This window comes from Penicillium maclennaniae (genome assembly GCF_028827695.1).
Source record: "Penicillium maclennaniae strain IBT 15551 chromosome Unknown utg000003l:1.0-5670915.0:1.0-5674809.0, whole genome shotgun sequence".
Classification (NCBI taxonomy): Eukaryota; Fungi; Ascomycota; class Eurotiomycetes; order Eurotiales; family Aspergillaceae; genus Penicillium; species Penicillium maclennaniae.
In genome coordinates, this window is record NW_026623215.1 from 3,828,478 (window position 1) to 4,889,910 (window position 1,061,433).

At 50.3% G+C, this 1,061,433-nt stretch overlaps 408 protein-coding genes across 408 annotated transcripts in view; 203 read left to right on the forward strand and 205 right to left on the reverse strand.

Moving 5' to 3' along the window:
- Positions 1 to 552: 552 nt before the first annotated feature.
- N7477_003549 (uncharacterized protein) lies at positions 553 to 2,049 on the forward strand (the record flags this gene model as incomplete). Its single annotated transcript, XM_056965212.1, has 2 exons — positions 553 to 1,276; positions 1,358 to 2,049. The coding sequence occupies 2 exons, from the start codon at positions 553 to 555 to the stop codon at positions 2,047 to 2,049; spliced, it is 1,416 nt and encodes a 471-aa protein (XP_056825165.1).
- A 344-nt stretch (positions 2,050 to 2,393) lies between these two features.
- On the reverse strand, positions 2,394 to 4,831 carry N7477_003550 (LysM peptidoglycan-binding domain-containing protein; the record flags this gene model as incomplete). The annotated part of the gene is made up of 11 exons (XM_056965213.1): positions 2,394 to 2,436; positions 2,510 to 2,546; positions 2,606 to 2,839; positions 2,905 to 3,127; positions 3,181 to 3,215; positions 3,271 to 3,507; positions 3,581 to 3,715; positions 3,769 to 3,966; positions 4,030 to 4,128; positions 4,181 to 4,659; positions 4,722 to 4,831. 11 exons carry the CDS (start codon positions 4,829 to 4,831, stop codon positions 2,394 to 2,396), a joined length of 1,830 nt encoding a protein of 609 aa, XP_056825166.1.
- Positions 4,832 to 18,042: 13,211 nt separating this feature from the next.
- N7477_003551 (uncharacterized protein) lies at positions 18,043 to 18,592 on the reverse strand (the record flags this gene model as incomplete). The annotated part of the gene is made up of 2 exons (XM_056965214.1): positions 18,043 to 18,074; positions 18,121 to 18,592. 2 exons carry the CDS (start codon positions 18,590 to 18,592, stop codon positions 18,043 to 18,045), a joined length of 504 nt encoding a protein of 167 aa, XP_056825167.1.
- Positions 18,593 to 20,096: 1,504 nt separating this feature from the next.
- On the reverse strand, positions 20,097 to 21,146 carry N7477_003552 (uncharacterized protein; the record flags this gene model as incomplete). Its single annotated transcript, XM_056965215.1, has 4 exons — positions 20,097 to 20,105; positions 20,709 to 20,866; positions 20,957 to 21,080; positions 21,135 to 21,146. The coding sequence occupies 4 exons, from the start codon at positions 21,144 to 21,146 to the stop codon at positions 20,097 to 20,099; spliced, it is 303 nt and encodes a 100-aa protein (XP_056825168.1).
- A 6,108-nt stretch (positions 21,147 to 27,254) lies between these two features.
- Positions 27,255 to 27,656, forward strand: N7477_003553 (uncharacterized protein; the record flags this gene model as incomplete). The annotated part of the gene is made up of 1 exon (XM_056965216.1): positions 27,255 to 27,656. The coding sequence occupies one exon, from the start codon at positions 27,255 to 27,257 to the stop codon at positions 27,654 to 27,656; it is 402 nt and encodes a 133-aa protein (XP_056825169.1).
- Positions 27,657 to 30,645: 2,989 nt separating this feature from the next.
- N7477_003554 (uncharacterized protein) lies at positions 30,646 to 30,948 on the reverse strand (the record flags this gene model as incomplete). The annotated part of the gene is made up of 1 exon (XM_056965217.1): positions 30,646 to 30,948. The coding sequence occupies one exon, from the start codon at positions 30,946 to 30,948 to the stop codon at positions 30,646 to 30,648; it is 303 nt and encodes a 100-aa protein (XP_056825170.1).
- Positions 30,949 to 32,473: 1,525 nt separating this feature from the next.
- On the reverse strand, positions 32,474 to 33,243 carry N7477_003555 (uncharacterized protein; the record flags this gene model as incomplete). The annotated part of the gene is made up of 4 exons (XM_056965218.1): positions 32,474 to 32,605; positions 32,658 to 33,045; positions 33,100 to 33,117; positions 33,179 to 33,243. The coding sequence occupies 4 exons, from the start codon at positions 33,241 to 33,243 to the stop codon at positions 32,474 to 32,476; spliced, it is 603 nt and encodes a 200-aa protein (XP_056825171.1).
- Positions 33,244 to 36,791: 3,548 nt separating this feature from the next.
- N7477_003556 (uncharacterized protein) lies at positions 36,792 to 37,243 on the forward strand (the record flags this gene model as incomplete). Its single annotated transcript, XM_056965219.1, has 2 exons — positions 36,792 to 36,855; positions 36,909 to 37,243. 2 exons carry the CDS (start codon positions 36,792 to 36,794, stop codon positions 37,241 to 37,243), a joined length of 399 nt encoding a protein of 132 aa, XP_056825172.1.
- Positions 37,244 to 37,654: 411 nt separating this feature from the next.
- N7477_003557 (uncharacterized protein) lies at positions 37,655 to 38,825 on the reverse strand (the record flags this gene model as incomplete). The annotated part of the gene is made up of 3 exons (XM_056965220.1): positions 37,655 to 38,411; positions 38,481 to 38,483; positions 38,539 to 38,825. The coding sequence occupies 3 exons, from the start codon at positions 38,823 to 38,825 to the stop codon at positions 37,655 to 37,657; spliced, it is 1,047 nt and encodes a 348-aa protein (XP_056825173.1).
- A 2,073-nt stretch (positions 38,826 to 40,898) lies between these two features.
- On the forward strand, positions 40,899 to 41,708 carry N7477_003558 (uncharacterized protein; the record flags this gene model as incomplete). Its single annotated transcript, XM_056965221.1, has 1 exon — positions 40,899 to 41,708. One exon carries the CDS (start codon positions 40,899 to 40,901, stop codon positions 41,706 to 41,708), a length of 810 nt encoding a protein of 269 aa, XP_056825174.1.
- A 253-nt stretch (positions 41,709 to 41,961) lies between these two features.
- On the reverse strand, positions 41,962 to 45,859 carry pld2 (putative phospholipase D (PLD); the record flags this gene model as incomplete). The annotated part of the gene is made up of 3 exons (XM_056965222.1): positions 41,962 to 42,648; positions 42,702 to 45,626; positions 45,680 to 45,859. The coding sequence occupies 3 exons, from the start codon at positions 45,857 to 45,859 to the stop codon at positions 41,962 to 41,964; spliced, it is 3,792 nt and encodes a 1,263-aa protein (XP_056825175.1).
- Positions 45,860 to 47,480: 1,621 nt separating this feature from the next.
- On the forward strand, positions 47,481 to 49,939 carry N7477_003560 (uncharacterized protein; the record flags this gene model as incomplete). Its single annotated transcript, XM_056965223.1, has 7 exons — positions 47,481 to 47,587; positions 47,679 to 47,904; positions 47,946 to 48,193; positions 48,518 to 48,740; positions 49,229 to 49,462; positions 49,523 to 49,830; positions 49,882 to 49,939. The coding sequence occupies 7 exons, from the start codon at positions 47,481 to 47,483 to the stop codon at positions 49,937 to 49,939; spliced, it is 1,404 nt and encodes a 467-aa protein (XP_056825176.1).
- Positions 49,940 to 51,486: 1,547 nt separating this feature from the next.
- On the reverse strand, positions 51,487 to 53,778 carry N7477_003561 (uncharacterized protein; the record flags this gene model as incomplete). The annotated part of the gene is made up of 1 exon (XM_056965224.1): positions 51,487 to 53,778. The coding sequence occupies one exon, from the start codon at positions 53,776 to 53,778 to the stop codon at positions 51,487 to 51,489; it is 2,292 nt and encodes a 763-aa protein (XP_056825177.1).
- Positions 53,779 to 54,271: 493 nt separating this feature from the next.
- On the reverse strand, positions 54,272 to 54,943 carry N7477_003562 (uncharacterized protein; the record flags this gene model as incomplete). The annotated part of the gene is made up of 1 exon (XM_056965225.1): positions 54,272 to 54,943. One exon carries the CDS (start codon positions 54,941 to 54,943, stop codon positions 54,272 to 54,274), a length of 672 nt encoding a protein of 223 aa, XP_056825178.1.
- An 884-nt stretch (positions 54,944 to 55,827) lies between these two features.
- On the forward strand, positions 55,828 to 58,528 carry N7477_003563 (uncharacterized protein; the record flags this gene model as incomplete). The annotated part of the gene is made up of 8 exons (XM_056965226.1): positions 55,828 to 56,199; positions 56,386 to 56,694; positions 57,051 to 57,163; positions 57,227 to 57,370; positions 57,743 to 57,875; positions 58,021 to 58,042; positions 58,095 to 58,212; positions 58,381 to 58,528. 8 exons carry the CDS (start codon positions 55,828 to 55,830, stop codon positions 58,526 to 58,528), a joined length of 1,359 nt encoding a protein of 452 aa, XP_056825179.1.
- Positions 58,529 to 58,748: 220 nt separating this feature from the next.
- N7477_003564 (uncharacterized protein) lies at positions 58,749 to 60,369 on the reverse strand (the record flags this gene model as incomplete). The annotated part of the gene is made up of 2 exons (XM_056965227.1): positions 58,749 to 60,020; positions 60,082 to 60,369. 2 exons carry the CDS (start codon positions 60,367 to 60,369, stop codon positions 58,749 to 58,751), a joined length of 1,560 nt encoding a protein of 519 aa, XP_056825180.1.
- A 1,076-nt stretch (positions 60,370 to 61,445) lies between these two features.
- N7477_003565 (uncharacterized protein) lies at positions 61,446 to 62,726 on the forward strand (the record flags this gene model as incomplete). Its single annotated transcript, XM_056965228.1, has 1 exon — positions 61,446 to 62,726. The coding sequence occupies one exon, from the start codon at positions 61,446 to 61,448 to the stop codon at positions 62,724 to 62,726; it is 1,281 nt and encodes a 426-aa protein (XP_056825181.1).
- Positions 62,727 to 62,833: 107 nt separating this feature from the next.
- On the forward strand, positions 62,834 to 63,376 carry N7477_003566 (uncharacterized protein; the record flags this gene model as incomplete). The annotated part of the gene is made up of 1 exon (XM_056965229.1): positions 62,834 to 63,376. The coding sequence occupies one exon, from the start codon at positions 62,834 to 62,836 to the stop codon at positions 63,374 to 63,376; it is 543 nt and encodes a 180-aa protein (XP_056825182.1).
- Positions 63,377 to 65,078: 1,702 nt separating this feature from the next.
- Positions 65,079 to 65,577, reverse strand: N7477_003567 (uncharacterized protein; the record flags this gene model as incomplete). The annotated part of the gene is made up of 3 exons (XM_056965230.1): positions 65,079 to 65,127; positions 65,188 to 65,348; positions 65,401 to 65,577. The coding sequence occupies 3 exons, from the start codon at positions 65,575 to 65,577 to the stop codon at positions 65,079 to 65,081; spliced, it is 387 nt and encodes a 128-aa protein (XP_056825183.1).
- A 1,983-nt stretch (positions 65,578 to 67,560) lies between these two features.
- On the forward strand, positions 67,561 to 68,150 carry cyn1 (putative cyanate hydratase; the record flags this gene model as incomplete). Its single annotated transcript, XM_056965231.1, has 3 exons — positions 67,561 to 67,581; positions 67,632 to 68,071; positions 68,129 to 68,150. The coding sequence occupies 3 exons, from the start codon at positions 67,561 to 67,563 to the stop codon at positions 68,148 to 68,150; spliced, it is 483 nt and encodes a 160-aa protein (XP_056825184.1).
- Positions 68,151 to 68,847: 697 nt separating this feature from the next.
- Positions 68,848 to 69,223, reverse strand: N7477_003569 (uncharacterized protein; the record flags this gene model as incomplete). The annotated part of the gene is made up of 3 exons (XM_056965232.1): positions 68,848 to 68,893; positions 68,952 to 69,013; positions 69,083 to 69,223. The coding sequence occupies 3 exons, from the start codon at positions 69,221 to 69,223 to the stop codon at positions 68,848 to 68,850; spliced, it is 249 nt and encodes an 82-aa protein (XP_056825185.1).
- Positions 69,224 to 70,070: 847 nt separating this feature from the next.
- Positions 70,071 to 70,625, forward strand: N7477_003570 (uncharacterized protein; the record flags this gene model as incomplete). The annotated part of the gene is made up of 1 exon (XM_056965233.1): positions 70,071 to 70,625. One exon carries the CDS (start codon positions 70,071 to 70,073, stop codon positions 70,623 to 70,625), a length of 555 nt encoding a protein of 184 aa, XP_056825186.1.
- Positions 70,626 to 71,837: 1,212 nt separating this feature from the next.
- Positions 71,838 to 72,618, reverse strand: N7477_003571 (uncharacterized protein; the record flags this gene model as incomplete). The annotated part of the gene is made up of 2 exons (XM_056965234.1): positions 71,838 to 72,147; positions 72,389 to 72,618. The coding sequence occupies 2 exons, from the start codon at positions 72,616 to 72,618 to the stop codon at positions 71,838 to 71,840; spliced, it is 540 nt and encodes a 179-aa protein (XP_056825187.1).
- Positions 72,619 to 73,980: 1,362 nt separating this feature from the next.
- N7477_003572 (uncharacterized protein) lies at positions 73,981 to 75,025 on the reverse strand (the record flags this gene model as incomplete). Its single annotated transcript, XM_056965235.1, has 4 exons — positions 73,981 to 74,486; positions 74,564 to 74,570; positions 74,632 to 74,793; positions 74,927 to 75,025. The coding sequence occupies 4 exons, from the start codon at positions 75,023 to 75,025 to the stop codon at positions 73,981 to 73,983; spliced, it is 774 nt and encodes a 257-aa protein (XP_056825188.1).
- Positions 75,026 to 75,305: 280 nt separating this feature from the next.
- On the reverse strand, positions 75,306 to 78,731 carry N7477_003573 (DNA-directed DNA polymerase delta POL3; the record flags this gene model as incomplete). The annotated part of the gene is made up of 3 exons (XM_056965236.1): positions 75,306 to 76,044; positions 76,098 to 78,280; positions 78,342 to 78,731. 3 exons carry the CDS (start codon positions 78,729 to 78,731, stop codon positions 75,306 to 75,308), a joined length of 3,312 nt encoding a protein of 1,103 aa, XP_056825189.1.
- Positions 78,732 to 79,659: 928 nt separating this feature from the next.
- On the forward strand, positions 79,660 to 81,975 carry N7477_003574 (putative protein kinase; the record flags this gene model as incomplete). The annotated part of the gene is made up of 1 exon (XM_056965237.1): positions 79,660 to 81,975. One exon carries the CDS (start codon positions 79,660 to 79,662, stop codon positions 81,973 to 81,975), a length of 2,316 nt encoding a protein of 771 aa, XP_056825190.1.
- A 412-nt stretch (positions 81,976 to 82,387) lies between these two features.
- On the forward strand, positions 82,388 to 83,868 carry N7477_003575 (acyl-CoA dehydrogenase family protein; the record flags this gene model as incomplete). The annotated part of the gene is made up of 4 exons (XM_056965238.1): positions 82,388 to 82,880; positions 82,942 to 83,169; positions 83,221 to 83,310; positions 83,363 to 83,868. The coding sequence occupies 4 exons, from the start codon at positions 82,388 to 82,390 to the stop codon at positions 83,866 to 83,868; spliced, it is 1,317 nt and encodes a 438-aa protein (XP_056825191.1).
- Positions 83,869 to 84,376: 508 nt separating this feature from the next.
- N7477_003576 (histidine phosphatase family protein) lies at positions 84,377 to 85,468 on the forward strand (the record flags this gene model as incomplete). Its single annotated transcript, XM_056965239.1, has 4 exons — positions 84,377 to 84,741; positions 84,894 to 85,195; positions 85,247 to 85,363; positions 85,413 to 85,468. 4 exons carry the CDS (start codon positions 84,377 to 84,379, stop codon positions 85,466 to 85,468), a joined length of 840 nt encoding a protein of 279 aa, XP_056825192.1.
- A 789-nt stretch (positions 85,469 to 86,257) lies between these two features.
- Positions 86,258 to 89,212, forward strand: N7477_003577 (phosphatidylinositol-3,5-bisphosphate 5-phosphatase; the record flags this gene model as incomplete). The annotated part of the gene is made up of 1 exon (XM_056965240.1): positions 86,258 to 89,212. The coding sequence occupies one exon, from the start codon at positions 86,258 to 86,260 to the stop codon at positions 89,210 to 89,212; it is 2,955 nt and encodes a 984-aa protein (XP_056825193.1).
- Positions 89,213 to 89,350: 138 nt separating this feature from the next.
- Positions 89,351 to 91,234, reverse strand: N7477_003578 (Tti2 family protein; the record flags this gene model as incomplete). Its single annotated transcript, XM_056965241.1, has 5 exons — positions 89,351 to 90,292; positions 90,342 to 90,500; positions 90,575 to 90,780; positions 90,837 to 91,032; positions 91,082 to 91,234. The coding sequence occupies 5 exons, from the start codon at positions 91,232 to 91,234 to the stop codon at positions 89,351 to 89,353; spliced, it is 1,656 nt and encodes a 551-aa protein (XP_056825194.1).
- Positions 91,235 to 91,355: 121 nt separating this feature from the next.
- N7477_003579 (tRNA adenylyltransferase) lies at positions 91,356 to 93,280 on the reverse strand (the record flags this gene model as incomplete). Its single annotated transcript, XM_056965242.1, has 3 exons — positions 91,356 to 91,594; positions 91,643 to 92,203; positions 92,263 to 93,280. The coding sequence occupies 3 exons, from the start codon at positions 93,278 to 93,280 to the stop codon at positions 91,356 to 91,358; spliced, it is 1,818 nt and encodes a 605-aa protein (XP_056825195.1).
- A 431-nt stretch (positions 93,281 to 93,711) lies between these two features.
- On the forward strand, positions 93,712 to 96,004 carry N7477_003580 (TRAPP III-specific subunit 85 family protein; the record flags this gene model as incomplete). Its single annotated transcript, XM_056965243.1, has 4 exons — positions 93,712 to 93,857; positions 93,913 to 94,781; positions 94,832 to 94,920; positions 94,979 to 96,004. 4 exons carry the CDS (start codon positions 93,712 to 93,714, stop codon positions 96,002 to 96,004), a joined length of 2,130 nt encoding a protein of 709 aa, XP_056825196.1.
- A 1,000-nt stretch (positions 96,005 to 97,004) lies between these two features.
- N7477_003581 (putative vacuolar sorting protein SNF7 family protein) lies at positions 97,005 to 98,673 on the forward strand (the record flags this gene model as incomplete). The annotated part of the gene is made up of 5 exons (XM_056965244.1): positions 97,005 to 97,054; positions 97,135 to 97,423; positions 97,482 to 97,703; positions 97,765 to 97,959; positions 98,014 to 98,673. 5 exons carry the CDS (start codon positions 97,005 to 97,007, stop codon positions 98,671 to 98,673), a joined length of 1,416 nt encoding a protein of 471 aa, XP_056825197.1.
- A 93-nt stretch (positions 98,674 to 98,766) lies between these two features.
- On the reverse strand, positions 98,767 to 99,768 carry rad18 (E3 ubiquitin-protein ligase RAD18; the record flags this gene model as incomplete). Its single annotated transcript, XM_056965245.1, has 3 exons — positions 98,767 to 99,289; positions 99,351 to 99,477; positions 99,525 to 99,768. The coding sequence occupies 3 exons, from the start codon at positions 99,766 to 99,768 to the stop codon at positions 98,767 to 98,769; spliced, it is 894 nt and encodes a 297-aa protein (XP_056825198.1).
- Positions 99,769 to 100,221: 453 nt separating this feature from the next.
- N7477_003583 (uncharacterized protein) lies at positions 100,222 to 101,975 on the forward strand (the record flags this gene model as incomplete). The annotated part of the gene is made up of 9 exons (XM_056965246.1): positions 100,222 to 100,272; positions 100,332 to 100,387; positions 100,442 to 100,686; positions 100,803 to 100,927; positions 100,988 to 101,269; positions 101,328 to 101,352; positions 101,401 to 101,550; positions 101,607 to 101,783; positions 101,833 to 101,975. The coding sequence occupies 9 exons, from the start codon at positions 100,222 to 100,224 to the stop codon at positions 101,973 to 101,975; spliced, it is 1,254 nt and encodes a 417-aa protein (XP_056825199.1).
- Positions 101,976 to 102,343: 368 nt separating this feature from the next.
- Positions 102,344 to 104,045, forward strand: N7477_003584 (glycoside hydrolase family 125 protein; the record flags this gene model as incomplete). The annotated part of the gene is made up of 3 exons (XM_056965247.1): positions 102,344 to 102,471; positions 102,574 to 103,727; positions 103,777 to 104,045. 3 exons carry the CDS (start codon positions 102,344 to 102,346, stop codon positions 104,043 to 104,045), a joined length of 1,551 nt encoding a protein of 516 aa, XP_056825200.1.
- A 4,286-nt stretch (positions 104,046 to 108,331) lies between these two features.
- On the reverse strand, positions 108,332 to 110,474 carry N7477_003585 (monooxygenase; the record flags this gene model as incomplete). The annotated part of the gene is made up of 5 exons (XM_056965248.1): positions 108,332 to 109,162; positions 109,227 to 109,561; positions 109,623 to 109,771; positions 109,830 to 110,083; positions 110,145 to 110,474. 5 exons carry the CDS (start codon positions 110,472 to 110,474, stop codon positions 108,332 to 108,334), a joined length of 1,899 nt encoding a protein of 632 aa, XP_056825201.1.
- Positions 110,475 to 111,692: 1,218 nt separating this feature from the next.
- On the forward strand, positions 111,693 to 112,986 carry N7477_003586 (uncharacterized protein; the record flags this gene model as incomplete). The annotated part of the gene is given in 4 exon segments (XM_056965249.1): positions 111,693 to 111,897; positions 111,967 to 112,040; positions 112,060 to 112,167; positions 112,231 to 112,986. The coding sequence occupies 4 exon segments, from the start codon at positions 111,693 to 111,695 to the stop codon at positions 112,984 to 112,986; spliced, it is 1,143 nt and encodes a 380-aa protein (XP_056825202.1).
- Positions 112,987 to 114,288: 1,302 nt separating this feature from the next.
- pex12 (ubiquitin-protein ligase peroxin 12) lies at positions 114,289 to 115,732 on the reverse strand (the record flags this gene model as incomplete). Its single annotated transcript, XM_056965250.1, has 2 exons — positions 114,289 to 115,589; positions 115,675 to 115,732. 2 exons carry the CDS (start codon positions 115,730 to 115,732, stop codon positions 114,289 to 114,291), a joined length of 1,359 nt encoding a protein of 452 aa, XP_056825203.1.
- Positions 115,733 to 115,977: 245 nt separating this feature from the next.
- Positions 115,978 to 118,025, reverse strand: N7477_003588 (ATPase synthesis protein 25; the record flags this gene model as incomplete). The annotated part of the gene is given in 4 exon segments (XM_056965251.1): positions 115,978 to 116,282; positions 116,297 to 116,510; positions 116,554 to 117,180; positions 117,207 to 118,025. 4 exon segments carry the CDS (start codon positions 118,023 to 118,025, stop codon positions 115,978 to 115,980), a joined length of 1,965 nt encoding a protein of 654 aa, XP_056825204.1.
- A 204-nt stretch (positions 118,026 to 118,229) lies between these two features.
- On the forward strand, positions 118,230 to 120,025 carry N7477_003589 (ribosome-binding protein NMD3; the record flags this gene model as incomplete). Its single annotated transcript, XM_056965252.1, has 4 exons — positions 118,230 to 118,297; positions 118,363 to 118,751; positions 118,840 to 119,112; positions 119,169 to 120,025. 4 exons carry the CDS (start codon positions 118,230 to 118,232, stop codon positions 120,023 to 120,025), a joined length of 1,587 nt encoding a protein of 528 aa, XP_056825205.1.
- Positions 120,026 to 120,231: 206 nt separating this feature from the next.
- On the reverse strand, positions 120,232 to 121,319 carry N7477_003590 (RNA-binding ATPase activator ESF2; the record flags this gene model as incomplete). The annotated part of the gene is made up of 2 exons (XM_056965253.1): positions 120,232 to 120,687; positions 120,741 to 121,319. 2 exons carry the CDS (start codon positions 121,317 to 121,319, stop codon positions 120,232 to 120,234), a joined length of 1,035 nt encoding a protein of 344 aa, XP_056825206.1.
- Positions 121,320 to 122,238: 919 nt separating this feature from the next.
- Positions 122,239 to 123,447, reverse strand: N7477_003591 (coenzyme A transporter; the record flags this gene model as incomplete). The annotated part of the gene is made up of 3 exons (XM_056965254.1): positions 122,239 to 122,538; positions 122,612 to 123,208; positions 123,268 to 123,447. The coding sequence occupies 3 exons, from the start codon at positions 123,445 to 123,447 to the stop codon at positions 122,239 to 122,241; spliced, it is 1,077 nt and encodes a 358-aa protein (XP_056825207.1).
- Positions 123,448 to 124,159: 712 nt separating this feature from the next.
- On the reverse strand, positions 124,160 to 127,559 carry N7477_003592 (uncharacterized protein; the record flags this gene model as incomplete). Its single annotated transcript, XM_056965255.1, has 7 exons — positions 124,160 to 125,255; positions 125,313 to 126,898; positions 126,954 to 126,970; positions 127,032 to 127,134; positions 127,188 to 127,331; positions 127,390 to 127,455; positions 127,557 to 127,559. 7 exons carry the CDS (start codon positions 127,557 to 127,559, stop codon positions 124,160 to 124,162), a joined length of 3,015 nt encoding a protein of 1,004 aa, XP_056825208.1.
- Positions 127,560 to 129,877: 2,318 nt separating this feature from the next.
- On the reverse strand, positions 129,878 to 131,996 carry N7477_003593 (dolichyl-P-Glc:Glc1Man(9)GlcNAc(2)-PP-dolichol alpha-1,3-glucosyltransferase ALG8; the record flags this gene model as incomplete). The annotated part of the gene is made up of 6 exons (XM_056965256.1): positions 129,878 to 130,402; positions 130,452 to 130,591; positions 130,644 to 131,137; positions 131,193 to 131,386; positions 131,438 to 131,516; positions 131,572 to 131,996. 6 exons carry the CDS (start codon positions 131,994 to 131,996, stop codon positions 129,878 to 129,880), a joined length of 1,857 nt encoding a protein of 618 aa, XP_056825209.1.
- Positions 131,997 to 132,132: 136 nt separating this feature from the next.
- N7477_003594 (uncharacterized protein) lies at positions 132,133 to 133,672 on the forward strand (the record flags this gene model as incomplete). The annotated part of the gene is made up of 4 exons (XM_056965257.1): positions 132,133 to 132,218; positions 132,525 to 132,900; positions 132,955 to 133,483; positions 133,545 to 133,672. The coding sequence occupies 4 exons, from the start codon at positions 132,133 to 132,135 to the stop codon at positions 133,670 to 133,672; spliced, it is 1,119 nt and encodes a 372-aa protein (XP_056825210.1).
- A 1,007-nt stretch (positions 133,673 to 134,679) lies between these two features.
- On the reverse strand, positions 134,680 to 137,853 carry N7477_003595 (putative PHD finger domain protein; the record flags this gene model as incomplete). The annotated part of the gene is made up of 3 exons (XM_056965258.1): positions 134,680 to 136,039; positions 136,099 to 137,507; positions 137,554 to 137,853. The coding sequence occupies 3 exons, from the start codon at positions 137,851 to 137,853 to the stop codon at positions 134,680 to 134,682; spliced, it is 3,069 nt and encodes a 1,022-aa protein (XP_056825211.1).
- A 932-nt stretch (positions 137,854 to 138,785) lies between these two features.
- On the reverse strand, positions 138,786 to 140,301 carry N7477_003596 (curved DNA-binding protein (42 kDa protein); the record flags this gene model as incomplete). The annotated part of the gene is made up of 5 exons (XM_056965259.1): positions 138,786 to 138,967; positions 139,020 to 139,832; positions 139,891 to 139,995; positions 140,051 to 140,134; positions 140,274 to 140,301. 5 exons carry the CDS (start codon positions 140,299 to 140,301, stop codon positions 138,786 to 138,788), a joined length of 1,212 nt encoding a protein of 403 aa, XP_056825212.1.
- A 616-nt stretch (positions 140,302 to 140,917) lies between these two features.
- N7477_003597 (endonuclease/exonuclease/phosphatase family protein) lies at positions 140,918 to 141,679 on the forward strand (the record flags this gene model as incomplete). Its single annotated transcript, XM_056965260.1, has 1 exon — positions 140,918 to 141,679. The coding sequence occupies one exon, from the start codon at positions 140,918 to 140,920 to the stop codon at positions 141,677 to 141,679; it is 762 nt and encodes a 253-aa protein (XP_056825213.1).
- A 1,188-nt stretch (positions 141,680 to 142,867) lies between these two features.
- On the forward strand, positions 142,868 to 145,320 carry N7477_003598 (SWI/SNF chromatin-remodeling complex subunit SNF5; the record flags this gene model as incomplete). Its single annotated transcript, XM_056965261.1, has 2 exons — positions 142,868 to 144,820; positions 144,889 to 145,320. The coding sequence occupies 2 exons, from the start codon at positions 142,868 to 142,870 to the stop codon at positions 145,318 to 145,320; spliced, it is 2,385 nt and encodes a 794-aa protein (XP_056825214.1).
- A 387-nt stretch (positions 145,321 to 145,707) lies between these two features.
- Positions 145,708 to 146,190, forward strand: N7477_003599 (uncharacterized protein; the record flags this gene model as incomplete). The annotated part of the gene is made up of 1 exon (XM_056965262.1): positions 145,708 to 146,190. One exon carries the CDS (start codon positions 145,708 to 145,710, stop codon positions 146,188 to 146,190), a length of 483 nt encoding a protein of 160 aa, XP_056825215.1.
- A 1,130-nt stretch (positions 146,191 to 147,320) lies between these two features.
- N7477_003600 (survival factor 1 family protein) lies at positions 147,321 to 148,720 on the reverse strand (the record flags this gene model as incomplete). The annotated part of the gene is made up of 5 exons (XM_056965263.1): positions 147,321 to 147,419; positions 147,475 to 147,850; positions 147,946 to 148,329; positions 148,431 to 148,646; positions 148,701 to 148,720. The coding sequence occupies 5 exons, from the start codon at positions 148,718 to 148,720 to the stop codon at positions 147,321 to 147,323; spliced, it is 1,095 nt and encodes a 364-aa protein (XP_056825216.1).
- Positions 148,721 to 149,075: 355 nt separating this feature from the next.
- On the forward strand, positions 149,076 to 149,589 carry N7477_003601 (mitochondrial 54S ribosomal protein uL11m; the record flags this gene model as incomplete). The annotated part of the gene is made up of 2 exons (XM_056965264.1): positions 149,076 to 149,204; positions 149,257 to 149,589. 2 exons carry the CDS (start codon positions 149,076 to 149,078, stop codon positions 149,587 to 149,589), a joined length of 462 nt encoding a protein of 153 aa, XP_056825217.1.
- Positions 149,590 to 151,188: 1,599 nt separating this feature from the next.
- On the forward strand, positions 151,189 to 153,779 carry N7477_003602 (uncharacterized protein; the record flags this gene model as incomplete). The annotated part of the gene is made up of 3 exons (XM_056965265.1): positions 151,189 to 151,455; positions 151,660 to 152,974; positions 153,031 to 153,779. 3 exons carry the CDS (start codon positions 151,189 to 151,191, stop codon positions 153,777 to 153,779), a joined length of 2,331 nt encoding a protein of 776 aa, XP_056825218.1.
- Positions 153,780 to 154,409: 630 nt separating this feature from the next.
- On the forward strand, positions 154,410 to 155,495 carry N7477_003603 (putative mitochondrial carrier protein (Pet8); the record flags this gene model as incomplete). The annotated part of the gene is made up of 3 exons (XM_056965266.1): positions 154,410 to 154,469; positions 154,528 to 155,040; positions 155,109 to 155,495. 3 exons carry the CDS (start codon positions 154,410 to 154,412, stop codon positions 155,493 to 155,495), a joined length of 960 nt encoding a protein of 319 aa, XP_056825219.1.
- A 1,250-nt stretch (positions 155,496 to 156,745) lies between these two features.
- Positions 156,746 to 160,282, forward strand: N7477_003604 (WD repeat protein; the record flags this gene model as incomplete). Its single annotated transcript, XM_056965267.1, has 9 exons — positions 156,746 to 156,782; positions 156,837 to 156,915; positions 157,039 to 158,278; positions 158,334 to 158,550; positions 158,613 to 159,440; positions 159,478 to 159,575; positions 159,633 to 159,721; positions 159,786 to 159,981; positions 160,043 to 160,282. The coding sequence occupies 9 exons, from the start codon at positions 156,746 to 156,748 to the stop codon at positions 160,280 to 160,282; spliced, it is 3,024 nt and encodes a 1,007-aa protein (XP_056825220.1).
- Positions 160,283 to 161,053: 771 nt separating this feature from the next.
- On the forward strand, positions 161,054 to 162,769 carry N7477_003605 (tetratricopeptide repeat protein; the record flags this gene model as incomplete). Its single annotated transcript, XM_056965268.1, has 1 exon — positions 161,054 to 162,769. The coding sequence occupies one exon, from the start codon at positions 161,054 to 161,056 to the stop codon at positions 162,767 to 162,769; it is 1,716 nt and encodes a 571-aa protein (XP_056825221.1).
- A 638-nt stretch (positions 162,770 to 163,407) lies between these two features.
- Positions 163,408 to 165,686, forward strand: N7477_003606 (fungal specific transcription factor domain-containing protein; the record flags this gene model as incomplete). Its single annotated transcript, XM_056965269.1, has 9 exons — positions 163,408 to 163,444; positions 163,507 to 163,552; positions 163,614 to 163,764; positions 163,811 to 164,022; positions 164,080 to 164,650; positions 164,707 to 164,745; positions 164,805 to 164,873; positions 164,929 to 165,170; positions 165,221 to 165,686. 9 exons carry the CDS (start codon positions 163,408 to 163,410, stop codon positions 165,684 to 165,686), a joined length of 1,833 nt encoding a protein of 610 aa, XP_056825222.1.
- A 571-nt stretch (positions 165,687 to 166,257) lies between these two features.
- On the reverse strand, positions 166,258 to 166,660 carry N7477_003607 (uncharacterized protein; the record flags this gene model as incomplete). Its single annotated transcript, XM_056965270.1, has 2 exons — positions 166,258 to 166,308; positions 166,373 to 166,660. The coding sequence occupies 2 exons, from the start codon at positions 166,658 to 166,660 to the stop codon at positions 166,258 to 166,260; spliced, it is 339 nt and encodes a 112-aa protein (XP_056825223.1).
- A 655-nt stretch (positions 166,661 to 167,315) lies between these two features.
- N7477_003608 (tRNA lysidine(34) synthetase) lies at positions 167,316 to 169,449 on the forward strand (the record flags this gene model as incomplete). The annotated part of the gene is made up of 3 exons (XM_056965271.1): positions 167,316 to 167,454; positions 167,500 to 167,673; positions 167,726 to 169,449. 3 exons carry the CDS (start codon positions 167,316 to 167,318, stop codon positions 169,447 to 169,449), a joined length of 2,037 nt encoding a protein of 678 aa, XP_056825224.1.
- A 255-nt stretch (positions 169,450 to 169,704) lies between these two features.
- Positions 169,705 to 174,495, reverse strand: N7477_003609 (putative Rho guanyl nucleotide exchange factor; the record flags this gene model as incomplete). The annotated part of the gene is given in 3 exon segments (XM_056965272.1): positions 169,705 to 170,265; positions 170,321 to 172,036; positions 172,054 to 174,495. Coding segments are annotated over 3 exon segments (4,719 nt in total), but the record flags the coding sequence as incomplete, so codon positions are not given.
- A 1,055-nt stretch (positions 174,496 to 175,550) lies between these two features.
- On the forward strand, positions 175,551 to 180,504 carry N7477_003610 (uncharacterized protein; the record flags this gene model as incomplete). Its single annotated transcript, XM_056965273.1, has 6 exons — positions 175,551 to 177,794; positions 177,845 to 177,985; positions 178,040 to 178,655; positions 178,714 to 178,825; positions 178,879 to 179,224; positions 179,281 to 180,504. The coding sequence occupies 6 exons, from the start codon at positions 175,551 to 175,553 to the stop codon at positions 180,502 to 180,504; spliced, it is 4,683 nt and encodes a 1,560-aa protein (XP_056825226.1).
- A 404-nt stretch (positions 180,505 to 180,908) lies between these two features.
- Positions 180,909 to 181,679, reverse strand: N7477_003611 (uncharacterized protein; the record flags this gene model as incomplete). Its single annotated transcript, XM_056965274.1, has 1 exon — positions 180,909 to 181,679. The coding sequence occupies one exon, from the start codon at positions 181,677 to 181,679 to the stop codon at positions 180,909 to 180,911; it is 771 nt and encodes a 256-aa protein (XP_056825227.1).
- Positions 181,680 to 182,385: 706 nt separating this feature from the next.
- On the reverse strand, positions 182,386 to 185,160 carry N7477_003612 (mRNA splicing protein SYF1; the record flags this gene model as incomplete). The annotated part of the gene is made up of 5 exons (XM_056965275.1): positions 182,386 to 182,650; positions 182,702 to 184,713; positions 184,778 to 184,831; positions 184,898 to 185,014; positions 185,071 to 185,160. 5 exons carry the CDS (start codon positions 185,158 to 185,160, stop codon positions 182,386 to 182,388), a joined length of 2,538 nt encoding a protein of 845 aa, XP_056825228.1.
- Positions 185,161 to 185,388: 228 nt separating this feature from the next.
- N7477_003613 (H(+)-transporting V1 sector ATPase subunit D) lies at positions 185,389 to 186,604 on the forward strand (the record flags this gene model as incomplete). The annotated part of the gene is made up of 6 exons (XM_056965276.1): positions 185,389 to 185,403; positions 185,457 to 185,573; positions 185,701 to 186,033; positions 186,090 to 186,138; positions 186,197 to 186,206; positions 186,262 to 186,604. The coding sequence occupies 6 exons, from the start codon at positions 185,389 to 185,391 to the stop codon at positions 186,602 to 186,604; spliced, it is 867 nt and encodes a 288-aa protein (XP_056825229.1).
- Positions 186,605 to 186,932: 328 nt separating this feature from the next.
- On the reverse strand, positions 186,933 to 187,906 carry N7477_003614 (U1A/U2B'/SNF family RNA-binding protein; the record flags this gene model as incomplete). Its single annotated transcript, XM_056965277.1, has 3 exons — positions 186,933 to 187,330; positions 187,414 to 187,720; positions 187,880 to 187,906. 3 exons carry the CDS (start codon positions 187,904 to 187,906, stop codon positions 186,933 to 186,935), a joined length of 732 nt encoding a protein of 243 aa, XP_056825230.1.
- Positions 187,907 to 188,992: 1,086 nt separating this feature from the next.
- On the reverse strand, positions 188,993 to 192,112 carry N7477_003615 (uncharacterized protein; the record flags this gene model as incomplete). Its single annotated transcript, XM_056965278.1, has 2 exons — positions 188,993 to 191,872; positions 191,942 to 192,112. 2 exons carry the CDS (start codon positions 192,110 to 192,112, stop codon positions 188,993 to 188,995), a joined length of 3,051 nt encoding a protein of 1,016 aa, XP_056825231.1.
- A 453-nt stretch (positions 192,113 to 192,565) lies between these two features.
- On the reverse strand, positions 192,566 to 194,077 carry N7477_003616 (uncharacterized protein; the record flags this gene model as incomplete). Its single annotated transcript, XM_056965279.1, has 1 exon — positions 192,566 to 194,077. The coding sequence occupies one exon, from the start codon at positions 194,075 to 194,077 to the stop codon at positions 192,566 to 192,568; it is 1,512 nt and encodes a 503-aa protein (XP_056825232.1).
- Positions 194,078 to 196,987: 2,910 nt separating this feature from the next.
- Positions 196,988 to 199,405, reverse strand: pkcA (protein kinase c; the record flags this gene model as incomplete). The annotated part of the gene is made up of 5 exons (XM_056965280.1): positions 196,988 to 197,466; positions 197,535 to 197,990; positions 198,050 to 198,559; positions 198,625 to 198,891; positions 198,943 to 199,405. The coding sequence occupies 5 exons, from the start codon at positions 199,403 to 199,405 to the stop codon at positions 196,988 to 196,990; spliced, it is 2,175 nt and encodes a 724-aa protein (XP_056825233.1).
- Positions 199,406 to 200,243: 838 nt separating this feature from the next.
- N7477_003618 (putative MFS efflux transporter) lies at positions 200,244 to 201,740 on the reverse strand (the record flags this gene model as incomplete). Its single annotated transcript, XM_056965281.1, has 1 exon — positions 200,244 to 201,740. The coding sequence occupies one exon, from the start codon at positions 201,738 to 201,740 to the stop codon at positions 200,244 to 200,246; it is 1,497 nt and encodes a 498-aa protein (XP_056825234.1).
- Positions 201,741 to 202,146: 406 nt separating this feature from the next.
- On the forward strand, positions 202,147 to 202,634 carry N7477_003619 (putative eukaryotic translation initiation factor eIF1a-like protein; the record flags this gene model as incomplete). Its single annotated transcript, XM_056965282.1, has 2 exons — positions 202,147 to 202,457; positions 202,526 to 202,634. The coding sequence occupies 2 exons, from the start codon at positions 202,147 to 202,149 to the stop codon at positions 202,632 to 202,634; spliced, it is 420 nt and encodes a 139-aa protein (XP_056825235.1).
- A 45-nt stretch (positions 202,635 to 202,679) lies between these two features.
- alg3 (dolichyl-P-Man:Man(5)GlcNAc(2)-PP-dolichol alpha-1,3-mannosyltransferase) lies at positions 202,680 to 204,031 on the reverse strand (the record flags this gene model as incomplete). The annotated part of the gene is given in 5 exon segments (XM_056965283.1): positions 202,680 to 202,925; positions 202,965 to 203,165; positions 203,185 to 203,277; positions 203,334 to 203,857; positions 203,911 to 204,031. 5 exon segments carry the CDS (start codon positions 204,029 to 204,031, stop codon positions 202,680 to 202,682), a joined length of 1,185 nt encoding a protein of 394 aa, XP_056825236.1.
- Positions 204,032 to 204,398: 367 nt separating this feature from the next.
- Positions 204,399 to 204,827, reverse strand: N7477_003621 (uncharacterized protein; the record flags this gene model as incomplete). The annotated part of the gene is made up of 1 exon (XM_056965284.1): positions 204,399 to 204,827. The coding sequence occupies one exon, from the start codon at positions 204,825 to 204,827 to the stop codon at positions 204,399 to 204,401; it is 429 nt and encodes a 142-aa protein (XP_056825237.1).
- Positions 204,828 to 205,372: 545 nt separating this feature from the next.
- On the forward strand, positions 205,373 to 206,784 carry N7477_003622 (serine/threonine-protein phosphatase; the record flags this gene model as incomplete). Its single annotated transcript, XM_056965285.1, has 3 exons — positions 205,373 to 205,389; positions 205,447 to 206,722; positions 206,782 to 206,784. 3 exons carry the CDS (start codon positions 205,373 to 205,375, stop codon positions 206,782 to 206,784), a joined length of 1,296 nt encoding a protein of 431 aa, XP_056825238.1.
- Positions 206,785 to 207,531: 747 nt separating this feature from the next.
- Positions 207,532 to 210,354, reverse strand: N7477_003623 (putative C6 transcription factor (NirA); the record flags this gene model as incomplete). Its single annotated transcript, XM_056965286.1, has 6 exons — positions 207,532 to 208,118; positions 208,171 to 208,667; positions 208,721 to 209,089; positions 209,141 to 210,104; positions 210,159 to 210,213; positions 210,271 to 210,354. 6 exons carry the CDS (start codon positions 210,352 to 210,354, stop codon positions 207,532 to 207,534), a joined length of 2,556 nt encoding a protein of 851 aa, XP_056825239.1.
- A 2,378-nt stretch (positions 210,355 to 212,732) lies between these two features.
- N7477_003624 (uncharacterized protein) lies at positions 212,733 to 213,773 on the forward strand (the record flags this gene model as incomplete). The annotated part of the gene is made up of 1 exon (XM_056965287.1): positions 212,733 to 213,773. The coding sequence occupies one exon, from the start codon at positions 212,733 to 212,735 to the stop codon at positions 213,771 to 213,773; it is 1,041 nt and encodes a 346-aa protein (XP_056825240.1).
- A 907-nt stretch (positions 213,774 to 214,680) lies between these two features.
- N7477_003625 (DNA ligase (ATP) DNL4) lies at positions 214,681 to 218,086 on the reverse strand (the record flags this gene model as incomplete). The annotated part of the gene is made up of 8 exons (XM_056965288.1): positions 214,681 to 214,700; positions 214,779 to 215,225; positions 215,273 to 215,382; positions 215,449 to 215,581; positions 215,633 to 215,764; positions 215,815 to 217,440; positions 217,553 to 217,908; positions 217,959 to 218,086. The coding sequence occupies 8 exons, from the start codon at positions 218,084 to 218,086 to the stop codon at positions 214,681 to 214,683; spliced, it is 2,952 nt and encodes a 983-aa protein (XP_056825241.1).
- Positions 218,087 to 218,298: 212 nt separating this feature from the next.
- N7477_003626 (uncharacterized protein) lies at positions 218,299 to 221,408 on the reverse strand (the record flags this gene model as incomplete). The annotated part of the gene is given in 5 exon segments (XM_056965289.1): positions 218,299 to 219,257; positions 219,308 to 219,452; positions 219,510 to 219,767; positions 219,827 to 220,488; positions 220,508 to 221,408. The coding sequence occupies 5 exon segments, from the start codon at positions 221,406 to 221,408 to the stop codon at positions 218,299 to 218,301; spliced, it is 2,925 nt and encodes a 974-aa protein (XP_056825242.1).
- Positions 221,409 to 222,201: 793 nt separating this feature from the next.
- On the forward strand, positions 222,202 to 223,701 carry irs4 (the record flags this gene model as incomplete). The annotated part of the gene is made up of 1 exon (XM_056965290.1): positions 222,202 to 223,701. The coding sequence occupies one exon, from the start codon at positions 222,202 to 222,204 to the stop codon at positions 223,699 to 223,701; it is 1,500 nt and encodes a 499-aa protein (XP_056825243.1).
- An 852-nt stretch (positions 223,702 to 224,553) lies between these two features.
- N7477_003628 (uncharacterized protein) lies at positions 224,554 to 227,170 on the forward strand (the record flags this gene model as incomplete). Its single annotated transcript, XM_056965291.1, has 10 exons — positions 224,554 to 224,642; positions 224,696 to 224,741; positions 224,807 to 224,945; positions 224,995 to 225,190; positions 225,247 to 225,817; positions 225,869 to 225,907; positions 225,961 to 226,029; positions 226,100 to 226,359; positions 226,412 to 227,064; positions 227,124 to 227,170. 10 exons carry the CDS (start codon positions 224,554 to 224,556, stop codon positions 227,168 to 227,170), a joined length of 2,109 nt encoding a protein of 702 aa, XP_056825244.1.
- A 143-nt stretch (positions 227,171 to 227,313) lies between these two features.
- Positions 227,314 to 230,236, reverse strand: N7477_003629 (uncharacterized protein; the record flags this gene model as incomplete). Its single annotated transcript, XM_056965292.1, has 6 exons — positions 227,314 to 227,755; positions 227,817 to 227,966; positions 228,023 to 228,102; positions 228,160 to 229,734; positions 229,812 to 230,051; positions 230,117 to 230,236. The coding sequence occupies 6 exons, from the start codon at positions 230,234 to 230,236 to the stop codon at positions 227,314 to 227,316; spliced, it is 2,607 nt and encodes an 868-aa protein (XP_056825245.1).
- A 298-nt stretch (positions 230,237 to 230,534) lies between these two features.
- On the forward strand, positions 230,535 to 233,126 carry spb1 (rRNA methyltransferase spb1; the record flags this gene model as incomplete). The annotated part of the gene is made up of 4 exons (XM_056965293.1): positions 230,535 to 230,552; positions 230,602 to 230,751; positions 230,814 to 232,509; positions 232,570 to 233,126. The coding sequence occupies 4 exons, from the start codon at positions 230,535 to 230,537 to the stop codon at positions 233,124 to 233,126; spliced, it is 2,421 nt and encodes an 806-aa protein (XP_056825246.1).
- A 362-nt stretch (positions 233,127 to 233,488) lies between these two features.
- Positions 233,489 to 235,060, forward strand: dot1 (histone methyltransferase DOT1; the record flags this gene model as incomplete). Its single annotated transcript, XM_056965294.1, has 2 exons — positions 233,489 to 234,033; positions 234,127 to 235,060. The coding sequence occupies 2 exons, from the start codon at positions 233,489 to 233,491 to the stop codon at positions 235,058 to 235,060; spliced, it is 1,479 nt and encodes a 492-aa protein (XP_056825247.1).
- Positions 235,061 to 235,290: 230 nt separating this feature from the next.
- On the reverse strand, positions 235,291 to 236,249 carry N7477_003632 (ATG16 family protein; the record flags this gene model as incomplete). Its single annotated transcript, XM_056965295.1, has 3 exons — positions 235,291 to 235,449; positions 235,547 to 235,923; positions 235,976 to 236,249. 3 exons carry the CDS (start codon positions 236,247 to 236,249, stop codon positions 235,291 to 235,293), a joined length of 810 nt encoding a protein of 269 aa, XP_056825248.1.
- A 59-nt stretch (positions 236,250 to 236,308) lies between these two features.
- rab7 (Rab family GTPase YPT7) lies at positions 236,309 to 237,271 on the forward strand (the record flags this gene model as incomplete). Its single annotated transcript, XM_056965296.1, has 6 exons — positions 236,309 to 236,338; positions 236,415 to 236,468; positions 236,562 to 236,657; positions 236,717 to 236,896; positions 236,959 to 237,106; positions 237,162 to 237,271. The coding sequence occupies 6 exons, from the start codon at positions 236,309 to 236,311 to the stop codon at positions 237,269 to 237,271; spliced, it is 618 nt and encodes a 205-aa protein (XP_056825249.1).
- A 636-nt stretch (positions 237,272 to 237,907) lies between these two features.
- On the forward strand, positions 237,908 to 239,364 carry N7477_003634 (DMT family transporter; the record flags this gene model as incomplete). The annotated part of the gene is made up of 4 exons (XM_056965297.1): positions 237,908 to 238,036; positions 238,106 to 238,462; positions 238,556 to 238,628; positions 238,685 to 239,364. 4 exons carry the CDS (start codon positions 237,908 to 237,910, stop codon positions 239,362 to 239,364), a joined length of 1,239 nt encoding a protein of 412 aa, XP_056825250.1.
- Positions 239,365 to 240,032: 668 nt separating this feature from the next.
- On the reverse strand, positions 240,033 to 241,256 carry N7477_003635 (PH domain-containing protein; the record flags this gene model as incomplete). The annotated part of the gene is made up of 1 exon (XM_056965298.1): positions 240,033 to 241,256. The coding sequence occupies one exon, from the start codon at positions 241,254 to 241,256 to the stop codon at positions 240,033 to 240,035; it is 1,224 nt and encodes a 407-aa protein (XP_056825251.1).
- A 1,754-nt stretch (positions 241,257 to 243,010) lies between these two features.
- On the forward strand, positions 243,011 to 244,696 carry N7477_003636 (glycosyltransferase family 15 protein; the record flags this gene model as incomplete). Its single annotated transcript, XM_056965299.1, has 4 exons — positions 243,011 to 243,105; positions 243,346 to 243,756; positions 243,809 to 243,895; positions 243,949 to 244,696. The coding sequence occupies 4 exons, from the start codon at positions 243,011 to 243,013 to the stop codon at positions 244,694 to 244,696; spliced, it is 1,341 nt and encodes a 446-aa protein (XP_056825252.1).
- A 1,620-nt stretch (positions 244,697 to 246,316) lies between these two features.
- Positions 246,317 to 247,117, forward strand: N7477_003637 (uncharacterized protein; the record flags this gene model as incomplete). The annotated part of the gene is made up of 1 exon (XM_056965300.1): positions 246,317 to 247,117. The coding sequence occupies one exon, from the start codon at positions 246,317 to 246,319 to the stop codon at positions 247,115 to 247,117; it is 801 nt and encodes a 266-aa protein (XP_056825253.1).
- Positions 247,118 to 249,053: 1,936 nt separating this feature from the next.
- On the forward strand, positions 249,054 to 249,334 carry N7477_003638 (uncharacterized protein; the record flags this gene model as incomplete). Its single annotated transcript, XM_056965301.1, has 2 exons — positions 249,054 to 249,068; positions 249,107 to 249,334. 2 exons carry the CDS (start codon positions 249,054 to 249,056, stop codon positions 249,332 to 249,334), a joined length of 243 nt encoding a protein of 80 aa, XP_056825254.1.
- A 1,018-nt stretch (positions 249,335 to 250,352) lies between these two features.
- On the forward strand, positions 250,353 to 252,977 carry N7477_003639 (uncharacterized protein; the record flags this gene model as incomplete). The annotated part of the gene is made up of 1 exon (XM_056965302.1): positions 250,353 to 252,977. One exon carries the CDS (start codon positions 250,353 to 250,355, stop codon positions 252,975 to 252,977), a length of 2,625 nt encoding a protein of 874 aa, XP_056825255.1.
- A 456-nt stretch (positions 252,978 to 253,433) lies between these two features.
- Positions 253,434 to 254,514, forward strand: N7477_003640 (Ran GTPase-binding protein YRB1; the record flags this gene model as incomplete). The annotated part of the gene is made up of 4 exons (XM_056965303.1): positions 253,434 to 253,712; positions 253,928 to 254,195; positions 254,250 to 254,378; positions 254,435 to 254,514. The coding sequence occupies 4 exons, from the start codon at positions 253,434 to 253,436 to the stop codon at positions 254,512 to 254,514; spliced, it is 756 nt and encodes a 251-aa protein (XP_056825256.1).
- Positions 254,515 to 255,819: 1,305 nt separating this feature from the next.
- On the forward strand, positions 255,820 to 256,738 carry N7477_003641 (putative transcription initiation factor subunit (TAF30); the record flags this gene model as incomplete). The annotated part of the gene is given in 6 exon segments (XM_056965304.1): positions 255,820 to 255,824; positions 255,842 to 255,997; positions 256,085 to 256,217; positions 256,278 to 256,418; positions 256,470 to 256,590; positions 256,650 to 256,738. The coding sequence occupies 6 exon segments, from the start codon at positions 255,820 to 255,822 to the stop codon at positions 256,736 to 256,738; spliced, it is 645 nt and encodes a 214-aa protein (XP_056825257.1).
- Positions 256,739 to 257,695: 957 nt separating this feature from the next.
- N7477_003642 (phosducin family protein) lies at positions 257,696 to 258,664 on the reverse strand (the record flags this gene model as incomplete). Its single annotated transcript, XM_056965305.1, has 3 exons — positions 257,696 to 257,711; positions 257,765 to 257,994; positions 258,062 to 258,664. 3 exons carry the CDS (start codon positions 258,662 to 258,664, stop codon positions 257,696 to 257,698), a joined length of 849 nt encoding a protein of 282 aa, XP_056825258.1.
- A 2,024-nt stretch (positions 258,665 to 260,688) lies between these two features.
- N7477_003643 (WD40 repeat domain-containing protein) lies at positions 260,689 to 262,019 on the reverse strand (the record flags this gene model as incomplete). The annotated part of the gene is made up of 6 exons (XM_056965306.1): positions 260,689 to 260,709; positions 260,769 to 260,888; positions 260,941 to 261,030; positions 261,083 to 261,466; positions 261,549 to 261,796; positions 261,905 to 262,019. The coding sequence occupies 6 exons, from the start codon at positions 262,017 to 262,019 to the stop codon at positions 260,689 to 260,691; spliced, it is 978 nt and encodes a 325-aa protein (XP_056825259.1).
- A 3,587-nt stretch (positions 262,020 to 265,606) lies between these two features.
- Positions 265,607 to 267,454, forward strand: samB (MYND-type zinc finger protein MUB1; the record flags this gene model as incomplete). Its single annotated transcript, XM_056965307.1, has 1 exon — positions 265,607 to 267,454. One exon carries the CDS (start codon positions 265,607 to 265,609, stop codon positions 267,452 to 267,454), a length of 1,848 nt encoding a protein of 615 aa, XP_056825260.1.
- Positions 267,455 to 268,117: 663 nt separating this feature from the next.
- On the reverse strand, positions 268,118 to 269,403 carry N7477_003645 (uncharacterized protein; the record flags this gene model as incomplete). The annotated part of the gene is made up of 4 exons (XM_056965308.1): positions 268,118 to 268,957; positions 269,011 to 269,064; positions 269,118 to 269,177; positions 269,233 to 269,403. 4 exons carry the CDS (start codon positions 269,401 to 269,403, stop codon positions 268,118 to 268,120), a joined length of 1,125 nt encoding a protein of 374 aa, XP_056825261.1.
- Positions 269,404 to 270,188: 785 nt separating this feature from the next.
- On the forward strand, positions 270,189 to 272,816 carry N7477_003646 (MKT1 family protein; the record flags this gene model as incomplete). The annotated part of the gene is made up of 7 exons (XM_056965309.1): positions 270,189 to 270,195; positions 270,248 to 270,837; positions 270,904 to 271,833; positions 271,887 to 272,133; positions 272,191 to 272,422; positions 272,475 to 272,667; positions 272,727 to 272,816. The coding sequence occupies 7 exons, from the start codon at positions 270,189 to 270,191 to the stop codon at positions 272,814 to 272,816; spliced, it is 2,289 nt and encodes a 762-aa protein (XP_056825262.1).
- Positions 272,817 to 273,162: 346 nt separating this feature from the next.
- N7477_003647 (protein disulfide isomerase family protein) lies at positions 273,163 to 274,330 on the forward strand (the record flags this gene model as incomplete). Its single annotated transcript, XM_056965310.1, has 2 exons — positions 273,163 to 273,685; positions 273,747 to 274,330. The coding sequence occupies 2 exons, from the start codon at positions 273,163 to 273,165 to the stop codon at positions 274,328 to 274,330; spliced, it is 1,107 nt and encodes a 368-aa protein (XP_056825263.1).
- Positions 274,331 to 274,751: 421 nt separating this feature from the next.
- N7477_003648 (heat shock factor-binding 1 family protein) lies at positions 274,752 to 275,129 on the reverse strand (the record flags this gene model as incomplete). Its single annotated transcript, XM_056965311.1, has 3 exons — positions 274,752 to 274,837; positions 274,917 to 275,016; positions 275,070 to 275,129. The coding sequence occupies 3 exons, from the start codon at positions 275,127 to 275,129 to the stop codon at positions 274,752 to 274,754; spliced, it is 246 nt and encodes an 81-aa protein (XP_056825264.1).
- Positions 275,130 to 275,363: 234 nt separating this feature from the next.
- N7477_003649 (EBP2 family rRNA-processing protein) lies at positions 275,364 to 276,491 on the forward strand (the record flags this gene model as incomplete). Its single annotated transcript, XM_056965312.1, has 2 exons — positions 275,364 to 276,141; positions 276,199 to 276,491. The coding sequence occupies 2 exons, from the start codon at positions 275,364 to 275,366 to the stop codon at positions 276,489 to 276,491; spliced, it is 1,071 nt and encodes a 356-aa protein (XP_056825265.1).
- Positions 276,492 to 276,893: 402 nt separating this feature from the next.
- N7477_003650 (pseudouridine synthase PUS4) lies at positions 276,894 to 278,112 on the reverse strand (the record flags this gene model as incomplete). Its single annotated transcript, XM_056965313.1, has 3 exons — positions 276,894 to 277,620; positions 277,679 to 278,030; positions 278,079 to 278,112. 3 exons carry the CDS (start codon positions 278,110 to 278,112, stop codon positions 276,894 to 276,896), a joined length of 1,113 nt encoding a protein of 370 aa, XP_056825266.1.
- A 282-nt stretch (positions 278,113 to 278,394) lies between these two features.
- N7477_003651 (uncharacterized protein) lies at positions 278,395 to 280,288 on the forward strand (the record flags this gene model as incomplete). The annotated part of the gene is made up of 4 exons (XM_056965314.1): positions 278,395 to 278,632; positions 278,674 to 278,930; positions 278,987 to 279,148; positions 279,212 to 280,288. The coding sequence occupies 4 exons, from the start codon at positions 278,395 to 278,397 to the stop codon at positions 280,286 to 280,288; spliced, it is 1,734 nt and encodes a 577-aa protein (XP_056825267.1).
- Positions 280,289 to 280,848: 560 nt separating this feature from the next.
- N7477_003652 (uncharacterized protein) lies at positions 280,849 to 281,351 on the reverse strand (the record flags this gene model as incomplete). Its single annotated transcript, XM_056965315.1, has 2 exons — positions 280,849 to 281,107; positions 281,164 to 281,351. The coding sequence occupies 2 exons, from the start codon at positions 281,349 to 281,351 to the stop codon at positions 280,849 to 280,851; spliced, it is 447 nt and encodes a 148-aa protein (XP_056825268.1).
- Positions 281,352 to 282,957: 1,606 nt separating this feature from the next.
- On the forward strand, positions 282,958 to 283,761 carry N7477_003653 (uncharacterized protein; the record flags this gene model as incomplete). The annotated part of the gene is made up of 1 exon (XM_056965316.1): positions 282,958 to 283,761. One exon carries the CDS (start codon positions 282,958 to 282,960, stop codon positions 283,759 to 283,761), a length of 804 nt encoding a protein of 267 aa, XP_056825269.1.
- A 307-nt stretch (positions 283,762 to 284,068) lies between these two features.
- N7477_003654 (uncharacterized protein) lies at positions 284,069 to 284,588 on the reverse strand (the record flags this gene model as incomplete). Its single annotated transcript, XM_056965317.1, has 2 exons — positions 284,069 to 284,395; positions 284,445 to 284,588. The coding sequence occupies 2 exons, from the start codon at positions 284,586 to 284,588 to the stop codon at positions 284,069 to 284,071; spliced, it is 471 nt and encodes a 156-aa protein (XP_056825270.1).
- Positions 284,589 to 285,586: 998 nt separating this feature from the next.
- N7477_003655 (uncharacterized protein) lies at positions 285,587 to 288,228 on the reverse strand (the record flags this gene model as incomplete). Its single annotated transcript, XM_056965318.1, has 3 exons — positions 285,587 to 285,621; positions 285,677 to 286,740; positions 286,826 to 288,228. 3 exons carry the CDS (start codon positions 288,226 to 288,228, stop codon positions 285,587 to 285,589), a joined length of 2,502 nt encoding a protein of 833 aa, XP_056825271.1.
- Positions 288,229 to 288,418: 190 nt separating this feature from the next.
- Positions 288,419 to 289,326, reverse strand: N7477_003656 (uncharacterized protein; the record flags this gene model as incomplete). The annotated part of the gene is made up of 4 exons (XM_056965319.1): positions 288,419 to 288,720; positions 288,788 to 288,975; positions 289,035 to 289,174; positions 289,300 to 289,326. The coding sequence occupies 4 exons, from the start codon at positions 289,324 to 289,326 to the stop codon at positions 288,419 to 288,421; spliced, it is 657 nt and encodes a 218-aa protein (XP_056825272.1).
- Positions 289,327 to 289,843: 517 nt separating this feature from the next.
- Positions 289,844 to 293,828, forward strand: N7477_003657 (Oxo-4-hydroxy-4-carboxy-5-ureidoimidazoline decarboxylase; the record flags this gene model as incomplete). Its single annotated transcript, XM_056965320.1, has 8 exons — positions 289,844 to 290,241; positions 290,294 to 290,393; positions 290,455 to 290,481; positions 290,721 to 290,916; positions 290,983 to 291,131; positions 291,213 to 291,367; positions 291,472 to 292,021; positions 292,074 to 293,828. 8 exons carry the CDS (start codon positions 289,844 to 289,846, stop codon positions 293,826 to 293,828), a joined length of 3,330 nt encoding a protein of 1,109 aa, XP_056825273.1.
- Positions 293,829 to 294,545: 717 nt separating this feature from the next.
- On the forward strand, positions 294,546 to 295,101 carry N7477_003658 (SRP9/SRP21 family protein; the record flags this gene model as incomplete). Its single annotated transcript, XM_056965321.1, has 2 exons — positions 294,546 to 294,617; positions 294,724 to 295,101. The coding sequence occupies 2 exons, from the start codon at positions 294,546 to 294,548 to the stop codon at positions 295,099 to 295,101; spliced, it is 450 nt and encodes a 149-aa protein (XP_056825274.1).
- A 485-nt stretch (positions 295,102 to 295,586) lies between these two features.
- Positions 295,587 to 297,050, reverse strand: N7477_003659 (ribonucleotide-diphosphate reductase subunit RNR2; the record flags this gene model as incomplete). The annotated part of the gene is made up of 4 exons (XM_056965322.1): positions 295,587 to 296,197; positions 296,253 to 296,586; positions 296,701 to 296,943; positions 297,021 to 297,050. 4 exons carry the CDS (start codon positions 297,048 to 297,050, stop codon positions 295,587 to 295,589), a joined length of 1,218 nt encoding a protein of 405 aa, XP_056825275.1.
- Positions 297,051 to 299,255: 2,205 nt separating this feature from the next.
- Positions 299,256 to 300,617, reverse strand: N7477_003660 (uncharacterized protein; the record flags this gene model as incomplete). Its single annotated transcript, XM_056965323.1, has 1 exon — positions 299,256 to 300,617. One exon carries the CDS (start codon positions 300,615 to 300,617, stop codon positions 299,256 to 299,258), a length of 1,362 nt encoding a protein of 453 aa, XP_056825276.1.
- Positions 300,618 to 301,891: 1,274 nt separating this feature from the next.
- On the reverse strand, positions 301,892 to 303,860 carry N7477_003661 (uncharacterized protein; the record flags this gene model as incomplete). Its single annotated transcript, XM_056965324.1, has 3 exons — positions 301,892 to 302,823; positions 302,890 to 303,503; positions 303,562 to 303,860. 3 exons carry the CDS (start codon positions 303,858 to 303,860, stop codon positions 301,892 to 301,894), a joined length of 1,845 nt encoding a protein of 614 aa, XP_056825277.1.
- A 1,394-nt stretch (positions 303,861 to 305,254) lies between these two features.
- sidH (enoyl-CoA hydratase/isomerase family protein) lies at positions 305,255 to 306,129 on the reverse strand (the record flags this gene model as incomplete). The annotated part of the gene is made up of 2 exons (XM_056965325.1): positions 305,255 to 305,844; positions 305,901 to 306,129. 2 exons carry the CDS (start codon positions 306,127 to 306,129, stop codon positions 305,255 to 305,257), a joined length of 819 nt encoding a protein of 272 aa, XP_056825278.1.
- Positions 306,130 to 306,687: 558 nt separating this feature from the next.
- N7477_003663 (GNAT family N-acetyltransferase) lies at positions 306,688 to 308,080 on the forward strand (the record flags this gene model as incomplete). Its single annotated transcript, XM_056965326.1, has 2 exons — positions 306,688 to 307,647; positions 307,709 to 308,080. The coding sequence occupies 2 exons, from the start codon at positions 306,688 to 306,690 to the stop codon at positions 308,078 to 308,080; spliced, it is 1,332 nt and encodes a 443-aa protein (XP_056825279.1).
- Positions 308,081 to 309,321: 1,241 nt separating this feature from the next.
- On the forward strand, positions 309,322 to 313,357 carry N7477_003664 (ABC transporter ATP-binding protein; the record flags this gene model as incomplete). The annotated part of the gene is made up of 2 exons (XM_056965327.1): positions 309,322 to 310,261; positions 310,314 to 313,357. 2 exons carry the CDS (start codon positions 309,322 to 309,324, stop codon positions 313,355 to 313,357), a joined length of 3,984 nt encoding a protein of 1,327 aa, XP_056825280.1.
- Positions 313,358 to 314,184: 827 nt separating this feature from the next.
- On the reverse strand, positions 314,185 to 320,476 carry sidD (nonribosomal peptide synthase SidD; the record flags this gene model as incomplete). The annotated part of the gene is made up of 2 exons (XM_056965328.1): positions 314,185 to 319,983; positions 320,042 to 320,476. The coding sequence occupies 2 exons, from the start codon at positions 320,474 to 320,476 to the stop codon at positions 314,185 to 314,187; spliced, it is 6,234 nt and encodes a 2,077-aa protein (XP_056825281.1).
- Positions 320,477 to 323,117: 2,641 nt separating this feature from the next.
- On the forward strand, positions 323,118 to 324,235 carry sidJ (putative siderophore biosynthesis lipase/esterase; the record flags this gene model as incomplete). The annotated part of the gene is made up of 2 exons (XM_056965329.1): positions 323,118 to 323,171; positions 323,231 to 324,235. 2 exons carry the CDS (start codon positions 323,118 to 323,120, stop codon positions 324,233 to 324,235), a joined length of 1,059 nt encoding a protein of 352 aa, XP_056825282.1.
- A 369-nt stretch (positions 324,236 to 324,604) lies between these two features.
- Positions 324,605 to 325,831, reverse strand: N7477_003667 (putative mitochondrial oxaloacetate transporter (Oac); the record flags this gene model as incomplete). The annotated part of the gene is made up of 6 exons (XM_056965330.1): positions 324,605 to 324,697; positions 324,751 to 324,896; positions 324,954 to 325,425; positions 325,489 to 325,618; positions 325,675 to 325,749; positions 325,815 to 325,831. 6 exons carry the CDS (start codon positions 325,829 to 325,831, stop codon positions 324,605 to 324,607), a joined length of 933 nt encoding a protein of 310 aa, XP_056825283.1.
- A 489-nt stretch (positions 325,832 to 326,320) lies between these two features.
- N7477_003668 (WD-repeat containing protein SWD2) lies at positions 326,321 to 327,535 on the forward strand (the record flags this gene model as incomplete). Its single annotated transcript, XM_056965331.1, has 3 exons — positions 326,321 to 326,425; positions 326,482 to 326,707; positions 326,757 to 327,535. The coding sequence occupies 3 exons, from the start codon at positions 326,321 to 326,323 to the stop codon at positions 327,533 to 327,535; spliced, it is 1,110 nt and encodes a 369-aa protein (XP_056825284.1).
- A 100-nt stretch (positions 327,536 to 327,635) lies between these two features.
- Positions 327,636 to 329,252, reverse strand: N7477_003669 (uncharacterized protein; the record flags this gene model as incomplete). The annotated part of the gene is made up of 1 exon (XM_056965332.1): positions 327,636 to 329,252. One exon carries the CDS (start codon positions 329,250 to 329,252, stop codon positions 327,636 to 327,638), a length of 1,617 nt encoding a protein of 538 aa, XP_056825285.1.
- Positions 329,253 to 329,988: 736 nt separating this feature from the next.
- On the reverse strand, positions 329,989 to 331,944 carry N7477_003670 (uncharacterized protein; the record flags this gene model as incomplete). Its single annotated transcript, XM_056965333.1, has 7 exons — positions 329,989 to 330,258; positions 330,315 to 330,925; positions 330,981 to 331,055; positions 331,104 to 331,144; positions 331,211 to 331,536; positions 331,596 to 331,790; positions 331,870 to 331,944. The coding sequence occupies 7 exons, from the start codon at positions 331,942 to 331,944 to the stop codon at positions 329,989 to 329,991; spliced, it is 1,593 nt and encodes a 530-aa protein (XP_056825286.1).
- Positions 331,945 to 332,676: 732 nt separating this feature from the next.
- N7477_003671 (uncharacterized protein) lies at positions 332,677 to 333,363 on the forward strand (the record flags this gene model as incomplete). Its single annotated transcript, XM_056965334.1, has 1 exon — positions 332,677 to 333,363. One exon carries the CDS (start codon positions 332,677 to 332,679, stop codon positions 333,361 to 333,363), a length of 687 nt encoding a protein of 228 aa, XP_056825287.1.
- Positions 333,364 to 333,494: 131 nt separating this feature from the next.
- On the reverse strand, positions 333,495 to 334,411 carry N7477_003672 (DUF4112 domain-containing protein; the record flags this gene model as incomplete). Its single annotated transcript, XM_056965335.1, has 2 exons — positions 333,495 to 334,178; positions 334,337 to 334,411. 2 exons carry the CDS (start codon positions 334,409 to 334,411, stop codon positions 333,495 to 333,497), a joined length of 759 nt encoding a protein of 252 aa, XP_056825288.1.
- Positions 334,412 to 335,094: 683 nt separating this feature from the next.
- N7477_003673 (decapping enzyme complex catalytic subunit DCP2) lies at positions 335,095 to 337,551 on the forward strand (the record flags this gene model as incomplete). The annotated part of the gene is made up of 1 exon (XM_056965336.1): positions 335,095 to 337,551. The coding sequence occupies one exon, from the start codon at positions 335,095 to 335,097 to the stop codon at positions 337,549 to 337,551; it is 2,457 nt and encodes an 818-aa protein (XP_056825289.1).
- Positions 337,552 to 337,950: 399 nt separating this feature from the next.
- On the forward strand, positions 337,951 to 339,243 carry N7477_003674 (YgfZ/GcvT domain-containing protein; the record flags this gene model as incomplete). The annotated part of the gene is made up of 1 exon (XM_056965337.1): positions 337,951 to 339,243. The coding sequence occupies one exon, from the start codon at positions 337,951 to 337,953 to the stop codon at positions 339,241 to 339,243; it is 1,293 nt and encodes a 430-aa protein (XP_056825290.1).
- Positions 339,244 to 339,522: 279 nt separating this feature from the next.
- On the reverse strand, positions 339,523 to 340,788 carry N7477_003675 (putative cell cycle control protein (Cwf23); the record flags this gene model as incomplete). Its single annotated transcript, XM_056965338.1, has 1 exon — positions 339,523 to 340,788. The coding sequence occupies one exon, from the start codon at positions 340,786 to 340,788 to the stop codon at positions 339,523 to 339,525; it is 1,266 nt and encodes a 421-aa protein (XP_056825291.1).
- A 655-nt stretch (positions 340,789 to 341,443) lies between these two features.
- Positions 341,444 to 342,856, forward strand: N7477_003676 (uncharacterized protein; the record flags this gene model as incomplete). Its single annotated transcript, XM_056965339.1, has 2 exons — positions 341,444 to 341,831; positions 341,886 to 342,856. The coding sequence occupies 2 exons, from the start codon at positions 341,444 to 341,446 to the stop codon at positions 342,854 to 342,856; spliced, it is 1,359 nt and encodes a 452-aa protein (XP_056825292.1).
- A 172-nt stretch (positions 342,857 to 343,028) lies between these two features.
- N7477_003677 (amidohydrolase family protein) lies at positions 343,029 to 344,228 on the reverse strand (the record flags this gene model as incomplete). Its single annotated transcript, XM_056965340.1, has 3 exons — positions 343,029 to 343,189; positions 343,252 to 343,873; positions 343,977 to 344,228. The coding sequence occupies 3 exons, from the start codon at positions 344,226 to 344,228 to the stop codon at positions 343,029 to 343,031; spliced, it is 1,035 nt and encodes a 344-aa protein (XP_056825293.1).
- Positions 344,229 to 344,588: 360 nt separating this feature from the next.
- Positions 344,589 to 344,903, reverse strand: N7477_003678 (uncharacterized protein; the record flags this gene model as incomplete). Its single annotated transcript, XM_056965341.1, has 1 exon — positions 344,589 to 344,903. The coding sequence occupies one exon, from the start codon at positions 344,901 to 344,903 to the stop codon at positions 344,589 to 344,591; it is 315 nt and encodes a 104-aa protein (XP_056825294.1).
- A 427-nt stretch (positions 344,904 to 345,330) lies between these two features.
- On the reverse strand, positions 345,331 to 346,522 carry N7477_003679 (RHO alpha subunit C-terminal catalytic domain-containing protein; the record flags this gene model as incomplete). The annotated part of the gene is made up of 2 exons (XM_056965342.1): positions 345,331 to 345,784; positions 345,843 to 346,522. 2 exons carry the CDS (start codon positions 346,520 to 346,522, stop codon positions 345,331 to 345,333), a joined length of 1,134 nt encoding a protein of 377 aa, XP_056825295.1.
- A 1,829-nt stretch (positions 346,523 to 348,351) lies between these two features.
- Positions 348,352 to 349,170, reverse strand: N7477_003680 (sulfotransferase family protein; the record flags this gene model as incomplete). The annotated part of the gene is made up of 1 exon (XM_056965343.1): positions 348,352 to 349,170. One exon carries the CDS (start codon positions 349,168 to 349,170, stop codon positions 348,352 to 348,354), a length of 819 nt encoding a protein of 272 aa, XP_056825296.1.
- A 670-nt stretch (positions 349,171 to 349,840) lies between these two features.
- Positions 349,841 to 350,496, reverse strand: N7477_003681 (putative isopropanol dehydrogenase; the record flags this gene model as incomplete). The annotated part of the gene is made up of 2 exons (XM_056965344.1): positions 349,841 to 350,122; positions 350,179 to 350,496. The coding sequence occupies 2 exons, from the start codon at positions 350,494 to 350,496 to the stop codon at positions 349,841 to 349,843; spliced, it is 600 nt and encodes a 199-aa protein (XP_056825297.1).
- A 1,861-nt stretch (positions 350,497 to 352,357) lies between these two features.
- N7477_003682 (isopenicillin N synthase family dioxygenase) lies at positions 352,358 to 353,493 on the forward strand (the record flags this gene model as incomplete). Its single annotated transcript, XM_056965345.1, has 3 exons — positions 352,358 to 352,430; positions 352,483 to 353,235; positions 353,300 to 353,493. The coding sequence occupies 3 exons, from the start codon at positions 352,358 to 352,360 to the stop codon at positions 353,491 to 353,493; spliced, it is 1,020 nt and encodes a 339-aa protein (XP_056825298.1).
- Positions 353,494 to 353,711: 218 nt separating this feature from the next.
- On the reverse strand, positions 353,712 to 354,676 carry N7477_003683 (SDR family NAD(P)-dependent oxidoreductase; the record flags this gene model as incomplete). The annotated part of the gene is made up of 2 exons (XM_056965346.1): positions 353,712 to 354,550; positions 354,604 to 354,676. The coding sequence occupies 2 exons, from the start codon at positions 354,674 to 354,676 to the stop codon at positions 353,712 to 353,714; spliced, it is 912 nt and encodes a 303-aa protein (XP_056825299.1).
- A 1,429-nt stretch (positions 354,677 to 356,105) lies between these two features.
- Positions 356,106 to 357,582, forward strand: N7477_003684 (ferritin-like domain-containing protein; the record flags this gene model as incomplete). The annotated part of the gene is made up of 2 exons (XM_056965347.1): positions 356,106 to 356,486; positions 356,545 to 357,582. The coding sequence occupies 2 exons, from the start codon at positions 356,106 to 356,108 to the stop codon at positions 357,580 to 357,582; spliced, it is 1,419 nt and encodes a 472-aa protein (XP_056825300.1).
- Positions 357,583 to 357,871: 289 nt separating this feature from the next.
- N7477_003685 (uncharacterized protein) lies at positions 357,872 to 358,762 on the forward strand (the record flags this gene model as incomplete). Its single annotated transcript, XM_056965348.1, has 1 exon — positions 357,872 to 358,762. The coding sequence occupies one exon, from the start codon at positions 357,872 to 357,874 to the stop codon at positions 358,760 to 358,762; it is 891 nt and encodes a 296-aa protein (XP_056825301.1).
- A 270-nt stretch (positions 358,763 to 359,032) lies between these two features.
- Positions 359,033 to 359,572, reverse strand: N7477_003686 (class I SAM-dependent methyltransferase; the record flags this gene model as incomplete). The annotated part of the gene is made up of 1 exon (XM_056965349.1): positions 359,033 to 359,572. The coding sequence occupies one exon, from the start codon at positions 359,570 to 359,572 to the stop codon at positions 359,033 to 359,035; it is 540 nt and encodes a 179-aa protein (XP_056825302.1).
- Positions 359,573 to 360,057: 485 nt separating this feature from the next.
- Positions 360,058 to 360,879, reverse strand: N7477_003687 (uncharacterized protein; the record flags this gene model as incomplete). The annotated part of the gene is made up of 2 exons (XM_056965350.1): positions 360,058 to 360,560; positions 360,618 to 360,879. 2 exons carry the CDS (start codon positions 360,877 to 360,879, stop codon positions 360,058 to 360,060), a joined length of 765 nt encoding a protein of 254 aa, XP_056825303.1.
- An 89-nt stretch (positions 360,880 to 360,968) lies between these two features.
- On the reverse strand, positions 360,969 to 362,425 carry N7477_003688 (Zn(II)2Cys6 transcription factor domain-containing protein; the record flags this gene model as incomplete). Its single annotated transcript, XM_056965351.1, has 2 exons — positions 360,969 to 361,428; positions 361,482 to 362,425. 2 exons carry the CDS (start codon positions 362,423 to 362,425, stop codon positions 360,969 to 360,971), a joined length of 1,404 nt encoding a protein of 467 aa, XP_056825304.1.
- Positions 362,426 to 364,070: 1,645 nt separating this feature from the next.
- N7477_003689 (PAF acetylhydrolase) lies at positions 364,071 to 365,201 on the reverse strand (the record flags this gene model as incomplete). Its single annotated transcript, XM_056965352.1, has 1 exon — positions 364,071 to 365,201. One exon carries the CDS (start codon positions 365,199 to 365,201, stop codon positions 364,071 to 364,073), a length of 1,131 nt encoding a protein of 376 aa, XP_056825305.1.
- Positions 365,202 to 366,574: 1,373 nt separating this feature from the next.
- N7477_003690 (alpha/beta hydrolase) lies at positions 366,575 to 367,443 on the reverse strand (the record flags this gene model as incomplete). Its single annotated transcript, XM_056965353.1, has 2 exons — positions 366,575 to 366,910; positions 366,985 to 367,443. 2 exons carry the CDS (start codon positions 367,441 to 367,443, stop codon positions 366,575 to 366,577), a joined length of 795 nt encoding a protein of 264 aa, XP_056825306.1.
- A 798-nt stretch (positions 367,444 to 368,241) lies between these two features.
- N7477_003691 (Nitrilase) lies at positions 368,242 to 368,553 on the reverse strand (the record flags this gene model as incomplete). The annotated part of the gene is made up of 1 exon (XM_056965354.1): positions 368,242 to 368,553. The coding sequence occupies one exon, from the start codon at positions 368,551 to 368,553 to the stop codon at positions 368,242 to 368,244; it is 312 nt and encodes a 103-aa protein (XP_056825307.1).
- Positions 368,554 to 368,572: 19 nt separating this feature from the next.
- N7477_003692 (Carbon-nitrogen hydrolase) lies at positions 368,573 to 369,469 on the reverse strand (the record flags this gene model as incomplete). Its single annotated transcript, XM_056965355.1, has 2 exons — positions 368,573 to 368,923; positions 369,095 to 369,469. The coding sequence occupies 2 exons, from the start codon at positions 369,467 to 369,469 to the stop codon at positions 368,573 to 368,575; spliced, it is 726 nt and encodes a 241-aa protein (XP_056825308.1).
- Positions 369,470 to 369,721: 252 nt separating this feature from the next.
- N7477_003693 (fungal specific transcription factor domain-containing protein) lies at positions 369,722 to 372,039 on the reverse strand (the record flags this gene model as incomplete). Its single annotated transcript, XM_056965356.1, has 7 exons — positions 369,722 to 370,156; positions 370,220 to 370,312; positions 370,372 to 370,699; positions 370,944 to 371,200; positions 371,251 to 371,313; positions 371,373 to 371,982; positions 372,029 to 372,039. 7 exons carry the CDS (start codon positions 372,037 to 372,039, stop codon positions 369,722 to 369,724), a joined length of 1,797 nt encoding a protein of 598 aa, XP_056825309.1.
- A 2,211-nt stretch (positions 372,040 to 374,250) lies between these two features.
- Positions 374,251 to 376,201, reverse strand: afeA (adenylate-forming enzyme AfeA; the record flags this gene model as incomplete). Its single annotated transcript, XM_056965357.1, has 3 exons — positions 374,251 to 374,668; positions 374,733 to 375,850; positions 375,938 to 376,201. 3 exons carry the CDS (start codon positions 376,199 to 376,201, stop codon positions 374,251 to 374,253), a joined length of 1,800 nt encoding a protein of 599 aa, XP_056825310.1.
- A 2,488-nt stretch (positions 376,202 to 378,689) lies between these two features.
- On the forward strand, positions 378,690 to 380,336 carry N7477_003695 (integral membrane protein TmpA; the record flags this gene model as incomplete). The annotated part of the gene is made up of 1 exon (XM_056965358.1): positions 378,690 to 380,336. One exon carries the CDS (start codon positions 378,690 to 378,692, stop codon positions 380,334 to 380,336), a length of 1,647 nt encoding a protein of 548 aa, XP_056825311.1.
- Positions 380,337 to 391,623: 11,287 nt separating this feature from the next.
- Positions 391,624 to 392,943, forward strand: N7477_003696 (FAD-dependent oxidoreductase; the record flags this gene model as incomplete). The annotated part of the gene is made up of 2 exons (XM_056965359.1): positions 391,624 to 391,641; positions 391,696 to 392,943. 2 exons carry the CDS (start codon positions 391,624 to 391,626, stop codon positions 392,941 to 392,943), a joined length of 1,266 nt encoding a protein of 421 aa, XP_056825312.1.
- A 1,498-nt stretch (positions 392,944 to 394,441) lies between these two features.
- N7477_003697 (alpha-arrestin) lies at positions 394,442 to 396,068 on the reverse strand (the record flags this gene model as incomplete). Its single annotated transcript, XM_056965360.1, is given in 2 exon segments — positions 394,442 to 395,251; positions 395,265 to 396,068. The coding sequence occupies 2 exon segments, from the start codon at positions 396,066 to 396,068 to the stop codon at positions 394,442 to 394,444; spliced, it is 1,614 nt and encodes a 537-aa protein (XP_056825313.1).
- Positions 396,069 to 399,958: 3,890 nt separating this feature from the next.
- On the forward strand, positions 399,959 to 400,984 carry N7477_003698 (PIG-L family deacetylase; the record flags this gene model as incomplete). Its single annotated transcript, XM_056965361.1, has 2 exons — positions 399,959 to 400,193; positions 400,320 to 400,984. 2 exons carry the CDS (start codon positions 399,959 to 399,961, stop codon positions 400,982 to 400,984), a joined length of 900 nt encoding a protein of 299 aa, XP_056825314.1.
- Positions 400,985 to 401,333: 349 nt separating this feature from the next.
- Positions 401,334 to 403,595, reverse strand: N7477_003699 (uncharacterized protein; the record flags this gene model as incomplete). Its single annotated transcript, XM_056965362.1, has 1 exon — positions 401,334 to 403,595. The coding sequence occupies one exon, from the start codon at positions 403,593 to 403,595 to the stop codon at positions 401,334 to 401,336; it is 2,262 nt and encodes a 753-aa protein (XP_056825315.1).
- Positions 403,596 to 404,104: 509 nt separating this feature from the next.
- N7477_003700 (U4/U6-U5 snRNP complex subunit LSM3) lies at positions 404,105 to 404,565 on the forward strand (the record flags this gene model as incomplete). Its single annotated transcript, XM_056965363.1, has 4 exons — positions 404,105 to 404,227; positions 404,287 to 404,379; positions 404,440 to 404,476; positions 404,531 to 404,565. The coding sequence occupies 4 exons, from the start codon at positions 404,105 to 404,107 to the stop codon at positions 404,563 to 404,565; spliced, it is 288 nt and encodes a 95-aa protein (XP_056825316.1).
- A 583-nt stretch (positions 404,566 to 405,148) lies between these two features.
- Positions 405,149 to 407,108, forward strand: N7477_003701 (putative GTP binding protein (GTPBP1); the record flags this gene model as incomplete). Its single annotated transcript, XM_056965364.1, has 2 exons — positions 405,149 to 405,199; positions 405,249 to 407,108. The coding sequence occupies 2 exons, from the start codon at positions 405,149 to 405,151 to the stop codon at positions 407,106 to 407,108; spliced, it is 1,911 nt and encodes a 636-aa protein (XP_056825317.1).
- A 417-nt stretch (positions 407,109 to 407,525) lies between these two features.
- On the forward strand, positions 407,526 to 408,599 carry N7477_003702 (uncharacterized protein; the record flags this gene model as incomplete). The annotated part of the gene is made up of 3 exons (XM_056965365.1): positions 407,526 to 407,685; positions 407,761 to 408,393; positions 408,460 to 408,599. 3 exons carry the CDS (start codon positions 407,526 to 407,528, stop codon positions 408,597 to 408,599), a joined length of 933 nt encoding a protein of 310 aa, XP_056825318.1.
- Positions 408,600 to 409,098: 499 nt separating this feature from the next.
- Positions 409,099 to 412,768, reverse strand: N7477_003703 (DEAD/DEAH box helicase; the record flags this gene model as incomplete). The annotated part of the gene is made up of 2 exons (XM_056965366.1): positions 409,099 to 412,119; positions 412,223 to 412,768. 2 exons carry the CDS (start codon positions 412,766 to 412,768, stop codon positions 409,099 to 409,101), a joined length of 3,567 nt encoding a protein of 1,188 aa, XP_056825319.1.
- Positions 412,769 to 413,096: 328 nt separating this feature from the next.
- N7477_003704 (uncharacterized protein) lies at positions 413,097 to 414,363 on the forward strand (the record flags this gene model as incomplete). The annotated part of the gene is made up of 2 exons (XM_056965367.1): positions 413,097 to 413,281; positions 413,370 to 414,363. The coding sequence occupies 2 exons, from the start codon at positions 413,097 to 413,099 to the stop codon at positions 414,361 to 414,363; spliced, it is 1,179 nt and encodes a 392-aa protein (XP_056825320.1).
- A 146-nt stretch (positions 414,364 to 414,509) lies between these two features.
- Positions 414,510 to 416,588, reverse strand: N7477_003705 (putative CorA family metal ion transporter; the record flags this gene model as incomplete). Its single annotated transcript, XM_056965368.1, has 4 exons — positions 414,510 to 414,603; positions 414,661 to 414,767; positions 414,821 to 414,894; positions 414,941 to 416,588. 4 exons carry the CDS (start codon positions 416,586 to 416,588, stop codon positions 414,510 to 414,512), a joined length of 1,923 nt encoding a protein of 640 aa, XP_056825321.1.
- Positions 416,589 to 417,296: 708 nt separating this feature from the next.
- Positions 417,297 to 417,869, reverse strand: N7477_003706 (Gfo/Idh/MocA family protein; the record flags this gene model as incomplete). Its single annotated transcript, XM_056965369.1, has 1 exon — positions 417,297 to 417,869. One exon carries the CDS (start codon positions 417,867 to 417,869, stop codon positions 417,297 to 417,299), a length of 573 nt encoding a protein of 190 aa, XP_056825322.1.
- A 620-nt stretch (positions 417,870 to 418,489) lies between these two features.
- On the reverse strand, positions 418,490 to 421,157 carry N7477_003707 (polysaccharide lyase family 26 protein; the record flags this gene model as incomplete). The annotated part of the gene is made up of 5 exons (XM_056965370.1): positions 418,490 to 418,604; positions 418,659 to 418,961; positions 419,003 to 419,954; positions 420,116 to 420,472; positions 420,842 to 421,157. The coding sequence occupies 5 exons, from the start codon at positions 421,155 to 421,157 to the stop codon at positions 418,490 to 418,492; spliced, it is 2,043 nt and encodes a 680-aa protein (XP_056825323.1).
- Positions 421,158 to 421,768: 611 nt separating this feature from the next.
- On the forward strand, positions 421,769 to 423,388 carry N7477_003708 (putative MFS alpha-glucoside transporter; the record flags this gene model as incomplete). The annotated part of the gene is made up of 2 exons (XM_056965371.1): positions 421,769 to 421,999; positions 422,516 to 423,388. The coding sequence occupies 2 exons, from the start codon at positions 421,769 to 421,771 to the stop codon at positions 423,386 to 423,388; spliced, it is 1,104 nt and encodes a 367-aa protein (XP_056825324.1).
- A 125-nt stretch (positions 423,389 to 423,513) lies between these two features.
- N7477_003709 (S-adenosyl-L-methionine-dependent methyltransferase) lies at positions 423,514 to 425,265 on the reverse strand (the record flags this gene model as incomplete). The annotated part of the gene is given in 5 exon segments (XM_056965372.1): positions 423,514 to 423,708; positions 423,758 to 423,937; positions 423,948 to 424,510; positions 424,594 to 425,083; positions 425,161 to 425,265. 5 exon segments carry the CDS (start codon positions 425,263 to 425,265, stop codon positions 423,514 to 423,516), a joined length of 1,533 nt encoding a protein of 510 aa, XP_056825325.1.
- A 344-nt stretch (positions 425,266 to 425,609) lies between these two features.
- N7477_003710 (Zn(II)2Cys6 transcription factor) lies at positions 425,610 to 427,222 on the forward strand (the record flags this gene model as incomplete). The annotated part of the gene is made up of 2 exons (XM_056965373.1): positions 425,610 to 426,338; positions 426,401 to 427,222. 2 exons carry the CDS (start codon positions 425,610 to 425,612, stop codon positions 427,220 to 427,222), a joined length of 1,551 nt encoding a protein of 516 aa, XP_056825326.1.
- A 1,045-nt stretch (positions 427,223 to 428,267) lies between these two features.
- Positions 428,268 to 431,672, reverse strand: N7477_003711 (DNA-directed DNA polymerase gamma MIP1; the record flags this gene model as incomplete). Its single annotated transcript, XM_056965374.1, has 3 exons — positions 428,268 to 429,505; positions 429,558 to 431,525; positions 431,630 to 431,672. The coding sequence occupies 3 exons, from the start codon at positions 431,670 to 431,672 to the stop codon at positions 428,268 to 428,270; spliced, it is 3,249 nt and encodes a 1,082-aa protein (XP_056825327.1).
- Positions 431,673 to 432,246: 574 nt separating this feature from the next.
- N7477_003712 (uncharacterized protein) lies at positions 432,247 to 432,783 on the forward strand (the record flags this gene model as incomplete). Its single annotated transcript, XM_056965375.1, has 3 exons — positions 432,247 to 432,260; positions 432,295 to 432,607; positions 432,724 to 432,783. 3 exons carry the CDS (start codon positions 432,247 to 432,249, stop codon positions 432,781 to 432,783), a joined length of 387 nt encoding a protein of 128 aa, XP_056825328.1.
- Positions 432,784 to 433,152: 369 nt separating this feature from the next.
- Positions 433,153 to 434,762, reverse strand: N7477_003713 (uncharacterized protein; the record flags this gene model as incomplete). Its single annotated transcript, XM_056965376.1, has 4 exons — positions 433,153 to 434,081; positions 434,152 to 434,418; positions 434,469 to 434,513; positions 434,567 to 434,762. 4 exons carry the CDS (start codon positions 434,760 to 434,762, stop codon positions 433,153 to 433,155), a joined length of 1,437 nt encoding a protein of 478 aa, XP_056825329.1.
- A 484-nt stretch (positions 434,763 to 435,246) lies between these two features.
- N7477_003714 (uncharacterized protein) lies at positions 435,247 to 436,341 on the reverse strand (the record flags this gene model as incomplete). Its single annotated transcript, XM_056965377.1, has 4 exons — positions 435,247 to 435,252; positions 435,306 to 435,898; positions 435,971 to 436,214; positions 436,276 to 436,341. 4 exons carry the CDS (start codon positions 436,339 to 436,341, stop codon positions 435,247 to 435,249), a joined length of 909 nt encoding a protein of 302 aa, XP_056825330.1.
- A 723-nt stretch (positions 436,342 to 437,064) lies between these two features.
- On the reverse strand, positions 437,065 to 446,193 carry atmA (DNA-binding protein kinase TEL1; the record flags this gene model as incomplete). The annotated part of the gene is made up of 11 exons (XM_056965378.1): positions 437,065 to 437,084; positions 437,138 to 437,345; positions 437,399 to 438,094; positions 438,148 to 438,260; positions 438,340 to 439,210; positions 439,266 to 439,656; positions 439,710 to 444,156; positions 444,216 to 444,556; positions 444,619 to 445,959; positions 446,021 to 446,063; positions 446,115 to 446,193. The coding sequence occupies 11 exons, from the start codon at positions 446,191 to 446,193 to the stop codon at positions 437,065 to 437,067; spliced, it is 8,550 nt and encodes a 2,849-aa protein (XP_056825331.1).
- Positions 446,194 to 446,272: 79 nt separating this feature from the next.
- On the forward strand, positions 446,273 to 451,686 carry N7477_003716 (nuclear pore complex Nup192/Nup205 family protein; the record flags this gene model as incomplete). The annotated part of the gene is made up of 5 exons (XM_056965379.1): positions 446,273 to 446,626; positions 446,709 to 451,041; positions 451,100 to 451,255; positions 451,311 to 451,582; positions 451,636 to 451,686. 5 exons carry the CDS (start codon positions 446,273 to 446,275, stop codon positions 451,684 to 451,686), a joined length of 5,166 nt encoding a protein of 1,721 aa, XP_056825332.1.
- Positions 451,687 to 452,287: 601 nt separating this feature from the next.
- N7477_003717 (cullin family protein) lies at positions 452,288 to 455,165 on the forward strand (the record flags this gene model as incomplete). Its single annotated transcript, XM_056965380.1, has 5 exons — positions 452,288 to 452,998; positions 453,059 to 454,145; positions 454,197 to 454,622; positions 454,682 to 455,045; positions 455,105 to 455,165. 5 exons carry the CDS (start codon positions 452,288 to 452,290, stop codon positions 455,163 to 455,165), a joined length of 2,649 nt encoding a protein of 882 aa, XP_056825333.1.
- A 1,407-nt stretch (positions 455,166 to 456,572) lies between these two features.
- On the forward strand, positions 456,573 to 458,496 carry N7477_003718 (uncharacterized protein; the record flags this gene model as incomplete). The annotated part of the gene is made up of 4 exons (XM_056965381.1): positions 456,573 to 456,579; positions 456,627 to 457,137; positions 457,197 to 457,822; positions 457,877 to 458,496. 4 exons carry the CDS (start codon positions 456,573 to 456,575, stop codon positions 458,494 to 458,496), a joined length of 1,764 nt encoding a protein of 587 aa, XP_056825334.1.
- A 743-nt stretch (positions 458,497 to 459,239) lies between these two features.
- On the reverse strand, positions 459,240 to 459,965 carry N7477_003719 (mRNA splicing protein SMD2; the record flags this gene model as incomplete). The annotated part of the gene is made up of 4 exons (XM_056965382.1): positions 459,240 to 459,282; positions 459,310 to 459,630; positions 459,844 to 459,876; positions 459,937 to 459,965. 4 exons carry the CDS (start codon positions 459,963 to 459,965, stop codon positions 459,240 to 459,242), a joined length of 426 nt encoding a protein of 141 aa, XP_056825335.1.
- A 666-nt stretch (positions 459,966 to 460,631) lies between these two features.
- Positions 460,632 to 464,279, forward strand: N7477_003720 (putative GATA transcription factor (Ams2); the record flags this gene model as incomplete). The annotated part of the gene is made up of 3 exons (XM_056965383.1): positions 460,632 to 460,671; positions 460,730 to 460,883; positions 460,946 to 464,279. The coding sequence occupies 3 exons, from the start codon at positions 460,632 to 460,634 to the stop codon at positions 464,277 to 464,279; spliced, it is 3,528 nt and encodes a 1,175-aa protein (XP_056825336.1).
- Positions 464,280 to 465,218: 939 nt separating this feature from the next.
- On the reverse strand, positions 465,219 to 466,244 carry N7477_003721 (putative ssDNA binding protein Ssb3; the record flags this gene model as incomplete). The annotated part of the gene is made up of 4 exons (XM_056965384.1): positions 465,219 to 465,289; positions 465,353 to 465,407; positions 465,528 to 465,809; positions 466,146 to 466,244. The coding sequence occupies 4 exons, from the start codon at positions 466,242 to 466,244 to the stop codon at positions 465,219 to 465,221; spliced, it is 507 nt and encodes a 168-aa protein (XP_056825337.1).
- Positions 466,245 to 466,288: 44 nt separating this feature from the next.
- Positions 466,289 to 467,671, forward strand: N7477_003722 (microfibrillar-associated 1 family protein; the record flags this gene model as incomplete). Its single annotated transcript, XM_056965385.1, has 1 exon — positions 466,289 to 467,671. The coding sequence occupies one exon, from the start codon at positions 466,289 to 466,291 to the stop codon at positions 467,669 to 467,671; it is 1,383 nt and encodes a 460-aa protein (XP_056825338.1).
- A 479-nt stretch (positions 467,672 to 468,150) lies between these two features.
- Positions 468,151 to 468,970, reverse strand: N7477_003723 (uncharacterized protein; the record flags this gene model as incomplete). Its single annotated transcript, XM_056965386.1, has 3 exons — positions 468,151 to 468,374; positions 468,428 to 468,612; positions 468,693 to 468,970. 3 exons carry the CDS (start codon positions 468,968 to 468,970, stop codon positions 468,151 to 468,153), a joined length of 687 nt encoding a protein of 228 aa, XP_056825339.1.
- A 1,268-nt stretch (positions 468,971 to 470,238) lies between these two features.
- N7477_003724 (putative NAD+ kinase) lies at positions 470,239 to 472,001 on the reverse strand (the record flags this gene model as incomplete). The annotated part of the gene is made up of 5 exons (XM_056965387.1): positions 470,239 to 470,398; positions 470,466 to 470,742; positions 470,796 to 471,801; positions 471,862 to 471,906; positions 471,957 to 472,001. 5 exons carry the CDS (start codon positions 471,999 to 472,001, stop codon positions 470,239 to 470,241), a joined length of 1,533 nt encoding a protein of 510 aa, XP_056825340.1.
- A 351-nt stretch (positions 472,002 to 472,352) lies between these two features.
- N7477_003725 (hydroxyacylglutathione hydrolase) lies at positions 472,353 to 473,771 on the reverse strand (the record flags this gene model as incomplete). The annotated part of the gene is made up of 8 exons (XM_056965388.1): positions 472,353 to 472,436; positions 472,492 to 472,518; positions 472,572 to 472,706; positions 472,756 to 472,847; positions 472,921 to 473,131; positions 473,181 to 473,214; positions 473,312 to 473,525; positions 473,591 to 473,771. The coding sequence occupies 8 exons, from the start codon at positions 473,769 to 473,771 to the stop codon at positions 472,353 to 472,355; spliced, it is 978 nt and encodes a 325-aa protein (XP_056825341.1).
- A 128-nt stretch (positions 473,772 to 473,899) lies between these two features.
- Positions 473,900 to 475,314, reverse strand: N7477_003726 (rRNA-processing protein LAS1; the record flags this gene model as incomplete). The annotated part of the gene is made up of 4 exons (XM_056965389.1): positions 473,900 to 474,380; positions 474,435 to 474,884; positions 475,003 to 475,142; positions 475,195 to 475,314. 4 exons carry the CDS (start codon positions 475,312 to 475,314, stop codon positions 473,900 to 473,902), a joined length of 1,191 nt encoding a protein of 396 aa, XP_056825342.1.
- Positions 475,315 to 475,733: 419 nt separating this feature from the next.
- Positions 475,734 to 476,816, reverse strand: N7477_003727 (uncharacterized protein; the record flags this gene model as incomplete). The annotated part of the gene is made up of 1 exon (XM_056965390.1): positions 475,734 to 476,816. The coding sequence occupies one exon, from the start codon at positions 476,814 to 476,816 to the stop codon at positions 475,734 to 475,736; it is 1,083 nt and encodes a 360-aa protein (XP_056825343.1).
- Positions 476,817 to 483,387: 6,571 nt separating this feature from the next.
- Positions 483,388 to 484,133, reverse strand: N7477_003728 (uncharacterized protein; the record flags this gene model as incomplete). Its single annotated transcript, XM_056965391.1, has 4 exons — positions 483,388 to 483,518; positions 483,567 to 483,745; positions 483,854 to 483,952; positions 484,009 to 484,133. 4 exons carry the CDS (start codon positions 484,131 to 484,133, stop codon positions 483,388 to 483,390), a joined length of 534 nt encoding a protein of 177 aa, XP_056825344.1.
- Positions 484,134 to 485,219: 1,086 nt separating this feature from the next.
- On the forward strand, positions 485,220 to 487,298 carry N7477_003729 (uncharacterized protein; the record flags this gene model as incomplete). The annotated part of the gene is made up of 5 exons (XM_056965392.1): positions 485,220 to 485,439; positions 485,510 to 485,965; positions 486,331 to 486,371; positions 486,672 to 487,073; positions 487,131 to 487,298. 5 exons carry the CDS (start codon positions 485,220 to 485,222, stop codon positions 487,296 to 487,298), a joined length of 1,287 nt encoding a protein of 428 aa, XP_056825345.1.
- Positions 487,299 to 487,461: 163 nt separating this feature from the next.
- N7477_003730 (mitochondrial 54S ribosomal protein mL38) lies at positions 487,462 to 488,768 on the reverse strand (the record flags this gene model as incomplete). Its single annotated transcript, XM_056965393.1, has 2 exons — positions 487,462 to 488,186; positions 488,243 to 488,768. The coding sequence occupies 2 exons, from the start codon at positions 488,766 to 488,768 to the stop codon at positions 487,462 to 487,464; spliced, it is 1,251 nt and encodes a 416-aa protein (XP_056825346.1).
- Positions 488,769 to 489,163: 395 nt separating this feature from the next.
- N7477_003731 (mitochondrial 54S ribosomal protein uL4m) lies at positions 489,164 to 489,916 on the forward strand (the record flags this gene model as incomplete). Its single annotated transcript, XM_056965394.1, has 1 exon — positions 489,164 to 489,916. One exon carries the CDS (start codon positions 489,164 to 489,166, stop codon positions 489,914 to 489,916), a length of 753 nt encoding a protein of 250 aa, XP_056825347.1.
- A 482-nt stretch (positions 489,917 to 490,398) lies between these two features.
- N7477_003732 (mitochondrial 37S ribosomal protein mS47) lies at positions 490,399 to 491,939 on the forward strand (the record flags this gene model as incomplete). Its single annotated transcript, XM_056965395.1, has 3 exons — positions 490,399 to 490,449; positions 490,504 to 490,665; positions 490,722 to 491,939. The coding sequence occupies 3 exons, from the start codon at positions 490,399 to 490,401 to the stop codon at positions 491,937 to 491,939; spliced, it is 1,431 nt and encodes a 476-aa protein (XP_056825348.1).
- Positions 491,940 to 492,289: 350 nt separating this feature from the next.
- N7477_003733 (uncharacterized protein) lies at positions 492,290 to 496,450 on the forward strand (the record flags this gene model as incomplete). Its single annotated transcript, XM_056965396.1, has 11 exons — positions 492,290 to 492,641; positions 492,697 to 492,863; positions 492,919 to 492,958; positions 493,015 to 493,697; positions 493,752 to 493,988; positions 494,189 to 494,315; positions 494,382 to 494,403; positions 494,447 to 494,726; positions 494,797 to 495,403; positions 495,454 to 495,535; positions 495,679 to 496,450. 11 exons carry the CDS (start codon positions 492,290 to 492,292, stop codon positions 496,448 to 496,450), a joined length of 3,369 nt encoding a protein of 1,122 aa, XP_056825349.1.
- A 265-nt stretch (positions 496,451 to 496,715) lies between these two features.
- N7477_003734 (arylsulfatase) lies at positions 496,716 to 498,636 on the reverse strand (the record flags this gene model as incomplete). The annotated part of the gene is made up of 2 exons (XM_056965397.1): positions 496,716 to 498,417; positions 498,482 to 498,636. 2 exons carry the CDS (start codon positions 498,634 to 498,636, stop codon positions 496,716 to 496,718), a joined length of 1,857 nt encoding a protein of 618 aa, XP_056825350.1.
- A 684-nt stretch (positions 498,637 to 499,320) lies between these two features.
- On the forward strand, positions 499,321 to 501,123 carry N7477_003735 (sugar porter family MFS transporter; the record flags this gene model as incomplete). Its single annotated transcript, XM_056965398.1, has 2 exons — positions 499,321 to 499,609; positions 499,658 to 501,123. The coding sequence occupies 2 exons, from the start codon at positions 499,321 to 499,323 to the stop codon at positions 501,121 to 501,123; spliced, it is 1,755 nt and encodes a 584-aa protein (XP_056825351.1).
- Positions 501,124 to 501,678: 555 nt separating this feature from the next.
- atfB (bZIP transcription factor atfB) lies at positions 501,679 to 502,662 on the reverse strand (the record flags this gene model as incomplete). Its single annotated transcript, XM_056965399.1, has 1 exon — positions 501,679 to 502,662. The coding sequence occupies one exon, from the start codon at positions 502,660 to 502,662 to the stop codon at positions 501,679 to 501,681; it is 984 nt and encodes a 327-aa protein (XP_056825352.1).
- Positions 502,663 to 503,438: 776 nt separating this feature from the next.
- N7477_003737 (uncharacterized protein) lies at positions 503,439 to 505,649 on the reverse strand (the record flags this gene model as incomplete). Its single annotated transcript, XM_056965400.1, has 3 exons — positions 503,439 to 504,088; positions 504,146 to 504,466; positions 504,518 to 505,649. The coding sequence occupies 3 exons, from the start codon at positions 505,647 to 505,649 to the stop codon at positions 503,439 to 503,441; spliced, it is 2,103 nt and encodes a 700-aa protein (XP_056825353.1).
- Positions 505,650 to 506,131: 482 nt separating this feature from the next.
- On the reverse strand, positions 506,132 to 507,566 carry snf4 (AMP-activated serine/threonine-protein kinase regulatory subunit SNF4; the record flags this gene model as incomplete). The annotated part of the gene is made up of 6 exons (XM_056965401.1): positions 506,132 to 506,311; positions 506,368 to 506,477; positions 506,542 to 506,898; positions 506,965 to 507,114; positions 507,174 to 507,297; positions 507,423 to 507,566. The coding sequence occupies 6 exons, from the start codon at positions 507,564 to 507,566 to the stop codon at positions 506,132 to 506,134; spliced, it is 1,065 nt and encodes a 354-aa protein (XP_056825354.1).
- Positions 507,567 to 508,028: 462 nt separating this feature from the next.
- N7477_003739 (uncharacterized protein) lies at positions 508,029 to 510,144 on the reverse strand (the record flags this gene model as incomplete). Its single annotated transcript, XM_056965402.1, has 2 exons — positions 508,029 to 509,631; positions 509,687 to 510,144. 2 exons carry the CDS (start codon positions 510,142 to 510,144, stop codon positions 508,029 to 508,031), a joined length of 2,061 nt encoding a protein of 686 aa, XP_056825355.1.
- Positions 510,145 to 511,435: 1,291 nt separating this feature from the next.
- Positions 511,436 to 513,601, reverse strand: mdv1 (uncharacterized protein; the record flags this gene model as incomplete). Its single annotated transcript, XM_056965403.1, has 4 exons — positions 511,436 to 512,526; positions 512,614 to 512,790; positions 512,854 to 513,454; positions 513,518 to 513,601. 4 exons carry the CDS (start codon positions 513,599 to 513,601, stop codon positions 511,436 to 511,438), a joined length of 1,953 nt encoding a protein of 650 aa, XP_056825356.1.
- Positions 513,602 to 514,133: 532 nt separating this feature from the next.
- On the forward strand, positions 514,134 to 515,166 carry N7477_003741 (chorismate mutase ARO7; the record flags this gene model as incomplete). The annotated part of the gene is made up of 3 exons (XM_056965404.1): positions 514,134 to 514,204; positions 514,373 to 515,024; positions 515,089 to 515,166. The coding sequence occupies 3 exons, from the start codon at positions 514,134 to 514,136 to the stop codon at positions 515,164 to 515,166; spliced, it is 801 nt and encodes a 266-aa protein (XP_056825357.1).
- A 160-nt stretch (positions 515,167 to 515,326) lies between these two features.
- Positions 515,327 to 516,289, reverse strand: N7477_003742 (protein-transporting protein BCP1; the record flags this gene model as incomplete). The annotated part of the gene is made up of 4 exons (XM_056965405.1): positions 515,327 to 515,581; positions 515,614 to 515,877; positions 515,932 to 516,168; positions 516,218 to 516,289. The coding sequence occupies 4 exons, from the start codon at positions 516,287 to 516,289 to the stop codon at positions 515,327 to 515,329; spliced, it is 828 nt and encodes a 275-aa protein (XP_056825358.1).
- Positions 516,290 to 516,747: 458 nt separating this feature from the next.
- On the reverse strand, positions 516,748 to 517,665 carry N7477_003743 (uncharacterized protein; the record flags this gene model as incomplete). Its single annotated transcript, XM_056965406.1, has 1 exon — positions 516,748 to 517,665. One exon carries the CDS (start codon positions 517,663 to 517,665, stop codon positions 516,748 to 516,750), a length of 918 nt encoding a protein of 305 aa, XP_056825359.1.
- Positions 517,666 to 518,352: 687 nt separating this feature from the next.
- On the forward strand, positions 518,353 to 518,779 carry N7477_003744 (uncharacterized protein; the record flags this gene model as incomplete). The annotated part of the gene is made up of 2 exons (XM_056965407.1): positions 518,353 to 518,616; positions 518,678 to 518,779. 2 exons carry the CDS (start codon positions 518,353 to 518,355, stop codon positions 518,777 to 518,779), a joined length of 366 nt encoding a protein of 121 aa, XP_056825360.1.
- A 557-nt stretch (positions 518,780 to 519,336) lies between these two features.
- Positions 519,337 to 520,833, reverse strand: N7477_003745 (alpha-mannosyltransferase; the record flags this gene model as incomplete). Its single annotated transcript, XM_056965408.1, has 1 exon — positions 519,337 to 520,833. The coding sequence occupies one exon, from the start codon at positions 520,831 to 520,833 to the stop codon at positions 519,337 to 519,339; it is 1,497 nt and encodes a 498-aa protein (XP_056825361.1).
- Positions 520,834 to 521,867: 1,034 nt separating this feature from the next.
- Positions 521,868 to 524,305, forward strand: N7477_003746 (Zn(II)2Cys6 transcription factor; the record flags this gene model as incomplete). Its single annotated transcript, XM_056965409.1, has 2 exons — positions 521,868 to 523,758; positions 523,830 to 524,305. The coding sequence occupies 2 exons, from the start codon at positions 521,868 to 521,870 to the stop codon at positions 524,303 to 524,305; spliced, it is 2,367 nt and encodes a 788-aa protein (XP_056825362.1).
- Positions 524,306 to 528,153: 3,848 nt separating this feature from the next.
- On the forward strand, positions 528,154 to 529,137 carry N7477_003747 (uncharacterized protein; the record flags this gene model as incomplete). The annotated part of the gene is made up of 1 exon (XM_056965410.1): positions 528,154 to 529,137. The coding sequence occupies one exon, from the start codon at positions 528,154 to 528,156 to the stop codon at positions 529,135 to 529,137; it is 984 nt and encodes a 327-aa protein (XP_056825363.1).
- A 2,403-nt stretch (positions 529,138 to 531,540) lies between these two features.
- Positions 531,541 to 533,786, forward strand: N7477_003748 (potassium channel family protein; the record flags this gene model as incomplete). Its single annotated transcript, XM_056965411.1, has 4 exons — positions 531,541 to 531,830; positions 531,881 to 532,019; positions 532,072 to 532,717; positions 532,774 to 533,786. The coding sequence occupies 4 exons, from the start codon at positions 531,541 to 531,543 to the stop codon at positions 533,784 to 533,786; spliced, it is 2,088 nt and encodes a 695-aa protein (XP_056825364.1).
- Positions 533,787 to 534,276: 490 nt separating this feature from the next.
- Positions 534,277 to 534,990, forward strand: N7477_003749 (uncharacterized protein; the record flags this gene model as incomplete). The annotated part of the gene is made up of 1 exon (XM_056965412.1): positions 534,277 to 534,990. The coding sequence occupies one exon, from the start codon at positions 534,277 to 534,279 to the stop codon at positions 534,988 to 534,990; it is 714 nt and encodes a 237-aa protein (XP_056825365.1).
- A 1,913-nt stretch (positions 534,991 to 536,903) lies between these two features.
- Positions 536,904 to 537,584, reverse strand: N7477_003750 (dienelactone hydrolase family protein; the record flags this gene model as incomplete). The annotated part of the gene is made up of 2 exons (XM_056965413.1): positions 536,904 to 537,432; positions 537,472 to 537,584. The coding sequence occupies 2 exons, from the start codon at positions 537,582 to 537,584 to the stop codon at positions 536,904 to 536,906; spliced, it is 642 nt and encodes a 213-aa protein (XP_056825366.1).
- Positions 537,585 to 539,702: 2,118 nt separating this feature from the next.
- On the forward strand, positions 539,703 to 539,957 carry N7477_003751 (uncharacterized protein; the record flags this gene model as incomplete). The annotated part of the gene is made up of 1 exon (XM_056965414.1): positions 539,703 to 539,957. One exon carries the CDS (start codon positions 539,703 to 539,705, stop codon positions 539,955 to 539,957), a length of 255 nt encoding a protein of 84 aa, XP_056825367.1.
- A 620-nt stretch (positions 539,958 to 540,577) lies between these two features.
- On the forward strand, positions 540,578 to 542,617 carry N7477_003752 (kinesin-3 family protein uncB; the record flags this gene model as incomplete). Its single annotated transcript, XM_056965415.1, has 2 exons — positions 540,578 to 540,866; positions 540,933 to 542,617. The coding sequence occupies 2 exons, from the start codon at positions 540,578 to 540,580 to the stop codon at positions 542,615 to 542,617; spliced, it is 1,974 nt and encodes a 657-aa protein (XP_056825368.1).
- Positions 542,618 to 543,158: 541 nt separating this feature from the next.
- Positions 543,159 to 544,881, forward strand: N7477_003753 (translation initiation factor eIF2B subunit delta; the record flags this gene model as incomplete). The annotated part of the gene is made up of 2 exons (XM_056965416.1): positions 543,159 to 543,815; positions 543,877 to 544,881. 2 exons carry the CDS (start codon positions 543,159 to 543,161, stop codon positions 544,879 to 544,881), a joined length of 1,662 nt encoding a protein of 553 aa, XP_056825369.1.
- A 2,678-nt stretch (positions 544,882 to 547,559) lies between these two features.
- On the forward strand, positions 547,560 to 548,090 carry N7477_003754 (uncharacterized protein; the record flags this gene model as incomplete). Its single annotated transcript, XM_056965417.1, has 1 exon — positions 547,560 to 548,090. The coding sequence occupies one exon, from the start codon at positions 547,560 to 547,562 to the stop codon at positions 548,088 to 548,090; it is 531 nt and encodes a 176-aa protein (XP_056825370.1).
- A 238-nt stretch (positions 548,091 to 548,328) lies between these two features.
- On the reverse strand, positions 548,329 to 550,538 carry N7477_003755 (DNA-directed DNA polymerase alpha subunit POL12; the record flags this gene model as incomplete). The annotated part of the gene is made up of 4 exons (XM_056965418.1): positions 548,329 to 548,502; positions 548,597 to 549,899; positions 549,970 to 550,158; positions 550,219 to 550,538. 4 exons carry the CDS (start codon positions 550,536 to 550,538, stop codon positions 548,329 to 548,331), a joined length of 1,986 nt encoding a protein of 661 aa, XP_056825371.1.
- Positions 550,539 to 550,750: 212 nt separating this feature from the next.
- Positions 550,751 to 551,895, forward strand: N7477_003756 (CRAL/TRIO domain protein; the record flags this gene model as incomplete). The annotated part of the gene is made up of 2 exons (XM_056965419.1): positions 550,751 to 551,510; positions 551,570 to 551,895. The coding sequence occupies 2 exons, from the start codon at positions 550,751 to 550,753 to the stop codon at positions 551,893 to 551,895; spliced, it is 1,086 nt and encodes a 361-aa protein (XP_056825372.1).
- A 606-nt stretch (positions 551,896 to 552,501) lies between these two features.
- On the reverse strand, positions 552,502 to 554,137 carry N7477_003757 (MATE family efflux transporter; the record flags this gene model as incomplete). Its single annotated transcript, XM_056965420.1, has 2 exons — positions 552,502 to 553,448; positions 553,711 to 554,137. 2 exons carry the CDS (start codon positions 554,135 to 554,137, stop codon positions 552,502 to 552,504), a joined length of 1,374 nt encoding a protein of 457 aa, XP_056825373.1.
- Positions 554,138 to 556,045: 1,908 nt separating this feature from the next.
- On the forward strand, positions 556,046 to 558,038 carry N7477_003758 (uncharacterized protein; the record flags this gene model as incomplete). Its single annotated transcript, XM_056965421.1, has 7 exons — positions 556,046 to 556,266; positions 556,331 to 556,644; positions 556,700 to 556,789; positions 556,848 to 557,477; positions 557,534 to 557,608; positions 557,665 to 557,792; positions 557,859 to 558,038. 7 exons carry the CDS (start codon positions 556,046 to 556,048, stop codon positions 558,036 to 558,038), a joined length of 1,638 nt encoding a protein of 545 aa, XP_056825374.1.
- Positions 558,039 to 560,746: 2,708 nt separating this feature from the next.
- On the forward strand, positions 560,747 to 562,348 carry N7477_003759 (agmatinase; the record flags this gene model as incomplete). The annotated part of the gene is made up of 8 exons (XM_056965422.1): positions 560,747 to 560,881; positions 560,943 to 561,039; positions 561,096 to 561,186; positions 561,264 to 561,569; positions 561,627 to 561,844; positions 561,894 to 561,986; positions 562,044 to 562,194; positions 562,264 to 562,348. The coding sequence occupies 8 exons, from the start codon at positions 560,747 to 560,749 to the stop codon at positions 562,346 to 562,348; spliced, it is 1,176 nt and encodes a 391-aa protein (XP_056825375.1).
- Positions 562,349 to 564,453: 2,105 nt separating this feature from the next.
- N7477_003760 (uncharacterized protein) lies at positions 564,454 to 569,890 on the forward strand (the record flags this gene model as incomplete). The annotated part of the gene is made up of 6 exons (XM_056965423.1): positions 564,454 to 564,610; positions 564,743 to 565,066; positions 565,171 to 565,307; positions 565,360 to 565,612; positions 565,763 to 566,492; positions 566,542 to 569,890. The coding sequence occupies 6 exons, from the start codon at positions 564,454 to 564,456 to the stop codon at positions 569,888 to 569,890; spliced, it is 4,950 nt and encodes a 1,649-aa protein (XP_056825376.1).
- A 622-nt stretch (positions 569,891 to 570,512) lies between these two features.
- N7477_003761 (uncharacterized protein) lies at positions 570,513 to 571,976 on the reverse strand (the record flags this gene model as incomplete). The annotated part of the gene is made up of 2 exons (XM_056965424.1): positions 570,513 to 571,806; positions 571,876 to 571,976. 2 exons carry the CDS (start codon positions 571,974 to 571,976, stop codon positions 570,513 to 570,515), a joined length of 1,395 nt encoding a protein of 464 aa, XP_056825377.1.
- Positions 571,977 to 572,563: 587 nt separating this feature from the next.
- Positions 572,564 to 574,065, forward strand: N7477_003762 (GDP-Man:Man(1)GlcNAc(2)-PP-dolichol alpha-1,3-mannosyltransferase; the record flags this gene model as incomplete). The annotated part of the gene is made up of 2 exons (XM_056965425.1): positions 572,564 to 573,404; positions 573,458 to 574,065. 2 exons carry the CDS (start codon positions 572,564 to 572,566, stop codon positions 574,063 to 574,065), a joined length of 1,449 nt encoding a protein of 482 aa, XP_056825378.1.
- A 160-nt stretch (positions 574,066 to 574,225) lies between these two features.
- On the forward strand, positions 574,226 to 576,319 carry N7477_003763 (uncharacterized protein; the record flags this gene model as incomplete). The annotated part of the gene is made up of 3 exons (XM_056965426.1): positions 574,226 to 575,652; positions 575,693 to 576,119; positions 576,209 to 576,319. The coding sequence occupies 3 exons, from the start codon at positions 574,226 to 574,228 to the stop codon at positions 576,317 to 576,319; spliced, it is 1,965 nt and encodes a 654-aa protein (XP_056825379.1).
- A 1,634-nt stretch (positions 576,320 to 577,953) lies between these two features.
- N7477_003764 (general substrate transporter) lies at positions 577,954 to 578,479 on the forward strand (the record flags this gene model as incomplete). Its single annotated transcript, XM_056965427.1, has 3 exons — positions 577,954 to 578,031; positions 578,065 to 578,166; positions 578,231 to 578,479. 3 exons carry the CDS (start codon positions 577,954 to 577,956, stop codon positions 578,477 to 578,479), a joined length of 429 nt encoding a protein of 142 aa, XP_056825380.1.
- A 925-nt stretch (positions 578,480 to 579,404) lies between these two features.
- N7477_003765 (putative serine/threonine protein kinase) lies at positions 579,405 to 583,631 on the reverse strand (the record flags this gene model as incomplete). The annotated part of the gene is made up of 5 exons (XM_056965428.1): positions 579,405 to 581,429; positions 581,485 to 581,582; positions 581,641 to 582,097; positions 582,162 to 582,506; positions 583,614 to 583,631. The coding sequence occupies 5 exons, from the start codon at positions 583,629 to 583,631 to the stop codon at positions 579,405 to 579,407; spliced, it is 2,943 nt and encodes a 980-aa protein (XP_056825381.1).
- A 746-nt stretch (positions 583,632 to 584,377) lies between these two features.
- Positions 584,378 to 586,468, forward strand: N7477_003766 (uncharacterized protein; the record flags this gene model as incomplete). Its single annotated transcript, XM_056965429.1, has 3 exons — positions 584,378 to 584,887; positions 584,950 to 585,702; positions 585,764 to 586,468. The coding sequence occupies 3 exons, from the start codon at positions 584,378 to 584,380 to the stop codon at positions 586,466 to 586,468; spliced, it is 1,968 nt and encodes a 655-aa protein (XP_056825382.1).
- A 1,431-nt stretch (positions 586,469 to 587,899) lies between these two features.
- N7477_003767 (DnaJ and TPR domain protein) lies at positions 587,900 to 590,169 on the reverse strand (the record flags this gene model as incomplete). Its single annotated transcript, XM_056965430.1, has 3 exons — positions 587,900 to 588,302; positions 588,362 to 589,523; positions 589,602 to 590,169. 3 exons carry the CDS (start codon positions 590,167 to 590,169, stop codon positions 587,900 to 587,902), a joined length of 2,133 nt encoding a protein of 710 aa, XP_056825383.1.
- A 4,675-nt stretch (positions 590,170 to 594,844) lies between these two features.
- On the reverse strand, positions 594,845 to 595,551 carry N7477_003768 (GPI anchored serine-rich protein; the record flags this gene model as incomplete). Its single annotated transcript, XM_056965431.1, has 2 exons — positions 594,845 to 594,962; positions 595,019 to 595,551. The coding sequence occupies 2 exons, from the start codon at positions 595,549 to 595,551 to the stop codon at positions 594,845 to 594,847; spliced, it is 651 nt and encodes a 216-aa protein (XP_056825384.1).
- Positions 595,552 to 599,660: 4,109 nt separating this feature from the next.
- On the forward strand, positions 599,661 to 601,347 carry N7477_003769 (dual-specificity mitogen-activated protein kinase kinase; the record flags this gene model as incomplete). Its single annotated transcript, XM_056965432.1, has 4 exons — positions 599,661 to 600,374; positions 600,449 to 600,740; positions 600,794 to 601,163; positions 601,218 to 601,347. The coding sequence occupies 4 exons, from the start codon at positions 599,661 to 599,663 to the stop codon at positions 601,345 to 601,347; spliced, it is 1,506 nt and encodes a 501-aa protein (XP_056825385.1).
- An 813-nt stretch (positions 601,348 to 602,160) lies between these two features.
- Positions 602,161 to 604,984, reverse strand: N7477_003770 (secretory pathway Sec39 family protein; the record flags this gene model as incomplete). The annotated part of the gene is made up of 3 exons (XM_056965433.1): positions 602,161 to 603,187; positions 603,239 to 603,395; positions 603,445 to 604,984. The coding sequence occupies 3 exons, from the start codon at positions 604,982 to 604,984 to the stop codon at positions 602,161 to 602,163; spliced, it is 2,724 nt and encodes a 907-aa protein (XP_056825386.1).
- Positions 604,985 to 605,176: 192 nt separating this feature from the next.
- N7477_003771 (uncharacterized protein) lies at positions 605,177 to 605,732 on the forward strand (the record flags this gene model as incomplete). The annotated part of the gene is made up of 3 exons (XM_056965434.1): positions 605,177 to 605,204; positions 605,348 to 605,484; positions 605,577 to 605,732. 3 exons carry the CDS (start codon positions 605,177 to 605,179, stop codon positions 605,730 to 605,732), a joined length of 321 nt encoding a protein of 106 aa, XP_056825387.1.
- Positions 605,733 to 607,023: 1,291 nt separating this feature from the next.
- Positions 607,024 to 612,913, forward strand: N7477_003772 (DNA-binding ATPase; the record flags this gene model as incomplete). The annotated part of the gene is made up of 6 exons (XM_056965435.1): positions 607,024 to 607,034; positions 607,092 to 607,109; positions 607,164 to 609,416; positions 609,463 to 610,888; positions 610,947 to 612,556; positions 612,619 to 612,913. The coding sequence occupies 6 exons, from the start codon at positions 607,024 to 607,026 to the stop codon at positions 612,911 to 612,913; spliced, it is 5,613 nt and encodes a 1,870-aa protein (XP_056825388.1).
- A 1,117-nt stretch (positions 612,914 to 614,030) lies between these two features.
- Positions 614,031 to 615,990, reverse strand: N7477_003773 (uncharacterized protein; the record flags this gene model as incomplete). The annotated part of the gene is made up of 2 exons (XM_056965436.1): positions 614,031 to 615,800; positions 615,940 to 615,990. The coding sequence occupies 2 exons, from the start codon at positions 615,988 to 615,990 to the stop codon at positions 614,031 to 614,033; spliced, it is 1,821 nt and encodes a 606-aa protein (XP_056825389.1).
- Positions 615,991 to 616,455: 465 nt separating this feature from the next.
- N7477_003774 (uncharacterized protein) lies at positions 616,456 to 617,337 on the forward strand (the record flags this gene model as incomplete). Its single annotated transcript, XM_056965437.1, has 1 exon — positions 616,456 to 617,337. The coding sequence occupies one exon, from the start codon at positions 616,456 to 616,458 to the stop codon at positions 617,335 to 617,337; it is 882 nt and encodes a 293-aa protein (XP_056825390.1).
- A 1,292-nt stretch (positions 617,338 to 618,629) lies between these two features.
- On the forward strand, positions 618,630 to 619,395 carry N7477_003775 (uncharacterized protein; the record flags this gene model as incomplete). The annotated part of the gene is made up of 4 exons (XM_056965438.1): positions 618,630 to 618,655; positions 618,743 to 618,869; positions 619,022 to 619,249; positions 619,303 to 619,395. The coding sequence occupies 4 exons, from the start codon at positions 618,630 to 618,632 to the stop codon at positions 619,393 to 619,395; spliced, it is 474 nt and encodes a 157-aa protein (XP_056825391.1).
- A 2-nt stretch (positions 619,396 to 619,397) lies between these two features.
- N7477_003776 (uncharacterized protein) lies at positions 619,398 to 620,450 on the forward strand (the record flags this gene model as incomplete). The annotated part of the gene is given in 4 exon segments (XM_056965439.1): positions 619,398 to 619,463; positions 619,566 to 619,787; positions 619,806 to 619,982; positions 620,160 to 620,450. The coding sequence occupies 4 exon segments, from the start codon at positions 619,398 to 619,400 to the stop codon at positions 620,448 to 620,450; spliced, it is 756 nt and encodes a 251-aa protein (XP_056825392.1).
- Positions 620,451 to 620,579: 129 nt separating this feature from the next.
- Positions 620,580 to 620,838, forward strand: N7477_003777 (uncharacterized protein; the record flags this gene model as incomplete). Its single annotated transcript, XM_056965440.1, has 2 exons — positions 620,580 to 620,618; positions 620,698 to 620,838. The coding sequence occupies 2 exons, from the start codon at positions 620,580 to 620,582 to the stop codon at positions 620,836 to 620,838; spliced, it is 180 nt and encodes a 59-aa protein (XP_056825393.1).
- A 740-nt stretch (positions 620,839 to 621,578) lies between these two features.
- On the forward strand, positions 621,579 to 622,616 carry N7477_003778 (proline racemase family protein; the record flags this gene model as incomplete). Its single annotated transcript, XM_056965441.1, has 1 exon — positions 621,579 to 622,616. The coding sequence occupies one exon, from the start codon at positions 621,579 to 621,581 to the stop codon at positions 622,614 to 622,616; it is 1,038 nt and encodes a 345-aa protein (XP_056825394.1).
- Positions 622,617 to 623,207: 591 nt separating this feature from the next.
- Positions 623,208 to 624,566, reverse strand: N7477_003779 (putative erythromycin esterase; the record flags this gene model as incomplete). Its single annotated transcript, XM_056965442.1, has 1 exon — positions 623,208 to 624,566. The coding sequence occupies one exon, from the start codon at positions 624,564 to 624,566 to the stop codon at positions 623,208 to 623,210; it is 1,359 nt and encodes a 452-aa protein (XP_056825395.1).
- A 371-nt stretch (positions 624,567 to 624,937) lies between these two features.
- Positions 624,938 to 626,215, forward strand: N7477_003780 (uncharacterized protein; the record flags this gene model as incomplete). Its single annotated transcript, XM_056965443.1, has 3 exons — positions 624,938 to 625,775; positions 625,833 to 626,096; positions 626,166 to 626,215. The coding sequence occupies 3 exons, from the start codon at positions 624,938 to 624,940 to the stop codon at positions 626,213 to 626,215; spliced, it is 1,152 nt and encodes a 383-aa protein (XP_056825396.1).
- A 183-nt stretch (positions 626,216 to 626,398) lies between these two features.
- Positions 626,399 to 627,436, reverse strand: N7477_003781 (putative inositol phospholipid biosynthesis protein Scs3; the record flags this gene model as incomplete). Its single annotated transcript, XM_056965444.1, has 2 exons — positions 626,399 to 626,500; positions 626,579 to 627,436. 2 exons carry the CDS (start codon positions 627,434 to 627,436, stop codon positions 626,399 to 626,401), a joined length of 960 nt encoding a protein of 319 aa, XP_056825397.1.
- A 1,801-nt stretch (positions 627,437 to 629,237) lies between these two features.
- N7477_003782 (class I SAM-dependent methyltransferase) lies at positions 629,238 to 630,809 on the forward strand (the record flags this gene model as incomplete). Its single annotated transcript, XM_056965445.1, has 11 exons — positions 629,238 to 629,270; positions 629,324 to 629,355; positions 629,410 to 629,463; positions 629,535 to 629,541; positions 629,603 to 629,647; positions 629,731 to 629,766; positions 629,818 to 629,936; positions 629,988 to 630,013; positions 630,073 to 630,103; positions 630,156 to 630,501; positions 630,576 to 630,809. The coding sequence occupies 11 exons, from the start codon at positions 629,238 to 629,240 to the stop codon at positions 630,807 to 630,809; spliced, it is 963 nt and encodes a 320-aa protein (XP_056825398.1).
- A 410-nt stretch (positions 630,810 to 631,219) lies between these two features.
- Positions 631,220 to 632,518, reverse strand: N7477_003783 (uncharacterized protein; the record flags this gene model as incomplete). The annotated part of the gene is made up of 1 exon (XM_056965446.1): positions 631,220 to 632,518. The coding sequence occupies one exon, from the start codon at positions 632,516 to 632,518 to the stop codon at positions 631,220 to 631,222; it is 1,299 nt and encodes a 432-aa protein (XP_056825399.1).
- A 1,733-nt stretch (positions 632,519 to 634,251) lies between these two features.
- Positions 634,252 to 635,503, forward strand: N7477_003784 (Zn(II)2Cys6 transcription factor domain-containing protein; the record flags this gene model as incomplete). The annotated part of the gene is made up of 2 exons (XM_056965447.1): positions 634,252 to 634,320; positions 634,376 to 635,503. 2 exons carry the CDS (start codon positions 634,252 to 634,254, stop codon positions 635,501 to 635,503), a joined length of 1,197 nt encoding a protein of 398 aa, XP_056825400.1.
- Positions 635,504 to 636,487: 984 nt separating this feature from the next.
- On the forward strand, positions 636,488 to 636,837 carry N7477_003785 (uncharacterized protein; the record flags this gene model as incomplete). The annotated part of the gene is made up of 2 exons (XM_056965448.1): positions 636,488 to 636,670; positions 636,727 to 636,837. 2 exons carry the CDS (start codon positions 636,488 to 636,490, stop codon positions 636,835 to 636,837), a joined length of 294 nt encoding a protein of 97 aa, XP_056825401.1.
- Positions 636,838 to 637,730: 893 nt separating this feature from the next.
- On the forward strand, positions 637,731 to 639,494 carry N7477_003786 (uncharacterized protein; the record flags this gene model as incomplete). Its single annotated transcript, XM_056965449.1, has 5 exons — positions 637,731 to 637,961; positions 638,019 to 638,547; positions 638,599 to 638,825; positions 638,892 to 639,171; positions 639,223 to 639,494. The coding sequence occupies 5 exons, from the start codon at positions 637,731 to 637,733 to the stop codon at positions 639,492 to 639,494; spliced, it is 1,539 nt and encodes a 512-aa protein (XP_056825402.1).
- A 446-nt stretch (positions 639,495 to 639,940) lies between these two features.
- On the forward strand, positions 639,941 to 640,339 carry N7477_003787 (uncharacterized protein; the record flags this gene model as incomplete). Its single annotated transcript, XM_056965450.1, has 1 exon — positions 639,941 to 640,339. One exon carries the CDS (start codon positions 639,941 to 639,943, stop codon positions 640,337 to 640,339), a length of 399 nt encoding a protein of 132 aa, XP_056825403.1.
- A 268-nt stretch (positions 640,340 to 640,607) lies between these two features.
- Positions 640,608 to 641,567, reverse strand: N7477_003788 (uncharacterized protein; the record flags this gene model as incomplete). The annotated part of the gene is made up of 1 exon (XM_056965451.1): positions 640,608 to 641,567. The coding sequence occupies one exon, from the start codon at positions 641,565 to 641,567 to the stop codon at positions 640,608 to 640,610; it is 960 nt and encodes a 319-aa protein (XP_056825404.1).
- Positions 641,568 to 642,851: 1,284 nt separating this feature from the next.
- N7477_003789 (sugar porter family MFS transporter) lies at positions 642,852 to 644,777 on the reverse strand (the record flags this gene model as incomplete). The annotated part of the gene is made up of 6 exons (XM_056965452.1): positions 642,852 to 643,131; positions 643,188 to 643,492; positions 643,557 to 643,706; positions 643,763 to 644,124; positions 644,178 to 644,635; positions 644,695 to 644,777. 6 exons carry the CDS (start codon positions 644,775 to 644,777, stop codon positions 642,852 to 642,854), a joined length of 1,638 nt encoding a protein of 545 aa, XP_056825405.1.
- Positions 644,778 to 646,541: 1,764 nt separating this feature from the next.
- On the reverse strand, positions 646,542 to 649,358 carry N7477_003790 (beta-glucosidase; the record flags this gene model as incomplete). The annotated part of the gene is made up of 5 exons (XM_056965453.1): positions 646,542 to 648,832; positions 648,885 to 648,937; positions 649,005 to 649,049; positions 649,100 to 649,262; positions 649,310 to 649,358. 5 exons carry the CDS (start codon positions 649,356 to 649,358, stop codon positions 646,542 to 646,544), a joined length of 2,601 nt encoding a protein of 866 aa, XP_056825406.1.
- Positions 649,359 to 650,649: 1,291 nt separating this feature from the next.
- On the forward strand, positions 650,650 to 651,066 carry N7477_003791 (uncharacterized protein; the record flags this gene model as incomplete). The annotated part of the gene is made up of 1 exon (XM_056965454.1): positions 650,650 to 651,066. One exon carries the CDS (start codon positions 650,650 to 650,652, stop codon positions 651,064 to 651,066), a length of 417 nt encoding a protein of 138 aa, XP_056825407.1.
- An 806-nt stretch (positions 651,067 to 651,872) lies between these two features.
- On the forward strand, positions 651,873 to 653,184 carry N7477_003792 (arsenic resistance protein; the record flags this gene model as incomplete). Its single annotated transcript, XM_056965455.1, has 5 exons — positions 651,873 to 652,140; positions 652,209 to 652,351; positions 652,403 to 652,489; positions 652,538 to 652,747; positions 652,771 to 653,184. 5 exons carry the CDS (start codon positions 651,873 to 651,875, stop codon positions 653,182 to 653,184), a joined length of 1,122 nt encoding a protein of 373 aa, XP_056825408.1.
- Positions 653,185 to 653,214: 30 nt separating this feature from the next.
- N7477_003793 (bZIP transcription factor) lies at positions 653,215 to 654,015 on the reverse strand (the record flags this gene model as incomplete). Its single annotated transcript, XM_056965456.1, has 2 exons — positions 653,215 to 653,931; positions 653,995 to 654,015. 2 exons carry the CDS (start codon positions 654,013 to 654,015, stop codon positions 653,215 to 653,217), a joined length of 738 nt encoding a protein of 245 aa, XP_056825409.1.
- A 695-nt stretch (positions 654,016 to 654,710) lies between these two features.
- Positions 654,711 to 655,580, forward strand: N7477_003794 (uncharacterized protein; the record flags this gene model as incomplete). The annotated part of the gene is made up of 4 exons (XM_056965457.1): positions 654,711 to 654,866; positions 654,928 to 655,258; positions 655,311 to 655,392; positions 655,466 to 655,580. The coding sequence occupies 4 exons, from the start codon at positions 654,711 to 654,713 to the stop codon at positions 655,578 to 655,580; spliced, it is 684 nt and encodes a 227-aa protein (XP_056825410.1).
- A 384-nt stretch (positions 655,581 to 655,964) lies between these two features.
- N7477_003795 (putative C6 transcription factor) lies at positions 655,965 to 659,314 on the forward strand (the record flags this gene model as incomplete). The annotated part of the gene is made up of 2 exons (XM_056965458.1): positions 655,965 to 655,973; positions 656,516 to 659,314. 2 exons carry the CDS (start codon positions 655,965 to 655,967, stop codon positions 659,312 to 659,314), a joined length of 2,808 nt encoding a protein of 935 aa, XP_056825411.1.
- A 1,512-nt stretch (positions 659,315 to 660,826) lies between these two features.
- N7477_003796 (uncharacterized protein) lies at positions 660,827 to 662,434 on the reverse strand (the record flags this gene model as incomplete). Its single annotated transcript, XM_056965459.1, has 4 exons — positions 660,827 to 661,030; positions 661,532 to 661,658; positions 661,715 to 662,014; positions 662,073 to 662,434. 4 exons carry the CDS (start codon positions 662,432 to 662,434, stop codon positions 660,827 to 660,829), a joined length of 993 nt encoding a protein of 330 aa, XP_056825412.1.
- Positions 662,435 to 662,630: 196 nt separating this feature from the next.
- Positions 662,631 to 664,274, forward strand: erg24B (uncharacterized protein; the record flags this gene model as incomplete). The annotated part of the gene is made up of 3 exons (XM_056965460.1): positions 662,631 to 662,728; positions 662,788 to 663,092; positions 663,166 to 664,274. The coding sequence occupies 3 exons, from the start codon at positions 662,631 to 662,633 to the stop codon at positions 664,272 to 664,274; spliced, it is 1,512 nt and encodes a 503-aa protein (XP_056825413.1).
- Positions 664,275 to 664,543: 269 nt separating this feature from the next.
- Positions 664,544 to 666,255, reverse strand: N7477_003798 (tRNA-specific adenosine deaminase; the record flags this gene model as incomplete). Its single annotated transcript, XM_056965461.1, has 3 exons — positions 664,544 to 665,918; positions 666,020 to 666,062; positions 666,120 to 666,255. The coding sequence occupies 3 exons, from the start codon at positions 666,253 to 666,255 to the stop codon at positions 664,544 to 664,546; spliced, it is 1,554 nt and encodes a 517-aa protein (XP_056825414.1).
- Positions 666,256 to 666,474: 219 nt separating this feature from the next.
- On the forward strand, positions 666,475 to 666,837 carry N7477_003799 (splicing factor 3B subunit 5 family protein; the record flags this gene model as incomplete). Its single annotated transcript, XM_056965462.1, has 1 exon — positions 666,475 to 666,837. The coding sequence occupies one exon, from the start codon at positions 666,475 to 666,477 to the stop codon at positions 666,835 to 666,837; it is 363 nt and encodes a 120-aa protein (XP_056825415.1).
- Positions 666,838 to 667,490: 653 nt separating this feature from the next.
- N7477_003800 (uncharacterized protein) lies at positions 667,491 to 669,593 on the reverse strand (the record flags this gene model as incomplete). The annotated part of the gene is made up of 1 exon (XM_056965463.1): positions 667,491 to 669,593. One exon carries the CDS (start codon positions 669,591 to 669,593, stop codon positions 667,491 to 667,493), a length of 2,103 nt encoding a protein of 700 aa, XP_056825416.1.
- Positions 669,594 to 671,604: 2,011 nt separating this feature from the next.
- N7477_003801 (uncharacterized protein) lies at positions 671,605 to 672,651 on the reverse strand (the record flags this gene model as incomplete). The annotated part of the gene is made up of 1 exon (XM_056965464.1): positions 671,605 to 672,651. One exon carries the CDS (start codon positions 672,649 to 672,651, stop codon positions 671,605 to 671,607), a length of 1,047 nt encoding a protein of 348 aa, XP_056825417.1.
- Positions 672,652 to 678,524: 5,873 nt separating this feature from the next.
- On the forward strand, positions 678,525 to 679,162 carry N7477_003802 (uncharacterized protein; the record flags this gene model as incomplete). Its single annotated transcript, XM_056965465.1, has 2 exons — positions 678,525 to 679,013; positions 679,070 to 679,162. 2 exons carry the CDS (start codon positions 678,525 to 678,527, stop codon positions 679,160 to 679,162), a joined length of 582 nt encoding a protein of 193 aa, XP_056825418.1.
- Positions 679,163 to 679,458: 296 nt separating this feature from the next.
- Positions 679,459 to 679,686, forward strand: N7477_003803 (uncharacterized protein; the record flags this gene model as incomplete). The annotated part of the gene is made up of 1 exon (XM_056965466.1): positions 679,459 to 679,686. The coding sequence occupies one exon, from the start codon at positions 679,459 to 679,461 to the stop codon at positions 679,684 to 679,686; it is 228 nt and encodes a 75-aa protein (XP_056825419.1).
- A 972-nt stretch (positions 679,687 to 680,658) lies between these two features.
- On the reverse strand, positions 680,659 to 681,066 carry N7477_003804 (uncharacterized protein; the record flags this gene model as incomplete). Its single annotated transcript, XM_056965467.1, has 1 exon — positions 680,659 to 681,066. One exon carries the CDS (start codon positions 681,064 to 681,066, stop codon positions 680,659 to 680,661), a length of 408 nt encoding a protein of 135 aa, XP_056825420.1.
- Positions 681,067 to 681,723: 657 nt separating this feature from the next.
- On the reverse strand, positions 681,724 to 683,364 carry N7477_003805 (uncharacterized protein; the record flags this gene model as incomplete). The annotated part of the gene is made up of 1 exon (XM_056965468.1): positions 681,724 to 683,364. One exon carries the CDS (start codon positions 683,362 to 683,364, stop codon positions 681,724 to 681,726), a length of 1,641 nt encoding a protein of 546 aa, XP_056825421.1.
- A 373-nt stretch (positions 683,365 to 683,737) lies between these two features.
- Positions 683,738 to 685,033, reverse strand: N7477_003806 (non-ribosomal peptide synthetase; the record flags this gene model as incomplete). Its single annotated transcript, XM_056965469.1, has 1 exon — positions 683,738 to 685,033. The coding sequence occupies one exon, from the start codon at positions 685,031 to 685,033 to the stop codon at positions 683,738 to 683,740; it is 1,296 nt and encodes a 431-aa protein (XP_056825422.1).
- A 728-nt stretch (positions 685,034 to 685,761) lies between these two features.
- On the reverse strand, positions 685,762 to 686,993 carry N7477_003807 (uncharacterized protein; the record flags this gene model as incomplete). Its single annotated transcript, XM_056965470.1, has 2 exons — positions 685,762 to 686,898; positions 686,949 to 686,993. 2 exons carry the CDS (start codon positions 686,991 to 686,993, stop codon positions 685,762 to 685,764), a joined length of 1,182 nt encoding a protein of 393 aa, XP_056825423.1.
- Positions 686,994 to 687,938: 945 nt separating this feature from the next.
- N7477_003808 (S-adenosyl-L-methionine-dependent methyltransferase) lies at positions 687,939 to 688,633 on the forward strand (the record flags this gene model as incomplete). Its single annotated transcript, XM_056965471.1, has 2 exons — positions 687,939 to 688,006; positions 688,072 to 688,633. 2 exons carry the CDS (start codon positions 687,939 to 687,941, stop codon positions 688,631 to 688,633), a joined length of 630 nt encoding a protein of 209 aa, XP_056825424.1.
- A 458-nt stretch (positions 688,634 to 689,091) lies between these two features.
- Positions 689,092 to 692,280, reverse strand: N7477_003809 (non-ribosomal peptide synthetase; the record flags this gene model as incomplete). Its single annotated transcript, XM_056965472.1, has 1 exon — positions 689,092 to 692,280. One exon carries the CDS (start codon positions 692,278 to 692,280, stop codon positions 689,092 to 689,094), a length of 3,189 nt encoding a protein of 1,062 aa, XP_056825425.1.
- Positions 692,281 to 692,712: 432 nt separating this feature from the next.
- N7477_003810 (NmrA/HSCARG family protein) lies at positions 692,713 to 693,829 on the forward strand (the record flags this gene model as incomplete). Its single annotated transcript, XM_056965473.1, has 3 exons — positions 692,713 to 693,109; positions 693,169 to 693,501; positions 693,564 to 693,829. 3 exons carry the CDS (start codon positions 692,713 to 692,715, stop codon positions 693,827 to 693,829), a joined length of 996 nt encoding a protein of 331 aa, XP_056825426.1.
- Positions 693,830 to 694,009: 180 nt separating this feature from the next.
- Positions 694,010 to 694,982, reverse strand: N7477_003811 (SDR family NAD(P)-dependent oxidoreductase; the record flags this gene model as incomplete). Its single annotated transcript, XM_056965474.1, has 3 exons — positions 694,010 to 694,167; positions 694,221 to 694,443; positions 694,506 to 694,982. 3 exons carry the CDS (start codon positions 694,980 to 694,982, stop codon positions 694,010 to 694,012), a joined length of 858 nt encoding a protein of 285 aa, XP_056825427.1.
- Positions 694,983 to 695,783: 801 nt separating this feature from the next.
- N7477_003812 (aromatic amino acid ammonia-lyase) lies at positions 695,784 to 698,038 on the forward strand (the record flags this gene model as incomplete). Its single annotated transcript, XM_056965475.1, has 3 exons — positions 695,784 to 695,932; positions 695,990 to 696,096; positions 696,156 to 698,038. The coding sequence occupies 3 exons, from the start codon at positions 695,784 to 695,786 to the stop codon at positions 698,036 to 698,038; spliced, it is 2,139 nt and encodes a 712-aa protein (XP_056825428.1).
- A 91-nt stretch (positions 698,039 to 698,129) lies between these two features.
- Positions 698,130 to 699,161, reverse strand: N7477_003813 (SDR family oxidoreductase; the record flags this gene model as incomplete). Its single annotated transcript, XM_056965476.1, has 2 exons — positions 698,130 to 698,597; positions 698,655 to 699,161. 2 exons carry the CDS (start codon positions 699,159 to 699,161, stop codon positions 698,130 to 698,132), a joined length of 975 nt encoding a protein of 324 aa, XP_056825429.1.
- Positions 699,162 to 699,356: 195 nt separating this feature from the next.
- Positions 699,357 to 700,755, forward strand: N7477_003814 (wax synthase family protein; the record flags this gene model as incomplete). Its single annotated transcript, XM_056965477.1, has 3 exons — positions 699,357 to 700,099; positions 700,161 to 700,659; positions 700,708 to 700,755. The coding sequence occupies 3 exons, from the start codon at positions 699,357 to 699,359 to the stop codon at positions 700,753 to 700,755; spliced, it is 1,290 nt and encodes a 429-aa protein (XP_056825430.1).
- A 63-nt stretch (positions 700,756 to 700,818) lies between these two features.
- On the reverse strand, positions 700,819 to 702,770 carry N7477_003815 (cytochrome P450; the record flags this gene model as incomplete). The annotated part of the gene is made up of 4 exons (XM_056965478.1): positions 700,819 to 701,284; positions 701,350 to 702,182; positions 702,268 to 702,302; positions 702,377 to 702,770. 4 exons carry the CDS (start codon positions 702,768 to 702,770, stop codon positions 700,819 to 700,821), a joined length of 1,728 nt encoding a protein of 575 aa, XP_056825431.1.
- A 491-nt stretch (positions 702,771 to 703,261) lies between these two features.
- N7477_003816 (cytochrome P450) lies at positions 703,262 to 704,922 on the reverse strand (the record flags this gene model as incomplete). Its single annotated transcript, XM_056965479.1, has 4 exons — positions 703,262 to 703,415; positions 703,476 to 703,642; positions 703,707 to 704,819; positions 704,878 to 704,922. 4 exons carry the CDS (start codon positions 704,920 to 704,922, stop codon positions 703,262 to 703,264), a joined length of 1,479 nt encoding a protein of 492 aa, XP_056825432.1.
- A 432-nt stretch (positions 704,923 to 705,354) lies between these two features.
- Positions 705,355 to 708,576, forward strand: N7477_003817 (uncharacterized protein; the record flags this gene model as incomplete). Its single annotated transcript, XM_056965480.1, has 1 exon — positions 705,355 to 708,576. The coding sequence occupies one exon, from the start codon at positions 705,355 to 705,357 to the stop codon at positions 708,574 to 708,576; it is 3,222 nt and encodes a 1,073-aa protein (XP_056825433.1).
- Positions 708,577 to 709,251: 675 nt separating this feature from the next.
- On the forward strand, positions 709,252 to 709,556 carry N7477_003818 (uncharacterized protein; the record flags this gene model as incomplete). Its single annotated transcript, XM_056965481.1, has 2 exons — positions 709,252 to 709,255; positions 709,333 to 709,556. 2 exons carry the CDS (start codon positions 709,252 to 709,254, stop codon positions 709,554 to 709,556), a joined length of 228 nt encoding a protein of 75 aa, XP_056825434.1.
- Positions 709,557 to 710,592: 1,036 nt separating this feature from the next.
- Positions 710,593 to 712,511, forward strand: N7477_003819 (MFS transporter; the record flags this gene model as incomplete). The annotated part of the gene is made up of 9 exons (XM_056965482.1): positions 710,593 to 710,685; positions 710,754 to 710,774; positions 710,832 to 710,889; positions 710,973 to 711,032; positions 711,098 to 711,383; positions 711,454 to 711,548; positions 711,608 to 711,861; positions 711,938 to 712,243; positions 712,299 to 712,511. The coding sequence occupies 9 exons, from the start codon at positions 710,593 to 710,595 to the stop codon at positions 712,509 to 712,511; spliced, it is 1,386 nt and encodes a 461-aa protein (XP_056825435.1).
- A 264-nt stretch (positions 712,512 to 712,775) lies between these two features.
- On the reverse strand, positions 712,776 to 714,068 carry N7477_003820 (alpha/beta hydrolase; the record flags this gene model as incomplete). The annotated part of the gene is made up of 3 exons (XM_056965483.1): positions 712,776 to 712,934; positions 713,025 to 713,937; positions 714,013 to 714,068. The coding sequence occupies 3 exons, from the start codon at positions 714,066 to 714,068 to the stop codon at positions 712,776 to 712,778; spliced, it is 1,128 nt and encodes a 375-aa protein (XP_056825436.1).
- A 1,701-nt stretch (positions 714,069 to 715,769) lies between these two features.
- On the forward strand, positions 715,770 to 717,071 carry N7477_003821 (N-terminal C2 domain-containing protein; the record flags this gene model as incomplete). Its single annotated transcript, XM_056965484.1, has 5 exons — positions 715,770 to 715,782; positions 715,867 to 715,883; positions 715,939 to 715,962; positions 716,017 to 716,432; positions 716,492 to 717,071. The coding sequence occupies 5 exons, from the start codon at positions 715,770 to 715,772 to the stop codon at positions 717,069 to 717,071; spliced, it is 1,050 nt and encodes a 349-aa protein (XP_056825437.1).
- Positions 717,072 to 722,166: 5,095 nt separating this feature from the next.
- Positions 722,167 to 724,566, forward strand: N7477_003822 (phosphatidylinositol-3-phosphatase YMR1; the record flags this gene model as incomplete). Its single annotated transcript, XM_056965485.1, has 3 exons — positions 722,167 to 722,190; positions 722,250 to 722,732; positions 722,800 to 724,566. The coding sequence occupies 3 exons, from the start codon at positions 722,167 to 722,169 to the stop codon at positions 724,564 to 724,566; spliced, it is 2,274 nt and encodes a 757-aa protein (XP_056825438.1).
- Positions 724,567 to 725,024: 458 nt separating this feature from the next.
- N7477_003823 (40S ribosomal protein uS3) lies at positions 725,025 to 726,125 on the forward strand (the record flags this gene model as incomplete). The annotated part of the gene is made up of 3 exons (XM_056965486.1): positions 725,025 to 725,178; positions 725,336 to 725,649; positions 725,799 to 726,125. 3 exons carry the CDS (start codon positions 725,025 to 725,027, stop codon positions 726,123 to 726,125), a joined length of 795 nt encoding a protein of 264 aa, XP_056825439.1.
- A 696-nt stretch (positions 726,126 to 726,821) lies between these two features.
- On the reverse strand, positions 726,822 to 729,064 carry N7477_003824 (phenylalanine--tRNA ligase subunit beta; the record flags this gene model as incomplete). The annotated part of the gene is made up of 9 exons (XM_056965487.1): positions 726,822 to 726,985; positions 727,046 to 727,854; positions 727,904 to 728,145; positions 728,202 to 728,468; positions 728,522 to 728,645; positions 728,702 to 728,778; positions 728,832 to 728,851; positions 728,907 to 728,947; positions 729,012 to 729,064. The coding sequence occupies 9 exons, from the start codon at positions 729,062 to 729,064 to the stop codon at positions 726,822 to 726,824; spliced, it is 1,797 nt and encodes a 598-aa protein (XP_056825440.1).
- Positions 729,065 to 729,806: 742 nt separating this feature from the next.
- Positions 729,807 to 732,124, forward strand: N7477_003825 (protein phosphatase 2A structural subunit TPD3; the record flags this gene model as incomplete). Its single annotated transcript, XM_056965488.1, has 9 exons — positions 729,807 to 729,869; positions 729,938 to 730,043; positions 730,112 to 730,263; positions 730,319 to 730,810; positions 730,874 to 730,988; positions 731,040 to 731,184; positions 731,238 to 731,338; positions 731,395 to 731,732; positions 731,786 to 732,124. 9 exons carry the CDS (start codon positions 729,807 to 729,809, stop codon positions 732,122 to 732,124), a joined length of 1,851 nt encoding a protein of 616 aa, XP_056825441.1.
- A 619-nt stretch (positions 732,125 to 732,743) lies between these two features.
- Positions 732,744 to 733,700, forward strand: N7477_003826 (ferric reductase-like transmembrane domain-containing protein; the record flags this gene model as incomplete). Its single annotated transcript, XM_056965489.1, has 1 exon — positions 732,744 to 733,700. One exon carries the CDS (start codon positions 732,744 to 732,746, stop codon positions 733,698 to 733,700), a length of 957 nt encoding a protein of 318 aa, XP_056825442.1.
- A 573-nt stretch (positions 733,701 to 734,273) lies between these two features.
- Positions 734,274 to 736,028, forward strand: N7477_003827 (putative capsule-associated protein CAP1; the record flags this gene model as incomplete). The annotated part of the gene is made up of 1 exon (XM_056965490.1): positions 734,274 to 736,028. The coding sequence occupies one exon, from the start codon at positions 734,274 to 734,276 to the stop codon at positions 736,026 to 736,028; it is 1,755 nt and encodes a 584-aa protein (XP_056825443.1).
- Positions 736,029 to 736,738: 710 nt separating this feature from the next.
- Positions 736,739 to 738,334, forward strand: N7477_003828 (alpha/beta fold hydrolase; the record flags this gene model as incomplete). The annotated part of the gene is made up of 3 exons (XM_056965491.1): positions 736,739 to 736,883; positions 736,992 to 737,470; positions 737,522 to 738,334. The coding sequence occupies 3 exons, from the start codon at positions 736,739 to 736,741 to the stop codon at positions 738,332 to 738,334; spliced, it is 1,437 nt and encodes a 478-aa protein (XP_056825444.1).
- Positions 738,335 to 739,118: 784 nt separating this feature from the next.
- Positions 739,119 to 741,726, forward strand: N7477_003829 (uncharacterized protein; the record flags this gene model as incomplete). Its single annotated transcript, XM_056965492.1, has 6 exons — positions 739,119 to 739,151; positions 739,214 to 739,241; positions 739,294 to 739,400; positions 739,466 to 740,050; positions 740,098 to 740,834; positions 740,889 to 741,726. 6 exons carry the CDS (start codon positions 739,119 to 739,121, stop codon positions 741,724 to 741,726), a joined length of 2,328 nt encoding a protein of 775 aa, XP_056825445.1.
- Positions 741,727 to 743,282: 1,556 nt separating this feature from the next.
- N7477_003830 (neutral amino acid permease) lies at positions 743,283 to 745,024 on the forward strand (the record flags this gene model as incomplete). The annotated part of the gene is made up of 3 exons (XM_056965493.1): positions 743,283 to 743,359; positions 743,573 to 743,755; positions 743,821 to 745,024. 3 exons carry the CDS (start codon positions 743,283 to 743,285, stop codon positions 745,022 to 745,024), a joined length of 1,464 nt encoding a protein of 487 aa, XP_056825446.1.
- A 1,062-nt stretch (positions 745,025 to 746,086) lies between these two features.
- On the reverse strand, positions 746,087 to 749,519 carry N7477_003831 (uncharacterized protein; the record flags this gene model as incomplete). The annotated part of the gene is made up of 4 exons (XM_056965494.1): positions 746,087 to 747,670; positions 747,730 to 747,894; positions 747,956 to 747,983; positions 749,425 to 749,519. The coding sequence occupies 4 exons, from the start codon at positions 749,517 to 749,519 to the stop codon at positions 746,087 to 746,089; spliced, it is 1,872 nt and encodes a 623-aa protein (XP_056825447.1).
- Positions 749,520 to 749,760: 241 nt separating this feature from the next.
- N7477_003832 (uncharacterized protein) lies at positions 749,761 to 750,003 on the forward strand (the record flags this gene model as incomplete). The annotated part of the gene is made up of 1 exon (XM_056965495.1): positions 749,761 to 750,003. The coding sequence occupies one exon, from the start codon at positions 749,761 to 749,763 to the stop codon at positions 750,001 to 750,003; it is 243 nt and encodes an 80-aa protein (XP_056825448.1).
- Positions 750,004 to 750,655: 652 nt separating this feature from the next.
- Positions 750,656 to 751,635, reverse strand: N7477_003833 (putative cysteine dioxygenase Cdo1; the record flags this gene model as incomplete). The annotated part of the gene is made up of 5 exons (XM_056965496.1): positions 750,656 to 750,822; positions 750,907 to 750,964; positions 751,023 to 751,163; positions 751,218 to 751,289; positions 751,372 to 751,635. 5 exons carry the CDS (start codon positions 751,633 to 751,635, stop codon positions 750,656 to 750,658), a joined length of 702 nt encoding a protein of 233 aa, XP_056825449.1.
- Positions 751,636 to 752,165: 530 nt separating this feature from the next.
- On the forward strand, positions 752,166 to 753,753 carry N7477_003834 (GTP-binding protein RBG1; the record flags this gene model as incomplete). The annotated part of the gene is made up of 9 exons (XM_056965497.1): positions 752,166 to 752,186; positions 752,255 to 752,318; positions 752,381 to 752,458; positions 752,519 to 752,555; positions 752,625 to 752,695; positions 752,751 to 753,088; positions 753,141 to 753,497; positions 753,546 to 753,666; positions 753,734 to 753,753. 9 exons carry the CDS (start codon positions 752,166 to 752,168, stop codon positions 753,751 to 753,753), a joined length of 1,107 nt encoding a protein of 368 aa, XP_056825450.1.
- Positions 753,754 to 759,222: 5,469 nt separating this feature from the next.
- Positions 759,223 to 760,947, forward strand: N7477_003835 (DNA-binding domain-containing protein; the record flags this gene model as incomplete). The annotated part of the gene is made up of 4 exons (XM_056965498.1): positions 759,223 to 759,544; positions 759,600 to 759,662; positions 759,727 to 759,748; positions 759,804 to 760,947. 4 exons carry the CDS (start codon positions 759,223 to 759,225, stop codon positions 760,945 to 760,947), a joined length of 1,551 nt encoding a protein of 516 aa, XP_056825451.1.
- A 1,058-nt stretch (positions 760,948 to 762,005) lies between these two features.
- On the reverse strand, positions 762,006 to 765,409 carry N7477_003836 (PXA domain-containing protein; the record flags this gene model as incomplete). The annotated part of the gene is given in 5 exon segments (XM_056965499.1): positions 762,006 to 762,103; positions 762,148 to 762,868; positions 764,004 to 764,048; positions 764,063 to 764,811; positions 764,899 to 765,409. 5 exon segments carry the CDS (start codon positions 765,407 to 765,409, stop codon positions 762,006 to 762,008), a joined length of 2,124 nt encoding a protein of 707 aa, XP_056825452.1.
- A 254-nt stretch (positions 765,410 to 765,663) lies between these two features.
- On the forward strand, positions 765,664 to 767,029 carry N7477_003837 (uridine-cytidine N-ribohydrolase; the record flags this gene model as incomplete). Its single annotated transcript, XM_056965500.1, has 5 exons — positions 765,664 to 765,715; positions 765,772 to 765,779; positions 765,833 to 766,037; positions 766,105 to 766,421; positions 766,478 to 767,029. 5 exons carry the CDS (start codon positions 765,664 to 765,666, stop codon positions 767,027 to 767,029), a joined length of 1,134 nt encoding a protein of 377 aa, XP_056825453.1.
- A 287-nt stretch (positions 767,030 to 767,316) lies between these two features.
- Positions 767,317 to 767,676, reverse strand: N7477_003838 (mandelate racemase/muconate lactonizing enzyme family protein; the record flags this gene model as incomplete). The annotated part of the gene is made up of 1 exon (XM_056965501.1): positions 767,317 to 767,676. The coding sequence occupies one exon, from the start codon at positions 767,674 to 767,676 to the stop codon at positions 767,317 to 767,319; it is 360 nt and encodes a 119-aa protein (XP_056825454.1).
- A 728-nt stretch (positions 767,677 to 768,404) lies between these two features.
- Positions 768,405 to 770,328, forward strand: N7477_003839 (GID4/VID24 family protein; the record flags this gene model as incomplete). The annotated part of the gene is made up of 5 exons (XM_056965502.1): positions 768,405 to 768,428; positions 768,543 to 768,812; positions 768,865 to 769,501; positions 769,527 to 770,072; positions 770,138 to 770,328. The coding sequence occupies 5 exons, from the start codon at positions 768,405 to 768,407 to the stop codon at positions 770,326 to 770,328; spliced, it is 1,668 nt and encodes a 555-aa protein (XP_056825455.1).
- Positions 770,329 to 771,106: 778 nt separating this feature from the next.
- On the forward strand, positions 771,107 to 772,944 carry N7477_003840 (uncharacterized protein; the record flags this gene model as incomplete). The annotated part of the gene is made up of 5 exons (XM_056965503.1): positions 771,107 to 771,228; positions 771,287 to 771,317; positions 771,376 to 771,564; positions 771,624 to 771,876; positions 771,932 to 772,944. The coding sequence occupies 5 exons, from the start codon at positions 771,107 to 771,109 to the stop codon at positions 772,942 to 772,944; spliced, it is 1,608 nt and encodes a 535-aa protein (XP_056825456.1).
- Positions 772,945 to 773,399: 455 nt separating this feature from the next.
- On the forward strand, positions 773,400 to 773,723 carry N7477_003841 (uncharacterized protein; the record flags this gene model as incomplete). Its single annotated transcript, XM_056965504.1, has 1 exon — positions 773,400 to 773,723. One exon carries the CDS (start codon positions 773,400 to 773,402, stop codon positions 773,721 to 773,723), a length of 324 nt encoding a protein of 107 aa, XP_056825457.1.
- A 45-nt stretch (positions 773,724 to 773,768) lies between these two features.
- On the forward strand, positions 773,769 to 774,656 carry N7477_003842 (efflux pump antibiotic resistance protein; the record flags this gene model as incomplete). The annotated part of the gene is given in 4 exon segments (XM_056965505.1): positions 773,769 to 773,784; positions 773,829 to 773,981; positions 774,056 to 774,252; positions 774,270 to 774,656. 4 exon segments carry the CDS (start codon positions 773,769 to 773,771, stop codon positions 774,654 to 774,656), a joined length of 753 nt encoding a protein of 250 aa, XP_056825458.1.
- A 1,166-nt stretch (positions 774,657 to 775,822) lies between these two features.
- N7477_003843 (N-acyl-phosphatidylethanolamine-hydrolyzing phospholipase D) lies at positions 775,823 to 777,121 on the forward strand (the record flags this gene model as incomplete). Its single annotated transcript, XM_056965506.1, has 3 exons — positions 775,823 to 776,013; positions 776,083 to 776,356; positions 776,414 to 777,121. The coding sequence occupies 3 exons, from the start codon at positions 775,823 to 775,825 to the stop codon at positions 777,119 to 777,121; spliced, it is 1,173 nt and encodes a 390-aa protein (XP_056825459.1).
- Positions 777,122 to 778,233: 1,112 nt separating this feature from the next.
- On the reverse strand, positions 778,234 to 780,229 carry N7477_003844 (fungal specific transcription factor domain-containing protein; the record flags this gene model as incomplete). The annotated part of the gene is made up of 3 exons (XM_056965507.1): positions 778,234 to 779,123; positions 779,180 to 779,326; positions 779,680 to 780,229. The coding sequence occupies 3 exons, from the start codon at positions 780,227 to 780,229 to the stop codon at positions 778,234 to 778,236; spliced, it is 1,587 nt and encodes a 528-aa protein (XP_056825460.1).
- Positions 780,230 to 781,384: 1,155 nt separating this feature from the next.
- N7477_003845 (cytochrome P450) lies at positions 781,385 to 783,196 on the reverse strand (the record flags this gene model as incomplete). Its single annotated transcript, XM_056965508.1, has 6 exons — positions 781,385 to 781,541; positions 781,598 to 781,881; positions 781,938 to 782,222; positions 782,282 to 782,513; positions 782,568 to 782,880; positions 782,938 to 783,196. The coding sequence occupies 6 exons, from the start codon at positions 783,194 to 783,196 to the stop codon at positions 781,385 to 781,387; spliced, it is 1,530 nt and encodes a 509-aa protein (XP_056825461.1).
- A 1,085-nt stretch (positions 783,197 to 784,281) lies between these two features.
- Positions 784,282 to 785,962, reverse strand: N7477_003846 (uncharacterized protein; the record flags this gene model as incomplete). The annotated part of the gene is made up of 5 exons (XM_056965509.1): positions 784,282 to 784,284; positions 784,352 to 784,980; positions 785,065 to 785,144; positions 785,209 to 785,565; positions 785,625 to 785,962. The coding sequence occupies 5 exons, from the start codon at positions 785,960 to 785,962 to the stop codon at positions 784,282 to 784,284; spliced, it is 1,407 nt and encodes a 468-aa protein (XP_056825462.1).
- Positions 785,963 to 787,243: 1,281 nt separating this feature from the next.
- Positions 787,244 to 787,545, forward strand: N7477_003847 (uncharacterized protein; the record flags this gene model as incomplete). The annotated part of the gene is made up of 2 exons (XM_056965510.1): positions 787,244 to 787,310; positions 787,364 to 787,545. 2 exons carry the CDS (start codon positions 787,244 to 787,246, stop codon positions 787,543 to 787,545), a joined length of 249 nt encoding a protein of 82 aa, XP_056825463.1.
- Positions 787,546 to 787,694: 149 nt separating this feature from the next.
- On the reverse strand, positions 787,695 to 789,320 carry N7477_003848 (MFS transporter; the record flags this gene model as incomplete). Its single annotated transcript, XM_056965511.1, has 4 exons — positions 787,695 to 787,902; positions 787,959 to 788,090; positions 788,146 to 789,090; positions 789,187 to 789,320. 4 exons carry the CDS (start codon positions 789,318 to 789,320, stop codon positions 787,695 to 787,697), a joined length of 1,419 nt encoding a protein of 472 aa, XP_056825464.1.
- A 509-nt stretch (positions 789,321 to 789,829) lies between these two features.
- Positions 789,830 to 791,527, reverse strand: N7477_003849 (uncharacterized protein; the record flags this gene model as incomplete). Its single annotated transcript, XM_056965512.1, has 1 exon — positions 789,830 to 791,527. The coding sequence occupies one exon, from the start codon at positions 791,525 to 791,527 to the stop codon at positions 789,830 to 789,832; it is 1,698 nt and encodes a 565-aa protein (XP_056825465.1).
- A 287-nt stretch (positions 791,528 to 791,814) lies between these two features.
- On the forward strand, positions 791,815 to 792,798 carry N7477_003850 (nitronate monooxygenase; the record flags this gene model as incomplete). The annotated part of the gene is made up of 1 exon (XM_056965513.1): positions 791,815 to 792,798. The coding sequence occupies one exon, from the start codon at positions 791,815 to 791,817 to the stop codon at positions 792,796 to 792,798; it is 984 nt and encodes a 327-aa protein (XP_056825466.1).
- A 981-nt stretch (positions 792,799 to 793,779) lies between these two features.
- Positions 793,780 to 795,784, reverse strand: N7477_003851 (fungal specific transcription factor domain-containing protein; the record flags this gene model as incomplete). The annotated part of the gene is made up of 5 exons (XM_056965514.1): positions 793,780 to 794,348; positions 794,403 to 794,673; positions 794,712 to 794,925; positions 794,995 to 795,099; positions 795,648 to 795,784. The coding sequence occupies 5 exons, from the start codon at positions 795,782 to 795,784 to the stop codon at positions 793,780 to 793,782; spliced, it is 1,296 nt and encodes a 431-aa protein (XP_056825467.1).
- Positions 795,785 to 796,481: 697 nt separating this feature from the next.
- On the forward strand, positions 796,482 to 798,612 carry N7477_003852 (MDR family MFS transporter; the record flags this gene model as incomplete). Its single annotated transcript, XM_056965515.1, has 9 exons — positions 796,482 to 796,748; positions 796,798 to 796,874; positions 796,926 to 796,977; positions 797,037 to 797,211; positions 797,264 to 797,287; positions 797,342 to 797,413; positions 797,470 to 797,973; positions 798,027 to 798,187; positions 798,241 to 798,612. The coding sequence occupies 9 exons, from the start codon at positions 796,482 to 796,484 to the stop codon at positions 798,610 to 798,612; spliced, it is 1,704 nt and encodes a 567-aa protein (XP_056825468.1).
- Positions 798,613 to 799,360: 748 nt separating this feature from the next.
- Positions 799,361 to 801,022, forward strand: N7477_003853 (uncharacterized protein; the record flags this gene model as incomplete). The annotated part of the gene is made up of 6 exons (XM_056965516.1): positions 799,361 to 799,463; positions 799,528 to 799,636; positions 799,691 to 799,806; positions 799,870 to 800,112; positions 800,182 to 800,667; positions 800,748 to 801,022. 6 exons carry the CDS (start codon positions 799,361 to 799,363, stop codon positions 801,020 to 801,022), a joined length of 1,332 nt encoding a protein of 443 aa, XP_056825469.1.
- An 866-nt stretch (positions 801,023 to 801,888) lies between these two features.
- On the reverse strand, positions 801,889 to 802,632 carry N7477_003854 (40S ribosomal protein eS12; the record flags this gene model as incomplete). Its single annotated transcript, XM_056965517.1, has 3 exons — positions 801,889 to 802,013; positions 802,072 to 802,462; positions 802,630 to 802,632. The coding sequence occupies 3 exons, from the start codon at positions 802,630 to 802,632 to the stop codon at positions 801,889 to 801,891; spliced, it is 519 nt and encodes a 172-aa protein (XP_056825470.1).
- Positions 802,633 to 803,016: 384 nt separating this feature from the next.
- Positions 803,017 to 806,697, reverse strand: N7477_003855 (putative histone deacetylase complex subunit (Hos4); the record flags this gene model as incomplete). The annotated part of the gene is given in 3 exon segments (XM_056965518.1): positions 803,017 to 803,220; positions 803,280 to 806,530; positions 806,541 to 806,697. 3 exon segments carry the CDS (start codon positions 806,695 to 806,697, stop codon positions 803,017 to 803,019), a joined length of 3,612 nt encoding a protein of 1,203 aa, XP_056825471.1.
- Positions 806,698 to 807,544: 847 nt separating this feature from the next.
- N7477_003856 (putative 3-oxo-5-alpha-steroid 4-dehydrogenase) lies at positions 807,545 to 808,626 on the forward strand (the record flags this gene model as incomplete). Its single annotated transcript, XM_056965519.1, has 2 exons — positions 807,545 to 807,637; positions 807,718 to 808,626. 2 exons carry the CDS (start codon positions 807,545 to 807,547, stop codon positions 808,624 to 808,626), a joined length of 1,002 nt encoding a protein of 333 aa, XP_056825472.1.
- Positions 808,627 to 808,697: 71 nt separating this feature from the next.
- On the reverse strand, positions 808,698 to 809,582 carry N7477_003857 (uncharacterized protein; the record flags this gene model as incomplete). The annotated part of the gene is made up of 2 exons (XM_056965520.1): positions 808,698 to 809,327; positions 809,466 to 809,582. The coding sequence occupies 2 exons, from the start codon at positions 809,580 to 809,582 to the stop codon at positions 808,698 to 808,700; spliced, it is 747 nt and encodes a 248-aa protein (XP_056825473.1).
- Positions 809,583 to 809,791: 209 nt separating this feature from the next.
- Positions 809,792 to 810,342, forward strand: N7477_003858 (peptidylprolyl isomerase; the record flags this gene model as incomplete). The annotated part of the gene is made up of 3 exons (XM_056965521.1): positions 809,792 to 809,914; positions 810,026 to 810,128; positions 810,188 to 810,342. 3 exons carry the CDS (start codon positions 809,792 to 809,794, stop codon positions 810,340 to 810,342), a joined length of 381 nt encoding a protein of 126 aa, XP_056825474.1.
- A 180-nt stretch (positions 810,343 to 810,522) lies between these two features.
- On the reverse strand, positions 810,523 to 811,876 carry N7477_003859 (UDP-galactose transporter HUT1; the record flags this gene model as incomplete). The annotated part of the gene is made up of 2 exons (XM_056965522.1): positions 810,523 to 811,594; positions 811,644 to 811,876. 2 exons carry the CDS (start codon positions 811,874 to 811,876, stop codon positions 810,523 to 810,525), a joined length of 1,305 nt encoding a protein of 434 aa, XP_056825475.1.
- Positions 811,877 to 812,352: 476 nt separating this feature from the next.
- Positions 812,353 to 812,982, forward strand: N7477_003860 (uncharacterized protein; the record flags this gene model as incomplete). Its single annotated transcript, XM_056965523.1, has 1 exon — positions 812,353 to 812,982. One exon carries the CDS (start codon positions 812,353 to 812,355, stop codon positions 812,980 to 812,982), a length of 630 nt encoding a protein of 209 aa, XP_056825476.1.
- A 264-nt stretch (positions 812,983 to 813,246) lies between these two features.
- N7477_003861 (uncharacterized protein) lies at positions 813,247 to 817,725 on the reverse strand (the record flags this gene model as incomplete). The annotated part of the gene is made up of 6 exons (XM_056965524.1): positions 813,247 to 814,229; positions 814,291 to 814,512; positions 814,568 to 814,654; positions 814,709 to 817,187; positions 817,250 to 817,613; positions 817,670 to 817,725. Coding segments are annotated over 6 exons (4,191 nt in total), but the record flags the coding sequence as incomplete, so codon positions are not given.
- A 346-nt stretch (positions 817,726 to 818,071) lies between these two features.
- Positions 818,072 to 819,947, forward strand: N7477_003862 (KRI1 family protein; the record flags this gene model as incomplete). Its single annotated transcript, XM_056965525.1, is given in 3 exon segments — positions 818,072 to 818,146; positions 818,163 to 818,244; positions 818,317 to 819,947. The coding sequence occupies 3 exon segments, from the start codon at positions 818,072 to 818,074 to the stop codon at positions 819,945 to 819,947; spliced, it is 1,788 nt and encodes a 595-aa protein (XP_056825478.1).
- A 1,643-nt stretch (positions 819,948 to 821,590) lies between these two features.
- Positions 821,591 to 823,033, forward strand: N7477_003863 (putative mitochondrial ADP,ATP carrier protein (Ant); the record flags this gene model as incomplete). The annotated part of the gene is made up of 4 exons (XM_056965526.1): positions 821,591 to 821,641; positions 821,835 to 821,856; positions 821,940 to 822,016; positions 822,236 to 823,033. The coding sequence occupies 4 exons, from the start codon at positions 821,591 to 821,593 to the stop codon at positions 823,031 to 823,033; spliced, it is 948 nt and encodes a 315-aa protein (XP_056825479.1).
- A 767-nt stretch (positions 823,034 to 823,800) lies between these two features.
- N7477_003864 (uncharacterized protein) lies at positions 823,801 to 824,535 on the forward strand (the record flags this gene model as incomplete). The annotated part of the gene is made up of 1 exon (XM_056965527.1): positions 823,801 to 824,535. The coding sequence occupies one exon, from the start codon at positions 823,801 to 823,803 to the stop codon at positions 824,533 to 824,535; it is 735 nt and encodes a 244-aa protein (XP_056825480.1).
- A 1,395-nt stretch (positions 824,536 to 825,930) lies between these two features.
- On the reverse strand, positions 825,931 to 827,025 carry N7477_003865 (uncharacterized protein; the record flags this gene model as incomplete). Its single annotated transcript, XM_056965528.1, has 1 exon — positions 825,931 to 827,025. One exon carries the CDS (start codon positions 827,023 to 827,025, stop codon positions 825,931 to 825,933), a length of 1,095 nt encoding a protein of 364 aa, XP_056825481.1.
- Positions 827,026 to 830,033: 3,008 nt separating this feature from the next.
- On the forward strand, positions 830,034 to 832,173 carry N7477_003866 (Carboxylesterase type B; the record flags this gene model as incomplete). The annotated part of the gene is made up of 3 exons (XM_056965529.1): positions 830,034 to 830,148; positions 830,213 to 830,582; positions 830,631 to 832,173. The coding sequence occupies 3 exons, from the start codon at positions 830,034 to 830,036 to the stop codon at positions 832,171 to 832,173; spliced, it is 2,028 nt and encodes a 675-aa protein (XP_056825482.1).
- Positions 832,174 to 833,057: 884 nt separating this feature from the next.
- Positions 833,058 to 834,971, forward strand: N7477_003867 (CAIB/BAIF family enzyme; the record flags this gene model as incomplete). Its single annotated transcript, XM_056965530.1, has 4 exons — positions 833,058 to 833,442; positions 833,495 to 833,793; positions 833,849 to 834,349; positions 834,411 to 834,971. The coding sequence occupies 4 exons, from the start codon at positions 833,058 to 833,060 to the stop codon at positions 834,969 to 834,971; spliced, it is 1,746 nt and encodes a 581-aa protein (XP_056825483.1).
- A 542-nt stretch (positions 834,972 to 835,513) lies between these two features.
- N7477_003868 (uncharacterized protein) lies at positions 835,514 to 836,204 on the forward strand (the record flags this gene model as incomplete). Its single annotated transcript, XM_056965531.1, has 4 exons — positions 835,514 to 835,694; positions 835,801 to 836,030; positions 836,104 to 836,122; positions 836,167 to 836,204. 4 exons carry the CDS (start codon positions 835,514 to 835,516, stop codon positions 836,202 to 836,204), a joined length of 468 nt encoding a protein of 155 aa, XP_056825484.1.
- Positions 836,205 to 837,516: 1,312 nt separating this feature from the next.
- N7477_003869 (40S ribosomal protein eS19) lies at positions 837,517 to 838,450 on the reverse strand (the record flags this gene model as incomplete). Its single annotated transcript, XM_056965532.1, has 3 exons — positions 837,517 to 837,811; positions 837,871 to 837,995; positions 838,421 to 838,450. The coding sequence occupies 3 exons, from the start codon at positions 838,448 to 838,450 to the stop codon at positions 837,517 to 837,519; spliced, it is 450 nt and encodes a 149-aa protein (XP_056825485.1).
- A 749-nt stretch (positions 838,451 to 839,199) lies between these two features.
- N7477_003870 (RING finger protein) lies at positions 839,200 to 839,883 on the reverse strand (the record flags this gene model as incomplete). Its single annotated transcript, XM_056965533.1, has 2 exons — positions 839,200 to 839,537; positions 839,640 to 839,883. 2 exons carry the CDS (start codon positions 839,881 to 839,883, stop codon positions 839,200 to 839,202), a joined length of 582 nt encoding a protein of 193 aa, XP_056825486.1.
- A 699-nt stretch (positions 839,884 to 840,582) lies between these two features.
- On the reverse strand, positions 840,583 to 842,876 carry N7477_003871 (uncharacterized protein; the record flags this gene model as incomplete). Its single annotated transcript, XM_056965534.1, has 2 exons — positions 840,583 to 842,354; positions 842,408 to 842,876. The coding sequence occupies 2 exons, from the start codon at positions 842,874 to 842,876 to the stop codon at positions 840,583 to 840,585; spliced, it is 2,241 nt and encodes a 746-aa protein (XP_056825487.1).
- Positions 842,877 to 843,326: 450 nt separating this feature from the next.
- On the reverse strand, positions 843,327 to 845,198 carry ilv3B (putative mitochondrial dihydroxy acid dehydratase; the record flags this gene model as incomplete). The annotated part of the gene is made up of 2 exons (XM_056965535.1): positions 843,327 to 844,994; positions 845,046 to 845,198. 2 exons carry the CDS (start codon positions 845,196 to 845,198, stop codon positions 843,327 to 843,329), a joined length of 1,821 nt encoding a protein of 606 aa, XP_056825488.1.
- A 501-nt stretch (positions 845,199 to 845,699) lies between these two features.
- On the forward strand, positions 845,700 to 846,354 carry N7477_003873 (anthrone oxygenase family protein; the record flags this gene model as incomplete). The annotated part of the gene is made up of 2 exons (XM_056965536.1): positions 845,700 to 845,757; positions 845,813 to 846,354. The coding sequence occupies 2 exons, from the start codon at positions 845,700 to 845,702 to the stop codon at positions 846,352 to 846,354; spliced, it is 600 nt and encodes a 199-aa protein (XP_056825489.1).
- Positions 846,355 to 846,536: 182 nt separating this feature from the next.
- On the reverse strand, positions 846,537 to 848,096 carry N7477_003874 (pex2/pex10/pex12 family protein; the record flags this gene model as incomplete). Its single annotated transcript, XM_056965537.1, has 3 exons — positions 846,537 to 847,415; positions 847,468 to 847,731; positions 847,788 to 848,096. The coding sequence occupies 3 exons, from the start codon at positions 848,094 to 848,096 to the stop codon at positions 846,537 to 846,539; spliced, it is 1,452 nt and encodes a 483-aa protein (XP_056825490.1).
- A 1,217-nt stretch (positions 848,097 to 849,313) lies between these two features.
- N7477_003875 (acid phosphatase PHOa) lies at positions 849,314 to 850,819 on the forward strand (the record flags this gene model as incomplete). The annotated part of the gene is made up of 4 exons (XM_056965538.1): positions 849,314 to 849,499; positions 849,553 to 849,614; positions 849,671 to 850,331; positions 850,388 to 850,819. 4 exons carry the CDS (start codon positions 849,314 to 849,316, stop codon positions 850,817 to 850,819), a joined length of 1,341 nt encoding a protein of 446 aa, XP_056825491.1.
- Positions 850,820 to 851,986: 1,167 nt separating this feature from the next.
- On the reverse strand, positions 851,987 to 852,475 carry N7477_003876 (uncharacterized protein; the record flags this gene model as incomplete). Its single annotated transcript, XM_056965539.1, has 3 exons — positions 851,987 to 852,119; positions 852,183 to 852,327; positions 852,376 to 852,475. The coding sequence occupies 3 exons, from the start codon at positions 852,473 to 852,475 to the stop codon at positions 851,987 to 851,989; spliced, it is 378 nt and encodes a 125-aa protein (XP_056825492.1).
- Positions 852,476 to 853,109: 634 nt separating this feature from the next.
- On the forward strand, positions 853,110 to 856,626 carry N7477_003877 (putative importin 11; the record flags this gene model as incomplete). Its single annotated transcript, XM_056965540.1, has 7 exons — positions 853,110 to 853,274; positions 853,336 to 853,436; positions 853,498 to 853,635; positions 853,690 to 854,702; positions 854,764 to 855,236; positions 855,287 to 855,475; positions 855,541 to 856,626. 7 exons carry the CDS (start codon positions 853,110 to 853,112, stop codon positions 856,624 to 856,626), a joined length of 3,165 nt encoding a protein of 1,054 aa, XP_056825493.1.
- A 904-nt stretch (positions 856,627 to 857,530) lies between these two features.
- On the reverse strand, positions 857,531 to 858,901 carry exg1 (glucan 1,3-beta-glucosidase; the record flags this gene model as incomplete). Its single annotated transcript, XM_056965541.1, has 3 exons — positions 857,531 to 858,324; positions 858,383 to 858,762; positions 858,825 to 858,901. 3 exons carry the CDS (start codon positions 858,899 to 858,901, stop codon positions 857,531 to 857,533), a joined length of 1,251 nt encoding a protein of 416 aa, XP_056825494.1.
- A 2,196-nt stretch (positions 858,902 to 861,097) lies between these two features.
- Positions 861,098 to 862,838, forward strand: N7477_003879 (histidine phosphatase family protein; the record flags this gene model as incomplete). Its single annotated transcript, XM_056965542.1, has 4 exons — positions 861,098 to 861,224; positions 861,291 to 861,444; positions 861,495 to 862,255; positions 862,348 to 862,838. The coding sequence occupies 4 exons, from the start codon at positions 861,098 to 861,100 to the stop codon at positions 862,836 to 862,838; spliced, it is 1,533 nt and encodes a 510-aa protein (XP_056825495.1).
- A 1,455-nt stretch (positions 862,839 to 864,293) lies between these two features.
- On the forward strand, positions 864,294 to 866,601 carry N7477_003880 (putative hydrolase; the record flags this gene model as incomplete). Its single annotated transcript, XM_056965543.1, has 8 exons — positions 864,294 to 864,630; positions 864,691 to 864,907; positions 864,953 to 865,137; positions 865,189 to 865,595; positions 865,645 to 865,860; positions 865,912 to 866,052; positions 866,107 to 866,237; positions 866,286 to 866,601. The coding sequence occupies 8 exons, from the start codon at positions 864,294 to 864,296 to the stop codon at positions 866,599 to 866,601; spliced, it is 1,950 nt and encodes a 649-aa protein (XP_056825496.1).
- A 2,000-nt stretch (positions 866,602 to 868,601) lies between these two features.
- Positions 868,602 to 869,676, forward strand: N7477_003881 (protoglobin family protein; the record flags this gene model as incomplete). Its single annotated transcript, XM_056965544.1, has 3 exons — positions 868,602 to 868,719; positions 868,784 to 869,057; positions 869,160 to 869,676. The coding sequence occupies 3 exons, from the start codon at positions 868,602 to 868,604 to the stop codon at positions 869,674 to 869,676; spliced, it is 909 nt and encodes a 302-aa protein (XP_056825497.1).
- Positions 869,677 to 870,233: 557 nt separating this feature from the next.
- N7477_003882 (aldehyde dehydrogenase) lies at positions 870,234 to 871,877 on the forward strand (the record flags this gene model as incomplete). Its single annotated transcript, XM_056965545.1, has 4 exons — positions 870,234 to 870,691; positions 870,775 to 871,168; positions 871,248 to 871,690; positions 871,748 to 871,877. The coding sequence occupies 4 exons, from the start codon at positions 870,234 to 870,236 to the stop codon at positions 871,875 to 871,877; spliced, it is 1,425 nt and encodes a 474-aa protein (XP_056825498.1).
- A 2,898-nt stretch (positions 871,878 to 874,775) lies between these two features.
- Positions 874,776 to 875,718, forward strand: N7477_003883 (GPI anchored serine-threonine rich protein; the record flags this gene model as incomplete). Its single annotated transcript, XM_056965546.1, has 2 exons — positions 874,776 to 875,135; positions 875,416 to 875,718. 2 exons carry the CDS (start codon positions 874,776 to 874,778, stop codon positions 875,716 to 875,718), a joined length of 663 nt encoding a protein of 220 aa, XP_056825499.1.
- A 1,323-nt stretch (positions 875,719 to 877,041) lies between these two features.
- Positions 877,042 to 877,446, forward strand: N7477_003884 (DUF2462 domain-containing protein; the record flags this gene model as incomplete). The annotated part of the gene is made up of 3 exons (XM_056965547.1): positions 877,042 to 877,094; positions 877,166 to 877,256; positions 877,336 to 877,446. 3 exons carry the CDS (start codon positions 877,042 to 877,044, stop codon positions 877,444 to 877,446), a joined length of 255 nt encoding a protein of 84 aa, XP_056825500.1.
- Positions 877,447 to 877,869: 423 nt separating this feature from the next.
- Positions 877,870 to 880,478, reverse strand: N7477_003885 (uncharacterized protein; the record flags this gene model as incomplete). The annotated part of the gene is made up of 3 exons (XM_056965548.1): positions 877,870 to 878,547; positions 878,607 to 880,188; positions 880,246 to 880,478. The coding sequence occupies 3 exons, from the start codon at positions 880,476 to 880,478 to the stop codon at positions 877,870 to 877,872; spliced, it is 2,493 nt and encodes an 830-aa protein (XP_056825501.1).
- Positions 880,479 to 881,696: 1,218 nt separating this feature from the next.
- Positions 881,697 to 882,945, forward strand: N7477_003886 (5'/3'-nucleotidase SurE; the record flags this gene model as incomplete). Its single annotated transcript, XM_056965549.1, has 3 exons — positions 881,697 to 881,708; positions 881,944 to 882,827; positions 882,876 to 882,945. 3 exons carry the CDS (start codon positions 881,697 to 881,699, stop codon positions 882,943 to 882,945), a joined length of 966 nt encoding a protein of 321 aa, XP_056825502.1.
- A 284-nt stretch (positions 882,946 to 883,229) lies between these two features.
- Positions 883,230 to 884,783, reverse strand: N7477_003887 (DUF5427 domain-containing protein MTC1; the record flags this gene model as incomplete). Its single annotated transcript, XM_056965550.1, has 3 exons — positions 883,230 to 884,203; positions 884,260 to 884,543; positions 884,602 to 884,783. The coding sequence occupies 3 exons, from the start codon at positions 884,781 to 884,783 to the stop codon at positions 883,230 to 883,232; spliced, it is 1,440 nt and encodes a 479-aa protein (XP_056825503.1).
- A 716-nt stretch (positions 884,784 to 885,499) lies between these two features.
- On the forward strand, positions 885,500 to 886,057 carry N7477_003888 (carboxymuconolactone decarboxylase family protein; the record flags this gene model as incomplete). Its single annotated transcript, XM_056965551.1, has 1 exon — positions 885,500 to 886,057. The coding sequence occupies one exon, from the start codon at positions 885,500 to 885,502 to the stop codon at positions 886,055 to 886,057; it is 558 nt and encodes a 185-aa protein (XP_056825504.1).
- Positions 886,058 to 888,027: 1,970 nt separating this feature from the next.
- Positions 888,028 to 890,382, forward strand: N7477_003889 (uncharacterized protein; the record flags this gene model as incomplete). The annotated part of the gene is made up of 1 exon (XM_056965552.1): positions 888,028 to 890,382. One exon carries the CDS (start codon positions 888,028 to 888,030, stop codon positions 890,380 to 890,382), a length of 2,355 nt encoding a protein of 784 aa, XP_056825505.1.
- Positions 890,383 to 891,576: 1,194 nt separating this feature from the next.
- On the forward strand, positions 891,577 to 892,973 carry N7477_003890 (putative C2H2 finger domain protein; the record flags this gene model as incomplete). The annotated part of the gene is made up of 4 exons (XM_056965553.1): positions 891,577 to 891,739; positions 891,813 to 892,201; positions 892,268 to 892,342; positions 892,422 to 892,973. 4 exons carry the CDS (start codon positions 891,577 to 891,579, stop codon positions 892,971 to 892,973), a joined length of 1,179 nt encoding a protein of 392 aa, XP_056825506.1.
- Positions 892,974 to 893,781: 808 nt separating this feature from the next.
- On the reverse strand, positions 893,782 to 894,186 carry N7477_003891 (TMEM14 family protein; the record flags this gene model as incomplete). Its single annotated transcript, XM_056965554.1, has 3 exons — positions 893,782 to 893,934; positions 893,994 to 894,113; positions 894,184 to 894,186. The coding sequence occupies 3 exons, from the start codon at positions 894,184 to 894,186 to the stop codon at positions 893,782 to 893,784; spliced, it is 276 nt and encodes a 91-aa protein (XP_056825507.1).
- Positions 894,187 to 894,965: 779 nt separating this feature from the next.
- On the reverse strand, positions 894,966 to 895,514 carry N7477_003892 (glutamate carboxypeptidase; the record flags this gene model as incomplete). Its single annotated transcript, XM_056965555.1, has 1 exon — positions 894,966 to 895,514. The coding sequence occupies one exon, from the start codon at positions 895,512 to 895,514 to the stop codon at positions 894,966 to 894,968; it is 549 nt and encodes a 182-aa protein (XP_056825508.1).
- A 58-nt stretch (positions 895,515 to 895,572) lies between these two features.
- On the reverse strand, positions 895,573 to 896,400 carry N7477_003893 (glutamate carboxypeptidase; the record flags this gene model as incomplete). The annotated part of the gene is made up of 1 exon (XM_056965556.1): positions 895,573 to 896,400. One exon carries the CDS (start codon positions 896,398 to 896,400, stop codon positions 895,573 to 895,575), a length of 828 nt encoding a protein of 275 aa, XP_056825509.1.
- Positions 896,401 to 897,215: 815 nt separating this feature from the next.
- N7477_003894 (M28 family metallopeptidase) lies at positions 897,216 to 899,581 on the reverse strand (the record flags this gene model as incomplete). Its single annotated transcript, XM_056965557.1, has 2 exons — positions 897,216 to 898,648; positions 898,705 to 899,581. The coding sequence occupies 2 exons, from the start codon at positions 899,579 to 899,581 to the stop codon at positions 897,216 to 897,218; spliced, it is 2,310 nt and encodes a 769-aa protein (XP_056825510.1).
- A 527-nt stretch (positions 899,582 to 900,108) lies between these two features.
- N7477_003895 (RTC4 family protein) lies at positions 900,109 to 901,760 on the reverse strand (the record flags this gene model as incomplete). Its single annotated transcript, XM_056965558.1, has 3 exons — positions 900,109 to 900,373; positions 900,429 to 901,626; positions 901,718 to 901,760. The coding sequence occupies 3 exons, from the start codon at positions 901,758 to 901,760 to the stop codon at positions 900,109 to 900,111; spliced, it is 1,506 nt and encodes a 501-aa protein (XP_056825511.1).
- Positions 901,761 to 902,161: 401 nt separating this feature from the next.
- On the reverse strand, positions 902,162 to 905,576 carry N7477_003896 (TMCO4 family protein; the record flags this gene model as incomplete). Its single annotated transcript, XM_056965559.1, has 2 exons — positions 902,162 to 903,445; positions 903,498 to 905,576. The coding sequence occupies 2 exons, from the start codon at positions 905,574 to 905,576 to the stop codon at positions 902,162 to 902,164; spliced, it is 3,363 nt and encodes a 1,120-aa protein (XP_056825512.1).
- Positions 905,577 to 906,676: 1,100 nt separating this feature from the next.
- Positions 906,677 to 908,429, forward strand: N7477_003897 (uncharacterized protein; the record flags this gene model as incomplete). The annotated part of the gene is given in 3 exon segments (XM_056965560.1): positions 906,677 to 906,692; positions 906,923 to 907,350; positions 907,368 to 908,429. The coding sequence occupies 3 exon segments, from the start codon at positions 906,677 to 906,679 to the stop codon at positions 908,427 to 908,429; spliced, it is 1,506 nt and encodes a 501-aa protein (XP_056825513.1).
- Positions 908,430 to 909,495: 1,066 nt separating this feature from the next.
- N7477_003898 (uncharacterized protein) lies at positions 909,496 to 911,858 on the reverse strand (the record flags this gene model as incomplete). The annotated part of the gene is made up of 3 exons (XM_056965561.1): positions 909,496 to 910,427; positions 910,484 to 910,761; positions 910,819 to 911,858. 3 exons carry the CDS (start codon positions 911,856 to 911,858, stop codon positions 909,496 to 909,498), a joined length of 2,250 nt encoding a protein of 749 aa, XP_056825514.1.
- A 1,341-nt stretch (positions 911,859 to 913,199) lies between these two features.
- Positions 913,200 to 914,344, forward strand: N7477_003899 (uncharacterized protein; the record flags this gene model as incomplete). The annotated part of the gene is given in 4 exon segments (XM_056965562.1): positions 913,200 to 913,291; positions 913,332 to 913,505; positions 913,565 to 913,970; positions 913,988 to 914,344. The coding sequence occupies 4 exon segments, from the start codon at positions 913,200 to 913,202 to the stop codon at positions 914,342 to 914,344; spliced, it is 1,029 nt and encodes a 342-aa protein (XP_056825515.1).
- An 840-nt stretch (positions 914,345 to 915,184) lies between these two features.
- Positions 915,185 to 919,536, forward strand: N7477_003900 (putative C6 transcription factor; the record flags this gene model as incomplete). The annotated part of the gene is made up of 10 exons (XM_056965563.1): positions 915,185 to 915,347; positions 915,433 to 915,442; positions 915,499 to 915,522; positions 915,586 to 915,730; positions 915,785 to 916,224; positions 916,280 to 916,321; positions 916,384 to 916,448; positions 917,227 to 917,615; positions 917,688 to 919,295; positions 919,402 to 919,536. 10 exons carry the CDS (start codon positions 915,185 to 915,187, stop codon positions 919,534 to 919,536), a joined length of 3,021 nt encoding a protein of 1,006 aa, XP_056825516.1.
- A 734-nt stretch (positions 919,537 to 920,270) lies between these two features.
- On the forward strand, positions 920,271 to 920,941 carry N7477_003901 (putative oligosaccharyl transferase subunit Dad1; the record flags this gene model as incomplete). The annotated part of the gene is made up of 3 exons (XM_056965564.1): positions 920,271 to 920,513; positions 920,607 to 920,791; positions 920,875 to 920,941. 3 exons carry the CDS (start codon positions 920,271 to 920,273, stop codon positions 920,939 to 920,941), a joined length of 495 nt encoding a protein of 164 aa, XP_056825517.1.
- Positions 920,942 to 921,401: 460 nt separating this feature from the next.
- Positions 921,402 to 924,263, reverse strand: N7477_003902 (putative mRNA splicing factor RNA helicase (Prp16); the record flags this gene model as incomplete). The annotated part of the gene is made up of 3 exons (XM_056965565.1): positions 921,402 to 921,755; positions 921,809 to 923,349; positions 923,408 to 924,263. 3 exons carry the CDS (start codon positions 924,261 to 924,263, stop codon positions 921,402 to 921,404), a joined length of 2,751 nt encoding a protein of 916 aa, XP_056825518.1.
- Positions 924,264 to 924,673: 410 nt separating this feature from the next.
- Positions 924,674 to 925,285, forward strand: N7477_003903 (putative prefoldin subunit 2; the record flags this gene model as incomplete). The annotated part of the gene is made up of 3 exons (XM_056965566.1): positions 924,674 to 924,713; positions 924,776 to 924,866; positions 925,003 to 925,285. 3 exons carry the CDS (start codon positions 924,674 to 924,676, stop codon positions 925,283 to 925,285), a joined length of 414 nt encoding a protein of 137 aa, XP_056825519.1.
- Positions 925,286 to 926,804: 1,519 nt separating this feature from the next.
- N7477_003904 (transcriptional regulator family TF) lies at positions 926,805 to 930,959 on the forward strand (the record flags this gene model as incomplete). Its single annotated transcript, XM_056965567.1, has 7 exons — positions 926,805 to 926,961; positions 927,288 to 927,398; positions 927,447 to 927,574; positions 927,628 to 927,788; positions 928,417 to 928,607; positions 928,740 to 929,570; positions 929,629 to 930,959. 7 exons carry the CDS (start codon positions 926,805 to 926,807, stop codon positions 930,957 to 930,959), a joined length of 2,910 nt encoding a protein of 969 aa, XP_056825520.1.
- A 426-nt stretch (positions 930,960 to 931,385) lies between these two features.
- Positions 931,386 to 932,501, reverse strand: N7477_003905 (TatD family hydrolase; the record flags this gene model as incomplete). Its single annotated transcript, XM_056965568.1, has 1 exon — positions 931,386 to 932,501. The coding sequence occupies one exon, from the start codon at positions 932,499 to 932,501 to the stop codon at positions 931,386 to 931,388; it is 1,116 nt and encodes a 371-aa protein (XP_056825521.1).
- A 155-nt stretch (positions 932,502 to 932,656) lies between these two features.
- Positions 932,657 to 933,877, forward strand: N7477_003906 (uncharacterized protein; the record flags this gene model as incomplete). The annotated part of the gene is made up of 1 exon (XM_056965569.1): positions 932,657 to 933,877. One exon carries the CDS (start codon positions 932,657 to 932,659, stop codon positions 933,875 to 933,877), a length of 1,221 nt encoding a protein of 406 aa, XP_056825522.1.
- A 280-nt stretch (positions 933,878 to 934,157) lies between these two features.
- N7477_003907 (putative alpha/beta hydrolase) lies at positions 934,158 to 936,154 on the reverse strand (the record flags this gene model as incomplete). Its single annotated transcript, XM_056965570.1, has 3 exons — positions 934,158 to 935,702; positions 935,753 to 936,098; positions 936,150 to 936,154. The coding sequence occupies 3 exons, from the start codon at positions 936,152 to 936,154 to the stop codon at positions 934,158 to 934,160; spliced, it is 1,896 nt and encodes a 631-aa protein (XP_056825523.1).
- A 268-nt stretch (positions 936,155 to 936,422) lies between these two features.
- Positions 936,423 to 937,793, forward strand: N7477_003908 (Spo7-like protein; the record flags this gene model as incomplete). The annotated part of the gene is made up of 1 exon (XM_056965571.1): positions 936,423 to 937,793. The coding sequence occupies one exon, from the start codon at positions 936,423 to 936,425 to the stop codon at positions 937,791 to 937,793; it is 1,371 nt and encodes a 456-aa protein (XP_056825524.1).
- A 493-nt stretch (positions 937,794 to 938,286) lies between these two features.
- Positions 938,287 to 941,316, reverse strand: N7477_003909 (MCM DNA helicase complex subunit MCM3; the record flags this gene model as incomplete). The annotated part of the gene is made up of 8 exons (XM_056965572.1): positions 938,287 to 938,326; positions 938,386 to 940,418; positions 940,476 to 940,739; positions 940,798 to 940,903; positions 940,966 to 941,012; positions 941,065 to 941,116; positions 941,170 to 941,188; positions 941,247 to 941,316. 8 exons carry the CDS (start codon positions 941,314 to 941,316, stop codon positions 938,287 to 938,289), a joined length of 2,631 nt encoding a protein of 876 aa, XP_056825525.1.
- A 356-nt stretch (positions 941,317 to 941,672) lies between these two features.
- Positions 941,673 to 945,521, reverse strand: N7477_003910 (putative translation regulator (Cya5); the record flags this gene model as incomplete). The annotated part of the gene is made up of 1 exon (XM_056965573.1): positions 941,673 to 945,521. The coding sequence occupies one exon, from the start codon at positions 945,519 to 945,521 to the stop codon at positions 941,673 to 941,675; it is 3,849 nt and encodes a 1,282-aa protein (XP_056825526.1).
- A 453-nt stretch (positions 945,522 to 945,974) lies between these two features.
- Positions 945,975 to 947,892, forward strand: N7477_003911 (signal recognition particle subunit SRP68; the record flags this gene model as incomplete). Its single annotated transcript, XM_056965574.1, has 4 exons — positions 945,975 to 946,165; positions 946,222 to 947,019; positions 947,040 to 947,348; positions 947,409 to 947,892. 4 exons carry the CDS (start codon positions 945,975 to 945,977, stop codon positions 947,890 to 947,892), a joined length of 1,782 nt encoding a protein of 593 aa, XP_056825527.1.
- A 648-nt stretch (positions 947,893 to 948,540) lies between these two features.
- erg5 (C-22 sterol desaturase erg5) lies at positions 948,541 to 950,381 on the forward strand (the record flags this gene model as incomplete). Its single annotated transcript, XM_056965575.1, has 4 exons — positions 948,541 to 948,700; positions 948,791 to 948,941; positions 949,042 to 950,290; positions 950,346 to 950,381. 4 exons carry the CDS (start codon positions 948,541 to 948,543, stop codon positions 950,379 to 950,381), a joined length of 1,596 nt encoding a protein of 531 aa, XP_056825528.1.
- A 1,842-nt stretch (positions 950,382 to 952,223) lies between these two features.
- Positions 952,224 to 952,935, forward strand: N7477_003913 (rhodanese-like domain-containing protein; the record flags this gene model as incomplete). The annotated part of the gene is made up of 2 exons (XM_056965576.1): positions 952,224 to 952,499; positions 952,558 to 952,935. The coding sequence occupies 2 exons, from the start codon at positions 952,224 to 952,226 to the stop codon at positions 952,933 to 952,935; spliced, it is 654 nt and encodes a 217-aa protein (XP_056825529.1).
- A 469-nt stretch (positions 952,936 to 953,404) lies between these two features.
- On the reverse strand, positions 953,405 to 956,669 carry N7477_003914 (putative mitochondrial translation initiation factor IF-2; the record flags this gene model as incomplete). The annotated part of the gene is made up of 3 exons (XM_056965577.1): positions 953,405 to 953,648; positions 953,709 to 956,182; positions 956,247 to 956,669. 3 exons carry the CDS (start codon positions 956,667 to 956,669, stop codon positions 953,405 to 953,407), a joined length of 3,141 nt encoding a protein of 1,046 aa, XP_056825530.1.
- A 525-nt stretch (positions 956,670 to 957,194) lies between these two features.
- On the reverse strand, positions 957,195 to 961,194 carry thtA (the record flags this gene model as incomplete). The annotated part of the gene is made up of 6 exons (XM_056965578.1): positions 957,195 to 958,619; positions 958,673 to 958,845; positions 958,901 to 959,615; positions 959,710 to 960,441; positions 960,496 to 960,610; positions 960,665 to 961,194. The coding sequence occupies 6 exons, from the start codon at positions 961,192 to 961,194 to the stop codon at positions 957,195 to 957,197; spliced, it is 3,690 nt and encodes a 1,229-aa protein (XP_056825531.1).
- A 1,271-nt stretch (positions 961,195 to 962,465) lies between these two features.
- Positions 962,466 to 963,835, forward strand: N7477_003916 (TBC domain-containing protein; the record flags this gene model as incomplete). The annotated part of the gene is made up of 3 exons (XM_056965579.1): positions 962,466 to 962,718; positions 962,773 to 962,904; positions 962,961 to 963,835. The coding sequence occupies 3 exons, from the start codon at positions 962,466 to 962,468 to the stop codon at positions 963,833 to 963,835; spliced, it is 1,260 nt and encodes a 419-aa protein (XP_056825532.1).
- Positions 963,836 to 964,099: 264 nt separating this feature from the next.
- N7477_003917 (Yip1 family protein) lies at positions 964,100 to 965,156 on the forward strand (the record flags this gene model as incomplete). The annotated part of the gene is made up of 5 exons (XM_056965580.1): positions 964,100 to 964,144; positions 964,198 to 964,249; positions 964,323 to 964,734; positions 964,763 to 965,029; positions 965,081 to 965,156. The coding sequence occupies 5 exons, from the start codon at positions 964,100 to 964,102 to the stop codon at positions 965,154 to 965,156; spliced, it is 852 nt and encodes a 283-aa protein (XP_056825533.1).
- Positions 965,157 to 966,620: 1,464 nt separating this feature from the next.
- N7477_003918 (uncharacterized protein) lies at positions 966,621 to 966,837 on the reverse strand (the record flags this gene model as incomplete). Its single annotated transcript, XM_056965581.1, has 2 exons — positions 966,621 to 966,630; positions 966,668 to 966,837. The coding sequence occupies 2 exons, from the start codon at positions 966,835 to 966,837 to the stop codon at positions 966,621 to 966,623; spliced, it is 180 nt and encodes a 59-aa protein (XP_056825534.1).
- A 245-nt stretch (positions 966,838 to 967,082) lies between these two features.
- N7477_003919 (TFIIB-type zinc finger domain-containing protein) lies at positions 967,083 to 969,159 on the reverse strand (the record flags this gene model as incomplete). The annotated part of the gene is made up of 7 exons (XM_056965582.1): positions 967,083 to 967,927; positions 967,982 to 968,120; positions 968,179 to 968,215; positions 968,379 to 968,635; positions 968,698 to 968,807; positions 968,855 to 968,945; positions 969,055 to 969,159. The coding sequence occupies 7 exons, from the start codon at positions 969,157 to 969,159 to the stop codon at positions 967,083 to 967,085; spliced, it is 1,584 nt and encodes a 527-aa protein (XP_056825535.1).
- Positions 969,160 to 969,624: 465 nt separating this feature from the next.
- On the forward strand, positions 969,625 to 973,098 carry N7477_003920 (putative GARP complex subunit (Sac2); the record flags this gene model as incomplete). Its single annotated transcript, XM_056965583.1, has 8 exons — positions 969,625 to 969,659; positions 969,963 to 970,142; positions 970,202 to 970,406; positions 971,022 to 971,726; positions 971,785 to 972,076; positions 972,129 to 972,913; positions 972,972 to 973,007; positions 973,060 to 973,098. 8 exons carry the CDS (start codon positions 969,625 to 969,627, stop codon positions 973,096 to 973,098), a joined length of 2,277 nt encoding a protein of 758 aa, XP_056825536.1.
- A 260-nt stretch (positions 973,099 to 973,358) lies between these two features.
- Positions 973,359 to 974,746, forward strand: N7477_003921 (NAD(P)/FAD-dependent oxidoreductase; the record flags this gene model as incomplete). The annotated part of the gene is made up of 3 exons (XM_056965584.1): positions 973,359 to 973,454; positions 973,510 to 973,668; positions 973,760 to 974,746. The coding sequence occupies 3 exons, from the start codon at positions 973,359 to 973,361 to the stop codon at positions 974,744 to 974,746; spliced, it is 1,242 nt and encodes a 413-aa protein (XP_056825537.1).
- A 405-nt stretch (positions 974,747 to 975,151) lies between these two features.
- Positions 975,152 to 978,014, reverse strand: N7477_003922 (FTFMHR domain-containing protein; the record flags this gene model as incomplete). The annotated part of the gene is made up of 7 exons (XM_056965585.1): positions 975,152 to 975,618; positions 975,678 to 976,317; positions 976,377 to 976,427; positions 976,480 to 976,602; positions 976,656 to 977,739; positions 977,830 to 977,884; positions 977,939 to 978,014. 7 exons carry the CDS (start codon positions 978,012 to 978,014, stop codon positions 975,152 to 975,154), a joined length of 2,496 nt encoding a protein of 831 aa, XP_056825538.1.
- Positions 978,015 to 978,621: 607 nt separating this feature from the next.
- N7477_003923 (Homogentisate 1-2-dioxygenase) lies at positions 978,622 to 978,963 on the reverse strand (the record flags this gene model as incomplete). The annotated part of the gene is made up of 2 exons (XM_056965586.1): positions 978,622 to 978,720; positions 978,802 to 978,963. 2 exons carry the CDS (start codon positions 978,961 to 978,963, stop codon positions 978,622 to 978,624), a joined length of 261 nt encoding a protein of 86 aa, XP_056825539.1.
- Positions 978,964 to 978,966: 3 nt separating this feature from the next.
- Positions 978,967 to 980,384, reverse strand: N7477_003924 (uncharacterized protein; the record flags this gene model as incomplete). The annotated part of the gene is made up of 3 exons (XM_056965587.1): positions 978,967 to 979,326; positions 979,386 to 980,023; positions 980,084 to 980,384. 3 exons carry the CDS (start codon positions 980,382 to 980,384, stop codon positions 978,967 to 978,969), a joined length of 1,299 nt encoding a protein of 432 aa, XP_056825540.1.
- A 452-nt stretch (positions 980,385 to 980,836) lies between these two features.
- N7477_003925 (class-II fumarase/aspartase family protein) lies at positions 980,837 to 982,315 on the reverse strand (the record flags this gene model as incomplete). The annotated part of the gene is made up of 2 exons (XM_056965588.1): positions 980,837 to 982,120; positions 982,169 to 982,315. 2 exons carry the CDS (start codon positions 982,313 to 982,315, stop codon positions 980,837 to 980,839), a joined length of 1,431 nt encoding a protein of 476 aa, XP_056825541.1.
- Positions 982,316 to 982,671: 356 nt separating this feature from the next.
- On the reverse strand, positions 982,672 to 984,040 carry N7477_003926 (thiolase family protein; the record flags this gene model as incomplete). The annotated part of the gene is made up of 4 exons (XM_056965589.1): positions 982,672 to 982,711; positions 982,762 to 983,163; positions 983,223 to 983,857; positions 983,903 to 984,040. 4 exons carry the CDS (start codon positions 984,038 to 984,040, stop codon positions 982,672 to 982,674), a joined length of 1,215 nt encoding a protein of 404 aa, XP_056825542.1.
- Positions 984,041 to 984,528: 488 nt separating this feature from the next.
- On the reverse strand, positions 984,529 to 986,328 carry N7477_003927 (FAD-binding oxidoreductase; the record flags this gene model as incomplete). The annotated part of the gene is made up of 5 exons (XM_056965590.1): positions 984,529 to 985,407; positions 985,465 to 985,503; positions 985,554 to 985,622; positions 985,690 to 986,078; positions 986,130 to 986,328. The coding sequence occupies 5 exons, from the start codon at positions 986,326 to 986,328 to the stop codon at positions 984,529 to 984,531; spliced, it is 1,575 nt and encodes a 524-aa protein (XP_056825543.1).
- A 76-nt stretch (positions 986,329 to 986,404) lies between these two features.
- Positions 986,405 to 986,665, reverse strand: N7477_003928 (vanillyl-alcohol oxidase; the record flags this gene model as incomplete). Its single annotated transcript, XM_056965591.1, has 1 exon — positions 986,405 to 986,665. The coding sequence occupies one exon, from the start codon at positions 986,663 to 986,665 to the stop codon at positions 986,405 to 986,407; it is 261 nt and encodes an 86-aa protein (XP_056825544.1).
- A 914-nt stretch (positions 986,666 to 987,579) lies between these two features.
- N7477_003929 (3-oxoacid CoA-transferase) lies at positions 987,580 to 989,284 on the forward strand (the record flags this gene model as incomplete). The annotated part of the gene is made up of 5 exons (XM_056965592.1): positions 987,580 to 987,847; positions 987,921 to 988,115; positions 988,172 to 988,903; positions 988,957 to 989,095; positions 989,167 to 989,284. The coding sequence occupies 5 exons, from the start codon at positions 987,580 to 987,582 to the stop codon at positions 989,282 to 989,284; spliced, it is 1,452 nt and encodes a 483-aa protein (XP_056825545.1).
- A 128-nt stretch (positions 989,285 to 989,412) lies between these two features.
- On the forward strand, positions 989,413 to 991,203 carry N7477_003930 (CaiB/BaiF CoA transferase family protein; the record flags this gene model as incomplete). Its single annotated transcript, XM_056965593.1, has 3 exons — positions 989,413 to 989,437; positions 989,970 to 990,647; positions 990,701 to 991,203. 3 exons carry the CDS (start codon positions 989,413 to 989,415, stop codon positions 991,201 to 991,203), a joined length of 1,206 nt encoding a protein of 401 aa, XP_056825546.1.
- Positions 991,204 to 991,539: 336 nt separating this feature from the next.
- Positions 991,540 to 992,121, reverse strand: N7477_003931 (membrane copper amine oxidase; the record flags this gene model as incomplete). Its single annotated transcript, XM_056965594.1, has 1 exon — positions 991,540 to 992,121. The coding sequence occupies one exon, from the start codon at positions 992,119 to 992,121 to the stop codon at positions 991,540 to 991,542; it is 582 nt and encodes a 193-aa protein (XP_056825547.1).
- Positions 992,122 to 993,168: 1,047 nt separating this feature from the next.
- N7477_003932 (uncharacterized protein) lies at positions 993,169 to 994,444 on the reverse strand (the record flags this gene model as incomplete). The annotated part of the gene is made up of 2 exons (XM_056965595.1): positions 993,169 to 993,914; positions 993,943 to 994,444. 2 exons carry the CDS (start codon positions 994,442 to 994,444, stop codon positions 993,169 to 993,171), a joined length of 1,248 nt encoding a protein of 415 aa, XP_056825548.1.
- A 604-nt stretch (positions 994,445 to 995,048) lies between these two features.
- Positions 995,049 to 997,564, reverse strand: N7477_003933 (GMC family oxidoreductase; the record flags this gene model as incomplete). The annotated part of the gene is made up of 12 exons (XM_056965596.1): positions 995,049 to 995,180; positions 995,237 to 995,421; positions 995,479 to 995,604; positions 995,669 to 995,954; positions 996,020 to 996,080; positions 996,136 to 996,247; positions 996,301 to 996,618; positions 996,668 to 996,751; positions 996,803 to 996,846; positions 996,905 to 997,158; positions 997,213 to 997,366; positions 997,422 to 997,564. 12 exons carry the CDS (start codon positions 997,562 to 997,564, stop codon positions 995,049 to 995,051), a joined length of 1,899 nt encoding a protein of 632 aa, XP_056825549.1.
- A 2,118-nt stretch (positions 997,565 to 999,682) lies between these two features.
- N7477_003934 (FAD-binding oxidoreductase) lies at positions 999,683 to 1,001,215 on the forward strand (the record flags this gene model as incomplete). The annotated part of the gene is made up of 3 exons (XM_056965597.1): positions 999,683 to 1,000,162; positions 1,000,235 to 1,000,480; positions 1,000,535 to 1,001,215. The coding sequence occupies 3 exons, from the start codon at positions 999,683 to 999,685 to the stop codon at positions 1,001,213 to 1,001,215; spliced, it is 1,407 nt and encodes a 468-aa protein (XP_056825550.1).
- Positions 1,001,216 to 1,001,627: 412 nt separating this feature from the next.
- Positions 1,001,628 to 1,002,626, forward strand: N7477_003935 (zinc-binding alcohol dehydrogenase family protein; the record flags this gene model as incomplete). Its single annotated transcript, XM_056965598.1, has 1 exon — positions 1,001,628 to 1,002,626. One exon carries the CDS (start codon positions 1,001,628 to 1,001,630, stop codon positions 1,002,624 to 1,002,626), a length of 999 nt encoding a protein of 332 aa, XP_056825551.1.
- Positions 1,002,627 to 1,007,115: 4,489 nt separating this feature from the next.
- N7477_003936 (uncharacterized protein) lies at positions 1,007,116 to 1,008,201 on the forward strand (the record flags this gene model as incomplete). The annotated part of the gene is made up of 1 exon (XM_056965599.1): positions 1,007,116 to 1,008,201. The coding sequence occupies one exon, from the start codon at positions 1,007,116 to 1,007,118 to the stop codon at positions 1,008,199 to 1,008,201; it is 1,086 nt and encodes a 361-aa protein (XP_056825552.1).
- A 2,566-nt stretch (positions 1,008,202 to 1,010,767) lies between these two features.
- Positions 1,010,768 to 1,014,888, reverse strand: N7477_003937 (hybrid sensor histidine kinase/response regulator; the record flags this gene model as incomplete). The annotated part of the gene is made up of 5 exons (XM_056965600.1): positions 1,010,768 to 1,011,009; positions 1,011,074 to 1,012,791; positions 1,012,871 to 1,014,267; positions 1,014,387 to 1,014,528; positions 1,014,665 to 1,014,888. 5 exons carry the CDS (start codon positions 1,014,886 to 1,014,888, stop codon positions 1,010,768 to 1,010,770), a joined length of 3,723 nt encoding a protein of 1,240 aa, XP_056825553.1.
- Positions 1,014,889 to 1,016,047: 1,159 nt separating this feature from the next.
- Positions 1,016,048 to 1,016,521, reverse strand: N7477_003938 (chitin binding peritrophin-A domain-containing protein; the record flags this gene model as incomplete). Its single annotated transcript, XM_056965601.1, has 2 exons — positions 1,016,048 to 1,016,316; positions 1,016,368 to 1,016,521. 2 exons carry the CDS (start codon positions 1,016,519 to 1,016,521, stop codon positions 1,016,048 to 1,016,050), a joined length of 423 nt encoding a protein of 140 aa, XP_056825554.1.
- A 2,298-nt stretch (positions 1,016,522 to 1,018,819) lies between these two features.
- N7477_003939 (NAD(P)-binding oxidoreductase) lies at positions 1,018,820 to 1,019,596 on the forward strand (the record flags this gene model as incomplete). The annotated part of the gene is made up of 4 exons (XM_056965602.1): positions 1,018,820 to 1,018,889; positions 1,018,953 to 1,019,024; positions 1,019,080 to 1,019,093; positions 1,019,156 to 1,019,596. The coding sequence occupies 4 exons, from the start codon at positions 1,018,820 to 1,018,822 to the stop codon at positions 1,019,594 to 1,019,596; spliced, it is 597 nt and encodes a 198-aa protein (XP_056825555.1).
- Positions 1,019,597 to 1,019,795: 199 nt separating this feature from the next.
- N7477_003940 (tartrate dehydrogenase) lies at positions 1,019,796 to 1,020,918 on the reverse strand (the record flags this gene model as incomplete). The annotated part of the gene is made up of 3 exons (XM_056965603.1): positions 1,019,796 to 1,019,864; positions 1,019,899 to 1,020,629; positions 1,020,678 to 1,020,918. The coding sequence occupies 3 exons, from the start codon at positions 1,020,916 to 1,020,918 to the stop codon at positions 1,019,796 to 1,019,798; spliced, it is 1,041 nt and encodes a 346-aa protein (XP_056825556.1).
- A 1,373-nt stretch (positions 1,020,919 to 1,022,291) lies between these two features.
- N7477_003941 (FAD-dependent oxidoreductase) lies at positions 1,022,292 to 1,023,725 on the forward strand (the record flags this gene model as incomplete). Its single annotated transcript, XM_056965604.1, has 5 exons — positions 1,022,292 to 1,022,306; positions 1,022,358 to 1,022,912; positions 1,022,967 to 1,023,283; positions 1,023,339 to 1,023,612; positions 1,023,669 to 1,023,725. 5 exons carry the CDS (start codon positions 1,022,292 to 1,022,294, stop codon positions 1,023,723 to 1,023,725), a joined length of 1,218 nt encoding a protein of 405 aa, XP_056825557.1.
- Positions 1,023,726 to 1,027,266: 3,541 nt separating this feature from the next.
- On the reverse strand, positions 1,027,267 to 1,028,805 carry N7477_003942 (transcription factor domain-containing protein; the record flags this gene model as incomplete). Its single annotated transcript, XM_056965605.1, has 1 exon — positions 1,027,267 to 1,028,805. The coding sequence occupies one exon, from the start codon at positions 1,028,803 to 1,028,805 to the stop codon at positions 1,027,267 to 1,027,269; it is 1,539 nt and encodes a 512-aa protein (XP_056825558.1).
- An 880-nt stretch (positions 1,028,806 to 1,029,685) lies between these two features.
- Positions 1,029,686 to 1,032,008, reverse strand: pab1 (polyadenylate-binding protein; the record flags this gene model as incomplete). The annotated part of the gene is made up of 2 exons (XM_056965606.1): positions 1,029,686 to 1,029,842; positions 1,029,910 to 1,032,008. 2 exons carry the CDS (start codon positions 1,032,006 to 1,032,008, stop codon positions 1,029,686 to 1,029,688), a joined length of 2,256 nt encoding a protein of 751 aa, XP_056825559.1.
- A 1,011-nt stretch (positions 1,032,009 to 1,033,019) lies between these two features.
- Positions 1,033,020 to 1,033,592, reverse strand: N7477_003944 (IQ and HECT domain protein; the record flags this gene model as incomplete). Its single annotated transcript, XM_056965607.1, has 1 exon — positions 1,033,020 to 1,033,592. The coding sequence occupies one exon, from the start codon at positions 1,033,590 to 1,033,592 to the stop codon at positions 1,033,020 to 1,033,022; it is 573 nt and encodes a 190-aa protein (XP_056825560.1).
- A 159-nt stretch (positions 1,033,593 to 1,033,751) lies between these two features.
- Positions 1,033,752 to 1,035,188, reverse strand: N7477_003945 (uncharacterized protein; the record flags this gene model as incomplete). Its single annotated transcript, XM_056965608.1, has 2 exons — positions 1,033,752 to 1,034,772; positions 1,034,827 to 1,035,188. 2 exons carry the CDS (start codon positions 1,035,186 to 1,035,188, stop codon positions 1,033,752 to 1,033,754), a joined length of 1,383 nt encoding a protein of 460 aa, XP_056825561.1.
- A 176-nt stretch (positions 1,035,189 to 1,035,364) lies between these two features.
- On the reverse strand, positions 1,035,365 to 1,036,840 carry N7477_003946 (IQ calmodulin-binding motif-containing protein; the record flags this gene model as incomplete). The annotated part of the gene is made up of 1 exon (XM_056965609.1): positions 1,035,365 to 1,036,840. One exon carries the CDS (start codon positions 1,036,838 to 1,036,840, stop codon positions 1,035,365 to 1,035,367), a length of 1,476 nt encoding a protein of 491 aa, XP_056825562.1.
- A 678-nt stretch (positions 1,036,841 to 1,037,518) lies between these two features.
- On the reverse strand, positions 1,037,519 to 1,038,008 carry N7477_003947 (mitochondrial 54S ribosomal protein mL41; the record flags this gene model as incomplete). Its single annotated transcript, XM_056965610.1, has 2 exons — positions 1,037,519 to 1,037,764; positions 1,037,826 to 1,038,008. 2 exons carry the CDS (start codon positions 1,038,006 to 1,038,008, stop codon positions 1,037,519 to 1,037,521), a joined length of 429 nt encoding a protein of 142 aa, XP_056825563.1.
- Positions 1,038,009 to 1,038,241: 233 nt separating this feature from the next.
- Positions 1,038,242 to 1,041,173, forward strand: N7477_003948 (UTP14 family protein; the record flags this gene model as incomplete). The annotated part of the gene is given in 3 exon segments (XM_056965611.1): positions 1,038,242 to 1,040,110; positions 1,040,121 to 1,040,933; positions 1,040,991 to 1,041,173. The coding sequence occupies 3 exon segments, from the start codon at positions 1,038,242 to 1,038,244 to the stop codon at positions 1,041,171 to 1,041,173; spliced, it is 2,865 nt and encodes a 954-aa protein (XP_056825564.1).
- Positions 1,041,174 to 1,041,524: 351 nt separating this feature from the next.
- On the reverse strand, positions 1,041,525 to 1,045,248 carry N7477_003949 (uncharacterized protein; the record flags this gene model as incomplete). The annotated part of the gene is made up of 7 exons (XM_056965612.1): positions 1,041,525 to 1,041,816; positions 1,041,879 to 1,041,940; positions 1,041,999 to 1,043,086; positions 1,043,139 to 1,043,724; positions 1,043,776 to 1,043,915; positions 1,043,971 to 1,045,000; positions 1,045,060 to 1,045,248. The coding sequence occupies 7 exons, from the start codon at positions 1,045,246 to 1,045,248 to the stop codon at positions 1,041,525 to 1,041,527; spliced, it is 3,387 nt and encodes a 1,128-aa protein (XP_056825565.1).
- Positions 1,045,249 to 1,046,959: 1,711 nt separating this feature from the next.
- N7477_003950 (uncharacterized protein) lies at positions 1,046,960 to 1,048,000 on the reverse strand (the record flags this gene model as incomplete). Its single annotated transcript, XM_056965613.1, has 1 exon — positions 1,046,960 to 1,048,000. One exon carries the CDS (start codon positions 1,047,998 to 1,048,000, stop codon positions 1,046,960 to 1,046,962), a length of 1,041 nt encoding a protein of 346 aa, XP_056825566.1.
- A 392-nt stretch (positions 1,048,001 to 1,048,392) lies between these two features.
- N7477_003951 (40S ribosomal protein eS8) lies at positions 1,048,393 to 1,049,166 on the reverse strand (the record flags this gene model as incomplete). Its single annotated transcript, XM_056965614.1, has 2 exons — positions 1,048,393 to 1,048,924; positions 1,049,093 to 1,049,166. 2 exons carry the CDS (start codon positions 1,049,164 to 1,049,166, stop codon positions 1,048,393 to 1,048,395), a joined length of 606 nt encoding a protein of 201 aa, XP_056825567.1.
- A 621-nt stretch (positions 1,049,167 to 1,049,787) lies between these two features.
- Positions 1,049,788 to 1,050,441, reverse strand: N7477_003952 (DUF2470 domain-containing protein; the record flags this gene model as incomplete). Its single annotated transcript, XM_056965615.1, has 1 exon — positions 1,049,788 to 1,050,441. The coding sequence occupies one exon, from the start codon at positions 1,050,439 to 1,050,441 to the stop codon at positions 1,049,788 to 1,049,790; it is 654 nt and encodes a 217-aa protein (XP_056825568.1).
- Positions 1,050,442 to 1,051,241: 800 nt separating this feature from the next.
- On the reverse strand, positions 1,051,242 to 1,051,550 carry N7477_003953 (uncharacterized protein; the record flags this gene model as incomplete). The annotated part of the gene is made up of 1 exon (XM_056965616.1): positions 1,051,242 to 1,051,550. The coding sequence occupies one exon, from the start codon at positions 1,051,548 to 1,051,550 to the stop codon at positions 1,051,242 to 1,051,244; it is 309 nt and encodes a 102-aa protein (XP_056825569.1).
- Positions 1,051,551 to 1,052,809: 1,259 nt separating this feature from the next.
- Positions 1,052,810 to 1,053,562, forward strand: N7477_003954 (uncharacterized protein; the record flags this gene model as incomplete). Its single annotated transcript, XM_056965617.1, has 1 exon — positions 1,052,810 to 1,053,562. The coding sequence occupies one exon, from the start codon at positions 1,052,810 to 1,052,812 to the stop codon at positions 1,053,560 to 1,053,562; it is 753 nt and encodes a 250-aa protein (XP_056825570.1).
- Positions 1,053,563 to 1,054,420: 858 nt separating this feature from the next.
- On the reverse strand, positions 1,054,421 to 1,059,379 carry N7477_003955 (putative plasma membrane phosphate transporter Pho87; the record flags this gene model as incomplete). Its single annotated transcript, XM_056965618.1, has 9 exons — positions 1,054,421 to 1,054,566; positions 1,054,623 to 1,056,009; positions 1,056,069 to 1,056,648; positions 1,056,689 to 1,057,006; positions 1,057,204 to 1,057,471; positions 1,057,521 to 1,057,679; positions 1,058,221 to 1,058,596; positions 1,058,661 to 1,058,993; positions 1,059,065 to 1,059,379. 9 exons carry the CDS (start codon positions 1,059,377 to 1,059,379, stop codon positions 1,054,421 to 1,054,423), a joined length of 3,882 nt encoding a protein of 1,293 aa, XP_056825571.1.
- Positions 1,059,380 to 1,059,739: 360 nt separating this feature from the next.
- The window catches only part of N7477_003956 (F-box protein), a gene marked incomplete at both ends in the record, with an annotated part of 1,877 nt that continues 183 nt past the window's right edge, over positions 1,059,740 to 1,061,433 (forward strand). The window contains 2 exons of the mRNA XM_056965619.1: positions 1,059,740 to 1,060,848; positions 1,060,902 to 1,061,433. The exon at positions 1,060,902 to 1,061,433 is cut by the window's right edge and continues 183 nt beyond it. Of these exons, the coding sequence (XP_056825572.1) occupies positions 1,059,740 to 1,060,848; positions 1,060,902 to 1,061,433 (1,641 nt within the window). The remainder of the gene's footprint in view (positions 1,060,849 to 1,060,901) is intronic.

Below are 1,061,433 nucleotides of genomic sequence, written 5' to 3' on the forward strand. Positions count from 1 at the left end.
AATAACTCCCTATTACCCTTATATAAATAGAAAGATAGAAAATTTAAATAGAATTCTTAGATAGATACTTACTGAGTATCTAATAAATAAGCTTATAAAAGCTTAGGATCTTTATTTATATTAAGTATTTTTTGCTACGCGAGTATATAAATATTTAGTTATAGGATTTAGTCTATTTTATTTAGTATATAGTATTTATTTATAAATCCCTAGTAATTTATTTAATAGCCTAAAAATAGAAACCTTACACACTAATACTATCCAAAATCTAAGTAATACGCGTACGAAAGCGAACGAACTACTTCTTATATAGGCTATTGAGATTCTGGAGGTGGGAAAGTGTGTTCCATTCAGTAAGTGTACGAAGGAGTAGATATATGGTAGCCGTGCGGACTAATACGGGTCCGTACGGCAGAAAAAGTTAGGTAACGTAACCGTTTCCCCGTAATAAGAAGGCCCTATTATTATATCCCCGCCCGACCCCACATCATCTCAACTTCCAAGTTCCAAGGTTCCAAGGTTTATCTTCTGATTCCTAGCAACTCACGGAAAATGGCGTGGCCACTTCCCCCAGAGATAACTGGCCGTATTGTGTCACTCCTCGAAAACCCATTGACTCGTATAGACACCAAGCTCGGATTGGCTCAATATGCTTCAGTGAATCGCGACTGGCAGCCTATTATCGAGGAGCGAAGCTGGGCGAAAATCCAAGTCAAGACAGGAACCCCGTTGAATCTAGACGTATTTGAAAGATTGACAACGGATCCACGACGCCAATCATATATTCGGGATATCGAATTGATCGTGGAGCTCGAGCCTTATGATGAAGCTGCCAGAGCTCATTTCGAGACAGAATCTGAGCATGAGCGCAATAATCAGATCTTCTCCGAAGCAATCCGCTCAGTCCTTCAAATCGTTGCGAAATGGAGACCATCGCAAGGTATCTCGCTCTCCATCAAAGTTCAGTCCCCTAGTGATCTGGTTGCTACTCCAAATAGACTGAGGCGAATAAAGGCCGCCCGTGGCGAGCGGACTGCAGATATTTTGAACCGCAGATTTGAGAGAAACTACCTTCGACTTAATGCATTCGAGAGCCAGACAGCACCAATCAGCATTGTGCATAATCTCAAAATAGAGGCTTTAGCTGACAGACGACAAATCGAGGCGGTTTCGTGCGCGCGTCTGGTCTCGAGATTTCCTAACCTCCATACACTGAAGTTGCTGTTGAATGACACTTGCAAACGCGATAAGGGTCTAAGAAAACGCAACCGCGACGGTATGTTCTATCTACAGCTAAATAATCTATTCTTCACTGCATAGCATGTTCATTCTCCCAGTTTACTAATGGTGTGTTTAGAATTGGCTGCTCATTTTCACCTTTTACCGCCCAGCATAAAGAATTTACACTTTCATTTTAATTATGGGCCACCTATGAATCACAACTTCTCCCCAGATGAGATCACAGACGAAGGCGTGGATCCTCTCAGCTTGAAACTACATGAGTTCTCTCAGCAATTAGAGACACTCAGTATCGACGGAATGACATTTGGAAATGAGCTTTTCTGGCCACCGGAATCAAACGATAACCCGCCATCATGGCCTGATCTGAAAACCATTAGCATTGATTACATACCCACAACCCCGTCCGGGGAATGGCTCTTTGTTGACCGTTCTGATCGCGATGAGGACGATCAATATGAGTCCATGGATTCAGATCCACATGATGAATGGCCGGATTACGTGAGAACACCACTCGAAGATCGCAGCAGCGGGCCCTTCCGAGAAGTCAGTGTGCCAGGTCTCTTCAATGAGCTATATATGGCTGTGGGCCGGGCAGCATTGTGTATGCCCAAATTGGAGGACCTGCGTATGGATACAGAATCGGGAAGAGCCCATCATCGGTTCAGATATTCCACCGAAGGCGAGATATGCGCAACATGGTCTGACCGTCTCGGATTCCAGCCCGAGGAAAGGGTTTTGGACCTGTGGAAGCAAGTGGCTTCTGAACATACCGGTCAATCCCTCACAGTCAAATTGACCGATAATTAAGAAGGGACGAACCAGAATATCACCGGTTGCCTTTTGGGAATGTTTGAAGGTTGATGATATTGTATTTCAGCTGTTCTCATTCTAGGCTTTTGTTTTTAATTTCGAGCGGCGATGTGGATCGACGGGATCATGCGATTCTCATTTCGACACCAATTAGATTTTCCAGGAAATAGAACACTAAGATGTCTCTTCCTTTTCGACCTTTCCCTGAAGCGTACTATATATGACCGATTACCATATTATATAGGCTAGGCCTGACTGAAAGCTCTCCCGAGTAGAACTTTCGCCATATCACACTCAGGTGATCCTATGAATGAGATTATAGAACCCCATTTGACCAGAAACTAAGACGAGACACCAATACAGTAGGCCTCCTTTGCCCAAAAGCTTTGTGCGGAAGAAAATGATCAGTGACAACTTGAAGAGGTGGAGCAAAGATTAGCGGAAGGGGGAGACTCACTTCTCACAGGCATTGTTGAGGGCAGGATTCCACTTGTCTGCAACAAATTATGAAGTTAGCGGCTATCTAAACCGTGTATCCTGGACTAGAACTGACATAGATTCGCAAGTGTGATTTTGTTGCGGTCGGCGAATGTTTGGCACCCATCATCGGTCTGGGCTAAGGCATATGCATCGCAGTTTGATGGGATATCTGCCTGTGTAGGACCTGGTGGAGTGATGCTTGTCCCGGTGGATGTCTGGCTGGCGACTGAAAAAGTTGTTGTTGTGCTGATGGTCGTCGGGGCCTTCACACAATAGGCATCATCAATTTCAAGATCAGTGCAATCCTCTGTATGAGCATATTGATTAGTCTATTTTCCTTGGTTGCCTCTCTCGTGAAATCGTAGAACATACCTCCAATTGCTGGATTCCAGGCGTAGAATTGGGCCTGAGAGATGGAATACTCCTTTGCAATGCCCGGGCATGTGTCATTTGCCTTGACAACGTACCACTCTTCACAGCCTGAGACTATTCCGGTCTGTGTAGGCCCTGGGGCACCACCAGTGGCTGTTGTAGAGGTAACGCTGGAAGTTTGGTTGTAGGCCACATCTTCCCATCCAGGCCCTTGGACACAATACTAGTAGATTAAATTAGCAGTCGCAAACCTTTCACGGATAACAATCAACTAACCGAAGCCTGAATCCATAGGTTGGTGCAATCGGGACCTAGAAATTCTGATGAGAAATCTGTTATAACAGATCGAAATGATAATACACGCACCGACTGCAGGGTTCCACTCATAGAGAGCAGAAACCGGTATTATTGTTGGCACGGCAAATAAAGTCACAAGTGTCGCCTGAGAACACGAAAACTTAGTTTGCGTTTGATATAACGGTTTGGTTGGATGAAAGTCTAGCTCACCATCTTCAGTGTCATACCAGTCATAGCACTCAGTTGTAGCATTGGCGGTCGAATTAATCGGAGCGGGTACGTATGGCAAGGTGGTGGCGGGAACAGCTGTATGGTAGTTTCAAAGTTAGCTCCTGCTGGGCAGCAATATTCTGCATGGGCTCTTGAACACATTACTCACACGACTGGTTGTAGAATGAGCCACAGTACTCAGTCTCATTTGTGAGTTTGCATCCTGTCATGGTATAGTTCTGCCCATTAAGAACACTCGGGTTCCAGCGCACCCAATTGGTTGTGTCAACGCCAAACAAAGACGCTGCCTGGTAGCAGGGAATAGGCCCAAAGTCGTTCTCGAACATTTCGAAGCACCCGTCAACGAGCCACTAGCTAAGGGATAGGAAGCGGTCGTCGTGGTAATATTCTTATATGAAGGTTTCGTGGCTGAAGGAAGACTATCCCAAGTCATTGAGGGGTCTGCAGTGAATGTGGCCATGCTAGTTGTTGTCGTTCCGCCGTATCCAGAATAAGTGGAAATGTCACCCACAGCCTGTACACAGTAGGAGGAGTCTGCAATAACGGTTAGTCGTGTCCTGCTTAGGGTTGCTCAGTGGCGAAGGAGTCGATATTCACCTAGCCAGAGATTTGTGCAGTTCGCATCGATTTCAGGATTCAAAAAGTTGAAATCGCTTAGTGTGATGCCAAATTGCATTGATATCTGTGCGCAACTGGCTAAAAGATGTCAGCGCAGGATTCAAGAGAAGTACAGGCAGTCGTCACTTACTATCTGCCTCGGTGACATTAAACCACTGTGCACAGTTGGTGTTTGACCCCGGGCCAATATTGGTCGGAACAGAAGCAGCTGTATCCACCGTAGTGGTGCTGCCGATGTCAGCTTCAACATATCCGACAGGGTTGCTGACACAAATAATGTGACCCTTCTCGTTATCCCAATTGGCACAGACGGGATCAATCGCCGAATTCCAGGAGAGGAGCTGAGTCAGAGTTAAGTTGAAGGAAGAAGCAACTCCCAGAGATGTATCATTCTGTTGTACAAAGTATGGCTCGCATGTGTTCTGGACACAGAGCTCAGTGAAATCCGCAGGCCAGTTCGCACACCCGCCAGCCAAGCCATTGACGCTCAAAAGCTGATCTGTGGCCACGGAGTTGCTTTCAGCAAAATCATCGCAGGTACTACCAGTTGGAATTGGAACATATGATCCAGTGCATGTCTGTGTTTTCGAATAATTGGCAATAATAGTACTGAATAATCACAGAAGAACGTTAGTTGGGAAAACGCAGCTAACACAAATCCATATTCTCACTTTTGATCGCTCATGAACACTGGCGTTGGAGTTGGAATCGGGGCCACTGTGACACCACACGAAGATGCAGAAGAAGAATATTGGCTGGCAAGCTCATCAATATAACCCATAGGGTTCTGCAATTGCATACGTATGATTCCGAGGCCGCAGTCTCCACATTCATCTACTTCAGCGCCGTTTGAAGTTCCATTTGTGCGCAAAGTATAGCAAAAAGTGGAAGGATTGGCTCTAGTTCAAAGGTTAGGCAATATCCATACTGTAGTGGGAGAATTGGTGACATAATGAGCCTATGTGTGGCCTCAGGCATGATTTAATGTCTGCAGTGCATAGTATATCTCCAGACACACTTTGTCACAAGCCAGTACGAAAGAAGTCGTGTGCTATTCGAAAAGTTCTAAACTAGAGAAAGAAAGGGAAGAGAGAAAGAGAAAGAGAATAACTATAAATAATACCCCCCCCCTTGTGTCCTATTCGGGGCTAGCTCACTATATATAACCTCTCCTCGAACTCTCCCTAAACTATATATTATATTACCCCCCTTTTTAATAGGCTTAGCCCCTAGGCCGGGGAACTCTGTCTTCGCGATAATCCTTAATAAATTAGTCTTCCTTAGCCGCCTTGTATCGATAATAATATATCGACGCTGCTAGGCCTCTAAAAGCGAGGGAAAGAGAAAAAGACGAGTTTAGAACTATATTATAAGCTAGTACAAAAGAAGTCGTATGCTATTCGAAAAGTTCTAAACTGGAGAAAGAAAGGGAAGAGAGAAAGAGAAAGAGAACAACTACAAACAATACCCTCTCCCCCGTGTCCCATTTGGGGCTAGCTCACCACATGTGACCTCTCCTCGAACTCTCCCTGAACCATGCGTCACACTTAGAGGGAGACAAGTCATCTACCTAATTCATTCAGGATTCACCCAATTTCTTCTACCCATAATACAGTATTAAGATTATCCCGCACGGCCGCAATAGGGCATCAGTACGGCCTCATCCAGCATCCTCTACACCAGACAGGCAGTGTGTGTGTGTGTGTTGTCTAGTCTGTATCGCCAGATAGCTATCGAGCCGTTCCTATTTTATATTGGCGTCCCCGGGAAGGCTCTTTTATTAAGGTATATCACTATACGAAGAAATATATACCTAAAGGGTAGAGATCGCCTTTGACCCTGAAGGCTATAAGACTATCTGAGACCCTAAGCGGGAGACTATATTTACTAGTGATTGCGACGGTATATAGTCGGTGCGGACAAACGAGAGTAACTAGCCGAGATATAGTGTTCTCCTAAATATACCTAGTTCCTACGAGGAATACTATCGGACTAATATACGGGAGATACGGCGGTGCTTTAGATACTACTAAAGATATAGCCTATCTAATTAAATACGGTAGCTAAGTAGGGGTACCCGGGTATCCGATAGCTATAGCACTCTATTATATAGATAATATTAATATAAATAATTCTATATTATAAATTATAAGAAGAGGAAGCGGCCTTAATAAGAAAAAAGGAGGAAAAAAATAATTATTAAAGAGATATAATTAAAAGTAAAGCGTATAGAGTTAGTATTTCTTTTCGGCCAAAAAGCTATCTCTTTTCTATAAGTAAGTAATAGCGTATAGTATATAAGGTATAATAGTTCCTAAGCTATTAGACCCTAAGGGTATTCTAACCTTTATAGATTACTATAAATCTATACTAAAAAGATCCGAATTAACCCTAAGTAGTAATAATTATATAGATAATATAGATTATAAGTATTAGTCACTATTATCCTAAGCCGAACCGCCTAATAGGGTATAGGCTATACCTTATCCTTATATAGTTTAAGTGCCTTATTTCTCCGTATTACTAGCTTTAGGACCCTTAGGAGCACTATACTTTAATAAGACTAATATCTCTGAGTTCCTAGAGAAGCTATAGGATATATATTTTAGATATAGCGTTAAAAGCGATAAAGATATTATAGGTATATTACCTTAGTACTACGCGAAGGTCGCTAAGTCTTAGGTAAAGAGATAAGACTCCTAGCTAAGAAAGGACTAAGATATCTTTAAGGAAGCTTTCTTAGAGTATTTCTATAATAATAATAGCGAGTAGTAAAGGTATATAAAGATATACCTTTAATCCCTTATATAGGTTAAGCGAATAATATAGGATAATATCCGCTTATATCTTAATAAGTTCGATAATATCTCTGACTATATTTATTTAAAAGGCGAGGTTAGTAATATAAATAAAGTCAGCCTCCTTATCTAAGGACTTCTGTAGTAGCTTAAGGAGAAGATTATTAAAAGATATTCTTGTAAGTAGTTACTAAGAGGGACACTAATTACTTATTCGGAGATATATATAGTAATTAGGTTATATATTAGAGAGGAAACCGATATTTAGAGAATTCTTTTAACTATTAAATCTTCTCTGAGTAACCCTAAGCGTAACTAATAACTTTATCCCCTATAGTAATTGCCTACTACTATTATAAAGTCTTAGGAAAATCGTTAACTAACCGCTAGTTAGGTCTAGCGTTAAGATAAATAGGATAGGAAGCTCAGAGAAATATAATTATAGATAGAGGCACTTACTCTTAAGCTATAGGCTAGCTAAAATATAAGAAATAATATTTAGTACGAGCCTAATAGAAGAAACCCTTCGAATAGGAATTAGATAATTTTAGGCACTATTAAATAACTAGGCCCGAGACTACGCGTGATCCTAGGATAATTAAACTAAGAAGCCTTCTAAGCGTAATATAATAACTAAAAGAAATAGGAGTTATATAGAGTATTCGTATAGCTAAGTAGTAATATCGCTTATGTTACTCTTCTTGCTCCCACTTATCTTACGAACCTAAATATATCTGTTTACTCTATTATTATTATTATGCTTCTTAGTACCGCGCCTATATAGGAGAAGCTTAAGGAAAGCGAGGATAAGGAAGTAATTATCCTATTCGGTACTATTAACGTTATTAAAGGTCGTCCTATAAAGCGCCGCAGAGACCATAATATTACTAGAATAAGAAACTCCTAGACTAATAGATTCTAACTATATATTACTAATACTAATAATAATAATATAATATAAGATAGATAGCCTAAAGAGACTTAAATTATATAGCCTTAGTAAGAAGTTACTCCGCTATATAGCTAGGTTCCGAGAAGAGTTTATGGCCTTATTAACTTAGATATTATATAGCGAAGATCTTAGCTTTTAGATATTATAATATAAAAGATATAGGAAACCGAGATCACCCTTACGATTAGTGAGCTCGCTAGGTCTACTCTAAAGATACGCGCTAAAATAGGTAAAGATATTAGTATAGATATTATTAATTAGTATATTAATAAGGTACTCTCGTAAATATATATTTAGTCGAACTTCGTAGATATCTCTCTCTTAAAGGAAGTATTGGAATATAGACCAATGCTACATAGAAAGATCTATTCTTATATTCAACATATAAGACCAGCATTGCATTGATCACGTGACCAATTTGGGGCCTTCTATCAAAATGATATTAATCATGTGACCAGATTTTTCCTTCTATCAAAATGATATTTTGACCACTTCTGATTCTGGTCCGAGGCCCTCTCCCAAATGATAGCCAGGACCATTTTCCTTCAGAGGTAAATAGTCCGCCTTCAGGCATGAATGGTCCGTTCCTTCGGAGGTGCCTTCGGGCATATCTTGCCTGCGGACTTCGACCATAGTCTTCGGACCTCGGTGAACAGACTTCGACCCTCGGTCCCCTTAAGGATAGGCGGACCACTTTCCCCGGTATGCATAGCTTGATACTGCGGGGAAGCTTTCGGGGTGGCTGAAACCATCGATCCTTGACATTATTCTTTTGGCTTTTCTTCGGTTCCCTTCTTTGCCACCTTTATTATGTTGCTGCCTAGTATTTGTATAATATTCTAGACATCATTTCTAGGCTATTCTAGCCTATAAATATGTCCTTCTTTTCTAGCAGAAAGAATGAAGTCAGTTCTACTTTCCTGAAGTCATTTTCCACTTTCCAAAAGTCATCTCTACCTTCTTCCTTTAATCCTCAGGACTGTGGTTCTGCCTTCGTTTAGGCTATATCTGCTTATGGTCTATCCTACGACCTTTGACCTTCTACCTTTGTCTGGCACCGACTGACCCAGCCGGACTGAGGTTGATCCCACGGACTTAAGGGGCCACGATCTGCTTCGTGGTAGCTTTCCCCTTATATCCCAACAGGAAGTAAAAGGTAAGATTAACTAAATTATAAGAAATATTACTAAGTATTATCGGGAGATAGGTAGTCCTATTAATATAAAAGATCTAGCCGCGAAAGTAAGCTACTAAAATACCTAGATAATACATATCTCGCCTATATCTTCTCCTTATAAATACTTTAGAGACCTCCTATTTATAATAGTTTCTATTAGCGGATAAGTAGTTAAGATATATATCGATATTAGTTCGTTAGTTAATATTATCCGCAGAGATATCGCCTAATCTATATAGGCGTAGATATAGCTAAAGCTAAGGCTAAAGCTTGTTCCTATTAATAGCGGTAAGTTCGTAGTTAGTGCTTATATTAAGAATCTGCTAATTAATATTAATAATATTATAACTAAGTTATATATTATAGTTAGGGATAGTTATACGAACGATCTCCTACTTAGTAGGATATAGGCGAAAGACGTATTACTATAAATCTCTAAGAAAGGTAATAGGAGGGTTATCTATATAATATCGAGCTAAGATAAAAGGAAGTGTGTTAGCTTTAAAGTATATTATCTACGGAATAAAGAATCCTTCTATAAAGACTAACTCTAGCCTAAAGAATATAAGACTTTTAGTTTAAAAGCCTAAGTAAGTATTTAATAGCTACCTTAATACCTATCTCTATCCTAGCGGCTAAGTCTACTAAGACTATTTACTTAATAGTACTATCGAATATTATAAATATAATAATTACTAAAGAAGAAATAATAAAAATATAGCGATAAGAGAAAAAAAAATTATATAGAGGAGTTAAATTATAGGATAGATATATTTTTGGCTAAAAAGATCTCTTCTTATCTTAGTGCCTTATAGATCTAATATCTAACGGATCCTTATTATCGCTAGAAGACTATAGCTAATATTACCTATTTTAATAAAGTTAAGTACTATATATCCTTTTCGGACTTTATTATATTAGAGCTAGGATTCCCTAAGATAAGATTATTTAATACCCTTTAATTAAGGAATTATATTACCTACCGCGTATAAGTTAATACCCTTTATAAGAGGAAGGCAGATAAGATATACCTAATTAATTTATCTAATTCTAATAAGTTAATTCTCGCTAATAACCCTAATTAATAAAGAATTTATCTCGAAAAGTACTATATAAAGTACCGCGCCGCTAATACTTCCTCCGAATTCGATAACTTATTATAACCTTATATAGTAACTATTATAAGAGGGGCTAGGCTTACGCTTAAGAGAGAGGAAGCACTACTTATTAGTATAGCTTTTCTCTCTAAAGAGAGACTATTATTATATAAGCTATTATTTAAGAGAGAAAGGGTACTTATATAGTCTTAGGAATATATAAGTTATATTTATAAAGAAGTTATACTAGCCTAATATATTAAGACTATACCCTATAAAGCTTAGTAATATCCTAGCTTTAAGATTCCCTATACTCTTACGCCTATTATTAATAAGATACTCTAAGAAAGACTATAAAAAAGTATCCTTAAGCTATATAATAGTCTATATAGAAACCTATAGTTCCTAATAAAGAAGAAAGGCGTAAGTAAGTATCGGTTAATTAATACTACGATACTAATTAATAAGGTTATAAAGCGAGATATAAATATACCCCTAAATATCGATAAGTTCGCTAAAGAATTTATAGGACTTATATTAGCCTCTTTAGTTAACCTCTATTCCGGATATAATTAGATTACCCTCGCAGAAGAAAATAGGGACCTTACTACTATTTAAACCTTATTAGGCCTTCTATAATAGACCACTATCTTATAAGGCGCGGCTAATTTAGTGCTATAATTCTAAAGAGTAATATTATAGATCTTATATTTAATTTTTAGTATTATTACTAGGTTATTTCTGGATAATATTATAGTTAAAGGGCCGCGGTCCTAATATAATAATAAGTTCGTATTACTAAGTGTCAGCATATTCAAGGACTGTCAGCATTACCTTTGTCAGCATTATCAAGGACTGTCAGTATTACCTTTAGTCATCCAAGAAGACTATGATCTTTATAATTGGTCAGGTAAATACGAAAAGCCACCTAATTATAATAGGTCTATTAAAAGGTGTTCTATGGATAGACTATTAATGATGCCTTGATATAGGTCTAGACTATTGATGATACCTTGACATAGGTCTAGACTATTAATGATGCCTTGACAATAGGTCTAGACTATTAATGATGCCTTGACAACTAAAAATGATGCCTAGACTATGATTGATTTCAAAGCAAGACAGGCCTAGACTTAAAACAATGCAAGTCCAATATAGGCCTAGAATATTGTTGATTGGATATAAATATGTCCGCAATTCTCTACAAGAAAAATAATTCTTCTTCAATCATCATATCATACCCTAAGGTTTCCTATTAGGGAAATATTCTTTTATTCATCGAAGGATAAAAGACTTGATCTCCCATTAGATCTCCCACTGGATCTCCCACACTAAGAATACGTAGGTTTATCCTTAAGTACCTCTAAAATCTTAATAAGACTTTATATTTTCTTAAGCTAGCTAGTGCTACTATCTTAGCGAAAAAATCTTAATTCGCTATATTAGGTATTAAAGTTATTAGCTAGGTCTGCGATATTAATAGGCGCCGCGTTATAGAGAGTAAGGTAGTAAAGCTTATTAATTAGCTAACCCTATTAACTAAAGATAAATTACGCTCTTTTATTAGATTAGCTATTTATTTCTATATTTTAGTGGCTAAGTTTTAGATTATTATAGATAGCCTATACGCCTACTTAAAGAAGAATACCCTATTCTAATAAGGGGCGAAGTAGTAATCCGCTTTCGATTAAGTTAAAGAAGTGCTCTCTATATTCCCTACTATATTATCTATTAACTATAACTTTAAGCCTTTAGTAATTATTATCGCGATAAATATATCTAGGAAGGGTTAGGGCGCTATCCTAATATAAAAATAAGATAGTATTAGGAAACCCGCGCGATATAAATTAGATATATAGACAGAGATATAGCTTACTTACGATATAGGCAAACTAGAATATCGCGCTATATTAATAATATTAAAGAACTTCCGATATTAGCTATATAATATTTACTTTATATTAGAAATAGATATAAAAATATTAGTGTCCTAACTAAATTACCTTATGGCCGACTTACTTAGTATACTAATAATTTAGTAAATAGTATAGATCTAACTCTTTAACTTCGATATTAAGTATATATTAGGGAGGAAGAATAGCGCGGTAAATAGGCTTTTAAGGTGTCTTACTACTAAAAAAGAAATTAGATAATAATAGTAGGAGGTTAATATTAATAACTTTATTAATATAGAAATATCCTACTTATAGGCGAGCTATTTCCTAGTGTATACTACTATTATAATAGATAAGAATAATAACGAGGATAAGGATAATAATCTTATCGCTAACGCTATAGTCCTGCCTCTTAAAGAGGGTTATTTAACTAAATTATAAGATATCGCGCGGTACCTAATTACACTAAGAAGACCGCTAGAAATATCTTGTAGTTAATTTTACCACTTTAAGAAATATTATATAAAGTTCGTTTACTAAGATAGCCACCTCTTCTATTAATAGAAGGGAAGAATAGAGATCTTATAATATATTCTTAATAATAAGGAAAACTAATAAAATACACTATATAGTATATATATAGATTTATCTTATAAAGGTTAAGAAGCCACTTATATATTATTAAAGCACTAATACTATTAGCTACGAATATTTAAAGATACCGCTATATTTATTAGAACCTATATTAAATACTAAGTATAAGACCTAATATAAATATATAAGCCCGCTATTACCCTAAAGAACCTAAGACTATTTAATAAGTAATTTATTAAAATTATCTATATACTAAATAAGGATAGCTTTAAATCTATTATCTAAGGGCGAGAGTTAGTTAGTGGCTAAGTAGAAGTATAAGTCCTTATTAGCGTAGATTCTAAAGTAATCTAGAGTTTTATCTATAAAGATATTATCTGCCGCTATAGGTATCTAAGAGAGATTATTATAGATAATAGACCTAAAAATTATAGTAAGACACTAAAATTCCTTAAAGACTATAATATTAAGAAGGTCACTATTTTAATATATTATCTTAGCTCAAATAGCCCGGTTAAGCGTTCTATAAGAATATTAAAGGACGCACTCTCTAAGATAACTAATAGATATCTAATAGGAGACACTTCTACCTAAATAAATTAATAGAGACCTTATTTCTATATTATATTAATAGTAGACTAAGTAACTATTAATATTACTATTAGAATTAGCCTATACTATTTCCTAATTAGGGTATATATAGTCTTATTAATTAAACTAAAGATATCTATATAGAGTATACTACTATAGGAGACTATCTAGGATAGACAAAGTCTTATTATAATATATATATAATAGATTAAAAGATAAGAGAAGGATATTAAGGAAGCTATCCTACGAATAAATCGCCTTAAGGAGAATAATATAGAATACTTTAATACTCACTATCGCACTTATAATACTCCCCTTAAGAAAGATAACTATATCTTACTATATAATAGTTAAAGGTTTTTAGATATAATATCTATTCAGAAGCTCCGCTTTTAATAGCTTAGACTATATTAGATTAAGTCTATTAAAGAAAATAGATCTTACTCTATTAGGGAACTTAATAGTACTATCCTATACTATATCGGAGATAAGAATACGGATATAATTAATAGCGACAGACTTAAAAAATTCTACCCTCGTAGAATAGGAGATTCTGATAGGATATAGGATATTATATAGATTGGCAACCTTCGGAAGCGAAGACTAATTAGTCGACTAAGAGTAGTATAATAACTCTTTTATCCTACTATTTAAACGATTATTTTACCGATACTGCGAGATACTTTTTTGGCCGAAAAGATCCTTCGCCTAAGATACTAAAATACCTTATACCTTACACTTATTTATATCGCTAAGGGATAGCTCTCCTATTATAATAAGGAGGGGAAGGATACTTATTATTAGTTATTATTAATTAAACGCTTATTACTACGATTTTCCTTTATTTATTATGTTGGGATATAAGGGGAAAGCTACCACGAAGCAGATCGTGGCCCCTTAAGTCCGTAGGATCAACCTTAGTCCGGCTGGGTCAGTCGGTGCTAGACAAAGGTAGAAGGTCAAAGGTCATAGGATAGACTATAAGCAGATATAGCCTAAACGAAGGCAGAACCACAGTCCTAAGGATCAAAGGAAGAAGGTAGAGATGACTTTTGGAAAGTGGAAAATGACTTTAGGAAAGTAGAACTGACTTCATTCTTTCTGCTAGAAAAAGAAGGACATATTTATAGGCTAGAATAGCCTAGAAATGATGTCTAGAATGTCATACAAATACTAGGCAGCAACATACTAAAGGTGGCAAAGAAGGGAACCGAAGAAAAGCCAAAAGAATAATATTAAGGATCGATGGTTTCAGCCACCCCGAAAGCTTCCCCGCAGTATTAAGCTATGCATGCCAGGGAAAGTGGTCCGCCTATCCTTAAGGGGACCGAGGGTCGAAGTCTGTTCACCGAGGTTCGAAGACTATGGTCGAAGTCCGCAGGCAAGATATGCCCGAAGGCACCTCCGAAGGAACAGACTATTCATGCCTGAAGGCGGACCATTTACCTCTGAAGGAAAATGGTCCTGGCTATCATTTGGGAGAGGGCCGCGGACCAGAATCAGAAGTGGTCAAAATATCATTTTGATAGAAAGCCCCAAATTGGTCACGTGATCAATGCAATGCTGATCTTATATGTTGAATATAAGAATAGATCTTTCTATGTAGCATTGGTCTATATTCCAATATATTATAATTTTATTATTAGTTTAAAAAGACTATACAGTAAATCCCCTATAAAGTATTAGAATATAAAATGCTAAAAACCTTAAACTTCACTTTAAAAATCTCACTTTATAAAATCTCTCTTTCTAACCCCTTACTATACCCTTATATACCTCCGTATACCTTCGTATACAAATTTTAATCGATATAGATAATAATAACCTCCTAAGAGATATTAAGGTATATAGATAGCCTATTAATAGTATTAAGAATACCCTCTAGCTTCTTCGAAGCTATAAGTAGCTTTAGGCGTACGAGCTCGTATCTTAACTATTCGATAGGCTACTTATAAACTATAGTTATACGGAGCGTGCTATTAATTTACTATATTAGTACGTTAATAAGGAAGAACTATAGAGAGACTCAGAAGAGTATTAGGAGTTCCAGAGAAGGTAGTCTAAAGGCCAGAGGATATAAGCACGACACACTTAGAATAAGTAATATCTTATTATAAATAAGCTAAAAGCTATCGAAGTATAGGGAGAATAGTAAGCGAATACCTTCTTTAGTTACTTAATTACTTATTTAATAATAGAGCTAGCGAGTAGGTTTATTACTACCGGCCTTAGCTACGATTACGTCCGCCTCGCTATTAATAATAAAGTTCTCTCTCGCTTATTATCGCTAAGCAGAGGTATCCAAAATACTAAAGGAGTTAACTAAGGGGATCTTTTAAAGGCCCTCCTCCGGAAGTATACCTTAGCCCTTAGATAAGAGGATCTTATTTAGTATAGACTATAACTGAGACTAAGATAGGTATTATTATAAAGTAGGCTTTAGCTAAGATTTACTCACTATCGAACCGGGAGGCTAGATTACTCTTTTAGGATAGTTTATTTCTATTATTATAGTTAAGATAGAGGATAAGGCCGATACCGATACTAAAGCGATAGATAACTATAATCCTAAGAGTATTATACCTAATAATATATAGGATATAGCGATATAGCTTAAAAAGTTAGATAAGGAATATATAGCTAACCTAATATCTATTAGTGACTTATCTAATATAGTCTCTAATCTTTTTATAGCTTAGTTACTTCCTAATAATTACTTATTAGAAAATAATAAGGAATAAAACCCCTTATAAAAAAGAAAGGAGACTACTAAATATAATTATACCGCCTAAAGAGTAGCTATAAATAAGACTCTGGCCCTTCTTACGGACGCTATAAATAGATAAAAGTTAGTAGTATTTAGATATATTAGAAAGCTATCCCTTCCGGAGCTAGATTTAACCTTTACTAAGGATATAATTTATCTATCTTATATAAAGAGAGTATTTAAATTATTTAATATATATAATACTAATAAGAACTACGCGGCACTAACGGTATAAATTAATTTTATTTACTAATATACTAAGGACTAAGATATTATAGTAAAGGAGAACCGGACATAATTTCTATTAGATATCGATAAGTTATAGTTAGATTTCTATCGCTTTAAGTATTAGGCTAATCCTCCTATTATTGCCGACTATTATAGGGTAACCTAGTTATTCTTCGAAAGCCTCTACTATAGGGTATCTCTTACTCCCGACCCTACGACGCCTATATCTATTATATTAAAGTTATAAATATAAGAGTAAGGGAGTATAGTTATTCCGTAGTTATTTAGCTAGTTAAAGGAGGACTTTAATAGATATTACTTAGGTAGCCTTCTTACTCTTATATATAAGGAGATAGATATATATAATTATTACTATCTACCTTATATAGATAAGCCTCGCCTTAGGTAGTTAAGGAATATATAGTATAGTATTATTTAATAGCTTATCTATTAGGATCTAGCGTACTATATATACTATATTTTCTTTTAGCCAGATTACGCTTACCGACTGATCTCCTTCCTATATTATATAAAGAGTACTATACCTAAGGAATAGACTTATTTTAGGTATATTAATATAAATCTAAATAACCTAGTATAGACTAAACGAGGTAGTATAATCCTATAGGGTAGTCTAATATTAAATAATAAAGATAAACAGAACTATATTAAGATTTTACCTAATATATATCGCTATATTCAGAAGTGATAAGCTCTTATATAGGATAGGATAAATATTATAGATAGCTTTATATAAAAAATTAATAATTAGCTTTAGACCCTAAAAGATATTAAGCGATATAGTACTAACTAAGTAAAGAAGATCTATATAATTAGTAATATCCGAGTTAGTTTACCTAATATCCCCTATATATTAATAGGCCCCGTAACTAAGAGGCAAAGAAATATTTTACTATAATTTATATATATTAGAGATAATCACTTAACTCTAGATACTCTAGAGTCTAATATATAAAAAGAAGTATCTACGGCACACTAAGACCTTATATAAGCTCTAAGAACTCTATTAAGGCTTATAAATAATATATATAGCTATCTATAATATATATTCCTTATAGCGCCACGATTCCGCGGGGAAGGTTTAATCTCTAAATACTTAGTTAGTTATAGCCACTAGATAGACCCTAATATATTAGCTAAGTTAGATATTCTCTCTCGGACCGAATAAAGCTATAGTAACCGCCTATATTATTTTATAGAGGAGGAAGGCATAATAAATATACGCCTAATTATTTAGAGATATAATTAAGGCGGAGAAGTTAGTATTCGGGAAAGATTCCTTCTTCTACTATAAGGTATTAGGGCTATATATTAGTCCCCCCTAATCCAGAAGTTATACCTCCGGAGGATAATAATAATAAGAAAGAGATATAATATCCGCGGCGATAGGGAATAGGTATTCTAGTCCTATCTTTCTTTACTTTTATTAAAGTAGCTTAGGCATTCTAAATTAACTGCGCTTAATCACAGGACGGTTAATTTTGTAGGGAGAGGTAATATATAGTAAGAGAATTAGTAACATAATAAGCCTATATATAGCCTTAGGCATAATTTAATATCTGCAGTGTATAGTATATCTCTAGACACACTTAGAGGGAGATAAGTTATCTACCTAATTCATTTAGGATTCACCCAATTTCTTCTATCTATAATACAGTATTAAGATTATCCCGCACGGCCGCAACAGGGTATCAGTACGGCCTCATCCAGCATCCTCTACACCAGACAGGCAGTGTGTGTGTGTGTGTGTGTTGTCCAGTCTGCATCGCCAGACAGCCATCGAGCCGTTCCCATTTCAATACGTATTACTTGCAGGGCTAGAATCCTCACCCATTGGTCATGCAAGTAACATTGTAGTTGAGAAAGAATGAGTCAACGATGGCAATGGGTTTGGCTGACACCCCCTCGACATTATAGATATCGTCCGAGATACCAGTGCCGTAGACATACCTGTAGCATTCGCTGGGGCGTCAGTGTAAATATCATTAGCACAATTTGAAATGACGGAATCTCGAATTGTCGCAATCGAGCCCGAGCAGCCGGATGTGCCTAGTTCATCGAGGTCATTTTCTGTAAGACCGTACTCCAGGCTCTGTGCTCTGATTCCACTCGAGCACTCCAGCGTCGCAGCTAACTCATTGGCACAGTCGGTTGAAAACATCGTAAGATCAGAAATATTAAACAGTTGGGTCGTTCCAGTTACTTCCATAGTTGTCTCCACGAGGGATTCAGCATACCCAGTGGCCTTTGGCAGCCCTGTACCGGGCGAAGACGCAGGAGAAGCAAGAGCATTTCGGCGAGCATGAATGTGTTCATGAGCACTTGCCTTGTGATGAGAACTAGCAGTGACAAGGAGCGGCTCAAGGGCAAAGACGAAGAGAAGCGCCCGAATATAGTGAATGAGAGCCAAAGAATTGGCCATGTTGTAAAGAACGAATGAAAGATATAGAGATCGAATGGGCTTCACTCCGTCATCACCACAGAAGAAAAAGTGGGAGGGTCTTGAGAAGTTGACTGGACTATGCTTGACAACTAGCGTAAGAGACCAACTCCCTTCGCACGCATTCAGTCTTGAACTTCTCCTCAATTGGGACAATTAGCTAGACCCTGAACAGGGAACGGTATGCGTTCTCGGATTTCGCGGAAACTAAAGCGCGGAAATTAAAGATGAAACGATCTAAATGCGTTGGGGCAAGAGAATACGATGGTGATCTAGTAGATGCGGTAATTGACCGAGAGACTGAAGCAGCATAAAGTATGAAACAAGTGTCGGAAAACCCACCGACTAGTTCCACGACCTAGAGTAGATGTAGCGAACTAGATCGTTAGTCGATCTTGGCGTTAGAGCTGGCCCACGGTCATTAAAGGGCCTGAGCAAAACGTGAGAAGCTTGTAATGAACAATTGATTACATGGAAAACGGGCGCCACCCAAGCCATTATATTGGTTAGCTTCAGAATTCACCATAGGTTGACCAGACAAAGGATTAAATAGAATTCATTGAGTTATTGAGGCAACCGGTGGAGACCGGATCTTGTGGTTTCTTCATCAAGAGCATCCGAACTCCCGAGGATTCAGGGCACAATCGGCTCCACAACTCGCCTGTTGGAGCCCTAATCCCCTAGTGAATACGACCTTAAATGTGGGTCTTGGCCCCAAAAATATGCGTTGTGTACGGAATGTATCTTTGGAGCGGAAATTATACCTCAAGTGCTTCTACACTGCATTTCCGGTGTACTCCGCAGTCATTAGTCTGTGATGAGTAGTTAGTAAATAGTAAAGAACTAGTTCCTAAATAGCGAAACACTTACTTAGCTTGATGTCCGGGTCTAGATTTTTATATATTAGATTAAGGATCTCGCTAGCGATTATCCATAGAGCTTTCGTAGGTGGCGGTGGCGGATAAGAATGCGTTCCACGAGAGTAGAAGATTATATATAGGTATCTCTCAGGTATAAGCGGGATAAAGGTCTGGAATATCACGTTATAAGTGCCATAGCTCTGTATTTTACCCTAACCCTAAGGATAGATAACGCCTAGAACTAGTTAGTATCTAGATAATAACTAATTTAGAACTATTTCTTACCGTATAATAGCCTTCTTATACCGCCGGTTTAATCACTCCGTATATTAGTGGTCTAGACTAATAAGTAGAGGCTAGAAGCTTCTGTAGAAGTTCTATATTAAGGGATCTCTCTTTCGGAATAAGAGAAGTATAGAAGTATTCTTAATAGTTCTCTTATATTAAATTCGCGCAGCCTATATAATAGCTAGGCACTCTAGCTATATTTTAATAGCTAGTTAGTAACTAATTAGAAACTAATAGAAATAAGACTTACTTTATAGTTATACTAGCGAAATATAGGTCGATAACCTTAGCGAGCGGATTTATAAGCGATACCCCGAATAAATTTTTTTTTAATTACGTTATATAACCTATATAGAGATTATTTTATTAGTTTTAAATTAGTTTAGAATTAATTAGCTTACCTAATATTAGTACGTTATAGGTCTCTATAGCCCTCTATAAGCGAGGACTCCACTATCTCTCTACGTATATTTGTGATCAGAGTCTATAGATCTTTATTAGCCTTTATATAGACTAGATATAAGAGTCTAGGATTAAGAAACTCGTAGCACTTAACGCTATTACACTTAAAGCGTTTTCGCTCCGTTTAGCAGCCAAGGAATACGGAATATATAAAGTCTCTTAGCCTATACCTACCTATAGCGTACTGTGTCTAATAACTAGTTAGTAAGTAGTTTATTAATAGTTAATAACTACTTATTCACTTATAGATTTTATTATAGCTCGTAGCTTATTCGGTCTAGATTTCTCGATATTCACGATATAGGCAAACCCTTCCTTATGAGTTTCTGGATACTCTGGGAGTAAAAGCACGTATTCAATCACCGCAGCTAACACAGCGTAGGTTAGATAAAGGTTAATAGAGTTAGAATATAAATTGGCTATAAATAAATTAGTTAGTAATTAATTAGGAATTAGTTTGAAATTATTTATAGCAATTATATATTTACCTTATCTAGGTCGGGAATTACAGCTTGGAATTCTTGCCAGTCATCAAATTCATCGACATACTCGCCTACCTTATCCGTATCGGTTTCAGTATCAATCTGTAGAAGCTTAGAGAAGGTACGATCCTCAAAGGCCCTCCAGGTAGGATCCGTAGCGCGTTCTATGGTAATTGGGATGATGATTGAAAGAGACTAATAATTTGTGTGGGTAAATTACCGGTTACCAGGGCATACCCTACAATATTACATACTTGCGATGAGCACGGGCCAGAAGTGGAGCAAAATATCACGTGACCCTTGCAGCGACCTCTGCACGCACTTGCGATCACCTGGTTCCTCGTCACCGGTTCTCCCACTACAGTATCTATCATACAGCTAGGTGACTATATAATGAGGGCCAGATAATGAGCCTGACCTGGCGAAGCTCACCGCTTCCGTCATTGTTCATGAGACTCCTGATACAGTAAGTCGTAGCAAAGTGGTTGTGAGTAGGTACATTTATTAAGATGAACTAGCCGCAAAATGAGCAAGAAGACTTGGAGGGTAGAGATAGATCCGTGATTTGGGGGAAGTTCAGCCCTATTATGACTATGGAAAAGCCCTCTTTTGAGTGTCTCTCGATCTCTCTTGGCGCAAAACGAGAATATACAAGATGAAGGATGAAAGTCCCACTCCAAGTAGGCACCACTAAGAGCAAGTGTCAGTGTATGTTGGCGGTCTCCACAAGGTGTTTTCACCTGAATCATGACCCCACTGGCACGATTTATCCCTTTCAAGGCTTGTCCTATCAACCCTAACGCGGCTCCCTGTAAAGCCAGAGCAATCCAACTACCAATCCCTACAATCAATCTGGGACCATTGTGCCAAAGTACCCCTTTCTTTTTCGTCAAATGGCGTACAAAAAACTCGTCTGTTAGGAGAAGCTGTAGAACAAGCGTAATCATGAGCGAGAGCGAAGATACCGCTGCAGACCATGAAAGCCAGGTGGCAGAATCTACCGTTTGTTGGATAGCTGTCATCGTTGCCGTACCATTGTCGGTATTTAAAGCGATGCCGAAGAAATTTCCTCCCGTAGCAAAGCCTTGGCTGGCAGAGATGGACACTGAAACTGTGACCGTTGCAGTAAACGATACTATCTGGAGATATGCAGAGAACGGAGGAACATTCGAACTCGGGGCAACAGACGATGTAGTGCTATTTGGTGCTAGTTTGTCCTTCTCCTCCACCGCCTGCTGCTGTGTGGAAATGGTGGGCTGATCTTTCTGGGTAGTTGAGCCCGAAGGCCCAACTAAGATTTGTTTTGCGCACATTTTTGAATCTAAGTTATTGGAGCAAAACAAAAGCGAAGGGAAATAAAAGAAAGGTGCTGTTCGCGGAGATGCGGAAATTCTAGGTTAGGGGGGACATAATATAAAAGTTGACAAGCGGGTAATATACAAAGAAAGTACAGAGTAGTGCGCACCTCAGCTCTCGCTTATTTCCCAGACCTCAGGCCCTCGTCAATTCTTTCCTAATCAGGAATAGCTACGGGGAAAGCTGAGAAGGCTACAACACCATTGGCAGTGCGTTTTTCTTGAGAAATGGAAATATCCCAACGAATAGTTCCACAAGGTATCCCTATAACAGCCTTTGTGGTTTCGGTTTCGGCCAATCTGGCTCTTGATATTAAGGAAAGTCCCCGTGGTCTTTCAACAAATAGAGTATCGAGTTTACGTAATGCGATTGCCGGCCTTGGATGGGGCATCCAGACTTCAAGGTCCGAAGATGCCTGGGGTTGTCCCAGGTAAACTTGCAAGGCACCAAGCATCTGGATACTTTCAAGTTGAGATAATTCATTGGCTATGTGCTGCAAACCAGTTGGAATGTGATGGCACATGTTTCGACGATGGCCTGATTGATCATATCATCGATCCCGAACCGTCAGGATATATCACCGACCTAATCTGGCGATGTGAGCCTAGCACATTACAGCACGATTACATCTTGGGCTCTCTCGCCCTTCTAAGGGAGAGTCGTCATTCCTGGGTCCGACCTGAGCGAATGCGTGATATCTGCGACATCAAAAATGATGCAGAAAGAAATATCGTCGGCTTTCTAGTCACTCTTGCGTCTTACGAAGAGAGCCTCAGTAACTCAACGAATATGAATTTCAAGCGCGTGGAATTTGAGTCGATCGCCCCGAGGCTAGTCCATTAGCCTATTTCATCGTTATAATTCACGACGAGGTGTATGACAACACGCTCCTGACCCGCAACTGTTGGTGGTTCTCTCGGCAGCCTTTTAAGATTCTCGTATCGAAGTTAGAGCTAGCCAACAAGCAAAAGAAGAGCTTATCAACCTTTGCGCTGTACATGAGTTTCACCAAACTTCAGCGCCAGTAAAAGGAAGCTTGAATTATTCTAATCTCTGATGGAATACAGGACACTATAAGTCTAAGTGGAAACTAACTTGGTCTTTGTATATATGGGCAGAGAATAATTTCCGATGTTGCGGCTTCGTTCCTGAGCAGCAATTGCCTCATATCGCAACAGTAGCGCTTGTTGTTACATTCCTAGCCCTTCCTTTTGCCTGGTCAGTCATCATTGGAGCAATCGCAATTATTCCCTTTAGCGTGATGTATATTTTGGAAAAGACTGGGAAACGCGTAAATGCACGGGTCAAGAAGTATATGGGGAAAAAGGTCCGCCGTTCAGGTGAATTGCCGAACAAACAAAGCAGCATGCCGAGTAACGCGTCAAGCATTAGGGGATTGAGCAATTTATGTGCCTATAGGGGTCTGACGTCCTATATCCCACCCTTGATCTAGTACGTCAAAATGAACGGAGGAAAATATTCAGGAATTGATAGGTTAGAACATGGGCTTCCCATCCGCTTAACTATCCGTGGCTTACTTTCCACCCACACCGCTTCCCGCAAAGCAGTGTGGGTGGGCTGCCGAGGGTCGGATTTTTAAGCATTGAATATCGACCGAGTCAGCCATCGATATGTTCCAGTTTCCAAATCCAATGCACTTCAGTTAAGGGCTGTGTTGAGACCAAACAAAATTATGCAGCCCAGCTGGAAATATCAAGCTGAACTGGACCTGGAAAAGAAATTCCAGAACCTGTCCTAATGGAGATCGATCACAATGCCCAACGCTCAACGTCATATGTGTGGTGCGAATGAATAGGGTGGCCCCGAGTATTAGAACGCCGGCTCGTCCAAAGCAAAATGGGAGTCCATAAGCAGTTGAAGTGGCCCAAACTATTCTCCTGATTAAGTGGTTGATCTGGACGATACCCAGTACGGAACTTGACAGTCGAGATATCGTAGGAAAGCCTTTCGGACCACAGTCGTGGTAAATCCAGATAATTAGAGCTAAGCCATAAAAAATAGAGCGGTTGGGGTTTAGATAATCTCTGTTGAGTCGTATTTCGACTTCTCGATTAAGCTTTATTTGGCGGAAGAGGTTATATCGCATGGCTTGACAATTGTATACGATCGCATCGTATCCAGGTGACATCTCGATTAAATCCTTCGCTGTTCAACTAATCAGCCAATGCAAACAATTTTCCTGGAGTATATCTACCTTTTTGGCGAATCTCATCCGGCATGAAAAGGGTCATCCCTGCGTATGTGCGATGTAAAACCTTTCTTTGGTCGTCCGCTTTTGAGAGTACCGCAAGATCGATGGAGTCCACCAAAAATCCTGTCCTTTTGAGTTCGTATAACTCACCACCAACTTCAAGAGCCTGATGGCAGAAAAGGTCCCATGAAAACCATGTAATCGGCTTCCCCATGTCCCCAAGGAACAGGAGATACAAATTAAAAAGGATAACATTATTTACACTAACTTCTTTGTTGTTTGCTGATGCAGAGCCAGAGAATTCCCGCAGTTTTAGGCTCAGTTGCCAGACCTGAATGATCAGTTGGGTCGTTGTGTTTTGAATTTTGGAAATGTTGTCAGGCTGTGAGAGTAGGATGTCTATTTCACAGTCATCCATTTGCTTTCCAAACCACTGAGGGACAATTTGGACGGCTCTTTTGGCAACAACCATTGTAACTTGATCCATGAAACGTTGGAAGCTGACGATTAACCAGGGCGGTCCAAACGCTGGTGATGAAACAAAATATATGGGTCTGGCTTTCCTTTGATTTGAAGGTTGAGCCGGCATATTGTACTTTTGTCGATTTTTCCATTTCAAGCATCTCGAACACGAAGCATTCTCTATGAAGATGCCAATCCAAACGATCAGGCAAATTTGACCCAAGGCGAGATAGAACCAATAGCAGCGAAGCAATGCGAACAGCGAAAGATTGTGACATTGTACCGCCAACCAGTTAGCCTCGATTGTCATGGACACAAGCCATACTATGAAAGACAAGTCACGTCTTTTTCTCCTCAAAACAATATTCGTCATGATTATCGAGAAAATAATATTGCTTTCGATGAAATCGAGGGGCCGCAAAATGCTTTCGAGTAGCCTTTGTAGGAGAACTTCGCCTGGCGCTGTTTTGACGAACAAGAAAATTGAAAGCCATATCGTGACCTTGCCGTTTGGTAGATACGCCCGAATAGAGTGCCACCTAGGTACAAATAGGTGAGGCGACATAGTGACTTCGAAATGTGAGACTTAGTAGCCTAGCGACTAGGATTAGGACATTCTGGGCCGAGTTATGACGGGCATATCCTGGACATTTATTACTCCTTGGGAAGTTGGGCCGCTCGCGAGGCTGAGTGGGCTGACAGAGAAGCTAAAAATGCCCAGAAACCCCGCATTCCCTGCAAGAAACAGTAAAATTTCAATTTTTCTTAGTGGAAGCAGTCCCATAATTTGTTCCGACCATATGATGACAGATCTTACGCTGGTGAACTTTGGGTGCTTGGGCATAGCATTTCTATGCTGTTGTTTTCTGGCTGTGGGTCGCAAATTATATTTACTCCTTTCAAGCATGTCATCAATCTGGAACCTGGACGAGCGGCTGAAAGGTTGGTGTGACTCAAAACTCCGTAGAGTTGTCAAATACAGTGACACATCATAAATTTTAATAGTAAAAGCTGCTGTGTGTGTAACAATTCCCATATAATGCGAGCTGAACCCAGCTGAGGGCAGAAACAGACTTGTGTAATATGAGAGAGGGGTAACACGAGAGTGTGCATTCGGCCCGGCTTCCTACGGAAGCCCTGCGAGGGATCGCTGATCCGGCCCCGATAATCGTTTTATCACATCCAGACTCATCCACCTAGACTAGCCGATAAGACTAGAAGTCTAAGATATAGTGAAAGTATTCATCACAGAGCTTTGGGTTGCGCTCTCGGGCCTTGACGCAGGTAGTATTTTTCGCCCAACCTTCGGACCTAATGGCACGACTGGCTCCAAATTCCGCTGTGACGATGATTAGACAAAACCTCCCGTATGAAAAGCCTTTGTAATTATTTTACCGACAGATTCCCTCTCGGTGGGAAGCTTGCTAAGTGTTTGATCTGGGCCCGAGGACTGTGCAAAAGATGGATTTTTGACGGTAAAATCCCCAGCAAATATTTGCGTGATGCTGGGCTCGGATGGTAAGTGCCATTCGTTAGTCAGCCCTATACTGTTACTGAACATTTCCAAGCTTTCCAGAAACAGCGAATCTTGGGCATTGGGCCAGTGGTTTCCTGCATTGTATTAGCATGCGCATTAGACATTAGGAATAGAAAGACTAAGGTTTGAAGGTAAGAAAGCTCGAGGCTTTGACTATCGCATACCAAATTGATCATCAGTAGGTGGGTTGAGCTGATTAATCGATATGGTTGATGTATCCCCAAAGGCCGGAGGCTCCCAGGGGAATGTGCGCGGATCCGAATGAATCTGGCTGCTCTGTAAATGAGCATCATCACCACCGTCACCAATTACAGGCGAGGGCTGCTGCGTTGGCGAGCTAATTGGGGCATGGCCAATTTTTTTCGTGACGCTTAAGGAGATCACGTCGGCTAAAGAAAGAACCGCACGCGCACTTGTATGGTTTTTCTTTAGTGTCTACACAATTTTAGCTGTAATCCGCAATCTCCATTGTATGTCTGTAAGAGAGAACTGTAATAGGACGCTATACTCACGGATTCGAAGATGCCTTTCTAGGTGCTCGTATCGCCGGAAGAGGCGCTTGCAATACTGGCACACTCGCGGTTTTCTTTTGCTCATCTGAGAGACTTCGGGGGGCTCAGCGGCTGAATTTTCCTCCATCTCAAATCTATGTATGATGCGCTGATCTTGCTGTGCTAGTCTTGGAGAGGGCTGGCGGAGGTGGATGAAAAGCGATGTGTGGATGTGGAGGTGATTATTCATCGATACTTCACGTCAAAAGCAATTTCGTCATCGCCGCAGCGAATGTAGCAAAGGCGTGGAGACTGTGGAGAACCACCCCCAAATACCTCCAAACATGGACCTCTGCCATGGTATATTAAAGAACGTTTCTATCAAGCTGGGTCCCAATTTTTTGAACTATTTTGATCTTTCACTTCATTGACGTTTTAGTTGATCAACCGGTTTGATTATCGTCCGCAACAAAACATTCCGCCCCGCGATCACAATGTCTTCTCTGACTTACATCAACGAAGAGGGCGCCGGCCAGAAACACAGCGACCTTTGCCATTATTCCCAGGCAGTCATTTTGGGTGACGTTGTCAAATGTTCTGGACAAGGAGGCTGGGAGCAGACCGGCGCCTTGGATGCCGAAAATATTCCACGCCAGGTGGATCTAGCTTTCAGGAATGTAGACAGGGTGCTGCAAGCCTCGGGTCTCCGCGGCTGGGAAGACGTTTATTCAATCAGCTATCATGTCGATATTGGCTCCTCATATGATCTCACCGTCAAGAAGCTCAAGGAGCGCATTCCGGCTCATCGACCTATTTGGACCGCTATTGCTGTACCCCAGCTTGCATTCCCAGCGATGAAAATTGAAATTGAAGTGGAAGCGATCAAACAAGCCTGAGGAAACACCATGAAACGAAAGAGGTATTCGCTTACAGCCCCTACTAACTATGGTGTGAATAGTTCCTGCTGATGATTATGTTATGAATTAGCGCGTGCTTTGAGGCCGATGCACGACATGGGGTGTCATCCTAGGGTGACCAAATACTTTTGCTTATCCGGAGAAGAAACGACAGTCTTAAAGTTGGGGACATCGAGGTGTCCGGTATATCAATGGAATAAATAATATATGACCGGTTAGAAATTGGCTTACCATTTGCAATGCCCTAAAATGAACATAGTGCCAGAAATGGAAGTGATAAATTCGCAACGTGCACGTTCCATGAAACCTTTCGGATGATAAACTATGGATGGGATGTCCTGCCGCGTGGGCCGCTCATCCGTCCAGTAGTATTTGAAATCAGATTTACCTCTACATTCTTAGACTTCCATTTCTGAATCATGATTTGGAAAACACTAGTCCAGAATCGTTATTACGGGCGAATCTCTTATTGTTATATGCCTAGGAGACATCTTCCTCAAAGGTGCATCTTAAATGCGTTATGATAAAGTCAGAAACTCAACACCTCAGATGGCCGGCTTCAAATTCAATCTGCAGAGGCTCGTGGCAGTTCGGAGGCACAACCTCACATGGCGCCGATTGCCATCTAAAGATCTCGCCTATGCATTACGAACCATCCAACGCTCTGGGAAAGAAAAGATGGCTAAAATATTTGTTAGTCTACGAGAATATCTTAAGGCGCGCTACCTTAACATTCGTAAATCTTCACGTGCAGCCGTAGCTTCTTTTTGATCCACTTCTTTTTTATTATTGTACCGTAGGATGCTAACAAGTCTGTTCTCTTTTCAATCTGGTGTCATGCTTCTGACAAGATTTCTCAATATTGAGAGTCACCAAAGGTACGTTGCACAATATCGATATCTCAAGACCAAATGGCATGCCGAAACATGGAAAAGCCAGACCTACGATGTCTTTCTTGAACCCAGATATTTCTAGAAAATTATTTTGCCTTTGCGGATCTGGAAGGAATTGGGACTTCCTGTAGACAGAACTCGTCTCATGCTTAAATCTTAAGCCTGTGAATTTGTTCTCGGAGATGCAGGCAAGTCTACCCCGCTTCAGGCATCAGAATGTGGACCTGATACTCTACTCAATGCTCTTTGCCGATCTTCAGCGAACGTCGCAACAATCAAAGTGACCTTGCGAGGTTGAGGATTCGCTGACCCTCTCCACCCGTTATCAATATGGTACCCCTAACTTGCCCCTGGAACCTCGGGAAAGGGCCACTCAAAGAGGCCCAGATTTCTCGCTCAGGCGTGAAAACTTGGGTTGAACAAAAGTTAGAAGAAACGGACGTTGTTATTATCACGGTATGTGAAATTGACCCAAGATACGCGTGATAGTTTCACTATTAATGTGGTTCAGGGCGCTATCATAGCAGCCGTTGCAAGCGCAGCTCTCTCTTGGAACACTTTCCCCACTTGGCCATGGACTGCGACTGCAACAGTTTACTCAGCTTTGCTGCTTTCCCTTGTCTCAGTCTACACTGGATGCCAGCAGCACATTGCAATTCTGAGATACGGCAAATATGAAATAGGCGAGGCACGAATGCACCAATTTCTTAGCAACCATTCAATACAAGATATCGTCTGGTCGGTGCCGCTGATACTCCTCAATCTCAGCATTCTCCTCTTGATTGTCTCAATCTTAATAATTATCTTGGCGAGGGCCACACGAACTGCAGTATTTGATCAAGACGCAAAGGTTGGCGTTCGAGTGGCTCGAGTAAAGACTAAGATTCTAACGGCTAGACTGCAGATTGCGATTGTTTCTGGCATCGCAGGCTTATTCGGGATGGCCTGTGTGTTGACAAGCATGTTTCAGGGTGTTTATAGACTGCCGCAAGAGCCAGTCCCCGTCGAAACCCCATAGGAGGTTCAAGTCACCTAGCAAAGATAAGCTTGGGCCACGGGCTGTTCTGCTGGGATACCTACTGGATGTTGAAAGTTTGAACTGTGTGAACTTTTCGCAAGACCTCGTTCTCTTTGCGGTCCAAGGCTCCAAAAAGATTCACAATGCCTTTGTCCACCCACGTAATATTCACCCAAAGAACATGTTTTTGTCTTGTGGCAAGACGATATGGTTTGATTTTGATGTTGCGATAATGAGCTCGCAATATAATTCATCATGAGAAGGCTTATTGCGAATATGAGATCGAACTCGTGAAGAGTTTGGAAAACTTCTGATTTGTCCAATTTCATATTGTCTTATCATTTACTAAGAACAGAGACAAAGACTTACCCGTGATACCAAGTATTACTGATTCGGGAGCTTTCAAAACAACGTAATTTGGCATAGCTGAACTCATCAACGTATTGCATGCGCAATCCGGCAATCACTGCTTGTCACACATATGCTTTTTTTATGAGGTGATCACTAATGTTCTTCTACCGTTATATCGGTATCTCGGAAACGGCCTTCGCACTTTCCCCTTTCGCACCAACACGTTGAATACAGCGACGAAGGAAGTTCTGAAACCCCTGATCGAGATTCTCTTCGTATGCTAACCAAGCTTCCTTGATAAGCCTTAAGTTCGGCAAAGAACTCCTCGATAGGGTTAAGATTCGGCGAATGAGGCGGCAGATTTAATAATTTAACACCTGTTTAGGAACATAATTGCCTGATTCGGTCGGACCGATGAAAATGATACGTTATCCATCACGAGTACGGATCCACAGCAGCTTTCTCCCATTGCTCAAAATAAGTCCCTTTCCAGGCTAGCTACAATCCTCACTGCATTGAAATTCTGGCCTCACTATGCTCTGCATCAAAATTACAAACATTAGTTCCTCCATTTCTCTCATGCTTCTTAGACCCAGTTTTCTTACCGCGAAGTAAATCTGCCCAGACAAGCTGATTGATCGCTACAAATCCCGCACCTAGCAGTGAAGTCAGTATCATTCCCATTATATGTAAAGTATTTTTACTATCACATACCACCCAGCACTAGCTTATACGAGTCCCCTTCTGGCTCGGCGAGGGTGGGCTGAATAATCCCAGGATCCTGTTCTCCCACTTTAAACCAAAGAATTCGTTTCGGCATCAAAGATCTGTCTTCAATGACGTGCCGGCCAAGATACCAGCCGTCGCATTCTAGGACACTGTTTTTCAAGGTGAAAACAGCTGGTTCGGAGCCAACTGATGCGTGGGTTGGATACTCACTATCGTCCTCAACACGTGTCACATATTCATCGTCAATCTGGATTGTGAAGGGACGGTCGAGACTCTCCATTATGAATGATATCTGGAACAGAAAGGGAAAGTAAAATCGTTGTTGGTATGTGATGAGAGGGCACTGGCGACTAGTATTTATGTCCACTGAAAGTGGATAGGACCACGACTCAGCTAGCCACAGAAAATATCGGAGCTGAAACAGTCGACCTAGGTTTCTAGCTAGCTGCAGCATCACAAAAACGGAAGCCCCTGTTTCTCGCAGCGGGTTGCTGAAGCCTATGACATATCGAAAACATATTCTACCTAAACGCCTTTCTATGCTATCTGATGCACCTACCGACTTCTTTCCCCTTAAAGTAGAACCGATAAAGTAACCAAGATAGAAACTCGCGATACATTCGTTTTTCGTTGTATGCTGTGCTTTAATTCGGACGTAGTTATTATGGCATGGGTAGATGACGCAATTTATTCTAACCCCTCATATTTGAATAAATTAGAAACTAGGATTGACTTGACTCTAGTCTCCGCAACGGCAAGCAACGATACGAAACCCGGAGCGCTCCCCGATCTCGACAGTATTCTTATGAGAATTAGTAAATTATATTATATATGCTGAGCAACTGTATGTACACCCTCCATTTCCGGAGATCGGGTGCAACAAACCAGCGGGCCCTCAAATGTACGGTCGGCGGTTCATCCAAACCTCGAAGCGAATAATGTTCCATTTTTATGTCACTACAGCTTCAAAATGCATTGAGGGAAAGATGTACAAAGAGTCTTGAAAATTCGCCGCTCTCTCTGCTTGGCTAGCTGAAGCGTCGCACACCGCTTATCTTGAAACTGTTATGGGTAGTTTAGGCGTGGGTCAAGCCAGATCGTTAATCTCCTCTTCCCCCCTCCTTTCTAGATCCTGCCGAGAAAATTACAGGATAGTCTGCCCAACAGAAAGTCTTATTCGCCTAGGCGGAGGCGCAACGGATAGGTTCAGGAGTGACGACACATCAGCATCCCGTGCTTATGCCAGCTTTGTGTTTTGCAGCCCAGCAGTCTGTTCCCAGTCTAGGAAACTGAGACGTTCCAGTAGAATTGGGACTTCTCCCTACGACTTGATCATGAGAAGTGAAAATTGTTCTTGATAATGCGTAATGATAACCTCCGACGCGGGGGTACGGCTTCCATCTGAAGAAACACGAGATTGATCTTCAAATTAAGTGGGCCCGAACAGAATGCTCATCCGACTTGTACTTCAACCTATGGAACTACCCGCTTCACTTTCCCTTTCAGGATTCAACTATCTCGATTGCCCTTTTTGTGAAATTTCTCATCGAGACCTTGAACTTCTCCCGAACCTCTGTACTTCCTCGAGACATCAGTTTCACAATTGCTTCCTCAGCAAATTGCTGACAATTGTTTGTCTTATAGTCGTATAAGTTCTTCTCCTTTGATTTCATAACCTGGGCAGCTTCGACGGGTCAGTATCACCAAGCGAGAATGGTCAACTTGTGAGCACTTGCCTGCTTCCTTGAATCCTGAGACGCTTTGTGTGGATCGGGTAACCGTCTTGGCTCTATCGAATTGCATTTTCATATCGCCAACAACTTCTCGGAGAGAGACAGATCCATCGTCGCGATTTTTGTGCAAGTCAAGGAACACTCCTCCATATTCAATCGCCCAATGTCGGTAAGGAGTGCTTGGGCAGTTGAGTATTTTGCAAGCTATGGAAATTGCTTTTCCGTAGGTTCGAAGCCTCTTCGTCCATATACGTACCTTGATCTCGTGTCTGACAGCGAGAGGAGCGGCAGTTGTGGAACCGCCAACGTCTTTCGTCAAAGTTCCTGTATCGTCCGTGACTTCATCTGGATTGTCCTCCTTGAAACGTTCTTGATCCAGTTTCACTGCATCTAGCTCTCCAATATTAGCTAATGTCTCCTTTATCGTAGCAGTGTCATGCGTAGTCATATGCTCCGCAACAGCAGTGTTGTTCACGCCTGCGACGAGCGCTCCGATCAAAGTGGCATGGTCACCGCGGAGAAGTTTATTAGCAATATCTTTGTCGAAGTTCTTGTCTTTGATGTCAGAGGCGATTGCAAGAATGCCTTGCGCTATGACTTTCGTCTCCTCTGCGGATATGGATCTGTCTTCATAAACTCGATTGCTCCATGAGCATCAGCATTGCAGCAGGGCGAGCATTGGACAATTTGGTTCATACTTGAGAGACGATACAGAACTGGAATATATGTCGGTCAGGTCATTTCTTGACGAGCCTTCTCTTTCCGTCTTGACCTTACGGGATTTCAGCCTCCTCGATTGCCGGCTGTTCACGTAGCATCAACTCAGCGTCTATTGGGCCCATTTTTCCGGCGACGCTCTTCCGTACTGTACTTCTCGGGCCAACTCGTACGGTTTGTGCGTGTGGCTCCCGCCCTTCGTTCTGGCGGGGTATGCGCCGAGCGTTGTGCCTGCGTGGCCTATGTCCCATGCTTTCGTCAAGTTCGGGGCTCGATATGTCCAAGAGAAGAGATTGAAGATGGTCAAGAGATAGAAAAGTAACTTTGAGATAGAGATTCCTGGGCACGAGCTTGTAAGAAGACATACAAGTTTCCGAAGATTGTCTGGCGGGGTAGATGGTGAAATGTAAGCGCTAGGCTAATTACGTTGAAATACAAATGCAGGATACAGTAATGTAAGAGCTCTCGAGTCACGTATAGAAAAACTGAGTAGACCACTGGGCAGAGAGCTTGAAGGTCTGGTCACAACTGGCACCTCACGTACCCTACCACCTTCGCTCTACCGCTCCTGCTCCCTAGTGCTGGATGATACGACCGAGCGGAGGTTATATATATCTCAAAAACTGGTGGGATGGAAGTTTCTCCTTCGATGCCTTTATGGCGAGTAATGCACATGTTTTATCGCATTGGTAGAGTAGGCTGATGTTGTGCAACCGTATAGTCCCGCCACTAGCAGTCCGCCACGCATTGGTGCCCGCAACTGTCCAGCGGCCGCCAAACACTCACATTCCCGGATGATTTAGCATCTAATAGAGCTGAATAAATTTAGCCAGCATCCAATCAGGGCCCTAAAGACTTGACTGCTTTCTGCCTCGTCTCGATACGAAATCCGAAGTGCTAAATATTGTAGGTCGTGTCTACAAACATAGCCCATGTAGCTTCAAGAAAGATAATTCGGCCTCTCTGTTCGTAAAAAGAAAATGAATTAATTTGGTCAAAGATATGTAGCAAGGTCGTGGACATTCTTTTTATCTCTAATTGAGTCGATCTGAGGAATTTGAATCCGAGATAAATTAATTTAGAGAATGTATCCCATGGTTATGTCTGCGTTTTAGATTCGCTTTCCTATGAACTTGCCACGGACCCAGCAGAGAACCGAGAGAAGTGACTGTCCAGTGAATTTAAATCTTTCATTGTACCAGTCCATGCCACGTGTTGATCAGGTCGACAAAGAATCAGACACCCGCTGTGTTGATTTATCCCATAACATTTGTAAGCTCCGCCTGTGTCCCCACCGGAGGCACTGTCGTCCGCAAATATATTCGGTACCTGACAAGACGCACTGTCTGGTGTACGGAAAAGGCATGGGAGATCCACGCACTTGACCGAGCACCTTCGGGCTGAATGAATGAGCATCAACTCAAGAGCGGGTAGTCCTTTTCCAAAGTGAGCTGTTTTGTATAAAAGGTTTGATTGTCCCGCAAAAGTGTGAATGAACTGAGAAAGTTCGTCCATCTTGTTCGGTGTAGAAATATCTCCTGGGAAGACCAAAAGTTTCCAGGAACCGTCGCTAGTCAACAAATCTCCGAGGTGTACACAGGATTCGTCTCGTTGACTCATCACAGGAAACGAGGGAAGACGCATACCTAGCCGGACATGCTCTGCACAGGGATTGTTGCCGCCATTATCATCCCTTTGAATCAAGACGTTGGGATGGTATGTAATGTCGACACCGGTCATGAAACCAGCGAACTCACTGCGGACCTGTTCCACCAAATTTTGATTCTTGCTTCCTGCAACATACGCTTGAACCAGCTGTTGGTCCAGCTTCATGAGCTTCTCCGCCACTGGTCGTCGTTCTGATTCGTATGTATCGAGTATACAGGGGTGCGCGAATCCAGTAATTACAGAGCCCAACTTCCATGTCAGGTTGTATGTGTCTTGGATGGATACATTCATGCCCTGCCCTCCTTTGGGAGAATGTGTATGCGCTGCATCCCCAGCAAGAAATACTCTGCACTTTATCAGCACAAAGCTCACAACCAGTGTATCTCTCTTACCGCTCATGAGGCCGAAAACTTTTGACGAGACGTTGGCCTATCTTTTTCTGGTCAGCCACCAGAGGTGTAAGGATAGTGTAGCTTGACTTGCCGGATATATTGACCACCAGTCGCAATAGTTGCTGCTCAATTTGTATGGCTTCATGATCTTCTCCGCTATTTTGAAGAGGTCCTCGAGTGAGTATTTTGAGGATTTTCTAATCGTTTCCGTGTCTGCCCTATCGTGGAGCTCAATATAAAGGCGCACTAGTTTCCTTTCTCTCGGGACGGTCATGATGCTGCCATATCTGCCTGATCGGATCATACACGACTTGCGGATATTTGCTGTAACATTGGGTAAAATAAGGCTCCTCAAGGCGACAGATTGCTAGCTTACGAAAATCCGTGATCGGTTCAAAGTCGATGACCCCCCAAGTGGAACCACTTGATGTTGCCTCGCTTGGGACACCCAGTTGCTCTCGTGTCCAGCTATGGGCTCCGTCGCAGCCCACGAGATAGCGTGCACATATAGTCTCATCATGTATCGGTGAGTCTTCTGCGTGGCCTGAGCTGGTATCAAATCCGGCCACAACATGACATCAAAGGCGAGCATCAGGGCTCCCGTAACAGGTAGTAAGACTCACTGTGCTTTGTACAAGTGCCCGCCTTCACAGCAATTGGAAAATCTGGGACCTGCCCATTAACTGAAGGAAGTATCTCCAGTGCTATGGCCGCCTTGCTTCTCTCGATTTCAACCCGCCTGCCGCGACGCAGATGATCGATAAAGACTTGCTCAATCAGTCCTTGGCCGAGTAGAATCTGACCGTATCTAGAAAGATCTTTGCTTTGCATTTTTTTGGTATCCTGGAGCTCAATGTTCCCAGTGTGTTCGTTTACTCCCTTTTTGAGAGGTCAGCGCCGCTGAATACAATGCTTTGACTTGTGCTCCATACCCAGTAGCAAACGTCAGCAGCAGTCACGCCTTGTTGCAGAATTGGATCAACAAGACCAAAACTCTGAAGAATTTCAAGCGTACGACTTTGCAATCCATCTGCATGCCCTGCCTGGGTACGCTCTGGGTTTCTGTCGATAATTCTTGTTGACATATTATACTGTGATGCCCAGCAGGCAGCCATAAGACCAGCTGGTCCGGCGCCGACAATTAAGAGATCAGTATACGATAATTGCGGGGCCATGTCTATGGTAACATCTTCAGGATCTCGAGATAAGCAATGCTAAATCATGCAGTAAGGGTATCTGGGTCATATAATGGTATCACGAGTAGCGGGAATCCCAGCGCCTCGCCTTTCTTGTCGGCCATCAACTACTCCGGTATTTAATAACGTCATGATGATCTATCCTATCTACAAATCTTGAATTCGTCGCAAGAACTTCAGCCTTGATTTTATGAGTTGGGGACTGAGTTTGGAGTCTTCACCAAAACTTGACATCATAGTGAGCGACCATTCCGATCCTGAAACAAGCCGGGTCAGCGGTCGACAAGTACGTGGCAGTTAAAAGAACCCCACCGCGCACGGAAGCATTTAAGTAGTCCCAACTACATTTTAGAGCTAAGACTCTCTTTCTAACTCATACGACTTTTTCAAACTATTTTGATCCCGGCGATCAACACAATGATGAGCAAAGCGTTTTCATCTCTTCGCGCTGTGCAGCGCATGCAACTTCCAAATGCACCAAGTAAGTTACTTTGGTCATTAATCAATAAAAATCCCTGGTACTAACTTACATAGGAGTGGCTACCATGACGAGGGCTTATGGCAGTTCCGCTACGCCTGGGCAGTCATCTAACGTGAAGAACCCGATTTCCAGCTCACCTGAATCAAAAGACGTAAATGTGGGCCGTGGGTTGGAAGATCGGAGTTCCGACACAGCGGATACACGGTCCACACAGTCCCCAATTTCTGGGCGCAATCGATTGGAGAAAGGCAGCGAAGCCCACGAGGGGGAGGAACAAACATCGACAGATGCACAGATCAAGAACGACCCCAATATGTCCGCGGAAGCCAAACGAGAGAATGTTGAGAAGGCCGGTCAGAAGCCTTTGGGACCTGAGGACCATCAATAAATCATTTGGTCTTTTATCATGAGTCGTATTACTCATCTGATGTTGGTCTGAAGCCTTTCAATGTTGTGTATTATACTATGCGGAATACAAACCGGGTCACTTCAACACTTAAGACCTCAAAAATGTATCAAATATCAGGATGCTGTCCAATGAACCATAATTTATACGGTTTAGTTTGCAGTGCGTCGTTTCGGTCTTGTATCTTTCCAGTCCTCGTACGCATCAAGCCGACCTCGCATCTAGCGAACTGTTGCAAGGTAACGATTTTGAACAGCGCAAGTGTTCATTCAATCAAATTACAAAAATTGTTCATGCGAAAAGCATTCAAAATACAGACCTCAATCATAACGGGAGATCGTCTCAAATCCCGTCAATTTTCCTGCAATTGTAATCCTCAAAGGCATCAGTTATTCAAACATGCCCCAAACCTACATCCTCTCTGTCCGTATCTTCTTCAGTTGGACACAGATAGCACACAGAATACTGCTCTGCAGAAGACCACTTGTTGACGACTTGGAGCCCCGCGTCTCGGCACAACGCGGCAAGATCATCCCCATCGTATTTGTGGCTCCAAGTAGCGCGCAAGGTCTGATTCGCGACGATGGGAATACCATTCAGCTCGACTGTCGTGAGTGCGATATAGTTCTGTTCATGACGGCCTTTGTGCTCGTCCCAATAGCCAGCAACATCCCATTTGCTAAGGTCGAAGGCATTGGACCCGAGAAGCTCATTTGCTCTCTCTAGCCCATGTTTGATGAATTTTCGATTCAGGCCTTGAGGGTCATTGTAAGCTTCGTATACCTTCCTAGCGTCTTTACAACCATCCAAGCCAACAAGAAATGAAGGTTGTGTATGCTTGCCAGATGAGTGCGGCTGAAGGAAGCTTGATAGGAACTCCGCGCACCCACGTCTCGAAAAGCTACCAAGAGTGGAACCCAGGCTCAAGATTGTTTTCTGGCGTTCAAGAATGGCCGGCTGTTGTAGCCATCTGCGGCCATCGTCATACGTTCCCAAAAGACCGAAACATCGAACATGTTTGAATGACACAGTTGGTAACTGTCGCAGCGTACGCCGGAGCTCGGGAAGCGACACGTCGAGAGCAAAATAGCCGACTTCATATCCCAATTCATCAAGAGCTTGGAGAATGATGTTTGTCTTGCGAAGATTGCTGGAGTATGGTATCAGAATCAAATCTCACATGTGCCCCATGAATCTGGTGCAGAAAAGAACCACCTACCCGCTGCCAAGTTCAACAAGAAGCCCCCCCGGATCCAATTTGTTTCGCAATCTGATACCCGTTTTCGTTCAGAATGTGAATTTCTGCATTGGTCAAATAATAATTAGTCGAGCGTGTGATGTCCTCAAAGCGGCGCAGGCCTTCTTCGTCCCACAGAAGAAGGTCGGGCATGGCGGTTTTCATTGAGCACGCGGACTGTATGCTCTCCTTTAACTCCTGACACAAGCCAGAGTCCTCTTTATCTTGACGTATATCAAAAATGAAGTCCACGGCGCCATCCAAAGTCGCATTGAGTGGGCGATCATGTACCAGAGATACTTTAGGGTGCTCGGCGATTTCAAGCATGTTGACAGACACAAATAAGTTGCAAGACAAGTTTGAGGGTGATTCTAGCTGTGCGTCATAGGAGAACACTATTTAGGAGACAGCTTATACTCACTACTTCGTCTGTTCCTATCTGGCCTACTCGGTATCTTTAAGTTGCTTTCTTGCGCTGAATGACGAAACATCACTGAAATGATGATTTCGTATGATGCAAGAAGGTTCAACCATATTCATTAAACAACATACGCGGTTTTGATTCTTGTAGCATCGGTGGCGAATGCAAGTTTCAATTGCGGTTCCTGATTATGTGTGGGATCCCCTGTATTGCCGTGCGCTGGCCCGCATCCTGCTTATGCAGGCCTTACGTTCTACGCAGACTGTGATGGCACACCTTGATCTGCTTCCGCTGTTGGCTTCAATGCCAAAATTGACTTATCGAAGGCCCTGATTCAAAGCTCTCGAAGGGAAATGAACAGGGTAAAGACATTGAGAGTCGCTCGTCATTGGTGGAACTGCCTAAATAGCTCCATTTCAGGTTTCAATCACCGCAATTGAAAGACAAGATCCCGCGGAGTTTTCTGTACCCTTACAACTGTAGTGTTCGCCATTATGCCTGCACCATGGAGAATGCGCTAATTTCGCGACCATATTCAAGTAGCGGCACGACTGGTTGTGGGTCTGTGATCGCCGAGGTTCAGGCTTTATGCAGCGGGAAGAAAACCGATAGTGAGGTGGTGACTTCACTTCCTCTCATTTATCTTGGACTGCACTTGTTAAACTCAATGATATATGTCGACAACAGCCATTTTCTAGCCAAGCCGAAAAGACTTGAGTTTGTAAATATGGACTCTCTCCATCAAGATTGTGAATGCTTTCATCCGCCACAATTGGCGGAAAGTGTTCTAGATCACCGATGTCAGAGAAAGGGAACTGGTCCCTTCGTCCGTCTTGGCATTTAACAGGGTCTGGTCTCGGACGGTCTTCACCCAATACTCCTTTCCCGATGACTCACAAATCCTGCGCTCGTGGCTATCCTCGAATCTTGCCGTTTCAACCCTTTCTATTGACGGAGGGAAAACCCGGCCATATGCCACAAAGACGCTGTCTGCATCTCATGAAACTATGGACAACTCAAGCATGAAAATGGTCATCCAGTTGGATTAATACTCATTATTCTGGTGGCTATCGTTGAAATCACAATGTCTTTCCTCATACAAAAGGGGCAGAAGAAGCCCGAACGATGGAAAAGTGCAAAATACAAGCATAAGTGCAAGGGAACAGAAGCGTCATGGCTTCTGTCGATGGAGATTCCGGTAGCCAGATCAAACTTCAAGATGTACAAATCTCTTCGCCAGGTCGGTCTATAGCAGTCGCAGGCCCTCCCAAGCCGAAATCCCTCCATCCTTCATCCATCCTCGGACTGGCAATAGCCGCCAGAGGGGAAGTCGGATATTTCATTACTTCACTTGCGCAAAGGGCATTTTCGCACATGGCTCCTCAGGTGAGATATCTGAGATTCTTCCAGTCGTGTTTTGGGCGATCTCCGTTTGTACCCTCGTTGGGCCGATTTGCCTTGGTACCCTTGTCAAACGGGTGAAGAAGCTTCAGATGATGAGGACGACCAACAACTCAAATCCATTCAGGGTGTGGGGAATCTCTTAGCATTGCTTATCTGATAAGCACAGACTGAATCAAAGATCCCAGGCATAACTATGATGGCCAATTCAGGCGCATCGGAAATCGCTTGTGCCTCATTACGAACGCATTTTGTACTTCCAAATCCTCATCAAAAAAAATTAAATAGCGCGCGGTATTGAACTTGATAATTGAGTGAAATATCCTGAAAAAAAAATAAACTCCTTTAGCTAAGCTCCCTGGCGGAGATCCCAATAGCTGTGCTTTGACTTTAATGCTCAGGTTGTGGCGTTGCAGTTTGGGGGCCAAATTTTCCACTGGTAGGAACCTCAGCTCCCGTAATCACGACATTTTCAAGACTTGTTCCCATTACATATACTAGCTGAGCGACAGCGAAGCTATAAGTCAAAATAGCAGACTTTCATCATCAGACAAACATATTCTATCGCTGCTTCCAACATGGCCACCCTCGTTCAAACATTCGAGTCCCCCTCAAACCCAAATCGAAGCATCACCTACGCCCATCTGAACTCAGGAGCTCAACACACGCTTTTATTCTGTTACGGAGCAGCCAGCAACTCTTTAACAACAACTCTATATGAGACCTTTCTGGAGTCCCATGCAGACCTCTCATTACTATGTGTTGACCGATGGACCCAAGGCAAGGATGCCGCCCGCACCGGGCCAGCCCTGCTATCCGAGCTTACGTCCATCACCCTAGAGCTCCTGGACTCGCTGAAAATTGACCATTTCAGTATTGCATCCCACTCAGCGGGCGTCTACCAACAACTCCACCTCGCGCAAAGTGCATCAGAGCGCGTGGAGCACGTCTTCCCCATATCATCGCACATTCCAGGACCCTACACCGACTCCAAAATCATGAATGCCATGTGCTCGATGCCAGATTTTCTATTCAAGCCCATCACAAATCTAGACTCTACCATGTCCAACACGTTTATTGGAAAGACGTTTGTCAACATGATGGCGAAGAAGCGGGGCAAAGATAATGATAGACTCTATGTTTCTTCTTCGGAAAATATGAGGCTTGTTCATGAGCGAATTATAGCTGAGCGTGCGATTAACCCGGTGCGCGCTGAAGCGTCGGATGTTGATTATCGCTTTGTGTATGGGCGCATCGAGGGGATTAATGCTGATTACCTGGCAGGACTTTATCGGGACTGTCCTGTTCGCATCACCTGGTATACGTCGGATGGAGATGTTTTTTTTCGGACCAAAGTGTGTAGAACGGATCTCCAAGGATATGACTAGGGTGCAGGTAGAAATTGTGAATGTTTCTGGGGCGACTCACGCGGATATTTACACAAGAAAAGACGTTTGGGAGGGGATGTATGCTAGGATGACAAAGGAGCGCGATGCGTGATGACGAGAAGAGCGATGGAACTGTCTACTGGGAAGTGAGGAAAACATAAGAGCTGCTTGATTTCAAACTGGATACTGAATACACGATCATCAATTGATAGGACGCAAAAGATCAGTCGTATCGTCATCGTGCCTTACCCATTTAGGTGTAGATAGGCTCAGTCAGGTCATTCAGTGTCAACCCCTCCTTAGCAATATCCTCCTCAATCAAGAACATCAGCGGCATCTCGACCAGTGTACCCTTAATCTGGCTCAGCAGTTCCTTGACTTGCTTCGCGCCTTCGGCACCAGGAGCGAAATCATCGCGGACCACATGGCCCCACTGGAAGCGAGCAGGTCGACGCAGCCCATCCTTGCCTTCAGCCTCCTTATCTGCCCCGTGGAAGTAATACTCGAAAAACTCCTTGTAAGTGGCCCAATTACGCACACAGTCGTCAGGGACGGCATGGAACACCTTGCGGAAGACCTCGGTGTTGGTGTGTGCGCGCGAGTTCCACAGGCTCTGCATGGTGTCTGAGAGAGGGTCGGAGACAATCTTGCTCTCAGGGCAGTCGAAGTCAAACTGGTTGGGGACTCCGACAGGCTCAGAGTTCGCGTTGGGATGCTGGTAGTCCTGTGGGGGCAGAAGGCCCAAGTGCTTTCGGAACAACTCGCGACGGAGGGAGCTGGCGAAGCGACTGGCGGTCCACGGCTGACCGTTCATGGTTGATTGCACTGGCGTGAAGTCTTCGATAACGACTGCAATCTCGGAGTCGTGGTCGCCGAGTTGTGAGCGGTCGTTCAAGTTTGCAGAACCGCAAATGACAATGCGGTCGTCGGCGATCATAACCTAGGCTTGTTAGAAAAGAAGAAGACTCATGGTACTTTGTAAGCAATACAAACCTTCGAGTGTACATAGAGTTCTTCGCTCACGAAAGCGTCAATCTCAGCATCAGGGTGCCCATCCCACGGCACAGTGCGAATATCTTCCCCACCCAACATGTAACATGAGCTGACAGTGTCCCAACGGCCCGCGGACTTACCACCTTGGGCGCCTTGGACATTGTGGGCAGCCTGCTGATATTGCTGGAATGGAGCAGATGTATCAAAAGCGCTGCGAGAAGTGCTTTGAGGATAGCCACCGGCGCCAACTGTGTTATAGTCATACTGCTTGCGAGCATCCTCATAGTTGACTCCGCTCTGTTGCTCAATTGCAGCCATGAGGCCGGCGTTGTTGATCCGATCATAGTTGCGGAGGTTGTAGAAACGAATATAGTCCATCGGATTGAAGCCCTCCTTGGCAATCAGCTCCATAATACTGTTTCCGCCACGGTTGATCGAGTTGTATTGGAACTCCATGATCGCACGAGTGCCCAGCATCTCGTCATCCCTCAAATCTCCAGCGAAGCAAGGAACAGAGGGAATGACCACAATGATCTTGTACTTTTGACCTGCACGGGCGGCCCGCAAAATGCGCTCCACAATAGCGGCACCGATCTTGTTCTTCACAGGGTGCTGGGATTCACCGGTGGAAGTGATGAAGAACTGGTTCTCAATGTACACAAAGTGCTGGCTGTTCTTAATCACAGCACAGTATGCATCAGCAATAGAGTGCTCCAGAGGGCTTCCGTTGCTCCATTTGGCACAGCTGCGCACGATCTGGCATGACATATTGCCGCGGCTCTGGGATGTGGGGCGTCCGTATGCTGTCAATTTATCCTGATATTGATGTATTTGACCGGCCAACTGACCGCGGATTTGATTTCCGTACTGCGAGAACTCCTCACGGAATCGGCGAGGAGCAAATCCACGCTCGCCTTCATACTGATGATCGTCCATTCCGCGAGTGCTGGAGTGAGACGTTTCCTGGCCTGGCGGAGGTGGGTAATAAGGCGCTTGACCTTGAGACTGGCCCTGATGCGCAGAGTCGGTCGAATGGGTTGGTGGTGGCGCATAATAAGGCGTCTGGCCCTGTGTCTGCGATTGGTAAGTACTTGCAGGCGACTGGCTCGAGGGAGGTCCAGATGGAGGCGGCGGGAAAGAGTTGCCGGTGTAAGTATACTGCTGGTGCTGCGAGCTTTGGTCTGCCGATGATTGACTGACAGGCGGCGTGTAGGTCTGACTACTGCCTGCTTGGTAGGGCTGGTATGACGCAGCAGGCTGCTGCTGCTGCTGGTACTGCTGCGGGTGCGGACTAGTAGAGGCCTGGCTAGGAGGCGGTGCGTAGCTTTGCGTACCCTCTGATGGATAGGCTTGATAAGATAGATTGGATTGTGTTTGCTGTTGCTGTGGGCTGGCAGAGCCCTGCGCCGGAGGAGGAGGAGGATATTGTGAAACGCCTCCGTGATGATAAGTTTGCGACTGGGGTTGCGGGCTCACAGATGTTTGGCTTGGAGTCAGTGTGTGGGCGGAGGCGCTACCAAGCGGCTCCGGGTGATATTGCGAGGTCGGTGTCTGCTGTTGTGAGGTCGCAGAGCCGTGACTTGGAGGTGGTGGATATGTGGAAGTATTGCCTTGCTGCTGCGGTTTTTGCCAGGCAGGAGTCTGCTGTTGCTGGGGGCTTGCAGTTCCAGAGGGATATGGGCTAGGCTGCTGCTGCTGCTGCTGCTGTTGGTTTCCCTGCTGATTACCCTGCTGCTGGCTGCCAAACGAATTCGGTCTTCCGTAGAGTGCGAGCCTGGCGTACCTCGACTCATTGCGGACCTTGTACTTAGAATCGTAGATGAAGTTCCATCGCTCAACAAAGTGTCGCCGCAGATCCTCTACTACAGCCCCGTGCAGACTGACTGAGATATCAGACCAACCCATTCTGGAACTAGTCTTCCTGTCCAGCTGGTTCTGTTCCCAGTGGGAAACGTCATGGAAATCGAGGACCCGCGAGTTGTTATAGTCCTGACCGGGGAAGACAGTTTCATTGATATCCTCGGGGTGGGCATCAGCAATGGAGTGCTGGTGGGTGTCCCAGCGACCAAAGCAAAGATCCAAACCACCCATGAAAGCAATTTGACCATCAATGAGGCACAATTTTTCGTGATGGGCCCAGTACAAGATCACATCCTCGTTCATTCCATAGAGCCCTTTCAAGGCATCTTTGGACATCTTGGTAAGGCTAGCGGAGTCGAGTGACATGTGCTGAAGAGATGTGGTGATATCCGAAGCCAGCTCTTGGCGATCAGGCAAGTGGTCGGGGTGGCGGAAGACCGCAATATTGGGGTGGAGATTCTCAAGTGCATGTTTGGTATGGGGGAAGAGAGAGTCAAGGCTTGCGTAACTTCCTTGTAGACGATGATATTGACACGCACGCCACGCTGGGCTGCCGCCTGCAGCATTCGATCGAGTCGGTACTGCTCGTTCTTGGTTGGGGGTCTTCTTAGATAGAGCTCCGGTGAGAGCCACCCTGCGGAAAGTAAGGATCAGATAAACATTTTGCGGTTCGGTACGAAGGAGTACAAACTTACAGTCCAGAATCCAGATAGATTCGCGCGCATTCTCCAGAGCTCTGGAGACGGCCCAGAAATAGCTGCAGCCATCCACGTACCACTTTACATCATTGTGTTCACGGGAAGGAGCAAAGCTACCGAAGCGGTGCTCGGTGGTGGGCTTGGTGGCACCATACTGGGCGTAAGCCTGCGGGTCAATGGCGGTACCAACCTTCTGAGCGAACTCGTTACCGAATTCGGCAACAGTACCTTGGATCTTATCGAGCAAACCGCCTAGCTTATCCTTCTTCGGTGGATGTTCTTGGTACTGAGGTTGTTGTTGATAAGGCTGGTGCTGTTGCGTGGTCGCACCGGGGTTTTGGCTACTGTATCCATAAGGGTTCTGGTTCTGTTTTTGTTAGTTTGAGCGGGGGAAGGGTCTTTAAAGAGCGGAAGTCGTACCCCTTGTCCCTGATAGCCGGGCTGGGTCGGAGCTTGGTCGGAGGGCCGCGAGGAGCCATGAGTCTTGTAGGTGTCGCGAAGCTTGTTGAATGTATCGCCGAATCCTCTGCTTCCGTCACCAGAGCCACGTTCAGGCTCATAATAACGGCCATAGGCCAGGTCGTCTTCTTGTCGAGACATTGTATGAGGAACAAATGGGTGAAGAGGGAGGAAGCTGGCCACCCGATGGATGCCTAGGTGAGAGTGGGGAGATGTTTTAATAGCTCCGATGCCCGCTACCCAGCCACGATGGAGACGTACGTGGCTGTGTTTCTGACATGCTCTATTTAGCCTAGCTCTGCACGTTATGGAGCATATTCTAAATTTGTCTTTTAATGCGCAACTGAAGTCTCAAGTCAGTATGCATAAATTCGGGGAATTGTTTGCAAAAGCCGTGAGTATCCGTAGATCGGCGCTCCACGTCTGCGCGTGTGCATCCGCTGACAGGCGATAGATCATTCAAATGAGTTTGCTAGTCATAAGGCTATTTCGAAATTATCAGGTAGAGAAGAGAAATCTGTAAAGCTACCTTAAAATCTCACCATAATCCTCGGCCAATCTAGATAAATCTTGGCTTTAGATTACTAATGACGCAAGTAAACAGTCCACATTATCGATAGCGGGGAAACGGGCCATGTATTGCACAACCCACATCTGCGACATGGCACCTCATCACCTTCCATGCTGCGTCATGTCATTGTCACTGGGACACCACACTGCAAGCTGGCATTGTAAAACAATCCAAACTGGTTGTGTAAAATGCTTTCTCTCATCAGAGAATTTTTTTTCCCAGCCTACCTTGTGGCACACTGATCTTCATATGGGAAATATTTTTGCGATTGTTCAAAAATAGTTTCGCGCATTGATTTCCAGTCAACGTCTGTGCTTCCTGCATTTCTCCAGGCCCAGTGGCCGATATTTCTACGGCCTCCGCAGAATTACGATTACGTGATGGGAATATTCCAACCACAGCTGCCGAAAGATTTTGACAAGCTTGATGAAGAGAACAGGATCTTCGCTTTGCATGAATGGTCCCTGGTAAGGCTTACGAAGTGTCAACATATCTTGAAGACAGGGCAGCGTATGATGCTATGAAGGTACCTCGTGTCTTCCGAGAACTGTTCATCCGATGCGGGGAAGTTACTGAAGTTAGCATTGTTCCACTTCGTGCATGCTTGATAGAAATATGTCAAAATTGGGCAAACCTTGGTTTCTCTGGGAGTGCCCTTATACATTTAGCGAAGCAGAACTGAACGAGCATGAACGACAGTTCGCTGAATATCAGGCTTGGTAGAAGGTTCGAATGCTTGCTGAAGAGTGCCTTAATACTGATGCAGAAGGTTGGATTGCACCGTAATTGGATATCAACGAGAAGAGAAGGCAGAACAAGGAGCTTATGGCCCTGTATATTGAAAAGGTGACCGGAGAGAGATCTGCGAAGGAGGCGAAGGCGATGTGGTCTTTTCCTACTGAGACTTGAAATGGTATCGCACTCCAACTTGTGCTCATAAGGCATGGTCTCCACAAGAAAGCGGATTCACGTATCCTTCAAAGTTCCCGCGCTTGAGGCTGGTTTTGCAGTGCAAGTCATTCATGGACTTTACGTTGCTGGGTTTGACCAACAAGTGCCACTGATCGTCACGATACCATGGGCCTCTCCAATGCAAAACAGGGTGAAAACTTGGCTGATACATCCCCTGGATAACAACCAAGGAGCGGTATTTAGAAGCAATTCGTCACGGAAATTCTACTATATCCGGAGATGTTTGAGAACCGAGATGGGTACGGGTTGAAACGTATCAAGATCACAGCAACCGTGACTTCGTTCAAAAACTGGATCTGGCCGGCATACAAGTCAGAAGTCAAAAAGTAACCGAATTAAGCCTCAATTAATTTCGAACTATCTTAATCCATATCATCCAACCGTGATGAGCGGCGGAGCAAGATAGAATTGATCCAGACTCTCCACCAAATTCCTCGGCGCCGTCGCCGGAATCGACGCCACCTTTGACAGAATCTTCGCATGCACGCTCTTCGACACCGATGCACTCGTCTTTGCAGCCGGCGGCGGCGGCGGCTTGTTCGACTTCTTGGGCGCCCAGCCATATGTCTGCGCCCAGAGATCCGCCGCCCTTTGGGGCGCGTCGGCGCCGAGATCCGGAGCCATCCACGCGCTCTCCACGGCGGTGTACTGTTCCTCGATTGTTCGTGTTTTTCCATCGGGGAGCCAGTTGCCTTGCGCGGCGTTGTCGGTTTTGGGGAAGGGCTGGGGATCGAGTGGTTCCCTGTTACGGTCGTTTACGTTGAAGTTGAGCAGCTTGTCCTTGGAGATGGTTGGTGGTGGAGCGGTGAGCGTCAGGCCCATGACGGCGGGCATGAGGGTTTGTTTCGTGCCGTCCAGGAGGTCGCCGATTTGGTTTGGGTTCTTGAGGCCCTGATTCGATGGATCATGTTGGTCATTGTCTGTCGAGAAACGTCAGTGCGGCTTGGCGATATATGCGGATGGCTACTTACATTGAGCCCATACAGCCATTGGCACTTGTTTAACGCGCTGAATAACGCCAAATAATTTTGGTTTCTCGGGCTCGGCGTCTTCAGTGATTGTTATTGACAGAGTAGAGACTAATGGGAGAGCCAGTTGCATCGGAAGCCCGTACACCAGAGGTAGGTTTGAGGTGTTAGGCTCCCCAGCGACCTCAATCTCTGAAATCGCCGCAACACAGCCGATGCTGAAGGAGAATGTGTTTGCATGGACCAGCCACTCGTGGGTTTCTGGCACTGTGATGGTTGTATCTGTAGGATCAGTATACATCCCCGTTTCGACATTGAGCACATGATCATTGTTTGGAGGCTTCGAATCCTGGTGCAGCAAGTTGTAGAACGTCTCCATTGTGACTGGCAAAGTTGGATGTGGGTTGGATCCTTCGCGGAGGTTAGTTGGCGATTGAATCTGTGGGGCTGCGCATTACTTACCAAAGTAAATATCGAAGCCAAACACCCAGAAATCGACGTGTACATAACCGTGAGTTGGTGGGCCTTCAATGTGCAAATACGCGTTGATATCACATGATATGTGAATGGTGACAATCCACCTGTTTCTTGGTCAGCAACAATCGTCACGGTGTGGTGTTATACTCACAGATCCAAAGTGAAACGAACTCCGACATCCACTCCAATATCTCCCATGTAGTAGAACGGCTTGAAATTGATGAGTAGATCAGCCCATGCGTCAAAGTACGCAGACAGCGGCCCACAACTCATAGTGTAGTTGAGGGAGCCGCCCACCATGCACGCACGCGGGGTGATTGCGAAGTATGCAGTTCCAGTGATGCTGCTGCCATCATCCATGTTCCATGAAATGGAGAGCCGCGGTGGATTTGGGTAATACGGCTCCGGGGTGTACGCCGGGTGATAGCCACCAATGGTAAATACGAAATCTCCCGCGTGCAAGTTGCTGCCGAACCAGTAGTAGAGACCAAATCCGCCTCCAAGGTGGCAGTCAGGATCTAGGATGAAAGACTGCGGAGAGAGAACGCCGTCTATGGCCATGGTACCCGCACCGAAGTCAACCACGGCGGCGATAAGCATCTGCACCCACATGAGCTTGAAGTCTCCCTCGGTCGGCACCTGGGATATGCAGTCGGCGAAGAGACCGAGCTTGACGGATGGATCGAACTCGATAACGACGACCGCTTCCATCAACATCAGCTGCAACGCATTGACGGTCAGGCCGGCCGCAAGCCAGTATTCGCCCTTTTTAGGGGCAATCCAAGGTGATGCGCTGAGCTTCTCCATCGTCTGCAGCGGATCGCCGCCAAGGACGTTTGGGTCGAAGAACGGGAAATTGGGGACTGTGGCCGCAGTCGGGAACGCCAGCGCGGAATTGTATCCGAAGCCGCCGACGATGGTGGTGACCTCTGCAAACTCGAGCTCGATGAGCGGACCGACAAGATCGGCGAACAAGCTGACCGTTTCGAACGACGAGAGGTTGCCTACGCTGATCACTCCGTACTCCCCGCATGCCTTGAAAACGTATGGATCGATGGTGACCGCAATACCGCCAATATACATCGGATCTCGGTACTCGAACATTCCTGCCATGACCACTGGCGGTTTGTTGAACGCGACACCCACTCCGTCGATTTTCACCGTGAATGATCCAGGGAGATTCGCCAGGGTGACATCACTGGTCAAGTCGATTCCGAGCGTGAGCCCGAGTAATGCCAGCTCGATTGGACCGAGCATCACGCTAACATCTAGCATTATGCCGAGGCATCCTGCGGTGAACTGCAGACCGATACTTGATATTGTGATCGGGCCGAGATGGACCTCCATTGGAGCTTTCGCTGGTGGGTTGTCCTCCGAATCATCATTACCGACTCGGCGGAGGACGACATCGGTAGATGTAGACCCAATGGCATCTTGAGCAGTCGGTGGGTTTGGTTGGGGATTATTCTCGGGGTGGTTGAAAATGTAGTCAATTATCGCTGTCGGTTTGTTGTTTTCATTCACAATAACGGTGAAGTGGTAGCCTTCTTGGATGACAATATCACTCTTCTGTTTCAGTGGCTTCGGGACGAGTACCGTCTTATCCACGTTGGCGTTGAACATGTCCACTTGGTCTTGCGTGAGGCCCCCAGCAGCCGAATCAACGTACAGGAAGTAAAGCTCGTCGAAAGGTTTCTCAAGGGCTCCAACAACTGGGACATCGGCTCCAGGAAGTGCGGAAAGCGATGCAACCACTAGCCTGGTCACATCTTGGGAATTTGAAGTATCCGTGAATTGCACGAATGATAAGGAAAACTCATCGATCTCAAGTTCGAAAACACTGAAAATCACCGGCTTTTGATCCTTGTTGAGCGTTCTCTGCAGTTTCAGGGTTAAGATCGCTTTCGAGAAAGGAACGACGATATTTCCCACCAGATCCGGGAGGCTGAGCGTAGAATCTGTCAAATCTCCAAGGATGGCGTTCAAAGTAGGATCAGAGCCCGGATCGTTGTCGGAAAGCGTAGCCTCGAACGTCCAGGTATACTTTCCATCGCCACCCTTGAAATAGTGATAGTCAAAGTCGAGTTCAAAGATGTCGATCATGATGCTTCCTGTGAAATGGAACTCGCTGCCAGCGCCTTCAGAGTAGATGTATTCTAGGCTCAAGCTGGGAATGAAGATCTGCTTCAGCACACTCATGACGGAGTCCGAAATGTCTGAGTCAAAGAAGCTGTACAGCGTCACTATCCAGATGTTATCGGCAGAGCCCGTGATAGTCCAAGTAGAAGAATTCGTGATTCCAGGCTTGTCGTTGTACCCAATTCCGCCGTAAAGATACCCCGGAAGGAAGCCATCCGCGAGCAGCTGCGCACTCGGGTTCAGAGTTAGTTGGAAAGCCAGAGAGAGATCCACATTTCCTCCCGTTCCACCAGAGGCGAACGTGTAGTCTGCGTTGAGGTATAGCATGTCAAACGTGACAGGAGGAACGGAGCTTCCCGTATCTTGCATCGCTTTCAAAACTCGTTCTTTTTGTGTGGTATCATTTCGCGCGAATGCGATAGCACCTTCGAATGAAAACGATGTCGAGTCGATCTCAAAAGCAGCCGAGAGGATCCTTGCATTTGCAATAGCCGCTGGCATACTAGGGAGACCGGATGCGCTGCCGGGTAAAAGGTACTTCAAGGACATGTCGGTTGCCGCATGCTGATCCAATACTCGGAGATCTTCATAAGACTCGTATGATGAGACCATGGCGGGAGTCATGCCGGGCGACAACATACTTAGTGGCTGCGTCGCTGAAGGAATTCTTCGTCAGTGATGGGTCCACACTGGGTATTGAGAGTAACGCGAAAGACCTCTCTATGTGGGTTCACCAAAGAGGAGAAGAGAGAATAGTTGGAAAACTTACGATACCACAGCGCCGCCCTCAGCGAGTTCGAAGACTGTTTTGCGCTCAACCTCGTCCACTTATACGTAAGCAGCACCGAAACCGTCGGATCATCATCGCTGCTTCCAAAATCTAACTGCCAATCTAGATCGAGCTCCACAGACTGCACAACATCATGGGCAGAATCCAAAACAAGCTTTACGCGTCTGAAGCCCGGAATGGCCCTCGACCGTAGAAGATCCGCGAACACCGGTGTCGTGAACAAACCGCCGCTGACAATCGTGACCAGCCAGTCCAGTATATAACCTGGATCCAAGCGCTGAGTGCCCGGATACGTCAGCATGATCTCGTATTTGTCCTGGTTGACATCCATCACAAGTGTGAGCGCCGAGTCAGGTGGTGCGCCGGCGATAGCGACGGAGTTGGACACAAATGCGAGCGATCGCTTGATGGTGGCACTGCCGTTGGTGATATTGTCATCCCCATTTGTGAGGTACTCGAACTCCTTCTTGGTGATGACAATCATGGACCCGTCCGCAACTTTGACCTGTAGGACGCCGGCGAGCTTGCTTGGGAAGGAGGACTTCACGACGAACTGTGATCGGTGCACTGTATTGTACTGCGAGACGGGTGAGAACCAGATGGCGTTGCGTGAGCCTTCGCTGACGTCGATCTCAAGCTCGAGGCCTTCGAGGAGAACCATACCGGCGGGCATGTCGTTTGGGCTTTCGCGGTATAGCTCGCCGATGAGGTTCAGGAATTTCAAGGTGAAGGGCGACTTTCCATCCTGTGCTGTTGCGGATGACAGCCCCATGATGAGGTTGTTTGTTACAATGCCTTGCATGGGCTGTGGAGGAACGGGGAGAATCGGCGCGCTTCCTTCGCCCATAGCGACTGGGAAGTAGTTGGTGCTGTACTGCAACAGTCCTGTAGCGAAGGCCATCTGAGTTGAAATTTGATCCAAGACGGAGCTGCTCCCATATCCCTTGAGAGAACAACTAGAGAACAGTTGGGAGAACCAAGAAGTCATCTCATCATCTTGAGCGAAAGCGACTCCAGCGGTTGTAGGTGCGGAAGCCAGGCTTATCATTCCCGAATCCAGACCAGACACAATGGAATCAAGGCTTGAATCGCTGATGAGTATACCGACTGTTCCTGATGGAGGGTTTGTCACAGAGCTCCAGAAACTGAAATCTCCGCTAGCAGGCATTGGAGCTATCCGGCCGGCAATCCCACTTTGCAGCGGCGCGGGGTTGACATCGCTATGAAGCGGCAAACTCTGCCCAACTGCGATGGAGTCGTTGTCGTCGTCATCGTCGTCTTGAGCATCATCGTTTCCCCCATCCCCGAATGCCGTCCCCGTTTCGAACAACGGCTGGACTTCAGCCGCACGGCGATGTGCAGCCCACGGATTCAACCAGAATGAGCGGTAGATTCTACCACCAGCGCGTGTTTTCACCTCCAATGGCGACAGAGGCCGATCGTTCTGGAGATCTTCCAGATTGATAGCAAATCCCGATGATGAACTGGATGAACTGGATGAACTAGATGAACTGCTCAGTGGGACCCACATCTGGGTCAGAACAGGAATAGGTTTATCAGCATCAGCAGTTGGCGATTGCTCTACTCGGTGATAAAGGATGCCAACCCTATCGGTAACGTCGGTGGGCCAGGTTATAGTACCGCCTCGAAGACAGTAAGTCGGCCAAGTCGACGGCCTCGAAGCCAAGTCTAAGGGCGAAATATTATTCCAGAATCCGATGCATATGATTGTGGCGAACCTTTGAGCGGCTCGTCTCTTCTCAAGGTCACTGCCAGCCTTCTGCCAGTCGACAAACTCATTTATGTAAGTATTGGGCGGCCAGTACTTGATCTCGCGGAATACATTTGCTAGTTCTTGCCGGAATTGACCGCTGGGAGAATGGTCGGGACCATTGAATAGAACGTCAGTCATGGATCCGATTTCCAACAGCGGAAACGGAGTCTCGGGCACGGGCGCGGTGGAATTGAGCGCAAAGTAGTACGGGTAATTGGTTGGATAGAAAGGTCGAATGGGTGTGGTTGTGCCAGGGAAATTTCGTATGTCTGCGTAGAAGGCCGAAAGCCATAGAAGGAGTGGATAGCCTGCAATTAAACGTGAGTGGGATGCGGTCGATAGCTCAATAGACCTTACTGGGGTGGCCATAGCTAAAACCAGCAGAAGCGACAATTCTCATAGGACGGAGTACACTGAAAAGGTTTGCGGGCGATGAAGTCTGTGATCCATGATGAGAAAGCTTGACTGCATCGATCCGAGCAACTGAGGCGCTGGCCCAGCCGACCAAAGCGGCCTCGATTCTCCAGTCAGCATCTCCGCCTAAGAAGTGGGAGATCCTGATGTTGTCGGAGCCAGTATTCCACATCACCATCGCAACAATGGAGTCGTGGTTTGTCTTGGAGTTTCCTGTTGAATCAATGATCTCAGGAGCACCCACGGCGGGCTTAATCTCGTGTTCAATCACGTTTGGGATGATGGTGGTTGTACCCATCACCAGGCCTCGACTTGCTACACACATAAGTCGGGGAACGCCTTGCGGAACTGAGGCCATCAGAACTGCCGGGTTCGGTACTGTCCCCCAGTTTGGAACGGTTGATCCCGTAGGCGCAGTTGCAACCACGCTATAGTCAAAAGGATGATATCAGCGGAATTTCCAAACATGCAAGGCCGCCACGAAGGACGAAAAAGACAGGAAGACTAACCCCGTGAAGAAATCAATACCCCGCAAATCGCCAAACTTGCAGAGCAGGATATTCTTGTACTTTACCTCACCATTTAGAGAGAAATGCAACGTCCCGGAGTTGCTACGCTTGTCTGGTGTCCTGGGCAGCCAAGACGGACGGCCGTTGATGACTGTTCTCTTCTTCTTCGGCTCTCCGTCTATAGGCAACTTCTCGGCATACCATCTCGGGGCATACAGAACTGTCTTTGGTTCGCCGCTGTCTAGGTCATAGTGAAAGAAAGGATAGGCATCACGGGCAGCATCCGCTTTGAGATTTGATGAGAGCAAGGTATATAAGCCTTTGTAGTGATCTTGATGCCAGTGGGTTATGACAACGGCGTCGAATTTCAGTGGTTTGCCAGTGGCCGCTAAGTTGAGATCGGGATCGTTCTGTATGTGGACAATGGTATCCCATAGCGTGGACTTGTGATATTGATAGATGGTATGGCCGGCATCTATCAGCACGGCATTCAACACCGTGTACCTTCCTCCAGTCGCGCCATCACCGTTATCCTGAACGCGTAGATGGATCGAAGCATCCCCAGCCATCACGTTGACGTGATAGCTGAAGACTTTATTCGGAGTACTCATGGCGAGATATCGGGCCGCTTCCGAGCTCTTTCAATATTTGATATATTGAACGGGCCCTCGAAGAAGAATACTTCATTTGAAGCTCAACTTTATCATAAGTCACGATCCCGGGCGAGATTGAATCTGGTCTGCAACAATCCGCAGAGGTTGCCAACACAGAATTGACATGAGTTGAGCGAGCTGCCTTCCCAATGGCAGGCCACGACAGAGCCAGTCTTGGGGAAAGACACCATCCTGGGGTACGCTCACTCCCCCGCATCCTCTGATTCCTCTCCTTTGCATTCCGAGGTGGAACTGCACTAACGCATCTCCATGGTTTGGGGTGAGGAGTAAGACGCCGCTCCCTTTGCAGTCTTTCCAGCTCGCTTGATACGCGGCAACTTTGGCCGAGGAGGCTTGAACCTTCATTTTCGTCCGCTAATGCAGCCAGGTTCCCGAAAGGGTCCATCACTGTGCACTAGGACAATCGTCAAAATGAGCTGAAAAAGGAGTGGCGTTCCAATCGACACGCCGAGACCAGAGAAAACCTTCCGTGCGGCAGTTGTCGTTCATCAACAAAGAGCTGCATCGCTTCTGCACGCCCGGTGGGATCAAGAGACACATGTGACATGCACCGTGAGTTGATGCCACGGGAGCGACTGGATGTGCTGTTGTTATTCAGGCCATAGCGAGAAGTAAACAATGCCGACCACCAGGGCCATCTACTCCGAACCTGACGGGGTTTCCGGGACTCCCAGATAAGGGATCGACATTTCAGAGGAAGGCAGCATTGCATTCATTCCCTTTGAGCCTGGAATTTCGGGACAAAGCCAAACCTCCAAACTCGACACCAAAGAAATCCATCACCGCACCCCAAGACCCTACACTCACACTACTATACTATCATGTACCAAACCCTCCAATCCCGCCACCCCTTCACCACGCTCCCCCTTCTCCTGATCCTCCTCGCCCTCGCCTTCTCCTTCTCCATCGTCTCGATCACCAACACCAAATGGGTGCAGAGCCCCTACTTATCCGGCGGCCCCATCGTCCATCCGGCCGCCTGGTACTCGCGCGGGCCTTTCGGCCAATGCATCGTCATCCATACAGGCGGCGAACACCCGACCTCAACGTGCGAGGCGCGCCGCACGTGCGACCAGGGGGGCGTGTTCATTGACCCGGCGTACGTGTGCCAGCAGGTCGACTTCTGGGCGGGGTGGTTGGTGACGGGGGCGGTGTTCGCGGGGTTGAGCATGCTTTGTGGATGGGGGCTGGGGGTTTGGCTGGTGCTGAGGAGGGTGTGGAGGGAAGAGTGGGAGGGGAGAGGAGACTGTGATCGTGGAGGAGGAGAGAGAGAGGAGGAGGGGAGCTGGAGAGGGAAGCCGATCAGGTGGAGAGAGAGCAGGCAGAGGAAGGGGGAGATGCGGAAAGGAGCCAGCAGGCTGATGATGCTGCATTGAAAGAGGGCAGACATCGGCATAATCACCAGCGGCAAGAGCACGAACGCCGCGAGACTTCCTTTCCGTCGGTTGGAAAAGGGCATCTCGTTCTGGACCGCAACCTTCGCTTTCTTCTCAGTACTCTTCCTGGCCGTGGGAACATTGTTCCTACTCCAACTTCTCACCAACGACGTGCGCTGGGATGGAGATTCAATCGCTCACGGGACCGCCGACCCCGAAAGCACCAGATACGCCCACTGGACATGGAAGACGCCCGGAGTAGCATACGCGTTCTTGTCTTGGCTTTTCGGCGTTGTAGCGCTGGTGATGCTGGTACCATTTGCTTTTCTCGATTGGGGATATCATCATGACTACCGCAGACTGCGAGAGGAGCAAGAATAGGATTGAGCGCTGCATGGAATATTGGCAGAAGCAAAACCGCGATATGGTGACTCGGATAAAAGTGAATTCCAACCTAAAATGGATAAACATTCTCCAACCCCCCAGCTTGTACCAGTGCTAAGGCCTTGGGCCCTTGGATCCCTTCACAGTCACCGTGATTGGGCCCTGCAAACTCCCTTCCGGCGGCGGATCCCCCGCAGCTAGCATAAGCTTCGCTCTGTCTGCACTGCTCATATTGTTCGGGTCATAGTAAATTTCCCAGAAATTATACGTGAACGTCGTATCAGTACTCAAACTTCGTGATCCTCGCCTCACTCAGCACGAAGCCCAACTCCTGGCTCTTCCCGATTGCGCTCCAACCCGCCGAGCTGCGCGGGTACAGCGACAAAACCAGCGTGCTGTAGGTCTTGTTCATCTGTTGCTTATACTGTACGACAAGCGGGTTGTACCGCATGTTGGACAGCATGCGTCCGCCGAAGCCGCCGTACGAGGACATCAGTCGCGGCTCGTCGTCCGTGGACGGACCGACTTCGATCTCGATTCTGATGTGGTCCAGAGGCCAGGCATCGGTGGCGGGATCTGAGGGCCGGACCACGGAGAAGAGAAGGTCCGAAGCGTAGTCAGCTTGCGCGATGATGTTGGCTTGCAGTTGGTCGCGCGAGCGGACGTGGATGGCGTATTGCGCTTGGCCGCTCCCGCCGTCATTTAGAGAGCGGGAGGGTTTGGGTGGAGGGGGGTGATTGTGCATGTGGACGCCGCGGGAGTTAGGAGACGGGCTATCGAGGGAATGATGCAGCGCGATCTGATTTTCCGAGGCATGCGTGTCGTGTTGAGGACGTGCATGTCCACGCCCATGGTGAGTCGATGCAACATGATGAGAAATCTTGTGTCGATTCTTCAGCATCGCAGCACGATGCGCTCTCCACGCCTCCACCTTCTCCCCCGTGTGAAATCTATTCCTGCACTTCGTCATCGTGAGCGTGCGATGCCTCTTTGAATCCGATGACGCATTCGCAAACGCCTTCTTCACCGGATTATCCGACAACAGGGTCCCCACGGTCAACACAATTACCGGGTCGCTCAACTGGAACGCCATCAACGCCGAGCTCGGGGTAAGCTCGCTATAACCCGGGGCCGGGGCGTGGGTAGCGGTGGTGTAGATTTGGTTCGAGAAGTTGTCGAAGATAAGCGTGCGGTTCTGCCAGTCGAACCAGGGACACACGCCGGTCTTCATGAACTTCAGGTCACCCGTGGCAGGTTGGAGAGGAGGCCATTGGGAGTACGCCGCCGTGTAGACTTGGTGGTAGCTCAGCTCGAAGACCACGTCATAGTTCTGATTGGCGTCGGGACCAACTTTGTCGGCGGCGGCGAAGCGCTGCTGGTGTGGGGGTTCGGAGAACACCAAAGACGTGAGGGGATCGGTTGCGGAAGAAGGGGTGCGGTCGAAGAGTAAGATCATGGTATCATCTGCAATGATTTCGTGCCTCAAAATCTCTGGCCTTACATCGTTCTTGTTGGCCCGCGGAGCTTGAATTCTTAGATCGGGGAATTTCTTGACCATTTCGGATCGCAGCAGACATCCGAATATTGGGACAAGTGGCTGATAACCTAGGATAGGATCCATTTCCTTCAGGAAGCCGTTGTAAAATGCATCCTTAATGGCAGCCCGCACGAAATCTTCGTCTCCCTCGCTATGATTAGCTACGGAGAGCGCACCATCAACGAAAGCCTCGGTCCAATTGCCGTCGATGGCGAAGAATCTTAGGCTCTCTCGGGGCAGATACGAAGTGTCCGGCAAGATGTAACTGGCAGGCACACCAATAAAGAATAGGCCATTCATGATCCACTGTACCACAATCGCCCAGTCGCTCGACACGGCGGTGTTGTGTTCGTTGTATAACATTTGCTCGCCCGGTCGGTCTGGATGGTCCGTGGTGCTCAAGCTTAGCTGCCTCGCCACACGAATGGAATGTTCTGCAAATTGTTCACGGATTTCTTTGCTCCAGAAGTTCATGTTCGGTGTATGGCTCTTTTTTGAACTCCCATCTGAGCTTTGGATCCATTGGTTTCGATTTATCTGCCATGTCGGGAAGGTTCCGCAAGACATCCATTGATTTCCCAATGGAAGAAATCAGTTCTTCAGCCGTCGTCCCGTACTTTCCGTTTGACCTCGAAAGCACGTCTTTCATCGATGCTTTGAAACTGCCATTCAAGACCGCGGCCCTCAGTCGTGTAAGAGCGGCGCAGAAGGCCATGTCCGCGATCGCCATGGATTTCCCTAGCTGCCAAGCCAAACTGTAGGAAATGTCCATGATGCCAAGCTCTCTATCCAGAACTTGTAGATCCGTAGCAAAAGTACTCTGATGTGATCCTAAGTTTTCGCCGTTCTGGACGGTGGGCGTGAAAGGCCCGCGAACTAGAGCTACCGTCGACTCGCCCGTTTGAACGCGATGGCTGGCAAGGGTGTACCCATCCTGCATGCGGTAACCGACTCGTTGTTGTACTTTATCCTGCGAGCCTATCAAGGCGGCGCTCGCACTTGGATCGATACTCAGAACATTCATGGTGGTGCGGAGATGTTCCATTGCGTCCTTAACGTTCAATGAAAGTGGGGGAAGTACAGTGTAAGTCCATGAGAAGAGCGAGCAAAGTGCAACACGCGGTGCAGTTGTAGCAAAATTGGGGTTTTCCGTTGGATCTAGGCGCTCTATGGACACGAGGTGTGCGGCCATATGGGTTGTGTTGGGGTTATCCCATGGGCCAGTCTGGTGAGCCACGACAACAGAGAACATCCCGATATCGTCATCTCCGCCGGTGGAGGAGGCCATGCCTTTCATGTTGACGTGTTTGACATGAGTGAGATATTTGTATCTTTCAAGTATTGGTTGTTTATAAGGCTGGATATTTCCGGCAGAATCATAAGCACTCAGCAAGTTCTGCAGTTTTGTCGTGTCGATGAAGACAAAGTCTGCTACCTGGGTAGGGGCCGATGCCAGATCGACTGGTGTAGTGGCGAGATGGTTCATTTTGGCCAGTGTCTGAAAGTCCATTCGAACAATACCCGTCTGCTCTTGCTTGAGTCCATTGAGGTCCGCGTTCGTCAGCTTGAGCTCATCGGCTGGGAAGACAAGGAGTGCCACCCAGGGAAGTTCATTCAAGGCATCTGGATCCTCTTTTGAGGGTCCCCTTTCGTTCCCATGGAAGAAGTGGGTCATGGAGGACGACGTGTGGCAGAATACGATTCTCATCTGCATGGCCTTCCGGGGGGTAGAATGAGTGGATGGCATCTTTCGAGAGACTGTATTCCGGCTGAATCACATTGAAATGCTGTGTGGAGTTGAGCGTCTTCGTCCCAATGGCAGCACGATTGATTTCTTTCGAATCCGTATCGAGGACTTGCTGGATCTTAATTGTATGCAAGCCTGCCTCCAAACCTGGAACATAGGATGAGAAGAGTTGCACTTGGCCTGGATCCAAAGCAGCAACTGGCGGGAGAGGCGGGTCATCGTTGCCGTTGCCGGTTGCAGCATTCCAGAGTCGTCGCCCAGAGCGTAGGGTTAGACGACGCGGATGTGTCGTAAACTCATCAGGTCTTCTGAGCCGCATCGCAGCAACTTGTCACGGCCAGGCCTCTTTACAAGTTCCCAGGCTCTTCAGTAGCGAGCTTCCAAAACGTTGTGTCGACCCAAATTCAATGTTAGTTCTCTACCACAGTACTTCTGTTGAAGTCCGGCATGAGAATGACCAGATTCTAAGGCTCCAGAAGAGGAGACCCGAGGCACAAATCACTAGCCCAGATCAGCTACCTTCTTTCAAATGAAGCTGCAGACGCGCAAGCCATGTTCGGTTCGCTAAGGCATAGTGGATTCAGACCATGTCCCGCCCAAGACCGCGCAGGAAGATTTCAAGAAACATGGCGCCGTTCCATGTCCATTTCAAGCGACGAGCAACGAGCAGCATCTAGATGACGGCACAGACGATTTCAGGACCTCGGTGGAACGGGTAGACGGATGCAGCTCCCCGACGCTACAATCCAAAGAAGACAAATTGTCGACAGGAGGTGCATTGAAACCGCAGTAGTCGTACGAAGGTTGGATGCAAGAACCTGGCGGGGGCGGCAACACCTGCGAACTCTCCAGAAGACCCTCACTAGCTCCTGCAGCCCGGCTGAGGGGCATGGCTCCTAGCTTTAGGGGATTTAGGGGAGAGGGCAACTGTAGCCGGAGCCACTAGCCAACCGGCGGGCTGCTATTTGAAAACAACCCTGTGCCAAAACTCTCAGCTCGTCAACCCTCAGCCGGAAAGACTAATTCATGCACATGAGTGTTTCCAGGGTTGCCCAGACCCGTCGTATCTGCAAGCTGTATGTCCACTATCTAGCCAAAAGCGTGGCCCAGTTAGCTTTGCGTGATACTGGGAATATTCGTGGAGCAAGTTGGCGACGCTAGAGAAATCTTTTCACATGGAGAGGTAAGTGGCAGTTCCGGTTCCAAGATGGAAGATTCCGCTTGGACCAGCTTCCTTATGGGATGGATCGTCGTTGCTCATCAGTTCCTCCCGCAATGAGCTTTGCCTCGATGTAATCCTTGAGTGTGGATGGATAGATACTCCATAATCTCGATTAAGGCAACCTCCCGCGGTTTCATCGATCCATCCATCTCAGAGTTGGAAATTGACCCAGCATGACGAACCCATACGCTCCTCAAAATCCGTGCTTGCCCATGGTGGTATCGGCCTTCGTGCTCAACGAAGCCGTTGCAAGTGATCCTGATGCAAGAATTGCACCCATCACCCAGCCAAATTATTCATTCCTTCGATTGGCGGAAGACATCATCCAGAACGACGCTCAGGATCCCACTGACTTGCACTACACCTATCCTGCTACGAATAATCCTCGTCTCTACGACATTGGAAGGAATGTCCGCCTGGACAGGAGCATCGGCACGTACGTCAGCTGGACTTTACCAAAACTGTACCGGTCCGGAGTGGCCGCAACACCAAACTCACAAGGCGATACTGATGCCGACAAGGACCAGGCTCGCCAGGAAAAAGGCCTTCCACCAGTTTCAAGTCAGCGAGCAAGTGGAGGTGGTACTTTGCAAGGTGACTACTCATCTCCCGATTTCCGGTTTGCTCCGACGAGATGGCTTGTTGTCCGATTAATCGACAAGAGCTCGATTGCAAATCTCCCGGCGACGACTGCTGACAAGCTCGAGTTCACTGCGTGGATTGTGGACAGCGACTTGGTCACGAATCTTGAGGATATCAAACTGGGCCTAGATCTACAAGTCGACTTCTCACCGTTTATTAATACGACCACTCAGAACGACAATTTGGCGTTGTTGAAGCAAGCTGAAATCTTCCTGGGCCGCTGTATTGACTACGAATCATGGAACGAAGTGTCCGCGGCCGATATGCGAAGCCGGCCCCAGCTGTCTGTTTTGAATGCTGCGAATCCAATTTTTGCGGACTTCCAGCCTCATAATTCCAATGTCTTCAGCATCGTTGACAACTTCAATTACACTGATGAGAATGGCAACAACGCGATCCTTCAAAGCGCCACCGCTTCATACTATGTGATCGGATGGCACAGCAAAGAGGAGGAAGATCCCTTCTTTATGACGGCCGCTGCAATTCAAGCCAAGCAGACTCTTCAAACTAGGCTGAACAATCTTTCAATCGACCTCCCAAATCCAAACAAGGACAAATCAATTTCGGATTGGCTCTCATTCATCGGATCAGCTCGATCTGTATGCCATGGCGCCATCTACAATGTGCAGTGGACGTATGACAAGATGCCTCCGAGTCCTGCTCAACTGACTGGGCAATATTTGAGCAAAACGACCAACGAGCCCGTGGCCATTGGGACCACTCCCACAGGTTTGTCTCTGGTCCTTGCCGATTTGCTTTTGGTGCTAATTCCGGTTCAGACACGGTTCTCTCATATGTACATGCGCATATGAATCTGGATTCCAAGGACTTGGTCAGGCTAGAAACGGACGTCTGGAACCTCGGGACTCTGCTGCTTGCCCAAGACGATGGCGTTGACAAAAAGGCCGAAGCCGAAGATATGCTCTACTCGTACAATTTCGAGCGTGTCTACAGCGGCAAGAAATGGCATCTGACCGGGTCAGACTCGCATCCGGGGCAAATGCCGAACACTGATCAAGTTGAGACGTTGCGGAGACTGAATTATACACAAGAAGTATTGGACAAAGCTCTGCGCACCGAGAAGCAGCTCAAGTGGACGCTGTTTAGCGAATGGTATGATGAATATGTACTTGATTTTTTCGTCGCACCTACTGAAATTGTGACCAGGTGGAAGTATGTGAGCTCGCAAGAAAAGCTGTATGACCCGGATGGGGTAGGAAAAGCTTCACAGGACAATCTGACAGACATCATCACGCGGCTGAACAAACTTCGAGGGCCTACAGATGCCAAATATCCCGACACCGTTTGCATCAACTCTCTACAGGCGGAGGTCAATACGCTCAAGACCCAAATTCCGACTAAGACAAAAGGCCAAGAGGCATCGGCGGAGCCCTTCTACTCAAGGAAGGATCCAACTCTACTCCTCGGCGGTGTTGCGGCTGGTTGGCGGGAGACTATTTAAACAAGCTCAAGATCCGTCTCAGTTCGCAGGTCACTTTTAAAATTGATGCGAAATGCCAGCCTTTTCAGGCAGCGGTTGCTGCAATTGTCACCAAATTGCCGGGAAATACTTCTGGGATTTCAGCTGTAGTTCCGTCCCTTCTCAACGAATTCTTCTCATTGAGTGGAGCTACGCCGCCAGACCCAGGTCCGTCTGACGTTGTTCCTCTTTACCACGATCACGGCCCACTTGCAACCTCAACAGGTCCATGGAGAGATCAATGGAATGGCACACAGCCGTGGTGGCCGCTTTTTCTGGAGTGGCAAGCGGAATACTTCCATGTCCCCTACGCGGATTGGGAGCTGGCTCCGACAGATGCTTCGACATGGGAGTACCAAGTCAAAGGCGCGCCCAATCCGCCGCTTTGGCTACAGTCTGGCATCGACAAGAGGACCATCTCGGGCCGCATGCTTATGCTGCCCCAACCGTCTTTCTCCCTTGGCACTGCAATTCAGAGACTGGAAAATAACTTGGGACCAAAGCTTCCAGTGGCTCCGGATGAAATCGACTTCCTGCTCGCCCATCTCCCGTCAATACCGTATCTCTCGTCTCCAATGTCTGGGCTGACCGATCACCTCGTCACGCTCTGTCGCGGAACACACATCAAGCCATCGCAGAGGCCAGCTGGTACGCAGGCGACCACAATGACCGCCGCGCTCACTTCAGTCCAGGACCTTAAGAATCAGCAGACAAAGCAACCCTTTACCTCAGATCAGCTCGCACTGATCGGCCAGGAATCTCAGCAAACGCCGTATGGTGATTTGGTTCGTCTGAGCGACAATAGCACTGCGTCACCTTTCAAGCCGGCCACTCATGGTCAGATGCGCTTCACGCAGATCAATGTGATTGATAAATTCGGGCAGTCGGTCTGCGTACTGAATCCCGATCCCGTTCCCGACGACAAGAAGCCTCACATCAAGCCAATTGTCAGCGATGTGTATGCCCCGCAGCAATACGTCGATGCAAACTCCGGCATCCCAGCCCAGCCAAACGTTGTTGATCGAAAGATGCCAAATCTCGGCGATAACGAATTCGTTCAGCTGCCTCCGGGGATAAACCAAGACAGCAGGTTGAATTTTGACTTCATGTTCCACAACATTCATTCACCAGAAGAGCAGGTTCCAAATAGTTATTGGGAGCCTTGTGGTGACTACGACACCCCGATCTGGGGCTGGGTCCTTCTGAACTACGTGGACTATGGTCTGCAATTCTTCGATGCCGATGGTAACTTCTATCGCGAAGTCCGCCTCGGCGGCCTGAACGGCGATGTGATTTCTTCGCCTTGGAAGCCATTCGGTCCTCCAAAGACTCGTACTGTCGACACTAAGAGACTCGACGATCTGCTGGCGGTTTTCACTACCCAAGACACTGGCCCGCCGTTCCTTGCGCAATTCTTCCACATGATCGAGTTGGCACTTAGCAAGCCCAATCCGACGCCGAGTGCGTTCGCGTCATATCTGCAGAATGTTATCGGGAAGCCATTTGCTCTGACGACGTTTGGCATGAGCCTGGAGTTGTCAACGGACGCGCTTGTCAATCAAGCTTCGGCGCCATTCGCCATACCGCCCATGACTTTACTGCCTCCTACAAATGCATCGCAGACGCAGTATCAATTCCCAATCAAGATCGGCGATGCAGAGCGCGCATACGACGGCTTGGTCGGCTACTGGAACACTGGTCTCGACTCGCCCGGTGACACGGACTTCTCGAACCTGTACACCTACTTTACCCAGCAATTCAATTCTCCGTCCACCAAAATTCTCGCTACTCACACAGCCCCCACCGCGCCCACAACTGTCGAAATCGCCCCCGGAAACCTCCCGCGACTCTCCCCGTTCTTCACCTCTCCGGATGTGACCACCATCACGACGCCCGGCTCCCAAATCTTCGCGCCCCAACTCGTCGAAACCGTAATCGGATCCAATCTCTCGCACTACTCCGTCTTCGCAGGCATCATCGACCCGTTCGTCGCGCTACACGCGTACCCAGGTATCCTCCCCGTCGGCAGTCTGCAGCTGCCGCACTGGACGATTGCGCAGGCCATGGAGAACATGACGGCCTTCTTCCACTACGGGCCGCTGCTGGTGACGCAGGACGTGCCGCAGTTGTTTGATCCGCAGTACTCGCCCACGAACGGGACAGAGAAGGTGGATGAGACGCATTCGGTGGCGATTCCGACGCTTAAGAGCGCGAAGTGGGCGTGGTTGCAGCCGTTTGAGGTGCAGCCGACGGAGGAGGGTGGGGAGGAGGAGGCAGCGGTGAAGAAGGAAGCGTTGGGCGGAACGGATCCGGTGGCGGATAAGTTCACGCAATATATGGCGCTCGGGGTCACACCGTCGGATCAGAAGCCAAGATATGAGGCCGGTCCGTACACGGCAATTGAGGGCTATTTGCAGCTGTTGGAGCCGCTTATGAAGGCGGAGACGACCGGGTCGTGAAATATTCATTGTAGTCGATAATATCGCTGTTTCGATACTCTCTATCCGCACCTTTGAACATGTTCCTCATCCATGTCACCATTCAAGGGTTGCATGATCCAGTATTTTGCTCTCTATACAATGTGCAATTAATAATGATACCCTATGATAATCGACAATTTCTTTCTCTGTGATACATGTGAAGTCATGATTGTTGATTTGGAGCAGGTCAGGTTCCCGCTTGATCTTGAAAGATCGTAAGGATAGTGTCAATTATGGGGTTGTGGGCTCTTTTTTTATATCCATTTAATGATATAAGAAAAAGAAACAGAAAAAGAAACAGTCGAATCACACGGGACATTTTCCTGCTTGGAGAATCCTAGACTTTGAGTGGCTCGCTTTATTGAAACCTGCAAATGCGGAACTTGGCCATTATACAGATAGCGTGTAATTGATCCATTTTGAAGTAAAAAGGTAATATAAAGTACCACTTGTCCTAGACAATCAGCATCTACCGTTCGACATGGCGCCGACAAGCGGCTGTCAATCCGGGAGAAAGCCAAACAGATTTATCTTGTAGACCTGGAAAAAATAGCACAAAGATTTTATTTTCAAATTTATCACTCCGTCATCGCTCGCTCTTCATGTACATCGGAAGAGTTCTCGCACTTGCAAAGTGACAATGCGTGAAGCCGACCGCCTATACTATCAAGAAGAGCGAGATTCGGTCACGCCAAGCATCAAGTCTTCCGTTTATCATATGGCTAGCTATACGTCGTCGCACGTAATTTAAATAAATTACTGTGCAAATGCTTGCAAGGTCAAATCTAATTCGACCATAAATGTAACGAATAAAGAACTGTTCAAACTCCATCAAAATTGGACAATCGAGCAATACTCCTCTACACTCCTTAACGGTTCCTAGTGACGGTTTCCCTCTGTATGAGGCACAGTGTGACTTTTACACTCATTGAAGCTGATTCCTTTCTTCTCTTTGCCTTCTCGAGCGGTTTCTTTTTCTTCACGCTTCCTTTTTTGCCACAACAATATCCTCAAATGTCATAATCTTAGCCTTCTCCACCGCCGCTGACCTTTGTACGCTGACGACCTTTCTTCTCGTTGTTCTGCTGAATCAAGACTTGAATCAGCTGCAAAAGAAGTGAACGCTCCGCAAATGCTCTTGCCGTCGCATTCAGTATCTTCTGAAGTCGAAACTTAAAGCCTTTGTCCAGTTGAGTAGTCATCTTTTCTTAGTATTTCGTAAGTTTAGCGGTATCGGATTAGAAGCTTTTTATGTATGAAGGGCTAAAGTAAGACCTAAATTCAATCTAAGTAGCCTAAGAACTATATATAAAAAGCCTTTAGAAGAGATATCCTCCATATACGCTTTTTATATCAATATTCAGGTCACGTAATTCTCGTGACCTATAGTGGCATCGGCCCGCAACAGATAGAGCCGTAGTAAAGAGTAGATAGCAAAACAGATATCTAAGGAGTTTAATAAATTAAGTGCAAAGGGTAATAGATATTCTTTAGTCATGAAGGGAAGTACCTCTGCAATATTTCGCTACGGTTCCTCCGCTCGCCACGGCATATATACGTTACCGGACTCTCCCCGCACCTTAGGTAAGAGTGATATCAGCCCCGCAGGTATATAAAGCGGTCCCGACATCACCTTGTCAACGTATTCCACAACCTGATCTGACCCTGATTATTTCTACCGTCACCATGTCTCTCGCCACTCTCGATGTACACTATCCAAAGGGGACCCTTCCTGATCCAGTGCTGACTTTCCCCAGATTTCCCAACACCCCAATCTCCCCGCAACATCGCAGACGCTGTTTCACGCCAAGGCCCGCCAGCGACTGAGCTTCGAGAAGATCGCCCAACACATCGGTCGCAATGAGGTCGCTACTGCAGCTATCTTCTACGGCCAGGCCAAGGCCTCTGCAGAGGATATTCACAGGCTGGCTGATTTGCTCATGATTGACCACTCGCAATTGGAAATGCAGCTCAATGGCTTCCCCGATCGCGGCAAGTCGGTCGAGATGCCGCCCAAGGAGCCTTTGATCTATCGTCTTTATGAGATTGTGCAGAATTATGGATATGCTTACAAGGCCATTCTCAATGAGAAGTTTGGAGATGGTATCATGAGCGCTATCTCGTTCTCGACGAGTGTCGAGAAGGAAACAGATGCTGATGGGAATAATTGGGCTGTTATTACGCTGCGTGGCAAATGGTGAGTTGAAACCTCCGCAGAAGGACAAGCTACAAGCCTTCGAACTGACATTGGCAGGCTGCCCTTCTCTCGGTTCTAGAGCGAACGGCATTTGACATGCTTTTCTTATGTACTTTGACTGCTGTCATAATTTGATTAGTTTTCAATACGAGTTCGCTATTCTCCAAGTTCTCTCCAAGTTCTCTCTTCGAGTATCTACCCTTGGTACGGATACCAAAGCTTCTTTGGATTCTATCGTTCTTTGATACTCAGAGAGCTGGGTGGGTCCCCATATCACATGTGACCTTGAAGGTCACTGTAAGAAATCGAAACGGCCAGTCCATATCAGATCTCTAAAAGCAACACAAGATGCATTCAACAAGTTATCGTCAAAAGACTGACAAGCAGTTCAGTGGTCTCACATGTACATCTCACCTCGATATCAGCTTGTACTATCTACGATAGCTCTCGATGCCCACAGGAAAGACTGATATTTGCTCAGCTAAAAGAAAAGGGTATGGATTCGACGGGCCCCCGACTCCAAAAATGAGAGGGAAGACGCCCGCAAGCAAACGGCCGAAAAAGGCATAATCATAACAGGAGGCATCTCGAATAGAAATAGAAACGTAAAGAAAAGAAAAGAGCACCAGGACTAGTCCCACCGCATTCCCCACATGCCGCTACATCCGAGCCAGGTATTTCGGTCTAGATGTGTGTCAAGGAAACCAGTAGTGAGAGGGTATCATATGGCTAGCGGCGCTTGTGCATGGGACATTATGGGGGGATGGGCGAGCTGCTTAGCAGCAGTCCTCACAGCACTCGAAGCACATAAGACCAGCACAGCTACAGCCATGTCAGTTTGGGTTTGTTCAAAGGATGTAAAACTTTGGATATAACTTACACGCCGCAGCAGACGTCGCCGGCACCACCACCGCGAAGCTTCATCATGTTCTCCTGGGAGTTCTGAAAGGAAGCATGTCAGTCCAGAAGTTCCTAGGAATCGGGTTTTCACATAAGAGATAAGGGACATACGGGCTGCTCGGTGACAACGCGCTCAGTGGAGGGAGCGTCGGGGCTGCTGGGCTGCTGGGTCTGGACCGAGGCAGTGGCGCCATCCCAGGCAGGAGCAGACTCCTGCTTGGAGGAGAACCAAGAAGAGATGTTGCCGAACATTGTGGAAGTGGATAGAGATTTGGGAAGATGAAAGCTTGAAAACCAGGGGATAAAAGTGAAGTGGAAGGAAAGGAGGGAGGCCAGAGTTTCCTTTAATACCCCGACTACAAGTCTCACTTACAGACCCTTGTCCCTGATACAGTACAAGTGCTGAGCCACTCTCGGTTAAGCCGCGGGGCCCTGGCGTCGTCACCCTCGTCACGAATGACCGTAATCGGGGCCGATGGGCCTCCCTAAAAGGTCCACTCGTCACCCTAAGCCCTGCCACGTTGGCGCCCGGCCATTCACGTTGGGCCTAGCAGCGTCACTGTGGCTACCTGAGGATGCTAATGATCTCATTTCAATAAGACGGGTTTGTTTTCGAAGATGTGTATCGGCAACTTACGAAAGCAAAAAAATGAAGGCCAACCTTGGGGCAGGAGATGGCGCCCCCTGAGAATGGCGGGTGCCTAGGAACACTCTAAAATGCGACATAGAATCCGCGGATTACACCCCCACATGTGCACTTGGCCCAGGAGCGCTAAGCTTCGACAAGCTTCATTATTCGCGCACATCCCACTTATTTTTAGGCACCCGCACCGTGGCTCAGCACCTTTCACACATACCCCATTCAAGGTCCAAGAAATGGACACCGAGACAATTACGATCAAACCATTCAATTAGGCTATCACTCCATTCTTCTCTCTAGCCTCAAGTACCAGATTCATGTTGAGACCCCACAATTTCTTTTGAAACCCTGGGTTGAGTCACATGACTTGCACCCCTGGCAGGTCCAGTCCCCCGTAAATTTCACTTTCGTGTAGAAGTCGCGCATCAAGACGATCAATAGCCGGAGACCTCAGCAGCCATGGCCAACCCCACAGAAACCCAGATCCAGCGCGAACGCGACTACGAGCGCTTCAAAAATTACACCGCTTACGGTTTTCTTGTCGCGGCACCTATCATCATCGCCCTCCCACCACGCAGACTTGACCTGAACACCGTCGCACTCGCCAGCGCCTTCGCTTTCTCCGCCAATCATGTCACACGCGAACGTACAGGACGCAGCATCGTCGAGCGAATTGAGGCCCGAATCTCCACACGCCCTGGTATCATGCGCGACCTGCCGAGCGGTCGTGCCGAAGAAATTCAGTCCAAATTGCGGGCGGCGCGGGATGCGCAAATGCAAAACGCCGCAGGTGAGGAGTTGGAAAAACTCAAGGCTCGCCAGAATCAGGAACAGGGTGTTGTTGATCGAGTGTGGATGGGCGGGGAGTCGGTTGGCTGGAAGGAGCGCCGGCTAAGAGAGGAACAGAAGGCCATTGAGGAGGGGAAGGGGTATGGTGATTTGATCATGGATCATATCTGGGACGTATGGAACTGGGGCCGCAAGACTGAGGAGGATGACGATGACGATGAGTGAGCGCCTGCATTGTGAGACTGCATATTCGCTAGCAACCGCTATCGTCTCCGGTGGATCGGCTTGTTATCCTGATCTTCACTTCCGATTACCGTCGCCATCTGCTTCGCTGCACATTCTTGTCATTACTACGGCTCCATATATGTACCATCACTTCGTTCGGATTAGCATCAGGATCAGGCGTTTTCATGTGACTAAATCTTTTATCAATACATCTCTACTCTTGGAGCACCTGGGAATCTCAACTGTTCCGAGTGTGTAAACTCTGATCCTACGTGTTCATTACAGAACGTTGATTTAAATATATGGGGAGTATTTTTGCTTATTTCTAGCTCAAATTGTGCTGAGGGTGGCCAACAAGATATTAGTTGGAAGGAAAAGAATAAGAAGTTGTGGCTGGTTTCGAACGCGCACCATTAAGAAAACACGAGCATACTCTGATACGGACTCACACCTCAACGAAGCAAAGGGAAGCAAAAAAAAACTGGTAGCTTCTCTTTGATTGAGCGTGTCATCCTTAGTGCAGGGGCCATGCTAATCTTCTCTGTATATTTTCATTTGACCAAATGTCCCGAAGGACATGAGTCTGGCCTCGAAAGTGAGATATGACCAGCGTCGGGAGGCAGTATCTCACCGCTTTCTAAGGATATTGCTGGTACACATATGCGGGCGGTGAGTGGTGGGAGTTGGATACAACAGATTTCTGTGGGAGAATTTTCGCTACTCAGCTCGCCATATAGCCTAGTAATCAGGCATGGAAGAGAAATGTCCAGACTGAGAAGGTGAGATAAAGGAAAATCAAATTAACAGGAATTGAAATGACGGGAATGAGGGGTCGTTTCGCTTAGCGCATGTGTGGGAGCGCCCAAAATGCCCCACGCAGAACCTTGGGAAGGTCCGGGGGCGTCCCGCTTACTTGGAGTATCTTGATGTACCATCTTGACTGAAAGTATGTGCGAGTGTCAGACATTTACATTATGCATCAGGTTGGGACGTGAATAAGTAGCTTCGAATATGTGCACGGTGATACTATATAATCGACGCTGAGGCCAAGCAAAGGTTCAACTATAACGGGGTTCTACAAACAGGCGCAGCTAACAAGGATGTGTTTACACAAAATGCCCAGTCTCAGTTGTTTGATGGAATATATACTAATAGATGCAAAGACATGTGTGAAGGTGAGAAACATGATTGGTGGATAGATTTGGGAACGCTTCAACTGAAGGTAGCAATTTGCTCGAGGAGGCGTTGAGTGATCTTGGCCATCTCGATAGTGCCTTGAGTCACAATGGTCGCGATGTCGACATTGGGTGCGTCCTCGATGATGAGGTCACCATCAGCATCGTAGTACATGCCATCACAGCCCAAAGTAGGAGCAACGGGCTCCATAGATTCGTCGAAAAGATCAGAACCGTCGACTGAGCAGTATAGCGAGGTCACTGGGACTGGCGGTTGCTGTTGCGGCGACAGGGATTGATTGTTGTCGCGGGAACGGCCACCGCGAAATCGGCCGTTGGAGTCTTGGCTGAAAGAATCAAGCTGATGATATTGAGAATTGGAGACTTGATAACCATTTTGACGATGTTGTTGCTTTGGAAAGTACTCCGGGGACCATTATTTACACCAGGGCGATGGATGGAGTTGTAGCCCTGGGTCTGGCTCTGGGAACGGGGTCCGGAGGGAGGAACTCGCCCGTAATTGTTTCCAGGTCGGTAATTCTTTGAAATCGTCAGCTTGAAGATGTCTTAAGAAGATGGTCAAATTACCTCGTGATTGGAATATCGGGCACCCTGATAAGGGCCGCTGCGGTAATTGAACTTGCGGGTATCATGGTATCTTTGATGACTCCCGTAGTTGTTTCTTTGATCTTGACTTTGAGATTTGTATGTGTAGTTTTGGTGATAGTGAGAATTCGACCGCGAGCCTCGCTCATCTCCAGAGATCCGGGGTCCTGAGCCGTTTGTGGAATGTGGAAGGAAATCGGCTCGAGGCCCATCCCGGGGGTGGTATTGACCCAGGCGGCGCCCGTTGAAAGAGGAATATCCCATCTTTCTTGGATATCGGACGAAGTGTATGATTTTGTCAACCCTGTCTCAGTACTCAGAATTGAACAAGAGAAGCTCTAAACCTGGGATCCAGGACTGGTTTTCCAACTTCAGGGGCTCCCACGATCTTGTGAATCCGCACGATTAAAAAGAATTAAACGATTTTTTGAAGTTTGGAGTTTCAAATTTGAACGATTTGCGGGCAAGAAGGAATTCACAAGATAATGACCCCCTACAAGTCCAGTTACTGGAAGCAGGCTAAGATACTTGGGCACACTGGATCAAAACTGAATATGAGGCTCAGGGAAATGGTTCCTTCAGATGTTTGGACGCGGAGAGAGAGAGAAAGAAGAGCTGCGCGGTGAAATATAGGACTCAAAGATATTATCAGAGAGTATGCAAGATGACCCAGTCTATGTGGGAGGGTGAAGAAGAAAGAGAAAAGAACCCAAAGAGACGCGAGAAATAAAGGTGATCTGAGGACAGGCCTTCTCCGATATGAATGAGGAATCGGGATGCAATGTCCAAGTCCGATGCCCTGAAGAGGACTAGCTACTTTTGCGCCGGCGACATGGCTGTGGATGATGTGTGTCGAACCACGGATTCGCAACGGGTTCCTAGACCGTGTCAAGTATTGGCCCGAACAATAAGAGGAAGTAGTTCTAGCTCAGTCCCGAAGAAGGCATATCAATCCGAGCTTAGCCCTAAGTGGACGACCGCAATTCAATTTGGATAATGCTCGTGTACTCAATAGATCTCGGGGTATAATTTTCGAAGGGCCCGTTCAAGATCAAAAGCATGGGCTCGCTCACAACCCAAAGAGACGGCGCAGTAGAACAATCCGGTTCCGTCTTGCTCAGAGAAGGCTGATGCCGACTCGCGATGTCTCGTGGACCAAGAGTCTATCTCTCGAGGCGGGGATTCAAGTACGTTGTGGAAGAAAGGACCATGCCAGCGCGTTAATGCTATCTTACCCCACATGTACAGTGGAGCCGCAGTCCGATACGGCTGTTGTCCAAGGTGATCGTCATCAAAGAAAGGCTAGTCCTTAAACGCCTGTGGTGCACCCGCGGAAGCTCTTCTCTGGGCCTCGATTAGACCCGCGTTGAATGAAGCTTCTTCAAATGAAGGCACACCAGGATAAATAGAACCCGAGCCGATCTCAGAATAAGCCTGTGAACAAATCAGGTATAGCGGCGTAGAGCACGATAGGTGCTGTGTGCACCAACTGTCATCTGCGGAAGTGGCCCGATGAATAAAGCCACAGAAAAAGGCAAGGGGGATAATGATAGGGTATTGTGTGCTTTTGTCATTCAGCGGGTTTTCATATATCTTCTTGTCTTCAATTCCGCCTTCGTCTCTGTCGCGGTCTCGCCGTCTCGTGTCGAGTCGTGCCTCGTCCTGGCGCGCTTCTTCCGGTGCTTGGAGTTGCCCGGGGATGTGCTCTCGTTGGAAACCATACTTTCTCGTTTGCGTTTTTCGGGCTTGACCTCATCTTTTCGTCGTCGGCATTCATCCTTGATTCGTAGTCGACGCTGGACTTCTGCCGAGATATCTTCCGTCTCGAAGGAGCCAGAGGTATCGAGTTCCTCAGCGACTGGGCGGGAAACGATATTGCGCTTTCGTTTCAAGACCGGAATTTCGGGTTGTGAAGTTGTTTCTGACTCCGTACTCGTGGTTTCTTTCTCTTCCTCGGTCCTTGGTCGCTTCCTCCGGCCCGTAAACTCAACATCTGTAGACTGTGGGGTGGGTGTTTGCCGAGCATGTGTCTTGGAACTCGATGAAGAGACGGAGGAGAAGGGGTTCTCGAGCGGTTTCTCTGAAAGAGCATTTGTTAGATTCCATGAGCAGTAGAGATCGGCGTGGGTGTTTCGAGAGGAATGACGATGAACGTACTGGCCAACTAGTAGGCAAGTGTTAGTTGCAGCCACAAAACTCGGAAGAAACGCAGCAGAGTGACAAACCATGTGTTTCCTAACTACTTTGAATTGGTTCATCGCCTGGATTGTCTTGTTCACCATCGAGGAGACAGCGCGAAATGCCTCGCCGTCCTGTGCGACATGTCCTTTTACCGATTCTAGCATTCCCAGATGGGCTGAGAGGACGTCTTCGTGGCGTGAGAAGATCTGAACAACGAGGAAAAATGTCAGCAAAGCTCCTTTTCTGTTAGGAGAGACAAGTGCTGGCCCTCGCTAGCATTTTCGCATTGTTTGCGGTGCTGTTTGCCCACGCGACGGAAATTTGGCTATGACGACATACCTCTGCCCAGGGGATTGAAGCAGTGTTGGTTTTAAGATTATTGAAAGGTGAGTTCGGTTGACCATGACTGGTCCCATTCGAGTAGAGGTTTGCGCCCATACTGTGAGGCCTCGAAGACTGCAAAGGATGTAAAGAAGCTCGCGAGGATCGGCGGAGAAAACGGAGCTTCTCCGCGCCAAGAGTTCGGCGGTCAATTCAAAGCAAGTGCGACTTGAAAAGTGAGACTACAGGTGGTTCGGACAGAGAACAAATGACTATCTCCATTTCGCTCCCTGGGGTGAATGGTTCTGAATTATTGTGTACAGCCCGAATCTTGAACGCCTTCCATGCCCCCAAGGCGCAGTTAAACCCCGCCGCCAGAATCATACAATTACTTCAATTACCATGCGCCAGCATCATTGTCAAACCGACCTAGCTCTTTCTGTGAATCCTCAACATCCTTCTTAGCCTTCATCCGCATGTAGAAGATGGGACAGTCGCGTGATGAGCAGATGACCTCGCAGTGAAGACTGCCCTGGCAGCGCTGACATTGTGTCCAGAGTCGACCGAATCGAACTTCAAGGTCGGATGTTTTGGTTAAGGCCTTGGTGTAAAGCTCGCCGAGACGTGGCCGGCAGTTCTGACATACGGCACCATCCTGCTCCTCCTTGCCTGAGAGCGGCTTCTTGCAGCCCATGCAGGTCTGGGTCTTCTTGGTGAATTTCATCAAGCCACCCAAGCTGGGTGCAGCAACGGAGATGGATCGAGTATGTTCACCCGTCAGCAGTTGATTGGCCTTCTTCTCGCCCAGAATGGGCTCGAAGATACGACCAAGCGGATTGGCAAGCTGGTTGTCCAAGTAGTACTTGGTATCGACGGGGATGTTGTTTTCCAAGACGTAAATGGGATCTTCGGCCCGCTCGTAACCTTTGGAGTTGGCTGCACCCTTGATCATGACATAGGCCACACGGTCACCCAAAGCAGGTGCAGAGCCAGCGTCACGTTTGGTCATGCGCTTGGCCAGCTCGACGTGGGCCTGCTTGCCAGCGTACTCCTTCTGTGAGAGGGCCTTGGTGATGACCAGCTTTGACATATCGACCTTGTTCTGGAGGAGGTCGGAAATGGTCGATTTGACATAACTATTTGGAAATGTCAGCTGGTGAACTACGGGGTTGAACAATAACTTGCTTACTCTTGCGCGCCATCGACGTCTCTTTCAATGAGAATCTTGTTTAAAACCGTCTCGATGACGTTTTGGACAAGCAGACAATTATCACGGCGCACGGTCTCAATACCCTTGGTGTCCATCTTGTCGTGCTTTGTGGTGTTGGTCCAGTAAAGACCAGCATACCGCTTCTTGTTGATCAACAAATAAGGGAAGTACACCTTTTCGAACTCAAGCTTGATGGGTTTGACGAACTTGGATGATACGAAGTCGGCGGCTTCCTCGCCGAGTTTCATCGCGTCTGCCAATTCAGTCACCCCGAACTTGACCATGACTGAATCAGTATCACCGTAGATGACTTGGGCGTCGTGAGAGTAGCCATTGGCGATGGTATAGCGAGCCTCCACTTCCTGCTTGGTCTTTTCAATCATCTGACGACCATAACTAGTTGTACTACTGGCAATGGGCAAACAGGGCAGCTTCCCAACAGTAGCACCTGTTAGACCATACACACTGTTTGCGCTGATCTTCAAAGCAAGCTGACGACCGTTCAGCACAGCCTTTTTGAAGGGATCTTTCTCAGTGGCCAGCTCCTTCTTCGCGCGTTTTCGCGCTCCCAGAAGTTCCTCGAGAATTTGAGACAGAAGACCCTTTCGGACTTTGGCGGTGCAGAACATGTCTCCGTTTGGCGTCACGATATAATCCTCGTCTTTCTTGAGACCGAGTTTTTCCACACTGTTTTTGTTGAGAAGGGTTGTATAGCAGAGGTTGTGCGCTTGAATGATAGAAGGGTACAGAGATGCGAAATCGAGGGTCGCGATTGGTACACCGTAGTATCCTCGCTTCGGTTCGATAACGGTCGCACCCTCATAGTCCTGCTCGTCCTGGGATTTGGAATTGGGAATGACAAGCTGTTCCTCCCGAGCCTTTCGGAATAGTTGACTGATGAACTTGACTTGTTGGCCGCGAGAGAGCAGGTACATGAATGGAACACCCGTGACTCTTGCCATCTCGGTGTAGTTGACAAGACACATCAGTTTGTCCATTAATCGTTGTGGCAGATAAGCATCTTTCAGGCAGTATACCGCCAAACGACGACGGGAATCTGGAGTACCATTGAACAATTCCGTAATCATTGTGTGGTGGACGTCTTCCTTTTGCTCGCCGAGGAACTCGTACGACACGGAATTGAGGGTGTAACTTCGAAGTTGATGATCGCGTTGCACCAATTGGAGAAGATCAAGCTGGATTCGGCCGTTGGTATTCGTAGATTTTGTCTCTCGGTTGCCCATCTGCTTGCTAGAGAAACTGGACTCCTTAGCTTCCGTTTTCATCTTCTGCAATCGTGTCCAGTAAGGGAAGTTGGTGCATTTTAGATGTTTCGCCCGATCCAGAAGGTAGGGAAAATCGAAATTCGCAATGTTGTACCCGATGATCACATCAGGATCGACCTTCTGCACGAACTCTTTCCAGGCCATGAGCATCCTCTCCTCCTTGTCAAATTCCAAGATCTGGGTGTTCACAATGAGACTGGTAGTATCAAGGCAAAAAACGTTTCGAACGAAGGGCTTGCTGTCACCGTATCGAGAGACAACATTGGCGATCTGAATGACCGGGTCGACGTTAGGCTCAGGGAAGATTCCTTGCCGACCAGCACACTCAATGTCGAAAGACAGGACGCGAAGGGGGGCCATCTTGGCCCATTCACCATTAGGTGCATGGGCGATCATGTCGCGATAATCAATGATAGCCTCCAATTGGCAAGTTGACTGCTTCTCGTCTTCTGCGATAAGCTGGTATTTCCCGGCCGGCGCTTCGACCCATGACATGCCGTGCAGACCAGTATCGATCATGAACCTCAATAGATATTGAATATTGTCAAAAGTGAGGATTCCACTATCAGAGCTGCTCCACAAGCCCTTATAGTTCATGGTACCACTGCCAGTTTCCAGAGCGCTACGCAGTCTGGCAATGAACCTCGGGTCCGTAACGGTAATTTTGAGGTACCAGCTCTTCTGGTTACCCTGAAACCCATAGATATTCTCTCGTAAGGTGACCTCCACGCGTTGGATGGCTGGGGAGTTCTGTGCCAGTTTGGTCTCAAGGAAAGCTTTGTAGGGCTGGCAATCTTCCTTGGTGAAGCCGACCGGGGCAGCGATGTAGAGGTAGTGTTGAAACCCGGTGACGTGGAGCAAAACTGATTGGCCTGCCTGCGAATGCTGTTAGATACAATCTGACTCGACATGAACATCAATAGAGAGATGAACTTACCTCGGTAACACCAAAGAGTCGGACAGCCATCTTATCTCCAGCCATCCGCCCTTCTTCCGCATCAATCTGCTGAAAAGAAATGTTGTCTGTTGCTGGATCGAACGCTCCAACAGGAGGGCGTTCCCATTGCTGGTCCTTCTCGGCATTGCTTTCTTTAAGATCGTTGATATCCTGGGTCATCTTCTCCAGAACCTCTTCCTCGAAAGTGCTCTTTTGGGGCTGCGTTGAGCCGAATCCTTTTCGGAAGGGTCTTTGTGTAGATGGCTTGAGCCCACCGGACTCGTTGTCAATCTTGCGCTTCTTCATCGCGTTGGAAGATGCGAGGATGTTGCGTTCCTTGTTGGTAGCGTCGGCTAGAGCCCGCTTCTGGGGCATGATAGCTTCAGGCATTATGACAACTCAAGGTGTATGGGTACACCCTCGAGAAGCCGTGGGAAGATGAAGCAAATGTGAAGAGAATGTGTTGGGCGGGCAAATAATCATCGTGTCGCACTTCGCGCCTTTGACGTGACGCTCTTAACGCGTGTAGTATCACGTGCCGATAATGAATAGGCTTATCGTGCGTATCAAGCGGCGGTACTTTGAAGTAGTAGCTAGCAACTATTCTAGTACTAGTACTAATACTGGTATGAGGCAGACTTGGATTTTCTCACTTCTTACTGTTCTCATCTGATAGCATTATGTCCTTGCTACCTTCCTCCTTTTAATCAATGTCTCGATGTCAATGCCACTGCGGCAACGACCGGGAAGCCCTGTTCTGCCGGCAGAAACGAATGATTCGTCGCTTTGCCCCTTCGCCTTGGCATCACCATCTGTGATCTCGATTGTCTTCTGATTTCCTTGTGTCTATGTTTCCAGACCTGCCTCCTTGCTGGTTACATCTGGTCTCAGGAGGACATCGTTGCCTGTGTCCAGTGGGCTCAAACGCAGCCCGCCTATGCCCTGTTGGAGACACTTGGAATCCCATGGAAACTTGAGTCAATCATCGCCTGTCTTGGCCCCGGGCATGTTCACAGCTGACTTGATTGGACATTTACCTACCGTGTCCTCTTGAACCTTCAAGGCAGTCATATTTGATCGTCCTATATTTCCTTGATACTTCGGTGCTGGCTTCGCTACTAATCTTCGCGCCCGCCATATCTATATACCCCACCACGATTGGGTGGAACCATTTCTGATCTTCCCAATCACCACTGCAGTGTTTCTGAGGGGACGTCTCAATCACTCGACCTCTCTGCATTTTTTGTTCATGGCGTAGTCGTGGTTTCAATCTGAGTATCCTTCTCTCTTTGGCTTGCCAACATCAATACCTAGCAGCATGTCAATGTTCAGGTCAGCCGCCGACATATCTTCGTCTGATCCAGATTCGGAATCCGACTCAAGTGACTATCATGGGGCCCCATCGCCAATTCCAAGGAGTGCTCCTAGCTCTGAGTCTCGCCGTGCTAGCAAGGACCGATCCGCCGACAAATTGGCATCTAGCAGCAGTGTGGATGCTTCAATCTCGCTAGACGATTTGTCTATATCACAGGATGCGCTGGATATCAATGTTGAGCATCATGGGAACATGGTGACCGCTGCCCTGTTAGAGTTTTACTGCCAGACCCGAGCCGCGGAGATTCTCAATGCCCAAGCAGGGTCTAACAGAAGATTTACCCGGCAGTGTCCCGAGGCCCAGTACCTGGGCAAAAAATTGTACAAGTATAAGTCCCAATTTCTGTCATCTCATGGTGTCCTGGCAGAGGGCATCGACAGTGAAGAGCTTGACGCTACAAGACAGAGCTACCGCGATAACCTCGACTTCCTCGGCCGCTCTGCACTTGAAGAATTCAATTTGCATGAATCTCAACCGCGATCTCCAATTGAGGGCGGTGAAGAGATGGCATTGGTAACAAGGCACCAGAACGGAATCAATCTCACAGAGAATGGTGCCCAGTTCTGGGGTTCCGGAAGGACTCATCTTCCTTCGATTGGCAAAGTTGATGTGCTGGATGGAATTCCCACTGCTGCAAGGGCACCGCCGCAAGCTTCCAGGCCCCTCTTCGGCAGTTCACCGGTGAGCATGCCATTATTCAATCAGCCTTCCGCCCCATCTTTGAACCTTATGTCGCGCTATGCGGTCGAATTCAGTGAGCGCAAAGTTCTCGGGCGAGGATCGTTTGGCGAGGTATACCACGTCACGAATCACATCGATGGGCAAGACTATGCCGTCAAGAAAATTCCTGTCAGCCAACGACGCCTTGATCAATTACAATATGGCGGACAAAATCAGCTAGAGACTATCATGAAAGAGATTCGGACCCTTGCCCGCCTCGAGCATACCAATATTGTGCGGTATTACGGCGCATGGGTGGAGCAGGCACATGTTGATCTCTCGAAGTACCCAGTGGAAGGTATTCATAAGGGACTCAAGAGTGATACTCGAGTACCCTTCGAGCAGCAGACGCAGAGCTACAATTACTCGCACAGTGAACAACATAGCCAAGGCTCGAATGAACCTAGTTTGGGTGTTGTGTTTGAACGCTCTGAGAGCTCAGCTATGGAATCGCCCATGAGTTCCGTGCCCGGCTCAGTCCCTGATGAGTTCGGTTTCCACAACAGGATACACCGTTTGGACAGTCACGCCACTTCGTCTTCTCGCCGCTCGAAGAAAAGCTATGCGCAGGATCTTGAGGACGATGATGACATCGAGTCCATTCCGCGGAACTTTCGCGACCCCTCATGTGGCCAAACATCCACATTCGGGGAAACGGACGACATTTTCACCGACGGATTCAGCCAGGATCAGTCGAAGCTACAGGTACAATGCCGCTACAAACCGAATAATCAACCACCCCCAGCTGTCATTCTTCACATCCAAATGTCGCTTCATCCGATCTCTCTCAACTCTTACCTCAACCCTCAAGCTGCAGCCAGTCCCGTCGGTGATGCTCCTCCTCGACGACATTGCTTCCACATGATGGCTTCATTGAGACTCATGCTTGATATCGTTTCTGGCGTTGAGTATCTCCATACCAAAGGGATCGCTCACCGGGATCTGAAGCCGGCGAACATCTTCCTATCCCTGCCTGAGAGCAACGATCGGAATATTTGCGATATCTGTGCTCGTCAGAATTCTCCAACGCAATTTTGTCGACCACGGATCGGAGACTTTGGCCTTGTTGCTGATATCTCTCACCTGAATGGGGTCAATAGTGCTGTCACACCGTATCACAATGGTCCTAAGATCCAACGCGTCGTGGGAACCGAATTTTATCGCCCACCAGCCGTTGGTGATCCATCCAGTCCGGCTTCAGACTACTTCGAAGATTACAAGGTCGATGAAAAACTTGACGTCTATTCCCTGGGGGTGATCTTGTTCGAGCTTGTGTATCGATTGAACACAAAGATGGAGCGTCAATTGGTTCTGAACGAACTGACTCGCGGTTCTATATCTTTCCCTAACGATTTCGCAGCCAAGATAGACTATGGTGAGACGCAGTTGGAGGGGGGTGATACAGTAGCCGACACGTTGATGACCTGCATCCGAGGAATGTTGACGCCTCAGTCGCGAAGACGGTGGAGCTGTCAGGATGTCAAAGAGCACCTGCGCAAGACTCAAAAGGCCGTCAAGCGATTGCAGCCGCGGAACTGATCTCATCGAAGGACCATATTTCACAATTTAGTTCTCGTAAATACCCTGCATAAATAAAATGCATATTCTTCTCTCACACTAAGTGTACCGCCGTGCGTATCGGGCTCATCTTCCCTGAAAATTCCTCCTTTACCGATTATTATGTTCTAGCCTCTCTCAATATTATTGTTTCATCGCTCAGTCCCTTCAATATGAGACTTAGAAGTCGCCTATATGGATCACATCTCCATATGGCGCGTGTGCAACTGATCGACATCTTCGGGCCTCGGTCTGGTGGAGCTTCTTCACACGCACCTGGGCCGAGCCTCTCTTCCCCGCATTCAACTACCACCTTTCCCAAACAGAAGAACAGAAGATGTTAAGTCATCTGAAGCCTTCTCAAGCTTAATTTCTAGAATCCAAATATTCCATAATGGCACATTCTCTCCGTGCCCCGACGGCGCCCTACAGTGAGCCTCTTCTACCCCAGCTCGACGTACGCAACCCCTACTACACCGACCTACACCATAACCTCCGCGCCTGGGTTCGGAATTATGTCGAGACATCCATTGCGCCCTATGCCCAGGAGTGGGAAGCTGCTGGACAAGTCCCCGAGTCTGTAAGACGACGCCATTGCGAGCTCGGCTTTAGTATTGTTCATCCTCTCACTACCCATGAGAATGCCGCTGGATTAGCACTTCCTGGTAATGTGCCTCACGAGAAATGGGACACATGGTGTGGGCTTATTGTGAGTGATGAGCTCACGCGTGTCGGATTTGTCGGTGTAGTTTGGGGTCTGGGTGGTGGAAATGGAATCGGATGCCCGCCTATCGCTAAATTTGGTACGCCGGAGCAGCAGAAGCGGTGGTTACCGGGGGTTGCAAAGGGTGACATTAGGTTCTGCCTAGGCATTACGGAGCCGGATGGTAAGATTACTGCTGAGAGAGTCAAGGTATGATGAGCTGATGTGTCTCTATTTCACTATAGCTGGCTCCGATGTTGCCAATATCAAGACTACTGCCAAGCGTGAGGGTGATCATTACATTGTCAATGGCGCGAAGAAGTGGATAACAAATGGTCTCTGGGCGGATTATTGTACAGCTGCAGTGCGTACGGGTGGACCGGGAAGGTCAGGCATTAGCTTGCTTGTCATTCCTTTGGCGACGGACGGCGTTACTCGCCGGCGGATGTTCAACTCTGGTGTCAATGCTAGTGGTATGTATATAGTGTGGGAGCTGCAAAAGTCTTTTATTAACATAATGAAAGGTTCAACATTCATTGAACTGGATGATGTCCGCGTTCCAGTCGAGAACCGCATCGGAGAGGAAAATAAGGGATTCCCATTGATCATGTCTAGTGAGTCTTGATGCGTCTGAAGATAGTAGAGAATGCTAACTATATTACCAAGACTTCAACCCGGAGCGTTTGGCCCTAGCATGTGCCTCCCTGCGGCTGGCGCGCGTCTGCGCTGAAGATGCGTTCAACTACGCAATCCAGCGCGAGACCTTCGGCTCTCCTTTAATTCAAAAGCAGGCAATTCAATCCAAAATCTTCAAGTTTGGCTTAATGATTGAGCCAGCCTATGCATTCATGGAACAACTAGTCAACATTCTCGAGCTCACCAAAGACCAACCCGTTGATGATGTCAAAATCGGCGGTATGACTGCACTGTTGAAGGTGATGTCCACCAGAGCCTTAGAGAAGAGTGTCCGAGAGGCCCAGCAGATTTTCGGAGGTGCGGGATACAACAAGGCCGGCAAAGGAGCACGCGTCGAGCAGATCAGCCGTGATGCTCGTGTCCATGTTGTTGGTGGTGGAAGTGAAGAGATAATGATGGGTCTTGCACTCCAAGAAGAGACCAAGGCACTTAAGACGCGACGACAGGCACTTGAGAAGCGACGGTCGAAGGTTTGAAGGCGCACAACTCAGCGCGCTATGGGAGCTTTCAATTCTAATTGTAATATGTCTTCAATGTTGATTACCCAAGGGCACATTCCTGTATGTGAAAAGTACAAGCATCAGATGCAATAAACGCGCTTTATCCAATGTTTACACAACATCTAAGATGACAAGACGCCGCCGCGTGTGGGGAACAGAATTAGCTCCGCCGCGGTGCCTCTTAGAATCGACTAATGTGGCCGAGCCATACTTGATTGGGGTATTCATGACGACGATCCCCGAAAGAAATATTCAGCACCAGCGGGCAATTTTTTCGGATGCTCCATTTTTCATCCGGCCTATGCGACGTCGCAATCCTCAATGCGGGGAATGTGGGACCTTGCTCTCCCACCAAGGAAGTTGGTCTCGTGCCGTACGGAAATGAATAAGAGGCCGGCAGCTGGCTTCCCAAGCATCTAAAGCCTCCGAAGTCAAGGATCTACTGGGGGGCTTGGGGGGGAACGATCTTGTTCGTATCTTTGACATGGGACTCAGAAGGATTGCGACACTCGTCTGTACGGCCGCGGTCGTCACGGCTTCTTACAGCAATCGGCCTGACGATGCCGGACGCTTTACGTTCGCCGCCCTATATGACCAGTCATTCCTGGAGGGCTGCTTAATCCTGAAGCATGTTGGCGGACTTGGATCATGTAGCAATCGCATGTCATATGGCATTGGACGAGATCCTCCGGAGTCCTGCACCGTAGATCAAGTGAACATGATCAGACGCCACGGCGAGCGGTACCCACAAGAAAGTGGTGGCGAAGACATTGAAGCTGTTCTCAAGAAGCTGTATGCTTTTGACGTGGAGAACTGGAAGGGTGACCTTACCTTCCTGAACTGGTGGCAGTACTAGACAGTGAGGGTCTTTACGGGCTAGAGACAGACAGCGGTCCTTACAATGGGCTTTTGACAACATATAAGCATGGTGCAGAGTATCGTGTTCTCTATGGCCACTTATGGGATCAGGATCCAGCCAAGACTGTTCCAATGTGAACCAGTGGATTTGAGCGCGTCGTACAGACTGCCCGAACATTTGGCGAAGGTTTCTTTGGATGGAACTACACCAACTCAGTCGCTCTGAACATCATCTCAGAGAGCGATGCGATGGGTGCTAACAGTCTCACGTCCGAATGTCCTGGAAACACCGATGCCCAAAATTGCCACAGCCTTAGCCATGACATGCGGGAATTCCGCGTCGCTGCTGAGCGGTTCAACAAGCAAAACCCGGGTCTTATTGAATATATTTTAAATAAAAATAAAAATAAAAGGTTGAACTCGACAGATGTTTACCAGCTTATATGTATGATAATCAAAGGTCTCGTATCTAGTAAGCTAAGCTAACAAGTCCTAGTCATGTCGGTCTTTGAGCTCAATGTCCGAGGCTACTCTGACTGGACTAATGCCTTGACACTCGATGAATGGAAATGGTTTGGCTATACCCAAAATTTGAACTTCTACTATTGTGCCGGTAAGAAATTTGTATTCAGAATTTTTGATTGAAATTCTCACTTTCCTAGCCCCGGAGATCCTTACTACAAGGCTGTTGGATCAGTATTCGCAAATGCTTCTTTGACCTTGCTATATCAGGGACCGCAGAAAGCTGGCGCCATTTCTTTCAGCTTGTGAGTATCTTCTCCTAAGGTTGTTCCTTCGACGATTGTTTAACTCCTTGAGAATTATCAAGTGCTCATGATACCAACATCACGCCAATCTTGGATCGCAACACCAAGTGAAGAGCTGCCCCTTGACAAGGATTCCTTTCCGTCGACCTTCGAGATTGGCAACATCATGCCCATGGGTGGCCATTTGACACTGGAAAGAATGAGCTGCAATGCAACAGCCGCTACAGAGAAGGGAACCTAAGTTCGTGTCGTGCTCAATGAGGCTGTCGTCTCCTTCACGTCGTGCCAGGAAGGTCCTGGCTTTTCATGTTCGCTGGCGAATTACACAGATATGGTCGGCAGGATGCTATCTGACTTTATATCAGAGTGCAAAATAAACAGCACCGTGCCGCAGCATCTTTCGTTCTGGTGGGATTACAACACCTCGACAATTTACAACCACTAGACTGCGACTTATATACCTTACCAAGGTGATACCTTTGTATAGATTGAGAACCGTGCAGGGGGGCTTTGATTCCTTTTTGATCAAGTCAGACAAAGCAAACGAGTACCTAGAAGCCAAAATAAATAATTGTCCCGGCAAAATGACACGAATGATGTAGTTACTTGAGCATGGGAAGCTGATTCCTGAGGCAGAAACACAAGAGTGGGGGCAGCGTCACGGATGTGGGGAGAGCTATCACCGCTTCTCGTCAACGCCCACGCCAAAGCTGACGCGCCTCAGGGTCTCATCGCCCTCCATGGAGAGCTTTGACGACGTGACCCTGATCGGAACGGTGGTATCCGACCCATCTCTCTACGATGAACCTCCCCCATCGAATAGCGAGGCCAAGCATTCAAGAAAGCCCTCCGACACACAGTCTATCGATTCAAGCACCCAGACCTCGAATCCCTTAGACGCAGGCCGTTCGTCTCAGGGCAGCACGGAGATAGCTCATGATACTGCACTGGCTTCGGTATTCTCACCAGAAGATGACGACGAAGAGCCACACATCGCGACGTCCTTTGAGCGGGAATCATCGCCCGTCTCTGCACAGAAACACCGCTCTGGGCTGGACATAGAGGAGGAAGGTATTGACCGGATACACAAATTCACGCTGTATGAGACTGCCACTCGATTCTACATGGTTGGCATCAACCTTGCCGAGACCCGCTTCCGGATTCTCAAAATCGACCGCACCTCGGAGTCGGGCGAGCTGAGCATCACAGAAGATGACATGATTTATTCCAAAAGAGAGATGGTACAATTGCTCGACGCTATTGACGATGGCAATAAAAGTACCGGTGGATTGAAATTGAAGTGCAGTGCGTGGGCATTACTAGGCTTCATTCGATTCACGGGAGCGTACTACATGCTATTGGTTACAAAGAGGAGTCAAGTGGCTATGCTCGGTGGTCACAACGTTTATCAAATTGATGGAACAGAGCTTATCCCACTGACAACGGCGGAATCCACGCGGCTGAAGTCAGAAAAGCAATCAGAGGAGGAGAGGTACAGAGCGATTCTGAACAACCTAGACTTGACCAGGTCCTTCTACTTCTGTTATTCCTACGATATTACTCGGACACTCCAGCATAATATCTGCCGGGAGCGAAAAGCACGTCGGGATGGAGCTCAACGGAGTCAGCACGACGATTACAACACCATGTTTGTGTGGAATCATCATCTGCTTGCTCCGGTGTTCGGCGCTCTCAAAAACCCCTTCGAGTGGTGTCTTCCTATAATTCATGGATATGTGGACCAGTCGAAGGTGAGTGTGTTCGGTCGCCCGGTCTATATCTCCATATTCGCGCGACGGTCTAGATTTTTCGCGGGGGCACGCTTTCTCAAGCGGGGTGCGAATGATTTGGGATTTGTGGCGAACGATGTGGAGACGGAGCAAATAGTTTGTGACCAGACAACGACTTCGTTCCACTCTGCTGGGCCAACAATGTATGCGAATCCAAACTACACTTCATATGTGCAACACCGGGGCAGCATCCCTCTGTACTGGACTCAAGAAAGCACTGGCGTGTCACCCAAGCCAAGCATCGAGCTCAACCTCGTCGACCCGTTCTACTCTGCCGCAGCCCTGCATTTCGACAATCTTTTCGAGCGATATGGGACGCCAATTTACATTCTGAACCTCGTCAAGCAACGCGAGAGAACGCCACGTGAATCGAAGCTTTTGCATGAATTTACCAACGCCATCAATTATCTGAATCAGTTCCTTCCCGAGGACAAAAAGCTCATATACAAGGCCTGGGATATGAGCCGAGCTTCGAAGAATCGGGAGCACGACGAGGTCATTGTGACATTAGAGGGCATCGCTGGTGATATCATACCGAAGACCGGGTTCTTCAAGAATGGGCAAGATGCGGAGTCCGGTCTGCGGCTTCAGAATGGCGTCGCGCGGACCAATTGCATTGACTGCCTTGATCGAACAAACGCAGCACAATTTATCATTGGCAAACGAGCACTGGGTCACCAGCTTCATGCCCTTGGTGTCATCGAAGGGACGACTGTTGAATACGATACAGATGCGGTCAATCTGTTTAACGACATGTGGCAGGACCATGGAGACACCATTGCCATCCAGTATGGAGGCTCCCACCTAGTCAACACTATGGCTACCTACCGCAAGATCAACCAGTGGAGCAGTCAATCGCGCGACATGGTCGAAAGCTTTAAGCGATACTACAATAATTCCTTCCTTGATGCCCAACGCCAGGAGGCATACAACCTCTTCCTTGGAAACTACATCTTCACACAAGGTGCTCCCATGCTTTGGGATCTTTCGACTGACTACTACCTGCATCATACCAATCCTAGAACCCACCTGCAGAAGAAAAAGCCACATTACATCAATTGGTACACGCCTGAGAATTTGAAAGAGCGAGAAGCGCCCCCTCTTCCAATTAGCCCAAAGGAGCCACTCTCTCATTTTGACGACTACTGGCTGGACTACCTACCCCTTGCCCTATCCACTCTCTCAAAAGTCTTCTCTTATAAGATGAAGTCCACTATCCCCTATGCTCCATTCCGACCGGGACAAGTTCCTCCAGATCTCAGTCCGTTCGTTCGCCGCATCTCACATGATCAAATTCAGCGTCACCACCCACCTCAGCGGAGTGTGAAGATCCAGGAACCTTCGGACAACCGCGTGCGCTATACTCCATCCACCCCTACGATTCCAGAAATTCCTCTTGACTGGTCTCGCCAGCCACCATCATCCTCGAAACAAGCTCCTGCCGCTGGTATCATCAAAGAACCAACATTTGAGTTGTACCAAGGATCCCATATTCCTCCAATTAACGCACCGCCTTCTTCGTCTACCCCGAGCAAAGCACTTATCGCCCAATGGACTCTCGGACAGCTTGTGACCGACTCACTGAGCCCCTCAGTCACCGCAAATGAGGCTGATGAATATGAAATGTACATCAATCACCCCCTCAAAGTCCCACTCGTCGTCTCATCAGAAAATACGGACCACGGCCTCAGCGAGGATATGGTTATTTACGCCAACAACTGCAATGTGGAAGAGGCGGTTCTTGAAGCTAGAGCCGGAGGAAACATTGATGATTACGCCGAGTTCCTAAATGTCTCTGAGGAAGGACTCACGGTCGTGAGTGAGGATTACGAGAAGAAGAGATATAAACGCTACCGCCAGTGGCTCAGGGGGAAAAGTCTGTTCAAGCAACGCGTTGACGTGTAATGACCATGGTATTTCGAGATTTTGATCTAGAATCCAGTTTGAGATTGATACCCAGATGCATTCTTCATCTTTGGAATTTGATTCCTTTCTATTCTTGTTCATTTGGAGCGAATCTCAGAATTTCAAGCTATACAATGCTCAAGCTTTCGCATCAGCCAGTAAGAGATCCTTTAATTCCGCATCAGCAACAACAAGCTCATTTAGCTCCCTGTCCATATTATCTTTCGCCGCCAGCTGATCAGCGTCCTGAACACCTTCAATCACAACTGGATTCTGCAAAGCATGTTTCAACAAATACACAGTAGCTTGCAGCTCGCGCTTCAATTTAGAAAGCTCGTTGATTGGCACGGGGCTTGTCATAACCCTAGTTTCGGTCCCAACGTGTAGCCAGCACGCTGTCAGCCCAGCTAAGATCTCACCACGCCATTTCCAGATTCTGGGATGGGCGTTCAGGACCACGGCTTTGGTGGCTGATACCGAGGAAAGAAGAAGTTCGGGGCGAGCTGCGCCGAAAGGATTCGTAAGTGTCGGGTATAGCAGAGGGACGATTTCCTGGAGGTATTTGATTGTGTGGATTCCGAGCTCCTGGACGAAGATGCATATCCAGTTGAGAAGGAAGGTGGATAGGCGAGGGTGTGGGAATGAGGCCGAGGTAGCCACGGAGATAGGGGATGAAGAGCTGATGTGGTGAAAAGAGGAGATGAGGTTCGATCGGAGGATGGTCGAGAGGCTGGTGGTGTATTCGTCTTCCTTGGATTGAAGTTGTTTCCTGGAAGCTTTGTACGCTGTCTTGAAGAGGGCGAGAAGTGCTGGATAAGCTGCTCCCAGAATCCTCAAGGAGCTCTCTTCCGGAGTGATGGATGGGAGAGAGAGGAGACATGGTGTAATGGCGTCTCGGAAAACCGAGGCAAGGTTCGTGCGCAGGAGAATGTCAGAGCCGCTTTCTTGAATTGGCTTCAAAATTTGAGCAAATAGTTTCAAGCCAGTCGTCTTGAAGTGGATGCTGCTGTCATCTATCATAGCCAGGATGGCTGGCACAAGGAGAGGGAAGTGTGCCTCGAGCTCTGCCTTGCCAGTGGGCTATGAGGCTGTTAGTATCTTCATCAGATGGAATAGTCTTGAGACATACCTCGTATTGTGAGATAATCCACGACAACACAGATGCCGCATATATGTCGGTGTTCTTCCAAGGCCGGGTGCTGTCGTCCAGACTGCTTCCGTCAAAGCGTGTCGGCGGCACAGGATGAAGATTCTTTCGGCCCTCACTCGTGATAGCAGGGTTCTTCGTCTGGCAAAGAGAGGCCTAATCTTTTCTTTGAGAAGACGTTCGATGATGGACCACCGCTTAGATTGGTAGGTCACACTAAGATGCATGTCGGCTTCCATGAAGGAGTCTTCCGTGGTCCATGGATCTTCCCTTGAGGTAAAGCTAGCCACTGCCAGAATGACATCTGGCGAGCTGGCCACCGAGCGGTCTCGTAGACCTGGCAATGGTTTGTTGAGCGAGAGAATCAGCGTGATGGCCAGTTCTGATCTCCGGCGGGATTCTTCTTGGGCTGTTTTAAGTTCTGTAACAATAGTCAGAAGAGCTTTGCGAATTCCCTACGTGACTGAGAGATCTTACCGTCGGTAATCTCTGCATTGTCACCGTAGTTGACTGCGAATGCTGGTGTCGGCAGAGCAAGGCTACTGGCCCATCTGAACAAGTTGGACACAGCCTCGACTTCGTTTCCTTCCAGCGGCTTGGGACCTCCGTCATTCGGCAATAACTGATCCCAAGCTGAGAGGAATTCAATTGCCGTAAGAAGAGACTCGCATATCTAGGTTGCTAGTTAGTGTTGTATCAATCTAGCATGTCCATGAACTTACATTCAGATGGGTGCTGCTATCGTGGGCCGAGACGTTCTGCCACAGGTGGTAAAGATCTTTTTTTGCGGCCGCACCCGCTGCGGGAAGGTAAGATGGAAGATTCCCCGGATCGCGCAGCAGGGCATCGCGGGCCTGTTTTCGTAATTTCTCCATGGTTGGGATGCTTTTCAGTGCGGAAGGTGTGGGACAGGGAAAAGGCACGGTGGAGTTTCTGCTCAAGCTACGGTTTGATTTTTCTTAGTTACAGGTTGCTGATTCAGTTCCCCTCATTTCTTCACAACCCCAACTCTGCGCGACGTTCCGCAAGCTGCGCCAACACCGTTTCTGGTGTTGTGTCCGGGTCTAACAGCTGCCATTCAAGCACCATGGTGGTCGCTTTGCTCATCCAGGGCCCATTCTTGGCGCCCAGGCTCTTCATGATTTCACCTCCATTTACAACGGGCTTCAACTCGCAGACGCCTTCTAAGTCCTGATCGATGATATATGCCAGGAATTGGTCGTACTCTCGGATCACTAGGAACGGTCAGGATTGATCAGTTTGACTGAACGAGATAGTCTTACCTTCAGCGAAGTCGCGCCCTTGCATGACTTCTTGAAGCATGGCCAGAACAACACACAGCTTCCAATCCTTACTCCAGGTCCGAATCTGCAGTCCAACCTTCTGTCGGATTTCAGCGGGCGTGCCTTTGATATTATTTGCAAGCAGGTCAGATTTCCACTGGATGATGTCCTTGTAGTGAGCGGCTCCATCGCGAAGTAGGGTGAGGGTTTTATTATCGGACCGGAGGCTTTCTCGGGCAACCTCGACTGCACGTTCAGGGAAGGACCGATTCTTACGGTCGAGCCCTTCTCGCTTGGGCACTGAGCACCAGGGAGCAAAGGTCGCGATAATCCAAGCATAATAGGTGCTAGTCGCGTCGCGCAAGAGAATCTGGCGGAGTCGGTCTGTCTCGAGTTGGGCCTCTTCCCCGCCCTCGGTCGAATGCAAGAACCGCGCCAGCGCGTTGTAGCCAATAGACCAGGTTGAGGTGTCGGCAAGGACGTCGTCTTGGTGATTTGCGAAAATGGTAGGGTAAAGGCCAAGGCGATCGATAAATTGCAAAGCGCTGCGGGGATCGGGGCCTGAAAGGAAGCTTGTCAGCAATTGAGTACGTGCAGTCGAGGTTTCGTATAATACTCACCACGTAGCATCTTGTCCAGTTCAGACCATACACGCTCTTTGCTGATCTTAAGCTTCAATGCGATGCCGATATCCTCATTTTGCATTGCGGTCTCCGTTTCCGACTCGATTTGGTATCCAAGCCTGCTTGCGAATCGAATCAAGCGAAGCACCCGAAGAGGATCGTCTTTGAAGGTCTGGTATGGGTCCATCGGTGTGCGAATAATGCGCTTCTTCATATCTTCCAGACCGCGCTTCGTAAGATCCTCCAGTCGGGACTCGTTCAGGTTATAGAACAGCGCATTGATTGTAGCATCTCGCCGCAGCGCATCCTCTACTGCTGTTCCAAATTTCATCTGCGGGTTTCGGCTATCTTCTGTATACGTCTCTTTGCGCAAATTGACCAAATCGATATCCATGCCGAAAATTTTCGTTGTCACCGTCTCCAGATGCTTAGACTTTTCCGGGTTCGCCTCAATTTTGTGCAAGCTTACAATGGCGTCACGTTGTCCATCGGGAAGCGCTTGTCTGTACTTATCGAGATTCTTTGATTGATCAAGGTACTCCTTCAGCAAATTGCCAAATTGGTATCCTGTCATGTTGCTGATCCCCACATCGATGTCGTGGCTGTCAATTCCGAGAAGCTTGTCGCGAACCCAGCCCCCAGTGAATCGCAAAACGGTCTTGGAGCGATCGGAGGCATTGTTCTCTTGGTCCTTCTCGTATATGTATTGCGCAACATCAAGAAGGAGCGTTCGAAGCGTGCTCTCAATTGGGGTAAGGTGGATGGCGGGGTGAGTTTGATCCATTGCTTTTTTGGACCTACCCCGTTCCGGGGAGGTAGAAAGTCGTCGCCTTTTAGTCGCTCGTTCTAAGAAGTCTGGATCAGACTCAGGGCCACGCATGGAAAAGCACCAGGTAGCTTGGAGAGTATAGAGGGGAGGGTTGGATCGTGGTTGAAGGTTTCTCGCTCGGGCAGGAAAGGTGGAGTAAGGGCGACAAGCCTCAAGTACAGACTTAAGAGTGCGCAATCTGGGCATTGATAACAGCCCCAAAAGAACCCCGTAGAGTCATCAAGGAAGGTGTGAGTCAAGTACAAAAAGCCGAAAAGTGAGTAATCGATAAGCCTCACGTGGTTGCATGATCGCGTCCTAAGAATGCGCCCGAGGTAAAGTATGATCTCTGATCTACTGTCTTCACGACCGGCTCCAGCTTGCTTTGTGTCTGCATAAACACCCCACCACAGATTCCTGCAACTAGCTCTCCTAGCGCGGTGTGCCTTCTCAGCTCCCAGCTCCCAGCTCCTAGCTTATCGGCCCGAATCGAACGACTTAGCTTTCTTTACCCAACATTCTCCGAACCGCGCCCAGAACTGTCCGATTCAGCCTTCGAGTCCCTCTTGTCTCGCACCCAGTCGATGGGGCCTGGCATTTTATTTTACCACTAGGTCCGCAGCAAACAGTTGGTGTCCATGACATCGCCCGGAGATGGGACTCCGGTGAAACCTCCGCCGTCTTTCTCCCCTGGCGCAGCGCGAGCCTCACCCAAGTCTCGCTACCCGGATGGACAAGAGGTACCACACTCCATAGACACTGAGTTGGCGGAGGCTCGATCAGTGTCGTCTCCGACCCCCCTTTGTCGGCCACAACTGCAGAGCTTCCAATCCGATCAGCGTCACCGCAGCGGTCAGTCAGGTCATCCACCCGCAATTAGCTCGATCGTCACTTGGATCGCCATTTGACGGACGGTTCGATGGCTCTGAAGATATCAGGTCATTAATAATTCGCGCTTTCTCGCCTACTGTCGCCGTTCATGCTTCCGATGACACCGAAGAATTGATTAGGAATAAGGGGTTCAAAGGGGGGTTTTGCGAGTTGGTCCGGCCGTTTGGGGAGACAGTGCAAGGAAAAGTCGTCATTCGAGATAGTGTGGGATCAAGTCGTGCCTGGGAGGACTTTGGAGTGCGCTTTGTGGACCTCAAAAAATTTGAGAGGAATCCTGTTAGTCGAGACTCAGGCCGAGGGTTGCCCTTGACACAGATCGAGGAGGTGCTGGAGAAGCACTTGGACTCTGCAGAAGGACCGGGCGGGGTTGTGTCAACGAAAGATGTGTTGGGCTTCTCTGCTACGACTCCCTTGTTTAAGCTGTTCCTGCGACAGCTTCTGGCGTCTACTCCTGTTGGACCACACGAGACATTTGGTCACCCCGTGGCCAGTGTGATCACAATAAGCTCGCGCAATCCTGCACCGTTGGAAACACTTAGACAGCTTTACGCTGAGAGCAGTACGGGGAACAAACGCTTGCCCGAGTGGGTCAACCAGGAGTATCTCCGATACTACGTCTTGATACACGATGAAGAGCGTGATGATATTACCGAGTCCACAAAGCTATACGATCAGATGAAACGACATTTCGGCTTACATTGTCATCTTTTGAGGCTTCGAAGCAGCCAGTGTGTCGTGACAGATGATGACAGTGTCCAAGTGCCGCAATGCGAATGGTTGTCCCCGCACGAACGGCTATCCGGGGCAGGCGAAGCAGGTATGTCCAGCCATCCAAAGTTTTTGTAAGTGAGCTTAACACCCAGACAGAGACATTAGTGGATCTTGGTACAGATGGGACTCCATACCTCTTTGATTCCGATGTTACGGCGATCAAAACCTTCATTCGTGAACTCATCGTACAATCTGTGATTCCTTTCATGGAGAACCGAGTGGCCGTCTGGAATGACCAAGTAGCATCCCGAAGGCGAGGCATCAGTGGCCGGTTCATGTCTATGTCTCGAAGATGGGCCGGCTTTGGGCTCTAGCTCGCGCTCCGGAATTGGAGGGTCGTCAGGCGGGGGAAGCGGAAACTATGACCCGAATCAGAGTTTCTACGGCCCAGATGCCCCAGAGGCCATCTTGCGAAAGATGGCCGATTTTGCAGTTATGCTCCGCGATTGGAAGCTGTCCGGCTCGACCTATGAAATGATTCGATCTGACTTTGGCAACGACAAGGCCTGGAAGTACCACGCCGCAGCTCATGAGATGTGTGCCGTGAGCACACTTCTGAATCCCATGGCGATGTCAGCCAAGATCAAGCTCGAGAGTGTTGATCAAATGTTCGAAACTGCCTGCTATTCCTATCTCACACGATGCTCGGACTCAACTCACGCTCTTCGATGTCTCGCCCTAGCTGTCGAGCTTCTCAAGTCTCGGGGTGGATCTGCTACCGAGAGTGCCGCCAGGTGGGCCATGCGGGTCATGGACTTTGGCCTGGTCGGCTCAGTCGGCCAGGTCGTCTTCATGGAGCGCGTCGCAGCTTGCTATGCATCCAAAACTCCCGTCAGTGGCGCCAAATGGGGATCCCGCCGCCGCAAAGCCGGCATGTGGAGTATATTTGCTGCCGATCAATGGCTCAAGCTCGGGAAACCCAACCTGGCATCGACGTGCGTCGAGGAAGCCGAGCGTCTGTATGCCGAAGTTCTAGAAACTGATGGAGTCTTCCCAATGCCAGAGATGCAAACCTTTGTCGACAATTTGAGGCATGCAGTGAAGGTCGAGTATCTTGAGGCAAGAGGATTCGATGCACGCGATGACCCAGCTACGCAAGACCCCCTTGACACCGAGGAGACCAGCGAGAAGCTCGAGAAAATCGATAAGCGCAATCATCGGCGCTCGCTTATCGGACTTCCTGGGCAACTCGATGCAGGGAACCTCAAAATGACCACGACAGCGAGGGAATCTGAGACCTCGCCGAACGATGACTTTGAACGAGCTTAGGCATGATATTAATACTCCATAGCATATAAGAATAGAGCTTCAATTCCTTGCTGTACGTTTAACTAAAAAGAAGTTTGGTCTTTTTTGAGGGGATTTTACATGACAGGTACGGTCTTGATTCGAGGGTCACCCTTTTCTGGTAATCTCGAGGGAGCTTTTTAATGACTCCGAGTCCATTTGGTCATTCGTTGCCATTTGCTGTCCGTCTGGATGACTGCCTTCAAGTTCTCACTCATTGTGCGCAACCGCTCGTGTGTGTATTAATCATTACTTTTGATCTTCCCGCCTAGAACTTTGTGACTCGCGTTTTCCCTTTCTTCTCTCTCCTCGAATTCGCTTCATTGCTTTCCTCGGGTTTCACCCTTCCATCACCACCAATCCTTATGGACCTCGACCATCATCTATCATGGCGATCATGACCTTCATACCTCCCTGCTTCATGATTGCGACATTGATTGAGTCTTCTCATCAGAAACCAGCCGTTCAGTAGTCTGAAAAATCAGAGTCATTGCCGGGGACTCATTCAGATTTTAATACAGAGATATACAGAGATCATGATGTGAATGCAAATTATTGCATCTGCCTTCTTCCTTCATCTTGTAGCGTTGTAGATTATACGGTCGTAACCTCGTGCATTGTCCTTTTAAAGTGATTTAATGCATAAAAAGATTGGATGTTCGAGTTTGGTAAAATCCGGTTACTCCATGCACTTAGCATTGCTTATTCTAGACTAAGCCCGGCGCTTCTGTAGGCACAAAGGTCTGGGTGTCCTTTGGTCAATGGTGGGAAGAAAAACCGCCTAGAACTAAGCCCAGAAGCTACTGGAGATATTCCAAAATAGTTTCCAGCAATTTCTAAAACAATAGCATCATGAAGTCCTGAGTAGTTCGGGTTCGGGTTCACCGAGCAACCCGTTATCGGTCACCTGCGCTTATCGATAAAGCTCCCATGTGGTGTTGACTCCGGCGACATCCCTCTTCCTCTAGACACCAAGCCAGCCATGAGTGAACTTCTCACCTACATCCTCAACAATGAGGATGCCTTCCGAAGGTACGCGGTCCTCGACAAATCAAGCGGACAACTTGTCCTCCGCAAATTGAGCGAAGCTAACCGATCGATAACCCTGATAGGAACCGCCTTCCCTCTCTCTATTCCGATTTCGCCATCCAGAAGAAGACAAATCCAGATGGCTACGCAGTCAACATCGCTGCCTGGGAGCAAGCCTTGAATCGTGCCGCCAAACGCGGATATACCTCGTCCCGCGGTGTGCGCGTACGCTCTGGGCCTTCAACGTCGCAAAAGAACGCGGGTTCAGGTCGAAAGAAGACCGATCACCTCATTCTCCGTACCGATGAGTCCTTACTGCGTGATCTGGAGATTCCAGAGTGGGGTAGGCCGGTGGCAATTGGTGCTGTCTTTGTATGTGCTAAGTGAGGCGTTTATCGAGGCTCGAGATCATGGCTAATGTGATTTGTAGGAGGAAGCGATGGGCAAGCGGACCATGGTCCCGTTACCGGTCTACAAAACTGACCCGGGATGTCTGCGCAAAAGTCAATGGAAACTTATTGATCCCAGCGCGTTAAGTCCGTGGAATGTTATGAGTTGGGGCGCGCGGCAATTGAAGGGCATGGTGGTGGGGTCTAATGACTCGGCACCGAAGATCCAGGTCCAGGAATTGGTGCTGATCGAGAATCTGAAGGTTTGTGACAATTCTTCCATCGCTGGCAAATCTTATCTAATTCGCTTTTTTTTTTTGATAGGAGGCAGCCGCTTTAGCTATCAAGAAGGCCACTGGTGGCACTTCGTCCAAGCTAGATCTAATCTACTCAAAAGAGAGCTTTGTCGAGGCATTCGCAACAATATTAAACGATTCGACAGAATTGTCTGACTCGGATTTTGATGTTCTTTTGGTCTATCTATCCCGCGACTGCGGCGCCATTGCTTATGATGGCAAGGTAATGTGATCTCTATATGCAGGGCCTATATTGGTACTGACCATGGATGACCAGACGATCAAGTTCAAATCTGCGAATGAGCCTCCGCACATCACGCAGCAGGACACGACCATAGCATCTATCAAAACCCTTGTGACGACAATCTCGAAGCAGGTTTCGGATCTGGAAGAGAAGATTGAGAGATTGAATGCATCTGCGAAGGCCGCACTCGCCAACAAAAACCGTGTCTCGGCGCTGGCTGCGATTAAGTCTAAGAAGATGGTCGAGCATAACCTCCAGCAGCGACTGAACACTTTGACACAGCTTGAGGAGGTCTATTCGAAGATCGAACAGGCTGCCGGTCAGATAGAGATCGTACAAGTCATGGAAGCGAGCACGGGTGTTCTTCGCGGGCTACATTCGCAGATTGGCGGTGTCGAAAGAGTCGAAGACGTGGTAGAAGGACTGCGGGAGGAAATGTCCAAGGTCGACGAGATTGGCGGCATCATGAACGAAGCCGCGCCTGTTATTGATGAGGGCGAAATCGACGATGAGCTCGACGCTCTGGAGAAAAGCGACCAGAAGGCGAAGGAGGATGCGGAAGCGGAGGAAACGAGGAAGAAGCTTGCGGAGCTCAACAGTATCAAACAGGCCCAGGCGGGAAAGGACCCCGACGAGGCGTTGGCAGACAGGCTCTCCAACATGTCGGTTGAGGATCCGATCCCGGAGAAGTAGAGTTTCGTCCCCAGAGCTTCTTTTTGAGAGCTCGTACTATCATGTTGCCTTCAAGGTGCAAGGCAATGGAGTTTCATAGCGCTGGCGTCAAGTTCAATGACCATCCGAGTCAACCACAACAGGATCACTTTTCTCTAGCGGAGGTTCGATGGGTCCTGCCGGCGATGGTACATGCTGCTTGAAATTCTGCGAAGCCCCAGGGATTGTGGATCTTATTTGAGCATCACTCTTCTTCCGCGCATTCGCGATCAGACGTTTGAAATCATCATCATGGCTAGAAGACCATCTCTCTCTGTCAAAATCCTTGCGTGTGATCTCATCCGCATTCGATGCGATTGCTGTTTGTGCCCCTCCCTGTGTCTTCTCCCAGATAGTGAGCTCCTTGAGGAGTTCCTTCTTTGATTTGGGATTCCGAGAGTCGCAATTAGCGTTCCATAGGTTCATCCACTCGGTATGACGTCTCTGTAATAACGACCTGTTCCCCCATTCCGGGATGCCAAGCTCTCGAAACTTTTTCTTTAATTGTCCATCTTTCAATAATGAATAATTTATGGCGGGGAGTCTGTCGGGCGGGTCAACGAAATTTTGCGTAGCTCGTTGTTGGGATGGTAAAGATCTATAATAGTGTTCCATGAGACTTGAATCATTTGAACCTCTATCCAGCTGGATCCACGTACCGTAGGGTTATCTGCGGTCTAGCGGGACTCGGAAGTTTTTGGCCAGTACAGACACCAACATGGGAGAACATCGCCGCCTCCTTCATCCTCATGCCGCATTCGAGAGGACAAGGGTATAGTCCGTCCTCTGCGACAAAGTTAGAGGTGCCAAACGAGACGGAGAACGGGACCTACCTGGAACAAAGTCTTCGTCGTCATCCTGGCTATCCTCTACAATTTGCGGTTCCTCGACCTGGGTTGGCATGTCCACTCTTACGCCGCGTGATCTCGTGCGCATGCGCTGCGAACCTGACTCCGCTACTAGAGCCTCTTCATCTTGCTCTGGGTGGTCGACCTTCCGTTTCTTGGCCGAAGGCTGCTGGGAATCATCTCCTCCGTTTGCGAGTCGTGCCGCTTCCTTCTGCGCAAGAGAGAGCATGGGCTCACGCGCATTCTGAAACTGCTCTACCAATTCCTGCACAATCCAGTTTCTCCTCAGCTTCAGCTCTTGATCTTGAAGACGACATGTAGGGCATCTTCCCTCATTGCTCAGACAGCGACGGATGCACAGTGAGCAGAATGTATGCGAGCAGGAAGTGAGAACGGGATTGGCAAAAAAAGTCCTTGCAGATCTGACATCGTAGAGAGTTCTCCAGTGGCGCGAGTAATGAAAGCGGCGTGTTGAGCCAGTCCGTGGAGTCGGGGATATCGAAGGACTGCGCCATAAGTAGAGCCGAAGAATGACGCGGGCGCAGGCACAGGCTGGATGCGATAATGACAGAGGTTCAGTCGCGTGAAGCAGAGGATCAGTGGAGGCGCCGTGCCAAGACCCGCTGACTGATACGCGTTAAGTGGTTTGGCACGCGTCGATCAACTTGTTGCTTCAGGCATCATGGACTCCAAATTATATCTCGCGGAGCAAGTGCTCAACGAGCAACGTACAGTATGTGCCATGTTGAGATTTGTGCTCTGTGCTCTGTGGTAGCAACTGATCGATTTCAGGTCACCTACCGGTCTTTGAGCCGCGTCTTGAAGGTTCATGCCAACCGCGCTAAACAGTATGTCGTTCGCATGCTTCTGGGCAGACGAATAGCTTATTCAATTGACTACAGGATCCTCTTCGAGTTTCACAACAAAGAAAACGCGAAGAAGCCCCAGAGTGTCCACGCTACCTACATCATCTCCGGAATTCAGAAGGCGCCAGAGCCGCCAGCGACGAATGGCCATGCGAAGAACGACGAAGATGAGATAATGCAGAGCAGTCCCTATTTGCCTAGCTCACAGCCAAAGCAGGATGACGCATCCGAGTCCCTGCGCATCGCCTCGATCATACTAGCTCGGGAGGAAGATCTGGAAGGTAGGCGTTGTCTCTCGCGGTTATGCTCAGGTGGTTTCGCTGATACCAGATGGACCTTTGAAGATGCGAAAGCTACCTTTCAGTCAATTTCTGCCATTCACGTCTACAGCGTTCAGCCGACAGCTCTCCAAGATTTCAACATGTTGACGGGGTGTGTCGGGAAATCGCCACAGCACATGCGCCAGATGACCCGTTGGAGTGCGGAAAGGAGTGGGGGATGATCCAAAATCGCAATGTCAAGGTAACTTCCATTGGCTTTCTTTTGTTTCTTTCAAACTATCAGGTTCTCATAACATTATAGCGAAGAACGGGAGCTCGTCCACCGCCACCCGCAGCTGCTCCAGCACCCAAAACCAAAACCGAATCCACAATTCCTGCTAAACGACCTCTCGAGAAATCCGCTCCCGTCGCGAAAGCTGAAGTTAAAACCGAGGAGACGAAATCTCAGCCATCATCAGCGAGCAACTCTCAAACGTCTTCCAAGGCTGCTGCAAAGCCAGCACTCAAGCGCGAGAAGAGCAATTTGTTCAGCTCGTTTGCCAAAGCTAAGTCCAAGCCGAAGACAGCAACTCCTGTAGACTCGGTAAGTGTGGAAGATACGCAAATGTATACGTTGAGGTCAACAATTAACCGTCATACAGGCAACACCAAGCGGCGCAGAAGATGGTAAGTTATCTTAATTGGAACCCCAAATTTATGGCTGACGATCAGTAGTTGCACTGGATGATGCTTCAGAGGAGGAAGAAGAGGCCGAAGAGCTCTTCCCTACTAGCAACGACAAAACGGCGGTGGCAGGCGGCCGCGAAAGTAAAAAAGAGCGAGCGGAGAAGCTCAAGGCCATGATGGAAGATGACGATGCAGACGGTAAGACCCTTTGATCTTGCTTGAAGGCTCAGGACCCTCCACTGACGGCGTGACAGACGAGGACATGCCTGATGCTGATGAAGAGCCGGCGCGCGAGCCGACTCCCGTCGAGCAACCACCGCCTTCCAAGCCAGTAGAGCTGAAGGAAGAGGTGACTGTACAAGGTGGTCGCCGACGAGGCAAGCGTCAAGTCATGAAGAAGAAGACAGTCAAGGACGAGGAAGGCTATTTGGGTAAGTACTCCATGGCTTTGAAGTACTCAACTATGCTGATCACGTACAGTTACTCGGGAAGAAGCGACCTGGGAATCTTTCTCCGAAGATGAGCCGATTCCCAAGAAGAAGCCAGCAGTTAACGTCGCTAAGGGCAAGGGAGCCAAACCTGGCCAGGGAAACATCATGTCGTTCTTCGGCAAGAAACAGTAAACTCAACCCTAGGGGTAAATTAATATGACTTCGCATTGAATTAGCCCGATCTTAAATCTACAAGTTGTTCCTGAATCGCGGCGAAGTAAACAACGCCGATCTTTTCTCCGCAATGGCGGAGTCGAGTGCAACACTGTGCAACACAGGCCTTGGCCGATGTCACCTCGCGTCCGCTATTTCCCCGATCGCGAATCGTGATAGTTCCAGCAACTGGATGTCGTGGAGTCGTGGAGTCGTGCATCCTGCGGCGCCGTCTGCAGTTGAGGAATGTGCGCCCCTGGGCCGTGGACTGAGGGATCGACATTAGCTATGTCCTTCTTATTTACCCCGACTTTCCCCTCGGACTTGCCTCAATCAACTCGCCAGTTATGCGTCTATCTACACTGCTGGTGGGATCCCTGCTAGCCCTCCAGGCTGGTGCTATTCCCGGACGCGACAATGCCGCCATCTTACGCCGGGCCTGCCCTGACTACACATCGTATTCTCAGACCCAGCAGTAAGTGTTCCCCCACTATACCGCGAATTGCTCCACTCACATCCTCTAGTGGTCCTTATAGCGGCGGTCCCTTAAACCTTCCCTTCCAGCGTCCTGCGCCAGCTTGCCGAACATTCTCGTCCCCTCCGTTGAAAAAGTCATCGACGATGTGGCATCCCGGCTTGTTGATAAGGACCTTGCGCAATTATTCCGTAATGCCTTCCCAAACACTCTGGACACCACAATTCGCTGGCACCAGAATGACACAAGTCCTTCGCCCAAGAAGCAGAGGAAACGAGACACCTCGGTGTGGACTGGCTTGCAGACATTCATTGTAACTGGCGACATCAACGCCGAGTGGTTGCGAGACTCGACAAATCAGCTCACCAACTACCAGAAGCTGGCATCCAGTGACAAGAGTCTGTACAACCTCATTCTTGGAGCAATTGCGACTCAGTCTGAGTATGTTATCCAATCGCCTTACTGCAACGCTTTCCAGCCACCGTCTGTCAGTGGTGTCCAGCCTGAGAACAACACTCAGCTCGATACTGTTCACCCAGCTTATGAGAAGTCCTTTGTTTACGAGTGCAAGTATGAGCTTGACTCTCTTGCCCATTTCCTGAAGCTGGGTGCCGCGTTCCATGAAAATACTGGCTCTACCGAGTTCCTGACCGACCGATGGTTCAAGGCCCTCCAAACGCTCCTTGATACTATTGACGCCCAGTCGCAGCCCACTTTCAACTCCGACAACCAATTTGTCACTAACCAGTATACCTTCCAGCGTGAGACTACCACCGGTACCGAGACTTTGAACCTGCAAGGTATTGGCAACCCGCTCAACAGTGGCACTGGTCTCATCCGCAGCGCCTTCCGCCCTAGCGATGACGCTACCATCCTTGGATACTTCATTCCACCCAATGCCATGATGTCCGTTGAGCTTCAGAACATTGCCAGGGTGCTGAAAAAGGCCGGTAATCATGACGACTTGGCCGACGAGCTGGAGCAGCGTGGCACAAAACTCGCCGCAGCTGTCCGCGAGAACGGCATCTTCAACCACGCCAAGTACGGCGATGTCTATGCCTTCGAGGTTGACGGCTATGGCTCACGTATCTTCATGGATGATGCCAACATCCCTTCTCTCCTGTCTCTGCCTGATCTTGGCTTCCTCGACGCGAGCGACCAGACCTACCAAAACACCCGCAAGATGATTACCAACAAGTCCGGTAACCCATACTTCCTCGAGGGTCCTGCTTTCCACGGTATCGGTGGTCCTCATGGTAAGTGATATGCTTCATACTGACACGCAAAACACACTAACGTCAACAGTCGGTCTCGAAAATGCCTGGCCCATGTCCCTCCTGGTGCAAGCCCAGACTTCCGATAATGATACCGAGATTATGGAGTGTATCAACTTAGTCCGCGACTCGAGTCTACTCGGACTCGTGCACGAGTCTATCAACGTCACCAACATCAAGTCTTATACTCGCTCTTGGTTCTCCTGGGCTAACTCCGTATTCGCCGAGACCATCCTGAAGGTTGCCGAAGAGCGCCCGCATCTGATCTTTGGCAAGGATGCGAAGCCGTATAGTCTTTAATAGGGGGACGTTGACTGATCATTAGTACATGAATAGCATTATCAACGAGGTTAATTTCATTTGCTTCTGTCAGATAAGAATCTGGACCTGTAGGATGTTAGGGGTGTTTTGGAGCAATAAGCGGTCTTCTGCCACTCGCCGTGCAAGGCGTTAAACACTTTGTTGAAACCACTTCCTGCCCTGTCCTGGCTATATGCCTAGAAAGAAATGCATGGACGGCCATAGATAATGTCCACAGTCGGTTAACCCATCAGATTTAGGGATAGTTGTGATAACAAGAGAGAAAAGTCCGCAGGTAGATACAATGCATCGTAAACGTGGAGATATCCAATTGAAAGGACGAACTCCCATCTTCATCAATCCCGTGAACCCCTTTTCGAACCCAGAATGAAGACACCAAGTCACTTGTGGTCATGAATCTACCGAGGCAAGCTTTTCGCAAGTTTCTCAGGAGCGGGAAGCCTTCCTCGGAGTTGAAGACACAGCTCGGATCCACTTTCCATCTTTCATCTCCCAAGATTTCCTGTTGACGCACCAGTTACACGGGAACCCTAGCCTGTTCTTGCTCATTGTAATGGTCGCTTTGATGTTGCCACAGTTATTGCAGCCGTCGAGCTCCATCAGTTGTCCCGGAGTTTCGAAAAGGTGATGGCATAGAAACTCAGTCGGGTGGATGACCAGCTGGCACATGGTATTTCTAGTCCTCGTCAATGAAGCAACCGGGTAAAGACGAGGTATGGCAACCATTCACTTACATGTAGCCTTGCGGTCGCTCGAAGACTAGATGTGGTATGATTTGGGAGTTTGTGCGTCTCCGTGGAGAGGACGAGGGGTCTGAAAGCAGAGTTGAACTCGGCAATGATCAAAAAATTCGATCTAATGATTGTCTGCTACTCTGAGGAACGGGGACTGCGTGCTGTGTGAGTGGGTTGTGTGGTTGTGAATTGAGATGCCTGACGAGCCTGAGCTCAAAGTGAGGTTGACATTTACTTCGGTCGAGCAAGCCTTGGTTCCTAGGAGTCTGGCAAGCCATCGATCTTCTCCAAGAATATTATCTTGAAAGGCTCAAGGCATACACCCGACATTGCAACAAATGGCCCCTTCATGTACAAACTAGCAACCACTTCGAATTGTCAGATCATTTTCATAGATCATGATTGAAGATCTGCACATCCTTGGCAGCCATCGAGTCGGACCACGGGGTTCTGATCAAGTGAGTCAGTAGCTGTGGGTTGTCTTCTCAATCGGCTACTGACATCTTAACACGCTATTATACCTGTTAGCCCAAGCATTTTGAATCTGGGAGTTCGCTTACAAGTAGAACTTGACGAGTTTCCGTCGTCAGGTCGAATTCCCATGGTATGTCTTGGAAGTAAGTATTCAATCAAATCATTTGCACGCTTCTAGGGTAGCTTCCTCTTTATGGCACTCTCCAAAGCAGCGTTACCAAATTTCTTGCATCTACCTGACTGTGTGATGCTATGTACCCTTCATGACACAAAATATGCACGCAATGTTCGACTAAGCCGATAATAGCCATAGATCCAAGCGTGAAGCACGCCGATCAAGGGGACTCAAGCGAGTGTGACCAGCAACATAGGGGAAGGAGAGGATCCTCCTCTCACACCATGATTGGAGCAGTCTCAATTAAGGGTGCGGGCGCTCCGCTTTTGCCGTTCGGGACCTGTTCAAGCTTCGATGCGCTAAACTAGGATCTGGAGATCTGTTGTCCGAACAACCTAAAGTGGCCAGCCTCTCGTGATGGTCCATTTCCGGGCAACGATCTCTCTCCTGCCTCGCATCTGCATCTGAGTGGTTGGCTACTGTCGGCTGTGCTATCGTGCAGCCCCTTCTACCAGGTGCGTGGTATGCCTGCAAGGTCTAGAACATGTCGATTTCACTTTTCATTTCAGATGCACTGCATCATTGATATGGATATTCCCCAAATCCTCCAGGCTTAACACGTCCCTGAAAGAAAAGTATCGGATGATTTTAATCGACACCTAAACACGTGGTAAGTCAGCCTGGGAGTCCGCCTGGGCCAAGACCGAAGTGCGCAACCAGGAATCCATGAGAATGCTTTATACGACTGAATGAGTATTATGGGGGGGCCCCGCCAACCGCGTGGCTCCAAGAAATAAGGGATCGCCGATGCTTTGCCCCTGGCCGCGGATTCTCCCACCCGTTTGCCCAAGGCTATCATCTCGCATGCATATGCATGAGCTTTTGCCTAGCGATGTGCAACCATCGTGATCTAGTCCAAAGTACCATCTCTACCGAAGCAACAAGAATGCATCCAACCAGGGGGCCATGACGTCGCGGCGACCGAGGTAACGCTGAGGCTCCTACGGCATAAACCACATTCCTCTTGACTCAGGGCTTTCCCGGATCGGGAAACTCAATGCTGCAAGGCAAGTCTACTATCTGAATGAGAGTCATATTAAAGGGCTCCGTATTCTGTCCTGAAAGGGCCCAGATTTTGTGTTCTTAGATCTTGCTGGTTGACAAGCTCAGCTCAAAGGTATCAAGAGCCTATTTGCTAGCATCTCAGTCTTGTTCACTCATCCATCATGACTTCTTCAACTCATCTCATCATGACCGATGATACCGACTCAGCATCCAGTCAAACAAGATGGGGCACAGATCGTGCACTTGATTCCTGGATATCTACCCCATACCCACCTGCCGCTTCAATCGCAGCACCAAGTAGGGCCTCCCTCCATTTGCCGTATTCCGCTACCGTGCAATTTTCTCCACAGCTTGGATCAAGCACCTTGATAGAACCTCCGTCCACACAACAAGACCATCAAAGTCTCCCGTGGAAGTGCAGTCCACGCTCCAGTCAGTGCTCTTCAAGCAACAACAATGGCACCGATGACTTTCACTGGATGAACCTCATGAGCGGTCCTGAGTTTGACTCTCCCACGTGTGCTGGGATTACTCTTCCGCCACAGACTGCAGACACTACGCCTTGCCGACACCACGTTTGTAGTCGAGAGCGGTCGTCTGATCATGGAATACCCGTTAGTCCAGAGTATGTTTCTCATCAATGAGTTCCATTGAGATACGATGCTTGTCTAATTTGACCTGAGTCCCACTTCAGACTAAAGCACTATGGTCGCTTCAAGTGCCACTGGATAGGCTGCACGTATCCTGGCACTTTCTCGCGGGAAACTTGTCTGTGGCGGCATATCAAGTCGACACATGTATCCCCGGACGAGTTCAAATGTCCCGACTCCCAGTGCAACAAAACATTTGGCCGCAAGGATCGATTCCAGAATCACATGCGGTTAGCTCACACGAGCCATGGAAAGGGAGAATGTTGCCCTTCCTGTCGTCCTCGAGGCACTTGAATTGTCAAGTTTTCCCTTGGCCCTATCATGGTTGCATCTCGTTATAGTTTGAATCGTCTTGGAAATTGTCCGGCCAGAATGACATTTGCTACATGAGATCCATAGGGAAGTGCTTAGCTGGAGATATAATCTCTCATCTCTCTCAAATATCTTTCGTTCCAGGACCCTGGCCAATTCCAAAGAGTATCGCGACTTCAGCGTCTCGGAGTTGCTGTCGTGCTTTCCACTAACGCAATCTTGATACAATAGCTATCCATATAGACCAGGAAAGACCCGCAGGGACGATATACCGACTATGTTTGCAGGGGTTGCGTGCATCGAAAAGAGTTATATACCTGCCAACCTCAACGGCCCGTTCTAATTCCTCTCCGCTGGGCTGTACGACGCTCAAGAATATAGCCTTGTTTGTCTCAAAAGATAACCGCCTGTCAGTCTGGCAATATTTACCTCGGCCTTGAATCTCCTTGCAGAGATGCGTTCCATGCTTGGAGATAGTCATGCTGAAGACCGCAGGCCACCATGAATAAGTTCTCAGTGGGTTCCACACTTGTAGAGTATTTCCGCCGAATTACTTTTTATTCCGGATCAACAGTTTAAATCGATCTAAGCACCACCTTTCATGCAAGTGTGGTAAGCAGGGCTGTAAATACCATGGAAGCTTCCCGCGCGAAGCATGTCTTGAGCGACATGGTAGGTTCACACATGTCTCTCCGGCAAGTATTCAAGTGCTCATAGTGTACAACTACATTTGCACTCGGTCGTAAGGACTCAAGTCAAAGCGCACATACGAGTGGCGCACATATGACTCAGGAGGCGAAACTCATATAGATATTTGGACCGACATTGTTACGATTTACAAATGCTAGCAACAGACAACATTGGAAACAGGTAAGGCAAAAATTCATCAGACATATACAGACATAAATGGACAGACTATTTGACCCTGGTTAAAGGAGTATCGCGATAGGCAGGCGGCAAAATTCCCGCGAGTGCAGCCTTAATTTGCAGCGCTAGGGTGCGTGAGTGCCAGCGGTGCTGTTGAGTATATCCACCCATCACCCAGAAGTTGTCAAGACGCGAGTGACGCTTCCACATACCGCGAATCTCGCCCTCGGAATCAACGCCCCAGGTCGAGTCAACGCGCTTTGCGATTTCCTGCGGACCGAGAAGGTGCTTGCCATCGCCGTTCACAGTCCCATCCAGCTCGGGCCCACCACCGAGAATCTCGGCCGCAGTGCTGCTCAAATTCCCATCAGAGAAGCCAGTGCACCACACAATGGCATCCGCGTCAACGGTGCTTCCATCTGAGAATCGGAGACCAGTCGCAGTGTACGCGACAGGTTCGACACCCGCCTTGATCCCGACCTTACCTTCCTCGATCAATTTGGTACCGCCCACATCGACGTAGTGACCGCCCGCCTTCTCAATCAAGTTGTGCATCAGGGCTGAGGTGGGGTGGCTACTGTCAAGAACGGGGAAGCCGGCTGCCTCAAGGGCGGCATATCGCTTCGGCTCCTGGGAGGCGAACACCGCGAACAGCCCACGAGCCAACTGGCCATCTACGGTTGAGGGAAGGGACAAGAAGAGCTTGTCAGCAGCCTCGACGCCAAAGTCGTATGCACCGAGACTCATCTTGTGGCAGACATAGTCAACAGGGATGATGTACGTCGGAGAGCGGACATTCATTGTCGACTTGAGACCGGCAGAGTAACAATCCTCGAGCACATCGAATGCAGTGTTGGCGGATCCTATCACGAGGACAGACTATGTTTTTGGTGAGCTTTTTTTTCTCCAGATACGTTACCATTCAACGACATGATCGGCTTACCTTGGTTCCCTTCTCAGCCAGCACTTTCGCATTCTGGTACTGTGTGGAGTGCACACTGATTCCCTGGTAGAGATGCCTGTCTGCGATCTGTGGCATGTTGGGCTTTTGCGACCCGATACCAGTCGCCAGGACAAGATGCTTGGAGACCGCCGAACGCTCGCCAGTAGGCGTCTGGAACTTGATCTGCCAGCGCTCAGTGGACGGGTCATAGTGCGTGGATTGGATCTTCGCCGAGTTTATGATGTTGAGGTTGAAGGTCTCGATATATCGTGAGACCTGTGACGCCAGATCTTTTCGAGAAAGAAGATAAGGTGTCTGAAGCTCCTTGTCGTAGCCTGATTTCACTCGCGGTTAGTCAACAGTACCCCTCACTGAGTATGCTTATTTTCTACTTACACATATACGGCAGGTCACAGAAAGAAGTCGGGATATGGAATCGCATGCAGTCGTAGCGAAGCGCCCAGTTGTCGCCCGGCTTGGGGTTTCGCTCGGCCATGACACAATCCACCCCCAAGGCCTTCAGTCGAGCCGAGAGAGCAGCAGCGCTATTTGATACAGAGTATTAGCAAGCCATTTGGGAAGCATTTTAGTTGCTCGACTTACGCATTTCCGCCTCCGATGATGAAGACATCAGTCTCCAGGTTCAGACCATCAAATTGTCTCGGAGCAGCCTGAAGTAGGCTCTTTTCCTCGGTCTGAATATCCAGGTCCTCCAGCCTAGTGCTCAGGATCCAGATCTTCCACTCAAGTGCCTCGTTTCCATTGTGCTCGTTCTTGACCGGCAAAAAGAGAATCTTGCCGCGGCAGATAGCGCCAGGGGACTCGGTTCGGAACACAATTGGACAGTCGATGAATTGCTATATGAGATACATTATAAGCCCGAGCTTCATTGCATCGCCCCTGCAGGCATGTACTTACAAGGACTGGGGTGGCTGGCAGGAATAGCGCTGCGCCGTCCATGGCAATCCCTTTCGAGACATTTCTGAGCTTCGTGGTCTCCAAGAGACTCTCGGTAATGACGGCCGAGTCCTTGAAAGTGCGCAAATGATAGGTCAATGCAAGCTGGTCTTTCCAGAAGGCCTGGTCAGCATAGAAGCAGCTGTCGAGAGCAGCGGCATCGTTATTAGCTAGCGCGGCATTGAGGCGACTCAATACCACATTTGCCTGCTTGGTGGCTGCATCACCGGCCATTAGTTCAGGGTCAACCAGCCCTGGGGCAAGCGTTGGGAGTGGCGATTCATCCATCATCGATCGCAGGTCAGCCCGCGGGGGGTACTCCTGCAAAGGTGCATTGCCGTCTGGTATCCTTGTCAATCTCCACTCCACTGAAACAGATTTCCAAAGCTACCGGTTTTCTTACTGATAGTCATGATTCACTTGCTGAGGTTCAAGGGCACTCGATCTAGCAGGGTGAGGTATGAAAAGAGAAAAAAGGAAAAGAACAGGAGCTCGCTCGCTATCTTCAGTCAGCATGGTCAAAACGCGGTAGATCTAGACTACGACCTATAGAGACTAGTTTGCCTTCTGAAGAGGGGGTTCGAAGGGCCTCTACCACTCATGTTCAGTTTGCGAACCAGCGTGGTTTTTCCCAACTGGTGGGGGGACGAAGGCGATCGGCGCCTCGACAAGCCTGCGATCTTACGAACCGTGCAAAAGTACTGCGAGGGCCTCTTCGTGATGGATGTACGCGGTTCTAATTCATCCAATTGAAGTGTCGCCTCCTTGATCTGGGAATCGATCTTCCGACCCTATAGAGGGATCACAAAGCCGGGGTGGAAACTCCCGAGCACTAGCCCCAGGGAGATCGGTGGTACTTGACAGATCACAAAAACGGGGATGTTTCAACCACTTCCAAAGTTGACGCTATTGACATTCGAAGCTGTCCGCTGTCAAGCGCGGGTACCAGACGCCTCTCAAATACGTGATCCATGGTTTGAGCTGTCGTAGGTTAAGTTGACTCGACGCCCGCACGGCCATTTCCCCGGCGTTGAGACAGCCACACTATCGGAGGCTTGGAGGGCCTCCTTGCCACGCCAGCTTGACTTCCCCACTGAGGGTGGAGGGGACCCACGGCGGGAAAGCCCTCCCGATTCCTTCTATTGATGCTAATGGACAATGGTCTTGTTGATATGTCCACTCGTACCGCATCCCCGATGCCTCTTCCGGTCCCCGCGATCATCTATCATTTAAAAGAAAATGAAGGATTTCATGCTATGCAGAAAACGGCTAAACCAATCCCACCACCCGCACACTTGGTGCGAGGCGTGCACGGAAGTCGATTAAGGGTCTTGATCGTCGCTTCAGGCTTTTTGAGCGGTCATACTATGTCGATCATCCCAATGCTACTATTGATACGGCACATATGAGTTGACAACTTAGCTTCCTACCGTGGCGATTTTTTTTCTTGCTCTTAAAGCGCCGGATTCCCTTGGGAAGTGTTCATTTAGTTCGATCTCAGCCATCAAGATGTCGCCCGAAGCTCTTGCTGCACTGCTCAATGCGCCGGCTCTTCCTGCGCCGGAGGGTGTCACCCCGAACTTCGACAATCCATCCAATGCCAATGGGTTGGCTTGGTTTGTGACAACCTTTTGTATGGTCGTGGCGACTATGTGCCTTCTCCTCCGCCTATACGTGCGTCTCTACCTGGAGAAGAAGTTCCGTGCGGAAGAGAGTAAGTCAATCGCTACCCGCAACATTTTTTTGATCACCTCAGGCATTTTGACTAATTTTTCTTCTCTAGTGTTGGTCATTCTGGCATATGTGCGTCCTCTTACCTTTGATATTCATGTTACCTTCGTACACGCCAAGAAGAAAGTATCCTAACAAGTTTCAGGGCGCCTACTGGGGCACAGCTTATGCAGGCTACTCGTTGATTTTCACACCCGGCTATTATGTGCACACCTGGAACCTCCGCAATGGAGACCTGGTCAAGCCACTCTATGTGGGTTCCATCTATTCCATCGGTCTTGGGTGCATTGTAACCGGTAGCTGACCTTCCCTTTAGTACATCCTCGTTTACGGTTGCTGCTATTCCGCAACACTGCCGTTGATCAAGTCAGCTATCCTGATGGACTGGTGTCGAGTGTTCGTTCCCGTGGAGAAATCCAGAAACTCTTTCTGGTGGGGCTGCTCGGCCATCATAACCCTTCAGTGTCTCTGGGGTCTTCTCTGTGTCATCCTTCTGAACATGCAGTGTCACCCGCATGAAGCCATCTGGAAATTCTACCTCCCGAGCAAATGCTACAGCCTACCTGATGTGATGCTCACCTCGGCAAGCGTCCAGGTCGTGTCGGACATTGCTATGTTCCTGCTTCCCCAGCGAATTATCTGGGGTTTAGGTATGAACTGGCAAAAGAAGCTCGGTGTCTCCGTCCTCTTCGGTGTTGGTATTCTGTACGTCATCCTCCTCTCTCCACTACATCATCGATCCAAAGCTAACACCTTCAACAGGGCCTGCATTGCAGCTATCTTGCGACTTGTGAAAACAATTGCCTTTGCCAGCGAGTCCGACACCATGTACCTTATCGGCCCTCTTCTTTTCTGGGCCTGCGCTGAAATGACCTGTGGTTTCTTCATTTTCAGCGTTCCCTGCCTCTCCAAGCTCATCATTGAATCTGGGCTTCCGGGTAGAGTGAAGCACTCTCTCGGCTTCAGTGCCAGATCCAGTGAGCCCTCGAATGCGGACTCGGGTTGTGATTCGCAGTACGACCCCCCCTTCCAAGCCTTGGGTTACTGGCGACACTACCTGGTCCAAACTTGAGGAGGGCCATATCGCCCTGCAGGAGACTAGGTCGGAGTCACAGACACGTCTGCATGATGGTGTCCAGTCGAATGATCCCATGCCTACTGTGCAGGTGACGCGCACCACGGATGTCGCCGTCTCCAATGATTCCCACTAGTAGGACTCATCTCACGGGTGACAAATTTCCCGGTCGTGATAAGTTTCACAAGGGATATAACAAAACCAGATAATCTCAAACTATGTTCTCGGTAAAATTTTGAGTGTTTCATGTGGTTACGTCAAAGTCCCGTGTACTCAGTGGACTTTTTCCTTTTTTTATTATGAATAACTCAGCCTTAATTAATATTTTGTATATCTGTTCCAGTGTCTGAGGGTATTTCAATACTAAGACAAATATACGCCCCCAAACTTTGCACTTTATCTCACACCAGGAAGGCAAACGTTAATTCTGAGGCGCTGTCTAACCCCCAACGCCCTAATGGAAATGTCGATCAGCGGAGACAAGACAGATCCGAAAAGTGGATAGTAAACCTTACATCGTATGTGGAACCCGTAATCTCTCGAATGCTGCAATACTACTTCGTACTCTCTAGTCTATCTGGCTGGTCACAAGTTGGCATTTTCGTGGTATTGATTTTTCATTCTTGCCGATGTATCACTTTTTTCCTCCTTTTCTTACTCTCGTCGAGGGTTGACGAGCAACCAATTACAAGTCTATGATACCACCCGGCCCAGTCGCCAATTAGGGCACACTTGAACATGTAGTGAGCAGCCACCCACGACCTAGAAAGCCACCGGATTATCATACATGAGCTCAGCAGCGGCCTCTGGTGGGATTGCGAAATTGAAGTGTGTTGGATTCTGCGATAAGCTCAACGGAGCATAAATAATTTTCTAGTTACCTCAAACGTGCCCAAGCCGGGAAAAGAAGAAATCGAATTTTACGGACTTCTTTGAAGTAATTTGTTTTTCAGGTCAGTTCTCTTGCTGGCGCAATATTTTTATGGAATCTCGAAGTCTGTATCACACGAACAAAGCTGTCTAGGGAGGGCTTCATTAGCCATAGGTGATGGTCTACTAGTCATGGCAAAAATTAGGAGCTAATTACTCAGGATCGGAAGATCTCGTCGACATGATGAATTTCGCCCACTCTGGGGTTAGATATATGTATAGGTATAAAGGTACAGTATTTAGATGCACGATCAAATCAAGACTCGTCGCAAGCCCTCGGTTCCTCCAAGGACTCTGCGACCAGTAACAGGACATCGTCCCTTTCCACTCTCCCACTTCCCGCCTCGCTTGCGAGTGCCCTTCTCTTCGTTATCGTTCGGGGGGCTTTGTCATGGTTTCATCATCATCACCGGTGATCTCATCTTCCCAAGCTGCACCCGCTCCTTCGCCATTCATGAAATCCAATTGCCGCTGGTGTTCGCCGTTCAGCCAGTGGAAAATGCATACATAGCAGAAGACATATCCTGTCTGGCAGGCTGTCGGGTTGGTGAGCGCGTTCAAGCAGACAGGGCAGGTGTTTGCGCTAGAGGTATCGCCCGGTGGTAAGGGGACGGTGAAGATAGGGAGATATGAGGTCGCGGAAATGGGTGATTGGTGTCGGCGAGGTGATTTGAGGGCTGATTTGAGGTCGCCAGATTTCTTCTCTTGCTCTGCTTGCTTCTTTTCCATCTCTTCTTGGCCAGACTTCTTGCGCTCCGCGGGGTTGGTAAGTCCCGAGACGACCGGGGCAGGCAAGTCGAGGACTTCTGTTGCTTTGCGAGCCAACTGCCGCGAGAAGTCACTTGCATGCCACCACTCCAGGAACTTCAGCGCGAAGATTGAGGCGGGAAGGAAGTAGCGCAAGGAAGTCAATAGCTGTGTGTGCATGTTTTGCGGGCTAAAAAGACCCAACAGGCCCGATCCAGGGCGCTGAGACCGGCCACCGCCAGGTGAAGGCTTCGGATCTAGCACTTCGGCAATGGCACGATGGTCTGCGGCTCCGAGGCGACGGATCCGCGAGCCAATGAGCCAGAGGAATGGAGAGGAGTATTTGGTATTATCGAAAAGGTACGCAAGATTGAATGCCAGAATAGAGAAGTAGTACGCCGCATTCACGGACGGGTACACGTTTCGCAAGAACCACTTGTAGTAGTGGAAGATGCGCTGACGCACGGTGGGGTTGTGTGGTAGGTCGTCACTAGGATTGTATCGCGGCCCGCCACCCAGTGCTAAGGCCGCCTGCGGCGCAGCATGAATGTCGTATCCCTCGTCGAGCTTGCGCTTCAGGTACGGAATGCCGACCATGATGAGCAAGTTCTTCCACACGTCTGCTGAGTGCAGTTTCAGGGCCTCGCGTACGGGGGCACCGGCGCCAACCTGGGCGCGCGGAATCTCGCCATTCTTGGTGCGAAGGACACGCTCGCGCTTCAGGGAATAGAAGTTTTCTGTGAAAGATCCACCAAAAGTCCGTAGGTAGTATCGCTCGACGAGTAGGGAGAGGAGCGCGTAGACCTCGTCGTATGAATTGAGGATCCGGAGGAGGTACCGTGGGTGGCGGTGTGTCGCAACCGCAAGCAGATACCTCAAGGACGGAGGAAGTAGATCAGATAGTTGTTGTTCAGCGAGGAGTTCTGAAATCCGTTGATGGCTTTGTTAGCAACTCCGCACATGCGCAAGTTCTCCGTGTCCGGGGGTTGTTCCCGCGATGGGACTTACCGAAGAGTGATGGCTTGAATTCGTCGAACTCCTGTTGAAGACTAGGAAGGTATTCCATGGTGAGGAACACCGGTCATCGTCGACCAAATGATGGATGAAGGTCGGAGAGCTGGGGAGTCGGGGAGTCCACTAGGCGGAGAGTGTGGAGTGAGTCGCCGGATCCAGGGACCATCAGCCGAGGCCCAAAGTCTGGCGCCGAGCGCTTTACCTTGGGACATTTGATACAACGATTTATACAGTATAAAAGCTCTTCCTTTTGGTACACGCTATGTGCTAGATTATTATACAGCATTGAAATTCCATTTACCAAGCGTCATCATGCGCTGCAGCCTGGGCCAATGCGCTCTGGCATCGAGTCCAAACCTCCCCGAAATAGCTGGGAGAGGCATCCTCTGAGCGATTGTGAATATTCGGATCTGCCACCAACAGGCAGTGCATCAACGAATTAACAAGGGGCCCCTGAAGCACAATTGGATTTTGTTCCCGGGCCATCATGGGCACCCACGCCGAGAGACAGTCTCGTGCCCGAAGTTCGTCCCCCAGATCTGCGTGGAGCTGAAACAGTTGGGCGTAGTCCTCTCGCGTGCGCCGAGCCCCTTTCAGGGTAGCTGGCGCCACAGACGCCAAAATCCATCATAATCCTCGCATCGAAACAGGGTCACCATAAGTTTGCGAGCCTCCGGCGCGTCGAAGGGAACCTCTGCGGCCGCCACTATCTTCGATAGCCGGGCCAGCTTCTGTCGCTGGGAGTCAGTCCATCGTTTGCTGTTCGTGGATCGTAACGCTGACTTATGGGGGGGGCTGCCCAGAAGAAGGGGTTGTAGGGATATCAACGACTTGATAAAGCATGTTGAACAATTTGTAATTGAGAATCGGGACGCCACGAAGGCTCAGACGATCAAGGACCTGCAAGGCTAGTTCAATGTCCGATTCCGGGAGATACGGTGACGGTTGCTGAAAGTTCTCTACCCTCGGGGTAAGAAGGGCGGCAAGAACCTCAAATGCGAGGTCGTCTGAAAGGTCATGACCATCGTTGAGAAGACCGGAGAACGTGCTGAACAGCTCCTCCTTGCTATACGCCGGGTGTTGCCGAGATACGGCGATCGAGAACAGATTCAGCCGTAGATGGGTGACCTCCGATTCCGCCATGCTCGGTGGCAAACTAGCATACAGGAGCTGAAGAAAAAGTGTAGACTCTCGATCTTCAGGACCGGTCCCCAATTCATTCCGGGCACTCTCATGAGGGAGATTCACCAACATTTTGAGCAAGGACTCCGTGCTCATGTCTTTTCCTCGTATCATCTGCGACCCGGAGGTGGCAGCCAAAACATCAGACAGACTTGATCCGTCAGTATTAGTGTTAGGCGACAAATCTTGAGCAGAATGAAGGTACCGCTTCTGACCGCTAGGCCCGAAAGGAGAACTGCCGGTAGCCGAAGATTGAGAAGCAGCTGGAGGATTATTCTGTGCATCTTGGAGTCGCTTCTTTTCAGCCCGTTCGAAAGTCTTCTCCAAAGACCATCGAGATCGACCTCGGCTCGCTTCTCTTCCGTGAAGATCTGGACTACGACACTGGTGCCCGTGTCGACTTGACCGAATCCCTCAAAGCCTATATCACTGAGCTCCGCCCTTGGTGCATTCTTGTCAATCACGCCAGCATTGACACAAATCCAGCCGGTGGTAATCCCATCGTCCTTCTCGTCAATGAATGCGCCGGCAGCACTGGCAGCACGCGCACGCTTGGCCTTGCGACGAAGCTTGATCTTGAGCTCGTTGCGTCCCAACAAGCCGTCCGCATACGGACTTAGCTTGTACGTGCTCCGCAACCAGCGGCAGAGACGATCAGCAGAAACATTCAAATGTTTCACACTGCGCGCTGTGCCGATGATCATGATAACATTGGCTCCCAGAGCGGCGGGGATTTCGAGGCCTCGCAGGTCATGAAGCTTCAAACTATCCAGACCAAGATCCTTGTATGTATATTCGAGGAGGGTGGGCAGGATTTCGGGCGAATTTTCTGGTATCTCAGGGATGTGATCTCCAGATACTGGACGAGTTTCGGTGGGAGGTGATTCTTCCTGGAGATACCATGGAATGTGGGACGATGCCGAGGAATCACTCTGCAATTCATTAGGTTTTTCTTCCACCGGTGACTCGTTGATCTCAGGGTGTTGTGAGACAGGGGGGCGATCAGACCGCAACGAGCCTATCGCAGAGAAAGTTCTCGAGTTGAAAACGGGTCGAAGAGCAGAGGAATATCGCGGCATAGGTACACCTGATACGGCAATGAAAGACCTAAGTACCTCATGGCGACATGAATGGCACACGGCCCCTCGTAATAAAGCTCTCATGGCGGCGCGATGATGTTAAAGCCCAAAAAACCGGCGGAGCGCGATAATGATATCGGTGGTGCAAACGGTGCAAACTCATGAGTCAGCCAAAAAAAAGATTAGCGGGGCAAAAAAGTTACAAATCGAGGAGTTTCCTGTCTCTCACAGACTCTTGAAGTCTTCTGGTTTTTCTTGAAGTCTTGTCATTTGGCTTCACGCTTCAAGATGTCGATGGATCTGGATGCCCCCGTCTACATGACGGGCATGCAGCAGGACGAGCCCACCATCGCAACGTGAGTCCTTATCGCAGCGGGGATTTTTTAATTGAGATTTTGATTTGATACTAACTTGGGAACAGTATTTTGTGCTGCAACTGCGGTGCCCCCATCGATGGAACCACCTCTGCCGGTGCACTTTGCAACGACTGCGTGAGGCTCACAGTCGACGTTTCTCAAGGAATTCAGCGCGAAGCCGTCATCCACTCTTGCAGAGACTGCGAAAGATGGCTGCAACCCCCCAATAGCTGGGTCGTCGCCAATCTCGAATCGAAAGAACTTCTGGCTATCTGTCTGCGCAAACTCACCGGTCTCAACAAAGTTCGCATTATCGACGCCAGTTTCATCTGGACCGAACCCCACTCTCGCCGTATCAAGGTCAAGATCACAATTCAACAAGAGGCCTTCGAGGGCACCATCGTCCAACAAGCGTTCGAGGTTGAATATACAGTGCACAACCAGCAGTGTAATGGTAAGATATCCTTCTGAACAACTTGGAGTTCTCCTTGATTGTCGCCGCCTACCCACTTATTTGATGCATGTCTAACAAATATTCGCAGATTGCGCGAAAAGCTTCACACACCATGCCTTCCGTGCAAGTGTTCAGGTTCGACAGAAGGTGCCTCATAAGCGGACATTCTTGTACCTTGAACAGCTCATCCTGAAAGCTGGCGCCCACAAAGACACCCTTAACATCAAAGAAGCGAAAAATGGACTCGATTTTTACTATGCTCATCGCAACCAGGCCGAGAAGATGATTGACTTCTTGTGCAGCGTTGCTCCCTGCCGTTATACTAAGAGTTCGACGCTTATTTCGAGTGACACCCACTCAGGTAAGATTTTCATCTACAGTTGTTTACATGAACACCGAAACTAACTAAGTACAAAGGTACATCGTCATACAAGTTCAGCTTCAGTGTTGAGATTATTCCTATATGCCGTGATGATCTCTGTGCAATTCCGATCAAGTTGGCTCGTCAGATCGGCAATATCTCTCCACTGGCTATTTGCCACCGTGTCGGCACCGCGGTGAACATTATGGACCCGCAGACCCTTCAGACGGCTGAGATTCCCACCGGTGTTTACTGGCGCTCTCCGTTCAATTCTCTGGCCAATGTGACTGAACTCAAAGAATTCATTGTCATGGATATCGAGCCCCTCGGCAAGTCTAACGGTCGATACCATCTGGCTGAAGCTACTGTTGCTCGTGCCTCCGACCTTGGCTCTAATGACACTACATATTTCACGCGCACTCACCTCGGCGCTATTCTGCACGTCGGTGACTCTGTTCTTGGCTACCACCTGACAGACACCAACTTCAACGACCCCAACTTCGATGCCATCGAAGCCAGCTCCCAATATCGAGATACGATTCCGGACGTAATTTTGATTAAGAAGCACTATGCGCGCAAGAAGAAGCCCAAGAACCGTGCCTGGCGCCTTCGCCGCATGGCTCGCGAGCACGAGGAAGAGGCAATGGCTGCTGCCTCTGCCCCTGCCCAGAGCCGCAAGCAGGATCAGGAGCAGCAGCGCCTCGAAGCCGACTTTGAGATGTTCTTGCGCGATGTCGAGGAGGACCAGGAGCTGCGGAGCACGCTGGATCTGTATAAGAACCGGAACAAGGTGCAACAGCCCGGCGGTGATGATATGATGGACGAGGGCAGTGACAGTGACGACGAGGTGCCGAAGATCAACGTGGATGAGTTGCTCGATGACTTTGATGAGCTAAACATGAACGACCAATGAGCTTTCCGCAATTGAAGTTGATATCAATATCTTTGACGATCATGGCTGGCGTTTCATTTACTCTGTTTTTTGTGGGATCTACAAAAAAAAAAGTTTTGGAAATAGATACATGTTCATTGCATGAATTGGATGCAAATATCTTCATTATGGTTATCAAAAGTAAATGGTTCGAGGTAATTCATACAACCATCACCTGGCGTAAATGATCAGAAAATCTTCCCAAGCACGCGGCGTGTATCAGCATCATCTGCAATCCCACTCTCGTCTTTCCGCTTGACGACATCGTTCTGCACAAAACGTCTGCGCACCGGCGCAGGCTTCTCCGAAGCCTTCTTTGCCTTTGCATCCTCCGCTCCGGCACGATCAGCCTCAGCCAACTTCCTCTTCCTCTTTTCCTCGTTCTTCCTAGCCATCCCATCCGCAACTCTCCCAGCTTCGACACCAGCCAGGAAGACCTTCTCCTCCTTCTTGGCACGGGCATCTTCAATCCGCTGTTTGGCCTCTCGTTCTGATCTCTCACGCTGCACCTGTTCCATCAGGTCGGCCCATTTGAAACCCTTGAGATATTTCATATTCCAGACATCATCATGGTACCATCCACCCTTGCGACCCCCAACAATATGCGCATTCAGAGTCTCGGCGCAGATCTTCGCGGTTTTTTTCTAGAATGCGATGTCAGTCTACTTCATTCAGGACAGTTATTGTCGGGTCTCACCGATTGAAATTCCAGCCAGCCATCATTGTAGAGTTGACGAGAGTTGGAGCGTCGGGTAGGGCCGGAGTTATTTGGCATGCGCGGGCTGAGGAACACCTTCGTAATCGGACCGAAATTCCTTTTCTCTATCATATTTTTTAAAGCGAAGGGCTTCAGGTACGGCGGCAGCGAGGATAGATAGACGACACCGGTCTTGTTCTTCTTAGACTCCTTCAGTGGCTTGGTGCTGAGTGGTTTGACGGGCTTGGAAGGTTTTGTAGGTTCCAAGAGTGCACCACCGTCTTCGTCCTCATTCTCAATCTCGTCGTCAGAGGCAGGCTGCGAGGCCTTTGATCGCTTGCTTTTCTTGCCTTTCACTTCTGCGCGATCATCACCCTCCTCCACATCGTCTTCATCAGCTGAATCGGCGTTGTCTGACTCAACACCGAAAAAGTCCTGGGTAGTTGTGGTCCGCCTGCGCTTCACGGCGCGAGCTTTGCTCTTCGCGACATCCTCCTCGGAATCGTAGCCACGATCGCTGGCTGACTCTTCGTCGCTCGGTACGATATCGAGGAATTCGTTGTGCTTGCGAGTCGTCATTTCGTGTTGTGGTGAGCGAGAAGTGCAATGAGGATGTCAAAAAGTCTCCAACTTTTTTTTTGCGGCGAAATTAGTGGTCCGTGCGTATCTCCGAGCCCAAATTACATTCATATAAATTCATTCAATTCATTCAATTCATTCAATCCATCAAGTCTTCAAATGCATTGAGTAATTTGGAAAAAGAGAGTATATCAAAAGTCTAAGTCAGTCTGGTATTTAAATCTGTTCTATGTGTCCGAGTGGTCATTCTACGGACGGACAGTCCTTCTTTTGCTGGTACCATGCCATTTATAGAACAGCCTTTAATCAGGTATTTCCAAAAGGTCGAGTATGTAAGAATGATCCCACAGTTGAGGTCGACGAGCTCTAATCACAACTAGTCAAGACTGATCGCGTTTAGCGTTGATTTCTATGGCGCACGTTTGATCTCCGACCTTACATATTTGTCCCGATACCAGCAAGTGTTGGGCTCTCTCTGTAGATTTAATTGCACAAGAGCCCAAAGTGTGGCGCCCGCTGATAGCAGCGAATTACATTTGACAATGGGCTGGTGCCCTCGATTATGAAATTCTCTGACGAACCAGCGATCATTCAAATGTGTGTTCATCCAATCCTAGGTGTAATCAAGCCCACAAAGCATTCAAGGGAGAAATACGAAGTGATAGTGACAGTGATGCAGGAAACAAGTATATGTTCGTCTTCGGTATCTCAACAAAGTCATGGTGGTCCATCTAGCGCTGGAAATATGGAGGAGAAAAAAAAAAAGCCCAGGTAGCTATCCACACAACGCCAAGGGGAATCAAATGATGCCGAGACGCATCGGCCAACCAAAATGGTCTATCGCCATATGCAGCGATCACAAACAAAGGGCAAAGACAATGGAAATGCGATTAAATGTCAGAGGTTCCGAGGTTCGGGTCTAAATGCCCAAGGACCACTTCAATCGCTCATAGACAAAGAAACTGGTGGCCACCATCGGCACAACCTTCATGTAGCCAATAGTCAACCCGACCCAGAAGCCGCGGAATCCTCGCTCCAAGTAAATCTTCCTGCCAATTTCAACTAAGCCGAGACGACGGCCGTCACCAACTGCACCGCCGACTTGCATTCGTCGTCGGATCACTTCAAGTGGATATGAGGATGATTGGGAGACCAGACCAGCGAGGGCACCGGAAGAGAGCTCGGCTGCGGCGGTGAGTTGAGGATGTCGGGAGCCCTTCTTTGGTTTGGATTCCGAGTCGGGGATGGTAGTGTATTTTGCGACGGAGGGGGTGGCGAAGCCAGTCGCCTACGGTGTCGTGGGTGAGGAAAGACATGCCGGCGTAGGGAAGCATGCCGAGAATGGTTGGGCCAAAGCCGCGATAGAAGTTGGCGAAGCCAGATCGGGGCACTGCCTTGTTGACAGTGGAAGACACGGATTCGGCTGCGGCCACAGTGGTTGAGGCGTGTGCTGCGGCGCCTGTTGAGGCAGGGGTGATGCGTTCGTTATAGATCTGGCGGCAAATATCCGTCAAGGAGGACCGCGAGGATTTTTTGGTCTCAAAGGCCAATCGCACTCGGACGAGCTCGAGTGGATATGTAAAAAATACGGAGGTGATGCCGGCCATGCTGCCGGATACTAAGCGACGAACGGAAGTTTCGTGGTCAGGGGACGGAATAACGACTGCACGAATTTGCTCGTAGGCGAGGAACTTGATAGCGGCGTAGGGGAAGATACGAAGGAGAGTTGCGGAGTGGCCCTTAAATAGGCCTCGAGAACCTTCAAAGCGCTTGATGTCGCGAATGGCCGCCACGAGACCTGCCCAGCTGCCGGTGTACTTGGCAAATTGGGGATTGGATGCCTGGAAAAGAATCTTGACGCGATCTAGAGGCGCAACGACCGTTTTGGCCTGTATTCCCTTGTGATTAGCATAGGTCCAGGAATCTCTCATGATTTCCGCGCACTTACCGCACATCCGGCCAACCCACCGGCTAGACCACTGCGTAATACATAGTCTAAACTGCGAGTCTTGACTACTATGCTTGTTCCGCTGCCTTTTTGCTTCTCTGTATTGCTACTGGTAGCAAGTTGTGCGCCCGCGCCGGTGGCAATGGGCCCGGAGGACCGCGATTCCGCGAGGTCACTCATCAGAGTGATCGATCGCCGAGGGACTCAGGTGTATCTGAAATGAATAGTAAAGTTATGACTGAACCCTGCGCATGCTCTGAGAGACTGATCGACAGAGAAGTGGGAGTTGTGTGGCCGAGGGGCACCGGGGAAAGGGTCTGGGGAAGAACGGTATTCCCCTCGTGATCACTCGGCGATTATCTGGAAGAAAAGTTTCGGGCTACCGGAGTTTCGTCGGCACCCTGGACAGGCTGCGTAAGGGTGGCTGAGGTTGGAATATACAGATTCTCGAAGGAGTCTACGAGAGCTTCTGTACAGCTATGTCAAAGCGAGGCAAGTAAAAAAACAAGAAAAAGGTAAGAGAATGTCTTTTGTGTAAGTCGCAGCTCGACTCTGACGTCGATTCGACTAATGTTCGGCGTAAGAGCTGACATGCCGATACCAGCCGCACCCCGCATGTAACCGCGAGATTACCGTACGGATACGATGCGGGCCGGAATGGCGGGTAATCTCGTTGACTGAGTCCCGAGATGCCGATTTGTCAGCCTTGGGTCGGCTCTGTTCACTTGCGGTAATGTCTATGTGCCATTTCTATTCAAATGTAATAAAGAAAAACAAATGTAGCCCCGACTCCTCTCGTGCAAATGAACAGTATACAGAAAGAATTGCCGCGTAACGATGAGATAGGAAAATAGTACAATTAGATTCGTGGTCGCGTGATGGCCCCGTTAGGTTATCCCCGTCCGCGCCGCGATCCACGGCGGGTCAACGGCTTACCCCGGGTTGCCTTGGTCTCGCGCAAATCAGCGGCAGAGGACGCTCGCTTGCGTCTGAGGGGTCGGTCAGGATCCACGTGAAGGTGGCCAAGTTCGGTCAAAGCAGTGGTGTTTCGCCAGCGCAGACAGCGAAGACGGTGCGCATTGGTGTCCACGTAGGTCTTAGTGCGGGTAGTGACACGCTTGGTCGGCATCTCCTCGGATTCGGCCCTGTCGCGAGTCTCGTTCAAGTATTCCTGGCGATTCTGCATGTACTTGGTGATGACCTCGCGTTGGCTCATGAGTTCCTTAAGCAACTTGCATTCGCGGTTACCACGCGGGTCGAGCCAGTCTATGAGCTGCTCGATCATCTCGGCATCTTCGTAGTAGGCCCACTCTCGTGCATTGGTGACATGCGTAGGGCCTTCTTCAAGGCTCCTGCGCTCTGCGGGCGTAGTCTGGAAGTGCTTGTAGTACTGTTTGCGTTGCTCGTCGGTCAAGTTGATGAAGCCCGAGACTTCCATTTCATCTGGACCCTGAACCCAGACCCGGCCGTTGGCGTACTTTGCCTCGGCGGTAGAGCTAGTGGGCATACCTTCGTAGGGCATAGCGTTGCGCTCAAACCACCAGTAGCGGTTGCAGAAACGATCGAGGCCTAGACATTTCGTTCGTGGGCAGTCCGCCTCACGCAGGTCATTCTCACATACTTCAATCTTCGCTTCGAACTCTTTGATCAAGGTCTTTTGTTCCTCAATCTTTTTCAGGACTTTCTGGTATGCCTTGGAGCCTTTAGGCTGCTTGGCCAGTTGTTCCTTGCGTTCACGCTCCACCTCCTGTTTGCGTTTCCGCTCCAGAGCACGATCAACTCCGCCACGTAGAGCTCGCGGCCGAGGAGTATCCTCGTCCTCGGTATCCAGAGGCATTTCCGAGTCACCGTCGAGGCCGGTCATCTTGGAGTCATCCATACCATCCTCGAGCTCGGGGATAGGTGTGGGCGACTTTGCAACAGCGCCCTTTTCGGGCTCTGGGGCGAGCGCCTTCCGGTCTTGATGCAACAGGCGGAGTTCAGCGAGGCTGTTGATGAAGATTTTAGTATGTGGGGGTTCTCATATTCAGAATAGATCAACTTACGCGGCCTTGCGTCCCTTCTGGTGCTCGATCTTCTCTTTGCGGACCTCCGTCATCTGATTACTGCATTCCTCCAGGTAGTTTTTGATAGCCTTGGTCTCCAAGCTCAGCATGCAGATCATCTGAAGAGCCTTGATCCGCAGGTTAATACCAAGAGTGCGGTACTGCTCGCGCGCAGTCTTCTGAGTGGCAGGCATGTCAAGAGGGGCAAGATGCTGCAAAATCTCGTTGCAAATCTTCTCCGACCGGGGAAGAACAGACAGCTGGTGCAAGAGACCAACCATGACCATTTCCCAGCCCCCATTGCGGAAGTCTCGCCGGCGAAGACGCTCAATCCAGCCGATTTTCTCGAGCATCTCCTCCGCGCGATGGATACGCTCATCTTCGGGCTCGTCCTCTTCAATGTTTGATTTGATCTCATTCGCTTCTTTTTTGGCCAGACTGCCTCGGGTGGTCATTCTCGTAGCCCGGGGCGCCGGCTCTTCCTCTCCCTCATCTTCCTCCTGCTCGTCCTCCTCTTCCTCTTCAGAACCGTCCGAGTCGTCTGCAGGGAAATCAGGAAGGGAGACTTGGATCGCACCCCCATCTTTGCCCTCCGCATTCACAAGCTTCTTCAAAATGGCACAGTGCATTTCCACGAATAGCTCGCAGTCCATCTCTTCTGATGAAAAGCGCATAGCCTGGAGGAAATCGTCAAAAGTGAACGAATCTAGCTTATAGACCTCGCAGTAGACATTAAGAGTGGTCCATATTTCCAAGAGCAATCCGACAGAGTCAGGCTCCAGGTCGTCTGGTAGGAGATCTTCGGTATCGTCGTCATCCGACTCGCCTAACTTCACGAACTTCAAAGCGGGTCGCGGCTTTCTTTCATGAATAGGAGCCAGCTCCAGATCCTCCATAGGGTACCGAATCGGAGGAGGCGAAGATGGCCGTGACTCGTTCTTGATAACAACCGATGGCGGATGCATCTTCTTGTCGCCAAGCATCGGTGACTTGGACGGACGGAGAGGATTATGGGGCGGCAGGAACGAAGGGTTGCCGTTGAGGGATCGCTGGTACTCCTGATATTGCGCTTCACGGGACTTGGCCATTTCCTGCGCGGACATCTTGGACTTTTGACCCTTCACGGCGGGCTTCAGTTCAGGCAATTGTTGCGAAGAGAAAATTCCGAAGAAACCGTCTTCACCCGCTTTCTTCATTGCCTTCTTCTCAGCAATCTTGGCACCGTACTGCAAGTGCTTCGGGACCTCGGTGGAGATCTTGTACTCCTCCGCGATCGACGGCTTTACCAGCCAGGGTGCGCCAGTCCAGGCCTCTCGAGTAACGTTATTTTTGATGAAGCCGCGAAGCATCAACTTGGTGAAAGCTTTTCGGTCCCGCGTGATGTGGTTTTGGTCCAGCAGGGCCTCTTCGTTTGGTCGGTCTGAAACCTTCACAAGGTACCGGGCGAAGGCCGGAGTCTTGATGGTACCATCAGCATATAGTTGTTCAGCAAAATTAGCCTTGTCCCTGATGGTCCCGTGGAGTCTACTGTTATCTTCCAGCAGGATAAGAACAGCTTCTCCGGGATAGAAGTCCGACTTGAATTCCTTATTTGGGTCAGTATTGATTAGAAATTCGTAAATGCGCATGCAGGCGACTCACTTCATAAATTTCGTCCACTGTCATTATCATGATTTGTTAGCTCGGTGTAATTGACCATCTCGCGCAGAGCGAACATACCCAAGTTATCAACCCGAGAAACCGTCGAGAACTGGATTCGGCGCAATATTGGCTCCTTCAAAGCCTCAGGGAAGCTATTATTGACCTCGCGTGATTCTTCTGTCTATTTGATTGATAAGCTCAAGTCGAAACCCCGATACCGCAATCGCTACATACCTCACTCCGAAGTGCCTCAAAGAAGTTCATGCCCGAATGGCCCGTGATCTCACAAATGAATCGGCGTTGCTTGTAAAAGTCCATTCGCTGGAGATACGGATCATAGCTGGTGAAGACCTCGTTGGTTTCTGGGATAACCCAAACCTAGGACGAGATTTAACTAAGGATACGTTCCTGGCGCGCATTGTAGCTATCAACGTACCTCGGAGCTCTCATCTTCGATGACCGGCTGCGGGAGGTATGTAACGGGCTTTCGTTTGAACAGGACCTGGATTGAAGAGATGTCAGCCACGTTTCTTCAGCAACACGTAGGGTTTCAGCTCCGGTGGCCTCCGCGGCCAAATCTCCGCCAGGATGGGTGTCGCATACCATTATCCTCTATAGATCGCGGGCACGCACCAGTCTACAAGAGACTACCGCGGACAAGATCAGACATGAAACGACTAGAGCACACGCGGATTCAGTTAGCAAAAGTAAGTCATCATGTGGGAAATGATCAGGCCATGGCCACGTCGAGCTAACAATGATCGGAGATGGGGGCAATCCAGGTAAGAGATGCTCTAGAGGTGACCGAGCATGGTTCTCGCACGGTCATTCGAGAGGGTTGTGGTCGAAGCGACCCGAACCGGATAAGGTGCGGAGGAAGCAGGAGTGGCCTGGAGTCGGCGTCGCGGACTTACTGGGCTAAACGCGTGCCAAATAGTATTGCGACAGTCGCAAACGATTTCAGGATTTGAAGAGGAGAGATAGGTAGTGGATGGTGGATGGTGGACGCGCAAGTCGCGTTTGAAGGGAACAGAAGGACAGGGGAGAAACAGAGATCAAAGTCCAAAAGTCAGAAAGCAGAAGCGGTAGATCAACCGCGAATCGGGCGAGGGCTGTGATTGGCGGAGAGGAGGAGCAGCGGGAGTCAGTGCCAGCGAACTTTTGGATTGGGAAACTCGAGCGCCTTTTTCTCCCCCCGGGACCCTCCTTGTCCTGCCCGGAGCTGCCAACGCCCGCCCTTTCGCTCCTAGCCCACCAACGCCAGGAGTTTTTGCACTCATTCGATTCCTCCGAATGCGGAGAATCTGCTGGCGTTAGTTTTGTGCTCTCGAATTTCAATTACCCACCTATTTCCTCCGACTATCAATTACGTTACCCCGAGTGGAGTGCACTCACCTGGTGTCGACTTACAAGAACAATCGCTAAGTGCATCGGGCATCGTATAGATTTCCACCACCATCTCTGTGACTGTCAAAAGAATGCATCAGTACCTCGTCTCTCCTGTTTACTGTCATCTGGTCAATTTATGGAGAACACTGTGTCTTGAGAATGTCGCGAGTGGGAAAGGAGCCACTTCTTCTTCTTCTTCTTCTTCCCACCATCGCTGATTCTTTTCCACTATACTCATCTTAAATCAACAGAAACTTTCCAAACAGTATATAGTACTCAAAACAGTTTGGCATTTCACCTTGATAGAGATTCAATATAAATTAGATGGCGCATCAGTGGCACGCGGTCAGGTCCGAGGGTATGAAAATTTCTTGCTATGCATTACACCGACCTTATCTATTCACAGAAACTGTGACAATGTATTCGAAATAATCTACCTAAATACCCTTTCACTCGATGTACGAACCCCTTTATAACCAATCCAAATCTTGTCATCCCTTTTCGCATCCGGCCACCCGAAGTCAAGCCCCACCTATGACACGAATTGACACGCAACTTCTTAGCCTGCCAATGTAATACCTTCATCTATCAGACTTTTGTCATCTGTAAGTTGAAGAGCCCTTTGGTCACTTTTATAGGAGTGTAGTCAGCTTGATCAGTTTCGACTCACTCTCGTGGCGTCCCAAATTGAAGGCTCTTCTGGCCTTTGGTGCAGAAACGACCGCAAGTAAGTGATTTCGCAATTATACTACAAATACGCGGCTTTTTTTGCACGCGGTTAAACAGCCAGCTGGCTGGAGCTATTCATGAGGAGAGCTGATTAGGCATATGACTATGTCACCTCTCGCGTGGGGTTGGAAAAAAACCCCCCCCGAACATGCATTCAATGATGAGAGGTGCAAAAAAGGGCTCCACTTTATGAATTTAACCATGTTGCAGAGCCTTTGGAGACGAGGTCTCTAGCAACCGAGGACGTTCTATCCCTGTAGAATACTGTATATAAGTAGTAAGCTAGCTCCATTCAGCATTCGAGTTATATTTATATTAACACTGAATTGGAGGCAAGACGGCTGCGTGGGCTAGCTAAAGGATATGTCTTAATCCAGATGGATGACCTTGTTCAACTCTTACACTTTGAGTACGCCACCTCGGGCAAAAATATAGTCTACGGGCGGAGCTACATTCCGTTGCCAGAGTTGAGCCCCCCCCAGCAAACAGAACCAAAGATCCAATATCTCTAAAACCTACTATCTTACCAGAAATCACCACACCCATCCAAATCAGTATCACTCCCGCGATTCGTACCGAGCCCGCATCTCGCAGACGGCAAGCTGCATGGAATCACGGGTAGCGCTAACCGTGTTTGGAGCATGCCGCAATAGACTTTTATGGTTTGGTGGGTCTGACCCACGTGGTGTGCTAAACGGTGCAAACAGATTACGTCACCATAGTAGGTCGAACGAGTTTACTTAATGGGAAACTGAAACAAGTTTGGCTTTGAATTATTAGCTGATTCATGGGCTGAGACAAATTATCTATGCAGTAAAGTATACCACCATAAATCCGATCCAGCTGCCGACTACCCCGAGGGCTGAGTAGCTGCTCATGAACATCAAGGGCAGGAACTGGAGCCTTTCCCATCCGAAAATCAGATAGTGCCCCAATGAGCAATAGATAATCAGCGGAAGGGAAATGGTCAGATATAGCAAGGAAAGTCGGTCAAATACGAAAATGCGCGGCCGTTCTGGGACCGGCGCGACCCGGTCGAAGACGAAGAGGAACAGAACCAGCCAGGAGATGGTGTACACGGTCTTGAGCGGGAATTCGGCTGCTGTGAACAGGAGCGGGAAAAGAGAAACATGGCCTGCTACTGCGAGCGGTCGGAATGCGCTGAAGTAGCGGCGGTCTTTGAGTGCAATCAGACTGAATGGAATGATGATCAGGAGCACGGCCTTCTCATGAACATGCCAGCCGAAGAGGAAAGATGCGTATCCACAGAGAGTGATGGCGCCCACGAAGGTGTCCCAGTCGGGACGGAACCATAGCTTTACCAAGGGAACCTGAAAAGCGTAAGAAAGGGGCATGGAAAATTGTGAGATGGGTGCATACCAGCTGGAAGACGAAGGTCAGCAGAAACGTATGCTCCTTGGTCACTTCGGGGAGAATAGCAAATGATGTGTCTCCCACGAGGCCACGAGTAACACTAGTTAGCGCTTCTCGGTTCATTGGCAGCCCTAAGCGAGGAGCGACTTCAAAGCGGATCAGCAACACTTCGAGACCCTTCTTGGAATTAGTACTCACGTGGGATCAAAGCACGATCAGTGAATGAGTACATAGCCCAAATGTTAGGCGCCCAGTACGCGTGGCATAGCCCTCTCGAGAAGGGGAATAGACGATCCTTGAGTTGAAAAATCTGGCCCCACTGCACGAAAGGTCCGAAAGCAATGACAAAGATGCCAAGCACACACACTCCAAGCTTGATGGTATTTCCAAAACGCGGCCGGAGGACATTCTTGGGGTCGAGACAGTAGGCGCGCAACAGATAAACGAACCAAGCAAGGGAGAGGTAGAGGTATATATGCTTGAAGCAAAGGAGTGCGGCGAATGTAATCCCACTGTATAGGAGGGTCGATTGCTTGCGCGCCAGGACAATAGACAGGATCATGATTCCGTACATGAATCCATTGTATTGGAAGTGGATGTGGTCGATGATGAATAGACCCGGTGAGAGGAGAATTGAGAGGCTGGCAACATGCGCAGCCTGCTTGTTTGCAAGGGGAACCGACTTAACGAATCTACGGCAATTAGTGAGCAGCGCTGTTCATACAGTCCATAGGGAAGTTGTCGTACCGGCTGAGCGCGAAGACCAGAACTAGCTCGGTGAAGATGACAGTGCCTCTTTGGAAGTAGATTGTTTGCCAAGAATCATAGTTCAGGTTCTTCACAGCCAGCATCGCAGGGTCAATATACGCAGCCGCTTGCGACATGAGCCATTCAAAGGCCGCGAAGAATGGCGGGTAATCGAGGGTCCATTCCGAGGTTTTCTAAACGGCTGTTAGAGCCTACTAGATAGGCCAGAATCCCAGTAGACCAACCTCATAATACCATTCTTGAACCGGGAGCGAATTGGTAATGGCCAGCCAGTTGCGATGGACCTCAAAATCGGTGGATTTGCTGTAAAGGCGGGAGGATCAGCACTCAGCAAGTGTGCGGGACAATGGAAACTCACTATGCGGGGAATAACAAGACCTTGAGCGCACCTGCAAAAATGGCGCACTGCGCCAATGACGGGTAGAGCTCAGCCATTAGAGCAGAGGGGCATTCCTGAGTCCCGAAGCAAGTCGAGCCAGAAAGTTGAAGCTCCTCCGCATATCGGTCACGTGGATGCGGAGAATATAACAAATCAGGAGAAGGCCAGGTATCAACAGCACCACCTTCCGCATGGACTTCTCGGACGTCGGCGTCCGACACACCATTCTCAACAGTGTCCAGTTGCACCACTTCATTGACATCTCTCCTTCTGCAGCTGCCATCGCCAAGGAGGCCCGCCTGTGTGTCATTGCCATTGTCGTCGGGTGGATCACTACTCGCGTTGTCGCTAGCCTTTGCGAAACCTCTCGGACATCCTGCGATTGCAAATCCCATTCCTAGCATAAGGACTTGAACGCTGATTGATCGATACTGCGCTGTGTCTGACTAATATATCGGGGGCCTCTATTGCACAAGGATTTTTTGAGGTCTTTCCATTACTAGTTCTATTGACTACGAAGCTTTTACTCGATCTGCCACAATGAGGACCTTCTCTTCCCTGGCCCTACTTGCCATTGGTGCTGTGGCCCAGGTTATTGAGAGCCAGAGCTTTGGTTATGGTGAAAGGTACCCAACAAGCCCGGTTGCATGCCCTCTTTTCCGTGCCAGATTTAATTAACATCTACGCTAGGATATCTCCAACACGTCACAATCTCCCAGGATGGAATATCGGCGGTGAGGGCCATGACCCTTCCCTCGTATGTTGCCTGGTTTTTTTCATGTGCCAATTCTGACCCCCAAGCTAGCTCTCCGACAAGCTCATTTTAACGCCCCCCTACCCCGGAAACACACGAGGATCCGCCTGGTTACAAAGCCCGTACGTTACCCTTGATGTTCGAGCTGACAAAGAAACGAAGACTGAAAGATATACAGTTCTTTGCAACAAGAATGGTCCGCGGAGTTCCAATTCCGAGCAAGTGGTCCCGAAAGAGGGGGTGGCATTCTCCAATTATGGTATACCAAGGATGGCCAGGCCCGAGTTGGGACCTCGAGCATCTACACTGTCGGCCAATTCGACGGCCTTGCCGTGGTGATAGATACGCATGGTGGACGCGGTGGAAGCATCCGCGGCTTCTTGAACGACGGAACGACTGATTACAAGAGCCACCGTAGTGTCGACAGCCTCGCTTTCGGACACTGTGACTATGCCTACCGTAATTTGGGCCGGCCCTCCGTGTTGAAGCTGAAATACACCAGCTCGATCCTTGAGGTCACTGTGGACGATAAGGTCTGCTTCTCAACCGACAAGGTACGCCATGATCTTCCAAGTCGCACCGCGAACAGCCTTACTAACCCTAACCAGGTCGCTCTACCTGCTGGCAACACTTTCGGTATCACTGCTGCCACCCCAGAGAATCCTGACTCCTTCGAGATCTTCAAGTTCATCTTGGAATCCGCCTCTGGCCAGAGTGCCCCCGTGTATCAGAATAACGCTCCCCAGCAGCCTATACAGAACCAGGCACCCCCTGCCAACCCTCCTCCCGTTGCCTCTTCCGGCCAAAAGGGTCTCGATGCCAGTATTGCCGCTCAATTTGTCGACCTGGGCGGCCGCCTCCAGCTTGCCAACAAGGCCACCAACACCATCATCCAGGACATGAAAAGCCAGGCCGCCAAGAGTGAGTCTCGCCACGCGGAGCTGCAGCAGAAACTGGCCACGAAGAGCGACCTTGCAGCCCTTGACGTTCGCCTTCAGCGTATCGAAACCCTTCTCCAAAGCGTTCAACGTGACATCCAAGGACGGGACTATAGTGGCAGCTTCAGCCAGCTTCACGATACCCTACGCTCATCGCACCTCAGCTTGACTGAGAGCCTGCAGGGTCACCTGCTGAGTGGTACGTCTACCTTTCATCTGCCAAAGTAAGAAGTATACAAATGAACTGACATCATATACAGCCATCACTGCCTCAACTCCTCGCATGGGCTTCTTCATCTTCCTGGTCATCGCCTTCCAGCTTCTCCTTGCCGCCTCGTACATCGTCTACAAGAAGCGCCGCGCCAACATGCCAAAGAAATTTCTCTAAATTCTAGATACGCCGTTGACTGGTCACACCAAAGCGTGATACTTCTGTTCTTGGGTGTCGTTAATTACTTTGATTTGTCCTAGCCATTTGACCCTTGTTTCGGGTCTTGATGTAGAGTACGAAACGGATTTCGTTCTTACGGTCTCATTATTGCCTTTCACATGAGTATGGTACGGACTAGCCAAGAAGATAACGCAAATAAGCCCGGACGCTCTGTTCTCTCGGGCTCTCTCCACATCTTCCCGAGCATGTATGTGCTCGTCTTTCGGTGAAGCCCTTTATCAAGACACCTTGTGAAATGTCTTATAATTTTAGCAGACTGAAATGATAGTAAGCACCGTCAATTCATTGACAGACATAATATCCCCGTACTTCAGCGGCACGGTATATTTAAATAACAAGATGGAAATAACCCATTGACGGCCTATGCAAAATAATCGTACAAAACAAGATTCTTCGAGTCTCGAATGCGCCGTCCCATGCTCGTGTCAATTTCGCAGAGTCCAGAACCAGGAAAATGCAGAACAAGAAAAAAAATACCCGGGCCATCGCAAATAAAAGAATTCCTAGTCAGAAAACTCGAAGAATCCGAAAAGGACAAGTTGGGAATCGACGAAGGTTTGCGGTCGCAAAACAGAAAGCCTGAAACTAGGTTCGAGTATCATCCCTCTCCCTAGATAAAAAGAAGAAAAAAAACGCCTCTGTCCATTGCGAATTGCAAGTTCTTTATAGGGTGCTGATGCAAATGGTATGCTGAAGATGATGAAAAAATTGAGGAATTATGTTGCGTATTGGTGTGCGTGCGGGAAGGTTGCACCCCTATGATCGCGTCCGACTTTTCCTAGGCAAGGCCACGAATAACCTCATGGAGCCAGACAAACTCGTAATGCAGGCGAGTTAATCGGAACTGATGTGCTGGCGCTTCTGCGCCGGCTCCTGGTCATCTTTGGTCGCTTCTTCGGCATCAGCCCGAGATCGCTTTTTCTTGAAGTTGAGGGCCGTCTGCTTCAGCGTAGACGACCGGGCCCGAGGAAGAAGTTCTCCATCGGAAAGGCCAGACTTGGAAGCTCGAGGTGTCCGAGGAGCGGCCTTGGGGGTGACCGACTTGCGTGAGGATCGAGGAAGAGATTTATGGCGAGGAGCCACGGAAGGGGTTTCATCCGGGCGAGATCCAGTCTCGGCATCGGGAGTGGTGGAGGCGGTGATTTCGTCACCGACCGGAAGATCAGAAGCAACATTTGGGAGAGTAGCCTGAGCTTCTTCTTGGGCAGTAGGCTCATCATGCTTGGTGGCGGTGAATGTTTCCTCAGACGAAACAGTAGCGGACTCGCCGACCGGGGGAATAGAAGTCGGGCCTCCATTATGGAGGCCGAGAAGGTGGCCGCAGCATCAAACTGCTCTTCGGGCACAGTACCAGTTCGCATGCTTTCGATGGCATTTTTGATCTGATGCTCGAGTTCAACAGGCAATTCGCCCGCATCGCTTGAGGCACTCATAGAGGACAGATGCTCCTTGGTGAGCTGTCTGGCGATGGTGATTGCAGTTTTGGCCACATTATCGAAATACTCGCGTTCGCGCTGCTGCTTCTTCTCGCGCACAACGCCAACAAAGTCAAGGACAATGTCGCCAGCAGGGAGGCGCGCTCGCTTCTCGCGCCAGTCCTCATCGAAAGTGGTCTCCCGTGGATCATCAGTAGTAAGAATGTCGACATCAACAGCAACGCAATTCTTGGGGCGGCGCACACGACGCTCTTGCAGACGACCTTCAACCATCTTGGAAACAATCATTTCGTCCGATCGAACGTGATTAGGGCACATCCAACCCTTGGAAGGGTCAGGGGGATTAGCACGGGGCGGGTCCAAGCAGTCTAGATGGAAACGGCTTGGGCAGTAATCACATCTTATGATAGGACGCACATTCTCGCTAGACAGACCACAACGAGTGCAAAGAATGACTTGGCCGTTTTCCATCAGCCGCAGCAGGTTGGGATCGTTGTACGCCGGCACACCCGCCTGCTTCGGTGCCTTAGTCAGCCGGGGCAGGTGGGGGACAGTTTCGTAGTATCGTTGTTCTCCCAAGTGACCCGAGTCGTACTGAACCCTCTCACCCACTCCGGCAAAGTAGTCCTTGATGTCCGTGGGCGGGCGGAATTCGGTTTTCGTCTCGTCGTGAGCCCGCCGGATCATTTCTGTGGCGCAGTTGCGGACTACGCAGCTCATGCAGTGCCACTCACCCTTAGGCGGATTTTTGGGGTCCATGGCGGGTCTGACACATCGGAAATGGAATGCGTTCGAACATGTGTCACAGCAAAGCAAGTTTCCACCTCGATCGCACTTGTAGCAGTTGTCGCTATTCTCAGGAGGCTCACTGTGGGCTGCCATTAGCATGGAAACACCAGTAGCCGGCAAAACCAAGATTTCACTTACACCTGATCAGGCATGAGCCGAGGAGGATAATCGGCAGTCCAGTCGTTCACGCAAACTGAGTAAACAGAGTTCGAGACGTCGGAATCAACGGCTTGATTGGGGTCTACACCAAGTTCCTCATTGGCTCTCTGGGGCCTTTTGGCCGGTTGGTGGCGCTTCTGCCTCTCATTAATAACTCCTCGTACATCAGGTGTCGAGGATGAGTCTTCGGCCGCATCAGTAGCACTGCTTCTTGAAGCAAGAGAGTTGCGTCGATTCCGCGCTCTTCCCCCCATGGTATAAGGCTGCATGATGTTAATCTCTTCACCGCGCTTGGGACGAAGAGAGCTGCTTTTAGGAGCGGCCTCATCATTTTCAGCCGGCATGGTCTGGGAAAATCGAGCGCGCTTCTTCTGTAGATTCTCGCCAAGAGTAGGATCTGCTTCCCACTCGCGACGACGCTTGAAAGAAGTTTCATTAATGGGGCACGGCTTTTTGGGCCGCTTGAGAGGAGCAGTGTTGGTCTTTCCGCTGACAAAGGCCTCTTCGAGCTTTGGCCCACTGGTGTCACGGTAAATGTCCGCGGTCTTGAATGGTGTCCGGCCGGTGGGCTCAGCTTCGAAAGATTGCGCGGATGAAAGCTCCGACTCACTGTTCTCATGGGTCAGAGCCCGGGCGCGATCTGCAGAGAGTGATCCATACCACTTGCTCGCATCATCGATGGAGTGACGCAGCATGGTTTTCAGTGCGAGTTGTAAAGAATGATCAGCGTCGTCTCGGCCGATGTTGTGAATCAGCGACAACTTGAAGTCGTCATTGGAGATACCGGACCAGTAGTAAACAAGACTCAACGCAACTTCATCCTCGCCACGCTTGGCAGAGTGGGAGATCGCAAGCTCCACAACTCGCTTGAGCTGTTGGACATCATATCTGCGGGACTTCGGATCGGGGAGAGATTTCAGCATAGCGACAAAGTCGCGGGTGACAGCCGTCCTCTTCTTGGGAGCCCTACCGTCTGTGACTGCTGTAGCAGGAGGAGACTGAGGCTGGTGCAAGGGGGTATCGGCTCCGGGTGCGTTAAGATGAGTAATGACAGAGTCAGTCAAGAGTTCATCTACAGGAGTATCGAGTGGACTTTCTGCAGGAGAGAAAGATGGGTGGACAGTAGATTTTTCAAGAGTTTCAGAAACGGGGGTCGCAAGATTGGTGGTGAGAGCGTCCCCGTCGATGTCCTCACTGAGTATTGTGTCTTCAATAGGAGCTCCGATCGTCTCCCCAACAATGCATTCAATGGAGCCATTCAAGACACCCATTTTCTCGATGCGAGTCATAAGTTGGCCGTTTGCCGGAGCTCCCGTCGCTGCCTCCTCTGCCACCGGCGTGATAGGCATCCCCGTAATGGGATCGTCGAGCACTTCGCGCGTCGCCAACTTGGCGCGTTTAAGGACATGTTTTGGAGGTGGCGTTTAGACCAACGCTCTTGTACTCCGCAGGCGACGGATACTGTCCGATAGGCTTCATGGTCCAGAGGTATTTGTTCTCTTTTAAGCGAATGGGATCGGCATCTGCCCAAGATGGGCGCGCGCGTTCCGCGATAGATTCTTCCCATTCACTGATGTCGTTCAGCTGCGGTAGATATCTGGTCACGTGCGCATCGCCTGGATCAGACGAAACGCGTATTTGACGCGGATTATGCTCGTGAAGCGTTCGACGCTGCGCGGGTTCTTCTGCGGGTTGGAAAATGGCCCGGCGCTGCTGGGATCGGAGACAAGGCATGCTGACCGCCCTCGGGCGTAGGGTTAGCGCCACGCGGATCTCTGCCTGAACGTGATCTATACAAAGCTAATGGTTGGCGATCTTTCACATTCATTCTGTAAGTTATAGGCTGAAATGTAATTCTGAGAAGAATGAGGGATCTTGTGTGATGATAGAGTGAAAGGAAACAGCGTAACACTGTCTTCATATGGCTGATCTCAGATCGATGGTACTCAGAGAGGCTAAGAACTTCTAGATTTGGAAGGCAATGTTCTTTATGCATAACCTGATTGAGCACAAGAAACTTTCTTAGATACAGCGACTTGGCATCGTATTTAACTGTTGCTAGTGTGTAGATAGTGTGATAGGCAGAGGGAACAGGAGGATGTTAGATCGATGAAAGTAATCGTTAATTCAGCAGGCCCGCTAGAGGTTGACGACTTACCATCCTGATCAAGAACCAGTGGGCATGACATTCAACTATATCATCTCAGATCGATGCTTTGTCTATACTCAGCATTGAGAGGAAGTATACTTCGCCTAAGATTTATTAGGTCATCAAGCACTGGGATGCAAGTGATATACAATTTTACTCTCGATCACTGTCGCATGGTGATAATCTAGCTTTTGGCTGACAATGTCTCCATTTGGCTCATGACTTCTGCTGCGCTGCTAAATACATGAAAGGCATACCAGAAAGCCCACATGCCCCGGCTTACACTTCAACATTGACTCCGCCAACAAATACCGGAATCTTCATTGAGTGCCATTGCCGCCTCTGCTCATACTTACCACTCATTCAACACCTATTTCCCTTTTCATTGCTGGTAAAATCGTAGGTTGATGGGGGGGATTCGTCATTGGATATCTTTTTTTTGTTGATTGAAAAATCGAGAAAGGGTTCCAAGACCGGAGTATATTGCACAGGGAAGACAACGCTAGTGTCAATGCATTTACTCCTTGGCGGTGACCTTCTTCTTGTTGCTCTTGCTCTTCTTGTTACCAGTCGAGCGAGCGAGAGGCTGCTCAAGGATCTTGAGAATTTCCTCATCCTCAATCTTCTTGTCGGACTTGTACTGGGTGAGATCGAGCTCGGCGGGGGCAGCAAGCTTGGTGATACCATTCTTGGTAATAGCTATCACTGGAATTAGCAGTGCATCTGGCCGCTTGATGAAGTCTGAACTTACCAATGGTAGTGAGCAGGCGGGAAACCGGGGTGTTGTCAGCAGAACCGCTGGGCTCGTAGGCGCGCAAGACACCGTTGCGAACACACTCGACAACACCGACCTTAGCGGCCTTCTCATCCTCGAGCTGACGCAAGCTGAAGGGGAATGTACCGAACTTCTTGACGACTTCGGAGAGGGTCTGGCGAGAGCTGGGACGCTTGAGGTGGTAGGTGGTAGTGGTGCGGCGGTGCAGAGTAGTACGGTGGTCAAGAGACTTGACCTTGCCGTTGCCCAAGCTGAGACCAACCTCAATACCCCAAACCTCACCAACCTCGGGGACACCCTCACCACGGGTGCCGTCACCGGGGTTCACGATGATCTTCTTGGTGCCCTCAATCTCGTTGCGGTCAAACAGCCAGCTGGTGGTGTTCTCAATGACGGTGCAGTCGTAGGCCTTAGCGATCTTCTCCAGGTAGGAGGAGAGCTGAGCCTGAGTAGGAGCCTTCTGAGCGGCGGCCTTCTTCTTTTCCTCGTCAGTGCCCTGGGCCAGCAGACCCTGGGGAACCATGAGACGCAACATGACCTCGTTGGCGTAGTGGGTAGCAAGGATCAGGTCGGCCTCGCGGCCGGTGACAGGCTCCTTGGCGGCGTCCTTCTTGGGGACAACAACCATATCACAGACGATTGTTCCGAAACCATCGATCTGAGCACCAAGCTGGATCTTGGCGATCTCGCCGGCCTTCAAGGTAATCTCGGCCTCGGCGGCATCGGACACCAGAGGGGTGTAGGGAGTGACATAGGAGCTAGGAGAGACGGTAGTGGGGTTGGAGATACCTTTGAGTCGCAAAATTAGTTTTGCACTGTATCATCTTGTGGATAGAAGTAGACCAACCCTTGGCAATCTTCTTGCCCTTGTAGACCTTGGCAATTTCCTCCTCGAGGAGCTTGTCACCCTTCTGGCAAATCTCGACAATCTTCTCGCCCTCGACGCACAAAGCTATCATAAGACATTAGAATGCATGACGTCGAGTACAGAGAGGAGCGCAACATACCAGAGACGGCCTCGAGCACTTTGTGCGAAATTTGGGCAGCGGTCTTGTACTTGGTCAGGGTGTCGGGGTTGTTGAGGGTGTAGTCTAAACAGAGCCAAGGAAGTCAGTTCCAAATTCGAATCGGGTGGTTTGTCTGCGTAGGCCTCCCAAGGAAGCTCATGCCATTGACCGACAACACCCACAAACGTCAGAGCTTTCGCGGGAGCACAGTATGTCTACATACCAACCTCGGGCACTTGGGTCTCCGCCATTGTGATTTGAATTGAACTCGCGGTTCTGCGAGAATAAGATAATGTAGGTGGTTCTCAGAAGTAGATCTTTAGGGAAAGAAGAATGGATCGAGAGCAGGTCGTGTGCAGCGAACGAGAGAGCGTTTAGCGGTGGTGGGGGGAGTTCCCACTGTGGCCTGACAATTCAGGCGGAGCACGGCTAGGGTTACGAGCGGAATAGACGTCATTCGTTGACCTCATTCTTGATCGTTACAGACCTGAGACACGCCCCAGAAACATAGCTGTGGCTAAAGTTCTCAGGGTGACCCCGCATATAATCCTCGTCCAAGCCTTCAATTCGTGATCCTCGTGCCGCTGAGGGTCCCGTGAGCCTGCAAGGATCGGGGCTTCTCCATCCGCTTCCCCTCCCCCAGTCTCTTCTCTGGCTTAGATCTCCCTCCGTTCAATGTCGTCTTGAGATACGTTTCTTCAAATAGTCTATCTTCCATCCTAGTTCTATCTTATCTGGGCTCGTGGCTTAAAATGAGATCAACGTCAGAGCTCCCGATTCGTGTACTTACTCATAACATTCGGTATGCGACTACATCTCCCTTCAAAGGAGAACGGCTGTGGGCTGAGCGCAGGCAGTTAATGCTGAATGAACTCGAATATCATACTCGCTACTGTAGGGGAGTCATTCATTTGTCTGCAAGAGGTTCTCCACAATCAGCTTGAGGATATTCGAGCGGGGTTGAATCCCACTCAAGGTTCTGAATCTCAGAAATGGGCATATATCGGGGTCGGTCGAGACAATGGCCATGAAGCTGGGGAATATTCCCCGATATTCTATCGCCCTGCAGTCTGGGAATTACTGCATTGGGAGACAGTCTGGCTGTCCGAGACACCTTCCAAGCCGTCGAAGAGCTGGGATGCGGCCTCTATTCGCATTGTCACCATCGGCGTATTCACCCACCGAGCCAGTGGAAATACCGTCCTCGCCTTGAACACTCACTTGGATGATCAGGGGCCTCGCTCACGGCTCGAAGCTGCCCGCATCATTCGCTCCAGGATCCAGGGATACCAGCGGGGACAATATGGAGGCTTCATCTCGGGCACCTTCTTGGCTGGTGATCTCAACAGCCAAGAGAACCAGGAGGCATATGTTGATCTCACAGGGTCTGGAGATTTGCGTGATACATTCAAGCTGGTCGATGCCTCGCGACGATATGGCAACATCGTTACCGCGACTGGATTTGGTTATGGAGGCCATCCAGAGCGCATTGACTACATTCTACTGGGGTCCGAGGGCAACCAGACATGGCGAGTAGACGGGTACTCTGTAATGCCAAATCGGTTCGATGATGGAGTGTTCAATTCGGATCATCGGGCTGTTGTTGCAGACCTTACTCTCATGGGCTAGCATGGGATCCTAGCATTCTAGAGATCTGCTTCAATGGCATTGCGTACCTAGACATTCGACAGAGACGACATTGTTGCTCCTGTGTTCAATATTAGTGGCTGTTGTCTTTCTTCAATCTGTCTATCTTTCGGGGACTCTTCAAGTCCTTGAGGTCCGTTTCTGGAGAGTGGTGAGAGGTCAATTCGTCGCCACGGTGGCTATTGGGCCATTGGAAGCTCCACGGCAATAGCTTGCAACGTGACCTGTATTGAAATAAAAAAGCCTCATTGAACGCAGTGACCTCAATCGCCGGTGCGTGTGTTTGGTGCAACGTCTAAGGTGTTGAATGACACCGAGTGTTGCCGGATTCTGCCTTTATGCCTTAACAACAAGGCATACAACAAGGCATACAACAAGCCACAGATATTACGATCACATGATTTCTAGCATGCCGTCGAATCGGCCCTGGCGCAGTGTCCTTGCTGGGAGAGAATAGGAAAGTAGCGATGACAACTTTACGATTAATAACCAAGTAGCCTCCTCCCTCAATTTGTAGAACTAAACGGGCATAGGTAGGCATGGAAAGGGCGCCGAGGCTGTCCTTGCTTTGCTCGGGAGCGGACATCTCGTAATCCTCCCAATCTCCTCTGAACTTCTCACACACACCCGCGCGCCCTGAGGAACCGCCACCAGCCTCACCTTTGCGCAAGCTTGACTCTCAGGACCACCCAAACATTGTCTCCCATCCCTGCCAATTTTACGCAGGTGACAACGTGATCTCCCAAGAGTCATCGGGATCTGTTACCGGTCTGCCTAGCCGACAGCGCGATCCACCTCCTTCCCCCTTCGACCTTGGTATGTTATCACTTCCCCATCATTACACTATATTCGCTGCTTTGCCATTCCACCCTCGTTTGGCTTGAGACTATCGCGCAGCTGCTCTTGATGTCCCTGGCGCGTCTGGTACATGCGCCCGTCGCGACCCGTGCAATAACTAGTCCGCACCTGACGCCTGACGCCGCGCGGTCGCGACGTGATCGGGGAGCTATGCATATGTACTATGAATCTCTCACTAATATTGATTAAATTGCGCTCCAGATTACACACAACGATGCTCTTCTAAACGCATTAGGTTTATCTCGATCGCGTTGAGCACCACTCCCTCTCGACTATCACGCTTACTGCGCCATATCACAAATTCAATCGATCATGCCATCCCCTGAATCGTTACATGGCTTCCTACCATCGGAACAGTTTTCAGTAGATTCCCAGTCAGGCGAACAGAACGGCTCGAGCGCGTCCAACACCGCCCGAGGTTCAGACTCCTTTGACACCGCCACAACTGCCGATACCATCTCAGAAGACAAGCAGAACGCAAAAGCCAAGATGGCAGCCACAGGGATGGCGGAAACCAATGAGATCAATGGCACGCCCCATTCAAACGGCACGAGTGGCTCTGCGCAAAGTAGAAAGCGATCCCGCGACGGGTCAGTCATTCAGGCCTCCGACGTGTCCGGAGTCCTGGCTGTACGTACACGCGAAACACCAGTCGAAAAAATTTTGTTGGAGCAGTATGTGAACCGCGAATTTGAATACGCAGCTGCGGCTGCCTGGCAAAATCCAAGCCAGGAGATTCAACGACAGAAACAGTCAGAACGTGATTTCTACTTGCGATTACGGCGCGAGTATCAAGCGAACCCGGCAGTCTTGTACGGAATGGGATATGAGGGATTCGGGAACCCACGGACGGATAGGGGAAGTCAAATTCCTCAGCTCTTGTACCCATCCAACCGACGTCGGCCTGGAAACCGAAAGACACGGGAATTGCGAGTCTCCCGCCGGGATCTGAAGGTGCAGAGTGAGCAGATTGAGGACCTTGTTCCTATTCGGCTCGACATCGATTACGAGAAGATCAAGATTCGCGATACCTTCACCTGGAACCTTCATGATCGGGTTGTGTCTCCGGATCTATTCGCCGAGAAGCTTGTTGAGGATCTAGGTCTCCCTTTGGAGACATCGGGCCATCTCATTCGTGAGATTACCAAGAGCATTCAAGACCAGATTGTGGATTATTATCCTCAGATCTATATGCATGAGGAACCCCTGGACTCGCATCTGCCGTTCACTGCATATAGAAACGAAGAGATGCGCATACTAGTCAAGTTGAACATCACGATCGGGCAACACACCCTCATCGATCAGTTTGAATGGGACATCAATGACCCTCAGAATTCACCTGAGGAGTTCGCTCTGCGCATGACGAACGATCTCTCCCTCTCAGGTGAATTTACGACCGCCATCGCTCATTCTATCCGTGAACAGTCTCAAATGTTTACCAAGTCTCTTTACATTGTCGCACATCCCTTCGATGGTCGCCCCATTGAAGATCCCGATCTCAGCGCCTCTTTCCTTCCCACTCCCGTTTCATCTGCCTTCCGACCTTACCAATCAGCCAAGGAGCACACGCCATATCTTTACGAATTGAACGAAACAGACCTTGAGCGAACTGAGATCTCAATCTCTCGAGATCTACGTCGCCAGAAGCGGTCGATCAACCGTCGCGGTGGCCCTGCTCTCCCCGATCTCAAGGACCGTCAACGTACGATCCGGACCTTGGCTTTATCGTCTGTCATTCCAAATTCTGCTGCCACTATCGAGGAGAGCAACGTGATCAAACGTTCGGGCTCCGGCCGGCGTCGTGGAGTGACAACACGTGGTGACGATGAATCAGACGAATTTGATAGTGACGATTCTTCTGTTGGTTCCCCCGCGATTGGCCCGCATCTTGCCCAGGGAACCGCCCGAACAAGAGGCATGCGAGGCGCTGCCACGGCTGCTCATGCAGCTCTGCGTGCTAGTTTGGGTCAATCAGCCACCCCCGAGCCGGTCCTTCATGAGCCTCGAATGTCTTCTCGGCGGCAAACGTACAGGGAGGAAAGTGTTGAAGAGCCCGAAAGGTTGATCGTGAGGTTCAAGCTTTCTCGAGACAGACTTGTTGCTCTGAGAAATGGACAGCGCATCGCTGGCCACCCATCCTCCGCCCATGCAGCGAACGCCATGGCACCACCGTCTGCCCAGTCTCGACAAGCTGCGCACCACCCCCGACTTCAACAAACCGGAGCCGTGGACGCACCGAACCCGCCCCAGGCTGGGGTACCAGGTGTGAGTAGATATTGAGAAAGATAATCCTCAGATTATTGGTCCCTGGCTGACCCATGTGCGCATTCCAGCCCCCACCACCAAGCTGGCTCCAGGCTGGCCTCAATAAGTTGAAACAGTCCCATCCCAATGACTCGTTTGAGGGCGTGATGCGCTATTCCGCCGTGGATATCGAAACTCTTGCCCCCGTGGCCAATCCCAACACCCTATCTTCCGGCCAGAAGATCAAATATCAATATCTTCCTCGCATCCGCTGTCATGATTGCCCCGGCAAACTTTACACACCTGGACCGGGCATGACAGTTGATAACTTTGAAGTCCACCTTCGCAACCGACAGCATAAGGAGCGCGTTGAGGAGCGCATCGTGAAGACTGGTGGTGTTCCCCTCTCCTCCAGCGGTCACAGTGCTAGCGCCAGTCCGGCACCTGGTGCGAGGGCATCGGCGAGTGCGAGTCCTGCTCTAGGCGCAGCCCAATCTCCTGCCATGGGATCGCAGTCATAGCCGGATGACGAAGGCGTTTGTCGTGTGCGATGTTCTGACTCGCCTTCTTTCCAATGGCCTGTGTTTCTCTATTTTTGTTTTACAGCATTTGACCATCCCTCCATTTCTAGTTCTAGGAACCCATTTCTGAGCCCTTTCTCGGTGTTGGTGTATAGGATTTCCTCAATTCTACAGCGGCAGAGCGAAATGATTGGTGAATTCTTGTGCGACAATGTCGTGGATGCTTCCGCATAACGATGTTTATGTGATTTTGCTTGGCATGTAATAATCTGTGACAGTAGGATTTATGGTAGATATTGAGCGCTTTCGTATGGAAACATCTGCCTATTGTATGGAAGTTAATGAGGTAGAAGTGTTCAAGAGTGTGACTGATCCTATGTGACTGCAATGGGTCATTTGGTTGCTCAGCGGGATGGCGAGTTAAAGCTCCTCCTGTCCTTTTCTCTGTCCCGCGAAGTCATCGCAGGAGAAGCCTTCGATGATCTACAGGTCCATGCTGCTACCAAAATAGCATCTTCACGCCTTCAGAAGGAGCACTTACTGATTCAAAGGACCAAAACAATGACCTCTGTACCACGGATCGACGTGAATGTTCGGGCAAGGCGTGGGCAGACTCCGCTTATGTATGCGAGTGCGCTAGCATATCATGCTGCCGTGGAGAAGTTGTTGATGCGTGATGATATTGATGGTTATAGTCAAGGTCGTGGTGGGCAGACGGCGAGTCTCTATCCTGTGCATGCTGGGCATGAGGATGCCGTGCAGACGCTTGTGAATACTAGAAAGCTGAAGGAAAATCTTCAACGCCAGACTGTGCCGGATGTTGCGCGAGAAGGATCATACCCGAACGTAATATTCGTGCTGGATTATTAGGTAGGTTACCTTCCAAAAAATATATGCGGTGTTAATTGCAATAGAATTACATTGGTCATACAACGACCTCCATTTTTCAATACAATTGAGCAAAGTCGTCTCGGCCCACAGAAATTGGCCGCAAAAAAAAAAAGGATACCACAGGAGAAGCGGATCAGTCGATCGTTGGCCTTAATCTTTTTAGGTCAAGCATCGTGTGTTGGTTCACTTCCACCACATAATATATAGTTTAGTTTGAAGATTCTGTGCTTAGAATTTCAGAGCATCCTGAGCTCTTGCTTTTCCGCCCGCGCAAAATACACATACTAGAATACACGGCCCTAGCTATAGCTCTTAAGCGATCGAATGTCTCTTCCAAAGAAAACATTTCCACCATGAAACATCCCAGAGGAGTGGCCATTATGAATCTTGAATCGCACTGTTGATTATATCATCAGGTCGCGTGGTCTAATGGTTATGATTTCTCGCTCACACTTCATCCTGTGATGGCTTCGGCGCTCCGAGAAGGTTCCCGGTTCGATCCCGGGCGCGACCACTTTTTGCTTGTCCATAAATCTCGATCTTGGTGCACTGTATTTTGCGGTTCGTGAATTGCATTTGTCTTTTACTAATTTTCAGGAGAGACCTGTGGTCTTTGGAACTATAGGACGCAGAAGTCATCTGTCAGGGGTCATATTGGCTCGAATAAATTTGGCAAAAAGGGTCATTGATATGATTGTACACCATCAAAGAGTTATCATTATGCCGAAATCGCACATGGAATCACTTCGCTTGACTCACGCGGGGATCTGGTATTTTTCGGTAGTTTTCTCTTTCTTACTGATGATGTATGTCCAGTTGCGAAGCACGTAAGATGATCTTATGCAACTCAATTCCAGAAAAAGAACGCAGATCTCTGCCACGAGATCACGCTTCGAATAAGCACTGAACATATATATTCAAAGAATCGATCAGATGGGATCATGGTCAATAGCATTAAGTATCCAGTAAACAGTCTGTAGAATATCTGGTACATAAGAGGTCGTCAATCTCAATTGCCCTCGGCTCATATTGTAAAATGACTCAATATTGAAACGCCAACGGGGCCCCGCACGGGAAAAATGTCCTATGTACGTTTATAAGAACCGAGTCTACGAGATGAAAGTTGACTCAGAGAACATGGTGCCCTCCTCAATAGTCTCAGTCTCACCAATCTTGACCTTCAGCTTCAGCTTCTCCTGGGGAGAGAACTATCGAGAGATGTCAGTGCCTGGCATAGAACGTAGAGTGCGGAGAAGAACATACCTGGAAGATATAGGGCCTAGTACCGGCAACACTGCCAGCAATGGTCTTAATGAAGCCAGGGACCTCGCCCATCACGTCGACACGATCAAGGCGCTTGCCGAGAGGACCATCGACCTCGGCGGTGACATCCTGGCCGTCGGCGGTCTTGCCGGTCCAGGTCCACTTGATGGACGTGGGCTCGGGCCACTGACTCTCGATATCCTGCTCCGAGGCAGTGTGGGTGCAGGTGTTCTCAGAACCGGCATAGATGATCTCGCCGTCCCTCAGAATACCACCAACGTTGACCTTGGTGGAACCGTAGGAGGGGGAGTGGTGAACTCCATCATGATGGCGGAGAAGGTGGGGGTCTGGAAGTTGATGAAGTTCCAACGAGCAGCTATTACGTTATTAGCGTTTAGCTTCTATATGCATCTGGGAAAGTGGTGATTACCGGCATGGTGGGGTTTCATGCCCTGCAAAGCGGGGATAAACACTCCGCGGCCGTCCAGTTTGTAGGTCTTCTCCTTGGTGACAATAGAACCCTCTACGGCGCAGCGGGGCCAGAAGCCGTGGAACATGGATCCCCAGGGATTCTTGGGGTCGGTACCAAAGTAGGTGGTACCGTTCTTTCCGACGACGAAGCCGGGAGCCTTGCGAGTGAACTTGAGGTCCACGATGCTGTTGGGGTTGACGGTAGACTTGATGTGGTATGTGTCACCTTCCTCGTTGAGAGTGATGGTCAAGTTATCGGCGCCGAAGGAGTGCATGCCCTCATCGAACATGAAGTTAGACAGGGGGTTGGTGTTCCAAACGTGAGGGCCATCGCCCTTGAGATTGAAGATCTTTGTATTGAAGTGCGCAGTGGTATGGATACCACTGTCATTTGAGGAGAATGCCATGTCAGCGCAATTTATATGGTGATTATCCCTTCCCGTCCTAGGAAGCGGGATATAGAGTGCGATCAGAGGAATGCTCACGCAATGTTGCTGTAGATAACCTGGACCATAACCAAATCGCCACTGTCGGCCATGATGTAGAAGGTCGCAGTCTCGACATTGGTGTACTGGTACGCCTTCCATTTCAAGGCGTCCTTGGTCAGAACAGTGTAGGGAGTCTCGCTGGCCTGCTGGGCGACGGACTGAATGGCTTCGGGGCCATAGATGGGTTCTTGCGTGCCCACGGCCGCGGACAGGCTGTGGAAGAGTTAGCTACCACCGCACACACATCAGTGGAGGAATGGAGCATACGTCGACTTGAGCCAGTTCATGGTGTTGTCAAATTGGAGAGATTCAGAAAAATAGAAAAGGGAGGTGAGGGAGGGAGATCGACGCGGGGCCAGAGTTAGTTCGGATGCGAATGGGAACCCGCCGGGTGAGCTAATCCACGAAGCAGAACAGCCTCAAATAATGAACAGAGCGGAGACGTCAAGGAAGTCTTGATAAATAGTCTATAGTCAAGTCCGACGAAATGCTTCCAGTGGAAAGACCTGATGACGTTGAGTTACTCTCCTACAGCTCGCTTCGGTCTCGGGCCAATCAGCGGCCGATCCCGAGATCCTGAAAAACTTCCGTCTTCAGTTCGTTTCTTCCCGCTGCGTCCACCATCAACAATCTACATTCATTATGGCTAAGAACCTCCTGGCCAAGGACCAGTTTGTCAAGCTGATTGTCGGCGCCGGCCAGGCCTCGCCCAGCCCGCCCGTCGGTCCTGCTCTGGGTAGTAAGGGTGTCAAGAGCATGGACTTCTGCAAGGTGAGCGCTTTTCAGCCCTTTGGAGCATCGAGTCGCATCTAAATTGCCGAAGGAATTCAACGCACGTACTGCCCACATCAACCCTGGAGTCCCCATCCCGGCGCGCGTCACTGTTCGTCCCGATCGGTCCTTCACCTTTGATCTCCGCACCCCGACCACCACCTATCTCTTGCTCAATGCCGCCAATGTAGAGCCCCGGAAGAACCGTCTGCGCGGCGCCATGAATCCCGGCCACGAAACTTGCGGCAAGATCTCGCTCAAGCACGTCTACGAAATCGCCCAGATCAAGCACAGCGAGACGCGGTTATCGGGATTGAGCCTGCAGGGGTTGTGCAAGAGTGTCATCTCGCAGGCCAAGTCCATTGGCATCCAGGTTGTTCCATGATGGAGCTAAAGAAATGTGGAGATCTCCTGTATCACTACGGTCATCTGGGCCTCTCGAGGAGGACGAATGTTTGAATGTGTTTCGATATTGAATTTTGCCGGCGTTCCTGGGAGGCAATTGGTATTACCTTCCCACTGTACAATATATACCCGATTATCTCATGCATGCCGTACGAGCGATGTGTGCATAGCAATTTTAGGGGCAATTTCTTTTCCTTCATGACTTTGATTTCAACGCAACCTTCAACGCAACCTTTGGATGAGGTGAATTGAAGGAGGCATCGGATATTATGGAACAGAGAGCCTGGGCCTGCTGATCGAGAAATCGCCTGTGCGTGCCAGAAATCTCCCACACTGCGTTAAGCCTTAAGCCTGTGTTACCATGCAGGCAATGTAAATGTCCGACGGGGGTCGTATACAATTCCATGGCGGGGAAAGCACCTCTGCGAGCCCCGAGCCCCGAGTAGGAAGGTATAGCGCCAAGGAGATAGAACTAGGTGTCTATGTCAACCCGTACAACGTGGCTTGTCAGATGCCCGCTGGCTTGGCAGTAGAGCCACGATCATGATGATACACGAGAGATGAACCCCTTGGCAAGTATGATACGTCTAGATATGTACCTTTGGAAGGACGATCAGAGTGAAAATCCGGACTCGGTGAGAGGTAAAGAGGGAAAGAGGGGTGAGTTGGGGGCATCATGCAGGCATGATCTTGCGAATCATGCATGAGATAGTCCGCTAGGCCTGAAGGGGCAAAATTCCAGATTCTCAGCGAAGATGGCGAGGTTTAGATGGACAGGTTTAGAGGCCGGGAAGTCGGCACGAGCTGATACGCGGGTAATCGATATCGACATCATAGGCCTTTTCCCCTCCGACTTCTTCCCCCTCCGCGCTCTTCCGACAGAGTCACGTCTATGGGCAGTCATGAGGGCATCAGCATGTCCAGGAGAGTTCATAATCGAGAAAAGTACCTAGAGCCGCAAAAACCGCTAGAAATAGACCAGAAAAGAGTAGAAAGGAAGCCCAGAGGCAAGCACGGGGAGGCCCCCCCACTCGCAACTGGTTTTGCCTTCAGGCCCAGACCCCCAAACTCTCCCCTCCTTTGCCTTGATCTTAACCTCGCCTTTCCTACCTTACGTTCTACCTCAACTCTAACTCTTACCTCTTCTCTTTCCCTCCCCGATTCCTTGTTGGGTCGGCTTGCTTCATTCTTGACGTTTCCACTCGCCCGTTGCGGACGTTCGGCTTTATCCGCACGGATTCGGCACTGAAAAGTTAAAGGAAAAGATTTGCCTCACCCACGTAATTGATACGCTTTTCAACATTCTGTTCTTGAACGCCTCAAAACGCAGAGCGAGGTTGACGATCCCATCGAATTCAACGTTCAGATTGTGCAAGGCATGCGCTCCACCCGGCCGTGAGTTGGTGTCGAATGAGTATGACGTCTAAACCGGCCGATTCGACCCCAACTGCCCACTCTATGGATTCAGGTATGTCTTGGCTAGCCTGTCACTTCCCTTTGAAGTTGAAGTCGGAAAGCCCTTGCCTGACCCTGCATTTTCCACGCAACAGCTACCCAGGCACTTCAAAACCCCGCCAAGATGTCCGCCCAGGCGTCGGGGGCCGATGACCCCGATGCCAAGTCAAGATCTCAGCCTGGTCAGGTCCGGTTCTCCGCCGTCACCCAGGAGATCGAACCCGCCTCATTGCAGTCGCCCACCCTGGAGCACACTCAAGACGAGCTCCGCAAGAAGCCAACCTCCGAGGAGGAATTGCGTTCCTTGGCTAAGAGCCTGCAGAATACGGACCTTCAGGAATCTCGTCTGCGCAACTTCTCCTTCGACCCAATGTCTCTCCCCGCATCACGAGTAAGTCTCTGCTGCTTCAGTTTTTGTCAATTCCAAATATGCCGGCAAGCGTCAGCGGGCGAGGACTTCGTGATGGTTGCTCAGTGACTTCGCGATTTTCTCCACGCCCCGGTGGTGGAGAAAATGGTCATGCCGATTGAAACTCACCATTTTGCAGGTCGGATCTCGAGAATCGAGTGACCGTAGTCAACGCGATGGGAGCAGCTCCTATGTGACCTCCCCCCACGCATCTCCCCCGTCTCCGCCACACAGTCTCCCCTCCTGACCCCCGCCGTCACCCACTCCCGCGAAGATCGATCCAGCGATAGCTTGGCTTCACTCAACGCCGTGGGCCGAGCAAATGCTCAAGCATCGGCTATTACTCCTGAAACATCGCCTCCGGTCACATCCGGCGACAAGAATGGCACTCAGAGAAGCGCCCCGACTTCGCGCCCCTCATCCACTGATCGATTGTCCGCAAAACAAAGCGGTGCATCCGAACCCTCTTCGCATGCTTCCCATGTACCAAGACACCGAGCTCAATTCTTTATCGGGACTGACGCCACCAGCTCTCAAGAAGAGAGCCCTCCTGCCACCCCGAGGGAATCCTACACGCCACCGAGTACTATCACACCAATTGGCGAACCCAACGACCCGTACGCCCGCAGCAAGCGGCAGCCACAATCCAAAAATCTGGCGCAACTAGATGCACGATTTATCTTTGGAAGCCGTGACTCAAAGCGTTCATTCCGTCCTGGAACCCCTCGGTCGGCTAGTGCAAGTGATGTCACCAAAGCAGGCGACAGGAAGAGCATCTTTGGAAATAACAAAAAGGAACATAATGAGGCAAAAACTGGAGGCCATCATCATCATCATCATCATGGCTCCATGTCCGAGCTGAAGCGGTTCTTCAAGATGGGTCACCGGAGCAAGCGACCCGACTCACCAACTACAGCTGGTAAACGATCGAGCCGAACATCGGGCAAGAACTCACCGTACCAGATGGCGACTGATAGTGTACCTTTCGCTGATGATCATGGGCTGAACTCCAAATACGGCAAGCTGGGGCGGGTCCTCGGATCTGGAGCAGGCGGCTCGGTTCGACTACTGAAGCGAAACAGCGACGGAGTTACCTTTGCAGTGAAGCAGTTCCGTGATCGTCATAGCTGGGAAAGTTTGAAAGAATATTCCAAGAAGGTGACGGCCGAGTTCTGTATTGGTTCCACCTTGCACCATGGCAACATTATCGAGACCCTGGACATCATTCAAGAAGGTAGCCACTGGTATGAGGTGATGGAATATGCGCCATTTGATCTGTTTGCGATTGTCATGACCGGCAAGATGAGCAAGGAGGAGATTGCCTGTTCGTTTAAGCAGATTCTCAGTGGTGTGGCATATCTCCACGGCATGGGTTTGGCCCACCGAGATTTGAAATTGGACAATGTCGTGGTAAATGACCGCGGCATCATGAAACTGATTGACTTTGGAAGTGCGGTTGTGTTCCGCTATCCATTTGAGAATGATATTGTTCCTGCTTCAGGTATGTACTTGTGCAGTCTGCAGGCATATTTGAAACCTTCCTGACCATATCAATAGGTATCGTGGGCTCCGATCCATACCTTGCCCCTGAGGTTTACGACGAGAAGAAATACGACCCTCGCCCCACGGATGTTTGGTCGCTGGCGATCATCTTCTGCTGCATGACTCTGCGCCGTTTCCCATGGAAGCAACCGCGCACCACAGACAACTCTTATCGTCTGTTTGTTGCTAATCCGACCCCCGGCACTCCGGTGCCGGATAGCAACCCCCGCGGTCATATTCGACCCAAGTCTAGCTCCGATCTTCCATCCATTACCCATGAACAGAAGCATCTTCCTCCCACTTCCGCCCCGAGCCTTCCTGATGGGGCTGACGCTGGATCGGACCAGAACGGGAAAGCTGACTCCGACTCCCAATTTCCATCATCACCCACTGAATCTGCAAAGCAGTCCAACACCCGGACCAGCAACCACGAAAAGCCTTCTCGGACCACTAGCAAAGAGGCACCACCCCTTCCACCGGGCTCAGCGCCCCAGCCTCCCAAACAGGAAGTCATCAAGGGTCCTTGGCGACTTCTCCGCATCCTGCCGCGGGAAAGTCGGTATATCATTGGCCGCATGCTGAAGGTCAATCCGAAGGAGCGCGCGACCCTCGACGAGGTCATGTCCGATGAATGGGTGCGCAACATCCATGCATGTGAGCAGCTGGGCACTGGCGAGATCATACCCGCAGAAGGCCACACTCACGTTCTCGAGCCTCCGTCGCACAGTCCTCCCGTTGCCAGCAAAGGTAACAAGGGCAAATGATTCCTCTTCTGTGTATCAATCTTTATTTCTTGTGTGCATAATTCCCTCTGTGGTCCAGTGAATCCGCACCCCTTTTTTCCTTTTTTTCCCTCTTTTCCCTTCTTTTTTCTCTTCCTTCCTACTCGCGCCTGTCAACCGGTTTAGATGATTTGTGTCTTCTCCTGTGATTTCTTTATTGCGGTTTTCCCGGCGTTGTGGAGTACCTCGAGTCGAGAAGGAAATTCCCAGGCCTTTTTGTTCAGTGTCAGATGTCTTTGCTAGAAGTGGAACGGCTAGGTGGTATTTAGTTCTCGAGCGGAGCGATCTTTCTTCTCCCTTGGGCAATTGCGTCTACATAGGGGCATCGCAGTAGATACTTCTAAATACATATAAGTTTTGTTGTCTTCCTTTTTCATATAGATCGTTCTATCATGTTCACCGGGGATCTGACGTAGGGCTCAGCGACATCGGAATGGCCTGACCGCGGAGCAAAACTTCGGAACTTTGATCTGCGGAGCTCGGTCTATCGCGGCGCTTCCCCTCTAGTCTTTCACCAGTCCCAAGACCACTGCAATTGCCAATTTCTCTTCTCCGTCATTGAAGACACAGCATGCTCTCGCGGTAGATCACTAATATCTTTCACCTTTCAACATGACCCAGCAACCCGACGGGGAACCGTTGGTCTCCTCACTCTGGTCGAGGTCCCTCCTGGTACGAAAACCACAGTGACCTTCCCAAGCCTCATTCTGACCAATATAAAACCATTCAGTCCGGCGCTGTCGCTGGCCTTACCGTTGACTGCTCCCTCTACCCCCTCGACACGATCAAAACTCGCCTTCAAAAGGCACGCGACACCACCGCACCTCAACCCAAGCTCTCCCTCCGCCAAACAGTCCGCGGAATCTACGCCGGTCTCCCCTCTGTGCTCTTCGGCTCCGCCCCCTCTGCCGCGTCTTTCTTCATTGTCTACGATGGCGTCAAACGCCAGCTCCTTCCCCCAACAACCGGCTCCGCACCCTCCGAACCTCCCACCCGCGCCCATGTCTTCTTCACACACTCCATTGCCTCCTCGCTAGGTGAAATCGCCGCATGCGCTGTGCGCGTGCCAACAGAAGTCGTCAAGCAACGTGCCCAGGCAGGCCTTTTCGGCGGATCGACTCTGCTCGCACTGAAGGATATCCTAGCCTTGCGCCATGCCGCGCCTCCTCCCTCTCCAGCCGCCAGAACAAATGCCACCGGCGCCGCTACCGCGACTGTATCAGTGAAGCGAGGATACGGACAAGTCCTTCGCGAATTGTATCGTGGGCGGGAATCACCATCGCACGCGAGATTCCTTTCACTGTCCTACAGTTCACCATGTGGGAGTCTATGAAGGAGGGCTATGCGCAGCGGTATCTCCGCAAGACAGAGGCTGGATCTGGTATCATTACGCAGGATCAGATCCCTGCGTCGACGAGTGCCATGTTTGGTAGTGTTGCAGGTGCCATTGCGGCTGGGTTGACTACTCCTCTGGATGTCATCAAGACTCGGGTTATGTTAGCTCGTCGGAGTGATGGTTCGTCCCCGATTCGAGTTAAAGAGATCGTGAGGGGGATTGCGCAGGAGGGCTTCAGTGCTTTCTGGCGTGGTATTGGGCCGCGTGTGGCGTGGATTGGCATTGGTGGTGCTGTTTTCTTGGGCAGTTATCAATGGGCGTGGAATACGTTGGAGAATAAGAAGAGGGTACAGGATGAGTAAACCCAAACGCTCCTTTTCTGTGAGATATATTACTGTACAATATCCTGTTTGCTATATAGAGAACCCTGGTATCGTGATATATGAATCTATCCTCTGTCCATTATTCTTTGGCTGTAGTCTCGGTCTTGAGCATCCAGCTTCTTGTCCCTGCTCCGTCGCGCAAAGCTTCCGCATTTCTTCTCTTTGATCTTGAACCCAGGCATGACTACCTCACTCATGAACAATCCGACTGTTGGGTAGTCATTCGCGACACCGGCGTTGTCAAAAGTCCGGCGAATTTTGGCAACTAGAGGCTCGCCACGTATTTTTCTCCCCAACGACCCATGGCATTCTTTCTCCGCATTGGTAAATTGCTTCAACGCGAAGATTTGACTTCATGTAAATGGTCGTTTCTTGCTGTTCTGCTCTTCATTCGCTTGGATAATGGAGTTTTGTGCTTATCCGTGATGCCTTGCGTGAATTCTTCGGCCCTGGCCCCGGCCGAGAACACTAAGCAGGGGCCTGGGCGTTGTGACATATCAATTCGTGATGGATGTAAAGCGAGAGGACTCTCCGCCGTTTCATGATCCGTATGAGGCCGTATCTTGCTCTGATGCGCGATGGATCTTGATGTTGAAAACCACGTCGGGATGGGATTGATTGCCGAACGTGTTTCGAGAAGGGTGAGATTGATGGATCTTCTTGGCCGTGCTTGGAAGGTATAGAGATGGGAGATATACCATTCCTCGAAATGTGCATGCTTGCCAGTTTGATCATGTCTTTTCTCTCATTTGATAATAATCGAGGTGAACTGATAACGTTCACTGTCCTTAAGCGGCACAGGGACGTTGGGAAAGGCTTCTGCCTGCTACTGATCTTACACCGGGTCCTATGAGGCGCTTAGAAGTCTTCAAATACAGTCTGAGAAGTATGCTCAAACCACAAGGAGAGACCAAAGAAAGGAGTTGGCGAAGGGAAGAACAAGGCTCATATCCGCGGACCAAGGCCGATGTTGCGGCATGGCGCCAAAACCCTATGGAAAAGGTGCCCCTGGCGCGTTCCCCATCTTCCCCTCATCTAGAACCTTCCCCTCTCTTGCTTCTGTTCGTCTGACTTGCGCCATTTCCAATTCCATGCTTCTCTGTATGGTGTGTTATGTGCCTGGTGACGTCGTCCTCCCCACCGAAAACGTGTGATCGGCCCTCGATTGAGGCAGATAAGCTCCGCATCTCCTCCGCAATTCAACCTTCCACACTCCCCGACCTGCATGTATGGCACGGAAACTTAGCCACCAGAGGGTCACCTATGGTTTGGTTCCCCATTGAGATCTCGACCGCATCCTCCCATGCTCACCTTTTCCAGTACTCCCTCTGCCTGATGCCCCAGGCGGGCACCGGCTGGGGGTCAATGGCCTGACTGTTGACCGTCAAAACTCCATTTTGTGAGTCTCCTCACGGCACTACAAAGATGTCTGCTTTCAAAACTCAGACGATCCGTTAATTCCCCAAACGCCGTCTCTCTTCGCGTCGGTTACACGGCAGCTAATGTGACGTCTGATCATCAGGTATTCCGCAGGCCGCGATGGTGTCATCTGCTCGTGGGATCTCGACTGCCCTCTGGCATCGCTCCAATCCGAGAATCCGTTTTCTCCTTCTAATCGGAAGCCGGGCCCGACACAATTTAAAACCCAGGTCCAGGCTCACAGCCACTGGATTAACGACATCGTATTGACCCAGGGTAACTCCGCCCTCGTATCCGCATCGTCCGACACAACCGTGCGACTCTGGCGTCCGCACTCGGAGTCTACCGAGGTCCCCGAGCGTATCGGCAAGCATGCCGACTATGTCAAAGCACTGGCTAGTCCGGACGGCCAAGCTAGCTGGGTTGCGTCGGGTGGCCTCGACCATAAGCTCTATCTGTGGGATCTGAATGGAGGCGGCGAAATCTTGAGCATCGATGCAAGTGGCGATGACACGGCCGAGAAAGGCTCCGTCTATGCGCTGGACGCGACATCTTCGGTGCTTGCAAGCGGTGGACCGGAGAATGTCGTGCGCGTATGGGACCCCAGGTCTGGGAAGCTGGTCACCAAGTTCGTGGGCCACACTGATAACGTTCGCGATATTCTGATCAATCAGTCTGGAGATACAATTATGAGCGCCTCTTCCGACCAGACCATTAAGATCTGGTCGTTGACTGCAGGCCGTTGTATGAACACACTGACAATGCACAACGACAGCGTGTGGTCTCTATATTCCGACCATCCGGATCTTGCCGTCTTCTACTCAAGCGACCGATCTGGTTTGGTTGCGAAGACTGACACACGAGGCTCGCCCGATCTTGAACAGGGCAAATGTGTCGCAGCGTTACAAGAACATGAAGGTGTCATGAAGGTGGTTGCTACCGATGACTTTATTTGGACAGCTACACCTAAGTCTAGTATTAACCGATGGAGAAATGTTGACACGACGTTGGACTTTGACTCGCCGCCCAAATCGGGGCGGACTATCGAAGCCACTGCCGCGCCAGAGAAATCCTCCGATCAAGTACCCAAGAAGATTCCACTCAATGCCGCCTTGCAGTTGTCTACTGCATCTATAATATTGGGCAACTCGTCGCCTTCGAGCATGCAACCACCTGAGCCGGACATGGAGAATGGTCTTGGTCTCACAGTACCCGTTCACTCGCTGCCAGAAGAAACTATCGAGGGTCAGCATGGTCTTATCAAATGCTTGATGCTAAACGACCGGAAGCGAACCCTCACTCAAGATTCGGCCGGAGAAGTGGTCTTGTGGGATCTGCTCAAGGTAAGCTACAAGAACGTCATAAACTCTCGAAAGGCAAGACCTAACATAAATACAGTGTGTACCTGTACAAAACTTTGGCAAGCGTCATATTGATGATGTCGCGGATGAACTGAATACCATGGAAAGCATTGCTCACTGGTGCACAATTGATGTTAGAACGGGTAGACTTTCCGTTATTTTGGAGCCCAATCGCTGCTTCGATGCTGAGGTCTACGCTGATGAAGCCGGTCTATCAGAGACTGATCTCTCGCAATTCCGAGAAGACCAACGAAGTATGTCTCCTTATTCGTATCCATCAAAGCCCTCTGTTGTTCATACCACTCACAATTCTTAGTCAATCTCGGCAAATGGATCTTGCGTTGGCTTTTCGCCCCCATGGTGGACGAGCAGATTCGGCGAGACAACGATTATCGCGAGTCTGCTATCACTAAAGCGGAAGAGCTCGCTAGGCTCAACCCTACATTGGGTACATCTGCTCCTACAGATGATATTCCTCGCAGCGTGGGTATACCCATAGCTCGTGGTATGCACAGTATGGATTTCCCTGGCAGCCCAAATATGTCGGGTTTTGGTATCCATGTCAGTACACCATCCTCCGCCAACTATCTCAGCACCTCCATGCAAAGTACCTCTCCATTCCCAGCATTTGATGCTGAAACCCCTGGCTCAATTGGGGGCCGCAACCTGGATGCCGTGCCCGGGTCATTCTCCGACAAAAGCGATTATTTCTCGTCAGCTCCTCCACCCCAGGGACTTTCTCAGCTTTCTCAGCTTGACACAGACAAGACTCCCATGTCACCTTCTGACCTGAACTCTCCTTCAGGGCTGCCACAATCACCAGCAGAGCCTGATAAAGAGGAACGCAAGAAGGGCAGTTCCCTGTTTGGAAAGAAGTTCCGCATGGAGTTCCCGAAAGTACGGGGATCACGTACTTCTACGGACACGAAGCCCCAGATCCAAGAAGAGAAGATCGAAGAATCGGAGATCTCCTCCATCAAGGAAGAAAAGACGTACGCGGCAAATATCAGTGGTGTTATTGATCGGATTCGCGATGATTACGAGGAGTTCCTTTCTTCAAATCCCAGTCGTGACTTGGTAACGGCCATCATTCCCAGCGCAGAGAGCGAGACCCCCCCGGCTTCATATCCCTCCGCGGACAGCGGTTTTCATCCAAGAAGAAACGGGTGACACTGCCGTAGCCTCAGATCTATACCGTGGCAGCGTTGGAAGCATCGGTCAAGAAATTGAGCGACTTGAGAAGGCCATCCCACATTGGCTAGGCGAATTGCTACTCAAGGTTAGTTTACAGTCATACTTCTTAACCTCCAGAAGCCCACGCTGACCATCTTGCCAGAACCAAATTCCGTTTAAGGAGCAAGTGAAGATTGCTTTCATCTTGAAGCCCTTTGATGACTCTTTGCCACCAGTTGTGAAGCCTGAACTGTAAGACCCATGCCACCTTGCGTTTAGAACAGTCTAGCACCATTCGGAAGCTAATTTGATACAGACCGACTATCAATGGTGTCCCTCCGACCAATATGAATGGCAATAACAATAGCTCCCGACTAAATGCTAATCGTATGCTTCGGGTCAAGAAGGTCCTGGCTTACGTGGCTGAACGCATCGATCCCAGCAATCCTGATGAGCCCGAGGCAGACGCGATGCAACCGGAGGAATATCTTGAGCTCTATTGTCAGAAACAGGTAATATGCCTCTCTTAGTTAGTGGCTCTTTGCTTTTGCTAACCCTCTTGTCCTGTCTTAGCTGTGCCCTCCGAACATGACTTTGGCTACGATTCGGACGTGTCTCTGGCGTACTTCGGGTGACATGATGCTCTATTACAAGGCGAACGGAAAGAAAGAAATCCGGCCGCCTCCGTCGTTGACCAGTACCCACGAGCATCATCTCAATGTCGGTGAACCAGGCTCCCTCAACGGCGCTTTTAACGGCGAAAACACGGCTCCCCTGGCAGCATCCATTCCATGGCCAACTCTGGCTCGGTAACCGGCTCAGTCGCTACCTAGAGAGTTTCCAGTGCTCTCTTTCCTGTGATTCTATTTGAAACTTGTCTTCTTACTGCGTGCGGCTTTTTGATTGCTAGCGACGATCTGTATGATCATTTTCTTTGGGACTGAATACTTGAGGCATGGACCTGGGTATATATGGAGACGTTCATGATCTTCTTTGGCTGATACCTACGATGCTTCATCCTTCACTTCCTTGAGTGTCAGCGCAGACAGTGCGTTGGCTAACGCTTCTAGCCCTATGAGCAAAGCGTACATTTGAATGTAGAACCGAGATACCTTTGGCATATCTATTTGCTGCATCATCGTTCCAGTATTCCAGAGCTTGGTCCCAATCAAACACCGCAGCTGGAGGTAAGTCTCAGCGCCGTGTAAACTCTGAATCTCAATCAATGGGACACGCCCCACGCATTGCCGATCACCTCACCTAAGAAAAGTACCTTTATGCATACACGGGTTTCAGTATTCCTCGCCACACTTCCATTGTAGGAATGCGGTAGGAATGCAGTACACAATGTAAACCAATACGAGAAAAAGAGAAAATAAAAATAGACAGGGGTAGCCCAAATGCTGGGGTCGGTAAACGCAGCCCTGAACCAGGTGCAAAGCGTTGGAGCCCAAGCTTACGAAAGGTTGTACGTACCGCAGTTGATCGATGTGACCAAAAAGGCACCGTATAAAGATCGGGCATCCCCTCGTACATGACCCCTCATTTCATCATTTCATCCATCTTTAATAATTTTCCCCCAACATGACAGTTGCTAACCAAATTGTGAAACGGACAGATTATCCATTCGACCTCGGCAAGTTCGGACGGCCTATAACTACAACAAGCACCCAGGCCCAGATCTGGTTCAATCGCGGTTTGACCTGGGCCTTTACCTTCAACCACACGGAAGCCGCAGCCTGCTTTGAGCAAGCTATTGCTCACGATGAGTCCTGCGCTATAGCTTATTGGGGCTTGGCTTATGCCCTCGGTCCTAACTACAATCATCCGTGGGAGTTTTTCGGCGACAATTTGCAAGATGTCGCACGACGCACTTATGATGCCGTTCAGAAGGCCAAGGCTCTCGCCTCCAAGGCGACAACAGCGGAGCAGGCTCTGATTGCGGCTATCCAAGCTCGCTTCCAAGGCGACAAACCTGCCACTATGGAAGTTTACAAAGCCCACAATCGAGCCTATGCCGACGCCATGAAGGTAGCCTATCGTGACTTTGGCGATGATCTAGATGTTGCAGCTCTTTACGCAGACTCGATGATGAGTCTCTCCGCATGGAAACTATGGAATTTAGTAACAGGAGATCCCATGCCCGGAACACGGACCTTGGAAGCCAAGACAGTCCTAGAGGAAGCTCTTCGCCAGAAAGAGGCCTACCAACATCCCGGCATTCTGCACATGTATATCCACCTTATCGAGATGTCACCTACGCCTGAATTAGGCCTGGTCCCCGCAGACAACCTGCGTCATTTGGTTCCGGATTCTGGGCATGCATGTCATATGCCCGCGCATCTGGATGTTCAGGTGGGAGACTACCGCGCCGCCATCGGCGCCAATCAACTTGCGACCATCGCAGACGAAAAGTTCTTGAATTATCAAGGGCCCTTCAATTTCTACACTAATTACCGAATGCACAACTATCACACCCTTATCTACGCAGCCATGTTCGCGGGCCAGAAAGCCGTCGCCCTCGACGCCGTCGATCGCATGGAAGCTACTCTACCGAAGGAGTTCCTCGCGCAGATTCCAGACTTCCTCGAAGTTTATATGTCTGTCCGCTCCCACGTCATGGTCCGCTTCGGCATGTGGGACGAAATCATCGCAAGCCCGCTGCCCAACGATCCCGTTCTGTATTGTGTTACGACCGCAATGGCGTATTACTCCAAAGGTGTCGCGTATGCGGCAACTGGAAACGTTGCTGAGGCTGAGCGCCAGCGAGAAATGTACCAAGAGGCTACGAAGTGTGTCCCTGACTCACGCCTCGATTTTCCCAATAAATGCGTGGATTCTCTAGGCGTGGCTTCTGCCATGTTAGACGGCGAGATCGAGTACCGCCGTGGAAACTACGAGAAGGCATTCGCGCATCTCCGCCGATCAATTGAGCTGGATGATGGCCTGGGATATTCTGAGCCGTGGAATTGGATGCAGCCTGCTCGCCATGCGTATGCTGCACTTTTGCTCGAGCAAAACCGCGTTGAGGAAGCGGCTGCTGTTTATCGCGCGGATCTTGGACTTGATGATTCTGTTATTCGTGCACGCCATCATCCGAACAATGTGTGGGCTTTGCAAGGTTATCATGAATGTCTCGTGCGCCTGGGTCGTGTGGACGAGGCAAAGATTCTCGAGGGGCAACTAAAGGTTGCTGTTGCAGTGGCTGATGTGCCAGTCAAGTCGTCTTGTTTCTGTCGGACTGACACTTCGCAAGCTCCGGAGTTGGAGAATGCTTGCTCGAAGGGAACTTGTCACTAGTCCCAAGTGTTTGATACAAAAGTGGTTTCAGAGATACACATCCAGATTGGGCGTACAACTGAAAGCTGTTATTGAATACTGACAGAATCATGTAGAGGTCTAGTCTAGTGTCGCGTACTTGTGCGCGGAGATCTAGCTGTAACTCGACATGAGCATAAGGAATGTTGAGCGCTATTGAATAATCGATTGTGCTTCTCAAGTCTTCGATTACGCCTGAAGGAATAAGCCTTGGTCGCTTTTAAAAGATCAACTCATCATATTGCGTTCCATTCTTGGTCACATGTACATTCGATCTGCCCAAGCTCCCCAGTTTCCTCCTCTGTTCACGGCCAATTGTTTGTATCAACCCCGAATGACCGTGAATAGCTTCCCTCAAACCATACGATAATGGGTGGCGATAATTAGGCCGAGATCGGCGTTTGGTCCGATCAAATGCCGAAAGCGGGAACTTCATGATCTTTCAGACACGCACTGTGAATTCAAATTCTCGACCCCTGTTGTATAATTCTGAGTTGTTCTTGATTGTGCTTGAACTAATCAAAGATCTCTAGCTAACATTCAGCCTCATGTTGGTTTAGCCCTTCAAGTGGCTGGTAAGACTTTGATCAAGAAGTTTACCAATAGACCGAGAGCAAACAATGGCACGAGTATCCAAGCCTCCCGTCAAAGCCGCTTGTCTTGCATGGTGAATAAGCTATAACCAGAGAATGTATGGCACATGCTGACTATGTTCTCAGTCGATCTACAAAGACTCGGTGTGATGGACAACAGCCCTGCAGACCCGTAAGCAAAAATTGCCTCCCCAAGTATGAAATATCACGCTGATCAAAAATCCGCGTTGTAGTGCTCCAGTAAGGACCGAGATTGTTCTTATCGGCCTAGTCGCCGGGGTGGTCCCCGAAGAGGCGTTCGATATGCCGAAGCACAGCGATCCCATTCTGATCATCATGGCCCTCCCGCTACATGTTCCCCGTCAGACTATACGGACGCCATCGGTGAGACCCAGTATATGATAACTTTGCACGGCAGGTCTGACTATAGAAAGATCCTTTTTTGGATGATATGATCGGCCTGGTCTCTCCTTTTGCGGGCGTCCACAATCTTGATCTCACACCGGAGTCTCCATCAGACGCAACTGGATCTGGTCAGACCTGGGGTCAACTTACGCCCAGTACAGATGGGCCGTTTACGTCTGCATCCGTTTCGAATTCGGATAGCTCTGCTGTTCGAGCCTATCTATGTGAAGACGACATGTAAGGGAACGAAACTGCTGAAATTCGAGCCTGAGCGCCTGCTTATGCCCATATTAGTATCAATGCCTACTATATCTACATTCACCCATATATACCCTTACTTCCAGCTCCAGATATGCCACTGCGTGAAGATTGTCGTTGCCTGACTCGACTTTCAAATGGCGCTATGGAACCAACGAGAGCCGATGTGCCCTACTGGCCAAAGTCATCTCTAGGTCTCGCGTTGTCAGCATTACTTGTCATGATACCCCTTTCACAAGATCCTTCACCCATGTCAGATATGGGCATTTTAGTCCGACGCTCTTATGCACAGCTTTTTGCGCAGGCCGCGCTAGAATGCGTGGAAAGAGATACCGATGACCTGGGTCCAGGATTGAATTTTGCTACACCCGGTGCTCAAATGTCCCAGGCAAAATCGTCACTGCATTCACAATTACCCTCTCACCTCGAACCAACACTAGCTCTTGTCGTGCTTTCTATATATGAGTACTGCCAGCGAGGTAATGTGTCACGAATGCGTGCTCGGATCAATCAAGCCATCACTACAGCCATGGACATTTCTCTTCATAATCTAGGAACTTCAAACACAGCGCACTCAGAAGCACAAAGACGGACGTGGTGGATTACGGTGCGAAATACGTATATCTATATATCAGAAGTCGTTCTTGCTAACCTGAAAACCAGATGTTTGTGGCTTACCTCTCATCAAATCTCCATCTTGCAGTATGGCTATCAATCCAAAACTCCAATAGAATACTCCCCACTGACGATTGGACCAAAAGCCACCCGTCGTTACGCTAGATGATCTACGAATTACGACCCCTTTCCCACAATTCAATGTGGAGTTGGAGGTATCGTGCAATCCTCCAATCAAATCAAATCCTAGATGTTCTAACGCCTCTCAAGCCTTGGGAATTTTTAATGCAAGCCCAGAAGAATCTCTTTGCGTCAAACCAGATGATCAACAGCATCGAGCGTATGGATGATACAGCTCAACCGGGTCGTAGCGATCAAATCAAGAGCCTTGACTTCCAGATTGTGTCCCTGATGACCGAATCAGATCGCAGTCTCCGAGTAACATTTGGCCAACAAGCCGAAGCATCAACCGCGGAAAATATGTGGAGAATTGGTAGAATTCTTATATTTACGTGAGTCCTCCTCATGGACAAACAAGCATTGCATACTGATGGCTTTGCAGCGCTCGAACCCGCCTGCACCGTTTCAGAGCATTTATGAATGTCCCCCTATTCTTGGACAAATATTGTCACCTTCCGTCCATAAACAGCAACGGTCTCTCCGAGCCTTCGCCGACGTGGGTTGCAGATCGGGAATCCTCGTTCCCATTCACTGAACAAGAATCCTCCAACATCTGCCTCAAAGCGTCTCTGGTGGTTGCCACAGCTTTTCGTAACCTGCCATACCCCAATTTACAGGGCGAATCTCGCGAAGAAGTGAGAACGATACGCAGAACTCCGCATACTATACCATTCTTTGCTTGTTGCGCGATGCAAAGTTGTTATACTCTCTTGATGCTTTTGCATCAAGTGCGCGCGTGTCTAGCGACGGATCGTCTGGCAACTTGCTATCACCTCTTCAACAAACCCAAACCTGCGACCGAAGTTTCTGATGCAGAGCGATTGACCGAGGAGCTTCGGCACGGGTAGAACTTCTCGGGGCGTCGATGAAAGCAGATATTATCTTCGAAGGTGTCGGAAGTATGGGGCGGGAGATTGAGCACGCCTACCTGGCTGCTTTCCCAGACGGTACGGGTTTCTGAGGGGAAAAGTCATCGTCATACGACTCATATTGCGTATTGAGGGGAATCACTATTTGACCCGTCATGAGCTTGTTCGAAAATGGTTGGAAAGGATACTTGATCTTCATTGTCTTCAATTCCTACTCTATTTCCTTTCGATCTACGTGTTCCACCCCAAGACTACAGGTCAACGACTAGAAGAGATTGATGTGATTATTTAACAAGGCCAGTCCTCCTTTTTTCCAGGTAAAGAGTTGGCAAAGAAGGGCAGGTTTGAGACTGATCATTTGGATCGGATAGTGGATAATATCGAGAATATACAGGCGGAGGCGAGCCATGTGGAGTATGCTTCTTCAATTTGACCAAGTTAGGTATTCTTGGAAGACTATTCGAGCTTTCAAAAAAAATATCATATGTTAGGTTTGAGATTCTCTTCCACTTTGTACATGGCTCCTTTGAATTCAGTAGGGCAATTCTTCTCAAACAATCGCCTCCTTTCTTCCAATGTTTCCCCAGTGCATTTCTAGTTGCTGCTAAAACATTACATTAGTATTTCTATTGCAAGAATCCAGTAGATACTTACGCTGGATTCACCTGAACAGATTGGAATCCCTGTGACTGGGTGTAGCAGCCATTGCCACCCGACTGATGGAAAGTATCACAGGCGTATCCGCTCGAGCCAATGAACCGGAACTCATCGGACATTTCCTCGACCAGAATCGAACTCACTGTCTCGGGCAGCGAGATACAGCCAATGCCGCCGGCCAGACTGAGCTTCCAGCCGGTCGATTGGGTACACTTGTCGTCGGTAAAAGTAGTAAGATTCCAGGCAGCGGCTGAGGAGACCGACGCAACCAGGAGAACGGCTAAAGAGAATTGCATGATGAAGAAGTTGAACTGATATTCACGAGTAGAAGGTTGAGTTGTTGTGTATTGTGTTTTGTGTGATGTCTGATCTGGGTAGGGTAGTTCACCCCTTCTTATACTTCGTCTTCATTCCGACTTGGATCTATGTTAAGTTGAACTTGCCTATTAGGCGTCCAATATTTCCAAGGTCTACGCTAAAACCCATCACGAATGTACCATCCTAAGAAGCTGTAATGCTCCGAAGGTCACAAGGAGACTCCGCAGGTCATGGCGGAGTTGTTTCAGGGCCTGGCTGGCCTGAAACCCAGAGTCTCCTCATCTCACACAGCACAGCAAGATCAAGCGCAGATCATAGGGGGGGGCCTTGCATCTTGACCAAGACGTGGAGCCACACAGCCTGAATCGTGCGTTGCAGTCATACATACTGAGCCCGTTGATCAGAAGACTGTAAATTCTTTGCATTTACTATGTGCTATTTTCATCTCCCAATCAAACGATACCGTTTGTGCCCCGTAGAGGGACGATTCCAAAAAAAAAAAAGAAAAAAAAGAAAGGAATGCGCCCACCTGGAGTCGAACCACGAACCACGAACCATGATCCGCGGATTTTCGGGTCAGTGCGCGCAAGTCGACACATGCCCCCGGATCCTCTCCTCTAAGTATCAACCTCCATGGCTTCACGGACTGGCGTGTCCGTGTCGCAGTTCGCCGAGCGGTTCTATCAATCATGGATGAACCCCCGGGGGATCACAAAAGTCGGGGAACCGAAGTCGTTAAGCCTTGCCTCAATTAAGCTGCCATGGAAAATCGGTATGGCGAGGCTCCATCTGGACCGATCACAGCTAATCTGAGCAGGTCTCGCAATTAGCGGCGGTGCCGATTCCATGGCCCTCGCATTTCTGTGCAAACAGATGGAAAGAATGTCTGATCCCGGAACGGTCTCCTTTACGGCCTTTTTGGTGGATCATCGAGCCCGCCCGGAAAGCAGCCAGGAGGCCAACATGGTGGCTGGTTGGCTACGTGACATAGGTATGTCGCTGTTCGCATATTCAGATCGTCTTCTCCTAAAAATAAGAGTTAGGTATCAAAACCAAGGTTCTCAAGCTAGACTGGCGTTTAACTGCAAAAGCGGCAACTGCCGATCCAACGCAGAAGCAGTCTGCGTTTGAGACCAATGCTCGTATGCTGCGGTATCAAGCTCTCGGCAAAGCTTGCCTCCGCGCTGACATCAACACTATCCTCCTTGGCCATCATCAGGATGACAACGTTGAAACGGCCATCGCGAGACTATGTACAGGAGCTCGGGGCGCTGCTCTTGGGGGAATCTCCGAAATGGCGAGAATTCCCGAATGTCACGGGCTCTGGGGCATATCTGAAGGCGCTTCATGTGCAAAGCTGCTTGGCACACGAAAAAGCGATGCTTTTCCTGTCAAGGCTCGCATCCTAGACAACAATAGAGGTACAATCAGTTTCTATTCCACAGGAGAAATCCCGATCTATGCAAAGAAAAAACCGCAGTCTGAAAATGACCAACCACCATGGTTGTCATTACAACCTCCATTCAGTTCTTCACCACTTCTGACTGCAACCGGAGGCATTTTTCTCTGTCGGCCTCTTCTTTCTTTCCCTAAGGCTCGGCTGGTCCAAACCTGCAGAGAAAACAAGATTCCCTTTGTCTCCGATCCCACTAATTTCGACCCTACCCTCACTACCCGCAATACTATCCGGCACCTCCTCTCTAAGAACGCCCCCCCCCGCGCATTGCAATCTGCATCGATTCTTTCTCTCATTGAGACCGGCCAGGAAATCCTCCAGAAAACGAATGATCTTTCTGATGAAATGCTCGCATCCCGATGCCGTATCCTCGACTTTAATCCCAGAGCGGGAAATCTCGCCATCGAAATCAAGGACGCAGCTGCGCAAGATAGGAAATCCCGCGCCCTTGATCTCAAGATGCTATCAAGTGTCGTACGTCGCGTCACAGACTTGATATCGGCTGCACCTGCACACAATTATGCTCTGAACCGTTATGACCCATTTGTGCCCAACCTATTCCCCAATGCTAGGGACATCGACACTTGGAATAAGTACCTCAGGGACAGAAAACCTTTTACTGTTGGAGGTGTATTGTTCAGCCCTCTCAAACCGAAATCCAAGATGAACCCTGCAACCGCCACGCCCGAATTATTGGCTTCCCTACCCAGCATGAATATCTGGGGACTCTCTCGCGCGCCATATATGAGAAACCGGAAGCCAATCATTGAATTCAAAGAAGATACATGGACACTGTGGGACTATCGACATTGGCTTCGATTTACCTTGAAACCCGAATTGACATCCAACCTCCAAACAACTGCTGGTTTGAAGCCGCCCATCCTTGTCGTTCGCCCATTTGAAAAATCCGATCTTGATAGGATTCTTCACGAGGACGGAACGTTAGCGGGAGAGAGACACGGAAGGGTAGCTCCTGCTGCCGCAGATGTCTGGAAATATATCAATGACATACTCGCACTGGAGGCTGACGGTCCAGCTCGGTTCACCATTCCCGTCTTGACATTGGAGGAATCTAGTCTCTCTGAACCGACAGAGACTCCTGAGCGCTTACTTTTGATGCCTACTTATGGCATGTGTCTCTCCGGTCTGAAGAGGGGCCCGGCCTTCAATGAGATGAGTTTCTTCTGGAACGGAGTTTGGTGGAATTTGACCTGGGATTGGAGGTACAAAATGATTGACACCGAGGCAGTGCGCCTAATGAATGGGCCAAGTGTAAGTGATCAGCCTACTGAGTATGGTACAGAATTCTAGACCACATAAGAAACGCTGCAAAGTCGATCTCCGGAGCTATGCATAACCCAAATCCATCTTTCCGCGGGCTTAGAAAAGTAACAAGAAAAGGGTCTCAATTATTACAATGTGAAAAGACCCCTCGTACATGCAAATGAAAGATAAAACAAAGGAAAAGGAAATATGTGGTATCACAGAAGAAGAAAGTGACAAGTGATGTCGGTGGGGTGAAAGGCGAAAAAGGGAATGTAGCCGCTACGGCTGTTGACATGCTGATCATTGTTCACTCGCCTTCAGGAGAGCAACAGCGGCCTGTTGGGCCCGAAGGCCTCCGGCCTCTCTCTTCAGTCGGAAGTTTTCTTTCTTGAGACGGCCGACTTCTTCCAATGCCTTGGACAATTGGGCTTGCAAAGCGACTTCTGCACTTCCAGATCGAACGTCTCTGGAAATCTTACTCAACTCGGCATTGAATCGATCGTAGAGAGCCTCATTTTCGGCACTGGCTTCTCGGTACAACTCGTCCAGCTTCTTGACGCGCTTCTCGCTAACCACCAGAGACGACTCCAAGTCTCTCTCCAATGCTGATGTGCGCCCGTTACATTCTCCAGAGAGCTGATCGAAACGAGCCTCGAGGCTCCGCATACGAGCTTCAAAGGAAGCACTAGCAGCTGAAGAGATATGAGTATCTAGGGGGCCCATGGTCGGCTCCGCACTAGATTGTTTGCTTGGTGTGAGTCTCAGAGCATTCAATTCGTCGCCAAGTGCCCTAAGCTCGTCGCGCAGACCAATCTGGGCAGTGGCTTGAGATCTCTTCTCGTGGTAGACACGCTCACGAAGCTACAGGAAAAATTTAGCTCATATTCCAACTGATCTGAACCGCGAACTGATTTACCTTTTGAGGACTTTGCATCCGCAGTTTCTGCGGCTTTTGAGATGACGAGGAAGACTGAGGTCGCTTGACTTCCGTGCTGTTGGCTATTGATCGATCTCGGAGGCCGGGGGTCCGCTGGGGAATGCTGGTGGCGCGAGATCTTCTCTTGTTTTCCTGGCTGGGCGATTCTGGAATGTCTGGCTTGTTCTGTGCTGCACGGTCCGTCTTTGAAATCTTGGGATCAATGTTCTCCTTTCTACTCGGGGTGGAAGGCCGCGGGGGTGACATTCGTCGAATGGGAGACCCCAGACGAACGGAAGAGTACCCCTTCGCGGGCGATGTACTTCTGCTAGGTGAAGTCGCTAGGTAACTGCTCCGCGGTCTTTGCTGGCTGTTCGGCGTCGTCATTTCCGGGCGTGGGAGATTAGATGGGGTCACCGGACGCAATGGGTGGGTTGGGGAAATTTGTGATGTATCAGATGAGGCTGTTAGGGGGCGTAGATCTGATAGCGAGCTTCTGCGCTTCCTGCGAATCCTGACTACCCCGTCTTGTGCGATCTCACGAACTGACGACAAGGACTGCGGCTGGTCATAACCAGTGCCTGGTCGCGAGATCTGTTCCTCGGATGAGAATCCGTTGGGGCGATCGCGTGAACCAGGCCGGAGAAATCCAAGGCGAGAGTCCACATCGGTGGATTTCGAACGAACCAACGTACCTCTAGGAGTAGTAGGTTCTGAATCCGTAGGACTCTGTCGTTTGCTGAGAGTTCGGAGGATTGAAGCGACCTTACTCTCCCCCTCGTTCTTCTGATTCTCCCTGGTTAGACCAAATCCAAAGCGCTTTCTGAATGAAGAACTATTTGAGCCGACAGATCCGGTATTTGTTTGGGAAGTCTTTCCCTGGTCATAGCCCAATGTCCCTTCGACAGAGGCGCCACCAGGGATGAAGTCTTCGAAAAGATTGTCAAAGTCCTCAACTAGTCGGTCCAAGAGCGACACATGTTGAACAGGGTCTCCTTCCTCAGTGAGAACTTCGGCAAAAGCCATAGTCAAAGCTCCTCGATCTCCATCGTTGCCGGAGGCATCAAGCAGCTCAGCAAGGAGACGAATGATGGCGGCCAGGGCACGGCGATTCTGTGGACTAATATCCACCAGGAATTTCTTGAACTGATCATCAAAGTCTCGAGGAAACATGGTATCAAACTGGCTTTGAAGGGACTTCAATGCTGACACTGATAGGACTGGGCCCATACTCATCTTCCAGGCGTATTTCATGAATGTCTCGAAAGCGACAAATAAAGTGTCAACGGGCACTTCTGCTGCAGATTGCAGCTTGCTTGGGTTTTCCAAGAGGACATTGTAAAGCTCGTTGACCGGGGCACGGTCCGCATGGTCTCGAGCTCGGAGCATACGGCCGAGTATGTTTCCACTTCGAGATTGGAGGGAAAGCACGTACGCTGCGAAAGTTTGCTCAAGAGATCCAAGCTGGCTTTCAGGTCCTTTGAGAGCAGTCGCTCCAGCTCCTGGTGATTTACTCGGGCTCTCTTCTCTTTCTTTGTCTTTGATAGGGAAAGTAGATGGTACAGTATTTGACCTGGAATGTTGAGGCCTGGGAGGTGGCATCTTTGGGTACTCACCCAGCAGAGACGCCGAATTCGGAGTCTTTAAGGTGGGGACATTGTCACGACTACTTCCCAGAAGGTTCGATATCAATTTGGTAGGCGAGGCGGGCGGAAGCTTCGTGATGATTTGACTTGCGTGATCAAGTTGCTTGCAATGTAACGAAGGATCTCGAAATTCGAATGAATAAGAGGCTTCATTACTTTGGAATTGCGAGGACTATGCAAAATTGAGAGAAGAGTGTGCAGACGACGTGACAGGGTCGAGATGAAATTGTCCACCGTGACAATATCCGTGGACGGAGCGCCGACAACAGAGTCAATGTCCATTCTAAACTGGTCACCATTAGGTGGAGAGATTGAAATTATCATCTCCAAGTTGGTGCCTTGGAGCATCTGTGTGCACTTTGCCCTGGGAGTGTCGAAAATCAAGCGAATTGGGGAAGCCTGAGCTTCGCTGAGTGCGACACTTTCACCGTCCTCGCATACACAGGCTAAAATAGTTGTATTTCCTGTGACTGCGGGCGGACTTCGGAGGGTCCATTTGCCTCCTTCCCGCTCTTGCTCAGGAAACCTGCCCTCAATCTTGGCTTTGGTGACTTCTTCAATAAGACGGCTGGCCTTTCCTTCGTACATGGCAGTCAGCTCCAACGCAATGAGATCGTTCTCGCCATCCATGGAGTTAGTGTTGGGTTTGTAAGATGCGGGCAAAATAAATAAGAGCCTGCCACAGGCTGACTGCATGCACCGAACAGCACGAAGCTCCATGACCTGCACAACCTTGAGCTCTGATGCTGGTAGGGACAAGGATGTATCGATTGTTGGGGAACCCGCATTGTCAATGTCGGCCAATACTGAACGCGCAGTAGCTCGACTCTCGGCAGGCTTCGCAAGTAGCACCAGACAGTCCCTGTAAAGAAGCATGATACCCGCGGCCGAGCTCGGTGCCTGCGCATCTAGCTGATAGGGAGGTGCAATCTCGTTAACATCAACAGCTGTGATCAAACGACCATCCGGGAACTGATTGGCTGGCCACCCATCCACGAGCTCTCTCAATCGCTTGAGACTTTGTGCATGTGAAGACGGCGATGAATTGTCTAGGGCACAGATGTCCTTGACAATGTCCCGGGCTTTGAGAAGTGGCCGCACGGCAGGATGCACCAGTGGCAAGTTGCCAGTCATGGTATCGATCAACAAACTGTAACGAGGAAGTCTTTGAACAGGTTCCATCAGCAGAGATCTCAATCTCTGCTCTCCAGTCTCATACACTCTCTTCGAGAAGCTGGAGGTCTTATCTTTCATGAACGAATTGAGCGTTTGCGTGAAGCCATTGTGGGCCCGCATATAGTCCGCATAGGGCTGCGAGAATTGGGGCAGCCATTCGAGCAGTGTTCTCGCAAACGTCACAGCACCAAGTGCATCCCGATTCTCCCTCCGATGATGAATTGTACCTTGGAGCTCGGTATCTTGGCTGATGTCTTCAATTGCGTCCTTTTCGGTCTCGTCAAGCACTTGCCGAATAACATCTAGAAAACCCAAGTTGACTTCCAGGATTTCATTCAGACACGGTGGGAAAAGAGCAGCCAGTGATTCCTCATCGGGGCTGGTGCTTGAGGGGCCCCGAGTTTGAGCTTTTGTTCGGAACTCGTCTGCCACTTCGTGTACAAGAGAATACAGTTTGGCAACGTATCTCTCTTCTGTATCCACAAGCTCGCACATAGTGAGACGAAGAGCTTCTTTTTGAGCCCGGGTGAAAATTCTCGATTTACTGACGTTGGTCGGTTGTGAAGGGGCACGCTTGAGGCGTGAGGTTGGCAAAAACATCGGATCTCCCAATGCCGATATGAGGGGGGTGTACGGACCATATTCAAAAGCTTGGGCATCCTCGATATCCGAGCTGGTGCTGTTGCGTCGCTCGGACTTTTTAATTGTGCCTGCGGGTAAGACGACGTCGATGTCAGTCCAGGAAATCTTGCGATTCTGGTACGCAGTGCGAATGTCGCGAACAATCTCCGATGAATCATCGACCTTTGTCATGCGATTGGCCAAATCTGCGGCATGGACCGCTTCGAATGGCTTCAGAACCTTGCCGCCTTGTCTGGTCGTAAGGGCTGTCTCCGTTAGGTAATCTTTGAGCGGGTCTGACAGCTCAGTGAAGTATTTCAACATGCTGACAGCGAGACCACGGGCCACTTCGTTGCCTTGTTTATCACGGGGTAGGTGATTGACTGCGGTATACACTGAAGCGGCGGGGGATATGGTGAAGCGCGGATAGCTCTGAAACCCAGCAGGAGTAAAGATGTGCGCCTGAATGCGTGAGCTGCTTATGGTGGCATTTGCAGTCGCAACAGGGCCGTAGAAGACGAGAACAGAGGAGAGATATGGATCGACCGTATGGTAGAGGCTGAGGTATTCCAACGGCAGGTCCGACAGTGCGGTGCCCGCAGGCGCTGCTGCGTTCACTGCCATGGCGCAACCACGCTTGCCGCAACAGTGGGTTTCGTTTGTAGGGAAATGGCGCAAATAGAATGCGCCGGGGTCCACAGACGGAAGAATCGATTTGGCGACGGCGAAGGACCTAGTTTAAGAAGGTTCGGGTCGTGGTGAGGGTGTCAACAACCCATGTGAGGGGAGATTGTGGTGGACTGATAAAGAGCGTGACGGTCGTAGGCCCCCTCCATGAAACAGTCTCGTTGGCAGCGCTCAATCGAAGGGCAGATACATGGAGCGGGAAATACGAAGACAACAAAAATCGGGGAAGTCGTAGGATAGAATGTTTTGGCGCGGGGATGGATGATAGCGCGATAGCGCGATAACTGGGGCGTCTTAGCGCCAGCGGCTCATCGGGAGATCTTTGTTTACTTTTGTCGGGCCAACGCGGGTCACCTCGTCTACCCTGCAAGGCTCAGATCTGACAAGTCATATTCAACCGTATTCAGACCTAGATACTCCTAGCTTATCTGTACTAAAGTTTGCCGCCTTCGTGGCAACCCTGGTGCTAGGGAGCCGATCATCTATGTATCCCACGCAGATCGACAACCTAGAATTCAGAGGAGCTTCGGTCTCGAATTAAGCAATTTGATTTTAAGCATCTTGAACCTTAACATTGTACCAGACAAAGCCATGTTCAAAGATAGGAAAAAGAAGAAAGCAATTGTTCGCATTGTCAGCCTGGCGTGATTACCCCCAAAGCAGATATATGTCAACATACGATTTCGGAGTTTGCACCATCCGATCCTGTTTTTGCGTACCCAGATACGTTTTAGCTTGGAGGCTTCTGAGCAATGGGACCATGATTCGATAATTTGTCTAATAATGGCAAAATAGACCCTTTTGGCAGCTCTATAGATCGATGCTACTGCATGTACAGCTCAATGATGCACATTGTCTAGCGTCTGGGCAAGTTGGGGGGCAGCGCATTAGAAACTAGTGGTGTAACCACATTTCGAGTATTACATTACAGCAGGCGCAAAACGACCGTATCATACGTACTCACACGTATTGACCCCTGATGAAGGCGGTGACTAGGCGGGGAAGACGCTAAGCCGCAACAGGCAAGCAGCAACGATCGAGAGACCAGCTGTTTGTTCGCGAGAACACGGTGACACCACAGAGCGCATCGCCCGCTCGAGATGCTCGATTCCACCATGTCCGAACCTCTATCCATAGCCATCGATCCCGTGGCCCTGGTGACCACAGAATGCATCACCGTCACCTCGTCTATGCGGAAGCATGCCCGATGGGCGCACTCCTCCGTCTCCGCCATCCTGGGCGGCAATGGAGCGTCTCGTGTCTATGAGCGGGATACTTCTGCACCCTCCAGCCCGCGCAAGAGCAGCCAATCACCCCGGGTCGATGATGACCATGCTCTGGCAAATCGATGGGGCCTACGTGGGAAAAAGGGAAAGAGCATGCAGGACAACCCGTTGATATCGGCCTTCACGCGCCTGCGGAATGACCTCAAGGGCTGTAAAGACATTCGCACTTTTGATACCCCAGCCCTCCTTCATCCGTTCCTCCAGGTTATTCGCTCCTCTTCGACTTCCGCCGTCATTACTTCTCTCGCCTTGGTCGCCATCACCAAGTTCTTCTCCTATAACATCATAAATCGAGACTCGCCTCGACTACCAATGGCGATGCAGCTCCTCTCCGCCGCAATTACACACTGTCGATTTGAGGCGAGTGACTCTTCGGCGGACGAGATCGTGCTGCTCAGGATTCTGAAGTTAATGGAGAGCATGCTCTCTCGGCCAGAGGGAGAACTGCTGGGTGACGAAAGTGTCTGTGAGATGATGGAAACGGGATTGAGCATGTGCTGTCAAGGCCGCTTATCAGAGGTGCTCCGCAGATCTGCCGAGATGGCCATGGTCAACATGTGTCAGGTCATTTTCATGCGTCTGTCGCACCTAGATCAAGCGGTCACACCAGGACCAGCTTCATTTGCGGATGAGAATGTCAAACACGAGATAAAAAAGTTGAAAATGGATCCCTCTGTCAATGGCGATACTGTGACATCGCAACACCAGTCCGCCATGGGATCAGACACAGCCGCCGCTGAACGTGGCAGCACCAGTCGGGAAGGGTCTCCCGAAAACTTAGGTAGTACAGCCGCTGCTGCTGCACCTCCGAACCCGGAAGATGACACTGAGACCGAGGTCAAGCCGTATTCTTTACCGTCTATCCGAGAATTGTTTCGCGTGCTGATTGATCTTTTGGATCCTCACAATCGACAACACACAGATACCATGCGCGTCATGGCCCTTAGAATCATTGATGTTGCCCTGGAAGTGGCTGGTCCATCTATCGCTCGGCACCCTAGCTTGGCTGCTCTGGCCAGAGATGACCTTTGCCGGTATCTTTTCCAGTTGGTCCGTTCAGAGCAATTAGCCATTCTCACCGCATCTCTCAGAGTCGCGGGTACCTTGCTTTCGACGTGTCGGCCTGTGCTGAAGCTTCAACAAGAACTTTATCTCTCATACCTGGTGGCATGTCTTCACCCCCGCGTCGAGATTCCCCGTGAGGCTGGTATCGACCCATCGCTTTACGAGGGTGTTCCCCATGCACCTAAGCTCGTGAAACAACCATCATCGCAGAGTAACAGTGGCAGATCTACCCCAGTCCCCGTGAAAGATCGACAAAAGCTAGGCCTCGAGGGCGGCTCACGAAAGCCCGAAGCCCGGGAAGCAATGGTTGAGAGCATAGGTGTCCTATCGCGCATACCTAGCTTTATGACCGAGCTGTTTGTTAACTACGACTGTGAGGTGGACCGAGGAGATCTGTGTGAGGATATGATCGGATTGCTCTCTCGGAACGCTTTCCCAGACTCTGCGACATGGAGCACTACAAACGTTCCTCCACTATGCTTGGACGCTCTGCTAGGCTACGTGCAGTTCATATATGATCGACTAGATGATGAGCCTGTGCAAGGAGACTACCCTCCCCAAGACCTCCTTCGCAGCCAACGAAAAACCAAAAAGCTCATAATCAAAGGAGCACAGCTGTTTAACGAGAGCCCTAAGCGCGGTATTGCCTATCTCGCGGAGCATGGCATCATTGAGGACCCCAAAAACCCGGTGCAGGTTGCCCGATTCTTGAAAGGGTCGGCGCGCTTATCAAAGAAGGTGCTAGGTGAATTTATCTCCAAACGTGATAATGAGGAGTTGTTGGGCGCATTTGTGGATCTCCTAGACTTTTCAGGAAGGGATGTGGTCGAAGCTCTACGAGAGCTGCTGAGTTCATTCCGCCTGCCTGGCGAATCAGCGCTTATTGAACGAATTGTGACGACCTTCTCTGAGCATTATACGGAGAAGGCGAAGCCTGACAAAATTGCCAATTGCGACGCACTCTACGTATTGACCTATGCCATAATCATGCTGGTAAGTTTCTCGGCATGAAACAGCGACTGGGGAAGCTAACACTCCTCGAGAATACGGATCTTTTCAATCCTAACGTAAAGCCACAAAACCGCATGTCATTCCCTGCCTTCGCGAGAAATTTGCGAGGGGTTAATGGAGGCGGTGACTTTACCGAAGAATTCCTCCAGGATGTTTATGACTCTATTGCAGCGGTAAGGATAGCCTGTGTAAGCTGATTACTGGAAAAGAGCTGACCTGGTTCTCAGAATGAGATCATTTTACCCGAAGAGCATGACAATAAATCAGGTTTTGACTATGCCTGGAAAGAGATGCTTCTCAAATCATCCGGAGCTGGCGAGATGATTGTGGGCGAGACCAACCTCTATGATGCCGAGATGTTCGAAGCTACCTGGAAGCCTGTGGTGGCAACTCTATCCTATGTCTTCATGTCTGCTTCAGACGACGCAGTTTACTCCCGCGTGGTCAATGGCTTCGACCAGTGTGCCCAGATTGCTGCTCGTTACGGCTTGACCGAGGCATTTGATCGGATCATCTCATCCCTTTCTTCTATCAGTACCTTAGCGACGGCCAAGCCTCCAAGCACCGCGCTTAACACTGAGGTACAGGTAGGTAAGAAGAGTGTCATGGTGAGCGAGCTTGCTGTGAAGTTTGGGAGGGATTTCCGAGCACAGCTTGCTACTGTGGTGCTATTCAAAGTTCTCGCTGGCAACGAGTCCACGCCCCAGCAAGGCTGGGAGCATATTGTTCGCATCCTCAGTAATTTGTTTATCAACTCATTGATTCCGCCACTGGATTCCAAGATTACGGCCGAGCTTGATATCTCTCCAATTCCGCTGCAACCTCCGTCCCAAGTTATCGACCGTGATAGAAGTGGCAACGAGAGCGGTCTGCTGTCCGCATTCACTTCTTATCTCTCCAGTTATGCCGCCGATGACCCCCCCGGAGCCGTCCGACGAAGAGCTGGACAACACGCTGTGCACGGTCGACTGCGTGACCGCGTGCGCGATACCTGACATCTTGAATAATATCAAGTAAGTCCTCAATCGTTGCGACGATTTTGATTCAATTATTGACACATTCGAAGGTCGCTTCCTCTTTCATCTCTCTCGATGCTGGTTGAAGCTCTATTGTCTCAGCTTCCCGAAGAGAACGCCCCGGCGGTCATTGTGGTCAAGCCCGAGCGGCCAAGCCCTGTTTCGAGATTCCCCAATGCTCGCATCGATCCCAACCAACCTAAATATGATCCCTCTATGGTATTTGATCTGGAGTTGGCAACTGTTCTCACTCTCCGAGATGAGAAGACTCTGAGTGCACTTGGTGAGAGGCTAGCTACGACTCTCCAGACCATGGTGCGCGATGCGAAGAACTTGCATCCGCTGGGCCTCTCTCGCATCGTTTCATATCTGCTCAGCCTTCTGCGACGCAGCCATGTACGTTCTCTTGAAACCTTGTTATGTCAGGTTCAGTGCAGCTAACCGTTTAAAAGGACCAAGATTTTATGAGAGTACCCGTCGTGCTACATACCATCTCGGGTTACGACCAAGATATCCTGGAGACAGTTGCTGTACCGATAGTGAAGGGTCTTGCTCGTTGTGTTAGTTACACACGTCGCCTTGGGAACGAGATCACCATTTCTCCGGACTTCTGGTCAATTCTGCAGAGGCTGCACCAGCACGAAGAGGCCGCACCCATGGTGTTTGATTTGCTTCAAAGCATCGCCGAATCTATGCCTGACATTGTAACGCCCGACAACTACGAATCTGCTGTGAACCTTGCGAACGACTTCGTCAGTGCTGGACACGTCGGGTCAATTAACGAACGTCAGAGAGATGTCCAGGCTCGCCGGACTAAGGGTGTTAAGCAGCCGAAACCTATAGAAAACCCCATCGTCGTGCGCGGAATCAAGGCTATCGGATTAATCTATAATTTGACTGGAAGGGTCCCCGCATTGATCAAGCAGTCTCATCTTGAGGAACGGGAAGCATGGGCTGCCTACTGGTCCCCCATTTTCCAATCCTTGACCAGCCAGTGTGTCAACCCCTGCCGCGACATCCGCCACCACGCAATCTCCACCTTGCAGCGAGCTCTCCTCTCAGCCGATCTTGTCTCTAGTGACGACAAGGAGTGGTCCGCTATATTTGATGAAGTTCTCTTCCCTCTCGTTCTTCGTCTTCTGAAGCCAGAGGTCTACCATTCGGACCCTCACGGCATGGGTGAAACGCGAGTTCAGGCCGCGACATTAGTCTGTAAGATCTTCCTGCGGTTCTTGGACCAGCTTCCCAACCGCGAGGGTATGCTCCCTCTCTGGCTCAGGATCCTGGACATCCTTGATCGCATGATGAACAGTGGCCAGACCGACAGCTTGGAAGAGGCGATCCCTGAGAGTCTGAAGAATATTCTTCTGGTCATGGCCGACGGCGGCTACCTTGTGCCTCCGTCGCAGGATCCCAACAAAGAAGAAATGTGGAACGAGACTCGCAAACGTCTTGGCCGATTCCTGCCAGATCTCTTTGCCGAGATTTTCCCCGAGTCTGGCAAGGACGCAGAGAAATCCCAGCCGGCTTCTCTTGTCAACTCTCCTGTCCAGCTTGCTAGCGATGCGGACAAGAAAAGCGAAGAGACTGAAGCCCCATCTGACGATATCGTGGAGGAGAAAGATACCAGCAATTCTGATGGTCAAGCAGCCTCCCAGGTTGATGCCACTTCGTAGAAGCCAAAACACTCACCGATTTCGCCGCGATCTTCTTTCCTTCTTTGCCCTTTTGCATTTCCATCTAGAATAGCGCTGGGGTGCAGGCTTGCTATTAATTCCCCCATCATTGTCCCCGTCCCACGTCCATGTAGATAAGTCGACTTATTGACGCTATGTCGTAATACAAGGTGATTCCAAAGTGGTGTTGAAACTTTGCATTAAATCGAACCGAATGCTCACCTGCGCAAATCAGTACTCAAGGAGGTGATGTACTTAGAGAAACGTGACTTTTTGAGACTCTTGATTCAATGCGTTGAGAGCTAGACTAGATGGCAACTACACCCGAACCACCACTATGGTACACGTTCAGGCTCCTGAGGAGCCGACTCATTACAGCTTCATTTTCTCTTCCCCAAGGAGTTCTACTCGGGAATGTCAACCCCGGAGACTTCCTTGCAAATCTTCAACAACTCTTCCTGCTTGCTCACATTTCCCGCACCAGGGTGCGCCGACTCCTCGCCTTTCGTGGTGAAAAAGGCACCACTTTTGAGAGCAGCCATCTTCCCTTTGCCCACAGCCCATTCAGAAAGCACCTTCGTCGGTTTATCCAACCCCTCTGGAGCAGCCATTCCTCCCATCTTTGTCCTCACCCAGCCAGGGTGCATGCTAACAACCTGAATCTCATCGCCCCACCGCCTCGCAAAAGCATTGGCAAGCATGGTATCATGCAACTTGCTGTCACTGTAGGAATGAGACTGCGTAATATTCCGCAGATTCTCATCACCCCCATAATGACTATCAGAGCTCATAAAGAGAAGTCGCGACGACGGCCTCTTCATGAGACATGTCAGGATGTACGGCGCAAGCGTGTTCACAGCGAAGACAGCCGAGATATTGTCCGCTGTGATCTCACGGCTGGATGTACCGCCATAGCCGATTCCTGCGTTGTGAATGACGGTATCGAAGGTCCCCGAACCTAGGGAATTGGCTTCTTCCGCAAGTTTCTTGGTTTGGGCGATTGAGCTCAGGTCGCCGACTAGTACTGCTTCGGCCTGCGGAATGGCTTTGTGGGCAGCGGTTGCGCGGTCTGCGTTTCGCGCGTGGAGGACTACTGAATGGCCTTGGTCTGCGAGGGCTTTGGCGGCAGCTTGGCCGATGCCGTCGCTGGAGCCGGTAATGAATATGCGAACCATGGTGGATAGGCCCATAGGATGAAGCTAAGTCACCGTGAGGTAAGACAATCGGATTGTTCAGTGATGCCGGCTTCAACTATAACTAAAGAGCTGGATGCAAATCGGTACTTCCATATCGCCGGGGTACCTCCGATGATATCATGGCGAACTTGACTGAATGCAGGGATGAGTCTTGGTCTGCTTTCCCTCTGACGTCAAGGAAGCGTTGAAGCCGATAACAAAAACCCGTCGATTCTATGAGTATAATTTTGTGAATCTTCATTTAATCAATTTACAGCCGTTGTTCAACAGATGTCGGTTTGTTTCACAATCTACACGTGTCTATGAGCCACAATAGCCTCGTTTGATAAGAAGACTCGACACATCCCAATACGAAAGGGAACAGAAGTATACAACAATGAGAGCCGTGGGAAGGGCAGGTATCGCAGGCAATGGAACAACAGAATGATAAGAGATTTCATTCTCGAGCAAAAGATTGCTCGAAGCAGAGAAAAGAAGAATTTGAACCAGACAGGAAGATGCGGAAAGCAACACCAGAAAAAATGAGATGAAGGCAACATCCATCGCAATGGTACTGAAACTAGGAAGAAGAGAAATGACACTGGGCACACAAGCCGTGTAAAGAAGATCAAAAAGGAGTAGTCAGTCGAGCACAGCCATGAGTTGATTGTTCAATTCGTGAGCAATGGGGAAGAACCCTCGTGTCTTACTCGGCATCCATGTCGTCGTCGAGATCAATGGCGTCTGGGTTGGCTGGGGCTGCCGGTGCTTCGCCAGCTGGCTTAGGCCGGTTGCCGCCCTCGGGGCCGGTACTGGCAGCGACGAAGCCCACGGGGGCACGCGCCTGGCGTTCAAGGGCGGCCATGGCATCGGCACGGTCTGCGTCTTCCTCGCCATCCTGGCCTTCGCCGTCCTTGGGACGTTGTTGGCTGCGTGCAATGGCCTGCGATGCAATGAAACTGACATCGGTACTGTGAAAGTTAGCAAGAGGTCCGTAAGGTCACGCGTAAGGGTAGACATACTTGTATTGAGCCTGGACACTTCTTTTGACGCGCAGCATCTCTTTGAATGTGTCCTCGTTGCCGTGCTGAACTTCGAAAGATTCCCATTTCGACCAGAAGGCCGCGTTGGTTCGGGGATCGCAGAACTGGGAAGCGTGGCCGTAAATGGCACGGGCACGGTCGATCTCCCCCAGGCGTCGCTCCATCTCCGCGAACTTCAGACACATTTCCTTAGCCTCCTGGTCTGGCAGAGCGGCAATGGCTCGCTCGTAAATGGGTCTTGCAGAGGTCAAACCAAAGTTTGAAGCAGACTTGGTAATGTAGAATTCGAACATTTCGAAACGATCCTCGTCGGAGACGGAACGAGTTGCTCGCTCGTAAATCCGCATAGCATGACGTGCCAGGCCTCGTTCTTCTTCTAAATTACCATACATCAAGTATAGCGGCTTGGCGAACTTGGGGGGACATCCGTCCAAGGCTTGTTCAAAGAGATCACGCAGCCTCTCAATGCCAATTTTGCGATCAACGGCTTTGGTCAAATAGAGATTCCAAAGCTCAAACGCAACTGGATAGCTGAAAAGATCCAAGCCGCGCTCGTACACCTTGAATGAGTCTTCGTAGTAGTTGTTCTCTTCCAAAAGGTTTGCAAAGTTGACGACTGTCTGGGGTGTCGCAATACGCAGCTCAAAGATCCGTTCATAGACTTTTCGTGTCTCATCAAGGGAGGCAACACTCTCGACGAGATCAACGTAGAAACTCCACAGCTTCCAACTTTTGTGCACGCGCTGTTGCGGTGACAAGTCCTCGTCAAAGTAATCCACGGTGGACTTTTTGGGTGCTTGAGTCGCCTTGACCATAATGCTGACGGCCTGGTCAAAGTTCTCTGCACGAAGCTCCATCTCCGCCCATTCGCACCAGGTCTCAGCAAGCTCAGCAACCGACTTGAAGGGAACCTTGACGGCCTTGTCGAATATGACCCTGGCGGTCTCCAAGTCTCCGCCACTCTCATAGAGCTTGGCATAGTTGACCCATAGCTCAGAAAACTTACCATGAGCTTTCTTCGGGCTGATGGCCGCAATAGCAGCTGTGTAGGTGTTGACAGCTTCTTGCTTATTATCTCCCCACAGAGCCACCCGCTTTTCCCATTCAATGACGTTGTGAGGGTTCTGGCGAAGCAGAACATCATTCACTAAGAATGGGCGTCGGTCCATCAATTGCTCAAAGCGCAGCATGCGTAGATCAAGGTCGAAGTCCGCATCTTCGTCAAGCTTGCCTTTCTCTGAACGGACAGCCGCAGCCTCCATCAAACTACCGATGACTGACTCTTCAAACTCAACGTAGGAGTCGAAGATCAGAGTGAAATCACGAACCGTCATGACAGTCATGATACCCTCCTCGAAAACATCTCTTGCCTTCTCAAAATTGCCCTTGGTGATCCAGTAGGTCGCCAAGCCAGTCCAGAGTTTTCCTCGCTGGTCGGCGAATCGATCTATACCGCTTCGCAGAATGGCATCAACATCAATTCCCACCTGCGGACCGGTCTCGATCTTCTTGGCCTTGGAGACCAAAAGGTCGACCATCTCGGTCCACAACTGGAAATTGCTTTTACCATTCTTGGATTGGAAGCGCGAGTTGTCAAGAACGTCCATGTAGACTTTGACAGCCTCTGTGTAGTGACCCATCTCCACCAAGAGTTCAATGTACTCCTCTGCATTCTCTGGATGAATCTGCATGTAGCGCGCCCAGATCTTGACGGCAGTCTGTCCTGATGCGGAACGCGCAAAGCTCTTATAGAGTCTCCAAATTCGGTTATGCTGGGTGACCGGCAGGGCACGCAGGGCGCGATCGAAAGTGCGCCGGGTCTGGGTCACGAGCGGTTGCTGGAGTAAAAATGACAAATACATCTCCCAGATACGAGGCATTTTATTCAGAAGAATCAAAGCTCGTTCGAAGAGAGCATTGACCTTGAGGTATTCGGCGCGATAGACCGTGGGATTGCGCCCCTTCAGATGTTTAGTTCGGAAATCCAAATACTACATCAATCGTTAATTAGTCAACTTCCAGCCAGTACAAGAACCTCACGGGAAAGAATCTCACCATCTTCCACAGTTTGTACGACCGGGGCAATTGTCGGCAGGCGCGCTCCATGATCTATGGTAATTGAATGTCAGCGATCGCCCTTGTATTTGAAAGGCCGTAGGTTTGGCAGAAACATACAAAGGCTTGTTCATAGAGGGTGCCATGTTGCTGCTTCCATTCGATGTAGGCAAGCCATGGCTTGACACTGCCGGCATCGCGAAGCAGATCTTGTTCGTACACAGTATCTTGATCAGTCTTTTGGGGGAAAAGATCAGCACAAATAGTAGCAGTTGGACTCAATGGGAGCTTACGATCAGGTAAAAGTCCGGCCGGGACGCCGATGATCGGTCCATCTGTGCGTGCTGCCGGTGTGATCTCGGGGGCAGAAGCGTCCCTGGCATTGCGCCACTCGGTTCGAGCGGGATCGAATCACACGGTTCAACAGAACAGCATAGGATGTTGGCGCAAGCAAGTGACACAGGCGCGCGAAGGATGAAACTGGCGACGAAGTCGTATGTCCATCACGTGATGGCAGCCGTATCGAGTGGGCGGTGGAGCTTCACTTATCGGCGTCATATCGAAGTGGCATCTGAGCTGATCGTCTACGTTTGTATCTTTAAGCTGCCGTCATGTCGGGTGCTGTGGTGAGTATATTCTATCGGTGACATCTACAGACACTAATTATGTCTCTTTACAGGGCCGAGAGCCAGTCTTCCCGACTCGTCAGTCGCTGGGATTGATGAAGAGCAAACTGAAGGGGGCTGAGATCGGACATAGCTTGTTGAAGCGAAAGAGTGAGGCCTTGACAAAGTATGTTCCCTCGACTATCAATGGCTTGAGTGCTTGACTGACAATTAACTTCTGCAAACAGACGTTTCCGAGGTACGATGCCGCAACAACGCGCGTCCATACCCCCCACACTTTACGGAAACTAATCACAGCTGGCAGAAATCACACGACGCATAGATGAGGCCAAGCAGAAGATGGGGCGGGTCATGCAGATTGCAGCCTTCTCTCTTGCCGAAGTGAGCTATGCCGTGGGCGGAGACATCGGATACCAGATTCAGGAATCCGCCAAACAGGCCCGCTTCCGTGTGCGAGCCAAGCACGAGAACGTCTCGGGTGTCTTCCTCCCCCAATTTGAAAGTCATACCGAAACTACCATCAACGATTTTGGCTTGACTGGCCTTGGAAAGGGTGGACAGCAGATCCAACGCTGCCGGGAGACATACGCGCGGGCCGTGGAGACCTTGGTGGAGCTGGCTAGTCTACAGGTATGAATGACGGAATTATAGACATTAGATATGGAAGTCTCACTAATACTCCTCAGACTGCATTTTTGATTCTTGATGAGGTGATCAAGGTTGTGAACCGAAGAGGTAAGCAGTATCTATTCGGCATCCTCGTATTGTATAGTTGCTAACATGTATCATCTAGTTAACGCTATGTAAGTCGTTGTCTACTTAATTATGCTTAGATATGGAAAGCCTCGAAACTAACAGCATCACCTCCAGTGAGCACGTCATTATTCCCCGAACTGAAAACACCATCAAATGTTCGTACTACCATTCCTCATCACCAAATGTTGCACCTTCTGATCCAAAGACAGACATCAACTCCGAACTCGATGAACTCGATCGAGAGGAGTTCTACCGGCTCAAAAAGGTCTCTGGTAAGAAGCAGAGAGACGTTGCCGAGGCAGACGCCGAGATCCTCGCAGCCCGTCAGAAGGCAGCGGAGAAGGAGGCAGCGAACGACACTCCAGCTGTTGCGGCTCCATCTACAGACGAAACCGAGATACCCGATGTTCTCGGTGAGCAAGAAGACAACGATGTCATCTTCTAGTGAAATTTCTTTATCGCTTCCTCTTACTTTGGACAAGCGTCCTTTGCATATTTTTGACATCTGTGCCAACCTTCCACTTGTTTCATCACGTACTCCAGCCTAGTGGCTCAGCTACCGAGTATATACATATTATCTTGGAAATCCTACTACCGGAGTCGTATGTGCCATGTCTACGTACCGTTCTTATGTTAATGTAGATAGACCAAGGTGGTATCAACGAGTCTCTTCGCAAGGTCATATCGCAGATACATAAAGCGAGCTAGAACCCCCTCCAAACGCCAAATGAACAAGACAGGGATATTTGGAGCTGCGCGAACCACAGCCATATTTACTGCCGCTGGAACGTGACACGAATTGGCTTGCTCTGCTCTCCCATGGGCATACCTGCCGTAGCCTCCTTCGCACTAATAGCACCTGACTCGGTCTCATACTCGACGAATGCAATGCCCTTGCGGCCGGGTACCATTCTGACTTCCTGGAATCCTTCGAAACGACCAAAGACCGCCGCAAGACCCTCCTGGCTAGCGTCGTCGGGCAGATCCCGCAGGAAGAGAATCTTGTTGGGAGGCAGATACTCATCGGGAATAACAGCAGTCGTAGCACCGGAGGTAGGCTTGAGACCGGCGCCCTTCGTGGTCTTTGCCGGGCGTGTGGTGTCGATAGGCGCGGCGGCCGGACGCTTGAGCTTCTTCTGGGCCTCGAGGGCATCGTGCGCTTGTTGGCGTTCTGCAGGTGGAATCGACAGTAGTTAGTATAAGATTCCTCCGACACAGTCTGCATAACAGGGGGATGAATTCGTTGTAGCCCACCTTTCTCAGCTAAGCGTTTCCGCTTGTGAGCCTCCAGCTCCTCGGAGCCACCTTCGCGGAGAACTGTAGCATCGCTTCGAGTCTTCGCGTAATCCAGAACCATTGGCTTGTCAAAGAGCTCGAAGCCGTTCACCTCGTCAATGGCGCGGGTTGCGGCATCGACGCTGTCAAAGACGATAAACGCCTGGCCCTTGGCCTTCAGGTTGGTCTTCGCGACAATCTCGAGCACATTGCCGAATTCCGAGAAGATCTCTTCCAGTGCGACCTTGAGCTGCTCAACCTTGATCCGTTCCTCTAAATTCTTGACCTGTGGGATTGGAAAAGTGTCACGGTTAGTCGGCCGGCGCGAGCATTATTGCAGGCAGGAAGGGGAAGGAACAGCGTACGTAGACACTGAAAGGCCGAGTTAGCGGGTTGGCTGCGTCAATATCAAGGGAGCAAGCACATACGTGGAATTTGGAGGAACACCAGCCGATACACCTGCGGCTGCCATGGTTGCGACAGTTGCAGCTCCCGGAATGATCTGGAGACGAGGTTGAGCTCTGCAGCTGGTGAACGTAAGTTTGACTGGACATCAGGCATTTAAAGCCCTGACTTTACATCAACCAGCATCATTGGTCTAGTGGTAGAATTCGTCGTTGCCATCGACGAGGCCCGTGTTCGATTCACGGATGATGCAATGCTTTTTTGTCAACTTTTTCCCCTTACCCTTTGCCAATTCTACTCCATGTACTCATTTAACTATTCTTCATCAAGGGTTCGTTTCTCTTGCGCACCGAAAGACTTCGAGCCTTTGTCGCAGAATTATTGTTTGGGTCAAGATTTATTGATTCGAATTATTTGTTACAATTGGCATCCGTGAGATCAGTCAGATCTACTTAACGGCCAGCTCAACCTTCACACTTTCCATCCTGTCCTTTAATTGGTTGGGCTGTGCAGACCAATCCTCATACTTGACCATCTCAGAGCCCGTTACAGTAAAGAGATAGTCTGCAGCGCTGGCCCGAACCTGGTATGTAGATTAGCAAAGTTTCATCGCATATAGACCGCTTGACAAACATACCCTTGGAAAAGGATGTACCAACAACCCAATCAATTTCTTCAGGACACCATTACGCAAAGGCCCAAGCCTCGCGAGGGCCCCATAAACCTTGACACCAGCTTCCAGACGTGCGATGTTCGACGACCGGAAGTGCGCTTTTTGAACCAGAACAAAGACACTTCGGAAAACTGGATCAAGCTCATTCCAGGGACAGCAAAGCTGTCTATCACGAATGCAAGGAGCTCGATGGTGGGAATGGCATAGCGATCATCTTGGACGTTATCACTTAGGATGGTCGATAGCACTCGTAACATCTCAATCAAGACAGCCTGGCGTTGCGTCGCTCCATAAGAATTGATAAATTGGATCAAAGCCGAGCGCGATGCTCGGATAAGACCCTCAGTGCCTGCGACCGCAGAAGTTACCAGTCCTTGTAACAGTGGCAAACGTAACCATTGGACGTTGTAGAGTGTGATCAATTGATCAAAGTATTTTTGCGACGAAACGTGACTGAAATGCTCATATTTACTGCTTCCGTCAGCACTGGCAGCATAGATAAGCAAGGATAAAATACTTTTTCAAGGCAACTGGGAAATCCGCAAATTGCCAAAAACTTTGCAAGCAGAGCCATGCCTGAAGTCTGACCTTGTCAAGCTTCTCAGATGCAAGGCGACAAATACAACCAACCAGTTTTTTGGCCAGTTCCGAGTGTAAAGCTGTGTAAGATTCTTGCTGTAAGATAATACCTGCAGCCTGAATTGCTTCCACTCGAATAAGAGATCCGACGTCACCTCGTCTATCCGTGGTGTAGTCGTTGAGGAAGCTGATCACGCCAGTGGCCATCAATTCGGTAGAAGCTGATGGAAGGTTAGTCCTGAGTCCTCCGTAGCCAGAAGCGGGGAGGGACTTGCTTGTGTATGGCAAAATATTGGCAGCCAAACATTTTACAGCAGCTACTCGCTTTTCAATCAACTCCTCCTTCTCTGCGCACCGAAGTACTTCCTCAATGATACTATTTTGCAGATCATGTGATCCTTGAAGCTGCTTGAAAACTGCACCGAGTGCTAGAATTTGGCCACGACCGCTTGGTGACCTTGACGAAATATGCAGATAAGAAATCCACTCCTGCACCGTCTCCCGCTGCTTGAGCGGTGTTAAGAGCGGGAAAATTGTGGATAAAGCGTCCGACGACCTCTCAATTGAAATATCGTCACTTCGAGAGACACAAAGTGACAGAACGCGCAAGACCCTATCGAGCACAGCATCCGAGGGCTGGCCATGGCCGACAGAGACGGCTGAACGAGAAATCGAGGCAATCAGACAGCATGATGCCTCTGATGTCAATTCAGGGCGAGAATTCTGGAAGGTTAGGTCATTGTCGGTAGGGCCAGTCGGAGACCCGAAAATGTTCCATATCTTGGATATCTGAGACAAGACCTCTTTCCCTTCAGGTGTTTCCCTCCTGGTTGGTGATGCTTCTACTTCAAGAACAAAAGCATCAATTGCAGCTGCGATAGACAGGAAACAGCCATGTCGCGACTCCACATCACTTCGAGGAATACAAGGAAGTCTCAGCAAAAGACGTCGTAAAACCACAGCCATCGTCTCAAGACTTTCCTGTGCACTCAATGTTCCGATTGATTGAGCTGCTTGTCTCCTGGACTCAGCATCAGGAGAACCGATACCTCGCCAATTCATCAAAGCCTCCAAAAGCGGACTCCAGTACATGGAATCTAGAGAGACTGTTGCTTTCGCCACATCAATCATAGCGCGTGAGCGCCGCGCAACGGCATGGTAGTCGACAATCTGCACCAAAGGAATGCCTTCGGTAATGGTGTTTGGGTGACGGCCGATCAACTCTTGTAAGGCGGCAGAAGCACCGCGTCGAATGTTGCCAGAGGGGTCCGTACAAGCAGAGCAGACGAGTTCAACAGCCAACTTCTGTAGAACCCCAACCTCGCTAATGCCAGAAATTGAAGGAATGACTTGCGCCGGCAACGCTTGCAACTCCGAAGTGGTGTACTTCCGAGACATGGCCCAGACACCAAAGCAGGCAGCATCCCGCACGCCCGTTCCCACGGAACTGCCTGTCGATGATCTCTGCTCGAATACGAGACCCAGAACAAGAGAATGAAGAATATCCGGAAGTTGCCGGAGTGGAGGCGCACGCCGGAAAAGTAGGTGGGACAGAGTAAGGACTAGGCCATGCCATCGCTGTGCATCAACAGCGCTAAGATTACGCTTGAAAGTTTCAATGCCAGTTTTGAGTGCCTCTAGTGGCGTCACCAAAGAACCGTTCTCTTTTTCATAGAGGATGTTCTCTCCCAGCGAGCCAATGACAGCTTCGATAATCTCAGCGCCCATTTCTAGATCCAACTTTAAGGTGATCACACTGAGAGCTTTGCTCGAAGCGAGTCGCACAGGCGTATCCTTGTCCGCCAAGGAGACCAGGAAATGGTCAATGACCTCTTCTAGGATGCTCGTCAATTGATCATCTGTCATGCTGTTGTCTTTACGCTCGCTCAGCGACAAAGCCATGACTGCGATATTGCGAAGGATCTTGATCACGGTCTTTCTCGCAAGGGCGGATGACTTAATGATTGAGGACACCTTTGATTGTCTTTGTGAGACGCTAAGTGTCTGCTCAAAGACACTTTTTAGCATAGGAGCAAAATCTTCAACCTGACCGGAGCCGGCTAGGCGGGCAATGAAAGAAAGAACACCGATGCAAGAGTAGACAGATGGTACTTCCGCGTTCTCCTCGGGTTGCATTGTATCGAAAGCCCATCTCGTTAGCCTGCTGAGAAGTCCAAGTCTTTGCATGTCCCCACGCAGGATAAGCCGTGCCAGAAGGGCGGTTCCCGCCTCGCGCTCCTTGCCGGAGGTATTGATGTAATGCAACGCCAGCGACAAGATTGACTTCGCAAGCATCGGAGTCTGTGGAGAAAGCTCACCCAGTTGGCTCGGATTTTTATAAGGGACTGGAATATCTTCTGATGACAGCGAAGAAAGATCGAACGGTGCGAGAAGAAGATGCGACAGCCAAACTAGCATCATATAACGCTCTTCCCATTTTAAAGTCTGAGGCTCGTCATCTATCAGATCTTCTGCTGTATCTGTGCTGCCCAGTGAGTCCCATTCGATAAAAGCACGCAGCATTGAATCGAGGTACTTGGGCTCATTGTTCAAGAACCGGCTGATGACCTTGACACCACGGACTTTGCAGAAAGTATAGAGCAATCTGCAGATGGCTCTTGGAAGCGGATAAAGAGCAGCACCCTGTGAATTTCTCGCCGTTTTCGAAGCATACTGGCCACGGTGCTTCAGCAAGTAAGCCAGGAAGGCATCTACTAAAGGAGGTAGCAGCTTGTGAAGATGCGGGTCTAGCAGCTGGGGCCATTCTTGAAAAGGTTCGAGCTGTTGCATTCAATTAGCATTCACTTTCCATTCTCATTAATGATTTCAGTGAGTATGTGATAAGCGTACAAGGCCGACAAGCTTCTCTGTCTTGGCTACTGGCGCCCATTTGCGTGGGGTACGGAGAGGGGTCCCATTGTGAACTCTCCACAGCAGCGATGGCAGCTTTGTCGAAAACTCCGTCACCAAATCACTAGAAGCCCGTTGAAGTTTAACTTCCCGGTCATCGGCTGCATCCATCGCGGAGCTTGGAATTTGGCCTTTTTTGAGACTCGAAGGATCGGGAAAAGCGTCAACGGCGGGACGGGTCATGTGACATCAACAGATCGATACGGGGCAGTAAATCAGCGAAGGTGCGTTAGTAGATTGTATTTCTATAAATCACCTAAACAAGATGGTGAATTTGAGATTGGTCTTCAACATAATAAACAATAGGTAAAGACGTCACGAACCAGATTACATAGTGACATACAACTATATATCCTTCAGTTCAATGGAAGATACTCAGATAGAGAACGCAAAAGAAGGAGACACGGACAGCAATCGGATGCTAAGCATTGATTCTGTAGCTTTGATAACATTGTTACTTATCAGAGACTTAACACTCCTGTGCATTTCCGTCTTTTCGTCTTCTAAGGCAGGCTAAGTCGTCAATTGACATAGAGGCAGAGATGACCGATTTCATACAAACTCTCATAAGTCATCATCATCAGTATCTTCGCCATGAAGGCGAAGGCGAGGTATGAGGGGCCCCTCATAGGAGTCGGCAAGCCTTGACATGGTGTTTCTTATATTGATTACTGCAATTGCAATCGCGAGAGAATTCCAGACATCCTGATCTATCTCCAACATGTCAAATTGACCAAGGTATTTCACTCGAGGTTCCGAGTCTTCAATCCAGATGATGGAGTTGGGATTTGTATCCAGAGACACGATGCTCAATATGGGACCACAAATGAGAAAACCAATCAGTGTAGGCCAGTACTTGAAGGGTTCAGGCTGCTTTGACCGACCACGGCTAGCCAGGCGCTGCAAAACTATCGAAAATCTGTCCTGGTGGGACTCAGTATGCATTTTTTGATGTTGATTGGCCAGCGACTCCATCTTGTTAGAAATTCCATGGATCGCAGAAAGGGCAGTAAGAGTTGACTTCTGGGTGTAGATAATATGGACAGGAAGTGACTTTGACGTGACTCTCAAGGCTGCATCTGTAATAGCCCAACGCATATACTTCTCGATGTATCTTCGAATCACCACTTGAGGCTGGAGAGTAAGCAGTCTGCAGTCTCGAACGAAACCACCAACTTTAAGAAGTTCTCGGAAGGCACGAATTGCCGCAAAATCGGTGCCTTTGTGCGTGTGGAAAGGCAATTTCTTTTCCTCCTCATCACTGATATCTGGAACAGCGAATAGCGATTCAGGTAGTGTGCTGAAGTCCATTGACCATGTGAACGACATAACTGGTTTGATTCCGCGAAGGGCTAGGCCGAGATACAAGTTCGTTTCTTCCTCCGACATTTTGCTATCATCCGGCACTTTCACAGCTGTAGCCAGCCGACGGGCTTTCTCTCGTGTAAGAATATTCTCGATGTCCTCACGGTCAAGAAAGTGATCTTCGTTTTCTTCTCCGGAGCTTGACCCGCTGTAGACAGAAAGATCATCAACATGATAATCCTTTTCTGAAAAGTCTCTTCTGGATCTTCTAAAGGAGTACTTTGGCGATGTTGAAGTGGAAAGCTTCCAGTTGCCTTTCCTTGAATTAGTGATCTGTGTCTTTGGAAGATCGGAGGGTGTGCTGTAGAACATGTCTTCACCATCTTCATCTTTGATCTCTCTGTCAACTTCAGGAGCGTTGTGTTTTTCGGGACCGGATGCAGCGCGCAGACTTTCAGTTGAATTGGAATACGAACCAAATGGAGAAAAGCCATGTGTTGGACTTGGATTTAGCTTTACGCGCTTCGCTGCGCCCTGAGTACTGGGGTCGTCAATAGTGCAAGCCCGCTTCACGGACAAGCTTTGGAAAGTCTCAGTGGAACTGCCACAAGTCGGAGGGTTTTGTTCAAGAGTTGGAGAGAGCATAGAAGCCTCGGCTTGGAGTTTCCCTCTTTTGGTCTTTCCGGTCGTCGTTCTCTCAATCTTGATACGCTTCAGTGTGGCCTGAGCATCGGACTCATTGTCCGCAGGAGAAGCTCGCTTGCGTGGCATCGAGTTGGCCCACGTAGAAGAGGCTGAAGGAGAGAAGAGAGGGGCGACAGATGTTGCACGTATGATCTGTTAAAGGCTGTCGACCGAAGCGGTCAAAGTTGATGATCTCAGAAGTAGTCGGTGTCGGGAAGCCGGAGTTTGGGGAAATGCAATCAATCTAGGATGTACAAAATGAAAACGAAACAGTATGGCGAGTGTTGGGCGTATGAGCTGAAAGTATCCGGCGACCAAAATTGGTCAAAATCGAAGATAGGTCCAGTAGTTGACGATAGTTTGCATGAGTTGGCGCATGGAAGCTGGAGGTAGCAACTGGCGGTAGATTCACATCGACGTCTGCGACGAATCATGCAACCTATACCCCGAGATGATCACCAGGTGAGTATTGAGAAGATGAAGGAAGCACAAGAAATTAATACGGTTGAGATGAGACACCAAGAAAGAAGAGAAGCCACTCGACAAAGGCTGGACGAGATTGGAGGAAAGACGAATGTTACCAGTCGGACGACAAAGAAGCGGCCGCATTTCTCGTTACAAAGAGCTCGGCGGTAAACCTTTCCATCGGAAGGTGTGGTAAGTTAGGAGACGAGTCCCCCGCGGAGAGACTCGACTTGAAAGTTCTCGTCGGGCTGAACATGGTCGAGATCCATGAAAGAAGAGTGCAAACAAAGGTGTGAAAATAGATGTGAAAGCGAGAAGGGTGGGACGATAAAAATAGAGAATAATTGGGATCGAACAGTCGAGACTCAACAGTCGAGAAGCCATAGTCTATAACGTGCTTATTTCAACTACATGGTAACAAGTGAGGTCGTTCAGTTCCCAATTATCAGAATAGCGCCTTTTGAACTCATCATCATACATTACAAGGGTTTTCCCAGCGCGGGATGTTATTAGTTCGTATTTGCATTTCCTGATCACATGGGAATCTCATCCACTCCAGCAATATGACTGCGAAACACGCCCCCTAAGGCCCCGCGCCGAGCCCACGCCAGAATGCGCAGTCCTATTAACTCGAAATCCATCAACCATCAACCACCAACCATCATCTCATGCTTTTGAGAAAACACCTCGTCCCCATTCATGCGATCATAATCCACCCTGCCCACGCTCAAGAACGCATCCCTGAACATTCATGACCCGGCATGGCGTGGAACAGTCATCGAAAATTCGCCAGCAAAAAAAAAAATAAATAAATAAGAGCAATTTAGATAAGCAAGAAGAAACTCAACCGCAAACGCAATGTCGTCGCCCCGTTCCTTACGACACTTGGCGAACGAAGCATGCATAGCGAAGCGATTCGTAGCTGGCGTCTACGCCGGCTCGCAACCAAACAAAACTGCGATGGGTATGTAGAGCAATTTGAAGAGAAGAAGGTGGGAAGCACCTGGAGCTCGAGTGAAATCGATTGTGGGGAAGCCTGACTCAATGTGCAAAGTCGATTGTCGACTCGTCTCACAGCCGGATGGCGGCACTTGCTCAAGCAAGAAAGAGTGTTTTATATGAGGTATCCCGAGTTCAAGCAAAGTCGGCGGTGTAGGAGAAGCCGCGGAATTCTTCCTGCATGGCTTGCGATAGTACTGGAGTAGAAGAAAATTAGCAATAGTGGCTTGGAACGGGCAATCAGTGAACTCATACCGGATTGAACAGGGGTCAAGACAGGGGTAACGCTGGTGAACTCCTGGTCAAAGTTGCTGGTATCCGTCGGGCTGGTGATAGTGGGAATGAACGGAGGAGGAACACGCTTGTGGTAGATATCGTCCCAGTTGATGTTGCGGAAGAATGCGTGCGACATGACCTCTTGCGCATCAGTAGGACCGGACCCGAGACGCAGTTCCGGCTCGCGGGTCAGCAGCTTCTGCAGAATAGAAACCGAGTCGCGAGGCATGTGAATAGGGTAGAGAGGCTCATCTGCTAGAATGGCATCGTAAATTTCATCCTCGTCTTCACCACGGAAGGGAGACTGCTGCAAAAGCATCTGGTAGATGAGGACACCAAACGCCCACCAATCAACCGCTCGGCCATACTTCTTATCAAGCAATATCTGATCAAAATGTTAGCAATTCGGGTTCAAGTGTTGACGTTTCAGCAAGCAACACGTACCTCTGGGGCCATGAATTCGGGAGTACCACAGAATGTGCTAGTCGTGCTGCCGTACCACATGTCCTCCTTGCAGAGACCGTAATCGGCAATCTTAATGTGACCGTCGAGAGTCAAGAGAATGTTGTCCAGCTTCAGATCACGGTAAATGACACCGTTTTCGTGGAAGTACTTCAGAGCCAAGCAAACCTCAGCGGCATAGAACCTGGTAGATCAGTCAGTAACCAAATGTACAAAACGAAAGTCGAGAGAACTTACTGAGCCCTCTTCAAACCGAACTGGCCACGCTGAATATGCAGCATCAGGTCACCACCGCTGATGTATTCCATGACAAAGTAAACACGAGTCTCTGTCTGGAAACAGGCGTGCAAGGTAAGCAAAAACGGGTGGCGCTCCTTGTTGGCAATCAAGAAGACACGCTTCTCGGACTTGGTGCTCTCCACCTCATCGTTCTCAATAATGAACTCCTTCTTCAGCACCTTGATGGCATACAGCTTGCGAGTGCTCTTGGTCTCCGCCAGCATGACCTTTCCGAAGTTACCCTTTCCAAGCACAGCAAGGAAGTTGAAGTGATCCAATCCAATGCGGGTCTGGGGCTTGGCAACCGGTTCCTCCTTGACGGGAGCTATCTGGTGTTGCATGGGCTGCATCGGTTGCTGGGGCGGAGGCATGCCGTAGTGAGCAGGCGGACCAACCGGCTGCTGGGGCACTGCCTGTGGCGGAGGAGGTTTCTGGAAATCGGCATAGGCAGCTGGGTCATAGTGGGCATAACCAGCAGGGGCGGTGGAGCCTGCGCCGGGGGACGAGTCACTTCCGCTAGATCGTGAATGTTAGTGCCTGGAAAAAACCGCATCGCAGAGAGTACATACCCGATGTCTGCTGTGTAGGGCTACGCAGGTTAATTGCCACTTCAGCCGCCGTCTCTGCGGGTCCGAGAGCTGGCTTCGGAGGCAATGCGTGGCGAGCAGCTTGTTGCCCAGCCGTTGGTGACTGTGAAGTCTTTAAGGAGTTAGTCGCAGCGCTTATCGCATCTGCAGAGGGTTGTCTGGGAAGTGCCCCATAGGGACCTTCTTTGGGTTTTGGGGGGTAGGAAGGGGCGGCATTGTCTTGCGGGGGTTGCGGCGGACCGCCTGGTCGAAGGGTACGGTTGCTGAGACCGGTACTGACAGAAGTTGTATTGATGTGATGCCTCGTGCGAATTAGGGTCTCCAGGATCTGATTCGCCGCCTCCATCGACATGCCACAGAAATCGGGCACCAGATGCGTGCAATGAGCGTGAGAAGTAAGCCCACATTCTATAAAATTAAGAAAAATGTTAGAGGTCTGCCAGGCTAGAATAACTGAATATGAAATCTTCGCTTACCGGTACATCGCTTTGCGTTCTTGCGCCCGAAGGGGAGCAGGTAGCCGCAGTGGCAGCACCAGTTGGCGGAAAGATTGGAGAAACCCTCGAATCGATGAGGAATGCGGTGGTTAATCTTCTCTTCGTCGGGGTCGGTCTCGTAATTGGCTTTACTGATACATTTGGTGACCACCTTGGGGTAGCATTTGCGATGGCAGGTATATTTGCAGTCCGCACATTGCATGCCCGTAGCGTACTTGAGGAACTCTCCACAAAGAGCGCAGCGCATGATGTTGTAGAACTGCTGGGTGACGAATTTGTGACCCTGCTTCTCGTGAACCTCTTCCTTCTTCTGGCGCACGGCACCCTGACGGTTGAGACCAATGTCGAAGGGCCGACGATCCTTGAGTTGCTTGGCTATATGAGATGTCAGCATGTTTCGTAGTGCTTCTATAGGTGATTTGCACTCTACCAAAGCTCATCGAGAGATTAATACGGCCAAAAGGTTCCAATGCAAACCAAGAGTCGATCATTACAGTCGGGGGCGCATTCGGGTTGTCTCCTCCCCTGAGGCCCTGAAGTGGGCCCCATTGCCCCGTGGCTGGCACCGTGAGAGGAGCCTTGAGGGGATCCGAGATGGTCAGATCGATTGCCGCCAGAGTTCTCCATCTTGTCGGCAGACACCCATCCAGAAGCGTTCAACTCTGTCTCAATCTTCTTGCGACGCATCTCCTCCGCAATATCGGAAATGCGCACCCACAGCATACCGATAGGGGTGGGGCGATCTCCAGATTTGTCGTAAACAGTAAGCTCGATCTCGTTCGCCTTATCGATATCGATGGAGAACGATTCGTCCAGCCATTTGTCGGTCCTAGTCGCTTTTGTCCTCGCCTTAATCGTATCTTCCACCTTGACAATGACATATGTCTCGGGGCCACGGGAGAAGCGGGAGCTGGCGGCGTGATCGACATCCTTCACCGCGTGAATGCGCATAGTGAGAAGACCGGTCAGTGGTTTGCGCATGTCGGGACTGCTTAGACTCTCGTCTGTACTGTTATTAGTCTCTGACGAACAAAGCACGACCTCCATCAGAAAATTTAACTCGACATACCATCATTAGCATCGGAAGACTCAATATCAACGTGGAGATCCTCGTATCGCTTCAGAGCCTGCTTGAGCAACTGAATCTTCTGGTTACTTTCAATGCGGCGACCCTCTGCATCGGCACGACTCTTGCGATCGCCCTCATCCTGGTACAAGCGGACCATTTTCTCGATGCCAGCCTTGTATTGCTTCTCCACACTCAATTTGAACTCGAGCTGAGAAAGCATGAGCTGAATCTTCGGGCCGAGATACGGAGTATCATATTTGATAAGATCTGAGACATTCACGTCAGTCAGCATTCCAAGGGCTCAGATTCCTCCGCGACGTAGAGTAATATAGTCCAGATCAGGACGATGGGGATCAACCGAACGTACCAAGCTTTGTGTAGTTGGGCCGCGCCTTCGGAATGGGAGCGTAAGGCCGGGGGTCTGGGAATGGAGCGCCGGAAGGCATCGAGCCGGTACCTCCCTGAGTGTATCCGTAGGCATCACCATCGCCATCGCCCAAGTATCCGCTGCCGTCTTTGGGCGGGGAAGAGGACCAGAGCCGGGCGCATGGCGTTGACCATGGGGCGAGCCACCCTCATTGGATGTATAACGGACCTGGAGCTCTCGCATTTTCTCTTCGAGGTAAGCGATATTTTTGCGGCCATCACGGATGTTGGCATCGACACGTTGTTGCACGAGGGGATTGTCGGTAGACTGCCGCATGTTGCTGGCGGCGGCGATGAGGGCCTTCTCCCGCTCGATCTTTCGGTAGACCGAGGCAATAACCTCGTCGCCGTCCATGATGGGCAGGCAGGTCGGGTTTTGGGGGGGGGGGTGGGTTGGAGTGGACAAGGCAAGACGGGGAGAGGTGGAGGAGTGAAAGGGTTTCGCGGGGCTCTTGTTGACAGGGGGGGGGGGGCCAACGGTAGACGGTAGGCCACTTCAGAAAATGCGAGAGGATCGGGCCACACAAGATAAGCCCAGAATAAAGCAATCTTAGGCCAAAAGTGTTTGTGGCAAAAATCTACAATGACATCTACACGTGTGGCTAGCCCTGTCTGAGACACTCTGCTCACCCGGGCTGATCTCAATCTTTACGAGGGGTGCCCTAGGCGGGCTAGGCGGGGGCCTAACTAGCGTCAATACATCGAACGACACACGCCGAAGTCATCCTAGTGCGACTCTCCTTACGTGGAGGGACCGAGTTTGCTGATCTCCGTTACATTGCACACATTCTTTTCGCTGCATGACTTGTCCACCGGGGTTTGTGTGGTTCCGATCCTTTGTGGGCACGTGTCTACATTGAGCACCGATGATGGAATCGACATGGAATTGACGAAGAATGGCAGTACTGACCAAAACCCCGATTTGGTTCGGAGACGTGCTCATGAGGAGAATCACGCCGGTTCTTTCTCGTACAGCGGATAATCCTGCCTTGCAAGGTTGGACATGTAAGTTGTACACTGCAAATCCATCGACCTACTTTCGGCCTCCGGTCTAGACCATCTGGATCCAGAGGATCGAGGGGGCTCCAGGTGTAAAAGGCCCAATCTTCGGAGCCTATAAGCAAATACAGCCCTGCAGCAATGCCCGTCTCCAATCCCTGCTCGGGTGTATCATATCGGGAAATACATCAACTTTACTCCGATCTCTTCGAGATCTTCGGCAGCAACAACCAGCTTGCCGCCATGACACCATACAACCCAATACAGATTGGATGCAGCACCATTGTCCCTACATTCTGTGCTAGAATACCGGTCACGAAAGGCGAGAACGCACCTCCACTGCTGCCAAGGGCACTGATGAAACTCAGGCTGGAAATATGCATGCTGCGTGGCAGCAATTTGGTGAAGACGGCGGTGGCAGATGGGTAAACTGGACCCAGCAAGAGACCCAAGATAGCCACTGATACTGCTTCTCCGATGACATTTGGGACTAACCAGGTCAACAATTGGAAAGCGACAGCTCCGGCTATCATTACCACCACGGCAATCTTATGTCCTATCTTGGCTGCAGGGTGTGTCAACAGGAACCGGCCGACGGTGATGCCGGCCCAGAAACCTGCACTGACGTATCCGACCCGGGAAGGGTCCCCATGTCGATAACTAATCAGGAAAGAAACAATCCAGCCAGATACAGAGACCTCTGCACCCTGATAGGCGAAGATGAACATAGCACCGAGGAGCGTGGTGCGGTTCCGAATGGCTCTTTTGAAGAGCTGCGCTCGGGTCGGAATTTCACCTGCACCCTCAGGACGGGGAGTAGTAGGCTGCACCGCTCTGTGCGGCTCCTCGGGCGTATCATGCTCATAGTTGAGGAATGCCCAAGTAGAGTAGCCTAGATTAATGAGGGAAAATGTCAAAGAGACAGCATAGAAGAACGACCATCGGATGCCATGCGAGACCATGGCGGTTGCAAATAATGGGGCCACTGTGCCACCTATACCATAGCTGCCATGGAAACAGCCCAAGGCCGTGGTGGATTTGGCCAAGTTGGCACAATAAACATTACTCAGTGCCAGGCCAAGCGCGATACCAAAGCCGAGTGGCAAGAAGCAGGCCACGACAACAGGGAACGGGGGCTGGCATATGATCACGATATAGCTAATAGCCAAAAGAGACATGGCAAATGCATAGCTTTTCGAGCGACCCAATTTGTTCTCAATAGTATGAGTGATGGGCGCCGCAGAAATGAATCCCAAGGCATTAGCCACGAAGATGAGCGAGACAACCGCATATCCGATGCTATAGTGCTTCTCAATATATGGGATCAAGGCACCGGGCGCACTGTCGTTCATGCCGTTTCCAAAATTGATCAGACAGCAGCTCAATAGCCGCCATTTGGTTCTCCATGAGGCCGAGGTGCGATCTGGAGCCCATTCTGAGGCTTCGTCTGCAATGGCCTCTGGTGAGTGGCTCTCCAGTACGCTAGGTGTGGGTGATGATGCCCCTGTACGCAGTTGTGTCACTAGATCAGAAGGCAAATGAGAAGACTTTTGTGGCGAGACTTCATTCATTTCATACCCCGGCGGACATAGTGCAATGCCTTGATTGTCCTTCTGTACTGCGGGAGGTGGCGTAGAGACATGCGGAGAGCTTTCGATCTCTATGAAAGCTCTGAAACTCGAAGATGTCATCGTGGGGAGTCCGGACGGATCTCAGAAGACCCGCAAGACTGAATAACAGGGTATGGTAAATAAGGTGAGTAGAAGTAGATGGAAAACTGGCTTCATAAAGGTACAGTGCGGACGCAGTGAGCTCTCCCATGCATGGATAATCAAGAAAAAGCCAAATGTCGAATGCTTGCCATATTGAATGAATCCCGCCTCTCAGTAGACCTATGACACCCACGAACCCCTCAAATCATCAACTTCGTGTGCGCTGTGGAGGCAACTGGGGGTCTTTTGTCATCAACGGCGGTAACGCGGAAAATAGTGCGGAGAAAGCCCCGCCGATAAGCTCAAAATTTCTCCCACACATTTACCTTGTGAGCCATTGCTCCTCCACCACGCTTTTTTCCAAAGCAATCAGTCAGCCTACGAGATGGCCCCTCCTCGCCGCAAGGTCCTGGCTACGGCCGAGGAAACCATGTTCCCTCCGGACGAACTCGCCGACACACACTTGATCGCACGTGCGATTAAGGCTACCGGCAACAACATCTATCTCATTGAGCTGCCGGACAAGAAGCAGATGCTGGTCGAGCTACCTGCTCGCTTCCGGTCGACTTTCTGGATTAAGCGCGGCTCTTTCGTTGTGGTCGACACCTCCACGTCGGAGGAGCGGGATAACAAGATCGGCGGAGAAATTATCAACATCGTGCGGGACGAGAAGGCCTGGAGGAAGGCTTCCTTCTGGTAGGCAACTTTGAAGTTTGCTCATGAGAATCTACTTGATCGGTGTGCTAATTCATCTCTACTCACAGGCCGAAGGAATTCCCCAAGCAGGCAGTTGTCGCCGCCGATTCCGACAGCGAGGAGGAAGAATCTCGGGTCGGCAGGATGCCTTCCTCGGATGAAGAATCCGATGCTTGATTGAATTATTTACAATCACGAAGCGAGCTGAAACAACGCCGCCCGTTATTGTGGGCGTGCTGTCCTGCCCCCAGCGGCTCCTCCACGCTCAGTATCAACTTTGTTCAGCCCGAACCAGATACCAATGACCTGCAGGATAAGGACGGAGACCACAAGCTTTGAACTAAGGTCGGTACTGGGGAAAACGTTCCAAGCCCACTCCTGCATCGCCCAGCCGCTCAGAATGAGAACTGGGTGGATGCGACTAAGCCAGAGAACGATCGGAGTGGCCCACGCCAGATAGGCGTAAAACTGGTAATGCATGGATCTTGCGCATAGCAAGCCAATAACTAGCGAGCTCAGCATCGAGGCCAAGATATATCTTTTTGAAAGGGTCTCCGTCGATTGGCGACCTCGAATCACGTTCTGAAGAAAGCGGAGCATGTTGGTTCCTGATGGCCTCACCCATACGATAGCGAAGATAGCAAGCAGAGAGACGTGCAGAACTAGCAAAGCCAAAGAGAATTCTCTCGAAAAGAAAAGTCTCCTCGCCTATAAATCTCCAGTTCACCGTCCATTTAAACAAGAACTGCCTAGACAGCTCAAAGGACTTGGAAATGTAGCCAATCGGATTGGTTTGGAGGAAAGGCATAGCGAGCAAGACCTGATTTCCGTGCCGTCAGCATTCAGTTTTCTTTGAAGCTGAAAGTATGGTCTCACCTGGATGAGGACGGCCATAAGACCAAGCCCAACACTTCGCGCCAATCCCACGCTTAGGAGCAGAATGATGCCAACAGCAGGCGCGAACAATACCAGGGTCATCTTGATACCGGTACCCAAAGACCACGCCGCGACACCAGCAGTCCACTTGCGCTTCATGAAAAGGTAGATCGCAATCCACATGACAAAAGTCGCGACGCCATCGTTGAACATGCGCAATATGAAGATGCTATGAAGACGTTTGGACAAGGCCAGGAGCGGGAAGAGGTACGGCGGAGCTCCGACCTGCCTATAACAAGCCATAACGACAATCAAGGTGGCCAGGTATAGAGCGGCAAATAGAATCTGGCCGAGGAGGATATCGCGACCTTCATCGGTAAGGTGGTAGAGGAAGGTGTAGATGTAGACGTGCGCGGCGGGGTAGACGAGGGGGCCTGTTGAGCCCTTGATGGCTGTATAGTCGCGTTCGCCAGAGACATACAGGGACACTTGCTGCATATAGGTTGACCAGTCAATCTCGGTGTCTGCGGCTGCGATTAGCTCGGGCTTGTCTAGATGGGATAGGCCGCCGGCTCACAGGAGATCTTCGAAATTACAAGAGCGCAGAGGACTGCATCACCCAGGACAAGAAGGGGAGCGATCCATTGTGTGTGCCGTGGATGGGTCAGCACGTCGCGTATGAATGCTGTCAATGCCATTGCGGCGTGGTGGTTGACGGAGGAGATCAATGTGGCCTGAGGAGCCGCTTCCTAGATTGAGTGTGACGCGCAAGCACACCCGTCTACAACACAATTCATAGTAGCCGGTAATGATGTCTGATTTTAAAATACTTGATTTTGAGTTCTGTGATAGTTTCCCTTTTTATACATTTTATACATGATGAGGACCTGGGGCTCGCGGTGACACGACTAGCACGTCTATCCAAGCGTCCCAACAACCACTGTATCCAACTCAATCCACCCACACTGCCAATTCCATGGTATCATTAAACAAAAGAACAAAGAAAGTATGCCGTTATCAAATAGCATCGCGATTGAACGACGACACGGAGCCTATCGTTCGGTCTTAGTGGCCTTCATCAGACGATCCCAGTGACTGGGGCTGCTGGCTCGGCGCATCACGGAATCCCAGCAACTGACCAAGAACACCTTTAGGCTTTGGTACAGGGCACTCGTGGCCGACCTGTGCAAGTTTCTCAGCCTCCTCCTCCATCTGGAAGAAGGTAGACACTTCCTCGTCGGTGGATCCGGAAGGTGTCGGTTGGTCAGGTGGAGGCGCATCTGCCCCCATCTCAACGTCTTTCCTCCGCCGGCGTCGGATTCGTGGCACTTGTTGCCCATCGGCTGTGATGATCATTTCTGAGTCGGCGAAGGTACGTCGCGGGGACGGACAGGGAAAGACGTGCGGAATGCCGACGACCAGCAACGATGCCAGCAAGGTGCCGGCGAACAGGCCTGTTGTTGACCGCGACCGCGGATGAAGATGCGGTGGCATTGTGACGAGATGTGTGATTCGTATAGAGAGTGGAGGAGGTCTCGGGTGGGTGCGACTTGAAGGAGGGTAGGCGTGGCCGGCTTCGTTCTTTTTTTTTTACCTGGCCATCGAAATGCTCAGGGTGGGGACGGAGAGGAGAGACCGCGGGATGAATAGGAACGGTCCAAAGGTCAATTGAATCAATGCCAATACCTGAGAGCAGGCGAGTCGCGAGAATCCGGGGTCAGTGGAGGGTTGGAGGAGCAAAGATTGAAGGTTCTGGTGTCCGATCTTCTAATCTTATCTTCCGCCGTCGTGATTGGATCTTCGGTCGCGCAGAGTCAGTCCGACGCTTCACTCCGCCCTTTTCTCGCGTACCCTGTTCGCAATGATGTGTCTATACCTTTCATACCCTGACTTGATTATCTGATCTTTGTCCCCCTCTACTAGGGGAGGCCTCTCTCTCTCTCTCCCTCTTTCCCTCTCTCTCTCTCTCCCCCCCGCCACCCCTTCTCCCTCTCCGTCTGCGTCTCCTTCTCCACCCCCCATCCCACTCCTCATCCACCATGAGCGACCTCGATCGGTAAAGCGTCTGCCCCTGAGAACCCTGTTGGTTTGGTCACTAACATATTTTCCTCAGGGCGATCGAGCAGCTGCGGGCATGCCGCCTGATCCCCGAATCACAAGTGCGCGAACTGTGCTACAAGGCGCGGGAGCTATTAATCGAAGAGGGCAATGTCGTGTCTGTCGATGCACCAGTCACTATCTGCGGAGATATCCATGGACAATTTCATGACCTGATGGAGTTGTTCCGTGTCGGCGGTGACGTCCCCGATACCAATTACCTATTCATGGGCGATTTCGTCGACCGCGGGTTCTATTCACTTGAATCTTTCCTCCTCCTTCTCTGTCTCAAAGTGCGCTATCCTGATCGCATCACCCTCATTCGCGGCAACCACGAGTCGCGACAGATTACAACCGTCTACGGATTCTACGACGAGTGCATTCGAAAGTACGGTAGCGCCAACGTATGGCGATACTGCTGCGAAGTGTTCGACTACCTGGCGTTGGGCGCGATAGTGCTCGGTGCCAGCTCGGGTCTCGAGCCTACCACATCCTATGCTAATGAGACAACCCAATCAACCATTCCGATTGACGATGGCGAGTTGGAAACTGAAGTCCTGAATTCGCAAGGCGAAGTCACGTTCAGCACATACCGCCAGCGACAGCGCGCCTCTTCTGATACATCTACAGACTCGCGGGCTATATCACCCCTGCGAGATATCTCCGCTGCACCAGGTCAGACTACCCCATCTCGTACTGGTGCGCCCGGCACAGGCGCCAGTGGGGATGGAAACGGAAGCGCAACGACTACTCGGACGGGCGCTGTGCTCTGTGTGCACGGCGGACTATCGCCCCTGATAGATTCCGTGGACAAGATCCGACTGATCGATCGCAAACAAGAAGTGCCCCATGAGGGCGCCATGTGCGATCTTCTCTGGTCTGACCCCGACGAGATCGAAGGGTGGGGTCTGAGCCCGCGCGGCGCTGGATTCCTCTTTGGTAGTGATATTGTTAAACAGTTTAACCACCTGAACGGACTATCGCTGGTTGCGCGCGCGCATCAGCTTGTTATGGAAGGTTATAAAGAGATGTTCGATGGTGGCATCGTCACGGTGTGGTCTGCTCCGAACTACTGCTACCGATGCGGTAACGTTGCTGCGATCCTGGAGCTCGGTGAAGATGCTAGTAATGGGGGCTGTGTGGCACGCAGTAATGGAGAATACGGTCGAAGCAATGGCGTGACGGACGCCAACACAGTTGTCAGTCCTGGGAGAAGATACCGTGTCTTTGAGGCCGCGGCCCAGGATACAAGGGGCATGCCTGCAAAGAAGCCCGTCGCTGACTATTTCCTGGTAAGTGCTCTATCCTTCCGAATGCGGCTCTTTTGAACTGCAACTAACTGCTGACTCAGTGATACCACCCACTGCATGCTTTTATGTCTCGTCTGTACGGGTTCTTGAAGCCTTTCGATTGGCCTAGCATTTCGTGTCTTGGTGTTCATGTATTTCCTGCGAACCTAATGATCATTGATGACGGATTTTTCCACTTGATTTTCTCTTTGCCAATCTTACTTTCCATGATTCTGTTGAATCATGTTGCGGTGACACCTATTTTCCATTCTAGGTATCTGTTGGTAATCACAAGCTGCAGCTGTGATTGGAGTTAAGAGAAAAAAATACTCAATATGCTCTCATGGTGAGCTTTTGATAAGTATTTCTAAATCATACGTTGTGCCTTGTTCTCAGTAGGGCGCTCATATCTGCACGGAGATTTTTCGCTTCGCGAACTCCAGCTCGGACCTCTCCCGAGGTGTAGATTCTCTGTCTTTTCGAGTACGTTGCAATTGTAAGCCTCCTCGAAAGTCCGCTTTGTTCACGGCTGGGTGAATCTACCACTCGCTCCAGGTCATATGAATTTTCTCGAGTTCGATCATTGGACATCAATGTGAATTTGAAATTCCCATTCATATCTTGTGAAAGCAACAAGACACACCTGCTCCGGAATGCAGTATAGCTCCATATTCTGGTATCATAGAATGCGAAAATGAAAAAGAAAAGACCAAAATCTCCTATATCGCCTCAACCACAAGAAATAAATGCCCTCTCAGGAGCTTTCAGGAGGTGAAAAACATCAAAAATGTGGACAAACGTATGTGTATCTCTCATTGCCAGCGTTCCTCAAATCCGGGTGTTACATGACTCTCCACCGGAGAGCTCATGTTCGGCATTGGCATGCCAACATGCGGCTGATAGTCAGAAACAGAGCCTGGACTGGAACGCCGACCCATCGGCATGAACTGGCTAGGATTATTTTCATATTGGAGATGGGGGTTGGAGACATCTGGACTCCACGGTCCACCCCAATTCTCCATGCCCAAGCCTAGCGCAGTGGCATTTCGGCTCCACCAGTCATGACTCTGTTCGACTAGGTTTTCAGTGCCATCGAATCCACTGACAGGTGATGCGGTTGATACCGGAGTTGTATTGCGGGGTGCGACTGGGGCGCCGGATGTATCGTACCAGGCATTTGGACTCGGATCGGTGGATGGACCGGAAGATGCAAGTGCCGGCATTTGATATTGGACTTGTGATATTGGGCGGAGATATGTTGGTTCTGGTGGTGCTAAGTCAGGTCCCGGTACTGCTGGACGCGGTGCGGCCTGCATCGGGGGCATTGAGGTCATTGTGGAAGGATATTGAGGGCCCATTGAGACGCCCATAACGGGAACAGAGTTGAGAGGGAATTGTTCTGTGCGCTGAGCCGGGATAAGGTTTGTAGAGGGGGGGAAAGCGGCTCGGACTAGTGACGGCGGATTGCAGTGTTGCGTGGGTAATTGGAGATTCAACGGAGGTGGACGGAGATGTCGCTTGATCCCATGAGCCCCAGGAGCCCCATTTGGCATGGGTACGCTCGAAGAGAGCACTGGCTTCGGAAGGCAATTCGACTTGCCATTTGTTGGCAGAAATATCGAGAATGCGTAGTGTTCGACGAGCACAGAGCCAGCCTTCGGCCATCTCTTCGAGGTTTTTGAGACCGTGTATTATATCCCGTTGGGCGTTCTTCTCAGGCAGATTGAGGAGATGAATAGTGCATGCAGTGTGGGCTATGTAAACGACAATATTACAGATCTGTTTAAGACCATAGGTGCGTTTGTACATGCGCATCAGCTTTGAGATTGCCGAGGCAGCCTGTGTGCAGATCTTGCGTGGCGACACGTGTGAAGGTAATGTTGTGTTGGTCTTGTTGTACTTCAAGAACGGCCGGTAGAGGTGGATCAGAAGGAGATGATTAAACATGCTGTGACCCGATAAGTTTGAAGTCGCCAACGTCTCCTTCACGATTTTACTTACTGCATGACGAGGACCTGGGGCAGTTGTCCGTCCTTAGGTTCGAGCTCCCTGGGGAGTTCTTTTTTCCATGCTTCAAGGCGTGTGTGAACATCGCTGAGTTTCTTGAGCTCCGATTGCTTCTGTTGGGATTTTTCCATCTCGGAAGGATGATAGAAGAACACGAGAAGATCACCGCTGATCTTGCATAATTTTGATAATTGCAAAGCAACAGTCCTGGTTCGCGAAGGTTGAACATTATCCTGGCTCACGCCGTCATCGCTGTACGGCGCCCAGGCTTCCATCTCTTCCTTTGGCAGAACATCGAATTTAGGCACATTGGTATTCGCTGAGATCAGTTGGGGTTGACGACCGAGATAATTCGACCAGCACCTATTTCTCTGTCAGCGAGCGTACATCAACGCAAACCACAAGCCCACATACTTGTCGATAAGGAAGCAACCCCAGAAGGTAATGCGACGAGCATCGACTTCTTCGTCACTCAGGTTGTGCGCCCCGAGATTTGCCGCATCAACATTCAGCCCGAGATCGAACGCCATGCGGAAACTCAGACCGCTATAGACCCAGCCTTTACCTTCGCGACCGCAGCCGGCTTCACGCACAGACATGAGTGCAAAGGCCTGGATCGTACAGAGCTTCGAACTTTCATGTTCGTCATTTTCCAAAATGAGCCGCTTGGCCTCTTTGAAGAAATGATCACCCGCCGTTGCAGCATTCTGGGGATCTAAAAAGGCTCCTTGCCACGAGCTGAAGTGGCAGCCGAGAGCCAGCATCGAGTTGACCAACAAAGACGAGCAATATGCACTTGGTACGCCCCGGGTATAGTCTCGATAAAACAAATCTTTGGCCAGAATAGTGAAGAATGGATAGTGCCATGTGAAGTACATTGTCATGAGATGGCCGATCAATGATGCATCGTCTGTGACTTGTGTCCAGCGTACGACGGACTGTGCATCGCCGGCAGGGCTGGCTGAGGCATCGGCCATCGAAGCTAACTCCTGTAGCTCGAATCCGGGTGGAAGGAAAATGAGGTTGGAGGTGCCTCCAATGAATTTGCGAGACCCGTCTAACATGAGCTCACTCATCTTACCAGACAGCTCAGTCTCGAACTGATCCACGGGTTCTGGACTCTCACTGGCCGTTTGCTCTGGAGCTCTCGGGCCTGTAGATAAGAGGCCCTTTTGCCGGGCCACGAGTGATTTTGCGACATCTTCGAGACTGTCGCAAGAGCGCATCTGGCGCACCAAGTCAATGGCATCGTCTTCATCCTCGTAATTTAGTAAAGCCTGAATCAAGGTCTGCAGAGTGGTATGTTTGGTCCGAAATGTATCGTTTTCTTTCTTGTACGCTCCCTTACGGCGATGGTCTGAGCTTGGATCATAGATGCCTTTTAGTCCGCGTCAGTAAGCGAGGGGCCATTTTTTGGATTTAATATACGAACATGGCGTATGGTAGACAGAGGAACAGGCAGCACAGCTAGGGAGATTTCCATCACACTATAAACACCAGTTATACGTGGCGCCAATGCCTGGGCCTTTGGTAGAAAATCTTACCTTGGACTTCCGTCTGCGACAGGCGATGCACGCCGTGCTGACACAGCGCCTTTTCGGGCCCGAGGGAGCATCGCGATCTGCCATGATAGACAGCTGCTATAGATAGGGAGTTTCAGATTCGAAGGGGCCTTTCTCCGCGGAAGGGCATCCCGTGCTTCAGCGTGGCTGCTGATCAATGGTCCTGTCTAGATTGAGATCGGTGCATAACACGTCCATCGTCTAGATCGCTAGTGAGGAAAGCACCGGCGTCAAAGTCCTAGCCAAATCCCGTAAGATAGTGAACAGGACCAGTAGACAACCCTATGCAGAACGAATCACTCCATCTGCGATTCGATCTATACACGGCACAGCATTTGATGAATGCTTGACCCCGCGACGACCCACCAAGCGGGGAGGCGCCTCAAGGGATGCAGGACCTTCCGCACCACAGCGACCCGCGACTCGAGATGTGCCGGAGGTGATTGGATGCCGGGAGGAAGACAGGAGGTTTATCGCTGGCTTCTGGATGGCTCCCTTTCAGGGATTGTGCACAATCCCATCCTCCGGGGGGAGAATGCTGACTCAGCACAACTACCTCTGAGGTCACGTGCTCGTCATCTCTCCGGTACATGCTGAGATCTACATTCATCTATGTACGAGGTTCTAAACCAACGAGTATGTGATAGAGGTGATCGGACGATGTGTACCTCCTTTCAAGTTCCAAAATCCCGCGTGGTGGGATTGCTTATGCCCTAAGACTAATCGGGTTCCAGCTCAGCCGCAACAAGCGAGGGGTTCCCCTGTGACCGCCAGAACGCGTGTTGTGGGAGCGGGAACAAAAGGAGGTAACAATGTGAGAAGAAAAACCCCAACGGGGCGTATTATTGAATACTATAGGAGAAGAGGCTTAGGCTATATACACCGCCAGTCGGTTGGGCAACTCCATCCTGCCACGTCGAGTCTTAGTCTTTACCTTTTCAGTCTTCTGCAGCCACCCGCCTCCCGACTGGTTCGTCTCGATCGGCCGGGGGTTTCCGATAGCCACCGTGTGTTAGGTCCGAGCTATTACCGTTAAACAATATTGCAAAATTAATACAAAAGAGAAATAATAGACACATAACAACTCAACATGAGTCCACGCAGAGGACCACCCTTTTTTTTTTATTTAACCATCAACGCGGGTTCGCCCGGGCCTCACCGTTCGACCTTATTTGGCAGTATTTTTGTTTTCATGAGAAACAACATTGGCTGCGAACGGCGTCTGGTCTTTCTGCAGGCACCACACTAATCGTAACCTTAAACGGCCCACTTATCGTGGCTTGCCAACACACAAGCCCGATGGTGTAGACACGTCATTAGGTCGAGATGTCTCATCAAGGAGAAGACAGTATTGGACATGTGACCGACCATGGGACACGGCGGCACTCGGCTGTCCATCCTATACCTGTCAAAAGGGGAGATAAGAAAAATAGGGGGGGCCCGGGTTAGTGCTGCAGGGCCACCCCAGGCCCCCGTAATGAAAATCCCGCGGACTCCACCGGAAGAACATTCCATGTCACATGGATTGTTCCATCTAGCTCCATTGTTTGAGTCACCGTGGTCACCCTGTAAAATACCGGACCCCGGCAGGGCTTTGTTCCCCGCCTTCCCAATCGGCCAATCGCTAAGGCCTTCCCACCCAAGTTCCGATTCCCGATTACCGTCACACGCGTACCTGCCCAATACACTTATCACATCCTGAGATCACCACTTTCTTATCTCCCTTCTGCACCCTTCCCTTCTACTTCGACCCTCGGCCTCGTCTACTCTTCCCCCTTGGCCGGACAACCTTTCGGACTCACCCTCACCTTTGCCTTCCCTCGCAAATCTCATCCTCCTGATACCTTGACTCGAGCACGCTAGCCTCCTCACGCTATCATCCGGCATTCTTGCTATCCAATCGGCTCGACGAGTCATACCAGTCATCTCCTGTTGCAGCCAGGAGATTCTCGAAACAATTCTCTCTACCCATGTATCTTGTCCAGACTCTCGACCAGAGTGCTTCTTCCGGCCAAGACTTCATCCAGAACCTGCTTGGCATGAAATCATAAGATGATGGTCCCGAGAGCCTTTATGTTCAGTTCGGCGCCGCCACAGAAGCAAATGCCGCCTTGCATGAATGATACCAAGCAGAGCTTTGAAAGCCTACTTGCAATCTCTCCCCCAGCCATACCAAGAATCATGGTGTGAGCAATGCTGCCCCGGTGGTCATTCCGCCGAAACGAGGCTCCCGCACCTTGGTGCGACGGGAGACACGCTCGCGCACTCCCGCCAAACACCACACATCCTCTCGTCGTTCTTCTTGCTCCGAGTCATCAAATGAGCGTCCCGTCCGTCCATCGGTGGCCTCAATCCTGGACGCTACAACAATTCCTCGACGAAGCTGGTCCACCAGGAGACCTCGTAAGCTTCCTCGAGGCAACTATGTGGAGGAATTTAGCCGAATGATGCAGGAGGGAATTCGGTCCAAGGAAGATTATCTGATGGAGGGTGCTGGCAACTCTCCATTGGATATTCTCCTCAGCCCTCCGGATGAGGATCACGAAAAATACTCCATGGGCAACGAATCCGAACTGGAGACTCCCTTCTCAGTTCGGTCCATCTCGAGTGATTCGATGCCTTCCCTTACGCACGATTTGAACTCCCCACCTAGTTTCCAGCTCCCGTTGACCCCCGGCAGCCAAAGAAGCCCGGCTGAGCGGCGCCAGCTCCGATACTCCCCTTCCGAGGACTGCGCCTATGATCACCCTCTTTTGGAGGCGGACATCGAGGAAGGCGAGCTTCTCGATCTACAAGACTACGAAGAGCCGGTGACGCAGGACGTCCCCACGAAGCCGCAGGTCGTAGTGCGATCGTTCCCTCGGTTAAGATCATCCTTCAAATCCAATCTCACTGCATCCCTACGGGCCATCAAGTCCGCTGCTCAGTCGGTTTCCACCTTCGCGACACCCTCTGTGCAGCCTGAGGATTTCCTGACCCGGTCGTTGTTCACCATCACCCCGGAGTTGACCGACGATCGTCGACCCCCACCCATGCATACCCCACCTTCCCCAGCGCTGCGACGTTATCTCAATCCAACTCCCATGTCTCCGGCGGATATGTGTGTTTATCACGATCATCCTCACGAGACTGCCGAGTCTGCGCGTGCCTGTCCGGTCTCCATCCAAATGCAAACCTATCGTCGCTCCCGTGGCCGTGGCCACCGACGCAACAATTTTCATGTTATCAGTCCCAGGAATCGTGACCACTACTATACATCTGACCCGGAACTTCCACCAATGTCGCGTCAACGGGAACCTCGCGAAAATAGCGACTTCCTCCGCATGGTCGTTCTGGAGATGAACATGCGCCGCAGTGGCAAACTCCGCGAAGACATCCCCCACGGGCTCGCATCATGCTTGCACCGCGCAAGAGCAATCCTTATCGCGTGTCGGGTGACTATGAAGATGGCGATGACAATGATACCGTACCCTCCCGATGGATAGGCATCTCAGCTTAGAAAGCTTAGGGGGAGCGCGGTTTCGGCCCACCCAGCCGAGCCTAGATATGGGCTGACCAGCGCCGGGCGCGGTCACCCCACCAGTACATATTTCTCCTTTTCTTTTTTGACTCTTTTTCATCATAGCGCGGCGTTGGACTAGGATTCAAGTGTCCTGGCCGACACCCTTTTTCATTTGTGAACATACCCTTTCTATTTTCGATAACACACTTTGTTTCCTTGGTGGGAACTCCCAGGATCTCCAATCAAACACCTTAGTATTCCTACTCGAACCCAGTTCCTTGTCTCGTACCGGTAATAGTAGCCCAAGCGATCGAAGCCAATTAATTTCCGGTCTGCGTTGTGATATCGTCCCGCAGGCATGAGATCATCTCGAACCTTAGCCTTCAGCAGCCTCAGTCAATGTTTCCAGACGCCTCTTCTTATCGCGAAACTACTCTGAATCTCGCCGAATATCTTAGGCCTGGTTGTCGTGTCTCGAAAATCAGGAAAAGGGGTGTGCATGCGGGGAAGGGAGGTGCTTGGACCACTTGATACCGATGTCATGACCCTACAGTGGCGTTTCTCATCCGGTCATCCTTGGACCTGACCTGTCAAGCGGCCGTGGACACTGCCTCGATATAGATCATCTTATCCTGAACCATACTGTCATTTATGATGGGAATTAACCCGATGTCATTTAGCTGAGTCCAATCTTGCATGATCACATGATGCGGTTGGGCGATCGCCGGATGCCAAGTTTATCCGTGCTTGTGACAGGTGCAGGGTTCGTCTATTTAGTAATTCAGGATTCATGATTCATGATTGGTGCTATGCAGGCTAAAATATGCAACGATGTCAGGATCTCTTGGCGTAAAGTAGTGTTTACCCCAGGAACCTCGTAGAATGAGACATTATAGCGATACTGAGAACCCTATAGAAGTCATGTTAAAACACATTCAAGAGGGTAACGGAGATTGTACACAGAAAGGAGTAAAGATATCATACGTACTTTCCTCATCCAAGAGCGTCCCGTTCTTCCAGCTCTCCTGGACCCAGTGCAACGAGACGAGATGTGGGATCTTTTTCCCTGGTCTAGCAGCTAGTGATCCTCGCAGGGAAGCGATATCCTCGCGCGACGAAGTATCTGGATTAACAATGACATGAGTTACGTCCGGGTCTTTGAATGATGTTGCAATGTGCGCGGATGCGAATCTGGCGGTGTTGCGCGCGAGGCAAAGAGCAATGTCCTCGGTGTGGGTCTTATCGAACGTCTCGTGTCCCTTGGTACGGGTACGGCCGAAGAGAAGAAAAATTTCAGGCCACGGAAGAGCCAGCCACAAGGTGCGGTGTAGCCTGAGTCGATTTTGGTCTGCAGGTGGGATTCGACTTTGCGGAGAGTGTGTGGGTCGAGAGGGATGTTGCTTTGCGGTTGGGTGGTTTCCATTCGATTGAGGATCTATAATGTGAACATTCCGTTCAATTCTGCTCCAGACTTTGACAGACTTACTTCTTTAAGCTCATCGACGCTCGTGTCGCGCGCATAGCTGTCGTCGAAGGGATCAACGTTGATGATGATGTCTTCGTCTCGACCTTCCATGACGAAGAACATGTGCCTATAAGAGGAGACCCAATAGTCAATCAGAGCTCTTATGTCGTGATTTTTGTTTACTGAGCATTACCTCGGCTCAAAGGGAAGGAGAAGGTCAGGTAATCCCACATCCTTCTCGTTCTGCTTGACACAGTCAATCAACCACGATGGCCTCACAATATTAGAGTTTGCGCTTTTCAGTAGTGAAGCCACCTTGACTGTTCCTGCTTCACTGTCAGCATAGTCTCTACTTCTTTTTTGGGAGGGATGTGTACTTCGCTCAGCAATGCAAATAGTGCCTGGAACAGCGGTGTTGGTCTGAAAGATTTTGCCCCCGTTGGCTTTTACAAGCTGCTCAAGCTCGCCCTTTGAGTGCTTCTCTGGAACACTTGCGTCGGTCATTATGACTGTGCATTTGTTAGCAATATTTTAGCAAGGTGATAGTGGCGGCACGTACAGAAGTTAAGTTGGTCAAAGATACGACCAGAAGGCCCAATGTACTGGGCATTCTCCTTCTCCTCATACCCAGCAATGGTCAAAGGCTTTTTCACTACCCGCTTGACACGCTTCCTTCGCGAATTATCAATGTTAAACGCTTTCTCCTGATGCTCTTGCTCCACATTGGACTTGAGATCCAGAAATTCCTGGATAGACAACGCGCTCTTCCAGTTCTTGTCCTTGCGGAGCTTCTTGAACCGCGGGAATCGCAACGTCTGACCCATGCGAAACATGTCACTGGCACCAACGGAGGCTGCCTTGACACAGATGACAACCGAGTCAGATGGCCTGATCCACATGTCTGGTCTTTCATTTTGAGCATCTCCACCAGACAATTCAATGAAATCAGTGGGAGGTTTCTTTGGATCCCATTTCATCCACTTGCCGTCCGTGTGATGCCGGATTTCCTGATAATCAGCCGCAGTGAAACCTCCGCCCACCTTGCAGAATGACCAGCATTTCATCGGCTGGGAAGATTTGGGATCGTCAACGCGCAACCCACATAGGAAGCTCCCCAAGTAGCCTCCACGATGGCCCTGCCCGTAGTATCCGCCCACGATGACTAAGTCAAGCGATTCGCCAAATTCGGTCATGTACTCTGGCTTCACTTTCATCCAGTCGTCGTGGCGCTCGTTCAATCGGTACGGAGATCGAGGGTTCTTAAGCACAAGACCTTCTGAGGCTTCGGCGACCACGTTTCGCAAGCATGCCTCGATTTCTGCAGTCGTACTCGCCTCTTGATAAGGATGGATCTCGAATCTTCGGTGGACAGGACGAATGACCTTTAAAGCGTTGCGACGATCGCGAAGTGTATATTTCGTCAGATCTTTCCCATTCAGGTAAAGAATGTCAAAGACACGGAACATTGGCCTGGGTCCAGTTGTAAATGGATTTCGTTGCTCGGCCAATGCCGCGGTTTTTAACGTGCCAAATGCCACAGGAGCATCTTGCTCAGGATCCCAGGTAACCATCTCGCCGTCCAAAATGACGCTTTGCACCCCATCCACAAAGGCATCTTTCAAATGTCTCGTCAAAGCTCCCTTTTCATCGTAGATCCCCTCTCCGTAAAGGTATGTGTATTCCTTCGCTTTTCGAGACCAGAAAGCAAATCTTCGACCACCAGGGATCGAGTCGTCTGGCGCCATGTGGAGCTGCATCCTTTCGCCATCCAGTTTCTCTTCGATCCAGAAAACAGGATCCTCCTCCGTAGGTTGCATTCGCATGATCATTTTGTCGAATGAGTGCATCTGGAATTGAGCCAGCTGAGGTTGGAAGCACTGCATGAGTGTAATACCACGATCCGCTGCCTCCAGTCGGATATTTGGGTCATATAGCTCCCAGCACACTCGCCGCAAGCTGCTGGAGACGGTGTACAAATTCTCGGCGTCGGGGTGCCACATATGAAACAGCGTGCGCTCCGACGCACCAACTTTCATCTGACGCAGAATGATTCGAATGAGCCACATTAGCTCTTCCGGGTTCATGCGCCGATAGAACTCAGCTAGGATGGGAGTCTGCTCGTCTTCCTTCGAAGTCGCGGCTAACTTGTCCAACTTGTCATTTACCTCCTCAATGGACATGTCCCCTGTCCCGTCCTCATCGGCCGTTTGGATAAGACATCATAACATCTCCTGCAAAATCTCCAGCCATGCGTGTCGAGGACTGGCCTGGTAGTTTCCAATTCAACAGATTGGAACCATCTTCTGATTCCTTGTTGATCTTCATGATCTTCACGAGCATCTTTCCAATAACCTTTTCCTTCATACCGTACATAGGTCGATCTCTATCCTTGTCGGGTAAAATTAGCCGAAAGGCTGGATAAATGTCGTTACCAACCTCTTTGCGCCATCGTGATATGAAGCGGGCGATGACGTCGCGACGGAGCTCGTATGGGCTTAATTGAGCCGCGGCTTTATTGTGAGGCCCGATCTTGCGTCTTGAAGGTGCAGTAGTGGCTGGTTTCTTCTTGATCTGGCTGAGGGGGTGGAACAGGTTCAGGTACAGCTCGTGGAATGGGAGAGTCGGGGAATTGTTGCGGGGGCGGTTCGGATATCTGTTTTCAGCTGTCAGCATAGAGCTGAAAATGAAGAACGACTTCATTACTTCTCGTCCAGGTCCTCCTCCAGATGCCGTGGTTCAGGCAAAATCTCGTCAGAATCCATAGTGAGTCGAACTTCAAGAGTGTTGAAGTTTCCCCAGATGGATTTAGGCAACGATAAGATAGCGCGCATGTGACATCACGCGAAGTATACTGTGGTCCCTAAGACACTGAGGATGCCTCAGTCTCAGTCTCAGTGTCTTAGTGTCTTGCCTCAGTGTCTTGGGGACCACAATACGAAATACAGAATAGGCAGTTACTCAAAGAACAATCTTCGGCACATTAAATGTCAATAATACTGTACAAAGTAGGGTATTGTGATATTATGTTCAAATAGAAGCGAAGTCAAGAACCCACACTTGCGTTGCGAATATGCTCAGCGCCCCGACGCTGCGCCATCACGTCAGCCAGACGCGTGAGTATCGCAACAAATCGCTTCGAGATGCCCCACGCAGTCAAGCTACACAGCGTCTCGCAGCCGACGCGTAGAATCTTCTCCGGTCCCTCGGGGCCACAGATATCTCCAACCCCAGTTATGTTGCCCCGCATGGAGTGACCTTCTCGTACGAAAAGCTGCACCAGCTCATCGTCGCATGGCCTGTCCAAGTGAATAAAACTCGGCTCTTGCAGGGGCTCTCTGCCAGACATATGCATATTCGGGCTGGAGTCATGGGTTCTAGGGGCGTGGCATGAACCGTACGCCCATAGTGTTAACACGGCAAGAAATGCCGCCACCGGTTCGTGAAATGCATTCGTGGAGTATCGCCGAACATGCCAGAGAGTGACACCAGCGTGAATGATTGAAAGTCGGGCCTTGTATTGGTCATGCTTGACCCAACGCCAGATATACTGCCATTCGATTGCCTGGTGACGCTTGCTCCACTGCATCTGGTCTGTTGCCACGGAGGTTGCAAGTGAGCGAATTTCACGAAATGGCGTGAGGAGTACCAGTCTTGCTACATGTAGGTGAAGCACAGTAGGGTGTTCCATTCCAGCAGCTTTAGCGATAGTGCTATTCGCGGTCCAATGCAGTATGTCCAGGCAATCACATGCGCTGTTGCGCCACTTGGAGTAGGAGGGGATCCCTGGTAGCCATACCGAACCGGTCGGAATTGCGGTCTCCCGAGATTGCTTTTTGGCAGTTGGATTCCAAAAGGATAATGGTCGGCGAAAGTAATCGCCAACTTCCCACATACGGTGATACAGGGCGTGAATGAGTAGGATGTGGCTGAATTCTCCGATCCCGGAGACAAGCCTCTTTTCTATGTATAAGATGTGCACTGTATCATATAATGACTCGTTTACTGTGGAGGTTAGCGGGTCTGCAAGGGAAAAGAGGAGAGATGCAAAATACCGCTTGAATTATCCCATAACTGCTTCCACTCTTCGGCAGAGCCAGTCTGCCAAAGTTTCTCATGAGCAGGCAGCGCAGCTTGCCCGTCATCAAGGGACAAAAGCGGTCGGTCTTCGAAAGAATATGCAAGTGTACAGTCCAGGAGCTTCGGGTATGAAAAGGTCAGTTGAAAACGTATCATTGGCAAATAAGGCATGCTTACCCAAATACAGTAGCCAGTTCGTCGCCGAGCTTCTTCTTGCGCCCACTTCACCCATGTGGCTTCCTTTGAAACTCGGGTGATTTCCGTATGCGATGGGCGAAGCAACTTCTCATAGTTTGCAAATGTCACCAGACCTTTAAACAAGGTCAAAGCCGACAGCTTATCTTGCTCGTTGCCACTGTGAAGAAGCCCGATGCAATTGAGCAATATGGCTTGCATAAAATCAAGTAGGAATGGGCCATTCGGAGCCTTTTCTTTCTATTGAGGGACATGTATAAGTATATTGAGCCATGCTCTGAGTGGAAAGAAATGCTTACCTCAGTGTATATAGCCCGTCGTATCATCTCATGAAAGGCATCTCTACACTGGTCTTTCTCTTGAGTATCTGAAGTATGAGAACCGATTGCCACAATGGCTAATACCAACAGCCAATGACATCGATTTGGGTCGAAAGTGGGGAGATGCACTATGGGGTAAACGTCGTGTAATACATCAAAGTAGCATGCCAGATAATGACTGCACTCTTCCTCGGTGGGAAAATTGTCAGTTTCAAACATCTCGAAGAATGGATTGTCGGTACGACAAAGTCGTAGGAAGTTGCGGTATAGCTCATGATGGGTGTTTGTATCGATCGGCCGCACTGAACGGGCCGCTTCTGAAATCCTATCGAGATTGATCGCATGATTGCCTGGGAATTCGTGCCGTCGTATGTCGTCTCTCGCGGCTGATCGCCCAGCTAAACCAGCTGCATCAGCTGCAGGCGCGGACCATGAGGCTTGCTTTTTCCTGTATCTTGGAAGACGAGCACCACCACCATCGACATAATAATCGGATGATCTCTTAGCGGAATCCACTGACTCGGAATGCGGAGATACCTCGCTGCCGACATGCGAATACTGGCGGGGGCTTCTCATGTCTGTTCCCAGTGAAATACGCTCAGAGGGGGTATGAGGGAGATTCTCCGCCATCGAAGGACTCACTTGACCTGTCGTGATGACGGGCGGATGCCATGGCATGCGGGTTGCACATGAATCTGAAACTGTAGGTTGAGGTTGCTGCGAAAGGAACCCCAGATAGCTGGGGTGATTCATGAGATGCATTTGTGAAGAATTCATTGGGTAGCCAATTGATGGTGGAAAGCATAGACTGATCGAATAAAGAAGGGTCAAACTCCAGGTTGATCTCCCCGCTGCCGCTCATGTCCATTTCCATATCCACCTCCGCACCCATCATGTCTGGCTGAAGATTCCTCATGTTGGGGCCGAGACCAGGAGTTGGATCGACTGAGAACATTTTCGGCATATGAGAAGTTGTCATTTCATTGTGTGACTGTTGGATTTCTCCCGAATATGTTTCCAACGGTAACCGCTCCGGAGGTACTGAATGTGAGGCCAAATATAGCGAAAAGTTGGAAGCGCCCATGATGGAGGCCCTTCCATTCGACGAAGTACTCTCTGTGAGAGTTTCCGCTCGACTTGAACATTCATGTCTTCCTTTCGGTGAACTTATTCCATTAGTTTCATTCTTTGACACTCTGCCCATTTGCTTGGATGGTGAATGTTCAATTAGTATGGGCTCTTCGTCATCGCCGTTGGCTTGGTTTGAAGATGATACAGGGGTCTGGACTCCGTTTTCGTGCATTTCTGTCCCAGAAAATTCTTTAGAGGCGCCCATTCGAATTTTGCCTTTCGATCGTCTCTCCGTAGGATATTGGCATTCAAGCGAACGGGTGTCACAGCGCCCACATGGAGTTCCACCACTGCAGCGTACTCTCGCCGTGGCACAGCCATAGCAAGCGCGGAATGTCTTCACGGTGATGCGATGGGCTCGGTCTTTGCCGCCTTGACCTCCCGCAGTATGATGGCTTAGCTCGTGTCGGTGAAGTGTATCGCTGCGCATTAAGGCTACTTGTTAGTCAGTTTCCCCTGGCCCAGATCAAGCATCAACATACGTTCGTGAAAAATGACGGCCACACCGGGCGCATTCAAAGGGTTTCTCCTTGGTATGACTGCGCAAATGGCGCTTCAGATGCTCTGGTCGTCGAAAGGTACTGCTACAGACCGAGCATTGAACGTGACCCGAGGATGCATCTCGATCCCCAGACTGATTTGCGCTGGGTCCCCGATCGGGCGAATAGGTATCGTGCATCACGATCTCCGGACAGGCATTGTCGGTCTCCGAGAGCATGCCGACGGAAGTATATTGAGGCTATGCGCATCTCCAGATGTTGGTCATTCATACCAGATTTCCAAATGAGGGGAACCCGGGAGAAGGGGCAGAGCGAGGCGTATTAAAGGTCGACTTTCATCGGCCCACTACATGCGGGGAACGGGGTTATGCATAGCGATTGGGCCTAGGGAATTAAACGGGCTCGGTTAATTCTTGGATCTGGGGTTTCTCCAGGATTGCCACGAGGATTTCCCCATTCCTACTAGCTTCCTCGTCACTCGGTCGTTGTTTTCTGGTAGCTCTGTTGTTAGGTCGAGTGTTACTAGGTGGAGAGCCCGCCAGATGTTTAGGGACACATCAAATCCTCCTTCCCTACCGACGAAGCAGGTACGTGGGTCGTTCAGCGCACGGGCGCTGACCGGGCCTGCGTTGACAATTTATTTCATCTTCATCTTGATCTTCAGCTCAGCCCCAGAACCTCAAGTTTATCACACGACCTGGCCAGATCCAGTTGATCGGTTCCATGAATGGCGAGATCGCCGCGACCCAGCGGTTGGCTTCCGCGTCCCGAGACGATCCCGCTTTACGAGGTGCAACCATCGCCTTCAACCAACCTCCGCGAAAGGCACCACACGTAAATCCCCAGCTTTCCGCTGCAGCCGCCGCCGCAGTGGCTACTTCAATGAATCGCAATGCAGGTGCTAGACGCCCGACCGCGGGATCTGAGTCAGAACAAGAAGTCCACTCCGTCAAGGAGTTGATCGGGAAGCTGAACGCCAACCAGCGCTCACCGGCAAGCACCTCGGACCGTGGACGGTCTCCGGTCCCTACCTTATCACATCCCCCAGAACAGATCGCCGCACGTCTCGCTGCCTCCAGGTCATCCTCCAGAAAACAAGAACCGGCATCCGATGCCCCCAGACTCGGTGCAATGCGAAGTGCGAACAGGATGCAGGCCCAAGCTCCGACGGAGGGAAGGGAGCTACGCTCTCCTACCCCTGTCCGGCCATTGCCGCCCAGAGATTGTGTGTTTCGAATGCTCTTGGACGATGATCCACGCTTTGAACCAGTGCCCCCGGTAGCGCGCATCTCATCATCACGATCTAGAGCCGGAAGTCGTGGGCAGGCCCCGAGTCCCCATCCCTCTTCTAGCTCGCCAATGTCCTCAACACCATCCGATGACTCGAAGCCGAAGCTTCCGCCACGGTCTACAAACCCTTCACAGGGCACTTTAAGAAAACCGGTCGCTCCAGCGACCCCATTACGGGCATCAACACCCAGCATGGCCTCCATATCAGGTCTATCTCATACCAGTAGCTCCAGCGCCCAGGATGGGTCAGAAGCCCTCTCCAATGCCATTGTGGCCTCCTCTCTCGCATCTGCGCGGGCATCGCCCGTGACCAAAGTACCTCCACCACCTCCACAACGACGGCGGGCCCGCTCGCTTTCGATCCTCCATTTGGCGCATTCACCCAAGAGTGACCTGTCACGTACCCCGAGCCCGTCCAAGGCGATGCCGATGACTCTTCGCGGCATGCCGAAGGCCGACGAGGTTGATAGTGATAGTGGCCGACGGCACCGGTTACTCCATAAGCATCCCCACAAACACCACGAAGGAGATCGTAAACGGTGGAGGCAGGAGGTTACTGAGAAGGAGCGGAAGCGCTATGAAGGCGTGTGGGCTTCCAACAAGGGGTTGCTCATCCCTCCCGAGCGAGGCCAGGCGCGCGGTCCCAATGGATCCGAAACATGGCCACCCGCCTCGGAGATGGTGCTTAACCTGGTGGCTCGTGAGATTTGGTCTCGGAGTCGGTTGCCCGCTGCGTCCTTAGAACAGGTGTGGGATCTGGTAGATCAGCAACAGATCGGACTCTTGACGAAAGAGGAATTCGTGGTTGGAATGTGGTTGATCGACCAGCTGCTCAAGGGCCGAAAACTCCCCGTCAAGGTTCCGGACAGTGTCTGGGACAGCGTGCGGTATGTGACGGGCATCAAACTTTCAACAGTGGGCAGGACACAATGAGTGCAAATCAAGGTGTAATATGAGCGTAGGCCGCCCTCGATGCGCGGGTTCGCTCTTGCGGGGCCCTACATACATCGAAGCCGGAAACGAAATCCTAGAAAAGATTTGGAACATACTTTAAATAGACGGAACTATGCGTGATGCACGCGTATCCCATACTTTGCCTCCAAATGGCTCATCTCTCGTTACTGTGCATATGCTTTTTCCCTCCCCCCCCCTTGGCCTCCCCCTCGGGATCCTGCCCGGGGGGGGAGGGGCACTTCCGGTCAATCAAAGGAAGCATACAACTGGATCTACATGGTTCAAGGATCGGCCCTTGGCCAGCACTCAAAGGATCCTCGCTGGTGCGACTGGGAAACCGAAACGCGACACTCTCAAAAGTGAGGCAATCCATTGCACGTGACCATCGAATGCTCGGGGTTTCCATCCCGAAGTACTTAGTACTTCAGTACTTCAGTACTTCAGTACTCGCACGACCCGTCTTTCATTCCTGAGGGGAATTTCCTGGGGCCAAGGATTACAACCTCTTCGCAATCACATACATAGCGGAGACAATAGCTCATCACCGCCATACCTAGTTTTCCATTCCTTGCGGCGAGCACGAGGCGCCCCCCCGTGGTGACAAATTGCGGGCGTCTATGGAACCGCAAGCAAACCCCGAATCTCCACGCTCGGGATTTGCATTTCAGAGCCATCAATCAGCGGTCTTTCTATATCACAGCTCCTCACTTTCCCTAATTCCCAATTCAACCACTAAGCATCCACATAGAACTCGGTTTTCTGAACTCTGAAAGTTCCTAAAAAGGAGTTGGGCGTTCTTCATGACATCTTAGAGTCCCGGCGTGATTCGCCATGGTCGAAGCTTTTCACGACTTTGCGCCGGCACGGCCGATACGCAAGAAATTCGCCAAACCGCCCGTCAAAGTAGCCTGTTTGCCTTGGTAAGCCCCTCCCGATGCTTTGGTGGATGCGCCCCCGCTAAATCTCATTCTAGTCGCTCCTCAAGGACTCGTTGCGGAGGGCAGGAGCCCTGCTCCAATGTACGTCCCCAATTATGTCGCGCACTCGGTTCCATGCCTAAAGCCATGCATTCTAATTTGTCTAGTGTGTCTCCAAGGGTCGCAAATGTTCGTACTTGCCCAGCAAACGAGGTGGTCCTCGCAAGAAGAAGCAGAAGGCCTCGCCGTCGTCCGAGGACTCGCCGGACGACGCCCAGTATGCCGTGGTGCCCGATTTTGAAGAGCGTATGTATGGAACAACGGTGGTTGTTTCATGTTGCTAATGACCTCCTAGCGGCTGGCATGTTCAGCCAGATCGATGTGCTCTCTGCACCGGGCGCGGGATTGCGACATCTGGATTTCACACTGTCTCCCTTGCTCCAGGCCTACTTCCCAGATGGGAGCTCGTCTTCGGTTCAGTTGGACCCAGTGCCTTCGCCCTTGAACACCACGCAGAGCTTCGTGAGAACCTATGGTAGCGAGCCAGAGATGTAAGTGGATTGCGATAATGATGCCGTTCGCATTGCCATTCTCACACGAGATCCAGTCTTAACGCCTACTACGACTTTATTCACACATATTTCCCCATCTTACCACCTCGAGCGTCACCCCCGTGCCGGGATCGACCACTGCAATGCCCAGTTTCTTGTTCGAGCCCGCCCGTGGAGCCATTAATGATGTACCGCCCTCGGTCGCCTCTAAGTCTTGCTATTGCCGCTGTCCTCGCGCTCATTCCGCATCCTGATGACCCGGAGCCGTCTTCCCCGACGTCCGTCTTACAGCGAAGGACGTACGCGCATACGTTTGCGCAACTGGCTAACTCTATAATCGAGGCCGAATGTGATCTTGAGCTGTCATCAACCGATCCCGGCCAGGCCTTATCAAGTTCGCGACCCTCAATCAGCCGAGAGAGACTACACCCGCGAGTTCCTGAGGATCTGGAGACACTACTTGCTTTATTACTTCTTTCCGCATACGAATATACCCAAAGAGGCAACCTTCTTAAAATGAGATATCGTGCAGGTCAGGCCTTGGCTCTAGCTTTGGATAAATCCCTTCATGCCGACTTAAAGGAGGATGAATCCTCTGAAGCCCGAAGGAGAGCATGGTGGATGACGGTTTGTTGACCTCTCCCGTCTGCCGTGTGTTGCTTCTAATGCTAAATCCAGTACTACTGCGTTGTGCAAGGCTCCATTGTGAGCACGACTGTAAGTAGTGTTGGATCTTAAGGTTGGACACGAGGCGCTTATAAAATCCACAGCCGCCGACTATTGTTGTCAATGACCCTCAATTTACAACGCCCTATCCACGGTTTTCCGCAGATGCCGAGGTCAGTATCTCGTTACGGTGCCTGTTATCGCCGTAGATCGTTTTGATCACTCAACTGACAACTTCATCAGGGCTGGTCGATTTTAATTCAAGCACAGCAAGTTTTGATGTCTGCGACTCAGTTCATCCACGATCTGAACAAGTGCCTCTCGTCGCAATCTGGCATGCACTACATGTTCGAACGCATGCACCAACCAGACTCCTGGACCAACTCTGTGCTTGCGCAGACAGAAATTCTTCCCATTGTCTCGCATGATGCCGGCTTTGGTGATCAACATGAAACTATCACCGCCCAGAGTATACGCTCAATATCACGCATCAAATTGTCCAGGTATTTTCCAATGTCTCAGCAATATCTTATCTTCCATCTAACATTTCAGCAGTGCCCAAATTAAAATACACCGCTTCAGAGCATTCAGCGACATACCTCTTTTCATTAAAAGACACTGCGACCTAACCTCCGCAAGCCCAAGCACCACTCCGGCCGATCTAAGCAACAAGTCCCCAATGTCAGCATCAGGAATCAATCCCGTGTCTTGTTCATGCAGCAACCTTAACTCGTTCCAACGCGCATCTTCCACTGAATACATGACCCCATCCGACTCCTCAACTTCCTCCGACGTCCACCCCTACGTCCCACATTATCCACATTACCCATTCGCATCCGGCTTTCCATATAGTCCGCAGCATTCTGCGAAAATATGCCTCCGTGCCGCCCTTGTTATATCTCGCACGTTCGAGAATTTGCCTTTCCCGCAGCCGCTCCCTGGTAACCAACAGCAGCAGAATCAGCAAAGGCCCCAGCTTCCCCGAACAATGCCATCTTTCGCATGCTGCCTTATGCAGAGTAGCTATGCGATGTTTATGATTTTCTACAAAGCTCGCGTGGCGAAGCAGTTTTCCCCGGACTCGGAGAATGAAATTGCAAGCGATTCGACCGACCGATTAGTCGAGGAGCTACGACAGGGACTGCAGCGGATCATTGGGGCACTTTCGAACTATTCGATTGCTTTTGAGGCGTTGGATGGGATGAGAGGTAAGCCCGGCTTTCTTTTTGAGCCTCCGAGTTTAAGTTAAGTTGACTGACAACCGCAGATGAAATCCAAGGTGCATTCCACACGGCGTTTCCCATATCTGTTTGATTAAAGCCCAATCTTCTCAAGCGTATTTTGCATTTCTTGCGATCTCCCCCCTCCTCTTCTCCACTGGCGACATGTCGAACTGTTATGATGTTCGAGCAACGAGGCTATGTCTCGGGTTTCTTATGGTTATGATACATGAATTCTTAAGGTATCTTGGAAAGTTCTATATAATACCCGATAAACGAAGGATCGTTCCCAGTTTCAATGGTTGAAAGCAAAGGAATAGTATTGCGTAAGTAAAATATGGCGCAAGGAAATGTGTTTCCTTTTATGTAGTCGCTGAAAGGAACGCTAAAGCGAGAGCAAGGGAAATCTTGAATAAGGGTATCTACAGCTTTGATCGTATCCCCCTCGAGGCGGAACTTAACATCCTTTAAAACTTTGCTTGATGGCTTCCAGTCGTCGAATTGGCGGAGAAGCTCCATCATTTCTTCGTGAAGCTCGCGTCGAACGTGTTCTTCCTCGAGAATACCGCGCATGGCGAATGGTAGAATATAAGGATTGGGTATGGCTGGAGCGGACCGTTTAATGTGTAGGTTGGTGTTTGGGATGGTTGTGGTTTCCAGCGCGAACTGGATAGCCATGCTATTAGATAGAAACAAATGATCAGTGAATTGTCGTTGAGGATAAGTATGGTGACACATACTAGTATACGGCTTCGTCATCGTACAAACGAGAATGTCCTTCCCCAGTGTAAAGACTGCCGGCCAGTGGGCTGCTGAGTTCGCGGATGAGGCCATGATCTTGGACGCCGAGATTTCGAAGCTTGAGGGCAAATCCGACGAGATGAGAAAGGCTTAGGCTAGAGTCAGCATACATTTCGAGAAATCTTTCAGTGGCGAGCAGGCTTACAAGCTTGGAGCATGGACTCTACCGTCTACAAAGACGGATCGATAGATGTATGGGTGAGAAATTGGGGAGAACAAGGCCGACTATGAACGACATTTAGTGAAAAGGGGTTTCATGGTTGGGACAACAGGTGAACATACCTCAAGTGAGACTAGTTGATCATCGATACTTCCAACATATGATATGCGAACTCCAAAGTCAAGACAGCACTTCAAGGCAGCCTCATAGTCTTTAGAGACTTGGCTGAAGGGAAGCTCAAATTCAAAGAGCTCACCGGCCGAGCCACTAATCCACCTAGAACGATATGCAGAGAAGGGGCCCATATTCACACCTGCCATAGCGCAGATACCCACACGCGATGCGTTGACGCAGCCAAAAGCTATCAACTTGGCGACCAACATAATTGTGACGGGGACTCCTTGACTATGGCAAGCAAGTATGATGAAATCAGCCTTGCGAATCTCCTCCATCCAGTTGAGAAGTAGCTTCCATAGCAGGTCGACTCGTTCTGAGATACGACCTTCGCCTTCCAAGGCAATCTTTTCAATGTCACAAGAGTAGCCATGATCTTCTGTGTATTTTCGGATCGACTCCGCCGCCATGTTTGAGAATCGAATGGATGTACCCGTGGGCTGCCCCAGTACACTTCGGATCAAAGGCGCGGGGAAATAGCCATGAACACCAATGGCCAAGGCTCGCTTGATACGCGGAGGCTCTCTGATTCGAGATACGTGCTTGTGCTCGGGACTTTTAGAATAATGGAGAATTCGTCCAAGAGATTGCAGAATGGAGGGCGCTTCTTCCAGAGTATAAGTGTCTTCGAAGCGCGGAAGCACTTGATTGGGAAGGATTTTCTGCAGTTGCTTTGACGCGGTAACATCGGCTGGGCGAGGCTCGGCAAATGGTGCGGAGGTAGAAGTTGCGGCCGCAACGGACGCGGACGCAGACTCATCTTTAGCGTACTTGTCCTTTGGCAGTTTGATTTTGACACTGTCGTTCTTGGTAATATTGACATTCGTGTCTGGGTCCGGCTCAAGTGACGTCGCTCGTACTGGTGAGCTTTGATCAATTGTTCCTTCAACCCCTTCGACTTCTTGGGGTTGTGAAACAGACGGGTCTTTCGACTCTTTGGACCAGAATGACCACCCGGAGGATCTGGTGTTCCCGGTGGGAGGCTTGGTCTGACCCACTGACTCGTCAGATTCTCCCGATAAATCTTTAGGTGACATATTAACTTCTTCGTTCAAAGAGATTTGAGGCCCAGCCGGAGACGCCTTGCTTGGTTCCATTGTAGATTGTTCTCCCTGCTTGCTCGATGAAGCCGAACCGTACCACATTTGCAACCAAGAACGCTTTTGCGCCTTGGAACCTGGCTCCGTTGTGTTATTTGTTGGTTGTGATTCCTGATCTGGCTGTGATTGTTCTTGCATTTGTGCAGGCGAGTCCCAGGTGACTGGTTGTGTATCGGTTTGCTTCGTAGCTTCGTCCTGCTCTGGCTGCGTTCCTGTCGTTTCTGGAGGAGCCGGGTCGCTACCAGTGCTCTTTTCAGTATTCCCGGAGCGATACAACCAAGAAAACCAACCGCCAGCTTGCTCAGTCTGATCTGCTTGCGACGTATTGGGCTCGGGCGCGGGGCCAGCTTTATCAGGAATGATCTCTTGCGCTTCTTTTGGTTTTTCTATGGATTTTGGTGTTTCTTCCTCGATAGTCTCTCTCTTGGGTGTCGAAGTTCTGGGGCTGCCGGGTCCTCAAGTTTGTCCAGGGCCGTTGTAGAGGCCGATGCGTCCGATACTATGTTGACCCGGGTCGTTGTCACATTGGCGGGTAGCGATCTAGTTGAGGCGCCCGCCTTTCGGGTCAGTTTAATTGACGGATTTCTGTATTGTTTCGAGCTGTCAAGGAGGGAGGCCGAGGTGTTTGCAACGCTGGAAGCTACGTTTTGAGCGACCGATATGCTCTCACGGGCAACCTCGGTAACTGGAGCCGCCTTGGAGACCCGCGATATGCCCGACCAGTTTCCAGGATACCAGCTCTATAGAAGATACCCAGTGGTTAGTGATATGTCCCAGATGGAGCTTCTGGAGCCTCTAGACTTACTCCAGGCCGCTGAGGCTGAGAGTCCGAGCGATCTCGGGCAGCATTGTCCGGGGATGTGGGGGACGATGAGTCCGCGCCAGGGCTAGGCTTCACTCTCTTGCGGGATCTCTTTGATGACATGGACGCGAGGAGAGTATCATGAAGTCCCATCAATCAACCCACACGAATGAAATGATCTAGAAACTCAAAGCGCCACGAGTTAGGATCGCTGATATCATGTCACATGCTCCTCTTTGGTGCCTGGTGATTGCGATTGTCGCCTGAGGCACAAGTCTCGTGCCTGAAGGCGGTGAGCGATAAGTCGACTTTTTTTTTTCGGCGGAGCCGATGAGGACCAAGGGTATACAACCTCTGTCACTCATTTTCTCCTCTTGCATTCAGGGCATTAGGTCTCCAGAAAGACCGCCCGCGATTCAAGATGGCGATCCAGAAAAAGGTATGTCGGTCGGTGCATGTCCCACAGCGTTTGTACTAACTCCCTCAAGCACGGAAAAGGTCGGTTGGATAAGTGGTATCGGCTTGCGAAGGAGAAAGGCTATCGTGCCCGTGCTGCTTTCAAGCTGATCCAGTTGAACAAGAAGTATGGGTTCTTGGAGAAGAGTAGAGTTCTTCTTGATCTCTGTGCTGCGCCTGGTGTAAGTCTCTTTTTATCCCGGATTTTCTCTCCTGGGGGATTTCGATTCTAACACCCACCTAGTCATGGTGTCAAGTCGCTGCGGAATGCATGCCCGCCCAGAGTCTCATTATCGGTGTCGATCTCGCTCCGATTAAACCTATTCCCCGAGCAATTACCTTCCAGAGCGATATCACTACCGACAAGTGTCGCGCTACAATTCGAGGTCACCTGAAGCACTTCAAGGCTGATACTGTCCTTCACGACGGTGCTCCCAATGTCGGTACCGCTTGGGTTCAAGACGCTTTCTCGCAAGCAGAGTTGGTGTTGGAGTCTTTGAGATTGGCTACAGAGTTCTTGGCGGAGGGTGGAAACTTTGTCACAAAGGTCTTCCGTTCAAAGGATTACAACCCGCTTCTGTGGGTTTTCAAGCAGCTGTTCACATCTGTGGAGGCGACCAAGCCTCCTTCATCGCGTAATGTCTCTGCCGAAATCTTCGTCGTCTGCCGTGGATACAAGGCCCCCAAGCGCCTCGACCCGAAGTTCCTCGACCCCAAACATGTCTTCGCCGAACTTGCAGCTCCCACACCCAACAACGAGGCAAAGGTCTTCAATCCGGAGGTGAAGAAGCGTAGACGTGAAGGTTATGAGGAGGGAGACTACACCCAATTCAAGGAAATTCCAGCTTCCGAATTCATCAACACCACGGATCCCATCGCCATTTTAGGTTCCTACAACAAACTCAGTTTTGTTGAACCGCCAGGTGGAGACATTGCTTTATCTACCATCAATCGACTCGAGGAGACTACGGAAGAAATCAAAACTTGCGCCGAGGATCTGAAGGTCCTTGGTAGGAAGGAGTTTCGCAACCTGTTGCGATGGCGCCTGAAGGTTCGCGAGAAGTTTGGTCTCGTTGTTAAGAAGTCGGCCCAGGAGGAAGAGCCCGAGGAAGTCGCCGAGATTGCCCCGATGGACGAGGAATTAGCGATCCAAGAGCAGCTGCTGCGCATGCGCGAAAAAGAGAGCGCCCGCGACAAGAAGGAGCGCCGCAAGGAGAATGAAAAGAAGAGAAAGGAGATTGTTCGCATGCAGATGCACATGACCACCCCCATGGATATTGGCATGGAGCAGCATGGCCCAGGAGGCGAAGACGCCACGTTCTCTCTCAAGCGAGTGGATCGAGCGGGTGCTCGTGATGCAGTTGTCAACGCCCGTGATCTGGCACCTGAGAGCGACAGCGAAGACGAATCTGAATCCGAGTCGGAAGACGACGACGACGATGGCGATCGCCTTGAGCGTGAACTTGACGCCATGTACGAGCATTATCAAGAGCAAAAGGAGGATAGAGACTCCAAACTGCGCGCAAAGAAGGCTCGCAAGGAATACGAGTCTGAGGCCTGGGACGGTTTCTCCGACGAGAACAAGAGCGATAATGAGGAAGAGGAAGAGGAAGAAGAAGAGGACGAAGAGCAGGAGACTAACAGTGTGCCCCTTCAGGCTGGCAACCTCTCGAACAACGCCGCTATGTTCTTCGACCAAGATATCTTCCAGGGTGTTGGCGACGAGGAAGAGGAGGAGGAGGAAGAAGAAGAGGAAGAAGAAGAGGAAGAAGAGGAGGAAGAAGAGGAAGAAGATAGCGACGTTGAGATGGAGGAAGCCCCTGCTCCCGCGCCGAAGCAAAAGAAGAACAAAAAGGAGGCAAAGAAGGAGGATTCTGAGTGGATTGATTCTGACGAAGAGCCGGAGGAACAAGATCCTCGCAAGCCCAACGGCCAGCTTGGTAAGTTGCAATTACAATCTACTGTGAATGATCTCACAGATGATTCTAACATGAACGCAGACATCGATATCATCACTGCAGAGGCTATGGCTTTGGCTCAATCGATGGTGACTGGCGAGAAGAAGTCCTCAGACGTTGTCGACGACGCCTTCAACCGCTACTCCTTCCGTGACGTGGACGGCGTGCCGGAGTGGTTTATGGACGACGAGGGTCAACACAGCAAGATACAACGCCCGATCACTAAGGCCGCCGCCGCTGCCATCAAGGAAAAGCTGCGAGCTATCAATGCCCGTCCGATCAAGAAGGTGATGGAAGCCAAGGGCCGTAAGAAGTTCAAGGCCGCACAGAAGCTGGAGAAGCTGCGCAAGAAGTCTGCCCTCCTAGCTGACGACGAGGCGCTCAGTGAACGTGACAAGTCCCAGGCCATCTCCAAGCTGATGAGCAAGGCCACCAAAAAGAAACCCAAGCAGCAGGTCAAGCTGGTTGTTGCTCGTGGTGCCAATCGTGGTATCTCTGGCCGTCCCAAGGGTGTCAAGGGCAAGTACAAGATTGTCGATTCGCGTATGAAGAAGGATATCCGGGCACAAAAGAGACTGAAGAAGAAGATGAAGGCGTAAAGGTACCATTTGTGAATAGAGAGCGCTTACATAGTCAAGGGAGATACCCATACTTCTCAAGAACCATAGGATTTCCGGACCATCTGTAGAGGTAGAAAGTCGATAAGACCGGTGTACACGACCAAAGATCGGAACAGCTTAGGTTCGCCAAGAGCTCCGAACCACCGCCGCAGACCGCGGGTTCCTAAATCTCGAACTTCGAGTGGCGGCTTATCGATTGTTCCTCTTTTCCCCATCGGCCTGAACGGTCTTCATTGATTTTTTTGTGTATTTTTTGCTCTTTTGCTCTCCTTTCTGTTGCATATCATTTATTCTTCCTTTTATTGTCTTATATAGCATTATCTCCCGCCCCACTACTCCCCATGGGCTTTTTCGACCATCTTCAGAAAGGAGGGGCCTTCTCTCTACGGCCTCAGAAGACTCAGATCCGCAAGGTCGTTCAAAAAGCCCCAGCCCCGGCACGATTGACGACAAAAAATCCGGACTGTCGGTCATCTCGAGTCCAGTCTTCGACGGAGCGGAGCCGCAAGACGCACGCGCTCAAAGCCCGATCGGTCTCGAGTGACGCAGACGCCCGCCCTGCTAACCGACAAAACACGCCTAATCGCATACGAAAGCGGACTACCCCCGAGACACGGCTTTCCAGTGACGATGATGCTAGCGACAGTGATACCTCGTTCGAAGTGCGCAAGCGTGTGCGCACGAGCGCCAGTGCAGAACCCGACCCCGACAGACGGATTCGCTCGGTGAAGGCATTTTCAGATGAAGGACGTCGGCCGTTTAAGATGGTCCATGCAGCGGATATTACGTCTGGCCAAAAGGCTGGGAAGTTTAAACCGGCCTTTGGAGTCGCCGGTAAGCCTGCGGAGATCCTCTTGCAGTATCCCAGTGCTTCGCCAAAAGAAAGGTATGCGCTTCTAATTGTGACCATAACTTTGAAAAGGGGGATGGCTGATATTTGACGACTAGATTCGACTTCATGGTCCCCAAAGACAACGAGGACTTTTCGGCCAATCGACGACATCATGCAGGTCATCGAGACCGTCTCCGACAACTATATACCGGCTGAAGAGGCGGACGAGTTTAATAATGAAACTACTGGGATCAGACGGCGATTGCGGCGTGCTTTGGCTGTGACGTCGGAGACCCAGTTCCGCGAGGCGGTCGAAGATTATAACATGGCCATCACTAGGCTGAGAGAGAGCGGTAGCCTTGCGAAGCATTTGGACACAATCCAGCGCATAAGTCTACCTTGGGTGGAGCGCATTCTGACACAGATTTATGCGCGGACGGTGTCTCCCCGCGTCGAATCCCTCCGGCAGTACGAGAACGGCACGGACAATGTGTACGGCGAACTTCTTCCCAGATTTATCAGCAACATCTTCAAGGAGACCAAATTGAAGTCAGGTCAGGTCTTTGTTGATCTTGGCTCGGGTGTGGGCAACGTCGTTCTCCAAGCGGCACTTGAGATTGGCTGCGAGAGCTGGGGCTGCGAAATGATGAATAACGCATGCGACTTGGCTGACCTGCAGCAATCTGAGTTCAAGGCTCGCTGTCGTCTCTGGGGAATCGCGCCAGGCAAGACACACCTTGTGCGTGGTGACTTCCTCGAGCAGGAGAGCATCATTGACGTACTCAAGCGAGCAGACGTGGTGCTTATCAACAATCAAGCATTCACACCCCAGCTCAATAATGAGCTGATTAATCACTTCCTCGACATGAAAGAAGGCTGCAAGATTGTCTCCCTCAAGTCGTTTGTTCCAGCCGGGCACAAGATTCAGTCGCGCAACCTCAACTCTCCCATCAACCTTCTTCAGGTCCAGCAGAAGAACTACTGGTCCAACAACGTCAGCTGGACCGACGTTGGTGGCACCTACTTCATTGCCACCAAAGACAGCTCTCGACTGAAACGCTTTATGGATGATACGCTCTAGATATCGACTGATCACTTGGATCTGAAGGTCGTGTTGTAAATGGACCTTCTTCTTGGTTTGTGTATATTTTCACGTTTCCCACTGGACATATATCTGGTCTATTGTATCATACCATTTCGAATTGTACAAAAATAGACTATTCTGTGAGCTAGTAAATCCCTGTTCTGGTCAATGTACATCTATGGGTTGGCTATTGAGAACTTCCGATGCCTCGACAGGGGTCCTCAAGTTCATGTAAACTTCGATGCATTATTCATGGCATCGGCTTCCTGGCCCATCCGTGCCATCCAGCGGTCAACAAGATCTTGATTCTCGCGCTGAAGTTGGCTTGTCTTATCATCGGCCATATTGAGCTGTAGGTTAAGTGTCGCGATCTCGTCTTGGAAATCCTGTGGTGAATCGGTCAGATCGTATCAATCTCAATTGCCACCTGCGCTCTTGAATAGCCCTTTTGTGTAAAGTCTGTGCCTTATAAAATCTGCCTACCTCAAGTAATTTGGCTTTCTGACGTAACTCTTCGTCTCTATCTTTCAGACGCATCTGGAAATGGGCTCTTTCATGATCGAGGGTGTTGAGGCGCCGGCCTTCTTGAGCACTTCTCTTGCGAAGTTTTTCGTATTCCGCATTCACCTTGTCCAAGCGGTCTTGTAGTTCTGCCCGGGATCGTTGTGCCGCTGATAGTTCTGCACGGGTAGTGTTAAGTAGCTCCGTCGCAGAAGAACCCTCGGTCCGCTGCTTTTTAGAGGGCGCTACCGTAGTCGAAGCGGTGTGAATTTCATGGCCAGATGACTTAACTTGACCTGGGCCAGCGCTGATCTCAAGTGGTGTGGTGAGCTTGGCAGTGCGATCTGCGAGCCGGGAATCTATGGAGCTGTCAGAAACATTTAGACGGGGTCGTACTGAGATGGAACGGACAGGCATCGTAGAGTGCGGAGTTGGCCTTTTCCCTTGAATCTCGCACTGCCAAGGCAGCCAAATACTCCTCTCTCCACAGGGTCATCGGCCAAGAACGAAAGATCGGAGTGAGGAATGTGTCGAATGCGATGATGTCGGCGCTATCTGTTATCAGCCTCCACCGCCCCCCCTCGACCGCCCGGCCATGCATCATCACCCGCTGCAACCCAACTCCAACTCTCCTGCAATCTTCAACACCCTCAACCTCGGCTTTACCTACTGCTCGAATTCGCATTCGGGCCCTGATCTGGTGCTTTAATATCGCTTGTCCAGTTTCCTATTCACACCGTTGTCATGGCGTCACGGAAGAAGGTCCTCCTGAAGGTACGGTCTCCGCAGCAGCTCCGGCACGCGATGCTTTAATTTAGTTCTTGGCTAACGTGCCGTCTTTGTGTTATAGGTGATCATCCTTGGTGACAGTGGTGTTGGAAAGACCAGTCTGATGAACCAATATGTGCGTTTCTTTTCTTCCCGGCCCATTCAGCTAGCGCCCGTCGACAGCTTGCCTTTTTCACAACGCTAACGAACCGCTTTTTGCGGTCATCAGGTCAACAAGAAATTCAGTGGGAGCTATAAGGCCACTATTGGAGCTGATTTCCTCACCAAAGAAGTCCTCGTCGATGACCGACTAGTCACCATGCAGGTAAAGGCTGCTCGGGTATCCGACAAGCTTGAGCAGTTTAACTAACTTGTCACGAATAGATTTGGGATACCGCTGGCCAAGAGCGATTCCAATCATTGGGTGTTGCCTTCTATCGAGGAGCTGACTGCTGTGTCTTGGTCTACGACGTAAATAACTCCAAGAGTTTCGAGGCACTCGACAGCTGGCGGGACGAGTTCCTGATCCAGGCTAGCCCCCGGGATCCGGAAAACTTCCCATTTGTGAGTCCTCTCAGGATGATAAATATGCAGAATGAGAACCCAGCACTAATGGACATTCGCAGGTGGTGATTGGAAACAAGATTGACGTGGAAGAGAACAAGCGCATGATCTCTGGGAAACGGGCCATGACATTCTGCCAGTCCAAGGGCAACATTCCCTACTTCGAAACCAGTGCCAAGGAGGCAGTCAACGTTGAGCAGGCATTCGAGGGTGAGAAAACACCCAACCCGTTGCATTGTGTTCACCAACGCTAATCTATCACTAGTCATCGCCCGCAGCGCGCTCGCACAGGAAGAGGCCGAGGAGTTCAGTGGCGAGTTTAGTGACCCTATCAACATTCATCTGGACAATGAGCGCGATGGCTGTGCCTGTTGATACCCCTGTCCGATACTCATGACGTTTCAGCGATATCCTCTTTTCTGCGTCCTTTCTTGTGTCGAACCGTTGCTGGTGGTCCTCGGTTTCCGGTGGTTTCCATTTGTAGAGAAGGTCTTCGATCTGTTGTGGATACTGCCTTGTAGATTCTTTCGGTTTGTTATAAAGCGGTCGGACCTTACCGCGGGACCTCACCGTTGGACTGCTCTTGCTTTGATGGTCAGATTTAATTTCTTGTCTACTGCAATACCGATCATTTTCTATTATGGGAATATATGTGCTTGTATACTCAATCCCCATTTCACGATTCATCCTGTTGCTTTGAGAATGAGACTCAAGGCTTCAAAGAAGTATGAGCATCTTTGCATTCATCTATGCATTACTCGGAACAGTTGACCGTTGATGGGACCCTGGCCGTTCTTATCGCTCCCCATCCCACGGGGCTTGGCATTTCCTCTCCACGTTTCTCACCACGACATTTCCTCAACTCCTCACCTTCTCGTCTCACCTGCCTCTCAGTCAGCTGACTGATGGTCGTGGCTTGCCCCCCATAAACACCTAGGCCGACCCGGCGGACTTCTGCTCCCGTAGCCACCGTCCCCGCCATCGCTCTCGTGCCACTCCAAGTCAGCGACCATGGCACCCATCGCCGATGCGCCGAGCCCAGAGGTCTTTGGCATAGCCCGACGAACCCGACGAACCCTAGGAATAGCCCTTTTGCTAGTCGTGGTTTTCTTATGGACAGCATCAAATTTCCTCGGAAGCGTACGCGTGCCCATACCAGCACCATTCAGCCCGCTATACAACGAAGACTGACAGCAGAATACTACACAGACGATCTTTGCCGATAAGACATATGCCAAGCCCTTCTTCGTGACCTACCTTAACACCTCGCTGTTCACAATGCCCCTCGTTACCATCCTGATCAGTCGCACATGGAGCCTCTGGCGCACCAATCGTATCTCCCGCGTGGACTCCCTCCGGAGCCTGCTGCATCATTTGGACTCAGATGATCCAAAACATAGCGAGGAGCGCGATTATCTGCGTAACGGGTCCTTGGAGGACTATGAATCTGGTGGTGATGAGCGGGACCTGGGACCGCAGGCGGGTGAAGGAAAGCTGGGGTTAAAGGCGACGGCTAAGCTGAGTTTCCAGTTCTGTTTACTTTGGGTATATATCCTGCATGTCCGGGTACAGGGCTTGTGCTAACGCGGCGCAGTTTACTGTATGTCATTTGCTAATATCGCGTTCTCCGGGCTACGAATCTGACGTGATATTGAATAGGCGAACTACTTTGCTATGGGGTGTCTGCAGTACACGACTGTGGGAAGCACGACCATCTTAACATCCACTAGCGGTGAGCGTCATTCGACTCTATGGAGTTGAAGCAAACAGCAACTGACCATTACACAGGAGTCTGGACCCTCGTCTTCGGTGCCATCATTGGCGTCGAGAGATTTACAGTCCGCAAATTCCTCGGCGTAGTCGCATCCTTGATCGGTATCATCCTGATCTCGCGCGTGGACCTCACAAAACCAGAGGATGCCAATACCACCGCAGATGGCAGCCAAGGCTCGTTCCTGCACAAGACGACTGCGGAGATCGCGCTTGGAGACGCCATGGCTGCATTCAGCTCAATCTTGTACGGCATCTACACGATCGTCATGAAGAAGCAGGTTGGCGACGAGTCGAAGGTCAATATGCAATTATTCTTCGGTCTCGTCGGCTTCTTCAACCTCGTAATGCTATGGCCTGGGTTCTTCATTCTGCACTGGACGGGCGTGGAACCATTCTCGCTTCCGGATACGAAGCGGGTCTGGACGATTATTCTGGTGAATGCCGTTTCTTCATTCGTCTCTGATATAGCATGGGCGTACGCCATGCTCCTCACGACTCCTCTCGTCGTGACCGTCGGCCTCAGTCTGAACATCCCATTGTCTTTGGTCGGCCAAATTGTGCTTCAATCACAATATGCCAGTCCACTCTATTGGGTCGGTGCTGCTATTGTATTCCTGTCCTTCTTGATTGTCAACCACGAAAGCAAGATAGAGGACGAAAATTCGGCTGAGATAGTCCCGACCGTCCTCTGGTGAGTATGAAAGCATTCCTCGCGATGATGTGAGGTAGACACATTTTCTTCCGCTATACAGTGTGTTCTCTAGCACATGTCCACCTTTATGATTTTCGGTTTGTCCTTTTTGCGCCGCGTGGCCGGTGCCGTCTTAGATTTTTTCCAACTAAGCATGTTCAGATATACCAGAGTCAGTACGGCATTGATTGAGACAGTGCAGAGTGAATAGGATCCAGGCCTTTGATTGATTCAAATTACTCTTCGTGCATCCTAAGGCCCAGTAGACTCATAATTACGTGCGCACCTACTTATCAACAATAGAAAGAGAAAGACCTTCACATCCAAGGGATGAGTTGAATACCCAAACATCTTCCTCGGACCTTCAATCGATTGTCAAGGGTCAAGGAGATAATGGAAACACTAGTGAAGAGATCAACAAATGCAAATAAAATAGATCCTTGCTGAACAATACAGAAGATTCAACGCCGGTCTTCTCCCTCGACACAAGAAACCTGGGTATATTCAATTGAGAGATGTGAATTTGAATGAGATATTCGAATGAAATGATTGGGCCAGGAGACGGGTATCAGGATCAACCGGTGGGAGAAAGACAGGGTCAGTAGAATGGCAATCGGTAGGAATTGTGGAAAGGGCGAGGGACGAAAGTCCATTCAGGTAGATATACAATGCCTACGTCGCAACGGCAGGGGTAGTGCCGAGTTTCTTGCGGAAAACGATGACGCTCTTCAACGCGCCCAGCCATCGTGCGAGGGACTCTTCGTCCGGAGCGCAAAGCCGGTAGGTTTTCTCTTCGGCGATGATCTGCAGACAGAATGTCTTGGACCGTGACACTGGGTCGACTTCGGCGGCATCAATCACTTGCGACATGGAGATGATCTTGAGCGCGGAATACTCTTGCTCGTCCTTGTAGAAAGCCAAACTCTTCGGTCGTAGCACCACCCAGAGCCGCTTCCACTGTCGTACGGTTCCCTTGATCCGCAGTCCTTGTAGGTACCCTTGGCACACTACCCGTTCGGGATCGCGTAAGATGAGTTCGGACTGTCTACTCGTGTCGCGTGGTATGCCCAGGTCACGCGGCAAGCCCATGTCGCGCGGTAAAGACATGGGTTTATCCTCCGGGGCAGAAAGAGATAGAGTATGAATTGACGGCATGGAGCGCAGGCGGCTTCCCCGGGCTGGCGAGGGAGCGTCTGAAAGCTCCGAGTAGGAAGTGATTTCATTTCCCGAATATTCCTGAAGGCAGGAAGGTTTGCGGGCTGACGGGCCCGGAGATCGAGTCCGGCCTAGCTCGGGGGAGCTGGCACGGCCGGCGACATCGAAATCGGAGTGGTCGGTCGTGTCTTCAATCAGCTGTTTACTGATTGCGGGGAGTGCGCGTATCTTGGATAGGGCCATAAAAGCAGCTTCGTCCTCATTGCCGGGAACTTCGGCGCGGATGCGATCGATCCAGTCATCAGCGTCGCGCTCCGAGAGCACCTCAAACCGGTAGTTTTTGGAAGGGGTGAAGACACCGAAGACGTGCTGGCGATTGGAGCGGGGAGATTTCACTGGGGCCACGGCTGTCACTTCGGAGAGATTGATGGAGACGCGGATGCGGGTGGCCTCCTCGTCCTTGTATACGGAGAGGAGATTGGGCCGCAGGACGAGGTAGGCGGGCTTCCAGGAGGCGCGGAAGACATGCTTGTGCTTGACGCGTCGGAAAACCTTTCCGGACTTCAAGACACGATCGAACTCGAAGCTCCCGTTCTCGTTGACGGGAGAGAAGGTATCCAAGTTGACCTGACCGTTGCGGGAGGGCGGCGCGCGAAAGTGAACGGAATGGTCGGGCACTTGAATCGCGGAGGATCTGCTCTGTCCCTCCGACAGCGAGGGACGAGCCAGTACCTGATTCATGATGGCCGTGAAGACATGTACGAAGGAGAGGGAGAGAGGTCTAGAGCAAGGTTCGCTGTTTCTAGTGTTTCAGGAAAGGGGGGGGGAACCCCGCGGCGTTGGGACGATCGTTGCCCACGACGAGGCCTGTCCGAGGAAGAAAAGACCATCAGGTGTGACCCGGTTAACCAGGCGAGGGTCACATTATATACTTATGGTCTGATGTCAACCTGAGAGCGGGGACGAGTCATGCTCAGATCCAGTCCAAGGCTGACCGCGGGTCAATCCCGATCGAAATACTTAAGTACTTACCCAGGAGTCCGGCAGTTATATAATCGGGGAACCAATTTGGCTGCCTGAGACACTCAGCACTTAGCACAAAGATGGAGTCCAACTCCATTGCCCCGTCTACATGCCTATGATCCCTTCGAGTAAGCAGGCACACGAACAGGGTCCAGAGTCGCGAGTCCAGACCATCCACTGTTCAGGCCACATCGCCCGTAGAGAGTGGAGCCGCAATTGCTAGACCCCGGTACTGTCTACTTCATTTCCCGGCTGCACAATACTGCCGATACAGGTACCGGTACATGGCTCCTTTCCCTTCTACGTTGACGAAGCTTGGGATCGACTTTTCAACGACACAATCGTCCTTTGTATGGACCGGCGATGCCATTGGCCCCGGCCGCACTCGGCGTAACGGCCGGGTCGTCCCTGACGCCCCTAGACCCCGATCGACATACGCTAGTTTCAGGTGCGCATCACACACGAGTGAACCCTTGCTGCGAGCTACAGCTGTCTGTATCTGTGGACGAGTCCTTATACGTTCCGAGTACTTCGAGAATACCTCGCGATCATCAATATGATTCCGTGTGATAGGCAAGCAATATGGAGTGTGTCTCCAGCGTCATTGCCACATCGGGGGGCTAGGATCGCTTCGATTTTCACGTAGACGCCGAACCATATAGACACAACCCCATTTATAGACGAGCAAGCCTTATAGAAAATGCCAAGTCTGCTGTACTTTGGGTGTACCTACATTGACTGCGCACTGCGTGGGTATCACAGCGCTACGCAGGGACAGGTCCACGGCAGTCATAACCAACTACACAACAGACAAATACAAATTAGACCGAACTATGGAACCACGAATACCCCAAGATGGCAAACAGGAAAAGTAAAAGACACCCTCCCAAAACAGAGAGGAGGAAAAAAAAAACTCTCCTATCCAAGTAAAATACACCATGCTTACAAGGCAAATACGCCATCCAAGAGCGGCAACACGAAATAGGGGGGCAAAGAGCGAAATTAACGGTTTCGGTGTGACGGGCCACAGACGCTTGCGCCTCCCTGGTCTTGGCAGACACTTCTCCCATCCCCATCTCCCTTCCCCTTCTCTTTCCACAACCTCGAGCCTCTCGACTCTATTCATGCCCTCCACCCCCTTATCTCCCTCATCGTTCACCTCCGTTGTGTTGCTCCCGACGCCCTCTTCTCCATCTTGGGTCTGAGAAGGTTAGTTGGGGGAAGGAGAAAGGAGGCATTCCTCCGGCCATTCGTTTTTGTCTTGTGAGATCTGATCGTCACTCTCCTCAAAAAAAGGTACCCGTTCACTCCGGTACTACTTCTGCCTCCACTCTCGACCCGTCGACAACGTGCGGCCTTGTTACCCCCCGGAGTATTGTCTTGAGTCCGACACAACTCGATTCCGGCCCTGCTGCTTGGGTCCCGTCCACTTGATCATCGTGGGGTCTTGGACGCGTGCCCCCATCGCACTCATGAGTTTCATTCAGCGCATTACCAAACGGCTGCCCAGTGCGCCTAGCCTCCCCTTAGAAGATATCTCCCGCGAAAAGGGCCACGGTTCGCCGCGGTTCGCCTTCTTCCGCCGGCGCATTCGCTTGAAGGGCAATTCTTCTATATCTATACCCCTGGGATTTGTTTTACTATTTCCATGTCTTGTAATTGTCTTCATTTTACTTCTTTTTGTCCGACATCCTTCGTCTCCGGGGGCATTCTAATTCCAGCGGGCACTCCGCCCTCCATTCGGTACGTCTCCCTTCTTCGCCCAGTCCAGGCGTTGCAATAGCTAACCGTGGTCTCTTCAATCCAGCAAAATCAGCGAAAAGCACGACAAAGTCTTCGCCACCGGCTGTATGCCCATCGATGCCGCCGAAATTGCGAAAGCCCCTCGTGCCAACGCTGCCTTTGTCGTTCTTGCGAGAAACAAGGAGCTGGAAGGTGTTATCCAGTCTCTCAAGTCGATCGAGCGTCACTTCAACCGCTGGTGGCACTATCCTTACGTCTTTCTGAACGATGGTGATTTCGATGATGATTTCAAGGCCACCGTGATGAACTACACCAGTGCCCCCGTGGAATTCGGCAAGATCGATAACTCCATGTGGGGTTATCCCGACTGGGTCGACGAAGAGGTCGCCAAGGAAGGAATTCGGAAACAGGGTGATGCCGCTATTATGTACGGTGGCATGGAGAGTTATCACCACATGTGCCGTTTCTACTCCGGGTAAGTAACCCTTTCGACTGCAAGAGTGCACTCAATACTAACAGCGGTCCAGACACTTCTACAAGCACCCCCTCCTGATGAAATACGAATGGTACTGGCGCCTGGAGCCCGAGATTAAGTATTTCTGTGACATTACATAGTAAGCCTGCCTTGTCCATTTCGATGCTCCGTCCAATTACTCACCCGAAGCAGTGATCCCTTCCTCAAGATGATTGAGGCCAACAAGACGTACGGTTTCACCATTGCTGTAAAGGAACTTCGCGAAACTGTTCCGAACATTTTCCGTTACGCGTCAGCCTACAAGCGCAATAAAAACCTGCCGTCCAAGGGCTTGTGGGAGATGTTCTTGGAGCGTCCGGAAGAGCCCGCCGAGCCAGAGGCAGAGAAGCAAGATAAATTGCCTGAAGAAATTCTTCAAAGTGAAGTCGGTGACAATGGTCTTGATGACATTGACCCTGAGGCGATGGAGGGTGAGAGCTACAACATGTGTCATTTCTGGAGTAACTTCGAGATTGCCCGCCTGGATTGGTTCCGCAGCAAGGAATATGAAGATTTCTTCCAGATGATGGACCGCAGTGGAGGGTTCTGGAATGAGCGTTGGGGTGATGCACCGATCCACTCCCTTGCAGCTGGTGCTCTTCTCGGTGTCAAGGATATTCACTACTTCCGCGACTTCGGATACCGACACACCACCATTCAACACTGCCCCGCCAATGCTCCCGCGCGGCAATTGCCCCGCGAACCCTACCTTGAGAGGACCACAGACGATGAGAAAAAGCGGATTGAAGAGGATGAGTACTGGGCTACACCTGACCCGGTCAAGGAGAATGGTGTTGGATGCCGATGCCGCTGCGATACCGACATTGTCGATGTCGAAGGCAAGCAGGGCAGCTGCTTGTCCGAATGGGTCGAGGTCGCCGGTGGTTGGGCCTCGCCGTAAAGCCATCACGAGCGCCTCGGCCATGTGTATGCTTCGTTTCTTCCCTGTGACTCCATACTATTTATTTCGGCTACGAGCATCACCTGGGCTTGCCCCACGGGAGTTTCTGCTGAAACCTGCGAGTCATGTTGACCGGGATTTCCTTTTGGGCGGCGTTCAATGGGTTTGACGGCTTTCTTTTCGGATGATGGCGAGACTTTTCATCACCCATGTTGACATCTTCCTGTAGCATGCTGCCCCCATCACTGGGATTAAATGTGTGCTGTTTCTATTTGCTCGACGGATGGCTATCGTCTGGGAGGATCAGGTGATACCCCAAGACCCAAGTTTTGTTCGCCGATGTTATATTTGCCTGCTCCCTGGCGTGGGCTGCCCGCTTTCCCTTTCCAAATACTTCTTTTGGGGTCATCTTGTTCATTCACGGACATACATACCCGGCCTCTGTGATGCTGCAGGTGTGATATGGGGTCGATCTACCCGGGAAGAAAGGTGGCAGCAATCTCGCCCTCCTGCGTTGTTATGTGTTTCGTGTTTGTTAATTTCCCATCAGTCACTTGTTTCCCCGGCTCTTCCCAGCCTTCCCCTGCCGTCGCACCTGTGGTTTTGTCTTCCAGCATGCATCCATGAAATGTACATACCTTGTGTTCCTCTCCCCCCTTACCCCGTGGCAAACCCCACGGGTCTCACCTGTCGCATTGTTTCCAAACCTCCTAAATCCCAGATTCGAGCATGGCTGTCTATAGAGTATGGAATAATCATCGGTGGTTTACGCAGAGAATGAGATCAGTATAATGCGATTCCTTTATGTATTTTCAGTGGCTGAGGTAGAGAGGAAATAGCCATAGGCTGCTAACAGCGCGGTGCCTTTTTAATAGCAGCTGCTTTGGCGTCAGATATTCTGCATTTACCCAAGTGGAATCAATGGAACCTACATATTTTGATCCACTCCAAGCCAAGACGGCTTATAGTGCTTAGCCAAGACGGCTTATATTGCTTAGCCAACAGCACAGACATGCTCTCCACATTGAATTCGAGAGTGGGCCCTGAAGACGCTTGGCCATAGACAGTACAAAAGTAACTAACATTGCCCCATCAACTTGCCTATCTATTGATATTGAAGACACATCACGGAGGCGAGAAGATATTCAACTAGTGGACCGGACAGTCTTGAATGCCAGTCGTGATTCGTTAGGAGTAACCCAAGTTCGTCTGGAGAACATCAGTACGACATTTACTATCAGTACCGCTCAACGTTGGAGAGCAAGGTGACATTCAAGAGGGGAACATCCAAGAGGGGAAGGTTTGGGGTGAGGGGGTTGATAGTGAATTAATACTGGGCAAGATGCCGATCAACAAACCCCTTTCTTCATCTCGGACATTTCTCCAACGGTATTGTGAGGATGTGGATGTTCCTCCTTATTGGGCTGGCAGCAGCCTTTAACAATCCCGCTGGTGTAGACATTTGGTGCGGCAAGGCCTATCGATCGACGTAAGTGATTCCATTTGTTGCGAGACTCAGGCTAAAGGTCCCTCAGTAATGCCTCGTTCGAGCCTGGAGGCTGGATAGAAAGACCATCTCAATCTCCTGTACCGCTCTTAGATCTGAAACTCCGCCCGCGCATGAATCTCTATACTCCAGGTGATGGCAAGGGGTCATTTATTGTTGATGCGGAGATCTCATACATTCATGGTGAACCCTGGGAGATCACAGACCATGACTCGCAGAGCCTCAATATCGAAATCGCGATTGACGAGGCGCAATTACATCTGACGCACTCGGTATCTATCAACACCTCTTCCAATGAGCTGGAGTTCCCCCTGTATGGTCTCGCTCCCCGCTTCGAGCCCTACCGTGTCAATCTCAAAGCCAATCGCCAGGACGGTGGCCGTGTGTACACTGCCACCACTAATCTCTACCATTTACCCGAGCGCACAGATGGCGGCAGCATCACGAAGCTCGACAGTCTGTATGGCGGACTTCTGGTACAGGACTATGCCGATGACTCTTCATGGAGCCCGCTACTCCCATACTCCTACTACGTCAGCTGGGATGGCTATCTCGAGAAATCCCTAAGCAATATCCAAAGCTTCAAAGATCAAGGCTATAATATCATCCACATTGTACCCGACGCAGGCCTTGCAAATGAAGCTTTCAACTTCACTGAGCTAGGCAAGTTCCTCAACAAATGCGACGAGGTCGGTCTGTGGGTGATGTATGACATGCGCTGGACATACGAGAACCTCACTTCGGTTCAGTATCAAGTCGATATACTCAAAACACACAAGAGTATGCTTCTCTGGTATGCAGGTGACGAGCCTGATGGTCAAGGGGGACCCACTGAATGCAACCAAGATCACGTACGACCTGATCAAATCACTAGACCCATGGCATCCCGTTTCACTCTGTCTGAACTGCTATAATTTCTATTACGAAGAGTACTCGTCGGGAGCAGATATTGTTCTCTCAGATGTGTACCCCATTGCCGTCAACACGAGCTGGTCTACCGTCTATGACACGGCCTGCAACACAACGTATGGCTGCTGTGGCTGTGATGATTGCCATGGCAAAATGGAAGATATCTCGACTCGACTAGATACCTTCGTAGAGTACCAATCCTGGGTCGGAAGTTCACCGAAAACTTTCTGGGGCGTACCCATGGCCTTTGGAAATGAGTCCTTCTGGACGCGGTATCCCACTGCGGCGGAAGAAGTGACCATGACCATGTTGAACTTGAATCATAATGCAAAAGGGATTGTCATGTGGGATTATCCACCACCGATGAGTTGTCTAATATTACAAGCAAGTTGAGTCAGGTTCTTGCGAGTGATCGGGCTGCGAGGTTCTTGTTGGGCGCGGCTACGGTTCCGCTGCGGGTGACAGGGCATTCTAAAATGGATGTTTCGAGCTGGATGGTTGGGGGTAGAATGTTGATTAATATCCTGGCTCTCCAGACGCCTTCTTGGTCGAATACTGTGACGACCGTATTGCCTGGTGATGCGAGTGTCATTCAGGAGGTGCTTTGGGGATCGGGAGGCTGGAATCTGGACAATGGTGAGCTCGTCAAGAAGGGGGGACATGCGCTAGAGACGGATATTATTATTGTTGAGTTCGAGGCTTGATCCCTTGGTGGAGTGCTATTTGCTCCATGGAGCTTGATATGACGAAATCACATTAATGGCTTCATTTCTCTCTTATACTTCTCCAAAGTGCCCACAGTCGCGGGTACTTCTCTTCAGTGATAGAGCAACTAGATAGGCTCGATCAGTTTAATAGAATTTGATTTGATTTGATTTGATTTGAGCCAAGTAAAGGCGATACCTTTTATGATTTTCGGTTTCTTCCGCAGCCTGTATAGAGGTGGTAAGAAGCATGATAAACTTATGACTTTTGAGCGTCGCCGGGCCCTTTGGTAACTTGGTGCATCGTATGGTGTCCCACCTAGCCGCAGCCCCTCAATGATTCATCTGCGCAAAGGCTTTGGAGGCAGGGCCAGAAAAGAATTGCTCAGTGTGTATTAGACAAGACCATTTTGAGAATGAATGTAGTCATGTGGGAAGTTTTGACCTAGTCGTTGACGCTGAGAAAGTGCTCACTAGTTGTACCAACTTGAGACCAAAATTTTACTTGATAACCTGAACTGGGACACATTATATCAAATTTTCTGTAGCAAGCGACAGTAATTCATCAACAGGTTATACAAGTAGGGATGTAGGGATATACACAAACAATTAAGTGGCAGTATCTGACGCAGTTAGTGTGGGGATCTGAGGGCATCATACCCGCGTCATGCCCGTGCTACATTGATTATCAGATTGGGGAACAGTATTACACAAGATACCTGAAATCCTGCAAGGGCACCATGGTAGATGTCAGATGTAAACAATATGAAATTGTGAGTGCCTTGTGAAATGATATGATCGAATGTTACTTGCTCGGGTAGCGTTCACCTCTCCATGCGCCTCTACCCGGGACCACATAGATGTTCGTCTACATAAGGGCGTCATGTCGGACGCTTTTTTTATGTTGTTGTTGAACATCTTGAACTCATTCATGAAGGCTGCAACTATCATGAAAATCCTTCCAGAATGTACAGCCAGAAACTTAATTTCTCCTCGGACATTTTGCCAGCAGAAAATCATCTGAGAGATCGCCGATTGTATCCCAACACAGTAGCAGGTAATCGAGCTCATGATCGCTAATTGACGTCTGTACCACAACCTGAAAGATTACATCTATGAAGAACGGAAATACAGGAATTCTGTGGGCATGCCAACACGGTATGTGTACGATTCCTCGAGCTTGGAGCCGATCCAAACTCCGAATTTCTCGTGGGCTACATTTCGCGCTGACTACTCCATGTCGCTTCCTATGGTGGACATATAGAATACGTCCAAGTTCTTCTCTTATAGGGAGCCGATCCAACTGGCAAAGATGGATCTGGAGATACGCCATTGTTTCCTGCGATCAAGAACGGCGATGCTGCCATGGTGCAAATGTTGCTGGAGACGCGGGTTGATCTCAATGTTGAGAATGAGTCTCGATATCTGGAGGCGACTCCGCTCGGACTGGCGATACACCAGGAATTGGGTGCCATTGTTTGGCTGCTGGTGGAAAAGGGTGCAGGTCTTCCTTCTTAGGGGTGGTATGTCTTGGTGATCATCATGAACATGTGATATGCTTGCTGGCTGGCTGATATCATGTCTCAAGGTTCATGCACTATGATATGTCCATTCCAGAGCTTTGTATTCCGTAAAACTTCCATATTTGAGTTTTCAAATACCGTGGTGTATATTTCGCTGTGCACGCTTGCTCAGAATGGCACACGTGGACCAGTGAATATAGCATAGTTCGAGGCAGTCCTATTTCTAGGGGCATTCATGCTCTATTGCCGGAGGATCGATTACGAACCCGTAGAAGATGACTGATACGTTGGCGCTAGAAGGGTTCCTAGAGTCATCGACGAACTAAGCTCAGGTGACGTCAGCTTTGACAAGAATGTCAGCGGTAGGAGGGGAATCTCAATCCTTGGGGCCAAGCGACGATGTTCGTCACTTTGTACATCTGGTCAATCATCTCGTTCATGGAAGGAAGACTGTTCAAGTATGACCCGCGTTAAGACTATCTCAAAGCGTGTCAACATGGCAAAGCCCCGCAGAGAGGGAGATCGGTGGGGCCGAGTGGAGTGACCTTCTTATCGGCGACGTAAGTATTGTCGGAGCTTCAGAGCCGTAATTCAGCGCCGTGGAAATAAGCAAAATAGCATATGCGATCTGGTAGCTTCGGCCTGAAGTACCATGACCGTAGCCGTTGCACATAGGGAAGTACAATGTAGCTGATCCCCCGCTACCGTTGATCGTATTCTATGCTTATCACCTCCAACGGCCCAAGTGCTTCTCCATCACTGCTTCCAAGGTTTCCCCTCTTTCCCAAATATCTGCCCAACCTACATTCAAATTGCCTGGTACCTTTGGTGCCCTTTGAAGTGTCTCTCTTGCCCTGAGTCAGACACCCCAAACACCTGACGAGCGAACTCCCCGCGGACCCACGGGGGCACATGCCTCTCCAGTTCCCGGCCATCAACGTATGCTAAAGGCTTCTTATTCTACCCCTCTCTTCGCTTTGACGTGATTTTCACTTGATGCTCGTCTCTACAATATGACTGATGCTCCGGAGTCGCCCAGGCGTCCACCGAGCGCCGCAGCTTCCCATCTTCAGTATCCGACCCTCCCGCCCCTCACGGCCTCTGTAGAGCAGTGGCTATCCCACTCCCGACCCACCAACAACATGGCCTCTGATCGCCCCTCCGAACCTCCTCACAAGTCCTTGAGTGATAGCTGGGCTACTCTCAGTGTTTCCGACTTGCATTCAGAGGATGGTAACCGGTCCGAACAAACCGACACCGCGTCGCTGATCGACCAAACCACACCCGACGATGTCGCCAGTCTCGACGAGCGGTACAGCAGCAGCGAGGCTGATGGCCCAGATGAGGAATATCGCCGTGATCAGGAATGCGAGGAGACACATCGCGATGAGGCACCGAGCACCCGGGGATCTCAACTATTTCCCAAGCTCTATACTCATGCTGCGGGCATCGACGATAGCGGACTCACAACAAGACCACGTCAGTTATCCGAGCTCATCGAATTCCCGGAGCCCGAGATGTGGCCGGAGACTGAGCGGGTTGAGTTCAAGCATACGACTCTTATCTTCGACGATAAGATGGCCGCGGCATTAAAGAGTCAACTACCGGCCATGTTGCTGCCATCTAATACAACCGACTCCATACTCATGGCCACGGTCCAACAAACCATGACCAAGCACAGTCTGGACCTTGACAAGCCTTTCCGCGTGCTGTACGTTGGCCAACCCGAATACCGCAACATCATTCTTGACAAGATCGGCGATGTCCTGGTCTCAAGCTCATCTACTGGATCGCCGAGCAGCTCTGCTGAGTCTTCACGCTACCATGTTGTGCCCACATCGTTTGGAGCAGGTGCCGTGCCAAACTTCGCCGAGTTGCTTCCTATTCATGTCCAGCTCGTCGTAGACGAGTGCATGGAAGCTACTGTGGGCTCCTCGCAGGACCAACCCCAAACCCTGCATTTAACGTTCAAGAATCGACCATCCTGTCGGTCATGGTGGGATGGAGACAAATACTGTGTTTCATCAGCATCAGAGTGGACTCTTCCCGACATGGCAATCATTTTTGTGTCTAGCCACGATGATGCTTCAGTCGTGCAAACCCAACGGCTTGCTCATGCCTTTTTAGAGCGACATGGAATACCCGCAATGGTCATCTCTGAGGAGCCGATGTGGGAGCGTGTCGGTGAAACCGTTCCGCTGAACCAGGATAGTCTTCACATGTGTCTGGAGTCTCGAAACGCTCAGACCGGAGAAACAGTACTCCTTCGACGCTACCCAATCGATCTGGAGACTTTCGAGAGTATTACCCCTAGCCAGCTCAATAGAAACCTAGCTTCTCTTATGGAGCTCTATCCCAACAAGTTGCACAAGACAACCGCCGATACTCCAAGCCTGGCTCAACGATGCTCAAACCCTGACCCAGAGAAATATCCTCTCAACTGGATACCTCCAGCGTATGCCAGCAGGGCTTGTGATGTTGCCCCGATGCTGCGTTTGGTCACGCTAACTCTCATCTCGGCAATCGCCCTCTCAGTCGGTTATGCCGCCGTCAAGACCGTGGTTATTTTTCTCGCCCAATGTATTGCCGGGTCCGCTTTGTCTCACATATCCTCTCCATCCCTTGTACCCATTCCAACGACTGCCATGAGTTTTGAAAACGTGAGACAAACTGCCTTGTCCGTTCGTCCAGATGATCAAGTGGGATTACTTCAAAGCCAATCTTCGGATAACGCTATCATGGAGCAGATCACTGGACTTAGCATTGCAGGCTCTGCAGAACCCAGAAATCCGGACAAATTTGAAATCCAAGTTGTTGGAGATTGCCATGTGGTGATAAAACCGCCTCGAAACCTTGCATCTTCTAAGAAGCAAGCACGATTCAACGTCAGTGTTCAACGATACGATCAAGCCCTTCCTTATGAATTGTCTAGGCTATTTTATGATGTCTACTCACTACGATTGGATCGAGAGGAAGCTTACGGCTTGATCAATGTTACAGTCACTGCCAAGTCAAAGATACCCATCAGACAAACTACAGTGGTTGACTTCGGTACTCCATGGCTGAAGATCGCCAATTGGAGACGGGCAGCCCGCATCATATCTTCGCAGGTGACGAAGGAATTGGGAGTCGTCCAAAGTAATCTTAACGAGGTCTACGGACGACTCACCACCGACCTTACTGACATCTATGGCCACATGACCACCGACCTGACTGATTTCTATGGGCATCTATCCACCGACCTTCAGTCCATTGCGGGAAGTGTCGCCAAGAGATCTCACCATCTGCGAGCTAATGCTGAGTGCCTTCACCTGGATGGCCTTCATGCTCGAGAAAGTCTGCGGTCGAGCTCGACGCAGCTCTCGACCTTTGTCCACAATGCTCTTGGACAACTCCGCAGTGCAACTTCTGTCCTACACAGCCGCTCGGTCTATATTGATCAAGAGGCCAGGACGTTGTTCGGCGATGCGAGGAGCTTCTTGGAGAACTCTGCTGCGAAGGTCAATGTTCGCTCTATGATAGACCGAATGCGCAGTACAAACTATGCCACGCTCGATCGGGCTCAGACCCGCGCACGTCAGGTTGTGGGGCTTCAATCTGCAAAGTCTGATTGCTCAGGTGATAGCCGCAAGTGTTGAGAGCGTTCGCCTTTTTTCCTTGCTTATTCACGATTTGATCTTGGCTACTGGTGGGGGTCCTTTTTGTTTACGGCGATCGGGCTAAGGGGCGGGTCTGATACTTTGGAACGGGGTAAACACGCGAATATCTCTTCGGCGCAATGCAATTCAGTTGAAAGTATGAATAGTATTTGATCCCCAGATAGGTACCTTAGTAATTTACAGGTCATGTCCAAATATGTCCACGTAAATAGAAGGCAAAAAAGGGAAATTCGCCCCTCGCATTCAGCCCAAGGCGGTGGCGGTTCTGCCCACGCGCACCCAAACCATTAATTTTTCCCCCCTCATTGCCCCATTTTCTGATCAACAAAGCCAATTCTTCCACTGATTCCTACCTAGATCTCGGTGTCTACCACCTCTCTCCCCTCTTCTTTTTATTCTTTTGCCTTTGATACATCCTCCCAACCACCGCCCGCCATGTCTGACGCCGCGGAGACCAAGCCCGACCCCACCACTCAGGCTCCTGAGGAGACCAAGCCCGATACCGCCACCACCGGCGAGGGCGAGAAGACTGTGACTGAGGCTGCTGTTGACACGGCCAAGGAGGCTGCTGATACTGCCAAGGACGCGGCTGCTAAGACCACCGATACCGTTTTCTCCATGTTCGGAGGCGGTCCCAAGAAGGAGAAGAAGGAGGAGACCGAGGAGGGTACGGATGAGCCCTCTGGCTCTGCCAAGGCCCAGAAGGAAAGCGAGGTAAGCAATTATGATATCCGGCATGGGTTTGGTGCGGGGTCAAAGCTATGAGACGTGTCTGTTGCAACCAACATATCGCGGGGGGGAGGTTTTTCTGGCCCCTGCATGATGTGTAGTCGTTCTTCAGCTAGACTTGAGCTTACCTACACCATCTATCGGAGCTTCCCAAGTTCCAAGGTTATGTTAGGCAGATGACTCACATCGCATCTTTCTAGAACCCCGAGGACGAGGCCCCCGAATCCCCCGATGTCCACTTCGAGCCCGTCATCCGCCTCACCGAGAAGGTTGAGACCAAGACCAACGAGGAGCTCGAGGAGCAGGTCTTCAAAATGCGCGCCAAGCTGTTCAAGTTCGACCGTGAGAGCAAGGAGTGGAAGGAGCGTGGTACCGGTGACGTTCGTCTCTTGAAGCACAAGGAGAACGAGAAGACCCGCCTGGTCATGCGCCGGGATAAGACCCTCAAGGTCTGCGCCAACCACTACAGTGAGTCGATATTCATAGACGCTTTCTAGAAGCATATTACTGACTGGGAATCAGTTGTCCCCGACATGAAGTTGAGCCCCAACGTTGGCAGTGACCGCAGCTGGGTCTGGAACGCCGCCGCCGATGTCAGCGAGGGCGAGCCTGAGGCCCAGACTCTGGCTATTCGCTTTGCCAACAGCGAGAGTGAGTTTCTACATTATCACATGTGTCGTATGAAAAGCGTTACTGACTAGCTCCAGACGCCAACCTCTTCAAGGATGCCTTTGAGAAGGCCCAGCAGGAGAATGAGAAGCTCTTCGGTGCCGCTAGTGAGCAGTAAATCGGCCACTCTCCCGAAACAAGCCTCACCCTTTTGCTTTGCACCGAGGGTTGAGGACTCACGCCCGTGACGCGCTCGTTGCCAGCCGTCTCCGAGGACAGGAGCTTCCCCTGAAATCCCTTGCCATCCCTTCACCAAACTATTCAACAACTATGCTCTTCACCCCATATTCCCATTTTTACCCCAATTCCCTTCCCCGACGACGCGATGAACGAGGCAGCGATGATGTTGATTTCCACAGCCATCGTGATGTGATTATGAAATGGAGGGCAGTTCCCAGGTCCTACAGTCGGCAGTAGATAGAAACCCCCTCGAATATACACCCTGCACGTCACTCATGAACTCTGAGGAGTGTCTCTGGATGTACATAGGCCGTTGTAGCCAAAGTAAAAGCTATACCTGGACATCCCGAGGCAGCTTGTTCTCGAGGAAACATTTCCATCTCCAGAAATCAGCTTTCAAGCGTCAGCCGCGAAAACTGTAGCTCGAATAATTCCACGAAATTCGTCTAGTCCGCCGAGTGAGGATCAAGTGAATGCGATCGGTGTGGAGGGTCAATGGGCGGACTGATCTGAGTTGTCTCCCCGTCGACCTCATTCTTCCCTACTCCCGTCCCTTTCATCCACCTCCATTGTTGGCGACTCCAACACACACGAGAAGTTTGAAGTCGGCCCTTCTTTAGTGATTGTCGACTGCAAAGTGAATCTTACATACCGCCTCGCCGCGAACCTCGCGCGAACTCTCTCAACCGATCCACCTTCCGCGCATACCCCCTCTGCCCCCGACACCACGCCCAAAAGAGCCTTGAGAGAAGCTAGTCACTCGCTCATTCAAGATGCCTGACGTGAGTCTTTATTTAACTTCCCGTTGTTACATATGCTGGCGCCGCTGGCTCTGTGGAAGCTCGTGCCGAATTGCTGGCGCCCGGCGGCCTTCGCACCCGCTTCGCGCCCTGTTGATTGCGACTTTTCACTGGCTCTGGACATTGTTCTGAGCTTTACTTGTGCTTTTACATGTGCTGATTCTTGGTTTCCGCCGTTCAGGTTAAGCGCAATGTCCGTCTCGTGACGTCGCAGCACATCATGTACGTGATCAACCTCATTCTCCTTCCTCGATTCGAATCGGTACCCGTGCTTCGGAGCCTGCATTCTTTTAAAAGATATAAGTCAGATCCTGTAGTGCATAATGCGCTCTTTCGGAGACAGTGAACATTGAACTGCTCGCGCGTCACCTTCGATCTCACTATAACATGCACACACACACACACACACACACACACACATGAGAGGATTGGTGCACTAGCTAATGGGGTGAATTGCAAAAACAGTGACAAGCCCTCCGAGGTTGAGGGATTCCCTCAACGAGAGTGGTCTATCGAGGTCTATGCCGTTAACGAGAAGGGCGATCTGGTTCCTGCGACTCTTTTCGACAAGGTCATCTATCATCTTCACCCGAGTTTTGGTAGTCGCGCTGTCCAGAGTACGTGGATTCTCCGCTCAGGTTGCACCTGCAAGGTGTAGTCTAGAAGAATGATAGCTGACACGCAGATTTGAAATTCAGCCTTTACTAGGCCACCTTTCCGCATCTCAGAAGAGGGATGGGGTGAGTTTGACATGCAGATTGAATTTGTTGCCGACAAGTCCCATATCATTCAGCACGATCTGAACTTTGCCCAGGAGCGTTATGAGTCCAAGCATGTCGTTGTAAGTCTCTGCCTCTCACTCATTCCAAGTATCGTACCTGACCCAGTGATTCGCAAACAGGTCTTCAAGAACCCTAAGCCTGCTCTCCTGGAAAAGTTGCGCGAGACAGGTCCTGTCCCCGGTGATGAGAATGGCATGAAGAACAAGCGTGGCGCGACTGGCGAAGAAAGCGCCAAGAAGAAGAAGCGCACTGACAAGAATGTAAGGTTCCTTCATCGTCAAGATGAGATCTCGAGCTGACTATCATCTCAGGTTGATATGGACAAGTTGGCCGATGGTCTGCAAAAGCTCAACGAGGACGACCTGTTGCAGGTTGTGCAGATGGTCCATGATAACAAGTCATCGGACTCTTACACCAAGAACGACGTTGAGCGTGAGTCCCTCCTTGCCTTCCTAACAGACGTTTCCCTTTTGCCTAACACGCATCGACAGAGGGCGAATTCCACGTCGACCTGTATACCCTTCCAGACGCGCTTATCAAGATGCTCTGGGACTTCACGGCGGAGCGTGGCTTCCTGTAAACCTAGACAGCATCTCTGTTCTCGGTTTTAATTCTGATTTCACCTTTTTCCTTCATCTGCAGAAATGCGGCTAAGATCTCCTGTCCATGCTTTTTTCCTTTTATTTTCTGATACTTTGATCCTGGGGAGTTAGCGGCCCTCAGAGGAACTTGGCTGGGACTTTTTCTTTTCGTGCCTTTTTCTTCTTTCCCGTAGATCCTTGGTACTGATATTGATCACCATCGGCTATGTGCACTGGAAGTGGGTTGGGCTTTTTTTTTTTTGGAAAAAGCAATGCATGTATTCCTTTTTCTAATATTCTATCGGGATTGATAGACTTCTGGTATGGATGCTGAATGAGAAAAACCTTACATGTCCAGAAATTACATTTCGTCCTCAAGTTAAAGGGCACTGTGAAGCGTTTGCGAATACCAGTAGACATAAATCAGCTCTGGGTGATTACTGATGTAGGCAAATATGATAAGAGAAGGACAAAATCTTTGGGGAAAAAAAACAAGACAGCATGGGATATCTCAACGAGAAACAGCTAGAAAACACAAGATCAAGAGTAAGAGTAAGACACGTCCGACCCGCCAGAGCACAGCCAAGCACATCGGAAAGAAGGATAGCGCAAAAACCAAGGAAAGGAAGGAAGGAAACCCAGGAGCGCAGAGAAAACAAATAAAAAAACCACAACAAGAGCCCATGATCCAAAAGTCCCGTTCCACGGTTTATGTAGTTTCAGATCCAACGCCAATAGTCCGTTTCTTTTTTTTTCTTTGGTCGATCAAACAAGGGAAGTATTCAAGAACGTTCAGTGAGGTGGGACGTTAGGAAGATAGGAGACGTAAAAGGCATGGTGATGAGACGAAAGGAGAGAAGGATAGTGTAAGGGTGAGTTGTGAGTGTAAGTGTGAAGGAGGGGACGGAAACATTGCACTGCAATTGTTTAATCGTGGATGTGAGGAGGTTTTGGATTTAGAGAACGTGGTTTCTAGCAAGAGGTTTAGTATGGAATCATTCACGATAGCGAGTTGATAGACATACAGCTTCAACAGGTCCTCCAGGCTATCGGCACTGCAGCTGCGGCCCTTGGGGATGTTGCGAATGATGTCGACAATGGTGGTGAAGACGTCGCCATTGCGGTATGCCAGCAAAGCAGGAGCTTTAATGTGATCCATCTCGGCAATCTCTTGGTGCAGCTTGACGAAGTGGATGTTGGGTTGACGAGCAGCAATGGTGACAAGACATTCCTCGACAATGGCACTGTCATCAGACTAGAAGAGGGAAAAAAAAACGAGGTCAGACAAGGTAATTTCAAAGCATCAAATCATGGGTACATACCGACGGGTCGTAGATGCAAACCACTACCACGGTGTCCGGCGTCACCTTCTCAATGGCATCGAGGTACCCCGCAGCATCGACGGTCTCCACGGCACCCCATCTGCGGCCCCGAGGTGAGGGGCGCCGCATACCGCGGCTTTGCAGTTCCTGCATTCGCGAGACACGCCACTTGCGCATGAATCGTTCCTCGTCATCCTCACTGCCGGACGAGCTGTCATTTGGCTTGATCGGTGTGTCATCGCGTGTTTTGCCGAAGGGGTCATTGCCGTTGAAACCGGCGGCGTTGAGCAGGGTTCTCCGGAAGGACTTCTTGCGGGCCCGCTCGAAGGCCTGGGCATCGGCAATGACACCCTTGGGGCCTGTATTGGCGTCGAAGACAGTATTGGGGATTTGGTAATTGGAGCGAGAGGAGATCATGTCGTCCGGGTTCTCGTCCTCGTCTTCGGAGTCGAGGACACGGCGCTGGCGCAGATTGCGGGGTTGGGAGGAGTCGGAGAAGTCAGGGCTGGAGGAGCGGTCGTGATACTGGTGATCTTCGGGGTGGGAAGAGAATTGGTGGCGGTTATTGTTCACCAACTGATTGAATTCGTCTTGGGCGGACATGGTGACGGAGGTTGGGGGAGAGGACTCTTTAAAGCGTATAGAAAGCCGGGGCCGTGTGAAGTCTCAAGAGGATTTAGGCGCTGGGCGTGAGAACGGGGATAAGTTTCAAGCAAAACCCCTGAAGCCAAAAGGAAATCTGGGACGGAAATGGGGCTAAGCAGGGAAGAGATCGACGTGAAACGGTGAAGCCCCTTTTTCACCGTTTCAGGTGTCGATGACCCTCGGGACCCACCGATTCTCGTGGTTCTTTCGATGATCATGATTCTCCGTTTTTCCTGGCCTTTTCTCGACTCTCGATTGTCGAATCCTCGATTCTCTACTCAACTTCAGTGGCCTGGATCTCGATCCTGATCCTGATCCTGATCAGGATCAGGATTCGAGTCAAATCCCACATATCGAACAATGACCATGATGATCATCCCCAAATTATACCCAACATGGGCTCGAGGATCGTGCGTCTCAATACGAGTGATAGCCCACGATCTAATAAACTCGCCGAGTCCAGCCCTGTCGTTAGCACCTGTTACTCAAATGGGTAATATCTCCCCATGGCGAGTCGTGAAACTCCCGTCGCACTAAGACCGGGATGACGCTGATCATCGCCTCGAATCCACGCCACGCTCGTTCGATGCGCCTCGTGCCGGACTCAGCCTCGTCAGGCCCGGGATTTCTCTGCACTATTTTCGGATCCGATCGAACGTGGAACGGTCCGGCTCCACTGCCGTCTACGCGGTTGGAGTTATACGGCTCGAGACCTCGTAGATGATAGGTTGTAGATCCTACCCAGCAGTTCATGCTCACGGTAGAGCCGGTGTCGAGAGGTGTGTTGGGCAAGGTTGCCCCGTTTCTGTAACTAACTCTTTGCCTCTTTTGTGGGGTTGCCTGTTTGCCCGGTTGCTCAACCATCGGGCGAGCTATGCCGTGCCTTGGGTTGCCTTCATTCTCAATCCACGCCCACGTAGATGGTAGACGTGGGTATCAATTGAGACGAGGAATCTCGCGCTTCTCTCTTCCCTGCCAGTGAAATCTTTCCGCGGACGAGAGAGTCCAGACAGTCCGAGCTTGAAACTCATTCCTGCGTGGCAGACACGTCGACCCAATCTACTGCATTCTAAGCTGACTGGCAGCACGAAGGGTGCGCGTTGCAGTTGTACACCTACAGCCCGTCTACTTCTTCTACTGGGAATTCTCCAGGCAGCTGAACCAGAGATCTTTTATGAATGCCCTATGTCTGACGCAACACGCCATGCTCGCAGACGCCCCACAGACAATCAAGTCCAGCGCACACGATCACCAAAACCTCAAGATCAAGCACAGAGTGAAAACAAATGGAAAATTGGAACTGAAAACAGGGTCGGATCCGAATCCCACGAGAGATTCTGCCTCACAAGGAAAAAAAAAGAAACACACAATAGGTACAGGCACACTCTTTCTTTCGAAACAAGGAGATAATAAAGGGTAAAGAGAAGAGAGATGACGCAAAGGACGCACAAGGTTAAAAAAAAAATAAAGCGATAGATCATGGCCATTTCCAAACCGGTCCTTTCCTTTCCGCCAAAGAATACATGCTGAGACCGATGCAGGAAGGACAATCCGGTACTAAGACCGGGTAAATAGAACAGGGTAAAGGGAAAGGGGGGGAAAATAGAGAAGAGAAAAAAAAATAAGAAAGAAAGGGATAGAAAAGATCAGAGAGAAAAGGCATCATCCAGCAAGGGAAGGGAACAGGAGAAACGAATGTTTTAAGAGGCAGTGTCGGAAGATTAACGCAACCTCCACCTCGTTCTCGTGTCCAAATAATTGTGTCGTCGCTTTCGTTTCTGCCCCGTCGCGCTCACTACCTTCACATGCGACGAATCGAATTGTCTGCGCCGTGATTATCGCGAAAAACCTAGGAGTTTCCCGGTAACTGATTATTATCGTACAATGGCGGAGATTCGACTCATCGACCCAAAGAAAATTTCGAATAAGAGCATTGCAAATGATCGACACGGGGTATCTTGCGTTTGTTTTCTTTTTTAGGATTACCAGGCCCAGACCTTGAGCTGTGGAGGGGAGTGTGATTAGTAGGTGGTTCATGACGGGAGAGATCACAGACACGTACCAGAGAATCCCAAGATCCAGTGCACAGACTGATACCGTCATTGCTGACACCCAAGCAGCTCACACGGTTCTCGTGGCCGCTCAGGGAACCGATCTTGTCGCCGCGCAGGACATCCCACACCTGTATTCCAGTCAATGCGTGTCTCGATCATCAGGAGCGGGCGGGTACATACCTTGCACTCAAAGTCGTCGTAACCAGCAAACAGTAATCGGCCAGAAACAGAGAAAGCGACGGAGGTGATACCACACAGAACTTGGTCGCTCTAGGACTTAATTAGCTTTGTTCTCGGCCCACATGACGAATAATAAACGAACCTGGTAGATGTTAAGTTCGCGGTCGGCGCGGATATCGAACAGACGGCAAGAGGTGTCATCGGAACCAGTTCCAAAGGCGTTGCCATCGGGGAAGAATTGAATGGCGTTGATATCGGACTCGTGGCCAGCGAAAGTCTGCACAGCCTTGCCGGTACGCACATCCCACAGCTTAGCGAAAGCATCGCAAGCGCCGGAAACAAAAATGTTCTGGTTGGTCGGGTTGATGCTGATCGACATCACATCTCCGAGGTGGTCGGCGAATTCGGTGACCTTGGATCCGGACTCGATATCCCACAGCATACAGGTCATGTCGCCGGACGAAGTGATGATGCGGCGGTCATTGAGGAAACGGCAGCAGGACAGGTAGCCCGAGTGGCCGGAGAGCTCGCGTGCGACACGGGTGGGAACCCTCACGCGAAGACAGATTGTAGATGGAACAAATGTTATCCAGACCACCGCAGGCCACATAGTTTCCGCTCGGCGCATAGGCACAGGTCATGACCCAAGAAGATCGCAGGGGGATGGCGTGGACTTTGTTGGTGGTGTAGGCATCCCAGATGATGAGCTTTCCGTCCTGCGAGGCCGAGACGAGGTGGCGACGGTCGGTCGACCAGTGCATAGCGTAGATCTTGGCAAGATGGCCCTTCAGCGTCCGGCGCGGCTTCATGCCAATTCGGGGGAGGGCATCGGTCTGGCCCTGCGCAACCTGTCGAACTGTGGACATGAGGTCAGTACTGGTTCCCGGATCATGGTTTCAATGGAAGCCGAGTGCTTCATCCGGAAGACTGTTTCAGGATCAGAGGAAAGCTGGGAGGTTCGTACGAGAGGTATCGGCCAGTTCATCCTTGCGACGCTTGATCTTGTCCTTCAAACCCTCGGCTTCGCGCCTGGCCGCAGTAATCTTGGCCTGCATCTGTTCGCCTGTCATGTCGGCCATTTTGCCCAAAGGCCCCTGAAAGCAGTTGTGAGGGGAAAATGGAGAGTTGACGAAGGGAACAACGATAGGAGGGGAGGTTGAGGAGAGGGGGCTGAAAGTGGAGCGAAAGAGGACAGAAAGGCGGAAGCGACCGAATGAGGTCTTCACGCTGTGATCATAATACAGTCAAATAATCTTAGCAAGGGGGAGGAAGACGGATTCTGTACGAGTCCACGGCGCGAATTGGGGGGAAAGGAAGAGGGATTCGATCGAAGGTTTTGAACAGGGGGTGAGCGAGTCCAGCCTGGTATTACCGGCTGCTAGTGGTAACTCGATAACATTGCCCTGTTTTTTCGACACCCCCGGCCATCTATGCTTGCACGCCTCTTGATAGGGATACAATTACAATTATCTGAGCTTTTCCCCTGCAGCAGTCATAGACTCGTTCATTCTGATTTTCATTGTGAAGTAAGAGTCGGGACGGCCGTGGAGAGAATCCACGGTCAATACAGAGGGGTCATTCCTCGCCGGGTACCTGAGCATCGTTCCCTTCACCGGCGCAATGCATCATTGGACTGATTTACACTTATCCTATTCAATCAATCATCTTCTTGCTATTCAATCAATTGATATCCATGGACTGGGTTCGGGGGACAGTGTCTGTCCACTCGGCCCAGAGTACAGTTTGTGGCCCAGAGTACAGTCCGTACGATACGACTCCTGACGGAGTATTTCACTGTGGCGCTGGGGATCGGCCTAGCGCGCCCATTGATGACTTGGAAAACTGAAAAATCAGCCATAATAGGGGACAGTCAAATACTAATACTAATAGTGTCGATTGTAACGGAGTCACGTATTGAGTATTGAGTATTGCGTGTGGAACAGATGGGTCAGGACCTCAAAGACGGACCCCCTGTCCCTCTCCACGGCTATTTCCCTCATACTACAGTAGTGTACTTCGGTCATATCTCTATGTATATTTTTCCTGATCCGTTTATTCCGGTATTGCTAATGGCTAATTAGGGTCTGGGCGTCACAGTCCGTAGGAAGACAAAGGGGGAATTACTGTCGGGGCAAATTAAGCCGCTAGACGCCAAAGCGGAGATTGGCCTGTTCTTGGTTTCGTCCCTATTATAACTGTGCGGTCGGATGAAATCACCTGGTATGGAGTCCGGAGTACGGATTACGAAGTAAAGAACTTCACCTCAATACCTTAGTACTCCGTACTTCATACGAATGGAATCGCTCAGCTCCTGTACCACCAGGCCCAAGCTTTGGTTCTCGGCGCTAAAGAAGGGAACCATTTGAACCCCACCACGCTGACTAACCTACATATTCTCCCATCTTCAGAGAGAGAGAGAGAGCCTCTTAAGGGCACGCAGGTGGCACTCTTGCTCCGGTTATCCATACTGGCGGGTCTCGCCCGTTGGTACGTGCCTTCAGAGTCCAGGGCATCGCCGAATGGGCTTGTTTCCCGCGCGTCAAGATGAGGACCGCTCCCAAGTTCTCCACTGCATCCAAGACCGTCTCCCCCTTTTCTTTTAATTTTCCTTCCCTACCCGGACTCATCCCAAATTGATAATCTCGGCGGATTGGTCATGGTCGATCACTACTTGACAGAGACCTAGCCGGGATCCGTGAAGGGGTTCCAGTGTTGTTGTTTTCCCCTTATGGATACTTGGAGTCCCGTTTGGAAATAACCCTTGGAATAGTCCTGGGAAATCTCTGCAGTCAGCAGAGCACTACCTCGTTCATGAGCTGAGTCGGATTGCGTGCATGTCTACTTTCAAAGGTCCATAGCTTGCCCTCTTTCTCTCTCTCTCTATCTCTGCCCCCTTCTTTCCCCACACCGTGATCCATGATCCACCCCGGGAGGACCGGTAGTGAGGCCCTGGAAAATACATACATAAATCGGATATTTCTATCCGATTGTCCTTTAGCGTATGACCATGTATGCTGGCCTGCACTCATCCACGTGATGTTGGGCCTGATGTGGCTGTCTCGCTGGGCTGAAGCTGAGTCAAGTGCGAAGCGAAGAATCGGTACGCCCTCAAACAGATCGCCCATTTGCTGGAGGGACCGTGTTCAGTGTCAGCCGAACGCAACGCAGCCCCTATTACAACAAACTCCTCTTCGGGCCGACTCTTTTAAACATCACTAGGCGTGAATTTCGGACGGCTACGTGGATATGTATTTGACTCAGTCCGCGATAGAGACAAAGGGTCTGAATGACTAGCCCATTATAAATCGTACTCATGTCCCCCTACTTGCCTGAGGTTTTGCCGCGCAGGGACATCATTCTAAAAACTGGCTCGACTCTCTAGCCGTAGGTGTCGCCCGGAGTAGGCTCGGCTCGAGGTTGCCCCGTGTCTGTGCTCTCGTGGTTCGATATAGAGTGAATGGACTTGGCGGTCTAGAGACCTCAACTATCAAACTATACCATGCGGATTACCCACGGGCTATATAGATGTTCCCGATTTTAGAGCGATATTGCGATACCGGCAACAGGCCCTGTTCTAGTACTGAAGGAGACCACTAATTGTTGATTTGATTTGGAACCAGGACTCCTTAGAGCATCATTACGAAGAAATGGAATGCCCAAGGTATCGATGGCTGTGTCCTCATTTCATCGGTAGAGTCAGCACTATATCGGACCACGATGTTCGGGGTAGGTTGCTGTGAACTGGAGTTTCAAATCATTGCTATGGTTGCGTACTTCTTATTGAATGGCCAAAGGAACCAAGTAGACAGGGAAAGAGACAAATCGACTCAATTACGGAAAAAATCTAGCTCAAATGAACTTCAAAAGTGATAGAATCAAAGAATAGTTGATTCTTCACATCTACGGGCGCTCAGGGCCTCATATTCGGGAACTCCGCTACCGTTGCCGCCACGAGGGATTTCGGAAGAGTCCTGCATAGTGGCAAAAGCCCAGAGGCAATGTAGAGACCTCACAACCTCAACATCACAATATGAATACCATTATCGACGATGTGCTCTTGATATTTCTTGGACCTTTGCATTCCCTGCATCTGTGCCACCGTTAAAAATAGAGCGAGGGCTTCAGTTCAGGGTGGCGGGAACCAATCCTTGGGCGGGTACCGTAATATTAAGGAGGCACCTGACGCCTCTCCGCTTTTGCCCTCAAAGGCTTTTCATCCTCTCCTCTCCATCCCCCATCGTGCCTCGCTCTTGCACTCTCATCTTTAATTCTTTAGTTGGTCCTTGTCGAAGAGCTTATACTTCCATTATCCTCCGACATCCTCCTCCAACGCCCGCCCTACGTACAGCGTCCCATTCGCCCTGTCCCTCAACCCCCGTGGAGTCATCACGACCACCAGCCACTTATCCATCGGGCCTCGTATAGTCCCCGATCTGGAAGTCCCTGATGTCTCTGGCTTGAACTCGACCGAGTCTGTGAAGTTTCTTCCATTTTGTCGCTGTGGGCGCCATCCCAGTCTGGTAGGGGGCTGAAATCCTTCCGCACGGTCAGCGTCAAGGTCCTCATCATCTGGCCCTTTTTTCCTCTTTACCTGGATGCCATTTCATCCTTTACGCCCTTATTGTCTTTAGTGTCTTGACTTGGTGATCTCCTATAATCATTCACGATGCGGGAAGTCAACTTCAGCATTCCAAACGTGAACAAGGCCTCGGTCAACATCACCACCACCCTTTATGACCGACGTGCCCTTGACTGCACATCAACATTGCCCCTGATCAACTCGCTCAATCACCTTGCATACCTCACAACCTCGTCCGCTCGCATTCGAGATATCCTTACCGTCGATGGCGGGATCGAAAGACTCGTGTGCATCCTGAAGGAGGGCAGGAGCAAGGACCTCATGGAAATGTGGAAATGGAGTCTCGCGTTTCAGTGTGTAGTCAATATCGGTGTCCGCGGCTCCGAAAGTGTGCGGACCAGAGTGGTGGAAGCCGATATGGTTCCGGTGATTGCCACCATCCTAGACAACTACATCAAGGTGGTGGACAAGGTCCGCGCCCGCGGCGAGACCGAGCCTCATAAACACTCGCCCAGTCGCCAGGCCAGCAAATCGACGACATCAACCCGCGAGATCACTTCCCACTCACCTGCACCCGAGTCCGCCGCCCACGCTGAAACTCGTTCTTCCCGCCGACAGGCCCCTCCGCCTAGCATCGAAATCCCGCAAGCCACCTACTACCAAGAAACGCAACCGACCGATTCCGATGCGATGGATATTACCTCTCCGCCTCGTGCCCCCATGACCTCGCCTCCCGAACGAAGCACCTTCCGACCAGAGGCTCACACCCATCGGTCTCATGATGGCCTGTACTCTCGTTCAAATCACCGTTTGCACACAATGCAGCCCCTTGCCACTGCCGTCCCTCCCATAGATGGGACCGAAGCGTTTGGTCTGCGACCAGTCCGTGATGCGGAGCGCCTTCCAAGCATGCTTCCCGGGCTGCAGACTGGCATCATCTCTCAACCCGACTCCCCCACAACCCCAAGTGGCCCTCTCCAGCCTCAATCTCGAAGTGTTCCTCCACCTCCTCCGCCTGTCAGATCGCGCCCTGCTATTCGGCAGCAGCAGTCTGGATCGGGCGAGTCGGACGACGCCAATGGCGAAGACTCGACCATGGGAGATGACAATGTTTTGGGGCAGACCGACGATCCCATCGTTGGTCTCCCGAATCGAATGGAGATTGATGGTGTTGATGAGCGACAGACGGCCATGATTGACGACGTTTCCACGACCCATGGCCTCACGGTAACCGACCCCTCCGAGGAGGGCCAAGAAGCCGAAACCTTCAATATTGCTCACCGCTCTGCCGTTGACGGCAGCATCATCAACAACACTCCTCAGACTGCTGGTGGCCTGGGTCTTTCCCCCACTCAAGCCCCTAATCATCCTAATTCTCCAACTCTTGCCCCCAGTCCATACGCCATGTACCTCCGTGACCGAAATATGCCCGTGTCGCAACACGTCCTGACGACTATGCCTCGCGATGAAGATGTGTTGATGTCGTTGCAGCTCTTAGCCTATGTGTCTAAGTACTGCAACCTCCGATCATACTTCCAGCGCTCTCACTTGGTGCCCAAGCTCAAGATCGATCATGAGTTGCACCTGCTGGATGATAATCCCGATTCATCTTCTCCAGTCGAAATGCCCGAGAACGAGGACGAGTACCTCCTTCCCGACGATGTCAACATCTTCCCCCTGGTGGAGAAGTTCACGGTTCGACACCATTCGAAGGATATGCAGTACTGGGCGTGTGTTGTCATGCGGAACCTCTGCCGCAAGGATGAGTCGCGGGGTGGCATTCGACAATGTGCCTACTACAAGTGTGGCAAGTGGGAAGAGTTCCAGCGACAGTTCGCCAAGTGCCGCCGCTGTCGCCGCACCAAATACTGCAGCAAAGACTGCCAGAAGGCCGCGTGGGTGTACCACCGTCACTGGTGCCACACGACCCCTTGATACGACCCGATGACCCCCAAGGTGTTCCATTTCTGATTTCCATGCATATTGGCTCGCATAGCGTCATATCTCATCACGCTTCCATCCTACATTTTGTTCAAGTCTTACGTCTACTCGCGCATGGCATTGCAAAGTCTGGCGGCGTTTCCATCGGCCTCCCGAAAGATACCTCTTTACATGTCGTCTGGCTTCTTCCCGCGCATTATTGTTTATCCCCTTCAGTTCATCGTTGGTCCTTTTCTTTTTATATCATGTCGGGCCTTCTCGGCTGATGCACTCATGTGTTTGAACTCACATAGTGTCTTCGGCCTTGATGAGTGTACATCCTCTTTTACTCGTCTCTTCATGCTTGATTCCCTTCCCATTTTTCCAAATTCCGTTCCCACCAGAACCACAATGCTCTCATACCTAATCGCGCTATGTCACGAGTTTCCTATGTCCGTAGATGGACAACACCACGCTCTGACCATCCGGTCTCTGCCACCATTTTCCCTTCTCGCGATTCCATCTACGATGCTTATTTACGTCCCGGAGGATTCGTCTTTTGCTCTCTGCACTTTGCCACCACGGCACCGGCGTTTTCTTTTCAGTCATTAGCACCGTCGTTTCATCATGAATGGACTTGTTGCATCTGATAATTGGCTCTTTAGCATGATCACTAAATTACTCCTTTGTAAACCCATACGTCGCTGCCAACCGTGACTCCAAATGCTCCGCCGCAGTTAACGGCCTCCTCCCGGGCTCCATAGAACCCGCACCGCCGCCAAACCCAACCACGCCTACACCACCATTCTTTTCCCGATGTTCCGTCACTACTCTACTAGGCACGGGCACCAGCTCCGTCGTATCCACCGGGTGGCAGAAGTAAACAAGCGTATACCGATCCTGCGGATTGGGACTCCGCTGTTCCGCCAATGGAAATACAACCCGATGCACGGTCGACTTAAGCAGCCCATCAGTCCAATAACTGAGCAAATCCCCAATATTCACAAGAATAGGTGGGAATGGGAAAGCATCAGGCTGCGGACCAGGAATAATGGGAACAGGCGCCCAGGTTCCCTCTGGAGTCAGAATCTCCAATCCCGGCTGCCCGGGACGCTGGAAGAGCAATGTAATACTACCGTAGTCGGAGTGTGCGCCTGCGCGCACATCCTTGTCGTGCTTGTAGGATGCTGTTGCTGGTGAGAAAATCGAGGGGTAGTATAGATACCGCAGGATGCTGCCTGTTGGGCCTTTGCTTGCATCATGGCGGGATGTGAGGAAGTCTTGGGGCACTTCTAGACCGAGGGCGAGCAGGTTGAGGATCCGGGTGCAGGTTTTGTTGCAGAGGGTCGCGAAGTCATGGATTTCGGATTCGTGGGGGGCCAGTGAGGCCGGGAGTGGTTGCTGGGCTTTGCCGTTAACGAAGTCGCCAAAGTTCATGGCTCTGGAGGATGTTAGCGAGAGGGTTGTTTTTTGGTTCTGGTTCATGTCTTGGGGTTGGTACTCTTTGAAGTCTCCGGTCTGGTTGATATGTTAGTCTACGTATATGTGTATGAGTGTAGCTCTTGACCTACCCGCTGATGCTCAGGATCGAGGGTCTCGGTATGCATGCCGGACCATCCACGGTTCTATAGAAGAGTCAGTGTGAACAGTGGTGAATCAACTACTATCAGCTACTGACGTTGGGCGTAATGCGACATGTCTCCTTCTCCGCGGCAGGAGAGGCAAAGAACTTCTTGGACTACAGCGAGGATTAGAAGAGGTCTTGATCGCATGGAGAGTGCCTCGGTACATACCAAGGCGAACCCACGATCCACATCCTCCACTGTAAAATCAGACCCTTTGCTGTTCACATAGAGGAATCCATACTTGGCAGCCGCATCCAGCATGGCCTTGCCTACGGCAGGGTCATTGGGATCAGAAATGTCAATGACAGGCAGTTCAATGGGGGCTGTAGTGTCCGACATTCTGAGTGTGAGTGAAGCCAACAAATTGCTGGGTCCGGCGGGACGTATATATATACTTGGGACGCTAAGAAGATATCGGTAACACCCGATGACAGTCCTCGGGCCTATCGCGTATCTGCCATATCGAAGACTTAAAACCTAGCCGAATGTCACTATCAGACATCTGGACCCATTCCTTGGGCCCGCACAGGCGACACCCGATGTGCAGAATTGTTCCCCGCCATACTCAACCCTCGACACTCGATGCGGGCGAGTTTGGATCCCCGAGTCTCCGATGGTCATGTTGTCATAGCTGGACATCTACCCCTCAATGGAGTTGAATTGTCAAACATGTGCAGGTTTCTGAAGTGAAATACTCTGAAAATAAAGTGTGGAATTTTAGAGCGATGAACTAGGCTCCATCTACATATATAGTCAACATGTTCTAGTCCCAGCAGATCGTGCGATCAGCCAGCAGTCAATCTTAGCGCTCAGGGTGTGGCTTGGGGTCTTGTGGTGCTCAAGAACTCTTTGGTACCAGAATATACCATAAACTGCAAGTTATCACATTCAGGAAATTGCAAAGTACATACGTCCAGCGCCGCGCTGTTGTGCTGTTGTGCTACTGCAGTGAAGGGGATCGCTCTAGGAAAAACAAAGGCCAATTGCGACTCCGCTTTCACCCCCCCCCCCGGTCATTTCGCAACGCGAACCTGCCAGATTCATCTCATCCCACCTTCTCCCATCGGCTTTCTTTTGGGGCCTCAATGCTCGGCAAATAGCCCCGCTCTTTGCCCAGCTTCACAATGCCTAGTGAGTTACCTCCTTCCCTGCCAAGCGCTCTTCCTCTCTAACGCCTGACTAGTCCGTCCATTCGACGACTGGGTCAATGGCCGCCGCCAGTCCCTCCCCCTCTCCGCTCTGAAGGGCGCCGTCGTCGGGATTGATGCGTCGTACTATATTTCTCAGCACTTGACAAATCAGTCCACTCGCGAGGCTCTACTGGGAGCTCTCGGTGGCTTCCCCTTCGCTCTGAAGAACAACATCGAGAAGGAGCTCCAGACCTTCAAGAGTCTAGGAGTTGGATATATTTTCGTCTTCAATGGTCTTCACTTCGGCAAGAAAGAGCACCGCCCGAGTACCTCGCCGGCGTCAGTGCGCTCCTTCGAGCAAGCCTGGGACCTTTACGATCAGCAGCAAGCCGACCAGGTGGTCGATGCCTTCAGCAATGCCGGTATGCCCACATCCTCTACTATCCAAGTGACATCGCTCTGGCAGTACCACATGCCAGCTTATAGCTTCGCCTGGGCGCCTCAGCAACTCTTGTCATTGATCGCTGACCAAAACGAAACCACAGGGACCCCACCCCCGGAAACCCTCTACAAGTTCCTGCAGCGGATCCTGAACCAAAACGGTGTCTCCTTCATGGTGGCACCGTACAGCGCAGCTGCTCAGGTCAGTATTCAGGACGAACAAGATGGAGCGGAGGTTACTGGAAACTGACATGCCATGCCCGGACAGCTCGCCTATCTCCACCGTGGCGCCAACCCCGTTATCGATGCCATTTATGGACCCTCCGAGACGCTCATGTTCGACATTGATAAACTTGTGACCAAGATTGAGACGGAGCCCGCTCAATTTTTCTGGATCAACAAACAGACCTGCCAAGAGGAACTGGGACGTTTGACGAATGACCAGTTCCTCGACTTCTGCTTGCTTTTGGGCTCTCCCTTCCTGCGCGCCTGTCCTCTTTTTGAGAATCCTGGGTTCCCTGGAAAGCTCCCTGCCATCCGCGATGCTCTTCCCATGTTCAACGCAGCCGGACGTAATGCTTTGACCCTGTGTGCCCAGTTCGAAGATGATCGTCGCATGCAGGAATTCCAGTACACAGACCGCTACAAGCGAGCATGGATGGTTGTGAAGCACCATGTATATATGGATATTGACGGCCGGGTAAACCCCATGCATCCCGAGACTTCCTCCTCCGATTTGCATGAGCTCATCGGCCAGCGCCTCCCCGAAGAGCTTTACTTTTATTTGTCCAAGGGAATCCTGGGTCCCGAAGTCCCAGATATCTTGACCTCTGGCGAGGTGCGCATTGCCCTGCCGCTTGGCACAGAAGACACCGAGGTCTACCGCCAGCTTGTGGGCGACACCCTGAACCCGATCCGTACACAGTCAATCTGCCTGCTGGCAAACTGCCTCCATCGATTCTACCAGACTAAGGTGATCAAGATTCAACCATGGTTTGACGACAATCCTGAGCGGTCAATCAACCTGAAGAACCTCCCGTCGGTCAAGGATACAGTCTCATCCTGGAAAATTTCCAGCGACCAATTCCCCGAAACTATGAAGAGGCTGGATGCTCCTCGTGGCTCAATCAAGTTTGCGATCCAGAGCTTGAACAACTCGGACTTTGTGTCAAAGACATTTGCTACCAAAGAGACACCTGTATGTTGGATGTGAAATTATCCTGTGCCCCAGCCTAGCTAATCAGTTTCTAGATCTTGTCAGCGCAGGAAGACATCCTGTCCAATGTGCTTTGGCGATTCTTGCAACTGCGCGGATATGTCGATGATAAGCACCAGCTCACTGCTTGGGGCAAGTGTCTGGAATCTGCACTTTCGGTTGTCAACCCTGCAGATAACCTCGAAGAGGCTATTTTCATTGCTATTGAAATGCTCCGTATGGATCTTCTCAATACTACGCACTGGTTCTCACACGTATCTGGGGGCCCAATGAGGGGATCAGGTGAGTCGTTTCAAGACAGGTACCCGAATAGAGTGGACAGGCTAACACCAATTACAGAGGAGGACAAGACCTTCAACATGCTTGTCTCCCGGGTTGCTTGTATTGCCAAGTTGCAGCATAAGGCAATTGGATATTCCGGACCTTTAAGCCGACAACTGCTGTGCTACCGCTCCTTGATTTCCGAGGTGCGATCTGCACTGCGGAATCTGGTGGAGGTGGTGCTGGCCAGTTTGTTGCTTAGTGGCGATGCCGATCGGGACCGAAACGACTGGCGGGAGTTGGGTATCAAGTAAGTCTTTCTATGCTTTGGTATAGGCGTGGTCTCTAACCTAATCTTCCAGGCTACCATTCATTGACGATAATGACTGCGGCCTCGGCATTGCTGTGCGCACATACTTGGATGACCTTCCTCTGCAAGCAAAGCCCACCTCACCCGAGGCTCGGGCAGAGGTCAAGTCGAAGGGAAAGGAGTGGTTCCAGCACAGCGAGAGCTTCCCTGGAAATTTGGAGCTGGCATTTAAGCTCTGGGATGCGGTATGTATCTGTTCTCTGCGGCTAATGGAGCTTGGAGCTTGACTAACAAATTTGCATAGGTCTACAAGGGAACACAGCATGCAGGCAAGGAAGTCAAGGATGCGAAGCTGTGGGATAATGCGAACAAGTGGTTGTCGGAACGACGATAGAGGAACTAACGCTCTACGATCGAGAGGATTTCGGGCTTTTTATGTATGCGGGTCACGAGCCTCCCGATCAATTTGCATGAATTATCCTTGGAATTTCACGGATTCTATCTACTGTATTACTACTTGGTAATAAACCCAAAAAAAGATCAAAGCCCATTGGGGACACACAGAGCGGTAGAGATATGTAATCGTAGTACTGGACGAATGATCTACGGAGCTTCGGAGTGGAGGCACCAAGTGGCCTTTTTGGTTGTTTTTGTTTTGTCATCATCCCGGGGGCGCCATTACATCCCCGATCTCCGAGTGATTCTCCCTTCAACATCTTCCCATTATATTCATATTCACAATGGTTCGCCTAAGTTTCGTACTGGCGAGCACCCTCACCGCGCTCAGCGGCTTCGCCGACGCCAGCTCCGCTGTCATCGACCTCATCCCTAAGAACTTCGACAATGTCGTCCTGAAGTCCGGCAAGCCCGCGCTTGTTGAGTTCTTCGCCCCTTGGTGCGGTCATTGCAAGACTCTCGCCCCTGTCTACGAGGAGCTTGCTGGTGTCTTTGCTTTCGCCGAGGATAAGGTCACCATCGGCAAGGTCGACGCTGATGCGAACCGCGACCTGGGCAAGCGTTTCGGCATTCAGGGCTTCCCCACAATCAAGTACTTTGATGGCAAGAGTGACAAGCCGGAGGAGTACAAGGGTGGCCGTGATCTCGAGAGCTTGTCTGCTTTCATCACCGAGAAGACTGGCATTAAGCCCCGTGCCGCGCAGAAGGAGGTCAGCAAGGTTGAGTTCCTGAACGACGCCTCTTTCAAGACCGTTGTCGGTGGTGACAAGGATGTACTGGTTGCTTTTACTGCGCCGTGGTGCGGACGTAAGTCGCTTCTTATCCTCTACTCCATCTGCACTTGTTCTAACCATCATCCTCGTTACAGACTGCAAGACCCTTGCTCCCATCTGGGAAACCCTCGCCAACGACTTCGCCCTCGAGAACAACATCGTGATCGCCAAGGTCGACGCCGAGGCTGAGAATGCTAAGGCCCTGGCCCAGGAGCAGGGTGTGACCGGCTACCCTACCATCAAGTTCTTCCCCAAGGGCTCCACCGAGCCCGAGGCCTACGCCGGCGCCCGCACCGAGCAGGCCTTTGTTGACTTCCTGAACAGCAAGACCGGCTCCAGCCGCTCTGTCGGCGGTGGTCTGAACAGCAAGGCTGGCACCGTCGAAGTGCTGGACAAGCTGGTTGCTGAGTATGTGCCTGCGCAGAAGTTCGAAAAGCTCGCTGCCGAGATCAAGAAGAATGCCAAGGGCCTGCAGGACAAGTATGCCGAGTACTACATCAAGGTTGCCAACAAGCTGAGCGAGAACGGCGAGTATGCCTCGAAGGAGCTCGCTCGTCTTATCAAGATTCTGAAGAAGGGTGGCTCTGCTCCTGAGAAGCTTGATGACATTGTCTCCCGCAGCAACATCCTCCGTGGCTTTGCTGGGGAGACCGAGGAACCTATGAAGGATGAGCTGTAAGCTAGTTCTGTCTTTTGTGATTTGTTGAGCGGATCGTGATTTTCGAGGAACCTGAAAACCTCCCAAGCCCACTGATGAATACTGCGTTTCGATGAAGAACCTTGTCATGATGCTGTATTGTACGAACTGAGGAATCTGAGCGAGGAGCAGGGCCTGCCAGTTGCAGAGCCCTTGACTGTATATGAGAATGCGTTCTAGACAAGAAGATTGTTCTTATTAGAGGGTTTTCTGATATTGTAGGGTATCTTCATTAATGCATGAACTAAAAGCCGCAGGCCAAGCTTGAAAAAGTTGACTGGTAAAAGATGAGTGTAGGATCTTCCGTGTACGCAACTATGAGATCCGAAAGTGGCGTTCAATGGTCGCCCTGCACAGTGTAACGCAGGATACAACGCATTGCCTCGATTACGAAGTATGCTTTTTATTGCGTTGATGTCGCAGTCGAGCCGCCTCCCGATGAAGTCAGAGAAGCCTCCAGTTCGTCCAAACGACGAGTCATGTCGTCCACTGTAAGGAGTCAGCCGCGAGTCGAGTATACATGCGATGTAAGTGCTCTGAGCGCTTCCCAAACGGGAATGGAACGTACACTTCCCGAATACCTCCTTCGAGACATTGTCGAACTTGCTTTGAAGTTGGTCTAGGAGTTCGTCGACAGCCGCGGTGAGTTGGCCCTGGGCATTGGAGTTCTGCTATGGGTTAGCGGGCGAATTAGTGTTATGCTAGTCATATAACTCCATACCGGCTGCGAGAGGAAGGATTCTTCAGCAGGAGGCTTTTCATTCGCAGATTCCTCAGCCATAGTGATTCTTGAGATGTTTACTAAACTCACGGAGGCGGAGAGGGCAGAGCAGGCCAGCCCGATAAGGCCGGATCATCTATATCGCCAGCCCCGAGGTGCGCTAACCAGTTAGAGTGCCTTATCGCTCACGCTAACCATATCGGGACTGGTCCGAGTTCAAAAAAATCCCGTAGCATTGCCAGCTGCTTTTCTCACCGTGTTTCTCGAACTTCAATTTCCCACAGACCAGTCAAAATGGTCAAACGAAGCAAGCTCATGCAGGCGCTCGACGCCCACAAGGGCCGAGACTACGAAGCTGAGAAACAGAAGAAGCAGGTCAAGGCTGCGGAAAAGCGCAAAGGCGTGAAGATGGCCCCAGTCGCCGAAAAGGTCGTCAAGGTGGCCGAGGAAGAGGAGGAAGTCGCCAGCTCCGAACCTGGGGAAGTCGAGGAGGAGCAGGAGGAAGATGAGGCCGAGGAGGTGGCTGATGAGGAGGATGAGGAGGAGGACGAGGAGGAAGACGAAGAAGATATCCCGCTTTCAGACCTCGAAGAAGACGAGCGCGAGGACGTCGTCCCCCACCAGCGTCTTACCATCAACAACTCCGCCGCCATTACCTCCTCTCTCAAGCGCATTTCCTTCATCACCTCTCAGACCCCATTCTCCGAGCACAACTCCTTAGTCTCGAAAGAGCCTTTCGAAGTTGAGGACCCCAATGATGACTTGAACCGCGAATTGGCCTTCTACAAGGTCTGCCAGGCTGCCGCTATCACGGCTCGCGGTCTGCTCAAGAAGGAGGGTATCTCCTTCAGCCGGCCCGGTGATTACTTTGCGGAGATGGTCAAGAACGACGAGCACATGAACTTGATCAAGAAGAAGCTGTACGAGGAGGCTGCTGGCAAGAAGGCTGCCGCTGAGGCGCGCCGCCAGCGTGATCTGAAGAAGTTCGGCAAGCAGGTGCAGGTCGCCAAGCTGCAGCAGAGAGCCAAGGAAAAGCGTGAGACGCTCGATAAGATCACTGCTTTGAAGAAGAGTATGTATTCGGAACATCCTTGGAAGTTTCACACAAAACGCTAACAATGTCCCACAGAACGCAAGGCTGACACTTCCGCCCCCACCGACGATGCCAATGACCTCTTCGACGTCGCTATTGAGGACACTGACAAGCCCGATAGCCGCAAGCGCGGCCGTGACGGCGAAGGCCGCAACTCGAAGCGTCAAAAGAAGGATTCGAAGTTCGGCTTCGGCGGCAAGAAGCGCTTCTCGAAGAGTGGCGACGCCGCGTCCAGTGGTGACATGCGCAGCTTCTCCCAGAAGAAGATGAAGGCTGGCGGCGCCAAGCGTCCCGGCAAGAGCAAGCGTGCTGCTAAGGGACGTCTTTAGATGACGAGGATCTGAGTGGGTGAAGGCGCAAGAGGCGCACTAAAAATTTCCAAGGGTGATGCATTCACCGTTGTTTTCTGTAATAACTAGAATCTTTACCCGGCATTTGCACATGGTCAATTGAGTTACCTTTTTTCATGACAATAGTGCCTTTGTACTCGTCCCATCGTGGCTACATCGGCTCAAAATTCAAGCAGAAGCTAAAGCAACCCAAGACGGACCTCTGCCTTGTATTGCGCATCTTGGCGCTGAGTATATAGAGGCTTAAGAACGGGTGTCTGGAATAGTTAAAGGCAGAGGGAGCCTAGTCAGGCATCACAAACCAGATGATTATATATTCCAAGCCTTATCTTTCTGGACCTCTTTGAACACTTCGTACAATCATCTTTCAATCAGATGTAGCTATTGTTGACCTTCAGCCTCTGCCTTGGCTGCCCTCTTGGCCTCCCAGTCCTCCAAGAACTTTCGCACCTTAGGACCCCAAACCTCCTCGCCTGCCTCCAGATCCTTATATTCCAGGATTTTGTCGGAGTCCAGTACAAAGTCAGCCTGGCGACTCCGTACAAGCTCACTCATAAGGCCGCAGCTGCCAACAGCCTTGCCCAAATCGTGTGCCAGCGAGCGGACGTAGAATCCAGATGTGACAGTCATACTAATCTTCACGGCTGCCGGTTGAGGCTTGGGCTGTTCAGCTTCTGTGGTAGGAGCCTCTTTTGTAGCTGGCTCCGGGACGGCAGTCTCGGTGGACACGGTCTGTGCGGCGCCATCCTCAGAGACCTTTTGCTTCTTGCCCGCTTCTTGATCATCCTCGGTCGTATCAGCCGCAGGGGGTGACTTTCGCTTGTTTGACGACTCTTGCTTGGCAGTCTCGCCTTCTGAAGCAGTGGACAATGCAGATTCCTTGTCGAGAAGCTTCTCGGCCACAATCTTGGCATCGCCAGTCATTTCCTCCTCGGGCCACTTGAAGTCGTGGGTCCCAGGCTCGTACCACTCCACGATATCCATACTGATAACCTCCACGGGTCTCTCCTTAATCTCGACTGGTGGTAACTTGCCTTCCCGCGCATATTCATAGAGTTTCTTTCCCTCCACTCGCAGCGCCGAAAATATAGGGGGGTCGTTGCATGATCTTTCCACGGAATTGCTCCAGCGCCTTCTCAACAGCCTCGCGCGTAATGTGTTCGTACGGCGCCCGGCGCACAATCTTGCCCAGTCGGTCGTAGGAGTCTGTCTCGGCACCGAAGAGCACGATTGTTTCGTAGGACTTGGTACAGCCGAGGAAGTCCTGCAGTGACTTTGTGCCTTTGCCAACACCGGCGACGAGTACACCTGTCGCAAGCGGATCGAGAGTTCCGCCGTGTCCGAGCTTGACCTCGCATCGTTTGGGATGACGGCGGCGCTTCTTCTGGAACTGGCTCTCACGGTCGCGGCGGGCTTTCTCCTCGTCGAGCCATGGCTTGAAAGTCTTGGAGGGGTTGAAATGTTTCTGTAAGGTGCGGAGCACGTCGGCTGAGGTCACGCCCTGGGGCTTGTGGACGGCTGTGAAGTTAGTATTGCATTGCAATGAGGGATTCAAGGGTCACATACCGAAGACGCCTTCGAGGATCTTTTCTCCTGACATAGTAGTACGGAAAAGCCTGAAACCTCGGGGAATGGCATCTGAAGCACGCTTGGAGAAAAGAAAAAGCTCCAGAACGTAATTTTATGGAGATCGCGGGTATCGACAAGGTATCGGTAACTTTACCGAACATGGACCTTCGATGTTGACGTTGCGAGATTCCAACATTGTTGTTCTCTCTTTGCCCCGAGTTTAGTTTCGACTTCGACTTCGACTCCGACCTTGTCCACTTGTACTCTCGTTTCTTCGACCTTCCACCCAATCCATCATGCCGCGATCGCAACCATGACAGCCCGCGAAGAAACCGTTCTGCCTCCCATCGATCCGTCCATCACCGATGAGAATGATTGGTGGGAGTTCGAGTTGACCGACGTGAAGGTCTTGCGACCCGGCAAGATGCTCTACGCGAACCTCCTTGACGCCTCTGACGATAACCCTGTACAAGTCATTGGGTGCTTGGAGCTCAAGAAGGACCAAGAACATCTCGGTGCGTACCCGATTGCCCGTGACGCTTGTCGTAAAGGTCTATCGAGCTCGCTCTTGCTAACCTGTCGCATTCTCCAGCCCTCGATCCAGACTCTCACTCGAATCGCGTTATCATCGACGATGTCACACACTATGCATATGGACAGACGGAGGACCGCAGTGTCGAGATCTGGGTTGCTGGCAAGGCTGGCTGGTATCTGATCTCGCCTGCCAAAGGCTACCTGAATACCTTCAATCGCATGGTCCAGGCTGTTGATATGCTATATTTCCTGATTGACAGGCACAAGCAAGGAAAGAAACAGATCAATCCCACATTTAGGAACCTTTGTCAACAGGTGAGCTCCTCTCTGTTTCCCCTACTCGAGACTTTCCCTCGTCTAAGCCCGGACAGTATACTTTCCACACGCACGGTGATTGCGAGACCGGTGAACAGTCGGCGGATGCTTTTGCAGAACATGCGCCTTTCTTGCTCCGTTGTATGATTGTAGATGAGTATGAAGGTGTGGACTGGAAACAGACCAATGTCTTCGTTCACTTTCGCCGCAAATTCCCCGTGAGTTCCGCATCGTTTACCGCCGATGGTTTCCTGTCTTGATTTTAACCCGTGTCGTTGTAGGATGAATACAAGAAGCTTGTTGATAAGCAATCACCACAGCCTGACGATGATGAAGATGAGGAAATGCCTACGGTTTCAACGCCTCGACAGGACGCAGCGACAATTTCTCAATCACAAACTGATGCCATCTGTCATTTGATCCATGAATTAAAAGACGAGGGACATTTGGCAAAGCGTCGATTGAATCTTGATCTTTTGACCGAGCGTCTGTCCGCTCGATACGCCTTCAACAAGGACGATGCGCGCAAGATCATCGACGCCAGATCAAAAGCCGTTTTAGAGAAACTGGATTACGAAGACCGAGAAGGCGAGACAAGATTCAAGTGGTCTCGTTATGTCATTCATCGTGAACTTTCAGAGGCAACCTCACAACACACATCCCTACCACCCTCTCTCCTGATACCCCTATCACCATTGGATGATTCTAGCGATGATGAAGAAATGGGGCGGACACAAAAGTCTGTTCTTCGACCCAAGAATGCTTCAGTCTCGAATAAGGTCATGGGAAAGCGAAATCGCAGCATACCCACGAACCAGCAAACTAAGAAGTCTGTAGACGAAGACAACGCAGACGACGATGACGACACCCATATGGAGGACGTTGAAACACCCAGCAAAAGCCGCGGGCATGAGCTGATTCGCACGCCTCTGGCTTCTGAAACATTCCGACCTCAACCCGACTTCCAACCTACCAATCCGCGGACCGCTGCCGCCTCTTTATTGAAGAGCGTACTGTCAGCTGGAACAACAAATACGTCAGCATCTACCACCCCCAGTATAGGCCAATGGGCCTCCGAGGTCAGCATACTCAATGCACCCGAGGAGTCTGAAACCTGGGCCTGTAGAATGCCCGGATGCACCACCATTATCGCCAGCAAGGGACCCGAGCGCAGGCAGGAGATTGAGGACCACGCCGGAGAGCATGACTGGGAAGTGCAGATGCGCGTCGAGCTCGTTGAATCTGAGCGACGTATGCACTCGACCATGCCCGTGAGCAACCTCATGAAATACCTAGTCGGCCAACATCTCAAGCAAAAACGAGCAGCCTTTCCCGAGCTGTACCCCCCCCGAACATAGTGAACCCATTGATCCCATGTCAATGTTTACTCCGAAGAAGCCAAAGTCTGCTCAAAGACAGGAGCAGATGAATGGACACAATACATGAGATGGTTGAGCTCCTTCCCAGATCATGGTGTATGAAACTTTGATGACGAGATACGAACATGGTGCATGAGAGCTGGCTCCTTACGCTTCGACCCTTATTAGCATGGGTATACTGCTGCAGAACACAAACATTGTTCTCCCAGATCTTATTTCTGCTTTAAAAACCATATATGTACTTTGCTTGAGCGGAAATATCGCTTCTCTCGAGAGACTCAGCCATCTTTCCAATCTCATAGAAGTGGATAATCTAGCAAATTACGCCGAGGGATAGCACGACATGTCCACCGAATAGAAAGACCATATTGAGAGCAATTTTGGTGATCATTCGAAACAATGAAGAGCGGAGGGTCAATCCAGACCCAGACTCCAGAATTATACAGAGTCTTCCCAGTAACTGCAGCGCGAGAGCAAGTACTCGAAAAAGAATATTTAAAGATGAATAACGCTCGAGCCCACTTCATAGTCATCCACATTTAATCCATCTCGATCTTCAAAGTCCCCGACCACACACAATGCTCCCGAAGGCCCTCCTCTGGTCCTTGCACACATTTCCATCTTGAATTCGTACTATGCGCCGTCACAACGGAATAGCCCTGAGCAGACCCATTCATCTGCTGCACGACCAGCGTAAAGAACTCGATATCACCAATGCCATAGCGAAAGCCGAACTCGAAGTGTCGGCGTTGACACTTGTAGGGTGCCAGGCCAGGTTGGGTGACACTACTTGTATTCCTAGAATCAGGGTTTAAGACGGTAGTCTGGCATTGGAAACTGTGAAGCGTTCTCACCAAGCTATATTGCAATCGTCAGTGATATCTCTGCTTGGATCGTGGATGGTGAATTGCAGCGTGGCTAGCGTAATGTTGGAGTAGTGATTTGCCGCCAAGTCTCTGATCTCAAGGCTTCGTGTTCGTTCAAGAGATAATGCGAAAGTGACTGTGACGGCGAGGAACTGGAGGGCCGCGAGGAGCTTCATCGTGCACAATATTCAATCCTAATGGTGGGGATATATCGATGAAGCCAGAAAACCTATGTAGCTTGGAAGAAAAGTCGATACGCACGATTTGGATTTATACCTATCGACTAGGAACAGAACACCAATATACTCAATTTATACTCCAGGTTTGCCTTTTGTCCGACCTCGGGATTTCTGCTCTTCTTTTCTACATGTTGTACGTACCACTGACGCACCTCCCAGCAGCACTTGTCTCGACAGTCCTTTCTAGGCCGAAACAGATACCGAGGTCTCAGGATACCGGCTTAAACCAAATCATACACCATCAAGGTCAGTGTTACATGTTACAAGATATGGCAGACTGGCGTTCTGTGTGATATCTATTGCAGAAAGATTATAAAGTACCAAGGTCGGAACGTGGCATGGTCTGTTGTACAGAGGAGTACAACGTCCGCGTCCCAGGTGGGATGTCTAGGGCAGAGACTGGGATTTGTGCGACTTTTGTACTTGCGCTTGCTACATAGGCTTGTTGCTAAGGTGTACTGTTACACTTTGTGTCTAGTTCAGGTGTGCTGTCATGGTGTTGTGGGCTGACGATGGGCGGACTTTGTGGCTGATGGACCGTTTCTGGGCCATACAATTAAGGAAAGTGATGATTCAAAAAAGAAAATCAAACTAAGTATAAGAAATTGGGATAGAGCTCGCGGCACTCCCTGCCCGTTCCAGTCTGGTGTCTTCGTCCCCCAATATAGGGCTTAGCGAGTGGCTGCATGAAGATCTTCGGCCTGACAATATTTTTTGGAATGGAGAGCTCGAGGATTAACCATCGACTTTGATCATTCTACTTAGGAATATGAGCCAGCTTCAAAGCGATCACAACAATCAAAGAGGATATTACATTCGATAGAGCCAGGAGATGCCGAACAATTACGTATTTCACGAAAGAGGAGGTCCATGGTGCTTTCCCATTGCCTACTGTATGATAATGAAACAATCAATGCCTCTAGCGTCGTGTACTACGAATCTGCTGATCCCCTACGGTGCCATCACCCAACTTGCATCGAATTCTTGTTCATAACTGACTAATGATTTTGCGACTTGATGAACGCGCCTTTGGATGGAATCCGGAGGAGACAGAAAGGACAAAGATAAACGAAATGAAATAAGCATAAGAGTGTTGCGGATCGTCCCAGCATTGGAGTCAAGCTGCAATGGCAGAACAGACTAATGACGAGCCCATGTTAATTGAGCCTTAGCTTTTCCTTCCACCAAGTTTTCTCTTATTCGGAAATCTGGGCCATATCGTCCAGGCCTTGGAGCACCGCGCTTCTCTAAGAAGCCAAAAGTGCAATGCAACCTTTTGAAGTGAGATTGAAGTGAGATGATCTGCTAGAGCCAAGGCATCTATTGCATCTCTCAGCTTCTTCGCCCGGAGCCACTCTTCTCATTCTTTGCCCTTGACAAGTCACTTATTGCTATTCCTCACTTTGTTACGGCGTCAATCTCCTGGCTTGACCGCCTAGCATCCTTCTCTCTCACAGCCGTTGCCTCGCGCTGGGGAAACACACCAGCATCTTCGCACGCATTATCTGGCCAACTCAAGCAAGTCGCCTCTGAAGTTGCCGCCATGGCCGAAACAAAACTACAAATCCTGTCAGATCTTCACTTGGAATCGCCTAGCGCATATGACGTTTTCCATGTTGAAGCTCAAGCACCGTACTTGGCCTTACTGGGCGATATCGGCTACATCAAGGACGATGGCTTTTTCCACTTCCTCCGGAAACAACTCGACAGTTTCCAGATCGTGTTCTTGGTTCTGGGGAACCACGAGCCATATCACACCGACTGGACGGAAGCCAAGTCAAAGATCGAGCGCTTCAAGGCGAGCGTAATGCCTCACGAATGTGGCGAGAAGCTTGGCCAGCTTGTTCTGCTCGATAAAACACGCTACGACCTTTCGCCAACTCTCAGCATCCTCGGATGCACCTTGTTCTCACGAGTGATACCAGAGCAGGAAGAGAGCGTCAGCTTCGGCCTCAATGATTTTTACTTTATCGGTGATTGGTCGATCGAAGCACATTGCGAAGCGCATCGTGCTGACCTTGACTGGCTCAACCACGAAATCAAGTCGATCTCGCTGTTGGAGCCTGAGCGCAAAATTGTTGTACTAACTCATTACTGTCCATTGACCAGTGATGAAGTTGTCAATCCCCTGCACAATAACAGCAAGATCTCCTCCGGTTTCATGACCGACTTGTCAAGTGAAGAGTGCTGGAATCGAGGCGCCGTGAGGCTCTGGGCTTTTGGCCATACGCACTTCAATTGCGACTTTCGGGATGCTGGCAATGGCATAAGAGTGATGTCTAATCAAAGAGGTTACTACTTTTCTCAGGCTACGGGGTTTGACTGCGCCAAAATCGTTGAAATTTAAGGTCTTCTGATATGGAATTCTACAGTCATGCCTCTTCCCCTGAAAAAGATGCTTGAAGCCAACCCTTAGACTTTAAGTCATGACGAAGCTTATCCCGACGAGGCCACGTGTCTGGGTCGCCATCTCTGAGAGCGCAATAAAACCCTTGACATTCTTCACTTAGGTCTTTTCCATCGAGCATATCCGTTCCGTCGATATATTCCAAGATATAGCACAGAATAGCCTGCCAGTAAAATGGTAAACAGTGCCGTGGTCTCGACAGTGCAAGAGAATCATAGCTTCGAAATGCTTCACAGCAGTTGGAATTTTAACGCACGAAAAATCTGGCGAGAACCGTCCATCGACCTCGGCCTAGGACTGATGGCGGGAGTCGAAGGTCTGAAGCGCTAATCATATCCTCGGAATCATTAAGACCAGAGGAATCAAAGTTCTCAAGTCTCCAAAGCATTTCGGATTTCCGGTACAAAGATATGATCATGTCTTGGTTGATGTGAAAGTGCTCTGACGGAATGGGTGCTAGACACCCGTAGACAAAAGGGCAGTTCACGCCCTCGGGACATAAAACATATCCTGCTCCTTCAAGGGCAGACGAGGCTGTTCCGATTTTATCATCGGGGATGACAAATCCCACGTCCTATGAATAGATAAGTAAATGTTTCATCAGCAGAAGAAAAGACACCGACGTTAATAATAGTTGGGACTCCATAAACAGTCAACAGATAGTTGCCCCATAGAAGATTTGGTACAGCAGCAAAACCCAGGATTTCACACAGACTCGCGACCAGCTTGTTGTCAACGATTGGGCCTCCACGGAGAGTAACAGTCATGGTAGCACAATTCAGGGAAGATGATGAATGTTGGGCAAAAGGACGAAGAAGCACGGGTTGTAAGAAGAAATGAAATTGCGCTGCTCAAGTAAGGATACAAGAGGAAAAACAACGAACATCGCGCAGGACAAACATCATAACAATGTTGATGACTACACCCTCACAACAAAGGAAAAGTACCAACGAAGATAGAAGCTGCCATTTCATGTTTATTTGATTTAGCCTCACTGCAGTCCAAATGCAGAACATCCTCGAACGGACACACCCTAGGGCATAAGAGAGACACATCCAACTTGCTACTTGCCATTTGGGTTGGGAAATCTTAATTTTCAGGCAGTATCTTGCGACCGTGACATATTGACGCAAAGGGCGGGCGAATTACTATGGACAAGTGCGCAAGGATATTATGCTCGTTTAGTGATGGGTCTCACTTAGAATGGCAATTGGCCTTCTGTACAATGACACGCCGGGTTGTTCCTCATGCATCTGAGCTATACGAGACATTCATCGTGGAGTCCATCCGAAATGCATTCATCCGACGGTGATGGGAAAAGGTAGAGATGCAAAGCAAGGAGCGGTACGCAATGCAGCGAAGAAAAAGAAAGATTGCCAAGACAAATACCGGGGCCACAGAACGAGGCTGGTGCTAGACGGAGAGTCCTATCTTTGCCTGTACGTGGGAGAGATTCGAAGAAAAGAAAAGCTTTTTGACTTGAAAAGGAGGGGTATAACCACGGAACATGCCACATTTATCACGCATTTAGACAAGGAATGGAGAAAGAGAGATGGGGTGAAAGGACGAGGGTCAGAAAAGAAATAGGAAAATAAAAAGCACCGGTATGAAGATACAGAAGACACAAAAGTCTAGCTGGCAAAATGAAGAACATGAGATGGATATGCAAAGTCAGGTGGGTTTAATTGATGAATGTGGCCCAGGATGAGAAATGGCAGCTGTGAAGATGATGCAAAAGGCCGCTGGCCATGGACCAACGAGCGGATCATTGCTGGTGTGCGCTGTGAGCATCAATAAGAGCTGTATTACCATGTTAGTATGAGTGCTCTGAGACTGATCTTTGAGGCTAACTTACTCTGAAGGGCAGACGATTGTCCCTGCCGCGTCTCACATGCGCACTGGAGGGTACTGCCATCCGAAAAGTCCAGAAGAATGCTGTTAGGCAATTCCTGCATGTCCTCGTCGGGCAGACAAGGGGTTCGAAACTCGGTAAGATGGTACCGCTTGGTCATGTTGCGAGCACTTGCATCATTGGTAGCGGGCGTGAGAACTACGTATCCGTTCTCGTCGATCCGCATGAACCGGCGCTTCCAAAGGAGAGTATCGGGGAATTGCACGTTGACTTCGCCGATGTCAATAGGCTCCGAGACATGAGTACGGGACGAAGATGCCGAGACCGTCCTAGTATTCATCGGACTGATGTCTTGCTCTTTCGCTGGCGGGCTGAGAGCGCCAATAATGCTGCGACGGGAAGTGGTTGTCATAGAAGACATGCGACGCATGATACGCGAGGCACGGGATGCCTTCTTCTCTTCGGTAGTAGGCGAGGTCGCATGAAGGTTGTCATCGGTCTTGGGGCGCGAGGATAGCGAGGGGCGGCCTACAGGGCGAGACGCTGAGGATGGCCGCATGTTTGACCCGGCAGATGAAATGGACGTGCTGCGGTCCTCTGACTGAGGAATAGACTCCGCCGGTTCACTGGAAGGTAAGGGCTCTTGGCTTGAGCCGTGCTGCACGGTCAAGGGACTAGCCTGGAGACCAAGAACGTCGGTCTCGGTGGGCTCGACACCATTAGATCCAGGAGAAGCACCGTTTTCACGGACAATGCGAGCCGTTACCGAGATGCTGGTGCGGCGCACGTTTGGGCTTGAATGCGAGTCTTGTCGGTTTAAGCTTGGTGCACGGGAATAGCTCTCAGGGCTTCCATAAGAGACAGATGCACGCTTGCGAAGGCTATCAAAAGACGAGGATGCGGAAGGCCCCGTCACAGTGTGGTTGCCGCTTGGAGGAGTGCCCTCCCGGCTCTGGAACTTTTCCAAAGCTTTGATACGACTCGAGATGCCAGAAGACACATTGACCTTCTTGGCCACAAGCAATGGAGTCGGGGGCCCGTTTTCAGTATACGAGCTTGACACAGATCTACCCATGGTAAACGGTTGCATGGCAGGAGAAGCCAGCGAATACGGGCTTGAAACGGTGCGAGAGCCTGGCCAGGACTGATCACCGGGGGGTCTTGACAGAGACTGGTCTGGCCTCCTGGACAGTAGCCGATCTCAGTTCTTCCATAAAGGAATCGTCGGATAGATTGTCGTCGTCTTCTGAGTGCTCAGGAGTGTGAACTTGAATCGGTTCCAGGTGGACCTTCCTTCTTTGGTCCAATGGGATGGGGTTAGTCTTTTCGACGGATGGTGCCTCAGGAAGAGCCTCAACCGTCGGGACCGGGTCAATCGAAACAAAGACAGGAGTAACCGACTGCTCGATCTCAGTGTTAAGGGGAACGCCTGCAGGTGACGTGTCTAGGCGAGGAGTGGACTCAGGGGCCTCTGCCGGACCGGTGACTACAATTGGGGCATCCAATGATTCGTTCTCCATCAACGGAACAATAGGTTGATGTGAAGGCGAAGTATTCTGGAGTTCTAGGTTCGGGGATGAGGTTTCTGTCGACTCCTTGTCAAGTGGATCCTCGAGATTGGCGCTAGGTGGGACTAGGTCACCCTTAGTCTCATTTTGGCCAGGAATTGCGGAGTCGGTATTCTCGGCGCGAGTTTCATCCTCAGAGACCGTCTGCAGCGTTTGGGACTGAACAGTATCCAGGGTAGTCTCACCGTGCTCGACAGGGAACGTATTATCGGCGCTAGGGTCGTTGTGAAATGCAGAACGTCTGCCCTCAAAGTCTACCATAGCCGGGGCTTCTGGCCTGAACACTGCAGCGGAAAGCATCTCTTCCTCCTGAGGCTCGGATTGAGGCTCAGGTTCAAGAGGTGGCACTGTCAGCTCAACTGGGTTCTCTTCTTGATCGTCTCGCGCAGTTTCCAGCCCCTGTGCCTCACGTCCAGGTACCAGGTTGATATTCTCCTTGTTCTCTTCGTTGGGGTTTACATTATCGATTTCTGCTTCCTGATCTTCTTCGATACTCTGCTTCTTCTTGGTCGCTTCCGCTCGTTTTGCCATCTGTTTCTTTCTTTGCTGTAGGGCCTTCATCAAGCGCTCTTTCTCTGGCGTCATCCCAGAGGAGGTTGACAATGCGCCCAACGACTTGGCGCCAGGTGACAATGGCGGTCTGGAAATTGGGATGTTCGGGGGAGGAACCAAGAGCGGGGGGGATCGGGGGTGCTCGACTAATTGGTTTGGACGCAAAGGAGCTTCCTTGAGATCGGGGACGAGGGGCGTCAACATTCGGTCTTCGTAATGAAGACGAGCGCATGCCGGAGGGAAGTGAGGCGACGGGGCGTTGATCGGCGTTCCTTGACGTCCCAGAAGTACGAGGCCTTCCAGTAGAGTCGACAGAGGGACGAGGTCCCAACTTGACCTTGGGCTGAATTCCGGCGGCTCGTTCGAGATCTTGCAAGGAAGGTCGGGCAGATTGAGTCGACATTCGCGCTTCTTCTGACGGCCGTGGGAACTCATCTAAGATAGTGCGGTATTTGGAACGTTCGGAGCCGGATTCGGGGGGACTTGGGAGACATGGTGCTGCGCGATTCGCTGGGGCTACCAATTGACGGTGCTCGGGAACTGGCTCGAGAGGGCGGGGGTCGGAGGTCAGGCGAGGACAGTTCTATAGGTGAAGCCGTTGGTGGTACGACAGTAGACTCTGACTTTAGGCTGCCGGAGCTCTGCGTTGTCTCAGTGATCGGCGGAGGAAGCTGTGTCTGCTCCTGCTCTGGCCCCTGCTCCTTTTTTCTTCCTTTGTTCCACTTTCCTCGGCATCTTCGGTTATTTCCATCAATCGACGGCGCCGCAAAGAGCCCGATGAAGAGGTTATCGATCCGGAAGCTGTGTGCAGGAGACATGCGGACGATAGAGCGCTCTCATTGAGCTCGGATGCCTGAGTCAGGGTGAGTACGGTGTCATTCGGGGTAAACTTGTCGAGGACGGATTGAAATTGAACGTTGCTTCGAGCTGTGGTAATAGAGGCCTTACTGTTAGCGGCAGAGTCCAGATCATCCCCACCACTCGAAGTACACACCTTGGATGAGGCGCGATAGCCCCTCAGGCATGTATCTTAAGATGACCTTTCGCCGTCGATACTGCAGAAAGCCATACAACGGCGAGATCTCCTCGTAGTTGTCTATGGCATTGCGTACCTCGGGCACCCCGCCGGTGCCGCGATCAAGCAGAGCTACTTCATCCCTAGCGGTGTAGTGTAGAAGGATCCTGCGGGCATGTTAGTCGCGCGATCAGCACAGCGCGGTGTAAGGGGACCGAGAACTCACCATCCACCGGCGTCAGCCAGAGCACTCTGGTAGGCTTCAACCACGGTGGGATTATCTAGCCCATTGAGAGACATGGCGGGCACCGCATGGAGAAGGGCCGGAGGAGCGACCTGGGTTGGGTGAGGCAAGGAGGGGGAGGTCTGGACACCGGGTCGATAGAACGACCGAGCGTAGATGGAGCCCGGATAATCGGGCCAGGGTCTTGTCCTGAGATCGTTCGACAGGAATACTCCTAACAGGAGTTTAATGGGCCGCAGGCACGAACCGCTGGCTCAGGGGTACCCGATTCCATTCGTTGGAGGACTCCACTCGCGGCTATCCCAATTCAAGCCGCCCATCTGACACGCCGGGTCCTGCTCTTTATAGCTCTAGCATAAGTACGAGGTCGCACCAGGGCAAGTCACATACTTCCAGCCATCTTATCTAGTTAGGTCTATGGGAGGGGGCGCCATTCCGGAATGTTTGTGATCTCATAGGTCTCGGATCTAGCCCCTGACACGCGTGTACGTGGGGAGTTCTACAGTTGACTTATGCAGAATACGACCTCACATCAAGGAAACTTGGAATGGCCTAGGACTACGGACTGGGAACGTCCCGACGTCCAACATCCAGCTGGAAATCTTTGACTGACTACGGGAAATCGGTTCGGAATCTCCTGGCATATAGGTCGAGTTCGAGGCGACGCCGGTCCCCGCCCAGAAAACATGGACGCTCGGCGACCCCCGAAGGCGGGGGAGCCGTCACGGTACATTCATATATCTTGGACATTCCCTGGATTCTCGAACTTGAGTCCAGAGACCATCTGAACCATGTCCGGCCTACCAAGCCTCGCATCACTGCCCCAGCAGCCCCAGGAAACCCAGCTGCGGGTATTGGACACCTTATTCGAACCGTCGCCCGAGCTGCACCAGTTGATGACGCCGGTTCTGGCCGGCCAGAGCTTCACCTCTTACGCCTCGCTGATCGATGCCGTGGGCGGTCGCATGTCCGCCCTTTCCGCCGTCAATTCGCCCACCGACCGGAATGTACTATTCGGCATCCTGGGTTCACATCCCCGGCTCGGTCGGGCCCCCGCCAACCCCGAACATCTCAGCGAGTTGAGCAAGAAGGAACAGGCGCAATTGAATGACGGCGCAGAGGAACAAGCGGAGAAGTTACGCGCATTGAATGCGGAATATGAGGCCCAATTCCCCGGACTGCGATTTGTGTACGTGCACCGAACCCCACGCCTATCCTTGCTCCTTTCTGACCGCGATAAGCACATTTGTCAACGGCCGCACCCGAGATGTCATCATGGAAGAAATGCGCCAGCGCATTGATCGGGCCGACACTGAGCGCGAAATCACTGAGACGATCCAGGTATGAGAGATGCGATTTCCTGACCAGCTTGCAGTCGGCTACTGGGACTAATATGACTTAGGCCATGTGCGACATTGCGAAGGATCGCGTGCGCAAACTGCAGGCGCGCATTTAAACCGACGGATGACTGATAATCTATAACCTATGGACCCATATGTATATACCAAGACCCTCGGGGAAGAGTCTAGCACACCAAAATGGTATCTCTTAGCGATGCTTGATGGCCATTGAGTGTCCTATAGTAGACGGCGCAAAAGTAGGGTCTGCTCCACCCGTAAACCCCGGATGCCGATTTGATGTCATTCACTCCGGCCGTTGCCGCTTCAGCCTCTCGGATCCTTCTTCTTTTTCCGTCCTGAGACATGGCTCAAGGAGTCCGTTGTATATCTATCATCTCCTCTTTTCCTCGTCAGCGACTTGGGCGCGCGTGATATGGAGGTCAGCGATTTGCCACGGGCGTCGACATTTCCCGCGATCGGCGACGAAACTAAATTCGCGCCGCCCAGATCCTCCACTTTGCCTGGTAAGTGCATTGTGATATGACTGCGTGTTGGCGATGAGCGCATCAAGAATGGGCTGACAGTCATAGCTCCGGTCAATTTGAATGCTGCGTCAGGGTCCAGCAACAGCGATGGACAGCGAAATTCGTACCGGTCTGCGCCCATTGGAGGCCCTCTGGTCAAAAACTCTACACACGAGACGCGCACCGAAGCCAGCGCCATCGACCCACTCTCACAGGTAAGGCTGACGCCTCCGATTGGGAAAGCCGAATTGCGGCTGAGACGATGGACATGAATTGCTGAGACTGACATGTGGTAGCATATAATTCAACGCACGAATACCCATAAATCCATCCCCATCAAGTTATTGGGTCAAGCATCGTTCGAGGCCGAGGCGGGCAATTCGGAGGGCCCATACGAGCATAGCACGGCTCGCGGCGATGCATCGCTGATATCGAAGGGTAAAGAAAAGAAGTAAGTCCATTGTGCCCCGCCTGTGGTCCCTGGTCGACTATAAAATGTCATGGACGAGGGCCTCAGCGACCATCCCGGCTGACTCTTCTTTGCATCTCCCACAGGAAAGGGGTTTCTTTCTTCAGTCGAATTATTGGCACTAAGAAAAAGGACGTTCACACAGCGGCAGAAGATGAGCTCTCAGATGCAGAGACGAGCCGCATGTCTATCGATATCTCACACCCGATCGGTTTCATTCCTCGACATCCTGCGCCACCTCGGTACTTGAGGATCCGCGTACATCATAAGAAAGATAAGAAGTTTCATCGTGTTTTCCTGGCCCAAACGTTGGAGGGCACAGGGCCGTTGCCAAAGGCGGAGCGACGAACGTCAACCTCCACCCATAACGATGGAGAGGCCACAGGGAGAGCCATTTGGGCGGTGGAGTTCTCCAAGGACGGCAAATATCTGGCCGCCGCCGGCCAGGATAGAAAAGTCAGGATATGGGCAACTATTACTACACCTGATGAACGAGAGGCGGCGATGCGAAATATAAAAGACGCAGCCACGGAGGATCAAGATGTTCCAGAGCTTAAGGCTCCCGTGTTTGGACCGAAGCCCATCCAGGTCTTTGAAGGCCACGAGGGTAGTATTTTGGACCTGAGCTGGAGTAAAGTATGCATGAATACAAGTACAAATCAAGAATACAGGCTGATCACTGGAACAGAACAACTTTCTCCTTTCCTCATCTATGGACAAGACTGTTCGACTATGGCATGCGAGTCGACCGGAATGTCTATGCTGCTTTCAGCACAGTGACTTTGTCACTTCAATCCAGTTCCACCCCAAGGACGACAGGTTCTTTTTGGCTGGGTCGCTCGACACAAAGCTGCGCTTATGGAGCATTCCTGATAAAAGTGTCGCATACGTTACAAGCGTTCCCGACATGATCACTGCAGTTAGCTTCACACCCGATGGCAAGTACTCATTGGCGGGATGTTTGAACGGGTTGCTCAATATTTATGACACTGAGGGTCTCAAAGTATCGGGACAAATCCACGTTCGATCGGCGCGAGGACGCAACTCCAAAGGCAACAAAATCACGGGGATCGATACGATGACGATGCCGCATGATATCCATGGCGATATAAAATTGCTAGTCACAACTAATGATTCCCGCATTCGACTCTATAACTTCCAGGATCGAACTTTGCAGGCTAAGTTCCGCGGCAATGAGAATACCTGCAGCCAGATTCGGGCGACTTTTACCGACGATGGCAAGCATGTCATTTGTGGCAGTGAGGATCGCAAGGCATACGTTTGGCCAATCGGCTCTGTTGAAAAGGATGGAGATGCGCGGGCAGTCGAAGTCTTCGAGACCCAAGGCGCCATCGTAACTGTGGCCATTACGGCACCTACCGCGACTAAACAAGCCCTGGGATTATCCGACGATCCAATCTATGACATTTGTAACCCGCCACCGGTCGCTCTCGTGAGTCCAGAAGCATCTGCAAAGCCGGCAGACTCTTCACGGGATATGGAGAGCGTGCACAAGCGAACTCCGTCCGCACCGCGCTTGTCTATGGTCAGCAAAATGGCGCAGGAGTCCCCCTCGTACCTGTCCCGGTCGACCCACCCTGACGGGAATATCATCGTTATCGCCGACTACTCTGGAAAGATTAAGATTCTCAGACAAGATTGTGCGTATCAGAAGCGCAAGCACGAGAATTGGCATGATAGTTCAACCTTCTCACGACGAATCCTCCGGCGTTCCACTTCCGGCCGCCGTAGCGTCGCCTCCTCGACCGGAAAGGAGTCGACTCTCAAGACACCCTCTGAGCGAATTATTTCATGGCGCAATTCAGTCGTCCGCCATGGCCGCCCTAGCATGGACGCTTCTCGCGCCGGGCTTCGTAGCCGCAGTCCATCACCACACCGAAAAACGCCAGCTTTCCGACTCTCCTCCTCTCGACCTTCAAGTCTAGCGCCCAACGAATCTTTTTCCGCTTTCACATCACCACCCTCGTCTCCAAAGCAACCTTTTGCTTACCCCAATACAAGCGAACAATCAAGAGAGCAAGCAAGAGAGCAGGACGCTCGCACCATGCCTTGTCGTGACGCAGATCCAAGACAGCTGCCTGCATCGTCAGCCGACATTGTAGCCAGCGGCAAAGACAAAGACAATCCGCTGTGGCTACAGGGAGACCACAGCTACGCGTTTTGGAACAAGATCACACACGAGGCTATGGCAATAAAACAGCGCAATGCGAAAGATCTCCTCAGCCCGAATTCCATCCTTGATCGCCGGCTGAGTGCGACTGGTAGCGTGCTCAGTAGTGACTATGGCTCATCAACTGGAGGCTCGGCGGAAGAGGATATTCTTAAGTGCGAGAATTGTCGTGGAACAAACTTCCGTGGTGTCAAAGGACGAGATGGGAAGCAGAAGTTGATCTGCGTTCAGTGCGATCGAACGGTTGCTTAGTATGTTTGCCCCCTCCCTTTTGTGCAATGATTTATGGGTTGATGAACTTTTATGCCTTTCGTTTTGCCATTTGATTTGGGGCTTTGGTTTTGGCAGTGTTATATTGTGGCATTCTCGGAGAGTTAAAGGTTTCTTTCTTCTGTACAGGATGTTTGTCATGGCAGGAGCATGTATCTCTACGCAGAGCAAAATTCTCTGCTCGACTCTTGTACAAAATTACAATGTAAAACTAGTGAATGAGAATGTGAATACGCAGGTGGTTACTTCATTGATAGTATGACCGTGGTGATTAGTACTATAGTGCGGCTAAGGAGAGGCTTTCCTAGCTGAGATGAGAAGGCGTTTCAGAGCATTCGTGTGGATCCAATGCTTAGTCCAGACAAGACGGCGAAAGCAGTGATTAAAAGCAGCTTATGTGAGTAACTGCGCAAAATGCGAAATGATCATCGTAATAGTTGTGCTGTCTAGATCAGAGAGTAGCCGATGCCAAGACATTTAGGAAAAGTCCGTTGATAAACGCGAGTGTTCGCACCCCGGACTTCCCTAACCCACCTCCCACCTGTTTCAATTCCTCATTTTCAACAAGATAGACCCGGACCTTCTATCTTACTTCTTTCAATCATCGATAATTCTCCAAAGAACACCTATAGTTCGCCCCCACCAGCCCGCATTCCGACTCAAGACCTATCCCCAACGCGAGACCGGCTCTCGTCCACCATGCCCTACCTCACCACCTCCCAGGAATACCTAGAGCAATCTGCTCTCCTCCTTGAAGCGTACCCCGACTCAGTAAGCCGAGCTCCAAACTCTACCATCACTCTATCGCTTCACCCCTTCGCCCCCACGCCACTCCATATTACCAGTCCAAACTCCCCAAATTAACTCCCCAATCTAGCGCATCACAACAAAATACAGCTACCCGACCGAACGCCCCTCAGAAAAAGCCCATCGGGCCAAATCCACCCGAGCCGAAACCGAGTCCACACCGTCCGCGCCCGTCGCAGCATTGGAACTGAAGACATTCAATGCCGAATCAGGCATCTGCTTGAAATACCGCACGAACAAGGCCGCCGAGGTCAGTCGATTGATGACCGGGCTGGGGAAGCTTGCAAGCGGGGCGGACGTGGCTAGTTTGGGTGTTTCAGGGCCAGCGGATGTAGAGATGGTTGATGCGCCTGCTGTAGAGGAGAGTAAGGGGGCCGCACAGGGACCGGGGCAGGGACAGGCGCAAGGAGGGAAGGGCAAGAAGAAGGGTGGGAAGGGGAAGCGATGAACGAGTCGATTCGGAAATTAAGGTTGCGTGTGGTTTGAAGGGGACGCTCGATAATGACTTTTATTCATAGATGGCTGCGCCGGTGTGGAATGGCATTTGCTGGGTTGTAGCCCAGACAGGAGTTAGAGAAGATGTGATACGGTGTATCAATCAGCATACAATAAGAACTATGTTACGAACACAAGCTCAATGCCAAATGGGGATTATACACTAACAAGTGACTTGAACATCTAAATACACAGATCCGCCATCCATCCCATATCAGACACAGACACTATAGCGCGAGTCTAGGACAGAGCAAGGAAAAACAAACAACGAACGCCAAACCCATGCGTAGCCATTGAAAAAGATCCGTCAATCAATAAAAGCACAAAGAGAAAAGGAATAGCGTGATATCATGTGGGAAACGGCGCGAGGAGAGCCCCGCAGCTCAGGGTATAAAACAAATGGGGGAGAGGAGAGGGAAGATTGCAACGAGGAACTGTTTAGAAGTCCTCGTCGAAGTTGAGACCGTCGCTGCCGGAGCTGGTCTGGCCCTCGGCACCGCTGGTGTCCTTCTTAGTGCTCGCCATGACACCGGCCTTTTGGTAGTCACCGACACGCTTCTCGAAGAAGTTGGTCTTGCCGGCCAGGGAGATGGACTCCATGAAGTCGAAGGGGTTGGTGGCGTTGTAGTACTTCTTGTTGCCAAGAGCGACAAGGAGACGGTCAGCGACGAATTCGATGTACTGACACATCAGCTTGGAGTTCATGCCAAGGAGAGCGCAGGGAAGAGCGTCAGACAGGAACTCCTGCTCAATGCCAACGGCCTCAACGATGATATCCTCAACCATCTTGGGCGTGGGACGGTTGTTCAAATGAGAGAAGAGCAAGCAGGCGAAGTCAGTGTGCATGCCCTCGTCACGAGAGATCAACTCATTGGAGAAGGTCAGGCCGGGCATGAGGCCACGCTTCTTGAGCCAGAAAATGGAGGCAAAAGAGCCGGAGAAGAAGATACCCTCAACACAAGCGAAGGCAACCAGACGCTGAGCGAAGGTGGAGTTGCGGTCATTGATCCATTTGATGGCCCAGTCGGCCTTCTTGGCAATGCAGGGAACTATGGGAGACCTGTCAGAGGTTGTGTCAACCGGAATGATTGTGGATAAACATACTGGTGTCAATGGCGTCGAAGAGGTAGGCGCGCTGCTTGGGCTCCTTGATGTAGGTATCAATGAGCAGAGAGTATGTCTCAGAGTGGATGTTTTCCATCATGATCTGGAAGCCGTAAAAGCAGCGAGCCTCAGGGACCTGAACCTCTCCACTGAAACGCTCAACCAGGTTCTCATTGACAATGCCATCGGAGGCAGCGAAGAAGGCAAGCACGTGGGAGATGAAGTAACGCTCGTCATCGTTCAGGCGGTTGTGCCAGTCGTGGAGATCCTTAGACAGATCAATCTCCTCGGCGGTCCAGAAGGAAGCCTCGGCTTTCTTGTACATTTGCCAGATCTATTTATAGAAGATAATGATTAGCCATGAGTCCTTGCAATTGCATAGATCGTGGGTGCTTCGCGTCCATGCAACTTTACGCGTGAGCATGGACGCGTCGACGACGTGATTTACCTCATGGTACTTGATAGGGAAGAGGACGAAACGGTGAGGGTTCTCCTGAAGGAGGGGCTCATTGGCCTCGGTCTCCTTGATGCCAGGAGCAACCTTGGGGGCTTCAACAATCTTGTCACCCATCTTGTCGACAGGCGCGTCGGTGGGCTTGAAAGCCGCGATGTTCTCCTTGCCAGCGGACTGGAAGTCGAGCTTCTTGACGGGGGAATCGCTCATTTTAAGATTCTCGAGGGAGGAAGCAGCCTATGGAGGGGTACTAGTCAGTGTATGTCCATGGCGACGCGTCTATCGCGAGAGGCGACAGTCGTGACATCACGTACCTGCTTCGAGGGGGTAAGTTGAGCAGCCATTGGAAAGTGTGTTTCAAACTGAAGGCAGAGGGCAATTGCTTGCGAGACAGTCACAAAGATAGACAAAAAGTCAAGAGGCTTGAAAGAGAGGAGGAATGTGGGAGCTGGGTGGGTAGAAGATTTGATTAAGTAGTTGGCGGACGTGAATCTTTTAGCGCGACGGACTCGGTCGCGTAGCACGTGACTTCGCGACGAGCTTAGTCAGGACGCAAGGCGCGTCGTCCCAAACGGGATATCGTGGGCTTGGAATTTTCATGCCACCGCAACTTCAGCAACATCCGACGCTAGGGCAGTCGATCCATGGCCGTGCCTGCGGTAGCCCCCTCGACGGGCATTTGACATGGTTCCCTAGACTTCTAGTATGCAGCTTCTATTGAATCGGGCGTTCTCTATCAATCTATCATCCCGACAAACAATTGAGCCAGCTATTATGGTACCCTAGGATACACGTATAATCACTGCTAGCTACACGCTTATAAAGATGACGAAGGACACGCACTATTGCCGACGTGCCGGACCAATATTAATTTATCAGCTCGACGTAATAGCGACTCCACTGCCACTGCAGCTGAATAAAGATCAGATAAGCCCGCAGTCGATCATATGCGCCGATGGACGCGTTAAGCAACACAACACGGATTTACGGATCTAACTGGCACGTCTGGACCTGTTGGAGCTCTAGACTGGGGTGCAGAGGACTAAGGCCCAGTCGCGTCTCCGGACTCCGGACTGCTCTCGGTTCTTCCTTCCCAGCGCTCTTCATGTTAGTTAAGAGCCGGTGTCACAGCAATTGGAAAATTAATTTACTGCAAAATAGTCAGTCTGTATCATATAGCCTGAGAACCGGCGATGCAGACAGATATCAGGGCTCTAGAAGGAATAAAGGAGCTTGACGCCTCAGAAGGTTCTGAGAGTGGATCCCAAACAGCTCTTTCGCGTCGGAAAATGTGCCGATCGCATTCAACTCGCGTGCTGGATCTCACACTAGGCAGACGTCTCGATGGAGACCAGGTTCCAGAGAGTCTCGGCGTTTTATCCCTTCCCATTGCGCGTCTCCACCTGCTTGCTCGGGCAACCCTGCATATGCGCGCCTCGGATCTCACAGCCCCGAGATGGTAAGCGCACTGCATTCTGGCAAAATGGAGTCTATCATCTCAGCAAATGACAGAGCTTTGCGGTCCTCGGAGTTTGCATGTCGAGGAGTATTTAGATCCATGTTTCAGTGCAGTCATTCCCCAAGTCTTCAGTAACCATTGCTCTAGGCTAAGGAACAGGTTTTGCTCCACTAGACTCGTTTTGGTCAAGATACGCCACGCCATCTTACATCTCTCTTTGTCTCTCTCAAACTGCGGGGGTAAATTTGAAACCCCACATCCCCGCTAGTGGCATCGAATCTTGGAAGTGGCCGTGGGCTGCTTATCCGTGTTCAAGGCCACTTGCCATAATTTTCTTTCAATATCCTTCTTCGCCCTTCCCCTATAGGCTAATCCTTGTTTGTCTAATGCGTTATTATTTGAACTGCCTACGTTTGCAATAACGATCTGACCGTAAAGCTGGAAAGCCTGATGCTTTGATCGTCTGTCTTGTTGACTTCCTTCCCAGCTTCTGCTTAGGATCGTCGAAACCGCCAATTAAGTAAAATGGGAGTCCTAGTGGATGGGCCGAATAATGAGTCGTCATTGGGAGATGATGGCGGAAGTGAAATGCCAAGATCATGTAGGCCAGGTTTCAGCAATGATCAGCTACACGAGTAAAGTGTATAGCAGCATCGGACCAAATGTGGTATCGAATGTCGAGGCTCGATTCAGAAGTTCCCTTGCGATCGAATTTACTCAGATAAGTAGTATTACCTTTACTTGTCGTAAATGCAAATGCGCATCTCGTGCAGGTACGGTTCTAGTAGGCTGCATCTAACACAACCAGACCCTGGCTAAACATTATACTGAAAGAGTCTCGAAGATATCTTGAAAAAAAATGAAGATGGAACCCCTGAATGCTACTTTACGCATCTTTGTTGGATTCTCTTGGCATTTTCTTATGATGAACATATTCTCATTGAGGGTTAGGACTATAAGGGCACGATGGAAGAATATCTTTTTCTATTATCTGAGATAGATGATGATAATAATACAACAGCAGAGATGTAAAGAGCTAGTGCAGATAGATAAATGCCCGCATCTAAGCAGCCCGAATGAGAATTGACAATTATGAGCGTTCACGGCGAGGGGCACTTCTCAGAAATTCCAAGAAACTCTCATAGCTGAAGGACAAGGAAGCGCGTAGATAGTTAGAGAGCTCATGCACTGCGGCAGGACGCAAGGGTCTGACTGCTAGGCATGGAACCTGCATGGCACAAAGGAAATGGGTGAAGATATTCGTGAGACGAGTGTCTCCAAGTCTGCGAACCTTTTGCTGAGCATCATTCCAGCTTTCCATAAATTGAAGGGTTCGCAAACCTCCCGGTCCGTCAAGGGAGATTTGCTTAAAAGACAGCATATTGAAACCCTTTGCCGAATCGGGAAATGAGCTAAAAATCTCACAACGATGAACGAGTGCTTTGCTAAATGCCCTGAACGCCGATTGCTCAGGCTCGGATTTGACCCGCCACATGATTTCGGCGAATAGCACAAGCCAATTATCATAAACAGGACTATTACGAAGGTTGGTCCAGTCGTAACGGGTAGCTATTAATTGAACTGGGAGAGGATTGAACGGTCTCTGGAGGAGCGGATCGAAGGACCAATTATCAGTTCGTGGGTGCGGAGCCCAGGGATCAGCCTGCCATGGCAGGTTGCGTAGCGTAGCATGATTCGGGATACAGGAAATAGGAGCATGGCTGCAGTCAATGTCCACGATGGGATTGACAGCGGTCATTCGAAAACCTGGAATGGTCCGCATGACTTTGAACCTTGGACTGCGAGCATTGGTGAGTTCGAGAACTCTTTGCTCCCAGCCACGTGTGAAATCGGTATGAGCGTTGAGCTCAGTAACCCGCTGATCCCATTTGGCGTTGATAGCGCGGCCATAGTCCCATCGCAAGAATTCCACATACTTCCGTTTCTGATAGTCCGAGGGGAGGAGCACAAGCCCCGCGTAGAATGCAGGCTCAAGCTCTGAGAGCTCCGAGGAAGGTGGGGGTCTGATAACCCAGCCGTGTCTTTCACTCAACTCTTCGCCGCAGAGAATAATTGACTTTTTCCATACAGGAATCCAGAAGAGACCGTAAGCCTGTACGATGACGGGCTCTCCACAGGGTTTGCGGCCCACTCGGATATTTCCACGCCAGTCGAAATCAACAGGATAGCGCTCAGAGCGCTCCACCACAGATAAAGTCTTGAGCGCCAAGTAGACGCCAATATCTGGCAGACGTCTCTCGGCTGGGAAGGGCCAGTTCATGAACTCGTCGGTCTGCGCATGGCTGAGAGTGCGGATTCTATCGAAGTCGGCGACAGCATACGTTTGTGTAAGATGAGATATTTGACCGGAACTGATTGTTGGATCCGGGGATGGTGTAGGAGGATCATTACCCGATGCTGCAGGGAGACGCCCGCATGGCCAGAGGTCCATGTCGATGAAATTCGGAAACTGTTGAAAAGTCTCATGAGCATTGGGTCCAAATCAAAGGAAGGAAGTAGACGAGACAAACCAACTAAGTCCGATCTGGAAAGTCACTTGAAGACGTCTTGTTGAGTGGTTGTGGTTACAAGGAAGCGTATCTAAATCTGTGGGTGGGATATTGACGTGTAGAAGATGTGAGCTTGCAGAGAGAAATTGGCTCAAGGGTCTGGATAATAGGACTTGTTAGCGACCTATGAAGCTTCAGAGGAAACCCATATTATCCCGAAGAGCGAAACAGATGGAAAGGAGAACTGTTGAGAGGTGCAAACTTACGAAGGATGATTTTATTCAGAAATTCAATTCGGAACATACTGAGCGGTTCCTTCAATCCAAGGTGAACAAAATAATTGACAGCAAAGCAGCTTGCAATCGCAACAGTCTCTTCGCAAACTCTGTAGATTGAAGATAGGTCGCATATTTTGATGGCACTTCTTTCGACACTACAATGGCGGCAGTTTGGTTGACATGCCATGGTAATGTTTTTCATATTGAGAGTCATTTAGAGTCGATAGGTCAATAGCGACGATCGAGGAATTCCCGCTAGGCAGGCAGGCGCAAGGGTTGTCAGGCACCAGGTTGATTTTGAACGGTTGAAATTGAACAGAGCAATCAAAGATTGCAGTCTTTTAATAAAGGCAGTGTGGCGATGGAGGTTTGCCGAAGTGCCTAGAACTCTCGGGGTCATCACTAGCCAAAGGTCACAACTCTGTAACCGAGCTAAATGCGTAGTTTGATGATGAGTAGAAGCGTGATGCGCTATGAGTCTTACGAAATGGTCCACTCGACAAGTGTTGGAAACTCTTTATGCATTGCTTGGAATCATGCCAAGCATATGAAAAGTAATGAGCTTGTGATCGGAGACTGAAAAAGAGGACAACGCAGAACAACTCAGCGATGATCAAGTGGCCAAGTGTGGCGTAAAACACTTTCAAGGAAGAACGATGATACAAGAAAATGGAAAGGAAGAAGAACACGGGTATATGATAATTATGATTACGGACTTTTTGTGAAGCATTCCAGAAGCAGAGATCAGTCTACGTGATGAGGCGAGACAGAACAAACAAGAATCAAATCAGGGGACGGACTGTTTCTGGAGAGGATGGCCTTGATTGGGTCGACCTAGAAAATGTAGAGCCTAGCAAAACGAGATGCTCACAAGTCTGGACAGCTGCAGCCTGACAAGGCCATAAAATCCTTCGCAAGTCCATAGATAGGCAATATTTTTACCAGACATTGCCGTGAACCTGTTTGATCTTCTTGAGGTTAATGTCCTTGATCACAAACGTCCAGATGAGTCCGAGACCCATGACACCCAGTCCAGCAGCAAGCATTCTGACCTGAGCGTAGGAGTAAGCCTTTTGGATGGCGATTCTCGCAGCAGATCCGACGGGGTAGCTGAGCTGGACGGTGATATCTTCGTAGATGCTGTCAATGTTGGACAAGGCCTCCTCGGGAAGGTAGCGTTGCAGAGCAGGCTCAAAAGTGTTGGTCCAGATCGCGGTAGAAATAGTAATACCGGCAGAGTCACCAATCGTGCCCACAACATTCAGCATTGCAAGTGCAGTAGCAACGTATTGGTGGTCGACGGCAGCCAAGATAGCGAGTTGCTCAACAATGATGAACACCGCACCGCCAATGGAAATGAAGATCTGACACATGACCTGATAGCCCACGCTCTGATCAGGACGGCGGAAGTAGATCATCAAACCTTGGGCAAAGATGTAAAGAGGCACAGCAATGTACAAGAGCCATCTGAAGTAGCCAGTGCGGCGGATAACCCAGCCGACGCCAAGGAGAAGAAGACCGGAAACGACGTCGAAGACGTTGACAACGTATCCGGACGTGGTAATGCTCAAGTCGTTGACGACCTGCAGGAAGTTCTGGAAGTACATGCTCCAGCAGTAGTTAGAGAGTTGGTAGGTGGCATCCAGAAGACAGGCACCGACGACCGTCCGGTCAGTAAGGAAGGTGAAGTCCATCATAGGCTTCGGCGCAAGGTACTTCTCCCAGATACCAAAGAAGAAAAGCATGGAGAATCCGACCACAATCATAGCGATAATATAACCAGTTCCCCAGCCGTTAGGAGCTTCACTTGCGATGTCGAAGGGCAATTCGAATAGGACGAGACCGGCAGTGAACACCAAGACACCGATGACTAAAGGATGGAAAGGTCGAAATTAGTTATGCCGGATCAGACAATGGATGACGCGGGTAGACTCACAATCAAACTCGATAAACCAATGCCAAATGCTCTGAGGTAGCGTTCGGCCACTTTCCTCTCGGACAATCTTGCCTTGCTTCTTCGCCTGGTCAAGGTTCCACTTCAGGGTGAAGAACAAAGGAGCAGCGAAGCACGGGAAGATAATTGCCCAGCAACCGTAGCCCCATCGCCAGCTGACTTGGGTGTAGAACTCGTCCGCGACCTTGGGCCCGGCGAAAGCAGTAATGATGTAGGGCGAGGAGGTGAAGGCGTAGGCCAATCCTCGGTTCTTCAGCTGGGACAAGTCGGCCGTAATAACATCGACGCAGTATTCCATACCGCCAAAGCCCATGTAGAAGAAGATATTTCCAGCACAGTATGCCGCAAAGCTGTTGCAGGCGGCCATGAGGATGATACCAATTGTGGCACAGCAGGACATCAGGGCGAAACCCTGAGGACGACCCCAAGTATCAAGGACCTTGGCCACGGGGATGTAACAGGCAGCCGAGAAAGCATCGGAGAGTTGAGTGGGAAGGTTGGACAGCGAGTGTTGCTCGAATGAACTTGCGACATAACTGTACAAGCTGCCGTTGACCGAGGAGACAAAAGCATAGACAAAGTAAAGGAACCAGATGCTATCGGGGTGTGTTAGTGGACTTGATAGAATGAATCGTTCTCTATGAATTGACGAACTTGATGAAGACAGCAATCAAGGCTCCCTTGGACCAAGTCTCCGCAAGGGCTTCGACATCCTTGACACCAGTTTGGAGCTCATCATAGGGAACGGGCTCCACTCCTTTACCGTTGGTGGCAACGACTGACTCTGAATCAGAGGAAGGAGCCTGTGCTTCTCTATCAAGGTTCTTCTCTGGCTCAGCGGCCGTTCTGGAAATGTCCACATCGACAGAACTGCTGGTGGCCGCCTCATCCTGGTCAAGCTTGACACGACGGAAGACCGCCCGGCCTCTTCGAATTAAAGGACGAAAACCCATGATGATTTGACTATGGTTGAGTCAGAGTTGAAATCAAATAGAGCGAAGCTAAACAGGTAAGCCTTTGCCCTTATAGAACGCAAAGACCGAGATCGGCTGTTTTGGACCGATAGTTCAGAAACAAGAGAAAACAAGCATACGCAGCCCAAATACGCGGACGAGAACGGGGGGTTCTTGGGCCTGGCTTGGCTAACGATTTGCTAATTTCACCATAATGAAAATCTTTTCCCTCGTAAGATGCTCCGGCCATACTCGGCGAACCCACAGAGGGTTCCACTGGCGGCACAAGTAGATTGGGAGAAAACCGGGCTAGGCTGCCAGTGCGATCTAATCAGATGTCCGTATGATCTTATCTAGCGAGAACCGAGTCCAGTCTACACCTGAATCGGTAAAGTGCGTTGGTGCTTCATCCACATCAAGCTTCGGATTCGCTCACATCAAGCTTCGCTTGGCCACGACCGGGAAATACCCAGTGGAGCTTGTCCGCCACAAGCACTGGAATTTTCTCGGCTCTCGCGCAAAATGGCAGGAAACCGCGCTGATTTCAGAATAATATCACAAGATTATACCAGAAATTATCAGATCTTTCTTAGCCCCCGCGGCCAACATCGGGTCAGAGCAACCGACTTTGATCAGCCCAGATCAACCCCCAGGGATCCGTTCGGAATCATCCGATGCTGTTACCTAACTAGTTGTGATCGCGGTCGTTGACCATGAAAGACTAGGGCTAGGGCTACGTACTCTCCTGATTTGTACTTGATGCCCAGACTTTTTAGGGCTTCGTCAACGGAACGCTGAGCGATGTCTGAGGTATTCCCGGATAACCACGTTACCGCGTATTTGATACGATACATACCGCCTGTACTTTACCGCACCTCGTTATACAGATCCGGTTTGGAACTTGGTCGTGTTGGTGGAGGTCTGCTATTATCAGATCCTATTACTTATGGAGTCCTTGCTAGATCCATTATGAACCTTGGAACGTTCGACATCAGATCAATTTTCCCTTCCTATGAAAACTCTCATGCGGCCTTCGGTGAATCAAGAACCAAACGGGGAGCACGCGGGACAGCGCCCAGCAGAGCCCGAACAATTGGGTATCTTCTCTTGCATTTGGGGCCCATAGGAAGGTTGCAATCACCAGCGACCGCGCATTAGTGGAGATAATGGGGTATGTCATTCATTCGGACCTGGTAACCCAGAATGGTAGGTACCCGCCCCGCTTACGATGACACGCCAAGGACGACATCTGATAACTGAGACCTTTCCACAGGAAAGAGCCCGACCATATCCTGGCGACAAATTTACCTAGAGACGCCACAAGCGGGGCATTCAGTCAGATTTGATGCGCATTTTCCTTCGATTATGCCGAACCTTCGTGCGCAAATTTCCGTTCACAGCTTGGAATTGGTCCAGACCGGTGCTCGCTTCTCCACGAACGCTTGAATACCCTCGGCGAAGTTGCGACCAGCGACCAATTGAGGATACCAGTCGTTCGCTAACGCGGTGACGGCATCTTCCACGCTTCCAGCTTCCCAACTGAGTCGGATTCCTTCGCGGCCGACTATCAGAGCGTCGGGGCTGTTCTTGCACATTTCCTGGGCCACCTGTAAAGCGGCCTTGGCAACATCCCCGGGCGAATCAACCACTTGCGAGACAAGACCCCATTCGTAGAGTGTTTGAGCGCTCACGTTCCTTCCTGTCAACACGAGATCTGTGGTACGTTGCAATCCAATCGACCGAGTCAGCCGCGGAAGGCATCCCGCTACCGGCACGATCCCACGCTTGATTTCCGGAAGAGAGAAGATAGCGGTCGAGGCTGCGATTACCAGATCGCAGTTTGCCACCATCTCGAAGCCTCCGCCCATGCAAATGCCATTGACGGCTGCGATAATCGGTTTCTTGCCACTTCGACGAGGAAGTCCGGCGAGACCTGGAGCGTCCATCTTATTGACGACGCCGGCTTTGTTCATAGCATTCCACTCTGTAAAAACTCGTCAATTATTACCTGAGAGAGAACGAGCTCGATGTGGCACAAACCGTGAAGATCAGCCCCGGTACAAAAAGCTCTGCCGGTGCCAGTGATGATCCCAACCCAGAGGCTTTCATCCTGGTCAAAGAGTTCCCAGATCTCCTGGATCTGTCGACTGGTAGCTTTGTTGATTGAATTGAGTTTGTCAGTTCGGGTCAAAGTGACCTGGACCACCCGATCGTAGGGGAAAGAGACACTAAAATGCTCGTAGCTCAATGGTCTTGACCGTAGAGACATGGTACAATCGGCCCGCAAGTCGAATGCGAAGGGGACAAGACAAGCAGATAGATACCGTGCCTTATATCCTGTGGGCCATTGAATGATTCAAAGTATCGGATCTGCATTCCGTCACCTCAGACATTTGTAGCCTAGCGCCGGTAATTTGGTATGACGGGGTCGGTTCCTCACCCTTGGCTGGAAGGCCCCAGTGGTAAAAGGAAGACCCTGACCCACCCCAGCTTTCTAAGTTTCTGTGTTTGCCGAGAAAATTTTTCTCATATCGGTCCTTGATTTCTGAATCTGACAAGAGACGGCTCGGAAATAATATTGCTCACCCCGCTGGTGGTCACACTAGGCAGCAGGTACCGAGGCAGGTAATTCCACCCACCATGTACTCTGAGACACGGAAGCTATATAGCTTCGGGCTCATTCCCTTCGACATAATCACCGTTCTACCGCCACCCCCATTTCCCCGCCTCTTGTGGCTCCAAAAATAAACTACGTCTGTGGCTGCAAAATCCCCTTGTCGACTCTATCCTCAGATAAAGAGCAGCTCTTACCGGATCACACTTCACAATGCCTTCCACACCTGCGCAGAAGTACCCTCCGGTCAAGCTACCGCACCCTTATTTGACGGCCTATCAAGTGCAAACTGCCATTGAGACGAATCCTTCCAAGCTAGTCTTGAAATTGGAGAACCTGCCCTCGGATGGAAGGCCCCTACCGCAGCCGCTTCACTCCGATTCTTTGTCGTGGCTCGATTTGTCTCTTCCGTCCAAAGAGACTTGCCCACCGGACAATGACAATACCCCCTGGGCACGTGCTTGCCGAAGTCCCTCGACTGTCTTTGACTGGGTTAATGGCACTACCCCCTCCCTGGGCCAGATTTGGAATGTGGTCCATGCTATTTACCTTGCTCATCCGACGTATGAGTACTTCAGACTAACCCTGACCGGCGATGAGAAGGAGATCATCCGAAATGAGCTTCTCGTCACCGGTCTCGGAATTGAGCCTCCTAAGCCATGGGATGCAAAGAAGAGGGCGACATGGGAGTCCGAGGAAATCTTGATTCTTCGCAATGCCTTCTGGCAGGGTGCGGCCTCCCCAACCGGTCCTCGCCCAATCTGGGTTGTTGGAGATGGCACAGACGGCCCTCTGCGGCAAACCTTGGCACAATACCCAATAATGCCGGAGATATATCAGATCACAAACAAATTTCCCGAGGAGCGCGTGTATACCCGACACCCTACCCGTCGGCCTAAGCCTCATGGTGGATCGATTGCATACAGCCGTTATATTCCCGAGATCAATCAGCACTTCTCCCTCGAAGTTGTGGACTGGCAGAATGAGGAACACTTGAAGCTCTTCAACACATGGCAAAACGACCCTCGTGTTGCCCAAGGGTGGAACGAGACCGGCACCCTGGATGAGCACCGAGCGTACCTGCGAAAACTACATTTCGATCCCCACGTGCTTTGCTTGTTCGGCCGCTTCGACAATACCCGTTTCTCTTACTACGAGCTTTATTGGGCAAAGGTAAATCTCCACTGTGGTTGTTTAATTCTCGCATTCATATATGCTAACCACTCGATTTCAGGAGGATCACTACGGCGCCCATTATGATGCCCACGACTACGATCGTGGCCGTCACTCGCTTGTTGGGGACGCGTCATTCCGGGGAGCGCACCGGGTCAATGCATGGTATTCAAGCTGCATCCACTATTGTTTCCTGGATGACCCGCGGACAATCAACGTGGTCGGCGAGCCCAAAGCCACCGGCGCCACCATTCTTTCCTATGAAAATTCCCAAGGTCTCACCATCGGCAAATACGTCGACCTAGGACATAAGCGATCAGTTCACTCAATCTGCAGCCGAGAGAAATGGTTCCAGCTCTGTCCAATCTTCTGGGACGGACGAGAACGACCCTTGGAATCCGCGGATCGCGCAGCTTGGAATGCCAAGCTCTGAAGCTCGGCGATAGCTTCGGCTTGTACTAAGAAACGACCAAAATGTATATACCTAGATGACCGCGTGCATTCAACACAGACCATGACCTCATTTGTCCAGATGTGGTCCCTCGATAGTCCCTCAGTAAATCAACCGAATGGCCACCGGAAGGAGCGGGAGGAGAATGAGCAAAACTCTTGCCTCGCCAACGGCCAAGGCCGTCGGTCTTGGCCCACGAGGATATCTAGGGCATAGTTCCTCTGTTGCATCCTAGGTATCTCGCTCGATTCCGAATTGACGCGAATACAGAGTGGGACCTCAGAAGTCTCCCCTTGGCAGCTTCTTCCGGGCACGGGAAACTTATTATGCGGACGGGCCTTTGCGGAATCTTTGTAACATTGTGTGGAGATTAGGCTATGAAATAAAAGCGAATGGACGAGTGGGTCCCACACAAACAACGGTTCCCCTCTTCAGGTTTATCTGATCCGTCCTTTGTCGCCACCAAGGCGCCGGGTTCCATTCAGAAAGCCACGCAACGCCGCCTTTAGCGGACGGGGCAATTTTTAAACGAGCTTCAAAGGTCATACAAGGCCAAGTAAGTGAGCAAATAATGCCAAGGCTGGTTCGTACCCACAGTAGGACGCGCTGCAACCCCATCAGTGATATTCTCCGCCGTCAGTCGTCATAATGGCTCCATTCCATGCATCCTAGCCGAATTAATTTGGAGTCAGGCAGAGTCATTGCTGCGATGCTCGAGGAAATTACCCGATTCGCAATAGCCGTGTTGATGGTACTTCGTATTGTCACTTTACGGAGGTATCTCATGTCAGTACGATACACCGTAAAACCATGGTGTATTTGAAACGGTCCCGCAGTTGGAAATCAGATAAAAGTTCGGTCTCCTGGATGATTCATTGTTCTTCAAGCGAGTGGGTTCTCATGTTATCTGATTCGGGATCCCAAGTTTCCGGTTAGAAGCGAAGTCGGCAGATCCCTAGACTGTTCTTGGCTGTTTCCCAGGGGTCTCAATTTTTCTTTCATGCAGACTGCACATGTTCACCTTGTCAGTTTCAATCCTACGGCTCCCATAGCCGACTTCCCTGAAGCTTTCTGGCAGTGTAGGGACGCATTGATCGAGGCAATACGGCCTCTGAGTCCTGGCGCAGTGCCATCTAGGAGTTAGTGCCCGACGGGCAAACACATCCGGGGCTGTTCGCAACTTTAAACTCTGAGGTTCTCAAGGTTCTGACACCTTCGTCACAATGGCCATGATCAAGAAGCTCGCGGCTTATCCCCGCTTGCTTTTGGCTGCCAACCCCAAGAAAGCCGACTATCTCATGCTAATATGCGGTATCGCCAGCTCCATTGCGTCTGGTGTTCCGTTCCCAATCATTGCAATCATTTTCGGTCAACTCATCAACAACTTCAACGCCGTGTCTTGCAATGAGTCGAGTGAAGACTCTTCAAGCTCTGATGCCAGCTATCAGAACAGTATCAATCACGAAATTCTTTTGATCTTCTATCTCGCCATTGCCCAATTCGTGTTGTTTTACATTCATTTGACATGCTGGACCATGTTCGGTGCTCGTCTCTCCCAGAGACTGCGTGAGAAGTATCTTTCAAATCTGCTTCGACAGGAACCCTCGCACTTTGACGAGCTCCCTCCTGGTGAGGTCGCTTCGCGACTCAGCAGTGACATACAGACTATTCGATCCGGCACCTCTGAGAAGGCGGGCATCGTTCTATCCAGTTTCTCTTTCTTCGTCACAGCGTATATTGTGGCTTTCATCAAAAACTGGGAGCTCGCGGCTATTCTTCTTTCACTGATCCCGGCCTACTTCATAATGTCCTTTGTTGGAAGTCATTACATTGAGAAGTATACTGGGCTCATGTCCGATTATGCTGCTTCCGCTGCTTCAATAGCTTCCGAGGGTCTCTCCAACATTATCGTTGTGCAAGCCTTTGGAGCGAACAAGCGCTTGGAGGAGAAGTTCTCTAACGCCCTTAAGTCGTCTGAGCACCAAGGCTTGAAGAAGGCTACCGCTATTGGCATCCAATCGGGTGTCCTTTACTTCATTGCCTATGGCGCCAACGGTCTTGCATTTTGGCAGGGAAGTCAGAAAGTCGCCGACGCCGTCCAAAATGGCACGTCTGGTACCACCGTCGGTGCGGTGTTCACCGTGATCTTCGTTCTGATAGAAGGTATGTCTGACTGCGCGACCTGTGCCCCCAACTTCCAATAACACAATGACAGCCACCTTGACCTTAAGTCAAGTCGCGCCCTTCATCCATCTTTTTATGGCCGCTACCGGTTCCTACGAAAAGCTGCGCGAGGATCTTTATCGCAAGTCTCTGATCGATGGCACTGGTGATTCCGGCCTTCGCCTCACTGAAGCCCAGGGCGGCTTCGACTTTCAGAATGTTTCGTTCATCTATCCTTCTCGGCCGGAAATTACCGTCCTGGACAAGATTAGTCTGAGTCTACCTGCCAAGAAACATACCGCTCTTGTTGGCCTTTCTGGAAGCGGCAAGTCAACTATTGCGAGCTTGGTCACCAGACTGTACGATCCGACTGAGGGTCAAATTACCTTTGATGGCCAGGATATTCGCGATGTCAACGTGCGTGATCTGAGAGGATTTCTCAGTCTTGTTCAGCAGGAGCCTTCTTTGCTTGATCGCTCACTATTGGAGAACATCGCTCATGGTTTGCTCAACTCAAGCAAGCCTGATCACGCACACCTGAAGGAGATTCTGCTTGGCACTGAGCTGGAAGACCTGGCAGCTGAGTTAAGGGAAGGCAGAGACATCACGGCTGCAGCTGAAGCACGTGGCCCCATCATCGTCGAAATTGTCAACTTGGTACAGCATGCTGCTAAACTTGCAGATGCCGACGGCTTCATTGCGAACTTGCAGCATGGATACGGTACAAGCGTTGGATCAAGTGGCCGTCTGATCAGCGGTGGCCAGAAACAGCGTGTTTCTCTCGCTCGTGCTCTTGTGAAGGACCCCGCAGTCCTCATTTTGGATGAAGCCACTGCCTCTTTGGATTCTCGAAGCGAACAGCGCATCCAAAAAGCCATCAACAACATCACAGCCGGACGTACTGTTATCACGATCGCTCATCGCCTATCCACTATTACAAGCGCAGATAACATTATCGTCATGCACAAGGGCAAAATAATCGAGCAGGGAGACCACGCAACATTGATGGCAAAAGATGGCTCATATGCTGATCTGGTCAAGCTGCAAACCCTTGGAACTGCACCTGGGAGACTCAACATGGCATCCGGCACAGACAGCATTACCAAGTCTGACCAGGCTTCTCTGACCGACACCGATGGGGAAAAGGCCAGTCTTTCTACAGAAAACGACCTTGGAAAAGCTGAGGCCCAGATCTCAACAACCGAGCAACCTGCTGGTGACTCTGACGAGCCTGCCGCAGATGAGGAGGAACCTGAGACCCCCAAGAAGTCTTTATGGGCACTCGCAAAGGGATACGCGCCAGCCCTACGGCCGCACCTGGTGATGATTTTGATCGCAATTTTAGGCGCTGTGGTCGTTGGAGGTGCATTCTCTGGCGAAGCTGTGATTTTCGGAAACACTGTCGGAAGTTTGAACCCTTGCAAAGGCGCCGCCAGTATTCGCAACCGTGGTGACTTCTTTGGTTTGATGTTCTTTGTTCTCGCAATCATCGAATTCTTCGCAAACCTCGCCAGTTGGGCTGGATTTGGCTGGGTCTCTGAGAAGGTCGTGTACACCGCTCGAGTCTTGTCATTCCGTTCGCTCTTTGAACAGGATCTTCAATGGCATCAATCGAAGAACCGAACCCCAGCTCTTCTTCTTTCTTATATCACTCGTGACGGGAATGCTCTTGCTGGACTCAGCGGATCTGTGATTGGCTCGCTGTTCGCTATTAGCGTTAACCTTGTTGCGGCGATTATCTTGACTCATATTATTGCTTGGAGAATTGCCCTAGTTTGCTTGGCTTTGGTCCCGCTTCTTCTTGGAGCTGGTATGATGGAGCTTATTATTCTTGGAAAGTTTGAAGAGAAGCACGAAAACGCATATACCTACTCAGTGGATATTGGCACTGAGGCGATCAAGTCTATTAAGACCGTCGCATCGCTGTCTCTGGAAGAGTCAACCCTTACCACCTACCGCCGATCCTTGAAGGGTCCTAATCAGGAGACTCTGAAGGTCACTCTGCAGGCAAGTCTGTTTCAGGCGCTGACCTATTTCCTCGGTAACTGTGTGAACGCTTTGGCATATTGGTGGGGCGCTAAGCAGATCATCAACGGCAACTACACTCAGACTCAATTCTTGATTGTGGTGTTCTCACTCCTCGTCAGCGCCCTTCTGTGGAGTCAAATGTTTGCTCTTGCGCCTGAGCTTTCTAGTGCCAGAAACGCAATGGCCAGAATCTTGGGCTTAATCGAAATTGGATCTGACGGAATGCGCGGTCATGTTGACAAGCGCTCATTCAAGAATTCCTCCGCACAGGAAGACGTTGAGGCCGTGACGGAACCAAAGATTGTACCGTCCAGTGGTCCTGCATCCAGTGTCCAGTTCCGCGATGTGCAATTTGCGTACCCTGCTCGCCCTGATGTCAAGGTATTGACTGGTTTGAGCGTTGATATCAAACCAGGCAAGTTCTGTGCCCTAGTTGGTCCCAGTGGCGCCGGTAAATCAACCATCATATCTCTTGTTGAGCGCTTGTACACTCCGGAATCCGGCTCGATTCTCATTGATGGTGTCGATGTAACCAAGCACCGTGATGTGGCCTTCCGTGAATCCATTGCCTTGGTGCCCCAAGAGAGTGTACTCTTCGAGGGCTCCGTCAAGTTCAATATCGGTCTCGGTGCTAGGCCTGACCATGAAGCGAGCCAAGAGGAAATCGAAGAGGCCTGCAAGCTTGCCAATATTCACGATGTCATTGCGGGATTGCCAGAAGGTTACGATACCATGTGTGGTCCCAATGGCAGCCAATTCTCTGGTGGTCAAAAGCAGCGTCTGTCAATCGCTCGCGCGCTTGTTCGTAAGCCTAAGCTTTTGATTCTTGATGAATCTACTAGTGCCCTGGATGCCGAATCCGAGAAGTTGCTGCAGGATGGTCTTGAGAAGGCTGCTCGTGGCATAACTGTCATCGCCATTGCCCATCGCCTGCATACCATCCGGAAGGCGGATACAATCTTCTTGATCGAGGCTGGCAAATGTATTGACTCTGGCACACATGAAGAGTTGCTCGATAGGTCTGACAGTTATCGGGCCAATGTTATGCACCAGACCGTGGCTACCTGATGAAAGCTTGTTGCAGATTTGGCTTATTGTTTTTCGTAATTAATCTAGAACTTGATTCCCAACATGCCATTTTGATCTTTCACCATACATTATCATAACTGTAAAACAAAAACTTCTTCCGTCGTCTAGCCCGTGTAGAATGGATGCATGTCTGGACACATTTCCAACGTTCGAATGACTAACGTCAATCCCAGTAAGACCCCCATCCCGGCAAGCCCGCCACCCCCAAAACACCATAGTAACTACAATAAGTTCTAACTCTGTATCTTAACAACACTTTCAGATGTAAAATTCAAATTTTGCCTATAGCTACTGGTCTAGGCTTTAGGCAAGCTCATCTGATATCGTAGGAATTGCTTTATTCCTACATCACTTTTACGGAAAAATACACTCGAGATGTCGAAACATATTTGGATATGATGGTCTATCTCAGCGCGTAAGGCAATTGACTTCATAATATCAAGTACTAGACAGTAAGTAAGACATAGTATACTATTATATGAAGGCACCTAAATTTGCTTAGTAGTGGTGAAATACAGAGCTAGAAATCATTGCATTTACTATGTTTTGGGGTGGCGGGCTTGCCGGGAAATACATTATTCAAACTGGCGTATCATATCTAAGCACAGTCTCTTCGCCAAATGAACCTGACTTAAGGGAGAATTGAATGACTGGAACATCAATAGATATCAAACCAACTGTGGTGAAAAAGTAAAGTAGAACTTGAAATTTGCCACAATGGCCAAATATAATCACGATCTCCTTTCCCACTAATTCTTGATCAACTGATTCAAAGCGTAGACCACGCAGCCGATCATCTAGGAAGACTAGGCGTCGAGCAAAGTAACTTCACGATGAGTACAAATTTCTTCAACAATAGCAGCCAGCTCCTCGAGGACTGAGCCTGCGAAAGTTGAATCTCTTTCACTTCCAACAACACCAACATGCAGTTTTTCCTCTTTCATGAAAGAAACAACCTTGAAGGGGCGAGGAGAGTCTCCATGTGGACTGGAGATATCAACCTTGCAGCTGCCACCAGCAAATGGCATGCTATCGAAATCATCCCAGTCTTGGTGGTGAACGAGGGAGTCAAAGCCGGCAGCCTCTGGCGACCACTGTGCACATTCCTTCGAGATCTTCTTGTAACCGAGGAAGTCATAAGCAGCAGAGTGTGCACTCTGCTTCTGGACAAATTTCAAGAGGTCAATAGCTGTCCAGTTGTTCTGGAAAGGGACCCGAATCGGGGTCAGCTGGTAGCATGGCCCTTGGATGTTCTCTGCATTGGGCAGATCAATCATGCGGCCAGATGTGACGCTGCCAAACGTGACGTCCATCGTCTGGAGACGGCGAGCCAACAGAAGGGCCCATGCCGCTGTAAGAATATTTGCAGTGGTGATTTCTTCGACGGACTTGAAGTTTTCGACAGCTTTTGTCTGAAATTCACCCTTGTCTTCGGGTTGCGTTGTCGTGCCGGGGAGAACTGATAAGGCTGAGCCATTCAGAAGGTCGCGCCAGTAGGCGATTGCCTTCGTCTGGACGCTTTCAGTAGCAGTCCAAGCCACGTAAGAGGAGAAAGGCTCGAAGTCAGCAACTTTTCCTCCGGTGTACAAGGTCTCAAGGTCCTGCAGTAGTCTGGGAAGAGAAATTCCATCGTATTGGGCGTGAGATAGTCCCAGAACTAGACACTCCCGGCCATCTTTGCCCTCGACATGGTGCATCTTGAAGAAAGGTGATCCAAGGTGGAACCCTGAGTCCGTTTGTTCGGCGCAGAGCTCAGCGACGAAGTGTTCGGGATCTGCATCAGTTTTGTGCATGGCAATAGGGATATCAGGATCGCTCAAGACAACTTGGTAGAAGATCGAGTTATCCTCAATAAAGACAGTGCGCAGGATGTCGTGAGTCTTGACGAGATCACCACATGCACGAAGCAGTTGCTTGCGATAGATCCCGCCGTCGAAGTACAACAGTGTGTATTGAACAGCTGTACGAGGTGCCTCGAAGGTTGCCTTGATATCAATGACCTGGGAATCTGTCACGGGAAGCACATCTTGAACAGACCAGGACGATACTTGAAGCTTGGGTAGAACAACCTCGGACAAGAATTGATCCTTGTTGATTGAATTCAGGGTGGAAAATGGTTTGTAGGACTCAACTTTGGCTGCAGCCGCCTGGCCAACCTTCAATATCTTCGCTGCATTGCGAAGGCGCATATGCTGGAAAATGTCGGCAACAGACAAAATGTGCCCTTGAGAACGGAGACTGGACACAAGTTTCATTGCAAGAACGGAGTCACCACCCAGACGGAAGAAGTTGTCATCCACGTCAATCTGGTCCTGATTGAGCCCAAGAATTTTAGCCCAGGCAGCCCGGAGAATGCTTTCCGACGCTGATAGACTTTTCAGAGCAGAGACTTTCTTCCATGAGTCCTTGAAGCCTTGTTGAAGCTCAAAGAGGACATTCCGGGGGATTTTTGAGGCAATCTGGCTCAAGACACTCTGATCAATCTGTCCTTTCGAAGTTGGCATTTCTGCAATCACAATATATGCAGAGGGAATCATGTGTGACGGAAGATCGTCCCGAATGTACTTGTCAAGCTTCTTGATTGCTGCTGCAAGACTAATGGGGATAGTGGAGCAGATGACTGCTTGGATTTGCTGCGATTCTGAGCCATGGACGAGTTCTTGGCTCGTCGACATGACATTGACCGTCTCTTCTTGGGAATTTTGCTTCTCAATAAAGATGATCAGCTCCGACTCGAGCGACGACTTGGAAACGACAGCAGCAGCACGCGTTGATTCCGGGAGGTGTTGTGCAAATTGGGACTCAAACTCCGCCATGTTCACTGCATGCCCATGAACAGGCACAATCTCTTCTTTGCGGCCAACGAATGTTAGACTGCCGTCTTCTTGCAACTGAACGATGTCTCCTGTCCTTTGTATTCTTCCAGAGCGGCCCGCGACCTCAGAGCTTCCAGAAGAAAGCCAAAGAGGTGACTCGGTCGTCTGACCCAAGAAAGAGCATTCGAGCAAGAGCTCGCCGGCACAGCCAATGGGCAATAGAAGGTCTAGATTTCGGGGGTCGCATACCCAGGGCACTGCTGCTCTAGGATAGACTGATCCTTGTTTGATGGTAGGATCGGCACGGAGCTTTCCAGATTCTTCATTGAAAGACAAGGGTGGGAGTTCATTGAATCGCCAAATTTGGTTCAACTCGGCTTCTGGCAAACATGAGATCTGGTCGATTTTTCTGGAAAGATCTTTGTTTAACTGGGAGCACGCCGTCTCCAACTGAACTAGAATGCGCTGCATTTGGGACTCTTTAATCAGACCTGGATCAAAGCTTGCGCAGACTCTAAAGCCACCCTTCCGAATACCAAATGCCAGCATGAGTGGGTAGGGGTTGAAGTGGAGAGCCTCGCGTGCAGGATCTCCCTGCTGGAAGCCAAGCTCGCTGACCTCATACTCAGGATCAGGTTGAATGACCAGGCCGGTACCGGCCTCGCATGCATGTTGGGCATCTCTGCTGACCTTGCGAATGAACTGCATACCCATGTGTTGGTAAGGCGTTCGAGCCAAGATGGCTTGCTGGATACTCTGAAGATATGACTCAACGGATTTCTTCCGATTGACATGAACACGAATAGGAATGGTCGCATTGAGTGGACCCAGCACATTCTCGACACCAGGTAGCTGAATGTCCCGACCTGTTAGCGTTTCACCGAAGACCACATCGTCGCTTCCAGTGTACTGCGACGCCACTAGTGCCCATGCACCTCTTATCAGCGTGGCCAGAGTGAAGGGAGATCCAGCGGTTGTTTTCAAAGGAATCTGGTGCTCAGCGTATCCCGTTGGGGTTGGCAAGTAGTCACGGAAGGGAAGGCGAGGGAACTGCGGACCGACAGCACCCTTCAATTCGCGACGCCAGAATTCTTGCATGGCAATTTCATCCGTGTCACGGAACCACTTGACGAAGTCTTTCATATGTGTCTCTATTTCAGCAGGTAGGTTCCTGAGAGCTTTCTTGACCTTTTCGAGAATCACAGGTTCTGACCACCCATCATATACAACATGGTGAATGGTCCATACCATATATTGCTTGCCATCTTTTGAATCATTAACGATGGCATAGCGAGCGAGGCTCTCCCCGAAATGCATCCTCTCGTTCCGATCATCTGACAGATATTGCTCCAGATCAGTAGAATTCCTCCACGAGATGGACTCCTTCAGAACGACCTGCTGGAGTCCTGGATCTTGAAGCTGAGCCACGCGGGTGCGCAAGATCGGGCTTGTGGCAACCACATCCTCCCATGCCTTCTTCCAGTCCTCTATGCTGATATGCGATGGAATGATAGAGACTCTTTGAGCAACATAGGGCTCGATAGACTTAAGAGAAAAGGTAAATAAGGACTCCTGTGTGGGTGTGCATGGATAGATGTCTTCGACAGCTGACCGGTCTGTTCCACAAATCTGCCCCGCTTCAAGACAGGCGCTCTCAAGAGGCTGAGAAGTCATGCAGAACGCTGGTGTGTCTGTCTGCACTTCCGAATCAATGGAGTTCACAACTTCAGCCATTGAAGAAAGTGTAGGATGGTTAAATGTGCCAATGACGGATAGATCAAGCCTTAGGCCTCTGCAGACAGACACCAGTTTCATTGCTCCTAGGGAATCACCTCCCAGAGCGAAGAAATTGTCCTCAAGGCGGATTGACTCGGTGTCTATCTTCAAAATCTCACTCCAAGCCTGTCGCAATCGCAGCTCGAGGTCATTCAGTGGCCTGGATGCAGCACTTGTGGAACCTTGGTCTAGTTGCCGTAGATCAACCGTAGCTCCAAAGGCTCGAAGGCGCTTGCGATCCGTCTTCCCTGAGATGAGAGTGGGTATGTAGTTCACCGGGATATAAGCAGTGGGAACCATGTATCGTGGCAACACCTTGGTGACTTCTGTGTCGGCCTTGGAGAGTGCGGTGCGCAGGTCATCCATCGAAACAAAGGCAAGTTCCTTGTTTGTATCTCCCTTTGCGGACTGAGATGCAACGAATGCCACCAGTGTAGCCTGACCGCCGGACCCTTGAGGCGTAATGACCTCCGCAATCATGGTGGTGCCTGAAGGGAGACGGGACTGAAGCTGGCTCTCGATTTCCCCCAGCTCAACACGTTGTCCACGAAGCTTGACCTGGGTGTCTTTCCTCCCAGCGAAGATGATCCCTGCTGAGCCATCAGGGTCATATCTGCCCAGATCACCTGTCTTGTAGAGACGGCCTCGACGCCCAGCAAAGCCCTTATGACCTGCAACAAGCCATGATGGGTTCTGGATGAAAACACTGGCAGTCTTCTCATCATCATTCAGGTATCCCTGACCGACAATTGGACCCTCGACAAGAAGCTCTCCAACTGCACCAACAGGCATAAGTCGCTCATGATCATCAGGGTCGACAATCCAGATGGAAGCTCCATTACCAGGGCCAACGGAGACGTAGTCTCTTCCAGTGGCAGCACTGCTGTTGATATTGCAACCAATAGTGCACTCGCAAGGTCCATATCCAATGATGATTCTGGTATCCTTGCCCCAAAGCGTGACATCTCTAGCCGAGGCAGCCTCTCCTCCAAGACCAAGACCTTCGAGGGACGAAATGACATCCGGCTCGAGGATACGAGCAACCGAGGGAGTTATACCTGCGTAGTTGATTTTCATATTCCGAATCACTTCGTTTATGTCGTTGAGTCGGTCTTCATCGGAAGGAATACATAGGCAACCACCGTTGGCCAAAGTCAAGAGCATGCTGTCAATGCTGACGTCGAAGGCATAGGACGCAAAATCAAGAACACGTGAAGTCTCAGTATATCCAACTGCTTTCGCTCTGGCGAAAGCACTACTTGTATAGGTTCCGTGGGAGATCTTGACGCCCTTGGGAGTACCTGTGCTGCCAGATGTGAATATGAGGTACATCAAAGCAGTGGACGGGACTGTTGGAAGCTCTGGCAGAGGCTCTGAAGAAGAAATTTTCGCCTGCTCCTCTTCCTCCACCACGAAATGCTTTCCGTCCGGCAAAATCTCCACTGAAAGGTCATATTGCTTGCGAGATGACACCATAGTCGTTGAACCGGTTTGCTTTGCCATATTCTGGAGACGCGCCAGCGGGAGTGTCGGGTCCATCATGACAAGGGTTCCTCCTGCCTTCATCACGGCAAGCACCGCAACTATTGTCCAGCGTGACTTCTCGAAGCACACAGAAATAAAATCGTGGAGCTTGACACCCGAATCTTGGAGCTCTTTAGCCAAGAATGCCGAATAGCGGTCGATTTGGCCATAAGTCAAGCTGCCATCCCAAGATGAAATGGCCTCTTTATCGGCAAATTTCCGAGCCACTCCGGAGAAAACATCGTGCATACAAAAGTCATAGTATGGCGGCAGGTCATAGTTCAAGCCCCAAAGATGGTCCAAATCATGTTCACTCGGACGAATACTGTCTTCGACGGAGGCATCGGAATTCGAAATGAATGCCTTGACAGTATCGACCAGTGTTTCAATGTGGCGAGTTACTGTATAAGGCAGGAAACTGTTACTCTGCCATACTGGTCGGATCTTGAGGTGATTTCGATTGAAGCGAACCTCAAGATGCAGAGCGTCCTGTCAATTCGCTGTCAGCTACCGATTGGTTCTGGGGAGCGCTGGGATGTGTACTAACTTGATCCGTCCCCTCTGTTGTTTGCGAAAAAGAGCTGGTGCTCAGTACAAGTGAAGAAGAAGCTCGCGGGCTCGATGCGACCCTCTCAATTTGATTGGAAATTGCCGCGGCGACTTGCCCAATGTTACTTTGTAGACTTGGCATCACTTGATCTGAGGAAACACTGTGCACCGGCTCCATTTCGCCTCCATCCTCTTCGCCCTTATATGTCCATTCGAAAGAGGCGCGACCGTCTTCTTGAGTGCGCAAAAGGACTAGCAGCCAGGATGCCAACACAATCTTCTCATCCATGCCCGTGCATGTTGGTGTCTCCGACGTGAGCCCTACGACTTTGAAAGACCGTAGACCATCGCGATTCGTCTCCACGGGCTTAGTCAAATGTCCAGTTCTTGACTCATTGAGGCTTTGTGTGCTCTCAGGAGATATGAATCCCATCGTGACCACAACCCGGGTTGGGATAGATACTGGCGCAACTCGTTATCGTGGAGATGGTTGGAGAACTGTAGGATTAGATGTGCCCAGTACGAGCTAGAGCTACCCTAGCTTACGAGGTAGGGTTTACGTTATATAGTCTCAATCAAGTCCCCACAGGCGAACTTGCCGCGAAGCAACAATCACAAAGGCCAAGCCCAAGGTATAGTTAAACCGAGATCGGCGGTTGTGGGCTCTGTTCGGGTGTTACGTGTACGGTAATTACGACAATACGATAACGGTGAAATGCACGTTTCGGGTACCTTTGAAGAAGTCCCACCTAATGTCTCGGATTCAGCTGCGAATTGCGCTAGACTTCTGAAAGATTTCCATCTCTGCGACCCAATGCATCCACAATGAGAATGAGGAATAGATCATCACCCCCACTAGGCAGCAAGTACCGACCATGAGAGTGGGCTTTGCCCAATCAGTATTCCTGCCTAAGGGGTTCCCGTGATAGGGAGATTGCGTGCGGATGAAAGACGAGTCTAAGCGATGTGTTGCGATATGTACCGAATCCGCCTGTAACGGCCAAGGTTGTGCCGGATAAGGTCGGAACAGAAAGCAGGTTGTCATTGCTTTTCACCGCTATGAATCGTTGGAGTGCACATGGAGGGGACATTGACAGGGGACGATGGATGCCGAGCTGAGCCTGAAATACCGAGGAAATTTTTATAAAGGCTTCTCTCTGTTCGAAATCAAGTGAAATGCATCAGATGCTCGTAGGTTTTACCCGAAAAGGTAGCTTCTCTACTGAAACGCGCCGGGTAATCTAATCAGATTTTTCACGGGTGGCTCATCTAATCAGATTCCAATACCGGAACATTTCACAGCCACCTACAGTGGGGTTTCATAAGTTTGAAACCCTCTTTTTACCGCCTACACCTCACCGCCCTTGCCACCACCTCACCGCCTATACCACCCCCTACGCCTTCCAATGCGCACCAGACCAAATATCCTACTTTCCAACGCATTTAATCATTTAATGCCTCCAATTCGGTCAGCAAGGGCACCAGTAGCACCTCTGCGCCGCCCTAAGTGCTAGCTAGACGCATATATGCGTACAAAGCTCGTTGAATTGAAGACTGTCGCCGGCTGGACCTACAAGCAAATACACGAGGAATATACGTCTATTCCAATTAACACAATTAAGACAACGGTTAGCCGTGCGAACCAGAGGATCAATAATGAAACCTCACCTCGATCTGGGCGTCCGCGGAAGCTAGATAAGGACGATAAATCAAAGCTTCTGAATATAATCGATACTAATCCACGGCTACGATGACCTTCTCGTAATAGTCGATAATAAGGTTAAACGAACCTCTATCTAGCGGCTTTTACACGAAGAAGGCCGTCGGAAGTGGCTTGTCCTCAACCGGCCTAGTTTAACGCCTAGCTATACCGCCGCACGACTTTAATAGGCACGGGAATATAAATACTTTATACCTAAAGAATAGGCACGGGTCTTCTGGTCAGATAAATACTTAATTAAGCGTAGGATTAGCGAACGTCAGGCGTATATATTTACTCCACGAAGAAAGTAAATCCTTACGCGTGATATAAGACCTTTATTAATAATAGGAAATTAGGTTAAACAGATATTTTAGGCTGCCTTTTCTGGATTAACGCGACGCACTAGCCTAATTCCTTTATATATTAACCCTAAATTAGCTCGCAGAGGCATCGATTTAACTGTTATTCGAGACTTATATACCCGCGTTTTGCCTATATTAATCGAATACCGCGATAGGATCTTTTAGCAGGATAATATACCGACATATACTATATATACTGTACGTGATCTTCTATCCTCGATGTATTTCAAATATATAAGGTGGCTAGCTAAATCCCCTGATCTAAATCCTATTAAGAACCTTTGGTCACTTCTAAAAGCCAAGATCTATAAGCTATTCCCTGAGCTTAAAGATATGCCGAATAATGATACTACGCATACCTTTCTAGTCGATACTGCACAGTAAGCCTAGCAGGCATTAGATCTATATATTATGCAAAGACTCTCTGAGACAATGCCTCATCGCGTGTAGGCTATTATAGAGGCTAAGGGATGGTATACGAAATATTAAATAGCCTAGAGAGGGCAATAATGAGGTTTTAGGACGGCAGAAATAAACTGGCAAAATAAAGGCGGTAAATTAAGGGTTTCAAACTTATGAACAACCACTGTACATCTAATCAGATCCGTCAACAGAGGCAATGTCGGCTACCTGGTGAATTTTCGGCGGAAAGTTGCCAAGCTAACCATCCTCAAGGTGGATCATGTCGAGCCCAATACATCCATACTAGGCAAAAACAATGTGGACAGTTTGAACGTTGGCGTCATTTCCCATTCCACGGTTTATCGATGGGTCGTGTCAGTTCGGTTTGGACACACCCGGATCACCCCCTCGTGGCCCGCGTCTGACGTAACCCTCACCGATGAGCTCTACCATGCAAAATGGGAATGTAGGGCCCTCGACCCGAACATGGCTTTAATTGGTTGATACGCTTGGTCCTACCTGAGACACTCTGTACATAAGCTGCTGTCTGATCACAAACGCCCCTCGTTCCCCCAATTGAATTCTCACGACAACCCAATCACCGCGAAATGTACTCCAAATTCTGGCCTAAGGGAGGCCTCCCTGGTATCTTGCATCACTACGTATGTCTGACTTATTCTTTTTTTATTGGTACGGGGTAGATAACAAGTGACGCAATTAGACTGAAACCCTTGTCACATTCGAATACACCTCCAGCGCCGTGCGTCAACCTCACAGTCTTGTCTTCGTTGGCGGCTTAGGCGATGGCCTTGCGACTACCTCCTACATGGCAGACCTTGCCCGCGCATTGCAGTCAACAGAATGGTCCCTCTTCACCTTGAACCTCACATCCTCTTACCAATCCTGGGGTCTCGGACACCTCGACCGCGACACCGACGAGATCGCTCAGTGCATTCGATATATCAAGGATTACAAGGGAGATAAGTTCGGGAATGGAAACGGCAAGGTCGTCCTCATGGGTCACTCGACCGGCAGCCAGTGTGTGGTGCACTACCTCTCACGACCCAACCCCCACACAGCCACCGCGTCCTTTGATTCCGCGCTCGAGCACGTCGATCGATTGGCACTTGATGGCGCGATTATGCAGGCCCCGGTCTCAGACAGGGAAGCGATCCAATGGGTCTTGAAATGGGGTTGGGCAGGCAAATCACCCGAAGAGATCCGGCCGATTTATGACCAGGCGATGGCCTTGGCCCGGGAGGCCGTTCAGAAGGAGTCAAAGTATGATACTCTGTTGCCTTTGTGGATGACTTCTACAATCTGCTATCCGTCCAATACCCCGATTAGTGCGCGGAGATTCTTGAGTCTTGTCAGTCCCGAGAGTCCGCAATCGCCTGGAGAGGATGACTTGTTTAGCCACGACTTGGGCGATGAGCAGCTAAGTAAGACCTTCGGGCTGATTAAAAAAGGAGGCCTGTTAAGACACAAGTTGATGGTGTTGTTCTCGGGCGCAGACCAAGCAGTTCCCGACTGGGTTGATAAGGAAGCACTGTTGGCTAAGTGGAAGAAGGCCACAAACCAGGATGGGTCTGAGATCTGGGATGACGCCCACAGTGCCGTCATTCCTAATGCTTCTCATGCTTTGAGTAACGATGATCAGGCTGAGCCTCGGAAGTTTCTGGTTGGCAAGGTTTTGGGATACCTGCAGGCTACAGAGAGAGTGTAAAATCCACTGCGAAGACCCAATATAAGATAGAGGGTTAATAGAGATACTTTTGCATTTGTTGAATACGCAGGTAGCTCCGTCTATTGTCGAACTAGGTAACCCACAAATGGACCCTAGGAACCTTACAAAGGCACCGCAGAAGGGTCCGGGTCGTACATACACGAAATAATTCTAAAAGAACGGGACCAACAATCCCCAAAACGCCAGATCTATATCCAAAATCGGTATCACAGGAAGTCTGATGTCCATGGCTCACAGCTCGGTGCCATTGAATAAGAAAAACCGCTCGATGGAAACGATAGCCTTGAGAAGCAATGCAAGGGCAGAAATCAGCTGAAATGCAGTGAGAGCAGATGTTTCATCTGCGTTTCAAAGCTTGTCGCGAAGTGAATCGGGCAAGAACCGGTCCTCTACTCGGCGCATCAGCTTGTTAGTCTGTTCAGCAAGGCTGAGAGTCAAGATCTACATAATAATTAGCATATTTGTTAGTGGTGACAGATCAGAAACAAACTCACGGTATGAGGCAAGATTCTTGCGAGGTGGGCGAAGAAGCCCTTGTAGATGGCCAGGAAACCTTCCGTCCGAATGGTCTTAAACAAGCAGTCAAACACTCCCTGGTAGAGATTACCAGTCTGGTTGTACATGCGAGCCATGATAGTGTCTAGAAACAGAGTTAGCATCTCAACTAGTACTGTTCACTCTGTGCATGAGATCATACCAGGAGGGTGCATGAAACAGCAGACAACAAAGCCAGAGCATGCACTACTGGCAAGATGCAAAGCAGGTCCCTCTTCCATGCCAAGGTGCTTGGTCAAGCGGCGCTTGGCAAAGAAGTATGTGGGAAGCTGGACAGCACTCCCAAAACTCGTGCGAATCATGGCTGCGCCAACACCACGGTAGATTCCCTTGACGCCCTCACTCTTGTAAATCTTGCTGAGGCCGTCGATTGAGTTCTTGTAATTGTGCTGGGTACCGACGGGGAGGAAAGGCGAGTAGGATTGCAGGCGCGTCTTTACTAGAAAGAAGGGCGAGCCTGCTGCGGCACCGATCACACCGGATGCAGCACCAGCAAAGACATTGACAGCAAGGGACTGAACCTTAGGGTCGCTATATACGGCATTGGTGACGGTGGCTCGAATTGGTTCGTAGAATCCCAAACGGCAACCATTGAGCAGGACCTGGTAGAAGTACTAAATGCGACTGAGCTTAGTACAGTTTCAGGTAATAACTTCCAGATGGTATTGAGCACTTACCGCAGATCCAATGCCTCGGAACAAGCCGCGCGGGCCTTCATTCTGCAGAATGACCTTGACGCCGTGCAAGACACCGCGATACTTCTTCACACCATCATTCTTCGCTTGCAATTCACCTTGCAATTGTAGGCTGAGTACAAGTCAGCGCAACTATTGATGGCTGACCGCCTCGGATGTCGATCTCACCGAATCTTAACTGTCTCAAAGCTGTGGGTGACGGTAACGGCACCGCATGCCGCGATACCTCCAGCAAGGAATGCACTGTTTCACAGATCGGGTTAGCGCAAGACCATGTTGTAGAAGTGCAGACCCTATGTAAACCGTACCCTGTTGTTGTAGACATAATGACTGATCTGAGAGCAGGCTATGCAGGATTTGGAAGAATTGATCGAGTTTCTCGGGGATCGGAGGTAGATCGGAGTGGCGGCAAAGGTGACGGAAAAGGACAGGCCTCTATCAGACGGGTTTTGAGGATCGCTATGCTCTGCTGGGCAGGAACAGGCTTATGAAAGTAGTCGACAGAGCAAGTCAACTCCTCAATTTAGGCGTCCAGAGTGAGATGGTCAGCGCTGGGATGCACATCAAAGCTTAGGCGCGGTTATCGATGGCCAAAACACGGGGGCGTCCATTGGTCAATGCAATCTGACGTTCTCCGAGGTTCGGGGGCGGTGAGGCGGACTATCATTCTGCCGACGCGAAAAAAGAAGGCGCGTGGGGAGCTCCGAATTGGGAAGGCACGCAGCTCACCTGTAAGCACGGGCGTGTCTAGCCTTCTCTCTCCTTCACTCCCCTCTCGACCTAAGCTCCCCTCCACTCGATCATTCTTTCCATCATGGCAGAGGGCCAGTCATCGACGCCGGCCACTCAGCCATCTGGTCAAGCCCCCCAGGTACCGCAGAAGCTGTCGGACGTTATCCGCAGTTATCGTCCTTGCAAGGTACTTTCAGATTCCGCCAGATACAAAGCGAGATGATGCTAATTTTAAGATGGTAGTTGTTTCGCGCATCAAAGGCAGACAATGGCAATTTTGTGACTTCGCTGGACTTCGATGACCAGGGCGATTACCTTGTCGCGGCCGGCGACGATGAGACTATCCAGGTCTTCGATATCAAGGAAGGCAAGCTCACAAAAACCGTGCCCAGCAAGAAGTATGGTGTGCATCTGGCTAGATTCACTCATCACTCTCGTCAGGTCCTTCACGCCAGTACCAAGATGGACCGTACGTGCCAGTCAATGATCAATTCATGGTGCGCGACTGACGATTACAGATTCTTTGCGCTTGCTTGACCTCCACAATGAAGGATACGTGCGATATTTCACAGGTCATACAGACAAGGTCACATGTCTGGCGGTCTCTCCGGGCAGCGATTCGTTCATCTCATGCTCCAAGGACGACACCGTCACGCTCTGGGATCTCGGCTCCCGCAACCCCCAAGGCAAGCTGAAGCTTGCGACTCCGTACCTCGTGGCGTATGATCCTTCGGCTTCAGTCATTGCCATTGCATCACAGTCTACCTCCTCTGTTCTCCTTTACGATGTCCGCAACTACGACAAGCCCCCATTCTCGACATTTGATCTTGCGCCCATTGAAGAATTGTATACGCCGTCCACTCGAGGACGCGCCTGGACTAAACTTGAGTTCTCTAATGATGGAAAATATTTGATGATTGGTACAGATTACCATGGACACTTCATTCTGGATGCCTTTGAAGGTACCGTGAAGGCTTTCTTGACTGGTAAGGGTGGTTCGGCCGGTCGCGCTGCCCCAGTATCCTCAACAAGCAAGCCAATGGGACAAGGTGACGCATCTTTCACGCCGGACGGACGATACGTAATTGGGGGGAACGGAGATCAGCCTGACGTTCTGGTGTGGGACTTGCAACAGGAAAGGGAAGCAAATAACATGTTGCCGCCCATGTGCAGATTGCCATACCGAGGGCGCACTGCGCTTCTTGAATACAACCCTCGGTACAACATGATTGCCAGTGCCGACAAGGAGACAGTCTTCTGGCAACCCGAAGAGCCACCCCGACCTTCTGATAAATAGGGAATGGTCCCATCGGCGGCCTTCACATTATTGATGGTTTCTATGACGAGCATCTATAACACGAAACATCTAGCTTTATGCAATGCCAAGCCTGGCATCTTTATTCTTTACGGTCCTTGTCTTTGCCCACCAAGCTTCGCGCTGTGTCGCAAATCCAGACAAAGGGACCTTCACTGTCGTCTTCGCCTCGGCGACTATTCTCAATTGTCGCCTCGATCTGTTTATCGATGGTTCGATTGCTGGATATGGTTGTCATCCCAGTGACCCATCCATACATGAAGACGCTGTAATTGATATCCGACAAGCCTTTTGCGACCTTGTCTGCCACGGAAGGGAGTTTTCCTTCTGCTTTCCCAGTGTCTATCACCGATTGTGCCTCGACTACCTTCAGCGGGAGCCTCCAATTCTTGGGTACTTCATAATCGGACAGTTCCGCAAATTTTTGGATGAGAGATTCGCGGTCCAATTGGTCATATGGGGCATTGCCCATCATGATCCTCATTCGAGTTTGCTCAGTCTCCGTCCCAATGGTGTCGACTATCTCGCGCATGCGTTTGGAAGCCTCTTCGGTACTCACCAGCTCGTGATCTCCCATGGCAGGCCAGAGCTCGGTAGGAAGCAGAGGTTTTTCCTTTTCGACCTCTATCTGGCGGACGATAGCTCGATGGAAACTTGGCGATGGGGCCATATTCTTAATGTGTGATAGATCAGAGACCATGGCGAGGAGCAGGGTGCAATCGACATTCAGGGTGGGAGTGAAATTCTTGAAATGCTGGGGCAGCAGGTGTGCCAGATTTGAGGCGCCCAAATCAACCAGGCTGCTCTGGCACTCTACCTTGATACCATAGCTGCGCATCTCCTTGATGATATCATCAACTTCAAGAATCTCTCCTTCCGTGATCTTGGGTAGAACAATTCGTATTCGAGGATGTTTATACCGCACCCGCGTAGCATCAGCCGCCTTTCTCAAATCCCTTGCCAATTTGATAAGCTCAAGCTCATCCTCATCATCATCCTCATCATCAGAGCCGTCGAAATTTTTCAAGATAGTGCGTTTTCCCGATCCTTCACCTTCGGAGTACTCATCCTCACTGTCTCGCTCCCATCCCTTTTTGGCCATGTCAAACAACAGCCTGCTCTCCGAGATCGTGGACACCTTCACCCACTCCTCCCCATCACCCGCAACAATGTCCACAAACACGCTCTTGCGCTTGTCCTTGTTAGGCTGCTTCTCCCCAGCATCATCCTTCCTCTTACCCTTTCCCTTTTCCTTTCCTTTCTCAGGCCCCTCTTGTCTCTCAAGCACCTTGTTCTCCCTATCCCAATAGAATCGTTTCCCTAGCGCTACCAAGCCCGAGCACGACATCTTAGCAATGTCCCAAACAGCCTGATAAAAGGGCAAATTAGACGACCTCATGGCGTGTAACAGTCGCTTTTCGAGCTCCGGATCCGCATGCTCGGCTCCAAGTGCGTTGTTCTGCATACGCTGCTCTAGCTTCTGCAGCATCTTCAATTCTGCATTGACGTTCGAACGGAACTGTCGCACTTCCACTAGCTGTGGATTGCGTAGCGTGCTCTTGAGGAGCGACTGAAGCTCGTCGAGCTCTGCGAGGAGGGTATTGCATTGCTGTAGGAGTCCTGTTGAGACTTGTGCGCTTGGCTCTGGGGGTGTGGACTCCGCATCGTGGTGGGATGCACTTGCGGGGTTGTGTGCCATTGTGGTATGCCGAGTCGAGAGGGAGATGGAGGAGCGTATCAAGGTTTTTTGTGCTGGACATTCAAGGAGAAGACACCTCTAGGCGTGAGCCAGTTCGCTCAATTGTATGGCTGCTTGATATTCTCGTAACCGTGTCGGTTCCTGGATCCTGCGGTGCCTGCCGAGAAAACATTTATTCTGCCACGTTGGTCAGAGTGGGGATGATTCAGGCCGAAAAACTTGAGAATACAATTGAGCTCAGGATTACATATGGATTAGATAGCATTCAATTTATAGACATGAGAAACTGATGCGAGAGCGGTATAATGGAAGACGGGACGAGACAGATGAGGCTCTGTGTGAGTCAAGGCCGCGCTCGAGCAGCTTCTGTGGGGCTCGGCCGAACCCATGTCTCAGTTGCAGAAAAGTTGATGTTCATCAATTGAACCGACATTCTAAGTCAGTATTTTGTGTAGAGTACATTGCAATTTGCAGATGTAGCTAGAAAGCCTCGCAGTCATTGCGCGGCAAGCAATTCAGAAGATACATCGGGGTGAAGATACAAGCCAGAATGCCGATCACTTAGACAAGAATAGAAAACCAACGCCATGACATGCTTGTAATCCTCGAGAAGAGCTTCGGACAGACACGAGGTTATGTTAAATCCACGTAAATAGCTTGGTTTTTCACTGTTGAGATAATTCATATAACCGTGTGAACAGGATCATGTGTTCCGAATATGGCCTTCAACGAGGCTTCAGTGGGTAAGTCTTTGTCTCTCGCTAGAGTTGCGAGGGGATTCATCGTCATCGGACCACTTGTCTCCATCCTCGCCCACGGCGAAAATAGTCTCCTCGTCCAAAGACGTGCGCTCTCGCTGTCCTGAGTTCACAGGCTTAGGAGGAACGGGCGACAGATCGCGGCGGTTCGAGCTACCAGGGTACTCCGGGGGAGCCTCCAAAGGATCTTCCTCATCCAGACCGCTGCCGAAGGAGCGGATCTCAAAGCCGTCGTCATCTTGAGCAAGCTATAGGTGATATTAGCAACTTTCACGCAGGTAATGCCATGGGTTACGCCTCTTACCTCATCACTCATAGCGAAGCGTCGGTTGTTCGCGGTCGGGCGCCACAGATAAGCCACAAAGACAATATCAAACATGTAAACCAAGTTCAGCCAGCCGTCAAGCACGAACCACCGCGCCTTCCAGTGCTCAGGCACAAAGCTGGCGTCACTGCGGCCAGCGAAGGCGAAGGAGTTGATAAAGAAGAAGCCAAAGATGACGATGATGCTACCAAGAATGCACCACCAGAGCTTCTTGTACATGAGCGCCTTGGTCTTCTGCTTGCGATCGATCAGATCCTTCATGGTAGCGTTGAGCGAGTTCAAGGTCCACACGTAGAACGCCGTCAGGGTTCCAGCCAGAGGGAGTACAATCAAGAGCACTAAGGGACCGGCGCTGTCCGGGGTGATCGACAGACTGGCAATGGAGTAGACGACTGCAAAAATGAAGTGTGCAATGGCCAGGATGCGGACGTAGACCATCGTCCGGCCCAGGGAGGGCTTGACAACACCATAGCCCATGCACACAATGAGCAGAAGGAAAAAGGAAAAAGCATTGCGGCCTGCATTGAGAATTGCGACAATGACCATTAATGCCTTGCCCATGCCATTCAATCCATGACGGTTTTGATAATCTGTGAAAAGATTAGATTGGGTGAAATAGGTAGTAAGAGGCATGCGCGGGCGTACCATAGAATCCCCATGTCATCAGCTGCTCGATGACCAGGAAAACAACAATGGCGGTGATATAGTTTTGGACAGGCACTACTCATTGTTAGCATTCGGCTTTGTAACGAAAAGTTGCTGCCTTACGGATGTCAAAGCGGTTTTGGAAGTAAAGGAATCCCCAGAAACTGTGTCAAAGTTAGCGTCTCTTCTTCAAAGTATTGAAACAATGCTTGCGCTTAAGGAGCACATACCATCCAATGACAGCGTAAACAATGGTCAGACCTCCGTAGAACGGCAGCTTCGCAATCTGAGCGGCGGGAAGCTCGCCGTACGAGTTGCGGAAAGTCACCACTGCGCCATAATCTTCCCCAGAGTATGCGTAGGTGCTAACACAGTAGAAACCGGTCTTTCGAACGGAATACTTAACGGCACTCGGGTCGTTGAGGTGGACAGCGGTGGAGAGGATGGCGTTCTTGGAGACGTCGGTCGCGTTCTTCGTAAGGAGGAAAGAGCCAATCTGGTCTTCCGTACAAAGCTTTGCATCAACATTGGTTGCATCGCAGATAGTTTCCTTGATCTGAAGTTCTTGAGTTAGTCGCGATAGTTTTGAAGGCTGCGACTCGGGCGAAAGCGTACCTCATCGCCATCATTCCGGTATTCGCCAATCAAATCCTCATCATTCCATTCAAAGATAACCAAGCTGGCAAGAGGGTCGCCCTCTGGTACGTTCGATTTGGTAAACTTGACCAGGATAAAGGGGTCGACACTCCCTCCCCATGCTTTGCGGCTGTACATCCCTGAACATCGCTGACGGTGCGCTTCATCGGATTTCTAGGACAAGTCAAGGTCAGTAAATTGCAATGGACATAAAGAATGCAGGCTCCGCAAGGTAAAGGCAAATGGGTCATACTAATTCAACTTCGTTAGCAAGCACATGGCCGGCTAGCAGAGCCGTGAGGCCTATCGTCCGGAGCCAGCTCTTCATCGTGTCGACGCAGAAGCACAAGAGGCTCCAATTCTTTCAAAGACAATTTGATTCAGAGGTATGCCGCATCCAAGGGCGATAGAGAAGCGAGAATGAAGAGAGCCGTCGAAGCTCCGGAACCGTCGTAGCTCAAGGCGTGGCCTCGAGAACCGGGGAAGCCGCGCGTAGATCATTATCTAAGCCGTCCTCGCCACTTTTTTTATGTACCTGATCGGCCACCAACACTTCATTCTTCCACCGCAAATATGCCGGCTAAAGAGATGACTCGTCCTTGCATGGACTGCAAAGATGCCGAAGCAATTCTAACAACTCGAAAGAGGTCACTTTGCAGGTATGGGCGCTCCAATTTTAGTCTCAAGTGCTTCTGCTAATACCCCTCCAGTCACTGTTTCAAACTGTTTATTCAATACAAGATTCTCCGGCGCATGGATGGCCATAAAGCGCCGCCGAAAAATCACAAGGAATATTCGCCATCAAAGCTACTCCTACCCTTGTCCCTTGGCGTCTCTTCCTCGGTCCTATTGCATATCCTGAGACTGGCAACTCGAGCGCCAACGTACCAACCCACACGGCCGAGTAGCCTACCAGCTTCATGTCCTTGTGATCGAACCTTCAACTATCTCACCAAGCAACTCTTCATTCGACTCGAATTTTGAGGAACTTCAAAAAACTTTCCCGCGACACCATTTCACTCGATTGCCATTCCACAGCGTCTTCGAATACGTCCCAGAAATGAAGGACCTCATACATGAATACGCCGGATCACACTTCGCCGATGATAGCTCCCTATCGGACGAGGCTCGTCTGGCTACTTTCAGAGGCTGTGTTTCATCGGCGACGTCCAGGGACGATCTGGACAAGGTCCTGCTAACTAGGCTGCTGGTCGCATTTGCCAAGCGGAATGGCTGCGAAACTATTCTTTGGGGTGACTCAGACACCCGCCTCTCAGCGAAGACCCTCGCGGGTGCTGCAAAGGGTCGTGGAGCGTCGCTCACATGGCAGGTCTCCGATGGCATGTCCCCATGGGGCGTGCGATTTGAGTTCCCGCTCCGTGATATCAACAAGCCGGAACTTCAGCAATACAAAAGTGTCTGCCCGGAGCTCTCTGCTATTGTCATTCCTGATCAAGCAATTCCAGACAATGTTCTTACGAAGAATTTGTCCATTGATGAGCTGATGATGCGCTACGTAGAGACCCAGGGTGCGAAATACCCCGGTGTCATGGCGAACGTGTCGAGAACTGCAAACAAGCTTCAGGCTGCTGGATCTGACGATTCCGGCTCCTGCGCATTGTGTGGAAGCCTCGTGGGCAACGTCAAGGGAAATCCTGGAATCACGGTCGCCAGTCAATTCGGTGATAGTGAAGGCTCTCAATTCTGCTACGGATGCTCAAGGTCTCGTCCTGAAACCAGATCTTAAATTAAAAAGGCTATGAAAAAGTGTTACCAATCATGTCGGACCTAAAGAAATAGGGACATCAAATGCGCGTCAAATAACCGTTGCCGACAAACCAAATGGGGTATCTGGAATCATAACCTCGTCTTCACATCTCATCTGCCTTGCTCCAGGTCTCCCTGTGGACGATCGGCACCGCCGAACCACTTGGAAAAGCCACGGTTGGGTCGCGGCTGTTGCTGGGTCTGCCGAGTCTCATGACCCTCTCCTCGTCGACCGCCTGATGCTCTATGCTCCTGATATTCGGGAGGCGAACTGTTCACGACACCGCTTTCTTGCTTGTCCCACTCGGCCGGAAGGCTGTGATCGACTGTGTCCTCTTGAATCTCCTCCACACGACCATGCGTTGGCGGTTGCCTATGCTGTTTCTTGACCTCCTTCGCACCCTTCTCACGCAAATGCTTCTCGAGAAGAATCGCGTTTCTGGTGTTGCATTTGAACACAGCATCTGCAAGATCACCGATGAAAGGAACCAGCCCGATAACAAAGTCGATAATAACATTTATGACCATCATCATGCGCAAAGACGAAGGTAGGCCACCTTCGATTTCTTGACAATTTCTCACGACCATCATGGCAAGTGCTGCGTCGCCTGCGTCACCGATACTAAAGTCGAACCCGTTAGCGTGGGGATCAGCGGATAATGGGGAGAGTTGTACGCACAATGGGATGATACCGATCACACTGCCCCAACCGAAGCGGATACCGCAGAGGTTAAAAAGGGCGTAGTCTAGCTGGTAGGCCCGGCGCTTAACTCGTGTAAGGATTTTGGCATCGTGCTCAGATATTCCGGGGGAATGGCCTTGCGACGCTTGGTGGTTTTCTTGCCAAAGGCACGGCCGATGCGCGACGCAGGTACTTCTTCGAAATAGGGGTCCTAGGTATCAATCTCTCAATTAGCTACAGGTCAATGCCCAGTGTTTGTGAGACCACTAACCTCCGTTCCAAACTTGTTCTTGACATTTTCAGCCAGCATGCGCTTGCCGATTAAGGAGACGAGTGCTTGCGACATTGTGAGTGTGGCGAGCTGTAGTATTCAGATGAAGTCTCCGAGCTGTGAAGGAATAACAGGAGGTTCCCCCTAGGAAAGAAGGGCTGAAAGATATACCTTGGGCACCGTTGCAAGGGAACAAAAATAGAACCGTAGCAAAGCGAGCCTAGATAAAAGATGGCGTCAAGTGTTTCATGAACCGCTGAATCGACGGCAGCAAAGAAAGAACGGGAGATCAGGGGTGGATATACGAAACAAAGTGAGGGTCCCACGTCATAACTCTGGCGCGGGCTTTATTTACACGCCAAAATCCTGGAAAGCGCCTGCAGATCGTGGCGGTGCACTGCCACTTATGCTCGATCTCACGAGCCATGCGCCACACCTGACTCAGCCGATCGTCAGTTCATCTTGGGCAACTCGGTCCAACTGGTCTCAGAGCTCCCCGATCAGGTGTTTTCTTCCCCCTCTTCGTCTCCCTGAATATTATCCCTCACATACTGCGCCTGTACTTATCACCCTGACCAAGCTTTCCTTTTCCCACCACGACACCTTCTCTCTTGTCAACCCACTTCCACTCCAGCTCGGAGTCCTGTCGCTTCTGCGACTTCAGCAAGCACCTGATTTAGGCAGTCCGTGCTGAGATGCTAAGCTTCGTTGCCCAACATGACAGAATCAAAGATGCAACTAGAAGACTGTGAGTGTCGATGAGCGAGGGCGACTGGCGAAGTTCCATTATTGACCGAGGTCGTTGGGCCGCAACAGGGCTGGATGATTTATGCGTTCGTTTCATCATTAATCTACCTCGCGAAGAGCTTGAATCAGTGGAACGAATTTGTTTCCAAGTAGAGGAGGCACAATGGTTCTACGAAGACTTCATTCGCCCGCTCGACCCCGCCTTGCCTTCTCTAACGCTTAAGTCCTTCGCCATGAAAATCTTCCGGCATTGCCCTCTGATGTCGAATTGGTCCGAATATCACCACAATGCTGCATTTGCGGAATTTCTGGCTTATAAAACGCGAGTTCCTGTCCGTGGCGCCATCATGTTGAACAAAGAGATGGACGAGGTGGTCCTGGTGAAAGGTTGGAAGAAAGGTGCCAACTGGAGCTTTCCCCGAGGCAAAATCAACAAAGGCGAACCCGATCTAGATTGCGCGATCCGCGAGGTCTACGAGGAAACCGGGTTCGATGTTCGTCAGGCAGGTTTAGTGCCGGATGACGAAAAGGTCAAATACATCGAAATTGCGATGCGAGAGCAGCATATGCGACTCTACGTATTCCCAGGTGTGCCCAAGGACACTCATTTTGAACCTCGTACCCGCAAAGAAATCAGCAAAATCGATTGGTACAAGCTCTCGGAACTTCCTACATTCAAGAAGAGCAAGCAGCACGATGAGGGACTAGCGGCAAATGCCAATAGATTCTACATGGTTGCTCCTTTCCTGACCCCTCTCAAGAAATGGATCTCGCAACAGAAGAAAAACGCCTCTAAGACCCAGGTGGGCTATGCTTCGATGGATGAGAATGGACAGCAAGCTGGTAACACCCCGACCTTGTATGCGGCTACCACAAGTGATCTTCCTGAAGTGACCTCGACTCAAGATGCTTCTTCTCACCTGAAGCAGCTGTTGAACATTGGTGGCATGCCTAGCATGCCAACCTCGCAGCCCCTGCAATCATCGGCTGTTGACAAGTCCAAGTCCGATGCACTACTTGGCTTACTGAGAGGTGGCTCGCAGGAGACGGTTCCCGCGGTACACCATCCGGCTATGGCTTTCTCTAATACCACAAATCCCAGCATGCCACCCGTAGCGCAATCAGCTCCTTTTGCGCCGAACTTCTTCCCTGGATTTCCTCAACAACGGCCCCAAATGGCTACTTCGAGTTTCATGCAGCACACAATAGCACAAGGACAACCGCACTCGGATAGACGGCCTGTCAACGACCCTGCCCAGAATATCTCCAGCCAGGGCTTCCATTCTACCGCTCAGCACGAGCTTTCTGGATCCTCTGTTCCTCAATTTACCCATCCACCTGGGTCCCATTTCTACAATCACCCGCATCAGTCGCCATTTTTAACTTCGGCGCCGCCAAAGCAAACTGCTCCCTTTCAATCTACGGGAGATCCTCTGTTCTCTCGTTCAACGGAGCCCTCTCAGGTTCTCGGGGCCAGGGTGCCCCCAGCGAGCAAATTGCCACCGCCCAAGCTCACGAGCCAGTCTCGGGCGCTTCTTGACGTCTTCAAAGGCAATGTCCTTGGAGCCGCGAAAAGCCCCCAAGCTGCGCCACTGAGTGTTCCAGGACAAGGCCAGCCTCTGGCTCGCAAGACATCCCAGCACCAAGAAGGTCTTCTAGATCTATTCAAAGGCCTGCGTGCTGTGCCGGCAGAGTTGGGAGGTCATCCTGTACCGCCTGTTGCGCCAGCTGAGAAACAAATTCTTCAACGACCGTCGCCAAAACAAAATCGCAATATGCAGCGTGCAAACGCCACCGTTGGAACTGCTCAGACACCGGACACGGTCCCTAGTCATATGGGGATGCAACATCTCAATACAGGGCCCAGACAGTCACCCAAACAGAGACCAAATGGGTCAAGCCGGGGAATACATACAGGTCGGCGAGAGCCTTCCCAGCCACAGCAGCTATCATCGCCTATTACCATTCTGCCGAGGCCACAGTCAGCAAAGCGAGAGACATCTACTTCAATGATCCAACCACCTGTACCAAAAGCACCGTCTCAGCCTCAACCTCAAATGCCTCGAGCTGAGACCCCCGATCTCGTTAAACCTTTTCATCCACAGATTCTCCGGCGCTCCGAGAAGGTCGACTACGAGGAGTTCTTGAAGAATTCGTCCAAGATGGAAAGCGTGGACCGGAAAACTAGCCTGGCTGGCTTGCAGAAAAACGCATCAGATCTGGCGCCTCAGTCCAACTTAGATCGTCGCCCCAGTCAGAATGCGGCTCAGAAGGGTGCGCTTCTTGCTCTGTTTGGCAAGGCTGCCTCACCATCCCCCACCATGCCCGTTCAGCTTGATTCTCGGCCTGCAAACCAGCACTCTTCCACTATTTCCGGTGTGGTCAGCCCTCTTTCATCCTTCCACTTACCTGGTAGTGGAGGCTCTCTTCTCGCCATGGTACACCTGTGGCTATTGAGGGGGATGTGAATCCCCCTAGTTCGAACGGCATTGCCTCGCCGAGCAACAAGGAGTTTCTGCTTGAGTACTTGCAAGGAATTGCCAAAGGCAGCAAGTAAACATTTTGCCCGTGATGTACTTCAGCCTGATCTCATTTCTTTCAACTGAAAGGTTAGCGTGTTATTCTAGAGCATAGTCGGAATCAAGCATTGATCCACTGTAGATTTTGAATATACTATGTTCGTTTGAACTAGACATGGAACTGGGATCTCTTTTTTTATAGCAGCTCCTTGACAACGACTACTAGCCTCAGGTATCCACGACGGCACAACACAGCTTCAATTTTGCCATCAAGTACCGCCCAACGTCATCGTCGGCGAAATAAAACAACTCAACTCAGATTGGTCGTTCCTCTGGCCGCCCTCAACCATGATGCGCCCACGTCTTTCAGTCTGCGGCCGCTGCTTAGCGCACGGCAACTTTTCGACAGCAGGAGCACAGGCTGAACCTCGACAAAATGCAACCGTCCCGCCTCAAACCGGCTACGCCCGCCTCACGAATCGCGGTCTTATCTCCATAACCGGCACGGATAGCGCAACTTTTCTCCAAGGCCTCATTACCCAGAACATGCTAGTCGCCAATGACCCTAGCAAAAGTATTCGGCGAACAGGCACATACACGGCTTTCCTCAATTCTCAGGGCCGCGTATTGAACGACGCCTTCATCTACCCGCTCCCTCACCCCGATGGAAATGATCTTGAGCGAGAATGGCTGGTGGAGGTGGACAGGAATGAGGTGCCGACCTTATTGAAACATCTCAAGAAACACAAACTGCGCGCGAAGCTGAAGCTCCGGGCTCTCGAAGATGGTGAGCGCACCATCTGGTCTTCATGGAAGAACCACACCGAACCCCGCTGGGCTGCATACAATCTGGAAACCGATACAGCGTCCCCATTTTCCACTTCGTCGAATATTGTTGGGTGTGCTGATTCCCGAGCCCCGGGCTTCGGATCTCGCATTATTACACCCGGCGCGGAGGGCTTGCGCAATCATCTACCCGATGAATCTCAAGTGGCCGGATCAGAGGTTGAATTAGACTCATACACCGTGCGGAGATTCCTCCATGGTGTAGCAGAGGGTCAAATAGAGATCATCCGTGAGTCTGCGCTGCCAATGGAGTGCAACATGGATATGGCGCGGGGCATCGATTTCCGCAAGGGTTGCTACGTCGGCCAAGAGCTGACAATCCGCACGCACCATACCGGCGTAGTCCGGAAGCGAATCTTGCCTGTACAGCTCTACAGTGATGTGCCAAGTACTGAGAGCAATCCTGTATATGACCCTTCAGCCAAGCTGCCTTTACCACTCAGCGGGTCAAACATCAACAAAGCTGGAGGTCGTCGTGGTCGTAGTGCCGGCAAATTCCTCAATGGTATTGGGAACATTGGTCTGGCACAATGCCGCTTGGAAATGATGACCGATATTGCGCTCACCGGCGAAGGCACTCAGTTCTCACCCGAAACCGAATTCAAGGTCTCATGGACGACGGAGGGCGAACAGCCGGCGGAAGTCAAGTTGCAGGCTTTCCTTCCGTCTTGGATGAGAGAGTTCATTGCCACTGGTGGAGCTCGCAAGCCTACTCCGCAGGCCACTGATGGTGTGCGGGCGCGCGGGTTTGTTGAGCAATTAGAAGAAGAAGAAGAGGCGCATCGACGAGAGTAGACTTCGTCGGCAGTTTGCCCTCATACCCAGTTGTACCGAAACGGCTTCATTGTAAATAAGATATGTATCTCTATTCATCCACCATTGTACATTTATCAAATCCCACAGGGTTGATCATTATAGACTCAGTAGATTTGGTGTCAAATAGTTGCTCATACAGGTTTTTGATGATAGTACATAAGTTTATGGAGCAAGATCCCTTAAGGTCCTTATATTCATGCTAAGCAATGCCCAATGGGCTGGGGTATCTTCAATATATGGAAATGTCAAAAATGAAACTCAGGCTGTGTTTGAGGAGCCTTTAGCTTTGGCCTCTGCAGCATCGGCCTCTGCATCTTCCCTCGCAAGTTGCTCTTCGAGGGCCTTCCGCTCTTCCTTTTCTCGCTGTACAGCTCTTAAACGCATGAGCGTCGCTTCCTCAAAGCTAGGCACAATACCAGGAGATGGTTTGAAAGATGATGCATTGGGAGCATTCATGGATGCGGCCGCAGAGGCGAACGAGCCGAAAGTAGGGGCTTTGCCATCTTTCGGAGCCGGTTTCGACGCGGGAAATGTGAAAGATGGAGTGGAAGTGGACGGTATTGAGTTCTTCGTAGATGATGGCTCTTCGAACGTTGTCGTTCTATCGTTGTTGGCGCTGGACTTCAGATCGGGCCCGCTACCAAAGGCCCACGACACAGATTCAACGAGAGCCCAGTCACCATCGGCCTGGCGAATCTTCAGCTTGCTATCCAGCACCGCGGCATGGGCATGAACGATAGACGCGAAGACAGCGAGACCAGTGCCGAGGGTAACCTTGCCCTTCTTGCCCTCGACGCGCACTCGTTTATCTTTAAGCATCACAGTGTTCTCGACCTTTCCAAATGGCGCAAGCAGTGACTTCAGCCATTGTGCATCAAGATCAATTCCCCGCCCTTCACGAGCCCAGCGTACCTTGACCGATCGATCTTCCTCCGAAACACTGCCTTCGTGAGGCCGACCAGTCCGCTGCGCAGGCTGCTGGGCCAATGGTTCCTCCTCTTCCACCTTCTGCGCTTGCTTATTCTCCTCCTCTATCTCCCGTTGCCTCTTCTCCTGCATCGCCACTCGTCGGCGACGCACATCTTCCTGGATCTGTTCGATTTTTCGCTGGAGCTCTAGCTCCGTCGCATCGTCCGCAGCGCTCGACCACGGTCTCTTAACGCCCTGCGGACCACTCCTCGAAGCCGCAGCAGCTGCCCGCTCACCAGCTTCTAGATCCTCGCGCATCTTGCGCTCCGCGGCATCCATCATGTCCCGCTCGCGCTGCTTGCGCATGCGCGCCTCGCGCGCATTGTTATAGAGCTGCCGCACCGACGGGTCGGAGAGAACATCGTTGGCGATTTGGAGGAGGTGGAACTTTTCGAAATCTGACTGGGATGGATTGGAGATTTTATCGGGGTGGTATTTCAATGCGGTTCGTCGGTAGGCGCGACGGATTTCGGACTCGCTGGCGGCTGGCGAGAGGTCTAGTAGGGCGTAGAAGTCTTGGCTGGAGGCGGCGTGCGCCTTGAGGTCCTCGGACATCTTGAAAAGAGCGCAATTTGCACGCTGAACCGAGACGATGAATGTTCACTGATTTTGGAGAATGGATGCTCGGGAGAATCGTGAGTTGGAGAAAGTCCTGAGGTTACGGCCCCACCGCCCCCGAGCTTAGCCCTACATGTCATCTCCTGGGGCTTCAGTAATCATACTGGTTGAGAAGTACTTACTCGCATTTCCTACTCTTATCTACGTTTTGATTCAATCTTATTGATGGCCAGAAACACTGCAATATGAGAGAACTTGCACTTCTTGCGGTGAAGTACCACAGAATGATGATGTATATTTCACAACATAAACAATTGAGTTTGAGGAATATATCTCCTGGGGGAAGATTTTGCTTGCAGCATACTTGATAGATCGATAGACTACGTGCAACTTATGTTAAGACATCGACTTTGAGTACATTGGAGGTATTTAGGAAGAGCAAATTTAATGGCAAGGTAGGCCTCAGGAATCGAGGCAGGTGCACATTAGGACAGCTCGGTCAACCACTCACCCGGCCATTCCTCCTCTTCACCCCAATGACATCGACGATAAGAAGAGCGGAGGTCACTCAGCCAAGCAGGCCACAATTGGCTCTTGCTTTGGCAATCGTGAAGCAAAAGCCTGTAACCGAAGGCATTCGAGGTAAGCATCAATGCAAATTCCACATCCCCCGCTGGCCTTTTTGACCGTCAACTCAGAGTACCTGCTGAAGATTCGACATTTTCTCAAAAGAAAGAAGGATGTGGAGGTTGTTGCAGATGGGAAGTTCTTCGACAGCGTCGCCTTCTGGCAGAGGGCGTACGAAGAGTCGCAAGCGGAGCTAACGAAACTCCTCAACAACATCTACGAGTTGGAGCAAAGCAACCGGTGTCTACTTGCCGAATCGAAAGCAAAGGCCCAGGAAGGCGACGGCATCAATGGAATCTCAACGAAGCGCAAGGTTGGCAGTACGACCTGCATCATGGAGAGCTCTGCAACAACGAGGAAAAAATCTCGACGAGCTAAGCATGGAGCAGGAGACACTGAAGATGATATTGAATGTAAGTGAGACTGTTGATATAGAGAGGAAGATCCTTTTGACAATTGAGTCTCAGCACCTTCACTCATGAGGCCCATGTACGCGCTCCAGCGCGCCCTGCAGAGAAGACGCGGCGCCAGTTCTCTCGCCATTGATGCGGTGATTTTGTGCAAAACAGCCGAGCACGAACTATTGAGCGCCATCCAACGGGAATTACACATAACAAAGCAGACAGGTCAGATCAAGAGTCAGAATGGGAGAAACCCCAGTCTGCTTGCCGTCATTCGAGGCGTGGAGGTATCTTTCCATCTTGTGCACAGATCACTCAGAAGCATCGCCGGTGCAAAGGATAGGAGTCAGGGCCAAATCATCTACTACCTTGTATGCCTGTTCGAGTCCACCATGACTGCCCTTACCCAGCGCAGCACCGCTCTGCGTGGACGAATGTCCCAGAATCAGGATCTAGCCGTCTTCCTCAAAGCTGACGCTACCGCATACCAGGGCCTGAGCGATCTCCTCTCTGAAATGATGCTTTCACTTGATGTGAGCCGTCAAGAAGAGCAGAAGGTCATGGAAGGGTTCTTTTTTGTTGTCCTTGACCGTATTGGAAAGATGCTTGCTCTTTTCACGTTCAAGAATTTGCACTTGGCGACCGATGTTTGCTCAAAACTAAGACCCCCGGATGGATTGGCCGCACTGAGCCGGGAGAATCGAACACCTCAAGACATCCAAATTGAAGCAAAGTACCTGATGGTATTTTTGGAAAATGTGTTGGGCTCCAAATCCCCTCTGAAAGCTCATCAATCGCCCATGCAGTCTCGTTTTGTCCAGAAGATGAGAAATCGCCTTCAAAAGACTTTGTTGCAGACGGTGTTCGGCGCTGAGGACCCTTTGTTCCAAGATGCTTTGGTGCGCCCGACCACTCCACCTCCCCAGAGTCGTGATGTCCATCATTTGGAAGATTCAGAGTTTCCAGAGTGGTTCACGGAGGAACTATGGAGATTAGTTGGATGGGACCTGTTAAACTCAACGGTCTGTTCTCGCTGAGAAAGCTTATATTATTTCTTGCTATTTTTATACTCATGTGAGATTTATCTTCTGAGGGTGGGGGGGCCTGAACTCTTGATACTGGATTACGACTCTATGTGAAATGGCCGCATATATTATGATGTTCTTTAGGCCAATGCAGCCCTGGAGCCAGCAGGAAGGTCATCATTTCCTAGATCAGATTCAGTACACGGGCGGCATTTCCACCCAGGACTGCAGCCACTGAACCCTTATTATCACCAAATGAATCCTGGATGGCCTTGTAGTTTGTCGTGACGCTGGCCCATTTCTCATCCTCCTCATTCAGCGGTGGGAAGAAGGGATGGTCAGTGCCTATCCATGAAGAAAGCTTAGTATGCTACATCTCGAGAGCTTGAATGTAGTCTTGATCTTACCAAACATGAGACGATCTGCACTCCCTCCAGCTGCTGCGACAGCCGCTTTCAGTCCAGCAGTGCCGTAAACTACCGCATCGAGGTAGATATTGGTCTGCAAAGTATCCCAAACACTTCGCACAGGACCAGGCGTGGAGCCACCATTTGCGACAAAATGCCGTTCATGCATGATGCAGCTCTCGATCCGTCCCGCCAAGAATGGAAGAGTCCCACCAGAATGAGCCAACAGGATATTTAGCTTAGGGAACCGGTCGAAGACACCAGAAAGCAGCATTCGGGTCACTGCGATCGTCGTCTCCAGGGGGAATCCCAGCGCCAAAGGAAGAACGTGACCGTACCGATTTGTCGTCTCGGGTCCTCCAAAGGCCTCGTCAGGCAGACCATAATGCGGGTGCAGGAACATCATCTGCTGGGTTTCCTCAAGCACAGCCCATACTGGATCCAGAAGAGGATCGTCAAGGCCATTTCCTAGTCCAGAGGTACCCATGATCACGCCACGGATCTGAGACAAGCTCTTGAGCCGTTTGATCTCGTTGGTGATCACCTCGGGATTAGACGCGCTCAGTGGCAATGTGCCGAAAGCGAAGAGTTTCTTTTGCGACGACGACGAGTCGCCGTTCACCTGTGAACATGTAGAATCTAGATCATCATTGATCCGCTTCGCCCATTCTTCAGCCTCGTCTGGAGCCAAGAAGTCTCAGCCATGGATTGGCGAGAGAGATTACGCTGCAATCGATACCATGCTGCTCCATGAATGCAAGCTTGACATTGATATCATAGTAGGAAGAGTCCACAGGACGGCCTCGCTCCTCAATTGGAATGGAAGAGTCGTCGTCCGATGACAGAATGATTAGACGAGGTGTTGCGCTGTTGGCGGGATCATGGACGTAGGGTACCTTTTTGCGAGCGCGAAGCATCGCCATGTACGCCGGAGGGTAGACATGGGTATGAACATCAACAACGGTAGGATTCGGCATGGTCAGAGGGTGGATGAGTGATGAGGAAAGGAAAGCTACGAGGGTCAGGGTTACAAAGCTAGGGAGATAAGACCTACAGATGCGGGGATCTCCAGGTACCCGCCTCGAGCATTACACCCTTATGTAAGATAATGGCTGGTCTGCCCTTGTCTCGAAGCTATCTGTATACAGTGGTTGATAAGGGGGCTCAGTCATTGATATTCATTGAGTCATAGGGTGCTATCAACTGGTTTCTCCAACTGCAGCATCTGCAGTATGTGGAAGTATCTACTCACAACCATCAGTACCCCGCATTTCGAGCCAACACATCAGATCGGTATCTATACATACAAATTGAGCCCTTCACAGTCAGATTCAGATTCAAAGTCCAACACCGGCCATAGTGATGGGCTGCACGTTGGTGAAGTTGGCGATATCGGCAAAGACCTTGGCGGTCTCGGAATCCTGCAGCGCATTTTGCAGACTCTCCTCGCTCTCCCATTCGAGCGTAGCAGCAATTAAGTACTTGGCGGGAGAGCCGTCGAGGGACTTGGTGTATTCGATGACTTGCCAGCTGGTCAATCCGTGCTTCTTCCAGATGCTCTCGACGAGGGGCATGTGTTTTTTGATGTAATAGTCGCGGTCGAAGTGGATATCGGCCTCGTTGGGGTACATAACAGCAGCGTGATAAACCATGGTGGCGGTAGGTATGAGTATCTGAGAATATGTAAGGGAAGAAGAGGGGCCTGCTCGAGTAGCTGGGACATGGCGTTGGCGGTTTCAACAGCTTATTAATTGCTTCCGAGGTCCGCGTCTCGATGTGGGGCAACGTTGATCAATGTCTCCGGCAAAGGCAGGGCCCAGGGAAACACCGTGGAATAGTGGTACTATCTTGGGACACTTCCACAGTAAACTTGCTATTTCGACTTAAAAGCTTATGCTTGATTATTCCTCATACGAAATTGAAACATAAAATGATGGATTTGCTCATTCTGTCGTGGTCAAATTATGCCATTAGGGAGCCAAGTTCTAAGTAATCATCAGGCGCACCGCTGAAAGAGGATATGAGCGCGAGCGTGTATCACAAATGGAACTTCTTCCCACTCTATCTCCCTCCATGCTGTTAGACAGCAATGGTTGGCGCAAAGTTGCTTGTTAGACTGTCTGTCATATCGTTCTTCTCTGCACTGCAGACGTCCATGCCTGTGCGGAAAGCGATGGTGTCTTCATCGACGGCAGTATTCCTGGGAATACGTTCTTGAGCGGGCCAAATCTGATGACCGCAGTCTTCCTCCTTCTTGTGGTGCTCCATGACGACCTCGCGCACGGTCTTTTGGAAGTGGAGAGGACCCTTCTCCAACTCAGGGTGGAGCTGTCCGTTGACGAAAACGCCGGCATTAAGATTCTTTTGGGAAAGAATGCAAAGGTACTTGTCCTCGGACATGATTCGCTTGTACATATCGCTGATGAGATTGAAGTCCGCGTCGCTGGCATCCTTGTGCCGGTAGACCTCGTAGCGCATCACACATTTCTTCGGTCCAAGGGGAGTGAATCGCTGCATGAAGAAGAAGTGAGGGCTGAAAGAAGATTAACGATGCTGCCAAAATTGATAGCTTGATCACAGGGTCAACCTACGAGATATTGAACGAGGCATTAGGCCAGAAGTAGGTGGTGGCAATTCGGAAGCCCTTATCGATCTGGTCCTGTCGCTGGGCACCATAATGTTGAATGTGACCGGCCTTGGTCTTCACGTAGTAGGAGTTCAGATCAGCGATCTTAGGAATATCGGGATGAGCAACTTGGCAGTGATAGCATTCGTTGTAGTTGTCGGCCAGAATTTTCCAGTTGAACTCGCCCTCCATGTCCCACGTGTGGTCGAAGCTGTATTCCTCGAAGTTGTAGTGACTGAATCGGGGCTGCTCATCAACACCCTCGAAGTCGTCCTTCCAGGCAACTTCGGGAATCTCACTGGTGTCCAAGTTGACCCACACGAAGCCGTTACGGTCGAGGTGGATATGGATGGGGTAGAAGTCGTCATTGTGGAAACCAGTGATGTTTCCTTCCTGATCCTTCATGACAACGAACTCGTAACCAGCAGCGTCATAGTGAACCCAGTCGCCAGGGTTGGCAATGCGGTGCTTATGTGTTGTAAGGAGCCACTTGCGGGAGAAGATCGATCGTTGTTCAAGCTCGTACATGCTCTGGGAAGTATACCATGAAGCAGGCAAGGCACGAACCGGCTTCAGCTCGTCCTTTGCCTCAACGGCGGCGGCGGCAGTGGCAGAGGTGCCGAAGAAATTCCTCAAGAATGACATCGCAAATGTTAATCCAAGAGCTGAAGGTCTTTGTGATAATTAAAGGCTTGATAGTCTAAAGACTGATTGCTTTGGAGTCGTTATCTATTTTGGCTCAAAGACACCCATTCTTTTTAATAGCCTTTGCGGTGACCACCGACACGGGGCGTCCCACGCCCCATCCGGACCAACCTTCGGTAATTTACCTTTCACACCCGATATCGATGACAATCTGGGATATCATCGCAATCAGGTGGCCAATTTCGACGGGCGATGATATTTGGGGACCGATCACCTGACCGGTAGGTACACAACCGGCCCGAATGGCTTAAAGATAGTTGACCATCCCCGTAAAGCGCAATTAACTCCTGCCCAGGTTTTGTCGTGGCAAGACGGGCAGCTATCAGCTCCTGCATCATCGAGTCCCCAAAGTTTGGGATGCATCTCGAGTCCCAAGATAGATCTGCACCCGGTTCGGGTTAAAACTGTTTCCACCCCCGGCTTTTAGGTTCACCATAAATGGAAACAATAATCCTAAGTGATGCATCTGCTGAGACCCAATCGGATATACGGGCAATGAACCGGATGATGCTTTGATAAGCATCTTGGGTTGGGTGATAGAGCATTCATCTGATGGCAAGGACCATGTGAGACTCATATCCGAGAGTGCCCGGTTATAATAATGAGCGAGAAAGAAAATAACGTGGTCCCACAGTCTTTTTTTGGTTCTCGTAATTAGCGAATAATCTCTCTGTTGGCCAGCCGCTACCGCTTAGCAGTCCTCTGACCAAACAAATAGGATGCCAGGGATCGATATGCAACAGAGCATTCACTATAAATTTTGATGTGTTTGAGCGCTGAAATTTCAAGCGGATAGGCCAATCTATACGAAGTAAACAACGCGGCAACAGTAGGAGTACTCTTAAAGTGCTGTAGAACCGACATCAAGATAGGTAGTCTAATTCAGAGAGTCACTCGAGACAAGCACAACTTTTGAATAGCTTCATGTAAGCCAATCAGGTAGTCATCTAAGCTTTCGGCCCGATTCCTCAACATCACATGCCGAAAGCTGATGAGCTCAGACTGAGATATCCGGATAAGATTATGATAGGGCGGTAATGACACTCGACAATCTTCCAGAAAGGTTACAAGATTTGGTAGTCTTTATAGATGTTCGTTCTTGGGCGAAATTACTTTCGTGTAGGAAAGTTCACTTTGTCTCGATTTTTCTTGAAACTGCGTCGAGTCGGAGATGCAGCTTATGACATACAAATTACCCCTTGTATGGAATATTTTACTCGATCGGTACTAGACTGATTCTTGTTGAAGGGGCCCGAACTGGTAGCGCCGGGAGTCTTATTGCGGGACAAACAGGCTGGTTTCTATGTATGACACGGTCTGTCGGTAATAGCGACCGTCCACGGTGCTAGCAAGGCATACAAATCCCGGCTTGCAGCTCATGGGTGGATGTTTTCTTACCCTTATCGTACTGGCATTGAATGTTTAGACATCACTTTCATCGCAATTTCGGCATGTAATTGCACGTTATTATCACAAGAGACAGAAAGAAGGAGAAGTGAAGAAGAGCAGCGCGGAAGAGTCGCTCAACATAATCAATAACACCTTACAAGTTTGAAAAGTGAATCGTTGTTCCACAATATTCCATCGGGGGAATTTAGCTCATCAGTACATGCACTCAGGATAGCCCCGAAAGAGCTCAAAGCATTTCCCATCTATCATTTAAAGAACCTGTACGCAAGTTTGAGGGAAATTACGGATCCACACTCCACCAAGTCAGATAACTTCGAAAGATCTGAAAAAGAGTAATTGAAAGAAAGGAAAAGCATATGCTAACTCCATAGAAGCCTGAATGCTAAAAGCACGCACAATACCCCAAAAGCGGGAGCCAGAGCCTTCAAACCACCTGCGCGGAGGCTTATCCAATGCAACCTCCGCAATTCATCCCTAAAGACCCGCGATTCATTCAAGCGCGGGAAAGGAACGTCTGGGATACTCTTACCCAGGAAGTTGCACAGGGGTTCCCATCCTAGATCCCCGAGATCGATTTCCAAAAGGCGATCTGAAGTCACCAGGCTTCGAACTTGATCATAATGACGCTGATACGCAGCCCGCATGATTTTACGGTCCTTGGTTTTCTCCATGCTGCACACTCCCAAAAGACCCATGTACATCTTCCAGGCGGTCTGGCTGATTTGAATTCCAATGAACGGTTCCATGATGTTGCCACTCAGCCAAGCTAAGAAGGTTTGCGAAGAAGGAAGAATGAGTGTTTGTTCGAAGCTTCGTGCCCACGAGTCGAAGTCTCGTTGCACAAGGATTACTTTGGCTTCTGGAAATTCACGAAGTAAGGGGTAGGCAAAGGGTGCGATGTCTGTCAGGGCTTCACAGGGTCCCACATAGGCGTTCCAGTCTTTTCTTGTCCAGGTACGCCCGGTATACGTCGGCAGACATGGAATGTTGTCATCTGCTGCAGCACCAAGGCCTACCCATCTATCGGTATCCTTTGCCATAGCAGAGGAGTGGAAAACATCTTGGTAGCCAAGTATTGTCAGGGCGTGTCTGAGTGAATGAGAGCCCGTACGATAGAATCCGAGCGATATGACCTGCTTCGGACGATCTGGTCCTTCTGCGAACGGTTTGAAGGACATAGGGGATGAGATTATGTTTTCCTTAAAGATACGAGATCAGGGAGCATTGTAGATGGAATAATGCTTCCCTTTTCTAAAGCTGGTTGTTCTATGATTCCCAAGGGGCTCGTGCATTTCCGGAGGGATCTTAGATCTGATACCCAATTGGGTTCGGTGGTCCGCTTCTTTTAGCAAAAATCGTTTCTTAGCGCTTTCTTAAACTGCGTCATCCAATTTTCTGAAATACAGGGATATTGGCCAGCACATAAAGGAACGCATTCAGGCATATGGCCGAGGTCCCGGTGATACTGGCCTACGGGACAATCACGGTCTGTAGCCAAGGACCACTCATATCAGCGCCCGCAGAAAATGCATCGGCAAACTATTCTAAAGCAAATTCGCCCACCGTTGGAATTCCCCGGTCTCCCCGAGCTTGACAAAGCCACTCTCAACTAGTCCAATCACAAAGCAGATATCATCAGGGGTATAGATAACCCTTGAAGGTAATATCATTGAACATCAGATCGAGACCGACAGAGAAAGCTCTTTAAGAGCTCCCATCATACTATATTGACCCCCCTCCCCCGCCCCCCCTCCCCGACGCAGGGATTGAATGCAACTCTTGCAGGCGTGCTGTCTGATGCACTTTCTGGGGAGATGTCGAGGACAACGTCCTCCGGACCGTATCTGGTCAATTTTGGATATCTTTCTCATCATCACCGCTGTTGCAGAGGGTCCGAGTTCGGCCGTTCGAGCCAAGCGCTTCCACTTCTTTCCAGACCTCCTGGTTTGGCCCCATTGCGATGACCTGTGCGCCCATTGCCAGGGCCGCAAGCACAGGTGCGCCACCAAACACCCCTGTCCTTGGCACAATCACGACTGTCTCACCAGCTCTGACATCGACATCCCTGAGCCCTCCGAATTTCACCGCTGGTAACCAAGACCTCCCTCGGCTAGACTCACCAGCAACAGCCTTTCAATTTAGGAAGCAATTCTCCAACAGAACCTTGGCGTTCTCGGCATCTGTACTGTCGTGCCAATTGCGGCCATCAGCTTCTTCCTTGCAGCATCTAGACTGTGGAAAACGCCAGAGAGGATGCATAACTCCGAATTGTCCCGACCACGGATAAAAAGGTCAAAGAAAACTAGCTGGCCTGGCTGAAGTGTCGCTGCATCCGGCCCAACGCTGAGATCGCGACCAACAGCAGAGCAACCTCGTGTAAAGGGTGTCGGGTAAGGGTAAGGTCGACTACCCATGTTGATTTGGCCGCTATACGTTAAAACATTCGCTGCGAGGACACGGATCACAGCACTGCCCGGTCCGGTTTGCAGCATGGGCTTGGTCATCACCTCGATATCATAAAAATATCCCCGAGATTTCAGAAAGAGTGCCCGGTATGTTCGAAGAAGCTAAGAGATCATTTGCGTAGACATGGCGCGGAAGGTGACAAGGTATTTTCATTTCAACACTACGTACAGGCATGGAAGATATCTTCCCCGTATTGTTTGTGTACTAAACATAGTGGTAGAATGCTCAGATATCCCGCTTATTTTCCGAGATAAAATCCGAATTGGGAGTTGAGCCTGGTCTGGGTATGATGCAAGTACAGAGGTGGTCAGCCATAGATGAAGACAGTCTCCTTTATTTCCGGGTGTGGGTGAAGTAGGCAAATCAGTCTCCCGTGTCTGGCCCTGAAATTCTTCATTGAGATGACTTGGAAAGTAATAATTCTTTGTCATCAGAGCTTAGACAGCAGATCTGGCAAAGGAGTCCAAGGTTCCAACCAAACGATTGGTCTGGATGCTTAGAAGAGTAAAAACCGCGCCAGCAAGCGCCACAATGGGCTCCCTGTGCAGCTTCAGAAATTGGGCGTGAGATACAGAACATCATCGAGAATAGATTCTGTCATTTCCAGCACCCAGACGCAGTGGAAAGCGAGTTTGCAATATTTATCGTATACATTGGCGACAGCATAAGCCCTCCGGTAGCTCAGCCTTGTAGATCTTTCGAGGCTGGAAGACCTTGGCGCTGGTTTGAAAAGGTTCAAACGTGCTAGAATGTCCAAGTCCCCATTTGACTGTTGTGGCTGCTATTGCTGCTTCTGCAAAGTGTTATCAACAATAATCAATTCCATTGGATTGAGAATTTTAGATCAGTAAGTACTGGATAGAACAGTGGGGAGTGTTTACAATTTATGGCTAGGAGAAAGCTCACAAGGGCTAAGGTCGGCCACAGTCCACGCTATTGTTCTTTTGGGAGAAGCTGATCTCTGTGGCGTTCGTATAGTTTGATGTATGCGAATCGGGCTGACTGGTAGTGCTTGGTTCTGCTTACGGACCAACCCTCGCGCACGCAGTCTCCATTTTCTATTGAACGGTATTGTCCCACCTAGTAGCGTCCATTTGGACCAGTGCCTCTGTAAGAACATAAAACGGAACCTGTCTTGCCAAGTTGTTTTCCAGGAATTTCGAGGACCTAGAGTTCATTAAGGGGAAAGTCCGATCGCCATTGGCGTCGACGACTTCTGAGGTCGCTTAGATCCGCCCCTTTCGCATCTATGCGTCTCCAAGGCGCCAAGGCTCTGCGTGGATAGCTTCGATAGTCCCTTCAAGGGTCTCGTTTGTAATATGAACAATACGGGTGTTATATCAGATCGCGAACAAATAGCAATCTTCGAAATCCGGGGCTCGCCGCCACACTGGATTCCATGCGTACTCCTCCAATTCTGAGGTGGTCCTGCAAAAGAAGAGAGCTACTATTTGAACAAAGAGAAAAGCGAAGCGACTTTGTCATTATGGATTCCTAGATGATTGTGACTGTCAGCATGACATATAAGGTGCGTGCTAGGGTATGTTTCGATACAGGCCGTGAAATTTGGACGCGTACATTGTTCATGTGCATGAACATATAGTATACGGCGGTTGCATAGCACCCTTCCCACACATGAATCTTCTGTCATATCAGGGCATCAAGTCAAGCCTAAAGATAAAGGAGTCTCTGACTGTCTCATGAGGCACGAGGCCTGAGCTTGAGCTTATCTCCCACGCTTATCTATATGCTTTGCTTCCCCTCTTCTTCCCCAGCCTTTCAACTCTTCATCTTTCATTTGACTCTGTGATCAACCCTCTACTGCTTCAGATTCACCTTGAGTAACACTTGAAAGTGCTACCATCATAATCAGTAAGCTCGAGCTGGATTCGGTTCAAGATGGCAAACAAAGCTCAAGAGCTCCACCCATCCGCCACCGCTGTGGAGAAGGACGACTTGGTGATACCCGTGAGTTCCACTTCTGCTTTCTCGTCCTGGATAGTCTTATCGATCGGAACTGACAGGAAGAGTGTCTAGATTATCGATTTTGGCCCATTTTTCCTCCGGAACGCCCTCCGATAAACATGCTGTCGCTCTTGCCATCACCGACGCATTCAAGACCTCTGGGTTTCTATTCCTCAAGGCACATGGCATCCCGCCCTCCGTAGTGTCTCGAGTCTTCGCCTCATCAAGTCGCTTCTTCGCCCGACCCCAAAGTCAAAAGGACGGCTTAGGCTGGACGACTCCACAGTCGAACCGTGGTTATGTTGCCATCGGCCGGGAGAAGCTGGCTACCCTGAACGAGACACAAGAGATCGACACTCGTCGGGAATCTATACCCGACCTGAAAGAGACCATGGAAATTGGTCGCGAAGGCGTCGACGGCTTGGCAAATCAATGGCCAGATCATCTTGATGACGAAGGAAAAGACTTTAAAGAAACTATGATTTCCTTCTTCGAGATGTGCAAGGATTTGCACAAGCAGATCATGCGTGCGATCGCATTGGGCATGAATTTGCCCGAGCACTTTTTCGATGAGTTTGTCAATGAAGGGGATAATAATCTTCGTTTGCTACACTATCCCGCTGTGCGCAAACAGACCTTCCAGAATAATCCGAATCAGGTTCGGGCTGGGGAACATAGTGACTATGGCTCCGTCACGTTGCTGTTCCAAGATCAGCATGGTGGTCTGCAGGTGCGCAGCCCTAAAGGAACCTTTGTGGATGCGACGCCTATCGCAGATTCGATTGTTGTGAATGCTGGGGACCTTCTGGCGCGTTGGTCAAACGACACCATTAAAAGCACCCGTCACCGAGTTGTTGAGCCCCCCCCGACCGACAGACCACGAAACTGAGGGTGATTCACCAGACATATATCCTGCCAGGTACAGCATCGCTTACTTCTGCAACCCTAATACCAACAAGGTCATCGAAGCACTGCCCGGGACCTGGGGAAACGATATCCAGGTGACCAAGAAATACTCCGAAATCACCGCTGGAGACTATCTAGTTCAACGATTGACTGCGACGATGTAAATTGTAAGCTGTCATTATCTATAGTGGACTTGAGCAAGTTTTGAGTTATACCCACTTTGTCACCGCCACTTGGTTTGCATTTTGAGTCGCGTTTCTTTAATGCTTGGCTGTATTCGAGGGATATGTGCTCACCGATCACCAGTCATCTTTGTGTATCTATCCTATCTTATCTAGCAGTAATCCCCCCCCAAGCCCGTTGAAAGTCACTCCGTGATGGCTCAGTAAGTAGATGGTGCCGCGGCAACGCGGCCACCATCAGTCAGCATCATGGCACCGTTGACATAGCCACCAGAGGCACTCGACATCCAAATCACCAGACCAGCAAAATCCTCTTCACTTCCACTGCGAGTCAGAGGGATCAAGGAAGCAGGGTGCGAGCCCTCCGAGATACCACCACCCGAGACATCGCGGTCATCAAAAATCTGGCTTGCCATTTCAGAAAAATACAACCCAGGGGCAATACCATTGACTCGAATATGATAAGGCAAGAGACTAGTTGATAGTGTCTTGACGACGTGCGTTACTGCAGCCTTAGAGGCGTTGTATGCATAGCTAAACGGCACCTTGCGGTTGAAACCCGCAATGGAGCTGGTGAAGATCACTTGGGCAGTCGGGGGAGTCGTGACACCAACCTGCGGAGCGGGGCGTCTCTTGTTGGCAGCCTCAAGAAGGGGCAGGAATGCCAGAGCAGTGTAATAGGCCCCAGTCACATTGACATCCAGCACCTTGGTGAACTCCTCCATCGGGATGGAAAATAACTCATCACGGACTTCCGACAGGGTCGGAAGAGATCCGTCTGGCTTCGAAGTGTGACGCATCATCGGACCCATGATGCCGCTGTTGGCGAACAGGACATCCACATGGCTTGTTTGTGCTGTGACCGCGGAGTATGCTGCCTCCAGCGACTCTTTCGAAGTGACATCGCATTGAATGGGAATGACGATACCGGACGGGGCCTGGGCGACAGTCTCGCGAAGAGCGTCTTCACGTCGGCCGAGGACAAAGACCTTCGAGGCACCATTGATTGCCAAGGCGCGGGCGATGATGCGACCCAGTCCTGAGTTTCACGATCAGCTGCAGTTCACGCGAAGTTGGAGTCTTTTTACTTACCGCTCCCTCCACCAGTGATTACCGCCACGCGATCCTGAACAGAGAACAGATTTGAAGCTTGCAGATTCGACATGATGCGCTAGATGAGGTTGAGTGTTGAATTGAGTGTTGAATCTCAAGTTTGAACGAAGAAGGCGCGAAAGCTGACTCTTCCCCGCACCTTGACTCAATCTCCCCATTAAGGGCGTATTGCCTACTGTGGATACATCATATTTCCGATCATTATCTCCGTGAGCTCGAGCAAGTTGGATATTCCTTGTAGACAGCCGATTGAAAAACCAATTGAAATAATATGTTCGAATGTTCAATCACGCCTGGTCAAAATGATCTACCCACGTACAAGAGGATGTGTGTATCCCACATCGGCGAAAAGGCCGAGCCGGCGACCGTGAAGCTTAGAAAATGCAGCAGGATGGACGGATATAGCATCTCCAACAACAAAATCCAGTTTGCTGCAGCCAAGATCATCGTCAGGGTTGCCCACTTATTCCGCTCACTGGTTGCTCATGGGTAAATCGGGAAAAACCTCCGGTACATCCGATGGCGGAGTTGATTCCCTGTCTACGAAACATGGATGATGTTCGACGTCATTCTTGCAACAATCCGCTTTTGAGGTACGCGAGAAAACAGGCATTGTGACAAGTAAACAAGAGTGGACATCCATCCACATTCCAGGTCAATATTAGCGGGAGAAAGCAACGATCTCGGTACTTGTTCCGCGAGTCTATCGACCTTGATGCATACAAGATTATCAATCAGCGACTCCAAGCTAGATGATCAGTTGGCTCGGGTCACCCATATCCGAGGCAGAGAAACAAGCTTCATCGACAGAAATCCCCCAGGCCCCGCAGGCACCCGTTGTGATTCGCCTAGCGCCATGGTACGGCCGACTTGCTGGGCAGATCCTGTCCATGACAGCATCGTTTCTCCCCGATCTCCATTGACCAATAGCGCAGCTGGACTTCATCGGTCATCGTTGAAGAGCGATGCGATCGCTCGACAGTAACAGCACAACGGAACTGAAGGACGCGGCCTTTGGGACCGAATCGGAATATCGTCCGCTCGCGCGTCATGGAATGACCGGAGGCTGACCTCATCCATCACTGTCGCTCGCCTTCTCGATGGGGAAGCTGCAGCATGTACCTGAGATTCTGATCATCTGTCATAGTGATCGTCTCAAATCGTGTATCTGACTAATTGAGCCCGTTTACTGCCGTAGCATTCTTGAATGGGATCGCAGTGTATTGATGCCGTCAGAGCACCTTCGATGCCAGGTTTCCAAAGGGCTCCGAAACCTGATAGATTGGGTCAATGATGACTTCCATAGACCGGCGAATTGGTCCAGGATGACAAACCCTGATGTGTGGGAAATATATATTGACGAGAGGTAACCATTACTTCCATTTGGGTTTTTGAGTCTCATAGCGATTTCCTTCATTTCCCCGGCACTTATAGAGCGAGAGTAGTTCCAGAAAGAAGAGCACTGTGCTATCCTCGTGGATATGATGTGGAACAGTGTGTGGATGCTGAGCATGCTGGGCTCGATGCCCTTAGCCTCTGCAAACCCGGTGGTCGCTCGTCAGGGCCCTCCCCTGTCGATGTCGGTCTCGACTATTGTGGGACCACCCACTCATACCTTTCCTACTTCCCAGCCACATACCCCGTTCTCCGGAACTCCATCGACTACTGGAGCTTTAACTGCCACCTCGATTGGAACAGGCATCGTTGCGTCATCCACGATCGCCGCGGCGGAAACTACCTACCGCTCTAATGGTCAACTTCAAAACGCTGAACCTGCTCCGTATGTCCCAGCCGGAGGGGTTGGCACCAATGGCTCCATTCCTGTTTATAACGCCAAGAGTGACTTTGATTATGAGTCTTTGGTACATGATCCCTGACTTTCTGATGCAATTTCCAATCAGTGCTAACTCGAACCGATAGGCACTTGCTCTTTATCAAGAATGGATTGAGCTGGACCTGTTCAATGATGGACTGAGACGCTTTTCCGCTCAAGATTTCAAGGATGCTGGTCTCAACCAAGCCGACCGTGATCTCATTGCTTTCATGGCCGAGCAAGAGGTTGGACATGCGACCCTGATTAGCAACATGCTCGGTGCCCAAGCTCCTCAACAGTGCCAGTACAACTACCCGTACACCAACGTGAGGGAGTATCTCGATTTCTGCCAGAAGTTAACTCGCTTCGGCGAATCCGGTGTCTATGGATTCTTGGCCCACCTCGATTCGAGAGAGGCTGCTACTCTTCTCACCCAATCCATCACGACCGAGGCACGGCAGCAAATGATCTTCCGCCAGTTCCAGGGTCTCTTCCCTATGCCAGTGTGGTTTGAGGTCGGTGTGCCGCAGTCCTGGGCCTGGACTCTACTGGCTCCGTTCATCAGTTCTTGTCCTGCCAATCAGACTCGCCTGGCGTGGGCTAATTTCCCGGGCCTGACCATTCTTAACCAGCCCAGTCTTTCTGGGGTTGGTGGGACCACCAAGAGTAACGCAACCGGACTCAACTCTACTACCGGACAGGGCAATACTTTGGGACCTGGCGTGAATGTTGCCAATTCCAGTTCAGCCACCAATTCTACTAACTGGAATAGTGATGCTGGAGCACTTGTTACTCCTAACAAGTATACTCCTCTCTCGTTCCCCGGTCGCACGGTCTCTTTGAAGTGGGAGACACCCGGCAAGTCGGTTGGTCCGAACAATAGCTATGTGACCTCTACCCAGGCTGGCAGTCCCAAGTACGTTGCTTGGGTGTCGCAGCTGAACGTGACCTACACGCCTTTGAATGTTTCCGGTAATACTGGCTTTACCACTCAGCCCGACCTGGAGACCTACCAAGGTGACCCTGCTATCAACGGCACCATGTTCATCGCTATCACTGATTCCGACCCCTTCTTGACCCCATTCAACTTGAGCATGATCAACTCACATGTCGTTGCTGGACCTGCTTTGTACCAGGCTGGATAAAACAGTTGTCGAATTATCATAAAAAGATGAGAACAACCAAGTAAAGTGGCTATGTGAAAACATCATTTTCGAAGATGTGACTGGACGTTTTAAGTGGTATAAATTGGTTTAGAAATTGATGTCATTGATAGTAAAATACACATGTCTGGGGAGATTTCCATGTTCCCGTAGCGGGTGATCCCCTGAACCTTAACCCCGATTTATCGCCGAAATCCACATCCGCAGCTTTTTGCTATCCGCCAGCTATTCCACATCTCCAACCTTGTGAACCACCTGGAGAAAGCTACCCATGGACGTTCCCAGGAATCGAAAGCAGCGTCGTGCTGCAGCTGCAACTTCCTCATCTCCTGAACCTTCAATTCCCCTCGCAATCCCGCCCCGCAACCAGTCCGCAAAAAAAAGCGAACGAACATTGTACGACATCATCGCAGAGCGCCAAAATGAGCTCTTGGGACAACAGGCCGTCTCACAGGCTGCGCTAGACGCAGAACTTGCCAAAGGGCATAAATCAAAGTCAAAGGGGCCACGATATGTGACCGTCGACGCGTCTGGGAATGTCGTTGACGCCAACGCCAGCGACCAAGTACCGATGAATAACGGCGCAAGAAAGATCTCGACCGAAGACACAGGGTCAGCTCCAGACGAACCAGATAAGCCCTTGCCTCCATTTATCGACACAGTCCTACTCTCCGTGCCCCTCACAACTCTCCACCTCACCCTGGCTTACGTCGCCGCCCACCAATACGCTGAACGGATCGACCTCCCACGCCTCCTTAAAGAATCATTCACAATCACGCTTCCATTCCTGACATTCTTCATCCACTTCGCCCACGGTCATATCATTCGCTTCAGATTAAGTAAACGTCTAAGCTTCCTCGCCCCGCAGCCCATATCTATCCTCCCACTCACGCCCGACAAATTCACATTCTCGTTTCTGCGCCGTTTGATCTTTCCGCCAAGTTTACGAACAATTGTGTTCCTTCCAGCGGCGCTCTTGCTGGGTGCGCACCTCATAAGTGTGACGAATGGGGAGCCGTACTACGGCGTCATGAAGAAAGCGCCCGCATTTGGGACAATCTGGATTTGGTGCATATTGGAAATGTCTTTTGGCGCGGCTCTCATCGGGGCTTTGGCACCACTGGCTTGGGGTGTGTGGTGGATGGGCTATGGGATTGTTTGAGTATCATGTCTGCAACAATAATGGCTCTTCTGCTGCAGCTCTATAGCTGTGAAGATAGAATACCACCAAACTCTTTTCCTCTTTTATAGCGCCACAATGTCACAAAAGCTGAAATCGCACGAAGATTCATTTCTTAGCCAAGATCCAATGAAACGCAACACTGTGCGAAACCCCATTTTTTTCTTCCGAATCCACGACAACCTCATCAATCTCCACCTCAAAGCCAATAACTTTAAGAAGTCTTCTCATCTCTTCTCGACCCCACCCACTTCAATGCATTGCCCCCTTAGTACCGCCTAACCATGACCGATCAGAAGAACTCTCAAATCCAGTCTCAGGGAAATTCGCGAGGAGCCGTCCCCCAGGCCTCAACCAAGTAAAAATGCGACGAAGAATCACACTTTGTTCATCGCGTGGCAGATGGAAAATAGAGTACATGGCCGTGACTGCATCGAAATGCTCCGGAGTGAAGTCCAATTCCATCATGTCCCCCTGTATCAGGTTGACAGACTCAGGCAGTGACTCTTTTGCCAGGGCGATTTGTGCGTTGGATATGTCATTTGCGGTGACGCTAATAGATTCATGGGATGCCAAATGTTGAGTACACGGCACTCCGGCGCCACAGCCTAGCTCGAGGATGTTCATTCTCCTCTTTGCCTTTGCGGGATCGAGGGATCGAAGCATCTTTTCCAGATAGGAAAGACGTACTGCGTGAGAAGGTTGTGTCCAGCTCAAGTAAACGTCGGCAATGTCATCATAAGCTTTTTGTATATCGTCCTTGATTTGATGGCTTTCAACAGGCTCGGACATTTTGACGAGGTTGAATTTGATTTTTGATTGGGGATGCTGAAATCTCAAGTCTGGTTGGAAACAAGACGTCTGCGTGTGAATGCGAGGGAAAATTTCCATCAGGGAATGTTGATGGGTTAGCTTGAGATGCGCTCGGAAATTGACAATGACTCATTGCACGCTCAATTCTCATACGAACATAGCATATGAGGGGTTATATCCAATGGTAACCTATTACGGGTTAGTGTGGTTGAAAGTACAACTTGACGTTCACTAGGCAGTCTTTTTCAAGTTTCCGGTTACTTCATGAACAGGTATGCATCCCTTATCCTTTGGCTGCGATCCCTGAACGTAATATTCGTCTTTATACTTCTGTCATGCTCTTCATCTTCACGTGGCTTAGAGGACCTGGTTGCTTCATGCACGTTCGCGTAATTTGAAATGAAGAGTAAGCAATAAGTTTCCATCTCTGAATTCATGAAATTTGTACAAAACTCCCACGGCAACTATGTCTCAAAGTCCGAGGTCCAACATTCCGAGATAATATCACCGTGCTTTCGCATGAGCGATTGAAAAGCGACACCGGCGGTCTGAGATCCACCGACGGTTACATCCAGAGAAAGAAGTCCTTTCATTAGGCAGTCAATGTGCCGCGTCCATGTCTCATCACGAAAGTCCCATAAAATTTCAAATGGCATCTCCTTTTCATTATGAGAAGTTTGCATATCAATAATATGCTCTACGGTCTTCTCCAACGCAGTAACCATCAAGCTCGGTGTGACGTGGTATGCGATGAGGGGAACATCGGCACCCAATCCATTTTGCAGGTTGAAAGCTTCTTCGACTGGTAGCTGTAAGACGCATTCGATGAACTCTGCCATGGAATATGTCGCAACTTGTCGATAGCTTTGCATAGTTGGGAGAAGGTCTGGGATCGCGGTATTCTCAAGCGGCTGTAATATTTCAGCAAACGTGAGGACTCCGAGGTTCCAGAACGCCATGAGAGATACTGGTAGACATTGTCAGTGAACTAAAATCGCTGGCCATGAGATATTTATAGTCTTACCTGAAGCAATTCTCGATGGAATGGAGAAATCATGAAATGTCTCTCTGCATTTGTTAAGAAAATGTCTGAAACTCTTCTCAAACCTTTCAATGGCGAGCATTGTATCGGCGATTGACTCAGATAGTTTCGGACTAGGACGGAGGCAAGAATCCGTGGCTTTGGGCAGAGCTTCTTTCACAGCTATCATCTTTGCCCAAATGTAGAATGCTTCCGCTGATGCTTTTCGACATATAGCTGGAATCTTCATATCTAGATCTTCCATAGTGCAATAGTTTGAGTAATGTGGAGTCGAATTATCGCCTGTAATTGCTACGACAGATCAGGTTCCGTAGTTTCAAGCCGCCATGAAGATCAAAGAGGCAACTTACTATCCAAATCAACAAGAGGGTAGGGTGTCTTGCACTGATAGTCGCCAAAGAGAGCTGCCCCAGTTTCGCGTAGGTACCCACACCAACGGATAAGACTCAAGCTGGCCTCTATTAGGGCTGCATATCTTGATAAAGGTCCCAAAGTCGTACAATATTGCTTGACAAGCCCTTCGAGATCACCAAGCTTTTGTAAGCCCGAATCCAGATACTCATGGGCTTTAAAGTGTGGCTGTGCTGATATCGGCGTGGCAATGCCATTGAACATGAAGGAAGCAAAAACAACCCGGAATGAGCGAACCGAGTGTGCGTCATTGAGTGACGATCGTGCTCGATGCCACGCATCAGTATAGATATCCAAGGAAGCATTCCGTGCCGTCTGCCCCATCCGATCTTCTCTTTTGATAACCATTGGAACGAGAATGCGCGCAACGCTGATGTTAAGGCTATATCTGATTTCTTCCGATCAGATCGGCTCAGCTGATTGCCATATAAGCACCCAAAATGATCCAAGAATCTGGCGCAACCGAGTAAGGTCATCTTCAAATTGTCCTCTTCTTGCGGCACCCGAGTACGCGTCATTGCTTCTGTCGAGTCTTGTTGAGGAATGATCGAAAGTTCTGCGGATTTTGGTGATGTGATCGCAGATACCGTTGCTAGTCCGTCATTTATGGCTTCCCAATTTGCAGGTGAAGTTCCTTGAGAGTTTTCTGAGCTGCTGTTCTCGATCTGATAACGAGCCCCAGCTGCATATAGATTGCACTCATAGTCGAGGAATCTATTCGCTGATCCAGTCACAATAGTGTCAAATATTCGGATAGAACTTTCATCAAGCATCCTAGCATCCATTTTGGAGTTCAGGAGATGGACTGGACTTCTTATGGTGCTCCCAAGAATGGCATCTGCTCTACACTGGAATGACCGCATCCCAAACAAGCGGTTAGGCAGAAGAGCTATTTGGCGTTCATTCCCACATCCAGACATTCCTGTTGGTTCTAAACACGATGTGGTAGGTTCTCTTACACTGAGATCACCATTCAAGGGGGATGCGGCAGCTTGGCTGAAGGACTGCTCGTTATCAAAGTTGAACCAAGCAGCAAAGTCATCTTGTGCGTCCAAGAAGCCAGTTCGAGATATCTGTTCGGTAGAGTACACGGGCAGATTGAATGATTCGTTATGGTCCCCATTGCGATCAGATCTCGGTGAATTGCGCCGCTGTCTCTTCTGTGGCCTCAGAGTCTGTTGAGACGCAGCAAATTCGAACGTGCACGCATGGCCCAGGCGTCTGCAATGTGCACAAGTGTCATTCAAGTCTTCCAGCCCATCTAAAGAGAAGAAGCACCGTCGCTTGGACCGTCGGCAAGGATCGCAACTGGTGTTCTGTCGCCGCCGCGGCTGGGAAGAGGATCTGAAAGCCACCTCGGTGGTCAATTGACCAGACATCCTATCGCCATGAAATCACACCAAAGAAAAGCAATCTTCCGATAAATTATTTAGATGCGGAATGCGTGTGGATGTGCATCAATATCGAATGGAACTACTTGGACTGTCTCGAGGATCGTCTCGGGTAGGTGAGTGCCTTGTTGCCTGATGATTTCAAATACTGCCACGCTCATTTCTCAGGCCGCCATTAGACGCAATCATCCACTCGATTTCAATCATTCTATTTCTACCGACTAGGAGACTCTCATGAATTGTGAATGAGATTCTTTGAGTGGAATACTTTATCAAAATCACGACCCTAACTTTTCAAACGAGAAAAGTTTGATGATCCTGAACAGGCCATCTATACCTTGTATTCTTCCCCCATGGACTTTCCATCTACCTTTCTGATGTTCAATCTATCAATGTCAAAGTCTCGCAGCATCCGCACCTAAAGAGTCCAAGAAAAATTCAATATCTGCAAATCAAACGGGAGTACATCGCTTACATTGACGACGGTAATCGGTGGATGGCCCTCCTCCGGAAGACGAATGAAGCAACTGCTTCCACACTCCCCACAGAACTGGTGCGTTGATATGCGCCGAGCAAATTGATATTCTTTCAGTTTATCTTCGCCCGTCTCAATCGTGAAGTTCTCGGTCAACGGGTAGACAAGCAAATAGCCGTTCTTCGTGCAGATGGAGCAGTTGCACTGGGTGGTGGGGTACTCATGCAGGGGTGGGGAAATAGTGAACTTGAATCGTACGGCTCCGCAATGGCAGTTGCCCGAGTGTGAGCTACTCTCACCGGTCGGAGTGGGGAAAAAAGGACATATTGACTCGAGATAGTAGTGGTCTTGCAAGGTACTCAACGGACGGGACTGGCCTTTTAAGTGACTTGCTTACGCCAAGCTCCTGTTGCCTGATTCTCTTGATAATGCGGGGTGTCAGATATTGAATATGATCAAAAGAAAAACCAACAGATTGAAACCAAGTAATTTTTAATTAACGTCATCTAGCTAGTCCCTGAGAACCTTTTTCATGTGATACACAAATGCAGATGATGCAAATATCAGGGAAACCTCACTCTTTCGTGGTCTCCTATGGCGATTCTTTAGCTTGATCTATATGTTTTTCTATATGCTGACGAACGAGGATTCCTGTAGATGAAATGATAAGATGAGAAACTTGATGCTGTTGAGGCTGACAGATCACATATGGCATCTGGGGAATTATGGAACGGACGCCGAGAATGACAATCTTTAGCGCCAGAGATGGCTGCGGCATCTACATCCTTACACCTGACTCATGCTAATGACCACTAGAACTAGGCCAGTTCTATTCTTGACGAGGAGTGTTGAGCGAGACTAGAACAAGTCTACCGTTCGAAATGGCTCCCTCTGGAATCCAAGCTTACGACGCTGCTAGGTATACCAGTCACTAAATGGTACTAGCGGAAGGAAGTGAAGATTCGTTCTGGAAAGCTATAGGGCAAGGGAATGACGAGAGAGAATAGAAATTGCATGTAATTGAGCGGGGACGATTTGGGCTATCCTCTTTTCAAATAATAAAGCGATCTAAACAAGGTTGAGAGCACCTACATGACGCGCTGTTGGGCCATCCAAGATAGCAAGTTGTGTATATCTTGCGAGACGTCTCTCATCATGTTAACAGTTGCTTTTCATCATAATTGAGACCTCCGGAAACTTGCTCAACTCCTGTCCTTCAAGCACCGCCCCGCCTTCCTTGCCCACAAACGCCCCGTTCCTCCACGCGGTCGTATACGTTGCCAGGATCTGCACCATCTGGACCGGCGCAATTGTGCCCAAAAGATCCGCGAATGGCGCCGTGCTCAACCCAGCCGCCTGGAATAGAGTGGCCACGTCTGTGAAGGTCTGGTGGGTCGAGTTCGCGACATGGACGACTAGCTTCGGGCCCTTCAGTTGCGGCCACGCCGCCAACCAAGTGGGATCAATAGTATTCTGATGGTTCATGAAAAGCACTGGCTGAAACAATGATAGAGGTGGCGATACGAAAATGGTACCGTCCCAATTGATGGCCCCACGAATGCGGTGATCACGGCTGGCGGCCACGATGGCGGAGGCGCCGCCTACCGAGTGTCCTAGCATGGCGACGCGGTCGGTTCGGAATGGTCGGGGTCCACGTTGGGGAAGTAGCTTCGCCATGGCAGTTTCGTTGCTCAGCTGGTCGATAATGGAGGATGCGTCGGCGGCACGAGGGTACTCGTCCCAGGTAGGGCTGTTCAGTATGGAGGCATTTGTGTAGACCGCGTGGCCATCTGGATAGACAATAATGTTCGCGTCCTCTTGGTGATCAATGGTGATGACTATGAAGCCCTCGCTGGCGATAGCTGAGGCGAGGACATTGTAATAGACTCGAGGGATGCCGTAGCCCGGGGCGAAGAGCAGGATAGGGTGGTCATGTGTGAGTGAGCGGCTTTCGGGATGATCCGAACACACTGGCAGACGAGCTTCCAGGAAGAGGGGTGAGAGATTGACGGAGATATTGAAGGTCGTTTTGAGCAATGGCCCTTGGTACTCAGCGGTCTCCGTGGGCATGTCACGGACCGGCACAGTAGATACGCATGTCGCAGGTTGAAACACTGACAGCATCAGTGCCCGAGGCGTTGGTTCTGCGGCATAAGGGTCATCACGGGTGTAGTCGACAAGGGTCCCAGTCGTCAATGTGACATTGTATTTACCAGGCGGTTCTGGGACGAGGTACCCTGTAGTCGTGATGGCGAGCCAGAGGAGAAGAATTGAAAGTATGGATTGCATATCTACACGCCTCGTTGTGCAGACTCAGGCGTCAGACTCGACAGTGGATTGGAGCAGTGGAGCCAAACGACTGCCGTGCGTTGTTTCCTGTCCACGCAGAAAGAGCCTCAATATGATAGAACAAGTTCGGACCAAGGCGAGTCAATGTACGTGAGATAATAGTCGTACTGGTAGAATCTTTACAGAAGAGCAAAATAGGCTATCTGGCAGCAGATCAGGGACTATATACTGGGCGACTCGTACGTGATGCTCCATCGTATATACACGCAACGGGGCACTATGGATGAGTGATTTATTTACAAACCAACCGAGCTGAGCCCCAGCGCGAATCGTAGTTCCGCGCTGAACGGCCCTCACCTCAAGTGCAGCCCAGAAGCCTGTTAATATGAGGCCCGAGCAACCCGCCGTGAACCGGCGATCTTGGGATTTCAGGCGGCTCGGTCTCTCTGATGTCAAAAAAAATATACCAAGGACAAGCGACGGCCAGTGAGAGCTTCACTAATGTGCCCGACTCATTACATACCATGCCCCGTAGCCCGACTGGGCAGGAGCTTACGAAGATAGCATCTCTAGCTCTTCAAAAAATGATTGCGAGTCATTCCTCTAGATATACTTTCCGCCTCGCTTCATGATCCGTGGTAATGTGCAAACCCTTGTGAGTTACGCAGAGCTACGCCCAGCATGCCATAAGAGACCAAGAGACAGATATTCCCGTGTGATCTGCCTTGGAATGTCGCAATAGGCGCATTCGATGTGACTTACCCGGCGAAGTTGAGATCTCAAACCCGGGAGAGCTTCGGACGGCTCAGACGCCCTGTTATCGATGCAAAAGATTGGGCGTCTCCTGTGTAATGCGGCAGACTATCTTAGGCCGACCAGACCGTAAGGGTAGATTGACGACTGCAGTAGATGTTCGGACCACAAGGACCGAGGACATCGTCTCGCGCGTCATCATTGAGCTTCCTTCAAAACGGCTCTCACGCACTCAGCCAGCTACTGTACAGGACGCAATACAACCGGGTAATAGCTCTATCATTCTACGGACCAGGCTGTACTTTTCGATCGATCTGCCGCTGCAGGGAGATCCCTCGCACTGGAATGAGAATGTACTGAGGAGCTGAAGGCCTATTTGACCACTACACTTTGATCCAAAAAACATCTCGAGACTGGCTGTCAAAGTCAAGGTGACTGAAAATGTAGGTGCAGGACAGCATGTGGGAGTTCAGCCGGAAGCGACAAAATTGGTAAATATAGTAATTAATTGATCCGCCATTTACAAAGTTAATGGTCAATAAGTCTCTAGGTTGAGGTTTCTCCGGAACATAGTATTGATGTACGTAAAGGTCTACCAGAATGCTGCAGAGCTCATTTCTCTATACAATTTCTCCAGCTGCCCGGCGAATGTAATGAACCATCAAGTCTGGGTTGCTTAGGAATGGCGAATGTCCCTCATCGCATCGTTCAACAGTAAAAGCACCCTCTGCTTGGGCAATCATTCTTTCTTGGAAAGATGCCGGCAAAGCGAGATCGTTTCGTGTCACGATATAAGTGCTTGGAATATCACAAAAGGCCGAGTACGTGGCAGGAACCGCCAGAGGGCCCGTAGGGAATGAACCAAGCAGTTCGACTGCCTCATCCACGTCTCCAGGATCACACCGATTGTAGAAGATATCACGGATGCCCACTTTGTCCAGCAGCATTGCTCCCTCCTAGAGACAGTCAGCCCCACTAAGTTCTACTTACGGTGACATGACGCCAACGGGTATTCATCTGATAGAAATACCTCCGTGAACCTCATAGCTCTTTGATTTTCAATTAATTCCTGGCGGCGTCGCTCAATTTCCTCTTCTTCGGGGGTGACTGGCACGATCTGCGCGGCGTAATTCTGCCCTGCTGGAATCGCCATCGCACACATATAGACCAGTCGCACAACGCCGGACTTTAACCCTTGATTGTTTCGGGCCTCTTTTCCTAGTCCTTTGACAGCCTCAGACATAGGAATCCCGCCGAAGGAGTGAGCGAGGGCAATGATATCTTTGCCGGCATCAAGGTGTTCCAGGATCACTTGGCGAACTGCTTGCGCATCTTGCTCCCATGTCTTATGTGGTGGACTGGAGTCGACAGATGGAAGCGTCACACCCACAGCTTCATAGCCGACTTTGTTCAGTCGTTCAATGAGATGCTTGAAATGCTGAGGCCGGTGCCAGGCGCCGGGCACGATAACAATCACTGGTTTGGCCATTATGATCACCCTGTCGGAATGATGCTTGCGAACAAAGACAAGAAAAAAGCAGGAACGCAGCTCGTTTAAATAGGAGATTTGGCCTCCTGTTCTTAAAGGCGGACGTAGATCCGCGGTGCCATCTGCTCTCATTGGTCAACATGCGGGGATCGGCTCCGACGCTCGTCGGTTCCGCGTCAAGGTCTACTGTCAACGGGGTTTGACACTTACGCCGCGAGCATAGGGGGTAAGACTACGAAATAACGACGAAGAGTCAAGTTATGCATATCTACATGCATGCATAGTTGTCGCAGGTACATGATTCCGTCCTCATACAATCCACTACTGGCTTGGCTTCTATTACAAGGCGAAATCGTATGATAGCCATTCGTAGGCATTTTCAGGCTTTGGGTTAGATTCCTCGAAACAAGGTCATGATGCAATTTGTTCTTCTTTCATAATAAGTATCGTCGTCTTGACACAACAGACCTCTTTCATTTTCCACTTTCAAAGGAAAACTTGGAAACGTTGGAAAGACTCATGTGCTAGAAGGTTATTGTAAATGTTCAGATGAAGTCGGAAGTGAAATGTAAAAATGCCAGAGAAAAGAAGATCATAAAAATGGAGGGAAGAAGACGGGAAACACCTGGAGAAGAAAAAAGGCCCCGTTATCACCTTGTTGTCGTTTACATAGACTATTCAGTGAATGAACTGGTGAAAGATCTGAAACTTGCAGCAATTATCTGCTTCCTACCGCCATATTGTAAGTGATTCAAATAACATTCGTATTGAATTGATTCTATATGCAGCACTTGGAAGCTATCCTGTTTCGCTCAAAAAGGCGGGGGGGTTCAGATCCAGCCCTGCGACGGTCAACTTGAAGGAGTCGTCTCTTGAATAGTGTCCCGTGACATCCATATCAAGTTTGGCACGTTGACAATCTTCCACGTCAATCTCGTGGATCAACAAGCCATCCTTCTCAGAGTCCTCACTGATACCTGATCCGTTGAGCGCATCATCGAGAGATGTCTCCCAGATAGGGCCTGCGAGGACCTCGCCTAGGGGACCAACAATGCAAGATCCTCCACGGGAAATGTATCTCTTCGCTTCTTCTGTAAATGTGTCAGTCATCGCGCCAAGCGGTGGTAATTCAGAGGACGACAGATGTCTTGAGCGTCGTACCTTCCGAGGCATCTTCGGCTTGATCGGTGATCCAAGAAGGCAATTCATTATACCGTACGCACTGGTTGCATGACAATACAAACGTGCGGCCTTCGCCACCGATAGTCCGCATGAGGGGCAGCCAGGTATCTCGACTGTCAGCCGTGGGTGCAAGATAAATGTTCACGTTCTGCGAGTACAGACTGTGACGGAGAAGAGGCATGAAATTCTCCCAGCAAATAGCTGCCGCAATGGTGAGCCTCACACCATCAATCTCCGTGGTGACAGCCTTGAGACTTGCCGGCGAACCCTGGGCCCAAATAAGACGCTCGGAGGCAGTCTGTGCCGAGTTCAAAGTCGAGTTAGTCTTGTTTAACAACAACCGGTCTCGATACTAGGGCTTGACCTACGGGCATGACTTTGCGTCTTTTCCCCAGAACCCCAGATGACGGGTCCACGTAAAGGGCGGAGCAATATAGGCTGCCCCCGCCTTCTCAATCAACCCGGTGACGAGAAAGACACCCGTTTCCTTCGACAGCTGTTCGAGGAACTCCCTTGTACCATCCCCACGACGATCAGAGCCCTTCGCTGTTGGGAGCTTGCGATCAACCCAGTCATCACCGGCCCCAGCAGGCGTATCACCGAGATCCACTGCATCCTTGAAGTACTGGAGGAATTGTTCACGACCATAGGGAGCGCGAGCCCCAACAGCAGTTCCAAAATCACAAGTGCGAGGATACCCGCCCAGGTAGGCTTCGGGGAAAAGTAAAAGCTTCACACCTTGAGAAGATGCGTGTTGGGTGATTTGCTTTAGGGCGGCAAGGGTCGACTCCAGAGAGGAGCGAGTCCGCGCTTGCGCCACGGCAACCTTTAGCTTCTGAGCCATTTCCCGGGAAAATTCGAACTTTTGAAAAAGATGATTGAGAGGCAGCAATGATTTTGATCTTGAAAGGTTTGAAGAATAAATTCGAAATGAGTCAGGTACAGGTCCTAGCGATCATTCATCGGAGTTTGCTGTTCCGATAACTTTGATTTTCGGGGGCGAAATTCCGAAACAACCATTCTGGCTTTTCCCAAAGTTGTCCTAAATTATTCAAAACATTAAACATTACACTGATTGTACGTATATAATGTCTATTTAAAATTCAGCTGAGCCAAAGAAAGCTGGGAACATTACTGAATCCTCAAAGTCACCGTACGGTTCATTCGAGCCCCCGTCCGTCATCGAATCCGGCTCGATAATATGAGTGGGATCAAAGAATGTCGTGGAGTCAAACAATGCACAGTGCTCAGAGCAGAGGTGGCTGCTATGAGCTCCGCCACTCTCAAGATCCGCAGTGGGAGCTGTCTGGATTCTCCCCACTGGACTCACGGGGAAATTCTCCGAGATCATTTCCTGCACCATTCGCAAAACTCCTCGGTTGCGGACAACATCACGCATGAATTGCATTTGCGATTGAATAAGGGAAACCGATTGAGTAGAAATGCATCGTGGTGAATGTCCAATTCCTGACGTTTCATAAATCGGAATTTCTTTTGCCAGTATATCGAACACGTCCCTAAGAGGTTCAGCCTGTACCCACCGTTCAGATAGTATTGCCAGAGCTATTGAGCACGCTCGTAGAGCTTCTACTACCTCTGGCGACCGGTAGGCGGGTGTACGATATGAAGGTGGGGTTGCCCAGAAGCAGTAGAGAAGGGTGACACCTACGGCAAACTGACTCAGTAGCTAGTCGCAGCAATTCGTTAGTCATGTACAGCTCGCATCGATGAAGAAAAGCGACTTACTCCAGGCCATAATTGAGCTGTTTGCCGATCTTTTTGAAAGGCTCTGAAAGTCAACGCAAGTTGGGCGCAGGCTTGCACTGATCGGTCGCCGAACCCAGCGAGCACATTTATTTTATTTGGTTGGAATAGAATGAGTACCGTATAGTTGTAGGCCATCCCTACCCATCGGTCGCTGAGGTAGCCTCGGTTCGTATTATGGCTCAATCGCTCGATCTGGGTTCGCCAGGACTCAAGCTCCTCCAGCATGTGTTCTCTCCATGCCGAGGTGGCGTTGATCTTATGAAAATCCGATCGCATCATCGTGTTCAAAATGCGAGACTGGATTCTTCTGCATCGTATGAGATGTAGCGTCGGAGAAAGCCGTGTTCTTTGAGGCAAGTCCGGTGGAGGCTGGCTAATGTCCGCAGTGTCATAATAGAGACTTGCATCCTCGACAGTTGAAAACATCTTTATTGTCAATACCCAGACGACTTCTAGATGAGGAGCAAACGCCTACTTCAACGGTGACATGCTCATCAGGTAGATTATTAGGGATATGATAGATCCAACTGATCAACCGGTCCAAAGCGTACGCGGACCAGAACACCCTTCGGCGGATCTGGAGTGTTCGTGAGAATGCAGGAAATCGCTCTTGTCTTTCGCATTCGGCGAGATGTAAATTATGAATTGCACAGTGGCGCATTGTGATAGATGCCATATGAATGATCATCTGCGATGATGGCGAATGAAGTGCATGTAGCGTGAGCAGAAGATAAGCCTGCGCGTGCAATATTGGATCGGGCCGGGCAAAGACAAAGGGCGCGTATTTCATCGCATCATTATACAGAGCCTATACAATCAGAAAGCATTTCTTGTGGAGCTTTGGATCTTCAAACTCACCTGAGAGGTGACAATATCGTTCTGTGACACTTGAGGCGTCAGAAGTATACTCACTGCATGTACCTAAAGCAACAAACGATTAACAAATTTCTCAACGCAAGCCAACATCTTCATCTACGCACCATCGTGACGATAAAGTCCGCCCATCGGTCCTTGGGGTCAGTAATGAGCCCTGAATGACTACGTGATTTCCAGGACTCATACCAGCCCGAAAACGTTTCAACATGTAGAAATGGATACCGCGGATTGACCCTCTCCAAGTAGACTTGCACAAGCGTATCCTGAGCATTAGATGAAAGTTTAGTCCGGGAGCTTGGCTTGAGAGCTCCTTCTACGATCGACGCAGATAAGTTGATTCCATGCCACGCATCACTTCGCCGAGAAGCAATGCCACAAGGATTTCCACTAGTAAGCGTGGCCAAGATACCGATTAGAAGACTCGAATGGCCGCATTGATCTTCAACAATTGGAGACACGTTTGCGATGGCGGGATAAGATGACGAGGAAAAACTGACGGCCGGCGTCTCACTTGCAGGAATCACGAGAGACTGTGTATCTCGATCCTCTGGTTCTCTTCGGTCCACGTAAGACGTGACTTCGTGCTCAGAGCGAGCATATTCATTTGCGTCGTCATGGGCCGAATTTGTCACGCCCTCCACAGAGGAGTTTCTCGTCTCACTTGAGACTCTAGATTCGAGGGCAGCAATCTTCGCCTCTAGAGATCGAGTATACCTGCGAACACAAATGAGCCACAAATCATACAAGAGGAGTCAAATACCCACTCATCATGTGCGTATGATTTGCGTGGGACACGCTCACTCATGCAACATTCTATTAAACTAGTAAGTTGATGTATTAGATGCAAGCAAGAACGATCGATGTACTCCATACCTTTACCCGCACTAGTACAATTCTCGCAGGGCCTCTGATCACTGCACTGAAGAGATCTGAGCACTGTGGACTTAATCTCCAGAGACGTGAGATGGACTTACTCTCTGCTTTCGTGAGCGACATCTCTGGCATGCCAATAATTTTTGTCTCTTTGCCGAGGAAGCCGCGATGGTGTCTGTCTCCATAGTGCTTGCCTCATTCTTCGGACTTTTTTGATCCGACGTCGGAATACAAATGTGCGAATTTTGCCCAGTACAGCACGTGATCTTTAATCCATCGTCTATTTACCCATAGCAAGTCACTTTTTTAATTTTCTATAATATTGCGATTGAGTAAATGGATCTTGTGCAATTTCTCTTCTTTCTTTCTAACAATGCTTGTACGATGGATTCCGTCACTCAATGGCTTCCAATGCGCTCATATCGGCGATCGGTCTCAAAAAGGCCTCCGTCCGAGACCAGCCGAGCTTCATCTAGGCCCTTATCATCGCCATTTACACGGGCTATAGCGTCCGTCTGGGATCCAACGGAACGTTCTGGGCTCACGTCCATTGCTATATTGCACTTTCAAATGAAGGCGCGGATTAAATTAAGCCCAAATTGAAAGGCGTCTACCAAACCACTCCCAGGCGCAGGATGAATAGCACCAACCGAGGGGCGTTGTTGATACCACCTCTCTAACGCAACCAGGCCAAGGATTCCCCTCAATTGACATCTCTAGATTAAAAGCTAGTCTCAGAATTAGGGCAAGTGCTCCGAGCTATTGAAAGACAAAATTAAGTACCAGCAAAGAGAAGAAAAAAGTTCAAAAAAAAAAAAAAGTTCAAAATGTGGGGATCACAACAAATGCCTTGATTAGAGTGCTTCTGGTCGAGAACTAGACTTTGTGCGAGTATCGGTGAGACTGCGGTGAGCAACAATCGTAGGTTGGAAACCCCGCTCCCTGGCCCGCAAGGTTTGAACTGCGATCGGCCCACAGGTTCTCGCTATTCTCTCTCCGAAACGCCTCTTCCATCGTCAAGAGCCTCAGACCATGGAACCACGGGGCGAGGGAAACCCCGCTCATAGACGACTAAAAAGGCATTCTCATGCAGGCCCGGCCCATTAGTTCACGAATGGGCGCGAGGATCGATTTGAACACGGCAGGGTCGGCAGACCTCGGGGGGTGGGGAGGTTGGAATGCTGTAGAAGCACGGCACCCAGCCATCAAACGCTGAGATCACTGGTAGGCCGATTCTTGACAGCTGTCAACATCAAAGTGTTTTTTGCCGACTGGCACTCTGGCGCTTACGCTAGATTTGTTTGATTACTATCACGCCCTGGAGAGTGCATAAGCGAGGTCCAAAGTAGACACGGGCCGAGCCAGGGAATTGAACAGGGGGTTTATGGCAGGGGTTGCTGCACCTTGAGTTGCACAAAAGCGCCCCAGTTTTGGCGGGTCAAGAACCAAAGTCTTGGGCCGCGTGGGAAGGCGTGAGGGGGCTGCAGGTCCAAGCACGTGTGTTAGTGTATACTGTGGATAGTCGGTGTGCATGAAGATCCGTTCTTTTTCTTTTTTTTTTTTCTGATCTTTTTTTTTGTCGAGCTTATGGAGTTCAGATGGGAATCAGAACCGGTTTTACAATTTGTTGGTGACACCTGACAAAAGCCAGGACGTGAGAAGATCTACTAGTCTGAAGTGATTCAGACTTGCTTTTGCGAGTAGAAAAAAAATTATGGGTCATATATTCGTAAAATCCGAGACGTGACTCCGATGTGAAGTCCTTGTGTGCATAAATTGGGTATGTGACCACATCGAACGGAAGAGAGTCGTTAAGTGAAAAATCCACAAAGCAGTCAATCTCAAAAGTCAAAAATCCGTAATATCGCCACTCATGCCGGTTGTCGAAGTAGAGGGAAAGCCAGTGATGGAAGGATGCCTGCCGAGACCAAATTGAACGAATCGTATGCGTACCGCGCGAATGCACCCAGGCATACCACGACCCCAAAACGCCATGTATACCTAAAGAGAACGCCGAAACCATTCTACCCAGAATATCCTGATAAGCCTCCCGAAAATCATAATGCAAAAAAAAAAAGAAAAGAAAAGAAAAACGCCTGAGGGTGCAGCTCATACTGTGACTCGGCCTTCCGGCGCAACTCCCAAGGGGACGTCGGCGCTGGACGGTAGGGCTCGTCCCGGGTGACTCTTTCCTTCAAATCCAGACAATAACGATGCGACCATTTCTCTGTAAGAATTCATCTGTGAGAGTTTGAAGCGTTGGATCTTGCCGCTGGCGGTGCGTGGGATTTCTTCGACGAATAGGATGCCGCCGTCGATGGCTTTGTAACTAGCCAGGCGTTGGCGCGCGTATTTGTAAACTTCGTCGGCCGTCACTCGGGGAACTGTGGAGTCGCGGGTGCGCACAATGAATGCGCGCGGAACTTCGCCAGTGCCGTCCTTCAGGTTCATGCCGGTCACCGCAGCATCGCTGATTCCGGGGTGTTGAAGCAATACGGCCTCGATTTCAGCCGGAGCAACCTGCCAGCTGTCCAGCGATATGAGGGGTTAGTGAGGTATTAAGAGGAGCATACTGGGTCCGATATACATACCCCCGCACTTTGATGAGTTCCTTGGTCCGTCCGACAATGAAGTAAAAGCCATTCTTCACATAAGCCACATCCCCAGTTCGGAACCATCCTTGCGCATCCTTGGCATCCTCACGGCCCTTATAGGATAGGAGGAGACCGGGTCCCCGAACATAGAGCTCTCCAGCCCGCTCATCATTTTGGACAATCTTGCCCTCGTGGTCAATGAGGCGTACTTCATAGCCCTTCAATCGAGTCCCAATGCTACCGGGGTCCCCACGCTGACCGTATCGCGTCTGGAAAATAACGCCCACCTCGGTCATACCCCACAATTGACAAGCGTATGCCAAGGGCGATAGGCACTCTCGAAATTGCGTCATGGTCATAGCATCAACTGGGGCACCAGCTACACCGACATAACGCAGTGAGGTGAGGTACTCCGCCACGGGCAGAGTGGAGCGATTAATGGAGTGAATAATGGCAGGAACCAGGTACGTCTCCGAAATCTGGAACTGGTGGACCGTAGCCAAGAATTGGGTGATCTCAAATCGTTGCAGCACAAATAATGGGTGGCCGTACCGGACCGGGAACAAATGGGTCCACAATGCACCGAATAAATGGAACATGGGCAGCGACATCAACCGGCTCGTAGGATATGGCACCTCGTAATGAATGGCGCGATGATGCGACACAATCGCATGGTGAGACAGCACTGCGGCTTTGGGGAGGCCTCCAGTACCACTGGTCGAAAACATGGCCGCGGGTGTATTCTGGGCCATGACGGGGTCGGTGAAGAGGAGCCAGTCACTTTCACCGTAGCAGAGCAGGTGGGCCAGATTGAGCTGAGAATTGTCCATAGTGAGGAACTCCGCTCCGGCCGGGAACCCTAGTTCGTACCACAGGAACAGCTGAGCACAATGGTCGACGGCCTGCTCATCAACCAAACACACCTGGCCCGGGTGGATCCCCCGCGCCGTGGCCACTTCCATCACCATGGGCAGCGCATCGCGAGTCGTCAGGATCATCTTGGGTTCGGCAAGGGAAATGATATGGTCTAGTTCGGCCGGCTGGCTCTTGGGATTAGATCCCATGTAGACGCCGCCGGCCCCAATAATACCGAAGAAGAGGGCAGGGTATAGGATCTATAAGAAACCAGTCCGAGTCAGTACTAGAATGAAACCAAAAAAAAAAAATTTCAACCCAGGCCAACTCCAGGAAAGCGAACTGACGCTGTTCCCCAAATGTAATAGTACACAATCTCCCTGCTGGATGTTATTTGCTTTGAAACCTGCGATCAGAGTCCGGACTAGCTGGCGGAACTGGGCGGCGGTAAACGACCGCGAGGGATCCTCGGCATCAATAAACAGCGGCTGAAATTGATCGTACGGGGTCGGACCACAAAAGGTAAAGGTCAACAGGTCGGTATATAGATCTTCATGAAGAAGAGGATCCATCGTGCCGGGCACCACCATCAAGGGATTCCAAGACCCCATGGTTGGGGAGATGATTGGGGATAGAAGGCGTAGGGATAAAAGGGTCAGGCAAATATAGATTGGAGGGGAAAGAAGAGATCAAGTTAGAGAGAAGGGGGACCCCGGCGTTGGGGGAGTTATATAAGGAAAATTAATAGAGAGAATTCTCCATATTCCTACGTGCTAAGTACACTGCGAGATGATTTGATTTGATTTGCATTGATTTGAATTCCTGAAGCAAGCTTAGGAGCTGATTTGGAATACATGCTGAGCTAATCACAGGAAGGACTCCACTACCACGCGGCTGATTGGCTTGATGAGAGGTTGATAACACCGCATCGAGCCGGTATCTGATCCATCAGCCATCATGCATCCTAGAACTTGACAAAAGTACCCGGTGGTTCAATTTTCGCACGCCTGATCCGCAAGCAGAGATCCTACCCAAAATGCAAGTGTCATGGACGCTATGATGTGATGATGGACAACCTGTTCGCACCGTCTCCACCGAACAGGTTCAAAAAGCACAGCAGCGCTAAACTAGTTTCGCGCCAATGCGGGAACCACTAGCGGTACTCCCTCCAATGGATTGATCACAGCTCAGCCACAAGCTCGGATCCCGTCTTCTTACATCTCTTTGTGCGGGCCATCTATCAAGGTGAATCGGATCGACACTTGATCGTCTACAGCTCGTCTCCATAACTTAAACCCCATTTTTGTGGCGAATCAGTACCGCCAGTCTGTCATTTGCAAAATCGAAACCTCGATCCTGATATGTCGCTGCGGAACCCCATTGGTCCCAACACTTTTGTTGATCCCCACGAGCTGAGGATGATTTCTCGCACTCGCACCGAACAGGGATGTTCAGACCGGCGCACCCCCGGGCCTGGTTGATGATGTAGCCAGGGAGTCGAGGAGCCACGGCTGACGCTCGTCCCTCACCTGCCAATCGTATGTCAAGCGCATGGCAATCTCTCCCCCCCAGAACGCTTGACACCCTCATTCTCCACTCATGTCAGGCCGGCCTGACATCCCATCGGGACTGTTTGTGCCCCTCTTTCCCTTAGCCCTGTCCGATCTCCGACGGTCAATTCTGATTCCCTCCAACTGAGCGAGGTGCATATCCCAGTCCTTCTGTCCCGCAATGAGTGGAGCTCCGATAAATCATTCCTCCACTCCCTCTGCCCGGTGCCAAAACGCAAAAATCCTGTCTGCGCGCGGGGCCAGCCCTAGATCTCGATTGACTAGTGAATAGACGGCCACGTACAGGCGGTACAGTACACTTCCCTCTGTTCTGGACGGCCCAAGTCTCTGAGGTCTGGATCCACTCCGGTCCCCTCGGGGTTCGCGCACCTGTCTCCATAGAGTAAAATACGCCTGGTGGAGACGCTCCGTACCCCGCTGCGAGTAATGATCGGCTGCACGGGGTTCGAAAAGACAATAAAGATTAATAATGAATAAAAAAGCTGCTAAGCATTCCCCCCCAAAGCACGGGTGCAGGGTTCCTTAGCTGCAAGACAAAGCCAACGGCCACTTTCAGGAACAGCCTTTATTGTTCTCCGTAGGTGGCGTTCTCATCAGCTGCTGGCTGGTTATTGTTCTGTTTTTCCGCTTGTATTGTCGGTCTTATCACTTCGCTCCGATGGCCCGGTAGCGGGAAGTGTCTATTTCGTTAGTGTGCATTTATTGGGTCTCCATGCAACCTTGGCTGATCCTTCCAGGCCCTCGCTTGGATGCTCAGAATGGCTCCATAGGAACCTCATTCTAGTGGCGAGTCAGTGGCATGGTCGAAAGAAATCACCTGTTTAGCTTCTTGACCTCGGCCGATCCTTTGGAGCTGGCCCAGTGATTGGGTTACATCTCGATGAACACCAGACCGTTCGTTGCCATGCTTCCTCTTCCGGTCTATCCCGTCTCCATGAATGGGTGTGCCCACCACCCAGCTCATGCACTATCTTAGAACACGGCTTCACAGCCCCATCAAGTCTCCATCCGAACGCCATGTCCCTTTGTGGGCGGTCATCCGGAGCTGAGCGAGGGAGTGGAGGAGGTCGAGTCCGTGACTCCATTGGCAACCAATGCGTCTCACTAGACTTTCGGAATTTTAGGCCCCGGATGGTAGTGTCATACACTCCTTCGAACCTTGCGTTGAGAAAAATGGATCCTCGGGGCGGTCCCCTGAAATGGGGAACCGCCAAGCTGTGACCGGCCAAAAGGTTTCCGGTTTGGGTTTTGTGATATTAGTCGTAGTGCGCGATTTTGGAAGGAGGGCCTGTGGTAGAATCAAGCAAGTGGCATCGAAGTCCACAACAAGTCAGATCATTGTCAGATCCGCGGTGGGGACACGACAGACCGAACAGGTAGCCCGTGCTTGGTAGTTGGATGCCCTCAGCCCTTATCACCTCAAAACCACATGCCTGGCCCCAAGAGGCACGCTATCCTCGTCAATTTTCCAACCTGCTTCGCCCGTTCGGTCCCCTTCTAAACTCTTTCTCCTGCAAGTCCATCAACCATGTCGGACTCGGAGAAAAACCCTATAGCCAAGCCGTCGTCCGTGGCCCCTACCAAGATGGCCTCTCATTCTCACAAGCCTAGTGAGGCTACACTCGTCGATAACGAGGTTTTCCTTGAAAAGAAAGGCCATGCTCACAAGCCCAGCGAGGCTACCCTCATCGATGAACAAATAGCTCGGCCAGCTGCTGTCGCAAGAGTGATCAATCACTCTTCCCGGCCCAGCGAAGTAACTTTGATCAATGGCGAGTCTCCATTGGTGCTCGAGAAGTCCTCGAAGGCGATGTTGTCGTCTGACCTCGAGTCTCCGGACGACCTCGAGGCCCAGACACCTTTACCAAAGCCCAAGCGCTTGGCGTGGTTGCGGTATGCCATCATGACAATCTATAGACGACTTTTCAGCTTGGTTTTCTTGGCCAACATTGGTGTGTTCGTGTATGTGATGATTTCTAACCGCAAACTTACTGCCTTGGTGAATGCAGCTGCGGCCAATTTGCTAGCCTGCGGTCTGGCCCGCCAGCCACTGGTGGTGAACACGATCTTCAAAGTTGTGCTCTCGGTGCCAAGATCGGCACCATACGCTCTGCGCAAATGGCTGTCCAAGGTCTATCACTATGGTGGGGTGCATAGCGGCTGTGGTATTACGGCGTTGGTGTGGTACATCGGTTTTGTCGGTCTGATGTCGCATCAGTACTGGTCACCATCAGCAGCCATTAAATTCTCAGCCGCACCTGTTGCAGTCGCCTACATCATCCTTGTTCTGTTGACGACGATAGCCGTTGTGGCCCACCCCAAGTTCCGCATGAAGCTTCATGACTATTTCGAACTCACCCACCGTTTCCTCGGGTGGCTCGTTATTGCGTTGTTTGTAGTCCTTTTGATGCTCTTCGCTCACGAGATCAGCCGAGCCCAGGGCCAATCAATGGGTCGCTTTGTTGTCGAGCTCCCGGCCTTTTGGTTCTTGATGGTCGTCGTTGCCGCCATCATTCATCCATGGTTGCTGTTGCGGAAAGTCACGGTGCGGGCCGAGCCCCTCTCCACCCATGCGGTGCGTCTGCACTTCGACCACACCACCACCACCTTTGGCAAGGGCACTTCCCTGTCCAAGCATCCGCTGCGCGACTGGCATGGGTTTGCAACGTTCCCGGACCCTGCCCCGGCCGGTGCAAATGGAAAGCCATCGTTCTCCGTCTTGGTATCCAAGGCCGGAGATTGGACCTCTGACACAATCAATAACCCTCCCAGCCGTCTGTATAAGCGCGGAGTACTGATTTATGGTTTTGCGTATGCCATGCGAGTCTTCAAGCGAGTGATCGTGGTGACAACAGGGTCTGGCATCGGTCCCTGTCTTTCGTTCTTGGGTGACGACAACCGACCAGCTCTGCGTGTCCTCTGGCAGACGCGGGCGCCGCTGAAGACGTACGGTCAAGGGGTGCTGGATCTGGTCCACAAGATGGATGCCAATCCAATCATCATGGACACTAATGTCACAGGCCGCGTGAACATGGTGCCTATCGTGCAGCGACAGATCCAAGAGTTTGAGGCCGAAGCGGTGTGCGTGATCAGTAACCCTGTGCTGACCGCGAAGATTGTGTATGAACTCGAGTCGCGAGGGATCCCGGCGTTTGGTCCGATTTTTGATTCCTGATTTCTTTGTTCCCGCTATTCGTTGTGCATTTTGTTTGGGCCCTGGATCCTGGCCGGGCGTTTGGTTGTTGCTTCTGTATATAGCTCGATACCACCTTTCAGCGTTGTCTGCCCTTATTGAGTTATTTGAGCATCTAAGATCATTCAGGTCAAAAAGTCATCTCAGGGGCTTGTCCTCCTTTTTCCATCCAGGGGTTCCGGAGAGGGTCGTTGCTGCCGCATAAAGTTTAGGAAGATCAATACCCCACTAGGACAGCGTGTAGGACGCGGATGCACTAAAAAGGGTTCTATAAGCTATACGCGATGACTCCGTCCATAGAATTCCAAATAGGTCGAATCCACCTGGTGGGGTCTCATCATTCGCAGCGGGGCATGCCTAGAATGTCGAACAGGCGTCAGAGTATGAAAATGGCCTAGAACTGGACATTTTCATGGATACCTTTCTTTTCCGAATCTGGGAATTTTCCAAGAGATATGGTATGAGGGAAAAGATGCTCCTGCTAGGTCGGCCGCGAGAGATCGCCCCCGAGGGCCGAGCTTTGATTCATACGACCGAGTCGCTAACTGTTAGTTCCGCAAATTTTTCCGCGTTCTTAGATGCAGAAAACTGTCCGAACGGACCAGACAAATTCTTGGTTTCTGGATTAGTCCGTGGGTCGCTCGTTTGAGTAGTAGCCTCGTGGTAGCCTTCTGGCAGCCTCGTCCATGACAAAAACCATCCAGAAGAGAGGATTTTTGTTTGCAACTAGAGTGGTGGGATGGTGGGGTCGAGTGCGAACAGACCGGCTCGTGTTGCACCTGACTTTGATTTATCGAAACTTGATTGATTTCATGGCTTGGGGTAGCGGAACTATACCTGCCGACGGTTGCCAGTCCTGAGCAATCGTATTATCTGCACCAACTTCAAGCAATTCGTTTCCAGCATCTAAGAAATTTTAAGTGGCTGCCTGAATCCTGGTCGGTCGCATGCAGGCCACCGGCTGTAGATAGCTGATCTACCGGAAGCCATTGTTTCAAGGATGATTGAACTACAGACAAATTGTATTTGCAATACAGGCACATACAGTTGTTGTTCATAAGTCAGAAATACTGATTTTGCCGCCTCAAATTCTGCCATATTTTCTGCCGTATAGAAATTTCTGAATTCTTCGTGCTTATAGGTCCCCCTAACCATTGAATTTTCTACAGATACGGAAGCGCTGTTGGAGCCCTTGCTGATCGAATAAGAGACATTGTAGCGTTGAAAATGGGGATTCAAACTTACGAAGCCCCACTGTACGCCCCGCGTGAAATCCAATTCAGTGAATATGCCTAACTATAAGAAAAAGCTCACGCGATCTTTCGCATAAATATTGCGCTGAAGGCAGGTAACGATACTCTTTCGTCATGCCGCGGTTCCTTCACACGGGTACGCCAGACTAAACTTATATATACCATATACATAACCGTCAAGTTCAAAATCGCTCAGAATCATTACCAACCAACTATGTCCTTCGTGAGCAAACCTTGGACATCGCTCTCGCGGATGCTAGTTAACCTATGATCTAATCAAGACCATAACGGGATCACGACATGGAAGAGCGCAATAACACAAGCTAGTACCGTAAGGTTGGCTCAATGAAGAGGTCAAGGACCAACATATCAGGCGGGGTCGCAACTGCCAAGCAGCGGCAGCCGCAGTAGCAGCAGCGTGAAAAGTGCCGGATCGGTGCCATTCAGGCTTTTCTCTTCAGGGCGACAAAAGAAGGCCAGACTGAGTCTTCTCGTCTGAACTGACGAATTGGGTCTTTGTACTCTGTGTACAGAAGCACGAGCACGGGCTGGACCAAATTTCTGTTCTGACTTACTACCGATCAATAAAATGGCCTCTCCCTCCTCTAAGGTGACTTTTTGAAATATATCATTTTCTGCCCCGATTGCCTCGCTGCCAACCTTGTTTGTGGACTCGAGATTTGCGATCTCGAGGAGATCGCTCTTGTCCCCAGGCGCATGAAATAAGAGCGTAAAAAGCCACTATCGATATGTGGGGGGTTAAAATATTTATCGTGATCACGAAGCCGCTGCGATCCGTAGAGATGGATACCTAAGGTATCGCGAGTGTCATTCGGCTGTTGGTTCACACTCGGAATCTTGGCCCTGTATGATGGAGAAATAAACGCGAAGTAAATCCTTCCGGAATAGCGTCCAAGCCTTCAGGCATGCATCAGATTTGCGTCTTGTGACCGACAGAGCAGTCTTACCTGATGCAAAAGTCCTATAGACTCGTGAAGTTTTTCTGGTGGGCTCCTTGACCCGTTGAGATTTTCCTCCAAAAACAATGGATAATAGAAGCTTTGCTTGGGAATATCTTCTTTGTTCCGGACACGCTCAGATAGGAACGGCGAGAACCCTGTAGTTAAGTTCTTGGTGTTATTACTTTCTTGGAAGAAGGCTTCCGCCTAGAGCTATGTCAGGAGATTAGGGTCGAAGCTGCAACTGGAGTCATATCACTGACCTCTGAGAATACGTTCTTGCAATCAAACTTGTCCGCTGATACCCGAACGGCACCATATTTCACAAATGACTTCCGTATCTGCAGGATCGCGCTTTCGCTCGGTTGTTAGAAGGGATTAAGGTGCGGTAAAGAAAGCGCACGCGCTGCAGACGTCGTGTGCGTAGTTCGGAGACGAAGGTAACAGCGTCTGAGTACAGTAATATCGTCGCCAGGGGTTGCTGCATTGTGTGAGATTAAGAGCGCCGCCACCCCGCATCCACGCAATAATCACGTTTTTGTCTATCAGCAGGGCTGGACCCTCAGGACCACTTGACCATGCATTGAACATTACGATTTTTCGTTGTTTACTTCACGGAATGGCAACAGAGGCTACTTGCAGTTAGAAGTCGACATCATCATTGGTCGCAACCGAATACTCACACTTTCCCGGAGATCGCCGAGCTGCGGCCGGTTTCCTCTACTCTCTATTGGGCAGCAGGAAGAATTTTATACTTGGCTTCAATCTATCATACCTCATGTACTCGACTACGGGCAACGATTACTAACGGGCCGAATCGTACTAGCCAGACCCTCGTCGCCGGATGCGTTTGGCCACTTCACTCCTTCTTCGGACGACGATGCGACACGAGTAATATTGCCTCCTCCACTCGCACAGCTTCCGCGATAGAATCAGCAACAGATTTTTGACAATATTTCATATGGCTATAGCAGCTGCTTGCAGCAAGCGACGGGTATAAAGTGTGCTCGAATCTCACTTGGCTAACCCCTCTTGCTAACACGGACGTTCTCAAGATCCGGGTCACTCTTGAGAAGAAGCCCTTCTCATGGTGATCATGTATAAAAACATAAAATTTGAGACATGGGTGCCATGTCTCAAATCAAATCCGATAGAAGTATGTTCTGGCTGATCATCAGATCAGTCATGGGTTTCTGGCTTTGCCTCATTCTGGATATCTGATTCATTTCGCTCGTTCCAACGGGATCAATTTTCCGGTTGTCAAACGGTAAAGGATTGTTGCGATAAATCATACATGTACTGTATGGATACAGACAGTGGACTGTCTGTATCCATCCGACCCGCTAACACGATGTATCGATCAATACCGATCTTGTGTATCGTAACCATTGTACGCCAGGAATATGACAACCTTGGAATTTCCTAAGTCTGTCCGTTTCACCTTCACCTTCATAGGAATGCAGCATCCTTCAGACCCTCGGCTTAAAAAGCCGTCGACATACAGTCGTGAGGCGGCCATCTCCGCTATAACGGATCTTTACGAATCTCTTACCACTCTGCTGTACGTGGAGCCAACCGACATTCTCTATCCTCCACCCGGAGGATGGCCGCACATCACCCAGGAAAATGAGGCATTTGCCTCTCTCAATAAAACAGAGGAAGTTATCAAACTGCTTCGCCACTTGCCATACCTAGACTCCAGGCGCAGCCAGTGGTATATCAGACCATGGAGCACTGTATGTGATTATGGGAACAAAGATCCTCGCAAGTATCTGCCTGTCGTGCCCGATGAATTTGAGTTCCCACTATGGGTGATTAATCTCACGGATTCGGGGAGATACGGCCAATCACTTATATTTGACACATCAGATGGTACGCGAACTCACTCCCGGCCCCGAAGCATCTTCGATATCCGGTTTTTAATCTATGTTCCAGGTACCGCAACAGAATATGCACCCGATAGGTTAATATATAAGCCAGATTACGCTGAGGAGGATCCGCGATATTGGCGCGTTAAATGTGAACCAGAGACTGAGCCACTGGTTGATCGCTTGGAATTTTTTAAACAGAGATTTCAAAATCTCAATTGGATCCCGCACGTCCAGAAGGTTGGATCCTGGCCAAGAGTCTACGAATGGTACGAGGAGCCAACTCGTTCATATGGCGATGATAAGGGAAAGGTAGGTCACTTGTCGCATTGTTTTTTTTTTGCAAAAGACCCGGCGTTCGCATTAATTTAACACAATCTGCAGGTGATGCGCGATATTTATCTCGAGCATGGGTGGCCGGATTCCTTCGATCGAGAGGCGTGCCAGCAGGCACTGGAGAAATCCTACTACGATCACTTGAAAAATAGACGAAAAAGTAGATTACAGGGAGCTCAATCGATTATAGATTGATAATATGTCAAATACTCCGCAAATTACATATTGAAATAGGAACGGCTCGACGGCTGTCTGGCGATGCAGACTGGACAACACACATATATACACTGCCTGTCTAGTGTAGAGGACGCTGGACGGGCCGTACTGATACCCTGTTACGGCCGTACGGGATAACCTTAATACTATATTATAAATAGAAGAAATAGGGTGAACCTAAATGAATTAGGTAGTGTAGTGGGAGAATTGGTGACATAATGAGCCTATGTGTGGCCTCAGGCATGATTTAATGTCTGCAGTGCATAGTACATCTCCAGACACACTTAGAGGGAGAGAAGTCATCTACCCAATTCATTCAGGATTCACCCAATTTCTTCTATCCATAATGCAGTATTAAGATTATCCCGCACGGCCGCAATAGGGCATCAGTACGGCCTCACCTAGCATCCTTTATACCAGATAGGCAGTGTGTATGTGTGTGTGTGTGTGTTGTTTAGTCTGTATCGCCAGATAGCTATTGAGCCGTTCCTATTTTATATTGGCGTCCCCGGGAAGGCTCTTTTGTTAAGGCATATCACTATACGAAGAAACACATACCTAAAGGGTGGGGATCGCGTTTGACCCTAAAGGCTATAAGACTATCTAAGACCTTAAGCGGGAGACTATATTCACCAGTGATTGCGACGGTATATAGTCGGTGCGGACAAATAAGTGACTAGCCGAGATATAGTATTCTCCTAAATATATCTAGTTCCTACGAGGAATGCTATCGGACTAATATACGGGAGATATAGCGGTACTTTAGATACTACTAAAGATATAGCCTATCTAATTAAATACGGTGGCCGAGCAGGGGTACCTAGGTATCCGATAGCTATAGTACTCCAACACACAGATAATATTAATATAAATAATTCTATATTATAAATTATAAGAAAAGGAAGTAGCCTTAATAAGAAAAAAAAAAAAAAAAAGAATTATTAAAGAGATATGATTAAAAGTAAAGCGTACAGAGTTAGTATTTCTTTTTAGCTAAAAAGCTATCTCTTTTTTATAAGTAAGTAATAGCGTATAATATATAAGGTATAATAGCTCCTAAGCTATCAGACCTTAAGGGTATTCTAACCTTTATAGATTATCGTAAACCTATACTAGAAAGATCCGAATTAACCGTAAGTGGTAATAATTATACGGATAATATAGATTATAAGTATTAGTTACTATTGTCCTTAGCCGAACCGCCTAGTAAGGTATAAGCTATATCTTATTATTGGAATATAGACCAATGCTACATAGAAAGATCTATCCTTATATTCAACATATAAGACCAGATTGCATTGATCACGTGACCAGATTTTTCTTCTATCAAAATGATGTGTTGACCACTTCTGATTCTGGTCCGCGGCCCTCCCCCGAACGATAGGCGGGACCATATTCCTTTAGGGGTAAATGGTCCGCCTTCAGGCATGAATGGTCCGTTCCTTCGGGGGTGCTTTCGGGCATGCCTTGCCCGCGGACTTCGACCATGGTCTTCGGACCCCGGTGAACAGACTTCGACCCTCGGTCCCCTTAAGGATAGGCGGACCACTTTCCCTTAGGGGTAAAATGGTCCACCTTTAGGCATGCATAGCCTGATCCTGCGGGGGTGCTTTCGGGGTGGCTTAGACCGTCGATCCTTGACATCATTCTTTTCGCTTCTCTTCGGTTCCCTTCTTTGCCACCTTCATTATGTTGCTGCCTAGTGTTTGTACGTCATTTGTATGTTATTCTAGACGTCATTTCTAGGCTATCCTAGCCTATAAATACGTCCTTCTTGTCTAGCAGATAGAATCAAGTCAGTTCTACTTTCCTGAAGTCAGTTCTACTTTCCTTAAGTCATTGTCCACTTTCAAAAGTCATCTCTACCTTCTTCTATCCTTCTTCCTTTGATCCTCAGGACTGTGGTTCTGCCTTCGTTTAGGCTATATCTGCTTATAGTCTATCCTACGACCTTTGACCTTCCACCTTTGTCTGGCACTGACTGACCCAGCCGGACTAAGGTTGATCCCACGGACTTAAGGGGCCACGATCTGCTTCGTGGTAGCTTTCCCCTTATATCCCAACACTTATCCTTATATAGTTTAAGTGCCTTATTTCTCTGTATTACTAGCTCTAGGATCCCTAGGAGCACTATACTTTAATAAGACCGATATCTCTAAGTTCCTAGAGAAGCTATAGGATATATATTTTAGATATAGCGTTAAAAGCGATAAAGATATTATAGGTATATTACCTTAGTACTACGCGAAGATTACTAAGTCTTAGGTAAAGAGATAAGACTCCTAGCTAAGAAAAGACTAAGATACCTTTAAGGAAGCTTTCTTAGAGTATTTCTATAATAACGATAGCGAGTAATAAAGGTATATAAAGATATACCTTTAATCTCTTATATAGGTTAAGCGAATAATATAGGATAATATTCGCTTATATCTTAATAAGTTCGATAATATCTTTAGCTATATCTACTTAAAAGGCGAGGTTAGCGATATAGATAGGGTAAGTCTCCTTATCTAAGGACTTTTATAGTAGCTTAAGGAGAAGGTTATTAAAAGGTATTCTTATAAGTAGTTACTAAAAGGGACACTAATTATCTATTCGGAGGTATATATAGTAATTAGGTTATATATTAGAGAGAAAACCGATATTTAGAGAATTCTTTTAACTATTAAATCTTCTCTAAGTAACCCTAAGCGTAACTAATAACTTTATCCCTTATAGTAGTTACCTACTACTATTATAAAGCCTTAGGAAAATCGGTAACTAATTATTAGTTAGGTCTAATATTAAGATAAATAGGATAAGAAACTTAGAGAAATATAATTATAGATAGAGGCACTTACTCTTAAGCTATAGGCTAAATAAGATATAAGAAATAATATTCGGTACGAGCCTAATAGAAAAAACCCTTTAAATAGCCTCGGCGCTAATCCTTTAGTAAAATATTAGATATACGGAGGTACCTACTTCTCTTAACTAAATTAATATCTATCTATCTGCGATATATAAGGCCGTGATATTATATACTATAATATTATAAATTAGATAGTTTTAGGCACTATTAAATAACTAGGCCTAAGACTACGCGTAATCCTAGGATAATTAAACTAAGAAGCCTTCTAAGCGTAATATAATAACTAAAAGAAGTAGGAGTTATATAGAGTATCCGTATAGCTAAGTAATAATATTACTTATATTACTCTTCTTGCTCCCCTTTATCTTACGAACCTAAATATATCTATCTACTCTATTATTACTATACTTCTTAGTACCGCGCCTATATAGGAGAAGCTTAAGGAAAGTAAGGATAAGAAAGTAATTATCCTATTTAGTGCTATTAACGCTATTAAAGGCTATCCTATAAAGCGCTATAAAGACTAAGATATTATTAGAATAAGGAACTCCTAGACTAGTAAATTCTAACTATATATTATCAATACTAATAATAATAATATAATATAAGATAGATAGCCTAAAGAGACTTTGTGGGAGATCCAGTGGGAGATCCAATAAGAGATCAAGTCTTTTATCCTTCGATGAATAAAAGAATATTTCCTTAATAGGAAACCTTAGGGTATGATATGATGATTGAAGAAGAACTATTTTTTTTTGTAGAGAATTGCGGACATATTTATATCCAATCAACAATATTCTAGGCCTATATTAGACTTGCATTGTTTTAAGTCTAGGCCTGTCTTGCTTTGAAATCAATTATAGTCTAGGCATCATTTTTAGTCTAGACCTATTGTCAAGGCATCATTAATAGTCTAGACCTATGTCAAGGCATCATTAATAGTCTAGACCTATAGAACACCTTTTAATAGACCTATTATAATTAGGTGGCTTTTCGTATTTTCCTGACCAATTATAAAGATCATAGTCTTCTTGGATGACTAAAGGTAATGCTGACAGTCCTTGATAATGCTGACAAAGATAATGCTGACAGTCCTTAAATATGCTGACACTCTATCTTTAGGCGCTATATAAAGCTAAGTAGCTCCGTAGACCTATTACTTATACCTAAATTCTAAGTCCGGTCGGTCGGTAAATAAATTAATATTATATCGCGGGTACTCGGGCTCTCTTAAATATAAGTTATTAGTAAAGTCTTACCGAAAGAATCTTATATTATAAGATAAAATTACTAATTAGCAAAAAGAAAAATACTTATAGATAAATAAACCTACTAATATTAGTGCCTTAGTAGAGATAGAAAGGGGTAAGTTAGCTATATAAAATATATATAATTAAAGATAGTGTAGTGGGAGAACCGGTGACATAATAGCCTATGTGTGGCCTTAGGCATAATTCAATATCTGTAGTGCATAGCGTACCTTTAAGACACACTTAGAGATAGATAAGTTATCTACTAAAATGGGAACGGCTCGATGGCTGTCTGGCGATGCAGACTGGACAACACACACACACACACACACACACTGCCTGTCTGGTGTAGAGGATGCTGGGTGAGGCCGTACTGATGCCCTGTTGCGGCCGTGCGGGATAATCTTAATGCTGTATTATAGATAGAAGAAATTGGGTGAATCCTAAATGAATTAGGTAGATAACTTCTCTCCCTCTAAGTGTGTCTGGAGATATACTATGCACTACAGATATTAAATTATGCCTAAGGCTATATATAAGCTTATTATATCACTAATTCTCCCACTATATATTACCCCTCCTGTCAGCATATTTAAGGACTGTCAGCATTATCTTTGTCAGCATTATCAAGGACTGTCAGCATTACCTTTAGTCATCCAAGAAGACTATGATCTTTATAATTAGTCAGGAAAATACGAAAAGCCACCTATTGGAATATAGACCAATGCTACATAGAAAGATCTATCCTTATATTCAACATATAAGACCAGATTGCATTGATCACGTGACCAGATTTTTCTTCTATCAAAATGATGTTTTGACCACTTCTGATTCTGGTCCGCGGCCCTCCCCCGAACGATAGGCAGGACCATTTTCTTTAGGGGTAAATGGTCTGCCTTCAGGCATGAATGGTCTGATCCTGCGGGGGTGCTTTCGGGGTGGCTTAGACCGTCGATCCTTAACATCATTCTTTTCGCTTCTCTTCGGTTCCCTTCTTTGCCACCTTCATTATGTTGCTACCTAGTGTTTGTACGTCATTTATATGTTATTCTAGACGTCATTTCTAGGCTATCCTAGCCTATAAATACGTCCTTCTTGTCTAGCAGATAGAATCAAGTCAGTTCTACTTTCCTGAAGTCATTTCTACTTTCCTGAAGTCATTGTCCACTTTCCAAAAGTCATCTCTACCTTCTTCCTTTGATCCACAGGACTGTGGTTCTGCCTTCGTTTAGGCTATATCTGCTTATAGTCTATCCTACGACCTTTGACCTTCCACCTTTGTCTGGCACTGACTGACCCAGCCGGACTAAGGTTGATCCCACGGACTTAAGGGGCCACGATCTGCTTCGTGGTAGCTTTCCCCTTATATCCCAACACCACCTAATTATAATAGGTCTATTAAAAGGTGTTCTATAGGTCTAGACTATTAATGATGCCTTGACATAGGTCTAGACTATTAATGATACCTTGACAATAGGTCTAGACTATTAATGATACCTTGACAATAGGTCTAGACTAAAAATGATGCCTAGACTATAATTGATTTCAAAGCAAGACAGGCCTAGACTTAAAATAATGCAAGTCTAATATAGGCCTAGAATTTTGTTGATTGGATATAAATATGTCCGCAATTCTCTACAAGAAAAATATAATTCTTCTTCAATCATCATATCATACCCTGAGGTTTCCTATTAAGGAAATATTCTTTTATTCATCGAAGGATAAAAGACTTGATCTCCCATTAGATCTCCCACTGGATCTCCCACATAGAGACTATATAGTCTTAAGATAAGAAGAACCGGAAGAAGAGAAAGCGGGCTAATAGGGAGAAGCGAAAGAGTAAGAAGGCTAAACTATTATTACCTATATTATATTAGTTAGATAAAAGTAATATAAGAGAAGCCGCCACAGAATAAATAAGCCTAACTAAGCTATTGACCGATATATTAGGTCTATCGCCCAGAAAGCCCTAAGCTACCCCCTAGTTAGAGCAGGGCCTTCTGGGCACTCTATACTATTTCTATTTACCTATATATAAACTAGAATTTTGGATATAAAAACTTAATTTTAAATGCATAAGTCGTGAGACTAACTAGCAAATTGGGGACAATTCAGATAGGCGCGCACTCTGCGCGCGCCCAACGGCCTTGTTGAAGTGTATTTAGACGTCCCGATGCCCTGCTCGCCAGATCCCAATTGTAAATGTTCTAAACCTTCAACATTCAGATTACTGATGCGACCGAATGATAATGTATTTAGTCCCACGTGACGAAAGATGTACAATCTCTGTTCATTTTGAGAATCTAAATATTCGGAATATCCCGGTCGAAGCCTAGACCAGACCATTGCAAGATTTCCACGTCCTAGAATATGAGATTTCCGCTCCGCGGGCTAAAATACCTAAACTGGACTAGTGTCCGCGGAGCCCAGAGGCAGGACGAAAGTATATGAATTCTAATAGTTCCGGATTGAAAGGATCATCAGAATCAATCAACCATATCATCTGCACCAGAACCGAGGGTAAACGAAAGAGACTATGCCGGAAATTCGAAAGGTAAGACCAACCCATTTTCCCACAGCCCCAGGTGCCAACCAGTCCAATCTGCAGGCAATCATCATTGGCGCCGGCCCCGCTGGCCTTGCAGCAGCACTGCGTCTCCACCAACAGACAAACATAAAATGTACGGTCTACGAGCTCCGTTCTTCGCCCTCGACGCTAGGTGGGGCGATTGGAATCCAGCCCAATGGTCTCCGCCTCCTACACCGACTTGGCGTCTACGATGCAGCCGTAAGCAGGGGCTACGGTGGACGCAATCTGACGATACACTCGTTGCGAGGTCATGTACTTGGGTCGATCGATCATGTTGGTTGGGCACGGGAGAAGACGGGGTTCGGATATCTGCGAATTAAGAGGAGAGATTTACAGCAAATTTTGCTTGAGGAGGTTGAGAAAGCGGGGATTCCTGTTCGGTTTGGGAAGAAGTTGGTGAAGATTGATGATCGTGTTGACGAGGTGAGTGTGGTGTTTGAAGATGGGGAGACAGATGTGGCGGATCTGTTACTTGGGTGTGATGGGATTCATTCCTTTGTTCGAAGAAAATATATCGACCCAAGTCAGATGGCGGAGTACTCGGGATTGTCGGGGATCATGTCCATTGTTCCGGCTGAGACTGTTTCGTTGGAGGTCATGGACCAGATCTCTGGGCTTGAGGCAACGATGACGGAGGAAGGAATGATGGCATTGAACCCATGCACAGCTACTAAGGATGAGTTATTCTGGTTCTTTACCAAGGAGGTCCCGCTTCCCGAGTCTGGGGATAGTCGCGATGGATGGGAGGTGCATGGGAAGGGGGAGGTACAAGGATTCAAAGACATGCTTCTTGAAGTCTTGAAAAATGCGCAGGGAGATTGGGGAAGCACGCTGAAGAGGGTTGTCAGCAGCACCTCTGTGGTCAAGTTCTATCCCATTTACCGTCTGCCTCTCGGCAAGGCGTGGTCCAAAGGCCGTTGCGTCTTGGTCGGCGATGCAGCCCATGCCATGTCGCCGCATGCTGGACAGGGAGTTTCGATGGCGCTCGAGGATGTCTTTTTGCTTTCCCGGCTCCTCGAAGATGACGCACGCCCTCTAAGTGAGGTTCTTGAGAAATATGATGCCATTCGCAGACCACGTGTTGACGAGATCTTCGAGATGGCCAAGGACAATGGCGAGATGCGAAAGAAGTCTACTTCATGGGGACTTTGGTTGAAGGAAATCAAAGTGTCCATGGCATTAAGCATGGTGTGGGTCTTAGGATTGGACTTGAAGGGGGCGAGACAAAGTCACTTGGTCTATGATATTGACGAGGTGACGCTGTGATTTTACTTTCTATGCTTTGCGTTCAATTCCTGTAATGTTCTCTTCGCCCTTAAATTGTGTCTACTATTCAGAAAGTGAGAAATTAACCGTCCTAATCCCTCGATATAATACCATGCTTGCAGGGACATCCGATATTGATGCTTGGAACCTAATTTTCATTGAATTGATAAGTTTCTTTTATGCTGCAATGCTTCGAGCCAGATGCTTCACAGGACTAGAACATCCGCTCAACGAATGCCCCTGCTAGTTTCAATTCATGATCGGTTCAGATGACCATGCCTACTCTCGTGACCCACGTCCATATCCTATCGTTCTTAAATATGTTGCTCAACTCTAGAGCCACAATGGAAGTGGCTCAAAGCGCGGGAATAAGATGTTGCTAATGGTGGGGATTATAATAGATTCAGACTGTCACACCTTAATAAATGACAGCTGAAGATGCTTCAGAAGTAGATGCTAGGAATTAGATGCTAGGAAGTATTGGGAGGATGTGAAATTATCAAGATTTCACTTAGACTTCACACATTACCCGGTGAAGAACCCTCCAGAATAGCCAAGGATGAATAGAGTTCAATCTTAGAAAATAGGGGCTGAGTGTGGGACACGGTTCTCTCTCTCTCTCTTATCTCTTTCACTCTACCAACTCTACGCGCACCCACTCTTTACTGAGCACGTAAACTTCCAGCACTCTCGATACGACTTGGACCTGGTAGAGTTAACCGCCGATGTATCTACAAGGCAGGACAAATCTCAATTGTGCCCCTATCTCGATATCACTATTCTTGGTCCGTGTTTGAGGTTTCCGCCGCCCTCATCTACTTAACTATCAATGCGCGGCTGCCTTGGCGATGGCATAGGGCCAAGCGGTGATAAGGTTGTGGCTGCATTTGTACTTTTTCCTGGTCTGAGTAGTGTGGGGCGGGGTCGGTGGCGACGAGGTTGTTATCACCCCTCCCATGACATGGCCTGCTGGATGTCAAGTTTCAGAAGCAGTGTATCGAGAAAGTCCTACTATATGTGAAGAGGAGGATGGACATTTGAAGTCATTGCATTAAATATCAGATAAGGGTTGAGAATTCTTCCTTGACGGAATGAACCAATTTTCTAAAACAGGAGGGGGAATAAAAATCCGGAAAAATCCATAGGAAGATAGGGAGAAAAAAGGAAAAGAAATTCACAGTTGAAGCGAATGATGGGTATAATGCAAAGGGTGGATCGAAATTGGTCCGTCCAAGCGAAGAAGAAAATGCGACCAAGCCGGGAATTCTGTTTCTTGTTTCCTTCAACCATGGAGGTATTATTTTTTTCTTCTCCGTTCAAGTATCATAACGCCGCTGAAGTTCAAGGAATTAGAGGTTCATGAGGCATCATCCTCCGTGAAGGTGATGACCGTTGAATCTTGAATTATTAGAAATTGATAAGGAAAAGTCTTTCTTTGGGTCGTGGAGATCGTAAAGTCATGTGGAACGATGATTTTCAGACCATCAAGTGGAAAGTTTTATTGGCGCGATGAGTCGACGGAGGGAGTGCGAGAGGGAGCGCGAGAAGCGGGTTCAGAGGGAGGAGGGGTGTGGTCGGTAACAAGATCGTCGACTGTGAAGCGGACACGTCCGCGGGAGGAGGACGGGGCGGACGAGTGAGTCGAGTCACTGTCCAGGCGTAGCGAATCCAATCGCTCCAGCTCATCGTACTCTGGCAGAGGCAGAGGGGAGCCTTGGTAGTCTTCCATGACACTGGCGGTGTCGTCGAGTTTAGTGTAGCCGGGAGGGCTGGCGGGGACGTCCTCGTAAACTGGGGGCATCTCCTCGTCCCAGCTGATACCGAGACCACCGCGCTCCGTGACGTGGAGGTTGAACTGCATACGGAGCACGCGGGCGGCACCAGTCGGGGTGATCAGACGGGTGTTGCGGTTGGGGCAGAATTCCTCAGCCACGATGAGCTCAATGACGAGATTGTGCTTGACTTCGAGGCCACCAGGGGCCTCCATGTCGCATACCGGGTTGGTGGTGGGGTTAATGCTAGCCTCGAACTGCATACCGATTTCACCGCCCGCGGTGTCAAAGTCGGTCTTCCAGCCAGTCTTCTCTTCGTTGTGGCCGATGATACGGGTCTCCTGATGGAGTACCCCCTTGTTCTCGCCGCCGATCTTGTGAGAGTGCTTCGGGCAGGCGGTGGAGACAATCTTCTGGTGCTCCTCGATGCGCCACATCATCTTGCGCAGACGCCAGCGAGTCTGAGTCTCATCGCCCTTGTCGACGACCCCACTCAGGGTCATCTCCACCGGGAACTTGCCGATAAGGGTGCACCACTGAGGGCAAGACGATGCGGCCCGTCAGATTGGTGGGAGGGAAAATGCGAATGGAGGACTTGTCGTTTCCGGCAAGTAGAGCGCGGCGGAGGTTCAAAGGCAGCTTGATGCTGAACTCCTCGCCGGTAGTGCTGCGAGCATGGGCGAGCAGGAAGTACTCCACCTTGCCAAGAGCGCCATCGCACGAAGCGGGCGAGTGGCCGGGGAAGAGATAGCTGAAGGGGAAGTCGTGGTCACCGTGGGCGAGCTTGAGTTTCTCGGTAAGAAAGTTCCAGCGAGTAAGCTCATCAGTGCGAGTGGCGCAGTTGGAACAGTGGCTGGACACGGGCTTCTTTGTCGATGTCTTGCAAACGAGACGCACGTCGAATTGGTCCAAAGTCACCTCATGAGCCAGTTCTGCCACGGCGATACGCAGACGGCCCGAGAACAAAGCGCCGGTGGAGGTGGAGGGGTTGCCGTAGCAGACCAGAGGTGGGGATTCCACCAGAACGTCAAGCTTGGCTGAAGGCAGAGCCATCTCTTCCTTGCTGATGCGTTCCTTGGATCGACCGGCGCGGCCGAGGCTGCGACGCTTTTCCTTGTCCTTGCTGTGGTCCCGGTAAGGGTGGATTAAATGGTCCATGGAGAATGAGAGGCGACGCTCTGGGGAGCGGGCACGATCCGGGGTGGCATGCGCAGACTTCTTGCCTACTGGGTGTGCTGGAATTTCGTTGACGGAAGTAGTTGAGGAGGAATTGGAGTGAGCCGGTGTCGAGGCGAGAGATGAGTGCAGGGAGCCAGAGCCCCGAACAAAGTTGGGGATTAAACGGCCCGGCATCTTGAATGTAGTTTGATCCGTGGATGTGAGCGTTGAATGATGTAAATGATGATGTAGCCCAAGATGTAGTTCACGATGTAATATGAGGTGTAATTCGAGACGCAGTACGATGATACAGAGTAAAAGCGACGTAGAACATAGTATGAAGCTCAAGTAGAGAATGTAACAGGAGCGACCGTTCCTTATGAACCCTCCATCAGGTGCCACAAGCCTAAATGGGGCCTAACCCGTGGAAAACTTCTAAGAAACTAAGAAAATTTTCAGTACGGTGTCCACTTTGTCCCAAAGCAAGACCAGGTACGGCTCCGCTATTCGTTGTTCTAGACACGGAAATTGACATTGCAAGAAACTTCGATTTTTTTTTAGAAAAAAAAAAATGGAGGTTCCGGTGGGGCAGAGAAGCGTCATTGTGGATGCGCACAGTACTGTTACATTCATGTTTACGGCCAATTACACCGTATCACATACACACACACACACACAAGGTCCTTCGTCCTTATTATAGATCTTCTCCCAGCGAGACCATCACCTGGAGCTTCTGAAACCTGTTTCCATACGTATGTCCTTTGCCCGATGTATTTTGGCCGTCCGATATGTTGTCTATAGTCTTATATGCTTTTTCCTTTACAAATCCCTCATAGTCTTATTCTACTCCGTGTCTCATGTTAGACCACGTCGGCTTTTCGGCACCGGCACTGGGCCCGTGAACCAACAGGATCTCGCCCGAGCACAACAAACACGAATGGTCATGGATGAGCATCGATCGGGGATCGCCTGACGCGAGCCCAGCTGTTCCCCACATCAAAGTTTCATGCGGGCATCGTCTTGCCATCACCGCTCTAGACTCTCAAGCGAAAGTTGATGCCATCCGGCCGTGCGCAACCTTTTGAATGAGTCACGGTCGGCTATCTCCCCGGTGAGAGATCTCCCATCCCATGCTCCGTAGGTACTCGGCCTTCGCATGTGCCCGTTGGCGGGGTATACGGCGGGGACTACATCGGCCCTACACGGAGATGGTCATAGTGCTTTACCCCGGATGATCACTGCGACGGCGTCGTAACCGGTCAGGTGAGCCCTGGGTGTGCCGTTTAGCCTGCCGAGGTGGAAGAGCCTTCGAGCATATTCCGCGCTCTGATAAAAAAAAAGCCTAGCTGGCCGTGAGAGCCGGCGCCGAGCGACATGGAGAATGCGTCCGCTGCCACTTGGAAGCATCACGTGGCGCAAACAGCAGCGAGCCGAAGGCTCACGAGCTGTGTTTGGTACAATACCTCGTCAATACAACACCCATTACCGCAGGATACAAGACCCGATTTAGTTAGTGGCAGATCATTTCTCTACCGCTTTTCCGCTTCGGGCAATACAAACGCGTGCAAAAGACCCTGCGCGCGCTCCACTGGAAAATTTTTGCTCGCCGGCTTCGTCTGCACTCCGTTGTCCTGTTTGGGTTAAGGAGATCTCTCATGACCCCACACTGATTTCTGCGGGGCACCGATGGGCTTCACGATGCAGAGTTTTGTCCCCTTTGTGGTGCGAGTATAGACATTGCTATGGCAGAAGCTCCGTGATCAAACATACCATCGTAACCCTAGGAGCTGTCAAGATATGCACCGTGCTCGTCCCCGCTGCGTTCCACGAATCATCAAACTCCCTACTCGCACTAATTACCTAACAGTTTCCATCGTCAGGTACCTTGATCCAGGTGCCTCTACAGCTGTCGCATCACATCGCATGGCCCATGCACACTGCATTCCATACAATCCCTGCATTGACACCCATACAAAACACGTTCTGAAGAAACTCCCCGCCTTGATTCCTCAAGGTTCGACCGCCATTGAGTCATGCCCCCGACGAAAGACACAATATCCCGCGGTGAAGACTGCAGGTCCAAAGGTATATGGCTCCGATCACGCCATGATGCGAAACAGCACCGGCCCATTGTAAGGATACGGTGCCGCCCGCCCCGGACCTCTCGACTCGATCTGTCGATCCCCGTGGCCCCTCCCTACCGTTTTCATTGTCGCGTATAGTAGCATGAATATCACTCAAATCCACGCTATGTAGAATAGGCGAGACTAGAGATGACTATGGACGACTAGAGGCTTAAGAGGCTATACCGCTTAAGATCGGGAGTGGTAGCCAATGGATGGGGTGCTAGGGGCACGTTGGGTCCTCCAGCGGACTTCCAAATTCGGGTCGATCTTGGAGAACTCCTCTGGATCAGCCCTGACTCTCAACTTACGTGACTGTTAGACAATGTGTCGCGTCATCTGCCTAGTACTTAAATGATTGACTACGCCATGTGTAAGGAAAATTGTAGTCTATTTGCAATTTGCAAGTTGCACATTGTGCCTTGACTCATAGAATCAAGGAAACCTGCCGAGTCTCCCAAAGCAGTAATTTTCTGATGTGGTATACCCACCTCGAAACTTTATACTCGGCCCGGGCAGCGTGATGCTTAAAATTGATGCCACTGGCCCGCTCTGCCACAGTCGGGCCTGGTCTATTCTGTGGAAAGTTGACCGCTTCGTCGGTGGGTGTGGCTAACCACCCGCGATGGGGCCGCCCTAGCCATTGAAAGTCGCCGCTGAGCCCCGTTCGGCGATTTTCTATTTTTTCTTCCAATTTTTATTTTTTCACTTGCCCGTCGGGAAACCTGGGCTTTGTGATGGTTTCAAAAGACCTCCGGCCCGGTTCTAGTCGGTTTACCGGGTGGAGAGTTTTTTTTTTCGGGAGGATCTTTTTTCGTCTTAGGTGGTAGGTGCTGGCATTCTAGAACCCTGGAATTCCGTCTTAGATGAATATCTTAGGTCATTGAGAGTACGTTTGTATTTCCTGTAGGTAATTGTGTTTAGTGTTGCCCCGAAGTTGGTACCATCGACTTGTTAGGGGCTATTCAGGGGGCCCGGCAGAGATTTCACCCTCTCCAATTGTGTGCTCCACATGGCTGTCATACCAGAATTTATACCATGTTCCACATTTCCACGTTCCAAATCCATAGGACTCTGGCAGTTCGACTGATTTGGAAGGTACTGCCGACAACAGGTGAGGTGTCATCGGATGAGTCTGACCTAAAAGTTTTGTGAGCCTCATCGTGACACAGGTTGGATCGAGTACCTTGTTGGGTTGTCCAAGCAAGTCCCTTTCCTGTCTGGAGCAGATGACCACGGGGACTCGATTCGTTAGTTCTAGTTTTGCAAATGTGCAAGGCATGATTCACGTCACCAGATTGTTCTGCTGATTTACCTCAACGCGCCCACTTCAACCTGTCTTGAGACCATCGTCTAGGGTTTGGGGTCTTTTTGATAAAAGCTCGGGCTTCATATCTCCTATCGCGAAGCTTAAATGGACAACGTAACAAGCTCATTGTAGATCAAAGTATCAAATTCTCAATCAGTAAATCTTCGCGAAATTTAATAGCTTTGGACAATGCTGATAAGGGACAAGTCGATGCATGAACCCCTGACACGTGATCCGGGGGATCGCCCGGCAGCAGAATCTCAAATCTGAGCTTCCCCTTTTCCGAAGGAGCGTCCTGCCACCGTGTCATTTTTCTATGGACTCCTGAGAGTCAAGGTCATGGGTCTGGTGCCCAGTCAGTTGAAATCCTACTATCATCTCCCTATCCTCGATCGTTCCGACCTCGGCGCATTCATCCAAGGCCGAAGTGGGATGCCCGCGCATTCCCCACTGTGCTATGTCTTGACTTTCTGCACGCTCTGATCCACAATTCAATCCTGACATCTGCCCGAGCCTGCACGAACCTAGCGCGTATACACTCACAACAATACGGGGACCAAATTGCCAAGACCCTAGCTTCGCGACCAGCGAGGGCCTTGGTATTCAATTCGAACTGGCACGACACTGGGCTCTCTATCGCATATCTATCCACCATGTTTTCCAATTTGATTTCACTCGCTGTGGCCATTGCCGCAGTCGTTGCCTTCTGGACCATGTCCTCGACCTCGATCTCACCTTTCACCCGCTCCTTCCCTAAACTCGTCAACAAGCGCATCTGTCTATTGATCGCCCATCCAGATGACGAGGCCATGTTCTTCGCGCCCACGGTTCTCGCCCTTACCCAACCAGAGTTAGGAAACCACCTAAAGATTCTTTGCTTTAGCACAGGTACGTCACAAAGATAAACCGAAGAAAGCGCATGCGGCGTGGACATCAAGTCTCCATCGAAAATCCACACCTTTCGTGGAGACATTGCAAATCCTAAAACAAAACTAACAAAGCATCTCTCTTCAGGCGACGCTGATGGCCTCGGCGAGACACGCAAAAAGGAACTACAGAAAAGCGCCCTCCACCTCGGCGTCCGGGATGAATCCGACGTCTTCGTCGTCGAAGACACAAATCGCTTCCCAGACGGCATGAAAGAATACTGGAAAGAAGAAGATATCACCTCCCTTCTCGCATCCGCCTTCGCGCCTGACCTCGCCGCTAGCCTGAAAGGCAGCAAAGCTAACCCCAACAAAGCACCCACAGCAACCATCGACGTCCTCCTCACATTCGACAAACACGGTGTCAGCAACCATCCGAACCACCGCTCTCTATACCACGGTTCGGTACATTTCCTGCGCGCATTAATGAAGGATAAAGCAGGCTTTGCGAGCCCGATCACATTGTACACGTTAACTTCGCTTCCGATTTGGCGGAAATACGCCGGTATTCTTGATGCGCCACTTTCCATGCTACAAGGGGCTTGGAGTAATCTTTGGACTGGACTGACGACAAAGAAGAAAGCGGATGTTGGCCCGGCGAGGCTCCTTTTTGTTAGTTCAATCGGGGAGTGGATGACTGCTCAATCGGCCATGGTGAAGGGGCATCAGAGTCAAATGGTCTGGTTCCGGTGGGGGTGGATTACTATCGGTCGGTATATGACTGTGAATGACTTGAAGAGGGAGAAGATCTAGGCCGATCTCGGCTTGAGAGGGTCGGGAATCATTTTGCTATGAGCGATCTATTGTCTTGACCCTTCGTACGTTTTCACTTGTATATGAAATGACAGATAGCCCCCATGAACGTGTACCCATATTCGAGAAGATCTTTTCGGAAATATTGAACAAACTTTAGCCTCCTAGGTTTGGTCTCGATCATATCGTCAAAAATGTATTACCTCATGATGATATGCCTCGTACTATGTATATTTCAGACGATGCAAATGCAACATAGGAGAATGCAGGCCGATATCAATACGAAGGGTATCAAACGAATCAACTAAACAGAATGTTTATGTCACAAGTCATTCAACTCGCGCTGTTCTCAAACCCAGGAGTTATCATCCAAGAGAAAGATGCCGCGTTCCTTCGATTTCAACAACCCCAACGCAGCAAGCTTTCCATAAAACCCAGCGTTCGGGTTCTTCTTCGGAGAAAGCTGATGATCTTCGGGATACTCCACCCAATTTTCTCGCAATTCCTTCAGCATAGCTTTTAATTTGGGAGAACTCGGCCGCTCAAATTCAAACAGGCGATTCAGCGGTGCGCGAGTCGTATCCACCCCAGAAAACCTTTTGAGGATGCCACGCCACTCCGTGGCCTCAGAAAATGCAAATGGCTCAGTGCGCTTGAACAAAACCTCATGGTCTGTCATTCGGCGGATGGGAGTATGCGATTCGTCATGCCAGTGTCGGTCTTTGAACCCCGTGGACCCTTTCATATCCATGAAGCCGGAAGTTTCGTCGTAGAAGATTCGTTTCCGATTCGGTAGGAAGTCTCGCCATTCTTCCATGATCTTGGGCCGCTCTTGGTAGAACCATTTATCGTCGGGTGTGTCTTTCCACTGAGACACGCGGGCGATGAGCCATACTGCGCGGCGGATGAGGTATGCCTGTTGGTAGACCTCGAGACGGAGGAGGTCGTAGGCATGTATTGCGTCGGCGAGGATTGGTGATTGGAAAAGGTTTTGGTCGATGGGGAGTCCCCTTTGTCGTTGTTTTTTGGCAGCGTCGAGAACTGGGTTGAGACATCTCATCACGACGGTGCGTGCTTGGCGTTGTTTACGTCGGGTTTCGCTCAAGATGTTGTAGGCGGCAGCCAAGTGGACTTTGCATGCTTTTAGGTTACCTTTGTCAATGGCGATATTGATCATGAAGCGGTGTGTCTGGACAGTTGGCTTGACGTTGTAGGGCTCGGAAGTCATTGTATTGAATATTGATTGTACCACCTGCATCGATACTCGTCCTATATCGTTGGCTTGCTGCTCTTGCGTCGTCTTAGTGGTTCTGACTCGGCTCAACACGTATGCTCGCTCGAATAATTCGTGCCAGACTCGTGGTGTAATGGGAATGTCGTATTTTTCGGCGATAAATTGTATCGTCTGAACAGCGCCAGGAATATCATTGTTGGTGCCAAAGACATGGGCAATTGCGAAGAGGAGATTCTCGGTCGGGTGCAGAGCAGACCATGGCTCATACCGCGTTGGCGGCATTCGTACTTCCGAATGATCCTCGCGCTTGATAAGCTTGACTTGGAGATTCCAAATCTGGGTCAAAATTTGTCTAAAGCCCGGGCCGTGACCAACACGAGCACTTGCAAGCATGAGGTTAATGTAGCTGCGCTCGTCGGCAGTATGCCCACTTTCGAGCATTTCGCTGAATAAGTTCATCACTCTCTTTCTTACGCTCAGTCCACCCGTGCCATAGCCCTGCCATCCGACACCACGACTCTCCATGCGCCGTTTGTAATAGTGGCGGGGAAGAATGCGCAGCCTGAAAGCCTCCTGGCCAGTATAACAGTGGTCCCAGACGAGCGCTTCCATGTAGTGATTGTAGCACTGTACGTCCGGACTAACACCCACTTCCTCCATGGACTTCCAAATATCATCCGCAAGTGGTCCATTCCCCATGGAGCGGGCGCAGTCCAAGAGGTGTGTGTATTCCGCGAGGCCAAGCAGGTTTTCTCCAGCAATTCGATAATGAGTGATTGTCAAGAGTTTTCTGACAAAATCATCAAAGATCTCTTCGACCCGTTTTAAACCATTCAATAGAGTGGACCAGGTGTGTAGTGGATGGTGGAGGTCGCGGAACGGCTCCACAAAATGGGCGGGAGACAGTTGGTTGAACGCCTCGATGAACATGGCCTGGGGTAAACTTCCGACCAGACCCGCCGACCGTGGATCAGTCATGGCTGTCATCATCTGGTCCGGCTGACCATCTTGAAGCACCTGAAAGAACTTGGCTGCGTATTCTGCCTCTTCTCCTGGCGAATTCCAGGACGGAAGAATCACGTTGTCTGCCTTGCGTGTCGTCTCGATTGACTCTGGGGATGAGTTCCATAATCGGCCTGTGGTAGTAAACTCATGAAGGAGAAGGTGTCGTCGAAAGTATTTTGGGTGGGAACGAGAGCCATCAAATTGACACACGAGCAATTGAGATGACTGACTTGCAGACGAGATTTGTCTAAGACCAGTGCGACCAAGCCTCAGGAGCCTTGGGCGGTTAGTAAGGCATTGTTCGGATCCTAACGGTCGAGAATAAAGACTGTAGGAAGACAATCGCTCACGAGCAACTGTAATTGTCCGCATGATGGATAGAGCGAGTATGAGATCGTAAGATGCAGAGAGGAAAGTGAACAGGGGCTGGCAGAGGAGGGGTGGCACATTGACCCCGGTCTGTAGTTGGTACTTCTGGTCACATTATCTGGTGAGGGGGCGGCGGGCGACGGTCAGACCTTCCCTCAGGTAGCAGTGACCTACAGAAAGTCTGGGTTACCGGGGACTAGAGCTGGATCTTTTTCTAGTTCCATAAGTCTATACTGTGGTGACTATTGAGTCTACCGCGAGTGAGAGGAGTAGCATTTTGGCACTTCGGTCGAGACGATCTCTAGGCCCAGAGTATACATTAAAGAAGTGGAGGTGCGGGTAACCCCAGTTTTGACATATTATGCCTGAGGCATAAGCCGGGGTAACAGTGCTGACTCATCTAGTCTGTGCTAGGCCCGATTGAGCAACCGGCAGAGCTCGCGCTGATTTCACTCCGCCCGCGTCTGCTTGTGTCTGAATCGACATTGTGATTCCAAACTCCACAACTCAAGATGGCCGACACCGAGGACGCAGGCACATCCGTTTCAGAACCCTTGGACCTTGTGCGCCTTTCACTCGACGAGATTGTCTTCGTGAAGCTGCGCGGCGACCGTGAACTCAAGGGCCGCCTCCACGTGAGCCCACCCTGTCACGCAATTGCATGACCTGTCTACTGACCAAAACGACTTTATAGGCATATGATAGCCACTGCAACCTTGTCCTCGGCGACGTGGAAGAGACCATCTACGTGGTAGAGGAGGATGAGAACGAGCAAGAGACCACAAGGGTAAGGAACTTTCGGCGATCTAGAGAGCTCTGGGCGCTAACTCAGGATGTGTATGGACAGACAATCAAGAAGCAGGAAGAAATGTTGTTTGTGCGAGGTGAGTCATATTTTGAGGCTATCCCACTGCAGGATCTTCACTGATGATTTCCAGGTGATTCTGTCGTTTTGATCTCCCCCCAGGCTTGATCGGCCCACGAATTGTATAGATGAAACGGCGTCTGGCGAGCAGTTACTGCGAAGGAAAAATTGAGATACCATCCGAATACCAGTCGCATAGATATGAGACCATGAAATGGCGATGAACCCATCCACCCAGATTATGTCCCGTAGCCCCTCCTTCCCGGAGCCGCAAAGCTGATCCTAGGATTAGAACTAGTACCTGAGTCATAGCGCTTCTTATAATCTCCAGGCGATTCTAGAGCGAGACATCTGGGGGCGCAGCATGATCGAGGCAGATGATGCGTAGAGGAGCGAAGCGCATCTATGACTCAAGCAAGTGACTCGATCTCGAGCTACGGTTATCGATAAAGCTGCCCCGGTCTCCCTTCTTTGTACTTCCTCACTTCATCTTCAAACTTCCCTTCAATATCAATTTCCGTCTTTTTTTCCTTTTCCCCCTGATGGAACAAGAGATGATCACTCGAATATCAGTCTGAGTTCTGAGTTGCGCCGAAAAGAAGGCGATCCAATCTATCCCCAACCGTAACGTCACTACTCCGAGAACGCGACTCACCGTTCTTCAACCCCGAACCGTCCACTACACCCAACCATGCCGAACGACACAAAGTTAAACGCCGAAGAAAGGAAACGAGGCGAGATCGTATGTACTCATCAGGCCGGATTACTTTTCTCACTCACATCTCGCCCAGGCTCTCAGCGAGTTCGCCGAGTATGCCGATAAGCAACAAGCGCAGCGCTCCGCGTACACCGCGCCGCACGACAGCGCAAGCTCTACCGGTACCGCTGAAGCATCGCATGATGTCGAGGAGCATGCCGAACTCGACATACTGGACTCCCTCGGTCTGTCCGATACCCCGCGCACTGTCAAGTTAAAGGACCTTCTGCTCGGAACCGGGGACGCCCCCGAAGATAGTCTGAAGGATCTGGCCGAAACAATACAACTACGAATGGACGAAGGTCATGGTGAGACGCTCTTTGATCTGGGACTGGAGGATGGCGGAGACACAATGGGCTTCGACATACCCCAATGGGAAACGGCACTCCGGCGCCTCAATGAGGCCACCGAGGCTATCCCCGCACATTGCCGCGTGCTCATGACTTACAACGTGGGCGGCGAGAAGGAGGCGCCAGTAGCCAACGATCGTATAACGGGCGCCTGGGGCAAGATCCTCATCCGCCAGAATGCTACCAATGTGGAGGAAGTGGGGGAGGTTCGCATTGCGGTCGTGGGCAATGTCGACGCGGGCAAGAGTACCATGCTCGGTGTCCTGGTCAAAGGCGGACTTGACGATGGACGTGGTCGTGCACGAGTCAACCTTTTCCGACACAAGCACGAAATTGAGAGCGGCCGGACCAGCTCCGTTGGTATGGAAATCATGGGGTTTGACAGCCACGGTGAGATTGTCACGAATGCCCAAGGGCGAAAGCTCTCTTGGGAGGAGATTGGGAAACGGTCCGCGAAAGTAATATCCTTTTCTGACCTGGCTGGTCACGAACGCTACCTGCGCACAACCGTGTTTGGCATGCTCAGCAGCAGCCCCAACTACTGTCTGCTCATGGTGGCTGCCAACAATGGGCTCATTGGGATGAGTCGTGAGCATCTGGGAATTGCGCTGGCGTTGAATGTCCCCGTCATGGTTATTGTCACCAAAATTGACATCTGCCCGCCCCAGATTCTCCAGGAAACTCTGTCTCAATTGTCCAAGATCCTCAAGTCGCCCGGTGCGCGGAAGATCCCCATTTTCGTGAAGGATATGGAGGAAACCATCAACACGGCCACCCAATTCGTCAGCCAGCGGATCTGCCCAATTTTCCAGGTTTCCAACGTTACTGGCGAGAACCTGGAACTCGTCCGAACGTTTTTAAATATCCTTCCTCACCGCGGACACTACGATCAGGATGGGCCCTTTGAGTTCCTTATCAACGACACCTTCTCCGTCCCGCACGTCGGCACTGTAGTGTCGGGTGTGGTGAAGTCGGGCGTCATCCATGCCGGCGACTCAGTGGTCGTTGGACCTGACTCCCTGGGCCAGTTCACCACTACGACGATCAAAACTATCGAACGAAAACGCATTCAGGTGAATGCCTGCTCTGCCGGTCAGTCCGGTTCCTTTGCGCTGAAGCGCGTTCGTCGAAAAGAAGTTCGCAAGGGTATGGTGGTCTTAAGGAAGATGGAAACCCCCCCCAAAGGTATACCGGGAGTTTGTCGCCGAAGGTCCGTCACGTTTCTATGTACAGGGATAATGTTTGTTGACATGGATTTAGTCCTGATTCTTTCACACGCAACCACCATCAAACCTCGATACCAGGCCATGCTCCACGTGGGAGCTGTCAGCCAAACCTGTGCTGTGATCGACATCGACCGCCCTTTCATTCGGACTGGCGATCGGGCTCTTGTCGCCTTCCGCTTTATCCAACGCCCCGAGTTCTTAGCCCCTGGCGACCGAGTCCTCTTCCGAGAGGGCAAGACGAAAGGGCTTGGCATCGTGAAGAGCATTGGCTACGACCCCGCACAACCCCTGAGCGCCACCAAAGGTCATACTACGTGAGAGCTCGTCTGGCGTCGCTATTAATTCGCGGGGGTCATGTACAATACACCTTTCCATAGCACGTGACATGACGTCAGATGATGCCATGATCGACGCTCGAATTCCACGTTTCACTCAATGCCGTTATCAGCCATTCAGAATGATTCCATCCACAACACCGCTCAAGCGCTGTGATGCCATGTGTGTTCCACTGACGTAGTCAATCAATCAGCCCTTAAAGAAAGCTCAACCTCCGTAGACCTTGATCTTTTTAACCTGTACATTAAACTCTCTTGACCCAAGGTTTCTCATTTCCCGCCCCATAGTTCTCTCTTGACCTCATCGATTATATCCGTCTTCTTCCCCGCTCTCTCTACCTTTTGTTCCGAGACTATACCATCACCATCACCTCTCGTCCACCATACGTTTTAAGAGACTATGGAAGCAGTTAACAAGGTTATCAACACCGCATCCCACGCCATTTGGGGCGACAATGACGCTCAATCTCAACAGGCCCAGCAATCGCACGACGAGCCCATCTCTGGCGTACAGGGCAAGGGCTCTGCCACTGACCCCTATGATGCTGGTAACCGAGATGGTACGTCCATCTTCCAAGCCTCTTCACATAGAATCATATGGCAAGAATCGAAAGAGCTAATAAGCCAACCTCCAGAACAACCCAATGCCCCCGTCACAGACATGGATACCTCTCCCAAAGAGCCCAAGCTAGACGGTCAACCCCAGACGAGCGTCTCCCAGCCCACCGCTAGCACCACTTTCGCCCCAACCTATACCACCGATGCTCCTTCAACCATCGCCACTACTGATGCTCCTTCTGTCGCCGCCACAGCAGCTGCACCCTCCGCCTCCGCCGCTACTCATTCGTCTTCGACTACTGCTGCCGCCGACTCATCGGCCACCCCAGCTGAACCCTCCGCCTCCGCCGCCACTCATTCCTCTTCGACTACTGCTGCCGCCGACTCATCGGCCACCCCAGCTGAACCCTCTGCCTCCACCGCTACTCATTCGTCTTCGACTACTGCTGCCGCCGGCTCATCGGCCACCCCGGCCGAAGACACCAGCGCTACCTCCAAGACCGAGAACAAGGAGCAGCGCGAGCCCGAGGACCCCGAGAAGACTAAGCAGCAGATGGAAGCTGGTCGTCGCGGAACGGCTGCGATCATGCACGATCACGGCGTTAGTAAGGAGGCGCTGAAGGGGCCTCAAGATGGTCAAGCGGCGCATAGTGCCACCGAGTTTGAGAAGGAGGGGAAACATGGAGCGAAGGACCTGTCTACCGAGTCGAGTGAGTTTTTGTTCCCTCATTATATCAATCGGGCGCGCTTTATGGACGGTGCTAACCATAGTACAGAGGGCGAATCTGGCAAGTCTACTACGTCCAAGAGTAGCGATAAGTCGTCTGGAAGTGGCAAGCAGGGTGCTATGTCGAAGATGAAGGAGGGTTTGAAGAAGGTTGTTCACCCTCACAGCAGCAAGCAGTCCAGCCAGTAGGCGTTACATCTGGATGGTTGCCTTTATTTGTCTTCGTTTAAGCTGTGATTTTTTTCTGATGATTGATGTTCAATTCCCTCTCGGTATCAATTTGCACTGTATACTAGTACCCAATTGAAATTGTATTACACTTTGTGATTCTAACTGTCTCGGCTGTTCATTTGTGACTTGCCGATGAAGAATCTCTACATATAACGCCCAGCGTAATTCTGTCTGATGATCGTGTATTGAAGTAGAGGAGAAGTTTCGAGTACACACAACTTCAGCAAGATATACGAGGGCTCTTTACATCATAAAAGCGAACGCGTGTCAAGACGAAATTAAATCGAAGGACGTTTCTGTTTTAGGGGGAGCAGAGGATCGCATGGTGATACCTCATGAAGTCTAAAAAAAGAATAACAAAACAAGGCCTATACAAAGTGCCAGCACAGTCCCATATTCGACAGACAGCCGGGTATCAAGCAAAAGGTGACATTCAACCGATATTCGAAACACATTTTTACTCAAAGAGCAACTTCAACTCCGCAATTCTGTCCTTCTTCTTATCTTCTTCTGATTCATCGCCACCAACACGCAAACCGAGCGAACCCGCAATGTTCATCTTGCGCTCTTGAATGCGGAGCATCCGACCCTCGATGGAATCTTTCACAACAAATCTCGTAACTTGAACGTCGCGCATTTGACCCATACGGTGGACGCGGTCGATCGCTTGGGCTTCAATGGCAAAACTCCACCATGGGTCCATGAGGAAGACATTGCTCGCTGTGGTCAGGTTAAGACCCACACCGCCGGCGCGGAGGGATATGAGGAGCACTGCAGGTCGTGATTGATGCACCGTGGAAGAGGACGGGCCATTTCTGGTGTGTCTTTCGTCTTCCTCGTCGATGATGTCGTCATCATACGTCTCCTCGGTCTTGGTGAATTCGGTGAGCACAGCGGCGCGCGCCTTTTGCTGCATTGTACCATCAAGACGAAGGTAGTTTATACCCACTTTGGTTAGCTGTGGGCCAATGAGGTCAAGGAAAGAGGTGAACTGAGAGAAGACGACTGTTTTGGTTCCTGGTGGGACGCGGGAAAGACCGTTGATCAACGCGTGGATCTTGGCGGAGGTGTGTGCTGATGGGGATAGAGGGTTGATACGACGAAGAGAGATACGTGGTGCCGGTTGTGAATTGGTCGGCGACTCTTCAGGTCCCTCATGGGGAAGAGCGTGTGTTGATGGGTGTTTGACGACTTCGAATATGTCCTTGGCATCTATATCGGCACGGCACGAAAAGCATCGCGGCTGATTACCCTTGTTGATATGGTGCCGGACAAAGTCGTCGAGGCATTTCTTACAGGCACTGTGCCAACATGCGGTGACTGCGGGATCGATCATTGGTTCTTCACAGCAAATCGGGCATTCTCCACTCGATTCAGTCTGAATTTGCCGAAGAGCATGAGCTGTGAATTTGACAGAGCGGTCTTCTGTCTCCGCGTTTTCGTTTGAGGTGGTGAATTGATTGATGAGGTCTTGAAGATCCATGTCGTCCTTCATTTCATTGGCTGCATCTAGAGCAGCCGCCGCAATCTCTTCATCCGCAACAATCTCTTTCTTTCGTGTGAGGATTGGATGGCAGCATGTCTGCCGAAGCCGCAGGAGTTGGGCAAAGATAGTCGAGTACGACGAGAGAAGAGTGCCAGCTTCGACATTGTCGTTGTAGGTCCTCTTAGCCCGTGTATAGATGCAGTCGTAAATTTCTCGCTCTTGTTCAGAAAGCTCGACTTCTTCGATGGTTACCGTTTTCTTTGGCAAAGGAACCAGAGGTTCGCCTTCTGGGGTTTGCATCGATTTGGTTCTTCGAAGGACAAGTGGCTCCAGAACACTCTGCACAACGTTGAGAGCGCGCACGAACTCTTTCGACTCAAACGGCACTGTGATGAAAGTCTTCCAGAAAGAGAAGTTACTCCATGGTTCAACTTTCAAGAATCGTACCAAGCTGAACAGATCTTCGAGTCGGTTGACAATGGGTGTGCCCGTGAGGACCCATCGATGCTGCGCCTTCAGCTCGTAACATGCCCTGGCGGACTTGGAACGTCGATTCTTGATCAAATGTGCCTCATCGAGGATGATGCGGAAGAAGTCGACGGAAAACAACCCATTATGATTCGCCATTACAGTTGACTGAGCAAGTTGACGGAACTCGGATAGAACGACACCGTAGCTAGTCACGATAACATTGGGCGCCGTCGCGTGTCTTGCTTCACAGCAGATATCCCGAAGATTCACTGCTTTGTCCGCACCATAGTACAGGAGAGTCCGCATTGTTCCAGGTTCAGATGCCTTCAATGCCTCGCTCTCCCACTGTGAGAGTAGTGACGTCGGGGCAACAACCAAGGTGGTGTATGGCGCAGGAACGATACTCGTTGAGCTGGGTAGTCTGGCCAGATCATTGACAGAGCTGATTCCATTCGACATGTTTGGACTGGGTTCAGTCTTGTGAGAATGGATGAGACTCATCATCTCGATTGTTTTTCCAAGTCCCATTTCATCTGCCAGGATACCGCCCAGGCAATGTTGCTCCTGCGCAGGGAAATCGACGCTCAGGTCACCAGAGTAAGGGTTGACGTAGAAGTGGTCGATCCCTTCAAAGACTGGCAAATCCCTGTCGTCGACATCCTTGGTCGGCCAATTGTACTCCTCCCATAGCGGATGCATTGAGCGTTCTCGAGCTTGCTTCTTGTCTTTCTCTTTCGACAGCATCCAGTAGAGAGCTTGCTTTTGATATTTGCGGAGGTCCATGGTGAAGCTAGAAGGTGGCTGTGTCTCGGGCATATTGAAGTCAAAGGATTGTGCTTTGCGATAGAGTGTATCTAGCTGGTCCTCTTCAAGCTCAGCGCCTTCGTCTTCAGAGGAGGAGTCATTCGCATCTTTGTTCGAGTCTTTGCCCGCTCTGGTTTTCTCCTTTTTGACGCCGTCATATTGCTCGGCCATCTCGGCGGCCCGTAGAAGCCCGTCTTTTTTATGCTTTTCCGTAGTAGGATTTATTGAAGTTGGCTGGAGGCCAATCTCATGGAATAGTTTAACAAGGGCAACCTGTCGAAGTCTGAGGTTTTTCTCCTCTGTGCTTTCCTTTTCCTCGAACAAACCCATCGATCTGTTGTCATCACCAACCGAGTCAACGAAGGTGCTGCGTTGAAAAGCTTCTTGCCGGAACATGCATCGCAATTGTAAATAGATGGTATCGTTGACGCGAACCCTGTCGGGGATGTATACGCAGACACCCTCAAATTCGCAAATCTTTTGATCAATCAAAGTTGAGACCCAGCCAGCGATATCATGGGGTAGTCGTCCGATTTCTTGACCCTCGACGTTTGTGAAGCGCGTTAATACGTCGCTCTTGTTGTTGGTGAACATCTTCCCGTTCCGGCCGCGTTTCGCTACTGGCTGTGACCTGGCACGTTCAATCTTGACAGTGTCTCCATGTTTCAATATAGCCGGCCCACTGCGCGTTGCCCAAGCACCCACGCCAAAGGCTCCCTATATATCTCGAAGAAGGTAGTTTTCGTAGGAGACTCTGTTGCTCGATAGGTGTACCTTCGTTATCTCCTCGGGAAGGCAAGGTGGATGTTTCTTCACCTACTTCGGGCTTTACTGGTATACTGCATCGGAAGGGAGATGATTTCGCACGGACAGCGGTTTTCATCGGTTTCTTCCACGACCCGTCGAAGTAAATGTTGACAGCACGTTCGACATTGCTGGACGAAGCAGCTTGAATGGCTTTGAGAGACTCCAGAGGGAGCTGCTCTCCAATTATACCAGTGAACAGTTCGACATCGAAACCATCCAATGTTGGAAGCCTGGTTGGGGTATCCGGGACTGCTGGTTCGGCCGGTCCAATCTGGGGAGAAGTCGTGACTGGGCCACCCGAGAGGACAGGGTCTATGCTCCCCGTCGTCGATGGACTTATTTGAGGCTGATAAGGAGCGTCTCGAATGGTTTCGGTTTCCGCGAGGGGAGGGATCCGGGGGATGTCGCCATTTCTATCTTGCGGAGCGTGTTCTAAGCCGGGGCAGTGGCGAGGTAAGGACGCGTCGATAGCCCCCGTATTCGAATCGGACAGAGCAGCAGAATCCTCGGTAAAAAACCGTTGACGCTTTTTTGGTCTCTGATCCAGGTCCTCGCTCATACTCGTGGTTTCGACATAGAGCTTCTGCGGAGAGAAGGAAAGAAGAGTTGGGGAGACGCGCCGGGAAACGCGAAATCTGACGAATACGTCAGCGATCGAAAAAAAAGCAAGTACAAAATTAACTTGATACTTTTTGGTCACTTCAAGCTGAACACACTCTTGAAATTCAACTTCATAATCATACTGTTAGCTATTACTCGACATATTAGCTCCATTTTGCGTTAGTTCATTACGCTGACACACCAGGCGCTTTCGGCCAACGAGATTAAGTGGATTACATCTGCGCTCAACTGGAACTTGCCCTCCTCCACATCCTTTGATCCTGCTCATGGCCCTATTCAAAGAGGCCGCTCGCCCATGCCGGGCGACATCAGCTTGGCGTTCATATTCGCGACAATGCCAGCAACAATTCCGACCGCAGAAAAGGCTTTTTAGCCAAAGTCGAGCTGGATTCTCCGCCGCCACTGCCGAGGAAATCAACGGCGCGCACAAATACTGCGTCGCTCTACTCTCGTACGCCTCTCTGTATTCTTTGCGCGCTTGGACTGAACACAGTCTGTCCATATGACTCCGCAATATTCATTAACTCTATCGCTCTCAGAAAATACGATCGACCCTCCTATACTTTGAGCACCTTCATCCCACCCCACGCCAGATCATTTTACATCGCCCTTCGTGCCCTGAACGTTTCACTCTCCATGATCCCCGACACAACTTCCTCGCCAACAATTGGCCTGATGCGCCTCCAATTCTGGCGCGATGCCGTCAACAAAATCCTCGCCGGCTCGCCACCGAAAGAACCCGTCGCCATCCTACTTGCCTCCGCCATCTCCGAGTTGAACGAGCGCACGCAAGGCCGTGCGCGGATAAGCAAGGGCTGGTTGACTCGCCTGATCAATGCTAGAGAACAGACGCTCACAAATGATCCGTACCCGAATATCGCGGCGCTCGAACAATATGCCGAGAACACATATTCTACGCTTATGTATTTGACACTGTCGGCATTGCCGATGGCTTCTGTCACGGCAGACCATGTTGCTTCTCATATTGGAAAGGCGGCAGGCATTGCGGCTGTCTTGCGTGGGTTGCCGCTTGTCGCATTTCCCGCACCGGCAGCGAGATCGCCCAGTGGAAGCTCAGTCAGTGCTGGCCCTAAGCAAGGGGCCGTTATGTTGCCCTTGGATATCATGGCGCAGGCCGGGGTAAAGGAGGAAGAGGTTTTGCGGCGTGGAGCTGATGCTGAGGGCTTGCGAGATGCTGTTTTCGCTGTCGCTACACGGGCGAGTGATCACTTGATCACTGTCGAGCAGATGTTAAACAATCTCCGAGCTGGTAAAGATGTCGGACACGACTTCGAGCATGAGGGTGAAGAGGGTCATGAGTATGGGCATGATGTACTAGGTGCGCAGACCCGCGAGTCACCTATTGATGAGATCAATCGGGCCTTTGGTGTCTTTATGCCGGCTGTATCTACGCGCATGTGGCTGGATCGGCTGCAGCAGTATGATTTCGACGTCTTCCGCCCGGAGCTGCTTCGATCTGATTGGAAGTTCCCGTGGAAGGCTTACATGGCTTTCAATCGGAAGGCTATTTGAACAATCACAGTAGGCTGTGTATGATAACTTGTATAATACTGATGCAAGACCGCATGATGGGTGATCTAATAATGTACAAGAAGCAATTTCCACACTGCAGTATCTTCAAATATGCAAAGAATGGTATACTGTGCAAACAAGTCAGGTCATTTGACCTTCCTTTCTCTTCTCTGCTTCCTCGAACTGGTGATAAGACGTCTCTGAGCAAGCATGACAGCGTAACGCTGGATTTTGTCACGCCTAAGATTCGTTTGTTAGCCTTGTCTAATTCAAGCTGAAAGCATGTTCAGAACTCACATCAATAAGAGAGTGGTCACTACCACGAATGGTACTGCAATCTTCCAGAAATATGAATCGCTGTTTTTGATACCAGCAAAGTCCGTGAAGTTCATTCCAAAGTAACCCTAGGGCCTCATTAGAAGATGTATTTTCAGTCATTAAGGAAGTGTCTGCATACCGTCAAGAACGTCATAGGAAGATACAGACAGGTGACGATCGTGAGTTGCTTCATGCTCTCGTTCTGATATGCACCTGCGTGGTGTTAGTTGCCTTCTTGAAAATACTTTTGTCCACTCACCAATAGTGTTGAAGATGAGATCAATCATGTTGTCTGCAGCACGTCTCATCTGATCGTAGCCTTCCACTATAGTAATACAATGATCCAGCACATCACCGAGATACGTATGACACATGGTACTGATAGTGACGCTCGAGCCTCCAAGACTCTTCAAGTTGGGCGTCATAGTTCCGATATGAGCTCCCGAATCAAAGTCAGCCGGGTTGGTAGATGGACTAAATGCGCCATTTCGCAGAGTCCCGAAACCGGGCGTGCCGATAGGCGCACCTCGGTGATCACGCAAAGCATTGATGACAGCTACCATCGGCTGCATGGAATTTCGAAGGACCGCGATCTCAGAGGTCAGGATGTATAGGCTCTTCGATTGATCAATGTCTGGGTCTGTCAGGACCTCAAGCTCCAGATCTCCAATAGCGTCTTGGTAGGCCATGGTGACAGGAATTGCAAGATCAATGACCGCGTCGATAATGGCTTGTAGGAGCATACTGGCATCGCATGACTGTCGAAGGATTGTCTCTGGTGAACTCAGGCGTCGCACGATGGGTGCTTCTATGTCATCTGCACTGGTCTCGAAGAAGGATGTGACGGTGTTGTCAGCATGGAGGAAGAGTGAGACCTGTTCCAAAGTAACACATAAACCTTTACCCGCAAGTGCGGCATGGCGTTCCATGAACTCGATGCGATCCTCGTTTGGCCCTCCGCGATATCGCTGAAGCGATCGAGCCGTTGCTGATGCAGCATTAGCCACATCTCCGAATTGAGAGGCTCGTTTAGATGAAGGCCGGCCTGGGCCAGGGCGGACACTCGCTCCTAGTGTCGCTTTTTCTTTCCCATGCCGACTCGTTGGCCGTTTGGAACGGAAAATATCCTTTACGGCTTCCCAAATGATATGCCGCTGGGTGGGTCGTTTCATAGAAATTGAACTTTTATCACTCACGACCGAGTCTTTTCTTTCTTTGGAATCAAAGGTACCAGGCCTATCCTCATCTTCATCCTCGGAGTCGCTGCTCTCTTGTTGCAGTTTCACAAGCTTCTGCAAAGTGAGAACAATAAATGCATGGTCAGAATACCAATCTGCCTTGGTACGATTGGTTGTATGTACGACGTCTTCAATCGCCAGACGGTGGAGTCGCTTGTGGTTTCCAAGGATCTTGATCACATCCCAGCTCAATCCGTTAACATTGATCCATCGACATTGTACCCAGGATTCTCGCTCACGACTCAGGAATTGTTCGAGAGTGTCATTATCAAGCTCGTACTGTCGCATCTCATTCTGCGAGAAGTCCACCACTGTGATTTCACATTGTCTCTGCAGGTCGCCTGGTACATTTGACGCCCACTCAGAGCTGTACGGCGGGAGAGGTTTCGTAGGATCAATACCAGGCTCTGTACCGGGCTGCCAGTGGGGCTCGCCAAAGCCATCTGGGTGGTAGGAGCGGGCAGTGTTCGAACGTCGTCTGCGACGTTTCGCAGTATCGGTGGAGTTGACTCTTGCTGCGGTGGTGAATGTGTCAAGGACAATTTCTTCTCGTTGCTGCGGAGAAACCGGAGAATTCGACGATATGCGCCCCGCCTCAAGGTCGGGGAGGTGATTCGGATCGGATCGAATCGCGTCGGGCTGCGCGTAGTCCATCTCGTGGACGCTCATGTTGAAGATCGAACGGCTGCGAGCACCGTGTTCTTTTGGCTGAACGGCGTACAATCATGGACAATGCAAGGCAGCCAATTGCAAGGAGATTGTCAGTTTGCGACAAAATTTGTTCACAGCCCTTTTAGAGGCAAAGGAGCGCATGCGCGAGCGGTGTCGGGCGAAATCCTTATCATGGCAAAGCCGGCATGCTGCACTCTGCGGGTAATTGACGTGCCAGGATAATCATCGGCAGCAACTTGAAACAGCTCAATTGAACGTGCAGCTTAGTCGAGAGGCTTATAGACGGCAAAGGGGCGAGAGCGGCGGGGAAGTTGGGATCGGACCAAGAAATGCAGGCGCACGGGCACGGCTTGTACCAACCCAGCCAGTTCGATTGTATTTTCAACTTTGGTACGAACCAAAGGAATTCGTGATGAATTCTACCATGATCCACCACGTGGGTCATTGACAACAGCTTATTCTTCAAACCTTTGTTTGGTTTGACGAATCCGACTAGGGTCAGGTCTCCACTGATTGCATCGCTGAGTGGACGTCCATGACAGGATCCACCGAAGCGTTTACACAATTCGAGACCCTTGCGCAGACTGCAAGAAGCCCGGAAGGACAGACGATAAGTAGAAACATATTTGATAGATATCTTACTAGGTGAAAATTACCATTTGAACTTGAAGGTCCATGACTGGAAATCTCATTGACTGGACCTGCTCAGAAGTGTAACAAATCTTTCACTTGCACCACCTGCCCGGTCCGAATGGCCTTGTTAGCTGCGATGCCCGTCAAGATAGACATAGCTCCATCAACAACAGAGGTCACTTTCCCAATTACACCGTCCATTAGAAGCTGGCGGACTTTGCTGTTATGAGGCGCATATCGGTAGTTGAAGGCGGCTCGCAATTGGCGATTCGTCGCCTTGACAGTAGCAAGAATCATTTGGCATTTGTTCTCGTCAATCGTCATCGGCTTTTCGCTGAGTACGTTGCAGCCAAGTTCCATGGCTCGAATGATGTAGGTGTGGTGTGTCCGATCAATCGTGGTCACAATTCTTGTATCTGGCTTTGTCTCTTGAATCATTCGATCGAAGTCGATGGCTTTGTAAGTTGGTAATTGTGATTTGCCTAAATCTCGAGTGCGGCTATTGGCGACATCCATTCGTGTTTGATTAGTATCGCAGAAGGCGACAAGCGTCGCTGTGTCCGTGAAATCGCGTACGATGGCGCTATAGAAGAAGGCGGCGCGTCCCCCGGTGCCTATCATTTTGGCATATCTTGTTGGGGCCATAGTTTGATGCGTCACAGGTAAAAATGCCTAGAGAATTGAGATGAAAGAAAACGTGAAATCAATTAGCGAAAATCTCAGGAGGAAGGTAAACGATTTTTGAAAACCATCTTTGGCATGCAGATGGACATGGTGAACCCTCGCCAGCCAACAATTGCCCTTCCGGGGAGAACCGATGTGCCTTCAGGAAGCTGCCAAGTCTGATTTTCCATCAATAGCCATGGCTTGTTTCGAACTTTACATAGGAAGTTTATGCTGCGCTATTTGATTGACCGATCGACTTATGCCTCATCTCATTGTTCCATTCGACCCTGCCCACTCCCGCCTAGAGAGCGTGCTTGGGTTGCTGGTGACTATGATCCGAAAGCGATACCTGATTTGAGGATCGACACCGATCGTTAGCGTCAGTATCATGACCAAAGTCACTGGGCAGGCGGTGGTGCCTTCATCTCTGAACGGGTTCAAGTGAGGTCCTGAGACTTGCACTCGATGCATAAGTTTCATCTCATTACTGTGAACTACCGGGTATCAAGTACTTGGGCACCACTTTTCTTAACTTTCTATCATTTCCTCCGGCTATCCTAGGCCCGGAATGAGCTCAATCTCTCTATCGTCTCTCCCATTCAAGATTTGAATATCGAGGTACCCTTCACAATGTTGACGACCTCCTTCAAGTGGCCGTGGTTGGCCGTGGAAACGACGTCTCGCAATCTTGTAGCAGATTCAAGCCATACCTCGCTTTAGGACAATCGGACTTGCAAGTTTCATATGTCATGAACAACACTGACTTACCGAAACCTCTGTCCAAGGGTTGCCAAGTTGACTAAAGCAGAAACTCCATAGCGAGCAACCTCATTTGTACTGATCCAGGAAGCTTCCTCACCGTGACTGAAATATTCCGGAGGCGAAGTCTGCAGAATCCTCCAGTCCTGCTTCGCGGTGTAGCCATCAGTGTTGAGGAACTGTTTGCAGGCAGCAGTTGCAAGATCCTCATCGATTGGTTCTGAATCAGCTGCCGCGAAAGCAGTGAGAGTTGAAGAATTTGTCTCCATGTCGCATGTGAAGGAAACTCGAAGCCGAACTCGTTGCGTTGTACTTTTGGTCCACCATTGTAGGCTCGGCAGTATGCTAAATACACTTTGTTGAATTTCTGTATCACCAAAGGATACTCCTCTTGCGCGTAATGAAAAAGCTCAGCCATGATCTCAGGGAAGTCGAATAGCATAGAAAGATGAGAGATTGCCCACTCTGGCGTTGGCCGGGGACATTCTCGCACTTCACCACTTGTTGGATTAAATAAAATTGCGTTGTTTCCAATGCCATGTTTCAAGTCAGCAATGCCGTCTAGAAGATTGATGAGGAGGTCCTTGCAGGTCTGCCAGCCGTCACTCCGTCTTTTCCAAGCTGTCAGCCAGGCAGCAGCAAGAGGTCCGCAGTCCAGGCCTATGTTCGTCATGGCAAACCCTTCTGGAATCTCAGCGTGACTTTGTACCTTGCGGTGGGAATCGACTACCAGGAGAGACTTCTGGCAGTCTTGAAGCTCAGAAATCAAGTCACCAACGCGCTCATCTCCGGTAAGGTAGAAGTAAACGCGGCGATAGAGAACATTCGAGATTCGAAGTTGTTTGGAACTGTCGCTAAAATGTTGAACACCATGTCGGGTTCCAAATCCTTTGTATCTCCCTGAGTGATAAATCACTACCTCACCAGTGTGCCTTGTCATGGCTTCGGCCATTTTGAAGACATCTGATCGGCCGGTATGAAGGAAATAGAGCCAAAGCCACAGGTCCGTAGAGAGCTCAGAGTTAACCCAAGCAAAACCACCAACATCATATCTCCACGCATGTCGACAAGAATCGTACGTATGCTGCACATCACCATAATCCCAGAATCCATACCATCGATGTTGTTCAACCTGGCCCTTGTAGAAATTGAACAAAGTTTCCAGATTTCTTTCAACTTCAGCTGCTCTTGCAGCTTGGCCCCAATGTCCATTGAGCGAAATAGGAGACCAACATCCATGAAACACGCCTGCTGCATACATGTGCTCTGCTGTCGCGACTAGTCTTGGTGGGTCACGAACCAGAGCTGAAAAAGCATTCAGTTCCTCATTGGAGGGAGTTTTTTTGGAATGGCTTCAAGAAGAATTGATTTGTTCTTCCGATACCATTCGCTGTTGCAAACCCTGGCTCGAAGTCCTCGTATGTCACGTCGAGGGGCTTCTAGCTGCTTTTTGTATGAGTCCAAACCGAGACCATCATGGTATGGTGCCGTCTCCAATGGCTCGGCGAGAGGCGAGTACAGCCACACTATCATGACACCAGTACCAGAGCTCAGTTTGTCGAGTTCGATCTGTGTTGGATAGCGCTCCCAGAAGTCCGACATGCCGACGGCAAGTCCGCCATTCTGTGCAGATCCAATATATTCAATTCCAACTGCTCGTCCACCTCCAGTGATCTTGACCCAAGAGCATCCTGGATTTGTTCGTTTCTTGATTGTGAAGCCATCTGATGAGAGTTGCGTGAGCGAGTAAGAGTCCCATGGAGGAATGTAGGAAAGACCCTTTTTGAGACTGGTTTTTGCCCATTCTTCATGTAGAGTGACCACTGATCCTTTAGTTGGTTTGTGGGTCCATGTCTCAACCCGGATAGCCCCTTCACCTCTTCTTCCAGAATGGCTCCTGCTGAGCCACCGAGGCGAATATGTCTGTTGTACAACTCAGTCTCCTCGAGGGGAACAGCAAGTTGTAGGCGAAGTGATGTGAGTGGCTCTTTGGCGTCCAGGTCGTGCACGAATGAGTGAATTGTTTTGATTGAAGAAGAATTCGAATGCACGTAGACTCGTACATCGAAAGGAAGGCGACCTTCAGATTCTGCCGCTTCTACTACACCACTTATTTTTACAACAACTCGGCTAAAAGTCTGATTTTTCGATTTCGACCGCAGTTCCGTTGATGGATGCAATGACCGTGGCACCACAGCAGACGGTGTTCTCATCGATATCCAGTCGCTCAAGTATTGAGGAACCTCCAGTCTGTTTAAATTGGAGATGGAGCCCTTGATTCGAGGTGATCGAAATGGAGGTGCCATCTCGCTGAACTCTGATACCGGCTGTTCTCTCCTGCGCTGGTGCAGCTTTGACCGCATACTCCTTGCTATAAGGAACGTTACCGCTGATGGAGTGAGCCGTCCACTTGAGAGATCCATCAGCCCAGTAAGCAATCTCACGAGATTCGACGGGCCACTCTCCATGATCGGCCTCTAGAACGAAGGCTTGGCCTGATTGATGCATATCCCGCTCCCACGACACTCCAAAGGAAACACCATCTCGCCAAGACAGAGGATTGCAATCCTTTCAGCGCTCAGACTTCCAATATTGATCAAGCAAACCGGGACAAGAAAAGCCAAGTGGTGGCAGAGGAGAGATGGCCTTGGCAGGAAGTTGAATCCGATCAAAGATGGATAGTTATACGCGGCACCATCAGGCCATGGAGGAGAGGAGCACAAGGCAATCCAGCCACAACTCAATTATAAGGTTCCACCAACTGGGATTCCCCATTCCCCGCCATCTGGGATGTATACGACTGCACGGGGGCTCTCTCCACTGCCTCAATACACACAGACAGCCAAAGCTCGGGTTATTGACCTCCCAGATAGGCGTGTATGTCTTTTACTTTCGGTCACTACTTTCCCAGACTGCTGGGCAGAGCACGGAGGTTACCCCATCAGATTTTTACCCCGGAAAATCCCACGCCACATTCTTGGGAAGCGGAGATGTTGTGGGACCGATACGAAGGGGAGCCAAGTGCCCAGTGTGTTCAAGATGCTTGATTTATGATTCCTACATTACAGAGATCTGTGACATCCATATATCTGAAATTTACATAGGGGACTGCCTTCAGCATGGTAGAGCACCAAGAAGATATCGCCGATGAGGCGACTACAACGGTCGTTCATGAGAGGGTTGAGGAACATTACGTGTCTGCTAGCGACACCTTGAAAGGCGCGCAAAGGGCTACAGAAGAGGAACACTGGATGAGCCTGCGGGACGGTATCCGCAAATACCCCAAAGCAGTGTTTTGGTCTATACTATTTTCATCGGCTCTCATAATGGAGGGATTCGACCACGCGTTTGTCAGTGGATTCTTCGCCTTCCCCGCATTTTAAGAGAGATTTGGAGAGCTCCAAAGCGACGGGAAATACCAAGTACCGGCCAATCTTCAGTCCGCTGTGAGCAATGGTGTCAACGCTGGTGAAATCATTGGTTTACTCCTCAATGGTATTATTGCAGATTTGATCGGGCAGAGATGAGTCATGATCGGCTCTTTATTTTTGATGATGTGTTTTATTTTCTTGCAATTCTTTGCGACTAGCATATACATGTATCTGGGACCTGAAATCCTCTTGGGTGTCCCATTGGGTGTCTTCCAGACCCTGACAACTACCTACGCAGCTGAAGTCTGCCCGAATGTCCTCCGACCCTATCTGACCATGCTGGTCTCTTTGTGCTGGAGTATTGGCTATCTACTCGGTACTGGAGTTCTTCATGCTTTCTTATCGTCGAAAGGGCAATGGGCCTACTGAATTCCATTTGCTCTGCAATGGGTATTGCCGATTCCACTCGCATTCGGTATATTCCTTGCACCCGAGTCTCCATGGTGGCTTGTCCGCAAGGGACGTATTGCTGAAACTGGTGTCGTGCTGAAACGACTGCGGTCTAAAGATGACACTGAAGACCAGATTGCAGATACTGTCGCCATGATGGAACACACTATCAAGATTGAAAACGAGATGAAGGCTTCCAGTACCTACTGGGACTTGTTTAAGGGCGTCGATTTGCGTCGATCGGAGATTGCAGTTTTCGCGTGGCTGATTCAACAGCTTTGTGCCCCTCTTATTTCTTATATTGTATATTTCCTAGAGCAAGCAGGCCTTCCATCAACTGCTTCATTTGACTTTGGCATGGGAGAATATGCACTGGCTATCGTCGGTGTATTTATCGCATGGTACCTGGTGCCAATGGTTGGTCGGCGCACCTTGCTCCTCTACGGCACAGCATTCATGACTGTGACCACATTTGTCATCGGTTTAATGGGGATTCCAAGCATAACAACACATCCAAACATCGGATATGGAATTGGTACTATCCTGCTGATCGAGTACTTTGTCTTCTTCATCACAATCGGTCCGATTATCTACACTATTGTCACCGAACTACCTTCGAACTACCTTCGAAACAAGACTGTTGGGCTCGCCCGAGCAGTCTATAACGTAGCTGTTCTGGTGTATGGTCAACTGGTTCCTCGGATGATGCACACAGTTGCGTGGAACTGGGGAGCGAAGTCTGGGTTCTTCTACGGCGGTTTCATGGGGCTTGGTCTTATCTGGGCGTATTTCCGACTCCCCGAGACTAAGAACCGAACTTTTGCTGAGATGGATATTTTGTTCAAGAATAAGGTGAAAGCGCGCGACTTCAAAAGTAGTAAGGTGAATATCGCCACGGAGACTATTTCCCAGCAGTGAATCATTTTGCCTCAATATTTCTCGGAGAGCGAGAATCAACTATGTTTTGGCCTTGACCGTCATCTCCATCTTCCATACAAAAGCTTTCACAAATATCCAACTAAACTTTCCCGAAACGAATTTATTTAAGATAGGAAGGCACTTGGAATTCCTCCAATCTTCTCAACCGCCGACCTGAGTGCTTCGGTGATTCCAAACTGGCTCGGCACGCCCTCAACACGGTGAGTAGAGTTAAGATTCTTGACGAGAATAATTTGATAGCAAGTTGCACCGCCTTGACGGGAAACGATAGTGGACCAGGCAAGGAAGATTTCCCAAATCTGAATCTTTGTTAGCACTATGTACTTATTGCGGGTCATGAATGCTTACCCTATACCACTTTGCTCCGTACTTTGCCTCCACGTTCTGTCGATTGGCAAGCCAATTGCGGTACCAACGCCACAGAGTTGCTGAGTAGTGTACTCCAACAGTGTCAATGCCTCTGACCTCGAAGCCGGTTCCCTCCAGTTTATCAATCACCCATCCCAAGGGGGGTACTGGCATCGGCGCCTGGGAACACATATTTATTCATGAACAGCCCCCATATGAGATCTTCGTATTGCCAATATTTCCGAAGCCCAGAATACTGCAAATAGAACACACCATCATCGTCCAGCATATCATAGACTTGTTGAAGGAAACCACGGAAGTGACGAACACCAACATGTTCCGACATCTCCAGGCTTGTGATCTTTTTGTATCCCCCAGGAACCCTAGGCGAGTCACGATAGTCCATGCGAAGAATTCGGCTTTGAGTCTGGGGAATTCCAGCGCTTTCGAGGGTAGTATTGCCCCATTCGGTCTGGTTGCGGCCAAGCGTAACCCCAGTTACAAGCGCCTTGTAGTGGACGCTCGCAAAAGTTGCCAGAGTTCCCCAGCCGCAACCAATATCCAGCATCGTATCGCCAGGCTGCAATCCAATCTTCTCGCAAACCACTGTCAATTTGTTGTCCTGTAACTGCTCCAAGGACTCTTCTCTAGTGACATCCCCAATCAAACCGGAGGTATATACCATACGAGGGCCTAGGAACCATGCATAGAAATCGTCGCCACGGTCATAAGTCCCACTGACTTGTTCCTCGTCTGGGTTACATGGGCCATTGGTCATTAGTTTTCTTGTTGTCCTCAACGTTGGCTCAGAGCAACGAGCCTGAATTTTTACTTACCTTGAGATCGAGAGTGCACAACAAGTTCGGGAACGAATCCAAACAGGAAATGTCTGAAAACCCCCCAAGTAAATCTGAAACTCGCCCAATCGTGTCGGTACTCCAGATTCTCTAAACAATCTCCACTGTTGAAAGTAACTTCACCGCGAAAATACTTTTCATAGAACACCTCAATAGGGATCTTCCTCTTGCCCTGGTATTTTGCACGATCACTTTGAGTGCGAAAGTTGAGATAATGCTCAACTGGTCGACCCGGAAGGGTTGCTTTTTCATTCATGCGTGGGGACATGAAGGAGCAAGCGGTCCAGAATGCCATGAGAATTGGAATGGCGGTGCATATCCCAATGAAGACTGTGAAGAAAAGGCCACCACCGAGATGGAACGATATGAACCACGGGATAGATACCAAGAGGAACAGTAGCATGGCATTGTTCCAAGAATCGTTTCCAGCACCATCGGCTGGCAAAGGAGCATTTTTGATGGCAGGAGACTACACAATCACAGAAAAATGTCAGATTCATCTCAATCAAGAGTATAATCCGATCAATAAGGTGACAATGGTCTCACAGTTGTCGTTCGAACTCCGTAATTCTCCTTGGGGGCACTCTGTGAAGCGTCTGGAGTCACGATGAACTCGAAGGAGGAAGGTGACTCGGGGTGTTTTTTAGGCATAATTGAATCATAGATCGCTCTGAATTTGACGATTCAATTCTTAGCGCGGAGAAATATTGAGGACCTTGTCTCTAGATGAAAGGAGAATGGTAGGATTTATACTGTGCGGAAGAATGTAAGCCACTGAGTTTTATTTGATTGGGATCCACCTGACTAAGAGAATAAGGCGAGGGTAAACCGTCAATATTTCATATCGCTGTGGATCAAGGCCCGGAAAATGCCCAGATGAACGGATATCTTGCCAGCTCTTCGAAGACATACACTCGTGTTTCCTGTTTGGGATGACTACGCTAGTCCAGAAAAGGATAGCCGACCTTATCGGTGGATCCATGGCCTGACGAAGCATGAACCGGAACCCTGCAACTTTCAAGCTTGACATCTCCCCTTCTCTCGTGCCTGATCTGTTGTTTGCCGATAAACAATGGCTGGGGGTTAAGATGCATGGCGTGATAGAGTTCAAAGCCACTCCTGGCGAAGGACTTTTCCGTCCTTATAGACGAAGTGCCAGAAGAACAAAATCCGGTTGCCTGAGCTGTCGCACCCGCCATACCAAATGCGATGAACTGAAGCCAATCTGTGGTGGTTGCGTACGCAATCATCTACTTTGTTCTTGGCCTGCAAGTTCAAGGGTGAACTGTCCCTTGGGTCCCGAAACAGCCAAGGATCTAGCCCTTACTCAGCACACTACTTCTTCATATCAGCTGCAAATCTCTAGTCCAGAGTATGCACTCTCACAATGGCCTCGCCTGAAAAAAAGACCCACTGAGCAGAGGCTTCTCCATCACTACATTGAGAGATCGGTGAAACGTCTCGTGGTCAAAAACAGTGTCGAGAATCCGTTCCTCGTCTATCTTTTGCCTCTTGCCCAGCAAAACGAAGGCTTTCTTCATGCTGCCTTGGCTATAAGTGCTTCTCACTTGTCCTATGATAATACAAAATCACACGTTGTTGCCCTTACGCACTACGGAATTGCCTTGCGAGCCGCAAAGTACTTGATCACAGATTTTGGAAGTGGATTCAGAAAGAACCCCATAGAGATCATCATGATGCTCTTGGTTCTCTGTAATTACGAGGTATGTAGCCAATAAAGAACATATCTCAATGATTTCACTCAATGATTTCTGAACTGATGTAGGTCGTCGACGGAAACATGGAAGGCGCAGTGATGCAGCACATATTGCCGTGTTCCACTCTACTGGTTTCACACAACGACCTTCTGAGCAAGATTGATGAAAATTGTGCGTGCTTTATCGCAGAGCAATACATGGCTTTTCATATCATGAATCATCATTTCGGTCTTGAAATCAATGGTATGGCAAATCAATCCCTGGATCTGTCGTCATACTATCATGGCCGATCCTCTTCGTGCGCATATGGTTTATTCGAGATGATTCCACAAATCTCTATCTTTGCGCGAAGGGTACCGTTCTCTCACCCCAGACATCTTGACCACGCCATTCTGAATGAATTTCATACCATCGAACAAGAGATCTTGTCATGGGAGGTGCCAGAACCATTGGCTTACAGAACGCATGCCTGGCCAGCACCGGACAGGGATGAAATAACAGCAGCTCTTTTCCTGCAGATGGCACTGATCATCACTCTTCAATGTGCCCTGAGTGGTCCTGGAATGCCTGAGCCCAGCATTCGAAGGCAAATCGATGTTACTTTATGCGAAGCCCTCCTGTTGCTGAAAGAATTGTCGCCATCAAGTATGGCATGGGCAATGCTTCTATGGCCTCTTGCTCATATTGGATCGTGCATAACATCCAAAAAGGAGCAAGAAGACTATGTGTCACTAATACCCAGCATGGAGAACAAAGTCCGCAGCTGCACCGTCTCTATCTCAGTCCTGTTCAAGCTGTGGCAATCCGCTCAGGAAGATGACAGGTACTATGGGCCTTACGGGATTTGGGAGTTCATGCGAAGGGAGGGAATTCAGCCTTGTATAGGGTAGCATTGCTATTTGAAAAATCGAACCGTCCACTGAGCTTGCCTCTTCGGGAACAGAAGTCCATTCAAGATCTTAGGAATAAAACAATGTAAATACTACTGATAGCTCACAGCCCCGTGTTTTTTTGTATTTGCTTGAAAAGTTGTCTGCTTTCCATGTGAAATAGTAAACGTCGCTTTGAAAACTTCAGTGGCCCTCTTTGCTTCTGTAGGGCCAAATAAGCTGGAGCCACCTGTTTATCAGTCGGAGTCGCCCCTCTCCTCGAGTCGTTGTGCCACATTCTTGCATAGCATAATGTATAGAGTTTGAAATCGCACCAAGCATGATGTGGACGAGCAGTTGACCGGGGTACTAGTGCTTTGAACATGCAAGCGCTATCAAGTGGAGATCGTCTCCGAGTCACCAGGTCCTCATCGCATATATTTCTAAGATATTGTATATCCATTCGCGGAGATTCCGCGACACCCGTTGCTAAAAAACATCTACTGATCAGATCTTAATATCTCTTTTGAACCTTCTCCTGATTATCCCGTATTACGACAGCAGCTGGCAATGCATGGAATGCTACGGTCATTCAACAGAGCGAAGTCGATTTGGCCATCAAAGAAGGAACCCAAATTGTTCAGGGAAGGAAGTGTGCGGTTATAGAGGTCGCGTGAGTGATACTGAAGAGATCGACTTGCCAGTGGCGTTGTGCTAATCTGACCAGGGTCCCATCAATGTGGAAAGAGACTTGAGCCTTACTTTGTTCAGCAACCTAACTAAGATTCGTTTAAGTTCGACTTTCATTTTACTTTGCATTCTTGTGACTATGCAAATGCTAATGACATGGATTATGACTCAAAAAACTTCAAGTAATTATGATGTTTGTACACTATAGTCACAGTGCCTCTTCAACGCCGTCCCAATGCAGTGCCATAATCACTCCTCGTAAGACATACAGCCGCCCAATAATTTGAACAAATGGCGAGATAGTATAACACAGAGAACAGAAGACAGAAGGAAATTCGAAGCGAGAAGCAAGGTCAGGAAGGAGAGATGCATCAGTTTAAGCCCGAGCGGTAGGCCGAGGTTTCCAGGTAGATCTGTTGTAGAAGCCTGTTTGCGACTGTTTATTTCCATTCGAGGCAGCGCGAGGCGGGGTTCGGAAGTCAGGGTATAGACCGGATTCCATGTCCATAAGGACTGCCCGTTGTGATTCTGCCGATGCCCAGCCTGTGGACTTACCCCGAGTTTTGCTTGAGGTGAGGCTTGATGGAGATGGTTTCGAGGCATTGACGATTGCAGTCTTTTCTCTGATGATTTCACGAAGCTCTTTGTCGTCTTTTGTAATCTGGGCCCTGATAAAAGCCGGATCATTGGACGCCTGAAGAGTGGACATGACCGACTCCCGCGGAGTGTACGAGTACTTTTCTGGTGTTGGTTGAGATGTGGATGTGATGGAGGGGTCCAGGAAGGCTTTTTGACCCATGTCGAGCAGCTTAGAAATATCCAAAGTTTCGCCATGCGGGATCTTGTGAGGGTGCGAGGGAGTAACGCAATCCATATCAACCTCTTTTCGAAGAACGTGGTCGATGTCAACTGCCGAGAAATAGGCGCATGATTGAGGGAGGTCATCAATGCCTACTTGCTGGGAGAAGATGGCACGCGTCCAGACATTGGCAATCTGCAAAGCCATCGCCGCACGGTACTTGTCTTCATCCTTCACCAGGTAGCGAATTTCATCGTGCACTGTGATAGCAAGACGAGCCTGAACATTGAATCGCCGAATGAGGTAGTCCATGCTAACAATGAGCAGATGGAGATAATCAACACCAGATGATTGGATAGCCCAGTTGATGCGAGACGTCATGAAGCTGCCCTTGTTGATGAAGCGCCTCATGAGTGCCTCAGTAATTCCAGCACCGAGGGCAGGGGTTCTAGGTCTTTCCTGGTCTGCAAACTCTTCCAGCTTGTTGAACACAAAGGATTCCGTTCCGCCGCGCCAGAAAGGAGTCGCACTCAACAAGCGACGTGTGGTACGAGTGCCCTTAGTCTCCTTGTAGAGATTAACCGCAGTCTGCTGGGTTTCCTTCTCAGACAAGGACGGGTTGAACTGCCGAAGAAGAGTCGCCGCGAATTTGACACCAGCTCCATAAATACGTCCGTAATTGAACACCTTGGCATCGTTGCGGGATATTCCCAGAATCTGCGCACTTCGAGAATGCAAGTCGGTTCCTTCAGCTTTGGAACCTTCAAGAGTCATGAAGCCAATGGCGTTTCCTCCGTGGATTTGGAATGGCGCATCTCCGACAAGACTGGCAATCCACAGTTCTTGGGAGTCTACATCAGCGCCAACGAAGGCGTAGCCAGGGGGGGGCCTTAATCATAGCCTTTAGCTCGGAGCCAACGCGATTCGCTTTTGCGTTGCTCGCAGTGAGCCATGTGTTCTCCACCGCACGGCGAGTGATAGTGCCCATAGGAATAATCTGCGGCAGAATGAAGCCCACGCGGTTCTCAGTCTTTTTGGTTTCTCGACCGTTCTTTTCAACCTGGTCCTCGTAAACCACCATTTGGCTCATGATGCGGTCTCGAGCACTGATCCAATAGGAGCATGAGGCGTTCATATCCAAAGCTTCCTTTGCAAGTTCGAACTGCGATGACAGAATTCCGCGCTCAAAATATCCCATGTAGCCCTTGGCTAATGGATTCGTACACCTCGCTTGTGGCCCATCTTTGTGGGGAATTTTGAAGTATGTGTTCTTCCGGTCATTTTGCAGCTGTTCATTCGTCTCTTCGCTCATGTCGCAAAGAACAACTGGTTGATTTTCAAATTGTTGGACTTGCTCACGGGGAACCCGGAAAGTCCATCCATACTTGTCAGACCAAACGAGAGGATACCCAGCCCAAGACAATTTCAACAGGATAGGTGCAATCCGAGTGCGAACTGTGAGGTTTATGTCGGAGGTGCTCGAGGGGAATAGATCCTTATACCACTTCGGCATGCCAGGTTTCTTTTGTCTTGCCGCAGGGCGCGGGGGATCTCCCTTTTTCTTCCCTTTCACCATCTTCACCTCCTGGCCGGACCAGTCCAGCTGTCGTAACCAAGGGTCGTTTTTGTACACGTCAGGTTGCTCTTTCACTTTCAAAGCTTCGTTACATAGTTCAACCAATTTCCGTTGCACATCGTCAAGTCGTTTATGGTAGGTTTCCTCGGCCATGGTCAAGTACTCCTGCCAGCTTTGATTTACTGGAAGAATGACCGAGGATAGGTGTCGGAGGGCACCAAAACTGACGGGGTGCGGACAAGTCTCGAGGAAATTGGGAAAGACTTTTCGATAGACACGGTGAGTGATAGCGACATCAGCGGCACAGTAATCAAGGAGCTCATCGAGTTTCGTCAGAAGAGTCTCTCGGTCAAGCTCGCCGAAGAAATCTCTCTGTGCCTTGTCTATTGTGACATCGCAGTGAAACTTGGCCACGTCTCGCAGGGAATTAACAGAGCTTCGTCCTACCCAGAGTTCTTCCTCCTCTTCTCTCAGCATGTTGTTCTCGAGCAACGAAGCCAGTTCCGCGGAGTTATGCTCGCTTGCGATCTTGTCCCGGAGATCCTTGTTTTTCTTGTGTCGCATCCAAGTCGGTCTTTGCTGCGAACACATGCCGTTTACGGCCACGTGAAGAGACATTGTATCCACAAAAAAGTTGTGTGTTTGTTGCATGTCGTACTCCTCTCGTATACGGGCTCGATCGTATCCAATGTTATGGCCTACGACGATTCTTGGTTGAGAGGGATCCCCTAGCGGGATAAGGTGACATTGAATTTCCGTTTCCCCTAAAAGCCAAGGAGATATCCACGCATACCATGCGGTCGGGCTCACTGCGCAAGCCATGACCGCATAGGGGTGTTCCTTGTACATAACTTCGGTGTCGAAAGTGATCATCTCCTCATTTGGAGCATCTACTGGCTCAGAGGAGCCGTTGGGATGGTATTTCGTCCACCCACTGCGTCTGGCCCATCTGCGCGGTTTCGTTGGACAAGTCACTGCGGCATATGATTTGGCGTAAGTCAAGTATGGTTCGGATGCATCCATTCCAAGCTTGTAGAAATGCTCGTCTAGTGTCTTTCCTTGGAGCGGAGGCAGGTCAAAAGCAATCGGCTCGGCACCACTCTGGGATTTTCCAAGGAGATCGTGTCGAGCGAGGTGATCTCGTGCCAGGGCGACCAGCTCCGGATCAGGGGTCCGGTGTTTGTCCGGAAAAACCTGGGGGTGAACATAGTCGCTCAGTTGCTGGACTCCGATTTCGTTGAACCTAGAGGAAGCAGGAACTATCTGAGATGAGTACAGGCGTATTCTTTAGTCTGCAACAGGGCCTCGTTGCGTTGAGCATACCTGAAAGGGATCGTTTGGGAGTAATTCTATCTTTAGCTACTGTTGAGTAGCATTGCGCAGGGTTTCTTGCAGAGAAGTGCCATGGGTGCGCGTGCAAGATAGGTGCTGGTCGCAGGCGCAGGCGCGCAGACCTCACGGCACCCCTGGAACAAGGAGCGCAAGATGATTTCCAAGATATCATCATATAGTTAAAATGATTGTGACATCAGGTCATGATAGCAAATGCGATTGCAGCCAGACAGGGGCTGCGCACTTCTTGGACGGACAAGGCGAGGGGACTAAATATCATGGGAGCAATTTCCATATCATTGCCTATCGCATCTCGGCGTCATGCCGGTATTCGGCAAATCCATTTATCCTCAGGGCTGACCGCCTTCCGTATATGTCGCTTATCGGTGGCAATCAGTCTATCGCAGCTACTGTTCTTTGCATTATTCACTCTCTCGCCTTTGCATTTCCAGATTGGGGCTTGCGCAAGATATTGCGGTAAAATATCCCCGGTTTTTGAACTTTCGTCGCACGAATGAGCCATATCGCATCCGAAACACGGAACAAAAGATCGCTGCAACCACACCCTCCTCGGATCTCCTAAGCTATGCGCTTGCAAAGTACCCAACTTCTGATTCCTTGCGCATATTAAAACTCGCAATTTTCACAATGAGTCGAAGGCTGTCTGTCGTGGACCTGACCTCTGCTCATCTGAAGGTCTCAGCGCCGGTCTTCGACCTCATCTGATCACAATCACCAATCCGCGCCGGATCAAGCGGGGAGCCCAGCAACACCCCGCGGAATAAAGCGTCGACGAGAAGACGATGGCTTCTGGAGCCCAGAAGATTCAGATAGTGCTCAAGATGGAGAGCAGCAATACGAAGACGCCGTTGAGTCTATTGACTTAACAGAACCCGAGACATCGCTTTCCAAGGCGCTTGCCAAACAACGGGAAGATGCAATTAAGGCTCAGCAGTCAACCGAAGACAAGAAAGGCAGTGGCTCTCTACTAAGTGCATATAAGTGCCCGGTGTGTATGGACACGCCGGAAGATGCAACAAGCACTTCTTGTGGTTAGTTCGAAACTAAGCGACATCAGTCGCCCTTCAGTAATTTGTCAGTCTCTAATCAATCATCTCTCTACAGGCCATCTCTTCTGCCACCGTTGCATTATGGAGTACCTTAACTCGGCCGATCAAAGAGTAGACTCGAGCAAGCAAGCTCGGGGCACCTGTCCGATATGCCGAAAGCCCATCACAAAAGTTGACGTGAGTGGGCCGAGGAGGAGTCTTATTCCCCTGACCCTTAAGTTGACGACGAAGAAGCGGAACCTCATTGCAGGTCCCGAAGCATGAGTCCCAACAACCGCCTCTTTGTGCCTGTATATTTCCCAATCTTCAAGCATTGCATATCGGAGCATTCATCTTGTGGCGTTCGCATTGCATCTGGGCCGGATCGATGTTTCTTTATGCTTATTTTACGAATGAAATGATTTCCTCAGGACGGTTTCTAGTTGACCATTGCGTAGTTTGGTGAGATGCTAATTAAGCATGACTCCCAAGCCAGATTGTGCCATTACCCGGCCCTCTTCTCCCGCCGAGGATCAAGTGTGTTCCTCCGACCGAGACCACTGCCGACACCTCCACGGACCATGGCATCCCCTTTCTTTCCTAAGACGACCTCGAGAGCTTGGATCAGAGCATTGGAATCGTATCTCATGCCGATTACGACTTCCTTGTCGCCACCCATGGCTGTGATCTTCCGACCATACAAACGAAGAGTCTCGATACCCATGTCCGCCAACCGTTCCCGGTCTACGTGAGGTGTACCAGGACCATCCAAATGCAAAATGTGGGTCACATATGCGGTATATGGCAGAGGCGTATGTGGTTTGATAGTCTCGGGTGAGGAGGGTGTGGTAGTTGATCCGTGATCAGTGGTTCTACGATGACGCCGTCCACGGCTTTCCTCTCCAGCGCGCGCGATCGCTTCAACAAAGTCAGATGCAGCAAAGGGCTCGGACGGCGGCCCAGTTTCGCGATCCAACGACCCATTGAGAATCAGAATCTTGTGGCGTGCTGGGCTTTTCATGATGCTCTTGCCAACGCCGCGGAGAATAATTGCGGGAATGATCGAGGTGTAGAGAGAACCGATACTGTAGATAATAGCTTGGGCGTCATTCAACGCTTCAAGCACACGTGGGTTGGCGGCTGGCCTGATCTCTTGACCGTAGGGGTTGATATACCAAATGCGATCGATTCGGCTCGGTAGATCTTCGTTCTCGGTTTTGCTGAAAGATATGTTCTTGTTGCGGAGTGTGGCAAGAGAGCCAGGGAGATGATCTTCCTCGTATGAGACGGCGTCCGACATATCAGATGGCTCTGTATCGTCCAAGTCATCGCCATCAGCAAGCAGTAAGCTAGGACGTCTGGGCCGCGAGCCACGGTCCGGCTGCAGCGCTGTGACTTCGCTAGGATGAGATATACTGTTCTGTCCGACAATGACTGTTCCGTCGGAAAGAGTGGCGGAAATATGGTGAGAGAAATTAGAGTTGATTGCGGGAATGACACGCACAGCATCTGATTGTACTCCACAAATGCTGCCTAATGAGATAGATGGCGCTCTCGAAGGATCCGCTGAAGAGCCGCGCTCCTGTCAAGAACAGGTTTCCCACGCTGGCAGAAGTGAAGTCAAATGTTGATGATGGTGGCCGAGCGCGTTTCAAGATCTCTAAATTGAGCATGTTGAAGAATGAGCGGATTAACTCTTTTTTAGCCGGGGCAATGGACTTCCACAGGCCAGAAGTGCCGTCCACGATGGACTGCCATTCATTTGAAGCGGCTACTCCTCGGCAGGAAGACGATAGTTGAAGAGAGTCTTGATCGCTGTACGCTCCGAGTTGATGGGCGAGTCAGGAATCAACCGGACCAGTCGACCTATCGCGAATGATCAGCTTAAAATGATGTTGTCGCGGAAAGGACTCGCTTACTTCGAACATCACCGATTCCAGGGCCTCCGAATATTCTGATGAGTTCTGAGGAAGAGCCTCCATTGTCGCTGATGGGTATGATATAGCTCAGCAGGCAATCCTTGCTTTCTCGTAGAGTGTCGAAAACATCGACGAGGTTGTTGGCGGCGCTTCCACCGGAGATGACCACAATCCCCCTGTTAGCTGCGGTATCCATGGTGGATGACCGTGTCCAAATCACAGATCTGGGTTTTACTATTCACTTGTGAAGAGAGGGAAAGCTCTTTCTGGAGGTCTAGTTATCGAGGACCACAAAATGGATGTTTTCCACGCTGGTATGTCGGCCCGCACCCGCCACAGTGCAACTCTGAAAACGCCACGTTGAGCGCCAGACTAACCGAGGATAGAGAGTCGCTCTGCTAGGTGATTGAAGAAAAGAACCAAGTCACTAGATGACACCTGGCGAGAACGGCCTGGCAGATGGGGGAAATTAAAGAGACACAGTGGGCGGTGCACGCGTTATCTTTCACACTCCGGCATGTTGACAGCCGGTTATGCTCACAGAAATGAGCTATTGCCATTTCTTTGATCTCGGCATTATAATCGCTTCAAAAAGCACAATTGATTTTAATGCCGTACGAGCCGACCGTGAAGTTTGATTGATCAACGCGAAGCCTTCCACACTCCACGCCTGGTTCCCCCTAATTCTGGAACTATCTTCAAAGCAACTAAACATCTGAAGTGAACTAAACATCTTCACCTCCTCCATACCAAAGTCGTCCCTGCGAATCACCAGCTTATTCTGCCCAACCACCCATTCACCCTCTTCAGGCTGAGTGCCATCAGGCTGAGGCCAGTACATGCTTTTCATTCTCTCATTGATATCAGTAATTTTATCAACAAGCAGCTTCACACGGGAGTGGTCCACTTGTACTGAGGAGTCTTTTCCGGTGACCTGGAACCCTTCCTGGGTGATGAAGCGAGCGATAGTGATATGTGCCGACGGAACGATGTAGCGCGAGGCAACGGGAATACCAGTCTGTCGAACCTTTTCAAATATATCCCGACGGAGATGATGGTACGTATATTGATGATCATGGCCATGGGACTGCACAGTCGAAGCCTCACCTGCGGCGGGCGCAAAGCTCAGCGCCATGGCAGATGAGTCGAAGCTCACCATAGGCTTCAAAAGACGGGATCGGTGACTTAGTGGATGCTCTGCGATCTGCGCTTGAGTGATCTTTGTCGAAGACTTGAGAGTCTGGACAAGGTCTTCAATTTGCGCTTCCGTCAAAGAATGAGCCACTTCCAAGACCGTGGTGTGCATATTTTCGAGAGGCATGAGCCATAGTGCTTTCGGCGATTGAGATTAGTGGACTGGTACTGCAATAGTGACGGGTGTCTGCAATGTCTCCGTAAGCTTACATGGGGCAACTGCCTTCAATTCGGTTTGCACAGCAGATATCAGGTCGCAGATGTGCGAAGGAGGCCTAGCCCAAATGACAAGGCAATTGCGGGGATCCAGAAATCCTTCCTCTTTAGCGGCGCCATCGAGTCGCGTAAGGATATTATCCACAGTCCAGCCGGGAAAGTCTTCCCTTAGGGTCTTGTCTCTCTGTTGCTCATTTCTAGTAGTTCGGTGTTTCTCGTAGCGCGATTGCAATTCAGCCTAAGAAGGATCGTATCTTGGTTCGCGGCTCCGGAAAAAAGTGCAGAACCCGACCACTCACCACATCGTTATTCGTCTCTGTAATCAAGACTTGAAAAGGGTTGTCCTCCGAGATAGTCAGAGACATTCTGACTACCGTGACCACTGTATTGTATCGCGCAGCCCGGGGTTCTAGAACAAAAAGTTCTGATGGGGCTGTGCAGTTGATGCATAGGGGTTTCCTATATACTTCAAGTGCCAAGGCTAAATTCCCCGAGTACACAATCAAATAGCGTGACTCATGTTTCAAGAGAGCCACCTTTACTCTTGCACCTAATCTAGTGAGGAATCTAAATATAATTCAATTGGCTCCACTTTCACGGAATGAAGGCGCAGTGTTTTCCAGAGCCACGCTCGCTAGAGCCGGGGGTTTTTACCTAAGTACGTGTGTAGAAGTTCTGAGGGAACCAGTGAGCAGGCTCCAATAGAACAAACTATCCGACAAGCATGTTGATGGATATCATGTCATTATTGGTCTACAATGAGAACCATCATTGTGTCTACTTTTCTCGAAATATGACCGAGCTATCCCTTCCTCTGTGGGAAGAGCGGCGTAGCCCCTTAAATGGCTGCGTCGGCTAGTGGGATAGACCCGAGCCGTCTTGGCGTTAATGAATGTAAGCGCCAGTGTAGGACTCAAGGGAAAGTACAAGCGAGAATTATGTCTATCGAGCCCGTGTAATTCTACAGTGGTGGCGCTCATCATGGTCACCCCGCCTGAAGAATGGCAGTGATGCACAAGACACATGGAACCCCTCATATGTGCATTAATGCAAGACTTACATGAAAAAAAAGGCCAAGTAAACTTCCGTTATGCATAAGCTGCCCAACCTGTGACAATATTAGATCACTAGCACAATTCAACGTTGATCGAGAATACATACCACAATACAGAACAGCAAGGTTCTTCTCGTCAGTTGCCTGCTGAATCAACTCGTTGACAGTAGCAGTGACACTCAGCGTCTTGCTTAACTTCTTAGCTACCACCGTCAAAGCTCGATCAGCCTCGCTAGGTTCGTTCGTTGAGGACTTGTCGGCTGCTCCAGGCAAAACGGGCGGCCCTTCGCTCGTTCCCTGGTTGTCTTGCATCTTCTTCATTCTCAGGGAGAAACGGTCCAGCTGTACAGCGGATCGTAACGGAGCACGTCAAGGATAGTCATGATACTGTACGACTCTTGTCGAAGTGCCTCCAATGTGAACTCGCAACAGCGGCGGAACACGCCCTCGGTCTTCGTAATTCCGAAGCCGTCAACTAGGTCTCGCGTGAGTCTGAAAGGCACTACTTCTGGAATCGGCAGGATGCGACCCTGCTCAAAGGCAACACCGAGATCAATGTGCACAACTTCCCCAGTTCTTTCATCCAGCAAGATATTGTGTCCATGTCGATCACCCAAGCCGAGCACATGGCCGAGTATGGAAATTGCTGCGGTACTGCGGGTGTATGACAATCTTTTGCTAAACCAATCGTCTGGATTGTTGAACTTCTCCATGAAGAAATACCTCATCACAGGATGGAAATGCTCAGTCACCTGGCGATAGGTCCTGACTCGTTGCTCGAACGATCTGGTCTGCACATCAGCGATGTGCTTTCTGCAGGCATTTGGCTTCATATCCTTGGGGAAGTATCGTTGGTGTGCCGGCATCAGATAGTCGTGAAGAGGAATGGTGTTTGGTACGAATTCAATGATTCCGGCATTGAGAGTCAAGGGAAGAACTTTATACGTTCTGATCCCTAGCTTTCGCTGTCGTGTAGGTTGATGATCTTTAAGAAGACTGCTGACTTGCTCAAAGACTTGCTCCATGATTGCGTCCTGGCGTAGATCGTCATTTCCTCCTTTGTACTATAGACGTATAAGCAACGTCCCGTCTCTTTCAGCAGAGGAGAATGACCTACCAGCTGTTTATAGCGCTCGCCATTGGTGGCAATGCAAGTCACAATTTTGGGAGCGCTCACACCCGAAGCGATTGTAAATTCGGAAAGGAACTTTTGGATCGAGGGGGACTTCACTGTAGTCACAATCAACGCGCAGGTCAATTTTCATGGTCGGCGGAGGAAGCTTGTAAGTTTCTACGTCTTTTGAAAGACGATTTCCTGTCGAAAGCTTTTTCAAGGGGATCTTTGCGCCCGTCTTGTATTTGCTGTCCGGCTTATCGATCGCGAAGCGGACGAATGTGATGTTCATATTGTGAACTGCAATCCAGGTGGCCCCTATTTCCTTGTCGTTCTTCAACTTGTCAACGAGCTTATTGGCAGCTCTGAATCGAGAATGAGAAGAAGGATCTTTGCCTCCTTTGGACTTGCTGCTGGCAAATATTTGATACATGCCATGGAACGGATGCTCCGCACAAATCTTGAATACTAACCCTGTAAGTAGCGACTGGAACTCATCTGAGACATCTAGCAGACGCGAGGAGAGCTGGTTCATCAGAGGCGCAAATTTCCGACTGGGCACTTCACTCAGATATCGCTTGACGGCCATATTTGCGGTGTTGCTGTCTGATTTATCAAGCCAGAGCGCGCAAAATCGCAGAGCATCATTGTTGTAAGCATCACTCTCCCTCAGAGCCAGTAGATAATTTTCAAGACATTGCTGCAGAAAGGCTTCCCGACTCCGGAGCAAACGTTGATATTCGCGATCGTCAAGATCAAACCACTGCTTGGTTTTGGCGCGAAAAATTTTCAAAGATTCTCTTTCTCGGCCCTCGGCAGTCTTCATCATATCTTCTAAACCCTGCATTTCTTTTTCTTTTCGGTCTCGCAGCTGTTCAACTCGTTTGAAATCTTCAAGTCCATCTGGGTTTAGAAGTTGCTGATCACAAAATGTGGCAAACCCATGGTAGACTCTTCCGGCCTCTTCTCCCTTGCCAGTCCCCTTTAGCTCCTTGACCGCCGGGTACAGGTAGTCTTGAAGGATCGATTCGGGTTTTTCTAGACGTGCTTCGGCCACATGATCACCCTGAAGAGCAGAATGTCAGTCAATAGAACACGATTAAACATATTTCCTGGCTTACCAAAGTAACGAGTAGCTCGGCACGACTGATGGGGATCGCTTGTCTGTGCAAGTCACCCTGTCCTTTGAGGTGCTGTAGCATACGAATCGAGGCTGTCATTTCGCCTTGGTCCCAGAGAACATTGGCAAGGTCAAATTTTGCTGCCCCTTCAATATCCACACCGAGCTCTGCGCACGATTCAGCGAGCTTTGACAGTGTTATTGCAGATTTGAGCGATGCCTGAGAGACACCATGATTCCTCGTAATCTCCAGCGATTGCCGGAAGACATTGGCTTCTAGAAGTCGCGATTCACCGGCGCTCAGTCCTGGCTTCGATCTCAGGAAGTCATGTTTCCTAATGGAGGAGAACAGAGCCTCGTGCCAGCTGAGGATATCGCCAACTTCATGATAACTACATTGATCAGTATCCGCGTCAAACACGAAGACAATGCGATTGGTGCATACCTCTCAGTCTTTAGCCAACTGCTCCTTGCTGTGATAGTCTCCCAGGCTTCTTGCATTGCCTCGGGCGATGATGAGTCGAGGATATCTCTTATTTCAGTCATGATTCCCAATGCTCGCATGGAAGTTCGTAGCTTGATTGCTGACTGACCGGTCTCGACCACACTGTTGAGAGTGCTAAGCAAGCATTCATCGATACAGTGATTGACTTCCGACAGGGAAGATGATGAAGCTAAGCTTTGGAACACACGAAAGACTGTTGCTGACGGTGAGGAACTCGACGGCGACACGGGAACCTCCCACTGTTGAAGACTTGTCGCCGCTTGCAAGGTGCTATCAAAGGAAAGAGGCGTTTCACCAGAAATTCCTGCAGCGGATCGCATCGTATTGGCAATTCCTCGCAAATTCGTCGAGTTTAGAGCTTTCAGTACTTCGTATGGATTCGCTCTTTCGTATAATTGGACCTCACTGTCATATTGGGCGCTTTGAAAAAGAAGATTCTTGAAGCCAGAGCTCTCGTACTCCAGCCTTTCCATCACCGTAATCAGAGATGAGCTTTGTTGAATGCCGTAGAAAAGATCTGGGTCATCAATATTCTTGAAAATATCATGGAGCAGCTCTATGGGTGGCTCGTATTTTGCAACAGATGAGCGACGAGACCCTGAAACGATTCTGGAGGCCTCTATCTCGAGGAAAAGAAGCGAGGTTTTCTGTAGGCCGCAGCGATGTGCGGCTGAAGATGCTTCTCCGTAGTCGATATCGAGCCATCGGTCACGGTCCACGATGGTAGATTCCTCCCGCATGGGCTGATTGCGCAGATACAAGATGCAGCTGATGACAAGCTGAGCATGTGCAATCGTCTCTTCATTGGCTTCGGAGAGGATTCTCTTGAAGAGATTAGAAACTGATTGACGAATCGGCCCATTCTTGTCGCTCTCAACTAACAAAGCGTCATGAACTATGTAGGGAAGCATCTGTACAGCCAGATCTGGAATGACAGCAAGAACCTTGCGCAATGGACCAAGAACAGGATCATCCAGGTTAGCACTGGACAAGGATAGAGAAACCCCACGAGCCCATTCAGTAACGGGCAAGCCAGACGCATCCAATTTGGACTTTTTGAACAGTTCAAGTTCGGTTGCTGAGAGTGGGATCTGAGGGCAGGCATAGGGATTCCAAATAAAAGCAGGTAATATTGATTCAGGGATGATCTCAGCACAGCCTTGGACGTCTGGGAAATCGGTGATGTTGCTGAGAACGACTTGCAAAGTGCGTTCGATGAGACCTGTCTCAAGATGATCTTGAATTTGCAGTTTGTCACACAGCACTTGTAGAATCTTGGTCTTGGAGAAACAAAACGCATCATATGGTGCAATTGAAACTGGATCGTTGAAAAGCCAAAGGTCCTGCTCTCGAAGCAAACTTTCGTTAATCTTGCCCGACGACGCAAAGGAGCGCCCGATGACTCTAGCAGCCCATAAGCGGTACTCGAGTCCGCCGTTGAACTTATGCAGGGTACGCCACAACGACACGGTGAGAAAATCCGCGTCAAGAGCCTTGTCAGAGGACCTGACGGCGTCATCCTTGACTTGTTTGAACTCGGGACATAGTAACGAGAGCACAAGATCCGCTATCGGCTTCTGAAGCAAAGGGACTTTAGCGGCTTGGTCTTCAAGCACTTCAAGGACCAAGTCCTTCTCGCTTGGACCACTTCTTGGCCGATCGGGTGCTGACAAGTCTTCAGCAAGGTTCAACATTCGAGAGTAGGGCTCCTGGGTTTCGTGATCCCAGTCTGAACTACGGCATTCTTCAGCAAATTGACAGAGCCACGGATGAAATTTTTCCGCATTTGTAAGGGCCGACTCGAATTGGCTGTGTTGCGTGGTGCTTGACAGGGATGACGAATAAAACTTGCGAAGCGTCAAGAAAGTCGTAATACAGATTCCTGCCACCAACTCGGGCTTACCCATCAAGTACCCCTTGCCGGCCTCTAACAAGTACCAGAAAATTCCCAAGGCATCTTCCGAGCAGTGAATATCGCTCAAGAATGGGCGAAGAGCATGAAGCAGCATCTCGAAAGGATAGCCCTCCAGCATCACAGGGCCACACAAGCAGACCAAAATTCTGATTTTCCGAATAGCGGAACACGTGTGAAGAGATCCCAAGGCCGGATGTATAGTTTCCAGTAGCGACCGACTAACAAATGATGCTAGTACAGGAGTCCAGATTGATTCCAATTCAAATCCTACTCGTTTGCAAAGGAAATCCAGCTCATCCAGGAGGTAGCGGGCCCTGAATGAGGGCTGCTGATTCGCTGGCAACGAACTTTGAGCCGCGCCTTTGCCAACGATTTTTTTATGAATGATCAATGCATATTGAAAATTTGGCCGTTTTGAAAATGCTCTTTCAACCTGATCATGACGATCCAGGGATTTGAAGAATATAGCTATGATTTCAGGGAAGCGCATCTCAGCATGTTTCATAAAACTGTCGGCACCCAGTAGCTTTCTCATCCGAACCTCCACGCCTTTGGGCTGGCTACCTGGTTCAGGTGGGGTGGTGATGTCCCGCGCGATACAATAGGCCTCTGCTTTGTGGAACGACGTTTCCAGAAGTTCAGCAAAAGGGATTTGGAGATAACTTGCAAGTTCCTGCAGTTCCGACTCTTTGGCCCGCATCATGATTTGCCCAACGACCTCGTCCTTCACGTCGAGCAGCAGTTCTTTGAGATTCTCATATTCAAAGATACTGAATGGCATTGAAGTAACCGTCTGTGTTTCCGTCCAAGTGTAGAGTATTTGAGACGCGAAAAGTCGAAATAATTCAGTCGCGTCTCGCAAGCCAAGCGCGTTCGACACGGATCTCATGCACTTTTGAGCGTATTCGAGAGAGGCTGGCACCTGAGCTGGTGTTTCGAACATGTGATAAATACACCTGCGAAGTAGAGTGTGCCAGTCAGATGCTAGTTTGGACAGGACAAAAAGGCGAAGAGCAATGCCTTCAACCCAATCCGGATCCCTAGGCAAACTTCCCAGAACATCGTCGAAGATAGCATCATGGTCCTTGAGCAGAAACCGTTGAAACAAGGAAGGTATGAAGCCCGCAACGCTGAACTTGACCTGGATATCGCCTTCATGGAGGATTGTGAATAGGCTCGTACGGGGCGATGGGAGCGATTGTTCACTGCCGTATGAAGGGCGAGCATCAAGCACAGCTTCAATGAGCTCGGACAAGACGATGTAGGTTCTCGGTGAGGCTCTCTTTCTAGCCAGCAAGGCTTCCATGAACCAACTGTATAAGTCCATGGCTGAATCACCCAGGATTCGATTTTGTTCATCTGTCCAAGAAGCAACAAACCCGCTCATCATGCTGATACAGATGCCGTGAGAAGCTTCACATCGCTCCATTTCATACGACTGAAGACATCGTTCGCCCAGATCTTCCAGGACACAAAGTAAACCCTCCTGATCCATTCTCGAGATGCTGCGATAAACATCGGGTAATATGTGCTTAGCTGACAAAAGGTCTGCTTCATTGAAGCTCGTTAGGTACTCAATGATGTCCGGAGAATAATTCACCTGCGAGCCAGCCCCGGGTTGTACTTTTAACAAGATTGAAAGCTGAATAGTGATACACCGCTGGAAAGTGACTGTGTCTCGAAATAGAGCAATGAATTCCCGATTCATAGAAATGATGCTCTGGTCAGTGGATAATTGATCGCCCTGAGCCGTCAGCCGATCATCCGAATCCATCAAATCATGTATTTCGGTACTGTCTTGTTTTGAATTCTTGCGAAACCCCTCGAGCACTTTGGCAAGTGGAGCGGCGAGCGGCAAAACTCCAGTCCACGCGACGGTACAGGCCTTTGGTGCCGAGGAAATGAATGGCATTATTGTCTCAAGACAAGGTTGTATCAAATGCGATCCGTGGGCCGCAAAAAATTCACAGATACCATTCCATATGAGGAGGCAATTCTTGCGGATTTCTATCATCCGTGGTTCCAGTTGCAGAGGGAGACATGCCCCGAATAGAGTAGAAACAGTACAGAAAGAAGTGAGAATTTGCAGGATGTCTGTAGTAACATGAAGCGATCTGTTTTCTGTGCATGAATTCCAGTTTTGAAGAAAAATGTCGGACTTCAATCGTAACAAGTCAATGATCACCAGATCATCGGCGTCTTGCCGTGTTGAAGACTCAAGGCGCCATGAGCTTTCCCTGCTCCATGGATTGGAGTTACGGAGGTCAGGTGTGATGTTGAAAAGGTACTCTAATAGGCCTTGGTTCTCATATAAGAAAAGCCACGCCCTTGCTACGGGTCCTGTAGGCCCTGTCTCTTGAAGGCGAGGAGGACTGAAAGATCGATTGGTGCAGGCCATGAAGAGGTTGAGCAAGTCGAATGGGCGCGCATAGAGAGCTACCTGAGCTGTTTGGAAACGATCAGTAACAGAGCCTGCAGAGTTCATGATTAGTGATTCGAAGCGTCAAATGGGAGATAGTAGAAGATGATACCGATAGTCCAAGCTTCCCTCAGCCAACTACAAATTTGCTTTGAAGCGTTCTGTGCTGATCCGGGGCATATTTGGGATCTCTTCCGTGCTATCAGTGCCCAAAGGCCCAGAGAGGTGTCTGAGACTGCGGAGGGGCCGTTCAGGCCTGCAGAAGACAGCATGGACCGTGTAATTTCGGTCAAAGTGGAATAATTCAGTAGTTCAGCTTCTATGACTGCACTCATGAGCTTGCAAGCGGCTCTAGATGTGACTGAAGAAGAGAATGCACGGGCTGCGAGGTCCACAGCCCTCGGCCAATGGCCCTTAAACGCAGTCGCTTTCGAGTCAGGACCAGTCGCAATGCTACTCAGATCAATCAATTAGCTCAAAATGAAAGGGAAACCTCAGTAGTATGTTCGACAAACCTTGCCAATGCAATCATCGTCCAAGAAGAAACAGCGCCATTGTCATCCATGATGTTGGGTGTAAGTCGCCGGATGAAAGATTCTTTTCTTTCCAAATCGATTCTTTGTTCAAGAAACGGAACCAGCTGAAGGGCACATATCTTCCGCGCTCCTATAGCTGAAATTGCGTCTAGAAAGATATCCTCGATGCGAGAATGTAAACGCTGCCTTTTACCCGAGGCCTCGCGAAGTGAGTCCGGGTCTCTTGGACGAGCTGAAATGTCTTCCAACAGCTTCAGGAAGCTTGCGATAACCCAGATTAGAGACCAATTGTGTTCAGATCGAGAGTATCCCAAGCGAGGTCCATACAGCTGTCGATTCTCCATCTCCGCTGCCTCGTGGAATACCACATCATCGACCTGCAACAGCTCTTTCTCGGGACGCCTCACATACTCTGAGAACAGGGAGCTGATAAGTCCCTCAATAGAGCGCTCCAGCGGCTCGGAAGGATCTTTTTGAGCTGCGTCGGCGAGGAGAGCTGTGCAGTGCATCAAAGTGACGAGTAGTTCGTCCTTCAAGCTTTGAAGCTTAGTGACCCATATGCGTCGAATTACCGGAATGAGGCGCAAAAGAGCTGACTGAACCATTTGAGACTGATCAAACATGACCCTTGCCACCACTGTATTGATGCTATTGAATGCAAGCTGGTGTGCATTTCCAGCCACCGTTGATGAGGATTTGACATATTCTACAAGCCCGTGGAGGATGTTCTCCGCAGCAAGCTGAGTAGGGGCACTTGGGCTTGCAGTCAGTAATTGGATAGACTCTACAACCTCTCCGATGGCAGTTCTATCGCCCACGGATCTTTCTCTAGCTGCTGGAGCGGGTGTCATCCTTGCTGGAGTCGAATGGCCATCGCTTGTATCCTCGGCAGCGGATCGATATCCACTGCGGATACTAAATTGACTCTCATCGTCCACTGGGAGTCTCAATGCCGTTAGGCAGAACTCAATGAGCTTCTCCCAATCTGCATCTCCAAGATGCTCCGTGTGGGGTGGGTAGCGAAGTAGAGATGTCAGGCATTTGGTATAGTCCACGCTCATGAGCTCCCAAAGGCCTTCCCCGGGGATCGGTATGGTCTCGAGAATGTGTTCAATGACGGCACGGACGGTCTTGATTCTGATGTTTTGCAGGAAAGTGTCGACCGCTATCCGAATGACCGACGCGCATGCTGATAGACGTGTTGTAGAAGGGCTCTTGGAGTTCGACCGTTGGGCTCGGGCGTAACCGGATTTTTCAGAGGCGACCAGTCGGAAGAGCGTCTCAAAAATCTTGAAGCAGGCTTTATCATTGAGATCCAAACTAAAAAAACCCCCCAGTCAGACGTTAGCTGCTGAACCTCATCGATGCGTTAATATCTTACAGTTTAGAGCTCTGTTTGTTCTGTTGCAGAATATGTTTCAGGTCTGATGTGTCCACTTAGTCTGGATTTCCCAAGTAATCTAGTCTCAACCGACCTGCGAGCCCATCACTTCGATCTTTTTGCTTCTCTGATGCCAGAAGCCCGAGTGCTCGGTCAAGAAATATCTCCGTCATTGGAGTGAGCGGAGCGAAAGTCGTCGACCTTCCACGGCAACGATAATCCAACCATTCGTAAATCAGACTTCAATCAGCCATGTTGAATCGGCAAATTCGCGCGTTGATCGTTGTTGACGCAGTTGTTTTGTGGAGCGGCAGTATTGCCCAGATGATGACCGCCCGGAATTTTGATCGCGCTCCGCCTTTCTGGAACAAACAGAGCTTAAAGCTAGCCTTCTCACTTCTCTCACCCCGCGCCGACATGGCAGAGCTGCACGATAACCTGGCAGGTCTGCGTGGCCTGTATCAGGATCTCTCTGCCATCACGGATTCTCCCTTTCCAAGCATCGAACGGCTCTGTATCGAATTGGAGACCCATATTCACGACTTCCGAAAACTCCTGAGACAAACCCCCCTAAGGCCAACGACAGTCGCCAGAAGGTCCTCTCGGGTTCGTATCTACTAAATTTGTTCCGGCTTTGTTCATTGCGCACAGGGAGCACGCTGACCTAGAACATAATAATGTAGGGAAGATTACGGTCGAGGACGTTGAATATGAGATCAATCAGGATTTCCAGCAGGGCGCGTTACAGCTGGCCGACGCGCTCAATCTCAACGAATTGGATGCTGCAATGATGTTTCTCGCGGCTCAAGAAGATTCTCAGGTGCTGGACAGACCTCCTGTGATTACCGCCATCATGCGATTCCACGAACGTCGTCATTTCCTTCTCGAGTGTTTGCGCCTTATCTTCCGCGAGTCCTACGAAGTCGAACGCGAGGTCACACAAGGCATTATGCAAGAAACTCTCGCCTATATTTTGGAAATCAAGGACAGCCCTCTCCGAAACGCATCGGAGTTCGCAAGGAAGGGCCTCAAATCAATGGAAGACATCGAGAAATGGCTCTCACTTCTTGGCGATCAGGTCCAGAAAGCCTCCATCGTTGGGGAAGAAGGAGACCGCGACGTCATGGAGGCCATCGAGTATCAACGACAAAGTCTGCAGCAACAGCATGAGTCACTTGGCGCTATTCTCTTCTACATGTTTAAGGGCACATACACAAGTCAGGAAGATTTCCGGGTACTCATCACCCAATTGAAGAAAATGGAGCGATTTGATGGTTTGTTGATGCACTATCTTCCCGTCACAATTGCTTCCTTTGTTCAGCATGGTTCTCCGGAGGGCAATGGTTCACAGAAAGAAGCAAGGGACTTGAATTCCGTCATTACCACCGGTAAAGATGGTCTTACTTGGAAGCTCCCAGCCTTCCATGCTGCCATCATTGCCCTGTGGCTGTCGGTATACAGTGGATGGTATTTCGATGACGGCCCGATTCCCGGTGTCGATCTTGAGAAAGAGGCTGACGAGCGAACAAAGTCATTTATGACTGCACTCGATGACGGTGCGCTTGACTTCATGCTCGCTGTTTGTTCATGTGTGAACAGTGAAGAGTGGGCTGATCCCGCGCGAAGTGAGCTTGTGGCGCTTCTTCTGAGAGAGAGCGTCATCTCCTTACCCGAGGCCAACTCGTGCGCCCTTTACATGAAGGAGCTTTTAATGGAAAACTTTGAGGTCTTTGTGGAATCATGCATTGCGAACATGCCTGACGCAGTTCGCAAGCTCAAGTCCGAAGAGGACACCCAACGATTGGAGCAAATCACTGCTCTGAGAGACGGTCTGACAACCAATGTTCATCGCGGCCTGGTAGAGGCTCGAACTCATCTTGAATCACTCTTGATGATCATTTCTTTCGCTTTCGAGCGTCGACAAGAAGCCGCGCAGGAATTCTGGGCCGATCCTGATGGAAATCTTTACGGATTCCTTCAGTGGGCTTCAAAGCGTCAAACTGTCCCTAGAGTTAGTGCCTTTTGTGAGATGCTCTGCTCTATCTCAGAAGGTGAAGAAAATGCTGCAGCGGCAAACAGATTTTTGTCTGAGGAAGACAAATTCATGGGGTCCAAGCTAAAGCGTTCGACGACAATGAACTGGACTCAGATGTTTGCCGAAGTCAAACTCTATGCGGGCCGTGTCACTGCTGAGAAATCTACCACAAGCAGTGCCTCTCAAGGAATGATGCGCAGCCGAAAGCCAGAGCCAGTCGATATGAGCGAGCCAGAGAGTCCAGTCATGCTGACCTGCTATCTTCGCCTCATGGGGCATCTCTGTAAACAAAGTGGGGCCATCAGGGAATGGATGTTGCAAAATGAATCTTTCAAGGTGGTTGAAAATCTCTTGACGCTGTGCAAGGGGCCGATACCCACTCATCTCCGAGCCACCACGTTTACCGCGCTTTCAGCCTTGGTGGCCGACAAGACATCCGCCCACGGCAACGAGATGTGGAACGCCATTGATCAGTATCTGTCTGGTGCGCTGGTTTCTGTTCAGGGCAATAATAAAGCACCGTCTCCCCAACAAATGGTGTGGCACGAGCAGCAGACTCTGCAGAAGATCGGGGAGAGTTTTGACCAATCTAATGCATTCATTCTCCTGATCAACACTCTGATCATGCCCGCTTCCGATATTGCAGGCAACAACTTGGCTCTGCCATTCCCGGAGACCTTAGGAGCAACTTATCGCATGCCTGGTATCGAGCCTTATGTCGACTTCGTTTTGGGCCATGCTTTGTCTCGCAAGGTCCAGGATCTCAATGAATATCAATCTCGTCGTCTGACGTACAACTGTTTAGAATTCGTTCTGGCGAGTCTGAAAAGTTTTAGTGAAGACCTTGTCGCTGTTCTTAGCCAACCTTCCCTCGCAGAATTATCGCCGGCTGCATCAGTCCTCGTTGGCTACGTTCGTCTGCATCCATTTGCTCGGGTCATGGAGTGGCTTTTCAACGAGGATGTCTTGAAGGCTCTGTTTGCAATCAGCCAGCAGGATATCGCCGAGGTTGCTCAAGCACCTTCCGACTCTGTTCTGGTCCTGACCTTGCTTCGAAGTATCGAGGTGATGAATCTGATCATGGATCTTCAGTCGACATATTTCAACGTTGTCAAGCCTTTGATTAAGGCCCATGCTGGGTCCAACAGAACAAACGTTGCAAACTCATCACTTGCTTCTTTTGAAGACAGTGTACTAAACAACTTGACACTGGTGCCCGCTCTTTGCTTATATTGTGGAACGGGTCATGAGCAACTGACTGTCACCTCCATGGCGTTGCTCGAGAAGCTCACAAGTTCTCGCAAGTTGAACAAGATGTCATCGCCGGAACTGCTCAAATGGCAATCCTCGAACAAAATTGTTGAGGTACTTGCCAGTGAGGTGGATGTTGACAGTGTGTCCCGCTCTCTTGTCTCACAAATGGATCCAGACCCGAGAGAGCTGGAGTACGGCGCGGAAGCAGCAGGTTATGTCATTCGGGAAAGCCTTCTGGCTCTTTTGAATAGCTGTCTCTCAATGATCACAGATCGTCCTACTGTGGCTCATCTCCTTCTCGGCTTCAGCTGTGTCGGCAATATTCTCGATATCCCATCAGAGGGATTGTTTGCGAACCAAATGTCTTTGTTACATGCCATTGTTGAATTTTTGCAAAGATATCCCGACGAGATTGGTGGTAGCATCACTTCATGGACTGTGCACCTCAAACGTATGGCTTTTGAGGTTCTAAAGCATCTTTGGTCCTCGAAGCTGGCGACCTATTTCACCCTCGGAGAAATGCGTGCTCAGGGTTTCCTAATGAATATGTTTGCAGGACAGCCCATCGTGGGTCCGAACACCGCTTGGAATGGTTTGTCAATCACATCGAACGATTTCTGGTTCTGCGATGCTACCTCGGCACTGTCGGAATTCCTACTTTATCGCAGCCATTTATTTGCGTACGCTGCAACCGAGATTCGCTCAGCGGCCAAGACTGGCTCTCCAACACTTCAGACGGAAGTCCTGTCAACTTTGCTCGGAAATTCCATCCTGGGTAATGGAGATTCTGTTAACAACCCTTCTGTGTTTGATCTATTCGACTTTGCGGATCTAGATGTTGGTCGCGAAATTCCTGTACCTGAGCTTGCTCTGCTGGATCAACTTGCCGTTGAGGCATGTGCCAAGGAAGAAGGCGACTCTTTGATCCTCTACAGTAGTGCCGAGGTCGAAGAGTTAATAAAGATTCGGAGACAGGAGCTATCGGCCAGTGGCCCATTCCGCCCACAGGACGAGGAGCAGTTCCTGGTAGAGGCAGAGAACTTGAAGATTTTCCTTATCGCCACTAACCAAAGCCGCCAAATTCAACGTAATCGATACCTTGCCCTACGATCATGGGCTGAGCTCATCACTACAGTTATTACCTGCTCGATCATTGATGAGTCAAGCCGACCAACTTTCATCCTTCACGCTATTCAAATGGTTCTCCCCAAGATCGAAACAGCAATTGACAATGATTCGCCGGAAGCCATCGAATTGGCACGGTTGGCGGAGACATTGGTTGGCAAGCTCGCTTCCGATATCTCTACAATCCCCGCTTCTCGCAGTGGAGATGTCATTGATGAGAAACTTCATCAACTTTTCCAAGTCGCTTCTCGTGGTATCACGCTGGCCACTGGCAACGTGGAACTGAGAGAAATCTTGTACAGCATTTGCTCGCTCTACATCACCCGCATTACATCGTCGAATGAGACTCACGACGGCCTGCGACGTCATAGCCAGCGAGTTGTCAAGGCATCCGGTCCTGGCCTCATTGAGACCATCTGTGATGATGCATACACTGGCCAAGAAACGTGTCGAGCTGCGGCTCTGCTCCTGTTAAACTGTCTTGCGATCCTGGACAGTCGGACTGACTGCGTCCTGGCTGAGGCGATCTCACAGTCCAACTATCTCAGTCTGTTCTTAGATGCAGTCCGATCACTGCCCCTCGAGTTGCGAAACGCCGAAGCAGCAGGTATGTTACGTCTCTTGCCGTTCACGGTCTCCACATTGCTGATCCTTTTTACTTCCAGACACAATCGTTTTGCTGGCATACTACGAGTCTTTACTCGCTCTCCTTCAACAGTTGTGCCAGACCAAGAACGGAGCCATCTCAGTTCTCAAATCTGGTCTTTTCGAGTCGGTTCGTGACTCGCAGCTTTTCGCTGCTGACCCGGATATTGGCATCGGTCCGTTCTCACTTTCGATTTCATCCTGCTACTATACTTTTGCTGACATGAACAGATATTGATAACCCCGATGCCCTTCGAAAGTATTATGGTCTTCTCCTGTCCGTGATTCGCGTCATAGTTTCGGCAGTCTTCTCCCGTGGGGCCCACAATGAACAGATTAAGGCTCAGACAGTTACTTTCATCGCTGAGAACCGGCCATGCATGGTGGGAGTCTTCAAGCGATTTGCAAAAATTGGAGGAAGCGCCCCCTCCGATCATCAGGGCACCTTGTGCGAGCTCGTCAAGTCTTTCATGGCTCTTGTGGCCGCTACCGACTACCTAGATGTGTGTGTTCCTCACGTGCTTTCATAAGGTCGTTCTCACTGACATTGGCATAGTTCGAGGATCAGGAATTGCAGCAAAGCGCTCGGCCTACGCTATTCTCATGAGCTTTTGGATTCGGGTCCGTTTGGGTGGCATGGCGTGTAACATAGATGCGGGGTGTAGGCTTCTTGTGGGAGGTTGAGCGATTGGCAGTCTCTATCATGAATGCATTCCAGGCCAGGCTATAGCCTTGCAAGGTTTAACGTTTCAACCAGTGTCAAAGTTCTGATATCGTAGAGCTTACATCGCTGGATAGAAACGTGGGTTATTTCACGCATTTGTTCCAAACACGTGGGATATATATTCCGGTGGTCTCCGGGATATTGAGCGTTCAAGTCAGGGGGGCTTTGGAAGTCTCTTACCCACAGCGGTTTAACACATAGATGTAGGTCTCACTGAATATGTAGGCAAATCATGGCCCATTGAAACCAAGGATATCCAATGTTGACCCAGTCTCCATCATCTTCTGTCTAGTAATCGTGAAGGGCCGGAGCTCCTATCTTATCGCCGTGCGGAGCCAAGTTCCAAGGGAGAGCAACGTCAATTCCCCTCAACAACTCCCGGACTCTGCCCTTCCTTCCCTGCCTTGGTGGTGATGCTCGATCAATACTTGCCATTTACCCTTCGCAAAGAGCTCATCAACTAGAGTCGGACTGAACCGGGTAGATGCAGCAGCACTCGAGCGGCGACACCGAGAGGAGCGGTAAGCGCAAATCGATTGGCAAGAGGAAGCTTTCTGATCACGGAGAGCCATCGCAGCCGCAGTCCCAGAGGACTATCTCTGAACTTCTGTCAAAGAACCTCCCTCGGGATAGCCTGCCGTCAACTACCTCCCCAGTCTCCAAACGGTCCCGTTTGTCCCTCTCTCCCTCGCGCTCTTCGGCTCACCCAGTCTCGCCCACCAAGATGTATAACTTCTCCGGTTCGCCACCCAAGAACGGCGCTGCCTTTGGACGAAGCATTCCAGCTATGAATCCCTCATCAATCAAGAAGCCGGCGTCGAACCCGAATGCGCGACAGAATAACTTCAGTCCCCAAGCTGGTGCCAAGAAGCTCGTCGTCAAGAACCTGCGCACCGGACCTCGGGTCAGCCAGGAGCCATATTTTGACAAGATCTGGGCGCAGCTCGATGCGGCCCTGTCGGCCATATTCGAGGGCAAGAAGCCGGATATCTCTTTGGAAGAACTATACAAGGGCGCCGAGAACATCTGTCGGCAAGAGCGGGCCGCCCTACTGGCTAAGAAAGTCCAAGAAAGGTGCAAAGACTACGTTGCTGGAACCCTGCGAGACAATCTGGTGAAAAGAGCAGGTGGCGGGACCAATGTTGATACATTACGGGCAGTGATCGAAGCATGGTCGGCGTGGCATTCACGACTAGTAAGTGGCTGGCATTCGTCATTTGTCAGAAACATCGATTGAGGACTAACATGTGAAAAGGTCACTGTTCGCTGGGTATTTTATTACCTCGATCAATCCTTTCTTCTGCACTCCAAGGAATTTCCCGTGATCCGGGAAATGGGATTAATCCAATTCCGCTCCTACATTTTCGCCGATCGAAGCCTCAAGCCCAAGATATTACAAGGTGCCTGTGATCTCATTACCGCGGACAGAGGTGGGGAAGGAGGTGGAATGCCTGATCCTGCGTTACTGCGGGCTTCTATCGATCTCTTTCACAACCTCGATGTCTACAATAATGATTTCGAGCCTTTGTTCATAAACGAAACCGAAAAGTTCGTGGCTACTTGGGCTCAGCAGGAGGCTGAAGGGGACCTGGCATCGTATGTTGCCAATAGCCACGGATTGATTGAGCGTGAGATCGAGCGCTGTGCGCTGTTCTCTTTCAACCAGAGCACAAAGCAGAAGCTATCGGAGCTTCTGGACCGAGTTCTGGTTTCTGAGCAGGAGGATGATCTTCTTGCAATGAATGATGTCCTTGGCTTGATGCGATCAAGTAATAAGAGCGCTTTGAAGCAGCTCTACTCTCTTCTCAGCCGGAGAGGCTTGACCAACAAATTGAAACCGGCTTTCAATACCTTTATTGTGGAAGAAGGGTCCAGCATCGTATTCGATGAAGCCAATGAATCAGAAATGGTCGTACGCTTACTCCAGTTCAAACAACAGCTAGATGCTACCTGGGCAGAAGCGTTTGATCGAGATGACGACCTCAGCCACGCTCTTCGTGAGGCCTTTGCCAAGTTTATGAACATTGGAAAGAAGTCCGAATCTAGCGGTGGCACGGACAATACGAAGACTGGTGAGATGATTGCCAAGCACGTCGATCGACTGCTGAAAGGCGGGTTGAAGGTAATGACCACCGGCGTGGTCGGCCAGGAGGACGTTACAATGGCGGATGAAGATGCCGAGATTGACCGGCAACTTGACCAAGTCCTCGATCTATTCCGATTTGTGCAAGGAAAGGCGGTGTTTGAAGCATTTTACAAGAACGACCTTGCTAGGCGTTTATTAATGGGCAAAAGCGCCAACGACGACGCGGAAAAGAGCATGCTCGTGCGACTCAAGAAAGGTTGGTGCATCATTATGTCTCCTTCAATAGTGATGGTTCTAACTCTCCCAGAATGCGGCTCAAGCTTCACTCACAATCTGGAATCGATGTTCAAGGACATGGATGTGGCGCGTGATGAGATGGCAGCTTTCAATGAGGATAAAATTATGAGAGGACGGTCGTCGATTGATTTGCATGTCAGCGTAATCTCTGCTTCTGCGTGGCCATCGTACCCGGACGTCCCGGTGACGATTCCACCGATCGTTGCATCGGCTCTCGGCGACTTTGAGAAATTCTACAGCAAAAAGCACACCGGTCGCAAGCTTCAATGGAAGCACCAGTTAGCGCATTGTCAACTACGTGCTCGCTTCCCCAAGGAGAAGGTCCCGAAAGATCTGGTCGTCAGCTCCTTCCAAGCCATCGTGCTGCTGTTATTCAATGATGTTGCCGAGGGCGACAGCATGAGCTATGCTGACATCAAGGAAGCGGTTGGGCTTTGTAAGTTTTTTTTTTTTCCGATCTGCTTCAAACCAACAACAGCTAATTTCCATCGACAGCGGATCCGGAGTTGAAGCGCACTCTGCAATCGCTCGCCTGCGCCAAGTATCGAGTCCTGACCAAAAACCCCAAGGGCAAAGAAGTCAACACCACAGATCAGTTCTTGTGGAATGCAGGTTTTACCGATGAAAAGCGGCGCATCAAGATCAATCAAATCCAGCTGAAGGAGACCAAAGAGGAGAACAAGACAACGCATGAGCGGGTAGCGGCAGACCGGCATTACGAGACGCAGGCGGCCATTGTGCGGATCATGAAGGGTACCAAGGAGCCGATTACGCACCCTCAGCTCATTGCAGATGTCATCAAGGCGACCCAGCACCGCGGCGCACTCCAACCGGCCGACATTAAGACCAATATCGAAAAGTATGTCTCTCTGTTCACGCATCTTGCGAGCTCTTTTTTCTGACCTTGCCTTCCCGCAGACTGATTGAGAAGGACTACATGGAACGTGTCGAGGGTAATAAGTACAGCTATGTGGCATAGATCTAGTGTATCTAGCAGCATTTACCGATTCACCCCCTCAGGCGAGTGTCTGCAATTGCCGCGCGATCACAACCTTCGTAGTGATTACCGCCACAGCCTAGTCCTAGTTGAACCACGCTTTCCATCTTTCCAAGCACTTGACAATGGAGAAGTCCCCATCAACACCAGCCTGGCCCACCTAGACATATGCTTCCAATATTTTCCCAAAATATGTTCACTACGGACTACGGGAAGACCAAGAATTGTCGGGGCAGCTCCGGGCCCATAGCGTGTTCAAGCCCCGGATTGCCCGCTTGGCGCCGGGAAATGGGGTGATGTACAAGTTACTGATGTGGTCCTTTTTGCATTATTGATCTCTGGTTTACCCGGTGTTTAGGCTCATTGAGACATAATAGGAAAGTGATGAATAATTGTCCAAAGTCAATTGATGCCAATTTACGTTCAATTGTCGATTCAAACGAAGCCCCATTGCCGGGAAGCTAGAGGATTCTGCGCTGAACCCCCACATCATAATTGCTAGGTCCCATGATGCGTGCCTCCACTTTTGCCCAGGCCCTGACCCTTGCTGTGTAGCTCTGGCCAAAACTTCCTGTCGCCCAGCCTTTAGGTTGCCGGTTCGAGGGGAGGGTGAATGAAGAACGGCAATGCGAAGAACGTGACGGTAGGGTGCACGATCTCTCGTAGTGATCGAGACCGTTGGTAGCGTTTGCTGCTTTCTCGTGAATAGCGCGGGGACTCAATTGCTTCGAGTGAATGACGGTGTGTAGCCACTCGGGCGATAAGACTGTGCCTGGCGGGATGTCCGCACAAGGTAATCCGAGCTGCTCCCGTGCTAGACCAACGAGGAGGCAGCACGATGAGCAATTGTGGTTCATATGCGCTCCGGAAATCGAATTGTGGATTCATGAAATCATTGGGTATGTCCGAGTATATATAGAGCGAGAGAGAGAGCTCCTTCCGAGCTCGTAGTGATTTCTTGGTCACATCTGCGGAATACTTTGCGGCTTCTTCACCCTCGAGACAGCTTCAAAGTGAGTTCCAGTCCATTTACTCCCGGTTCCCAACGAGTCCATCGGTGCAACCCTGTTACCGTTCACATCTGCCATGCTGCCCAACTTCAATCTCAAGAGGCAGAAAGGACGATTGAATCCGCAATGGCTCTCAACTAACGGAATCCCCAGTCTGCGTCCATCCCCCACTTTTTTCCCCGCCTTCGCCGCTCGAAGTAGATCCGCAGCTCGCCACCCTGCACAAAGCGCATTTCGGGGTTCTCTGGTTATTCAAACAGGCGTATCATTTGAGAGTCGTTGTTGTCACCATATCCAGCGAGATTCACCAACTGAATCTCACACTCTGGAGAGAAGAGAAAAAGCATGAACAGAGAAGTATAACGAAAAGTCACTCACAATGCAGAGTATGTATTTCTTGAATAGCTAAGAATCGCTTGCTGACACGGACTAGCCAAGCACTTCTTCACCGATCCGACCCATTTGGTCATGACCGCACTGAATTCGATTACTCTCACCAACCCCTCGCTTGCATTCGACGCCGAGCACAAGATCGTTTTCCGCCGTCCAGATGCGCCCCGCAAGGCTAAGAAAGTCTCCATCGTCACCGGTGGTGGATCTGGCCACGAGCCCGCATTTGCCGGCTACGTCGGTCAGGGTCTCTGTGATGCTGCGGTTGCCGGCACTGTTTTCGCTTCTCCCTCTGCGGAGCAGATTCGCCGAGCTGCAATTGACCGTGTGCCCACCGAGGCTGGTGTTTTGATCATTCCCAACAACTATACCGGCGATGTGCTCAACTTCGGTATGGCCACGGAAAAGTCCCGTGCTGCGGGTATCCGCACGGAGTTCTTTGCGATCAATGACGATGTAAGCGTGGGGCGGAAGAAGAGCGGCAAGGTTGGTCGTCGTGGTTTGAGTGGTGGTGTGCTGATCTTGAAGTCAATTGGTGCTTTGGCTGAAGCTGGGTGAGTTGTTAGCTATGTCTGCTTGAGAGGAATGATGCGTGCTAATGGAACGAATCCAGTGGCTCTTTAGATGAAGTCTATGCTCTGGCCCAGCTGGTCAACGATAACATGCTCACCATTGGCTCTTCTCTGGAGCACGTCCATATTCCCGGCCGTGGAGTGCCCGAGGACACTATCCCGCCGGACCAGATTGAGATTGGCATGGGTATTCATAACGAGCCCGGTTCGCATCGCGACAAGAATGAGCTCGTCACGGTCGTCTCGACCATGCTGACCCAGATGCTTGACGAGACGGACCCGGACCGTGCCTATGTCTCCCGCAAGTCCGGAGATGACTTTGTCCTGTTGATCAACAACCTTGGCGGTGTCAGCCCTCTCGAGCTGTCCGGGATCCTTGACGAGGTCCACCGCCAACTTGTCCGAGACTATAAGATCAAGCCTGTCCGGGTGATCCAGGGCACTTTCCTGACCAGTCTGAATGGCCTGGGCTTCAGCATCTCGCTTTTGAGATTGGCTGATACTGGCCTTGGCCCGGGCAAGTCTATGCTTGAACTCATTGATGCTCCGGCCGAGGCTCTAGGCTGGTTTGCCCCAATTCCCACTTCCGTCTGGGAGAATCGGGTCGACACCTATCCCCAAGTTCAAAATTCTGACTTGGCCGAAAGCGCCCCCAGTAACCTCAAATGTACGTCTGGCCCCAGCACTTGAAACAAGTGACGCATTGCTAAAATTACGATAGTGGATCCTGCCGTGATCAAGAAGGTTCTCGGCGCCGGCCTGGCGAGCGTGATCAAGGCTGAGCCCGAGGTGACCCGGTTTGATACGATCGTCGGTGACGGTGATTGCGGTGTGGGCTTGAAGCGCGGCGCCGAAGCCATTCAAGCTCTGCTCGAGAAGCCATTGACCGATGACGTGGTGGTCACCGTGAGCCGGATCGTGGACGTGGTAGAGAACGTGATGGACGGTACGTCCGGCGCGATTTATGCGATATTCCTGAACGCGTTGGCCCACGGCTTGCGCGAGCAGGACACGGGTTCGGCCCTTCAGGCTTCCACCGAGGTTTGGGCCAACGCTCTCAAGCACTCCGTGACTGCCCTCGGAAAATACACACCTGCAAAGCCTGGTGACCGCACCTTGATGGATGCACTCGTTCCTTTCTGTGATACTCTCTTCGAGACTCACGATGTCCGAGTCGCCGCGGCGGCTGCTCAGCAGGGTACCGAGTCCACCAAGAGCATGAAGGCTAGTCTCGGTCGCTCTGTTTATGTGGGCGGCGAGTCGGAATGGATTGGCAAGGTGCCGGATCCTGGTGCTTATGGTCTCACTGAGTTCTTGACTGGACTTGCCGAGTCAGTGTAAGGACTGGCTTTGACGTCTTTTCCTACCTGATAGATGACTAGCGTGATACCTGACCACCGGGGTTGATGTTCGGTGGTCTTGTTACTATAATTTGACGATGGTGATGACAATAAAATTGAGTTATCTTTGATTTGTCTTAATCCTTGGATCGTGGACCTTGGAACTTGAAGCCGGTGTAAATATCTTCATCTTATAGATTCTTGGACCCTCGGTTGACCTGCATACGGGAGACAAGATTCCACAAGCTTTAAAGATGGAAACACTTAGAACGCTACGCCAAAACAATCGAGGCCAATTTTATGATCTCCCGAAAATCCATTGCTAACCGCTCTGATCCAGGTAAGACGCCGCCGGACGCTCTTCAAAGAGCGAACTCATCAACCCTAAAACTAGAACGCCGGAACATATGTTTTTAACGTCCACCAGAACGATGAGAAAAAAACAATATCGAAGATCAACGCACTCTCGGGGTCATCGTTGCACACGAATGTTACCTCACAGGAACAAGTGACAAGTACGCCGCGGCGGTGACGACCAGAAGCAAAGGTGAGACATCTCGTGGAGCAGAAATCAAAAAAAAAGGGTATCGAGATCGATTACATGATGAATTTTTCGCCCCACCGATATTTCAGTGGGTACGATGTGCGGTGCCAGCAGGAGAGATCAACCATCCTGCAGATTCAAGAAAGTGAATTCTTGGGCGGGATGGGCATGCGCGAGATAAGATGATGTGGTAAGAGCGCTCAGCTCAGCAAGACAAGGATGACGGAGTCGCCGCGCAGGAACCTAGAGGAGATCAAAAGTCAGTCTCACAGTAGCACATAAAATAAAGAATCAACAGGTGTGCGGTATCGATAGCAGATAGCAGCGGAGGCCCGAACGTACATCTTGCTGATGAAGCGATCCTTGTTCACACCCTTGCCCTTGTTGCCCTTGGGCTTCTCGGTCCACATCTCCTTGACGTTCTCGAGAACCATGTTGCAGTGTCGGTCAAAGGCCTTGACGCGGGCCAGGAGCTTGCGGTTGTTACGGCAGGAAATCAGGACCTGGGTGTGTGTGCGGGTGGCGGTCTGCAGAAGAGACAGCGGGCCGGCGGTGAGCTCGTGCTCTTCGACCTGAGCGACCTCATATTCACTGTAATGCGCAATGCACGATTAGTTTTCATGCTTCCTGTAGGGGTTTTGATGGCATGCATGGGGGATGTTGAGGATTGTTGAAGGTGCGGGCCTTTTTTCATTTTTCGTAGCCCCGCACTTCCAGGCAGACACTTGAAGAACAGCAATGCAATGATGTCTATCGGAGCGACCGGGGATTTTGGGTCTAGATGGGAGGGGATGAGTGACATACGTGAGCTCGTTCTTGGGCTTGTTGAGCAGGTCTCTGGACTTAGGTCAGCTGGGAGAATCATCATGAGAGCAAGATGAGTCATTGACAACGTACTGAATCTTGGGGTCCGGAGCTGTCGACATGATGGGCGATAGGTGAGGATATAAAAGGGCCGTGAAAGCCCGCCGAGCTTCGACGTCGCGCGAAGTTCGATTGGTCACGTGCTTCTAAACTGTCGCCTTAAATATCAGGCCCCAAGTGGAGCGTCACGCCTCACGTCGCGTACACGCTTGTTTTGTGATCGTCGATAGCTTCACGCTCGCGCATGCAAGGCTTCTTAAACTCCCCCAACCTCCCCCCTCCCCCTACTCTCCAGCAGCTGCAGGGTTACTTCCTCTCTTTTTCAATTTAACCCTTTTTGGTTAATTCCTAAGGTATGCAGCGATCTATCGTTTCTCTCCTGTGAAGATCCACGCCCATTGCCCGGCTAACATTCCAGTCCTGCAGAACCTGCTCCACCACCCTGCTGCGTAATCTACCGATTCTCCCGGTCGACCAGATCCCTTATCGATATGCTTGGCTGGTAGATCGGCTCTGTTGCTACCTCACCCCTGCTGAGTGCTGCGTGGAGTGCAGCCAAGTCGATTTGGTTCCTTTTCTTGTCAAATTCGACATCCACTCTTCCTCCCTTCGGACCGCTACCCTTGCCTCCTTTTATACACTCGACCACCGCCATTCCCCTCTCCTTTTCACTCCATGAACACTTGGTGACCTTTAGTGCATGAGGGTCAAGCGAAGCGTGATTCGAGATGGATTCTCAAGACGGAATCACTGTTCGCCCCATGAGGCGTATGGACTTCCCCGTGATTGTTTATGAGGACTGAAGCTAAAATCAGTCGTGCTACAGTGAAGGTCTTATACACATTCGACAACGAGAATAAGACGAATTGCCTGGCACGCTGGCCGAATGTCCTCGACATACAAACTGCCTATCTGGATGAGCAAACCCCGGTCGGCGTGATCGAATTGAAGACATGTATCCAGGCGATCGTTTCAGCGAGGTTTGTGCCTCCGTTTTGGGTTCAACGCCTGTCTATCGAATGCTCACCAGGTTTTCATATAGTCCCGAATTGGTAGCTCAATTAGGAAAAGATTATACCGTTTACGCTTACGACTACTCCGAATACGAAACTCCTCTCGTCGGACAGGGAATGCTATCATGGGTCCTCGCTTCTGCCTCGCCAACACCGGACGCTCCGGCTCACCAGTCCAAGACTATGGTCACTGGTCGTGTGTGCAAAAATCCGCAAGGTCTTTTCTCGAGGGGTGCCGGTGCTCAGGAGACATTGGAGGTGAAATTACGACTAGTTCCTGTGCCAACTGTCATGCAAAGCGAATATCTTGATAGTATGCAAAAATACAGGGAGCTGAGCAATGTCATTCCCCACGACTTTGATGCCCAAACATGGAGCAACTTCGTCCGCCAAAATCCCGCTCTGCTAGAAGCTGCTCGACAGAACGACCAAAATTCTTCCCCGGTGACCCAATCTGGGATTGAGCGATTCCACCAGCTCTTGAGTGAAGGTGCTACTCCACGCGAGTTCTCCAATTACCACAGTGAATCCGTTCGATCATCGTCGCCTACACATTCATTCGGTCCTCCTAGTCGGATGTCAACACCCGCTGGATCCCGCCCCTCAGCCCAGCACCAGCAGTCTCAATCGAAACACAACTTTGGTCAGAGTGATATGATACGCCCTTCATCCAGTGCCTCTATGCAGGACATTGACTTCCAACATCAAAGTTTCAGCGGCCGGCCCAGACGGGATTCTATGCAGTCTGGTTATGGAAGTGGTGCCGATGATGTCGCAGAGCCACAGCCTCGGAAGAGAGCCAAGCTTGTCCAAGCGGGCTGGCCTGGCAAGTCTGATATGAATATCGAGCGGCAACCCAGCTCGTTGCGTGTCATGGCCAGCACTGCTGCCTCGGTCCGAATCCATCGCCCTACCCCAGTCAACCCTGCTCTTGCTGTGGAGCAGTCTCATGAGGAGCCTGTTCGCCCACCTACCCCCATCTCCCGACCTGGAGATATGCAGCGTCGGGGCCGACTCCAATCCAGCTTGCTTCGAGAATCCTCGACCAACAGTGTCTCCTCATACGCTTCACCATATTACAACAGCGATGATATAGTCGCAACGGACCAGAGTGCGCAATCTCCAGATGATTCACGCTACCAGGGTCTTTTTGAGCCTGGGTTCAATATGCCATCGTCCCCTCCCATTTTGGATGGTCACCGGTTCGCGCAAAGGTCCAGTCCCGTCCTTCCTGCTATGTCCCTGGACACTGATTCGGGCTTCCTGAGTGGTGGTTTCGATGATCTCCTGGATGACGGGGCTCCTACCCCTGTAGAGGAGGGACAAAGGATTGAGTCGCGCGAAGTCCCCTCTGAGAAGCGTTCTCGCCCTGTTCGATCTGCAGTCCAAGCCAACTCTCCTGCTAGTGCCATCGGTCTCATGTCAGAAAACGCTAATGATTCAATTGTGATGAACGATGGCTTGGCAGAGCAGAGCTGCAGTAAGCCACCCACCCGTCCGACCACATCCGCTGAGTCGAGGCCGTCTTCGCGTGCTGGCGTTCGACTTGCTCCGAAACCGCTAGCACCAGCACCAATTTCGCATACTGAGCTTGTGCACTTGATGAATGCCATCCCTGCCAGCGATCCAATTGCTCCTAGTCAGCCGCCTTCCCTTCATCACTCACATACCTGGAATGGCCCGATGAGTGATTTCACTTTCGTCGAGACTCCAAGGCCTCCGACTGCAATTAGCAAGCCTCGCAGTGGAACAGGTGCCAAACGATCGAAGCAAGTGCAGGTCCGCTTAGAGCAGGCTGTCAAAGCCGGTGAAGTTCCTCCTTACTGCGAGAACTGTGGCTCTGTGGAAACCCCGACGTGGCGTCGAGCCTGGTCGATGGAGGTTTGCGGCAGTGAACAACTCGCAACTGAGATGATGAATGGCCTCAACATGTTATTCTGGGAAGTTCAGGAACGGAATGACCAGGGCGAGGTTACCCGATTCAAGATCGTGAAGAAGAGTCTAGCCAATGCGGACAAGGGTTGGACACAGGACCTGCTTTGTAACCCCTGTGGTTTGTGGCTTCACAAGTTCAAGCAAATGCGTCCCGAGAACAAGTGGAACAAGCAACCTGCAGATAAGACCGGCAGCAACACGAAAAAGCGTTCCTCAAGGAATCGCAAGCAGAGTGGTGGCCCGCTTTCTAAGCCTAGTACCCGGGCTCGCAGTAATGGCCCGCCTACTTCCACTGCAGCATCTTCTCCGGCTCCTACCGAGGCCTCCTCCGTACAAAATGAAGAAGGCACCACTCCTCAAGCGGTCAATGATCGGGACTATTCAGGCGACCACCCCAACAAGAAGCGTCGGGCGAACAGTGCAGAGCCCCTACAATCTTCGGAAACTGCCAAGCAGCGCTGGGCTGACCAGGATGCTGTGGAGGCTCTCCGCCGAGCCATTCAGTCTAGTCCAGCTAGGAACCTGGAGAAGCGAATTGCTCCTACGCCTGAGGATACTACTCACCTTACTCCTAAGCCTGTGCGACGAGCCCTTTTCCCTTCTTCTCACAATGATGGCGCGTTGAAAGACTTGGATGCCTCCTTTGTCAACAGCTGTTCTCCCCGACGCAGCCCCCGCATCGCTTCTCGTGGAGAAAAAGCGGCCCACGAGGATAAGGAGAATTCGGAGCCTACCCCTCATGATGATATTGATGGCCTCTTCGAGAGTCCTTCCATGGACTTCGATATGCCAATCAGCCCTACCCCTCGCCGCCGCAACCACCGCATCAACGCAGTGCACGAGCGCCGTCACTCATTGCCCGGCCACTCGCCTACTGCTAACCGGCGCAAGGAGATTCGTTCAAACATGAACCAGAGCCCGACCCGTCTAACTGCGGAGCGCCTGCAACGTATCCAGGAGGGCCACGGGCGGACCACTCCCCGCCAGCATCGTTCACCTAACAAGCATGGTGGGCCCACGCTTGTAAACGCGGGTCTTCACTCGGAAGCTTTCCAATCCCTCGATGGCATGATTCTCGATATCTTCGATGAGGCTCCTGACCAATCTGACTTTGACTTGGAGGACGCCAAGTTAGATGAGAACTGGGCTGACTGGCTCCCTAACGACTACGTCTCTCCTTCTGGCTCGGAAGAGGGCCCCGGTCCTTCGGGGGACCTAATGAATGCAATCCTCTCCGACTCGACCGTCATGAAAGACAACATGCACGACTCTCAATACCACCTTTTCAACTTCGGTGACTCGGAGATGCCCGATTCGGGCTTCTTCAGCTCCGATGCTCTCAACACAGACCCCATAGGTCGAGCATCAAAAAGCCAGCCTGCCAGCGAGCAGAGTCACGGCCAACAGGCAACCTCCCCTACAGCGTGAAGCAACGTCTAATAGCAAGTTTCACTTTTTGTTCTATCTCTGTCTGATTTTGAGCGACGGCGTCTTGGTTGGGTGGCTTGTTCTCTTTATTGCATCCTGACCTCTGAGTGGAAGCAGCTTTAAGCTTTCATCTGATGATATTCTGCATCATGTTTCTACGATGATCAGAAGTACCTTGTTGGTCTTCTCCACAATCTTTGTCCCTTATGTATAAGCCTGTGGCTGCACTCATATGGCCATTGCTGTCACCGAGCAGCAAATTATGATAAACGACAAACAATATAAACGAGAAAATCTCTAATTCAAAAAAAATCATTCTCAAATGGTCTTGCAAAGTTACATTGAACGTAGGCAGTATCGGTAGCCAGACTTTTCATCTTGTATCCGGAGGCGCTGAGATCCAGGCCATTAGGTAGATTCTAAGGTTGACTGGCAAACTGCCCATTCGTGGAGAGTCATCGGAGGAGTAGTATTTGTAGCATTTGCTGGGGAGACTCACACCTTGATCAATCGTCACCTTGAGCAAAAACAGTACAGATAAGTTGGTGCACAGCTCGGGGTTGCCTAGTTGCATTTACATAATCTACTGGACGCAAAGCAATGAGATGCTCATGGATAGCATGATATAATTCTGCCATCGACGAGCTATGATCATAACATCGTGTTAAATATGCAGGTCTGATAAGTACAGGCTCTCAGCGGACAGTGGTTTCCCCGTTTCTCTGATATTCCATGTGCTTTCCATAGTTGCACCCGTGGATAATCCCTTCAATCCACTCGTGGCTATTCTGTACACCGAGCTGCTGCAACCAAGCGAAATGATGCTAGAATACTACAGAAACCTCCTTTCAAGTCTGCTTCTGGACTACTCTTGCGTAGGAAGAGTTCGCCAGAGAGGTATGTAGCATGTCAATTCGACCCCAGTCTCGCGGGTATCAGTTACTCAGCATCGTAGAAGACGCTCTTGAAACGGTGCGTAGCCTCGACGACTTGCTCATAGATCTTGTAATCTGAGTTCGAAATGAATCATGTTAGAAAAACCACTTGTCCTGAGCTTATCAAGAGAGACTCACCACAGTCGGCGGGGTTGCCCCAGTCCGTCGTTCCAAGCACTCGAATGCCGAGTCCCTAGAAATCCTGTTAGTCTGTTGTCCAAGCAAGTTGCACGCGACCACGCTTCAGGATTGAACTCATTCATTTCTGAGACCCATCTGAGTTTGTGAAGAATAAGGAACTTCGAATGCATACCTGTCCACCCTCGAGATCCGCAACCTTCCCGATCACTTCAACAAGTTTCCCCATCTGCAGGTGGGAGTCCGGCTTGAGGATGAGTGTAACGTCGCCATTGCCACCACATGTAATTGTCGCAGTATCGCCGTGGAGAGCGGACACGGTGCCCAGCAGGCGGACAGTGTGTGTTGAACGCGAGCCGGAGCTCGAAGGGTGGAAGGCGTGCAGGTGGGCGGGAAGAATGCGGGGGGGTCTGGAGAGACATTGTGATGATTGATTTGCTGCTTGAGCTGATACTCGCTGGAAAGACTGTCACAGAGAGCTGCTCGAAATGATTGAGTTCGTCGAGTTGAACTGGACATCCAGGCTTCTTGGGCCGACGCGGTGCGCGGAACGCGTGGTCACGTGAGGGTCCATAAAGAGCTTAATAGCTCGAGACCGTGGATTTCTGCGGCGATTCAAGATATTTCCAGACCTACGAGATATTCTTCTCGTATTTTAAATTAACTCAATAACTTGCAGCAATTTCTTCCACTATGCAATCGTCTTATAATCCAAAAGCTCATATTTCTAATAAGCTATTCTAGTAAATCATCACGTGACATTATCAATTTCAACCCGGAGCTCTCTTCATACGTCAACGCCTCCAGCTTCGAGCCAGTCGACTCCAGAGACCAGACAAATGGGCACGGCGTATTCACCTTGAGTTATCTTCAAAACAGGCGCCCAAAACATTGCTGAAAAATTCCCGCGACAACTGGGCAAGCAATTTGACCAAAATGCCTCCTCCACTCCCCTCGCAGCACCGGGGAATGACCGCGAACCCGCTCAAGCCAGTGAGCCGGTACCGACCTGGGAAACCAGTCGCAGAAGATCTCTCGTCATCAGAAGAGGAAGAGGAAGATGATATTGAGGCGCAAAAAGAACAAGAACGACTCCGACGAATCGAAGCGCAGCGCAAAAGACAGCAAGCGCCCAAGGCGAGCTCATTTCCAGCCGCCGCAGCTCGAAAAGCTCAGGAAGAGCCCGAGGAGGATGAGGAGGGATTCGAGACCGAGGAAGACGAGGATCAAGCCCCGGCAGCACCAAAAGCTAGGTCTACGCAGCCTGACTCAGATGAATCAGAACCTACAGCACACAAACCTGCTCCGGTAGCAGCCTCCGAAGAGAGCGAAGAGGAAAGCGAGGAGGAAAGTTCTGAAGAAGAGAGCAGCTCCGAGGACGAAGCGCCCCGGAGGATGCTGATACGGCCTACTTTTATCAAGAAAGACAAGAGAGGCAACACCGCAGTGCAAGACGAAGCCCAAAAAGAAGCAGCCGAAGAGGAAGCGCGACGCGCGCAACGACAAGAAAAAGCAGACCAGCTTGTCCGTGACCAACTCGAGAAAGAAGCAATCGCCCGTTCAGCCGGAAATCGAGCCTGGGACTACGACGAGTTAGTAGAAGCGGACGAAGAAGGCGAAATCGACGACCGCGACGGCATAGACCCAGATGCCGAGTATGCAGCCTGGAAGCTGCGCGAGCTGAAGCGAATCAAGCGCGAGCGTGAAGCGATCGAAGAAGCGGAAAAAGAGCGCGAGGAGATCGAGCGCCGTCGCAACCTCACTGCAGAGGAACGAGACCGCGAAGATCGCGAGTTCATCGCGAACCAGAAGGAAGAGCGCGAGGCGACGCGTGGACAGACTGGGTTCATGCAGCGATACTTCCACAAGGGAGCATTCTTCCGGGACGATTTGGAGCGTGAGGGATTGGATCAGCGCAACCTCATGGGACGACAGTTTGTGGATGAGACATCGCGCGAGACCTTGCCTGAGTATATGCAGGTTCGCGATATGACCAAGCTCGGCAAGAAGGGCCGGACTCGCTATCGCGATCTCAAGACGGAGGATACCGGTCGTTTCGGCGAAGGGTATCAGAACCGGCGGCGAGAAAATGCGCCGCCAATTGGTATTACAGATGAGCGATTCATGCCTGACCGGAGAGATGATCAGCCTCGGGGTCCTACGGGAGCCAATGCCAGTGCTGTTCAGCCTCGACGGAGATCAAGGACTCGTTCTCCTCGCCGAGACCGCCGCGACGAGCGCAGTCGGTCTCGAGAGCGTCGGAAACGCAGCCCTTCACCGTACGAAGACAGAGACAAGCGCCGACGGGTGGACAGTTAATGATCAGCCTTACGACCGAAGCGTAGCTTCCATACATTTCTTTCTGGCGTTGGCGCGGAGTCTGATCCAAAATTGCGTGGGGCAGATTTCCTACTTTATGTGATGATATCCTGGCATTTCGAGCAACTGATACTCCCTGGTTCGGAACTTTTGTGGAATGTAGCATATGCCCCTCACCTGGAGGGCGTATCATTGTTTGAAAGTGATGTCTGTTATACCAAAGAGTAAAAACTTTGTACATAGAACTCCATGGAATGGGGGATTAGATGTGACATCCCGACCACGATGCCCTTTGAGACTTCGTTGAACAGTCTCCGCCGGGATGGGAAGTGGAAAAATCGGCGTAATAGCCGCAAATTCCCAGACGTAGACCTTGAAACTTGAAACGGCACAAGTTTTGCACGAGGCGTGAGGTCTGCTTTGACTAGCAAGTCTGAGACGCAACCGTAGGATTAACCGATCGGAGGTTGGTCTGTTTTTTATTTGACACCATTTCGCTCCAGAACCTTTTCACGCTCCATCACACTATCCCCGAACCGAACGAGGAACACGGTGCGGCTGGGCCACATCTCCGTCGGCTGGTTATGGGCTGAGACCTTGGCTTCGAAGCCGCACCCGTCGCACACACCCTCGATGATACCGGCCACGAAAGCGGCGCAATTGAGCATGCTCATCTCGCGCGGCACGCTGATGTATGTGTTGACTAGGGGGGTCATTGTCGGTGATCATGTATTCATTTGGGGTGTCTGGTGAAACGGAGTGCTCGAGGGCATCGGCGGAGCGTTGAAAGAGCAGGCGCCAGAGCGGGCCATGGATCAAATGGAGGAGAGTGATGATGCGTAGGGGGCGATTTGGCGGGGATGAAGAGGTAGATGAGCTGGAGAGTGCTGAGGATGATGTGGACGTGGAGCGGTAGAAGAGGAGGTCGAGGAGGCGTAGGCCTAGGGGGTATCCTTGTTCGTTTAATCTGAGCTATCCGTTAGTAGAGGTGGACTCTGGCTGTGAGTTGAGGAGAGCGCACCGTTTCTCTAGATCTTGGATTCCTGTTACGCGCCGTTGGGCGTATGTCACCATCTCGCCGAATAGGTAGGCGAAGCTCGCCCGACTGGACTCTGCATGGCGGCTCCGATTGAGGTGTCGGTCGTAGATGGTCTTTCGATTCGAGGGTACTCGGAGACCCTGTGTTGGCTGCGGTGTCAAGGCCTGTTGCGAGATCTGCTGTCTATCGCTAGCGCCTGGTTGAGGCGCACCTGCGTTGTTGGTGGACATCATTGACAAATGTCTGGGCGGCGCGGCCATAATGTCTAGGTGGAGAGGGCACCGGGGATGAATTGCCGGGATCGAACTAGGACAGTCGCGAGGGGAGTTAAGGAGAGTGGAAGGGTACAGGCAAAGCGGTATCGACTTCAGATGTTCATGATGTAGTTCGTGAACATTCCAGACGAGGGGGAAGATGTTCGGAGGTTGAGCTGAGATGCGATCTACGGTGGAGCACATCACCCGTGGGTGCAGTCCTAGGGAATCCGGAAATTTCTACTCTAATTTGACAAGATATTGATGTCTTTGAAGATATAGTCATGTTCATTATATGATCTAAATAAGCAGTGTGTAGTGCAGTCCCGCCCAGTCTCCCTGAAAATCCATAGACCCGACAGGCTCGATTTTTCCCGCAGGCCGACGGATCCGCAAAGTACGAGGCGAGGAAAGCGCCGCACACGCTGAGTATAAAAGGCAATCGAATGTATAGATAGTTTCACGGCGATGCCGAAGAGCAAGTTCTGTTCTGAAACCATGCAATGTTAGCAAGGTGCTTCACGAAATCACAAATGATAAAAATGAAGTCATTAAAAATAAGACCAGCGAAATAATCAGACATCCAAGGAAGATATTGCGCACAGTGCCATCTTGATTTGGGTTCAAGCGATGACTAGCGTGGAAACTGCGAATGTAGGAAAAAATTTTCATCATAAAAGGCCGAGAAGCCTTTCGCTGGTACTGGAAGAGAAAAAAAAAAGTGTCGATAAAACTTACCAGTTAGTGAGAGAAGAAAATGGAGGAAAGATCACGGCGACTTCAAGTCAACCCGGGGAGAGCAACATTAAACTCGCAGCCCGGGCGAAGTGTGAAGAGGGATTGAGGAAAGAAAAATTTTTTGGGGCGGGAGGCTTTTTATAGGGCGGCCAAGAGCTGCCCTGGAAACGGACACAGGACCCAGTTCGACCCGAAGCTTCTAGCGACTATCCACTTGGAAAATTTGAGCCGTTATTTACCTGATGGGGTTGTAAACATTTCTTTTTTACTTAATAGAATTGGACAGTACTCTCTGATGGTCAATGTAGAGGCCTAGAACCACGACACAGTCCCAGCTCAGGCTCGATTCTGCCTTAAGGTTAATCTCGATGCTAAGAGGCTTTGGCATGTTGAAATCATTCATAGCTTTCCATTTTATGGATCCATTGAGTATCTTCAAGCTCGGCCATCGAGCGGCCGTTGCGATTTAACTGAATAGGAACGGAAAATTCCATGCGTCGAACTGCGCCACCTGCACTCCAGGAACACCCGCAAGTTTATTTGATGAACGCCTTCTGTTTCGTACGCGAGTTCCAGTTCAAGGTCTTCGAGATACTATGCACCCAGTCCTCGCTGCGCTGTCCTTCAGGCAGCACATTGGCAAAGGGATACCGCGACGCCGACACGGTCACGTAGTCACCGGGAAGCAATTCAACTCTGCGAGGAGATGTTAGTTTTTTTCCATCCACGAAAGCATTGATATCGTTGCTAGGAGGTGACATACCTCTCGCGACCATCAAAACTGGCCCATGAGCTTGTACGGGCATCGTAGGGTACTCCCATGCGTAACACAATGGTGTCTGGGAGAATAATCGGGCGGAAGGAAAGGGTGTGCGCGCAAATAGCGGTTACAAGAATAACAGGGTTCTCAGGGTGCGACAAGGATCCGCCAGCTGCAAGGTTGTACGCCGTCGAACCGGTCGGGGTCGCAATGCAGATTCCGTCTGCAAGTAGGGTAGTGAAATGCTCATCGTCGCCAAACAGCTCGATTTGAGACATAGCTGGTGAGGGAGTTAGGAAATGCATATGCAGGACTTCGATTGCGGGTGCTCACTTGGGTTTGGCCCGCGGTCCAGAACCACATCGTTCAGGATCTCGTAGACTCGATCCGGGGTGTGAGTTAATGTGTCCTCGCCTTCTTCTCCGATGAGTTCCTCTACCAGGTCTCGGCTGGAGAGGCCTCGTGCATGCGGATCTTTCAATCGCGCTTTGCTTCTCATTATGGTGCATTCGAATCGTAGCCGCAGACTGACGGTGACTCCGTCTCTGAATGCATTTTCAAGAATGTTCTGGTAATCTGAGAAGTCGAAATGGGTCAGGAAGCCTAATGAGCCCAGTGAGAAGGATAAAACGGGTGGCACGATGCGCTGGAACAGCCAGCTAGTATAGAGAACGGTTCCGTCGCCGCCGAGAGTGATTACAAAATCAAAAAGGTGTGGCTGCTCCTGGACAAGCTTAGGATCCCAAAATTTGAGCCGGCTCTGGGCACTCGGCTCCTCTTGCAGCAGCTGCAATGTTCCAAAGTCCGGATGTGTCTCCAAACGTCGCTCCACGTAGACGGTGTACGGCGTGTCGCGATCCTTGGAAAGCAACCATCTTGTGACCTTCCTGGTCAAGCTGACGAGAGATTCATCATATGCCTTGCTCACGACAAACACGTTCTTGACGGTGAGCTTGAGCTTGATGCTGCCCAGTTTTTTAGACAATTTGCGCACGTTCCAAGCCATGTCTGACAGCTGTCGCTTCGTCAAGTGTCGCGATTGAATGACAGCCGGAACCGGCTTCAAGATCTTGTTATCGCTGTCGACCACCGACACTACTTGGTCCTCGCCGAGGCCTTTCGTATCAACGGTAGGCTCGTCTTCTTCGCTGAGGGTACGAACCACGTCTTCCGCCTCGTTGGACTTGCTCAAAGGTGTCTTCCATTCGCCAGCTATCAAAGAATGGACATAGCAGGCTGTACTCTTGTCAAACGCCTCAATATGAGAGCCGACTCGCGGTTTCTCCATTGTAACAAGCGAGGACTTGCGGCGGTGGTTCGAATCGGGATAGAAGACGACCTGCAAAGGTAACAATTATTAGTTGAAGCCCATAAACCGAGAAACAATGGCTCCCCATACCTCCAGCTGGTCCCGCGTCTCGCTATCGCTGGTTCCCCCGTGAATCTAATGAGCTGGTCAGTGTCGCTGCGAGTGCCCCGCCTCGGTCCACGTACCTCGTCCACGGCAGCTGAGGATGCCTCTCGGTCACCGTGGTCCATGGCGCAAAGATTCTGGACTTCTTATTTCGTAGCTCAAGCAATCATAGCGAGTTTTGAGTTGCGATACCAACTTGGCCGCAGTGTGGTGGTTTGCGAACGGCTTGGAAATGGGAGAACCGGGTATGACGTCGGCCCGCTAATTTCTCGCGATCTCGACTTCCATCTTGCATCTTTCTAAAGCATGTACATTTTCGTGAAATTTGCGTACTCGATAATTCTATACGTCAAAAATATGAAGTCTGTCTTGATCTTGGCTGAGTCTAGATTGTAACTTGGGGCCTTCTAGGCATTAGTTGAGCAATGCAGATCCCCAGGAAGAACCTCTACACTCATTTTTGTACTCTGTTATAACTACATGTTGTTCTTCATGGTTCGCAGAGCATCCATCACATCTACTGGGTCGGTCTTTCCAGTCACTTTCTGGACCTCTGGGTCCTAAAGTCTTTGGGTCAGTATCCGGGAATGGTCGATGCCGGCGAATAATACTTACATGAACGCGCATGAACACATTGTGGAGCTAGAAATTTGAGTCAGTCTTTGTCCTTTCAAAATTTGCCATGTCAGACATACCTTCTCATCGCCGATGGTAAACTTTCCCTGCGTCTCTTTGTTGGCTTCCGCAAAAGCCTGAAGCTTCTTGATGGGCTCCGTCTGGGACACATGGATGCAGAACTTCACGTTCGCCTTGGTGTACTCGTGGCCGGGCTTTGAAGTGTCAGTCAAGACTTGGAAAACAAAGGATGATGTAACATACATAAACCTTGGTGTCGTCTGGCAAGGATGCCAGCGTCTCGTTCAGTGCCTTGTGCATCTCTGCGGCGTTACCCTCAAAGAAACGGCCGCAACCTGAGTCGATTGGTTAGAGTTCGATTGTAAATAGCCGTGACGAGAAGAATTGCAAAAAGAATGAAAATCATACCTCCAATGAACAAGGTATCACCGGTGAACACCACACGTTGGTCACCGTCTTGCATATAGTAACAGATGCTGTCTTGAGTGTGGCATGGGGTATGCAATGCCTTGACGGAGATACGGTCTCCAATCTTGAACTCTTCGCCGTGTGCCGGGGTCCTAGTGACAGACTGGCTTTCTTTGCCTCCAATGACGGGAAGCTTACCAAATTGCTTCAACTGGGAAGAATCAGTACAGAATCCACAACTGAAGCTGAAAGATGCTTACCATCTCATCGTTGCCTCCAGCATGGTCCCAGTGGCTAGCCCGGTATGTTAACAACGCGCACACACACACACACTCACTCTCTCTCTATCTCTCTCTCTCGATCGAGAATTAAGAATGATTCAGGCACTTACTGGTGAGTGTTGACAATTGCTGTCAATTCAATCTTCCCAGCATCGATCTGAGACTTCAACCCGGGTGCCACTCTGATTACCACAATCAACTTGGCATTCGATAGCCAATGATATAACTCGAACTTACTCGGGGGGTTGGCGGGGTCGATGATAACCGACTTTTTTGTCGGTTCGTCGGTGACAAGGTAGGCATAGTTATTGCCCTTCCCCGTCCCTAACGTAGGTGAACGTAAGCTCAACATATCCTCTGGTGTCATCGCCCATGCAAGATGCACTTACACATAGGAATTGACTGAATATGCATGGCTCGGACGTTCGGGGTGCGAAGCTGACGAATACCAAAGGATCGAATATTTCTTGTAAAATTCATCACAAGACAAGATGAAGGCAGTAGTGCGGGGACATAGCTGTGTATAGCGGCGGCAGCTTGGGATGACATATCAAACGTCATGCGGAACATTGGTTTTCCCGAGTTCCTTAGTAATGACATGGTGTCCAATTGGATACTCTCAATAGAGTGTAGTTGATAGTAAATATGTTTTTTTTTGTGCTGCCAGCAGCACGGTGTCTATGGCATATTACAATTATCTAGATAGATGCAATGCCCAATGGACGACTGTCCCATGCCTCAACGGGACCCCACCCATGTTCTCGGAGTTTCTGGTCGACATCTGACACGCTAGCGTTACCGTTCTGGGATGACCCTTTCTTGGACAATTTCTGGGCAGCAAGCTTTGCTTTAGAAGGTGCCGCCCTCGAGGGAATCTCCCGTAATCTATCACTGAGGAGCTGAGCCCAGTGATTGGGGCTTTCACTGCAGGCTGCAAGAATGTAGCTGCGAGGGAAGAATGACTGATGTGACTCCCACTCTGGGGATGTCAACAGATGTAGAAGCCAAAGGAATAGTGCTTCGGCGTAGGCACTCTCGGAAGATTCGTTCGCGGGGTTGAAGACCAAGCTGTGAACCAGCTCCTCGGCCAGGTAAACTACAACGGAAGGATGGCTCTCTGCGATCTTCTGCAGAACAACATCCCAGGTCTCGAACTTTTCATCCAGGGATTCTCCAGGTCTGAAAAGAACTATTAGTATTTTGCATCAGCAACCCCAGAGCAGTAGGACTTACTCTCGCGCAGAATCAATCAACGTGGCCCGCTCTAGTAAAGCAGCAGGCAAAGACCGCACACCCTCACTCGACGCATCACAGATAGAAACAAGCTTAGCCGCAATGGAGACTTCGTGGTCTCTCTTCCGCTTCTTTGAGGGCGTATCTGAGGCAGACTCGGTTGAGAATTGCCGCAAAGTGTCGCGGAAGGCCTTCTTGACCGACTCACTGTTGTCAAGCTGAATTGCAGAAAAATCACCTAGGTCTTCGACACTGACCCAGTAATTATCCCAAAGCCACTCAAGGGACCGCTGTGAAGCCTTTCGGAGCACTACCAGCGACGGCGGCTCGCGGTGAGTTGCCTCGTGACGCAACTCAACAAAAGAGGCAGGCAGCCCTAAGTCCATAGCGCGCTGAAACATGGTTCTGCGCTGTCCATGGATCTTGGTGTCGACGAGACCCGTAACGAAGCTGTGATGTGTGATCAGTTTGAGGACAAAAAGCTAAGCAGTAGATATTACGGGTATCAGACAAGCATTATGCCTTGTGCCTGACACGGAAATCAGATGAGATGAAAAGAGAATCATACCGGCAGAAAGCAGCCGAGTAAGTCGCTCGGATAGAAAAGATGGAATTTCTCTGCGCATCATCGTGGAGAATAGCATCCGTCAACAACGCAGTTGCTTCGACATGGTGCGGCAGATTTCCACGGAGTTTCCACGCCTCAACCTATTTCTTCCATGAGATTAATCAAAATATCCAATATCGTAGGGTAACGTACCGTTGCGCAGGCGTGAGCGCGCATGTCCGGCCCATCATAGGAGGGCGGTGGATAAAACTCGCTCCGCACCTCGAGCAACTGGCTTTTGGTCTTCCACGGAGTGAATACGAGCTTAGACATTTCCACGCGGGCTTTTGAATTGAATGCTGGCCTTTCGTGGTACCACACTCGTCGTGTTGGATCGGTGTCTCGCGAGAAATATTTTCGGGTGATAGTTAATCCATTAGGCTGGTTTTTCCGCGAAGCTCATCCGGGGCCCAATCAAAAGTTCGGCTTCTTGTCTCGGAAGTATCAGGAAATGTACAAATTTGGAAACACGATCCGTATCTGGAATCTCTTGATTGTGATTGAGTGTCTATGCTATGATATGCTAATGATGAAAAGGCCATGTTATGCATGCCTCTAAAGTGTTCTGGTCCTAGGGTATCCGGTGGTGTGTCCAACTCCATTCCCCCGAAAAAAAAAAAACTCCGTGCTATGCCGCTATTGATCACAAAGAAAATAAAGTAGGAGGAAGGGATTTTTGTGAGGCAGCGGAATCAAATCCAGCCGTAGCCATAGTTCATACAGGGCTGGTTGAGGTGGACGAAAGGCTGCGCCGTGGTCATCGTCTGCTGGTCCATGTCGTCATGGTCGAAGAAGAAAGACTTGTGAAGAAGATTGAGAGCATGCTTGGATGGCTGCTTGGGTAGCGAGAAATTCGAAGTCTGGGACATGGGCACTGTCTCTTGGGCAGTGGGTTGTATTTGTTCGGTGGTGATCTCATCCCCATCCTCATTTTCGTCGTCGGATGGCGAAAATGTTTCTTCAAGCTTGAGCCCCTTTCCAAGTGATGTCTGCTGGGTTTGAGCCCGGGATCCATCCGGATGGCTGTACAGGCCCATTCCAACAAGCTCCTCTTCGCTCTTCGGTTTCTTCTGCTCTTGGGAAGCCGATGAATCAAATTGCTGAATAGGCAGAAAGTCGGGAGTTGATGGGCCGCTTAGCTCGCCGGGTGAAGGCACACTGGCATAACTGGGGCACGCTGTTGCGGCCGGAGGAATGTTTGCCATGGTCAACATATCCAGCGACCAGCCATCAGATGTAGTCTGGGCCATGTTGGACATGTCCATATTGGTGGTAGCGACATCCCATGCCATAGGCTCGACCTGCGAGTCTGACATGGACATTGCCGGGGTCTGTTGGGGTAGAGGCAGGGGGTTATGCATCTCGGAGTACATCGAAAGATAATCAGGCGAGTAGGCAGGGCCAGCGGAGACGGGATAAGACATCATGTTGTCGTTGGCGTAGACCGGATAGCCAGTCATCAGTTGATCCGGGAAGGCACCCATGGCGGCATGATTCTCCGAGGTAAAGTCAGGGGCACATGTCGGGTTCGACAGGCCTCGAGCGCGAGCTGAGGAAGGGTGCCAGCTGATCGGGCGTGAGTTCCGGGCCGCAGAGGCGAGAAGAGCGGCCTCCCAGGACTGATACTGATTTGAAGAGCCGTGCATAGCACTTTGAACGACGGTCGCCCTTCTCCGTGCCATCGCCGACGAGGGACTGTTTCCCGCACTGCGGGGCTTCATGACGCGAGCCTGTCGGGGCCGAGGGAAAGCACGAGCCCAGTCTTGAAGATTCATGTTGTTGAGCTGGCTATAAGATCCGCCCGGAAGCCATGGAGAGCCCGTTGAAGAGGCAGGTTGTTGATAGCAGTACTCGGCCATAAAAGCAGAGCCGCAATACCTTAGAGACTAAGGTCACAGCAAAAAAAAGATCTTAAAGTACGGTCAGTGGGACGCAGTTGATGACAAGGGAGAAGACGCACGAGAAGGTGGGGCGAGAACAGTAAGGAGAGGCAGGAATAGATATAGATTAGATGATAGTAAGAGCCGATGTTCCAAAGGAACAGCAGCAAGGTAATGAGTTGTTTGATATCCAGGGTCAGCGGGCAAGGGTCCCAACGTTATAAGGGAATCCAGGGAATCCAAGGAGCCTGGCGATCTACCACCCGCCCCAGCTCCACGATCCCACCGCACATGCTAAGATGACACGACGTTGACACTAGTGGACTAGAAGGAACCAAATAAAAGACTGATCAATCACTGGTCGCGGTCCCACCGTTTCGGCCAGGACCCAGAAGGGTACAAAGGGAAATCCTCCGGAGTGTACAGGCCACGATGATCGGACCTATACGTCGTAGCGCGTCTGATGGAGACATGGAACATGCTTTTGGAGGCGAACATGGGGAAAGATGGTGATCCACAGCTGGGCTCCGACCAAATGGACGCAGACCCTCACACGGGCCCAGTCTGGGGCTACACTTCCGTCTTTTCCTTTTTTTTTTTAATTTTATCTTATATTCTTTCTATTATTATTTTCTCTTTTTTCTTTCCCCTTTTAGTCGCTCTTTCTCTCCATTTAAGATCGTCTTAATCGGTACAAGTACATAACTACATCCTCGTTTCGGATACAGGTAGTCTAGTTGGGTTTTTTCCAGTGCATCAGTCACCCGAACCCCGAATCATGATAGGTTGAGCCTTGTGCCCCTCCCTTCCACAACAAGGACCCAAGAGTCAGGAACCTTGGCCCTTTCACCGCCCGCGGAATGTCATCTCATCTAGGTCGACGGTCATAACTTCCTGCTTGGGTGATGTGCCCGCCTTGACTGCTTTCTTTTTTGTCTTTGGTGCCTCCGGTTTCACGGAGATGATCAGCCCTGCAATAAGAATGCAGGCATTTCACATCGGGAGTAGTATTCAATGCTGCCTTTGTTTGAAGAGGGGAGCCCTGGTTCACATTTGACGGGGGACCCGGTAACGGGTTACGCAAGGGAATGTGATGGGGGTACGAGATCGACTTTCCACCCACGTAGTTATTTCCATTCTTTCGGATCCTCTAAGAGGTGGAGCTCCCCCAAGGCTACAGTACTATGGTCACAGCCTTTCCAAATGGTCAATAGTCCAGCTTGGTCTAGACAAGTTGATTACCTGAGACGACCGTGCATACCCGGTGAGGTTTCTATTCTCCGCTGCATGCGCCCTCCATTCCGGAGTACATGATGCAGACGATGCATCATCGCCACCAATCTTTCTTATTTGTCGCTAATTTTTCTTTCCGATGAGCCCCTCCTCATCTCGGCTCTTGATTGGGCCAATCAGACGCCCTCGAGCGCACCAACTGGAAGTATGCTCCGCAGGCTACCTGCATTGCGCACTTTGCATGGCGCATTTCTGATCTGATCGGGATTCTCCTTGTCATTCTCTAGTATCACCTGAGCGTAGCTGCATTACCCGAGGAGGCATGGTACGGTGGACCTGTTTCATCGCAAGACCGGTCGTGTAGCGCCACCGAGCGTTCGTGTTTAACTGGCTTGGGGCGGGAAGTTCGGCAAGTCAACGTGGAGCTTCCATCATTTTACCTCAAAATGCTTTGGCTAGAGCATTCTGATTGACCGAATCTCCAATACTTTCCATTCTTATCTTTCATCTCTTTTGCATCTGAGAACCAGCTCTTCATTAGAGTTCGGCAAACAAGGCTTTGAATGTGACCAGTTCCTCCCCCCGGCGCCGTCACCCGACAGGACTGCAAATTACGATTCGCCTAGGTAAGAGGGTCATGTTCGGGACCAAGGTGCTTAACTGTTGCCAGTTCCCGGATGGCACTAGCGGGGAACTAAAGACGGGTGTTCAATAAGTGTGGCCCGCGTGGTCTGTGAACAGAATTCCAGAGTAAAAAAGTAAAAAAGAAAAAAGAAAAGAAAAAGGAAAAAGAAAAGCCAAATACAAACGAAAGTGGTCCCCGATTAGGAAAAGGGCGGTTGAGCCACCATTCACAACGTGGCCGGGCGGATCTGATCGTGCTTAGCGCTCTGCAAAAAAAGCCAGCCCTGCCTCGACCGGGTTCCTTGGAAGGGCCCGGCCCGCCGGAAGAACAGGAAGAACAGGAAGAACAGGTTTGACGGTCTATTAACGGTGCAATCATCCTCCGTAGTCGACCGGATGCTATATGGATCCCTTGTCTCCTCGTGAAAGGTACTTCGCCTAGAACAAAGGGGGCACCTCAAATGGGCCAGGCAGATCCCTCATCCACAATCCACCACATCATTACATCGATCCAAGGCCTCTTAGTCTGTATTCGGAACGCATTTACAGTGACCCACTTACTGCACTGCAGGGGCCACTCTGCAAAGTGAAAAATTGGAGACTGTGTCCTTCTCGCATTTCCAGAAGCTCAGGGGGGGCTACCGTACACGGAACACATATTTTGTAATAACACCAATTTTCCCTGCCATCAATGTGGATCTTCTGACGCTGAAAATTTTGCCGATCTCTGGAGTATGTGAGCACACCGGTTCTACTGTAATGTCACTGTACTCCATAGGTCTCTTGTCCTTCCCTGGGCGCATCTTGGCTCTTGGTATTACAAGCCAGAAGTTAGAAACTTTGTGATTCCGAACCTGGGAAAATCTCAGAGTCTAATACAAACAAATGACGATCCTGGACCGACATAGGATTCTACACAAGACATACTCAAGCAACCCTGCATAGTACGACGGTCACTCTCCGAAACCCGCGGGCCCAGATCGGGGGCGCATCAGCCCCCTTTGGTTGCGAGCCTCTTTTTGCGTTGGCGCCCACCCCACTCGACGCGAAGTTCTTGAACTCTGCCAACCCCGAGCTAGACGGAGCCGATCCAGCCTTCCCTAGTCTTCCAGACGTTTCACTCGGCCTTCCTGATTGCTTCGGGACCCAGCCCCATCAAGTGCAGCGGGAGCAACTGCGGGTCTTTCCAATTTGGCCTGCGTTAGCGACATGTCATCAACTTCTTACGGTGTAGCGTCGGCCTCGAATCCTGCGATTTGCGGTTGGCCCCCATGATAGGTCCTCGTCCCATGCCCGCGATGAGATAAACTCGAAGGTAAGATGGTGGGAGGGGCACACTACAGTAGTCTTTGCCTCGGTCAGATTCTCCCTAGTCGCTTGGAATGGCCCCCCTTCTTCCCCTTTGGTGCATTTGACTCGGACGATCTGAGGCAATCCATACAAGGATCCATATCCTCTCCGAGCGTCTTTGCGGCCCCCCCCCCCTTCCTCTCTACTCCCAACGGTGTACCGTAGGATGAGGCGCTTTCCCCCTTTCTTCGTAAAAATCTGGCTTTGAGCAACAAGTACAACGCACGCGGCAGAATTGAAAATCAACAGTGGATTGCAACCATGGAGCCTGCCGTTCCCCGGCTGCAACGGAACAAAAGTCTTCTGGTCTTTCACATTGGCATCATCGGTTCCCAGTCCAGGCCCTCTATCAGAGTGTGACACGACGCCCGGGTCTGATAGATACGTACACAACCAGTACCGCAGGCTGTAGGTGCTGATAAGACGCGAGGCAGCCTCAGTGTCGTCATAGTTCTCAGCTTAAAGCTAGGTATAGAGTTCCAAGTCTATCGGTTTCGGCCGTGCTCTGCGTCAGGCGCAGTCCGGGCTTCATGCAGGCGGCCATCTTCAGGAGTCGACTACCGAGTACCAGAGCCCTGCTGGGTCCGCCTGGGGCGTGACGCCACATAAGGTCCAGGTGCAAGTGGGTCGGGAAACGAGCAATTTCAGGCATGAAAAAGAGTCATACACACGACGCCTGGTGGCGGAGCGTAAGGAAGCACGTCAGAAGAGGGGGGGGGGGAAAAGGAAGCGGTCAGGAGGAGAATGAGGAGTACGAGGAGGATAAACAAGGAACATGGAGCCACCACCAATAGCATCACATCGAGCTCCCCCTCGCCAAAGCTGCATGCTGAGGCGCCAGCCTCTCACAGCGCTCAATCTACCTGCAACAGCGCTTCGGGCCCCCCAGGATTCTCTGTCTCCCGTTGCTTAACCGCTATTTTGGGGTTTTCTGGCCCATGCGCCAAAATTCCCGGTTTCCGTCCTGCAGGGGCCGATCCTTGGAAACCATACTGTGACAATCGGACGTACCATTCTCACAGCCTCCACTTGCCCAACCGTCCCCAAAAGGACGATCAGTGCAGCTGGAGGCAAGGGTATCTGCAGCGACGCAGTGAGATGGCACACTCTCCCGCAAGGCATCTGATAATCAGATCCTTGTCATGCGTGTGATGGAGAAACTTGAATGTCTAGCTTCGACACGGCGGAGTCCGGCACCGGGGCTGCTTACAGCTCAGCGCTTTTGAGTCAGCTGCGCAGGAGGATTCCAATAATTGAAGCCTATAGGCAGGATCCGAGATTGCCCAACAGTGACCAATAATGAAAACAAGCCCCGGATGTCTGTCCCAGTATTAGTGATTGGGTAGATCCCGAACCGCCTTCACCATTCACCATTCACCATTCACCATTCACCGTTCATCATTCACCGTTCGCCTTTCACGGCTCGAGGCTCAAGGTCCAAGGGCTCATGGCTCACGGGTCTACGGCACTGCGCCCGGCGACTCAGCTAAGACGTCCCACATCAAAACACGTACGCCCGGTGACAAACGCAAAAAGGAGTAGTGCATCAACCGCCTCGACCATTTACACCATGGGAACCCAACGGATCCCACGGAGATCGCCTTGCACACCCTCAAGTCAATCACAGCCGAGAACGCAAACGATCATCAATTCTGCAGCCAATTCCAAGGTGGAAACATCCTCCCGACTCTCTCCACGGCTCCACCCTGTTCATCACTTGCCCCTTTGCCAAAGCCCCAAGTCTAAAGTAGATAGTGTAATCCCTCCCCTACCGATCATCCCGTCGACTCCGTCGTCTCCGCTCCCTGAATTAGAGGTGAAGCCCCCTCGTGCCAATTTTGCCGACTCGTATACTTTGGGCCGCGATGGGGTCCTGAAGCCACGCCCGATCAAATTTTTTTCGCCTCTAGTCTTCCCTTGCGGTAGAACATTGGCAAAATTTGAAGTCTTTTTCGCCCCGCGATGCACTGCTGTTTCGGCCTCGCACTGTTAGGCGAGTAGTGCGTCCATAGTGCCTAGTCTATTGCGAGCCCGGCCGCATCGGGAAAATAGTCGATTTTTCCTTTAGCATTATCGGCCGATCGTTGGGTCATGTGCTTGTTCGAGGTTAGGCTTACGCTGGCTTTGGCTACGTAGGAAGTCTGTTCATATTCCATCTCTCTGGCAGAGTTTTACGTCGTGCTAGTTCCTTTTTTTAGTAAGGTGAAAGCGGATTTTGACGGGGATCGGGCTGTTGTTCTCGGAAATGTACATTGGCGGTCAACCATGGCTACAGCCATACCAAAGTTGACCCACCTCCGTGGTTACATGGTAGTCAAAATATCAGTCTTCTCCGACCTTCTGTGTAAGTGACATTTATTTCGTTTCGAAGGTAGAAGAAGGTGGTCTTAAAGAGACATCAGACTGATCTGCATTTTTACTCAATGAATAAAGCTCCAAAAATGAATATTTTTCTATTTCACCACGCTAGCAACTTGACTAATTCCCTTTTGCATACAATCAATCTATGGTAGCAGCTAGCACCCTAATTTCAAGCATGCAGTCAAAGCGGGAATTAGTAGACTGCGAAGCTAGTATCTGCGATCCACACCCTTTGCGCGCAGGTTCTAGCAAGGCAAGTGGGCGCCATATCCCAATTTCAGTCTTTCGCCGTACTGAATACAGGGTCTCTGCCGGCAAATATGGGGCCGTTGAAAAGTTCACGAAAACCTTCACCGCCGTACTTCTGATTCAGAAGCTGCAAACAGATTGCTGCTGCCTTTTCTTTTAGTCATAACTTTCAGGTCATAAGCTTCGGATGCTAGATGCGTGCCGTCGCGAGAAAAAGTGAGTGCACGGGCAATTACCTCGTAGCCTTCTCAGGCGATGAGAAGTTCTGTGCCGAAGACTTCACATAGCTTGACTGTTCCATTCACTTATGTTATTACTGCTGTTTCAATAAATAATGTACAAACCGAGATAGTTCACTGTGGACATGAAGCTCTCAAGGCGCCTTGCCCAGTTGGTTTCCAAGCCCGAGCGGTATGTTTCTCTGCAGCTGATACCATGGAGCTTAAAACAGAGGTTGCTACACTAGAATGACTCTAAGATCTCCAGACACTCGCTGGAGTAATGAAACAGGCTGAGCACGCGCGTGAGCTCACAAGCAAAGATGATAATGCAACATGAAATCAATTGATCGTAATACGCCTTTTGAAGTATTAAAGTCGTAGCTCACTGATGTAATGCGATGATCTATTGAACTAAACCCGCCATTCTTCTAGAAAATAACTCCGAGGCCCAGGCCTACCAGAGCCAGCCAGCTACCGGACGCGATTCCAGCAGCGGCCCCTGACTTGGCGGTTTCTTCGGTCTTATTCATTGTCCCAGTTGCGGTTGCGGTTGCGGTTGCTGTCGCTGTCGCTGTCGCTGTCCCATGAACTTGAGCTGCCGACTCACTCTCCCCGGGAACAGAGACATCTGCAGGCGTAACCGTGGTGGTTTGGGGGCCTGGGGTAGTCCAAGTCTGAGGCACATCCGTAATACCCTTGTCGTAGTGATTCGCGGTGGCGCAATCCTGTGCGCTCGCTAGCTGGGCAGAAAATGCATCCGGGACATTGGGACAATCGACGTAGCAGCTTTTTCGTCAAGTCAATATTCAGAATTCAAGAGTATGCGTATTGAGTTGAGGTTAGGGCCAAGCAACTCGAGGTGCATGAGTACAAATGAGTGACAGGTATACTCACTTGGCAATATTAGCCTGAGCGGAGCACTTGCAATCCCAATTATCGTCAGAACACTTTGCAAGTCCCCTTTTCATAGCTGCGACACATGTATCGACGATACTATCACTCGTCAGAAAAGAAATCATCATTTTGAGTTCCTGAAGTGCCTTCCTTACCTTTGGTCAGCGCAAAGCCCGTTGGCTACTGCACTTGAGGAGGGGGTAGGTGCTAGATCCTGAGCAACAACGAGACTGACCGATGCAGCGAGCAGTAAAGAAAGATTTGCTGGAATGAAGCGCATTTGGACGATAAAATAGGTCAGTGTGGAAGGACAATAGGAGGAAAAATGTGTAGAATATGCACTATGACACGCAAAAAGATCCAAGACTCAAAAAGAAGATTCATGTCGGATCAGAAGGAAAGAATATATGGCCATGATTTCCAACAATCAGAGCGTGAACGTTACATCTATCTAGAGATAAGAAGGGCACCCTGAAGGGTTCCAAGGTTCTAGTTCCCTTCTAGGTGAGTTGTGTCTATTCTGGGCAGCACAATAGCAAGAGAGAACTTGACAGGGAGTCACAAAGACACCCCAGGGCCCTACTCAGGGGTTCAGTACCCGGGTACCATAGGTGGCTTAGATTCGATCCAAGGTTGACCACGTTTATGATGAGTAAGTTGCCGAGGATTCCGGAAACGGACTATGATCGAGTCAACTATTTACTCGAGATCCATTGGGTCTTCCGGGCAATCATATTTTAAGATTCATATACCTCGTCCACACTTGCAATCGAATAAGAGACCATAGCCATATCTGTCTCTTCTCCGTATCAGCTCGCGGCCGTGAGCTAGAATTTGCGTAGAAGGCCAAGCACTGCTTCTAGATCTTCAGGCTCTCCGGGATCACATTCCAACCAGATGGGTTACATTCCTCGGTCGATTCCGCTGCATCAGTCAACCAATGACGGAGCTAGATGGCCGCTTCAGGAATGTGAGCTTCGACCTCGCTCTTATCTCTGATCAGGACATGATTCATGTCGGTGACCTGCATGGGAATAGTCCTGCCATCTCGAAACCTTGGGTCAATCCACTCTACGCTGATTATATTCGGCCCTAGACATAGTGCAAATGGCTGAACACCATATTTCTTATGGATAGACCTCGGCAGCAAGAAATCCTATAAATTGAACCATTCAAGAAAATGACCTGGACAAGACATGCATGAACAATCATAGTGACGTCAATATTATAGGTATAAGAACTCCAGAAACTTGAACTTATTGAGAGACTCAGCCTCAATCTCTCTCAATTGTCTCTTGTTTTTGAACTTTCAAACTTCGGACGAAGAGCACATATTGAAGTGAGTCACCGCCGCCAACATCTCGAAATGTCGCACTGCCCAGGTAACCCAGGCTCCGCCCAAGCTGGCGATATGCCAGGCAGTCCTCGTACGATGAAGAGTCGAGTCCTTGAAGCTGGCGCTTCGATGGTACAAGACTTCACACCGGTCAAGCAGATATGTGCTCATCTCAATGCGTATCATATCTATGCCAATGACCCAACTCGATGCGTCGAAGCCAACCACTATTGCACGCATCTGACAGAAGGTATGTAGAATACCCTTCAAGTGCTCACTGTGGAAGTTGACATACTCAATTGGTTGAATGATTCTGACAGATATCCGACAATGCCTGATCTATGATTCCCCTAAATCCAACGCTCGTCTGATCGGCGTCGAATACATGGTCTCGCCACGCATTTTTGCTACGCTTCCATCAGAAGAGCGCAAGCTATGGCATACGCATGAATTTGAAGTTAAAAGCGGTATGCTCATTATGCCCGCCCCTGCAGGCATGCCCAACGCGGCGTGGGAAGCTGCAGAGACAGCCGAGATGGCAGATATTGCCCCGATATATGGGAAGACATATCATTTCTGGCAGGTCGATCGTGGAGATCCAGTACCTATGGGTCCACCGCAGTTAATGGGTAGCTTTACGACACCGGACAGTGTGAAGCTTGCTCACCCAGACGGTTTGGATGGTCTGCTTAAAGATCGGAATGAGAGGTTTGGGGTCGATCATCGTGAAAAAGCGAAGAAACGAGAGGATATCTCACCCGTTGATAAACATCCTGGTAAGTCTCTGCACTACATAAATCAGTGCAGAATGAAGCTGACCTTACGTGCTTCAATATTGACAGACGCCGATGATCAGGTTGCCTAAACCGTAAGATGTTTGCTAGACCGCGATGGAATGAGGGACAATTTATGAATGTTCAAACATCTTTCAATTGCAGATATATATTCATGAGTACGGAATTTATCCCCACTGTACCAGCCTCAAAATCTCAGTCCCATAATGAAATGAGGTCAAGATCGAGTCTGGACGGAGGACCAGCCTGGGAGAAGGCCCAGACTGGCATGATTAATATTGCTTCACTGTCCACACTTGCTCGTCCTGGTGTTTAATTTCGGCGACGGCAAGCTCTAGCAATTTTAGAAGCGGTTGTTCCCAGCAGTTATGGACTGCAAGGAGGGGTAGTAAGTATAATATACACCAATTGGTAGGCAGAGTTTCAGGCCGCGGAGACACCAAGTTTGCAATGAAAGACTGCTGATGCTGCTTGACCTCGCACCCACACATTAATGGGCAGCTTAGCCGACCAGCAGTATCATTGCGATACAATTGGAGTCACGCAGGTTTTGCGTCTTTGCCTCAAAAGAAGAGGTTGTTGACTTGTCTGTACATTATGAAGGAGGGAAAGAGCCGAGAGGAATTTGGAAAATTCAGACTGCTTATAAACGGGCCGCGGATCACATGACATTCACGATAATCGATAGCAACAAGTCTCTCGGAGCTCGGAGCATGCGCTCGAGGAACTCTTCATGGACCGTCTTTTACGATCAACGCTGAGGCTTCAGCGGGGTACTATTGCGCGGTACGCCCTCAATGGCACAGGCTTGTTCTGCGCCATTTCTTTGTTCTGGGAGCACGTCGTGACCGTGCAGCTCAGCGAGGGTCCTTCGATGTATCCGACCTTCAATCCTCGGGGCGACTGGCTCGTCATCTCGCGACTGCACACCAATGGCAAAGGGATCAAAGTTGGCGATGTAGTGCGCTTCAATCATCCGACGTTCCTCGGCACACACGCAGCTAAGCGGGTTGTGGGAATGCCTGGGGACTTCGTCTGTCGTGACCAAGCTTTTAGTGAGGAAGCTGGGAAACAAATGGATATGATCCGGGTATGTACCTCTCTTGAGAACTCTTTGTTGAACGCAATTTGCTCATACTGCAACTAGGTTCCTGAGGGTCATGTATTCCTTGTCGGAGACAACCTTCCCTGGTCAAGAGATTCGCGACAATTCGGCCCGGTGCCTCTGGGACTGATCAATGGCAAAGTCGTTGCAAGACTCTGGCCGAAGTTGGAATGGGTGGAGAATACTCTGCGACCCGCGCAATTGGACTAACGCTGTCGCGACTGATTCGGGAATTTGGCGATCATACGAGCATCTATACGGAGTTTGGGAGACTTGGACACTGAAAGAAATTTGGTCTACTGTGCATATTCATACATATTCAATTGTACAATACAAATCTTGACTCGAAGGACGCCTGGGAGACTGAATGTGTCTACCGGAAGGAAGAAGGGTTTCTCCGCTTGTAAGGGAGAGGCTCGACCTTCTTCCGGCGCAACTCGACGTCGGCTTCGTTGAATCCGATCTGCTTCATTACCTCCAAAGTAGTGTCGTCCCACTGGGTACGGAACAGGTGCGCACCAATGGCCTTGAGGTGATAGCGGGCCTGGAGGGTGCGGAGAAGAGTGTTGTCCCGGTCGGTCTCCTTGGCCTTAACGGCCGCGAAGTCAAGCGGCTGGGAGTCCTTCTGCTCCATAATGAACAAGGAGAGACGGTGGTAAGGGCTACCCTTCTGGGCAACAGGGGGAAGCCAGGGGAGGACAACCTGAGACTCTTCGGAAAGCTTTGAGAGATCGACCTTAGTGTTGACGGCCGAGATGGGCACGTTGACGGCAAGGTAGTGTGTCTTATAATCGAAGCTGTCCGTCTCAACATTAGGAACATCAGAGTCGACGACCGCGATGGTGACTAGCTTCTCTCCACGCTCGAAAAGCTGCACATCCAACTTAGGTGCGCTAATGCTGTTCTTCGCCTCAACGAAATCTCCAGGTTGGACTTGGCGATAGTTAAAGTACAGCTTGGTATCGACCGTAGGTTCGCAATGGGGCAAGACGTCAGGAACAACCTTCATCTGTGTAATACGCTGCACCAGAATCTTGCGGCGATACTCGCGCCACTTGCGGTCGGCCAGGAAGCGGTAGATAGGCTTGCTCATATCGCCTATCAGAGATGTCAGCATCAATCTTCCATTTTGTGCATTGGAAGATGGAACATACCTTGACCATCTTCAAATTTGCGCTTGACCAACGGATCATTGATGTCGGCATGAATCTTGAGCTGCTCCAAATGCTGTTGCATCGCGTGCACGCGGGACTTCTTCGAGTTCTCGCCTCCAGCCTCTTCAGGAGACAAAGCCTCCACTCTTGCAATTCTTTGCCTCATCTTCTCGATCTCTTCCAATTTCTCTGCACGATCGGCAAGCAGAATTTGTCGCGCTTCCTGGAAACATTGGTAGGGCAATTGCTCGAAGGGGAGGTTGGCAGAACCCTGCAGCGCAGCACGGCGACGACGAGATCCGACGGGGGTGGTTCCCTGTCGCATCAAACGTCTCTCCAACCGGGGACTTGAGACGAGTTCCGGATCCGGAGACTTGTAGAATGGTTGGCTGTCTGGTTGAGCCTCTCCGACGGCTGCCGTGGAGTGGAAGCCGCGTGCAGAGAGTTGAATGGCCGGCAGGCCTCTAGTATATGTGTTGCGAAGGCATTGAAGCAGCGGCTTAGATGCCCGCTCGCAATGAGCCATGTTGAAGACTTTCCGGGGGTTTGAGATGGGGTTGAGTGTCCAAGGTGATCTTGTTGTCCTCGGGGGAACTTTTTCTGCTCCAAGCCAAGACTTTTGCTAGCGCCCACCGCCTCCCCGGAATCAACTTTTGCTCTTCCCATCTCAACGCCAGCACATCATATCAGAAGCACTCGACAAACGCATTGAAGTGCTTTTTTAAAAATGCCTGGAAGTGAGACTCTCCGGGCGCTGAGACTGCTGTCACGCAGCTCTGGCGGACTTCTGTCGGGGTCACAAAAAGTCACGGTACGAACCTTTCATCTGCTCGGGGACGATTCATTTCTGAAGTCAACTACATCGACGCAATCACTGAACGCTTTTTCCTTTGGCTGTAGCAACGATGTATCTCACGCTCCATGGCCACCGAGGCTCAGGTCATCAACTCCTCCCCAGATATCACGCGAGCGGCGCCCGCACCCTGGGATGCCCCAGTCACAGTCATGACCTACAACTTCCCTACGATGGAACCTGCTCGGTTCGTGGAATACTCGCCAAAACACCTTTCAATGCCTCTGCGAAGAGACCTCCTCCACCGCGCAATTGTATACGAGGGTGATAACACCCGACAGGGAACCGCCAGCACGAAGTGGAGGGATGATGTGCACGGTAGCCACCGGAAGCTTTATGCGCAGAAGGGATCCGGCCGTGCTCGTGCCGGTGACAAGCAGTCTCCGGTTCGAAGGGGTGGTGGTGTTGCTCACGGTCCTCATCCTCGCGATTTCTCGACCGATTTGCCTAAGAAGATCTACGATCAAGCTTGGCGCATTGCCCTCAGCTACCGCTACCAGCGCGGTGAGCTGATCGTCATCGATAATAAGATCTCGCTTCCCTCTGGCTCGACACCCTATATGCTCGAGTCCATCTTCCGCCAAAACGGATGGGATACCAAGAAGGGCCGGTCGACACTCATCACGGAGCAGGTGGACGAGGAGTTGTTTGACAAGGTGGAGAAGATGGAGCGTTACGCGTCAATCATGGACCGCAGCGACGTGGATGTGAAGAACCTGCTCGAGACCCAGAGGTTGATTATCGAACGGGTTGCGCTGGACCGGATTCTGAGCCAACACTCGCGGGATCTGAAGAGCCGACCTGCGAAGGCGACTTACTAAACGGACTCAAATTTGAAGTCCCTGGGTGTATTGTGCATTGATATCTCTTTCTTCGTTGTATTCTGGCCATCTGTACAAATAGAACATGATCTACCTTCGACCTCTGATATGTCTGGTTTACAGGCACGCTAGATGTAGAATACCTGACAGCTTTGGGAAAAGTCCGATCGCGTAATAGTCATGAATGTTTACATGTATATTATGACTTTTTATACGTAAATGCTAGCCGATGACATAGCAACGTGTCTGCTTCGAAGACATGGTTATCGTCGGGCGGAGAAGCTGCGGCGGTGGCCTCGGACCGGAGAAAATCTAGAAAACTTCCCGAGGTCGACGGTTAAGCGGAGAAGAACATCTGATTGTCCTTTCTAATCCTGTTTCCCCTCATTCTTTTCTCTCCACCTGTCTTCATGTTGCTCCGGCACTCATTTTCACGGTTACCATCGCCGCCGAGCTGGATCTCGCGGTTCCCTTCAGCCGCCATGCCTCTGCGCGCCAAAGTGACTAACCCTGCCTTTCGTGCAACTGCTTCAGTATGACACCATTGAAGATGGATCAAGTTTGGGAAATCTGCTTACCTTCATTAGATGTCGACCTCTCCCGAAACTTCCAAGGAGCTCCCCGGCGACGAGCCTGATGACGTCCTTTTCAACTCCATCTACGGTCTTCGTAGCGTTGAGCTCAACCGTCCTAAGAAGCTGAACTCACTCAATGGCTCGATGGCACGCAAGATTCTCCCCCGTTTGAAGGTCAGTATACGCGAGACGCGCGGAGAAAGCAGGATACTAAAGGATTGGTGAAACAGGAATGGGAAAAATCGCATCTCGCAAACATCGTTCTCATCTCTGGCGCCGGCGAGAAAGCTCTTTGCGCAGGAGGTGATGTCGCAGCTCTGGCACTCCAGAACGAGAAGGGCGAGGACGGACAGCGTGCATCGACAGATTTCTTTGGACTCGAATACCGCCTCGACCACCTGATCGCAACATACTCGAAGCCCGTTATTTCCTTCATGGACGGAATCACCATGGGTGGCGGCGTCGGCCTCAGCATGCACGCTCCTTTCCGCATTGCGACCGAGAAGACCGTTTTCGCCATGCCCGAGACTACAATCGGATTCTTTCCCGACGTTGGTGGCTCGTTCTTCCTTCCTCGACTGGATGGCGAGGTTGGCACATACCTGGCTTTGACCTCAGAGCGTCTGAACGGTGTCCAGGCCCTGTACACTGGTATTGCTACACACTTCCTGCATTCAAGTGTTCTCGCCAGCGTTACCCAACGTCTTTCCGAGTTGGTGTTCCCTGACGATGTTGGTCTTCCCGAGCGCCTCGATACCGTGAACAAGACTATGGCCGAGTTCTCGCTTGGTCTGCCTTCTCTTAATGAGGAGCCTATCTTGTTGGCAGGTGAACTTCGCAACGTCATTGACCGCTGCTTCAAGTACAACACCGTTGAGGAGATCTTCCAGGCTCTTGAGGCCGAGGCCCAGAACCAGGAGTCCACCCAGCAGGAATGGGCTAAGAAGACCCTAGAGACTCTTTCCGTCCGCTCTCCTACCTCGCTCAAGGTCACTCTCCGCCAGTTGCGTCTCGGCAAGAAGTGGAGCATCTCAGAGACCTTCCAGCGTGAGCACGAAGTTGCCGCCAACTTCATGCGCCACCCCGATTTCGTGGAGGGTGTCAAGGCCCGTCTGATGTCCAAACCTCCTCGCCAGGCCGAGTGGCAGCCCGCCACTCTGGCCGAGGTCACCCAGGAGACCGTCGACCGCTTCTTCACGATTCCCGAAGGCGAAACCCGCTTGCCTCTGGAGAATAAGAAGGACTACAACCGCTACCCACACGAGCGTTTCTCTCTCCCTTCGGAGGCCGAGATTGAGAAATATGTGCGCAACGGTGCCGAGTCCAGCAAGCAGGTTCTAAAGTACTTCGTCCACCGGTCCAACCAGAAGGAGGGTGTCGAGGAGAAGGTTTCTGAGGTTTTGAGCCGACGGACAAAAACTGATGATACAGGCTACAAGTGGGTATAAAGAGTGAGCTTTTTAGCACGATGCATGTAATTTTTATTGTCCCGATGGCAATTTGCTGTCCGTATGTACTAGAATTCACCCCCGGATTTGGATTACCTCAATCGTCTTCCATACAGCTTTATTTAGGCTGGCCTTAGATCGTACAGTAGAAGTAATTGGTACATCTGCCGCTGGAAAAGTGGAATCAATACTTCAGGTACCTGTTCGGTCAGCCCACCCGCGCCTCTGCGCACCCGCACTTGCCGACCGATTTTTAGCTTCAACTTTCCGCGGCTCTTTGGTTAAATCTGCGTCACGTCGACCTTGCAACCTTGCAATGATAGTGAGAGACAAGTAGCTGAAAGAGCAATATGTATGCTGAGGAGAGGCTCTCGGGGCCAAGTCGGATACCCGAGAACGACTCTCACCAGTCCGAACCACCCTTGTCCTCTGCAGACGATGCCGCACTCGTACCTGACGGCTCAGCCACAGGATCTCGATCTGTATTAATGCGACTGTATATTTCGCATACTCTCTCAGCATGGAACTCCCGGATGTTCGAATTCGGCGCGGTGCTCTTTCTGGCGTCTATCTTTCCCGGCACCCTGCTTTACGCGTCGATATATGCCCTCGTTCGGGCTCTATCGGCTGTTGCGCTATCATCTTGGCTTGGTGCACGAGTGGACAGTCTTGATCGCCTAGTAGCCGTGAGACATTCAATTGGTATGTGCTAGGGTGTGGACAAGGACAAGAGAAACTGCTAATTAACCGATTACAGTATGGCAGAGAGTCCCCGTTGCGGCGTCTTGCTTGTGCTTTGTCGTTCTTCTGAGATGTACGGACTCATGGATCACTACGTCTCTTTTATTTGTTGTGGTTGGCTTTCTGGCCTGTCTAGAGAAGTTGGCTTCCACAGCTAACACTGTGGCCGTGGAGAGAGATTGGGTATGTGGGCACAGCACGACGGTATCGGGTTTTGCTAATGTCAACACACCACTAGGCTATAGTCATTTCTGAGAGTATTAATGAGCCTCGGCAAGGTGAGACTAGTTGAAAAAACCACATATTCCACTTCTTCTAATGGCAACGACTACAGACCTCAATGCATCGATGAGGCGAATCGATCTCTTTTGCAAGTTACTTGGACCTCTGTTCATCTCATTTGTCCAAAGCTACTCTACTCAAGTCGCCATTTGGACAATCTTTGGTCTGAACATGGCATCAGTCCTGATCGAGTATTTTGCCATTGCCCAGGTTTATCAATCAGTCCCCGCCTTGAAGAGGGCCACGCCCGTGCTCCGCGGAGATGACACTGACGAAGCCACGAGGGATCACTCCCAGCAACGTCAAAGCATTTTAAATCACTTGCGAAAGGTATCTGAGCCATGTTTCGAGTATATCGGAAGTCCTGTGTTCCTCGCGTCGTTCGCATTAAGCCTGCTTTACCTTACAGTGCTCTCTTTTGGCGCTACAATGGTCACATACCTTCTCGAAAGCGGATTCAGTTCGCTGGAGGTCAGTTTCATGCGTATTGGATCTGTGGCAGCCGAGCTATCGGGTACTTGGACTGCGCCACTGATTATGAACAAGATTGGACCCATCCGATCTGGACTGTGGTTCCTGAACTGGCAGCTTTGCTGTGTCGCTGGCGTGACAGCTACCTTTCTGATTTGGGACTCGAGCTTCAAATTAGTTGCAGGCAGCTTGGTTGTAGGCGTCGCTTTGAGCCGAATTGGTCTTTGGGGCTTTGATTTGTCGGTACAGTTTCTGGTGCAGGATGTAAGTCATTCATTTCTTCGCGTATCTGAACCAAGACTGACGTGCGATCTACAGAATGTCCCGGAACATGCTCGGGCACGTTTTTCTGCCACTGAGATGGCACTGCAGAATATCTTTGAGATGCTCTCTTTTGCGTCTACTATAGTCTTTCATCTGCCGAGCCAATTCCAGTATCCAGTGATGATTAGCAACGGAGCAGTTGCGCTGGCTGCCATATGCTTCGCAGCGTATGTGCGCAAAGAACGTGGTCATCTTTTGCACAGATCCAAGTGCTTAGGAGGCGACAAGGTGGTATACCGACGGGTTGAGTCGGCAGCGTAAGGTACATGAGCGTACCTGAATGGTTCCTGACTCGATTTAGGAGCCCCAAGTATTGTATATAGTTGGCAGCATTGGATTCAGAGGGCCAGAAGGACAATCAATAAGGTACTTTTTTTTGACAGACGAAGTGCCGCATTCGACCATATTCGACCATATAAATCGTGTGAAAGCCGAGCCCCGAGCTCTCCACTATCCGCAAGTCGTGGTTCGCAATTGCGGGGAAGGCGAGCCACGCACACGTCGAGAAGTCACTGTCGACTATGCCCCACGCCCCCAGGGCCGAGTTCGATCATGGAGGTATCTGAAGACCGATCACTCAGTACATTGTACCTGCCCAGACTAACGCATGCGCTGCGCTCATAGGTGCCCAAAGCCCGGGGAGCAGGTCGGTCAGGCCCCCGTCGCCGGACGGGCTGCTTGACATGCAGAGCTCGTAAAGTGCGCTGCGACGAGACCAAACCAAGCTGCGCCAACTGCGATCGACTGCGTTTGCGATGCGTCTACAAACCGCCCATTGCGCTGGGTTCCTGGGCTTCGTCTCATCGCTCTGTTGAGTCGCCTGCAACGCTTGCGCATCGTATGACACAGACGGCTCCCACGCCTGCCTTGGGCCCTGCTACGGCGGCGTCTGCAGTCGCGGCTGCGTCGCAGCGCTCGCCGGATCTGAACTTCTTCGGAACTGTGCTTCGCTCGGACAACCAACACCGGGTCATTCCCGCACCTACATCGTCGATACGACGATCGCTCGGCGACACAGAGTCATACCCGACCGAACTAGGGGGGCCCATTTGATATGCTTGGGTTTATGGGAGGGATTACATCGGAGTTGGAGCAGAAACATCTCGACTTGACAAGCGGGTTGTCGGCGTTCACGACCACGCCGTCCACACAGTCACTATCTGCAAGCATGACTACGAGTGTCACGGATGATGGGCAGATTACTGCTGAAACACGCACGCCTCTCAGTCCTGACGGTACATCGTCGCTAGCGGACGGAATGTCGATTGGGAGCACTTCGGACGCTGCCACTACACGTGGGAGTTGGTCCGACCCCGGTAGTATTACATATGAAGAGCAGTTGCTTCAGCATTTTCTAGCCATGGACCCTCCGGCGGCTATCTTTGGACCTGTTTCGATGGAATGGAAGTACGTACGGCCTTCCGTGCTGGTCCATGCACAAGACTTTAGTCCCCTGCTGAATGCGTTGCAATGCTATTCAGATGTTCATAAAGCTCTGTTGGAGGGAAAGCGCTGGCGCTGGGCTCCCACATATTACCGAGTTGCTAGTTCTGAAATGCAGGCTTGCTTACTTGGAGATGTGAATGACTCGACTCTGGTCAAGGCCTTTGCGACTGTGTTTTTCCTGATGTTATCCGAGGTAAGGTGTGGGTTTCTCCGTCTCGAAGTGCTGTCAGCTCACAAGCTTTCGATCTAGCTCTCCTCTTCTCCCGAGTTGTTTTCGCCAAGCACATCCTTTCTCCATTCATCATATCTTCTATTACAACGGTTCAACGATCGTACGCGACATTGGACGGGACTTGGAAATCTACTAGTGTCATGGATATCCCTTCTCGATGTCAAAGCATTGATCGCAGGCCGTGAAGGTGACCCTTTACCTGAACTTGGCAATTTGTCGGGCAATAAATCATCGACCACTCAGCCTTCCGAGACCAAACCCCCCCCAATCGTCTCGAATACCTTTGACCGATGATGATAAGACCGAAGACCTATTCCGCAGCCCCAGCTATCTGATCCACGAGGCGATCGTGGGCCCAGCTTTCCGTTTCTTTGTGCAGGCACAACAAGTCGTACGACGAATAGTCTGCATAGATCTACACCATCGCAGTCGTGGCACACTTAGCGATGAGTTCGAAGTCCTCCAAATAGCCCATAAAGTTGGTGCAGATCTCGAAGCACTATGGCATCAACGGCCATCTGTGATTGATGTATATGAACAACCAGAAGCATTGACCGACACGCTCTGCGCTCCCATGGCCCGCGAAGTATGCCGCACATTCAGGCAATACGTGGTCAACTTTCTCGCAAATTTTATCTACTTGCATCGAGTTGCATTTGCCATTTACCCCCGTACAGATCGCGTCAACGGTGCCGTCGATCAGATCATCCACCTAGCCACCGTCGAGTCTGCAGAAGCAGGTACTATTCATCTTCCCGTTAGCTTCCTATGGCCTTTATTCGTTGCCGGTCTAGAAGGCTCACCTGAGCAACGCCAGTGGATTGTACAAGAAATGCAGCGCATGGCGGCTACCGAAGACACTGAACCCTCTGCCTCGATGACTCGTCACCCAGCTGCGGATAAGGTCATGATATTGTTAGAGGAAATGACACGCCGACAGGATGCCTCGCGCACATGGGCAGACTCACGATTTGTGCGGCGAGAGCTCTTCCCAGACTTTTTCGTCATGATATAGCTTTTGATCGTTAGAGAATCTTATACTATCCATGTGCAGTATTAATGCAGAGACGTTCGATCTGAATTCCAGGGCCGCAAGCTATAATGCATGTAGCTAGCGAACGCAGGCTTACTTGGAAGATCAAAGCGAATCATGAGTACAGTTAGAACAGTACGGAGAAGAAAGTCAAGTTCTATTTTCTCATGATATCATAAATCATGCCAGGTATCAATACACCAACCACAATATCAACGACCTGGGCCAGCGTCCCAGCCTTGGAATCCTAGAAAGGCCTCTCAGTACGCTGGAAGCGCGGTGGCTCGCGTGTGAACTTCTCAGGCGTATCTCTTGCCCCATCCTTCCAGTAATCAAACTCCATCCAGGCATTCTCGGGCATTTGGGCCTCGGTAGCTTCCAAGAAATCACCGAGATCAGGACACAGAGGTATAACGCCAGTCTCAAGAACGTACTGATCCCAAAGCTTGAGAAGTCTCTTGAGATGCTCAGGATGGGCATCAGCAAGATCGTGCACTTCGCCAGGGTCCTTGACAAGGTTGTACAATTGCCACTTCTCGGGGCCTTTGGGCTTGGGAATGAAGACGATCTTCCAGTCACCACAGCGAAGTGCGGCTCGGCCGCAGGTCTCCCAGCCTTGGATGAAGTCCTTCGGATGGATGCGCTCCGCTTCGCCGGTGGCCCACGGGTGGAAGCTGACACCACGCATGGAAACGACTTCGCGGCCTTGGTAATTTGGCGCTGGATGCTTGACGCCAGCCATGTCTAAGATGGAAGGTGCAAGGTCCATGACGGTCGAGAATTGGTCGGTAATGCCGCCGGCAGCGGCAGTTGCGTCGCCGGGCTGGATATTCATGTTCTTAGGGAAGCGACAGGTGAATGGGACGCGGACGCCACCTTCAGTGGTGTAGGCTTTGTACAGACGCGAGGGAGCGGTGGCGGCCTGCGCCCAGCGCGGACCATACCAGATGAAAGAGTTGCCGGCGCCGAGGTTCTCGAGACTGTTGTCATAGTACTTTTGCAGATGCGGCATCACACCGTTCTGCACCATGGGGTAGGCCTCATAAGCGGCGCCCTCGGCACCGTTGTCGGACATGAAACAGACAAACGTGTTGTCCAGCTCGTCAATTGATCGCAGGTAATCAACCACCTTACCGACGTTGGTATCAATACACTCGACCATTCCGGCGAAAACCTCCATGGCTGTGGTGGACTTCTTCTTCTCCTCAGATGTGAACTCGTTCCAGGACTTGACCTCTTCGGCGTTCACCTCGTGAGGCTCGACGTCCTCGCTGATCATACCCAGTTCCTTCAGGCGCTGCAGACGTTTTTCACGCAGAACATCGGGACCTTCGTCGTAAACACCACGGTAGTGATCGATGTATTCCTTAGGTGCCTGAAGAGGCCAGTGGGGCGCCGTAAAGGGCAAGTATGCAAAGAAAGGGCGGTCTCCTTTACCATCAGGACCTTCGCTACCACCGCTTTCCTTCCATTCTTTCAGGTAATCAACCATTTTATCGCCATATCCATCAGACGAGTACCAACCCTCGGGGAGCTTGCGTACATATTCGCCATCTTCCATATGTAGAGCAATATATGAAGCCTCAATGAAGGTAGGAATCTGGTCCTTGTCACGCAGCTCCGGCTCGTAAGCATAGTGGTTTGAGCAGGCGGGCAAGTGGGCGAACGATCGCACAAACCCACGCTTGTGAGGTGATCGCTCCGGTGTCAATCCCAAGTGCCATTTACCCGACATCACTGTGTGATAGCCTGCATCACGCAGCACCTCGGGCAGAGCTACTACGCGCTCATTCAGGTATCCCTCGTAGCCAGGCATACCACGCTGGGGAGCTGTACTCATAGCGGAGCCCTTGGGACCGTTCTGGCCGGAGATATTGGTCCATTCAATCAGGTTACCCAGACCGGCGATGTGATGGTCTGTACCGGTCATAATCATGGCGCGGGTCGGTCTAGTTTTGGAGTTGGACGATTAACTTTGTGATTTCAAGTCCCGTTTCATTCAACGTAACTTACGAGCATGCCGCCGCAGCGTGGAAATCTGTGAATCGTAAACCCTCCTTCGCAATGTTGTCAATGTTGGGCGTGCGAATCTCGCCGCCGAAGCAGCCCACGTCGGAGAAACCAAGGTCATCGGCGACGATGACAAGGAAATTAGGACGTTTGGCCATGATCAACACGGGCAAAGAATTGACACTGATTGAGAAAAGAGAATGAACAAGGGAATTCAAGGAGGGGTAACTGCACGCGAGTCTTATATCCCCGCCGACCAACATCGGAGTTACTCCCGATCTCTATAGCTAAGGCACCTCCATATCGTGCTCTGTTGGCATGAATCGCTAGTCGGCTGTCGGCTACAGATTGGCCAGGAAGCAGTTGAGTACATTCCTGAGTGGATAACGAGAAGGCGCCAACACGCGCCATGTGGATTCAATCGGTCATGTAATCGGCTGTAATATTACATGCGGGGAAGCTATCGCAACGTGTGTTGAGTGCCGGTATTGTCGTTCCACTATGTAAAGACCTCAGCTGATTCGCGGGAGCCCTGGATTCCATGCTGGGAAAAAAGGCCACGATCATCTTCGTGAGTCCAAAGAACCACAGTCCATAATGGTGTATAATTGTCACAAGTCTCAAGTCTTATACCACACTAACACAATACATGACAAGATTGCGTGATCCAGCCACCTCATTGCGCATCGGCTGTCGGCAGTCCATGACATAATACATGCAAATCCGGAGAATCAACAGAAGCAGAACCAGCGTGAACCAGACGTTCGAGGAGTCGCTATACTTCGACAGTGCCTATCCATTCCTCTCAGATGAGCTAGCTCGATTCTCTCTTCTCCGCAATTATGTCGGACAATGTGAGCGCTGGTCCATCAGGAACCGCCACCCTCGCTCCAACTCCTGGACCCATTGTCTCTACTTGGCGGGCTCGCTTGGATAGCTGGTGGAACGGTACTTCGACTTCAATTGCTTCATACTCCCAGCTTCCTCAGGCCTACGACGAAAATCAATTGGATCAGCTCGATCTCGGAATGGAGCCGTTACGTCTCTCCAAGGCTCGGTGGCGCACATATTGGCTAGCTGTCGTGTTATGCTGCGGCGGTGCACTATTTGGATATGACTCTGGTGTTATCGGTAGAGTGCACTTCATACATCAGTTGACTTCATCCTAACCCAATCAAGGTGGTGTGCTCACCTTCAAATCATTCCAATCGTCATTTGAATTCAGCAGCGCAAATGAAACTAGCGTAAGCTCCATCGCCGTCGGCATCCAACAAGCCGGCGCCCTCGCCGGCTGTTTCATCATCTGGCCTGTTACCAACCACTGGGGTCGCAAGATCGCCATGATGTCCTGCTCTGTGGTCTTCTGTATCGGCGTTATCCTAGAGATCATAGATGCCCATTCGCTACCACTCTTCTACGTCGGTCGAGTAGTCTGTGGACTCGGCGTCGGCGGCTCAGCAACCGTCATCCCAATCTACATGTCCGAGATGAGCCCGAAAGAAATCCGCGGCCAACTGGGTAGCTGTTACCAGCTCACCTACACTATTGGAATCCTAGTCTCTTACTGGATAGACTACGGCGTCAAATCCATGCCTTCCACCGCTACCCAATGGCAGCTCCCTGTTGGACTCCAACTCGTCCCTGGTGCATTAATGGGTCTGGGAATGTTCACGCTCGACGAAAGTGTCCGCTGGCTCCTAGCACACGGCAAAACAGATGAAGCATGGCGCAGTCTAGTCTGGATCCGAGCCGGTGATGGTCCCGCCGTAAGCGATGAATTTGCCGAGATGCGCCGGGGCCTCGAAGAAGAGCGCCACGCTACAGCGGGCTTCAGACCCCGTGAACTCCTTGAATGGCCGAACATGCACCGTCTGCTTCTCGGTGCCGGTCTCTTCTTAGCGCAGCAATCAACGGGCTCGACGGCACTGGCTTATTTCGGTCCGCAATTCTTTTCCCTGCTCGTCGGGCCAGGGGACCAGAACCTACTGCTGACGGGTATCTTTGGCGCTATCAAGGTGGCAGCTTGTCTGATCTTTGTGCTTTTCATGTCCGATCGATTCGGACGGCGCCCGGTGCTGGCTGCAGGGGCTTCATTCATGGCCATTTGTATGCTTGCCACGGCGGGTGTTGTTAAAACCTATCCGCCACAAGATGGAGTCGTTAGTTCGGCCGGCATTGTGACCATCGCGCTGATCTATCTCAATATCATCGCGTATAACTTTAGCTGGGGCCCACTGCCGTGGCCATGCACTAGTGAGATCTTCCCGACACGAACCCGGGAGCCTGGTGTTGCCCTTGGTGTTGGATCGCAGTGGTTGTTCAACTTTGTTTGGAGCTTCTCGACGCCTTATATCATGGCTAGTATTGGGTGGGGGACGTTCCTATTGTTCGGAGTGCTTGATATTCTCATTGTGGCGTTTACTTTCCTCTGTCTCAAGGAGACTGCCGGAAAGACGCTCGAGGAGATCAACGATCTGTTCGATGGCATTGATCCGGATAGTGAACATAGCCGGAAGAGTTCTGACCTGAATGTGGCCACGGGCTCGAATGAGCAAGATGATCTGGACCGCATGGAGACGGCAGACACTGTAGATACCGCGAACAAGTATACCGCTCACCTCGAGTCGACCGCTGGACGGACCTGACTCCGGTACATCAAGTTAGGACTATACTGCACAGAGGAGTGAGACGTGTTTAAAAAGGTACCTAGGTATGGATAAGTCAAGGATACCTGCATGAGCACAATATCGTCAGGTTCCTCAAGGATAAGGTGCTCCTGCTCTTGGTAAACAATTCTCCTCTCTCCCAATGGAAGCATACAATACGCTACAGGGCTATGAATATTCCGGGATATTGCTGAAGCACTAGAGGTTCTCCAGAGGTTCTCCAGAGGAATAGACAAGAAACAATCGAATGAATGTGAAAGTGATGACACCCATTTCAAGACCTACTCACTCTACCACGCATGGAAGCAAATGGAGAAAGAAAGACCGCCAAGTCCAATGAACTCGCATTAGCTATCAATTGCCACCTTTATAAACTCCGAACACCCTCCAGCCATTCCGACTGGATCGCAAGTAAAAAAGTTGCAAAACGAAAGTTTCCATCCGGGTAAGCTTTTTCTTTTTTGGGTGACGTTTTGTCCATCACTCCGACAGAAGCCATCTCCATCCGACGCACATCTCCCATTCATTATCATGTTAAACGTTGATCAGATCATCGAAGGTATCGTCTGCCGAAAAGGTGTACGAGGACTCGGAAACTAGCGATGCCTCTGAATTACGACGAAGCTGTTGTTCAAAGGCCTCTGCCGCTGCCACCGCAGCGGGTTCCAGCTGCAGTGGATCGAATCCGAAAGAGAGATTCGAAGTTGTTGCAGCCTGGCTGGTCATCGGTGTTTTGGTCGGTGGAAGCGTGGGAGGAGCTCGGGGCGGCGAGACGGGGATGTGGTCCACGATATTGAGTGGTGGGTCCACTGGAGCTGGGGCGGGCGCTGGGGCCGGGGGCGGGCCGTCGCTATCAGTGATCTTCTTCACCATCTGTGCAAGATGAAGCTTAATGGGCTCATCGCCGCACTGGGCATGCTTCAGGACTTCATTCTTGAGGCTCAGGATCTGTGACCGCAGACTAGCGATTTCTCCCTGCAATCGCTCTTTTTTCTCCGACTGTTCTTTAAAGCGATACTCCAGCTTCTGTGTATGCTCTTTCTTCTTCTGTCGACACTTGCTCGCCGCGAGACGATTGCGCTCGAGGAACTTGGCCCGTTTCGCTCGCTCTTGAGGAGGGAGGTCGTCGAGGTCTGGGCTCAGACTATCTGCTGCGGTTTTGGACTCGCACAGGCGGCGGCGCTTGCTGGCGCTCTCGAATTCGAGGCTAGATAAGTCGCGGGCGTGGTCGTCGTAGGGGGGCGGTGTAGGTTGACCATTGCGGACCTGAGCATTCTTGAGGTCTCGTTCGAGGGTTGAGCTGGCAAAGGCCGTTGCATCGGGTTTGGTATCCCATGCCATGCCCATTGTTGGAGAGATGGGACTGAGGCCCCAGAATTGTGGTTCGTCTTCGTTGATTGGCAATCCCAGAAACTCGCCGGAGAAGGCGTTTGGCGCTGTGAAAGGGGAGGGTCCGACAGTGCTTCCAGTGTCGGGGAGGTGAAGGCCGCTCGGCAGGTTCAAATTCCCCGTTGACATGGCAGGGTTTCAAATGGAGGAAGGTGCAACAGTCGCGAAGCTGGGACTTTGTCTCTCGGATTGAGTAGCTTCCTTGCCTTGGGAGCCTTGGTAGCCTTTTGAAATTTAGGTAGTTTGGTAGTTTTTGGCAAGTCTTTGTTTCGGTGATCAGGCCAGGTACAGCTCAGTTCACCTCCCCCCAATCATGGAGTCTCGTTACAGACCTGACTTTTTGACTCAGGGTTTGGGCAAAACAGAAGAGGAGAACCACGGTCGATGAGTCGGCCGGTGCCTGAAGAAGTGTAGGCCCAGGTATCGGTCGGTGGGAGCCACGGTCGGACAAGACTTCCAGCGGTCCAGCAGTTCCGAACGAATGCCCGTGCAGAACGCGGTTTGGAATCCGGTGGCACAGAGTCAGGCTGAGCTGATTGTACAGGACGAGTGGCATACTTAATACCAAGGCCAGCCACGGTTGATCTGCCATCCCCAGCACCAAGGCACATCTTGTTAAAAGTGAAGCTAGAGTCTACGGTCCTGACATCACTGAGGAGAGACACCATGAATACGGGATCTCAAGCCGCCCAGTCATGAAGGTCTAGACGAGGATCTAAACCGGGTTGGGAGATAGAAGTGGGCAAAGTGGAGAAAAAAAGAGGGGCACCGGGTCTGGCAGTATGTATACACTTGGTTGAGAGAGCTATGCCCAGCTCTGTAGCTTAAACATAACATTTCCCCAATGGGAATTGTTACAGAGTCTCTGCCTTCATCATAGTAAAGATAAATAACCCGCATGAATCTCAGCCCCGATGGCCTGGTCCGCGAGCCCATTCACGCATCTTCCGGCTTACGCCGCTCCAATGTTCAAGGAGCAGCCCCGCCACACGTTGCTCCTCGATCTCCCGTTCCACTTTCTCCTGTCCAGTATCTCGAATGTTCCTTCCTATCAGCAGCGGACCGAATACCCGGCCCAGCCGATCGGCATCAGTCACGCTTGCCATCGGCCGGGGGACATTCCCGGAGAGTTCCTGCTGTGCGAGGCGACTCATCTCTTGGAGCATACCAGTGAGCAGTCCGAAAATTGCGCAGATGAGCGCACATTGCATCTCGCTAGTCAGCGCGATAATAGCGAGCGAGATCAGACGCACTCGATGACTTGTAGAGGTTTCGGAAAAATAAATAGATTTCAGAGCCTCGTAGAGTCGAGCAGAGCCGAGAATGCCGCCTGGCAGTCCTTCCAGCAAGGCCTTGAGCGCCCAGGCCACGACCAGTGCATAGTGCGGCGAGGCGTCGGTTTCATTTGGGGGCATGGTGATCACACGCATGGTGAGGGCGATCTGACTGTTGTCTTTCTCGGCGGAGAGAACATGCTTGGCAAATTCGTCGTACAGGCCGATGGCCCTCTTGATGTTTCCCGGGTCGAGGAAAAGCCTGGCCGAAGTACTGGCACCTGCAGGAACCGGAGTTAATTGGCCACATCATGACGTAGAACTGGTCGATCGCAAACCTCGTTTTCGCAAGTACATCACGCACATCACAATACATGCAGGTAGCTGCAGCGGAGAAGGTGCCAGGTGTGAAGGCAGAACGATAAAGCTATGGCCTCCCAAACGCGCCAGAGTCTCGATAGATCGGCCTTGCAGAGAACTCATGGGATCGGTCCGGCGTCCGAGGCTAGCAAATGTCCTGGCTCGTCGAAGTCTCGGGGCCCGCGGCTGAGAATCAACTTCCAGGGTCAGGCTCGACTGCACGGGGCGAACTCGATGAAACAATCGGTGTCGGCGGGATACGTTCTCCTCGTCTGCTCTTGGCTTCTCGTCAGCGTCGGCTATAGACATTTGTCAGGTATGACTCGTAACAGCAGGTTGGATTGACTCACAGCCAGGATTAATGTCCTCAGCAACAGCAGGATGAATATGAAACTGAAGATTCAACTCCGCAGTCAGTGCATTGAATGCGACACTCGCCTTTGTTGGGTCGAGGTGGCTCAGTCGACTGCCTCGACTGGCTTGACTGGCAGCGGAGGCATGACTTTGCGTAGAAGCCTGACGTGTGCCGGCATGCGACTTGGTTGATGGATTTAGTGTGCTCTTGGTTTTCGCGGATTCCAGTTGTTCCAGCGAATTCCCAACCGACCTTGCCCCATGTTTGTCGCTGTATTTGGAGGACTCACGGCTTGGGAACGAGCTTTCCGTAGCTTTGCCATCAGAGAAAGGATCCGATGCTGCAAGAGGGTGCTCTGAGAGGGGGTGGGGCGGATGCTGCTCCAGGACGGGGTAGTCTGAAAGAGGGAATCCCGGGGAAGGATGCTCCGAGAAGGAGCAATGTGATGCATGCTCTGATCCGTCAGAGTGCGGGTGGAAGTTCATCACGTTCTTCAGCCAGCCTTCTTCCAGTTCCTGGAGAGGGATCTGGGATGGGTATCGACGAACGGTCAAGGCAGTGTCCTTGGATTCATGGGAGTCAGCTGTCTGGGCGCTGACATGGCGGTTTGTCTCTGTGCCTTCGAGATCAAGTGGGGTATTTGAAGGATTCAGGTCTCTCTTGACAGGATCGGTGGTCGCCTGGGGCCCGTCATCGCCAGGCCCAGTCTGCTGAAGAGCTTCCCTCATCGACAGCACAGAAACTCGTTCTTGATATTTGCTTCCGCGCAGGCGGTGCACAAAGTTCTTGAGGCGCTTGGAGCCATGCTGAGACCGGGAAACTTCATTAGAATCACTGCTCCTGTGAGCAGATGCCGCGCTGATACTAATTTGCGCATTGAATTCAGTATGGGAAGGCGAGATATGATCGTCAGCTGAGCTCGATGTTGCATTGCCAGCAAGCGAAGTGGACGTTTCTTCGTGGTCGATCAGAGACCACCCTGGCTCATCAATGCTGTTCACATTGTGCCCAGGCTGGTTTGGCAGCGGTGCGCTTCTCGAAAGCCGCAATAGGGGCCAGGCGCGACGAGTCGAACGGGTAGCTTGGGGAGCACTGGACGGACGAAATAGCTTTTTAAGAAACGGCATGGTAATAAGAATGGAGGCGCGATCTGGATCTTAGGTCAAGTCATTGCAGAAAGAGAAACACAAACACAGCGGGACTCGAAGGTTGCATGTATGGGAAAGCGCATCGAAAAGAGAAGCTGCGGTCTACGCGCAACTTCCAAGTTGTCGCATTGGTATTGAGTTTCGCCTAGATCAATTGAACCGAGCATATGGCTAAAGAGTATCACATAGTTCAAGGAGATCTATTTGTGCCGTGTGCCCGAGGCTGAGGCTTTCAGGGGCCATATTACCTTTGTACAAACAACAACCCACAAAGTAGCAGAGCCCGTCGGGTATTTTCAGCTTTGGGGTAAACAAATATAGAATCGCAAACGCCGGTATCATGCAAAACCTCGGGAATATGTATAGTTGGTAGAAGACCCAAGCCAGACTTGATCATACTTCGTCATTTTCTTCGCAGTGGACCACCCGGTCCGACCTATGCGCAATGCTTTCGTAGGAGGTCATTCTTCGGTTTCTCCCTCGAGGAGGATGTACTGGAGGATATCACTCAAGGTGAGAACACCCTTGAGCTTAAAGTACTCATCCACAACCACTAAGCGGTGAACGCGAGACTTGCGAATGGTGTCGAAGATCGTGTCCAGTCCGTCATTCAGCGAGCAGGTGTAGATCCCCGGGAATTCCTGCGGTGAATGAGTTAGCTTGTAGCCCAGTGAAATGGCTATTACCTGCAACTTACCGGCGAACGCTTCTTGAGAACCTCTCCCACCGTGAGGCTCAAATCATCGTAGACACCGCCCCGAATGAGCGCAATGACATCAACTGACTCGAATACATTGTACACAACACCTAGAACAGACGCAGATTAGTGAAATTTCCCCCGGTTATCTTGGAAAGGGAAAATGGCGCCTACCCTCCGAGTTCAAGATAGGCACGCTGGATATGCTGCGCTCGACCAGAATGTGAATCACGTCAATAACAGGCGTGTCCATGGAGGCCGTGGCGATATTATCATATGTTCCAATCAACAGCTCACCGAGCGGACGGCGCAGCTTCTGCGTATCGTTCACATTGACAGCGACGAACTTGAGAATGCGGTACTGCGTAATCACACTGAGCACATGAGATCGATCGGTTTGACTATCGTTCGTGACGAGGGGGATTCTGCGCGCGCGAGACTCGAGCATACGTCGACAGGCTTCGTACAAAGGTCTCTCGGGGTCAATGGAGATGGTCTCGGGCGGCGCAACGCCTAGGGCTTTCTCGACGTCTGTTCACTCCGATTCTCAGGTCAATAAGGAACGGTCCCTACGCAGGAGGAAAGTTGTGAACGCACCGCGAAGGCTGTCTAGCCGGAATTGGTCAATCTGATCAAGGGCGGCGGGGTTCTGGAAGCAGTATTGGATGACGTTGATGTAGTCGGAGGTGGTCAGAAGACCCGCGAACTTGGACGCTTTGGAGTCCCACAACGGGGCTGAAACGATGCCTGTACTTCCCGATTGCCCAGTCAGCCGACGGTTTCTGCGTTCACGAAGGGAGTCGTGCCATTTTGAATGAGAATGTTCAAGCTTTCCTTGACGGAAAGCGAGGTGTCGAAGATGATGAGTCGGAAACTGAGAGGGAGGACGTCGTAACTGGTGCGCACCTTCAGGAAGTTACGAATGGCACGCTGTGAGGCTGAGTTAGTCGAAATCTGGATATGAACCACGAGCCGCGAGGAGGGGGGGGGGACACGGGGAGAGTTCGTGGATTTCCCCCCCCGTCACCTAAGACGGGTCAAGGAAGCAAACTGACCAGGCCATGTCGCTCTTCCCGATCGATTGGTCTCTCGGGTTGGGAGGTCATTGGAGGGAGAAGGTACGAGGATGGCTGCACGAAAGGCGCGTGACCGAGGGAGGTGAAGGTCCCGAGAGGAGGGCGGGTGTCCGCCTTCGTCATGTCGAGGTGGGGGAAATGAGTGGAGTCCGGAAATGGGAGAAGGCATCCACGAGCAACTGGGTTGGAACGGCCTCCTTCTGCACTATATATCTATCTCTACGAGACCTTTTGCAAAAAGATGCCAATCATGGCCTCTCTGCACCTCTTCTTCTCAACTCCGACGGGCCAATGCTGCTGCCGCCTGATTCATCAGGCATGTATCGAGACTTCGACCGAAGTAGGGCTCCCTCGACAGATAATCTACCTCAAGTGAACCAGGATAGCCCGCTTCAAATTTTCAACCTTCATTAAAATATCTATTGATTACAAACTACCCAATCAATCCAATCCGAATACCAATATGAATTCCTCAAACGCCACCACAACTCGCTAAATGCAAAGTATCGCCCGAAACCACGCTTATCTCCTCCGACAGAGCACTTCCGTAGGAGCAAATCGTAACGGACCACCAAGGATCTCACATCAAAGATGTCCATGCAGCCGAATGCGATAGATACAAGTAATATCCGAGCCCCAATTCGATTTGACTCGGAAGACCACCTTGTCCACCCGGACAGTCGGAATATCAACGATGGCGTTAAGCGCGAACCGCTGGATATTGTTCTCGCGGTGAATATCATACTCCATCTTCCCAATGCGGTAGAAGTTCGCGCCGAGGACAGGGTCGTCTGAGTAGCTGCTTTCGGGTTCAAAGGCGTTGGAGATGCGAAGGGAGCTCATGAGCACATCATGCAGCGATTTCTCGCCCGGAATATTATAGCCACCGAGTCCTGCTTCTCGGGCGGATGGGGGCTCCGCGGACCGAATTTTTTTCTTTGAAGACCACGGCCACCAAGATTGCTCGGTATTATTGTTATCTTCTTGGTCTAGAGGAATGACGCGGAAGCGCGCCCACATTTCGATTTCCTTAGGAGCTGAGTCTGGATGGAGGGTAGTGCCGGCGGGGACGTGTTCGACAATTACCTCTTCAGGGACGATGTCACGGCCAAGTAGGACCGCGAGCTGGGTAACTCCTTCACGGGGTGTACTGCACCAGCAATCTCCTGTTTCTTCCCATGGTGAAAGAGCAGCCACGGGAGGAAGAGGACCTCGCCCAAAGTTGGCCCCGAGCCGGAACATTCTCATCACCACACGCTTAAAGTAGGACGGATGGTTTTCGCTTGCGGTGGGGGCGGTGTTGGCTGGGTCGACTATCGCTCCCATGGCTGGGGACAGGAAGTTGATTCTGGGTGGATGCCGCGGGCCCACGACGACTGGGACATGAATGTCGGTAGGACGGGGGGCGTTGGCATTCTCTGCCAGAACACTGCTGAGCTCGCGAGACATGGATGACATTTGAGAGTTCATCTTTGAAACCTGGTCTGTGAAACCGTGGAATATTTCGGATTCGGTGATATTTGGAGGTAGATTGATTCGGGGTTGGCGGAAAGGAATAGGCCAGCGCAGTTTCGACATCTTGTCATGTGGAAGCGCAGCCCAAAGACCCCCTTGTAATGCAAATGCAAGAGCCAGCGAGAGCAACAAGATGAGACCAGCTCTGATCCAGTTGGTACGATTCGGCTTTGGCATTGAGGTATGGGGCTGGCCATCGCGACTCGTCGGTCTGATTGATGGGAACCATTGTCGAGAAAGACTGTCCTTGGGCGGCTGGGGTGAATTCATCTCAAACCCGGCTTCAGCAGATTGAGAGCGTCGGAACATTGATGGAATAATCGTCCGCACGGGTGCGGTCCACGAGCTGGTAACGGGCTCAGCCTCTTGTTCCACGGCAACCTCCTCGACTGCTTCGGCTTTCTTGTCCTCTTCATCGTCCTTTCCTGCATCTGATTCTGCTGCATCTTCCTCCTCCGAGGAAGGCTCTTCCTCCTCTTCAATTGTTTCCTGGGTCATGGCCAGGCCAAGTCCAGAAGGACGACGAGGAGGCTTAGTGATGTTCTTGCCGTGGCGTTCACCACGGTATTTGCTTGGCCGTGTTCGTTGCAGATCATCCCCGTGGATATCACGCTCCAGATCCCATGACAATTCAGATACATTGTCAACCGAACTTTCCCGATCCGGGCTACTCCTGAACAGAAGCACCATTCAGACGGTCCCCAGCGCGCTGAAGCGGTGACGGATACAATGGCTCGTTCGACATGACTGACAAGCGACGTTGACGTGGAGGTTCCTCTCCAGAACTTGAGTCTGTAGATACTGAATTTCGGACAGGAGGCGAAGGAGTAGGTGATGCGAAACCGTCAAGATCCTGCTGGAGCTGAGCTTGATCGGGGGTTGGCTCCCTTTTTCGCCGAGTCCGCCTTTCGGGATTTCTTCTTTGTTGACTTGGCGAATCTCGTCTCTGTGCAATCTGGATACCTGCCTCAATCTTTTTGGCGATGTGGGCCGGACTGATGTTTGGATCCACTGGAGTCTGCGTGGGCAAAGCAGATGTTGTTTGGGCCCCATAATTCCAAGAGTTTGCGATTGGAACAGCAGGTAAGGCTACACCTGGGGAGTTACCAAGTAATGTCTCGAACTCGTCTCCAGAAGAGGCATAAGAATACCCCTTACTGAGTTTGCTCGCGGCTTTGCGAGGCATCTGCGCGCATTAGTTGTGGCTCTTTTGGTTCATTTCATGTCGCACTTATGTTCTCTCTGCCAACCCGTAAAAACTTCAAATCAAGGGACGGACTTAAAAAAAAAAACAGACCAAAGTCAAATTTGAAGAAAAGCAGTCATTACAGAGCGATACGATGAGCAACTCGGCGGAGTCAAGTGCCCAGCGATTCGAGGATGGTGAGACTTTTGCAGACAGGAATGTTGAAGGGAATACAAAGGGCTGATTTTGAGGTTCATGCACATCGAGGGTATATAAGAGTAGTTTATGGGTATGCCAGAGAATGAATGACAGGGGATTCGGGCAGTGCACGGATCTTGGAGGGAAAAGTAGGAATTCGAACTTACACCACTCTGTCGCGAAGGACCGAGCCTTGACACAGGCTCTGGTCACCAGACAGAAGTCTCTGCTCGTGAATACAATTTCACACAGGAATCAAGGAGCTGCGATCGTATTAGACACGGTTTAAAAAGCAGCTTGAACGAGCTGCATGGTCGTAACGAGGTATAAGTCATCCCAGAGTACCAGCACCAAAAGGGGTCCTGGCAGGGGACACCGAGTCTCCGAAGAACGGTCCGCGACGGAAGGTGACAAAGACTTACGATTGAAGCAGAAGGTATAATGTCAGTTGAGTTGAAGTGAGTCTGAAAGACGAACCCTGAATCTCAGTGTCGAGACGCGCAGACGCGCGAAACGTGAGCAGAAAAGATGTGGAGCCGTGATCGTCGCGAATCAGAGCCGTATCTGGTCAACCTTTAACCTTCCACCTTCAAACCTCATTACTACATACTTCTTACACTTTCATAAGAGGGGAGAACATTATGATTAAGTATCTCGAAGTTGCTATGCTCACACCGTGACAAAGATGAGTAACTTGCAGTTTGCATTTCGGGTGAAATTAATTCTCGCTTTGTTCCCAACCCTCCAGGCCCTCGACGGTACCATTCTTTGTCGCTTTGTCGAGTCCCTATTTTCCAGCTATTTTTAAGTCTCTTGGCAATGTGTTTTTTTCTTCTACGATCCCTACGAATGCAGTTTGAATGCTTTCTTTTCAAGCGAGTGAATTGTGCATGAACCATGGTGACTTGCACATAAGAATCGCGATTCCAAAGTCCCGTCACTCCGTTTGCGCCAGCTTGCTACATCCAGCTCTCTAGACATGAGATGAAATACTATACATAGGGCACAGGTGAGGGGGGGGAAGAGAGAGAGGGAAGGTGGCGAAATGCCGGTGCAAGGATGTACTAGGGGCGGGAGAATAGTAACATTGCATTTAACACGTCCAGGCGGCCAGCGTGCCGTCCTTGCGGCCTTCCACCAGATATCCGTCCTTGAGGCGAACGCGCTCCACAATTGCAGGGGCTGGACCCTCGTCGTCATCAATTCCAACGCCGGGGCCGCAATCCCAGTGGTGGGCATCAGCCTTGTCGTAGACCTTAACCACATTCTCGCCTGCAGCAGCTACGATGCGCTTGGAGTCGAACATCATGCTGGTGATGGGCTTCTCGTATGCGTAGGCATCGTAGATGGAGCCCATGCGCAGGTCCCAAATCCGAATACTACGGTCCAGACTGCCCGTTACAAGGTGCACGTCGTCAAACTGCAGGCAGGTCACAGGGCCAGTGTGGCCCACGAGGCTGCGGTGAACCTGACCACTGCGGAGATCCCACAGGCGGACCATACCGTCAGCCGTTCCGCAGGCTAGGGCAGCGTCAAAGCATTGGACTGCTCCAACGAAGTCGGCAGACGCGTCTGGAAGACGGCCCGACGGGCGCCAAGTCCCATCGATGGTGGTTGTAGACGAGGCTTGGGTCGCGGCCCATAAAATGTCAAGTGTCTGGACGCATCGTCCCTTGACCAAATCCCATTGTCGCAGTGTCTTGTCTGCAGAGCCTGAGATGAGTGTGTTGCCCTTGAAGTGGAGGGCAGTGACTTCGTCGACGTGTGCGTCCAGGGTGAACACATGGCAGTCTTCCAGGTTGGACGAGGGAGGCACAGGGGAGGCATGCTCCAAGGCATCCTCCTGCTCGTGACGCTCGTGCTTGTTCAAGCGGCCATCACGAGTTGTGGGCCGAGCGCGACTCAAATCCCAAAGTCTAACGGAAGCATCCATAGACCCCGTCGCCACAATGTTATCTTCCACCTGCAAGCATCGGACTGAGGCGTGGTGACCCTCGAGCAGGCCCGAGCATCGGCCAACATTCATGTCCCATACTCGTACAGTGTCGTCCAGTGCGGCACTGATCATAGTGCCGAAGGGGAAGTCGAAGTCAATCGCAGTGATCATATCGGTATGCGCTTCGATTTCCTTGATCAATGACCCTGGAGCGAAATGCTCGTGTAAAATCGGCATCGAACGTTTTCCTAGATTTCATTGTAAGCGATCATCTCCAGTCCGCGAGAATTCAGAGCTCCATACTTATAGATCTATGTCTTAAGCTTTTTGGCGACGGGTGGGCAACTTCTCATATATCGACTCCGACATAAACGAAGCGTCCATGGCAGGGACGCCGGCAGAAGTGATTGAATCGTCCGGGGCTTCAGAAGACTTTGGTGTCTCGGTTGTGGCAGATGTGTCGGGTGTCTCCTCCGGCTGTAGGTCTTCAAGCTTGTTGTCGAGTTCGGTCACTGTACGATGAAGGTTAGAATTGCTGTTCTCTTGTCAATGACATATGTGGTAGGGTAACCTACGATCGTGCTCCAATGCAGCCTCGTCCATCTCCAAGCCCGCTAGTCGATCGAGGACGATTTGGCGCATCTTGTGCAAATTGGCGATCTTCTTATCGATCTCATGAATCTCGGCGCTGCACATGTTCTTGCGAACGCCCATCAGATCCAACTTCTTACTGAGCGTTTTTCGCTCCTCCTTGAGCGCAGCCGGTCCCGCTGTCAAAGCTCCAGCTTTCTCGCTATCCTTGAGATGTTTTCCACCCTTAGATGGCCGCCTCCGGTGCTTTTTTTGACCACGTTCTTCTTCGGGTATGGAGGCCTGGAAGCCTTGGAACAAGGAGTAGGAGCTGTTGTCTTCGGGTATATCGGCGAGGAGTTCGTCGGGGAGAGAGGAGATGGCACGAGACCTGATCTCAGTGGTCGACAACCTAGATCGCATCAGATCGGTCGGAGTCGTCTGGGTAAGGGCGAACACATTGCGCTGCGCCTTCGGCCGGCGCAGTTCGCGGTGGATGTCGGTCATGGCATTCTGATAATGGGCCGGCTGGTTCTGGTCGGCCGGTCCTATCAAGTGTCCAGCCGTTGATGTAACCGTTCGACCAAATGCCTCTAGATGACGGGTCTATATCGGGTGTGTTAGCCCGCGGTGTTGAGGGGCATGTCGCGGGCGGCGAAAAAAGCTTACCGTGATGCCGGTGCCTAGCAAGCCATCGCCCTCGGCATAATCGGACAGACCGGAAGGCGAATCATCGCGACGGTGATTCTCCATAGCCTGGAGTTGTGGAGGGTTCAACCAAGACCCATGTGTTGGAGAGAAGGGAGCTCGGTAGATGCAGAGAGGTAATCGTCATGTGTCCACGCGATGATTTACCGCGTTCCCGGGTATGTACGGTACCTTCCGAAACAGTCTGAGACTCGGTCTCGCTTTCAATTGACATATCATTATTTACTTTGTTATGATCCAGAGCCTAGCAATGTGCAAGGTACCTCCACTTTGGGTGTTTTCACCTATTTGGTACCCCAGCTTGTGTAGGGTGCCCGGCAGGAAGCTTGGTACTGGTCAAGTACCAAAGATCCGATATACTGCACAGACGAGTTTCTGTAAAGTAAATAGGCTTTTTACATTCAGTGAAGAGAGCAGATCGCCTCGATTAGAGACATTGAAAGCATGACCACCCCTTGAAAACCTTTCACTTGCTGGTGTGCAACATAAATAACGGCAGGGCTGCGGCGCCCAAGAAGTCGATCCCGACATCGCAGACCCGCTACTTCTCTCCTCATTCAACTTCACCACCACAGCCATGGACACAGCTATTGATTTGTCCGATGCATCCAAGGCACTGGACCTTGCCAACATCCGCTTCCAGCTTATGTGAGCTTTCTCCAATCTTCAAGTCCTGAGAAGACAAGCCTTTACCTCGTCATGCCCCGCGGCCCCGCGGTGCATGCCCGCCGCGAGATACTTCGATCGGAGCAACCAGAGCTCGCACATATGAACGCACATTTCATAAGAACCGCTACTAACATATCAGATCACTAGTCGACTAGAGGACACAATCACCTTTCATTTGATCGAACGAGTCCAATTCCCCCTCAACAAGACCATCTATGTTCCCGGCGGAGTCAAAATTCCTTCCAGCGAGCTTAGTCTCGCCGACTACCTCCTCCGCGAACAAGAACGCCTGCAATCGCGTGTGCGTCGCTACGAGTCTCCTGACGAATACCCCTTTTTCCCTGATGTGCTCGAGAAGCCGATTCTGCAACCACTGCAGTACCCGCGCATCCTGCACCCCAACGATGTGAACGTCAATGACGTGATCAAGCAGCGCTACATCGACGAGATTCTACCCGCTGTGTGCCCGAAGTTCGGTCGGGAAGACCGTGGCGAGACCCAGGAGAACTACGGGTCGGCGGCGACGTGCGATGTTGCTTGTTTGCAGGCGCTGTCGCGCCGAATTCACTTTGGCAAGTTTGTTGCTGAGTCGAAGTTCCGGAAAGACCCCGAGACTTTTGTGCGTTTGATCAAGGCTGAGGATCGGGAGGGCATTGATGCTGCAATTACAGATGCAAAGGTTGAGCGGAAGGTTCTGGAGCGTTTGGGTCTGAAGGCTAAGACTTATGGCACTGATCCTGCATTTCCTGAGGAGAAGGGTCTGAAGATCAACATCGATGCTGTGGTCGCAATGTACAAGGTAAGAAATTGACTGTCTAGGGATTGATCTTTGAAAGGCAGCTATTGACATGTACCAATTATAGGAATGCGTCATCCCTCTGACCAAGGTTGTCGAGGTCGAATATCTTATGCAGCGCCTCAAGGGTACCCAATGGGAGTAAACAGCACTTATATCATGAAGTTATGAACTTTTGGTTTGGGGATCTATGGAATCATGCCGCTGATTTGAAGGGTACTAGAGCAAGCAAGCAAAAGAAACCAAATATATATAGAGAAGGTTTTTCGTAAACGGGACATGAAATGTAATGAACAATGATCCCTTCACTGTGGGTTCAAGTACTCCGTAACTGCCTTGACAGCAGCCTCGAACTTGGATCCATCGATCAGGGTCAAGCTCCCGTTGGTGCGGATACCGACTTCTTGGAATGCACGCTTGGAGTCGGAATGCCCGTCATCCTGCTGGTGTGTGTATTCCAGGGTACCGGAGCACACGGCATTGCGCTGGAGCACCTCGTCCTCGGGGTGGAAGAAGAATTGCTGAGCAGTCTCGCCGGCCTTCTTCTTTTCTTTTGAGGCCTCGCCTCTTCGAGGTCGAGCTTAGATTCGACTTCCTGGTAATTTTTCGAGATGATCACATAGTGCGAGAAGTTGTACGGCTCATTATCCTGGATGGCCCAGGCCATCTCCTCAAGCAGCATGTTGTACATCGGCGGAATGACCTCGGAGGGCATGTTGATTACTCGCTCGGTCAGAATTAGGCCGATTGGGGGCACTGGGGTCTGAGAAATGAGCTCGTGAAGGGCGGAGAGGGCAGGGTTGGCGGCGGCTTTGGTCTTGATGTACTTGGTCAATTCCTGGATGACGGGCTTGTCCTATAGGGATTTTAGCAGGGAACCATCAAGATTGTCACGTTCAATCCAATGTACCTTGTGCTCTTGGAGGTTCAAGACCGTCAGGAAAGCGTAAGGATCCGACTCGTTACCGTCGGTCTTGACAGTCGAGCCCAGTGTTGGCTGCGAGAGAATCAGGTCGGCCAGAGCGGACAAATCGAACATTTGAGCGTCATTGTCGAACAGCTGGCGGAGGAGGTTCTTCAGGCCGTGGAAATCGATAGCGGGCTGCGGATCGAACCATTCAAAGTCGACATTGACCATTTCAACGTCCTGTAGCGGGTTAGAGGTTGTCCGGCAAAGTGCAGCGCGGGGTGCTCACATCGTCGGACTCATCGTCGCCCTTGGTACCACCCATGGGCACGTCACCGAGATCCTGCTTGCGTTTACCCATGATTGTGTAATTTCTGGTGTTCCTTGAATGGTCGAGCGAAACAGACACTTTTGACGGCGCTCCGCCCTCGGCCGCTTGCGAACTTTTTCCTTATCGATTCTTATCGGCCCGATCTATGATGTTCGGCTTTCTGCGTGTATTGAGCAATTAGAGATGAGTAAGTACAACCCAGTTTGAAATGTGTAGTTTTGAAAGCGACTGAAGCTGCGATCACCTCTCCAGTTAGTATTGCTCATAAGGCGACGCACATTCTCAAGCAGAGTTCATGGTCAAACCAGTCGAATCGAATATATATACCCGACATAGCCATCAACCGTGCAAGGGTGCTTTTGTGTTGATCTCTCAAGTACTGTCAGTCACTAGGCGCCAACTTTAGTATTCAAGATCTGGAGATGATAGGAATCTGCTGAAAATAGTAGATATGCCACATGCTACGCTAAATGTCCTCTATGTGAATGCTACACATCATACTCCACCTGCTCAACAGTAGGCACCTTATTCAACTTGACATCGAAGAACTGCGCCACAAGCTGCACACAGTCCCAGATGACCTGGACCTCCTGCTGAGGAAGACCCAAGCGCCTCGTACCACGAATATGCCAGTGCGTCTCGTTCGGCAGATTCTGGCTCATGATACCCGGCAACACAACTAGCTGAGTATCCACATCATCCAGCACCTGACGATCCGACAAGAACAGCCCATAGGTAATCTCCTCCGAAAGCCAAGAGAAATCCTTGTGCGCAGCAAACAAATTCAACGTACTACCCGTGTTACGCGAGTACAACTTCTGCATCCATTCGGTGCCGCGGTCATGGTTGGCCTGGTCGCATTGCCAGCCTTCGCGCGTGAATGTATAATCTTTGTCTTCATCGCGCTCAACTTTGCTAATGGAAAGGATTGCTTCAATGGGCTTGCAGACGCCGACAATCGGGACGGCTTTGATCAGTGCTTCGCGGAGACGGCGGACTAGTGCCTGGCGGGCGGGCGAGGTCGCATACTCTGGCTGGCTGCAGAGGTACAAGCAGAGCTGGTCCGCACGCTCAGGATCTGGGCTTGCGGCTAGAGTGGCTGTGGCAAGGATATACCACTTGTCGCTGCCTAAGGTGGTGGTGCTGAAGCGGTTCTTCAGCTCTGTGAATAGCTGTTGGAAGCGGGGCTGGATTTCCGGCATGACGGCGGGTGGACTCCTTGTGCTGTAAGATACGGATGGTGTATGCTTGATGGGGTTGATCGGTGGGAGGAATGATTCCCTACTAAATCGGGGAGACTTGATCAGGGCACCAGGGGCAATGTTGATTGATTGCAGTATGCATAATCGTCGTAATGGACTCCGATGGCCGGAGTGGGCCGTGCGCAAGAATGGGATAGAGTACATTAGGGGCAATGATGATTTGAATCCCCATTCGTATCCAATTGCGATATCCACTATGTGAGAATAGCGTCGAATATGCAGGAATTAGAAACTCGTTTGACTTGGCCATCTGCTCCTACTCCACGGTAGCTCTCACCGGTCCTCAATGCGGTCAACCACTTCGACCCTACATACCACACCACGAAGTAATATAAAAAAAAAAAATCACATCTAAGGATATGGAGAATTCAATGGAATTTGACTCTGCTTGTTTCCAGTGATAGAAGAATTCTTTCAGTAATTGACTATCGCAATGACCACCAAAACTAATACTGCCACTGATGAAATGAGAGGCCGAGTGGAGTATACAAAGCGGAGCGATGGAATCGAAGCGGTGCATCAACGATGTCACCGCCCCCCAACAACCCTGATTAAAGAGGAGCCCTGACGCAAACCCGAAGAGAAAAAATAGGGTCCAGTGCACACGACCATCAAGCAGTGATCGTCGAAGTCGAAGTATTCTGGTTCTCGACCCACATATATGATCTCAGTGACTTCAGAGTGACATCACCGGTCTTCTCTCGTCCATCAAGTATAAGTTCGAGCGCTTTCAACGACAGCTACGACCATACTCAATTCACTCACATTCTCATCTCTCAAACTCTTCCCAACCGCTTTGATACCTTCAAATTTTCAATTCCTCTTTACATAATGTCATCCAGCGCTGCCCAATCCTCTGTCGGCTCCCGTGCCATCTACGAAGCCGGTGACCAGCGCAACGCTCCCCGATCTGAGCAGCAGGCCACCCCCTACAAGGAGGGCCAGAAGGGCAGCCACAAGAACCTCGACTCCAAGGACGAGCGTTCCATTGCCAACAAGCTTGCTTCCCAGGGTCGCAAGGACGACCCTTCTCACCACCACAACAACGAGTACGATCAGGAGGCCGAGCTGAGCAAGCAGGATCCTACCAAGCCCGTATGTTGCAATCCAGATTCATTATTTATTTATTCTACATGCTAATATGACTGCTTCACAGGCCAAGATGCACGGCAATGCCCCCTCCAAGGGTGCCCAGATCGACGCAGAGCTCCAGGCTGAAGATGAGGAGCGTCTGCGCCAGAAGGGCATCAAGAAATAAGGTGCTTGATGATGCTATAAAATTCCATACCCCCGTTTGGCATTGTCTGCTCGGATTCGATCAGGAAGGCGTTTGGGGAAGTTATTCATGTACGATATAACGATTTGAATCCTCGCTTTGATAGTTGAGGTCTTGAATGATATGATTGAAATCAACTTGTATGACCACCGTAAAGACCATCGTATCGTAAAAAACTTGAGGTATTTTGACATTTATATTAAGGTATTTCTCGTCACTCTTTTCGTATTAGATGCCATATGTGCGACATGGAAACGCAAATAATTAATGTGCAGCATGGGTCAAGCCCATATATATGCAGTGCCCTTCGAAGAGGCCCATATTGGGAGGTAGTGGATAAGTGATTCTCTCTAGGACAAATGAGGTGCCCCACTGCCCAAAGGAAAAGCACAGCTGTCCCGAGCTTCGATCCAACCATCAAAATGGGGGCTCACTTGAAGGCACTGCTGTTGGGGCTGAGCACTTCAACCATCGACCAGGCACACCTGGTATTTGAAGTTCGGCAACCAGAGTTTTCGATTATCAACGGAGCACAAGGCTCAACCTTCTCGGGTGAATTTCGGGTCATCGTCATGCGATTCCGCAAAGACGTTGTTCCAGTAGTCCTCAACCTTCCGACAAAGGCCTGCCTTGTCTTTCCACGATTCAAAGACGGTTTCATACTTGCAAGTGACCCACTTGATCTCCTCCCAGAAGGCCTTTTCAGCATCGAAACCGAACCGGTCGACAACGTCAAGGGGACCTGACCATGCCCGCACATCCGTACCATTTTCATCGATTGTGGGGGTGGTCTCCCAGCCCATACCGAAGAGATTGTCTCCAGGATTGAACTTGGGGAAGTTCGCATGAATGAAGAAGATAGCGGGAGGAGGTGCCACCGATGGGTCATTGATTCTCCATTTGCCCTGCGAGGTAAGGGCGTAATCCTCTCGTGGATCTGACTGAACCATAGCAGATCCCGAGTGTTTGATCGAATCGAAATGCCCGATCGGCTGCACTTTCTCACTCACCGTATAGTAAGGAGCTTGGAGTGCTGCGGCAGCGGCGGTGAATGTCTCCTTGTCTCCTTCTCCGGGGCCTCCCTGGGTCAAAAGTCGGAAGTACATGGAAGGACCGTGGAAATTGTAATAGGCGGCAAGTAAGAGAGGCGTGAAATGGGTCTTCTTAGACACGAGAATCACACCCGCTTCTGTAGACTGACGGCTCGTCATGGGTGGAACTGGCTGATTTGAGACCTGGTAGTATAGAGGGGATGCCGAGGAGAACCAGAAGTCTGGCCAGGTGACCATGCCGGTTGAAGTATATGGCTCCGAGTCCAGAAGCTCCTCGGGTTTATGCAGCGGGAAACAATCCGCGTCCATCCAAATCACTTCTTCAAAGGAGGAGAAGAGCATGGCGAAAATCTTGAGTTGATAGTGCGCGATGGGCTCCTTACCCACGACGTCACCGATCACCAAGCATTTTGCGTTCATCTCCGGAAGCACCTCATTACAGATCCGTTTCTCCCACTCCTCGGTATCTTTCATATATACCTCGACGGGAAGCGTGGACCCGGAGCGGCGAAGCATGCGCAGCGAGTTGATCACGACTGGCATGTAAGTCGAACCAGCCGTGGTTACGATTCCTCGCGTACCCGGAGTATGGCTGTGAACCGGCTTTAAGTCTCGAGCCGGTTGAGTGATCTCTTTCACAAATTGGTCATGCGCTCCTTCCAATAGCCACAAACACTCCTCCGTCACCCTGGATAGATCGGGTCGTGGGATACTTTCATTGGGATTGAAATGGACTGCGCGCGCACTGCCCAGATTCGTTGGCGGAGGGCAAAGAGGATCGTACTTGGTGATGAGAGGATGGAAGGCTTTCCAAAAGTCTTTTTGGCGTTCGACCAGAGGAACTTCGAATGCTGTGCTCGGTACCACGGAGACCGTAGATGAGGCGGTAGTCGGAGTCCAGTAGAGATACACCGTGCATACGAGCAGGGTAGCTAGCATGGCGAGGAAGATGGACCTCGCTCGGCCCGGCCTGAAGACGCCCATGGTCGAAGGGCGGCCGCGGCCGAGGCCTGGAAACAGGAGGGCGTGGCTTGTGTTGGCGTCACGGAGCCGATGCAAGACGGAGGTGCAGGGGTGGATTTGAGGGAGCCTCGGGGCGCACGGGCATTGATTGACAAAGTATGGATTTCAGGCAGACTGAAATTACCTTGAGCGATGTGTAGTCAGAAGGAAGTAAAGGTCCAGGGGTAGCGAGATGTAGTTGACGATGAAGATAAAGATAGGTGTGGGCGGCCCGCGCTAGGCTTGGCGATGTTATCATACCGACTTGGTTGAGGGACTCAGGCAACCACTTCGACATTGTTCCAGGTGTGATCAGATGGGGGTGAACACATGGGCAACGAAACCCATGAAACCCATTTCACCTCTGAATTCCCAAGGCAACCTCAACTGCAACTGCAAACCCACCCTGTACCGCACTACTGCACCACATTTGGTCAGCCTCGGCCTCAATTTGTGATCGGCATGCTATTGCTAACTTATGAGTCGCCTTCGTATTCCACAGAGACTCGGTCTAGCAATCTCCGATCAGGAATAAGTTGGACGCAATGGTGGAAATATCCCCCGTAGTGTATCACCGTAAGCGGCTAGAAGAAACCAGGCGATCCTGGATCATCCTGGGCCGGTGGAGACTTTTGAGCGATTTCCCCCGTCCTAGGTTCTGACTTTCTCGCATTTCGACACTAAGGCGCGGATCATATCCTCCCGGGAAGATCCCATATCCACCCCCCAGTTTTCCCTTTCTCCCTCTCTGACCCTTTTGACTCTCTGAATACCCTCGTCTCACTCTCCCAGGCGATGGCCTCTTGAACCTACTCCGCCCTCCGCCCTCCGCCCTCCCCCCTCGAACCCTATCAGATCCTGCCGTTTCAGGGCCCACTTTTCGACCCGTGCCCCGACTTGGTCAATTCTCAGATCTTCCTGGTCGACAAGTTCGTTACCCCGTGGCCACCACAGGCCTTCCCTGAAAATAGCCTCATGGGAACCCGACTTGGTGCCTATCGCGATACTCGCACATAATGTCCGAGACTGCAGGTCGCCCACGCGAGCCGACGCGGGAACCGGCCAAAAGCAAATCCCGCAAAACTGACCCGAATGCGCCGATTCGGAAACGACGGAAGAGAACAGTTGTGAGCGGTGCTCCGGATGACTGCTTCACGTGCTCCAAGCGAGGAGCTCGATGTGATCGGCGACGCCCATACTGTTCCCAGTGCCTCGAGCTCGGCCGCGAATGTTCTGGATACAAGACAACCCTGACCTGGGGGGTGGGAGTTGCCAGCAGAGGCAAGCTGCGAGGTCAGAAGCTCCCCGTCATGGACGAAGGGCTTTTGGAATCTTCCAACAAGACCTCTCATGCACAGCAGCGGTCGCCGCCCAGCAGCCAGGGTCAAGCCCAATCCTCATCACAACGGACCTCGACCACTCCTCCGGCGGCGCCCACTTCTGGCCTGGGCTTTAGTTCATTTGATGCAGGATCTTTCAACTCGTTCGACTCAGACTCGCGCAGGCCGTCAGTCGCGTCAATTATTCCTGATATGTCGAATGGCATGGCGTGGACAATGGACATGCCGGATCCCCAGACGTGGTCCAGCATGTCTGCTGCGCCTCCGCAGATCTCCGGGCTTCCATTACCAACCCGACCAGCGATGGGCAGCCGCTCGAGCCCAAGCATATCCTCCGAAGTATCGCTTGGTTACGCACCCTTGTTAAGCCCGGGTGCCAGTTTCGCCACACCAGTGTGGCCAGTGGCGAGGAATTGGCCGGTTCCAAATTCAACATCCCCTCAAGATGCGGATGAGGAGGTTGACAGGAAAAACCCGCAGTATTCGATGCTGTGGGATGCTGGTCACTCGCCCTCGTATTCTCAGCTGCTTCTAGCAAGATCCGTAGGACGCACACCCCGTCTGCGGTATCTCATCAGTTATTTCGCCGAAGTAATTGCCCCCATGATTGTTGCTTTTGATACCCCAACAAATCCGTTCCGCACTCAAGTCCTTCGCCTGGCGCAAGGCAGCGAGGCCCTCCAAGAGGCAATTGCGACTTTGGCCACAAGCAATCTACGACAGCGGCGAGAGAAGAACCATATGTCCACCGAAAGAACCCTCCCGGCACGTATGTCGTCTATGGCGCATCGTGCTCTAACCGATGAGGACTTTCAAGATAGATACGGAATTTCCATGTCGGAGGGTTATTTACGGGAAGAGAATCACCACCGTGGAATGGCCGTTAAGGCTTTGAATGCCGACTTGGCAGATCCACGTCGCAGGTTGTCGGATTCGGTACTAGCCACATTGCTGGTGCTTTGTTTGTTCCATGGCTGTGACACTGGTGTTGCTGAATTTCGAACACAGTTTGCTGGTGTCACCAGGCTCCTCGCCATTCGAATGCGGCATTCTCCCGTCTTAACGGATGATGTCAAGTGGTTCATCCGCATGTTCTCGTGGTTTGACACCCTCACTGCGACGACCAATGACCGTGATGTACAGCTTCGCGGCAAATGCCTGGAGATCAGCTCGATCACAGATGGGGAATGGGGCCTAGAGAATTTGGCTGGTTGTGATGGGCGTCTCTTCAAGATGATATCTCAGCTAGGTCGTCTAAACCTACTGAGTCAAGACCAACAGCCCAACGAATCTCGACCAGCAGATGTGACGATCCCTACCGCATCATTACCCCCATCCATGATCTTCCCTGGCTGGGATAGTGTTCCGTTAGCTTCTGGATCAGGAGCCATGACGGGTGATTATGGATACTCTATGCCCACTCCTCCACAAAGCAGCGACCAGGCTCGACGGCCTTCATCCCCGGCATTCTGGACCGAATGGTACTCATTACGGCAACGGCTCGAATCCTGGCGATTCGACCCACCAACTGGGCCACCCGTTGAGACCTCATTCCCTCGCCAACTCTGTCTGCATCCACCCTGTCCTTCAATCCCTCCAACTTGACCCCAACTCCTCCGACCTCGCCATCATACCGAGTGGCCAGCGAGAATCTTCAAGATGTCTACCAGATCTCTGAATGCTTCCGCCACGCAGCGCTTCTTTACTGCGAGCGACTTGCAGAGCCAAGTCTCCCATCCCAACATCCTCGCATCCAGCACCTGGTTCGTCTTGCTATGCATTGCCTCTTCGCTGTCCAGTCAGATGTCTACCTTCTGTGGCCGCTTTTCATCGTGGGATCAGAATGCGTTCAAGAGGATCATCGTTCCGCCATTCGAAATCGCTGCCGAGATATCTCCAAGGACTCTGGATTCGTGAATAACATTTCCTGTTTGGAACTGCTCGAAAAGATTTGGGCAGAACATTCCGAGGAGTCCTCATACCCTGTATATCCCTCCGAATTAGGTCCTCCGCCACCGCTGGATGGAAGCGGCAAGACCATGACTTCCCAAGCCTTTCGCTGGTCTCGAGTCATGCAGGCCAAACGGGGCGATGGAGAATACATGGTGGCATAATGATAGTCTGGCCTCCGTTAATCTTGCAAAGTTCATCACATGGCTTACCGCGTGCGGGTGCGGGTGAAGACTTCATGTTAGGGCATCTATTTGGGAGGACGGGGTTGATTTGGATATTGGCGACTTGGGATACCTGCACACTTAATGGTTATTTCTTTTCGTCTTTATATATATATATATATATATATATTTTGTTCCTAGAATCTGCTCATCGACTGTCATCCGCAGCGAAGCTGAACGTGAGCCGGGGTTGCATTGTACATACCATTGACTAATTTCTGTGCCCTTGTACACTGACCTATCACCCATTGCTCAACCGGGTAGTCTTGCCCTGTATATCTTTCAAGTAACAACCCTCCAATACCATTCTTGAGTTTTCAAATACATTTGAACGCCAACCCTGTATTATTAAGCTCTATCAACCTGCAAACCGGTGGAGCGCACGTTGAACCTTCGGGCCGTGGCGGGACGGGGAAGCCGCTCACAGAGAAACGTCACCGCCACACCTCGAACCCAGTCGCATAAAGGACCTAGCCCCTTGGACACGGGAAGTCGAGCGTATAGCTCGTATTCGTGACAACAAAGCCTGGACGATAGGGCTCAGGGCAAGGGCAACCACAGAACCCTATGTGATCAATGCGCACACAACGCACTGTATCAGAAATTTGACTCCCAAGCCCATAAAAAATTAAAAACAAATAAGAAATGAGCCAGACCGTCCATGGATGCACCAGATGCCCCTAGCACGTAGGCGCCGCCGCCAGCGCGTGGATGTTGTGATGCTCAGATCGAGCTCGAGCAAGGGGGTAGAATGATCCATCAGATCGGCAACACACCGATTGATCTATTTGTTATTGGACTAGGCACCCGAGGGTTTTCAATTAATTATGGAGGTTATGAATCCATTTAATTTCCACTGTCTCGACCATAATCAAGTCTGGTGAAAAATTACATGAAATGGGAGGAACAAGCGTGCAAGGACCATATGTATATTCGCACGCGCGAGCGCCGCCCCCTTAAAACGAGGAAGTTCCATATGAAATATGCTAGGACTGTCACCTTGTTATTCACGCACGGTATGGATGTGTTGAATGTCCCTGAATAATTCAGTCTATGAGATTCTCGCCCTATCACGAAAGAGATAAAACTTAAAATCCCACAAAACCGCACACAAGAAAGAGAAATAGCTATGCAAAGAATGGAGCAAAAGGAGACCGAACAGATAGCCTGTCCAGATCGGTGTTCGAGAGAGAGGCCGGTTGATATGCGCATGTACCCCGTTTGCCCCACTGCCCAAGGTTCGGGGGGAGCCCCCCCTGTTTACCGGTGTTGCTTCCTGTTGGTCCTATTTCCGTTCCTTGTTTCCAGAAGGCGATCACTGCCTCCCAGCTGAAGCTCTCAGCTTATATCTGCCTAATGACTAAAAAAAAAAAACCAATAGGAGATGAGTCGCCACGAAAGATGATCGAGTTCGACCCCGGTGTGATGACTGGACCAGCCGAGATCAGAAGATGCACGACACGAAACGAGTAAACGCCATGTGCGACGCTGAACGATCGGCGGTGCCTGCTGGTGGCGCAGGATTGTGCTCCGGGCTGGGCGAGAAGGGGGCTTTCGAGAAGGGTGTTGACTCATCTAGAACCAGCCATTGTGAAAAACCCTTGATTCGTTGGGTCTTGTGGCATTTTCGGTGTATGCTCTGTAAGGATATGCGGTCTTTTGATTTGGTCTTTGGTATTTTTCTCCCTTTTTCTTTTTTTTCTCTCATTGTTGATTCTATCCCTGCAGTTGGTGCGTGAACATAATGCTGGATGGTTGGGGGGTTGTGGTATTTACGGTCAGCAGAGATTTTCCATTTATACGCTCCTAGGGTTGTTGGTACGGAGAGGGTTTCAGCAGATCCCGTTGGTGAGAAGTGGACTGGACGTCATAGTCTGGTTGTTTCTGAGGTCAAGTGGATTCCAAGGTTATGATGGAGCCTGGTCTGCATCAGGGCAGTCTTAGGGCTTCAGCGGTCGCACTTGATATTCACTCACAACACAATGCTCATTTATATTGCTTGCCATTGCTGGAAATGATACTTGGTCTTTGCTATTATATGTTTGTTCAATTATGTCATTTTTATTTAAACCCCTCTCTGTGCCTCGTTCTTCATCGCTTAAATCATAGGGCTGCATCAACGTAGCCCGATGTCGGCATTCCGCACCATGTATACGCTATTTTTGCAAAAGAGGCGGAGTATTTCGAACCCACAGACAGACGCCCTATGTATGTGTTATTCAGCCCTCTCGGCAGCCATAGGACTGGTGGAAGATGCAAGTTGCGGTCTGCGAAGCTCGTCTTCCTGTCTCCGTTTTGGCCCAATTAAGCAGTTGCTGCCCAGCGACGCAGCGGTAAAGCCCATGCGTGGTCCGTGATGTCGCCCAACAAGCCGGATACAATCCTTGTGAGCAAGAGACCCTCTTGGGAGGGGCATCTAGTTCTACTTTGAAAACTAAGAAACTTGCCATGGCAACATCGGTGGGTTAGTCTGTTGGATGGAGTCTGTGGAGTCGAACCGCTGGACGAGACGGGATGATCCGTCAAAAGTCCGGCGCAGCGATCGAATACCCGCGAGCCAACCATGGAACCGGACACTGGCATTATCACGGGTACTTGGGCTGTTTAAAAGGGCATGCATTGTAGGCAGCCCATATCACAATGGGATCCTATCACCGAATAGTAGAAGGAGATAATGTCCATCTAGGTGTTCATGCAGATGAAGTGCACAAACGAGACGAGGCAGCCCTAATTCTCGAAGCCTAGCAAGCACATGGCGGTCCATCCAACAGAGGCTTGACACGCTTGACATACCGCGCCAGCGCTGCTATCTAGTTCTAAAATCCAAATCTCCGGCCCACTCAGCCAGTCACAGCCCAACCTGCACCGAATATACTCACGGTGGCGACATCAGCCGCCCACATTCTCAGAGAAACGAGGCATCGGTGTTAGCAAGAGTCATAATAAGCTGCGGAGGGTTGCAAAGGCAGCATTCGAGTTGTCGCCCGACACTGGAGGGGGCTTGTCAGCGCAGTTGCAGATAGTGCAGTAGCTGGAAGTCTCCATCTGGGCTAGTATGAGGGGTAGCCTTTGGAGGTACTTTAGACTCGTCTTTTGCCGTCTACATCAAAGCCAGGAAATGGGAGCCAACAATAATCGTAATTAGACAAGACATACCAAGTTGAGGAAGATCCTTCATTGTGAGTCACAAGTTCCGTGTGTAGGGTGTTTCTGTAGAGAGATATAAGATCGGCAAGGGAAAAGGGAGTATAGACGAAATCCGCATACCACGTAACAAAAACTAAAACCCACATAAACGCCACGCTCCACTGCGCCAACTCGCACGCGCCCACCGAAGTGATTGGGCGTGGGCGTAATCTATTTCCCTTTCATCTTGGGTTGAATTTTTCCCATCTCCACCCTTTCTCGGCTCCATATACACAAACTTCCCCCCCCCTGGGACCATCTTCTTCTTACACTTACCTGGGCTTCTAGTCCTCTCTGGGATCTTCAAACTCTTTGGCACCGCCAGCTCCTTCGGGATACCGAATACCGACGTTCAAATGCACTCTCAGCACATTCAGTGTCAACCCTCCTCTCTCCGATCGGAAACCGTACCACGGTGACGGTCCTACTCGACCCTTTTTTTTTAACCTCCAGTTTTGTCTGTCGGCGTCTCTCTTTTTCTGCTATTGCGCACGATATCCTGTATAATATACTCGGGTCTTTGTTTTATCCGTCTTAGTCTTCTATTCTTCGCGATTCTCCCCTCTCCAGCATCCTGATATTCGGCTTATGCGTGGTCGATCATGTATCATTACACCAGTCCACCACCGGGATGGTCCACCTACGACTACTCCCAGTCGCCACCTACCTCGCCTCACTACGCGTACTACGCATCTCAATACGCCAACACATACACCTCGCCTCGCGGCACGGGCACGGGTACGGGCACGCGACGACACACTCGCAAGGCCAGCTATACGGCCACCAAGGACCCCAGCTATTACTCAGGTTACTCGCAGCCTTACTATGAGGCGACGCCTGAATATGGCATGCCGCGCAAGCACGATCATGTAAGTGCTTCTTTCGCGGGCTCGCCCAAACACCGTCGCACCCACACGACTGGTCATCCTGCGGGGGATGGCCTCGGCCCCGGTACCGGCACCGGATTCAGCTCGCAATGGCAGCAGCAGCCCATCTTTGATGTGGTTGACGATGCATTCGATGTTCCGCGCTACGCTTCGCGCGAGCAGCCCAGACGCCCTGGCCGTCCCCCGGCCACGACTCCCAAACGAGATGCCCCCCAAGGCCATCGTCGCACCGCTTCGACTTCTCATCGCAAATCGAACCCACCCGCTGATTCTCACTTTTACTTCAATCAGGTTCCTAACTCCGAGGATATCGAAGCAGCCCGTCGTCAGCACGCTCGTCGCCAGTCCACTTCCACTCGCACTCCCAAGACCAAACCACCCCCCGCCTCAAAACCTCCACCCGTCGCTACCGAGGAGGACGCCGAGCGCGCTGGTATCCCACCCGGCTACTCGATCAAGAACTGGGACCCGACCGAAGCCCCCATCATTCTCCTCGGTAGTGTATTCGACGCCAACTCTCTCGGCAAGTGGATCTACGATTGGACCGTTTTTCACCATGGCGCATCAACCCCCATGGCCGACGTGGCGGGCGATCTTTGGCTTCTCTTGATCAAACTCGCGGGCAAAGTTAAGCGAGCCGACGAATGCCTCCTCGTATTCAACGACAAGATGCAGCGGAGGTGGTTGAAGATTTCTTAGAAAGCGGCGATCGACTCTGGAACCGGTTCAAGAAGCTTCTAAAAGCGTGTGAGATGTTCATGTGGAAGGCTGCCAAGCGGGAAGGTGGCAAGGGCCCAGTCTCGATGGGCCGCAACGCGGGTTGTGAATTCGTCGACTCAATCTTTGGTCGTGACCGGGAGCTTGAAAATACCGAAAAGTTGATGAACAGTATTCGACTGTGGAATATGCGATTCGATGCCAACTGCGAAGACATCCTTCGCGACCGTCTGCCAAATAGGCAGTTCACTCAAAAAAGAAGAGAAAAGACAAAAAAAAGATAGAGGAAGAATTGATATCCCACACCGAGAGGGAGCTATCCCGACAGAGATTGGATCGTTTTATTTTTGGTGTTATTACGGGATCATTCTGATATGCATTTGCAGCGCGTTGGGTTTGGCTTCGGCTGGCTATACTCGTTACGTGGTCACTCTGTTTTGGATTCCCAACGGTGTCTTTTTCTTTTTTTCGTCCCACGATTATGTGCGAGACGAACCCCCCAAAAGAATTTCTGATTTTGGCGCCTCTTTGTTATACCTCTGACTTCGTTTCCGTCCTTGGGGGCGGCGTCTACTCTATTTCCGGCGTTGGCTGTGATGCCTGTTGTCGAGTTATGTGCTTTTCCATGCGTCGTTGATGTTTGTGTCATTCTGCTTCGATGATACCATCTTGCGATTTCCTATCTTACCATTCATTTCCTTTGTTCATTTCCTACTGTTGATTCCCGTGTGATTGTTGAGCCCAGTATGCTGTGCTCCCAGCTCTAGTCCTGTCTTGATTTTAATGTTGGGTCCGAGGAGGAACCGGGTTGTAGATAGAACCACGGCCTCAGCATTTAATAGAACCACATGTTACACTCATTTATTTTGCCTGTTTCGTTTCCATGTCTTTCCTGTTTCCGAACCCATTTCTTTTTAATCACGAATCAAGATATTCCCGTATCGCCATTATTTCCACGTAGACCCACCCCCCCCCCTTCCTCCCTCCCTGCTTTTACCATAGTTACCCAGATAGGCAGTGATGTGAGAAAGCGCGGGCTGCGGCGCGTAGCGCTGCACAGTACCTACGTCCGCATTCTAGATTATGCTTCCCTGTACGCCCAAAAAGCAGGTACCTCGCTGGGATGACACCAAAGGCTGATGTCACCAACCAATGCGTTCATACCAGAAAGTGCCGGGGGACCTATGCAGTGCATGTGTGCAGGTGATGATGCCTGTCACTGGTGTCTCCTCGCTGGCTCGCACCCGAGGGGTTGGTGTGTGGCGACCCTATTATGTCGAGCGGGGTGATCTCTAGTGTGTGCTATAGTGCGGGGTGCGATTGTAGCTTCCATCCTGCGCGGCAGGATGGGACTTTATACGCGATTGTGACTGTGCTCGTGTTGGCCATGTGGCTTATGATTAGCGCTTAGCCCAGTTGCCCCATGCGGGCGTTCATGGTTGCTTTTGCCTTGGCGAGGCTGGTTGGCGCTGAGACGGTGACTATAGCCGTTGTCACACAGGTGAAATCCCCCTCTAGGCCCGACTTCTTCAGTCATTGTGGAATGCTAGGGGTCTATAACGAACAAGGCAATGTGTCGTGATCGCTGTGCCTTGCTAGGTGATAGATCCGCTTTGTCCTATCGTTGTTGGTCTGTGTGATGTCATTAGCGCTAGACTCATTGCTCATCGCATTCTTCAATCCGTAAGGATTGGTCTTCGCATCATCAGTGCCAAAGGATCATTAAACAATGGTACCATCAGATAATTAATCGTTCAGAATCGGGTCTAGTGGGGTTGTCTCTCGCGACTGTAACACTACAGTAAACTGTAAATTCGTTAGCTCTTGGCCTCGCATCCACTTCAAACTACTCTCCATCAAGTTCAGATCTTACTACCCACAGAACAACACACTCTGAACTTTCCCATATAGATTATCCCATGTTTACATCAACTAGATATCTGTCAACGTCAACTCAAGACCCATGGACCTGTGTGGGGAAGTCACGGGACCTGGACCTGGACCGCTGATTGAAGGCCGGGGCTTTTTGACACTGACATCATGCCGACAATGCGAGTCCACGCGTGAGTTTAAAGACTGTCTTATCTCTCAGTTAAATTCTTCTCCTTTTATCCAATACAGAGTTACTCCTTCATCTCAAGTCTTCCGGAGTCATCCGAAGCTCAGCGCATCTCCAAAACGGGTAAGATTGCGATCTGCCGAGTAACGGGGACGAAGCGGACCACGAGGCATGAATCCTTATCCATCTCCACCACGATTAGCTTGAAACTTCCTTTCGCTCCTTACCGCCTCTGCTATCCGCAGCATACGAGCCTTTTCCAGGCCCTGGGGGATACCCTGCGCCTCGCTCCCCTAATATTCGTGCATGGCCCCGCCGCATGAACGATGCAACATGGATCTCCTCCGCTCCAGAAACTCAAGGTCGATCGTGCCGCACGACCGTCGGCATGGGAACGCTTCTGCAGCCAATTTCACATGAGACCCCCGGAAGATGACGAACCTCAGTCTTGGTGGTTCGCCTCGACTGCCATCCCGCTGGTAGCAGCAGCGGCCGGACCGCTGGCCAACGTCATGTCGATTGTTGCTCTAATTATGCCATGGAGGAGTCATATCACTTCGTACACCGACGGGCCGGCTGGAAATTTGATTCAGAACGGTTACCCTGACCCTCACTGGTAAAGATGCTCGGCCTTCGAGGTCTTATGGTCATTGCTGACTGCAATAGGGTCACTGCGATGAACGCTGTTTCGCTCTTCTGCGGTGTTGTTGGCAATGTCTTTCTGCTCTTTAACTTTACTACCACCATTCGATACATTATAGCGTTGCCGGTGACCATCATTTTGTGGTTTCTCGCTACTGGTATGGTAAGTGAATTGTCTTAATACCTTTGAATCAAGATCTAATACCTATTCCTAGTTGTGTGGCCTGACGGCGTCGCTGTCGATATACAGTCCACCGATTGCCCCAGATCACGTCTACTCGCAAGGCTACTGGAGTGCTGTCATCGCGGCGAGCCTTTATTTTATTCTCGCTTCTCTCTTGATGATCAACATGCTCGGGTACTTTTTGGGGAGATATCCGCAGCACTTCTCTTTGACAGATGATCAGCGAACTCTCATCTTGCAAATGACAGCCTTCATGGTCTGGCTGCTTGTCGGTGCTGCCATCTTTCAAAAGGTACTGGGAATCTCCTTTGCAGATGCTTTGTACTTTAGCGACATCACGGTCTTGACTTTGGGCTTCGGTGACGTGGTTCCAGCGACATCTGTAGGCAGAGGCTTGGTCTGGCCATATGCTGTGATTGGAATCATTCAGCTAGGCTTGGTGGTTGGAAGTATCCATCGATTCGCGAAAGAAGTCCACTATGACAACGTCATCCGGAAACACATCGAACATAAGCGACAGTCGACGTATGAACAAACAATCACAAGGCAGGAGCTTGACGACGCCCGCGAAGAAGCGCATGAGCAAGGGATAGAGCTTGTTCTGCCGCCGCTCACCCATCCTCGCCACCATCCACGCCAGCCCATTCGGAACACCATCCATGCCTTGGCTAATAATCGTCGGCCTAGACTCCATGTAATGAGAGAAGAAAAGACCGATTTGATGCCATGCGAGCCATTCAATATGAGACTATGCGGTTCCGCCGATGGAATGATCTAGTCATTAGTATCGTCGCGTTTGGTATTGTGTGGAGTTGTGGAGCGGTCGTATTCTGGAAATTGGAGAACGAAATGGATTATTTCGAGAGTTTACACTTTTGTTTCTGTTCTCTGCTTACCATCGGCTATGGCGACTTCACACCCAAGTCAAATGCAGGACGGCCTTTCTTCGTGGCCTGGTCTCTCATTGCCATTCCAACAATGACAATGCTCATCTCGCAAATGAGCGACACTATTGTTGCCGGCGTCAAGCATTCTACAGATAAGTTCGCTGATTACTTCGTCTTGCCTCAGTCAGAATCATACCGTTCCTTCTTCGCCCATTTCCCGTGTATTATGCGGATGCTGCAAAGACGCGAGGAGAATCGGCGGGTGAAGCTCGGGTTTCCAATCGGCGCCCAAGTAGGAGATGTTGCTGAACCAGAAGATGGGCCATCATCAGCCCAAGATGCAGAAAAAACGGCACCGCTTGCACCACGCAGACGATCCACGGAAGAGCGTCCAACCAGAACGATCGAAGAATTGGCTCGCGAACCGAACCCGTCGCCCTTTGAACTTGCACAACAACTCGCTTTTGCCATCCGTCGCACCACACAAGATGTGCGCGAAGGTAAACGAAAGCGCTACAAGTATGAGGAATGGGTCGAATTTACTCGCTTGATCCAATTTACCGATCCAAGATCAGGACCAACATCGTCTGGAGCTGCAAAGAACCGTATTGGAGATGGTAGTCTTTCAGTGGATACGGATAAATTCGGAGTTCTCAACTGGGACTGGATTGGAGAGAATAGTCCCATGTTAGCACATATGACTGAGCCGGAGTGGATCCTAGATCGACTCTGTGAGAGCTTGATTCGTTATGTGTGTACTCAGGAACAGGCTCGAGCTGCGGTGGGCGGTCAGATTGATGACCTGTCCGAAGAGCCAACGCTGAAGAAAGAGAGAGATCTTGGTATTGATGAGTCTTGAACATATCGGATGTATCTGGGATTGCCAGTGTCCAGGTAGCCTTTTTTTTTTTCTCTCTTTATTATACCTGTGTGCACAGTACATATTTGCCCTAGAATGCATACAAGCGAACTTTGCTTGATGAGTAAAATTCTCATGTTTCTCATGTTTCTCATCTTCAAAGTAATCCATGAGACTCTAGATGTGTTTCACCATTTCTTTTTCAATTTAGGAATATACTCTACCGTGTATTTTTCAGCACCTCTCGCATATCCCAATTTGTCACTAATGCCTAGCCAGGTCATCGAGTTTCATACAGGAATACTCGGACGCTCAACTTGCTACGTACTAGATTTAGGGGGCGGTGCACTTGGGGCGGTACACGAGCTCCACTCCCCCCTCATTTCAGCCTACCGCCGCAGCTACCCAGAGCCTCCTCATCTTAAGACTATTTGAACCCCTGCAAATAGCACACCATCTCGCCCACCAGAAAGGAAGCACAAAGCCAAAAATGACTTCTAATATCCCCGACTTCATTCTCGTATGCCAAGATGAAGCCTTCATCACAGCCTTCAACGAAGCCCTCAGCCAACTCTGGCCGAGCCACCATCCAGACAAGATCAAATTCACCACACTCAACGAGCGCCTGAACAGCCTCCCACCCGCAACAAAATTCGACCTAATCGTCTCCCCGGCAAACTCTTACGGCCGTCTAGATGGCGGCTTTGACCACGCCATCTCGAAAACATTCAGCCCGCGCAATGATTACCATGCTCTCACTCGCGCGGCGCAGCTAGTTCTTTACGACAAATGGAGAGGGTTCGCACCGCCTGGTACATGCACCTTGGTTGAATTCCCCGAGGCACTCAAGGCAAACGAACCGGGCTGTAAATGGGTAGCGATGTGTCCGACGATGCGGGAGCCGCAGGATGTGAATTGGGATCGCGAGGTGGTGTATGAGTGTATCTGGAGTTTATTGTGTCAAATTGAAGGTCACAATCGACGCTCGTCTGAGCAGATTGCGACGGTTCTCATGGCCCCATTGGCGGCGGGTATTGGGAAGGTGAGCAAGGAGCGCTGGGCGGCTCAGACGGTGATGGCGATGAGGCAATTTGTGGATGCGGTTGAGAGGCCTGAGGTGTGGAGTTCGTTGCAGTGGGATACTATTGAGAAGATTTGCGATGATGTCTCGTCTACTTGGAATGATAGATCAATTGGTAAATAGTGACTAGTTTGTGCGACAGATTCTGTTGATGATCATTGCAATGAGAAGCTTTGATTTTGATCCAATACGTCGCCCCTTTTAGTTATCTGGTTACTGAGTAAAATCGGCCAAGACGAAACGATGGAGTCATCCTCATTTCATTTGCGTGTTTTGGTGTGCATGTGGGTCAATTTCGATATCATGTCGGATCTAGGTCTGATCAATACGTATGCGATGTTTTACCCAATTTGTTGTTTTGAAGCTATTGTCTCTGAATCAATGCATGCGATTACACCACATCCTTAGGAAACGGTAAATTATAGGGACGAAGTGCATTCAGCTTCTCATCCTTGTTTTACGTTCCTTATTGTCCACGAACTCGGCATGTGTACGTACTTGCTCCATGTGTATCATAATGAATAGAGTCGATGATAGCTACCCTTCCACCCATCTAACGATACAAAGCCAGGGTGCAACAAAGCCAGAATGATAAAGAGACAAATCTAGCGGTTAGGCAGGCACGTAGCCCTCCTTCTCAAGACTGATCTGAGCCTGAAAGCGTAAGCGGCTAATCAAAAGAGGAAAATTCTCGTTTGGATTGCGAGGAGACTGGACAGGGTACAAGTCGCAACGTCGAATGTCAAGGGGCTGAGGCGGGTCACCAGCAGGCATGGGGAAAATAATCTCAGTCTGTGTGCGTCTTGGGATCCCTTGTCGGTCATTTCTGTAAAGTTCAAGAACTCCGCTGACTGAGTTATTTGCATGCTTTAACAAGAATGACGATTTTGATCGCCCCGTTACCACTAATGAGTAACCGATTCATGTCATCAAGTAGGCCATCATACGACTCGCTCCATCCAACATCTGCGATAAGAGTTGGAAAGTGCTGCGATGGGGTGTGGAGAAGAGCATCTGGCTCCTTTCGGAAATCGTGATATGGACCATTTGTGAATGACAGTGCTTTAGACATGTTATAAGTAAGGGCACGATCAAAGTCGTCAGTGGAACTCACTTGTGCCTTGTTGTAAAAGGAGAAGGTCTACCTCTGCTAAATTCAGGAAACCCATCCCGACGGCTCTGGAAATTGAGACTGAAATCCACTCGGCAATGCAATTGTGGGCATAAGTGGGCATGATTTTAAGCCGTAAACAACGGCTCTCCGAGTCATAGGTTTTTCGAATAGAAGGGAGATCCTCCTCGATTTTCCAGAGAAAATCCTCTCACCATGGCGGCATGTTGGTAATGACGAGCTCGTGAAAGCTCCTAGCCTCGTGAAGAGTATTGTGAATAGCCTCCTCAAACTGTGGTTGTGTGTTGAACCGATCTGCGGAGACCACAGTCCTCGATGAGACGCTCGAGAGAGTTAAGGAAAGAGTTGACATGACGACGGCAAGGGGACAGAAGTGAGAGAAAATGGGAGAAGAGAAGAGTAGGGAAAGCAGAGTTGAAGAACTTGTGTAGGGAAGGAGCGTGTTACAACTGAGCGGCTCATAGATGACGGATTCGGAAGGACAGTTGATCTGGGTCACTCGTTGCTGTATGATGAAAGAAAAATTGAATAATACAACGTACAGAGGGTGAGGCGCTCGAATCCTTACCCAGGTTGAAAGACAGGTTAAGTCGACCAACAGCTGGTGGGAAAGGAGAGAGAAGTTACAATGGCAACGTGAGAGTAAATCATGTCCTAGCCTTCGCTCCTAGGAACACTCAAAGCAGGCAGTAAGCCGTACGTTTAGCGTCGGAGGACCCTACACAATGAGAGGCAAAGTGAGATCAAATTAGGCCGATTAACCCGAGCATCAGGGTGAGTGTTCAGGTCACTTATGGAGCTGCTCATGTTCGCTCCGGGAGCCTATCACTTCCGAGGCGCCAATTTAACCGTCACCGAGATTACATTGTCATGAATTGAGAAATGCAAGTTCGATCTCTTACGATTAGTGCAACCACTGCTTAAACCAATGCACTGCCGCATTCTTCGCCCTCTCCAGCCCTTTCATCTCAGCCTCATCCGCCCGATTGCCTCTGACTGCAAACGCATGCACCAAGCCTGGGAAGTACTGATAATCATAATCTACCTCGAGTGAGGGGATGACTCGATTACTGAACTCCTTGAGTTCTGACGTGAACATGGGGTCGACCTCCGCCGCCATGATATAGACTGGCACACCAACTTCCTGGATCCCCTCCTTGGTGAGCAGAGAAGGGTGCGCTGTTGAGATACAATCTACCATACCATTATTTTCTTTGGCTCCAAGACGGAACACGGCCCAGCCGCCGTAACAGAAACCGATCGCGCCAACGCGTTTGTATTTTTCACGAAGGGATCTAGCGAAGGCCATGATCTCAGGCTCTCGGGTGGCTTTACTGTTGCGGGCCAGAAAGCCGGGAAGATCGATCGGGCCCCATTCCGAGGGGTCCTTGACGAGGATCTCGGCAGGGAGGACTTCGCCGCCGAAGCTGGACCTGGTTAGCAAAGAATACATAGAGTATGAGGTTGCGTACAAGTCTGGAACGTAGTCGCGTTGGCCTCTTCGGCATATGCGTCTGCCAGAAGTCGTATATTCGGAAATGTCCATCCAAATCGTCGTGGATGACGAGGATGGCAACCTCGGCATTGGTGCCGGTTACGTATGTTGCGTTGCCTGTGGGCTCTCCGTCCCATCTGAAGCCCTTGGTGCAACAGTCATTCATTTTGACACTCTGTTGTTGGATCCTGAGTTGTTTCTTTCTGTTTATGAACCAGGAGAAGACTTTATCTTGAACTGGAAGAGGGGCACGGTAAGCTTACATCGTGAGTATAGATGAATAGACTTGTGTTAGATAAGAAGTCGCATTCCTTGATCTTGTATCTCCTGATACCGCCTATACTAGATGTGATATTCTATGGTCTGTGTGGAAGAGACATTTTTACAGGTCACTTGAAAGACAATGCTGGCAGGCGATACTAGGAGATAGAATGACAGAATACTACTTAAGGGAGAAAGGCCTCTTTGTACAGAGGTTGAGCATCGACAGAGCCGAACAGACCCCATCAGGGATCACGGCTTACATCTATTTGCTTACTAAAGATAATCCCACCAGAAGACCAGTGGGCTAAACATCTTACAACTTTCATAGTCCACTGCCTTGAATCCCTATATTCATCAGACAGGAGCTTACAGGTAATCTAAAGCCATTATCTGAAGACCTCACAGATTATGAGAATATGTTCATGCCCCCCTAGCTCAGTGCGGTACCAACTTTGAGCGATCACAGGTAATGGTTTTTGGATATGAACCAAGTATCCAATGTAGTGGCAATTCCAGCACAAGATCTTTCAGAGAATCTGGAGATCGAGGCAAAAATGACCCCATATACGGATATATCTTGGGTCGTTTCGGTGAATTGACCCCGTGAAAGCATTCAATCTAATGATTGGGGAAGATTTTGCCCGTTAGCAACATTCTTTTACTCTATCACTTCAAGGTTCTCTGCAAACGCTTTCAGAAACTCCTCCACAGAAGCTCTCAAGCATCCGAGAGACGTATGGCGTGTATGTCGCTACCCTGCAATTGAACCCGAGACCTCCAACTTAGCTAAGGATCAACAGAGTACGCTGTCAATCTGAAGCGCTGACCGGATAGTAGATGCGCAGAGTCAGCTTTCAGTTATTATGAAGGGAACTGACAGGCCGGTCAACTTCAACCGAGCCATCATTCAGGGCAATGTCCAGATTGATAACAGAAGAGTTTTTACGTGATGCCATGGAAAGTGACCGGTACTAGGCCCTTCATGTTCATTGGAATTGATGAAAGATAGGAGTATCATGACTTGAAGTCCACCCTCTACGTCTTGTTGTGGATGGTCATGTTCAACGAACCTGAGAGTCTCGCACGGGCAAGTAGGCATCGACAGGGAAATCTGGGAAGCTGTGATGATCCTGCTTTGTCGAAGGGTCCCGACATGGCGGGGTGGCTGAGTTATTCCTGGAAGTTTACTCGTCAGCCATTTGCTGAGAAGACGTGCCAACTGTTGTTTCCACTGAGCCATATGGACAGGCTCTATGATGTGTTTATTAGCACATGCAAAGCAGCTTCTTCCAGGCACTAGAGTGATCATACTCAAACACGGTCTAAGCTATGCTGGTAGACATATTGCTGCGTTGGTGTCTACGCTAGCGCCAGAACCATGACACTCATCAGGGCATCCAAAATCCCCAGCATCCCGGAAGTGAACCTTCAAGGAAGCGTCACTGAGCGATTTAATGACAGCCGCCGAGTTCCATTGCCACTGTATGCTTGTTAACTACGAGTCCAGTGAATGGGAATTGGCCGCATGGGGAGCCAACACGACAGCTATGTGGCGAGCATCACATCATGATGCTTGTCCGGTTTACCACGGATCCAGAGCTGGCTACCCAACCATAGCCCCAGATTACTTGGGAGAATACGACAAAATCAGTGGCACCAAACAAGTCACAACAATGGCAAGTGCGGAGAAGCGACCACAGTGGTGGTAAATGTTGTCGTCACCATGGAATCATCCGCGCCACCCTGCCAGCTCATAAATATAGATAATGTGCACATGTCCTACTTCTTGTTTCCGAACAATCGGATTGTGAACAATCATTGACACACTATTAAAGGCAGTACGTCTTCACTTTGATTCTTCTAGCCCGGAGAGGCATGAGAGAAGTCGGTGAGCTATCTGGGCGGATGAGCTCGTGCTAAACATTGCAGTCCAAGCTATTCATTATGGCACCTACTTCAAAAGCAGACATCTCGCGCTTCACGCAGAGTCAGGAATCTAAGTCGGGCCCAGCCCAGGCGCAGACCTCGAGTCAAAAGTCGGACGAAGACAGCTGGTCGCCCAATCAGACCCTATCTACACACATGGACGCTACCGGTCATCCCGTGCCGGACCCCGTCCTCGAGAGCAAGGGCCAGAAGTCCAAGGACTTTGACGACGACGCTGACGTGTTCGAGGCTATGACGGCGGACTTTGACTAGGGCAAGTTGGAAGGAACCAGGTAGTTCCCAGATTGTTAAGTAATATTGAATTCAGACCCATGGATATTGTTAAGTGGATCATATTCGACATAGAGCATCAATTGCTGGTCATAGTTCGAAGATAAGCTAGTACACCGGGTACAGTTCGTGCTAGTGCTGGCATTGCCCTGGCAACGCCCAACACACCGCGATACTTCCCAGCTCCCATGTTGCGATCAAGACATTGTCTTTCCGATCCATATAATCGCTTTCTTTCTCTGCTATTTTTTTTTTCTGTCCATATCTTCGTTTTTCGCATTGCATTGCACGAAATGCTCGCGTGATAAAGGCCGCGCTCAGGTCTGTTTACATCCAGCAATTCCCCGCGGGGACGAATCATCGAAACGCCCAACTTGAAACTTGAACTTCAAGGAAACAACGCGCAACAGTACCGACCCCCCATTCCTATTCATTCGTTACCCTTTCTCTTCAAGTCCAATGAGTCAAAACTTGCAACACACCTTCCCTTGAATCCCTTTTCCTGTATTCCATCAATCTAGTGCATGTACAATCATCTTCTTCATCGACGTCGCGAGGCCGTCAACGCTTGTGTGCAGCTATTGAGAGACCATAGCAGGAAAATGGCGTTGGACTCGCGCTTCTTTCGACACATCGGCCAGGCCACCGGGCCTGGCTCAATCTCGTCCGCAACCTCCTCCGACTCCTCCGCTGTTACCGGCATTACCTCCCCTAGTGTGATCTCGACCTCCGCCTCCGCCGGCAACTTCGTTTCTACAGCCTCCAGTCCATCACTTCGCGCTCGCGAGAGTGTGATAGTACCATTGCGTCAAGATGGAAACGCGAGCCCGTCACCCGGCGGCGGTGGTAATGTTCGCGTCGTGGTGCGCGTTCGCAAATTCCTCCCAAGAGGTATGTACCGATGGAGCTACGCAAAATATATTCGATTCGGGTCGGGCATCTAATGTCTTGTCATAGAGATCGAACGCAAGGCAGAGTGTCTCATCGCGATGGACCCACATACTCAAATGACGCAGCTGAAAGCTCCGAAGCGGAGTCCTGGCGATCTGGGGAAACCGAAATCACAAGCCCGTGGCAAAGTACTTGACGACAAGTCCTTCACATTCGATAACTCTTTCTGGTCGCACGACGACAAAGATGATCATTATGCCCACCAGGAAGATGTTTACAACTGCCTGGGTGAGGAGTTTCTCGACCACAATTTTGAAGGATATCATACCTGCATATTCGCCTACGGACAGACTGGTTCTGGCAAGAGTTACACTATGATGGGCACACCTGAACAGCCGGGCTTGATTCCACGTACCTGCGAAGATCTTTTCCAGCGCATCGAGACCTCGCCATCTCCCGATATTAGCTACAACGTCCGGGTATCCTATTTTGAAGTTTACAACGAGCATGTGCGCGATCTCTTGGTACCACGCACGGATCCTCCGCACTACCTGCGTATTCGCGAGTCTCCATCAGAAGGTCCGTATGTCAAAGACCTAACGGAGGTCACTGCCAGGAACTACACAGAACTCATGAAGTTCATGCGGAAGGGTGATATTTCCCGAACCACTGCCAGTACTAAGATGAACGATACTTCGTCTCGGTCTCATGCCGTTTTTACAATTACTTTGAAACAGATCCACCACGACCTTTCTACGGACGAGACAACGGAGCGCACTGCTCGCATTCGGTTGGTCGATCTTGCAGGTTCGGAGCGTGCCAAAGCTACTGAAGCAACAGGTGCCCGGCTCCGCGAAGGTTCGAATATCAACAAATCGCTCACTACGCTTGGTCGAGTGATTGCGGCCTTGGCAGACCCGAAAAAGACGCGCGGGGGAAGAAAAGGCAAAGAGCTGGTTCCATACCGTGATTCGATTCTTACCTGGCTTCTGAAAGACAGTCTTGGTGGCAACTCGAAGACTGCGATGATTGCCTGCATTTCACCAGCGGACTATGAAGAAACCCTCTCCACGCTACGATATGCCGATCAGGCCAAGCACATCCGGACCCGTGCTCGTGTCAACCAAGATCACGTCTCTGCCGCTGAACGTGATGCGCAGATTGCTGAAATGGCGGAGACTATTCGCGCCTTACAACTCAGCGTTAGCCAGGCGACTGTGCACCAGCGTGCAAGTGAGGCGCAGGATGAAAAGTTGGACGAGTACCAGCAGAAGGTCGAAAAGATGCAGCGGCTGATGGAGGAGACCAAAATGGTCAGCGAGTGCAAGATCCGTCAACTGCAGACCGAGAATGAGGCTCTGCGTATGCATCTGAAACTCGCTCTAGAGAGTCTCAAGAACCCCATACCGGCAATCACGATCGAAAAGCGACAGCCAAGTTTGACCTCATTAACGGAAGAGAGCTTGCCCCCTCCTGGTGATGGCCGAGATAACCGCGAAGGCTCACCCATTGATCCTTCTGACTCCGAAGCCGAAGTTTGGGAGGAAGATGAAACCATAACGTCCGATGATGATAATGACGAGGACGATGAGGTGCACCACCTGATGCAAAGCCGTATGCAAGATCTCCTTGGCGATCTTAGCATGTTCAAACGCAAGCTTGCAACAGACCACGAACGATTCCGACGTAATGAACACATGAAATCACGGAAACGTCGTGCCCTCGGGACTATTCCTGGCAACATTCGCTAACTCCTTTGCCTTCATTGATACTTTTCTTTGTGTGATAATTGGCGTATAGACTCGGTGTTGGCGGCGATCTTTCTGTCAGCTCTTTGTTTGGGCAGAAGCCTTTCCTTTGGGCAGAAGCCTAGAATCGGCTGTGCATGGATCATCCGTGTCTCTTCTTCTTTTTGTCTATCTCCATGGTAGCGTGATTACCCCTTTGCGATGAATTATGAGGAACTTTACGAGTTCATGTTTCCAAACCGACTGTCGTCGGTTTCCTTCTAGTATCTATCTCCTTGAGGAAACATATGTTCATCTAGTAGAAACGAGCAAAGATATGTTCCAGAGGCGAACTGTTTCAAAGCCGCCCATAATGGTACATTTGGCTTATTCTACAGCCCAAGATTCCTTCACTTTGCGATGACACTGCACTGGCGCCGATTAGGGCTGCGGGACCTGGTGGGCCGCTTATGGCATCACTTTTTCCGTGAGTCAACTCTGCCTCCCCACCAAGTTCAAAGGTCCAGCAACAAGCCCCTCGCAACCCGAGTTTGAGTCATACAAGATGACCGACCCAGTTGACTCGGCGCCAGCGTCTTCGGCTCCCGCGTCTGCCCCGACTCCATCCCAGCCTACCGCGACCCCTTCGCAAACCCTCCCGATCCGCGACTCCAAGTCCGCAACGGACCCCGCACAGCAAGACAAGAAATCAAAGGGCAAGCCTGCTGCGCCTGTTGCTGCCTCTGCCTCTGGTGACGCTGTTTCTGCCAGTGGTGAGAAGGCTCTCACTCCGGCGGAATTGAAGAAGAAGGCCAAAGAGGAGAAAGCTGCTCGCCGCGCTAGAGAAAAACTTGAAAGAGAGGGTGGAGCTGTTGCTGCTGGCAGTTCGGCTCCTGGAGGTGGTCAAGGTCGTCCTCCGGCGACACCGAAGAAGGACGCCGCTGGAGGCGCATCTCAGAAGGGACAGAAGGCTCCTCCGCCGCGTCGTGGTTCAGGACCCGGAATTGTTTCTCATACACCAGTTGTGGAACAAAAGAAGAAGAAGGACGACAAAAAGGTCGCTGTTTTCGGGCACTTGTATGGACAGCAACGGAGAACTACTGTTGCTGGCGCTGCCAAGGAAGTTCATCCAGCCGTCCTGGCGTTGGGCTTGCAGTTGAGGGATTACGTTGTCTGCGGTAGCAGCGCGCGTTGCGTTGCGACTCTGCTTGCTTTCAAGCGGGTGAGTTTTGTGCTTCCTCAAGATTTTGCTCCTTGGCGCATGCTAAATGAGAATCTCCCAGGTCATTGAATCCTACGATACGCCCCCGAACAACTCTTTGTCGCGTCACTTGACCACCGTCCTCTCCCACCAAATCACCTATCTGTCCACGTGTCGCCCACTCTCCATCAGCCAGGGTAATGCCATTCGTCAGTTGAAGCTGACCATCTCCTCTATCGACCCCTCCACTCCCGAAGCATCCGCCAAAGCGACGCTCTGCGAGTTCATTGATGGATACATCCGGGAGAAAATTACTGTTGCCGACCAGGTCATTGCCGCCAGTGCCGCGCAAAAGATTCAAGATGGCGACGTGATTGTGACTTTCGCCGGCAGCTCCATCGTCAAGCAGACCCTCCTGCTGGCACACAATGAAGGAAAACGCTTCCGCGTATCGATCATTGACTCGCGCCCGCTCTTCGAGGGTAAGAATCTCGCTCGTGCGCTCGCCAATGCTGGACTTGACGTGCAGTATTCACTCATGCATGGCGTCAGCCACGTCATCAAGGACGCGACAAAGGTCTTCCTTGGTGCACACGCCATGACCAGTAACGGCCGATTGTACTCGCGCGTCGGAACCGCCCTGGTAGCCATGTCCGCCAAAGAGCGCGCAGGCGGCGTTGAAGTCCCAGTCATTGTATGCTGCGAAACAGTCAAATTCACCGACCGCGTTGCTCTCGATAGTATCGTCGTCAACGAAATCGCCGACGCTGATGAGTTGGTCACGAACCAACTCCCCCAGCAAGTCACCGGCCTGGCAGACCCCGGTGCACACACTCCTGCGCCTGTCGATCCCAAAAAAGGTGGCAAAGCCGCCGCATCTAAAGAACCTACACCCGCTCCTTCTGCCTCCTCCCGCGCCCCAGCCGCCTCGCCTCTCACTGAATGGAAAGATACTTCCAACTTGCAGTTGTTGAACATCATGTACGATGTCACCCCTGCTGAATATGTCGACATGGTTATCACAGAAATGGGTAGCTTGCCACCGAGTGCGGTTCCTATCGTACATCGGATGAGTACGAACATGTGAGATACGAATTTATCGGTTCTATTTTTTTTTTTCTTTTTGGCATACTGCAAAAGTTGGGGATTCCTTGACTTCTTGATATCAAGGTTTTTGTTGGTTTTATGGGTCCATCTTTCCTAGATTTTGCTCAGATCTACATTTGATTCATTTTCCAAGATGTAATTGATAGGTGACCGTGGGATGGTAGCCCGGTATGTGATAAAGAGGAGTTCTGCAACCTGTCCTTCTCGATTTAATCCATGCGCATGCTGAGAAGCTTAGTGGCATCTTCAAGATTGCTTCCTTTACAATTTGAGGTAGCGCACTTCCCCTCCACACAGACTAGTATTCAAGTTTTTGGGTGCACTTGGCATTGATACAAAATGCGACGGTTACAGCTAGCTAGCCTAGTAAAATCCAATGAAATAATGAAGATCACACGGACGTAGAGATCCCCAATAACATAGCTGTACATTATATGAGACTCTCTGATGCTCTATCATTCCTCTAGCTTTACAGATCTGAAGGTAAATCGTGGTCCAATGTGAGGCACAGTCGTGGAAGCAATTCGCTTACATAATAACAATAGAATAACGTGGTCGGTAAGCGAGTGGCGCATGTAAGCGAGCGGCGCACCCGCCCACTTTTTCGCATCTCCGCGCGTCCATTTATCTTCCATCAAGCACTATGCCTCCAATTCGTGTCGGATCAAGCCAGGATTCTGTCCAGCAAGAGGGCCGTTTATCAATTGCTATACAAGCCATTCAAAATAAGGAAATCACGTCTATACGCGAGACGGCACGTCGATTTAATGTGCCTGGAACCACGCTCCGCCGTCGACTACGCGGTACTACAAACCGCGCTGAACGTCGCGCAAATGGTCATAAATTGACCCAAATCGAAGAGGATATACTCCAGCAACGGATATTATCGCTAGATTCACGCGGTGCAGCCCCTACGCAAGCTCACGTACGAGAAATGGCGAATATTCTACTTGCGAAGCGCGGTTCTACCCCCATCCAGACCGTCGGCGAAAAATGGGTATATAACTTCACCCAGCGCCGTCCAGAGCTTAAAGCTCGCTTTTCTCGACGCTATAATTACCAACGGGCAGAACAAGAGGATCCAAAGATCATTCGAGCGTGGTTTGACCTCGTACAAGCCACAATTCAGCAATATGGTATCTTACCGGACGATATCTATAACTTTGACGAGACTGGCTTCGCAATGGGCCTCTGTACGGCCCAAAAGGTGATTACCCGATCAGAATACTACGGTCGGAGATCAGTTTTACAGCCAGGAAACCGCGAGTGGGTAACTGTAATTGAGTCAATTAACGCTTCGGGGTGGGTGCTTCCGCCGACGCTTATTTTTAAAGGCCAAAAATATAATCAAGCATGGTTTGAAGACCTTCCACCCGACTGGCGCTTCGAAGTTAGTGCAAATGGATGGACAACCGACGAGATAGGCCTTCGCTGGCTTCAAAAACAATTTATTCCGTCAACAAATTATCGTACGCGTGGAAGATATCGACTTCTAGTCCTCGACGGACACGGGAGTCATCTAACACCAGAGTTCGATCAAATCTGCGCGGATCATGAAATTATCCCAATCTGTATGCCACCGCATTCCTCGCATTTACTTCAGCCTCTTGATATCGGATGTTTTGCTATTTTAAAGCGTTCATACGGCGGTCTAATCGACCAAAAGATGCGGCTCGGGATCAACCATATCGACAAACTTAACTTCCTTTTTACATACCCACAAGCTCGCGTCGACGCTTATAAACCAACTACAATACAAAATAGCTTCCGAGCAGCAGGATTAGTGCCGATTGATCCTCAACAAGTGCTATCAAAGCTTAATATTCAACTTCGGACGCCGACACCTCCCATAAGCCGCGGTAGTCAATCAAGCGCTTTTTACCCACATACGCCCGCGAATATCGATGAGCTTTTAAAGCAAGCATCCTCAATCAAAGCTTTCTTAAAGCGACGCTCAAAAAGTCCGCCATCGCCTTCGCAAACCGCGTTAAACCAGCTTATTAAAGGCTGTCAGATCGCAATGCAGAACGGTATACTTCTCGAGCACGAAAATAAGCAGCTACGTGCCGCAAACGCTACGCAAAGGCGAAAGCGTGCTCGTAAGACTAGATGGATAGCCCACGATGACGGTCTATCCGTACGAGAAGCATTAGAGCTCGAGGAAGCTCATGAGGAGCCCTCTCAGGCAATTCTAGCTCCACCAAGCCTACTACCGCAGGACACACCAGCACCGAAGACGCGGCGTCCACCCCAATGTACTAATTGCGGACAGATCGGACATAAGAGGAATACATGTAAAGCTAGAGATTAATCAATATAAAGGCGTTGTGGTCGATAAAAGTGTCAAGATATAGAAAAAAGTGGGCGGGTGCGCCGCTCGCTTACATGCGCCACTCGCTTACCGACCACGTTATCACATCCAATCAGTAGATACTATGCATGAGCTTCAAGATCAGCTTCACCGCGACTCCAATCCATTTTAACCCGGCACATACAATTTTCCAAATTAGCAGACCTCTCTTACCTCCAGCTCCAAAGGGCTCCCAATCCTCTATATCCAAAATGGTAAAATTCTCCAATTGAACAACTCCTCTCATTTCCAGACACCCCCGCTAACACCCCTCGAAGAGCAAAGACTCCTCCGCAACGCATCTACACATGCACCAACCACGCCTAGCAGACCTCTTCGAAGAGTTCACTCGCCCGCACACATCAACCGCCGCCAGCAACTCCCAAGCTCTCAATCAACCAACCCAAGGCTCCAACGCCATAACCTACGGCGCGTCCTCACCCGCGTCAATCCCATCTTTCCTCCCCATTGAAGACATCTACGTCGCTCCACAGTACCAGCCGCCGAACCCGGAAGACGAGGACGACGTCGTGCCGGATCAGCATGCTGCATTTGGGATCACGCGCGCGATGGACCGGCGCAGGGATGCTGTTTGGAGGGATCTCGGTCTCGAGGCGCTGGTGAGTGGACAGGGACATGGTGGGAGTGCTATGGCTGTGGGGCCTAGTGTTGGGGCTGGATCGGGCCCTGGGGCGACGCTTCGAGGGAGTGCCGGGGAGCGGCTTCAGCGGCGGCGCCGGCTGTTAGGGTTAAGAGTGCTGGGAGGAAGATGGGTGGGAGGAGGGTTGTTTGTTTGCGGTGAGATCGATTGTTCTGAGTTTAAGGGTGGCATTGGGTGATTGAGTATGGGTCTATCTTACTGGAGTTGTTTGGCGTTGAGCATGGGAATGATATCCACTAGGTTCTTTTAGATGTTTTTGCGCGATTATGTGCTTTTTTGCTTCATTGATTCATTTCGTTGGTGTCCTTTCTTGAGAATTATCAAATCCTGTCGGGTCAAGTTCCGCTATTTGCACCTTATATGCGCCTCTAACACCAAGCAAGTAAATGCGAATTGATTGTACAAGGCGTTGTTCCTTAGATCCTGTTGATGTCTACGCGGGCTCGCTCGTAGAGCTTGTGGTCAAGTTGCTTCTGCTCGCGCTCCTCGTCTGTGATGCTTCGCTGGTGGATGGCCATCTGGGCGTAGGTGCCTGCGGCACGGCGCTTGGATAAAGTGCCGGGGTTGATGACGAGGACACTATCGACGACCTGAGATGAGACATGTAATCAGTAATGCTAACAACAAGACTATCACGCAGAAGAAGAAGAAGAAGAAGAAGAAGAACAGGGCGTATCGGCTTACCTTGACAAAAGGTGGAAGCATGCTAGGTAGAATCAGCACGTCGGGTCGCACGTTCCACCACTCGCCCAGCTTCATATAGGGCAAATCCAGCATGGCTCCCGTCGCTAGGCCACCCTCGGACCCGGGCTTGGGAAGATTTGCACGTGCTGTGGGAGGGAAAAGTGGAAAGAAGTGACGCTGCTCAAGGAGATACTTTGGCAGTCGGCTTAGCAAGTTGCCCTCGGCGAGCCTGCCGTGAAGAACCTCCTCACGGCGGAGTTCGGAAAGTACATCATGGGAGCACATGCCGAAAACAGCCTCATTGAAGGACAATGTCACGGGATTGGAGACCATCCGGACTTGTTTTGGGAGGCCAAGTTCCTTCTTGGGAAGCTGCTCTTGAGGCCATGAAACGTGCCGACTTAAAGCATCCCGCACTGACGGTAACAATACAATGGTGATACTGGGAACTGCTGCTGCAAGACGGGCGAGAGGAGCAGATATACAGTGGCGGAAGACTGTAGTAAGTGTCGCAGTGTCCGGATCGAGACCCTTTATGTCCGGTAAGTCAAAATCCCCAGATGCAAGCAGGGGGTGCTCAATATCCAGGAATGGTCCCAACAGAACAAGTCCGTCGGCATAGTTATCTGCGGCTTTCTGACACAGTTCTTGCAGAGGCTCGAATTCCAAATTATCATCCGCTGTGAAGGGACCTGCTGCCACCATGACATTGAGGGGGGGGTTGGCATCTCCATTGTTGAGACGTTCATTAATGTTATCGAGAGCCACCGCCGTGGACGCAGCAGGAGGCAAGAGAGGTATGGGCAGGATCTCTTTTACGGTAAAGTAATCACCAGAGGGATTGATGCCTCGGAGAGCGACGATTTGGCCGGGGAAAAAGTTCAAGCCCGGAACAGAGTCAACCTTTAGGGGTACTCGTCTTCCAGCACCTGTCCGGCGCGACGTCTCGAGAACAAGGGAAGCTGGGTTGAGCTTTCCCTCTAGTGAATCTGAGGCAATTCGTCCAATAGCAATAATTTCGCTGGTGCTTTGGGTAGCCGCGCTGCCAAAAGTGAGTTCGTCCGAGTCGTAGTGCTTCTGGAAGATCGCGGCAAATTCATCAATTCGATCGTCCAATATCTCTGAAGCCTCCGACAGTCGCATTCCCATGGGCTTATAGCCGAACTTTTTCAGATCCGTATTGGCCGTGGGCTTGATGCGCGCTTCGGAAAAGGGTGCCATCGGGGTCTCTGGCAGCGACAATTGAGAGTTGAGTGATTCGAGTGTTTGACCGGGATTCTGTCGCTCAGAAAATGAAACCGATCTATCATCCAAGTCAGCGTCCATGATGTGTTGCCGCGTTGCTACCATAGACAGGCGAATGTGTCACATACTGTGTGCCGCTAGGAGTGCCGCCTCCATTTGCCATGAGAGCTTGACCCTTTGCCATAGGTGATCCATTCTGCTCAATTCGGCCCAGCTTGGGTGCGACAGGCGATGAGAAATTGTTCTTGCGTTTGACGGAGCCAGTAACACTGTGCAGGGACCGGCCATTTGCGGCATTGGGGGTCAAGTCATCCAACCTGCGAAACAAACACAATTAGTCTAGATATCCATGTTCGTCCTAAATTTTCCATTCTTACATTCCGAACATATCTGCGCCGGCTGCAGCACGCGGGGTCGCGGTGACGGCGTTCCTCTTCTCATTTTGTCGTCCAGGCTTGCCCCGAGTCTCGCGCTCAAGGGCTTCTTGCACATCTTGCTTGAAACCGCGTACCGTATCCATGCTCAATTTCACCTCATCGCCCATCTTGATACTATAGGACTCCCATTTGTAAAAGAGCTCCTCTGCGGTGATTGAATGGATTCGAAGGATAGATTGTAATTCGGCGAGGACATCTTGGGGAAGACCTTCCGGGAAAGATGCGACAAATAGCTCATTGAGCTCCGCCGTGGCGTCCATGGTGGTGGTGGAGTGAACAGTCGATTGTCACTTGTCGAGTTACAAACAGTGAAACTCCGCAAAAGACGCGCCGCAGACGCGTGGGACGTGAAGCTGACTCAGCGCCCAGATAAGTAATATCGAATTCCCGAGTTTGGAAGGCGGGTCTTGGTCGATCGTCGATTGACTTATTTCTCCTTTTGTACTCCGTGCATTAGGCATTCCCTTACATCATGACCGTCAATGGCTCTGCCCCAGTGGTTGCTGCGGCGCCTTTACCCGTCAATGGCGAGGCTGTGAAGCCCGAGGCTGTCCCGGCCTCTACCCAGATGCAAAATGACCAGGACTACCCAACCTCCGCCGCCGAAGGCCTGATCCAGAAGCCATTCCCTAGGCCGCTCGAGAGCGCCAAGCCCACGAAGCCCGCAGAGCTCACCGCGGACCAACAATCCAAGTACGAGGCTGTCCTGAAAACCGTTTCGTCCTGGACGACCGTCCCCAACACGTCCGCGCGTAATGCCCCGACAGACCCGATCACCGATGATGAACGCATGTGGTTAACTCGCGAGTGTCTTCTCCGCTATCTCCGCGCATCCAAGTGGAATGTTGCCCAGGCCGAACAGCGCCTTCAGGGCACCCTGACGTGGCGTCGGGAATACGGAATGGAGAAGTTGACACCCGACCACATCTCGATTGAAAACGAGACCGGAAAGCAGGTCATCTTGGGGTTTGACATCCACGGCCGTCCATGCCTTTATCTGATCCCCTCAAACCAGAACACCGAGAAGAGCGAACGCCAAATTCAACATCTCGTCTTCATGCTTGAGCGAGTCATTGATCTCATGGGCCCTGACCAAGAGACGCTGGCGCTCATTGTCGACTTCAGTTCCACGAAATCTGGCCAGAATGCGTCCATTGGACAAGCAAAGGAGACCTTGAACATTTTGCAAAACCATTACCCGGAGCGATTGGGACGTGCCCTTGTGCTTAATGGTAAGTGAATCGATAGCGGTTGCGGTTGACACGACTCTCTAACATCTTCTCGCTCATAGTACCTTGGATCATCTCGGGCTTTTTCAAGTTGATCACGCCCTTCATTGATCCCCAGACTCGTGAAAAATTGAAGTTCAATGAGGATCTGAGCCAACATGTCCCGGCCGCGCAGCTCATGAAGTCTGTGGGTGGTGATGTTGAGTTCCGCTATGACCATTCTATTTACTGGCCCGCGCTGAACAAGTTAGCCGAGAATCGACGCAACTTGATCCGTGAGCGCTGGATCCAAGGCGGCAAGCAGATTGGCGAATTCGAGAATTACCTCAAGGGCGAGGACATCCCAAGCGTGTCCCAGACTCAGGCGTCTGTTACAGAACAGGCATAAAATAATCGCTTGGTTCCATTTTTGCGGCATTGTTATTGGTTCCCTTTTTGCGGCAACGTTAATATTCCCACTGTCGTTTTCTAGCATTTTCGGCTCATATATACACCAACCTTGCTCCAACTTCTCTAGATACAGTTTAACTGATACATACCATTTTGTTTGCTCTTTGTTAATAGAACTGGTCTGGCGTATGCAGCTCTCTAACCGATAGAATTCACAAGTCTGAAGTCTTCTTATACCTCGATCTTCCATTTTTACATTCGAACTCAATAGTCAATAAAGTAGAATATGACGACAGCATGCAACAAGGATTTGCAGTATTGTAGGGGGAGACATTGTTTTTTAACATGAATGGATCCGGAAATACATCTGAAATCATGACAGCGTTCATGTTCGCTCTTGTGAAACATGATCTCTCCGTTGAAACAGCAGAGCAAAAGTGTCTTTGAATTTTTTTTGTCTGACGGGTAAATGATGAAGGTTAGCTGAAAATCATGTGGCCGGTCAAATCTTCTTTGGTCTTAGATTATGGCCATTAGAACTCTGCGCGGTTCGGATTATTTTTTTTGACTCCAATGCACTTGTTTAATCTATTTGGATATCTTCTCACTCATTGCCTGCTATCTCAGGTCCAGCACCGGATTCCAAGGTACCATGGCCGTCCATACGCTTGAACGCTTTGCGAACTTCAGTTTCCCACCGTGTGCAAGCGACGAGAACCCACTCCAAAACACCTGCACAGTAAAGTGCAACACATTGGCCGACCCAGAGACCTTTGAGTCCCCAGCCATGGAAAGCAAGATAAACACCTAGTGGCAGAGCAAAGCAATAATAGCTCACCAAATTGATAGCGGCTCCTACGTGCTGTCGGCCCATCCCTCGAAGACTTCCACCACAGCTACCATTCATACCATCTGCAATTTGAAAAAGTGCAACGAACGGCATAATCTCTGCGGTAAGCTCAATAACCTCCGGGTCATTGTTGAAGATCTTCGCGAAATTGTTTCTTGTGCCTATGAGAATAGCCAACACAACAGCACCGAAACCCACGGCAAGAATCGCAGACGAGTGAGCAGCGAGTGAAGCGCCCTTGGATTTCCGTGCGCCAAGCAAGTTACCAACGCGGGAAGAAGTAGCAACACCTAGACCGAATGGGATGGTGTTCATGATTTGATCTGCGGTCATGATCACGCTCTGAGATGCCAAGGAAGTCGTGCCCAGGCGACCTGCCACTAGAGCCACGATCTCGAAGGCCCACCATTCAGTTCCGACGTGCAAGATTCCAAGGATTGCCAGGCGAGCGAAGGTCCATAGATTTGTGAGCGCCGCTCGAGTCCAGCCACCCCAGCATTCGGAGCCGGCGACGAATTTGGCATATAGGACCAACATGATGAAAGAGGTCCAGTATGAGATGTTGGCTGCTAAGGGAGCACCAAGTAGCCCTATGTCTAGTGTGTAACAAAACAGATAACACAGTCCAGCATTGAGAGGCGAAGTAATGAGCAGCACGTACGTTCCGGCTCGCATAATTCCTGTCGGTTGAGTGATAGCAACTGTTCAGACATAGTCGCATGTGACAGTCTCTTACCTTGCGCCTGTAAGTACTTCTTCATTGTTTCAAAGTAGATATAACCGAGCCCGCCAGGGATCAAGGCCGTTAAAACTGAGAGCTCAAGTACGAGAGCTCTGGATCTTGGCCAAGAGCCTGAAAGATAGGGTTGGAACAAGCCCAGATGACAGCGACTGGGGTATAAAAGGCTCCAAGAACTAAGAAAGCACGTTGAAGAAGGATGCCTAGGTCGTGTTTATTTTCACTTCCGGTAAAGGTCGACGAGGCCAATGTGTCCATCGCCGTAGTTCCTCCCAATGCAATCATCCATCCAGTGACCAGGGCGAACATCAATGAGAAAGCGCTGACGGCGAGGTACATTGGGGATAAGTGACCGACAATGATGACTGGAATAGTCTGCAAACTCATCTGCAACATGTATGCCATGATGACAGGGACTGAGCCCTTGAACAGCTCCAAGAATTCTGTCAGAATTCGCTTGCCTCGCGGAAGCTTCGAAGCATCCTTGTCAACCTCATCATCCCAGGTACACTCATCCTCAATGGGCTTTGGGGTTAATTTTGGAAGGAGCCTAGTGTACTCATTTGGTGTCGAGGTGTTCGATTCAGAGAAAGAGACAGAGGCATTCGAAACAGTGACGTCGCTGTTGCTCACGTTGCTACTGACATGCATGTTCGCGGCAGATTCAAAGCAAAGAATCAAGAATCGGTTCCGAGGACTCGCTAGAGGGGAATGAGCTTTATGTAAAGATGTATGAAGTGTACATAGTGGGACCCTCGACGTGAAGAAGTGGATTGCTTTGCGAGCAGCAAAGGCATTGAAAACCAAACATCAAAACCCGTACCGGGCTGAGCTAAGATCTGAAACTTTCAGGAATGCTTCATGGAGTAGCGGTACAGGCTGACGAGGACTCGATCTACACGGTGAAAATACCACTTTTATGACGACGGATCGGCTGCCGCGGTGGAGAGCTGCCTGCATACAAGTTCACTAGTCGCTTTGGACACGTCAACAAGCTCCTGTGATTGATCCCGACCTCGGAGAACGAGCCAACTTTTGCCTATCCCCGTCCGCAAGATGTCCGAAAGATAAGAAAATAAGTTACAAAGAGCAGTCTAGGCGCTCCGAATGGTGATTTTGAAAGATCCAAGCCTTCAAAAACAACGAGGGACATTATCCGAGAGTGGGGCGTTGTGGGCTTCATTCTCGAGACTTTCTTCAAACTTGGAAGGTGGAGAGATCCATGCTTTGAGCCGAAGTCGACTTATACATGCCGGCGTTGTGTAACTATCGGTTCGCGTGAAACGGTGAGCATGTTCCCGCTCAATTTCAGTCTGTCCTGTTGAGCGGTAGTCTACCGATCAAGATGATACTCCAATGTACGCGCGAATTACACAGCATATGCGTCTGAGATTGCTAGTCAACATGAATTAATGTGTTGTAGTACTCAGGTTCAATGTATGAGCTATTTCTTGCTTGGGATTCTCGGACTTGCTTTTTCATTTTCAAGTGACAGCTCCTTAGATTCGCCTGGTCGCTCCTTCGGGTCGGATAGAGGAGGCGCTGGAATTGCCTGAATGATTCAAAGCTGCCCGATATACTCTAGAAAAGAAGACGACCTGCCGAGCTTCTTGACTGGTTTATTGCATAGATGTATGAATAAGCGGTTTATGTGGCGGATACTCTCCTTGACTCTATTGAAATCACTCTTGGGCCCTGATATGTATTATTCTGTTATTCGGATTCGGATTCAGGGCCAAAATTAGTGCATTTAAAGGAATACGCAGTATCGAATACATGTTGTCCTAGTTCTATCATTATGGACTGCGCAGAAGTTTCGTAAACTTGAGGCACTTGCACCAATTGATCGAGACATTGCACAATGGCGACCTGGAATGCATCTAAATAGCAAAGGTCTTAGTAAAATACAAAGCAACCATTTACAGAAACTTGTCTGAGCGCTATACCTGGTCTCTGGGTGATACCACTATCTTGAGCACAATGCGTAATGTTTAGCAATTCGTGAATGTTTACTCGGGCCACTTTGCTTCCTTCGACCGATAAGGACCACCCAAGCTCTCTACTGGCTGCATTCATCGGCCGCAAGCTCTCACTTTGTCCATTCATATCTAAGAGAAAAGAAGATAGAGTGCGAAGGGCAACGGGGGGAGAGACTGAGCTTACCCAAAACGGAAATTAACGGGAGTGGAACCCTTGATGGGAGTTTGAATCTTGATTTCGCCCAACTTGGGGTAGAAGTTACTGAGAAGTGCAATTTTCACATGGCTTGATGATTAGTGTGTGCGTCGTGATTCGTTCAATCCCGTTTAATGTTTAGCGCAAAACATGCAGCTAGCAGACGTCACTGATAGGGGAGCCCAGGTACCTATTCTCTACCCTCCGACCCCGGCTTGAGATTTTCCGCTTCTACAAGCCTTCAAACGGAGATTTAAGATAAGCAATATAATTGTGGTTGAATAGATTAGATAATTAAAATATTGGAGTTGAGTTCTGTGTCGCCTTTTTCCTATTTCTAAAGTCCAGCCCTGACCTTATCGTGAGGTCGCGTGTTGGTCAATCATGAACGAAAAGCAGATCTACAAAGGTTGCCCAGGCCATAGCACCAATGGCACAATTGATTTGTTACCGACATCTATTGAAAATGGTATTCAGCTTGCTGGCGAAGAGGCCGTCGACAGGAATGGGATCAGACTTCATCCGCAACCTACATCTGATCCGCTGGACCCTTTGAACTGGTCGAGCCTCCAAAAACATGGGATCTTATCGATTGTCATGCTCAAGTAAGATTTTACAATCATTCTCAGGCTTGTAAATGGAGTGCTTACCTGTATTCTTGAATTCTAGCTATTTTCTGTTCACGTACCTGACCACGACCACGGTTCCATCCTTCCCAGAGATCCAAAGTCAATATTCCATCAGCTATTCCCAAGTCAATTGGACTGTTGCCATCCCGGCATTGGGTTTATCTGTTGGTCCTTTGATATGGACTTCGCTGAGTGATATTTATGGTCGCCGGATTATTTTCTTAATTGGCACGATTATTGCCTTAGTTTCTACAGTCGGCGCGGCAGTGGCGGACACATACGCAGGCTATATGGCAGCTCGATTTTTTCAAGGACTTGGCGTGAGCCCTGCCTCAACCGTCGGCATGGCTATTGGTATGTATCCAGGCTTTTTTCATTGTCCTTTGCACCCGATTGATGAAATCACTAGTGAACGATCTATTTTTCGAATATGAACGCGGACAAAAGCTCGGTTTGTGGGTGTTGGCCATTGATTCTGGACTTCTACTCGGCCCTACCTGTGGGTTTCAGCAACAGTCAACATTTGATTTCAGATTCTAATTAATGTAACTTCTCAGTTGGTGGCTTTATGAATCTCGTCAGTGCGGCATGGATCAACTGGTTCAATGCCATTTTGTTCGCAGTCCTCTTGGTTTTGCAGGTAATATTCATGCCCGAGACATTATACCCTCGGCAAAATATGCTTCTTCGATCGCATGTTGTGGAAGGGAAACCGCCTTGTGTTCCGAACATTGAGAAGCAAGTGGCAGATCAAAGCCCCACACCTCAACCGAGTTCAACAGTAGAGCTTGCCTCTGATGATCTACCGAGGACGAAGAACCTTCCATTTGTAAACTTCATGCCAGTCCCTGGGATGCGTCATCCAAAACCCTGGGACTCGATAACTCGATTCGTGCTCACATTTCAATTCCCTGTGGTCGTGATTGGAGTTCTCGGGTATTCATTTGTTTGGTACTGGTGGATTCTCTCTATTATCACCATGGTACCCGCAGCCTATGAGAACTACTCTCCTCTCATACAAGGCTTGTTTTTCTTAGGTCTATTTCTGGGGACAATCGTCTCGGAAATATGCTGCTCGGGGCGGCTGAGTGATTACATTGTGGAAAGACTGGCAAAGAGAAATGGGGGCGTTCGCGTCGCAGAAATGCGATTATGGTTGGCTTATCCTGCTATATTGGTCACTGCAGGTGAGTGCAGTCACAAGTTCCTCCAGGAATGTGTCCACATTCTGACAAAATTTCAGTCGGATCAATTCTTTGGGGTGTCAGTCTCGATAAAAACTATCATTGGATGGTTGGCCAAGTTGCATTCTTCCTCTGTGAGTATGGAATTCTCGAAGAGACAAGTACTAGTGTTGACTAACGAACATTTCAGTTGCTGCAGGTGTCCAGGTTGGCAACACAGTCATCAGCAGCTATATTGTCGATTGCTACCCATTTCAATCGACCAGTGTGATCACTTTCTATGCCGTGTTTCTGAACTTGAGTGCCTTTATCAATCCGGTATGTTGTCTTCGTCTTAGGCTTTCGAGAGCTGGACGGCATTGCTAAAATTAACCTGCTCAACAGTTTTTCATCGCTTCTTGGGAAGCATCGGTTGGCTGGACCTGGACGTTTACCATGCAGGCGTTGATTGTTCTTGTTGGAGGCGGTCTAGTATTTGGAGTTTTGCATATATACGGCGCACATATGAGAGCGAAGGCACCGCAGCCATCATGGGTCAATCCAGAGTATGATACAAGGGCTTAGTCGGTACATATATAACGGGGCAATATAACAGTATTGGGAAGAACAGGTCCGGTTCCAATAGTGTACTACGCTTTTGTTTCTTTGGTGTCCTCAAAGTCCTCCTCCACTGCTCGCCTCTTTTCTCTTCCGCTTCTTGTCACTCGCTGAAATTGCGTGAATTTGGCAGGATGAGTCTGAAAGCAACAACAATTATATTTTGAAAAAATGACTTATGAGAGAGGTAATCGACTCGGGAAGTGGACTTCATGCGTCGGGGACATAACGGATTCTTAGGGGAGAGAGCGGGTATGAAGCCCGAATATTCGAATTCTTGTCCCACTGCACACAAACAACTAATGACTAAGCGGATATGGGGGTCTTTACTCCCAGGCTTGCCTCAACAGGCTCTCGGAGAGCTCCCTAGCAGTGCTTCTATTGCTTCTATTGGTTCTTTGCCCCTTCATGTAAGGAAAGCCGGCGATGTATTCCTGGACTTCCAGTTCTATGAATTTTGCAAAACGCGCATTTAAGAAGAAACCGGATCGCCCAAATGTATTCACCCCAATTTATTCCTCTGATTTCGTCATTCTTCGAGGACTCAGTTTTTCTACACATATATGATTGACAGAGTCTTCAACCGACTGGACTGTGTGCTCATGATCCTTCATGTCTGGAAACATGTCAATGCCGCTTTCCATGAAGAAACCCTATAAGTAGGTCAAGCAAGAGATTGAAGTTTCAGATCCTGAGAAAGATTATCAAAAGATTTGGAGACTGTCGATCGAGTACACTGGTGGCGGCGACTTCATTCAAAACCTGATCTATGCCTTAACGTTTCCAAACTTCATCGCTAACGACGGGGGGGGCTGATGTCGTCTGGCGTGATGACGGAGGCAAAGTCCTCAATCGCGCTACCGACAGGGTCAACGAAACATAATATCATAACTCTGTATGGTTGGTTTACGGACCACATCATGCTGAGACTAAGAAATCCACTCATGCGATCAACAAGCGACACGCGTACTACGCAAAAAAATATCCTGGAAACTTTACCCACGCGATTGACTATACATATTTTTTATGCTTCTCTGCCATCTCGGTGCATCGGCTTCGACGAAGACTACGTCTTTCTGGCTTCAGTGAGAAGCAGAAGATTGCAGCCCATCGGTTCTGGAAAGAGATGTCCCACCTGTTTTCCGTCGAAGTCCCTGGAAAACCTCTCGAAGAATGGTTACTTACCTCTCACAGAATTCCCTGAGGACTGGAACGCCATGTATCAGTTCTGTGAAAATGTTGAGAAAAATCACTTGGACCAAACAGAGAAAGGTCATCTGATTGCTGAAGCTTTATCGGATCAATTTGCATATCGGTTCTTCCCAGCTAGTCTTCGCTCTCTGGGTCGAGCATTTCCCATTAGTCTTTCGCTTCCACAAACTTTGAAGGCGCACCGAATTCGCCCAGTCAACCCTATTCTAGCAAGAATTATCATTTTTGTGATTGGAACATTCATGTGGTTCATGGAAACATTCTTTCTTGATCCGAAAATCAGCTACCAGGAGTCCATCCAGCTTAGAACAGCGGACGAGAAAGCAAAATTCGATGCTCAAAAAAGAGACCTGGATCGAAGGTTTCCCACTAATTTCAGTGATAATCACCGGGCAACTCCTGCGTTCTGTCCCTTCACGATGAAGTCCGAGAAGAAAGCATAATGTCGGCCAAGGCTGGACATTAGGCATCTATCCTTGCTTTTCCACCTCCAGGCCGTCTCTGTTTCATATGAGAGTTCAGATGATTCGTATTTGTTTTTCATTTGACATATCTATGCTTAGTGTTTCATAAATCGAGTCTATTCTTCACTCTTCTTTCCTTCATTGCAAACTTCGAATATTTTATGTTTGACGTCTGTACGACTCTAGCTATATGATAATGAATGATGTAGGACATACGCGGACGAATGTAGACAAACTGCGCGCCTGTTAGTGGTTGGCATAGTTTGGCCAACCAAGTTCAAGATGCATAGAAGAGAGCATTCTCGACTCATTTACCCGAACGCTAATCAAATGCTGTGGCTGCGTATCATCTTCCGTATCGTGTAATTCTTGTGCCATTTAATGTACCGATCGGTTTGTCGTGATCTACAACGTGTACTCCGCTTCTGGGTCTTAGCGTACTGATAAAAGACTGAAAGATGGTTCGTCACGAAGGAGCACCGATAAGCCACGAACAACACACCAAAATACATGCTATCTTATCCCCGAGACTTGCTCAGAGCTTCTCCCGTTCCTTCCCTTTTCGTAAGTTGAATTGAGTTTCAGGCTATTCTTATATATGACGTGCATCCTATCAGTTATTCCCCGCCATGTGCGATTCTCGCGGGGGTTCTCGATTGGGAAGTAAGATAGAGCAGCATATCAACCCCACAACGCTCGCGCGGTGTAAATTTGCAAGACTGTTGGTATTTGGGTATTTGTATCTTTCGTCAAATACTTTAGGTTCTGTGATCATCAGTCAATCGCCGGATTTGGATGTTGGAGGGAGTGGGGAGATATTAGGCCTTTGAAATGATGCAATCCTGAGGTCGTACGAGGGACAAAGATTTCCTTCCTGCATCTGAAATTCTCTTGCAAAATCTGAATTGAGTCTGAGAGAAATAATTACATATAGCTCAAAGTAAGCCGGTAGTTGATTTGATCCTCTTGAACCTTCCATCAAGTATCGGACCGACTGCAATGATTACTTCTACTCTTGGCTTCCTTGCTCTCTCGAGCCTGGTAGTGGCGCATGGAGACCACAGCCAGACCCCTTTGGCTGGGCCACACCAAGGGCTGTGGTATAACACCCTTCCTGGTGATGGAGGCACACAAGTGTGAAACGGACCGCCACCATCCACCGACGAAACGCTGATCATTCTTTCAACGTGTCTAGGCTGATTCAGTGTTCTCCGGTATCTCAACTTTTGGTCGTCTGCCTTACTTTCCATGCCTCTCGAGCGAATCCGAGAGATACGACATTGCCTTCCTAGGTAACCACATCGAATCTATGACCTACCTATTGCGCATAGAGCTTATTTATTTACAGGTGCTCCCTTCGATACTGGTACTTCCTACCGGCCCGGTGCACGTTTCGGACCAAGTGGGATCAGACAAGGCTCTCGTCGCCTCAATCTCTAGTATGTGTCAACTAAGCTCAACGCTTGTATAACTGTCATGGTAGCGTCCATGATTCATACTGACTCTTGAACGATAGTGGCGGTTACAATGTACCCCTCGAATCGAACCCCTTCACCAGCGATCTCAGAATCATGGACTGCGGTGATGTTCCCGTGACATCCTACGATAACACTTGGGCGATTCAACAGATCGAGGAAGGACATAACAGTATTCTCATGCGTAAACCTTTCACCAACGCAGACAAGGTTGGCCTTTCACGGGCTGGCAAGACGCTGCCTCGCGTCATTACTTTGGGAGGAGACCATACCATCACGTTGCCTCTGCTGCGGAGCATCAACAAGGCTTATGGCCTTGTGACAGTGATTCATTTCGATAGTCATTTGTGAGTTATGATGAACTTTAGCTGTGTGCTACGGTGACTGATGATTTTGATGTCCAGGGACACTTGGAAACCCAAAGTCTTCGGTGGTTCTCCGAGCCAGGTTGCTGCTATCAACCACGGTACTTACTTCTACCATGCGGCTATGGAGGGCCTGTTGAGAAACGACACCAACATTCACGCTGGTATTCGCACGACCTTGTCCGGTCCTTCGGACTATGAAAATGATGGATATTGTGGATTCGAGATTGTCGAGGCTCGTGAGATTGATACAATTGGTAGAGCTTTGTATCTTCTCGTTGTGACCAACTAACACGGCTGATATAGGTACGGATGGTATCATCAAGAAGATTCGGGACCGTGTTGGAACTGAACACCCGGTCTATCTCTCCATCGATATCGACACTCTGGATCCAGCTTGTAAGTGACTCACCATACCTTTTCGGGGTTTCGTTTACTCATAGCGCATTGCAAAAGTCGCCCCAGCCACTGGAACCCCCGAGACCGGCGGCTGGTCTACACGCGAGCTACGGGCCATCATTCGCGGCCTTGACGGGTTGAATTTCATTGGCGCAGATATTGTCGAAGTCGCTCCGGCTTACGACACCAATGCTGAGCTCTCAACTATGTAAGTGATTTTATACTTTCATATCAGAATGTGGAAGGAATGTGGCGGAGCTTGGCTAACGGGCTGCAGGGCGGCTGCCGATGTTTTGTATGAAGTTCTTACCATGATGGTGAAGATGGGCCCGCTTTCTACTGGCGAGACACATGAGCTGTAAACTCTATTCCTTCTGAATGAGATTTTAGGATGTAATTGCTTCCGCATTCCGTGGCGCTTGATGGGTATTCGAATGAAGTGGGTGGAGGAGATGCTGGTTGAGGAACATGCATAGCTGGGACCAAATTGAGGCATTCGGTTGATTTGGGTTGGAGTGATCGAATTAAATTCCATAGGTTCATGCATGGAGTAGCCACCCCACGCAGTACATGAGAAGCGGATCACAATGGAATATTGAAGAATGATGTGTGAAATTGATGAAACGAAGAATGAGTACGCAGGCACTTGATGCTTATTCGAGCGGTAAGATTCAGAGTCATAGCAGCAAAAAGGGCCGAAAAATCGCGTGTTGCACACATACTTTTAGGCTCAAGGTGGCGAGATCTTCGAAGTATGGGAGAACTGAAAGAATGTGGCCTTCGATCGAGCCCCACATCGCCAGAGGTACATGGAGCCTTCGCTCCGTCCTCACCTCAATCTTAAACTTATTTTACCTGATCTTCTTTTTCAATGATTCGTTTCAATAGGGACGCTTTTAATTGAAAATAGAGTTAATACGCACCAGCCAGAAAACATCTTTTAGAAAATGATTACGAACTGGCGGGCCCGGACCGCCAAGGAATTCGAGAATGGCTCGATGGGCAAGTCTCGGCATTCGAATCGAACCGTATTAGATCCGCTAGCTGGCCGGGCTGGAGTGGAGCATTTTGTGGCGACACAAGACGCTAGAGCGGGCATCTAGAATTAAGCAGTGGGCGAGCTGGAATTGCACCATAGTAATAGATTCAAGTTCAAGGTGTGGTTGAAGTATGAAACAGTTCACCGTCTTTGTAAGTCACGAGAAGAGCCATACGTTTGATGAGCCTTAAGTCCATTAGATATTCGCGCGTGAGACGAGTCCGGAGTATTTAGAAGTGGAGTCGTGGAGAGTTGCGATTGTTACTTCAATTCCTACGCCCTATACGGCACAGGTCCTGGATTGTCGAGCCGGGTCGCAAGGCATCTACCGGGTTGCAGATGATAGGCCGGAATATTACTCATCTCAGACATTTGACTCCGTACATACATCATGCATGAACTCACGTTCGGCTGTCGGTATGTCGGATCCTTAAGCTGGAGAGGATCACCATGAGATCTGGGGCGCACAGCTTCCAAGGTACAATGTACCGCAATTTTTGGGCCATGTGGGACATCGGACCCCCTTTTTGATGTGCCCACCCCTCGACGACAGGGGAATCTAGGCCATATCGACGTGGGTTAGACGAGCACTGAATCAGTCCCGGGTGGGTCTCAGGAGAAATTGCTATTTTCGAGCAACCCCGTTCTGACTGCCTCCATCCACAGGCAACGATCGACGTTCGCAAGCCCTTCGCGACCTGGCAAGTGAAGTACAAAACCGACAGGGTATGTTGTAGCGGAGACCACAATTCCATTTGATTGATCCACTCTTGATAACCTAAATCCGTCCAATCTGAAACGAACGATTAAAACGGCTGGGTGTGAGTAAGCGGTTGGAACGCGTGGAGAGTTCGAAAAGATGGAATATTGTCCGAGACCAAATGGCACGGATAATTGACAAAAATTGATAGGTTCAACAAAGCGTGGACCGATAGAATCAGAGACAACCAAAAGGAGGGCACAAGTAGTCAAAAAGTAGTCAAAAAGGGCCCCTGAGCCCCTCGCTTGGCCCATGGGCCCCATTGGGTTCCACTGAGAACAGCACCGAATGCTCCTTCATCTTAGTCGCTGCTAAGCCAAACTCGGGCTTAGGGTGCACGGGCTCTACTCCGGACGTTGTTCTCCCTTTTTTTCCCCTGGAACCTCATTGTCATCACCGCTTGACTTGTCGGAGAGTCATCGATCTCCAGGTATGTGCAATGGGATTCCCTTATCGGTGTTGTGACCTATCACTTTACCCGCGAAAGGAAAAGAAGGGTGGAAAAAAAAATTAAAAAAATAAAATTAAAAGGGGTCCGAGAAAACTGACTATCGCGCTCTCCACAATTCTAGACAATTGCTTCGCCATCACACATGCGCTTCTCAACCATCCCTCGCTTTCCCTGATCATCGTCCTTTCTCCCACCAGGCGTGGTTTCTCCTAGGGAGATGACCGTCTCACCGCCAGCGTCGCCCTCGGGGCCTGCCCCGCGACCCATCAGCGCGGTGATGCGCACGCCGCGCAGCAATAGTCGATTGAGTATGAGCAGCAGACAAGGTGGCAGCCGAGCCTCTGATGAAGATGGCAAGACCGCAGTCAAAGTCGGTACGTGGTTCCTTTCCCAATACATCCGGACGGGTTGGATGCGCGCATGCCGGGATACCGTCCGACGGGACATACATATCGCTATGCCTGTTCATTGAATGAGCAAAGATGGACTACTGACTGGCGCAATAGCTGTTCGAGTGCGACCACCCCTAAAGCCCACTGACCCCGGTTACGAATTAATTCCCCAGCGATTTCAACGATCCATGGTTCACGTCACAGCCCCGACTAGCTTGGCCGTGGATGTTCCCCAGGGCCGCAAACTCTTTGTTTTCGATCGCGTTTTCCCTGAGACTGTGGATCAGGATGGAATTTGGGAATACCTGAGCGACAGTGTCAACTCGTTTGTGCAAGGATACAATGTTTCCATTCTCGCCTACGGCCAGTCCGGTGCGGGAAAATCATATACCATGGGCACGGCTGGCCCCAACGAGCAGGGTCATTCCGAGGCGAATGGTGAGTTTTACCCGCTCAATCTTGCTAAAAGATTTTGACCTAATCGCGGTCTGCAATAACAAGGTATCATCCCCGCGCTGCTCAGGCCTTGTTTGATAAGCTAGACGGCGTCAAACACAACCGCAATGGGTCGACCTCGACTGGTCTTCGAACACCCCAGAGATACTCTATGAGCTCGGCATCTAGTTTCAACAAACAAGGCGCCGAAAAGAACTGGCAAATGAAGGCGACCTACGTTGAGGTATGCAGAGTCTCAGATAGCTGTGGCGGAAGATCTGACATTCTTTCCCCAGATTTACAACGAGCAGCTTCGGGATTTGCTGCTTCCCGACTCCACCCCAATCAGCGATCGCGGTAGTGTTACCATCCGCGAAGATACCAAGGGACGCATCCTTTTGACCGGTCTCCATCAAGTCAACATCAACTCCTACGAGGACCTGGTTGGGGCCCTGAACTTTGGTTCTGCCATTCGTCAGACCGACTCGACCGCCATCAATGCCAAGTCATCTCGTTCCCATGCAGTCTTCAGCTTGAACCTTGTCCAGCGTAAATCTTCCGGCCCGGCAGCTTCTTCCCCAAAGAAAAGCGCATGTCCATGCCTGTGGACTCGTTCTCGGGCGGCGACTCATTTACCGTTGATAGCAAGCTGCACTTCGTGGATTTGGCAGGTAGCGAACGTATGAAAAAACACCGGAGCTTCCGGTGAGCGCGCACGTGAGGGTATTTCTATCAACGCCGGTCTTGCAGCACTCGGCAAAGTCATTTCGCAACTCTCATCCCGACAGTCCGGTTCACACGTCTCTTACCGTGACTCGAGACTCACTCGTCTGCTTCAAGATTCTCTGGGCGGTAATGCCATTACATATATGATTGCTTGTGTGACCCCTGCCGAGTTTCATCTGAGTGAAACTCTCAACACTGTTCAGTATGCTCAGCGAGCTCGAGCGATCCAGAGTAAACCACGAATCCAGCAGGTGGCCGATGAAGGCGATAAGCAAGCCTTGATTGAACGACTCAAGGCCGAAGTGGCCTTTCTCCGACAGCAGATCCGCAACTCCGAAGGCTTAGAACGCCGCGACGCCTCTTCCGCTGAGCGCAATGAGCGCAAGAACGAACGCGAAATCAAGCTTCAGAACCAGCTATTGGATGCTCAGGAGAGCTATAATGCTCTCAGCCAACGTCATACGAAGCTGATCTCGACGCTCGCCAATGACTCTGAGACGGCCAATAGTGTCACGGACGATGCGGCTGCTGAAGTGGGTGTGAGCTCTATTGAGCGAATGCAGCGATCAAAGTCGTTTGCGGAGTCTGTGGAGCAGGTGGTCATTGAATATGAAAAGACTATTCAAAGCCTTGAGGCTTCCTTGTCTGACACCCGCTCGTCCCTGGCCACCTCGGAGAGCACCCTGTTGGAGCGTGAGACTAAGTGCGCTTACGTCGAGGCAGTTAACCAGCAACTCCAAGCTCGTGTGCAGAAACTGCTGGATCGCGACGCCAGCAATGAGACTTACCTACACGAGCTGGAGTCAAAACTTGACGGTGCGTCTACCGGCGAAGAGAAAGCATGCGGCTATTGTGACCGAGCTGCGCAAGGAGCTTAGCCGTGCTCGCGAGAACGAGACGGGCTGTGAGGAATACATTTCCACATTAGAAGACCGACTTGCCGAGGCCGATCAGGATATGGAGCTGATGCAGCGCGAGGTCCTCCGTCTGGAGCATGTCATTCAGCGCCAACGAGGCCTTGGGACTCTTGACCACCTACTCCATGACCTGGACCAGCGTCGCCAAAATGGCGACGACCACGATGGCACCAATGGAGTTGATCCATCTTCCCCGACTCCCATCAGGCCCCCGCAATTCCACCGACACACTCCCTCCTTGGATGTCCTGAACGAAGCCACGGAGACCGCCATCCCTGAAACGGACGAAGACTTCGGAGAGCCGATCCCAGAAGAGGAAGATGAGGTTATCGAAGTTGCCGAGAAAGCTACTGGTGGACCTGGTGATGATCTGCAGGTGCTGCAGAATGTTACCAGCAAGCTTGAGGCTCGGCGATCTCAAGCTATGTATGAAGAACCGCTTCACAGCCCGGCCCAGTCCAAGTTTGTTGCCGACAAACTTGAGACTGTTACCCAGGAGCTCTTCGACCTACGTATGAACCACGAGACTACTCTTAATGAATTTGAAACCCTCGAGGCCAAATACGAAGAAGCGTTGAAAGCCCTGGCCGAGTTACGACAGGACAAAGTGGATGAGGCCTACCACCCGGCTCTTGATACCCAGAACACTGCTTCCCGACCCGTGTCTTTTTTAGACCAAGGCATCGCTCTGAATACGAGGTCTGGAGCACAACACTCATTCTCGCAGTCGCTCTCCTCGGAATTGTCCTCGGCCGGGGAATCAGCTGTATTGCACGACTCCTCTGAAATTCAGGCAGAGACTCCCATCACCCCTGTTGCTTCCTCTACTCCTGTCCAGTCTAATGAGGACATCGAGCAGATGCGCAAGGCCCTTGCTGGACACCAGGAAAGCGCCGATCGTATGACCCAGAAATATGCCGAACTTCAAAGTGAGCACGAGGCTATCCTTGGCATTGTTGAGAAGCTCAAGGCAGAAGCTGAGGTCCATCGCACGAGGACTAGCTCTCCCACCACTCCTGGTTTCAAGGTGATTCGCCGTATGACTAGTCAGAATCTCCTTTCTGGCGTCGACCGCGCTCACCGTTCGCTTACCGCATTACGCAATCTGGCGAACGAGGAGCTCGCCAGCCGTCCCGAAATTCTTCATAACTTTGAGATTCATCTGGATGCCACCATGCACGAATTGTCAACTCGCATGGAGCGCCTCCAGTCGCTGGAGGCCGAGAACCAGGCGGTGAAGAAAGAGATGGAGATGAAAGCCACCATTATCTCCGGTCTCACTCGCGAACGATCCAGTATGCAAGGCGCATCTTCTATGGACATGGCTATGGTGTCCCAACTGCGTGACCAGGTCGTCGGCCAGGAGATCCAGATGAATGAGCTCCGCGCTGCTCACGAGGCCCGCGAGAACCAGCTCTTGGCTGCAATTGAGAACCTGAACAGTCTTTTGAAGACCCAGGAGATTGCTACGAAGGCCATGGATGCTGGCGCTGAGGAGCAGGACAAGAAGATTAACGCCCTGCAAGGCGAGCTTGACCAATGGAAGAGCAAGCATCAAAGCGCTTTGGAGTCTGTGCAAACATCGGAGAAGCAACTCACCACCACCCTTATTGAGCTTGAAAGTGCGCTCGCGTCTGTTGAGGCCATGCGCGCAGAGCGGGCGATTTCGGGCGATGCTTCGGCTGATAAAGGGGCCGCTGCAGTGGCTCTCGAGAGTGAGCGCGCCAAGCAGCAAGAGCTCGTTGATGGCCTGAAGAAGGACATCGATGAGCACAAGTCGACTATTGCGGCTCAGCTTGCAACGATTGCTGGTCTTGAGAAGTCTCATTCGGAGGCTAAAGAGCAGCACTCTGCACAGCTCACTTCCAAGGACTTTGGCAGCGATTCCGCTGACACCCACAGCGCCCGCATTGCTGAGCTCGAGCAGGAGATCGCGACTCACAGGGCCGCCATTGACGCACACAAGACAGACTTGAGTTCGCTTCAAGATACTCACAAGCGAGAGCTAGCTGAGCTGGAGGCGCGCACTAAGGCGGCTGTTCACGCTGAGCAGGAGTCCCTTCTTGCCGAGAAGGATGCTGAGCACGATAAGACGATTACTGCATTGCAAAAAGACATTGCCGAGTCTCGCGATGAATTGGTGAAGCTACTTAGTGCAGTCTCGACTATTCTCAACTCTGATGTCACTGCCGAGACTATGGCAGACCAGATCCAGGACATTTTGGCCCAAAAGCAACACTTCTCCGAGAAGTATGCGGAGCTGATGGACACCAACGAGGATTTGCGCAAGCAACTCGAATATGCAAACGTGGAGGAATTGGCGAAGAAGAGCTCCATCCAGGACGCCAAGGTCAACGAGCTGGCTCTCTTGGTTGCGACCTTGGAGGATTCTCTGCGTCAAAAGGATGAGCAGGTGAAGAAGAAGGAAGCTTTGGTGGACGAGATCACCGCCGAGAAGGAGAAGAGTATCCGCTTGGTCGAGGAGCTTGAGGAGCAAATCACCAGCAGCTTTGATCAGCACCATAACCGTCTCTCTGTCATCCAGCAAGAACGTGATCAAGCCCTCGAGGATGCGAAGGCCAGGATCATCGCCCTCGAGTCGGAGATTGAGACTTATCAGATGCGGATCGAGCAACTCGAACTTCAACTTAAGAACAGTGGAGGGCAAGATGGCTCCCACGACCGTAGCAGTTCGTTGACATCGAACCTCCGCAAAAGCTCCTCCGCCGCATCTCTCCCATCGCCGCCCCCGGCCATTCCACTTCCTCCTCTCCCAACCATCGCTTCCAACGGAAGTGTGTCTCCACCAAGCTCTCGCCACGCTAGCAAGGAGCTTGTCAATGCCCAGATTGTCGAAGACCAAGAAGCTCGTATTCGCACTATTGAGAAGCACCTTTACGCTGAGAAGCAGCTGACCGCCACCCTCGAAGAGGCACTCGGCGATCTGGAGGCCCAAAGCAGCAAGGTCAAGACTGACTGCGAGACCTGGAAGAAGAAGGCTTGGCAATTTGAGGACGAATTGACTACTCTCCGCAAAGAGCGCAACTCTGCCCGACTATCTCTCCAGGCCGTTGAGGAGGAGCGCAGTGCCCGTAAAGAAGCCGAGGCCGCTCGCGCCCAGCTAGAAGAGCGGATGAACGCCCTCAACAAGAAGAAGAAGAAGAGCACGCTCAATTGCTTCTAGACCTGTGATCAATTGCGAATTCTCCACAAAAGGCGTGTCGCTGTCGCTACCGTTTCCCCTCGATTTGTACACTTTTGTCTGTTGACTTTTTCTAGCTACTTGTTTCATACCCTTTTTCTCTTTCACTTTACGCCCATGCACTGCCCCAAAACTCCTGTATTATGACACGCTTGTTACCCTTTGTCGACTCTTCAATACCTCTTTTGCCTTTCTCCATTTGCGCTACAGCCATTCAGTTATGCACAAGTTCCTTTTTTTCACATATTCTTGGGTTTCTTACTCCTGCCACAGCACGAACAAACCCCTTGATGACTCGGAGATTCGGTATCTCTTTTGAACTCTCCACTGTACATTTTCCCCTTGGCCTTCTCCAGATTGGTGCAAATGTTTACCCCTGTGAAAGTCTCTTCATCTTTACCTCCTTTGTCCGTAATTGACTGCAACCTTAGAATTGTTCTTCCGACTTTTCAGTAGCGGGTCCGGTCGACCTGGATGCCTATCCTACATGCTCAACGATTTATGTAAATCCATTGAGATACAATTTTATTTGAATTTGAAAGACGTAGCTATGCTCAAAAACATGGCAAAGACATGAAAACGAAATGTCTCGCGCAAAGTCATATCACAGCTTCCATGTCCAAGCTTTCCCTGCTGCGCCGGTGATTCTCACCCACAGAGTTGCCATGCTAGCTGCGACGAGCAACACTCCAACTGTGATGGTTGCTCTCTCGTAGTTGAAAGGAGCAGACAGAGCTGATTGCCCGGGCAATAACAGTCCGGTCAATGGTGTTCCAACGAGCGCACCAATACCTCGAATGAGATACAGAGCGCCGTTCACCGAAGTGAAATGCTGGACGCCGAACAACTCAATCAGGCTCGCAGGGAACAAAGCAATATAGGCACTACCAAAGCACCCATAGGCGATCGTGAACATAATAAACAAGCCGTCAGCTGAATTTTGAGAGACGGTCATTCCCGCATAAGTCGCAGGTAACCAAAACGCAAACACCGCTACCGAACTCATCATGGTCGTGAAAAACAGCACGTTCAACCTCCCAAGCTTATCCGCCGCATAACCCACAGCAATGCGCGATACAAAGTTCGACGCATTGCTAATTGTAATGAAGTTATCCCCCATGGAAGCACTATAACCCAACGACCTCGCAAACGCCGCGTAAAAAAACAAGGGCGTCGAATATCCAGCCGACTGCAAAAAACAACCCAGCGCCTGCGCGACAAATTTCTCCGACTTGGCCACCTGCCAATTCACCAGCGGCGCCTTGAGCCACCCCGTAGTTCTCGACAACCCAGCAACCTGTCCACGCACCTTCGCCTTGAAGTTCGGCTCCCATCTCAATGCGAATCCCGACAACGGCACAAACAATACCACCAAACAACCTGAGATCCGCAACGCATTCCGGAACCCGAGCGACGAGGTAATCGCTCTTAATACAGGCGGCCAGATCATAGCTCCGCACGCCGAGCCAGAAATCACAATCCCCATCGCTAGACCACGGCGCTTATCGAACCACGTTGGGGCCACAGACATCGTCGGCACGTATGCCATACACGTACCCAGGCCGACGAGAAGACCCTGCGTCAGAACAAATTCCCACACATACTCGCTTAAACTGGCGAGAATGCAGCCTAGTCCAAAGACTATACCACCGGCCATGATGACGGGTTGGGGACCGTAGATTTTCGCCCAGGTCATGATGAAGGGTCCGCCCATCGACATGATTGCTATCGATAGCGTGCCAATTAGACTGATAACTGAGGATGAGGTTCCCGTGAACGGGGTGTTGGATTCTTTGGCCATTTCTTCATAGATGGCTTGGTATGCACCGTATGTAAAGATGATGGCGCAGGTCATAAACATAGTCATGAAGCCCGCTGCAACGATAATCACCTGGCGGCTAGATTGTGGTTTTAGTTTTGAATTATGCATTGTGTTGATCTTTGGTCTTTCCAGATATTGGACTTACAGTACTGTTGGCTTTGGGAACTCATCTTCAGATGATGGCGCCTGGGCGACCTCGCGTTCACCCGGGATGCTGGCTTTGGGCCCCTTTCGTTTGTCTTCCATTTCTTCAGACTGTGGGTGATTTGCATTAGAGAGCGATGTAAGGAATTTTGCTTGGCAGAGAACGAAAACCTCACAGCGTTCACGGGGCTTTTGTCCGTCGAGCGGAGTGGATGGTCGCGGTTCGGGTTCCCCGCAGCTTTTTTTTTTGATTCAATTGCCCCAGATTCTCACGTAGTAATGGTACGTGTGTCCATGGAATGGTTCTTTTTAAAAACAAGAATTCTGAAATCTCGCCCTCGGCCACTTTGGTGTGTCTACATTGCATGCACTGACGGCAGTGTAGAATTGTGACCGTCGGGGTCAATCCGGCTTAGAGAATACCCCCCCGGCAGATATGTTCTGTGCCGGTATCCGAGTGGAAACAGCAATGATAATGGGACAACCAGAGTAAAAAGAGGTCCATCGGCTTTTAATGTTGATCACGCTGATTCTTATAAACCATAGATCAGTAAATGAGCCAAGGATAATTGAGGCCTCAGGTTGTATAGGAATGGCACCTCGTCATGTGATGACGTACCCCACGTGTCTTTTATCGCAGTCAACACAATGTCGTAAATCGGTGGACGATTGTTGTCTACTCATGCACCATGTCGGGTCTCGCGCCCTCCAATGTCGTGATCATTCACCCTGATCTTGGTATTGGTGGTGCTGAGCGATTGATTATTGATGTCGCCCTGGCCCTGCAGAATCGCGGCCACCGTGTGACAATCTACACCTCTTACCGCGACAAGGCCCACTGCTTCGAAGAGGCGCGCGATGGCACCCTCGACGTCCGTGTTCGTGGGAATACCATCTTCCCTGCCCATGTCTTCGGTCGCCTACACATCCTCATGGCATCACTGCGCCAGCTACATTTAACATGGTCGCTTCTTACAGAGCTCGAGTCCCGCAATGAACCAAGTCAGTTGAAGGACCAATCGGAGGATGTTCGTGATGATATCTTCATTGTTGACCAGCTGCCCGCCTGCGTACCAATCATCAAGACCTTTGCGCGGCCGCAAAAATCTCGGACCCAACGAATCCTCTTCTACTGCCACTTCCCCGATCAATTGCTCGCGCGCCGCAATGAAGGCGGTTCTCTCCTCCGGCTTGCGAAGCTACTATACCGGTTTCCATTTGATTGGTTCGAGGGATGGGCGATGAGTGCGTCCGATCGTGTCGTTGCGAACTCCAACTTCTCAAAAGGCGTCGTGAAATCGGTGTTTGGGACTGAGAAGCTTGGTGATGTGGAGGTCGTCTACCCGTGTGTCGATACGAACACTGGTCTTGCGACACCGGAGACCAAACCCGCGGAGGCGCTCTGGGGTGGGAAGAAGATTTTGCTGAGTGTCAATCGCTTCGAGCGCAAGAAGGATATGGCATTGGCGATTCGCGCTTACAATGGACTTGGCGCGGAAAAGAGGAAAGGGACACGTTTGGTGATCGCTGGTAAGTCAAAGATATGTGATTGTGACTTCTGTATCATTTCTGATCTTTCAAAGGCGGTTACGACAATCGAGTCCAAGAGAATGTCCAATATCACCAGGAGCTCCAGGATCTCGCGATGAGCTTCGGCCTTGAGATTGCAACGGCGAAGACGGTCCCATCAGCGCTTGCTATCCCCGATAACATTGACGTCCTCTTTCTCCTCTCAGTCCCGACTACCTTCAAGAACACACTCTTGGCACAGTCCAAGCTTCTTCTTTACACTCCAATTAACGAACATTTTGGGATCGTACCTGTCGAGGCGATGCTCGCGGGTCTTCCTGTTCTAGCGTCCAATACCGGTGGTCCCTTGGAAACAATTGTCGAAGGTGAAACGGGCTGGCTCCGTGATGCACACGCAATTGAAGAGTGGACAGCCGTTATGGACAAGGTGCTGTACGGATTGAGTCAAAAAGATGTCCAAAGGATGGCTAAGGCTGGCAAGGCGAGAGCGGAGCAGGAATTTTCGCTCACTGCCATGGGCGGCAGACTGGAGGAGGAGATCTCGGCCATGTTGACAGCCGAGAGACGTCCCTTCCGCGGTTGGCAGCAGGTCCTGGTCTTGCTGGCTCTTGCCGGCGCTTTCCTAGCAGTGATTGCTGCATTCTTATTTCGTGCAGTGTAATATAGCTATTTTGATCACCAAATACCCCCTGGAGTACTTCTCCTTTCATTCTGTCAATTTGACTTCAACTTGTAGATTCGCGTCAAAGGTCACCTGACTTCGTGACGTCGCGTTCGTCTCCGCGTCACATCGAATTTCTGTCGCTTTACACCTGGGCAAGATGCCCGATGTTATTGACCTGATCTCCTCAGACCCGCCGCTGCCAGATGAGTCACGGTCACAGCCGCAACTGCAGCCGGTACAGCGGCCGTCGCGTCAGATCCCCACGCGACTCTCCAATTTGGGGATATTTTCGTCTGATTCTTTGGACGTTTCGTTCTTCAATCACGATGACATCTTCGACGAGCCTGCAAAAAAGCGGAGGCGCAGCAACGAGAATCCGTCGCCTCTCAGACAGACAAGTACGGCTCGCGAAATGGCCGCGCCAGAGCGACGCCCGTCATGGCTGTTCTCCGATGATGACTTTGGCCTCCCACCTTCGAACCCCGCCATGCTGAAACGCCCAGTTGGGCGCGAAACAGAAGAATCAGATTCAATTGTCTTCACATCATCTGCCCCGCAGCCAGGATCTAAGCCCAAGCCACCTACACCGCGGAAATCAACTCACGAGGATCATAATGTGATTGCACTTGATGACGACGACGATAACGATCCTTTCTTGAAACCCTCTAAGAACAACAAAAACCCTAGTAGGCCCGGAAATACACAGGACACGATTGAGGAGTTTAGCGATCCGTTTGCACTTCCGGGATTTTCGGACATTCTTGATGTTGACGACGAGCCAGAGCCGCCAACCTCCAATACCGTCTTTTCTAGTAAGACTGCTAAGCTGCTTTCCGGTCTGAGAGCAAACAACGCAAAATCAAGGCCAAAGTCTACATCTCGGTCCCAGAAGTCCCAAGCCGGCACAGTGGGAGGCATGTCGTTATCTGATTTCTCGGACGGCGTCGAATTGGAGGAACCTGTGGAGCCACGACGGGCTCCAAAGAAGTCGACGAAACTCCCACCCGAAGTGAAAGAGGCCAGGGCTAGGGCAAGAGCTGAAGCCAAAGTGCAAAAAGAGTTGGACCGGGAGCAGGAGAAGAAGCGAAAGCAGAAGCTCAAAGAAGAGAAGGCTAAGGAAAAGCAATTGGCAGCGGACATTTCGGAGGTGAACAAGGCAAAGGTAGATAAGAAAGATTCTACGCCGGAGATGATCATAGACATGGCCAGCTCCATGGAAGGCACTAACGTTGGCAACCAAACGATCGAATTCATGAAGCGGCTGGGAGTTGATCACAATTTCGTCCCGGGGTCGATCTCTAATGTGGTCAAATGGCGCCGAAAAAGGAACGCGAGATACAACGAAGCTGCAGGTCACTGGGAACCATGCGCATTCCACATTCAAGAAGAGAAACATGTCTTGTGTTTGGTTCCCGCACAAAACTTTGTTGACATGGTGATTCCAGCGCCAGATGGCGAGGATCGAGACACCTTAGAGTTGCACGTTCTCCGACTCAAAAGTGCTTATCCAAATCATACGGTCATCTACTTGATCGAAGGCTTGACTGTCTGGATGCGCAAGAACCAAAACTCTCGTAATAGGGCGTACCAGGCTGAGGTGTTGCGACAGTACGAGCAACCTCAGTACGGAGGACCCCACCACGTCCCGTGGTCGCAATAAAAAGACCAAGAAGAAACCAGAGACCACTCCACCCGTCGACGATGATACGATTGAGGACGCCCTTCTGGCCCTACAGGTAACGCACTCTTGTCTTATTCATCACAGCAACGCACCGGCTGAGTCGGCCGAGTGGATCAAGAACTTCACGGAACACATTTCCACCATTCCGTATCGTCGCGAACGCATGGAAGGCAACGACGCCGCATTCTGCATGGATGTAGGTCAGGTCAAATCTGGCGAGGATAAGCTCGATACGTTCGTGAAGATGCTTCAGGAAGTGAACCGTGTCACGGCTTCAATGGCGTACGGGATCACGAACCAATACCCCAGCGTCACCAATCTCGTGAGGGGCATGCGCATCCATGGGCCCACGATGCTAGAAGATGTCAAAGTACGTGCCTTGTCTGCTACTGCTGCTGTTCCTTGCCCTCTTAACTACCCCCTGACGTTCCTTGGGCACAGCTAACATTAGTGGTCTAGAAATCGGCGAACAAGAATGGCGCTCTTACCGATGCTCGTGTGGGCCCCGCCGCCAGTAAGCGCTTGTACAAAGTATTTACAGGGCTGGATCCGACATCCACTGATGTCTAGCTTTTGGGATTAGATTTGGGTTTGTGGGGGTAAAGTTGACTTTTGCCATCCATGGATCTTTGTGTGCATACCAATAGAAGTATAGCTTGATTTTGCAGTGCTCGTATGTTGACATGAGACTCCCCTGTACTTGAACAGTTGCTAGTCAGGATTGCACGAAACACTGTTGCCTGTTTCTTTGGTATCGATTGTGGAGCCAAATGGCTAGGAAATCAAAATGGCGAAGTGGAATTTGCCGAGAGGCCGGCAAAGCTTACGCGAAGCTTGTCTTCTCATAGGGCTGGAAGGCTTCGAAGCTAGGAACTTCGTAATTATAGTGGGCCCGAGGGGAAATCGTTCCATGACTCGGCTGCAGCTTCCCATGTTCCCCGGTTTGATTTTTTTTTTTATCTCGTCCTAATCATATCTGATTGCCATCAGATTTGATTGATAAATCCTCTTGGGTCCGCCATTTGATCCTTCCCAAACATGGCATTCAAGGGCAGGGATATCAGCCCTATGCTGATGTTCTCTGTTGGTGTCTTAGTATTGTTGGCATTTCTTTTATGGCTTTAGTGACCAGGCTTTTTCCACGGGTCAAGCTATGAACTCTTTTGAGCACTAGTTTGGTTACTTTGATGCGGCAAAGGACAAGTGGGCGCTGAGGCCGCTTTTCAAACCTCTTTATAATAGTTGCAAAGCTGGCGGACAGATTCTCGGTACTTTTCTTTTCTTTCTGCGATCCAACTCGCACTGATCGCTGACATTCTCTCGTTTTCTGTAGGTGTCTTTCTTGATGGATATATGAGCAACACCTATGGACGTGGGATGTGCATCTTCGTTATGAGTATATATGCTCTTGGTAGTGCATCTGTCGTAGTCAGCTCTTCCACAGAAACTCAGATTCAAATTGGCAGAGCCTTGCACTGTGAGTAATCCCTTTGCCCAATTTGCAATGGTTCGGGAATACCAACGGTATCGATCCTAGATATCTATCTTGGTATGCAAATGGCCGTAATTTCCACCGCTCTTGGCGAGCTCGCCCCTGCCAAAATTCGTGGTGCATCAAGTGCGGCGGCCTTTTCGTGACAGGCATTACTCGTGGAACCGAAAATATCCCAACCAACGCCTAGAGAATACCCTTCGGCCTTATCCTTATCATACCCTCCGTGGTTTCTCTTTTGGTCTGGTTCATCGTTAAGCCGCCGAGATGGGATCTCTTTTAAGATCGTCCGGAGGAAGCATTCCAGGCTCTCAGACGCCTTAAGCCAAACATATCCGAGGAGAAGCTCCGCCACGAGTTTGATATTCTCGCCTACAAGGTATCTTAGCGGCTCCAGAAGCGCGGTTTCAAAGATCTCTTCACCAAGGAGACCCGCCAGCGCACTTTCGTCGTCGCCGCTTGTAACTTTTTCCAGCAAGCGACTGGTTAAGTATTTGCGTTGCAGTACGGAACTCTCTTCGTGAAACAGTTGAACACTATCAATCCGTTCAGTGTCACGCTCGGGACCAATGCGGTTGATATTAGAGCTGTTATAATTTCGGCCATGCTCATTGATCAAGTCGGACGCAGGTCAGTGCACAGGTTCCCTTCTATTATTTTGACAGAGCATAATGCTTATTAATACAGAATCATATTCTCGGTCTGCTCAACCATGCAGACAGCCTTCCTAATGACAATAGGCGGCCTTGGAACTACCGATGCAAGTAACATCGACGCCAAGAAGGGAATCGTGGCTATATTACTTCTATACAGCTTCAGTTAGTCGCTCGGATGGGCGGCGCCCCTCACCTACGTGATTGGTGCAGAGCTTCCCTCGGCGCCTTTGCGGGAGATGACGCTGCAAATCGCGTATACCATCAAATTGGTTACTGAGTAGGTATTCACTTTCTGAGATATGCGATGAAACCCCCCCCTAACTCTTTTGATAGATTTGCAGTGACTTTCTCCTATCCGTACATGACACGCCAGGCCATGTCTATCTAGGTGGAAAGCTCGGGTTTATCTACGGCTCGATCTCTTTTTTGGCTCTCGTCTTTGGACTATTGTTCATCCCTGAGACAAAGCGCATGGAATTAGAGGATATTGGTAAGCAGTTCGCTGTTCCGTCAGAAAACGATCTTAAAATCGCTGAAAGTCAGACCTATGAGGAAACAAAAACCAGCGAGACATCTAAATAGACGAAGGCTGAGGGCCAGAGTCCGGGGCGTATACAGGATCCTAGTTGGCAATTCATAGATTTCGCTTACGTTTCAGTGCTCACGTCTCGCGGCCTTTTGATCACCGAGCAAAAATGAGCGCGCCATTGCACGAGTACGTGCCTACGTCAGCCTGATGAGTGAGATGCTTCGCAAACCTGAACTGCGGCTTATCTGTCACTCTCACGTAAGCTGTTACTTCTATAGGTCAATACCCGATATTGCCTATTCCAAGATTGCACTAGCTAAATGATTCATCAGATCGGACGTGTTTGCTCAGACCCACAAAATCTACCTTTTGAGTCAGAGTGAGCCACTCGAGCCCATCCCGATTGTCTCGTGCACAAATACAAACATATTGTGAACGGCCAATCCTCGCAAAAAGCTATTAACAGTGACAATGGGGAAATAGAAAAGACTAGCCGAGCATTGGTGATGTCTTACATAGCTCAAGCGCTCCCAAAGGCTGGCTATGCTTTCAAAGATGGCAAATATAGTCTTCCATTGATCTTTAGAAATATCCCAGTAGGTATACTTGCTTTCCTCATTGACATAGGGATTACATCTGTACCTTGACCCAAATGATGCCTGGGGTTGCTGAACAGGGCTTGTTTCCAGCGGGAGAGCTGATTTGAGAAGTGCCTACGGATATCTTGAAGGTTGTCCTAGGTTGCAATGAACTGAAGCTTTGACATCACTCTCTCAATAATTGCCACGGGGTATATTGACTGCTTGTGAGATAAATCAATAAACAAGTCTATAACCACACTCACATCAACCCAACAAGACCGCAATGCAAGTCTTTCGAGATATATGTACAACCTCCAACGAGGGACCCTCAAGGTCCCTTCCACAAACGATACACGCTAAAAACAGCTTGACAGCATAACAAATGCTCTCAAATGCTCTACACTTCCCGAGTCCGCAACTTGGCGTACTTGGGAATCTCAATCTCTGTCTCCATCTCCAAGCCTGAGAGACTCGGGAAACGACGGCTGAAGTTGGCCTCCCAATCTTCCCCACTGGGCGTCGCTTGTGTTGATGAGCTGGGTTCGTGGCCAGTGCCAGGTCGGGAGGTGTCCCCAGTTCCTACCCTCAGGTTCTTGGGCTTCGGAGGGGCTGTGGGGCGACCAGCTGGGCGAGAGGTAGTAGTCATATACCCAGCGGAGCTGGAGACAGTGGGTTGTGGGAGCGCCGCAGGGGCGCTGGCTCCTTCCAAGCGGTCTAATAGAACTGCATTCCCTTCGCGAGTGCCATAAATGGGGCCCGGTGTGCGCGAGATGGGCAATTTTTCGGGGGTGGGAGCTTGCACGTCGTTTTGCTTTGCCGGCAAAGCAGATGTATCAGTGTATTTCCCGTAGCCGGAGGCGGTCTTGGGAGGATGTGGTGGCTTATTTGACTCGCCGAGCAGTGTTTGCACCCTGTTCTGGATGGCTCGAGACCGATCCGGGCCTGCTCTTCCACCTTCTTTCTCGGCGACCCTGCGCCGGTACTCAGCGGCAGCAGTGGCAACTCGCTTCTCCTCCTGGGAGAGTCGGCGGCGCTCTAGCTCGCGACGCATTTCGGGTGGGATATCGTCGCGAGCGACATCGTCTAAGTCGGCGTATACAAATTGCGTAGGACTCGCGTTGGCTTCCTCATAGGCCTCCGAGTCACTAACAAGGGCCTTTTGCAGTTGTGGTGGATCTTCGGCTGAGGAAGTCGAGGGCTTATCCGGGTTGCTGCTTTCGAAGCGGCGAAACGCCTCGCCAAACCGACCCGCAAGGAGGTTTCTGCCTCCTGAAAATGAAAGCGAGGAAAGACTGCTGCGCTTAGAATGCTTAGCGCCAGTGCTGGAGCGTTTCTCACGCTTGCGGTTACTTTCTTCTTCTTCCTTAGCGCGAAGATAATCAAGTTCAGAGATTTTGCTCTGCTGATCTTCACGTTCTACCTCCGTGCGCACTGTTCGCAACGGTGCACCATCCTCATATTGCACAGACAAGTCTAGCGAGGAGCGCGAGTGCTCATTGTGCGACAAATCGTACCGAGGTCCGGCGTGGACGGAGACAGGGCGGGCCTTTGGGATGGCGGATTTGGATCGCCCCATGGGCTCGCTCTCTAACCCAGACGGCCGTCGCAGTGTTTCCATGGAGGTTCGTGCTGAGCTCGACTGGTTTGAGAATCTATCAGATGATATGCGCGTACTGACTTCCGTTCTTAACCCAGACGATGGAGGCGACGGCTCCTTGTTCCTCTCATCTTCGGCCCATCGCTGGCTCGAAGGTCGCTGCTCATCTGATGGCGGAAATCGGTAGATTGGACGACTAGAAATCTTCGGTTCCTGCAAGCGCGGAGTTTGTGCAGGCGATGTCATGGTCCCTGTGGAGATCATGGTGGGCCGCTTGGGGGTAGGTTGGTACAGCGGCGCCGTTGGCTTGATGCTGGTTTCTCGAGGGGTCTGTGGGCGCACAGGCGACGTTTGAGACTGCCGAACACCCCGCCGCTCAGGCGAAGCCTGTCGGAAGGCATCATCCGCCAGAGCATTGGTAAGTCTTTGCGACAGATCCTCGTCTTCCGATTTGGCCTCCTGGGCCGGCTCAAAGTCGAACTTGTCGCCCTTCTCATGCAAAATATTGAACTGGTCCAGCGACGGAAACCGCTGTGAAAGCTCTTCCGCAGTCTTGCTGCGAGAATCTCCATCCAGAGCTGCGAACGGGTCACTGGCCGAGCTCTTGGTGTCACCCCTGTACGGAGGAGGACTCGGCCTGGCTGAGCTATGCGTGGATGACTGGGATTTTCCAGGACGTCCTCTTCGCATTGGTGCGATTTCGGGAATGATTGCGGTCTCTTGCATAGGGGGCGAGAAAGTGGCTCCAGCCTTGGGAGCTTCCGTTGGCGTAGGCGGAAGCTCTTGGAATTTTCGCGCTTCGGACACAGACCGGTTGGAGTAAATCTAGTTCACGATCAGTTATTTTGACACAGGGCATTAGAAGCGTGTTAGGACGAACGTCTCGAATGGGGACTTCTTTGCCCTGCATTTTACACACTTCCTGAACCACCTCGTATATATTCGGGCGCTTCTGAGGGTTCTCTTTGAGCATTGAGGCTGGGGAAACAGTTAGACATAAACATCCAATGGCATGCATATCATCCACTGTACATACCAATCAACTTCTTCAATCGATCCGAAAATTGGGGGTAGGATGGGAATTTGAAGCTCGCATTAAGAATCGCCATCTGTCCAACTTCTTCAAATGGAGTCGTGTAGTAGCATAGTTTGTACAGTAGCACACCGAGTGCCCATATATCGCTCTTCTCGTCAATTGGTTGTTTGCGATACACGTCGATCATCTCCGGACTGCGGTACTGCAGAGTCGTGTGTCGCTGTACGTCATCTTCAATGAGTCGGCCTTCCGCAGCAGACGTAGCAGCTGGACGAGGAGGCGCCGTAGAGCCAAAATCACACAGCTTGTAAACAGATGAGCCTCCGGAACGTGAGATCAAGACATTCTCCACTTTCAGGTCCCGATGCAGCAAGGGCGGCTTGAGATAGTGCATGCAGGCCACACCCTCGGCGACATCCGAGAATATTTTGATGACCTCAGGCTCCGTCAAACGGTTCTGAAGCCGGGTGTTCATGAAGTCAATCAGACCACCCCCCGCAAAATTCCATCAGCAAGAACACCTCGTATCCGCCCCCGTTCAGCTGCGACGCATGCGAATCAAAATATTTGACGATATGTCGATGACCTTTGAGTTTCTTCATCGTCTCTACCTCGGTGCGCATGCTCGCGAGTGCCGACTTATCAGGTACGGCGACACGCTTCAGAACCGCAGTCGGCGTGCCATTAATCGGCTGTGGCAGCCGTACGACGTAGACATGAGCAAAGCCACCTTCAGACAAGTATTTCTCAACCACGACACGGTGACTGCCCACCTGGACCTTGGTCCCGGGGAGGAAAGTCCCCGCGGGCGCGGTCACAGGGGCGACAGGGTTGTACGCGGGGAGGTGGCGCGGTGCAGACTGGCCCTGATATCCTTGAGGGGGGAGTTTGGAAGGAGGACATGTTGTGGTTCATGCCTTGAAGGGGCAGAAGAGTTGTTTCGAGGAGGTCCTGGGCTATCGACGCGGCATAGGAGTAGGGGAGGGGAGATGAATGCCTGGGAATGGGGCCGAGAGGACAGGTTGGCGGGGAGCGGAGTAGGACGGGGGTAGTGCCTGACTACCGCGAAGGCAAAGCAGAAGAGAAACAAGGGAAATCCTCCACGGAGGACGGAAGGCTCAAGTCTCAAGACAGATGGAGGAGAAGGATGGGAATCTTGAGGCGGAATACGATCCAATCAACGAGTGCGAGTCACGTTCCTGGGGATTCGTTCTTCTAAGAGCCGCCTCAAGAATCAAAAATGGACCTCCCACTTATGATGTCCTCTCGCAGTTTTCGTCTCTACACCGTTCTTGCCTTGGTCTTTTTCAAGAAACCTCTTGAGTGGACCGTGACTCAAGGCTTGCGAGTGTTGAGTGCCACCCTGATCATGGTCCCGCATCTCATGGCCGGATCATGGGGCATTCCACTATCCCGACGACTTGAGGTCCAACCCTCGATGCCCGTGGCTGCTTACTTATGATAAGAGATGCTTCCTAGATTGTCTCTGACAACCTCACACATGATGGTCGTCCTCTCAATGAGGCCATCCTCGCATACGGACTCCGTGGCTCCTGAGTGCCCCGTTGACCTCGAAGATTACGACGGACCCACCACGCTCGAACCATCGTCCCCCAACCGCTTGACCGCAACATCAACACGGGCTCTCGTCTACGCTACACTATACCGGGCTATCGAGGGGCCACACGTTGAAATGGAGCCACACTCTCCATTTTCTTGACAATTGACGTAGCTTCAGGTTCAGGTGATTCGTAGTGAACGGTCATGAATAAAGTACTATAATCTCCAGACAGAGACTAGAGGCCCCATGTATTACCAGCGCAATTCTCAGCTCCAGGGAAAACAGCTGTGTAGTCCTGGCGTGGCCTCTGTCGTCATTTTCACTGCCTGAGGCCAACATCGGCTTCTTTCAGGCAACAGTTGCTGACATAAATCACCTTCCCTAAAGGGAAAAACGTAAACAAACATCTTACCTCGCACTTGCGAAGCATTCGGTGTAGCCAGTGTGTTCTGCAATGTCCAAGAATCAATACTTGACAATCTATAGATCTTGATGAAAATTCGAAAAAACAGATATGACTGCCGCAGGAGGGGTTGCGGGCGCAAGCAAGTGTCAGACCAGTCTGATATCCCTGGATGCTGTACCACGGATGCCATCCTGCCCAGTAGCCATAGGGCTTGCGCTCGCGTGGCTTCTCGGGTCCTTTAACAAGAAGCAGGCTCTGATCTGAGCGTAGAAGAATTCAAGATCGATGAAGGGCCCAAGTTAGCTGGCATCTATTGGACGCGCCCACTGTTTGTGTGTGATGGCCACGTCTGCTCTGCATGGAACCGCCGATCCTTAGCGGCTCCCACTTCTCCTAAACAAACTTTCCCCCGAACGATCCGCCTCACTTCTTCCACTCCCTCCGCTTTTCTCTGGGGTTCAGGGTCGAAATTGCGCGGTTCTTGCATCCCCGTTATTTCGCGATTGCCACTGGCTTCGTTGCCTAGCACTGAGTGGCCCAGGGCCTCAGTGCATCATCTTCCACTGAACATGATCTGGCTTTCAAGTCACATTTGCGCAAACCTGTTCAACTAGGGTCTAGTCGTCTGTTCTCAGTTGGGAGATTCGCCTGGTATAACGGGACAGGCCCCTGGAAATCGAGAACGAGGACTTGGGATTCCTTTCACTTTCGATTCATCGCATAATTTTATAATCATACGATCGCGCTTTTGACACTTTCCTCACGTCGCGATGGATGGACCACCGCCTCCACCGCCGCCGCATGGCGAAAACCCTCATACAACCGACGGCGAATATCGCAAATCCTCGGACCTACCACAGGGTAACTACGATATCTTCATCGTGCCTCCGCATTCCGCCGGCGGAGGCTTCCTTTACCTGCCCTCATTGCAATGCAATCGAAACAGTTTCCTCGCGGGCGTCGCAAGCACACTTCTCGTTGGCCTGGTTTGGACTATAATTTCGCCGGTCATCAGGACATGGTATATTGCTGCCGTTTCCAATGGCAATAGCATGGGTATTGTTGTGGTAGCACTTGGAGTAGGTGTGGCTGGTTGGGCCTTTGGACTGTCGCAATCGAACGGCTTCAAGGGTAATAATGGTAGTAACGGCAATACGGGTGGGGGAAGAGGATTCGGCGGAGGGCCCGGCCTGGAGCTGGCGGTTCAAATGCCCATGGCCAATCTTCCGGCGCCCATTATGGTGGCGGACCAGGACAACAACAATACGGAGGCGCTGGTGGTTCGGGACAGCAACAACAGCAAGGAGGAAGCTTTGGCGGAGGGCAGCATCGTGGCAACCAGTATGCCGGCGACCAACACGGCGCCGAGTCTCCTCGCTCTGAGCCTCCACCAAAGCAGGACTCGAATAATCATGGACCGGATGGGGCCGAATGGGAGAAGGCGCGAGAAGAAACAAAGCGCAAGGAGGAGTTGCGTCGAAAGATGGAAGAATTCAAACGCAAGCGTGAGGCAGAAGCCAAAGAGAAGGAGAGGAAGCGCGAACGGGAAGCAATGGAGAAAGAACTGAAGGAGCGCCGCGAGCAGCTCGAGAGAGAGATGGCTGCTGCAAGGGAGAAAGCGGAGAGAGAAGCCCGTGAAAAGGCTCAGAAGGAAGCGGCCGAAGCTCGTGCAAAGGCCGAGAAAGAGGCTGCAGAGGCTCGAGAAAAAGCCGAAAAAGAAGCCGCTGAAAGGCTCGCCAAAGAAATCAAGGCTGCCACCGAAGCTAAGGCAGAGGCCCAGAGGCTCGCAGCCGAGGCGAAGGACAAAGCAGCCAAGGAAGCTGCTGAGAAGGAGGCTGCAGCAAAGGCACAGGCTCAGAAAGACGCCATGGCCAAATTCGCCGCTCTCAAAGAAGCTGCTGCGAAAAGATATGCAGAGAAGAAGGCTGCAGACGCCAAGAAAGAGAAGGAGTCTAGCATTAAACCGCCTGCCAGTACAACAAGCGCACCTCGGACACCTTCACCCAAGAAACCACCGCCCTTTCCGATAGCTAGGTCGGCTGTCGAGGAAGATGATGCATATTCCTTTTCGGCCCTACGACCGCCCACGTCGGCCGTATGGCGCTGCGTCCGGGTCTGGATCGGCATACTCTGAATCTTCTTATGCTCCGTCTCAGTCCACGGCTCGCACTACGCCTCCCCCCTCACATCGCGGTGGCTATTCCACCAAGGATCCAGACAAGATTGTGATCCAGGGTGTGTACCAATTCACGAATGCTTTCAACAAGACCCCAGTCGCGCAGCTTGTCTCCGGTCAAGGAATGGTGACTGATGGACTCGTGCTACGCATCACCACGGAAGGTCTCTTTATCGATGACGACCTCCGAGGCGTCGGACAGCGCGAATGGGACGTCAAAGCCTGGACCCTCAAGCTAGCTGAGGTATGGTGTCCCCAAATGGGCAAAGTCCCATCCTCAAAGCAGGGCTCCGGCAATCCGTTCTCCTTCCGCCGAGGCAACTCCGCGCACTCAGTACCCACTACCGAGGAATCCGATGCCTTCCAGGCGGCCTTCCTCAAAGTGTGTAAGAACACCTGCCGTCTGGCGTCCCCGGCGGCATCTTTTGCCCGTAGCGCTGCGGCGAGTGGTGTCAGCGGCAGTGGTCCTTCCCAGGCAGAGTTCCGTGGCCTTCACATCCTCCGCGCCAGCATCCGTGACCAGGAGGGTAAACGATATGTTTTTGTCGTGCAGGACACAGAAGCCTGGAAAGTCGCTCTTGGACTACAACGTCTCCGCGCTGGTGCTTTGGTCCGTGCCCTCGGTGTTGCGCCCATGCCAGCCCCAGAATGCAAGACCATTCTGGGTGGGCTTGGCTATATTTGAGAACTGGGTTATAAGATATATGGAAACGATCGTGCAGCGCAGAAGCAAGTATAGCTTCTACAAACTGCGCTATTCCCCAGTGACCTTTCCCTCCTGAGCGTTATCTGCTTTTGCTGCGTTCTCGGCCTCGCGCTTTCAATTGTCATCAGCGGCGGAGTTTGCTGCATACTCTTGTTCTCTCGGTACATTCATTCGCTTTTTTTTTGGCTATAGCTCATAGCTCTTGAGATTCCCCCCTTACCTATATAGTGATTTATTGTTTTTGATTCAAGTACAGTTGACGAGCATATGGATGATAAGTTTGATTGGGGACGTACATAGCACACTATTACCGAAGTGAATTAGCGATGACACTTTTACCTTGTATTCGACTATTTGGGAGCGTATTCTAAAATCTTTCTTTACGACCAGACCAATGTGACATCGATAGTGCATAAAGGGCCGCCTTAGTAGACAGTTAATGAGCCAGGTGAATGATATTTATATTCCGCAATTTCTTTCTTCATTTAAGAATCAGCCCCTAATCTTCAATTTGGGCCAGATTGTCGAAATCCCTGTTTTAGCAGTCATTGCACCGCCTCTACCTATACATTCAACTTTCTACCAGCACTTGCTATGGAGGCAACACGGCAACCACTGTCAAACCAGTTCTCCCTCGATAAGAGAATAAGACCTCCAGGAGTCGATTCATGCACCTCGAAGAATTGGTCCTTCGTCTCAGAAAAGCAATACTGCGAAGCAATCTGGGCGCGGTGTCACCACTCTAGACGGCTTGTTTCTCGTTCTCGTTTTGCGGATGACAAGAGGTTCAAGGAGACTTTCGCGCCGTGGTCGTGAGCGTCTGTTGACATACACTGGCTGATATGGTCTGAGTCCACTCAACTCTTTAGCGCTATCAAAGGCAGCTGCAAGTAATTGGCCCTATCGAAGCTTAGAGGAAAAGACAGGCCTTTCTTATGAGATTCAGTCTTCATTCTGAAATAACCTCAAGCTCACTTTCACCGTTTTGTCTCCATTTACATGAAAAGAGTATGCAATTCCATTCATTTGTTATGAGAAAAAAACGCCAATGATGTCTGGTGTATGCCCTGTCGAGTACATGGAAAAACTCAGTCCATGAAGATGCACCGCTCATTTGTTCATTCCCATCCAGCATTCATATAGACACATCAACATAAAACAAGATTAAAAAAAGAAGAAAAGGTGAGGTCAAAATCAGGGTCTATCATATGGGAATCATCCTGCTTCCGTATACCCGTGGAAGCATCGCATATATGGAGAAGACATGGCTGAAAGCAGACGAACAACGCCTTTTTGCAGTGCCGGGCGGTGCCATCGAGTCCAGATCAAAGAAAACATCAGAGTACAACCGAAACAGCAAGCGACTCCAGCATAAAGGGGGCGGAAACAACGGCATGATCGAGGCAGGTATCAGGAAGTCTTTCCCCGATGATACCAGGCCCGTGATGCTTGGCTTTCGTTGTACACTGGCTGGCTGGGGAGGTGGTAGTTGGAAGCCGTGCAGATGGTTGGGCCATCTAGAAAGGGGAAGCCGCCGGGGAATCCTTGGGCGCCGCCACGAGACTGACCGCCGAAGGGGTGACCGCCAGCAGAGGCGAAGCCGCCGCCACCTCCACCGTTCATCATGTTAAACAGGATGTTAGGGTCGATGTTGATGTGTGAGCCGCCCATACCACCCATGCCTCCCATACCTCCCATGCCGCCCATTCCACCCATGCCACCCATGCCACCCATGCCGCCGAAGCCACCACCGCCACCGAACATGTCGGACGGGTCCATCAGGTCGTCTCCGTTGTCGTAAGCAGCACGCTTCCTAATAGGAGGGTTAGTCGGCTTTTTTTTCAATGTGAGACAATAAACGAATGCACTTACTGAGGATCGATCAGAGTTTCATAGGCCTCGCCAACTTCCTTGAATTTCTCGTCACCAGCCTCACCATCACGGTTCTTATCCGGATGGTACTGAATAGCCATCTTGCGGTAGGCCTTCTTGATCTCTTGATCGCTAGCGTCCTTACCAACCCCAAGGATCTTGTAGTAGTCCTTGCGCTGAGACTTCTTAAGCTCGAACTCAGCCTTGCGAATATCCTCCGCGATGCGCGGCTCAGACGGGTTGTTCTCTGCAACGCTCTTGTAATCACGGATAGCCTCCTCCCAGTTGTCAGCACCCGCATGCGCCTTAGCACGGGTCTTGTAGGCCTTGACATAACCGGGATCTAAACGCAGGGCTTCAGTGCAGTCCGCGACAGCCTCATCCCACTGCTTCAGGTTGGAGTGGGCCTGGGCACGATTACCCAGGATCTTGGCATTCATATCCTTGTTGGTGGGGTCGATCTCCAGAGCCTGGCTGTAGAGTTCAATGGCGCGCTGGTAGTCCTTGGCCTTGAAGGCATTGTTACCCTCTTCCTTGGTACGGTTGAGCTTCTGAACCATGCGCAACAGCTTGATGGCCGCCTTCATATCCGGGTCCAGCCCGATGCACATCTTCAGGAGCTTCAGCGCTTGCTCCGTCTCACCAGAGGCATAGTACGCCCGTGCACGGATCATCATCGCATCCGGGTCCTGGCTATTTTCACGGAGCAGACCAATCGCAATGTCCTGTGCCTTACCCAACGAGTTGCTGTTGTTCATCTTCAGCTGTGCCTCGGCCGCCAGCAAGGTCCACTTGCGCGGCTCCTTCACGCCAGCACCCAGACCTTGCCGGGCCTGATCGAGGCAGAAAACGGCCATAGAGCCACCTCGGTCTTCGGCGATGGTCTGCTCCGCCTGTGTGATGAAGCGCTGCATTTTCTCCGCTGCTGCCCGGTCGGTCGCTGTCGCGGGGGGGTCCACACGTGACAATACGTCGAGAGCCTTCTTCGGCCGGCCCAAGCTCGTTAAGATCTTAGCCCAGCGATGGAAGATCTTGGGGTTTGTAGGGTCGAGTTCGTGGGCACGCTCAATGTCCTCGAGCGCATTAAGGAATTGCTTGGCGGAGATGTTGGCTGCCGCGCGGTTGGACAGGTAAGCCGAGCAGTTGGGGTTAATCTCAATCGCTGCAGTGAGAAGGAAAGTTTAGCGCTTGTTCTCCAACCTTGTGTCTTGGAATCGGCATGGACTCCGGGGAAGCATACCCTTGTTGTACTCCTCGATAGCGCGACGGTAGTCGCCATCCTTGAAGAATTTGTTACCGGCCAACTTGAAGTTGTCGGCCTCGTCAGTAGAAGAAGAGTTGGACCGGTGGGGAGGCGGGGTAGGACTCCGTTCCTCGGTGCCGTTCACGCCATTCGTCTGCTGAGCCTCCTGAGGATCGATTTCCATGGAGCTCCGTTGGTCGTCTCGGGATGCCGCCATGGCCGACAGTCGACGGCGCAGCTCGTCGGGCGGGAGATTGAGTGGGTGGGTTTCTTTCTCTTTGGAAGACTTGCCGAACCGGAAGGAGGCAGTTGGGAGGGAAGTGGAGGAAGAAGACCGACTGTGGGAGAAGCGGTTCTTGGTGGGAGACTTGGAGAGAGAAGGTTTCGAAGGTTTAGAAGGTTTGGAGGGCGACTTGCGCGCGGTGGAGTAGGACGTTCGGGGTGAAGAAGCGGGACTCTTGGATTCCCTCTCGTTCTCTTTCTCGTTCTTGGGGACTTGGGTACTTTCGGGGGTTTGCTTCTCCTTGTCCTTATCCTTTTTGAATATGTGGGCGAGTTGGACCATTGGGGGGCGTTAGGGTTTTCCGTTTTCCCTGGTACTGGTAATTTTTTTTCCCTGGGGATCGAAGGACAGCGAAGGCGGTAGAATCGCCAGAATCACCAGAATCACCGGTTCGGAGCGAAGGGTTTCAACCACGGAAATTGGGTTAGAATGTATTCTGTTTTCTTCACAGAAATGCAGCCATGATCAGTATAGGTCTAGTTATTCAGCGTCATCAGGCGCAATGTCCACGGTCCGGGGTATCTCCAGGTATGAGATGCGAGGGCAAAGGACCGAGAAGGAGATCCTAGGAAGAGATTAGACCGGAGTACTTTATAACTTATCTATTTGACTAACAGATTTCTCTTTTCCTGCTACTGGTGGGAACGTAGGCAATAATTCAGAGGCTGGAGAGCTGCTGGTCTGTGTTAGCGCGCGACAGAACTGGAGCGAGTCACCGAATCCTGTCAGGATGACGACTGCGCTTCAAGACATCACTGACTCTATTCGAGAAGCTTCCTAGGTTCTGTCATCACCGAGAACTTCCCTACAATTGGCCGCATGTCTGTCTACAGTATAATCAGAGGATGGCCCCATACGAGTGCAAAAGTCCCTGAGCCTTTCGTGCAGTGGAGCGGTGGATCCAATATGCAGTTTGCTCGAATCGTAACCCGAGGTGCTAGGCCGGGGGTGTTTTGGCCCTAGGGAGAGGAGACTTCCTGCGCAATAGTCATTTGTCAGAGGAATATCTGTCGTCTTGGTGATCTTCAAAACATGGCCTCGTTCTTGATTTATCTTTCTGGGTTCAATGTTACTTGCTGCGCAGGACGCGCAACTACTTGTGACGGGAGCAACTGGTCTGTACTAGATACGAGAACTGCAGGAATGATCACAGTGAGATCAACTGTTGTGCCAATAGTTCTCTAATGCCATGGCTTCCTCTGATATGAGACAGGTCCTGCAGGCCATGTCAGGCTAAAATGCGTATCACCGATCTCAGCCCTGCGCCAATTAGAAAGCTCAATTCCGAGGAAACTTTTGATTGGAATTTTGATTTCATGTTTCAATGTACTATCAATGGTGTCATGACGCCTTATCTATACAGATCACATAGAGATACAGAGCATTTCAATGGATGATCATGGCGACCGTGGGACATGGATACCTATCTGCTTATGGCCCAGTGCCAGGTCCAGACATGACTCTGATTGAATAGTCCTCTGACCTCTCTTGGTTTGTTTATTTGATCACAAGACCTGGGGAATTTAAACTACGAAATGTCATCCGTCGGTAGAGTTTGTCACTAAGCGGGCGCCTGCCATATTAGGATTAGCATCCGCTCTCGAGTGCCGGATTGTGCACAACCCATGGTTCGGTCATCTTGATCTTCCACCTTTCAACGCTTGTAATTACCACTTTCCTCAAAATGCTCAAACGCAGGAAATTCTCCAAGAGCATGGAATCATTTCAAGAAGAGTTAGTCGAGCGAATCTCGGACAGCCGAATCCTTCTCAAAGATGGCCTATTAAGGAACCCTAGGCGGGCGTTACATTGTCATTACACAGATCATCCTTACGACTTATTGTGAGCACAAACCGCAGGTACGAGTTCAAGTGTCTAGATACTGATCAAAGGCACGTCCACGAGTTCAAAAATCGCCAAGGCGCTGGGAAGAAGTGTCACGGCACAAATAAATTCCATTGATGTGCTAGAAACGCCAGGGTATATGGACGCAGGCAGCAAGATCATCCACTCGCCGGAACCCAGGATATATTCCGGCACGCATCTTGACCATTGCCCACAGCTCATCTCGGACAGACTATGGATTCCCACGCTCACGTGCCCTTGTCCTTGAAGCCGGTCCAAGTGTATGACGCATAATATGAGTCGGACTAAAGCCGTGACTTTCATAATCAGGAGGGTTGTGATCCTCTACTTCATCCTCATAATTGCGGTGTATCTCCAGTGCGGGACTCGTTGCATTGCGTAGTCTGGTGGGCAGACAGTGGATCCGGGATTGAGAAGAGCGCGCCGCAGATGAATCAACCACTACCCATTGCGCCCTGCTCTCGTGCCAGACGATTGAACCAAAGCTTTGTGATCGCAGACATTGTGTCTGCCGCGGTATTACGGTGCTTGTTGATCTCAACCCTGCGGAAGCTGATGATAGTCTGCTTGGCTGGCGCTCTTCAATGTTGATTGGCCTTCCTCGTTGGGCAGAATATTGAGTGAACATGGTGTCGTCTCTTGATTGAGGGCCAATCCTGTTCGGATGAGAGTATGGTCTGCAGGACATTGGCTGCTGTCGCAGGTATGTAGCCTCTGTAGAAGCAGGTCGTGGGGGAAGAGGCTTCCAGAGGAGGTCCGGGCGTGCATTGGTTGGGAATACATGGTCCACCTGAGTGCGAGGAATCGTTGCATTACGCGGACTCGTGCCCCTCACGTCGTCGAAGGGAGGGCCCTCGAGGGAAGATAGGTCCACGAGGGGGCGCGGTGGTCGGTGAGACTTTGGAGGGTCTCGCCTAGAGCTTGTGGCTTGCTGAAATTTGAGAGGATCTGGTAGAGGTCCTCGACGGGGAACAAAGGGACTCTTCTGTGATGACATTGAGCGAAGATGTGTCTGCGTGGTATCAATGCATTGTTGGGGAGAATAAGCTGATATATGAAACGCCCGCAGTGTCGGCTCGGGCGCTTCAGATTCTGGCTGTGATGTCTGGCGAGCATTCTGGATCTTGTGGAGGAATTTGCACAGCCGAATCTCACATGGCATGGTGGAGTCAGAACATGTAGTGTCAATGATGGAGCCAAGTCTTGGACACAAGGACAGAGCTGACGAGAGTGGATTGTGGTTCTACGAGTGCTCGTTGGGAAGCTGAAGACGATAACATCACAGTTCTCAACTGGATTTGGCAGGGAAATTGCTTCTCGGTAATTGAGGCCGTCAACAATGGGGGGAATTATCGGGCTTACTAGGAAGGAATGCCCGCTACTGTATATAGTTTAGGGGCCCAACTTGGAGAATTCCAAGGCTGTCCGCCGAAGCGAGTAGCCCGGCCCTGGCCCTCTTTGGGGCCCGGGGCATTACTCCTTCGCATGATGATTTGTCCTTCTCCTTTCGAAGAGGCCTCCTCTTGGGGGCCAGATTCCTAAATCTTGGAGATTGTACACACCATCAGTGTCATCTACGGGCAAAACGATAGTTCCCGAAGAGATTAGCATATTCACTGCGAATGGAAGCAAATGTTCTCCGCCATAATTTCTACGCCATAAATATTGCGTTGGTATGCCGTGAAAATATCGCCGGAGTCACTCTGAACCTGAGCCGGGGCGGTGGTTCGGCCCCTTCCTTCGCACCCATCGTGATCAAGCCAACACATCGGAATGCGACTGCAAAAAGAGAGGCTGCGGGTGGTATCTCCACCTGGAGGTATGGAGCTCTCAGGATACCTACCGAGCCCAAACACCGAGCGAACCATTGGAGGGGGGATTTACATAGCCACTGGTAACGGTGGGGGCCGTTATCTTTAGTGTCGTCGATTTCTATGTCGCGCGGCAAGATTTTGATCACACTATACGAGTCAACAAGTGCGATCCGGGTATACTCAGGGCTGTGTCTGTCCAACTTTATCGCCGGGATCTGTTAAATTTGGGGGCTTGGATCTCTGGGCTCAGGATCCCAATGGCGCGAGGTCACCGTTCGGCAATATATACTTCAAGCAGGGTAATTGACCAGAGCGAAGCGTAATTGAATTTATATCAAGCCCACGGATACCCAGGTGTCTCTCTCATCCCTGGAACTGCTGCACGATGGAGCAGCGTGAACAAGCTTGTTTCATTCGCTGGGTAATTACGTTCCTGAGAGCACGCGGAGTTTGACACCACGGTCCACATTCCTCGGATCCATGGATGTAACGCGGCTCTGAAACATTTACTTTGCTTCCAAATAAAATGTAAAATGAAGGACACAATTCCAATGGCAATGGATTCTATGTTCGAAAAAAAAATTGAACAAAGTCGAAGACTTGCGAAAGACAGCTTTGTTGCGAGACTCAAGGCGACAGGAGCATATGTTTCTGTCGGTTCCCAATGCTCGCTCAGCTTGCAACTACGCCTGCTGAATGTAGAACAATGGAACCAGGATGCTGGAACTCGATCAGCCAGTGTAATCTATTTCCAGGAACCAACAGTAATGTGTCATACATCTGTGCATCATCAGTGTTTCAGCCGGACCTGGCAAAGGAAGAGCGTTCGGACGAAATCACAGCTGATAGGAAAATCAAGTTCAAATGTATGGTAGCATTGACATATCTACTTAAAGATAGATAGCAACGTGATATGAATACATTGTCCAAAAAAAGTTACGGGGGTTCACTGAAAAGTAGGGAAATGGTGAAAGCTGTCATGGTTTACATTAAAGTCGTGCTCAAGCCACCAAGCGCTTCACACAACTCCGAAGCTATCCAGGAAGCCCAAGAAATGGAAAGAAAAAAAATATGTATATCAAAAAAGCATCAGGAAAAAAGGATAAAGCGTATCCAATCAGAAGCAAGTAACAATATTTGTCAGGTATTACCAGACCCAAGTTAAATAACAAGAACCTTCTCTCTTTCCGTCCCCTTTCCATTCCTTTGCAACGGCAACATACCAACCAGGCCCTAAGACCAGCTTAGTTGAAGACGCCCATTACGAATGGAGTCATTTAAGCCAGGAAGAAGGCGGCGGCAGCGGCGACACCAGCGAAGGTGAGCGAGCCGGAGACGGCACCAGCACCGTTGAAGACGGGGGTGGAAGAGGGGGAAGCGGAGGCGCTACCGGGACTAGAGATGGATTAGTTTGTCTTTCTTCGAGCTGGAAGGACAGGATTTTAACTTACGCCGAGCCCTTGGAGGTGGAGGGAACGTGGGGAACACCGGAGCCAGAGCCAGAACCAGAGCCGGAGCCAGAGCTAGAGCCAGAGCCGACGGGGGAGGAGCCGGAGGGAACGGAGCCAGCACCACCAGCGGAGGGAGTGACAGTCTCGTACCAGGTAGAGCACGAGGTGTGGGCAATGACCGAGGGGGTCACGACAGGGACAACGGGAGCAACGGTGGTGGCGGTGGTGGCAGAGGTGGCGGAGGTGACAGCGGGAGCGGAAGCAGAGCTGGACCAGGAGGGAGCAGAGCCGGAGGAGACGGGCTGAGCACCGCCAGCGGGGGTGGTGGGAACAGCAGTGGTCATGACGGAGGTCTCAGTGGCAGCAGCACCAGAGGGAATGGTGGAGGTAGCGCGGCCGGGGCAGTTGGTAACCTCGGGGCCGCAGGAGATGATGGTGACCTCCTCAGTCTGGTAGACAGTGGTGTCGGCGCCGTTGGGCATAGCGGCAGCCAGGCCGGCGAAGAAGGCAACGGTAGCAGCGGTGAAACGCATTTTGATTGATATGAGAAGGATAACCGAAAGGTGGTTTTGAAGAGTAGGGTTTGAAAAAGCGTAGCTTTTTGTAGAGAGTGAGAGTAGTTGGTTAAAGAGTGGATGACCGAAGTCGAAAGAGTGACTGATGCAAGGCAACGAAGATAGTACTTGAAGAAGGGAAAGAAACAAGAAGTAGCACGGGGGGGAGACCAGGGCCCTTTGTATGAACGGGGAGATTAGTCTTGGTCTGTCTGATAGTCCACTCGCGTCTTCGGGCCCCCCTCGAAAAAAGGGGAAATCGAGCTCGATGTGCATTGCGGAGTCGACTTGTTTCGTACCAGGTACATAGAAGTCGCGGTGAAGGTGCCGCTCGCACTTGGTTATCGGTACATCCTCGTATCTATTCATTGGCCCGAGTGGGCGCGTGGGATGAGCCGTTTCGTCCGTGACCACCACTTAGCATGTAATATTACTTGCCACTAAATGAGTTAGCGCAGGAACTGTGCCGATCGAGCGGATTCGGAAGGTGAAGTGTGAGACACGACCTTACTTGCGCCTTGCCGCGGTGTTTTGATTAACTCGACATGGTTACTTTCTATTTTCCAGACTACGTCAACAATCCTAGCAGTGCAGCAGATGTTGAAGAATCCAAGGTCACTTCCGGTCAGTGTGTCGGATTCTCAATCCGACGATACTCACCAAAAATCAAATAAACAGAATAGAATGAACCAATTCTCGGCGTTTCAGCCTGGGCCTCGACCAGCCAATCCACCGCCGATCCACCGCCCGTTCCTGACGGCGGCCGCCACTGTGTGTGTTTCCCCGTGGGTCCCATGTGCTCCACTTTACCCCTGAACAACCCGCCGATTGATTACACTTTCTGGCCACGGGCTTAAGTCTTTTTCTTTTTTTCACGGGCATCCTTACGGCGGACCTCAAATTGAGAACCGAGCACTTGTTCCCCAGGCGATACATATCGTCACTGGTGGACTGGCACTACCCGCCCTAGCGAATCGCCTTCAGGGTGTCAGTTCTATTCTCCTCACCATGACTCTCGGCAGCGAATACCAGTATAGAGTTTACTGTATCATCCGCCTCATCCGAGTAGAATCGAGTCCTTGTTATGACCATGTCCCTTTTGGTGTAAATTTTCTGTGAGCTGGATGAATGCTTCCACAGGTCGAGAGTCTCCTTCAATCTTACCTGAGAAAAGTAGTGCACTATAATGCTAGCGTCTGATTTGATTGCAAGCGAAACAAACTCGGTCCCCGCTGCGAACAAGGCGCTAGCCCTCGGTTTCAGCGCCATCTGCACCTCCCTAACGGCCGGTCTCCCGTTTTACATTGCTTGGGGGAGCTTAGCCACGGAGCGAGCCATGAGCGGGGGCCGGGCTTGAGCTTTGGTCCCTGAGTGCTACACCGTCATATTTAACAATTGATTGAGGAAAGTGGCTGCGCATTTGAACCCTGTGCGCGTGATTGATCTCGCCTGTGAATGTCTGGTAATAATTTACAGCGCTGATACACCAGGGCATGACCGTAACCGTCATAGTCCGGTATTTGTTGATCCCCATTTCTTGACCTGCAGTTCGTGAGTCTCGGCCTCGGGGGAGACACTTCAAGCGGTGCTTCATCGCTAGTCTCAGTGACATCTTTGTTTCTGATGGACTAATGATGCGAACTGTGCACTTTGTCTCTGATGGTTAGGGGCTCCATGATAGGGGTCCGCTTCACAAGTCAGACAGTAGGACGAATGACCTCGTGCCATGGTCCTCCCGAGACTCCACATTTCGTGCAACTATTGATTCTTACTTGGATCTGGTTTGCTTGTTTCTCTTCTCGCTACTTCAATGAATCGGCCTTTTTTGAGTCAAGATTGTATTATACCCCATAATCTTTGCTGCATGCTATACTTAGACTTGACTTTGATTTATTTGTGGAACCCGTTCACACCGATATTGAGAAAAAAGGGGGATTTTCTTGCTCACCAGATAACGGTGGATTGGAATTCTGTATTTCGTGTCTCCCCCTATAGCCATTGACTCTGTGAAGCCTATCTCAGCTGGTGGGAAAAAGGGGCTTGTCCGTCCAGCCAAGTCCATGAATCGTGTCGATTATATCGAGGGGCGCCCACCTGAGACCGCCAGCCTCTCTATTCCGTACACTACCCAACCTCCCCCGGCCACTCACTATTAAACGAGACCTGCCAGCTCCGCATCTCATCTTTATGGCAGTTACTTTGCAGAGTGCGCAACGAGGACACATGACCTGCAGATCGGGTATGAAGTGAAGCATCCGACGCCCTGCCGATCCATCGTCATCCTACAGTGTGTCACAAAATACACTGATCGGTTGAAGAATGAATACCAGTGACCATAACTTGGCAATCATGACGGACCAGTTTTATTCGCGTGTTTGATCGTGTTTGTCGTCAACGTCTCCGCTCTATGTCTTGACTTTAGACCTGTTCATTACGTGGTAATGCCGAGAATCGCCTGGGAATTATGGATCAAAGATCAGCGACAACGCGTCAGTCAAAATCGAAACCACTTCGGCGCCATGAGGACTATTGGCGGTCAGGATTAGTAAATTATTGATCCAACCGCGACCACCTACACGGTCCATTCCTGCAAATCTTGAACGCGGGTTACGTGGGACGACAAAACTTCTGGCGATGGAACAATCTCCGTGAAAGTAACGAATTGAAGAGATGGACACTTGAAGCCAGGGTCTGACTTGACCTACTCTGGCGCAAAACAAAAGTGACCTCGACTCCAAATCTCTCCTGGGTTTGGTAGGCTGTGGGTTGTCTCAGGCATGTCACTGCCTTATCGCGCGAGTCCATCCAGGCACGGGCGGAGGAACGATGACGTCGATATGCTCTGATGGAGCCTACCATTCTGCAAGGGTTTCCCCTCAAATGTGGCTCGCGATCTGTGGCGGTTGGTACCAGCTTCCTGAGTGCACTGCCCACTTGAGGGTGATGATAGCCGACCCAGAATATGGATGGCACAGCCACAAGGGACCATGGAGAGCGCCCTTGCCGTAGCCGAATCGATCGTTACTTTGAGACATTTGAAGAGGACACTAGCCACGTGAGTCCCGAGTTCCAACTTTCCAGTGATCGACAGTCCATGTATTCTACACGCTGATGACATCGCTCCCATCACACCAATTCAACGCCACAACCACAAGGAATTATCATTAGAGTCTGATACATCACACATGGGATCGCCCCCTAAGCACCATGATATCTGTATGGTCCAGACCGCGTATTATGGCCGGTGGGGGATATTGCGCCTTGGATATGAGTTGGCAATGATGTCGACGAGCGCCACTAACATTCTGGCGACACTTGGTTGGCGAAAGTGGAGTCTCGGAGAAGGATGTTTGCGGCTCCAAGGCAACAATATATTTCCCCGGGCGATGAAGATGATGTAGATTGGACAATACGTAATAAGTAAGTAGTACCATTGGCAGCTAAGGAGTATTGGGCCACCTTCGAGAAATTCGAATTGGCAGGATGTGATGAGAAAAGGCCAAGTGTGTGTGTGTGTGTGTGTGTGTGTACCTAAGTGCTTATTACCTAAGGTACGACAACAAATCTGGATCTCAATCGCAACCGTGGTTCACCCGTGAGAATTCAGCATGAGATTCGCGGCCAGAGCATCGAACAACAGCGCAAGACCTGCAATTCAAATAGACATCAAGTAGACATAAAAGAAGTGTCAAGGCCAGCCTTACGGGAGCAAGTCAGTGCGATCGCCGTGTTTCAGCTGAAGCGCCTTCTGAAACAGCCCCACCATCGCGACCACCCGATCTCTTTCTCCTCTCATTCCGTCCCACTCGGCGGCTGTGTTGTCTATTAATATTCATGAGAGTCTTGCTCGATTCAAATCCGTCGAGGCTTAAGCGTTGGCAGGTGGAACCGTTACCCGAGTCACCTGCTCTTTAACCTCCTCCATCTTCAACTTCCCCCTTCCACATTCGTTTCGGGGTCCCGATCTTTAGCACTCTCTTATCTGTCCAGATCCTACTGTTCAGTGGACGAGGCTCCATCGACGCTGTGGCTACTCTGGCTGATCCTAACGAGTTGTTCTTGCCCGGGATAGGCAGAACAATCTCGCCATGTCTTCCGTTCCGCTTCTTCGACCGCCGGTCCCTGGCAATCGCACCAACGCCGGCAGTCCTCGTGCTCCCAAACTCACCCTGGGTATCCCTCCGTCACCTAACGCCAAACCCGTCAATGGCAATGCTACTGTCGATGCCCCGCAGCCGCTGTCGTTGCCACAGCTTGTGACACAAGCGCAACCACAACCTCTCCAGACCAGCCGTCCTACCCCGCCCCGCCTGCAGCTCGCGACTCCCATGGGCAGCAGTCAAAATGTCCCACCGCAGACAACCATGAAACCGGCTGGTCGGCCGTCGTTAGGTCTGGCCACGAATGGACTCGGCGTAAATGGACAAAACGGCTCGCATGGCAAAGGCAATGATCCGGCGTCGGCGAACTCTCAATACTCCGCCCTCAACTTTGCCATGGGCCTCCGCCAACCCGGAAACGGCAACTCAGACCCTTCATCGGCCATCGGATCCGTGTACTCAGAACGCGATGGTGGTTCGCAATTAGAGGGAGAGAACGGCGTGAACGGACTACTTCCTGATCTTGATAAGCTGAGCCTGGAGAAGGGTCGACCTCTGGATGTGGAGGATTTGGATGACGAGGGCTGGCATGCGGCCAGCGAACAAAAGAAGATTGATGAGTTGGGAAGCTTGGGTGAGGGCGCTGGTGGTGCTGTCACCCGATGCAAACTCAAGGATGGCAAGACTGTGTTCGCTTTAAAGGTAAGACCTTATCATGGGCTTTACGTGATATCACACTTGGTCAAAGTTTTGATGAAAGCTAACAATTCGCGCAGATCATCACTACAGACCCCAATCCCGATGTCAAGAAGCAGATCGTTCGCGAACTCAACTTCAACAAGGACTGCGCCTCGGACCACATCTGTCGTTACTACGGCGCCTTCATGGACAAGTCAACGGGCACAATTTCTATCGCTATGGAATTTTGTGAAGGCGGAAGTCTTGACAGCATTTACAAGGAAGTCAAGAAGCTTGGCGGTCGTACTGGAGAGAAAGTCCTTGGAAAAGTTGCCGAGGGTGTGCTGAATGGCCTCACCTACCTCCACAGTCGCAAGATCATCCACCGAGGTATGGCCCATCCTTCTCTTGAAATGCCCAAAAAAGGCTAACCCCCCCATCAGATATCAAACCTTCCAATATTCTTCTGTGCCGTGATGGCCAAGTCAAACTCTGTGATTTCGGTGTCAGCGGCGAATTCGGCACCAAGGGCGATGCAAACACCTTCATCGGAACATCCTACTACATGGCCCCTGAACGCATTACGGGCCAATCTTATACCATCACATCCGACGTCTGGTCCCTCGGCGTGACATTGCTGGAAGTCGCTCAGCACCGCTTCCCCTTCCCTGCCGACGGGACCGAGATGCAACCTCGCGCCGGGTTAATAGATCTGCTCACCTACATCGTGCGCCAGCCCATTCCCAAACTGAAGGACGAGCCTGAAAATGGCATTCGCTGGTCGGATAACTTCAAGTACTTCATCGAGTGCTGGTATGTAATTGCCGAGTCGATCACCACAAGTCCAAGCTAACCAATTTTATCCAGTCTTGAGAAGGAACCTCCTCGACGGGCAACTCCTTGGCGGATGCAGGAACATCCGTGGATGCAGGATATGAAGAACAAGAAGGTCAACATGGCGAATTTCGTGAAGCAGGTGTGGGGGTGGGAAGAATAAAAAGGAAGCAATATTTCTCCCCTGACCTCGTTCTTCTTTTCTATACCCGCCGAGTCCTCGAATTTTGAGTCTGCGTGGCTGGACCCCAAGACTTGACCTGGCTGTCAACACTCAGATCACACGGCCACCCATCAAGACACTTCTTTACATCTGTTGATTTCATGTTGTGGCGCACTACAAGTTTTCATTGCCATGAGATGCCCGCCGGGCCGGAACTCGGCATGCATCAATCATCATACCCTGTCATTGTCCATATTAGCGACTACGACCTCTTGTCTGGCTACTTACCCACACGATCCTTACGGCCTGATATCCCCTTTCGCATTTTTCATACTTTATCCGATCCCTTCAGCCCAATTTCCTGCAAACTCGCGACATTCCCTCAATCCTCTCGTGCGCTTCCCACCTCATTGTCACATTTTGAGCCTGGACATATCCATTCATATATCATTTTGTTCGTTCATGTATAGCCAATCTTTTTAGGGTTTCTCCCCCCACTTTTTTTGGGTCCTGCTCTGCAGAGTGTACGCAACGCATTGGAGCCCAAGCTGGCACATACCCAGGTACTCAATACTAGCGCTGTTGTCTAGTGTACTCTTTCGCTTGTAACTGTAAGCTGAGAAAAGAGACTCATAATGTGCCGCAAACAGGTGAAGGAAATTTACAGTAAAGAATCGCATGTCAAAATAGAATCATTGCTTATATAGTCATCGCTCACATGATACACATCTAAAGTGCTTTTCCACCGTCCGAATTATCGATTCACCGGCTCAGCACCAAGAACCCACCCAAGTCCACTTGCCAATCCACCCGTCACCATATTGCTAACCATATCTCTCTTTCTGACTCTTCCCTCCCCTTCGGGTGAAAGCGGCCGCTCATCGCCACGAGAACCGCCATGACCAGCTGCTGCAGCGCGCAATGGGAACGCATTCTTATGCAACGCCATAGCCGCGCCCGTGCAACCTCAAACAACCCCATCGGCGCCTCATGAGAATGCGAATTTGTGGCACGGGCCCGAGCTCGTCTTGCTGCGCGCTGCCGCTCCGTGTCAAAGGCGTCACGCTCTGAATCCGACGGGCCGAACCCGCCAGGTACACTAGAGAGGGTATCCCCCTTTGTATCCCAGGCATCTTCTTCTGAGAGTTCGCGAGCGCGCAGGGAAGTCATTTCTTCATCACATCGGCGCCAAGCACCTAATATTTCGGGAAGAGGGTCTGGGGATGGGACTAGGGCTAGGGCCAGGGAGAGAAGTTCCATTCGTTGAGAGAGGTGGCTGATTTGAGATTGGAGGGGGATGGAGGGGTTTGGTGTTGTTGAGCGGTAGCGGCCTGCATTATAGACTGCGCGCCAGGAGATGTCATCTGGGACGCTTGGGGTGTTGAGGAGTGGAGATGAGGTTGAGAGGAGGGAGGGTGGTGTGAGACGGGTGAGGATGTAGGAGTAGGCCGTGCCGAAGTCGTTGGAGCTCAGAGCGGAGGATATGGCGAGGGATATTATGCGGCGCTCCGCTGTGACGAGGGCGTCTTGTTCGGAGAGGGGCTCTGATGTCTGGGGGGTGGTTTCGTTGGGGTCAGGCTTTGTGAACAGACCGGCAAGAACCAGATTGCGGCCAATTGAGAGAAGGTCGTCTAGTTTGGTGTAGCTTTTGGCGTTTTGGTCGAGGACTTTCTCGACTAGGGACAGGGGGTCGTGGTGCACACGGATGCTCACTGGTTGGAACGGGACGCCGTGTTGGAGGGTTAATGCGTAGAATGACAGTGCATGTGTGGCGGCTATGAGTGAGTGGATCTGTTTGAACGAGGCAGAATCCGGGAAGTGCGGTTGGAAAGCTTGCACGCTTCAGGGCTGTTAATATTCGAATCAGACTTTTGGTTCGGCTGAAACTCACATATCATAGGCTCTCTTTATCCCACCTCGGGACCGATTGCCATTGCTGGCATTGTCGTAGGCCGCATAGATAGCCTCGACAACCGCATCTTCTACCTGCTTCCTAGTCAAGGGAGCTGGCTCTGACGGACTGTATAAATCCACTGCAAGTTGGTATTCTGCGTAGAATTAGCACTAAGCACAATACATGAGAGGTCGGTGTCTTACCTCGTGCGCCGAGTAGAGCTTTCAGGATCTCTGTCTCAATTGCTTCTTTCGAGACTCTCCAGAAAAGACCATGGTGGGTCGATGGCTCATCCCAGCCATTGTCAGGATGCTCTGCTTGCCATTCGCGAAGCCAAAGCAGTTGTTCTCGTACCTTCTGCCACTCCTCTTTGGACCGAGGTTGTTTGACAATAGAGGCGATCAAGTTATTCAATTCCGCTATTTGCATCTCTTCCGTATTATGCAAGCACGTGTTCGCCACGAGTCGGCATGGAACAACATGGCCAAGACCGGTCAGTATGCGCAGAGAAAGGAGTACAGCACTCAAGAAAGAAATCGAAGATGGCGAAGGCTGTGTCAGTGGATTATCTCGAGCAAGGAGAGAGTTTTGAAGGAGGGACACCCGGTTTGTCGAGGAGATCAACTTTGCATCATAGTGCACCGATGGAAGCGCTGACTCGAACGAACCTAGGTATGAACAATCCTCAAGGCCAAGTAGCCTGGCAACACGATCCAACACTTGGTATGACCCCTCAATTGCCGCGTTTGATGAGTCCGCGTGAGCGTAAACTACAGCTAGACCCGACTGGCAGTACCTTGACAGCAACTCCTTCGCCTGGTCGGACGATATCTTCTTGTCTGTCTCTTCGTATCCACCCAGATCGGTGTCTTCTGGGCCATTCCAGTTGCTGAAAGCATGCACGACACTTTGGTGGTCCACAAGACTTCGTGACAAAAGCCACTCGTTCACATATTCCCATCCGGCCATTTCAGAGGGCTCCGGTTTTGGGGTGCCTTGAATGTAGGAGATCGAGTTCCGTCGCGCCGCTTCGTTGAGTCTCCTCCGCTTGGACCGGTTGCTACCGTAGAGCCAAGGGCCAATTAGTCCTCTCAAGTTGTTGACCAGATCCATGTTGCTTCTTTCAGGACCTCCAATAGACAAGAGTACGTTGACAGCTGCCTGATCACCCATCAACTCCAGGGTGTCCAGTGATATGACCTCGTCGCGGTTGGGATAATATTCGTAATTGAGACGGAGTGCAGGCAGTAGGCTTGAGATCAGCCAGGTTCGAATGAACGGGGAATGTTGGTAGAAGGGAAGGACCAGCTCCAAAATGAGAGGTTGAAGAGAAGTTTCAGCGTCAATAAGGTGTGACCGGTGTACTATGAATTGAGTTAGGGCGTCTGATGCCTCTACTTCTTCTTCTTCCTCGCCGTCGCGCCGCAGTGGCCGTAAACAAAGCTTGCGCACACGTTTCCTGGCTGCCGCCTCGGATAGGTCTCTAACCGCAGTGGTATCGACGTCTCGGTCCGACGGTACGCGAGAAGAGCCACCAATGATTTCCTGGAGCACTGGAACATATATAGAGGGTTCGGTGCTCTCGGGCAGGAATGTTAAGATGATGCGTAGAAGTCGTTCGAGTGGAAAACAATGGGGATATTGCGCATGGAGAGCAGGCAAATCGGCCACTTCACCTCTTGCACATAGACAGGTCGCTAAAAGAATCGCATGAGCGTCCGATAGCCCCTCCAGAGGCGCCATGGCGGTCGAGCAGAGAAAGGCACGGTTGTAAGGTGTCCTCATACTAGCGACGTCAACCCAAGTCGCATACGGCGGGGCGCACGGACCAGGTCGGAAACGAAAGGGAATGCGTCGCATCCGCCGGCAACTTCACCACTTTCTTGCTGCCTCTCAGCTCACCACCCTGTCAATTTCCCTCCCTGTTCGTCGACAATGGCTTCCGGTTTCGGTCTCAAGGGCGGTACGTGTCTCGCTAGCAGCTTTTCCGCAATGTTGGGGTGGTCTGCGGGGTGTCACTCGCCGGGTCACATCTTGCGCAGACCAGTCCCCTCCCCCAACGATCGTCCCCCGGTTGATTGACTGACTTATTTGTGCTCTTTCTAGGCCCCGGCCGTTGCTACCCCTTCTGGCAGGAGGTTCTTGGATGTTACGCCGTGAACGCTGGCGAGGGCGAGACCGGCAAGAAGCAATGCACCCCAGCTCTTGAAGATTACTACGAGTGCCTCCACCACCGCAAAGAGGTATGTTTTTGGACCTGGTTCGAAGTCGATTGAAAAGGCTTTGAACATCGAGTCTTTGAGGAACACATCTGACCTTTGGACCTGAATTACAGGCTCTCCGCACGATGAAGATGCAAGCCGCCTACCGCAAGGCTGAGGCTGCTCATCCCCGTGAGAACGAACCCAAGGCCGAGCAGATCCGCAGCCTGGGATTGCTTGGGAAGGAGGAGGAAGCTGCCGCGGTTTTGACCCAGCTGGGGCAACAATGAAAGACGATAAGGGAATAAATCCAGGGCGCGGTGTTTCTTTTTGTTTCAATACGTGTGATCCTTGTGTCTGCCCCGGACCATTCTTCTGGGAGCCTGTGACTGTATAGAAACGCTCAGTTTGTTGGCCTTGAGGCCTTGTCTTTGAAAATGATACTCCAGTTACATGACAAGTGTCTGCAGTACTACCGAGCATGGAGCTCTCGATTTGTTGGGGCAACCTGTTACTGTAAGAACGGGCTGGTAATTTGCGTTTGGCCTCGAAGGGCTCTATAGTTGAAGTATGATTGAGGTTAGACAAGTACTCTTCTCGCTGGTTCGTCTGATAATATCGAGGTTGAAATTCCATCATTCATGCAGGAGATTTGTCGGTAGAATCCGTCAATCGATTAATTACTTCACGGTCCTTAATTTGGATTATTTGTGTATGTTATGGGCATTACTTCTTATCTTTCACTGTCTCTTGATTTTTCCATGGCATCCCAGATATCCATTGAAAGTGATCAGATTGCGTTGAATACAAGTGCGTGACGAACGGCCACCAACTCGATGTGGATATATAGTTTCCGCTAATTTGTAATGGAGACCAATTCATTGGTGAATTAAATACTTCTGGCTCTCACTTCACTTCCGGCTGACAATGAGAGCGAATACTGAACGTAGTGTGAAATGACGTCGAGGCTTCTAGCGATGGCTATTGACTACATACTCGGCGATCCCTTCTGATCATCGTGAGAGTAAGGCCTTGTCTCTGATGAGGCCATCTGGCATGTCTTGGCGGTACTCCTGGCTGGACTCTGAAAAAGACACTCAGCCCCGAGAAATTCTGCACCAGACCATTCGCTACACAAGACATGTCAAAGGATGTGGTTCAGATTCATTGAGAGTCACAGACGCTACACTCCAGCTCATTTGGCCCGAAATCACGAGATCCGGGAAACGCGTAGGTCACATGATCTGAAAAACCCGCGAGTGGAGGCCCAAGCCCGCTAAGCCCCATGCGGCCTAGCGGCACACACCCAAACATGGCGCCGGCGCGCCGGGCAGAAGCCCCGAATGATATAAACCCGGCTGCGTGACCTCGAGAATCTGCTCTTGTGTACTGAATCTAATCCTCTTCTGCTGACTCAGCATCGGATCCTCTCTCGGTGGTGTTGGGCGTTTTTCGATTTCGGACCGGCATTCTTCGAGTCGCTTGCAGTGACACGAATGCTCGCGTCCCTTTCTTCCTTTTTCTGTTTTCTCACCAAATTTTGGCGGTGCTGTTCACTCGGCATCAGAGTGACGGCCCGCCATGACCTCCCGGTAAGTCCCATCACCCAATCATCACGCGTTTGTCACGTGAAACTGACCCGATTCTAGACTCGACCGCCTGGTCACGTGAGTAATATAGATCGTCGACTTTCCCAGTCATCATACTAATGTTCATGGCAGATTACTCGAGACTGGCAGTACTCAATTAATTCGAAATACTGCCGCTCAACAACTCGGGGATGTACAGAAGCAACATCCAGATGAGCTCTTCAACCTGCTGGGCCGAATTCTCCCCTATCTCCGGTCAAAATCATGGGACACGAGAACTGCCTCCGCCCGGGCCATTGGCTTGATCGTCTCTAATGCTGATGTATACGATCCCAATGTAGATGATGGCCTACAGATCACGTCGGCCGCAGATGAAGATGAAGTGGAGATCAAGTCCGAGATCAAATCGGAAGATCACACCCCGTTAGTCGACGGGTTTCTCCGCCTGGATACGCTAGACATCGCCTCCATCTTGAAATACGGCAAGCGACTTCTCGGTAGTGCCGGAAAAGAGTATGAATACTCACTGGCTTCGATGGAACCAGCAGCACGCCTCCAGCACCAGAAGAAGACTCTGATGGGTCGACTTGGCCTGGCTGGCGAGTATGTGGAGGAGGAGTTGATCGATATCACGGAGCCAGCTCCAAAGCCCGAAACACCAGCTCCGAAGAAGGAAGTTACGACTACGGTCATCTCACGCGAAAACGCATTACAGGATCTGGCAGCTCGGCGGCCATCTTCGCCTGGCGATACCGCGAAGGATGAATCGGGCTTGAGCAAACGCCAATTGAACCAGCTCAAGCGGAAAAACAAGCAAAATGCGAAGATGGGCGCTAACAAAGTCCGTGTTGTAGACTTGTCGTCACGACGGACATCGGAGAACGTCACTACACCTGTGGCTACCCCTCATCCCATCAAAGCCGAGAACGGCGACGAAAAGAATGGCGATACCAAGCCTGATTATTTCTCGCTCAAGCCATCCGCGGAAGATGATGACTCGAAGCTTGTCACCGAATTCAAAGGCCCCATCGCGCCCCAAAAGCCCATCATTCAACCTGAACTTGTCGACCAGGGCTCCGGATGGCCCTTGGAATGCATGTGCGAATTCCTTTCTATGGATATCTTTGATTCAAATTGGGAGGTCCGACACGGTGCAGCGATGGCTCTTCGTGAAGTAGTTAGGGTTCAGGGGGCGGCAGCTGGGCGAGTCGAAGGCAAAAGCCGAGAGGAAAACGACTGCTTGAATCGCCGTTGGTTGAATGATATGGCATGCAGGTTACTTTCTGTTCTCATGCTGGACCGATTTGGTGACTATATTTCAGACAATGTTGTTGCCCCGATTCGAGAGACTGTTGGTCAGACCCTGGGTGCTCTGTTATCTCACTTGTCGCCCAAGGCCGTACGGCAAGTATACCGGTGCCTCTACCGGATCATCATGCAGACTGACCTCGGCCTTGAACGACCAGTATGGGAAGTCTGCCATGGGGGTATGATTGGTCTGCGGTATTTGGTTGCAGTACGAAAAGATCTACTGATCAAAGACTCTGGCATGATGGATGGTGTTCTCGAGGCTGTGATGAAGGGCCTGGCTGATTTCGACGACGATGTGCGGGCTGTCAGCGCTGCAACTCTCGTCCCGATCGCGGAAGAGTTTGTGACATCGCGGACTGCCACTCTTGGTCCACTGATGAACATTGTTTGGGATTGTCTTTCCAACTTACAAGATGACCTTAGCGCCAGTACTGGATCAGTCATGGATCTCCTTGCAAAGTTGTGTACCTTCAACCAAGTATTGGACGCAATGAAAGCAAACGCCGCCGACGATCCCGAAGCTTCATTCGGCAAATTGGTCCCTCGTCTATATCCTTTCCTGCGACACACCATCACCAGCGTTCGATCTGCGGTTCTCCGTGCCCTCATGACCTTCTTGAAGCTGGAGGGGGAGGGAAGTACAGACTGGGTGGATGGCAAAGCTCTCAGATTGATCTTCCAAAACCTGCTGGTAGAGCGCAACGAGGGTGTTCTTAAGCTGTCTCTTCAAGTATGGTCTGAATTGCTCAGAGCAATTGATAACCGTGGCGCTTTTATATCAGATCAGGAACTTCCAACCTCTGTTCAGCCTCTTGTCACTCTGACACTGGGCGCGTTCGGTGTGCCCCGTTTCCCCATTCCCATGAACGCCACGCTCTTTATCAAGCCCTCTGGCGTACCATTCGCCACTGCTCCTGTCCCGCCTCTTGCCAAATCTTCACCATCAGCTCCTAGTCCCGGCGGTGCCGAAGCCTCCAAACCCGGTCGCAGACGCAAGTCGGATAAGAAAGAAGCATCGCCCCTGCCTTCAGCACACAATGTGGATGGACATATGTTGTCGGGGACATCGATCTTGTCGGTGCAGACACCATGCTGAGATCCAAGATCTATGCGTCAAAAGCGCTGGGCGAGTTGCTGTGTGTCTGGATAAGCACGGTCTTCAAAGTTTCTGGCCAGAGATTTTGGATGGCCTCAACCTCCCAGCCTCGACGTCTCAGCTTGCCTCTGCCATGGTCATGGAAGAATATGCTCGTCTTTCTGGACCAGAAAGTAAGCACGCCTCTTCCCTATGCGAAAAACTTCGCCCAATTGTCGAAGGCGAACGTCCACCATGGTATTCCGATATTTCGTGCTATCTAGCAGTCGCGCGCGCGCAGTGCCATTCATTGCTCAATACTTTCCGAGACCATGCGCATGTCCCACCATCTAGACTTCCAACACTGGCCGTTGTTGTCCAGGGCGATGCCGAGGCGGGGCCGAACGCATTCTCTCTGGCAGATGCCGAGAAAATTGTTGGTCCCGACTTCGATCGCCTGAAGAAGAATCTGACCCCGGCGCAGCGGATCACTGCCACACAAGTTTTGAATGACACGCGCGCCACAGCGCAATCTGCTGTGAACGAGGCCAACATGATCAGAGAACAGCGGAATATGCGAGTCCTGGCAGCCGCTGCTGGTGCACTAGTCGCTCTGCAGGACATTCCCAAACGACCTGGCCACATTATTAAGGGCATGATGGACAGCGTTAAGAAAGAAGAGAACTTTGAACTTCAGCAACGCTCTGCAACAGCGGTTGCAAATCTCATTGAACACTACACAGCGGCTACCAAACGTGGACCAGTTGATAAGATAATTGGTAATTTGGTCAAATATTGCTGTGTGGACACATCCGAGACACCTGAATTCCCCCACAATGCACAACTGGAGCAATCTATCTTGTCACTTCGCAAGGAAGAGGATCGACGAGATCACCCCGATGCAGCCAAGTTCGAGCGGGAGGCTAAGGAGGCCAGGATCATGCGCCGTGGTGCAAAGGACGCACTGGAGCAGCTGGCTGTGAAATTCGGTGCCGACCTGCTCGAGAAAGTGCCCAACCTTGCGTCAGTGGTCGAGCAACCGCTAAAAACCGCTTTGGAGGGCGATCTGCCGGAGGACATCACCAACCCAGAGAACGAACTTGGCCAAGAAGTCGTCGATGGGTTGTCTACATTACGGGCTCTTCTTCCCAAATTTGATCCCGGTCTGTATTCTTGGGTTGTCGGTCTCATGCCAATTATTGCGAAAGCCCTGCAATGTCGTCTCTCAGTTATTCGCTACGCCGCCGCAAAGTGCTTCGCTACTATCTGCAGCGTTATTACCGTTGATGGCATGACGATGTTGGTGGAGAAGGTTTTGCCGACAATAAATCACCAGTTGGATGTTCATCACCGCCAAGGTGCTATCGAGTGCATTTATCATCTGATACATGTGATGGAAGATGGCATTCTGCCCTATGTTATCTTCCTTGTTGTTCCCGTACTCGGTCGCATGAGTGACTCCGATAACGATGTCCGTCTTCTTGCAACTACCTCCTTTGCAACTCTTGTCAAGCTGGTACCTCTCGAAGCCGGTATTCCTGACCCCCCCTGGCTTCTCTGAGGAGCTGCTCAAGGGTCGTGACCGAGAAAGGAAGTTCATGGCCCAGATGCTGGATGCACGCAAAGTGGAGGCATTTGAAATTCCGGTCGCCATCAAGGCCGAACTTCGACCTTATCAGCAAGATGGTGTCAATTGGCTTGCTTTCCTTAACAGGTATAATCTTCACGGTATTCTTTGCGACGACATGGGTCTTGGAAAGACTCTACAGACCATTTGCATCGTCGCCAGTGATCATCACATTCGAGCGGAGGAGTTTGCCAAGAGTCAAGCTCCGGATTCTCGCAAACTTCCGTCCTTGATCATCTGCCCGCCCTCGCTCTCGGGACATTGGCAGCAAGAAGTCAAGCAATATGCTCCTTTCCTCAAGTGCATTGCCTACGTCGGTCCTCCGGCGGAACGAGCAAGGCTCCAGGCCCAAATCGCCGAGTCAGATATTGTTGTCACATCTTACGATGTCTGTCGCAACGACAATGATGTCCTCAGCCCGATCAACTGGAACTACTGTGTTCTTGACGAAGGCCATCTGATCAAGAACCCAAAGGCAAAGATTACGACTTCAGTCAAGCGGCTGCTCAGCAACCACCGCTTGATTCTCTCTGGTACACCTATTCAAAACAACGTTCTCGAGCTCTGGTCTTTGTTTGATTTCTTAATGCCTGGCTTCCTGGGTACCGAGAAAGTCTTCCTGGACCGTTTCGCCAAGCCTATCGCAGCCAGTCGCTTTAGCAAATCCTCGTCAAAGGAGCAAGAGGCCGGTGCTTTGGCCATCGAAGCTCTGCACAAGCAAGTGTTGCCATTCTTGCTCCGTCGTCTCAAGGAGGAGGTGTTGAATGACTTGCCTCCGAAGATCATCCAGAACTACTACTGCGACCCAAGTGACTTGCAGAAGAAGCTCTTCGAAGACTTCACCAAAAAGGAGCAAAAAGAGCTGCAAGACAAGGTGGGCAGTGGAGAGCGTTCCGACAAGGAGCACATCTTCCAAGCTCTGCAGTACATGCGTCGTTTGTGCAACTCGCCTGCACTGGTTGTTAAGGAAGGACATAAGCAGTACAATGAAGTTCAAACCTACTTGACTAACAAGCGCTCGAACATCAGGGATGTATCGCACGCACCCAAGCTTACTGCCCTCCGTGATCTTCTCGTCGACTGCGGCATTGGCCTTGACCATTCAGCCGAGGGCGAGCTGGATACAGGCGCCAGCTACGTTAGCCCGCACCGTGCTCTTGTGTTCTGTCAAATGAAAGAGATGCTGGACATTGTTCAAAATGACGTGCTTAAGAAGCTCCTTCCATCCGTCCAATACTTGCGTCTGGATGGTGGTGTCGAGGCTACCAAGCGTCAAGACATCGTCAATCGTTTCAACACCGATCCCAGTTATGATGTGCTCCTTCTAACCACTAGCGTTGGTGGATTGGGTCTCAACTTGACTGGAGCCGACACGGTCATCTTCGTTGAGCATGACTGGAACCCGCAGAAGGATATTCAGGCCATGGACCGCGCTCATCGTATTGGCCAGAAGAAGGTCGTTAATGTGTACCGTCTGATCACGAGAGGTACCTTAGAGGAGAAGATCTTGAAGTAAGTTCCATCTCAATTCACCAAGTGCTATAACCAAGACACTAACAATCAACTCTCTACAGCCTACAACGATTCAAGATAGACGTCGCCTCAACAGTGGTCAATCAACAAAACGCCGGCCTAGGCACAATGGACACAGACCAGTTACTAGACCTTTTCAATCTCAGCGAAACAGCCGAAACAGCCGAGAAACCTGGCGAACAAGCCGGCAATGAAGTCGACATGGTCGACATAGACGGTGAAGTCAAGGAGAAGGGCAAGAAGGGCTGGCTTGACGACTTAGGCGAACTCTGGGACGACCGTCAGTACCAGGAGGAATACAACCTGGACTCATTCCTGGAGTCAATGAAAGGGTGATCCTGTCTACCAAGTCGATTTCCTGATGTGGTATGAAGTCTTTCCACTACGCCCGAAAACCTCATCTTCATTTCTACTCTCGCATCAACCCATCCTCCTATTTACCCTCCCATGATTGTAACGTTTCACGTTCTATGCTTCTTCGTTTCTTTTCCTAGGAAGGAAAAGGAAATTACTTCGTGCATCAGCGACTAATACTTCATTTCTTCATCTTCCCCGGATTTTTAAATGGGTGGTTATCTGGTTCCTCCCCCGTTTTTGTTTTTTTTAATCTTTTTCTTCAACACCTTCATGTATTTCTAGCTTGACTTTTCCCATGACGAACGATACTTTGCATGTAAATAGAGAAAGGGATTTCTCACGCTTTCATTATGGTGTTCACCACGTAATCCATCGCTATCAATACCCAGAAGCAAGCTTCTTCAAGGTCAATAGAGGATGGGCTATCTCAAGAGAGCCTCGCAATAGACTATGAGACCGTTTCCCATTCTACCAACCATAGTTCGTGTATGTGCATATGAATCATATTGAGAAACAGGAGATAGAAAAGTAGACATTCTTGAGTCATTCATTCATAATATGGGCCTGGAAAGGCAGCCAAGCCTCAAAGAGGCGCTAACTGCATCTAGTCCGGCCCCTTGTTAACATTGGAAGGAAATCTCGAGCGAGATAGCAAGTGACCATTAAAGAGCATGACGAAGGCAATAGCCACCTCAAGCAGCCGGCAAAGGCTTCAAAGCAAAGAATACAGACAAACACCGCAATCGCGCCCCGATAAAACACCCCATCGATGCATCCCAGGCGCCAAGGATATCCACCAGACAGTCTGGAAAACATAGCAGTAACATGTCAGACTGAGAGGTGAGAAGAAGATCAGACAATGAAAACTGGAAAGGGGAATAAAAAAGCGAGGACAAAGTGTAGGTACATGAAAGAAGTCAAGGCGAGCCGGTCCCAGTGCAAGGTAAATAGCCACCGGAGAGCGGAAAAGAAAATAACAACGATACAAGCGAGACACAAGTTTTAATATCACTATACTCGTTGAAGAGATTTCATCAGCATCTTGTGTTATTGATCCTTGTTTCAACGCACCTGGCGTGCTTCAACCGGATCAGATTCAAGCACCAGTGCGGCTCTTGGGCTTGGAGAGCATGTTCAAACGACTCAGGCTAAGGACCCGACGAGACTTTTGTTTCGCACTAGCAGTAGTACTGGTAGGAGTACCCAGACGCCCGGAGATGGAGCGACTAGGAGTCTTGATAGGGCGGTTCTTGATCGGACTGGGAGTGGGTGGCGGGTTTGCCTTCAAGCGCTTGGTGCCACGCTCATCGGCGTGCGCATCAACCGGAGGCACATTCTCGCTATCAGCACCGGACTCGTCGTCAACCTCATCACGATGTCTCTTTTTGTTAACAATTCCGTGGGCAATGCCGTTGGCCAAGACAGGCAGGTCAGGATAATCGGGCCTCTTCGTATCCGCATCTGACTTGCGAACGTGGCGAATGCTTGGCGACTTGGGCGGAGCAGGGCTTTTGCCGGCCGAAACTGTATTGCGGTCCGGAGTGAGGGTAGGAAGAGTGGGATAAATGACATCTGGCACGTTGGAGCGCGAGGGAGTGGTGGGGATCTTGGAACGCGAGGGTGAATTGACGAGCTCGTAGCGCGACTTCACACTGGGGGTGAACTCAACGTGCTTTTGGGGCGATGGAGTCGGGGCGGAGTCGTCCAGTTCATCTTTGGCAAACAGCGCGTCGGGATTGAAGTCGGGAGCAGCCACATGAGTACCAGAAGCAATCTTGCTTGGATCACGAGAGAACAAGGGCTGTCGCCGGCGTAGGATGGATTTGAGGTTGCTGAAGCTGGGCAAGTTGCCTTTGAGTCTCGGATTGAAATCCGTACGCGGGGTTCGTGGAGAAGCCACAGCCTTGGTTGAGGGAGAGCGCGCCAAGGAGGGAATCAAGGTCGTCTTGGGTGCCTTGATGCTGGTCGACACGATGCGCGCCTCAGATGCTCTGGTCGGAGTCATGAGGGAACTGCGGATATTCGAGCGGGGACGAGTCCCAACAACTTTCAGAGCAGGAGCATTCTTCGGGACGTCAAGCCGGCTGATCGATGCATCTTCAGATGCTTTATGCTTCGCGCGCTTGGTGGTAGCAGCAGGCGAGGATGTGACAGCAGAGGACTTCGAGGGAGAGCATGACAGGGACGAGGTCGAAGAACCACGGTCGTCTAGCTGGGCCTTGGACTTAGTCCGTTTCAGAGACTTACCAGTGGTAACAGGCTGGGAGCGACCAGGCGTCGCCCGGAAAGAAGAAGGATGGTTGGCAATGGAGTCCATCTTCTTGAACTCAGCCATGTGCACATCGCTGAAGCGGCTTGCCCGACCCTTGGGCATGGCGATCTTCCGGTCGCCAATGTTCTGTCCAGTTTGCTGGCCCTCCTCGCCGGCCTTTGACTTGTCGAAGATCATTTGGGATTTGATGCGTGTGACTTCACCTCGAACGCTATCCATGAGTCTTCTGGCTTCCTCGCTGAGTTGCGAGTCCTGACCGAACTTGAACTCATATCCAGGAGTGCCGAATTGTGAGGGAACCGGGGAAGCCTTAGACTTCGAAGGAGTGCCATCAAACGCGCCAATTGGGTTACCATTGGCGTCTTTCTTGATAGGGTTGAAACCAAGGATCAGGCCAGAGTCGGGCTGCTTGGTGGTACTTTGATGTGTTTTGCTGGGGTGCATTTCGGAGCGGGGAGGACGCGCGGCAGACCCGGTGGTAGGAGTGCGTGCCTCTGTCATCCTGGCGGCGGTAATTGGAGTCTTTTGTGGTGTTTTCTTGGTCACTGGGGTGTGGACAGTAGGGGTAAACATCGCGAGCAGGTTCGTCGCGTTCTGCGACCGAAGCGAGGCGAGAATTCGTTTCGGGCTGAGAGGGTGATCCCTTGGGCTGATGTTAGATGATATCAATAATGAAACCCACCACGGTGACGTTCTGAACCCCTCTTATCACGGGCGTTGCTAGGCCACTCACCTCGGGCTGAGAGCTGACGCTACGGAGTCGAGCGGAGCGGCGAACCGCCATTGTTGGGGATGGGATGTAACGTGAATGGAGGGGTTTAAAGTGCGTAGAGAGTTAAGTCGGGTCGAGTCGAGTCGAGTAGTCAAGGAGTCGAAAAGTGGAGAGGGTGATTCAGCGATGTTATGCGAAGAACGTAAACAAACCATACGCGCTTGACGTCACATGACTAATCCGATGTATGGCCTGGAGATTTGGATGTGCACATTGGTTTCGATCTTTGGATCTGCATTATCTATCCCCTGCTTCTTACGAATCAAAACATATCCTGAAATACTTAAATTTGTTGGGCTCTGGCCAATGTTCTCGTTGGTGTCGCAGATGACCGTTGCGGAGCCTCGTTGTGGCCGTGTACCCCGCAACTCATCCTTAGTTTAACTCGACTCCTATGCTGACATGCCACCGCGCATCTTTGCTTTGCTCTAATCCCTGGAGTGCTAGTCCAAACCTGATTCCTCGAAGTCTGCAACCATGAAGCCCGAAAGCCCTTACGTCTACCCCCCACGGGGCCAACACACGCACACCTTCATCATGTTACATGGACGTGACGGCACTGGGTCTGAGTTTTGCGAGCAGCTGTTTTGGTCTGTCACCTCACAGATGAAGAACTTACCCGAAAACCTACCCAGCTTCCGCTGGGTATTTTCAAGCTCAGAGACATGCTACAGTGCTATGTCGCAGCAGCAGGAATCATCTTGGTTTGATATCTGTTCCCTGACGAACACCGACGCTCAGCAAGAGCTTCAAGTGCGTGGCCTGAGGAACTCTGTCCTGAAGATCCTGGATATTCTGAAAGACGAAATCGACCTTATTGGTGACCCAACACGTGTCTTTCTCGGAGGCATCAGTCAGGGTATGGCCACGGCCTTGTGTACCTTCCTTTGTGCACCTGGCCGCATCAAAGGTCCCCTCGGGGGTGTGGTGGGATTTTGTGGCTGGCTGCCGTTCGTTGAGCAGGCCGAGACCTTGGTTCGGCGCCAACATGCGGAGGACCTGCTACGGCAATACTCAATCAGCAGCAGCAAGATTCGAAGTCAATCCAGTATGCTTGACAAACGACTCCAGCTTTCGAAGCTCTTTCTAGATACTATTGCCGGGCCCAACATCCATCAAGTCACCGAAGAAACGGACAAGTCTGTGCTATCAACCCCAGTATTTCTCAGCCACGGCTCAGATGACCGACTAGTTTCTGTTAGACATTTCCGCCGGGCTCTCCATGTCCTAAGAGATGTCGGCTTTTCTACAGAATGGAAGGAGTTCGTCGGTGCGGAGGCAGAAGGCCACTGGATCAAGCAGCCGGAGGGCATAGAATACGTTGTCGAGTTCATTCAGCGGCAAGCATCAGAGGAATAGCAAACAAGTGTTTTGGAACATGTGGGAAAAAATTACCTGTGATCCACAACAAGGCCGGCTGGCCCAATGGCAAGGCGCTTGACTACGAATCAAGAGATTGCAGGTTCGACCCCTGCGTCGGTCAATTTTTTGGATGTTTTGGATGTATCTCCGTCGTACTAGGCTCATTCCATGGAAACGGAAAAAGATAGAGGTCGTGAAAAAACTAGAATTTCAAGTCGATGAGACTTGGGGCGGGCTCAAACCCTGATTTCTAAGGCCACAGTCACCCGCCCCTCAACCTATCAATCTGACAATCTAAGATCATTGATTGATTTGTTTGTCCTACATCAATGCACAAATATGTATATGTGGCCGGAGGATGAACCCTTGAGGTGTTAAAGAGGGCCCGGTTTCCACCGGAAGCCCGGTCAACTGCACGAAAGCGCGGAAGAAAAACGACCTCCTGCTCTGAATGTCATTCCCGGAAGCAAAAATGCAATAAAGAGATGCCACGCCCCCGTTGCATTCAACGCGGAATACCCAATTTATGAGGGTGGCCAGGTGATGGAAAAGTGCCCAGAGTGATGACTCAAGAGGGAGGGTCAAATACAGGTAAGCTATCCTACTCCTCGAAGGGACATCGTTGACGAACAGTATTTGAAGCAAAATCTCAAGTAACGGAGCTCGGACAGCTCTATCTCGCCCGAGGAGCTCCGTCATTCTTTGGCAATTCATATTTAGGGCACCAGGTCACGGCACGCATGATTCATGAATCTGCCCCTGACCTGCCAGGGATGAGCTTGCTATCCACCAAGAACTCTTTACAATCATTCAGAAATGACTCGGCGCCATTTTCTTAAGTCTGGGACTTTCATGGCCTTCTTCCCCGGAACAATTCGACCGTTGACCGATTGATCGAAAGATTTCCGAGCGATATCAATTAGGTGATCGATACGGTTCACCCGGAAACGTTCAGGTCTCAGTTTGCAGAGTTCTGGGGCAGGAAATTTGGGTTTAACGAGATGGCTGGTGTCGATCGCCGCTGGCTAACTCTACTGTTCAGAAGCCTTGCCTTTAGCGTCCTCTTAGATGGCCCCGAGATCCCCTTTCCCCAGAAAAGGCAAAGGAAGACGAAGAAGCATCATTGATCAAATCACTCCTAATTTGAATTACAATTCAGAATGGAGAATTTGAAACGGCTTTGGTGACACCACAACAGGTCCTAGGCTGACGCTCGGATCGGCTTATCCAGTAAGGTCGACGGATATTTGTATCAAGATAGAAGCTGACATTGGGCAGGTTTGGGAAAGATGGGTCTGATTCAAGGCTGCTGGCGGTAACTTATATGGCGGCGAGCCTGTAGATACTGAGGTTGATGGTAATGTCCATTGTTCGTCTTCGGACGCGGAAGCTGATACAGGAGCTTAGTGGGACTTTTTCTTGCAGAAAAGGGTCAAATTGCTGTGAACGTCTTTACTGGAGCATCGGTATTGGACTACGATGCTTCTTTTACTTGGGAAGTGAAGTTCGTTGATGAGCTTTTGTCACCGGTTTCATGAGCCGAGGCTAGGTCAATTCGATGCATTGGACTTAATTACAAGGAGCATACTGCTGAAATGCAGGTGGCATTGCCAATTACTCAATAGAATCAACTCATAGATGCTAAAGCTTTGAGCTAATCGGACATAGGGTCTTTCTCAAGGCAAGCACTTGCATCGCGTCAGCATCAGAGCCAATCATCTTGCCTTCTACCGTGGATTATGACGAAGCTGACTATGAAGTTGAGCTTGCAATAGTCATCGGGAGACTGTGCAAGAATGTCTCAGTAGGTGATGCTAGCAACTACGTCCTGGGCTGTTCTGTTGCGAATGATGTGACTGCCCGCAAACATCAAGAGAAGGCCTCGCAATGGTCTTACGCGAATGGAATGGTATAGTTGTAGAGTCCGGCCCCTCATTTGCAAAACCAAACTGATTTGATCAGGATGGTTTCTGCCCTCTCGGGACATGCATTGTTTCGTCCAATCAAATCCCGTATCCCTCTGTTCTGCAACTGCGCACATACCTTAACGGATGATTATGCAAGAAGGCTCCGCTGATGACATGATTTTCAATATATTTGAAATTGTGTCTTATTTGTCTCAGGTATGTGCTGCTAATCAAAACCACAATGCTCTTTGTCTAATAAGATTAGGGGCCTACTTTGTTGCCTGGAACTATTATGGTTATCAGAGAAAACCCCTTTAGTGGCGATACGTGTTTCAAGAAAGCGAGGAAGAGGCTTCGCCAGAACAAGAATCCCTTTCAACTGGACAGCCCGAAGCCAAGACTCCAACACAATGTGAAGATCAAGTTGACCACGTACAAGACCATTGGGATGAGACCAAATCGACACTATGCAACCACTTACCTAGCTTTGATGCCTCCGTGAACATTTTGTCCAAAGACCAGGACTACGTCAAATGGTCCGTCAACTATGAAGGATAGAACTCGAACGAACAGCCTAGCAATACTGCACCGTCGCCTAGCAAATACCGTAATCCCATCTATTCTAGTGCAATATTACTTCGATTATGTGTGCATATCATGGTCATCGTTTTATTCACCATTGATCCCGCTCAGAGCTATAGTCAGTCGTCTTTGGAGTCAAAATGCGGCTATATAGTACGCCATTCAAAGTATGGCAGCAGCATCGCTAACTAACGACATCCCCGGAATGAGAGCGATCGGTATCCAGACGTAGCAGTAAGCAATCGCCTGTCTCCGGAACAATCCAAGAGTAATTCTTTGTATCGCGACAATCAAGACGACAAGTTCTTTCTGGCTCTCCTTTTGATTTAGACTCCCTGGTTGAGGAGCTTGATCTGCAAAAGAATGCGGCGCAGTTGGAAGATGAGATTCTGTTCACTGGTCGTTCATCATTCTGTGGGCCCGTCGATACAGGCGATACGGACGCGCCTCCTGCGCATTTTCATCACCTTAGCAGAGGTATACCGTTGTGCTGCACTTCTGCAGCAGATATACCGAGTCTTTCTCAATATTCTCGTTGAGCGACTACGACTAAATGAGAGACCTAGGGTCGAACTCCCAGCATTATTTGTCCTCCTCTTTCTTATAGCCGACGAAAATTAGGTCCGATCAGTAGAGGAAGCTCGTCGCATTCTAGCGCTCCACATTGTTTCACTTCTGGACCAACTTCCTGCGTCATCAGGGACTTGATGTTTACGCCCGATTCTCCTCGCTTGCATTTCTAGCGATCTTATGTTTTCAAACCAGTCTCTAGTTGGACCCGCTGCGAATGTCATTTCTTGCCTTAATACTGTGGACGTTGAGATAGCGCAGGCTAGGAGAAAACTAGCTTTTGGTTATGAGAACTCAGTTTGGTACTTCCTATGCTACGACTGGAGCGTGTATCAAAGAATGTGCATGCGACTTGGGATCTGGCGGACTGTGGGATGATTCAATATTGGCTGGATACTATGATCGATCGAAATCTCGAGACTATTATGGGATGATATAGCACCATATATCCTTAATTATAGAAATTGATAAATCGGTCAAATATTCAAATGACGCCTGGGCGTGCCTTTCGATGGTAGCCCGTTTACACTCGCCTCGTCTGTGCAAAACCAAGCACGTGATCGGCCTGCGTGGCCTTCAGTTGAATAAAATAATCATAAAAGATGGTTAAAATCCTGGATTTGAGGATATATGAGCTTCGAGAAGTTTGTTTTGTACGAGTCAAAAACGAAACAGTTCATGCACGGGTGACTTGATAAGTTGCCCTCTTCACCTGACCCTCGCCACGACCATCGGACCATGCATCTGACAGTTTCAAGGGTGCGTTGTTCCTATCGCCGGTGTTTCCCCCAAATAAGACACATACCGTTCATCTGAACTTGATTGCCCCGGGCCTGGAACGATCCAGGGGACAACCGAACCACAAGATTCAATTGCGGGGAACCAGGTTTGGCCCTGTGCAGGATCAACGCTACCTAAGCGCTTATAGCGCCATCATTTCAAAGTGACCTAGGAGGCAAAATTCAAAAATCAGAGCAAAAGGACTGGACCCTCTTTTCCTGTTGAAGTCGGAAATAATTCCCGACATCATGACTTATAAAGAAGTCAAAACACAGATGCACCACGAAATACAGACATACACATCCCAGTCCAAACACGTGACGCTGATACAGTCTTGTCGTACTTGAAATAATTATTCTCGTATTATTAACTTGATTTAAATCTCTTGCTTGACCGGTCATGCCTTTCTCACGCTCGATCACCGTTGTTGAATGCCACTCGGAAGGTGAAGTAGGCGATGTCATTACCGGGGGAGTTCTGGACGTTCCAGGCAAAACTATGCACGATAAGCTCGTTCACATTTCAACGAAGATGGATAACATCCGCCAACTACTGTTGAATGAGCCTCGAGGGCGCGCATCGATGAACATCAATCTTGTTCTCCCACCCTGCGATCCACGCGCAGATGCCGGCTTCTTGACAATGGAAAGCGAGGAGTATGCGCCAATGTCAGGATCAAACACAATCTGTACCACCACCGCACTATTGGAGACTGGAATGATCCCAATTAAGGAGCCTATCACTGAAGTGACTTTAGATACCGCCGCGGGCCTGGTCACTGTGACTGCTGAGTGCGAATCAGGAAAGTGCAAGAGTGTTGAGTTCAACAATGTGCCTTCTTTCGTGCTTGAACTCGATTTTAAAGTGATGGTTCCCGGGATCGGGGATATTTCAGTCGACATAGCATATGGCGGAATGATGTACGTTCTGGTTGAGGTGGCCTCGCTGGGATTGACAGTCAGCAATCAGCATTCCCGTCAGCTCATCGAGGTCGGGGAGCGCATCAAGCGAGCGGTGGAGGCAATTTACACTCCTCTTCATCCTGAGAACTCCGGTATCACGGGTTTCAGTGTGATTGAATTTACCGAGCCTTTGCAAATCGAAGATGGGTGCAAAGTCGCAAGTAATGCTGTGGTTGTCTCGCCGGGGCGATTTGACCGTAGCCCCTGCGGCACAGGAACATGCGCGCGACTGGCCACAATGCATGCCCGAGGTCAGATCAAAGAGGGGGAGATTTTCAGGCATAGAAGTATCATCGGCACTGAATTTGTCAGTCGCATACGCGGGACAACCACTGTCGGTGATTACCCTGCGGTTCTCGCCGCTGTAAAAGGAAGGGCTTGGATTACCAGCTTCAAGCAAGTGCTTCTTGATTCAACCGATCCTTTCCCGCAGGGCTTTAGAGTGGGTGATCAATGGCACATGCCTCCGAATTGAGACAGACTATCCGAATCAGAGTGCATGCTGCTCGTTTGACAGAAATTTTATGCATACATGCACACAACCTGTTTCTAATATCAATAAGCAAATATGGGTTCAAAAGATAGTTGATGCGTCCCCCAGGACACTAGTGTGGTTGACTGAAGCAAATGATCGCGGGACTAGGAGAGCTGGGCCATCTCCTTCCTCACACGAGGCTTCAATGTGATGTGATGATTGTGATGTCCAGCTTTTATGTACTCAAGTACAATTGAACATCACATACCCTGATCCGATCAGCCATCAGAGACACATGGCAATGACGAGTGACAAACAGGGTAACACGGGCTCTTCTCAACGGGATCACTAGTCGTGGTAATGATCTTTCATAATCTTCCAATTGGCAATCTAGTCTATACTTCAAATGGCTTTCATCTATAACCCTCCTGAGAGGAAAATCTTGAGTTTTCCACCCTCAGCTCCCTAGCTTATTCTCAGAATACCCCTGAGTACTTCTTTAGCGCTCTAATAAAGGTCTTTACGTCCTTGTCTGTTAAATATACTTCAAGATAGCTTGAAGTACTCCTGTAGGATCTGCACGGACTTCTGCTAAAGCCCGAACGGATAAGTCTCTCCTTTCCCCAAAGGTGTTGCAGGCTGTATTGTCTCCAATGGTTTCACAGCCTCGGTACGATCAAAAAATATGAAACCGTCAAATTGTTCATGAAGAACTGCGTGGGAGTAGTGAGAAGTCTTCTCAGTCTTGGGCTTGTAGATCACGCCAATGAAGCGTTGCAGACGATCCTCTTTCGACAAAGCATCATACAGCTCAGGATCATGATGAGCCTGTCGAAGGTCAAGAAGAAAGCGTTCGACACCAGTATCGTGTGCCACTTTTTCCCAGCTATCATCTCTCGAAGGTCGCACGTTCATGATTTCCATATCCTCGTCCCACTCGCGTGCCGCGGCGACTGTGCCGGTATGAGTACCACATCCAATGATTGAGACATTGCCAGGACTCAGACGTTCCCGGCAAAGCTGGCCAATATTAATTTCATTGCGACGAGATCCCATGCTGGTAAAGCGAGCATCTCCAACGTGCGAATTGTGCGCCCATACCACTGCTTTATCGCGAGGCGGAGGGCGGGCTTGCAGTATACGAGCCAATGTCTCGAACATGTGTGTATCGCGCAAAGACCATGAGCTGGTGGAGCTCCAGTACATAGCCTTGTAATATCTTTCTGCGTCACGAACAAGGTAGGCATTTTGCTTGCCACTCTGGAATTCCTCGCCATCGAGAATGTCGCTCTGCATGTATTCCAGCCGATTTTTCAGAAAGTCCCGCAAAATCTGCACGACTTGAGCTTCACAATCTCGCATACCTTGCATGTTGGCCAGACCGTAGGCTACCGGGTCGTCAGCCCATGGGTCCAGACATCCGTATAGTACCCGAGCTTGTTTGCCTGCTGCAGGATCTACTCGGTCAAGATACTCGATAACCGCTTTCATCGATGAGCCCATGCTGTAGAGATCCAGGCCATAGAAACCCGCTCGGCTCTCTTCTGGTTGATCCTTGTTCCATTCACGCATCCACTCCACCAGTTCCTGCATCTCGCGATTGCGCCACATCCAGGTTGGAAATCGCTTAAAGGGCTCATGTTTTTCCTGTCCATATGCCGTGCCTCCGATCCTGGCTTTGGGGCCTGGTCGCATCCTCACATAACGGTCAACGGCCTCCGCGTCAGGCCAATCAGTCTCAACGGCGACGATGGTATAGCCGTGAACCTTGATGAGACGCTTGGTGATCTCGGCGCGTGCGCGATAGAATTCAGATGTGCCGTGTGTCCCATCGCCTAGGAGAACTACTTGTCTACTTGCAAAGCTATCGAAGTGAGGCGCGAACTTCTCATCATCGATGGGCGGAAGGGGCTCTATAGCATCATTGAACAGCTCCTGAAGGTCTGCCATGGATGTTATCGGACGGCAAGAAATTTTTGAACACGAGAACAAGCGATGAGGATATCTCCTAGCAATGACTGAGAATTTGATCTTCATGGTTGCCCGCGTCACATACAGACATTTTTTAGACATTTGTTTTAGATGAGATCACACCCGAGTAACCGACCAGTCATGATGATCTCACGTTAAACCACGCGATTGTAACCTTTTAGCGACATCATCTGGAGCAAATACCACTGGTGGAAACAAGTAATCATAGCTTAGTCTTGTCTATGAAAAGATTCAAACCAACTTGGTCACAGCTCCTCTCCAAAAACATCCCCCGGCCCCTTCCCCGAACAAGCAACGCTCATTCAGTACACGCGACAATCGTTACAGACATGGCCCTCCCGATCAGCAGTCCATCCCCAAAGGTAGACCGTTTCCAACAAGCGATGGAATCCCTCTACGGTAGATTCGCCAATATTCGAGATCCAGAGAACTGGTCCCCGCCACTCCGATCTGGCGGCCACCGCGGCCGATATTTATGGACAGATGCGTTCGGCGTACTCAACCTATTGACCATGCACAAAGAATACACAGCTGCAGGTGGAGGCAGCGATGATACGCGATACCTAGCACTAGCCCGCCGACTCATCGAGACTGTTCACGACGTTTTGGGTCGTACACGGGATAATCGCGCCCGACTACCGGGAGCAACAGATGACAACCCACTCGGTGGAGGATTACGAATTGGTAAAACAGATGAGCATGGTCCGGACGGCGATGGGCAATATCATCACTACTTGACTATATGGATGTTTGCGCTGAACCGTATGGCGATAGCATCCGGTGATATGGATTATAACCGGCTAGCTGTGCAGCTTGCACGGGCTATCCATCCAAAATTCCTCCATGATGGCTCGACGTCACGTCCGCGTTTAGTTTGGAAGATGTCTATGGATCTATCCGCACCGCTGGTAAAATCGGAGGGAAACCTTGATCCGATCGATGGGTTTGTGGTATTTCGGCTCCTTCAAGCGACTGCTATGAAGGCCGGCGATGGCGAAGTCTTGTCTGAGGAAATAGCAGATTATAGACGAATTATGAATCGTAAGGGAGAGCACTTTGTCTCGAGTGATCCGTTGGATTTGGGTATGACCTTGTGGACAGCGCATTGGTTCTCCGACAAGGAGGCTTGGGCTTCGAATCTTACGACGAGATGCTTTGACCTTTTGTGTTAGTATCGGGTTCTCGGACAGGTCCATCTCCAGACCATGCTTACATTCCGAGCAGATAATCTCTTTGAGATAGATCAATATCTCCTGCGAAATATCAAATTCCGGTTGGCTTTCCGCGAGTTCGGTACTGCGATGGGTCTTCAATGCGAGGCGGAATGGACTACGGACAAAGAGCGAAGTGTTGATCTGAAGAACTGGGCTGACTGCATTATTGCGGAATGGGATCCGTACATGGAACTCTCCATCTCCGAGGACCTGACACCGGAGGATATGCGACCTATCACACGCGTGATGTATGCATCAGCATTGATTCCAGGTGGTATGTGACCCCTATTTATAAGGAAAGACCCTTGCCATGTCGACACTGACGGGTCCTTTTTTCTTGCAGCTTTCTGTTCGGGATACTTGGGCCCTGAGCCTAAGCCTTTGGAGAAATAAGTATCATACATCCTGTTCAACACAGGGTTCATTCGGTAAAAGTGGAGTAATGTGACGATGCACGGTGTCTTCTGTATGCAACTTTATTGTACAACATAGTCGGCAGGTGCAGAGGCAAAGCAGCTTTGGAATCTATCGGGGAATATATGGTCACAGAGAGATAATCGGCTGGTGGATGCATGTCTATATGCCCGGTAGGCCAATGATATCCCTCCATGGGGGAAGTCTCCTCGGAAGGATGTAAATGACGTATATCGTGCTCAGAGCAATGGCCAGACCAGACCACTAAAGAGTATTATAGTTAGTTTCAAGCATGAAGAAGGGAAGCATATTCAATGTAGAAAGGTCTTGAAGTCGAAATACCTTTTCTAGCCAGGTGTGGAACCATATAGCTGTCATGAAGAGCATCCACCAACCCAGAATTATTACACCCCAGGCCAAGCGCATCGACCAAGTCCTCCCTGCTCCAACACTAACATCCTGTTCCTCGTTGGAGAGGGTATAAGGGTCACTAGCTTTGCGCTCACGACTGTCGCTTTCAGGTGCAGCGCTGGGAGACGCAGCAACGGCACCGGCGCCGACCGCCTCGAAAGTGAGAAGTGCTGTAACCAGTACAAGCATGAACACGTGTCCACTGATATCATGTCCTCCCTTCCAAGCACCACCGGCCGCTTTGCAGGCAGCGGCCGTAAACACCGTCTCCAGCTCCACAGACGAGCTTTCGGAGTTGGCCTGTGCCAGCTGGTCCATGGCCTGTCCGCATTTTCCACCAGTGATGATAAAGCTGCGATCAATAAGAGCCGGGCCAAAAAACCATTGTGTCAACAGATACCATACGACTGTGGCAAGGCACCAGCGAAGGAAAGCTTGGATGGAGCGGCGGAAGCGAATTTCTTGCTGGGCGTGCGAAGCGGAGGGAAGGTTGTATGCAGGTTGGAAGAGGACCAGGGATGCAAAGGCGACAGTCAGCCATACCCAGCCGATCTTCACGAAGTAGAGATTGAAGATGTTATTCTTGCGCGCGAAGTAGTTGACTGGGCTCTCGGCGAGATGAAGATCGGCGGCGAGGGAGGGTGCCATTGGTGCAGCCGGGTTGGATGAAAAACTCCTCGTTGAGCGAGCGATGGGCGAAATGACTGAGAATACAGATCCCAGTAGTAGCGTCACTGGGTATACCAGGAGGACAACTGGGGAGGGAGCATGTCGGGCGGGCGCAGGCATTTTGGTGGTCCCGGAGACCGAATTCGTACCGGTTCTTGCGATAAGCTGTGGGCTTGTGTGGAGTAGAAGGACGCAGATATCAGAAGAGTAACCAGCTATAGAACACACCCGGTCACAATTGCAAAGACCGGGGGTGAAGTAAAGTGGGAAGTTGAAAGCCACCACAGTTGGAGGAATGACATCAACCTTCACCTGCCGAGGCACTAAGTGGCGCCTTAGGTCTCAGGCATTCAACCTTCCACGCCTCTTCAATTTTCCACAGCGCAGTCATGAATGACAACAGAAAAAAAGAAATATTGGTCTGCTTCAGCAATCATGATGTCAATGTTCTTATTCAATTCAGCTTCATGGCCTTTGCACATGGCCAACACCTGAGAAAAGTGTCTTCAGGTCTTGTGGCCAGGTAAGTGCTGGTGGCTTGGAAAGGTACCATTGTTGACCAGGACACTGAGCTTGGTCCTTGCCGATCCATCATCGTCTCGATGCCGCTCTCCAAGACCGTGTATTATGTCATGTCTGCAACGCCTCGGCGCTTTCCCATATCAAAATCGTAAGATTCCGCTTTTAGCATTATCGGCGGGTTACTCTGTTACTGTGAACAAGTGGGGGACTTAAGTGCGGACTAACTCCTTCTGGATCCTTCCTAGGTGCCTAAGTAGTGAATCTGCTAGGCTTGGTGGTCGGACGGTGTCAGCCATAAACCCTTGGTCTGAACCGCCCACTGCGGATCTTCGCATGCATTTCCGTTGAGCCGTTCCGCGGGAGGCGGGTTTATGACCCGGTGCATGACACGTAGGTGTCTTGATCAGTAATGACGAATTAGACCTTTCACAGCTAAGGCTAAGCGAGACCCAACCGCCCACGTGATGGTGCCTATTTCGCACGCGGACCGTAGGTCACGATTGTAAAGGGTAGACGGCAGACATGGACTAGTGCCTTTTACAGATAAGAGTTGCTCTGACCCCGAACTGCGTGGCTTCTGTGGTATCGATCAAGGTGCAAAGGCCTCCAAGTCCGGATTGTTGGCTATCCCTACGGTGATAGGCAACTTGAGCGCCTATTCCATCTCCGCTTTTAGTGGCAAATCCTCCCCCCCCCCCCTTCCCTCCCTCCTAGGCTACAGGGTCTATCACTGCATAACGAGGCGACTAGGGCACACACCGTCTTAAGCCGGAGAATTTCTCATTTGGGGCACGTCTCCTTATTAGCACCCTAAAACGCTTCTTCCCCGTGATCATCCCGTTACTCCCGTTCACCCCCTATCAACCATCTCTATAGCATCTCGGGCGAAAGAAGTTCTTCCTCCGCCCCCCCCCCCCCAACCAAAAAAAAGGAGGCTAGCGTCGAGGGACTGGCGGTGGGAATCGGAGAGTATGTAAAAAAACGGTGTATCACAGCGTACTCAACTTGGCACGACCCACCACGGCTGCTGATTGGGCGTGGCCCACCCTTTTCAGGTCCTGCACGACGGTCGAGTCGGACGGGCTAATCAGTGCAACGCATTGATTACACTAGCAGTCAACTCCTTCTGAGACTGCGACATCCCGAGCCCTTTTCAGTCCGCACCAGACTGCTGGGACGTCCTTTTGTGCCAGCGCCAGTCGAACAAAAGTGCGACTGAGAGCTGAAGAGTGTGCGAACCCGACAGCTTGGGTCATTCAGAGTCTGCCGTGAGGACGGGGTTTTAAGACGCCCGCGGTGGCTCTTTTCTTTCTCTTTTTCTCTATTCTAGTTTATCCCCTTCCCCTTTTATACTTTCGAGTCCACTCCAAACCCCCGGGCTTTGGTGCTGCATGCCGATATGGCTCTCAACTCAAACCCAATCGAACCCGATGTTCGTCACTTTGAGAATTCAGGTCCTAGCGAAATATCACTGACACGCTGTAGCTATCGGATGCTGATTCGTCTTATCCCGGCTCGTAAGTTCTCATGGTTTTGGATGTTCATGTGTATAGTGTTGACTTTACGATTAGCGGCGACTCTACGACGTACACCGAGAGTCTCACTTCGAGTGCCTTGAATTACCAGTAAGTCTGACCGATTAGAATGATATCTTATTTGTGTCTTCGTGATTGAAATGTCGCTAATTATACATTAGATATGAGGTGAGGGCTCTTGGGCATGGCCCTGTCATGGAAATGAAACCCTTGCTTACCATTTACTTAGAACGGTCGCCGGTACCATTCATACCACGAGGGCGAATATTTTCTGGTATGTGATCTCTATCAATGCGTGATCGATCACCTGATTCGATCTGATTTGATTTGATCTGATCTAATCTGTTTCCCGCCCAGCCAAACGATGAACAGGAACAAGATCGTCTCGATCTGGTTAGTGCTGATTCCTCTGACCATTGCCCTGAAGAATTCTGACAAGAGCAGAGCCATCATATTTATTTGATGCTTCTCAAAGGTGTTTTACATCTAGCGCCTATCAAAAAATCAGGACGTGTGCTCGATATTGGAACGGGTACCGGGATCTGGGCCATTGAATTTGCAGAGTAAGTTTCTTTGCAAGACAGTCACAAAGCTACCTCGCTAACTGATGAAAGTGAGAACCCCGAAGCAGAAGTAATCGGTGAGTATTCTCAGTCTTCAAGTTACATCGCCGCTAAAATATGGACTCAACTTGGGTAGGGGTTGACTTGAGTCCTATTCAACCGTCTTGGTAAGAATCCCATTCAGAAAAACCAATGAGACATAATTACTAAGTCCCCAAGGGTACCACCAAATTGTCGATTTGAAATCGATGACTTTGAACAGCCATGGTCCTTCAGCAAACCATTCGACTACATCCACGGCCGTGAATTAGCAGGGGCCATTCGAGACCATGAAACATTATTCGCGCAAGCTTTTGAAAATCTCAAACCAAACGGCTGGTTCGAGATGGCTACCATGGAACCCGCCACCTTCTCGGATGACGGCACTCATCTCAAAGCAACGTGTCTCATGGAGGCCGTCAAGTACATTCAACTGTCATCACGGATGTTCGGGAAGGAATCAGACGCAGCATCTTCATGGAAGGGGATCATGGAAAAAGCCGGATTTATTAACGTTCATGAAGTGGTCTATAAGGCAAGTTCCCTCCCTCCCAATCTCACTTGTCACCAGATGTCACCAAATGCTAATTCTTCCGACAGCTACCCCAAAGTCCCTGGCCGAAAGATGCCAAATACAAAGAATTGGGAAGATACCACCAGCTCAACATGCTCGAAGCAATGCCGCCATACACGTACGCATTGTTCACTCGCATGCTTGGATGGCCCCGCCATGAAATCGAAGCCCTGCTGGCAGGTGTTCGACGTGAGTTGAAAGACCTCTCGATCCATTTGTATACACGAGTATACATGGTATACGGACAAAAGCCTGAATAAGCCGGGGTCGCGCACGGTTATGTAAATAGAAAGTAATGATAAGCCATGCCAATATCCCACTACCAATATACGCGAATTGTGAACTTGATACCTCTCTCTCTCTCCATGCCCAGCACTCTCTTGCGAGCCTTTGTCAGATGTAATGTGTCCTGTGCGAATTGAAACGTACCTTCGGAGTCGACCCGTCAAACCCTCTGGGCAGATGACCTTTCGGTCTCTAGTCAGATACGATGGCTACTGTGGAATCGACATATTGAGATTGAGAAAATTGAAAAAAAAAAGAATATTTATGGTTCATGTTGCCTTTATATTCCCTAAATATAACGCCATCCGTCTGCTTCGCAAAATCGCTCATTGTCATTCATATGCATCATGATACGGAAAAAAAGGGTACAGCCCAATTCCATCCATCACCGGGTTCGATTGAGGTCCATCTTCGCAACAATATTCGCTAGAGATTCAGATTGCTGCATTCGAATATTGTCGCGCGTCTCATCCCAGTGCAGCGTCCCATCAAGTTCATACGCTTCATACATGTACTGTTCGTGGTCGGGGAGCTCAGCGCGGTCAAGCATCATTTCACCAGGAGCTTGTGTGACAATGATCCTGGGCACTGGATTCAAAGGCATCAATTGAGTCTGGGGCCCGTCGCCGGGAAGTTCTGCAACGCCCGATGCAGGGTCGGAGTCGTGGGACGAGCGAGCGGGGAGCTCGGCGTAGGATGACGAGGTAACTCGAGTCTCATTTGGAACCTCGGTGCTACTCATACGAGCACTGCGGGATTCCTGAGGAAGCTCGGCCAGAACAGCGTCGTTGCTTCGTCGCGGGGACATCGGCGGAGTGATATCACCGGTGAGATGGTTGATGGATCGCTCTAGTCTCTCCTGGAACAGATCAAGTCTGGATCTCCTTTCGAGAGCGAGTTGCGAATCCTTGAGTATCCAGCGCTTCCGAGTGCTGGACTTGAGCTTGCCTTTGTGCTTCAGGAGCTCGAGTCGGTAGGGTTCCACGAACTTGGCCAGATCTCGTGCTGCGTTGCCTGCGTCGGAAATTGTGGCGAATATCCAGTTGTATTCGATTTCGCCGAGGAGCTCGGGCTTGAATTCTTTTAATTGCTTTGCGGACGCTGCTCGGTACAGGATTTGATCCGTCAAGTTGATGGTCTCGAGCACTTGCTTCTCCAGTGTTATCTCCGAGACATCTATCGACTTTTTGGTCTCCACCATGTGACTCATGGATACGTCCATTTTAGACGGAGATGGTGCTTGTTGAGATTGTCTGATGGGCGATGACGAAGATGGTGATGTTGGAGACGTTGGAGACTGAGATGAGTGAGAGGATGTTGGAGAGGGTGTTGGACGAGTTGATGTGGGTGATGCTCTCTCTTCAGATGGCTGTTCGACGAGCTTTCCCTCATTCTTCGCCTCTGCATGGATTGAGTTCTGATAGAATCGCTCGGCCGTCTGATGCCATTTATTCGCAGACTTGACCAACACGTCTGCCGTTGACTGGCGGCATCGAGTCTTGGAGTTTACCCATGTATCTGCTGATCGATGCCAGGCTTCCACAGTGGTCTGATGGCATTTGTTCCTCGAGTGGGATAACACCGTTGTCGATCGACGCCACAGTGCTATACTTGACTGCTGCCATTTCTGCGTGGATTGCTGCAATAATTCCGCCGGTCGGACTTGCGCAGGAGAGGAGCACATCTTGTCACTTGATTGCTAGTTCCAGTGCACGTTTTGAAAGCCTGTGCTGGGGTCTGACACGACAAGAGATGGGGAATTGGGCGCCCTTAGTTGAGCAGGTACTAGAGAAGGTGGAAATCGAATTCCCGGGGGCCCCTCCCTTAAGCTTGTTATGGACATTGCAAGATTGAATCTGCCTCGCGTTATAAGATGCAAGTGGGGCGCAACTTGGGGGGCTTAGACCGTATCGAGTGATGACTGCGGGAAAAAAAAACATGGTGGCCTGGCTGATTCTTCGTTCGAGATTGGTTGAGTTGTCGGGGCGAAGTCTGGGGCCAAAACATCTCTGCCATGAAGAATACCCGATTGGCCTCTTCGTATCGTTCCAACTGTGAAAATCACGTATTTCCCATGTTCATGTCAGGTTACTATTTTTGTTACACCCCCGCAGGGCTGATCATAACCCTGAACTCGATTTGATGTGTCGTATTCGCATCGTACTTGGCTTGCAATGTGATTGCTTGACATTTCCCCATACTGTCTCAAATGAGAGCCACGCGGGCCTTAGATCATCTTATTCGAGCCAACTCGGTGGTTTATTTTTCGGGCGAGGCTGTGACCACGAAGAGGTCAAGTTAGACCACAGATTCTGCTACTATGTATCATTGCAAACGGATACACTATCATCCAACAATTCTACCCAACGCTTGATCCATTAGGGACTTGGAATGGAACCTCGAAAGAAATGATCAATCTACGTATGCGCATGTAAAACACCTTTGCTCAGAACAGTAATTCCGCAGTGGAAAATTCAAACATTCATTGCAATCACTTCAGTCATCTCCAAATGATCCCCCCTAGTTCAATTTTCCAGAATAGTATTCCTGAGCTGACCCGTGCTGGTAGTACGGGGGAGGGGCACCCCGCCCATCCTTCGTTTGAGGCACAACGGCGCGAGATTGTGACCGCGGGTCGATATTACTCATTTGGTTTTGGTACCAGTATCCCAGTTGTTGATCATGACCAGCTTGATCTTGCTGATTGTGATAGGAATGAGGCTGGTTTTTGTCGTGGCTTTTGTCTTTTCTATCTTGGTGTTCATGTGCAGCTCTATCGAATGACCCTGTTAGGAGATATAGCCTTGAAAGGATCGAGTGGAATGAACTCACTTGGAGGCGGCCTTGATAAGGCCATAGCCGCCAGCCAAGAAAAGACCAGTCTTGATGAGACCCATGACAATTGATTTTAAGTTGAAGGAGATTGAAGACGAGATAGAGGTCACAAAGCTTTCCTAGCTGGATGGCGCTCGTTGAATCGAATGGGCTGATATCAAGACTAAAAAATTGAGAGCGTATTTACGCTGAACGATCTCTAAAATATATTTGAATTCTCGAGGCAGTGCGAGATCTCTCATTAGGTAGCATGATTCTGCAAATAGCCAACTCTCTTCAATACCAAAATGTCAAGCTTTCTCAAGTGACTGGTCCCGCACAGCCTTGTGGGTCTAGGCCGTATTCTGACCCAATTGATGGTCGGCATTCCCCACGCTATTCCCTAAACTATGCAACAACCCGAGATCGAAAGCGAGCTGAATTGGTGGCCTAAATCTTGCGCCTCCCCGAGTGATAAAGTTGCTGCTGGCACCTTCACCGAAAAGAACCAAGTGTGAACGAAACCGACCTGATATTACATAGCCGAATCCGAAACCGAACAGGAATCATCCATCTTCTTCCGGTGAGATCGACTACAGAGCCATGCCACCCCGGTTGAACCATCGGAAATCTACCAGAGGATGTCTGCGTTGCAAATCACGAAAAGTCAAGGTAAGATCAGGCGAGGGGGCTTCTTAATTTGCTGGAAATGCCGACATGTCAACAGTGCGATGAAACGCGGCCCCGATGCATTCACTGCGCCCGCCACGGGGTAGCATGCGAGTACCCTTCATTTGCAACTCATGTTTACGATCCTATTCAGTCCAAAACATCCAGCATCCTGTCGCGAAAAATACTCAAGCCCTCATTACCTTCTTCGGGGCTTGGAATGCGGGTCCTTGAGTTACGCCTCATGCATCACTGGGTGGCTGCCACCGCAGAAACGATGAGCTCGGCCCACCTAGCGGGCGTTCGTGAAATGTGGGGTGTCTCAGTTCCTCAAATGGCCTTTGAGTACGAGCCTCTTCTTCACACATTACTTGCCCTTGGTGCGGCGCATCGCGCCACGCTCCTTCCAGACGAAGCAAGCTTATTGCGCCCCGTTTATCATTCTTACATCGATTCTGCTCTTCAGCGACACCGCCCGGTGACCGCCAAGCTTGACGGCAGTATAAGCGAATCGGTTTGCTTGAATGCTGTGTTGATCTCGCTGTACACGCTGTTTCTACGGTCGGAGCCTTCCACAGAACCGTATGAGCCCCCGTTATTATGGCTCTCAATGGCACGTGGCATTCGAACTGTCTTGAAGGAAGTTTATCATAATTTGGTACAGTCAAAGTCACGTCTGTGTCCTTTACTGCTAGCTCAACCAATGGTGTGGTTCCAAGGACCGTACACGGGCCCGGACAAAACATTCCACTTTCTCCTTGAGTATCATCGCGAGGAAGAGAATATGAATGAAAAAATAGAAAAGGCATACCGTGATACAATTGACTATCTAGAGCGCTTGTACGTGTCCATACGAAATGGAGAACCAGACTGGGTCATTCGCAAGCTATTCACCGGGTTTCCACCAGTAGTACCTGGCGAGTTCCTCGATTTTGTCTATGAGAAACGACCACGGGCTCTGGTGATTCTGGCGTACTTATTTGCATTGACGAAAAAGATTGATAGTGTTTGGTGGCTTCGTGGAATCCCTGAGCGCGAGGTGCGTGGCATCAACAGTATCATGCCCCCTGATTGGAAGTGGACTATGGTTTGGGCCCTCAATCTGGTTGCCGACGAGAAAGAGGCATCGAAGAATGGCCTTATCGTTCCTCGGCTAAACCAGAGTATGATAGACGCTTTATATTGAGTGAGACGAAACAATAATACCATAATTGCGATGCCCTTCGAATGAATTTCACTCATTAGGGACAATTCCATTGACAGCAGGTCGGAGAGGACCTAAAACTTTAGTCAAAGGTTGATTATTGCCTACATGAAAGCATGTTTGACGACTGCTCAGCTCGTTTCATACCATCGGGCTTAATCGATTTCAGACTATTAGAAAAGGAAATTTCAAACACAGAGCACAAACTTTTTGTGAAGTACGTCCTTCTGTTAACAGGCAAAAGCAGATCTGACATGCGTCAACCCTGCGCTAAGGCTCGGTTTCGGTCCCATTTCCATGTTCTCCCGTAGAGTTCTACATCTGACAAGATGCCTACACCGATTTGATCCGTACATTCAGCGTTCCTTTTGCACACAGCCCCCAAGATAGACTCGGTGGCGCCAAGGAGTAGATCGAAAAAATTTCACAGATTTACTATCCATGTAGACATATAATCGCTGTGAGTTCCCCCGATATCATGAATTTCAATTCTTTCAACTTACCTAGGCAACCAAGCTTTTCCAAAGAACTATTTCACTTTTATACTCTCTTCTAACAATCTCAAGTTTGCCATAGTATTTCCTAACGACATCACCAACGGAATCTCTTGAATTGGCCAACATTGCTTTCTACGCTCTAGCTGTTCTCCCTGCGATCTACTGCTTTATCAAGCACGGCAAGCCTGGGATTGTTGGCTGGCTCTATGTAATACTCATGTGTGGGTTACGCCTAGCTGGTAATGGAATGTCCTACCATGAGCCCTCCACAACCGACAAGCCCAATGGCGCTGCATCCATCATCGTAGGAATTGGCCTCTCTCCTCTTCTTTTCGCAGCTCTGGGCCTTTGGCACGAGTCATAAGATCTCATTCTATACATTTCTCAATATCTCAAATCCTATTTAGGACATTAGTGTAGAAATACCTCTATCCAGTCATCCCTTACTCCCTTTCTCGAATATGCCGCCATGCTCATTCCTCACCTCGTTATAGGCGCTGGAATCGGTCTGACAGCCGCCAGTGGCAAAAATCTCAATATACTGAAAGCCGGCATGACCATTGTGACCATGGGCTGGTTTATAATCACTGGCATGACTCTTCTGTCTTTCAGGGCAAGCATACACAGCGACCGAATTTCGGGAGAGAAGAAGGTTTAGAATCTCACCTCTTCGCTGCTTTTGTGATCTTCCAGCTCATCTCTTCACAGTTGCTTCTTGCTCTCATTATTGCTGCACCGATTCTCGGGATGCGAGTTGTCTATTTCGTTGTAACGGAATTCGAATACGGATATTCATCTAAAGCTTCCTTGCCCGTGTAAGTCATCTTTGGCACCTTGCCAGAATTTCCTGGTCATGAGTACCTACCTTCATGCCGGAATTGTAACTCGGAACCTGCCTCGCGACTGGTTGGAAAAGGACAACACGGCCTGTCCCTCCATCTCAGACCCGAGCTATAACACGACCTTCCACTCCGTTGCGCCTCCTGCTCATAGCACAGGTTACACAGCCATGTAAAATATGTATGAATGAACCATCATGTGATAGCTGGGCTCCTGCTGTATAGGTCAAATTCACCTATCACTAATTGAAAATATTGAATTCATAATTTTTCCAGCAAGGTTTATTATTGAGAATACTTATTTTCCCACCTTTTTCTCCATTAGTTCTCCGCTCACTGGGGCGAATATAGTATCGCTCAAGGTAGGAAGGAGGTGACAGGGAATCTGTCGGTCAATAACACGATGAGTCCGTGGTATTTATCGGCTGCTGTACAGGTGTGTAACTTTGCAGTGCCGAATATGCAATAGGTAGACCGTTAGATCACTCATGACTCATGATTTGTCATTTTTGACGAGGTTGAAGGCCCGGTTTCAGGCGTCTAAAATACGCAAAATAGGGGAATCAACTAGGTTGTCCTCTTCTGAGATGTCCTCCGCATAATCAACGGTTTTATTTTGCTCATGTAGTGACGAATTTCGTCGATGCCCATACATGTACCCCATTGCTCCAGGGCGAGTCGGGCTCTCAGGTTGGAATGATCGACCAGGGATCTACCACTCACGTTGCTCCACTGTTGACCCACCTGGGATCAGGCATCCGCTTAACGATATCCTTCAATTCAGCCCCTGCTTCACCTGATTCAATAAAATCATGTTCTTTTCTCCATGTGCTGCGAGCGATCTGCATTTTTCTTGCCATCGTTGCCATCACCATGAAGCTCGCTTCCCTAGAGCTTCCATGTTCTGTCGCTGATGAGGACCTCTTCGGCCCAGTAGTCGACGCGTCTTGTCGCAATGGTTTCGACTTCACCTTGTTGTTCGAGAAATTAGTTCTAACTCTAATTCCAATGTCCTTTTTCCTCTTGGCAGCCTCTATTCGGATTTGGGTTCTTCGTCGCGCCTCGGAGAAGGTCAATCGATCATGGCTGTATGCAGCGAAGGAGGTATGACTTCTGTTCTTGGCGTGACGCCAACAATCAATTGATTTTGAACACAACTAGATTTCTATGCTACTATATGTAGCTCTTCAACTCAGCTTGTTGATTATTTGGGCCCAATCACCTACGCCCAAGACGAGAGCTACCGTACCAACAGCTCTGGTCACACTTTTCACTTCCTTCTTGGCCATCTATTTGTCACACTTGGAGCATCTACGGTCCCTGCGCCCGTCAACAGTTCTCTGTCTCTTTTTAGGGACAAGTTCGCTTCTTGACCTTGCGCGTATGCGAACGCTCTCCTTCATGCCACATAATCGCCCAGTGACGATTCTGTTCGCCGTGGGATGGCTCGGCAAGGTTATAGTTCTTGTTCTTGAGTCAATAGAGAAGAGACCGTTGTTAAAAAAGCCGTTTGAGGAAAGCTCTTTCGAGACCACGAGCGGTGTCTTCAGTCGCAGCTTGTTCTGGTGGCTGAATGGCCTGTTGTGGAAGGGGTCAAGGACAGCCCTCACCGTGGAGACCTTGCCCGACCTGGATGAAGACATTAAGCAGGCATCAAACCCTCAAGGCCTGTTTCAAGATTGGGAGAGGGGTACGTTCGAAGCTTATGGACATGACATGATGAGAAACTGATAGTCCAAAGCTGACAAGTACCGATCAAATGCTTTGTTGTGGACCTTCGCGTCTCATTACAAATGGGCCTCTATGGCAGGTATACTACCTCGACTTGGCTATACTGTCTTCACGTTTGCGCAGCCTTTTCTTGTTGAGCGGGTATTAGACTTTATGACTGAGCCTGAGCACGTTAATTCAGACAAGTATGCTCGCGGTCTCATCGCAGCGTATGCAATCGTGTACGTTGGCATTGCGGTAGGTCAAAAATTTCCACCAACAATGGCTTCAGAGGAATAAAAAAACTCATAACACCTCTTTAAGATCTCATACGCTGTCTATACACACAAAGTATTTCGACTCATTACCATGGTCAGGGGAAGTTTAGTCACCATGATCTTCGACAAGACGCTTCGGTTGAGTACCTCGGCCATTTCGGATGCAACAGCCGTAACTTTGATGAGCACCGACATTGAGCGCATTGGAGATGGTCTGCTTGACATTCACGAGGTTTATGGAAACTTCATCGAGGTTGTGATTGCCCTCGGGCTGCTTGCCCGTCTGTTGAATGTCGCAACGATCGCGGCAACGGTCGTGATCGTCTGTAAGTAAATATCACGAGCTAAAAAAGGTATCTCATGGACTGACTCAACAGTGTGTTTGATTGCTGGGATTCCACTTGCACTTGCTTCCGCTAATGCGCAGGGCACGTGGCTTGAAGCTGTCGAGGAAGGCGTTGCTGTGACCTCCAGAGCTCTTGGCGTGATGAAGAGTATCAAGATGACAGGACTGACAGAGACAATTGCCAGCAACATTCGAGATCTGCGGTCGCAAGAAATCCAAGCATCATTTTTGTTTCGATTGTATGGCGTGATCATTACAACTGTTTGTGAGTTCGAGGTTTCCAACCTTTCGTGGCCTTTCTGACTGGTGTGTCATAGCTTGGGTATCTACGGCTCTGGCCCCGGTCTTTGGCTTTGGGGTCTACATTCTACTTTCTCAGGCTCATGAAAGCTCTACCTTAACAAATAGCATTGCCTTCTCTGCCTTAACCCTCCTCAGAGTAAAAGGTGGAAATCAAGGGGATGATTGATACCTAGGCACCGTGTTCAAGCTTCATAGTGAATTCGTGAGGTTATATTTCTTATATTGTTCTCTAGTCCCATTTATTTTTCTTCTCCCAGATCTTCTAAGCAAGTCCGACCTATCGGGTATTGCAGTGCAGTCACAAGTCCAGACTAGCGTGTCACACGACGCTGACACCTCAGGCCCCCGCCACATCGCATGAACATTAGTCGCAAGCACTTGACGCCTTTCTCTCTCTCTCTCTCTCTCTCTCCTACAGACACTTACCAAGTCCCCTTTTTTAAACAATGAGTGTATCCATTAGCCCACTCCGCTTATCCCTCGGATGCTCCAAGAGCAGCTTGTTGGCGCGGGCCCAGAGCCAGCCTCCACTCCCCACCCGCACACTATCTGCTATTCCCCGCACTCCACACCGACAATGCGCACTACCGTCGGCGTCATCCACATTCACAACACATGCCAGCCGCATGAACGAAACACACGAACAGCCTAAACGGGGCTCAGATCTGGGCTCGAAGCCCTTTGACTCTCAACTGGCCATGAATTTCGAGAGTTTGGCCTTTCGCAAGAAACTCAAGCTTCTTGTGCTTGTCATGTTGGGGACATCTGCTGTCATCGAGACTTTGATCTGGGGTGAACATGCGTGGGTATGGTGGAAGGGTGATGAGGGTGATAGAATTGATTAAGGGGTTTTCTTCAGCTCTGCTTCCTAGCTGCGAGTAGTGAGGTCGCAGTGTGCATCATGCCCGAACTTTTTTTGTCTTGACAAGACCTTTTGTTTTTCTCATTTGATACTTTGAGTGAATTTGATGGTTTGGGAATTACAATATGGTCTAAGTGTACAATGAAGCTGCTCCAGGAGAACACAAGAAAGAAAAAAGAAGGATGACAGAAGGGGTATCATGTAAAGCCAGCGTTGGAAAGAATGAAGTAATGCACAGAGAGCTGGAGGTCTCACGCAGATTCTATTCGATGGCTGCCAGAAAGCCACGAGTGATGTGTTTGGGTAGAGGAGGCTTTGTCTGCTTTTCGCCGATGGCTTTGATCGTCAACGCCAAGAGCGGTATTGACCGTAGCTGCGCGGTCGGAACGGTCGCCACTCCATTTCGGCTCTATGTGAAGATCATCTCTGCGTAAGGATTGAATATCCTCGATGGTTGATGGGTTCGTGCGGACCACAGCGAGTAGACTGTTGAGCACTGTGAATTCCATTTTCAGCTTGATGCTGTAAACGAAGGGTTTATAGGTCGTCTGTATATCGAAATTTCCGGTATACTCGGTCGCTAGAAGAGACCCATCTAGCAAAACGGCGATGATATTAATGAGGACGATGTTCACAATGACTCGTTGACCCGTGGGGCCTTTCATAGCCCATAGAGATCGTAATCCAGTCATGGTCTCCCAGATGTAGAGACCGCTGATGATGGTCTCTTGGACCGAGAAGCCGGTCAATTGCACGCGCTCGTAGATGTTGAATGGCACGACAAATTTGGCCACACCGTGGTTACTTCCGAGCCAAAGGATCGTGGTGGGAATGTGCAAGGCGAAGACGTTGAAGATGATCATGTAGAGAACCCAGCGGGAGTATCGCGCATGGGTAGTAACCAGGTGGAGTCGTGAATAAAGTACCACGGACTGACCGGTCACCATGGCATACCAGCCAAGGATAACCAGGACCGCCATTGCAAAATTAGGGGCGAGGTCGAAGTAGCGAAGGAACGAAGAAATGGCGTGTAGCAGGATTCCAAACGTCGTGATCACCATACTCCAGAAGTACAGACCGCTGCGGCGTCGAAATGTGGCAAAAATCGAGATGGTGATTTCCAAGACATTGTAGCAGGAGAGCGCGAACAATCCTGCCATCACCATGGCTATCGCCCGCGACACATGGATTGGGCCGGTTTCGCCAACCATTCTGACTGTGATTCCCAAGCAAATAGGGGGCGCAAAATGAACTGCCTCAGGTGGCTTTCTGATTCACCGCACAAAGGATTGACGGGCGAGCTCGTGTTTCAACCCATCTTGACGTTCATAAGGGACGGGCTGTAGCTGTGATAAGATGCTATTGACTGGTATCCTGGGTTGACAGGAGTCAATTCCGGGAGGAGGCTTCTGGGGGGGAAATGGTGACATATAATGATTCCCAGCGAAATGCCGTCGACAATTATATGCACTAAGAGCCTTTGGGCTTGAAGACCTGCCTAAATAGACGAATGGGCGCAGTTAAAGTTCTGAGGGATCTCGGGTTCGGGACAAGTTCGGGAAAACTATTGCTTTAGGCGTGTGAGGCTCGTGGCTGGTTGGTGGTTGAAAAAGTCCCTGACATCACCGGCTGGGGATCGATGGTCGATCACAAATGGAATTCTTTGCTTCTTGCTGACACGAAGAGATTCGATAGGGGGAAAAAATTAAAACTGGGATTGCTGTGAAGATGATGACTTTTCTTGGCGGCCGGATTAGGTACCCCCTTTCCCAAATATTCAGACCAGACCAGACTCGACCTCTGACCTTCAAGATAAGCCTGATTTGGATCAATGAGAAGTTCATACACTTCCTAGGTTTCTCTGAGCTTAATGCAGTCGTGGTCGTTGGATGTAACTTTGTCACCAAAAGCTCTCTTCGCCTTTCGTCCTCACTCTCCCTTTCCTCCAGCGACGACGACCGGTCAAGAAAGACAGAATAGATCATGAACGAGATTAGTACATGATTGCTACCTGTCCCTGGATATCGTCCCTTCATCGTACAGTATACACAACTGTTCGGTTCTGATGGGTACAGTGGTTACATGTCTACCTTGGGTCCACCCTCGTCGGTCACCGGCCAACGGATTTTTGGCTCCTCCCAAATAGTCAGGAGGGAATAGCGAATGAAAATCATCAAGATAGCCCTTATCCGATCTTAATTCTTGAAGTCAATTCGTGTATCTGCATGATGAACTATCAGTAACGGCCTGACATGAAATATTTACGGCGGTCAGGGCGCGGCACCATGTTGAAGGTGTGAATAGAGTGAATCGTATTACACCATCACCGAGCATATCTTACATGGCCTTTCATACAGGTCCGGCTACTCAAGTCAATCTTCCAGTCTCAAGTGGATAGATGCAGCCCTATCTGGCTAACGGAAAATATCTAAACCTGACACATACATTCATTCTATGAAACTCGGTCCAAATTGGCCGCATATAATCTCAATTTGTCAGGCTTTGACTTCATTCCCACTGTCATCACTGTCAAGCTTCTCACCGGCGACGTGTACATCAATCCCATCATGACGGATGCTCTCACGGCGAATGGCCTCTTCGAGATACTCGGGCTTAAGCTGGCCGTGCTTATCGTAGCGGTAAGGCTCCTTGACGGAGATAGACACGACGTTGAACACATTTGTCGACTTTTTGAATATGGTATCCATCTCTTCCAAGGAGCGATAGCGCGTCTCTGGGAAGAAAAAGTACACGAAGGGGAAGATGAATGCATTTCTGTAATAGTCAGCCCGAGTTCCAGGTCCAGGAATTATTGGACAGTGTCAACATACATAACAGCGAAGATAATGTACGTTTTGTATCCAATGCTGTCGAACGCAACTGGCGTGATCATCACCACCATGAAATTGAAGATCCAGTTGGCGCTGGTAGCCAATGCATTCGTTGGTGCACGGATTCGCAGTGGCACGATCTCGGCTGGGTATAACCAGGTCATGCCAAGCCAACCGATGGCGAAGAAGGTATTGAAGACAAAAAGAAAGACAGCTTGTCCAATGCCGGCCCGGCTATCGTTCAAGTGCGTTAGACGGTAGTTAGTGCCAGCAAGAACAGCCATCGAGACGGACATGCCTGCGGCCTGAAATACAAAATTTATTCATTAGCCGACCCAGGTTTGACGATGCCCATGATGATGAACTTACTCCGAAAAGCATCAGAGGGCGACGTCCGACTTTTTCAATAATAAAAATGGGAATAAACGCAGCCATCAGGTACTCCGTACCGTTGCAAGCTGCTAACAACTTCGGATAATTGCCTTGTCCAAGTCCGATCTCACTATACAGTACAGGTGCCTGATTCATCATGGTAAGACGGGGCCAGAGATATAAGCACAGTTTGAGAAGCTCACATAATACGTGATCAGATTGATTCCAGAGATTTGCTGGAACATCTGATTGATGTAGGCGAGTGCCACGCGATGAAATTCACGATATTCACTCATATCAAAGAGACTTCTGTAAGAGCCCTTGGACATTTCCTGGACGGTTGCCTGGATGGAAATGAGTTCATTGACAATATAGGGGTCATCTCGAGGTTTCTCATTGAGGCATTCGAGAATCTCCAGAGCCTCGTCGTTCCGACCTTGCATCACAAGCCATCGTGGAGACTCAGGCAGGTTGAGAATTGAGGTGAAAATGACCACGGCGAAGAGAATCTGAATCGCAAGTGGGAAGCGCCAGGCTACCTCCTGATCCCCAATGAACGAGAAACCTACGGGTTCGTCAGCACGAGATTCGAACGGGTGTCCAGCTTATACCACCTACCATAATTTATCCAATAGCTGAGAGTAATACCAGCCGTGATGAGCATACCCTCAATCATAACCATCTTTCCACGATCGTGGGCCTTGGAGGATTCTGACTGCCATGTCGGTACGGTACTTGTGTTCATGCCATTCCCAATCCCAGTGACGATGCGGCCCACAATCAGATGAGGCAGGGAATACGCAGTCGCTTGCAACAAAGCTCCGGTGGCCATAGTCAAGCAGCCGCAAAAGATAGTCCGTCGTCTGCCAAGCGGATTGCCAATAAAGATGGTCAAAATGGAGCCGAAAAAACAACCCAAATTGTACGAGGCAACCGAAATGCCCTGGTTCAAGCTGCGCTGTGATCTTGTTGCTTTATCGATAGTGTCATCGGTGGTATTGATTTCGGGGAAGTATTTGATAAAGGATGGTAGATCTAGAAGACCACCTGTTACACCTTGGTCATAACCGAAAAGTCTAGTCATAGTCAGTTTATCTCTCGAGAAATCAATAAAAGCCAAACGATAATCATGTACAGAAAATCAAGACTTCCAAGAGAACTAATAGCCAGGTTGAGAGACCTGCCTCTCCAACCAAAGAACTTCGGGATACCGAACATGTTGTCCAGACACGGCGCGAACAGCTCGTATCAAACGAAGCACTGAAGGATGGCAAGCGGGCCCATGACGGCCAGCCGATTATATACCACATGCACAATCATACTAGCCCAGGCTACCGGATAACCAAACTTGGTAATCCGAACTCTGTCGGTTATTCCTAATGCATGGGGATGGCCAAGATACGGGGAAGCCATCGAGCGAGGCGGGGGACCGGGGGGGGTTTCCACGGTTATTGGGAGTTGGGGGCGGCTCGTTGGGAAGGCTGTAAATGGTCAAAAAAGGTTTCGAAAGAATAATTTCCGCTCTGTACCTCCGGGAGAAACCCCTGGGCAGAGCATGTAACAACTTGGCGGACTCTCGGCGAGGTATAGCATCTCTTGGCCGGTTTAGGCCATCTTGGCGGTGGCATGGCACACGTTGGCGGCTTGGGTTAAAGAACTGCCTTTTATGTATCAATTGGGTCTTCCCATGCTGCTGTTAGCCGAATATGTGTCCAGGGCCGAGGTTTTTGGTGCAAGTATAGCACTGCCACTGCGCTGATAGCTCCGACAAGCAGTAGATGACGCCGCCAAGAGTCGTTCAATATGCCGTTCGCAGACAAAGAACCGCTTCAATTTGACAATTTGGTCGAGCAACAACTAAATGTCACGAACGTCATTATATTGTGTCAGCTGGTATCCCGGTTCAACTACATGCGCCTGAGACTGCCTCGCGCGGCCTTACTGATCTAGCATGCCAAGACCTTGCACCGGCGCTTGTTCCACGATAGGGCACGCGAACTGCGCCTTTCCTTGGCTTTCACAGCCATTCGCGGCAGCCACTGTGGTTATTCACCAGGATTGGGGTATTTTCGAACACTAGGACCGTGACTTGAATCAGGCAGTGAAAGGAATGATGCCCGGCAGCTAAGTTCTACGATGCTGAGGTTTACCTGTTGGACAATCCTTGTTGGAATTCAGTGTGCGGCATGGAGTCGTTTTTCCTAACGAAAGGAAAGTAGAAAGTGCTGGGTTCCAAATCATCTGACACCCTTTTTCTATCCATGAAGCAGCAAACTATCTAGTCTCCATTGACAATTTTCCCATCACAGAATAGACTACCCTGGCCAAAGACCTTAGCGGCGTGATGATAAAATCGGTCTTTATGTAGATATTGAGTATCACCAAAGAACTAGGGAAGAGTCATAAATTATCTACATCGCAGTTACCAATTCAGAAGCTCACACGTTCCAACCCGGGAAAATGAAGCCATGAAGCCAAGAAGCCAAGAAGCCAAGAAGTCGGAGAAAATCGGCTTTTGATTCAACTCCGAGTATCACATCATAAGCACATCTTTGTCCCGACCGGGGCGCCGACAGTGCGCATAATCATATGCACCGCTTGTCCGACCCGTTAGAACGCCCTCCTTCACAGAGGATTTCAAGTTTCTGGGCCAATCTCGAAGGAGCAAGAAATGTGCTGCTATACAGGGCCAAGAAAGAAAAGCTTGGACATGATCGTATGAAATGGATGAGGAGAGGTGAGTTGGAATCGCGGCTGTGGAGTCATCGGACACCAAACGAGATGCGGGAGATACTAGAAGCGGATTACACCTTGCCAGAAGTAATTGAAATCGCTGGTCATTTGGGAATGAAAGTCCAATAATCATGGCAATGAAACGCCAACAAAGCTATGTGCAAAAAGCAGTAATATCTGTAAAGTCAAAAAAAAAAATAGGCGTGAAGCTAATTTTCAGACAACTCTTGGAGGATTTTCGAAGAGCATTTACTGCACCGTAGGCAGGTCGGCAGAGAGAGGCAGCTTGCGCGATGAGCTACCGACATAAACCTTCTTCTGGGCACTGCTGACAACCCAGTTCTGCTCAGAGACGTCCCAGTTGGAAAGATCGCGTCGAGTGAGGGTGGCTGTCCATTGAAGCTGCCGGCCGGGGGCGATGGTGACACGGTCGAAGGCACGGAGGACGCGAACAGGGTCTTCGTCACCACCGAGGGCCACATAGAGCTGGGGGACTTCATCACCGGTGACAGAGCCAGTGTTGGTAATGGTGGCACGGACCTGGATCAGCTCGTCGAAGAGACCAGAGTTGCCTCCCGAGGGGCCACTGGCAGGCAGAAGCTCCTGGGGGTTGCCGTTGGTGGCGCCAGCGGGAATATAGTCCTCGGTCTTCATGCCGTAGTCAGGGTCCCCGGAAGACTCTTTGAGGTTGGTCGAGTTGAGCCACGGGTAAAGGTACTGCGTGACACGCTTGATGCCGCTAGGGAACAAGTAGTCAGATGCCTGGCCGGCTTTGCCGAGAACAGGGGCCTTCTTGGTCTTGCCGGTGGTGGCACGGTACTTGTCGGCATCCAAGACGGTGATCTCCAAGTCGGAGAACTCGAAGCTAGTGTAGCTCAGACCGTGTCCAAATTCGTAGATGGGCTCTTCGCCATCCTTGTCGAAGCGGCGGTAGTCAATGAAGACACCGTCGGTGAAGTCGTCCTGAGGAGCTTCAATGCCGTTGTTGGGTTCAGTGAGAATAGCCTCACCGTAGTCCTTGCGGCTCTTGCCCCAAGTGAAAGGAGTCTTACCGCCGGGATTGACGCGGCCGTACAGGATGTCGACCAAGCTGCGTCCGCTTTCCTGTCCAGGCAGACCAGCCCAGAGAATCGCGGTGATGTTAGGGTTCTCGTACCAGTCACCAATGAGAACAGCACTGGGGGTGTGCATGATGACGATGGTGTTGTTGCAGTTCTCGGAGGCAGTTTTGATGACCTGCTCGCCGTTCTTCCAGAGAGTCATGTTCTTGCGGTCACCCTCGTTGCCATCGACACTGATGTAGCCCTCGCCAGAGTCAGCATTGACGAAGACCAAGGCGACGGTAGACTGCGACGCAATGTCGGCGATCTGTGCCAGGGCGCCGTTATCGGTAACAGAGAAGACGTTGGTCTTGCCAGCGCTGTAGGTCAAAGCCTCATTCTGGATAGCCTGCTCCGGCGTGATCAGGTAAGGGAAGTTGGCAGTACCACTGCCCCAGCCCATAGCCAAAGTACCATTATCACAACCGCGATCAGAGCAGCCGTTTGCACCGTAGGCGTTGGAGCCAGCATCTTCGCCAATGATTCCAACCATGGCCTCCTGGTGTGTCAGAGGCAGACCGCCAGTATTCTTCAGCAGAACAGTGCTGTCGGAGCCGATCTTGCGAATCACATCAGCGTGGTCGCGTTGAACATTGACGCGCTCGTTGAGCTTGACGTAGTTCTCGCTCACAATGAAGTGCTCGTAGCCATACTCGTCGCGGGTCCAAGAGCTGAAGTTAGGGGGAGTGCGGTAACGATCACGGCCAACCTTGTAGTAGGCAGCCATGATACGGACAGCCATATCATCCAGACGCCACTCGGGTACGGTGCCATTCAGCACGGAGATGGTCAGGTTGGTACCCCAGTATGAGTAAGGGCTACCCAGAATAACGTCACCGGGCATAGACATGTCCAAGCCAGCAAGAGCATCGCTGACACCACTGTGGTGCGCACCCCAGTCACTCATGACGAAGCCCTGGAAGCCAAGCTCGCTCTTGAGCAATTTGTTCAAAGTGTAGCTGTTGGAGCAACCGTAGCTGTTGTTGATCTGGTTGTAGGAGCACATGATGGAGCCTACGCCGGCACGGACCGAGTCGACGAAGGGCCAGAGATACAGCTCGTGCATGCTCTTGTCGTCAATGTTGGCGCTGATACTCTGAGTGATGTTGTATCCGTAGCCCTGAGCCTCGCCCGCCTGGCGGAAATGCTCCTGCTCGTTACCGATGTAGTGCTTGGCACAGGCAATGACACCCGCATCTTGGATACCCTTGATAGTCTCGGCCATCATCACACCGGTGAGAACGGGATCCGGAGAGAATCCCTCCCAGACACGACCTCCGTCGGGGTTCTCACCCAAGGGTCCAGCAACGGGGCCCAGCTGAACATCGACACCTTTATCGCGGTGTTCCTCACCCATCGCCACACCACGTTGGTAGGCGAGTCTCTTGTCCCATGTCGCAGCAACGTTGATACCGGCAGGGAAACCCGAATTGTAGTCAGCTGTTCATGGTTAGCATCTCGCGTCGATCACCAACAAAGGGTATTATCGTACTGTCACGAACACCGAGGGGTGAATCCTGCATACACATTCCCCACATTCCAAGTCTGTTCACGCGATTTCTGTCAATGACTCTGACTCACAGAAATCTTTTGATATCGTGCGCCGACTCACCTGGGAATACCACCGGTTTCACCGACACATCGTTCTTGTTCCCAACTGTGATTGTTAGTCCCACATCTGATTTCCGGATTAGGAAGTATGCTTACCCAGCACCAGTAGTCAAGTTGACCTTCTCATCGAGAGTCAGGTTCGACACGAAGTCAACAGCGCGCCTGTGGGCTTCAGCCCAGTCCTCTGCACCAGTTGACCAGGGTGACGGATAGAAAGGGGGGAGAGTATGCCAATTCCTGTCGGCGCGGCACGTCAGTTCTATTCAACCCAATCAGACACCAAAAGCAGATTACTTACACTGGCACCGGCGACCGAGGCCGTCAGGGCGACAGCTTCCAACCACCCGAGCTTCATGATTGCAGGGTAGTGAAAGGCTGGACTGCTTCAGGGACTCTCTGAATATAAGAGAGCCGAATCTCGCAGCTGTGGAAGTGGTGGAGGATTGACAGGAATCAGGGATATTGTGGGAATCCACGTCGATTTAAATGTTCGAGGACCAAGGAAGGGACCAACAGGGATGCTAGTGCATGTCGCAATTCTCCATTAAATATCATTACACGGGGAAGCTTGGAGATGTGGAGAATGTAGCAACGATCGGCATATAGCCGGAAAGCCTCCAAACTACGTGACATTCAGACACGCGTTTTGTCTCTCTGTTTTGGCCTTGGCACTCCATTACAATCTGTACTCTAAGCATAGAAAAGCCCCCCCTCCCTTAGGGAAGGGAATGTGCAACTGTGAGAGGCTGGCAATGTGAGGGAGGCGGGATACATGGACCCCCTGTTGTCCTGAGATTCAAGGGGATCTGGAACCTAGCACCCTCGCGTAACATGATCAGTGCGATTACAATGTAAAACAAACTTAACAATTCTACTTCGCACACGCCGAACACGGCAGCCGCCTAAACTTCGGCGCCGTAAGCCATTTCTACCACACCCCACGTCCGTGCCCGCTCCAGCGGTACTGTACTTCGCCCGCTAATTCTCCGTTCGAGGAATGCAGCAGCTGAGACTCTCTAGAAGAGTGCGTTCTGGCGTTCATCTAGCATAATTAAACATCCAAAAGTAAGTATCCTGCAGGAGATGATGCAAAACATAATGTAGATCTCATGGCAAACGCGCAGAGAAAGGAGGAGCGGGAGATTTGGAGATACTCGGTGCAGGCGATCTCCATCTTTCTTGCCCGATGGGGAAACTCCTCGTTGAGAAAGTGGTAAAACACTACCCAGGTCCTACCCGGATGATGCTTTCCCGCAAGAATAACTTGGTCCTTTCCGTCCCTAAAGTGGGGGCAAATGGATATGAGTGGCGCTCTCGATCCCACATGGCTTATGCTTTTGTTTGCCCGATCCATGGATTCTAGACCGAACACTTGGGCTTCAGCAATATATACGCTTCCAATGGCCACCCGAGTTATTTGGTTCGCCTTAGCTACGAGTCCCTGATCAAGACTATCATGTCTTTGGAAAGTTCGCGCTCAACACGACCTTGGGGTAAAAAGTGGATCACGGGAGCCACTGCGGTGTAGGCGTGGGAGGAGAGAGTGCGGGGCTCCAGGATGCCGATGTACTCCAGGTCCTAGCTTCATGCAGCATTACTCCCTCTAAGAGAGGCTTGATTACTCGGCCCTTCTGGCGCGGCTTCCTATGGGAGAGGATCCGCCTACTCACGTGCCATCTCACCCGACCCAACGCCTGATGTCGGACTGGTCCGATGCCGCTCAACGAAGCTCATGCCGACTAAGCCTGCCGGCCGAGTCTTGGTCTCTCAAAGTTGGCTGCCGGTCAAATCCTGCTGTCTGTCAAGACCACGGTGTTCCGGCATTCGCACCGAGTGTTCACCCCACGCTATACACCGGCCTCGAGCGGGTGAGTGCCGCTTCATCGGTCCCCGAAGGTCAACGGGAAGCATGCGAACCCGGAGCCATCAGTTCATGGGACATCATGAATTCAAGCTGTATATACAGTCTTGAAGACTACCAGGAGCCGTCGCACTACAATGGAATCCCATTTATCGCTGTTGCTCGGCGCCTGTCCGATGTCGTCCCTCGGTGGGGACTCTGAAATTGAGCTCATACACAATTGACCCAGACCATCTTCAACTTTACTCCAGTTTCTGGAGTGCAGAGTTTGGGGACTGTGGAGATTGGGAACCAGGAAATTTCGGGAAGTTACCGGCCGGACTCTTGTCCCAACAAACTTCAAACGCTTCTTGACGGCGGTGTTCATTATGGAGACTGAGTCGATCCCTGCCCAATTTCTTTTTTCCTTGCTAGGCGTTACAACTTCATAGGCTGGACTTGCTTTTATGCACGGCTAATCGTCGGCAAATTGTTTATGGTTTGTCATTTCCCATTCAAAAAAATTTTCCCTTAGTTTCAATCCACTTCAATCTTTATCCGGGCTTCGACCACTTGACTTTGGACAAAACATTTAGGACAACTGCCCCTCGTAGTATTATTTCTATGCTTAGCTTAGAAGGTGAGATCTTTTGGATTCCTGAAAAAGATCCATGGCAAGTCCTCATTTTCTCAGTTATCCGGACCGGACAATATGGAAAGAAGTCAAACTGTCAAAGTCAAATGCAGTCCATTTGGATAGCCTCATCTCGAGACGTTGTCTCCGTCGCCTTGCCCTCCAGCCCATAAACTTACCACCTCATTGCCTTTCTCTGCGTGGCGAGTCCATCCTCAGCGTGAGTCGGGTTGGTCACGTGATACGGACGGCGCATGTCACTACTACCCCCTGATTGGCCGAAGCGATTCCAAAAGACAACATCTAGTAGACTTTTTGCATAAAATCCAGAACATGATGATCATGTTTTCTGCTATTTGATTTGCATATTTTATTTGAGAAAAGTACAATCCAACATGTCGGACTTGGAGGCTAACCCTCCCACATCTATCCCCAACGACCATCATTACGTCTCTAAACCCGGAGTCAGTGACAAAGATGAAGAGATCCACGACCATGCGGCCAGACACACATCCGCATTCAAACAACTCGGGATTCTTGATCGCTTCCTCGCTGTGTGGATTTTCCTGGCTATGGCAATAGGAATTATTCTTGGGAACTTCGTCCCTAGTACAGGTCCGGCGCTACAAAGGGGACAATTTGTTGGCGTGTCTGTACCAATCGGTGCGTTCATCTGTTTCTTTCACGAACGTAACATTTCGTGAGAGTTCTCTGACTGATTAATTTTACAGCCGTCGGACTGCTGGTTATGATGTATCCGATCCTATGCAAAGTGCGATATGAAACTCTGCACCGAACATTCCGTTCCAAGAAGCTTTGGATCCAGGTCGCTTTTAGCGTGGTGGTAAATTGGCTCGTGGCACCTTTCTTCATGGTAGGTCTTCCACACGGAGTCATTTCCTATCTATATTGACCGCAAATGCAGCTAGCTCTATCGTGGGCATTTCTTCCTGATGAAAGGGGACTAAGGGAAGGATTGATAATAGTGGGGATAGCCCGGTGCATTGCAATGGTAGGTTCATTCTTACTGAAATGGGATACATTCCGCTAACTAAAGTAGGTTCTCATCTGGACAGGTCTTGCCGGTGGAGACAGTGAATATTGCGCGATCCTTGTGGCGATCAATTCTGTCTTGCAGATGGTGCTCTTTGCACCCATGGCCATCTTCTTCATCGAGGTCATAAGCAACGAGGATATCTCGGGGTTACACTATTCCTTAGTGGCCCAAAGTGTCGGTGTCTTTCTCGGAATTCCACTGGGCGCCGCCATCGTGACTCGATTCGGGTTGCGTAGCTTGGCAGGGAGAAATGGTATCAAGAAAAGTTCCTGAAATGGATCAGTCCACTGTCACTGATCGGCCTGCTTTTCACAATCCTGGTATTGTTTGCCTCGCAAGGCCGGCACGTGGTGCATCAGATTGTCTCCGTGGTTCGGGTTGCTGCCCCGTTGATCGTTTATTTTGCTGTGATCTTTCTAACGACGCTGCTGGTGACCCGGCGACTTGGCTTTGGGTACGAGCTTTCCTGTACCCAGAGCTTCACTGCTGCGAGTAACAACTTTGAGTTGGCTATTGCGGTCGCCATCGCCGTATTCGGCGTAGATAGCGACCAGGCTTTGGCGGCCACTGTTGGGCCTCTGGTGGAAGTGCCCGTGTTATTAGGGTTGGTGTATGTAGTCAAGTGGTTTGGCAAGCGACATAATTGGTAGTTTGTCAGACCCATATTCTCAGCTGATCGATTACATGTTATTGCTGATTTCATCCAACACTTGAAATAAAATTTGATTTTGTACGCGACAGCCGTCGCCAGATTTTTCTGATCTGAAGCCAGACCAAAGTCTCCGCCGGATCTCTTCAATGTCAGCTCCACTTGTGTTGTACTGATCAATCAATTCGTCCGCAATGGCACACATGGTCGTGTTCATCAAATCGTCATTAGATATAGCGGGCCAGAGCTTTGAGCTCCCTTGCCCCGAATTGGCGCAGCATAGAGGAGGGCTTGGGTTTTCCAAGTTTTTAGGTTGCCCCTCCGTCGGTCTCGCCTCTACCGAGGTGCATCCGTCAGAAACCTTTGGGTTTGCAGCTTCATCTATTCTTGGGCCCCCATTGGTACTTTGAGAGGCTGTAGAGGCACGTGTCGGAGATGAGGAGGGACCTGGTTTATTGGGACGCTGCATGGCAGGGATTGCGACCTTACGGGCCGCCACAACGCCTTGATCAGCCAAATCCACATACTGCTGGATCAAATCGACTGACACCCCCAGTGAAACCAAAAGGGACCGGAGATTCCGGTTCTCGGAGTCCAGTCTTTGGAGGGTGAGCCTGTGCTCAATGTCCTTCTGCTGCGCTTCTTTCTTGTACACCGCCAGCTGCTGCTCCAGGTCCCGCGTATACTCTTGCTTCCGAGCACGGCTCTTTCGCTGGTTGTCGCGAACCCGCGCCAAGCGCTGAAGATCCTATGCAGGCAGTCAGACATCAGACCATGCTTCGTGAAGTGAGCTCAACGAGTAGATACCAACCTTTTGGCTCTTGTCATCCATCACGACTGCACAATTTATCCTTTGGGGAGAGAAAGGGAGCGCATCGCGAAAGAATGTAATTTAGGCTACGATCGCCTCCCGCAAATAGCTTTCCGCCTATCTGAATCGTCCCTTCAATCACGTGAACTGTATCAACCTTTCTTTGACGCCTTACTTATCAGGCACCACTGGAATTCAAACATCATGCAAATCCATCGGAGTACAGATTGGAGCTGGGAATGATTCCCGGAAGACCAGAGATGGAATGTGCCTGGCGTAGTCCGTGCAATCTGCGCAAGGGGAGAAAAGGGGAGATTACGCCGATTGGCGTCGACTCTGGTGATGCACGAGCCCATCGTGGGGTAAAGCTGTAGTCCCCCGGAGTACACACACAAGGGAGTACCAGCCAAGACGTTCTGTAAACTCGGTCTTGGAGACTCAAAAATGGGCCTAACCCTAAGCCAATGAGCAGCGGAGCGCATGAAGGCAAATCTTGGCCCAAAACGTGATCGCGCCTGCATATGTTGCCCGCAAGCAGCAGGCCGACGTCACTGGCCGTAACTGCCCCAGGTGTAATATGCCCCAGCCTTTTCCTCCCCAGCTGAGCTTAGCGCTCCCTTCAATGCTCCCTCGACATTCCCCGTATACTCAAACGCGCGCGATCGCGCGACTTATGCCTTGACTGCTCTTGTCACATTCATCGTGACTTATTCACTATGGTCTCCACGCGACACCACCCTAGGGAGTTTCCCTCACCTGAAAAGGCATCGAAGGAACTGGTCAAGTCTTCACCCGCCACCACGACCAACGGCAGCTCGCGCAAATGGGTACATACACCTTCCGTTGCGCTCACAATCTGGCTTGTCATTTCCGTGCCCTTGGTCGCATGGGATGCGGGCTATGTTCTATTGCGCCCACATAGTATGCCGGGAGGCCGACTGCACTCGCCCATCTGGACCCCCCTATGCGCTCTACGGTACGGTCGATTATATCTATGGCTGGCCTGCCTACAATGCGCGCAATGGTTTCACAGCTGCGCAGACTGTGATGAACATTGTTGAGACCATCGGCTACCTCTACTACTTGTGGATCGTATACTTCTATGGCTCCACGGTCACGAGCGGTCGTAATGCGCGCAAGACGGAGAAGGGCCTTGTGTGGATGTTGACTGGCGACAAAGTCGTCCCTGGTCGTATTGGCGCGATTGCGCTCCTGGTCGCATACACTGCCTCGGCGATGACTCTGAGCAAGACCATGCTTTACTGTATGCTGTGTGCTACCTTCTGTGTCGCATAAGCATGCGCTAACAGATCTAGGGCTGAATGAGATCTTCTCGGGCTTCGACAACATTGGTCACAATGATATGTCGGCTATAATCTTCCTGTGGATCATTCCCAAGTGAGTCTGACCTGGCACATAGCCTGTCGCACCCTTTTTCATAGGTATCTTGGATCTAATCGAGTTATTGCAGTGGACTCTGGATCGTCTTCCCTACCTACAACGTGTATTGTCTTGGCCTGGAGATCTTGAATGCACTTGAACAGGCGACACCGCGCGGGAAGCCCGGCCGCCCGAAATCCACATAAGTCCAATAGCAGCCAATGAACCGGGATTGCCTTTCGTGGAGCACTTGATGAGTTAATGGCAGAGCATTGCGGTCATGACATATAGAGTCGGCGGTATCTGATGGTGGAGAGGGCTTCTTAATGCGCTACGAAGAGATATATGGAGACTTAGCCATTCAAGTCTTGGAGAGCCAGGGTCATCCTTGTCCCTTGTTATGTGTTTAGGCCTCGGAGTCATCGCTAGTCCGAAAAATTATCGACTCACCGATCGATTGTCCCACACCAATAGTTCGGCCCGAGAGGACCACCCGCAGGGAATTTTGCGAGAAGGGGGTAACGACTAACGACCGGACTATCGATATCGCCACGGTCTATTGTTCTTTACAGCTCCGCCGTAGCTCCAAGATGATAAGTGTAAGTAATCAACGGCACTGTCACGGCACCCGAAAGCTTGTCAAGATGCCTTGGGTCAACGTTAGTGATGTGATCGTAGCCGAGTCCGGACAGCATGTAACATGAGAATCTCGCTTCCGTGGGTCCTTGCACTGCTCCTCTCTTCTTTTTTGGCGCCTACGTGATCAGGCGAGTACTATGTGGCTGGAGTTACAGGCCTAGTCATTCGTTATTAAATCCCAAGTGAAGCGAGCTCCGTAATCTTTGCGCCGCCAGTGGACGCTCGTGCCAAGCCGCCATTCGCCGAACCTTTCCCCATATTCTCATATTCCATCAATCTCCTCACTTTCCCCGTCCGACCCCGACTTAGCCCGCCTCAACCCTTCAAGACCCTTCAAGACCCGATCCTGGATTTCGCTGTCATCTGACCCTTCCTCTACCCTCACGACCGCGCCAAACGATGCTTCGGGCTTCGATCCTGGGGTATCCGCACCCGTCATGATCCCTCCCGACTCCGACGATTCGCCATTGAGAACCTCTGGTGCAAGCTTCGGCTGGGCCAGGAGGAATCGGCGGCATTCCCAGACGACTTTGATACGCAAAGCCATGCAAGTTCCCGCGGCCCCGATAGCACACACACAGGCGACCCCGCGAATGGCCCCGACCACGGCGGGCAAGATGACCACCACCACTTCAATCAAAATGACAGCGGTGAAGCCCTTGACTCGGCACACGCCGATAATGACAATGATGACAAGCCGGTCTGGAGTGAAATGAAGACCAAGGCGGGCAAAGAAAGGAAGAGGCTGCCGCTAGCCTGCATTGCCTGCCGCAGGAAGAAGATCCGATGTTCAGGCGAGAAGCCCGCTTGCAAGCACTGTACTCGCTCGAGGATCCCTTGCGTATATAAAGTGACCACAAGGAAAGCGGCGCCGCGAACAGATTACATGGCTATGCTGGACAAGCGACTCAAGCGAATGGAAGATCGCGTGATCAAGACTATTCCTAAAGACGAGGCGAGAGATATGGTTTCAATCGGCAGGTCAATAGTGAAGCCCTCTCAAGCCCAACCGACCAAGGCGCAGAAGAAACGAAGTGCAGAGGAGGCATTTGCCGCGGAACTGGACGATTGGACTCGAGGAGGCCGTCGACCGCCCCATGAAACGCTCCCAATGAATCGCGAAATCAAGTCAACCGATGGCACGGGGCTTTTGACCGAAGGCGCGGAGTTCTTACCTTCATTGGAGATACAGGAACATTTAGCTGAAGTCTTCTTCGACTGTGTTTATGGGCAGTCGTACCTCCTGTTACACAAACCGAGCTTCATGCGCCGGCTCAAGGCTGGCACAGTTCCCCCTGTCCTCATTCTCGCCGTCTGCGCTGTATCGACCCGATTCTCCACACATCCACAGCTTAACTCCGATCCTCCGTTCTTGCGTGGAGAGAACTGGGCCAATCCCGCCGCGGCGATTGCTCTTAGTCGACACGACGAGCCCAATATCACTATTCTTACTGTTTTCTTACTTCTTGGACTTCATGAGTTTGGCACGTGCCACGGTGGAAGAAGCTGGTCCTTCGGAGGTCAGGCATTAAGGATGGCATACGCCTTACAGCTCCACCAAGAACTCGAGCAGGATCCATTGGCAGGTCAAAATAAAACAAAGTCGCAGTTGAGCTTCACAGATCGAGAAATCCGACGGCGAACCATGTGGGCATGTTACTTGATGGACCGATACAACTCGTCGGGAAGCCAGCGTCCACCTATTGGAAACGAGAAGTTCCTTCACATTCAACTTCCAATTAAAGAGACCCACTTTCAAATGGAGATACCAGGGCCTACGGAAGACTTGGACGGGAATATTCCCAATCCTACTCCAGAAAATCTCGGCCAATTATCCAATGCCAGGGATAACATGGGAGTATCAGCGTATATCATTCGCGCCATCGTCATCTGGGGTCGTATTGTCGACTATCTGAACCTTGGGGGTAAACGAAAGGACCCTCACCCTCTTTGGCACCCGGATTCTGAATATACGCGTATGAAGCGACAAATCGATGAATTCTCGGCCTCATTACCAAACTCCCTTGTATTCACCTACGAGAATCTCCAGATCCACGCCGCGGAGAAAATTGCAAATCAATTCCTATTCCTTCACATCATCATTCATCAGAATACGCTATTCCTGAACCAGTTCGCCATTCCCCTCTCGCCTGGAGGGCGACCTCCCAGGGACATGCCTAAGCCGTTCCTCAGCAACGCCGGTCGAGCTGCGGTGGAGGCTGCCCATAACATCTCCGTGCTCTTCGATCGGGCCTCCGCCTATCCTCTTACAGTACCCTTTGCTGGCTATTGTGCCTATACAGCTAGCACAGTTCATATCTGGGGTATCTTCTCCAAAAATGTGCAGTTGGAGGCTCGATCCAAAGAGAATCTCCGACATACGTACCGCTACCTCAACAAGATGAAGAAGTATTGGGGCATGTTTCATTACATGGTTGAAAGCGCCAAGGATAGGTATAGGCAATTTGCCGATGCAGCCATCAAAGGATCTGTGGCGAACCAAAATGGCACCACGCTGGCCCCGATGTTCCAGTACGGTGACTGGTTTGACAAGTATCCTCACGGTGTGTCCCGACTACACTGGGAAGACCCAGACACCCGACACAAAGAGACTGGCGATGATGCTGTCATGGGACAAAAGCCCGACCTCCAGAGTGTCGAAGACTTCTTCGCCGGCCTATCCCCAACACCACAGCCAGCCGTCCCTCGCAGGTCACGCTCGCGCAAAGGCAGCAAGCTCTCCGACAGCACTCCCGGCATGGACCAAACCTCTCCATCGCAAATGGACATAACAATGGCAAACACCCCGGGCGTCCCCGGCAGCGCGTTCCCCCAACCCTCAATGTTTTCTCAGTCGCGCTCTATGCCCTTCGGTCAGCCCCCTTTTGATTTCAGCATTTCACCGGATCAGCTACCCCAGCTCGACCGCCAATTTGTTTACGGCTCAATCAGCGAATTCGATCCGAACACCTTTCTCCCAAACAATCCTCCTATGGACCCCACCAATGGCGTCGAGCAGAGTCCCGACCAATCCCTCTTCACTGGTCAACCAGATCCGGGCGCACCGGCTGGAGCGGGCGAGTTCTACCAGCCAAGCGCATGGTTCTTACCCTTCAACCTTGACCCAGTCGGAGTAGCAAACCCACCCCTCGATCCAGCCTCAGGCGGTCAACCACCCTCAGGCCCAACCCCAGGCTCTGTCCCAGATGTAGGTAGTGATGATATTCCGGGCTTTGGCGGGCCACTCAGTGCCTTTGAGCTGGGCATTGGGCCCGGCATGAGCCAGGACTCTCGACGATAGGTGTGATGACTTGCCTCGTGCCTTCATGACCGAGATGTTTCCTGTTTTCATTGGTAGCGCTTAGGTTGGTTCAGTTGGTGGTGTATTCCCTCCTTCCTCTCTGCGCTGTCTTTTGTGAAAAGCCAGCAGTATTGCGTTTTTTTGTGATTCCGCACATATGTCTTGACTAGTGTCTCCAACTTGTATATCCGTAGCCCTCTGGGTGAGCTGTTGAATGAAGTATGTTCATGATTCCAGTCTGGTGCTTGTGAGCAATGTAGCTTTTGGCTACGGCCTGGACTTTCAGTCTGTTTGAAAGGCTTCCAACTAATCTTTCGTCTGGAGTGTCACGAGAATAATTTACGTAATAGGTTAGATGATCTATGCGTATTCCCTTGTGCCAGTGAAGCGTAATTCGGTGGTACGGGGGCTTGGTTGGTCATGTTTAAAGGGAGCGAGGAAGAAAAAAGAAGAGAAATGGCAAGCAATGGCAAAAATACTTCACTCTAGTTTTCTAGAGAGAATCTTCTTGTTTGCATCATCCGTGAATCGAACACGGGCCTCGTCGATGGCAACGACGAATTCTACCACTAGACCAATGATGCTGATTGATGTAAATTTGTGGATAGTAGCTACCATAAGGAAAATTTAAAGACTAAAGAAGAAAAAAAGCTCAAAAAATATTTCCTCAAACCAAGTCAGGAAGACTAGACAGATGCATCATCCGTGAATCGAACACGGGCCTCGTCGATGGCAACGACGAATTCTACCACTAGACCAATGATGCTAGTTGATGGAACCTCTTGGCAAAATTGGCTGTATGAAGCAATATTTTGTTCATCGCGGCTGTCAACATTTAAGGTCGATCAAATGGTTTGTCTTTAACTGCGGATCATCGTTTATTCTTGGTAAGGTGGAATTTGCTTGATTGCTAACTTCGAATCAATCATTCTATCTCAGCTGATATAGATTGAGCTTACCTCGAGACCTTGAGCTCAGTCATCGGGTAATAAATTCAGGTAGTGACGCAAAATATATATGCCTGGTGGGAATCAAGTCGGAATCATCTACAAATTCCCAGGACCCCCAACATAACTTCATGGGAAGTTGATTTGCTTGTGCTCTGGATACATGATATGGTAGGATTACCCAACGCGCTTAACTCAAATGAGACCAATCTAAGCGTGCACACATGTACAAATAAAGCCCAATGATGCTAGATCTCTAGCGGATTTATTATTATTGGCCCAATCTGAAAAGGCATCAGCGCAAACTTCCAGACGCCGGGAACCTTCGGCGAGAGTTCGTTCCGAATTATTCCAGGCAGCAGCTTTGCCCCGAGGAGCGGATATAAACAATGTAGACGGTGCTGACTGGCTAGGAATAATGGACCTTGGGGTTGAATGGTATGTGCTAGCGTTTCATATTTGCGTATCCGAAAGTTCTATATTGAGAGGGCTCCCACAGCGAGCACACGATGTCTCTCAACGTGGTATATTTCAAGGAAAAAAAAAAATAAGAAAAAAATCAAATTTAATCATCCCATTCCTCATCAAGTTGATCAATCAACCGATTCTCTGCATCCACATCCCTCCTTCCTCCATGGCCTCCACGGCCACCAATTGCGCTGATAAAACCACCACGATCGTTACCGTCCGCACGAGTGTAGCCGCCGTGCGAAGGTCGGTTGGAACGGAAGCATCGTCCGAGAAACGAGAAGAGAATGACGAACATATCCTGCAAGGGATAAGTCAGCACCCTGTCCCATGGCGAAATTTGAGAAAATGGAAGCAAGCCCCAGGATAGGTCAGAGAAAACAAGAGGTGTAGCGCGAGGCATACGAGTCCTTGGAGCTGTTGTTTATCTAGCAACATCCAAAAGCAAACAACCAAGTATGAGAGGAAGTAAGTTCACTGGACATTACCAGATAGACGTTTCAATGAGGTATGAAAATCGGAAAATCACTCGAAAGTCATGACTCTTGAAAAATACACGCTGTGATCAACATAGACGGTGCCGGGGCAGAAATTGCCGATAGAAACGGGAAAGAGAGGCAAGGACAACACAGAAAACAAGCGCTTCTATAGATGCAAATGGGATTTCAAACCAGCTGAAGCCATTTCAATCTAATCGTGAGACCGGCAATCCGGCTATGCTGGAATTCTTGTGCGAATGTAACGTCGTGTTGCTAGACCTGGTCCCTCGAGATCGACAAGGAACGAAAAACAAAATACTTACTTTAACGAAATCGAACATCCCAGCCCAGAGACTGAAGTTCGGGCACTGGCGCCAGCCGCGCTGGTGCATGACGGTTCGTTGATAAGCACAACCGCCAACCATGTAGACGACCACGGCGACAAGCATACTGGAAAGGAGGATTAGTATTGCTCGCGACATTTGTTTCGGGCGCGGCAAACTCACATCACACCAAAGACACCGCCCGGGCCCATCCCACCGGAGTTCGGATCGACTGCGATCCCACCACAGGCGGCGGAGCTGCGCACCTCGAAGAAGTAGGTACAGGAATCCATGGTACCGACAAAGGAGGGGGTCGCCTGGTAAGGCGAAGCATCGCGATCGCAGAGGAAGGACATGATCGTGGACTTTCTTCGGATGGAGGTATTCGAGCTGGCGATCTTCCAATCATCCTCGCACGGCGAACCATTCGTGTAGTTTAGGACGAGTTTACGACCGCGGAAGATCGGATTGGCGGCCGCTTGTCTGTTTCCCGAGATGGAGGAGTTAGCATGGCAAACACAAATCATCTGAACCGCCGTACCCAATTGAATATGTCTTATTATCGCGCACGTAGTATGCGCTGATGTTCTTCCATAGCGACGACTCCACTCCCACCACGTCCTCGACCGTCTCCAGGACCGGCGAGCAAATGTTTAGCGTAAAGTTGGCCGGGTAATCGTGACCCCTGGCATGCCAGCTCTCGTCGCGCGCATCTTTATTCACTCGTTTCCCATCCTTCAGTTGCGGCGCCGATAATGAGATGGCGCTCAGGTCGAAGTACATGCCACTGGTGGGCGAGCGGACGACACAAGGGGCGTCATCTTTCAGGCGAGAAGTCTCCGCGGCGGACAATCCGAGGGATGATAAAAGCAGAAGCACATAGTGAGAGCCTATTAACTTCATGGTCAACCAATGTGAGCATAATCGAAAGATTGCTGTTGAAAGTGGAGTTTCACCAAAGTCGGAGCTTACGTTACATCTCCAGCGATTGGAACTGGGCCGGACCCACGGCTTCCGGGATCGTACGCGGAGCTCGCATCCTTACTTAAGAGTCCGCGATTGTTGCTGCGTCCGAGCAACAACTCTTTGGTCTGTCACAATGACGCCCAAATCTGCCAAGTCCGACAAGTCGAAATCCGTGAGATCGGTCCTTATTCAGCCGGTCCCTGAGAAGCGCGGTTATGAGTTCGGTGGACCGTATGTCATTGCTCGAGCTTCCATTCCACGTGAAGCTCTTTGACTGACCACCCACTCAGACTAGGAGCTGCCGGAATCGTCTTCGGTCTCCCCATCCTCGTCTATGTCTTCACCTTTGTCTGCAACGATGTGTCGGGCTGCCCCGCGCCGGGGCTTCTGAGCCCCCCGACCCTAACCCTCGATCAGTTGAAGAGCGAGGTGGGATGGCCCGAGGAGGGAGTGGCAGGGCTCTTCAGTATTGAAGCGACCCTCTGGACTCTCAGCTACTATCTCTTCAGTCTGTTCTTGCAGGTGTTCCTCCCCGGCCAGGTGGTCGAGGGTGTCACTCTGGCATGCGGAGGCCGACACAAGTACAAGCTCAACGGTATGAAGCTCTGGTCGAAATGCTAGGAAAAGCATGCATTCTACAACATTGCTAAAACTTTCTCATCTAATAGCCTTCCCCTCTGCTCTCGTCATTCTCGGCGGCTTGGCTGCGGGGACCTACATGGACGGAGCGGAATTCGTGGTTTGGACCTTCTTGTGGGACAACTACATCCAGGTCATCACCGCCAACCTCCTCATCGCCTCGGTGATCGCCATATTTGTCTACATTCGCAGCTTCTCCGTTCCTAAAGCTGGCAAGCCGAATCCGGAGCTGCGGGAGTTGGCGCCCGGTGGTCACACTGGCAACCCACTGTACGACTTCTTTATCGGCCGCGAACTCAACCCCCGTATCCGCCTACCCATTCCTTTCGTCGATGAAGCGTCGCGTACAATCGATATCAAGTTGTTCATGGAATTGAGACCTGGCCTGCTGGGATGGACCATTCTGAACCTCTCCAATGTGGCCCACCAGTATCGAACCTATGGCTACGTGACCGACTCAATCATTCTGGTTACCATCTTCCAAGGATTCTACATCCTGGACGCAGTCTACATGGAGCCAGCTGTCATGACTACCATGGACATCATCATGGATGGATTCGGCTTCATGCTGTCTTTCGGCGACGTAGTGTGGGTCCCCCACGTGTACAGTATCCAGAGCCGGTATCTCGCCGTCTTCCCTCTTCAACTGGGGTGGACTGGAATCGCGCTCGTGCTGGGTGTCACTGCTGTTGGATACTTCATCTTCCGCGGTGCCAACAACCAGAAGAACCGATTCCGCACCGACCCAAATGATCCCCGCGTGAAGCACATCAAGTACATCGAGACCGCCTCTGGCTCGAGGTTGATGACCTCCGGATGGTGGGGTCTAGCGCGTCACATCAACTACCTCGGCGACTGGGTCATGTCGTGGGCTTATTGCTTGCCCACTGGCATCGCGGGCTATGCCATGATTGAGGGCATCAGCCCAGTCACTGGCAGACTTGAGAAGCAGGCTGTTCAGACCCCCGAGACTCGTGGCTGGGGCATGATTTTCACCTACTTCTACATGCTCTACTTTGGTGTCCTGCTAATTCACCGCGAGATGCGCGACGAGGAAAAGTGCAAAAAGAAGTACGGAGCTGACTGGGACCGCTACACCTCCATGGTCCGTAGCAAGATCATTCCTGGTATCTACTGAGGCGGTCCAGCATGGACCATCAGTATATCACCAACTTCTCTACAGTGTTCTCGCGACCACTGTTTCTCAACATCACCGACTCTAACCCCGAGACCACTAGTCTTCAGGGCTGGCCACGAGCCATGAAAAATGCGCTGTGTACAGTACTATTGAAATTCCCACAAAAGCAACGGGTTACTTCTTTACATATTACTGCTTTTACAGGTTTGCCTAAGAATTAGCCTATTGCTATTTAATCAAAAAATTAATATAATTCATTATCGGGTATCTCAACGCTTTCGCTTCTTAGGATCAACCAGTACATCTAATCCCCAGTCATCGTCCTTTGCGTTGGGGATCCAGCCTTTGAGGACCTTCTTAGCTTCTCGAATAGCTTCTTCACGAACTCGTAGCGGGTCCTCCAGGCGATCACCAACTCTCTTCAGGTCTTCATACGTCTTGATTCGTTGAATATTTTTCCGAGGTGTTCCCAAAGATTGCTCAGTCATAGCACTCTCTGACTGCCGATTCAAGTCTGTGTCGGTTTCAAGACTGGTATGGCAAGCTCTCAGAGTGACAATATCGTGGAAAAGAGCCCACATTTTAGCTCTAGAAAGCGATGAAGCACCCCGCGGACCAGGCGCAGATGCCTTGTTCCCCTGCTTCACTCCGTTGACAAGAGTTTCATAGATTCCCGTTCTAGAGCGTCGCAAAGCAGGCAAAGTCTTGCTCCCCGTCTCCGGTATTATCCTGCATGAATGCGAATATGATGGCGCCGCTGTCCATACTGCACTCGCATTCCCTGGCTTGCTCTTCTTAGGCAGGACCTCTGCAGGCTTGGGTTTCGAAAACTGCCACATCGCATGAACTTCTTCTGCAGGTACCGACAGAATGTCAAATGGTCGAAATCGGAACCCAATCTGATTCTCTGCGGAATCCTGAATACTCGGCCACGACCGTCCTGCCAAAGCTGCCATCCGCCCATTTGGTCCAAACGATCGATCGCATCCAACGCGACTAATCTCATCCTCTGGGAGAATCAAGCCAGCCAAGTACGTGTTCGCAGTAGGTGCGACGAGATGAGTAGTCTCACACGATAACAGAGACGATACCTGCTTCAAAGCAATTTTGTCGGAACAGGACTTGCTTCGAGTAGCTTCTGCGTCTGTGCGCGCTGGTTTTCGACGAACAATTCCCAGGAGGGAGAAATGAGCTCGTCCGTCAAGCATGGCATCTTCGGCGCTTTCTGTATTCGAGCCAATGTTGGTTTCGCGTGTTACCTCCCATGGGGTGTCATCTTCCTGGGCAGCCATGCAGAGCTCCATGCTTGCATCGCCACAAGGTGCACAGGTGCAATACATATAGATTTTGACATCAGGTTGAAGTTCAAAACGCGGCCAATCTATTGACGGGGCTGGTGCAGGGTCTTGATATGACTGATTTCTTTTGCGGATGAATGCGGATGTTGGAGTACTCTGGTTCTCAATATTGGGAATTTCATCGACAGTATTCTTGCACTTCAATTCTTCGGCTATAAAGCCATGACATTCAGTCAGAAGCCAGTAATTGAAGGCGCGAAGGGCTAATATCTCGGCGTGGCAGTCGTGGAGCACGAGACCCCGACAGCGGGGGATTTGAGAAGCGGACAGACATTTTGCGCCAGTTCTATCCATTTATTAGCATTGGAACGGTCGAATGTAATCTGAGTATCATGTGAAATGTTGAGAAGATATCGTTTCGACGTCCATAGCTTGAGAACAACTTACGTGACAGCTATGCAGTGCAGGCTCTCATAAGATGTATTCTCTCCTTAAAGGTATCAGCAAGGCTACTGTGGTCATCACCCAAGTAACAATTATACCATACCCTTGACAGCAACAATGCCAGTCATTGGAATCCACTCCCGCGAGCCATCTGGAAAGATGCTTGGCTTACTGCGGGTGGGCAGAGCGTCGAAATGTGAATGAACCAGCGACGCTATGCGCGACGGCAAAGGGGCCATTAAATTAGCTTCAAACATTACCCCATGGAGCCCGAAAATATGAACGCTCTTTCCGGGCTTGAAAGAAACTCTGGTCAGGTTTAATCTCGTGAACGAAGGTGATCAAAATGTGCCATTGATACCCGGTCACGTGATGATCTTTCCCAACTCGGCTCCAAACTTCGCAGCTTGCCGATTTTATCTACATACAACCTATACACCCCCAAGCAATCCTTCAAAATGGCCGATAAGCTGCGCACCCTGCAAAATCTCGAGGCTCTCCAGGCGCGCTATATTGGTACTGGTCACGCCGACACCACCAAGCACGAGTGGACTTCCAACATCCTTCGCGACAGCTACGCCTCTTACGTCGGCCACAACCCGCTACTCTCATACATGTCCGTCGGTATGGGCGAACCCAAAGAAAAGGTTCGCGTGATGATGCTTGAGAAGATGGTCCGCGGTGCTGGTAATCCTCCAGAGGTATGCGAAACTCAGGTTGCTGGTGGCGCGAGTGGTTCACTAACAGCCGTTGCTTTCTCAGACGCAAGAATAGACGGTGTCCAAAACAGGACCTTTGACTGTCTTGATCTAATCGGCTGAGCCTTGATCCCTACTACCAACAACCTTGGGGAATTCTCATCGTCTTTGTCCCACCACATCCCCTCCCGAAACAATAATGATATCCGCCTTGAACAAGGCATTTTGGAATGCATCGCGAATTTCATCCCCATACTCACCTCGATTACGGGCTCTGATGAGCGAAAATGCAAGCGTATATGACATTGTGTCGTTTCGTTGCAATGTTGCATTCCTCATATCCGCAATATGCGCTCCTCGGACAAATTGGTCTGAAAGACCTATTGTTGCGTGGAGGCCATTCCCTTAGAAAGATGTCGTCATATCTTCTTCGGTTGATCCCAGCAGAAGGAAGTAGGAGAGTCCAAATCAATCACCAATGCTCTTGGCTGTCTCTTAAACCAGTCCTGCATTTTCAGAAAGGTCGGATCGCATGTAAATTCCCGCGCGAGTTTTTTTGGCCACATACATAGCGTTACAGACCAGGTTTCTGAATACAACTATTGAAATGGCGAGTTCATGCTCAATCTGTTCAGAATTCTACAGACGCTGCGGCTCTAGCTGACCCACAATACCCAAAATTGAAAAGAAGTAGCAAACTGACGCCTAATAATATCACGAGCCGCAGAAAATCGCAGGAAAAGCATTCATATGTTGAGAAGCATCCACGGCCTCTCTTAAATTTTCCCAGATCTAATATCCGTACTCGCCGCGGCCAATTTCGTATTCTCGGCCTGCAACGTAGCAACAAGATCCAGCCACTTTTGTCTCTCTGCGCGCAACTTGCCAACCTCCGTTTTCAAGGTCTTGACTTCACTCCTCAAACCCTCCACCTCGGACTTAAATTTCATCTTCTCTGAACGCTCAGCCTCTTTCTTCTGCTTCGCCTCAATCTTCGACGCAACCTTGAGCTGGCTAGCCTCGACCTTGCGAAGTTGTTTCAGAAGCTTGGACTCCTCATGGAAGAGATGCGAGGCAACCTTGTGAACATGCGCCGGTGGCTCAGGCGTTTGAGTCTGTGATGACTGGCCCTCACTACTATCTCCACCGTGGTGACTGCTAACTGGGGTAGAGGATCGATTCTCAGCTGCGCGTTTGAGCATGCCACTTGTATCGCTATCGACATCGTTGAGGGAGCTTTTCGACAGTGATACAAGAGCGCTTTGAGATGGCACGTGGAGCTTGTCTAGCTCGGAGCGGATTGTGTCCAATTTGGCATCGATTTCGCGTTTGCGGAGGGCTAGCTTTGCGAGTTCTTTCTCGTGCGAACTCAACTTGCCATCTTTTGTCATTTCCATCAGTTCTTTCGGTGGGAGGTTATTCGGTCCTAGTTCCATCGCTGGTGTGGCTCCTTCGGAGCGGACAGAGGAAAGGGAGGCATGGTCTGGGTCTTGGTTTGCGAAGTACTCGGCGCTTCGGCCATGCTTGTCGCTGGAAGCTTCAGTGCTTTGGGATGCGGAATCATCATCATGTGCTTGTGGGAAAGAGCCTGGTATGTCGTGGTGGTAGTGCGGGATATAGTCGAGGAATGCTTGAGGAGCATATCGTTCGAGGCCAGTGTTGAGCAAACCTGTCACGCTGGCAATCAAGCCATGATGAGATCGGTCGTCTGTGTCCGTCAAGTCGGTATCTTCATCTTCAGAATGCTGATCGTCGTCCGGTTCGCCCGAGTTTGGCTCAGAATTATGGGATGAAGCGCCGCCACTCTGGCTACTATTCTTGTTCGGAGTATTCTCATCCTTGATAGCCCATTTGACAAATTTGGCTGCATCTGCCCCAACGCTTCCGGGAGTGCCCTTGTTAACCATCCATTTGGGAATGTTGCCTCCAGGATCGCTTCGGGTAACCATGATCCATTCGACGGGGTTCATATCCTCCTCGTCCAAAGCAGCAACTGCATCTGGACTCTGGGTCTTGGGCTCGTCAGGGCTCTGCTTCTGTGATTTCTTCCCAGAGCTGACGGAGGCAGATGAGCTCTCAGTACCTCTCTTGGGAATCTCCCGAATAAGTTCGACAGACTCATACTCTCCTCGAGTGTAACCAGTCTTCGGCGGAATACCAGGATGCTCGCAAGGCTTGGACACCATCATCCAGCTCCGACCCGGGTGTTTCGTGCCGCCTATGCGCAGCCCATGCTCAGACGTGATAATCAAAGTTACGAAGTCCCGAGGGGCAGTCGGCTTGGGAAACTGTGCAGAGACATGATATAGCGTAACCTGGCCCATAACCGAGCCATCCTCATCCATAACCTCCACGTTCTCAACCTTCTCTTCAGCACCGATACCACGAATACTATGGTCAGGTGTTCGTCCCTTCTCGATCTTTTTCCGATTCACCTTCAGTGTCTCATCGTACTCGGAGGAAAGCTTCTTCTGCCATTGTGAAAAAGGCAGACCCTCGTGCACACTGCGTCTCCCAAACCACTGCCCACCATGATCGTTCGCATTCAACTTCCACACGTGTACACCGAGCGGATTATCTTTCGCCCCGCCCATTTTAATGGGCTTCCCCCACTGTTTCTGCAGCGATGTAATATCAGGATCCGTTTCCCTCACTCGGACTGATGATGGAATGACTCGCCGCCCGGATGCTGCGGTCTCTGATTCCACGATATATTGTTCTTCGTGCTCGTACGGCGGAGGATCCGGGAGAGACTCTGCGACTAAACGACCTTCTCTGAAGATGTCGCGTACGTATTCTCGTAGCCCATCGGGGGATTGGGGAACTTCCTCCCATGATGTCGGTTTGAGGCACTGGAGGGCCTCGTGTAGGGTAGTCATTGGAGCGACCGAGGTTACGCAAGGCTGATGACACAGGTGTGAAGTGTACTATGCAGTGTTCGGCAGTGGACTGTCTGTACCTTTAAGAGGCTGTCAGCAATGGTCGGAGACGCTTTGCTGGCTTTGCTGGGTGCGGGGTACAGCAAAGCACACAGAAAGCTTTAATAGTGTTCGGCTTGGCAAGAACAGAGAGAATCGAGAAAATCATACCAAAGATCGAAAGTTCCGGTGTTCTCCAGTCGGGACGTCAAACCGCGGAAATCAAGCCACAGAACGGTAGACTGAGGAGGGGGCGGATGTCCAGCGACGCAGGTAAAAGAGCGGAGCGGCGGCAAGAAGTATCACCCAGAAAAAAGCCAATTTGATTATGCAGGACAGCGGTACGTCTCACAGGCAAAAGACAGTCTGACTATTCTTCCTCGACAAGAAAGACTGAGAGTAGGAAGCATTGAAAGCCGAAGCGGAACCTTGCTGGGCAGGGCCCTGACGTCATATGCAGATAGCTCTACTTTCCCCAGTTTGTTGTCGAGTGGAGACTTTGTCTTGTACCTGATTCTCTGTGCATGAGTGACTTGTTTTGGGGTCTAGACGTGGTAGTGTTCTATGGACATTAGTGCTAGGCTTCTTGGACGAGGCAAAAAAACCCCGAGCCCAAGACTCCAGGAAGGAGGAATGTCCTTGCAGGGACACGAATGAGGCTATCCACCTGTTCAGCAACAAATAGATGGAATCGATACTTTTATGTGGACGTCGCTTCCTCCATGAATCCTATTCAGTGCTCCCTACTCTCTATTTATAATGTTGTCTACTGGAAGAGCTTTGGTTTGTATGCGTCTTATGATACTCAAAGATACATACAGATTGAGACTAAGCTAACAGATTGAAGAGAAAATCACAAGGAAATGTCAGCCAGCGCAAGGGAGTCTAGCCCCCCAGAACGCAGACAACGAAGCAGAGTGACCAGCATCTATTCTCGGTGTTGGGAACCAAAAAAAAAAAGAAAACGAAAATGACCCGATCAACCAGTGACCGAGCCCCCAACTATCCGAGCATATCCAGGAAACAATTCCAGCCTGGATACACGTAGGGGATGTACCTATAGACCATCTGCGATATTTGACAGTGAGAATCGAAGCACAGGAAGAAGATAACTTGCCAGTCAAGTCGGTCGTTGCTTGGGGCGGGATGTGAATCTCCAGGTCACAGACTCCAGGATCCGGTCCAGCCCTTCGCGTCCAAAGACCGCCGCAGGCGAATCTCCGGCTCTGACAAACGCGATGACATGCTTCTCCTCTCCAGCACTCGTTTGTCCCTATCTCAAATCATAGATGGCCAAAAAGGCATGGAATACTGTGTCACAGATGACAGTAAACCATACAGTCGCGTAGACGTCTCCAAATAACCCAATCAAGGGCTTTGCCAGTTGGGTATCCCGTACCCAAAAGACCGTCCTCAAGAGAAATTGGCAGAAGAACCGACAACCACCAATCCGGTCAGTGATTGAGTCCCAAATGCCAGTCCCGTCAAACCGCAACGAAGAATCGAAAACATAATGATGGACATATCACATCCAAATTCATATCCCGTGCCGCGAGGCAGACCTGGTCTTCATGACATATATGTTGGGAAACGAAAGACAAAGAACAAAAAAGCCGACCCGCCGCTTATCGATGCAAAAAGGAACAAGAAAATGGCAAACGCTGGCTGAGTTAAAAGTCACCAAACACGCGAATCGTCGACGGATTATCCTGAAATATATGATGCAAAAAATCAGACGAAGGGGGGGAGTATCACGAATGCACAGAGTCGATCGAAGAACGCCATCGAGAATGCCAATTAGTCGGTACTTGGACGCAATGCTGTTTGCTTGCATCGCCAAGTGAGATCGATGAGGAATGACGATCCTGATCCGGACGATCTACGTCGGGTAATCAGGGTCGACATCGGGCCGCGAATGCGCCGCTGGCTGGCTGGTGGAGTCGACACCATCGAGTCTACTCCGGCCTGGGAGCTATATGGTCGTGCCGTATGGTAACGGGGCGGCGAAGCTATCCCAGCCGAAGCCCATGCCCATACCGATTCCCATTCCCATGCCTATGTTGGCTGTCGTGCTGCAGAGCATGCTGGGGAGGGGAAGAGATGACATGGCCGCCGAGGTCGTCACCATGCAGTCGTATGTCTGGTACGGGGCGGTGGTATAGGGTTGGCTGTAGGAGGGGGTCGGTGAAGGTAGCTGGGCCTCACTGAAACCAATACTGGCCCAAAGATTCGGATTAGAATCACCCGTGCTAGCCGGGGATGGGCTGGGCGGCAGTACCTTCCACGAATCGAGAGGCGCCGACGGTGGGATAGGATTATGCCACCAGGTTTCAGGGCCGGTCGAGCTAGGCAGGAGAGGCACCGGGCGCAGAATGTCAACCACGCGAGGTGGAGGAGGCAAAAGCGGCACAAACAAGCCTGTGATGGCTGCTTTGGCCTCCTCACTCCGGCCACTGAGCAACTCTCCTGCACCATCCTCCTCAAGTCCCTCCAGAGCCTCGGCGTTGGCCCGGTATACGAATCTGTTAGCAGCTTGGACAAACTCCTCCTGCAGCTTCTTCAGCTGAGCTTGCTTTCCAGACCATTCCCAAGTGTTGGCGGCAGCGTCGACCGAGTAGATGTCTTTATGAAAATCCACCAAGGCTTCGATCGTCTCCGGGGTCAGCTTGAACGCCACCTCGTTCCGTGAGACCATGTCGACGTGTACGACATAGGCCTCGATATGGACCATCTGGAAGTTGAAGAGGCCTTCCACCAAGGGGTTATCATCCTTGCGCAGCTCAGCTTTGGGGGCCTTGGAGAACATCATCGAGCATAAGGTCCAGATCGCATTTGTTGATGAGAGCGTCTCTGTCAAACACCGGGTATGTTGGGTGACGTTGTTCAGAGGGCGCTTCACCCGGTTGACTCGTTTCAAAGTCGCCGTCAACCAGGGCGCGACCTTGCTGTTCAAAACGACATTGGGCGAGGATCGCGGCGCAAAGGCAGCGGCCGAAGATGGGAGTAAGACGGTTGGCATTATGACTCTGTGCGAATAAGGATACGTCCGGCGTGTTGTTTCGGTTGAGCTTTTTGTTAAAGAGTGTAATGAGCGGAAAACAAGGTCATAAAAGGCGACATTCGCCCACACAGTTCCTAAAGAGATAGGCTGGGTGTTTGAAATGTTGGCAGTTCTAGGAGAGACTGTTCCAATACTCCGAGAGATGTGTGGGGCGTAGTCTAATTAAAAAAATGTGCGGGCGAATGCGCGGGGTTCAAGAAAAGAAAATATTATATAGAAGGAAAGGACATCGGAGACCGATGGGTTAAAAGGAAAGGAAAGAATCTTGGAAAAGGATAGAGAATAAGAAAGACGGGCAGGACGGAATAGGCAATGTAGTGGGGATTAGAATTCTCTCTATAGAAGAAACTGTACCTAGGGCTCGTATCTGGGTGTATGCGGCCTGATGGGGTCGGGTGTACCGTACAAGCGCAGTGTTTTGGCCACTTCTCGGACTCCCCGATCTGCCGGCATTCCCAGGGCTTCGACGCAACTCTCGACTTGACTCGACTTCTCGGGTGGCAAAGACTCTCTCGCATAGAATGTGGAAAGTGCAGGGCGGGAATTGAAACCGCTGCCATGTCCAACCGGGGGTGTTTCATCGACCTATACCAAACTCTGCTCTCGTCCAGTCTCATATCGACCTTGCACGTTGCACCTCCATTTGGCCAGAGCCTATATGCAGGATGCCCCAAACTGCAAAAGCTAAGCCCCGATGATCCGCGCTGCGCAACGACCAGAAAACCTCCGATCGACCCAGAGAATTTCTGAGCTGCATAACTACTCGTCACGGCAAGACGTAGCGGAGAGCCACGTCGGAAGCTCAGCTAGGCTTGTCAAATGGAATCATGCATGTCTATGATATTTTCCATGAGGGAAAGTCGATGTACTTAGACGACTCCACCAACCCTATACCCGGATAGCGGCCCTATCGCACAACAAGTGGGATGCCTCTCCCACCTCCCACGTTTTACTCGGGGGGTTTTTTTTTAATTTTTGAATTCAATTCCAAATTTGATATCTCACATTCCACAGTCTCACGACTCACAGGGGATAGAGATCAAAAGGGGGAGAGTTACAGTCAATATTACCTGAAACTCGAGTCCAGAACAGACGAAATGTATTGAGCTCAGCTGAGAGACGACTAGACGTGGGGCTTCAAGCAGGTCTTGGGCCGCTTCTGCACCCGGATTCGCCGGGGGACCACCGAGTCCGGCCGTCGCGCACCACGCTGAGATCCCTGCTACGATCTACCATTGGGCTGAGCCTCGTCGACCATCATGGTCTGACTTTGTGGAGGCGCCCACTCAGCATCACGGTACCGTTTGGAATACCTGTACCGCGTTTTGAGTATGTTTTTCTTTTTTCCCTTTTTTTTTTACTGTGAATCCCACCGGGCCACATGATTTCCCGAGTGATCTCATCTCACGTCTGACGATTCCTATATCGTGCATTCATGCACCACAGGGCTTGCTCTCGTGCAATCACAGTCCCTGGTTCACAAACCCTGGAGCATGGCGGCATATGAGTTCGGTCATGTGGTCTGCGCAAGGGGGATAGCCTTGGTATTCGCTTGCAGTCGGTTATAGAAGTAGGATATTGCAATGCTCACGGAATATAGGAGTACGTCAGTATTGATGGAAATTTTTGACCATGGGGTCGTGGAGTCTCGGGCCAGAGGATGATGTTTCTTGTCTGCCTAAAATAGGAACTTGAACGCACTGCGCCTCACTAGCGCCACGTCACTCGCCACCGTGGCGGTGCCGTGGCACGGTCCATGCTTCTATTCATGTTCCAAACTTGCCCAACGGTCTTTAAGCGGCTAACAGACTTTACCGTGTGCCGGTTGGCCTCGGTATTCAATCGACAAGACTCAAAAACTTGTTTTCAAATAAGAATAAGGCGAGATGCATGAGCTATTTAGCCCAGCCGAGTTCTAACCGAGCCGTGCGATATCAGGAATGCCTATGATCATGGGACTTGGGTCACAGTGGGATGATTCCATGAGATTAAATTCAGCAGTATCTATAGCCTTATATCTGTATAATTCCGCTCGCTATGAGTCATTTGGCCGACGGCGCTAAATAGGAATTGAGTCGCTGGCGCCTACACCGCCAAGATTGTGGTGAAGAATTGGAAGCGATGCCTGTCTACTTACGTGGGCGATTTCGATGACGTCTCAGATGTCTTGAAATTACGCACGAGTCACTGTCTTCGCTGGACAGCAGTTTCTATGACCTAACGTGGATGCCTTTCTAGAGGTACTGGGTAGTAGAGTGATGCACCTATTTGATATCGGCGGCCAGTACATTGTTCCAAGCGCTAGTTGAAATTCAAATTCACGCGTTCTTCAGAATATCCCACTTGTCTCCTCCAGTCGTACAGTAGAGTCGAACTCATTTCCCCCGCCACGGCATTCACACTTGATTTCTCGCCCGTTTCAAAACGATGCCAATTAGTATAAGGTCGCTTTGAAAACACTGCATTGTATACATGGAAGAGGATGGGGAGTCCTGAAGCATGTAAGTGTAATTGGAGCCTGCATAGTAGCTAGAGTAGAATTCTGTGACATAATACCCTCAACGCACTCACACTTTTCTTTTTCTGGCCCATGCCCCGTTATCATGCCAATCCGTATGAAGATATGGCGTACATGATTCTCTCCTGAACAGGTAATTTCGTAAGTGCAGAATAATAAAATTGCATGTAATTAAATTGTCTTTTGCACAAAACCACCCAAAATCATTCTTACCTGCTTCTTTATAAAACGACTTCTGTTCTTCTCGGCATCGCTAATTGACAATGACCAGAGCACTCCCAATTGCTATTAAATCATTACTTTGCAAGCTAACGTAGATGCACGTGCGGATTTTTCTCATCAAACGTCGAAGACTCGCACCCGTGAGTGCGGGCAAAGATGTTGTCGAAAAGCACGTAGTAAGATTGTGTTATCGAATTTGGTCGAGGTCGACTTACGGGATTGGTTGCGTCATCGAGCAAGATAGACGGCGAGGGACTACAGTCAGATTGTGCAACAAGAGGCTTAGGAGGTATTCTGGGGCAGAGCCATATTGACATCCATGCCTCGAGATTCCGGCATTGAGGTTATGTTCCACACATAATTGAAGACCTAACGGTCTGCAATTGTCAAAATAGGCAGTATCACCTCTAGTCAGACGAAGACGCCCATCAACGAAGTACCATGGGCGAAGTCAATGACCTCGCCGTTCTGGGCTTTTTCGTGTTCTGGGCCGATAAGCCTATCGATGCTTTGGTAGTCTCTACGATAGAAGTCAACTCTTTTGACCATATTCTAGAGAGTACTGTTCAAACAGGAGAGGCTATAGAGGACATTTTGAGAAAATTCACCGTGAGAGTGGACAAACTGGACCCCTCCAGTTATTCTTTCGCGCCGGCGCTAACGTATTCCACCACCTTCCCGCCCACACCACCTTCCCGCCCACCCAACCAAATTTCGCGTCTCCGCGTATCCCCAACCACTTTGATCACCTACAATGCCACTAATTCGTTCTAAAACCAAGCAAGAATCTCTCCACTAAGAGGGTAGGATCGAGCTTGCAATATAAGCTATTCAGAAAAAATCAATTCCGTCTATTAGGGCTGCTGCGCAGACATATGACGTACCGCGTTCCACGCTACGCGACCGCCTCGCAGGCCACTCATTTCGGTCAACCAGACGCGTAACATCCTATAAAATGACCCAAACAGAAGAGGATACGCTTACCCAGTGGATCCTCTCTATGGATACTCGCGGCGCAGCCCCTGAGGCACTCTACGGTGGAAGATATGGCTAACTTATTGCTTGCAGCCCGCGGTGTTGATGCAATTGGCCTAAATTGGGTTACTCGATATATTAGCCGGACACCGGCCATTCAATCACGCTTCTCGCGTCGGTATGACTATCGACGTGCGGAATAAGAAGATCCCCGGATTATACGTGTATGGTTTCGCCTATTGTAAGAGACTATTTCGCGCTATGGTATCTAACCTGATGATATCTATAACTTTGACGAAACAGGCTTCGCAATGGGCCTTATTTCTACCGCAAAGGTAGTCACCAGAGCTGAATACTATGGCCGTAGATTTATTCTGCAGCCAGGTAATCGTGAGTGGGTGACTATAATCGAAACAGTTAATGCTACGGGCTGGTCTTTACCGCCGATAATTATATTTAAAGGCAAATATTTTATCGAATCCTGGTTCTGTGCCGATATCCCTGGTGACTGGCGTGTCGAGGTCAGCGATAATAGGTAGACTACTGATATAATTAGTCTTCGATGGCTTGAAAAGCTATTTATTCCTTTAATAAATAGCCGGCGATATAGGCGATGTAGGCTATTAATTCTCGATAGTCATGGCAGCCACCTTACGCCCGAATTTGATTAACTATACACGAAGAACGATATTATACCTCTTTGTATGCCTGCCTATAGCTCGTATCTATTATAGCCACTAGATATTGGCTGTTTCGCTGTTCTAAAGCGATTATATAGTCGCTTAGTCGACCAGCAAATGCGTCTAGGAATCAACCTTATTGATAAGCTTGATTTTCTTACGGCATACCTACGCGCGCGCTAGGATACCTTCCAGGTTAATATTATTATGAATACCTTTAAAGCGACTGGTATTATGCCGTTAGATCTAGAACCAGTGCTATCGAAGCTTAATATTCTAATTCGGTCACCTACACTAAATGCGGAACGACCTACTAGCAAATTAAGCAATTATTGCCCTAAGACACCAAGGAATATTACCCAGCTATCGAAGCATGCTAAACCGGCTAAGAAGCTATTGAAATATCGGTCGGAAAGCCCACTAACACCTACCAAAGACATTATCAATCAAGCATATAAAGTATGCGAAACGGTAATGCAAAGTATACTTCTATTAGAGAAGGAAGTCAGAGATCTACGCGCTGCGAACAAGAAGCAAATACAGAAAAGATCTCTATCCAAACGGCAGATAGAACGCGCTAAAGGTATGGCTATATCTGAAGCCCATGAGCAAGGCATTGGTCTATTAAGCAATATAGAAGATGACGGGGTGGTCTCTACAATGCCCACCCGGAAGGCTTTAACCACCAATAGTCAGACCAACAGACGTCAATATGCATGCAGCGTATGCAGAAGGCCTGGCCATAGGGCTAATTTCTGTACAGAGAAGGTTTAAATTGAATATAAAGGCGTTGTGGTTATTTAATTGCTTCATAAATATAGAAGTAGGTGGGTGGTGTGGGCGGGAAGGTGGTGGAATACGTTACTAGCTGCGATCGGCCGAATTCTGACCTAGTGTCATCAATGGGTATATAAATGACGCACTCAATGACTCAAAAGAATATATGGCTCTAGTCGAGATTATGTCGAAGTTTTTTTGAAGCGTTCGGTTCTACTTGTATGGGACGTTTTAACCTCCATTTTCCGACCAAGTTTGCGGGCTATTGCTTCAATACACGGACCAATTACGGAGAGTCCTACAATTACTAGTGATTGATGTTTTCCGTCTGAAAGAGGACTCATTATCTCCACCCACAAGAGAATTGGAACTCTCCAGGCGTTGCAGATACAATAAAAGATAAGCTTCACCTTTTCCAGAGACCTACCAGATCAGGACAAACCTACCCCTTTAAAGCCCGAGGCACGTATCATATCGCAACCATCAGCTTAGGAGCGGGTGAGAGTGGAAAAATAGCAATATGTTCTTCCCGCGGAAAATAGATGACGAGAGGGGCGAGTGGCAATTTTGAAAAGGAGGGGTAGAAACCTCTACTATGCAGTGAATCAGAAAAAGACTCCAAGCCTTTTGTCAATCAAATTATACATCACACATAATCGATGATTTCCTTCCTCGATCTGCCGGGTGAGATCCGGCTCATTATATATGCATATTCACTTGATCCAAATGAGTATGTGAGTGGCTACAGAAAGATAGAAGATCTTCTCGCGGCCGAGACAGATCGAACTCGCGGTCCGATGTGCACATACGCCCGACCTCATGTGAAACGTTATACGCCATCGATTCTTTTAATAAATCGGCAAATCACAATGGAGGCACTGCATGTTCTGTATAGGATACCACTCAACCTTTATGGAACACCAAACACATACTTCACCATGCGCCAGATGGACATTACGGAATTTCTCAGTGAGCATTTACTTCAGCAGATTCACCACGGTGTTTTGAGGCTGGATAGTGCTAGCAAAAACTTCGTCTTGCCGCTTCTTGATATCTGGTGCGAAAGTAATTGTTTGGAATCGCTAGATGTGTACCGACCTAGGGGCACTCCGATGCCCCGGCATCATTGGTATGTTGTGAAGAGTAGGGTATGTATTCCCTTGAATTTTGACATTTCTGTATGGCAGATCTCATACTAGAACAGCTCCGAACATTTTCAACACTTGTCCCAGTTGTGTTCCACAAGGTCGACGATCCACTTAAAGCAGATGCTGCTGCCATCAAGAGCATGCGATAGTTTTCAAAAGGCCAAACACTTGTCTTTCGATGACTGCCCATTCCCATTTCTACTATCCAGTCACAAGTCATAGCTACAGACTCTGAAGAGAGAGTGACAGAAGCATCTTCTCCGACAATGAGGTTTAGTTGAGCTTTCGGTAGATGTCAAGTGCAAAGGTAGCCTGAGACCAACACCGCATCGAAGGGAGGTGGATGAGAGTTCTCTGATCACACATTCAGGTCTATCAGATCTTTCGCAAGTCGGATTGGAGTTGCCCGAAACATTGATAGCGGCTTTATGTGATCAACGTCTTGATGAGCAATGTCGCCGTCCTCAAGAAACTCAGCAACATGTTGTCCAACACCAACTCGCAATTGACCAACGACTCGGTCGAGGAAGTCGATCTTCTGCTGTCAAACACCAACGCCCTGCTGATTCTTCAACTTGTCAAGGATTTCACTGGCCTTATTGAGAGCATCACGCCTGTCATCACGCCGGCGCTGCTCGCCAAGGTCGGCGGTCTTTATGACACGGCCAGTTGACACGGCCAGTAGTTTTTTGACAGACAAGTTCATGAAAAACACAGCATACATGATCAGCAAGGGGACGATCCTGCCCATTCTAAGCTTCGTGGCTGATACTCGTGGGCTAGTCAAGGATGTATCGCCGATCATCAATCATGGCCTTCTGGCACAGGTGAGGCTTGCTCAATATTGTAGACGAGCTTCTCTCAAAAAGTTCATCAATGAAACTTGAACTTGGTTCGAGGATAATGTGGATGTGACTTCAGTTCCCTCGAATATATTGTGTACCTTGCTGACTTTTCTAGAGGTTCTCCCGCTGGTAATGAATATAAATGGGTCGTTGTGAGGCGCTTTGTTAGTTTGGCACGAGAAATTCATGGCATTTCATGGTTCATATTCGAAAATGTTGAATACGACTAGTCGAACATATTTCTGACCAAACATTATCTGGACATCGTTCAATCATGGCGATGTTTCAGGGACATGAATGAATTGTAGAAGAAGGCCCAGGATGGATGGCTATCTCATAATGCTTCAGCATAGCCTAAGTATTGGTGCATGCCATGATTTGTTCCAAAAAGTCATATAATTCTGGCTTCCAGATTAGGAATGGCGCTTTTCGCATCCACGGTCGCAAACTGGAATCATCATGAATATCAGAATACACGATGTGCTGACCCGGGGTTTCCATGATGAGGGGAAGGCGAGCTCGAATTTCGCATGTCGGATGTGATTCAAACCGATTTCATGCAAAAGAGCCTGGCTGGTAATTTATGAGCAGCAGGCAGGTCTTTTGACCGCTTCAAGTTCAATCGAAGCCCAAGAAGAGAAAAATGGTGTAGCATGTTGTGCTGCAACGGTGCTTCTACCATCCATTGCAAGAGCCCTCAATGATGTTGGCCGCAGAGAATATCGATCAGATATTTGGTTTGAGACACTTCCTCCGAGGTTGGCGGTTCAAAGCTTCTAGCATAAATATGTTTCTCTCCTTCAGGCCGGAATATCTGACGCCTTGACTTCCTGATACTTGGACAAGACCTTCATTTCGGTGTCGCGTTCCTTGGTCTTCTTGTCCATAGCCCTTTGTATGTCCCCTCTGCTCTTATCGGCTTCCTCCAGTGTCCTTTTCACTTCTTTAACAGCCTGCTCCTGGGCCCTCAGAGCGGTTTCTTTCGTAGGGAATAACTCGCGCAGCTTCTCTAGCTCAGCTTGGACATCTTGTACCTCAATCGGCTGGCAGGTGACTGGATGGTAGCGATAAACCGGTAGAGGCCCCCCTGGAACTTGGATCTCCGTGAGGTCTGGATGGATGGGGGAAGTGCGGATAGAGGAATCAAGAGGCACTACTGAAGCCGACTCGGATGGAGGGGACGGTAAGGATGCCTCGGTCTTCACCATGATCGCAGAGCCGGGCTAATTGCTGACAAAGAGCCGAATATAGCTCCGAGATTCTGTATTTGGTGTCAGGAGGGGGAAGTAGTAGAATTAAGGTGTCAGTCGGCTACATGTTCGTCGGCATGGAAATCCCCCGGCATGAAGGAAAAAGTGTTATTCCGTCTGTTTGTTATGTTTGCGCATCTAATTCTACAATGTGATCGGTGAACGAGTGGGCCACTGTGAGACTACGCAGTAGTCTCTCGGGTCTATAGGTAAGCGAGGTAGAAGCCTTGATCGTTCTTGTAGTGTAATAACTCCTATCTTGTAGAAGAGACTGAACGCTGCCCCTTCCAGAACCACCGTGGGTGGTTCAAATACACAGATTGCCCCTGCCGAATGCGATAAGGCTTTCCTTCTGCCTTCGCTCCTGAGGCATATAATAGTGCCTTAGGCCTCCGTCAATCCGACAAGGTCCTGACAAATTTGTAGGTTGTGTATTGATATCAACTCCTGTGGCCAGGAAGAGCTCGAACACATCCAGATGACCGCGCTCGTACTACCTCCCCAGTAAACAAGCTCTCAGACAAATTGGTACGTATATCGTGCTTTAGCCAGACGCTTACACTGTATTCTTATGACTGAGTAATGCATGTATTCATTTTGCACAACTAATTCGCTTTAGCTGATTCCGCCAATGCGGGTTTCCGGCTTTTGCTCAATAAGATCAAGAACTGTCCCCATGCGATCAAGCATACCCTGGACTTGCGAAGCGGCTACCATCTCGTCATCAAAAAATGCCCAAATGACAATGCCCCCACGTTCAACTTGAGCCACAAAGCAGAGACTCCAGTAGTAGAATCCCGGCTCGTGAAATTGCCATTTGGCGATACGATCAGATCTAGTGTTGCTATACTCCGGCAGGAGCATAAGGCTCGTTCGGAACTGACAAGCTGCTTTGGTTCCCGAGCTGAGAGTGCTAATATGACTCGGCTCTGCGCATTGGTAAGGAATGCTTTCCAGAGCTTGGGTGTGCACTGCATCTAGTGCCTCCTGCAAAGTCTCCCCCTCATGCAGCTGGATGCGCACAGGTAGTGACGCCGATGTAGGACCGGAAATGTGTGCAATCCCTGGCAGAGGCGCATCACGTCTGGCAATATGGATACCAAAAACAACGTCCTGGTCATTCGTCGCATAAGCAACTGCGGCTGCCAGAGCTAGTCGAAGCTTAGATTCGACGGTTGTCCGGTGCGTCGAGTGTTGGGGCATTTTGACTTTCTTTTCAAGCATGCTCGAGCCTCGGGGTTCATACTCAGGACAGGGCAATGGGGGGAAAATGTCGCGTGAAGCATCGTAGGTCGCAAATCTCTTTTTCCAGAACTCGTCGACACATGGGCCGATTTCCGATGTCCATTTCAGAAACAAATTATATGGATAAGTTGAAGGAGAGCGGTTTCCCTCGTATGCCGCTTCTAGCCGCTGTAAGAAAAGCTCAAGTGAGAAGCCATCATGAAGGACGTGGTGAAACAAGATCGTAAAACGATCGGAATCCGCTTCCCAGATCAACTGCACCAGTGGTTTCTTGAAACCCCAGATATCAGTCCCGTGTGGGGGCCTAGACGGACAAACAATGACGGGTGCCTCAGTCTTCATAACCACCTGGAAGTAATGGTCCTCAATCTCCACTATCTCAGTGCGGAGAATGGGGGTATCTTGCACCATCATGCACCATGCGTTGCAGAACTGCTCCGGGTCCGATTCCGTAAATTCAATTTGCATTGTAAGATTGCCCTTCCTGTTGGCCGAAAGATGGATTGATTGGGCTTGATCATCGATGCAGCGATATATGTCTTGAATGGCTGTGATTGGAGTTCCCAGGTGGTCATATTGGCTCAAGACGTTTTGTATGATCTTCTGTCGTGCGATTTGATCATCGCCTAGCAATGTAAAGGGCTCCAAGGCTTCCTGTCGGGTGGGGACACTACCAAGCTTCGCGACAGTTGCCAGGGCGGCTAGATTTGGATTTTGGAGCACGTCTTGGATGCTTATCAACAAACCCTCCTGAGATGCACAGTCGACAAGCTTGATGGTCAACAATGAATCTGCACCAAGGTCAATCCAGTTACTCTGAGAATCAATCATATCTGACGAGATATCCAGGATGGCAGCCCACAACTTCTGCAAAGTCTGTTCATTGATCGTGGCTAGATCTTTCGTGTTCGATGTCCTGGGCTGATTCCGACAGAGGAGACCAGTTTCTCCCAAATAGGCTATCGCATCTTCTCTGAGACGCTTTCGATCCGTCTTTACTGACGTGGTCATCGGTACATGCGTGACAGGGATGAAACGATCCGGGATCATATATGCGGGCAGTTGGCTCTGAAGCTCCAACTTCAGCCCTTGAGTTTGTTCCTCAAATGACGGCGTCGGATAACCGCATATCGAATAGGACTGACAGCTGTTTCCCTCCCTGATGGCCTCAACACCGGGACAATTCAGAAAGACACACAGTTGCGGGGCTTTATCTTTGATTGCTACCACCTCCGCAATCACGTCTCTTGCCAGTGAGAAACTGGATTTCACCTTCACCTCAATCTCCCCAAGCTCCACCCGCTGACCGCGAATCTTCACCTGTGTATCCTTTCGACCAAGAAAATCAAGCGAGCCATCCAATCGGTTGTTGTACCGGACCAGGTCACCACACTTGTACAGCTTCCTCCCAGTCTTTGAGCGTCTGACCTGGGCCATCCAAGCGGGGGGGATCGATATAAGTCGCTGCTGTCAGCTGTGGCTGATTTATATAGCCCTCTGAAAGTGCATGGCCTTCGAGTAACAGCTCTCCTTCCACACCCACTGGCATGAGCTTGTGATGGTCCTGAGGGTCCACCACCCAGCAGCACAAGGCCGGCGACTGCCCAAGGTTCGCTGGACCAGGCGCTTGAGCCAAATCGGGTACAATGGTCGTGTTGCATCCACCTGCCTCGCATGGGCCGTATGCGACTTTCAGCTTAACATGCGAACTCCACAGGTCGATCTCACTCTGTGTCACCGCCTCTCCCGCCAGGAGAAGACAATCGAGAGTTGGCAGGCTCTTTGGGCTCAGAATGCGTGCCAAAGAGGGCGTGAATGAGACCCAATTTGCTTGTAAATTGGTGAGCGTTTTGGAAAGCTCATTTTGTCGCTGCCACTCGGATGGAATGCAGATACAACCACCGCCGATCAAAGTGAAGAGCATGTCCATGACCCCGACGTCAAACGCATAGGAGGCGAATTGAAACACGCGAACTTTCGGCCCAAGCTCGAGTAGCTCTATGTTCGGCAATGCTCCTGTTACGAATGCCGAATGCGAAATTATCGCGCCCTTGGGCTTTCCCGTCGACCCCGATGTGAATACCGCCCAAAAGGGGCTACTCGATGAGATGTTGGGACACGGTGACTGCTCATATAGATCTTCGCTACTTTCCTCTTGGAATAGGTTTTGCCCAACAATCAAAGAGGCGGGCGCAAGTGTCGAGGCTATTTCTGACTGATTGGCCAATGTAAGTACCAGAGCTGCTTTGACATCCTGACATATAGACTGCAACCGTTCTGGCGGATGATTGCAATCGAGAATGACAAATGCAGCCCCAGCCTTAAGAATGCCGAGAATTGCAACAGGAACCCATCGTGATTTCTCCATGCAAATTGGAATAAAATTTCCTGGCTGAATGTCATCTTTATGGGGGCCACTGAGAAGCCCAAGAGCTAGTCTCGTAGACAATGCTCCAACCTCGGCGTAGGTAAACTCGCCATCCCAACTGCAAACCGCAGGTGCATTAGGTTGAGTTCGAATCCTATCATGGATGACCTTTGGGACACAAGAATCGACAGCGTCTGGAAAGTGACCATTCCATTGTTCCAATTGCTGAATGTCTTGGACAGTCAAATCATCAATTCCAGCCGAGCTGAGGATATCTCCTTTCATGGCTTCCGCGGGGTCTTCCAGTCTCATGTTGAACTTTTTGGTGTTATCTTTGGGACGAGCTGACACTGGGGCTTTATGGCAAATAATCAGATGTATAGCGACGTACTGTAAAATTGATCTGCGTAGGCCACCTGAGCGATGTATCCCTTTCCGTATTCTCCCGTGTTCGTTTCCGTGTTTTTAATTTTATTTACAGTGGGGAAACTTTTCTTGAGAGGCGTTACTAGACAATACGTAGTAGTTTCCGCGGACTTGGCAGCCACATCAAGAGCCAAAAATTACATTTATTCGAAGCTGAGTCAATTTCGGTTCTCCAAAACTAACGATACATGAACTCGTTCAATTTCGGGCCACGTTAATTAGCTTTATGTTCAAAGGTCGGTGCTCCCAGAGACCAAACTCCAAAGAGTCATGAGGATCGATGTTATCAGGCTGCGACTCCAAATCGAAGTTCCACAGCAGGCGCGCCAGGGTTAGGCGCATGTTCGAGCTAGCCAAGCTATGCGAATGTCAATGTCAAACATCGGCATGTGCATGAGTTGCAAAACTTACTTTTGACCAATGCAATTCCTCGTTCCAATCGAAAAAGGGTGAAAAACTGCTCGGTTATCCGAGTCAAATCTCGAATCTCCCAGCCATCGCTCCGGGTGGAAGGATTCGGGGTCCTTGAAGTAGTCAGGCCAGCGATAAGACGTCAATTGAGTCACGGAAACCCATGTCTAAAGCAGGGCGGGGCCCGGTCAGTAAAGAGTAAACTAGAGGAGTGAATCAGGAGAACGAACACCACCAGGAACAAAATGTCCGTCGATGAATCGGCCACCCTTGGGAACAATTCGCGGTAGTCCGACTGGCACACTGGGGTGAATTCGCATTGCCTCGTCAATAACCGCTTTCAAGTATTTCAGCTTCATCACTTCGGGAATAGTAATTGAGTTCTCAGTTGGGAAAGCGTCCCGAATCTCTTTCACGAGTGCTTCGTAGCTACGTGGATTTTGTGTGATATAGTAGACCACCGAGGTCATAGTGGTGGCCGTGGAATCACCGCCCGCCGTAACCAGAATATTCACATTATCCAGCAGTTCGTCATGCGACATCTTATCCAGCAGGTAAGACAAGATATCGGGACGCTCATTATCAGGCTTGTTCAAGCGTTCAGTGAGTGCTTTGGTGCAGTTCTCCAGGTGGAATATATATTGGCTCTCAATATCGGAGGGGATGAGTTTCTCCAACAGCCAGTGGTAAGGCTTCAGGCGATGAGCTGACTGGATCAAGGTCGAGTGCTTGATAGCAGTATAGATCACCGAGATCCATGGGTGATATTCACCTTTAGAGAGAGAGTCAATGCTAGCACCAAAGCACAGCGAGCTCAGCACGTCAAAGACTTCAAAATTGAACCATGCAGCCAAGTTCACCACGCCATCTGCGGCAGGAAAACAGGCTTCACCCGTGCGCTTGTGTAATGAGCTCATCATCTGGTCGATAGACTGTTGGATAAGAGATTCCTGGTCACGAATCGCACGGTCTGAGAATGCTGGAGACATCAACTTGCGCACTGCGGCATGTTCCTGACTGTGCGCAAAGAAGATGTTGGTGATATCCCGAGACCCCTGCAAGTATGCGACTCCATTTTTTTCATAGACTTTGCCCACACCTGTAGTGCCGTAGATTTCCTGCCAAGCGGTCGCGCTGATGAAGGACAGCTCATTGGAGGCGGTGCGGACGACAGGGCCGTATTTTTCATGTAATTTGGTGATATATTTTGTCGAATCGCCCTTGGCGAGATGGTATGACCAGATGAGCTGGGACAGGGCATCCAGCTTCGGACCAGGGAAGCGGCGGAGAGGGTTGATGAAGAGGTGATATAATGCCAAAGAAATGTGGAAGCAGAGGAGCTATTTCGTGTTAGATGGTGGTGATCAATACTTGGAGGTGCAGTAGATACCAAACCGAGGATGGCCCCAGCGACTTGTAGCAGAATACTCAACATTCCTGCGAGCTGTGAACTGTGAGATACAAAAAATCAGACAAGGGAGATCAGTAGACGACCAAATCTATTACTGCAGCCAGAACTACGTAATACGGTTGGATAAGTATTAATGGCAGATTCTTGATTGAATGCACTGCGCTGGTTGTGTGTCTGTACAATGTAACCGTACCATACAGATACCGACGAACGTGTGTATGGGTGATCGTCTCTGACCGTACTCGTCCTTTATCTGGGCAAAGGTCCACTGTGCTTGAGCTCCACTACAGTCCCACTATCCCCACTCTTCGCAAGACTATTGAATTCGATCAGTGCTTGTCGATGGATCATAATACTGATTACCTATGACGGGTGTATTGAGGTATACGTACGGGACTCCCCGTTGATGGTCCCCCAAGCGAGGTTTCTTAAATCTAGCTGCCCGTGTTAGCGGACTTACCCAGCTACCGGTTGCTTGACAGGAAAAGTCTCAATATTTTACGCTACACCTACCATCATGGCGAAAGATACAGCGAGTATGGAACCTCCCTTTTCACAGTAATGTTGTTTTGCTAACCATATCCCGCTGAAGAGCCATTTATTATGAGAGAGGTGCGTTCTGAGAAAATTGCCGCAGGAATCACTGCTTACAAGATGCCCAGGATGAGATGGAGAGGCTAGGTGTGTCAGGTGGAGACTGGAGACACTGTCTCCAGCAAATGACTTTCTTCTGACATCACCAATCTGTAGATGATTTGCATGTTATATGCTCGATGCTGGCAAACGGAGGTCTGGGGTGGGCTCCAGTCAAGGCTCCAACCACTGTCTTGGACCTAGGATGTGGAACTGGTAAGACCAACACTCTGGATAGAGGGTATTAATTTAGCTAACAGCTTTTCCAAGGGACATGGATGCAGGAGTACTCACAGAGGAACCCTTCTGCTCAGGTACGTCATCAAAATCTTCTCAATGCGCATTCAGTACGCTCAACAAACTCAGATCACTGGATTAGATCTTGAGATAGCAGATCAATCAAGGTAGGCAACAGAAAAGCAAACCAAAGAATAAGAGGAAGCAGCGACCAACTGATCAATTGAATTAGATTACCTAAAGGCTGCATCACACTGGAAGCCGATTTGGAGCTGAAATGGCCAGTCACTACCACTTTTGACTATATACACACGCGGTGGCTGGTTGGATGCATCTTTGACTGGCCCAAATTCTTCCAGCAGTGCTACGATCACCTCACGGAAGGCGGCTGGTTTGAAATCCTTGATATAGGCTTCCCAGCGCGCTCGTCAGATGAGACCTTGCGCCAGGACAGCCACCTTGTGGCATGGAATGCTCTGCTGATCCAGGCAGCTTCGATATCGGGACGGGAACTCACCGTCGCTGAGAAATTTGAGCAGATGATGCGACAAGTCGGCTTTAAAAATGTCACTGTTGTTGAGAAGAAGCTGCCTCAGAATGCATGGCCTTCTGATGATCAGGAGAAGGCACTCGGTAAAATTGCCCTCCCCGTGCATAAATTTGGACATGAGCGACTGGGGCATGATTTCTTAGTGCCGCACTTGAACTTATCTCCGGAGAAGGTGGATACAAAGCTTCAAGATGTGTGGAAGGAGATGGAGGATGAGAATATCCATGCCTGGTGGCCTATGTAAGTCTGTATCTGGTTCTGTGCGAGTTTGTTTGCAGATTACTGAGTTTTTGACAGTTATGTTGTATATGGTCAAAGAATGTGATAGCTGCAGGTTGATACAGAGAATCAACACCTGTGCAATATCGTGGCGCGGGTTCACCTCGTTGTTTCGTGAAAATCGAAATCCCTTATCACACTCAATCGGCTATGTCGGGCATCATTTTTGATAGATTTGCCATCATACGAATTTAGGAATTTATCCGCGCATTAAGAGTTGTAAGACCTTAGCCAAGAATGTGGTAAGTCGACATAGGCTAAGGGTTTGGAGCGAGACAAATTGGGAAAGAGATCGAGCAAGAAGGAAAAGCACGAAATCATATTGATTGAATGTAGAAGCCAAATGCGAAAGTAAATTATCGATGAGTCTATGTCCATTTGTTCCTTGCAAACGTAGAGTGCATCTAGAAAATAATGGATCATTCAAGCGGACATCTTCAAATGATGCATGTACTTAGCCATTAATGTCCCATCCAGCGCAGGGAACTGAGGGGCAGTCATTGCCAAGGCCTGCTCAACATTCGTTTGGTCGTAGATTGGCATGTTCTCATATAGCTCCCACCGGGTCATTCCCTTGTAGACGATTTCAGCAAGCATAGGCTGCAACGGCTGCAGAGGCAGCGGTGGTGCGGTGGCCAGGTTCTCAATCCAGTCTTGGTAGCCAACTCCGATGATAGGCCCCGTATCGGTAGCGTGACCAACAAGTTCCATAGTATCATCCATGTCAATAGATACATCTGGGCTCGGAGGGACGATATGATACGCATGTCCAAGCAATTGGCTGGTCATGGACGGTGAGGAGGACAATTTGGCTACTTGCAAAATGATGGCGTTGACATAGTCGACGGGTACAAACTCCTTCCGCTGGTTTGGCAATCGAGGATAACAGCCCATCTGCTCACAGGCCAGTATCAGTCGACTGAAAAAATCGTCTGGATTGCAGACTCCCGTCTGACTGTGTCCAGTAATAAAGCCAGGGCGGTAAACTGCAATTGGGAATCCCCGTTCAATCAATCGACGCAGGAGTTGCTCCACAACCCATTGGCTCTGTGCATAGCCGTGATCGTACGGCAAGGCATCCAAATGCTTCATCAAACATTCATCCTCCAATACCCGTTGAGTCCCAACGAACATTCCTGTTGGGCCAAAACACGAGATACTAGAGACATAGTGCATTGCCTTCAGACGACCAGTGATGGCAAGCTTCATTATATGGAGCGTGCCGAGGGTATTGGCTGGGCGATGCAACGAGTAGGGCTGGGTGTAGTTGACGCGAGCACCGAGGTGGAAGATTACACTCGCCCAGTTCGCAATTTCTTCAAATCGCTCAGCACCCAAGCCCAAGCATGGCTCCTCCAACAGTCCAGGCAGTGCTAGCAGTTTGTCTTGGAAGTGATCCTCCCAAAGTCCATACTTCTCCATGCCAGCCTTAATTCGCTGTAGCCCAACAGCAGGGCTTGATGCCCGAACGAGACAACCAACTTGGCGAACCTCCTTCATCTTGAGCAAATCGACGAGCATGAATGCGCCGACAAATCCAGTCGCACCGGTGAGGAAAACCCGGCCCTCAGTATCTCGGCGCCAGTCCACAACCCGCGCCGACACAGGGATGGCCAGATGATCTGCAATATACGTATCGGCAACCCAAATATCACGCTCATTTCGAACAGCTGTCAGGGCCTTCACCTGTGCTTTGTCGATTGTGGCAGACAGAGCGCTCAGGGTAGGGTTATCATATAGTGCCAACAAAGAGATTTCGCACTTAAACACGGCACGGATCTGACTTATCAGAAGCGACGCTTGCAGGGAGGTGCCTCCCAGCTCAAAGAAATGGTCAGAATCACGATAGATACTGGCATCTGGTGAGCCCAGAATGTTGGCCCAAAGACCTTCCAAGCGGTTGCGAGTGCTGCTGGCCTTGACATCCTCACCCGCTGGAAAATTGAGATTGGATTCGGCGACAGTTTGTGTAGGTTTCCGCTCATTCCACCGTTGGCGATAATGATCTGCCAATTGCTTGCGGTCAACCTTGGCATGTGAGTTCAAGGGCATCCGTTCGATAAGCTCAATCCGAGGGACCATATACTCTGGCAGAAGACTCCGCATCACATCGGTTGCCTGTTGAATCGACACGAGCTCGGGTGAGACGGGAACCGCATACGCAGCGAGCAATGAGCTGGCTCCGTCTTGGGACGCGTCGACTTTGAGAGCTGCAACATCAGAAAACTGTCCTGTTTTCCTGAGAGCTGCCTCCACAGCTTCCAGCTCGATTCGATATCCACGGATCTTGACTTGATTGTCCGCCCGGCCGAGGAAATCAATCTGCCCATTCTCTGGTGATCGTCGAACCAGGTCACCGGTGCGATACATGCGGAGCTGGATTGCTGTACCATCGTTGCCAACCATATCTACATACACGAAGGCTTTAGAGTTTTTCTCGGTTTGGTTCAAATACCCAGAAGAGACTCCAGGGCCAGCGATCCAAAGTTCCCCTGGTTCGCCGTCAGCTACAGCCTCGCCAGTCTCAGGAGAGCATATATATGCTGTCGTTTTTCCGATTGGCTTGCCGATGCTGACTCTTCCAGCATTGACATCATCAATCGTGATCTGATGAGCGAGGCAAAGAACACAGCACTCAGTGGGTCCATAGGCGTTGATCAGAATTTCTGGGGGACCATGATCGAAAATTTGCTTTACAGCCTTCATATTCGCCGCCTCGCCACCGATCCAACACATGCGCAGTTTCGCAAAGGCTTGGGGGAATGTGGTCGCCGCCAGATTGAGCAACGCTGTAGTTGTGGCCATGACGGTGATTCCCAGTTTGTCTATCTGCTCTGCCATAACTGGCATATCCAGGAGCACTGTCTTGGGAAGTACAGCAATTCGAGCACCTCGAAGCAAAGGAGCCCAGATGTCAAAGAGAGCCACATCAAAGGTGGTGTTGTTGACGTGTGCAACAACATCCGTTGAGTGCAGAGGCTCGAACGGTGCATGATACACCACCTCCAGAACGGAGCGGGTAACTATCTCAACCGCCTTGGGTTCGCTTGTTGTTCCTGACGTATGTATGATATGCGATCGGTGCTCGATATCAGTGAGAGTAGGAAGCGGAGAGTCGATGTTTATTTCCGTTGTTTGTTGTGCCAAAGTTGTCGAAACCTCAAATGTAGACGGTGGGTGTTGCTGAGTGTTCACAATAATCTGGCGGAAGGAGAATTGAAGCTCGGTGTGGTATGAATTGGCAGTGTCCACCAGGACACATTGAGCGCGCACGCGTTGAAGACGAGCTTGGATTTGACTTGCAGGAAGCGTGGGATCCATAGTTGCACAAGTGCCACCCGCATAGATGATCGCGATCTGGGCAACGACGTCCCAAATGCCGTGGCGCACAACAATGCCCACCGGCTCTTCTCGGACAAAGTTGCGATTTTTTTGAAGCTCATTGGCGATATCGAGGGATTTGATATGGAGTTCATGGTAGGTTAGGCTCAAAGGGCCGTCGACCACTGCAACGGCATCGGGGGTTCGCAGGACTTGGTTGTGCAAGAGCTGGCCCAACCCCAAGTTCTGGGCCACCATGAGGTCATATTCATCGGAAGGGTTATATATCATGATGGTGTGTGGGAAGTGATGTTGCTAGGTGATGTTGGCATAGTTGGATGAAAAATGGAGAGTCGACCATATTATAAAAGTACATACATCGCTCTTCTATACCGTGTAAGGAATGCGCAAATACACAATTACACGAAAGACGTAATATGTAAAATACCCACCTGTATCATTGTATTGAAGTCCTAGAAACCCCTCTAGCCGATCACTCAGGCATCAGATGCGTACAGAGCTGATTCTCCGCTAATTTCTGAGCTAGTGTACTCCGCAGCTGCAGGGTGCTTGGTTAGGTGCAGGTTGTAAACCAATACCGAATACGCCCGAGATCCTAAGCAGACACCCGTCTCTTCCTCAGTACACCAATGTTCATTAAAATTCAATTGTTGCTATATCCTTTTGTTTTTACTTCAATTCCTGATAAATTTTGTTCTTAAAATGAGCCTTATCACGGTTTTTGGCGCGACTGGTAATCAAGGGAGCTCCGTTGTCAGGTCCCTTCTCCAAAACCCATCCTTCCGCGTCCGAGCCATCACCCGCAATCCCTCATCTCCTGCAAGTCAAGCGCTAGTTGCTGCGGGAGCCGAGGTTGTTCAAGCTGATGGTTTTAGAGCGGAAGAAATTCGGGCTGCGTTTGAGGGGAGCTGGGGCGCCTTTGTCAACATTAATTCGGACGACAAGGTGTTTGCAAATCCAGATGGTCCAACCGAGTTTGACCTGGGCAAGACAATTGTCGATGCGGCGACTGATGCCGGAGTGAAACACTTTGTCTTCAGCTCAGGGCCGCCATGCACTGAAATGACGGAAGGCAAGGTCCGCATGAAAGCCATGGACAGTACGGCTTTTCCCATCATTCTTAGTCATCTATCGTGTCAACTCACTTATCTTCTCTAGTGAAATATCAGATTGAAAAATATGCTCAAAATCTCGGAAGCTTCGAGACAGTTATCCCCATTGGCGCCGCATGGTTCTTTGAAAACTTCCTCGGCAAGGAGGTTGCCCCCATCTTCGGCGGATTTCCCCATTTCCCTGACGACCAGGGTATTCGAACCTTCCGTGTTCCTTACTGGGGTGGCGAAGAGCGCGTACCTTTCTTGAGTGTGGTAGAGGACTGGGGAGATATCGTTCATGGCATATTCCTGGATCCCAGTCGCTGGAATGGTCATTTTGTCCATGGAATCAGCACTATATGCAGCTTTGATCAGTTAGTCCAAGATTTCCAGCAAGGTATGCACTGCCTCTAGTCTTTATCGGACGCGCCGAACTAATCAACTGACCGCATCTTGTAGCTACTGGACATCCATCTCGTTTTATTCCAGTTCTTCCTTCGTGGGAAGCTTTCGAGACTCATGGTATTCATGAGCTCCAGGATGTGAAACTGATGTTTGGGTTCACTCAAACTACTGGTGGCTTGTATTTTGCTACCCCAAGCGAGACTGACACTGCGGCTCAGTTGAAGAAAGCTACAGCACAGGCATTGGGTCGCCCAGTGGCTGAACAGAATCTGGCAACAGCTCCAGCCTGGTTCAAGAACCACACCATGAGCTTTGAATAATTCTGGCAGTTACCTAGACGGCCCACGGGGATTCATTCGGTATAAAGTCATATTAAGAAATAGAGCAGTTGCAGATCAACCGCTCAATCCGCGCTTAAATTCTTCAATGCTTCTTTCATGTAGTCTGCACTGGTGGGAGACTAATAACTTCAGAATTCCTTATTTACAATAACATCACTTTCACAGGCCATGAACGCCTATCTTGAGGATGTCGGCATTACCGGTCTGTACAGCTTCTGTCAGTTCCTCCACGTTCCACTTCGCCCATGCGAACCGTCCGTGCAAAAAAGCAGCTTTAGAAGAAGCGGCCCAAACAGCAAAATTAGCCGGGAGATTTTCTGATTGTCTAATAAGCCTCGATGTAAATTTCCAAACAACCAGCTGGACTTACCGTCATCCCAATCCAAATCTTCAGGGGTGCAGCCCATGGACTTCATGCCATCACTGTAAATGAATCCAGGATGAAAGCTGATGATTTGGGCCCGCTCTAGGGGCGTCTCTGTAGCCAAGTGCTGTAGCGCACCAGCAAAGGCAGATTTCGAGCTTGCATATGCCTGGAATCCAGCGGCCATGTCCTGATCGTGGACGAATGGGCTGGAAACGTTTAAAATTACCTAGGGAATCCAACTATTATCAAAACCATTGCTTCAAAGACATATCCAATATTCTGCCTTACTTTCTGTTTTGTGTCTGCTTGGCTCATGGTCTTCTCCACCAAAATCATGTTTCCTCGAACATTAGTCTCAAACATCTTCCAGGTTTGTTGCCACCCAAGACTAAGCATAGAAGATTCTTTGGCCTGCACACGCGCAGCGTTCAGAACGAGCACGTCTACGACAATTTGTCGATCATCCAGCTGCGCCCATAGCGTCTCAATATTGGTCGGGTCGCCGAGATCGCACGTAATGGGGATCACAGTCGCCTGGAACTCCGATTCCAATCTAAGCACGGCCAGATCCAGCGCGGCGCCACCTCGAGCAACGAGAACTATCCGAGCAGCTCCGGCGATCGCGAAGGCACGGGCAATGGCAAACCCGATCCCCTTGGAGCCACCTGTGATCAGCACAGTACGACCAACTTGGGAATGGTCGGCTTGAGCGGCGCTGATGGCGTCGTACGGACCCGTGTGGATTGTTGGCGTAAGACTGGTCATAGCTATCTCAAATCCTCAGCTTCGTGGTGGAGAGAAGGAGTAGATCCAGAGCTTAAGTGGCGAGAGGGGCCGTAATTAACTTGATGCTACCGTCACCAATCGACAACGAAGTCGTGAGATATGCGGTGAGAGATCAACGCATCCGCATCCACCTATGTTAGTACACTTGGCAATTCGAAGTGTACACCTATCGATTTCACATGTGGATAGAACTAGCGGATATTGTTGAGACGGGAGAATTAGCGCTGGCGGAAGAAAATGGATCGTGCTAAGTCTCAGCTCCCGATCTAAGCCACCGATTAGAAGATTGGTACTAAAAGGGGTCTTGATCTGCATCTTGAAATATTTTGACCCTTTTCAAGCCCCACTTGGTCTCATCACACCAATCAAGGACTTTATGTCTCGATTCGATTCATCGTCATCGTGAGAAGGCACACACGGCATAGCCTCCGCCAGGAAAAAAAAACTAGGCAGTGGGGTTCACGAGATGATGCTATTGTTGAGATAGCTGATTATTACCATGTGATGAGACGTGGGATATGCAATTCGCAATCAGCGAAGGCGTATATTTCGAGGTTTGGAGAATCTAAAATCCCGTATTGTAATACATTAGGCTGTAATTACTATTAATACCTCGTATGTATCAAAACGGGAACACTGGAACATCCCGAGATTGTAAACATTCAAGGTCCCAAACAAGTTGAATTCCCACCCGAGTTCCTGTCTTCGAATCCTTTTTTATAATACTTGGTTCTCTCCCTACCTTCGACAACTGTTCATTTATTCATTCCAAAATTCATCATGCGGTCTACCTTGAATAAGCCTGCTGCTCAATCGCACCTCGCTGTGACATGCGCAGCATGGAACAACCTGCAAAAATATATTGCGGGTGAGCCTATTGCCATTGATGGTACTACTTTGGATTTGGCGGCCGTCGTGGCAGCTTCATAGTTAGAAGCACTTGAATCCTTTAATCTCCTGAACATTTCTCTGACTATCAAATGTAGCCACGACTGCACCCCGGTGCTTACCAATGATCCTTCAGTGCAAAATCGTATCACTGCCAGCGTGGATGTCCTAATGGATCATCTCACAAAAGGCCACAATGTTTACGGTGAGTAAATCATTTCCAATTTGACTTATGGGAGATTTTCTTTCTAATCAATGTTCTAGGTGTCAACACTGGATTTGGCGGAAGCGCTGACTCCCGAACGGACAAGTGGGCCTCATTGCAAGCAGCACTGCTGCAGCTCACGCAAGCGGGTGTTTTGGTTAATGCCGACAAGGACCCTGGCTCCCTGGATAGCTCAAGTAGCTTTGGGGCCCATGCTATGCCCGGATCATGGGTGCGTGCCACGATGGTGGTTCGATCCAACCATTCAGCACGCGGTCATTCCGCCGTCACGATTCCTGTGATCCAATCGGTCTTAAAGCTACTAGAGATGCGAATTACGCCCGTGGTTCCTCTTCGGGGATCAGTCTCAGCTTCCGGAGATTTGATGCCCCTGGCCTATATCGCCGGCGCGATTCAGGGTAGCCCTGATATTCATGTGCAGACGCCGAATGCTTCGCCCGCAACTGGTGTGAGAGTCACTACCGCGTTGGACGCATTGAAGGCTGCGGGCGTGAACCCTGCTCAATTGGGACCGAAGGAGGGACTGGGCCTAGTGAATGGTACCGCTTCTTCGACCGCTCTGGCTAGTCTGGTCATGTTTGAAACACACCAGCTGGCGGTGCTGACACAGGTACTGGGAACGATGGCAGTAGAGGCTCTCCAGGGTAACTCGGAGAGCTTCCATCGCTTCATTTCTGCCGTTCGGCCTCATGCTGGACAGATCGAGGCCTCGAGAAACATGATGGCCATGTTGCAAGGATCTTCTCTCGCTAAGGGCATTCTCAGCAAGAAGAACCACCACGAGCAGGGACTGGAGCAAGATCGATACGCCCTACGCAGTGCACCACAGTGGATTGGCCCGCAGCTAGAAGACCTTCTCCTTGCGCACAAACAGGTTGAAGTAGAGCTGAACTCTACAGCAGACAACCCCTTGGTCGATAGTGAGAATGGTGAGATCTACTACGGATGTAACTTCCAGGCGGCTGCCATGACTTCTGCAATGGAGAAGTCACGTTTGTCACTACAGATGATGGGAAAGCTGCTGTTCGCTCAGTCCACAGAGATGATGAACCCAGACTTGAGCAATGGATTACCCACCAACCTTGTTGCGGATGATCCAAACTGCTCCTTTACGATGAAGGGCGTCGACATCAGTATGGCTGCTTATATGGCTGAACTGGGATATCTTGCCAACCCGGTCAGCTCCCATGTGCAATCTGCTGAGATGCAGAACCAGTCGGTCAACTCGATGGCGTTTGTCTCAGCACGCTACACGCTGCAATCCGCCGAACTTGTCTCCCTTATGTCCGCCGCCTTTATCTATATTGCTTGCCAGGCTCTTGATCTCCGAGCCATGCATCTGGGCTTCTTGTCTAGGCTATCTTCAATCATTCCTCCCACGCTGAGTGGCTTTGCCCCAGTTTTGTCCTCCGAGGAGCGGATCATGTTGGCCAATGCCCTGGAGCGCCACATGGTTAGCAATTGGAAAACAACATCCAAGTTGGAGGCGACGGCCCGTTGCCAAATCCTGGTTGACTCCTCCTTGGCAATCATTCTCCAGGCACTCGTCCAAAGCAAGACCCCTGCCCCTCAAGAGCCTTGTAACACGACCGCTGTTCTGGGAGCTTGGAAAACCCAGACTTTGAATGCTCTGGTCAGTGCCTATCATGACAACAAGGATGCGTTTTTTGCTCACCAGCACACGGAAGAGCTGCTGGGTATGGGATCCAAATTAATCTATAATTCTGTTCGGAAGGATCTGCAAGTCCCCTTCCACCAAGGATTTACTGAGCATCCCACGGTGGAGAGTGACCGACTTGACGGAAGAGCAAAGAAGACGGTGGGTAGCTGGATTTCAATCATCTATGAAGCGCTACGGACTGGTAAACTGCAGAAGCCATTGATGAGCTGGTTGTCTGAGAACATCGCCGCGTTTGAGTAACTTGGAATCTCTGTACAGTATTTAGCCGCGATCTGTATGGAAACTACCAATGATCCAAATATATAGACAAATATAGCTCTCTTCCTTCATTTCACTCCTGGACCATGGCGTCTTCCATTCCAATCACTCCGACCCTCAAAAATTGCTGATTTCTCAACTCGTTTTCGCCCAGTTTCTTTCGCATCTCCTCTACATCCCATCCTGCCCAACAATACCGCCCATGAAGGAAGGCTGCCTCGTTTGTTGCCGCCCACACAGCAAAGTTTCCAGGCAGAGTGTCTGTGAGAGGATTCATGTTAGCAGAAATATAATCCATTGGGTTGAAGAGACGCATCGCACCACTATCCCACTCGTAGCAATCCCGCGGCAGCATTTGGGCGATAGTCTCTGTGTAAACGCCACCAGGATGCATATTGATGATCTGGACGTTTGATACTGGGATCTCCAACGCAATATGTTGCAGAAGGCAAGTCCAGGCTGCTTTTGTGGCGGCATAAGGTCGTTGGCCTTCCATAGCTTCATAGTTGTTGATTGCATCTGAAGTTACATTGACAATAAACTGAGAATGAAAGGAAATTAACTAGGATCTCTGACAATATAAGTTCATTTCACTCACCTTTTTGCCTCTGCCCTGGATTTGTGTCTGCTGTACGAACTTGTCGACCAGCGTCAGGTTTCCCCGCACATTCACCTCATACTGCTCCCATACTTGGCGCCAGCCATTCTGTAGAGTCTTCATGCTCTCGCCCATGTATGCTGCGTTGAGAATAAGCACATCGACTGCCGAGGCAGTTTCAAGGACATTTTTCCAGACATGTTCCAGGCTATCGGGATCCACTAGCTCTGCAACTTGAGTTGTAACCTGACCCGAGAATGACGGAACTTCGTGTTTCAAACGTTGTGTTGCTCGAATTAGGCGAGGCTCGTCACGTCCCAACAAGATCAAATGCGAGGCATTTGCGACTGCAAATGCACGGGCTATAGCGAACCCGATTCCGCCAGCGCCACCAGTGATCAAGACCGTCTTCCCACGCTGGGATTGCAATGGCAAAGCAGCATCGATACCAGCATAGGCAGTTTTATGGATCATGTTAATTGGTGCCATGTTGTCAACGGGTTTCATTCCGAATTGTTGACCAAGGGGTAACGGAGTTGGAGAAGGGCGGGCAATTTTCGAGGGAAGTAATTTTAGTTTTGGTCACCGTACGCCAATATTACCGTTCTGTGCTACATCATGGAACTAGTGAAAAGTTCTTTGTCAATATGCGACCGGTATAAGTATTTGTATCCTTCTCAACAAATCAACCCCACCACTACCATGGATCTCTCTCCCACATTGGCTTCATGGGTTGTCACCAACCTCCAGCCACTTACGACCGTCCTCTTGCTCTGCACGACCAAAAAGGGTCACCCGCTCCGATGGCTGAATGTCCTCATTCTTATAGTCTTGGTCGTCATACATGGAAAGTATATACACCTGATAAGTATGAGTACGCCGGATGATGTGATGCAGCGTATCAGTCCTCTCCCAGTACTGTTACACACCATCGTGCTACTCAAGGGGATCGACTACCGGGATCTGCAAGCACAGCACAAACCTAAGGACCAAGGGTCGCGGATGGCGAACATATGGGCCGCTATACGGGTGACTATGGACTACTCTGCTGTTGGGACGCGCTGGCAAGTGCGCAATGTGCCAAAGATGCCTGCTTGGCTTGGTACTAGTCCCACACGCACTCGGTTTCTTATGCGTCAGGTGGCAGTCGCAAGCTGGCAGTATCTCGCTCTGGACTTCCTGCAGCGGATGATTCGTGAGGATGAGTTCATTTGGAATGAAATCATTGCGGTGCTGCTTGAACCCACCACTACGGCGAAGCACTCTTGGCTTTTGGAAGCTACTATCAACATTGTGATTTGGTTTCTTATCGCTCGTTTATCTCTGGACATTAAATGGCGCGCCACGTCGATTGTGGCGGTTGGCTTGGGGATCTCCGAACCTGCGAGCTGGCCCCCAATGTTTGGGAGTAGTTTGGAGGCGTACACAATCCGGAATTTCTGGGGGTAAGTCTCTGTTGGAGATGTGAAGATATGTCAATTTGCTGACTGAGCAACTTTGTTACAGAAAATACTGGCACCAACAGCTCCGTTGGCCGTTGACAGCGACCAGTGCGTTCCTCCTCCGCAGCATCCTCCACATGCCTCGGCCATCCATACTGGAACGATACTCGAATATTTTCTTGTCATTTTTGCTTTCGGGTTTCATTCATCTTGCAGCGCAATATAAAGGATCCACCTTGGAAAAACCGGGCGCTGTTGAATTTTTCACCTCATTTGCGCTGGGTATAATTATTGAAGATGGAGTTCAAGAGCTCTGGTCACGACTTGTTTCTAGTCCCAGCAACGAAAAGGATACCTCGAAGGATACAAACACTGCCGTCTGGAAGAAATTAGTCGGGTACGTCTGGGTTACTGGCTGGTTGACGGGCCTCGGTGCATTCTATTCATACGATATGGCCTACATTGCGCTTATCGAGCCCATGCCACTGGCGGTCAATCTCTCGGCATTGTTGACTATGCCAATCACCGCCCTTGTGCTCGGGGTAGGATTGCTATTTGGGGTTGTATGTTTAGGGGCTGAGCCTTGAAGGGACTTGACACCCAACCAATAGTGGCAGTTAAATCATGAGTGTAGGATCCAAATCAAGGCAATTGTTTGAAAAGCTACAGTGTATCTGTAAATGGACATGTTTATAGCATAAAGCGTGCATTTATTCCATCTCTCAACCCCTCACCTCATCTCTTGGGATGAAAGCCAGAGGAATATCAACCGTCATGTCTAATGCCAAAGCAGCGCAAATACTCTCCTCCAACGCCTTCTTTGCTTTTTCATGTGCTTCCTTCTTCTGTCCAGCCGCAGAAGCAAAATCCACCTTGTATCGAGAAAATATCACAGCGAGGAAGGCAACAAACTCAACTTGGGCGAATTTCTTGCCCAAGCACGCACGCAGGCCGTCGCTGAAGGGGACGTATGATCCACGGGTTGGTTTGTGGATCGTTGGATACTCCAGGCCAGCGGCAACATTTCCAAGTTGATCCTCATTCCGTGCCAGGAAGCTATCCCGATTCTGTCGGTCCCAGCGAGAAGGGTCAAACGTTGAAGCATCATGACCCCAGTATTCGGTAGTGTAATGAAGACTGGTGATGTTCAAACAGACGTGGCTGCCTGGAGGGAGCATGACGGTTCCCCTTCATGCTGCAGCGGCTCAGCATCATGCGCAGTCGTTCTGAGAATGACCGGTGCGGGCGGATACATTCGCATTGTCTCGAGCATCACACATAGAGGTGCCACCAACTTAGGATACACGGTTGCGTAGTCCCATTCATTTGGGTTGGTAGAATTGCCCCTTATGGCGTCGCAAATCGCTCGGTACATCCATTCCTGTACATCTTGGTGCAGGGCCAACAATACCAGAGCAAAACGAATGGTTGCCCCAGTGCTTTCGTGGGCTAGCATCATGATGTGAGTATTCCCTAACACTTCAATCTCGCTTAGCGAGCTCTTCTTCGATGCATCTTCATCATCTTCCAGGTGTTGCGCTCGAACGAGGCCCTGCAGCACATTCTGTCCTCGTGCACTGAGCCCTTCCTTGGGTACATCTCGATTGGCCTGTGCGATCATGGCTTTCATGTACTTCCCCAGGTCATCGTAGGCGGCAAAGTCATCCTTGAAGAAAGGAACCAGTGCGCGAGGCATCCATGTAGGGAGCATTGTATTGGCCATGAAAATCGAATTCCAGTGACCCATCATGTACTCCATGACGGCACGCAACGTGAAGTGAAAGCCTGGAAGTGGGTGTACGGTGTCGCGGAACATGGCTGACACACTGCTATCATTAGCATTCGAAGTTGCTTGAAAAGGCAACTGCACCCCAAAACCGGCTGCACAGAGCACATTCAATGTGAGCTTCAGGATATCTTCCTTTGGACCTAGCTCAAGATTGGTCCCCACAGTATGTTTTTCGCACCAGTGGTCTAACATTTGCGTCGTCTGTCGAACGGTCTCCTGCCAAACAGTCGTGATGGTCTTTTCACCAAAGGCAGCAATCGTATGTCGCCGATGGCGAGTCCATTCTTTCCCTTCAGTCTGGAGATATGTGAGTAAAGTCTTTTCGAAAAGAAATAGAAGGTAAATTTTGGGGCCATGTAAAAAAGGGAGAGGAAATACATACAGCAACCACATTAGGTCCATACAGCATCATTGATCCTGCATTGCAAGTTGTGAGAATGGTGCGCAAGAACAAGGTGATTGACAGATCGTGATTAATTCAGAACACGTACCATAAATCTCTAACGGCTTCGGAAAGCCGGACCGGGAGCTACATATTTGGGAGACCACCGCCGCATCTGCAACATGGCAGCACAGATTATCTGGAGTCGCTACCACGTAGAGCTTGCCAAGTTGTTTTGTACGGCGATCCTTGACCCAGAAATGATGAGTCATGACATTGTCGTTGACGACGTCTGTCAACCAAGCAGGAAGCCAGAGGTTGATGATATGAAGCACAGAATCGAAGGAGCAAAGTGTCATCCAAAAGGTACTCAGCTCAGCATAGGGAAAGATTGTCCACCGCAGGCTGGTCGCAGTGGCTCGGCGAATTTGTCGAATCCAGCTTGCCCCAGTCCATACTAGATAGAGGGCCAAGGCTCCAAAGAGCAGTGTGCTATAAACCATTGTTTGTGATAGTCAACTCATTTGCCTGCAACTGCAAGAAGTATGATTTGCTCCCACATGCGCAGAAGCGACAAAGCTGACTCATCAACCGATACAAACAATACGCTCGGTATTAATGTATTTGTAACCCTCCGTACGGTGTGAACAACGCCCATTTTTCACGTATCTGTACCGAATTTACCAAACATTGCAGTATCGCGACGCAGCGCCATCTACGCCACCTGGTCTCTGCAGACTTAACTTGTAGATCCTGAAAAATCGCGCAGTGGGGGCTATAGGCTACAATTTCCACTTGTGGGGGGTTCTCTTCAGCTACCAAATTCGGGCATCCTGAACGCAGATTCCTATAGGATATTCATCCGTATTTTACGCTAGATAATCTGGCGCCATCGAGAGAGTGGTGCACGTGCATGCTGCACGGCGAAGGGCCATGCGAATAGGGCATTGTGTAACATAGCTGATCTGATTGGACTACAGCGAAATTACTTCGGTCAAACTCGCTCCTTCACTTGAACATAGACGGGATGATGCTCCCACAGCCCGAATTCCTTCAGTGAATCTGGGTCGATATTGCCTGGTTGTGCTGTAAGATCAAAATTCCAGAGAAGTAGAGCCAATGCCATACGAATGTTGGCATACGCGAAGCTTTGAATCAAATCAGTAAAGTTTTTTTCAAGCAAAAAGCATATTGAGGGTATAACGAACGTTTTACCAATGCATCCACGCGTCCCAGTTGAGAAAGGTCGAAACACGAAGTGGTTGTCGGTCGCATAAGTCGTGCTATCCGTCCATCGTTCAGGAATGAACTGATGGGGCTTGACGAAGTACTTTGGAGAGCGATAAGCACTATATTGTGCCACGGATACCCAAGTCTATAGAGGCAGGAAGTAAGTATCTGCTAGCACCGATAGATTAGAAGTTTCTGGAGCAACATACACCTTCAGGGACCCAATACCCGTCAATGAAGCGGCCACCTTTGGGAACCAAGCGCGGTAGACCCACAGGCACACTGGGATGCAGACGCATGGTCTCATCTATCACAGCCTTGAGATATTTCAACCCCGACACACTCGCAATGGTGATATCTGCATCACTCTTGAATGTGGTATGGATCTCATGGACCAATTTTTCATAGCTGTCCGGATTTTGGGTGATGTAATATATGACCGCACTGAGAATGGCAGCTGTGGAGTCGAGCCCAGCCACAACCAACATATTGAGGTTCTCAAACATCTCCTCATCCGTCAAACCATGGGTGACGTACTGGACAAAGTCTTTCTTATCCGAGTCTTTCTCGGCCCGTTGTGCGGTCAACGCGTTTTGGGCCTGAGTGAAGTATTCCAGGAATGCTGTCCCGAAATCATTTGAAACGAAGCGCTTGATGATGAGATGATAGGGCTTCAGCCGATGCGCGGCGCGAACCTTCGTAGAATCCTTCAATGTTCCATAGAGATCATTAATAAATCCCGGATACTCTCCAGTCTTCAAAGTGTCCCAGCTTTGCCCCAAGGCTAAAAGGGTAAGAACATCTGTCACCTGAAAAACTGCCCAGGCAGCCATATTGACGACACCGTCCTGGTTGGGGAAGTTTGCCTTTCCCGAGCGATTTCGTAGAGCATCGATGAGTTGATCCAGAGTTCCACGCATTAGCGGCTCCTGTTCATGCAGTGCACGACCCGAAAAAGCCGGCATGATGTGCCTGCGGATTCGGGCATGCTCTTTGCCCGGACAGAAGAAAATATTCGATACCGGTTGGGGACCAAGGACGTAGAGAATGGGATTTTTCTCATACGTATCGTCCCAGTCGGTCTTCACGCCGTATATTTCCTGCCATGCCGTCGGGGTTGTGAATGAGATCTCATTTGAAGCGGTACGAACGGCATCACCGTATTTCTCATGCAGTTTGGCAATATATTTACACGAGTCACCTTTAACCAGGTGGTATGACCCAATTAGCTGGGAAAGAGCGTCGCGTTTGGGGCCAGGGAAATGTCTCAATGGGTTGATAAACAAGTGATACAAGAAGAGCGCTGCATGGAAGGCCACCCACTAGACACTTAATTAGCAATATATAGAAGCAAAGAGACACGCACAGGGTATCACCAACACAGCCAATGACGGTCCAAAACAATGCCGCCAATGCCAAAAGCATTGTGATTCCGGAGCTTCAATGGGATACTAGACAAATGTAATCAGATCAACGGCAATCGTCAATATTGAGCGAGGTGGAATGAAGCTGAGGTGAACTTAGCCAGACGTGCCGCTTACTCTGTACTCTGTATCCTGTACCGTTTTACTGTACATCCAAATGTGATGAGCAGGCCCAAGTGGATACATGACAAGTCTCAGCTGAAGGAAGTAGGTGGGGAAACATAAGTTTGTCTTCCCCACTCTTAGTTGTTGACTGATCGCATTGATCGACTCTTCGTTTCTCGGATTCACCGCCAAGAATACGGCTTACAAGGTCACAATACCAAGCTTCGGTTAGCCAGGTACGGAAGATGTACAGAGTCGGTATTTATGTGATCGGTGTTTGTTGCTTCCTTCGACTAAGCAGAGACACAGCAATATCCCTTCAATCACCATGACTCCCACGGGGACACCTTCGCCTGCTGATCTGGCTAAAATTCAACGATGGAATCAAAACGCCATTCCCTCGGTAGATGCGTGTATTCATGACCTGATCAAACAACAATACCAGAATCGCCCTGCGTCAACAGCAGTATGCGCCTGGGATGGTGACTTCACCTACGGAGATCTGGATCTGCGTTCTGCACAGCTTGCAAACCATCTCCAGGCAAAGGGAACTGTTCCGGAAACCAAGATTGCTCTCTATCTACGTCGGTCGCGATGGTCACCAGTGCTCATTCTGGCGGTACTCCGGGCGGGCGGCGCATTTGTGCTGCTAGACCCGTCGCATCCACTGGATCGCTTGAAGGGCATGTGCGCAGATACAAATGCGACTATGGTACTCTGTTTCAAAGAGGATACAGAAACTGCAGGACAACTAAACGTGCCTGTCTGTGTCATTGATCTCAACAGTGAGGAGGCCATTTGGCAGCACGAACCTAACGAGGTCAACTCTACCGTGCAATTCACAAACATCGCGTACGTCGCATTTACTTCAGGGTCTACTGGCAAACCCAAAGGAATTCAGATCGAGCATGGCCAGTACTGTAGCTCGGCTGCCGCCCATGCGAAGGCCTGGTCTATTGGTGCAGAGTCACGGGTTTTCCAATTTGCATCGTACGCCTTCGATGGATCGATCATGGAGATGTTGACAACATTGATGGAGGGGGGATGCGTGTGTATTCCCGGTGAAGAGGATCGGCAAAATCGGCTTGTGCAGGCTTTTACTAGCTTCCAGGCCAATTTTATTTGTTTGACGCCCTCGGTTCTTAAATCCCTCCACCCTCGGGATCTACCAACATTGAAGAATCTTCTTGTTACTGGGGAGCTTACGCCGCAGCAAGAACTAGATCGGTGGGCGGATCAGGTTCAGATGACAATCACCTACGGACCAACTGAATGCTCTGTCGCGTGTGCTGTTCAGGAGCATGTATCCAAACTCTCAGATCCGAGAAACCTAGGGCGACCAATGGGATGTCATCTCTGGCTCGTTGATCCCAGCGATATCAATCGCTTGGTGCCCGTAGGAGAAGTCGGTGAAATCTGTATTGAAGGACCCATAGTCGGTCGCGGATATCTGAACGCGCCCGATCAAACCCGTGCCACCTTTTTCCGTGATCTGCCATGGCTATCAATGACCCAAAGACTTCACAGTCGGGTCTACAAGACAGGTGACCTTGGACGATACAACGAGGATGGATCGATCCATCTACTTGGTCGCAAGGATTCGCAAGTCAAGATTAGAGGACAACGCATTGAGCTGGGAGAGATCGAAGTTCAGCTGTCTAGTAAGCTTCAACACGCTCGCGACGTCATCGTTGATGTGGTGCAACACGCTGAAGGAGACGCGCTTGTGGTGGCATTTCTCCATACTCCCTCTGAAAGCCACAGTCAAGGACTATTACCACCAAGCGATACCTTCTCCAATTCTTGTTGCAAATTGAGAGAGGACGTCAAGGCCTCGCTGCCGGGATACATGATTCCTACTCTCTTTCTCCCAATCGCTGCTATGCCTCTAACAGCCACTGGAAAGATTGATCGCCATTACTTGCGGTCCCTTGTGCAGGGCTTATCGGTCGATGCGCTAGATGGCTACATTGGTAACCGGGACAAGCGCAGCCCATCGACTGAGCGTGAGCAGCGGCTACATGGAGCTGTGGCTCAGGCATTAGCAATTTCTCCTGAACGGATTGGAATGGATGACGACTTCTTCGCGCTCGGAGGGAACTCACTCACTGCCATGAAGCTCGTCAGCCTTGGTCGAGAAAGCGGCCTCTGGTTCACCGTGGTCGACATATTCGCTTATTCGCAGCTATCAAGGCTCATTTCTGTCATTGAAGATACAGCCCCCGAGGCTCAGGTCCAGCTCGTAGAGCCAAGCCCTTTTGCTCTCGTACCAGGGATTGAGGACACTGAATCATTTGTACGCGACATTATTGCTCCACAGCTGCCATTTACTCGACCAGAGGAGATTGTCGACATTCTTCCTGCCACCGACATGCAGTTCTATGTTGAACGCTTCCCTCCACACTACCCTCTTATACGACTACACGGGAAGATTGACCCATTGAGAATCAAAATGGCATGTGATCAGCTGGTCCAACGCCACGCTGTTCTCCGGACAGTGTTTGCTTCTCATAATGATCAATTGTTACAAGTTGTTCTGGGCAAAGCGGATCTTCTCTTCCAGTACTTTGAGACCGACATGGCCATCTCTGCATTCGAAGAAGCATTTTGCAAATATGATGGGACCGTGAAGGTCCCCACGAGTGTCTTGGGACTCTCTTTTGTGCTTGTATCTCGAAGTGAGACAGAACATAGCCTAATTATTCGCCTTCCATTGCCATTGTGTGATGGCGAGTCATGGATTCTCCTTCTCCAGGACTGGATGGCAATATATGAGGCTCAATGTCCCCTTCCAGCACCACTTCCCTTTGCTGCGTGGGCATCTCAATATATCGCCCAGCAAAATGAAACGACTTACGCATTCTGGCGCCAAATTTTGCATGGTTCTTCCATGACACACCTATGCGATGCGACCATTGATCTTCCTGAGGAAGATTTCATTTTCTCGATGCAAAACATCCCTCTTTTCCCTCCTCCCGGGGCCATCACGCGCGCGACGCTCGTAAAATTAGCCTGGGCATTGACACTTGCAAAGTATACCGGGAAAACCGATGTGGTTTTCGGACAACTTGTCCACGGTCGGGCCCACGCACATGCTGGCGAGGAGCGAATTGCTGGTCACCTGGCCAAGATCATTCCTGTGCGGGTGGCCAACTGCCAGGATACCGAGACTGAGCTGCCAGGTCTTTTAGACCAGGTGCAGAGACAACACCTAGAGACCATGGCACACGACCTGATTGACTTCCAGAACCTGGTAGACCACTGCACCTCATGGCCACGGGACACACAATATGGAACTTATATCCTGCATCAAGACAATGAATATCTGGGGGAAACGCCGAGTATGGGCGGTGTGAAGGTCAGCACCAGCATGGCTTACAATCCTCTGATTTCGAAGGCAGTGCGGGAGTTCGTCTTGGTTTCCACTCCAAAGGGGCAAGAGCATGAGTTGCAGATTTGTACGACAAGTGTCTACGTGGATCAGAAGAGGGCGGATGATATGCTCGCGACGATGGTTGAGAAAATGAGCCTTTTGGCTTCTCTGGCCTGAGGGATGTTGTAGATGACAAATGAGGTGTTTTCCGATGCCAGAGAGGAGGGTTCTTGGAAACGTCGAGGATAATCCTAAGGGGAACTTTAGATATTCGCTTTCAATTTTCAACCTAGCAATGTTTTCGAAAATATAGCAACATTTATATCACATTTGAAACCAACCCTGAAACCCAGATTCTCATATGTATAGAATTGCCTTCTCACTGATGACTTGGAACATATTGAACATCTGCAATGTAAGGCCCATATCTCCAGCGTGGGAGAGGTAAAGTATAGAGTTTTCCGACAAATCATTGAAAGGCTGACTCCATCAAAGCTGACCCGATGTGATACAATACAAAGCTCGGATACGGTCCCTGAAACCAGAAACATACCCGAACATGTAATATATACCCCGTAAGGAAACATCCCGTTACCAAGATTCGTCTAGATTCCGATCTACTGGTGGATCTCATCGAAATGACAGCCCCACTGCGGATCACAGTACGGTGACGTTGACTAGGGCAGTTTCATGCGAATTTCTTTTCCACTATCCTAGCTAGCCATTCAGCTCTCTTTTCTCTTCCCTGCAGCAGTGGAGAAAGTCTGCATGAGTTCATCGGAAAGTTGGATCCAAGATGAACTCCACCTCAGCTGAAAAGCACCTCGGGTGACGGGCGATCTTTTCCTCATTATGGGTAAGATCTGCATGTTGGGATCTGTATTGGCAGCAGGCTTTTGTGATCGGTGCAGCACTTTCTGCTCTACTCTTTAGAGTTCACCTACGAACCCGAACTTACACAGCCGGGGCCAGCCACCAGCTCCACCACCACGGATGGCTGGAAAGGATACGAGCTGATCAACGAACATGTTCGTCACGATCTGGGTTTCATCTCCGATCGCATGTTCGTCCCCTTTAGTGGAGCTGTCTTGGCGTACGCCGTACTGACTAGAGATGAGTTCAATTCGGGGGAACTTGCAGACATTATTCTTCGATGAGGCGGTGTGAATGATTTTCATCTGAGATCGTCATAGTTGTTCTGAATGGGAGCTGATATGTAATGGTGTGTAAGGGGAAACCAATGACCTTGAACTCCTCGGATGAAAGTTTCCCAAATCTTGGCACCTCGGGTACGAGATTCACACGGCCCGCTGACATAGGGGAGTCGTACACGGAGCCGAATGAATACATGCTGTGCCGGTTCCCATGTCCGATACCAGTACGATACCAGTACGGTGCCAGTCGAAAGGAGGATGAAATGATGTCAAGCCAGCGTACTGACTTTGTATTAAGGCCACCCAATTGAACATGTGTTGATCGTTGATTGTGAGATCCTGTTGGGACCGCCAGAGGTTGTAAGAGCGTGTTATGACGCCTTATCTCACAATATAGCCGGATTTTCATACCAGAATTTGAAGCTAACAAGTGGACGCCGAATAAGTCCGTTCTGGTGAGATCATATTGATTTGACTATCCGCCACCCTCATCTCGTCCCTTCGAGCTAGTCGATTAGGTGTCGAAAACACCTTGTCGAGACCTGCCGGCAAAATGGTACTTCGGAGAAAGGTTACATGCAGCATGACTTTCTTCCCGTCTGTGAGCTCGAGCTCGAGATCAGCTCCCGGACCACAGCAAGAATTAAAATGGTACTTCTGAGAGCTGAACAAGTTTGGCTCCCTGCATGGATTTTCGCCCAAAATCGGGTTCATGCCGCTGCTCCGGGCTAAGCATCGATTGCCATTCGTGAGTTCGCAAGTGGGCCTATGTTTAGCGGCATGAACGGATTTTCTTGATCATCTCTATCCACTAGATCCATCCCTAGAGCCATCCCTAGAGCCATCCCCCGAGAAAAAGAAAATATTCCACAAAAAAAAAGAGTGCAAAGAAAAATATTAGCGGGGAAGGAAAGGGGTACTGAGGGGTCCGTACTTGTTCGATCATTCTATCTTTCAGCTTCATAGCATCATCATCCAGAGGTCCAGCATAATATATCTGGTGGTTTCAAGAAGACTGAGTGCTATCTCGTATTTCAAGATGGCAGAGACAATCTCAAAGAAGCCATGGCTTCTGTCTATTCGGTCGTCCGAGCGTTTCATTGTTATAGTTGTGACCATGGCCATGACTACTGTAAGTTAACAGCACATTGCTCTCTGAGATCACAATGAACACGGTGAACTAATATTTTGAATCTATAGGATGTGCTTCTGTACAGTCTGGTGAGTGCATTCGGTTTCAAGAAAACCCCTAGTCGGAAAAGCTGAACTTCGTCGGAGATCATCCCGATTATTCCCAAGTCTTTGGTCGCACACGCAGGCGTTCCGGAAGAAGATGGTGAATTTCCCCTTCCCCCTCCATTCCCCATGTGGAGCTCTTGATTGATTATCTTCCTTATACCTACTGACGAATATACGTAGCTCAATATTGGATCTCGATTTTGCTTGCGGTTTACGCCTGCGCCCTTTTGATTGGATCTCGTGAGTCCCTTTCTATTCTTGAACTCTCAACCTTCGCCAATCGACTCTAATTAACACCTTTCAAGCCGTGATCGGGTATGTAGCAGATCGCGTACGGTCGCGTCAGATTCCCTTTGTTCTTGGTCTGGCAGCTCTAGCTGTATCGACTGGCCTGTTTGCTCTCGCGAACTCTCCTGCAACTCTCGTCATCGCGCGAGCGTGTCAAGGTCTATCGGCCGCCACTGTATGGGTGGTCGGTCTGGCCATGCTTGTTGATAACGTTGCTCCGGAACGTATGGGTGAAGCAATGGGCAACACGAGTACTGGCATGACGCTGGGTTCCCTCCTCGGCCCGATGCTTGGTGGTGTAACGTATGTTGCCACGATTATTGATCGTTATCTGACTCTTCTGCGGTGAACAAAGTGGCTGAAATGTCTCCAGATATGAGGAGTTTGGATACTATGGCGTTTTCATTCTGCCTTCTTTGATGATCGTCCTGGAAATCTTGTTGAGACTGACTATGATTGAGAAATCTAGTACGTTCGGTGATGCTGCTCACTTCACAATACTTGCACACTACTGACTTTCGAGACAGCGGCCAAGAAGTGGGACGATAATCTAATCGGATCGAAGAATACTTCTTACGAGACCTTTCGTGATGGTTTACCTCGTGCGGATCCTGGAAACGAGCAGTCACCTCTCTTGGGCGAGTCATCTACCAGCAGCAGCTCTGAAGGCATCAGAAATGGCAGCAAAGCCCCTATATTACACCTTCTGGGCTCTGCGCGCTTGCTCACCTCATTGCTCATCACTGCTACGGTCGGATTCACACTCGGGGTTGTAGAGACAGTAAGCCACTGATCCCGTCAAAGTCCCAAGCTCCAATTCTTTGCTTCCAGTCACGCTAATTCGACTCTGACTATAGACAATTCCATTGTTCGTCATGGAGAAGTTTCATTGGTCTTCCAAAGGCGCAGGTTTGATTTTCCTAGCTCTTTCAATTCCCAGTCTAACTGGAGGCTGGGTGGGAAGGATGCTGGATCGCATAGGCAGCCGCGGCTCTGGATTCGGCTCCTTGGTTGTAACTGGAATTGCCCTCTTCTTCCTTCGCTTCGTCCAGCATGACAGCGATACCGATAAGGCTCTCCTGGTGGCATTACTCGTCGTGATTGGCTTCACCGTCCTGATGATCCAAATCATTTCTATGACCGAGGTGTTCCAGGCCATTCAAGTGTGTGAGGAGAAAACCCCCCGGTATATTTGGTGACAAGAGCCCAATGGCGCAGGCCTATGCTCTCTTCAACATGGCTACGGCCACTGGGCAGCTCACTGGTCCTCTTGTTGGGGGCCTCGTTCGCATTCACGTGGGCTGGGCAGGAATGACTTTGACCAGTGCTATACTCTGCTTCTTAGTCGCAGTTCCTGTTGCACGCTACACTGGATCTTCTAGACCCAAAGTGGAAGATGAGCAGTCTACTGACAATCATGTTGAGGTTTGATTGGGAGACATGTTCGACTTCATCCCTCGAGCTAAAATCGCGCGGCTATTGGCTGTGCTAGATATTCATGACGTGCTTGATGTTGGTTTTGCTTTTCAATGTCTTATACGTCGGCTTCTCCGTCCAATGTATTACTCAACATAATAATAATTTGTAAAATACTTGAGGATAGAATCTTGATCTAAATCGGCATTCGTAATCTGAACGACAATATGCGCTTGAATAGACACAGCACAGAAAGAGTCATGGAAAGGCCTTGCGTGTTCAAATAATGATAGAAGGGGCAACACTGCGAACCGTTGATTCGATGTGCTCCTGTGAGGGTACGTCTTTCCTGAGTAGCCATGCAAATCCCTTGAACGTCTCCAGATTGCACCGGCGGGATTCACTTATCTCTATCCCCGCGAAATGAGCATGGGGGCACTGTTTGACGCGTATTAGAATCAAAAATGGCATGGCTTTTGTATGTGCTTTTGTTGGATAGTGTATGTATGGTTCATGCTCAAGACTCACCCCTGGGTATATGTCTAACTTGGTTTCCACTCCATTTTGGGCCAGCATACGCTCGTAGATGAGAGAATCATCGCGAGCAAAGCACCGCCCAGCGGCCTGGAAGTACACTCTTGCCCCATGCTTCGCTAGACTCTTATGAGGCTCGGGGTTTGGTGAGTTGATTGGGCTATACCATCGACTCCGAGTATCCCACTGTTGCATCTTGACGACTGCGGCGGGTATTTCCCCGCTCGTGCTATCCCCTTTGAACTGTTCACGGCTGAGAAATGAATCCTGGTATTCCTGGGGAACGTGATCCTTGGAAGAAAAGAGGAATGGAACCGACAGCCACATTCCCGTGAGCTTTGGTCGACCGCTACCTTGTGGGCTGCTGTACTCATTCGCATACTCATCCACCCACATCTGTCCCACTGTTGCGGCAGTATTACCACCAGAGCTCACACCTCCTACTATAAAGCCAGCGTTCATGTCTGCTCCCAGCACACTCTCCGCATTTTCCGCAAGCCATACTAGCGAATCCCAAATGTCTTGTTGACCGACGGGGAAGGGATGTTCGGGCACGAGCCGGTGAGATGTAAGTACAACGGTTGCGCCATATAAAGCACGAAGAGCGAGGGCTTGGGCAGCAAAATTGGAATTGTCGCCACAACAAAATGCTCCACCGTAAATGAGGACGATAACCGGAGATGATGGGTGGGAGGTGGAAGAATATTCAGAAGAAGTGGGTTTGAAAATACGTAGTGAGGACTGGTAGCCATCGCGCATGGAGATATTCATGAGAATGCCCTGGTCAGGCAATGACGCGCATTGCTCACGGCTCCATTCGTCCACAGCGGCACGAGCACTTTTGATGTTGGACCAATCCATCTCATCGTCTTCAGGATTGGCCTTTTGCCATTCTGCATACTCTGGGCTTGATCGCATTTGGTCAGAATGACTTTTTTGTTTTCTTCGGTACTTGAATTTGGAGATCAAAAAGGCGACTTACTCTTTAACTCCCAGTGCGAGTATACTCTCTTTTGTCAGATACCCGTTGCTCGACATACTGGCTTTGAATGAAAGTTGTGTCCTCGTTTTGCCTGCTGGGCGGTTGTCAGTATTTATTTTCCTGGGGGCTTTCCGTATTATAACGTGACTCGCACGCGAGTGGATCACCTCAGAACAGATACATCGTACGTGTGGGGTTATTGCAGAAACATGTAAGGTTGTTTCACCAATAGAAACGGCTCTAGCCCGGGCAGCTGAAAGCAAGTTCCTGCCCTAGAACGCCACATAATCGGCGCATCTAAAAGATAGGATCTACAGTATTGCTAGCTGAATGTATCACGCGGACTCCGTATTGTCATTGTGATGAAACCATTCATTGAAAGTGACCGTGGATTAGAACCCACCCGCTAAGGGCTTGGTAGTAGGACACTTATGATAATTCAAAGAGTTCGGGGCGGAATCAGGTTTCGCTAATGAGTGTATTGGCGTGAACCCAGGCACGAAGACGTGGAAGGAGGTAGAACGTTGATGATGCAGGTTAAAGAGAGTGGGCCAGTCCCCCAAGGTGCAGTCCGAGGGTGTACTCGACAATTCTCATTCTAGATCTCTTGACAATGTCACAAAGAAGCTTTGCTTAAACTTGAACCTGCGGTTTGAGTCTTTCATGCTCGTACCATTGTTAGTATTAAGCGAAGATTGTGACCATAGGCTGCGTCCTTTCATCGCTGCGACATGACCGGCCCGTCAAAGCCTCAGCCCGTCCAGCAGAGAACTACGCAAATTTGAGCTATTGTCCTAATCAACCCATCTGCGGCAATTTGCCAGCATGTACTTTGGCATGACATCTTTTGAGGCCCCTGGAACATACTCCCTGCTGCAGTATATGGAGTTGGCGCATAGCAAATCTTATCCCGAGGGCGCATTTGTGAACGTTAGTACTTTCTTGTACTGGTTTTTGAGACCACGCAGTATCTCTAGGGTGAATAGATAAGCGAAATAGAAGCCTCAGTTATGCACGTAGTACAATCTGCACTGTAAAGGAGACTGAAAGCTCTCCCCTCTAGGTCGGGCGCCGGTAGTTTAAATATTAGATACCGAAGAGACAAGTCCTAGTGGGGAAATTAGTCTCTATGTTTTCAAGATATCGGATTCAAAGAGTTTTAGGGTTTTGATAGCTGCAAGAAGACTCTTAGGCTACTAAGAGCTTCGGCTACTAAGAGGGTATATCGATATACATGTCGCTTGCTAGAATGGAAAAAACATTAATCCGCGTATTTACCATGTCTATTCCGATCTTTTGTGGACAGACTTAAGCACAGTTGGCAATATTATTGATTAGTTGACCGCTTTCCATCTGACAGTAACAGCATGTCACGTGGTCGATAATCATGTGACACCAACGTCAATGATGGACCAGGAGCTGAGACGTCCTGCTGTGTATTCACAGACGTTTGATTGTATTGTTCTTCTTCTCCATATTCGTTGCCACGTCAAATACATATTGATTTCTTACATTTCCATTGTCTTGCTCTGCGGACTTCAATATTCTGCCGTGCTCTGCTGTCACCGCCAAAACGGCTTCGTATGCGGGAAGGCTGCTGGACTTCTCGTGGCGAAACCATTTCAAGCTCTGATCGAATCTGAGGCTTTAAAGCTCTCAATTATCTTTGGCAGGAAACAGGTTCTGGCAGTTGATAGCCGGTGCTCGGACGGTTGCAGCATCACTTCAGTGATCGTATCGCATACAGCTGAGCCACAATGCAGGCTTTCGGTAAGTCACGGGTCTTCCCTAGGCGAACAATCTAGTTGTTGGTTCGGTCTTAAATCATTTTCTAACACAATTTCTTCACGGCAGTCCCCAAAAATAGAAGGGTAAGCCTTGAACGTCCTGTGTCAAGATCAGCTACCCACTAACACAGGCATCTAGCCCAGATTTGAGCTAGTCTTAAGAGTGAGTCAAGCTCTGACTCTATGATATGGCGATTTTACTGAATTTTGTTCAAAGATCAGCGACATCAACAACGTCCCTTTGGGCAACGGCACTGCTTGGGTACGATGGCGTTTGCCATCATCAAGTGCTATATCAGAGCACCAAGGTCACACCGAGAAGGCAACCCTTTCAGACCATCGTGCTTACTGGAACTACGAAAAAGCTCTTCAAGTCAGGCTTACCATCGACAGATCTTCAATGCTCCAGGAATGCGAAATTGTTTTTGAAGTTATTCAGGAGTTCCACTCATCCCCGACCAATGAAAAAATCACATTGGGCAAGATCAAGCTCAATCTTGCCGAATATGTGGATAAGGTCGAAGAGGATGAGGGTGTCGTTAGACGATATCTGCTGTTAGACAGCAAAGTCAACAGCACTGTGAAGATTGGCATTGCTATGCGTCAGCTGGATGGAGATCGCAATTTCACGACGTATGTCCTCCCACAACGCATTTCAAGACTCTGCGTCGCTCCTAACCATTGATGCATAGGCCTCCACTGAAATCTGCCACTGTGTTTGGGGGAATTGCAAGAGTTGTGCACTCGGCTGACCCCGGAGATACTGAGGAGATGGGTCATATGCCGTCAATCACCACTAAGAGCAGGGAATTAGCGGATATGCAAGATATTTATCGCCGCACCCTGGCAGCCTCCTGGACATCTCGACCGTGCGATCTTCCAGCAGACAAATTAGTCGAAGAGCTGTTTACTGGAAGTCCTTGCTGGACCAAAAACACTTATAACAGCCCCGACCTTTCAGGGAGCGAACAGGGATCACCTTTCCTTGGTGTTGATTCGGCAATGAAACAAACTCGCTCTGGAAAAGGTTTATCGCCCAGTTTCGAGAGCCGTCGTTCCAAGAGCTCTTCGAGCAATCGTTCCCATAGTAGCAGCAGAACCCCCGACACATTTTCCTCAAATGGACATCATCGAGAGGACGGTAGTATCGAGCAGCAGTTGTATGATGGGATAAAGGGTCGTGGGTGGAAGAGCCAGAATGCCGACAGCGAAAGGTGTGAGTTCGATGTTCGTGAAGATTTGCGAAGCTGGGAGGTGACGGTACATGAGTAATGAACCGGCCATCCGAGTCACCAATCAATAGCTTCTAATATTTTTAAATAATCATATCTACAAGTGCCTGGTTTCCATTCGATGTTTATTCTGTTCCGGGGTTCCTATGCACCTCCAATTGCACATCCATCTTTCCTACACACTAGAGTTCCAATCCTGAACTTCTACAAGGCAATGTCTCTCCGTTCTTAAATCTGTGTCCGACACGCAAGGCTGAGGTTACACCGATGTTCGGAATCGAGAGATGAGAGCTGTCCCTCAGGTGATCGTTGAGGCAGGTGCATGGCACGGGTAGTACAGAGATTTGAATGTGCCTGGGTAAATAACAATATATGAATGTTTCATTTTACCCATTAATCGGTTCATTCAGTGTCGGACAGTGGCATTAATCTAGTGGTGGTTTTTGACCGTGGGATTTGAAGCAGATATATATCACAGAGCTCCAAGCAATGACACCCCCTCTACCATAATAAGGTCGGAAGAAACACGCAGAAAGGATCATCCGTGAACAAAATGCAACTCTCGGTCATATTGGGTTAGAAAAAAAGGGACCAAAAATAAGTAATAAGGATTGATGTCAAACAAAAAGACTGAACAAGAGCAAAAAAGAATTGCTCGCACTCGGATTTGAACCGAGGATCTCGTGATTACTAGTCACGCGCTTTACCAACTAAGCCATGCGAGCTTGTATACGGCGGAAATTGTGTCTTGCGGCTATAAGTCACTGAAGAAAATTCAATTCTTTTTTTCACTCGAATACATTCATTATTATCACAATCAGCCAGCCAAAAGGAGAAAATGCTGCTTATGGAGTTCGACCGAAAAACCCGAAATCAGCTCCGCTATCAGAAGGATGGATGACCTTCCCTACTCATTGGGCGGATCTTGACGGAGCAAAAAGAATGCTCGCACTCGGATTTGAACCGAGGATCTCGTGATTACTAGTCACGCGCTTTACCAACTAAGCCATGCGAGCTACTTCGTGGGTACCTTCACCCTATATGCCAAGATGAACACTTCTCAGTTTGTTCACCACGTTATCCGCACCATCATCCTTATAGGAAGAGGGTGAAAGGCCCAGTGAAAGAAAGCAACTTGGCTGGCCCCTTTTTCTTATTCACAGCGCTCGGGGACGCATATATAATCACATAGTGACGGAACCTAAGGCCTACGGTGTCGATTTCCGTCACCTCATGTATCTATATCCAGCACCCTACCTTGTAGAGGACTATTGAAAGAGGACTATTGAAAGAGGACAATTGAAAGAGGACAATCGAAAGAGGACAATTGAAAGAGGACAATTGAAAGAGGACAATTGAAAGAGGACAATTGAAAGAGGACAATTGAAAGAGGACAATTGAAAGATATTTGTCTACTTACGTGTAGCCTATAATAGGTGTGAGCTATTATAGGTCTGGTGGGCGGGGAAAAGCTGGCATCACTCTATGATATACTCTTTAGGGAGCGCCCACACGCTCACTAGAAGATCCCCCCCATGTGACGGCCTCTAGTGCGAAACGAAGTGAATTCACAGATTCCAGCAAAAAGCGCGAAAAAAGGACTTTTGTGAAAAGTCCCCTACGGTACAATGTCCTGAACACCGGTAGCGTTGGTCTGGTTTAACCCGCTCTGGTATTCCACTCTCGTGTAGCGGCATGTATTCAAGCAAGCCTTACCGAGTAAGGATACTGCTACTACTACTACTACTACTACTATCATCCTTACAGAGGTCCACGTTAACTATTGGCCCGAAAGACTTAGTCAGATACTGCAAAATTCCAGATGCTGAAACTTTGGGAGGTAGGCGATGGAGAGCCCCGAGGTTTGTTCCTATCATTTGATATTTTCAATTTGAATCGCTCGGTAAAGTCAACCTAAATGTTTTTGGTACGAAAGGCTCTCTCCAAGCTACATTGGCATAAAAATCTGGACTTTTGTCAATCATGAAGATAAAGCAAGACATTCAAGCCCTGCCTATATTCTTTGTCGGGCGAATATCTTGCCAACTAACTAGTCTTAGTGGCGTCCACTTTCGTCTGAGTCCTCTTCTTGACGCTCATTCTTCGCTTCAAGTTTCTTTCACCTTTTGGACCGGTTCAATGGCCCTGGTACATAGGATAGAATGCAAATGTCATGAGATAATAATAAATTTTCTCGCAGTGCCGCTTCGGTCCAAGATTCCTTTCTACTATCCTGGAGCATGGGCACCGGGTACATTCTCCGCATCTGCAATCTTGGAAGGCCAGAAGCCAGGGGATGATTATGTCAAAACTGCAATTAGTATCCACCAATCAGCTCGCATGGCTTAGTTGGTAAAGCGCGTGACTAGTAATCACGAGATCCTCGGTTCAAATCCGAGTGCGAGCATTCTCTTTTTGGTTTTGATCTTTCCCTCGTAAAAGACTCGTAATTCTGATGACTCCACTTCCAAGAGGCCTGTACAACAATTAGCTCGCATGGCTTAGTTGGTAAAGCGCGTGACTAGTAATCACGAGATCCTCGGTTCAAATCCGAGTGCGAGCAATCTTCTTTTTGTTGCATTTTGCACTGTGAACATTCCTCAACCACCAGGCGTGAGACTTGTCTGAGCATGAGGCCTACATTGTTTAGTCCGTCAGCTCCAGACTCAATTTAAATCATTGAAGTGGTACAGAGACGTTACCAAATCCTCTCAACCCAGTATAACTGCCATCCACAATAGTCAACTAACATGAGAATTTATTCTCTTCTGGAATTCCAGATTGGTGTTAGTCCATTGCTCTTCCGCTAGCTGGAGTCGTTTGCTGCGGCAATGAAGAGGAACCTGCATTTCAAAAAAAGAGGTGAGATTGTAAAACAGGAAGCCCCTGTGTCCATCCCTCGATCTTAGTCCTAAAATGCATAGCCATAGAGATATGACAATAAGGAGCGATTGTTGGTACTATCGGAGGGTCCTCGACACAGGAAAATCTAAGCCTTAATGTATTAGGCCAAATGAGTTGCATATTCTCGTTTGAGGTTCCCACAAAGTAAGGATTTCACACTCAATCGACGCCGTTCAGTCATGATCGATATCCTAGTATAATGTAGATTGGAAGGAGTGATAAACAGAGCACATGATTTGAGTCTAGATCATCTGCTGTGATTAAGGCATATGAATCTCTGGAACTATTTACAGCTTGAGGAGTTTTGATCGCTTTTGAAATTGCTTCATTTGTTTGTATAACACTTGAAGGTTGCCTCTCGTAGTTTCCTTCCGCTTTTTCCGTTTCCTCCTATCTCTTTTACACGGAAGGAGGTGCTTTATAATAAGTGTGATCTCAAAACGTCATTTTCATATCTTTCAATTCACTCAAACTCTTCTTGCATGACTCCAGGTTAGAATTGAACAGAAGAAGTTTTCTTGTCTCTGGCTTGCATCCCATGACATCTAGCACCCTGGAAGTATAACCGGAGGTCTCTGTATTCTGCCCCACGATCCTTTGGGGGATTCTCAATCACCTCAAAAGATGCTTTGAATTGAGCCCGCAAGAAGACGTATTTCAAATACTCTGAAACCTTTTGAGGAACTTGTCCCACGACACAATTGGAAAGGCATCGGTTGCAAAGATGGCACACAAAATATCGAGAAATCGTCGAACCTACCACCTGGGCTTAGAAATCTAGCGTTGGAGATGTTCTTTTTGCACTTTTTCTACGGAATCACACTATCTGATCGGCTTGTAAACCATCGAAATATTAGAGTTTTTGGCGCCCACTGTATTGTATATCTGCCCAAGGCGTCAGTTGAGGTTGAAGCAAACCTACGTGGCCTCGCAAATAGGCGCTCGGCTTTTGGTGAGACTGTATGTTGGGAGATGTTAGAAGGATTGTCAAATCAGTTGATGTTTTTCTCAACATAATGTCAAAGTTCTCAGCTCTCTCCACCAATCAGCTCGCATGGCTTAGTTGGTAAAGCGCGTGACTAGTAATCACGAGATCCTCGGTTCAAATCCGAGTGCGAGCAAATGCTTTTTGCCCCAACGATCCTTGTGTTTATGGAGATTTTTTTCCTCCTTTCCAAATCGGACTCTTCTTGGAACACAATATTAGTAGCACAGCCTTATGAGTGTGCCCCCAAGACGATATATGAAGCTTTCCTTTGTACCTGTTTTTCACCTGAGAAATGAAAGAACGAGCGTTCCTTGAACAACTTCTTGTGAACACCCCACTTGACATGCTCTACTTACTTAAAACTCTCATGATATTTCATTGTGTTCCTTGATGCTGTGAATTTGCTTGGCTTAATGATTGAGCGTCAACATGACTCAAAAGTTGCGAATTTGCCAGATGTCGATGTAACCGGCAATGGACAGCATTTCTAATTGACGTTCCACTTGGACCCCTCGGACGAGGGTATTCTCCTGTGAATGTGGCTTGCGAGTTTATTTTTAATCTATTTAACTTGAACAATAATTTTCATTAATGCCTAACATCTATCGAAGTATGAACGCAACCTGGCAAATTACTCCTGGGCATCTACCGATCGAGATTTGCATGTATCTAATTTGACGTACGAAGAAACCCCGCAAGTCTTACCGTAAATCCATATCCTGTACCTAAATGAAAAAAGTATGGCACTGTTGGAATCAGGAAGTTAGCGCTTTTAGGGGCTGTTTGGCGAACCGACAGAGTGAGTGCTTGGTTTGTATTAATACGATGCCAAATCAGCCAGTTTGATGCCCTGGCACAAGTAAATCTTGATTCAATTTTGCCCTTCATCTATTCTCAGACTGATTGAGGTCCATGCTTAAGGTTGAGAAATAACATATGTATTGGCGTTGTGGTGGACTTCGCTATGATAGTACATCGGGCCTCGTGAACACCCGGGGCGTGAGCCCCACAAAGTGACAAGTGACGGAGCGGCCTCTACGTGTAACTCCTTCGGGTCCAACTTCTCACCTACACTCCGCGCTCCTGCCCCAGAGAACTTCCGTGTACAATCTATCTAGGGATAAATTCGCTGTCGTCTTTTAGCTGTGGTAATTCCGCACACGGCGACACCGGCAAGCGCCCTCCGACTTCTTCCCCTCTCGATATGAACATCATGCGCGCACAGTGATCAACGATTTACGGTATGGAGAGAACACGGGTGGCAAAGGTTCGTTCCGCCAAGTCATACTTATATCTACAACGCGCTAATTGTACCTATCACTGCAGGTTGAAAATGTGACCTTGGCTCGCCGTGGTGAGCAGGTCGACGGCACGCTCCACCTCACCCCTCACCACCTAATCTTTTCGCACGTCCCCCTGATCTCCAGCGAGGATCAAGCAAAAGGTGTTACAATTAGACCAAGGGAACTCTGGTTCACCTACCCGATCATCGCCTTTTGTACTCTGCGCCCGGCTCCCGCTGCCTCCCGCCAGCTCTCCTCCATTCGCCTCCGCTGCCGAGACTTCACATTTGTCTGCTTCTACTTCATCAACGAGCAGAAAGCTCGCGAGGTCTACGATGCTATCAAGCAATGGACCTGCAAATCTGGTCGGCTAGATAAGCTGTATGCCTTTGCCTACCAGCCGCCACCGCCGGAGAAGGAATTAAACGGTTGGAACCTGTATGATCCACGCAAGGAATGGGAGCGTCAGGGCGTATTCAAGGAGAACTCAGGATGGCGTGTCTCCGAAATAAATACTGATTATGGAGTAAGTATCTAAGGACTGCCCACAGGCAGTCTTAGAAGCGGGGTCGCATGCTGACGGCGAGCTACAGTTTTCTCCAACTTACCCTGCACTCATTCCCGTGCCCTCTGCCATCTCTGACAATACTATCAACTATGCGGGGAGATATCGTTCACGAGCGAGAATCCCAGCCCTCACATACCTTCACCCAGTGAACAAATGCAGCATTACCAGAAGCTCGCAACCGCTGGTCGGGGTGCGCCAGAATCGCAGCATTCAAGACGAGAAGCTGCTAGCTGCCATATTCTCTACTTCACGATCCGAAAGGCCTTTGGCTAGCTTTGCTCAATCTCAACTAGATAGGGAGGCGTCCGACTCAAGCCAAGGCTACGACAGTCCCGAGGCTAGTCAAATTGACACCGATCTGTCAAATGCAGAGGAGATAGAGGACGAAATGATTGCCGCTGCTCGCGGTGCTTCTGATGAGCAAAAGGCAATTTATGGTGCTCAGCAGCAGAATCTGATTGTCGATGCCCGGCCAACAGTCAACGCTTTTGCTATGCAAGCCGTTGGACTTGGCTCTGAGAACATGGACAACTATAAGTTTGCAACCAAGGCATACCTCGGCATTGACAATATTCATGTCATGCGTGATTCGTTGAGTAAGGTTATTGATGCCCTGAAAGAGACGGATGTTACTCCACTAGGGCCAAATCGCGATTTGTTGGCACGAAGTGGCTGGCTAAAGCACATTGGTGGGATTTTAGACGGAGCTGGTCTCATCACCCGTCAGGTTGGCCTGCAGCACTCTCACGTTCTGATCCACTGCTCTGACGGCTGGGACCGGACAAGTCAGCTTAGTGCTTTGAGTCAAATTTGCCTAGATCCTTACTTCCGAACAATGGAAGGCTTCATGGTCCTCGTGGAAAAGGATTGGCTGTCGTTTGGTCACATGTTCCGACAAAGATCCGGCCATTTGAACAGTGAGAAATGGTTCCAGATCGAGAATGAGCGCATCGGTGGGGAGGCTAACCGTGGTTTTGGTGACGGCGGTGGTGCCGGAAAGGCCATTGAAAATGCATTCCTAAGTGCGAAAGGTTTCTTTGGTCGTGACAACAATAGCCGTGATTCTTTGCCTGACTCGGATGGAGAACTCAAGAGCTATGATTCTGACAGCCCGGCCAAGAAACCCAGCTCCGCCGCCCCTCGTTCGAGTGTTTCCGAGAAAGAGATGACCAAGGTGAAGGAGACAAGCCCCGTTTTTCATCAGTTCCTCGACGCAACCTATCAGCTTCTGTACCAGTACCCAACGCGCTTTGAGTTCAATGAGCGCTTCTTGCGACGACTGCTCTATCACCTATATTCTTGCCAGTTTGGAACGTTCTTATTCAACAACGAAAAGGAGCGAGTTGACACAAACGCCCGTGAGCGCACTAGGAGCGTGTGGGATTATTTCCTTGCCCGACGGGAACAATTCACCAACCCGCAATATGATCCCGAAATCGATGATCACCAACGCGGCAAGGAACGACTGATATTTCCTCGCGTTAAGGAGACGCGTTGGTGGAATGAAGTTTTTGGGCGTTCAGATGCAGAGATGAATGGGCCTGTTCCGGCAGGAGCCCCGGTCGGTGTTGGAAGCGACAGCCCTGGAGGAAATCGTGAACCTGTGCTGACTGGGGTTGAGACTGCTCATAGTCCTTCTAGTTCTGAGGGCTCTGGGCAAAACATTCAGAATGTCGCGGCCTCCGGAATGGCTGCTGTGCAGGCTGGATTGCCCAACCTGTCAGTCATCAAGGGTCATGAACCCGAAACAAAGGCAGACAAGGAGCAAGAGATGAATGTGGAGATGCAGTGACAGGACGGGTGCTCAGATTCACGATTTACAATGTATGCTTCGAAGACATTTGCATTGTAGTTTGCGGAGAAAGGACTACCAAGAGGTGACTACCAAGAGGTAATGAAGATGGAGAGAGGAGTTCTACATGGGCCCTTTGAAATAGTGAGATCCAATTTTGTTAGATTCACCAGCGAGTCATTCAGCGAAAGAAGTAGTTAGGGCCAAAAGAGACAGTCCCAACGACAATCATGTCCTTGATGCCTTGGTGCCTGGATGCCTTGTAGCCTGAGACGGGACGCACTAGCCCAATATAGGCCTAGCTCCCGTGAAGGGCAAGCGAGGGTTGAGCCCTAGCCCAAACGGGCAAGAGAAGCCCTACGCCCGAAAAATCCCCACTAACCTGTGCACAAGGAACTTCGACCTCGATCCCGCCTCCTCGTCGACAACCTCCAATTCCAACAACCAGGAACGCAAAAATGGCCGCTGTCCAGGGTGCTATCTCCAAGCGCAGAAAGTTCGTCGCTGACGGTGTTTTCTACGCCGAGCTCAACGAGTTCTTCCAGCGCGAGCTTGCTGAGGAGGGCTACTCCGGTGTCGAAGTCCGTGTCACTCCCACCGTCACCGACATCAGTACGTTCGCCCCCGAGATCTGAGTTGGACCGTGCCGAAGGGAAGAGATGGAAGTGTCGCAGGAGTTTGGAGAATTCTTGAATAGCGGCGATGGCTTCGACATGCGTGAACAATAGTTGGGATCGACGATGCTAACGGATGCTTTTCTTCTTTCTAGTCATCCGTGCCACCCACACCCAGGAGGTTCTTGGCGAGCAGGGCCGCCGCATTCGTGAGCTCACCTCGCTCATCCAGAAGCGCTTCAAGTTCCCCGAGAACTCCGTCTCCCTCTATGCCGCCAAGGTCCAGAACCGCGGTCTCTCCGCTGTCGCTCAGTGCGAGTCCCTCCGCTACAAGCTCCTGAACGGTCTCGCCGTCCGCCGTGCCTGCTACGGTGTCCTCCGTTTCATCATGGAGTCCGGCGCCAAGGGTTGCGAGGTTGTCGTTTCCGGCAAGCTCCGTGCCGCCCGTGCCAAGTCTATGAAGTTCACCGTACGTCTACACCGTCGGAGGGTGTAGAAGAAAGCGTTTTGATAGTCGGAAATTGATACTGGTGGATCTCTGATTATCCTTGCGCCAATTCGCAACCTCTTTGCTCTACCAAAAACGCGCGAGAAAACAGCTGCTAACAATCATATTAGGACGGCTTCATGATCCACTCCGGTCAGCCCGCCAAGGAGTTCATTGACTCCGCCACCCGTCACGTCCTCCTCCGCCAGGGTGTTCTTGGTATCAAGGTCAAGATCATGCGCGGCTCCGACCCCGAGGGCAAGTCCGGCCCCCAGAAGACCCTCCCCGACTCGGTCACCATCATCGAGCCCAAGGAGGAGCAGCCCGTTCTCCAGCCCATGTCCCAGGATTACGGTGCCAAGGCTATCGCTGCCCAGCAGGCTGCTGAGCAGCAGCGTCTGGCTGAGCAGCAGGCCGCTGAGGCTGAGGGTGCTACCGAGGGTTACGCTCAGGAGTAAACTTGTTTTTTCCAAATTAAGCCCTTTTCTCTCGTCCTGTCCTAACCTCATATACTCTCTACCTCACGCAATCAAAATTACATGAAGACTTAAAAAGGTTGACTCAAATTTTCCTGCATTTATCGCTGAGATATATGTCGCAATAATTCTTGCTAGCTTAGTCTTGCTTGACATTTGAATGGGATATGTACATGATGCTGGCCAAGAGCTGATGATCAAGGTTCCGACAATCTTCACGTAGCTACTTTCAAGATCTCGAACAAATCCATTGATTGGACCCATATAGCGCTGAGAAACCCCACTCTGCCTGCAGCCTTTTGACCACCAAGGTTTTTTATGTGGAGAATTTGGATTGCTTTTCGAGCTTGATCTCGGCTGGACACCACGCAACCCAACGTCCACGATATAGTCGAGACTTCTTGGCTCCGAAATCTCACTACATGAGTTGAGCTCAGACTTTCTTCAAGAGACCATCTTGTATCGCCGCGTTTTGCAACTATTTCCTCGTATGTAAAGGCCTGGAAGGATATTTTTAGGTAAAAAATTGCGTTTTTATTGCTTTTTTAGCATCAGCATCAGCGTCAGCATAGCTCTAATCGAAACGTGCTGGCATATCAAAAAAATGAGCTCTCCACGTCATGTCATCATCTATCTGCGTCACAAAGCAAGGGAAAATGTTCGTGCGCATGAAACCCTCTACAGGAAGGGCTCGATATTGAGCTCCAGAGTGCTAACGGGATACTTAAGCTCGTACTTCTCTAAGACCTCGGGATGCAAAGCACCAAAGCTGCCAATGACCTGGTCCGTGCCGCCAATACGGAGGTGGATCGAGGCGGCGTGGCCGGGGAAGTAGGTGGGATCTATAGGAAGAAGGTTAGCATGTTGAGACGGGACCATGAAGGTAAGAACAAAGAACATACCATTCAGCTCTTTGATGTAGTATTGCGACTCGCTGGCAGCAGGGTTAGTCAAACCCTCCTCAGAGGTGATGAAAGCGGTCTTCAGCATGGCCATCACACGGTCCATGAGACCGTGAACGATCTCGAAACCACTGCTCTTGCCATAATAGGCGGCAGCGTAGTGACGCTCGTTGCGACTCTTTCGCTCCAGAGACAAGTCCTTGAAGGCGACATCGCTGACCTCGAAGATCTTCATAGGCACACTGTGGGCCTTGTTCTCACGGAGGGTCTTCAGCAGACCGGGGAGCAAGCTGGTGCGAACAACCTGGAACTCCTGGGTCTTGGGGTTGGCCAGCTTGACGGCGGTGTTGCCATCATCCTTGCGGTTCAACCAGGCGAAATTCTCGTCGTGAGAGCACAGGATCAGAGGCAAGACCTCGGACCAACCGGCCATGGCAGTTTCCATACGAATAATGTCGGTGAGTTTGTTGACGGGCAGAGGCTGAGCAATGGTGCCAGACTTGCTAGGGAAAGAGCGAGGAAGGTTGTTGAAGCCGTAGGCGATGGCAACGTCCTCCATGATATCGCACTGGTGCAAAACATCGGCGCGGGTCGGAGGAATCTCGACATCAACAACGTCGGGCTGGGTAGTCGAGGGCTTGGCACGGTAAGCCATCTTCCTCAAGTAGTCGCTGATCTCAAGGGCAGTGAGATTCAATCCACAGCATTGGTTGATGTAGGAAACCTCCGCCTGGGCGACACGGGAAGAGAGGTCAGGGGTGATACGGGTCTCTCCGTTGTGCTCCGACACAATCTTGACGGGTTCGATGCTGTCATTGGATTAATTTGCGCGTCTTCGATTGTTCCAAGGGTACGTACGTGAATGGCTCCGAGGTGTACTGTGAGAACATGGTGACCATCATGCGGTTCACGATCTCGAGCTTCGTACGGTCGAGAGCAGTGATCTCAATGAAGATATTGGTGGTATCCATTGTGATCTTCGAGTGGTCGCCGTTAATGATAGGGGGAAGAGAGCAGACAGTCCGGTTTGAGTCATAGATGACCGGGTAGACTGGGGAGTCCCGGATAATATGCAGGTACTTGCTCAATTGCAGGTGTTTCTGTTCAAAGTGGTGAGGATCTCTATAGGTCTAGTTGAGGATGGAGTGGGCCATACCTCGTAGAAGGTCATCAACTCTTCACCGTTCATCTCCTGGGACTGGTTCAAGGGAGTGAATTTGATATCCTTGGGGGCCTGAGCCTCGTAGGTGAAGGGTCCCTTGACTTTATCCAAATCGTGAGTACCGATGGAGACCAGAGTACGTTGGCGCGCCAAGTTCTGGTGCAGCTTATCTTGAAGGGCAATGAAGGACTCATAGCGAGCCTTGTCGAACTTGACACCACGGAGAATGGCGCCAGACACGTAGGGTCGGATCTTGGTGGTCTAGAAGCTTGTTCAGTATACGAGCCTCGGTGTATACGCAGAGAGAGACCTACATCTTCCTTGACAATGATCTCTTGAAGTTGAGCGGGCTTGGTCAACTTGTACTCGGGCAGGGGCTTCCGGCCGAGGAAGATGTTCAGCATCAGCGCGATACCCTCAAAGCAGAGCAAGTCGTATCTAAAGTTCGTCTTAGTGCGCGATTCTTCGTATCTTCGCAGAGTATTCGGGCATACCGGTTGGCGGGGATCTCAATCTTAAGCTGCGGGGGCTCCTGGACGCCATCGACGATCGGGCGGGGCTGGTCTGTGGTCTTGGAAGTCTCAGCGGAGATTCGTATATTTCAATAGGGGTGAGCTAGCGTACATCTTCATCGAGCTCAATGCCTGCATGATCTCAGTTAGCCCATGCCCCGCCAATGGTCGCAGCAGCACAACGCACCGAACTCAAAACACAACTCATCGAACTCCTCCGTGGTATAGCTAAACAGATGCGCCAGAGGTGGTTAGTGATGTGAAGTGAAATCAAGATCACAGAAGCACATACTCCCGACCCAGCTCCTTGAAGAGGGCGGCCTTGTCGACCGAGATAGTGGGCATGGCGGGGGATCACAATGCGAAGCAAATCTGCGGGAGACACCGAGGATTGTTAGTGAGCTAGGTGAGAAAGACCAGGGCAGCCGTGGCAATATATCCCACAGGGCTGAGTTGAGAGGGAACGTACCAAATCCACAGAGAGTGCGACTCGAAAGTACAAGTTATGACTCCAATCTCCGATGGAAATTCTGCCCACAAGCCACCACCGCCACGCCTCTCCCCTCCATTGTGACCGCGGTATTTGTATTGTCACGGCACACCTCTTGGGGGCGGCTCGTGCGGGTGTTTCGCTGTATGTAACTTACATGACTCGCCAGCTGTGTTGGTGAAAGCTCAGAGCCCGAAAGACTTCCCCGTCACTGCCATCGATCCTGTTTCCAAATAGCGACCGCTTGATCCCTTTATCTCCCACATTTGTCTCCCTACGAACTCGTGGGTTGAGGATCTCCAATTGTTCCGAGGTATGCTTTCCCTGCGCCATTAGCCCTGCGGCCCAAAACCCCACGAAACCTCGATCCTCCTCTTCCTTATTGAACCCCCTCCGCAGTCGCTAACCTGCCCCCCCATCAGCTCCTCTAATCGTCCCCGATTTCATGACCGCTTGCATCTTTCTCCAATAATCTTTCTTACCCGGGTGCAATATCTACATCCGTCCTGATATCAGCTCTTTCCTCCAGGACTGGGACCTGCCACACCTTGCCCTCCCACGCCTCCCTCCGCTCTAATACATATACCACATCCAGCGATGGAGGGTCAAAACGAAAACGACGAGCTCTACCCTATCGCGGTGCTCATTGATGAACTGAAGGTGCGCTGATACTCCGCCTTTCACCTGTTTCCCCTCCACTGGTCCAAGCTCACACGTCAATGACATAGCACGATGATGTCCTCCTCAGACTCAATGCCATCCACCGTCTCTCGACTATCGCACTGGCGTTAGGGCCTGAGAGAACCCGAGAGGAGCTCATCCCATTTCTTGATGGTTTGTTCCTTACCCCCACCTCCCTGCCGCTTGGACCCAGAGACCCAACTAACATAGACCGCTACTAGATTCCGTTGAAGACGAGGATGAGGTTTTAACTGCTCTGAGCGAGGAGCTAGGCAACTTCACAGAGTATGTCGGAGGACCGGAACATGCGCACGTGCTCCTGTCTCCGCTGGAGAATCTGGCAGCGATTGAGGAGCCCTTGGTCCGGGAGAAGGTGGGTTGTATATTCTGTCGTATCTGTAGGATCTATGCTAATTACGTGAAACCAGGCCGTCGAGTCCCTCAACAAAGTCTGCGAGCAGTTGAACGAGAGCCAAGTCGAAGAGCACTTTGTCCCCCTTGTCCTCCACCTCTCCAAAGCCGACTGGTTTACTTCCAAGGTCTCCGCCACGGGCCTGTACTCTACACCATACAAAAAGGCCACGCCGGCCATGCAACAGAGTCTTCGCCAGCAGTTCGGAGCTTTGGTACACGATGAGACCCCCATGGTCCGACGCCAAGCCGCCAACAACCTGGCCAAATTTGTCAAGGAGATGGATACGCCAGTGATTATTGACGAAATGATACCCCTTTTCCAGTACCTCGCGAGCGATGACCAGGACAGTGTGCGCCTGTTGACAGTGGATATTCTTATCTCGATCGCGGAGGAAATCCCCAAGGAGCAGCAGCCCAGCCACGGAGTGTTGCTGACATCACTGCGCGCTCTCTTCGAAGACAAGAGCTGGAGAGTCCGATACATGGTTGCCGATAGATATGAGAAGGTGTGTCGCTTAGTCTTGGCCCAACATAGTTAAGCTCTGGAGCGCTAATAATGTTTGCCACAGATTGCCAAGGCTGTGCACGAGGAAGTGATTACACGCGATATGGTGCCCGCTTTTGTGAAACTGTTGAAGGATACCGAGGCTGAAGTGCGCACTGCAATTGCTGGCCAAATTCCGGGTATGTTTTGTCGGGCCCACCCCTGTGGAACGTAGTCTAATTGATGGCTAGGCTTCTGCACTTTGATCGACCGCGACACTCTGCTTAATGAGATCATGACTAGTGTGGAGGATCTGGTCTCTGATCAATCCCAGCACGTTCGGGCGGCTCTGGGCACTCAGATCAGTGGTCTGGCACCTATCCTTGGAAAGGATGAGTAAGTTATCAGGGTCCACGTCCTGAAAACATCAATGACTGACTATATTGCAGGACTATTGCCCACCTCCTTCCCATGTTCCTGCAAATGCTGAAGGATGACTTCCCAGATGTTCGCCTTCACATCATCTCCAAGCTTGAGCAAGTTAACAAAGGTGAGACGCCAATTCATCTGTGAATCTCAATATGGTCTCGACTAACTCATCTTCAGTCATTGGCATCGATCTTCTTTCTCAGTCTCTTCTTCCTGCTATTGTCCAGCTGGCCGAAGACAAGCAGTGGCGTGTGCGTCTTGCCATTATTGAATACATTCCTCTTCTTGCCAGTCAGTTGGGTGTCAAATTCTTTGACGAGCAATTGAGTGACCTTTGCATGGGCTGGCTCGGCGATACTGTCTTCTCGATCCGAGAGGCTGCTACCCAGAACCTGAAGAAGCTTACCGAGGTATTCGGCGTGGACTGGTCCAAGGAGTCTATCATTCCCAAGGTGATCGCCATGGGACAACATCCTAACTACCTTTACCGTATGACGACATGCTTTGCTGTTTCCGTGAGTCTGCCCCTTTTCGTTACAATTCGACCCAAGGATTCTAACCATGTCAGACCCTCGCGCCCGTCGTCACTCTCGATATCCTCGAAAGCTCCATCATTCCCATCCTGGACCGCCTTGTGACAGACGAAATCCCCAACATCCGCTTCAACGTCGCCAAGTCCTATGCCGTCCTGATTGACACCCTGCGCCGTTTGCCGGAGGATAAGACTCTGGTTGAGGTTGAGAAGTCCGGAGAGACCATTAACCCCTCGCCCAAGAGCCAGGACTTGATCCAGCAGAAGATTTTGCCCATGTTGGAGAAGTTGCAGGAGGATGACGATGTTGATGTCCGCTACTTCGCTACGACTGCGGGTGGCAACCAGGACGAGGTCATGCAGACCTCCCCGTGAATAAGATAGCCCAGGATGGCACATTACTCGTCGCAACGCCTTATTTATGGAGAGGGTTGACGACAGAAACTTCCCATATTACACAGGGGTCTGGGCATCCTGTCACTTTTAGAAGAATAAGGTAGCCAGCTCTGGGATGATGTCTCGATGGCGTTATTTAATGTAGAGGTTTTGTTTTTGTTCCACGCATAACCCGGTCTACCCAGAACAGGTAGTCACAAAAAAGCAATCACGCCATATGATTTTTCCGGGGAATCGTAGAAAGCTCAAGTAGTCAACATTGAACGCCATGGGAAGGGGATATTCCGCGTGGGCGAGTCAACTCGCATCATTTGTCAGCGAGCCAGAGACGACCACTTAAACACGCGTCAGCCACACTTTGCGACACTTCTTGCATAGTCGGATGCTTAAAAGTCAGTCTAAAGCTCTTGAAGCTCAAATCAGTCACCTTATATTCGGATCATTTCCATCTGCCATGGTTGCTGCCAACTAGACTTTTCCATTCCGACATTGCTGCACACCGTCCATGCACAACATCCTTGGCTATCTCTTGCCCTGTGCGCATACTCAAGTCTCAATTCGACCTGTCAGGAAATTATAGATTGAGATTACAGGCACTATGTCATCCGCTTGGCCTTGGCATTTCATCACGGTCTCCGAAGAGGAGAAATCTCATCGCAGGGACTTGCTTGACTTGCGCGGTGTCATCGCGCAGGGGTCAATCCTCGTGGTGATTATCGTACTTCGAGTGTACCAAGCTTGGGCCACGGCCCAGATACCTGGAGGTGCTCCGAAGCCGCGGCGCCCAATCTCGTGGTGGGATCGTCCGTTAATCACTGGATGGCTTGAAACCCGGAGACAGTATCTTGTCTGTGGCGTGTGGTTATCCTGGCTCGTTGGCCTTGCTGTGTGGAACAGTGGAGATGGTATGTCCTCTTTGTCCCCATCGATAGGCATAGAACTCCAACGATCAAGTCGAGCAATACCATACTCACCCTCCACAGACTATCTCCATCTAACCAAAGCCCTGGGCCATATCGCCCTGTCCCAAGTACCCCTTCAAGTCCTGATATCTCCGGCAGCGTACATCTCAACCACCAAACCATCTGCAGCATCCATCTTCTCCTTCATTACCTCCATCCCACAGGCAACCATAACACCCTACCACCGGCTCTTTGGTCGCGTAGTTATCTCGCCTCTCCTCATGGGACACGCCTCTCTTTACCTGCTATTCTTCGTGCAATCAAGCCACCCGGAGTTTGGCTCCCTTCTCAACAAGCGAGTCCGTGATTTCGACGTGCAATGCGGTCTTCTTGCACTGTCTGCGGCGGTCTCACTCCTGTTTTTTGTCCGGCCTCGCGGTGTGGCGCGAAAGAGGGACACTCAGCCAAATCCGTCTATCAAGGAACGGAGACAGTCATTCTACATTGGCCATGTTTTGTCGGTGACTATTTTGTGTGCTGCGGCTTATTGGCATGTCACCCATGCGCGGAGGTACATGCTTCAGGCGCTGGGGGCTTCAGTGATCAATGGGATTTGCTCTATGGTTATGGTCCGACGGGGAGGTAGAGGATGAATGGTTACCGTGTTCGAAGTGAAGTGTCCGAGCGGGGTTCATCTCTGAATGTTCGATGCGCAGTGCTGGAATGTCCATTTCTGGTGGTCATTTTGCTTAAGCCGGCAGGGACTCGTCACGCCTGTGAATACGCAGATATATAGGTAAAACGATGTAGAGCCAGATGGAATCTTATTTAGGCTTTCTAAAATAAGATGCTGGACAAAAACAATGCAATTGTTTAGAGTTGAGGATTCATGTTCCCCAGATTTCAAGAGTGGTGTAATTTCATCACGACAACAGGCTGTAATTGGGTGAACCAAATAAAAAAAAACCATGGCCCCTGTAGTCACTAGGAATATAGATTGAGAAAGGATCAAGCCTGGCGTGAAGCGAACCAAGAACAGGGAAATGCGACCACGTTAGCCTTACGTGGACGATACATTAGTCGCGGCTCGAGGCTTGGCGGTCCCCCCCCCCCAAGAACTGGGCCTGGAGTCTTTGCACTTGTACTTACACTTTACCGAATGGAGCATCCTCCTCAGGACCCTTTTTCGCCTCGTGCTGAACTTTCAAGGTTTCCTCCCCTTCAACATGGCTGTAGCACATGGCAGGATGAGGAGTCAGCGATTGACCGTCCTGATGGCCTTAGTCCTGATCGCCTGTTTCTCTATCGTCTACCTCCGCCCCTCGAATCTCCCGGCTCGACCTGTTGAGATCCCCCCTCCCGAACCGATCAGACATCCTCAACTCCACGCAGGCCAGGGCTCCTACCCTCCCGAGAAGGTCCATCCCATCTCCAGATTGATTCACAATGCACAACAGCAGTTTGATCATGTGCGGACGCGGCAGTCAAAGACCCTGGGTGAGGCCGTGCAGGAGTACAAGCGTCGCTACAAGATGCATCCGCCGCCTCACTTCGACAAGTGGTTCCACTTTGCCCAGTCCAAGGGTGTCGAGCTGATAGATGAGTTTGATTCTATCTACCATTCGTTGCTACCCTTTTGGGCGCTGGAGCCGGGGTTGATTCGCTCGCGTGCTCGCGAGACACTGGGATTCGACAACGCGGTGATCGGACTCTTGATTCGCGATGGCAAGGTGACTCTCACCGAGGGTGGCGGTGATGGTCGCCAGTGGCAGCGCGAAGCCACGGTCGGCATGATGAAAGACTTTGTCCAGTACCTGCCGGACATGGACCTGGTCTTCAACACTCACGACGAGCCCCGCGTCGTCATCCCTGGCGAAGACCTCCAGCGATTGGTGCAAATAGCGACGGACAAGGCCATTCCGGCCGCGTTCAACAGACAGATACCGACGAATGTATGGTCGCCTCGCGCTCCTGATTTGAACAAGGGTGATCGCATCGACGAGGTGCGCACGACTCGCTTCAATCGTTTCGCGCACCAGCCTACCTGGACCAATTCCCGCCAATCTTGCCCGGTCGATAGCCCTGCACGATCCTTGTCGGATGATCCCCCGGATAATGTCGACCCATACGCGTATGGCGAGTTGGGCTTCATCTACAATACCACCGCTTTCTCGGATATCTGCAACACCCCCTCCCTCCGCTACACCTATGGATTTTTTGACCGACCAAACGCTTTCGATGTCGTTCATGACCTATTCCCCGTCTTTTCGCAGAGCAAGGTCTCTAGTTTCCAAGACATTCTCTACCCTAGCCCGTGGTACTGGGTCGACAAGGTGCCGTACGACCACCGCAAGGATTATGCCTGGGAGGCTAAGTCCAACCGCATGTATTGGCGTGGGTCCACAACTGGTGGTTTCTCGCGTGCAGGCGGCTGGCGTCGACAACACCGACAGCAGTTTGTCGACAATGTGAACTCCCTGGGTCAGACCAAAATCCTTGTGAGACAGCCAGACGACTCATGGGCTTCGCAAGAGGTCAATCAAGAGGAGTATCGCCAGCAATTCGATGTGAAGTTCACCTTCATTGGGCAATGTGATCCCGATGACTGCCACGCCCAGGAAGAGTACTTTGAAGTGGTCAAGCCTGCTGGACAGCAAGATGCCTGGGCTCACAAGTACCTAGTTGACATTGATGGCAATGCCTTCAGTGGCCGATTCTACGCGTTTTTGCTGAGCAACAGCTTCGTCTTTAAGATGGCCCTCTTCCGCGAATGGCATGACGAGTGGCTAAAGCCTTGGGTGCACTATGTGCCGCTCAGCCTTAAAGGCAACGAGTACACCGAGAGCATGCGGTACTTCGTGTCTGAGGAGGAGGGTAAGAAGGCGGCCCCTCAGATTGCTGCCCAGGGACAGGACTGGGCGCAGAGGGTGCTGCGTAATGAAGACATGGAGGTCTGGTTCTTCCGTCTACTCCTGGAGTGAGTTTCTAGTCCATCTTCTTTCTATGCCTTTTACTGACCCTCATTTCCAGGTACGGACGTCTGGTTGACGACAACAGAGACCAGATTGGCTTCTCTGTCTAATTGACTTCCACTTCTTCTATTTCTAGCTGTCGATCTTTTGTACATATACCCTTATTTCCTACTGTTCTACTCGCTAAACGCGATACAGCTTTGCATGGGGACTCGACGAGATAACGGCCGTTTCCTTGCTTGGATTTTCTTTTTTTCACATGGCCGCTGCATTTCCCTTCCACCCATCATGTCTTAATACCCATCCTCAAATGTTCCTTTACGATCCTGCGGGACTTATTTCTGGCGTGATACATCGCTCTAAACTGCATGTGGAGATGGAAGTTGGCGTTCTCGGGGTTGAAGCCATTAGGGCTGAGCATCGCTGTCATTCACTATTAAAGTAATCTTGTGCCACCACCGCAATTTCTTACACAGCCTTAATTAGAAACAAGCAAGATACGTAGGTACAAAATCCCGTAATTTCAATATCAACCAAACAACAACTTGGTCCAAGTTTGCGCGGCGATGACTAAGGAATCCCTGAAGGTGACGCGACATTGGATCAGCTCCGAGGTTCTCCGCTAAAAGAGCTTTGATGAAATGCGCAACGCTCCTTATGCATGCCTCTCCCCACTTCCGGTCTCATTTTTTTTTGTTTGATTGGAAGTGACATGCAACATGGGCTTGATTAAAAAAGCCGTCTTCTTGACGCTTGTCTTTGTCTATGGCGTTTTCACAATTATTCTGTACGCCTGTATTTCGATTAAAAAAGGGACCTTCTTTACTCGCAGGACTGAAAAGGAGAACCTGGAGCTGCAACTTGGTAGGTCTCCACCACAGTGCTCATCAAAAACACCCAAACCCTTATGGCACTCAATTCCATCGAGAATGCTTCGTTTGCAACAGAATTGTCATTAATCATGCATCTTAGCCCGCGATCGTCTGTGGGACCTCTCAAAGGACTTTGCTGGTCTCTCCCACCACATCATTACTCTAGCTAGTGGTTTCAAATTCCACTTCCTCAGCAACGAAGTGCCTGGCTCACCCGCTGCCCTGAAATCTGACAAGCCGCTGGTCATCTTCGTTCATGGGTTTCCTGACAGCTGGGCCATCTGGCGCCACATTGTCAGCTCGCCTTCCCTCCAAGAATCCGCGAACTTGGTCGCAATTGACCTGCCTGGCTACGGAGGTAGCGAGGGATTAGAGAAGTACTCTGCTACCGGAGTGCTTGAGAAGATGACAGAGCTTATCGTCACCCTGCGGCTTCAATATGGCGTGGACGATGATTTCGCGACACGCAAAAAAAAGACCATTATCGTTGCCCATGACTGGGGCTGCGTCATCTCGATGCGCCTTGCGGCCGAGGCTCCATCACTTGCGGATCGGTTCATTTTATCCAACGGGCCATTGGTAAGAGACCCAAGTCTACTTTCATTGAGACGGAAGCTGACCCCTTTTTAGATCGACCTGGTCAAGTCCAACGTGGCGCGCATCGTGAACTCGGCGCGGAAGATTCACAAGGATGCACGTAATGGTCCGAGCTCATCACGCCCGTCACTGCTCCAGGCTGTGCGAACTCTCAAGCCTCTGTTCCGCCAACTCACCCTGTCAGGCTATATCTTCGCGATGCAGTTGCCTGTTCCGCTGGTTGAATTCTTCCTAATCGGCGGTAATCAATCGCTCATGAGAGCCGTGCACAAGGGTTCTCATGGCATGGCCGAATACACGGCCCGTGACGCGGCCGAGTCCATGGCCAGCAGCATGGGTCCTTCTCTCTCCGAATCGAAGACGCAGACCCCCAACGGAGACTCATATCCGAGCACAATCAAGTACTCGCGCGAGTTTGCAAACGTGATGAATATGGCCGGCTACTATCGCGACGGCGCGGCGCTTTCGCGCTGGCACAAGTCCCTCGAGACTGTCGCTGCCCTCCACCACCTCGCAGGTGGTAACGAGCTCCGCCGGACTAGCAGCGGCGCAGGCCTATTCGATGAAGGAGCTCCGGGTGTGCTCAGAGCAAGCTCAACCGTATTCTGGGGCAAGCTGGACATTGCGCTGGACTCGGCGATCTGTCTCGATGGTATGGCCGACTACCTCGTCGGTGACAGTCAGGTCGTGCTGCTTCCTCGATCGGGCCATTTCACTCCGATCGAGGTGGAGAGCCGCGCGGCGTTGGAAACAGCCGTGCATTGGGCCGTACAGGGTGAGAAGGAGGATATCGGCGTTGCTGTGCAGCGCAGGTATGAAGATGCGAAGGTGGTTGTGCGTAGATGACGGAGCTAGCGGATGCATTGGTATGGACTTGTACCGCCTTAGACTATTTCCCACGGAGCTGTTCTTGTTCGTGTATCACCATGGCGCCCTAGCGCCCCAGCTAACGCTTCGGCCCCTTAGGGGGCGCGGGTCATGATTTCCTTGGTTTCAGAGAGGTTGAGGAAATGCATCCGATGTGATTGACTGCGAGATAATCTCCTCGAGCCGTAGATGATACGCTAGAACAGAAGAACTAGGTGGACGGGGGGTAGTGATTTAGCTAGTCAAGAAGCTCGGATACCGCGGAGACCAAGGATTCGGCCGGTGAGGGGGGAAGACATAGGAGCAGCCGCCTCCACTTTCCCCTCGAGATCTTCATCCGGGGACAGCTCCTGTTTGGTCTCACTCGAACTTGAACTTGCTTTTAATTTCCCGCCACTTCCAAGCTCCCCTCTTTTCATCTTAAATCTTTTTTGTCTTCTCCTATCAACGCCTCCCCTGATTGCCACATCGACTGAGAGTCACCTCGCACGACGCAATGCACCAGTGAGCAGCTTTTCGTCCGCTTGAACCTGCGTCCGGTTCCGGTATCACAGTTCTCTGGGTCCCCGCTGCTCCGTACCTGACGTCTACCGGGCCAGTCCGAACTGCGAATTCTCAACAGCGGGTCGATTCAAGGGTTACATATAGCCCCGGCCCGACTCATTTCTTTGGATTCCGTTTACTCTCTCTGCCCGTGCTGCTTTTCTTCGGTGAATCCTTGTTTCTTTCCCGGTTCACAGAGCGTTGAGAGACCCAATCCGCGATGGCATCCGAGCGGAGGGCAGTTTATTGCACGGTGCGTTTGCGGCCCCTTATGTTCCGGTTCCGGGAGATGGATGTTCCTGATGACTTCAACAGCTGTTGCTCAGCGACAACTATTTGCCTGGTAAGCATTTGAGTCATCCAATGGATCTTTAACTATTCTGACTTGTCCACAGGTGCTATGATCCTGGCGCATTCTTTGCGCGACAATGGCACGAATGCAAAGTTGGTCATCCTCTACACACCGGACACATTACGGGCAGCCACGGTTACTGAATTACAGGTATGCTTTATGTTGACTGGAAGGAAATAACTTCATCACTGCGAATACTAACTTGTCCCTCGGAGACCGTCTATGATGAGCTGATCCCAGTGCGCGAATTTGTGAACGGCACCCCCGCCAATCTATGGCTCATGGACCGACCTGACCTGATAGCCACATTCACCAAGATTGAGCTCTGGCGTCTGACTCAATTCGACCGAATCGTCTACATCGACTGCGATATCTTGGCCCTGAGAGCCCCGGACGAGCTGTTAGCCCTGGATGTAGATTTTGCGGCCGCGCCAGATGTGGGCTGGCCGGATATCTTCAACAGTGGACTCATGGTTCTCCGACCTAATATGCAAGATTATTATGCATTGAAGGCGCTTGCTGAGCGCGGTATCAGCTTTGATGGAGCTGATCAGGGTCTGCTGAATATGCATTTCCGTGACTGGCATAGGCTAAGCTTTACGTACAATTGCACACCCAGCGCCAACTATCAGTACATACCTGCGTACAAGCACTTCCAGAGTACTATCAGCCTGATTCATTTCATCGGATCGCAGAAGCCCTGGAGTTTGCCAAGGCAGGGGGTGCCACTGGAGTCGCCTTATGATCAGCTGCTTGGGAAATGGTGGGCTGTTTACGATCAACACTACCAACCACCTTTTGTTAGTACTTCCGCACTCTGTCAAGATTTGATCTAATCCCTATGAAGGTATCAATCCCCCGGCCACCGTCCCAGCACAGACAGGAAACGTATCACACAGGAGCTCCGACTCACGAGCAATGGCCCGAGCCTTATGAAATTGACCATGCCGAACAGCATGCACCTGTAAGCTTCCACTCCGGAGAAGACCATCGGGATAAAGGTGTGCCATCACTTGTATCAGTGGTGCACGAACAGCCTCAGGTTTGGCAGCCGTCTCAAAATCCGGAGCAGGCCCCAGCTACCGCAGTCGCAGTGCCGATCCTGAGTGCAGTTCCGCAGTATGTGCGTGGAGAAGAGCATGTCTCGACATTTATTCCTCCCTTGCCTCATATGTCTGCCTCTATCTTCGCACCCCAGCAGGGACGCGAAGAACAGCCTCAAGCTCCACAGGAATATCATCACCAGGACCATCACCAGGACCATCACCAGGACCATCACCAGGACCATCACCAGGACCATCACCAGGACCATCACCAGGACCATCACCAGGACCATCACCAGGACCATCACCAGGACCATCACCAGGACCATCACCAAGACCATCACCCGGACCATGATCATCATCATAATCAGGAACATCATCATCATCAAGAACATCAACATTCCGATGATGCGGGTCATATCTATCAACCGCAGCCCATCGTGCCCACGCCGCCGTTCGCCCAGCTGGAGCAGTCGCCTCGTTCTCCTTCTCCAGAGCCCGCAACCTTTGAGGCACCACAGGCAGAATGGGATGCTTCACGGTGCGTCATGATCTCAGAACCCGACCACTCGAATAAGCTGCTAATGTTACCTAGAGGACCACCCCCATTGAACTCAAAGCCCGAAGGAATTAGTTTACAAGAGAAGACATACTCAATGTCCGAAGATACAAATCTGTTCCAACCTCCCCCATCCTACCCTGAAGCCCCGAAGAACATGTACTACCAGGTTCCTGCGGTGAGACCCGAGCCACAGAAGCTTACAAAGCTGTTTCCTTGGGAGAGCCACGCTCCTAAACCTACTCGCGTCTTTGCACAGGAGCAGTCCGTCCCCACCGAGTCACAGGACGAGCAAGCCACCCCAACCCAAGTCAAGGAAGTTACCCCATCCTCACAAACACCCACCCCACGAGCAATGCACGAGCCCTCCACCGAGTCCTGGGACTCTTACACACGCTCCAATGCCTGGGACGAAGACCCACATATCCAACAATACATGGACTCATTGCAAAAAGCCCGTCGAGGCCGTACCCAAGTCATCTCCGGCTCCAGCCAGTCCAGCACGACGCAGGACTCACCACCCAGCAGCCTTAGTGGGCACCGGCCCAGCCTCAAGCTGACCGACTTCCCAACGGAAGTTGAGCGTCCTAGCCTCCCCGTAACGCCTGCGCCGATCCAGCGTGGGACCTACGAAGACGAAGCCTCCACCGAGGCCGCCCTTCCAACGGCCGAGGGTGTACCGGACCAGGAGGACTGGGTGGGTGTCACGGTTGATGCGTTTTCACAAATTCTCAGAGCAATGTACTTATTCTGGCAATTTACAGAATCCACTGGCTCGGCTGGAAGAGCTGCGCCGACGGCAATCCGCTGTCTTGGAGAATCCAGAGCATTTGCTGAGTCGACTTTCTCAGCATCCAACCTCAACCGGGCGTGAAGGTGCGCCCGGTGCTACAGGTAACCCGTCTCGGTAGCGGTGGGGTTCTGGTTTGGGCAATTTGGAACTTGATCGACCCTTGGTTTGATAATTCAGCGAACAGAATCCTGTTCTTTGCATGCGTTTTTCACCTGTATTAAGTCAGCGACCCAGTCTTGAGGCGCGCTTTTGTATATTGCATTTGCATTGGGTCGAAAATTGAGCTGCATTTTGAGTCTATTGGTGCACTAATACAATGACAATCTTGCACGCCTGGTCGAACCACAGAGAAGAAAATAGATCGATGGAGGCTACGGCGGAGTTACCAATCCTTGACGGAAGTCTCCACGATGACTTAACTTTGCCCCACCCCACACTCGGCTGAATCTGCCAAATGATTCAAAGCCCGACTTTCAAATATCGGGAATACCTTTTTGTCATCACGGCTTTATTGTGACTGTCTCCAATCCGTCCATCGGGTCATAGCGCGCAGAAAGTCTCGTCGGGCCGTGCACAGCTCCACGTCAGCAAGTAGAAGGGTCGAAAATATGTCATACTAGTGAATAACATGAGATAACAATGTATCAGACTTATCTCGACTCTAACCCCGATCTCCTGACACGCGCTGACGAGGCCAGGGACAACCCGGGGAAGTCGCTGCAGGGAACATGTTACCTGCCTGATGGGGGCGGCCATGGAACCAATCGATGAGCCCGGAATCATATGTTTAAGGTAAGGTTGATTTTCGCCTCAGAGTGGAGCTAACCTCGGGGCCGGACCGGTGAACGCGAAATGGTCGGAGTCCAGTAGTCCGGCTTACGCGAGAAAGAACGATTCCCGATTTTTCGAGTCCTGTTGCAATGCAACTCCTCTTGCCATGCGTGGCAATCTTTGGATAGGGGAATCTACAGAGCAAGTGGTGGGTTGAGGGATGCGAAGTCGCCGGGTACATTTTCCTAGGGCGGTGTTTTGGGGTAGAAAGGGACACTGGTGAGCCTAAAGTCCAAAGAAAAAGAAAAAAGCCGCCGCCACAAAGTCAAAGCTAAAAGCTAAAAACGGCAAAGCTTATAACTGATGCACTTCTGGATGTGAGTATCGGAAGGTTGGCCATTGCTGGGCCTGGGGAAAGTTACTGCATGTCCATAGCCTTTTCAGAAGCACAGTTACGTAGTTGATGTGAACCCACCGAAGGACGATCAAAGAACCTTTTAAAGACTAAGCCACATGGGGGAGTTCCTTATTAGGTAGGTGAAAGTCAATTGTGGACCGGAGGTTGACTCTTCTCCCCGAGTTGCCTTGCATACAGATGATGTAACATTATGTCTAACAGTACCTAGCCACATTGGTGATGCGCATGCTGGGCCTAGCCTATTCCCTGGACTACAGTACAGTAGTCGCAAGATCCAGTCATACGGCCGGAGTGGGCCTCAGAAGGCTTTGGTGACGCCACGAGATCGAATATCTATGAAGAACGAGAATTAGTCAAGGGAGGCGCCGAGGGACACGACGATTGGACCACCGTCCGAAGATCGGCTGGGCGGAGACGGGTAGAGTCTAATGGCCTTCTCGGTGAGAAAATGTTCGGCGGGTCTTCCATGAACGCTGTCTTTTGGGTTGATCCAGATTTTGCCTCCGGGGCAAAAGTCGGCGCGGAGTAGAGTGTGGATCCGCAAACTCAAAACGAGGTTCTGTTTAATAAGAGAAACTACCTACCCCAGTTCTTTCACCTTTTCCCCCCCTCTTTTCTACTTTCTCCAGGTGGAACGTATTTATTCACTCGCTTCCTCGTTCTTGTCTGTGGCCTTGTCTCTTGCCTTTTACCCCCGGGGATTTTTTTTTTTGGACTGTTGCAATCTATATAACGTAGCGAGAGAAGATATGGAGTCTGTGACGCCCCAGCCCCGGCCTATCGCAATGACAAGATTGAGGCTCGTGAGGATAAGTGGGAGCCTACCTTTGAAGAGGAAGGTGGTCTCAAGCACGGCGAGGTGCAGGATGCCTTTGGTAACGAGGAGTTTGCTGAGATCAAATACAAGACGCTGAAGTGGTGGTATGTATCCAACGCTTTGTTTCGCGGAAAGAGTCAAATGAGTGAATGCTAATTGGGGTCCGCAGGCAATGTGGTCTCTTGATGATTTGCGAGTCTGTCTCTCTTGGTGTCCTGTCGCTGCCTTCGGCTATGGCTACCCTGGGGTTTGTCCCCGGTGTCATTCTGATCGTGGGCCTCGGTCTCCTCGCTACCTATACTGGGTACAACATTGGCCTGATGCGTGAACGGTATCCCCACATTCAGAACCTCGGTGATGCCGGTGAGATCCTGTTGGGTCCTATTGGCCGTGAGCTCTTCGGCCTGGGTCAATTCCTGTTCTGTATCTTCGTCATGGGTAGCCACATCTTGACGTTCCGCGTCATGTTGAACACCATCACCGACCACGGTACTTGCTCCATTGTGTTCGCTTTGGTTGGCATGCTCATCTCGCTGGTCCTGTCCATTCCCCGTACGATGCGCGGCATGACCTTGATCTCCTTCTGCTCCTTCGTCAGTATCTTCAGCGCCGTCATGATCACCATGATCTCCGTCGGTGTCGAGGAGCACCCTGGTCGCATTATCGAGGCTACTGTCCCCAACGATCTGTACACTGCCTTCCAGGCTGTCTCCAACATCGTCTTCGCCTACTGCGCGCACGTTGCTTTCTTCGGTCTGATCGCCGAGATGGAGACCCCCAAGGACTTCAAGAAGTCCCTCTTCATGCTTCAGGGCTTTGAGATTTCCTTGTACCTCACCGCCGCTGTTGTCATCTACTACTTTGTCGGTACCGACGTCCAGTCTCCCGCCTTGAGCTCTGCTGGTCCCCTCATGAAGAAGGTCGCCTATGGCGTCGCCATCCCCACCATCGTCGGTGCCGGTGTCGTCAACGGCCACATCGGTCTGAAGTACATCTACTTCCGCCTGACCGCCAAGTCCGACCTCCTTCACTCCCGTGGCTGGAAGTCTGTCAGTCTGTGGCTCGCTCTGGGCGTCTCCTGCTGGGTCGTTGCCTGGATCATCGCCGAGGCTATCCCCGTCTTCAGTGACTTGAACTCTCTCATCAGTGCCCTCTTCGCCAGTTGGTTCAGCTACGGTCTCTCCGGTGTCTACTGGCTGCACCTGAACGCTGGCCAGTGGTGGTCTTCGCCCAAGAAGATTGCGCTCACCGTCCTCAACATGTTCATTGTTCTGTTCGGTCTGATTTTGTGTGTGCTTGGCTTGTATGCCTCTGGCACTGCCATTCACAATGATACGGGCAGCGCCAGTTTCACCTGCGCGAATGACTCTTAGATGTCTAGAGGGTCTTGCTTTTATATTTTTTATGCTTGGGATGGTTTTGCGTATATTTTGCATTTGCATGTGCATTATGAGCATTGCATGGCTGTGGGTCTATGGAATAGAGCCCTATAAATAGATTACTGGCTAATCGAATTATTCATGATGATCTAATTCTTGTTTGTTGAGTGTCTCGTAGTCGAATGTCGTCAGTTCATGCGGCTCAATCGAGAGGCCTGAGCTCTGCGGGGGTGGCCTGAGCGTTATGTGTCAACGAGTGTCGAAACCTTGCCACTATCAATTCATGGGGATCAAATGACCAATGCGAGCGGAGAGATTGAGATGAGTTTATCTTGAACCTAAAGTGAATCAACTATGACCATCAATACTAATGTCTCTTCTGACCAGTCAAACCAGTGAAAATAGAGGGAATGACACCGGTACTTCTCTTTCACATAGGATTTGACGAGCTATGGAGACTCAGTGGAAGATCCACACGATGACGTGATGAGACTCGTTGATATGCCCAAGTTGGTCCTCCTGTTGGCTGAAATCAACAGCATATCTTAGTGAACTTGTTTAACTGTAATATGTAGCTTGAATTCCTCAAGGCAGTTATCGGATCATTCAAGAGATCCCCGATAGCCTATGGTCAATGAGAAGCGCCGACCACCTTTTAATGATTATCAAAGAGGTTATCCTCAAATCTGCACCGCCTTGCTTCCTTTATCCGACTGTTATTTCGAAACTCTATGACGAATTCATACGGCTGTACACTAGCTATAGTAATAAGGACAAACTAGAAGTTATCTATCTTGACGATAACAAGAAATACCTAGCCTTTTTGCGTAAGTTCGGTATAATATCAAAACTATAGGTGAAGCTCAGCGCCCCTTCTACAGTCTCATTAGCCAAGGATAAGCGTACCTAGATAACTCTCGGAAACGACGCCAACGCCGACGAATACACCTACTATAAGCTACAAGTAATTGGATGTTTTGACTTGTAAGAAGTGAATGTTATGCGGATAGATACAAATGCTAGAAAATTATGCAAGTTGCGCTGTGCAAGGGCTGGTCATTCAACTTTTTCCACCAGGAAAGTCAGCTCTTCCCCTGGATTTGGGCTGTTCAATCCCGATGTCGATATCGGCAAATAACCCGTCGAAGCCGAAATCATATTGGAATAGCAGCGAAGGCCATACCGTTTAAGCACGTGTCTGTAGTAAAACAAGGTCCAGACTGCCGCGCTTGAAAAGACACCGGCAATGAAAAGCCCAATGAGTCGTCCGGTATCTCTAGGGGCTGAAGTCTCGATTGAGTGGTCCACCAAGAAGAGTTCGGGATCATCAGGCTTGGGTGGAGTTTCACCAGTCCAGTACTTTGGACTAGCAGTACGCAGGTTAGAAGTTACACCGAGTACCTCCATGCTGGAATCCAATGCTTCGACAGAAACCCAGTCCATGAAGCCCCGAGCAATGAATGAAGTCTCGAATCCTTTCTTTTGAACAGTGCCAATTTCTGTCCTGTTGCTGGTCGAGTTTGCTTGCGCGAAGAATCGCCAATATGCGATATCAGTGGCTCCGTTCCAACTGACGTGGAAGACTGTGGATAGCTCGGACCCATTGACACCAAAGGATTCAGACAAAAGCGTCGGTGGATATGAAGGACGACCAACCCAAGGGAATTTATATGCTCGATAGGTATCATGTCTGTCAGAATTGAACTTCGCCTCCATAAGTAACCGCCCATCTGCCGAGAACTCGGAAACATAGCTGTCCCAAGACCAACCGACGAAGACGTTGGTGTTAGGAAGCGTTTGCATATTCCCCCGGCGTTCGGTGCTTCCTCCGTCTGGGCGCATGTACCGACGAAGGACAGTCGCTTTCATAGCCACAACGTCCAATTCGACATACAGGGCGGACGAAACTGGTTCTTGCACATCTGCGTCGATAGCCCCGTTCTGTAAGAATGAAATCACGTAATGTGTCTCGTTCACAGCGATGAACCTAGCATCATGTTGACCGAAAAAGTCAAAGTCCTTGACAAAGTTATTCTTCTTTCCTCCAAGACGCCATATGATATGGCCATCTCGACCAGAGATAAGGTAGATCGTGCTTGTATGTCGGGCCGAGAGCAAATAGTCACCATACTGGTTTTTATCGATAGCATTGGCGTGCATGAAGTCCGCGTGGAGGGAGGTGAGATTCGTGACGAAGCTTTCATCCAAGCCCACTCTGCCCCTACTTTGCCAGTCCACTACTCGCGCCTTGGCTGTTGTGTTACCTTTTGCCAGGAGGTCGATCTCGATGAAGCCATTGTTATCGATTCGCGCGGCCTTTTCTGGCTGGCCGAAATCGGTAAGAGCTTGTACATCACGACTGACTCGGATCATTAGGGCTTTCGACCCATTGTCGATCACATTAAAATCATGGGTGTCAATTTCTGCAGACGGGATAGAGAGGGTACGCTTGTGGTTGTAGTTGTTGTCAAAAATTATAACGGAGCCATTGGTTTCCGGGGCCTGGTGCTCGTGAAACAGCATCCAAGCTAGAGCTTGCTGTGGTTGGGAACCAGGATTGGCTGGGTTCGCTAGATCAATCACTCGAAAATCGAAGGAAGGTCTGTTGTCGCTCTCTGCGGAGCCAGCCCATACTAAGACCTGAATGCGATAGTGTCAGTGCACGAAACGATCAAAGAAGCGCAGAGAGAAACACGAACACCATCCTGATCGAAGATATGAGGTCCCATCTGGTACGGGACCCACTGGCCTGTTTCCGCATCGCCATCATGTGTCCAATAAGGCGCCGTGAACAAATAACCAGGAGCGACGGCAGAGCGATCGTAGTGGGTGATGTTCCATTTTACTATGCGATAATCGGGTAACTGGGGTGGAAAGGTTTCATCAGCTTATAGACTGACCAACTCAAGTTCAAAGGAGACTCACAGTGCGATATTGGATGTAATCATCATCGCTAAATTGGAAAGGATGTGTTGTTGCTGTAACGCCAGAAATGAAAAGGAAAGAGGAAAGAAAAAAAGGAAAACATGCCGCTGTGACCTATGAGACGCTGAAAGAGTGATCGGCCTCAAGGAGATGAAATCAGTACCAAGAGAGCGGAAAAAATACGAAAAGAGAAGAGATTACGAATAAGAGAGGACAATACGAAATAGAGGAAGGACAAGGTAAATAGATGAACGATCTTGAAGGAGGCTATCGCCCAGAACAGCACTTTGCCACTTCGCGTGGCCCCTGAGCCCAAAAAAAAAGGCACACGATCTTGATGACCGGGACCCGCGACCATACAAAAAACAAGAGAGCCGAGGCGAACGCTACCATCTTAGGCTAGTGCTAACTGGTTTGGGAGCAATCATATGGCCAGCAGGGAACGTGGCTCGGCCAATTTGGTCCAATTTCTATTCGTGGATGGGATCTTGAGTTCTGGATTCGACCAGGAACCACCATGTGTGGAGGAAGTCCCACTCGTTTCCGTCTTGGGTGAGGATAGGCGAGGCGAGCGAACTCTGTGGCTAGTCGGCGGCTATTGGATAAGCCCGGGCCAAAGAGCCGCTTGGATGGGACCAATTAAGAAGAATAGTGGTGGTTGAAGATATATCATAATTACTTGGAAAATCGAAATTTAATGCAGATTTCTGATAGATCTCTCATGCAAAGTCGACTATACATCCCAAAGCATAAGTGCGAAATAATAAGCGCTAGTCCCAGAGGGCAAAATAATCCTGCTTGGCAGGAACTGGCATAAGGGGTAAGGCATGACCCCCAACTCTTTTGCGACAGAGGTAAAACTAATCATCTACTCTTTGCTGGATCCATGAGCGGGGGCAATCAGTTCGAAAAGTCTGAGACTATGTACATGGATCAATAGGATAATGTCGGCCGGGTCCTTTTCAATCTGGGTTGCCGATGTTATGCGGGCGCTCTGGATTCGGGTCCAGCTCACTGAGTCGATATCAGCACTGACTCCGAGTCGGTGATTAGGCCGAATAGTTATTTATGATAGATGGCTAGGGAGTATTTTCACGTCCTCTTTGCTATAAATGAAAAAAAAAATCGCAGGCCTCCAGTGCTAGCAATAGTTCTATATTGAAACTTATTAAGCAAGGTCGAATCCTAAATTCATTTATCAGCAACTTTGAAGAACCTTTGTTATTTGGTGAGCATCATTTGGAGTTCTTCCAAGCATTAGTTCATGGACCTCAGTTTCTAAGTTTACTCAGTCAATTCCGATAACTTCCCATCTGCGTAGAGTGAGGGTATTCATGGAACAGGCTAGAAACAACTGCTCGTACCGTAAGTTTGTAAACCATCACGATCTCGTGAACGGAAATTCGCCTAGTCAACAAAACGGGTCCAACGATTTTCTCCAACTGGCACTGGCTCACCGGAGAGTTTACCAAGGCGCCGTTGACGGGATCAGGATCTTTGAGCCCCAGTCGGTGTCCACTAAAACTGGATTCTGCATCGGGGAATTAACCATGGCGGCGGACATCTTGGGGAGAGAGCGATGGTTCGGTTAGCGGGCACTCATATCGGCATACTGCGTCACTTACAGACACAGGATCTAGTGACTTCCGACGTAATCTGGTTAGAAAAGAATATTTTTAAATAATGACGAGTTCTCCAAAAGAGTCAGAAACCACCTTACCATCCTGATAGGCAATCAATCAAGCCGCCTACCAATTCCTTGGCTCAACTTCGTTCTCTCCTAAGGCTCTCAAGGAGTAATCACCATGCAAATCGTTGCGATCGCAGATACGACTACCACTAGGCAGTCCGGTGACAATTCGCTGCATAGGAGGAAAACTCTGCTCACAGACAACATAGCGGATGGACTGAACTTTCGCTTCATCCGCACTGAGTATCAGAGCGGAGACGCAGCCTTGGAGTCACCGAGACATCACCTTGCATTCCAGCAAATCTGCTTCGCCGAAGCTGGCTCCGTCAACTACGCACCTGGCCATAATATCCCCTAGGTGAGTGTCAAATACATTCCGTGATTAAGAAGAATGATTCGTCTATCTCAAGAATCCCGTACACAGTTGCAAAAGGAATGCTAGTCGAATAATAAACTGCAAAGTGTCTGTGTCGTTTTGAAGCCACTCTTTTCCTGGGCGGGGAATGTCAAGACCGTTCTGCTAGGTGCGAATCGCGCTTGCCTGTCAGTTTGACCACCCATGACAAGATCGATGCTACTTGATGATTACCAGTTAGTTAGGGTTTGACATGTCGGGGTAATGTTGCTTGCAAAAAGCCTTGCCGTCTCACCAGGCTTGTCCTCAGTGTAGGACGTTTAGTTTCTGGTCGTTTGATGTAATGTCGAAATTGCACGAAAAGAGGACGAGGCCCGCTCTTGATGAGACAATGTTTCAACACCGTTCACTTGGAACGTACCGTATCCAAAAGCCCGACTTTATGCTGGGAAGGCCTCGGTACAAGTCACTCGTTTACTAAGGGGAGGGAAATGGAAAAAGGAATACAATAAATTCGTGAATGCTAATGGGAAGGCGCTGTGGCAACGTCAACGAAAAAAACGTGAGCATAATAACCAATGGCGGGCCGTGGGAAGAATGAACGGCTCATGTTCATAAGAAAAGAGAGAAAATCCTCTTTAGTCTAAAGATACAATCAAGACGCAGACTGCACAAGGGAGCGATCTTCGCTACTGACGAAGTCCACGTCCAGCCGCTTTCCACGGACCGAGAAGTATTTGGTTTGCTTGATGTGATTTGCTTTGCCGGTTGTCTCGTTAAACAAGCAGAAGCCATGGGTTGCAGCATGTGGGGGAGTGTAGACTGAAAATGAATGAGTACCCAGCCACAATATAGACCATTTGACTTTGAAAGCAAGAACAACGAAAGAGGAAAGGCTGTACATACGATGGAGAGAAATTGCAAACTCATCCGGGTCCGGATTGTAAATTCTGTGAAGACCGAGCTGTTGATAGTGTATGAGTATACTGCTAGAGATCGTTAGGCACAGAGCGAAGGCTGACCTTGTCCGATATGTAGGTGACTTGGTTCTCGCCGTAGACTGTCTGCCGGATGACCTGTGGTGGAGACGATTGCCCACTTCCAATCTTCTGTTTATCTGGCCAAGAATAGAGTGTTTCTTGAAGTTTCCCTTTAAGGATCTGCTAGGCAATTAGTCGCAGCGTTCAGATCCAAGTAACCGGCTCATGTGTGTTTACCTTCATAACACAGTGTGCGTTGGCGTGGTCATGAATTGCACTTCCCTTATTTGGAGACCACACAAGAATAAGCTATCAAAGGTTGCGTTAATACAGAAGGTTCCCAATATGTTTCATTATCCCGTGAACCGATTTGGAGTATTGATTGACTCACCAGGTTACTCTTGCCATTTCCTTCATCAATGAGATTTCTTGTGTAAGATCGACTGGCATCACCTAAAGCATATAGCTCCCATTCTGACGGCTTGGAAATGTATTTCTCCATTAATAGTTGGATGTTCATCGGGTCAACATCATCGGAGTCGAGACCGGAGCTTGGACCCAGGGCCAAGCTAAGGTCCTCCACAAGCTTTTCAAATGCATCAGAGCCCTTCTCGGACTCGGTGAATGAACCAAGACCATCTCTGAGAAACGGCATGGTTGACACTGAATGCAGCTGATCCGTGTGAAAGGATGTACTGTCAACACCCCGGTGGAATCGGGACGCAAGAGCGTTATCGGAGGCAAATTGGGATAAAAAATAACAATATGCATTAATGAAAGAACGTGGTTCTTGAAGCGACTGAACCACCAGTATTGATGACTGAAGGAAACTGCGGGTCTTACAAAGACCGAGTCAACAGTAAATTGAACATTGATTATTGAAGAGCCGAAATGGCGAAATAGAGCCATGCGTGCCTGCCTCCGATAAGCGATAAGAATATATTGATGCCTTGCAGCCTGAGAAAGAAAAACTAGACCGATGACATAGTTTCTTGCCTGAGGCTAACACCCCGCCTGTCTTAGTAAGGAGGAGTGCCACAATTCAAAGATTGTGTCTCCGCCAATTCAAACCTTTGTTCTGCACTTGCACTGCGAAGGGAGTCGCATCGAGGCGTTTTCTGAGTTTTGTCGAATATTTATACCCTTCTCATTCTTTTGTGACCGTCGAGTCCCCCAACCGCAATCATGGCGACCACCATGGACAAGGTTAGTGCGCTCGGCGCGCATTTGATTGTCTGAACAAAAACCGCTAACAGCTTCATGTTTGCTTATAGATCAAGGACATTGAGGCCGAGATGGCCAAGACCCAGAAGAATAAGAACACTTCTTTCCATTTGGGTACAAAACCCCCCCGAACGAGCATTTCGACTATGGACGAACACGGCTAACAACCGGTCAAGGACAATTGAAGGCAAAGCTTGCTAAGCTGAAGCGCGAGCTATTGACCCCCACTGGAGGAGGTGGTGGCGGCGGTGGTGGTGAGTATCTCTATCGAAACACTGCGCATGGCCCGTTCAGTCGCTAACGACATTTTTTAGCCGGATTCGATGTTGCTCGTACTGGTGTTGCCAGTGTGTAAGTCAAACTCGCATGGCGCTCCATCTTCATATACAATTTGCGATATACTCATAAGAAGCTGTACAGTGGTTTCATTGGTTTCCCCTCCGTCGGAAAGAGTACTCTCATGAGCAAACTGACCGGCCAGCACTCCGAAGGTCCGTTTGAAGCCTTATTTCCTGGGCTGAATTTATCTCTGACATGCTTTTATAGCTGCCGCTTACGAGTTCACAACCCTGACCACTGTCCCCGGCCAGGTCATGTACAATGGTGCTAAGATTCAGATTCTTGATCTTCCGGGAATTATTGAAGGTGCCAAGGACGGAAAGGGTCGTGGTCGTCAGGTCATTGCTGTGGCCAAGACCTGCCATCTCATCTTCATTGTTCTCGACGTGAACAAGCCCCTGGTCGACAAACGCGTCATTGAGAACGAATTGGAGGGCTTCGGTATTCGTATCAACAAGTCTCCGCCCAACATCAACTTCAAGAAGAAGGACAAGGGTGGTATTGCCATCACGAGCACTGTTCCCTTGACCAACATCAGTCAAGAGGTAAGATTGGTTCCCATTATTTCTTGCAGACAATGGCTGACTCCAGGGATAGGAAATCAAAGCCGTGATGAACGAGTACAAGATCTCGTCTGCCGATATTGCTATCCGTTGCGACGCGACCATCGATGACCTGATCGATGTTCTGGAGGCTAAGAGCCGCAGCTACATTCCTGTTGTCTATGCGCTCAACAAGATCGATGCCATCTCCATCGAGGAGTTGGATCTTCTATACCGTATTCCCAATGCCGTTCCCATCAGTTCCGAGCACGGCTGGAACATTGATGAGTTGCTCGAGATGATGTGGGAGAAGCTCAGCTTGCGAAGAATCTATACCAAGCCCAAGGGCAAGGCTCCTGACTACTCAGCACCCGTTGTGCTCCGTGCCTCCGGATGCACGGTGGAAGACTTCGTAAGGACGTGTTCCTGATACTGTGAAATGCTCGCTAACAACTCGCAGTGTAACGCCATTCACCGCACGATCAAAGATCAATTCAAGCACGCCATTGTGTACGGCCGCTCCGTCAAGCATCAGCCCCAGCGTGTCGGTCTCTCGCACGAGCTTGCCGACGAAGATATTGGTACGTGACGTGCCTTGATCTATTTCTTGATGATATCGAAGTTAGTCCGAGGCTGACATTTCTCTAGTATCCATTGTGAAGCGGTAAAGAACCAGAGACGAATTCTTGAACGTCTCAGCCCGCGGGGAACGCGACAAGCTGCTCCAAATTACGCTGGGTGGCAGGTGGCCTGTGCCCGAGTGCCTCTACCCCTGCCTTGCTGACAGGTACGGCTCGTGGGATACAGGACCGGTAAGACGCCACGACACCGAGTGTGAGTGGACCGCGATGATCGTTTCCGCTCATGAATGGGACATCAAAAGTCCCAGGGCTTACGAAGGCTCGATCCCTGGGGTTAGGCGGGCCTTGTCTAGGCCGCGTGTGCGCTACTTGCTGATTGTGATTTTCGGTCCTATTTCGCGATGTCTTGGCCGGTCCAGCATGGGCTGAATTGTGGAGGGTCTCGTTGAGTTGGAGATATCGTATACCAAATGAGATGATACGCCAATTTCTCAGAGGCAGCACACGGTGTGAGGATGTCATGACTTGTTTTTGATAGCCTTGGCAGGTGCCAGGTTTGTTTGTTTGTTTCTTTTTTTTTCTTGTTCTTCTCGTTACTCCCGATGTCCTTTGAAGCGACCGGTTCATATTGTCATTATGATCACCCATTCACATCCTTGTTGGGAATATTTATTGTTTCTGTCGATGAGCCAACGAAGAAAAACGTAAAACAAAAGTTCTAGATTGAGGCTTTCCATTTTGAATGAGTCCGCTGGCGCATTCAACCCCAGGTGGTCGCAAAAGAATTAGATCATAGTTCCTACTTGCTTTTTCTGCCCAAGCAGGTCTCTTGATCCCACCCAATATCTACCTGCAGTTGAGACAAAGAATCAAGCACGCCGCACTTTTCCCTCCACAACGACAAGATGCAACCGGCATGGATATGCCGGTATACGACCAATAAAGCCCCCGGTATATAGTTGACGATGACTCTGGATACTACTTCAAATAAGTACTTGGCATCGCCGCTACTCTTATCGATCCCAGAAACCGAATCCCGATGACCACGATACGCATCATGCATTCCATGTCAGCAAGGTCCCTTTCCGTGCCGTCCAGCGCGAAACATCCTTGCTGATATTTTAATATCGGAAATTGAAGTCTTGCCACCGATTGACTCCTGTCATTCCAGTCAGCCTTGTGGCTAGATCTGTAGCGAGTCAAGGTCAGCGTGGATACCCCCCCCCTTGTCAAGCCCCGAGCCCAGAGCCGTCTAGAACAGGGCCCTCGATTTCCCCTTTGGCCGATCTGCCGGCGGCCACGGTCTGAGCTCGACAGCTTCCGTGTCTCAAACTCCGCGACACTCGACAGCTCTAACGGGTCTGGAAAGGTAATTATGGTGTGCATGCGGTGCAGAGAAGGGCCGCGACCCCGGTGCACTGACCCGGTGCTAATCACAGCTCTTCGCTAGTACGGAGAAATCGACTTTTCTGAGGTTCTATCGCCGGGCTGACTCGGCAATGGTGATCATGATGGAACTCCATTTTGGGGGGATGCGTATACCCGCAAGCTCCGCATTAAGGGCAGGGCTAATGATTCCGATGATGATGGCCCCATCCGATAGGGTATGGAGCCGTCGGGGCGAAGCGAATATGATCAGTCAACTCAGGCGCACGTTTTCTTGATGTCCGTGTCCACGGTCGGTACCAAAATTCGTATCGTCTACCAAAAGTACCGTTGCAGCTCGGTGCTCGAGCTCGGATCTGCACGTTCGTTCCCGCAGGATCAACTGGGAGGGGGAAATCCTTGAAAAATGAAAAAAAAAAACATGAAGAATTACAAGGCAATTTGGGCAAGCTATAGCGAAGACTGGAGGAAAGCTCAGATGCTCGATGTCAACAAGCGGTGAATCTCGGTTCGGTTGACAATCATAATCTGATCAGCTTGCTCTCCACACCCGGGATCTGGATGTATTGGGGGCATCCACTGGGATGCGGGTGGCACCACAGGCATGGACTAGGTCTGCGAATTATTTAGATCCAATGGTATGAGGAGGATGATTATTCAAATCATTTCACATCTCGGAAACGCTGAAGGCAAGTGGAGACCTCCCACACACCATCGCCGATCTCGCCTAGACCTGTTCACGATCTGGTCCGTGGGCAGATACTAGATCGCTAGGATCACTGTCCTGAACCCTTCATGATGCTGAGGATTCTGAGAATTCAAGTCATCAGGTGACTGTCACGGCACCGAGTCTGTACATGCCCCTCTCGTGGGATCCGTCGGGCACCCTCGGCGCATTGCATTGCATTAGGCGGGGATGCAATACTCTCCCCCGGAGTCATGGGCACGTTTTGTGTTCCCGAAAACTAGAAAGCCATGGGATACATGAGACATTCCACAATGCTGATTAGGGCCGGTTCGTGCCTCATCCCCACTTCGTATCCTTCGATCGACAGAGCCGTAGAAAAACCGGCCGAGATTGCAAGGAAAACTTCGTCTCGTGCACCATTGGAATATTCATGTCGATCGGTACCTGACTGAGTGCAACCATCAACCCTGCTGCTATCCTTGTCTACCCCTCCCTCAGCTTCCCGTTCCTGAGTTGAACAGGGATTACGCATGTACTCCCGGATATTGTCACCCAACGCGGGCGAAACTCCACGAATTCAGTACAATGTGGATGAGATCAAGCAGGAAGAAGCAGCCATGGAAGCACGAGGTGCCCATAGGATACCAGCAAGTTTTGATCCTGACCGGTCTAGACTGATTCCTTCCTCTTCTCCGAATTCGCAGAGAGGGGAACGCCGGTCTCGTTACCAAAGTCAAAACCACATACGGAGTATAGATCTCCCGGGAGACGATAGTCGAAGAAGGGCAGAAAGGCTGTCGCTGGCTTAATAGCAATCAGCTGTAAGAACTCCTCCTCCTCCTGACGAAGAGAAGTATTGAAGATTAAAGACTGGATGGCGTCAACTTTACAATTGACGCATCTGCGCTGTTCGGGAGCGATTGCAACCAACCTCACCCGGAAGGGAAATAATGGGCGAACTTGGTTCCTTTTTTTTTTTATCTGTCATGCGCGATCTGACTGGTGCAAAAGTCGCAATAAAATCGACGGCTTCAAGCAGGAAGATTGGCACCGGTCGAATCAGGACCGTCAGCGGCGTGGTTGATTTCACGCCCCTGACCATCAAACATCCTCTGGAGTAGCATTTGGATGCATTATTTGTCAGACCTTGGCTTGCTGTGCCGTCGACTGGGCCCCTCGGATTCAGTCCTTCATTCGCTCGTTAAGAAATGAAGGTCCAGTCCGTGGTCCAATGTTACATGCAATACCTCGTGGTTTTGGTCGAACAAGCGGGGGGGTCTTTTTCCATCATCGTGACAATACTCACCATGATCATAATTGCTTGTCGTATGGTCATGTTGAATGCAGGACGGCCTACAAAACCTGGAACCTAGGAATCCGGGTTGATAATGCGCACTGCTATAGTCGGTGAGGACGGAGCCCCGAATCCGATTTTTGGTTCCCCTCCGCACCCCCTCTGGCTCCCCCGATTTTTCCATGAGTCGGCTCTTCTGCACACAATCAGGCTACATTGCTTACTGAAGGTTTCCGGCCCGGCGAGGACCGCAGTGGGTCGAGTAAGGGCTGAATTAGCGCCGAAAGAAAAAGCATGATCGCACCATTGGGGCGACTAAAGGAGTTCCCCTCTTCGCCCAGACTCCCTTTCCGTCCGGTGATAGGGCCAGCCTCGGGCTCCATGTTCGGCCCTTGTATTCTTGGTATTCATGGATGAGCGAATCGTCGGGAGCTATTCGTCCAGATGGACTGCATCCATGCGGCGCTTCATTTGTCTTTTAGCCGGGTCCTGTCGTCGCAACTCGACTCAACGAGGGAGATCGGCACCTCCTTCAACAATCCATCTGCCTCAATGTGGCAATAGTCCCTCCGCCCCCCTCGCCCAGTTGGGGTAGAGGCCATCTACTTTTTGCGTTTGATTCGGAGGCCAGTCATGACGAAGATCGGGCCCTCGGTCTTCTTATTCGCATCTTCACGAGGCGGTGCACCGTGCCCTCCTTCAGCCCAGTCCCCCTTGCGACATCACACGGAGATGGGCCAGAACATGGATGCCATGCTCTCTTTGGCCGCTTTGGTAAATGGACCGTTGGAGCATCTAAATATGGAGGAGGCGATGAAGCTATTGTCAGCACCGCCGCAATTGCTCAGAGGCTTTCGGTCCACTTGATCGGCTCCAGACCTACACCACGGATGTCATGCGATCTTTAAGTTCAGCGGGTTATCGATCCGCTCTACAGCCCCCAGCAAATCATTTTTCTTAGACCCTATTCTCGTTGCCTCTCGAGAGTGAACTCCTGCCTGTTCGGTGCGCCGGATGATCGACTCTGCTTCAGTGGTCTTGGACCAAATTTTTTCAAGGCGATTGCTCTTGCCCACCTGTCATGCTGAAGCGTCCGACAGCCGTCAAAACGGACCGTGAACGTCGCCCTAGTGAAAGTACCGAAACCAAACACAGCTGAACCATGGTACGCGGAAGGACCGGTCCATCCCAGCTACCAAGGGGTCACTTCTTTGGGTACCCAATGCTCGCAAAACTATACCCCATGCGAGAGAATGGGTTGGAGTAATCTACCCAGACTGCGAGCAAAGTGATATGGCAAATGATGATTTAGTGGAAAGGAAAAAGAGACTGGAAAACAAAAAAAGCAAATAGCAGACAATAACGAGTGTCTACTTATCGTATCTTACTACCCCCCAGAAGCAAATCGAAATCCCGCGTTTGCCTACAGAACGAAGGCTTTCGATACGGTACAGTGCCTGGGTAATACCAGGACACGACCATCGGGGCCTGATGAAATGCAACCCCTGCCGCAATATATCGCGCTTTGGACCAACCATACGCCGGCTTCCCCTCCATGGACTGGGGTGTTTATCGAATGATTGCTCTGCGTAAATCTGAAATTATTATATTTTTTTCTCCAAAAAAAGAAACTGCTCCCGTTCATTCCCTCGCCGGCTTTTTCGAGTATACGAACCAATCAAGGCCGGGATTAGAGGGACCCCCCCCCTGGAAGCAGAAGGTTATCATGGTTTTCTCCGGACTGAGCCCTTCTCGTGCCAGTTGCAATCGAGATTCAACTCGTTCTGTCAATCCACGCGGTTTAGATCGCCGTGTGTCGGTGGCCCTGATTTTCCCATTTAACTCTGGGGCCTTACCCGCATGCGTGCTCCCCTTCGATCACTTCTTGCATATCGTATACTCTTCCCTTCCCCAGGTACCCTTCCTAGGGAGCTTGTCACCCACTGAGCCCACTTGTTGCTTGTCACTCGACTTCGATTGTCAAAAACCGGTCTTTGCTTTTTGTTTTCTTTTTTTTGTTTTCTCTTCTTGCTTATATTCGTGGTCTCGGTGCGGTGGAACATGCATCATCCCCCATTGTCTCACCTCTAACAAACCGTCGCATTGTTCTCTTGAACGAAATCCTCGAGTATACCTGGACTTTGTCCCGCTCGGGCCTATCGAGTCCCTAGGTACCTGCTATAATCCAATGGAGGACTCATCCACCATGGAAACCGAATCCCGTCATGAAGGCGAATTCCCACATTCGCCCTGGGTAGAGCTGGGCGCATTCACCTCACCGCAACATTCGCCGCCCATGCCCGAATATAGCGGGTTTGACTACCATCCGTCGATGATGGCGGTGGACGGTCCGTACAACATGTCAATCCCCCCCGCCTTACGCCTCGATGCCACTACCCATGCCCTCGCATTCGTGGCCCAGCATGCTTACCAACCAATCCCCATTTCACGAAAATGGTATGCCACCTGCGTCTGTCCCGACTTCCGTTTCGCCCTCGGCCCCGATGCCGGTCCGAAAGTCGTCTACCGGTGGCTCTACCCCCCGAAGGACGCTGACCGATGAAGACCGTCGAAACATGTGTCTATACCACGAAGAGAACAAGACTGCCAAACAGACTGACATCGGAGGTAAGGCAAAATATACCCAGCAGGCTATTTTTCATTGGAAGTATATTGACTTAGTGTGCCTCAGCGCTATTTGGAGTCGAACGAAGGTAACCACGAACTTGGGCAAAACTTCCCGTCATATGTCCTAACGTATCCTTTTAGTACGGTTTCCAAGGTCCTGCGCCAGAAGGAAAAGTATCTCAACCCTGACGATGGAGGTCGGTCGCCCATCAAGCGCACAAAGGGTCGGGTCCCTGATATCGAAAAAGCCCTAGTCAACTGGGCGAGGAACTACCAGCGCCTTGGACAACCCTTGAACGACGAGATGATCCGGGAGAAAGCCCTGTTTTTTGCTAGCAACTGTGGCTGTCCTGAAGGCAAAGAGAAGGTATTGACAGCCAGCTGGCTCGAGAAATTCAAACAGAAAAACGGTCTTCTCGGCGCAAAGGTTCGGAAGGGCTCCACCGGCATCAGAAGCGGCTCAAATAGCCCAACTCGCATCAACACCGACTGTGCTTCATCAGCTAGCCACTCGCCTTGCTCCCCTCCGAATGGACTTGCCTCACCTCTATCTCCCGGTCAAAGCCACCACATCAAGAAGGAGGCAGATGCAGTGCCGGATCTGACGGGAGGCTATCAACACGGGCATCCCAAAAGCACCACCGCGCTGGACACATCGACGGGAATGACCAGTCCGACATCAACAATGGTCTCTGACAGCCCATTCACGCCGACCAGTCAAGCACGCCTGCCAACTGGACACAATATGAGCCGACCACGCAGTCAAACGTTCACCCTGGGGATCCCCATCGACCCAAACCTACTTACTGCAGACGAGTCGATGGACTCGCAATGCACCAAGACCGAAGGCGATGCCCACCTCGGTGTCGCCATCTTAGAGTCACCGCTAGAAATGGACGACCACCAAGCTCGCACCATCAAGGGCGTTCACCCGCCGACCGTCATCAAACGCAACCGCAGCAATCCAGAGATCAAAACCACCTCCATGCAGCCACCTCCATCGGTCTCCAAGTCTACGACCACCTCACCCATCAGCGCAGGAGGCACTCCTAATTCCCCGACTCAGGATGAAGTCCGAAGTGCCCTCGAACTTGTCATGACCTACTTCCAGCACCAACCGGCTGGTCTCGAAGCTCAAGAATTCATCTCCATCGGCAAACTCATGGAACGTCTCGAGTTAGCCAAGAGCCACCAGAGTACGCTGCTAGGAGGTCTGACTCGGATCGACGAGCACGACGATGTTCCGCGCGTAAGCAAGAAGAGGAGTATTCACAACCTAGGTTGATACCCCCAATCTCGACAGAGATAATTTGCGTTAAATCCCCTTATTCATCTCTCCTTTTTTCCCCCTCTGCACCATGCCCTGCACTGAACGCTTTCATTACCTTTTTCATCTTGCAATTTTGTGATTCCCCCTTTATCGTTATGTCTCGTTTCTCACCTGGGCGGTACTGTATTTTTGTTTTCCACTTTCTATTGTTCATTCTCCATTTTCATTTATTTTCTTTTTCCCATCGTATCTGTACGACCAGTCACCATTTCCCAATTCAAGCGGCGACACTCCAAAACCAAATACCAACATACACCATATCAGAGGGCGACCTCGAATCTTTTGTTTTCAATTTTCAATTTTTATTTCTTTTTTTGTTTTTTGACGCTCGGGTTCTCGAATCTCGACAATGGTATACGCATATGACTGGGCCCGAAATCGTCAAGTGTCCCGGCGACACTCGCGGAATGAGGGTATAGCACGAACTTGGGACGGGGAATGGGATCATCGGCCTTGAGGGTCGGTCTGTGGAGTTGACTTGTGACTTGTTCGGTTTTTGCTTTCCTTTTTGTTTTTGAATCTTGATTAACGTCCGCATACCCACACAATCCTTGTTCTTATTATGCACTCTTCTCATCCCTTTGCTTGTATGTTGGGGGTTTTTCTTCTTATTTGGTTTTTTTTTCTTCCTTTCACTCCTCGCTCTCGTTCATCTCTCGGTTCTTATTCAGTGTCTTTAAACTGGGCCCGCTCGCGCGGAAAGAACATAATAGGCTGGGGCCTTTGTATACGGGCTCAGCTTTTCTGTCATTCTGCTTTGCTTCCCTACTAGTCAATGGAGTATAGACTACTCCGGGTATTGTTTTCGGCGAGAGAAAAGAAATTTGGTCTTACAGTATATTTTCTTCTGTGTCTTGCAAACACTATTTTCTCTACGTCAAGTCTGCCAAATCTAAGAAGAAACTTAGATAAGTCTGATAGGATATTTACTTCGTAGCCAAGGTATTTGTCATTAAAGTTATCATCATGGAAAGTTAGATATATCCTGCAGGAACGCCCTCATTCTAAGTTCTTTAGAAACCGCTAGGTACGGGGGCCACCCCACGATCTTCCATCAGCTCAGCAACACCGCGCTCTGCCATTTCGGGAAGGACCTTGGCCAGCACGGTCTCTATTATGGAGTAGACAAGGTGTTTGTTGCAATACTCGTCAGACCACAGATCTGGTAGATCATTTTCGATGGTCTGAAGGAGGTACTCTCGTCCGGATCGACTTCGGCATCAACTCCGGCCACGCGCCCATCAGCGCCATTGCCGCAAATTACTGCAGCTGAAGGCTGTGACGTCGACGTGGACTGGGACTGTTCAGCTCGAAATGAAGATCCCGAGTGGCCCACGGCCTTTTCGTTCGATAAGGGTGGGGGCGAGGTCATGGTGAGGGAAGGCGAAATTCCAGTGGCGGCGCTGCAGGTACGATCACTGCCGCAGCTCGGATCCAAGCCGAAAAAGGTTCGTGCGACGCTGGGCGAGATGACGGCGAGTAGGCTGGCTGCACATCGCCGCTTGATAGAGGCGATCTCCGTGGAGCGGAAGCTTTGCTCCGAGCCCGGGGCGGCATTGGAGCTGATCGTCTCAAGAGATGGATCTGACAACGGGGACGGCTGATCACCGCCACCGGTGATGCTATTACTTGCGGTACTACTCTTACCACTTGCGTCGCTAGCACCCACGGGGGCCCGGGCTTCTTCCAGAATGGTTGCACTGGCAAGAGCTTTCCCACTGGGTGGAGACTGCACGGATATCTGCGGAGTCGAAGCTAGGGCTCCAGTGGTCACGGGCGCTCCCAGGGATGATGGGCGGGCATTGGCCGGGAAGAGGGCTGACCTTGATGCGAGAAGAAGGTTGGGCAACAAAGTGGGGGGGTAGGACGTACTCCTCTATGGTCTCTCGGAGGAATCTGTGGAGTCAGCAAGATCTCAAATCATTGACATCGGATAGACTGAGCGAATAGCAAAGGGGAAATATAGAGGCGAAAATCCCTCGACTGTGGAGCTTCCCGGCAACGTTTTGCTATCTTTCTTTGACCTTTCGACAAGAGCTTTCCCTTTCACCAATTTAGGGCCGGAAGTGGAGAGCCAAGAGGGGCGCGATCGGCCCAGATGTGGATAGCGAGGAGCTTGGGCCAGCTATTGGTGCAACAAGGATGTTACTCCTTCAAGAGAATGAATGGGGCGGGCCCTAGCCCTGCGTTCATTGCATTTCCCCTCTCGAGGCGGGTAACATCCCAGCGGTGCCTGGCGCACAGAAGCCGGCATCATGCGCCAACCTCGGTCAAAATGCGAATGCGAATCCAAATTTCGCTTCCAGGAATTTTGCTGATAGGACCCCGGTGGTAAATCTCCAGTCTCAGCGAGAGCTTTTTTCTTCTTTCATGCAAGTGCCCAAAAGGGCATGGTCATCATGGATCGGCATCAGAAGACTTTCTGCTCGTGCGCGATTTGCCTGGTAGAGTTTGATATTTGGTTCGGCAGCCTTGCACACATTGGACCAAAGGCTCTCTTTCTTTGGCCTTAGTTTTTTTTTGCGTTTGTCTTCTTCTCACTCTGGTGAAGTGTCGATGACATGAGTTGACCAAAAGAGACACGGCACGGAAAGGGCCGGGTCCCGGCGCTATCAGCTAGAAAACGACACAAAAGACCCCTGCTTCGACTTCCCTGCTCCTGCTCCTCGCTCGGACCAAGTTGGGCAGCCAATCTGGGGCCAGAATCGACCCGTCAACATAACTGTAATGACCGTACGTATGACGGGTCCCGTAAGATGACCGTACTCGTAATATTCCCGGGCAATGCCATGATATAACGCGTGTACCACGGTGATCAAGTGATCGATGCGGCATGCGAGCAAGACGCTTCCTCGTCTCACCATAACTCGCACCAGTGACACTTGACCTCTAGATTGCGATTCGGAGATCGCACCGTTTCTCCACAGTCGAGAGTTCATGCGGTCTCAGGAGGCCCGAGCCCGTAGGTAAGAACGCTTCAAAGATATGAAAGGGACTCACCTGTCAAAGACTCCGTCCGTGTCACCGACTCTACCGGGTCCTGCCAGGATCAGGTGCTGGGAAGAGATACTAGCCCAAAAAACCACGGCATCCGTTGCGATATGTCAAGTAGAGTGGATGCCATCGAGAAAGGGCGGTAGTCGACGACCGGGCGCTTACCTGTGATGCCGTATGACGACGACTCGACACCCTCCTTCTTGGAGCCTGGCGTTGCAGCGGGAAATGAAACACCAGCTCCGTGCGAGGGCTCCGGCCTGGGATTCGATGCGACCCGGAACAAGGCCGTTGCAATGAAACGCAACGCAACGTAACCAAGATAGACGCTTTGTAGAATGTTCCATATCCAGACGGTGAGTTGCGACTGGGAAGGCTGATGGGTTGTCGAGTCGTCTTTTCCAAGTAGGCCGAATCGCTCTAATTGACTCGGTGGAGTATCACTCGTGGTTTCTGCTTTCTTGACTCCCTCTTTACGCTCTTTCGCTAGAGTAGCAAGTTTGGTGATGACCTCCCAGAAGAACATCCCTTGGCACATTCTGCCGGACACTTGGTTCCCCAGTATCAGATCTGAAAGAATGTCCCCCACCAGCGTGCGCAGACTGCTGTTCTCTAGATCTTCAGTGGGCAGAAGGACTGCTAAGACGCCGCTGGCAAGTAGCTTGCGGTACGCAGCTTCATTTTCACTCTGCGCGGTGATTGTATCAGGATCATGAGAATCCGGGACAGGCGATAGGCCAGGGTGAGGGTTGAGTTCGTGGTAAAGTGTACGATGTGACGTTGAGAGTCCGGAAAGATCAGAGTTCTTTTTGGCTAATCTGTATGCTGATTTCCCTGTTAGTTAGCCAGTGCTCTCCATACCACTCGGACTCTAGCCGCCGGGAAAAAAAAAATGAGGCAGTCGGGTCTTACAACGTATATGTGCTTCCACCAAAGCCGGGACTTCATCCAAGGCCAGCTGTGCAACATCAGTTTGGCGCAGGCGTTGTTCCAGAGCTCGGGTGCAGTGTGCAACGACATGTAGAACCTCGTTGACGAAGGCTTGGTCCGGGGTGATCTTCGAATACCAAGAGTAGACGAAGTCCTTAATTATTAAAGCGAGTAGGGCGTATAGTTGACGGTCAACGTCATTAGAGCTCGTGAGAGGGGGTAGTAGCTCTTCCAAAGGCTGTGGAGAAGATGCGCCGTGGCTGCTTGTCGAAGGACAAAGGACGCGTCGGATCAGGGCTTGGGTGGCCTTTTCGCTTGTCGTATCAAGTGGATCATCTCGAGTGGAAGACTTTTGCATGCGAAGTCGTGAGGAAGGTCGTGAAATGAAGTGTTTGGTTGGAGAAGGCAGCGCGGTTGATCTGGAGCTTGATGTGGTCGGCCCTGCCTTCAGGTGAGACACCGGCTGCAAGCCGGGGCGAAGAGACTCGGTCATGGCATCACAAGAGAGCAGAGACTCAGCAGGAGTGAATGTTATTGGGAGCGCACAGGTCAAGGGATTCACCCTTTCCAGTTCGTTCAACAAAGGAACTGTCGCGTTGACCGCGAAGTTGATGACATGGGACCACCCGATTGGGAATGTAGGGCTTAGGGCATAGATAAGGGGCTTATCGCGATGCGGGGATACTCCAATGCCTTGTTAACCGGACTCTCCTGTTTTCCCGGTGTCTTGTTCATCACACTCTCACAATGTTGGCTCCTAATACAACACCTACTCCTGTGTGGCTGGACTGTGATCCTGGTGCGCTCTCTATTGTTATCCCTCGAGCCTATACATAATTTTCTAACTTGATGTAGGTCATGATGTACGAGTTTGATACTCTTATCAAGAGTCGAGAGGTACTAAGACTTGACTTAGGACGCTTTTGCTATTTTAATTGCGGCTCACCATCCATCATTAAACCTCCTTGGAATTACAACCGTCCATGGAAATGCTTCCTTAGATAATACAACCAACAATGCCGGAAGCATATTAGAAGCCATCGGCAGACCGGAGGTTCCCGTCTATCCTGGAAGCGGGAAACCTTTCTCACGACCTGCTCTATATGCTCCGGATATACATGGTTAGAATTCTCACCACAAATCTCGTGGTTATTCAGGAAGCAGTGACATTTGACTGAAATTCAAAAGGTGAAACTGGCCTCGATGGCACCGACCTTCTCCCCCAGGTCTACAGACCTGTGGTCAGAGATGTGAATCCAATCCTAGCTATGCGGGATGCTCTTTTAGCACAGCCCAAAGGGACCTCTTGGGTGGTTGCGACAGGAACTTTGACCAATGTTGCCCTGCTTTTTGCAACATTCCCCGAAGTTGCGGAGCATATTCAAGGTCTGAGCATTATGGGCGGGGCCATTGGGGACGGCTTTACAGATGCTCCAATGAGCAAACTGCCCGGCGAAAAATCACGCATCGGGAATACAACACCTTGGGCCGAGTTCAATTTTTATGTTTGTATTGCCCGGAAACATTGACCTCGAACAGATCTAACCAGCTTTATTTGAAGTGCGATCCCGAAGCCGCGCAGTCAATTTTCAGCAACCCTATCGTTGCACCCAAGACTACCATTGCTGCTTTGGATCTTACGCATCAAGTCTTCGCATCGAAAGAAGTGCAAAACCGAATCCTCTACGGTGCTAGAGACGCGTCAAAGGAACCAACGGTCGTTCGCCGGATTCTGCATGCTTTGCTCATCTTCTTTGCGGGCACATATGAAGAGGTCTTTGGGCTTACGGCTGGTCCTCCGCTCCATGATCCGCTTGCCGTTGCTGTGGTCTTGTCCAATTTGAACCCTACATTTGCAAAGGCTCACCCTGATCAGACAATCTACTTCGATGATAAGGGTGGGGAGCGATTTGCTCTTAGTATCGTTACGGATGGCGACCACGGTACGGATGTCTCCACGACTGGTCAGCTGGGACGCTCCATCGCTGCACCGCTCGACGGGCCTGGTGTAGCTATTCCCAGGAGTGTCGATGTGGAGGCATTCTGGACCTTGATCAGCGATTGTGTTCAATTGGCTGATGACTGCAATGCAGCCCGTGCCAAACAAGCTTGAGCACATGGATCCTTCATTATAATAGACTCTGCTAGATTCCGGGATCCGAGGTGCTTGGGCTAGAAGCACACATCATTTGGAAGCGCTTTCGCTGAAGAATATGCTTCCAAGGTGCTTTTCTACTTTGACCATAGCCAGGTTACAGGTCGGAAGCAACCGTCGTGATGCTCGACGGAAATGTCCAGGTGGCTTGGCACTCCGATACATTCGCAGTAATAGATCATGTTGCGAGGCACAAGTTGTGAGAAATAAAAATAAAAATGATTGAAAACCTGCGACAGGATGCCCTAGCCTTGGGATCTTGGAACAAAAACAAACCTTTCGTCAAAGGTCTTTGACTTGGCCCCGCTGGAATCATTGAGCGGCTTCTTCAAGTCTTCGATCACGATACTGGAAGAGTCGAGCCACTTGACATCCTCGGTGGCATTCATTACACTAGCTTTGAAGCCTTGTGTCAAACGGGCTTGACCAACAGCTTCAAAGTCTCCAGTGTGGTCACCGCCAGTCAAGGCGATTGGAGAGCTTGCACACAATAGCTCGTAGACTGTAGCACTAGGACGGCGGCCCCTCAAATTGTAGAGAGCAATGTCGTTACTAGAGATAGCAAATATGAAAAGTAATCCACCACGATAGATGCCAGGCGCCATGCCATTTGCCAAGTGTGCTCACGATGCTCTTGATCCTAATCATTTTTATTGCTCTCAAGTTTCGAGACTTTGCATGCCTCCACGAAGAGGAAGGGCAAGAAATCCGTCATTTCAGTCGGACGCAGCAATGACCGAGACAGTCGGAGTAATTCATCAAGGATTGGCAATAGACACACGAATTGACGAAACAAACAGCGCGAGGGCTGCTGTCACTGGTGCACAGGGGCTTTCGGGACGTAGTCCGGGAATGTCGCCTCCAGCACTCCCCGAGATGTAGTGCATGAAGTGTAGTGTAGATTCAGAGGCTGATGTGGTCCTCATGTCCTCGAATCCTCTAGGTATGGACTGGACGCTCGGATGATTCTGGCTGGACCGATGTACCTGAAGCCGGTTAGTGTTGAGTGTTAGTGCAAGAACTTCCCTGCAGGAGAAGAAAAGAAGGCCTGGGCTGTGACGAATGGAGTCGATCGTGCTTGTCCCTTTCCATTACTAGCTCACTGTCGTAGAGAAATAGTGGTTGAAAGAGAAATCAGCCCGGTTATAGGGAAAACGTCATGTCGGGCTTTCTCCACACCCCCGTTCAAGGATCCAGAATCCAGGATCCGCCCCTTCAAGATTCGCCTCGGCTCCCGATTGAAGATCTGATCTCTAACGCCTTCTCACTCTTTTGAGTTGTGTTCGCATGCCTCGATCTGAGCGCCTTCCTGCGATTTTGTGACCCTTTGAGGATGCCACCTCCCAACTCGGCTTCTGTGCGTGAAGACCTGGTCGCTTGTTCTCTTGTTCTGTCCCGGTCTCCGGGTCTTCAATCCCCGATCTCCTGGTCGTCTGACCTTTTTCGCGCGAACTAATGCTTTTTGTTCTAGCACGGAACTCCTGCCTTATCGCCTGCGTCTGATCAATCGAGATCCTTTGCCTCCGGCTCTGCGGAAATCGATAACGCTCATGACGAGAATGTGAACTTTCTCCGCTCTCGCTCCCTTCTCTACAATCCCCTATTACCATCACTCAGCCGACACCGCCGTCGGCGCTATCAATCACATCAGCCCATGGAAGACGAGGATCCATGGGATCGCATGGACCTCGACGACCCTGATCTTCGCCTTTCCGTTGAAATCAACCGTCGCATCCCTATCGTTCGTCACCAGCGCGATCCTCCCCACTCACACAACATGCCGAACTACGAAGGCCGCCGAACGAATCCCCGGTCCCTGTATGGCTGGGCCCCCCGGCTCCGATGACGAAGATGAAGACACCCGGCGCCCTGAAGAGTCGGAGGACGACCAACTACAACTCCAACCGTTTCCTCACGGATACTCATCCCATAACGTATCGTCAACTCGAGCACGTGAATCCTTGCCCACCGGTCGCACGCCGCCGATCATAAATGGAGATGAACCGATGGAAGGAAGCACTCGGTCTCGGAATTCGCCTATCCCGACCATGGAAGCCCTGTTGCAGTCTATGAGGCCACAGCCCAGGTTACCGCGGAATAGAACCCTGGAGAGTTATCTGCTGGATCGGTATACTCGTTCAAGTGATAACGCCGAAGAAAGCGAGCGAACTAGTGGCTCGTCCTCGTCCAGGGCATATCGATACCGTCCCTCCAGTCGGGGCGACTCCCAGCGCGTTCTCACCCACAGCGACTTGCGGGCTCGAGCTGCTGCACATCGCCAACTTCACTCAGCAGGTTCTGTGGACTCCATGTTGAAAAACACTATCAACTATCTCGATCGACTCCGCTACTCAAACTCCTTCGAGGAGAGTATCAGCTCGGCCGCCGCAACCGGATTCATATCATTAGACAACTTTTCATGGAAGGACAGTGACTTTATTCTTGACACTAATAGCATCGCACCGCCAGCGAGCTGCTCCTGGCTCCGACCTGGAGCAATTTTTTCTGGTTGTCAACGGGCAGCGAATGCCACTGGCCCGGTACTCTCCCAGCGGGTTTCAAGTGCCCCATGGCCCCAGTGAACCCGTGATTGTCAACAGCAGCGATAGTAGCGCACGTATCAGCGTACATACCAGCTCCAGGCGACGATACCTGGCAAGTACACGGGACGAGAATTGGCCTGTCAAAGTCACTATTCACAACATCAACTACGATGACATGACTCTGTCGGGTACCATGGAGGCCTACAACATTCCCGACAAGACATCACCCACCCATGATGCGCACATCGTGACATTCCTGGAAGGTGAAATCATCGATTTCAATAAGCACACATTGGAGACAAAGAATTTTAAAGCGGACGCAGATATCGACAGCACATACTGGCGAGAATTGCAGCCTTTCAAAGATCTCACAGATACCGAGATTTCCAAGAATCTCGTCAGCAGGAAATGGATCACCGAGAAACTGGCCAAAGGGTGGATCTTGATGCGTTGGAAGGGTAAGTCCACGCCCAAAGCAGCACGTTCATCAATCCTCCCCGCGTTTTCACTGACACTATTCCAGAACGGTGCTTCATCACCCCCACCGACTCGCGTCAGGGTCTCACCATCTCCGGGTTTTACTATATTTCTCTCCGTCGTGATGACGGTCAGGTTGAGGGGCTCTATTACGATCCCGGCAGCTCGCCCTATCAGCAACTGTCACTTAAACCGGAAACTGTGAAGATGGTTCGTCCTTCCTACACTTTCCGGTAGTCGTAAGCGATTTGTGTACAGAAAAAGCCTCTTCTTGTTTCCCTGTATATCGGCGTCAAAGTTGCTTCCGGTCCCCAACCCGTGTGGGCCCTGTGCGCAGAAGGTTTGCGCCTCATCTTGGCATTTGGGTAATCTTCGGCGTGGCATTCCATCAGATCAATTGGTTTTTATCATGCATAGCTGGGCGGAGTTCATTATCTATTCAACTCATTTGTACATTTTTAGGGAGCCACGGATACTCCTGGTTCATCGGTTGGTTTATATCTTTTCTAGGTATCTATGAACAGCCACTTACCAATTTTTTTCCGCACTTAGCTGGTGCAAGGCCATTATAATTGACGCGTGGAGCTAAAGAATTCTTGGCACGCGTGTATGAAGTTGCGTTTCGGTTGCCACCGAGTCCCAATCACAATCAACATTTCACAATCCGAGGATGCGAGGATAAAAGGCCCTTCTCCCCAGTAAACATCCTCACCACAATTAAATTACACTCGTCATAGTGGACACATGCATTTCCCAGATTTCCCGCGATAAGCAAACTGAGCTCCACGCCGGTTGTACCTACCCGATCGCGGAACGCCTTGGGATTTAGATGCTGCAGAGGTTACAATGACCCTGTCGATCACCTCGATGCCGATGTTGCCTCTTGGCCTTTTTCGCTTATCGATCATGGCTGCACAATCTGATTCTTGTAAGTTATGCAGATCTCACAGTATTTAATGAGGGTCGTAGCTCCTACATTCTTAGTCTCTCCCTTAGGGATCACTTTTTCGACGTAATGCATCTGCACCGACTCTCTTTCTTGGCGGCCTTGGCTGGGGCTGTTCAGCCTGTTATGGCCGTGCCTCCCTCCCCGAAGGCTGCGGAGGGGCAATGCAAGAAGACAACTGTTGCTATTCTGTGAGTATTGGTTCAATGAAGAAGGTGTGCTCTATAGTTCGGACCTGACGACACGCAGGGGAGGTGGAATGGCTGGTATTTCCACCGCTGTAAGTGGTCGTGTGCTCTAGGGCTATGTGCATTGGCCGTGATCTTACTATTTAATAGCAAGCGTTGCATAATGCCTCGGTCCATGACTTTGCCATTCTCGAGTATCGAGATACTATCGGTGGTCGCGCATGGCACGTTCCTTTCGGCGAGGATCAAGATGGCAAGCCATATACCATTGAGATGGGTGCCAACTGGGTTCAGGGCCTAGGAAACCCGGGCGGGCCCCAGAACCCTATTTGGACCTTGGTAGGTGTTGAGTGTGTTCATGCGTTGTGCAATGATTTCTAACACAATTTGTCGCACAGGCCCAGAAGTATCATCTGAAAACTCACTACTCAGATTATGATAACATCTCCACTTACAACGAGCATGGCTATAAGGACTATAGCCATCTGCTCGAGAAGTATGATGATGCCTATGATATTGCCAACATGAGGGCTGGTGAAATCCTGTCCCAGAACCTGCAGGATCAGTCTGCTCAGAGTGGTCTGGCGCTAGCTGGATGGAATCCGAAGAAGCATGACATGGAGGCTCAGGCTGTGGACTGGTGGAAATGGGGTGGGCTATACTTCTACAGCGCAGGGCTTACTGTTTGCTAATCTATTTATCATAGACTTTGAAGATAACTTCACTCCGCTGGAAAGCTCTCTCGTGTTTGGCTGTGCAGGAGACAATTTGACTTCAAACACATTCAGCGACCACGATAACTTCGTCACCGACCAGCGTGGCTTTAACATCCTCATCAAGGAAATGGCATCCACATTTTTGAAAAAGAATGACCCGCGCCTGAATCTCAACACCCAAGTCGAAGAGATCGAATATTCCGAAGATGGCGTCACCATCCACAACAGTGATGGCAGCTGTGTCAGTGCAGCATACGCCATCTGCACCTTCTCCCTCGGTGTCCTGCAGAACGATGCCGTCAAATTCACCCCAAAGCTCCCAGACTGGAAACAAGAAGCCATTCAGAAGTTCACGATGGGCACATACACTAAGATCTTCATGCAATTCAACGAGACCTTTTGGCCTACAGATACTCAGTACTTCCTCTACGCCGACCCGACTACTCGCGGCTGGTACCCAATCTTCCAATCCCTTTCGATGCCAGAATTCCTCCCTAACTCGAATATCATGTTCGTAACGGTGACCAACGAATTCTCCTGGCGCGCTGAACGCCAAGGCGACGAAAGAACCAAAGCCGAGATCATGGAGGTCCTCCGCAAGATGTGGCCTGACAAGAACATCCCCGAGCCAACCTCCTTCCTCTTCCCGCGCTGGAGCACGGAGCCCTGGTCCTACGGAAGCTACTCTAACTGGCCGCCTTCGACGACCCTAGAGATGCACGAGAACCTGCGCGCAAACAACGATCGTCTCTGGTACGCAGGCGAGGCCACCAGTCCCACTTACTTTGGGTTCTTGCACGGAGCATGGTTTGAGGGCCAAGACGCCGGTCGCAATATCGCAGCTATCATGCAGAACCGGTGTGTCAATGTTAAAGAGTCCAAATTGAGGGAGTGTGGGCCTCGTAGGCATTATGAGACGCTGAAGGGCACTTCGCCGTTGGCGGATTATACGGCGGTGAATGGATGGACTGCAAACAGTTTCTATGATAGCAATACTGATTAGAGTATGGTGGATATATAGATGCAAGTTATTTATTTAGAAAGGCACGTGCCTCGTCTATACTGTTGAAACGATACCACTATTAGGGACCTAATAAAGCTCAAGGGCACGGGCGTCAACACGTACCTGCATTTGTAGCTAGCCAAGACTAGGATCGTCCCTTTGCCAGTATCGTAAATCTATGTCGTAGGTCAATGTACAGGATAGGTTCGGAACATCGGAGCGGACGTTAAACTGAACGACTTCACCTACGTTCTCTCGAAACTTCCACCGAATCAGCTTCCACGCTGGGGTCTCTTCAGGGCAGCGCGGCAGGAACCGACCCAGTAACTTCCCTGCTCGGGCTAAGGTTCGGAGTTGGAACATATTCCCCCGAGTCAAACCAATTACAACAATATTGACAGTCAACTCCTTTCCGTTACATGTTGAAGTGGATTCATCCCAAACGAACAATAACCATGACTTTCAATGGCCCTACCCAACCTAATCCCGACGCAATCTCAGACGTGGAACTAGAACCGATCCAAATCGCCAGCAAACAAGATAACCCGTGCTTAGTTGCATCTGCAGAGCCCTTCAATCCAGATAACCCCAAAGATTGGCGAAGTAATCAGAAATGGGCTGTTACCGACGTGCTCTCCGCCACATTCAACCGCGTCATGGTGTCGACCATCATGGCACCAACCTTGTCGACAATCGCGAAAGAGTTCGGCATGGATGTCACAGAGTCCGCCATGGCTTTGTCAATCTATCGTTTCTGGCGACGGCATTCGGGCCCCTAGTGATAGGGTCATTGTCGGAGGTGTACGGTCGGAAGCCGATGCTTCATGCCTCGAATGTCTGGTTCCTGATTTGAAACGTTGTCTGCGGCTTTGCCCCTAACAAAGGAGTCTTGATTACATCTCGTTTCTTTGCGGGCTTTGGTGCCAGTGTGGTTAATGCGCTTGCTAAAGGCGTTTTGGCCGACGTGTGGCGACCGAAGCAGCGAGGTTGCTCCCTTGGTGTTTATTTGTTGATTCCATTGCTGGGCGCAGCTGTAGGTTTGTTTCAAATCGATGTTCATGGACTTTTCATTTTGGAGGTGCAAGTGCTGATAATGAGAAATCGCCTTCAGGTCCTATCATTGGTAGGTTCATGGCAGAGCGAACGACTTGGCGGTGGATGTTTTGGTCGACTTCAATTTTCCAAGCAGTTATGGTCGTGGTCTCATTTTTTTCCTTCTGGGAAACACATGAGCCACTGATTCTTCGAGGACGAGCAGAGAGGATCGAAAAGACACGGGAAATTCGCGAGACTATCCCGCAGATGAGCGTATTCACGGCCACAAGTTAGCGATCCGAATCCAGGGAAGAGCTCTGATCCGACCAGTCCGTCTGCTCACCTTCCACCAAATCATCCAAATTGCGTCGGTGATCTCTGTATTCTCTTATAGTATTCTGTACATCGTTCTGTCTACTCTCTCTGACCTATGGACCCAGCATTACCAGGAGTCTATCGAGATCAGTGGCCTTCACTACATTGCCGCTGCTCTGGGCGACATAGCCAGCAGCCAGATCTGCGCCAAGTTGATGGACAGTCTTTTCCACCGTCTCAAAGCACGTGCCAATGGAGAACACAGTCCTGAGCTGCGCACACCGGCCATCTTCCCCGATGCTCTCCTCGTGCCTCTCGGTTTATTCTTTTATGGCTGGGCTGCGACTTATCGCTTGCATTGAACGTGGTTGACATTGGCGTATGTATTACCATGCTTGGCATGTATATCCTGAGTATGCCATTGCAGGCGTATGTCACAGAGGCGTACCCTGAGCATACCAGTCGTGCGGGCGGTGCGACCCGGTTCTTGCGCAGCTTGACTGCTTTTCTGTTCTCTCTGTTCGCGCCACGGATGTACCAAGCTCTTGGGTATGGATGGGGGAATACTACTATTGGTTTGATCGGGCTTCTTCATGGGATTCCTGCCCCTTTGGTGATCTGGTACTATAGCGCTAAGCTCAGAGCTAAGGCGTATTCAAGCTAGTGACTGTTTCTCTGGACGCTGGGCCCATATTGCTGCCCGTACACTATACTAGAACTTTGGTTATCATTAAGTGAAGTCTAGAAGCTGGATTTTCCCTGCCAAGCGGAGCTTTCCTGATCTAGCATTCGCCGCGTCTGTGAAAGCGCGCAGGCTTAGGCTTAGTGAGTCATCCTCATCACGGAATCAGGCCCATTGGTTGTGCTTAGTCGTGTCTTGTGACCGATCTCTGATGCCCAGTGAGTGCTTCATGAGTGTTTAGTGGAGGCTCACTGGTTACCCAGCGGTTTCTCGGTGATTGCTTAGCGGATGCTTGGTGGATAACCAGCAAGTGGTTAGTGGATGCTCATTAGTTGGTGAGTGCTTAGTGATTACTTATAGTCGCTTAGTGTCTAATCAGTACCCCCTAGACACTCGTATGTATCCGAAACCACACCAATGCATAACAATCAAATACTAAACCCGGCTCGTTCGTATTCGCGATAAACTATCTTGAGCCCGTTGATCCACGATAAGCAGCAAAGCATTCATTTGTCTTGCATCCGTACTCTTTGGAGTTGCTGTGACTACATCTGCGCGAAGGGTTGGTACGCCTAATACTAAACCCCATTTAGTACAAAATTGCGAGGAGGCTTGAGCGCGTTTAATTGCTGATCTTTACTTTATATCTCATTGGCCATAACGACTAGAACTGGCCGCCTTCTGAAATAAAGTAAGGCACTTTCATTTCTTATAACGCCTACTTTCCCAAGGGCTAGGTCGTGACGAACTGCTGTTAAGTGCCACATGTGGAATAGCTTCCGAACAGTATTCTTGAATCAACGCACCCGGCAATTAACGAACACCGCGTTACGAAGATTTGAAAGGATGAGTTCTGGGAGTGATTACGACGTGAAATTCAGTACGCCAACCGCATCAAGCGCGATACCAAAGAGCGCGGGCGATAAAAGCCACTGGGTGAGAGATGAGGGAGGTAACGGGGAAGCGACGGGCTTTGTTAATCCATGGGAAAGCTCTCGCGTATTGTCTTTTCCAGCACTATTCAGGGCCATGATCCAGTTTGTGCTTTCCTAGTCCGGCCCTCTATTCACATCAACAGAAGTTGAATTGCTAACATGAACCTATAGGCACAAATTCTTCTCTGGAGACAGCCAGAGGCCTGATACTACCTCATCAACTGTACCTGTCGTCAAACCAAACTTCCTCTCTTCTAGAAATGGATGCCAAGCTCTTCGTGCAACATGGCTAGGTCATGCCTGTTACTTCGTTGAGTTCCCATCTGGCCTACGGTTTCTCTTTGATCCCGTATTCGAAGAACGCTGTTCTCCGTTCTCCTGGATAGGCCATAAAAGGCTCACACCCAAGCCCTGCGACATCTCCGATATTCCGACCATTGATTGTGTAAGTCATTCTTGCGCTACTGCTTTCACTGATCGCTGATATATGTATGATGAGTAGGTTATCATAAGCCACTCTCATTACGATCATCTTTCGCATCCCACTATCCTTGAAATCCGAAAAATTCACCCTTCGGCCCAATTCTGTGTCCCAAAGGGTCTCAGAAAATGGTTCGCAGACTGCGGTATCAAGGACGCTATCGAGCTCGACTGGTGGGAGGACGTCAACCTCAAGTTGCTCAAATCAACCAGAGAGGATGTTGTTGAGGCTAGAATCTCATGCCTCCCTTGTCAACATACATCTGCGCGTACTCCTTTTGATAAAGCAGCCACATTGTGGGCTTCTTGGTCTGTTTCTTCAGGTGGCAAGTCAGTGTACTTCGCAGGTGACACTGGCTATCGCGCGGTCCCGCATTTGCCTAAAGACGTTGATGACTGGGGATCAGATTTCGCTCATCTGGCCGTCTGTCCTGCTTTCAAACAAATTGGCGAATTACGAGGACCATTTGATCTGGGCCTGATACCAATAGGAGCGTATAAGCCACGACATGTTCTAAGTTCCGTGCACTCGAATCCGTATGACTCCGTTGAGATTTTCAAGGATACTCAATGTAAAAAGGCGATTGGAATTCACTGGGGGACTTGGGCCGTGGCGGAAGAGGATGCGATGGAACCACCACATTTACTGAGGAAAGCACTCGCTAAAAGCGGACTTCCTGAGACTGGGGTATTTGACGTGTGCAATATTGGGGAGAGTAGGGAGTTCTGAGATATAAGTTTCTTATGGATTCATCTTTAAATAATTGCTGGATCGCAATCACAGATTTTCCCGAGAAGTCAAAATTCACCAGAATCAAAGTGCCTGTAATATGCAACAAGTCAGAAGGGAGTACAGTCTAGTTTCTGCCGTGAACATGCAAATTGTAGTACCCGACCAACATTTCACCTTCGTGGCTTGGTTGGATCGGCCTTCCCAAGACAAAGCAAATCCTACTATCCTCTTCACCTCTGGTTGATTTGATTGAATGACCTCACATATGTGTGGCGAGGGTTCGATACGCAACATACACTCCGTCCTTCTGTAACATCCCAGCAGATTTGATCTAAGTTTACTGTTGAACTTATCAATCACCCATCTTATAATTAGGCTACTTCCTTGAAACCCTAACCTCATTAGAAAAGGTCACGTTTTTTACTATTTATACTGATCACATAGACCCTCGGGGACGGACAAAGAGATGTCCAACCCATAGGGTCAAGATGTGGGACCCTCCACCCGCCGTGGGGCGGTGCAGGTGGAGGGTCCCGGAGGGTCACCCGCGGTTGAGTGCCAGGTCTGAATCTGCAAAAGTCTAATATGTATGGCTGATACATAAGCCCTATTTTTAGTTTTACCACAGAATCAAAATACCAAAAAGCACTTAGCCTTGTAGGAACGGGTTATTTTCAATTTCGATAAGTGGTTAGGTACATGAATATAGCCACCGTGTCGTCGTTGTCAATTATTGGAGTTTGTAGGTATATCTACTCGAGACCATTCCTTGGACTATTTCAAAGAGATAGAGTTTCTACAAACCCGTGTTCGAGGGCCTAATGGTAATGTGGCTTTTCATATATCATAGGAGCCACGACTATGCCGCAAAGATAGTGTAGCTTGAGAACAAATTGCACAAACAACTCACTTGCGTAAATTGTAAGATAGTCCCTGAAATATGTTTGGCCTACGGCCAGAAGTGGGAGTTCAATTGCATCTTCTCCTCTGGCGTGGCATGGCAAATCACTAAATGAGATCGAAATTCTGTTTTCTGTTCCTCCAATGGCGATTCGATACATACAAAATCGATAGGTATACTTTTGGAATTACTCAACGTAAGGTAGCAGCTAAATATCCTTGAAGGAAGGAGCAAGACCAGACAATATTCGTTGAAGCGAGCCCGCGACTGCATGAGCAAAGTGCTGCCAGCCTTGATCTTTAGCAAGAATCCGAATGGCCTCTTTCAGTACACGATGACCGTTCGCTTTGCCATTCAAAAAGCCTATGCCGCCAATGTGAGGTCTTCTCTTATCGCCAGTGTCCACCCATTGCAGCCAGGCAGTCTCATCAATGGACTCATCATCAATCTTCAATGGTGGCCAGGTTGCGCTGTCAGGGTCCTCCGATGACGTATCAAATGTGCTTCCATAGAACCATATATATAGCGTTGCGAGGAGCACATAAAGCGGATCACATGCCTCAAGCCACTTTTGGTTTCGGACGCGGCGGAATAATTGGGCCGCATAAGTCAGTGTTCTTCTGGAATTTCGAGGATCATCTCGTAGTCGTGTTGTCAGATTTGCCAGACTGGTTTCGGTATCCTTTTTTGATGACATCCAACCAGAGGAGACATACAACAGCGTATATGGAATATGATCCAAGATCCTGGATATAGAGTAAATCTTTTTCATAGCAGAGAAAATCACGAATGCGGAAGAAGTTTCATCCGGTGCCAGTCGCTGTTCTTGGAGCTTTCCAGCAACGTTTGATATTGCCTGCTCTGCGAGCATAGTTGTTTGGTGAGAATGAACCGCGCACATAGCATCAAGAGCAGTGTCTGAATTATTTTTGGTGCCACCCATAGCTGCTGGTCTCAGAAGTTGGAAGAGACTTCGCTCCTTTGCGTACGCCGAAACCATGACAATCAAAGATGCCGAGCTTCCTAAGAAACAGGTGAGTTCATTACCCGAGTTCCTTTCACTGAGGACATCCAAAACACTGGGTGAATGAGGTGTCACTGGCAAAGTTAATTGACGCATCCAGATTTGGATGGCAATGCAACAACAAACTTACAAGTAAATGCTTGCATCAAGTCCCCTTTTTCATTAAGATGGAAGCTTTGCCAGAGCTCATCGTCGCAGGGCGTACAGGCACGTAGTTCCGAAATCGATATCAAAGGAGCAAGATCAAAGAAGGTCCAATGTTGGTATTCAATGTCTTCTCCAGTAAATGATCAGTAGCTGAAATGGAAGATGCCGAGCCTAGGGTTTATGAACCTACACCAAGTGAAATATATCACTCTGGCCCAAGATTCTCGTGCCATCCAATCAGATAAGCTTTCCTTGAATGGGTAGGCCTTCTGAGGAGTCCATCCGCGGTGAAGTATAGACTGGGTCATGAATGGGCGACACATAGTCACCAGAAGGCTACGCATATGCTGTGCCTGAGCCAGTGTATGATGCCTTCCACAGAATGACAAAGAGAATGTGCACAAAATTGTTGTCTGAACCATTTGAAGATCATGTTGAGGAGAGCAATCCAGCTTCATCTGGCAAATCTGTCATTTTACAAACCCGGACTAGGGCAAAAGAGATGAAAGGAGGAACTGACGAGAAAACCTACATTGTTAAGTAAGGCGCGCCGTAAGATCTCCAAGAGAGCAAGGCTGCATTGCCCGCGAGATGTGACCCTCGAGTATTGGGCGCCTATTGCAGCAACAGCGAGGTAGAGACAAGAGGACCTCTGTTGGCGTTGAAAGGCGTCTTGATGCAGAAGGTGGAAGCCTAAATGGAAGAACTCAAAGTACAGCTGCACAAACGCATTGATGATTTCGCGGCGTGGGAAATCGCCTTGGTTCTCTGAATCTGAGGCCAGGACTGACTCATGGTAGAGTGTGACGAGTGCATCATATTCCGACTCGGACAGTTCTGACACATGGCAATAGTCGTCTGAAACAAGTAAGTCGATATCATCTGGAGAGAACTGGGGAAAGCCAGGGAAGGAGATTTCTGACTGGTCACTCTGCTGCCTCATAGGGATCGCCGGGTCTCCTTGTCTCGAGGGCTCATCCGAAAATCGCTCAAGTGTACTTATTGAGCCACTGTTCTTCATCTGCGGAGGCATCGATGCAACTTGATCGTAAATGCAAAAGCTTGGATTTTCTTCAGAAGAGAAAGCAGTACGGTCCCAATGAAACATCATATCGCTGGTATTATTGGACTCGATTTCGAAAGGCGAGGAAAATGGAAAGGCACAATCCTGGGGTATCCAGGGAAATTCATACTGAGTTTGTGAATAATTGCCACCGATGATGGCCGCATTCGAGCCTAGGTAAGATGAATGGAGGTGGCCAGATAAAGCACCATCCTCGATTTTAGAGCTTTCTAGACGCTCATTCTGGGTTTCACTCGCGTTGTCATTCGTTGGCTCCACAAAATACTTGCCAGTGTGACAAGGCAGGCCTCGGTGATTGCAGCGATCGCATGGTTCAGTTCCGCTACATCGTTGCTTGGAACGGGTACATTCACTACAAGCCTTCAAAGCCCGTCTACTCAAGCCATCGTGATGCTGGTCATGCGTCACTGTGTGTCGCTTCAGAGTGTCCCTATTCGGACCACATTAGCAGAACACTGGCAATGAAGTTACTGGTCGTCGCACTGTCTTGAAAAGTATTTACCGCAATGGTGACATAAGAAAGGTTTCACTTGGAGGTGGCGACGAACATGGCGGTTGAGATGCTCCCTCCGTTGGAACGTGTTTCCGCAGTGTTCACATCCAAATAAGACTTGTTGAGGGGAAGCCGATTGCATCGTCATTCACATTGGAATACGAGTCTGGGGATCAGGAATGACACATGAAGTTGGAATATTCACGAGGACTATGTTACCTAGGTACGAAGAGAGATGAAGCTAAGATGCAATCTCGCTAGGCCAGCTCTGGTGTATGTTGGGATGTTTCGCTTCATGTCGATCATTACCCTTTGTATACATGCGGAGTCCAGGTTTGAGGTCGGACTTCGGAACTTGGAGTTCCGTGAGGTTCCTGGGGCCAAAGTCCCGCTTAGTCATGGCCTCAGAGACAGACGTCCTTTCTATTCTGTGATCAATTGGGAGGCGTTGGATCCCACCCCGCTTTCTGAACCTTGCATGCATTCCTTGACCTCTTCAAGATATCTCCTTACAATCCGCCCATTCAAAAAGTCTATATATGCGCAAATTATCAACCGCGAGCAAAGCCCTGAGTCATCTAGGGAAGCAAACAGCCATCGTAACTTGGAAATCAATTACGCGGCGTGAATGTGACCTGAAGCCCAGGATCTTCATACTGCAATGTAAACCGATCTTTCCGCGCTCCAATATGACTTTCCGATGACAGGCTCATCTTGAAGTTGCGCAGGAGATAGGCCAGCGCAATGATGATCTCGGCAGGCGCCAGACTGAGAGGAACGATTAACATATTTCCTTTGTTGAAACAGATGGCGCTGACACTCACTTTTGGCCAATACACATCCTGGCGCCCTTTGAAAAGGTACAGAGGTATTGATCCAGGCCTTTGCTCTCAGGACCGGTCCACCGGTCAGGTCGAAACTCGCGGGCATCCGGGCCCCAAACTGAAGTATCTGTGTGCATGGTATAGGTCGATATGGAGACGGTTGTACCCGGCGGCACGACTTTGCCATCGACCCTGAAGGGCTCCGTGAGAGAATTTGGTACAACACGAGGAAGCCGACCCGGAACGGCCATGCCAACTCGAAGTGCTTCTTTGACAGTAGCATTCTGCGGCAAAATTGTTAAGATTGTTCAAGTCACATCAAAAGCTCAAGATGACCTACCAAGTATTCCGACTTTTCTAAAGCTTGAAGGGGAAGTTGGCCATCTCCGTTAACTTGGAGTGAATCAACTTCCTCCACCAATCGGCACTCAATCTCACGGTCGGACAGAATATGGATCAACCCGGTTGTCAACGTAGATGCCGTAGTGTCGGCACCAGCAATCAAGATATCCACCGCCTCGGTCGCCAGGTCAGCATCGTTGACCGTGTCTAATCTCTCGAACACCACTGGGTGGTCGGGTTTAGAATCAGACTTCTGCCAAAAACGCACAGAGTCTTCAGCGAACTTCGGATTTCATTAGCTAAAAGTAAGCTACACGGGTTTTCTGGCGCACAGAATTTTACCTTTGCTATATCCAGCAAGTTTCCGATTTCTGGATTTAATTTATACACAATCGCCTGCGGAATGATATTGGTAAGGTGTCGAAGCCATGGTTTATACTGCAGGTCGGGGATGCTTTTTGAAGCTGCGTCAAACCCTTTCAGAAACCAGGACTTGAAGCCGTTCTGATCCTCAGCAATAAGGCCCCCGTTCCTTCCAAATGCAAATTGCAGGATGACCTCAGTCGTCATTAGCCTGGCATAGTATTCTGTGAGCAATGAGCGAATGAAAATCCTTTGTATGTCATACCTAAAAGCATCATAAACGTTGACGGTTCCATTTCCTGCCAGGAATTGGATCTTTCCCACTAGCATTTTGATCTTTTCTTGAATGATAGGCTCCAACTTGAACAATCCAACGCGAGAGAAGAGGGGATTCAGCATTCGTCGGCGTTCTTTGTGCAGCACAGGGTCACATTCAGCAAATACAGTGTGTGGCGTGTTGAATCCGTTATAGAATGGAGCGTATTTGGGAAACGGGCTGGACTGATTGTAAATAACCTTGTACAGGTTAACGTCACTGATGTGGAGTTCGTTAGGTCCGATGCGAAGGGCCTGGGTATCTGACAAAGATTCACTTCATTAGTTACAAATTCCAAGTTCAAAGCTCTCATACGCACTGTATTCTCTGTGAAGTTTCTCAAATTCTTCTTCCTGGAAGTCGCTTTTGGTCATTCTGTACAACCAAGTCTCTGATCGAGCCGCTGCAGCCGGACCTGGAAATTTGCACAGAGGGTGGAGCTTAGTATTGTAGAATGCTGTAAGCTCCTTCCAAGTGAAAAAGCTAGCAAGGAAAGTGCCGAAAATGACTACAAGAGTCATTCCCATATCCTGTGGCGCCCCAGCGCAGACACTGCTCAATAGCCCGTAATGCAGCATGCCTGGGTCTTAAATGTGTCTTGTTCGATATGCAGAAAACAACTGCGATGTGGAAACATCGTGGAACGGAGCCCAATTGAGCAACCTTCCTGATTTTATACCTTGCGTCCTTTCAAATCTGCGGATAAGACAGTGGGCCTACATGGGGTCTCAACTTTCTGAACGCAAAGAGAAAAAAGGGCTGTTTCAGACGCCTAGATCAAGTACGAAGCGAGCAATTGTCACCTTGGACCTCGAGAAACCATCATGCACCTTCTGGAAATGGCCTAGCGATCGACCCGGCCGGCCCCGTCGGCCCCGTCTGCCCGTCGGCCCCGTCGTCTAGCTGTTGTACGTAATTGCGGAATCTACATTCCCCTCGATCCAAGTAATTGAATTTCCTTTCTGTTTCGATTATGATGTTTTCTCTCACAATGGATCCGAGAAGTGATTGTCATGTCCCACCTTGAGGTAGATACTCTTACGTTGCCATGAAGGCTGCTGGGACACTACGAATCTTAGATCCAAAAAAACCAAATTTTGATTTGAAGAGAACAAATAGTACATCACAAAACTACCAAGGTATTAAATAAAGGATGTAGTGATGCTCTCGCAGACGAAGGACTAGGAACGACCATAAACGAAAGCTGGTGTGCAACTAAACTCTAGGCACAACAAGACAGGAGCTATCTTCTCCTCTATCAAAGCAATGAATGATGTGATCACCAACGTTCCTCCCATACAATGGTTTGACCCCAGGAATAGGGAAAGGGATCACCGGATTGCCAGACACTGTAAGCTCAATAACGTTGCCTTTCTGTAAAACGAAATTAGCGATCAAGGCAAACTCTAGCCGTGTCAGTAGTTCAACTTACCTTCCAGTACATTCCATACGGCCTGAGAGGAATTTCAACCACTCGCTTTTCTCCCCTGACTAGGGGTATTTCCTTTTTTGTGCTCATAAATTGGCTCAAATGATGTGGAGGATTGGGTCTTCTGGGTTGAATGACTGACTCGCATTTGGCCACCGGGGCCCCAGTGGAAAAGCATGCCCACCTTCGAAACTCCGAAGTGCCAATCATGAAGTAACTTTAGCAAGGCTAAAACTACTATATTATTAGGTCTTATAGTCATGATTCCTCGCCTATAGAGTGTGCTTCCATCGAGGCAACAAACTTGGATGAACAAATCCATATCTGAGTGAGAAGGGCATGACACAACGAGCCGCGCTGTGAAATGCCCAGTCGTTTCCATTTCGTCAGGAATGACATAACGGAATGTCACTCTTCCACTTGCCGAGTTGTACTTCGCCAAAGATGATCCCTGCTGAGGTGTAAAAGGGCCCATCACGCCATTGGAAGACAAATAAAGCCTTTCATATCGGGTCCGAGCCAGTGGCCATTCCCGCTCGGCTCTATTCACCGTGTCATCGAGTCCAGACAACCCAAAATTAAGGATGCTGAGGCGAACTTTTGGGGTTTCCAGCCAGCCATTTTCCGTGTATCCCTTCAAATAGTGGTCGAAGAACCGTTTCAGATCACGACAACTGGAATCTGCGTAGTAATCGGGCCATTCTTGAGAATTGTTCACCCGAAGCCATTTGGGAGTACTATCCGGAATCATTCTGAAAGCTCGAAAGGTCCCAGGTGTATGGACTGGGTTAGTCCAGGAAGCAACAACGTAAATTGGTACGTTGATTTGATCTGGATTTGACTTTTTGTCTTCCCAGTAGGGGTTCCACAGGCCGCCTGTCTTCTTCAGCGTAGTAGACAGATCTTCGAGCTCACTGTAGCTTGCGAATGGCTCTAAACCCACATTAGTATTGGTTCTGAAGGAGCCTCACACAAGACTAGGCGGCTCAGAGTCCACGCAGCGGAGCTCTCTCTTACCAACGACGGAATCGTGGAAGTTCGACGACGGAATACCTCCCTGGCATACGGCATCACGATAGTGATCTTGAAGGCCCTCCCTGACGATAGATATCAGTAAATCTGAATTCAATCTAAAAAAAGTTCTTCAGAGGGATATCATACCACGGCGCCAGTGCAGCAAGCCCTTTGGGCCTCAGGCTGCCTATTTTCCACTGAGCCATAGCCAGCCAACTGTTTCCAGTCAAAGCCACCTTGCCATTGCACCAGGCTTGTTCAGATATCCAGGTGACAAATTCTGCGCCATCCTGAGCTTCCTGGTGTCCCAAAATGAGGAGTTTGCCTTCCGAAGTAAATGCGCCCCGAGTGTCAACGTTGATCACAGCGTAACCTTCTGGGCACCAAAATGCAGGGTCGGGACCTTCCCACTTTTCAAGCCCGGATAGCCACTTCTTTGGGACACCTGCACGGAATGGGAAGTCATCCAACATTGTTGTGCCCATTTGCTTTCCATACGGACTCCTATGATTTGGAATTATTAGTCCGACATATTCCTGAAAGTCTTGGAGAGCACAAAATACCACGCCACCAATGCAGGCACCCTATCTCTTTCCTCGAACTGTTTCTTTAGATCCCGTGGAAGCTTGGCTGGAAGGAAAATGTCGCAATAGATCTTGACTCCGTCCGACAGAATCATCGGCACGCTCTCGTGCATGACGATATCAATCGGTAAGGGCCTGGCGCCTGGCTTGACTTGCTGTTCCTTTTTAAACAGTGTCACACGCTGATAGAATCCCGGGAAGCGGGCTTTGGGGTTATCAGGTGAGACTGCATCGCGAAATTCGAGAAATCGTTCCGCTTCCTTTCTGGTTTTCATGCACTCCTCCACGAAGAAGGCGTATGATTGCTCTTCAGACATGGTGAAGATTGGACAGCGGAGAGATGTGTTGGCTATAAAACTACATTCGAACAAATTTCCATGGATCACTTTGAATAAATAAAAAGGTAGACTTTGGTGTAAATGACTTGATTCCTCATCCAGCTAGCTTGAATCCAGTGGTCATTTGCGGGGTCCAGTCCAGCGGAATATGTGGGGTTCCGACGGGGCACTAAGAGGTGAAGGTCTGCGGGGGTGGAAATGCTCTTGCTTCATAAGGAAATTTAACACGGACTTATAGACCTTGGAGCTCTTCAGGGCTTCAGCTGACCGCGAGCATCTCATACCGCTGAATTCTGACTATTAGTAAATTGAAGGCTGAAATATAAAAGTGGGTTGATCCATGTACTTGAGACCTCTACCGGGTTATCACCATTTAAACCTTCAATGTGATTTCGACAAACCACTCACGTATACTGCCTTTTCAAGTTTTCATCATGAGAGTTGCAGTTCTTGGCCCCAAGGGGCAATGTGGACAATGTGTCGTCGACGAGCTTCTATCCAGGGGTCACTCGGTGGTTGGCATATCCCGATCACCGCCCAGGACGTGGTCTAAACCAGGGAACTTTGAATCGATTGCAGTTGATTTCAGCGACATTAAGATGTTTAGTACCGTTCTCTCTGAAGGTAGATTCGGCGCTGTTGTCTCTGCTTTTGGTCCTCCATTGCATGATTTCAAGGATGTCTATCGAGTGGGAGTTGAAGGCCACGGCAACATCAAGATGGCAGTCATGAAATCTTCCTATCGGGGCCCATTGATAATTATTGGCAAGTCACCTCAGTTCAGAAGTTTCCTTCAAGATCGAGCCTTCTAATCACGGATTTATTTTCGGGTGGCGCGGGCTCACTGTACTACAAAAAAGGGGTGCAGCTGTGCGATGACAATCTCTTCGCATACCACCACTGGTAAGCTTCAAGGCATGTGTCTTATTCGAATGTCTGACTGGAACGGATGGCTTCTAGGTATCAATGGCCCGATGTTCATTTGGATTACATGGCGACACGCATGTTCGATCATGGCCAGCGTGCATTTGGGGTGTTTATACGTGGATTCAAATGGGCTAGAGGCAATTGCGAGAACCCTGGCTGTTAGTAACTGAAGCGCTCGTATATTCCGATTCTCAGAATGCTGACAGATGTCCGCTTTAAGGGTTCTCATGGATGACTAGGCCTTTGGCATGGTACTTGTTGCGAACTGCAAAATCCACACTTACAAATCCAGATGCCCTCGGCCTCATCTTCTGTTCCCGAGCAGCCTTGACCATGTGGGAAGGAGTAAAAGATGCACAATGGAGCTTCTTGTCTCCTCCCTGGCAGCTACGTGATAAAGGTGAGTCTACTAGATTTTTTGAAGGTTTCTGTTCCTAAAATGACAGTATGAAGGCACGAGAACCGGTCAATATGAGCTTTTCGTGGATGATTCTGCCGGATCGGCCGAGACCGGTATTCACAATGGAATTTACAACGAAGACATGGCCGTGGCTATAGTTGACGAAGTCGAGAACAAAAACTTGACGCACAAGCATTGGACATGCACTGGCCCAATTGGCTTGAAGGAATGGTAGCTTTATGCGAATATTATTTTATGTGCTCATCTTGACATAGAATAAGACGATCTTATCTATTCTATCTTACTATTTCCTCCTCAATTCATCATTCTTCCTACCTCTTTTGGTGGAATTGTTTTCTGACTGACTCGAGTCCCCGCTCGCTCCTATTGAAAGAGCTTGCTTCTCCTCCTAAGCAATGGCCCGTAAGATCGAAATAGGAATGGAATAGGTATCATGATTGCAGCCAGGCACCCAAGCAGAGTTCCAGCCCATTGGACCCCCATATTTTTGAACATTTGCTTGGCAAAGAGAGGGAATCCTGCAGCGACTGCCGATCGGAGAATGATGTTTGCTGCGACCGCTGATGCGGCTCTGTCGATTCAAAATCAGACATCTCGAATTGGCAAGGAGAGGGGTTATGGACTTACAGTGGCAAATATGCGTCGATGAGATAGGCGAAGCACGGCAGGAAAACACATATAACCCCGAATCCGATGAATACACCAGCCACTGAGGGCGCAGCCCAGTGGATCTTCTCAGTAAACCCAGTCCAGCCAAACCTGAGATCGTAAAGGTCAGAAAACATTTATGGCCGTCGGTTGATCGTTCACTCACCAAAATATACCCATCGTAAACAGAGGAGCTCCGAAAAGAGTGGGCCTCAAACGCCATTCTGGCACCGGCACGCCTTTGTTCTCATCTAGTCTTTTGACATAAGCCCCCTGTTGCGAAAGCATAAAGCCACAACCGAGAATTTGGCCAACAATAAGTCCAATAAATGGAAGACCACCGATGCCTGGCGTCATGCCATGGATCTCCTCAAAGACGTAAGGATACGCTTCGAGCAGCGCATAAACGATTCCGTAGATAAATGACATGTACATCGACACGCATAGGATGATAGGTTCCGTGACAAGCATCCTCAATGGTCGAGTGAAGTATTTCTCCATCATTTCTTGAAATTCAACCTCGATCTTCTCTTGCTTGGCATGGATGCCCCAATTCCCGGTCTGTCGGCGCAGATGAAAAGCCTTATCTACAAGAATGACCGGCGCATACGTCTCTCGTAGGAACAAAAGAGAGAAGGCTCCATTGACCAGGCTCAGAATTGCAGGAATATAGAGAGTCCATCGCCAACCAAGATAACTGGTCGCGATGAATCCACCCGTGAATGGCGCACAAAACGGTCCAACAAAAACCGTCAGTGCGTACAGCGTGATCGCCACTCCGCGGAACCTATTATCGAAGACATCCGATAACACCCCTGGCACAACAGTGAGCTGACTTGCAGCGCACATCCCAGCAAAGAAGCGACAGATAATGAGTGTTTGGATATCTTTCGCAACCGCACTGCCGATGGTGAAGATCCCACCGCCCAGCATGGCGATAGTAAGGGGCCACTTCCGGCCTTGAAGCTCTGAGACCGGGGCCCAGATCATCGGACCGGAGCTGAAGCCAAGGACGTACAGTGTTGTACCAAGAGTTCCAACTTCAGGGGAGACGCCGAATTCTTTGCTGGCATAGTCGATTCCCGGGCAAAGACGGCACTGGTAAAGGAGACTATGAAAGTTCCGAAGCATACAAGAAAAGAGGCGAAAAGCCTGAAGTGATATTAGAATTCGGCATTCCAATGTATGGTTGGTTATAGCGGCATACTTAGCAGAGAGCTTCCAGTTGTATGGATGAGTAGGATCCTCAGGTCCATCGAAGTCGACAACATAGTCGGAGGGATGAGGTAGTTGTGGCGGCAAAGCTCGACCATTCCCAATTGACAGTTTTTCGTCCATCATCATGTTAGCTCACCACTGCGGGTGACACAGGCTTTGCAGGTGTTGACAGTAAAAGGAGGGCAGTCTGTGGAAATGTAGTTAAATGTGCATTCAGTGCGACTGATAATAATCTTTCAAATTGAGATGCTCAGGTGAGCTGACAGAGTTTCAAGTACAAATACAAATGTCCAGGGAGTCATAGCATTGATATTCCTCCAACTTTGTTAGATTGGAACTGTTGACTCGGCGGTGAACGGCTCTTGCGGCATTAGCGGGATCGCGCGTTGAGATGTTTCCGTACCCACTCAGCGGGGGCGATGACAGTAATTGAGCAGAACAGCGGTCTTCCACCAAAAGCAGCCTTGGAGAGGATGCGTCCTGAAAAACTCCTCGAATTTCTCAAAGACGCAGACACAGCGCCTACGAGCGCTTCCCGCTGTTATATTAATGGGAGCATGGCCAACAAAACAACAATCTGTTGGATATCTCATAGAGACTGTCTCGCTTCACATGAAATAAGCTTTTTTAGATTAGCGACCTTCGGAACGAAAATTCCCTCCAGACCCATCTATAAGAGAACCGTCCATCATATCAGCATTCAAGAACTGATCTAGATCGACTCGCTGTAATCCGGGTAAATCAGCGACTAATGCCCCCAGCCAGTTGTATTCTTCGGTACTAGGATTGAATTGTTGGGAGAAATCCACAGATTGTTCTCTCTGGTGGTTGTGGAGCGCCTCGCCGAAGATAGCAACATCGTCCTTTCGACGCTGCTGATGTAGCAAGACTAGCAGATAAGCTGCACTGCAGGCCTCTCTCATAGTCTCTGTGTTGTAGGTAGTTGCAACCAAGTTAAGTGTCTGCATTGCTTCGGGGAGCATCGCAAGCGATGACCTTGTATCCATCACAAGCAGGACACAGGTGATTTGAAACGGTACATTTGCAACCTGGTGCCATGGTGAACAATCTAAGACCATGCTCCTTGCACAACCGAGTGCCTTTTTCAGTAGCGCCAAGGTCTTTTCCGCGAGCTTAGGAGATAGGTCGAGGTTTTGGGTGTGAATTCGTCGAAGAATGCAAAGTACCAAATTGCACTGCGCCATGACTGATGGAGGTTGAGTATGGCTGCTTTCCAAAAGCTTGGAGAGTGTGGGCTCGAGATCAGTCTCATCTTTCGTCTTTCCTGGATCCATGCAGACTGATATCGGTAAGAGACCAAGAACTTCGCCTGTGTAATCGCCCAACTTGGGTGAAGGGGGCAATGGCAAATCGTCTGTGCGAAACAACACCCGAGAAAGCCCAAGGTCATAAGAGCTCCACAAATTCAAGTGATATGCCACACCCACAAGTCTTCTGTGAATGTCAGGCTGTGCACGTTGATCACACTCGAGCGGGAGTGGAAGAACAGAATCATATTGTTTCTCTGGGTGAAGGCCTGACGCTTCAATGAGATGCATCAATGTAGAGCTGGCCATCCATGTTGAATGCGGAGAATCTGTCATTCGAAGGTACATTGATCGAAGTGTCCATCCCGTAAGAAGATCTAGACAAGGGGGAGCAGTGAGGTGGTGCATTTCCAAACAGGATTTAGCCGTACGAATGAGATGCAGCTCTGTGATCGTGGCATTCCGTTGCGAGAACAAACAGCCAATTGCCGCTATACCGCATATGACGCTGTCGTACACCTCGGGGCTCGGAGATGTTTGCCAGCGTGCATTGAGCCGCTCGAAAAAGTGAGACTGTTCGATGAATCCATAGCAAGGATCCACTTTCTCAAAATACACTTGCGCCAAGGCTTTGAAGTGTTCCCACGAGGTGATTTCAAAAATGGCCAGTGCAGGACCGGCACTCAATTCAGAGGAAAGTTGTCTTGTACCGATATTCCATCCGAAAAGGTTCAGCTTGGGTGCCTTTGCCGGATCGATTTTGAGACCAAGCTTTCTTACAAATGCCGCTCCTGAATTGGCCTCCATGCGCCGGACGAGTCCAAAGTGATCTGATTCTACAGGACTAGGGTCGAGAGTCGATTGCTGCGAGGACCTCGCTGTTTGAGATCGCAGCGATGGTTGTCTAATTGCTCTAGACTTCCTTTGTGGTCGATCCTCGTAGTAGCATTCATAGTCCCATTCAATGCAGGTGGTGCAGGGTTCGCCTCCATCGCACTTCCGTTTACGCTCGTGGCACGGTTGACATGCTTTCCGAGCCCGCTTGCGTTTAGATGAGTCCATATCGGTGAGTCGGATGGTGATGGCTGATGCGGGCGAGCGGGAGATGCGTTTTCGCGAAGGTTGTTGCGGGTGCTACGGGTGTTGCGGGAGTTACGGGAATGGCGGTGATGTCAATGGCGACGTCAAAACAACGCCAGGGTCGCCATCGACGTTGAACTCGATCATTTTTGTTTCGAAGCCTCGCCTTTTCAGTAGCTTACTAGTATCTCAGTATCCCCACGTGCTACAAGAAACGCAACACGTTCTTCTTCCTCAACCATCAAGCTGCTTCCTAACCATTATCAAATATGACTGCTAAGCTGTTATCCCGCTACCCATGGGCTTCTCATCCCTTCATTGTGGGCGCTCCTATGCGCGTTATGTCGGGCGCCTCTCTTGCCGTCGCGGTCTCGCACGCAGGCGGTTTAGGATTCATTGGTCCCGGCGTCAAGACTCAGCATATGGAATCCGATCTCGAGGAAGCCTCAACTTTAATCAACAAGGCACGCGGGTCATTAGCGTTTAGCGCGATCCCGTTAGCGCATCCAGTTCTCCCGGTCGGTGTTGGCTTCCAGCTATGGGCCGACGATATCGACATAGCTGTTGCCACCATCGAGAAATTCAAGCCATGCGCCGCCTGGCTGTATGCACCACGTGAAAGCCTCACGGAATTCGACGTATGGTCTCAAAGAATCCGCGGAGTATCTCCTCAAACACAGATATGGATTCAGATAGGTACCTTAGGGGAGTCAAAGCAGCTTCTGCAAAGCCTGCACAAGCCAGATGTTGTCGTTGTCCAGGGATTGGAATCCGGCGGCCACGGTCGGGCAACAGATGGGATGGGCATCATGTCACTGTTCCCAGAAGTAGCAGATGCCATGGCAGACAGTGGTATTCCCTTACTAGCCGCAGGTGGCATTGCCGATGGACGAGGAGTCGCCGCAGCACTGTGTCTGGGCGCTTCAGGCGTGGTGATGGGAACACGATTCTTGGCTGCAAAGGAAGCACGTATTAGCCAAGGGTACCAGAATGAGGTTGTACGAGCCTCTGATGGTGCAGTCAACACTACCCGTACATTACTTTACAATCACCTCAGGGGCACGTTCGGGTGGCCGGCTGGATATAGCCCAAGAACAATCATCAACAGATCATTTCTGGAACATCAACAAGGAACCTCTTTCGAAGAGCTCAAAAAGCTTCACGATGAGGCATCAGAAATGGGTGACAGTGGCTGGGGGGCCGGAGGGCAGATTGGCTACCTATGCAGGGGCCTCTATAGGACTTATTCATGAAGTGGCAGCGGCGGAAACCATAGTTCGAGATGCGCAAAGGGATGCTCTCAGCCGCCTTCAATCAATCAAGGTTGCCTCCTGAATTCCAATCTGATGTGAGCTTACCATAGCTTAATTTTCTAAAGCTCAAAGGGTTTTTCAAGCATCAACTTGAGGGCCTTGGAGTCAACCTGCATATCCTAGAAAAAGAAATGCTGAGATTAACATAGGTCAAAAGAATGTATGGTCCTTTGTGCCTAGAGCCCCGAAAAGATATTCATCCCACGTTGAATTTAGTTTAGAATGTAGCGCCTTGGATGCATATCAGCTACAGAAGAGGACCTGACTATTGGGGATGTTACGGTTGGATCATGACAAGCCCCGGCATTGGCAGCTGAGCGCCGTATTCACGTGCATTCCACGGGCTTAACTCTATGAGTGATCTAAAGCGAAAGGTTGACCAAAAGTAATGGAAAACAGGGAAATGCAGTCTCCCAATGTACAAGACACCATTTGAAAAACGAAACCTCCGAAAATACATTGGTTGTAGGTAATGAAAAGTTTGACCTCTCAGCCTCTACAAGTTGTGGTTTTGATGATTGGGCAGACTAGATACTTGGGCTGGAGCAGTCAGTCGGTCACGCACTGGTCGGTAATGACACTATAGCCCAATATTCCATTTGTCTACTCACGGGAGTCTCGAACAGTATCCGACTGAAACTTGAAAAAAAAAAAAGTCAACTAGATTGCTGGCTAAAGTCTTCTCCGCCTAGCTTAGTTGGTCTTCGAAGCTGCCCTGTCGGGTTGAGGATCTTTTGATGTGTCTCATGCGATAAAAGACATCTGCAATTCATTGAGTCAACCATCGTTGAATAATGAATTCTTCTATTAGATTGTTGCAGGTCACTCATATAATTACATGGAGTAGGATTATGCTAATATCGTCGCAAGCGAACCCAACCGTCTAAAGCTAAAGCACAAGCCGTTGTTAATAATATTGTCTCACATTGAACCAAAAACCTCCAGCATCCACGCATCGTCGAACCCAGGCATCGGCAACACTTCAGGCAGCGGAGAAGTCGGGACATATTGGTTGCTGATTACGTCTGTTGGCAAATTGGGAAACCAGACCTCCATCAGCTTTGGCTCCCAACCCTGTTTGATGGCTTGTAACATCTTCACACCCTTCTCATAGACATTGTATTCCAAGTGATCGGGATCGGACATGATGCGAGAACTCCTTTTCAGGTTATAGAGAATGCGATCGAGAATTTCAAGGACATTGGCCGTATTTCGTACCATGTTTCTGTCCCAGGCTGGATCTTCCAAGGTGGAGAGCTTGTACAAGCTGACCAAAGCCCTTGAGAATTGGTAGAATACCGTGAATGAAATTCCAATGTGATGATCTGGAGATATTTCAAGCCAGGTGTCCAGCCAGAACTTGCACGCCTGGAGGCATGTGCATAGACTTTCGAGGCGGTGCATTTCGGGGGAGTTGGGTAATGAGGGAGTCGCAATGGCGACCTCGTGAATCACGATTTCAGCATTGGCAAGGTATAAGAGAACAGCTTCTGTTGATTCAGTCAGCAGCTGTTGGAAGTAATAATCAGGATGCGCGAACATACTATCTTGTTGTAAGCGCTGGGGAATTTGAGACTTCACCGAGTCAAGCTGCGACTGGAATGCCTTGGTATACAGCAGCGAATATGTGTTGTTCTCGCCGTCCCGTCGCATGTGGTAAACTTTGTCCATGATCAACTGAATTTTGACGAGCGTGACTAAGAGTTCGTCTTCCGGGCATTCCTTGGCGTCCATGAGGACGGTCAGACTCTCCTCCATGTGAGGGTTCCATCTCAAAGCGTCGATTTTGGACATGGTCAATGCGATACTAAAGGGCTGTTAGTCTTGTGGATCTAGGATGTTGGGCTTGAAACATGCCTCGAAGTGAGCAGAAAGCATCCCAGAACTGCCCGTCGCTCTTCCAAAGTTCTGATGGTGGGAATTTGCTGTTTCCAACCGACCGCGCACTTGAAAGTCTGCATCGTAGAAGGCTCTTGCGCGACTGGTTGGTTGATACCAAGGTCGCACACCAACCCCATCAGCACATGCGCGTAGAAGTTCAGAAATGGCCTCCGAGAGTAAGTCGTCCTGCAAGTGTTTCATGGGTTAGATTCACGGGTTTCGATGTGTGTTTAGCAACCCGTTAGGGAGACTCACCAAGATATGAATGTCATAATGCCAAGGAGCATATCTATACTCGGCGCAACTTCGATAAGCAGCTTTTGTTGAATGAGCATCGTGATTTTTTGAAACAATGTCTCTCTGTGTATGTTCATTGGAGTCGTTACCGCCATAATGCAAAGCCAGAAGAATGGCTTCTCTTGACGGAGCATATCAGCGGTGACATGGGGGGGGAATGTAGACAAAAGGGAGAAATTTCAGGTTCTCAGTGCGCATCATGTTGAGAGTCTTCTCGGCTTGATCTGGGGTAATCGGCAGTGCCGAGCAGATGTCATGAACTGTGAAATCATTTGATGAGGGTGAGCCAGCTGCTGTTGATGGTGTTGATATTCTCGGTGAGGCATAAGCCCCAGTCGAAGCACCCACTGGAGCACCCACTGGTGCGCCAGTTGGACCTGGTGGGCCACGTTCGATGCCTGATTGCGATTTTGCCGAGGTGGATTCCCAGTCTACGGGCAGAGTAGATGACCCAGTTGTCTGGAGCAAAGATACAATATTATCAAGCTTTGCTTCAAGTTGAGCTGTTCTTGAAGCAGAGGAGCGATCACTTCGCTTTCGAACTGTTGGCGATGGCCTACAGTCCTTCTTTAGTCGCTGGCATCTACGGGCCATTAGCCTATGCAATATACATCATCTTCGACGATGCCAACCTTTCACAGCCATTTCCAACGCCAATCAAAATACACTTGCTCTTCGCACGGGAACAGTTGATGCAAGCCCGGCCGTAAGGTGCAGGGGTTCCACTTTGGGGTTCGCTCGACTCCATTCCGATGTCCGAACGTGATAGGGATTCGGGAATGAAGACGTGCCCAAGATCAATCAAGGCTGAGTGGGATTCAAGAGACTCGCTCGCCACAAGATATTCGTGTTAATATAAGCTGATGCAGAAAGAAGAATTGAAGAATCCTCAGTACCCATCAGGTCATGATTTGATGAGTCGGTCGGAGTTGGAGCATTGAAATCCGGCTGAGGCAGAACAGTTATTGCGCTGACTAAGATTCTACGGCACTCGGGGTTAATTTTTGGCGGTAGGAGACACATCTCATCTCTGCCTGCGCAATTCTGTTTTAGGTCTAACATGCTGAATGGGGTCATAACCTGTCAAGGTCTCAGACTAGTACATCCTTGTGGCTTTAACTTGGTTCACAGCCGGCTATTGAGAAAGATCGAGGCTGCTATCACCGTGTTAGAGCCGCGCCAACAAGGGGCCGGACTTTGCGGACATCGGATTTCGGGGTTCAACTGTCGCGCGAATCCCGGTCTATGTCTACAGAAACATGCCCAAACACTGGGCCCCCCTTGATGGCATACCCTGTCATGCAGAGGCCAGGTTCACCGATCACTCGATTGTGTATAAGGGTGTTGGAAATGTTTAGGAGTTACAGGTAACATATAAGGCTTCTTTGAATCCAATTCCACTCCAAAGGATAATCGAGTCATTTCCATCGCTAGCCACCTAAAAGATGGAGAAGGTCCCCGCAAGTGTCCAAACCTATGACACAGCTGATTTTCAACAAGAAGTGAAATCTCAAGAATTATCCCAAGAGATTGGCTCCGATGCATCGTCGCGAGCTGCGGCAGATGATCTAGATAGGAAATTTCAAGGGGTCCAGAAGTCTTCCAAAGATGGCGAGAGGATCTATCTTACCGGCGTCAAGCTTGCCATGGTCACCACTGCGGTGACCTTGGTGAGCTTCTTGGTACTGCTCGATACTTCAATCATTGTGACCGTGGGTTGTCTGTGCCCTATGCTATGTAGATATGGCTGACACCTCACAGGCGATTCCGAGGATTACGACCCAATTCCATTCTCTCGAGGATTTAGGATGGTACGGTAGCTCGTATCAAATTGCCAGGTACGCCTTGTCTCTTCTCGCTTGAACGACTCTCACTAACATCCCCACCAGTGCGTGCTTGCAACCTCTGGCAGGTAGAGTATACACCAATTTCAAGTCGAAGGTACTGTTGCTTGTTCAATTTCAATTCCTGAGAAAATGCAAAATTTGACTGTATTAAAGTGGACATACCTTGTCTTCTTCTTCATTTTTGAGCTGGGATCGCTTCTCTGCGGCCTCGCAACATCTTCAAAAATGTTGATTGTTGCTCGAGCAGTGGCAGGTCTTGGTTCATCCGGCTTGATGAATGGAGGGTTGACCATTATCGCATCATCTGTCCCCCTGCACAGGTCCCCTAGTAAGTAACTACATGCTTCTTCGTTTGAAGTTGGCACTAATCAGTCTAACAGCTCTCATTGGAATTATAATGGGCTGTGAGTAGCCGACATACATTGGTCAATTTACAATCTGCTAATAAAGCTCGTTAGTCTGTCAACTTGGTGTCGCGTTCGGTCCCCTGCTAGGGGGTGCATTCACCGAATATACGACCTGGAGATGGTGTAGGTACCCACTTACTACCCATCTTTCATTGAACAAGATCTAATATTTCCCCCAGGTTTCTACATCAACCTTCCAATCGGTGCTCTGGTTGCGGTGATGCTCCTCTTCGTCGAGATTCCGGATCAAGCAGAAAAGCCCCCTATCAAAGCAGCCATGCAGACGACCATGCACAAGCTCGACCTCATCGGATTCGTTCTATTCGCTCCTGCCGCCATCCAACTTCTCCTGGCGCTTGAATACGGTGGCAATAAATATCCGTGGGGAAGCGCGACCGTCATTGGCCTTTTCTGCGGTGCCGCCGGTACATTTGCCCTTTTTTTGTACTGGGAGTATCGTCAAGGTGACCGAGCCATGATTCCCTTGGCGATGATCGGGCAGCGAACTGTATGGGCAAGCTGCCTGGTCATGCTTACCCTGTTCGCTATCGTGCTTTGCGCTTCCTACTATCTCCCCGTCTACTTCCAGGCTATCAAGAATGCATCGCCCTTGATGAGTGGCGTGTACATTCTGCCCAGTATTCTGTCACAGTTGGCGTTCGCGGTGACTTCTGGGGCTCTGAGTAAGATTCTTCCCCCATAACAGCCGACAACTCGGTGCTGATCGTGAATGCAGTTGGAAAATTCGGGTACTATCTTCCGTGGGCTGTTTTCAGCGGAATCGCTACTGCCATCGGAAGTGGTCTGACCTCGACATTTACGGCCTCTACTCCAGTGGGTAAATGGGTGGGTTATCAGATCATTTTGGGAGCAGGCCGAGGAGCCGGATTTCAAACCGTGAGTTCTTTTTAAAGCTTGGAAAAGGTTTGACTAACGGCTACACTCAACAGCCCATCATCGCAATTCAAAATACACTTCCGCCGAGTCAGGTCTCCGTTGGCATGTCTATTCTCATGTTCACTCAGACGCTGTCCGGCGCGGTCTTCCTCACATTCGCGGATGTGATTTTCTCGACCGGTTTGAAGACCCTCATTCCAATAGATGCCCCCAACATGAGTCCAGAAATCGTTATTGCGGCAGGTGCCACCGGTATCCGGGCTGTGGTGTCGAGTGACAATCTTCCGGGCGTGTTGAAGGCCTATGCGAAAAGCGTCGACCATGTCTTCTACATGTCTGCCAGCCTTGGCATTGTGGGGATGGTTTTTGCTCTCGGCATGGGGTGGAAGGATGTTCGGAAAAAGAAACCTACGGGGCCAGTTTGACGCGAGGGACACTTTGACCTTCTCCCCTCCTTGATAGAAACCCCGGATTACGGGCAATCTTTAGCGCATACTACAAGATATATCGTACATATAGAGTCAATGAAAGTCTAAATCAGATCGAGAGTATGTCGGGCTATGTTGCTCGGCTTAAGTTTCTTCCCTATGCTCCTATTCTGCCATCAGCTGCCCTACTTTGGGGGTTGCCCCTCCTGGGAGCAATAGACGCTAAAGCCCGCGCCCGGCTTGGGCAATGCCTGTGCCCGCCAATGAGGGGCCAAGAAGGGGCGGCCCGGGTGTCCATTGGAGGCGTCTGGGGGGCCCAGACCCACGGAATCGCCGATAAAGCGATAGCGCTACGGCAACTAGTCTCTCTAAGGATTCGTGTTTTCTATCGTCGTATCCATAGGTTGTGACTATCGCGATATCCTTAATTATCACGTCATCTGGGATGATTATTAGTGCGGGCTACGGGGCTCTGGCGCTATGCCGCTATGCCGCTATGCCGCTATGCCTCTATGCCGCTATGCCTCTATGCCGCTATGCCTCTATGCCGCTATGCCTCTATGCCGCTATGGCGCCAGATGAAGACTTGTGTGCTCCTTCCCACGTGCATCTTATTTTGTTTTATTTTTTTCCACAAAGCTGCAGGGTTCGCAGATCTTTCTTTCGCTCTCCCACTTCTCTGGTCTCTTCAGTCTCTCTATTCATTATCGGTAGCGTCAGAAAAACTCGATCGTCGATTCTCGCCATGTCCAAGGAGAAAGACGAGAAGCATCAATCGAGCTATGTCCTCGGAACAGATAGCGATGGGTCCAGCTCATTCGATACCATCATAGCCTTGGTAGCAGAAGGTCGGAAGTTCCTCCAAGATCTGCGTGACTTGACTGACATGGACTGGATTCTTCTTTGTGACAGACCACGAACATGACATCAAGCTCCGAACTATGTCCTGGCAGAAGACCGCCTGCTTACTCGCTGGGGACCAGGTGTGCCTGGCCATCATGGCCCAGTCATGGTCTCTCTCGTGAGTCGGAACTCCCATTCTCCGTTGCGAACCTACTCAAATAGATGTGTGTAGGGTTCTGGGATGGGTTCCCGGCATCATCACCATGGTTCTCTCGGGAATCATTTTCTGGATCACCTCGATTACCATGCACAAGTACATCATGAAGAATCCCCAGATCAAAGATATCTGTGAGTGGAGAAGCCTTGTTTGATCCGCTTTCCACCCGGTACTGATGAGCTGATCCTGGATAGGCGATTTTGGCTACTATATCTTTGGCAGGAACCGAGCTGCCTATATTTTCTCCGCGTTCATGCTGCTTGCCAACAACATCTTGCTCATCGGGTTCCACATTCTGACCGGCGCGAAAGTTTTAAACACCCTGTCAGGTCACACATTGTGCACAGCTGTCTTCGCTGTCATTGTGACTCTCATGGGAATTGTGATGTCTGCCCCGCGAACTCTCCAACATATTAGTTTGATGTCCATGTTTTCTTGTAAGTGACTTGCCCCTATGGCCTGCATTGAGCCCTAGGCAGGTACTTATGACACGATGCGCATATTAGCCGCCTGCATGGGAATCGCAATCCTTCTCTTTCTCATTTTCGCCGGTATTGAAAAGGCCCCTCTCTACGGGTACAATGGTGATTACCCAACCGATGGAGCAGTCAAGACCTACGCATTCCCTCTTCCAGGCACTACCTGGGTTGCATGCATGAACGCCGTGCTGAACATCACATTCCTCTGGGTTCCCCAGATCCTGTTTCCCACCTTTATCGCCGAGATGGAGAAGCCGCAAGACTTCCCCAAATCATTGGCCGTTCTCGCTGGAATCTCTGCCATCCTCTTCATCATTCCTCCGGCCATTGGATTCCGATATCTGGGGCAGTACGCCACCGCTCCTGCTTTTGGTAGTCTGGGAGTCGACGCATACAAGAAGGCTTCTTTCGGATTCGTCATCGTGCCTACTCTCATTATCGGAGTCATTTACGCGAATGTGACGGCGAAGCTGGTCTATACGCTCGCAATGGGCAAGTCTCGACACGCTCACAGTAACACATTGATTGGATGGGGGGGGTCTGGGGCGCCATTATGGCCGTTATCTGGATGCTCGCATTCGTTTTCGCCGAAGTCGTTCCCAGCATGGGAGATTTCCTCTCCCTCCTCAGTGCCGCGTTTGACTCGTTCTTTGGCTTCATCTTTTTTGCCATCGCCTACTGGCAGCTTTACCGTGGACGTCTTTTCAACGGTCTGGGCAGGACAGCCATGACCATCATTCATGCTTTCATCATGGTTGTTGGTCTGTTCATTCTCGGCCCGGGTCTGTATGCAGCTGTGAAGGCCATTATCGCGGATTATTCGGGAGCCATCACGCCTGCTTTTACGTGCGCAAATGCAGCTCTTTAAGTTACGAGGTCACGAGTCTTTGACCTTTTACGAATTTGCCAAGATCAAAGCTTTGCTCTATAATGCCTTGAAAGGGAGCAATGTGCATGCTGCTCTCGCTCCTCGCTGGCCTTTTGGCCGTGCTTGAAGATTGTTTCAGTACAGCATAAGCTATGATTGAGCAGCCTGCGCCATGTGGCCGGCCAGGACGTGACGACACCGTTCATATGAATGTGAATATCCGTTGAATCAAATCCCAAATCACATAATATTTGATGATCAGCTGCAAGTCAAGTGTTCTCCTTGTTGTGTAGCATCGAGGAATAAGGTTCTGATCAATTTCTAAGCCTGTCGTTATTGAAGCAACTTGCCGGCGGACGCGCGAGTTTTGACTGCTGTATCGATCCGTGCGAGTCATATCATGCTATAATTTAGGATTGGAGTTGACGAGTTTGATGAACTATTGGACCCATCCCGGAATGAAAGTATCTAGGGAGTGATGAACACCCGCGTTGTAGACCCTTCAATCTCAGACTGACAATGCCATTCACTGCCATGATGTGGCTGAGACGACCTCAACAATTACACACTCATAGTTCTACGATTATCTTACAATGACTCTACGGGCAAGAAAGATTGACATCACACCATCGTGTAATTTTGTCCTGGCAATTGAATACCCAGTGCTACAGCACCACAAACCCGAGCAAACGGGGCACAGCACTCGAAAGACATAACAGGCTTGATCGAACAAGACATGATCCATCCCACCGACACAAAAACAGCGAGTCGTGTCAGCTTAATCAACCGCCCATTGATCCATCACGTAGCAACCAGGATATCCCTTCCTCCTAGACAATCAGCACGACCAGCCCAAAAGGACTAATCTACTGCTCAGTCTGGAAGTAGTTGAGGAGGACGGAGCGCTCCTGGGACTCCTCACCCCAATCCTTAACGACGACGCAAGAGCAGTTAACGACCTTGCGGGCGTTACCCTCACGGTCGAGAGTGCCTGTAGAAGAGATATTAGCCAACAACGTCCCATGAAGTTTTGAGCCGGGGATACATACAGAGGCCGACCCACTCGCCGAGCATCTTTCCATCGGGAACCTTGATGAGGGGGATCTTGTGCTCAGAGCACAGAGCGACAACGAGCTTCTTGTAAGCCTCCTCCTCGCAGCCCTCGTTGAGGACACACATGTGGGCCTCACGGCGGTCGAGGGCCTTAGCAGCCTCACGCAGACCACGGGCAAGACCGTCGTGGATCAGGGAGATGCGCAGGACACCCTTCAGAGCGTCGAGGACGGACATCTGGCCGGAGCCAGCGTCAGCGGAAACCTCGACCTCGTCGGCAGCGACGGGGGGGGTTGGACATGGTCTCTTCTCCGTCCGACTGTAAAGCGTGTTAGTTATTCTGTCTTCGTTGTGGGTTTCGAGCGGACTGCTGCGACAGGCGAAGGACTGGATATGGACTTCTCTTGGAGGATTCATAGCTCCAATGCAGAGTTCAAGTCGCCGGGATGGGTGCGGCGGCGACGTGCGCGGGGCATTGCGCTCTCCAGATTCGTCCAAGGCCAATTCTTCACTTTGTCTACAGCATTGAAGGTCGGCGATGGTGCAAAACGTACCATGTTGTTGGTTGTATGTTCAAGAATGTCGAATGATCCTCGAAGAGTATTTTTGGTGATGAAGTTTGGATGGGGTAGCGCGGGCAAAAATTTGGTGGGTTTCGGATTTTCGTCTGTGTGCCCTACGCTTAGTCACCGCCTTTCTGTCATGTGTGTCACGTGATCATTTCCAATTGCTCAGAACTGCAACGATGTCGCCATCTAGACAAAGATCTCGGACATTTACAAGCCTTCCAGTTTGATGGTGGTGAACAAAAGTGGATTCGTTACACTAACGCAAGAGGTATCATAATCGTACAATCAGAATCAGCTCTGTACACCGCAAACCGCTGAAATTCTGCCAATCGCGCCAACAAAATAGCGAGGACGCTGTAACTGCAAAAATAACTAGAAGTATGTACCGGTCCGAGGATAGCCATGACCGTTGGGAACGGGAGAACCATTCGTCTCAGCGAGAGTACTGTGAGCATGTCCATTTGTGTGAGGACCAGGGCCGGCGGAGGGCTCTGGGTCAATGTGCATGCTCATGAACTCGAGCTCGAATCCGTTGAGGTGAGGGATGTGCGGTTCGAGGTCCATGAAATCAGAAAGCTGGACATTTGTTAGCAATGATATTATAGTTAAGATTATCAAGGAATGGCAAAACTTACTCTGATCCAAAAGACATGCTCCATCTCTTCGTATTTGGGTCGGGTCTGATCAACCAGCTGCATGATCTCCCCGAACGATGCGTTGCGGTATCGAGGATCGTCCGTATGTACAAGCATCCGGCGAGTGCATCGCCAGAGATTGCTCCGCTGGGTAGGTGTCGCTTTCCGTTTCTCCCATGAGGCATACTGAGACAGTTGGAGGTCATTCGTAGCCAGCAGAGGGGCAACCAAGTAGTTCGGAATCCATTTCTCATCCGCAATATCTGCAGCACAAGTAGGTTCGAGCTGACGGGTGACCGCAGTGACGAGAGGCATGAAGTTTTTCAGCCATGTGTGGCTCCGGGCGCGAGAATCGTTGTTACCCACGTACTTGGCGGAAACACGGAGGCGGCCAGGGAGAGCTTCACGGCGGCGTTTTTCTTGAGCCTCCTGATCGCGACGCATCTTCATGACCCGAGCGCGCTCCAACTCAATTCGCTTGATCTTTTCGTCTTCTGCTTGCTTAGCCTTTCGTTGCTCGGCTTCTTTGCGCTTGCGCTCATCTTCCTCGGCCTTTTCACGGGCAAGTCGGGCAACTCGTTCCTCTTCTTCCTTGGCAAGACGATCACGTTCTGCTTCTTCCGCAGCTCGTTTCTCTGCCGCTAGACGATCTTGTTCGGTCTTCTTGGCTTCCGCCTGGCGACGTTGCTCACTTTCAATCTCAGCTCGCTTCTCATTAGTGGGAGCCTCAGGAACAAAATTGGTGTTGGCCTCGCGGGGTTCTGTTTTGAAGTCTCCGTTTTTCTTGGCAGAATCGTGATCGGCGAAAGAGTGTTGGAAAGGAATCGATTTCTTCAAGGTCTCAGTGGAGTTGTGTGGCATGCTTTCGGCGGGTCGCGAAGGTGGCTCTTGAGGTCGACGGTGAGACTTTTCACCATCTATAGCTTCATCTGTCTTTCGAGGGGCACCATTCACAGCACCGGATAACTTCTCATCAGCGAGGACCCGCCGTTTCTTCTTTCGTGACTCAGGCGACAGTCGATCGCTATCTGTATCGCGCGAACGAGATCTTTCGGGAGAGTTGTCGTTACGAATGCGTTTCAAGGATGAGATAGGTTCGGGTGCGGAATCGTTGCGAGACTTGGGACCTTCCTCACGACCAGAATCGGATGAAAAAAAGCTCGATCTTCGCTCGCCTTCGTGGTCACGTTCTTGATCTTGGGGACGTCGCCCAGCGATAAGCCGTCGCTTTCGAATTTCGTCAGGCCGAGCCATACCACTGGACTCACTACCTCTTCTTGCCGTGGGCATTTTGGGCTTCACGGATTCAGCCCGGGCTGAATCCTGATCGGAGCTAGCGAGAGCACAGTCGTTGATCTCCCGGGGCACTTTTGGGCGACTGATGGCCTTGGCCTTTTCCTTCTCACGTCGCTTCTGTTTCAATGCGTCGATGTCCTTAGGTGCACGTTGACGATTGGGGCTGTCACTGAGCTTCTTGGGGCGAGCCGGCGAGGAGGACTCTCTGCGGGCGGATCGTTTGTCATCCTTTTCTTTGCGAGCACGACGGGGGGAAGAGAGGTCTTTGTTGGATTTGCGGGAGCCTCCACACTTCTCGAAAGCAGATTTCAAGATCTCGTGCTCTTCTTCCCAATTCTCGCCTTGTCGAGCCTTGGAGAGCTCGTAATAGGTGGCACCTTCGTACAGGCGACGTGTAGGGTCGAAGCCAGGCTGGTTGAGTATAAGTTGAATGATGGCAGGTTTGCCACGACCAATAGCAGCGAGCATGGGAGTGTTGTAACCTGATTTCTGGCCATGTCCCTTCACTGGATTTGGATCCGCATCAGCATCGCCCATAGCGTACATGAGGGATAACACGTCTTCGTGACCACCCTTGGCGGCAGCAATCAACGACACATTGTCTGCTTTCTGCAAGATATTCAAAACACTGACAACACCTTGTTCATCACCCTTCGCCGCGTATTCGCGCAGTTTCTCCGGTGTCGCCTGTGTCCATAAAAACTCATTTCTCGTAGCTTCGCTTCGGCCAGTCTTGCGACGGCTTGCTGCACCGCTCATGGGCGGGGGACTGCGTGAAGGACTGGCCACTGATGCGCGTCGCGACAAAGAGTTTTTGCTATCAAGCCTGGTATGCTCTTCTGAGCGCCGGCTTGGTCGCGAGCTGGCCTTGGCATCGGCAATTGCTTTGCGGATCTCGTCGTATTCATCATCCCTCAGATCAGTGGGGACTAATTCATAGGGCTCATCACCAGAGGCATTCAAGGTTCGAGGATTTGCACCTGCATCGAGCAAGAGCTTTATAACTTCAATATGACCATTTTCCACAGCATCAATGAGGGGCGTGTCTTTGTCGATATTATGGGTGTCGATGTCACAGCCGGCCTTTAAGAGGAACTCAACAATCGGTGCCTCGCCATTGAGCGACGCGATTTGCAATGGAGTGTTTCCGGCGTTGTCGGGGACATTCAGATCTTCAGGGCGTTCTTCGTAACGCTGAACCACTTGCTCATATTTTCCATCCGCGCAGGCTCTAGCCAAAGGGGTACGGCCGCTCTTGTCTTTGAGCTTCTTGGGTCCGATTTGCTTCGCGGGCGATGCCGAAGCGCCCATGCCAGACCCAAGTCTCCTCAAATGAGCACTAGGAAGCGGAGATCCGCTGGCGGACGAAGAGGTGGAAAGTCGGTCTTCCGAGGCCTGCCGTTGGAAACCGGAGAGATGGGGTGTAGGAGCCTTCTTCTTATTAGGGAGGTGAGAGCCAGAAACAGATCGCTGGTGAGAATGACGAGTAGGGGATACCGAGCGAGCACTGGAGGATGGTCGTGGGAGACGGTGGTTGTTGACTTGTTTGAGGTTCAGATGGGCGGCCGAGTCGCGTCGTCGTTCCCGCTTTTCCTCGACGCTGTCGCTGAAACTTCTCTTTCGGTAGAGACGTGGCCTGTCTGCGTCATTGAGGGTCTTTTCCTCTAACACACCAGGCGTGACGGAAGGTACATCGTCAACCTTCTCAACTTTAACAACGGACGATGGCGACGCAGGTCTTTCAGACGGATGAGGCGATCGAGAAGATCGAGAGTGTCGATTGTCTGGCTCGACTCGGTCGCCATTAATTCTAGGTTTCTTTCGTTGGTTGCCATCGACACCATCCATCGGTCGGCGTTGTGGATCGTGACGGATATGTTTCCTCTTCTTTTCCGGTGATAAGGACTCTCGGCCCGACTGAATAATCGTCTCGGCTTCTGAATCAGCCCTCAGGACTGGGAGGACCTTCCTCCTCCGATTCCACGGGGTGTTCATCGCTCAGTCGTGGTGGTTGAACGGGCTTGCCAGGCGACGAAGGTCCCGAGTCCGCCTTCACCGTGGCGATGGCATTGGGACTGACATCCAGGGCAGCTGGGAGGGAAACTGCCTCGACATCACTCATAGCGATAGCACTCGATGTGTCAGGTTCCCGCTCGTCATTTTGGGAGTACGCGACAGGCTAGACGACCGTGGTCGGCAACGCCAGCGACGGTGCGCGTTGATGGCGAAAGAGCGAGACCCAAGAGGTGGGTAGACGGGAAGTCGAGAAAAGCCGAGGGCAATTACAAGATGATAATGATAAAGGGTTGGTATAGAGCTAAACGAGACAAAAAGGAAGAAAGGTGAAGAAAAGCGACTGGGGGGAAAGAGGGAAGAAGGGAAAAAGAAGAGACGGGAGGAATGGGGGCACAAAGTGGCTAAGGAGAGAGGGAGAGATGGGTCGAGCTTCAGTGGCCACACACTGTGCATCATCCACTTTTCCCCCAACCCACCCCCGACATTCCTTCTATCGCTTGCAATCTAGCGTCTAGTTACTAGCTCCGAGCTTCGAGCTTCGAACTGCTAGCTACTATCTTCTATCTCCTCCTATTTCGCTCGTTGCCGCCTGCGTGTACGGCACGGACGTAACACAGTACCATTCCGGAAACAAACCCAGCGCGACTCCACTTTCGTGGCAATCTGCTCGATGCGGCCATTCATCTCTGTTCCGCAGCTCAGCGCTGGCACCTTAGATAGTCGAGTCGAACCCTCGAGCTGTAGTTATCCGAGCCCATGTCCTCGTCCTTAGCCACGCCCTCGGCCTCGGCCTCGGCCTCCTAGCTCCCCTAAGGATGATGAGAATACTGAAAATGAGTATCACGTAAAGTGCAAATCGGCGGGGGGAGAATCCCTTTCCCTTTCTCCACCTTCAGCTCGCACCTTGCACTGCATGTTGGCCATGACACAGCTTGTCTCGCACACCAATCACCATGCTTCGTCTTGATATCGATAGCGCCCTCCATGCAGCTGGTATGGACGTGGTAGACCTCCTACGCGCCTTTTTCCTCCTCGCCGCCGCCACGGTACGCTAGTTCCTGAAGGATCTCATTCTCACGGCCTGCATCCTCACTTCGCGAGTCCAAGGAGCTTACACACTTCGCAGACCTTCTCTGTCAGCATCCCGTCCTCCCTGCGCGATCGCTTCCTCGTCTATGGCCCGCGTGCGACCTCGAAGGCCTCCGGGTCCCGCCTTGCTGCTGGGAATTTCTCCGGTCTGCTCGACTACCTCGCGACATGGCAGGTGCCACACAGCTATTTCACCCAATTCTACATCGCCTCTGTGCTATCGTCCGTCTTCTGGGGGTTACAGCTTTTCTTTCGGGGGCGCGTGTTCCAGGCAATCGCGTCGCGGGTGAGCGAAGAGCACCAGTTGGAGTCTATGTCCTTGAATCAAATCATGATCTGCTGGCTGCTCCTCGCCATGCAGGGATCTCGACGACTTTGGGAATGCGTGATTTTCGCAAAGCCATCTACATCGAAGATGTGGTTCGTTCATTGGGCGCTAGGTCTTGGGTTCTACCTGGCTGCTGGGGTGGCCATCTGGATTGAGGGTTCGGGTAAGGATACATTGTACATGACCGGTGTACCATTGCTAACAAGTCGGCCTGCAGGAACTATCCTGACGCAACCTCTCACCATCGACCATGTCAAGATCACCACTGCCCCGAGTGTGCGCACTTTTCTCTGTGTTCCGCTTTTCCTAGTAGCCTCTGGTATGCAGCACGACTGCCACCACTTCCTCTTCTCATTAAAGAAGTACTCCCTTCCAGACCACCCTATTTTTCGTGGTATTGTGTGCCCGCACTACGGGGCTGAGTGCATTATCTATATGTCCCTCGCGGTACTGGCTGCTCCGCCGGGCCAGTGGGTGAATAAGACCATGCTGTCTTGCTTGGCCTTCGTGGCAGTCAACCTTGGCCTGACTGCTCGGACAACCAAGCAGTGGTATATGCAGAAGTTCGACAAGGAGGCAGTGCAACGTCGGTGGTTGATGATTCCGTACGTTTACTGAACGCCCACCAATCAATTTGGACGGGAAATATACCATAGACTATTCCATCAATCGCGTCCTTGATTGGGTCTTCATCGTCCACCAAGGAACTTGAGGGAATTTCCCATCTTCGCGACTTTTAGGACATCTCTGTATGTGAGACTCGTCCGTGTTTCTCGCTTATACCAGCCAGCACGGTACAACTCCTTCTCGCGCAGAAGATCCCAGTTACAGATCGTATCTGTGCTCAGGTCTTCGTCCATGGTCGTTTCAGCGATGCCATGGAGATATTTCGTGTAGAGATCAGCCCCTATAATCAGCAGACTTCGTCTCTCTTGTAGAATCCGGTATTGCGGCTTTTGAATACGATTTGTATCTCTATCGACTTTCTCGTCGTCTCGACTGCTTTTCGTGTACACATCGAGCACGATGGGGGCACCGAGGCTCACAGTTGCTACCACTGGATAGTACGCAGCCCCGTCTTCATGTGGCATGATTCCCTGACCAGGATGATACTCGTTTACGAGTACGTGATTTGGTGCACCATGTGGCGCATCGTTGAAAATCCCAAGACTTCGCAATCGCGGTTCGATCACAGGGGAGACCAACCAGCTCGGTAATGGAGAATCAAGCAGTGTGTTGTTCTTCATGAGCGAGGAGGGCCATGTCTGGAGTCTGCGATGTGACAACTTTGTCCAGCGCGGCAGAGGCGCCGATGCTACCTAGGAAGGAATTAGTGCATGAATGCAAACGCCAGAGCTGCATCCAAAAATTCAAGAACGGATTGATATATCATAAATTATGGGCTATAAATGTATGAAGCCTGTTATCTATGCAAGTGAATCACCTATCACGCTCACCTTCTGCAAGAGCCAGGCTTCTTCGTCCTCAGAGATGAAGTCAGATATGTAGAATGATTCAGCTGGCAACGTGGTGATGCGCGCTGCCTCTAGATTGCAGATCATCTCCTCGACCATGGGCTCCCTTGATCCTTCAAGGTATCCTCATCAGCGTCAAGGGGATAAAGAGACAAGAGATCGGACGAGTAGAGAGTGAGCCGTGAGCTTGGTTGAATCCCCACGTCACATCGTGCCTCAGGCCACCGGCCCCACATCCAACCGAGCAAACAATTCAACTTCCTCATCGCGATATACAAATCAGCTATCTCCAGACCCATACTACAGCCATGGCCCCCAAGAACAACGCCAAGGGTGCCGCTAAGGGCAAAGGCAAAGATGCCGGTGAGGAGAAGGGTAAAGGCAAGGGTGCCGTGAAGGGCGCGCAGACAATTCAAGTGCGGCACATTCTTGTATGTTTCACATTTCTTTTCCTTCAACTCTGGTCTTAGATTTGGCTGCATAGCTTGCAGTGCGAATGTAGCCTGCTACAGTCTAGAGACAAATCACTAATGCAGATCCAGTGTGAGAAGCATGCAAAGAAGGAAGAGGCCCTGGAGAAGCTGCGCAATGGGTCCAAGTTTGACGAGGTTGCGCGCGAGTTCTCGGAGGATAAGGCTAGGCTAGGTAAGTGGTGTTGCTGTCGGATAATCGAGATCATGCAATATGTTACTGATGTGACCCAGGAGGTGCGCTTGGCTGGAAGACCCGAGCAGACCTGGAGCCCGCGTTCGAGTCTGTGGCTTTTGAGCTAGAGTCCAGCACGACTGCTAAGCCAAAATGGGGAGAAGCGAAGACAGGTCATGGCTATCATATCATCATGGTCGAAGGTCGGAAGTAAAGACAATTGTGACGCTCACATGAACTGATGTATACATTTGCGTTGATTCCCCATTCGATAACCCTCAAGGGATGCTGCTTTCGTGAAATGCTTCATGTTCTTTCTGACCTCTAAAACCTCTAATGACAGTTGATTCTGTACCTGAGACCAATTCCACCAATGAATTGAAGCTGCTTGAAACTACTGCGCCTTCTTGGCATTTTCAAGCTTGGCCTTCTCCTTGGCCTTCTTCTCTGATCTTTGCACCACGGCTTCGGCGCCAATGCCACCGAACACTAGGCCAATGCCTAGCCATTGTCCGGCGGAAAGGGAGTGACCAAACCAGAACACGCTCAAGAGCATGGTCAACATCTTGCGGGTGACGGTCACAGTGACCAGCAGCAGAGATGAGAAGTGCGACAGGGTGTAGAAGATGAACAATTGGCCGACAGCGCCACAAGCCGCGAATCCGAGTACGTGTTTCAACGCTTCGGGGTGACGAGTGAGGAAGGAGATGGCCGAGAACAGCTCCGTCTCAGTGGAGGGAGGGATGGGAATAGGTAGCAAGTTGTGCAGAATACCGCTCTGAGACACATGGGGCATGATCAAAAGATATGCAGAGGTCAGAAGCGTAGAGAGGACATTTTGCGCAACCATCATCTGGGGACCAGAAAAGCGGGTGTACCTCTTGGGAGAGGTGAAGACATGATCTTGCGTCGTATTTGTCAGGCCGTCAAGCAGCAGGTTGATAGACAGCAGGAAGATACCCCACATGGAAGAGCCGGACTGCTTCTCTGCCGATGCAGCAACCTTTTTACTCGTTCCTGGGTGGTGTAGGGTGAAGGTAGCAACGCCGAGAGTGACTAAGAGCACAACACCATACTTGTATAGCGGGTACTTCTTGCGGAATATAGTCAAATGTAGGAGCATGACTGGGAGGAGCTTGCATGATTTTGCAAGAATAAAGGTGAGGTAGTCGATATGCGCGAGACTGGCGTACCCGAATGGAGACGCGAGTGACGAGGAAATGCTGACCAGAAGCAACGGGAAGATTATGCTGCGCGTAGGGAAGATTGAGGGCATGCTCTGGCCCTTGGGTGTAGAGAGGTAGAGGTAGAGGAAGCCAGTGATGGCGGCAAAGGACGACTGAATGGTATTCAGGACTAGAGAGTAGGTGAAGCGCTCTGTCTCAGGCTCAGGGTCGGCAGCGCTTGCAGGATGAATGGCGTAGCTCGTTGTGGTAATTGCTTCCTGTAGGACACCCCATGAGAGGCTTTCATCTGTTAGTGTTCGATCGCATGATCCTCGAGGAATCGACATACAATGCCGCGTAAATACCGAGCACGCAGATGAGCAGCTGCATCAATCCAGGAGTGTCGGCGACTGTCTCCAGGGTCGCAGCTACCTTTGTCGGGCCGGCCTCTTGAACATTCACTGGATTTGTAGCGCGTCCATTGACATGCTTCTCAGCAACTTGGGCGGCGGCTTCGGCTTCATTGCGCATTGACTGTGAGGGAGTTCGCTGTAGCGGGTTTGTTTGCTTTTGACGGCCCATTGTAACAGTGTCAGAGACAAGAGTAGGACTCAAGATGAACTGAGATCGGATCAAAAGAGGGATCTGAAGGTTGCGATCCGGTCAGGGGAGTATGGAGAAAATGCCACCCTTAAATCCGGACTTTAAAAAAAAGAAAGATGATGCCATGTGTTCTTAGGTCGCGAAGCTTATCAACAATCGATGATCGCCCGAGCCCCACCTCCAAACCCTGAAGAAGGCTAAGAGGGTCTGGTATGAGACCAAGTAGCCCTGGTATATATGAGATATTTGTATTTTCAAAAAAAGCTTCTCGAAATATCTTGAAGGACTGACTCGGCGATTCATCACACTCTCTCTCTCTTTTCAGGCAAGCGGTGTAGCCTGTGTTTTCAAAATACTAGGCGGTGAGCGAGTAAATTGCCAAATCAACAGGCCATTTTCCATCTAAAAGCCGCAAAAGACTCAAACAGCTCCCACCTCAAGAATTCAAAGCAAACATGTCTACCAGACGATTTGAACAACCTTGCCCTGAACCCTCTGCACTCAGCAAACTGATAGAAGCTGCCGATGCATGTGGCAACCCTTTCTCAGCAACTACCCTTCAAATCCTGCACAATCTCCAATACCAGCATCTCTGGACCTCTTTGCAAATTCACGACATCTCCACGGCCTTGGATGCCTCGAAAGATTCCTCGAAAGGCCCAATTACATCTTCGCCGGACGATACTACACCAACTTTGATTTCCGGCATTCCTCCACACCGTGTGTACACGCATCCGGATGAGCAACTTTACATGCTGGAACAAGGACTCCGTGAAGATGACCTGAAGCCAGAGCGACTTTTCGTGATCCCCACTGCACAGGGTCAGGCGTGGAGTTTACGGCGTATGGCTGCTGTCTTTGATGCGATGTCGGAAGTTCAGGCGGATGAGAGCATGGGGGAAGGCAACACCGCCAAGGCAGAGCAGCTGGCAAAGTACTACAAGAGGCGGGAGAAGGCCCGCGAGACATCGGAATGGGGTGCGAAGAGAGTCTTGTTGGCAATGGTGGATAAGGGTATGGGTGGAGAGGGGACGGTGGTTTACTATGTTGTGCAAGAAGGCGAAGTCAAGCCGCGACAGAACTGAGTAACCTTGGAAGGATCGTTCTACGCGTACAACAAAAGTTTGAAAGGGCTGGAGAGGCATGCTCTCCATTCAGCTCACTGATCAATCGAAAAGTCGGCTTACATGTATACGCCGAGACGAGATTATTCACAAAATCCATACATGCGGCCACCGGGTATACTTCGTGCAAATGCACAAACGAGCAAGGGCCAAATATTCGGTTGGGTACAAAAGGTGTTGCAATGGTACAAAAATGACTCGGATGATTTGGGGCGAGACTCACAGCAGCAAGTTCTCGCGGTCGTTCTTCAGCATCTGGTCTTGCTCCAGCAGACAGCTTGTGCAGTAGCGATCATACCACTGCTTCACGCTATCTGCATTCTCTGCGAAAATACGTCCCGCCTGGGCTGTCTGAGCAGCTTGTGCTTCTTCATCGTTCCCAGATGCGTTGCCGCCAAGCAGGATTTCAACCTGACGACACCGTCGAAGTTCTTCGCGGAGCCAGCGCTCCCATTCGTTTTGAATGACCTCCTTCTCGATGCTATTCACAACGCGCAGCGCAACCAAAAGGTTGTGTCGATATGATCCGAGACGTTCACGCGTCTGCTGGAATCGCTTCGCTGCACTCTTGGTCATCGCGTCCCGAGGCCCGGAGGCGCTGAGGGAAAGCGGTAGCTCTGCGTATCGCATCGTGTTCTCGTGGAAAGCACTAAAGCAGTTGCTTGCGTTACCAGTAGTGTTCCAAATAGTTGTGTTGGCGACAGCCTCGTCGATGTCGCGGATATAGATTGCCTTGCTCATGACCATGTTCGGCTGAATTCCCAGCCTTGCCATGAAATTGCTTGCATGTCTCTCATGCCACCAGTCCCATGTATCCCGCGTAGAGTAGAAGCTATTCAAAAGCCCGCTAAAGACCAACAAGACCAGAATGACCTTGTGGGCGCTCACAGTCTTCACGCACCAAGTGACAATACCAATAATCCACTGCATGACCATCGAAAGAGTGGTTTCCAGAAGGGATAAGCAAGTCTCCCGGAGGAGCTGAACCATAGTCCGCTGGACACGGGGCTTGCGAGGCTCAATTTTTACGTTGACGCCCACGCCGTTGAAATGAGAAGTATTGCTCTGCCGTCCAACATGGCCGAAGATGGTGACGGCTTTCTTGGTACGGCTATGTGCTCCTAGGCGACGCACCTGGTCGCTCACAAGGTCGACAAGGTCCAGGGCGTCTTCCTCCAGGTCGTCCCTTGCTCTTTTGTTGATAATACCTAAAATAGAAAATGAATACCAAACACATATTTGCCTGTTGAGAATTTATTGTCGACTTACTCTGCAGGCCATAAGGAGCCTTCAGCCATTCGACTTTGGTGTAGACAGCAAGCTTGCTCTTTGACTTAGCCACGAAAGTAATGACGATCTTGCTGACCAGTCGGAAGGATCGTCGGAAGGGGAGGTGCCAAGGGGTCCTCTTGTCGGTAATCACGTAGCATAGGTGATCATTGAGGACGTCGATGATTTGATAGTCGGAGATTGCATTGTCATGGGTTCCTCCTATAGTATGTTAATTCATCCTTTTGTTCAAGTCGTGAGGGGGATGGAGACTTACCCAACATGTCAGTCGTTGCGATCTGGTACGAGAAGTCTCGTCTGAGGTGTTTTGACTCTGTGGCAGCCCATGGCCCTTGTTTGATGTCTGTGCGACGATTTGTTAGTTCAAATAAATATTTGGTGATCTCACATCACTCACCCTTGGCCTGTCGTTCGTGGAGCAGAAGCTGCCAAACAGCACTCTTATCTCCAAATAAGATATGGAAGAGTGCCTTCGGACTAATATTAAGCACCTTTTCAGTCGCCAAAACAAGGTCTCCTTGAGGAACATACTCCACTGGCTGGGTAGGAAGTCTAAACTTCCCCAGGTCCCGCCCGCGGCCATTCTTGCTTCCGTCAAGATCAAGATCTTTGTCAATGTAGATTGGAACCCGCAGGTCTTTGGCACGGCCATGGGCCATGAGGCTTGGGTCTGCATTATCGACTCCCGACGAAATATCCTCCCAGCTATCGGCACTGGCACCCCTTCTAGGAGAGCCAATATCCATCTTGATCAGTTCTTTGAGGACGTTTTCGAGGGACATGGGTTGAACGGCGATTGATCCTTGGATCAAGAAATTCAGTCGCTTTTGAAGGAGTCGAAGAGGCTCAAGCCAGGTTTTGATGGTGATTCGACCAGGCATATCGCTACCAAGGGGAGGAATAGTGTGAAGGAAGAGGAAATCAGAATCTCTGCCGGGGGCAGCTGTCACCTCTTTGATACTTTCCAAGGAGACGCTCGTCGTCAGAACTAATCCAAAGTGATGGCTGTAGAAGTAGATGTTCCGAGTAGTGACATAGGCTCTACCGGGGAACTCTTGTTGATCATTTGGACTCCAGGTTGCCCTGAACACCAAGACCAAAGGTTCTTCTCTCTTAACATCGGGAAAAAGCAGTCGGAACTGAGAATCCTGGATCCGCAATTGCTGCGGATAGATACTGGGATATTCGTATTCGGCAGCACCAATCACCGCTCGTTGGATCTTGGATGCGTCTCCATCAAGGCTCACTGTCTGTCTGTGGCGTGGTCCTGAGGTATGCTTGTTTGCCGCATCTGGTAGATCAGTCTGGGCCGCAATACTCTGCTTCTCGGAATCGCTCATGACAGATGGAGGTCGGCCTTCTGGTGAGATGTCTCGATCTCCGTTGGTAGTATGATAATGCTTTTCCAGTTGAAGCTTGTTGATAAAACCCCAATTTGAAGAGCCCCAGAGATTCGCCATCATACCACTGGGCATACTATCTGTGCTATCAACAGAGCCTAATCCAATGCCTCTTTCCTGATTCACAACAACTGCAGCCTTACTCATACTGGTGGGAGCAGGTGGGTTGGCAAGTGTAGGAGGGGCAAGATTTGCTCCAGGTTCATCAATGTTGCTCAAACTGCGACCTCGGCTTCCGGCTCCCTCGCTCACATTTAGAGGTGTATTTCCACCGTATGGAAGGATATTATGACTGGCAGAGATGAGACTAGCTATACCACCAGCCGGGCCTGGGACAGTAGGAGATGCGGGGGCAGCAAGGTTTGACTTCCGGTGGAGGTCAAGCTTCTGCTTGAGACGAGATGCGTGCTCTCGGGCAGAGCTTTCGCTGTCCAATCCAGTTAACCTTCGGCTTATATCAGAACTGGCCCGATAGGCAAGTCCGTTGTCCGGTACAGGCAAAGTTGAGCTTCGACTTTCGATTGGGGTCGTTTCCTCATGGTGATGCGGGGTGAACGAATCACTAGGGTCTGCGGTAAATTCTGGGGCAGGAGGTTGAGATATGGCGAAAGCAGGGTCTTGAACAGTCACTTTTCCAGATACCGACAAACCCGTGCTGGTAGGATTCTCCAAAGCTTTCTGTTTGGCAGACTCAAAAGTTCCAATCCATTCCATCAGCTCCTTCTGGTTCTCTGCCTGCAGCATAATGGTGTTGTTCGTGGTCTTGACTTGGAAACAGAAGCGCCGCTCCTCTTGGAAAGCGGGCCGAACACTGCACAAGAGCACACCAATCCGCTCACTTTCCTCGACACCGCCAGTACGGGCACCTTGCACAAGGCAGCCAAAGATGCCGTGCTTCAGGAAAGCCCAGCGGCGGACCCAGGTCGTGCGGCTCGGCTTTCCGGAGATTGTTCGAAGAAAAACCCACCCTTGCTTTTCTGGTCTGACATCCTTGCCCATGTTCATTGTTGACAGAGGACGAGAACCGAGGTAGGGAAAGGTAGAAATGGAATAATCCTCCAATTCGCGAGAAGGCCTAGCCACGATCTCAGCAGCCTCTTCGATTTGTTTCCGAGTCGAAAAAAGCTCTTTTTTGGAAGACCTGTCGCTTGCTTCCATCTCATGAACCCAGCCCTTGATCCGATCCATTTCATTGGACCATTTCGAGAACGTGCCGCTATTGTTGTTGTGGAAGCTGCGAAACTCCCGCCATTGATCGAAGGAAATTCGCACCAAGAGTCGATCGAGCGCATTTCGGACTTGAGGCGACTCAACAGAGAAGTCCATGGACGCCCGCAGATAGGCCTTGCGGGCTTCGTGGAGCTGGAATGCCTCTTCCCTCAAAGCCGAGGGTTCTTTGGATTTCGACTGCGAAGAGTATCGGGATTGTAAATAGTCGTACTGTTTTTGGGATTGTTCGAGAGCGCGCCGGACATCCTATAAGAAGATTATGTGGTGTCAGACGGAAACGTAAACAATGAGGTCTAGTCAACCGATACCTTGAAATGCCGCAAGTCCTCGTTCATGAATACTCGGATGGGTTCGGCAATCATAGCCTCCATTTTCTTCGTCGAAGCTACCAATCCGTTCCACAGATCTTTCGAGCCATCTCCACACCTCCTCATGGCCAACAGTGTATAGTCATGATCAACCACAGCTTCGGAGACGACCAGAGGGTGATTTGAGTAGGTAAGGAAGCTGCTGACTACACTCTCCAGACTAGCCAACTCAGATGAGAGTTTCGTCGCAGCTCGGGCGTAGCCGTCGAGCCATTTCTCGATGAATTCTATCTGGTCACAGAAGTGGTGGGTCGTGGCGCGAAAGGTTGGCGAGTCGAGAGCAGCTTCTTTGAGGCCCACAGGACTGCAGGATCAGGCAAACATCAGCATTGGAAGTAGAGACAGTATGAGAGCACTCACACCACGCTCACCAGCTGCCCGACTTGGGGTAACGGGGTGTGCGCTTGGGTCGACATCTAGCGCATGCCTCCCTACACTCGCACACTGCAAAATAGACACAAGAGAGGAGTAAGGTCAATGAGATCCTCTGCTGTCACGAGAACACAGGCTCAATGGTGAAGATGATGTTCAAGAAGCCTTGAGAGAGTCCACGTGCTAGTGACCTGGACCTCGCTCTCTGAGAGACTTCTTGCTATAATTGGCTACGTCAGGCAGTTCCCCGGCTTGGTGGCCTCAGGTGTCTCGGCGTCAACTCTGGGCGGTTTCCACGGTGAAAGGCGGTGTGAGAATTTTTTTTTCTGCCACAAAGTCGGCGCCGCAACTGGTGATCTTCTGGAGACAGTGCATACGCCCAGCGCAACAATGGAGCCCCCTTCCAAGAAGATGCGCACTCTGATGGATGACGATAGCTCCGATTCTGGAGATGATGCTGGTGGGGTACCCCTGAGGCCAGTCTGCCGAGTCGAGCTTCAAGATCAACGAAGATTTTGCCAAGCGATTCGAGTACAATAAGAAGAGAGAAGAGGTCGCAAGATGTAAGTTGCAACTCTTTCGAATCTGGACAACTATTATAGAGTAACTTAATGCTGACAGTTGTCTCTTTACAGTGGAAGCGAAGTATGGCAAGACCAACATGGGAAAGGGCCGCGCCGATGAGCCAGAGGAGGACGAGGAATCCTCTTCTGATGAGGATGAAGATGAGAATGGAGAGTTGGCCACGGAAGCCCTCGATGCAGAGATTATGGCTACTCTCAAGGCCATTCGTTCTAAGGACCCTGCCGTGTACGACAACAACGTTACCTTCTACACCAAGTTCGACGATGATGCCAACGTTACTCCCAAAGAAAAGCAAGAGAAATCTATGACTCTGCGCGACTACCATCGCCAGAACCTTTTGGCCGGTATCGACCCCGCGGAGGATGCGGATGAAGATGCTCCCAAGACCTTTGCACAGGAACAGGCAGACCTGAAAGATGCAGTTGTCAAGGCGATGCACGGTGCCGATTCTGACGAGGAGATGGACGACGCGGAAGACAACTTTTTAGTTCGCAAATCTGGACCGGTTGACTCTGCGCCTAAGGCGGAAGTCAAGCTGGACATTGAGAATGCAGACAAGGACCCCGAAACCTTCCTTTCCAACTTCTTGACCTCGCGAGCATGGATTCCCGAAGGCCGTGCCAATGAACTCCAACCCTTTGACTCAGATGATGATGATGAGGTGGATCGGGCAGATGCTTTCGAGGAGGCCTACAACTTCCGCTTTGAGGATCCTAGCAAGCTCAACGAGAAGATTATGACCCATGCCCGTGACATGACCAACGACCAGTCTGTTCGCAGAGAAGAGAAGAGCGCGCGTAAGAAGATCCGCGATGCCGAGCGTCAGCGCAAGGAGGAGGAGAAAAAGCAGCGCGAGACCGAGAAGAACCGTTTGCGCAAGCTCAAGGCAGAAGAGCTTCAGAACAAGGTCAACCAGATCAAGGAAGTTGCTGGCTTGCGGGCTGCTGAGTTCACTGATGAGGATTGGGCCCGCTTCCTCGACGACGCCTGGGATGACAAGGAGTGGTCCAACGAGATGGCCAAGCGATTTGGCGAAGACTACTACGAAGACCAGGATATTTCGGGCAAGAAACACCCTCAAAAGCCTGAGTGGGACGACGATATTGATATCAAGGACTTGATTCCCGACTACGAGGATGAAGAACCCACCAAGCCTCTATTGAGCTCTGATGACGAGGATGAGGAAGATGACGAAGCTTCTGGTTCCAAGAAGAAGAGCAAGGCCCAGGAGAAGCGTGAACAGAAGCGCGAGGTTCGCAAGGACAAAATGCGCATTGATGAAGCCGTCGAGCGGAACCTTGACCTCGATATCACTCTTCTTCCTGGTGCCACCAAGAAGAACGCGACCCGTTTCCGCTATCGTGAGACTTCTCCTCAGAGCTTCGGTTTGACAGCCCGCGATATCCTCATGGCAGACGACCAGCAGCTCAACCAATTTGCTGGTCTGAAGAAGCTTGCTTCCTTCCGTGAAGCCGAGAAGAAGGAGAAGGATCAGAGGAAGCTGGGCAAGAAGGCCCGACTCCGCCAGTGGCGCAAGGATACCTTTGGTAATGAGGAAGGTCCCGAGTTCAAGTTCGGTGGAGATGCGCCTGTCGAGAAGGAGGCTGAGAACGAAACCAAGCTGGATATCCGCGAAGGTGATGGACAGAGGAAGAAGAGAAAGCGGTCGAAGAAGAACTAAGCGCAGGCGCAAATTAAAAGCCGGTGTCGTGTATAAGACAACCTTGGCATCTATGGATGTGAACAAGTTTTGGGGACCGGGCATGGAGTTAAATCTATTTATTTGCATTCAAGGTTCTTGCATTTCGATGTTTTGACTTTGTAGACGTTAAGATAAGCCTTTTGCTTGGCTCGTATAATTGTCCATTTGGGGCTTCTCACTCGTCCGGACCCAAATATATCCATTTCCACCCGCCCTTCCTTGAAAAGTCGCCGAAAATTACTACCGCCCGGTGGAAATCACACTCAGCCCTCGCCCCCTGATGCCCATCATCATTCACTCTTGGTGGCAAATATTCGAAAATGTCAAATTACAGCTGAACAGCCAAGTTCTGGTGCGTCAACTAATTGTCCGGAGTCTGTGTCATATGCAATATTATGTATGTGGCCAAAGGACATGTGTGGATATATTTTGATGCATGAACCGTCTATTTGGCCCAACCATGTAAGTAAAAACTTATAGATCATGCACATGAGAACGACACAGCAAATTAGCCCACAGACCTATCCTAGTTCCTTCATAACCTTATGGTATCAGCGTCCCAGTTTCCTGCAATTCTGCAGGTGAGCTGTGTCTCTCATATTTCCTAGTTAACCCAGGCCGATGCGTAGACAAGTGGGCCCTAGGGGGATCATGATTGGCCTGTGCCTAGCGTTGTCCAGGTACATCGCACATGCGGCTGACCTCCACATCAAAGTCTGTACCCGTTACCTAGATAACACCGAGAAAATGGCTCATAGCCGGCTTCTCCCCGAATAGGTATTTCGTCGCGCGAGTCGATCACCAGTAGCCTAAGATGTACTATCGTGTTGCTGCGCCATGTAGAGGATTATGCCAAGAAAAGGTCTCAGCTATAGTCAGGGAGTACGAGACCATTGCTCGAGTCAACTTTGAATTCTTCCGTGGTCTCTGCACAGCACAAGATGAAGTTAATCACGCGAACCGCAAATAGAGAGTGTCCAATCCAAATGCGATCAATACTACGTGTATGTGCCTATGCTGGACCAGCAGTTTTCTGCTTGCCACAGGGTTTTGGGCTTTCGGATACTCGGGGGGCAAGGAAAAAAGGAGGTCCTCGCCCCGTAGGTGTGGAGGTCCGGCATTGGACGGGGCCAGATACGCGGTACGGGCTGGATACGGTGTCCACTGGGCGCTTGGACTCTCGTTGCTCCGACTACGATTCTGGCCAGTATTCCATATAGACGGATTCCAGACAGATAAGGAAGGGAGCAAAGAGAGTCCGGGGATACAAGAGGCATAAATGAATCGATCCTACTAGATTTATCGTCGAATACGAGCCATTTGGCCCTGTAAAAGCAGAGGACAGCTGATGAAAATAGATGCAGAAATTTTCAGGCTCGGGAGATATCGGCAAGGCCAGGAGGCAATACCTGGATATTTCGGTAAATACGGACCCCTGGCCTACCTGATTGGGTGTTAGTCTCCTGCGTTCGCTTCCACCCGCGTACGGCAGTATTTTATTTTTCTGCCCCCTTCCGCCCCTTCTCTTCCTTTTTCTTCTCATCCCCGGTGTTCCTTCTTGACACTTCTCCATCTCCTCTCTTCTTCCCGTTGTTGCATCTATTTCTTGCACAACCTTCATCATGTCTAAGGGTGATGTTAACCAGGGCGACAAGTCCGTCTTCGGCATGCCCGTAAGTCTTTCCTCCTGCTGAGCTCGCCAACTTCCATTCTCGACTCGTCGCGACAATGGACCTGGATGCATCTTGATAGGACTTTGTCCGTCTCGATGCGACCAGGGCCATTGCCAACACAGAGAAGAGACGGGCAAGCTTGGTTTCGATGATGAATTGGCTGGAACAAACGCGCTAACAAAATTTTTCACAGGGATTCGTCGTCGACTTCTTGAGTATGTGCCACGTCTCAACTTTCCAGCCTTGGGCTGGATTCTCCCAATCACAACACCATGAATGAATACTAACAGGTTTCCAGTGGGTGGTGTCTCCGCCGCTGTCTCCAAGACCGCCGCTGCCCCCATTGAGCGTATCAAGCTCCTGATCCAGAACCAGGTTGGTCATCCCTTTCCATCAATTTGACCCGTCGGCGTCAATCAAAGGAGGGCGAAATTTACTAGAGCAGCAATTGCGAACTTGAATCAACTTCTTTCGTGGTTCTTGTCGTGGTCACTGCTCGACTGAAAATTTTTCCTCTCCCGTGACGATCCGCAAAGGGGGCATCTATTTGTTTATCTTAGAGTCGACATCTAATCTTGGTTTTTCCTCTCATAGGATGAGATGCTCAAGGCCGGTCGTCTCGACCGCAAGTACAACGGTATCGCCGACTGCTTCAAGCGTACCGCTGCTGCTGAGGGTATGGCCTCCCTGTGGCGTGGTAACACCGCCAACGTTATCCGTTACTTCCCCACCCAGGCTCTTAACTTTGCCTTCCGTGACACCTACAAGTCCATGTTCGCCTACAAGAAGGAACGTGATGGATACGCCAAGTGGATGATGGGTAACCTTGCCTCCGGTGGTGCTGCCGGTGCCACTTCCCTCCTCTTCGTCTACTCCCTGGACTACGCCCGTACCCGTCTGGCCAACGACGCCAAGTCCGCCAAGGGCTCCGGTGAGCGCCAGTTCAACGGTCTCGTTGATGTTTACCGCAAGACCATCGCCTCCGACGGTATTGCCGGTCTCTACCGTGGTTTCGGTCCCTCCGTTTTCGGTATCGTTGTTTACCGTGGTCTCTACTTCGGCATGTACGACTCCCTCAAGCCCGTTCTCCTTGTTGGCTCCCTTGAGGGCAACTTCCTTGCCTCCTTCCTGCTCGGCTGGACCGTCACCACCGCTGCCGGTGTTGCCTCCTACCCTCTGGATACCGTCCGTCGCCGCATGATGATGACCTCTGGTGAGGCCGTCAAGTACAAGTCCTCCATGGATGCTGCCCGCCAGATCGTCGCCGCTGAGGGTGTCAAGTCTCTCTTCAAGGGTGCTGGTGCCAACATCCTCCGTGGTGTTGCCGGTGCCGGTGTCCTGTCCATCTACGACCAGGTCCAGCTCATCCTCTTCGGCAAGAAGTTCAAATAAATGATTCGCCCCTAAGCGATCATTTGCCACCTGTAGTTATACTGGAGTCGGGGTTGGTTCCCTGCCTGGTGTAACCGCTAGGCGATGGGAAGCAGAGGTTGTGGGACTGCAAAAGATAGATGCGTCAAGAAATGGGTTCTGGGGGATCTTGAAGCATAGAAAGGTGTGATTCTTCCCTTTTTGTACCCGATGTATTTTACTGCCTGCAAGCTCTTTTTCATTTCTTCGAAAACTGTATTTTCTTCTACGTATCATCTCTCTCTCTCTCTCCATACTCCGTAGTCCACGAGTAGAGTTACATTATGTGTCCCATGGAGTTTTCTGAACTGGTGAGGCTGGTGAAGATTTCTCTTACCTCGCCGTGACCCTCTTAAGGGCTCACACAAGTGTTCATACATTGATGGCCATGTCGCAAGCCCTCAACTGGCTCTGCTTCAAGTTTAGGCCCCCTTTACAAATTTTCCTAGTTGGTATGTTGATACGTGGCGACAAGCTCCAAGCTTGGGTGGCAAGTATCAGCTAGGGGCCCACCGACGTGAGAGCTATCAGGAAATCCTCAGGACAGACCACTTGTCTTTGTGACCCGGATCCACGATCTCATCCAACCGGCGCTATCCTGAACTGGGAAAAGCATACCTCAAAGCTCATCACTGCGCAGCTCAAAGTGGTCGCCCCACAGTTGAAAGCGCATGACGTCTGGGGCTGGAGCTTCTTGACTTCCCAGCTACTCACTCGAACTTCTTCTTCAGCACTTCTACTCCGCAATCATGTCTGCCTCCGGAGGTATACCAACCTACACTTCTGCGCCTGTCAATGGAAACAAGGAAGAAAGCACACAGGCGTCCACCTCGCATCCAGAACCCGCCACCGCAATCGAGTCATCAATCACAGCGCCCTCGCAACCCGCAACCACCACTGCGACTGCAACTGCTACAGCGCCTTCCTACTCCCCCATCTACGCAACTGCGCAACCAGAAGCTCCTCCAGCCCAACCCGGCACAGCACCAAGTCTGCCCGTCCCAACAGGCGCCGCTTCAAGCAACCTCACAGCAACACCGACAACCACCTTTCCAACCGCAACATCGATATCTACATACTCCCCGCCGGCTCCCCAGCCAGGCGCAGTGCCACAGCCTCCAACCAAAGCAACAGGCTCTCCAGTACCCCCTCCGCCGAAAGTAGGCGAGACCGTCACTCAACATCCGTCACACCCTCCAGCCACATTCACTCAATCCTATTCTTACCAGCCTGCTTCTTCTATCCCAAATTCAACATCAACCCCTTACTCCTCAGTCTACCAAACGCACGCCGGTGCAAGCTCTCGTACCCAGGGTCTCCCGTTGCACTCTTCGAGCGGTGGAGGCGGAGGCGCGAATGATATCTTCAATGACGAGCCTTCGTTTATGAATACGGCTAAGTCGTGGTGGCAGACTGCTGGGACGAAGCTGGCGGAGGTCGAGGCGGAGGTCTGGAAGCGGATCAATAATGCTCATGATGAGTAGGTTGAGTAAATTGAGAGTGCATTGTTAGGAATTATATCTAAATTGGTTTTGGGGGTTTTATTTCTTTTCAAAGGTCATTATTTATCGGAGAGGAAGGTTTGATGAGTTTACAGAATGGTATTCATTCATGTTTTCGGATCATTAGGTTAATGTGAAATATAAATGTGCATCCTGGACTAACCTGATTTTTTTTTTTGATTACGGGACTCATAGTTGGGAGCCGAATTTGTCTGTAATTCTATTCTAGACATGACCTTCAAACACTCGAGGGCAGAACCATGTATTATATGGTAGAGTTTTCACCATTCGGGTGTCCATGTACTGTGCAGCAGCAAATCCAAAGAGAAACGAGGCAGGGTTCCCGTCGAGTATTTTGTTATATTTCGTATTTCAAGCGAAACTGATTTAGGTGTCACCCAAAACTACGGAAACCTGGTAGATACCTAGACAGCCCAGTAGCTACATTTTATAGGCCTCAACTTCCAATATAATCTTTTTAGTTGCAACTATCTCGAATACAGTTCAGTATATCGGAAAATAAGAGACAGCATATACTCTTGGATTCGAGAAGATGAATCTTTCGAAATTTGATTGAGAAGAGTATCAGTGGGGCCCAACGCTAAGCGAAGAACCCACAACTACCTAAAAGAAGATATGTACTTCCAACGAAACCCGATCCACCCTTATGTCGTGAAGAGGGAGGACCCACACAAACATATAAAGCCCTGACCCATAAGCTCTCAGTGAAATCAACGAAGATGACCGAGAGCACAATCACGACAGCAGCCAAAGCAAGGAACCATGCAGGTCAGTGCAGAACAGTAAAGACGACCGACAAAGCATATTTCCAGTGACAAGGCGAGGGCCATCGTGAGTATGGTAGCCAGAGCAGGCGCCATAGAAGATCAGAGATTAGGAAACGTGTAAAAGGTAAGAAAATTGCGAATCTGCGGGTATGGTTGAAGCCCGAGACTCGATGCGAAGAACAGCATGCCATAGAGAGAAGATTGTGAATCAAGACAGACACTGGGGGGTATTGATGATTGTCGCAGAGGAAATCCGGTTCCAGAAGATGCCACTGCAAATCCAGCATCGTCTCGATGAACACAACGAAATTAGAACACCTTGGGACGCCAACATGTAAAGAAAAATAAATAAAAAAAGACAAATCCCAACGCCGGTAATCCACATCAACGTGATCATGTTGCAAAGCACTTCCCGAAGGAATAGCTCATTCATTTCTTGATGACTCATGACAGAAATTCAGGGAGAAGCACGTCAAAAGCGGTCCGGACCAGCCTTGACGACCATATTATGGAGTAAACGTTTGAATCCCAAAGAGGGGACTCCAGACAAAAAAAGCAAAAGAAGAACGCCGATCATGAAGGTAGAGCTTTACATAGAGCCCAGACGAAGAAGCGCCTCTACCGCAGCGCGTTCCTGGGTATCAAAGGTGCGGGGCGCCGATTTGGCCACAGTGGGGCTGTTGCCGACACCAAAAAGAGGCTGCGCGCGAGCCGCAACGTTGCTTTTCATGATCCCACCGGTGTTATTAAGCGAGCGTGCACGCAGGGCGTCCGCCCCAATTTGCGCCCAATCTTCTTCATCGGTCACGTCGCCTTCATTCCAATCGTTCTCCTGGAGGTCGTCCGGCGCCTCGGAAGAAGAGCAGTACTCGTCGCCGTCGAGCGACATTTTGTCAGCCTCGTGCTCGAGCATGTCCAAGTCCCGGGCGCCGAAGCCCATGTCTTCAGCGGTGTACGAGAATGCCACCGAGTCGCGCACACTGCTCGCATACGGATCGCGTCCTCGAGCCCACCCCGAGTGACCCTCGATCTGCAAACCGCGCTGGTGAAAGGATCCGGCGAGGCTGGATGGTGGCGACGACGCGTTGAAGGAGCGCTCTCGGGCAGGATCTCCGTCTCGTCGCGCGTCCCATCGACCCCAGCCAACCTTTTCAAAGACCACGTCGCCGTCTACACCTCCTGCTTCACCGCCGTTGCCTCGGCCTTCGAGTGCAGATACCACGAGTCGACGCGCTTTGGCAGGCGGGATGCGGGAGAAGCCTGGCACGGAGGTCGTCAGGAAGCCCATAACGTGGCGGATAGCCAACGGACCCTGCTGGAGCAGGATGTCGGGCAGATGATGCTTGGCTAGCATGGCGGGAGTGATATCGCCGGCGCTATCGTGGTCCAGTTCCAGCGTGTGCGCGGACCGCTGGTTGAGGCTGAGGCCGTCATCGTCCTGCAAGTCGATGTCGGAGTCCAACTGTGGCACCGCGGATAGTGGCGAGCCGGACGACAGTACGTGGCGCTGTTTGAAGGCTTGAGGAGGAAGCGTGGGCGAGATGGAGTTGGGTGGCGTGGGAAGCATGGCGGGTTGACCGTGAGCAGCGGGCTTTCCGGCGCTTATACGGGGCCGAGGGATATCGACCGAAGCGGTCTTGCCAGCAAGAGCCATAGCGATGCTGGAGTTGGTCTGAGAAGCCATGATGAAGAGTTTGAAGAAAGATTCCACGAGTGTCTGATTTCGCGCCAGGAGAGATGAGTCAGACGGGCGTTCCAAACAATGCGCAGCCACGGCACGCGATTGGGGGCAGGAATCGGTGGCGACTCGGGTGCCTTAGGGATGACAGAAAGTGAGACTTACCTCTTTTAACAGTGACAAAGAGACTCAAAGGATGTGGATGTGCGTTGGGGGAAAGGTAGGGGGAGATATGCGGAGACGTCCACGTATAGTTGGAGATTGCGACGCGGCAAGGGGAACGCGACTAGAAGACAGATCGGCGATTAGTCTTAAGGGGGTGCAAGCGTAGCGAGAATAGTCAGAGAAGAATAGTAGTTTGCAAGACAAAAAAGAGGTTCGAGGAGTACATTAAAAAAGGAGGGGTGATTGTGCGACGGGGTATTCAGCGACTATACAGCCTTGGAAGGGGAAAGTATGGGACTCCGCAGGCGCAACGCAGCCGGTGCGCGTGGGCGGGTTGATTGGCGCCTCGTGGATCGCCGGGTGCTTCCGGCTGAGGCTGGACTTCGATGATCTATGCTCGACGTTTATAGATTCTCATCTTCTCGAGACTCGAGAATGACGGATCCGTCTCGCTGTCTCTCTTCTCCTCTCTCTCTCTTCCCGTCCAGATGGAATCGATAATCCCTGAAGGGATCCTCAGGGGACCCTAGTAACCCGGTCTCTTACACTAGAGTCATACTATGTACATGATAGACTTAGGGGATTTCCCCTCAGACCCAGGGGTCCCGTGCTGAGTCCGAGATCGCCGCCCCCTCCTTATCGGCCACTTAGAACGAATGCGGGTGCTCGTGCTCATTGCCCTGCAAACGTTCTGAGGGCGCAACCCTTATGGGGAAACCCACGTCTCCGTTGAAAGTATCCGGTACATTGCACATTCCTCAATGATAAGCCACTCCTCCGGGCACGTGTTGCGTTGTCCCGATGATGATCATTCTCTCGCCAATCTAACTTTTTCTTTCTCTTTCCCAACTCTTACGGTGATGTGACATCCTTCGCACAGTCCTGATGTACCACCTGCCCCTCCCTGCTCCTCTATACTCAGCGGGGCCTGATGGAAATCTGGACTCGGGCAGTGCATTGACGTCACCCGTGAGTACCGGATACATACACTTGGCACTTACTCTTTGCGGCAACCCTGTGCTTTCTACCTCCCCACTAAAACACCTAAGCCTCCTGACGCGTGTCCACGATCTATCAGTGATGCCTGGAAAGAGAGTACTCTTCCTGCATGGACCTCTCTGGAATGCGGTGCTGCATTTTCCCTGGACTGAACCCCTCATTGGTTGCCCCGTGGACCGAGGAGTCCGAGGGAATGCCGTGTGATGGGTAATGGCTTGGGCCACCTCTGGAAAGAGGGACTCGGCGGATTGACCCCTCCATGCCTATCCTGGCAATGGGGGTAACATTTTCTCGGCCCAGATAACCACTTGGGATACATGACGCGCGAGAATATAGAATATAGACCAGTTGTGGGGGGGGGGGGAGATTAGACTGTCTCCGGTCTTAGCGTAGGGTTCCGCCCTGATAGTATCTAGTATAGAACCCACTATGCGGTATACCATGTTCAGCTTCACTACGAGGGATTATTACTTCCGTCCATTCTCGGCTGCTGTGTTTCATCGCATCGATGCCCGAGTGTGCGAGGACCATTCTACGTACTCTGACTCGCGATGCCAATTTACTCAATTGGCTCCACTCCGAGGCCACATCTCATAGATCAACATAAACCTGAGTTGCAAGTTGCAAGTTTGAACTTGAACTTGAAATAGCGCGCATGAAGTCCTTGATATCTCGTCAGTGGCTGATAATTTCTTGCCCTGATTTTCGATTATGCAATTTGTCCAATGCTGCCTGTCACTTCACCCTGTGTCTCATACATACCCGGAGATCAAAAGAAATTCCAATGAACAGGAATGCATCTCTCTGCTCCGCGGGAGACTGTCCACCCGTGCAGCGGATATCGCGGACCGGTTGGGTTACTCCGGGTTTCAAAGTCGGCCAGATTCTGTGCAGCCGCCACAGCCTGTACATGACACACTCCTTCTCCGAACGTGTCTGGCCTTTCCACGAAAGCTGGCTACTGACCCCACAGTTTGCATCCTACCCCCTCTCCCAGGTACGCTGGCCGAACTTCCGGTTCCGTGTTCAGTCCCAGGGATTCCAACGAGCATGTCAGGCGCCCCCTTCCCTGATAGGGCCCTTGCAAGAAGTAGAGCTCTGCTAGTCATACCATTCGGGCTTTGGAGGCGTGGCAGTTTTGCGAGGTGAGTACTTTCTAGCTTCACTCACGGGCGTGGGAATCGCAGCGGGTGTGGGGGCAGCACTGGTATAGTTTGTTGATTTGCTTTCGGCTATGAGAGACGTCAATGGTAGTATTTGGTCATAGGATGTTGTGCGCATTTGCATGGAGTTTTTTGCTGGGTAAATTAATCTCAATTAAGGCTGTTGGGCTTAAGGCGGGGAAAATCACTCCTCAGCTGCTAAGCTCGGAAAACTGGCCCCATGAGATCGGTCAATTGACTCGAGAAAAATACCACCTAGTGGTCAGAAAGTCGCAGTGCAAAAATCATGTGCTTTTGTAGTCCAGATTTGCAGTCTGAGGGACTTGTTTCTTCTCCATCAGCTTGGTCCTTTGAAGGTCCATGGCAAGTGCAGCGTTTTGGCTTTTTGAGAGCCGCAATCCTGACTGGGACTTTCTTCTCTCTTCAGCTCACAATTGAGAATTAACGCCTAAAGCCAAGCTCCCTTCGACCGAAGAGCACGAGAAATGAATGATGTTCAAGAGCTTGCCTTCTCTCTCACTGGACGAATGGGATTGCTGGCTATTTCTTGGTGAATGCTATTTTCCCGGCGCGGGGTTGAGAGAGGATGGCTAAATACTCAACGTGTGTTTTGCCAGGATCCCTTTTTAAAGCAGACGAGGAGCATGATAAGAATGCTTAATTCTGTATATCAGGGAGGCTCTCAGGATGTTTCCCATGACCGTCGGAGCTGCTGTTTGTTTAGCAACTACCGTATTCGCCGTTGCAAGCCCAGCTTCATTAGACTCGGATGTGTCAATTCTCATCCACAATGACTTACAAGGTGAGGAGAAGACGCCAGACTTTTCCCAGACATCGGTCTCGGTAATTGATGTCGCATGACATAGAAACTTCGAGTCCCTGGTCCAAATCAGGCGTTATCGTCCTGGGTGAAATGCCCCTACTGAAAGCCACCGAGGCCTGCCAAAGTCTCGGCGAGAGCCTATGGACAAGTCATTCTAAAGTCTCAACCATCCAGAGTGGCTTGGATTATCTCGTCTTCGAGCACAAAGTCAGTCGCAGTCAGCAATATTGGATTGCCCCTATTCGCGGTGTGCCGTCCACTGTCAACGCAAATGGGGAGATTAGAGAGTCCTCTCCAAGCAAGCACTTGCCAGTGCTCTGTACTCAAAGTGCACCATACTCTACTGCTGACACAAAAGATACGAACTCGACGTGGCAAATCAATATTCAGTCAAATAATGAGCACATCACCGGGTAAGTAAGATTGGGATCTCGGCATGCGAATTTAGCTAACAGAACTAGATTTCGGGACCGCTTCAGCTTTAGATTCTTTGGACTCCGATACGCTCCACCTGCAAAGCGATGGACTTATTCTCACGTATACGAAGGACAAGGGAGAAGAGCATCTGCTTTAGACTACGGATCGTCATGCGCTCAGGGTTCAACTGGCTCAGAAGATTGCTTCTTCTTGAATGTCTGGACACCATATCTTCCAGGTCCTAAAATTGGTCAGAAAAATCTCAAACCGGTAATGTTTTGGATTCATGGAGGCGCATTCACGAGTGGTATGGGTAGTGACCCCACATTTGATGGAGGGAATCTAGCCTCAAGAGGCGATGTAGTGGTTGTCGCTATCAACTACCGATTGGGCACGTTGGGGTTCCTGGCTCTTGATGACGGACAGACAAAGGGAAATTACGGGCTGGCCGACCAAATCACCGCACTTGAATGGGTTCGTCGAAACATACAAGACTTTGGAGGCGACCCCCATCGCATTACTATCTTTGGACAATCGGCTGGTGCTGGATCCGTGCGAGCACTGCTTGCATCTCCCAAGGCTCGAGGAATGTTTGCTAGTGCGATCATGGAGAGCAATCTAGGAGGTCTTGCTTACGGGACAACTTACTCAAAATACTACACTATCTCGCAAGAGATGGAAGTGGTAGGCAATGCCATTGTGAAAGAGGCAAATTGCTCCAAAGAGATCTCACCGGTAAAGTGTCTCCGAGGCCTTCCTGCAATGACCATCACGGGTCTAAGCGACACAGCACGCTATCTCGTAGTGGATGGGGAGTATCTCCAGTCCTCCGAGCTGGACTTGACCAACCCGGCATCCACCGCGAATGTGCCTCTACTGATCGGTACTACGCGAGATGACGGAGCGGCCATGCTCGGATATCCTACAGCGGGCGACACTCTGAAGACATTTCTGAATGAGTCCGGTCTTCCAATGTCTATCGCCCCGAGCCAGCTGTTCCCAGAACCGTCAGGCTCCAACCACACACTGGACATCTTCAACACCACGGCTCGAGTTGCTACCGATGGCATGTTCCGCTGCATCGACCAGGCAACTGCGTATGCCGGGATCAACAACAGGATTTTCCCAGAGATTTTCTTCTACGAATTTAACCGTACATATCAGATGCCGGGCTGGTCACCGAATCCTCCGCTCTGCAATGCACCAATCACACCCGAGTTCCCAAATGGTGATCCTAGTCAGGAGTACTTCAAATGCCACTCTGGGGAGCTATACTATGTCTTTGGGAATGTCCTGCGCCAGAGTCTTCCATTCAGAGATGAATTTGACCTGCCGTTTGAGCAATATGTGCTTGATTCTTGGGCCAGTTTTGCTCGATCAGCCAATCCAAATCCAGATCAGGGATTTTTGAAGGCAAGAGGGTATGTGAATACCACCAGACAGGTCGAGACGACAGGACCATGGACACCTTTTAGACATGGTGACTACCGGCTTCGACGATTGCAGTGGCCCTCGGAAATGGTGGACTTGGATGAGACAGAGCAGTGCCGGGCCTTGAATTTACCACTTAGCTACTATGACACCTGACTGTGAGAAATGTATCCAATCAGACATAGCTATGGGTGCTCTCCCACTTGAGCCACAGTATATAGCAGATATACTCGTCCCAACTTTTGCAACCGTTGGAATTCATGAACGTCACAAAAGATTCCCACCACCCGGATCAGCTGGCTCCGTATCATCTAGTTGCTTTAGAATTGGCCACGTAAGAATTTTTTGCCAATCGTAGATTTCTTTTTGGCTTTAATCGGTAGAGTTTTAAAAGCTGTGATCTCGCCACAAACCGAGGCATCGGGCTTAGAATGAAGCATATACAATTTCCAGATCAACTAAATGACAAAGTTTGGAGTTTAGTAGGAATCTAGCTCTGATATCTGAAATTGAATGTCCGCCACGGCCACGTCCATGCAGAGTACAACTTACCCAATGCTCTACATGGAACAGTATAGATCCAGCCCAGTCACGTGACTTCCGTATCCGATCTTATCGCTTCCGACAGCCTCCCCGAGCCGGACATTTCTCTTTCGGATCAGTATTGCGGGGTCTAGTTCGGTTTTCTAGCATTTCATCATAGTAAATACCCATATCCGCCTTTGGACTGAGCCGACGGCCGAAATAGGCGGCTATCGACCCGACGGACAGAGTCACTTTTGTTCCCGAGCCTTTTCCCGTGTTATATAGGCTAATGGTGTCCATTTAATCACTCCTCTTCATCTCGGCTCTTTCAGTGTTACTCGCCACTGCCGATCAAAAACTTCAGCCAACAAACCTTCCTGCGGGCAACAAATTAGCCGGAACGGAGGGACGAAGAAGAATTTCTTTCTCCGCATACACGCGTAATCTCCCGCGCGTGCACATAATTGCACATCACACTTATCTCAATTCCATCACGACGGGAAAGACAAGAGACCATGGCGAGCAACAAGGAATTCAGCGGCTCGCGCTACTCACCCGTCCTTGAGACCAGCCGCATTTACTCTGATCTGTGTGATCAATCGGATCGCCTTGGCCTGCCCTCTCCGGTCCTGGCCAATAAAGATCGGGTTTCCTTTTCCACCAGCCATAACGAAATATACTTCCCGATCCCGTTCAAAGAGACGGAGACTTTGGCAGCGCTCAAGGGTATCGAGGGCTCTGTAGCTGCTGCTATTGCGGACCTGCGTTTCGGCCAGAATGCGCAGCCACGCGGTGTCCAGGTCAGTCTCGAAGGTGCCACGGCCTTTGGATGTCAGGCCTACATGGCCAAGCTGGACGGACTGTCGAAGCTGGATCCCAACGTGAAGTCTAAACTGAAGGGTATGCTATGGTGATACGTACTGTTGAGTGAGAGATACTAATACTCGAAAAGACACGGATCTGCTGGCTGCTCAATCAAATGGCTATCGACGCATGTCGGCCAACTTATACAAGACGAAGAACCCTGGAGAATTCTATCACATTCACGGCTCCTTGGAGGCCACAACAACCTTGAACATGATCGGCCTGGAGGGCCACCGCCCTGATTTGACGGACTATGAGGACATCATCAAGGTGATTGAGGGTCAGGTGCAAAAGTATTCCGTTTCTGAGCTGGAGGTGATGAACAAGGAGAGACGCCAAGCCGGTGTCCCGGCGCTGAAGCACGACGACTTCATTAAGACCCCTCATGTATGTTTCTGTGTTCCTCGTGCAGACGGCATCAGATCACTTACAGCGACTCTAGGGCAAAGTCAACGTGCAAGAGCCTGCATGGAAGGTCACTCAACTCCAGGGCAACTTGCCCCCAACTCCATTCCCCGCCAACCGTAGCGGCAGCAAGAAGATCCTCGAAGGTGTCAAAGTCCTGGAGATGTGCCGTATCATTGCCGGTCCCACCGTCACCCGCATTCTGGCCGAGTACGGTGCCGACGTGCTGAAGATCACCAGCCCGAACCTGTCGGACGTACCTTTCTTCCAGGTCGACGGCAACATGGGCAAGCACGCCGCAGATCTCGATCTGAAGACCGCGGCTGGAAAAGCCGAGTTCGAGAAGCTGTTAGCCGACGTGGATGTTATCGTGGACGGATACCGTCCTGGTGCCTTGGAGAAGCTCGGATACGGGCCCCAGGCCATGGCTGCCATGGCTGAGAAGCGGGGAAAAGGCATCGTCTACGTGAACGAGAACTGTTTCGGCTATGAGGGCGAATGGGCTGATCGTGCTGGTTGGCAACAGATCGCAGACTGTGTAGGTTTCCCCAAGCTAATTCCCCGGCCCGATGCGTCTCCATAGCTAACCTGAAAATCAGGTCACTGGTATTGCCTGGGCCCAAGGTCAATTCATGGGTCTTTCCACACCAGTCGTTCCCCCATTCCCCATCTCCGACTACGGCACAGGCTGCATGGGCGCCATCGCCGCCCTGTCTGGTCTATACCACCGAGCAAAGTCCGGCGGCTCGTACCACGGCAAAGCCTCCCTTATGCACTACGATCTCCTCCTCTTCGCAATGGGCCAGTATTCCGCCGAGGTGCAAGAAGAACTACGCGCGTCGCAGCCGCCCGAGTTCTTCAAGTTGCGTCACTGCGACAGTGTCGATCGTATCTCATCGACCGTGCTCAAGGGCATGCACCAGCGATTCCCGCATCTGTATGCGGCTGCTGGGGAGCAGCGCGAGGGTCGCCAGCCGTTGGTAGAGAAGTGGTTCTCACGTGCTTACAATGCGGACATTGAGGTTGTAAAGCCAGTTGCTGCTATTGAAGGTGTTGACAACCAGTTCGTCAGGGCTAGCCGGCCTAATGGAGCCGATCGGGCTTCATGGGAGGATTTCAAGATCAATGGCGAGGGCGAGGGTGATGTGAAGAAGTGTTGATTGTCTCCAGTACGGAACCTTTACATTGTACATAGACAGCATCTTCCGTGGAATTCGGAAGCCCTCGTCAACGAGTTCATGAAATACGAAACAAGTTAGCTCAGCGAGAACCTTGGGCGACACAATCAAGAGCCATGTAGCCGAAGATACCTCGGCAAGCTTTACAATTTCATTGACTTCGATTTCATCGGTGGACATTTGACGTCGGCATCTGCGACCGTCGGAAGCCGCGGAGGGACATTGATCTCCGATCTGGAGTGAAATCGGATGTTGCACTTGAATGTCTTCACACCAATGTAGAGCGTCACACAAGGATATAGTAAAGAGAATGAGACGGTCAGTCAAATAAAAGGAACGTAGCAGTCAGTCGAAAAGTCCTCAAAGCGCAAGGTTGATCAGATCGGATACGGACCAGAACCATCGGTCCGACGGCCCCTCAATGATGAAATCGACGTGGATTACATATCAAACTAATTCTCCCAATTCTTAGTCTACAGATAATCTTTTCCTCTACAAACATTCTTGACATTTACAGTAACACCATGTCTTACCAAATTGCCTACGACAAAGCCCGCGCGCCAGCCCGTGGCGCCGCCATCGTCGCGTTCATGGAGGACTTCTACCGCACCAGCGACACCGAGTCCCTGCACGAGAAATACGTCCAGAGCTTCACCGAAGACGCGACGCTAATTATGGGACCGAAGGAAGCCAAGGGCGCCAGTGGTATGTTCGACTTTTCGCAGCACTCTACATGGCCGTGTAATCGCAGCTATCTCCTAGTTCCCCCGCGCTGGAGCTCCGAAGACATGATATTAACACGAATTGGTAGAGATCTTGCCTCTCCGACACGGACTTTGGGCACACGTTGCATCGCGGAAGCACACCCCACAGCGCATCTTTTTCAGCGGTGATGACGAGATCATGCTCTACGGGGGAGTCAACTATAGACTCAAGGCGAACCCGGAGAACGATGTGTATGTGCCTTGGGCTGGACGAGTGGTATTTGAGCCGGCGAAGGAGGGCGAGGCAGTGAAGATGCAATTCTATCAGGTATATCTGGTTAGTACACCATTCCATCTTCTGTTTTTATCTATTCGGGCCTTGTGTGAGGGGCTAAGCTAACTTGATGTAGGATCCCTCGGCGCAGTCGGGTAAGAAATAAGAGGTGCAAACATTATGATAAAGATTTCCATAGCTCTGACTACTGAACACGATCGCGTCATCTGTGTCTGAGACTTTTCCCAATTACAATCCAAAATTAGCCCAGCGATATGCCGAGTTTCGTCTATCCTATTCGAAAGGTTATATCATACTATCATTGACTACCGTAGTAGCATCGTACATGTTGGAAGCCTGGACATGCTACGTGTGGTATGACTATCTGGTTCAACCACGCTGTAGACCTGGACCCGAGCATGCAAATAATGAAAACTATTAAACTTGGTGGCTGCATGAAGAGTGGACAGGAGTTGAGATGTGCGGACTTTTTCAAGGTGGAGCGCAAGATCCTCTCACCTCACGAGCTAAGCACAAATCGACTATCTCGAGATCTATGTAAGAACCTGATTCTTCCATGGGACTTGGACGACAAAACTCTAGGAACCGAGTTTCCGGTCTCACATCCCCATCGCCTGGGATCGAGATGGCATTCCCACAGATGGCGACCATATTCCAAATTGTCTGAAGAGACGACGTTGAATCCACTAGAAATAGATCTGGGAACAGCAACTTTGGTGACAAGATGGAGGTAGGCCCGATCTGGGACTGGCAAATACGGGAAACGATCGCGTCAAGCACACCATGGCAAAGATACGTAGAGCATTAGGGATTGGAGGCACGGAGAATCTGACCATCACAGTGGGAAGTGGTATTATGGCTTTTTTTTTTTTTTTTTTTGAAACAGAATCTATCCTTTGATGGGGATGTTTGAGGTGATAGGGTTCAGGATAGATCAACTAGACCAGAATGCATACAGACATTCATGCTGAAGGAGAAACAGGGGCACTACACCTAGCATCAAGAGGTCGACACTTCTCGGGATGCAATGGAAGTATAGAGCGGGCCTACAACTCCAACCTACGTGCTTACGCAATCGCGCAGCTGAAACTACACACAGATGAACAGTTTTAACGTGTTTAGTCAGACATGCTCTTTATTTCCAGGAGACCGCGAGAGAAAAACAGGAACGAAGACGCCGTGGGGTGGGTCGGGTCAAAGAGGAGGAGATCAAAATGTTAAGGAAATAAGAAACATCCCCCGGACAGCATTACCCAGCTCAGAACAAGGGAAAGCCGGGATGCCTGTCTCGTCCTCTTTCTCTCGCTCTCGCTCTCGGGAATGCCTCCTCATGCACACTTCCGCGTCTCTCCGCTAGCCCCGTCTGGTCGTCAGGATAAAGGGAAAAATAATAAGATGAACAAACGTAAAAAATCGCCGGGACCGAGCTCCGATTTTTTTTTTTAGGTATCAATCATTCCACCTGCTAGTCTCTCAACGAAACCGAGCAAACCAAAACGACCTTCGAATTCTGCCCTAGGCGACACGTTTACTCATCATCAGACTCCTCCTCATCGTCGACAGTGGTCTTGGCGATACGGTCCAAGTCACGCTGGCCGCTCTGGGTGATGCGGCGGCCACCCTTGTCCTCATCGATCTCGAGGACACCGATCTTCTCAAGAGCCTGCATGGCCTTGCGGTCAACGGAGCCGGAGGCGTCAACGTGGTGGGCGGGGCGGGCACCACGGTTCTTGGTGGAGCCGTGGACCTTGCGAAGGCGGCCAACACCGACGGTCTTGCGCATGTAGATGTGGCGGGCGACGGCGGCAGCGCGGACGTAGAACCTTGGGAAGGTGTTAGGTTTACTGGGACATTCGAGGTCGGTTTTCGGAAGTGTGCTTACCAGTCCTGGTCCTGGGGAGGGAGCTCGTTGGAGGCAGAGGTCTTGACAGTGTCGACCCAGCCGGGAATGGGGAGCTTACCCTGACGCTTCAGGAAAGCAGAGTAGGCAGCAATGAACTTCTGCGCCTGTAGGTTAGAAGATTGTTAGCGTTGTTGATCGGAAGGAATTGCATGGCCAGTCAGGGTGCAAATTTGCGGATCGTGTCAGGTTCGTTTCTGAGGCAGTTCCATCTGGCGTCGCGGAGCAGATTTTTTTTCACATGAAAATGCTTTCACTGCTTCACCAGAGGATTCGAAATGACAGAAAACTCCATCAAGTCTGAACCGAGCAGATCACACATGCTCCCACCGTCAATCCTCCCCGACAAGACCAGTATCATTCTTGCAGGCTGAATTTCCAGTGCAGATCACTGCTCGCAGTATCCAAAGCACTGCAGAAATGTGTCTGCCAATGCAAAGCCCCAGAAACGAATCCCTTCACGATATCCACAAAAGTCACACACCGCGACCAGGCGGCCTGGCTCAGTCGGCGAGAATCGAAGGACACTTACGTCCACATCGCGAACGGTAACACCACCCATATTGGCGACTGAGGGCTCGAAAGGGCGTAGGGGATGAGAGAGGTCGGAAGTCGGAGTGGAGGGTCGAAGTCGAAGTCCAAAATTTCGAGACACACAAACTCGCCCCCGTTTGGTTGCCTTGGGCCTGTGTGTGGTTCGCTTAGCCTGTTCGGGTTAGCCGTACCCTAAGGTTGCCTGAGGCAGGATCACGTGGCTACCCGACTGGTTTAGAGCCTGGCACCTAAGGCATCAGTATATTCAGGCATCAAGGCAGATTTGACCATGTCCTCAATCGGCCCGAAATCCATACGCCACCTGTTCGCCCAAAGTATCATCGAGGGATCTCTGAAATTTTGATGACCTGGATTCCTGAACCCTGAAACAGTCTTGGAATTTCCTTGTCTACACGGTCTATCCATTCAATCTATGGGCACGATCAACCAACCACATCGTAGCTAGCCTGTTGCACCCAGGCAGTTGAAGAATCAGTGACAATCTATTGATCTAGAGCAGGATTCTAGTCCTTCCGGAAAGGGCTACGAGAAGTTCACATAGAATAGACGACTCATAGCATACACGACCTTCTCGTCGGAAGCTACATTAATCTCAGACACTCATCTACACATTGACCCTTTGAAAGAAAATCTTGAACAAAGAAATCTCTAAGCGAAGACGAATGGAATCCCTTTCAATATTCTTAGTTCATATGAACGGACGATAGTACTGGTAGAACTCAGGACCAAGCTAGAATAAAGCCAAATTTTCGAATCTCACATCTGCTGGGACTGCGTGGGTAGGGCATCTTGACGACATGCCGGACATGTAGGGTTGGTAAAAAGCCACCTCAAGATACATTCCCCACAGTACCAATGTTGACAGGGAAGGATCACTAGAACCATACCAATAGTAGGCGACTCGTAACAAATGCCACACTCACCGCCGTTACACTGCTGAAACTCCTCGGGCAGTGGGTCAGTAGTAACTTCCAAAGCCTCGAGATTGTGAAAATTAAACAATGTCGATGTCCGCTCTGCCACCCAAATAACCTCTTCTGGGGTAAGACTAGTGGTTTGCAACTCTTCAGCCGTGATAGAAGAGATCTGGGATTCTAAATCAAGAGGGATGTTTGCTATATGACCAGGGGGAACTAAGTTCCTCTGGCGCAGCTTAATGTGAGAACCTAGAAGTGTCAAGTCAGCAACTGACAAACCGCTATAGCGGCGCTGAAAACTTGGGTTAGATGTGTCGGCTCCGGGGAAAAGACAGTCAATGAGTTCCTGAACTTGCCAAACCTCCTCTGGAATATCTGAGTCCTCGTCGGGCTGTGGCTCACATTTAGATAGGAGGGTGGTAGCAAGCCCTGCGAAAAGAGTGTGAGCGTTCGAACCAAACAATCCTTCGACCACCGCGATGGATCTAAGGATGCCTCGTCGCCGTTCCGTAAGGTCAGCCATTTTGAATGTGGAATGCACCTGGGTGGTGAAAGTAGTAGAGCAAGCTGTATAGACTTGAAACGGATGTCAGCGGTGTTGTTGAGATTGACGGGATGCAGAGTTGGGATGTTCTTGCATATTTATAACCTGGCCCGAAACATAGATTCATGATCGTCGAGTTTGTCTCGTAAGCTTCGAACTTTGGTTATAGCCAAGGAGGATAATGTACTTGGTCTCGTTTCAAGACTGAGACCAAAGTAGGCTCGAGAGATTACTCATGAAAGGGGCAGGACAAACAAAGTGAATCAATGGCAAAGACATCAAGACTATGTAATATTCCTGAGACCCAGCCGAATCGGACGCGGATGACGCCGCGAGAACTGCGATCTAAGAGACTGGATATGTACCTTACGCAGAGTCGACAACAGTCGTGAAAAGACGCTGATCGTGTACAAAAATCTTTTCGGCCTTTGCGTTGGACCGTATGTATGAAGAACAAAGCAGTATCATTCACCCAATGAATGTAGTTTGAAAGATCAATTCATGCAAGAAGAGCAGCCTCCCGTGCTGATACAATTCGTAATATCTCATAATCCTAATAACACATATCTATCGCTGAAGAAGAATAAAGTAATCGTATCTCACAACCTGGAAATAATAATAAGCATAACCAATGCCAAAAGAAAGTCCCTTCTAACCATGAACGCCATAAAAACAAAATTACAGCGTAGGTGCCCTCTTCAAACCTACGCAATAGCGTACAAAAAGAGTATCGATGAAATGTTCATGACGAATACCAGGCGCCCGGCACCGGTTGAACTCATCAATGGCTTCTTGGACACCAAACCCCAGTCGCTCGATCAGGTAGCAGACGATGAGGAACCCAGTACGGTTGTAGCCGTAGTGGCAGTGGACGCCGACCAGCGGACGCGGCTGCGAAGGGTCCTCACGTTTCTCCATCTTCACGTCGATTTCACCTTGGAGACGATCGACTAAGTCGATGAAGTCGCGGGTCTCATCAGGGGTCGGGGGGATCTTAGAAACCGTAGGGTGTTTACAGTAGCGAATGCCGCCTGCTTCCATTGTGGCCGGGTTGTAGACTGGGCATTCGTGGCTGATATCAATCACAGCGTAGATGCGGTCGCGGTACTTCTGAGAGAAGAGTACTGGGTTGTGCTGCTCGTCTACTTCACGAAGCATCTTGAGCGCGGCGAAGGTGTTGGCAATTGGCTCGGAAACTGGGGCCACCTTCTGCCACTTGGCGAGGTTCTTCACGTCCCATTTACCTGAGGTGTTCATGTATTGCAATTGCCACCCTAAGGCCAAACGTTTGTCGATGTGGTGCGAAAGGAAATCTTGGATGATCCCGGCGAGAGTGCGATACGTCGCACGATCGTAGAGGAGTGCGTGGGAAGCAGGCGAGGGCAGAATGGCCGACTTGACCAGTCGCTTCCGGTCAGTGCCGGAAAGATTGACTTCATCGATCTGCTTTTCTTCCTGAGTAGGTTTGATACCATATTTCTCATCGTGAGACAGCAAATTAGACGATGTTGAGATCTGATCACGAACTCGCGAGGCATCAGGAATAACACTACTCCCGTCGGTGGCGATGGTGACAGGGGCCGAAGAGTCACCGAAGAATTTCAGCAATTTTTGGATTTCTACCGGCTTCGTGACTGCGTCGGCCTCGCCTGCTACCAACAATATCGGCATGTTGATCCCAGCCCAGACTTTCTCACCAGGCATGCCGCCAACAGGCTCATTTCCGTTGTAGGTCGGGAAAGACCCCCAGGCCATGCGACGCCAAACCGGAGTTTGACTCTGCTTGTTGAAACGAACTTGAAGGTCTCGCGTTGCGGCATCGGCATTGCTGCCTACCATTCTCATCACGCTAGCGCTCTCTATTCCGCCACGTCGGTCCCACAAACGCCACAGGTCGAAGATCGGACCCGGAATGTGGAGCAGTCTGCGGTACGTCGTGACCTCATGGGCAGACGGTGGATCGGCTCGCGGACAGACGGCGATAAGTCCGCAAATATGCGGTTTCAAACTCTTTCCGATCGACGAAGTCGAGGAGGCAAGCAGAGCCGATAGCGAACAGCCCAAACTGTGACCAATCAAGATCACTTCTTGGCCATTCTCCTGATCACGGTGCCGTTCGATGGCAACAGCCAGAAGTTCAGCCAGCGCCCCCACCGTGTATGCGTCCCACTCGGTCGGCGCAAATTTGGACAAGCCACAGCCCGGTAAATCGATACCGAAGCACGATCCAACATTGGAAAGAGACTTCAGCAAGTGATGGAATTGTGCAAGTGATCCTCCCAAGCCGTGTACGACGACTAGCAAAGGAAGGGGGGTTGGTTTGGTCGGAAGGCGGCTCTGATTCGGGTGTGGGCAGAAGAACGTTCGGATAGCCGGGTAGGTCGCCACAGAGGTGGTGTATGAGTTGTAGGTGGTGTACTTCTTCAGCAGACCTGGGTCCGATTTGAAGGCTGAAAGCTTGTTAGAGTTTTGCGTGTCAGGTCAGGAAGCGCAGGAATCCTACCATCAGCAGTTTGCTGCTGCGACTGCATCGACCACTCCGGAGCTTTCTGCTGAGGATTGGTGGCATGCCGCAGAGAGCCGTTGCTATCATACTCGTCGTCCTCGTAGTCATCATCCGACGAGGAAGTGAGAGTCCTGGTGGACGACTTGGATGTGATGTTGCGGATCGAGAAGCGCGACAATCGAGTCCTATCGGACCGCCTGCGCCTCACGAGGCAAGAAAGAAATCCACAGCCAGCCATTGCAATCGCAAGAGTTGTCAAAAACACAATCTGGCCGCGATTCACAGACTCATCGCGATAAAGGAATTGTAGGTAGTTTGCGACGTCACTCAAAGTCGACCGTTGGGCCGCCACACGCGCTTCGTTGCAGAAGTGCCAGACAGCCGAGAGGCCCGAGCGATCAAGTAATTGGGATGAGAAGACGCCGTAGATTGTTGACAATGAATTAGGAGCACCATCATTCCCCATGGTTGAAGGTGGTTGTTTAAGTACCTTGAGCGAGGCTCAAGGTCCTATTTCCGATCCCTCTAGGGATCTTGACTTCAGGGATCTAGACTTCAGGGTTCTCGTCCAAGACCACGCTATGGCGCGACCGACTCTGTTTGGATGATAGTACACCGTATAGGGGGCGGGACGCCAATGAGAGGATTGAGATCGTCAACGGGGCCGGGAATAGTTGAGTAAGATGTGAGGAAGAAAAAGGAAACTGGGAAAAAAAGGCAATAGACTCGACCAGTGAGAATGTCGGGAGGCTCAGCGTGGAGGAAACAACGTGACTCAACGGGGTTCCACTTGGTTTGACCATGACGCACTTGTCCTTCTACCGTACTTTACTTTGTTCTTTCGCCCCCTTCTTTGCTTCTATCAAGTTACTATTTTTGTGAAACTATAACACTAATGGAAATATGCATCGTAAATTCAAAACAGATCCGTCATGGCTCCATGAGACGCATCACCTACTAGCCGTGCGTATTTAGCCAACACGCCCCGGGTGATCTGCGGCGTCGGTGGCGTCCATTGGCGTCGTCGCGTCTCTAGCTCTTCATCCGACACATCCATCGTCAGTTCGTTGGTCTCTGCGCTGATGGTGATCATGTCTCCATCGCGAACCAGACCGATGGGGCCGCCCACGGCCGCCTCAGGGGTGATGTGGCCCACAATGAAGCCATGACTGGCTCCGGAGTACCGACCATCCGTAATCAAGGCGACGTTGTTCAACTTGGCTCCCATGAGTGCCGCACTCGCCTTGAGCTGTTCCGGCATTCCGGGTCCACCTTTGGGTCCTTCGTAGCGGACAATCAGCACCAGATTCTCCCCACGTGGGATCCGTCCCTCGGTAAGGGCGTCATTGAGCTGGGCCTCCTTCTCGAAACACCGGGCCTTGCCGGTAAATCGTAGTCCTTCCTTGCCTGTAATCTTGGCGACGGCACCGCCAGGGGCCAGGTTCCCGCGCAGAATTTGGATATGACCGGTCGACTTGATTGGATTGTCCAACGTGCGAATGAGATCCTGGTCCTGTGGCAGTGAAGGGTGAGATGCGACGTTCTCGGCCAGTGTCTTACCCGTCACGGTAGGGATGTCCCCGTCAAGGAGACCGGCGGCAATCAGGAGCTTCTGGACGGACGGAATACCTCCGATTTCGTAGAGATCGGCCATATAGTACTTGCCACTAGGGGACAGGTTGGCAATGAAGGGAATCTTGTTGCTCACCCGCTGGAAGTCATCGATCGTCAAGTCCACTCCCGCGGTCCGCGCCATGGCCAAGAAGTGCAGAACACCGTTGGTGCTACCACCCAGGGCCATGGTCATCACCAGCGCGTTCTCAAAGGAGCGCTTGGTGAGCAGATCCCGAGGTCGGATATTCTTTTCCATGCAAACCTTAATGGCCTCCGCAGCACGCACGCACTCTCGCATCTTGGAAGGCGAAGCTGCGGGGGTGGATGAGGACCCGGGCAGAGACAGTCCCATTGATTCAATGGCTGTGGCCATTGTGTTCGCAGTGAACATACCACCACAGGCACCCGCCCCCGGACAAGCGTGCTTCTCGAGGTCGTCCATAATCTCATCCTGCGTCTTGCTAGTATCACCACCATCATCTGGCTGGCGAAGCGTACCATACGCATAAGCACCAGCAGCCTCGAAACAGGTCGAAATGTTTACGGGTTTTCGGAGTTGCTCCGAATACCCAATGCCAATAGTACCGCCGTAGATCATAATAGACGGGCGGTTATGCCGGGCCATACCCATCACGACACCGGGCATGTTTTTGTCACATCCGGGAATAGCAATGCAGGCATCGTGATATTGGGCACAGGTCACAGTCTCAACGCTGTCGGCGATTATTTCACGTGTTTGAAGCGAGAACCGCATACCATCGCTCCCCATTGTGATGGCATCTGAAACACCAATGGTATTGTATTGCCACCCGATCATGTCCAGGTCCGAAACACCTTTCTTGACTGTCTTGGCCAGGTCCATCAAATGCATATTGCATGGGTTGCCCTCCCACCAGACGGATGCAATACCGACATGGGGGCTTTTGGCCATCGCTTCCTTGTCCGGGACGCCAGCGGCGAAAAGCATTGCCTGTAGCATCATCAGCAACATTTAATGCGTAGTTCATCAATTTCCTCATACTCGAGCACCGGGGAAGTCATGCCCTCGGGTGATGGTTGATGAATAGCGATTGAGCGCTAGCGATCCATCGGCGTGTCTGGCATCGGCAGGCAGACAAGGGAAGTTAATGTACTTCGCTTCCCCGGTAGTAACGGATGACTCGGTAGAATCCATGATTGCGTTGAATCGAATAGTTGGGAGGGACAAACACAACCAAATACAATCGCGGGGAAACTGAGCTCGCAGTTGTGACCGACGGTGGACCCCGCGTCGGGAACATCGGGAACCAGTCAAGACTCGCGCATTGCTCAGATCGGAGTCTTTTTCCCGGTTTAGTGGGGGTGCTCAGTATAGCTTCTGATAGCTAGGTATATCCAACTGAATCTACTTTCCAGTATCTGAGCGGGATTCGTCGATCGAGCATCAAGATAAGAAAATATATCACCGAAGAGAAGCCCGAGTGTCGTATTCACTGGACCAAAACGTCATCGACGAGTCAGCGACTTCATGAACTTTGCCCCTTCCCCTCTTATTGCTTTCATCTATCTTTGTCCCTTCTCACCTGTTCGCTGTCTCGAACTCTGAGCTTATCTGAGATACTCTCACTCCTACCAAAATCCATCAACATCACATATATATCCCAACCTATACCACTATCTATACAGCATATGCACCATGACCGACATCGTGGTAGCGCAGATGATCGGAACACTCGGCTGCGGCTACGCAGCTGGTAAGTACAGCTCAACGACATATCTCCAGTACAAAGAGCTAATAAAAAAAAACAGGAGGCATGATGGGTCTCTCCTTAGTAACGATGCCAACCCTCGGAATGGCAGCACGGCATCCATCGGCAACAGGCACGCGCCAGACCCCAGGGACCCCGATCGCACACCTCTCTCACCAATGGAACAATGCCTACGATCGCGGAATACGCCTTTACCCCACGACCGCAGTCATTTCTTCGTTGGCGAATTGCTACTTGGCATGGGCTCTGCGGAATGCTCCTGGCCCAACTGCCGTCAACTGTAGTTGGAGCAGTCTCTATATCACAGCTGCGGTTACTACGATGGGAATCGTTCCTTGGACTTTCATTGTGATGTGGCCCATCAACATGAAGCTGAAAGCGCATGCTGCGCGGGATGATGCAGCGGTGGCGGATGGGATGGAGGAGATGGTGGTTAGTGATCAGGAGAAGGCAAAAAGGGCGAGGGACGATGAAGATGTTCCTGCTTTGCTGAAGAAATGGGGGGAGTTGAACTTTTATCGGTCTCTGTTTACTGTGGCTGGGGCGCTGATTGGGTTTTGTGGGGTTGTTTGGATGAAATAAAGCACATGCTTGGGTGGGTTTGACTTGGAATGATTTATGCTGCTATGTACAGAATGACTCCAAATTGAGTGGGTATCGTGATAATTTAAATCTCTAATGGACCAGAAATGGATGCCTGCAGGAATATCGGTGATGAAGGGTAACGAGATGAGAAAGCCGATACTTTTCAGAGCAGGAGGCGTTCACGTATGCTCGGATTGGTTCTCAGAGTGGTAGCCGGAATCCTCTTCTGTCGCAGTTTCATCTGAAGATTGCTTCTCCTCGCTGGACCATTGGTTTGAATGCTGTAAGGCTTCGTCGGCGGAGATTTCCTCTAGAGGGCTCGAATTCTCCTTGATTCGGTCTGTTTGAGTGGGCTCGTCCCCTTCTTCGTCCATGGCAAACCCGACAATCTTGCCCGTGCCGGGCAGCGACCTCGCTTCTTCCAGCACGTCGCCATTCCACGGTTGACACTTCTTGACAATCTCACCACATCGGAGACAGACCCAGCCCTGGCCTTCTTCGGCCTCCACTTTCTGCACAATGCAGACAAAGCAATAGATACACCCGCATGGAATGGTCTCATAGGGATTCGTGATGTCTGTTTGTGCCGAGCCCGAGATACCACCCGACGCCGACGCTGCGATGACATCGCTTTCTGTCGCCGCTGCGGGATTCTGATCGCGATAACAGATGGCGCAAGTCCGTTCCGGGAGGAAAGCAAGCTCTCCTTGCTTCTCCGTAGCCTCTTCTTCGTTCCCACCAGACTTAAGGGCATGAACGGCCTTCCGCCAGGCGCGAGATATCCAGCGTTTCCAGCGACCAATTCCAACAAGAGGAAGCAAGAACAGGAGGAATTCGGTAAACGCATGCCAGACCAGTTGTCGATTCAAATATTCAAAAGAGACCTCTCGACTGGCTTGGGCAGAGGGTGGTGTGAGGCGAATACGGAGAAGTCGATCAACTAACGTTCGGTAGCGACCATTGACCAAGAATACGAGGAACGAAACGAAGGCGGCAATCGAGTGCGACGTGGAGATGAAGTCTGTCAAGCGGGACAGCATGCGAATATCCTGCGACGGCTTCGGATGGATGTTAGAGTTGAATCAATCTTCAAGATAGCAAATGACCAACCTCTTCGTAGCCACCTTCCTGCCCAATCAACCAACTCTCCCATTTATCCCACGCATATCGACCACCCACGGTCAGCAGGCCATATGCGGACTTCTGCCATTTCGTTGGAGCCGAATGCACAGGTCCCTTGCTGCGGCTATCAGTGTATCGGAGACCCTGCAGCGCCGCTCCATATGACGCATTATGATCCCATATGGAGAGTTTGAAGAGGATGGCGCGAAGCGCCAATAGAATCTCATGTGACCAGTCTTCCCTCATTTGAGGCTACTGATCGGTTAGCATATGTCAATGGCGAATCAAGTATCTCCAGCAGTGCGTACTCCAAAATATTTGAGAGCATCCCCAACCTGACCCTTCATCAGGCCTAGCAGCTCCTCATCCAGCAGCTCGGCGTCCACCTGACCAACCCGAAATGCCGGGCGCGTACCATCCCGACCTTTGATAGAATTCCATGTCATCCATCCCGCTCCTGGTAGTCGATTGAGCGGATACGGAAGGCGTTCAACGGTAGCAGAGTTGATTGGCGATGTCCGCTGTTGTTCGGCCAAGCGGGCACGCGCTTCTGCCTGACGAAGACGCCGGCGCTCGAGAACCCGCTCTTGTGCAGCGGCGAAGTTTGTCGAGCTCATCGTATGATCATCGTGCGGTGACTGGATAGGAAGAAAGAAGATGAAGGAATGCGGAGGACGGTGACGGGAAACGGTCAGGGCGTCGGTTCCCCAGACGCGGAGCCGAGGTTAGTCCCACGTGACTGCCCCATTTGAAGAAATCGATGAAGTCCTCAAATTAAGCAGGGTTCGTGAACTTCATGCGTGAAATTTCCATCGACAGGCTACCGTCCGGGGACGGGGAGTAGGAGCATCAGAACTCTAGACGAACCAAAGCGGCGTGACAATGTACGACAGAAAACTAACTCGGCCGGATTATGCCTCAAGGTTCTCACGGATCTCTAGATCGCTTTTAGTGGGAATTACTTGATTTGACACACATTCTTTGCTGTGTCACTAGTCCTCGCATGATATCGACTAGAACCCCTCAATTTGGTTTGGTATCACGCTAAATGTGAGAGTCGGACCATAAGAAGTCTCCGTGGTGTGCAATCTATAGTGGCGATGGTCCACTCGCAAGGAGCGTCAGATTCCCTAACCACGCAGCCAGTGGTAGTCAAATGAATGGGCATACGCTTGCATTCATTGGACAATGGGACAAATTCAGAATGAGGTACCCGTAAGGCTCGAGCGGATTGGAAGCATATACTCCACGGGTTGATATCGGCTGTTTCCGCAGACTCCACCTCGCTTGGCCATGTTACCCGAATGAACCCTTCTAGATCCTGGAGCAAGGTGACTTTTTCCATGAACCTGGGGCTATACATCCTGAAGCCCCAGCCATAAGAAGCCAAGATCCGCACACGTGCCTGGCGCAACCAAGCTGCCGTCCAAACGCCTTGATGGGAATTGGAAGTTAGTAATCCTCTTGGCATCGGATGTGCCCCGGCGTGGCAGGGGAACCCGGCCAATCATATAGGTAGCTTGCACATCGTGGGAGCAGTCGTGACGATCATTGCGAGTACAACCTTCCAAGGCACCTTGGAGCACTCAGAATTAGGTCCGGGGTGTACAGTCGCCGTTGCCTAACAGAGAAGTAAGCAGTGACGCGATGTTACCTGTGAGGTCTGTCCATGCGAGATCTACCACGTGCATGGGGGAGTGAGGGCTTCTCCATACATAAACATCTTTTCTCCCTCTGATCGTTTCCTCTTTCTTCACTCTCGTTCAAAGCTTTCCGTAGCTAGCATCACAGCATCACTCTTTAATCGCGTGACCACTTTCCCAGTACATTCACGATGAAGGGTTCTCTCGCATCCCTGCTGGCTGCTGCCGTTCTGGCGCGTGCTCAGATTGCTACTACCTCTGAGCCTGCCATTGCTCAGATCACTGCGGCGGCTGCGACTACCAAACCCGAGTCCCCCACCTCCGATGTCAAGGGTCTGGCCTTTGACCGCTTCTACCAGGTCTGGCTGGAGAACATTGTGAGTGATACTCCCAGTCTTATATCTGACTGCTTGTGCTGACTTGCGCCTAGGATTACGAAGATGCCGCCTCCGACTCCAACATGCAGTGGTTGGCCTCTCAGGGTATTTTGCTGTGAGTGTTCACTTCACTTGTCTGTAACACACTTGGCAATTCTAATCCTCACCTAGGACCAATTACTATGCTGTCACCCACCCGTCGGAACCTAACTACTGTGCGGCCGCTGGTGGTGACACCTTCGGCATGGACAATGACAACTTCAACCAGATCCCTGTCAACGTCTCCACTGTGGCTGATCTTCTCGACACCAAGGGTATCTCGTGGGGCGAGTACCAGGAGCACATTCCTTATGCCGGCTTCCAGGGCTACAACTACTCCAACCAGGAGACCTATGCCAATGACTACGTTCGCAAGCACAACCCCCTCGTCTTGTATGATTCCGTCGTCAAGAATGATACCCGTGCTCGTCAGATCAAGAGCTTTGACGCTTTCTTCGATGATCTAAATGACAAGAAGCTTCCTCAGTGGGCTTTCATCACCCCCAACATGACCAATGATGCCCACGATACCAACATCACTTTCGCCGCCAAGTGGGAGCGTAGCTGGATGTCCACTCTGTTCAAGAACGATTATTTCATGAACAACACCGTCATTCTCCTGACCTTCGATGAGGATGACACTTACAACAAGACCAACCGGATCTTCAGTATCCTTGTTGGTGGTGCTATTCCCGACCACCTGAAGGGTACCAAGGACGACACTTTCTACACTCACTACTCTGCCATTGCCTCTGTCTCCGCCAACTGGGGTCTTCCTTCTCTGGGTCGCTGGGTAAGCCAAGTTATTTCTCCCCAACTCGTAGTTCAATCCTGACAATCGATCTTTAGGACTGTGGTGCCAACATTCTCGAGATGGTCGCTAACAAGACCGGCTATGTCAACTACGACGTTGATATGACCAATCTGCGCCTCAACGAGACCTACCCTGGCCCTATGGCCGACGGTGACTACGCCAAGTTCTCCGCTGCCTGGCCCATCCCGGCTACCAACCTCAGCTGCTCTGCTGGTCAGGGTATTCTTGACGCTGTCAAGAAGACCTATGCCGGCCTGGCGCCCACTCACAACTACACCACCCCCTTTCCGGTAGACGAGAAGAACGACTACAACACCAAGGTCACCATTACTCGCAAGTCGGCTTCCAACACTACTTCAAGCGCCTCGGGCTCTTCCACTACCGCCAAGGGTGCTGCAGTTGCTGCCACCGTTCCAAACGTCGCTATGACCGGCGCTATGGTGGCTCTTCTTGCCTACCTGATCTAATCTAACCTGTAGTAGTTTGAACTTCCTCAGTTCAGGTTATTGAGGGCTCCTTGATTGTAACTCGCAGTCTCTGCCCCGATAAGCTGATTGACATGGGTTCTCTCCCTTTTCATGGTTGACCAAAAAGGATGGAAGGTGGTTTAATTTCTAGCACTATGCTTTATGTCTTAGCAACGATTCTCCAATGCAGCCCACGAGCTTATTACGCAAATTCACAAGACTATGTTTTCAAGTAATTTTGAGTAAAACTCGTCAATGTTGCGAATTAACCCTGTTCAAGAACAACCTCAGCCGCCCAAACCCCTATCTTACCCCATTTGATCACAACGTTTCGTCTGTACGGAATTCTCAATACTATGGAAAAGTCCCTACCTACCAGTTCCCCTATTTTAAACCCTCCCAAAGCCACCTTTTTAGCAAAGGTAGGACTAGTACAATTGACAGTAACAGCACCAGCACCAGCCTCTAGCGCCCTCGCCTATGACACCTGAAAATGTTCTTTACTCTAGAACGTGAGCACCTTAAGCATATACCAAATCTCGAGAGGAGTGAAGTAGACTCCTCAGCTTCGTTTCAAATGGACCGGACTGTAAGCCATGGCATCCACGGACGACATTGTCACACAAGCAATGATTATTAGGCTGCCATCAGCACACATAAGTCCTGATTATCACTGCTTGAGTGCTGACTCTCTCATAATGTCGACGCAAAGATGCATATGCTCTTATAGGAGTATTTCCAAGCCAACATTACAATGTACGTCGCATAGAAATCTGAAAGCCACATCCATGACTCGGATAACTAAGCGTCGACAAGATACGCCCAAGCCACTGTCCTGGGCTAAATTTGTGTCCGGATGCACTCATTTGGACTAATGTTGAATCCAAAGAGCAACACGCGTACGTAGATCTTGAGCGGGCCAAATATTCGATGTTGCTCCGGCCACGAATCATTCCATGTGCCATCACACTCACCACGACGCAATCTGACCCACCAATTAAATGTCTGGGCGACTACATAGAAAATGAAAATCCTCGGACATAATTCGGATTACGCGAACCTGGTGCACAGACTAATTGACAGTCTCTAATTGTAACGCAAGGTGCAATGTTCATATATTGTCACATTCATCGTATAGATCATTAAGACTTTGTGCTATAATACAATTTAGTTGGCGAGACCCCGGCGCTTCAAGTCCTGCAGAGTGGGAACCTCCTGGTCACCTCCGCGCTGCTCGAAAGCGATCTTGGTATCATCCTCGGGGCCACCCGTGCCTTGGAAGTGCTTCGCTGAAGGGAGACTAATGAATGGTGAAATAATTAGCATTTAATGGTTTCATTGCAAATATGGGCATCAAGCTTACCGGCCACGGTCATCACGAGTACCACCTTCATCCTCGGGGATCTTGCGGTGGTCACTGCCCGAGGCAGTGGAGCCAGGGCCATACTTGACGCTAGTGGGCTCTTCGAACTTCTTCTCGACCATCTCATTGACACCAGACTCGAGAGCTGCCAGATCATTAGTATTGGGTGACTAAAGTTAGTAGGTTAACATACTTGAGTCACTTTTCTTGCCAAGGCCCTGCTTGGCTTCATAGGAGTTCAGGTCATTCTCGGCGTTGAATGCAGCTTTGCGCAGATCTTCAAAGTGAGCCATGATGACTAGATATGATGAATGATTGGTGGTTGTGGAAAAAGGATGAAGTGTTGGAGAAAATTGAGATGAGAAATTGCAATGAATGATAGAAAGGACAAGTTCTGACACTGACCTAAATACTACCCTAGCAATATCTCAGACCCAGCTACTGAGACCGACTTTGCATCATGGAACATCATAGCTATGTCACTACCATTGGGAATGACCGGAGAAGGCAGGCAGGCGCGTGGAGTCGGAACTACCAAAGTTTGGATTCTTGGAATCAAGTTTGCCAGTTATGATAAGCTATGATATCGTATACTACGGACCCTGATCAGGGATCCACAGCGGTGACTTCATGATCTCCACCGAACAAGCCCTAAGTTGAGTTCCAGATTTGGCCGCATACCAGGGTCTAGCCCTAGGGCTTGAGCTGATCCGGATCAACCATTCTCCGATCCCATTGAGGGGAGCAGCGGATGTCGATTGCAGACCGTCCGGGGCTTTGTTGACATTGCAGATCACTCATACGATTCAGCTGCGATCTCGATGGAATATCTGTGATCTTAAGAGCCCCACCTTTTGATAGACGGTCTGCTCCCGCTGCCACCAGTCCTTTCACCTATCTTGCGTCCGCGACGAGAAATCATTCACCATGCCCGACATGATCGAAGTGCTGGGCGAGGCTAGCCCGATGAGCCAGGCAAATGTGCTTAATGCCTTGGTTCTCGCGGCAAGCTCCACCCAGCAGCAGGTGCAGACGGGTACCAAGCAACTACAGTACTGGGAGAAGCAGAAGCTCTATTACCCCACCCTTCAGGTACCTTGACGCCATTCACCACGCGATGGCACGCGCCATAGCTGACGACTTTGATTCATAGAATATCTTTGTCGACTATACCGTCCCGACCGAGGTCCGATATCTTGCGATCATTCAGCTGAAGCATGGCATCGATAGATTTTGGCGCAAGACTGCAGCCAAGTACGTTTACGAGCCAAGTCGTCAGATCTTTCTCTATGAGGGTCGTGCTGACAAGTCTAAGTGCAATCTCAAAAGAGGAAAAAGAACAGATTAAATTAAGAGCCTTGGAGGCCGGCATTCATGAGCCAGAGCGTCAGCTTGCTCTTCAAAATGCGTTGATGGTTGCCAAGATCCTTCGTTACGAGTTCCCCCATGATTGGTATGTTTTCAAGAGCTTTCACTTGTACAAACTTCTCTGACTTGCCTTTTGAAGGCCTGATGCGATTACCACTCTACTCTCTTTCCTCCGCTCCGCCACCCGTCCCGGCGCGAACTCCTTAGAGCTTCCTCGAACCCTTCTCATGCTCCTCCAGATCATTAAAGAATTGTCTACGGCGCGGATTCAAAGAACACGAGTACACCTGCAATCAATCTCACCCGAGCTCTTCCAAGTGATGGGAAACATCTATATGGAGAAGATCAGTCAATGGATCGCTGTACTAGACCAAGGCAGCGCGAATGATTCATCTCTAGAGGCAATGGATCAGAGCTTGATGTGTCTTAAAGTTCTGCGCCGCCTCATTATCTCTGGCTATGAACACCCAGGTCGCCACTCGGAGGTCAAGGATTTCTGGCAGTTGAGCTTCGAACACTTTGCCAGGTTCTCTGTCTTTGGAGAGCAGGCTGCTCAATTACCAGAACCTATGGCCAAGGCCATTGAAAAGCACACCCTTCAACTTTCCAAATTGCATGTGGAGATGGCAAAGATACACCCAGCCTCTTTCGCACTGTTTCCCAACAGTATCTCGCTCGTCAATTCATACTGGACATTGGTTGTCCGGCTCAGTGAAAGCTACGTCAGTCTCGGAGCGGATCCCGATGCAGAAGGGCAATCTTTACCTGAGAAGACAGGCCTTCGGGCGTTGCTTTTGTTTAGGGCTTGCGCGAGAATGGCCTTCAACCCTGTCCAGACTTTCAAATACCAAACACCTCAAGACAAGGAAGAGAGAAAGCAGGCCGTGGAACGGATCAAGACTGAATTGTTCACCCACGATCTCGTGCTTGGCGTCATGGAGCTTCTTGTGACCCAATTCTTCAGGTTCCGAAATGTCGACTTTCAGGAATGGGAAGCCGAGCCTGAATCCTGGGTTCAGCGAGAGGAAGTCAGCAGCGAAGCCTGGGAATTCTCCATCCGGTCCTGTTCCGAGAAGCTGTTTTTGGACCTGGTCATTCACTTCAAAGACCTGCTCATCCCACGTCTGCTGAGTGTGTTCCACAACTTTGCGAGTAAGTTTCATGGTCAAGCTTGTTATTGGAATTTGAAGTCAGTTCTAATTTGGCCGCACAGATACCGAAAACCGCGACGTGGTTTTAAAGGACTCTCTTTACTCTGCTATTGGCTTGGCCGCAGCCAGCCTCGAGCAACACTTGAACTTCAACGAATTCTTGCAAGGAACCATGGTCACCGAAGTTCAGATTCAAGATCAACAGTACAGACTCTTGCGCAGACGCATTGCACTTGTGCTTGGTCAATGGGTCCCAGTCAAGTACAGTGAATTGAACACTGAGGCAATCTTTCAAATCTTCCAGCACTTGCTCAACAAGGATGATCCGCTCAATGACCTTGTCGTTCGTATCACTGCTGGACGCCAATTGAGCCAGGTCCTCGATCCTTACGAATTCCAGGCGGCCCATTTCATGCCGTTTGCCCAGTCGATACTTGGCAACCTCATGTCCCTTGTTCAAGAGGTCGAGATGCCTGAAACGAAAATGGGACTGTTGGAGACGGTTCGCGTGGCAGTTGTCAAGATGGAGCACCACGTAAGTTACTTGTGTACTATGGTTTGTTTTGGAACTAAAAAATATCGCAGATTGCTCCATTCACTGATCAAATCCTCTCTTTGCTTCCACCTCTATGGGAGGAGTCTGGAGATGAGCATCTCATGAAGCAGGCCATCCTCACACTTTTATCTTCATTAATCAACTCGTTGAAGCAGGAGTCCGTTCGGTACCATTCACTTATCCTTCCCCTCATTCAAAGCTCAGTGCACCCTGAATCCGTGAGTCTCCATATCAAATGTTTTACATACAGGACTTCCAATTTGATACTAATTGTTGATTTTAGGAAACCTTGGTTTACCTCTTGGATGAAGCTCTGGATCTCTGGACTGCTATAATTCAACAATCTCCCACTCCCTCCCCCGACATTCTGGCGCTTCTTCCCTCTGTGTTCCCGATCCTTCACTCGGGAACCGACAGCGCACCCCAGGCCCTCCAGATCGTCGAGTCTTATATTCTTCTGGCACCACAAGACGTTTTCAAAAATGAATACCGCACCCCTCTTCTGCTTGCGCTACAGGAACTTCTCTCTCACACGACTAGACAACGCATTGGCGTCGTGCCCCGTCTGGTCGAAATGTTGATCCGCAGTGGCGAAGCCATCGACGGTGGTAGCGAAGAGACTTACAACTCCATTTCCCAAAGTCTCATCGAAAGCTCATTCCTACGCTCCATTCTTGAGGGCCTCCATTCCGCCTACGAAGCCAGCGAAACAACAGGTCCCAACCGGAAAACCTCCAATGTGATCGGTGTCGTCGAAACCGAATATTACTCCGTCATCGCTCGTCTGGCCCTCGCTAGTCCCACGATCCTTGCCTCCGCCATCGCCACTGCTGTCCAGGGTGATAACATTCAATCCCCTTATAAAGATCTTCCTTGGCTAATGAAGGAGTGGTTCTCTCATTATGATAATATCAGCAGCGCCAACCAGAAGAAGCTGCACGTCCTTGCCCTCACCCAACTCCTCGGCCTCAAACAAAACCCACCTAACCCGGCCGCCCCTGACCTCCCAGCCGACTTCCTCCGCCCATTCCTGCAGTCCTACCTGACTGTCTGGACAGACCTCATCCTCGAGCTGGCAGAAGGCGGTCAAGACTCCAATGCTGATTATCTAGTCTTCTGGGGTGCACCCTCTGGCTCCGCAACCGCCGTCCCTGAAGCCTCGGACGAAATCGAACCTCCAGAGAACCACCGTCGCCGCGATTGGGAGAACTCGGATATCATCCACCGTTTCCCAATTCGTGACTTTGTGCGCGAGCGTCTGCAGCAACTGATCGTTGCTTGTGGTGGCCCGGAGACCTTCCAGGCGGAGTGGTTGGCGAATGTCGATACTGATGTAGTGTCCGCGTTCGGTGCCTTGGGACTGATCTGATTATCAGAACACCCAAAAAAGCGAGGATGCACCTAGCTTATGGTCACTACATTTGCCTAATTTCATCGGATGGTCACTGCATACATCTTTCGATGTACTAGAAGTTTACCTACATACCCCAACTGGTTGAATAGATAATAATGTTGATTACCACCATTACCTCGCATCAGCATGCAATGGACTTTTGCATCGGCTTCTCATACAAGCAACGCAGGTGCCATTTGGAGACATTGCGCGCATACGGGTAGCTCACGAGAACCCTAGCAGCCATCAGCGCCTGTGTCGCTCGGAGACCAGAGCCCGATATAGCCGGACCTTTCTTCAACACTTGGTAAATGCATACGCATCACTGTTCTCGGTCATAGACTGGTGCCTCCAGCATTGGTAATCGACAAGGTACTGTGCATGGAGTGCAGGAGGCGCATTTACTTTGATGGTGTGGGTTTTGCCGCTCTGCCCGAAGATGAAGATCAGACGAGAAACACCCTCATACATGCTATATGATCCAGAGATTGAGATCATCGGGTTTTACTATTGCGGCAAGCCATACAGTTACCGAGCTCTTTCACCTAGGGATCAATAGTATCACTTGGATCCAATTTAGCTCGACAGCGGGAAGACGAAGGTTAGAAGTTTCCTCCAAGGCTCCCAGTTTACGATATACGTTTTTTGAATTCAATTCAACGAAAAAATAAAACCATTGGATTGCTTTGATCAACTCCTGTTTAATCCTAAAGCATCAACATTCAAAACACCCGGCATCGAAAAGCCTGCAACATGCGCGAAACCCCAGCAGTCAATTACAGAGAAAGAAAAAAAGAAAGAGCTCCAAACAAGCAACCCTAAAACGTATAACCAGTATGCGAGTGGGAGAAAGGAGTGACAAGTATCCAAGTGACACCATTTAGCACTGGCCGGGGAATTGGCGGCTGGTGACGGGGTTAGGGAATACACCGGCGGCAAGCTGCTGCTTCATGTCCCACTCAGGGGCGCCCTCTGTGGTCCAGGTCCAGTAGAGCCAGCCACTGCCCTTCTCATACGCGTCAAGTTGCCCCTCAATGAAGCGGCGGATGTTGGTACGGTCCTCGTCAGAAAGGTTGGCCGTTTTGCCAACGGACTTGCCATCACAGCTGCCAATGGCGCCCTGGCTGGCGTCAAAGGTACCGTTGTAGCGAGCACCGATACCCTTGCCGTTCAAATATTTGGCGCAATCAGTCATGGCACCGGTCCACTCACCAACAACCGTCCACTTATCGGAGTGCAGGACGTGGTCGCTGACGAAACCGCAAGCAGTGCTCACGTGGGAGGCGGGGTCCAAGGCGAGCAGGCCGTAATCAAAGACTTCGTAGTGGTGAGTGTCCATCATGACGTAAAAGAAACCAGTCGACTCGCTCATGAATCCGTTCCAGGACTCAGTGGGCATGAAACCGTCGTGAAGAACAACGGTGGTGTTCTGGCTAGCCTTACGGGCAACACCCCAGGAATCATAGTAGTACTGCTTCAAGCCATCCTCATTCACTCCACCGGGAATGCTAGGCTCGTTCAGGGCCTCAACAGCAGTCACGACATCGGCATCACCACCGTAGCGGGCAGCCAGAGTTTCGAAAGCAAAGCGGGTAAGGTTTACATTGTCGCCGGTCTGCCACTGAATAGCGCCACGTTTACCGCTATTGTCGAAACCATTCTGAGAGCCAGGAGCTATGGTGTATTAGCAAAATGCGCCATGGGCCGTAATTGCGAACTGTGGATTCCTTACCTCCGTGTAGATCAACCATCACCTTGAGACCGGCACCACGAGCCCAATCAACAGCCTGGTCAAGATAGGCCAGCTGGCCATTGACGTACGGATCACCCTCCAGGGGTGTTAGGGCCCAGTAGCCGACAGGGATACGGACATGGTTCATGCCGACAGCGGCAATCTGGTGGAAGTCATCTTGTGTGATGAAGGTGCTCCAGTGCTTTTGCAAAACAGTACGGCACTGATCAGCACCGTAGATTTTACACAGAGACCACTCGTCAACAGCAGCATCACCAGCGGCATCAAAAATTGATGGGGTGATCCAGGGCTCCAGCACAAGCCAGCCACCAAGGTTAACACCACGGACCTTGTCAGAACCGTAGTTAAATGTAAGACCCCTGATCCAATGTTAGTCTCCGCCTTGTACCGGCAACGCAAGATTAGTGAACTGTCCACTTACACTTCAGGAGCTTCCATCTTCTGGGCCAGGGCGGACGACCCGATCATAAGGAGGCCGAGAAGGGCCTGTTGCGACATTCTGAACGACATGTTGAAAAATCACTAAGACGAATCAATCCAAGAATCCAGGTGGCTGGACTTCAGGAATGAGCTAATGAATAATTGTGTCAAATAGCATGGCGATCGGCTGCTATAAGTAAACTCAAGTCGATGCTTGGGGTTGAAGATAGCCGGATGCAGGAAATAGGCAAGTGATGTGCATGGAAACGGAAGCCTCGAGGCTTTTGAGAGCCACAATCCACGCACCTTTCGCAAAACCCCCGCAGATCTTGTATTTTGACAGCGCCGATCAACAATTGACAGCTCCGGGAAAGGAAGTCGGCTTGGCCGAAAGCGGATAGAGTGGAGCCTGATAGTTCGGGGTCTGGGGTTGATAAATGAAACAATGGCCTTCTCGCTACGTCAGTGGTAAATCTGGGGGCGGCGGGATCTCTCACTCCGGTCAGTGCAGCCGTGAGGTTTTGAATCTGACGCGGTGGTGGATATCACCGGGATTTGGTCACAATAAAACGGAAGACCTGTTGGAGCCGAAAAATAGGTGATAATGGCAATCGGATGGAGAAAGATGGAGATACAACGATGATGGAAGAGTAAGCAGGAGTCAAGTTGTCTGTTCGGGGGCAGATCTCGCACACGAGTTACGTTGGAAGGTGTCGAGTGTCGATGGCAAGAGCGTTCCTCCGCCCAAGCTCCTGCTCTACGCGCTCCATCAGGGCATCTCTCTACATCTTCCCCGTAGTCATTCGGTCCAGTTACCGGAATTGCTGTTTTGACCAGGTTCATTCGGACCTGAATGATGAACGATGGCCTTGTACGCCGTGATGTGCGAGATCGAGATGCGTGCTGTTTGCGAACATTCCGCGCCCTGAAGATTGGCCACACGTGGAAGGTGGGACCTGGCGGAATGTGAGGGTTCTTGATTCCAGATTCCGATCGAACTTCCTGAGTGGATCGCGTAGTGCTTCCGAAGTGACTGGCCGAAGGGGTGAGTCAGGCCAACATGATGTACAGCCCCTTGGGAGTCAATTCAGTGTGGTACCGATTTGAACAGCACAGTCACTCTACACAGACTAGGATCATCCCCGGTCTCGCCGATTCTCCGCCACTCCAGCTATTGATCCACCTACCGAGGCATAACTCGAGACCCCCAGCATCGTCGTGTTCCATGGTGCTGTGGCCAGAAAACCGGGTCGCTCGGCTCCTCCCGTACCGAGTAAACGAGTTCTGTTTCCGTTCTCAGCGACAAAGCCCCATGGTGGGTAAGAATGAGATTGCGCTGGAAGACCCCTCACATCACGCGGACTAGTCTATGAACCATGGGTGAAGCAGGGGCTGTATCCACGGTCGTTGCCTCGAACTGCCATTCTGCGCGACTTCCATGGCCCAGACAAGGGTGGCGTAGGTGCCGCAATATGTTTGGGAACGCCGCGATCGCGAGGAATGTGGTCAGGAATGCACGTGTCCTACCCAGCTCCACACTTGAAGACTCGACCCTGTGAATAGGCCATGGCAAAGTGGGAGGAGCCCCTTGTACGGTAGCGGTGGTCGAGCATGCGGTCATTGACAATGTACAAGATTTCAGGATTTCTCAGTCTTAGTGACCGAGGAAAAGATGATAAATGCGGAAGAAAAACAGAATCTACACTTGTCACTTGACTTAGTCTGAAGGTCGTCTCCCAACACAAGCACCCCCGAACTCAAGTGACTCCGGCGAATCGTTTCCACGGGAGTCGGAGAACAGTTAGCCATCCCGGCGTCACTCTAAACGACCCTTTCAAAAATGGAAAATCCAGCCTTGGAAAAACGGCGCAGTTGCCGGTCAGATGGTCTTCAGTCCAGGTGAAGTTGAATGACGGGTTATCCGAGAACGTAGCGCGGACACTAGCCCCTTCGCTTGCAGGAAGTAGCCACGCTGACTGGTTCCGTGTCCAGATGTGCCCCCGCAAGGCGTCATGATAAGATTGTCCGCTCTGCACGTGGTGAACAGCACAATGGTGATTGAAGCTACAAGCCTTTAATATCCCCGGGTTCTTGAACATCTGGTCAGATAGCGGCCATTTTAACTCATGCAGAGAACATCGTTGCCGAGCTGTAGGCGAGCCAATGGTATCACAAATGGGAAAGGGAGGTCAGAGGAGGTAGCGTGATGGAAAATAGTGTATAAAAGGCCTATTTGCATGCGGTAGGGGGGTCATTGAATTCAAACAGATCGAAATGGACACAATCAAGTCTATGGTGTTTTCCTTGGCTCTGGCTACTGCTGTGGAAGCAGGGACGATCCTCCAGAGAGCCAGTACAACCCACCCCGACTGGTTCAAGACCTCGCCCGACCTCTATGCCGGTATGCCCCATGAACACATCAAATATCGTCTGACATGGCACAAAAGCTAATATCTCGTACAATCAGGTGTCATGGAGAAGGGTGCGGAACCCTACCTGGGGCAGATCAACCCGGCACCTTTTGGCTCAAAGACTGACATCCCTAATGACCCCTTGGAGACTGGAGAGCCGATCAGTGGTGCGAAAGGTAGAAACATCTTCCATCTCATGGGAGACTTGAGGTGAGCCTACTCTATCTCTATGTTTTCCGCTGCCTACTGACTGCCAACAGTCCCTACTTCTCTCCAGTGGAAGGCTTTGGCGTCGATGAGTACCCTCTGCCCAAAGGAGCCAACATCACGCAGATGCATCTGCTTCAGCGCCATGGCTCTAGATACCCTTCGGCCACGGAAGCCCAGGGTACATGGGGGGAGAAGATTACCAACGCCACCAAAGCAGGAACAGTCTTCACGGGCGAGCTCGCTTTCCTAAACGACTGGTCTTACCAATTGGGTAAGGAACTTCTCGTTCCCACGGGTCGACAGGAGTTGTTCGATAGTGGAGTCTTGAACTACTACAACTATGGTCATCTATATAACAACAACACTGCTTCTCACAAGCTCGTGGTTCGCACGACCTTGATGGCGCGCATGATGCAAAGCGCGGAGAACTTCCTCGCTGGCTTTTTCGGTCTGAACTGGAAAGACTATGCCAACCTCTTGGCCACTATTGATCCCGCTACAACCGGGGTCTCCAACTGTACCAACGAGTTTACTACTATTGAGGAGGTCATCGAAGAGCCCGTCGGAATCTGGATGGCAACCTACCTGAAGGAGAGAACTGCTCAGCTGAAGAAACTCTCTAGAAGCTACAACTGGACCCTCACGGATACATACCATGCCCAGACTCTCTGTCCCTATGAGACTATTGGTCTTGGCTACAGCAACTTCTGCAGCCTGTTCACTTTTGAGGACTGGGAGCACTATGAGTATCTCCAAGACATCGAGTTCGCCGGTTATTCTGGCTTCCTGAGCCCCACTGGCCGAGCCCAGGGTATTGCCTGGGTGGGAAGAGTTCCTCGCCCGTGTCGAGGGCCACTACGTCAACGTCCCCGCCAGTGAGACTGGAGCCAACATGACCCTGAGACACGAACCCGGTCACTTTCCCTCTGGACCAGAACTTGTACCTCGAGTTCACCCACGACGCGAACCTCATCTCCGTCATTACCGCGTTTGGCCTGACGCAATTTTCCGGTTTCCTGCCTGTCACCGGTCCCCCCGCCAATCAGAAGTTCCATACCAGCCGACTGGTGCCTTTCGCTGGCCGACTGAATATCGAGATCATCAAAGCGCCGCACAAGGTTTCCACCAGGCGCTCGTCGAAGGCTACCAAGGCCGATTATATCTCCGGTACGGGTGAGACGCAGTATGTGCACTTTATCCAGAACCAGCGCACTGTCCCGCTGCATGCTAGCTTCGACGCTTGTGAGTATCGTGAGGATGGCTGGTGTGAGTTGTCCACCTTCTTGAAGGTGCAAAAGACCATGCTTGTTAAGGCTGAGTACCAACATGCCTGCTACGGGAACTGGACCTACGGTGGCTGGGGCACAGTACTGAACGGTGTTCCCGCTTCTTAGATGGTCTTGGATTTTCATGCCAAACTTGAAGAAGTAGTTTTTTGTACAGTACTAGAATAGATCTAAAGACTTGGATACAATCCCTTCTTAAAATTAAAGAATTTCATGTTTCAAACTTCAAGACATCCTGACTTATCCCTCTCAATGCCAAGTGTTCCAGTCTCTGAAGCTTTCCAGGCCTCCACACCGTTGATTAATTCAAGTAGAATCCCGAGATCGTTTACACCCATCCCTTGAGTATCCCCCATCCCAGCCTCCACCCCGCACCCCCCACGAAGCAGGACACACCGCTAGACAAGCGTCATAACGTGGACCCAATGACTCGCGGGGTAGAAGACGAAGCCCGAAACCAAGGAACAAAAAGGGGAATTTCGAGCACGCTTCATTGCGGAGATAATCAGAACCCGGAAGTCCCCCCCCAATCACAACAGACCGATCGTCGCGCCACGGAAGGTTGAGGGGAAGGCGTCGACTGTTCGTATTCTTATTCTGCTTTGATGAGACCTTGAGGTACCACTTTACCTGTAGTAAGTGGCCCTTCCGACGTGGTTTTGGGGGGGGGGGGGATTCTGCTTTCTCGGGTTGATTCATGTAATTCTTGGGCACGGCTAGTTGGACCTGCGCAGATGCAAGGGATTCCAAGACCAATGCATGATGTGGTTTGACTTGGTCTCAATTCCCCACTACTCAGATCAGTCTGCGAGTGTCATTCCGATCGCCGATGATTCCCCGCTAGAAAACCTGGAACCCTTGGACTTTTACCCCCTTTTTCGATAGTCTTCAAGAACAGGACTTTACGTGCGTGTCTGATTTGCTGGAATCACACCTCCCGCATAATTCGGACGATTTATTTCTCTATCTTTTGATTTTGAACTCCGGTCACAGATATAATTTGATAATCCAAGTTAGTTGTTGATTATCCTTGTCATCGGTCAATTCCACATCGGAGGTGTAGCACAGTCTATTTCCAAGATTATAGAGGGCGAGACTGTTACGCCTCCACTGGAAGTATGCACTGTGACGTGGGAAACAAAAGCACTGAAAATGACTGCGCAAGAATCTCGGCATCAACTCCACCATGAATCTGCCAAGTAGCAGCCTTTCTTGGCACAGCCATGCTTTTCCTTCAGTCTTGGACACAAATCCTTTGCTGGATCGGAGTTTCTGTGCGCTGTATTTTGCGGGGTTGGCACGTTCTAGTGGAGTTCGGAAGGCAGGGCTGGGGCTATGAGTCAATGCCCAGATGCATACATGCATCGTGTAGGGGGTCTTAGAGTCCTTAGGTTGCCTTTGACCCCTGTAGGGGCCCAGTAGACGGCACGACGATTCGGTCTATTTCGGTTTTCTTTTACCCGATGGGATATGTACATAAAGCAAGGATACACTTGGGGGATATGTGAATTCCTCCGATTGTTTCCAGGGTTCTCACGAGATTTGGGATTTTCAGTTTGAACCATGCAGCTGTTGCGGAGTGTTGTTTGCTCGCTCCTGGCGGCTACGGCTCTGGCTCGTCCTGGCAGGGATAGTAGACATGGAGCGGTTGTCCAGGCTCGAAGTGTCAAATATGCGCTGAAACAGCCGCCATTGACTACCCCTTGGACTGATAAAGTGGGCGTTGATCCTTGGCCTGAGTATCCGCGGCCGCAGATGCAGAGATCTCAATGGCAGAATCTGAATGGTGTTTGGCAGTATCGGAATGCTTCAAGTCTGAGTGCTGTACAGAGCCCGCCATTTGGTCAGGATCTTGGACAAGAGGTCCTGATTCCATCTTGTTTGGAGAGCGGACTGTCTGGTAGGTGCAAATGGAGGATGAAGTATCTCTAGGTTTTCGATTTGACACATTGTGTTGCAGGGATTCAGGGAACATATACCCTTTACTCGTGGTTTTCCACCTCTTTCAAGGTTCCTTCCGAGTGGAATGGCAATAATGTTCTGCTCAACTTCGGAGCTATCGATTATGAAGCTACTGTCTTCGTCAATGGCAAGAAGGCCGGTTTCCACCGCGGAGGATATTTCCGTTTCACTCTGGACGTGACATCGTACCTGAAAGAGGGCCAGGAAAATGAATTGTGAGTTCCTGTTGACAAAGAGAGACAGCATGCTGATATTCGTAGACTTGTGTTTGTTCACGACCCAACTGATGATGGCGACTATGTCATCCCTATTGGCAAACAGACTCTTCACCCGAGTCACATCTTCTATACGCCCTGTAGTGGAATCTGGCAGAGCGTTTTCATTGAGCCTGTTCAGGCAAACCACATCACCAGAGTTGATCTGGATGGTGACATGCATGGTCAAGGTGCGTGTTCATTTCCCCTAATCATATTACTAGGGCACTGATTGCTTGCAGTGAATGTGACTGTTCATACAACCAACACGAACGTCACCACCAATGTGCAAGTAATTGTGCACGACAATGGAGACGTTGTGGCGACCCACAGCGGTCCTTCCAACCAACCTTTCCAGTTCAATGTCGACTCGCCCAAGTTGTGGTCTCCTGACTCTCCGAACCTGTACAATGTGACCGTCAAAATGGGCAAAGATCTAGTGCAGAGCTATACTGGGTTTCGAACTATTTCCAAGGGCACCGTAGACGGTGTCGTTCGGCCACTGCTAAATGGCGAGTTCATTTTCATGTTTGGCACCCTCGATCAGGGCTTCTGGCCCGATGGTATCTACACACCTCCCACAAAGGAAGCCATGGTGTATGATCTGCAAGTGCTGAAGAACCTTGGATTCAACATGATCCGCAAGCATGTAAGCGTGGATTGCAAATTCGTCAGAAGTGGTCGCTGAACTTCTGCAGATCAAAGTCGAGAATGAGCTGTTTTACCAAGCATGCGACGAGCTCGGTCTTTTGGTGATTCAGGACATGCCATCATTACGTCCCCTGCAGAGTAAGACTCTGGCGAATTGTACTACCGAGACCATTCTGCCGGACCCCCCGCAGCAGAAAGAGTTTACACGTCAGCTAGAGCTGTTGATCAACCAGCGCAAGAGTTTCCCTAGTATTTCAACATGGGTATGAGACCCGCCAAGTGCTAGCACCTACGTCTGCTAACCTTTTCACTAGGTTATCTATAATGAGGGCTGGGGCCAGATTACCACTTATTACCCTGAATTCGAGCTTACCGAGCTGGTTAAGCAGCTAGATCCCACTCGGCTGATCGATTCGACTACAGGTTGGCACGATCATGGCGCCGGTGACTTTAGCGTGAGTGCCGCCGGTCATAAACTGGAAAGGACCACTTAGCTCATTTGAATACAGGATAACCATCACTACGCCAATCCTCAATGCGGGACCCCCTTCTATTCGATCGACTCAAGCCCCTATGACGATACCCGTATTGGTTTCCAGGGCGAGTTCGGTGGAATCGGAAATAATGTCTCGATCGAGCAGTAAGTCCTTCTCCAGATAGAGCTGGAGTGACTTACTGATAACATTAGCCTCTGGAACAACCAAGCTGCTATCAACACCATCAACCAGACCTATGAGATCGATACAACTGTTGATGCTTGGAATTACCGTAGCCACCTTCTCCTTGGTGAATTGGAGGACCAGGTGAAGCGCTTCGCTTGCAGCGGTGGCGTCTGGACCCAGACTACTGATGTCGAGGGAGAAGTCAACGGCTTGATGACCTACGACCGTCGTTTCAAGCGTGTTGACGAGAACCAATGGAAGTCTGATATCCAGGCACTATACAAGGCGGCAGCTGGGCGTAGCAATGCCACCATGTCGAGTCCCTCCGAAGCGGGGTCATAGATAGCGTAGTCTGTTATGCGTGAACAGACCTCTCTTCCATTTTTCACCTGCCGAAAACCTCCAGTTTAACTTTCTTTTTACCACCAACTACTAAGCCCCGTTTGACCTTTGGGCCACGATAGCGAGTTGCTGAAATGAAGTTAAATTATCCAGCGGTTTGAATGAAATCTGACACGTCCATTTCTGACCCGTCCAATTCATATCCAAAGAATGAGACCGTGCCGACTCGTTGCCGATCAATAGATGACTGGGGGGGTTTTTGCATCAAGGTATGGCTGCAGCTGTCACTTTCTTCACGCAAACTTAATTAGATGAGCTTGGCACAGGAGTCCTATGGATCGTGATGGCTCAGCTTTTCGGGGTGTCAGAACGCGGGGCAGGCCAACGCTCAGATAGTCTAGACACCGGGAGCGTCCAGTCAGAAACAGTGTCTGGACCGCCTCATGGGAGAATGATCAACACAATTAATGTAGATCCTTTATCGCGGCTGTTTGAGAAGCACGGTAGAGCGTCTCAGGTTGAAACATCCACGGGATGAGGTCATTGGCTGCTGGGGTCGATGAAATTAAAATAAAGATCGAGCCGTTCGACGGGTTGGAGCTGTCAAGCAGAGAAAAGAAAAGAAAAGAAGCATTGACACGTCAAAATTTTCACATTTCATCACTCATTATTCTTCACCGACTTTTTATGCCCCTTTTCACATTGAGCGAGGTCCGGAACTCCGTGGGAACTCTCCAACCGGAGGATTTTCGTTCATCAGCCCATCGTCGCGATCATGATGTCGATCATGCCACAGCATCAAATGAGAAATGTTTTCACGAGGATTCCGATTGGTACATGGGCGAGTTGTTTTGGACTGGCGACCTAAAAAGCTAATTTTAACTAGCGTGTCATCCTTCCGCTTTTCCTGACATGGCCTTGTTCCTCTAGGGACCCACCGGGCATAGAATAAGAATCTCTTCCACGGTCTCTCGGTGGCTCCGCGCAGATCTGACATGCAGAACATGGAGCCAAGCGGTCTTTCAAATATGTCCCCGTACATACTCCGGAATGAGATGTTAGATTGTCTGATCCAAGAGGGGGAGGGTGACTCGAGAGCAACACAGACATAGAATTGCCCTCCGCGCCGAGCCGTCGGCTCCGATAGAAGTGGACTCGCAGGCATAACCGTTGGGACCACAGCGGAGTCTTAGATCACGTCAACAGCCAGTCCTTGGTTGGCAGCCTGGACGACGTCCATTGGCGTGTCCGTAGAAGGAATCCCGCTCTCGATCTCTTTGTTTTTCGAGTATTTCGAGTTAGGGAAAGTGCCCTCGAGGCCTTTGGAAGGCAATGGTGCGCGATCATAGCGCCACGGCGTAGCAGGTAGAGCACGATCCCAACTATCAACGCCGCGTGGTCCCCCTCATCTCCGTGTTTTCCACGTGGTCGCTTGTTTCAGAGCTTTACACGACAGGTCCGCCCGTTGCTCCCATACTATGGTTTCGAACGTCGCGTGATATATGGAGTCATCCAGTGGAGGTACTGGAGGAGATTACAGGGATCGGCCCATATCTGCCGATGCCACTGTTCATCGGAGAAATACTCCATATTAGCATGGCTTAGTGTGTTTGGGCGCGGAACTGGGTTTGATATGCCCCCCCCCCCCCCGCTCCTTCTGGCGTGAGCTCTCGTGGAAAATCGGGACCTATGTACATCCTTGGAAGGAGGCCCACGCCTGGCATTACTGTGGGTTTCTTCATCGGGTTCATTATGCATCTGTCCCGGAATAGTGCTCGCATCTCGTGAAGTGAGCCGATAATCGGCTCGAGGGGGCTAAGAGTATATAAGGATAAATCGTCTGTCCTGGCCATGCGGAGGCCATGAGGCACCCCAGTATTCATCTCCTTCTCACTCGATCTGATCGATCCTTTTTCTTTTAGTTTTTTTTTTTTTCAAGCTCTGCGTGTTCGTGAGCTTTGCAAAGGGTCTGACTACCTTATTTTTACTCACTTCTTGCCATGGATCCGTACGACTTGGATCTTGGCCCCGAGCCAAAGCACATTGATCGCAAATCTCTATACACTAGTCTCGAGGAGAGAATTAAGTACTTGCACCACTTCCTTGACTTCAATGCCGGTATGTGTTGAGTTTCTGATTCCTTTGCTACCTGCTTGAGCCAAGCTAATCATGACCCACCTAGACGATGTTGAAGCCCTCCACAGTGGAAGCAAATACCTCAAGCAACTCATCCCTGCCGTGGTCAACCTAGTGTATAAGAAACTCTTGCAGTACGACATCACCTCACGTGCCTTCCACACTCAGAACACGGCCGACGAGACTGAGCTTGAGCAAGATTTTCTACACGAGGAGACCCCTCAAATCAAACGACGCAAAATGTTCCTTCGTTGGTACCTCATCAAGCTATGCCAGGATCCTACATCCATGGATTTCTGGAGATATTTGAACAAAGTTGGGTAGGTTCAACTCTTTCTCTATCTTCTTTTTAGGTCTCTCTTCTTTATACAGAAAAAAGAACATTGAAAGTGTCTATTGCGGTTCGCTAATTCAACTTATAGAATCATGCACAGTGGCCAAGAGCGCCTACATTCTCTGAACATCGAATTCATCCACATTAATGTGTGCATTGCGTACATCCAAGACATCTTCATCGAAGCCCTGATGTCTCACCCCCAGCTCTCCCTTCACCGAAAAATCGCCCTCGTCCGCGCCATCAACAAGATCATCATGATCCAGAACGACCTCTTTGCCAGACACCGCATCCGCGATGGCGAAGAGTATGCCGACGAGATGTCAGAATACAGTTTCTCCACGGAGGGGTGGGTGAATGGTAAGAAGATTCTGGGTAGCACTGACGACAGCTCTGTCGATGACGACGGGGCTAGCTTCGTGGGCACCGCGGCTCCATCATCACATAGTGTGGCCCCCTCGACACAAACAGCACACACCAAGGACAGTGGTAACACGAACCACACCACTCGGTCTGCGTATAGTGTGGATTCAGAGACCTCGATTTGCCCCTTTGCGGACCTGGCAAAGAATGCCGGAACGTCGACGAAAATTTGGGCCAATTGATAGGGTTACATAGACGCATTACAGGCGCGGGAGAGGGACGGGGTGTCAGGTAGCTATATATGATATCCGGCTAATTTTCCATGCATTGAAGGTGTTTTATAAATCCATTCTTTTTCTGTTCACATGTGAGGTTATTCGTTTTGTAGGCAGAGTGGAGGGCGGAAATCCCCCCGAGCATCAGCCGTCCAGTTTGTCAGCGTTTCCAAGAAGGCGCCCTCTCAGTCCATGAGGATGGGGGGGGGGGGGGAAAGATCGGAGAAAGATCCGGGAAGCTTCCCCCACATTCGGCCCGTACTCGAGGCAATTGGGGCCTCTCTAAGTCCGTCGCTGGTACGGCTTTACAAGTTCTGGTTCAAGGGCAGCCGGAGTTAATGAGTGCGGTTCCCGATCGACGGTGGACTATCACTGACTATCGCCTCCCGTCCCCACATCCCCTCATTCACAGTCGACACATTTGCCTTCCCATCTTAAATATAACCTCCTTGTTATTTTCTCGCCCTTTGCAGCATTCTCATCTTGCACATAATCGCGCATTTGCACAATCCTAGGCCTAGAAAATGACTCAGAACGGCGAGAAGGCGGTGACCCCGCTCATCATCAACGGTGAGTCCGTCCTGACGGACATCAAATTCGAGGTCCACGCCCCGGCCACCGGCGAGCTGTCCGGCCACTGCGCCGGGGCTTCTGTGGAGGATGCAATTCGCGCCGCGGACGTCGCAAAAGCCGCGTTCCCAGCTTGGGCCAAGACCAAGGCCTATGATCGTCGCGACATTCTGCTTAAGGCGGCTGAAATCATGGCTTCGCGTAAAGAGGAGCTGATCCAGTACCAGCGCGAGGAAACCGGTGCTGGTCGTCCATTCGTCGAGCACACTTTCAACATGGGCGTCAATTTCATCAAGGACTTTGCGGGCCGCATCCCGACTATCGAGGGCATCGTGCCCAATGTCACTTTGGACGGCGAGGGCGCAATGGTCTTCAAGGAGCCGTATGGTGTCATTCTGGGCATTGCTCCCTGGTAAGGCCAACCCCCGCATTGTGCTCTCAGGCTATCTAGAGTTATTTGAATGGACTCGGAATCGTGTAACTAACGGTATGCAGGAACGCCCCCTTTATCCTGGGCACACGCGCAATTGCGCTCCCGCTCGCGGCAGGTAACACAGTCGTGCTCAAGGGCTCTGAGCTCTCGCCCAAGTGCTTCTGGGCTCTTGGCGATATTTTCCGTCAGGCTGGTCTTCCTGCTGGCTGCTTGAATGTCATTTATCATCAGACTTCTGATGCGGTGGCTGTCACCACTGCGCTGATTGCCCACCCGGCTGTTCGCAAGATCAACTTCACTGGTAGTACCAATGTCGGTGCGATCATTGCCTCCACTGCTGGAAAGTACATCAAGCCCGTGCTGCTGGAGCTGGGTGGTAAGGCGTCGGCGATTGTCTTGGATGATGCAAACTTGGATAAGGCGGCGATGAACTGCGCACTTGGTTCGTTCATGCACGTAAGTGACCACTACCATCATCTCAGGGGGGGGGGCAGAGAGCCGGCAGCAGGGGAGCAGTGCTAAAGATTTGATTTAGTCTGGGCAAATTTGCATGTCTACTGAGCGCATCGTCGTGCAGCGAGGCATTGCCGACCAGTTCCGTGAGAAGCTGGCTGAGACCGCTGAGAAGCTCTTCGGCAAGGACGCCCCGGCCCTGGTGTGCGTCAACTCTGCGGCCGTCTCCAAGAACAAGAAGCTAGTCTCTGACGCCGTCTCGCGCGGTGCCAACGTCATCTTCGGCGATGCGAGTGCCAACGAGACTGCCAACGCACACATGCGCCCTATCGTCGTCGAGGGCGTCACCAAGGAGATGGACCTGTACGCGACAGAGTCCTTCGGCCCCACCGTCTCCCTGATGGTTGTCGACACCGAAGAGGAAGCCGTGGCTCTGGCCAACGACACCGATTACGGTCTTACCTCCGCTGTCTTCACGAGCAACCTGTTCCGCGGACTGCGCGTCGCCAAGCAGATTGAGTCTGGGTGAGTATTTTTTTAACTCCACTGGAACTGCCAGGTCTCTATACTGACGTGATGTAGTGCCGTGCACATCAACGCTCTGACCGTCCACGATGAGCCCGTCCTGCCCACGGTGGCTGGAAGAGCAGTGGATTCGGACGCTTCGGAGGTATCCGCGGCTACGACGAGTTCCTGCAGACCAAGACAGTGACCTGGATGGAATAAACATAGACATCTGGGGTAGTTGCCTTTGGCGTAAAGTTTTTCTTCTAGGAAGAAGGTTGAGAATGTGGATCTGTATATGGAATATGGGATATTGGGAGGATATATGTTTATTTGATGCTGAGCTGGCTTGGCTTTTGTCTGTTGGTCAGTTGATCGGCTTCCGATTGGGGACTTGAGATGCCCCGTGTAGGTTGAATGCAAAACTTTGGAACATTCAAATGTTGTAATTTATACATGGCCGATCAAGTGGCTAGGTGGGGGTGTCAACTCAACGTGCCCTGACTAACGAGTTTCGTTCTAGCGCGTCGATCTGGGTGTTTGGGGTTGATGAGCCGTTGAACTGGCGGATCCTTTCAGGTACGGGACGGGACTGGAATGATATAGGAAATTGGTCTAGTGTCTTCATTGTGAATTTATTATTCTTCCCCCCTAGCACCCAAGACCTCATCTCCTGGGTTTGATTACCTCATGCCTCGTCTAGTGCACCATCCTTCGGTTTTCAAGTGGGGGGGTTGATTACTCCCGGGATCCAATGGCTCCACGTCTGTCTACGATGTAGTCAGCAAATCCAGGTTCCAGATTCCTAGATCAGCTTCATGTGTACATACAAATCTTGGCTCTTGTGAATCAAGTGGTTCATGGCGATGGGAAGATCAATTCGGCGTACTCCGTCCAGCTCGGCTGTTCCTGCATTGGGCTGACCAGGAAGGGCCTAGATGTAAGCCACGTCCCAGGATTTGATACTCAGCTCTTCCGTGTGCGATCCTAACGACTCCTTATTATCCTCGTATAGTCTGCTGAAGTATTCGAACGTCATACATGGCTTGCGTGAACGCTGCGACGTGTTGAACACGACTCATCGGATCCAGTAGAGATTTGAGACTCGGAGAATTCGATACAGTATCTCGAGGGAATCATATGCAATGCAGTCTGAGTCCCATAGATGCCTGGACTCATCTCCACGAGCGACGCCACGGTCAGACGGGCGCGTAGAGGGTCACATCTTTGCCACGCCAGAGCCTCGAATGAACCCTGAGCTTCCAGACGCCGAATTGGTGGCGTCCACGCGAAGTGACCTGTTGTCTTTCCACCGGGGCTTGGACCAAATGACTCGCCATTGCCAATCTCTCAGGGTCTTGGCTCTCGGAGACTGCTCCGGCAGTGTGGGAGTAGAATTCCAAGAAAACCACGAGATCAACAAACTAGCTCGCCAAAAGAGGCACCGAAATCAACCATAACAAAACAAAACCAGGCCCAATCGACCATGACCCACAAGGGCGGTCGAGTCTAACCCAAACCAGGATCTTTCCAGGTACGGTATGATGTAAACACATCTTCCGTGCGCTCGCATCGGTCTCTGCTCGAATGGAGACAGTCGAGTGTCAATCTCAAGCCAACCACAGAGCTAGTTTGAGTCAACGGTCAGAGTCAAAGAGAGTCAGATCCACGGACTCAGCCCAATAGTGCCGGGATGAGATTCTGCGACCGGCGCCCCCGCCCAGGAACCAAAACAAAAAAAAAACCAGGAACCGGAAATCCAGCAATTTACCGCGCAGTGAGACCATCCTAATTTCCCATTTTCGCAAACTCCCAAATTCTCAAATTCCCAATTCCTGCCCACGTCCCCGCAAACCGTACCCGGACTAACCGCGGTACGGAGACTGTCTAAGCACGCAAGCCCCTCAACGTTTCCCCTGATCAACCGTTGATCCTTTTCCGATGGACACCCGATGGACACCCGATGAACCAGTGGGATCGACCAGGTGCAACAGGGAGCCTGGCGATGGGTTTCCTCATGGTGGATAACAGCATGATCATTTGACACTAACTTTCGACTGGATACGGGATACGGGATACGGGATACTGGAGCGATGCAGGTGCCTGGACTTGACTCGTCTAAGCGTCTGTTATGTTTACCCAATATAACGGGTCCGGAGGTGCCGAGAAGGGGGGGCGCGCCGAGGACTCTGGTGCTCTGTATGGACAGAAAAAAGCCCCCAAAAGGAAATGAGATCTCGACTGTCCGAAGACAGAGGTTTCATTGGTGCTTGGCTCAACCAGGTCCATACGTCTCTATACAGAACGAAAGACGGATATTCTCCGGGGCCACGGTCTTCCCTTATCGATAGTTTTATCCCGTGCTCTGAGCCCCGAGGGCTTTAAGGGGGGGAGGGGGGGGGGGGGGGGTGGAAGGATCTGACCTTTCCTCATTTTTTTGATCCTGGGGTCAATCTTGGGTAAATGTGTTCATTTCGAACATTCTCCTTTGGCCCCCAAGGTCTCAGTTCGGTGGGAATTAGGCACACAGCCTTGCGATACCCTGTTATTTCCATGACGGTACTAGTAGATTAGTAGATTAGTACGTCCACGAGCTACCGCCCCACGAGGAACATGGCACCGTCGGATTCCACCCCTTTTTCCTCGGCGTTGGCGTTTTGAGACCTGGCGAACTGCAGGATCAGTGGCGTGTGAATTGATGTTCTATGTTCTATTTTCGATATTCGGTTTTCCAATGTGATGACCCTGCTGCGCCTCGAATCCGAGCTCGCTTGGAAAAGTAGGCTTTAAGCTAAGACCCGTAATGTTCGCAGGAGCAGGCAATGAGTGGTCCTGCACATGCTTGACGGGGGCCCGGATGGGGCTCTGGAAATGCATCTCCACCATAGACATCTTAGACATCTCAGGGACAAGGGCCAGTGCGGCTAAAGAAATGTACTTCATATTCCCCCCCCCCTCTCTCCTGCGACCCTTTTTTTCTTTCCTTTCTCTTCAAACACATTCGTTCCTTTTCCCACCCCCCAGTCACTCGTTGCTCTCTAGCATCTAGCATCTTGCTGGTTTTTTGTATCTCACCACCAGTCACTCTTTGTCAAAATCAGTCAACATGCGTTTCTCTACCGCTACCGTCTTCTCGGCCCTGATGGCCTTTGCTGCCGCCTACACCCAGCCCGACTACAACAAGCCCCCTCAGGGTAACGCCATTTACACTCCTTCCCTGCAGGAGCAGGTCCCCAAGGGTGTTCCCTTCGACATCACCTGGGATAACGACCTCGGGTCCAAGGTCTCCCTGGTTCTCCTCCGCGGCCCCAGCTCCAACGTCGTGCCGCTGGAGACTATTGTTGAGAACATCGACAACACCGGTTCCTACACCTGGACCCCTCCCGCCAACCTCGACGTTGACACCACCCGCTATGGAATTCTCCTCGTTGTTGAGGGCACTGGTGCCTACCAGTGGTCTCACTCAGTTCGGTATTTCTGCTGGTGCCGATACCTCCAGCTCCAGCTCCAGCTCCGTCGCTGCTGCCACCACCACCACCACCACCACCACTACCAGCGCCATGACTGAGACCACCGCTGCTCCTTCCACCAAGGACACCATCGTGACCGTCATTGACGATGTTACCACCACCTACTGCCCCGAGGAGGCCAGCTCCACTGCTGCCGTGTCCGCTGCCACCACCGAGACTGCTGCCGTGTCCACTGCCACCACCGAGTCTGCTGCCGTGTCCGCTGCCACCACCGAGTCTGCTGCTGCTTCCTCTTACTCCACCATCTGGGCCACTTTCGAGTCGACCACCACCATCTGCCCGGAGACTGAGACCACTGCTGCCGCTACCACTGTCCCCGTCACCGGCGTGCCCGTTCCCCCTTACTCCACCCGTGTGCCCATCCGCTCCACCATGCGCAGCTCTGCTGCCCCCAGCGGTGCCGCCCCCACTGGAACCGCCGCTGCCCCCTCCAGCACCCCCGTCTTCAACGGTGCTGGCCGCAACGCCATCTCCTTCGGCGCTGTTGTCGCCGCTGCCTTCGCCGTCTTCGCCCTCTAAATGAGTCGCCATTAATGAGCTCGGGGAGGCTGGGGGGACTCAGCCCCGCCAACCTCTTTTTCATCTTACTTTCTCTATGAACCTCCGATCTGAGTCACTAGTGATTCACAAGGAATTTGATACCAATATTTTGACACGGAAATTCTGTTCTTACTTTGATCTTTTTTTTCTCTTGTCTGAGTTGGACTTGGCGCGTTGCGGATATGTTAATGTTTTCTTTCTGTGTACGTTCAAGGAAATCCAAGCCAGTCATGTATGTTTGTAATGCCATGCCTAAATGTTCCCAAGGTTTTTCCCCGTTTTCGTAGATCTGTGGAGCACTTGAGTCGTTGGCTTGTACATTCCTGAATGCGTCGTTGTCAACATTTCCACAACTTCATTCATCTGGAATCACTCACGCGCCACACCCGCGATCCATGCGATCTTCTGGCAGATCAAATGATTGTATGTAGCACTGCGGCAATCCTGGCAGTCGGAACACCAACAAGTACTTCACTTCAGTTCACTTCTTTATTTGCTTATTTGCTTATTTGATTTGAGGGGAGGCCTCTCCAAAACGGGAACGCGACGGTCGCGTTTGGTGTCGTAGATTCCTTTGCACTTCTAATTTTCTTCCATGCGTTCTTCCACGAGATCAAGGCGCAAATTATCCCCCTACACTCATTTCCTGATCTCAGATGGTCATCTAGGAAAGAATAGTATCAGATAAGCAGCGCCTTAAGTTACGCTCACCTTGAACTAGCGAGCTAGTGTAACACGAATGGCAATTCAATAAAGCAATTCCACATGGACTTGAATCTTTAGTCCGACCTCGAGACTTTGCATCATACTTTGAAAAGATATGCCCTTGCTGAGCATATATTTACCTTTGTTTAAATACAACAATACAGAAGTCAAGTTCCAATGTCCCCATCCAGAACCAGAAACAATTTGAAAAGCGTAACCCTAGATCGAAGCCCTTGATTCAACTTCGTACGCCCCATCTCATCAACACCACCAAATCTGAATGCCACAAACCGATAACAAATCCAAAATTAAAATTGATTTTTTTCTTTCGAATTTTCAATTTTGAAACTTCTCAAACTTCTCATAGACTGGACCTCTACAGAAAGAAAAGACTATACCCGCCCAAGAACCAAAAAGTTAACCCCAAAACAAAGCCCCACCCATTCTTATCCCACGTGACCCCCGATAAACCTCGATAAGGATTTTTCCCGATCCCTCCTCAACCTGCAAACTCATCTGTGCTGCAGGCAGTACTTCACACCCTCCCTTATCCACACCACTCCTCAAAACATCATCATCGTCATCATCACCACCACAATGGCCCAAGGAGCCCTCAAGAAGAACAAAAAGGTCACCGCCACCGCCCAGCGGTATGTGCTTTCCCGCTTTCGCCCTCTCAGATTCGACCCGGAACACACCCCCAAACTAACGCACCGAACAGGGAATCCAGAACCAACGCTCGCACAAGGCCCGGTGTCAAACAGATCGCGCCGAAGAAGGCCGCCCTCATCAAACAAGCCAAGTTGACTAAAGTATGTTCATGTTCTCAGCTCCATCGAGGATTTCCCTTTTTCCCTACTTTCCTTTTGAACAGTATCTCATACTCTATAGAAACTTACATCCGGTCTCGTCGGGAGAACGGAACGCAGTCTGGCGCAAAAGGCGGGTCATTTGGAATTGTTGGCTGGTGGCAAGAAGGATAAGGGCGGAAAGAAGAAATGAAGGAGAGGGGAATTTGCAAAGGTCCAGTTACTAGGTCGTGGAAAAGAGGGTCTTTTTTCTTTGGCTGGGGAATTTAGGATTTCTTAGGCTACTTCGTGTAGCTCATTAACCCCCTATCGCGTTCGCGTTGGCGATACGATTTTCATGAAGATACTCGATACCCCCGTTGGAAAATTGTGGTCAGGCAAAGTCAATTTTAAATTCATATGCATTTCTAAGCTCTAGGAAATTGGAACGCGCAAATGTATGAACAGGGGATGATGGGGGGGCTATGTACAAACCGCTAGGGAATGCGGTATTCATCAATCATGAACAGGTGTAAGTGTGAGTGTGGAAAGTATAAGGGGAAATATCTAATGTATGAGTCGTAATCGTCCAGCGCAAACAACATTGAAAAAGAACTCAATAAAAGAAAGAATATAATTAAGGGGGGGATGATCCAAAAAAAAAGGGGTATCTATCGTGCCAACTCCTGTCCCAGTCCATGCCATATTCAATTACTCCTACCTCTTCGAGATGCGGCCTGGAACACCGGCTTGCTCGATGAGGTCCCCTACCGTGCGTCATCCAGGTCTGGAAGCCTGCGTCTGATGCGTCCGAGGGGAAGTCATCCCAGACGGGGTTGTCTGAGTCTGGGTAGGAGGACCAGGTACCCTTGGGTACATCGCTGGTTGACCATGAAGGCAGTTTGGCGAGGACACACGTGTAGTAGACGTAGAGGATACGGCAGAGGAGCTCGACCCGGTCAATATAGTGCTGTTGGCTAGGGTCAGGGTTGTGGCCTCCGTCGCCGAGCATCTTCCACCATGAAACGCGCCAGCGGAGGGAGAGGAGGATGTGGCCTAGTTCGTTGAGGAAGCGGATGTGTGTCTCGTGGGAGATCTGCTTCCATTTGATGTTGTAGAAGTCACGCTCCAGTTTGCGGAAGCCTTCGACTTCCATCATGCGGCAGATAATGCGGGAGAGCTGCGCTGCGAGAAGGATGTCACGGCGGTCTTCTGGGTTGTTGACGTCCATTGGACGTTCTTGGCCATTAGAGTCGAGGGGCACAATGGAGTACTGTGCACGACTAGGCATATTGTTCCACTGGGATAGGAGGGTCTAAAGAGGGGGGGGGGTTAACTCATTGTGTATGAGTTGAGGACGATATGGTAACTCACGTATGCTTGGTTCATGGGATCGCAGTCTTTGACACAAGTCAACCAGTTCTTCGACTTGTCTTTGGATTCCACTATCCGACGGTCAATGAATTCCAGGAAGGTCGACTTGTTATTGCCATTGTATTCGCTCAAGCTCTTCAGGAACTTGTAGGTCTCTCCAAGGTCGAGCACATATAGAGAACCCCAGGCTTGACTGGCGCGGATATTGAAATGGCCTTGACGCTCCGAGAGGACCGACAATAGTTGATTAAGATCAAATTCAGATGGTATGGCCATTCGAACTCTGCCACTGCCATCCAGGGTTGGGTGATTCGCAGCTCGTTGAGATATGTAGTTGCACGTGCCGAATTCAACAATGCTAGAAAAGCAAGCGCGAGCACACGGTTGCTCGTGAAGGGTCGGGCGACAAGCATCGCATGGCGAGCTTCCATCGCACTTGCGCTTGTTCAGTCGACATTGAACACAAGTATCCTTATTCTTTCGGCGCATGCCAGCATTGGCTCTGCCAACCATGCTCAGCGGACCCTTGCGACGAGCACCGCGAGGAGGGGAGACAAAGTCTGCAGACGCGATCGAACCACCCTGTCCATCTTCTTGGACAATCTGCAAAGGCTTGGGTTGGCCCTTATTCATAGAGCCTTGGCCGCTACGATTCTTGCGCTTTCGCACGGTAGCCACAGACTGCATCGCAAGAGCCAAAGGACGGCCTGAATTACGCCCAGCGGACGAGGAATCTCTCGATTGAGATGGGATTGTGCTAATAAGAGACTCAGATGGGGTCTCGCTGACCATGAAGGCGGTGGTCTTGGGACCGGGTGTCTCCGTGGGAGAGCCACCGTCCGGCGTACAAATTTTCCAGTGAGGATCATCATGACGCTGGCGCTCAGCGAAGTTTGACACTTCTTCATTGGTCGAAGAGTACGAGCACTCGTAGATCCCAGACACGTCGCCTGAGACAGATGAACTTTCGGACTTGAAGTGGTGAGAGCCGTCATGTCCATTTTGACCGTTCTTCTGAGCCGCTTGAGCGGCGATGGCAGATGCAGATGGCAATTGCGAGGCAGGTAATTGCGACTCCAGGTTATCGAGCCAACGGGACTCGAGTGGACGTGCCGGAGGTGCCAGAGGCTGATATTCGCGCAAAGAAGGATCCTTCGCGTCATTCTGCGAATTCATGGCCAACGTAACGGATCCATGCGCGGATATATTCTCCACGGGAAGGCCATTCGGATATTCATGCCACTGGTCCATCATCGGGAATGATGGCTGGACCTGCTGGAACATGATAGCCTCGCCCGGAGCATCCGGATATCCTTGACCTTGTGACAATTCACCGGCGTCCTCCACGATAACAGCGCCGGTCGAGTTGGCCGGCGCTTTGCCGTAAGGGTAGAGCATCGGGGCTTCCAGAGGCAAGCCGGCCGCGACGGAGTTGTACAGCTGGAAGTGCGGCCATGCTTCTTCGCCATGGAAGTTATCGTCAGAGGAGGACGGGATCGTGCGAGGGCTGATAGTACCACTACAAGTGCCCTCGACGCCGCCGTCGGCGTAGTTGAAATTCTCAGAAGTTACATCGCGTTTCCTAGAAAAGCTAACCGTCAGCGATCTGGGCTTAGACTCCGGGCGAGATGATGCGCACCTGTTCTGCCGATCACCAGAGCGATCCAACAAAGAGCCCGTCAGAGGGTCGTGGAAAGCACCCAGGTCCGCGACATCGGCACACTGGCTAGAATCCTGGGACGTGTCCCACTCAGGCGATTGTTCGTATGCGATGTGTTCCCACGACGCGACGGAAAATGCGCCGTCTGTTTGCCAATTATCTAGAATTTTGGGGTCGATACCCGCAGCTGTTCCCACGCTTCCACAGTCCATACAGGGTATGCAGGAATGGAGTTGGCGGAGTCGACCGAGCCGAGCAAAGATCGCAAAAAGGCGGAGCTTTTTGCGACTTTGCGAGAAGCGAGAATGACGGGTCGCAAATTACGACCGTAAGTTAATCCGATGAGAGTTGGGAGAGATGTAGATGGATGATGGACGAGGGAAGAAGATGACTGTGACGGGATTCCCCACCACCAAAGTTTTGCTGCGATCGTCTCTAGCGTGTCTTGGGTCCGCACAGACCGCCGTTGGGACTATGCAATTATTTTTCTTTCGCGAGTACGGCAGACAATAGAGCACGCCTAGTTGATTTTCGAATGCGTTATTGATTAGCTATCTGGCTACGGTGTCCGAAAAGTCCAAGAATGCCACCCTACACCCACCATACAAGCCACAATTAGGATGTTCAGGGTACAGACACCGGATTAGAGATCACCGAGCGCACGAGGTGGAATGACCTTACGCGAGTCGATCAGCTAATGACCCCTGATAAACCTTAGAAAAAAGGCCTGAGTCGTCCCACGGTTCTCGAGTTGAAAGGGGAAAAAAAAAATTGCAGTCCACAGTGTACTGAGTCGTCCGTAGCATCGAGCACACTTGCAGGTTTTGTATTGTGGCCTGAACTCTGAGGCTTGAATCTTGGCGTCATTATTCAGCACTCAAAAAGTACGTGCATGCAAAAAATATAGGAAAAAAAAGTTTGGGGCTAGTAGACTGTGGGACAAGGGACGATATCTATAGTAGACGTTGACCAGCAGTTAAACTATACCTCGGCAGTTCATAATCAAGTCTAGACCATACTACGGAAGAATTAGGATCTAACATACTTCCCTCCGCAATTCGACGGCTGTCACGAGAATGATTCCTGACGGATCGGTTCACCGCAGACTCCATCCGGGGCTTGCATTGCCGCTCCCCGCAGCCTTCACAGCTTCACCGTGAGCCCGGATTCCCTATTCGGCTCGTCGGTCATGCTAATGGCTCAACCCTTACGCGGTTTCCGTTATCCCATATAACTCAACCCTGGACCCCAACGTGGGGGGTTTGTGGTACCTGATCTTTTTCTTTTTTATCTTTTCATTTCTGTACTTATTTTGTCCAAGATATACATTCAGACCAGAGTGCGGTCTGTACTCCCCGGAGTAAGAAAACTAAAAGAAAACTAAGAAAGAAAGCATATCCCGAGGCCACCCTTGGCGCAGAACAGTGGCGATGCATATTCTGGTAAGTCGAGATTGTCAGTTCACGCGCCATCTTTTTTTCTTTTTTTTTTTTGGTTCCCTTCGCGCTTTCCTCGGGAACATTTGGGACTTCGAAAAAAGAAAACCTTCCCGGCTGTCGCATTCCCTATCATAGTCTGGATAGTCTTGAAATGTCATTTGCTTTATTATTATTGAATTCAAATGATTCACCTATAAGAGCGTTGCAAGAAACGGATGATTATTAACGCCTCAAATAGGTAGTCAATGACGACGGCCCGCCGAATAAACGGCTCTCACCCTATGTGCGCCCTCTCGTCGACGAACTCCAACGCGCAGGCCACCTAGTCAGCGTCGCCATCCCGGCCGCCTCGCGCTCTTGGATCGGTAAAGCACATATAATCGAAGCCGCATTGACCGCGCACTCCGTCCACCCGGACTCCTTCAACGACGACGGCACTTGGGAAGAAAGCCATGAATCATCCGAGAACGACTGGGTAGTAATTGAAAACGGGACACCCGCCAGCTGCGCCCAGCTAGGTCTGTACAACCTTTTTCCGGATCGGCCGCCTTTCGATCTGGTGATTTCAGGTCCCAATCATGGCCGTAATGCTTCGACTATCTATAACTTGTCGTCCGGGACTGTGGGTGGTGCGCTAGAGGCTGTTTTCTGTGGAAAGCGCGGTATTGCTATCTCTTTTGGTAGCAAGGATCCGCAGCCGATGGACATCATTGAGGCTGCGGCGCGTCTTGCGGTTAGGACTGTTGATCATCTGTGGCGAAATTGGGATGAGAGGGTAGAGTTGTACAATATCAATGTACCTATGCGCATTGATGTTGAGACTCAGCCTATTCTATATACGCGCACTTTGCCTTATTACTGGTCTCGAGGCTGTTTGTATGCCGAGGCTGGGGAGGCTAAGAGCAAGATGGTCAATGGGTTGACGAATGGTGTCAACAATGTTAACGGTGATTCGGAGGAGCATCGCAATGGTCAGGTTAATGGAGTGAATGGTCATGCGGAGCAACCGAAGCGTAAAGAGCGCTATTTCAAGTGGTCCGCCGATCTGTCGGATATGAAGAAGAGACTACAGGAGAGTGAGGAAGGTACAGATGCGCATACTGTTTTGAACGGCGCAACGAGGTAAGCTTTTTGCCGACCTACTGGATTTTTCTTGCTAACTTGAGTCAGTGTCACTGCTCTCCGCGCCAACTTCTGGCATGTCCCCGGTCTCGAAGGACCTTTGGATCTGGACCAATAAATGTCCGAACATGATGAAAGTATATGATATTTCTCTTTCCTGTCATCTTGGGTTTCTCCAGGCGTCTGCTTTTCGATCTTGCATTAGGAGCATCACGATCATTCGGAGGGGGTAATTGAGGAGCAATGTCCGAGGCTCTTTGTTGTATATACGTGAATTGCATACACCAGGGACATCATTTACGCATGACTATCGTTGAACAGCCTGAGGTAGGCACAAGGTAATAAAAGGCCATAAAGCTTAAGAAAGGGTGTATCTCATAAACTCAAATCCGCTTTGGAGTATCAAATCGCGCGCGCGGCCTCGCCAGCACCGCTTTCAACTGTAGTCGCCTGCTCAGCGCGCATCTTGCCCTTGCCAACTCCACCTTCGCCAACGCCCATACGGCGGGCGACGTAGCGCTGAGCGACGACTCCTGCCGCCAACGACAGTGTCTCTTCGATCCACTCTGCAACCCATTCGCGCGGGTCCACACCGCCGCTCTCGATGATCTCGGCGATGGCCTCGGGAACTGTTGTGCGAGGCACCTGTGCTTCTTCAAACTCCGCATCCTCGACAGCTGGTGCAGATGCATCAAGCCACTCAATCCACTTCTGGGGAATTGCCTGGGAAATGGTATGGAAGGCAATGCCGTGGATAGGATCGTGGAGGTACAGAGCGAATGTGATCTCCTCATCTTGCTCCGTAGGCTCAACAGCGCCGGAGGATTCCTTCTCGCCTGATGCGCCGGCCTGGAACATATCGGCCGGGACGGTCTGGCTGATGGCCTGAATCGCGAGGAAGATGTCACTGCTGCGGACCGGGTTGGACTCGCTCAGCACCTCGGTCGCCAGCTTTGCCGCTTCTTCAATACCACCTTTCGCCGAAAAATACTCTGTCGCGTAGCTCTCAGCACTAGCACGGGCCAATTTGGACGCCTCAACGGCACCGCGCACTGCATTAACGGTCCGCGGGGTGCCGGGAGTGACTGTCCTCCACCAGGGGCCGTCGCTCCAGCCCGCACTGGAAATGTAGCCGCCGACATCGAGTCCGCGCTTCGGGGCTGATTCCTGACCCCGCTGAATCACTAGTAGGTCACCACCCTCGACTTGGGACATCACACGCGAGAAAACGGCATACACCAGCGGGTCAACACCGGGATAACCAGAGAGGTCGTGGGTGACATGGATTTGGAGACGTTCGTGGGATGAAATGGGAGGGGCAAGAGTGTGGATGAGATTTGTGAATGTCGGAATCGCCATGTTGCGAAGCTCGCCGCCTGCGCCAAACTGATTAGCGTGATTATCCATGGATTAGAGATAGGTTGAAGCGTACCAAAGTCTTTGAGGGCTCCAACGTTGCCCTTTACTTGCTGAGCCCATCGTTGAGCTTCCTCGTTATTCTGGATTTCCTTGACTGCGGCCTCAGCCTGCTTCATGGCTGCACTAGCCGTAGCAAATAATCCTCCCCACCATCCACCACCCTGAGACTCTTGTTGCTCTGAGATCTCCGGCTCTGGCTTGGGCTGCTCCTGCTTAGCACCCGTGCGAGAAGTGCGACCTGTCTCCCCCGACTGACGAGCGGACGTCTTCTCCTCATTTGGTCGATCAAGCGTCGCACTGGGTCGAGGAGACCGCGTTGATGGGCGCGCCCGGTCAGAAGACAGCCGCGGAGTACCGGGGCCACTGCTGGGTCGCTGTGTAGCTGAGACGACCGAGCTCGGCGAGGGGGTCTTCCTCGTCCGCCTTCGCATGGTCGGGGGCGGTTGCGGGCTTGGGCTTGTCGGACGGCTTGACGTCAAGATTGTCGAACTGAGCAAGTAGCTCATCGCTCGTGGGTTTGGCTGCCTTGGGCGGCATGTTCGCTTTAGATCAATAGGGGAGTTTAGGAGAGGTGACGACACTGGCTTCGTTGTTTGTAGCTCCCGAAGCGGCTGTGGAGACCTGCCAAGACCCGCAGTCTGCGTTCTCTAACTCTACTCACGACTACGAAGGCGCAGTTGCATTAAGGGGCTTCAGAATGGTGTCTATACCTATGTGTCCCTGTTGCTATCAAGGACTTTTCATATGTATGCTAAATTTAACAACGTGGAATCTTTATAAGTGAAGGTGCATGTATGTGGCTGCTCACATCTTCCTTGGTCATTTGTTTCTATAAGATATATGTTCCTGCAATGATGCTAGTACAACATCAAACTTCGGAAATGTAACCAGAGGCCCTCGCATACAGTCTAGATAGCTTCTGCCAGACCACAAGTGTAACCGACTCGGCCCTGCCTTGAAGGAAGCGGAAGATCCGACTCCCGCGGCTTAATTATCGGGCCCGTTCCGTCTGCGGGACCACGCGGGGTTAACGATAAAGGCATAAATAGGCTCACCCTACCTGTTACCCCCAAACACAGCCCTGGAATTGGAATTGGAAAGAAAGTATTTCTGTCACGGTAGCTGGTCTGTCGTCTTCAGATATCCATACCGAGGCGAGTACATGCCATCGAAACCACTTCCATCGAGTGACCCTACGCTAACCTTCCGTCCCAGATCTACACGCATAAAAGACCGAAGATAGAATCGCTACTATGCGGCTCCCTTACGTGCCAGACCCCCCACCAACAACCACAGAGGATGAAGCGAAGATTCTGGCTAGTGTACAGGCGCGACGAGCTCCCAAGCCCCTCCTGCCTCTCGACCTAGCGCTTCTACACTCTTTCCCCGTCGCGGACGGATGGAACTTATTTATCGGAGCCATTCGCACTCGCACCAGCCTGTCGACTGTGGTTCGGGAGCTTGCCATCTGTCGTGTTGCAGTGGTCAATGGCGCATTGTTCGAGTGGGAGCAGCATGCGCCATTGCTTCAGGAAGGCGGATTGAGCGAGGAGGCTCTCCAGGTAGTTGGGGATGCGCGGACGGATTTCTCCGATACAATTGCAGAGAAGGTGCTGACTCGGGAACAAAGGGCGGTGTTGAAGTATACTGATGCAATGACAAAGACTGTGAATGTTCCAGATGAGGTGTTCCAGGCATTGAAGGGGTGCTTCAACGAGAAGGAGGTTGTTGAGATCACGGCCACTGTGGCTGCATACAACTGTGTGAGTAGGTTTTTGGTAGCGCTCGATGTCGGGGAGAAGAACGATTGATTGCTACACTGTCACTAGAATGCTTAGTAGTCCCATTTTCAAGTATCATAACGTTCTTCGCACGTACAGCATGTGGCAACCTCATCTTACGCCACCAAGGTACGCGGATGATCAGGAAGAACATTGATTAATTTCGATATATTCAAAATGCAGTATTGATAATGCACACTTGTAGATCTCTCAGCAATGTGTAGGCGATAACGGTTCTATAGACATCCCTTGTGTGATCAGTCAAGCATCAGACATTCGTAGATGCACAAAACTGAAAAGCTATCAAGGAAACCTGCGGACTTGGATGGACATGGAATCATCATCAGTGATGTTGCTCATTTTTCGACCAGACAAAGCTTCAAAGCGCGATCTATGAGGTCGCGAAAAGTCGGAAAAATGTGAAGCAAATCTGTGAGGTCTGTGCTTCGCGGCTTGCGACATGCGACGATCGGAACTAAGGGGCGAACAAAGGAGCTCGGAAGGGAAACGATCTATATTGTCAGGTTGGATTCCACGGTATAATGGTATCTAATTGACTGAAATCGAGATGTCGCCGAAGTATTGTTCTCGTTTTGTATTGAGAGTGGGTTATAGCCTGCGTGGTCCATGGCGGGCGTGAGGGATACCCAGTCGCCTTCAGGGCGCGACTCTGAATTTCTAGGTCTATCAAATATATCACCAATGCTGACCGGATGATTTAGAAAGAATTATCATGTGTGACACTGAAGTCCTAGACATCATGCGGCGAGGCCTATGATCAGCAGGTGGGCAAAAGGTCAGATAGTCAGATTGGGGAATATTAAAGGGAGAGGGGGGGAGAAGAAAGAGCCGAGGCAGATGTGTTGAAATGGTGTTAGCATATTAGTGTATCACAGAAGGGCGAGGCGACCTGAACGACGCAACAGGAACAGGGACAGGACCTAGGACCTAGGTCTTTCTCGACAGGAAAGCAGGACATCTCTCCCCTACGTATCCGGGGCCACGAAAGTGGCTAGTAGATTCACGCACGATGATTGGCGCGGTGGGCCACATTAAGTGGGTCGCAGCTGTAATGGTCACTAAGTTCACAAACTAAACTACTCCCTCTCAATCTCAATCTCTTTTCTGTCGCGCTCAGCTGCTTTCCCATCATCCTGAGCCTTCGCCTGGCTTCATTTCTTCCGTTTACCAACTGATCTTGATTCCTCGGTTGTGGTTTCATCCATCGCCCTGGTTCAATTTTTCATTCTCCCCTTTCCCGCTCTCCTGCTGTAAGATTCTTTTTTTTTTTCTACATACTCCGGACTCGCGACCACGCTGCGTGTACCAATCCCCAGCATTGTTGCCTTTCAGCAGATGGCCCTTGACTCATCTCTTCTCCCTCTTTCATTTTCTCTTTCATCTCTACTCTCTTCGGGAGTTGTTGCCGCGGGCGAGAAAGCTTCGCCATCGGTCCCAGCCTCTACACATCCCTGGCAGCCGCTCGCGACCTGGCGGTTCCAGTCTCCGTAATTGGCGCGATCGGGTCTCAACTGGACCTCGATCTCGAACACGGAAGTTCTCAGACATCCCATCTCATGGTAAGTGCGCGATTTTGAAATTTCCCTGTACTATGACCTACACTTCGGGTCGCATCCTGATCCACACAATTTGCCGCGACCGTGTCTGCATCTCTGCTTTCCCCCGTCTGTACCCTAAACAGCAAGTTCAAACCATATTTCATTCCTGCATGAATGGAGGATGCACCTTTGCACTTCTATCTATCCGCGTTTCCCCCCTCTTACTTCCCTTGTTGTTTCCTTGCCTCCGGGCGTCAAACCTGCACTGCGATTACTTCGCGCGGTCTTGGCACCGCAAGCGAACCGCCCGAAGCTAACAAACTATACAGAACCTCTTCGCCTCACTTCTCCCGATCTGACTAGTCAGGTCTTTCCTTTTGTCCTTTTTTAATTCTCTATTTCTTGTTGCCAGCTCTAGCGGGCATCTTTTAATATCTTATCATGGCCCACCTCACAAGGCCTGATCTAGATATGGACAATCCGTCCTCTGATGTGGGCGACAGTCAGGATTCGCCGCTGCGCCGACAGTTCTCCGAGCCTTTCCGGCCACAGTCAACTTCCACCCAAATTTCTCAGTCACCCGAACCATTTGCGCGCAACTTAAAATGCGACTGGTGTGGCAAACTTTTAGAGTATCCGCAAGATGGTTCCATCTCTGAAGAAGAGATACTCAATGCCCATGTGGCTGAAGAACATCCTTCACATGACCAATACGGTTATGAGGAAGATGAGGTCGATGAAGATGCTGATGAACTCGAAGAAGGTGAAGATGTTGATGTCGAAGATGGCGAAGACGATGTTGAAGGTGAAGAGGCCGAAGCCGAGGCCGAGGTTGACGGTGAAGAACATGAACAACTCGACATCAACGGCGATGAAATCGTGAATGGTATCACTCAGTCCAAAGGCGTGCATGGCGAAGAAGAGCCTGTGACTGCTGCTCCATCTATGAATGGCGAGCACAGCGACGCAGAGCATGAAACCGGCAAAATTTCTTTCATTCCCATTAAAACCGCCCAAGACACGTCTGGAAAACGTGACCTCATTGAGTGGCTCTCAAATCCTCGAAGTACCTTTGCAGAGGATTACAAACGACGCGTGGCTGAGTGGCAAGGCCCGCAGATGAACGATCGTCTTTCCAAAATCTGGACAGTCAACGATGTCAGCAACTTTTGTCCCACTTACGAACATGACCTGGCCAGAGTGGACAACACATGGCAACACGTCTTTCACGATGCAAAGCCAAAGAAACGCGATGCATCTGAGCCTTTGGTCCGACCTGATCCGTACAAAAAGACCAAGACTGAAAACGGTCAGTTCCTTGATCTGAACTCAATGGATGATTTGTTGGAAGTGCTTCGCAAGCCTGAGAATTTATCACCTGAAGAACTGTACGCTGCCACCGAGGCTGTGGCGTTCGCAATGAAAGTTTGGCAAGATGAATATCTCGCTCTCGACCAGCTCTACCTCCAGGCTCATCGCCATCATCGGAGCGCACTTCCAGCGGATGCCAAGCGAGACTTGAACATGGGTAACAAGAAAAAGACCAGTCACCCACTCGCCCGAGTACCAGAGGACCCTCGTGACCACGAGGATAGGAAAGAAGCGCAATTGTATGGGTACAAGCATATCTTCCACAATCAGAATGTCAGCACTGCTGTCGTCTGGAACCCGCAAAATCCGTTTACTCAGGGCGGCTTTGTTCCAACTACAGCACAGGGAAGGAAGATGGCTGCCAAAGTCGCACCCGGCGATCGAAACCCCGACGGTTGGGTTCCTGTCATTAGAGATGGCACTGAGTTCATACCTAAGCTGTACGAGATTCGGAAGGAGCCACTGCCACCAAAGCATACTCGCAAGCGCAAGGCCGTAGAAGTCGATACATCAAAGACTGACACTGAGACTCAAAATGACTCGGCAGAAGAGACCGAAGAGGAGGAGATCCATTCCGCGAAGCGTCGTACCAGAGGCCGTGGTGGTCGACGTGCTACCTTTGAGGCATACCAGCCAGTCGATCCCCCTGTCAGTACACCTCGCGGCCGCGGACGAGGCCGTGGTCGTGGCCGTGGCCGAGGCGTTGGCCGCCCTCCCTTGACTCGGGCTTCTTTGGATTCAAATCAACCTGTCGTCTACACTCCTACCTCTGGTCGAGGCCGAGGCCGACGCGGTGCAAGCACCGTGGTTGCCGCTACTCCCATTGTCTCACGCTCGACCGAGGAGACTGCATCAATGCCTGCTGATTCTCCAGCTCCGGAACCAAACTCTTCGTCCAAGGCCACAACTTCTCTGAGGCGTGATGCTACCCAAGAGGAGATTGAAGAAGCTCGCCGCTTAAAGATCATGAATTCCAAGAATCCCAAGCGAACGAAGGCCATGCTCGACCACTGGGAGCGCTTCAACCGCGAAGGACGTATCCGAAACCCCAAGCGATCCAAGGCCCAAATTGAGCAGGATCGCGTGCATGAAGATGTCCGGAAAGTCAAGGAAGTCTCTCGGCCTCCTGGTCGCCGCCGCCGCTCTCCTTCCCTTGCTCCTATCCCCACGGGAAATCTCGCACCCAAGGCCCCCAACACTATGCCTCCCATGGCCCCCATGGCCGGTCAACCTCCCCACATGGGCCCTGGTCCTACTCTACCGCCCATTGGCATGGCACACTACGCCTCAAATCCCTACAACGCACCCCCTCTTCCTCCCCATGCTCACCTTGGCCAGCCTATGCCGCCTGCTGCTCAATACGCTCCATTCCCTTATGTAACCTACCCACCCATGGGCGGCCTACCTCCTCCCCCCCAATCCTGACCACCATCATCCCCGATGAGTGTGATCCAAAAACAAAGATCATTCCCGATGAAAATGGTCTTCACAAATCAGTTTGATAACTACAGCGCCTTGTATTCTACTTCTAAATCTGTACGATAACATTACACGCAGCGTCCTTACTTTGCCACTTGGCTTGTTGGTCGATCTTTGCAAACACAAATTATTCCGCAATAAAGCTTTTTCGCTATTCGAATTGTTCACATCTCTTGCAAAATTCACTTGGATAAACTCAGCATCGTTTGTATCTCGTTGCATACCTGTAGGGAGTCCAGGTAAAAGAAAAAAGATCGAGGCTGAGACACAGTGAGAGGACATGACTCAAGAGGACTCATAGATGATGCTTCACAGTTCACTACATGACAATTATTTTCATTACCACCTGAGAACGCGCTACTATGGTCCCTTGTTTTGTTTCCGCTTGAACAGAGCGCGGTAACCCGGTTACTCATCTACACCATCAGGTTCTGCGGACGACAATGTACAAAATCCCTACTGGCCTGGTTTCTATATAGTATGAGACCTTCCTGTTTACTAAGGCGATACAGGGTTGTAAATTCTCATTAATCTCTGAGTTACATTTACTATTCCAAACTTCGTCTCGAAGATTTTTGTTTGCGGGATTATTTGCGAGCTTTGTAGGTTGGATTACAATAGCACGTACTGAGTCATAGATACCTAGCTGTATACACTAGACGACCGCTTTCTCCATGTTCTGGTTCTGTTTCCTCTGTACCTTCGAAACGGCTCTATCTCAGAGTCCGAGTCGATTTATCTGTCCTTGATAGCACGGCTCGCAAGGAGAAGTATAGCCGTCGAACTCATGACTTGCCATTCATCGGAGGATTACATGACGCATGCTTAGCAGCCCGACTGAGTTGCAAAGCGATAATCTACTAAGTTTGTCCTCCTTGCCTACTGAAAAACCAGCGCAATTGAAATTGACTTTAGTTTACTTTGAGGACAAACATAGGCGGTGCATGAGGCGCTAACCACGAGGTCACGTGAATCATGAGTCACGTGCTTAGCCTTGTCCGTCACCGCTCTCGTCTTGAGGTAATCTGCGTCACATCGTAGCTTTCACCTATCTTTCCTACGTCTCTGCATTCGCCATTCCTCCAATTTGTCTTCAGACCTTTCTACTCAGCTGTCTTTCAGATTTTATACAAATTCACAATGGGTAAAAAGAGACGTGGCCCTTCCCTGGACGAGCTCCTGGCTCGTCCATGGTGCTATTACTGCGAGCGCGATTTCGATGACTTGAAGATTCTCACACTGCATCAAAAAGCGAAGCATTTTAAATGCGACAAGTGTGGTCGCCGACTTAATACCGCTGGAGGTAAGCATATCCTGCGCATGCTGATGACAACTGTTTCGGGAAAGCAGAACCTAATCGATTGCGCGCCTCTTAGGATTGTCAGTTCACATGAGCCAAGTCCACAAGGAGCAGCTCATTGAGATTGAGAATGCACTGCCGAATCGGGCAGGTCTTGATGTGGAGATCTTCGGTATGGAGGGAGTTCCTGACGATGTGCTGCACGCTCATCAGCAGCGCGTTGCCGCGCAATTTGCCCAGGCTGAGGCCGAGCGCCAGGCAGCTACCGGTAACCCACCTTCAGGCAGCGGAGGTGGACAACCGGCGAAAAAGCCAAAGCTGGAGGACATGTCGGAAATGAAGAGGCGATTGGCGGAACATCGAGCAAAGAAGGCAGAGGGCGCTGCTGGTGGCAGTAGCGGATCAGCGACCCCTGCAAGCTCTGGACCGCCTGCTCCACAGGCCACTAAGACCGAGGATGCATATGTAAGTTGTCGCCATCTTTCATGTCTTGTGCAGGTCTGAACCCTAGAACTGACGTGTCTGGACTAGGGACAATCTCCCGTTGCACCTGCGGCTGTTCCTGCACCTTCTGTGGCTGCGCAACCATATTCTTACCCCCCCACCGTATGGAGGCGCACCCGCCACTTCATACCAAAGTATTGCTAGCCCGGTTTACCCGACGTTCTCGCCCGCTAGCGGGCAGGTTCCCGGTATTGCTGCGCCTTATCCTCCCGCCGGATACCCTCCTCAGATGCCTGCATACCCTCCTGCTCCCGTCTATGGAGCTCCTCCTTTCCCCCAGCACCCTATATCCGCTGATTCAACCCCACCCTCACGACCCGGTAGTATCCCTACTCCCTCTGGCCTCCCACAACGCCCAGCCTTTGGTGCACCTGCAGTCAATGCGCAACAGATGCAGCAGATGCACATGGGCCACACTGTGCCACCGGCAACTGGCCACGCAAATGGAGACACTGCTGGAGAGGTCTCCTCGTTGGTCAATGATCTAATCTCGGATGCGGCGAACGCGGCGAAGGATGCGACAGAGAAGCCGACCAAGAAGGATAAATCCAAGGCCACGAGAATGGTATACCTCCACGACACAATCAGTCCCGAAGAGAAAATGTCTCAACTCCCACGGTACGCCTTCGACCGCCAAAAATTCCCACAGGAAACAGTGCTCGACAACGGCCCTGACGCCACGGTAGCGGGAAGGGTCCGCGATTCGGATACGGTGCTCGATCCGGCGCACTAGCAGAAGACAAACGACACTACGCCCGGTCTTCCCTTCTCCGCGATCATGAAACAGACTCAATGGGTGTCTAAGTGACGGACCACAGACCTCAGCTAAGTTCGACACATACTCTGGCAACATTTGAGCATTCTATCTGGCTGGCTGGCTGGCTTTGTACCTGCCCTGATATCAATCAGTAGTTCCGGCGAAAGACAAGCCCTCCGAATGATCTTGAACAGAGAAATGGATTTCGACGAGTCTCGGTGAGTCTGGGTCGATAGTTTTCTCCCTTTCACTAATCGGGATTCGCGGGTGGCGCTGAAGGATAGCACCGTACGTGTCACTCTCTTTCTGCCCTTTTTTTGATTTTTGTTGTTTTTCCACGTTTTACGGTCTGGATGTGAGGGAATTCCTTGGTTCAGATTTGACGACACCATCAACTCCAATGTAAGTTTATCATGAGCGTTTTCGAGGTAGGGAATATATCATGATGCCCAATTTTGGTCGCAATTTGATCGCAACTTGGTTGTAAAGTTAATTGTAGTTTGCATTTTTCGTGCTATACCCTAATTTCTCGGATACAACAGTAGTCAACTGCAAGTTACACCATATCGCACGATTTGAAACCCCGGACTACGGACAACAGATGATAAAGCAAAATTCCAAGGACGGAGACTCAATTCAACCGAAATATCCTCGCTAGAAACACAGCAAAGAGGACATAGCTGCCCAGGCCCAGTCCCGTCTCCTAGATTCCCCTACCCAAACATCATGCCATAAAGCATCTAGTATACCCGGGACCGCCAAGCCTGGTGTTCAACACCTCCATTTAAGCCCTCTTCTCCTTGAAAGCAAGCCCAAAAACGACAATTCCATAAGTCGCAAGGACCGAAAGTCCCAGCGGCACAGGCTTTCCTCCAGTCTTGATAACACGGGGAATGGAGCTTCCGCCAAGAACAGCCGAGGCTAGAAGACCGATTTCCTCGCCATATGTCTCACCGGAGCGCAGGCGCGAGAAGGACAGAAGGTACAGGCACCGACAGAGAGACCGGCGGCGATTGAGGGGATTGAGCCAGTGCGTGCGTAGCCGATTGCACCGCCGAGGGAGGTAAGGATGGAGAGGGCGAGGGCGGAGTTGGTGGGGAGGGGGTTTTGGTTAGACTTGATATGTTGTTAGTATTTCTTCTGTAAAATCAATGAGAGAGTCAAGGGGAATTAAGGGCGTGCTTACCATTTTGATGGCTTGTTGAATGCTTGGAGGTTGAAGTGAAGTGATGATGAAGCTGAGAGCTGTCAAGGCGGGGATTACTAAGAGGTGGGTGGACCTTGGGTTCTACAGTCCGGAGGTCGGGGTGTCTGGTATGATGAAGCTTGTTTTCACTTTCCTGAATTGAGAGGTATAAATGATACACTGAACTGGATCGAGTTGAAGGCAGATGGACACTGGGATGTTCAGAATTGAGGTATATGATGTGAAGCTTTGCCTTGAGCTACGGCGGAGATCTGAGAGCGGACCTGAAGTATAGAGATCTATGATTTTAAGTCACTATCCGCAACACACAACTTGATAATAAAGCTACTGAGATCACACGAGAATATGGCTACAGGAAGATAACTGAATTAGCGAGGAAGCATGTTTTTTTTTTCCTGGAGATAGCCTTACTAAAGCTATATGTGATTGTTATACAAAATACCTAAATAACACTATTCGTGCTCTCGCATGCCGTCAATTCCTTATATCTGGGATACCAACGGTTAAACCTTCACTGATTTATGGTTGTGTGCCCTGATCGAGGTGATCTAGAGTCTTTGTTTTCCAAGGCGGTCTTTGACCAGCAATCGCAGATCAATGTCATTCATCATTCTAGTAAATATGCTATAAGATGCTAAATTCTAATATAACTCAAATGCTGTCGTGTCACTCGTACTTGATGCAATTTTAATCAGTCATCGACTAACTCAACCCCATATCGACCCAGCCGTCATCAACCTCCTGCAATGCCCGGGTCTCAATTACTTTGCAATATTTCCGGCGCCCGTAGAGATGTCTACACCGCCATATCCTGAGCCCTGACTGCTTCCATCCTGATCTTGCTCGGTATCCTCTTCTTCGACAGTTTTCCCTCGATTGGGGCCGTCTTGCTCCACAATCCAAAATGACGGGATAATAGCAAAGAGACTCAAAGTGCCCAAGAGCCACCACGGCACCACCACGGAGCCTCTTTTGACCCCCCACGAAAAGGCAGCCCCAATCAGAGCTGGTCCGGCGGCACGGCCTAGAGCACTTACACTGGTTCCTACGCCGTTCAGCGTCCCAAGCACAGTCATACTCGCCGCAGAATTAGTGAGGAGGATAGTGCAGCTGGGAATCCCAAATACAACGGCTCCCAATTTGGCTAGCATGATCAGTAGGACGGCTGCAAGACGAAATGCTTCGGGCACAAGAGCTGTGAAGGGAGTCAGGAAGAAGATTATTGGCAAGGAGATCGTTGCGGCCTTGTAGCAGTTCAGCACACCGTAGCGCTGAGCCAATGGAGGAAAACAGAGGAATTGAATTAGCATTCCTGCGATTCCGATCACAGTATAGTACAGGCCGATGGTTTGTGCATCTGATTGGGCATTAGTACAGTGTTTGGTGTTGAATGTTGACTAAAGAGGAGGACTCACCAATTCCGAATCCACTTGCAAACTTGAAGGGCAGCTTCACATCAGGATTATTGTGAATATCTTGCACAGGATAATGCAAAAAGACTGGAAACACCGAATCGAACGCCATGCCGAGGCCCGACATCAAAGTGTAAGACACCAGCACAATATTTGACTGTGGAGTAAAGACCTGGGACCAGCTAACCGGCTTCTCAACAGCTTTCGTCCTCGGGTGCTTGCGAGGAAGTAAAACCGTCCGTTCTTCATCCAGATCTTTAGATCCAACCTGACGCTTCCTCGAAACGCACGAGCTAGTAAGTGCCTGACCCAGCGCAAGACCGGGATCATATCGATCCTTTTTCGTTTCCAAGGTCTCCTGCAAGAACAAAATGCCCGTCGTAATACCAACAATAAAGAACACCGCGGACAATAAATTCGGTAACGCAAAAGGAAACCGTCTCAAAAAGACCGAATCCCCGAAAAGCCCAGGATATTTTTCCGCTGGTCGTGCCAATGCACCTCCAAACGCGGGGCCAAAGATACTCCCAATCGTCCAGACCATAGGCATGATACTAAACGCACGAGGCTGCAGTTCCCGCTCAGGGACGATCTCTGCGACCATGGTTCGGATAATACCGACATTCCCGTTCATTAGACCGATCAAGGCCCGCGATGCAAGCACCATGCCGAGCGTCTGAGACATGCCTAGCATTATCGACAAGAGCATGGTACAAGTCAGGCCGGAGATGATAATCGGCTTGCGCCCGATATGGTCGGATAATGTACCCCAGGGCACGGCCATGATGGCTTGACTCACGGATGCGACCGCGGAGGCAATACCAGCCCATTTGGCGACTTCGGGCTTGGGGACGCCCACATGTTCAATAAGCTCGGGCTGGAAAGTGTTAGGTTTTTGGCTTTTTCGATATGCAAGCTGTGAAGGGGGGGGGGGGGGGTTGAGATCGGCGTGATGGCCGAGATCGGGTGGGTTTTGGGGGGCGACCAGCTTAAACTAAAACGTAGACTTGAACTCACAAGATAGGGCAAAATGGATGTAAACACAACTAGGCGGATTAACAATTTAGCTGAGGCTCCAGCTCTATACTGATTAACAGGGATAAGGCGGCAACCTACGGGGTTCTGCGAATCGGCATATCGCTGCGTAATCCGATTAGTATTTTCATAGGTTCGCGGGCTGTATAAAAGTCCGGAGAGGGAGACATCGCAACGTACACAATATTAAAAGTTGCCTCACAGGCAGCTTGGGTTTCTGCATCATTTCGGCGTGAGAACCGTCTATACTCGACAACGAAAGAAAGAAGAAAAATAGATGAAGATAAAATAAACAGCCGAGTGTTGCGGTGGAGGCGACTCCACTCTTTTATGGGCCCGAGCTGTTGCGCTGCTACGTCCGAGCTAGTACTAGGGTACTCTGGGTACTATGATACGCCTTTTACTGCCGCCTTTGCCGAATGCAGTCAGATTGGGTCAATCCAATTCTCATCACGCGCCTTTTTTCAATCTGAACGTCCACTAATATTCCTGCAACTCCCTGGGACAAGGATCCAGCTCTACTGCAGTAACTTGGTGGCCGCATCAATCCGCTCTTCGATAATCTTACCCCATTTCTAAGGGCGGTATCAGTAAGTGCGAACTCAGAACCATACTCGATGGACATACCTTGGCATTCTCCACATCCTCAGCCTCAAGACTCTCTACCAGTCCGGGGTATGTTGCACCCGAGTATCCTGTCCAGATCCCCGGTGCAAACACAACGTGTTTGAACCAGTTCCGTCCGTCCAGGCCGGGCTCATAGAGGAAGGCTCGTTCGATACCCTTGTACTTATCGTTCGCGACACGAATTTGGAAAAGAAGCCGGACCTTCTTCCACCAGAGATACCAAGGGATGTGCTCGCCTAGCTGTGCCGCAAGGTCTTCGGCGTATTTGTCGAACAAGATCGCGGCTGCGCCAAATCTATCAATCGCAAGATCCAGACCGTGGAAGTCGAAGTGTGCCCCGGGCACGTTCTCTGCGGCGGGTTTCGCTCGCGCAAGGTAATCTGCGAGACCCCGAGCATAATCCGCAGCGCTGAAAGCGATCACGGGTGTCTCAATGAGTTGCGCGGCGGCAAGCGCCCAGAGCTTGGTGCATGCAGTGTGATAAGACCAGGTTGGGTCGCCGTATTTCTCCATCCAGGCGAAGCTGTCATAATTGGAGTGATAGTGGTATACTGGGTCGTTCTCTCCACGACCAAATCCGAAGTCCAGACTGGCAACACCGGCAAAGTCCTGGAAAGCAGTGAAATCACTGCCACTTCCCATGGTAGCAATTTTACCATCCCAAACATCTCCGACTGTCTGTCCAGGGACAGTCTGATTAGGAGACTGCACCAGGCCAGCCACATCCCTGATGACCTTGTTGAGCAGAGGAGCAGCCCGAGGACCGAACTCGGTGCCAGCAGCAGCGACATCAACGTTGAGATAGGCAACGTTGGCCTTGGAGAGCCAAGGCAGGTACTCCTCTACCCATTCAGTCGAACCGAGCAAACCGTACTCTTCGCCATCCCAGCTGGCAAACACAATGGTACGCAGCGGCTTCCACCCGGCCTTCATAGCTTCACCGAAGCTACGAATGACTTCATTCAGGGCGGCAGAACCACTGTTTGGATCAACGGCACCACCGGCAATCCAGGCGTCTCGGTGATTGCCCAGAATAATAACCTCGTCGGGGATATGTCCCTTGACGATACCGATGACATTCCACAGCGGGGTGGTCACATACTCTTGCTGGTTGTTAAGGTTGATGACTACGTCCTCCGGTGAAGGTCCGATGTTGTACTCAACGCCCTTGTGGCCAAGACGACCACCCTGCCAGTATTTGTTGAAATCCGAGGCTTTGGGCCCATGACCATTGAGGGCCTTGAGGAACGGCAGAACTTCTTTATAAGAGATGGGCAGAGAAGGGATAGACGGGATTGAGTTTGGTTCTTGCCGCTCGCAGCCAGGCTTGGATGGATATCCAGGTGTCGTGGGGTCGCCGGGGAGGAAACCTGATTACATGGTTAGATTGGGCTGCGATGTAGCCTTGGAAAAGGAAACTGCATACTCAAGAATTGCGTGCTACCTCTTTGGATGGCACTGGGGTTACGGGCCGGTCCATCAGGGTAGGCCTTGTAACCGTTCTCCTCGGTGATCTCACCGTCCTCCTGGGGATCGCTGTAGATGAGAACACCGACCATACCAAGCTCCTGTGCGCGCTTAACCTTCAAGCCACGGAATATTCCGCCATACTTGACAATAGCAATCTTTCCCTCAAGATCGATGCCGGCCTTCACCAGGTCCTCATAATCCTTGAAGGTGCCAAAGTTGGCATACACGTATTGAGCGGTGACATTACCGGTAGCTGAATAGCCGTGGAAAACAGGAATTCGGTCCGACAGACCGGAAGTAGGATCCTCTTCCAGAATATCTTCCTCCAGGGTCGCCTCGAAGGTAACCTCGGTCTTATCGCCAGACTTCTTGAGGAGAGCCAGGCGGTGCTCTAGGGGGTAATTGAGATAGATATCATACGTAGCAATGGTAGTATCCTCGACACCAAACTCCTTCCATTTCTCCATCGTCCACAGGGCCTGGCTCAAGTTCTTGCCAGCCAGGTGGGGACCAGCGGTATAGTACTCACTCCACTCACGAGCCTTGGCAGCCGACGGAGTTTCAAGGAGGACCTGCTGAAGCTGGTCGTATGGAAGGCCATAGGCCTGGGGCCAGGCACTGTGGGGGAATGGATTGGCCCATGGTAGGTAAGACCAGATCGAGCCGTGTTCACGGGGGAGGATGGCTGTTGGGATCAGGAAAAGTATGACGACAATTACAAGTAGGGTGCTGAGGATGAATGTACAAGCTCGACGGATGTTATGGTGAGGGTACCGATGCCGTGGGGGTGCGACATGGACCTCCAGCAAAGGGGTGGTCTCTGAGAATGGCATGTTCTTTTCCCTCATCTTTGCTGAATGAAAGAGGGACGAGAAGTGTTGTTTTTCCAATGTCTCCGCACTTTATCGCGTTATCAGATGACTAACCGATTAGCGGTGGGGTCCAACGTCACCTTCCCTTTCGAGTATCTAGACACCGGGACAGATCCGCTTTATTGCTTTATCGCTTTATCACTGATAGAACTAGCCGTATCATAAAACCAAACTCGTCAACTACCTTGCTGCGTTAGTGGGTGTTGTGGTGTCGAATCTAGGTGCCACTTTATTAGTCGTGATGGCGTCCAAAGGTACCTGACTTACAGCTAGCCGTCAAAGAACATTTTGATGAGTGAAGTAACATTTGATTGCACACTGCTTCATGGGACCAGAACATGTCAGATCATAGATAGGTTACTATAAAACAAAAGGTATCATGGTATCATATACAATGGCTAAGACCGATGGAAAAAACACAAAAGACCAGCCTTTCGAAGAACGGGCCGAGGCAGTGAACATTTATCGGAAAGATGGAGTCAGTCGGCCTAAGGTTCGTTCTCGGAATCAACAGGAACCGGCACAACATCATCTGCAGCAGGATTAAGCTTCTGACCAATTTGAATGCTCTCCCGCAGGATTTCACGCGCATCCTCATCACCCACAGCCATATCTTCCATCACCAGACGGACCGCGAGCTCGGGTACAAGGACCGATTGCGCGTAGCCTGCTACGCCAGCTGCCTTGACAATGTGGTCAGATACAGCTAGTCGACGCAGTTTCAAAGAGAAGCGATCCACAATCGCTTGTAACCTGTGAATCAACTTAGTTTTGGTATAGCAATGAATCAAGATCGAGAGATGCCTACATCCTTGCAGCTCCTTTGGTCCCATAGTACCCACAAGAGATCGTCTCAATTCCCTCGCCAGTGAGTGTGAGGCGGAAATTCTTGGCTTGTCCGGATTTCAACGTTGTGTCTAAAATGTTGCGGTAATAAGACGTGCAGTCTGGAACCAAGAGCTTCTCCAGATCCGTGAATTTATTCTGCACGCGCTCGTCGAATGTATCCCAGTCAATTTCTGGGTAACCCGAAGCCTCCCATTCTTTCTCGGCGCTGTTTTGCTGATGCGAGGCACAGAATTGCTGTTGTTCGCGAATGCGCTGCTTTGGCTGTGTCTCAAATCGCATGAGCAGCTCTCGATCGACTGCTTTCTTGCACATCGGGCAAAGTGACGGACGAGGCCCTGGAGAGTCTAGAGAGCTAGGCGCGGAGCTGAGGGGCGAATCGGACGTATCATCTAATAACATGGGCTGAGTTTCAATTGCGCATACTGTACCCAGCGAGGAAACCGAATTAGAGGCATGTGGGATAGCGACATCGCCTGAATCCTTGGTTTCTCCACTGGGGGTATTTGAAGGCCTAGTAATGTCGATTTGCGTGGGCATTCTGAATGCTGGAAATGTTGGCTTCTCTGGGCTATCGCCCTTTTTCTTTTTGACTTGCTGTGAGCGTTTGTCCGGCGTAGCAGCGGCAGAGCGTGCGCTGGAACCGGGAAACGATGAGCCCGATTTCGTTCTTGAATAGCCATGGGTCCTCTTCGTACGCTTCGAATTTTCCCTCCAAGAAGAGAATATCCCATTCTCAGACTCATCTTCACTCTTCCTTTCGCTATATGTCCTTCTAGGAGCTTTATTGACGCTGTCCTTGAGCTTCTCCGCGTCGAGCTTTTCCTGCAATGTCTTCTTTGTTTTGGTTGCCGCATCGTCATCTGACTCGGACTCGCTAGAGCTCACCGGTTCATCATCCGTCCCAGGCTCATCTAATATGCCCTTCGAATGGGACCTCGGTTGAACGTCCATGAAGTCGTCATCGTCGAAATTAAAGTCATTCTCGATGGAAGGGATCTCGACATCCGTCTCATGCGCACTTGACTGTCCCTTCGACGCAGTTTCCGATGTCACGTCAAGTTCATCAATTGCGTTGGAGCTCATTGTGCTGAGAACATCATCGGAATCGCTCTGGAGCTCATCATCTGCATCAGGCTGCTCAGGCCTGGACTTGAATCCTGTCGCAGGTTGAGCAGCGCTTCGCGGTCCGCGACTTATTGAACGTAGAGAGCAGGTGCTTCCCGTTCGGCAGATCTTCTCGGGTTATACGGTTCGACGCAAAGCTCGAATCGCGCTTCGGCTGAGCTCTCATTATAATGTGGTGTCGAGAGGTTCGGGATGTTCACGAAGGTGAGAGTCGTGGCCAACGCGAAATCCACGTCGCGCCGGGAAAAGAACAATGCCGCAATGTGGTACAGTCGAGAGTGAGATCGCCGAGAACGAAACAACCCCGAAGCGATCGCGATTGCGTGGGATTGCCAAATGGACGGACAGAGACAAGGCGTGAGGGGAAACGCGTGACGCGAGGCTGTTGAGGGCCCCACACTTGACTTCACTTGAATTATTTGATGCCGTATTTCATATTTGATATTTTTATTTGATGTCTTTCTATACATTCGACAATTATATACTATGTGACTTTCAACCTGTCCACAGCAGTGCTTTCTAACGTTAAGCAAAGAACGGTAAGAGGCACCAGAGCAAATCCGGTCATTATTCAAACGTCATGGAAATCTCTCCGTGCTCATCATCGGCCCAGGCATTAGGCTCCAGAGCCATGGCTCCAACAGTAGAGCCAATGTTCGGAGGCATCGTAGAAGAAGACCGCAATTCTGGTCGGACAGGTTGGTGAGACCGAGGTTCTGGTTCATGGAAGGAGGTATCGAAAGTCATTTCAACCGGATCCTCTTTCGGTGAAGCGTTCGATTCCTTGGTTTCAAAAGGGGACATCTGGCCCGTTTTGAGCCGAGGCTCCGATGCAGTTCGAGCCACAGAGGAGGACTCGGTAGCTTTTGAGTCCTTCGGGTCTTTCGAATCCATTGGATCCCTCTCGGTTGGAGTTGCAGGCGTCGACTTGGCTGGAGGATTCAAATCGAGCTTCATCGGAGGAAGAGTTGATTCAAGCTGCTTCACTTCGATCGCCTCCGATGCCAACTCAGCTCGAATGGCTTCAATATCGAACAGTACAGAGCCCGGAGCACTTGCTGGGTCATTAGAGTCACGCGACGCGCTGCTTCTGTCAACGTCGTACGTCTCCCACGACTTCTTCTCGGCCATCCTGCCACGTTTGAAGAGACCGAATCGCTTCTTCTCCGGCTTCAACTCCGCCTCCCGGCGAGCTTCGTCGATTTCACGAATCAGCTCGCGCTGACGCTCGGCATGGTTATCTGGGTCTGGATCTTCGATTTCAGCAAACTCATCCTCAAGGACTTCCCAGCCCACCGCTTTCAGGATACGAGGCATGGCAGCACGGTAGTCCATGTGGCCATTCACCAAATTTGTCAGGTCGTAATTCTCGAGGCCAGGAATGCCCTCAATTGGCGCCAACCCAGACACCCGCATGATACCACCACCGGTTGCTCGAAAGAGATATCCAAGAATCCAATCGTTCTTGGAGTACCCATTCACGAATCGCCCAGCTACCACGCTGCGAAGCTTCAGGTAGTCATCCTTATTTGCCACGACAGGTGATCCAAACAGATACACATTCTGAACCAGGCCATGGGCACCCCTTTCAGCCAGTTCCTTCAAGCAGGAGAAAATGACCCGTGCACCGAGAGAGAAGCCAAGCAATGTTACAGGGCGGTGCCCGAGATTTCGATCGATCAAAGAATCGGCCAAAATTAGACCCGCAGCATGGGCGCGGGCGAGAGATACGTTCCACGGGTTGTCAATCAAATAGGCGAGTTTAGTAAGGACCAAAGGTAGCTGGAGAGAGGCCATTAAAGCCATCAAAATGGTACTGCCAAGCACTTGTTGCAGACCCTGAGTTAATGCCTGAAGAAAATAGTCAATCTTCGGTTACTTATTCAAATTATGGCAGACTCACTTCTGTTGCAAGAATGTTAATCGTGTCACCCATGCTGCGAAGCATTTCAGGCTCCCACAGAACAGAGTAGATATCACCCATGATTGGATCCACCGTACTGTACGGAAGTCGAACATCGTCAACCTTACCAGTCATCCAGCCGGATACCGTGACGATAAGGTTCAGCTTCTTATTATTGTGTAAAGGACGGTACTCGAATGTTTGAATTGCGCCTGTTCGTCGCTTCGAGGCCCTCATACCAATGACACTTCCGCTCAATGAAGCAGTGGAGGCGATCATGGCCGTGCCACCAGCACCTCCCAGGAACGCGCTCGTTCCAGATATTCCCACGGTCGTCAATCCGGCTGCGAGACCAGCGCCAATGACAGGGGCTAAGAGACCCGCAGATAGACCGATGACAAGTCCACCACCGACAGTTGCCAGCCCCATAACCATATATCTGCGTTTGAGGGCCATCTTCCGGCGCTTCTCCATGTGATCGGACTCATCCCAGGTCTCCTTCTCCGTCTGCTCTTGCATTTCAAGGGCATCGGTAACGCGCTTCTCAAATCGGGAGATCTGAAGCCAAGTTACATCCATGGCTGCTCCGACCCGTTCCAGAAGTACTCTTGACCGAGCATCGTAAGCCGAGTCGGCAATAAGCACAAGAAACAAATCACACAGAACGGTCCATCGAAGATCAATATCGATTCGGTCAGAAGTAGGCATTTGAGACGGCGTTCGGACCTCTGGGAGTTCTTCGCCTTTGTGGACCTCGTATGGAGGAGGCGATCCGGGTTCAGATACATTTGTCTCGGTAGAAAACCTCGACCGAGCTTCATTTTTTGGTGTCGGGGACGAGACAGCAGACGTGGATGCCTTCGATTCCTCCTCCGCCATCGGATTCTTGACGCGAGCGTTTTGCATCAAAGGACGGATGAGATCACCAGGCTGCACGCCATGTTCGGCAAGTTGTTCGATCATGATTTGCTCAGCGGTACTGATATCCATATGCATATATAAGCGGCCCATCATGGCCTGACCCCATTTTCGCATGCCGTCCACAGCTTTATGGACAGTTTTCTTCGTGGACTTGGACTTGGTCATAGGAATTTTAACCACCTCTTGGTTCATCTCGTGGATCGCAAGGCGGACCACGCCCACGTAGGCAATCTTTTGCGTCTCGTTGAGAAAGTCCTTTGTGGCTTGGAGCTGGCTAACGGAATCACGAAGTTCCTCGCCTTCTAGGCCAGCCTGGTTATCGCCCGTCTCTCGAAAAAGATAGCTCGTGTCTTCATCCATACTGGTGGCAGATTGAGCATCTTCGTCAAGCTGAACTCGGGTATAGCCTCGCCCTGCGCCGCCTAGTCCCTGGTATACGGCCTCATTGTCTTCTGCCTGGCCGCCTTTGGCAATCAGCCGTCCATAGTCGTCGTAATAGTCGAATTCCCCGAGAGCAGGCATTGCCTTCCAATCTCCATGATCTTCCTCCTCTTCACTCTCGTTGTGTGTGTCATGAGCTTGAGCCAATCGCATGTGTGACCATTCCGAGATTTCGGCATTTTGCGATCTTGTGGTGGATTTTTTATAAGGAGGCGGAGGATCGGTGGGCTCAGAGGGGTCAGTGGACGCAGGCTCGGGTTGAGAATCTTGCAATTGCAGCTTCATAACCGGCTGCGGTATTTGTTCTGGCGCCTTGTCTATATTCCCAGTTTCCTTCCTCTCTGGCTTTTCCGAATCCTGGAGTGGTTCTCTGGTTATCACCACATCTTTCTTGGGTTGCTGCTCGGCTTCGGGGCTGGTAGCTGTATCTTCAGGTTCGGCACGGGTTTTTTGTGCCAGCAAATCGCTAGCGAGTCGTTCGGGCGTCAGGCGTGGTCGAATAGGTAGGCCAAAATCATCGAGCTCCGGGGGTGCTTCCTTGGGTTGCCGCACACTTGTATCTTGTTGCAACGTGGTCGCCGTACCCTGCTTCAAGCTCCCCTCATCATTCTCGCTGCTGTCGTCAGGGGTACACGTATTCGACGGCTGTGGCGTATTGGAAGGAGAATCTGTGGGCTGACCGGAGGTGCCGCCGACGGTGACACCTGCGGCGGGCATTATTTCACATGGACAGGAGGCCCTTGCGAGCTGGTGGTTGCAGAGTTTGGAGAATCGGCACAATTCGATAGTCTCGACCGCTCACCCATTCGGACCAGAGATACCCAAAGAGAGACCCTCGATCGTCTGTTGCCTGGTGGAACCAGTTGTTGTCATTGGACTTGGGGGGGGGAGTCTCCGCAGTTGACGATCCTCGAAAAGGAGGTCGCGCGGGGCGGACAATGCGGCGGGGAGTACACAACTGCAATACCACTTCCAAAATGTAATCTGGATAGTTTTCAAGCACAATCGATGTAATTTGACACAGATTGATACGAATTGGGAGCTCCTGAGCTCTCAAAAGAGAGAGATTAAGAAAGTTTTACGGAAATGCCGGAAGCGGAAGGTGTGTCGGGGCCAGGTATGTTTCTACAAACATCCGTTGTTCCCTCCGAATGACAAGTATGAAAACAGCCAGCGCACTACGAATAGTGTTCATAACTCGTTATCATGAAAATTCTCAAGTCTCAAGTCTCGAGTCTTCGGCTTTCACCTGCCGCACCAGAAGACCTTCGGCCAACACACGCCGAAGGGCAGTGCAAGAGCTTCACGGGTGATAGGGCTGCAACGCACACGAGCCGAGTCGCAGGATCTCACCATCTCACCTCCAATCTGATGCAGTGAACAGAGCACACAGGATAAGGCAGTCATGATAAAGGTGCAGACGGATACGAGGAGTGAAGGACGGGGCGTCATGCAGATCATAGTTCCCTGTTTGAGGCTGTGCACCCCGGCACTAAAGTGTGCCCGGGTTTTCTCATCGACGGGGAACCTGATGAAATGGTCCGCACTAGCGCAAAATCAGTTGTTGATCGGCTTCTTTCACCAGTTTCAAGCCACTGAGAGAGCCCGGGGCTCATACCATGGCGTCATGAACGGGGGCCTCGGGGCGCGCTGACGGGCTTGAGTCACTTGATAGGCGACTTCGCTTGAGGCTCTATCCCCGCATCTGAATCCGAAGTTCAAGTGGATGCCGGACTATTTCCCAGTCATCTCTTTGGTTCTTAAAGACACCCAACCTCTTACTCTCCTATACTTCATTTCTGGTGCACCAGGTCACAATGTTCAAAGCACAAGGTAAGGCTTCTTCCACGTACCAGCAGACTTGAATATCCCTTTGATGCAGAGTCTCCGCACAGGCTCCGATGCTTCCTTGGTTGGAATCGGGGACGCTGGAACTCGCCTGTCTCTGGTGCTGAACGCAGCGGCATGTCAACTCGCGCAGTACGGCATTGAAATTCACAGCATCGCTAGGGGGGATTACACTCTTTGCATTGGCTCTCAAGAATTTAGGTAGAGCCCTCCAGAGCATGGACTTGGAGTGCTCCCCGAGGCTACAGAAAAGGCTCGGGAGATTGCTCGTCAGGGGCAGGTAGCCTTCGTCGAGATTGAACGAATGCTCGACAAATTACAGAACAACGACTCAGATGATGACTTCAAGCATACACCTATGCAAGAACGGCTCAAGTGGTGTTTTCGGAGACAATACGTCACGTATTTACTGGCACAATTGGAATCCCTCAAGCTCAGCCTGATTGTAATGCTTCAAGTGCTACAGCTGGGCAATTTGGCCAAACCAGGGACTACTGCGCCAGTCTCCACCACGATGAATGGAGGAGATGAAATTGCCGAACGGAAAGCGGAGATTCAGAACGTGGTTATTGTGCGGTACTGGACCGTGAAGCGTCTTAATCGTTTGTGGGATGCTGCGAGCAAGAGGCGCGGGACGCCAATAGTATATCAACAAGCCAGGCGGTCACAACCCAAGCTGCCAGTCTTACAAAACTACGCACTGTGACTTTTGGAGAGAGTGATTCCGATTTAGGGGACATTGAACGGTCTCCAAAGGATATGGTGCTACTGTCTGAGAAAGCCTTGAACCGCCTCTTACTGATGTGGATTCCGTCATTTGATCCTACGAAGATCCACAATGCTGGAAGGCGAGTCCATCCCCAGCCGTCTGTATCTTCAGACACCGAAGACGACGCTGAGAGCCTGGACTTTGAGAACTTCCACTCTGGTGGTCACTATCTAGAGGGAACTACTATGGACTGGCGCAAGCCCCATTCTCAAGAGGCTCGGCAAGAAGCAGCGCAGCGACGTCGACAATACTCTGAGTATCAAGCGCACGTGGAAAGCGACCCTGAAATCGAAGTGCCTCGTCGTAAAGAAGTGTATCCAGAAAAGCCACGATCAACGGTCTCAAATGATGAAGTCGAGCAAAGGTCCAATGACCGCCAGCCACCTATCAGCATTCCCATGCACCACCGCGCCCATTCTAATAGCGTTCCCTCCCAATACCCTCCGACGTCGAACCCTAGCGGCAGACCAGCTGCGAGCTATCCAGCCAACCAGCCTGTCCCTCGTGCCCCAGCACCGCCGCGATTACAAACGCCGCCGTCTCCCATCCCGGGACCTCCGCAGTACAAATGCAGTCCACCAGAAAGCTACGTGAACACAATTCCACGCTCGATCCTGAAGAAACCTAACCCAACCGCAATTCCGAACATAACATGCACCCTACCAGGTCAACTCGACAACCCCTGGGGCCGACCTCAAGCCTACAACTCACGTCAACCACATCACAGCGCCTCAGCGTACCAGCTGTCAACATCCTCCCCAGAGACCAGTCTCCGGCCATCACCGCCACGCTCGGCGCAGCGATCGCCATCCCGCCATAGTCGATCCTCACGGGAAGAGGAAAACCGACAAGAAACCAGGGAACGGCGCAAACGCAACGCAACCCGAGGATTGGTTGGACTGGGAGCCATAGCTGGATTTATGGATGCGCTGGAGGCATTCTCAATCCTTTAATTTATGATTTTTATCTCCCCCAAACAAAGCATTTTTGGGTTCCCTGTTTCCTCCTTTCTCATTTTGACTTGGATATCACATTCCCATCGGACCTCATTTCCTAGGCCCTGTACATTTCATTGACGGGAACGGGCGTCCCATTATGACTGAAGACTAACGAATGGCATGAATTGTAACCACAACGGGCTCCACCCTATTTCGTCGTATAGTCGTATCCTGATGACTGATGCTTACGTGACTCAGTCCCATCCAATTCAACCTTTTTTTCAAATTGAACTTTTCGAATCTCGAACAACTAATTGGCGTAATCAATCCGATACACTTTGTACACTCTGCCCAACCCCCGCGTTCCTGTCTTCGAAATCGAACCGAGAACACTTACAACCCTCAATTACTCGAATTGAATCCTCCGCAAATGACGCCCGCAAGTAAAATCCGGGCCTAATAGCCAAAAACCTAAAGTCCCCACCGTTCAGTCATAGACGGTTGATTTTAGGCTGATTCCCGTTTTTTGGTGTCGGGGTGGATGATGAGCCCGATCAAACGTCGCGAGAGCGGAAGTTCCGTTTCTACCGACGCTCCGATTCAACGCCAGCACGCCATTACATACACTTTGGCTGAATGGGGTAGTTGGGGAATTGTATGGATGGGTAGAGGGATTTTATCTCAAATGTGATTTGAACATCGCGGATTTGTGCTGTGGGGTCTCACTTTTCTCTTCTTCACTTCTTCTTTGCTTTTTGGCTCTGCGCTTTTTGACCTCGATCTTGTTCGGACTTGCTCAGCTACGGCTCGATGTTTATACTTTGAAAGCATTCAGAGCTTCGTCGGTGTATTCGCTTTGAGGGGATTTCTACTGGAGGTAAGTCTGCATTGTATTCCTGACATTCATTTTTCTCTCTTAAGTTTGTCTTTTGACTTTTGATGTACTCTTTCCAATGCACACACGCGCAAAGATGCTTATATACTCGAACAGAATGAGACAGCTTCTCCCACTTTCGCCCTTTCGACTCTCTTTGATGCGAGTTGTCAAACTTGCAAGCTCTCCTCAACTACCAATCAAGGATTAAAATTCAGGCAAAGGAGGCATACCGAAGATGCTCCCGTCCGGAAGCCACCCATCCAGTTCCATTCCAGCTCCAACCTGTCGTCCCTGAGGAGGCATTCTCTGCGGATCATACGCAAACTGAGGAGGAAGGGGATTCTGTGGATGAGAAGCTTGATAGCCCCCAGGTATGGACTGGAAGAATTGGCTTTGACCATGGCCATCCATGGACCACATCCCAGCGCCGCTCATAGCGACGTATCCATCTCGCATACCATCCATGCCAGAAGGCATATGTGGAACGCCTGGTGGATGGAATGACTCGACCGGCGTATTCATTGTGTTCAAGGGTACAGGCCGTTCCTGAGAGAGCTGGGAAGACGAAAGTGGATCTGTGGCCGTGGACGGAGTCTCGGACATCATAGCAGACCCGGCATCACCGGATCCTGAATACTGTTTCTCTAACCGGTCGAGCCAGTGACGCCCGCGAACGCCTACCACTTGATACCACCGGCTTGGAATCTTATATTGGCCCCCACCGCTCGCCTCGCCCAGCTTGTTGGCCATCATGTCGAGGTAGTAGCCTACATTTACCGTTTCGGCTGTGACTACTTCGCCCAAGGCACCGGTGCGTACGGAGAAATGGATTTTCAGCAGTGATGTTACTGCTGATCCGAACCTTGTATACATGAGGTTCGGTAGTCGTCGCATTGTCTCCGTGCTGCAGGCAAATACCGCGTCCAACAGCTCCTGTGCTGCACTCATCCATTTCACATTGATGTCGATACGGATTGCGCTGAGAGGGGGTTCTGCGAGTTTTGTGTTGCCGTCTTCGTCTAACGTTGGGAGAGTGAAATAGCGGCGCTTGATGGCATCGGGTTCTCGATACCCTTCTCCAACGCCCAACTCATACATGGCGAGAACGGCGGATCGGTATTCGAGGATCATTGGCACTGCAACGGGACATGTGAGCAGACTATGAGACGGTTTCGAAAGAAACTATCCTTACCTGTGAGCATGTCGGTTGGGGTGCTCTTCTTCCACATCTCCATTCGCTTGTCAAACCACCGCAGCACGGCTTGAACACGAGATTCAGTCAATGGAGATGAGGCACTGGTGTCGTCTAGACCAAATGAAGACATGGCTTCATCGGTGATTCGCTGGATTTCAAACCAAACGGCCAAATGCTGATCTGTTCGGTGCGGCGACCGTTCCAATTGACTTACACACTCGATCATCCAGTCGTTGAACTGCAGCAAATTTGGACGGCGTGTTTTCATGGCTACACTATCGGTACCAATCAGTCGTGGGGAATCTCGCACCGGAAGTTCTAGAGTTGCTTACGTTGATCCTAGATGGTAGCACCCCAGAACGGCCCTCGCCTGCTCCGCCAAATGCTCATCATGCGGCTCGTGCTTGTTCTTCCGGTCGGGCTTCTTCGAGACCCGTCGTTTGGTGGCCAATCCGATCTCCAAAGCCATCGTCGAAGCGATGTGTGTGTACTGATAAAACTGCAACTTCAGAGGCGAACCCGGCGGGAAATAGAAGATGATCATGAGCAACAGTGCCTGCACCAATTCCAACGATTTCTCACCCTCGACAAAGAATTGATCGGCATACAAACGAACTATTTCGCGATTCAAAACACCCGCCAGTCCTGCATCGATGGATAAAGATGCTGCAGCAAGCACAGAGAGAAAGAGAACGGGTTTCGACTGTCGCATCTGTGCCGCCGTGGTACTGGTCGGCAGAACCACGAGAGGAAAGAACGAGGCAAGCTCATGGATGAAAAAGGCCACCAACTGCTCTGCATCGTCAAGCGTGATGATGCCTCGATCAATAACATCCTCCACAGGAAGCCTGATCGGATCGTGGGAGAAATTCAAATGCAGCCCGGAGAATGATGGTGGAGCTGGAAGAGGCCTAGTCCCCTGCATCCCTGGATGGGACGAGTTGACAAAATCAGGAGAATAATCCATGTAGCGAGCAGAGTCGGCCGTGCTGGCCGGCGCCTCTGAGATGGTGCCGAGTTGGTCCTGAAAGTCCATTTCACCAGAACCCTCCCGTGAACCCTCGCTACCCTCAGGCGACTCGGGCTCACTCTCTTCCCGGATTCGATCTTTGAGAAGAGAGCGCATCATACGCATCTCTTTCTCGAGCTGGGCCACTCGCGAGTCAGTCCTCTTGCGAGGCCGCCGTCGTTGCGGCGCCACGAACACACAGGGTTTTTGGCCCTTTGCACATCGCTGACACTGGTTTGGCGTGGAAAGGTTAGGCAGACAGCGGACTTTTAAACTCCTGCAAGATTCGCAGGATCGGTTCAGCTGGGGCGTTGGCTGGCCTATGCTGAGATCACCCAGAGAAGTGGAGGAAACCTCCGACATGATCACCGGGGTGGGACGTCAGGAACGAAAAATATGCAAAAGTCGCTAAGCCGGGGGGATTGACTCTCATCGTATCGAGGGGACATGCGATATGACATGAGATTACGCTGATCCAAGATCGACGCCCAGATCGTACTGTTAATGGAGATTAAAGTACGGCCTCGTCCGAAAAAAAGGTCAGACTTGGCAGCAGTCATGTGTTTCGACGATGTCGAAGCTTAATGCGTGAAATTCAGCAGAAACCTTGCAGTTAGGTAAGTGGGATGAAGTCGGGCATAGAGAGGCACCTCTCCACTGCTGTCACTCGGTTGGATCGTTTCAACATGGGGTAGCAACCGGGTGGCAGTCCCTTGTGGATTCGATTTTTCCCAGTGGTTCCAGCAATAGCCCAAGAACAACACCTCACAATAACGCATGAGACCCAAGGAAACAATAATAATATTGAAAAAAAAAAATTAAAAGAAAAAGAAAGAAAAAAGGGTCCAACGGGCCGGTGGCTGAATTAGGGAGGAACAGGCACCGACCGACGAAACGGTGATTGTCGATAGTCGGGCGCGAATGAAACGAGCGTCGACAGATGGCTACGGCGACGATGAACCCTAAACTTAAACATGGCGAATCATCCACGGCGTTCTCCACCGACCCGACTGGGGCCATTTCGTGAATTGGAACCAATGTGAGCGAGGGGATCGCAGCCGAACGGAATCGACCGACTGCCCAAATCAGTCTTAATCAATTTGGTTGTTAGTCATGGCTCGCGGTGGGCTGCCTGTTTTTTCCCCCCCAGAGTGTCCCGGCGTTGTTCGGTCTTTGAGGGTTTGGAAGTTCTTTCTCTATTCTTGATTATATTCTTAATCTCGCGCTTTTGATTGTGCATATTTGGCTTTTTTTTTCTCCTTGTTTTAATCTTTATCTAGGTCATGTCTGCGAATTGTGGGAAAGAAAGTCCCACTCTAGGTGTTCACACGATCGGGATATTCACGCGGTGAATTCGTAGATTTCGCTCTTTTCGGTGTCACATTCATATAAAGTTTGCCTAGGTTAGAGAGTTCAATAGCCCGTGAAGAATCCACTTTGGTCCAAACGTTCCCATTGAGTGATAACCTGCAACTATGAGTGCAGCGGATCTGATCCAGCGATTGAACATCGACTTGGTCTCGGCCCTGAGATGAAACCGAGCGACGCCAAGTACTGCAAGCATGTGATCGACTGAAAGCCAAGCTGGAGACGCCCATGGATACCATGGCTCGTCTGGTCTTTTCGGTAGGTCATAGAAAGATGCAAGAAGGGAAGAAAGAATAGCAGCGATAGTGCTGACAAAGTACATAGGCTCACCAAGCCATGGCACTGAGGCTTGGGATCGATATGAAGCTATTCGATGCCATGGCCAAAGCAAGCAAGTCAGCCGAGGAACCCTTCAACGTACAGGACTAGTGTGAAGAGACTGGATCGGACCCATTGCTAGTGAGTAAGTGATGCGGCCGTGACCCTTCATCCGGGCTTGTATTTACAAGTGACAGAACGCATAACTCGATTCCTTGCCGCCATGGGAGTAGTCCAGGAGATAGACCGCGATTCTTATATTCAGACGCCACTAGCCGCGGCCTATGTGTCAAACTCTCTTCTTTCGGCGGCGGTGATCCATAGGTAACTCGGCCCTGGCTCGGCCCCTCTTCGGCTGTATACTGTCAGCTAATCGAACCCAGCACGCATTTCCTCACCGTCCTGTCGAGATTGCCCGAGTATTTTCAGGTCAATGGATGGAAGAATCCCGGAGACGGTCTCGATGGTCCTTTCCAATTTGCACTAGGAACTGATGCCCACTACTTTGACATTTTGGGTACGCACCCTTATTACGGGCAGGCATTTAACACGGTAATGAGCATGTCATTTCGCCGACGTGGGAAGGACTGGTTCGAATTCTTCCCAGTCGAAGAACGGCTGCGAGTTTCAAGGCGCAGTGATACACTGATCGTCGATGTTGGCGGGGGCCAAGGCGAAGATCTCAAGAAATTCCAGGAACACTTTCCTGATTTGCCAGGGAAACTCATTCTCCAAGATTTGCCTAGTGTGATCGAGGGTGTCACTGATCACCGGGCATCGAAGTACAAAGTCATGACTTTTTCCAGAAACAACCGGTGCAGAACGCGAAGGTGTACTTCCTACGGACCGTTTTGCATGACTGGCCAAACAAACAGGCCACCCAGATTCTGAGAAACATCGGCGATGCAATGAGTCGGGAATCTGTTTTGCTAATCAGCGAGACCATGCTACCGGACTGTGGGGTGCCTTTGCCCTCGGTCGTATCCGATATGCAGATGATGGGCTCGTTCGCTTCGTTAGAGCGGACCCAACAGCAATGGCAGGCACTGCTGGAAGCAGCCGGGTTCCAGCTCGTCCAGGTCTGGCTACCCGACGGGCGTCCAACACCCCAAGCTGAACAGCCCGCTTTACTTGAAGCTCGGGTCTTAGAATCCACAATTTAAGAATTGAATAGGGGTGGGGTCGAAGCTTAGGCGATGGCGCACACGGGCTCAGATGTCAACATGGGAGGACGCGTACGCTCGCTTAATCCGGGTAATTCGGGATCAGGTCTTCCGTGATCTTTGGCTGCAGCGCACATGACGAGTTCAATCAGACACCAGGTTCCCGGCGCATTTTGTTCTGTCTTTTGCCTGACTTTATATTGTGAGAAAATGAAGAATGAATGCGAGTATAGAAGTTACGAAGAATGCCAAGAAACCCGTACACGCAACCCGATCAGTGACGAGCCTCATAGTGGGTCAAAGTGGCGGGAAACGAGTTTTTATCCCGATTTCCTTCACGCTGACGACGCCTTGGCGAATACGAGTCCCTCCCCAAATTCCGCCGTGCTCTCCGCTCCTGTTAGAATTTCTAAGATTGAATTCAAGTCATATTCAAGATGTACCATAAGGGTTTTGAATAGAACATTCATCCAGGCTAAGCTCAGCCCTATCACACAGAGTACGCCACAGTTCTATTTGAGTTGATCGCGGAAGAGTCTGGGGTTACTAGATTGGGCAACTGACCACACGAGGTCAGTGGCTGATTGCGTTTCCACTCCGAAAACCGCCCTGACCTCCCCTTAACCCTGCTTCTTCATCTCCTCACATCTCCTCTCTCCATTTCCTTGTATAGTGTATATACCCTCTCCCACCTCATCATCACACTCGTTTCTCCTTCCCTCTCCGCCCCTTTTCGTACCGCTATCCCTAAACGCCGCACCCTCCGGTCCCGGTACGACCGCTTGCATTTTTGTACATACGACCTCGAACATATGCGATTGTCTTGAGTTGGATCTAGCCATGCGATTCTCTTCATCAATTCTCTTGGGGCTCTACGGGTTGCTTTCGACCAGCGCCTTCACCCTGGTTCGCGGAGAGACCAACACCACCTTCATGAATGTGCGGGAGGACGTTGCGAAAGACTATGAATCCGAGGACACCATTCCCACGACGAAATATTTCAGTAAGTTTCTAATTGTGATCTGTCGATGATCCATAATCCCCACTGCCCGAAATTCAAGGAATTTAAACTGATCTGTGGGTCCCAGCGGAATCTTCGTATGTCATACCTGGAAGAATGAGCTCGATATATGATACTGACCTGAACATCTTAGCTTCCACTATCACTATGATGGCCGGTATGTGCGACCATGTTGATCACTATCTCGATCCTGCCGTGGCCTGTGCTAATGGTGTCGCAGTTTTGCGACCAAACAATTGCCGGACAAAGATGTCACGCCCCATCTCTCCGCCTTGATACAAACGTACCTCTCAACCATGGACTCCATCGGTGCGGAAACCTGGATTATGCATGGCTCACTTCTATCGTGGTGGTGGAACCAGAAGGTGGGAAGAATCCGAGCGCGCTCGGGCCATTGTATTTGCTGACGAGCTGAACAGCTTTTCCCCTGGGACAATGACCTCGATGTCCAGATTTCAGAGCCGACGATACATTTCCTGGCCGAATACTATAATATGACGGAGCACCACTTCGACCTTCCCGGCGTCACGGACGGGCGTACATACCTCTTAGAGATCAACCCCAACTACGTTGTCCGCAGCACCAAAGATCGACTGAACGTGATCGACGCGCGATGGATCGATATGTCCTCTGGCCTGTTCATCGACATCACCGCCGTGCGAAAAGACGACGCTAAGCGGGCCAACGGCCAGAAGGGTGCCCTGATGTGCAAAGACCGCCATCACTACGAGGAGGACCAGATCTTCCCGCTGCGTCAGAGTTACTTTGAAGATGTGCCCGTCAAGATCCCCTATGCCTATACGGATCTTCTTGTGGAGGAGTACGGTTCAAGATCTCTGTCGAACAAGAACTTCCAAGGGTGAGTTCTTTTCCGCCCTGCTTCCAACTTCATAATGAGTACTAAACATTTCTAGACACGAATTCAACGAAGATTCCAAGCTCTGGGAGCGGTCAATGTAAGTTTCCGTGGTTTCTCATTTCATGTTCCTTGGATCCTTGGGCTGACACGTATCTAAAGCAAAATGGCGAAACGCTTCCTCCGACGAGGTTGGCGCGGCAATAACGTGCCCACTCGATCGCCGGGTATTGAGCCTCTCATTCGCATGGACGAAGTTTGAATGGCATGTCTGTGGACATATGTTTTGCATTTAGGGTGCATCTTGAGCTTTGTTTGTGAGCGTAAGGAGCTCGGGGTTTTCTTCTGCTCTTTCCCTTTTGCATTAAGACGGCGTTGGACTTTACATACTCCCGGGCATCTTTGTCTGTTCTTTCGTTTATCCATGATTTCATGCTGTGTATAAGTATTCATGAGAATCCGTATATTTGTTGAACTCCTGGGCTGGGGTGCTTGATATAATCTAAAGGTGGGCTTTTAGCAAAAAGCCTGCGGATATAGTTTCCGGCGTTGCACAATCTGAATTTCAGGAGTAATGAACCTTGTACACCCGAGAAAGATTTGGTTAGGTACAAACACTGTTGCCGATAAGATCCTCGGGGCGGAGTCGGGTATAAGCAGAGTCCAAAAGGAGTAAAAGGTCCAGACCGAGCTGACTCACGAAAGGTCACATGTGGGCTTGGGGTGTGGCCCCTACGAAATCCTGACAGGCTCGTTCAAATCCGAGTTCCTCGCGCTTCCAAGTCTCATAATTTAATGAAAGAATGAGGCGATCCCTGCGCCATGTATAACTCAGCTTCTCCGGAGGGGTTGAACGCCTCCCCCACTGCCAGTGATAATTCTCCGATCCTCCACGCACCCACCGCCCCCGCCCTGGCCCAGATGCCAGCTCGCGGAGCTGCGTCACTTGTCGCCGTCGCAAGGTCCGCTGTAACAAGCGGTCGCCGTGTTCCAATTGTATTAAAGCTGGGACTGACTGTATCTTTCCCCCGCCCGGTCGTGCCCCGCGCAAGTCCAAACGCCCGCCCGATGCAGAGCTTCTTTCCCGCCTTCGTCGCCTCGAGGGCGTCATCGAGCATTTGAGCGGGAAGAATGCAGAGGCCGCCTCGACCTCTGTTTCGCCGTCGCAGGCTACGTCGTCGGGGTTCTCGTCTGCTGTCTCTGGTGCTACGGTTGCGACGTCGACTGCGACAGCTCCACAATCAGCTGTAACCCCCGCGGAGTCAAAAGAGGCGACTGAATGTCCGTTCGAAAACGACCCTACAAAGTTGAATACTGGGAAATTTGAAAACGAGTTTGGAAGATTGGTTATCGATGAAGGAGGAGTCGATATGTCAGCAATCGACTTTGGGCCAGTTTGGGAGATGAGGTAAGGAATCAGAAAATACCCTTTTGACAGGTGCGAGGTCAATCTAACATCGTTCAAGGTCGAAGAGCTACAGGATATTTTAGACAACTCTGAATCCGAGGAAGAGGACTATCCATCTCCAGAATCCTCTCATTCCGGCTCTCATGATGGATTCCTATTCGGCTTTTACTCCTTGTCGCACTCTCTTCGAGAGTATCATCCACCGTTGACCAAGGTGTCCACTTTTTGGGAAATCTACAAAGAAAATGTTGCTCCCTTGATCACCATTATTCATAAGCCAACCGCAAGGAAGTTGTTGGTTGACGCGGCGCAAAACCCTGATTCCTTGGATAAGAATTCAGAGGCTTTGGTGTTTTCGATATACCTGTCCGTCATTGTGGCTCTGAGCCCCGCCGAATGTCTTGCACACATCGGAGAAGTTCGCACCCTTGCTGTCAAACGGTACCGCTTTGCAGTAGAACAGGCACTGGCGAAAGCCAACTTGCTAAACACCCAAAGTCTAGTACTCTTGCAAGCAGCGGTTCTTTTCCTGATCTGTATACGCAGAGAGGATGATTCCAAATTCGTGTGGTCTATGAATTCCGTGATCCTCCGCCTCGCTCAAGGTCTAGGTCTGCATCGTGATGGCACGAATTTCGCTTTAAAGCCATTTGAGACGGAGATGCGCCGACGGCTGTGGTGGCATATTTGTCTCATGGACATTCGCTCCTCGGAGGACCATGGGACTGATCCGCTCATTAATGACAGCATGTATGATACTCGTCTTCCGCTGAATGTCAATGATGACGACATCTATCCAGAGATGACGGAGACTCCCACGGAACGGGAGGGTTGTACAGACGTGACGTTCTGTCTGGTTCGCTGTGAGATCACTTGCGCGTTGCGGCGCGCTAACTACTCTTGCCCGGGAAGTCGTGTATTCAGAATGGTGGGCGCCGGACCATCCATTGAACACTGTGAGAAAATGATACAGATTATCAGCAGTCGTGTCGAGGAACGGTACATCAAGCATTGCGATATGGACATCCCCATCCATTGGGCATCTGCGACAGTTGCCCGCTTAATCCTCGCAAAGCTCTGGCTGATTGTCCATCACCCGATGACTCGCAAAGACCGCATCACCAATGTATCTCAGGCAACTCGCGAAAGTCTATTCCTCACCGCAATTGAAGTTCTCGAGTTCGGACGCCTGCTTGAATCCGATCCCAGGACTGCTAAGTGGGGTTGGCTATTCCACACCAATATGCAGTGGCACGGAGTCGCGTTCGTTCTATCCGAAGTATGCGTTCGTCCGATCTGTCCTGTTACCGACAGAGCCTGGAACGCCATCAACTCACTATATTCAGATTGGACTCGTCAGCCCACTAATAAGAGAGGCATGCTCTGGCGACCCCTAGCTGCTTTGATGAAGCGAGCAGCAGCGACACGGTCCAAGCAACAGGAGGAACTGAGAAACAAATTTGGACCGAACCCCATAGCTTACAAATCTACCCCCGACGACTTCGCCGCCAGCCATCACCATACCCTCCCACAAATCCATATGCCGACTGCTTCAGACGCGCAACCCAACCAAACTGCCCCACCGGATCCGATGAACGTCGATCTCACCAACGGACTATGGAATACCTTGCAGAACATCTTCCCCGATACAAACTTCCTGGCTCCAGTAACCCTGGATGCCCCCCCCAATACAAGACCAAGTCCCTGCAGTCAATATTCCGAGTGGATTACCATTGTTCAACGCCCCCTTGGGCAACACCTTCATGTCCCAGGAAAACATCCCCGAGACAAACTCTCTGAGCTGGGAAGAATGGGACAAAGTCATGCGCGATTTCCAAATGGACGTTGAAAGAGAACATGATGCTGGCCCTGCGAATGGAACCCACGTTACGGAATGGTTCGCATAATCCTGTCTTTGACTGAAGACCTGCACGGTGTCACTCTTGCTCTGCTTCGCGCTATTGCTTCTGTGACTTTTTTTAAACGATGTGATGATCTACGGTGCTTATGGAATGGGTCTTACACTTTCACTTATTCCTCCACTCAATGTTTAAATATACCTCTTCTCTCTGCGAAGTTCTTGTGTGAAACTGGCTACTGCTTGTGCAGAGCTTCTTGATCATAAATTTGAAAGTAATGTTCACACAAGCTAGTTGGCTTAATTGCCTCTTCACAGTCGGATCTAGCTTGGTTCTCTGATGTAGTATAACAAACAATGCAAATGTCACGGATTGGTGAATTCCGAAGTTTTGCTATCTACATATGACGCAGATGATAGTCCTTAAGCCATCTGGATGGGCTATGCAGGCTGATATCCACCTAGTACACACAAGACCGAAAAAAAAAATCAGGATCTAAAAGCCACTTTCTTAGATCGTCTCACCGGCTTAACACAATATCATCCTTGTACCCCGTAGCCCCAAGAATTGAAGTATACTCCGCGGGTGGACTGTATCAACCACGTGACCTGCGATAACGAAGCTCCAAGCTGGCATCATTTGATCTTCCCTTTCCCCACGCCATTGTATCCGCCAGCGACGTCGAACTCCCGGGAGATACCAGCGCCTAATCTCATAGTCCGGAGACCAAACTCCCACGACCACCTCACCCGCCCAACTCCGCACCCTCAATCCCCGCTACCATGCCTGCCAAACGACACGCGGCCTCAACTACCTCCGCAACAACAGCGTCGGCACCCGTCACGCTCTCCTCCGGCCCTGCTACCCTGAAAACCAATGCTTCGGCCGCTGAAATCGCCCAGCATGTGTGGCAGCAGTATACCACGACGACGCCACAGCGCACAATGCTCCTCGACGCTTTCATGGCTTTCCTAGTTCTCGTCGGCGGCTTGCAGTTCTTGTACTGTGTGCTGGCCGGAAATTACGTACGTCTTCTCCTGAAGCTTTGATGAGGCTCCTACCAGCTCCTCATTATGTCTGAACCAAATGTATGCTGACTGGACTGGTCCAATCTATAGCCCTTCAACGCTTTCCTGAGTGGCTTCTGTGCCGCTGTTGGCCAATTCGTGCTTACTGCTAGTCTCCGCATGCAGACAAGTGATGATTCCCGAGCTCCTACGAGCAAGCCTAGTTCCAAAGGAAAGAATGCCCGGTTCGCAGACGAAGATGGCGAGGAAGAGGCAACTGGCATTTCGCATGAGAGGTGAGTTTTACAAGTTTCCTTCGATTATCAGGAATCTGCCTATTAAAAGCAATGATTCATTTACTGAACCATGATTTCCACAGGGCTTTCGCCGATTACGTCTTTGGAAGCTTGATCCTACACTTCTTCTGCATCAACTTCATCAACTAAGCCATCGACGGCGCGTTTAAATGCCTTGCATCAAGATACTCAATCGCTTTCTCTGGCGCTGGTCCGTGATGGAGAGCTGGATATTCCTGGTCCTGGTTTTTGGTGCTGGGCTTGGTTCTACTGCTCGCGAATACGCGAAGTGGAAATTGTTGTACAGCTCCGGCCAAGACCCGCGACGCTTGGTTCCATAGGTGTCGAAGGCTGTCTTGATATAGTTTAAATGACACAGCACTATGGAGTGGGTTCCATGTTATTGCACGTGTTTGAAAAGAATCAATATATGCATATCCATGACTTGTTCAAACATGAGGTAACTTGCTTCTGTCGGAATTCTAATTATGGAAAATTGTTCCAGTTCGGGTATCTTATTCCATAATTGAATGACCCTGTATAAGCCTTCCAGGATCATGTATATAGGCGTGCTTTGGTACTGTACAAGAGAGTGCGCGTATGCTCGGGATTAGAACGTCCGTCCTGGCCGGCGTGGTATCGTGGGTTTCTTGACAACGCTACCACTTCCACCACCAGGCCGAGGCGAAGACGAAGCAGTCAGACCACCAACTTTGCCAGGCCGTTTGACAACAGGACGCCGCACTGCTGATTTTCCTCCAACTTCGACCTCTGTCTTGCGGCGAGCGGGATCCATGCGTTCCTCCTCGCGTTGTTTCTGAGCCGCGGCGCGTTGACGATCCACGGCCATTTGCTCTTCAATGTCCATGCGCTTGTTGAATTCCAATTCCGTCACACGTCGATCACGCTTTGAATAACCCTTTTCTTTGACCGAGTAGAAGACACCTCCGAGTTCGGCGAGCCACTGGAGATGAATTAGCTGGGATTTACACAGATATGATGGGAGCGAAGACTTACGTGTGGATCGACGGCCGTCACGGTCGACATGTACTCCTTGGCTGTCAAGATCAATTCGTGGTAGACTACGTACTCTGGTACGTAGCCGAGACCGTACAATGCACTGGTTGGGTGCAAAGCCATGGTCACACTGGTGCGGAGATTGATGAACTCGCCGATTCCCTTAACGCGCGCGGCTTGGTGGTAAAAGCCGGAGCAGATACATTTACGGATGACGTCCCAATCTGTGCCACAACTGGACAGTGGCATTTTCTGAACGGTCATGATATCGTGCAGCTGGTCACGGACCTCCTTGGCGCGTCGAAGGGATTTGGCATGGAGGAAGTGCCTGATACACCAGGCGTCGGAATAGCCGTTTGACTTCCACTGTGTATAAACATGCAGCAGAGTCAAATGGTCTGATTCGGGCACGAAGAATTTTTCACGCGCCGAGTCGGACTCTTCCTGGCGTTCCTTAGGACGATAAAAAACACTTGGGACAGAGAGCATGGAGACGATGGTAAGCATCTCTTCGCCGCAGTCGTATTCCTCGGAAGCAGTGATGAGGAGCTTGGCCAGGGGGGGATCCATGGGGAACGGCGTCATGCGACGACCCAGGTGTGTGAGTTCACCCAGGTTGTCCAGAGCTCCGAGTGCCCAGAGTTCGAAAAGGGATGTGCTAATAGTCTCTTGGGGTGGAGGGTCCATAAAGTCAAAGTCCATAAGATCTTTGACACCCAGAGACTTCAGCAGCAGCACGGTATTGGCGAGGCTGGTGCGCTGGATTTCAGGAATCGTCTGTATGTAAAGCTCATTCTTATAAGCAGTCTCCGTGTACAGACGATAAGCCTTTCCAGGGCCGGTTCGCCCAGCTCGTCCAGATCGCTGATTGGCATTGGCTTGGGAGATCGGTGTGATCTGGAGAGTGTCCATGCCCATGCGCGGGTTGTACACCTTGAGCTTCGAGTATCCTGAATCCACAACGTACATAATACCATCAACAGTCAAACTAGTCTCGGCAATATTCGTGGCGACGATGACTTTGCGTACACCGGCGTCTGCTCTCTCGAAGATTCTTGCCTGTTGTTCTGCAGGCATTTGACTGTAAATAGGTAGAATGCTGAGTTTTGGTGGATCATTCAGCATTTTCAATCGCTCTTCGACTAATTCGCAGGTGGACTCAATATCCTCTTGTCCCGTCATGAACACAAGAATATCGCCCGGCCCTTGCGAAACATGAATCGCCAAGACCTGCTTGACTGCACTATCGACGTAATCCTCACAAGGCGTGCGCGAGAAGTGAAGATCCACAGGAAAAGTTCTACCCGGGATGATGAATTCGGGGGCACCACCATAGAACCGGGAAAAGCGCTCTGCATTCATCGTCGCGGATGTGACAATCAGCTTAAGATCTCTGCGCCGAGCTAGCACCTTTTTAAGAAGACCCATCAAGACATCAGTATTCAAGGCCCTTTCGTGTGCTTCGTCCATGATAATACATGAGTATTTATCAAGGTCTTGCTGGGTCAAAGACTCTCGCAGAAGTACACCGTCAGTCATATCTGTTCAAAGGCATGTAAGTGGCTTGTTGGTATCTCAGAAGCTTGTCCATGCACTCACATTTGATCATGGTCTTGTCACTGGTGCAATCTTCGAAACGAATAGCATAGCCGACCTCTGCTCCGAGATCAACCTCCATCTCCTCACTGACACGCTTTGCGACACTCATTGCCGCCACACGGCGGGGCTGCGTGCATCCAATCATGCCGAATTTCGAGTAACCGTCTTCGGCGAGGAATTGGGTCAACTGGGTAGTCTTTCCAGAGCCCGTTTCGCCAACTACCACCACGACCTGGTTATCGCGAATAACTCTCAGTAGATCTTCACGAACTGCAAATGCAGGTAAGAACTCTCGCTGCTCGCGCAAAGTTTTGCTTTTACTGAATGCGCTGGCCCCGCCCTCATCTTTTTTCATATGCTGGGCGAATTTATTTCCACCACCCTTGTAGACGTCTTCAACCGGCGCCGCAACAGCACTATCGCCTTCGTCCTCGTTCACGCCCGTCAAGTTGCCCAAAGCTGTGCCAACCATAGACGTAGCCTGCTGGGCCTGCTTCTGTCGCTCGCGCTGTTGCCGGCGTTCTCGAACGACCTTACTCCCCTTTCGGCTGAAGACAGCCATGTCGCTTTGGGGGTCTCGAATGGCAGAGATCGGCTCGAGCTGTTTGGTGAAGATCGTACGGCCGTCGAGAAAGGGTGGTCGGAGGTCGTGAACCAATAAATGAACTCGAGTGGCCTCCTCATCCTCGGGCATGAAGTCGCCATCAAAGTCTCGCCGCTGTGCAACACCTGACGTGAGCATACGATTCGTTTCCCAGTTGTCAATGTCCTTGCGTTTCGCGTCTCGCAGTTGAGGTGGGAGGTTCCCAGAGCTCTTCTGCCTTTTGGCTGGCGGCCCCATTTCGTCGCGCGCCATCTTGGGATATACGACCCAGTCCGTAGGCCAGTCTCACCGAAATCGAAGCGAGTTGATGTGTCGGCGAGGTCGAGTTCGCATGGCAAACGCCCGGTAGTTGGAATCTTGAGCAAACAATGCAAACGGTTATCAGTCACGTGCTATCTACTTTCTTCTGGTCAGTCACTTTGCAGAGGATATTTGCGCTGTACTTTGTTCTGAATTGTATAAAATAATGTGAGGGCTTATTACTAGAGTAGAAAACTTCAAAGCATTATCACCTAGAAGAGTTTTGTACCGTAAATAGTGACCTGTAGGCGGCCTTCCCATAGCGGCCTCCGAGCCCGCGAAATTAAGCAAGCGCCCCGCCTCGTCATCTCAACATTTAAGCTCTTTACGTTGCAGCTGCCTTGAACCCTCACACCTCCGTCATGGCTAGTCAACAGCAAGTGGATCCAAAGAAGCAGCAGGGTAAGCCCTCTCCGGCTAATTGGGCAATGTCACGGCGCGATAGCTAACCTCCCTCACAACAGAGCTGCAGCTCCAGTACGGAAACTTCAAGAACACCCTTCAACAACTCGCGCAAAAGATTGGCGATATTGAACAGGAGGCTGAGGAACACAAGTGAGTCTCAGAGACCCACATGCTGGCGAATACAGGTTCTTAGGAGGGGGCTTCACATTCCACGAGGGACCCGCACATGAGGATACTGGACTCAGTGCTTTGCGTGATGATGGAGGCTAATTTGTCATATGTACAGGCTCGTTATCGAGACACTGGATCCTCTGGCCGGTGACCGGAAATGCTTCCGCATGGTGAACGGAGTTTTGGTCGAGGGGACTGTGAAGGATGTCCTCCCCACACTCAAGACAAATTCGGACGGATTGAAGCAGGTGTTGGAGGAGATGCTAAAGCAGTACAAGTCAAAGCAGACTGAGCTGGATACCTGGAAGGTAAGCGCATTCCCGATCGTGAGGGCTTGGAGCCCCAACCTGGGCAAGGCCCTCCTGTATCTCCTTGAAGAGATCATGACCGGAGATTGACCATCTTGCGTATATTATAGAAGAAGAACAACATCCAGGTTGTGCAGCCCTGAGCAGAGCCACCCTTGTACATCTTGATTCCCGGCTTTCTCGGGGGGGAGGGGACTGTCTGAGCGTGTGAGCAAGATACTTTTGGCGTTTGTGGGAATGGTACAAAACTTGACAGAATCTAGCATGGTCTCTTTCCATCATAGGTGGCTGAAATTTCCGAAAATAATACCAGTTGACGTGGATTTCATCGACGGCATTCAGTACAAGGTCTAGTATATATCAAGCTTAGGTATCAGCTTGTTAGCATCACCATGAGGCATGACGCACTCTATGAATCCAGTGACGAGGTATACACCAGTGCTTTCAGAGCCCAAGTACTCGGCTTGATGGTTGCTTTCACAATTGGTCAAAACGGGATGAGTTGTATATGCACGCTACATGATGCAAGCCCGAGAGCCTGAAGTTGCAGACCAGGATTGTCAGGCCCTAGATAATCCAGCTTGCTGAGCACCATCGGAAAAGACTATCGGCGTAGGTATTACCGGTTTGCTATCTTCAAACAATCGATGAGTCGTATCTATGACAGGCACCTGAGTGCTCATTTTTGTAATCAGATAACGGTTGATTACATGAAGTGTGGTGTAGATTTTGAGTGTGTAACGTAAGACTAAGTACCGAAACTCCTGCCTGAGGCCTTCCGCGATCGGAACCTCGTCTTTGCCTTTGCCCTCATTCTTTTCGAACTTGTTGACTACTGCCGTTTGATCTGTGTTGATATCTAAGCCCACTGAAGCTTTGCACCGGCCTCTTACTGTGGTAAACATTGTTTTTCTCGAGCTCTTAATACCTACATGGTAAGGAGCCAACCGAAAGCCTCCTGTGCTGAGGGAGATCTGGTTCGCCAATTGACCTCAAGCTGGATGAACGCGGACCCTCCAACCACTTGCAACTCCGCTCTGACCATTTTCCCCTCAGAACGAATCGGAGAACTTGAAATTTACTTCTTCCGTCCATCTATATCCCAGTGAACTGTAAGTATATACTTACCCCCGGAATATCACCCAGCGCGTGCGACTGTTGGGCTTCCCCCTCACCCCCCATTCACCGACCCACCCTCGTTGCTTTCCGCGTCATGAAAGCTCACGAGTGTGCACTCGACCCAACTTGTGAGGCGCGCATTGTTATTCGCACTGCAGTGCGACGCGACTATGTTTCACGCCCTTCCGATTCGGTCTATTCCCAAAGCTCCAGAACCCCAGACTGACCGGGTCATTGCGCGCGTCGCAAATACAGCTCACGCCTTATTGCCAAATCCCCCCACTCGGCTGACGCTATCAACTGTCCGAGGCTGTTGTGAAGCGGTTCGTACCCAGCCACTGCATTCCCCTCCTTTGACCCCAGCGAATCTTGGGCTTCTGCATCGGACCCGATCGCGCGCCAGTTCAGAGATCTGACGTGGTCCTGCCCAGCAGAGCGAACCAGCCTTGTCGCCCAAAGGACCTGCGCAAAATCCGAACCACTCATAATCATGTCGTCGACCTCTCCCTCGAAGGAGCCGGAGGTTGAACCCGAGGTGCAATCGGGTGAAGACCAGGAGCAAATGGACAAAGATCAGCAAGACCAGATACATGGACAGGGCGAGTTCGAGGTGAAGGAACAAGATCGGTGGCTCCCGATTGCAAATGGTTAGTTGCGTCCCCTTGCAGCCTTTCTGTTGATCTGATTTGCGCGTACCTGGTTTCTGGCTGGCCACTGCCGTTTATTCTCTCTCGCCGGCCCCGCCTCTCCCTCCTTTCCAGAAGCTTTTTGATCGACTGTCCTACAATGTCCTCTGTATGCTTTTTTTTTCTTGAATGTGCTGCCTCTTTTGGACGAAAATACGAAGGAGCTTTTCTTGGGCGCATTTATATCTCCTTGCTCTCATGGCTGTCGCATGACCCCTACATGAATCTCAATCACTTTCAAGCAAACGGTGATTTGGACTAGCCTTACTAATGACAACACTATACAGTTGCCCGTATCATGAAGTTGGCTCTACCCGACAATGCGAAAATAGCAAAAGAAGCCAAGGAGTGCATGCAAGAATGCGTGAGCGAATTTATCTCGTTCATCACCAGTGAAGGTGGGTTTCCCATTTTGTTTCTAGAAGATCGACTACTCACTTGACTAGCTTCGGAGAAGTGCCAGCAAGAAAAGCGCAAAACTGTCAATGGCGAGGATATTTTGTTTGCGATGACTTCGCTCGGTTTCGAGAACTATGCCGAGGCTCTTAAGATCTATCTCTCCAAGTATCGCGAGGTCAGTCGCGTCATATCACAACCTTTTACTGCCCCTTGCTGACTCTAGGTTAGACCCAGTCTGCGCGAGGCGAGAACCAGAACCGACCCCCAAGCAGCGGCTACGGTGCTGGAGGTCCCGTCGGAGGCGGTCAGGGTCGATTTCCCGAAGGCGCCGAGGGTGCCAACACCATCATGAACCCAAACATGGACCCCTCTGAGCAGGACACTTCTGCGTATGGCTATCCCGCCATGGTTGGCCAGCCCCACAATGGTGCCGGGGGGAGATTCTTACTGAAGCCAATCCAACATTACCGGGTCCAAGAATGAAATCGTGAGGCGTGCAGGCGTCCTTGTTTTCTTTCTTCCATGTCTACTGGCGTCATGTCCTGATCTTTCGGTGATTTGACGAATGCGGGCTCGGCGATTTCATTGATACTTTGTTCGAGGGATGTATGGACTCTCGTCCTTTTTGCGTTATACCTTTACGAGATCGACACTCGACAGATCTGGAGTTTTGGGAAATGGGCGGATAAATGATCTAGGCAAATCTGTACTTAGGACCGTCTAGCAAGAGAGGTCTACAACTACACTTCAAACTTTCCGCTTTTGAGGCGCGATAAGCCCGTTATCAACGCCACCGGGATTGTCCACACGTTGCAGATCAACAATGTAAGGGCATCTAGGATATCTGGGAGATCCAGGATTTCTCGCTCTCATGTAAATTTATCTATGACAACTGCAACTTGCGAACGATCGTACTTGTCGCGTTACATAATCGATCTTCTCCGCATCCACGTGAGCCCGAGACTCCACACCCGATCCCGCAATCCTCGACTTCCCGAACTTTTTCGCTGTCCCCAGTCGCATTGACTGCCCCTTTACCCTCGGTAACCGTTTGACACGATGCCCTGAACCTGAACCGATTGAAAATAATGCAGAGCCGTGGCCAAATCGCACATGGAATGATGTCGATGGTCCTCCTGCAATGTCCTCCGTCAACGATAACGCCTCCTCGCCGCTCGCGGGCGATGGGGTGAGCAAGCGCAAGCAAGGTAAGTCCTTTGTGATCTACTCGAGCCTCAATCAACGGCGCCAGGGTGTTCGAAGACACTTTCTGCAATTGCTTGGGGGGGGTTTCCGCCGTTGTACATCTCCAGATGGCTGACAAGGTGACTCTAAAATAGGCTCCGCCGCCTGTGTCCACTGCCACCGGCGCAAGGTCCGCTGCGATGCCCGTATGGTCGGAACGCCCTGTACAAACTGTCGCACATCTGGAAAAAGCGACTGCCGTATTCACGAAAAGAAGAAGCGCCTGGCAGTGCGTTCGATCCTCGACCCCGTTCCGATCCGATCTCGGCCTTTCCCGACTTCTGATCAGAGCGCCATTCCCCCAACGACGGCCGGCACCCCACAGCCGCCAAGCTTTCCCTCTACGTTTCAAGGTGGCCCGGCGATCACACCTCTTACAAACAATTTACCGCCACAAACATTCTTGTCCAATGCCGCGCCGGAGAATTTCGGGCGCCAAGGCCCGGATCTGTCGCATGCCCGCGAGGCACATACGGAGATGGAGCAACACCTCGTCAAGCTTATTGATGAGGAAGAATCTGGCCGAAGAGAAATCCAGAGAGGCGTGCGCGCATTCTATGTAGGACATGAGCATTCGAATATGTCCTTCCTGATTCGCCAACAACGGGATCAGGACGATAATGTATACCACTTTGCAAGCAATGAGATACCGCGACGACAGACAAAAACTGTTCAGGATCAGCTATTGATGGATGCGTTGACTCTACCCGAGCCGGCTCTGGCAGATGAACTGGTACAGGCATACTTCTCCTGCGTCAACCCCGGATATCCTATCGTTGACGAAGACCTCTTCATGACACAATACCGCAACCGCGACCCGTCGGATCCACCGCCCGTCTTGCTGCTTCAAGCTATTTTGCTTGTAGGAGCACACGTCACCCGCCCGAAAGTTGAGCGGGATGCTCTCAAAGAGATTTTCTTCCGTCGTACGAAGTATCTTTTTTGATAATCGTATCGAGCGCAATCGAGATATTCTCGTTCAAGCGGCCCTGCTCCTGACATGGCATTCGGACAGTGCCGACGACGATGTGGCGGCAGATGCTCACTTTTGGGTTGGTGTGGCTGCACGAATCGCCACCGGACTTGGAATGCATCGCAATCCTGTGTCTAGTAGCTTTGTGACGCGAGACAGGCGCATGTGGAGACGGGTCTGGTTCATCATGGTGCAATTCGATGTCATGGTGTCGCTTTCATACGGCCGTCCTCAGGCTATCAACTTGGACGACTCTGATGTGTCTCCTTTGACGCTTGCCGACTTTGAAAATTGCGGGCCTCGTGTGCAATCAGAGTTTGTAATCCATTTTACGGAGCTTTGCACGATGATCTCGTACCTCATTCGTGATCGATTCGGATTACGTGCCAATGATGAACGACGGAAAGCTGTCCTTCAAGAAGCCGATGAGTCCCTAGCAAATTGGTCATTAAAGCTTCCCGATAACCTCCGTCTTCGAGCCTCTGACATGGACCCTTGGTCTGCTATGCTTCATCTTACCTATAACAATTTCCTGATTCTGCTGCATCGGCCTCATCCACGAGCCTCTGCATACTCGGACGATTACGGTCCCCACGACGCGGAGATTTGTAGTGCTGCCGCTGGAGTTATCGCTTCTATCTTCGAGGAGCTTAGACTCAACGACCGGCTCAAGTTCCTTTGGTACACGGGCGTTCACACTCTATTCACAGCCATGATTCAAGTCCGGGTCGAGCTACGATTTTCAAACCCGGTCCTGGCGATCAATGCCTTGCGTCGTTTCGATTCGGCATCTTATTCGCTCCGGGAACTAGCTCAGTACTGGGTCCATGCAGGTACGATTCTGCGACTCTTCGAGGACTCCAAGCGTCTCCAGGAAGACTTGCGCACAGCTACCAGCGATCGATCTAAGCCGTATAACGGTGCTCCTAAAATACCAGTCACAACTCCCGATCCGACAGCGGCTATGCAGGCTGTACAGACACCACGGCCACTTTCCTATGGCGTTCCCACTCCAGAGTCTACTCATACACCGATGCAAGCAACATTGTCACCGCAACCACCACAGCCGCAGTTTGATAACTGGATCACTGCGCCACTCCGACTCAATGTTGGCCCACTGGAGCGAAATGACCCATATGCCAATACAATGCAGGTGGATTCCATGGAGCAAAGCCGCGACTATCCAGATTGGCGCCAGCTCTTCTCCTTTGCAGATTCCGACCTTCCCGCACCCATGCCCATGGAGGGACTTATGGAATTAGAAGACGAATGGCGGCAGATTTATTGGCAAGATACGCCAATGGCGGATATTATGCAGGACGGTGGCTGGATTCCTGGCTAGACTCTCCGTTGTACATACCTGACGCTGTCTTCAGTAATCATCCGAAGACTTGACTTTATAATTTCTGACACGAACACTCCTGGGACGTCAAAAGGCTTGAGGCCTTCCCTTACACTATATTGTGCTCCCAGGACGCTTCTGTGAGCCCCACGACGAGACGAGATACGCAGAGCACAGACTTGCACGAGGCTCTACAGAAAGGCTTCCCACATGATACCATGTCGTCAACGACTACACCCATCTATAGAGATATACATCGTTCTATAATTGCAAGCATTCATATAAGGATTTCATTCATCATTGATCATCGTTGATTCCGTCTTTAGCTCAAAACCAAGCCGGACACCATGCAGCCAATGCGGACATTGGAGCCATCCATGTAAATGCACCATCGCTAGACCGTAGAGCTTCGCATTTAATTTCCCATCAGCCGAAAACAAACCGCTTCCAATTATCAGCTAGCAGCTGCACCCCGTGCCGTAACTCCCACCCTCGCAAATCACAGATCTGCCGCGTCACTTCCTCCAACAATTGATCCATTTGCGGCCCGGCCACATGCAAGTCACTTTCAACCAGGATGCGATCATCCGGCAATGCCCTAATCACATCACAGGCCTTCTTTGCCTGCACGCCACTAAAGTTAATCACCGCCGAAAAAGAGAAATATACATCCGACGGATTCGCCCTGTTCAGGAACTGACGGATCGTCTCGACAGGCCCGGAGTAAGAATGCATGCAGATCCGTGGAGGAAATGGAGCAGGTAAGGGGTTTCTGGGTGTATGTTCCTTCTCTATTTCTTTCTCGTCATCGGAAATGGCTCCCTCTGCGTCTCTTTGTCGCTCTCTTTCTCGTCGGGACATCACTTTTCGTTCGTGGCCGACCCAAAGTTCTTTCAAGATCTCTAGGACCGCACCGTGCGCTTGGACGCTGTGTACTGAGACTGCGCGGCCCAATTCTCCAGCAAGACGGAGCTGCGCGCCTAGCACGGCTCGCTGATGCTCCATTTTCACCTTGTACGGTGATAGACGACGTCCTTCGCGTGATCCTGGCGTGAGCTGGCCGTCTCGGCTTTCCAGGTCTTGCGGTGTCCAGATGCCGGGTAATCTGAATGATTTGTCCAGTCCGATCTCCCCTACGAGGGCATTGGGAAACTGCTGTAGGCGGTCTCTTGTTTCCGATATTAGATCCGACAGTACCTTTGGTGTTGGGAGGTGCTTGATGAACTCGGGATCATCGGGGGTCGGCGAGAGCACGGCTTTGTAGTGGGAATCTTTGTGCACCGGGGTTGATTGAGAGTCATCCATGATCTGGTGGGAGAACCACGGATGCCATCCGAAGCAAGGTAGTACCTTGTGAGCTCCGTCGCCATTAAGTGACTGGGCTATCTGGCGCACGAGCTCTTGGTCTTCTCCGCGCGTGGCCATGACAGTCAACGTCGTGGCTTTCATGGCGGCGATGCTGGCCACCGCAGCCATGGTATCAGTGGGGTGACAATGGGCATCGTAGACGCCAATGTCCCAGGGGAAGTCATCTCGAGACATGATGAATACGAGAAGCAGAAGTCGATGAATCCTCGGTCCCCGGATGATGTAAGTGGGGGTGTCACATGCATCTCCGCAATGGCAAGTCAATAAAGCTCAAGACGTGAGACTTCAACATCGTGGCCCTTCCGCTCTTTCTTCGGGCTCGTCCCTCGATGTGTGCCCTCGTGAAGACCGCGTTGGCGCTCCCGGTCTTGGGCCTCGTCTCGATCCCGCTCCTTCTCTCTGCATGGGTGACCATCTCCATTGCCCTGCTCACTCTATGTGTTCGGCTGGGCATCGTGTACATCGAGCTAGTCTCGGCATTTCTGGTCAATTTCTTCACGTTGCCAGCATCATCTACATCATTTCTGACATTCGCTTCATCTGAACCCCCGACACCAATCGCATCAAGGAGAAACTCGGGGCATGGGCCCATCCAGTCTCGCAGAAGCAATGACTCTCTTTTAACATTGGGACTTACCCACGATGAGAGCTCGAAACCCAGGCAGAAAAGCTATGCGCGTAGCATGGCCGAGGCGCATTTGCCCCCGACTCCGTTCATCGACGAAAGTCGAGACTTTGAAGGTGTCGGTGGCTGGCGCTCGTTTCACGACTCGAAACGGCGTGGGTCTCACACAAATGAAAAGCCATTGAGTTCTCACTCATCCTCAGCGCCGAGCATCGCAGGTGAAGTCGACATTGACGATGAAATTGACGATGAAGTCGCATGGCTCTCGTTGAACCATAGACTCGAATTGCCTTCTCAAGTCATTGCTGTAGGATCCACCACAGGATCAAATATACATAGTCCGATCCTCAGTCCACGCAGCGTCAACAATATTCACGCATTCATGCCTGTGTCTTCGAGATTCCACCATGCCCAGCCTGAGCAGCGACACCATCATCGCTCACATACGACGTCGTCGTTGACTACATCTCACCGTCAAACGGGAAGCGGTCTTTTTCTCGGCCTTGCCAAAAGACTAGATCAGTCTCGAGATTCTGGCCATTCTATCTCGCCATCAGTATCGCGTGCTGCTCCCTTTGTGACTCCACAGCCTTACTCGCATGTGCAGCCACGATCTCTTACCCGATCTGTGAATGGGACTCATGTAAATGGAAACTTGTCTAGAGATGGCTCGTTTGATGGTACCGGCGGAAATGGCGGTGGGTACTTCGCTATCCCGCGTCTTGGATCATGGTATATGCCTTCGCTTTCGGGGAGGGAGACGCCCAGCACGAGTGGGTACACGACACCTGGAATGGGGTTGCCAGGAGAAGAGCCGTTGCATTTGACCCGTTTGATGGCGCACTATCCTGCCAGCGTCAGGCACCGAAGGCGGAGTATCTCGGGACCTCATGCGCGAGCACCTGGACTTGCAGAACGAGGATGACTTATTGAAAGATCACATACATGGCCTGCATATGTTCGCGACAGAGTGCACTTATGATAATGACTCATGACAATTGCAGAATAACCGAAATCTTTTTCATACAATGTTCGAAGTCTATGTCTAACGATATATACCAAGTAAAATTAAATAGGATAGCCCTACCGTTGCAACCACGGGTATCGGGCAAGTCACAAAACCAAGGACAGTATAGACGGCTCCTGGCACGCTCGAAAATCTCGTACACCATTACAAATGGACAAGTGCCACGACGGGCTCAACTTCATGACGCCCTCTCACGTTTACTGACTTCTTCCATTTCGGAAAGGACAACCTTGTTGAAGTCCTCCCATCCGTCAAGGTACAAGTGGTGGCCGGCTCGCTTAATGACGACCACCTTGGCGGAACCTTGATCATTACGGCGCTCTTCTGGCGTGGCGTTGGCTAGAACGCGCTCTTTCTCTTCTGCAAGGCGCTTCGCAGCGGCATGGCCGCCTGAGACATCCATCCAGTCGTGATCACCATACATGAAGACTACTGGGAGGCCGTTTTCGCGACGGGGTTCTTGTTCAGGGACGGGGGCGTCGGATGAGGGAATTGGGTGCGTGCCCGGCGCATCATCTGGTGTAGCTGCCGCTGCTGCGGACTTGCCGAGGATCGAGCATGAAGTGTTGGTGGACGTGGTCGGGTGAGGGAGAGAATATGAAGAGCTCGGCTGAATCATCTGTCGGCCGACGCCGTGTATGCGGCGGATCAGGGGACTGCGGGCGAATGCGCCGGGGGCGAGGATATATGCCAGGGCATACTCGCCGCTGCCACGCTGACTAAAGATTGAATAGGAGTAGTCGTGGAGTGCTTTGGCCTCGTCTGCTGGGAGGTGGGAGAAGCGGCGAGAAGTCCACCCAGACACGATCCGGGGACCCAGAGGACCGGTCCATCGCACCAGACTGAAAGGGGAGATGTTGGCATCCCACAGATAGGCGAACCATTTAGGCATGTTCCGGCGCGGCGGCTGGTTTTGGGCCTGGGGGTCGGGGTTGCGACCCGTGATGAAGCTGCCATCGCTGGTTTTCGGTGCGGTTTCTGGCATAGCGCCAGAGGTAATCTCATTCTGGTCCTGGGTGAGCTCGTTGGCGAGGGTTGACTCGTTAGGTTTGGGGACACCCGCTGTCACCGCATATGGGTCCTCGGGGATACCCACCGGGGACGCCAGGATAAGCTTGTTGAGATGGCCGGGATATTTGAGGGCGTAGGCGACGGCCATATAACCGCCCAGGCTGTGACCGAGCAGAGTAAAGCGGTCGATCTTGCGCTTGATACGCCATTCCTCAAGCGCATCAACAAACCAAGCCTCGGCCTCTCGGATGGCATCTTCTCTTTCTTTGGCCTTGATCTTGAAGGGCGGCCGGGTGCTACGACCCATGCCCAGCATGTCCAAAGCATGCAGCTGCCAACCTTTCAATCGACTAAGAGGCTCGAAATTCTTGTAGAAGAAGCCAAGACCGGCGCCGTAGCCGTGAAGCATAACCAAATGTTGATCTGCATCTTCGCCAACGCGCTCAACCGAGAATTCATTGAGAGCTCGATCTTTTCCACTCAGTTCCACCATGCTAGAGCTCCATCGACGAGGGCCATAGGGATCATTCAGGGAGTTGGTCGAGATCGCGCCTTCTTGGTTGTGGTCCGCAGACTTCAAACTGCTCGGCGTTGAACCGTTGGGGAAATCCGCTGTTTTACCGGTTTGGAGGTGGGTCGGGGGTTGGTGATGCAGATAGGGAAGATAGGTCAGGACCTTATGCTCTGCAGCTGCAGCCGGAAGACGAGCCCACTGGGCTTTTGGTTAGCAGAGCATCCAGGCACATGGTCTGGAATGCTTACCCATTGGCTGAAGCCTTCACGGTACCCCAACGGGAAGAACGAACTGGCGGCTGCAGCGCCTGCAGCGGCGCGCGCAGCGTACGGGGTCCCTTCTCGGCCCTGCGTGTTACTTCTGCGCTGATGGTGTTCTTGGTCCGACTCGGACGAATTCAACGATTCTGACGCCATTGTTGAGGATTGTCGACGCTTACAAGCGTAGGTGGCGAAGAGGACGGGGCGCGAACTATGCGCCCGGCCTCGTGAGACTGGGAGAAGAGCGAGACGGGAAATGTTGACTGTGCGAGAGTCGGGCAGGTTGATGGATGTAGAAAGCAGAAGTTGGGAGGCGAGGCTCACGAATTGCGCGCTTTAAGACACGGAGACAAGCGGCGTGGCTTAACCCCGGTAGGCAACCGACAGCATATGCAAAATCCGTGGAAGATAAGAGAAGCACAAAGACGATCCAACAGGATGTAATGTGCAATTCAAGTATAGCATAAAAGGCGTAGCGGCCTTTATAGGAAGAAGAACGAAGCCGAGGAAGACTATACCAGGCCAAAGGTGGGTGAAGGCGGAAGATGATGTCGCCGATCTGCACGTCTTCAATTCCCCCTTCCGAATTCCGATTTCCTCCTTCACCATGACGATCACACCGGGCCGCGTTGGCCGTTGAGATCTGACCATCTACACTATGATTTCACCCTTAGACCAGGCTGTCAAGGGTACCGTGCCTGAAGCCCGGACGCCCACGCCAGAGCCATTGCATGCTTCATCTGCCTCCCCGCTACAGCCCTCAACATCAGATCCGCTTGCCACGCTACCATCATCCCCTCCCCAGATCTACCTGAACCTGTTGATTCTTGAAGCATCACTTCGAGCACAATATTTAGCTCTACGGGAGCGTCGTCGTCAAAATACTTTTTTCCTGCTCCTTTTGGCTGCCTGGATCGCCTACTTTGCATACGCGCTGTTCCTCCGCCCGCGAGAAGATGGCCGCGGCGTCGGCGGCTCTGTGTATTGGGTGATTGAGATGGGAGAAAAGGTCGCCTTGTTAGGAGGAGTGGTGACAGCTCTGTTGGTCTGGGGCACTGGACAATGGGAGCGTGGGATTCGCTGGCCCAGGCGCTGGCTCGCGATCTCGAATCGCGGCCTCCGCGTCATGAACACCAAGATTATTGTCATTCGTGGTCCTTGGTGGCAGGAGTTGTTGTCCTACATCTCATTTCTATTTCCCTTCTCTTTACCGTTCTTTCCCTCTCCAACCGGCAACTTCCACTTCGTCGAGCGCCATTCCTCCGAGAAACGCGGTAGTCGGCAGCACTACCAACAGTACTATAACGGCAGCGACACCGAGTCCGGACTGGTAGAGGAAGACTTGAGTCCAGGTGGCGACTACATTCGTCTGCTCTTGCTACCGAAGTCGTTCTCCCCAGAGTTCCGCGAGAACTGGGACGACTATCGGACCGACTTCTGGGAGAAGGAAAATGAGCGCCGAACTCAACTACGCCATAGAATGCGCGAACGTGATCGTCAGATTGCCCAGGCCGAAGGGGGTTGGCTCTGGCGGATTGGATTAGGCTGGCGCGCTTCTCAGCGCCGCCGTTTGGTGGCAGCTACATACAATCGGTCTCTTGAGCCAGAAACCAAGCACAGAATTCATCCTCACCACCAACATCACCCATCCGTCTCCTCCAAACTTAGCCAGGAGCATCGTGCCCCTTCTATCCGGCGCGGTACTCGGTCTGATTCAACCCATTCTCGCACCTCCTCTCGCAGCACCACCCCGATTGATGTCGAGGACCGACCGCCTTCGAGATCCTCAACATCTGGCCGTCCGCGACGTGGAAGCACTACTCCCTCGGTGTCTGGTCTAGAAGCTAGTCCGCAGCAGCGGAAACGCAAGGGATCGAAGAGTCTGCGTCGTGGTCTATCGCCTCTGACACAGGCGCAGATTCGTGAAGGTGTACGGACACCGTCATTCTCGTCTGATGATTCTGGGATTTTACCTATGAGCGAGAAGGAGAGGGACTCTATGCCAGGCTCAGTGCCTGGCGCTGTTTGAATCAAATCACCAGGTACACCTGCTGTTCATTTCTTTCGTCTTGCTGCGCTACCCCGCATGTCATGGTGCTATCAAATTTTGCTCTGCACTGCATCCTTCCCCGTCTATAGATACCACAGGCTGTGTTTGCAGCTAAGAAGATCGTCCTCGTATGACCTGCCCTTCATCTTAATTGCCAACGTAAGCTTATTGACCATGCCAGCCACATCCCTCCAGGATCTACTCAAGCTTCGCGGTATCTGGCATAACAATTTTGTATGAGAAGTTCGATCACGGGCAAATTTTCCCGCTGTCAAATCTAAACATGCGTAAATCCCGGACGCATTGTGCCCAATGCATATCTTCCATTCGTCGACTCCGTACTCCAAAACACAGAAGAGAAACATGATATCATCCCAATGCAACGACTTCAGAAGCATGCTCATAAAAAGGACCCCAATCCTCGCAATTTGTCGAATCCTTCCAAAGATGAAGGCAGAGGCGAAACATAACCTTAAATCCGATAGACACTGTCGTCTTCGCCTCCCAGGTACCTGATAATCAAGTCAGTCATAATTATGTAGAAAGGTAGGGAGTGATATAGTTCACTCACATCAAAAGGTTCTCTTCATTCATCACGGTCAGGGCTTGAAGAGCCTCAGGCTGTGAGAAGACGTGTGCTGCACCTAGAGGAGGGGATGCGCGGATGGCTGTGTTGACAGCTTCGATCAGATCGTTGGCAGGGACCTGGTCACCCTCGCTGAAGACACGAGTCATCAGGGGACCCAGAGTCTGGCGGAAGACCGTCATTCGAGCTGGAGTGATGGGGTGAGCCGATGCAGCTGTAGACTGCGAGTCGTCTGTTTGGGACTGCACGAGTTGCGAGGCTGGTTGAGATGATGCTACGGACATCTGGGACTCGCTCTGTGTTTGAGTCCGGGTATTCTGGCTGGACCGTGTGCGTTGGGCACGCGGACTGGCTGTGTACAGGCTGTCCGGGTCGTCGTCCGGAATTGTAGAGCTGGCGGCAGCTCGTGATCGTGTCCCTGCCCGAGCAGGGGTGGCGGTTGATGTACCGCGCGCTGTGCTCTCTTCATCTTCTTCTTCCTCGTCGTCGAGATCAGGATCGCTCTCGTCATCAGAGTCCTCATCGAAGGTTGTAACCTTACGTCTCTTGCGACGGCCAACCTCAACAACTTCCTTGAACATGGCGAAGCGCAAAATAGCCTCAGCGTGCTTGGCATCTTTCTCATCGACACGGTTCGACAGACGGGCCTTCGCATGGGCAGTGGATAGTCGAATCAGCGTCTCGAGTGTACGCGGTGTGATGGGAGAAGTGCGGCGCTGGTTGCCCGAGAGGTCGTCGTTTCGCAGAGCCGAGTAAGTGGCGATGATATGGTCCGCGGCACCCTTGGTCAGGACAGGCTTGACTCGAGACTTGGCGTACTGGATGTACTTCTTGATGAAGGGAATGCTGATAATCTCCACGTTCTTGTTACGCCCAGTGCTGCGACCAGCGGGGACCATGCCGCCGTGAAGCATGACGTTGAATTTTTCAAAGACCTCTGTGGGCTGGTTGGCATCTTGCCGATCCTCAATACCCACCCCCAAGGTCTGATTAAGCTGCTCTCGAACAGGTGCACCTTCCTCGGTTCCGGGCTGGCGGTAACGGTGCATGCGCAGAACATGCTCCGAGATAGTACGATCCTTGGCATCTTCGATGTCATCGGTCACAACAAAGAGCAAATCAAAACGTGAGAGAAGAGAATCGGGAAGAGCAATGTTCTTGTGTGGGTCCTTGTGCGGATCGTATTGTCCATAGACAGGATTGGCGGCAGCGAGGACACTGCATCGGGCGTTCAGACTTGTGTGGATACCAGCCTTAGCAATTGTGACGGTCTGCTGTTCCATAACTTCGTGGATTGCGACACGGTCAACATCGCTCATCTTGTCGAACTCATCAATACACACTACGCCACGGTCACCTAGTACCATAGCACCAGCTTCCAAACGGCGCTCGCCAGTCTCTTTGTCAGAGGTCACAGCAGCAGTCAAACCAACACCGGAAGATCCTCGACCGGTCGTGGCAATGGCCAGCGGAGCAGTGTTCAACACGAACCGAAGCAATTGAGACTTGGCGGTGGACGGGTCACCAACCATGAGAATATTAATGTCACCGCGAAGGTGAGTACCGTTGTCCAGATTTTTCTCCATACCACCTAGCAACATGAGAAGAATAGCCTTCTTGATATGATCATGCCCGTAAATACTGGGTGCCAGCGACGTGGAAAGTAGCTCGAAGACGTTCTTCTTCTTGGCGACCTTGTTAATGTTTCGAATATCGGTGTCGGTGATAGTGGCCTGCGCGATACCACCGCCGGACTTAGAGGACAGTTGAATAATGTTGTTGGCCATCACGACAGTACGGAAGGTGGAAGATCCAGAACCGGCATTACGGTTACCCAGCGTGCGATAGATACCGACCAGCTGAATCCTGTCACCGGGCTTGGCTTTATCGACCAGATCATCATCAAGAATAACGTCGACACTGCGGGGCAGCTGACCGGCTGGGGCCCGTTCGGGCATTTCTTGGATCGAGATACTTTGATGATCCATGTAGGTCGAGTAGCCGTACTCGGTAATGAGCTTTAAAAGATGTTAGAGAATCACTGCAATAATCTTCTCCCTTGAAGCTGTACCGACCGGGTTCTTCTCATCGTCTTCCTGGGGGTAGACGTTCAGACTGGTAGCACCGCTCGCAGTCATGGTCTGGTCCCGGTATTTTCTTGACAGAAAACGGTCCTTCTTCTCGCTGTAGTGCACACTCTGGATAACCTTTGGGCGAACTAAAGAGCATTTGGTCACAATGCCTTCAAGTGAGACCATGCGGTTCAAGTGTTCAGATCCCAATGTACGAGGGTTGCAAGAAAATTCACCAAAGGCACCAACGTAGGCACAATAGTAGGCCTATTGTAGTTTTAGTACCCATCTTGTCTTCATTGGCATCAATTCCTGAGAGACATACCACTTCATCTGCTGTCTCCTTGCTTGGCCGGTTCGGCAGAGATTTGACAACATCTTTCAGGGCCCGATCGAAGGCCTGCGAGTAATCGAAAGGGAGGGTGAGAAGACTACACAATTGAATGGATTAGTAATAGGCTTTGGAAGCCCGTGTAAACATATGTTTGCATACCCTTCGGCAAGTTCGCGATTGTGTGCTCGGATTTCATCGATGCTAACCTGTAGAGTCGTCAGCAATTTCACCAACCATTGCACGCAGGAGATGACGTACAGTGAGACGTCGCAATCCCCGATTTAGCATAACCACGATCTCGGCACGATAACTTTTTTATGTGGTTAGAGTCATTGCGGCACCAAGAAAGTCTTATCGACGAACCTGCGTGCCCGTGCATCGCCTAGAGAAAAACGCCATGTTAGTGAGATCCTGTTGATCACAACGATCGCAAGACTTACCGGGATCAAGAAACTCGGTGGCGGCCCGCACGCGATCCTGCGCGGCCTCATCACGCAACTGAATATCCATGGTTGCGAGATTGAAGGTTTTTGGGTTGTTGAGATGGCGGTCGAGGGGGAGGAAGAAGCGGTGCAAAGACGGGCAGATGGGCGCTCGCCCGATCGGGTAACATTGGGACGCGTGAACGCGTGAACGCGTGTGATTACATAAGCACGGTCTATCGGACACTCCATGAGCAGACTAGTCGCGAAGGAAAATTGGACTGGACAGCTTCAGAAACGGAAATAATAGTACATTGGCTTCTATATAGACAGGATATACGCAAGAGGCTAATTGAACAAAACAATGTACATGAGAGACTCTCATTATGTCCCTTATGGTCACGGGGGCACCTCCAAGTGCTCAACGTCGGGCATTCATGCCACTTAACCCACTCGACCACTTTCATTCAGAGTTTCGGGCTCAACTGGCTCAACTGGCTCAACTGCACCATCTAATCCATTGACCTCACCGAAAACCTCATCACTTCCTCCATCAAGTTCGACTGGTCTACTCACCTTCCCAGTCCCATGTGAAGCCCGTTGGACCTTGCTGTTCAGCTCCCTGCGGCGCATTTTCTCTTGAGCTTTCGCTATGCGGCGATGATGACGAATGTCATTCTCAATATCGAGCAAATCCTCACGAGAAACAGGGCCTTCATGCGGGTCTTCAAGATCACCAGATGTGAGCAGCTCGGCAAGAGCATTGGGGGCTTCATCTGTGGCTGAAACATCCATGTATGAGTACTTCTGGTCCACTGCATGATCAAGGTGAGGAAGTCGTCTCGGTTTGGCTTTGACGCCAGGGCCGAGGACTCCGCCAAGAGCGACTTGTTGGTCGATGGGGTCCCCTTCCAAATCGGGTCCGACTTCTCGGCCGCGTACCAGCACTCCCTGGTATTTCTCACGCCAGTAAGGCATGTCTCCGAGGGCCTTCATAGTCTCTGGTGCTTTTTGGAGAAGGATTTGCAAATCGTTGCTACCACTTAGAATACTATCTTCTCGGACGCGGTTTAGTGACGCAGAGAGGTACACCATGGTGAGATAGGTCGGCGAGAGCAGGTCAGGCCGAATTTGATTGAAGTGCTTTCGGGCAGCTTTTCCAAGGAATTTCTGGCTTTGTCGATAGGTGGAGCGCGGATCTTGTCGAGGATCTTCGAGCTTGTGTGCGAATTTTGAAGACTTTTTGGTCTTCAACATGTATCCTCGCCGAAGCGGGCCCCATCCAGGGAACCTTGGCATGAACATACGTTCATTGGTCATAAAAGCCTCAACGATGTCGGACATTCGGTCTGAAGCTGCCATCATCTGCACGTAAGTTGACCAATTGAAAGTGGTCAGCTGGAAGCCGGCAGCCTGAAGTTCTGCCTTGGCCGTGATGATCTTTTCAGTCTCATTCTGATAGGCCAAAGCGCGTATGTAGAGCGAAAATGGCTTCGACAAAATGAAGCGCTGGCTAGAAAGAATCTTGCGCTTAGCCTGTCCTTCGGCACGGTCACCAAGTGCAGCATCTGAGCTATTACTGGCTTGCGTCAAAGATTCCAGAATTGATACTTGTCGAGGTGGGCTTGACGAAATTAAGTCAGTTGAACGTTTTGGCTCCAAGTCAAGCACATCCCGTATGTCGACACGGCTTGCCATTTTGATAGCGCGAGGCAGTTGAATCTGCCAGCACTTAATCACGCTCTCGTAGTCTTCAGCTCTCAAATGAGCAACCATCAACGCGTTGACAATTCCGAATGGGCCATTCTCAAGTCCGTCGTCTGACGAACCTCCAGGCAGCTCGGAATTGAGATACTGGTGAAACAATTCACGGGCCCGTCCAACTGCACCTCCCTTGCCATATTGCTTGATGAGATACTCATAGTGCAAGGTTGAAAATGTACTGGCGGATGAATCTCTTGAAATACCAAGTAACGAGGGTTTGGATGAAGACCTTTCGGTGTCCGCTTGAGACATGGCTGACATCAAGAAACGTTCTGCAGTTTCCAAGTGTAGGCTTTCACCATAAGGTCTGAGGCCCTCATCTTTCATGATCTGCAAGTCACGCTCAATATCTGACTTGAGTTTCAAGAGACTCAACTTGGTCTCGGCTCGACCGAATCTCTCGGTAATCTCATTGAAAATGATGTGAACCATGTCACGGTTGCCCACCCGGAGATATCCGTACAAAATAATGGCATAGTGATGCTGCGTGGCGTGAATAATTTCTTTCTTGTGGAGGTTTCGAAGAAGCTTTCGCGCTTGATCCGGCCTGTTCATCAAAACCAGACTGAGCAAACTAGCAGAGCACGTTGAAGCATCAGGTGACAATTTAGCCCTTTCCACCGTTCTTTTGACTCGACGGAAAGCTTCCACGTCCATCCTCAATGCGTGATGTAGCAGGAGCGTATTCCACATTCTGATGGGAGATTCTTCGACTTTCACACGTAAAGCTGCCTTGGCAAATTTCTCGGCCAGATCCAATCGTCCGTTGTTGCAGTAAACTCGAACAACGCTATCAAGCATTGGTATGGTGATCTGAACCTGACAGTTTTGCGCCTCCCTCAGCAGCCAGCGTGTATTCCCAATGTCCCCGCGGCTAGCACAAATGTCCATCAGTGTACCAAATGTATGAGAGTCAGGCCGCACGCCATCTTTGAGCATCTCAGAAAATACGGAAAAGGCGCCTGATAGATCAACCGCCTTGGCATGAGCTTTGAGAAGAATGTTCCAGCACACTGTATTCGGAGTGAGCTGAAAATCCTCCGCGATTTTTTGAAACTGATGGTGCGTTTCCTGCACATTGCCAATCTGCGCATGAACGTCCAGGAGTGGAGTTAATGAATAGAGACTGCGAGGTGGCCCATGGTCTGCAACACGTCTCTCAAAAAGAGACTTCACCTTTGCTACCTTTCCGGCACGGGAATATACCATCATTGCCTGTCTGTATACCTCCGCGGAAGGCTTCCGATGGAAATTTGACAGATCATCCAGGAATAATTGGATGCCATTTGTGATGTCGAAAGACGCCAAGACGCTTATTTGTTTGCTGAGTAGTGGCGCAGGCGGTTTCACCTCGGGTAATTGCCAGCGCATGTGTCGGTAAAGAACAACGGCGCGAACAATATTTGACCTTTTGCTCGAAGACTGAAGAGTTCGCAGCATGGTAAAATAATGTTCTCCCTTCAGTAAACCCAGTCGTTGATGTGTCCGCAACATCTGAAGAAGAAGCTCTAGTGATGTGCTTTCGAGGAGCCCGAAAGATTTTGATACATATTCGATGAGGAATCGCGCGAGGCTGAGGGCGATCTTGTTGTCGGGGTGAATTGCGAGAAAATCTCCAAGTTGAACGGTGCTCTCGGGAAGGGCGAGGTGATCGAGATGAGAAATTATTTGTTTGAAAAACTTGGGACGGTTGCTTCCGCCCTTTCCCAGCCGGCAAATGTCCAGGGCATTGGTCCATTCGTTCTTCTTGATGTAATACGCGCAGGCGAGTGCGCAACAAGAGTTTTCAAAGCCTCTTGAGGAGGCTTCTTCACATATTGATCTAATCTTCGAATGGTTCTCGGGACGAAGCTGTGACTGAGTGATGTGGAGGAAATCATTGGCGGATCGGTTCTCGGGCGGAAGTTCTTGAAACAGTTGCCAAGCACGATCTTGATCAACGGCATGGGGCGATCGGCTGAGATAGGCGCAAAGTGAGGAGCGAAATTTCTGCGGTTGTCTAGCAGCGAGGTAAAACACCCAAGCTCTGTCAAACTCATCTCCCTGGTCTTTTAACAACTGTGTGAGCTCCTCCGTAGCCTCCTTTGGAATATGAGTGCTATCTCCTTCAGTAAATGAATGGTTTTCATGGGCATCATTGACAAGAGTTTGCTGCAAAGTTGAGGCTTCTGTGGTATATGATCTCGAGAAGCCGGCGAGTGGCTTCTTCCTTCGTCGAAGACCGAGCCTCCTCGAGGGGCGCGAAAGCCGCAACGCTGCAAAGTCTTGTGTTTTATTTGGGTAGAGGAAGTCCAGAACCGGTGGGCCTCGATCGTAGGCTGGAAGACTATCCGGTAGACTAGAAACAGCGGCCGGGCGTTGGCTTGATGAGTGCACTAGGGCGAGAAACCAGCTGGGGGCGTCTCCTCCGGTGGCTTTATGCTTCCAAAAGTGTCGAGAGAGCGACCTCCTACTCTGAATCGCGCCATTGGGATCTCGAAGGAAACGCCGACCCGCGCTTTCGAAGCAGCCGGCTGCCCGTTCGAGCATTACCCCCGATCGTCGCGGTGTCGAACACTTGAATCACCTATAACGATCTCCTTTCTGCATTATAGCGAGACACAAAGGCCTATTGAGCGCGAGGATGAGTTAGAATCCGATGTTTTGGGAGATGCTCGAACAAGCTGTTTGGGGAGGATGGTGCCATCCGTACCGAAGAGGAAAAAAAGGTGATGCACGCGATCTTGGGATAGTGACGAGTGATCGACCAGAAGCAAGTATTCCAACTGCAAGGCAGGTCCGGTAAGTGTCGATTTTCCTGCCCTCTCCAGGTATGAGAAACAATAAGCTTGGGGGAAAACACGCAAAAGAATCGGAGGTTGGAAATTGCCGGGCACATCGGACCACTCGGTTGGCCGAAACGGGGCACCGCCTTTACGTCGCAACCCACCAACTCAAGTCACCCTGTTCACTTGAGCCCCAATTCCCTCCATTCAACACGGTATGGAGATTACCGATTATATCTTCAAGGAGCGAGAGGAGGTGCTCCTTGTCGGTGACTACAATGCCTACCGGGCGCATGCCACTCGCAGAATGCACAAACTTCGCAAGAAGCTGGGGCAGACAACCCCCAAAGGCCGCAAGTACACTGCGAAGGCGCCAGTAACTTCTGAAAATGTGGCAACTAATGTTTCGTACGTTTCACTTCTTTCGAATCATCCCGGTCAAAAGCTGACTTTGTCATTACTAGGTTTGTCCATCTATTGCTTCTCGCATCTGAACGCGCGTGGGCACAAGCCATGCACATGAAGTCGACACATTCCGCCGATCCATCCGCCAAAGGTATCTCTGGGGCTGCTCGCCGCCATATCATTTCTCGTCTGAATAAGGCGACCGGTTACGCTAAACATCTGGTTTCGCTACTGCATGAACAGTCGAGCTCGGGGGCGAGCGATCTTGATATTCTTGAAGCACGAGCTTATCTGGCTACAATTTCGGGTGCGCTCTGGCTGGAGAAGCGCAAGTGGGAGCAATGTCTCCACGACTATGCTATTGCACGAGTGATTTATACGGCTCTGAGCCAGAGAGTTAAGAAGGGTGCCTTCCGAGACCTGCTCACTGGGACCGTCGATCCCAGCATGCGATATGCCGCTTATCAAATGAAGCTTCCCCGCTCCAAGCCGACGTCCTCTTTGGCAATTGAATATTTCCCGTCGGACTCGGATATCCGCTCGGAAGTGGAGAAGGTTGACCCATCATGCCTCGCGCAGGAGCCAGCCGGCACACGGAGAACTGCGGAGGGTGAAGTTCAAAAGTTGCCGGAGTCCGTGACGTGGAGGTCGCGTACTGTTGCGCTGGATGATGCCTCTATCTCTCAGGCCTTGGCTGCTGCGTCAGCTGCAGAGACTGGTCTCGCCGCTTGGTTGGCTAGCGAAGGAGAATCAGCTGCAGCAAAAGACCAAGCTGCTGCGTACGACAGCGTCATCATTGCTAGTCAGGATGCCGTCGATGCTACCAAGACCGCTATCGATGACCTGACTAGCGAGGGGTGGATGCCGGTGACAAGAGAATGCAGGCGCTGCAGATTACCCGGACCGCGGTCAACTACAGTCTAGTTGGATGGCGCGTGGGGCGCAACCGTGTGTTGTGCGGTGAGCAGGACGGGCTGGTCTTTGAGGACGAACAAGCCAAGAGCGGCAAGGAAACGAAGCGCCGTGGAGGCAATGGAAAGAAACTGACCCAGCTCCGCGAGCGTCTGGTGCTTTACGACTCCACCCTGCAGAGTCTCGATTTCATTCTCGAGCTGCCAGGTGTCGCGGCCGATTCGACCTTTGTTCAAGACCTCGAGGCCAAGCGCCGTTATTTCCGGGCTCTCAGGTACATTACTCCCTTGTAATTTTTCCTTCCGCGCCGTGTTACTTACACTTTCACGTCTAGATGTTTGACCTTGGGACGGTCTCACGGTCTTCTGGGCAAGCCTACCGAAGCTCTCGCCCTCTTTGCACACGCCCTGGATCTTGCCAGTTCGGCAACCTCCCAGGCCTCCGCACAAGTGGAGGGTCCTCCCCAGCTTGATGTGTCCCGTGCTCAGGTGAATGCCTTGGGCTCTACCCTTCGTGGATTGGTTGCTCAGTATCGCGGCCTGGTCACCCTGGAGCGACTGGGGTCCGAGTCTGGCTCCACTCAGCAGCGACCCATCGTTGAACGGCTGCAGCAGTACCAGGCGGGCACCGATCTCAACAACCTGGTGCCTTACCCGCCCCAGATGCAGCCGGTCCCTGTGAAGCCGCTCTTCCTGGATGTGGCTTGGAACTATATCGACTACCCACACCTCGCAGAGGAACAAACTACTGCCGCGGAGCCCGAAGAAAAGAAGGGCCGTGGCTGGTTCGGCTTGGACGATCATAGGCATGATCGTTAGTGCAGCAGACTCCCAGTCGGAAATCCAATGGTTATATGAAGGAATACCCCAATGCGGCCGGACTTAGTCAGTGAAGCTGCTTACCTCACCTGCGCACGTGCCTTCAAGAAAACCCTTTTGTTGAAAAACGCCAATCAGGCACAGCGGAAAGTCCGTAGCCGAGTCACGCTATTCTGATTAGCAAGTATGAAAGTACCTGAATGATACCTCCTTGCATTTGTAGGACGCATAGTAAAACGCGGTATACACTTTGTACTGCGGAGTGAATTGAGTATACTTTCGTTGCATGCACCTTATCCTGCACCTAGACCGACAACTACTGCGTAGCGCCTGGTACATTCCTCTGTTGCGGAATTTCTCAAACAATTCTACAGTTATCTCTTTTGAGGAGGGGGGAGTCATTTCTGTGAGTCTGGCGTGTAAAGCTAGGAGTAGATTAGATTAGACTGGTACGACCGATCAGGCCCTATCATGCAATGCAAGATTTGATTGCGGCGCGCCGAGCATCCGGAGCGCGGGAACTGGCGTACCCGCCCCTGACCAATTTCATTTCCTTTTCTCTTAAAGGGTTCCCCTCTCCACTCTCTTTTGTGTCCGGTCCTTTCGGTCATTGGACTTTTCCTCTCCTTTTATTTCGGTTGATTCACAATGGTCAACATCACTGGGAGCTTTGTCTCCCCGTCCGCGGATGCGACGGTCACTCCTCAACTTTTCGCGCCGGCCGGAATTCTTGCCTCCGTGCTTGATGGATTCACGATCTGGAAGCTGATTCTGACCCTGTTCCTTGCGGCTGTCGTTTATGATCAGTGTAAGTCCAATTAATCTCGAAATGCTCCCACGGGGCTTTGCGAAAGTGACTTGAAGGGAGTTTACTTACAAAGGGTTCCCCTATTCACAGTCATGTACCACTATTACAAGGGCTCAATCGTCGGTCCCGCCTACAAGATCCCTTTCATGGGCCCATTCCTGCAATCCGTCAACCCCAAGTTCACCGAGTACAAGGCGAAATGGGACAGCGGAGATCTGAGCTGTGTCTCCGTCTTCCACAAGTGAGCCATTTCCCAAGTCCCACCTTTCCAATGACTTTACTGGTGACCCACCGGACATTCTTGGAAAGATTTATATTCGCGAGAAACTGACAGTCTGAAGATTCGTTGTTATCGCGTCGACTCGTGACATGTCCCGCAAGATTTTCAACTCTCCCGGCTACGTGAAGCCATGTGTCGTGGATGCCGCGCACAAGCTTCTCGGTAAGACCAACTGGGTCTTCCTGGACGGTAAGGATCACGTTGAGTACCGCAAGGGTCTCAATGGTCTCTTCACTCGCCAAGCTCTAGCCTGCTACTTGCCCCGCGCCGAGGAGGTCTTCAACGAATACTACAAGAAGTTCCTCGAGAAGTCCGAGGCCACCAAGCACACCCCGACTCCCTGGATGTCCGACTTCCGTGAGCTGATGTGCGCTCTCTCTTGCCGTACCTTTGTCGGTTACTATATGTCCGATGAGGCCGTCCAGAAGGTTGCCGACGACTACTACCTGATTACCGCTGCTCTGGAGCTTGTCAATTTCCCCATTATCCTGCCCTACACCAAGACTTGGTACGGAAAGAAGGCTGCTGATATGGTGCTCGAGGAGTTCACCAAGTGTGCCGCCAAGAGCAAGGCTCGCATGGCTGCCGGTGGTGAGGTTTCGTGTATCATGGACGCATGGGTCAAGGCGCAGCAAGACTCTGCCAAGTACCGTGAGAAGATTGCCAAGGGTATCCAGGTTGATTCGTCTGAGAAGCCTCCCCAGGTTCTGCGTGACTTCAGCGACTTCGAGATCGCTCAGACCATCTTCACCTTCCTGTTTGCCTCGCAAGATGCTACTAGCGCTGCTTCCACTTGGCTCTTCCAGCTCATGGCTGACCGCCCCGAGATCCTGGACCAGGTCCGCGAGGAGAACCTCAAGGTCCGCAATGGTGACCGCTCCGTCCCCATCTCTATGGACCTGCTCGACAACCTGCCCTACACTCGTGCCGTCGTCAAGGAAACCCTCCGCTACCGTCCCCCCGTCATCATGGTTCCCTACCTTGTCAAGAAGGACTTCCCTATCACCGACAAGATCACCGTTTCCAAGGGCTCTATGATCATCCCCTCGGTCTGGCCTGCTACTCACGACGAGGAGGCATACCCCAATGCTGACTCATTTGAGCCCGAGCGCTGGATTACCGGTGACGCTGAGGCGCAGTCCAAGAATTGGCTGGTCTTTGGCACGGGTCCCCACTATTGTCTGGGTCAGACCTACGCCCAGCTGTCTCTGATGGCCATGATCGGCAAGGCCAGTATGGAGATGGACTGGGAGCACACCCCCACTCCCGAGTCCGAGGATATCAAAGTGTTCGCCACGATCTTCCCTCAGGTATGTGTTCTCTTCCCACGGTATTTTTTTTAGCCGTAAGCTAATAATCTTCCAGGACGATTGCCTGCTCACTTTCCGCCCTCGCGCTTAAGTTTTTCATTTCTCACGATTCAAAAGCAATGAAACTGGAACCCTGGCCCCACCCTCCGGAAAGATGGCCTTGGTCTCATGAATATGCACGGCCTTTCTATCCTGGAGATGGAGGGGCCGATTTCGAACTTTCTCTTCTCTTCTTTTCTGGCGGGACTCTTTATGATGAACCACTTGGAACAAGGTCCCGCCAATTTCTGACGCAAAGGTTACCTTGAAGCCCTTAGCCCTTGTCTATTGTACAGAGGGACAATTCACATGGATGCGATCCATGTGGGGATCGCGAGCATTCCTAGGGGTTTCGGTCATTTTCCTTCTTTATTCGAGGCATTCTTTGAGCCACGCACCCTAGATAATATTAATGCCTTCTTTTCTCTCTTCCAATGTCAGATTTATATGTTCTTGGGCTTCTTTTTCGATGGATGCAACTTAATTCTCAGGAAATTTGATTCGGCTTAGTGAAAAGGCCAAAGAGAAGTCTCCACATAGTGAGAATGCCTGCCCAAGCTCAGGCTGATGGAGATCCATCCTTGATCCTATCTTTGCAGATCTCTTGAATCATATTTAGAGCACACATCAGGGTCAGTGGCTGACTTAGGAGGCTCGTACTTCATGAAATTTTTGCACCCAGCTTCATTTCTTTCATGCTGAGTCGGGGTGGTATGTTGTGTATCAGAGGCCTATCAAATCGAAATTAGGGGTCCAAAAAATATGCTCTGCAAAGATATATATCGGGACTGATTGATACGAGCCGAAGGAGAACGGATACCGCCCACACTGCTTAGAACTGGTATCATGTGGCATCTGCAATTACAGGTATTATCCCACATAGGAAAGGGACATATCAGTGGTCCTCAAAGAAAGCCGGCGCTGATTGCATATAAGGAGGCTTTGGATATAGTTTGCGTGTGTTGAATGAAATGAGAAGTAATAACAGTGATTGGCCTGGCACAGACTGTCATGTATTGAAGATCCTCGTATAGCTCTCGTATAACGGTAGTAATACCGATTATAACAGGATAGACAGGGCGTAACATAGACCTGACCCGGATCGGCCCGGCGTAGAGTTAACAAGGATCTATGGGCACGGCAGACCTATGACGAAGGGTATAAGGCGGAGCGTAATGGCGCTTGTACATTCACTCAGGCCGTATCAATATAAAGCGACACCATGATCCGTATGGACTACATAGTGCTCTCGCTACAGATTCGTGTATCAAGACAATCTTCCCAAGTTATCTGAAGTCTCCGCAGCGGGCACAAGTCCATTGTGGCCGTGCCATAGCGTGCCATAGCTTGGTGGACTATTCTCTTTTGGACTGGATCCCACTCTCCTTTGGACTAGGAGTCAAATGGTTGGTTCGCCACAAGAGAAAGGATTAGTTATTTCACGCTGGACAGTCGCAAGTTACTCGTACGGTCATTGCGAGCGAAGAAGACGCCCCAATTCTCGGCGCTTCGGAACAGCCTCCTCATCATACACTCTGAAAGTTCATCCAGACCTTTGTCCAAAACAAGTCTTTTGGGCGCATTATTGTGTCTCTCTCCATCATGGCTCAACCACAATATATCTACACCTCTTCACTTCCAAGTAATTTACCAAAGCAAACACACAAGGTCTGACTTGGTAGGCAGATTACTAGAAGAGATCTAGATTGGTCTCATATACACCCGAGTCATATTCATTTATCTATACATCTGAGGGAGCAAAACCTTAGAGAGATCTCCAATTCGGGGATGCCATTTCCAGCAGGCGGTCACCATCGGCACTGACATCACCCAGCTCTCCCACCAACGAGCTCTCTCACTTCCAAGGCCTCCGACCAAGACCAAAGAAACAAATATGGCCTCGCAATTACCATCCGCGATCCGGCAGTCTACCGCCAGATTATCTTCAGCCGCCAAGGTCCCTCTCCGGCAAACAATCTCAGCTAGCCCAGTCTTTCAGCGCCGATACCTCTCTGCAGTCACCCGGGGACTCGCGCTCTCACAACGACGAGGAACATTGGCAGGATCACACAGCTACAAGCCCCAATCACAATGTAAAGTCAACGGCCAGAACCAAATTCGTCGATTCAACGACGAGCCACCTTCTCTCCGCGAATGGGGATTTGAAGAAGTACATCCCCTCTTCCAAAGCCCCCCGACATATGAAAGCAAATAACTAACTATCCCAGATAAACACTGCCCTCCCTTCATCCTCCACCTCTCCAACTCACAAACCCGTAATCCTCATCGACGTCCGCGAACCTGCCGAACTTAAAGGAACAGGCATTATACCCTCAGCCATCAGTATACCGCTCGCTTCCCAGCCCGACGCTATGTATCTGACCCCCGACGAGTTCGAGGATCGATTTGGATTCCCCAAGCCGCAGGCTGATTTTGACGGGACGCTTGTGTTTTATTGCAAGGCTGGTGTCAGGGCTCGGGCGGCGGCGCAGTTGGCTGTGCAGGCGGGGTATAATCCGGAGCAGATTGGGGTTTATGAGGGGAGTTGGTTGGATTGGGAAAGGAATGGAGGCAAGGTTGAGCGGTGGGATGGGGACGATGATTAAGTGGTGTGTTGTTGAAAGGTTCAACTCAAGTGAGGAACGAGGTAACTCGTGATGCTGTAGATATTACCGTCAATGGTCCGTGCCGGGACAAGATGAGTACTGTACGTGAGGATAGGAACCAGATCTAACAACATTGATTCAAAGCAAATATAACAAAAATCCTGGTGTAGGCCAGGTTTCCCTTTCCCCCTTTCCTTTAAACCAGCATGTACAGCTGAAACGTTCCTTGGTGTCCTGTGCATTCCATTCAAGTCGTAATCGTTCATGGTATGTCCACATCGCAATCAAAACAGTAACTTTTATTTTCACTTGATGGCAGTTGTTATGTTGTGGAATCCCCATATGCATGGGAAGGTCACCATCGTCATGCGCTCGGGACGAAAGCGGGACCTGACAAGATGGGTGAAAGCTTCTTCTACCCACTCCGTGTGAGATGCCGAGCATCTCATTTGATAACTGGGTGGTCTGCTCAAGGAATGTCGAAGACGGGCTTGAGCTTCTTGACCAGACCCCACTCCTCCATGGTGACCTCGGAGCGGTAGAACTCCTTGAGGGTATCGATACTAGCACGCGAGATGTGCGAGTAAAGAAGGTCCTTCTCTTCCAGATGGCGACCGTACATGGGCTGGTTAGGACCCTCGACCTTGATGGCGACAGAGGGCTGACCCTTCTTGCAGACCTGGATGGCCTTGTGATCACGCTCGATGGATGTCCTATCAAGATGTTAGAATGAGATCGAGAGAGTATAGAACGGAAACATCGGGTAAACGTACACTCTGCCAATATCAATGACCTCTCTCACACCGGCGCCATTGGTGACGATAGCCGCCAGCGGGGTGTGCATCCGCAAGCTTCCCTCAATGACATCAATACCGATGACAATAGGGTCCTTCTTGTTGAAGACAGCAACAGGTTGGATCACACAAGGGAAGATGGCAAGAAGCTTGCTCTCCTCCTTACGCTGCTCAGTAAGCTCAGCCATGTGCTTGGTGAAGTCGTCGAACAGGTGGTAAATGATGTCCGCAGTGAAAATCTTGACGCCGACGTCAGCAGCGTATGCGGCCGCTTCCTTATCAACCTTGACATCGAAGCAAAGCATGACAGCATATTCCTTGGCCTTCTCCAACATGGCACCAGCCATCATGACATCGCGCTTGTAGACGGGACCGATGGAGATGTTGGCCACGGGGATCTTGGAGACCCTCAGGAACTCCAGAAGGGCCTCAAGGGAACCCAGAGTGGAGGCCTGGACACTGACACCGCGAGAATCGGTAGAGACCTTGCTCAGAAGATTCTCCAGATCAGACATCACCTCCTCCTCGAGGTCCTCCTCATCATCGTCAGGGCCAACAACCATCAAACGGGAACCAGCAATGGCGTGCTCGAGATCGTTGGCAGCAATCTTGACACCGAGAGCTGCCTTGACCTCCTTATTGTGGACATATGCGGACTTGAGACGCAATTCCTTGAGCGGCGCGGGCGTCAAAAGTGCTCGAATATTGGTTGTTATAGGTCCATTGAGACCGCACATGACAATTCGATCACCCTCACGCAAAATACCGTTGGACAGGATAACGTCAATGGTGGTACCGAGACCCTCGATGACCTTGACTTCCAGGACGGTACACTCAACCTCGGACAGGTACATCAGGGAGTTGGTCATACGCTCCTGACTCAGCTCAGTGAGAAGCTTCAGCATGTCGGGAACACCCTCACCGGTGTGGGCGGAAGTGGGGACCAAGGACACATTACGGGCCATAGACTTGTTCTCGTAGAAGAGCTCGGAGTTGAAACCCTGCTCGGCGAAAGCGAGCTTAGTAGCCTCCAGACGAGAGCGGAACTCATTCTGAACACCTTTGTTCTGCATGTTCAGACTGTCCTCGAAGCCGTTGTTATCGATCTTCTTCCAGCCATACAGACGATCGATCTTGTTCAGCGCCACGATGAAAGGAGTCTTGCGGTCACGCAGCAAGCGCATAGACTCGAGAGTTTGAGGCTCAAGACCGTGCATGATATCGACGACCAGAATGGCGATGTTGCAAAGAGAAGAACCTCTGGAACGCAGGTTGGAGAAAGACTCGTGACCAGGGGTATCAATGATGAGCAAACCAGGAACCTTGAACTCGAACTTGCCGTCCTTGTTCACGACAGACGTCTTCTGCTGGAGAGCCTCAACGGGGAAGTAAGTAGCACCAATCTGCTGAGTGATACCACCGGCTTCGCCTTCCTGTACGTTGGTCTGACGAATCTTGTCAAGAAGCTTGGTCTTTCCAGTATCGACGTGACCGAGAATACAGCAAATGGGCGAGCGCAGGTTGTCCTTGGAACGAGCAGCGAGGGCCTCCTCGTGCTGCTTCTTCCTCCGCTCGGCGGCCTCGGCCTTTCTCAGTGCGACAGCCCTCTGGTTGGCAGACTGCTCCTCATCCTCTGAGTCTTCCTCAGAAGAGTCATCGTCGTCGGACTCCTCTTCGGAGTCTTCTTCCTCCTTCGAGTCGGCATCGTTAGCGTCGCCATTGGCAGTGGGCTTCTCATCCTCAGAGGGAGCATCCCAGCTGTCCTTAACGTCATCATCAGCAGCAGCCTCCCAGTCATCCACGGCATCAATGTCCTCGGAAGCAGGAGCACCGTTCTTCGCGGCCTCAGCCTCAGCCTCAGCCTTGGCCTTTTCCTCAGCTTCCTTGCGGCGGCGTTCATCTTCAGCCTCACGCTGGAGACGGGCACGCTCGGCAGCAGCCTCAAGATCCTCTTCTTGCTTCTTGCCGGCCTTCTTCCGGCGGTTCTCGTAGACGGGGCGCTTTTTCTCTGCACCACCCTCTTGCAGACCGGCAACAGTGCCCACACCAGCTTCGAGCATCTGCTTCATACGCATCTCATTACGCAGCTGAGCTTCGCGCTGAGCCTTGGTCAGAAGCTTGCCCTCCTTGCGAAGCTGCTCCTTCTTTTCACGCTCACGCTCACGCTTCCTTTGACGGGCCTCTTCGCGCTTAGCCTCTTCCTCGGCCTCGATGCGCTTCTGCTCCTCTTCGCGGGCCTTCTCTTCGGCGGCCAAGCGCTCCTCCTCCTCACGCTGTTGGCGGAGCAGCTCCTGCTGCTTCTGGAGAGCTGCCAAATGAGGAGGAAGCTTCTTCTTCTTGCCACCGGTGGCTTCTGTGGCGGGGGCCGGGGCGGGCTCATCCATCTTGATCTCGGCAGCTTGTTTAGCGGCATCGGCCTTAGGCGCGGGAACAGTCTTCTTCTTTAGGGCGGCCTAGAAAGTAGAGTATGAGATCAGCACAGGCTTAAGAGATGGCAAGAAATTTTCTCAAACGTACCTGTTCCTTCTTACGCGCCTTCTCACGCTCCTTCCTTTCCTTCTCCTTCTCCTTCTTGGACTTTACGCGGAACTCGCCTTCCTCGGGTTCGTCGGCCTTGGGAACAGGAATGTCCTTGATAGGCTTCTTCGCAGCCTTGCCGGCGAAGACATCATCGTCATCGAAAGTGCCCTCTTCGGGAGCCTTGCTGGCGAGATCGGCGGCAGGGTCTTCACCCTCGACGAAGTCGTTGGTTTTGCCCTTCTTCTTCTTCTTCTCCTTGTTCTTCCTCAGAGCAGCCATGAGGCCACCGCCGCCCGCGGCTTCCTCCTCTTCGGCATCCTGGGGCTGGTCGGTGGGAGCATCGCCGGCGGGGGCGGACTCGCCGAGGTCGGCTTCCCAGTCTTCCTCTTGCCGCTTGTTACCCTTCTTCTTAGGAGGCATTGTGTCGGTATTTTGTATTTGGTTTGCTGGGGGGTTCGGGATCCGAATCGAGGGTCGATCGGTGTATCGTGAGCGCACAAACGGAGCTAACCGTTCACGGGCGGGTCGATTGAAATTTTGCGATCACGCAAAACTCGAATTTTATAAAAGAGATCGATCAAGTCGAACTCAGGTCCCCGGAAAAGAATGGGTAGGTGGACCTAGGGGAGGGGTGGGAGTGAAAAAGAATTTCGGGAAGAATCAATGGTGGGGAACAATGTAGTCTGACTTCCATTTGGTTGCCACTGCTACGTGAGCCACTAGCACTTGAGGGCAAAATGAAACAGTCTACTGTCTGCTTAAATTCCTTGTAAAAAGAAATTTCTCAATGGATTTCTTGACAACTATCTTACAAATGAGTTCTCATCTGAGCAGGGCTACCTATTAGCATGAGAAGTCACTGCCCATTCACTCAAAGTCACTCTGTGTTTCGAGTACATACATGCGAACCAACATCGCCAGAAGTTGAGTCGTTCAAGTGATAGATCAAAACTGCACCTGCAGCAGGGTACGGAGCCAATGCACAATGTATCGGTCATAATTCCATGACTCTCCAAGCACCTCCTGGGCTAGTTCCCGAACGTGGGAACCAAAGAACTCCGCCTTACGAGCAGTGTCAAGCCTTAAAATCATTTGCTCAAGATATCCCGGATCATGCTGGGCAAGACGGGCAAGGATGTCTCCATCAATATGGCGGTTGTTACCGTGGGCCTCTCCCCACAGAGAATTGGTGCGCCTCTCACGCGGAAGTGCAGATGGACATAGAACTGGGTCTCTGAGACACATGTTCTGCAACAGCCAAAGGAGCTGTAGCTCGTTCTTCCTTAGTAAAGAGAATCTGTACACTGCACCATTGAGTGCAAATCCGAACATGGACGATCCTCGTTGCCAGGGTGTCATTGGTGTAAGCTCGTTCATGGAGTCGAGAACGAAGCGAATGATCGTATCTGATAGGCGGATCTCTGCCGGATGGGAGACAGAGCCCATGCCATCGGGATCTTTTCCTAGCTTGGAGACGCGGACACCTCCGCCACGGCTGGCCATGAATGCCAAAGGTGTGCGACCCGGGCAAATGTAGTGGGCTATGCCATCGCGCTGCATGTCGTCCCATTCGCGCGTCTTCAACGTCCCATCAATCACTTCAAAGATCATGAATCCGTGGCGTGCGGTGGTCACGAACACGAATGACCCATAGACGGTGATTGCGACTGCTGCAGAAGGGAGCTTTTTGGAGGTATCGCGAACCCATCTAGTCTCCGCACTGCGAGCTGTCACTGGAAATATCATCTTCCCTGCCCCGACAATCAGACTGTCTCGGAAAGGTGCTATTGCACGCACAGGGCCATAATCGGGGCCGCTCACATCGTGTACATACTTAGTTGTGAACTTTCTACGGGATGGGTCAGATGGATCACGATTCGCGTTCATGATGATGACCCGACCCTGAGCACCTTCTGCATCCAGTGCTGGGAGTGAGGTGCCAAGCACTATGAGATGGTACTTATGACCATTCTTTTCAAACGACCAGTCCAGGATGGAACTGATTGTCTCGCCTGGGGCGCTCTGAGGATTTCCGGGGTTCATCGGATTCGAGTCTTCCCAATGTACGACAGCATGCTGTGAATCGGGATCCACACATTCAATGTACGAACGTGTTGTGACGTGGTTTGGGGCCGAAGGATCCTCCACATTGCTGATACTGTAGGATACAAGGAGTCTTCGAAGATGTTCTGAATACGTCATTTTGGTGGCGGTGCCAGGCAAGCCAATGCGCCGAGGAATCATCTTAGGCCCCTTGTACAAATGGCAGATCAAAAGCTCTCCGTCTGCGAAACAGAAAAGGTTCCCCAGTGCTGAAGCTTGCGAGCTAAGGAGTCCACAGCCATAGAGCTTGATGGGGAAGTACGCAGGCTGGCAACAATCAGATTTCGTCGCACAGAAGAGAAGTAGTATCGCCAACTCACATTGTTCTGTTCTGTGATCCAGACCCTATGTAAAATGCAACCCCATGGAGGCCCGTCGAGGGGATATGTAACCCGCCAAAGCTCGTCTCCACACACGAGTAGCGCGAATGTATCTTTGCTCTGTACCCGGAGAGATGTGGTTCCAATTCGTTTGGGCTCTTGTTGGACGAGGGCTATGACGTGTGTTAGATGAGCAAAGACATTGTAAAGAAGGAGTCTTTCACTTACTGATCAGGGAAGAACCCTCAAAATCTACTTGGAAAGGGACAAGAATTCCACTTCGTAGACCGCACAGCAAGAAAGCGTGCAGGGTGCCATCCAAGGTCACGCGAATGGCAGCAAGACTGTCAATTGCTCGCGAGATGTCATCACTGTCGCCCACATTGACTGTCGTCTGGCAGAAGAATGTGATGAGCCCATTCTCAACGCGGAAGACCCTCAATGTACCACACCCAGAACCCACGAAGACAAACATCATGTCTCCAAATTTTTCAAGCGATAGACAAATGGGCTCAAATTCAATATTGAGTGCCGGCCCAACTTCTGGGTAGACTTCGTCGTCCTTCACAATTACTTTCGCAAAAGAGAGGCTTAGAATGCCATTCCGTCGTAAGGCAGTTACCATGGATGAGTTCGGACCGTCGACATCGACTGCCAGAATAGAAGTGCCAGCCTTGTGCGGGAGCCGGGAATTCAATGCCAGATTTGGAGGCACGAACAGATGTGTCGCATTTTCAGTGACCTGGACAATAACACCCTCAGGGGTGCAGCCAGTTGCTAGCGTCTCAGTAGTATCCAGCCCCGTCTCACTCTCATCAAGGGCGCCGATGTCTCCTTCTGGAGTCAGATAGAGAAGCAAGGTAAACACAGGATCGGTAATCAGAATGTAAACACCGCCATTAAGGTCGTCCGTTATTGCCCACAGGTTTCTAATGCCTGTGAACTGTTCAAGGGGGAGCCTGAAACCCGATTTGAGCCTCAATGCCATGTCGGAGTTCGTGGAGTGCTCCGTGGGAGGAAGAGGACGCAGAGCAAACGAATAGACGATCTCGAGAGACCTGTTGACGTGGCGTAGATTGGGCATCCGAGCGTATCATGACTGCATCGGTGACTGGGGCCCAGTTGAGAAATCGTTGTTCGCATATGGGTGGTTTCCTCGCCTCCAATTTGTATAGACCGCCGTCACCCATACTCCCCGCCGCCATGATGAAATCGCCACCCTCATGGCCCATATCAAGGACATCAAATGCCAGGTCAACATGGAAATGAAGTTGGCCCAGGCTGGTTGTGAGTTCAAGTTCGCCCTCGTTGGAAAATTCGAGATAGTACGTCCAGCCGTCTTCGCGGCAAAGGTAAATTCCGTCGTATTTCTGACTATAAAGCCAGTTGCGTGCAGGTCTCGCCCAGCGAGTCCATAGAGGTGCTTCTGCCACTTCCTTACTTGGGGCAATCAGGGGATACCGTGCGGGTCGAACATAGTTGTTCACAGAGTAAACCGCCATGCCGGTCGTGGTAATGACCAAGAACGAAGACTCCTTGGTCAGAGGTGCGATCATGGCTGGCATTCTATCGGGTCTGGGCAGCTTGAACTCGAAGTGCTGTGGTGGGTCGATTGCATGGTCTTGATCCTCCTGCCATTCATAGACTGAGCCATAAGTTACCCCCGACCTGACCAGAATGATAAGCAAGATAATTTGCTTATCGGTCACACTCTTTGGATAGAGAAACTCCATAAACATGATGATTCCCTCACACCTGTAGAAGGTTTCCTGAATAATACTTCGGTCAGCACATGCTAAGGCGGTACACATGTTCCAACGTACTTTTTGAATTGGGTCTAAACGGTCTTGAGCGAGCTGAAGTTGAATTTCTCGAGAGGATTTGAGCCGCAAAAATCCGAAGTAATTGCTTGAAGCACTGATTGCGATAGCACGAGACCTGCATATTATTTAGTAAGCTCATCTACCAAGCGTGACTAGAGACGGCTCATACTTTGGATCGACAGCAATGTGCTTTCCGAATTTCTCGGGTAAGTTGACATCAATTGGAAGTGGTCGACGATAGGTGATGAACTCCCCTGGCGAAGAAGGCGAACAGCACAGGAAAACAAGTTGTTTCATTTCCAGCGAGAGAACAAGGATTTGAGAAGGGAGCATTTCTAGGACTTCCGGAGTGATGTAATTTCTGGCGGATGGATCACGAGTTTGTAGTTGTGACTCCCAGGGTAGCTGGGTGCTGACATTAAGGACTTTGGCCCCGACAATGGAGCCGGTAAAGTCGGTCTTTTCAAGCACATCTTCGAGGAACCCACCCACGGTAGCCTGTTTGATCTGGACACGTCGCTGTCCCACAAAGACAACATCGTTGTGATTCCTGTTTCGGAGCCTCGCTGGGAGTATCCATTGCGTGACGGGACTAGGTAGAAGAGTCTGAGTGAAGACGCCGAGGAACCCGGTGAGTTCTCGTGACTGTTGCCCCTTAGAAGACGCATCCAAGAGGCGTTCTGATGCTCGCGGATTCATCGTTTCTAGACGTCAAGATCAAGATTTAACTTGGGGAAGAAGGGATATCTCGTTGGGAATGGACGAGTCCAGGAGATGGATAAGGCTCGATGAGATCCCTGCAAGACCGGATAATTTTGGGTATAAAGCGTGGACAGGATATGATTTTACAAGATACCCCGTCGCTCGGTTGAGTACTAACTGGGAGGCTGTACGACTCTCCAGTTCAGGATATCGCTTTTCCCGGCAAAAGATGTCGAAAACTCAGGTCTAGGACTTGATTGCGAAAAAATGTTGATCTATGGCAAGTCTTGTCAAGCCATCCTTAACAGATATGAAGCACTCTTAGTGAAGCATTTGTCGCTTTGCTGGCATGTGATGCAGATGTCGGCTGATCTATCCTCGGGACTTGCCAATTGGGAAGTTTCCTGGATATAGACCGAGTTATGAATTATAGTGAAATAAATAACGAGGGTTCTCGAATAGCCCTGAGTGTACCACGTCAACACACAATCTGAAAGATGGAAGCGAGAGCCAGAGGGAGACACCCGGAGACATACAGCTTTGAGGCGGGACTCTAGAATATGCGCACGTGAGAGACCTCTTGCAAGTCAAACAAGACCATCAATCAGCAAAGATCCTCAGGTGCGAAAGCTAGGGACCGAGCCCTGCTTGATCGTTGTATAAAGTAGCTTGACCGGAGCTACGTGCACCACTTGCGGGGTGCTCACTGATGACTGTAGACCTCGGAGATGGAGGACCGACCTAATGATCAATTTTCGAGGCAATAACACGTGTCCTTCATATCCTGTTTCGCGATCTTCTTAACCAAATCAACGGTGGATGCACAAGTGCTTAGGAAGTGAAGCTGCCGTGTTTTTGCAGAGTGGAGGGAATCACGTTGTTGTTGCCTCAGGCCACACAACGGGACCGCGCAGCACGCTATCTCTCTTTCCAATACGTATTATCATCAACAAGTGGTGCAGGAAGAAAACGGTTCGGTCACTCTCTGGCGCCCTCAAATACTTCCGGACGGCGCAGCCTTGCATCTGGAGCTGCTGGGCTTCAAAGCTAGCAATATAGCCAGCAATATTGTTGTTGTACCCCCTTTCAGAAGTTGACGTCAATCAACGTCTGTGATACTCTGCTGAGTCCCAGAGAAGACTTTCAACTAGCACCGGGGTAGCTTTCCTGGATTCTAATTGCGAAACTTCTCGCACATGCTTCGTTTTGAAAAAGTACGCCCTAGACTTTGAGGAACACGCTGAAACACTGTTGCATGAAACGCGGCAATGGATTCATCCAACATAGAGCAGCGCAATAACAGCACTTCAGAGGCATCGGTCTCCACCGCCGATGAAAATTCCACCAATTTGTTTGCAGATCAACCAGCAGAGTCACTGGAGTCTCAGCAAAAAGCCAAAGCTAGAGCGGAAAAGGCCGAGGCCATTCGCCGAGCATGCGACGCGCACGATATAGAGACATTGATATCCTCTGCCATCACCGAAGGCGGGCTCCTTGATGATGCGCTACGTCAAAGAGCCTGTATGTCCTATTTTCTCTAGCCTCCCGAAGGATACTGCTAACAATATGTGCCAGGGCCAATTCTCCTACACTGTGATGAAAGCACAATATTGGATGATTCAAAGCCACTGAAAGAGCAGTCGCGACATGTCGACGAGGACCAGGTGCAGTTGGACGTTGATCGATCCTTTGTATACTACCCAAATGGTCAGTTGCGGTACAATTTTACATGGTATTGAATTTGACTGACTGATGATTTCCAGTCCCTGCAGAAGAGCTATCCGAAAAGAAAAAACAATTATCAGCTTTGATCACTCAAATTCTAAGGAATCACCCGATGCTATGCTATTTCCAGGGCTACCACGATATCGTGCAGGTCCTTCTCTTGGTTTTAGGCAAGCACAGAGCTCTACCAGCTATGACACAACTGTCTCTCTTCCGCATCAGGGACTACATGTTGCCGTCCCTCTCACCGGCCGTCAAGCACCTGCAACTCATTCCAGCCATCATCGAAACCGTCGACCCAGTATTAAGGCGTCACCTCTCTACAATACAGCCATTCTTCGCCCTCGCAGCAACTCTCACACTCTATGCTCACGACATCCAGGAGTACAGTGACATCGCCCGACTCTTTGACTACCTTTTGGCTCGTGAACCAGTAGTCGCGATCTACCTGTTCGCGGCAATCATTCTTTCTAGGAAGGAAGAGCTTCTTGACATTCCTTTGGACGAACCAGAAATGCTCCACTTCAAGCTCTCGAAATTACCATACCCGCTTGACTTGGATGGTCACATCTCGAGCGCAGAGCGGCTCTTCGAGGATCATCCTCCAGAAACCCTACCCTTCGGCGCATGGAAGCATGTTCCTAGCTGTAGCGTTCTCAAGACGACGCGAGATCCATACCACAAGTACACTGTGGAAGAGGCTGAACAATTATTCAAGCAGCAGACGCGACAGCTTCAGAATGAGGAGCGCCGTCAAAAAGCGCTCGATTTTGCACGAAAACACCGCCGGGCTGTCGGGTCTGTGGCCTTGGCCATCCTTGTCGGTGCTGCGTCGATCTACATTCGCAGGAAGGGCCTCGATACATCCATTTGGTCCTACTTCGGTTGGCTCCGGGGCGTCTTCAAGGGCTAGATTTTTGTCCGACCGCTTGCACCTCCTTATCTGTGCTTAAAACATATAGAAACGGTTTCCGAAGGCTCAGTACTATTATGATCGAAATCAAAAATTAATTTTCATCAATCAAGACTCTACTCAAAAGGAGAAGTAGATTTTCAAATAAGTAAAGGTGGGAGCTATGGGAGCGGAGTGGCTCAGTGTGGCGCCCTCCCGCTCGGGGAAAGCTGATGTGTACACTTCCCAACTCCCGATAACAACTTCCCAACTCAATCCACCATCATGGCGAACCGGGGCTACGACGTTGTTGTCGACGTGGACGCCGAGGTAAGTAATTACGTGCTCTGTTCTTCTGCCATCCATTTCTAACACGGCAGCAGGGCGACCTCGGACACACCGACCTGCAAGAGGACCTTGAATTCCACCCGTCGAGTGAGTCCCCTTCAGGCAGCAGATCCCCTCCTCAATCCAAACTACTAAACTTTGGACTCTCATCGTTCCTCAGACTTTGAAAGCGACCAACGTACCGCAAAAGCACAAGCCGATTCCGCCCCGTTCCTAGGCGGCAGCTCCTCGCGCCGCCGTGACCGGTCCCCTGGCGGCACGCCAACAAAGCACACCTGGTGGTCAATCCACTACTATGAGCGGTTCTTTGATGTCGACACAAACGAAGTATTGCGCCGCTGTATGGCAACCCTGTACCCACGATCAAACTTCCTGGACGTACTGGAAGGTAATGCCGACCTTTATGGACCTGTCTGGATTGCGACCACCGTCGTGGTCATCCTGTTTTTGACAGGTACCATCTCCCAGTGGCTGTCGAATAATGACGAGAAGCACTTTGCGTATGACTTCACGCTGCTGTCTGGAGCGGCAGGCTTGATTTATGGCTACACGGGTATCTTGCCTATTGCGCTGTGGGGGGGCTCTGCGCTGGTTCGGGAGCTCAACGGCTGACTTGATTGAGTGCTGGGCTCTTTACGGATATTCCAACCTAGTCTGGATCGCAGTGGCGCTCGTTAGCTGGAGCCCGTTGACTGCGCTCAATTGGGCACTTGTTGGTGTTGGCTTTGCTTGGAGTGTGTTCTTCCTGCTGCGCAACCTCTATCCGGTCCTGAATGCCACGGATGCTAAGGCCAGCAAAATTCTCTTGATTCTGGTTGTTGCGCTGCATGCGGGTCTGGCTATTGCCATTAAGATCCTCTTCTTCGCGTAAGCTTTTTCCTCCCCTGCATTTGACTTGCGACTAATTTACTTTCACAGCCACGGAAGCCCGGTCTCGAAGAAGAATAAGCAAACGGGCAACTCTGATGACGACAACCAGCGGATAATGCTCTAAAGTAAGGACTAAAAGAGTGCAACATTTTGGCGGGGTTGCGATGATGGAAACTGCAGCGATTTTTGCTCCGGCAGCAATTGTTTCCTTGTGTCTTCCTATAGCGTGGTCTTTGGGGCTCGATCATGCATCTGTATTGTATGTGCACTACATGCTTTCGGCGGCTCAAATAGTTTCAATGAATATTGCACTGGCATTCGAGCATAGCCTCTAGCTGTCACGTAGATTGGATGTCCGCGACGCGCCGAGATATGCCTTTAATCAAAAGCCCCAACCTGGACCCAATATTGGAGGTACCCCGCGACAGTAGAAACAAGACACTTGATAGCTAACCTTGATTGGGTGACCACAGAGCATACGTGTACCAGATAGCTGTTATACAAAACAAAGGCAAAGCCCCGGCAGTGTGGGAATGTTTTGAACTTTTACTTAAATTCATGGACACCGGGCTTGGAAGCCGAGAGGAGCCAACTAACAAAAGTATGACTGTGGCTGTGATTGTTTCATCATTTCTTTAACGCCATGTGTAAACCTCTCCATGTCGCGTCCCAGCCATACCCCAGACCTGGATTCCTGACCACAGCACACCGAGCATAACACCAATAAGCGAGTCATCTATTTGAGCTTCTTCTTGGGGCGGAGCTGGTTGGTGTGACCGCACTTCTTCTTGCGGCAGTTGGTGGCACGGGGAGGAAGACGAGCCTGTACAGAGTTCGTGTTAGTTTGATTTTCTGATGGCAGTCGCAATATGCCACGATGGTCTCGGTTCATTGAACATTTCACAACTTGATCGGCATATCTGAGGGAGTAGACGTACGTAGCACTTGCGGCAGATGGACTTCTCGCAGTTGTACTTGGAGGCAAGGGCCTTCAGGGAGGGCTCAATGATACCACCACGCAGGCGCAGGACGAGGTGAAGGGTGGACTCCTGTAGTTGGTGCCATGTCAGTCACTATTCCACTGAAGGTACTCGCGATCAGAGTAAGAGCCCGGGCTTGATCCTCCTCTTCCACGTCGCAGGTGATGTCGTAAAAGTCGGCGCATGTCGAAACCTCATTCCATCTTGAAAACAAATCATATGCCTCAAGCCCGGTCCCACCATGGTCGAGTATCGGATCCAAAGTCTCGTACCTTCTGGATGTTGTAGTCGCTCAGAGTGCGGCCATCCTCAAGCTGCTTGCCGGCGAAGATCAGACGCTGCTGGTCCGGGGGAATGCCCTCCTTGTCCTGGATCTTGGTCTTGACGTTGTCGATGGTGTCGCTCGACTCGACGTCGAGGGTAATGGTCTTACCCGTCAGGGTCTTGACGAAACTGTTGAGCCGTATTAGTCCATGTTCATTAATTCCTCCAAGTGCGTGTAGGGAACGGTCGAAGGGCGGTTCGCGGGCAACGAAGTGATCGGACATTAGGGTAAACATACATCTGCACTGAAAGCGCGGGAAGAAGAATGTGTTAGCTCGTCATGATCACACGGGTCTCGGGAATGCGTTGGCACGGTTTGTAGGGCACGTACTCGTTGCGAGTTTTCGTTGGTGTCGGCAGTCGGTCGCTGAGTTCGAGGCGGAGGAGGCGATGCACATTTGAGGATTTCTCGCTTAGCAAAGGTGGACCGACGGGGAGTGCCCTAAGCCCTAGTCCTCTTTCCGCTTCCGTGTCTGTCACGTGACATGCCCCGGCTTCCATTTTTGGGTCGACGTCATTCCGGACTATACACTAGTCTTGCGAAAAACAGAACATTGTTCAGCGTAGATTTCGGTCATTTCTACCTCCTTGAGCAATTCATCGATAATCGCACTTATGCAACTTTATAGGGGGAAAAGGCTGCTGCATTCTTGTTGAGTTTGTAATTTGAATCGATTAATTGCTCAAAATCAATACCTAACGCCCATACGAATGAAAACCGTGCTCAAAGTAACCCTGCGCCTGAACTATGCACTCCCTTTCATCTCAGGTTCAAACTTCTCGTCATCCGTCTCATCCATCTCGATGCCATCGCCGTCATCAACTTCTGCCATGCCCCACTTAGTCATATATGCCTCGCGGCGCTCGTCTTCCAGCCATTTGGCAATTCTCCATTCAGTCACAGAAACGGCTCGCACAAGGGTAAGCAACGATATGGATGCCAAATCCGCTGCAATTTCATAAAATTTGCGCGCTGTCTCAGGAAGTTGCGACTCCCATCTATACCGACGGTACCATGATCCTGGCCGCATTCGGTCTGCCTCTTCGCTTGGATTGACAGGTGCGGGTTTAAGTGCAACCATGACGGATTTGAGGACCCGCTCGAGAGCCTCATTGGGGTCGCAAGACTCGCTCTCTGGTTGCTTCTGAAGTTCCGATCGACTGGGTGAGAACAGGTCGGCAACGGGGTGCTTTGATCTGGAGTTGTCTAACCAGCTACTCTCGTACCAGTCCATATACTGGTCCAGCTGATCGGGCTCCATTTGAAAGATGTCGTGGTCGTTGATTCGAATCAGCGTCTCTTTGTCGAGTTTGTCGTCTTGAGCCATGGAGAGGTGCTCGAACCATTTCTGGTTGTATGCCCACCTGGACCAATCCATGATCTGGGTGGCAGGCTCTCTATGTGAAGCCGCATACCGTTTCAGGTCATCGAAGGGGAAAATAAGCTTTGTAGAGATTACAAGAAGTACCACCAGCTGCACTTCTGGTAGCTGAAGGGAGTTCCTTCGTTTTTGACTTTCAAGCACGCTCGGATAGGTGAAATTGAAGTCAATGAGCTGTTGTAGCGTCTTGACTGTGTCGTAAACATCGACTAGATATTGTCAGTATTATCACTGTACAGGATGTATAGGTGAGATAGGCATACTTGGAATGGCCAACCGCTTGATGTGTCGATAAAGAATCAGAGGCGAGTTTATTGGTGGAAGCGCAATTTCAAAGCGGCGTTGGTAGTATATCACCAAGTCTCTACACCCAGTATGGATTTGTTCCGCTTTTGGGAGATGCTTTACCTAGGTCAGCAAATGTTTGACTTCGTCAAGCTACGCAGAGTGAATCACTTACAACCAGGTCGATAAGTGAGATTAGCTCGGGAGGGAGTCTATCTCGCATGTCTCGGGGTACACATCGGACCGCTCTGATATAGGGAATATCTTGACGTAGAATTAGGCTGCAAATGATGCACTTCCGTTAGAACATCACTCATAGAGCAAGAAGCCACATGATCCAGGACGCCAAATAGAAACTCTGTGAATGGTACATACTGATAAAAGTCACTAACACAGATAGGAAGTCGCATTAACAGGGCTGCCAGGTAGCAGAGACCGACTGTATCGAGCATGCGAGGCCATTGAAGATATTGACCTCCTGCCTTGAAACCTAGATCCTCGGAATCGTCGGTGTCAGCGGCCTGAGAGCTGAAGACTTCGCGTTCGCTCTCATCATCTTCGTCATCTGCAGATGCATTTATTCGTAGGGTAAACCCCTGAAGCTTTAAAGCCCAGAGATCTCGGACAACAGCCTGAATGGTGTTAATTCCGCGAATTGTTCTAAGTTTGAAATCAAAGCTTGCGGGAGGCTCACCTCGAATTCCTCAGGGAATCCATGATCATTCACCAAGGCATCGCATTGCTTCCATAGTATCAACTGATACGCCTGTAGGTATAAAGTAGCAGCTTGTCGACCACGATAGGCTATTTCTCACGTTAGTGTTGAATAATGTCAAACGGATCCGACATACTCCTCCGAGACCTCTCCTCCCTTTCCTTCTTTACTCGATGCCTTTGACCCTGAGTACCGAAATCGTCCGGGTCCTCTTCAATTTGCCGACCCTGTATACTGTCTCAGCCATCGATTTCAACAACTAGCAGGGTTCCCCGCTTTGTGACTAGTCATGGTGCGGGGATGGGGTATTCAGAGGGCAGAAAGAGACATGCATACCTCCTGCAAGTGACCGCGCCGACAAAACCAGAGGCCATTGTCGAGATAATAACGTCTCTCGCGGCATCCCTCCTGGCCGCAGACCCCACGGGTGACATAGTCCATGCCGAGCCAATATGAGCATGCTGTTATGGCAGGAATGTTGGCCCGTCAGTAAATGTTGCGATCCGGAACATATTTTTTCTGCCCAGCGACCGCCGATGCTCCCTTAACACATGTGCCCGGGCCTTCAACGGGAAGTTTTAGAGAAAAAATTCCTGAAGACCATGAGGAATTTGCATCGTGTGATGTGAATGTTTTTCTTGACTTTGAAGATTTTGCGTTTTTCGTGATCACTTCCAAGTTATTTAGGGAGCACTTCAGCGCTGGAGAGTAAACTTTTTGGAGGCCATAAAATATGAAACTAAGCTCTAGAATTCGGTATTGAAAGTGACTGGGACATAGTTACAGAGGGACACCACATTTGAAAATTATAGAGAAGACGAAAATGATAATAAGCAAGGTTTACGTATTTATTCGTTCGTCACACTATCATGAGATGCTGGGACTCAGAACTGGTCTTCGGCCAACATGTATAATGTCAACCAAAGCAATCCTTCTGGTCGGTACAGCCTACATCCAAGGCTAGATGATGGACAGATCGTTGGAAACAAAGTAGACGAAGTCGGGAAGCAAAGTAGACGAAGTCGTCAGTTGCCAAGGATTCACATCCTCCATGGAACCATTGAAGATGAATTTTTTGGGGGACAGAAGCCCCATTTGGAACATAAAGGTTGACATTACATGTTGGAGACCCGAGGGATTGCATTTATTTGCCCTGGGGAGCCTCCTTGGCGTCAACGGCAGCCTCCTCACCCATGGCGGTCTGGATGATGACGTCTAGAATTGGATGATTAGAATTTACCAAGTCGGGGAAAATCGCCGATTGTACTTACTGGTGTCCTTCTCCTCCTCCTTGAAGAGCTTGGTGATACGCTGGCCAATCTCGTTGTCGGGAAGCTTGACATCATCCTTGGTGTCACCGTCCTCCTTCATCAGGGAAAGGTAACCATCATCGGTAATGTCGAGCTGGAAAACGAATGTCCTTAGTACACGCTTGTGGGAAAAAGCGCAGAGGGTTTCGAGGAACTCACCAGCTGGTACTCAGTACGGCGAACAACGGGGACGTCCATGTTGTGGGTGGAGGGGGACAGATCCTCGAGCTTCTTGCCAGTGAAGATATCGATGGCGGTGATGTTAACCTTGGCGTGACCGTGCTTGCCAGTCTTGGAGGTGGACATGGCGACAATCTTGCAGGGGCGACCCTTGATAACGACGTGACCACCCTGGCGCAGAGCAGAACACTGAGTGGGGTAGGTGGTCGAGGCGCCGGCATCGGCAGAGTCGAACTCGAAGTCCTATTTTAAAGTTAGTTGGTGGCCGAACAGTGGGCGAGAGGGGTTGCGTGGTGTAAAAGAGGGGAGTCGCAAAAGATGCGGGGCTCAGAGAGCCCAAGGAGTCAAATGGGTCAAGAAGAAGGGTGTAGAACAAGAGGGTAATAGGGAAAGGCAGCATACCCGGTCGTCAGCCATTGTGATGGTAGTTTGGAGGGTGAGGTAATTTGTTTAAGGGAGTCAAAGTCGAGATGGAGGAAGGAAAGAGAAGTTTTCTCGCCAGAAAAAGCATTTGTGGTGGGGGGGTTTGGTCGCTACGTCCGATTTGGGTTTAGTGTCTCCGGGGCCGCTTTGGCTTCCAAGTCTCGATTGTATTGTACGTGTATTCTACGCGATCCCCCGGCTTTCCGTTCCTTTTGCTACTTTCTTGCGAACAATGTGGCGTGATCGCGTGTCAGGCCAATCGACTCCTTCGGGTGCTCCTAGAAATCCTTCGTTACCTCGACGATCCTCCTCTCAGCCCTCCCGCGACCCCTACAACCGCCCTAGAGCCGCCTCCAGAAACTCGTCCACTTCTCTGTTGTTAACTCCTAGCGACTCGACGACATCTCTTCCGGGAACGGGAAGACCTTCCAATGGCGTAGGACTAAGCAAACAAGTGCGCAGCGATTGCGCCCGGCTGTTGTACCTGACCCGTTAGAGGTATTGAACGGGATCATTGGCAAGGAGAAACAGGAAAAGGACATTCCACAATTGTCAACCCTGCTGGAAAGACCAGCAGAGCTGGTTGAGGCCATCAATTTTGAGGGACTGAGCCTGGAGGAGTTTGCGGTCTCAGCCGATCCGATACCGACTCGAGAGGCCCCGGGCAACGAGATCAACGCCCAGACGGTCCAGCAGTTCGAACAGGAGCGAGACAAGTTTGAGGAGCTGCACACGTCTATTGCCGGCTGTGACGATGTGTCCAAGTCAGTGGAGCTGTATTTGAATGACTTCCAGACCGAGCTGGGGGCGGTGTCGGCGGAGATTGAAACGTTGCAGACCCGCTCGACGCAATTAAATGCCATGTTGGAGAACAGGCGCAATGTGGAAAAGCTACTGGGCCCAGCTGTGGAGGAGATCAGTATCTCACCAAAGGCCGTGCGTACTATCGCCGAGGGGCCCATGGATGAGAGCTGGGTGCGCGCCCTAAACGAAATCGATGCTCGAACAATGAGCATCGAAGCCAAAGCAGCTTCATCTAATGGGTTCAAGGCCATTGAGGATGTGCGTCCACTGTTGATTGACTTAAAGGACAAGGTAAGCGACGGCTAAGAAACATGGCATTGGGCTGGGCTGCAATTAATCACGTAAACAGGCAATCGAACGCATACGTGATTACTTGGTGTTGCAGATTAGAGCAATGCGATCACCAAACATCAACTCGCAAATAATTCAGCAGCAGCGACTACTGAGGTTCAAAGACTTATACAGTTATCTATCAAAAGCTCACCCTAAACTTGCCGGAGAAATCTCCCAAGCATACATCAACACAATGCGCTGGTATTATAACTCCAACTTCACTCGTTATCTCCAAGCACTCGACAAGATCAAGATCTACCCAAGTGATCGAAATGAAGTCCTCGGAGGTGATCATTCGCAACGAACCGGTTGGCTTTCCCTGTTGACATTAATTTTTTAACACCCGCTAATGATCGACAGGAAACATTCTCCCTGGCAGCCGAGCTGGCTCTGCCGCACATGATCCGTTCTCATTGGGTCGACGCATTGATATTCTTCGAACTGGAAATCACCAGGCGTTACCCTCTTATCTGGCCGAGGAAGATAGCTCGTATCATGGAATCGAAGCGCCATTCCGAAACTTCAATGTCGCCCTCGTGGACAACATATCTGCTGAGTATTCTTTTATGACAGAATTTTTCTCTCCCCTGACATTCCACCAAATCTCGCGCAAGGCCGTAGAGATATTTGAACCAATCTTTGCACTGGGCCAAAATCTGACCAAGAAACTTATCGAGAATACTACGGATTCTTTGGGTGTTCTCATGTGTGTTCGCTTAAACCAAAGATCTGCATTCGAGCTTCAGCGGCGCAAGGTACCTGTCGCCGATTCATACGTGAATGGGATCAACATGCAGTTGTGGCCTCGCTTCCAGGTCATTATGGATCTACACTCAGAGTCACTAAAACGAGTTGGCTCCAATACCGGTCGCAGTGCGGTCTCAGCCTTATCAATCGCAGGCGGAGATGATTTGAAGAACTCCTCGGCACCGCATTTCCTCACGCAACGATTTGGTCAACTTATGCATGGTATTTTGGTCCTGAGTAGCGATGCCGGAGACGATGAGCCTGTGTCGAACAGTCTCGCCCGGTTAAGCACCGAGTTTGATGCTATGTTGGCCAAACTGAGTCGAAACGGCACGGATGCAAAGCGCAGAGAGCGATTCCTTTTCAACAATTATTCATTGATCTTAACCATCATTAGTGTATGTCTTCAAACGATCAAGGATACCCGGCGCAAATACCAATGCTAATTGGAAACAGGATACCCAAGGTAAACTGGCAGTTGAGCAGAGACAGGTCAGTTCTTCAACAATTGCATAAAAACGCTTCATACTAACCTGGGCTGCAGCATATGGACGAGATGCTTAAGAACTGTAGCAAGCGTTAACGATCGCATGGCATTTGCGGTCATGTACATTTCGTAAATTGGGCATCTATGGCATTCTCAAGCGTTCTGATCATGAGAAGGTAATACAAATTTATAATGAGTCATCGAATTCCATCATTGTAGTTGTAGTTGTTGTAGTTGCTTTATGGTTGATCTCGGACAAGCTCCGCCCGCATCAGCGGAGCCCGTCATCGCGCAATTGCGGGGCCTGCTTTATCTCTACAGCTTCAAATCGCTGCACACAATTCCCCTCTGGCATAATGCTCGCGCTCGCACATGAAACTCTGAAGGGAGCACCAGCTCTGCGCCGCTGCTTTTCCTCCACACCGGCTTCGCGAGCCGACTTTACCCATGCGGTGAGTGCTCCCTTGGGTTGCTCCGGCTCCGTGGATAAAACCTTGAGCTGCAAAGCAACACCAGAGAGTCCCCATTGACGCAGAACAGGTCATCGGCGCAGGCGTCGTTGGACTAGCAGTCGCACGACAGCTTGCTGCACGCGAGGGTACCTCGACGATCCTCTTTGAACGGCACGATGCCCCCGGCACCGAGACTAGCAGCCGCAACTCCGAGGTAAGAATTCGCGGGAAATCGGTCTGGCACGGATTTCTTGAACGGCAATCGAGATTGAGTACCCAGGATAGCACAACTGATTGAAAGACAGGTCATTCACGCAGGTCTCTATTACCCAGCCGATTCGCTCAAAACGCAGCTCTGCATCCGCGGCCGGAACATGCTCTACGACCTTTGCGCCAAACACAACATCCCCCACCGCAACACCAAGAAATGGATTGTTGCCCAGACACCGGATCAATGGGAAGCCTGCCTCAAAGTGCATAGACATGCACAGGGACTGGGTGACGCCCCAACCCGGCTAGTCGGCAGCGACGAAGCAGCCCGTCGTGAACCTGATGTGAAAGCCGATGCCGGCATCGTGGAGAGCGAGACAACCGGAATCATCGATAGTCACTCGCTGATGACCTATTTACATGGTGACTTTGAGAACCGCGGCGGCGACACTGTGTTCAAGACCCGCGTGACGAATGTTGAGGCTGTCAATGGCGAATTCAAGATCACCGCCGTCTCCGACGAGGACGGTTCCGAGACAACTATCACCACCGAAACGCTTGTCAATAGTGCTGGACACGGAGCCTGTGCTATCAATAACCTGATCCTCCCACCCGAGCGTCATCGCGTGCCGTACTATGCCAAGGGCACGTATTTCTCCTATGGCGCCTCGCGGCCTCGTACGTCCGTGCTTGTCTACCCCGCCACATTACCCGGCCACGGTGGATTAGGAACGCATTTGACGCTCGATATGGGTGGGCGTATTCGCTTTGGGCCTGATGTGGAGTGGGTTGACGATCCGACGGATCTGAAGCCCAGCCCTGCACGGCTGGAGCAGGCTATCCCAGAAATTCTGGCATACATGCCAGGCGTGGATCCCTCGGCCATTGCGTTGGATTATTGTGGAATCCGGCCCAAGTTGAGCCCGGGTGCGGGTGTCAATGTTGGGAAGACGTTCCAGGACTTTGTGATTCAGGAAGAGGAAGGCTTCCCTGGATTTGTTAATCTGTTGGGCATTGAAAGTCCTGGGCTTACGAGCTCGCTGGCTATTGGAGAAATGGTTGATGGCATACTTTACAAATAAGTCATTGTGTCCTTGCATAGCAGAGTGTGAATATTTTGTACTATACCCGTTGTACATAGATGGCATTGAAAAAAGTGAAGCAAAATATGAAAGCGCATTGACGAGTGCTACGGACGAAGTTCGACGATAGAGATAAAATTCTCAAGTCCAAAAGTCTGTTGATAACTCTGATCTCCTCACTCCCAAGGTCATCCTCTTCATAAGCACCTACGACAAGCATCCCACAGAACCTGGATAAGAAAGCACTCTTTTATGGTGAATCATGCGTCGTTAAGGTCATATTCATGAGATTCTAGTCCGCTTGAGATAATTGCAGCCCGATTCCAACAAACCATGATAATAATGATACACGAGAACACGAATCTAAGACTAGAGCCATCGTCATAGTCCAAAACAGGGGTAGATTTACTCCACGTCCATCAGCACATCACTCATGATGTGCAGCACGTATGAAAACTTCTTGACGCTCCACTTTCCAGAATCCTTGAGCAGATTAGCGTAGTCCAGCAGGATCCGCCTGGCGGACTGGTATCCGCCCTGGAAAGGTACACCGCGCAGGTAAATCGTGGCGCCATTGCGAATGAAGTTCGAGGCCGGGTCATCAGTTGGGGAAAATGATTGGCTGCCTCTTGGCTCCATGAAGCTCGTGAAACCTTCAGTGCCAACCTGCTGCCAATCGATCTCATCCAAGAGTTCGATCGAGCCGACACTGGAAGGCGTGCCGGCCGAGTTGGGTACCATGAAGGTGTAAAGACCCAGAACCAGGGCCGCGGAGAAGAGGGAGAAAACGGAGTGGAAGGTGGGATGGTCAGAAGCTTTGCGATTGGTCATCGCTTTATAGATGTGCGCTGCATGAAGACAGGCACGTCGAGCTGCCGGGGTTGGGACCATTCTGTGATGTCGTCGAGCGCTTTCCGAGCAGGAGCTGGACCAGCGCGGCCTGCTGCGAAGTCGAAGATCTGGATGTCGGCTGTAAGCATCATACACATGTGGTGCCACATGATGAGAGCATTAGGGTTAAGCCGGTCCATCGTTTCACCATAGCTGGATATGATCTGCGATTGGAGTGATGGAAGGCATCTCGCGCGACCATCCATTGCGTAGGTATGACAGGGTGCGAAGGGATACCCTGCACGATTTGAAAGGAGGCGGTGGTAGGCCTCTGACTGGCGGAGTTGAACCATCGCCAGTACTGCTTGGATGCAGAATTCATCCATGGGCCCATCAAGTGCCGGGATGTTGATGTTCTCAGACGGTGCCAGCACCGTTGGTATCAAGATCCGCTTGCCGCTACGAATAAGCTGCGTCCATCGCATCGATGAGTGGGCGCGAAAGAGGGCTTCGCTGCAGGGCATAATGATTTGGACGGACTCTGGGACAATGACCGGACTCGTTGAAAGAAGCGAGGAATACCAGGAGTCCACGAGGAGGAGGCCGATGATCACTCGTTTTGCGGATTCCACTTTGCTCCATGCCTTCCATCTCATGTCGATGTCGGGCACTGCCTCGAATAGACTCATGTCGAGTATTTGGCCCTCGGTCGCTGCAAATAGCCCATGTCGTTGAGTGATCTATGAAGAAAATCAATATGGGAATCGTGATTATAAAGTATCGATGAAGTTTGACTCACAGACATGAGGTTGACGTATAGCATCTGACATTGTTCCAGATGGGCTTTCTCCTGCCATGAAATTAGCATCAGGTATTGCAAGTGCAGATCCAAGAATACAAACCTCTGTCAGAACCGCTAGATTTAGAAACAAGAAAGCTGTTGCAAAGATTGACATGGCACTCGCTGGGGATTCCACCCCCATAGTGCACCTTGCCAGATCAGCGGTTATCTTTTCTAGGACGAACTGGATCTTGTTAATTACTTGACTAAGGCATGGTACCTCGTCGAACGACTCACTGTAAAATTCCTTGACACGAAGCTGGCAGTGCCTTTAGTGCCCAGCAACATCATCCCAATAAGAGACATTACGTAGAGTAGTGGTAGGCGGGTCTTCTTGGCAGAGAAGGTCGGGAGGTGGACGAATGGAACGAGAGGATGGAAAGTGCGAAAGTAAAGATCCAACGCCATATCTAAGATCTCTGCCGGAGGAAAGCCTGGGAAAGGTGTGGAAGCTGAGCCAGTGGGAGTAGGAGACGCAACGCCGTTTCTCGGCGACTGCATCTGCGAATATGCGTATGTCTGACCAAACGCAGCTTGAAGCCGTCGTCTGCAGTCCTCGTCCACACCACACCGTGACCCCTGAAGCTGACCGCTGTCGGGTGAGGTTTTAAGGGGATAAAGGGAGAAGATATTGTCAACGTCCGCGTGGACAATGTCACGCCACAGGCTATTCATGAGACGACCCGTGTGATTTGGCGGAGCAAGCCAGAACCGCTGGACCTTGGTGAAACGCTCAATGGGAATGTTGTCACCACCAGAGTTCCCATCGACGGAATGGCGTTTTGGCTGATCTGGTGCAACCACCACATTACTCTCGCTCATCAAAGGGAAATGAGTGTCACGCAACATATCGAGCGAGCCATGATTGGATCCGGTGTCCGTGCGAGGCTCGAGCCATAATTGTAGCATATCATTTGGAACACTTTCAAATCCCATGCCATTCCGTTGAGTGTGATCGATGGGAGTTGGTTCATTCCAGCTGAAATACTGTTGTTGATCGTCCATAAGCATCGAATTGATGTCCGGTTCTATTCGACCATGGTGCGCTGAGATATCCGCAAGGAAGTCTAGACTCGAAAGGGGAATCCCGGTAGCTGAGAGCGTCATTTCGCGCGGTGTTTGAAGATTGGAGATTTGCTGCGGATCCGTGCCGATGCTGGGCAGAAAAGGTGTCCCATTTTCAGGCCCGCCCAGCATTGGTGATGCGCCGATTATCGCGGAGGGGCGGCGAGTTTGCGCTTTCTCTGCCGTCGAAGCTTTCGCCACCCCTGCAGTTGTCGCGGCTTGATTGTGGCCTTTGGCGTGCCGACTCAGAACATCACTGCGGTTGAATTAGTTTTTTCTGCGATAGCGCGATAGCAAGCTCCACCGTCTGCGCCTGCGCGTTTCCGCGCGTCTTCAATGATCTTACCTCCTCGAAAAGCTTTTGTGACACACATTGCATTCGTAGGGGCGCTCTTTGGTGTCTACCTGCAGATCAGCATCCAAACATGGACTTCATCGGGACGCGGATGACTGACGAGACCGTTCATGACGCTTGAAATGCTCCGTCTTCTTGAACCGGCGGTCACAGATGGTGCACTTTCGAAGGACCATGACGAAGCGCACGGAAAATCATTACAGAACATGGGTCATGATTTTAGATGGTTCGAAAAGAGAAGCTTCGACAGAGGTGGAGGAGGGGGTCCCCGAAGATCGGGTTAGTCAGCTCCGGGGTTAAGCCGATTGTTTCGCGACGCCGCATTTCTGGACTTGGAAAACTACTTTGGCTCGATTCTACCGAATATATGCCATCCGATGAAGCTAGCTCGGAGTTAGTTCCAAGTGTCTCTACGAGTCATGGACGAGGGAGGGGGAACGGGCTGACGACCAGCATGCCGCCTAGACCCCTAGCGCAAGCCACTGGACAATCCCCATGGGGAGAGCAGGAAGCCGTCCCCGAGCCCTAAGTGGCTCAGCTCCAGTGGCTCCGCAGATCAGCACGACTCAATTGCGAATATGTTTACGAGGTCGGCTCTAAATGAGCTCAAGGGAGCTACGATTCAGCGAAGAGAAAGAAGTAATTGTGAAGGAGAGTCAACATGGGCTGATTCAGCCGGGTTGCCGGGCCTCTCATTGGTCACGCCTTTCATATCGACAATGATGGCATCCATCACTGACGAACAAACTTCCAGATTTTCTCTAGATATAATATACATGCTTCTCACCGACGAACAAGCTCTGCCAGACGATCGTCATCGTAGAAGGTCTCTAGCCTCTCCCTGCGAGCCTCGTTGTCCGCCTTGACTTGCTTGAGAATCCCCTGGATATTGGGATATGCGGAAAATTTGTCCTGCAACGATCAGCGTCGAGCCAATGTTAATGTAATGTAACGGGAACCTACCGGCAGTGCGTCCCACACCTTAGGGTCCGTGCCTTGGTCTTTGAATGTCCCGCAGCCGGAGCGGGCATATTCCGTAAACAAGAACGTTCGGCTGCTCTCAATCATGATAGTCATTTGATCTTTGGTGGTCAGCAACAATATCAATTTGCAGTTTGAGATCATCGACTAACCTTCGAGGATCTTGCGAGGCTCGTTCACCTGGTTCCGCATCTCCCATACATAGGCGTCGCTGAAGTTGCCATGCGGGGTGTGGCTAATCTCCACGCTACCTCCTCCGGGCAGAAAATCGTCAGAGCGACCAAGTCCATTTCCATACAAACTGGCGAGGAACTCTGTGGCTGAGTTACGATGGAAGTAAGGCAAACGGAAGGTGTTGGATGCGACATCCCACCGCGGTCCAAACCACAGGAAATCAGCCAATGGCGTGACCGGGTCTCGAGAGGCAGCTGTCAGAACACAATTGACCGAAGGGTCGGTATGGTCGATCGACGTGGCATTTTGCGACGAGAACTTGGTCAAGTCATACTGATAAGCCGGTCAGTATCCATCGTCTCTCGATGCAGCGCAGAGTGTGAAAGACTCACCTTATAGGGAACAACATTACCATGCCAGGCGACCAAGTCGAATGGGGTATGGTCCTGCTCAATGGCATTGTACAAGCCGTTTGCCTTGTTCACAATGGACCAGTCCTCATGAAGGTTTTCGTCGATGTAAGCAACGGGATGCAAGAAGTCTCTCGGGTTGGCCAGTCCGTGGCCTCCAAGGGGGCCTAAGTCGGGCAATTCCCAGCGAGATCCCCAAATTTCAGTGATATAGCCACGGGCAACATTGTGACCAGGACCAAGGCGAACAGCAAAACGGATGCCGCGAGGAATGACACAAACCTCACCCGGTTGCAGGAACAACTTGCCCAGCTCGGTCTGGATATCCAAATTTCCCAGCTGAGCGACGATCAGGAAGTCACCGTCAGTGTTGCAGAATGCCCGGTGATCCATGTCCGTGTTGATCATGAACACGTAGAGGGCAATTCCTTCGCGCAGATTAGGGTCTCCACTTCCGCCAAGTGTGTGCAGTCCGTCGACAAAGTCAATCTTCTCATCTTCCTTGGGCAAGGGAAATGGTGCCCATTCGCCCTGTTCTGCTAGCGTCGCAACTTTAGGGTTGAGCGTCAAGAAGCAGTTTTCGATATCTGCTTTGTTTGGGATATTTGCCTTGTAGCCATCTTCAAATTGTCAATACAAAGTCTTCTCTATGTCCTGTTTCTAGCTGAGCTGAAACTTACTGTGAGCGGCAGCTGGTCGTACCCGATACATATAAGTGCTGAAGTTGGCGTGACGTGGGGCTGCAAAGGCAGAATAAGTGATACCCTCCGTGTAAAGGCCAAACCGCGCTTCTTGGGGATTGTTTTGACCCGCGGGCAAAGTGCCGGGAATGACTTCGGATTGGTGTCGGTTACCAAAGCCGGCTTGATATTCGTAGGGATCGTTGTCTCTTGTCGGTTTGCGAGTCATGGTATCCGTATAGTGGAAGACCGTCTGTAGGTCCTTCACCGGCTTTCTTTCCTGCATTGGTGGAGCAGACATTTTTTCGTGACTGGTGAGTCGCGCCGAGAGTGTCTTTTGGAAATATGGTCAAAAGTATAAGAAAATAAGAAGAATGTCGCTGCAGAAAGTTTCTTTAAACCTCGGTCATCAGTCCCATCAAGACCCATATGGAGCTCAGGTGAAGAGTCCTCCACATAGGGCTGGACCCACATTGACCTCACTCCTCGAGATCTCGGGTTCTGTGGATCAGGACCGAAACACGGCTTCTTGCGGGGCCGTTTGAATGTGGAGCAACTTAACACCGCCCGATCAATCAATGTGCAATGCTGGGAGGCCATGGTTAGGTAGACTGTATCGGCTTAGCCAGGTGGGTTGAACTAGTATATGCTGGTTTGATCGGCTGAAAATGGCGAGTGAGTGACTATTAATGATGCTATGTACAATGTAGTAGCTTGGGATGAGTCTATGCTCAGCTCATATGCACAATAGCTCTAATTGATCGCTAGCACATCGTCCACCATTCGCGACGAAGCACCTAGGTAATTGACCGGGTCACACAGCTGGGCCAGTCTCTCTTGGCTCATCTTTGATGTAACCTCTTCCTTCTCCATGAGACATTCAAGTAAAGTCCGTTTCCTTTCAATACTCTCTTTGCAAGCCTCGTAAACAATATCATGAGCTCTTTGACGGCCCACATGTGGCGCCATGCCCATCATCACTGCCTCTCCTACAATCAGGCCCTTGGTTGAATGAAGGTTCTCCAGCATCTGGCCAGTGTTGACAGAGAGACCCGAGAGCGCGAAATGAGTCTGTGAAAGTGCCCCAACCGCAATGACGAAACTTTCTGGGACGGCAACCCACTCCAAGTGCCATGGACCAGAGGCACGCTCAAAGTCAGCCACCATCCCATCGAGGACAAGGCCCGCATTGGACCGAAGAATTTTAGACGCGGCCAGAATGACCTCACTAGAGATCGGGTTGCGCTTCTGTGGCATAGTTGAAGAGGCACCGCGGTGAGGAACGAAGGGCTCTGAGACCTCGCTCAGCTCGTTGGATGACATGATCATCACATCCAAAGCCACCTTGCCCATTGAGCCACCCATGAGGGCCAGGAAATTCGCAATTTCTGCGACACCGTCTCGTGCAACATGCCATGTAATTGACGGGTCATTCAGGCCAAGTTCCTTTGCCAATGCCTTCCTTACTCGAAGACCATCATCACCAGAACCCAACGAAGCAAGTGAGCCTGCCGCGCCGCCGAATTGCACTAACAAAGTGCGTTCCCGGAGTTGCTCCAGGCGCTGCAAATGCCGTTGGAAACCAGAAAGCCACACAGCGCACTTATATCCAAAAGTCACCGGCAGGGCATGTTGCAAGTGAGTCCGTCCGGCCATCGGGGTATCCCTGTATTTCTCTGATAGTTCGCGCAAGGTCTTGATGACGTCCTTGAGAAGTCTTTCAACGATATCCAGGCCTTCCTTCATTTGAAGTACACTGGCAAGGTCCATAATGTCCTGAGTCGTGGCACCCCAATGCACATATTTACCAGCTTCCTCACCGCAAATGGCTGAAAGTTGACGAACCAGAGGCAAGATTGGGTAGCCGACAATTTCAGTCTCATGTCGCAGTCTTTCCAGATCGAGTTTGGATTCTTTGACTCTCTGTGTTACCAGGGCCCCAATCTCGGACGGAATCACATTGCAAAGTGACTGCGCTCTAGCCAGAGCAGCTTCCGCATCCACGCAACGCCGAATGTATGCTTCGTCGTCGAAAACCTAACACGGTTCAGCATCAAATCGACAATTGCAATGAGTGGTACGTACCTTTCGAATTTCTTCCGTGCCAAATAGCGTGCGGAAAATGCTGGAGTCGATAGCACTGACGGAGCCAATCGATCTCCGCCCGATGATGGTGACAGGCCTAGCTGTCGTCCGCGACAGAGGACGTACGGCACGTATGAACATCGACATTGCTCAGAAGTAAGAAGATATATACTTGAAAATTGAAAACAATTGAACGAGAGCAATTTGAAACAGTACTTTGACAATTACACAACTCATTGAAACAGCAGCCCCGTCTGGGGTGACTGGGGGCGATTGCTCTGCCGTGCGGACAAGCTCCAGCCCCACATAGAGCATGTGGGGCAATGGAAGCCATACGCAGACGGACTCAGAAACATGAGGATGTGTAGCTATACGAGGATTGTAGGTGGTTGCAAAGAGCTCTACTTGATATATGTCGACTGAGTATGATTAGATATCTCATCCTATGTACAATGCTGTAGATTTGATACTCCTCAAATGTGTATGTCAACACTCGCAAGTGTCTATTCTCGAATGAAAAGAGATGCAACTCCCATACCAGTGCTAAAATGAATGTTAATCAAGTATTGAGTCTGAAGGGTGAAAGGCCTCACCTAGCACACATGCTCACAATACCCATCTCCTTGTCCTGCCTCTGTAATTCAGCCAGCAGAGTCGCAACTTGCCTGGCTCCAGTGGCTCCAACGGGGTGACCCAGGGCAATAGCACCACCATTGGGATTGACTTTGTCCAGGTCAAGGCCTAACTCTCGGAGACAATAAATTGACTGGCTTGCAAATGCCTCATTCATCTCAACAATGTCAACGTCCTTGTTTTCAACACCCAGGTACTTGTACAAGTTTTGGATAGCAAAAATGGGCCCAATGCCCATCTCGTCCGGAGCACATCCAGCCACCTGAGTGCCCGCAAATCGGGCAATGGGTCTCAGACCATGAGCTTCAGCCCAGGACCGGCGAGCAAGGATGGTGCTTGACGCACCGTCAGAAATTTGAGACCTGTTGAGTAACAAGATGGGTTAGCAAGGCGCACTCGTAGACAGAACCGGCAGACTTACGAATTGCCAGCCGTACTGAATCCATTCTCGAGTACAGGCTTGAGAGTCGCCAACTTATCGACGGTAACGCCGTGGCGAATACCCTCGTCCCGCTCAACCACATGAAAGCTCTCCTCGTCAATTCCCTCGCTGATATGCCTCACTCGGACCGGTACGATCTCCGCAAGGAATCTGCCGGACTTCTGGGCCTCGCTTGCCCGCCTCTGGCTCTCCGCTGCAAACTCGTCCTGCTCATGGCGAGTGATACCATATCGCGAGGCAACATTTTCCGACGTCTGCAGCATAGGAAGAATACAGTCGCGTGCGTCCTTGACTTCCGAATCTTTCAGATCGGGAGAAACATCGACTGGGATTCCCCTGGTCGCATAATTTCGAGACATACTCTCGACTCCACCGCCGAGGCCAACATCGATCTGCCCAGCCAGAATCGAATGTGAAATATGGGTAATGGCCTGTAGACTACTCGAGCATTGTCGGTTCACTGTGTGGAAAGTCGTGGAGTTAGGAAAACCTGCTGCATTGAGCGCCATACGTCCAGTCTTTGCGAATCCCAGCTCGGCGAGGACATTGCCGATGAGAGCGTCGTTCACTTGGCCCGGCTCGATTTTAGCTCGTTGGATGGCAGCTTGCATAACCTTGAACTGTCAGAATACTTTCGACAAATACCCAACTGCACTCACCGGCATCAGAATCTCCTCTGGATAAGCATCTTTGAACCCTCCCTTGAACGCACGTGCGATGGGACTCCGCACTGCGGAAAGCACAACCACATCTTTCGGGCTCTTCTTCAATACTTCTCCTGCGGTCCTTCTCAACATCTTGTCGTGGACTGATTGTTTCTCCGCGAAGTGAAAAACCTAAAGTGTAAAGCACGTTCAATCTGCAGAATGTGGACGTGGCTCCTGTTGCATCATGGAGCTCCGATCCTGTTCCTCATGGTGGGGCGCTCCCACACCGTGACGATCGTTGTTATTTTGGTTTTGCGGGCGTACAAGGATGCGCTAATGGTGTTACATGGGACGGGCACGGTTGGGTTGCCGCTTGTCGGAACCAGGTTGCATTGTCACCTTAGCGGTCGCGCTCTATGAGAAGGTCGCCACACAACGGTTCGGTGAGTCGAGAAGTCCTGCGGTCGGACATAGATCTGGGTCGATAGTGGACAAAATATGCATTTACACAGAACACAGGAGTGTCAACAAATCTTTGAGTGATAGCAACTGGAGCACGCGTTATCACATTGGGTCTTTCCATTTCCTACTACTTCATCTTTGAAGCCTGCACTTGTCTCTGACTAGTTACACATCGATCACAGCTTTGTTGAAACCGGAGCCGGACTTACTCCCAAGCCTTCAGGAGCCTCGTCTTTCGCCGACATCTCCCATCCACGTCCACGATATCGCGCAGGCCAAACGCCAGATTTGCCTGGAGCCATGATACCATTTGGGTCCAAGCAGTCCTTGATCTTCTCATTAAACTTCATAAGCGCACCATCGTTCCAGTTATAAGTCCCAGCAATCTGATCCATAAAAGCTAGATGGGTCCGATATTCACCATAACCAAGCTTCGCAGCATCGTCAATCATAGCCCGTAGACAGGCTCGCACATTGTTGCGCATGACAGGCTCATCGCGGTTGAATACAATCTCAACGATCAGATGCATCTCGCGTAGACCCACCACGAAAGTGGGGAACAAGTCAAGATCAAACTCCTCACAGCGTTTTCGCGCAATGTTCCAAAGAGCCGTGGCGTCGTGTCCCCGCACCGGCGAGACAGGACTAAATGCAGCATGTCCGCCGTTCGGATGCCAATTAACCCAGCGCAGTTCCTCGATATCAGGGACGCCGGAGGCAATACGGTCGCGTACCCAGAAATAGTCGGTTGCTGGGAGAGTATTGGGATCAACGCGTTGGGCACCTGGGATTTTCATGAACTCTTTGTGGATGATCTCAAGCTTGTACTTCCGAATCTCTTGAGGTCCGTAGGCCATGCCGTAGTACAGCCAGGAGCAATCCCCTGAGGATAGCTTTTTGGCTGCTTCATGAATGATGTTGTCGGGAACTCTGCCTTTCCCGGTGTAATAAGAGCTTCGAGATTTGCCTTCGAGACCAACCTGCATACTGATGTGACGCAGCTGAGCGACGTTTTCGAGGATCATGGCGATTCGCAATGGGCGAATGATCTCTATCTGGGATATTTTTCAGCGACGGCTGCCGTCGAAGATGAGATGGACTGCATATCTTACCAGCTGGCTCAAATCCTCGTCTTTCGGGAATGTATAGAGCTATGACAAGGTCAGCAATGGAAATGCCATGCGGGGAATTGATTACACACATAACTCTCATATCCGCCAGGGTTTGGCATCAATCCGAATCCCATCTTTGTCACAATGCCTAAATTTGACTGGGAGAAGAGCCCACTGAAACTAAGAGTCAGCTTTCCACATAGTAAATCGTGGGAGGATAAACACATACTCAGGAGTTGGCCCAAAGCCATAGGGAAACAGTTGCCAGCTGTTGTTGCCCGGTAGCGCCCCCATGCCTGTTCTGATGACCTCTCCAGTCGGAAGCACAACCTCCATCCCAGAGTGCATCATCCAATGGTCTCCATATGGGGTATAGCCCACTCCTCTATCAAGTGCATTACCTAGGACTGAGCCACCTCCAATATCAGGCACATCGACCCATAGATGATTGAAACCCCGAGCCTGAATCTCTTCGTAAAGGGCGAAATATGTGACACCTGGCTCGACCAGACACGTACAGTCATCGGGATTGAGATCCAAGACTCGATTCATTCGCCTCCCGAGGTCGATGACCACTGCACCCCGGACTCGAGGAGCAGCGCCTCCATAGCCATCTGTTTGTATCAATTAGCTTGTTTAGACTGAACGGATATGTTCGGACATACAGTTTCGGCCAATGGAGATGGGTGAAATAGGCATCCGGTACTTGTTAGCCCAGTGTACGATCTTTTGTACTTCTTCTGTGGTACTTGGATAGACTATGGCCGAAGCAACCAGGGCGTCTTCTTCTGCGACATGCATTGCATCGTGCGTATTGGGGTCTGTTGGAGATTGGATGAGTGACGAACAAAATACAAGGGTCATTGTGTATTGACTGACTTTCCATATACCTGGTATGACATTTGGTTAGGTTTAATTCTCAGTGTAGGCATTATAATTCTTACCATCCATCATTCAGTTTCGTGACAAGTTCTACATGTTCTTTACCCACATGTCCACGAAGCTCGTCAATCGCCCGATTGAATGTACTTTCTTCGACACCCTGAGGAAGTGCAATCTCACATCGATTACTCTGGGCTTTTGTGGCGATTGCGGAAATAGCAATTTTGGCCTCCTGGGCCTTGTCGAAGAGTCGTGTGGGGATTCCGTTATGTTTTTCCGATAGCAGAGGCGTCGCGGGAATAGATGATTTAGCACTCATTTTGACAGGACAGAATTACAAGTTTGAAAGAGGAGCTATCAAAGAATCACGATAGTGAATGTTTTGCATCAATTTTTGTTGCAAGCCACCAGCGAGATATTCCAATCTTATGTACGCCGTGCCAGGGGTTATTCCGTCTCGCTTCACTTGACATTGGAGATACGATTGACTGTTATCTCTTGATTGGATGCTCTACCTGAGACTCGCGGGGTCGGCGGAGAATGGTCACTGCATAGAACACGAACAGTGACGACCGTCCCAGCCCGGCAGCGAAGCGGGGTTACCTCGTTGCGGGGAAGAAGCTGCAGCTCAAATGCGAGGTGATGCACGCAGAGCAGAGAAGTGAGCGGGCAAGGACAGCCCCGCCCGAAGATCAGGAGCAAGTCGCGACGAGACGGTGTCCCCGTGACCGTAGGAATGCAGCTTCCGAAGCATCGCGGTCTCTGCCGATGTCAGTCCCGACTGTAAATTACCTGTTACGATACCCGATTATTACCACGGCGAAACTCTCAGCCGTGCTTCGACCGCTGTCTGTTGGTGTGCTTTCATCTGCATCAGGTCTGACACACCCTTGACGAGAATACTCTCCACATCTTGCTATCACCCTGAGCTCACCCCGCACGAATATGGAGAATATCCAAAGCCTCCGAAAATTAGCCCTGACGGAGGCCGGGTAAAGTTGTGGGGTCGGCTTCCGATGCCGGCAAAAACCTTTGGGGCATCGCCGCACTCACAATCCGATGTGTGGGGAAGACGACGTTGGCCACTGCCGGGTAAGCGTTTTCTCGGCTTCTCTGGCTGAGTCCCTAGCCGAAGGCTGCGAACATGGGGAATGCCGTCTTCGCGATCGACTTGCTTTTCTTCTTCTTCTTTCTGCTGGCTCAGAAAGTACCATAGTCATTCAGAGCTCGACCATGTCGCGACCTGTTCCTATGGTGTCGGTGTTCCGCCCCATTTGGCGGCGGAACTTCTCGGCTTCCACCACTAAGAGAGCTATCGACAAGCGATGTGCCTCCGCCAGCGAGGCCGTTAAGAACATGAAGGGACCGGCCACCGTGCTGGTTGGTGGTTTCGGCTTCTCCGGTGTCCCCAACACCCTAATTGATGCTGTTCGCGACCGTCCCGACATCAAGGACCTGACCGTTGTTTCCAACAATGCTGGCATGCCCGGCGCTGGTCTCGGTATGGAATTGCCATTGCGATTCAGACAATTGATTTTGATTGAACATGCGCTGACAGGTCTGCTTCCCCACAGGTCAATTGCTCGAGTCGAAGCAGATCACCAAGATGATTGCTTCTTTCATCGGCGAGAACAAGGTCTTTGAGAAGATGTATCTCACTGGTGAACTTTCTCTGGAGCTGACTCCCCAGGGCACTATCGCCGAGAAGTGCGCTGCTGGAGCTGCTGGCGTTCCTGCTTTCTACACCCCTGCTGCTTTTGGTACTATCAGTAAGTTACTCGGGTCCTAGCGTCGTGGGACGTCGCTAACAGATCGACTTTGACAGTTCAAACCGGTGAACTCCCCGTTCGTTACAACAAGGATGGCTCTGTGGCCGAGATGTCCAAGCCCAAAGAAACCCGTGTTTTCAACGGCAAGGAATACCTTTTGGAAGAATCGATCTACGGTGACTACGCTCTGATCAAGGTCCACAAGGCCGATCGTCTGGGCAACTGTCAGTTCCGCAAGGCTATGAACAACTTCAACGAGGCCATGGCCAAGAACGCTAAGATTACTCTCGTCGAGGCTGATCACATTGTCGAGGTTGGCGAGATTGCTCCCGAGGACATCCACCTGCAGGGCATCTACGTCGACGCTATCATCCAGAGCAACGGAAAGACTCAGATTGAGAAGGTTACCTACGCCAAGGACCCCAGTGAGATGCTCGCTGCTGGTTCCGGTGAGGCTACCGCTCGCCGTGAGCGTATCGTCAAGCGTGCCGCCAAGGAGTTCAAGGATGGCATGTACGTCAACCTTGGTATTGGAATTCCCCTGATCGCCCCCTCCTACCTTCCCGAAGGTGTTGAGGTTGTTCTGCAGGCCGAGAACGGTATCCTGGGTCTGGGTGGCTACCCCCAGCCCGGTGAGGAGGACCCTGATCTGATCAACCCCGGCAAGGAGACCGTCACCCTCAGCCGTGGTGCTTCCCTGTTCGGCTCTCACGAGAGCTTCGGTATGATTCGCGCTGGAAAGATTGATCTTACTATGCTTGGTGCTCTCCAGGTTAGCCAGTATGGCGGTATGTCTATCTCCCAACATTGGACTTGTTGATTGGTACTAATTCATCTTCAGACCTCGCCAACTTCATGCTTCCCGGTAAGGTCAAGGGTGTCGGTGGTGCCATGGACTTGGTCGCCAACCCCGAGAAGACCAAGGTCGTTGTTACCATGGAACACACCGACAAGAAGGGCAACCCCAAGATTCTGGCCGAGTGCTCCTTCCCCTGACCGGCCCCAAGTGTGTCTCAACCATCATCACCGACCTGGCCGTGTTCGATGTCAGCCCCACCGAGGGTCTGACTTTGATTGAGCACGCCGAGGGCGTCACTGTCGAGGAAATTCGCAGCAAGACTGCTGCTCCCTTCAAGGTCTCCGAGGACCTGAAGCCCATGCAACTGTAAATTCATTATACCAAGTAGAGTTGGGATCGGATACGGTGTCATTTTTTTCTTTGCAATGGTCAATACTGTATAGACTGAAAATTAAGTCCCCTTTTGAAAGTTATCCACCTTTACTTTCGTACACCGAAATGCATACCGACTCTGTATCCCAGCGTAATTGCCTGTTCCTTGCAGACATTTCATATTCATGCTGCCTCATTTGCAACTGCGTCTATGTGGGGTCGAACCCACCTGTAGGTCGAGCGGTGGGGCTCTCTCCACGAACAGCGCGCGGAATAAAGCAGAAGCAAGCGTCTTCTGCCCCAGAAAATGATTCGCGATCAAAGGGGACTGTCACAATGGCATTTCTTATGAAAAGGCCCTGTTTATCGCCATGTACTTCGGCAATGCGAGCCGCTCCTGTATTGGCACGTCCAGGCAGGACCGAGTTCATCCGAGGACTAGCAACGACTACGAATGTGAAGAAATTGCCATTGGCAGGAGTTCGCGTGTTAGATATGAGTCGGGTATTGGCTGGGGTATGTGTCTGACATGCCAATGGCTTATGGAACGATTATGGGGAACGCGCTAACATCCTCGACAGCCATATTGCACACAAATCCTGGGCGATCTGGGGTATGTCTTGCAACATGGCATATTTGATCCGTGTTGAAGTAGAATGCTAATTGTGTTACTTGTAATAGAGCAGAGATTATCAAAGTCGAACACCCCGTTCGTGGCGATGATACGCGCGCGTGGGGCCCGCCCTTCGCACCTTACAATGACGGTCGAAAGGGTGATGGCGAAAGCGCATATTACCTCTCCGTAGGAACCCCCAGGCGCCTTATGCCGTATGCACTTATATTGACAATATTCAAGGTCAATCGCAATAAGAAGTCACTCGGCCTATCCTTTGCCCACCCAGAAGGCGTCGAGATCTTGCACCAACTTGCCCGCGACTGCGACGTTCTGGTCGAAAACTACCTCCCTAACTCCCTCAAGAAATACAACCTGGACTACGAATCGATACGCAAGATAAACCCACGTCTCATCTATACAAGTATTACAGGCTATGGACAAACAGGCCCTTATAGCAATCGGCCTGGATTTGACGTGATGGTGGAGGCTGAGTTCGGACTCATGCATTTGACTGGTACGCGCGATGGTCCGCCGGTCAAGGTTGGCGTTGCGGTAACTGATTTGACAACGGGACTATACGCGTGCAACTCGATTATGGCGGCGTTGTTGGCGCGTGCAAACACCGGAGAGGGTCAGCATCTTGATGTTTGTCTGAGTGATTGTCAGGTCGCGACACTCGCGAATATGGGAGAGTCGGTGTTGATTAGTGGGAAGAAGGACTCTGGGAGGTGGGGGACTGCTCATCGTGAGTGCGACGCGAACAATCTGGGGATCACGGGGGACTAATAAATTGTCTAGCTTCTGTTGTACCCTACCAGGGGTTTAAAACTGCGGATGGAGATATCTTCGTTGGCGGTGCTAATGATCGTCTATTTGGGATTCTGTGTGATAAGGTCGGCAAGCCAGAGTGGAAGACTGATCCCCGCTTCGTGACCAACAATGAACGCGTCAATAATCGAGCCGTGTTAGAGCCTTTGATTGAAGCTGAACTGGTCAAGCGCACGACGAAGCGGTGGCAGGAGATCTTCGAGGGAAGTGGGCTGCCATATGCCGCCGTGAATGATATCCAAGGAACTATGAACCATGAGCATGTGCAGGCTCGTGGTATGGTCCAGACTATTGATCACCCGGCTTGTGGTCCGATCAAGGTAATTAGTCCACCGGTGAAGTATTCAAATGCGGATCCCAGCATCCGTAGCCCGCCTCCTTTGCTCGGGGAACACACGGATGAGGTACTTTGCAACATTGGTATGACTACTGAGCAGGTTGAGGAGCTGCGAGGCAAGGGTGTTGTTGCATAAGCGTCAAGAATGTATAATTGAAACATAGATTTACAAGTTCTTATTGTTTTCTGACATGTGTCTGTTGTCTGTTTTTGGAGTTTTGCTTGCATTAATGGCATACTAGACTAAAGGACTAGCGGTAGCAACTTGTCGTCTTAATCTCGAGATCATTTGCTTGACATGAATCTATTAGAAGTGAACTGTCTCTAGCATCTTTTTGGCTATTCTTCATTTGTTGACAACGAAGAGGCATGTTCGATTTTCAATAGAGAAGCTCCATAGACCGCCAATGGTCCTCTACAGCTACCAAATCCCTATCGATAGGGAAATTGGAATTTTGTTGCCCCTATCCACTCAAGAAATACTATCTGTCTCATCATAGGGATCATTAGGATCATAAGGGAACTTCCTCACCACAACATCTCCGACATAGTCCCACAAGCTGAACTCCGCCGGCGTAAAGTCCAATTCACATGTATCGCCGTGTTGTCCGAAGGTTTGAACCGCCGAAACGTTGCCATCGTCATAATAAATTCTGACCATATTCACCGTTTCCCGGCCTGGATCACCCAGCAAAAAGTTGAGCGGCATAAATTGCACCCCAGAATGCGCTGTAGTGAAGACTGAGTTGGGAAGATTACCCGTGTGTGGAATGTGGTGCATGCCCAGATTCAGCCACACAACTAGATCTTGTTGGGTAAGATTCTCCCCGTTGAAGAATTGGTCGAAGTTGATGGGTGAATTCTCCACATCTTGATTGTTCTTGGCATGAGCGGACCGAGACTCTGTATCATGGTGTTGAGTGACTTGAACGTCGTAACCCGCCCACTGTCCGGCATTGCGAAGATTGGAGTTCTCCACCGTCAAAGGGACGGTGCCTGTCGAGGGCAAGATACGGTAGCCGCGATACTCGCCATAGGGAGTCTTCTCATTCATGTTGATCACTTTGACCTGGCAGCATTTGCAGCCCAGTTGAATCGGCTCTCCTTCTCATTCTTGATGTGTGAACGTTCTAGCTTCATAGTATTTCGAGTTTGATTGGTTCATGCAAATGTCTGAGTAGTGGGTACTTGATGAACCAACTCCATGGTATTAAACGAAGTTCGAGTTTTGTCTCGACACTCGCGATCATCTCACTCAAGAGGTTCTCCCCGCCCAGGACACAAACTCACACCGGTGCGGCGATCTGCAGCCGCTTCCTCTCGCTACAAGTTGCAATTCTCATCCCTCAAACGGTTATTTATGGTCTGGTCTCATTGGAAGTGAATAGATTATTATGATCATCATTTCATTTGTGATAATAGAATTGGATATATAGCTAGAACCCTGGATGTACCTTCAGTAATATCATTCATCGTTAAGTTCCCTTGTACCCGTTGTTGGGGTCATAATATATTGAGCTGTATCGCTATTGCTGACAGAGTGAGTATATATCGATAGTGGGTCGATGGCGTTGGTAGAGGGTAAAGATATTGTAGCCAGGAAAGTTGCGTCAGAAGGGATCAACTCGCGTCGCTAGCGTTGTTGCTGGGATAAAGGTAAGGGCGTTGCATCGCCGAGTCATGAATATTGTGGACCTGTGCTAAATGGCGAGAGAGGATACTCTCGCTGCAAAAAGGTTCGTGGCTGCCACAACATTCGTAGGTGCATGTAGCCGGCCAGCGACCACTGTGATTCTCTTGCATATGACGGTGATATGCAAGGTACCAAGATCCAGCGGATCGGCCGACGTGGCAGCCATACTCGCAGGCTTTGGGCTTCCACTTATGTTTGTCTCTCATGTGGTTGTCAAACTGAATCTCTTGGGTAAAAGTACAAGTGCAATCGTTTTCAGGGCAGGCGATCGTAGTAGGCTTGCGGCTTTCCCGGCGCCCGCGAGCTGCGGCAAGCGATGGGGTGCAGCGACCTTCGTGTTTCCTGAGAGAGGTGCGTTTGTCAACCTAGTATGTGCAGCCGGCCGTCACAGAACATTTGAATTTTGATTCATGTAGCTCTGGGTGCTCGCGCTTGTGCTTTTGTTCCACAAGCTGTGGTGTGCAACGTTTTTTCGTGCGAGTCTCTGTTGTGCTGGGATGCTGATCCATACCCACAACCGACTGTCGCCGTACACTTGAATGGTCGTGGCACGTGCGGGTCAGCGAGTTTCAGATTCCTCTTCACGAGCGCTGGTGTGCAGTTGGTTTTGTGGGTCTCAAGGACATATCGATACCGAGGCTCGGTCTTGTACGGGCAACCAGGCGTCACGGTGCACTGCAAAAAGATCCTTCCATCGACCTCAATCTCGATATGATTCATAGTAGAACGTTCCTTCGCCCGTCTCTGTTCGGCGGTTGATGGGTCGCAAGAAGTCTCATGCAGTGGTAGGTTGTGAGAAGTTGAAGACTTATATGTGCAACCTGGTGTCTTGCCGCAATGGAACCAGAATGGAGTCGGGTCATCGCAGGAATTTTCCCGAACTGCTACTTGACCAACCAATTTGTCAAACTGGTCGAAGTTTCCGACCAGTCGATTGTATTGATTAGCGAAGCTAACGTTGCGCACAATGTTGATCGTGGAAAAGGCATGTATGAACCCAGCAGCAGTCTGGTCATTGTCCTGATCACCACCAAGTAAGAACCGATCAGACTCCTCGTTGAGGCCAGCGTTGGACATGTCGTCAAGGGTAACCTCATTTCCTCGGGAGAAAATGACTTCGTGAAGACATTGGATGTCGGAACTCCTCGGTTTTGCTGTAGAAAATGTCATTGTTCGGCCAACCCAGAAGTTTCCATTTGGACGGGTCTCGGCCTGTCACATCTGAGTGCACATAAAGCCCCAAGGGTAGCAAGGTCGAGTCGTCAAAGTCACTGGTTGGTACATTCCAGAATTGATCCCTTCGAGTAACTCGATCTTGTTCCTGCGATAAGGGGTCGATCCCCCGGATGCCGATCGTATCATTGTCCAGACCTAAGTATGTTGCGTTCCAGAGACTGAGAGTGATATCAGACACTGACCGAGATATTTCTAAAAGCCAGTCTCTAGAAATCAAATCTTCATCTGCTTCGATATTGCGGACTCTTCCGTTGGTCTTACGAGTGTACGGATATTCGAGAGGCGTCCACTGGGTGGTTCCATTCACAATCGGCAGAGGACCGACCAGAATACCCGCGTAGTATGGCTCAACTGACGCTCGATGGTCAATTAAGACGTGGGCATATCGAGCCGGAGCTTTGCCACCACGATCAATATACTCGAGTGCGTTGGTTTTGTTGGGTTGCATGAGCTCAACAAGTTCACTGGAAGGGTCAGCCGAGATGTGGACAATGGGGACAATTCTGGTACTTTTCCCACCGAGCTATACTAGAATCCTGCCCAACATAGGCATTAGGCGAGTGGCTTAAGTGCTGCTGAGCGGAGAGGAATCCCGCTTCCCCGCACCCTATGGTCATATATAGTAGAATACAGCTTTTCCTGAATGTTCAGCAGTCATGATCGCCTTAATAAAAAAAAAATACACGAATGCGATTCTGTCCAAGGAAGGTTCTACGGAGGATTCGTAGAATGAGAAGCAATTTTTCGAAGTCGCCGATCGACAACTCAAGACAACATTTAAGCTCAATGTCTATTTCGCATCTCATTGCATTATATCCTTGAAATCGTCGGCTCTGATATTTATCAATCATATTTATGTTTGGGAGTTAAAAAGAAATCGACCACGTCATTTGGTTACATTATTCATTCTGATTCTGATTTTTCGTTGACCAAGAAGCATAGAATAATTTTCTCCATATCATTCTGGTATGTCGAGCTAGACACAATGATCAATAGTACTGAGAACTCAGAGAATATGCCTTAAGGAAGATACACAATTTGAATCCTATCATTTATAGCCGGGCGAGATTGACAACTTCTCCTGGGGCATGGTAGGTCGGCACCTTCATCTGCAAAGCCTCTCCTGAATACCCGAGGTCTTCGGCGGTCAAAACCGCACACTTTTCTCCAATAAGGAGAGCGGTCTAAAATTTTCTTAATTAATCCTTCGCTTACGGATGATCGAGGCAAGATTACTTACGCTGAAAGTGTTGCAACCCACATTATCTGGGCAGATCGAAAGATCACAGACTTTCAGACCTTTCACTCCATGGACATTCAGACGCTCGTCCACCACACCTCCGTGGGGCGCAATGGAGCTTCCTTCCCGTGGTGCCATGCTGCAAGTACCTAAAGAGTGCCAAGTGGTCTCGACATGACGTTGAACTGTAAAAGCTTTAGTCAGTCGAGTTCAAGAGAAACATGGAATCATCCAAGCCTTACCCCATTTCTCTATGTGTGCAATATCTTCTTTCGTGTATTCAAGAGAGCCACGGTCTTCGTGCCTGTTCGAGCTCAGAATAGAGGCTGCTGGCTGTTTCCCAGGCTCCAAAGGCTGTGACCAAGAACCTATGATGAGGTCAGCTTCTCGTCGACGAAATGAGTAAAGTCAAGAGTCGGAATGAGCTATTACCATGCTGGATGCCTGCGGAAATATGATTTGGTCCAGCATAGGCCTTGGTAGTTGCAAGATCGAGATCACGAGCACTAGCAGGGGAATTAAAAGCGAACTGAGGGTGCATTCCAGTCACTTCTCCGGCGTATGCCTCCATTCTTCGGGCCGTCTCACGGGATTTGATATAGCCCCATACCATGGGTGCCATATCGCGCTTGTCGTTCATGAATCCTGCATCAAAGTCGGGCGCCTCATAGGGATCCGGCGATTGAATGTGGGTGAAACCACGAGAGAATGGGTACTCCTTTATTTGGTTGTCAGAATAACGGTGGTTCTCTTTGGTTATCGCACTCTGCTTATTCCACTTACCAAGAAATGGAACATGGTGAAGAATTTGCCCGGTGGCATGAGCATATGGTCTCCGAACCAGCTGCGAGCACGTCAGGTAAGGTATTTCAAGGAAGATGAACAACGTCCCGACTTACCCAGAGATGACCGAGTAGTGCATCACCGGCTTGTCCGGCTTGTTCTTGAAGTATGACTCCCACCCACTTTCAAACTCAGGGGTCGGCCACTTCTTCATCTCGTTCAGCTCCTCTGGCGTGGGTCGAATCTTGACTCCGGCATCGATGCCGTTGGTTGCCAAGGACCGGTCCCCTTCGTGTTCCATTCCTGAAACACTTTCTTTTGCACCTTTGGATCCCCTCGAACGAAGTCATCAAAGGTCTCCACGTCCGGTTTGGCTCTGTAAACCGAAAAGGTGAGATAATGATCCTGGAAGTTGCGCCCCACTCCGGGCAAGTCCACCAAGGGCTTGACCCCAGCACGGCGAAGCTTTTCTGGATCACCGACTCCTGACCGCTGCAGAATCAGCGGGGAGCTGAGTGTTCCGCCGCTTATAATGATTTGTTTGCGCGCCCGAAATATTCTGCGAATTGGCTGCCCTCCATTGAGAGGCTTTGTGGGGACTGTAACGACCCCAACTGCACGACCATTCTCGATGATCACTTTTTCCACTTTGGTATTGCACTGAAGGTGAAGATTGGAATGCTTTGATCTCAGTGCTATGCACGTAGGCATGGGCCGCATCACTTCGTCGTCCTATTTGTGAAAGGTCAGCACCGAATTGCCAAGATGAACATTATTGCTTACCAGTGTCACGATTGATCCACTTGAGCCAGTGTTCAGCCCCATGGCTAAAATTCAAGAATCTATTAGTATCATCTCACCTTTATCGATACAGGGGATCCATACGCGGTCTTTAAATCTTGAAGATCGTCAGTGGCTGGAATTCCTTGAGATTCAGCAGCGCGGAGAAAGTCTTGTGCAATAGGATACGTATGATTTCCGAAAGATACTTTGATGGGGCCATCAAATCCATGCAGCTCGGGGTTATTGCAGGCACGCTGGTATGTTTCATGCTTTTGCATGAGAGGGAGCAGCTCTTTAGTAGTCCAGCCTTTCGCTTGAAAGTCATCGTAGTCTGAGGCAGATGCTCTAGTATACATCTTCGTGACGTTCAGCATTGGGGCCAGCTACTCCATTGACGTAGAATTACTTACCATGAAGTTAATTGAGCTTCCGCCCCCAAGGATGTTGGCACATGGAACGATGGCGCGACGGCCATCCAGATGCTCCGAGGGGCGGGAGTGATAGAATGACGCGGTCTTCGAGTCGAGTTTCATATTCACTGGATAAATACCAGGACGATAGACCCTAACATGGTGTAAACATGTAGCACAAGACTTAAATCACCGAGAGAAACTCGCACCATGGATTATTCAGATTGTTCTCCCCCGCCTCAATCAGCAAAACAGACAGATTATGATCAAGGTTGGCGAGGCGGCCGGCGGGAACGCAGCCTGAGCTGCCACCTCCACATATAATGATGTCGACTTCTTCTGGGACTGTCATGGCTAACGAAGAAGGTGGTAGGTAATACTCTTGAGATGATCTGAATTGGTTGAGTCAGAGTCAAATGTAGCTGGATTAGAACATTGGATACGGCTTTCTGTTGCCTTTATACGTCTTTCATGGTGTCCCTGGAACCCCTCTCACAGGACAGCCATGAAAAATAGCTAAGAGGTTCCTCTAGATCTGCACATCCAGCAAGGTTTTACCCCGCGTGCGGAGCTGGAATCCTTCGGATCTGAGACAGAATCATAGCCATGTTCAAAAAGGCAGCCAGTAACAATAGTCTCGTCCTGTTGCCTGGTCGGCCCAACTCCGGGCCCCACGTATACTCAGGAAATAGTTAGCACCATAGGCTCAACTATCATTGAGCGTACAGGGTCACGTACTCGTAAAGTTACTGAGGGTTCTTCTTTTCATAAGTATCTCCTCCGATCCGCGGCTGATAGTTCATTTTCTCGCCATTAAAAGACGGCTTTCGTCGGATAAAACATGCTTTCAGGTCCAAATTGGCTTTGACATGAACAATCTCATATTCTGGTCTTGACAATTGTACATTGGAATTTCTGATAGGAGAATATTCTGACCTGGGAAAATTTCGCAAATGGTATGCACGCTACACGTCATCCTCATGTTGCCAAGAACCCGCTGACGATATCCGGCTAAATTCATGAGCAATTGGTGGAATATCCTACTATTTTCAGGTCACAGCCAAATGTCATCGATCAAATAAGATCCGTTGTCCAACCATGACTAGAGAATTCAAAGCACAGTAGCCGGCTTTCGGATGAATCTCGGCTGCTTATTTCCGTAGGTTGTGCATCAGGCGTGAGAGGGAAGATGGGTTACGCATGAATAAAATCCAAATGACCGTAATGATTGGAGGGAGAATACATCATGTGGCCGAGGATGGATTGTACTTTTTACGTGGCATTGAAGCAAGGTAGTTCCGGGCCCAGAAAAATGCAGATCAGCCACTATGTGGGGAAGTATAGGAGTCTCCCGGTGCGGGGAAATCGTACTTTAATTTATCTTAAGTCCTCAAGTCGCGAGTCGAAGTACGCAGAGTGTTGTCAATTAATCTCGTCATGAGTCCTTCCTTGGAAGGCTGCGTTCTTCTTGATAGCAAGAACTAGGTCTGTTACACCAAATTTAGATTTCTCCTAGGTAACACCAGAAGCTGCGCTTCTTCCTTATCAAATGTTGAGGACTTATACGTTCTTGCAATGAAAGGTAATTGACTCCGCACACTGGTACATACTGGCCCCACATCTATGGGCGTAGGTTCATTTTCAGCCGGTCGATTGCCAGGGATTCAGTGGAGACTATCACTTCAAGACCATCCGATTGGAAGGCCGAAATCCCCAAGAAATCCAAGCAGACTCCAGACCGTTGCTTTTGCATGAGCAGCTGACCAACTTTTAACAAATTGAAATGCCTTCGCCTAGAAAGAGCAATTAAAGATACCCTCAAGTCTTGACCAGTTGTCAATCTTTAGCGAACAAGTCTTCTGGGAAACTTCTCGGATGAGTTGAATTGCAACGATCCATTTAGGCTTTTACCAAAGCCAGAACTGTCTATACCGATCGACGGTGCTCTTGGTAGGAATGGCAGACTCTTTCATCTGGGTTGATTGATCTGACCGCCAAATGAAGCGGCCATAGAGTCTCTCCATGTGATATATCAGGGAAAAGAAAGAGTCAACAAGGTATTCTTGAAAATGAAGCCTCTCAGACACCTAGAAACTCTCTATTAGATTAATAAAAGGGACCTACATGGATCTTTATCGCTAGGAGGGGAGTAGGGCGTGAAAAAAGGGAAGACCAGTAGTAAGATGTGTGCCTAGGTATCAAAGTGGATACCACCAGACTTGGCCGGTATGCCTAATTAGGAAGGCGGTCACACGAGCCTGGTGTCAACTTGTTGAGTGTCGTGTTCAAACTATTCGCCGAGCGGAGACTATCTCAAATTAGGACTAGCGCAAGTTCGATTGTTTTGCATCATATCACGGGAAACGGCAGCTTCCAAACGTGACCTCAGCTTGGCCTCATGAGCATGGTCAAGAAGTATATCCATCACTGAATTGGTACATCAATCACTCAGATCTCTCAAAGCACAGATATGGCGTCAACGATCTCCACACCTGCTCACCCTCAAGACCAAAACAAGCCGCTTACTATCATTTGGCGGGACCAGGCCGACCCTGCGACGTATGAAGAAGCACGGACCAGGAATCTCTTCAACGCCCAGTCGCCGAGACGATTTCCCATTGCAGTTGTATATGTACGGAATACTTCGGACATTGTAAGGACAGTCAAACTCTCAATCGAGAAAGGCTGCCGAATCTCCGTTCGCGCTGGTGGACACAGCTATGCAAGTTGGAGCGTCCGGGATGATGCTATTCTCGTGGACTTGGGAGGCCTTTTCAAGGACCCAATCTTTGATGACAACACTGGTATCGTTCGTGTGACTCCTAATACAACAGGACAGGAACTAGCAAGTTACCTTGCCGGAAGAAATCGGTTCTTCCCGGTCGGGCATTGTCCGGGCGTCGGCCTCGGAGGATTTCTTCTCGGTGGCGGAATGGGGTGGAACTGCAATGTCAGTGTGAAGTCTTTTTCTCAGCTTCAGTTGAAGATTCCACGAGACAGCTGCTGAACGGACAATCCTAAGAATTGGGGCTGGGCATGCGAACAGGTCAAGGCAATCGATGTTGTTACAGCGAACGGTTCACTTCTCCGCGCCGATGCTCAGCAAAACAGTGATCTCTTCTGGGCAGCAAGAGGCGGTGGGCCGGCCTTCCCCGGTGTCGTCTCGTACTTTTATCTTCAAACTAGGCCAGCATCCAAGTGGATGTTCTCCTCCGGATATGTTTACCCCATGAGACATTACAAGACCGCCTTTCATTGGGCGCTGAAGGTACTCGCGGGTACACCATTTCTTTCTGCAGACTCTTTTTAACCTAGATATCAGATACCCTCTTACCTCACTGACGGCCTCGAGATCGTCGCCGTCGGTAGTTATCACCCGGATATTAAGGAGCCATGCATCATGATTGCTTTTACCGCGTATGGTGACCAAGAAAATCTTCTCCGAGATGTTTTGCAAAGAATAGAAGAATCTCATCCCAAGGGTAAGGTGGCTCACTGGTTTTGTGAAGAGACTAGCATACAGCAAGAGCTCGATAAAAAGGACCGGGCCTTTCCCCATGGCCACAGATACTTTGTTGAAAATTCGTGGCTTCAGAGTGATATCGATGTTGCTGCCGTACTTGAGACAGCCTTTACGGCATTACCCAACAACAAGTCAATGGTCCTGTGGCAATCAATGGTCCCCTGCAGTCGACGCAAGCTTCCTGAGATGGCACTAAGCATGCAATCTGATAACTACTTCGCCTTCTACGGGATATGGGAGGATGAGAATGATGACCATCATTGCCAGTCGGTGATCAGTGAAATCATGTCGAAGGTTGAAAAGTACTCCGTTGGCTCCTATTTGGGAGAGCTTGATTTCAGAGTTCGGAAGTCGAAATACTGGCAAGAATCGCAGCAGACCAGTATCCTAGAAATCAGGCGTAAATGGGATCCCAAAGGGCGCATTTGTGGTTGTCTTGGGCTCGAGGAAATGGACAACCATGAGGGGAAACACGTGTGATCCGCAAATAGAATGTCGTAGCTCAGCTCGTCGCGAAATATCGGTGGTTGCTGTTTAGTATACCAGTCGCAACGCTACTATGCAGAATGAATGACCTTTTTCAGTCTTTCGTAATATATACTTGCCCCATGAAAACGTATCTAACAGTGCTTGAGAAATCGGGTCGTCAGACGGGGTTTCCGGACTTAGGGGGCGGAAACCGCAATATGACGCCGCGGATTTATCTGACCGAGAGCCCTTTGACTCATCGAGCGGCTCGTATACTATCGTCTCTTCCTAAGACTCGGGATCTTTTTTATGGGTCTCTTCACCAGTATCACATTAGCTACTGATCATCTTATTCTATACTTTTCGCAGCCACTATTTACCTCTTGTCGCTGACACCACTCCATTTATCCTATCGAGCTTTATCATGTCGACCGACATGATGCGCGCTGTGGTCATGCATCAAATTGGGGGTCCTGGGGTCTTAAAGCTCCAAACCGTGCCCAAGCCAAGTCCTGCTGCCGGAGAGGTCCGTATCCGTGTCAAGGCGTTTGGCCTCAACCGATCGGAGATGTTCACTCGCCAAGGCCATTCTCCCGGGGTGAGCTTTCCCCGCATTCTCGGCATAGAGGCAGCCGGAGTCATTGATGTCACCTCGGCAGAATCTGGCTTTCAAACAGGTGACGTTGTTGTTACTGCTATGGGAGGCATGGGTCGTGTGTTTGATGGCGGATACGCTGAATACACGGTAGTGCCTGCCTCCCAGGTGCGACTTGTCAAAACAACTGAGGCATTTGGGCCTGACCGCCCTGTGAGGTGGGACCTCCTTGGGGCCCTCCCGGAGCTCATGCAGACGGCATGGGGATCGTTGATGACCAGTCTTCAGCTAGAGCCTAGTGATCGTCTGTTAGTTCGTGGAGGAACTACCAGCGTGGGATTGGCCGCCGCATTCCTCGCTCGATCCCATGGAGCCTCAGTCACGGTAACGACTCGAAATCCAGCTCGCATTGATTTTTTGCGTGCTCTCGGAATTGACGATATCATTGTTGATCGAGGATCGATTCTCGAAGAGGTCTTGAAGCGGGCTCCATTTAGTAAAGTCCTTGAGCTTGTCGGGGTTACCACTCTGGAAGACTCTTTGCGATGCGTGGCGCCTGGTGGCACCGTCTGTATGGCCGGTATCGCGGGCAATAAATGGACCTTCGACCAGTTCACTCCCATGGAATCTATCCCAACATCTGTGAAGTTGACCACATACGCAAGCACCACGGATGCCCTGCTTCAAACTCCCATTGAAGCAATTGCCCGGGATGTTGTCAATGGAACAATACCTTTGCCCATCAAAACATTTCCCATTGAGAGCATTGTGGAAGCTCATCAGTTAATGGAAGAAGGGGCGATGGCTAAAATCGTGATATTGGTTTAATTTAAGCGAGATTCCGCCCGGCGCCATTTCATGTATGCTCAAGGGTCTTGTTGTGAGGCTGAGTAGAAAGGCCGGGATCAGATGAAGATTTCCGACATCATGGCCGAGACGTGAGAGCATCAAAAGTTCGAGGTTAGGAAGAACACCGAAAGCTCTTTGGAATGATAGGGTCCGATATACGCACTTTGCACTTAATTGAGAAAATGCTGATATCTTGCTAAGAGCGTTCTACGCTTTTTGTTCACACTGGAGCAGGCGGACTCCCAAAATGGTAATTTGTAACTAGTAAAGTAAGTAAAAATTAGTTTACTATTAGTTTACCTTGTGGCACAACAAATACCGAGTGTCTTTATTCGCGTGCATTTTGGCCAAATCACATACTGCAATAAACCCTTCTCAGTGTAACACCAAAATTGCTCATGAATTTGTGCGGCAAGCTCTGGTCGTCCTTTGCAAATGCGGCTAGGCGATCCTCATTCAACAAGAAGGATTTTGACATCCAAGATGGTGTTTCTTCGCCCAACACCGTTCGAGCAATTGCCGCCGTTGCTGCAATACGACGCTAAGCAGAGAACAGCTGCTAACGAAGGCGGGCTTTCGGCATTCTTGCAAGAATACGTGACATTCGTGCAGAGATAGTAAAGATAAACGATAAGATCAAAATTTCGAATCTCTTCGCTAGAGCTATCTGGATGTCCGTCAAAGGGCCGTTTCCACATAGGTGTGAAATGTCTTGAACACAGATACAGAACGCCGCAAGGAGGAAATGCGCAGGCTCAACAGGGTTATTATCCACGGCGGTGATGTGCGATCCGATGCTATGGTAGTCACAGAGCGCTACGAGAAAAGCAGCACCGAATGGCAATCTTTCTGCACGCTATATAGCCTCACTCCGGATAATGTGTGGAAACGACGGTCTCAGGTTATGGCGAGATATAGTGCATCTGATCGGCCACAGCTTCCCTATCGCTTTTCAGCCGCGCACTGGTCGTGCTCGCTGAGATCGGCGGCGATCTCTCCAGTTCGAGCGATAGTTTTCTCGCTGAGATATACCACGCTCATCGCGGACTCTCTCTAAAACGCTGCAGCTAGCAGAAAATCTCAGGTACACTATCAAATAAGACGTCTAGGGCGCTGACTTTCCACGTTACGGAGTGTCGACTGCACGTGACATATGCCCTAATTAGGCCGGTTGAACAGGTATTCCACTATGTTTTACTCGATTCGCTTTACTTAAGTCTGGTGCTCCTTTGCGAGCGCTTTTAGACACCGTCGAGAAAGCGATTATATCATTAAAAGGAGCGATGGCTATCAGTTCCAAGCGGGTACCGTCAGAGGCCCTGTGTTGTCGGCGGCCTTGTCTTTCGATGGAATTATTATCAAGAGGAGATCAATCGTGGGTTTTGATTTTGTCCAACATCACTTGAGGATGATTGATATTGCAATGAAGACCTAAGTACGTGGGGTGCGTGTCGGAAGGGTTGATGATGGCACTTCTATGGGGAATATATATTTCTATCCTCATCGATCTCTCCCCGTATCACCCCAAGCTCAGAGTATTTCCGAGGAAAATGCCTAGGTTGAGGTTGGGCAAAAGCAGGAATCTAGGCTAATTTTCAAACCCAAGGTTAGTCAGAAAACATAATTGCAATTATGTTTTTGCAACTACATAAATCCGGCTAGACTTCAGATAAGGCTTTCATCAGGCCGTAGCGACAGGCTCGTTCAAGGTCACTTTACTCCTGCATTACTAAGCAGTCTCGCGACTCAATTCAACCGAAACAAAGGAAATGAAGGCTTCACATCAACTAGAAATGACGCTTCAACGTGATTTGCCCCAATTTTTAGGTCATGTTCAGTGTGTCAATGAGGAGGTGAGTTTCTTCACGGACGAACTAGTTATCCATTCTTTCCAGATCACCACTAACCCGGGGATGTGGATAGTCTGAGCTATTTGAACTTTGATCCTGCTACAGAACACTTGCCCAAGTATGTGTCGGCCCGTTTGACCTACAAAGAAAAGCTTAATTATCGCTCATTAAAGAAGTCGCTGGTCGACCGAGGATTGACTTTTCATGGGCTACAATGCCATAGTTTCCCCGCAGGCAAATGTAGTCGTGTTGCCCGCGTGGCACCTCCGAGAGCTTGGAATTCTCGTCCTAACAAGAAACCTTGCACTAGGACACTGATGATATACCAAAATTGGCCTTCCTGTGCAACACCAAAGCCAGCACTTGAGTCGAAGTTCGCCGCTCATGGCACTCGCTCATGGTACAGAATGGCTGTTTGAAACCAAGATAGCCGGTAGAATGCTTCGAGTCGGCGAATCGTGGAGAACACCTTGGATGTATCGTTGAAGCATCAATACACTCCGCCTGAACGCGGCTTCAGGCGCTAATGGAGATGTTCCATAGGGAGGCTGATTTCCAAAAGTTAATTCTAACTAGTGGCATTCTAAGCGAGCTCGCCGACCAAACTCTCAGAAAATATACGATCGTAATCGACCAGGAATTGGGACTTTGTCTATTGACTACTTTCACAAGTAGGAAGTACTGCGAAGTATATACAATTGGTGGGTGCATCCACAATGTAGGTGGCGCTGAAGACCTGCCCCCACAAGGCGTTGAAAAAAATCATTTGAGTCCTCAGCTTTCGAGTAGGGTCCCATATCACAATGAAATCTGAGAAATTGGTGTCACAGCCGCCTCATCCCATACTGGATGGATCAGAGCGATGAACTATATGAGGGACTTGGAGCAGGTCATGCCGTAGATCCGGCTGGCTCCGTGGCATGTGAGCTGCCAAAGTAGCCAAAGCAGAATCCAAAAATAACAAATCAATCAAGGATCGAATCGATCGAGTGGAGATGTAGCACTAGAACCCATCCAATGGATGTCTCGGATGTTCGTGATCCATCGCGTCCTCGGACCTTGCTTATGTCTGGCCTCTGTGGTGTCGCAACGCGTTCCCTCGCTTTGTTGTTTTCCCCCGCCCAAGTGTAAAAAATTCACGTATGCGCCCTTTTACTACTCTCGCCAATAGAATTCTCGTTAAAAAGCCTTCATTGAAATTTGAAACATTCATAGTTCCGTAAACCTTGAATACCGATCTTGTTAAGATGCGCCGAGGCGACCTTTATCCCTTGATCATCATGTGCCTAGATTCATAGTGGAGCAACGAAATACGCTCCACCGCCAAGGCGCACATTCGACCCTGAGCGGGATCTGACCCATCGCCTCCCGACAAGCAAAATGCGGTAGTGTACCTATCACCCTGCAAAATGTGAAGGCGATGCTCGTGCACAACGAGTCCCATAGGTAACGCGCGGCGCTATTGATGTCCACGCCAGCAGATCCGGAACGAAGCCGAGGGTTCAGAATCCCAGCTGCAGGGTGTTCAGCGACGCAAGGATTACCGATATTGGCCTGACATGTGGAAGCTGAGGTTGGGGACTGTAAAATCGAACCGGGGTCTGCATCTTGTGCTCGGCGCGCATCATGGCCCGAGGTCCCACAGTTTGCTTCCTATTCAGTGGCGTCAGCCACCGTGTCTAGAAGATGGGTCTTCTTCAATTATGCTGTGTGATCTCCGCATTTTGCATCCGCCTGCTACGGGATACACGATAGTGCGATCGCAAGTCAATTTCCCTGAAAAACTAGAAAGGGGGGGAAACGATAAGCTGGTGGCCTGATCTTAGTCTTGAATTGCATCGTGGCTGAATCGGAGGTGTCTTTTTGTGAGTGTGTAAGACATGGCAGACAATGCACACTCTGCACCTCATTGCATGAGTGCAATTTCCCCCGAAAGCTTCGGGAACGAAAACCCCCCTTGGAAATATGCCTTCCAAAATTTCGAATGTCTCGAACATCAGCTCCAGACTCGGATAGTTCGAGATTGCATATTCTTGGTAAAAGAAATCCGGTTCAAGGCAACCCCTGAGCGGCAGATGCCACGAGCGCAACGAAGAAAGAGACGGGTGATGCGTGGATGCACTAGTTGCACCGGGTGGGCGCACCAGCAATCAAAAGCAGCGCTACTGCAACTAAGGGCTCGGGGTGGAGACGCGCAGTAGACATAGAGTTTGATGACCATGAATCGTTCCCCATGTAGACCAACGCAGCCAAACCTGGTTCATGCGGCCACTGAAAGGGGTATGCCAATTAGATGCTGCAGTGCTGGTCAATCGACCAGTCTGGTCTTATTCAGGTACCCTTTTTCTGCTTGGCGGCGACTTAGCCCTGCAGATCGACCGGGACGCCCCCTTTTGCGAGAGGACGGAGATGGAGCTTAGAGGGCTCTGTCCGGGAGGTATAAGGCTCTTCACCTCCACCATCGGGGTCTTCTTTCTCTACACACTAACTGCTTCATTCTCTCGTTCGATCTTCTTGTCTGTCACTCTTCTTTTGCTGTCATCAGCGTCCATTCTTTCCCTTCGCCCTTCACATATCACGCCTTGAATTTCTCAGTATTCTACGTTAATCCCATCAAAATGAAGCAGTCTATGATCACTTCCCTCGTTGCCCTCGCGGCTTCTGCCTCGAGCGTCCAGGCCACTGAGAGCCTGATCAGTGTCCCCGTGGGCCTCTGCACTGCCATTCTTGGAGAGGTGGAGTGCAAGCAGACCAGCACCACCAACGGCTTGATCAATGTTCCCGTCAACGCCTGCCTCGCTGTCCTCGGCCAGGCCAAGTGTGACCAGGCTTCGACTTCCTCCAGCGACAGCGGCTCCTTGATCAATGTTCCCGTCAATATTTGCCTGGCTGTCCTCGGCGAGGCCCACTGCCAGCAGAAGTCTTCCACTTCCGGTGGCTTGGTCAACATCCCCGTCAACCTGTGCCTGGCTGTTCTGGGTGAGGCTGATTGCAAGGATGCTGGATCCGGTATCCCTGCTGCTGCCACTACTCCTTGTGACACTGAGACTTCCGCCATTGTGGTTTCCACGGTCATCTCCAACCCCCCTCCTGCCATGGCCACCACTACTCCTTGTGAAACCGAGACTTCCGCCATCGTTGAATCGACCGTCATCCCGGGTGCCACTCAGCCTGCCGGTACCATGCCCGCTGGTCCCATGCCTACTATGCCCGCTGGTACTATGCCTGCTGCTTCCATGCCCGCCGCCTCCATGCCTACTATGCCCGCTGGTACTATGCCCGCTGCTTCCATGCCCGCCGCCTCCATGCCTACTATGCCCGCTGCTTCCATGACCGGCCCCTCTGGCCCTGGCATGACCGGTCCTGCGGCCCCCAGCATGTCCGGTTCATCTGGTGCTCCCGGTGTCTCCGCTGAACAGTCTTCCGTCTCCAAGCCTGTTGTTCCCGTTGCCGGTACCTCCATCTACTCTGCTCCCTCCGGTGCCTCCATGACCTCCATGCGCCGCATGCCCACTGCTCCCGCTGGTGCCTCCGCTGGCTCTGGCTCTGGCTCTGGCTCTGGCTCTGGCTCCAGCCCCGCTGCCTCCAGCATCAGCATGGTCAAGCCGTCCTCCCTCCCGGTCTTCAACGCTGCCGGTCGCACCACCTTCTCCGGTGTTGCCGTGGTCTTCGGCGCCATCTTCGCTGCTGCCATGCAATTCTAAGTAGTTTACTCTCCTTGGAAGTAGAAGGCAGCAGGCTATGGCGACCACTGGTACCATTTCCTAGTCTTCGGCTACTGTTGACGGTGATCCTTCCATTCGTGTTAGACAGATGAGTCTTTCTTATATTTATTTTCCATTCTTGATGGGTCCGCCTGTCCTGAATTCAGCAACCGTTAATACTATGATATATGCCTCCCATTTCGGTTCAAAATCTATTTTCGCGTTCTAATGTGTACATGAGGAATACATTGGCTGTACAGCATTGATTTCATATTGTACTGACTGCCTAGCATTGTAATCTGTGGTTTCCCGGCACCGTAAAGCTGTCATTAGTTGAAGGTCCATCCTTGTGAAAAAAGGATCATCGTGTGAACGGTCTAGATCCATAGTCTACTTACCGACCACATCTGAATAGAAATATTCAGTGAAATTAACTAGTCTCACCAAGATATTTGAGCGAGGCCCATCATTGGCCGGTCATTATGAGTGAGGTGCAGTGCAGTTCAGCTTTATCCCTTACTGATTGATCCCTTCGTGTTTCACCTCATCAATTGTATTATTTCGCCACCTTTGTCTTAGGCTGAGAGACTGTGTCAGTCCCTTTCCTCATATTGACTATCAAATCTGCGGAAGTCTGGTCGATATTCTGCAAATCTTCAACTTGATGGGGATAGGCTATTGTGGGGTATTTCGAGGATGACGGGGCGTGCCAATTCGCCACTGTCACATTGTGGCGTGTGGCCCACATTCCTTCTTTGAGCAAGAGTCCACGAGACGTTGCGAGAGAAGCTTTTGAAGAAATTGATGCTTTGGTCCTCTATATTGATAGAAAGCTTACCAATTAAAATTGGCGCAAAATTCCAGAACACCTTGGCAAACGACAGACAGCTATACTTCAGGCATTTATCAAAAACAGCATCGAGGACCTCGCAGCTCCAGCAGGGGAATGATTTTTGAAAGATGCACCCGAAAAGAGACGAGCACTGGGTTTAATGTCCATCAGCGAAGAAAGGAACTTGAGAAGTCTGAAAAGCTGCTGCCAACATGCAGATATTACAACCATTCATGTCGATGCGACAATCCATACTAAGTTCCTAAGATCCCGAGATCGCCACCTTTGGACCAAAAGAGGTGATTGCGGCAAGCTTCAGTAACTACCGAATGACAATGATCAGCAATTTCGGCACCAAGAAGATGAAATGACAGGCAGACCCATGATAGACATACTCGCCCGCTCAATGCTTGGATCATTGTTCGACAGATCTGTGGCGCATTGGCCAATACTTGCAGTCAATCTCAAGTGCTCCATTACCTGAGTTGGCCTCTTATTCGCTTGGAAATGAAGCCCTGAGATATATTCTTCACCATTGGCTCGACCCACTATGAATCATATAGCTTCTTATTACACGCCCCCGAAAAATTCTCCCTCTTGCCGCTGCCGCTGCTTCATCCGTCATCTACTGTCAACTGTCGACTGTTAACTCGAACAATGGTCCAGGTTGCGAATCTGGCTCTCGATCGGGGTGATCCCCGGCTTCTGAAGATACGCTTGTTTCGGAGGCAAGCTTCGGATGTCACCCTTCGCCCCCAACATCGCAAGCTCCATGATCGTAGCGTGACGTTTGAAGAGTACCATTATTATGCTCAACGGACTCGTGCTGAGGAAGACTTGTTGACTGAAAAGGAAATTGGCGTTCTGTCGATTATTCTTCCCTTCCAAGAATGATACGGGCGTCCAGCTTGAAACCAAAAACGTAACCCGAGATGCCTCGACTATGAACACCAGCAACGTGGAGAATCGAAGATTCATTACCGACGAGGAGTGGATCAATGCATCTCGTGCCCTTCGCACCGCCAGTCGAGGCGCTATCTCCTAGCTGATCACAGCTGATCATCCTGGGTCCCTTTGGCTTGCCATATGCCTTTGCCACCATGGGCTGGGGGTAAGTGTTGCGTCTCCCTTTCCAACCCCACTAGTCAAGAAAAAGCTAACTGGGACTTTAGCCCTGGTGTGGCCTTGTACACTGTCTTCGCCGGTCTCGCGGGTTACTTCGGGATATCTTCTCTGGGAAACATTCCTCGGGTTGGACTCTTACCAATTTCCACTCCGCAGTTTACGTACTGCGCCACTCCCTTCCTCTTTCCACTGGTTTGTACCACCCTGGGGCAGCCACATGCCCCTGGGCGCTTCAAAGTTCAGCCAAAGAAACTCAACCGCCACAGAAACACAAAATCTTAGTCTTGAGCCTCCAGCATCAACCTCCTATACGTGGACTAAAAGGAGATCTACAAACTCCGAAAGCGTTCACTTCCACGACTCGTTCAATGGCCACTTTAGCCATATCTTTAACCAAAGACACATGGCGCATCGAAAGGACCGATGCACACGAATTTGGCGTATCCCCTTACACGTTTTTCATCCGTCGAGACTAGATCGAGCAAAATTGCCAAAGTTCTTGGAAAGCCTAAGAGAAAAAGCAAGAATGTACGTAGAAATGAATTTTAAGAGTCATGAGCAAACACTCGTAATTAATGGGTATCAGAATTGAACATGTATTTCCAAAAATCATTGCCTATGTCCAGGTGGATGATCTATTCGCTCATCCAGTAACCTCAAAATGTCCTTGAAAGAGATAGGTTTTGTTAGAAAGACGTCGACGCCAGCGGCATACGCTTTCACAATATGTTCGTCGGATCCCAAGCCAGTGAGCGCGACGATTTTGGCAGACGGGTCCGTTTGTCGTGCCCGTTCGATTGATCGAATGGACCGAGTTGCTTCGAAACCGTCCACTATGGGCATTGACAAGTCTAGTCATACTCAGGTCAGGATGTTGTCCAAGAGAAATCAAAGTCAATAAGAATGTTTACTTACCCATGAAGATGTACTTATAACCACTGGCCATCGCCTGGACTGCTTTGACAGCTTCTTGTCCGTTGACAGCTGTGTGTAAGATCTCGGGGTTTGTTCGTGCGAGATATTTCTCGAGGAGAGCGAGATTGATTGCGTTGTCTTCCACCAAAAGAATCCGGATGCCAGCTCCGGGCTCAGTCAGCGGTTGCTTATAAAGATTGATACCGGGTTGATCGGCTTGTAAATCATGCGAAGCTGGTTTGGCTTTAGAAACAAGTCCAATGTGTGTGGTGGTGGTGTTTGGTGCTGGTTGAATATGTGGGGCATCAGGCGCCAAAGCGAGTCTCATCGTTTGCTGATCCGATAAGCTGTGGTTCTTCAAGATATTGTTGAGCTCGGAAAGTTGCTCGGTGAATCCAACTGGCGATGGCTCGTCTAGCTGGTATCGTTGGCTTGGCTTCAAGCACTTGAGGGACCCCATTAAGGTTCGAGCGAGTTGATGAGGACCACAGGGAAGTGTAAGCCAGATGGCATTTGGAGGCTGCTTGGTCGATTCCATCATGTTTGACCACGAAGGTCTGCGATGGCATAGGATCAGAAGTGACGTTTCAGGATGTGGATTTCCGATGAGATCCAATTCACGCTCATCAACAACTAGCAAGTCGACGAATTTAGGGGTCTCTGGATCTTTAAACTTCATTCCAAACCATTCGGTCAGATAATTTTTGATCACATGGTTCGAAGTTGGAATAGTGTATGGTGAATCCGGGGCGGTGACGAAATGCAGAACCTTTCCTTGAAGCCCTGCCTTCAGTTGCCTGATAAGATTCGATGTAACAGGCACCGAGTCGACAATCGCGGGAGAGTGATCAAGGACTTTCTGCTCTCCAGGTTGCCCCAGTGGGAATGTCATCTTCACAGTAGTGCCCACTCCGACCTGACTTTCGATTGTAATATCGCCATTCAGTGACTGGAGAATGTCACGAACAAGTGAGAGACCAAGCCCTGTGCCTTGTGATAAGACATCTTCTTGGGAGAATGGCGTAAAAATATCGGATCGAAGATATTGACTCGAAATGCCTTTACCGGTGTCGGAGATTGTTAAAAGAAGTTCTAGAGAGCCAACGGCTTCGGACGACGTCGGGCTGCAGCTTCCTTTGGCTTGGAGGACCTCCAGGCGAACCGAGATGGTTCCTTTTTGAGTGTACTTCAGTGCATTTCCAAAGACATTCATGACGACACGTCGCAATGCCCCAGGTTCCAGGAGGAACTCCCAGTCTCGAGGTTCAGCATTGATAAAAACGTCGATACCCCCAGTATCAGTAGATTCCGTGGATCCATTATTGCCTTCTGTGCCCAAAGACCATCTTCCAAGTGCACTATTGCCTGGATTCATTGCACCTGATAGAATGCGACCCGAGTAGACACTTTCGACGACATCTTCAATGATCGCAACGACATCGACTAGCTTGAGAATGCGCAGTGGCTGTGCTGGAGAAGCACCATTTCCTGCAGCCTGTCGACTGGAATCAGATGGGGAGCTAGATTCCACGTGCTGGCGTTTGCTTGCAAAAGAGTTGATCTTGGCGAAATCTAGAATCTGCTCAAAGGTATCAAGTAGAGTTTGACCACAAGCACGGATTGTGTCAAGCAGTCTTTTAGCAAATTCCGATTCGACATACTCGGCAAGAAACTCGTTGGCTGCCAGGATACCATGCAGGGGACTGCGCAATTCGTGTCTGCAGAGCAATTAGTATGAAATCTTCGAGATTACCACTCAAGATTGCAACGAAAAGTGGGTTGAAACGTAGTACATACGATATGGTACTAATGAAGTCGTCCTTTTTCTTGTCCGACTCTTGACTCTGGATGCGACTGTACTCGACCATCAAAGAAGACCCAAATCCAAAAATCCCGCCAAGCTCAACGTGGGCGCTAAAGACGCGAGTCTCAAGACAGCTCCAACTGAAACAGCCTCCAAACCACCGAGAATTGAATGAATCCCAAAGTGGAACGAACATTATTCTCTTTGCATTGGGAAAGTATTTCTTCAGTGCCTGCTGGTCTTTCTCACGCAATGCACCGAATGACTGCGGGTTCATTGAAAATGGCGGCGAAGATGGAAGATCAGGGGGTCCTTGTTGAGTCCCGGAGCTGGCAGTGTCGTCCTCATCAGAAGAAAAGGCTGTTCCATCTTGGTGAAAGTGCCAAAGACCACCACGCCGATAACGCCGCAAGAATCGGCGAGCGAAATGTAGATCCAATTCTGCAGCCGGGTGGGACTGTAACACCCCGCGATTTCGGTCAGATTGAGCTTCCGTATCCGACATGGCCCATATTGTGGCAAATTTTCGCTTTGACTCTGAGTCTTGTTCCATATCAAGGGTTGTTGGAAGTTCTATGCGAGCGTTGTTGCCGAAAATCACGACACCTCCATCTTTACCCAGATTCAGGCTTTGACGGATGGTGTCGGCGGCGCGTTGAAAAGTCTGCCTCATCCCATGGCTACTGGGATACGCTGGTGAATTCAGGGCTCCTTGGCTTTTATGCTCGCGATCTAAAGGGAGGGAAGGAGGGGAAGGAGGAATAGGCGGAGAAGGAGTGCATCGAGGGGAGCGACCAGAGCGACTTGACCGGGCAGATCGGGGAGAACGGGAAGAGCGAGTAAACCGAGGAGTATCGGAATTATCGGCACTCATTGTTTGATTTATTGAAGATTTTGAGCGAATCTGTGCAAAATCTTTGAAATACGAGTCTGATTCATACTCGGTGGTCGAACAAGGAGTCTGATACGGGCTCTGGGTATGAGATAAGTCCTGGTCCCAAAGGCCGGCACTCTGGTATGTTGCTTTGCTGGAGGTTTCCGAAGTGACGGCACCTTGCACAAAGGAATTGAGGCCTGAGAGCACTTTGGCCAAGCGATCCGCTTCTAGCGATTGACGTGACGTTTCCATGTACTCCATAACGGCATTCGCTATAGTCCCGAGAGTTTCTTTGTGGGATTCCGTCAAAGATAGGTTCGGTCGAGGATCGATCACATATAGACTTCCAATGGTGATGTCGTTGCTTGTGATCAAGGGTGTGCCTGCGTAGTACCGGAAGTAGGGAGCTGCAGCAACACAAGGGATATTGCAAAATGTCGGGTGGTGTTGCAAATCGTCCACAATAAAGAATGGGAATCTTTCTTCGCTAGAGGATCGTAGGGTGATGGTTTTCTGTGCATGACATAGACTCAGCGCAGTCCTTCAAGTTGGAATAAAGACGAGACGTTCCACGTGAAGTGCAACTAGGAACCTGGTGCCCCGATGATGCTTGCATGGAATTCGTCGCTTACCTCACAGAGAGTCCCCGAAACAGGACCGCGCGCACAGCCCATCCAGAGACCGTCGCCATCATCGTCATACAGATCATTTTTGTCCAAATTGAGCGATTTTGAAGCCTCTGCTACCACGTAAAGCGTTTCGCGATCAATCAAACTGGAGAAATTCAATCGTTTAGCAACCATTTTCTATGCGTCAACCTCAAAGTGGTTTCCCGGGCCATTTCATCAATCGAAGGCAACGAAAGCTGCGCATATTGCCCCGTATGACCGTTGAGGTGGGTGTGGTGTACCTGATTATCGCCCGTTGAACACCAAGCCTCATCGCCGCCAATTGAGCGAGGGCCGTCAACACCAGATTGGGACTGGCCTTTCCCGGAGACTTCAGCGAGGTGTCGACGCATTTTCCCGTCGGCTTTTCGGTCGGAAGCAGCGCTGGATTGTCGGGTTGAAAGTAATGGTATAGTTCGCGTGCGCGGCGTTCGCCATCTCGAAGTTCTCGCGCAGAACTCTCCATTTTGAAGAATCTTGCGTAGAAAGCCCCTGCCAACGGCGATAATCACCCGACGTCGGGACTCGTTGATCACGTCTCGGCCGTTCCTCGTCTGTGAAGGGTTAATGGCGCGCAAGACACAAAGCGATAGAAAATCTTGACTCGGTCGCAGGGTCGGCAGAGCAAGGTACGTACACGATGCTGACGGGCTCCACCCATGACGTCAGGTGGCCCCTCACGGCTGGTCTCGACCCCTCAAACATCAATCGGCCGTGAGATCGATGGTTCTTTTAAGCGATCTTGCCTGGACCCCGATTAGGAGTCGGAAATTCCGGTTTGCGCCTCAGTGGCACTGGAAGGTGAACTGACCAGTCGCAGGCCATTTGTTGATCCCAATCCCAACGATGGTGGCGCAAGGTGATCTGACCCGTCATGAGGAGTCCAAATGCGGTCGCAAAATAGACACTGCTGGTGGAGAACAGGACCTCTTGTCCGCCGAGCCGTATGCAGGCTATATTCTATATGGCCACTTGGAAAGATTCGCTGGAGCCACTGGTCTTGTTTTTCCAGAGCTGCAATATAAGCTACCCTAGGGTGAGTGTGCTGATAGTATATTTGGGGATTATGAAGATGGAATATGAATGATGAGAGTGATGATGATGATTAATGATAAAACCTAGAGATGAAGCTATGGATCTAGATACCATGGAGGCTGAGGCAAGGGTGCGATGAGAAGGGGCAATATCCCCAATTCAATGCGAACAGGGATCATCGAGCCCGTATAAGCGACGGAGGCCGATATTCTGCCTGTCTGGTAGCTGGTTTCGTCCCAAGATTTGACAACTAAGCCAACTTTCAATTCAAATTGACAGCATCAGAGCACAAGAGAATGCATGCTCATCATCGCACTTTACATTACACGGGTCGTTTGCAGGTCCAGTAGCACTTACAGACCAGCAATGCATGAAAAGCTTGCGAAATAACGCCCCGGGAAGCTCCTCTGCCGCAAAATTTGAGAGATACTCATTGCAGCTACTACCAATGCCTTTGTACTGATAGAAACTCGGAATGTAATGTCGTGGTGTAAATTGTTGAATTCATTGGATCTAACCTACTTCGCTTTACTTTCCCCCGTTACTCCAAGCACTTGATCCAACATGAAATCTGGAGACACAGATATTTCCTAGTGGCGCCAGCAGCTAGCCACCAAGTGCTCGAAGTCACAGACCTGGGTCGCTTCCTGGTACGCGGTGCCTGGGCCACAGGTCTTCAGAACTGGGGCTCCACCAGCGGGACATTCCCAGAATCGATGGCAGTCCGAGGGATCAGCCCATGCAGCGGCGCGAGCGGCAGCCTCGGAGGCTGGTGCGGCAGTAGCACAGCTGAAAAGCGCAAAGGCCACAAAGGCGGTAATGGAGTGGTAGGTGAGCTGCATGATTTCGACTAGGGCGACTTAAAGTCAGTAGGCGTAATAGACAAAGCTCAATTGTGTCTCAAATATACCTGGTTTCTTCTCTAAAATCAAGATTTGAGATGGAGATTCCGGGGTAGCAATGTCAAAGTATTGGAAAGGCAGATGACTGGTGGTGATTAAAGAATCCGGTGTCAGCGGGCTAACCTCTGGCTTCTTAAATATTCCAAAAATTATGTGAGCCATTTTGTTTGGCAAAAAGAGCTTCGCCAGTTCTTGCCATGATTGGAGCTTCAGTTCCCCTTTTTTTTACGGTATTCAGTGTTGTCAACATGCAGCGTTCCTTTCACCACCGTCAGAATGATCGGTTAAGGGGCGTTGAATGCTTCGAATGGAGATCATGACTTGCAACTGCATACTTTGCCTCATTCACTTGAGGGGGAAATATTTGGATGTAAGGGAATGTGGTGCCCATATGGCTGTTGATTCGTCCCAATGGACCGCCTGTCATGTTCTCGATCACTAGGGCAAGAAGTTTAAATTGGTACACAATGTTGCCGTTTCATTCACCACATTTCATAAAGATGAAACTAAATTCTTTATGCGACATTGCTGGAAGCTAACCACATCGCTCGACACTTTGCATGTTTTGGCCAATGAATATTGAATGTTTGGGCGTTCGGACACCCTTGGCAATAAAAGACTTGGCAATTCTCGATGGTGCATTCAAGGGGTCTAACAGAGAGGCACTATGTATCCCAGCCCCTCCATACCACATTCCAAGTCGGTAACAATCAATAATAATGCTAACATCTAACAAGCATTTGTATGACAGACCCAGAGTAGTCCCACCTTTGTTGGTGTAGATCTCGGAATTATCTTCTTAGCAAAGGTGCATTTACTCGTTCGGGCATATTTTGAAACGGAAATAGATTCGAAGCATATTTGGACGCTGTGAGACACATTCCCCATATTTTTCACTAATTACTATGACTTGCTCAAGCGTGTAGATTGTTTCCTAGACTGGAAAGACCTTTCAAACTGGGAATGTCCGCCAGAAACCCTCAAAGACCATCTTTAAATCACCTGAGTAGTCGGGTATTGTTCATCGATGATATTCGTGCTATGAGAAAAGAGGAACAGGTTATATTGATCGCGGACAATGTGCCAGCTATGGAAAAGGTGCTCCAGACAGAAGGGATCCAACTAATTTTATTTCATGGCTTCCCTCGAATGTAGGAAGCCAATGCCACTCAGTTTGTTGTCTTACTACTTCGCCTTCCGGCACTTGCTGCAACATCGTAATTTGACACATCATTCCTGGGACAAAGCTTCTCCAATTCACCTCGTAGCAAAGCAACCCTCTGAGGGCGACGATCATTATGCGGCACCTTGACATTCTTTCCGGAATTTGGGCAACACGCAAGTATCATTCTCTCGCCTGCCTGGTCGTGATACTCAATCTAGTTGAAGTCTACTGAATTCTTCCACTCGACCGCGATCGTTCTTGTTGAAATGGTGAGGATGCTCTAGCAAACCCGAAGCAGAATCAAAACATCATCTCTTCGGCTTCGCCGGGTCTACGATGGTGTGGCAGAGGGCCAGGGACACTTTATCTTGGAGCTAGTGCAGTACTAGACAACCCTCGTTGACATGGTGCACATCCCACGCGGAATTGTCATGTCAGGAGACAAGACGGAGGAGTTTTGGTATTTTGTTATCAGATAAACAGTCGCCTTCTATCCTATGATGCTCCCACATAGCTGCCGGGGCAAGGCTTCTAACAGGTCCAACTGCACGGTGTCGTAGTGGTATCATCTTTACTAGAGCTCCACAGTCATCTTTGGTAGTATTTATGTTCAAGATCTTCTGGCTTCTGGGTTGCCCCTCTGCGTTAATTCTCGAAATTCTTTCCACTGTATGTAGATGATACATATTCTCCTCAGCCAGCCCTCAATGATATTATAGCCACAATTTGCAATGCCAATGCAGGGCAATAATTATAACTTCACACCCTGGCAGGCTTATCTGTGGGTTGGTCGGTCAGTCAAGTGGGCCTCAGTCGACTTCAATGTAATCAGCGCCTCTGCGCCGCGGGGTCCTTGGGGATTGGGCCTCTCAAGTTATACTCTGCGCAACTATCTACTTGTTGCCGCTCCTTTGAGGTCAATCCGGCATACGCTCCGCCCACAGTGAAGAGTTTCATTCGATATATACAACGACCGATGCTGTTGGCGAAACCGTTGCGCTGCGTATATTGCTCTGATCATGATAGTCTGAGAGAACTGGATGCTTCATTTATCAAGTTCTTTACTCTCTTCATAAATGGACATCTAGTTTTTGCTCATTTGTTTGGCCTTCTCTCTCGGGCCAGTGTTTATGTGTCTCGGATCCGAGCCCGGATTCGGCTGAGTGTGCACTGAGCCACTCATGTATAAGAATGAAGGCCGCACCCTTTCTATACTTCTAACAATCATACTCAGCACCATTCTGTATTCTGATTCTCTATGCTGAATCTCAGTCCGCGATCATCACGATTTCAAAATGCACGCTTTAGTCATCGGAGGCAGTGGTCGCACTGGAAAGCTCGTCGTGGAGGAGCTGCTTCGAAAAGGTACGATACACTCGGTTATACTGTACAAAGCAGGGATCTGAGATATCAACTAACTTCTACAAGAGAATCATATCACTGCCCTCGTTCGAAATCCTGCAGTGATCGAGATGCGAGATGGCTTGAGCATCGTCAAAGGTAAGCTTTCCCCGCTCCACAATGTCGAATTCTCAATCTAACACATACCCTTGAGGAACACCTACAAGTGTATCGGACATTCGCTATGCTTTTCGAATTCAAATTCCAGATGTGGTGATCGTGGCCCTCAGCGCTCCCGAGCCAGCGACAGCCCATTCGCCGCACCCATTTCCCCTCCACGGCTCATGGCCGACTGCAACACCAACGTTGTAACCGTGATGACAGAATTTGGCGTGAAGAAGGTGGTCATTCTACAAGCTTTTGGCGTTGGTACATCGTGGCCAAACATGTCATGCATACTTCGTTTGCTGATGAGCAAATCCAACATGAGCTATCAGTATGATGATCACAACAAAACAGACAGGGCGATTCGAACTAGCGGCGTCACATATGTTCTGGTTCGTCCTGCTAGGCTGGTGGATACTGATGTTCTGTCGACTCGAGAATGGCCGTACGATGGCAAGGGGATTCCCCTGATGGCTACTGCTAGCCGTAAAAGCGTGGCTAAATTCTTGGTGGATGCGGCGACGAAGGATACATGGGATGACAGTGGCCCCGTTATCTCGAATTGAGTTAAGCTTTGTGTCTTAGTTAGGAATAAGTCGGTCTGGTTACATTGATCAAAAGAAAGCGTTCTCCCAACATATATGTTTTTATATTGTGGGGGGATATGCTGGGGGCTTGTATATTTCTCGAGCTTCTTTTGAAATTCTAGTCGCACATGAGAAACGTACTCCAAGAATCACGATCAGGCTGAATTGAATTTTCAATCTATATTCTCAAATTCTCGATCTCGCTGCACACGGCATTGACCACCTCTTGGGTATTTGACGTGCCCCCCTAAGTCGGGCGTCAACACACCCGCAGCACAAACCCTCTCGACACATCCCATCAGCTTATCTGCCGCATCCTTCTCACCAATCCAAGTCAGCATCTCGGCTGCTGACCAGAAGGTAGCGACAGGGTTCGCGATGCCCTTTCCAGTGATATCAAACGCGCTACCATGAACAGGCTCGAACAAGGATGGATTCTTGCGCGTCGGGTCCAGATTCGCCGAAGGAGCCACCCCAATCGACCCCGCCAGAGCAGCTGCAAGGTCTGACAAAATATCCATGTGCAAGTTTGTGCCGACAATGGTATCGATAGACTGCGGCTTTCCCACCATGCGGACAGTCATCGCATCCACAAGCATCTTATCCCATGTCACATCGGGGAAATCCTTCGCAACCGACGCCGCGACCTCGTCCCAGAGGACTAGTCCATTACGCATGGAATTACTCTTCGTCACGACTGTCAGCTGCTTGCGCGGTCGAGACTGGGCTGTCTCGAATGCGAAGCGCATGATGCGCTCAATGCCTACGCGCGTAAAAATGGCAACTTCCGTCGCGACTTCCCAAGGCTGACCGACGTGTGAACGTCCACCCTGACCAGCATACTCGCCTTCGGAGTTTTCACGAATAAGCATCCAGTCAATCCCCTCAGTGGCGGTGTTGAGGGGGCACTTGGTGCCTGGGAATGTCCGCACTGGTCTCACATTGGCGTAGAGTTGAAGGGGGCCTCTGATGGCGAGTAGGAGTCCCCACAGTGAGATGTGGTCTGGCACGTCTTTTGAATGTTAGACAGCGCTTCACAAGCAAACTCGTAGGATCGTACCTGGGGCGCCCACTGCTCCAAAGAGTCCGGCGTCGAACTTGCGTAACGTGTCAAGACAATCGTCGGAGACGTATTTGCCATGCTCTTTGTAATATCCTGTTCCCCATGGAATATGAGTGAAATCAATTTTGAAGCTCCCGAGAGTTTGGGCGAGCTTCTCGACCACTTCGATCGTGGCGCTGACCACTTCGGGCCCGATGCCATCGCCCGGGATAGACGCTATACGATATAAGTGCACCATGTTTGCGAGAATTTATATCTAATCCATTCGTTTACAGAAGTGGGAATTCCCTGTGTTTTATACCTGACGTCTGTCTCGCCCACTCTAGGTGGACTCTGGCTGATGGTTCATCCCACGGTCGGCAGAACTTTCAGGCGATTTCCCCCCGCCATCTCTCTTTCCATCATCTCCAACCCATCCAGCAACGCCAAACGACAAGTATGAAAGCAAAGAAGCCATCAAGAATCACTACTGCGTGTAATGCCTGTCGATCACGCAAACAGAAGGTGGGTTGAATATCCAACAACCCCATTAATTGCAGAACTGACAAGGGTCGACTCAAGTGCAGCGGCAAGAAGTAAGGAGTTCATAATTTGGAAGCATTGAAATCTCTCCGCTGATTGGAATCAGGCCTGTTTGTGAGCAGTGCTACGAGTATAACCGGCCGTGTAACTGGCCCGAACAGTTACGACGGTACGTATGAGATCTAGGTAGACACCCACAGGCTCGCTAATGCAATCATTAGGGGACCCGCAAAGGGATACATTGAAGCACTGGAGCATCGGCTACAAGTGACAGAGGGTGTTCTCCTAAGACTACTCTCTCAAGTCTCCGATCCCGAGCTGTCCAAGATATTCCCTACAGACTCGATACCCGGCGAGGGCACCGGCTACGCACCATTGGCAAGACTTGAAAAGAAAGGCATTGAAGAATGGTCTCGATTTCCCCTTAATTCGATACAGAGCATCAGGAAATGGCAGCGGATATGTACAGACCAAGGAAGCGATGGAATTGGTTGTCAATCCGTTGAGCCTGGACCTTCATCCACGAAAGTCCAGGGGGGAATGAAGCAAAACATAATGGACACCCACAAGCAAGAGCAGTTCTCTTCGTCAATACAAATGACCTCTGGGAACTCTCCAAGTGGACGTCCACTATCTGGGCCTGGCCACCGAGCTACCTTTGCAGAGATAGGATCTCAATCACCAGGCCGCTCGGATCATGGAGTTGCAGGGTCCGACGACCCCCGGGATGTCAATACCATGCAGACCCGCAGCTCTTGGGATGGAGCACCGTCTATTAGCTTCCAAGAGCAATTTATGTGGTAAACAAAGCCAACTTAAGGGTGCAATAGAACCGGGGGAAAATGCAATGCGATGGCAAGCTCGGAATTACCCCGGGGAGCCGCCCCGCAGTTTGAACACCTGCTTCCCCGCAATCATTCAACCTTCCAATCGCCCTCTGTCGTGAAATTCAATGGAAATATTCCTGGCTAAGAGGTCCTGGCCCCACGGTGGGGGTGGGGGCTTCCTTACTCAGAGGGTCTTCGTGGTTACGATTTAATCGCATCAATGAGCCTGCTACCCTCTCAGACATTGACTATACACTAAAGTATGGCGATCAAGAAGGTAATACATCCAATAAACTTCGCATCAGTCACTTAATAACATTTGTCACAGGTGATCGTCGTTGGAGCAGGCCCTTCAGGCCTAATCCTTGGTCTTCTACTCGCGAAACAAGGCATTGAAGTCGAACTCCTCGACGCTGGCGCCCAGCTGAACGACCAGCCCCGCGCAGCACATTATGCCTCCCCGGCGGCCTATGAGCTTGAACGAGCCGGTGTTCTGGACGATGTTAAAGCACGCGGCATAACACCCAAGGGATTCGCCTGGCGAAAGATGGACACCACATTCGTTGCAGGCATGAGGCTCGATGTGTTGCCAGATGACTATCCCTACAAGATGCAAGTTCTTCCGCTGGATCGCCTCGGAGCTCTATTGTACGAGCATATTCAGCGCCAGCCTACCGCACATGTGAAATGGTCTCATCGGGTCGTAAAGATCGGTCAAGATCAAGACAAAGCATGGGTCGACATTGAGACGCCGGATGGCACAGTGCGATCCGAGGCAGACTATGTTGTTGGGTGTGATGGGGCGAGTAGTACCGTGCGGAGGGAACTTTTTGGTCCCGAATTCCCGGGTGAGACTTTGAATGCACAGATCGTTGCCACGAATGTCGGTATCATTCTTTCATTCTTATTTGAACGTTTCCTCACTTGCAATGAATAGGTTTACTACGACTTCGAACGCTTCGGTTACTGGGATAGCAACTTTATCGTCCATCCCACGAACTGGTACATGGCAGCTCGCATCACTGCGGACGGGCTATATCGTGTATCGTATGGAGATATACCGGGTCTCACCAAAGAAGAGTATATTGCGCGTCAACCTCAGCGGTGGGAAGAAATTTTGCCCGGGAACCCGAAGCCGGATCAATACAAGGTTGTCAATCTGAACCCGTATAAACTACAGCAACGGTGTGCGCCGAGTTTTCGGGTTGGGAGGATGCTTCTTGCGGCAGATGCGGCACATCTTTGCAATCCATTGTGAGTACAGACATGAAGGCTGACTGGATGTGCATTGAAGATTGATTCGTTGTAGTGGTGGTCTTGGCCTTACGGGCGGCATCGTCGACGTTGGAAACCTTTTCGATGCGCTGATGGGCATCCACAAGGGGGTGGCAGACGAAACTATCCTTGACAAATATGCCGAAATTCGGAAGCGTATGTGGGAGGAGGTCATTGATCCCATGTCTCGTGAGAATTTCCGGCGGCTTCATGATCAGGACCCGGATAAAGCGCGGGACAATGATGCCTTTTTCCAAACACTGATCAAAGCTGAGAAGGATGAAGATCTTGCAAAAGAGTTTGCTCTGGTGAGTACTCTCTCTATATTCATTCCTGAAACATGGTATCCTGATGCATTCGGTAGGGGTTGAATGTGCTGCAGCATGATATGACTCAATACTATACCAAGAAAGATGTATAGCCGACGAATGTATGAATCTAGTAAGTAGAATGATTGATAAGTATAATGATACATCCCATATATTTACGAGATATTGATGGTGGTCACTCTGAATTGGCCCTTGTACCATTGCTGCTCCACCGCTTGTGCTCCTTTCCCCTACACTGGGCTTGTCGTGTAATTCTCCGTCACAAATTCCACATGAATGACCCATCATCGAATGAAAACAGATCGGTCTCAAAATTAGTAAATTCGGGTGCGAGTAGAGATGACTGTGACAGATTAGACATCTGAGGGTTCGAAGACGAGAACTGCAGCTGGCTGTCCGATGACAAAATAGCCTCGTGGGACTGAGTCTGTTGACTTGTCAGCAAGTTCACACGTATCGGATATACGGATTCATACCACTTTTGCCAAGTCTGCCAGCTGCAGCTCAATTGATTGCTCCGCAGCCGAGGTAAGTAAGTGTTGCCGACAGGCAGATAGAGCCTTTTTGGCTCCTTGAGAGATGGTTCGATCTTTTTGCTCGGTAGTACCTCGAGCGCGTACTGAATGCAGAACAACTGATAACAGAAGAATGTCTTTTAATGTCACAGGGTTTCTCGCCGGTTCGACGAGTCAAAGTGGCAAGCGTATTTTCAACAGCGCGTATCAATCTAGCTTTGCTATGCATCGGGTCATAGGCTGGGCTTCCTGGTTCCTTGGATGGCGAATGTATAGCTGAGTCTTGTTTGGAGAGCTTCATGTGTTTGCAGATGCTAAGAGCAGACAAGAGGATGTCATTCTGGAAAAGCGTGTCGAACGCGTTCCAGTAGCTGTTTAAACTGAAGGTATCAAAATCGGAAATGCTGGGATCGAAATGATCTTGGTAGGACAGGATTGCCAGTGAGGATTCAAGACATGTTCTTCGTAACTCGCGAAACGACGGGTCGTCGTGATTGCTGGGGGGATTATTGATAACAGGACGGTAGAGGCAGAGAAGAGGACGGCGGAGATAGAGATCGAGAATAACACTCTGTAGGACGATTGATGGGTCCTGGCTTCCCACTTCGGAATCCGGCTTCAAGTAGGATGGAATTCCATGCAAAATTTGTTCAAGTTCACGCCCCTGTTTAAGGCGTTCTGCAAGACTGTCACGCGCAGTTTACGTTGGGCAGTGTTCATAGCCCTAGTTCTATGAGACAAAGAAGTAGCCAAGGCAATTTGAGAAGATGAATCGGTTTTCTCATATAAGAGCTTGCACAGTGGTAAGCCGAGCGTCGACTCGTCAAAGTCTTCATCATTGAGATTGCTGGGATATAGATGGTCAAGGACAAGATCTGGTATCAGGGTAGGCATCCCCGCGGCAATAGACGCTTGGAGATCCATCTCAATGATTGTAATCCAGAGTCGGCGTCGGACCTCCGCTTGGAAAACGAAAGATTCGTGGCTTGGGATAGATTGGCATGAAGACCCATTGTCATGGCAGATCGAACGAGGGCACCGCTTGTCTTCCATTGTTCTTCCACCGAGACGAGGCGCAGCTGAAAGGAGAGAAGGTGCAGAGTTTGCACCTGAAGTGAAGAGAGCTCAACATTTTTTTGCGCGGGAGTCGCTTCAGCCAATCTTGAATGAGCCCAGGTGCGACTTGCTTCAATTTGTTCGATGATGCCGAGTGCTCCGATGCGGTTGGAGGTGACTCAGACCAAGCAGCCACGTTTAATATTGAGACAAGAAGTGGCATAAAGGATGATGCCGAAGAAGTAGAGCTCTCAGGGTCTAAATGTTGCCAGAAGACCTCATACTGACGCAAAAGTGAAGGGATATGAACAATTCTGAGCGTCTTCTCAAAGTTCTTCGTGTAGACCTCAAGCAAACGGTCACAGACAGGCTTTGGGGGTAGAGACTCCAAGAGATGCTGCGTCTCCGGTAAGGCATCCAGGCAAGAGACTGACTCCGGCGAAGAACTCGTCAATTGAGACTTGGACTGAAGGAATTGCACTTCTTTGGCCAATCCCACGAGAGCCGAGTCACTGGAGCATTGATTGATGAATTCCTTCGCGTCCGCAAACTGGAGGACTCTTTGTGTCTGACCTTTTATGGAGGAGAGGCCGAGTTGATAGACATACTTGATTGAGTAGTGTGATTCTGTTGTTTTGTCCATGGTAGCGGGAACGAGATCCCTTGGCTACAAGTGTCCCAAGAAAACCAGAACTCGACCGAGTTGTATCAACCTGTGGCCTGCTTTGACGTTCAGATTTTGCGCACTAATAAGGGGTTGTCTTCCTACCGTGCACACTGAACAGGGGCATCTTTGATCGGCCTGAAGGCCCCTTGGGAATGCAGCGCAAGGAGTTCCTCAAGCTTGGCGACTCGCATCTGTAAATCTTCAATGACGCCAACACCCGCTGTCACTGGAGCGGCGAGGTGATCTTGATTCTGATCAGAACCATTAGAATTTGATAATTGAACTCTCTTCGGCCTGAGATGCGACTCGGTAGGCTGTTGATTGTAGGTGCAGTCCGGACGGCAGCCCGACTTGATACAGTTCTGGCAAGGCACGACACGGTGGCATTTCAATTTCTTTTCCCTGCATCGAAGACAGGAAACAACTGGCCGCGGTCTTTTGCGTGCCTGCGGCGTCTCCATCGCTGCGTTCGCATTCGCGTCAGCAATGTGGAAGAGGAGAATGCCAAGCGCCGCAAAAGCGCCCCCAACTATTGAAAGTGGCGCAATCCCGATTCTTCACATCAGCACAACACCGTAATTTCGGTTTGTTGACTCATTTTCTACAATTGACTTCATGGCCCAGGACTAAGTAGAAAATGATCAGACTGGGTGTTTACTCTGGCTCATTGTTCTAATTTTCGGTGGTTGTCTGACCCATATTTGGGCGCCAACCATAGGATTTGACGATTTGTAGAGACCCGTGAATGATCTAGACATACTCACATCGATGGTCAATTGATAGCATAAATCATTAGTCCTTTCATTCAGAAACTGGGGTATTGCTGTCCGACTATATCAAACAGAGAATTGAAATCCGCCCCTTGAAGCAGATCAGCAATATCTAAGTCGAAATTCGACCCACCAAGGTGACCAGAGTCTACACTTTGGAAGTGAAGCTCTGATGACGGCGTCGTATTATCGGCCAGTGCCGCCTCTCCGTGGAGACTGCTTGGCTGGAACAATTCTGGTGAGACTGACCCAGGTCGTGTCTCGCGGAAATGAGTGTCTTCAAGCACTCCATCGGGTTGCTCCATTTGCACTTCGGCAATGGGGTTCGGTTTCATTTGCAAACCGACAATTTGAGCCAACCTTGAGTCGTTGCACCGCAAGGTAGTCGAGTCAATTGGATGAATTTCGCCGGGGCGCCGCTGGGTATAAGCATGAGAATTCGTGCTGTTGGCATGACGCTCGATTTGTTTGATTTTCGTAGACAGTAAGGACAATGCTATCTGGCAATGTTTGGCTGTCTCCCACTGGAGAGACATGCGCTTCAGAAATTCGGAACAAAAGTCGATTTCCCTTTTGACATTCAGTCCTAAGTTCATTTCGCGGACCTTGAATTTAAGATCGAAACTCACTGCAAACCCTTCTTCACAACGTATTGTTTGAGTTGGCAAGCAAAAGCCAACACCAAGCCTGACATCCAAGCTGCAGAGACAAAGCCCGGCCAGAAGAGTGCTTGGCAACTATCCACTTGCAATCTCAACGCCGCGAGAATGGATCGTGCAGCGCCAATGCAGGTCTGCAGCCCTGAACAAAATTCTGCTGTTGATGGGTCCAATGACAAGGAGGGTCGGTGGAGAATAAGGATGAGATGCTGGTAGAGGACGGTAAAGAAAGGGCCAAAGTCAAACGAACTGCCTGAATCTGAAGCTAGCACCCGTTTGCCGGCCTCAGATGACTTCCCTTGGAGTTCAAGAGGAAGACTATTCCACCACTTATGAACGTCTGTCACTAAGAAAAGCACGGAACTGCGGCGCACCGAACGCACCAAAATGGACTTATGTAACAGTTCAAGTGCACGGCCGGTGAGTGTTCCGGAATCAACATAGCTGGCAAGCACCCGTTCCTTTTTGCGGTGATCTGCGCCTGCATCCAACGGCGAATGCTCTCTATATTTTCGATTATCGTGCGATACTGGGTTCCTATATGAGACACTGGACTGTAAATCCCTCAGTCGTCGAGGAGAGTGGATTTCCGGCGCAGCAGGTAGGCACACATCGATGTCCGAATCCTGGATCCCAAGCGGCAACCCCAGTGCTTGGCTCAGGTATCTATCAATCGCATATGCACACCAGAAAATTCGTTTGCGCAATTGTCGATCATGCGATGAGAGCTGCGCATATCGGAACGGACATCGGTGGAGGCCAGCATGCATCATGGATCGTAAAACGCATCCACCGAACGTAGATGCCAGGCGTAGGGACATTTTTGCAACCAGGTAAACCTGGACGGCTAGAAGGGCTTGAAGTGAAGCAATGTCATGTTTTGCTAATAGACATCCGAGTAGTGATGTTACACTGCTAGGCGATTGAATTCGACAGGTAGGTGGAAGTTCAAGGTCTGGACGAAGCATACTTCCTAGATTAAAGATACATTGCAGAATCACCGTCCAGCATGTATTTCGATGATTCGAGCTCTTATCGAGGACTGGAGTATTGTCTCCGGTGCTGGAGTATAACTTTTCCATGGCCTGCAGGAAAGTGGGACCATGTAGGAAGGGAAACAGAGGATGCCAAACTTTGAAGTACATCATCATAAATTCTTTCGAAGCCTCCAACGGTGGTGCGCTGCCCATGTAATCCGCAATCGTGGGGTCGTACTTCCATGGTGCTGGTGACTCGGCCTCGATGGGTGTGGCCGAGTCAAGCTTGGATGATGCCGTACATTGTCGCTTCCGGGGTGAGTCTTCTGCACCCACAAGGGTATCTTCAGCAGTTGGGAACTCTGTCTCTGGGGATCCCGATGCATCTAGCCCAGCGGAGAATGCACGCTTCACGGTATTGATGAAGTAGACGCCGCTGGAGCTACCGACGAACTGGCTATCCTCGTTGGAATGTGCCGTGAGGGAACCAATTTCTGATGTTCCAGGATGATACTCTGGTGGCTCCATGCTTGAATGCACATTCTGCGGCAATGTAGAGACAGCTAGCAATGGAAGTAGTCGTGAGTCCTGCTCTTGAGGGCGATTGGAGTCGCAGTCATCGTGCTTAGTCATCGCTTCATTCCGAAGTTGGCAAGAATTGAAATTCACCAATCTCTGCTCCTAAGGGTTACATCTATCAAAAACATTTGAGATAGAACGAATGTTAAATAAGCAATCGGGCCCGTGGCCATCCCATTAAATTTGGAAGCCTGTGCTCTCGAACTCAGGCACATAAAGGGACTGCACGCTAGACCCTTCCGCGAGGAAGTCATAACTCTATGTTACACTCGTGAAGGATTAAAAGGGGGAGGTACGAGGCAAAGGGGGGAAAGGTAGAGAGTAAAGGGTTGGGGGACAGGAAGAGAAAGACGTCACAACTCCCTCCCGGCAAACAATAAAGAAAGTAAGGTAGATCATAAGACAAACCCACATCCAGCGCCCAAAGAGAAGAACTTTTACCGACCCGAGGACACGAAGCTGTCCCCCATTGCGAGCTTGGGCATTTGTCCCTCCTCAAGAATCCAGGGTAAAGGAGACGAGAGAAAAGTCCACGCAGGAGTGTACTAGAGAGGCGGGAGGAAATTGGAAAAAAAATGTCGTGCCGCGTTCACTAAACACCAGAAATAGGTGACACTAACACAGGAACTTTTCAAACCGAGGGATATCGAGATCGGGAGGAAGAGGGGAAAAGCGAGAAAGGGTCACACGGTAGTAGACAAAAAAATGAAAAACGAAAAAGGAAATGGTCATCAAAAAACGTGCGTTCCAAGATTTCCGAGCGCGGGCAGATTCATCGTGAGCCGAGTCTAGTTCACAACTTCTGCACGGAGCTAGACAAGACAGTCATTCAAGACTTGTTCTCCTCCGAGGAAGCCTCCTTCTCGGCCTCCTGAGGCTTGGCCTCGCCAGCCGCCTCGCCCTCGGTACCCTTGTTCTTCATGTACTCGTCATAAACGCTGAGGGCCTCATCGACCTTGGCGCGGAGTGCCTCCTCATCATCAAGCCTAAAATAGTAATATTAGCATCGTGTTGCGGGGGCGGGGGTGTGAAGATTGGGAGCCAAAAACTTACAGGCCAAGAAGCTCAGCGTTATCCATCTCCAGAAGCATACCAGTGATCTTGCCGGCAAGCTCAGGCTGCTGGGCCTGGATCTTGGGGTACAAAGCCTCACCGAGCATCTGCTTTTGCTGGGCAGGAGGAGCGTTGGCGAGAGCGGGGTTGCTGGAGGCGGGCTGCTCCTGACCAGGCTGGCCGGCAGGAGCCTGACCACGACCTTGACCACGGCCCATCTGGGGACCACCACGACCGTAGCCGGGACCACCACGCATACCCTGACCCATAGGCATACCAGGAACCTGACCGCGGCCACCAGCACCGCGGCCGAAAGCGGGGCCCTGCATGGGGTAACCCATACCGTTAGGCATACCGGGGCCCTGCATGCCCATGGGCATGCCCTGGAAGTTGGGGGGCATCTGCTGGCCGGGGACCATGCCGCGACCACCCTGCTGAGGGAAGGGACCGGGGAACTGACCGGGGCGACCACCGGGCATGCCGGGCATGACCATACCACCCTGGGGAGGGAAGCCCATACCGCGCTGAGCGGCGGGGATGAAGCCCTGCTGGCCGGGGCCGTAGAAGACGGCGGGCTGCATGTAAGGCTGGGGCATACCAGCGGCAGCGGCGGCCTGCTGCTGGCGGATGGTGTTGCGAGCCTGGATGCTAGCCTCGAGCTGGCTGCGGCGGACATCCTTGCGCTGGGCGAGAGCGACATAGAGGGGCTTGCCGTTAACCATGCGCTGGTTCATCTCGGTGACAGCCTTGGAGGCCTCATCGGGGCTGCTGAAGCAGACAAAGCCGAAGCCCTTGCTCTTGCCGAGGCCCTTCTTGTCGGACTTCTCGCCCTCCTCCTGCTCCTCGCTGTCCTCCTCCTTCTTCTTCTCCTCCTCGGGCTTCTCCTCGGACTTCTTTTCCTCCTCCTTGGTCTCAGCCTCCTTGTTCTCCTCAGTCTTCTCCTCACCCTCGGAGGCGGGGCTCTCGTCGCCGACGGAGTCGCGCATGACCTTAGCAGAGGTAATGGTGCCGTAGGGAGTGAAGAGGTCGCGGAGCTTCTCATCATCAACGTCGTCAGTCAGGTTCTTGACGTAGAGGTTGACACCCTGGTACTTGGAGGCCTTCTCCATACGAGCAGCCTCGTACTGCTTGCGCAGCTCCTCCTCACGCTCGTGCTTCTTCTGAGCACGGCCGACATAGAGCTTCTGGCCCTTGACGTCCTTGTCGTTCATCTCCTCCACGGCGGCCTGCGCGCTCTCATGGGTAGAGTAGTTGACGAAACCGAATCCGCGGCTCTTGCCATCCTGGTCGTGGCTGAGAGTGGCGGAGGTGATTTCACCGAATGCCTCGAACATAGTGCGGAACTCGTCATCGGTGATCTCGAGCTCGAGGTTCTTCACGTAGATGTTGGTGTAGTTGGCCTTCATCTCCTCGAACTTGCTCTGGCGGTCCTTCTTGGAGATGTGGTGACCAACAAACACCTTCTTGTCGTTAAGAAGCATACCGTTAACATGCTTGATAGCGTTGTTGGCAGCCTCGGCAGTCTCGTAGTGGACGAAACCGTAACCCTTGGAGTTGGCGAACTCATCCTGGGCGACCTTGCAGGAGAGAATGTTACCAAAGGCAGCGAAGGTATCGTGAAGAGCCTTGTTGTCAATGGCATTGTCAAGGTTCTTGATGAAGACATTGCCCTGGCCAGTCTTGCGCAGAGCGGGGTCACGCTGAGACCACATGATGCGGCAGGGCTTACCCTTGATCAAAGTGTAGTTCAAGTCCTCGAGGGCGCGTTCACCGTCGGCGGTGTTGTTGTAGTTGACGTAGGCATAGCCGAGAGAGCGGCGGGTGACTGCATCACGGCAAACTCGGATGGAAGCAACCTGGCCGATGGAGGAGAACAGCTCGTAGAGCATGGCCTCAGTCACGGAGGGGTCGAGCTCGCCGACATAGAGGGATGCGGAGTGGGGCTGGTTGTTGGCAGCAGCGCCCTCGCCGGCGGTCTCGGGAGCAGCAGCAGGAGCCGGAGAGCCGTTAGCCTCGGGCGAGGTGGCCGTGGGCTCAGCGGCCGGGGGGGTTGGTGGCGGTTTCAGCAGACATTTTGGATAGCTGTTGTTACTAAGCATGGTTTAGCAAAGACTCTCTCCAAAATTGCGAGTGGGATGAGAAGGAAACGAGGGGCGAAGTAAAAGGACCATCGTAGATCATGTAGTCTCTTTGGTAAGTAGGCAGAGACAAATGCTAACAGTGAATGGAGGCGAGGGGTAGACAATCACCAAATGGAAAATAATGACTTCCACGGATGAATCGACAAAGCAAAGGGCTCAAAGGAAATTGCACGGCGACAACCCAAAAATAGGTCGGAGTGACGATAATCTCGAGCAGACGGAGAGCGAGGCAAAACGAGGGTAGAACGAGGACGCAACTAACCTGGAACGTGGAAAGAGGCGGTTGAAGGAAAATCTTCCACACACCGCACAATGGAGGGGATTGGAGATAAGATAAATGGGTTTTTTTGAAGGGGGTTTTTCGTGTTTTTTTGAGGGTTTTTTTTAGGCTTTCGAGAAAGATTCGAAAGGAAAAAAAGAGTTCCCTTGGAAAGAGAGGGGTGGATAGACGAGGGATGAAGAAGAAAAAAAAAGTTGACCCGCGAAACGCCTTCTCGAAAACTCAGAGAGAAAGAGGAGTATTCCACTAGTCCTGTTTTGGTGTTCTTCTTGCCGCTTTAGTTACCGTCCATAATCGGATGACTAATGTCGCCGCTTCAAGGGCTTTGTGCTAGTCACGAGATTCGTCTTAATTTTCTATTCCATGCATTGCTGCTCATGTAATTCCAGCACAACTTGGGAAAAAGAAAAGAAAAGGGGGGCAGAAGGATAAGGAAATGAAACTTAGAGGCATTTCTAGATATTCACTATGTAAATGCTAGTCGCTATTTCTTGCTGCGGTGAGAACTGGACAATAGTCGCCTGGCTATATGCCGATGCGATTGTTCGCCCTCGGCCCAATGAGCGGCCCGTGATTTCGACGCCGATGCTATGCATTCTCCAAGGAGGCCATCCACTATGTGGCTACATGCACAAAGAGAAAAATAAATTACCGAGGAGAGGGTGTAGGAAACATAAGAGATGACACCCTTAACTTAGGTCAAATCCAGCTCCTGAGCTCACTGCATACAGCAACTTGCTCCGCAAGGTCTCCGCATTCGAGTAGCGCGGCAGCTTCAGGAGGTTGACACAGGTACTTGTGCTCGGTAGGCGCTCCTGATCCTCACTCGAGTCCCGAATGCTGAATCGTGGGTTGAGGTGGCTGAACCCAAGTAGCGGGGCTCGAGGTGTTGAGGTCACGAAGCGGAGGACCTTCTGGCGCTCTTCGTTGCTCATGTCATGCATCACCTTCCAAAACAGCTTCACCGTCTCGTGCTCCTGATTGTCGTCACCAATGGTATATACACCACCGTATTGTGTGTTTCGCCGAAGATCTTCCACGTCGATATCGGCATTCTCGCCGCTCACCAGAGTTTGCAACTCGGCTTGGTTGAACATAGACAGCCATGCGGGCTGAATCATTTGCCCGAGACCCTGCAGGAAAGCATTGGTCTGGTATTGTGGTTGCAGTTGTAATCGGTATCGGGCAATGTAGGATATATACACCAGTCGATTCTGGTTGGTGACCGGAATAGACGAGCCACCAGGCCTCAGCTCTTTCATTATTGTGCGCGTCACTGTACGGTGGCCTGGTCCAGGTATCGAGATCGTATCGGCCACTGTGAAGTCCAGGGCAAAGTCTTCAACGTCTCCGGGATAGTTCTTTAGTTGCAACTAGATCGTACCAGTTAGCGATACTCAGTTCCAGAAGGGTTCGTGCACTCACAAGGCCTTGATAGACCCCGCATCAAGATCCTTCAGATCATTCAAGTTAGCCCGATAGGATGACTCCTTCATTGCAGACCCCGTCCCTCCAGTCAAAGCCCATTTCAGTAAAAAGAACGGTGCAAAGTTGACATCGACCAGAATACCCTCGTAAAGACACTTTCCAATTACCCGTCCAAGAAATTCATAGCGGCGGAGAAGATCTCGGATACTCCCTTGCCATTCGGGACTAGACTCGCTCACACCACTTGCTCGTAGCTGTTCCTTACACTGTTCAAGTGCTGTTGGGTTCGGGTAAAGCAGGTGTTGGTCATTCTCGGCAAACATGCTGCTGGATTCACTTTCGGTCTTGAATGCTTCGGAAGTGATGCTAGTCAAAAACTCCTTGGTCACTCCACCACCATCAATACCTGCCTCCATGGTCCCGAATTTATCAATAAAACTGATTTGAATTGGTTCCTTGAGGCCGTCTCCAAGCTGGTAAAACTGTTCGAGGGCATCGTCAAAGACGTGTTCTCGGCGAATTTCAGCTTGGTGCCGCGCAAGAACGGCTTGCACGGCAGGGTGGCCATCGATCATCTGCCCCATTGCAGCTTGTGCAACGGATGCGCGCCAAAGATCAGCGTCAACAAATCCTCGTCGGCGGCGATGCTGGTCATGATAGATAAATTCGCGAAAAATCTGCACTCGGGTGGCGAACGGGATGAAGAAGGGCATGTTTCGCAGGATCTCCAATCCAGGTGCAATGGCAGCCAGAATCCTACCGCGAGCAACTCGCTGCTGTTGGCGACGCATGGCCTCGACCCTGATGGTCTGCTGCGCGTGCCCAGCTCCAGCTAGACCGAGAGGCATGTTCGTTTCTTCTTCTTCCATAGGCTCGGCTTCGTCATTGTCCTCGGCCCGAGCTTGGAACTCGTGTCGTTTCTCTTCTTCTGCGACGACAGAGGGAATGAATCCTTCCATGTCAAAACGACTGGTCATAAGCCAGTGATCTTTGGGCAGGAATTTCCGTCGCGAACTGAAAGATAACGTTAGAATGCATGCTTATTCCTATTTTCTTTTTTCGACTTACTCTCTTTCATGCAGCATCCGAAGCAATCCAGTGACAAGTCCCTTGAAGTATTCGAGAGGAATGCCCGTCACTCCAGGGAGATTGTTAGACTGGTTTTTCGTTTCCAAATCATTTGTGCTGGGAAGCGCTTCCGAAGATGCATTGGTCGTGTTGTTGAAGTAGCTGCTGAGGCTTACTGCCGTCGGCCGAAGTGCAGGCTCACTCAAGTCGACCGCATTCCAGTAAAGGGTGAAAGCAAGGTTCTTGAGGAAGATCGTCATATCCTTGACATCTTCCAATGGCAATGCGCTTTCTCGCGTCCATGATGTCTTGCTAAACTTGGAGGATGCAAAAGAAGAGGCGCTGGAAAAAAAACTCATCATCATCTGTGACTTTTAAGACAAAGGTATAGAGCTCCAAGAAAAGAAGAATGGTTGTCCACTCCTGCTCTCGTTGGTCTTGGGGCACGTCAACCTGTTCCTGAGCCTGCTCTGGTAATTGCAACAGAGGAAGGACCTTCGTTGAGTCCCTGCTGATTATATCAAACACCCGGCTAGATCTAGAGGCCTGCCAGAAATATTTGATCGCAGGTAGGCCGGACGCTTGGTCCCCCTGAGGGTGCGGAGCCGAGGTACAGCCACATTCTAATATCATCACCACGCCTGGGGAAGATCCGGAGCAGGCTCAAGGCATATGTAGCAAGAACCCTGGCCTCTTTAGAAGCATCAGAGTCACTTTGTGTTGAAATCGCCTGAGGTAGACGGGACGTTCGAATCCTGGAAAGAAGTCCGGTGACGCTATTCTGATTGACGAGACCTGTAACCTGATTTCTTATGAACGGAGGAAGAGAGCGCGACAGATTTGGCTCGTCCAGGTCATTCGTTTCGTCTGCATCTAAGCCTTGCATGAGATGTGTCGCTGTTGAGTTCAATAAATCCGATACTACCGTTACAAAATCCAATTCTGGAGCATGATACTTGGCTTGACTGCCAAGAGCATATTTTTGGAAGAAAATCAGGTAAGAAAGAAGCCATGAACGAGCTTGTGCATCTTCCAAGACGCCCTTGGAGTTTGAGGCTAAGCGAGCAGATACCGCCAAGGCCAACATTCTATAGTTGATCTCGCTAGCCAGTCCATCCAGGGCGCCCAGATAGGTCTCAAGACTTGGAATGGTGAGGTAGAATGTAGCGAAGGCCTCGTAGGCCGTCATTGTCTCCGAAGTAATTGGGCGCAAAATTGCAAGAACAGCTTCTTTTATCTTGGCCGGGTTGATACCCTGATCTCGTCGGAGTTCGTTTGCGTCAATATCTGGTAGATGCAAATTGGAGGAATTCGTAGTGAGAAGTGCCAGAGCATGATAGTATGTGTCTGCGATCTTAGCCATCTGCTTCGGAATCAAACCGGCCAAGAAAACCAAGGCTTGGAGAAGAGGCTCGACTGCCCCGAACGGAACAGCAGGTTTCGAAGCTGAACTGAGAACATTCAGAATAGCTCTGCTCAACCGTTTGAGCAGGGTCGTCCACTCGCCCTCGGTAGCGATCGTAGGCAGGCGCCGGAAGGTTTGCTCAAAAGCATCAACGAAGTATACGAGGCGGAGGACATCATCACTCTTCTGTGCAGACACAAACTGAACGAGCAGCTGAAGCTGTGAGAAGCACTGGTCTGCTGTAGCATAGGGTGCAGGACGCCGTGCTGACGATGACCAACTTTCGCTTGACGGCGTGGCGGGAGAAACCTCGAAAGCGTCCGCCAGATTTTGTTCCACCGCATCCCATTCAGAGCGCCATCTTCCATGTGTTGCCTTCCTGCTGCTGTAGCCCCGCCACACGCGCTGTACGACACGGGCAGCACTCTGCTTCTCTCTTTCCTTCTCTCTTTGGATTCGCTCCTGGCGTGCTATTGCGACGGCGAGCTGTGGATTGGAAGCATGCGGCGTTTGTCTACCGGGCGAAAATGCAGCGAAGGGATCGTTGATGCGGCCGCTCAGGTTCACCTGCCGCGGCCGACGAGAGTTGCCAGTGAAAGTGTGATGCATCGTGAGGGCTCCCTGAGGAGAAATGATCTGACGGGTATCTGTCTATGCACAGTACGAACGCTGGTGATGCAAACAAAAGAGACGAAGGCCCATCTCGCCAATGCAAATGAGAAAAGAGCTATGACATACGCCGCCTCCGATATGAGCGCGAAATGGCGAGCTTATCGGTGGTAGACACACGGTGCACGCACTTTGAAAGCGGTGTCTCTACTAATGCCACGCTCTGGGAACGCCCTCGGCAAAGATCTTCCGCCTGCGTCTTCACGGAGAAACAGGAAAGGAATTGGAGATTTGGATATTATTCGAAACGGTACTTTCTATATGCAAACGAGAGATTCTTTCGCAGTTCCCATTCCAATTCATCCGAGCAGCCTGGTACTGCAGCGTACACATGGGGGGGAAATCCATGGGCGCTTCATGCCGATGGGTCCAGTATCGGCCCATTTTGAATCAAGTATGCTGTACATATAATACATGGAGGATGCGGTCGTCCAGCGAGCGGTAGAAAGGTACGACGGTAGATTTGGGGAAACCGTCGGGGTGGACAGGGTGCTCGGGATGGTTCAATCCCTAGGCGGTTAGAGGCTATACAGAAAGACGAATAGTACGGGTACTCACAATGTTGCCAGGCATCCGGTCTCAGAAAGCAAACACTCTGTATTTCACAAAGTATTTGGCTTAGTGGCTCTTCGCTGGCATCTCTTCCGGCATCTTGTCCGGAATCTCGGCCGTCTTGATTTCCTCGACGGGGTTCTCGATCAACTCGCGCTCGTAGACTTCTTCACCATTGCGCTCAGCCCATAGCTCGAGGTAGTTTCGGCCCGTCATCTTGTCGACCACGGTGTATGTGCGCCCATTCTGCTCAATCTCCTTGTTGTAAATGCTTCGCTTTGCCTCCGCGCGTTTGGTGACAAAGGGTGTAAGCTAGACAGGTGTCAGTGGACTGCCGGTCACGACGTTGTCTGCTATTAAAATTTATGTTTACCTTGAAGTCTTTCAGGTCTTCCGGAACCACGTAGGTGCGGACTTTCTTGTAGTCGATCACGTAGTTGCCATGTTTGTCGAAGCGACCCATTGAGCCTGTCCGATTACCCTTGTAGTAACCGCCGTTGATCGCCTTGGTCGTCAAGCGCAGGCGCGCCATCATAGGGTTCGTTGACTTGAACATTTCGATGAACTGACGTTAGGGAAGGAGAGGAGTGTCGCAGTCGAGGTTCAGGGCAAAAGTTCGGGTGGTCGGATCGCGCTAATCGCCGCGCCGAGAACTTTTTTTCTGCAAGCAAAAAAGTTGACCGACCGACACAAACCCCTCCTCCACGCAAGGATAGGGTCTTTTAAGTGCCCTCGTGGACGGAAATAACTTCTGTTTTCTCTCATCAAGATACAAATCTCTCTACAGCCATGCCTCGCCAGCAGACCCAGCAGCGCGCCCCGGAAGATCGGTCTGCGCAGAAAGCACCGAAGCACAAGTCTCAGCAAACCAAGAGCAGACGAGGTCTCGATGCTCTCTCTATCGCAGAGAAACAAATTCCGAAGAAACTTGGCGTGCGTCGTAACCGTCTAGGTTTTTACGACGACGGAACCAACTACAAAAAGCACTCGCGCCGCGATGAGGACGACGACGAAGAGGAAGAAGAGCAACCAGTCTGGAAACGCCGCCGAACCGATGGTGACGACCTTGGCAGCGTCGACGGTGGAAGCGATAGTGACGGTCACGAATGGAAGCTCGGACAAGTGGATAGCGACGACGACGAGGAGCTAGACAGTGACGAAGCTCTAGGAGAAAGCGACGAGGAGCGATTTGAAGGCTTTACATTCCGCGGAAGCTCTACGACTAAATCCAAGCCGAAATCGAAGAAAGCCGTCAAGCAAAAGAAGATCACCTTATCCGAGTCCGAAGATGAGTCTGAAGAAGCCGACGAAGAAGAGGATGAAGATGACGACGACCTTGGAGAGGACGCTGTGGACCTTCTTACTGCTTGGGACATGAATGCGGCAGAGGAAGAAGAAGATGCCAAAAGGGCTGCCGCTAAAGCCAAGAAGGCTGCTGCAGGCGATGATAGCGAGCAGGATTCTGGCTCCGAAGGGGACAGTGAAGAGGCAGACAGCGAAGACAGTGATGACGACTCCGATCTCTCGATTTCGGATGACGATGATGCTAAGGAGGACGGATTGGCCAAGCTACAGGATTTTGTCAATTCGATGCAGACCAACAAGACAACTAAAAAATCTGGTCAAAAGTCACAAGAGCAGGGCAAGCCGTCAGAGTACGGCTTAACATCCTCTCACAAATTGACCGTTGCCGACCTCTTGCCTTCAATTACGGACTCGCGCCTGAAAAGCTCTCTCAAGCACGTTGACGCTACTGCTCAAGCATCGAAATCGGGCATCCCAGGCAAGCTTGATGCTCCTCTGGCAAAGCGCCAGCAAGACAAGATTGATCGAGCTGCAGCCTACGAGAAGAGTAAGGAAACTTTGGATCGTTGGCTTGAGACAGTCAAGAACAACCGCCGCGCCGAGCATCTCGTTTTCCCTCTCCCTGATCCCGACAATGAACAGGTCCACCGCATGGATGTGGCTAAGCCAGTCAACAATCTAGAAAGCACCATTCAGAATATTCTGGTGGAGAGCGGACTAGCCGAGACCAACGGCAAATCTGCCGAAGAAGAGATCCAGGGTTTCGAGGAATTACAAGGTCGTACACTCCCTATCGAGGAGATCCAAGCCCGACGAGCGGAGCTACGCAAGCGTCGTGATCTGCTTTTCCGGGAGGAAGTGCGCGCCAAACGCATCAAGAAAATCAAAAGCAAGTCCTACCGCCGTGTCCACCGCAAGGAGCGCGAAAAGCTCGAGCAGCAGGAACGCCAGGCACTTTTGGAAGCTGGCGTGGATCTGGATGAGCAGGAGCGTGGTGAGAACGAGCGCAAGAGGGCCGAGGCTCGTATGGGCTCGAAGCACCGCGAGAGCAAATGGGCCAAGAGTCTGAAGCAGACCGGCCGTACTGCCTGGGACGAGGATGCTCGCAACAATGCGAACGATCTGGCCTTGCGGGAAGATGAGTTGCGGAAGCGTATTGAAGGCAAGAGTGTGTCTCGCGGTGATGACGACTACCTCGGCTCTTCCAGCTCAGAGTCAGAGGAGGAGGACCCCTGGGCTGAGGATGCTTCCGATAACGAGAAGCGTAAGATGCAGAAAAAGCTCAGTGCTCTGGAAAACGACCAGGTTGAGGACGGCGACAAGGGGCCCCACTCAGGTCTTTTTCGCCATGAAGTTCATGCAGAATGCCGATGCCGCTCGCAAGGAGGAAAATGATGCTGAGCTCCGTCGCATCCACCGAGAGTTGCACGGCGAGGAATCTCAGTCTGAAGCCGAATCCGAAGTCGGTCGACGCAAGTTCGGCCAGTCCAAGAAGGCCGAAACCAAGACTAAATCTAAGGTTTTACCAAAGAACGAGTTCGAGGAAGCTGCCGATTCAGATGCTGAGCCCACTTCGGATGTTGAGATCGTGGTCGACCGCTCTACGAAGCAAAAATCTGGCTCCTCCGGGCCGAAGACCGCCTCTCGATCGACCACCAAGCCAGTTGCTGTGCAGGAGTCTCCTTCAGAGGTAGAGAACCCATGGCTGGTGCAAACAGGGCGCACCAATCGCCAACGAACAGCTGCAGATGCTTCGGAGGACATTGACATCTCACTCAACGACCCGCAACCTCAAGCCGCACAGGCCAGCATTTCCTCCAAGAAGAACAAAGCTACCAAGGCACCAGCTAAGCAGGTTACGCATCAAAACGAAAGTGACGACGAGGACAACGTCCCCGTTTTGCTGAAGAATCACGACCTGGTGCAGCGAGCTTTCGCCGGTGACGACGTCGTGCAAGACTTCGAGCAAGAGAAACTAGACACCATCGAAGACGAAGGTGACAAAGTTGTCGACGAGACACTTGCCGGATGGGGCAGCTGGGCCGGTGACGGTATCAGCAAGAGACAGCAGAAGAAGCAAAAGCGCGTCTTGACCAAGGTGGAGGGAGTGAAGCCCGAGCAGCGCAAGGATGCTAAGCTTTCTCGAGTAATTATCAACGAGAAGCGAGTCAAGAAGGTAAGATTTCCGTTCAATTTTGCCTTTCGATTGGGTCCTATCTAACCTATTCAATAGAATGCCAAGTACATGGCCAGCCAACTTCCTCATGAGTTTGAGAACAAGACCCAGTACGAGCGCTCTTTGCGCATGCCGCTGGGTCCGGAGTGGTCGACCAAGGAGACATTCCAGAGCGGCACCAAGCCTCGCGTTATGGTCAAGCAGGGCATCATCAAGCCTATGGAGAAGCCCATGTACTAAGCATGGAATTACGAGTTGGAGAAAATGTACATTCGATTAGTCGTCTATACCTACCATGGGCTATAGATCTTCAGCCCATGAAAAATACCATTTGAGATTGTGATCTACTTACTCGCACACTCGTTTCGAGCCAGGAGGGTTAAGCACATAACAATTCCTAGTATCAAAAATAGTTCAGACAATTGCCATGATATTTCTACTATATACCCAATCTCATAAAATAGCTACTAGAATAATCCGCTACACCCAGGAACCTTAAACTAGCGAACGCCGAATCAAATCAGCGATGAAAATAGCCGAATATCAAGAAAAGCCTCCAATGCCGAACACAGAACACAATGTTCAATTGTACTAATCACTGCTGAGAGAGCCTCCGCCAAGACCTGCTGCGAAAGCCATGTACCAGGTTCTCGTGGCACCGCCATCGACGAAATTGTAATCGAAATCATCGGCGGCGAAGAAATCCCACGCGGCTTGAGGATCGATCAGGGCAAGATTGGCGTAAAGAATACCCCTCCACCCACCATCGACGTTGGCAGCAGGGGAGGAGGCGTCAGCGGAGAAGTAGGATTCCCACTCCTGGCGCACGAACTCCTTCTGGCGGGTGTACGCAGTGTGGGGAAGAAGAGGTAGCATGTGGATTCTATGTCAAGTTAGTAAAGTATTCGAATGGAGAATTATCCTTCCTTGAATAAGATCACATACCCTTGGATGAATTCAGGGTTGTTACCGAAGTAAGTGGTGTGGTCGACCTTGTTCTCGAAGAGCTGAAAAGAAGTCAGTATGGTGCTCGAGATACAGCAGTATAGGTTTTGAGGTACTCACGATACCAGTAACCCGATTGCCAACAAAGTTCGCGGGCTGGTTCTGGTTGTTATCCTGCATGAGGAAGTAACTATCAAGGGAGCGGCGAAGAATGCCCAGCATCATGTTTCCTCGAGCTTCCATGCTGGTATCTCCAGTAGTTTGACCCCACATCTTGATGGCATAGGCGAACATAGTATCCTCGGAAGTGGACTCTTGATCCTTGCCATCGTACGACTCGAAGAGACCCTTGGCCCAGGAGTGGCCGTTGTACCAGTCAAAGCCACGAGAGAAGGGGAAATATGCGTCATTCTCGATGGAGTTTCCGGCATCACGGACGAGCATATTCACATAGTCTTTGTTATCCTCGAGCCAATCGGAATCGAGGGCTCCGATGATGGCAGCCGCGTGGATGAAGTAGCCGTAATGAAAGTGGTGGTCGTTGTAAGCAGTGTTTCCGAAATCCTGGTTCAAATCGCCGTCGTAACCGGCAGTGGAGACGACACCTTTCCAGACGGAGTCGTAGGCTAGCGGGTATTGCTGCTGGTTTTCCGTAAAGCGAGCATAGGATGTTTTGAGATTATGGAAGGCCTCGATACCCATGTCGACATTGTTACCAAGCTGGTTGACAGTGTAGATTAGGGTAGCGAACTTGCTCAGCGCCTTGCCACTGTAGTACATGCTATTCAAATTGCTTTGTTCTTCAATGTCCTGCTCGAGTTCAGTCGGGGCGATTTCAAGGATAGCCTGTTGGACGGCTGGAGAGAGCGTGTGCACGCTGCCCTCAGTGGTGGTCCATGGTGCGAAGCCCATGTCGATGGGGAGATTGGGCTCAGTCATGGTCCAAGTCTCTCCAATCACGGCGGTTGCGGTACCCTTGGTGGTAGTCCGCAAGTGGATGTCAGTCTTGCGATCAGCCGTGTCGCCGTCGAACGAGTCAACGTGGTGAGGCAGCGCGAACATGATGAGAGGAGAGTCATCGGCGTGGGTTCCAGCCTTGGTCCACGACAGGCTGTAAGTACCAACATCACCAGTGACGGAGCCCTCGACCTGGCCAGCAATGGCATAGACACCAGCAGAGTTGTCATAGAATTTTTTCGCCCGACTCACTAGCGGGATTCTTGGCAACCTGGATTGATCCAGAGAATCCATGTGGACCACGGAGAGCAGTTGAGGAGACAAGCTTCATTTCAGGATCTTCCCCATCATTGGGTGCGACATAGAGGATCCAGACAGTGTCGTCTTCAAGAGTTGCTACATATTTGTAAATACCCGGCTTAGGGGAGTCAGCATTGACGACCTGTCGGAAGAAGACACCACTCTCGATGACGGGTTGAAGGTCTGTGTAGACACCGGTCACGTAGCCCATGCCCTGAACCACGGGGAATCTTATCTCCTGGACAGATCCACCAGAGCGCCTTAAAACTGCATGGGCGGAGAATGCCTTGGGGTCATCGACGCTCATGGTGCTTGACTCATCGAGTTCAGTTGCTGACAGAATGATGTGCTGAAGACCGACAGGGTTGATGTAGTACTCAACAGGTTCACCGGGTACCTTATCGTTCTTGGGGCCAAAAGCCAACAAGTTCTCTTCGAGGTGGGAGACTGACATGCCCCAGCTATTCAGAGTTCCAGCTCCGCGAGACCAGGCAATGGAGTAAGGCTGAGTGAAACTAGCATTGGTCTGCGATCCCAGAATAAATCCTGCATAGAACTTGTTGGTTTCGATAGGAGCCGTGGTGTTGGCCTGTTGACTTGATTAGCTTTGATTCTTGAACCAAGTGTAAAGTTTCCTTACATGCTGGTTCTGGACCGGGTGGTCATGGCGGACCATGATGTTCGCCGGTGGAGCGTTAGTCGCAACAGGCTGGAAGATATCCTGGCTGTTCATGCTTTGTGGTTGATCTGCTGTAGCCCCTGCTGTGGGGAGATCTGTTTCTGTTGATGGTAAGCCTTTATGTTCGCTGCTTGGTACTATTCTTCGGAAACCCACCGATTGCGGAAGACGAACTCGGCTCCAGAGGCGTAGTGGTCGACTCCACAGGCGTGGTGGTCGACTCTATAGGGGTAGTGGTCAACTCTATAGGAGAATTGGTCGACTCTGTAGGAGAAGTGGTCGACTCTGTAGGAGAAGTGGTCGAGTCTGTAGGAGAAGTGGTCGACTCTGTAGGAGAAGTGGTCGACTCTGTAGGAGAACTGGTTAACTCTATAGGAATAGCCGACTCTATAGGAGAATTGGTCGACTCTGTAGGAGAAGTGGTCGACTCTGTAGGAGAAGTGGTCGACTCTATAGGAGAAGTGGTCGACTCTGTAGGAGAAGTGGTCGACTCTATAGGAGAAGTGGTCGACTCTATAGGAGAAGTGGTCGACTCTATAGGAGAAGTGGTCGACTCTATAGGAGAAGTGGTCGACTCTATAGGAGAAGTGGTTAACTCTGTAGGAATAGCCGACTCTATAGGAGAAGTGGTCGACTCTATAGGCGTCGTAGCTAACTCTGCAGGAGAAGTGGTTGACTCTGTAGGAGAAGTAGTCGACTCTGCAGGAGAAGTAGTCGACTCTATAGGAGAAGTGGTCGACTCTGTAGGAGAAGTGGTCAACTCTTCAAGCGTCGTAGCCGACTCTGTAGGCGTCGTGATTGATTCTATGGGCGTGATTGCCGACTCGGCAGGCGTGGTGACCGGCTCGATAGGTTCAACTGACGTACTGACAGGCCCGACAGGGGCGACTGGTTCAACAGAAGTAGTCACAGGCTCTGTAGTAGTCCCTGGTTCGGGATTAGGGCTCGATGTCTCCGAGGGCGCAACTGGCACTGCCGATGATGTCGATACGGCAGATGCAGCTGGCGAATTCTTAGGCTGCTCAACAGGCACTGAGGCAGAGCTAGAACCAGAGTCCAAGAAATCTTTGAGACCACTGAGGTAGCTGCCAATGTCGAACTTAGGCTCCTCATACGCTAGGGGTGCAACCTGCGGTAAAGGAGGTTGCGAAGAATGACCCTGATTTTGCAACGCCGTACGATAGATCTTTGTAACCATTAGTCTTTTTGATGATTCCACGTCTATTTCAACAATGAAATACTCACCGGGCGATCAGGAGCGATTGCTACTCTCTCGTTCTTGGGCGGGTATTGAGTCTTGAACGCAGTTTCGGGCTGAGTCGCAGACAGCTTCAAGATGTCAGTGGCAGTACCGTCGAACCTCGGAAGACCGTGGACTGAATCTGCAGCAAGCAGCCATGTTAGCATGGCTGTAGCCATCCATTTTGAACCCATGATGAATCCCAAATGCCAAACAAATGACCAATTGAGCGACCACAAGATCGGATGAACAGCAAGCCGAATGCTTTCAGAATGTCCAACGTGTACAATGGACCAGAAAGCACAGGGCAGCCGATTTATTGAAATCGTTTCGAAATCAAGCTGAAGGGGGCAGGAGAAGAAAGACTCGCGGGGAGGGACGTACAAGTATGCTATAAATTCCAGGAGGCAGATCCAAGCTTCACCTGTCTCAGGGCCTCAATTCCAAATTAGGACAAGACACGGGCTGGATTGTTAAGAATGGCGCGCAGAAAGAATTCCAGGACTGCAGATCTGCAAAGAAATCCTCAGCCGCGAGCTAAGTTGAAACTTTGGGATAATCAAACCCCATGGGATGCAGGTCCAGCAATGTAGGGCGGCCGCGATGTTCCTGAATGTGCACGCTCTGTTGTTGTCCCCACTACTCCTGGAATGTTCCCCGATTTGACTAGTGTTGACTTCACGCGGTGGCCCTTGCTCGGAAATTAGAGTAGTCTATTAATTGGCGAATAGACTGTAGAGTCCAGAGATATAACAATCCAGAGAGGAGTGTAGAATAGTTGATGAGGGCAACTGCGTTGTGGGCGGTGCCAAGGTGTGGAGCTCCACGTCAACAGCGGTACCTTTTCTCATAATCGCTTTGATGTGAATTGACAGGGTTCACAAGGGATCGAGAATCGAGAAGTCGATTCAGTCAGGGCCATTGGGATGAACTCCGGCATGACTTGATCAACGGGCTGGCTCACCTAGTTTCCCGTATCAGAGACTGCCGATGGTTACATTCCAGTTCCCGGTCGAGGCTGGCCATTTTGCCCTTCGCCTCGTCATCAGACATCACCTTGCAAGTGACGACACTCCCGGGCCATGTGAATAGTGGCTGGGCGAAACGTGGATGGTGTAGACGGATAACTTTATCGGAGTACGCGATCTCGGTGCGCGCGAGTGGCGAGACGCGATAAAGTATTAGACTCGAAACGGGTCTGCACATGTTTCACTAATCATTGCGCTTTGAATTCTTGAAGACGCTAAGATTGTCTATATAGCTATGTAGCAGACCTGGGGATTCGACGCCGATCGAAATAGTCACGCACGTCTGTGAATCTGGCTAACGAAAAAGTCACCAATACAATGTTCTGACCAAATCCATCCAGGCAGTAGCAAAGGCCAACTGAGGCCTTGGTATCTAGATACTGGTAGGCTGACACCTGAATTCCCAGCCTTTGGTTTTCTAATGTCCCATGTTGATGCACCGTAGCTAAAGCAGGATATGTAGGCACTATATAAATATAAACATACCGCAACTTTCATCACAATAGATCCCGCGATGGAGCACCTCCGTGTCTTTTTTGTTGATTTCAATCAGGCTTTCGGAAATGAGAAATGGAAATTGGGGTTTCAGTCCTCCCGGCATAATTGATAGGCCGCTACTTTGAAGAGAGGGCCCTTGGTGTAAAGAAAATCGACCCGTCTGTGCGCCCTAGAGCCCCATTGAATTCGCAAGCTGGAAAGTGACATGTCCACATCCATATGCCCCTCCTACATACATTCTAGAGTAAAAGATACATAGTTTCAAAGTGATCATTTTCATTACTTGCTCCTTAGTCTGTCAATTCGCTGGAAAACATATCTTATCCTTACGTGGGCAGTAAGCCCATGAAATCCATTCCTAGAACCATGCAACGATGCACTATAATCCGGGAAGATCCAAATCCACCACCCAAGGCGCATTTCTCGGCTCGTACTTTACCGTACAGATACTCGCATTCACGAAAAGCGTCTCCTCTCCAACTCTCAACGGCCGTCCACTCTCCCCGCTAACATCATAGTACGCCCCACGCCGCTCTAGCATATCCTCCATATCACTGCGCACAACCTCCTGCTTAATTCCATTCTCGGCATCTTCATTCCACACTCCGCGAATAGCGCCCCATCCCTCGTGAATATGACCGAATAGATAGACACGGGGCCGAGCGCGCTCGGCTGCGCGGAAGAGGTGTTCACATCCAACGTGACTGTCTGGTGGGACAAAGTCCAAAACATTTGCGGGTGGACCGTGCGTGAGCATGATGTCGACGGCTGGGAAGGAAGGGACTGGGTTTTGAGGAGCGGGGGTATCATTTCCGGGTAATGGGGGGTTGAAACGATCTTCAGAGCGGTTATAGCCGAAGGCCCAGTTGCAGAATTCGGGCTGGTACGGGGAGGCGTAGATGGTGAGTTTAGCGCCGGTAGATAGAGTAAAAGAGTGCGTTCCTTCTTCAAGGTATCGAATGCCTGCAGCATACGCGGATTCATCGGTGTAGAGGTCTTTGGCGAGTTTGCAGTAGGACTTCATGTCATCGAGTAGGGGTGTATTGGGGGAGCGGATGCTTTGCAAGAGAGTTTTTGGTTTTTCGTCTTCCTCTAGGTATGTGTCTTGTCCACCCAAACGTTCTGGGCGGCGGTGGCGGAAGTAGCCAAAACTTGTGAAGTGTTCTTCGTCTAGTGTTAGGTCGTGGTTGCCGGCGATGACAAGTTTGAGCTCGGCCGGGGCAGCTTTGAGCATTGCCACGGTTTCTTCGTGCTCAATGAGGTAGCCGACCTTGGTGAGGTCACCGGCGTGAAGGAGAACATCGGCTTTGGGGAGGGGGTTGCGGTATGGGTTGTTGGTCTGTTGCGGGGGACTCGGAGAGAAGGTGTGGGTGTCGGAGATCATGCAGATGCGGGTTTTAATCCCGGGTGATTGAGGCATATCGGGAGAGGACTAGGACTGAAGAGAGGTGATTGGAGAGGAGAACCAGGTACGAGAACATTGAAGAGACCTGTTGGAGAAGGTTAAGTTGAAATGAGTAGATGAGGGAGGGGAAGTAAGGTCAAGTGAAGTGGAAATGAGGAAGCGGCCTAACGGCGGGGAGACGAGTCATCCCCGCGCCAGAAAATCTACAAAGAACACATGAGACAAGTAACATAAACAGGAATCATTTCCTTGGAATTGACGGCTCAGAGCTCTACAGACATTCGCATCCGTGGATGCCCAGATCATGAAAGTTTTCTGGCAAACATAGCTGAAACTCCGATAACCACCCGTGCAACGACAACCCACGCGGCCACCTAACCGAATGGTTTTCCCTTTTTGTTTTTCGTTTACTTGCGGATAGCCTTCTGGTAGAAAGCCAGCTCCTCACCCTCGAGGATGTAGCCGTCGACACGGCCGGACTGGCCGGGGCGGGAAGCCACAACGGCGTACAGACGACCGGACTCGAACTGGCGCTCGATGGCACCCTCGACCTTGCCCTGGTCGGCGAAGCGGGCAGCCTGCTTCTTCTCGACGGACTTGCTCTTCTTCTCCTCGGCGACCTCAGACTTGCCACCCTGGCGTCTGCGGCCAACGGCCTGGCCGTAGTGGGCCTCGTACCATTGACGGAAGGGAGCAGCGTCAATCTGGACGACAGCGGACTTGGTCAAGGTGTTTGTGCGGACCAGCTCGTTGTTGGAGGGGTGGAAGGAGACACCGATGACACGGGTCTTGCGGGAGATACCCTCGGAGCCCCAGGAGAAGTTACCGGACTCGAGACGGAGGGCACGGAACTTCTGGTTACCACCACGGGTGCGGACCAGGTGAATACGCTTGGTACCGATACGGGTGTTGGAGGGCTGGCGGCCCTTCTCGAAGGCTCTGTTAAATAGAAATCACCGGTCAGAATATGTTGGCCAATGGTCACGAAGCTTTTTTTTTTTTTGGTTCCCTCATCGTGATCTCACACGATACACACGGCACACAGTCTCCCCACCCGGCACACAAAACGAAAAAAATCATCCAGGAGTCAATTGACGGGAATCGTACCTCTTCTTGCGGTAGAAAGCACGCTTAGCACCAGTGGCGCTGCGCTTGTGGCGCGAATCACGAGAGATACCCATATTTGCGGTTGATGGAGGGGTCTGGTATAGGCACAGAAAAATTAGAACTCGATCGGTTGATGTGAAGCTCCTGCAGAATCCAAACGCTTCTGAATCGTTCGAGCGAGAATGCGAAAAGAAATTCGTTTGCTGAAGATGTAGACGAGGTGCGGGAGAGGGTCGAGGATGAGCGAAGCAATATCGAATTCAATATTCCCCCGACGTAACTTGTTCGCACAAATGGCCTCGATTGTCGACTCGAACGAAGCAGAGAGAGAGAGGATGCAGTATATAAGGAGGTGTGCGAGGGGAACTCACCTCTAGCCGTGCAGCCCTTCACCAAAAGCAGAACGGTTGTCGATGGGTGTCGTTGGAAGTTGCGGTCGTGGAGTCCGTTGAATTTCGCAGGGCGCACTGTGTCGCTCGCTTGTGCGGTTGCCCTAACTTGCACTAGTCTCAAACCGGATTAGTGTGCTACGCTTCAGGTCACCTGACCATTATGCTGACTCATTGTTTTCGCCACTTTGAGAAGGCACCCACGGAGTGTTGATTCAGCTCTCTTGGCAATATGTACATGTGGTCGACGGCTCAAAGTTTTGCACTTTCTGTTGCTTCTTCTATCCTTATAACCAAACACAGCAATCACTGGCTCTTATCGCCTCTCTTCGCTCTCTCCTTCTTAACGATCTGCCCGATCCGCTGGAACGTTCCGAACCCCTCAATGAAGCACGAAACCATCCAAGTGCACCACAGTCCCGACATGAGGGGCACACCGAGCGGCTTCAATCGAAGGACTGCCAACAAGACTGACTCGAAGATGTGAATACCCACAACCGCCGGGAAAAGGAGCGGCTGGATATTGTAGACAAAATGGGCAAAGTCGGGAACATACTTGTAACCCAAGTTCTCATAGACGAACGAGCCCGGCAGGAGGTTGCTGCGCTTGAAGCAGCTGACATAGGTGAACAGGCAAAGACCGAAGATGACGATTTGGAAGCCTCGAGGCGCGCGGTACTCGGTGAGCATGACGTCGGAGCGACCCAGTCGCTTCAGACTCTCCTTGTGCAAAGCGACTAGGCGGCCGCGCGCCTCGGTGAAGTTCTCCATCGGCGGGTCGATGGGGACGACGTAGCGTGTACCCTGGGCGCGTAGGACCAAGTGATCGAGCCCGAGGTCTTCGAGGGAGGCTTCATTGGCTTCACTAGTGGTGATACCGCAGAAAGCTTGCAGGTACAACTGGAGTGAGTCGCCGTGGTCGGCATTCATGTGCTTGATGATGAAGTCTCTGCCCGACATTGTTGCGATTGAGGAGATATCAGGGTGCAAGAGTTGCCCACGTTCGGTCGCCGAGTAAAATAATGAGGGGCACAGAATCCAGAGAGTTAAGAGTCCAAAGTAAACTCATGGATCGGCGCCAAGGCCCGAACCTCGGCCTTCCGCCTCGTGCTTTTTTTCCCTGATGCGCACCTGTGCATGATCATGGTGATCGAGACTGCACCCGGTCTGGAATTCAATGTCTAGGAATCTACATGATTGGATGGCTTTTTGACATTCATGGATATTTGACTGCTCGGGAAGGAGTAATATACATTCAGTAGGCCAGTGTATTTCCACGCCGACGCCGATCATGACCACGCCAGAGCACCGAGATATCCACAACAAAACAATGCACGAAAGACGACAGTATTATAGTGACCAAAGAACGCGCTCTATGGAAAAGGGACGCTGAGCGGCGGAACATGCGAAACGACACAACCGGAATAACTGAAAGGAATCATGATCATCGTAGCCAAGAGTGTAGGTCCGGGACGGACAGTCCATGCGAACATTGACAGGTCTGGGTGACTCAAAAAAAGAGATAGGAACAAGGACGGAGCACCATGGCTCATGCGCTGCAAGCGACTCAAATCAACTCCTAGTTCCGGGCATAAGCGGTGTCCTCGATGGGACCGAAAGGGGGACCACTTACATCAGAGCAATGGTCAGGTCACCATGGATATGTGCCTTCAGCTCAATTTCAATCTCCAGATTCAATTCTAGCTTCAGTTTCATGCCCTCCTCGTCATCGATGCTCTTCTTCTTCTCGTCAATTACGTTCATGCCGCCCTTGAGATCCATGTCCCCGGACTGACGCTGTCACTGTAGGGCTGCATGGATTTGCCCTGGGTCATCTCATCATCGGAGTATTCGTCATCGTATTCATCCGAGTAGTCATCCTCGTCCGAGTATTCCTCGATTTCATCTTGCTGTTGAGGCTGTTGTCGTCGGCGCTGGAGCTGCTTCTTCTGGACGGGGACTTCTTCTTCTTCGTCAGAATAATCATCGGCGCTGTCGTAATCTTCGTCGGAATAGTCAGGCACTTCGAACTGCTTCTGCTTGGTTTGGGGTTTTTCGACAGTAGCCATGATGATTGTTGGACACTCTTTTAATTAGAGCCTTTTCGGACAAGCCTTATTGGAAAGGCTTATAGAGTGGGCGATGAAGTGTATGTGATATATGGTATATGAGATGCTCAGAAAGGTCCAGACTGTGTGGTAGAAAATAAGGAAAGACCGGAGAGTGGTGATATGATATGATCTGGTTTGAGTTCAGACCCTACGCCGTTTTACGAGGACCCGGATGATAGACAGGACTGGGATGACGTCTGGGGCGGAGGTGTCGCATCTCCACCCTACATCGAGGACGCTTCGTCACTGTCTGACCGGCGTCATGCGATACCATTGTCATACCGGGCCCGATAATACCGACGTGTAAGCGTGTTACAAATTTTCATGGCGTTTCTATTCCCGTTGCAGGCTGGGGTATGAATCCCCCAGTTAGAGGTCAGAATTGACACTGGCCGAGGGCTGGCTGGACCGTGGAAAAGAGTGGCGCCTCGTGGACCAAACCAGGCAACGCAGGGCTATAGTTGGCAACCGTGGCTAACCCATGTAGTCGCACAAATTTCCCAGATTTTCCCACAAGGCAAAGTCAAGTCCAAGGGTGTCCTGAAATTTGAACGGACCGTGTCGTCATCGGCCTGGTTGATGTGCCGTGCAACGAGCTCTTACGTCCGTTTAATCTATAAAAGTGGAGCGGGACGAAGGCTGGTTGGTGCATGTCAGTGCGGGAAATCTCCGTGGCGTGGATTGTCCCCAATGCTGGTCTAAACTATACAATCTCTTTGTCTCTCGCCAGGATGTGTCCACATTGGCCCCTGGTTCAAGGTTACCGCCCTTTCGAGTCTTTCGTCGGCCCTGCGCTGGATGGGCGTTTCACGTCTTGGGTCCTTGCCATCGACTAACGTCATATCTCCCGCCCCACATCAAAAAAAGTTTCTCCGCTGAGCGACTCCGCGTCCACCTCTATGGTGAACCATTGCAAGGATCCCCGAGCCCGGCGTACCTGGCCCGAATTGCTCACGATACCAGTTCGTCTGACGTCGGAGGCGGCGCTCAATGTGCCCATCTACGCCGGTTTTTGGAGTTGATCCGGTGGCTCCATGATATAAACCGCACTGGCGTGACCGTGTCCGTAACCTTCCATACATCATTTACCATACGGTGCAATTACATGACTTCTTCATAACCCCTCCCCTCGCACCAGGTGACGCTTTGTCCATCACCATCGGATTTCTTCATATTGACCCTCGTCCCCTCCTCCAACTCTGTCTTTTCTTTCCACCATGGCCGATCAAGAACCCTCCACCCCAAACCCGGAGTCAACTACTACCCCCAACAAGCCCAAGCGTGCCCCTCCCAAGCTAGGCAAGAAGTCCCCTGCCAAGCAAGAACAGACCCCGCCGCCTTCAGAGCAAGGTCAGGAAGAAAGCTCGGAGAACCAAGATAAAGAAGAGAAGCAAGAGCCGGAGCCTCACAAGCAAGAGCCTGACTCTGAGAACGAAGATCAAGACCAAGACGAAGATCAGCAAGAGCAAGAGCAAGAGCAAGAGCAAGAGCCAGAGCCAGAGCAAGAGCCAGAGCAAGAGCCCGAGCCCGAACCAGAACCGGAGCCCCAGCGTCAACCTGAACGTCGTCGCAGACGCCCTCGTCGCCAACAAGAATCAGACGTTGAGTCTATCCCCCGCAACATGGATGGTGAACCACAGCAACGTCAGCGCACTCGTCGCACACGCCGGCCCCAACAGGAACAAGCTGGCGATGCAGGTCCCCTTGGTGGCCTCGGTGGTGTAGACCAGGCCGGTCAGCTCGTGCAGAACACAGCTGGTAACGCCTTGAACGGAGTCACCGGGTCGGCCGGCAAGGCCGTCGGTGGTATTCTGGGCGGAGGCCAGAAGGAAGAGAAGGATGATGGCGGTGGCCGCGACGAGCAGCTTCGCTTGCGACTGGATTTGAATCTGGATATTGAGATCCAGCTGAAGGCCAAGATTCACGGTGACTTGACGCTAGGATTGCTGTCAGTATTACCCTTTTCTTGATCTCGTTGATACCTTTCATCCTTTTCATGAACCCCCTCCTCGTCCCCCACTTTTTATTTCTTTCTAATGTACAGTTCCACTGACTGACCTTTTAGTAACTAATTTGTTTTTGGCCTGCAGTGGCTAGAAAGAGTCCTTTTTGCCTATTTTGTGATGTCCGCAATGCTCTGTTCTTTTAGCCACGCGCCCGGGTTATTCGTTAATGATTTTCCGACTTCCGATTACGGCGATGCAAAATGCTGGAGCATGGCTTGGTATATTGTTTTCTGGTAATTTGTCTAGGCTGTTCATTTCCCTAGACCTGCTTCGGCTGCTCTGGTGTCTGATCTGGGTGTCGGATCATTGGAAATGTACTGTACTTTAAGTCTTTCTGCGTATAGCAGCTGGGATCGGCGAACGACTTAATGAACACTTTACATGCTCAATTTTTTTTCTTGCTGATCCGTATCAAGACAAACTGTCTGTGAAATCGGTGGCTTACTTGGCAGGATTGGTAGAGAAAGGTCGCGCAAATTGCGTCAGTTGCACATGTGTGACGTATCCCGAGGTCTCTATAACTTCTACATGGGTTCGAGCGTACGCAAAGCGAATTTTTTAGTGACCAATGTGTCCGTCTTCATCGGTAATCAAGGAAGGTTGCCTAAGTTGAATGCAGTATAACGGACTTGTCCCATCCACCAGTCTATTCGTACGACCAAACGTCCCAGGAAAGCAGCAGGTTTACTAGATAAACCGAGTAGCCGCTGAAGGACCAAACGAAATGAATATGACGCCAACATCGCGGCCGGGTCTGCGGACTATGTTCTCAGTTGAACGGGGATTCTCCTCCGCCAGATCCAATGACAAGAACAGTATGATTTACAATCCCGCGATATACATCAGACCATACCCAAGGGTGACGATCACCACAAAGGCCATGAGACTGGCTGGGATACCACGAGTGAGGAAATGGCGTACCTGAAGGTAGCGCTGGCCGGTCGTGGGCACTTCGGTCATGATGGCGGCTGTTCAAGTTGTTAGCAAAGTGTCTCGGGTGTATTGACGGTTAGATGTAACTGACTCATGTTGGGGAAGCCACTAGTGGGCAGTGCCATCGCGACAGAGCACATCAGCGCACTGGCCATGACCAGCAGATTGGGGTGCGGATTCTCCATGTTAACGCCGATTTGGCGAACCAAGGGTAACATGATCAGGGCCGCAACGGTGTGAGAGATAAAAGTTGCAATGACAAGGATCAAAGCCGAGAAGACGAGAAGTAGACTATACAGACTGAGGTGTTCGACACGGGCTGTGATTCCGCTAGCGATGGTGTGCAACAACCCGGATGAAGTGACAGCTTTGCCCAGGCACAGACCACCCGCAGCAAGAATGATGATTGTCCATAGGAAATTGTTGAAGTCTTCCTTATTGAGAATGCCAGTGCCGAAGAACAACACGAGAGGAATGATGGCAATGACACCCATGTCGCCAAACACGTGTTCGAGCTGGTGGCTGACACACCAGAGAGCGATCGTTACGAGGGTCACGGCACTGATGAAGTACTGAGTGCCTGTGAAGCGGTCATTGACGGGACGCATGGGAACAACAGTCGCATTGCGTCCAGGGTGGAATGTCACGATCAGGAGCCCCCAGATCAAGAAGATCGAGATGATGCAGACCGGCAGCGAAATGAAGAACCAAGTGCCCCAGCTGATGCTCGGGTACATGTTCTGCAGCGCAATGATATTTTGTGGCGATGCAATCGGGGACGCCGCACCGCCAACGTTGGCGGCCAGCGCGATACCCAAAACGAGGGCCTTGGCGAAGTTGGAATCCGGAGAGAGGTTTCGCAGCAGAGGCTGGATGATCGAGTAACACAGCACAGGAGAGGCGACGTTACTAATCCACATACTCAGGAACATGCTCACGAACATGTTGGTTAACAGCACGGCGCTAGGCTTTGATCCGGCTTTGCTGAGCACGAACATGGCCATCCGACGAGCAATATCATACTTTGACAATGCTGCCGCAATTGTGAAGCCGCCAAGCAGCAGCATGATCACAGGAGTCCACATAGATGCAAACACCACGCTCGTTGCCTCCTTAGGACCCAATCGCTTATGAGGTTTATCTTCGGAACGCATGATGCCCAAGACAACAACTAAGAACGGAATCAAAAGTGATGTCACAAACAGAGGAATAGCCTGCGAAATTGTCAGAAAGAGCTGAGACAGAATTGAGGGAAGGTCTTCTTTTACCTCGGTAGCCCAAAGAATGCTGACCAGAACTAACATCGCCAAACAGTTCTGTTGCTCTGGAGTCTCCATGATCTGCAACGAAAGAAGGGCACCAAAGACGGAAATACTGAAGATCAATGTACCAAAGCTCAAACTGCAAAGCCACAGCGGGAAATGCAGTTTGCCCAGCGGAGTAGAAATCTCTTTCGTACGAATCTCTTGCTTGTCACCCTGGCGTCGCGCAGTAGCGGGGTCTTCATCGCCCCTAGAAGAGTTTGACGAATACCAACATTGGCGGCCTGAGCACGACGTTCGATCTCGATCATTTCGCGCCAAACAGTGTTTCGTTCCCAGACGACGTGCTCACGCAGGTGGAGGCGCAGTTCACGGCTAGCTAAAGATCGATTACCCTTGGTAACGATATCAGCATAGGCGCCCTCCACTTTGCTGATGTAACTATCCACTGCTTCCATGGTTTCCTCGGTGAAAGGCATCGCCGGTTGGACGACCGAGGACATATAGTCACGACGGAGAGAGCGGAACAGAGTCTTGTCGTACTTCTTCAGTGCCTTCGAAAAACCAGTCTTGTTGAGCTCAATGAATGATCTCAGCTCACAGAGAGAAACGTAGGCCTCAATGAGTCGCTTTTTTAGTGATACTCCGGCACTGTAGAGAGCAAGAAAATCCTGATCACTCAAGTCGGTATCATGGGGCGCTCGACTGCTGGCTAGGCCAAAGAAAGACGAGTCCACCATGTCACCTGGGTGACCGTCCTCCGCTGTAGACTCCCCATCAGTCGATTGCATCATCCTCATGCGAGAGTTGTTCATTTCATGGCCCGGATCTTCATCACTATCTTCACTGCCGCCACTAGACGGACGACGCTGATTCAGACCATAGTTCTGACTACCGGAAACAGTGCTCCGACGAGAATTCGAATTCAAGGTTCTGGCTTTGACGATAGTCTCGCTGACCGGATCCATGTTGAAGCCGTCCGTTTTCGGACAGATAGACCATGGCCTCCCGAATTAGGTCATCTGTGGAATGAAAGATTTCCTCCTGTTTCTGCTCATAGAAGCTGCAGATCTTATCTAGCTCTGCATCCAGGGCGCGTTTAAAGATGCCATCGGGGTTGGTCACTTGATGCGCGCCAAGCAGCGGAGCGGACTCGACATCCGCGCCATTCTGACCCTCATGCCGGTTGTTGAGCTTCTCGAGAGTATAAATCCTGACCGTTGAATCACTGAATTAGCCGACTAAATGAAACTCGACTTCCGCATTCCCAGCTCATGCATCCACCCAGGCCTGTGCAATGTGACACCCGCGCCAATGTGCATGTCAAGATGCCCACGTCCACGACCACAGACCCAAACCAGTAAGTAGTCATGCGAGACACACACGAGACGAGAGCGAAGATTGACTTACAGTTTCTTAAGATTGCTGTATGCGATGTAGTTGGAACTCCAATCCGGCACCGCATTGAACTGAATGCTGTGCGAGAACTTCATCTTGGCTGAGATCTCTGGATCACGGTCAGCCTGGGGGAGACTTGCGTTTTGAGCCCGGCGTCGAAGGGTCTCAGCCCAGTACCTGAGTCGAGTGAAGCGGGTTGCCCGAGGGCGATGTTCCGACGAGGTTGCCTTCTCCTGGTCCGCCTCTTGTCCAAATCCAGAGCCCGGCAAGCGACTGTGAGCTGCTGGCAGGCTCAAATGACCGTTGTATGCTTCTCAGTACTTGCGCACTAGCCGATGTGGACGCGGGCGCTCTCGAGGCAGGGTCTCTGGCAGTTTGGAAGTTGGCAAGCTCGAAGGATTCGTTACTCGATGGAGGAGCCACCGTCGAGTTGGTACCGAAGGAGATCGACCGGAGCGAACAATTGTCCAACTGGAAAGAGGGGTCCGCTGGAGAAAATGGATAGTTAAGCGGGGCGCCCAAACCGATCAATCAATGTCAGCTGGGCCCAGGTTCCGTGGGTTGCACTAATGGTCAGGCTGTAAATGATGGTGTGCGATGATCGGATACCAGGTTCCAGGTTCGGCGCTGGTATCCTATTCTCCGAGGCACGCGAGCCGTGACAGCATTTAAGATAGCTATTGGCACCTGAGCTCTTTCGCGATGACTTCAAGGACCGTTGATTACCTGATTAGGCATAACTCGGGCGCCGCTGAGGTAAGCGAGTAGCGATCCTATCAGACACGCGGAATACCGAGAGGGTTCACATCTAAAAACCCTCAGTGTTAAAGCCTTTGGAAGAGATCTATGGATATACACAATTAGAAAGACTCATGCTAGCTTCTGAATTCAAATTTGCTTTGTTGAATGAACTTGATATTTTACATGCGCAGATGCTGAAATGAACCTCCAACCCAGAAATAATACAACAAGGGGGCCCAAATTAGCGGCGACGAGGAGCAAGACCCAGGTTCGCACGGCCAGAAATACCCATCTTGTGCTGACCGTCTCGTCGGTCCCAAACACCGCTTCGGCCCTCTGCAACCGCAACCAACTCGTTGGCAACCCGGTGGGCCAGTTGCGCGTCACGTCGCTTCTCCGAGGCATCGATGATCCACTTGATGGCCGCACGGCGGCGCTGGCGCAGGTTCAATGGGTGAGGAATCTGCACGGCAGTACCACCACCGGCAATACCCTTCACCTGACGAATACGGAAAAGAGGAGCCACTGAATCAACGATCAGGGTCAGGTAGAGAACAGGGTCGAGAGGCAGCTGAGGAGCCGGGGGTCCGCCAATGAGAGGACGGCGCGGGTTGGGATTGGGAGCAGAAGAAGTGCGAAGGTGGTCCAGAATGATAGACATGTTCTAAATGAAGCGTGTTAGTCCCGATGATCAGAACAACTAAGTTGCGGGGTAGGACAAGGCATACATTCTGAGCCCGGGCCAGTTTTCCATCTTGCATCAGCATTTTAGTGAACTGCTCCTGTAGCGAGTCGTAGCGTTTCCGGAAGTTCATGGTCTTGGCAGGTATCTCTGGCGCATCGAACTTCAAGCCTGGGTTGCGCTCGAGCGCTTGCGAGTTGACCTGCTGAATCATATCGGCAAGCATCGCAGCGGACGCATCGGCATGGAGAGAATCCTCCACGCCCGGCTGGTTACTGCGGGCAGAGGTAGAAAAGGAGCGAGTGCCACCAGACTTCTTCAATTGCTGCTGCATAATCTTGGGCATGTGCTTCATCGCCTTTTCGTCGCGCTGGAGAATCTGCTCGTGAAGAATGTTGGTTAAAGACAATCCAGAGTATACACTGCGAGGCGTTCCATGGCACTACTCACCTCCTCAACTGGAGTTCCTTGATCCAATTCCGGCTGTGTTAGCTGGCCATCGCAGCTCTTCTCCTTACTCATGATTCGGTCGATCTCGGCAGCCTCTTCACTGACATGAGGCAGTTGGTCTTGCGTCGGGAATACCTGCTCATCCGGATTGGGTTCCTTCTTGGACGAGTTCCATCGTTTTTGGGCCAAGGTCGTCTGCTCGACACCGAATCGAAGAGGGAGAGCGATACTCGGCGAGGCCACGGAAGGGACGGTCGACTGGCGGAGGGCCAAGACAGCCTTATTTGCTGAGAATAGATTCAACCGGGGCGGCATATTGTGCGTAGTAACCCCACAAAACTGCAACTGGGGTATAGATGTGATTAAATGTTGGCGGTGACTCGCCGAGGTGTGGCCTGCAAGTTTTCTGGACCTGCTTAGTCATTATATCATCACCACGTATCGAAAACCAGATAAAGCCACAATCGCGGTGAGAACCTGATTCATAGTCATATAATTGGACGATCCATGCTGTTATGTTTAATCTCACGGCATCCTTTTCCAATTGGTTGTAGCAGTTATGGGTCATGCGGTTATGAGCGACGTCGCGGAGAAGATTCGGAGAAGATTCCTCAGGCTGAATTCTGACGTGCCGCACCGCCGAAGTAAACTTGTGGCCATGAAATTCAGAATCCTATGACGATCCTTCGAAAGTCCTCCCTTGGTATCGTCATGCTTCCTGATCTCCCCTCGGAGATAATATTTCATATCGCAATCCATCTGCCAACTGTCAGCTCATTGACGCACTTGGCACAAACCTGTCGTCGATTATATAAAATTGTTACATCCGAGGAAGCAGCCTTCTTTCGGGCATTCGTAAAACAAAAATTTCCTTCAACAAAGACACCACCATTTTGGAAAGATGCTGCATGCGCTCTTACCTCTCGCTCGCGCGCCCTTGACAGATTGGGCATTATTGGCCGTTTCGTCCTGCCAGCTGAGAACATAACCCGGATCGGGTACCATGAAGAAACCAGAGACGACAACCCCACCCTTGGATACCGACCTCCAATTGACTCTTATGAGAGCTGGTATGGCAATTTCTGGGCTGACAAGAAGGAAGTCCTCGCCTGGGGTGCAGGTCACCAGCTGTTAATGCGCATCAAGCAATTTGGAACCCATCCACAGGAAAATTGGATTGTGTTTAATGACCGGCACCGTGTTAGCAGTTATGATGATATCTGTGGCCTGCATCTCCTTGAGCCCGAATATGGCGGCAAAATGGTGGACGTTGAACACTTGATCCTTGGTCGCATTCGCGGCGACATTGTTCGCCTTGCTCTCTCTACCAGTGACACGGCCTTTGAGACGAAGCAGAGGTTCATGACCAAAGGGATGACTCTTGATCGAACAGACTTAAGTGATGGCAAAGGGCCCATCCTTTCTGGTCACTTTGATAATGGATCCATCGCATTGTACCATACAACCGACAATGCAAAAGAGGTCGAGCCGTTTACATGGATCGAGCCAAACCGCTTGTCACGGAGCCGATATTCAAAATTGCTCTCATTGACACGAATTGCTGTGGCCACTGGGAGATTGGAGGATACGTTGTCAATTTCAACAATCTCTCCGGATGGCGTCTTTCCCGTACGACAAATCGGAGTGGAAACATTGGACATCGAAGATCAACTTGGTCATTCAGCGCATAGCACTGTGTCTGCTATTGCACCTTTAAATTTGCACAGACTTGCCGGGAATCCGGGCGATGTCTTCCTCGCCGCTTGGGGTGATCGAACAGTCAGGTTAGTGTGTCACGCTTTGTCTGTAACCACAGAGCCTCTAACGTAAAAACTAGACTCCACGATGTTCGGTCTCCACATTCTTACGAAACAACATACATAGATACTACTGACCCAAATCTCACGTACAGTGTTCACCCATTTGGCCATGACAGATTTCTCGCGGGCTCTAGCGGGGACGCCTTAGTCAAAATTTTCGACCTTCGGATGGACAAAACGTATGACTATCTTGAGGCCCAAACCCTACACACATTATCTCATCATCACGAAGAGGAAGGAGGGAAACGACCTCGCAAAAACTTTTCCATTTTCCTTTCGTCGCCACCGCCTCCACTCCTCCCCCAGCAGAACGGTCGCAATCGCAGGAGAGGCCCATACCGAGGTCCGATATATACAATGTCCACGCCGTCCCCTTCTTCGCAAACCGTATACACTGGTATTGTGGACGGTGTCGTACGTCTCGACTTTGCATCGATGGACGACCTAGCTGGACCCAGAAAGGAGTGGTACGAAAGTGTCCTCGACCTCAACCTTCCCCATAAAACCGAGATGAGTTCATCAGCAATGTCCGATCCCAGCTCAGTGCTC